The 1,011,015-nt window shown below is 42.2% G+C and overlaps 6 protein-coding genes, 1 non-coding gene and 1 pseudogene across 62 annotated transcripts; 4 read left to right on the top strand and 4 right to left on the bottom strand.

Moving 5' to 3' along the window:
• The first annotated feature begins 16,828 nt into the window (after window positions 1–16,828).
• On the top strand, window positions 16,829–49,196 carry pjvk (pejvakin). The gene is made up of 6 exons (XM_078551358.1): window positions 16,829–17,036; window positions 32,186–32,381; window positions 40,221–40,362; window positions 42,412–42,529; window positions 42,905–43,048; window positions 48,362–49,196. The coding sequence occupies exons 1-6, from the start codon at window positions 16,829–16,831 to the stop codon at window positions 48,661–48,663; spliced, it is 1,110 nt and encodes a 369-aa protein (XP_078407484.1). The 3' UTR covers window positions 48,664–49,196.
• A 4,686-nt stretch (window positions 49,197–53,882) lies between these two features.
• fkbp7 (FKBP prolyl isomerase 7) lies at window positions 53,883–65,252 on the bottom strand. The gene is made up of 4 exons (XM_078552014.1): window positions 64,929–65,252; window positions 59,959–60,110; window positions 57,683–57,810; window positions 53,883–54,325 (listed from the first exon to the last, which is right to left on the bottom strand). Exons 1-4 carry the CDS (start codon window positions 65,129–65,131, stop codon window positions 54,164–54,166), a joined length of 645 nt encoding a protein of 214 aa, XP_078408140.1. The 5' UTR covers window positions 65,132–65,252; the 3' UTR covers window positions 53,883–54,163.
• On the top strand, window positions 54,487–54,648 carry LOC144686992 (U1 spliceosomal RNA). The gene has a single exon (XR_013578032.1). It is a non-coding gene; the product is annotated as a U1 spliceosomal RNA (small nuclear RNA).
• A 245-nt stretch (window positions 65,253–65,497) lies between the features above and the next one.
• On the top strand, window positions 65,498–82,692 carry plekha3 (pleckstrin homology domain containing, family A (phosphoinositide binding specific) member 3). Of its 2 annotated transcripts, none has more exons than XM_078552013.1 (8): window positions 65,498–65,761; window positions 73,649–73,765; window positions 74,147–74,302; window positions 74,840–74,976; window positions 75,745–75,915; window positions 76,079–76,122; window positions 76,634–76,758; window positions 80,543–82,692. In XM_078552013.1, exons 1-8 carry the CDS (start codon window positions 65,722–65,724, stop codon window positions 80,680–80,682), a joined length of 930 nt encoding a protein of 309 aa, XP_078408139.1. In that variant the 5' UTR covers window positions 65,498–65,721; the 3' UTR covers window positions 80,683–82,692. The 2 variants fall into 2 exon arrangements, with proteins under 2 accessions (XP_078408139.1, XP_078408138.1); XM_078552012.1 differs by having other exon boundaries at window positions 65,501–65,761; window positions 76,631–76,758.
• Window positions 82,693–99,510: 16,818 nt separating this feature from the next.
• On the bottom strand, window positions 99,511–794,288 carry ttn.2 (titin, tandem duplicate 2). 50 transcript variants are annotated; one of them, XM_078552010.1, is made up of 307 exons: window positions 793,995–794,288; window positions 793,598–793,720; window positions 739,945–740,136; window positions 739,652–739,760; window positions 736,951–737,204; window positions 736,111–736,230; window positions 723,229–723,423; window positions 708,963–709,135; window positions 691,478–691,619; window positions 656,266–656,385; window positions 651,716–651,907; window positions 645,074–645,247; window positions 633,432–633,611; window positions 627,727–627,852; window positions 626,350–626,538; window positions 610,467–610,646; window positions 610,215–610,364; window positions 591,435–591,575; window positions 591,123–591,320; window positions 589,017–589,200; window positions 573,252–573,370; window positions 571,495–571,569; window positions 562,753–563,304; window positions 558,962–559,950; window positions 550,663–550,835; window positions 507,154–507,308; window positions 506,911–507,040; window positions 506,065–506,224; window positions 480,648–480,751; window positions 479,906–480,109; window positions 473,422–473,709; window positions 473,234–473,322; window positions 472,929–473,146; window positions 470,029–471,106; window positions 469,471–469,629; window positions 468,472–468,762; window positions 468,205–468,315; window positions 465,613–465,897; window positions 464,925–464,990; window positions 464,559–464,817; window positions 464,390–464,459; window positions 463,946–464,158; window positions 456,032–456,174; window positions 453,041–453,237; window positions 444,692–444,922; window positions 444,241–444,485; window positions 443,886–444,082; window positions 443,628–443,792; window positions 442,132–442,300; window positions 440,351–442,038; window positions 439,980–440,261; window positions 437,791–438,057; window positions 437,341–437,613; window positions 436,963–437,226; window positions 436,605–436,865; window positions 432,759–433,019; window positions 431,205–431,468; window positions 430,385–430,645; window positions 429,988–430,248; window positions 429,566–429,826; window positions 429,312–429,453; window positions 429,037–429,205; window positions 428,669–428,900; window positions 424,063–424,347; window positions 423,498–423,623; window positions 410,393–410,581; window positions 407,942–408,826; window positions 406,634–406,690; window positions 387,877–391,794; window positions 386,631–386,909; window positions 384,855–385,418; window positions 379,815–380,096; window positions 379,416–379,694; window positions 379,004–379,282; window positions 378,626–378,904; window positions 378,229–378,516; window positions 375,475–375,753; window positions 375,003–375,284; window positions 374,595–374,873; window positions 374,179–374,457; window positions 370,986–371,264; window positions 370,588–370,875; window positions 370,060–370,338; window positions 364,042–364,323; window positions 363,654–363,932; window positions 363,223–363,501; window positions 362,839–363,117; window positions 361,663–361,950; window positions 361,133–361,411; window positions 360,659–360,940; window positions 360,301–360,579; window positions 356,119–356,397; window positions 355,710–355,988; window positions 355,054–355,341; window positions 353,830–354,108; window positions 352,525–352,806; window positions 350,770–351,048; window positions 350,313–350,591; window positions 349,468–349,746; window positions 349,050–349,337; window positions 348,505–348,783; window positions 346,333–346,614; window positions 345,934–346,212; window positions 345,461–345,739; window positions 345,047–345,325; window positions 344,405–344,692; window positions 343,998–344,276; window positions 343,440–343,721; window positions 342,057–342,335; window positions 341,618–341,896; window positions 340,791–341,069; window positions 340,366–340,653; window positions 339,822–340,100; window positions 338,081–338,359; window positions 337,666–337,944; window positions 337,251–337,538; window positions 336,040–336,321; window positions 335,662–335,940; window positions 335,294–335,572; window positions 334,887–335,165; window positions 334,493–334,780; window positions 331,970–332,248; window positions 331,608–331,886; window positions 331,205–331,483; window positions 330,744–331,031; window positions 330,284–330,571; window positions 329,055–329,345; window positions 327,302–327,589; window positions 324,290–324,379; window positions 323,588–323,870; window positions 323,062–323,245; window positions 322,836–322,922; window positions 322,459–322,726; window positions 321,477–321,737; window positions 321,174–321,383; window positions 319,852–319,929; window positions 319,725–319,751; window positions 318,262–318,285; window positions 315,064–315,138; window positions 314,690–314,755; window positions 313,543–313,638; window positions 312,497–312,571; window positions 310,588–310,662; window positions 306,118–306,189; window positions 305,404–305,487; window positions 303,420–303,503; window positions 302,419–302,499; window positions 301,347–301,430; window positions 299,965–300,045; window positions 297,245–297,328; window positions 296,390–296,473; window positions 291,107–291,190; window positions 289,818–289,901; window positions 289,003–289,083; window positions 288,486–288,560; window positions 287,968–288,051; window positions 282,672–282,743; window positions 277,352–277,423; window positions 271,589–271,660; window positions 267,217–267,288; window positions 266,108–266,179; window positions 260,777–260,848; window positions 255,101–255,172; window positions 253,009–253,086; window positions 251,455–251,538; window positions 249,492–249,575; window positions 244,058–244,141; window positions 243,071–243,145; window positions 240,271–242,649; window positions 239,456–239,506; window positions 238,046–238,441; window positions 237,477–237,746; window positions 237,111–237,386; window positions 234,582–234,718; window positions 234,343–234,469; window positions 233,951–234,217; window positions 233,005–233,271; window positions 227,830–228,093; window positions 227,587–227,726; window positions 227,214–227,340; window positions 226,733–226,999; window positions 226,362–226,628; window positions 225,987–226,253; window positions 225,666–225,805; window positions 225,430–225,556; window positions 224,567–224,709; window positions 222,098–222,221; window positions 221,721–221,987; window positions 221,515–221,612; window positions 215,008–215,176; window positions 214,650–214,916; window positions 214,290–214,556; window positions 212,508–212,786; window positions 212,009–212,417; window positions 211,786–211,910; window positions 211,431–211,697; window positions 211,037–211,324; window positions 210,625–210,924; window positions 210,219–210,521; window positions 209,939–210,126; window positions 208,732–208,846; window positions 208,333–208,617; window positions 207,497–207,648; window positions 206,410–206,557; window positions 205,217–205,394; window positions 205,008–205,129; window positions 204,070–204,357; window positions 203,677–203,973; window positions 203,380–203,566; window positions 200,571–200,686; window positions 200,052–200,351; window positions 199,636–199,935; window positions 199,431–199,536; window positions 199,140–199,336; window positions 198,739–199,044; window positions 198,349–198,627; window positions 197,957–198,256; window positions 197,547–197,849; window positions 197,000–197,374; window positions 196,585–196,887; window positions 196,079–196,378; window positions 195,682–195,978; window positions 195,309–195,593; window positions 194,916–195,209; window positions 194,532–194,831; window positions 194,091–194,399; window positions 193,791–193,981; window positions 193,255–193,684; window positions 192,670–192,978; window positions 192,434–192,582; window positions 182,890–182,922; window positions 182,648–182,777; window positions 182,258–182,557; window positions 181,827–182,144; window positions 181,432–181,728; window positions 181,003–181,302; window positions 180,302–180,616; window positions 179,810–179,958; window positions 178,955–179,105; window positions 178,583–178,864; window positions 178,193–178,495; window positions 177,785–178,087; window positions 177,422–177,703; window positions 177,031–177,330; window positions 176,403–176,705; window positions 175,992–176,300; window positions 175,598–175,879; window positions 175,183–175,482; window positions 174,784–175,077; window positions 171,702–174,668; window positions 171,278–171,598; window positions 170,874–171,158; window positions 167,921–168,220; window positions 167,479–167,781; window positions 165,957–166,232; window positions 163,887–164,186; window positions 163,491–163,793; window positions 163,063–163,362; window positions 162,623–162,910; window positions 162,079–162,375; window positions 161,685–161,987; window positions 161,280–161,585; window positions 159,592–159,879; window positions 159,189–159,479; window positions 158,801–159,088; window positions 152,252–152,839; window positions 152,055–152,159; window positions 151,768–151,965; window positions 151,376–151,672; window positions 150,690–151,277; window positions 150,291–150,593; window positions 133,075–150,180; window positions 131,344–131,640; window positions 130,591–131,178; window positions 130,181–130,483; window positions 129,762–130,058; window positions 129,374–129,661; window positions 128,980–129,279; window positions 128,593–128,895; window positions 128,183–128,488; window positions 126,320–128,086; window positions 125,921–126,214; window positions 125,528–125,815; window positions 125,095–125,394; window positions 122,914–124,980; window positions 122,509–122,811; window positions 122,088–122,393; window positions 121,686–121,976; window positions 121,278–121,577; window positions 120,858–121,163; window positions 120,458–120,763; window positions 119,906–120,187; window positions 119,205–119,798; window positions 118,370–118,657; window positions 117,896–118,195; window positions 114,032–114,334; window positions 111,800–112,102; window positions 110,676–111,260; window positions 110,257–110,562; window positions 109,811–110,110; window positions 109,141–109,716; window positions 108,750–109,055; window positions 108,069–108,662; window positions 101,870–107,736; window positions 101,606–101,759; window positions 100,975–101,268; window positions 99,511–100,859 (listed from the first exon to the last, which is right to left on the bottom strand). In XM_078552010.1, the coding sequence occupies exons 1-307, from the start codon at window positions 794,094–794,096 to the stop codon at window positions 100,561–100,563; spliced, it is 110,382 nt and encodes a 36,793-aa protein (XP_078408136.1). In that variant the 5' UTR covers window positions 794,097–794,288; the 3' UTR covers window positions 99,511–100,560. The 50 variants fall into 50 exon arrangements, with proteins under 50 accessions (XP_078408136.1, XP_078408116.1, XP_078408083.1 ...); XM_078551990.1 differs by lacking the exons at window positions 337,251–337,538; window positions 337,666–337,944; window positions 338,081–338,359; ... (32 more) ...; window positions 793,598–793,720; window positions 793,995–794,288 and having other exon boundaries at window positions 506,065–506,214; XM_078551957.1 differs by lacking the exons at window positions 337,251–337,538; window positions 337,666–337,944; window positions 338,081–338,359; ... (32 more) ...; window positions 793,598–793,720; window positions 793,995–794,288 and having other exon boundaries at window positions 253,009–253,077; window positions 506,065–506,180.
• Window positions 396,597–406,627, bottom strand: LOC144686589 (uncharacterized). The gene is made up of 3 exons (XM_078552011.1): window positions 405,563–406,627; window positions 401,451–405,410; window positions 396,597–401,342 (listed from the first exon to the last, which is right to left on the bottom strand). Exons 1-3 carry the CDS (start codon window positions 405,672–405,674, stop codon window positions 397,858–397,860), a joined length of 7,557 nt encoding a protein of 2,518 aa, XP_078408137.1. The 5' UTR covers window positions 405,675–406,627; the 3' UTR covers window positions 396,597–397,857.
• LOC144686590 (LIM domain only protein 3 pseudogene) lies at window positions 568,632–569,025 on the top strand (annotated as a pseudogene).
• Window positions 794,289–856,842: 62,554 nt separating the features above from the next.
• sestd1 (SEC14 and spectrin domains 1) lies at window positions 856,843–1,010,157 on the bottom strand. 6 transcript variants are annotated; one of them, XM_078551951.1, is made up of 20 exons: window positions 1,009,854–1,010,101; window positions 1,001,459–1,001,599; window positions 992,702–992,767; window positions 988,117–988,208; window positions 973,934–974,042; window positions 964,316–964,406; window positions 948,119–948,232; window positions 939,354–939,467; window positions 926,140–926,237; window positions 921,753–921,808; window positions 916,245–916,456; window positions 910,071–910,193; window positions 895,173–895,367; window positions 892,499–892,613; window positions 888,900–889,059; window positions 882,853–882,934; window positions 882,582–882,704; window positions 879,058–879,249; window positions 870,524–870,657; window positions 856,843–857,870 (listed from the first exon to the last, which is right to left on the bottom strand). In XM_078551951.1, the coding sequence occupies exons 4-20, from the start codon at window positions 988,169–988,171 to the stop codon at window positions 857,747–857,749; spliced, it is 2,097 nt and encodes a 698-aa protein (XP_078408077.1). In that variant the 5' UTR covers window positions 988,172–988,208; window positions 992,702–992,767; window positions 1,001,459–1,001,599; window positions 1,009,854–1,010,101; the 3' UTR covers window positions 856,843–857,746. The 6 variants fall into 6 exon arrangements, with proteins under 6 accessions (XP_078408077.1, XP_078408078.1, XP_078408079.1 ...); XM_078551952.1 differs by lacking the exon at window positions 1,009,854–1,010,101 and adding an exon at window positions 1,009,521–1,009,637; XM_078551953.1 differs by lacking the exon at window positions 1,009,854–1,010,101 and adding an exon at window positions 1,002,583–1,002,698.
• Between the last annotated feature and the right edge of the window lie 858 nt (window positions 1,010,158–1,011,015).

Genomic DNA, 1,011,015 nt, shown 5'->3' with positions numbered 1-1,011,015 from the left:
TGGTAATTATTGTGTGTAAAACAATATGAGGAAGTGATTGAGGAGAGAGTTAAGGAAAGGACACAACACCAAATGGGAATTGGAATGACTTACATCGGGTGTAGTTCAATGGAATATATCAATCTGGCATTGATGTATATTCTAGTGAAAAGAAAGAGTAGATGAGATAAATAAGGCAACTGCTTCCTCTTGGAGATATTTGTGTCTTTGCCTACGAACTTTGAGAACTGAATTTGATAATCTGGCTACCGCCTGAGAATTGGGATCATATAGGGGGAGATGAGCAAAGATCTTGAGGATCAAAGGGGATCTGTCTTTCAGAAGATTACCTGAAAGTCATGAATTAGCGAATGGTGCATCCTTTTAAGACAGTGAAATCCTAGATGATTAAGTTGATTGGCAGAATACACAGCACGATCCCTCAGATCTGATAAACTTTCCATAAATGCAAAACAAGAATTTGTGGGAGAGGGAAGAGATCAGCACCAAGCATGATGAGTGAAAGGGAACTTTTCAATCAAAGCTTTAGGGAACAATCTAACAGATGGGGAAATTGTGAAGTGACTAACATGTGAAAGTACATGGTGCAGCTGAACTAAAGAACAGGTCCCAGACTTGTTCAGCTGCCTGACAGTGTTGACATGAAATGGTTACTATGGCCTGAATAGTACTCCATAGGAAAACTGACTTTCAGAGGAGTGAAATGAAAGCAAAAGGAATTTTGGGTTGTGACAATTGAAGGCCAAGGAGAAATAATACTTAAGGATTATCCTCGAGATGGATATAAGTAAAGGGAGAGCTGGAGAATCTTAAATCCGTGCATAATCTGTTGTTTTAATTACACATACTTATGATAGCCCAGAAGTTAACAACAATCCTGCAAAAGAATAAGGAACATCACTGAGTGAGATGATATCTGCTTGTGGGGAGTTCCTCTACAAATGAATCTTGACCAATGAAGCCGTTTCACAGGCAATTCCAGGCATGAAAGCAGAAATAAAATAGCAGCAAGAAGCTGCTGACGGGGAAAGACAGGGAACTGAGCTTAAACCACAAAAGCTCCCTGAGGTACAGGACAGAGTAATGGTAAAGATAGTGCCTTCCAAACCAGGACTGGCACCCCATTCGATCGGGCCTCACACAGTTCTAATGGCCAGTGACGCTTGTATATGTTTAGATACGCTAGAAGGAAGTAGATGAAAACGCTGATCTCGTGTTAAACTTTAATGACTCGCATTCTGTTTTGCCAACAGGAGCAGCACATCGGAAATTAATTAATTCAGAACACTACCCGCCTGGTAACCGCAGCAGCGTGGGAGTTGCCCACCATGCACATCAGCACAAGCACCTGTCTGCATCCTGGGCAGTATGTACAACTGCCTGAAGGAGGCAGGGAAGAGTGGATAAAGAAACCCATTGTGTGGATATCAGATAAGATCACCTCAAGTTCGCACAACCCAAACAGTTGTAGTACTCATGGAACTGGATTTGGGTAAGACAAAGACATAAGAGCCACCCTGCATCAAACGGGCATGACATTGCACTTGAGAAACCCCAGCTGCAACACAATAGCAAGCATGGGCAACTCAAAGGAATGGTATTCCTTCCCCCAGATATGTATAGACAGAGCCCATGGAATTCAATAGATTCAGGGTGGACTAATTTGCCCCCATTTATTTGGGAGCTGGGACTTGAAGGGCAATATTGCCAAGAACAATGTACTGATGTCATTAATTGATTAGGATGTATTGATGCAAGATGTTTTAATTGAACAACATGCAGTTATCAAAAGCTGACACAGAGTCCCACCACTGTGCCGCCTCCCGAGGATGGTGTGGTTAAGATAGGGAACCAGAGAACTTTTTTTTATTATTCATTCACGGGATGTGGGCTTCGCTGGCTGGGCCAGCATTCATTGCCCTTCCCTAGCTCTCCTTGAGAAGGTGGTGGTGAGCTGTCTTCTTGAACTGCTGCAGTCTATGTGGTGTACGTACACCCACAGTGCTGTTAGGGAGTTCCAGGATTTTGACCCAGTGACAGTGAAGGAATGGCGATATATTTCCATGTCAGGATGGTGAGTGACTTGGAGGGGAACTTCCAGGGGGTGATGTTCCCATCTATCTGCTGCCCATGTCCTTCTAGATGGTACTGGTTGTGGTTTGAAAGGTGCTGTTGAAGGAGCCTTGGTGAATTCCTGCAGTGCATCTTGTAGATGGTACACACTGCTGCTACTTTGTGGTGGCGGAGGGGGTGAATGTTTGTGGATGTGATGACAATCAAGCAGGCTGCTTTGTCCTGGATGGTGTCAAGCTTTTTGAGTGTTGTGGGAGCTGCACTCATCCAGGCAAGTGAGGAGTATTCCATCGCACTCCTGACTTGTGCCTTATAGATGATGGGCAGGCTTTGGGGAGTCAGGAGGTGAGTTACTTGTCACACGATTCCTAGCCTCTGATCTGCTCTTGTAGCCACAGTATTTATACGGCTAGTCCAGTTCAGTTTTTGGCCAATGGTAACACCCAGGATGTTGATAATGGGGGATTCAGTGATGGTAATGCCATTGAACATCAAGGGGCAATGGTTGGATTCTCTTGTTGGAGATGGTCATTGCCTGTCACTTGTGTAGCACAAATGTTACTTGCCACTTGCCAGCCCAAGCCTGGACATTGTCCAGGTTCTGCTGCATTTAGATATGGACTGCTTCAGTATCTGAGGAGTCGCAATTGGTGCTGAACATTATGCAATCATCAGCGAACATCCCCACTTCTGACCTTATGATGGAAGGATGGTCATTGATGAAGCAGCTGAAGATGGTTGTGCTGAGGATACTACCCTGAGGAACTCTTGCAGTGATGTCCTGGAGCTGAGATGACTGACCTCCAACAACCACAACCATCTTCCTTTGTGCTAGACATGACTCCAACCAGCAGAGAGATTTTCCCCGATTCCCATTGACTCCAGTTTTGCTAGGGCTCCTTGATGCCACATTCAGTGAAATGCGGCCTTGATGTCAAGTGCAGTCACTGTCTCCTCACCTCGGTAGTTCAACTTTTTTGTCCATGTTTGAATCAAGGCTGTAATGAGGTCAGGAGCTGAGAGGCCCTGGTGGAACCCAAACTGGGTGTCAGTTAGCATTTATGCTAAGCAAGTGCTGCTTGATAGCACTGTTGATGACCCCTTCCATTACTTTACTGATGATCGAGAGTAGACTGATGAGGCGGTAATTGGCCAGGTTGGATTTGTCCTGCTTTTTGTGTACAGGACATACCTGGACAATTTTCCACATAGCCGGGTAAATGCCAGTGTTGTAGCTGTACTGGAACAACTTGGCTAGGGGTGCGGAAAGTTCTGGAGCACAAGTCTTCAGTACTATTGCCAGAATATTGTCAGGGCCCATAGCCTTTGCTGTATTGTTGCACGATGTTACCATTACCGTGCTCATATTAGAAGTCACATATAACTCTTAAGGACAATTGTGGCGATCATTTGGAATCAGTTGCTTGGGTAGAGCACATGTTGCAGCAGTTAATCAGTGATTATAAAATTTGTATAGCTCCTGGAGTAAGGAGCCTTAAGGGTAAATGGAAATGAAGCACATTAGGAGATGAGAGGGCTATTTTGTAGCACTAATACAGTCTTGAATTAATGGGTATAAATGATTCTTGAGTATAAATGGTTCCACCTCGTGGGTGGCGCAAGAATGTGCTGAAGATCTGCAATTTGTTGCTTAAGGAAGAGAATGTGTGTTTACAGCCATAGAGCTGCAAGAAAAGGGGTTACCAAAGGGAATGTCTGAACTGGAGGAGGCTATAATAAAGTTAACTGATGCCACAAGATGCTAAGGACCCTCCTGAGGAAGGATAAAATGTTGAATCTCTAGGGAGTGGTAGCTGATGGATTAGTGTATGTATGGTAAAAGGGCAAAAATAGCATGTTACTGATGATCACAGATGCATACTATATTGAATCACAACATTATACAGCGTGCACATGTAACACCTTAAGATCAATGAGTATCAATTCCAATGTGATAGTCACAGTAGAACCCTTGAAGGCCTTTCGGGCAGTCCAGGCATCTCTGATTCAATGGTGCTTCCTGATTGCTGAGAATAATTATCTCTATCTCTATGGAGGATTGAGCTGTAGAAACAACAATGCATTTTGTCTTCAGGTTTCTGACTCATTCACCCTGGGAGATTTCCACTTGGCAGGGAGAACTCTGATGGGTAGGGTTTTCAGACCTTTGAGGAATGACGAGCTAAGTAAGGATAACATGCTAGAAAAAGCTGCTCGAGAAGCAGGTAAGAAGGCCCTACTGACAGCTAGAAGCTAGATCGATCAAAATTGGCAGGTTACAGTGAAGGGGGCAGCACAAGCGGATTTAGCCAAAGGGATGGCCAGGTGTTAAAGGGCTTTGTTAGTGCTAATGCTGCGGCAGGCCGAATGCAATATAATTGGTAGGAATTGGGCAGAATAGCTGCTGCTGTTTCTTCAGTGCTCAACATCTGCATTTGTTGTGACCAAAGGGTGATGATTTCGCACACTGTGCAAATGATAATGTCACACAGGGGATACATTCCAGTTGCTGTCTCAGCATCACCTCTAGAGGAGGAATGTCAAGATGATATTGATAGTGTTTAATTTGACTATTCCTGTTCCAAGCCTAGGTGGACATCACTAGGATCACCAAATTAATAAGAGAACTGCACATTGATTAGGTATGCAAGTAGAACTAAGGACTTGATGCCCACAGGAGTTCAGTAGGATCCCTAGTTGGCCCTGTTGGCTGAGGGTCCAGTCTGATGAGTTGTGTCCACCTGGGTCAGATGTAATCTGACCAGGGACCAACAGGGGGGAATTGATGTAGGGGATAAAGGATTAAAATGATTAATAGGAATTATAAAGTGAGTTATATTCATGGGAACTGCTTCTCTTGCTGTATTTTGTCACCACAACCGTTGGCCTACACATAGGCTATTGTTTTTCTATGTGTATACAGAGATGAAGTTACTGTAGCTGATAATCCCAAGCTGTTTTCTGTTTATTTTACATCTTGTACTTTGCTACTAGCCTGCTTGTCTGCAAGAATATGATGGTACATGTTTACGAGGGACACAAGACTATAGAGTCAGAGTTTTGCAGCAGGTAAAGAGGCCATTCGGCCCATTGTGTCCACACCAGTCATCAAGCCCCTTTCTACTCTCCTCCCATTTTCCAGCACTTGGCCCGTAGTCTTGTATGCTATGGCATTTCAAGTGATCATTTAAATACTTCCTAAATGTTGAGAGTTCCTGCCTCTACCACCCTTTTCAGGCAGTGAGTTCCAGATACCCCCCAACCTCTGGGTGAAAAAATCTTACCTCCAATCCCGTCTAAACTTCCTGCCCCTTACCTTAAATCTATGCCCTCTACTAATTGACCCCTCCACTAAGGGGAAAAGTTTCTTCCTATCTATCCAATCTATGCCCCTCATAATTTTGTGCACCTCAATCAAGTTCCCCCTCAGCCTTCTCTGCTCCAAGGAAAACAAACCCAGCCTATCTAGTTTTTCCTCATAGCTGAAATGCTCCAGTCCAGGCAAAATCCTGGCGAATTTCCCCTTCACCCTCTCCAATGCAATCACATCCTTCCTATAGTGCGGTGACCAGAACTGCACACAGTACTCCAGATGTGGCCGAAGTAACATTTTATACAGCTCCATCATAACCTCCCTGCTCTTGTATTCAGTGCCCCTACTTATAAAGACAAGTATCCCATATGCCTTAACCACCTTATCTACCTGTCCTGCTGCTTTCAGGGATCTATGGATATGCACACCAAGGTCCCTCTGTACTTCCTAGGGTCCTACCATTCATTGTGTACTCCCTTGCCTTGTTAGTCCTCCCAACATGCATCACCTTACACTTTTCAAGAATAAATTCCATTTGCCACTGTTCTGCCCATCTGTAATGTCCTGTATTCTAAGGCTTTCCTCCTCTCTATTTACCACGCCACTAATTTTCATGTCATCTGCAAACTTACTTATCAGACCTCCTACATTCATGTCTAGATCATTAATGTACACTACAAACGGCAAGGGACCCAGCACCGAACCCTGCGGCACATCACTGGATACAGGGTTCCAGTCACAAAAACAACCTTTGACCATCACCCTCTGCCTCCTACCACTAAGCCAATTTTGGATCCAATTTGTCAAATTGCCCTGGATCCCATGGGCTTTTACCTTCTTGACCAGTCTCCCATGTGAGACCTTGTCAAAAGCCTCACTGAGGTCCATGTGGACTACATCAACTGTACTACCTTATCTACACACCTAGTCACCTCCTTGAAAAATTCAATCAAATTTTTTAGACATGATCTCCCCCTGACAAAGCCATGCTGACTATCCTTGATTAATCCTTGCCTCTCCAAGTGGAGATTAATTCTGTCCCTCAGAATTTTTTCCAAAAGTTTCCCTACCACTGATGTTGGACTCACTGGCTTATAGTTCCCAGGTTTAACCCTGTCACCCTTCTTGAATAATGGTACCACATTAGCTGTCCTCTGGCATCTCTATTGTGGACAGAGAGGATTTGAAAATTAATGTCAGGGCCCTTGCAATCTCTTCCCTTGCATCCCATAGCCTGGGATACATCTCATCTGGATCTGGGGGTTTGCTCACTTTTAAGCCCACTAAAACCGCTGATACCTCCTCCCTCTCAATGCTAATTTGTTCAAGTATATCACAGTCCCCCTCCCAATTTCTATACCTACATCATCCTTCTCTATAGTGAATACAGATACAAAGTACTCATTTAAAACCTCACCTATATCTTCCGGTTCCTTACGCAGATTGCCATTTTGGTCCCTAATGGGCCCTACTCTTTCCCTGGTTATCCTCTTGCACCTAATATACTCATAAACCGCCTTTGGATTTTCCTTTATTTTACTTGCTAGTGCTTTTTCATGCCCCCTCTTCGCTCTCCTAATTTCTTTTTTAAGTAACCCCTTGCACTTTCTATACTCCTCTAGGGCTTCTGCTGTTTTGAGCCCTTGGTATCTACCATAAGCTTCCCTTTTTCCTTATCCAATCCTGTACATTCCTCAATATTCAGGGTTCTTTGGACCTGTTGGTCCCACCCTTAACCTTTACGGGAACATGTGTACCCTGCATTCTCTCTATTTCCTTCTTGAATGTCTCCCACTGCTCTGATGTAGATTTTCCTACAAGTAGTTGCTCCCAGTCCACTTTGGCCAGATCCTGTCTTATCATATTAAAATTGGCCTTCTCCCTATTCAGAACCTTTATTTCCGGTCCGTCTTTGTCCTTTTCCATAACTACGTTAAGTCTTACTGAGTTATGTTCACTATCGCTGAAATGCTCCCCAACTGATGCTTCATTCCCTAAAACTAGGTCCAGCACTGCCCCCTTTCTTGTAGGACATTCTACATGCTGGCCTAAAAAGCTCTCCTGGATACATTTTAAGAATTCTGCCCCCTCTGAGCCTTTCACACTTTGTCCATCCCAGTTAATAATGGGGAAGTTGAAATCCCCTACTATTATTACCCTATCATTTTTACACTTCTCTGAGATTCACCTACATATCTACCCTTCTATCCCTCCCTTTTGTTTGTTTTCGTTTTGTTTGTTTGGGGGTCTATAGTACACTCCCAGCAATGTGATTGCCCCCTTTTGGTTTATAAGTTCTACCCATATGGCCTTCTAAGATTTCATCCCTCCTTTATTGCAGTAATTGACTCCTTGGTCAATATTGCGACACCACCTCCTCCCATACGCACCCACCAACCCCACTGAACTGAAGATTCTGTGCTCCGGAATATTGAGCTGTCAGTCCTGCCCCTCTCTCAACTATGTCACCGTGATAACAATGATATCATATCCCCATGTGTTAATCAACACCCTCAACTCATCTGCCTTACTCGCAAGCCTCCTTGCATTAAAATAAATGCCTTTCAGCCATGCATGCTCCCTTGTGCCTTAACTTGACTATATATGCTCTGTCTTCCAGACTGACTTGGTTTTTCTCTATACTTGTCTATACATCACCCCTACTATACTTTCACTCTGTATTCCATCCCCCTGCCAAATTAGTTTAAACCCCCACCAACAGCACTAGCAAAACCAGCTCCCCCTGCCACAAGGATGTTTCTCCCATTCTGGTTCAGGTGCAGCCCGTCAGACTTGTGCAGGTCCCACCTTCCCCAGAAACAGACCCAGTGATCCAGGGATCTAAAGCCCTCCCTCCTGCCATGCTTCTACAGCCACGTATTCATCCTCTCTGTCCACCTATTCCTACACTCATTAGCACGTGGCACCAGGTGTAATCCAGAGATTACAACCTTTTGAGGTCCTGCTTTTTAATCTGCTACCTAGCTCCCTAAATTCTTGTTGCAGGACCTCATGCCTCTCTCTGCCTATGTCATTGGTACCAATGTGAACCACAATCTCTGACTGTTCATCCTCCCACTTCAGAATGCCCTGCAGCTGTTCAGTGACATCCTTGACCCTGGCCCCAGGGAGGCAACACACCATCCTGGAGTCATATCTGCGGCTGCAGAAGTGCCTGTTTGCACCCCTCACTATTGAGTCTCCTACCACTATTGCTGTTCCTCTCTTTCTCCTCCCCACCCCACCTTGTGCAGCTGGGCTCTGGCTGCACTCCCCAGAGAAACCATCACTCTCACCATTTTCCAACACACAAAAACTGTTCTTCAGTGAGATGCACTCTGGGGCTTTCCTGACTACCTGCCTGCCTCCCTTCTTCCGACTGATGGTCACCCATTCCTTCTCTTGACCGCACTTCATTTAGCTGTGGGATGGACTACATCTAAAAATATGCTATCCACGTAACTCTCAGCCTCGCAAATGCACTGCTGTGCCTCCAGCCAACGCTCAAGCTCTGAAACCTGGCCCTCAAGCTGGTCAAACCGGTGGTACTTCCTGCAGATATGGTCACCCAGACTACCAGGAGCATCTAAGACTTCCCACGTTCTGAAGTCCCACACAGGACTGAGCTCCCCTGCCATATCTTTAGCAAAAATACTTACCCTAAATTTAACCAAGTAGAAAATTATTTTTGTTTCTTTTTTAAAAAAATGCTAGAACTCTTACCTTTCCTTAATGTAGCTTTAAAGTGGAGAAAAACAACTTACCCACTACCTACCAATCAGCTCTCTGCTTTGCGCTGACGTCACTTTCGTCAGCCTTTTTGAATTCAGGTGGGGTTCTCGTAGGGGTTAGCTGCTGCTCCGACTGGCTTGATCTGGGCCTCAACCCTCAGGCTTATATTGAGAAGTTCCGCTGGCACCATTCACCCTCAGGTTTGCTGTACTCCGCTCCCACTGCTGCTCCGACTGGCTCCATGTGCAGTCAAAACATGCTCGGGCATGGGACCTACTGAAGCTGTACTGTGTATAAATGTATGTTATTGTAACTGATATTTTGAGAGATTCTGCAGCTTTAAACCATTCTTCTGCGTGCCTGTAGTAAAAAAATACCTTTCTCTGACCAACTCTGAGTGGCATTTGTCCCACAACACAGGCATCCTTACAATCCTGCAGAAAAGGGGTTCAACACTCCATGCCTCCACAAGAGCAACTGTAGAGAGGATTATGAGCCTTCTGAAAATGAGATTTTGTCACCTTGACCAATCTGCAGGAGCCTTGCATTACGCAACAGTTCGAGTGTCAAAGATCATTGTGCAGAGAGCAGCACATTACAATCTGGGTCTGTTGAGGGAAAGGACATTGAGGATGAGGACATGGAGACATGTCAGGCAATGTCAGATGAAGAGTCTAACCTGGACACTGAGGAGCACCATGGCAATGTAAAACAACATGATGGCCAACATATTCTGGGTGCAAGGGAGGCCCTGATCATGAAGTGATTCCACTAAGATTTCACATGCCTCTCCCATACAGCTGAGGGGAGGTGCCACATAACCTCTACCCAGCCCTGCATAACACCTAAATAATGCATTCTGAGCTCTTGCCTCTGCACACATTTATCACAATGGTCTCTGAATTTTGTTATGGAGATGTCAGTGTATTGCAGCCTTTAATAAATAAACCTGCAATCCAATCATTTGCATCCGCCAAACAGAGAAAATTAACAATTTAACAAAGAGCAGATGAACAACACCAAACTCAGTTTACACGTGTAACACCTGTGATGGCCCTTGCGTACCTAAAGTGTTTTTAATTCTTTTCTGAGTGCTGCACGTGGTGTTCCTCCAACACTATCAGCTGCACTGGAGGCAGGCTGCTGACTCTGATGCCCCATTGGCCTGATGACTTTGACAGATGTCCTCTGGCCGTGAAGGCCCAGGCATTCTGAGTGACACCTACCTGGTGGCAGGAGCCTCCTCTGTCACTGTGGCATCCTGAAGTGCTGGTGTCATTGGCAAAGTGGGGAAGGAGAAGCTGTCACCATCAGGAGCACTCTAAGAGGAGCCCCGAGATATAGACAGCTGCCGCTCATCTGTCAACGTGAGGTCCATATAGCTGTCCTTTCTTAGCAGAAATGAACCAAGACCTGGCTGGTGCACCAGGTACCTTGTCCATCTCTCGCACTGGCAATGCCTAGCCGACATGTCATTGGCAATGCGGGGACTTGCAGGTTCAAACATATGCCCAGAAAGCCCTGATTGAGCTGCTGAGTGTGGCTCTCCATGAGAATTGCCAACTTCTCAATGGAGGAAGCCACACTTTCCAAAGAGAGGGTGGGTGATCACTGGGCTCACAGCCTGGATGGACTCCACTGTCTATGGAAGCTCCGCCAGATTTTTATATATCTCCCATTGTACACCCAATATCTGCTGCCTCACAGATGACTCCAGAGGATCGTCATCCAAACCCATGACCACTACCATCTAAAAGGACAAGGACAGCGGACACATAGGAACAGCACCACCTGGAAGATCCCCTCTAAGCTACTCACCAACCTGACCTTGAAATATATCGCTGTTCCTTCGCTGTCACTGGGTCAAAATCCTGGAACTCCCCAACAGCACTGTGGATGTACCTACACCACATGGACAGCAGCAGTTCAAGAAGGTGGCTTACTATCACCTTCTGAAGGGCAATTAGGGTTGGGCAATAAATGTTGGCCTAGCCAGTGATGCCCAAGTCCCATAATTTTTTTAAAAATTCAGTCTGCCAAGGGTGCAGGATCTTTTTGGTTTCCCAAATTCTGAGAGTTAGAGGCTTGAACTGGCAGCTGCTCAGGCGGTTTTGCAGTGCTCAAACTAGTAGGTGCAACCATTCGAGTCCATGTGCACAAACAAACCTACCAAGTTCCTAGTATCTGAGCTGGTACTAGGTGTGGAACAAGGATGGGACAGTGCACACTCTTATATTTGCTCATCTTCCTTGGAGGCAAATGGCTGTCCCTCAGGGTAGAAGTCTGCTCGGGCCACCAAATGACTTGGTGAGGAATAAGACAGATGAGTAGCAGGGACAAAGGGTAACATTTGTTTAATCTCAAACAGCAATGCAATATATGATGCAGCATGCAGATGTGGTAATCTTCATTCATTGCATTTCAAACCCATCCCAGACCCTGCTCCTGACAGACTTCCTCGACCCCTTGCTGAGAGAGAACCATCATGAAACTCATCACCCCCAGAAGTGACCCCAGCCTCTTCACGGCTAACCAATATGGCTTCCTGTTGACTTATCAGATCCAGGATGTCCTCCTCCATCTTGGTGAACACTGTCAAGTTTGGGACACCCCCAACTGTCATTGACCTCTCTTGGGCACTGTAGGCCCACTTCTCTTGCAGAAACAACGGAAGATTGAGCTTCAATTCTAGTTGGCTCAACACCTCCGGTAGGGACCCTTCTCTTTCAGGCCCTTCTGCACTGCGCTGCATATGGCCCTTATACGTGAACAACTCAGCTACTATACCCCAGCCCCCTCGAGCATTGCACGGTACTGAGTGCTCAGTTAGCATTGAGTGCAAACAGGGAACATACATCCACTTTCCTGATGACCTACTACCACATGCTCCATATGCAAACACCCCCATACTGTCATGACCACATTGTCAGTGTGGCTCATCATTCACTCTTGCAGGTCACAGAAAGTCATTCACACTTTCCCTGCAATGCAGCCGAGTATTATGTACAACCCCACAAGTACTGACCATCTCTGCCACCTCAATTCAGGCTTTCCTTGTCAGATAGGGAAATCTCCTCTTGCCATCCCGTGGGAGGAGAACCTCCTGCCTTTCACTGACAGCCTGGAGGAGGGTCCGCAGGGAGTCATCCAAGAACCATGGGGTCATCCAAGAACCGTGGGGCCATGTGTGCACGCTCCTGTGCCATTTCTGGGCCAGGAAGTTATTGTCTCAACAGCAACAGGAACTGGCATCCCCTCTCAGTAGCACCAAGAACTGAACACTACCCTCAGTGGCACCTAGAACCGGAAAACCCTTTTTCACCAGGGAAACACATTGCCAGCCGGCCTTTAAATCCCCATTGACAGCCTCTCCTGGTCCTACGCCCACTTCCATCCACAGCCTGAAGGCCCATGCTGGGCCATTCGGTCGGCCTGCTTCCCTGGCCCTTAATTGGCCAATCAGCACATGGTGGCTGTGGGTTTCCTTGACCAGGTAGGATCAGAAATTGCTCATGCCCACACTGCCTACTCGCCACACGTTAAATTCTGCCCTATGTGTTAACGTGAAGCTGTCCAAGGGTAAGATGTGACATGGCCAGTTTTACAATGAAACTCACTTCACTCTGCCTAATAGTGTAATTTAATACTGATGTGGTGTCTTTGATGAACGGACCACAGGAGACTCAGGTACAGGTTACGATCGTTTATTCGAGCAATTACAAGGAGGGCGCCATCTGAATACAGCTTGAGACAGTACTCTGCTAAACTATATGTTCATCATATTTATACATTATTGGTCACATACAAGAACAGTTTCCAGATTTCGATCTTGTCAACATATAGGTTTACATTAAACTGACAAGTCTAGTGTTGTACAAGTACATGTATTGTATGTCCCTATTTGTTTCTCACCCATGCAGAGACCCCTCCCTCGTACCTAAACTAAGACCATCTGTTCTTTCCCTATCTGCTGTAAACAGGCTCAATCTTAATTGTTTTCCAACCTAAGGCTCCAGTCTGACTCCCAAAACACCCAATCTATCATATTTACATTCTTCTTCGTCCAATATGGCCTTGCCGATACTCACAAGCCCTGAGAATGTGCAAGGTTTAGATTTCTCTCTGTCCAGCCTGGCCTTTAACTGTTAACTGCTTAAGCAGACAGGTTTTGCCTGCCTGGATATTTTAAGTATTGATTCCCTTCAATGAGTTCTTACTGTATCCCTATACTGTATCCCTTTATTTCCCCCTAACAATACCAACTCCAGAAAAGCATGCTCTTGTCCATTAATGTGAATTTCTTTATTCTCACATCAGCCTTCCTAATCTTGGCAAGCCAACCCTTTCTCATCTTGCTCCCACTGTAAAATCAGACAAGCCAGAATTTCTAAAATGCATGTTATGACAGAAACTCAAACATGAAAAAAGATTATTGACATCAAGAACCCATGTGTTCATGGAATGGTAGCCTTGTCATAGTTTGTATAAATGCAGACTTTTAAAAAGTAGATAGATGCCTGTGCATGTCATCAGATGTTGAAGCTTTTATTGGGGTGTTGATTATGGTAAGCAACTGCCCTGACAGAAATAGCAGTTACCTAGATGACACATTTCACCATAAAAGAGTTAATTATTTCTGTTATCAGATATTATCTTAAAGGTCTTTACAACAAACAGCACAAGGCAGCAGTCGCCTTCACTCTCAAGTCATCCTTGGTTGTGAGATCTTTCATACCTGCTCAGATTGATTATTGGTGGTTATTGTCCAGACAACAGTAGTAGGCTTGAGGTGCCCCATGGTCTATTCCTGCTTCTATTTTATATGTCCTTACATGGTTACCAGTCTAAGCAAATCCCAGCAAATGTAATTTTGGATTGCAGCTAGCTGCACAGGATTTGGCTATCAGGAGTATGTCTTAATGTAATATAGAAGTAGCTTCAACTTAATCCTGAAATTTCATCCTAGCCTTTTAGGGTATTGCCATTTCAGATTAGTCATGCAGTTCAGTCTTTTAGAAGGATTACAAACTCTTGGATTGCCTTTGTTTCCATACAAACCTGCAATTTGTCAAGAAGACTTGAACTGCAGATAACAAGTGGGGAAAAGAGACATTAATATTTTGCAACAAAACACCTCTCATAAATTTTCAAGCATTTTGCAAATCCCCAACTGAAAATAAACAAGGCAAAATTAGAACATGTGATGTTTTATAAGATGATATGAACAATAGCCTTCTAAAGGGAAGAGGGATAAACCCAGCAACTACAGACCAATCAGTCTGACTTTTGGAGACAATAATCTGGAACACAATCAATTGGCGCTTGGAAACATGTAGGCTAATTCATGAAAACCTGTACTGATTTTTAATAGCAAATTATGTTTGACTAACTTGATCAAGTTGTTTGATAAAGTAATGTAGAGGGTTAATGAGGGTAGTGTTGCATATATGGACTTTCAAAAACCGTTTGATGAAGTCCCATGGATTCGTGAACAAAATTAAAGCCAATGGGATTAAAGAGACCATGGTAGCATGGATATGAAATTGGCTAAAGGACAGAAAACAGAGAGTAGTGGTGAATGGTTCTCTTTCAGACTGGAGGAGATTATATAATGGTGTTAAGTTTAGGACCACTGATAGTTTTGCTATATATTAATAACCTTGACTTGGGTATAAAGGGCATAATTTTAAAGTTTGCTTGTGACCTGAAAATCAGAAATTTTGTCAACAATGAGGAGAATAACAGTAGACTTCAGGGGGACATAGACTGGCGAAATAGACAAATTAAATTTAACACTGAGAAGTGTGAAGTCATTAATTTTAGTTGGAAGATTGAGGTGAGGCAATAAGGATTTAAAGTGAGACATGTGGGGATATGTATACAAATCTTCTAAATAGCAGGACAAGTTGAAAAAACTGCCAAATGGCATATGGAATCCTTGGCTTTATTAATAGGGGAATAATTTACCAAAGAAATGAACCTTCATAAAAACTGATCTGGCCTTAGCTGGAGTGTTGGTTTTGATTCTGGGCACACTTCAGGAAAGATACCAAGGCCTTAAAGAGGATGTAGAAGAGATTTACTGGAATGGTACCCCAGTTCAGGAACTTGAGTTACGTTGAGAGACAGGAGAAGCGGGGTTATTCAAAATCATGAATAGTTTAGATAGAATAAATAAGGAGAACTTGTTTTCTGTGGTAGAAGGGTCAATAACTAGAAGGGGGCATGAATTTAAGATAATAGGCAAAACATTGAGGCAACGTGAGGAAAAAAATGCATTGAGAATGCATTGCTTGAAAGGTTGTTTAAAGCAGATTCAGTAGTAACTTTCAAAAAAGTTATGGGATAAATACTTGATGGGACAAAGGGTTAGAGGGACAGAGCTGGGGAGTGGGATTAATTGGATGGCCCTACCAAAGCGTTGGCATGGGCACAATTGGTTAAATGACTTCCTCCTGTTGTTGTATCATTCAATGATTCTATATTGTCAGCCGCAGATCAGTTAGTGGCATCCTCATCTCTGAGTTTGAAGGTTACTGGTTCAAGTCATGAACACAAAAATCTAAGTTGACAGTACAGTGCGGTACTGAGGGAGTGCTGTACTGTCCAAGGTGCTGTCTTTTGGATGAGATCTTAAACCAAGGCCATGCCTACATCTCAGGGAAGTTAGCCCCAGCGTCCTGGCCAATATTTATCGCTCAATTAATATCACATTGCTGTTTGTGGGATCTTGCTGTGTGCAAATTGACTGCCACATTTCCTACATTACAACATTGACTACACTTCAAAAGTAACTCACTAGCTGTAAAATGCTTTGGGTTGTCCTGCGAAAGATGCTATATACACACACACGCACACACACATACACACACATGTGTCCCTTTGATTCTTGCTTTCTGTGGGTTACTTGCCATGATTAAGGAACCATCCAAACTGTTAAGCTTCAAAATTATTTTACTTCATTGTAATTCTGTAATTTTATTATGGCAAGTTATGATCGAGCTTCAGATAGCTTTAGAAGCTATCATTCTGGTGGCAGTTCATCCCTCAACCTTACTTGAAAATCATCAGTCCTCTTTTTGTTTTCCTCCCCATGTTTGGTGATCTTGCTTATTGCATCCTCCATTTTGTGTATTCCCAAATAAAAGTTGGCAAATCTCTGACCAAAAAGATTTGATTCAAAGATTTCTAATCCAGATCCAGGTACTTATTACCTTATTGCAACAATAATATCAGCAATATATGAAACAAATACATTCATATTTTGTTCTGAATTTTAGTACAGTATTTGTTTTCACACTTCCTAAATTAAAAAAATATTAATTGTGTTTTAAAGATACCTTGATATTTCAGCAATAACCAAATTATACACTTAAACCTATGTATAATTAAAATGATTTTTGGTTTGCTAATTCTCAAAATTATAATTAGATAATTACAATAAACTTGTGACTGCAATAGATATTGTCACAAACACCCCTATCAGGTTAACTGCTTGTTTATTATTCATAAACCTGAGCACAATAGACGTGCAAAAAGATACAGCACAGTCAAGGAGATGTTCCACTGAAATGGCTGACAATTTCAAAGTTACTATATTTCAGTTGTTTTTGATTCTGTGCAGTAGTTTGATTGTTTAGAATTCCAGAATCTAATCTCTCTTGGGTGAGACAACTGTAATAAACCAGATAAGGTTTTTGTTCGTAAGAAATGTTTGCTGCTGCTACAAAGAACTTTGTGAAGCAGGTTGGAGATACAGGCAGACTGAGACCTGTTCCTGGTCTGAGTGAGGCTGACCGATATCAGCCACTCAATCTAGTCACAAAGAGGAAAAAAAAATTCTGGAAAAGAAAGAAATACAGCTCTACACCATTCACTCTGAAGGACATTCTTGTTGGAGAAAAAGAGGTTTCTGCAGGTGATGTGTTTATTTTACTTATGGGAAATTTTTTTGACATTTTGCAGGAAACAGCATAATTACAATAAAATAAGTTTATGACTAAATGTACTGCTTAAACTCTACTCAGATTTCAAATGAAATTTGTGATTTTGTACTATGTTTGTGAGGTTGAATACCCAGTAACTAAGATACAAGGAAAAGCCATTTGGCCATCTTGCTTATTCTATAATTATTTTTTTGTCATGGTTATTTGGAAGGAAAATGGTGTGGTTGTTGAAGGCCAGTTATCTCGGGCCCAGGACATTGCTGCAGGAGTTCCTTAGGGCATTTTTCCCAACCATCATCATCAGTGACTTTCCCTCCAAATAATTGAGAAGTGAGGATGTTTACTCATAATCTGCACAATGTTCAGTACCATTTACAACTCCTCAGATACTGAAGCAGTCTGCGTCCCCATGCAGAAAGTCCTGGACAATATTCAGGCTTGGGCTAATATGTGGCATGAATGTCACTTGTCACTTAAGTGCCAGGCAGTGACCATCTCAAACAAGAGAGAAGCTAACCATCTTCCCTTGATATTCAATGGCATTAGCAGTGCTAAATCCCCCACCATCAATATCCTGGGGATTACAATTGATCAGAAACTTAACTGGATCAGCCATATAAATACTGTGGCTACAGGTCAGGGGCTGGGAATTCTGCAGCGAGTAACTTATCTCCTGATTCCCTGAATCCTGTCCACAATCTACAAGGTCTAAGTCAGGAATGTGATGGAAAACTCCATACTTGCCTGGATGAGTGCAGCTCCAGCAACACCCGAAGCTTGATACCATCCAGGATAAAGCTTGAACAACATCCCTTCCATCAGTTTAAACATTCACTCCCTCCACCACTGGTGCACATTCGCAGCAGTGCGTGCCATCTACAAGATGTACTGCAGCAACTCACAAAGGCTCCTTACCTTCCAAACCCCTGATTTCTACCACTGAAAAGGACAAAGACAGCAGATGCATGAGAACACCACCAAGTTCCTCTCCAAGTCACACACCATCCTTGCTTAATTGGAAATATGTCACCGTTCCATCACTGTTGTTAGAAATACTTAGTGCATAATTTATAAGTTTTAGAATATAACTTGAGGCTTTAGGAATTGAAGTTTAACTGTAGAGAACTGGGTTGAAACCTAATTTAAAACAGGTAAACAACCGATGTGAATGCAACTCCAACAAACCTGAGTTAATTACAATACAGGAATGGGTCATGTTTATCGAAAGGCTGGGCCATGTTGACTTAAGAGTTCAGAGTAGAATGGTAAGAGCCATAAAACAGCAGGTGCCGAAACTTAAACCATGGATGACCAATCTGTGGGCCTTTAGATGGAGACATGATGTCTGCAATCCTCGCAACAAGGGAGAGTCCAAACTGGCAGTTCGGATCAGTACTCTTATTTCCCAGTTTTTACTGTTTTGTCCCATTGGGTAAGGAATTTTAAATGAGGGATACTTAACCTAAAGGTATGTTTGAGGACATCCCAGAGCATACCACATCATCATGGAGATGGGTGGAGTTTAGGAAGATTCTCTGGTTTGAATTTATCCTGGTGTTTACTGAGAGAGTTTTAGTTACAACCTGTATTTTGTGTGGTGCAGCACACTGAGAGAAGGTAATCAAAGTAAATGGCAGATAATTAGGTTTGCAGATTAAGCAGAGAAAATGCTAACTTCATCATTCACCACATGGAATGCATGTATGGCTTAATCTCAGTTTGGACTACATGAGGGAACAGAAATTGGAAGATTTGTTCCAGCTTGCCACTAGTGAAAAAAATCACCTTGTGGCAAAAGAAAGCAACCATCAGATTAGCTTGGAAGTATTGAGAAGGCAACCAAAACAAGCGATTGAAGTATCCACAGTCAAGAGTTGGTAAATGAAAGTTTTACCTCTGAGAATAGCTGAAACAAGGAGAATAAAGGTAGTTTCCAGAGGACTGTGGCATTATGGGCGGTCCCTACAGAAATAATAACTTTAAGATTGATGTGTTCAATAAGGAAAAGGTTTGGGGAAAGTAAGGAGTAAAACTGAATGCATAGCATACACAGTCATAACTTAGTGTTAAGATACTTACTTCGTTTAATTCTTTTAATACAGAAAAGTTTGTGTTTGTTGGAAAATCTGGAACCTTCCGGAGTAGTTCTGTTGATTATATTAGTGAGTGTTGGGATTTCTCTTTAAATGTGAACAATCCCTAACAGGATTGTAACACTGTCGCCAGGTTGAAGACCTGAAATTCCCCTCCCTAAGAGCACTGTGGCTGTAGCTACACCACATGGACAGCAGCAGTTCAAGAAGGCAGCTCAGCAACATCTTCTGAAGGGCAATGATGTGATGTGCAATAAATCCTCGTCTTGCCAGTGACACTCATATCGCATGAACCAATAATTTTTTTTAAAATTGCCATTCTTCGATTTATCGGCCATGAAATAGGATCTCATTGCACTTCATTTCCAGACAGAAATTGGGGATATGGAGGCCCAATTTAGGGGTTGACTTTCTACCCTTGAAATGCATCAGAAACACGTTTGATGTCATATTTGTTTGGGCACCCAAGGGGTCTGAGCCTAGGATATATGAATAAAGAATTTAGTGCCTGTTTTAGAACCCATTTCTAATATCAGTCAAGAATTTGGGGCAGCTTGCACTACATAAGATCCAACTGGGTCTCCAGTTCTGCAGTGATCTAGCTGGTTCATGTGCTTGAGGCCACTCAAGAATAAATATGTTTTTTGCTTTAAAATTTTTTTAAACTTACCTTAATGTGGAGACAGTAGGAGCAGGAGTGCACAACAATGTTGCCAGCTCTCGCTTGGTCTCCTCCCAATCATAACCTCCCTCCCAGGTCTTATCAAAGGACCATTGCCTGACATTCATCCTCACTTCAACAGTGTATCTCCTGGGCATTTGTGGTGGGCGGCCAAAGCTTGCTGGACTTATTAAAGTAAGACTCAAGTTTATCGAGCCTTGGGCCTACTTATTCTAACAGGGTTGAACTAATTTCCATTCATCTTGTTTTAGTCTATGGCTGGAATCTAATGCAAGTGACAGGGATCTCAGTCATTGGCTGAAGAGCTGGCAAGAGCCCCTGCATTGTCTCTTTCTGGGAAGGTTGACTACAAATTGTGCCATTCGAGCATTTGACAGGCCAGTAGCAGGCCTTTCCCCAGGATCAAGGACCGTGGGGTGGAAATCCCACCGACCAAGACCAGCTGGCCAATCAGGGGCCTGCAGCTGTATTGAACAGCAGAGCCGCCAGGGAAGGTGTGACTGCTGCAGGTACAACACACTCACCCAAGTCCTCGGATTGTCATTGGATCCCAGGCCACAGGTAAGGAATGGAGGGGGGCTGCGGGGTAGAGCGAAAGGCACCAAGAGCAAGCGGATGGCTTTGAGCGGGCGACTCCCCATCTTTCCCCACTTCCCAATGCTAGGTTCCTCAATCAGGCACTGTGCCTTTGAACAAGGTCACCCCCCCGCCCCCTCCACCTCATTGGACCCACAAGCAACCCTGCACGAGTTTTTGTTTTTATTTATTCTTTCACTGGATGTGGACATCGCTGGCTAGGGCAACATTTATTGCCTGTCCCTAAATGTCCTTAAAGGTGGTAGTGAGCTGCCTTCTTGAATCCCTGCAGTCCATGCGGTGTATGTACACCCACAGTGCTGTTAGGGAGAGAATTCCAGGATTTTGACCCAGCGACAATGGAGGAATATGAGATATTTCCAAGTCAAGATGGTATATTGTTTGAGGGGGGCTTGCAGGTGGTAGTGTTCCCATGCATCTGCTGCCCTTGTCCTTCTAGGTGGTAAAGGTTGTGGATTTGGCACGTGCTGTCGAAGGAGCCTTGGTGAGTTGCTGCAGTGCATCTTGTAGATGGTACACACTGCTGCCACTGTGTATTGGTGCTGGAGAGAGTGAATGTTTAAGGTGCTGGATGGGGTGCCAGTCAAGTGGCTGCTTTGTCCTGGATGATGTTGAGTTTCTTGGGTGTTGTTGGAGCTGCACTCATCCAGGCAAGTGGAGAGTATTCCATCACACTCCTGATTTGTGCCTTGTAGATTGTGGACAGATTTGGGGAGTCAGGAGATGAGTTACTTGCTGCAAAATTCCCAGCCTCTGACTTGCTCTTGTGGCCACAGTATTTATATGGCTGGTCCAGTTCAGTTTCTGGTCAATGGTAATCCTCAGGATGTTGATAGTGAGGGATTCAGTGATGGTAATGCCTCTGTATATCAAGAGAGGCGGTTCAATTCTCTCTTGTTGGAGATGGTCATTGCCTGGCACTTGAATGGCTCAAATGTTACTTGCCACTTATCAGCCCAAAATTGAATGTTGTCCAGGTCTTGCTGCATATGCACACTGACTGTTTCAGTAATGTGAGGAATTGTTAATGATGCTGAATATTGTGCAATCATCAATGAAGATCTTCACTTCTCACCACAAGGTCATTGATGAAGCAGCTGAAGATGGTTGAGACTAGGACACTACCCAGAGGAACTCCTGCAGTGATGTCCCAGAACTGAGATGATTGACCTCCAACAATTACAACCATCTTCTTTTTGTGCTAGGTATGACTCCAACCAGTGGAGAGTATTCCCGCTGATTCCCATTGACACCAGTAATACTAGGGCTCCTTGATGCCACACTTGGTCAAATGCTGCCTTGATGTCAAAGGCAATCACTCTCACCTCACCCCTTGAGTTTAGCTCTTTTGTCCATGTTTGGAGAAAGGCTGTAATGAGATCAGGAGCTGAGCGGCCCTGGGGAGAACCCAAATTGAGCATCAGTGAGCAGACTATTGCTGTGTAAGCGCCACTTGATAACACTGCTGACGACCCCTTCCATCACTTTGCTGATGATCGAGAGTAGACTGATGGGTGGTAATTGGCTGGATTAGATTTGTCCTGCTTTTTGTGGACAGGACATACTGAGGCAATTTTCCACATTGCCAGGTTGATTCCAGTGTTGTAGCTGTATTGGAACAGCTTGGCTAGGGACGTGGCTAGTTCTGGAGTACAAGTCTTCATTATTATTGCCGGTATGTTGTCAGAGCTCATAAACTTTGCAGTATCCAATGCCTTCAGCCATTTCTTGATATCAAGTGGAGTGAATCAAATTGGCTGAAGATTGGCATCTGTGATGTTGGGGACCTCAGGAGGAGGCCAAGACAGATCATCAACACGGCACTTCTGGTTGAAGATGGTTGTGAATGCTTCTGCCTTGTCTTGTGCACTGATGTGCTGGGTTCCTCCATCATTGAGGATGAAGATATTTGTGCAGCCTCCTCCAGTGTGTTGTTTAATTGTCCACCATCACCATGCATGACTGGATGTGGCAGGACTGCACAGCTTAGATCCGATCTGTTGGTTATGGGATCACTTAGCTCTGTCTATTGCTTGCTGCTTATGCTCTTTGGCACGCAAGTGGTCCTATGTTATAGCTTCACCAGGTTAACACCTCATTTTCAGGTATGCCTAGTGCTGTTCCAAGCATGCTCTCCTGCACTCTTCTTTGAACCAGGGTCGATCCCCTGGCTTGATGCTAATGACAGAGTGGGGGATATGCTAGGCTATAAGGGTACACATTGTAGTTGAATACAATTCTGCTGCTGGTGGACCAAGCACCTCATGAATGCCCAGTTTTGATCTGCGAGATCTGTTCGAAATCTATCCCATTTAGTAATGTGGTAGTGCCAGTATCCTCAAGTGAACATGGGACTTCACCTTCACAAGAACTGTGTGTTGGTCACTCCTACTGGTACTATCATGGACAGGTGCATCTGCGACAGGTAGATTGGTGAAGACAAGGTCAAGTAGCTTTTTCCCTCTTGTTGGTCCCCTCACGACCTGCCGCAGACCACTGGGACACCACCATCACTATCCCTGGATATCTCGTGTCTGGGACATTGTCTGTAAGGTATGATTCCGTGAGTATGTCAGGCTGTTGCTTGACTAGTCACAATTTTGGCACAAAGGTCAGGTGTTAGTAAAGAAGACCTTGCAGGGTTGACAGGGTTGGGTGATTGTCATGAAAATATAATAATTCTCATAATATTATTGTGCTTTATTGTAAAAGTGGGTTAATAGTGGGGTTTGGATTAGTTTCTCTCTGTGTATGTGTGTGTGGGGGGATTTAATTGAATTGGAGACAGCTGGTCTGGAGGCCTTGACTCATCAAAAGAGAAGCTAGGTTAGAAATGCTAAATACGTAAATATGGCTGAAGTTTTAGAATGTGAGGTGTGAAGAACATTTGTATTTTTAGATAAATTAGGTTAGTTTGAAATTCAAAGAGATGGTAAGATGTTACACCTAGCCATAAGAAACTAAGCCAAACAGTGTATTTATTTTTCCCGAAGGTTGCTGATAATATAAATCTTTTCATCATACTAATTTTATGAGAAAAGTAAAGTTGCAAAATATGAGAATAGTGGAATTTGCATTAAAAGGGAGAAACATGTATAAAGGAGGTGAGGTTGTGCGTAATGGAGAAGACATTCTAAGATCTAACATAAGTGTGAAAAGCCTCCAGCCTCTGTACATCAAGTTGCTGTCTCAGGAACCGAAACTAAGAAAGCTCACTTGGAGTATCACTGTCCAGGGTATTGTGTGCTTTGCCTGGGTCTGTTTAAATCTATTTGGTTTTACTGTTGCATTAACGGAAGTGTAATTGGGAGCCAGAATAATTAGGGAATTTAGGAGTTGTTATAGTAGTAATTTGTAGACCAATGTATGTGCTAAAAATCTTTTCTTCTATTAATAAATGTTTAGTTTAGTTTTGTAAAAATCCTCTAAGTCTTGATTCACTTGTTACAACTGAATTCAAGGCACGCATCTCAAAATAAAATGCAAATTGCAAATCAGTTGTGGCAACTGTTTCAAGTTTCCCTCTGGGACTTGAGCAGCTCAGCATTTACCATCCGCTGTGCCATAACAGTAAACCAATGTCGTTTCTGGTGCCTAGGTCGAAGCCAGGCAGTTCATCCTGTTTCATCCCTTATCGACTTTTCTGTAAGATTGATTCAACTGAGTGGCTTGTTAGGCTATTTGAGAGAGAATTTAAGAGTCAATCACATTACGATGGGTCTGGAGTTAAATATAGGCCAGATCAGGTAAGGACAGCAGATTACATTCCCTGAGAGACATTAGTGTACCAGATGGTTCTTTAGGACTATCAACAATGGTTACATGATCACCATTTGAAGGGAGGGGCGAGTGCGGGAGGGAGGGGTGAGCGTGGGAGGGAAGGTTAAGGGGCAAGTGCGGGAGGGAAGGGCGAGGGGTGTGTGCGGAAGGGAGGGGCATGTGCAGAAGGGAAGGGTGAGGGGCGTGTGTGGAAGGGAGGGGCGTGTGCGGGAGGGTGAGGCGTGGGGGTATGTGCGGGGGGAGCGGCAAGGGTTGAAGGCGGGAGGGAGGGGCATGGGTTGAGTGCAGGAGGGAGGGGCAAGGGTCGAGTGTGGGAGGGAGGCGAAGGGTCGAGTGCGGGAGGGTGGAGCGAGTGCGGGAGGGAGGGGTGAGTGTGAGAGGGAGTGTCAAGTGCAGGAAGGATGGGGGATGGAGAGGGAGGGAGTGTTGGAGAGAGGGAGGGAGGGAGGGGCATGGGTGGGGGGTGAGGGCGGGAGGGGGAGGGAGGGAGGGAGGAGAGGGGCAAAAGCGGGAGGGGCGAGTGTGGCAGCGATGGGTAAGTGTGTGTGTGTTTGTCTTACTTGCAGTCTCAGGATTCCTACTCACCCTCACCCCCACACACCATCACCAGTCTCGCCACCTTCCTATCTTCCTGATTAAATGGCACTTCCCAACCACGGTCTCCATGGGGGAGGGTGCAAGATTCCAGCCAATGTCTCTACTCCTGTACAATATGTTACATTTTGTTATGGAAACCTATGCAAAATTCTCTGTTAAAAGTTTTTTATTTGGGTACCATTTTGTGAATAATTTGTTGGCTCATGATTTCTTTTATATCCCAGGCTTTATGTTTCATTGTAGCAACATTACAGTGAAGGCTTTTTACTAAGATAAAAGCAAAAAATTGCGGATGCTGGAAATCCAAAACAAAAATAAAAATACCTGGAAAAACTCTGCAGGTCTGGCAGCATCTGCGGAGAGGAACACAGTTAACATTTCGAGTCCGAATGACCCTTCAACAGAACTAAGTAAAAATAGAAAAGAGGTGAAATATAAGCTGGTTTAAGGTGGGGGGGCGGTTAGAGCTGGATAGAGGGCCAGTGATAGGTGGAGATAGCCAAAAGATGTCATAGGCAAAAGGATAAAGAGGTGTTGAAGGAATGTGCTAATTAAGGGTAGAAAGCAGGACAAGCAAGGTACAGATAGCCCTAGTGGGGTTGGGGTGAGGTGAAGGGAAGGGATCGAAATAGGCTAAAAGGTAGAAATAAAACAATGGATGGAAACACATTTAAAAATAATGGAAATGGGTGGGAAAAGAAAAATCTATATAAATTATTGGAAAAAAAGGGGGGGGGATTGGAAAGGGGGTGGGGATGGAGGAGATAGTTCATGATCTAAAATTGTTGAACTCAATATTCAGTCCGGAAGGCTGTAAAGTGCCTAGTCGGAAGATGAGGTGCTGTTCCTCCAGTTTGCATTGAGCTTCACTGGAACAATGCAGCAGGCCAAGGACGGACATGTGGGCATGAGAACAGGGTGGAGTGTTGAAATGGCAAGCGACAGGGAGGTCTGGGTCATGCTTGCAGACAGACCGAACGTGTTCTGCAAAGCGGTCACCCAGTCTGCGTTTGGTCTCTCCAATGTAGAGGAAACCGCATTGGGAGCAATGAACGCAGTGGACTAAATTGAGGGAAGTGCAAGTGAAATGCTGCTTCACTTGAAAGGAGTGTTTGGGCCCTTGGACGGTGAGGAGAGGGGAAGTAAAGGGGCAGGTGATGCACCTTCTGCGGTTGCATGGAAAGGTGCTGTGGGAGGGGGTTGAGGTGTAGGGGGTAATGGAGGAGTGGACCAGGGTGTCCCGGAGGGAACGATCCCTGCGGAATGCTGCCAAGGCGGGTGAAGGGAAGATGTGTTTGGTAGTTGGATCATGCTGGAGTTGGCGGAAATGGCAGAGGATGATCCTTTGAATGCAGAGGCTGGTGGGATGATAAATGAGGACAAGGGGGACCCTATCATGTTTCTGGGAGGGAGAGGAAGGAGTGAGGTCGGATGCGCGGGAGATGGGCCGGACACCGTGGGTGGAAAACCTTGGTTAAGGAAGAAGGAAGACATGTCAGAGGAACTGTTTTTGAAAGTGGCATCATCAGAACAGATGCGACGGAGGCGAAGGAACAGAAGGAATGGGATGGAGTCCTTACAGGAAACGGGGTGTGAGGAGCTGTAGTCGAGGTAGCTGTGGGAGTCAGTAGGCTTGTAAAGAATATTGGTGGACAGTCTACCACCAGAAATTGAGACAGACAGGTCAAGGAAGGGAAGGGAAGTGTCAGAGATGGACCATGTGAAAATGATGGAGGGGTGGAAATTGGAAGCAAAATTAATAAATTTTTCCAGGTCCAGACAAGAGCATGAAGCAGCACCGAAGCAATCATCGATGTACCGGAGAAAGAGTTGTGGGAGGGGGCCAAAGTAGGACTGGAACAAGGAATATCCCACATACCCCATAAAGAGACAGGCATAACTGGGGCCCATGCGGATACCCATAGCCACACCTTTTATTTGGAGGAAGTGAGAGGAGTTTAAGGAGAAATTGTTCAGTGTGAGAACAAGTTCAGCCAGGCGGAGGAGAGTAGTGGTGGATGGGGATTGTTCGGGCCTCTGTTCGAGGAAGAAGCGGAGAGCCATCAGACCATCCCGGTAGGGGATGGAGATGTAGAGGGATTAGATGTCCATGGTGAACAGGAGGCGGTTGGGGCCAGGGAACTGGAAATTGTTGATATGATGTAGGGTGTCAGAGGAATCACGGATGTAGGTGGGAAGGGACTAGACAAGGGGAGAGAGAATGGAGTCAAGTTAGCAAGTAATGAGTTCCATGGGGCAGGAACAGGCTGACACGATCGGTCTGCCGGGACAGTCTTGTTTGTGGGTTTTGAGTAGGAGCAGGCCGTCCGAGGTTGGGAGACTATCAGTTTGGAAGCTGTGGAAGGAAGATTTCCAGAGGAGATGAGGTCAGTAACAGTCCTGGAAACAATGGCTTGATGGTGGGTTCATGGTCCAGGGGGAGGTAGGAGGAAGTGTCTGCAAGTTGGCACTCAGCCTCTGCGAGGTAGAGGTCAGTGCGCCAGACAATAACAGCACCACCCTTGTCAGCAAGTTTGATGACAATGTCAGGCTTGGACCTGAGAGAACGGAGTGCAGTAGGTTCAGAGGGAGACAGGTTAGAGTGGGTGAGAGGAGCATAGAATTGAGACGACGAATGTCACGCCGACAGTTCTCAATGAAAAGATCAAGAGAAGGTAAGAATCCAGAGGGAGGGGTCCAGGTGGAGGGAGAATATTGGAGGCAGGTAAAAGGATCCGTTGAATGGGGAGAGGACTCCTGCCCAAAGAAGTGAGAACGGAGTCAAAGGCAGCGGCAGAAGAGTTCAGCATCGTGCTGAGCCCGAAATTCATTGAGATGAAGGCATAAGGGTATGAAACTAGTCCTTAACTGAGCACTGAACGTTCAGCGTCGGAGAGGGGAAGGTCAGTGGGGTATGGTGAATACACGGCTGGGGCTAGGATTGGAAGATGGGTTGGGGACGGAGGGACAGGCAGGGGTGGAGGGTCCTGGATGGGCATTGGTGTCAATGAGTTGTTGGAGCTTGCGTTCCTTAGCACTTGAAAGAAAGAGACAAAGTTTCTTGTTGAGGCGTCGGATGAGACAAAGAATAAAATGAAACTGGGGACACGCGCAGCTTAGAAATAGGGTGCGGTGGTGCTACTGGAGGGAGAGGTCGAGTGTGTTCATATGGCGGTGCATGGCACTGAGTGTGGATCTCAGAATGCGACGGGAACAGCAGTCCGAGAAACGTTTTATATCCCGGAGATACCTGTAATCCTGGGTGGGTTCGAAACATGAGGGATGGAACTTCAGTTGAAATCCACGTGGGGTAAGTCGGAGACGGAGACAGTCACTGAGGAAGGAAATATGGCTGCGAAAGCGGGTTTTAGTAAACACCTTGTCAAACGCCAGGAGAGAAATGGAAAGCAATGAAGGTGAACAAGGCAAAAGAGATATACGGAAATCCTGTCGGAGAGCAGAGCAATACTTCTTCAAGGTAAGCATTCCTGGAAGAGAAGTGACAATCATTTAAACACTAAGATAAAAGCAAAAAACTGCGGATGCTGGAAATCCAAAACAAAAATAAAAATACCTGGAAAAACTCAGCAGGGTTGGCGGCATCTGCGGAGAGGAGCACAGTTAACGTTTCGAGTCTGTATGACTCTTCAACAGAACTAAGTAAAAATAGAAAAGAGGTGAAATATAAGCTGGTTTAAGGTGGGGGTTAGAACTGGATAGAGGGCCAGTGATACATGGAGATAGCCAAAAGATGTCATAGAGACAAAAGGACGAAGAGGTGTTATCTAAGGAATGTGCTAATTAAGGGTAGAAAGCAGGACAAGCAAGGTACCGATAGCCCTGGTGGGGGTGGGGTGGGGTGAAGGGAAGGGATCGAAATAGGCTAAAAGGTAGAGATAAAACAATGGATGGAAATACATTTAAAAATAATGGAAATAGGTGGGAAAAGAAAAATCTATATAAATTGGAAAAAAAGGGGGGGATCGGAAAGGGGGTGGGGCTCAATTTCGGGCTCGGCACGATGCTGAACTCTTCTTCCGCTGCCTTCGTCTCCGTGCTCAGTTCTTTGGGCAGGAGTCCTCTCCCCGTTCAATGGATCCTTTTAGCCGCCTCCAATATTCTCCCTCCACCTGGACCCCTCCCTCTGGATTCTTACCTTCTCTTGATCTTTTCATTGAGAACTGTCGGTGTGACATTAGTCGTCTCAATTCTATGCTCCTCTCACCCACTCTAACCTGTCTCCCTCTGAACCTACTGCACTCCGTTCTCTCAGGTCCAAGCCTGACATTGTCATTAAACTTGCTGACAAGGGTGGTGCTGTTATTGTCTGGCGCACTGACCTCTACCTCGCAGAGGCTGAGTGCCAACTTGCAGACACTTCCTCCTACCTCCCCCTGGACCATGAACCCACCATCAAGCCATTGTTTCCAGGACTGTTACTGACCTCATCTCCTCTGGAAATCTTCCTTCCACAGCTTCCAACCTGATAGTCTCCCAACCTCGGACGGCCCGCTTCTACCTCCTACCCAAAACCCACAAACAGGACTGTCCCGGCAGACTGATCGTGTCAGCCTGTTCCTGCCCCACGGAACTCATTTCTTGCTAACTTGACTCCATTCTCTCTCCCCTTGTCTAGTCCCTTCCCACCTACATCCGTGATTCCTCTGACACCCTACATCATATCAACAATTTCCAGTTCCCTGGCCCCAACCGCCTCCTCTTCACCATGGACGTCCAATCCCTCTACACCTCCATCCCCCACCGGGATGGTCTGATGGCTCTCCGCTTCTTCCTCGAACAGAGGCCCGAACAATCCCCATCCACCACTACTCTCCTCCGTCTGGCTGAATTTGTTCTCACACTGAACAATTTCTCCTTAAACTCCTCTCACTTCCTCCAAATAAAAGGTGTGGCTATGGGTACCCGCATGGGCCCCAGTTATGCCTGTCTCTTTATGGGGTATGTGGAACATTCCTTGTTCCAGTCCTACTCTGGCCCCCTCCCACAACTCTTTCTCCGGTACATCGATGGTTGCTTCGGTGCTGCTTCATGCTCTCGTCTGGACCTGGAAAATTTATTAATTTTGCTTCCAATTTCCACCCCTCCATCATTTTCACATGGTCCATCTCTGACACTTCCCTTCCCTTCCTTGACCTGTCTGTCTCAATTTCTGGTGGTAGACTGTCCACCAATATTCTTTACAAGCCTACTGACTCCCACAGCTACCTCGACTACAGCTCCTCACACCCCGCTTCCTGTAAGGACTCCATCCCATTCCCTCTGTTCCTTCGCCTCCGTTGCATCTGTTCTGATGATGCCACTTTCAAAAACAGTTCCTCTGACATGTCTTCCTTCTTCCTTAACCGAGGTTTTCCACCCACGGTGGTTGACAGGGCCCTCAACTTTGTCCGGCCCATCTCCCGTGCATCTGCCCTCACACCTTCCTCTCCATCCCAGAACCATGATAGGGTCCCCCTTGTCCTCACTTATCGCCCCACCAGCCTCCGCATTCAAAGGATCATCCTCCGCCATTTCCGCCAACTCCAGCATGATGCCACCACCAAACACATCTTCCCTTCACCCCCCTTGGCAGCATTCCATGGGGATCGTTCCCGCCGGGACACCCTGGTCCACTCCTCCATCACCCCCTTCACCTCAACCCCCACCCACGGCACCTTCCCATGCAACCGCAGAAGGTGCAACACCTGCCCCTTTACTTCCCCTCTCCTCACCGTCCAAGGGCCCAAACACTCCTTTCAAGTGAAACAGCATTTCACTTGCACTTCCCTCAATTTAGTCTACTGCATTCATTGCTCCCAATGCGGTTTCCTCTACATTGGAGAGACCAAATGCAGACTGGGTGACTGCTTTGCAGAACACATTCAGTCTGTCCGCAAGCATGACCCAGACCTCCCTGTCGCTTGCCATTTCAACTCCCCACCCTGCTCTCATACCCACATGTCCGTCCTTGGCCTGCTGCATTGTTCCAGTGAAGCTCAACGCAAACTGGAGGAGCAGCACCTCATCTTCCGACTAGGCACTTTACAGCCTTCCGGACTGAATATTGAGTTCAACAATTTTAGATCATGAACTATCTCCTCCATCCCCACCTCCTTTCCAATTCCCCCCCCTTTTTTTCCAATAATTTATATAGATTTTTCTTTTCCCACCTATTTCCATTATTTTTAAATGTATTTCCATCCATTGTTTTATCTCTACCTTTCAGCCTATTTCGATCCCTTCCCTTCACCCCACCCCACCCCCACTAGGGCTATCTGTACCTTGCTTGTCCTGCTTTCTACCCTTAATTAGCACATTCCTTAGATAATATCACCACCTTCAACACCTCTTTGTCCTTTTGTCTATGACATCTTTTGGCTATCTCCACCTATCACTGGCCCTCTATCCAGCTCTAACCCCCGTGTTAAACCAGCTTATATTTCACCTCTTTTCTATTTTTACTTAGTTCTGTTGAAGAGTCATACAGACTCGAAACGTTAACTGTGCTCCTCTCCGCAGATGCTGCCAGACCTGCTGAGTTTTTCCAGGTATTTTTATTTTTGTTAAGGTTTTTTTACTAGTTGCTTATCATTTTTAGAATTTAATTGTTGTAAGCTGTTGTGTATGATTTGGTAGGTCTCATGAAGAGGTTCTGAGTCTAGAATAGTTTAACAGTAAGAGTTTATTAACTACTAGTAACTACATACAAATATACTGTATAAGGTCTAAGCTAGGAGCTGTCTCCATGCTGCCTCTACACACGTGTATGTCCAGTACAAACAAAAAGCTAAAAGCTACTGCGGATGCTGGAAATCCAAAACAAAAACAGAATTACCTGGAAAAACTCAGCAGGTCTAGCAGCATCAGTGGAGAAGAAATCAGTTAACGTTTCGAGTCTTCATGACGCTTCGGCAGAACTGAGTATAGTTAGGAGAAAGGTGAAATATAAGTACAAGTCTGCCCTCTCGACTCGGATCGTGTGTCCCTTTACATCACAGTGTGGGAGGTACTGTACCTAGTCCTATGTTAAACCTTTCTATGCCAGACTCTTACACTCTTACAATGTTAATATAGGTTATACTTATGACCACAAAATTTCAGAAAGCTATTCATCTTTTATTACGGAAATCATGCTTCTTATTCAAATTCATTGCCTTCTTCCTCTTAATCAAATGGATTGCTATAAGTGAATTATCACAATTAGGGATTGTTAATTTAACAGGAGTAATCCATAATCTAGTTCTGAGTTTCATATATTAATTTACATCAGTAAATTACAACATTTATGTGCTAAAATAAATGTGAATTTATGTTGAAAATATGACTGGTAAAGATAACAAAAATAATCAGGCATTTGTTTCCTATTTAATAGGCGTCTCTTCATATCAGCTGCTCAATTATGAAGATAAGTCAGATGTTTCCCTAAATGGGAAACTTGGAAATCATATTATTCATGATGTTGGATTTAATATTGATGGATCGGACTCTGTGGCAGTGAAAGCTTCATTTGGAATAGTAACAAAACATGAGGTAGAGGTTCCAATACTCCTCAGGGAGATCAATAACAGGTAATTCTGCCATTTTCCATGATTCTTTAGTGATACTATTTTAAAGTTAGCTAGTTATCAAAACATGAAAAATTTTTAAATGAATACATATCATTGGGTCTTCATAAACACTTAGGGACTTAAAGCTCCTGAAAACAGGGATGGGTATTGTGATGCACAATTAACCAATGCCTGTTCAATGTAATACAGACAGCATGCCAACTTTGTGCTGCATGCTCATTTTAATGATTGCTGCATGCAGCCAGTGCTAACTGTGCTGTAAATTAGCTGCATTCATCAGCATGGGGCCCTAAATCATAACTTCCTAGCACCACTTAACACTAGTCTGCACTGCTTAAAGTGGTGATGCAATGTGGCTGGCAGTCATACAGGAAGTGAATATGACATGGGAACAGTGTAGAATGGCACAACATTAGAGAACAGGCTCAAAGATTTTTGGACTCTGCACAAGAGGCCTTGGTGGAGGTAGTGGAAAGTGTCTGAGATTTCCTCTATCCACATGGGGCCGGGAGGTCCTCCCGACATGCACTCAAAAAGTAATGGGAGCAGATAGCCTTGGAGGTCAATGCCAAAAGTGAAGTCCAGAGGACCTGGCTGCAGTGTCGCAAGAAGTTCAATTACCTCACATAAGTGGTCAAGATCAGTAAATGAATCTTTAAATGCCATATCCTACCAACTACACTACTAGCCTCAGGTATGCTCATCAGCCACCTACCAACAATCTCCATAAATAATCACTCATACTTAACATTTATATTCTTCACCTCACTTTCACATGTTTAGCACTACTGCAAGCCTCACACCCACATCTCACAGCTGGCACACACTTCCAGCTATTCAACCATGACCGTTGCATCAGCCAAATAGATTACATGACACTCACTGACACACTTCTCTCTCTCTCTCTTACAGAACAAAGTGGCACACAACCAGAGACACCAAGAGGTAATTGGAGGGATACGGGTGCATCTGCATGTCCTAGCCCCCATGGAAAAGACAATGCTGACCCTTATTGGAACACCCAGTGCTGAGGCCATGGGCCAAGTGGCAGAGCTTAAAGATGATGCTATTCTCATATCTAATCCTCCTTCTCACTTTCCCATCATCACACAATATCTTCTGATTAAATAGGCTACAGATATTGTAGTCATATACCTCTTTCTTCTATCCCATAACCTCCCCACACCACAACCTTACCCTTTTGCCTTTATCCTTTCATATGCCGAAGAACTCAGGTTGGCCAGGCAGTGGAGGAACACTAAGAAGAAAATGATGACAAGCACCTGGTACTGTCACTTGATTTCACACCTGCAGCCACCAGCCCAGATTCTGATGCTGGTGGCTGAGGATAAATTAGGGCTGGATCAGCATGTGGTGAGACACTGGGCATGGGTGGGCTGCAGACAGGGCATGGGGCAAGGATAGCATAGATGCCAGCTTGCTGGAGAATGAAGACACATTCTGCTGCAGAGGAGCCATATGAGGACTTTGGGGCAACCTACAGAAGTACGCTGATGGCAATCCTCAACAAAATACTTGGGAAGCCTGCCATAAAGTATCTGGTCAATGTTAAGAGGCAGGGAGGATTCTGGTACCAATTGGCACAAGGCTTTGTGCAGAACTTGGAACCAATCCTTTCCAGCATGGAATTGGTAGCCAACTCTGTTCATATAATTGTGGTCTCAACAATGATGCAACATGTGATGGCCAATGTGGCAGCAGTCACTTAATGTCTCAGCTGGATGTGGACATCGCTTGCTAGGCCAGCATTTATTGCCCATCCCTAATTGTCCTTGAGAAGGTGGGGAATATTCCACCACGCTCCTGACTTTTGCCTTGTAGATGGTGGACAGGCTTTGGGGAGTCAGGAGGTGAGTCACTTGCCACAGGATTCCTAGCCTCTGGCCTGCTCTTGTAGCCACAGTATTTATATGGCTCATTCAGTTCAGTTTCTGGTCAATGGTAACCCCCAGGATGTTGATAGTGGGGGGTTCAGTGATGGTAATGCCATTGAATGTCATGGGGTGATGGTTAGGTTCTCTCTTGTTGGAGATGGTGATTGCCTGGCACTTGTGCAATGCGCATGTTACTTGCCACTTATCAACCCAAGCCTGGATATTGTCCAGGTCTTGCTGCATTTGGATATGGACTGCTTCAGTATCTGAGGAATCGCAAATGATGCTGAACATTGTGTAATTATCAGTGAACATCTCCACTTCTGACCTTATGAAGGAAAGTCATTGATGAAGCAGCAGAAGATAATTGACCCTAGGACACTAACCTGAGGAACTCCTGCAGTGATGTCCTGGAACTGAGGTTCCAGAACCACAACCACATTCCTTTGTGTTAGGTCTGACTCCAACCAATGGAAAGTTGTCTCCCTGATTCCCATTGACTCCAGTTTTGCTTGGGCCCCTTGATGCCACACTCGGTCAAATGCTGCCTTGATGTCAACAGCAGTCACTCTCACCTTACCTCTGGAGTTCAGCTCTTGTCCATGTTTGAACCAAGGCTGTAATGAGGTCAGGGGCTGAGTGGCCCTGACGGAACTCAAATTGAGCGTCAGGGAGCAAGTTATTGTTAAGCAAGTGCCGCTTGATAGCACTGTTGATGACCCCTTCCAATAATTTACTGATGCTCGAGAGTAGACTGATGGGGCAGTAAATGGCCGGGTTGGATTTGTCCTGTTTTTTGTGTACAGGGCATTTTGGGGCAATTTTTCACATTGCTCTTTTAAATGCCAGTGTTGTAGATGTACTGGAACAGCTTGGCAAGGGGCGCAGCAAGTTCTGGAGCACAAGTCTTCAGTACTATTGCCGGAATATTGTCAGGGTCCCCATAGCCTTTGTAGTATCCAGTGCCTTTAGCCATTTCTTGATATCATGTGGAGTGAATCGAATTGGCTGAAGACTGGCATCTATGATGCTGGGGACCTCAGGAGGAATCTGAGATAGATCATCCACTCAGCACTTCCAGCTGAATATTGTTGCAAATGCTTCAGCCTTATCCTTTGCACTGATATGCTGGGCTCCCCCATCATTGAGGATGTGGATATTTGTGGAGCCTCCTCTTCCAGTGAGTTGCTTAATTGTTCACCACCATTTACGATAGGATGTGCAGGACTGCAGAGCTCAGATCTGATCCGGTGGAATCACTTAGCTCTGTCTATCATGTTGTTTATGCTGTTTGGCATGCAAGAAGTCCTGGGTTATAGCTTCCCCAGGTTGACACCTCATTTTTAGGTATTCCTGGTGGTGCTCCTGGCATGCCCTCCTGCACTTTTCATTGAACCAGGGTTGATCCCCTGGCTTGGTGGTAATGGTAGAGTGGGGGATTTGCCGGGTCATGAGGTTATAGATCGTGGTTGAGTACAATTCTGCTGCTGCTGGTGGCCCACAGCGCCTCATGGTTTCCCAGTCTTGAGTTGTTAGATCTGTTCAAAATCTATTCCATTTAGCATGGTGGTAGTGCCACACAACACGATGTAGGGTGTCCTCAATGTGAAGACGGGACTTTGCCTCCACAAGGACTGTGCAGTGGTCACTCCTACCAATATTGTCATGGACAGATGCATCTGCAGCAGGCAGGTTGCAGTGTTTAAAGAGGCTTCCAGGGTGTCACTTCAGTCTAGCAATCTATCCTCCAACAGATTACTAGGATAGCTGAGGCACTACATGAGAGCAGTGCTAGTGGTTCTATGGAGCATGAACTTGCTGTCCTCTCTCAGAAAGACAGTATTGTCCTCCCACTCCTGCCACTCTGTCAGTGCTTTTGCTGTTGCCTGTCATTCAGCCAGGCCAAGTCTATATAGTCCATAGCTGGGCCTTCTCGGCCCCAAACTGCTCGAGGTCATCCTGCATGGTCACCTATAGTCTCCTCCACTGAAAATCAGCAGCATTCTGCAGCCGGTAGGGTTGGACTGTTTAGGAGCACTGGGATAGGCCAAGGTATGCACAAGAAAGGCACTAGAGGAGTACACAAGGGTGATTAGTTGAATTTTGTGTGCAATATCTCATGGTTTGAATCATACATTTGGGGTTTTGAATGTTTATTTTGTGTTAGCTTTTATTTTTGCATTGTGGGCTGATGGAAGCTGTGATGGTCAGTGACAAAAAAGGTAAGGTGTGTAGCTGTTGCTGAATGGAGAATTGGGTTGCATTCACTGCTATCACACTCAGATGAGTTCTACATGGGTAGCCCCAGCAGAAAGGGGCTGCCTAGGTTGCCTCTTCTTCCACTTCCTCCTCCTCATGCTGCTGCTCCTCAACTGCTTGTGGCAAGGTCTGTCCCCATATGATGGCAAGCTTGTGCACCATGCAGCAGATCACCACAAATTTTAATACCTCATCTGCCGTACACTGCAGGACTCCTTCGGAGTTGCTCAGACAACAGAAGATTGTTTGAATGTGCCAATGGCCTTCTGTATCAAATTTTGTGTGACAGCTTGGCTTTCGTTTGTATGCACGTTGTATATCTGTACATGGCTTGCACGCTGGAGTCACAAGCTGTGTTGTCACTGAATAGCCCTTATTAGTATCATGTTCCAGTATATTATGAATTTTCAGACAATACGTCAAAACTTTGAACAAAAGCAGTCTGTTGAAATGGCCGCTGAAAACCATATAACTTTTGGCAGTATCAGCTCCAGACAGTCCTGAGACTCAAGCAAATACCTAATTATATAAGGACTTTCACAGCCATCCATGAAATTCACACATCCTTTTGTTTAAGGATGGAAAGTCAACAAAAGGACCATAACGTTCCAGCTAACTCATCTTTCTGGTTCACCATTGACAAAAGACACATCAAAACACACTGTGTGTTAGACAAACGTGAATGGGTCCCCACCGACCTCCCACTGTAACTATGATGATCCCTTATCTGAACCCAGAATGTGTGAATTTCAAAAGTGTCAAATGACAACACAGGATGTTTATTGACCTGACCACCTCCTTTATTTGGAAAAAGACTTTGGACTTATAACATATCACATGGGTGAGATAGCCATGTTTGCTGCCTGCTTTTAAAACAGCAAGAATCGACTCTACAGAGACAGAGTGACCATTAGAAAGCCGTTGAACCAGCTGCAGCCAACTAAGCAGCCAAGGTATTAAATAGCAATATCTTGGAAGTTGGGGAGAGACTCTCGCCAACCTGTAAAGGCTTCAAGTTCACCTGGGAACCAACCTTCTTGAATTCACCTACAAGAAGCCCCACAGCTCACTGAGAAACCTCGCTTACAAGACCTTCACTTCAACTAAAAGCATCAACTCATCTAAGAAACTACAAGCCCCTCACAAGAGAGATGGTGACAATAATACATTGTAAGGGCTTTTTTTCTTAATCTGTAACTAGTCTTTGTGTGAGTGACAGTGTGTGTGAGCCGAGTGAGCATGACGCCACATTTTTTAAACCTCCGTGGCAAATGTGGGATAATAAATAACCTTTATTTTAAAACTCAGAAAAAGACTTGCTGCTGGGATTATTTAAATTGGGACAACCACTCTGATGGTAAGAAAATACACCCCTTATCAAATCACATTAATCATGGACAGTAAGAAAACACACAAATCCTGTCCATGACATCAACGAATAACTACCTTTTGGTTTGTTGTGGTGGCTCAAATGCAGATTGCACAGTGGACAGCTCCAGAATGAAGGTATCATGACTGTTGCCAGGATATCGGGCGTTGACCTGCATGATTTGCTGACAATTAGGAGTACATAAGCTGAACATGAGGGAGTGGAATCCCATTTGCTTCTGGGAAAGGACAGAGTTGACATGTGGCACCAACAAAGCGATGTGCATGCATTCCATGGCACCATGTAAGCCTGCACTCCTAGTAAAGCCACTTCCTCGCTCCGCCTGCTTTTTTGTGGCAAGAGTGAATGAAACTTAGTTTGTGCTCATTGAATAGAGAGAATTGGATAGCTAGCAGTCATTGAATAGAGAGCATCAGTGACCTTCCTGAACTAACAGTGGATGGCAAACTACGAGATGTTGCAAATTTCCATAGCATCAGCCTGGAAGGAACCAGACATAAAAGTTCATTGCCATGGTCATCTTTACAGAAGCTGGCAATGCGGCCCTTGCCTTGCTCTGAGATTATAGTTGTAGCTGCAGCAGGTGGCTGATTTCACTGAGGACACCTTATGGAAGCACAGATATCTTGAGAGTTAAGTAGGAAAATTACTCCATGAACATCCTAGGTGGATACATAGCCTCCTGCTGAGTGTCTGCCTGTCTCTCCTTTTTCTCCCTCTTCCAGCAACTTGTCCTGTTTATTCTCCCAGTCATGCTCTATTCCTACTGGTACACCCTTGGAGCAACTAGTTGTGCAGAAGCCTTGGAGTCAGCAAAACATCCTACCACACCGGCCACCCACCTGCCCCGCCGTAGACTTTTGCAACTTTAAATCAATTATAGAAAGTTGTAGAATCATAGCAGCAGCCAGAAGAAATCAACCAGCAGCTAACCTGTATGTTGTTGATGAATGGGCTGCTAGGGTTCCTTCCAGCTGCTGAATCATGCAAGGTTAAGAGAGGGCATTAGCTGGTGTGTTCAACTCCAAAATGGGAACACTGATGCCAAATCAGAATTACGCACTGCTGATTGACGTCATGATCTGCCCGCTCTGCATACCTCCAGCGGCTGTTCATTCTGTGTGTACTATCACCCTCATCAAATGGTTTCCAGCACAATTTGCCACAAAAGTGTGCATGTCTGCCATGGCTGCCATTTTGGAGCTCTGGGGCTCTCATGGTGCTGAAAAACCGGCATTAATGAGCCTAATTTACCCAGTATGTTTATCGATACTAAATAGTGCATGTAACATTTTCAATGAAAATTTAATTAATATTAAATTCTGAATTCTAGGAGATTCCAGGGGGCCTCAAGGTCATCAAATTAATATCCACGTGTTACCAGATTTCCACAGGATAGCTTATTGGACAAATACATGTCAGATCAAAGTCCATGCAGAGAAATGTGATGTGATACATTCTGGAAAGAAGAATAAGGAGACAATATATACACTAAATGATAAAACATTAAAAGGAGTAGAGGAACAGTGACATGTAGGAGCTCTGATAATAAAGCAGAAGGATTTTTAAATCCTTCATCAAAAGCCTGATAAAGATGAGATATGGGACCCTTGATAATATCGATTGGGCATTGGGTACAAAGCAAGAATTAATGCCAAACCTGTACAATTCATTGGTTAGGCCTTATTTATATTATTGTGTTCTATTTCAGGAAGACTATCAATTCATAGAAATTTACCAGGGGGATACCAAGAATGAGAGTCTTCAGTTACGAGGAGAGACTAAAGGAACTGAAATTCTTTTCAACTGAACAGAGAAGATTAAGAGGGAATCTGGTAGAACTGTTCAAAACGATGAAGATGAATAGGGGAAAATTATTCCTACTTCTCAGTGAATTAATAATTCGAGGGCATCAGCTCACCTAAAGGACGAAGTGATGGATAGGAAGATATTTATTACAGAGGGTTGCTAATACATGGAATGCTCAAATCAGAAATAGGGGTGAAACAAATCCATGCTCATTTCCAAAAGGGAAGCAGATACATATTTGAAGAGAAAACTACAGAGGTTTATTTATAAATTAATTGCAGAATACCATTTATCTTTTATCATCAAACATTGTATTTCTTATTTAAATTCAAGGGTATGGGGAAAGGGTGAAAGAATGGGACTAAATCAGAACCAGCACAGGCATGATGGGCTGAATGGCTTCACCTGTACTGTAAACTTCAATGATTTTGGATCCTTAGCTCTTCTTCCATTTGTAAGTAGCCTAACCTTTTGATATTTCCTCAGAAAAATTGCTATGGAACATTGTCTTGTTCGCCAGATGAAAGCAAGTCAGCGTGCAGTATTATGTGTTGTCATGGAAAGCATCCGCACAACTCGGCAATGCTCACTCACTGTGCATGCGGGCATGAGCGGAAAAACAATGAGAGTAAGGCTCCATGTATTTCTGTTCCATTATAGTTAATGATGTGGTTGTCTTTCACAATGAGGGTTTTACTGGAGATTTCTCCCTGTATCTATATCTAGGTGAATCTTCCAAAATCATGTAAGTCCTCACAAATTTTGTCCTTTCAATTTGAGTGTGAGCTCCCCCCTGCATTCCTACGTAGTGAACCTTAGAGAACTTTGGCCTCCAGCTGTTCTCTCTCTCCCAGATCCTGGAAGATTAGCCATGTCTCTGAGTTTCAGGGATATTTTAGAAACCTTCCTCTTTCAAAGCACATCTTCATGGCAACATAATCACATGGGCCTCGTATCTAGGTAGAAATGCTGATTATCTATCCTTTAGAGCCCAACTCTCTTTTATCTCAGAGCTAAATGGACAGTTTAAAGCATATTTGTTTACCACTTGACATTCTCAACACATTCTTGGGACTTTGTAGAATACATAACAGCCTCATAACCCTCATATTTGTAACAATTAGCTTATCTACTGTGACATTTCTCATGATTTCACCCACTCTAATTTTTCCCTTTCTCGTTTTATGTTTCTCCTTTACCCTATCTCCTCTCTTTGTACATCTCATGCACTATTTCTTCTTTGTTCCTCCTGTATCTCTCCAATTGTCTCAGATTGTCTTTCTCTTCCTTTCTAAAATATTTTTTTCCTTTGCACTTTCTTATGTAAATCTCTCTCAATTCCCCCCCCAACGCATTCAAAAATAGCTCTAACGTGAACGTGAGGGTGAGAAAGGAGCTGGAAGTTGTGGGGAGGATGGGGCGGTGGGGGGGGGGGTGGGGGGGGGGGTTGCTGGGTGCTGGTGGCGGGTGGTGGTGTGGTGGTAGGTTGAGGCTGGTGAGGGATGCGGCTGGGGGAGAGAGGCAGGGAATGGGAAACCAGATACTGATGTTGGGAGAACTGTAGGAAAGTACAGGGCTGGAAGAGACTCTGCAGTCCATCTCTTCAGTCTTGCAAACTAATACCTCTCAATTGCCCAATACTATTACTAGTTACTATTCAATGCTTTCTTAATTTTTTCACAGTTTTCCTCCACTGCCTCCCTGTGCAGTTAATGCCACATGCTCAACACTCTGCTTACTTAATTCTAATCGATTTGCACATCTTCTTGCTAAGTTTGAGCCCGTATCTCTTGGTTCTACAGTTTGTTGCACCCTTGAACATATCAGGGTTCAATTTTACTATTTCTGTAAGAATTCTATATCCTTCAATACCATCTCCCTTGAGTTTTCTCTTCTCCTTTACAAAGTACAGTAACAAGGATTGCACACACTGCTGCTCTAGATCTGGTTGTACAAGTGCCTTGTACAGAATCATTAGTGAGATCTTTGTTTTAGCTCTTTGGCTATGAACTTCAAGATCCTGTTAGCTGGGAAAGGACCAGTTGTTCGGAGAGGGAAGTGAGATGTCTGGCACTGGTACTGGGAGGATGTGAGAAAGGTAGATAAGATAACATAAAAGCAAAATACTGCAGATGCTGGAAATTTGAAATAAACTGTGTATAGTTAAGACTTGTACAATTATTTAATTGCTGATTTTTAATTATAATTCATATTTAATTTATTGCACTGTGATGGTATTACAGCTTAATGCTCTGTGCTTGTATTAAGACTTGTTGAGGCTGATTTTCATCTCCAGGTCCAAGTCTGTTCTAATTTGGCTTGTGCTGCTTTGACACTTACCTGAACTTCAAGTATAAATAGCATTCAGATTTTTCCTTTAAGTTTGATTTTGGTGTTGGGTGCCATCTTCTGTAGACTTTAATGCTGAAATTCTCTGAATTGCAAGCTTTACTGTTGATCCTAAAAGAATATACCCTTGCTTGTATATAACTCATAAATGTTGTTTGTAATGAGATATTATTGCTCAGAATTGCATGGAAAAATAGTGTAAATAAAAGGTTTTCATGTTTTTGATATTAATCAAATTCAGATATTTCAGTATAAATGTATGTTGGATCTTATTTAATTTTGATATTTAAAAGTAGAAAGCTAGTTTTGTTTATGGTACCCATTCTAGTTTCAGATTGATGATGGACGAAATCATAAAGGATGTGACAAAGCCATTGTTATCCCAGCTCATACAACAATTGCATTTAGTGTATTTGAACTCTATATCCATTTGAATGGGCATTTTGGTAAGTAACAGATTGCCTATATTCCCTTCAGGCTACCTTCAGTCAATACTGGTTAATTCTTCAATGCACTCTTAGATAATTTCTGTGGTCACTAATTAGTTGCTTCTGTTTATTTAGTTTAAATATAGAAAATGGCTAATTGCCGATACTTGTACGATAAGGTGTGAATCCAGAACGTTCTTTTAAGAGCTTTAAAAAACGTGGTCAAAATGTGTTGAGTCATTTTGAATTCATAAATTCACAATGGTTGGATGAAAATTTTGCCAGTTGGAGGTTATGCAGGCTGATCAGTAGTAAGATAATAGTATTTATAGTTAGGCAGGATGAAGCAAGAACACTTAACCAAAAAGAAAATTTGCATTTGTGTACTTCTAGAGCTCTGTGTAACATCTGAATCAGAAGGTGGGTTCGAAAAAGAACAAATAACAGAGCAATTGGGTGGTTTAATGAACCGATTCTCAGTGTGGAAACTGCGGCGATGTCTGTCTGATTTCTTTTATGGCAGTCCATTCAGATCAGGTAAGTCTTCCCTCAAATACTACAGACCAGACAAAAAAAATTAAAGTGCAACTCAGATTTTAAAATAAAAAAGACAAATGATCACATAGAAGTCCCATATATATCATACCTACTGAAGCAGAATGTGCACAATAGCTCGGATTTTCACCATGACGGAGAGGCTCTCCGTGGTGCTGAAAATCTTGAAAATGATCAAAATTTCTAAGTTCCACTCCCGAACTTGGCATTTCCCATCCTCACGGTGGGGGGCAGAACCGGAGTCAGGCTGGGGTTCACATATGTGCAATTCACGGAGGCAGCCAGACATTTAAGTCACCATCTGCCTCCACTGAAGTGGGATTTTGAAAGAGCAGGAGTGTGAAATCTAGAGTGTGCAGATTAGAACAGGTAAGCGGGGGTCTAAACTTGGTGGATACATTTGGATAGCCAGAGTACCCTTTTGGAGAGGTAAAGTAACCCTTTGGATAGGGTCTGGGGACATCTTTGGGAGAGATAAGGTAACCTTTGGGAGAGTAAGGCACCCTTTGGGATTGTTAAAAATAAACATGATTATGCACTTTTTATGCACAAAATCATTGGAACTGACCAGCTGTCAAAAAGCTATTCAGCTGTCAAAGAGCTATCCAGCTGTCAAAGAGCTGTCCAGCTGTCAAGGAACTATCCAGCTGTCGAGGAGCTGTTAAAGAGCTGTCCAGTTGTCAAAACTGTCAAAGCTATCCAGGAAGTGTCAAAACTGTCAAAGAACTGTCTAAGGATACTAGGTGAGTAGGCATGGAGGGGAGCAAGGGCAAAGATTGTTTGGTGGGGGCATGGGCTGGCATAAGTTGGCACTAAGTTGGCATGGGTTGGCAGATGTTGGCATGGATGGGGTATACATGTTCACCTGGACACCCTGGGATGAGAAGGGTTCTGGCTGGAAGGTGATGGTGGGGAGGTAGAAGGTGATGCAGGGGGGTCAACAGTGATGGGGGAAAGGACATGGGTGACTGGGGGAGGGGAAAGGGCAGGGGAGCTGAGAAGAAACTTAACAACCACCATGGCTGAAGAAAACGAAACTAAGCGAAACTGGATGGACACAGGTGCTGCATGGGAGTATCCTCAGTGGGTGAGCGGAGATGCGGGTCAGCTCAGATGGACAACTGAAAGAGAACCCCAGCAGGCAGCATTGAAAATGCTCAGGACATTGAGATGAGTGTGATGAATGAAGGCTCCGCGTGCTTGGGACAGCGGTTGCACGATGCTCCGAAAGCCCCTGTCACACTCACACACTTCTCCTTCCAGAATCACTCGTGGGCCAGCTGCACCCAGCTGAACTGCCAGTGGGTGCAGGGGCTGGGTGGGGGGTGGGAAGGATACAGGGGGAGGACTCGCGAAGCCTGGAAATGAAGCTGATAGACACCATTACACATTATTCAGTGAAAGTGAATATATTTTCATGTTATAAAGTGACATGCAAGCACTTGAGATCAGAAATTCTTAACTTTTCTAGGTGCTGCCCTGACATCCGCAGCAGGGGTGGAGACAGCCTGTGCAATGGTTGGTCCTGTTGCCTCTGATGACTTCGGCGTGTGTCCCCTGGAGAACTAAGGCCTTGAGGGCCTGGCTTGCTTTGGCTGTCCTCCTGTGGGGCAGCTGCTCCCTCTGCAATGACAGAGGATGAGGTTGAGGAGGTCACAGGCAAAGGGGACTCAGAGGGAGAGGGGCAGCCTCTGAGATTCCTGAGTGGATGACCCAGGGGTGTCCAGCTGCTGCTCCTCCTCCCTCCGGGTGCCCGAGGGCCCCAGCCTGACTCCTTGAGGGGAAGGAACATCTGGAGGGACGTTGAGGTGCCCCATTTCCCTCTCGTGTTGCTATTGCAGAAACTCACTCATGGGCTACTGTGATGGAGGGCAGGTCTGCACACATCTCCACGTTCTGCAGGACCAGGTGCTCCATTGTGTCCACCATCCTCCCCATGGAGACCTGTGCGCACATGTGGGCCCCACTTCATCGGAGAGCAGGTGGGTGCCTCTCTGTTGAGGGTATCCAACAACTCTGCGTGATGTTCCCCCAGCTTCTGCTGACTTTCCAGGATGAGTTGGAAGGCAGGATCCAGAGGCTTGTCATCCGACTCAGACCTCACAGATGTGTCTTACCCAGCAGTCCTCCGAGTGCCATGCAGCTCGGTTGAATCTGCTTCCTCCTGCTGCGGACATGTGCCCATGCGGTGACCACCAGATTGTGAACCCAAGCCTGCTCTAGATCTAGGTCCCATCGAGGTGTGTGTCTCTGCGCTGGGAGAGGGTGTGGGTAAGCGCTGTGATGGGTCTTCCAGGCTGCTTATTTCCAGCTCTTCAATGGAGGAGGTGACCTCTTCGCTGGAGGTAGGGCGTGGATGGAACTGAGGGAATGGCTGGCTAAGGGTGTCGGTCACTTGGCAGAGCTCCCTGTGAACTAAAGTAAAGATGATTAATGCATGGCAGCTGAATCAAAAGCAGGAGAGAGAGCATTCACGGTTGTGTTGAGAGAGGGATGATGTGGTGCAGGATCCTCACGTGGGTGTTTGCCGCAGACCTCATCGTCACCGCAGGCACAGACCACATCCTCACTAGTCAGCGCGATGGCCGCTTCTCAAAGTGAGTGAGGGGCCTAATTTGGGCCACTCCACCCCACTGCCTGGGACTTCTCCCTGCTATTGTTAGCCAGCTTCTCCTGCATGAAAAAAGATGGAGAGAGTGTGAGCAGGATGCACGGCACCACGTGGAATGTTTGTGTGGTGAGCGGAGCCATGGACGAGGTGAGGACGTGAGCTGCAAACGATACGGGCCTGATGGAGATGTGAGAGTGTGTGTGAGAGTTAGTGGTGTTGCCCCTTAAGGTGTGAGATCCCTGTGGATGTGTGATGGGTTTGGAAGTGGGTGTTGAGAGTGATGAGGTGGTTGACTTACCCTGGTGGAACAGATGAGAACATTCAACCTCTTCCTGCACTGGATGGCTGACTTCCTCCGTGCTCCAGCGGCACTGACAGCTGCTGCCATCACCTCCTAGGCTGGATTGGTGACTCTAGTGGATCTCCTGTGGCCAGAGCGGGGTAGAGGACATCACGGCGTCCTTCCACTGTGTCCAGCAGGTGCCCCAGAGAGGCGTCACTAAATTTGAGGGCTGCCGTTACCTTTGCTTTCAAGGCCATCTGTCGCATGGAGCAGTCCTGGTCTGTAGACATGAAGTAGGCTGCACTCTGGTCCACTTTAAATATGGCATCTGGATCGAGGAAGCGCTGAGGTCATGGCGTGGTGGGCAAATCCAAGCCCTTTGGCCAGCAAGCCGGTGTGTTCCCTGTGAATGCATTATTAATGAGGCAGGACATGCCAGGAATGGGGGCAATATGGCACGAAAAGCTGCCATTGCAGCCGGTGGATAAAACTTCCTTTTTCCCGCACCCTACCACACTTAGTGCAAATCTGGGATGATTCAGCCCTTACGAGTCTGGTTATTTGCCCAGGCACCATAACTTTGCATAATTACTGGTAATTATGACTACAGTTTGTAATACGTTAAAATAGCTGGAATACTGGTTTTGTACAATTTTCCACCCTTTTAATATTATATATTGCTTTCACTTACAACTCCTCTGTGATGAAAAACAAAGCAGCAGCTGTTAGTGTGGCTAGCAACTGTCAATTTGGTTTTCTCACAATTACGGCTATAAAGAGTTCTACTTTATTAGCTTCCAACTGATGAATGGTTCCTGTCTATGAAATTCTGGAGATGATATCACAGCTGATATAAATGTACAATTTCAATCAGGGTTGATGCAAATGTACATTTGCGATGTTCATATTTACCGCCTTCAGTTGCACCTTTAATAATCTTGGCATTTATGCCTCAGGCCCCTCCAGTCTGACCAACAGCATGGAGAATAGGTTCCACTGGTAAATGCTGATAACTGCTTTGGGCAATATTTGTTATATATCTAAAGGAAATGTATGTATGTAAAACTCAGTGTCTTGTTTTTATTTGGCTAATTATGACCTTGCTTAAATCTTTCTGAATTTGCCATTTACAGATAGGATGCCAAATACTTTTATTCTTCATAAATTCATTATTATAAATATTTGACCTTTGCATATAAAATAATACAACTAAAGCATTAACCTTATTCTAAGAAATATTGGGAGTGAGAAGGACCTTGTGTTGCCCATTTTCCAGGCAGAATATGGAGTAATAGAGGTCCAAATTACCTCCCATGCCCAGTGTCAAAAACACATCTAACATCATGTTGGTACGGTCCCATTAGAGATATTCTCAGCATGTGCCACTAGGCCCTGGAACATGCTAATAAGGGACCTAATGCTGGTAATAGGACTAGGTGTGGAAAATTGTTTGCCCTAACTGGGGCAGGCAATGGGTTGCTTCGTTCAGGATAACTTGGTCTATATGCAGCCCAACCAGCACTCCTTAAAGGGATCCTTGACGACCTTCAATAAAAAAGTAAATTTTTAAAAATATACTTGGTTTAATGCGGAGCCAACAGAACAGGGTTGCTCCAGGTCTCTGCTTGGTCCCCAACCCAATCTCCTTCCGCCAACCCCAGGACCCACAAGAGGGCTACTGCCATGGTTGGAGTAGCTCAATATTCGTCCCCGCTTTGTTGGCGAGTTGCATGCAGTAGGTACCTATGCTCGTTGGTCTTATTAAAATGTTCTCTGAGTCCATTTTACCTCATTAGCTATTTTAACTTACAATTAATGTTTTAAATTATTTTAAACGTATGTAAGCTTGTGATTTTACATGTGAGCTGCAGCAGATTCCATTTTTGCTATTTTGACAGGAATTCTGATATTACCTACCAATTACATTTTCATCTACTAGAAGCACACATTTTAATATGTATCTGTGCTTCCAAGGTATATTTACCTTCCTAACAGCCATTTTCCTTGATCATTTTGTTTTAAATTGTGCACTTCTGTCTCTGCAATAATGAGAACAATAGCCATCAACATGGCTGGAGTGATGTTGAGAGGTGCCTTGGTGGCAGGAAACAGCTGTGTGATGGGGATGAGACTAACTGTTGCTTGCTTCATCTCCCCTCTGAATTTCTGCTCCGTGTGCTGTTTGTATTCAATGTGCTGTTCAACATGAATTGCTGGCACAAGCTTAATTTTGTTCCTTACTAGAAAATATGGTAAATGGAACACCAGTTTGCAGTGCTGTTTTACTGTTAACAGGTGCTTTTCCCAATACTTTTCCCAGAAGTAAAAGCCACAGGATTCTTGTGATAAATTTATCTTTTCAGTGAGTGTAAATTTTATGTGTTATTCTATGTTTGAACAGATGAAAAGGTACTGGACGATGTCAGAAACTCGGATCTATATTTGGAGGATTTGGTTGCTGACTATTATGAAAAGGCTACCAGCATGACTGACATTTCCACTAACTACCTCAGAGATAATGCACACACACGAGTCAATCTTCTCAACCATAATATCTCCAAAGGACCCTGTGCCCTTTGTGGCATGGGAAGTTCCCGAAGGGAGACAGTATATGGGTGCCTTGAGTGTTCATTCAATGGGCAGAAATACATAAGACTGCATGTGGTGCCATGCTTTGATCTGTGGCACAAAAGGGTAAAATGAAGTACATTTTGGTATGGACTGGAGCCCTAGATGTGATATCACATCTGCAAGGCTACATTAAAAAAAAACTACATAAATACTAATGTAGTACTTTTTTAGTAGTACGTTGATTTGAGTTTGTGTAAAAATATTCTCTTTCCATTGCAAATTTATAATTTTTAAATTATAAATAGTGAAATATTGTAAAGAACTAATTCTTGGGAATATCTATCAGTGAAAGAGCATTGCTATGTAACTGTCACTGTGTTAACTTGAACCTTTAGCAATTTAACTAATGACATTACAGGTTTTAGAACAAATTTTGCATAATGTACTTTTTTAAAGGTTTTTCTATTTTGTTTTCAGTTTTTTTGGATCATGATTGAAAGTTCCACTTTCCTTAGTTTACAAATATCATATAGCTCTGTAGGGACTGTGTAATGTAAACAGTTTCATCTTCCTGTTTTGTTTTGACATAATTGCAATGAGTATCAGCAGTTGACCTATTGTTCAAAAGGTTAATAATTCATTAAAGTATCAAATTGCAAACACGTGAAGGTTTATTGAGTCAAAGTATTATGTATCTAACATTTAGACAGGATTTCCCCCTCCCAAAGCTGAGCAAACCCACGTCTGGAGGACTAAACTGGAGGCATGCAGAGCCATTTTCCCTTGTTGGGAAATGTGCCAGGTCATGACATGACATGCATTTAAAGTGACATTGGGTTTGCTATTTAGGTTGCTATTTTCATGGAGATGGGTGGGTTCCTAGAGGCTTCAGGAACCACGACAGGTAAGTCAGTTTGTGAACCTTGGGGGAAGCCTGCTGCAGAATTGGAAACCTTTTGACAGGTAAGTTTAAAAGCTCTTGCCAAATTCTTAATTATATGCTGTTTGAAAGGCTAAATATGTGTTAAAAGCACTGATTAATCATAGTACTGTGTCCTTAAAATATAAAGAACAATTAACTTGACCAGCACTGTGCAAGGGTTAAGATGAGTGGGAGTACTTTATCCAGTGGATAAAGTCCTCTTCTGAATTCTACAGTATGGAAAATCAGATATTAATGTATGCAGGGATCCCTGTGGTTTGATTTTCACATTGTTTTAATGCCCTGAATCTGCTGAGCCTTTGAAGCACTCTTCCAGTATCCACTAGATAGAGAACCAATGAGCCATATAATCACACTGGCATATCTTTGAAATGCTCATGAAATAATAAAAAAACCTTTCAATATGAAAGTCCCATTGAATAAACCTTTAATCCATCTCCTAACCTTGTCCAAATAAACAAACGGGCATTGAAAAACCACTTCAAAGAAAGATCAACTTATTATGAGCTCATAAAACTGCCACACAAAGTTAGCAGTCACCTTCAAACTGTGTAAACAACTCCCTTCAGAGCTGAATTCATTAGCGAGTCTGGAAGTTCATCCAGGAAAATGAGACCATCTGGCAAAACAGATGTCTGTCTATCTGTTCAGTCTGTTTTGTTGATACAGTTGCCAGATGGCAAAAAAATAATAGGGTCAAAGACATCTGGAATGTAATTCTACAAAAGCATAAAGCCATATGTTGGCTTTAGCTGAGATCTATAAGTATGTTGCTGCAATTAGTGAAAAAAGACCCACAAGATATTCTCATTTTAGAGGTGATGAATGACCAAGACTATCGGCATAGGTCTCCTTATTATTGTGGACAACCTGTGGCAATCAACAAGAGAACTGACTAGAAACGTCATGGTGGAAGTCAGCAGACGAAGATAAAATAACTCGTGCAAGATAGGATTACTTGTCAAAAAGGAGTTTATCCCTGGAACTGGAATACAAGAATTCTGCATCAGTTAAATAAAAGAACTTAGGGTTTATTTCAAAGTTGGCAGTGATCACCCAACTATAGACTACCAACTTTCGCAAAGACGTCTACACTGTAGGAAGCTAATCTGAAACCATGGGCAGAATTTAGTGTAGGTGATGCAAGTTCAGCTCACTGGTAGTAGAACTGGTGGGTAACCCATGTCACCTCTCCAAGAGGTGCCCAACTCTATTTAAGTGCCATCAGGCACTGAGGTGGGCAGCACTGGCCATCCACAGAATTAAGCCACCATTAGGGCAGAAATCCCACACCTGTGAGCTGCCTGCCAACTGGAGGCCAGCAGCTCTCTGTTGCTGGCAGTATGACCAAAAGCAGTGGCTGTTGCCATAATTCAATGAGGCATTCACCAAGGGTGAATCGTTAGAGCTGGATCGCAAGAGACAGGTGTGGGCAGTTTATGGGTTGTGGGGAGGGAGGGGTCACCAACAAATGGGGGTGTGGAGAGACAGTCGGATACAAGGGCGGGAGCGGCTTTTAGCAGGCATCCCTTATCCCAATGCCGGATCCTTTGATCAGACACTGTGCCATTAAAAGATGGACACCCCCAGGGAGGCTGCTGGCAAACCCAGTGGGGTTTTCTGGGTGGCCTTCTGGAGGCACAGAAGACCTGTACAAGTTCGGTCGAATCCCTGAACCACCACTACACCCCGGAGGACTCGGGGATAACGGCCTTTAAGTGGCTCAATAATGAGCTTAAACAGCCAGTGGGTGGGTTTCCCACATCAGCCTATTCCTGCTGCTGACTAAATGGCGGTCAGTTATCCCACCAGCGGGAATGGGCCGCACGGCCATCCCTGTGATTTACGTGAGCCCACCTGCCACTTGGCCCTCTCTGGTGGGCTCCATTAAATTCTAGCCCAAGTGTGGATAGCAGATAATCCAGAGGCATTTGTGGCTTTGCCTACTGTTGCTTTAGGCCATCCATATAAAAGCAGATACAAATACATAAAGACTTTTCCTTTGATATAAGTAGCTATTACCCTGTACCTGAAAAATACAATGCACCATGATTGACAGCTTAACCCTTTCTGTATATCAGCATGCACATGAACGGAACTGGAAGCAAAATCATCATCACTGCAGCATTTTCCTCTGTAGGAAGAACATTATTTGAACCTAGTGTGGAAATTGAGGAACACGCACTCAACAACCTGTAGATAATGATGAGAAATCTGGTTAAGTAAAATAACTTAGAGAGAACAGAAGATTCTTGCTGATTTGGAGAGGAGCTCATTTCTACCTCATTGCCAACTTTGCATTAAGAAGGGACATCCAATGTCAGTAGATACTAGCACCTTGACTTCATTTCTGGCAAAGTGATAATTTGCAATCAAACAATTTTGAGTGATTTGAATGTACTAAGGTACAGTTATCTTAATGTTAATGCTTTATGTATAAAACAAAAACCAGTGTCTTTTTTCATAAATGATTCAAAGTACAATCTTTATAAACACCATTTGGAAGGAAATTGTGTTTTTTTAAGATTCAGAAGAAAAATTAAACTGGAGTCATGGGCCACAAAATTCAGCTCCTAAGTATGTTTACCTTTGGTGCTCGGTGCTACTTGTGCAGTTTTGGCTCCAAAATAAATTGCTTGAACATTTATGGTGCATGCTGGACCAGATGCTACTTTGCTGAAGGTGTTAGAGCGCACACAGGGAGCATCTGCCACCAGTAGTATGCAGTGTAGGAGATTTGAGAAACCATGTAACAATGGGGTCAGAGATGGATGGTCAGAGGCATTGTGAAACCACAGCAACTCATCCACCCGAGGCGCTGAGTAAGAATTAATTTTGCATACCTCATTCAGTATTCAAAAGTTACTATAAAATCACTGTTTCAGTTCTGAAACCCAACAGGAACTATGAGGCTAATCCATTCACTATGTGATTCTTCAATCACACCATGTGTCAACGTCCTCTTATCTCCTGGCTGTCCACCCCTTTTGGTTTCTGTAATATTTTACATTTACACTATTGGTGGCCTCAGCAGGCCATGGCAAAAGACCCACATCATTTCAGGGTCACAAAGTGAATAGATCCTGCTTCTGTTAAAATCATGGATTAATTCACTTACCGATAGACTGTTGTAAGGATAGATCTCTGGAATGCAGTAATTTGACATTCTAAAATAAAAACAGCATTTTCAAAAAGACCCACCTGTCCAAACAAGATGGTGTTTTGGTAAGTACTTGCTATTAATGAAATTTGACAACAGCAATGACTGTGTAAAAAAATCAATGAAGCTGATCAATGCAACAATGGGTGCCCATTATTCCAGTTCAAAGAGGACTGATGTTGATAAGGGCAGGAAATGACTATGTGCAATTAACTCAGGATGTATAACATGCTGGGTAAGTAGGAAAACCAGAATTTGAGCTGGTGTGGACAGAAATTATTGGTCTTAGACTCAGGTGACCATTACTTTTGAGCATAAGAGAAGACACGTTAGCTTCTGTGGGTGGACATAAGCTGGCCAGAGATTAACATTCTATTGTTAAAGAAGCTAAACAAGAAAACACAGGCTACTTTGTCCAGTTACCTAGCAGGTTTTATGATCTGCTCGGAACTGTAAATTACTACCTAAACACTGTAACAAAGAGATCTATCACAACCATTGGTGTCAAGTTCAAATTTTTTGCGATTCTAGCATGATTACCCTGTCCTCGTTAGTGTTCTTTGTACCTTGGTGTCAGTGCCCTCTAGTGGTTCCCTCAATGTAAGCACTTCACTCGCTTCATCTGAACCTCCTCGTTTATGCTCACCTGGCTGGGGAAACTCTTTCGAGTTATCAACAGTCACAGATTGCAACTCTTTTGAGTACAATCACAGTTCTTGGTTTCCGGGAGTGGGACATGAACCCACAACCCTCTGATTCAAAGGCGAGGGTGCTATGAACTGAGCCACAGCTGACACCTCCTGGCTGGGGAAGTCTCCTCCTATGCCCATGTGCAATTATCTTGAAAGGGAAGGTTTTAAAGGGGCTGCACTTACTCAGAGATCATCACCTTGCTACACTCCTTAAACTTTGCTCCCTTCATCAGGCAAACCTGAAGGCAGTGTTTTTGTTAACAAGCTTCAGATCTACTTCTGTCTGTTAAAGAGAGCAATGTGTTTCTAATTACACTGTAGGCAGAGAATATGCTTTCTTCTGGTTTTCTGATTTATGGAGCCCCCTAAAGAAAAGGATTGGCTGAACAATATGAAGGATGATTTATTTTCACAACCTAAGTGCCCTTAGCTCTTGCATTCGTTTTACACATTAGTTTGCATTTTCTAACAGCAGCAATTAGTTATACAATTTCAGTTGTTTCAATAAGTAGTTAAAATTGTCAACACCCAAAAATGAGGCATGAAAATACAGCTGTTCATTTCAAAACATTTATTTAAATGGTCACTGTACAATCCAATATTTCTTTTCAATACAAACACTGGAGTGATCCAGTTCCACAGTATTTTATGAATATTAACCATGACATTAGGTTTAAAATAATTTCAAAGTATCAAAAGGTCAACATTTTGGCAAAAATATTTTGTGTTGTGAAGTAACAAGGAAAGTATTTTTAAAATACTCAGTGGTACAGCGGTATTTTTAAAAAAACACCATTTCAGTTAGGTAGATACTAAATTATCTTACGAGCACAAATGCTACAGCTCATCATGCTGAAAAACATTGTACTCTCTGACAGAAATGTAGCCATCTCCATTATGATCATTTCTTATGATTATATCAGTGAGGACACGATCTTTGTAGCTAGGATCTTGATTCCTATTATCTCTCTTAAACTCCTCTTGCAAATATATCTTCAGCTGAAATCAATAAGAGAATGTATTTCAACTCTGCATAGAAGGCAATTATAGGTCTTGTTAAAAATGGCAATCAATTTGATCAAATTCTTCAATAAAATAACAGAGAAGGTTGATGAGGGTAGTGCAGCTGATGTATTTATGGGTTTTTCAAAGGGATTAGATGAAGTACCACAAGGGAGAAACAATGATCATGAAGATTGTGCACCCAGGATAAGGCTATCCCATTGCACTGCGGGTGTGCTGACGCCTGCAACGTCCCCAAATACAGGATACTCGACTGCAAAATTTGTGGTAGTGGGGGACTGTGTTCGCACTTTCCCGGATTTGCAAATCATAATCGGCTTTAATTTTGCTCACCAATCTATGACATTAAAGAGACAATAGCAGGTGAATGAGGTGGTCTTGTGGTGAAGTGGATAGCATTCCTGCTTCTGAACCAGAAGCTCTAGGTTTGAGTCCCATCACAAGACTTGAGGCCAAGGAAGGTGCATTCATAATCTGGCTAAATAGGTCGAGTATCAACCTACAAAATCTTCCAACACATACCAATGGCAGGCGGTAAATGCAGGACAGATTCCTGGTCAGTCATGTGATAGAAAGTTGGAGCCTCTACCATCACTATCTATAGCTCCTGACAACACATACACATAATTGCAACGGAAACAAAAATTGCTGGAAAAACTCAGCAGGTCTGACAGCATCTGTGGAGAGAAAGAGTTAACATTTCAAGTCCGTATGAGACTGTCGAAGAGTCATACGGACTCGAAACGTTAACTCTGTCTTTCTCACCACAGATGCTGTCAGACCTGCTGAGTTTTTCCAGCAATTTTTGTTTCAGATTTCCAGCATCCGCAGTATTTTGCTTTTATCTTACACATAAGTGCATGTGGCCACAGCAATTTGGACTTTCTGAGTGAACTGTGACACACACAGTAGTTTGAATATGAACTAAGCGACAGAAAACAGTAATGGTGAACAGTTGTTTGTCAGACTAGAGGGAGATATATAGTCATGTTCCCGAGGGGTCAGATTATGACAATTTCTCTTTTTTTTTGATATATATTAGTGACCTGGACTTGAGAATGCAGGATATAATTTCAAAATTTGTTATTTGATAGGAAACTTGGAAAAGTAAACAATGAGGAAGATAGAACTAACTTCAGGAGAAGGTCATCAGCAAAGCGATGGAAAGTGCCAATGACAGTGCTATCAAGCGGCACTTACTCAGCAATAGCCTGCTCACTAGTGCTCAGCTTGGGTTACCAGGACCACTCAGCTCCTGACTTCAATACAGCCTTGGTCCAAACATGGTCAAGAGCTGAACCCAAGCAATGAGGTGAGAGTGACTGCCCTTGGTATCAAGGCTTCATTTGACCAAGTGTAACATCAAGGAGCCCTAGTAAAACTAAAGTCAAAGGGAATCATGGGGAATACTCTCTACTGATTAAAGTCATACCTAGCATAAAAGATGGTTTTGGTTGTTGGGGGACAATCATTTCAGTCCTGGGATATCGTTGCAGAAGTTCCTCAGGATAGTAACGTCAGCCCATCCATCTTCAGCTGTTTCATCAATGACCTTCCCTCCATCATAAGGTCAGAAGTGAGGACATTCGATGAAGATTGCACAATACTCAGCACCATTCGTGACTCGTCCGAAACTGAAGCAGTCCATGTCCACATGCAGCAAGACCTGGACAACATTCAGGCTTGGGCTGATAAAGTGACATTCATGCCACACAAGTGCCAGGCAATGACCATCTCCCCATGACATTTAATGGCACTGCCATCACTGAATCCTCCACTACCAACATCCAGGGGGGTTTACCATTGACTAGAACCTGAACTAGACCAGCCATATAAATACTGTGGCTACTAGATCAGGTCAGAGGCTGGGAATTCTGAGGAGAGTAACTCATCACCTGACTCCCCAAAGTCAGTCCATTATCTACAAGGCATCAAGTCAGGAATGTGATGAAATACTCTCCACTTGCCTGATGAGTGCATCTCCAACAACACTGAAGCTTGACAACATCCAGGACAAAACAGCCCGCTTAACTATCACCCAATCCATCACCTTTAACATTCACTTCCTCCACCACCAACACACAGTGGCAGCAGTGTGTACCATCTACAAGATGCACTGCAGCAACTCACCAAGGCTCCTTCGACAGCACACAACCTCTACCACCTAGAAGGACAAGGGCAGCAGATGCATGGGAACACCACCAGCTGCAAGTTCCCCTCCAAGTCACACACCAGCGTGATTTGGAACTATATTGCCATTCCTTCACTGTTGCTGGGTCAAAATCCTGGACAGTATTGTGAGTGTTCCTACAGTGCATGGACTTCAGCGGTTCAAGACAACAGCACACCTTCACCTTCTCAAGGGCAGTTAGGGATGCACAATAAATGTTGGCCTAGCCAGTGATGCCCATATCCCATGAACAAATAGAAGAAAAAATAGACTGGTAAAATGGGCAGATGAACTTTGATGCAGAGAAGTGTGAAGTGATAACATTTTGGTTGGAAGAATGAGGATACTTAATGGTACAATTTTAAAGGGGTGTAGGAACAGAGGGAGCTGAGTCTATATGTACACCAATCTTTGACGGTGGCATGACAAGGTGAGAAAGCTGTTCAAAAAAATCATATGGATCCTTGGCTTCATTAAGAAAATCAGTGCAAAAGTAAGGAAGTTATGCTAAACCTTTATAAAACCCTGGTTGGATCTCAGGTCAAGTATGGTGTTCAATTCTGAACACAACACTTTTAGGAAGGATGTCAAGGCCTTGGAGAGGGCACAGAAAAGTTTTACTAGACCGACACCAGGACACAGATTTAAAAGGTGATTGGCAAAAGAACCAGAAGTGACTTGAAGAGACATTTTTCTTTAAAAAAGTGAGTTGTTGTGGTTTGAAATGCACTGCCATAAAGTTGGTGGAAGCAGATTCAATACTAACATTCTAAGGAGAAATGGATAAATACTTGGAAGGGAAAATACTTACAGGGCTATGGGAAAAGAGGAGGGGAGGGGGATTAATTAAATCGCTCCCCCAAGGAGTTGAAACAGGCAATGTAGGCTGAAATGATTTGAGTTGAAATTGTGTATGTTCATCAGGGTGAATTTAATGTCAGTGCTAGAAACAGATTATCCATTTTTGGCATGCAGTAGCAGTGCAAAGCATTTGCCTGCAGATAGATGATCACATTTGCACCAATGTGATAAGTTTCCTATGTGTATCAGTTCAAAAGTAGCCATGCTTTTCTTTCAAAAAAATTATTTTTCTTGAAGAATAAGCTTCCAATCATTTCAAGTTTGACATAACCAATCCTTCCAAAAATATTATACTTGCATACCTCATCACGGGAAAGCTTTTTATCACCATCCAAATCAATGAGCTTAAAAGATTCCACGCTCCGTGGCCCTTGTCTCACTGCATAGAGTTCAATTTCGAAAAGCAGGGTTGAATTGGGCGGTATCTTATCTGAGTAGAAAGCCAAACATTATTTCTCTTTGATACAAAGATATGTTTAGTTTACATCTGGCCTTCATTTTCACCCATAAGTATAAAAATTTCTATTGTTCCTTTCTTCATCCATATAGACACGGCAGTTGATGCCCTTAATTTGTCAAGGAAAAATGATATGCTCTAACTCACTGAGAAGAGCCACATGCCTGATGCTTTGGGATTTCTTCTTCAGAGTTGTCATTGCATAAAGTAACCCAACAGACAACCCATTGAGAAAATCATACATTACTTAGGAATGGCATATGAATTTGGGGGCCAGTGCTCAACTATAGCTAATCCTGCATTACCATTCCCATATTAAAGACAGACATTTAAATCATGATTCTAGGTTAGGAATTGAAGTTTTAGCTACAGTCTTTAATGTAATAAGACTGAAAAGCGGTTTCCTGACTCAAGTGGCAACTGTGCCTTTTTAATCCCTCACCACAGCCATGTCCTATAACATTAGCCAATCTTCCTTTCCATCCCAATGATTTCATTTGCGTAGAGAAACCTTATCCATTTTGGTTTACTTTCTTACAATGCTAGGGTATTTTAAGGAATCTCCTTCTGTCTAGTTCTACCATTTTGATAGTTATCAGTAGGCCAAAAATCGTTACTGGCCTGTGCACATCCCTAATATTGTAGCAAGACTGTGCCATTAGTATTTGGCCTTACGTTGGAAATTCTACAGAATCCTGTAAAGGATGGAGGTTCCACATAATAGGAATTTCCTCCTCAGAGATGTTGTCGTATAAAGTAACCCAACAAACAACAAGCAATTCTGACCTATTGAGGAAATCATCCACTACTTAGGAATGGCATGAGTTCAGCACTCAGTTGTGGCCAATTCTGGACCACCATTCCCACATATTAGACAAATCTTGATTTTTAGGTACTAATTAAGTCAATGATCAGTGGTGTAGAAAGACACAAGGCAAAGGTCCCCCAACAGCAGCTTGCCCCACATCAAAGGAAACTTTGATATAGCGATCCTTCAAGACTGGTATGCACAACAGAAACAAGCTGACTGCTCACTTCCACAGGGAAAGCCACACCTCCCTAGGTGTAGCTTGCTGATTAATCCAAAGAAAAACAAGTTTAACCCTTTCTTTCCTTCTTATTATTGGTCCCCTTACATAACCTATTTTAATCTCACTCTGTGCACTACTCACTTTTGGAAAATTGTCTACTCTAGACATACTTCTAACCAAGCCATTATTATACTTACATTAATAAGTTCTATTGTCATGGAAAGCATTTTTAATACTGATTTTATCCATAATCTTGATTTTTTTTTTATTATTAGTGCTTACTACTTTGGCATTGCTGGCGAAGTTTCATTTACTGCCTACCCTGAGTTACTGAAGCAGTGATGTGCTTCCTTTTTGACCCACAATCCTGGTGGTGATTGTTAATTTATTGCTTGGTCAAAAGTGTATTATTTTTATTAATATTAGTAAAGTTAGTAATCCCAGGACCAATTTTGAGTGTACGTACCGTGTAGAAATAAATACATGCGTTCTACTCTAGCAACACCAGAGTCTCATCTTTCTCAGCATGCATAATTGTTCAAAGATATCAACAGATTGTGTGGATGGACAAGCTTCTCCTCAGGAACTGCACAAAATTTTAAACAGTTAAAAGTGAGGCATCACCAATTAGTCAAGGCTATACAGAAGTTTAAGTATGTATTACATGTGTAAAGATAGTAAATACTATTGTTAGGTTTGATGCATAATCAGGTCTATGCCCAAAACATTCCAAACATTCCTTTAATAAATAACAGGACAAAAGTGCAGGAGGCATTATTGCACAGTGCAAAAAAAAGGCAACAGTATTAGATTCTCATTTCTTCAAAGAAAATCAAAAATTTTGAAATCATGTTCATGCTTTTGGCCAAAATGTTTCAGACTGTTAAGTAGCATGCATTAAATCATGGCTGCTTCACAGATGAAATTCATAGCAATAACGTACATGCTGTGCTCTGTTATACATTCAATGTTGATCTACAAGTTAAAATGGGAGGACTTTTCACTTCATTTGTGTAAAATTAATGAGGTTTCAATAACAGGAATTTAAAAAGTAAACAGGAAAACCTGTTAAATTGCAGTTAGATATTACCTCTGCCAATTTCGCCAAATCCCAGGGAAGGTGGTATAATTAACTTTCTTTTTTCTCCTTCACACATGCCAGTCATACCAATGTCTAATCCTTTTATCACTTGCCCGACACCAAGAATAAACCACTTAGGATGGCCTTCATTGTCTGTACGACTGTAGGAATAAATAAGAAATGTTCTTTCAATTAGCCACAGGTTATGAATCTTTCAATAAGTCAAAATAATAAAATTACAGTTTTTATGAAAACTGTTTTACAGGGAAGCTGGGCCACTTAACCAAAATATAAAGTAAAAGGAGAACAATTTTTTCCCCACACAGAATCCACAAAGCAAGCTGAAAATGTACTCAGGACATTTCTTCATTTTAATTTGTTGTTATACTAAAATGCATTTTAGAAATTCATACACATTGGAGGTGTTGCTATTCCCTGTCCGTCCATAAACTACATAAACATAGTTACATGATCAATAAACTAAGTTAGATGATCCCTCACCACAGCCATGTCCCATAACTTCATCCTTTCCAAAATCCTCCTTTCCAACTTGGTGATGTGCTGATGAAAGTCAACCAAAATGTGGAAGCTTTCTCTGCACAATGCTAAGGTATTGTAAAAAAATCTCCCTCTGTTTTGTTCTACCATTATGATACTTATCAGGAGGCCAAAAGTCCACAGCCAGCCTGCGTACATCCCTAATATTGCAGCAGGACTGTGCCAGAGGGCTACACATTAGTACTTGGCTTTATGTTGGAGATTCTACAGAATGTTGTAAAGAATGGAAGTTCCATACAGTGTAGGGATTTCCCCCCTCCCAGAGATGTTGTTATTTACAGTAACCTAACAACAAGGAATCCTGACCCATTGAGGAACCCATCCACTTGCCTGGATGAGGGCAGCTCCCACAACACTCAAGAAGCTTGACACTGTCCAGGACAGAGCAGCCCACTTGATTGGCACCACATCCACAAACATGCATTCCCTCCACCACCAACACACAGTAGCAGCTGTGTATACCATCTACAAGATGCATTGCAGGAACCAAGGCTCTTTCAACAGCACCTTCCAAACCCATGACCACTGCCATCTAGAAGGACAAGGGCAGCAGATAGATGGGAACACCACCACCTGGAAGTTCCCCTCCAAGACACTCACCATTCTGACTTGGAAATATATCGCCGTTCCTTTGTTGTCACTGGATCTAAATCCTGGAACTCCCTTCATAACAGCACTGTGGGTGTACCTACACCACATGGACTGCAGTGGGTCAAGAAGACAGCTCACCATCGCCTTCTCAAGGGCAACTAGGGATGGGCAATAAATGCTGGCCCAGCCAGTGAAGACCACATCCCTTGGGTGAATTTTTTAAAAATCATATGCTACTTAGGAGTGGCATGAGTTTGGGGGTCAGTGCTCAGTTGTGGTCAATTTGGAGTACCATTCCCATATTAAAGATAGACGTTCAAATCTTGCCACACCTCAACCTTAATAGAACTATTATTTAAACATAAGTAGATACTTAATCATCATTTATACTGGTATTGCCTCTGGTAACTGTACCAAATTGTGTGTGCATCTGTTTTCTAAGCTCTACTTGCTGGTATGATGAGAAATGTCTCCATTAAGAGCAACAAAACTTTATCTGAATAAGAGCATCACAATAAGGAATTCAGAAACTATTCTCAATTACTACACAAGATACAAATTACTTGTAGGTTTACTTGGTTACATTGCTTGTTTCAATAATGCTAAACAACAAAATCTACAGTTTCGCTTTTTTTAACGATTATAAATATTGCTCTTCATACCAGGTCTTGCCTGCATGATGTAAGCTTCTTAGCTGAAAAATGGTAACTGAACAACTCATGCCAATTTATTCAAAATGTTAAATGGTCAATCAGATGACAACACAAAATGGAAATTCATTTTAAGTTCTATAACTTACCTACAAAGGAATTAAGAAAAATATTCAATACATTGTATAACTCTCTTTAGAGATTGACCTAGTCTCATCTATGATCATGTCTACCAATGGAATCTGGGCTAGCACTGGTTGCAAAAATCAGCCATTAGACTGGTTTCAAATGAGCAATATTAGAAAAAACCTTTAAAGGTGATAAGTAAAGCAAAGAAGAAATGTACATAAAAGATAATAAACTGTAAACAGTTGAACAAGTTAAAATAAATAAGCCAGACTAGAAGGGAGAAAGGTGAAGTGTTCACCTTTGTCTTCAGTTTACTTTGGTACTAACCTATTAATGTTTAATATTACTATAATAAAGCTACTGATGTTTAGCTTTATTTATGTTCAGTATCAAAATGTCAGTTGAAACATACAGGTCAGCTGAGGGAGGCCAAATTTCCCTCAACCTGAAAGTAGATTATGGGCTAAAAGAAATGACCACCATAGCTAAAATTTGAATCAAACTGACAAAATAGGCCACAACTAAGTGTAAGAACACAGAAATTGACTGCACTTGAGCAGTTTAATTTTGTTTTTCAAAGGATAGCTTACAGAAATATTCTTATATTTCCAAAAAAAACAAAAATGCATTTATAATATTTAGCGGATTAGTAACTTTATTTTAAGCTCCCTGATGCAGGCTGCTTACCATCACAAACCTTTCTTCAATTGCGAAAATAAACACAGTTGAGTGACTAAAATTTACATTCCCTCTGATTAATAAACAGAAGAATTTTCTTTTCCTCTTGGAGGAGAAACTCCATACAACAGATTACTGCAACAAAGCAAGTTTGTGACAGGCAACATTTCAATCTAACCTCAGGATTTTCTGTTCACAGATTAGTTGAGTTTATTTGAGGTACTAATCTGTTCAAAGGTAGTGTCAGTTATTTAGTACATTTGCAATATGCAAGACATTCTGTAGTTAAAAGCAATCTCCAATGAGCATTAAGTACACTCATCACTCCCAGGGAGGGAAAAATATATCTGGCATACTGGGGATCAAAGCATTGTTAATTTTGGAAGCTTGAAAATAAATGGGACGCAGTGATTTATTTGAAATATGAAGCTATAGTTTAGATTTAAATCTAGAATCAAAACCAATATATTCTGCATCAACATACTCACAAGAAAATCTGTCAAGTTACCTCTGAATCAAACACACACATTTACTGGGAAAGCTCAGAGGTACATGCAGCAGAAGTATATTAAACAGACAGACAGCAAAAGGCAAAGAGGAGAAGCCTACAGTAGACCTGTAATAAATTGACAAATAACAGCTAATTTGATCAAACAAAAACAGATTTCTTATAGAATACAAACATTAAAATACTGGAAATGCACTTCAAATGCATCAGTGTCTGTAAAGAGAGAAGGCAGGTTAACATTTGAGGTACATACACTTTTCTTCAAAACTGAATACTGAAAAATAAGTAACCCCCTTTGTAAGAATAATCAAAAAAAAGGAAAGGTGAGAACATACGCTGCAACTTCACAGAAGGTTAATGAGGTTGAATGGTCTTGTTAAATCACGTAAAAATTGTCATGAATTTTACAGTAGTAATGACAGCAAAATCAGCATTTGCCATCAATACAATTGTGAAATTGACAGCAACTTCTGGCATCTGCACATGTGAAGTTCAATGCGGAAACCCAAAAGCTGCTGTCAGTGATTCCCTGTTCCTCTAAAGAGTGTTGTTGAAGTCCTGCAGATGGAAGTATTTTAAGATCACTTAAATTGATGTGAACATCAACTTGTGTGCTACTGATTTCACCAGGAAAACACAAAAAGCTATGCCTTGTTGAATGAAGTGTAACTGGGCTTTTAAGCAGTAGACCAAGTTCACAATTACTGAACAACCTTTCTAACTGTGAAAAATTAATTTTATATTTGTGGAATGTCAAATTTCTTGGTTTGAGTTTATTTTATAGGTTTTGAATATATATTTAATTTTATGATATTTCATCTTCTGCCATACTCCCATGTGGGTGTTCTAATCTTTACTTTGCTCTCTGTAAAATGATTTTTAAAAAGTGAAGATTAATCAGTGCATTTTACTTCCTGGTTTGCTGCCTGTAACAATTCTTGGATGTGGTTGGCTGCTTAGCCTGCTTGATGAGATCTCAACCGTTGGGCACCAGGTTTTAGAATTAAGTTCACATCAGGAACAGTGAAAACCACATCACAGAAATCACTAGATCTTTGTGGGTAGCTTTCTTCAAGATTACTGGCAAGTACGGTTACTTTTCTGCTGACTACAAAATCTGGGCCATTAACTTATTGAGGCAATGCAAATTCATTAGTCTTCAGCCACCTTCAGTGTTCTGATAAATAAAGCTCAATGCAAGCTCAAGGAACAGCACCACATTTTTCAATTAGATGCTTTACCTTCTGAACTCAACACTCAGTTCAACAATTTCAGACTGTAATCTCTGCCCCCATTTTCTTTGCAATTTTGTTCTTACTGCCTTGCTTTCCCCCTATTTTTGCTTTAGGACAGCATCTGTTCATCATTCTGCTATTCACACCTCATCTAGGCATCTTTTGTCTGGTTTCTTTGCCACTCCTTATGGCCTTGCACTATAACCTTTTTGTCAATTAATCTCACCTGCCCCCCACCCTATCACAAACTTTCCCTATTGTTCTTTACCCTGGTCCTATCCTTACATTTGCTGAAAACCTATTACATTTCTAAATTTTCCCAGTTCTGATGAATGGTCATCAACCTGAAACTTTAACTCTTGTTTCTCTCACCACAGATGCTGTCAGACCAGCTGAGTATTTCCAGTATTTTATTTCACATTTCCAATGTCCACAGTATTTTGCTTTTGAATATGAAATAGCAACTTGCTTTAGGAAAAAGGTGCAGAATGTAATTGGCAGAAAAAATTTACAGAAAAATTATCTAAATATGCGTGGTATATTTTCCAAAATAAGTACCACGGCACTTGCACAAAATAGGTTAAATGTAAGGAGGAAAGCATCGACAGAAACGCTTCAAAGAAAGTTTACCTGCAGTAAATCTGGGACCCGTCTTTTACTAGGTAACCATCATAATGTGCATTAAGCGCATCTCCGCGTTTGCTCTTCACATCACAGTGTTCTGGCTTGTATACAACTTCAATCTTTACTTCTTCTTCTACTTTCGCGCAAATGTAATTAAAGATTACAGTACAAACCAGCGAGTAAAAGAGCAAAGAGCTACGTCGGTACATATTGGATATAAGGGTGGTTGACGAGCAGCAATAACCTGGCCTATAACCATCAGCTACCGAACTTCCCCAAACTCGAACTCTGCTGCCACGTATCAATGGTCCACGTATCAATGGTCCACGTGACCCCGACAACTAACCCAAGGGCGGCAGCCCTTTCTGTCATTGGTTAATCTATGTGTCAATCAACATTGCCCGCCCACTCGCTCTTCCACTCCCATTCGCTGGGCCAAATATCGCGAGATAACCCTGTGCCGGTGGCTGAGCAACCTCGGCCTGACAGGCAGTTCTGCGGCTGCGTCGACTCTGTGGTTTCTGATTGGTGTTTTTGGAGGTCCGGACGCTTGTGTTGTTGAGGTAGACGCTTCCGGTGCAGAGGTGGGAGGTCAGGGGAGGTAGCCTGACTGCTTGGGATGGTGCCGAGCGTGGGAACTGTGTCTCAGGTTGGGGCCACGGGCGAGCCGAGGCCTGCGCAGCAATGAAAGTGGGAGCGCTGGCCGGACGGGGCTGGGCCACTAGGGGTTTGGTGCAGCAGCAGCCTGAATGTGAAGGCGACCTAATGCAGAAGTGACGCCGAATCGGAAGATGTGAAAATGGAAGGGATCCTGTACAAGTGGACCAATTATTTAACGGGTGAGCGAGGCCAGCCCGGGGGTGAGGTGGGCTGGAAGGGGTTCGTCTCCAGGAGATGGGGGTGGGGACGTCGTCTCCGGCAGGGGAGAATGGGGTTAGGGCCTGTCTCTGGCGAGGGTGGGAGGGGGTGGGCCTGTCTCTGGCGAGGGTGGGAGGGGGTGGGCCTGTCTCTGGCGAGGGTGGGAGGGGGTGGGCCTGTCTCTGGCGAGGGTGGGAGGGGGTGGGCCTGTCTCTGGCGAGGGTGGGAGGGGGTGGGCCTGTCTCTTGGCGAGGGTGGGCCTGTCTCGTGTGGGGGCAGGAAGGGGGTGCTGCCTCGTGTGGGGGCAGGAAGGGGGTGCTGCCTCGTGTGGGGGCAGGAAGGGGGTGCTGCCTCGTGTGGGGGCAGGAAGGGGGTGCTGCCTCGTGTGGGGGCAGGAAGGGGGTGCTGCCTCGTGTGGGGGCAGGAAGGGGGTGCTGCCTCGGGTGGGGGCAGGAAGGGGGTGCTGCCTCGGGTGGGGGCAGGAAGGGGGTGCTGCCTCGGGTGGGGGCAGGAAGGGGGTGCTGCCTCGGGTGGGGGCAGGAAGGGGGTGCTGCCTCGGGTGGGGGCAGGAAGGGGGTGCTGCCTCGGGTGGGGGCAGGAAGGGGGTGCTGCCTCGGGTGGGGGCAGGAAGGGGGTGCTGCCTCGGGTGGGGGCAGGAAGGGGGTGCTGCCTCGGGTGGGGGCAGGAAGGGGGTGCTGCCTCGGGTGGGGGCAGGAAGGGGGTGCTGCCTCGGGTGGGGGCAGGAAGGGGGTGCTGCCTCGGGTGGGGGCAGGAAGGGGGTGCTGCCTCGGGTGGGGGCAGGAAGGGGGTGCTGCCTCGGGTGGGGTGTGCTGGGTTCCCTCAGTTGTGGGGGAATGGTGAGGTTTGGGGGGTGCTGTCTCTGGGGGTGGGGCAACCTGGGGGCTTTGGGGCAGTGGGGTTGGGGGTTCCATCTCTTGGGGAGGGTGAGGTGTTGGTTGGGTACAAGGGGTGGGTGGGGGTGGGGGGGGGGGGGTTGTCTCCAGTGGGGCAGAGGTGGTGTGGCTTGGCTGTGGTGGGTTTGGGTGCAGCATCATCTCCAGGGGGTTTGCCATGTGGTGGTAATGATACTGAGTCAATAAGCTATGGTCAAAAGCAAAATGCTGCAGATGGTAGAAATCTGAAAAACTGGAAATACTCAGCAGCTCTGGCAACATCCATGGAGAGAGAAAGTTAATGTTTCAGAGTCGTGAAATTTCATCAGAACTGAGAAAAGTTAGAAATGTAATAGTTTTAAGTAAGTGAAAGGGAGGGTGTTGAGAGGATAAAATGAACAATAGAGAAGAGTTGTAATCGGTTGGGAGACAGGTGAGATTAAATGATCATAGAGTTGGTGGTGCAAGGCAAAAGGAAGTGGTATAGGCGAAAGTGAAGAAACACGATGTCTCCACAGGAATTGTGAATGGTAGAATGATCAACAGCTCCCTCCTGAAAGCAAAAACAAAATTAAAACCAATCCCTACATAGAAAAGGGAAACAAAATAGGATCAGATGTCACAGTCTGAAATTTGTTAAACTTAAGGTTGAGCTCAGAGGACTGTAAAATGCCTAAATGAAAGAAGAGGTACTATTCCATGGCCTTCTGTTAAGCTTTATTGGACACAGCAGTAAGCCAAGGTCAGTGTGAGAGCATATGGAGAACTAAAGTGATAGGCAGCTGGAAGCTCAGGGTCACACTTATGCACTGAACGGAGGTGCTCCACAAAGCAGGCAACCATGCAGTATTTGGTCTCCCCAGTGAAGAACAGATCACATTTTGAGCAGCAAATACAATATATATAATTTAAAGTATACATAAACATGGAAAGTGTGTTTGGGGCCTAGGATGGTGAGGAGAGATGACGTAAAAAGGCAAATGTTGCATCTCCTGCGTTTGCGTGGAAAGGGGCTGTGGGAAGGTGGGGGGCTGTTTGGGGTAATTGAGGAGTCGACCAGGGTATCATGGAGGGAGTGGTTCCTTCAGAATGCTGAAAGGGAAGGTAGGGGAAGGTGTGTTTGGTGGCGTTATACTGGAAATGGTGGAGAATGATTTCTTGAATATGAAAGTGAGGTGGAAGTGAGGACATGAGGGGCCCTATCATGGTTCTGAGACGGAGAGGAAGGAATGAGAGCAAAAGTGCGGGAAATTGGATGGACAAGATCAAGAGTCCTGTCAGCCGCTATAGGGGTGGGAGGTGTGCAGGTGATGCTTAGCTGAGGAAAAAGGAAGGTACATCAGAAGCATTGATACAGAAAATTGCATCTTTAGAACTGACGTAACGGAGGGCGAGTAACTGGGAGAAGAGTACTTGCAGGAAGCAGGGTGTGAGGAGGTGTAGTTGAGGTAGCTGTGAATATCAACGGGCTTATAGTGAAGAGCTGTTGACAGCCTATCCTCAGAAATGGAGACAGTGAAGTGGAAGAAGGGTAAAGTCAGAAATGCACCATCTGAAGGTGAGAGAAAGTCATTTCAGTTCCAAAGAAGAGTCAAAGCGTTAACTCTGTTCCTCTCTCCACAGATGCTGCCAGACTTGCTGAGTTTTTCCAGTGCTTCCTGTTTTAATTTCAGATCTCTCGCATCTGCACTATTTTGTTTTTATGTTCTGGAACTTACCAGGAACCAGGCTATTTTGGGCCTGATAATGTGTAATGAGACGAGGTTAATTAAAAACCTCACAGTAAAGGAGAGATCATAACATGATAGAATTTCACATTCAGTTTGAGAGTAAGAAATGTGGATCCATGACTAATATCTTAAACTTACAAAGGTACGAAGACAAAGTTGGCTAAATTGGACTGGGTAAAAAGGTAAGATGGTAGAGAAACAGTAGCAAACATTTAGGGAGATATTTCATAACTCTCAACAAAGATATAGTCCATTGAGGAAGAAGGATGCACCATCCATGGCTAACTGAGGAAGTTAAGGGTGATATCAAATTGAAAGAAAAGGTGTACAAAGATGCGATGAAGCAGGCCAGAAGATTGGGAAAGTTTTAGAAACCAGCGAAGGATGCTTTTTAAAAAAAAAATAGGAGAAATTGGAGTATGGGAGGAAACTAGCAAGAAAGAGAAAAACAGAAAGGAAAAGCTTCTACAAGTACAGGCGCCGGACCCCATATCTGGAATGCTCAGGATCGGATGTGTTCCTGTTTTGGGGATTTTACGGATTTTGGGTCCTGTATGGTGCACTTGCAAAACATGATAAAAGTTTGAGAAATAAAGAGTAAAAAGCTTTTATTTACTTGTTTTATTAGTTTGCCTTTTTATTTTCGTAAGTTACATCTCAACCAAAGGAGAGTCAGCTCCTGTACAGACAGGCTATGGAAGTTGAAGGTTCAGGCTCTGTCATACTTCTATTAAACATGTTCTGTAGCTTAAATTGTTTCAGATACGTGGGCCTTTTTTTCAGGAACATCTCTTGTATTTTGTATACCCACATAATATGCTGCTCTGTAATGGAGCTCTTCCGTTCCACCCCTTGAATCAATTCCTCCGTAATGCTTATGCACCTGTCAGTAGACACTTTTTGCTGTTCACCATCATCATTTTCACACTCATTCTCTTTATTCTTATTCATGACCAGGTTGCATATTTCACTGTCTCTGAATTGGAGGTGACCGGAGAATCATTGTCAATATTCAGAGAATCCTCAGCAGCTTCTTTGCCCAACAACGTGCCTTCAGCACATGCCTTTCACATATGCCAGTAAATCTTCAACAACTTTTTTCTCCTCGGTCACATGGAAACCACTAAAATCAGGTTCAATTTCATTGTCACCGTTAGAAACATGGTAAATGGCCATAAGTTGTGCCATCCATTCCACAAAAATCTTGGGGTACATTGGCCCAGGCCTTCACAACACTCCAGAGTACATCTTTCACCTTGAATTCTTTTTTGAATTCCCTAAATCCCAACGCAATCAGTGAGCGTTTTGTGCATGAATTCAGCCTTGTACCTAATCTTGAATGCCCGCAGAATGTCTTGATCCATGGACTGGATGTTGGACATACAGTTGGAGGGCAAATAAACTCTGAAAACATTGTCCCTGATGAGGAGTTCTGCACCGGTTGTGCAGCACAATGATCAGGGAGTCACATAATTTTACAGTTCCTGGGAAGATCCTCAGACCACCAATGAGCCCTGGCTTCAGGGACAAAATGGTTTTCTTACCAATAAAAGAAAATTGGTTTATTCATCCATGCACACTTATTGGCCTTATAAACAATAGGGAAAACCCTGATCCCCTTGAAAGACCTAGGATTCTGACTTTTACCAATAACAAGCAATTTACATCTGTGGGTACCTGCTGCATTTGATCCCTTGCCCCAAAATAGGCTCCGGCTCGGCTATGCGCAACATTCCACCAGCGGGATCTCCTGCAACTCATGTCTTCGCCTGCGTTCCGGCGTCCTTGCTCCAAAACTGTTCTTCATTGTGTTAAACGCCATGCACGTACAGTGCAAGCTACAAAAAGGGGTACCCCAAAGGGATTAACACACATGTGGGAGCAGTGCAGGAACAGCCAGAGCGGTGATGACCTGGGGAGTGACGGTGTGGTGGCTGGGGCATGTTAGGAGACAGGTGACTACACCGGAGTGAGATGAAGACTGAAAGCTTGGCCACAATTTCATCTGAAACAGCCAGAAGCTTCCAACTTCCATTGTCTCCAGTGAACCAAGAGAGAATCCTTTAGGCCTGCATTGTTTCAACCACCATCTTGAGGAACCGGAGGCAGGAATCACCCCCCAGTGGTTACTGCCCAGAGCGGCGCAGCACGGGCCAATAGCGAGATCACGAGGCCACCACTCTCTTTATGAATCCCAGGGAGAGAGGTTCTGCTGCATTTGAACACCGAAGTACAGTAAGCTGTTCCTTACAACCCTGTTGGTGCTATCTCATCCACAGTTATATAGGTTTTCCTGGGAACATGCCTCCAATACCTGAGGCCTCAACAGCATTGTGCACTTGTGCTGCTGTTAGATCTTCCGATATTAGCGTGGAAAATTCGTCCAAGTATGCTCCTGCAGTTTCCTGGTCAGCTGAAGCTTTTTCCACCACATACTTTCAGCAGACGTACACCATGGCATTTTAAAAAAAAGTTATTACCATCCTGAGGAGTATTCACACGGTGTTGTTAGACCTAACTCTTCATAGAACACTTTTACTTGGGCCATGATAATGAAGCAATCCAGTGGGTGTTTCTTGCTCTGATGCTGCCTAATCCACTCTAGGAACTCTTTGTCCGCATGGGCAGTCTTTGACTGATGGAGTGTTTTCCTATTATCCATTAATTTGGGCAAATCACTGTCAGCATAAAATATAAGCAACTTCTCCTTTTGCTTCTTCAAATCATAAAAGTCGATGCACCAAAACCATACTTAACACTTAATCTTTTCACTGAGGCGTCCTTCTCTAGATGCATTAGTAACTCCACTTTCTGCTTAATGCTCAGCAACAAATCTTTCCTCTTGGCACTCCCGCCAGCCACAGCACTTCCTGCTGTCCTTTTTGACATGAAACCAGGGATAATAAAGATTAGAATTACAGAGAGACACTTGTTTGAACAGTGTTGGAACTGTGTGAAAAGGTAATCAGTGCAGGAATCAATGGTGCCACCAAATAAAGCGGGAGCTCAATGAAGTAATCTGCATGCCAATTTCAAATTGCTACATATGGCGGTGTCATTGAGCAATTTCAGGTCCTTCTGGTTTTTGGGATGCCGAATAAGGGGTCCAGTACCTGTACATAAAAGGAAAAGAGTAGCCAAAATGAGCATTGATCCCATAGATGATGAGACCGGGAAATATATAATGGGAAATGAGGAAATGGCTGAGGCTTTGAACAATGATTTTGCATCCATCTTCATAGGAGGCATTTTGTGCCTCCTACTAAGAATAATAGAAAATCGAGCAGCAAAAGGGAGGGTGGAACTTAAAACAATCACTATACTAGAGAAAAAGTAATGGGAATACTAATAGGACTTGAGATTGACAAGCCCTCTGGACCTGATGGCCTGTATCCTAGGTCTTAAGAGAAGTGGCTGCGGAGATAGTGGATACATTGGTTGTAATCTTCAAAAATTCTGTAGATTCTGGAAAGGTCCCAGCGGATTGGAAAACTGCAAATATAATATCTCTCCAAGAAACAAGGGAGACAGAAAGCAGGAAACTATAGGCCAGTTAGCCTAACATCTGCATTAGGAAAATGCTGGAATCCATTATTAAAGAGGTAGTAGTGCAAAGAGGTAGTAGTAGAAAATCATAATACAATCGTGCAGAGTCAGCATGGATTTGTGAAAGGAAAATAGTGTTTGACAAATTTATTAGATTTCTTTAAGATGTAATCAGTAGGGTGGATAAAAGGGAACCAGTAGATGTAGTGTATTTAGATTTCCTAAAGGCATTCAATAAGGTTCCACGTTAAAGGTTACCACACAAGATAAGAGCTTTGTTGATGTGGGTGATATATTACCATGGATAGAGGACTGGCTAACTGACAGGAAACAGAGTCTAGGAGTAAATGGGTAATTTTCAATATGGCAAACCTTAATGAGTGGAGTGCCACAGGGATCAGTGCTGGTCTATATTAATGACTTGGATGAGGGGACTGACTATTATACCAAATTTACTAACGATATGAAGATAGAACGATACAAAGAATCTGCAAAGGAATATAGATAGGTTAAGTGAGTGGGCAAATATTTGGCAGATGGAGTATAATGTGGGAAAATGTGAGGTTGTCCATTTTGGCGGGAAGAATAGAAAAGCAAAATATTATTTAAATGGAAAGGCTGCAGAATGCTGCGGTACAAAGGAACCTGGGTGTCCTTATATGTGAGACGTCAACATGCAGGTCTAGCAAATGATTAGGAAGGTAACTGGAATGTTGGCCTTTCTTCCAAGGGGGATAGAGTGTAAAAGTAAGGAAATCTTGCTACAACTGCACAAGGCATTGATGAGACTGCACCTAGAGTACTGTATACATTTTTGGTCACCTTACTTGCATTAGTAATAGTTCAGAGAAGGTTCACTAGGTTGATTTCTAGGATAAGGGGTTGGTCTTAGGAGGAAAGCTTGAACAGGTTGGCTCTATACCCAATCAAGTTTAGAAAAATGAGAGGTAATCTTATTGAAACATATAAAATTCTGTTGGATTTGACAGGGTAGATGCTGAAAGGATGTTTTTCCTCATGGGGGAATCTCAAACTAGGGGACACAGTTTAAAAATAAGGGATCTCCCATTTAAGATGGAGATGAGGAGGAATTTCTTCACTAAGGGTCATTAGTGTTTGGAATTCTCTTCCCCAGCAAGGCTGAGTTAACCAGACCTTTGATCTGCAAGGGAGTCAAGGGCTATGGAGGGGCAAGCAGGCAAGTGGAGTTAAGGCCGCAGTCTGATCAGTCATGATTTTATTGAATGGCGGAGTTTGCCTGTTACTCCTATTTCTTATGTTCTTATATGTACCTCTCTGAACAGATTAACTGGTCTGTTACCTCTGTTTCTGTGACCTTATTGTATACAAATTGACAGCTTGCATTTCTTGTTTTGCAAAAAAAAAGACTTGTTATATTTTGAAAGTAGTTAATTGGCTATGTAGCACTTTAGGACCTGCTAAGGATGTGAAAGTTGCTATAAAAATGCAAATACATTTTTTTCTTTAATACAATTTTTGAAATAAGATTTTTTTTAATTGTACCGTGCAAAATTGGGATCAAAATAGCCTTTTCCCATCTATTCCACACAGGCCAAAAATAAATGGGTAGGAAATTTCCAAAGGCAGTAAAAGTTAACTGGTTCCTGTCCTGTGAACTTTGATGCTTCAAAAAAATTAGTTCTGGCCAGGTTTTCCAATTGCTATTTCTCTCTCCTAGGTTGGCAGCCTCGTTGGTTCATACTGGATAATGGCATACTTTCCTATTATGATTCTCAGGATGATGTTAACAAAGGCAGCAAAGGAAGTATCAAAATGGCTGTATGTGAAATTAAAGGTAAAGAATAACCTGCTCCCCAAGTCAAAAGACCATGAATGAAAGAAGTTTATCATATGCATTTCTTTTCATTTTCTGTGTGACATAATACTAGTGTGGGATCTTCACGTTTAGAGTTCTTTAAATTCTGCATTTTAGAATTTAGGGTGGGATGCCCTAAGCATTGGTTTCATTCGCACTTACTGAAGTTAGTTCTCAGAGGATCATAAACTGATAATTTAACCGGTACCTTGTGTGGGTTTGCTGTAGATTGCTGAACTTTTTATGGAAAATAGACTACCGATAGGTTTTAATTACAAACTTACAAAAAAATATTTTAAAAGTATTTTGCACTTGACATCCCACTGGAGCATTTCATAAGTTATTTTTCTTTAAAATCAGTACATCCAACAGACAGCACACGAATGGAGCTGATTATTCCTGGAGAGCAGCATTTCTATGTGAAATCAGTCAATGCTGCTGAAAGGCAGAGATGGTTGGTGGCACTAGGGAGTTCAAAAGCATGTCTGACGGATACCAGGACTAAAAAGGAAAAAGGTAACATTAACTGCAATCAAGATTTGTAACACAAATAAAGGAAACTGTAAGCAATCTATTGTAACTTTGTTTTCCTGATAAACTGTTGTGCAAATAATTGCATTTTTCTGATCATCCTTGCACTACTTTTTGTGCCCATTGTATTGTGTTACTAATTTTTCCGAGAATGTAACTAGATCTTGGAGCCATTTGGAGATGTTTCTATGAAAATGTCGAAAGTTGACAAGTAATTGATGCTGCCCACTAAACCCATGCTGTTTAGAAAAATAACAGTAAATGTAACAATTAAAACCTTGTAGATATATGTTGAAAAATATCAATTACACTCAAGTTACTGAAATTTTTTTTGTAAATTACACTAAATTGCAATAAGATAACTAAGTGGAAAGACTGATGTTGGTCATGCACAGAATTCCTCATCAGTCCATTCTAATCAGCTCTTGCTGAACAAACTGACACTGAGCTTGTTTATGTAAATGTGATAAATTAATCCTTAGGCTTATCTGTAAGTTGTGTACTTTTATTTGAATTCTCTAGAAATCAGTGAAACCAATGAGTCTCTCAAAACTAAGATGTCAGAACTTCGGTTGTACTGTGACTTATTGATGCAGCAAGTTCATACGATACAAGAGTCTGTCAAACAAGACCAGCCAAGTTTCTCATCCTCTGCTGAGGTATGATGTATCAGAAGATATATTGATAGTTTAGATTTGGTAGACCTGTAATTAAATTTCCTACTCTCGGGAATATCCAGTGGACTGTTGGGCCCTAACTAGTCAGTCCATCTGACTTTGTCTCTTTGAACATGTTTTTTTTTGCTATGTCTAGGTCATTCTACCAGGTCATAGAAATATATAAAAGTTAAAATTTGGAAAAGGGCCATACGCCCTAAGAAGTTCACATTGGTGCTCATCCTTCATCTGAGGAAATAGTCCTGTTCGCATTTACACAACCTGTACCAATATCTCTACATCCACCTATCAAATATAATCTTGAATGTTGACAGCTTATGCCATAAGTACTAACTCTGGAAATGAATTCTAACGCCTCACTATCTCTGTGAATATTATACAAAAGAGTAGATCACTCTCTTCTGTCTTTCTGTTTACCTCATTATCAGATTAAAGCAAGTGTTTGTCTATATTTCTGCTACAACTTTGTGAATTAATGAACAGTTGCCCAGCTAAATCTCTAAAATGGACAAAGGTTGAGTTTTTATTAAAATAATGTAAATCGGGTAAAGGGCTGCTCCCTATTCTGTAACTTACTTAAAACGTCATTTTGCATGAAATAAATTGCATAAAGCTATGGTGCTTTTAGGTTCTGATGTAGCTTAGTATTTGGATAACTACAGATGTACAACGGCGATAGTTAGTGCTGTCTACATTTAAAGTATGTTGTGAAATGTGTATATATAAATAACATTTTTGTTTGTTTCATAGAACATGAATGAAGCCTCATCCTTGCTCAGTGCCACTTGCAATACCTTCATTACAACTCTTGATGAGTGTATGAAAATAGCCAATGCCAAGTTTAAGCCAGAAATGTTCCAGTTTTCTCTCACTGATCCACTTGTCTCTCCTGTATCACCTTCACCTGTTCAGATGGTTCGGGTATGATACTATAAAAAACAAAAAAAAATACATTTACTAATGCTACTGCTGTTTCTTGTAAAACTTTGTCTTTTTCATGACTTGCACTTGATATAAATTGAGCTGTGACACAAGCCTAATTTAGATGACTTTCAAGTTGGTAACTTCCTTTTTGATATTGCAGATGAGACGATCGATTAGTCATCCTGGTACCATTCTTTATGATGGGTAAGGGAAAGGAATTATGTTATTGGTTATAGATACAAATTATATTTGGGGACTGGTACTTGTCTCATCATTATTAATGATTACCTTTTTAACGATAGTGTTTTCTAGCCCAGTATTTCTGTCGGTATTGTCACTGGTCCATTATAAATATGGTTGTTGTACTGTTGCTGGCAATGAACATTTGCAGTAATGATATAATTCTTAATTCCTTAGTATAACTGCACCCCTACATACAGCTGGTCATTGCCATCACCAAGCTAGTCACAACTGATTTGAATGCACACAAAGAAGGAACATGATTTCAACACTGCAGTGATGTTTAAAACCTTAATTTCTAGTTTCTAATTATAAAATATTCTATCTTAATGTAGTTATGGGTTTGGACTTTACATTATTGTGGCTGCCAGTACATCACCATTCGGTACTTTGTAGTTTTACTTTTCTATTTTATACTTAGATGATTTCATTCTTGAACACTTTTTGTGTTAAATTGAAATGTTGTCTTCAGCAGGAAACTGAACACTAATCACCAAAAGGAAGCGATTATTGTGACACCGCATGGGGAAGAACACAGGAGAATATGGGCATATTCAGGTGCTGAATCATACAGCGATAGTGCTCTGGAACATGCAGAAAGTAAGCATAGAAATAGATCCTTTCTTTGAGAAATCATCGATGAAGTAGTTTGAACAATGAAGTTAAGGTGTTCTTTGAATAAAATTTGCAATTTTCACTTGCTAAATTAACCCTGGAAACATTTATATTTTTTACTTATTTAAGCTTTGATTGAACATTGAAAGGCTCGATTGAAAACAATGAATAAAATAATGTGGAAAAATTGCATGGCAGTTATAAGAAGCAGAACATTAAGGGATGGAAGGAAATACACTCAAACAGGACTGCCGTTTTAATATTGGGTATTTTTGACATTTTTTCCTGTAATAAAAGTATGTTTCACTAAGTTCAGCTCATCTGTGAAACTTGAGCAGTCATAATTTAATAAAAAGAAAAGAGAAATTAGCTGTAGCAAAAAAAGGAGCAATTGAAAAACTTAAAATAGATTAAATAGCGTGGTTGGTATATGCGATAAATAACTTTAATTCACTAGGGAATTCCAAATGGTGTAGAATGGCACCATTTCAATTCATTTGCAAGTTCCTTTGACTAATGAAAATAAAAGTGCTGTCTTCTGCAGCTGTATAATCTGTCAGTAAAGCGTGTCCTTTTGATATTTCCAATCTAACATCAATTACTTGTTTAGAAATGACTGTTACCATGGTGCATTATCAATCCTCTCTGCAGCCTTACTGCATAGTTGATCATGCCATCTTCCTCCAGTGCCATTCCTCCATTATCTAGCTCGGTGAAACTACCCTGGCTTGGTTACACTCTCCAATTGTAGATAAAGCATGTCAAACAGTGGCTTCCTTTCCCACCACTGCACCATTACAACCCTGAAAACTCTATCCATGTGCTGCCACTTGCTGACATCCTCCGCTGATGCGAGGTCAGCTTCCACATGCGTGCCTATGGCATTCAGCTCTCCCACTGCACTGCCTCTGTGTTGTTAGATAGATTTCTAGATATTAAAGACATCAAGGCCTATGGGGGTAGTGCAGGAAAATGGCGTTGAGGTAAATCATTAGCCATGACCTAGTTGAATGGCGGAGAAGGCTTGAGGGACTAAATGGCCTACTCCTCCTATTTCCTATGATCCTATGTAGGGACCCATGTTTTCACAAATCTTACTGCTGGGTTATATCATTGCATAGCTCAGTGCCATGATGGAAGTTACATTCACTTTCATTGAATAGAAGCATAATAACTATTTTGCATCAGTATATGCCAGGGCGATAGAGCAGGTAGACATGACATTCAATGATGAGATGAGCAACGAGTTAAGTGCATTTCAAATAAAAAAGGGGATGCAATGAATAAAGTAACCAGATTCAAAGAGGATAAAGCCCCTGGTCTGTATGGATTGCATCTATGTATTTTTAAAGTAATCTAGGGAAGCGACAGAAGAGGTATTACCATACATATTTAATCATTCATTGGGCAAAAGTGTAGTGCCAAAACACTAGCAGAAAGCTAATGTATTTCTTATATTTTTGAAGTGAGACAGATCAGGCGTAAGGGCATGATCAGTCAGTTAAATATCAGTGGTAGGAAAAAATGGAATCACTACTAAAGGAGAGAATAGAAGAATAACCACAAATGAAAAATATAATAACGAATAGTCAGAGTGGATTTCAAAAGGAAAAATCTTGCTTGACTGATCTGATTGAATTTTTGGAGAACGTAACTAACAGTGAGAGTTGACAATGGTAATGTAGTAAATGTAATTTATCTGGATTTTCAAAAGGTCTTTGATAAGGTGTCCCGTAATAGACTAATGAAGAAGGTCAGAGAATGTGGAGTTGGAGTCAGGGGACATGTGGCAAAATGAATTGCTAGTTGGCTTCAGAGATTGGGAGTAGAGGGTAATTATTCAGAATGACAGAAGGTGGGAAGTGGTGTTCCACAAGGATCAGTGCTGAGACCACTGCTGTTCACAATTTACATTAATAATTTGGACTTTGGAATAAAAAACACGCATTCTAATTTTGTAGATGATGCCAAATTTGTCGGAGGGGGGTGGTGTCATAGTCAATACTGAGGAGGACTGCACAAATTACAAGGGGGCATTAGAAACTCGCAGAATTGGTGAATAATTGTCAAATGAAGTTCAACATATAAATATGAGGTAGTTCATTTTGGTAGGAAGAATCGGGAGGCCAATTGTTACTTGAAAGATACAAGCGTAGGTGGGGTAAAGGGCCAAAGGGACCTCAGAGGAAACATACATCAATCACTAAAGGTTGTGCCATAGGTTAGCAAAGCTATAAAAGAAAAGAAAACTAAGGACTAAGCTTATGTCTGGAGAGGGAAGTTAAATGTATGAAACTTATGTTAAACCTTTGTTGAACTTTGGTTAGACCACACTTAGAGTACTACATGCAGTTCTGGTCAACATATTAGAAAAAACATAGGCACTGGAGAGGGTGCAGAGAAGATTTATAAGGATGATACTAGAAATGTGTGGGTATCCATATCAGGAAAAGATTGACAGGCTGGGTCTCTTCTCTTGAGAAAAAAGGCTGACTGGTGACCTAATAGAGGTCTTTAAAATTATGAAAAGTTTTGGTAGAGTGGATATAGAGAGAATGTTTTCATTTGTGGGGAAGAGCATAACTAGAGACCAACAATGTAAGATAGCCATCAAGAAATCTAATAGGAAATTCAAAAGGAACGTCTTTACCTAAACAGTGGTGAGAATGTGGAACTCACTAGCATAGGGAGTGGTTGAAGCAAATAGTATCCATGCATTCAAGGGGGAAATTAGACAAGCATAAGAGGGAGAAGGGAAAAGAGGGTTACAATGGTAGATTTAGATGAGGAAACATGGGAGGAGGCTCGAGTGGAACATGAATGCCAACGTGGACTGGTTGTGCTGAATTACCTGTTTCTGTGCTGTACATCCTATGTAATTCTATGTAATCCATGAACAAAATCACATGAACAAAGCAAATTTCATCTCACAATTTTGGAGGTACAATTGAATATGGACTTGTTTGAGTATATATAACTTTGTCTTCCAATTTTAGAGTATAATATTTGGAGCTGTATTTGCTAAAATGAAAACGATATGGTGATTTTGGCAGATGTTTAATTTATTGAAGGACAGGACAGTAGAGCGCAGCAGACTGTTTCCAGTGATTGAGATGTCTAGAATGAGAAGACATATACAAAATTAAATGTAAGAAATTTAGTAGAGAGAAAATGCAACACTTTTTGAAGATGATGAAACTGCAGAACTCAAGAGGTTGTGCTTAAAGGAGAAACCAACTCAACATTTATGAATAGCTTTGACAGTATGTAGGTTGAACCTCAACACTGATTAGTTGGGCTGAACGGGCTGTTTATGTAGTGTAAACAATTGCTTGACTTATGACCCTGTTGATATTCCACCGCCGCTAAATGGAAAACGCTAAATGAACATAAAATGTAAGCATAAAAACAAAAAGCTAAATGTAAGCATTTGTCTAATAGTACAGATGCTATTAGATAGACTGTTGGATGTCCTTCAAAGTGCGCTGCTATGGGTTTAAATTGCACCAATGATTAATACTCTGAGTCACCAATCATCTGGCAGGATTTTCATTGAAACATTGTGAGGAAACTGAGTTAGCCCATCTGTGCTTTGCAGCAAGTACATCTTCTTGGCTTTGTGCAAGATGAAACTAAACCAAAGTAGAGGATTTTAATATCTGTTTAGTCTCTCTCACCTGAAGCAAGATGCTTGAAAATAAGTATCTGTGGAGGTAAAATGTATATATTGAACCAAGATTATAAACTTTTATCTTTCAACCATTTACAGAGGCTGCTCCGATTCCTTGCAATTCCTTACTGACTGCAAATGGTGAATTCCCTCCAATGGCCATCCCAGAAGAAAATAATGCAAACTCAAGGAATAAATTCTCTGAGACAGAAAGTCCTTTTGTTGCACTTTCAAGTTGAAAACGTGAATTAAAAAGGATTGAGAAAATGGTCACTCCGCTAATATTGCTATGCAGTTACTGCTGGCATTTAGATATTCCAATAAAGTGAAGTGGATCTGTAATTTCCCAGTTAAATGACTTTCTCTGCACTTTATTACATAAAATCAGAAAACTTGACTAGCTTACCTAATCTTATATATTTTCAGCAAATTGCAACTGTATTTTCTACACCATATTGTGGAATGTGTTGTTTATTGATGGTCTGGTCTAGAGCTTCTCCATACATAGCAAGGTGTCATTAAAAGTTAGTTGCAACAGTGAAACTTGATTGCAAAAATAAGGATGTAGCATGTGACTGAACACAGCAGTGATAGAGGTGTGTACTTCTGTGACTGTTGCCAGGACAGATTCGATACCATGAATTGAATCCTTGGGGTTGTACATGTCCATTGTTTGCACCTATCCACCAGGGGGAATGTGCATTCTGGAGGAATTGCTGTTAAATGTTGATCTTTGTTTAGACCTTTTATTTAATTTTGGTGTTTGTACATTTTGAATGGAATCTTTGTTACGTACGTCAGTGCTGTACACTGTCTTAGGATGAGGTTTGGATTTTGCTTCATCTTTTCTAGTAGCAGCCAATTAGTACTGGTTATACCAGAACTCAAATACTTGTAGAAACAGCTTCCGGAACACACCATGGTTTAAACTAATGTGTTCTGCACTATTATAAAATCTTTTGTAAAAGAGACACGAGTAAATTCTTCCCGATTTGAAGTGTATGCAATTTAGTGGAGATGGTGAACATAGTGTATTTTATATCCAATAAAAATAGATTAGTGAAAGATAGTGGAGACCCAGAAATAAATTGTTACTAGCAACAACATAGATGTAATCTTTATATGGTCATCTCCAACTGAGGTAAATGGTAGAGCTTTTATTTGAAATTGATGTACTTATGATAACGTATTTATCTGAGATGGAAGGTAAAGTGTTATTTTAGTGGTCAAAAGGAGTTATAGTTCATAACTATTTTCCTTCTTACTGCTTCCTTCCCTTAACCAGTTGTTTCCTGCCTATTTGCAGAGATTTAACTGGTTGTGAAATTAAAAACTTTCAAAGTTCTTGGATTTCTTTATTTGTCACATCTTTTTTAAGCGGAGAGGACTTAGATATTTCGAAAGAGTGAAATGTAACTCTCTCCAAAATGTTGTCTTGACTAAGTGCATTTAAATTAAAAGAAAATGTAGTTTAAGAGGGTATTTTGACTAAATTTCTCCAAGAATGGATTTTTAAAAAAAAATTTTAGGACGCCAGTTCATCTACCAAGCAGTTAGCCAAAAAATATTTTTTTAGTTTATGAAACCTCTTCTGTCTGTTACTTCAGTTGCTTTATATATACTGATCAGTTTTGTTTAATAGTATAGTTTATTCTGCACATCTGTCTCTTCTGATATGAAAAATGCCATTACAAAAGTGAGGGGAGAAATTACTTATTTTAGCAAATGAGGAAAAACATTATGTACATATTCTTTGTTCTGCTGCATATTAAACTAAAGTTCAGATTAATAGCACTCTAGTTTTTTGAAATCACGTCCTTCCTCCTTGCCATAGGTTTAAATTTTCAAAGTATTTGAAGCTCTGATGTGTGTATTTTACCTAATGATTGACAACCAATTTGAATAATATAACCTTATGAGCAATATGTAAAAACTCCATTTCAAGCATGTTAGCACTATCTGAGAGTAGCATATCATTGATGCCATAACTCTTTGTGCAAAGTATAGCACTTTAATCTCCAAAACCCTGTAGCAAAGTCCAGAAATTGCCTAATCTTGGTTCATTAACCAACTCCAGCTTTTAAAGGTCAAGAAAGTATTAAGTAAGTAAAAAGATTAGCCTTTACATGTACCAATAAACAATGGAGCTGATAGAACCAACTGGTTAGATATGGATGTAAATTGTTAACCATGCCATCATTTTGTGCTGTGTATGTTTTTTCATGAATATTAAATGCTGTGAATATTAAGAGTTTGCATGCAAAATTCTATTGTTAAAGGAACAAAATTTTATATCCATTATCTTTGCAAAGACATCAGTTTGAGTATTTATGCATAAAATACATGATTTTGCAGATTTGCCAATAATTTAGTGACTTTATCCAGTGAAAAACTGAGTCTCATGTCAAAATCTCTGGCTTGTGTTAAGTTAACTGGTCTCCTGCTGAAGCAACAAATTAGGGCAGTACAATTGAGCTTGGTAACCTGAGTTGCAGAAGGGGAAAATTAATCAGTATATCAATTATCAACTGCTACGACCTTGCCTCTCCTGTTAGCAGACATAGGAAGATGTAGGTGAAGATGGAATCCAGCTCAATTCTGATACCTCTCTCCCACTGCCCAACTCTTTTTTTTCCAAAATCAACCGGTTAAATAGCCTGTTAGTATTGATTGTTTTAGCTCACGTGTAAATAATGGCCGCTTGGACAAGGTATTTGATTGAACCCAAAGCTCATCATCAGGAAGGGAGGGAAGAAAGTGGATGAGGAAGAAAGTTCACATTTATTTGCATCTTAAAAGATGTAGCACTAAGTTTTATTAGTGACATTTTCCACTATTAAAATTTAGAATGCTAGAAAAATTACCACACTTTTTGAATCTTGATGCTTTTCAGTAATATAGTTTAACAGTTTAAAGTTCAATACATAGATTTGAAGGTAAGAGAACTCCAAAAGGAAAGATTTGTGTAATGCACTAAAGAGTAGGCATTTTGAAGTATTATAATCCTAATAACTGGGTAATGCTGAGCCATTAAGATCTCAACATGGTTGATTTTTTGATGTTAACATGTACAATGTTAATTTTGCCTAAAGTGAATGTAAAATAGCTTTCAGGAGATGGAGAATAATTTTGCCATGTCAGCGTAACCATTAGGATGTGCTGGTCCAGCATGACATGGGTTTAATTGCTGATCACTATCTGCTATTTTTCAGTGACACTTCTTCGTATAAAGAAATTAAACTTTTATGAAAATACTTTTGATCAAGCTTGAAATTTCATTTGCATTGAGAAAATAAGGAGGGAAACACATCCCCTTCAGGGGGGAATACTCAAAGTTGTTGCTCTGCTGAGTAGAGGTGATTGAATATTACAAAACTCTACTGTAATATATTCATATATCTGTTGTGACAATCAATTATGCTAATTGTAATTAACCAACAGATTAGATCTTTTACATGTTAATAGAACTTGAAGAGAATTAATAGGAAGGATAGTGACATTAAATGCTATTATAGTAGTATGAATTAAATTTGACTAATGTTTATTTAAAGCTAGATGACTTATGTGGGGGAGGGTAATGTTAGTATACTGATTTGCTAGTCACCTTTTCAGTAATATTGATAAGACAGTGGTGAGATTTATATAATTGAAATAAATATTTGCAATTCTCATTAACAATTGAGCTTCTTTGTAGAATCTTATAAAATAATTTGCTAATATTGATAGCAAATATTTGTTACTATCTACACAACAAAATATTGAATCCTGGATTACTGAGCAAGCAAATCTAGTAGAACAGTTTTATTAGTAAAGCATATATAGCCATTGTCTTTCTTAAGAAACTTCTCCAATATAGTCACAGCATCTATAAATGAGAATATTTGTCTTGATAAATTTTTTGCCCAAGCCGCCTATGTACACATTCCAAAACAACTCGTCATATTGACTAAATATAATCAATTATGGGCACAAATGGCATACTTTTACCTTTTACATCAACATGTAATTTGTAATTATTTTTAAGCAGTTTAGGAAATTTTCCTTCAACTCTTGAGGATATACCAGTGCCAAATTCCACCTCTATAATTTGCTAAGCCAAATTTGACCCTACATTTTTGAAGAGTGCCATTCCAGACCACATTCAAATTTTGCATATATAATGAAACCATGCATAGATATAATATTTAACTAGACTGTAAAACAGGTCTTAAGTGCATTTAAATTCCTTTAGTCCCCATGCTGAGTTAAAGGATGGGATACTGAGGATATATTGTGAGATAAGATGATTCTGTTTTTCAACTCAACACTGAAATTTTGATATTTAGGAAATCAGTATATTCAACTATAGCAATAACAGAAAACAAAAGATTAAAACATGAAAGCATTTTGGTGTCTCTATTTTCTGAAGTCTGAGAAAATACTGGATAGTTATTTTTAAGATTGCCACAAACATTTAAGTATTACTCTTTAATGTATTCCTGTTTTGATTCAAGTCCATTAATTGTTACAGCCAAAAATCTGTGAATCTTTTGTTGTAAGAAGGCATAAGAATATCTTACAACAGAATGCAGAATGGCTTAAAAGTACTTTAAATTGAGAAATTTATATCATGTTAGGTGGTTACCTTTAAACACTGCAGCTCCATTCAGTGACCAATTGAGACCTGTGCCAACATGCCAATGCTTTTAATTTTCAGAAGTACTAAAAAAAAAGTATCAGATGTAGGTGTTAAAGATGGGGTACCTACTTGTAGGATTGTAGCTTTTCAAGTTTGGATATATGATGCATTGTTCAATTGTAATTAACTTTTTTTGTAGTTCTAATTTCTTTCTAAATAAAATCAAGCAAATTCTGCTTTGTTTAACCAATTGGACCAAAAACTACATTCAGGTGTATTAATTAGTTTCTTTTATAACTAAAGAAAATATAACTGGGTTATATGTATAGACACTGAGGGAATACTTTAACATGAGATTCTTTGTATACTTTATTGAAAGTTTTAATTGTCCACAACACTGAAAACATGATCTTGTATTGTAAGAATAAAAACTTGCTATTGCTACTTCGTCTATGGTTTCTTAACTTATTCCCTATCTGAATCCCAATTGATCAAATAAAATGGGCAAAGATTCCTGAAACTGCAGAGATTATATACTTGAGCATAATGGGCAATAGGCAGTTACGCACCTAATTTTGAGTGAAAGTTGTAAATATAGGGGTTTCACAAATATTGCTATTCTCAAAGTTGAAGCTTATGGGCTTAATAACAAGAGGCTTGATAATGTCCTAGCTCTCTAGATTGAACAGTACAGCAAAGATGATTGTCAGTACCTATACTCGACACCTACTGTAAATCCCTTCTATGTTCCAAAAAAAGTTCTGTGGTGATCAAAAGTCTAGTCCTAAATAATTATGTTAGTGTTACTGCTACATTCTTCCCTCCTGGGAGCATAGAATCTAGAAAAAGACCAAATAATTCAGGGTTACTTTATAATAATAGTAATATGCTGTCCCTCCTGATGGTGATCACTTTGGTGTGTGTAGAATGTTTATTCTAAGACAAACGTATAAAGAAGAAATTATTAAGCCCAATAGCATTTTGACATTACAATCCTGTGTTTGCCATGATGGAAAATGCTTGTGAAAACATCCATGGAAAAGGAAGACTTATATTTATGAAGAACTTTCTCAGAAGCCTGATTGTGATGGTAATGGATGAGAAATGAGCAGGCAGATGTGATTTAAATTTCTTTTGGCGTTTTAAAAAAATGAAATGTCATCTAGCTGAGTGAGACAATTCCCGAAGTTCCATTCTCATCCATCATAATGGTAGCCAGAGTATCACTTGTTATGGTTTTACTTCCTGCTCCTACACCATTACCTCCAGTGCACCCCAAGGATATCCATTCTTTGCTGCTTCTACTCTCATCTACATGCTGCTGCTTGGCAATTTCATCTGAAAACACATTCAATTTTCACATATATGCTAACAACTTCCAGCTCTACTTTGCCACCACCTCTCTTGACAGCCCCACTGTCATTAAATTATCAGTTTGTCAGGTGTCCAGTACTGAATCAGCAAAATTTCCTCCAATTTAATACTGGGAAGACTAAAGCCATTGTCTTCAGTTTCCACTACAAACTCTGTTCCCTAGCTACTGATTCCATATCTCTCCCTGGCAACTGTTTGAGGCTGAATTAGATTATTTATAGCCTTTGTGTTACATTTGACCAAATATCTGTACCATCAATAAGACTCTGTTTCCATTTCCATGACATTGTCTGATTTCACCCCTGCCTCAGCTCATCTACTGTACAAACCCTCATCCATGTCTTGGTTACCACTACAATTTGGCCACCTGCCCTTATATTGCCTTATAAGATAACATTTGACATCAAGCCACATACAGTAAAGTCCCGCCATTCTTGGGGGTTATGTTCCTGTGAAATCTCACAAAGAGTTAAACGCGAACGATGAACATACTTTACAATGGGAGTCAATTAGGTTCCAACCATCCTAAAATTTGACATGTGTAAAGGATCAAAGGCAAGAAAAACTATGCTTTTACTACATTTAAAGAGCCACTTACTGGAGAAATTGTTTAATAAAGCAATAAGACAAGGACAATGTAAAATTTGTCTCACTACTGTACTTGAGAGTAGAGGGAGTGGGTGAAGTGATGATGTGGATAAAATACGGTGTTATTCTTGACTGCTTCGCCTTTTGCCTTTCAATTTTGTAAAGTTCTTGGTAAGGAGCAAGAGCTGTGCCAACCGCTCTACAAAAGGTGATGCTTCTTCCCATGTTGTGTGTCATAGTTTATCACCTGTTTTTTCAAATCTTCAGCTAATCTTATGAGGTCTGATGTCATCTTGGATGTAAAATGAGCCGCCTTAGGCTCCTCTTCCTGCTCCTGTTTAAATTAATTTTTAAATATAGTTCTGTACTCTACAGACTTAAAGATACAGGCTTAAAGATTGCCCAGATACTATACTGTGATCAGGAATTAACTTGCAGCGACAAGGGACACCCATGTGCAAACAGTGACAGACGACACAGGCGCAGTGCGCACTTTCTACTGCAGGAAACCCGCCATGGGCACCATCCGTTTTTGTCTTCATTTAGGCAGCTTTACTTTCTTTCAATACAATTCTAATGTTGGCTTCTACAGTATTTTTTATGTTTTAAAACCGTGGATAAGTGAATATTTGGGCCCACATTGGGTGATCTGGTGCACAATGACTTGCGCGGATAAACAAATTTGCGAAAGAGGAAGTCTCGACTGGCCGAACTTCACTGTAACTCTCTTGTGAAGCTCCTTGTGTAATTTTAATATGGAAAAGGCACAAAATAAATGCAAGTTGTTTGAAAACACTGGGCTTTCAATTGTGCTGACCTTTCTTTGGCAGTTGACTTCGTTTCAATCTGTTTCTGTACAGTCCCTGACTTTGGAGTTGCAGGTGCTTCCTTGGCTCCATCACCACTTTCAGGTTCAGAAGGCAGCAAGCCTTTTTGTGAATAAATCATGCAATGTGTTACTAGTAATATTGGTGACTTTTGCTGCACTTTGCTCCTTCGAGATACCTTAAGTACCTAATAAACTTCAGAATGCCTATAATGTGCGCTATGTACATCTTGTGGCTGCATAGCCTTGATGTATCTGTTCCACTTCTTATGCAGCATCGTGCATGAATGAAGGAGACAGCCCCAGTCACCAATTCACTAATCTGATACATATTTTTTGTCTGCACTGGAGTGCTGCTTTGGGCTGTAGTAGAGTGCTTAAGTTGGAGTTGGGTGTCTGAGGGAATTTAAGGGTTAATTTCTATCTAAAGTCTAGCCTTTCTTTAATTTAGTAATTAACTAAAAGTTGCTGTTTGGGTTTGAAGAAGGTGGGTTTTATGCCAGCTTTAAAACAGGGTTTATACAGGCCCTACTTGCAGCTACAACTAGTTAATTAGATAACTGGCTTGAACAGGTTTTCAGAGGCTAGATTCAGAGAGTATAAAAACAGGCCATCTTACAGTGCTGACTTTGTCTGCACTGGAATGCTGCTTTGGGCTGCAGTAGAGTGCTTAGTTTGGAGTTTGGTGAATGAGGAAGTTTGGTGAGGAGGGAACGAGGTGATCCTTTGAGTACCGTGAGTACGGTCAGGTAAGCACTTAGTACTTTTATCACTTATAGTTTTTAAGGTCTTATTTTGTGGTTCATCATTTGTAAGGGCTATATTTTGTAACAACGAGGAGCAGGGAAGAAGGGCCCTAGAGTAATTGATATTATTTGATGTTAAGTATCTTCTAAAAAGTTTAATTTAATTTAAAGGGGTAAGTTATGGCAGGAGAGCTCAAAGCTGTGGTCTGCTCTTCCTGCTCTATGTGGGAAGCTGGGAACATTTCTAGTGCCTGGGGCCAGCATGTGTACGGGAAGTGTCTCCAGCTGCAGCTTCTGGAAGCCCGGGTTTCGGAGCTGGAGTGGCAGCTGGGGACATTGTGGAGCATCCGCGAGGTGGAGAGTATCGTGGTTAGCATGTATAGAGAGGTGGTCACACTGCAGGCTAAGAGTCCACAGGCAGGAAGAGAATGGGTGACCACCAGGCAGAACAAGAGGACTAGGCAGGTAGTGCAGGAATCTCCTGTGGCTATTCACCTGCAGAACAGATGTAACGCTTTGGATACTGTTGAGGGGAATGGCCTCTCAGGGGAAAGCAGCAATGGCCAAATTCGCTGCACAGGGGAGGAGTAAAAAGTGTGGAAATGCAATAGTTATAGGGGATTCAATTGTAAGGGGAATAGATAGGCGTTTCCGTGACCGCAAACGAGACTCCAGGATGGCATGTTGCCTCCCTGGTGCTAGGGTTAAGGATGTCTCAGAGCGGCTACAGGACATTCTGAAGGCGGAGGGTGAACAGCCAGTGGCCATGGTACACGTTGGTACAAGTGATATGGGTAAAAAAAGGGATGAGGTCCTAAAAGCAGAATATAGGGAGTTAGGAAGTAAGTTGAACAGTAGGACCTCAAAGGTAGTGATCTCAGGATTACTACCAGTGCCACATGCTAGTCAGCGTAGAAATAGCAGGATATATCGGATGAATACGTGGCTAAAGAGATGGTGTTGGGGGAGGGTTTCAGATTCCTGGGACATTGGGACCAGTTCTGGGAGAGGTGGGACCAGTACAAACTGGATGGGTTACACCTGGGCAGGACCAGGACTGATGTCCTAGGGGGAATATTTGCTAGAATGGTTGAGGAGGGTTTAAACTAAAATGGCAGGGGGATGGGAATCTATGCAAGGAGTCAGAGGAGGGGGAATCAAGGACAAGAACAAAAGACAGAAAGGGGAATAAGATGTGATAGGTAGAGAAACCAAGGGCAAGAATCAAACAAGGCCTCAGTGAAAAATAGTGGGAACAGGACAAGTAATGTTAGAAAGACAAGCCTTAAGGCTTTGTACCTTAATACGAGGAGCAGTCGCAATAAAGTGGATGAATTAACTGCGCAAATAGATGTAAACAGGTATGAAATAGTTGGGATTATGGAGACATAGCTGCAGGGTGACCAGGGATGGGAACTGAACATCCAGGGGTATTCATTATTTAGGAAGAACAGATGAAAAGGAAAAGGCGGTGGAGTTGCATTGCTGGTTAAAGAGGAAATTAGCGCAATAGTGAGGAAAGGTATTAGCTCTGACAATGTAGAATCTATATGGGTAGAGCTGAGAAACCCTAAGGGGAAAAAAACGTTAGTGGGGGTTGTATATAGACCCCCAAACTGTAGTGGTGATGTTGGGAATGGCATTAAACAGGAAATTAGAGATGCATGCAATAAAGGAACATCTGTAATTATGGGGGACTTTAATCTGCATATAGATTGGGCAAATCAAATTAGTAACAATACTGTAGAGGAGGAATTCCTGGAGTGTATGCGGGATGGTTTTCTGGACCAATACGTTGAGGAACCAACTAGAGAACAGGCCATCCTAGACTGGGTATTGTGTAATGAGAAAGGAATAATTAGCAATCTAGTTGTGCAAGGCCCTTTGGGGATGAGCGACCATAATATGATAGAATTCTTCATCAAGATGGAGAGTGACATAGTTGATTCTGAGACTAGGGTCCTGAATCTTAATAAAGGAAACTACGATGGTATGAGGAGCGAGTTGGCTATGATGGATTGGGAAACGTTACTTAAAGGGATGACGGTGGATAGGCAATGGCAAACATTCAAAGAGTGCATGGGTGAACTGCAACAATTGTTTATTCCTGTCTGGTGGAAAGGTAAAACAGGAAAGGTGGCCAAACCATGACTTATAAGGGAAATTAGAGATGGTATTAGATCCAAGGAAGACGTATACAAATGGGCCAGAAAAAACAACAGACCTGAGGATTGGGAGCACTTTAGAATTCAGCAAAGGAGGACCAAGGGGTTGATTAAGAAGGGGAAAATAGAGTACGAGAGTAAGCTTGCGGGGAACATAAAAACTGACTGTAAACGTTTCTATAGGTATGTGAAGAGAAAAAGATTGGTGAAGACAAATGTAGATCCCTTACAGTCAGAAGCAGGGGAATTTATAACAGGGAACAAAGAAATGGCTGACCAACTAAATACATACTTTGGTTGTGTCTTCACAAAGGAGGACACAAACAACATACCAGAAATGTTGGGGAACAGAGGGTTTAGTGAGAGGGAGGAACTGAAAGAAATCAGCATTAGTAGGGAAATGATGTTGGGGAAATTGATGGAATTCAAGGCTGATAAATCCCCAGGGCCTGATAATCTATATCCCAGAGTACTTAAGGAAGTGGCCCTAGAAATAGTGGATGCATTGGTGGTCATCTTCTGAGATTCTATAGACTCTGGAACAGTTCCTACAGATTGGAGGGTAGCTAATGTAGCCCCACTATTTAAAAAGAGAGATAGAGAGAAAATTATAGACCAGTCAGCCTGATGTCAGTAGTGGGGAAAATTCTAGAGTCCAATATAAAAGATTTAATAGCTGAGCACTTGGAAAATAGTGGCAGAATCGGACAGTGCCAGCATGGATTTATGAAAGGGAAAACATGCTTGACAAATCTACTGGAATTTTTCGAGAATGTAACTAGTAGGGTTGATGAGGGGGAGCCAGTGGATGTGGTTTATTTGGACTTTCAGAAGGCTTTCGACAAAATCCCACATAAAAGATTAGCGTGTAAAATTAAAGTTCATGGGATTGGGGGTAGTGTATTGAGATGGATAGAAAACTGGTTGGCAGACAGGAAACAAAGAGTAGGAATAAACGGGTCTTTTTCCGAATGGCAGGCAGTGACTAGTGGGGTACCACAGGGATCGGTGCCGGGACCCCAGCTATTCACAATATATATTAATGATTTAGATGAGGGAACTAAATGTAATATCTCCATATTTGCAGATGACACAAAGCTGGGTGGGAGGATGAGCTGTGAGGAGGATGCAGAGATGCTTCAGTGTGGTTTGGACAAGCTGAGTGAGTGGGCAAATGCATGGCAGATGCAGTATAATGTGGATAAATATAAGGTTATCCACTTTGGTAGCAAAAACAAGAAGGCAGATTATTATCTGACTGGCTATAAAGTGAGAGAGGGGAATGTGCAACGAGACCTGGGTGTCTTCATACACCAGTCGCTGAAGGTAAGCATGCAGGCGCAGCAGGTGGTAAAAAAGGCAAGTGGTATGTTGGCCTTCATAGCGAGAGGATTCGAATACAGGAGCAGGGATGTCTTGCTGCAATTATACAGGGCCTTGGTGAGACCACACCTGGAATATTGTGTGCAGTTTTGGTCTCCTTATCTGAGGAAGGATGTTCTTGCTGTAGAGGGAGTGCAGCGAAGGTTTACCAGACTGATTCCTGGGATGGCAGGACTTACATATGAGGAGAGATTGAGTCGGTTAGGATTATATTCGCTGGAGTTCAGAAGAATGAAGGGGGGGATTTCATAGAAACCTATAAAATTCTAACAGGACTAGACAGGGTAGATGCAGGAAGGATGTTCCCGATGGTGGGGGAGTCCAGAACCAGGGGTCACAGCCTGAGGATACGGGGTAGACCATTTAGGACCGAGATGAGAAATTTCTCTACCCAGAAAGTGGTGAGCCTGTGGAATTCGCTACCACAAAGTAGTTGAGGCCAAAACATTGTCTGTTTTCAAGAAGGAGTTAGATATAGCTATTGGGGCAAAAGGGATCAAAGGATATGGGGAGAAAGTGGGAGCAGGCTATTGAGTTGGATGATCAGCCATGATCATAATGAATGGCAGAGCAGGCTCGAAGGGCCGAATGGCCTACTCCTGCTTCTATTTTCTATGTTTCTATAGCCTTGAGTCATGGGGGCTCCATGGGTGGATTATCACAGTGAGTGAGTTCGTGTCCCCCCTGTTGTGTATCATGGACATGGAACTAGTTATCAGTATTGCATAGTAGCTGCACACCAAGGGAATGGAAGTTCTTTCTGTATATAGAATAAAAGTGGTTGAAGTGACATAAACTGCCTCAAAGGACAAGGGCAGCAGGCACACAGGAACGCCACCATCTGCAACTTGCCATTCAAGCACACCATTCTGACTTGAAAATATATTGCCACTCCATCATTGCTGGGCCATTATCATGGAACTATCTATCTAATAGCACTATGGGGTATTTACATTATACAGACTGCAGTGGTTAAAGAAGGCAGCTCACTACCACCTCCTCAAACAATCAGGGATGTACAGTAAATGCTGGCCTTGGCCATTCGCTCTATGGCTGCCAACCAACAAGACTGGTTAAAAGACCTTATCTTTGTTTCTCTGTCACTATTGGAAGAAAATCAACTGTGCATGAGCTGAGAGCATTAGCATTGATCCAGCAGTGAGACACTGACTAGCTAATCTGGCATAGATGTTACCCAAAAGGATCCAGATGCAAAGAGGCTTAAAGCAGTGGTAACATAGACTGACACGGCTAATATAATTCTAAAGGAAGTGGGGCAGTTAAGTTGCACCTTGACCAGAGACGAGCACAATAAATGAAGCAGGAAAAGTGCTGACTCGGTCCTCAAAGAGCTTTAAAGAAAACAATAAAGAAATGCCAACTTTCCATATGCCTGCACAAAATGGCCTAGCAAATAGTAGCTTGTATAAATGCTTAGATTGGACAAAAGAATTTAGCAATGGCAGAGTGGTATTAATGGATTTTAACTTTCATATTGATTGGGAAAAGCAGAGATAACTAAAGTAGTGGAACGAGGAATGCCTTTGCATGTTATTCCTTTGGACTTGAAAAAGGCATATGATAATGTCCCTCATAAAAGACTATTTGCTAAAATTGAAGCTCATGGAATTGAAGGTAAATTACTGTTCCAGATAGGAAATTGGCTAAGCACCAGGAAACAGAGAGTAAAGATAATAAGCAAGTATTCTAATTGGCAGGATGTCACCATTGGTATCCTGCAAGGATCTGTCTTGGGGTCTCAACTGTTCACTGTATTCATAACAACATAGAGTCAAGAAAACAAGAAATTGTAATATTTTTCTTCTGGTAATAACCTTGGCATATTTTCTTACATACTGGAAGCCAGGCTGTAATTGGATTAAGAGCATGAGTGGTGGCAAGGGTCTAAAGTCAATAGGAACAGTGGTTTTGATATGTTAATGAACCAAGAGGAGCTTCAATCAGAGTTTTGCATAAAGCAATAACAGGCATAGTTTTGAATTGTGTTGTTTTAGTTCAAAGTGGGTATATGCAGGTTGTAAAAAGGTGTAAGGAATTTAGGTAAGTTTGTTTTTACAAGTCTGAGAGCTAAAGTGAAGAATGATTTAATCAATTCTGGGAAAAAAGCGTTTCTGAAGAGGCTGGTTGAGATAATAGAGAGGTCAAAAGGAAGGAACGCATTTAAGGAAATACTGAAGCCTATGTGAGGGGGGTAACTGTTTAGATCTCCCAGAAGACAGCAGGATAGCTGGTCAGAACTCCCTAAAGACAGTGTGAACAAGGCCAGACCTGAAGGCCCAGTCGCTGTCAGCCTCAGAAGACACCCCAAGGTAAAAAGGCACTGTGTAGTAAAAATTACTGGACGTCTATAGATTCTAAAACCTATAAGGATAGTTGCTGAACAGGAAAGGGGCAGGTTGGCTTTGAAGGTAGTTAAGATTTGTGAAACTATTTTGAAGTACTGTTTACTGTGTGAAGCCATTCATGTGTTGTGTGTAATTGTGTTTTATTTGTTTTTCTTTATTCTTTTAATAAATGTTTACTATAAAATCATCACAAGTAGTCGGGGACATCATTTCCTGATTTCAGAACCGCTCCTCACACTATACAAATTGCAAAAACTGTTTTGGCAGCTGTTTCAAGTTTCCCTCTGGGATTTGAGCAGCTTGGCATTTACCACCCGCTGTGCCATGTCAGTAGTTGATGGGACAATAAGCCAGATATCCAAACTTGATGATACAAACATAGGAGTATCATGAACTTTTTTTATTTTATTATTTATTCATGTGGTATGGGCATCACGGACAAGGCCAGCATTTATTGTCCCTCCTCTAATTGCACTTTAGAAGGTGGTGATGAGCCACCTTCTTGAGATGCTGCAGTCCATGTGGTGTAGGTACATCCATAGTGCAGTAAGGAAGGGAGTTGCAAGATTTTGACCCAGCGACAGTGAAAGAATAGCGATTATAGTTCCAAGTCAGGATGGTGTGTGACTTGGAGGGAACTCGTAGCTTGTGGAATGTGGAGTAGGCTTAAGGGATCAGTTGATCTGTTCCTGTCCAAATTTTCCCTTTGTTCCTATGATAGTTGCTAATTTTGAGATGCCAGTTGCGGAAACAAGATTCACACTAGCTATAGTATCCTATACAGTCTGTGGGACCAGTGCATATTGGGTTAAAGTCCAAATCTGAGTTAAAACAATTTTTTGCTGAACATGGGACTTGCAAACTCTGCACTATAAGGAAAGTGTGAAGTATAAGCATCTCTACATAGGATGGCGAAATGCCTAAATTGCCACTCAAAAATGTCTGTGATGATTTTGAATATGTAGCCAAGGGCCTGATAACAATGACCAAGCTCATTCTCAACTATGAAATTATGTGTAGCGCAGGACTCATTGCTGTAACCTCAGAAATAGGAATGCCCCGGGAGAATCACAATTAATAAATGTGTAGATTTAAATTTGAGACACTCATGAATACTGAAGCAAATGTTTTACTTGCATGTAATTTATATTCAATAAGGTTATTTTGAAGTAACTGGAGCATATAGCATAAGGATATTGGAACAGGTGCATGCTATTCAGCCCCTCAAATTTTTCTGCCTTTCAATAAAATCATGGCTGTCATGCATCTTGATTCCATTTTCCCATCTTGGCTCCATTTTCCCATCTTGGCTCCATATTCCCTTAATACCTTTACTGACACCAAAGTATGGAGAGAGTTAATACAGAGGAGGGCTGTGACAGAATGCAGGATATTAATAAACTTGTAGAATGAGCAAGTAATTGGCAGATTAACCTTAATATAGATAAGAGGGAGGTGACACATCTTGGTGGGAAAGAATAAGGATGTCACATACCCCTTGTAAAATGTGTCCAAATTGGGTAGAGGAGCAAAGGGACCTGCGATACAGACACAAAAAATTAGTGAAGCAGGTGTATAAGGTAACAAGAAAAAAGCGAAGAAAGCACAGGTAAGTTATGTTAAACTTGTGTAGTATCTTGGTTAGGCCACACATGGTGAAAAGTTCTGGTCTCCATATTACTAACAGGATATACAGGTACTGCAGAAAGTGAAAGAAAGATTTATTAAGATGATTGTAGAACTGAAGTGTTTTACCTATTAGGAAAGATTGAAGAAGTTAAAGCTTTTTTTCTCTAAAAAAGAAAAGACTGGGCTTTTTAAAATTCATTTACGGAATGTGGGTGTCGCTGGCTGGGCCAGCATTTATTGCCTATCCCTAATTGCCCTTGAGAAGGTGGTGGTGAGCTGCCTTTTTGAACCACTGCAGTCCATGTGATGTAGATACACCCACAGTGCTGTTAGGAAGGGAGTTCCAAGATTTTGACCCAGCAACAGTGAAAGAATGGTAATATATTTCCAAGTCAGGATGTTCAGGGGCTTGGAGGGGAACTTCCAGGCGGTGGTGTTCCCATGTGTCTGTTGTTCTTGTCCTTCTAGATGGTAGTGGTCGTGGGTTTGGAAGGTGCTGCCCAAGGAGTCTTGATGAGTTCTTGCAGTGTATCTTGTAGATGGTACACACTGCTGCCACTGTGTGTCAGTGGTGAAGGGAATGACTGTTTGTGATGGGGTGCCAATCAAGTGGGCTGCTTTGTCCTGGACGGTGTCAAGCTTCCTGTGTGTTGCTGGAGCTGCACTCATCCAGGCAAGTGGAGAGTATTCCATCATACTCCTGACTTGTGCCTTGTGGATGGTGGACAGGGAGTCAGGAAACCAGTTACTTGCCACAGGATTCCTTGCCTCTGACTTGCTCTTGTAGTCACAGTATTTATATGGCTAGTCCAGTTCAGTTTCTAGTCAATGGTAACCCCGCCCCCAGGATGTTGATAGTGAGGGAATTCAGCGATGTTAATGCTATTGATTGTCAAGGAGTGATGGTTAGATTCTCTCTTGTTAGAGATGGTCATTGCCTTTCACTTGTGTGGCATGAATGTTGCTTGCCACTTGTCAGCCCAAGCCTGAATATTGTCCAGGTCTTGTGGCATTTGGACATGGACTGCTTCAGTATCTGAGGAGTTGCGAGTGGTGCTGAACATTGTGCTATCATCAGTGAACATCCCCACTTACAATGGAAGGATGGTCATTGATGAAGCAGCTGAAGATGATAGGGCCTAGGACATTACCCTGAGTAATTCCTGCAGTGATGTCCTGGAACTGAGATGATTGGCCTCCAATAACCACAACCATCATCTTTTGTGCTATGTATGCCTCCAACCATCGGAGAGTTTTACCCCAGATTCCCATTGACTCCAGTCTTGCTAAGGGTCCTTGATACCACACTCAGTCAAATGCTGCCTTGATGTCAAGGGGAGTCACCTCTTAAGTTCAGCTCTTTTGTCCATGTTTGAACCAAGGCTGTAATGAGGTCAGTAGCTGAGTGATCCTTCTGGAACACGAACTGAGCATCAGTGAGCAGGGTATTACTAAGTGCTGCTTGATAGCACTGTTGATGACCCCTTCCAACACTTTACTGATGGTCGAGAGTAGGCCGATGGGGCGGTAATTAGTCGAGTTGGATTTGTCCTGCTTTTTGTGTACAGGACATACCTGGGTAATTTTACACATTGCTGGATAGGTGCCAGGTAACCTATAGAGCTCTTTAAGATTATGAAAGGGCTTGATAGGGCAGACAGAGAACATGTTTCCTTGGGGGCAAGACTAGGGGACCATATATATGGGATAGTCAATAATTTAATGGGGAATTCAGGTGTAACTTATTCACCTCAAAGACTGGTTGGAATGTGGAAAAGCTGCCACAAGAAATAGTTGCCAAATAGCATAGAAATATTTAAGGGGCAGTTAGATGAATACGTGAGAGAAATCACATTGCCCTGGAGCCGACACGCCCTCAGTGGGACAGAAGACCCGCCCTCTAGAGCTGCCGGCCAATCCATCAGTCCCAGCAGCACCACAAAGGCATCAATGGCAGCTGCCAGGACTACAGGTTTGGAGAGGAGCCCAAGGCCTAGGATCCCCAGAGCAGGTAAGACCGGGGTCTTGGGCCGGGAGGGTTTAGGATCATTAGGGAGAAGGGGAATGGTGGGGAGCAAGTTTAAGAAAGGGAGTGGGTAGGAAGGAACACAGGAGGAGGGTGGGGGGGAGTAGTTTCAGCCTAAGAGGGGCCACCCCGTGAATGTCAAGGGGCAGCCTCCGAAGAGCAGACCCCCTCTTCCTTCCCGCCCTTTAACCATTTCAAGTCAAAATAGGGCTTCCCTCTCTGCTACTCAAGCTGTAGGCAGAATATTATTACAGTCAGTAGGCTTGATAACAAGCGTAATTGACCCTTAATTGCTCATTTTAATATGGCACCTGTCTGCCCCCCACATTACGGGGATGAGCTCTGGAGTGGGTGGGAAGGTAGTGGGATGAGCACCCACTCCAGTTTACGTGCCTCCCACCCCCAACCCCTGTGGGAAACACACCCACTTGGGGCACATAAAAATTCAGCCCAATGTATCAATACCCCTTTGCTCCCATTTACACTACCTACTGTGCCACCTAATTAAGTGTCATAAGCAAACTGCTCTCTAGCGAAAACATTGATAATTATAGAGAAAAGCTGAGGCCCCAGTATAAATTTCTGGGGAACTCCATTAGTCACATCCTGCCAATTGGAGTACATACCCATTACCCTACCCTCTATCTCCTAAATAATATACTACCTATGTCAATAGATTGCCTCCAATTCCATATATATTCATTTTTTCTAACAGTCGCTTGTTGGAACCCATTGAATGCCTTCTTGAAGACCATATAAATAACCCTAAACACTCCCTGATCTACCACCTCCTTAAACAAGACCCAGACATTGGGCAGGCCTGGAGCATGGGGGTCTTGAGGAAGAAGCCAGAGGGGATGCAGACCCTGCGGGAGTGGGGGACTGCCTGATTTGGAAAGTGGACCCTTGAGGGAGGGTCCTGTTCCCACCCAAAGCCTGAGCAAGGTGACCAGCTGGGATTCACTTACCCCTGAATTCCGCCTGCCAGCCTCAAAATTGAGGTCGGGCGGGAAGTGACCTCTTAAAGGCCTCAACTGGACTGTGTGGCCCGACCACCCTCGGCCTTGCTTGTCTCATGTAAAACTGTGGACAGATTGGGGGCGGGATGACTATCCTGGGAATTTTACATCCCCACCCATCTGCCCCCCACCATCACTAGGCTGTAAAATTCTGCCCATCTTTACGCTTATATCTTCTAAATTTCTGTATTGAATTTCTTTGGGAATTATCTTTTTTATTCTGACATAGGTGTGTGAAATTACTAAATTTATTAACTATTTCGTATGTTTTGTGTTGCTGTATTATGATTTTAGTTGATTGAACTCGTGAAAAAAAGAAAGCAAACATTTCTAGGTGCAGAAAGCATGCTTTATTTCACAATCAGAAATACAATTTTACTTATCTAATTCTCAAGGAGGCTTAATAAAATTAAATAAACACTACTTATTCCTCTAAAGTTACTGCAAAGGGCATTACAATGTTGGAGCACAAAGGGTTCTTTTCAATGTCGTTAATTTCTGTTACTTATGCCCTTAAAACAGATAACAAGAAATAAAATTCTACAATTACCACACAAAGTCAGTGCACCCCATGGAAAATCTGAACCTCCTTGAGTTAGCACTATTTCCACATAGGAGTACTTGGAACAGCTTGTTGAAATGAGGGTATGCCAGGTTGATGTATTTTTCTTTCAAACTATCCAAGTAGTTACAATGTTGGAAACAGTGCACATTAAAGATGGTAATACAAAGTAATGGCCGCTTATACTTTGTATTCATAGTTGACCATCTTGTCTGTGTTAAACAGTGATATGACATAGTCGGTTCATTGGCTAAAGTCTTGTGGTGTTATTTGCAGGAGGGTATTTGTAAATAGCATCACAGACGTAACCTTCTAATTCCACAAACTTGTATTGCACGTATCAAGGTACTGTGCATAGTATCATCTCTTGGATGTAGGCTGTCTTCAGCAGGGAGCCTCTCTACCTGCTGAGGTACTCTTAGACATCAACATTGTGTTGAGGCGCAAATTTTAGTTCCAAGTTGAACAAGGTAGTCGTCCTATTCAAACTTTCCCCTGCCAACTATCAGTTTCAAAAGTTCCATTAAAAATCTCATAAAACACAAGGTACAAAACTTCCATAACCGTTTAGTTCGGCTATATACAGTATGTACATGTCACAGAAAATGGTTAAAAATTCCTAAATCCAAGTGCAATAATCCCATAATGCACAATCCACCATTTGTCCAGATATTGTCTAGTTTGGTATAAATGCACAATGTCAAGTTAGGTAAAAAAATATTTAAAATAATATATACAAGTCAGAAATTCAAGTTCATAAAGTTAAAGTATCTATTTTGAAGTTTAATTTATAATGTGTCAGCAGATTTAGATCTTTAAATTGATCTAATTTTAATATTTACAGTGGCAGAATCCGATCCAAATTCATTTGAGAGTCTTAGAGTGTAGCGTCCTGCATCATTTTCTTTGACACCTGTGATAATGAGTGTTGTTAGATCATCTGTTGTTTCAATGTGGAATCTGCCACCATCCTCGTCATCAGAAAGAGGTCTTCCCCCACGTGACCATTTCACTTCAGGCATAGGATCACCAGAGAAGGCACAGGAAACTGTTAGAACTTTTCCTTTCTCAATAGTGATATCTGATGGTAAAGCTTCAATTTTAGGGGAAGATCCTGTAAAAAACATAAAGTAAACAGATTAGATTTTCTTTCCAGGATGTTGGTACAACTGGATGCAATGAATAGAAAAAGTCAATTTTTAAATATTTTAGTAATGACTTAATATCACCTTTAGTAATATCAGTTATCATTTTGCCAGTACTTGCTTCCAATTGACTCATACTGGAATGCTCCATAAAAGAGCTGGAGCTCATTGATAGTTTTGATTCTTTGAAAGATGACATGCTACTTGAAGACATGCTGGCAAATTTAACTTCGGACATGCTGCTGCTGGCTTCTTGTTTGGTCATTTGCATTGCCTTGGAAGAGAAATGTTCTTGTGCCTTGGAAGAGAAATGTTCCAGCATGCTAGCAGAAGCACCAGTCTCCAGAACTACCATTTTAGAAGGTTCTTCAATTCGAGCTGTGGAGCATAGAAAACAGATATAATGCATAAATGGCCTCACTTTTGACATACTGGAAAGGTAAAATCATTAAATAAAGATCAAAATCTGGGTTCTACTTGAGTGTGCCATTCATTATGTGCTAATAGACCAAATAAAACATTGAAACATCTGCATCAAGTTTATACTGTAAAAATGTAAATTTGTTAAAATTATTCAATTAATTGCCAGCCTTTTGTTCTACATTGTATTTAAGAAAGAAGTTCATGAACAATAAAAAGTCAATGTAAATCAGGTGTACAGAACATCCAAAGATCATAAGACAAGCAAAATAATAAATTTAAGGCAATAGCATACCTAGTACAATTAAAGAAGCTGTTGCAGAACACTGTCCATGGAAATTCTTTGCTGTTACTGTATATTTTCCACTGTCAGAGACTGCTGCATTCAGAATTTCTAGGGTGTACTTGCTTTTCAAACGACTCACTCTCAGATTTCTTGAAATTGCAATCTGGAATATGAAACAAGTTTCCTTTCATTATGAGCCAAAGAACACACAAAATAATTTGATTTGGAGAACCACATAAATGAATAGCAAACTTATATTAATAAGGTACTTACAGGATGATTGTCTTTCATCCATTCAACCTCTGGAGAAGGATCTGCTGATATCTCACAAGTAAATGCTACATTTTGTCCTTCATTAACATTTTGGGACTTGGGCTGTGCAACGAATGTTGGAGCATTTGATTGTTTTTGCTTAACTGTTAAATCAAATTGACATTTAACTATTCCATGCTCAGTTTTTGCTTCACAGGTGATTGCGCCTTCATCTCTGAAACTGATCTTTTTGATGGTTAAAGTGTGGTCATTTCCAGATACACCATATCGATAATCTTCTGAATTGATAAGCTCCACACCATTTGAGACCCATTTCACATTGGAAACATTTGGTATGTTGGCCTTAAGTATGGCTTTCTGGCCATCTACAGCAGTCATTTGTACCCTTGTGGCTGTAATTTCTGTGTATGATGTTTTAAGTTCTTTTTTCACAAATTGTTCCTGAACCACCTCTGTTTTTCCATATGATTTAGCAGCTTTTTTCTGAACATCTGCTTTTGATTCAGTTATTCTGGCCACTTTGGTGGCAATGCTTTTGAATACTTGACCAACTAAGGAAAAAGTGGTTTTGGAAACACCTCCTTCACCAGTGATTTCACAAGTGTATTCTCCTTCATCAGTTGCATTAATTCCATGGATACTGAGATTGTAGACACCATTAGCAGCATATTCCAATTTGTAGTGACTATTTTCCCTTATTTTACGTCCATCTTTGAACCAAGCCAATTCTTTCACATTCAGAACTGTGCTCTCAACTGCACATGTGAATTTTACTGTACCATCTTCAGCAACTTCAGCTTTCAATTCTTGAGAAATCTTAGGTGCAGCACTTGCAGGGATCTCTACTCGATCTGCTGAAGGTGTCCTGAGAGTTGGAGGTGACTTAACTCTTGGAAGAGAAGTGGCCAATTCTGGTGATTTGACTCTCTTGGGAGTCTTCATTGCCTCTGAAGACTTTGCACGAGGTTCAGGGGTCTTTACCGTTGGTGCTGCTACAATACCTGTTTCTTTTGCTCCAACTTTTCGGATAGTCAGAGTAAACTGTGCTTCTTGTTTTCCTTCAGAGTTTTCTACCACTACTGTATAGCTTCCTTCATCAGAAGACTGAACTGATGAAATTGTAAAAGTAGATTTATACTGTGTTGTCATAATAAATAAACGTTTGGAGGATGAAATTCTTCTTCTAGCGTGCATCCATGTCACAGTGGGTGTTGGCTCACCATCAATGCCACAGGAAAATCTAACCGATTCTCCCTCTACTACCGTGACTGACTGTGGTTTTGTTACTATTTTGGCTGGAAGAGTTTTCTTGGATGCATAAATTGATCTTTCTTTTGAAGCATACATTTCAGAACTGATTGATTCCTTTACTTCTGACTTTTCTATTTTAGCTTCTTTCATTTCACTGATCTCTTCAATTTCTGATGCTTTTCTGATAGTAGAGAGTTGATAAAAATCAGTCTTTGTCAATTCAGGTACAAGTAATTTTGGTTGCTCCTCATCTTTACGGCGAGATAGGTAGGTAAAATAGTCACCTCCCGTAATATCTAGTGTTGCATAGTCAGAAGCCTCTCCTTTATAATTAGAACTAACAACACGATAGGTTCCACTATCTTCAGCCTGGCAATCCCGAATTTCTAGTGTTAGGACACCATTCATGTCAGTAAAGTGGTACTTGTCACCCTCTTGAATTTCTCTACCATTGTGGTACCAACTAATTTCAGCTCTTGGCTTGGACAGAACATTTAGAGTGAATCTAGTATTTTGACCACAGGGGATGCGGTGAGAACGCATCCTCAAAGTTATACGTGGACTATGGTCAAGACTGAAAGGCTGTTGAGTAATAACTTCATACTTTCCTTCTGAAGTCTTCTGAGTCTTTAGAGCAGTTTTCATTGACTCATATCGTGAAAAGATGTCAAACCTAGCAGTCCTTTCAAAGCGTGAAAGTGAGCTCTCTCGAGATACTGGACTTGGTGAACGGGGACGTGTTCTCTCTGGTGTGGGTGATCGTCTTTCCAAGCCTTCGCTTTCAAGTTCTGCAGGACGTGGTCGAGGTCTGATTAGTTCAGATACAGGTCGCATCAATTCAATATAAGTTGGGGAAAGTGATCTTCTTCTCCTAAGAAGCCTTGAGACAGGTGGAGATTCTTTACGAATGTATTTCTTAACTTCAATGGCTTCTTCTTCTTCTGCTGATTTTGTCACTAAAATCTCTCTTTCTCGTCTACTTTTGATCCGTGCTTTTTCCTCATGCTCCATATACTCAAGTTCTTTTTGGTAAGCTGATAATTTCTGGACTGTAGCAATTGGTCGAAGCAGCTCTTCATCTTCTCTGTCTTCCATCATTCTTTGCCTTTCTTTTGGTGGTTTATAAATAGCTTTGTCATGACGCTGCCGGAGGTCTATAAAACTTGGGCCAGCTTCATATTTGGAAGGGATGTGATATTTTTGGTATTTGCCATATTTTTCCTCCTCTTTCGCTGTAGCTAACTGTCTCTGCTGAAGCGCTGATAACTCAAAACGTGGAGGGCTGCGGCTTGGAGGTGAAGCAGAAAATCCTAATTCAAGTTCCTCCTCAAGACGTAATCTTTCTTCTTCTATTCTCTTCATTGAAAGGTACTCATCAACAGGGCGGAGTAATTCATCATCTGACAAATCACCAAGTGATCTCCTTCTTGGTCTGTAATATATTTCATACTCAGGAGATGGCGTGCGTCTTCGAGCTGGTCTAACTGTTTCAAGATCATCTTGTGACATTTTTGGTATACGCCATTTGGGCTTATACTGATCAGTAAAGCGTGGCAAAGGCATGACATAAAACTGTTCCCACCTGGAGAGACGGATTCGTTTTGGTCGTTTTGTTACAATTCTCTCCATGGGTGCTGGCATTTCATATTGGTCTCTCAGTTTCCTGTACCATTTCATGTCAGACAATGGCACAAATTGTTTGATCTCTTGATTCTCTTCAATTGCACTTGCTGCATGCACACGAGGTTCTGGAATATCATAAGGCATACGAAGTCTCTTTTCTTCCTTTTGTTTTTCTACCCTTGAAATTTCATATTCACCTTTTACATGCTTAGTGCTGATAGCTGGTTTGTACATTATTGCAGCTTCTCGCAGAGCTTCCTTTGCTACGGCTGTCAGTGAAACTGCTTCAACATTTGCAAGAATTTCGGCCATTCTTATTGTTTTGTTAATTTGTTTCTCAACATGTCGCTGCCGTTCCTCCTCACTCTCATATTGACGCTTGACATAGGTCATGCGTTCAACTTTTAGATAGGCCTGGCAGCTCGCAGATCCAGCGCTGTTGGTAGCAATAAGTCTGTAAACGCCAGAGTCTTCTGGCAAAGTATCTCTTATGTGCAAAACATAGTAGTCTAAACCTTCATGGACAATTTCAATATTCGGACCTAATGCCAAAGCCTGTCCATCTTTCTCCCATTTCAGAGCAGGAGGTGGTATGCCATACACTCTACATTCAAAACGAATGCTTTGGCCTTCCATGCACTCTACATTTGCCAATAAACGTTTAAACATTGGTCTCAAAGTGTTATCTGCTGCAGGTGGGCGAGGTAATACTGTTAATTTGGCTTTGCAGCTGTCCTCACCATATTTATTACGAGCCATTACTGTGTATTCAGCATCATCATCGTTTGTTATGTTGTGGATGATTAGTTGATAGAGGCCTTTGTCAGAAATAAAAGTATATTTTTTGTCATCTTCACCAGGTTTGATCTTCTGTCCTGATTTCAACCAAGTTACTCGTGGTTCAGGGTGAACTGTTATTGTAACACCAAATCTGACATCTTCTCCAATATATGCAGAACGCTTGTACAAAGGCAAAGTAAACTCAGGTGGCCTCTCGAGGAGCCTCATAGCATCCACCTTACGTTTTACTTTCTTTACAGTGCGTTCCATATAGAATTTACGAATTTCTCTGACACTGCTCACAAATAGTTCTACATAGGAGCTATCTTCACCATAGTCATTTACTACTTTGCATCTGTAAGTACCATCATCTGTCTTGTTTATGTCTTTAACATACATTGTTGCCAAACCATTTTGGTAGGTAATTTCATATTTGTCACTGCATTCCAGTTGCCTGACACCAAAGTACCAAGTGACTTCGGTAGATTGGTCATAATTTTCTATCTTGCAGGTATACCTAACGTGACCACCTTCTTCAGCAGAAGCGTGCATAATTTGTCCAGTAAGTGGACCGATTTCAATTGGAGCTATCTTAACTTTAGCAACTGTAACTCCCCGCTGAGCTCTTACAGCTCCACCAGAAGAAATTCGAGCAACAGAAACAACAACATTTAATTCTTTCTTAACTAAGGTCTGATAGTATCTTCTGTGTCTCAAAGTCTTAATCACTTTGGTGCTCATTTTTTCAGTCTTCTGTTTCAACCATGGATGTTCAAGAGCATCAGCAGCTGTCATCCGAGCCTTCCTTTCTTTGACCAACAGGCGATCAATGAAATCTAGAGCTTCAGTGGTGACATCTTTGAAAGCTTCATCCTCAAAGCTGTATTCCGCTCTAGTAATGTTATCAATAATCTGTTGGTTTGTTTCAGCGATAAATGGATTTAGACCACTAAGAAGTACATATACAAGCACACCTACTGACCACATGTCAGTAGCTGCATTGACCATATCATGCTGATGGAGTTCAGGTGCTGCATACTCTGCAGCAGTGAACTGGACTCTAATATTGTCACCAGGTTTGAGCTGTCGGGCTTGTCCAAGTTCAACAATCTTAAGAACAGAGCTCTTTCTTGTGGTGTAGATTATATTCTCCGGTCTGATATCAAAATGGCCTACATTCTGATTGTGCAGAAAGTCAAGTGCTTCACAGATCTGGCGGGTGTAGATGATAATTTCCCTTTCATTCAATTCAAAGTTGGTTGTATTAATGCGTTCAAAGATATCAAGGCCTGAAATGAACTCAAAGACCATGACCAATTCTTCAAGGCTCTCAAATGATTCATGTAGCCAAAGAATATTCTTGTGCCGAGCAATATTAAGAATTTCAATCTCTTTCTTCACCAGCACCTGATCAGCACCCTTTATTTTAACAAACTTCGCCATGTATGTTTTCTTACTGATATTTTCAATACACCGATGAACAATACTAAACTGTCCACGCCCCAGCTCTTCAGCAATTGTGTATCGACTGTGAAGTTCTTTAATGGTAGAATGGGTAGCTTTGCATTTAGTAATCTCTATTGATTCATCAACCTCTTCATCATAGTTCAGAACTCTTGTCTTATCTTCTTTTGTGACTATAGGATCGGTTGGCTCTGATGGCTGGCTCTGGCCAAACTTATTCTCAGCAATCACACGGAACTGGTAACTGGTCTTGCCGAAAAGATTCACAACAGTGTAATGCGTATCACGCGACTGTGCAACACGAATCCACATCTCTGCTGTTGTTGCACATTTTTCAATAATATAGTTAATGATTCTGCTTCCACCATCATTAGCTGGAGGATTCCATGTTAATACAACAGAATCGCGTGTAACATCACTGACTTGAATTCCTCTTGGTGCATCAGGCACATCAGCCACATCCAGTTCAAGTGTTTGTTGATCTATGCCAAATCTGTTCTTGGCACATACGACATAGAAACCAGCATCTTTCCTGTCAACTCCGTTAGGGAACACAAGAGATGTGAATGATCTTGTCACTATTACTTGGTAGTGACCATTATTATCAATAAGATCTTGGCCCTTCTGCCATGTGATTACAGGATCAGGTCTGCCACTGAAAGGAATTTTAATGCTTATTATTTCGCCACGGAGAGCATGAACTGCACCCATGCCTTCCAGCTGTTTAGGTAGATGAATCTTGGCAGGAACTGGAAACAAAAAAAAAAAATAAATAAATATTGAGAGGCAGAAAGTTAATGCAAAATAGTGAACTTAACAGGGGTGAAGTTGGTCTCGGGGGAAAATGCAAAATGGGCAATAGTGAATAAACAGCCTGCTTTCACCCCATCCAATTAATTTTTTTCCAGTGACTTCAATGAAAAAGTAAACTGAAGTAGAAGAAATTGGGTGGTTTGCAAAATGGGCTGCTGATTCACCCATTTTGTGCTAGCCCCCAAGACCAATACATCCCAAATGTGTATAGAAATATATCCTCTCACTATTATAAAACATGTTTAAGTAATTGGTATCTGATACACACCATCAACATCCAAAGAGACCGTTGATGAAATGGAACCTCCTTGATTGACTGCTCGGACTTGATAAACAGAGGCATCTTCTCCTGTGGCACTAGTTATCACCAACTGGTGGTATCCTCCTTTAAATTCCAGGATCTTTACTTTTTCACCATCAGGCTCAATTTCTTTTCCTTGTTTAAACCATTTCACAACAGGTTTAGGATGACCAGTAATCTTGCAAACAAAAGTGGCATTGCCCTTATATTTCACACTCAAGTTGTGTATTTCTTCTTTGAACTTCGGTGCTGTGATGGGTACGTCACACATTGGAACAACAGGATCAGATAATTCACTCCAGTCACTCTCACCGCCAAGGTTTTCACATTTGACACGGAACTCGTACTCCAAGCCCTCAATAAGGCCTCTCACAGAGTAAACTGTTTCATGTATTTCATCGGTTGTTGCAGCAATCCATTTATTTTGCTTCTTCTCTCGTTTTTCAAGGTAATAATTTCTAATCTTTGCACCACCATCACTGGCAGGTGGTTTCCATGAAACCACACAGGAGTTCTTTGTAACCGCAGTTACAACAGGTTTGGCTGGTATCCCAGGCTTCTCTATAGGGAGGAATAAGTATACATATTATAATTCAAAATATAGCAAGATAGTGGACAAGAAACAACTCAATTTATGTAGATACTTACCAAATGGACTCTTGATTATGACAACAGAGGAAACTTCTAATGGCTCACTGACACCAAACTGATTTTGAGCAGAAACACGGAAATAGTAGCCAGCACTGTCAATGAGATTTACAATTCTACAAGATGTGCCAGCAATAGAGGATGATACTAGATGCCATTTGGCACCTTCCTTTGCTTCACGTTTTTCTACAATATAGTTGGTAATCAAAGCACCTCCGTCATCAACTGGTGGTTTCCAACTGATTACTGCCGAATTCTTCAGCAAAGCATCAATTACTATAGGTCCTTCAGGCATATCTGGTTTATCTGTATGTAAATGTAGATGATATTAGATATACTATTTGAGTGAAATATTCTAGCAATAATTTCTATAAAACTAACCATAGATTACCTTGGATTTCTACGTTAAATGTTGTTTCAGCTGTTCCAAATGCATTGCTCAGCTGCACCTTGTATTTCCCAGCGTGGTTCTTCCGTTTGATATTTCTCACTACAAGGTGAGTATAGTGTTCTGTGCTTTCTATTGAAACATTATCTGAATCTGTCAAGGGTTTCTTTCCATGGAACCAGCGAATAGCAGGCACAGGACGCCCAATGTATAAAACATGGATGCGAAGACTGGTACCAACACCTACAAGGTAGTGGTCTTTTAATGGGAACGCAGGGTGGAATTGTGGAGCAGCCTCGAGCAATACTTTACCACTGATCTCAGTTTCTCCAGCATCATTAGTAGCTCTGCATGTATACACACCTTCATCATCCTGATCTTCTGTTACAATGGTAATTGAATGATTACGTCCATCTGAACTCATTTTGTACTTGCGGCTTTGTTGCAATTCTTTTCCAAAATGATACCACCTAATTTCAGGAAGCGGTCTACCAATAATCTGGCAGGTCAGTTTGGCTGGCTCACCTAGCTTAGCAATAACTTCAGCAATCTCTTGCTTAACACATGGTTCTTCTCCAGCTGTTGGTAAGATAAAAGAAACATGAGTATGAATAATTTCTAACACGCAAAAGACATATTGATTTAAATTAAAACACAAAATAAAAATACGCACAAGTCAATTTAGTCTTGATTGCCATAATGGTTCTACGAGGTCTGCTGACACCAGTCTCATTCTCTGCAAAGACTCTGAATTCGTATTCTGTGGCTTCCAGAAGACCACCCTGTATAAACTGTCTGTCTTTTATTCGTTCCTTGTTACATTTCTTCCATGCACTATCACCAGACTGACGATATTCAACCCAGTAACCAATGATGTCCTTGCCACCATCACATTCAGGACGCTCCCACGCTATGGTGATGCTATCCTTCGTGACAGAAATAATCTCAATCTCTCCAGGTTGGCTTGGTTTATCTGTGAAATATAATTTTCAGAATTATATTAACTTTAATATAATGAAATTGATAGTGAGGCACCTCATTAAGATAATGCAGTTGCGCTACAGTTGAAATCTTTTTTTTAAATTGCAAATTCATACAATGGGTTACAATAAAACATACCAAAAGGATCCTTGCATTGGACAGCATCAGATGGTGGGCTTGGATCACCAAGACCTATGTCATTTTGTGCCAGAATACGGAATTGATACTCAGCATTCGGAACAAGTCCAGCAATGGTATACATTGTTGTGGTAATATGGGTCTTGTTTTGTCGCACCCATTTATCTATAGTAGAATCTTTGCGTTCAATAAAGTAGCCTGTGACACGTGATCCACCGTCATCCCTTGGCCTTGACCAGCACAGGCTGACAGAACTTTTGGTGACATCCAGTATTTCTGGTGGATTGCTTGGAGGCTCTGGTGGATCTAGAATGACAGTAATGAATTAGCTACAGTATGTGAAAAAATAAGCAATTAAGTTCAAAGGGTAAGATAAGATAGCCTCCACTTAAGCTTACAATAAACCATGTTCTACTTACTTAGTGGTGTCTTTGGTACAACCGGCTCTTCTGATTTTAGAGATTTGCTAATGCCAAATTGGTTTTCAGCAGAAACACGGAAATGGTATTCCACACTTTCCTTCAGGCCTTTAACAATAATGGAACTCTCCCTTACTCTGGAATCAACAGTGTACCAGGCAGTTTTGGGTACCTCACGTCTCTCAACAATATACCCAATAATATCAGATCCACCATCATCAGCAGTAGGTCTCCAACTTACTCTGACAGAACGAGCTTGAATATCATCAAATTCAAGTGGGCCTTGTGGAGGATCGGGATTTCCAATCACTTTCACCTTAATGTACACTGTCTTTTTGCCACATTTATTTTCTAGAATCAAGTCGTAAGTGCCTGAATCGTCTCTGTCTGCTTCCTTTATCACAAGCTCAGTGTGGGTCTCAGAAGTTGCAATCATTGCACGCAAGCTAATATCACGGCCCTCCTTTGTCCATTTGCAGATGGGAATAGGTTTGCCTTTTATGGGCACTGTTAGTTTGATCACTCCACCTTGTCTTACAATCAGACCTTCAAGGTATTGTTGGTCAAGTTCATAATCAGGATATTCTGAAAATAAAAGAATTCCAACTTTAATAAAAAAACCCAAATCATATATTGGTGGCATCCAAAAAATACCTACATCACAAAGCAAGTCCGAAAAAAACGTGACAGTTCCAATTTCAAACTTGGGCCCGTTTATGCATGATTTAGGAAATCCAATGCCTGGCTGTAAATGTACTGGCCCACCTCTACTTTCATCATGGAGGGCTCAGCCACTGATGGATGAGAAATGGCATTTAAAAGCCTTTTTACTAATGACCAATGAGAATTATTGAAACTCAATATCTCTTCATCTAGCCATTTCAGCAATCACATGCCCTGATTTTCTGATGAGGAAATAGAAATCTTATTGGATCAAGTGCATCATAGAATAGAGATTCCTTTTCAGATTATGTTTGGCAGTTTTGGATGGCTGACAACTGTGAACGTCCACTGTACAGTGTAACAGACTTGGCTGTCAATTATGTTAATTAATGGGTCATAACAGAGCCTAAAATTAGGCATATTGGACATGACACAAATGTAACTATTTCAGCATTTCTCACCTAGCATTTCAATGACTTTAACAGTTCCTGGCACATCAGCAGGCTCACCAGGACCACCAGCATTAACTGCTCTAACATGGAACCTGTATTCAGCTCCCTGTGGCATGTGAGTCAGCGTGTATTCACATATTTTTGTTGGAGTAGTATTGCACTTAGTCCATTCATACTGGTCAACCTTCTGCATCTCGATAAGGTAGCCTGTGACCTTGGAACCGCCTTCCTCTTCTGGTGGACTCCAAGCAATGGATACAGATGTTCTTGTTGTGTCTACAACTCTTGGATTCTGTGGTTTGCCAGGTGGATCTACACAATAAAACAAATTATGCATTTTTAATGCAAGTAGGTTAATTAAGTAAAGTTAAACAAGCGATTTTAGTTGTGAGTAACTAAGGCAACTAGAAAAGTTGAGGTTTGATCCATGGTTTCTGTTAAGTTAGTTAAGCTTAATCAAGTTTGCAATGGAGTGCTGCATTTAGCCTCATCACTATTGGGCTTGGGAGTAAACATCGGTCCAGAATCCCCTTCTTGATTGCTACACCATAATGCTTGTTAAGGATGGGTTGAAGATCTCTTCAGTCAATTAGCTTGTGGCACTCATTGTCAAAGCATACATACACATGAAGACCAATTGGGTAAACCACTGGGAAGTGACCAGTTAGTCCTGAAACCATAGCCTAGCCAGGCCAGGATTTTCCTTCAGGGTGGATGCTACCAGAGAAGGATCAAGAAGTACCTCCCTCTGTCATCTGATCCTGTCATAACCCTAAAGAGTTTTACAGGACCGTTGCTGTTTATCTAAACAGGGTGGGCTTGTAGTATAATTCCTACAGAGTAAGGGAGCCTGACAGTAGCATGGAGAAAAATACAGTATTTCTGTAACAGTACGTCCATTGTAGCACTACAAAAGGAGAGAGCCCAGTTAAAGAGAACAGCGAATCCATAAATACTGTGAAGGAAATCTGAACAATATAATTTTAGGTCTCTTAGAGCGGAGGCAGAAGAGAGAGATGCCCATTACTTGGCCCTCTCTCTCTTCAAATGAGACTTCCATTACTATCAATGAGTCTACTGCTGCCCATTTCTGGTGATTCCTAAGGTTGGCGGTAGTGTAAAAGGGCAGGGAAATATGCCCCACCCTCATTGGCACATGCTGGGAGAGCGAAGGGATGATCAGCTGCTTTCCCAACCTGGGTGGAGGAAAATCAAAAGCAGCACAGATAGGGTTGGAAATGTGGTGGTAGGCCTTCCTGTCCAATTTCCTTTGACTGACTCCATCATGCCTGATGGTCCTATCTAATGCCTTCAGAAGAAAGCAGAAGGTCAACAGAAAAAAACAAAGGACAGAAAGGAAAAATATTAAGCAGGGTGTAATAACTGGAAGATATAGTTTACAGAGTTCATTTTAAATTTGTTCAGATTTTGTATGCATCTTGCCCTAAATTATATTGCATATTATTAACTGATACGTTAATGTGCAATAAATAGAAGTTCAAATTGTATTACAGTATCGATATATATAATTAAGCTTGTAAGTGCAAATTTTCATTAAATGCTGGTTGGTAATGAAATCATGTTTTTCTTTCCTCAAATCAATGGAAACAGCTAGGTATTTTCCATTTAACGGTTATATTGCAGTTGCTACTCACTCAATCAGAATTATAAAGGTGGCCTTTTGTCCAAATGACATGCATGTGCATTCTACAATGCTTATTACAACTTAAGTGACTATTCATAAGGGAAGTCAGGAGTGAGAAATAACCTGTACAAGTTCATCCCTTTAGGGCATTAACATAGCGGTATATGAACTTTGAATCACTTCAATGCTTTTTTCTCCATTAACTTGCTTGATTAATCATTCCAAACATTTGAAGCACTTTAATTTAAGAAGTCAATTTACATATAAGCACTGTACTTTACCAATTTTAATAACAGGGGAAATTAAAGCTGTGATATTATAATTCAAAAACATAATTGATACAGTATACTCAATAAAGTGTGCTTTAGAATTTTACTAATATTTAGAATTAAGAATTAATGGTTACACATGTCAAAAGTAGCAACAGTGCCACTGGTGTTCTTTCATTCTTGGTAAAGACGAAAATCTTCCATAAGTATTATTAATTAGATTATTAATATTTTAGCAACAAAACAGAAGACAGTAAATTGAATTTGTGGAAATAATTTCTAAATATGAAAATCTGTTCATTAAGCTTTTACATTGTATCACATTACCTATTGGGTCCATGGCAACTGCTGATTTGGAAGGTCTGCTTGGTTTGCTATCACCTCTTGCATTCACGGCTGTCACGCGATGTTCATATTCTAATCCTTCTATAAGACCAGTGGAACGATATCTTGTCATGGTCACAAGTACTTTGTTGGTTCTCACCCATCGGTCTGCTTTTAGTTCTTTCCGTTCAATGATGTATCCATTAATTGGTGAACCTCCATCTTCAATTGGTGGTTCCCAAGTAATTGTCATACCATCACGAGAGACATCAAATACATGTGGAGTACCAGGGGGTGCAGGCACATCTGTCGGGGAAAAAGGATGCATGTGCTTTATCTTGTATAACATCATTTAGTGATCCATAGGGAATTGATTTTTAAAAATAATTTTAGAAGTATAATGGAGTATCAATGATTATGATTTTGAAGAATTCCATTGGTTCTTTTGGTTCAGGAAAGAATCCTCTTAACAGCCAAGAAGCATTTCAGGTACACCAACCCCACCATTTCAGAAATCAAGAGAAAATCTCTTAAAAATCAGGAGATTTGGTATAGAAATCATGAGTAGCTTTCTTTTCAAACATAAACAAACATAGATTGTCATTTGGTTTATAAAAATCATTAGTGGCTTATTTAATCTATCATTAGCCATAGCTTGAAAAACCTATATTCCTGCATCTCGAATTGCTTTACAAAAAACTTAAAAAAAATGTTATCCCTGCACATATTAAAGATGGATCCACCCTCCCACCACAATAGTATGATTCAGCACAGGAGGCAACCATGTAGCCTATTTTGCCTGTGCTGATAGAGTTATTCAATTAGTCCCACTCCCCTGCTTTTCCCCTTAGCCCTGTATTTTCTTTTTCTTTTGTGTATTTATCTAATTTATCTAATCATTTTAAAGTTTGCTATTGCAGCTGCTTCAATCACCCTTTCAGGAATGGCATTTCAGATCGCAATCACAATTCACGATGGAAAAATTCAGCTCTGCTGAATGGTCTATTTCTGTACTGTAGACTCTTACAATTATGAGGTTTATAAGATTGTTTTGTTTTGTCTTTAATTTAAGGTAAAATGAAGGGAGTTATGTGACCTGTTCTGATGTCTGCCTGATAGGAAGCCTGTGTGGCTTGATGGTTAGAGATTAAAGGGGGTCCAGATTGTTTTACTAGGAAGAAGGTGCAAGCTGTTCACACTTGGAGACAATAGCAGCAACCTGTGTGCTAACAGCGTGTATTCTGAGGGTCACCAAAGTCCCAGAAAAGCATTGAGAATATCAGGTTGTAAACAGTTATCTTTTAAATTGTACACTTACATTCAAGATTAAACAGAGTTGGGATCTCAATGATAGCTAATCAGCATCTCTACCTGGATACAAGGTCCATGTAAATCAGGTTGCCATGTTGGGCTTTGAGATGGGAAGGGTACAGAGGAAGCCACTGTGTTTTTGGATTACAGGCTTTCCTAAAATATCACTGAATATCAAATTCAGGTTAGTCTGTCAGGGCCCGTGAGACAGAGCAGCCAGAGGCTGAAATTCTCTATGTGCTGCAATGTGGGTGGAAGCTTGAGCTCAAAGACCATACTTGTGAAGTGTTAAAATGAAGCTAGAAGATTTGCCTAGCTTGCACCAGTAATACTCTCACTGTGTAGGACAGTTCTGGGATTCGAGGTTAGCAGGCTGAGAAAAGAAAAGAACAGAATTAAACCTTTGGGAGCCAAGAATCATTTTGGACTGATCCTGGGAGCATTCAAAGGACAGCGTAACATACTGTATACCTGTGACATGTGTTTTTTCGGTTGTGCTAAAAATAAGGGGGGTATTCTTTTCTGTGGTTTAGAGCATAGGTTTCCTACAAATATAGTGTTTAGCCAATAATGCTTTTATAGTCTTTCGTAAACATCTTAAAACGTGAAATCTTGTCCTGTCATCCTTTCAGCTATTAACTGGAAGTTCAAATTTCTTTTTAAAAGTTGTCGGTCTCTATCATAACAACTAGATGTAACGTGATGCAACCTGCATTTACAGCTGTCTGGAAGGTTCAGACTCTTCATGCTCGCAGGATCAGTGTGGAAGTTCTCCCTGATAATTTCTAGCTCAGAGTTACCACCCTTGACCCATTTTTAAAAATTCTGTTCACTTTCACAGGGAGACAACCAAAGCTATGTAGTGCAGGCCCAACTGAGGTTGGCTTAGCACAGAACAGTGGATGAACATGGGAGCTTCTTGACCTTCCACAGAGCACCTCATGGGGCTCTTACTGAACGAATACTGATGTTGCGTTTGTGCAGGTTTTAAACCATCCATCAGTGGGGCTAAATTACATACACGGGAGGCTTGAAACGTGGTGGAAAGTCTAGTGAACTCTCACTGTGATTGTATTCAGTTCCTAATAAACTAGTGGATTATATAAAGATTTCCTTCTGGTTTAACCTGGGGTGGAAAATGACAACTTAAATTTCTATACTGTCTTTAAGGTAGAAAAACAGCCTTAAGATGGTTTACAGATTGCAACAGGAAAATGAATGGCAAGCTAGGAATTGGGATGGAAAATTTGGTTGAAGAGATAGACTTTGAGAAGAATTTTATTATGGAAAAAAGTCTAGAGAGGGGGGATTCTCAAGAGCAGAATAGATGCGCTGTGACTGGCTTTATCACTGATGAATTCTTCCTGTCCCCACCATGAGCCTTTCAGCAGTGTTGTGTCCTGGCTGCCACTCAAGCAACAGCATGCAACACAGGACAGAAACATTGGCCCAGAACTTACACAGACTTACCCAAGTCTGGAGCTGCATATTTCTTACTCAGACTTCTGACCCAGGCCTGGTGAGAAAAATGCAGCGCAGCAGCTCCTGGAGGCCTTTCTGTGCAGAACAAGTTAGTCAGGGAAATGAAGACATGCCCCTTTTTTACAGCACTAGCTGCTGTAAACCGGGTAAGTTTAAAGGTCCCAGTCACTGACAGGAGAGGAGATAAGTGTGTGAGGGTGTTCGGATGGTCAGTTATGTGGTCGGGGGTCGAGTTCTGGGATGAGGGTAGTGGGAAGGTGGGGAGGTGTGGGGTAGTCGCGGGAATAGGGAGGGTGGTGAAAGTGGTTGGGTAATTGGTGGAGTAGTTGGAGGGTGGGGAATTGTTGGGGCAGTAGAAGGGAGTGGGGCGATAGTTGGGAGGATTGGGGGGTCAGTTGGGAAGTCAGGGAGGTGTTTGGGGGGTAGGGCGGGTAATTGGTGGGGAGTGGTGGTGGTGGGGGTCAGTCGGGGGGTGAGAGGGTTATCGGGGCATCCAGTGGGGGTTCGGGTTGTGTGTGTGTGTGTGGGTGGGGGGGGTGGGTGGTTGGGGTCAGTATTACAGTTACCCAGGAATTGAAAGTGGTTTTAATGCTTAATTTTTCCTGGGTAACTGTTCTGCTAAGTGAGTCAGAAGCAGCCAAAATCTCCAATTTAAATCAAAGTATCGGATGGTTCCAGGTGCAGGGTAATTGGCCAACAGAAGTTTAAACTTCCCAGGCAATTCCCATGCAGTCCTTGCCCCCCCTGCACCAGCACATCTTCTGGGGTATCTCCAGGGTACAGATGATCTGGGCCAAGATTCCAGAGTCCTCTTGCAAGATTGTAAAATAGAATTAATTTTGGATAGAAATTGCATCTCTCATGACACATTTGTGAGGGTTTGCATGTCTGAACATTTGTCTAATTACCGAGTCTAATCACTGTTGAATTATCTTCATTTCTGCAATTGTAGTCCATTATAATTACCACAATCAATAGACTGTAAAGTCATAGGATGGTTTTTACATAAAACAATCTACAATTTAATATCATGAATTTTTAATTACCAGTAAAATACTTTAGTATTGCACTTACTGATGGCACTCTTGCATTCCACAATGCTAGACTGTAAAAATGATCCAATACCAAAGCGGTTTGTGGCAGCGACACGGAAGGCATATTCAGTGCCTTCATTTAACCTAGTAAACTTGAATGTATTCCTAGTAACAGATTCAGACACTGGAAGCCAGCCTGGGCGATGAGCATCACGTTGCTCCACCACATAACCACTGATTGCAGCACCACCCTCTTTCTCTGGGGGCTCCCAACTGATGGTGACAGTGGTGGCATCAATTTCATCAATTCGAATCGAGCCTGCAGGTGGTCCTGGTTTATCTGAAAATAAATTGATACAATATCTAACACTTGAAAAATGATCATAGCACCACAGACAGTAACTAGTACATTAGTATAGGTGATGATTATCTAAGACTTGAAAAATGATTATTGCACCATGGATAGTACACTGGTATAGATGTGTTTCCGTTATAGTTTGTGTGAAAGACTTACCAAGAATGATCACTTTGATGGATTCAGTAGCAGATCCAGCAACATTTTTTAGCTCAAGCATGTAGTCTCCAGTGTCATCTATGGTGGTTTCACGTACGGTAAGCTGAGCTACCTTGGCAATTCTTTCTATTTTGATTCGATCGCTTTCTTTTAGTTTTGTTCCCTCAAAATACCATGAAATAGCAGGAGGTGGACGGCCACTAATTGGAATAGATAGTTCAATTGGTCTGCCAGCATGTACAGTGACAGTCTTTTGAGGTATGCCTGCCAAATCAATCTTTGGTATCACTGTTAGAAAAGAAATAGAATAAAACATTTTTTTAGTAAAACCATTGTTCCATTCATAATATACCATTGCACATTAGTTTAAGTGCACATCAGTTATTTTTAACTACTATATAAAGGAGAGATGAGAGCGCAGTGGTAATGTCACTGGACTAGTAGTAATCCAGAGGCCCGGGCTAATTCTCTGGAGACAGGGGTTCAAATCCCACCGTGATAGCTGGTGAAAGTTTTCGAATTCAATTAATATATCTGGAATTGAAAGCTGGTCTCAGTGATACTGACCATGAAACTATCATTGATTATTGTAATCTGGTTCACTAATGTCCTTTAGGGAAAGAAATCTGCCATCCTTACCTGGAATGGCGTACAAATGAGTCCAGACCCACAGCAATATGGTTGACTTTTAACGGCCCTTTGAAGTGACCTCACAAGCCACTCAGTTCAAAGGCAATTAGGGATGGGCAATAAACGCTGGCCTTGCCAGCGATGCCACATCCCATGAAAGAATAAATTTTAAAAAAATCAAAATTCATTTTGAAACTACACATACCTCTCTGATCTTGTACAGTGATAGCAGTTACAATTTCTCTTGGTTCACTGACACCTTTTTCATTCTGGGCTCCAACTCTGAACAGGTACTGTTCAGACTCATTTAGAGAGATTATAGTATGTTCCAAGACCGTGTGTTTAACAGTTGCAACTTTCATCCACCTTTCTGTACCAGCCTTGCACGCTTCAATAACATAACCAGTTAGTTTGCAGCCTCCATCATGTAGTGGTTTTTCCCAGGCTAGTGTGACTGTAGATTTTGTGACATCAATTACATCCAATTTCTGTGGAACCATAGGAACTTCTGAGACGAGGACTGTATCAGCAGTTTCACACGGCTCACCTATACCATACATATTCTCTGGAAAAACTCTGAAATAATACATTGCTCCCTCAGTAAGTCCACAAATTCTATAAATTGTCTTGCTGCATTTAACGGTCACTGTCTTGAATGCTCTCATGGCAGCTTCACGTCTCTCGATTATGTAATTGTTGACCGGTGCTCCACCATCAATTGTTGGAACATCCCATGTGATAACCACAGAATCCTTTGATACTTCCTTCACATTAACAGCACCAGGTGGGCCAGGCGTATCTGAGAATAAAGCAGATATTTTAGTTTCTAACCATTTGTTTTAATGCTTTAAAATGTCTAAGGTGATAACAGGAACAAAAGATTAAAAATATTGTTTTTCCACATACCATATACTTTGACAACTACAGTTGCTGACTTTTTGCCTGAGGGATTTTCAGCTTCAATGGTGTATTTTCCAGCATCATAGCGATTCACCTTGTCAACTACTAGCAGTGTGTAAGAATCTGTTGTATCAATAATACCACGTTGGCGAAGATCAACACCAGGTTTACTCCAGGTTAGCACTGGAGTGGGTCTACCTGCTACTGAAACCATTAAGCGGAGTGAGCCACCAGCTCTAACAGTGACAGTCTTTTTGAGATCATCTGCAAGCTCAAGGTCAGGCATTTCTAGAAAAATAAAATGCACAAGTGCAAAAGAGATGAAAAACAAATTCTTCAAATGATAAAATCTTCAAGAAGTTATTAATAATGAAAATGTTACTGATGATATTTCTCAGGATTATAAGGTTTAAGTTTTGGATTGCTTTTTAGTTATAATTTAATGCTAATATATTTTCAGTAACAGATATGCACACTTTATTCCAACATTAGATATCTTGCAGGAAATGTGTAAAAAAATTGCAAAACCACATGAATTGCCTGTATAATTCTACTTACCTATTCTTTCTACTGCTTCAATTTCAGCAGATGACTCACTGAATTCACTCATTCCATTAATATTGACAGAAGCAACTCTGAAATAGTACTTTCTGTTAGTCGTAAGACCTGTAATTGTATATTCAGTATTTCTTAAGTTGGCTGTACTATGTGCTCTGTACCACTGTTCCACGCCTTCCTCTTTCATTTCAAGAACATAGCCAATAATGTTGGAACCACCATCATACATGGGTTTCGTCCATGCTAGGCTGATGCTGTGTTTGGTTGTATCCACAACTCTTGGTGCTGAAGATGCTGCAGGTGTATCTGTCATTTAATTTAAATAGATAAAGCTCATAAGTATTGTATAGATTCTCAATTAAAAGAAATTTTAAAAATTAATTAAAAATCTAATGCTTACATGTTGGATCTTTGCATAGGATATAACTTGACGATTCACTGGGCTCACTGTTACCAGCTGCATTTACTGCTGTAACACGGAACTGGTACTCACAACTCTCCATTAGATTTGTAACTTTGAGTCTGGTATCGTAAATAGTAAAGTCTTTGTTGACTCGAGTCCAGCGCATACTTCGTTTTTCACGTTTATCCACAAGATAGTTACTAATTTCAGCTCCACCATCAGTTTCCGGTTTCAACCACTGGATGATGATGTGCTCTTTTCCAATCGCAACAACCTCTGGTTCACCAGGTGGTGATGGAATTACTGTTTACAACAAATTGAAGTGCATTAGATTTCAGTAATATTTTTGCTATTGCATTACTAAGATGAATAATAACACTTTGCAAATATGAAAGAAATTTATTACATAGCACTCACTGAATGAGTTTCTGGCTACGGCAGGTTCAGACTCCCGTGGCACACCAGGTCCATACTTGTTAACGGCTCTTACTCTAAAAATGTATTCATTGTTCTTTATTAGTTTTGTAACAACAGTGGAAAGAGTGCTGCACTCAGCTTCAACGATTACCCAGTTAAGTCTGCTAGTCTCACGCTTTTCTACAATATAGTGTGTGATCTCTGCTCCACCATCTTCCTTAGGCATATTCCATGATAAAGTGCATTTCTCTTCTGTTAATCTGCTGATGGTAAGTGAACCATCACATGGTCCGGGTGAATCTAAAGAGAATTTGAAACAAAGTTAAAACACAAGATAACCTGAAAATAACTTCTTATTTGAAGTACATTTCCAAAAGTATTTATTGTATTTTTTAACAGGAAACTTACCTAGCACTTTAACATTTACAGATACAGTCTTAGTTCCACTTGGATTTCTCACAGTTAGTGTATATCTTCCTGTGTCGTTTCTGTCACAGAACTTGATAATGGCAACAGCACGCTTGTTAGTGTACTGCAGAGAGATCTTTTCACAAAGCTCCAGTTCTTTGTCTCCCTTTGACCAATAGACCGTAGGGTCAGGTTTCCCACCAACAAAAGCATCAAGTACCAGGTCTGATCCAGCTCTTATAGTAATCATGTCTCCAAGTAGCCTGCTGTCTAGTTCAGCCTTGGGTGGTACTGTAAATACAGATAAAACCTAATAAGTAACCTTTAAAAGAGACTTCTTTTGTTACATAAGGGAATTCAAACCATTAATAGGTGTATGATGTATTTCTGATTTTAGCATACCATATTCATCTTTACAAGTGACAGCTCCAGTAGATTCAGATGGTTGACTAATTACTCCACTCGCATTCTTGGCTAAAACACGGAATTCATAGACCTCTGAGTCACTAAGTCCTGTAATAGTGTAGAAGGTGTCTGAGATAGAGGTGTAGTTGCACTTAAGCCAGCGACCATCTCCAGTTTCACTATAAGGTTTACGTTCCACGATGTATCCAACAATTTTACTTCCACCATCATACGTTGGTACACTCCATTTTATTGTAACTGAAGACCTATCAACATCTGTTACTTCTGGTTGACCTGGAGGATCTTTATAAATACAAACAAAAGTAAACTTAAATTTCAAGTTGCAGCTATTTGCAAATATAGAAAAGTATAATTGCAAAAACATAATCTCTTTTCTTATACTTATGAATGTACTTACCAACAGGATTCTGAGCCATTACTAGTCTAGAAGCTTCACTAGCTTTGCTCAAGCCAGCTGTATTCATTGCATAAGCTCTAAATTGGTATTCCAAGCCTTCCACTAGAGTAGATATTTTGTAATGGCAATCAATACATGGTATTTTGTTTTCTTTCACCCAGAGAATGCTGTTACGTTCTTTCTTTTCAATCCAATACCCTGTAACTTTGCTGCCACCATCATGGTATGGCTCTTCCCATCGAATAGACATAGCACTGGCAGACACAAAATATACTTCTGGCCTGGTTGGTGGGCTTGGTGGAACTACATTATATACAAGAAACACAATTAGCAAGTTTTTTCAGATTTCATTCTTTAGGTGTATGTTTAGATATATGCAATATAAAATAATAGATTTTCACTTACCAAATGGATGTTCAGCAACCACAGGTGCTGATTCCAATGGTTTGCTGACACCAAATCTGTTCTCCGAACAGACTCGGAAGCTGTATTCCATGTACTTTGTCAAGTGAGTAACTTTAATCTGAGTACGTTTTACACTGGAATTGATGAGCTGCCAGGCAGTAGTACCAGACTCACGCTTTTCTACAATGTAGTTGGTAATTTCAGAACCACCATCATCTTCAGGCTCTGTCCATGACAATACACATGACTCTGCAGAAACGGATGAGATGTCTATGGGACCAGTAACTGGGCCTGGTCGACCAATAACATTAACAGTTACAGTAAATGTCTTGACTCCTGCTGTGTTTTCAAGTGTTAAATAATATTTGCCAGAGTCACCTCTCATAGTGTCCTTCACACTTAGTGTGGTTCTCTCTTTTGTGGTTTTGATACTAACTCTATCAGTTTCCTTAAGTCTCATCTCCTCAAGTTTCCACATTACCTTAGGAGCCGGACGTCCACTAATAGGCACATCTATAGTAAAGGCACTTCCTGTTTTGCAGGTGATCATTTGATTGGTGATTCCAGATAAATCTGCTTTAGGCTCAATTTGTGGCTCTTTAATAATAACAGATGAAAATGCCTCCCTTGGTTCACTGTAGCCAGCATCATTCTTCGCTCTGACACGGAACTCATACTCTGTGTTTTCAACAAGTCCATCAACTGTAAGAGTAAGGTTTTTGGTTTGACCATCTTCAGTCCAGTGATCTGAACCTTTTTTCTTCATCTCCACTAGATAACCAGTAATATGACTGCCACCATCATGCTCTGGTTTCAACCAAGCCAAGACAGCAGAGGTTCTGCCTGTGTCAACAATATCTAGTCTCTTAGGTGGTGCTGGCTCCTCAGTGGCTACTATAGGCTCTGTCATTTCATATGGTTCACCAAGACCAAATTCATTTTCTGCCATCACACGGAAGAAGTATGGCAATCCTTCTGCAAGTTCTTGTGCCCTGAAAATCTGCCGAGTACACTTTCCACTGATTTCTTGCCAGCTACGCCTACTGGCTTCACGCTTCTCTACGATATAATGATGAACTCGGGAACCTCCATCATGAACGGGAGCATCCCACATTAATGTAATAGAACCTCTCGTAACATCTTTGAAGGTAATTGGCCCTGGTGGACCAGGAGTGTCTTGTACCTTAACATTGAATGTAATAGATTTGCTGCCGCTGTTGTTTTCCAGAGTAAGAGTATATTTTCCAGCATCATACCTATTGCAGTTCTCCACTATTAATATGCTGCTTGTGTTTGTTGTATTAATGTGAACATGGGGTCTAATTGAAGAATCTGATTTTTTCCAAGTGGCAACAGGAACTGGTCTGCCTTGGAAGACAACATGAAGCTGAATTGTACCACCAGCTCTAACAATGTGTATTTGTTTGAAACTGGCATCAATATCAATTTCTGGTGAAGTTAACCTATCTGTAGCTTGTACCGGAGCAGAAACTTCGCAGCTGTCTCCTTTTCCTGCACCATTAACAGCACAGACACGGAATTTATATTCCTCACCTGGTTCCAAGTCAGTAACTGTGTATTTGGTGTTGACACATGCTTCTATGTTGACTTTACGCCAATCTTCAAGACTAGTCTTGCACATTTCAATTATATAGCCAATAATTTCCATGCCGCCATCAAAGACTGGCTGAGTCCATTCCAAACTTACAGATGTTTTTGTTGTGTCTGTGACTCTGACAACTGTAGGAGCACCTGGTGGGTTAACTGGTTCTCTACATTTAATAAGTCTGGAAATACCACTAGGGGGACCGACTCCAGCATTATTTTCAGCCATAACACGGAATTCATATTCATTCCCTTCTGTGAGATTAGCTACTTTGAATCTGGTTTCAATAATGGGTCTTTTGCTAGAAACCTTTACCCAACGCATACTCTTCTTCTCACGCCGTTCAAGAATGTAGTGGTTAATTTCATTTCCTCCATCTGATCTTGGCCTTGACCAAGTAAGTGTGATAGTTTCTCCTGAAACACTGGTTGATTCTGGAGTACCAGGTTCATCAGGTACAGCTGTGAAACAAAAAAACAGTTATCTATTAGGACTGGTTTGACAAATTAGAACCAGTAAAATTTTGACAAAAATGTAGGGCAAATTCTTAACCATAAATTGTCAAACACACGTACTGTATGGTATCTGTGCAATAACTGGCTCTGAATCTATTGGCCTGCCAGTACCAAATTTATTGGCAGCTGAGATACGGAACTGGTACTCATTCCCCTTAATCAGTTTGGTGGCAGTGTATGAGCAGGCTTCACATGTATCACTGACCAAAGCCCATGCAAGTCGACTGGTCTCTCGTTTCTCAATCACATAATGACTAACAACAGCACAGCCATCATTATCTGGGGGAATCCACCACAACGTAAGTTTCTCGCCAGTAATGTTGGTATATCGAACAGGTCCAACCGGTGGTCCAGGAGTATCTAAATAAAATCAGAACTGTTAGGGACATGCAAGTGATGTAACAAGAACCAAAATAATCGTACTAATGAGAAAAGTAAACAAGGAATTGAAAAATTAACGTAGGTTTGTGAGCTATTAATTTCCTCCAAATACCTTGAACTCTGACATGAATATCAGCTGTCTTGGTGCCTGAAGCATTCTTGGCTTCCACAGTATATATACCGCGATGATCTCGATTGCTGTCTCTAACAAAGACAGAACTAGACCCAATAACATTTGTGATATCTAACATCAATTTCTTGTCAATTTCCTTTCCATCTTTATACCAGGTCACCTGTGGCAAGGGGCGGCCTTTAATATGCACCTTGAGTCGAATACTCTCACCAGCTTTTACAGTCATACCTTCAAAGTGTTCAGCACCAAATTCAATTGATGGTGGAACTGTAAAAGAAAGCATTGAGTAATTACTAAGTTAAAACTTCAAAGAAATAACAATTATCTACAATACCACATATACATAGTTAGCTTCTTTTTTTTGGTACTTACTGCTTTCATCTCTTGTCATGATGTTTCCTGATGATTGAGAAGGTGGACTGACTGTTCCAACTGCATTCCTAGCAATTATACGGAATTCATAACGATCACCAGGACTAAGACCTGATACTGTATATTGGCATTCAGTAATATCAATAAAGTTGCATCGCAGCCAACGCCCACCTCCTTGTCGCTTTTCAACACTGTAAGCCACAATCTTGCTTCCACCATCATGTAGTGGTGGGTCCCACTTAAGTGTTACAGTTTCTCTTGTCACATCAATATAATCTGGCATACCAGGTGGATCTGATGAAGTTAGGATAGTCAATATTAGCTTTTATGCTTTGATGGAAATAGAAGTAAACACAAAGATGACTTCAGTATTATACTTTTCAGGAATAAGTTACTTACCAACTGGTGAGACAGCCAAAGTGAATTTGCTTGGCTCACTGACGGGGCTCAATCCAACACTGTTTTCAGAATAAACTCGGAACTGATAGTCTAGGCCCTCAAGAAGTCCTGAAATTCTGTAATCTCTGCCAGGAATTGGCATTGTATTGGCTTTTTGCCATAAGATGCTGTTTCTTTCTTTCTTCTCAACATGATAACCAGTGACTTCTGAACCTCCATCATATACTGGTGCATCCCATGAGATTGTCATACCATCACAGGTAATATTGTATACAACAGGTTTTCCAGGTGGTCCAGGAGGCCTGAACTGATGTTTTATCAGAACAGCCATTGACATAAGTGGCTGACTTACTCCATATCTATTTTCAGCACAAATTCTAAATTGATACTCTAAATCTTTAATCAGTTTGGTGACCTTTAAGGTTTTTCTGGCCACACTAGAACAAACCAGTTTCCAATTGGTTTGCGAAGTTTCACGTTTTTCAACACTGTAGGAAGTAATCTCACTTCCTCCATCATCTTCAGGAGCATCCCATGATATTATGACACTTTCAGATCTGATTTCATCAAATCTAATTGGTCCTTTAGGCTTTGATGGAGGACCTAGTGTAATTATAGTAAAGCTGTATGACTTTCTGGAAATTGCATTATCAAGGATTAAGGTGTACTTCCCACCATGTTCTTTCTTGATATTTTTAATACTTAAACTGGCTTTGCTTTCTGTTTTCTTGTACCGGATTTGTTCACTTTCTTTTAACGGAATGTTGTCTTTCTGCCACTTGATACTTGGTCGTGGTTTACCCTTGTAGGGCAGTTCAACGTGTACGTTGTGTCCAATTCTTACGCTAATTTGACCTCCTGGTATGTCAGATAAGTCTGCTTCAGGTGTAATGACATAATCTTTCACCGTGATATGTCCACTAATAACACCATCACTTAATCCCTTTTCATTTTTAGCGAACACCTGGAATTCCATTACTTCTAATTCCTTTAATTTGGTAATTTCAAATGTACAGACCTTGCAAGTTCCAGCATGTGACCATTCTTGTTCTTCTTTTAATTTCTTTTCAATTAGGTATTCTGTAATTATACTACCTCCATCATAGTCAGGTTTGTTCCATTCCAACACAACAGAAGACTTTGTTGAGTCTTTCATCGCAAGATCTTTGATTGGTCCTGGTACTTCAGTGGCTTTCACTGCTTCTGAAGTCTCACATGGCTCGCCCAATCCATTTTCATTCCCTGCTAGTACTCGGAAAAAGAATGAGCTCTTTTCTGACAAGTTGGTAATCTTGAATATTGTGTTGGAACATTTAGTTGTGACACTTGACCAGGCTCTCTTTGTTGCATCTCTCTTTTCAATGACATAATTGGTAATTTCAGCACCACCATTAATAAGAGGTGGCTCCCAAACTAATGTGACAGTGCTTCTGGTTACATGTTTAATATGTAATTTCTGACAAGGTCCAGGAGAATCAAGGACTTTTACATTTACAAATGTTGATTTGGGTTCTCCAACACCATTTTCAATTGTCAAAACATACTTGCTGGTATCTTCACGGCTGACCTCAGGAATAGTGAGAACTGTAGATGACTCGGTATTATGGATGACATATCTTTCATCAGCATTTATATTTTTCTCACCCTTTCTCCAGGTGACATTTGGAGTAGGGCGGCCTTTGAAAGGTATCATAATTTCTACATCTTCACCTGTTTTCGCTGTTATAGAAGTTCTGAGTGCAATATCAAGATCAATCTCTGGCTCTTCTGCAGAATATAAATGTTCACATATTAGGAAATATTCTTTATGTATGTACTGTATATATATATATGTTCAATGCATTCTAAATATCATAGACTTACCAAGTATGTCTTTAGCCTGTACAGGTTCTGCCATTTCAATTGGTTCTCCATGCCCAGCAATATTAACAGCACTGACACGGAAGTAGTAGTTTACACCATGTTTCAAATGGGACACAACATATTCTGTGGTTCTGACTTCACCCTTAGTAGTAACTACTGTCCACTGCTCTTCATCAGCTTCCCTCATTTCGACTATGTAGCTTGTAATTGCGCTTCCTCCATCGTAGACAGGTTTGGTCCAGCCAAGAGTGATGGAAGATTTAGTACTGTCCACAATCTTCAGTTTAGTTGGTTGGCCAGGTTGATCTGCAAAATAAAATGAATATTTGAATATATGAACATGTAAAGCATTGCTGCCAATTACTTGATATTTACAAAATTTCAACATGTTTCATATTACTTTTACATACCAATTGGATCAGCAGCTTTATAGAAATCAGAAGAATCGGAGAATGGGCCCGCTCCTGCTGCATTAAGTGCACACACACGGTACTGATACTCATTTCCTTCTGTAAGGCCAGAAACCTTTTGCCTTGTGTCACGGGTAGATTCCTTAAGGACCTTAAACCATCGCAGACTCTTTTTCTCACGTCTTTCCAAAATATAGCCACTGATTTCACTGCCACCATCAACAGTGGGCCTCTTCCAAGTGACAGTCATTGTCTCTTTCGTTATCATGATAGCATCAGGCCTGGTTGGCTGACCGGGTGTAACTATTGAAAAGAGAAGTCTCAAAATTAACCTTTATGCAGCAATGAAGAAGAGCATTCAATGAAAAAATGGTGTTGTTATCTTACCAAATGCATTCTTAGCAATGACAGCATCAGATTCTAGTGGATCACCAACACCATACTTGTTGACACCCCGAACACGGAACACATATTCATTGCCTTTAATGATATTTCGTATTGTAATGATGGAATGTTCCAACTTTTCTGAAACGAGAGACCATACAACTCGACTTGTCTCACGTTTTTCAACAATGTAGTGGGTGACCGGTGCACCACCATCATCTGTTGGAGCAGCCCACATAATTGTGATCTTCTCAGCTGTAACAGTTTTGAATTCTATAGGCCCAGCTGGGGGTCCAGGTTTGTCTATGAAACAAAGGAAATATGTCAAGTAATTTCTGAAAAATGTACAGATGGAAAAAAAGCCTTCAATTTATCAGCACATAATACATCTACATACCGAGTACTAGTAGTCTGATTGTTCCTGATGCTGAGCCCATGGGATTTTTAAGCTTGATTTCATAGCTTCCACTGTTGATCCGAGTGGCATCTTTAATTATTACTGTTGCAGAGTCAGTTGTGCTTTCCAAAAAGACTTGAGAACTTGTCTCAAGTTCTTTACCATTTTTGTACCAGTCAATGGAAGGCAGAGGCTTGCCAGAGATTCCAACTTTAAGCTTTATGGCTGAATCAGCTTTAAATTTGACTATATCCATGTACTCCATTGGCAAGTCAACCTGAGGTGCACCTATGAATCAAAATTAATAATAGTGGTATCAATAGAAGTGTTAATCACAAAACATAATTCTTCATATGTAGATATATTATTGTCAGGAAGAAATAGTTACCATAGGTATCATGGCATGTTACAGGTCCAACAACTTCAGATGGATTGCTTATTGAACCAATTGCATTCTTTGCAAATATGCGGAATTCATACTGCACATCTTGAGTCAAACCGGAGACACTAAACTGAGTCTCAATGACATTTGTAAAGCTGGCCTTTGTCCACCTCCCATTTGGCAAATCACGTTTTTCAACAATATAGCCAGTGATTTTGCTTCCACCATCATAAGCTGGTTTTTGCCAACTGAGGCTCACAGAGGTCTTTGTAATATCTGTTACATGTAGGTTTGTTGGAATTTCTGGGAAAGGAAAGTGCATTGAAATTTGATCATATATGCAAATGTATTGACTTAATCTGAGCAATAATGCAATTCTACATTTGATTAAAAAGAAATCAAGGACAATTTAGGTGAATACATACCGCAAGGATCAATTGCAAGAACCTGATCAGAAGGATGGCTGACTTTGCCAATGCCTGCAGCATTTTCTGCATATACACGGAATTCATAGATAAGTCCACCACTGATATTTGTGACCTTCAAGTGTGTTGTACGGATAATGGTCTTGTTAACTTTCTGCCATAAAATGCTGTTCCTGTCTTTCATTTCTACATGATATCCAATCACTTGGTTTCCACCATCAGAAACTGGCTCATTCCAGCCCACAGTTATACTCTCTCTGGTGACATTAGTTACCCATGGGGTTGATGGAGGTCCAGGTGTTGCTGGAAAATACAGTTGATATACAGTTAACTGTGTGAATAGATAAAATGAACAATAATCATGATATTCTTTGCTATGCGCAATTTCATGTTATTAGTAAGTTACTTACTGTATGGCAATTTGACTATAACACATTTGGAGTCAATATGGTCGCTGATTCCAAAGCGGTTCTCAGCTTTAATGCGGAACTGGTATTCCTCTCCAGTAGTCAGCTTCATAACTTTGATTATACTTCTTGCTGCAGTAGAAGACACTTCTGACCAAGCAGCAGTGCTTGTTTCTCTTTTCAAAACAATGTAATTTGTTACCTGACTGCCACCATCATAAGGTGGTGGTTGCCATCTCAGTGTTACACTATCTTCAGTAACATCACTAATATTTACAGGGCCCACTGGAGGTCCAGGTCTGTCAAGCACTACAATATTAACAAATGATTTTGTTGTTCCACTGGAGTTGGCAGCAGTAATGTCATATCGACCAGCGTCACCAGCAACACTTTCTTTCAGGTTCACAATCATGCTTTCTGAAGTCATTTCAGTGTTAAATCTCATGGTTGACTTCACACATACGCCATCTTTGGACCAAGATACTTTTGGTTGCGGCTTGCCCAATATTGGGATTTCAAATTTTAGGTTGGATCCAGCTCTAACATATACAGTATTGTGTGGAAAGCTCTTCATGTCAATTTCAGGTGACTCTGAAAATAATTTTAAAAATATCAATTTTGGTTTACTGAATAAAGCATAAAGCTCAAAATGCTACTAAAAAGGAAAAGGCTTACATTTTTCGGTTTCAAGTAATCACATAAATTATAGCTGCTCATCTAACAAAACGTCATTACTATAAAATAAATAATAATTACCAAGTTGTTCTTTAACTGTTACTGGTAGAAGCATTTCTTTTGGATCACTTAGGCCAGCTTGATTTTCAGCAGATACTCTGAAGAAATAGTCAACATTTTCTTTCAAACCATGTATGACATGGTGTGTGGTCTTCACAACTGCACATTTAACCCACTTTTGCTGGCCTTTCTCAAGGGCTTCAATGAGGTAGCTTGTGATCCTACTGCCTCCATCATGTTCCGGTTTCAACCAAGCAAGTGAAACACTGTCTTTGGTGACATTTATAACTCCAAGTCGTTCAGGCATACTTGGTTTTTCTGAAAAAATTAAATGTGTTACTTTTTGTTCTGTTCAATGTCAGATGTAATTTCCAGATTTTATTATACTTTGCCTCAATTAAGAGGCAAATTCAATTTGTTTAATTTAATGTTCTAATTTACAAGTAGAATACTTAGACCATTTTAATTTTCTAATTTTTATTTTGTATGTTATTTCCTTTGGTTTTCTTCCTAATTTTTCCAAACCATGAAATGTGCCCAATTTCAGGGTACAAACAGAAAACTTGTTCTTTGGTGTTTGATATTCTTATACTTCTACAAACTACAAAACTGGTTGACCAACTTTCAAATATATGCTTTCTCCTTTTTGGTTGCACCCCACATTCACTTGACATCGCCAAATGAACAAGTAAAGATTGAGGGTAAATTATATCAGTATTAAGAAGGGAGAATCTATGTCCTAAACATGGGGTAGAAATTGGACCTCACTGTCCCTATTTTAATTTCACATCTGCAAGACGTCCAACACTATACTGGGTCAGACCTCATTTCAAGCAACCCTAGCAGCAGTCAGAAATCACATTAGGCCCCTGGCAAATGTAAATAAGGTTTATTAATTGCTGGACCTAGCTCCCACTGGAAAATTGGATATCACACAAGAGAACCAGTTCCAGAATTGCTCCACTCCTGATTATTCAGCAGCCACTGGTGCCTAGCAACGACTGAATGCCAACAGTGTTTAAAACATGAATTGGATATGACATTGCTGTGGGTCAAGAAGAAAAAGAGTGCTCCTCTACTTCCATAGTATCTCAATCACACCTTTAACCACTCCCATCTCCATCACAATGTCCACCCTGTGCTTCTGACCCTCTTCCTTCCCAGAACTTGCCCACAGACTGCTGCCAGTATTAAAGTAGTCCAGCATCCATTTTCTTCAGATTAACGAACTGCCTGTGGAGTCTGACAAGTGCTGGCAGGCCACCCAATTACTGAATTTCAAGTTCTAATTTTGAGGCCGTCTCGGGTTCTCAGTTTGTGTGCATGTTGTAGGCACCAACAAATTTTTGTCTTGTTGTGTCACTGTAATAAATGTGCTAAGCCATATTTGTTTGTAAGTAATTTTCACAGTTTGTTTTTCCCATGGCATAAACTATTCCGCTATAAAGTGGCAGATGGTTCATGTACTATATGTACCTTATGTACTATAAAAAAAATTCAGAAAGTATTTGAAAGCTGTCCAGACCAATCATTTCCATGTTTTGAGAATATTTCTCTTTATCAACATACAAAAGGATGGGCTGAAATTATGAACTCATGACCTTTAGGAAATTATGCAACAGTTCTATTACTAATTCTGTGATGTAATACAGAGAACATCAATGCAATATGGTTATGCTCCATAGCTAGGTATTATAGTTCAATAACTAATTATGAAAATGTTCAAAAGATTGTAAGAAATTGATAAATTACCTGTCACTTTAACGCCCTCCTTGGTCTCAACAGGTACACCAACACCAAACTCATTTTCACCCCGGACACGGAAGTAGTAAATGGCACCTTCTTGTAAGTTGGTAGCTTTGTAAGTAAGACGTTGACAATTGCTTGTTACGGTGACCCATGCCTTCTTACTAGCTTCACGTTTTTCAATATGATAATTCTTCACTGGAGCACCGCCTTCATTTTCTGGTACATCCCAGGCCAGCAGTACAGATTCCTTGGTAACTTCTTTTATAATAATAGTGCCAGGAGGTCCAGGTGAATCCAGAACCTTGACAACTAGTGTTAGTGTGGCAGTAGCTAAGACATTCTGCAATGTTACTGTGTATTTACCACAGTCATTCCTTGTTGCTTTTTCTATTGTTAAGGAGGTGCTTGAATCAGTAGTATCAATACTTCCTCTTACACGGAGGTCTACATCAGGTTTGCTCCACATAACATTGGGTGTTGGTTTTCCTCTAAAAGGCACAGGTAATGTAAAGGAACTTCCAGCCTTGACAATTAAAGTTTTGCGCATTTCATTATCAATATCAAATGTAGGTTCCTCTTCTCTCTCTTTTGCAAACTGTGGGTCAGATATTTCACTTGGTTCACTAACACCAACTTTGTTAATTGATCGTACACAGAAAACATACTCTATTCCAGATGTAAGTCCAAGTACTGTGTATTCTGTGCCTCTCAAATTCTGAACTGCTGTTGTCCATTCAGTGTCTTCAGACTTTTTATATTCTACATTGTATCCAGTGACAGGTGTTCCACCATCAAACAGTGGCTTTGCCCAGCCGACAGTAATGCTTGTCTTTGCTGAATCAATAATTTTTGGTTTGGATGGAGGAGAAGGTATGAAAATTGGATCTTCTGCACGAACAAATGCCGATGGTTCACTTGGAGGACCAACACCAGCAGCATTTTCTGCATGTACACGATATTCATAATCAGCACCTTCACGAAGCCCTGTTGCTTTTATTCTTAGATCATACACAGGTTTCTTAGTAACTCGAATCCAACGTAAACCATTCTTTTCTCGCTTCTCAATTATATATCCTGCAATTGGATTTCCACCATCACTGTCAGGTCTTTCCCAGCAGATAGTCATGGTATTCTTTGTGACATTGGTTATATCTATTGATTTTGGTGCATCAGGAATTGTGAACGGATCAATGGCTTTTACAGGTTCACTCTCTAACGCTTCACCAACTCCATACTTATTCACTCCCATCACTCTGAAAACATACTCATTGCCTTTCAGCAGTTTAGTTACTTTACAGGATGTTGTTGGTAAGTTTTCTGTTACAAAAGTCCAAGCAAGGCGACTTGTTTCACGCTTTTCTACAATATAGTGATCAATTTCTGCTCCTCCATTTTCTTGAGGAGGTGCCCACGACAGTGAACACTTTTCAGCTGTACGGCCAGCTATTTCCAAAGGACCAGCAGGTGGGCCTGGTCTATCAAGTACCTTGCAGTTAACTGCCAGGGACCTTGTTCCTGCAACATTCTGCAATGTCACAATATATTGTCCTGAGTCTCGCCTAATGCAGTCCTTAATGACAATTGCAGTGCTGTTGTCAGTTGATTGGATTTCAACTCTAGCTTGTCCTTCAAGCTCTTTACCATCCTTTGTCCATGATATCACTGGAAGAGGACGACCTGCAATATCTGCATTAACCTTGACAGTCTCACCTGCCTTAACAATAACCTCTCTAAATTTAGCATCCATCATAATTCTTGGGGCTTCCATATCATCCTTAACAGTAATGGGTCCTGTTGACTCAGATGGTTCACTGAATAACCCTGCAGCATTCTTTGCAATAATGTGGAACTCATAACGCTGATCTTCGCTAAGACCAGTAACATCAAAATATGTTTCTTGGACATTAGTAAAATTACACTTAAGCCAGCGTCCATCAGGTAGCTCCCTAGATTCAATAACATAACCAGTAACTTTAGCACCACCATCATATTCTGGCTTGGTCCAAGATAATGAAACAGAGGTTCTTGTAATATATGTTACTTCAGGTTGACCTGGAGGATCACAGGGGTCCCTTGCTGCAACAGGTTCAGAAACCTTACTGTGTTTACCAATACCAGCAATGTTCTCAGCATACACACGATACTCATATGCCAGACCTTCTTCAAGGCCAGTTACTTTCATTTTTGTGTCAGTTATAGGACCTCGATTCATCTTTGTCCACAAGATACTGCTTCTTTCTTTGCATTCAAGGTGGTAGCCAACAATTTTGGAACCTCCATCAACAACTGGTTCATTCCATTTTACAATCATATAACCTTTGGTAGCATGTGCAACAATAGGAGTTGAAGGAGGACCAGGTGGTTTAAATGGATACTCTGCAACAACAGCGGGAGAGTCAATATAGTGGCTCTTGCCATATCGGTTTTCTGCATAAACACGGAACTGGTATTCGCATTTTGCTGTAAGATTTATGACTTTAATTGAAGTTCTTGCTACAGCAGCAGAAACAGTTTCCCATGCAGTTGTAGTGGTATCTCTCTTTTCAACAATGTAATTGTTAATTTGGCAACCACCATCATACTCCGGTGGCTTCCAAGATATAGTTATGTAATCAGAACTGACTTCATCAATATGAATAGAACTAGGCGGTCCAGGTTTGTCAAGAACAATTACGGTAATTAAGACAGTTTTTGATCCCGTACTATTAGAAAAAATTACTTCATATTTTCCAACATCTTCCTTTAAGGCTTCCTTGATGGTAAGAAGTGTTGATGTATTTGATGTCTGAACATTTATTCGTGTTGTCTGTTTCAAAGGCTCTCCATTTTTCTTCCATGTCACAGTTGGCAAAGGTCTTCCTCTAAATGGTATGTCAATCGTGAGGTCATCACCAGCTTTTATACTAAAACTGTTGAAAAGGAGCTCAACAGATGGCTCAATTTCAACATCTTTTGCAACCACTGGTACTCCCAACTGTCTTGGGTCACTCTTTCCTTTCTCATTCACAGCTATTACACAAAAGGTGTATTCCTCACCGGTGGTTAGTCCTTTCACTGTTGTTTCTAATGTTTTCACTTGGGCACATGAAATCCATTTTTCACTTCCTTTTGTCTGCATTTGGACAATGTAGGAAGTTATTTTGCTACCTCCATCATGCTCAGGTTTCTCCCAGGTAAGTGTTGCACTATTTCGTGTTATATCTACCAATGTCACTTTGCCAGGAGGTAAGGGTACCTCAGATGCTTTAATGGGTTCAGCAGACTCTGCTGGCAAGCCTATTCCATACTCATTAACTGCCATTACACGGAAGAAATAAATACCGCCTTCTTGAAGAGATTCAATTTTGAATGTGTTTTTAGTACAATTGTTGGTAACAGCAGCATAAGCCTTTCTAGTAGATTCACGTTTTTCAACAATGTAATTGGTGATCTTTGCCCCGCCATCAATAAGGGGTGGCTCCCATGATATAGTCACCGAATCTTTCTTCACTTCTTTTATGTGTAGGTTCATAGGAGCACTTGGTGAATCAAGTACTCTGACATTAACAAAAGCAGATTTAACACCGCTGTTATTTTCCAAAGTCAAATTATACTTGCCACTATGAAATCTGTTAACATTATCAATAACCAGCATAGTGTAAGAGCTTGTAACTTCAATCTGGGCTCGCTCACTTAGAGCACCTTCAGCTTTTTCCCATTTTACTTCCGGCTCTGGTCTGCCTTTAATGGGAACAAATAACCTCAAAGTACCACCAGCATGTACAGACACAACCTTCCTGAGATTAGCATCTAGCTCAATTTCTGGTGGCTCAAGTTTATCAGCTGCAATTACTGTCCCAGAAACATTGGCAGGTTCTCCAACTCCTTCTGAATTAATAGCACAGATGCGAACGTTATATTCAGTTTTCTCCTTCAAGTCTTCTACTGTGAAATGTGTTGATTGCACACCTGTTGGAGGTGTGCATGTGATCCAGTTATCAGTATTTGTCTCTTTCACCTCTACAGTATAACCCTTAATTGTAGCTCCTCCATCATAAATTGGCTTGCCCCATATGAGGGCTACTGTGGATCTTGTTGTGTCTGCCACCTTTGGATTGCTTGGAGGACCAGGAACATATACTACATCACAAGCTCTGTAGAAAGTGGATGGCTCACTTGGATCACCTACACCTGCAGCATTTTCAGCAGATACACGGAATTCATAGAAGTGACCTTCTGTTAAACCAGTAGCTCTAAACCTTAAATCACTCAGCCTCTTTTTATTGCACTTGGTCCACCTGATTCCATCTTTGTCTCGCTTCTCCAGTATATAACCTTCAATTTCAGTTCCACCATCATCCACAGGGTGCCCCCATGTCACAACCATAGAATCTTTAGTAATAGTTGTAACCTCAGGCACTGTTGGTGCACTTGGTGTATGAAATGGGTTCTTAGCCACAATTGGATCAGATTCTAGTGGTTCACCAACTCCATATTTATTTACTGCCATGACACGGAATATATACTCATTACCTGGAAGAAGTTTGGTTACTTTGTGACTAATAGCTTGTACATCAGATGCTACTTGTGTCCATGAAAGTCGGGAAGTTTCTCTCTTTTCTATTATGTAGTGGGAAATATTGGCACCGCCGTCTTGAGAAGGAGGGTTCCAAGCCAAGTAGCACTTCTCTGCAGTTACACCAGAAACTGTCAAAACACCATCAGGAGGACCAGGCCTATCAAGGACCTTAACAGTTATTGGAATAGATTTTGTTCCACCTACGTTACTGAGTTTAAGTACATAGTGTCCTCCATCAATTCGTATGCAATCCTTGACAGCCAGACTAGTTTTATGAATGGTAGTTTTAGTTTCCATTCTAGCAACATTTGCTTCAATATCTTTGCCATCTTTGATCCATGTTACATCAGGTACAGGTTTACCATGGATGTCAGCCTCTAGTACAAAGCTGTCCCCTGCATTTACAACAATTACATCTTTGTACTTAGGGTCCATGGAAGCTCTCGGAGCTTCAATTTCATCTCTTGCTGTAATTGGTCCAGTGCTTTCAGATGGTTCACTGAAAATACCAGCTGCATTTCTTGCAATTGCTCTAAATTCATATTTTGCATCTTCAGTTAACCCAGAAACAGTAAATTCAGTGTCAATTATGTTGGTAAAACTAGCTTTCATCCAGCGACCATCAGGAAGTTCTTTCTTTTCTATCACATATCCAGTAATTTTGCTGCCACCATCATACTGAGGCTTCTTCCACTGTAGGGTAACATAATTTCTTGTGATGACAACAGCATCAGGACGGCCAGGAGGATCACAAGGGTCACGGGCTACATAACATTCAGAAACTTTGCTAGGTTTACCAGTGCCAACAATATTCTCTGCATAAACTCTGAACTCATATTCAATACCTTCTTCTAGATTGTTACACTTGTAAAGCGTATCTTGAATCATTGATTTGTTCAGTTTTGTCCAAAGAATGCTGTTCCTTTCTTTGCGTTCAAGATGGTAACCCAAAATTTTACTTCCACCATCAATCACTGGCTCATTCCATTGCACATACATGGTGTCCTTTGTGGCAGATGACACAAATGGAGTGCCTGGAGGACCGGGATGTTTGTATGGGTACTGTGCAATGACTGCTGTAGAATCTAAAGATGAACTCTTTCCATATCTATTTTCAGCAAAGATTTTGAATTGATACTCAGATCCTGTGGTAAGTTTAGTAACTTTAATAGTTGTTCTTGCCACAGTTGCAGACACCAGCTGCCAAATAGTAGTAGTTGTGTCCCGTTTTTCAACAATATAGTTGTTAATTTGACAGCCTCCTGTATATTCTGGTGGATTCCATGACATTACAACAAAATTAGCGCTAACTTCATCAAATCGTACTGGTCCAACTGGAGGACCTGGCTTATCAAGCACAATGATGCCAATCTCTTCTGTTACGGTCCCAGCACTGTTTGTAGCACTTACAGAATACTTCCCATGGTCATCTCTATGACTTTCTTTAATATGGAGAGTTGTTGCTGTTGCTGCATCCTCCACATTAATTCTTATTGTCTGTTTTAGTGTCTGCCCATCCTTCTTCCATATAATTTTAGGTTTGGGACAGCCAATAAATGGAACTTCAACCTTTAGGTTTTCCCCGGCTGGGACACTGTATGTGTTGAACAGGAGTCTGAAATCAGGTGCAATACTTTGATCTTTAGCTATCACTGGTAAAGCTAAGAGTCTAGGATCACTTTTTCCTTTCTCATTGAAAGCAATTACACGGAAGAGATATTCCTGTCCCGAACTGAGGCCAGAAACTACTGCATCACATGTCTTGGACTGGGTAATAACACCCCATTGGTCAGATCCTTTAGGCTGCATTTCTATCAAGTATCCCATGATTCTGCTACCTCCATCGTGTTCGGGCTTCTCCCAGATTAGAGACACACTCTTCTGGGTGACATCAACAACAGTGATTTTTCCTGGTGGTAAAGGTGGCTCAGAAGCCTTTACAGCATCCATAGTCTCAACAGGTATACCAATACCAAACTCATTCTCTGCCATCACTCGGAAATAATAAACAGCTCCTTCAGTAAGATTTTCTGCTTTGAAACTGCACTTGTTACATTTAGCAGTTACATTAGCATAAGCTTTCCTGGTTGATTCACGCTTGTCAATAACATAGTTTTTAATCTTTGCTCCTCCATCAATAATGGGTGGTTCCCATTGCAGTGTAATTGATTCTTTCTTTACATCCTTTATAGTTAAATTTTGTGGAGCACCAGGTGTGTCAAAAACTTTTACTGTAACAAATGCAGACTTAGTACCACTGCTGTTCACTAAAGTCAGAATATATTTTCCAGCATCATTTCTATCACAATTGTCTATTGTTACTTGGGTATAATTTAGGCCCTTTTCTACTTGAGACTTTTCAGTTGGTTCTCCCTCGTCCTTTGACCAACTGATCTCAGGAGTTGGTCTACCTTTAAATGGTATGAAGATTCTGACAGTATTGCCAGCTCTAACTGTGATTCCTTTTCTTAACTCTGCTGGAAGTTCAATTTCAGGTGCTTCATGTTTATCTTCTGGTTTAACTATGCCAGCTACTGTTGCTGGTTCACCAACTCCAACCTTGTTGATGGCACAGACACGAACGTTGTATTCCTGATGTTCAGTAAGTTTCCCAATTTCAAAGCGGGTGACCTGTAGTCCAGATGGTGGTGTGCACATTGTCCAGTCTTCCTCATCTGCTTTGCGGATTTCTACTATGTATCCTTGAATGTCACTGCCGCCATCATAAATTGGTTTTCCCCAAATAAGCACAACAGAATTTTTTGTAGCGTCTACAACATGTGGATTTGCTGGTGGCCCAGGTTTGTAAACAGGATCACATGCTTTATAGAAATTTGTTGGTTGACTTGGTTCGCCAATCCCAGCAGCATTTTCTGCAGATAACCTAAATTCATATTCATGGTCTTCTGTGAGTCCTGTGGCTCTGAAGCGCAAATCTGTTACTCTATGCTTGTTGCACTTTGTCCATCTGATTCCAGTCCTGTCCCTCTTCTCTATAATATAACCTATAATTTCACTTCCACCATCGCTGTCTGGTCTATTCCAGCAGATAGTCATTGAGTCTTTTGCAACATTGGTTACTTCCAAAGATTTTGGTGCACCAGGAGGTACAAACGGACTCTTCATTAATATGGGTGCAGACTCCAAAGATTCACCAACACCAAACTTGTTGACAGCCATTACACGGAAGATATATTCATTACCTTCTAAAAGCTTGGTAACTTTATGCATAGTAGTTTGGACATCTGAGGCCACAACAGTCCAAGCAAGGCGACTAGTTTCTCTTTTCTCAATAATATAGTGTAAAATAGCACTTCCACCATCATGTTGTGGTGGGCCCCAAGACAATGAACACTTTTCAGCAGTGACACCAGTAACTTGGATTGGCTCTGCTGGAGGTCCTGGTCTGTCCAAAACTTTTACATTGATAGGAACAGATTTTGTACCAGCCACATTAGAAGCTTGAAGAATGTACTGCCCACCATCCACTCTAATTGCATCCTTAACAAGGAGCAAAGCTCTGAAATCTGTATTTTTAACCTCAAGTCTTGCTGATTCTTCAACTTCTTTTTCACCTTTGAACCACTGGATAATGGGTAATGGTTTGCCATGAACATCAGCTTCTAACTTAAATGCATCACCTGCATTAACCACTATTGTGTCTCTGTATTTTGGATCCATAGCTAGTCTAGGTGGTTCAACTTCATCCTTTGCAACAATTGGTCCAGTGTTGTCAGATGGCTTGCTAATTGTACCAGCAGCATTCTTAGCAATGACCCTGAAGTCATATTTTTCATCTTCAGTGAGGCCAGTTACAGTGAATTGAGTCTCAATAACATTTGTAAAGCTTGCCTTCATCCAGCGACCCTCAGGTAAGTCACGCTTCTCTACTATATATCCAGTTATGATACTGCCACCATCATATTCCGGCTTTGTCCACTGAAGTGTTATTGAGTTCCTGGTTACGATAATGGCTTCTGGACAACCTGGTGGATCACATGGATCACGAGCAAAATAGCATTCAGACACTTTGCTGGGTTTTCCAGTACCAACAATATTTTCAGCATATACTTTGAATTCATATTCAATGCCTTCTTCAAGTCCCGAGGTCTTAAATCTTGTATCCTGTATAATGGTCCTATTGATTTTTGTCCAAAGAATGCTGTTTCTTTCTTTGCGCTCAAGGTGGTATCCTAAGATTTTGCTACCTCCATCATTAATTGGTTCATGCCACTGCACTTCCATGCTGTCCTTAGTAGTAGCTGATACGAATGGAGTACCTGGTGGGCCAGGTTCTTTAAATGGATACTGTGCTACAACTGCCTGAGAATCCAAAGCAAAACTTCTACCATATCTATTTTCTGCAAATACTCTAAACTGATATTCTGCTCCAGTTTTAAGTTTGCTTATCTTCAGACTTGTTCTAGCAACTGTAGCTGATACAATCTCCCAGTTTACAGTAGTTGTATCTCTCTTCTCAACTACATAGTTATTTATCTGACAGCCACCAGTAAAGCTTGGTGGATCCCATGAAATTGTGATGCTTTCAGCACTAACTGCATCAAACCTTACTGGGCCACTTGGTGGACCTGGCTTATCAAGTGTTATTATTTCAATAGTGGCTGTCTTTTGCCCAACAACATTATCCACGGTGATACCATACAATCCATTATCATCTCTAATTGATTCCTTGATGTTTAGGGCTGTAGTATTGTCAGAATGAGTAACATTGACTCTGGTTGTCTGCTTGAGTGGCTGACCATCCTTTGTCCAAGTAATATTTGGTTTAGGACGTCCAGCAATAGGGATCTCGATTTTTAAGTCCTGTCCTACCTGTACACTATAACTACTAAATGCTGGTCTGACATCTGGGTCAATCACTAGATCTTTAGCAACCACAGGCACGGCAAGAGTTCTTGGGTCACTCTTGCCTTTTTCATTCACTGCCATGACTCTAAACAGATACTCCTCTCCTTGAGCTAGGTTACTGATTATTGCCTCAAGTGTTTTCACATGTGCACATGCCAACCATTTTTCACTACCTTTACTTTGCATTTCTACAATATACTGGATAATTTTGCTGCCACCATCATGTTCCGGTTTCTCCCAGGTAAGGGACACAGACTTTCTTGTCACATCAACCACTGTTATCTTTCCTGGAGGCTGTGGCACCTCAGATATTTTAACTGGGTCAACTGTTTCTGCAGGTAATCCAATTCCATGCTCGTTTTCAGCAGTTACTCTAAAATAATAATTACAACCTTCTTGAAGTTGTTCTACCTTAAAAGAGGTCTTGTGGCAGTTTGTGATAACAGCTGAGTAGGCTTTCCTTGTAGATTCTCGTTTTTCTACAATGAAATTCTTAATTTTAGCACCTCCGTCCAACAGAGGATGTTCCCAGGATAAGGTGACGCTATCCTTTGTTATTTCCTTCACCTTGAAATTAACTGGGGGGCTTGGGGTATCAAGGACTCTCACAGTAACAAAGGCAGATTTTGTTCCGCTACTGTTTTCCAAAGTTAATATGTATTTGCCTGAGTCATACCTATTAACATTATCAAGTACAAGCAATGTATAACTTTCAGAAACTTCAATCTGTGCAGTGTCTCTTATTTCACCATCTGCCTTGGTCCATTTCACTTCTGGAGCAGGACGGCCTCTGATAGGAACAAATAATCTCAAAGAACAACTAGCTCTGACATTAATAATTTTCCTCAAATCAGCATCAAGGTCAAGGTCTGGAGCTTCTAACTTATCCTCCAAAAGGACAGTGTCAGGAATGTCAGCAGGTTCACCAACTCCTGCCTTATTGACGGCACATACACGGAACTTGTATTCGTGCTTTTCCAGCAATTTATCCACTTCAAATCGGGTCTGCTTGATGCCACTTGCTGTTGTGCACATTGTCCATTCTTCAGTGCTTACATCACACATCTCCACAAGATATGCTTGGATTTCACATCCGCCATCATAAATGGGTTTACCCCATGAAAGGAAGACAGAAGATCTTGTAAAATCAGTTACTTTAGGATTGTTGGGTGGTCCAGGTTTGTAGATAGGGTCAGATGCCTTGTAGAAAATGGAGCATGGACTTGGTTCACTGATACCAGCAGCATTTTCAGCAGATACCCTAAATTCATAATTATGGTTTTCTATAAGTCCAGTTACCCTGAAACGTAGTTCACTAACCAGCCGTTTGTTACACCTTGTCCATCTAATGCCCTCCTTGTCACGTTTTTCCAAAATGTAACCATGGATTTCACTACCACCATCAGATGCAGGTCTTCCCCATACAACGATCATTGAGTCCTTTGTAACAGCAGTAACCTCAGGTGTCTTTGGTGCATCAGGGCGTACAAATGGATTGTTTGCTATTACTGGATCAGATTCAAGTAACTCACCTACACCATATTTGTTTACACCCATAATACGGAAGATATATTCATTTCCTTCCAGAAGTTTAGTAACTTTGCAACTTGTAGTCTGCACATTAGATTCAACTAATGTCCAGACCAAACGGCTAGTTTCTCTTCTTTCAACAATGTAATGTGAAACATCGCTACCGCCATCTTGTTTTGGTGGCTTCCAGGTTAATGAACATTTTTCAGCAGTTACCCCAGTTATAACAATTGGGCCTTCAGGTGGTCCTGGTCTGTCTAGTACCTTCACATTAACAGCAACAGACTTTTCACCAGCTACATTCTTTACCAAGAGGGTATAGTGGCCACTATCTACACGAATAGTTTCCTTGACAGCCAGAATGGTGTTAAAATCTGTACTTTTCATTTCAAGCCTAGCTGTGTTTTCAAGTACTTGAGTTCCTTTCATCCACTGGATTGTAGGTATTGGTTTTCCATAAACATCAGCTTCAATTTTGAATGCTTCGCCTGCATGTACTACAATACCTTCCTTATATTGTGGATCCATGCTAATTCGTGGTGGGTCTACTTCATCTCTAACAGTAATTGGACCAGTGGATTCAGATGGTTCACTGAATACACCAGCTGCATTTCTAGCAATTACCCTGAACTCGTATCTCTGGTCTTCTACTAAGCCAGTTACAGCATACTGAATATCGATGACATTAGTAAAGCTGGATTTCATCCAACGACCATCAGGAAGTTCTTTCTTTTCAACAACATAGCCAATGATTTTGCTGCCTCCGTCATACTCAGGCTTGGTCCACTGCAGTGTCACTGCATTTCTAGTGACAATTATAGCTTCAGGGCGACCTGGTGGATCACAAGGATCTCTAGCTGCCACACATTCAGATACTTTGCTCGGTTTGCCAATGCCAACAATATTCTCAGCATATACTCTATATTCATATTCTATGCCCTCTTCAAGATTCGTAGACTTTAATTTCGTATCAGAAATAATTGTCTTGTTCAGTTTGATCCACAAAATGCTGTTTCTTTCTTTACGTTCAAGATGGTAACCCAGGATCTTGCTGCCGCCATCATTGACAGGTTCATTCCATTGCACTACCATACTATCCTTTGTAACATTTGTTATGAAAGGAGTACCAGGTGGACCAGGAGCCTTGTAAGGGTATTGTGCCACAATCGATTCAGAAGTAAGATAACTGCTCTTTCCGTATCTATTCTCAGCTGCAATCCTGAATTGATATTCCGTACCAGCCTTTAAACGTGCAGCTTTGATAGTTGTTCGGGCAACAGTAGCAGAAATAATCTGCCAGACAGTCGTTGAAGTGTCTCTTTTTTCAACGATATAATTACTGATTTGACAACCCCCATCATATTCTGGCGGTTTCCATGATATAACGATATTGTCTGCAGTAACCTCCTCAATTTTGACTGGTCCAGTTGGAGGCCCAGGCTTGTCTAAAACAACAATGCTAAGATTTTCAGACACTTCCCCAGCAGTATTTGTAAGTTTTATATTGTACTGACCAATATCTTCACGACAGGCCTCCTTGATCATCAAAACTGCCTTATTATCTTTGCTCTCAGCATTAATCCTTGTTGTTTGTTTTAATGGGTGATTATCTTTCAGCCAAGATATAGTTGGTTTAGGGCGTGCAATAAATGGCACATCAACTTTTAAGTCCTCTCCTGCTAGGACACTGAATGTGGTAAATAGAAGCTTTAAAGCAGGAACAATTACAAGATCTTTTGCAACAACAGGGACTCCCAGCTGTCGGGGATCACTGACACCTTTTTCATTTTGTGCTGACACTCGGAATATATATTCTTCACCTTGTGTCAATCCTGTTATGGTGGCTTCAGTTATTTTCACTGTAGCACATGTTGTCCACTTTTCACTGCCTTTACTTTGCATTTCCACTATGTATCCTAAAATCCTACTGCCTCCGTCATGCTCTGGTTTTTCCCATGACAAAGCTGCACTGTTTCTTGTCACATCAACAAGGGTTACTTTGCCTGGTGGTAGTGGTCTTTCTGATACTTTAACCGAGTCAGATGTCTCAACAGGAAGACCTATTCCATATTCATTTTCAGCTAAGACACGGAAGTAATAGTTGCAGCCTTCTAGCAAGTGATCCACCTTCCAGCTTGTTTTATGACAGTTCGCAATCACAGTAGAGTATGCTTTCCTTGTTGATTCTCTTTTCTCTACAATGTAATTCTTAATCTTCGAGCCACCATCAATAAGTGGGGGCTCCCAAGTAATTGTAACGGAGTCTTTGGAGACTTCCTTAATTTTAAGATTCTGCGCTGGACCTGGAGTATCCAGAACTCTAACACTGACAAAAGCAGATTTGCTGCCTCCACTGTTCTCTACTGTTAAGACATATTTGCCACTATCAAATCTATTTACATTTGGAACGACAAGGAGAGAATATGAGCTTGTATTTTCGATTGAAGCTCTATCTAGGGGCTCCCCATCTTGCCTTGCCCATTTAATCTCAGGTGTCGGTCTTCCTCGAATTGTAACGAATAATCTTAAAGTGCAGCAAGCTCTTATCAATACCACTTTACGCAGGTCTGCATCAAGCTCAATTTCAGGAGGCAATAACCTTTCTTCAGCTTTAGCTGTTCCAGGGATTTGTGCAGGCTCTCCAATACCTTCAGAGTTTATAGCGTATATGCGGACTTTGTACTCTTGGTTTTCTTTTAAGTCAGTGATTGTGTACGATGTGGCCTTGAGTCCACTCTGTGGTGTTACAACTGTCCATTCATCTTCTTCAGGGAGACTTGTTTCAACCATGTAACCTGTAATTTCTGAGCCACCATCATAAATAGGTTTATTCCATGCAATAGTGACTGAAGATCTGCTGGTATCTAGCACTCTAGGGTTACCTGGTGGTCCAGGTTTGAAAACAGTGTCAATTGCTTTGTAGTATGGGCTGGAAGAACTGGGTTGACTTACACCAGCAGCATTTTCAGCCATGATTCTGTATTCATATTCATGTCCTTCTGTGAGCCTACCAACTTTGTATCGTAGATCAGTTACCGTTCTTTTATTACATTTAACCCAGCGCATCCCTGTCTTGTCACGCCTCTCAATAATGTAGTTAGTAATTTCACTTCCACCATCAGAATCAGGGTGTCCCCAACAAACCACCATTGAATCCTTGGTAATTGCTGTAACTTCAGGATTCTTTGGTGGGCTAGGTGGTACGAATGGATTAGCAGCAACAACAGGATCGGATTCTAATGGTTCACCAACTCCATATTTATTTACTGCCATAACACGGAAAATATATTCATTCCCTTGCAGTAGTTTGGATATCTTTAATTTGGTTATTTGGACATCTGTAGCCACACTAGTCCAGGCAAGTCTACTAGTTTCACGCTTTTCAACGACATAGTGTTCAATCTTTGCACCGCCATCATCTGGTGGTGGCAGCCACGATATCACACATTTTTCTGCTGTGACATCTGAAATTATCATAGGTCCTTCAGGAGGTCCTGGTCTATCCAAAATCTTGACATTAAAAACATGCTTCGCTGTTCCTCCAGGATTAGATGCAGTAAGCATATAAGCACCACCGTCTCTTCTTACACTCTCTTTGTGTATTAAAACAGTGGAGAAATCTGTCATTTTTACTTCTAGTTTTCCTGTTTCTTCAAGTTCATTTCCTTCTTTAGTCCAAGCCATTGTTGGTGGTGGTTGCCCTCTGACATCTGCTTCAAGTTTGAAAGTTTCGCCAGCTTTCAATAGTAAAACACTCTTGAATTTAGCATCAACCATTATTCTGGGTTCTTCAATGTCATCTTTGCATATTATTGCATCAGTAGGCTCAGATGGTTTGCTTATCGAACCAGCAGCATTACGAGCTACTATGCGGAACTCATATGTGTCACCTTCATTAAGACCACTGACAGTAAAGACAGTCTCTAGTACATTGCTAAAGTTTGCCTTAAGCCAGCGACCACCAGGCAGATCCCTTTTTTCAACTGTGTAACCAGTTATCTTAAAGCCTCCATCATATTCTGGTTTCGTCCAGGTGAGTGTTACAGAATTTCTTGTAATGATAAGTGGAACTGGTTTACCAGGAGGATCAATGGGGTCCAATGCATATACTGGTTCTGATGGTTTACTTGGTTTACCTTTGCCAGCCATATTTTCTGCTACAACACGGAATTCGTATGCAATGCCATCAGTAAGTCCAGCTGATTTAAATGTAGTGCCGACAATCAAAGACTTATTTACAGTCTGCCAAAGTATACTATTTTTTTCCTTTCTTTCAATGTGGTATCCAAAAATGGGACTTCCACCATCAGAAACAGGGTCATTCCAGGTGATAGTCATTGAATCCTTACTAACAGCAATAACATGTGGAGTTCCAGGAGGTCCAGGTGCCTTAAATGGATATGCTGCAACAACAGTCTCTGAAGAGATTGCAGGACCAGCACCATATCTGTTTTGAGCCTTAACTCGGAATTGATATTCAGTTCCAGTTGTAAGGTGGGGAGCTTTATATGATGTACGTATTACAGTAGCTGCTAGCTCTACCCATGATGTACTGTTGGTCTCACGCATTTCTACAATGTAATTGTTTATTGGCACGCCTCCATCATTTTCAGGAGGGTCCCATGACAGCATTATGTAATCAGATGAAATTTCATCAAATTTAATTGGCCCTTTTGGAGGTCCAGGAATGTCATGAACCTGAACCGTGATGATGTCACTTACTTCACCAAGTATATTTTTAGCTGTCAACGTAAACTTGCCACTATCATTTCTTATGCATTCACTGATGTTAAGTATGGTTGAGTTTGCTGTATTTTCAACATTTATTCTCTGTGTCTGCTTCAAAGGCTGGTCTTCCTTCTTCCAGGTGACTGTTGGTTTTGGTCGACCAAGGACAGGGATATCAACTTTGATATTATCACCTGCTTTTGCAATCACAAGCTTCTGGTATATGCCACGTAGATCAAATTCTGGAAGCATTGTTTGTTCCTTAACAAGAGCAGGTCTGCTTTCTCGTGGATCACTTCTTCCAGCAGCATTTACTGCCATTACTCGGAATGTGTATTCTTCATTTTCACTAAGATTCTTTGCAACATAATCTAATGCTTTTACAGTTGCCAAAGGCATCCATTTTTCAGAATCTTTCTTCTGTGCCTCAAGTACATATCCTGTAATCTTGCTACCGCCATCATGTTCTGGTTTTGGCCAAGCCAGACTAACAGTATGTTTTGTGATATCCATAATGTGTAGGCGTTCTGGAGGTGATGGAGCTTCAGATGCTCTTATAGGATCTGTAGTCTCAGCTGGTTCACCTATGCCATATTCATTCTCTGCCATTACTCTGAAGTAGTACTCACATCCTTCTGCCAAATTGACAATTCTGAGTGAACATTTTTGGCAATTGGTTGTGACAGTAGAGTATGCCTTCCGAGTTGATTCTCGTTTTTCTACAATGTAATTGGTTATCCGTGAACCACCATCAATCATTGGCATATCCCATTGTATTGTAACACTGTCTTTTGTTACTTCTCTTGCTTTGAGATTTATAGGTGGTCCTGGTGAGTCTAAGACTCTCACATTTACAAAACCACTCTTTTTACCAGCAACATTTTCAAGGCACATTGTGTACTTTCCAGCATCGTATCTTGTGCAATCTGGGATAAGCAGAAATGTGTATGAATCTGTGGTTTCTACAGTTGCATGACCTTTAACTGGGATGTCTTCTTTAAACCATGTGACATCAGGAGTTGGACGTCCCTTGATTGGTACAAAAATGCGAATGTTTACTCCAGCTCTGACAACAAGAGTTCTTCTCAGTTCAGCATCTAACTCAAATTCAGGTGCTACTTCACGTTCCTTAATTTCAACAACATCTTCAACTTGTGCAGGCTCACCAACACCCACTGCATTGAGGGCACTAATTCTGAAGTGGTATTTTTCTCCTGACTGAAGGTTAGCAACAACAAACTCAGTTATTCTGAGTGCAGTGCCTGTTGTGTCTTTTATCCAGTTCTCATCTCCTTCTTTCCTGTGTTCGACTATATAGCCTATAATGTCAAGACCGCCATCATAGTGGGGCTTTCCCCAAGTCAAACTAGCGGTAGTCTTTGTTGTGTCAACCACTCTTGGGTTAGAAGGTGGTCCAGGTACATCTGTATAAATTGAAAGAAAAGAATATAATTACATATAAATATTTCTAGTTTCACAGAATAATGTACCTACAACAAAGATGAGAAAAGTGTAATGTATCTTTGTTACTTACATGCTATATCTTTTGTTAATGCCGGTTGTGATGGATCACTTGGTGGTCCAATGCCTGCCTTATTTTCAGCACTGACACGGAATTCATACTCAGTTCCTTCATTCAGTCCAGTTACTTTATGTCGGAGGTCAGATATTGGTTTCTTTGTTGCTCTAATCCATCTGAGACCTTTCTTTTCTTTACGTTCTACAATGTATCCTGTGATTTCACTACCACCATCATCAGCTGGCCTCTTCCAACCAATAGTAACAGTACTTTTGGTAACATTAGAGACCTCAGGCTTTGCAGGTGGGCCAGGAGGACCTGAAAGAGGAATATTATAAATTAAGTTTATATTTCTATCAGGCCAAAATACAAAAGTAATATAATGTTCAGTATTTTAAAAATAAATGTGATTACCAAAACTGTCCACCATCTTAACTGGTTCTGCCTGTACTGGCTCACCAATCCCATATTGATTTACAGCAGAGACACGGAAGATATATTCATTTCCCTGTATAAGTTTACTTGCAACATATCTGCAGCTCAGAACATTTTCGGCAACTAAAGTCCAGAGAAGGCGGCTAGTTTCTCTCTTTTCAATTGTGTAAGATTTGACTGGAGAACCTCCATCTTCAGCTGGAGGTAACCAATTTAGTGTAACCTTCTCAGATGAAACATTGCTTATTTCAATAGGTCCTGGAGGACCAGGAACATCCAACACTGTCACATGCACATTTTCTTCTTTGGTGCCAAATGGATTGCTGGCAGTGATAGTATATTCACCAGAATCTTTCCTAGTAGCATATTTAACAGATAGCGTTGAGGAAGTTGGAGTTTTTTCAATTTGGACAATCTCAGAGACCTTGAAATCTTTTCCACCTTTAGACCACACTGATGTTGGTGGAGGTTTGCCAAGAATACTAGTAGCAGTAATTACAATAGTATCACCAGCTTTAACCGTTAAACCTTCTTTAACAGTAGGATCAATTACAATTGTTGGTGCCACTGTGGGTGTAAAAGAAAGAATGAATTAGTATTACTAAATGTGTTTTTTTCCTCCTCATTTTTGTTTTTATCATGTGGTAAAGAAGAAAATTACATACCATATTCATCCTGGCAGATAATGGTTCCTGTAGTTTCAGATGGTGGACTAATTGCTCCTGCTGCATTCTTTGCCCTTATCCGGAATTCATATTTACAGCCCTCAGTAAGATCAGTAACAGTAAAAGCACAGTCTTGAATGTTAATATGATTTGCTTTCATCCATGTCTTTGAAGGCAGATCACGTTTCTCAACAACGTAGCCAATTAGTTTGTGACCACCATCGTACTTTGGCTCAGTCCAGATTAAGGTCACAGATGTCCGGGTAACACTAATGACTTCAGGTTTTCCAGGAGGATCTGAAAAGAAAAACATTTTATGTCAGGCACTGATTTTTGTCATTTGTTGTGTGTAATAGTAAGTAATGAGGAACTGTGCAATGGATTTCACCTACCAATTGGATCAAGCGTAGTAACAGGATGTGATGGTCCACTAGGTTTGCCTACACCAGCCAAGTTAATTGCCATTACTCTAAATTCATATTCAAGACCTTCAGTCAAGCCTGGCACTCTATGATCCTTCATTTTTAGTATGGTCTTATTTGCTCTCTTCCAAAGGAGGCTGTTTCTTTCTTTATATTCAACGTGATAACCTGGTGCAAAAAAAAAGTAGTTTCAAATAAATGCTGCATAGTTATATAAGTTTAACTACAGGTCAAAAAGGAGAAATTAAACTTTGTACCTGTGATTGGGGAACCGCCAGTTTTCTTTGGATCCTTCCAAGTCAGGGAGACAGAATCATGCCTGACTGCAACTATTTCAGGTGGCAAAGGAGCATCAGGCACATCTTGGGGGAGGAAGAAAGAGAAATAACATTCCGTTTAAAATTGAATGTAGCACTCTAATTAAAGTTTAGTTGCAAAATGCAAAAATGCTTACTGAATGGATGCCTGGCTATGACAGGATCAGATCTCAGGCCTTCTCCCACTCCATATTTATTCTCAGCACTGACTCTAAACACATACTCATTTCCTTCATGAAGCCTTGTAATTCTGAATGTTGTTTTTTGTACAGCAGAGGCACTTGTCACCCATTTGTTGGTGATGTTATCTCGCTTTTCTAAAATATAGTTAGTAATTTCTGCACCACCATCATCCTTAGGGGGAGCCCAGATTAAAGTAATTGCATCTGTTGTTATTTCATCGAAACGGAAAGGTCCAGTTGGTATTCCAGGCTTTCCAACTACTTTCATGTACATTGTAGCTTCTTTAGTGCCAGCAACATTCTTCAAGTTGATTGTGTATTTTCCAGCATCACTCTTTTGACAATCTCGCACTGCGAGAGTTGTATTAATTGCTGTGGATTCCACAGTTATTCTTCCACTTTCCTGAAGCAGGTCTTCACCTTTCTTCCATGTTACTTTTGGTGCAGGTTTGCCACTGATTGGAATCTTTATCCGGATACTACTTCCCTCCTTGGCAATGTAAGTTAGGTCAGGGATGTCTCGTAAGTCAATATTCGGTGGTGCTGTTGAGCCAAAGAGATAGATTTAGTTTAATAAGTTCAAATTTCAGTTTTGACAAGTATACTTTGAAACCATTCTGATGTTTTAATAATAGCTTGCAATGTTTTATAATGTGTGAGGCCTTAAGAAGGCATGCAGTTTAACTTAACGATTGACTTAAAATAATTTACCATAGGTGATATATCTTGGCTAAGCAATTTCAAGGAAATTATTATAATGATCACTGTGTAATTGAAGTAACCATTACAACCACCGCACAAATTGTGCTTTTGGCTTATGCCAATTTTAATGTAAGATAAATGCAATTTATTAAGACTTGGAACGTTATAATTGAAGATGGGAATGAGATATATAATAGGAACAGGAATAGGTCATTCAGCCTTTTGACACTGCTATGCCATTTGATGAGATCTTGGCTGGCATGTACCTCAACTCTATGTACCCACCTTCGACCCAAAACCCTATACTGTTAAAAATCTGTTGATCTGTTTTGAAAATTTCAACTGCCCCACCATCCACAGCCTTTTGGGGGATAAGAATTCTATACTTCTCCTACCCTTTGTGTGAAGAAGTGCTTCATGATTTTACTCAGGAATGGCTGAGCTCTAATTTTAAGATTCTGACCCCTTGTTCTGGATTCCTCCACCAGAGAGACTAGCTTTTCTCAATCTACAGTACTCAATCCATTTATCATTTTAAATACCTTGACCAGAATTTTGCTGGTAGCGTGGAATCTCTGATGTTGGGCGGAAATGTGTGTCATTAGCATGCACGGGTATCTGGCGGAACTTCCCCTGCATTTTACAAGTTTACATGCCCCCAAGAGCTCAATCAGAGGGCCGACAGTTTAGCCGCACCACCAGTCTCTTGTGAGGCAGCCTTGGGAGCTGGGGCCGACAGCAAGTAGCTGAAGGTAGGTAGGTGAAGCCAAAATTTTACATTATGAAAGGGACAAATGCTAGAGGGAAAGCCCTCTGGGGAAATTGCTTTGACTGCAGGGACTGCTTTCCCTGCCAGGCTTGCTTTGCCTGGGAGGCCGACCCCATTTGGCTGTTGGCCTCCTCATGCGATGGGGATCAATCCACCATCAGCAAAATGCCAACAGCATTGTAAAATGGCCCCTAATTGGGCTTTTAACTATGGAAATTGGGGTAGGCAGACTGTCCACTTCTATCCCATTGTTGGTAAAATGCCTCAATGATTGGAATGTATCAGGGAGCCAATCTGACACAGCTCCCCATGATTTTACCAGATACCCACCTACCAGCTCACCGCCCAGGGCCTGGTAAAATTCAGGCCCTCAGTTCAATTGTCTGTCAACCTTCTAAACATAAGATTTCATTTAGCTAATAATCTTTTATGTAGAACCTTATCAAATGCCTTCTGGAAATCCATATATAGGCCCAAAAATTTTCCGGATGGTACTACCTGACATGTGCTGCCCAATATGCACTATGGGACCCATGGAAGTCCCAATGTGCTGACTATGTGGAAATCCCCCAGCAAGTTTGGACTTCTGATGGGCAATTCTCCTGCATCTGGACTCTCCGGAGTCAGAGACTTCGGATGGTTCTGACTTACCCAGAAAACGTTAGACAAAAAAAAGTTCTAACTCCAGAGTAACTATGCATTATCAATCACATTGACTCACCCGACTACCACCCCCTCTGATCTTCCAACACCCCCCCCACAACCTATCCCCAATCTCCCAACTCCCCTGATCCACCAACTTCCCATAAGCCCAGATTCTGAATCATCCCCGACATCCTCCGACCATCCGATTCCCTGACCCTCGGACACCCCCCCGATCCTTTGACACCACCCCCCAGCCATCCAACTCCCCACCCCAACCATCCAACTCCCCGCGACTCTCTGACACATCCCCCAACCCTACGATATTCCCCCACCCTGTCTCTCTCCGAATGTCCAACTCACGCTAACTCTTCAATTCACCTCTGATCCTTTGACTCCTCGAACCTTCGACTTCTCCCCGACCCTCTGACTTCCCCGACCCTCTGCCTTCCCCTGAACCTTTGACTGACTCCCTGAGCTTCTGACTCCCCCTTGACCTTCTGACTCCCCCCTCTGACCCTCCAACTGACCCCCAACCCTCCGACTCCCCTCGATTTGACCTGACCCGACCTCACCCCGACCTTCTGACTCCCCCTGATTCGACCTGATCCGACCTCACCAGCCTACCCACTCTACTTCCATGACATGCTACCCACCCTACACAGCTGGCACCCTACCACCCTGCCAGCTGCCACCCTAATGAACCTACCACAATATCTAGCTGGTATCCTATCCACCCTGCCGCCCTACCCAGCTGGCAGGAAACAGTTGGCATAAATGGGTCTTTTTCTGGCTGGTAGGTTGTAACAAGTGGTGTGCCACAGGGATCAGTGCTGGGGCTCAACATTTTACAATTTATATAAATGCCTTGGATGAAGGCACCAAAGGTGTGGTTGCAAAGTTTGCTAATGACACAAAGATAGGTAGGAAAGTAAGTTGTGAAGAGGGCATAAGGACATACAAAGGGACATAGATAGGTTAAGTGACAGGGCAAAGATCTGGGAAATGGAGTATAATATGGGCAAACGTGAAATTGTCCATTTTGGCAGAAAGAATTTAAAAAAAGCATATTATTTACATGGTGAGAGATTGCAGAGCTCTGAGATTCAGAGGGATCTGGGTCTTCTAGTGCATGAATCACAAAAGGCTAGTATGCAGGTACAGCAAGGAATTAGGAAAGTTAATGGAATGTTATCATTTATTGTGAGGTAAATGGATCACAAAAGTAGGGAGGTTATGCTTCAGTTATACATGGCATTGGTGAGACCACATCTGGAGTACTGTGTATAGTATTGGTCTTCTTATTTAGGGAAGGATGTAAATGCATTGGAAGTAGTTCAGAGAAGGTTTACTAGACTAATACCAGGAATGAGCTGGTTGTCTTATGAAGAAAGGTTGGACAGCTTAGGCTTGCGCCCACTGGAGTTTAGATGAGTAAGAGTAAGAATTAAGATCCTGAGGGGTCTTGACAGGGTGAATGTGGAGAGGATGTTTCCTCATGTGGGAGAATCTAGAATTAGGGACTACTGTTTAAAACTAAAGTGTTGCTCATTTAAGACAGAGATGAGGAGAAATTTTTTTCTCTCAGTGGGTCGTTAGTCTTTGGAACTCTTCCTCAAAAGGCAGTGGAAGCAGGGTCTTTGAATATTTTTAAGGCAGAACTGGGTAGATTCTTGATTAACAAGGGGATGAAAGGTTATTGGGGGTAGGCAGGAATGTGAAGTTACAATCAGACCAGCCATGATCTTATTGAATGGTGGAACAGGCTTGAAGAGCCAAGTGACCTACTCCTGCTCCCAATTCGCATATTCATATGCACCCTACCAATCCTACCCACCCTGACATCCAACCCTTCTAGGGCCCTACCCATTGTACCACCCTGCCACTTAGCACCCTACCCATCCTGCCACCCTATCCACCCTGTCGCCTTACCCACTGTACCACCCTGTCACTTAGCACTCTACCCATCCTATGCACCATGCCACCCTACCACCTTGACACCTACCCGCTCATCTCACTCACACTTATTCACTAACACACTGAACAGCGATTTAAATGTCCCAAAGATTTTCACTGTGTTAGTGAGTGAATGAAGACTTACCAGCAAGTAGTGCCTTAAAAAGAGGCAGTGGCTTGGCTTCCCCTGATGATCCTGCACAACAAAGGAGGACTCCCAGAACAAGTACATTCTGCATTTTTGAAAAGGCCTGGTTTGGAAGTCCAGATGAGAAATGCGGAGCTCCGGTGCAAGGTGAAAAAATAGGAGCGGGTGGCAATCCGCCAGTGATTGCCACTCCTCGGAAGTTTTGGCCCTATAATGTTTATAGACACTCCTCTGTTCACCTTGTTAATGATCTCCTCAAAGAAGTCAACTAGATTAGTCAGGCATGACCTAATAGTTTAGACTATTGGTGGTGAGGTTACCTTTTAATTTCAATATATCCTATCTGATTAATGTAATTTTAGTTTAAACCTGTTAATTGCCAATTAGTTCATTGTATGTTTTTTAAAGCTCACCTACTTCCAGATCAAATCGTCACAGTTGGCATATAAATACTACAAGAGCAGGTCAGAGGGTAGGATTCCTGTGGTGAGTAACTCGCTTCCTGACTCCCTAAAGCCTGTCCACCATTTACAAGGCACAAGTCAGGAGTGTGATGGAATATTCTTCACTTGCCTGGATGAGTGTAACTCCAACAACACTCAGAAGATTGACACCATCCAGGGCAAAGCAGCCTGCTTGATTGGCACCCCATCCACAAACATTCACTCCCTCCACCACCAACACACAGTGGCAGCAGCGTGTGCCATCAAGATACACTACAGGAAGTCACCAAGGCTCCTTGGACAGCACCTTCTGAACGCACTCTTGGAGTGTCTATAAACATTATAGGGCCAAAACTTCCGAGGAGTGGCAATCACTGGCGGATTGCCACCCGCTCCTATTTTTGCACCTTGCACCGGAGCTCTGCATTTCTCATCTACCATCTAGAAGGACAAGGGCAGCAGACATATGGGAACAGCACCACTTCAAGTTCCCCTTCAAGCCACTCATCAACCTGACTAGGGAATATATCACCGTTCCTTCACTGTCACTGGGTCGAAATCCTGGAACTCCCTCCCTAACAGCACTGCGGGTGTACCTACACAACATGGACTGCAGCGGTTCAAGAAGGCTGCACACCACTGTCTTCTCAAGGGCAATTAAGGATGGGCAATAAATGCTGGCCTAGCCACTGACCGTCCACATCCCATAAATGAATTTTAAAAAATGCATAGACTTTATAGAATTAATACATGGTTAAATGCCATTTTACAAGTTGTGGTTTTATAGAATTAGGTGTTAGTGTGCCACAGTAGCACACTCATCTCATAGCCACATCTTCATGGATTCAACCTTTTATTGGCCTTGTGTACATAATCTAGGCTGACAAGTGAATGCAATATTTAGGAATGCTGAGGTGTTCAATTGAGGTTCCATCAATCTGCTTTGGTGGTTCAGGTGTAACAGTTTCAATGACATTGTGTGCAAAAGAAATCCTGGGGAGGAATTTTCTCCCCATCGGGGGGTTGGGCGGGAATGGGCGGGTGCACAGCCGATCGCTGCCCATGATCGGCTGTGCGCCACCATTTTGCATGGGCGGGGCACTCCCTGTGTGGGCGGGGGGAGGAGGCTGAGTCGAGGCCTGCGCTCTTTCGTGTGCGGAAGAGCGGAGAAATCTTCCTGAGGCACAGAGCTGCCTCAGGGAGATTAGTTTGATTTTGAAAAATTTAAATAAAGAGAAAAAAATTTTTTAAATTTTTTATTAAAGTTTAAAAACCTTCATGAAACCTCATCCCGCCCATGGATGAGGTTTCATGAGAAGTGCGAAGGCCGCCTGGACTCTTTGCCTGCCCGCCAACCTTAAGGTTGGATGGGCAGCTCTGTTAATTATTTTAACTGATATTTAAATGGCCTTAATAGGCCTTTGACAGTGTGGCGGGTGCGCAGCTGAATCCGGTGCGCGCCCACCGAACTGAAAATCAGATGACGCATGGTGACATCGGGACACCCACCCCCGCTCGCTGGCCCGAAGATTCTGCCCCTGGACAACATTCCTTTTGCAACAAAAAAGGTGTCTTGGTTATTTGTTTCATTTGTGATAGCTACCACATTTGTGCACTACTTAATACAGTAATTACACTTTAAAAGTAATTTATATCTGTAAAGCACTTTAGGTTTCTGAGGGCACGGTAATGTGTTAGAAAGGTCTTCTTAGGTTAGTTAACAATACCAAATATTAGTTATTCTACATTCAACAATTCACACTTGTACTTGAACTTCAAGTTTTGCAAGATAAACTGTAGATGCCAATAGGAGCTTGTTATTTATATTGTGAAAAATTACTCACCAACGTGATCCTTTGCTACAAGTGTAATTTCACATGGTACGCTGTATCCAGCATCATTCTGTGCTCTTACTCTGAAAGTGTATTCTTTTCCTTCTTCCAGTTCACTCGTTGCAAATTGCATGTTCTTAGCTCTCATCAATTCTTTCCATTTGTCCTCTTGGACCATCATTTCAACGACATAAGCAGTAATTCGGGTTCCACCATCACTGATTGGTTTTTTCCATGTCAAAGTGCAAGATTTCTTGGACACAGCTGCAGCCTTCAAGTCTACCACAGGCCCAGGTTCTTCTACATAATATAATGGATTATTTTAGCGGAAAAAATTTACAACATGCAGTTTTTTGTGCTGCTTATATCATGAAAAATAATCAGTACATTTAATTCTTACCCGAAGCTTTCACAGCATCTTTTGTCTCACAAGGTTCACCAATGCCATACTCATTTTCAGCTAGAACTCTGAAATAGTAATATTTACTTTCTTCCAAATTAATAATTCTGAAACTTGTCTTGGGACATTCAGTTGCCACAGTTGACCATGCCTTTCTTTCAGCATCTCTTTTCTCTACGATGTAATTTTTAACTGGACTGCCACCATCCACAAGAGGAGGATCCCATGATATAACAGCAAAGTCCTTTGATGTTTCTTTAACTATAAGGTTAACTGGAGGACCAGGAGTATCTAATCAAAAAGCAAAAGAAAAAGGTAAATGGTTGTTTCACTGAATAAAATAAACTCACTCAACATTAATAAAATTTTACTTTTTATGACAATGAAATAATTAATAACTTACCAAGAACCTTTACGGTAAGTGTGTATGCCTTTGTTCCACAGCTATTTTGTAAAGTTAAAATGTACTTTCCAGCATCATATCTATTCACATTTTCACAGTACAACATTGTGTCATATTCTGAAGTTTTGATATCGAGTCCTTGTCTATCCTGTATGTTGGCATCCGCTTTAGCCCAGCTAATCTTTGGTGGAGGCCGGCCTCTCACTGGCACATAGATCCTCATTGTGACACCAGCACGCAGAACAAGCACCTTCCTTAAGTCAGCATCAAGGTCTGCTTCAGGGGAAACTGTTCAGGAAGAAAATATATAATTTAATCTTCATTATTAAAAATCTTCCATATGTATGAAGACATGGGGCGGAATTGTCCCAAAATTGTACAAAGTGTGGTAGTGGGTGGGGAAAAAAGTAGTTTCACCCATTGGCTAGAATGGCGGGTGTTCGCGCCATATCGTCCCATTCCTACCTCATTAATTATGCAGCCACAGGAAACATGCCGTCTCGCTGGCGAGCAGGGCTTATAGTGAGATGCTAAAGTATTGAAATTGGGTTTCTGTGGTGTCAGGAAACGCAGCCCATCATTGACGGGTGGAACGGATGATCGCAAACTGCTATCACGATGGTGTGAAACCAATTTTTGGCTGTCTCACCATATTGTTCACCATGCTTGCAGCCCAGGACTGCTTCAGTGGAGACAGGGCCCCAAAAGCCCGCCATGTCGCCCGGCACCAATGGGGCCGGAAAATTCCGCCCATTGTTGTGTGTCAAGGAGCTGCTACCACCAAACAAATCACAGAATCTGAGGCCACTATCTCTTCAGCCAGCTACATCCCTGAGAACATTTTCACTTCAACCTGTGTGGGTCAATCAGATCCCAGAGCCACATCCCAGGAACCAATCATTTTCTAGGCTACCTCTACAGCGTCATTTGGTTCAGTCACAAAAATGCCAATTCTGTTCCATACAAAATTTGCTTCATCTACCCGACTATATACCTGTAAAATTATGTTTATACATAACTAAGACAAAATAAATTTCATAAAAATAGTCTTAAACTTACCCAAAGAATCTTACCCACAAATTCCCATCTAACTTGACAACTATTTAAACATCTCCTCATTCCCATTAAGAGAAAGAACAATTTGATTCTGTATAGAAAAATGGCATCGCTATACACCATGGCACTACCTAACTCAAACTCCATTCCTAAGGGCCAGTTGAAGAACATATGGACATTTACAGCACACCAAGGCATGCATGTCCGGTGCTTGTTCCAGCTGATCTCCAGTTGAAACACAGACTCTGTAATTATGTTGTTGGATACCAGACTACAAAAATCGAAAACGTTTATCTGAAATTCCCCCTCTACTATTTTAGCATAGGCATTAACCCATTTATTTAGAATGGGATAATGCTTACATTTAAATAATGGAGAGAGCAACTTCAGAAAAATACTACAAAGGCAAAATACTACAGATGCTGGAAATTGAAAATAAAAACAAAAAATGCTGCAAATACTCAGAAGGTTGGGCAGCATTTGTGAAGAGAGAAACAGAGTTAACATAGGTCAACAACCTTTCATCAGAAAAGTGCTGTTTATCTCTCCACATGTTGCCTGACTTGCTGAGGATAACCATAATGTTTTGGTGACAATATTTAATTTGCTTCACATGGGTAATGAAAACCTACTCAAAATATCCTTGGCGGTATGTTTTTCCGGAACTTCACTTGGATCACTGTAGCCTATTTTGTTCACTGCGCTTACACGGAACTGATATTCAGTGCCTTCAGATAGTCCTGTAACAGTATAGTGTGTATCACGAAGATTCTTTGGTATATTGCATTTTGTCCAGTTTTCACCATCTGCACGCTTAACTTCAACTAGATATCCCAAAATTGGACTGCCACCATCATATGCTGGCTTACTCCAAGACAAGCTGATAGTACTGTGGGTTGTATCAACAACTTTTGGGAAGGCAGGAGGTCCTGGAGGATCTGAATGGAAATAAAATAATTTGTAAGAAAAAAATTTAACAAGGGAGTGAGATATGCTACTCACAAATATATTATATATATAAAGACACATCTGCTTACATTGAGGATCAAGGGCGACTGCTGCTTTTGAAGATTCACTGGGTTTGCCCGGTCCAGCTTTATTCAAGGCAATAACTCGATACTCATACTCAGTGCCTTCCTGAAGCCCTGTAGCTTTAACTGTTCTTTCCAAAACTGGTCTCCTGTTGACTTTTGACCAATTGACAGCCATTGTCTCACGTTTTTCCACTAAATATCCAGTCACTGGAGAGCCGCCATCATCTGTTGGGGCTTTCCAGCTAACAGTCATATGATCTTTTGTGATGTTGCTAATTATTGGAGGATCACATGGCCCAGGTACATCTGTAAATAATACAAAATATGTGTTAAATATCTTTTGTCTGTTTATCAATTAAAGTCAAAAAACTACAGAACTAAAATGTGTTTTACTTACTATAAGGATTTTTAGCAACAACTGGGTGAGTAATGATTGGGTCACCAACACCATATTTGTTTTCTGCACTGACACGGAACTGGTATTCATGTCCTTCTATCAGTTTTTCTATGCCACACTGTGTAATCTGTAAATTAGCAGTAACTTGAGCCCAATTAGGACGGCTGGTCTCACGCTTATCAACAATATAGTTAGTTATCTCAGCACCTCCATCCTCAAGAGGAGGTTCCCAATTCAGAGTCACACGATCTGAATAAATATGGTTAACTCTGATAGAAGCTGGTGGACCAGGTTTATCTAACAAAAAAAAACATAAGGATGCATTAATATTTTAGAAACATTTTTTTAATTAGTTAACTTAAAAATGAAACTAGTCATTTGCTTTAAAATCTCGTTTTCCATTTTTTCCATTTGGTTCACAAAAAATTACATTTACGTGTTTGAAGCTGTTAAATATATTGTTGCATATACATTCTATTAAGCTGTTGTATTATTATCACTAGATTCACATTTTTTCAATGAAACATTTTAAAATACTTTTTACCTAATACTTTCAGTTTTACATTAGCTGATTTGGAGCCACTTGGGTTCTCTGCAACAATGGTGTACTCTCCAGTTTCTTTCCTTTGTACACTAAACAATTCGAGTATGCACAGATTTCTTGTTCTAGCTATTTTAATGCCTTCGGCAGGCATTACTATCGTGCCATCTTTCTTCCATGTGATCTTTGGAAAGGGTTTTCCAAAGACATTAGCGTCTAGACAAACATTAGATCCAGCCTTTACTGTGATCAGGGACTTCATGGACACACCCAAGTCAATTCTTGGTGCAACTGTAAATTGAACAAAGCATTTTAACATGAATAATATTTTTAACTTAGGTCAAGTAAACATACTAAAGTTATCACTCTCCTTATGACATTGCAAGTTCTGTAAAATGAAAATCAGATTGAAAATAATACAAGAAAGTGAATTTAATTCATACCTTGTTCTGCCAGAATGGTCACTGGATCTGAAGGTTCAGATGGCTTGCTGATATTAACTGCTGTCTTTGCAATGATCCTGAATTGATACTGGGCATGTTCCTCAAGATTGGTAACGGTAAATTCTTCATTAGGTACATTTTGGCAATTGGTGTTGCATCGCATCCACTTATCACCAGGTAATTTACAGGCTTCAACATAATAGCCAATTAATTTGCTTCCACCATCATGTTTGGGTCTTGCCCAGATGAGAGAAACAGTGCTATTTGTGACATCAATGGCTTCAGGTTTGCCTGGTGGATCTGTTGTAAAATAAGGGTACATTTTCCTAAGTTTACATACAAAAACTTTAAGATATGAAATCCAAAGAATTTAAGATAATTATAAAAGTAATTTTATAAACTGTTTTCAATTTTTTTGGAATACTTACCAACAGGTGTCCTAGCTGTTACAAACTCAGTTGGTTTACTAGGCTTGCTAGATCCCGCTCTGTTCAGTGCACTGACTCTGAAAGTATATTCTAGTCCTTCAATTAGTCCTGAACATGGGTACTCAGTGGTACGGACAGATGTGTCATTTGCCTTTACCCAAAGAAGACTATTTCTCTCTTTACGTTCAATAACATAGCCAGTGATGGGACTACCGCCATCACTTTCTGGTCTATCCCATGCTATAAATATGCAGTCTTTATTCACCTTTGTGACATGTGCATTCCTTGGTTCACTGGGAACATCTGTAGACAAAAATAAAAAGTAACTGTAGTCAGCTCTGAAGCCAGGTTTTATGTCTTAAAAAAATGTAGCCCAAATACTTTATCACAGCTTACCAAATTGATATTTAGCAATCATTTTATCAGAGGTGAGAGGTTCTGAAATACCAAATCTATTTTCTGCACGAACACGGAACATGTACTCTTGTCCAGGGATAAGCTTTCCAATTCTACAGTTTGTTTTTGTTACAGATGACACAACAGTAAGCCAGTCACCACGGCTTAAATCACATTTCTCTACTACATAGTTTGTTATGTTGCTGCCACCATCTTCAAATGGAATATGCCAATTAAGGTGGCATGAATCAGCATCAATTTCTGAAATATCAAACGGTGGCTGTGGTGGTCCAGGAATATCTGAAAAACATTAATCATCAATAAGGAAATGATTAAGTAATGCTGTTTTGTAGAACACTATTTATAAAAAGCTATTTACGCAGCTATAGTTCTTTCAAATGCATAATCTTACTTAACCTTTGGATGTGATAAACATAGGGAGAGAGGAAGTATTAAGGGGATTAGTATACTTGGAAGTGGATAAATCACCAGGTGAAGTGTACCCCAGGCAGTTAAAAGAAGCCAGGGAGGAAATTGCAGAGGGTCTGACCATCATTCTTCAATCCTTACTGGTTACAGGTAAGGTGCTGGAGGATTAGCGGTCTGCTGTTGTTTATTTAACAAGGGAGCGAAGGATAGACCCAATAATTATAGGCCAGTCAGTCTGACCCCGGTAGTGGCGAAATTATTGGAATCAATTCTGAGGGACAGGATAAACTGTCACTTAGAAAGGTATGGATTAATCAAAGACAGTCAGCATGGGTTTGTTAAGGGAAGGTCATGTCTGGCTAATTTGATTGAATTTATTTGAGGAAGTAACAAGGAGCGTTGATCATGGTAGTTAGTGCAGCTGATGTGGTCTACATGGATTTTAACAAGGCATTTGACAAGGTCTCACATGGCAGACTGGTTTTAAAAAACCATAGGATCCAGGAGAATGTAGCAAGTTGAATACAAAATTGGATCAGTGGCAGGAAATAAAGAATAATTGTTGATGGATGTTTTTATGATTGGAAGACTGTTTCCGGTGGGGTTCTGCAGTGCTCAGTACTAGGTCCCCTGCTTTTTGTGGTATATATTAATGATTTGGACATAAACGTAGGGGGAATGATCAAGAAGTTTGCAGACAACACAAATATTGGCTATGCGGTAGATAGCGAGGAGGATTGCTAGAGACTGCAGGAAGATATCAATGGACTGGTCAGGTGGGAAGAAAAGTAGCAAGTGGAATTCAATCCAGAGAAGCGTAAGGTGATGCATTTGGGGAGATCAAACAAAGCAAAGGATTACACAATAAATGGAAGGATACTGAGAGGTTTAGAGGAAGTGAGGGATATTGGAGTGAATATCCACAGATCCCTGAAGGTAGCAGGACAGGTTGATAAAGTGGTTAAGAATTCATATGGAAGCCTTTCATTTATTAGCCTAGGCATAGAATGTAAGAGCAGGGAGGTTATGCTGGATCTATATAAAACATTAATTAGGCCACAGCTTGAGTACTGCGTGTAATTCTGGTAATGTCATTACAGAAAGGATGTAGATGCATTTGAGAGGGTACAGAATAGATTTATGAGGATGTTGTCAAGACTGGAAAATTACAGCTATGAAGAAAGATTGGATAGGCTGGGGTTGTTCTCCTTGGAACAGAGGAGGCTGAGGGGAGATTTGATTGAGATTCACAAAATTGTGAGGGGCCTGGATAGAGTGGATGGGAAGGGCCTATATACTTTAGCAGAGAGGTCAGTGACTAGGGGATGTATATTTAAAGTGATTGGTAGAAAGCTTAGAGGGGTGATGAGGACATTTTTTTTTACCCAGTGGGTGGTAGGGGTCTGAAACTCACTGCCTGAAAGAGTGGTAGAGGCAGAAACCCTCAACTCATTTAAAAGGTGTCTGGATATGCACCTCAAGTGCCGTAACCTGCAGGGCTATGGACCAAATGCTGGAAAGTGGGATTAGACTAATTGGCTTATTTTTCGGCTGGTTCAGACATGATGGACCGAGTGACCTCTTTCTGTGCCGTAAACTTTCTACGACTCTATGATTACACAAAGTATCAAATATACATACCCATTATCACCACACGAATTTTCTGGGAGGCGATGCCAGAGCTATTTTCTGCAGAAAGACTGTAGTAGCCGCTGTCTTTTCTGGTAACATCTTTAATGATGAGTACTGAAGTGTCCTTTGTCTTATGCACAACCAGGCGACTAGATGGCATTACATCCTCATCACCTTTCATCCACTTGCAAATTGGTGCAGGCTTGCCAGTTACATGGGCCTCAATTCTAAGCTTCTGCCCAGCTTTGATTGTTATGAATTCAGGCATGATAATCTTTGGTGCCACTATAAAAACAAATGGCATTAATATGAGGTTAATGTGAGTGTGAACCTTTGTTAAAACTTTTGTGTGTCCTTAAAACATATCTATGCCAATTTTCTAAGAATGCGGTATTGGCAAGGAGCTTCCCAATCTCCCATAGCTACAGGCAACTTGCAAAATTCCCACCAGCAGCACGTACTCAGGAAATCAGTCCTATTATATCAGCATTTTAAATTATGTAACTTTATTGACAAGAAATTATTCATACTTTCTACCATTACATCATCAGTTCAATTCCATTTGTAAACTTTTGCCTATGTGCCAAAAGTGGATCAAGTTCTACCCCAGGACTTGAACATAAGGTCTAAGATGCCACTCCAGTGAAGTACTAACTCAGTGCTGGATTGTTAGAAACGCTAAATTGATACTTTTAAGATGTTAAACTGAAGGCTCAGATGCTCATTCAAAATATCATGTTACAATTTGTCACTGCTGTTTATGAGACCTTGTTTTTTTGTGTACAATGGCAACCATTCTTGACTACAACATTGTGGTTGCAGCCTATCAAGGTAATTCACTGTATGTGAAACACTTTGAAATGTCTTTGAGAGATGTGATAAGCAGTATTTAAATTCAATCTTTTCTTTTTAAAATTTGAAGCTACCTTGAAGAAGGGACTGAGTTTCAATTACCGGTTGCCCGCTTCACGCCTGAAAAATGGTGACCAATAATAATTAAAAGTCCGGTAGGGGACACTGCATATATCCATTTGCCTGTCAGAATCAACTTTCAGGCTGCACTAAATGGAAGCTCAGCCAATACCTTAATTACATCTTTCAAAGAGAAAAGGATGAAGAATTCACAGCATCTGCCAGTCTCATTTCTCTAGGTGTTGAGAAGCCTAATCAGCAAACTTTAAAAGGACCATTGGAGGCCACTCCAAAAAAGTGGGCCAGAAAGGATAGGAATTCTTTTGAACTGCTGCCAGCCAGTTCTTACGCTCCCCCAGAATCTGCATCCTCCACCACCCCAGTGACTGATTATACATGCTAGGGAACTGAGTGCTACAGTCGAATTTTCTTATGGAAGGAAGGGAATGAGCTGCAGCTTGGTGGCATAATAGTATTGAAGCACAAACTTGAAAGTTGTTTGAGCTTCCTGACTGCCTGAATGAGTTGGAGTTGTGCATAAACTGAAAGTCTTCATCACAATTCAAGTCTGTTTTAATTTTGGCACTTTATGCATTGAAATAATTTATTGTTTACTTACTCAGTTGTTCTTTAATTTCAAAAATTCCTTCAGTTTCTCTGGGCAAGCTGGCCCCTACAATATTTCTAGCTGCAACTCTGAATTTGTATTTATTTCCTTCCTTCAGGCCTGTTACAAGAATGGACAGTTCCTTGATTATGGAGTATTTTGTCCACTGTTTCTCAGAATGGCCTTCTTCTTGATACTCAATAATATAACCATCAATTTTAGCTCCTCCATCCCTAATAGGTGGCAACCATGCCAGTGAAGCACTGTTCTTCGTTATTTCAATGACATCCAATTTCTTGGGTGGATCTGGTTCGCCTAAAAATGACATTGCAAACTGTTACTTTGAGACAAATTGATATCAAATAATATCCAGAAAAGGCTATTGATGACAAAAGGCAATATGGTCAACCCAGCTCTTAGTTTAACTGGAAAACTGCAAAAATAAACTACTCACTGATTGGATCTCTTGCCAAAATAGGTTTGGCAATGTCTTTTGGAACCCCGGGTCCATATTGATTGACTGCAGTTACTCTGAAATAGTATTCACTTCCAGGTTCCAGGCCGACTACATTGAAACTAGTTTTCTTCAAATCTTTTATCACTGCACCCCAGGTCTTTCTGTCTGCTTCCCGCTTCTCCACGATATAGTGCGTCACTTGGCTACCTCCATCATTTTCAGGTGGTGACCAAGACAAATGACATGATGTTTTTGCAACGTCTGAAGCTTCAAAGTCTGAAACAGGTCCAGGTGTGTCTGAAAGCAAAAATCAATTGTGATAAAAATCAAAACTTTATTATAGAATGGTATAGCTCAGAAGCAGACCATTCAGCCCATCAAGCCTGTCCCAGTTCTTTCCAAGAGCAAACCAGTTAGTTTCACTCCTCCACTCATTCCCCATGGGGAGAATTTTCTCCCCGTTGGGCGGGCCGGTCGGGAGTGGGCGCGGAGCTGATCGCTGCCCGTGATCGGCTGTGCACTGCCATTTTACACAGCGTGACACACACCTGGAAGCGCTCAGCACTACCTGTGCGGACAGGGGTAGGAGGGAGAATTGGGGCCTGCGCTCTTTCACGCATGCGCGCGAAAGAGCGCAGAAATCTCCTTGAGGCACAGAGCTGCCTCAGGGAGATTAAGTTCAATCATAAAGATGGAAAAAATAAAAAAATAAAATTATTCAGACATTTCCCCTCATGTGACAGTGTCACATGAGCTGGGCCACGTTTATGAATTTTCATTAAAAATTTTATTTAATTAATGAACCCTTCATGAAACTTCATCCCGCCCGTGGATGAGATTTGTTGAAAAATGTGAAGGCTGCCTGGGCACTTCGCCTGCCCACCAACCTTAAGGTTGGACGGGCAGCCCTAACAATTACTTTAATTAGGTTATTAATGGTCTTAACAGGCCTTTGACAGTTCGGCGGGTGCGCAGCCAACTCCAGTTCGCGCCCGCCGAGCGGAAGGTCAGAATGACATGCGGTGACATCGGGACGCACGCCCATTTTACACGCGCACACCGAACAGAAAATTCTTCCCCATATCTCTGCAATGTTTTCTCCTTCAAACCCCTTTGAAAGCTAATATGAAATCGATTTCCACCATCCTTAATTCCAAATGCTAACCACTCAATGCATAAAAGTGTTTTCCTTGTCGCTTCTGGTTCTTTTGCCAATCACCTGAAATCTGTGCCCTCTGGTTATTGAACATTCATCCATCGGAGACAGTTTCTCTTTATTTACTCAGTCTAAATGCTTCATGATTTTAAGCACCTCAATCAAAGCTCTTCTCAGCCTTCTCTGCTCTCGGGAGAAAAACTCCAGCTTTTCCAGTTCATGCAGATAACTGTAAACCTTCAGCCCAGGAGCTATTCTAGTAACTGTCTTTTATACCTATTCCATAGCCTTAATGTCATACCTAAAATATGGTGCCCAAAATTGGATATGATACTCAAACTGGAGCCGAACTAGTGTTTTATATAGCTTTAGCATAGCTTCCTAGCTTTTGTAAGCGGTGCCTTTATTTGTAAAGCCCAGGATCTCACATATTTTATTCACTGCTTTGTTCATTGTCCTGTCACTTTCAAAGAATTGTGCCCAAACACCCTTAGGTTTCTGTCTTTGCATCCACTTTAAAATTGTACCATTTTGGCTTCAAGCAACTTTTGAAAGTCCTTATAAACAACATCAACAGTATTGCCCACATTCACCATCTCTGTTACCTCATCAACAATCTCAATCAAGTTAGTCTTTAACAAATTTGTGCTGGTTCTCCTTTATTAGTTCATGTTTATCCATGTGGCTGCTAATTTTCTCCCCAATTACTGTTCCTAAAAGGTTCCCTACCACAGACATTAAACCCACTGGTCTGTAATTGTCAGATTTATCCTGCACTTTTTGAAACAAGTCTCATTTCCTCTGATATCACTCCTTTATCTAAGGAGGATAGGAAGATTCTGACCAGCACCTCCACAATTTCTACCCTTACTTCGCCTAGTATTCCAGGATGTATCCCATCTAGATCAGGTGACCTACCACTGTAAGTATTGTCAGCCTTTCTAGTACCTCCTCTATTTTGATTTCTCCAGTATTGCAACAACCTCCTCATATATCAAAACTTTGGCAAAGTTCTCTTCTTTGGTAAGCACTGTTGCAAAGTACTTTTTTAGTACCTCAACCAAGCCTTCTGCCTCTGCCAATAGCTCTTCATTTTGTTCCCTAATTGGGTCCTGCCATTTCTCTGAAAACCCTTTCATTGTTAATGTGCCTTTGACAATGTTTGGATTCTCAGTGATGCTAGCTGCCAATCTATTCCTATACTGTTTCTTCGCCCTTCTTATGTTCTTTTTTCACTTCTCTGTACTTTTTATATTCTCCCTTTTATTATTAAACTGACATCTGCCAAAAGCCCCCCTTTTACTGCTTCATCTTACTCTCCAATTTCTTTGATATTCAAGCAGATTTGGCTTTGGTTGCCCTCTCTTTGCTCCTGGTGGGAATTCACATAAATTGTACTTGAACTGTCTCTTTTTTTAAGGTCATTCATTGCACCATTGCATTTCAGCCTGCCAGTTTTGACTCCAATATACCTGACACAGATGCTTCCTCAATTCACAGAAATGAACTGTTCCTCACTGAAGTATTGTTATTCTACATTGCTACCTGCCCTTCTTCAGAGCTATCTAAACTTTATGATGCTATGATCACGATTCCTGAGATGCTTCCCCACTGTGATGTTTTCTACTTGACCCATTTCTTTCCCCAGGACTAAATCCAGCAATGACTCCTTCCTCATTGGGTAGTAAATGTACTGATTAAGGAAGTTATCCTGAACATACTTCAGAAATTCCTTCCCCATGATCAATTTAAATCAGAAAACACCTAGAACAAAAAAGAATGTATACTACTCACCTAGAACTTTAACATTCACAAACACTGCCTTTTCGCCAGCTGCATTTACAAGTGTCAGCGAATATTTGCCAGAATCATCACGAGTACTATCAGTAATGACGAGAAAAGTCATTGTGTCAATTAAGTCCACTTGACCCTTTCTGACAACATTGTCTATTCCCACTCTCCTCCAGGTAACTTTAGGTGCAGGTCGGCCTCTGATAGTGGCAAACAATCTGATAGGACATCCTGCTCTAACGGTTACAACTTTTCTCAGACTTGCATCTAAATCAATCTCCGGTTGTTCTGAAAAAAAAAAATTATTTTGTGTGAGAAATCATTTTGCCATAAAGAAATATTACTACATTTAACAAAATGTTTTATTTCCATCACACAAAGGAAAAAAGGCAAAGTGCTGTGCCTACCCAACACCTCCTTTGGTGATACTGCTTCCTTCAATTCAGCAGGGCGACCAATTCCAACTTGGTTTTGTGCAGAAACTCTAAATTCATATTCTTCTTTCTCATTAAGGCTGGTCATGGTAAATTGAGTAAGAACAAGCTGAGCTGCAACCTTACATTTCTTCCATCCTTCTTCAGGTAATTTACTGACACCTTTTGGTCTCATTTCAACAACATAGCCAATAATGGGAGAACCACCGTCATACACTGGCTTTGTCCAACCAAGGGAAATGGAGGTCTTTGTACTGTCAATCACCTTTAGACCACTTGGAGGGCCAGGAGGTTCTGTGCATAGAAAAATAGAAATTAGTCAGGAGAAATTTAAAGAGTGACAAGGAACCAAAATATTTGCACTTAGAAAATACAAAAAATGTTATAAAATAAATACCCATAGGATCCTTTGACATTGCTGGTCTTGACGGTGGACTTGGGTCTCCTAGTCCAACTTCATTTTCAGCTTTGACACGGAACTGGTATTCATGGTCAGGAATCAGATTTGTAACCTTCATACGTCTCTCTGGGATTGGACTCTTGGTGACTGCTACCCATCTAATAGATCGTTTTTCTTTTTTCTCCAATATATATCCTGTGATTGATTTTCCACCATCATCTTCTGGCGCATTCCATACAACAGTCATTTCTTCCTTGCTAACTTTAGTGATCTCTGGTGCATCTGGAGGGCCAGGTCTATTAAACTGTGTCTTAGCTACAATTGGCTTTGTTTCTGTTGGTGGACCTGCACCTATTTTGTTTTCTGCTCGTACCCTGAAGATATATTCATTTCCTTCAATAAGACGAGTGACATTTGCATAATCGGTAATTATAGAAGAGGAAAATACGGACCAGACCATTCTCTTACTTTCACTCTTCTCAAGAATATAGTTTTGAATTTCACAACCGCCATCATTTGCTGGTGGGTCCCAGCTGACTCTACACCTATCACTTGCAATGCCAGAGACCTTTAGGCTTCTGACTTCACTTGGTACATCCAAAACATTCACGGTAGCATATGCTGTAAAGCTACCAGCTGGGTTAGTTGCCGTGATTACATATTTACCGGTGTTCTCTCGTTTAGCTTTAGTTATAGTGAGCTTGGATGCATCAGCAGTTGTTTCAATCTTAGCCCGAGGTGATCTGCTAAGATCAATTGCATCTTTGTCCTTTACCCAAACAACTTCTGGTTGAGGTTTGCCTCTGAGAGTTGCCTCAATTCTGATGGTTTCACCTGCTTTTACAGTTAGTGTTCCAGTTAGCTTTAGATCCAAGACTGGTTTCTGTATTTCTTGCTTAACAATAATATAATCTGTCTTCACCCAGTTGCTTTCACCACCTTCATTCTTAGTTTGAACTCTAAACTGATAGGTCTGGTTTTCAATACATCGGTCAGCCATGAAACTAGTGTCTTTAATAGTTCCTTTGTGTAATCTTTCCCATTCATCTGAATCCTTTAACCTTCTTTCGACATGATAATACAGGTTAGGACTACCACCATCATATTCGGGCCTTTTCCAATTAAGCAAGACAAATGTCTTTCCTATATCAGCAACATGAAAATTTTCGGGTTCTCCAGGTCTTTCAATAGGATCTATGGCTAAAATTGGTGTTTTGGTTTCAATGGTTGGACCTAGTCCTACTTTGTTTTCTGCACATACACGGAAGAAGTATTCACGATTTGTCGTAATTGGAACTTTGACCACACGTTTAGTCAAATCAGATGAGATCACAGACCATCCTCTTTGGCTGGGTTGACGGTTTTCTGCTATGTAGTTGGTAATTTCTGAGCCTCCATTATCATCTGGATTTTCCCAGGCAAGCATACAGGAATCTTTAGTGACATAGCTTACCTTGATATTCTTACAAGGTCCAGGTCTATCAAGTACATTGACGGTAACGGCAGCTTGGGCATGTCCACTACTATTTTTAGCAACAATTATATATTTACCATGGTCAGCTCTGGTTGCCTCTTTAATCATGAACTGTATAACAGGGTAGTCATTATTCATCTTTACACGTTTGTCATCAGAAAGTATTTTGCCTTCTTTTGACCATGTAATTTCTGGATCTGGTCTGCCTTTAACACGACCAGTTATGCTAATAGTTTGTCCCACACGAACTGTGACCAGCTCACGGCAAATAATATCAAGTTCTAGCTCTGGTGGATGAAGAATGTCCTTTGTAATTACAGATTCTGGTAGTTCTCTTGGCTCACCTTCACCAACAATATTGGCAGCCTTTATACGGAATCGATATTCGTTGCCTTCAATAAGTCCAGGTACTCTAAAAGCACATTGTTCGATCAAGTTATCTTTATTAATTCTATCCCACTTTGTAGTACTCGCTTTCTGACATTCTACAATATATCCTAAAATTGGGCTGCCCCCATCCTTGGTGGGCTTTGTCCAGACTAAGTCAACAGATTCTTTTGTCTTGTCTTTCAGTTTAGGATTGATTGGTGGTCCAGGTGGTCTAATAGGACGCTTCGCTGAGACTGGATCAGAGATTGGTGACGGTTTACTTAGACCAGCAATATTTTCAGCAAATATTCTGAATTCATATGTATTTCCTTCAAAAAGTCCAACAGTTCTCAATTTTAGATCTAATACAGGCGTTTTATTCACCCGGATCCATTTACCAGTTGTTTCTCTGCGTTCCATAATGTAACCAATAACTGGGCTACCACCATCGTACTTTGGTATGCCCCAAGAAACTGTTACAGCATTTTCTGTGATATCATAAATTGCTGGTTTAGTAGGTGGGCCTGGAACATCAAACATGTACTTGGCAACAGTTGGTTTAGACTCTAGTGGTTCACCAATACCAATTTTGTTTTCTGCTCGAACACGCATAATGTATTCACATCCTTTCTGAAGACGTGGAATTTTCACTTGAGTGCTAGTGCTTCCAGAGCTAACAACACCCCAAGTTTCTTTATTAGTTTCTCGTTTCTCAACAATGTAATTCATGACAGGACTTCCACCATTATCCTTAGGTGGGCGCCAAGATATAACCATGTGCTGTGGTGTTACTTCGAGGATATTGATTGGACCAACTGGAGGACCGGGAACATCCAGGACTGTTAAGTGTAGACCCACTGTCTTGCTACCAGCTGCATTGGAAACAGTAAGTATATATTCGCCAGTATGTTTTCTGGTACAATCCTTAATAGTAAGCACTGTTGAATAGTTGTCAGTATCAATTTTGTAATTGCCTTCTGATTTAAGCTCAGTATTGTCAGTGACCCACTTCACTGAAGGAGGAGGAATACCTCTCATCAAAGCAGGAAGTCTGACTGTGCTGCCAGCCTTCACAACAAGACCTTCAATCAACTTTACATCGATATCCACTGATGGGGATACTATAAAACAAAAGCATATATGAACCAATGAGTATCATGAAAATGTCAATGAATTAGAGATTGAAAGCAATGAAAAACACAAAGCAAATAATGTGAGCCAATATAACTAACTAACCTAATTTCTCCTGGCACAGAATAGGTACAGTTGTATCTGGACGACCAAACCCAGCTGCATTTTGAGCTTTAACACGGAATCTGTATGTCTTTCCTTGTTCTAAGCCAGTTACAACACATTCTGGTATGCTAACAGTTTTGAATTTAATCCAGTCTTTAGCTTCTTCTTCCTGGTATTCAACTAAAAACCCTGTAATTTCAGAACCTCCATCACGATCTGGATAGTTCCAAAGAAGAGACACTTCTGTCTTGTCCACATCAACATGGTGTAAGTTCTTAGGTGGGCCAGGAGGAGCTATAGAAATAAGTTGATAACATGATAATTTAGTTGTTGTGAGCTGGTGGAGAAGTTGTGAGCTTGGCTGAGTGAAATTATTAATTTTATCAAATTAGAACTTACATATTGGATCAATTGCCTTTATAGGTTTCATTGATTCAATAAAGCTACTTCGACCATATTGATTTTCAGCAGCCACACGGAACAAATACTGGATGCCTTCCATTAAGTACTTAGCCATAATGCTGTGCTTTTTGGTTGTGGATGAGACAGGGATCCACCGAGGAGCAGCAACATCTCGTTTCTCAATTATATAGTTTGAGATAACAGCACCACCATTGTCTTCTGGTTCCTTCCATGTCAGATAGCATGAATCTTTTCTAACTTCATTAATATTCAAGTTACGCGGCGGACCAGGTTTATCTGAAAGTAATTAATATATTCTTAATATTATAATTACTGGAAAAAAGGCAAATAGAGCAAGATTGCATTAAATACACAGGTTGTTCCTACTATCTTTACGCTCCTACTATATTACCTAATACTGTAACTGTACACATAGCACTCTTGCTTCCAGCTTCATTTTCAACAGTGAGTAAATAGCATCCACTGTCATCTCGAACAGTATTACGGATTTCAAGCTTGCTGCTAACAGGAGTAATTTCAATATCAGCTTTCACTGGTACTTCCATGTCATTCTTTTTCCATGTGACCTTTGGAAATGGCATTCCCTTTATGGTTGCACTGAGGGTTAAAGTAGTTCCTGCTTTTAGGTTTACACTTCGAGTCATGTTAGCATCCACAAACAATTCAGGTGCCTCTGTAAAAGGAATAAAAATATTTTGAGTGATCAGAATCAACCACAGAACAGGACTAATAGTAAAACTCTTCAATATGGAATGATCCACATTGTATTCCTAAAATATACTCACCAAGCCTGTCTTTTGCTTGAACTGGATCGTGGACATTGGCCGGATCTGATGCGCCAGCCTGATTGACTGCCATGACCCGGAATTTGTATGTATCACCTTCAGTAAGACCCGTCACCTTCAAATGAGTTTCAGGACAGGAATCCGGAGTTTGATTCGCTTTCTTCCACTCTTCATCATCAACTTTCTGAAACTCCACTAAGTAACCTAATATTTTCCCTTTTCCATCATGACGTGGAGGTAGCCAAGTTAAATCAACAGTAGATTTAGTTTTGTCCACTGCTTCAGGGTTAATAGGTGGGCTTGGTTTGACTGAATAAAAAGAGTTAAAAATATGGTCAACATAAACCAGAATAGATACATTATAGAAGTTATTCTGAAGGAAAAAATAAATTGAGTATATGTTTTATATACCAATTGGATCTTTTGCAAAGATGGGCTTGGATGGTGGACTAGGATCACCAACTCCTATTTCATTTTCTGCTGAAACACGGAATTCATATTCACAGCCTTCAAGCAGGTCAGTTACTTTGAACTGAGTGTCTGGATAAATTGGCTCCCTAGATACTCTTGCCCAGCGATTAGACATGGTTTCTTTCTTTTCCACAATATATTTAGTGATAGGTTTGCCGCCATCATGTGGTCTATTCCAAACTACCACAGCAGAATCCTTAGTAATATCTTTTATAATTGGTTGTTCTGGTGCTTCAGGAACCCCTTTAGAGAAAAGAATAAAACCGGAATAAGAAAAATAAAACAGACGATTTCTTCCTCACATCTATTCAATATTAATATTTTGCAAAAATATTTGTTGGAATAGGAGGAATACACCTTTGTTGTGTACAACACATAATTAAAATGATTTAATATCAAAACCATAAAATATTTAATATAATACTTAATATGAAATCAGAATTCTATCTTACTTTAGGTAGACCTAGTTAGGTGAAAATGCAAAATTCTTAATTTGCTGTTCTGAGTATTTGCTTGTTTTTGTTTTGCTTACTATATTAACTAGAAAATTCTAAAGTCCAACACTTACTAAAACGATCTTTAGCTTTCATTTCTTCTGAAAGCAATGGATCACTGATTCCATACATGTTTTCAGCATAGATACGGATAATATACTCCCTGCCCTCAATCAATTTTGGAACTTTGCAGGTTGTTTTAGTAGTTGAAGAAGTAACAGGCATCCAAAGTTCTCGGTTTGTATCTCTTTTCTCAACGATATAATTAGTAATCATACTGCCTCCATCATCAAGTGGAGGTTTCCAGGAAATAACCATGTGATCTCTGTGAACTTCATGGAACACAACTGGGCCAACCGGAGGTTGTGGACGATCTGACGAAAAATAACATTTTGTTTCAATCCTGTTTTCTTCTTCAATCTTACAAGGTTTTAAATTGAGAAAGAATAAAAATAACTAACTTACCAACAACAGTCACTTGACAGGAACCCTTTCGTACCCCTGTGCTGTTCTCCACAACTACACAGTATTTACCCGAGTCACCACGAATACCTTTCAGAATCACCAGAGACAATTTTGAGGGTGTCGTGTTTATCTTTAGGCGATCAGTTTCTTCAACTGCAACATCATCCTTAAACCAAGAAAGCTTTGGGGCAGGTTTCCCTTTATATTGTCCTGTCAGATTGAAGGATTCACCAACGCGCACAACAAACTTGTCGCGGAAATCCAACTCAAGTATTGGTGGTTCTAAGGAAAATAATATGCTGTTATTGCCTTTCTGGAAAATAAAAGAGATATTTCTTAAAACATTTATGAAAGAAGTCTTACCAAGTTGATCCTTGCAAGTTATTGGTTTTGTGCAGAATGATGGTTTGCCCTGTCCAACTTCATTCACTGCACTGACACGGTATTCATAAGTGTCACCTTCCTTTAATCCACTATGTTTGAAAATCCGATCTAACAATTTCTCTTTGGTAAGCTTGATGAACTTTTCTTTGCCGATAAGACGACACTCAAGAATGTACATCGTAATGTCCGAGCCACCATCGTATTTAGGAGGGTTCCATTTCAAGCTAACTGATTGCTTTGTGACTGCTGTTACTTCAAGGTCTTCAGGGCGTTCAGGGACAGCTGCAAATTAGAAACAATATATTAAAATTAATGTATTCAGTGGTTACCACTGATTTCTTTAATACCTAAAGATGGGGAAAACATGTAACTAGAAAGATTACTTACACATTGGTTCTTTAACTATAGTTTCTTGCATTGTCTGCACCCATGGGCCCATTCCTATGATATTTTCAGCTGCAATTCTAAAGAAATAGCTACTTCCTTGAATTAGTCCCTGAGCAATAGCATTCTGCCTTGTAACTGTGTATGTGACAGGGGACCAGCCTCGACGTTCAGCTTCACGTTTTTCAATGATATAATTGGTAACAGCAGATCCACCGTCATCATCTGGAAGGAACCAGGTTAATCTGCAAGAATCATTCGTCAGGTTTTCACAGCGGAAAGGTTCGCCAACTGGCCCAGGAACATCTGTAATAAAAAATATATTAATTTTACTTAGATTCTTAAGAAAAGTTGATTGCATTACGTGTAAAATCAGAAAGTAAGAATATTTACCTAAAACATCAACAATAATTGTCTTTCTTCTTTCACCTCCTGCATTCTTCGCAATGAGATTGTACACACCTTGATGCTTTCTCTGACATTTCTTAATAACAAGAGCAGAACTGATAGCTGTTGTTTCAATTGTAGCTTCTTCTGGTATTGGTTTATCATCTCTTTGCCATGTGATCTCTGGAGGTGGTTTACCTGACACATATGCCAAGATACGAATGACACCACCAGCATGCACTACAATTCTGTCTCTCACGCTGGCATCCAAGTTAATGTCTGGAACGACTAGAATAAATAAAAACACAATTATGTCAATTAATAGCATTGTCGAAGTAATACAGAAGAAATGCAGAAGAAAAGTCTTTACTTTTTTACCTGTTCTATCCTTGACTTCAATGACATCGGAAACCTCCCCTGGTTCACCAACTCCAGCAGCATTTACTGCCCTTACTCTAAATCTGTACAGGCTTCCTTCTTTCAGTCCTGGTACAACAAACTTTGTGCCTCTAACTTCTTTGTCTTTTACCTTTAAGAAACAGCATAAAAGGTAGAAAATATTAGCCAAAACTGTGCAACAAAGCTATGATGCCAGATTTCTGCCCCTTTCACACTTGCCCTAGAATTTCTGCTTTGCTTGGAGGGTGAAATAAGTCCTGTGCCTACAACAGATGTGCTATCATGTATATTGTCAATTGTTGTCATGGAAATGCAGTGGTAGGATGCATTTCAAACTTTACAACCTCATTTTTCTGTCATTGCTCTGGAATAGGAACCAATTCAGCGGCAGCAAGAGTACTGGTGCTGCACTCCGAGTTTGGGTCTTCTCATGTGGGAAGTTCTGAGAGAGTCATGTGATAAAGTGAGGCAGGCCAAAAAAGATGATAGGGCTTTAGGTTGCTGAAACCCTTCAGAACTTTATACCTTGGGGCCTTCAGCTGCTGTTCAAAACTAGCCAGTAGAGCTGAGGCTAAGGAGCAGGACTGCCACTGTAGGTTTGAGTGACTTCAGCTGCACTTTTGTTTTACCCTCATTTTATGACCCTGCCAAGGGGAGAAGCTGCAATGAGATTGCTGCTGAACCATTTAATAAGTAGGCCCATCAAATTTGGGCACTCTAAAGCATGAACTGGCAGACTGCACTTCAGGTTTGCTCTGTCTATCCAGCACCTGGCAAAGGCATAGGATAGGAACCAGAAATTCAGCCCTATATTTAAAATATATATGCATTTACCTTTTCCCATTCTTCCTTTCCTTCTTCCTTAAATTCAACAAAATAACCAGTAATCCTGGATCCACCATCTTTTGTTGGTGGAGCCCATTCAAGATCTACAGTTGACTTAGTCCAGTCTGTCACCTTAGGGAATGGTGGGCCAGGTGGTGCTAAAAAAAAGAATATTCAGTACAAACTATCAAAAACATGTTGTTAATCTAGATGCATTATAAAATACAAGTTTTAAAACTGGGATCTACGGGTTCATGAGAGAATGTAGTCATTAGGTTTCTGTGCTTGTTGACTTACTTGCTTGTTGTTTCTGTTACTTTACACTAATAAAAATATTGTTTACAATATTACATTGTTTGACTTATGGGTAGCTAAAAGTGTTAGAAGTTAGGGTAGTTGGTTCCTAGGAATGTGAAAAAATATTTACACTAGTTTTTTACTATTCATAGATGTCTCCCACATATACAAGTTTGAAAACCTTAAGCAGAAACATATACCTACCCATAGGATCTCTTGCTATCATTGGGTCAGAAGGCACGCTTGGGGGTCCAACACCTGCTGCATTGATGGCGAACACTCGGAATTGATAATTTGAGCCTTCAATAAGTCCAGTTACTTTATAGGATACGCCAAGTGGCATAATCCTAACTGGATCACGATTTACTCTATTCCATCTTTTCCCGGTAGTCTCTTTACGCTCTAACCAGTAGCCAGTTACTGGAGAACCACCATCATATTCTGGCTCTTCCCAGTTGACTACCATAGAATCGTAGGCCACACTACTTATCGTTGGTTTGTCACAAGCTCCAGGTACAGCTTTGAAAAAATCATATACATTTCATTGGTATTTTCCAAATCTACAACAGAAGTTAACCTTAGTATATTCCGACAGTAATTTTGAAATTAAAGGTAGAACATTTAATGCTCCAAAAAATACTCAATCACTCGAGCACAACATTTAAATCATTTTTGTTAGAGAAGGCACAGGATTATGCAGCCTGTACAATAACTGGTATAAGTTTAACTTAAGTATTTTTGTTCAACAATGAACAGACTTGTACTACTAAATATGAACTTAGAACTCAAGATAAATAATTTTGCTAGCCACTGTTAAATATGTAGAATTGAACTGTATGGATGCATCTTAAAGTCAGAAATATCAAATTATAGAACATCTGCAGGAAATTTATTTCAATACATACTAAACAGATTTCTTGCTGTCTCTGGTTCACTGTCAAGAGGTTCACCAACACCGTATTTATTCTGAGCCATGATGCGGAATACATATTCATGTCCTTCCAATAACTTGGGCACTGTGCAAATGCACTCTTTAACATTATTGGTAACTTGAATCCAAGTCTTCCTACTTGCTTCTCTCTTTTCAACAACATAGTTAGTGATCTTGGAGCCACCATCATCTTTTGGAGGTAGCCATGATAAGGTTATCTGTTCAGCGCTAACTCCTTCAAACTTAATAGGACCAACTGGAGGACCAGGACGACCTAAGTATTAAAACAAGTCAAAATATGAATATTTTCAATTACGCTAACTATGGCAAATGCCATGAATGCACTTTAAATTTCTAATTTTGGAAATGCAATTGTAAGAGATAAAATTATAAAAATGATTACCAAGAACATTGAGTCTCATTTCCTTGGAAGCTGTTCCAAAATTATTTGTAGCAGTGAGGGTGTAAAGACCAGTGTCCTTTCGGAGGGACTGATGAATTAGTAAAGTGCAACCATCCTCAGTCACAATTTTGTTGACGTGTTGATCATATTCTACTTTAGTTTTGTTTTCTGGTTTCTGGACAGGTGCTTTGTACCACGTCAAAGTTGGGAATGGTGTGCCCTTGACTTTGGCTAGAATGCTGACATCTGTATTTTGTTCTGCCTCTAAAAATTCATTAAGTTCAATTTCAGGTGGACCTAGACATGGGAACATTTAGCACATTTTAATTAGGTTTAAATTTGGTATTTTCTATTGTTACATTGGTGTGTTGTGACATAGTTGTGCCAGCACTTACATGTTTGATCTTTCACAATAATAGGTCCAACAGGGTTACATGGTTTACTAGCACCAGCTTCATTAACAGCTTTCACTCGGAATTCATACTGCCCACCCTCGTTAAGATCTTCAACTGTAAACCTTGTTTCTTCCACATCACGTCTATTGCATTGCTTCCAGGTTTCCTTCTTCTGTCCAGTAGGATCCAAGGAAAGACTTTCAATAATGTAATGCGTTACTGGAGCCCCTCCATCTTTCTTTGGTGGCCTCCAGGTAAGTGAAACGGAATTCTTAGTAACCAAACCAGCTCTGAGTTTTGTTGGAGGCTCAGGAGGGTCTGAAATATATAAGTAGTCATCAAAAAAATCCTAACAAAAAGCATAAACACTAAAATGAATTATACTGATTTTTGAACTAGACCAGTATATGTTTTTCTAACTATAAACTTACAAATTGGATCTCTAGCCCTGGTCCTCTGAATGGTTTCTACTGGTGCGCCAATGCCAAAGCGGTTTTCTGCCCGGACACGGAAGAAGTACTCCTGCCCTTCAATAAGATCAGGCACAATAAATGATGTGCCTGCACAGGCAGCGTTAGCTTTTACCCAAGCCTTTCCTTCTACAGTCTTTTTCTCCACAACGTAGCATTTAATTCGATCTCCACCATCATTGTCTGGGGGTTTCCATGAAAGTTTGCAGGTACTTCTTGTAATGTCACTTACTTTGAGATCTTTTGGTGGTCCGGGCATATCTGTAACAAATAAAAAATAATTAATTTAATAATCACATTAAACTACAATTCGTTCTCTTTCAAATACAATCCAATAAAACAATTACATACCAAGAACATTTACTCTGACATTTAATGTCTTATGTCCAGCCTTGTTCTTAGCAGTAATACTATATCGACCAGAGTGACTTCTATTACATTCTGGAATAACCACAGTTGTCTTAGTTTTGATACTTTCAACCTACAAAAGACAAAAAGATGAATAATTAATCAGCAAGTAAATGCAAATTCCATTTCTACATTCCAAAATTTCCAACATGATACTGTAAAATAATCATTAATCATATTATTACCTGGGCATCAGCTGGGAGATTATGATCTTTATCCTAAACAAAACAGTAAAATATCAAATGTTACAAAATCTGTTCAATCCTTTATTCTTAGGAAAAACTATGACTATTGATGATTGATTTGTTCCATGTTAAGCTTGTCCGCAATTATTTTTCTCATGATGCTATACTGGATGAGTCTACATGTGATCTTCAGCCAGGCCTACATAATGGTTCCATTCATTTTGACCCAATGTTGATCTAAATCAACTTCAAACAAGAAAATACCTAATCCAGTCAAAAATGCAAACACAGCAAGTTAGAGACGATAACTGGGAGGGATCATAGTTTGTGAAAGACATCTAGGATTTAAAGAATGAAAACTACCTCACAAGTCACAGAATTGTTACAGTGCAGAAGGAGACCATTCGGCCCATCATTTCTGCATCAGCTCTTTGAATGAGCAATTCACTTAGTGCCATTCTCCCACCTTCCCCATAACCCTGCACATTCTTCCTTAACAGTTTAATTCCCCCTTGAATGCTTCATTTGAACCTGCCTCCACTACACTCTCAAGTAGTGCACTCCAGACCTTAACCACTCGCTGCGTGAATTGGACATCCTTCATAAACTGTACAGCCCACACCAAACTAAAACTAATTCAGAATGAGGTGGGGGGATGAGAGCATACCCATGTTGCTGAGCTTTAACCACTGCTGAAGAGATCTGTCAAAATATGAACCCTGATTTTAATCTAACCTGCCCAGTAGGAATGGGGCGGGTTTGTGCTATTTTATGCCCTGTCCAATTACACTCTCCATTGAAGTAAATTGCAATCTCTCTGCCATTCTCTTTAGTATTCCACTTTCCAATAACTTTCTGAGTAAATAAACTTCTCTCCCTTGTCACTGTTTCAATATCAATTTTAAGTCAGATGACTCAAGAAAAGGGGGACTAAATTGGATTATCCCTGAAATTGGGTGTGGGGATCGCAATGCGCAATGACCCTAACACATTCCATAACGCAGACCGCATGCAAACTTCATGCTGCTACTAATTATAATGATCATGGTTTGCATTCCAGCACTAAATGTGCTGCTGAGTGGCTGCACACCGCAGCAGGTGGCCCAGGTTCAAGCAAGGCTAGTACCACTTAAAGCCAGCCTGAACTATTTAATCTCAGGTTGCACCAGTTAAAGGTGAGCTCCATCTTGACTACAGCAAAGGTTGAAACTGGTTAGTGAAAAACCAGGATAAAGCTGCAAAAATGGCACCACAGGCGAGAGAGTGTGCTGAGATGCTGCTCTTGAGGCCTTTGTGCAGGAGGAGAGGGGTTTTCTTTTTTCAGGGGCCAGGTAGCCCTCCAGAAACATTCTGAGAAGGCAATGGGAGCAGGTAGCCATTGCAGTCAATGTCAGCAGTTCAGCCATGAGGATCTGGATGCAGTGCCAGTTTAATGACCTCATAGAAAGGATTATGATCAGTAAATGCAACTTCACATGCCACATTCTACTAACTACACCACTCAGCCTCATTTACCACATCCTTTTCACTTGCCTTCCAATAATCTCCATTAACCACAACTCTTACCTCACATTCATAGTGTCACCTCACCCTCACACATTTAGTGCTGCTGCAAGCCACACGCCGTATATTCCAGCTTTCATACACTGTCAGCTTTTCAATCCATGATGGTGTAATTATGCACCTCTTGCTTTCCCCGCTTTCCTCACCCCAAACTTGCCCTTGTGCCTTAATACCCAAGAACTGCTGCCTGTCCAGGCAGTGATGTGGAAGGTTGAGGCCAGGATGAACAGGAGATTAAGGAGGAAGAAACACCATCATTCAATCTAAACCCATGGTCCTTCACTCAGATACTGATACAGTTGAAATTTAGAGGGTAGCATAGAGGCAAGATCTGCAAGGAGTGAGTCACCAGGCATGAGTGGACTGCAGACAGAGCTGGAGAAAAGATCACATGGTTCCCCAGACCAGTGAAGTAGTAAACTGGTTCTGCTGCAGAAGAGATGAGGACTTAAATAAGGTGACCTACAGAAAAAAAACTGATAAGCATATACGCAGAAATGTTGGTATATTGACAAGGAGCATGGAGGAATCCAATTCCAACCAGGCACAGAGCTTTGCACAGAGCGTGGAGCCCATCCTTTCCATTGTGTAAGTGGTGGCCAACTCCATGACAACACGTGAACCTAACCATGAGGTGGTGTTCGATGACCAATGTCTCAGCTTCCATTGCAGTACAGGCAGAAATCACCAAACATCTGAGTGCTGCGGTGGAAGCTTAGACTGAGGGCATGAAATCACAGCTTATTGCCATGAAAGCCCAGCAGAAGGATTAGTTGAATATTGTATAGCATTCAGATGTTTTATTGGATCAAGTTGGCATGTAACAGTTGTTTTGCGGTGGCTTTTATTTCAGCCTTGTGGCCAAGAGGACACAGTGCTAGTCAGTGACAGAGGGATGGTAAGGTGTGTAACTGTTGCAGAATGGGGATCTCAGGTTATGTTCAGTGGAACTGTGGTAAAATGAGGTGATCACAGAGAGCCCGTGCAGAAAGATAATTTGTTCATTGCCTGCTCCCTTCCTCCTGTACTTCAGCTGCTCATTGTTTCCCTGGTGGCAAAGGTTGTGCCCTCGTGATGTGAGGTTACGCAGGACAAAGCAGACCGCTGCAAATTGAGATACATGCTCTGACAAGTACTATTGGGCTCCTCAAGTGTGTGGTCCAGACATCGAGTATGTTTGTTGAGCACTTCATTGGTCAATGGTCTGCTTTATGATGTTTCATGCATGGTTCTCACTATAGACAGATCACATGTAGTTGGGTTATGCAAAGAGTCACGAACTAGCTTTTAGACGGATAGTCCGTTTCAACCTGCGGGCACTCTTGGGTTTAACGTGGCGGTTCAAATGCTGAGAGAGCAGTGCACTGGCACAAAAAAAATACATCCTGACTGCTGCCAGGAAAGTAAGCATCCACCTGCATGACGTGCTGAATATGGTCAACTGCACGTTCAGCAAGTGGTGACCTTTGAGATTGCAGTACACCTCAACATTTAGATATGTCACCCACAAAACCGTGTGAGTGCAATCAATGGTGCCTTACACCATGGGGAAATCTGCTATCCTGCCAAAGCCATTTGAATTCTCCGCCTGCTTCTCTATGGTCAGAAAGGAGATAATGAACTCCCCTCCCTTGGCATAAACAGCTACTGGCCGCAATGTCACGCTCAGTTCTGAGATTGCAGGTCTGCTTGCAAAAGATGGTAGATTTCTATAAACATCTCCTTCGCAAAACAGAGTTGATTGCACATACCATTCCTGTCTTTGGTAAAGGTAAAATAAATGCTCCTAAATGGATAAGGCCTCCTGCTGAGAAACCATCACCTCCTCCATCAGTGAACAGCTTGTCCTCTTTTTGTTTTCTCTGCTCATTCTCCCTCTTGTGCTGCAGGCCAAGGGGGATGGTGACTACAGATGCATGTGTGGGAGAAAGTGGTGTGACTGAAGCCCTTGAAGTCAGAACAAAGTCTTTCACCGCACATGCAATATCACTCCCCATCGACTTCATCAACTAAATTACCCTGCACCAGTGGGAGGCATTCAAGGAGGAAACAGTGAGAGTACAGGGCAAATGTGTTCCCGTAAAGACAAAGGTGGGGACCAAGTCTGGAGAACGCAGAATGTCAAGGGATATAAAGGTTAGGATTAAGAAAAAAAGAGGAGCTTATGGCAGATACCGAGGGCTCAATACAGCAGAGTCCCTAGAGGAGTGTTAAAAAGTGCAGAAGGGGAACTTAAAAAGGAAATTAGAAAAGCTAAGTGAGTGCATGAGAACGCATTGGTGGGTAGAATAAAGGAAAACCCAAAGTTTTTTAAAAAATATATAAAGAGCAAGAAAATAACTAGGGAAAGAGTAGAGCCAATTAGGGACCATAGAAGTGATCTGTGTGTGGACCTGGAAGATGTGGGTACAGACCTCAATGAATACATTGCGTCGGTCTTCATAATGGAAAAGGATGACGCAGGTATAGACATCAGGGTGGAGTACTGCGAAATATTAGAGGAAATTAACATAGAGTGAGAGGAGGCACTAGCAGGGTTAGCAGCCTTAAAAGTGGATAAATCTGGAGGCCTGGATGAAATGTATCCCAGGCCATTGAGGGAGACAAGGGAAGAGATATCAGGGGCCCTGGCAGTAATTTTCAAATCCTCTCTGGACACAGGAGAGGTGCCAGAGGACTGGAGGATTGCTAACATTGTCCCAATATTAAAAAAGGGAGGAAGGAATAGATCAGGAAATTACAGGCCAGTCAGTCTAACCTCAGTGGTGGGGAAGTTGCTAGAAAGAATTCTGAGGGACAGAATATATCTGCACTTGGAGAGACACAGATTAATCAGGGATAGTCAGCATGGATTCGTTAAGGGGAGGTCGTGTTTGACAAATTTGATCAAATTTTTTGAGGAGGTAACCAGGAGTGTTGATGAGGGTAATGCATTTGATGTGGTCTACATGGACTTTAGAAAGGCTTTTGATAAGGTCCCTCATGGCAGACTGATCAAGAAAGTAAGAGCCCATCGGATCCAAGGCAAAGTGGCATGTTGGATCCAAAATTGGCTGAGAGGCAGGTAGCAGAGGGTGATGGTAGAGGGATGTTTCTGTGACTGGAAGTCTGTTTCCAGTGGGGTTGCGCAGGGTATGGTGCTGGGGCCCTTGATGTTTGTGCCGCACACAAATGATTTGGACTTAAATGTAAGGGGTATGATCAAGAAGTTTGTGGGGTGACACCAAAATTGGTAGGGTGGTAAATAGTGAGGAAGATAGCCGTAAACTGCAGGAAGATATCAATGGATTGGTCAGGTGGGCAGAGCAGTGGCAAATGGAATTCAACCCAGAGAAGTGTGAGGTAATGCACTTGGGGAGGGATAATAAGGCACACTATGAATGGTAGGACCCTGGAAAGTACTGAAGATCAGAGGGACCTTGGTGTGCATATCCATAGATCCCTGAAGGTAGCAGGGCAGGTAGATAATGTGGTTAAGAAGGCATATGGGATGCTTGCCTTTATTAGCCGAGGCATTGAATACTAGAGCAGGGAGGTTATGCTGGAACTGTATAAAATGCTGGTTAGGTCACAACTGGAGCAGTGTGTGCAGTTCTGGTCACCATACTATAGGAAAGATGTGATTGCACTGGAGAGGGTGCAGAGGAGATTTACCAGGATACTGCCTGGGCTGGAGGGTGAGATATGAGGAAAGGTTGGATAGACTGGGGTTGTTTTCCTTGGAGCAGCGAAGGTTGAGAGGGGACCTGATAGAGGCGTACAAGATTATGAGGGGGATAGATAGGGTGGATAGTAAGGCACTTTTTCCATTAGTAGAGGGGTCAATAACCAGGGGGCATAGATTTAAGGTAGGAGGTAGAAGGCTAGAAGGGGAGTTGAGGAGAAACTTGTGCAGTGGGTGTTGGGAGTCTGGAACTCACTACCCTGAGAGGGTGGCTGAGTCAGAAACTATCATAACATTTAAGATGTATTTAGATATTCACTTGCATTGCCATAGCCTCCAGGGCTATGGGCCAAGTGCTGGAAAATGGGATTAGTGTAGTCAGATCTTTGTTAACTGGCGTGGACATTATGGCCCGAAAGGCCTCCTTCTGTGCTGTAAACGTCTATGAATCTATGGAGGGGTGCATCTTGCTGCTGAACACATGTTCAGCTCTGCATGTTTAAGGAAGGCGTTAGCCAGAGTACCAAGGTTGAAAAAGAAAGAGCTGACATCAAGTAAGCATGTGATGTCATGATCTGTCTACTCTGTACAGATCTGGTGCAAGTTCCTGATGACTATGCCACTGACCGCTCCAAAACGACATTTGGTGCAGGCCATGCTGGAACTGTATGCACACGGCACAGATGCTGTTTTGTGACCAAAACGACATCTGTAGTGCTGACACTATGGATGCTGTGGAGCTAAGTTTTGCAGCCTGAGTCTTTGCCAGCATAAGATCAAGTAGCCACAAATAAACACACTTAGGCAGATCTGTCCAGGAAGGAGGTGGGGTGGTAATATCCCAGGGCATTGTGATTTGCTTGAGTATAAGAATTATGCAGAGGTGCTTCTGCAAATATCAGGTTCTGCTATGAGAATTGGAGTTTTGGAGCTTTTCCTGTTTTAATATGAACCTCAATTTCTGGAGGTGAACACTTTTGAGCTGCCTGACCGGTAGTACCAGCCAGAAACCCTGATTAATCATTCTTCTAAATATCAGTACACGTGGAGATGCTGCATCATTGTTAGTGCAACAATTTCTGAAAGGTGCCTGGGCACCATGGGCTAAAATAAAGTCGTGCTTTGAAAATTAAAGTGGACAGGGCTAAAAGTTGATTTCAGGCACAGAGATTGTGATGCATGATTACCCCCAGCCCAGTCAAGCTGAGACAGGCAGCATGCAAACTGAGTACTGCCTGTTCATCAACATGATTGCACCGAGCCCAGTGCAAAACATGCTGCTGACTGGCTGCATGCTCAACTGGGCACTTAGGAGTGTGCATGGTTTGCCCGACTTGCCGTTAACCTGTTCTTTTTAAAGGGAAGCGCACTCTTGCTACAACGGCTACCGAAATAGTCTCAAAGGGCGGAATTTCAACTGTGGCATGCTGTTCCTGATGGCGGAACAGGAATCGGTTGCTACATCTGCACTCTTGCTTTTTACTGGTTCCCACACAATTCCAATTAAAATTTAAAGTGCCAGTGGCTTGCACAAGAGACATGTGCGATCACACTGTGGGAGAAGCTTCTCAGTGGTGAAACCCACTGTCAGCTGACAATGCAGCAACTACAGGTGGGCTATATAGAGCCTCCTGGTCAAACAGAGAGGCTCTTCGTCATGGCCACAACTTTCCTACCCAACTCCATTGCCATTAACATAAGACTTATTGAGAGCACAAAGATGGCACGGGGTGCTTTTCAAATTTATGTTTCATTGCAAATGTTTCACATTACATTGGTTTCATGTTATTCATATGTGCATCATCGCTATTTGTTGAGACTAGCTTAGTCAGAGAGCTAAGTGTTCAGGCAGGCTTTATGGTTGGCACACATTGATGTTTACAGGGGAGCTGGGGACATTTCTTTATTGTGAGAGAAACAATGTTGTGTTTTTTTATTCACTCTTTACTGAATATTCCTGTTAGTGTCCAGTGTTGTACTCACCACTCTGTGGGACATGGCTGAACTTGCAGGCTCAGCTGGTCCTCACTTTTATGCATTGTATAGGACACTGATCGAGATCACTCTCAGCGGGGATAATAGAAATGTTATAGGTGAACTCAAAGCCCTATAAGGACTCTGCCAGCCAACATCCTGAGATGGACCCACATATGGACAATAGTGACACTGCCCTTTAGGCTCCTCATTTTCTTACCTTGACTAGCTGTTCCCACTACACCCAGGATGCCAGGCCCTTTCCATTTCACTCCTCCATGCTCCCAACCCTACACTCTGTCCTCCCTTGGATCCCTCTTCCATGCCTCCACACCTCCGACCCCTCACTACCATCACCCCACGCCTCCCCACCCACCACTGATGCGTCCTTGCTGGTTTGAGCAAGCTGCCATTCTTCTTTATCCCTCCCTTGTGCCACAGGGTTCAACAAGGAAAACAGCTGACCTTGGACACAAATGGCAGAAGCCGGCTGCTGCATACCACGTGTAAACAAATGTGAACCGGGTGCCATGAGATTCTTCTGAGCCACTAACTTTATCTTGAAGGGAAGTCACAATAAAAAAAGCTTTATGCTAACGAGTTTCATAGCAAGAAAATGTATGACAAGCGGGAACCTGTCACAGGATGGCGTGAGGCCTAAAATGCCACAAATATGTTGCTGACTTAATTCTGGATCTCAACCCGCTGTGGGGAAATCGAAATTTCAGCTCCTGCCTAACTCAGTCATCCGCATACCACATTTCCTGCTTTTGCAGGCTCCATTAAAATTCCCACCAAAGTCTGTGTTGGAAGGAAGAAGACAGCAAATAGAACCACAGGCCAGAGAGAGGTTCCCAGGTTGTTGAATGTGGCGCTAGAGATGTTGGCGTTGGAGGTAGACAGGAGGAGATGATGTTTCCCTCTAGGCAAGCCCTCCAAATATGTGGCCATGAAGGTCAATTCCTGGAGTCTAGTCCAACAACCTGGCTGCAGTGCTGCAAAAAGTTCAATGGCCTCGCACAGGTGATAAAGGTCAGCAAATGCCTCTTCAAATTGTTTTCCCTATTCACTGTACCATTAACTTATCATGCTGCTCAATGTTTCACAGATTCCTCACTGACCAATCGGTAACCAGGGCTCATGCCCAACATTCAGATGCTCCACCTCCCTCTCATACACTTACCAATGCTGCCAGCCTCATACCCACATCTCATAGCTTCCATATACCTCCAGCTATTCATAATAGGACCAATAATCACAGAGGCAGTTTTATCGCCTTAAATAATTGGAGTAATATCCCTCAATTTCTGCTAATTGTGAATGCACAAAATTACCTCTGACACCTGAAATATTTCAAAATTAGGAATTTTGGTTTTAATTAAATGTGCTAATTTGCTCTGAAAATCTTTAATAAACTTTCCACTTGACTTCCAAAATAAAGAGTAAATAGAAAAGCTGTTGCAATAGTTTCCATTGTAGGTGGTATGGTGGAGCATTGTATGCAACATAGCATGTAACATTCAGTGTATGTAACATCACCTATTGTTACAGCACCGTGACAATGACCTACATCTGATACTAAATTAGTGACAAAAAATAACCATGAGAAAGGCATCTGGTTAGACCTGGTTGGTCTGCAGCTGTATAACTGAGAAGGATAAATATTGCTCAATGTACTCAGGGGCATATTCTAGCGACCAGAATGCTCTTTAAGAGAGGAGAATTGGACTGAGAGGCTCGAACACCTAAACAGACGGAGTCTGTCTAACTTATTCTCCATTAATTTCATTAGAAGAAAAATAAGGCAAGCTGCATTACACATGTGTGATTTTCCCCATATTTGCCTTTCTGCACCAGTGATAGTTCACAACTTGATGGTATAGATGAAATCTATCCCATGGGTATTCTTTACAGGTCACCCAAGGCCTTGTGCAAACTGTAGCAAGTTCTTCATGTTTTGGTAGAGAATAAGTGAACAAAACATTTCACAGGGAAGTATCACTAAGTAGAGGGATTCAACTGAGAACCTTTCATTCTACCCCTAGCAGTCTCATAAGTGCAAGCCAGATGAAGCAAAAGTACAAATCAATTTCATCAGCCTCACAATTAAAAAGATAACACATCTACATCATCAAGGAATAGCAAACAGAATTAAACAGTTCCTTGATTGTTACAGTATATTATTTAGCCTTATCAAAGCTGGCAAATGAATTTCACTATAGTAACTTTCTAGAGCACACTCACTCAACCCCACATGCCCAAGGTATTTTGAATTGGCATAGCTCAGAGGATTCCTTCCAGGGACAGAGGTATATATCTACATACAATTAAAACATTTCATACCTTTATCACTGTCTTAGCTTCTCCTTCAAACTCCCAACTAATCTTTGGAGTAGGACGGCCAGTGACAATAGCTGGAATTCTCAAAGGTGTACCGGCACGGCAACTGAGGAAATCTTGTGCACTGACTTCCAATGTAATATCTGGTTCCTCTGTAAATCATGAAGGAAAATATGTTCGTTATAACTTGCAAAAAGTGTATTCTAATATTCTTAACTTCTAAATTTAGAGGTACTTACCTAGAGTTTCTTTCATAATTATTTCTGAAGTTGGTAAACTTGGTTCAGATTCCCCTGCAGCATTAACAGCTTTAATACGGAACCTGTACTTCTTCAGTGTCTGTAAGTTGGGCACCACATATTCACAGTTGGGAACTAGTTTATCCGGATCTGATGCTCTTTTCCAGTCCGATGAACCCTCCTCCTGCATCTCAACAATATAGCCTTGAATTGGGCTATGACCATCTTTTGCTGGGCGTTTCCATGCCAGCGATATTGTATTCTTTGTTTTGTCAGTGACTTCAGGAGAGGATGGAGCACTTGGTGGATCTTCAGAGAAAAAAAATCATACTTATGTTGATCTACCCTATTTTCCTTATTATGTTTGAATATGTTTTTGTGATATTTGCTTGCTTTAAGCAGAGTAATAAAACGTCAAATACATTTGACAATGTTACAAATCTCATCGTTTAAATTAATTAAAATATTATATTTATTATTGTATGTAGATCATTTTAGAATAGTTTTATTTTAATTAAAGTTTAGATCAACAACTATTCCTTTAGCTGAGACAAAGAAACATATATATTCAGAGATGAAACTTACCTTTAGGATCAGTTGCCAAAACAGGATCAGAAGGTTCACTCGGAGGTCCAATTCCAGCAGCATTTATCGCCATGACTCTAAACTGGTACTCAACATCTTCTATCAAGCGATGGACATTAAAGTTTAGGCCTTTTACAGCTGGCTTTGTCAGGGGAGCTCTGTTGACACGTGACCAATACACGCCTCCAACCTCTCTCTTCTCAATATAGTAACCTGTGATTGGAGAACCACCATTGTCCAATGGAGGATCCCAAGCTACAAGCATAGAGGACCTTGTAACATCAGACACTTTTGGTTTACTTGGTGGTCCTGGGAGGCCAAATGGATCTTTGATTGTCACTTTTTCAGACATACAACCATCACTAATTCCATACTTATTCTCTGCTCTGACTCTAAATTGATATTCTCCATCAGTTGTCAGTTTCCATACCTAAATAGAAGAAAACTTTGGTTACACATATAAAATTTGCTCAACTATATTAAGAAGTTTATGAAAACATTGACTTAATGCAGTAACATGAAAAAAGAAACATTACGCCATATCGTCTTTCAATGATACAGTTTGTGATCTCCTCCCATTCAGATTTCTTCTTGCTTGCATCACGCTTGTCAACAATATAGTTAGTTATTTCACTACCACCATTGTCCTCAGGGGCATCCCAGGTCAGATAGCAGGATTCTGCTTTAATGTCAGAAACTTTAAGGTTTCTTGGTGGTAAGGGTTTATCTAAAGTTAAAAAAGTGTGAAATAAATCAATATTTAAACAAAATAGTAAATTTTTGGGAATTTACAATATTTTCTCAAATTCTTTATTGCAATTGTTTTGTTTTCTCACCTAGAATATTAACATCCACAGATTGGGATGCTGTTCCTAGGCGGTTTGAAGCGGTAATAGTGTAAGTATCTGAATCCTTTCTAACAGTTGCAGGAATACTAAACTTAGTCATTGCATTCATTCTTGATACTACTTCAGTATCTATCTTCTGTCGGTCAGTTGATTTTTCTACCACAGTCTCCCCTTTACTCCATTCAATATTGGGAAGAGGAAGGCCCTCCACCTCAGCTGGAATGTCAATCGGTTCACCAGCTTTCACAGCTATAACACTTTTCTTAACTTTCAGTCGCAATCTCACAATTGGAGGCACTGTTAGGAAAATAAGCAAATCAAACAAGAACAAAAATGTTAATAAAGTATGAACATTTGGAAGAAAATCATACTTATATTTCCCATATGGAAAGGTCAATAGCACAAGACATAACTACCAAATGCATGTACCTTCATCATCTTGCACTATTACATTAAGAGTAATTGATGGTTCACTTTCTCCAATTTCATTGACAGCTCTGACACGGAAATCATACATGTTTAGATCTTCTAGGTTATCAACCACAAAAGTTGTATCTGGACAAACCAATTGGTTAACTCTCTCAAATGTAGGCTGGTCATGTCTTTTCTTTTCAACAATGTATCCTAAAACGGGTCGACCACCATCATTTCGTGGAGGTTTCCACTTAAGTGTAACTGTTGACTTTGTCCTCTCTGTGTATGTAAATTTCTCAGGCGATGTTGGTGGACCTATAATTAAAATACATTTCCAATTCAAACTGTGACATATCTGAACAGAAATTATTTAATTCTCCTGCTTTCCTCACATCTTACCTAGCGGATCAACGGCAGCTATAGGTCCAAGTGTATCGGAAGGACCACAGCCATATTTATTTTTAGCACAAATACGGAACATATATTCCTGTCCTTCAAGAAGACCAACAATATCACATTTGGATTTTTCTGTCTCCATTGGTTGTCTCCAGGAATGCATTTTAGCATCCTTTTTCTCAATAACATAGCCTATAATATCACTGCCACCATCATCCGTAGGTTCAGACCAGTTAAGTAATATCATCTTTCTTGTAACAACTACAGGTTTTAGATCCAGTATAGGGCCAGGTACATCTGAAAGAAAAAAGTGGGGATATACCATTTAGATTTAACTAAGATATTGATATAGAATATCAGCCTAATTTACATTTGCTTATTTAGTATGTGTCTTACCCACAACGTCCACTCGGGTCCATGCAGATTTGGTGCCACTGCTATTTGTAGCAGTGACTATATATCTGCCAAAATCACTTCTTTGTGCATTTTTTATAATTAACTCTGTCTTGGTACCAACTGTTTCGATAACAACAAGGTTTTCATCAAGTTTTCCATCTTCCTTGCTCCATTTAATTTCTGGCGTTGGTCGGCCTGTTACAGTGGCAGGAAGCCTGAGTATTTCTCCAGCTTGTTTTAGAACGCCTGCTTTTACACTATCATCAAACTCTACTACTGGAGGCTCTATAAAACAAGATGTGCTTTATATAAAAACTGAAATTGAAAAATAAATTAAAAAATATAAACTAAATAATTGCTTAATTTTTAATACCTTTTGGATCCATTATAGTTACAGCTTCAGTCTGACCAGGAGCTCCTTCTCCAGCATTATTGAGTGCTGTCACACGAATTATATAATCTGCATCTTCTCTAACCCCAAAGACTGTGAACTTGCGATCTTTAACTAGTCTTTCTGTGCAGCGTGACCATTCTTTTGATCCAACAAGTTGCTTGTCGACATGGTAACCAGTGATGTCACCACCACCATCATAGATAGGAGGATCCCAGATTACATCTATTGATGTTGCACTTGTATCTAGGACTCTTGGTATTGGTGGTCCAGGTGGCACTTAAAAGGGAAAGGAAAAACATAATTAATTGTGAAATGAATAAGAGGTGTATTAAAATGTGCTTTACAATTTATCAGCTACTGTTAAGCCAGTACTTACAAATTGGGTCCCGTGCTGTCTTGGGATCTGAAGGTAAACTAAATTTTCCAGGACCAGCTGCATTTTCTGCACAGACTCTGAATATATAAGTTAATCCTTCCATGAGGCCTTCAGCCTGTACTTCTAGAGCATTTAACAAGTTTTTATTAACGCGAGTCCAATGTGTGCTGTTAATTTCTCTTTTTTCAATCCAGTAGCCTAAAATAGGGCTACCATTATCTTTTGGTTCATTCCATGTAACAACCATACTATTTCTAGTAACATCCACCACTTCAGGTTTATCAGGTGCCTCAGGAGGATCTAAGTTAGAAATAACAAGGATATGTAAATTGCAATACAGATATCAACAACCTGATATTAAATACATTGGCAAAAATGTTGGAAACTACATTATATCAATAAGGTAATTCTTTAAACAATGCTTGTGACAAATAACATTTTAACATAATAGTTAAGCATTGCATCTTATATTATGATGATTTTGGCAAAGAGAAGTAAAAGCTTACCAAATGGATTTTTGGCTGTAAGTGGCTTTGAGACACAAAATGGACCAGGGCCAAATTTATTTTCAGCTGCAACACGGAAAATGTACTCTTTTCCTTCAATAAGTTGTGTCACATGATATATGCAATGTCTAAGAGTTGTTGTTACAGTAATCCAGCTGATTTCAGCTTTGGAATTATCTTTCTTTTCCAAGATATAATTGAGAATCTCACTACCACCATTGTCCAAAGGAGGATCCCATTTACAGATGACTGAATCTTTTCTGACTTCCTCAAATATGAAGTTGACTGGTCGGCCAGGTGTGTCTAGAATGCCAAAAACAAAACTCATAAATTATGTTAATAGTAACAACAGTAAATGTTTGCATCTTAGCAACCTCTTTGTAACATCTATGAAAGAACTTATGTAACATTGTACCTAGGACATTAACATCACAATTAGCTTGGGCGACACCATGATCATTTTCTGCTTTGACAGTAAATTTTCCATAGTCTTTTCTGATGGAATCCCGAACTATCAATTCGGACTCTCCTGTTCTGCTGTTATCAAGAGTTAAACGTTCTGGTAAACTGAGAGAAAAAGGCTCCTCCTCCACAACTTCCTTCTTCCTAGCTGGTATTCTTTTTTCTACTCTCTTTTTGATATCTTCAGGTCTGATTGTTTCATCGTTTCGATGCCATGTCACAGTTGGATAAGGAGAGCCAGAAATACGGGCTAGAAGATCAATCTCATTACCCCTTCTGACATTTAATCCAAACTGAAGGTTTCCAACGAGGAAGACCTTTGGTGGATCTGTACAGAAAAGCAGAATAATTGTAAATATTATTGATCTATCGTTACTGAATTATACAGCCTTGAAATTGTTGCAAATTGTTTCCTTAGCTGATCATTTTTAAAAACTAAGGAATCAAGTTTTGACCTATTTAATGATTTTTCTTAGCCTCACATGAAAAAGAACACTCACCAACTGGGTCTACAGCTTTGACTCCTGGAGTTATTCTTGAAGGATCACTAATTCCAGCAATATTCTCAGCAAGTGCACGGAACTGGTATTCATTTCCTTTCTCAAGATTTTTTACAGTATAAGTCAGAACAGGGACCAAGTACTCGTTGCATCTCTCCCATTTGTCACCGCCTTTAGCTATCTTTTCTATGATATAGCCCATGATCTTACAGCCACCATCATAAAGAGGTGGTTTCCATGTCAGTGTTGCTGATTTTGACGTTGGATCCTGGACCTCAAGATCAACAGGTGGATCAGGGCGTTCTGAGGAAAATTAAATGCATAAATTAATAATATTCAAAATATTACAATGATTACAGACTAAATAGATACATGTTGTTTAGTGATGATTTTTCTCCCAAAATACTTACGCTTTTGATCCTCTGCGATAACTGGGTTGCGAAGCTCAGTGTATTCACCACCACCAATTTTGTTAACAGCCTTTACACGGAAATAGTATTCACAATTTGGAATAAGATCCTTTACTGGCCAGCTTAGTTTATTCTCACCAGACATTACTGGGGTATATGTTCTTCTACCAGCCTCTCTACGTTGAAGAACATAATGCAAAATGGGACTGCCACCATCATTGTCTGGAGGATCCCAGGTTATTTTGCAAGAACTCTTGGTGACGTCACTTGCTTTTATATCTTTACACTGACCAGGCAATCCTGAATTAAAACAAAGCAAAACATATTATTTTAATCTGAAAATAAACTAAATAAATAAGGAAGTTTCCCTCCGTTACATTTCAGATTATTACCTATGACTTTGACATGAATGGTGCCTGTTGTTGAACCCAGTTTGTTCTCCAAAGTAATGGTATAGACACCAGCATCAGCATGAACACTCTTTGTAATCTCAAGGGATGTATGGGTATAGTCACTCTTCGTAGTCGTTCTTTCGTCTGCTTTGAATTCCTTTCCATTCTTATACCATGAAATTGTTGGTGTTGGTACAGCTCTAAAAGGTACATGGATGTTCAATTTCTCACCCTCCACAACAATGATATCTTGAGTCTGTACTTCGATACTTGGATTACCTATTAAAATAAGTTTTTTTTTTAAGTATAATGTAAAATGTAATTCTATTTATAGAAGAATAACAATTTAAGATTGAGAAAGGGAACATTTCAAAAGAAAGCTGTTCTTACAGTCCGAATCCTTTGCTACGACATTTTCTGAAATTTCTGATGGATCACTTGCTCCAATGGCATTAACAGCTCTAACTCTCAAGATATATTCCTTATCAGGGATAATGCCTTCTACTGCTTTATACTTCAGTTCCTTTACTGGGCGAGAATTAATTCTCATCCACTTCTCTGTTCCTGGTTCGCAAATTTCAACATGATAGCCAATAATAGGGCTACCACCATTTTTTTCTGGTGGCTTCCATTCAATAAATATGTGATCTCTGCTTGCATCTGTCACGTGTAATTCAAGAGGAGGAGATGGAGGACCTAGACACAAACAAAATTATATTAAATGTTATCTGTTAATTGTTTTCAAAATGTAATTTCAATTTATAATATTCTTAGTTTCAGTTTTTACTCACTAGTTGGGTCTTCAATTGTAAGCATATCAGTTGGTTCACTTGGATGCCCACAGCCAGCTTCATTTTCAGCACGGACTTGGAACTGTACTTCAGTGCCCTCAATTACATCAGTGACTCTATAACTGCATTCTGGTCCTGGAGTCTTCCCAGCTTTAACCCAGCGAGTTCCTAATTTCTCTTTCTTTTCAATTACATATCTATATGAACATTCAATAGCATTCATTAGTGTACATTATAAGAAAGAAATTGTGATGGTAAGAAAGTACACTGAATAAAAAAAACAACAATGACCTCTGTATTGGTCTTCCACCATCATTTTTGGGAGCTTCCCATTTCAGTTCAACATGTCTCTTGGTTACATCAACGACTGTTAGAGCATAAGGTGGTCCAGGTGTTGCTTGAGAGAAATCAAAATATATATGTAAGATAAAAGGAATTCAAAGGAAATAATTATACACAGGGAAAGAGACATAATAATATCCATAAAATAACTTACTGAAGGTATCTTTAGCAAGTACTGAGTCTTCCAGTTCACAGTATTCACTCTGTCCAATTGCATTTTCTGCAGCAACCCTGAATACATACAGAGAACCTTCTAAAAGAGGTGTAACTGTGTACTTTGTGTCTTTTACTGTCGTGTCAACAGTCTGCCAGCCCTTTCGTCTTACATCTCTTTTTTCCACAATATAGTTTGTTATTGGAGAGCCCCCATCCTTTTCTGGTGGTGTCCATTTAAGATCAGCAGAATTTTTTGTGATATTAACAACTTGAAGCCAACGTGGAGGTGAAGGAGGATCTATGGGGAAGAAAACAATTCTCATATTTAAAAGATTATGACTTATTGCATTAATCATGGTTATTGAAGGTTGTTATGTGATAAACATAGTATATAATAAATTGAGTGTAACTTACTCAATCTATCCTTGCACAGCACAGGATCACTGGGTTCACTGGGTTCGCTTTCACCAGCTTTGTTAACAGCTCTAACACGGAATGAGTATTCTTGTTTCTCCATAAGCCCTCTCAGGAAATATTCAGTAATAGGAACACCTTCAGCTACTCTAACCCATTCCTCTGTTCCACTCTTCAGCAACTCAACAACATAAGACTCAATCTTTGCCCCTCCGTCATGTTCTGGTTTATTCCAATTTAAGAATGCTGAAGTCTTCATGACATCTTTAACATTAGGCTTTCCAGGAGGCCATGGTGGATCTATAAATGAATTTACATGAAAAATATTGATCAATTATTAGGTAAACATAATTTGGTCAATTCTATCAGGCCTTGCACACACCCAGTGCACATAGAAAATTACAGGCATGATTTTCTGATATTTGCTGGTAGCATGCTGCTGGTAGAGGGTCTGGCAAAATTTACCCTAACATACAAAGTATTATGAAATTTCATTTGATAGGTCAATCGCGCACATACCGATAGGATCCTTCGCCAGGATTGGGTCTGTTTCATTGCTAGGTTTGCCAGTACCAGCCAGGTTCTCTGCCAGAACACGGAACTTGTACTTCTTCTTCGGAGTAAGTCCTTTTACTCTGTTGGTTGAAAAACATGTATGTGCACATATTAGTTTGTACATACTGCATCTATCTAATTTTCTGGTGTCTGTAATGACAAGATTGTCTTTGTTCTTGCTAATTGGTTAACCGTTGGTAGCTATCAGCAATCACATTCTACCACTAGCAAATAAATTCTGATCAGTCACATTCTACCTAAATTTTTCTCCCTTTTCTGCATTAATAAAACTAACCAATCATAAGTCACAGTTCGCAAGTTCAGCAACTAATGAGAAAATCACATAAAAACAACTTAGATTTACATAATGCATTTGACATAGTAAAATGTCCCAAGACGCTCAACAGGAGAACTATCAATAAAAGTATTTTTCATATTTTTGATACCAAGGCATAGAAGGAGAAATCAGGACAGATAAACAAGAACTTGATCAAAAACATAGGTTTTAAGGAGCATCTTAAAAGGTAAAATATATTTGCATTTATTTGTGCCTTTTGTGCACCCGATGTCCCAAAGCGCTTTACAGCCAATGAAATACTTTTGAAGTGTAGTCACTGTTGCAATGTAGGAAAGGCAGCAGCTAATTTGCACATAGCAAGATCCCACGATCAGAAATATGATAATGACCAAATAATCAACTTTAGTGACATTGATTGAGAAGAGGAGAGGAGAGGAGAGAGGGGAAGTGGTTTAGGAGGGAATTCCAGAGTTTAGGGCCAAGGTAGCTGAAGTACAACCAAATGTGGAGCAATTAAATCAAAGATATACAAGAGGCCAAAATTAGAGGAGTGCAGAATGGTGAAGGTTTGTAGGGGTGGAGGACGCTGCAGGTATAGGAAGGGATGAGGCGATGGAGTGATTTGAAAACAAGGATATGTTGAGATGAATGTCAGACAGGGAGACAGTGAAGATCAGCAGGGACAAAGGGGAGGATGCGTGCATGACCCATTTTCCCAACCACTCTCTGCAGCTCAGTCTCCTTTTCTCCTTAGCCATCCTGCCTCTGTTTTCTGGCCCTGTCTGTGAAGGAGGGCAATAGTAATATCAATATTGTTGCTTTATTAAGTTACAGATGCTATATAAATGGAAGCTTGTTTCTTCTTTTCAGAGAGGTAGAGCAAGGAACTCAGTAGTGCTAATTTTCATCTTTATCACATGGGAGGTAACCTGGTGGAGTGATCTGCCTTTCCTTTATAGAACTGGTGGCCCAATTCTCATTTCATTAAGATCAACTAACCTAAAATTGGGCAGGTTCTATAATGAATGAGTAATTTGCTCGGCTAGGCTGCTGCCCATGTGTTGAAGCAGTTCTTAAAGCGGGTGATCAAACAATTTGTGTGGGAGAGTAGTCCATGATGCTATAATCACACATTCACTCTGGATAGAGCAGACAGGATGCCCCAAATATTTTTTCTCTTTCCAGATTTTATTAAATTCTTAAAAAGAGAAAGAGAGAAACATTTAAAGACTGTGGCCAGTCCCTCGATCAAATGCACTCAAAGCTTGATTGAGGGTCTGGACATCAGGAAGAGGGGGGCCTGCTGATAGCCACACCACTGCGCCTCTCTCACTGTGACCCCCACCCTGCGAAACCAACCCCTCCCCCACCACATTATTTACCTATAGCCTGGGCCACTCTGCAATCCTTGGACTCCAGTGCCTGTTCTTCCAGCAACAGCCACTGAATCCCCAGTGGCGTTGCTGAGCACAAGAGCTCTGATTGACTGGCAGCTCTTGGTACACAAGACATCCGCCCCTGGGGTCTTGATTCCAGTGAAAGGCCCACCACTGTCCTCACCACTGCCTGATTGGCGTGTGGTTCAGCAGGCCTTCCAGAAAAGGGGCAGCGCAGGTCTCTTGCCAGCTCTCCAGCGGCAGGCGAGACCCCCACATCTCAAGAAGATTCCGCCCTGTTTGTGTGATGTACAAAGGGAGTAGGAAATATACAGAGGAAGGAAGAGACAGGAATTCTAGAAAAAGGGAGAATTTGTGTCAGGGTCAAACAGAGGTCTTGATTCCAATGTTAACTCCTGGCAGGGAGCTGGCAGTTAAAATGAGGGCAGTCACCTAAAAATTCTAATCCTGCTGTTTTCTGCATTTCTTGATGTTAACCTGCTATTTTCAGCAAGGGACAGCACACTGGCAGGAAGGAAACAGTATCTTTCTTTAAATAAGCAGTCTGAGTGCACTATTAATTGGAGGCCTGAACGAGGAAACAGTGGTGGCTTCTCCATCAAGCCAGAACTCCTGGAAGATAGGTCACAGTTAGAAGAGGGCTGGACAGGTAAGTAATTAAGTTCAATTTCATGTTTTCATGTGGGCCATGAGGAACAGGAGGCCAAGTACTGAATTCCAGTTTCTGCCCAGTGGCCAGGTAGTGGATTTGGTCAAGTGACCAGGAAAATTCATGGTAATGTGCTCCCGTCAGTAAGATTTCTCCCACATGTATCTTGCGCCATCCGCCACCCCACCCCCTGACTTTAAATTAGGGACCATACACAAACCATGTGTATTGAAATGGAGAGAGAAAGACATTTGAAACAAACAAAAGCCCATTACAGAAAGAGAGTTTTTTTAAGTTTCACCAAGAGAAATGCCATGGGAAGTTAACTAGTTCTAATCAAATCATTATTATGGATATCACAGTTATCATAACTTATTGTTGAGCTTTTCAATACTTTGCTCATGTATAAATCATCATTGTCATAAATACCTGAAGTTTGTGTCTTTGGTAGGTATCTTGTTGCACCTAATCCATTTGTCAGTGTCTGGATCATATCTTTCAACAAAATATCCAGTGATTGGGCTGCCACCATCTTCATCTGGTTCGTACCATGCCAATGTCAGCGAATCCTTAGCAATATCTGAACCTTGTAGACGTGTTGGAGGACCAGGTGGATCTAATATACAATCATATTTTCATGGGTTTTTAAAAATCAAAATGGTATATTATGTACAAATTATGTAACAAATGTTACAATTATAATGTACACAATCAGATTTTCCTTACCAAAAGCATATTTAGCTATAATTGGAGCATGCTGAGATGGTTCTCCAATGCCATACATGTTTTCAGCACTAATTCTAAATACATATTCTTTTAATGGTGTGAGGTGCGTTGCCTTGAATCTGGTTTCTTTGACAGTAGATGAGAGTTTGTTCCATATTTCACTAGTTCCTGCCTTACATTCCACAATATAATTTGTAATGCGTGAACCACCATCATCTTTAGGTGGATTCCATGTCAACTTGCAGGTTTCATTTGTAATATCAGTGATATCAAATGCAGCTGGTGGCCCAGGTTTGTCTGTAAACAAAAGAAATAGTCAGTACGTGTTTGAGAGAATTTATTTATTTCAAGATTTATAAAAGTTTATAAAGAGCATCTTCACAGTTGAACTACCTAGAATATTGACTTCAACAACAGCAGTGGCACGGCCACTAGTGTTTACTGCTTCAATGATGTAGGGACCACTGTCACTCCTTGTGGTATTTAAGATTGTCACAGTGGAACTATCAGGTTTTGTGTCAATAGTTAGTCTGTCGTCAGGCCTCAAAAGGTGATCAGCTTTTGTCCATGTAATTCTTGGAGTAGGTTTGCCAAAGATAAAAGCTGGGAGCTCAATCTTTGTCCCAGCCTTCTCAGTAATGCCAGCAAGCAGTTTAACATCAAGATTAATCTCTGGAGTCTCTGTTGGAAAAAAAAATACATGTTATTAATTTAGTCCAAAAATCATGTATTTTAAAGGGAAAATATAGGTTAAATTTAGTAAAGCTCTAGTCCCAATGTGAAGCCACATTTGACAAGACTATCTGGCATTGAAAACTGCATCAAAAACAGAAAATGTTGGAAAAACTCAGCAGGTTTGACAGCATCTGTGGAGAGAGAAAAATAAAATCAATGTTTCGAGTCCGTATGACCCTCCTTCAGAGTCTCTGTTTCTCATTTTCTGTTTTTGTTTCAGATTTCCAGCATCTGCAGTATTTTTCTTTTATATTGAAAACTGCATACCTGATTTGTACCTCTTTCAAGTTCCCAATTATTAATAAGAATTAATGGGGAAATTAGAATTTCCACTAAGACCCTGTGCTAGTTGCATTAACTCACTAAGTTTATCAATATATCTCAGCTGTATTGTATTACAGTATGTTACTGAATAACTAACAATATATTCTATTTTTACAGAGTTCGATTGAACTTGCAACAGTGACAATGTTTAACACAATGTGCATATTTATGAAATAAACCTGTCTACATTTTTTAATAGAATTGAAATATATTAATAAAGCTTAAACTTGGTAAAATAATACATCTTTGGAAAATTATATTTAGATCAATACCTTTTGGATCAATTGCTTGTATATCATCTGTGGGTTTACTTGGCCTGCTGGCACCTTGTCTGTTCAAAGCTTTAACACGGTATGAATACCATTCCCCTTCATTGAGATTGGTTACTTCCATCCTATTTAACATAAATAATCAGTTTTAGCAATTACTGTGTACTATTTAAAACATAGAAAACATTAGAAAATTAGGTATATAAACTTACTTCAATTCATTAACTGGGTCTCCACATGCCTCCCACTTTTCAGCACTACGTTGACACTTTTCTACTATATATCCTTTAATTTTTGAGCCTCCATCATATTTTGGTGGCTCCCATGTAAGGAAGATTCCTTTGGCAGATGGATTCCTCCATCTGACATTTTCTGGTGGATCTGGAACAGCTGTGAAGTACAGAATTACAAATTAAAGTCTTCAGTTCAAAAATTTTTAAAAACTAATTAAACATACTTAAGACAAATTTCCTTCTTCGGGTCCAAATCAGTTAAATCTGATGCTAATGCAGCCCAAATGGTTAAATGCAGATGACATTCAATTCTCTAATTTCGTGAAATATATAGGGATTGGAAGGATTAAAGGATGCGAGTCACAATAGGGAGATAAAGGCGGGACCCGTCACGGGGGATGGGGTAGGCCAGCCAAAGGTTCATTGGCTTTTTGCAGGACTAGAAGATCCCAGCGGCGGGTGGGGCTGGAAAATATCAGCCAAAGGGTGGAGTTGTTCTTCTAGTGTCAGTGTTCTAATGGGGCATGACTTCTGTTCTATCCATCGTCACCACCAAAACCCCAAACTAATTTCACAAGTCAGATTATGGCAGTTCATGGCAGGATTACTTGCACAGCACATGAGACTGTAAAAAGCACAGAAGTACCTCGAGGATTAGAAGACTGGCTTCGTGGTAGACCTCAACAGTGACTGAGACCTAAACAAGAAGGGAAGGGGGTCCATAATGGAAGAAGAGAAGAACTCTGAAGAAGTTCAATTCCCTCCACTGAGGAGCTCTGTTTTCTCCCTGGTACTTTTCCCACTGTGGTCCTGGAAAGGGACAGTAACTGATGCCCACCAGAGGAAATTCACAAATGATCCCAGCGGGAATACATTAAGAAAGTGGATAAGGAAACATGCTCAGCTTAAATTACATATTAGCTCTTAGAGTCAATCTATGAAACTGTTTGCTAAATCACTCCTGGAAAGATCTCGGCTTGAAAAGCTATTTGTTTCCCTATTAATTTATCAACACAATATATTTTAGCATGTAAGTAGTGGAACGCTATGAAATATTTAGAGAAACTGAGCTGCATACATTTAAAAATAAACCAAACAGATCTATTTGGCTTTATTTACAAAGGAAGTATCCTAAGATTCAATGTAAGTGATTAACAAAATTAAATACTTACTTGCTGGTGTAGATACATTAACAGGTTCATCAATATATGCAGGTTTCCCTGGACCACATTTGTTACAGGCTGAAACTCTAAATAGGTAGTCTCTTCCTTGGAAGAGGTCAGGGACAGTAAATTCTAAATCTTGCACTCGCTCAATAACCTAGAAATCACAGAATATGATGATCCAGTGACGTTAATAAGCTTAACATATAAAAATATTGCCACTCTTCCTTAAACACAGCCAAATCCCACTTTCTACCTCCTTGGATTATGTATAATAGGTTGAAGAACCATTGATTGCCAGGTAGCTTCATAATATATCAAAATAGCTGCAGACCTAGCATTGGCCCCTGGAGAAGCCATTGGTGAACAGCCATAAGAAGGGTTCCAGGCCAAAGATCCAATGAGAGGAAGGAAAAGACAAATAGCATTTACCTTTCCTGGTTTCACATGTTTTGCTGCCTGAATCCCTTTAATTTCAGTGGGGGAGTCCAAGCCAGCTTTATCAGGCACCTTTCCATCAGATGGAGAAGAAAATGAGGTAAGTGGGCTGGTAACACCCGCATCATTTCCATGGCTGACTTGATCCTCTGATGACAGTAAGTATAGGCTCAGCACTGCCCTCATGAAGAACCCCTGAAATCCCTAGACAAACTTAAAGGGGCATAGACCCTGCTGTGGGAAATACATATTCCCAAGGAGCTTTGAAGAAGATTTGGCAGGGGAAAGGTAACACAAGGACTCAGGAAGAAAACAGAAAATCTGCATATGAATTTGAATAACAATACTGAAATCTGCACTGAATGCTTAATATGCAGAAAGTTACTGACATAGGATTGACCTCTATATTTAGTTGCATATATCTGGCATAGTAATAATGGATCTGACATCTAAATTGCTCTATTCTTGTTTGTTACCTTCAGTATTTCTGTGAACTTTTTAAACTTACAAAAATCATTTGTCCAGGGAGGCAACAATTACTTTGTTTCCAGTCTAAATTAGTAACTTTAATGAACATAGATGACAATTTTGAACTACTAGTTTGATATTTGTGGTTTATATCAAATGTAAAATTAGATCAGTATGGTTCATAACTTACTTTGACCCAAGTCTTGCGATTAACTTCACGTTTTTCAATAAGATATCCAATCAATGGACTTCCACCATCATTATCTGGTAGCTCCCATATCAAATGTACTGTACTTCTACCAATTTCTGACACTTTAAAGTCTTTTGGTGCACTTGGGCGTTCTGGGAAGTTAAAACAATAAAAAAATTAAATATCTTATAATTTTGTTGTTTTATGCCCATGTCATAAACTACCTTCCTTGTTACTGATTCCTTTCCCCTCTCAAGCCACTTTGGCTGTGCAAAGCCACAGTGTCACATTTGATCAGGAGCTGAGCTTCAAACTGGCATCCATCCTTATGATGCCAACAAGACGACTTGATTCTACTCTTCAATATTGCCTATCTCCATGCTTATCTTATTGCTGTTAAATTCCTTAGCTATACTGTTGTCACTTCTGGACTCTTTCCATTATCTCTTTATACCAGTTTTCCATCCCTCACCCTCTATACACTCTTCTCTGACCTTTTGTATCTCTCCCTTTAGTCCACCATTGCTTTCAGCACCTTCAGGTAGTTTGGCTATACTCTGAAATGCCTTCCTTAAATCTTTTCTACTCCCTGCTTCTTTTTCAATCTTTAAAACCTTCGCAAAACTCATCCCTTTAATTACATTTTTAGTTACTTTTCCTAACTTTCATGTTGAAGGCTCGGCACATGCCTATATAATATATTAATTTTCTTCCTGTCTCTGTTAAGTGTATTGGGATGTTTTCAATGTTAAAAATGATACATAAATGCAAGCTACTGTAGAATCATCTGGAAACGATTAAATAAAAACATTTTCAGAAAATATTCAGATACTTACCAATTACGTTCACATCAATTTCTCCTGTGACAGATGACACATCATTTTCCAGTGTCAATTTATATAGTCCCTTATCAGGACGCTCACTGGGAGAAATGACCAGTTGCGTATATACAGCAGTTGTTTCCATCTTCACACGATCATTACTTTCAAGAGGTTTTTCGTCAACAGCCCATTTTGCTGTGGGTACAGGGTAGCCAGTGATAGGGATGCGAATCTTAAGTGTTTCTGGAACAATGACCTCAAGGACGTCTTTGAATGCTCTCAAGTCAAGGGAAGGAGCCACTAAAAGAGAAAATACAATCAGTCTTGAAAAGTTATACAAATTATTGTATTTTAAAAAGAAACTCAGTTTCATAGCCTTTAATATATTCATATTTAGAAAAGGACATCCATTACCATGAGGATCATCAGCTGTTAGTGGGCCAAGAGCATCAGCTGGATCTGAAACACCTGCTGCATTTTCAGCAGATACCCTATAATAATATTTCACTCCTTGTTTTAGACCAGTAACCTGTAATGACAAAAAATAAAAGCAGATGCAATATCAAAAAAATAATTACTAGTATTCTCAGTACATTTTCCCCAACCATCAGCAAGTATGAGGTTACAAATGTTTTAGAGTCAAAACAATAAATATCTATCGAAACTCATCATATCCTTGATTCCTTTTAACTTTCTTCACCATCTCCATAGTCCCATTCTCTCTTTAAAAGTCATCAATATCCAACTCTTTGCCCATGTCACCATCCACTCGCCCCCAGTTGGAATCGACAGCCTAATTTCCATCTTGTTTAACTTATAATCCCCTATCACTAATGAAATTGTTGTGAATACCTTCAACACCTCATGGCTTAATTTCTCTAATGCTTTCTTCACTTAAGTCCATGCTTGACGAACTTCAACTCATTCAGAATTTTTTGACCTACATCCTATCCTACAGAAAATCCTGCAAATCTTCATTCCTGAAAAAAATGATTTCAGAAACTTAACCTCATCTTCCAATATCTGGAAACCTGCAACCCCTACTTGGTCTGGCCTACATGTCACTCCAATCCTACACTATGTAGTTGATTCAATGCCCTCATGGCAACCAGGCTGGGCAAAAAATAATTATCAACAGTGTTGTTCAGAACTCAAGAACCATTTCTTTTTAAACTCTCCATATGACCCAGCAAAACTGAAAACAAAGCAAATGTTCTCTAGGTAAGTTTCTATGCACAATCGTGTAAAGACAAAGCATGTCCCTGATTCCTCCCTATCCATGTGACTTATCAGTGAGTCCAACGCTACATCGAATGTTACTGTTACCATGTGCTTTACATTCACAAATAGGTGTACTTCACGTTGTGAATTAAATGAAAAGTTGATTAATATCTCCTGCTTGAAACTCTACTTCATGAATGTCACTTAGCACATCAGAAGTCCAGGAAGAATAGCTGCCAAGGAACCAGTTTTTACTAAGAACTGACAATCTATCTGTGACTTGATGATGGATTGTGGGTGAATTGCACCCCTAAAATTATCACTGGGAGAGCAGCTGCCTCCAGCTCTTACTAAGTCAGCACTGATATGTTTAACAAATAAATACATTAGAGATAATAACCTTGAATGTTGTTTCAGGAACAAGTCTTATATTGCAGGGAGTCCACTTATCTGTGCCTTCTTCACATAATTCAATAATGTAGCCCTGTATTGGACTTCCTCCATCCTTTAAAGGAGGTTCCCATTTCAGCTGCAGAGATTCTTTGGTTTGCTTTGAATAGGCAAATTCAATGGGTGGACTTGGCTTGACTGAAAAAAGGAGAAATCAATTAGTGAATATATAAAATTAAAAAGTGAAGAACATTTACTACAAATACACATATTTCTGATCAGATACTAACATATTGGATCCATAATCTTCACAGGATGTGAAGCTGCACTTGGTTTTCCTACTCCTGCTTTGTTTTCTGCTCTGACACGGAATATATATTCTTTGTTTTCTACTACATCATTCAGCTGAGCAGTGAGTTCATCTGCTCTGGTAGTCATAACTGGTTCCCATTTGACAGAGGTTCTGTCACGTAACTCAACAACGTAGTTCGTGATTTCTGCTCCACCATCATATTCTGGAGGCTCCCATGTAATGGTGGCACCAAATTTGTTCACATCTTTCACTTGGACATTCAGTGGTGCATCAGGTACATCTGTTAGAAAAAGTCATAACATTTTTATTTTGAGACACTGACCCATAGGAATTATTTGGAATTCATAATTTAAACTAGTGAATGAAAATGATCTGATACTTACTAAACTTATTTTTAGCTTCAACAGGTATATCAGTTTCCACAGGTTCACCTGTACCTATTCTGTTCCTTGCACTGACACGGAATAGATACTCTATGCCTTTTTGGAGGCCAGTCACTGTAAATTCAGTATTGTCAGCATGTTCAGTGGCTAAAGTCCAAGTTTTGCGCATTACATCACGTCGTTCTATAACATATCCAAGGACTTTGCTACCACCATCAGTCTCAGGCTCATCCCAAGCAAGGCTGACCTCGCCATCACAAGTGTCTATTATTTTCAAATTCTGGATTGGGCCAGGCACATCTGTATATTGACAGAGATGATATTTTTTTAGAAATCACATTTTGGAAGATATTTTAAAATAGTTTTCATAATACCACAGTTATAGAATATATGTGTAACAAAGAATACTTACCAATAACATCCAAATTTATATATGCTTCACCCTTTCCATGTTTATTCTCAATCACAATCTTGTATCTTCCTCTGTCATTCCTCTTTGGATCAAAAAGTGTATAACTAGTGATTTCTGCAGTTGTGTCAATGTTCTGTTTGGGCAGGCTGACATATTCAGAAGTAGTACTGTCTTCCCTGAACCATTCAGCTTCACCGCGTGGGTAAGCGTCATATGGAAGTGTCATTGTGAACGGTTTTCCAGCATCAATCACAAGGTTCAGATCTGTCACCTTGATTATTGGTACCGCTACAATGAGAAGGTCCACAAGTCAAGAATATGTCAAATCTTCAGAGCTGTTAATAGCGATAGAAAATATTCCTCAAGAACATTCAAAGAATTCAAACTAACTTACCTGCAAGTTCCAATTTAGCTCTTGCATCTTTATCCTTGGCAATGAATCTGTATCCGCCCTGATCGCGTGGTTTAATGTTACAAACCTGCAACCGATGAACCTTTCCTTCACTCATCATTTGATGTTTATCACCCTGAACAATTATCATATTGTTTCTGAGCCATTTGACTTCGACTTTATCTTTGTTCAATTCAGCTTCAAAAATAACATCTGATTCTGGAGCTTCAAAAATATCTTGTGGCGGTCTGATGATCTCAACTGGGATTTCTGGAAGGAGAAAAATAATAATTGGCCCTGAATTTCCTGAATTTTTAAAATTGTTGTGGTATGCTTGTTTTTCTAAATCAGTACTTGCCTTCAACAAACAGTCTAGCCCTTGAACGTCTGTCTTCAACACCACAGGAATATTCACGTTCATCTTCCGGTCGACATTCCCTTATAATAAGTCTGTGCAAACTACCATCTTTTTCAAACTGATACCTGACAATGTAACAATATTACGAATGATATGTATGTTATATATGAAACTCTTATGAATGACAAGATATTGTTTTAACAAAAATTAAAATAAAACATACTTTTTGCTTTCCCTGAGTTCTCTGCCATTCCTGTACCATTTCACAGCAGCTTTTTCTTTAGATAGTTGGCATGAAAAGATTGCATCTTCAAACTCAATGACAGTCTGATCTTGAATATGTTCTATGAAATCTGTTGGTGCTTCTGTGATAAGAAGTTCAGCAACTGATTTGTCGTGTCCAGCAATTACAGTGTATTCACCTTCATCTTTGAATGCACAGTTTCTAATTATAAGAGAATGTTTTTTCTTGTCAATTTTGTACAGAAGTTGATTGTCAAATGTGACTTCCTCCCCATTTTTCATCCATTTTAGAGTGACATTTTCACGGTTCACTTTGCAGCAGAAGGTGACAGATTTCTTCTCCATTGTTTCACAATCTTCAAGAGGTTCAATGATTTTCAGTTCTTCCTCTGCATGGATTAAAAAGTTATTTAATACTTATACCACTTTACTTGCATAATGCGTGTGCAGCTGTTTAACATTTAAGATAAAGTATTTACCTTGTACTTCTAATGTTGCTGAACATTGTGCATGTTCTCCTCTATTATTTGTTAGTGCAATTAAGTACATTCCTTGATCCTCCTTTTGTGAATCTCTGACTCTGAGGGTAAAGACTAAATTTTTCTGGAGCATGATATATCTTGGACTATCAAAGATAGATTCTTCATCTCTAAACCATTTTGCTCTGGCACCTTCAGTGTTAACTTCACAATTAAATACAATTTCTTGTCCTTCTGTGGCCAGCTGGTCTTTGATGGGAGTTATTATCCTAAGACGTTCTGAAAAGGAAAACAAGTTTATTCAAAACAATAAAATAATTTAGTTTAAGTCCAAATACTTCTGCATGAAGTTATCTATTTGGGAGAAACAATTTTTCCTACAATGTTAATATTAGGGGTGGGATACACCGATAATTGAAGTGACATTCCCTTACTTAGGGCCTTGGGCTTGGGTGGGTGGCATTCAATGTTCATAAGCCTGAAACTGATTTTCTACTCTAAAGAAGACAAAAGAATAGCACACTCTACTAACAATCCCCTGTTTACCTTAGCCCTTAACTCCCATTTGCAGATACCTGAAAATCTCAGAAAGGGAACCAAAAACACTTGGATGTGTAGCATTAATATAACTCTGAATTGCATTTTAAAATCAAAAAAGACTTGTTTCCACCAGATATTTGCAAATTCTTGAATTATTATCTGACAGTCAAGGAAAAGAACACCTTAAAGAATGTTTTAACACACTGGGAATTTTACATCGACGGCTGCTTTTAGAAATCTGCCAGATGACCATCTGTTAGTGCCCATTTCCGGGCTGAATTTCATTAAGATGTATGCAGTGACTTGCAAGCCTTAAATGGCCATCCCAATGCAGCTTACCAAGTCTGGGTCTCTAAATAGTTAGCAGGCTGGCAAAAGGTAGGGTAAGGTGGAGAGGAACCTTGGGGGGATAGCGACCCTCATTATTCTTGTAGAGTCTGGGGGAGTATCTTTGCCCCACAAAAATAAATATTGGCCATCTTCTGCTGTACTGCAGAACAGAGTTGAATGGAGCATCCATGGCTGTGTCAGCAGGCGGTTAAAATGGCATCAGGGTCCTATGTAGGAAATTGTCATGACATGTGCTCTGCCCAAAGGCAGGTCCTTGTCTGCTGATGCTTCATCCTGAGCCATTTTCTTGGTACATTTTGTCATTGGTGGTTTGCCATTGCCTTCCGCTCTCAGGAGTAGGGCGAGGTGCAGGTTCCAAGTGTGCCTCAGGTGGAATGGGAACCGAATCCGTGCTGAACTACACTCTAGTCATCTAGCCAGTTGGGCTAACCAGACCCCATAGGAAATAGTACACTGATTTATTTAGACTAACGTGGCTTCTGCCTGATTTAGACATGTGCCACAGATACCCAGCAGGAAGCCTGGAGAAATGGTAGAGCGTGTGAACAGAGCACTATGTGCACCATCCCCATTCTTACTGCTCCCATTTTTGCAAGATGATGGGATTTAAAATGTCCAGTTATATATTTTTCTTTTTAATAATTTAATTAAAATAATATAATTTGATACAGTTGTTTGGCAGCATAATACTTGAATATTGCTGAAAAGAAAGACAAACGATTGTTTGAAATTTGGCATTTATTGCATTTGTCCTGATGGATGCAAGACAAAAAGCTTCAGCAACTTGTCTGTCTTTTCAGCAATATTCAATGTAATTTGACTGTGCACATGCAATGTTCCTATTTCCCGTAAATGCTTTTGTACACATGCAATTTAGTTTACATGACCTACCAATTACTGTCAGTTCTGCTGGTGCTTTTGAGGTACCAATCATGGCAGCATAAGTTCCTTCATCATTTGATATGGAGTCCTTGACAATGAGCATTCGTTTTTTGCCATCAGATATGATTTCATATTTATCACCTGCTTTAAGCTCTTTGTCACCTTTAAACCATTTCACTTCATAGTTGTCTTTTGATACTGAACAGGCAAACTCTGCTTTGTCTCCTTCTACTACCTCCAGATTCTGTGGTCTAGAAATAAACTCTGCTGCCAGTTCTGTAATAAAATTAAGAGGATAAATTATATTGTGTAAAATTAAGACATGGAGGTACTAAACAAACTCATATCAGAATAGACCACAGTACATACCATGAACTTTCAGTTCACATGAAGTCCGAGCAGTTGGAAGTCTGCAATTGTATTCACCAGCATCATCTAGGTTGGCATTCTGAATTATTAAAATTCGCTTTCTGCCATCTGTAAGTTGTTCATATCGACCAATTTCAGGCAACTCTGTATCTCCCCTATACCATCTTACGTCAGCATTTGGTTTGGAAACTTCACAAACTAGTCTAATACTATTTGCTTCAGTAACATCAACATTGGCAAGGTTCTTCGTAAAGACAGCATCCTCTTCTACAAAACATGGAATCATATATAAGTACAAATGGATCAATAACATCTAAAATGTGTTTCTGATAGATAAAATTATGCATAGTTTGATTACCTAAAACTGTAAGCAATCCAGATGTTTTGGCTGTCCTTGCATCACATTCATATTCAGCTTCATCATCAAAGCTGCTTTTGTGAATGATAAGCATTCTCTCCACGCCTTCAGCAACAATGCCATACTTCTTGCCTTTTCTTACTTCAACACCATCTTTAAACCAACGAACCTAAAATAAAAGAAAATCCATAATGTCTTGCTCAGGATAATTTTACAAATCCCTTTCAATACAGTATGTGAAACATGTTCAAAATATTTAAGATACTGTTTTCAAAATACATTAGAATAGATAACTCGGTAGAAGGGAGTTTGGCAAATCTGATAATGGGAGGTTGGAGTCTAGTGTGCTGGTGCTATGAGTTATTTATGCTGAAAGAGACACTGGTGTAAGCAGAAGTACCCATGTCCTTGGAATTTCCTTAGTAAGATAACAGCAAGTACCATGTTAACTTTTGATTAAGCACGGGTGTTGCATTTACAGAGAGGAATGTGGCCATGTGCTCAATTTTTTCAAGTATATTTGGGCGCATTCTGTGGAATATAATCATTGACCTGGATAGACACTATTATTTGTCATATCTGATAACACAAAGAGCCTTTCTTGTCTACTTCAGTATGCGGGAATGTATTTTTTCTGTCTATGCAGTGGAGTATCTGAATAACATAGATGCAGTTAAAGGGAAACCAGATAAGTTTACTAGGGAGAAAGGAAGAGAAGGATATGATCTGGTGAGATGAGGATCAGATGAACCAAATAGAGTGGGAGGATGTTTGTATGGAGCATAAACACTGGTACAGGAGTGTTTCTGTGCTGAATAATACGGTTGTGCACCGATGGCGGGTTCCTCTGATGGTAGCATTCTGACTTCTGGGCCCACCATTGTGCACGCCCAATAATACGCTAATTGCCGTGAATTAGAGGCAAAGGCAGCTTACAGGCCGTCATCCCGCCATAGTGCTGGAGGGGGCATGTCAGTCTCAGAAGCTTCAGGTACCTGGAACAAGGTAATGGCCAGCATTTTAAAGGGCCCCCTGGTACTTGACAGTGTCAGGTGACCTATCAGATGATTATTCGAGCGCATCTATTATACATAGTGAAGATTTGTGCATCTTCTAGTCTGGTCAGGTAAGTCAATTTAAATTTTAGCTAAAAGGAAAATATTGTGGATGCTGGAAATATGAAATAAAAACAGAAAATGCTACAAAAACTCAGCAGGTCTGGCAGCATCTGTGGAGAGACACACCGAGTTAACATTTCAAGTCCATATGACTCTTCTTCAGAGCTGAAGAGAGGTAGAAATGTGATTGGTTTTATACAGTTGAAGAGAGGGATAGAGCAGGTGGAGCAAAATAGAAACACAGAAACAAGGAACAGGAGTAGGCCAATCGGCCTTTTGAGTCTGCTCCGCTATTCATTATGATCATGGCTGATCATCCAACTCAATAGCCTGCTCCCGCTTTCTCCCCATATCCTTTGATCCCTTTCGCCCCAAGAGCTATATCTAACTCCTTCTTGAAAACATACAATGTTTTGGCCTCAACAACTTTCTGTGGTAGTGAATTCCACAGGCTCACCACTCTCTGGGTGAAGAAATTTCTGCTCTTCTCAGTCCTAAATGGTCTACCCTGTATCCTCAGACTGTGACCCCTGGTTCTGGACACCCCACCATCGGGAACATGCTTCCTGCATCTACCCTGTCTAGTCCTGTTAGAATTTTATAGGTTTCTATGAGATCCCCCCTCATTCTTCTGAACTCCAGTGAATATAATCCTAACTGACTCAATCTCTCCTCATATGTCAGTCCCGCCATCCCAGGAATCAGTCGGGTAAACCTTTGCTGCACTTTCTCTATAGCAAGTACATCCTTCCTCCAATAAGGAGACCAAAACTGCACACAATATTCCAGGTGTGGTCTCACCAAGGTCCTGTACAATTGCAGCAAGACATCCCTGTTCCTGTACTTGAATCCTCTGGCTATGAAGGCCAACATACCATTTGCCTTCTTTACCGCCTGCTGCACCTGCATGCTTACCTTCAGCAGGGAGGTCAGGGATAGATGGGAGCTCAGGAGAGATTTGACAAAGATGTCATGGATACAAGACAAAGGGAGTGGTAATGATAGTGTTAAAGACTAAAGAAGGTGTTTATGGTGACATAAAGGTCAGACAGCAGAATGTGTTGATAGCAGAACAAAGGTCTTGGCTCCCTGAAAGCAAAACATAAGAACAAGTTACAGACTAGCCCTGTGGGGGGAAGGCGTTGGGAAAAGGATATCAAAATGGAGGGCAGAGTTCATGATCTGAAGTTTTTGAACTCAATGTTAAGTGCAGAAGGCTGTAAAGTACCTAAATGGAAGATGAGGTGCTATCCCTCCAGTTCCCCAAAACAACCTAGAGGAACAGGACCTCATCCTCCGATTAGGCACTTTACAACCTTATGCACTCAACAATGAGTTCAACAAATTCAGACCATGAACTTTGTCCTCCATGTTGATATTTTTTCCCAACCCCCACCCCACCCCCAACAAGGTCAATCTGTAACTTGTTCTTATGTTTTGCTTTCAGAGAGTGCTGACCCTTGTTTTGCTATTAAAACATTCTGCTATCTGATCTCTATGTCACTATTAGCACCTATCTTAGTCTTTAAGACTACCATTACCATTCCCTTTGTCTTGTGTCAATGACATATTTGTCAAATCTCTCCTGAGCTCCCACCTATCCCTGAGCTTCTATTTTGCTCCAACTGCTTCATCCCCTCTCTTCAACAGTATAAAACCCATTACATTTCTACCTCTCTTCAGCTCTGAAGAAGTCATATGGACTCAAAACGTTAACTCTGTTTCTCTCTCCATAGATGCTACCAGGCCTTCTGAGTATTTCCCAGCATTTTGTTTTTATTTTAAATTTTAGCTAATTTCTGCCAACCATGTCAAATTTCATAGGTAGCAGAAGTTTTAAAATTCTGCATGTCTCCCATCTTTTGGGATTGAGGAGCTGTATATTTATTAAATATTGCCATGGAGGTTGTGTCTCCAACTGAGCCCACAATCCCCATCTGTCTCAGATACTTTTCACCCCTCACCCCTGGGTAATGGACAGGAAATAATCCATCAAAAGAGCCCACTGAATTAGAGGCGAGTTCTCCTCAAGAAAAATATCCAAAAGGTTCCTCTGTCCACTCAGATGATCAGTCCCTGCAATTAATAGAGTGTGAACTGCAAAGCTGAGACTCTGGTCTCAGCTGCAGTTTTAAAACCCGCCAAAACAAGCTTGCCCTTAAAAAAACGGATTCCCCACCAGTCGTAAATCTCACCCTGGTTTTTGCCTTCTGATAGTATTATTGAAGAGAGATGGGTAGCTAATTAGCTGAATTGCTTTTTAAATTGATATTTAAATCATGCAGGCAGGTTTCCAACTTTTTGACCCGCCCACCTGCCATTTTATCAGAAACAGGCATGTTGACATTGTAAACGGCGCCCAAGGTCATCACACCCTGTAATACACTCCGCAAAGTGGGAAATGCTTCCGATCTTGTAGTGTAAAATTCAGCACTATTTAATTCTATGTAATCCTTTGGTTCTAAATTGTTTTGCCATGCCCTGAGGAAATTATAAGCTGCTATAAAATTTAAAGGAAATGGGACAAGGGCGAGGTTACATCCTTAGCTATATTCGGTGCCCTTCCTACCCTCAATGCTTTTTTCAATTGATGTTCAACATGGAGGAGTACTGATTCTTCAGCTGAGGGAGGGCAATAGGTGGTAATTAGCAGGAGGTTTCCTTGTCCATGTTGGACCTGATGTAATCCAGTCTGGAGTCCATGATGAGGACTCTCAGGGCTTCTCCCTACAGACTGTATGCCACTGTTCCATTACCTCTAATGGGTCTGCAAGTGGGACAGGACATAACCATAGATGGTGTTGGAGGAGTCTCGGACAATGGCTGCAAGAGATGAGTCTCTGAGCATGACTATGTCAGGCTGTTGCTTGGCTAGTCTGTGGAATAGCTCTCCTAATTTTTGTATAAGTTTCCAGATGTTATTGAGGAGGACTGGGCAGGGTGTGCCTTTCTTGTTTCCATTGCCTAGGTTGATGCACGTGTTTGGGGCCCGCTTTCTGTCCCTTTTGGGGAAATCCAGCTCCATGGCTCTGGAACATCAGTCCAAGCCTCTGGATTACCAGTCCAGCAACATCACAACTATGCTTCTGTTCCCGATTAGCCTCTATTCTGGTAGGTCTCTTCAATAAGTGTGATAAGATATACCAAGTAATGGTGATGCAGCAGTCTGCAATGCTGACTGAAAGGTATGATTCTTTGAGCTCAGCAATGTTCAGCTGTTTCTTGACACAACTGTTGACATTCTTCTAACTTGAGCATCAGTTCCCAGAGGTTGGCAAAATGTTTTTTTTCAGGTTTGACTGTTTTGGGTTGCCTGAGTTTTGGCCTGACCTGCTAACTGGGTCTAGGCAAATATTTTTTATATTTCTCTTATTGCACTGTTTTGTTGTGATTATTTTACAATTAAAGGATTTGTAACGTCACTTCGGAGTGTATTGAGAGTCAACAACATGTTGTGAGAGTGGAATAGGGACTGATGGGAATTTCAGGTTTCCTTCTCTGAAGGGCATCAGGGAACCAATTCCTTCTTATTATTTCGTTATAAATGCTTGGAATAAAGGGAGCACCTAATTTTACAGATGCGACAGGTTCTAATAGAAATTCTAATATTGGTAAATGTTGATTGATTGGTTAAACTCCTGGAAAAAAAATCATGCAATTCTGCTAGCAGAACATGCTTAAAAGGGAAGGTTTCTGCTAACTGAGTTACAATTACATTTGGAGGAGCATTGTGGAACGTTAGGGCAGTGTAAACCACAAGTAAAGAACAGTGCTATCTAAAAATAAACATGTAGTTTCCTGAATTTCTCTATCTTAACACTGGGCAAGTGCAGTTAAATTTCCTAGCCTGGACCCGGTGCCAGAAAACAAAGCAGGAAACAGAATACAACTGCTGTCCTGAGAAATCTGATGTTGTGCTATAAGTCACAAACTTCAGGGCCTTCTAGTTACTGATGGACAGCGTTTCAAGGGACATTTGAGTCTGAGTTCCTCTTGGTCACAGAAACAAGACAATGATATCTTGCATTCTTGGAGAAGCCCTGGAAATCCTAGGTTATTGGTAGTGGAAACATAGCATAACATACACACTGGCATTGGGGATACTGGCACTGAGGCAGAAAGTGTAGTATTGGGTCAGTATATGGGATGGAATTAGCAAAGAAGACTTGGGCTGGGGGCTAGTTGATGGCATCTGGCAAGAAGGTTTGGGGCTAGGAGGGTCCCAGGGCTGTGATGAGGTCACGCATGTATAATTTGGCACTGACCATCTGCATGTGTAGAGAAAATGAGGATTAGAGGCCTTGGGCAGAATTTTTCCGTTGGCGAGCTGGGGGCGGGGTCCGCTTGCTGACGCGAAAATGACGCAGGATGACGTCGGGGGGAACATCCCGCCACATTTAAATATTCAGGAAGGCGGGGGGACAGTGCGATCAGCTGTTCGCCTGCCGACCTGTCAATGGCCAATTGAGGCCATTGACAGGGTAGTTAAACCAATTAAAGGCCCTGCCCGTCCAACCTTAAGGCTGGTGGGCAGGCCAGGAGCCCCAGCAGGCTTCTGAAAAAACATGAAACCCCATCCACCGGCAGGATGAGGTTTCATGTCTGTTTTAAAAAAGTTTAATAAAGTTTTTGTGATATTTATTAACATGTCACATGAGGGGGACATGTTAATAATTTTTTTATTTTTCTATTTTTAAAGTTTCAAACACTGTCAGCGCTCTCCCTGAGGCAGCACTTAGTCTCAGGGAGATGTGCACTCTGTGTCTGTGACATCTTTTGATTATCTGCTCATCTCCACAATCACACCACACCCTCAATGTGTCTCTCCACCACCCCCCCCCCACCCCCCCCCCCACCACCCCCACCCCCCCACCTTAAACCAATTTATATTTCTCCCTTCTTCTAACTATGCTCCAGTTCTGCCGAAGGGCCATGAAGGCTCGAAACGTTAACTGATTTCTTCTCCGCCGATGCTGCCAGACTTGCTGAGTTTTTCCAGGTAATTCTGTTTTTGATGTGCACTCTGACAGTTAGGGAATCCCACCCCCCCCCCAGGAAGCGCATAGCCCGCCCATCAAGGGCAAAATTCTGCCCCTTGTGTATATCTGCAGCCCCAAGAAAAATGGAAATTCTGGAAATTGATTAATTTTCAGACCCTAAAGGGAGAGAGGGACCATTGTACAGGAAAATGTACAAGGAAATTTATTTCACCATGAAAGCTCATTTATTGTAACCTTACACTGCAATTGAACCAGAAGTGAAAACATGTGGGTCTCACAGCAGGTAAGATATATTGTCTAATTCATCACTTTAAAACGATTGGGTTTTAATTATCATAAAGGAAAAATGAAAAAATAAAAACTGATAGTGATTTAAGCAAAAAGCAAACCTTTGCGTTTTCACGTGAAACTTCACATACAAATTTGGCAATTTCCTTTTCTTTCACCTCAAGATCAGTGAGAGGCTTTGTAAATTCAACATGAGGAGCTGTGAAAGAAACAAAATCTTACTGGCAGAGAAATAGCATCATATATATTTTCATCAACATGGGAACAAAATGCTTTAGTTATGAACATTGGACATTCTTTCACTTACGTTCCACTGTGAGGAAACAGGAAGTCTTGAAGTCTTTGGCATCACAAGTATATGTTTTGGCATCTTCAGGTTTGCAGTCATGGATAATAAGCTTTCTAACTCTTCCATCAACAATTATATCATATTTCTGGGTTTTATGAATTTCTTTTCCATCCTTAAGCCATATAACTTTGGCATTCTCTCTGGACACCTCACACTCCAATATAGCAGTGGCTTCTTCTTCAACTATCTGGTCCTCCAGAGGTTTAGTGAATTCAACTGGTGGTTCTGTAAAAGATTTAAATGAAAATTCAACACATTAATCATAAAATACATTGCCAAATATATTGTTTTGGAAAAAAAAATCCAATATTTAATCAGCATGTTGTATCACACACCTTTAACGATAAGCTTTGCAGATGTTGCAAAGTCTTTAGCAGTGAGTTTGACTTGACCAGCCTCCTCCAACTGGACATCTCTGAGGGTGAAAGTGTGCACTCTGCCTTCAGCACGAGTAACAACCTGATCCAAAATAAAAGTTTTAGGCCATCAGCAAATTCACTATATGATTATCCAAGTCATGTTTAAAGTAGTAAAAAGATAACAAGGCAATTAATTAGACAAATTGCCTAGTTCAAACAACAATCACATTTTGATACAAACTATCCTTTCCAGCTTTTAACAAGTGGGGATATATCAGACATCTAAAAATACATTTCAACTGTTGCAAAATACTAAGAAATTATACTATGGTTCTGTACATTGTTTAATTTTCTAAATTTCTCATGCTTTGTTTAAACTAAAACTTAGCCTAGCCTTTTTTTTGGATAACAAAGTTCAGATAATTGAGAGCGGAATAAATTTATCATGGACGTTTTAGTTTGTGTTATTTGGTTTTGCAAAATCATGGTTTCAGTGATCAAGAATTAATAGTTCCATTACTACATTTTTTCTAAAGTATAAAAACAAAGGTTGCTTTGCCTACTGTAGCCAGCCATGCACATTCACACGGAGCTCATGGATATTAGTTATGTTTTTCACTATTACAAAAGGTGACAGTCAAGATCATGACCAGCTTAATATTCCATACGGTTTAATTTTAACAAATGCTTTGTAAATGACTGCTGTTCTAAAGTATCGTTAACATAAATATTACAACATCTAATGCCAGTGTCCTTGTCAACAATTTCTCCATGAGTCTATACCATGCATTTGATGTTCTAACAGCAAATGACAATCTACCATAGACTCAATGAACCAAATGGCCTCCTTCTGTGCCATAAAAATTCTCTATGGGCGGAATTTAATGCTCTCCCCTATGGTGAGTTTTGTGGCAGGGAGGCATTTAATCAGGCGGGAGAGTGATGGGTGAGGACTCCACCACCTTCCCACCTCCACCCCAATTAAGTCTGTGATGGGAAGGACCATGAACAGCTTTCCTGTCCGCTGCCAATTGAGACCCCTAAATGGCAATTAATGCCACTTTGACCCTATGACAATCTAAACATGTTGGTATGATTGTTTCAGAAATTAAACTCTTTCTGCCCATCATTCTTCATTTGTTTTCTCAATGCTATTGTAGTGACATGTTTGATTGTTTCATGGCAATCAAATTCCATAGCTTTATGTGTATGACTTTTGAAACTTTGTCAGCCTAAGCAGAATTTGAAAATTGATACTGTACATATCAAGGAGAGGTGGTGGCATAGTGGTATTGTCACTGAACTAGTATTCCAGAGACCCAGAGTAATGCTCTGGGTACCCGGGTTCGAATCCCACCATGGTAGATGGTGAAATTTGAATTCAATAAAAATCTGGATTTAAAGATCTGATGATGACCACAAAACCATTTCTGATTGTTGTAAAAACCCATTTGGTTCACTAGGGAAGGAAATCTGCCTAGCCATTTAAATGCCTTCTGAACAAGGGCAATTAGGGATGAACAAATAAAAAAAGAAAGTTGTTACAAAGGTGGCAATTTCAAATATGCAAACCATGAGATTTAATCTTACTAAAGTGGATCTGTGAATCTTTCTGTGAATTGTAGGTATCATCATTCAGATAATTAGAAAGCAAATTCCAGAGCTTCACAGATTTACAATTTTTGTTCTCAATAAATTGAACCAATTATAAAAAAAATTAAGGGGCAAAGTGAGATTGATCTGATTCTGATCACATGAGCTTACAAGCCATACTAACCATAATTAACACAAGGGATTTGCTTTATGACCTAATTCAGTTTCTAATTATCTGAATGATGGTACCTACAATCCACAGAAAGATTAACAGATCCACTACAGAACTGTAGTAAACATGTTGATTACAACTACAAAATATATACATTTTGAAATATATGCATATAATACTTTACCTATGGATGGACCTTGCTTTACTATATGAAAAATCAGAGATCGTATTTCTTTTGGAACTTGAAAACACTTTCACATTTGGCATTTATCATAGTCATGAAAATACATCTTAACAAAATACTGTAAGCATTATATTAATGTACATGCTTTTAGTAACAAGAAGAGACAAGCATTTTTTTCCAATTGCTGTTTTCCACACATAGCAAACTTTACAGGTATAGAATATAGATTGTTTAATGCACAATGTACAGTTTTATTGATTTGTAATACTGTAATATAAGGAATTAGTCAAAAATTCATCATTTCTTTCTTAATTGGTGAACATAATTGCCTGAAATGGAACAGCAAACCATCCAAATCCAAAACATGCAGGCATCTCAGTGGGATGGTGGAGGCAGATTACTTTGAAATGTAGATGAGATATTCACTCTAAAACTTTTAAGATCTCCATGAGTTATAAAAGAGGAAAGAAACAACACAAAATACTTATCAACATACTTTTTCACTGGGCTCAAGTAACTTGTTCTTCAAGAACCACTGGACTTCAATTCCTTCATATGACAGTTCACATTCAAAAGTAGCTGAGTCTCCAGCGGTTACTGTCACATCCTTGAGCGGCCGAAGTAAGCTGATCACTCGAGCTTTGAAGCAAAAAGAGATTGATGTGCCTGTTAGTCTCAAGAAAATTGTTTTTCTAATTTAAAAATGCATTTCAGCTATCCTAGGAGACTGACTTTAACTACCCAGATAACCAAGGCCTAGCCGAAACAGCAATGGGTGAATTCAAAGGGCGGGGTTCTCTGGTCTTGCCGGAAGTCAATGGGCTTTTGGCTGAGCCGCCGCATCCCTTACAGCAGGTCCTGCAACGGCGGGGCTGGAAAATCCTAGCTAAAATCTGTATTTCCACATTTTATTTCCTGACCTACATCATTGAAACTGCTTATAGTGGTTGTCCCCATTTCTACTCAAGAAATAACACATTAAAAATTATTGGTGGATCTGATTGGTTACACAGCAGCGTGTTTGGCAACAGCCTGATTCCACCCATCAGCCTTTCAGCAGTTGCCAAAAATGTAGACTTAGGGAACCATTCAATATTGAAACAATAAACATGGCAACTCTGCTTTAAACTTCAAACAATGCATCCGTCTATCAATTATTAATTAGGTGGTCAATAGTTTTGGAAACCTACAGTGGTTCACAACGGAAAATGTCATCGTACGACAGATCGTTCAGGATATTTATAACATCACAGAAATATAAATCTCCCAATAAAGTGCCAAAAGGTCTTGAGGGTTTTTGTTTAAGTGCATATTTCTTGGTTATTAACATTCTTGGTACTTGATATTAAGCAGATCTACCTTTGACTCTCAAATGAGCACTGGTTTTGGCATTAGCAGCCTGGAAATCAACTTCACCAGCTTGATCCATGTGCACATTGTACAGCGTAAGAAAATGTTTTGTGCCTTCCTTCTTAATCTCTACGTCCTAAATTAAGAAAAAAGATGTAAAACTTTTAAGGAAGGCAGACAGAAAGAAGGAAAGAAAGAAAGAAAGACAAGAAAAACTTGAGCACTTCTCTAATGTTAATACTCACAGGGGATGGATGCAAATTCTCCCCCTTCAGCTTCCAATTGCCATGTACATCTTCTTCAGAAATTTCAGTCTCGAAATGAGCAGCTTCTGTTTCTGTGACTTCAACACTGTACAGTGGACGTAATATCTTAATATCACGCTCTGAAGTAAAATAATGTAAAAAGTTATTGTCTAGCAGAAGCACATGACTGATAATTTAAAATAAATTAATCTAATTTACAAAAAAATGCAAGTTGAATCACCACAATAAACAAGTACAAAGGACACAGGATATTGGATATTTTTAAATGCTATCGATAAGACAACATTTAGTTATTCTTACCCTCGATGTTTAGTTTGGCTGATGTATTGTCAGAGCCACAGTCACATGAATATTGTCCCTGATCATTCTTCAGAGCCCGTTTAATAACCAATATGTGCTTCTTCCCATCTGTTTTAATCTGAATATTCTTTGAAGGAATCAGTTCTTTTCCATCCTTAAACCATTTAACTGGAGCATCAGCTTTACTGACCTCACACTGGAAGATAACTTCATCTTTTTCTACAGCTGTATAATCCTGCAGTTTGCGGATAAAATATGGATCACCCTCTAAGAAAATCAGAAAATGAGGCAAATTAGAAAAAATGTCCAGCAATGAGTGCAATGTTTCAAAGCTTAGTTAGCAAATATAATTCACGTATTTCCATATATATTTACCAAGTACAGTTAGTTTGGCCTCCGAACTTTTAGCCATAGCTTCAACTTTGATGAGGGAAGTATCATCAATGGTCACATCTTTGAATACGATGGAATGGATTTTACCCTCATCTTTCATAGTCACTGTCCTACTTGGATGTAGGCGTTTGTCATTTTTGTACCAGACAACCGGTATATTGTCATGGGAAAGTTCAGCTACAAATTCTGCAGTTTCACGCTCTTTCACAGTCTGGTCTTCAAGAGGTTTGGTGAATTCAAGTCGTATGCCTATGAATAAAGGAATTTTTAAAATCAAATTCAAGCTGTGTTAATAAGAGAACAGTTTATCTACTAAGGAATATATATATTGCTGTTTAGCTCCTGTTGCTTGCCTTGGATAATCAGTTTGCCACTTGTCCTCTTGTCCTCTGCTTCAAACATATATTTTGCCTCATCATCAAATGCAGCTTGTTTAACTGCCAACATATGTTTTGTCCCTTCTGCTAAAATTTCAAATTTAGCACTAGGTTTAATCTCCTCAGTTCCTTTTAGCCAACGGAAATTCTTGGGCTCTCTGGACACTTCACATTCAAACTTTGCTTCATCTTTCTCAAATACTTTCACATCATTAAGCGGTACAATGAAGGTGAGCGGAATTTCTGAATGGGAGTGTAGGAAGTAAAAAAAATTAGATTAATAATCCATATAGGCAAATACATATATATTTTAAAATGCATATGTTACATATGGAAATCACACATACCACTTATAGGAACAGAATATGGAACTAAGGCACTAAATTACTAGCCTGAATTGTAACGATTAAAACTCCAGGAAAAAATAATAAGTTCTTCCAAATGAATTCAAAATTACCTTTGACTTTCAGGTTAGCTGCACACTTAGCATTAGCAGCCTGGAATGAAACTTCTCCAGAATCACTTAGTTTGCAGTTGTAGAGGGTCAGAATGTGTTTCTTGCCATCCTCGATAATCTCACATTGCTACCAACACAAAATAACCCGAGATATATTAGGATGAAGTTCATTTGTAGAAAATTTACCCCGAACTTTCTTCAAGAACAACTATACAGGCTCTTGGGTTCCACTGAACATTTATTAGGAAGGCAATTTAATAATGACGGTTTTAATAAATTAACACAGTTCTGGGGTAAAATGATTTACTACCGAATAATTCCAACATAGAGGCGGGAATGTTTCATTTTGAACTAAATTAAGAAAACAACTTACAGGCGACATTAACAAAGTTTCACCCTTCAGCTTCCATTGAGGATGCACATCAGTTTCTGAGATCTCCACTTCAAAGTGCGCAGTTTCACCTTCAAAGATTTCTACACCATGCAATGGATGCGTTATCTTGATGATGCGAGCTGTAAACAGTAATAAAAATGGGTGTTTAAACTGCACATATTGAAAGTATGTTACTTTATAATTTTTGAAGAATCTACTTGTACTCATTCATAACATTTGTACCTTCAATAATCAAAGAGGCTTTTGTCTTGTCGGTTCCACAATCACATTCATATTCACCCTTGTCTTTATTGTCAACCTTTTTGATCGTCAAAATACGGCATTTATCAACAGCTTTAACTGAAACTTTCTTTGATGCTGTAAGGTCCTTGCCATCCTTCAGCCATTTTACTGGCACGTCCTTGCTGACTTCACATTCAAGAGTGACTTCATCTTTTTCGACAGCAGTATAATTTTGCAGTTTCACAGTGAAATAAGGATCAGCCTCTGTGGATGAGAGACAAACAGCTAATGTTCTGCCTGAAGAAAGAGCGTCTCTCACAGAATGTTACTTTTCAAGAAATGAATCATCACAAACACCTAATGCCCTCTGTTTTTTAAAAACCGTTTCTTTATCGGTTCTGTCATGCATAGAATTGTACACAACACGTAGGGCAGAATTTAGTTGTCCTGGCGCAGGACCAAGCGGCAGACCTCGAGGTGGGTGGCATTGTCGTTAGAGGCAGGAGTGGCTGGACAATCATGATTTTGTGGTGGTTTTTGGCTAATAAAAGCAATGGAGGTGCAGGGCCCAGCTAATTCTGCGGTGGGAGCCGGCAGGAAGTCTCTGAACGCGCTGTAACTGATGGGGTCTGAGGTCCAGGCACCATTTTTAAATGGCAGTGTTTACAAGACATCAGCTTCAGTATTGCAGAGGCAGCGAGGAATACCAGCCCTGAAGGCATCTCTAGCCTCAACCTTCTCTTCTTTAGCAGCACCTCAAATTCATTCTCCAGGCTCCCAGCCTCATCAGCATTTGACCTGATCTGTGTCCAACTGGCACAATGCTCAGACAGACAAAGGATGGCTCTACAGTTCAGCGATGCCCCCCTCGCAGTTCTCCTCTTGGCTGCCAAGGAATGGTGGGAGGTGCTTTTCCCCAGCAGTGGCATCAGGAGACCCTCCAGCTTGACCAAGTACGTCTGGATAGAGATTGCAGCGGAGGCTAGCAGCATGGGGTCCACAGGTGCGCCTGTGTCCAATGTAGCAAGAGGGTCAACTACCTCTTCCGTGCTGCCATGGTGGAATGTTTAGAGCTACCTGGTTCTCATGAGGGCAACATACAATGTGTCTTAGTGAGGGGAAGAGAGTGGGCAGGCAGGCGAAAGAAGTGTAAGGCTCAGCAACAGATGCAAGATGAGGCTTGGATGCATATGGGTGCAAAATTTCACGCTCATGCTTCCATTGTTGCACAAGTGCTATGAGGGTGAAAGTGTAGACAACCAGCAGGCCCCATTATCTGACAGAGAAATGCATGCTGATAAGGGCGTCAGATGTTCATGGAGCAGAGACTCAGTCTCCCATTCTGTTCGCAGGAGAGAATGGCACACACAGCAAAGGACAGGCAAAGGTGGGTGGAGGAGTGCCTAACGTTAGATCACTCACATCAGCAGAGGAGGCGGCAGTGGATCTGGCCAAAGAGCAGGGCAGCCAGGAAATTGAGGACGGAGAAGCAGGAGTGCACAGAAGAGAGTGAGGAGATCTCCAGTTGGTGTCCACCATTGGGCAGAAAGGAGACATGCATCAGAGAGGGGTGAGAAGAGGGATTATAAATAATGTGAACCTAATTCTTTGTGTTCCCCGTGGAGGTCTTTGTGTTCTGGAGGGACAGCCTGCTCTATCGTCCATGACCCTGCACTTCTGAGGAGGATGGCACTGAAGCCTCAGGGGGAGTGCATCTTTCCCTCACACCCTCCACTAGTGCAGATACGTTCACCTTGATGAGTATGCGATCGCCATTTAGAACTGGGGTCACAACTTGGTGAGCACATCACAGACATGCCAGGCAGCTGATGGAGGCTGTGGCAGCTGAGGGACCTAACAGTCAGAAGATTGTTGGAAGCCAGGGCCAGTCGGAGCACCAAGCTGATGATGGGCCTCTGGTCACAGCCATCAGAAACCTTCTGGTGATGTAGAGGCAAACAGGGGAACATCTAACAGAACTGTCAGAGGTATTGTATGGATTACATGGACGATGAGGAATCTATCCAGGCCATGCGTTCTGCCATGTCTCAGGCATGTGAGGGCATAGCTTCCTCCATGGAGAGGCTGGTGACCATCATGGACAGTCAGATTCAGCAGACCATTCAGTGGCTGCTGGATATGTGCTCAGACCTGCATACCAATGCACTGGCCATGAGTTCTAGGCAGCAGTGGCCAAGTGAGAGGGGGATGAGGTGCCTGGACATCCCTCGAGGTGTCCCTCCTCCTCCATTGGACAGGTGGATGCTGCCAAGCACAGAGAGGGAGGACGAGCACCTGGCTCCCTCTCCTGATGGTTCCTCTCAAGGCTCTCAGAGGGTGAGCAGCCTCTCCTCAGCCAGTGATCCTACAGACTCCAGTAACCATGGCAACAGAAGAAGCATCTGTACCCAAGCAAGAGCCCCTCAGCAAGCTAGGAATCCAGCAGCAAGTAACCCACCTCCTGATTCCTGTAAAGCCTGTCCACCATCTACAACACACAAGTGAGGAGTGTGATGGAATACTCTCCACTTGCCTGGATGAGTGCAGCTTCAGCAACACTCAAGAAGCTCGATACCATCCAGGACAAAGCAGCCTGCTTGACTGACACCCCTTCCACAAATATTCATTCCTTCCACCACTGACGCACAGTAGCAGCAGTGTGTACTGTCTACAAGATGCATTGCAGCAACTCACTAAGGCTCCTTAGGCAGCAATTTCCAAACCCACAACCACTACTATCTAGAAGGACAAGGGCAGCAGGTGCATGGGAACAACATCACTTCAAGTTCCCATCCAAGCCACACACCATCCTGACTTGGAAATATATCGCTGTTCCTTCACTGTCGCTGGGTCAAAATCTTGGAACTCCCTCCCTAACAAACTGTGGGTGTACCGACATCACATGGACTGCAGCGGTTTAAGAGGGCAGCCCATCAGAAAGGAGCAGAGAGGCTAGCAAGAATGAACACAATCATATTGTCTTCACCTCAGCTGTGAATGTGTTGAAACGTGTTAATGTCATCTCCCTATTAGCTGTGTGAACACCTGCAGAATAAGTTGCAAGTCTGTATGGATGAAGGTGGAGTATTGACCTCTTCGTGGTTGGAGTGGCTAGAATGGAGTGGCTTCTTGATGGTCAATGGTGAGTTGCTCTCGGGAGAAGATATAGAGGTCCCATGGATGTAAGGCAGAGGGCTTGTTAAAGGCATTTTGCTGGCTGGAATCTGGTGTGAACACGGGCTTCACAGGCTTCTCTTGCGCATCTTTCCACTGCTTTTGCATCTGATGTGGAGCCTCAACCTGCTGACCTGCCTGCTCTGCTCTCTCCTTCCCATCTTACTCAACAGATGAGGAGTGTGGCTCCTCCAGTTCAATAGTCAGCAAAGCCTCCTCCCTTTGCCACGCAAGGTTGTGCAATGCACAACTGGTGATGATAGTCCAAGAGACACACTGAGGCATATATTGTAGAGCCCTGCCAGAACGGTCCAGGCAGTGGAACCTAATTTTTAACAAACCGATGGTCTACTCAATCATTTCTCTTGTTGATCCATGGCATTCATTATAACACTCCTTGGCTGGATTTCGAGGGTGCTGCACCTATGTCATCAGCCAGATCTTGGGTGCAATGTCCCCCAGGATCCATCTGTGTAGGCATGCAGGGGTCTTGAAGAGCTGTGGCACTTGGGAGTGGTATGGAATGGGAACTCCCAAGGAACCCAGCACTCACCTGAAGGATATGTCTCCTGCGGTCCCACACCAATTGCACATTAATGGAGTGGAACCCCTTCTGTTGATAAATACCACAGGCTGGTCCCAGGGAGCCTTAACTGCCACATTGTATAACACCCTGCACTCGTGGGAAGCCTGAAAAGGCCCTAAAGCCCACAAATTTTTGGCCTGGCTCTTTGGGTCAGTATTGTATTGCACAAACTCTCTGGCCCTCTTGTACAGGGAATTTATCACTGCATGAGCGGCAGCCTGGGCAATACCCAGAAGGAGCCACTGGTGTTTAATGCTGCCATGACCTTCAAAGCCACAGGCATTGGATGCCCTCTGAATCCCAGGTGCCACAGATCATCCTGCAGCAGAACACAAATCCATGACAGCCACCTAAGACATCCGCAACTTTTGATGACATTGTCTCTCTAACATTTGAAGGTAGTTGAGGCAAGATCTGTGTACTCTGACACGTGGCACTGATCTTCGTTTGACTGGTCCCGGTTGGGTTTCCTCTTGACCATCCTCAGGGTTTGATCCAGCCGCAGGCTGAGCCCCTTTACAATGGCCTCCTGCCATTTGTGCCTCTGGACCCAGTTCCAGACTCCCTCTGTGCTCCTCCTCCACCTCAGGCTCCAGGAACACTGGGCGGAGAAGACCATGGTAGCTCCAAAACCTCCACAAATGTCAAGGTCCTGGAAAGGGTATGTCCTCCACTGGGTCCCTGGCCTTTAGGAAACACCTGGCACCTGTTCGAAATGCCTCTTTTACAGTTGCCAAGCTCCTGCAGCCAATTTAATCTGCCCTTGTCCTCCCCTAGATGGTCCTTGTCCTCCCATAGTGATCCTTCTCCCTCCCTGAGATGTCCTTTTACCTCACTACAATGGCCCTCGTCCTTCCAGAAGGATCCTTGAACTTCCTGCAATGACTCTCAACTTCTCTGCAATGGCCTCTGACCTTCCATCAATGACCCTCAACCACCACACAGTGACTGTGTCCTTCCCCGCGAGGAATCACAGACTACTCTCCCCTCTCAGAAGAAAATGGCTGAGTTGTGGCAGGCAGGTCCAAGTGGCTCACCTTGCCCTCACAGACTGACTTGCCAGCTCACCATCAGATTTAAACAGCCAGGAAACTGAAGGCCTGTGATCCCATGCGCCTCACGCTTAATTACAAAGCTACTATTTAATTGCAAAAGGTTCCATGTTAATGAGTTAAAAGGATATGCTAAACCAGTAAAATTAAGCTCTCACTGTGTAGTGTCAGCTTTACTGTCTTGCACCCCCCCCCAATGCCAGAATAATTTCAGCCTTTGATCCCGATGTCAGAGATCTGACATGGAACCTCCCACTTGAATCAATACCCCCCCTGCCTCGTTCTTTGCTCCCTCAGTTAGTATTACATTCCACCCACAAAGTGTCACTTTCATTGCACAACAGAATTCCAAACAAGTCTTACCGATGACATTCAGGCAACCTTTTGTGGATAGCTGAGCAACTTCTGCTCGTATCTGACACGAATCATCAAGAGTTGCTTCTTTAATTTCTAATACATGCTTCTTCCCATCAGTGGAGATCACAACCGTTCTGCCTGGGTGAATTTTATTTTCATTCCGGTACCAAGCCACTGGGAGATTTTCATGTGATAATTCAATTTCAAAATGCGCCGTGTTACCTTCTTTGACTGTCTGATCTTTTAGTGGTGTAATAAACTTCAATCTCATACCTGAAATATGAAGTAATGTATGGACTAATCATTACTAGTTCAAAATCATGTAATTAATAATTCAACTGAAATCTATATTTGTTTTATAGCCTGTGAAAATTAGCTGCTGTGTTTCCCTACATTACAACAGGGGCTATACTTCAAAAGTATTTCATTGAGCTTTGGGACATCCTAGGGTGGTGCAAGCCATGACATAAATGCAAGTTCTTGATCTACAAAATGCAGCCTGACATTAGGGTAAGGCAACTCCCCACACCCAAATCAATCCTAGGCTTTAATATAATGTGTATGGCATATTTTGAATGATGAGATCTCCATCTTTAATTACACACTTAATTGCCCAATGCTTCAGAATAACAAAAGCTAAGTCAGCTACAGACAGTGCAATAAACAACACCCCTAAAATATTTGAATAGGACTTAACAAATGTATTGTCACATTACCAAACAATAAGCAAAATGGAAATTAATTAAATATTACAAACATATTAAACTCTGAAGAAGAGTCATATGGAGTCAAAACATTAACTCTGTTTCTCTCTCCACAGATGCTGCCAGACCTGCTGAGTTTTTCCAGCATTTTCTTTTTCAGATTTCCAGCATCTGCAATATTTTATTTTCATTCACATTAAACCAGTATAAGGTTTAACCATGAAATGTAATTAATTGAAAAAGCTTACCAGTTACAGTCAGTTTTGCAGTTGTTTTCTTTTCCACAATTTCAGCGGTGTAATCTCCTTCATCATCAAAGGTTGACTTATTGATAACAAGAATGTGCTTCTTTCCATCAACAACTAAATCATACTTATCACCAGCCTTAAGAATGTCAGTGCCTTTTGACCACAGGACTTTGGGAACCTCCTTGTTCAGCACACACTCAAATCGTGCCTGATGTTTTTCGGGAACAGTCACATCTTTTAGTGGTACCTCAAAGTCAAGTTCGATTTCTGAAAGCAACATTACATTTTAGTGCAAGCTAAACTAAAAAAACAAACTTTTCTTTAAAATTTCTCACCTTCTTTCATCATAAAGAAAACTGCTCTGAACATTTCCTTCAAGGATTATTAGTTACCTTTAACTCTCAGATAAGCAATGGATGTGGCATTGCGCACCCTGAAGACAACTTCACCAGCTTGATCCAGTTTGACATCGTGAAGGATCAAGAAACGTTTTGTACCTTCTGCTTTCATTTCACAGGTCTGAAAAATTTTTTAAAAATCATAATTTATGTTTTTTTTATAACAAAACTGCATTACGATCTTGAATTCTGCTTTTTTACGATAAATATTCCAGCTTTGAAGTAAAGCTTACAGGTGATGGGCGTAGGATTTCTCCCTTGAGCTTCCACTCAACTGGGACATCTTGAGAGATCTCAGTTTCAAAGGTGGCTGTCTCCTTCTCATACACTTCCACACTTTGCAATTCTGAAAGAATGTCTATCTCCCGTTCTAAAAATAGAACATTAAATGTAATTTTCCCATTAAAGTAGAATGCTGAAAATATACTGTTACAGGTATTACCATCACAAGCAGACTTGAAAAATCTACACAACATTTTCTTTATCATGAATTCCTGATTTGTAAAATTTCCACTTCTTTTGGAAAACATATAGCGGACATGGCAACAATAATCTGCAATTAAAATCAGGAATGGAGCGGAGGGTAGGGTCCCTTCGGAATGCTGAAAGGGGATAGGTGTTTTGTGGTGGAGTGGAGGTGGTGCAAATGGCAGAGGATGATCTACTGAATACAGAGGCTGGTGGCATGGGAGGTGGGGGATCTCTATCATGTTTTTGGGAGGGAGGGGAAGGGGTGACCGAAGAAGTGCAAGGAATGGGATGGACACAGTTGAAGGCCCAGTCAACCATGTTTAAGGGAGAGGGGGAGGAATCCTTGATTGAAGAAAAATACATATCAGAAGAGCTATTATGGTATCATCAGGTGCAGAGACAAAGACACTGGGAAAATGGAAAGGTGTCCTTACAGGAAACAGGGTGTGAGGCAGTGTAGTCAAGGAGCTGTGAAAAACAATGGGCTTATAGTGAATATTCATTGCCAGCTGATCCGCAGAAATGGAGACAGAGAAGTCAGAGATGGACCAGGTGAAGGTGAGAAGGGTGCAAAGTTGACGAAATTTTCCAATTCAGGGTGAAAGCAGGAAGTGGCACAGATACAGTCATCAAATTGCCAGAAAAAGAGATGAGGAAGGGGTCCCTAATAGGACTGGAACAAGGAATGTTCCACAAACCCCACAAAAAGGCAGGCAAAACTAGAATCCATTTGGATACCTTTAGCAATGCCTTTTATTTGAAGGAAGTGAATGGATTTGGAGAGGCTATTCAATGTGAGAACAAATTTAGTCAGGTAGAGAAGGGTGGTGGTGGGTGGAGTTTGTTTTCACTGCTGTTCACGGAAGAAGTGGACAGCCCTCAAACCATTCTGGTGGAGGATGGAGGTATTGTGAGGTTGGGCGGCCAAGACGAAGGTGAGATGATTAGGACGAGGAAATTGGAATTGTGACCGCAGGCATCAAAACAGTCATGAATGTAGCTGGGAAAAGACTGGACTAGAGGAGAAAAGATGGAGTTAGATAGGAAGAAATCAATTCAGTGGTGCAGCAGCAGGCTGAAACAATTAGTCTACCAGGACAGTCTTGTTTGTGGATCTTGGGAACGAGAAAGAAGCAAGCTGGTCAGTGTTGGGGGTCTATGAGGTTGAAGGCCATGAGGGAAGATCACTATGAGGTTGGAAGGAATAGAGGGAAGATTACTATGAGGATGGAGGCCATGTAAGGAATATCCCAGTTCTTATGAAAGGTCATTGACCTGAAACACTAACTTTGTTTCTCTCTTCACAGATGCTGCCTGACCTGCTGAACATTTCCAGCATTATCAGTTTTTACTTCAGGTTTCCTGCACCTGCAGTATTTTGCTTTTGCATTAGGTAGAGACAGAGTTGATTGAATGATAATCAAAGTGTTCAAAATTATAAAGTGGGTCTCCCTACTTCCAATGATTAATGAGGCAGTAATATGTAAAAAACAGGTTGCGAGGTTAGTATTTTTCACATACAAGATTATTAGGTTACTAGGAATGCCCTACAGAGTTGAAGAGAAATTTTTTCTCTCAGAGGGTTGTGCGACTTTGTAATTCTCTGCCTCAGAAGGTGGTGGAGACAGGGTCATTGAATATTTTTAAGGCAGAGGTAGATAGATTCTTGTTAGGCAAGGGAATCAAAGGTTATTGGGGTTAGATGGGAACGTGGAAATCGAAACACAAGCTCAGCCATGATCTTATTGAATGGCGGAACAAGCTCGAGGGGCTGAATGGTCTACTCCAACTCCTATTCCTTATGTTCTTACTAGGCAAAGTGGTGGAGCTCATAATATTTTTCAAAAGAGAAGTGGATAAATATTTGAAAAATTTCACGGTAATGGAGAAGAGACAGGGAAATAGGATTAAGTGGATTGGTCCAATGATTGTAAAATTCCATAATTGGAAAATCATCAGTCAGATTTCTATTTCATGTCGATAACATAGGAAACATGTTATCAAACTAGTAACCTGACTGTGCTGTTGCCCATAAGTCAGTATATACAAGATTCAAGATCTAGTTCAAAAGGCCACTTGTGGCTAAAGCTTGCTGATACATTCCTTCAGTCCATGTAGGAAAAGAATGGAAAATCCTGACAGCAATTTACAATGGTGACCAAACAGTATGACTGCAGGAATTATGATGCATGGACGTGAAGTGTGTGCCCTACCTAAAATTATTAATATACATATCATCAGTACTGGAAAAACAAAGGAATGCACTTTTCTACAAGTAGTAGAAAACTTACCATCAACAAACAGATTGGCTGTAGAAGCTTGTCCTTCCACCTCCACTGTATATTCAGCCACATCTTCTGGTGTTGCATTCTTCACAATGAGTCTAAGGATTTTCCCAACTTTCTTAATTTCAGTTTTTGCAGTGGGTTCCTTTGGAATCTCCTCTTCCCCTTTGAACCACTTGATATTGGGTGTATCTTTTGCAATTTCACATTCAAAAACGGCATTTTCTTTTTGTTTGACCCGCTGGTCCCGAACAGGTTTAACAAACCACTTCCTTACAATTTCTACAATGGATAAAAATATATAAACTAAAACCAGTCCTCAAATCCCTTTATTCCTGCTTCAGATATACAAGAAAGTTCATATATACTAACCTTGTACATTAACTTTTCCCTCACATCTTATGTTAGCTGTCTCAACAGAATACACTCCAGCATCATCAAAATCTGAACTTGCGATAGTAACAGAACGCTGCAGCCCAATGACACTAATTGTGTATCTGTCAGTTGTGTCTGTAAGAGGTTCACCATCCTTCTTCCAAATCACCTCTTTGTCTTTGGTCAGCTCACAGGTCAAATACAGGGGCTGTCCTTTGAAGATGGTTGTTTCCTCTTCCAATGTTTTAAAGAATGCCACTGGCAGTTCTAAAATGTTTTGGGAAAATATCAATTAATTTTCTATAATAAACCAAAGTATTCATTTTATACAAAGTATTCAAAAGCCTTTTGTAACATCTAAAAGATCCAGATCTAGTATTTGGATTACACTGAATTGATGAAGCCTTGTACAATAACATGGTAAGTGTGAATAACCATTTGAGCTTAATAATTAGATTGAGAAAAGAGCTATTCAGCAGGATTCCTAAATTGCACTATTTTAATACAATGCGCAGTCTTGTTCTTGGTTTGCGCCATGAAATACCTCAAACAACAATGCTATATACCTTCAACAATTAGTTTTGCTGTGGATGTCTTTTCTTGCTTGCCGAGGCGACCTACACAGCTATATTCACCAGTGTCTGAAAGCTGCACATCAATGATTTGCAACTTTCTATCTTTGCCATCAGAGGTAATTTTGTATTTAGGACTTTCTCTCACAGTGCTCCCGTCCTTCATCCAAGACGTTAAAGCTGTAGATGGGGAGATCTGGCATTCGAAGATGGCAGAAGACCCTATAGACTCCGCTTCCTCCAGCACAATATCTTTTAGTTCTTTGACAAATTTCAGTGGGACTGCTTTGAGCTGGAACCCTGCAAAAGGTGGTTCCTCTGAGGGTGGCCTTCCTCCACCTGGTTTAAATGGCTTCTTGCCTCCTTCTCCAGGCGATGGCGTCTTTTTCGCTAAAATTTAGAGTTGAACATAAATACATTGGATTTTATTTGTTGTTTTTTTTTTGCATGCTTCTGAAGATGGTTTGATGCGAACCAGACACTTAGATGCCACTGCCATTTTCAGTTGGTAAAGAAACGACAGCGATGCAAGCAGAGCAATGAAACTGACTGACTAAGAGACCAAAGTCTGTAAACTTGGTTTTAGTTCTTCTCTGAGGTAAATTGGTGCATTGAAGCTTATCCTTCAAAGTCTATGCATTTCATCATGCGATAATGTTTTCAGGTTGTAAGATTTACACAATATACAGCCACTATAATTTCAGCATGGATTTTTCGCCATTCGTTCAGTGATTCATAATCACAGTCTTCAGGCAGCACAACTATATTCAAGTAGTAACTATTTGGTACAGCTGAAAACACTATTTTGCACACAAATAGGAAAATGCATGCATTCAAGTATTAGATTCTAGTAAGGCAATCATGACACAGAAACATAGCATATGTTTCATCATTTAGTTTTCATGCTAAGTTCTCCTCCGCCAAAATCAGTTGCAACCAATATTCAGTTGCAGTATACAAATTGATTACTTGTGCTCGGATAAATAGGATTATTTAAACTTCAATTATTACTCTTTGGAGCTGAAAGCATATAAAGAGAGAACAGTTCATGCAAAATTAAGCAACTCAATATTAATCTATGGTTTGCTATCCAGTCTACGCAGCCAACAATCATTTTTGTAATTGGAAGGCCATGCAAATTGACATGACAAATTAAATTCTAAAATAAATGAAATGTATCATAGCACTTCATGAAGTTTTTCACTAATGTATGAATGAAATTTAAATAGAGTTCTTTTTAACAGCAATATAATTCATTAATTCATCTAAATAAATGTGTTACGTTGGAATACTATTGCATATGTTTGCCTCTAAATGTTTGGTAGTGCTTGTGGAACAAACATATATGTGTACAATCATGCATGGATTCATAGTTGTGACTATGTGCTTGATATCCCCTCTCACCTCTTAGTATGCCTCTACCCTTGCCGGCTTCATCAGTTGGTGCCTTAGCATCTGTAGTGAGATAGTAACATAATTATCGGCATGTCATGACTATGCTTCCAAATTATTATATGTTAAAATGCTTCTGTAATAACCCAAGGGCAGAAACAATGAGGCTAGAAAAGTGTATTGTATTTAGATGCAAAAATATATTTATATATCGATTGTCTATAACACAGGCAAAAAAATTGGCACTACCACTTGTTTAATATACTAAACAAAGGTTTACTCATGCGGCCAGAGGAGATTTAAAATGAAGTAAAAGACATATTAGTTTTGAATGAAAAATGTGAATCCAGACAATTTGAAAGGTTTGCTGAAGCCTCTGCCTTCAATGATGTATATGAAAAATGATTTTAATTCACCCATTGCTCTGTTAATAGCAAACAACAAAGCAAATTAAGACAATCTTTCTTTGGAAGCATGGGACTACATGGACCAAACACAAGCAACAGACATGAATTTTAGATCTAACACTTTTTGACAACCACAATACATCATGCACATAAATACAAGCTGCATTGCCAGGAGAAACAAAGGTGTTTGACAAAGGGTGGGATTTTCTGGCCCCGCCCGCCACTAGGATCGTCTGGTCCCGCCAAAAGTCAATGGACTTTTGGCTAGGCTGCCGAATCTCCTGCGGCGGGTCCCGCCCACGACTGGGCTGGAAAATCCCAGCCAAAGATGAACACACACAAAAACAAAGAACACTGATCCATTTTCCAAAGCACAAGATGTGAACAATCAGTTTGGTAGATGTGCAGCAGCCATCTCACCTCGTCGTTTGTAAGGCTTTGAAGGAGTTTCAACTACACCCTCAAACTCTTCATCATCTTCATGCTCCCAATCAACAGATGAGCCATATTCCTCCTCTTCAGTTAGTTCCCATTCCCAGTCACCTTTGTCCCGTAATTCTTCTATTGACATTTCTTCTGATTCTACTTCATAGTCTTCTTCTGTTGAGATGCTTTCAGAAGGAACTTTTTTGACCTGTGTCAGTTCCAATTCTCTTTCAGCAGTTGATACAATCCCTTTGACTGCTTTAATGTGTGCAACATCTCTAGGGGTCAGTACTTTCTTTACAGGTATTTTCTGTGGCTTTTCTTCCACAGCAACATCTTTTGAAGGAATCTTCTTCAGCTGTACATGATCCTTTTCTTCTTCTGATAATGGCACTTTTCCCTTTCCAACTTTCAGATGTGCAATGTCAGGTATACCTCTGGGTGTCAGTACTTTCTTTACAGGTACTTTCTGCAGCTTTTCTTCTGCTACAAGTTCTTTTGAAGGAATCTTCATCAGCTGTACATGGTCTTTTTCTTCTTCCGATACTGGCACTTTTCCCTTTCCAACTTTCAGATGTGCAGTATCAGGTATATCTCTGGGTGTCAGTACTTTCTTTACAGGTGCTTTCTGTGGCTTTTCTTCTACTACAACTTCTTTTGAAGGAATCTTCGCCAGCTGTGCTTGATCTTTTTCTTCTGATACTCGCACTTTTCCCTTTCCAACTTTCAGATGTGCAGTATCAGGTATGGCTCTGGGTGTCAGTACTTTCTTTACAGGTACTTTCTGTGGCTTTTCTTCCATTACAACTTCCTTTGAAGGAGCTTTCTTCAGCTCTATGTGATCCTTCTGTTTTTCCAAAACAGGCATTTTTCCTTTTTCAATTTTAAAATGTGTTTCATCAACTTTCTCTGTAGGGATCACCAATGTCTTTTCAGGAACTTTCTGTATTTTCTGTGGTTCTTTTTCTTCAAATAGAATTTCTTTTGAAGGGAATTTTTCTAGCTGCACTGGCTCCTGTTCCTGCAAGTCAAATATTTCCCCTTTATCCATTTTAGTACGGATGACTTGTGTTTTTTCTTTATAAACTGCCACATCCTTTTCAGGTATTGTGTGAATCTTCTGTGGTTCTTTTGCTTCAAATGTTCCTTTTGAGGGAATTTTTTTCAGGAAAGCCATTTCCTGTTCTTCTTTTGAAACTGGGACTTTCCCTTTTAAAATTTTTAAAGGTTTCTCATGAGGTTTTTCTTCAGAGGGTACCAATTTCTTTTCACGTGTTTCCTTGGAAATATCAGCAGCCTCTTCTGCAGTAATCTCTGGTACTATTTTTGATGCAGGCTTTTCTGAAACAGTTTCCCTGGGTATTCTTTCGATTGGATAGATTTCTATACCTTTGGGTTCTCCTTCTTCAGGAGATGGTGCAATCCTGGGCTTTTCATGAACAATTTTAGGAAGGTCAACTTTCTTGAGACTGGGATGTTCTTTTTCCCCATCGAGTTTAGGAGATGTTCTACCTTTTCTCAGTGCTAAATGCTTGTCTTCACCTTCCTGTTCCAAAGGGCTTTTACTAGGTTTCTTGATTGGAAAGATTTTCTCCTTATCCTTCTCTGTACCAGCAACTACAGTCCGCTTTACAGATACCTTTTCTCTGTCTCCTACCTTCATAGGAACGTGGTCCGTTCTGGTCAGAGGCACAGACTTTTCTATATCTTTTTCAATTTTAGGCACTTCACCAACTTTTTCCAATATTATTTGCTTTTTCCTATCCTCCTCATCACTGGGTAGTTTCTTTGACGTTATGCGTTTTTCTTTTAATCCTTCTTCTTTAGGGACTATATCATGCTTTCTTAATTGTACCTTTTCTGCTTCTTCCTCTTGTTTAGGGATCTTACCAGGTTTCTTAAGTGGTAAACCTGGCTCCTCTTCCATTTCTTTGGATAGTACTTTAGTGACCTTTTTTGGTAACATTTCGTATGCATCATCTTGTTCAATAGAAATTTTATCTAATTTCTTTAATGTTATGCTTTCCCCATTATCTTTGTCTATTTTAGGAATTTCATCAACCAACTGTAATATTATTTCTCTTTCTGTTTCTTTCTCTTTTAAGATTACATCTGGTTTCTTTAGTGATACACGTCCTTCATCTTCCATTTCCTCAGGACTTTTAGTGGGTTTCCTAAGTTTTACCCCTACGTATTTGTCTTCTTCTTTAGGGGAGCTATCAACCTTCTTTAATATAATACCCTCATCTTCATCTTTCTCTTCCTTGGGAACCTTACTAATTTTCTTCAGTACTGGAATTTCTATATCTTCTACTTCCTTTGGAACTTTGACTGTAGGTTTTAGTTTCAAAGATGGCTTGGATTGTTCTGCAGCTATAAAGGTTTCATATATTATTTAGTGACACATCAAAAAGGACTTTTTGCAATTCCGTAAAAGAACAGTCTAACATTTAAACAAAACCAAACAATGTTATAATCTCCAAACTACACTGGTGTTCATCAAATTAAAACACACTGTAAAACATATCCATAGACAGCAAAATTTCCAAATAAACACATTAACAGAAAGTATCACAACAGACAAGATACATGAATTATAACTTTTTAAATAGACTGAAGAGACAATTTGATACAACTGATACACAACATTTGGAAACCTGTGGACTTAAATTTTGCATAACTTGACATTTAACATTCAGAAAAAAAAATGAAATTGTAAATTAACATATTATATAGTTAGGTATTTTAAAAGTCCCAATAGTAAATTAAGATTCAAGCTTTTGATAAACTGTACCTTTAAGGGGTTTCTTGACTGGTCCTGGAGCAGAAACAGGAAGCGTAGTAACAGGTACTTTTTCAGTTTCAGGCACTTTAAAAACAATTCAAAAATTTTGTTACCATTGAAAATCAAATCTTAAACTGCATAATTACATGGAATGTTGTCCCTCACAATATAAAAAATATTTTAAATTCTTAGACAATTGTTCCATGGTTCAGTAGCTACAGTGTTAGTACATCGAACTATCTGCTAGAATTCAGCATCAGTCTAGTTTTGACAAGCATTTCCTTTCCAACTTTCCACTTGATGCTGAATTTGCCAGTTCACCCGGGTCATCAGTGAAAGGGAAGAAAAACTCTTTGGAAAGTATTCTTTCCTGCAGATTTTAGGTATGCCACATAAGCTCACCACCACCCTCTCAAGAGCAATCAGGGATGGGCCCAGCCAGTAAAACCTACATCCCATGAATGAATAAAAAAATAGGTTAATAGTGTTATGGTCTTGAAAGAGACCTTGGACATTTAAAATTCTTGTTTATTTTTTGCTCTTGAGAAAGGGTGGTATAAATAGAGGATGGACAGGAGAATTACAAAAATAAAACTGGAAATATTATTCACATTAAAATTGCATAACATGTTAAATATTGTTCATAACTAGCAAGCCAAAAGAAGTAATAAAGTAATTGGATAGATAGGGGGTTTGAATTTCATTTTTCATAGTTAAATCTTATACGTGGCTAACATATTTTCCTTTCACCATACGTACTCCTTTACTAATTGGACCGTAAGAACGATCCCCGGGTGACAAAATTAAAATGAAGAACAGTTGAACTAATGAACAAAATAAAATCAAAAGCATGTTCAATTAAACAATGAAATGATGATCCACAAGAAAGATGAACTGCAAATGAGATGTGATGGAAGTGAAAGGTATTAAAATGTAGAATATTTCATGGATTTTGCACCAATGACACAAGCCAATGAGTGATATTGATTTGTATACCTTCCACTGGTTCCAAATCTTGTTTCACTGGAGCAGTGACTAGAACATCACCTTTAGGTTCAATCTTCTTGGTAATTGTAGTCACTTCAAAAATATTTTGTTTGAATATTTAGTGTGCATATACATGATCTAAATTTCTGACAATATTAACAACAGAAAACTGAAGGTGTGTAATACTTAAAGAACAGTAAACATAATTCTTTAACTTAATTTTAAAAAAGTTTAATAAAGAACCTTTGAGTGTTAATTATTCCACATAATTTTCACACTATTACACAACAATAAATAATAATAAAGATAACATAATGAAAGATGGTAACCCCATGAAAAAGACACTAGAAAACTCAGCAAGCCAATGCTCTGCCTGGTAAAATGGTCTTATGGGGACAGAAGATTTCTAGTACTCCTTTATTTTACACTGAGTAGTTTTAGCTGATTAGTCTCCAGCCTTGGCTCTTGTAAATCAGGGTTTAAATTTTGTACACTCAGGTAAATGGGACATGTCCCTACTTGGAATTTACTTGGAGAATCCTACTTGGAGGTTCACTCCACCTCAGGCAATGTTACTTATGTGAACTTTTATTTAGCTAGCTTGACGAAGTTTAAGTTTGGTGAGGAATTTCCAAAAATGGTTGAATTCACAAACTCTTACACTCCACAATAAAGATTAGAATATGATGTAAAACAAAAGACAGGAAAGAATAAAGCCAGGGTAACTAGAGAACATCTGGAATTTAGATGTCAACGTTGGAGACAACAGTATTATAACTAAACACAGGGCCTTGCAGAGAAAATATATAAAAATAAAAATTTCATAGATATTTCCACTGGTTGTGAGATGCTGCAGCTGCTTTAGAATACAATCTTCTAATAAATCAGTTCTATACCTTTCTTTTTTTCTGGAAACGCGACTTCAACAATTTTTTCATGTAAAATCTTCTTATCAGCCTGAATAATTCTCTTAGGTAAAATAATCTTTTCAAGCTGAGCAGTTTCTTCATGGAAACTCATCTCGTTTAACTCAACACTTTTCTCATATAATGTCATCTTGTCAGCATCAACAATTTCTTCATGTAAAATCTTCTCATCTGCTTCAACAATTTCCTCAGGTAAAATAATTTTGTCATCCTGAGCAGTTTCTTCGGGTAATATCATCTCATCGGACTTGACACTTTCCTCATATAAAATTGTCTCATCAGCCTCAACAATTTCCTCAGGTAAAATTATCTCATCAAGTTGAATTGTTTCTTCACGTAAAATCATCTCATCGTGCTCAGCAATTTCCTCATATGAAATAGTCTTGTCAGTTTCAACAGCTTCTTCATGTAAAATTTTCTTGAAAGCTTCAGAGTTTGAAGAAAAAGTTTTAGAATTTTAGATAATGATCAAAAATATATAAGTTTAGGTTTGAAGAGAATATAAGATGACAAACGTTACCACATAAAATACAGAAACATTACTACAAATACAGGTACAAAAATCACAATGTAAAGATAAAATCACACAAGATTATCACAAAAACAAACCATATAAGACAATGAATAAACAAGAAACAGAGAAGATATTACTTGTTATTGGATAAAGCCCATGGAACATTAAAGTTACCATTAGTAATAGTTGTAAGAATACCACATGGATGAAAATACTGTCACTTCTGTACCTTTTACTGGAGTAATCGTCTTGCTTTCTGCAAATGTGATTGGAACAACCTTTTCAGGCACAAGTTTCTTGGCAATCTCAGGCACTTTAAAGATATTATTAAAACTGTTGTGAGCCACATTAAAGTTTTTTCTTGAAGAGTAAAACATGATTATTTAAAAAATGCACAATTTGTAAAAATGATAGAGCAATTTTCATGTAACAAAATTGCATAGCATTTACAACATGGAAACAGGTCATTCAGCTAATGTTGATGCTCCAACCTCTTCCCACCCTACTTCATCTAACCCCATCTGCATACGTTTCTATATATTTCTTCAGGCACTTAACTAGAGGCCCCTTTAAATATCCTATGTTATTTGTCTATTCCATGTGGTGGCAAGTTCCACATTCTAATTACTCCTGAATTCCTTATTGAATTTATTAATGACTATGACCTATTTGTGTCCTCTAGTTTTGGACTCTCCCATATAAAGTTCTCTATTAGGTCACCGCTCAACCTTCTCTTTTCTAAGGAAAAGAACTCTGGCCTGTTCAGTCTTTCCAGGTAGGTGTGACCTCTCAGTTCTGGTATCATCCTTGGTAATTTTTTTTGTATTCTGTATTCCTTTCGTAATTGGAAGACTAGAATTATGCACAGTGCTCTAAAGGTGTCTAACCAAGATTCTATGCAAGGTTAGTTTAGCATACTCTATCTATCTGCTTTTCAATTCAATTCCTTTAGAAATGAAGCCTAGTGCTTTGTTTGTATTTTTATGGCCTCACTGTTCCCAACTAACTTTCTTATTGTTAGGTACAAACTTTGCATAGCTGCAGGCAGATTATCTAGGCTGGTAGTTAATATAAAACAGTTAGTTTTGATCAACCAAGTGTCCAAAAATCAAACTGAAATAATTGTAATGTTGTGACTGTCTCTTGGTAAAAAAACACATTTGACATGGGTTCAAACTGATTTCAGTCCTGGTGCCCAGAATGATTCTAAGTTGAATTTCAGATGCACAACTTCTCAATTACAAATTCTGCTTAATTCCGCCTTCAAAACAGCCTACCTCCAATTCAATGGTGCACAAATCCTTATGCATATTTGTGTGACCTGCAGACTCAACTACTCCAAAGTTCTCCTTATTGACCTCCCTTTTTCCACCCTCTACAGCTGCTAATTGTACAAAACAATGCTGCAAATATCCTGCTCATACAAATTCTCATTTACCCAACATCTCTATCCTCATTTCCCATTGCATTGCAATTTAAAATCTAACTGCGTGAATTTCTTCAGAGTTTCTCCCACACTGTACTTCAGCTGAAACCTTGTTTATACACATAATGAAGTCTCTGCTGAATGTCTGTCACAGTAGACGAAGAAACACTCTGAGGAGGTTCAGCCTCCATGTTTATCTTCAAAGCCCTCCACGGTCTCACTCTACCTTTCCAAACCCTTTCAGCGCTATATTCTCCCCACCTAAGTGACCAATTCCTCTGATTGTAGCATTTTTTTGCATCCTTTTCTCTCTTCGCCTCACCAGTTCCAAAACTTTCAACCACCTAAATCTTACTGTCTGGAATTCCCTCCATATATCTCTTCCTGTCAAAACTTCCTGTCAAGCCCCATCATTTCAATCAGCTTTTTGTTCATTCCCTTCCCCTTCCTTTCATTCTGGCTCAGTGGCTATTTTCAAGACTCCTATTTGCCTTGGGACATTTCAGACCTTAAAGATGCCTTATAGATGCTTGTTGTTGCTCAAAATTGTACATTCAAGGTAATTTAATGAGTAGTACATACACTTACAACACATCAAGATATTCTTCAAAACACAACAGTACAATAACGTAACAACAGACAGGCCAAGACATAAAATACAAAACTACAAGGATCAAAGCTATTTAGGTAGAAGAGCCAGCATGGCACTGAAACACGAAAGGCATTAAAAGAACAGCAGTCCACAAATGTAAGGTTTTGTTAATATACCTTTAAGAGAAGAAATTTTTTCTCTTTCTTCATAAAGAACTTCTGTAATTTCTTCATGTATGTGACTTTTCATAACCTCAGGGACTTTAATAATAATATATAGCTTTAGACAGTAGAGAAGTTACTAGCATAAAATATTAAAGATAAACAATATTGACAGTTAGAACCAACACTTGTTTGACATAATGCAAGTGAATATAGTTAAACGGAATGTAACCTGCCAATGATTTTTACTTCCAGGCCTTATTTAAATATAGCTCGTCAGCCTCTCGGTTGAACCAGCTACCTGTGACATTTTTTGTGACAAGAGGCAACCGTAAGAAAAATCCACAGCACTAGGGGAGGTTGATCAGTAAACAGTTGGGGAGTGGGGAGGGCATATCAAATGGGGCAAAGTCTGGGGCGAGGGGCAGGGGCAAGGTTTTCTTGTGAGGCCCAGAGGAGCAATTCCACATCAGGGCATGGTCGACATGTTTAAAGCCGGATCCCGTTGCCATCTGGTCGGCAAACCCCAGGTTAAAAGGCATTTCCACATAATGCAGTGGCACTCCGGATATAACTCACTGTGCTAATTTTAACTGCCCACTCGTTCAGTTTCTGCCAGAAGGGGATAATTGGAATTTCCTCAAGGTATCAGCTATACTATTCATATGTTGAATGACTTTAGGTGGCGTAAACTGCTATTTAGAATGCATTTAAAATTTACACTGCTGAGCACAGCAATGCAACACATGTGCAAGTATCCATACTCAATGCTGTCTCTAGGTTGCACTTCAATCCAGGCAGAATAAGCAAGGTGTTGGATGCTGTGGTATTGATCTGAGACCTTAGACAAATATTCATAGCACAGTATCTTGTCATCATGATATAAACCTCTTCAAGGTGACTAGATATATTAATATTAATTATAATTATTTCCTATAGCAGCTATTATATGGTTTGTGATAAGGGTTTTATGATAAGTGGTTCATATGCACAGGTCTTTGAAGGTGGTTAACACAACATTTGGGATCCAGGACTTCATAAACAAAGGTAGTGAATACAAAAGCAGGGAAGTTATGATGAACTTATATAATGTTCTGGTTAGGCCACAACTAGAATATTGTGTCCAGTTCTGGTCATCATTCTTTAGGATGGTTGTGAAGGACCTTGAGAGGGTGTAGAGGTTTTGCCAGAATGGTTCTGGGGATGAGTGAAATTAGTTACAAGGTTAGACTGGAGAAGGTGGGGTTGTTCTTGGAGCAATGAGGTTGAGGGGAGATCTGATGGTGGTGTATAAGATTATGACTGGATTAGGTAAAGTAGACAAAAAAAAGCTATTCCTATTTGGTTAATAGTACAAGAACAGATTTATATGGAGATAAAGGGGGCACATAAGGAAGACCATGTTTATGCAGCAAGTGATAATGACATGGAACTCACTGCCTACGAGGATGGTGGACGTGTTGATGATGAATGATTTCAAAAGGAAATTGGATGTGGACTTGAGAGAAATAAATTTGCAGGATTACATGGATAAAGCGGAGTAATGGGACTGACTAGGTTGCTCTACAGAAAGTCAACATGACCTCAGTGTGTGAAATGACCTCCTGTGCTGTAATGCCTTTGTGACTCTAAAACAGAACAAACATTTCAAGACTACACACGAATACACAATTGAATTACATTACTGACATTGAAACAAAAGACATCATTACGTAAGAAGAATTCTGATGAACCAGCTGAGCACTGGTAATGTTCAGTAGAAAAAAAGAATGCTCACACTAGCACATTTTTTCAAACATCACAATTCATAGGCTGGTTCTATACCTTTTCTATCTTTTTCTGAAGCGAGTAAGACTGTTCTTGAAACAGTGATGGGTACATGTTCATCCCTTTTGTCAACCTGAAGCACTTTAAATATTTTTAAGACAAATTAATTATTCAGTAAGACAAAGACAACATGAAGCACAGATAACCGAATTAACAAATAAACATAAAATTGTATTGTTTTCTATCATTTACAATATAGTTGACTTTTATATACAAATTGGAAGATTTAAGGGAACATTATGGGCAGGATTTTATGCATCGGCGAGCGGGAGCGGGGCCTGCTCGCCGACGCGTAAAATGACCTGCGGTGACGTCAGGGGGGAACTTTCCCAGCATCACCGCGCCCCATTTAAATTTTCAGGAAGGCGGGAGCTCAGCAAAATCAGCTGCGCGCCCGCCGACCTGTCAATGGCCAATTGAGGCCACTAACAGGGTCAATTAAGTAATTAAAGGACCTGCCCGTCCAACCTTAAGGTTGACGGGCAGGTGAGGAGCCCTGGTGGAAACTAGAAAAAACATGAAACCACATCCACGGGTGGGATGAGGTTTCATGTTGGCTTTACAAAAATTTAATAACGGTTTTATAAAAATTATGGACTTGTCCCAACTCTGTCACATGAGGGGACATGTTAGGGAAATTTTATTTTTCTATTTTTATCTTTTTTATTTACAGCCGATCTCCCTGAGGCTGCACTTAACCTCAGGGAGATAAGTGCGCTCTTTCGTGCGCGTGCGCGAAAGAGCGCACTCTCTATTTTGGAATTCCCCCCCGCCCGCACAGGAAGCGCACAGCGCTTCCGTGCAGACGTCACGCTGGGCGGGCCTTAGTTAGCCTGCCCATGTAAAAGGCGGCGCGCCTCCAATCGGGGGCGCCGATCGGAAGCACGCCTGTATGCGCCCGCTCTTCAACTTCCCCCCATGTGGGGGGGTAAATTCAACCCTATAATTACTTAAACTCACAAAGTATTTTATTTTTTTAATGTTAAAGCAACCAAGGCGGGTATTATGATTTAAAATAATTTAGAAAATCTGACAAGCAAAGTTGAATAATATAGTTAATTAAGCATTTTCCTTTCGCCTCTGGAATCTAGATTCAAATTGAGACCAGACTGAATGAATAAAAACTGCTATTCCCATGTAGATTCTACACCTAACGAGGTTGGGTTGTCTTAACTCATTTCCTAGTGAGCATGAGCCCACAGGGTAGGACTCCACTTAGTGATGTGAAATTGGCAATTTAACTTTGAGACAACAAAGCGATTTTGAGAAATTAAAAAAAAACACCGGTATAGTAGTGTTTTCTTTGATCTTGATCACTGAGGCACATTGTTGGCGGGATTTTATCAGAGTGCTTGATGCTAATTATGGGTGTTTGAAGTGGATAATATTCCATACCATAGCATAAATATTACTCCCCTTAACGAGCACCAAACTACCTTTAAAACTGTCATGAGAGAAATGAGAATAAAATTATTTTAAACTACGAAAGTGATTCTACATGTACTCCAATCTTCCATATCATAAACATCTTGCATTATATATTATATTTTCCATTTACAAAATAATTACAATATAAATTCATTTGGATGTTTTGAGGTCAGCAAAGTGAATCATGTATATTTTAAGAGGAAACATGACCAGACAAAACGATACTTTGAAAAGTAATGAAAGGGAATCACGATTGAAAGACATAACATAGCAATGAACACTTCTGCAACAAAAGAAAATCATATAAAAGAACGTGACAGAAACTTCCAAAAATAAAAATAAAGGAACTTCTAAGAGTGAAGAAATTTTTCCTCTAAGAGGTACTTGCGTAAAACATGGGGAAAAATTTAACTTTGGCAGGGACACAAAATGAAATTGTGTTGTTAATTAATAGGTGCCCGATCCATTAACACCCATATTATGCCCCTGCCAAAGTTAAATTTTGTCCCACTCTATTATTTCTTTGTTTTACCTTCTTGTGGTGCAGGCTTCTCAACTTTTCTTGGAACAGTTACTGGTTCAGCTTCAACAATTGGCTTCTTAGGAATCTCGGGCACTTTTAAAAACAATTTAAAAAAAAATAAATACCAAAGAACATTTACACAAAAAGAAACTCACAATGGACACATGCACACCACAGTTAATATACCAAACAGAAAAATATTTTTATACATACAAACGGGTTTACATCAAGAAAGCAAACATTAGCATTAAGTTTTATTGTCAAGAATGAACATTTAACAGGCTCTTCTATGGCAATCATATCCCAGCTTTTCCCCAGTCTGTTGTTAAAATGTTGCACATTACTTGAGTGGTTCATAGGAAAAATAATAATTTGGTCATGTTATAATATGGTCACATGTTATCAATTATTTCTGATTCATTTATTTATATATATAAGTAGCATGCAGTTTCTTGCTCCTTTGGATGATTGGAAAGAATTAAATAAGAAGTTCATTATGTGCACTAAAATTGGTTGTCAAATGAACTTGCAATTATTCAATATCACAGCACCTTTGAGAGTTCATCTAATAATGACTGAACTGTAATTAACAAGTTTCAGCACATATCTTCAATACTGGTGAATAATCTAAGTGAACAGTGAAAGTTCTTGCATTTCTTTGCTACCAGCTTCACAACACAGAAATAAACTACACTCAAGAGATGTGGAGTATAAGAACCTACTTACTGCATGTAACAACATGATACTTAAGTAATATAACAAGGCATGATCACTACTCTACTGCACTAATATACCGTGACCTAATAAATAACTACTCTTGCCTCTCATTATTTTGACATTTTAAATTAATTAATTATATTGTATGACAGAGTGGAATGAAGAAAGGGTTTTGCTGAATGGGAAAAGCATGCAAAGATGTGAGTGGAGGTCTGCATCTACATCCTCTAACTTTTCCATCAGCAAAGTGGGAGTATGGGGTTTGTAACAATCTGCTATGACTCTTGTTTGGTGCTGGTAAACAGTGAAAATACCTGGAGCTATGTTTTTCTTTTTGACAAAAGAAATGCACACTTTTACAACCTGCTAATAAAAACACGGGAAAGCTTGGAGGACAGGAATCAGCATTACCAATTTCTAATACTATTAAAACCATTTTGGTTGATGTATGAATCCTCAGAGCTGTGCTAAGAATAGTCTATTCATATTGTCTACTGAAATCACACCACTTGTGTTATGAATACTATTTCACTAAAATTAATTAAGACATAAATAATGACTTCGGGTCATTCTCAACGCTGTCCAGTCTGAGTAACTGTCATAAGTTTTTCAATGTCAGGTAACCCTGCAATTAGCCGATACAATAATCCTGGCATATACTTCCCTGTCTAGAGTCTTAAGGTTAGGCCCTCGACAGTCCAAGTGAGATGTAGCAACAATAACAATACTTATAAATAAACTAAACAATGAAACAAAAATAAAATAGAATATTAATACTTTAATAGGAACAAGGTTTTTGCTTCATACAAGCATTTAGAGCATGGAAAACAACAAAAAGAAATGTACCTTTTTTGGGAACTGCCTCCTTCTTTAGTTTCAATGGTTCAGGAACTGGCTTCTTAGGAACTTCTGGCACTTTTGGCACTTTAAGAAACAGTATAATATTAAGATGCTTAAGACACATTGCTTTTATCATTAATATACCTAAGCAACAAATTAAAACAACACAAGCATACTTGGGAGAGGAATTCAACACAAAATGACATTATCTATTCTCATGTACACATGCTGGAGGAAAAACTGGTTAAAATAAGACAAGACGGACTGCTGAGCATTGACATTGCAAAGATCTCCTCACTAACTTCTGCGACTTGTGCCAAAATTGGGACAGCTGTCCCACAAATTAATCAAGCAACAACCTGACAAAGTCATACTCACCGAATGATACTTACAGCCAATGTCCCAGACTCCAGCATCACCATCCCTGGCTACGTCCTGTCTCATCAGCAGGATAGGCCCATCAGAGGTGGCAGTGGCACAACGATATATAATGGGGAGGGAGTGACCCTGGGAGCTCTCAACATTGATTCCAGATCCTATGAAGTCTCATGCTATCAGGTCAAAAATGGCCAAGGAACTCCCTGCTGATTATCACCAATTGTCCTCTCTGAGCTGATGAATTAGTACTCCTCCACAAACCATTTTGAAGAAGTACCAAGGGTAGCAAGAGTACAGAATGTATTCTAGGGGGGTGCTTTCAAGGCCTATCGCCAATTGAGACTCAGAAGCATCACTACTGACCGAATGGCCTGCCCTGAAGGACATAGCTGATGCCAAACTGGGCCCTTGTGCATGTTGTGTGGCACTATCACCACGCTAAATAGGATAAATTCAGAACAGAGAGAGAAGCTCAAAGCTGGGCACCCTTGTGGACCATCAAAAGCAGCAGTATTATATTCAAGTGTAAACTGTAACTTCAAGGCCCACCATAGCCCTCACTTTCCCATTAACATCAAGCCAGGGGATCAAACCTGGTTCAATGAGGAACGCAGGAGGCCAGGCCAGGAGCAGCACCAAGCATGCCTAAAAATGAGGTGCCAACAGTGAAGCTATAACACAAGACTATATGAATGCTAAATAATGGAAGCAGCTCACTATGGACAAAATTAACTAATTCCACAACCAATGAATCAGATCAAAGCGCTGCAGTCCTGCCACATAAAGCTATGAATGATGGGGGGGGCAATGAAACAACCAACGGGAGGAGGAGGGTCCATGAACATCCCCATTGTCAATGATGGCAGAGCCCAGCACTTCAGGGCAAAAGACAGGTCTGAAACATTTGCAACAACCTTCAGTCAGAAGTGTCACGTGGATTATCTATCTCAGCCTCCTTCTGAGGTCCCTGCAGCACAGATGTCAGTCTTAAGCCAATTTGATTCACTCCATGTGATACCAAGAAACATCTGAAGCCACTGAATACAGATCCTGACAACATCCTGGTTGTAGTAGCAAAGTCTTTTGCCCCAGATCTAGCCATGACTCTACCCAAGCTACTCCTGTGCAGCCGCAACACTGACATCTACCCAACAATGTGCAAAAATTGTTCAGGTATGCCATTGTCACAAATAGCAGGGAAAATTACACCCACCAATCCATCCACCAATGACACCCCCCTGCAGCAGTCTTCTCTTAATCATTTGCAAAGTGCTGTCAGGTGTCATTGACAGTGCTATCAAATGACACTTACTCAGCAATAACTTGCTTGCTGATGCTCAGTTTGGGTTCTGCCAGTGCCACCTGGCTCCAAGCCTCATTTCAGCTTTGCCCCAAACATAGACAACTTGGATTCACCAAGAGGTGGGGTGAGAGCGACTGCTCTTGATATCAAGACTGCAATTGATCGTGTGTGGCATCAAGGAGCCCGATCAAAATTGATGTCAATGGGAATAGGAGTAAAGCTCTCTATCTGTTGGAATCATACCATGCACAAAGGAAGATGGTTGGGGTTGCTGGAGATGGTAGCAACAATAACAATACTCGTAACTATATTAAAGCATGAACAAAAATAAAATAGAATATTAATATTTAAACAGCAACACGTTATCTGCTTCATACAAGTATTTCCAGCATCTAAAGATAACAGAAAGAAATGTACCTTTTTCTGGAATAACTGCCTCTTTCTTTGGTTTCAATGGTTCAGGAACTGGCTTCTTAGGAACTTCTGGCACTTTAAGAAACAGTTTAATGTTAAGATGCTTAGGATACAATGCTTTTATTATTAAAGTAGCTAAGCAACAAGTTAAAATAACAAACATAGTTGGCAGAGAAGTTTAACCCAAGACAACATTGTCTATATACATGTAAACATGCCAGAGTAGAAACTGGTTAAAATAAAACCAGACAGACCATCTGCATTGTCCTAAGCATAGGAAGCAACAAAGGCACATCCTGCCCAGTCAGCCCTGCAAAATCCTTCTCACAAACATCAGGGGACTTGTGCCTAAATTAGGAGAGCTGTCCCACAGATTAGTCAAGCAACAGCCTGATATCGATGTACTCATGGAATCATACCTTGCAGACAACATCCCAGACTCCTGCATCACCATCCCTGGCTATGTCCTGTCCCATCAGCTGTATAGGTCCACCAGAGGCAGCAGCTGAATGGTACACAGTGGGGACAGTGTGACACTGGGAGCTCTCAATTTTGACTCCAAACCCCAAAAAGTCTCATGGTATCAGATCAAACATGGCCAAGGAAATCTCCCACCGATTATTGCATACTACCCTTCCTCAACTGATGAAATAGTAATCTTGCAGGTTGATCACCATTTGGAAGAAACCCTGAGGTTAGCAAGGGCACAAAATGAATTCTAGGAGGGACATTTTAACACTTATCAACAAGAGTGGCTCGGTAGCAGCATTACTGACCAAGCTGGCTAGGTCCTGAAAGATATAGTTACTGCCAAACTGGGCGTGCGTCTCTGTCAGCGGTATGTGGTACTAACACCATACTAAATAGGATAGATTCAAAACACGCTTAGCATCTCAAAACTGGGCATTCTTGAGGCACATAGGCTATCAACAGCAGCAGTATTGTGTTCAACTGCAATCAGCAACCTAATAGTCTGCCACATCCCTCATTCCACCATGACAAGCAAGCCAGGGGGTCAACCCAGTTCAATGAAGAGTGCAGGAGAGCATGCTAAAAGCAGCACCATGCAGATTTAAAAATTAGGTGTCAACCTGGTGAAGCTGACTACATGTATGACAAACACCTGAAGCAACTTGCTATAGAAAAAGTTAAGCAATTCCAAAACCAATATATTCAATCAAAGCTGTAGTCCTGCCACATTCAATCATGAATGGTGATCAATTTTTAAAAATTCATTCATGGGATGTGGGTGTCCCTGGCTAGGCCAGCATTTATTTCTCATCTCTAGTTGCCCTTGAGAAGGTGGTGGTGAGCTGCCTTCTTGAACAGTTGCAGTCCATGTGTGTAGGTACACCCACCGTGCTGTTAGGGAGGGAGTTCCAGGATTTTGACCCAGCGATAGTGAAAGAACAGCAATAAACTTCCAAGTCAGGATGGTGAATGGCTTGAAGGGGAACTTGGTGGTGGTGGTGGTCTCATGCGTCTGCTGCCCTTGACCTTCTGGATGGTCGCTGTCGTAGTTTTGGAAGTTGCAGTCTAAAGAGCCTTGGTGAGTTCCTACAGTGTATGTTGTAGATGGTACACATTACTGCCACTGTGCATTGTTGGTGGAGCGAGTGAAAGTTGTGGATGTGGTGCCAATCAAGTAGGCTGCTTTGTCCTGAATGGTGTTGAGTTTCCTGAATGCTGTTGGAGCTGCACTCATCCAGGCAAGTGGAGAGTATTCCATCACACTCCTGACTAGTGCCTTGTAGATGGTGGACAGGCTTTGGGCAATCAGGAGGTGAGTTACTCGCTCCAGGATTTCTAGTCTCTGACCTGCTCTTGTAGCCACAGTATTTATATTGTCAGTCCAGTTTCTGGTCAATGGTAACGCCCGGGATGTTGATAGTGGGGGATTCAGCAATGGTAATGCCATTGAATGTCAAGGAGTGATTGTTAGATTCTTTCTTGTTGGAGATGGTCATTGCCTGGCATTTTTGTGGCACGAATGTTACTTGTCAGCCCAAGCCTGGATATTGTCCAGATCTTGCTGCATTCGGACAAGACAGCTTCGCTATCTGAGGAGTCGCAAAAGGTGAACATTGTGCAAACATCAGCGAACATCCTCACTTCTGACCTTATGATGGAAGGAAGGCCATTGATGAAGCAGCTGGAGATGGTTGGGCTGAGGACACTACCCTGAGGAACTCCTGCAGTGATGTCCTTGAACTGAGATGATTGACATCCAACAACCATAACCTTCTTCCTTTGTGGTAGGTATGACTCCAAATCAGCGGAAAGTTTCTCCCGTGATACCCATTGACTCCAGTTTTCCTAGGATTCCTTGCTGCCACACTTGGTCAAATACTGCCTTGATGTTAAGGGCAGGCACCCTTGCCTCGCCTCCGGAGTTCAGCTCTATTGTCCATGCTTGAACCAAGGCTGTAATGAGGTCAGGAGCTGAGTGGCCTTGGCAGAACCCAAACTAAGCATCAGTGAACAGGTTATTGCTAAGCAAGTGCCGCTTGATAGCACTGTTGGTGACCCCTTCCATCATTTTACTGATGATCGAGACTAGACTGATGGGACGGTAATTGGCTGGGTTGGATTTGTCCTGCTTTTTGTGCACAGGACATACCTGGTCAATTTTCCACATTGCCGGGTAGACGCCACTGTTGTACTGGAACAGCTTGGCTAGGGAAGCAGCAAGTTCTGGAGCACAAGCCTTCAGTACTACTGCCAGAATTTTGTCAGGGCCTATAGCCTTTGCAGTATCCAGTGCCTTCAGCTGTTTCTTGATATCACGTGGAGTGAATCGAATTGACTGAATACTGGCATCTGTGTTACTGGGGACCTCCAAAGGAGTCCGAGATGGATCATCCATTCGGCATTTTTGGCTGAAGATTCTTGCAAATGCTTCAGCCTTATCTTTTGCACTGATGTGCTGGGCTCCGGAGCCTCATCCTCCAGTTACTTGTTCAATTGTCCACCACCATTCACGACAGGATGTGGCAGGACTACAGAGCTTAGATCTGATCCTTTGGTTGTGGAATCACTTTGCTCTGTCTATCATTTGCTACTTATCCTCTTTGGCATACAACTAGTCCCGTGCTGTAGCTTCACCAGGTTGACACCTCATTTTTAGGTATGCCTGGTGCTGCTCCTGGCATGCCCTCCTGCACTCTTCATTGAACCAGGGTTGATCCCCTGGCTTGGTGGTAATGGTAGAGCGGGAGATATGCCAGGCCATGAGGTTACAAATTGTGATCGAGTACAATCCTGCTGCTGCTGATGGCCCACAGTGCCTCATGGTTGCCAGTCTTGAGTTGCTAGTTCTGTTCAAAATCTATCCCACTTAGCACAGTGATAGTGCCACACAACATGATGGAGGTATCCTCAATGTGAAGACAGGACTTGGTCTCCACAAGGACTATGCGGTGGTCACTTCTACTGATAGTGTCATGGAAAGATGCACATATGGCAGGCAGGTTGGTGAGGATGAGGTCAAGTGTGTGTTTCCCTCTTATGGTTCCCCCACCACCTACTGCAGACCCAGGCTAGCAGCTGTGTACTTTAGGACTTGGCCAGCTTGGTCTGTACTAGTGCTACCGAGCCACGTTGTTATGGACATTGAAGTCCACCACCCAGAGTATATTCTGCGCCCTTGCCGCTTTCAGTGCTTCCTCTGTGTGGTGTTCAACATGGAGGAGTACTGATTCATCAGCTGAGGGGTGTGGGGGCAATCGGTATGTGGTAATCAGCAGGAGGTTTCCTTGCCCAAGTTTGATCTGATGCCATGAGACTTCATGGGGTTTGGAGTCAATGTTGAGAACTCCCATGGCAACTGTATACCACTGTGCTGCCACCTCTGCTGGGTCTGTCCTGCCAGTGGGACAGGACATACCCAGGGATGATGATGGTGGCATCTGGGACATTATCTGTAAGGTATGGTTCTGTGAGTATGGCCTGAATTTTTCCCATGTCGGGCAAGCTCGGCAGGAGCGGGCGGTCACATAGTCAAATGCTGCCCGCGATCGGCTCCGCACTGCCATTTTATATTGGCCCGCCCAGTGTAATACTGTGTCACATGAGATGGGACAAGTTTTTATTTTTCAGAAGAACTTTTTATTTAATTCGTAAAAGCTTTCGGAAACCTCATCCCGCTTGTGGATGAGGCTTCCTAAAAAATATACAGGCCGCTTGGCCTTTTCACCGGTCCGCCAACCGTAAGTTAAACTTGAAATTAATTACTTCGTTAATGGCCTTAATAGGCCTATCAATTATCAGCGAGTGCACAGCCAACTCCGGCGCACACCCACCAAATGAAACATCGCGATGACGTCGGGATGCACGCCCGATGTCATCGCGCGTCATTTTACGTGCCGGTGTGTTGGGCCCGCCCCCGCAGGTCAACTGAAAATTCCTGGCCTATGACTATGTCAGGCTGTTGCTTGAATAGTCTATGAGGCAGCTCTCCCAATTTTGGCACAAACCCCCAGATGTTAGTAAGGAGGACTTTGCAGGGTCGACAGGGCTGAGTTTGCAATTGTCATTTCCACTGCCTAGGTTGATGCCGGGTAGTCCGTCTGGTTTCGTTCCTTTTAGACTTTGTAGTGGTTTGACACAACTGAGTAGCTTGCTAGGCCATTTCAGAGGGTATTTAAGAGTCAATCACATTGCTGTGGATCTGGAATCACATGTAGGCAATACCAGTAAAGACGGCAAGAGGACATTAGTGAACTGGATGGATTTTTAACGACGATTGACAATAGTTTTCATGGTTATCATCAGACCTTTAATTCCATGTTTTTATTGGATTCAAATTTCACCATCTGCCATGGTGGAATTCGAACCCTGGTCCCCAGAGCACTACCCTGGGTCTCTAGATTACTAGTCCAGTGACAATAGCACTATGCCACCGCCTCCTCCACAACCAACGGGAGGAGGAGGCTCTATGAACATCCCCTTCCTCAATGATTGGCAGAGTCCACCATGTCAATGGAATAGGCAGGGCTAATGCATTTGCAACCACCTTCAGCCAGAAGTGTCAAGTGCCTGATCCATCTTGGTCTCGTCCTGAGGTCCTGGCATTACAGATGCCAGACCTAAGCCAAGTTGATTAATTCCACATGATACCAAGAAATCACTGAAGACATTGGATTTGGCAACAATTACAGAACTTAACAAAATCCTCTTTGTAGTAATCAAGTCTTATGTTCCAGAGTTAGCCATGTCTCTAGCCAAGCTGTTCCAGTACAACTACAGCAATGCCATCTACCCGACAATGTGCAAAAGTGCCCAATCCAACCAATTCTTGACCCAACAGTCTATTCTCAACCATTTGCAAAGTGATGGAAGGTGTCATTGACAGTGCTATCAAGTGACACTTACTCAGCAATAACCTGCTTGCTGATGCGCAGTTTGGATTCTGCCAGAGCCACATAACTGGGTGTCGCATTAAGGAGCCCTAGCAAATTTTAAGTCAATGGGAATTATGGGAAAGCTCTGCACTGGCTGTTGTGATATCTTGCACAAAGGAAGGCAGTTAGGTTTGTTGGAGTTTACAGCAACAACAACAATGCCAAACATATTAAAGCATGAAACATAAATGAAGTAGAATATTAATGTTTAAGCAGCAACATGGTATTTGGTTGATTCAAGTATTTCCAGCATCTAAAATAACAAAAAGAAATGTACCTTTTTCTAGAATGACTGCCTCTTTCTTTGGTTTCAATGGTTCAGGTACTGGTTTCTTAGGAACCTCTGGCACTTTAAGAACAGTGTGATGTTAAGATGCTTAAGATACAATTTTATCATTAAGATATCTAAGCAACAAGTTAAAATAATACAAACATAGCTGGCAGAGAAATTCAACCAAAGCAACATTATCTATTCTCATGTACACATACCGGGGAAGAAACTGGTTAAAATAAAAGCAGGTGGATCACCTGGCATTGACCTAAGCACAGGAAACAACAAAGACATATTCTGTCAAGTTGACCCTGCAAAGTTCTCCTCATTAATATCTGGGGCCTTGTGCCAAAATTGAGAGAGCTGTCCCACAGGCTAGTTAAGCAAGAGCCTGACATATACATACTCACCAAATCATGCCTAACAGTTAATGTCCCAGACTCCTGCAACACTATCCTGGCTATGTCCTGTCCCACCAGCAGGATAGACCCACCAGAGGTGGAGGCACAGTGGTATACAGTGGGGATGGAGTGACCCTGGGAGCTCTCAACTTTGACTCCAGATGTCATGAATTCTCATGGTATCAGGTCAAACATGGCCAAGGAGACCTGATTATCACTCACTGCCCTCCCACTGCTGATGAGTTATTACTCCTACATGTTGAACACCATTTGGAAGAAATACTAAGGGTAGCAAGGGCATGGAATGCATTTTAGGAGGGGGGTTTCAATGTCTATCGCCAAGAGTGGCTCAGTAGCATCTCTTCTGACTGAGTTGGCTGAGTCCTGAAGCACATAGTTGCTGCCAAACTGAATGTGTGTCTGTGTTGTGTGGCACTACTACAATGTTAAATCAGAATAGGTATAACAGCTCAAAACTAGGCATCCCGTAGGCACTGTGGACCATCAACAGCAGCAGTATTGTATTCACCCGTAATGTGTAATTTCATGGCCCACCACATCCCTCACCCTACCATTATCAATCTAGGAGATCAACCCTGGTTCAATAAGGAACACAGAAGGGCATGCCAAGAGCAGCACCAGGCATATTTAAAAATGATGTACCCACTTTGGGAAGCTACGTCACAGGACTATATCAAGCTAAGCAGCAGAATCAGCCAGCTATAGAGGGTTATGCAATTCTACAACCTATGGAAGGAGGAGGCTCCACAGACATCCCCACCTTCCAGGGTTGATCTCCTAGACTGATAATGGTAGAACGAGGGATGTGGTGGGCCATGAAGTTCCACATTGCGGGTGAATACAATACTGCTGCTGTTGATGGTCCACGGTGCCTACAGGATGCCCAGTTTTGAGCTGTTATACTTATTCTGAATTTGTCTCATTTAACATGGTAGTAGTGCCACACAACACAGACACACATTCAGTTTAGCAGCAACTATTTACTTCAGGACTCAGTCAACTCAGTCAGAAGCGATGCTACTGAGCCATTCTTGGTGATAGACATTGAAATCCCCCTCCTAAAATCCCCATCTTCAATGATGTGGAGTCCAGCGTTTTGTTGGAAAAGACAGGTCTGAACCATTTGGAACAATCTTCAGCCAGAAGTGTTGAGTGGATGATTCACCTTGCCCTCCTCCTGAGGTCTCAGCATCACAGATGCCAGACTTCAGCCAATTTGATTCACTCCATGCGATATCAAGAAATGGCTCAAATCACTGGATACAGCAAAGGTTTATGAACCCTGACAACAGCCCTGTTGTCAGATATTCAAGTCATGTGCTCAAAACTAGCCATTTCTTTAGTCCCACTGTTCCAGCACAGCTGCAACACTGACATCTACCTGATAATGTGCAAAAGTGCCCAGGTATGCCCTGTCCACAAAAAGCAGGAAAAATTCAAACCTGCCAATTAATGCCCCAATGATCTACTCTCAATTATCAGGAAAGTGATGGAAGGTGTCGTTGTCAGTGCTATCATGTGACACTCACTCAGCAATAACCTGCTCAGTTTGGATTCCGCCAGAGTCACTCAGCACCACACCTCATTTCAGCTTTGTTCCAAAAATGGACAAAAAAGTGCTGAATTGAAGAGGTAAATTGAGAGTGAGAGCCCCTTGACATCAAGGCCACATTTGATCATGTGCACATGAAGGATACCAAGCAAAATTGAAGTTAATGGGAAACGATGGAAAGTTCTTCACTGATTGGTGTCCTACCTATTGGATAGGTTGTGGTTGCTGACATTTGTAGCAACAGTAACAATACTTAAAAACATAATAAAGCATGAAACAAAAATAAAATAGAATATCTATTATTATATATCTGTCTGTTTATTGGCAAACAAATTCTGAGGTCCTTGGGCCAATCACAACCATCTTGGTGGGATGATACCCTGAGCCAAGGGGCATGTTGTAGGGCAGTTGACATCTCACCACCTTTACCCAGGGGGCGTGGCCTCCTAGCAGAGGATCCTGCGGCCCTGCTTACACTGTGTCCCCGCTGACATTGTAAGTCAGACATGCTTTAACCAACCTTAACCATACATTTGAAGAAATAATGCAACAAATTTACATCATACATCCTCAACATTTTTTTCCTATTTCATTTGCTTTCTTTCTCATATTTTATTTGTTTTGTGCAAGTAATGTTCTGAAGCCTACACGTATTTACTTGGCAAGGGAAAGCAACAGGTGGCACAACAGAGGCAGGAAAGATGAAGAGGCTAGGGAAGGAAGTTGACAGAAAGCAACAAAATGCAAGAAGAATCAGTGTTGCAAGTAAGAGACCAAGGGTGGAATCTTATCAGATTAGCATGAAGTGTGGTAGCGCATGGAGAAACGGTCGGTTTACCCGCCGGCTGCAATGACGGGTTTTTGCGCTGTATCATCCCATTCCCATCTCATTAATTATGCAGCCACAGGAAACACGCCGTCTCGCTGGTGGGTGGCCTCCAATTTGCCCGCCATGCCTTTACGCTGTCACTTCCTCATGCAGGGTGCCAGATTTGAACTACAGCTGCGCACACACTTCAGGGCATTGGTGAGACCGCACCTCAAATACTGTGTGCAGTTTTGGTCTCCTTATTTAAGGAAGGATGTAAATACATTGGAGGCAGTTCAGAGGAGGTTTACTAGGTTTAAACCTGCAATGAGTGGGTTGTCTTATCAGGAAAGGTTGGGCAGACTGGGCTTGTTTCCACTGGAGTTTAGAAGAGTGAGGGGGATTTGAATGAAGTATACAAAATCCTGAACAGCCTTGACAAGGTGGATGTGGAAAGGATGTTTCCTCTTGTGGGTGAGTCCAGAACTAGGGGGCATTGTTTTAAAATTAGGGGTCGCCCTTTTAGAACAGAGATGAGGAGAAATGTTTTCTCTCAGAGGGTTGTGCAACTTTGGAACTCTCTGCCTCAGAAGGAGTATTGAGTATTTGAGTATTTTTAAGGTGAAGGTAGATAGATTCTTGTTAGGCAAGGGAATCAAAGGTTATCGGGGGTAGATGGGAATGTGCAATTCGAAACACAAGCAGATCGGCCATGATCTTATTGAATGGCAGAGCAGGCTTGAGGGGCTGAATGGTCTACTCCTGTTTCTATTTCTTATGTTCTCAATGCTTGCAGCCCAGGGCTGCTCCAGTGAAGACATGGCCCCAAAAGCCATGAAGTGTGCAGCCACCTGATTCAGTGACGCATCCCTGGTTGCCTTCTGGACGCTGTGGAGGCTCGCCGCGATGTCCTCTACCCCTGCTCTGGCCACAGGAAGCTCATCAATCTCACTACTCCGGCTTGGGAGGTGATGGCAGATGTGGTCAATGCCAATGCTGCACACAAGAGGCTGGCCATCCAGTGCAGAAAACAGATAAATGATCTCATCTGTGCCGCCAGGGTAAGCAAACATCTTAGCACTCTAAACTCACGAGGCCATCACACATTCACTGGCATTTCACTCACTGCCAGCACAAGGGACATCACCACTCACTCTCATACACACCCTCATATCTCCATCTGGCCTCCTCTACCCTCACCATCTTGAGGCCACTTGCACAAATCAACATGTGTCCCCACACACACCCTGGTATACCCACCTTCCCCACTACTGCTCTCACCTTGCTGCCTCTTCCCTTGCCTGATGCCACTTCTCCCTCTTCCCCAAGCAAGCCCTAACCCTGCAGCTGTTGAAAAGCCACCCCCACCTTACAGCTGGTCTGATAGGTAGAGATCTGCCCATGAGCATCCCTAAAAGTGATGTGGTGCTGCCTGCAAAGCCTGGCACTGATGACCACGAGTGCTGCCCAAAGCAAGGTAGGCAAACAAACCTCGCAGTCCCAAGCCAAATGCAGCTCGCCAGGTGTACATCGCTTATGTATAGCAGTGAAACACATCGGCGTGCAATCACGCCGACGTGCCCAGATGATCCACCATGGGATGATGATTCTGGCAAGCAGGGCTTATAATGAGATGCTAAAGTATTGAAATTAGGTTCCTGATGTGCAAAAACACTGCCCACCACTGACGGGTGGAGAGGAGGATCACAAACTGGTTTCACGACAGGGAGAAACCGATTTTTGGTATAGTATGATTGCCACCCTTAATTGAGCCACCTGACCCATTGAATGATCTTCTTATGGGAACAACATTAAAACATTTCTTGAAAAAAATCAGAAAATATAACAGCTGAATAGGATCACCTAGAAATCTCTCTATTTTGGCTCAATAATGAAGAACTTCCAATGTAGTCCATCATGAAATACTTAATGTATCTTTGAACACTGAAAATGCAGGCAATGCCACTAAAAATGTAGGAAGTGATACTACAGATGTTGCCTTTGACACTCATGATGAAATATTCAGAATATTATCAAATATTGAGATGTAGTTGGGTGTAGATTTTGATCCTGAGGATATTGAGAGTGGCACTGAGGATGTAGAGAATGATTCCTAGAAATCATATACTAAAAGTTGTGAATCTAATAAAGCTAGAGTCAAACCAAGTAAAGAAAAATAAAGCAAATGAAAGTAAATTCACCACAAAAATTAATATTTTTGTCAAATAATGCTTTGGAATATAATTTTATGTGAATTTAGGTATTTGTGCTTCATATTTGTGGAAGTAAAATTGGTAATTGAAGTAATTACGCGAAAGGTGGTAATTAAATGAATTGTTGAATGAAATCTCTTGGATATTCAGTCCCTATGCCCATAGCGCAAATATCTCAGCTTATTATTTCATAAAAAACATTTCTTTCTCTTAATTTTAACTTTCATCCTTTTGTTTCCCGGACATAGGATGTGTAGCCCAGCTTGTTCATGTTGAAACAGCAACAAGTTATCTGCTTCATACAAATATTTCCAGCATCTAAAATAACCAAACAAAATGTACCTTTTTCTGGAGTAACTGCCTCTTTCTTTGGTTTCAATGGTTCGGGAACTGGCTTCTTAGGAACTTCTGGCACTTTAAGAAACAGTATTATGTTAAGATCCTTAAGATATGAAGCTTTATCATTAATATATCAAAGCAACAAGTTAAAATAACACAAGCACGTTTGGCAGAGCAAGTTAAGCCAAGGTGACATTGTCTATTTTCATATACACATACTGGGGGAAAAATTGGTTAAAATAAAACAAGATGGAAGGTGCTGCATTGGACCTAAGCACTAAATGACAGAATCCTAATGGCACAGAAGGAGGCCATTCGGCCCATTGTGTCTGCACTGGCTCTCCAAATGAACATAATGACCTAGTGCCATTGCCCTGCCTTTTTCTCGTACCCCTGCACCCTGTTTTTATTCAAACAACAAAGACACATCCTCCCCATTTGACACTGCAAAGACTTCCTCAGTAGCATCTGGGCACTTGTGCCAAAATTGAGAAAGCTGTCCCAAAGACTAGTCAAGCAAGAGCCTGATATAGTCATTACAGCCGATGTCCTAGACTCCTGCATCACCATCCCTGGCTTTCCCTGTCCCACCAGCAGGGCAGACTCATGAGAGATGATGGCACAATGTTATACAGAAGTGAGGGAGTGACTCTGGGAAACCTCAGCATTGACTCCAGCCCGCATGATGTTTCATGTGGGTGGATTTAATGCAATTGATGTAGGTTCAAGCAATAATCTGCTCATTGATGCTCGGTTTGGCTTTCACCAGGACCATTCGGCTCCATGCCTCATTTCAGCTTTGTTCCAAACATGGACAAAAGATCACTGAATTCAAGAGGTGAGGTGAGAGTGACTGCTCTTGACATGAAGGCTGCAATTGACCAGATGTGGCATCAAGGAGCCCTAGCAAAATTGAACTCAATGGGAATCGGGGAAAAACTCTCCACTGGTTGGAATCATTCCCAGCATAAAGGAAGATGGTTGGAGTTTGTAGCAACAATAACAATACTTACAAACATATTAAGGCATAAAAAAATTAATATTTAAACAGCGACATGGTATTTGCTTCATACAAATGTTTCCAGTATTTAAAATAACAAAAAGAAATGTACCTTTTTCTGGGGTAACTGCCTCTTTCTTTGGTTTCAATGGTTCGGGAACTGGCTTCTCAGGAACTTCTGGCACTTTAAGAAACAGTATAATGTTAAGATGCTTAAGATATGAAGCTTTATCATTAATATATCAAAGCAACAAAATAACACAAGCACGCTTGGCAGAGAAAGTTAACCCAAGGTGACACTGGTTATTTTCATTTACACATACTGGGGGAGAAATTGGTTAAAATCAAACAAGATGGATGGCACTGCATTGACCTAAGCACTGAATCACAGAATCCCAATGGCACAGGAGGCCATTCGGCCCATTGTGTCTGCACCGGCCCTCCAAATGGGCATTATGACCTAGTGCCATTGCCCTGCCTTTTCTCCGTACCCCTGCACCTTGTTTTTATTCAAACAACAAAGACGCATCCTCCCCAGTTGACGCTGCAAAGTCTTCCACAGTAGCATCTGGGCAATTGTGCCAAAATTAGGAAAGCTGTCCCAAAGATTAGTCAAGCAAGATAAAGGCAAAATACTAGATGCTGGAAATCTGAAACAAAAACAAAAAATGCTGGAAAAACTCAGCAGGTCTGACAGCATCTGTAGAGAGAAAGACAGAGTTAACATTTCCAGTCCGTATGACTCTTCTTCAGAGCTAAAGGGAAGTAGAAATGTGGTGAAATATATACTGCTTAAGTGGGGTGGAATAGGTGAAGCTGGATAGAAGGCCAGCAATAAATAGGCGGAGGCAAAGAAGAGATTGCGAAAGATGTCATAAACAAAAGGATAAAGAGTTGTTAATAGTGGTGGCGCTGCCTAAAGGAGATGCTAATGGTGACATTAAGAGTGGAAAGCAAAATGTGATAATGGCAGGACAAGGGTAAGCAATCTGGAAAGACAGATGGCCCTAGTGGGGGTGGGGCGGGGGGACGGGGTGGTGGTGGTGGGAAAAAGGATCGGAAAGGCAAAAGTTGGGGATAAAACAATGAATAAAAATGGAAATACATTCTTAAAATATAATGAAAGTGGGAAAAAAAAGTAAATAAATAAAAATTAAAAAATAAAAATGAATAGAGAAAAAAGGGAGGGGATCAAAAAGGGGTGGGGATGGAGGAGAGTGTTCTTGGTCTGAAGTTGTTGAACTCAATATTCAGTCCGGAAGGCTGTAAAGTGCCTAATCGGAAGATGAGGTGCTGTTCCTCCAGTTTGCATTGAGCTTCACTGGAACATTGCAACAGGCCAAGGACAGACATGTGGGCATAAGAGCAGGATGGTATGTTGAAATGGCAAGCGACAGGAAGGTCTGGGTCACGCTTGCAGACAGACTGTAGGTGTTCCGCAAAGTGGTCACCCAGTCTGCGTTTGGTCTCTCCAATACAGAGGAGACCACATTGGGAGCAGCGAATGCAGTAGACCAAATTGAGGGAAGTGCTGAAAGGCGTGACATCGGCTGTTTCAATTTCTCTGCTCCTCTCACCCACTCTAACCTGTCTCCTTCTGAACTCGCCACACTCCTTTTTCTCAGGTCCAACCCTAACTTTGTTATCAAACCTGCTGACAAGGGTGGTGCTGTTGCTGTCTGGCGTGGTGACCTCTACCTCGCAGAGGCTGAGCGCCAACTCTCAGACACTGCCTCCTACCTCCCCCTGGACCATGACCCCACCATCGAACATCAAGCCATTGTTTCCAGGACTGTCACTGACCTCATCTCCTCTGGAGATCTTCCCTCCACAGCTTCCAACCATATAGTCCCCCAATCTCGGACAGCTCGCTTCTACCCTCCTCCCCAAAATCCACAAACAGGACTGACCTGGTAGACTGATCGTGTCAGCCTGTTCCTGCCCCACGGAACTCATTTCTTCCTATCTTGACTCCGTTCTCTCTCCCCTTCTCCAGTTTCTTCCCACCTACATCTGTGATTCCTCTGATGCCCTACATCATATCAACAATTTCTAGTTCCCTGGCCCTAACAGCCTCCTCTTCACCATGGACGTCCAATCCTTCTACACCTCCATCCCCCACCAGGATGGTCTGAGGGCTCTCTGTTTCTTTCTTGAACAGAGGCCCGAACAATCCCAATTCAACACCACTCTCCTCCGTCTGGCTGAACTTGTTCTCTCACTGAACAATTTCTCCTTAAACTTGTCTCACTTCCTCCAATAAAAGATGTGGCTATGGGTACCCGCATGGGCCCCAGTTATGCCTACCTCTTTATGGGGTATATGAAACATTCCTTGTTCCAAACCTACTCAGGCCCCCTCCCACAGCTCTTTTATCAGTACATCAATGACTGTTTCGGTGTCGCTTCATGCTCATTTCCACCCCTCCATCACTTTCACATGGTCCACCTCTGACACTTCCCTTCCCTGACCTCTCTGTTTCAATTTTTAGTGATAGACTGTCCACCAATACTCTTTACAAGCCCACCAACTCCCACAGCTGCCTCGACTACAGCTCCTCACATCTTGCTTCCTGTAAGGACTCCATCCCATTCTCTCAGTTCCTCTGTCTCCGTCGCATCTGTTCCGATGATGCCACTTTCCAAAACAGTGCTTCTGACATGTCTTCCTTTTTCCTTAACCGAGGTTTCCCACCCACGGTGGTTGACAGGGCCCTCAACCCTGTCCGATCCATCTCCCGCACCTCTGCCCTCACACCTTCCTCTCCTTCCCAGAACCATGATAGGGTCCCCCTTGTCCTCACTTTTCACCCCACCAGCCACCGCATCCAGCGCTTAACTTGCACTTCCCTCAATCTGGTTTACTGCATTCACTGCTCCCAATGTGGACTCCTCTACAGTGGAGAGACCAAACGCAGACTGGGTGACCGTTTTGCGGAACACTACAGTCTGTCTGCAAGCGTGACCCAGACCTTCCTGTCGCTTGCCATTTCAATACACCATCCTGCTCTCATGCCCACATGTCCGTCCTTGGCCTGCTGCAATGTTCCAGTGAAGCTCAACGCAAACTGGAGAAACAGCACCTCATCTTCCGATTAGGCACTTTACAGCCTTCCAGACTTAACATTGAGTTCAACAATTTCAGACCATGAACTGTCTCCTCCATCCCCACCCCTTTTTGATCCGCCCCTTTTTTCTATATTAATTTTTATTTATTTATTTCCCCCCACTTACTTTCATTATTATTATTTTAAAACGTATTTCTATTTTTATTCATTGTTTTATCCCCAGCTTTTAATTTTTTCGATCTTTTTTCCCCACCACCATCCCCTCCCCCCACACCACCCCCACTAGGGCCATCTGTCACTTTCCAGAGTGCTTACCCTGGTCCTGCCATTATCACATTCTGCTTTCCACTCTTATTGTCACCATTAGCATTTCCTTTAGCCAGTACCACAACTATTAACAACCCTTTGTCCTTTTGTTTATGACGTCTTTCGCAATCTCTCCTTTGCCGCCACCTATCGGTGGCCTTCTATCCAGCTTCACCTATTCCACCCCAATTAAGCAGTATATATTTCACCACATTTCTGCTTCCCTTTAGCTCTGAAGAAGAGTCATACGGACTGGAAATGTTAACTCTGTCTTTCTCTCCACAGATGTGGTCAGACCTGCTGAGTTTTTCCAGCATTTTTTGTTTTTTTTGTGTTAAGTCAAGCAAGAGCCTGACATGGTCATTATAGCCAATGTCCCAGACTCCTGCATCATCATCCCTGGCTTTCCCTGTTCCACCAGCAGGGCAGACTCATGAGAGGTGATAGCACAATGTTACATAGGAGTGAGGGAGTGACTCTGGGAAACCTCAACATTGGCTCCAGCTCGCATGATGTTTCATGTGGGTGGATTTAATGCAATTGATGCAGGGTCAGCTCACTGGTTGGAAAACCGCATCACTTCTGAGGGTGTGGAAGAAGGGTGGTTTTACAATCAGAAACAAACCAAACCCAATGAATGCCCCAACAGTCTACCTTCAATCATCAACAAAGTGATGGAAGGTGTCATTGATAGTGTTATGAAGCGACTCTTACTCAAGCAATAATCTGCTCACTGGTGCTCGGTTTGGCTTTCACCAGGACCACTCGGCTCCATGCCTCATTTCAGCTTTGTTCCAAACCTGGACAAAAGATCACTGAATTCAAGAGGTGAGGTGAGAGTGACTGCCCTTGACATGAAGGCCGCAATTGACCGGGTGTGACATCAAGGAGCCCTAGCAAAATTCAACTCGATGGGAATTGGGGAAAAACTTTCCACTGATTGAAATCATTCCCAGCACAAAGGAAGATGGTTGCAGTTGTTGGAGTTTGTAGCAACAATAACAATACTTACAAACATATCAAAGCATAAAAATATTAATATTTGAACAGCAACATGGTATTTGCTTCATACAAATGTTTCCAGTATTTAAAATAACAAAAAGAAATGTACCTTTCTCTGGAGTAACTGCCTCTTTCTTTGGTTTCAATGGTTCAGGAACTGGCTTCTTAGGAACTTCTGGCACTTGAAGAAACAGTATAATGTTAAGACATTTAAGATATGAAGCTTTATCATTAATATATCAAAGCAACAAAATAACACAAGCACGCTTGGCAGAGAAAGTTAACCCAAGGTGGCATTGTCTATTTTCATGTACACGTACCGGGGGAGAAATTGGTTAAAATCAAACAAGATGGATGGCGCTGCCTTGACCTAAGCACTGAATCACAGAATCCCAATGGCACAGAAGGAGGCCATTCAGCCCATTGCAGCTGCACTGGCCCTCCAAATGAGCATTGTGACCTAGTGCGATTACCCTGCCTTTTCCCCGTACCCCTGCACGTTGGGCAGAATTTTCTGGATGGTGGTTGGGGGTGGTGGGGGGGGAGTGGGAGCGGGTGGACGCGGACCCGGTCACCACTCACAATTGGGTCTGTGCCGCCATTTTATGCAGGCTGGCCAATTAAGGCCCGCCCAGTGTACTTCACGACTCCTGTGCATAATGGGAGTGCTCAGCCCGCCGGGTCCAATGGTAACCCGACGGCCTATATAAAGGAAGGCCTGGCAGCCTTGGAAAGGCTGCTCACAATGGCTGGGCGAAGGGCTCTGCAGAGGGGCAATGGAGGTTATGCAAGTCCAGAGGGTAGGCCATCGGGGCAGGCCAGGCCGGAGGGTAGGCCAGTGTGCCCCTCGTTTTTCCGATGACTGCCTTGCTGCCCTCCTCAAGGAGGTGGCAGCACAGTTGGAGGTGCTGGTTCCCCAGGACGGGAGGAGGAGGCTCCCCAACATGGAAACGTGCCTGGGGAGGAGGTGGCGGGGGTGGTGAGCTCCCTCGACATGGTGTGGTGCAGCTTGATCTAGTGTCGTAAGCGCTTCAACAACTTGTTGCGCTCTGGAAGGGTGAGGACAAGTTGGCATTGGTCACTTAACCTAGCAGGTTGGCTTTCCCCTCTGCTGCCCCCTACCCCATCCCAAGTCTGAGTGTAGTGACTGCATTGAATCATTGATGGCATGTGTCCTTTGCTGGGTGGGCCAGCAGATATTGCCTGTGCTGAAGTCAGCCTGAAAGGGTGGTGAAGAGACGGGTTCTGCGGCCGCAGCATGTGGTACACTGAGACCCACATGACTGTTTTGGGGGCAAACTGGAGGAGCTGCATCTAGGTGCAGTGCTGGAACTGCAGGACATCTCCAAGTCAGGGTGACGACATGCTGGGAGGGGAGGTGCAAGGTGGCATGGCAATGAACCATCTACTGCCCTCTGTGCTCCACATGCTTGCGCCTCCTTGCTATGGAAGGATATCCCGTGTGGTGCCTAATGTGATGTAGGCAGCATGTGGCTGGGCGTGCTGGGGGGGGGGACAGGCCTAGCACCTTTGTGTGAGTGTTCGGCAGCAGGATAAGGAGGCACTGGAGCCCTGATATGTCCCACTCTGGATGGGGTGGGCCGTCCGCGAAGAGAGTCCATGTACAATTTGCACAAATCAATGCTCTTCTTTCATTTTCAGAAGAATGCTCATAATGTTGCATTGCGTGCGAGGACTGGCGGCGGCCAGGCGCAGTTAGACATTCTCAGCCGGTTTGAGCAGGAGGCTCTGGATTTGGAGAGGCGCCACGCGCCCAGGTCCACTGGTGTCAGTGAGGCTGGGGTGCCCCGGCCAGGTATGTTTGCCCAGCAGTGAGGTCAGTGTTGTTTTCCCAACAGCCATAGCAGTGTTGAATGTTAAGTGATTTAATTTTGCAACCTGGCTTGACCATTGCTTATGGGAAGATGAACGCATAATGATCTGGGGGACAGGGATGCACTTTGTCATTGTCTCCATGTTAACTGGTCCAATGTCCTTGTTCTTCCTTTCAGCATCAGCGGAGTAGGGCCGGGAGGAGGAGCAACAGAGGTCCCCTCTGACACCTGAGGGCCCTGAAGTACCTCACCAGCGTCACACCATCTCTGCCAGGCAGGCACCAGCACAGATGCTACCACCTCGGTGGGAGTTAGAACATTAGCTAGTGTCCCGGGGCACAGCGGTGAGGGCACTTCACAGTTGCTGGAGGAGCTGGCAGAGACAGAGAGTGCCCATGGCACCAGCAGTAGGAGGACTGCAGGGGACCAGGCACATGCTCAGTCAGTGCCTGATGATGTGCCTTTGGAGTCATCCGCAACGCAGCATGGGCATGAAATGCGGTCGGGTGTGCGGGAGCATCTGGGGGAGATACATGGCTTGGTCTCCGTGGTGGAGTCGTCTACGCAAACGATTGCCGAAGCAATGAGCCACATGTCTGAGCGCCACGCTTCCTCCATGGAGACTCTTGTGGAGAGGGTCCTCCAGGAGACCCATCAGGGCTCCCTGGGGATGCGCTCTGACCAGCAAGCCCTCACATTGGCATTGACCTCAGCTGGTCAGTGCCAGTGTGGGAGGTGGTGTGGGCACCAAGTTTCCCAGCTCAGTGCTCATCCATCCATGGTGAGCAGGGAGGTCTGAAGCGACCTCACGTTGGTGCAGCAGCTGCCTGTCATCTCTGCGGGCACCTCTCAGGGCACTCCAGATGAGGGTGTTAGCTACTCCGCCCCTCTTCCAGTGACTGTAGCATCCGGTGAGGCTGCGATGACTGGGGAGGTGCCAGCTGTAGAATTGGCAGATCCCTCCCAGGCGGGGCCAGCACAGGCTCCACAGGCCAGAGGACGACCGCCAAGGTCATCGAGGCCAACAGGACAGCACAGTGAGCAGGCTGTCTCAGATGCCACTCCCAGCGATGGGGCAGCACCAAAATGTAGCACCCGGAAACGTAAACATAAGGCACCTTAGGCGTACCACAGGTTTATCACTGGTGCTTTTGTGTTGGCCCAAGATGAGGTCTTTATGATTTGCTTTGAATTGGAACACCCTTGTCATTTTGTTTCATTAAGTTTCTTTGCCTGTGATATTAAATTCAGACATGTAACAATGCCTGAGGGTACCTCTTTTCTTCTGCATGTATATGGTTTCCAAAAATGTTAGGAGTGATTTGTGGGACATTCAGTTTTATTAAAAGGCCCTTAGTTACTGTTCCTAACCTGGAAGATTTGGCACTTAGGCATCGAGTATGGAGCCTACAGCCCAGGCTTGTCCTGGAGGTCCATTTGTGGTGTGCTAGCTGAAGGTTCGTTGGATTAAAGTCTCCCGGGTGTCTCTGCCTCCCTGCAGTGTGCCCGGGTCAGTGTCTATCCCCTCATCATTTCCCTGTGCGTGCTCATCCTCGGAGTCACTGCTGGACTCATCGTGTGCAGCCGCAGCCACTGCGTCATCGTCTTCATAGTCCACTGTGTCCCCCCTTTTCAACGCAAGATTGTGGAGAGCGCAGCATGCAACCACTATCACCGACACATGATCTGGGGGGTATGGAGTGTGCCCCCCCCCCCCGAGTGGTCCAGGCATCAGAAGCACATCTTGAGAAGACTGATGGTTCTCTCCACCACAGCCCTTGTGGAGGTGTGGCTCCTATTGTACCGGTGTTCAGCTTCTGTTCTTGGATGGCGGAGAGGCTTCATGAGCCACCTTCTGAGGGGATAGCCCTTGTCACCCAGCAGCCATCCATCAAGCCGGGCTGGAGCACTGAAGAGCCTCGGCACCTGGGAGTATATGAGGATGTAGGCATCGTGGGAGCTGCCTGGGTACCTTGCACACACTTGTAGAATCAGCATCCTGTGATCACACACTATCTGCACGTTCATGGAGTGGAATCCCTTCCTGCTGACGAAGGCACCGGGCTGACCTGCTGGCGCCTTGATGACCTCATGTGTGTAGTCGATTGCACCCTGGACGCGGGGGAAGCCAGCAAAGGCCGCAAAGCCTCTGGCTCACTGTGTCTGGCTTACCTGGTCCCAACGGAAGTGGATGAAGGTCAAGGCATGCCTAAACAGAGCGTCTGTAACCTGCTTGACACAAGTGTGGACAGCTGATTGGGAGACACTGCAAAGATCACCCACTGACCCCTGGAAGGAACCTGAGGCTAAGAAGTTGAGGGCAACTGTGACCTTTAGAGCCACTGGCACAGCGTGTCTGCCCAGGCAGTTCGCGGAGATCTCAGGCCCAATCATCTGGCAGATGTAGTTGACTGTCTCCCTTGGGAGACGGAGATTCCTTCGGCATTGCACCTCAGACATATTGAGGTAGCTGCTTCGCCGCCTGTATACCCTGGCAGCAGGATAGTAGCGTCTTCTGCGGCCCCTTCCGCCTTGGTCTATCTCTTGGCCCCTTGTGCCTGTCCTCCCAAAGGTGGCGCCCCTGGAGGCTGAATGTGCACTCCTGGCCTCCTCCCCCTTCTAGCCCTCCCTTCCTCCTCAGAGGAGATGCCTCCAGTGGAGAGTTCAGCTTCCATTCCCAGGCTATGGGAAGGCTTCCTGAAACCTGCAGGCTCAAAGAAGATTCCTCACTGCAGAGTGCTGACCTGAGAGTTAAGAGTCCAGGCAAAGCAGCAGGTATGCATTGAGAAGTATTGCAGATCACACAGGCATGTTTCAATAGCTTTGTAAATCAATACTTGAGAGAGCACAAATGACCCCAGTGAGCCCTCTTATCGTGCCCGTGGATGAGGTTTATACAAATGTGTCCTACTCACCTGCCCGTTGCACCCGTGTGCTGACCCGAAGATTGCATGGGCGCCGAAAAATCGGCGTCGATTGGCAAGTCAAGGACCTTAAGTGGCCCGTTAATTAATGGCGGGTGCGCAGCAGATATCATTGCGCGCCCGCCCAACGAAATATCACAATGGCTCATGGTGACGTTGGGACGCTGGCTCAACATCACTGCGCGTCATTTTATGCGTGGAGCCCGGCCCCGCACACCAGTGGGAAAATTCTGCCCCTTGTTTTTATTCAAACAACAAAGACACATCCTGCCCAGTTGACGCTGCAAAGTCTTCCTTAGTAGCATCTGGGGACTGTCCCAAAGACTAGTCAAGCAAGAGCCTGATATAGTCATTACAGCCGATGTCCCAGACTGCTGCATCACCATCCCTGGCTTTCCCTGTTCCACCAGCAGGGCAGACTCATGAGAGGTGATAGCACAATGGTATATAGGAGTGAGGGAGTGACTCTGGGAAACCTCGGCATTGACTCCAGCTCGCATGATGTTTCATGTAGGTGGGTTTAATGCAATTGATGCAAGTTCAGCTCACCGGTTGGAGAACTGGTTGGAAAACCGCATCACTTCTGAGGGTGTGGAAGAAGGGTGGTTTTACAATCAGAAACAAACCAAACCCAATGAATGCCCCAACAGTCTACCTTCAATCATCAACAAAGTGATGGAAGGTGTCATTGATAGTGTTATGAAGCGACTCTTACTCAAGCAATAATCTGCTCATTGGTGCTCGGTTTGGCTTTCACCAGGACCACTCGGCTCCATGCCTCATTTCAGCTTTGTTCCAAACCTGGACAAAAGATCACTGAATTCAAGAGGTGAGGTGAGAGTGACTGCCCTTGACATGAAGGCCGCAATTGACCGGGTGTGACATCAAGGAGCCCTAGCAAAATTCAACTCGATGGGAATCGGGGAAAAACTCTCCACTGGTTGCAATCATTCCCAGCACAAAGGAAGATGGTTGCAGTTGTTGGAGTTTGTAGCAACAATAACAATACTTACAAACATATTAAAGCATAAAAATATTAATCTTTAAACAACAACATGGTATTTGCTTCATACAAATGTTTCCAGTATTTAAAATAAACAAAAAGAAATGTACCTTTTTCTGGAATAACTGCCTCTTTCTTTGGTTTCAATGGTTCAGGAACTGGCTTCTTAGGAACTTCTGGCACTTTAAGAAACAGTATAATGTTAAGATGCTTAAGGTACAATGTTTTATATCATTAAGATATCTAAGCAACAAGTTGAAATAACAGAAGTATATTTGTCAGAGAAGTTCAACTCAAGATGACATGTTTGTCTATTCTCATGTATTAATACTGGGGGAGAAACTGATTAAAATCAAACAAGGTGGGCTACCCGGCATTGACTTATGCAACAATAATGATAAAGACACATCCAGTCAAGTTGACACTGCATATTCTTCCTGGTTAACATCTAGGGACATGTGCCAAAATTAGGGAAACTGTCCCACAAACTAGCCAAGCAACATAGACATAGTCACTGAATTATACCACACAGCCAGTGACCCAGACTCCTACATTACTATCCTCAGTTATGTCCTGTCTCATCAGCAGGACAGGTGCACCAGAGGTGGAGGCACAGTGGCATACAGTAGGAACAGAGTGATCCTGGGAGTTCACAACATTGACTCCATACCCCATGAAGTCTCATGGTATCAGATCAAACATGGCCAAGAAAATCTCCTGCTGATTATCACCTACGACCCTCCCTTAGCTGATGAATTAGCAATCTTTCATGTTGATTACCATTTGGAGCACTGAGGCTGGCAAGGGTGCAGAATGTATTCTAGGAGGGGGATTTTAATGACTATCACCTAGAGTGGCTAGGTAGCATCACCACTGCCCGAGCTGAATAAGCCCTGAAGGACGTCACTGCTGCAAAACTGGGCCTGTGTGCATGTGTGTGGCACTACCACTATGCTAAACTGGATAGATTCAGAACAGATCTGGCTGCTCAAAACTGGGCGACCTTGCAGTACTATGGACTGTCAATAACAACAATATTGTAGTCAACCGCAAACTGTAACCTCATGGCCTGCCACAGTCCTTGCTCTACCATTACCATCAAGCCAGGGGATGTACCCTGATTCAATATGAAACACAGGAGAGCATGCCAAGAGAAGCACAAGGAACACCTAAAAATGAGGTGTCAACCCAATGAAGCTACAACACAGGACTACATGCATGCGAAGCAGTTGAAGCAGCTTGCTACAGAGTTAAAGCAATTCAATAACCAATGGAATCAATCAAAGCTCTGCAGTTCTACCTCATGCAGCCATGAGTGTTTGGAAAGGGCTAGGAATCTAACTTCAAGCACATCAGATAAAGGGACGACAATGAGAAAGGGGACGGGAAATACAGGACTGAAGGTGTTGTCTGAATACACGCAGTATATGAAATAAGATAAATGAGCTTGTGGCGCAGATTGAAATTGGCAGGTATGATGTGGTGGGCATCACGGAGACATAGCTGCAAGGGGATCAGGCCTGGGAGCTAAATATCCAAGGATATACATCCTATCGAAAAGATAGGCAGGTTGGCAGAGGAGGTGGGCTTGCTTTGTTAGTAAGAAATGAAATTAAATCGATAGCAAGAAATGATATAGGGTCAGATGATGTAGAATTTGTGTGGGTAGAGTTGAGGAACTGCAAAGGTAAAAAAACCATAATGGGAGTTATGTACAGGTCTCCGAACAGTAGTCAGGATGTGGGGCACAAGATACACCAGGAGATAGAAAAGGTGTGTAAGAAAGGCAAGGTTACAGTGATCATGTGGGATTTCAATATGCAGGTAGACTGGGAAAATCAGGTTGGTAGTGGATCCCAAGAAAAGGAATTTGTGGAATGTCTACGAGATGGCTTTTTGGAGCAGTTTGTGGTGGAGCCCACTAGGGAACAGGCAATTCTAGATTTAGTGATGTGTAATGAGGCAGTTTGATAAGGGAGCTTAAGGTGAAGGAACCCTTAGGAGGAAGTGACCATAATATGATAGAATTTAACCTGCAATTTGAGAGGAAAAAGCTGGAATCAGATGTAACAGTATTACAGTTGAATAAAGGCAACTACAGAGGCATGAGGGAGGAGCTGGCTAGAATTGACTGGGAGATGAGCCTAGCAAGAAAAACAGTGGAACAGCAATGGCTGGAGTTTCTGGGAGTAATTTGGGAGACAGCAAAAATTCATCCCTAGGAAGAAGAAGCATACTAAAGGGAGGACGAGGCAACCATGGCTGACAAGGGAAGTCAGGGACAACATAAAAGCTAAAGAGAAAGCATACAATGCGGCGAAGAGCAGTGGGAAACCAGGGGATTGGGAAGCCTACAAAGACCAACAGAGGACAACTAAAAAAGAAATAAGGAGGGAGAAGATTAAATATGAGGGTAAACTAGCCAGTAATATAAAAGAAGATTGCAAGAAATTTTTAGATATATAAAGGGTAAGAGAGAGGCAAAGTGGACATTGGGCCGCTGGAAAATGACGTTGGAGAAGTAGTAGTGGGGAACAAAGAAATGGCGGAGGGACTGAATAGGTACCTTACGTTAGTCTTCACTGGGGATGTCACTCGTGTCTTCCACTAAGTTCAAGAGAGTCGGGGGGCAGAGGCGAGTATGGTGGCCATTACCAAGGAGAAGGTGCTAGGAAAACTGAAAGGTCTGAAGGTGGATAAATCACCTGGATCAGATGGATTACACCCAAGTTCTGAAGGAGATAGCTGAAGAGATAGTGGAGGCGTTAGTGGTGATCTTTCAGGAATCACTGGAGTCAGGGAGGGTCCCAGAGGACTGGAAAATTGCTAATGTAACCCCCCTGTTTAAGAAGGGAGTGAGGCAAAAGATGGGAAATTACAGGCCGATTTGCCTGACCTCGGTCGTTAGTAAGATTTTAGAGTCCATTATTAAGGATGAGATTTCAGAATACTTGGAAGTGCATGGTAAAATAGGGCAAAGTCAGCATGGTTTCATCAAGGGGAGGTCATGCCTGACAAATCTGTTAGAATTCTTTGAGGAGGTAACGAGTAGGTTAGACAAAGGAGAGCCAATGGATGTTATCTACTTGGACTTCCAGAAGGCATTTGACAAGGTGCCGCACAGGAGGCTGCTCAGTAAGATAAGAGCCCATGGTGTTAGAGGCAAGGTACTAGCATGGATAGAAGATTGGCTGTCTGGCAGGAGGCAGAGAGTGGGGATAAGGGGGTCCTTCTCAGGATGGCGGCCGGTGACTAGTGGAGTTCCGCAGGGGTCAGTGTTGGGGCGACAACTTTTCACTTTATTCATTAATGATCTAGATGAAGGAACTGAGGGCATCCTGGCTAAGTTTGCAGATGATACAAAGATAGGTGGAGGGACAGGTAGTATTGAGGAGGCGGGGAGGCTGCAGAAGGACTTGGACAGGTTAGGAGAATGGGCAAAGAAGTGGCAGATGGAATACAACGTGGGTAAGTGTGAGGTCATGCACTTTGGTAGGAAGAATAGAGGCATAGACTATTTTCTAAATGGGGAGAGAATTCAGAAATCTGGAGTGCAAAGGGACTTGGGAGTCCTAGTCCAGGATTCTCTTAAGGTTAACGTGCAGGTTGAGTCGGTAGTTAGGAAGGCAAATGCAATGTTGGCATTTATTTCGAGAGGACTAGAATATAAAAGCAGGGATGTGCTGCTGAGGCTTTATAAGGCTCTGGTCAGACCACATTTAGAATATTGTGAGCAATTTTGGTCCCCGTATCTCAGGAAGGATGGCCCTGGAGAGGGTCCAGTGGCGGTTCATGAGAATGATCCCAGGAATGAAAGGCTTAACATATGAGGAACGTTTGAGGACTCTGGGTCTATACTCGATGGAGTTTAGAAGGATGAGTGGGGATCTGATTGAAACTTACAGAATACTGAAAGGCCTGGATAGAGTGGACGTGGGGAAGATGTTTCCATTAGTAGGAGAGACTAGGACCCGAGGGCACAGCCTCAGAGTAAAGGGAAGACCTTTTAGAACAGACATGAGGAGAAACTTCTTTAGCCAGAGAGTGGTGAATCTATGGAATTCATTGCCACAGAAGGCTGTGGAGGCCAGGTCATTGAGTGTATTTAAGACCGAGATAGATAGGTTCTTGATTGGTAAGGGGATCAAGGGTTACGGGGAGAAGGCGGGAGAATGGGGTTGAGAAACTTACCAGCCATGATTGAATGGCGGAGCAGACTCGATGGGCTGAATGGCCTAATTTCTGCTCCTATGTCTTATGGTCTTATGGAGCGGTGGCGGCAACGAAACAACTACCGGGTGGAAGAGGCTCCACGAGCATCCTCACCCAATAGGGAAAAAACAGTGAAAACTGGGAAATAAGAGTGCTGGTCCAAACTGGTCTTGTATACCTTAAAAAAATCGCCAGTTTTTACTGTTTTTTCGTTTTGAGCAACCACAATGATGGCAGAGCCCAGCACGTCAATGCAAAAGACAGGGCTGAAGTGTTTGCAATCATCATCAGCCATAAATGTCATGTGTATGATCCATCTCAGCCCCCTCCTGAGGTCACAGCATTGTTTGAGCCAATATGATTCACTCCCATGATATCAAGAAATGGCTGGAGGCATTGGATAGAGCAACAATTATGAGCCCTGACAACCCCTAGTTGTAGCACTCAAGTCTTGTGCTCCAGAACTAGCTGCATTCTTGACAAGCAGTTCCAACACAGCTACAACACTGGCATCTAGCTTACAATGTGCAAAATTTCAAAGGTGTGTCCTGTCCACAAAATCCAGGAAAAACCCATACCGGCCAATTATTGCCCTAACAGTCTACTCTCAATCATAAGCAAAATGATGCAAGGTGTAGTTGACAGTACTATGAGGCAACACTTGGTGATAAACTGCTCACTCATGCTTAGCTTGGGTTCTACCAGTTGCCACTCCACTCCTAGCCTCATTAGAGCTTTGGTCCAAACATGGACAACAGGGCTGAATTCAAGAGCTGGGTGAGAGTGACAGGCCTTGACACAAAGACCACATTTGAGCAAGTGTGGCATCAAGGACCCTTAGCAAAATTGAAGTCAGCAGGGGGAAACCCTCAGGTAAAAGCAAAATACTGCGGATGCTGGAATTCTGAAATAAAAACAGAAAATGCTAGAAAAACTCAGCAAGTCTGGCAGCATCTGTGGAGAGAGAAAAAGAGTCAACGTTTTGAGTCCGTATGACTCTTCTTCAGTGGAGAAAGCCCTCCATTGGTTGGAATTATATTTAGCATTAAGCGAGCTGGTTGTGGTTGGAGCATATATATATATAATATATACACACACACACACACACATATACATAAAGCAGGAAAGGTAAAAATAGAATATTAATATTTAAACAGCAACATAGTACTTGCTTCATATAAGTATTTCCAGCATCTAAAATAACAAAAAGAAATGTACCTTTTTCTGGAGTAACTGCCTCTTTTTTTGGTTTCAGTGGTTCAGGAACTGGCTTCTTAGGAACCTCTGGCACTTTAAGAAACAATGTAATGTTAAGATGTTTAAGATATAATGCTTTTAGTATTAAGATATCTGGCCAACAAGTTAAAACAACACAAGCACACTTGGCAGAGAAAATCAACCCAAGGCAACATTATGTATCCTCATGTACACATACCGGGGAAGAAACTAAAATAACAAATAATAATATAACATAATAATATAATAAGCTAATAAATTAAAATAAAACCAGATGGACCACCCGGAATTGTCCAGAGAACCACAATAAACAAAGGCACATCCTGTACCGTTGATCCTGCAATGTCATTGCCACAAATACCTGGGTACTTGTACCATAATTTGAAGAGCTATTTCACAGACGAGTGAAGCATCAGCCTGACATAAACATACTCACCGAATCATACCTTACAGCCAATGTCCCAGACTCCTGCATCACCATCCCTGGGTATATCCTGTCCCACCAGCTGGACACACCAATAGTGGCAGCACAGTGGTATAATATATGGAGGGAGTGACCTTGGGAGCCCTCAACATTGACCCCAGACCTCATGAGCTTTCACGTCAGCAGGTAAGGAAACCTCATGCTGACTGCCTCCTACCACCCTCCCTCAGCTGATTAATTCATATTCCTCCAGAACACTTTTAGAAGAAGCATTGAGGGTAGCATGAGCACAGAATGTATACTCAGGGTAGGATTTCATTGCCTATCATCAACAGTGGCTCAGAAGCATCTCTACTGACCAAGCTGGCCTGCCCTGAAGGACATAGCTGATGCCAATCTGGGCCTGTGTGTGTGTTGTATGGCACTATTACCATGCTAAATGGGATAGATTCAGAACACAGCTAGCTGCTTAAAACTGGACATCCATGAGCCATTGTGAGTCATCAACAGCAGCAGTATGTATTTAACTGCAATTTATAACCTCATGGCCTGCTACATCCCTCACTCTCCCATTACCATCAAGTCAGGGGATCAATCGTGGTTCAATAGGAGGGCAGGAGGGCATGCCAGGAGCAGCACCACGCAAACCTAAAAATGAGGTGCCAACCTGACAAAGCTACAACACGGCACTACATTCATGCCAAAAGGTGGGAGAAGTTTGCTATAGACAGAGTTAATCCATTGCACAACCAATGAATCAGATCAAATCTATACAGTTCTGCCACATTCACTCATGAGTAGTGGTGGACAATGAAACAAATAATGGGAGGAGGATACTCCACAAATATCCCAATCTTCAATGATGGGGAGCCCAGCACATCTGTGGAAAAGACAGAGCTAAAGCATTTGCAACCATCTTCAGACAGAAACGTCAAGTGCCTGATCCATCTCAGCCTCCTCCAGAGGTCCCAGAATCACAGGTAACAGTCTTCAGCCCATTCAATTCACTCCACCTGATATCAAGAAAAGGCTGAAGGTACTGGATACAGCAACAGTTATAGGTCCTAACAACATCTTGGTTGTAGTACTCAAGTCTTGTGCTCCAGAGCTACCATGTTCCAGCCAACCTGTTCCAGCACAGTTACAATACTGGCCTCTACCCGACAATATGCAAAAATGCCCAGGTATGTCCTGTCCACAAAAAGCAGAAAAAATCCAATCTGGTGAAATACTGTCCCAAAAGTCTACTTTCAATCAACAGCAAAGTGATAGAAGGTGTCGTTGACAGTGATATCAAGTGACACTTAGCAATAATTTGCTCAGTGATGCTCAGTTCGCAGTCTGCCTGGGCCACTCAGCTCCAGGGAAAAAGAGCTAAATTCAAGAGGTGAAGTGAGAGTGTCTGCCATTGACATCAAGGCTTGGTTTAACCGAGTGTGGCATCAAGGAGCCCTTACAAATTTGAAGTCAATGGGGGAAAACTCTCCACTGGCACAAAGGAAGATGGTTGTGGTTATTGGAGGCCAATCATCTCAACCCCAGGGTTCACTGCAGGAGTTCCTCATGGTAGTGTCCGAGGTCCAACCACCTTCAGTTACTTCATCAATGATCTTCTCTCCAACATACGGTCAGAAGTGGGTATGTTCGCTGATGACTGCACAGTGTTCAGTATCATTTGCAACTCCTCAGATATTGAAACAGTCTATGCCCACATGCATCGAAACCTGGACAACATTTGACTTGGGCTGATGATTGGCAACTAAAATCCACACTACACAAGTGCCAGGCAATGGCCATCTCCAACAAGAGAAAAACTAATCATCTCTCCTTGACGTTCACCAGCCTTACGATCACTCAATTCCCTACCATCAACATCCAGGGGTCACCACTGACCAGAAACTTAACTGCAAAAGCTGTATAAATACTGTGGTTACAAGAGCAGATCAAGGGCTGTGAATTCTGTGATGAACCAAAGCCTGTCCACCACATGGTATAAATCAGAAGTGTGATGGAACATTCTCCACTTGCCTGGATGAGAGCAGCTCCCACAACACTCAAGAAGCCTGACGCTATCTAGGAAAACACAGCCCACTTGATTAACACCACATCCACCACCTTAAACATTTACTCCATTCATCACAGGTGTACAATGGCACACTAAGCATAGACATCGCATTGCACTGAATGTCAACGAGTATAGAAGTGCTCAACAGAAACTTAGCACAGGGCTTTGGACAGGCCTTTGGGCCCATTCTTTCCAACATGGAATGGGTGCTCACCTCCATCAGGATACTTGTGGAACCCACTGTGATCACATTTCTGAGGGCCAAGTGGGCCAATATCCCAACTTCTATTGCAGCATAAGCAGCTTCCATCAAAGGTTTAAGTGCTGTAGTGGAAGCTCAGGTACTGTAATCATGGCTCTGATACAACTGCTCAAAGGGCTTCCTGGAAGTCACAGCAGTCCATTAATCTGTTGTCTAACAAATCAGTAGGATTGCTGAAGAGCTGCCCTGCCAGAGTGGCAGAGGCTCATGAGAGTGCAGTGGAACTTCTCTCTGAAGAATACAGCATTCTTGTTCCCACTTCTGCCACTCTACCAGTGCTCTTTTTGCCTGTCAGTCAGTGAGCCATTCCAGACAGCTGCAGTCCAGGCTGAAATGGTTTAGTCCAAAGCTGCGCCCTCTAGGTTCAGAGTTGTTTGAATCCTTCATGGCCATTTGCTGTCTCTTCAATTTAAGGTGAGCAGCCTTCTGTCACCTATGCTGTAGCAACTGAGGAAGTATCCCATAGCCGCACTAGTGTAGACAGTACAGAAGCATCAGGGGAATGCACAAGGGTGATTAGATTTTTTTTAATATACATTTTCTCATGACCGAATTTTTAAAATTGCATTAGAATGTGCATTTTCCAATTGTTTTTACATTTGTGGTGCCAGAAAGAGAATGAAATGGTGGTCTGTGACAGAGGAAGGATAAAGGTTGTGGGAGTTTGGTGACTGGAGAAGTATAGCTGAGGTGCTACTATTGTTCATGAATTATTTCACGTAGAGCTGGGGCAGAAGGGGACTGCCTACATGGATCCTCCTGTCCTCTCTCATAAAGGCGAGGTTATGCAGCATGAAGCCTACTAGCACAAATCCTGAATTTGCTCAACTGAAAACTGCACCTCCACAATGGTTCAGACAGTGGCAGCGTCACTTTAGAATACTCTTTCATATTCCTTGTGACAGCATGACTTTCATTGTAGACATGCTATGCTCATGTGTGTGGGTCCTGGACAGGAAACGTGAGCCATGTCATTAGTGGATAACTCTTGCTGCCCAGTGGTCAGCTTCTGGCTTGTCATGGTGGGTCAAATGCAGGTGACACAGAGAGCTCTGCCAGGATAATAGACATTCACCTTCATGATGAGCTACCTGTGGTTCTACATCAACAGTATATTGAGACAGTGGAATCCCTGTCAATTTATGAAAATTGTCGCGTTCACATGAAGCTCATGCAAAGCAACGTGCAGGTAGTCCATGGCACCCACACCAGAGGGAAACTTATACTCATTGAAAACCCTCATGTTTGCTCTGTTTGCTTGTCTCTAGCAAGAATGAATGAGATGAAGCTGTCTTTCTGTATAGGCTGCCTTAGTAATTTCTCTTACTCAGCAGTGTATTACAAACTGTGGGGTATTGCTTATATCTCCAGCAGCAGCCTGTAAAGAGTTAGACACATAAAAGTTAAGAGCTACATCGCCTTGACAGACACAGCAAGGCTGTCCTTGCTCTTCTTTGAGATTGCAGTTGTGGCTGCAGCAGTTGGCAGATTCCAGTTGTGATCTCTTTTGTGAAGTGAAGACATCTCAAACCTTAGTCCATGTTGAAGTTGAGGTAAAAGAATTGCTCCCTAAAGACCAGCCAATGATATGACCTCCGGCTGAAAGCACCTCTGCCCTCCTCCTCCCTCTTTTAGCAGCTTGCCCTGCTCTTGTGTCCTCTCTTCATTCTCCTAGTCCTGTTCAATTTACAGAGGAAGCTCTGCTAGGCCAATCAAGTCTGGAAACAACTTGTGTTAGCAAACTTTAAACAAACTTTCAAATCAACAAAGTACCACAGCACCAGTCAGACCTTGTAGAGTGTTCAAACTTTAGGCAATTATACCAAAGTTCCAAAAACAGCAGCTAGAATAAATAATCCAGCAGCTAGCCTGTGAGTAGTTCATGATTCCTTTAAATAGTGTTGGTGGAGCGTCCTACGTTCAGTTTGTCATGTGTTCCGCTGTGCAAGGTTAAGATGGGATGTCGGTGGGAGGATGGAATTTGAAAATGCCAATATTAACATCAAACTAGTGTTGTACCAAGATGGTATCCAGTGCAATTTACATCAGAGTGAACAAGGGCATCACCAACTACATTTTTGAGCTTCTAAAATGGCCACTACAGATATCAGTTAAAAACAATCTCTACATCTTTCTGAATACAGTGTTTTATATAATTTACCCTTTGGGAAAGTAAGACACTTATATCATTTCTATAATTGACTTTCATTCAGTTACAAACATCTGCAAAAATTCACATTTTCAATCCCAACCCCAAGTTTTGGTTATGTTCTCTAAAGAACAAAATTTGAAATTTACAATTAATATAGGACAACATGAATAAGACAGTACATCAATCAACAGCTCACAACATAAATAGCAGAACACAACAATGGCAATAAAAAGACAATTCAACTTACTTATTTGTGTTCAAAGTGAAGTTTTAGTTAAATTAATGAGATAACATTCAAAAGATAATGTTATAGTGTAATGGCCAGAACATTATGTTCCATGGATATTGGCTGAAATCCTTTCCTTTATTTTATACCTTTTTTTGGAAGAACCTCCACTTTTCCTGGAATAGCAATCGGTTTCTTTACTTCAATAACAGGCTCTCTTGGAAGCTCTGGCACTTTAAAGAACATTATTATAATTTTAGGATGGTATTATTTTAGAATGAGATTATTTCAAGAAAATCTATAAAGCCATTAAGTTACTTAAATTCAAAATGACATGACACACAAAACCAACACAATAGGACATATTACCTTGTGACAATTTAAGTATTAAATTGATATAGAGACAATTGTAACAGGTATTATGATTTTTCTACATAGTAGTGTGAGTGTTCCACACAAATCTAAAACAAAAACTATGTTAACAACACACTGCAGAAGAACAGAATGACTAAACATAAGTTCATGGAAATGCTGCTGGAATAAAAACAGCATAAGTAAGATGTTGCCATGATTTATGAAAAAAAAGTTTTACAATGATCTAAGGAACAGAATGATTCAGTGCAGAAGAATAAGATTTGGATGGGAATTCTTCTGTGGTCTTTTGTACCTTTAGTTGGTGCAACTTCTTTCCTTGAAACAGTAACTGGTTCTTCATCAATTGGTTTCTTTGGAACATCTGGCACTTTAAAGAACATTATTGGTTTAAGGTGAGGTTCATTTAAGATGATTCAGACAACACTAAAGTTAGTTGACCAAATCCAGACACATAAAAAACATATAATACACAAAATTAACACGACATTCTCTTTTTCAAATACAAGACAATTGTTAAATCAAAATAATGTAAATGTTCCATAATTCAATATAAGAGTAGTAAGCAGTAATGATGACATATTTCTGCATTGGTGAATTATACTTGAGGAAAAATGTATTTGGCAAAATACATTTTTGCTATCTTTACTAGAAAAAAAAATTTACTCCTCATTTTCACTTTAACGAAAAGTAAGAAATACCAAAGCAAATTCTGGACAGAATGGAAGAAGTGACTGTGCAAAATAGAAATTGTTCAAATGGAAGTGACCAGATGTAGAAATAATATTTACATGGATTTTTAAAAAATATACCTTTTACAGGAGTGACCTTTTCTCTTGGAATTTTAATTGGTTGGACTTGTTCAGTAACTGGTTTCTTTGGCACCTCCAGCACTTTAAAGAATATAATTGTTTAATATAAGATTCATTAGGCAATTATATCATGCTAAAGCTGTGTATACAAATTAATGTAACATGAAACATACAGAACAGACAAAATTATTACAAAGCAACAATTCTCTTGCAAAGCAACATTTTTATTATATCTTATTGATTACTATTTGGGCATTTGAGGAGGGAATGGTTATAAGGACACTTTTGTGTTGCTAATGCTTGTATTACCTTTCTCACAATAATTAAAAGATAAAGAATCTTTATTCATTATGTTAAATTATCAAATTAAAGAATTACACTGTTTTACCATTTTCTTTTCATTTCACAAATACAATGATCCAAGTCAGCAAGTAATTTCAGATTTCTTTCAAAATAACATATATGTTCCTGGTGTTTTGTAACTTACATTGTCATAAAAACTTCAGCAGAAATTCAAAATACTCAAAAAATACATTTAATTAACAGCACTGAATGCAAATAAAAATATTTTCCTTGAAGTTAGAGTTACTGTTATGACAGCATTAACAACACAAAGAGATGTAAAATACATTCATTGACGTAACAGTTAAACAAAAATGCACACAATGATGATAAATTTACATAAATATGGCTAAGGCAAATTACTTTTGAAGAAGAAAAAACAAAGAACTTAGAATTGGATTTATAAGATGACTATGAAAACTACTTCTGTAACATTAGATGAAGGCTAGTCTAAAATTCTGACTATTTTGTACCTTTTACTGGAGTAACAATCTTTCTTCTTTGAACCTCATCTTGTTGGAACTCTTCAGTAATAGTCTTCTTATAAACTTCGCTCACTTTGAAGAATATGATTGTTTTAAAATGTAATTTATTCAAGAAAATCTAAGCATTTTGAAATTATTTAAAAACAAGCAAAGCCAAGTCCCATGAAACACATAACAATACCAACTAACATTAAATGGCATTCCATTTTATGAAGACATAAAACCTGAAATCCATAGGCCAGTTATTCAATTTCCTATATGGGGACAGCAGCCAGCAAGAACATTTTCCTTTGGCTAAATTAAAAGCTATCAAATTGGGAGAATTACTCTTAAGTTGCTGTTAAATGGTGGGTTCACATGTCAAATAGGGCCACATCTAAGATGTTTGTCATAAAGTCAAGCATAAAGGTATTGGGCCTCTAAATCAGGAAGGAAATTTTAGCCTCCCCCTCCTAGAGACCGTTTACAAAGGTGGCCACTTAAAAAAAAGTGTTAACTTTTCTAGGGTACAGGTCACAGTTTCATACCCACCATTAGATAAACCAATATATTTGGTCTCCTGGTCACACCTGGTCCCATCAGACAATCTTATGTTGACCCCACATGTAAAGTTCTTTTAAGACTGAGGTTTCAGAAACTCCTGACAGTGGATGCCCTAACTATGCTCTGGTCTCCTTACAGCCATGACCTAGTAGCATATGGGCAGCAGCTGTACAGCCACTAGGCCACCATAATGTTTATTTCCAGGTCAGGATTCAGCTTACTTTCTGTCTGTTCTGGTTACAGTAGGAGTAGGTCAAAATGGCTGCAGTTTTGAAATATGTTCCTTACTGTTTTATAATTAAATTATTTTTCTTCTAATTGGCATTTCCATTTCACTTATATAATACTTCTTGTCAGTACATAATGATGTTAAAATATTCACTTCATTATTTCTAGCTTCTTGGTATTTAATTAAATATTATTCGCTATTAAAGCTTCAGCTGTGCCACCTCAGCTTTCACTTTAATGAAAATATAAAATACTGATGGAAATAATTTTAATTGATTTGCCCTGCATGTCCCCCATGACAGCTCAAGCAACGCAATCAGATATAAAACAGAAACACCACAACATGCATTAACGGATACACATGGAGAAGATAAATGGTACATAAAGATCAGGAATCAGGCTCTGGTTATGATTTACAATGCCATCATGAAAATTAGAAATTATTTTCACAATAATTTACTATGTTGGGTGAAGTTTGAATGAAAGTTTTTCTTTCATTTTTGTACCTTCTACTGTAATGATCTCTTCTTTTCCCAGAACAGTAACTGGTTTAAATTCTTCAGCAACTGGCTTCTTAGGAATTTCTGGCACTTCAAAAGACATCATTGTTTTAAGATGAGATTGATTTAAAAAAAACTTTAAAATATTTAACAATTCAGAACAACATGAAGCACATATGACAAATCAAGCTAACACAAGACTATATTATGTTAAACAAACTGTCCAAGTAAATTAATAGGTTTTGTCTGCCCACTCAACTGGACACAAGGTCCCATGACATTTTTCAAAAAAACAGGAGATTTTTTTTCCACTATTGTGGCTAATATTTATCCTTAACCACAACAAAAAAAGATTTGGTGGTCATTTATCTCAATGCTGGGTATGGGACTTGGCTGTATTATAATTGGCTGCACATTTGCCTTCATTATATGTGAATTCACTTCAAAACACCTCCACTTCCTTGGGATAAAAGGATAAAAACAAGGTCTTTTTTCTTTCATTGTAGTTTCGTAAATCAATTATTTGAACTTAGTGTATACTGAATGTTCCCAAGTTTTAAATTATATTTAATTTGTAATATGCAAGCAGTCTTTACCCAGTTTTTTCTTTTTCCTAAAATTTACAGGGTTTAAACCCAAACTTGGAATCACTCACTCACTATTTTTTGGTTTCTCTCATCACATTTCCTACTCTACTCCCTTCAACCATGATGGTGTCCTGCATTATATAATTTGGCACATACTTTCATATCTCAATTTCAAAAAATGAATGACGTTTTCTACAAGTAAAACTTCTTCTTATGACGGTAGAGACAACACAGACTTAAAATATAATCTACAATGTTACAGAACACAAATTCATAAAACGCCACAGGGTACATAAATAAATAGCACTTGTATGGCTAACATGAAGGCCATGAAAGTTAGAAAAAGAAATCAATGCTATAGAAAAACTTCCATGTATTTTTCTACCTGTTACTGTGATGACCTCTTCTTTTCTTAGTACAGTGACTGGTTGAGCTTCAATAACAATCGGCTTCTTAGGAATCTCCGATACTTTAAAGAACATTATTGTTTAAGAATGAGATTTATTGAAGGCGGTGTGTTTAATTTTGAAGAGATTTTTAAAAGAAACCACAACATGAAACATACGTACAGACAAATCTAACACAGGATAATAATCCTTTTTCTAAGAATAACATAACTATTACATCCAAAAATATGGGTAAGATTTTAAGTCATTCATTTACGCAGAGTTAATATCAGGCCCATTATGTCTATAATCCACCATCACTGAAGAATAAGGATCTTTTTGCAACAGCAGTTTATCATGCTCAGAATACCACAAAACAATTCTTATCATCCTACCCATTAAATTGTCATTTAAAATTATTTTATTCATACTTCTTCCACACCAGATTTTTTAAACTGATTATTTCAAGAGGAATGGTATAGTTAATTAACTATTAGCAATATATATTCAAATTAAATGTTTAAGGCCAAATATTAGTAATTAATCAGTATTGTGCTATTCCACTATTTATTTCCATCATGTCAATAAATGCAATATGACTGTCTTTTATCTCCTACTCCCTCCAGTTATGATGGTGTCCTGCCACTTAACATATAGTTCTCAATTTTCAAAAATGAGTAAGTAATTATTTTACTACAAATTAAACCTCTTATTACAGTACAAACTCATGAATGAAATTTGAGATGCCAAATAACACATGAAAACGAGCACCACATACATCGTATACGTAAGATTTACATGAAGACCATGGAAATAAATTCACAATTAAAAGGCAAGACAAATTCCAGAAATCAAAAAAATGAACCAAAATAAGAGTTTTGGCTTTGGTAGATGAGAAAGACATGACAAACAGACAGTGATTTATATAATAGCACACCAAGAAAGCTACAAAATGTAGAAATAAGATTGTATGCAATGTTTCAGTGTACATTTGTACCTTTTGTTGATATGACACCCTTTTCTCTTGAAACAGCAATTAGCTTAATGTCTTCTGGTACTTCTGGCTTCTTGGGAATCTCTGGCACTTTAATGAACATTGTGTTTTAAGATGTGGTCAATCCAAAAAAATGTACTTTATTGAAGATATTTAAAAATATGTTCACATTACTTGAAACACTCATTACAACAAAGCTAACTCAGAATTATATTTCTCTTATAGGAACACAAACATTAGGGAGAATTTTCTGCATGTTGGGTGGGCTGGTTGGGAGTGGGCGCGGAGCCAATCGCCGCCCACAATCAGCTGCGTGCCGCCATTTAATGTGGGCTGGCCAATTAAGGCCTGTCCGGTGTGATGCACAGCCAGTAGCGCTCAGCGCTACCTGTGCGGGCAGGAGGAGAAGGGAGAGTCGGGGCCTGAGCTTTTCGCACGTGCGCGCAAAGGAATGCAGGAATCACCCAGAGACATGGAGCTGCCTCAGGGAGATTAAGTACATAATAAAAGTTTTTATATAATAAAGTAAAAAATTATTTAAACATGTCCCCTCATGCGACAGTGTCACATGAGCGGGGACATGTTTGTGAATTGTACACTAATTAATTAATAATTTTATAAAACCTTCAGGAAGCCTCATCCCACCTGTGGATGAGGTTTCCTGAAAAATGCAAAGGCCGCTTGGGCTCTTCGCCTGCCCGCCAACCTTAAGGTTGGACGGGCAGCATTGATAACTACTTTAATTGGTTTTTTAATGGCCTTAATAGGCCGTTGACAGTTTGGCAGGTGCGCAGCCGCCTCTGGAGCATGCCTGTCGAACGAGGCACGCTGGTGTTGGAACGCACGCCCGACGTCACTGCGCGTCATTTTACGCCTGTTGTTAGGCCCCGCATGCCGATGTCAAAATTCTGGCTATTAATTGAAAAGTCAATTCTGTATGAGCTCTACTGTCATCATACATTTGCTCGGTGAACTAAGAGAACATGCATTTGCTAATGTCACTTTTAAAATGTTTATTGCCTTGAAAATAATGATTTTTTTTCCAATAATAAAATGCCAGGCTTTTTCAAATACAATCAATTATTCATATAATTGACTAAAATGTTATTTATTGTGGGTTGTTGCTCATTGGGACATTACACTTGGGTATAAAATAAAATCTTCAAAATAATATTCTGATTTATTTGGTTGCTTTATAAAAGTATATAACCAAATGTAGGAAAGGCTGAACAGATTGGAGCTCTTTTCTCTAAAAACTAAATGATTGAAACACGATTTGATTGAGATATTTAAGTTATGAAGGGATTTGATGGTGTGTTTCCAGTTGTGGGGAATCCAAAATTAGGGATCATAAATATAAAATAACCATGAATAAATCAAGTAAGGTGATTTAGAAGGAGCTTCTTTACTCAGACAATGAGAATGTAGAACTTTCTACTGTACGGAATAGTTGAGGTGATTAGAATCGATAATATTAAGCAAACATTAGATGAGGGGGAAAGGAAAAGAAGGATATGTTGATAAGGTGAGATGAAGTAAGGAGGAAGGAGGCTCATTTGCAGTTTAAGCACCAGTATGGAGCTGTCAGGCTGACTGGCCTGTTTTTGTGCTGTAACATTATATCTAATTCTGTGCACATTACAACTTCTACAATACACACAGATATAACATTAACTATAGCACCACAACATTATAACAGATTGATTGATAAATTGATGAGTCAACGAACTCTATTAGGATAACAAGAAGAACCAGAAACAAAGTTCTGAATAAGAATAGTGCGTGTCCAGGAAAGTAATAACTGTTTTCATTCTAATGATGTAAGCATGTCGCTGTGTTATAAGATCGTTATTGCATTTTTGTACCTTTAGCTGGTGCTACTTTATCTCTTGGAACAACAGTTGGTGTTTCTTCTGGTTTTATGGCCTTCTTAGGAACCTCTGGCACTTTAAATGACACAATGCTTTTAAGATAAGGTTCACTAAAAGAACTTATATAAAAATTTTAAGACACATAAACAAGAATTCAAGAAAACATGACAAGTTGCTAGACAAACTTATGCAAATCAACATTTTTTTATGAATTAAAATAACAACTATATCAAGAAGAAAATGATCTTTGTGCACGGATAGTATATGTATTGAACTATTACACATTCTATTGTCTTTACAAAAATAAGGCTTTTTTGTCCAAACTATTCTAAATAAAATGATCCAATCCACATTGTAAAAACGAATTAAAACATACACCTGCTTGCAGTTTTGAACTAACAAATATTGTTGGAGCATTTTCATTAATTGAAAATATAATCTTAATATGCCAACTTTGGAAATCTCTCTCATTGCAATCTGTACAAATTGAAATGTCTCAGATCATTTTCAAATTTGATATCAAATTAACAAAAAAAGTTTCCCTACATGTAAGAGTTATTACTACATGAACAAAACATACAGAATACTATGTCATAACAAAACAAATAGACTGACAAATAAATATAGAAATGGTCAATTCCATATTCTGGATAGGGTATGCAATGTTTTGAGAGATGACCATGAAAGTAGTAGCTGTTTTCAAACTAATAATGTGAATATATTGTCACACTATTTAGAAACTAAATTACTGTAAATCATTCTATTGCAATTGTACCTTTAGCTGGAAGGGCTTCCTCTTTTCTTGGAACAGTAACTACTTTAATTTCTTCAACAGGGGCTTTCTTAGGAACCTCTGGCACTTCAAAGAACATTATTGTTTCATTAGCTCAAATAAATAAGCATGGTTTTCATGATATTACATTAATTGAGACCAGATGAACCCACCTAAGAAATTGAAACATGGCATGGACATCTTGAATGTGCAATGAAACTAATAAATTAGACAACTAGAGTGCTTATCTACATAGTTTGTTGCATTTGAGCAGCAATTGGTAATAATCAGAATATTTATGTATTGCTAGACTGCATCTTTGCTAAAATAATAAAAGAAAAATTGTCTTTACAAATTAGTTTAATTATTTTCAACTTTATAAATTAGTTTAAATGTTCTTAATCATACTTCCCAATTAAATTTATCCAAGTCAATGTAAAATCACTGGTCAGAACAGATTGGGCAAAATTAAAGAGTATTAATATCTGTACATTTTCAAATGCTTGAGGTCAAACTGTATTTAGTTATCATTGTGTTATAAATTAATTTTAAACACTTGTTTTGCTTTAATCTCAAAATGACTTCATGATAAAAAACAAATACACGAAAGATAATGACAAAAAAAATTCATAAACATAACATACAACGTTTAACAATGGTTTCTGTATTTATTTTATACCTTTGACTGGAATGACTGCTTCTTTTCTTGGAGGAGAGGCTGATATCTTTTCTTCAGCCAGAGGCTTTTTAGGAACCTTTGGCACTTTAAAGAACAATTATGTATTAAGAGCAAATTAACTCAATAAGATGTACATAATTCTGAAGATGTTAAACAATAGACAACATGAAACACAAATGACAAGAGATACTAATATAGTATTTCATTCACATATGCAAATGTATGTTTTTTAAATCAGAAGGAGATTTACTTGTATGAACATGTCCTCTATTAAGGCAATTGCGCATCAACTATGATAAAGAAGTTTGGCATTGATATACTTGGACACAGTTTCTTCTGTGTATGTTTAAGAAAATAATCTGTACTGCAGAGAAAAATATACTACAACGTTATTTTGGTCAACAAGATAAAACTAAAGGATGTGTTACAGGCTCACAATTTATGTATATTTGTTAGTCCATAATTTTATTTTAACTTTTCAAAATAAATGCTCTATGTTGCAATATAATACTAATTTAACAAAGTAAAACTGTGAATTAGAATTCGCTACAAATTTTAAACATTTGCATTCATGCAGAAACAAAGTTTAAATTTCCTTTAAATTCATTCAAAAACATTTCCCTACATGGTTGTTGTGTTACACAAAGCACAAATATAGAACACTTTAACAGAACATTATACTCTCATAAAAACAGAAAGACAGTCCACATCTGGAGCACAAGCAGCGCCAAAGCAAGGCTGAGATTCAAGATATGACCACAAAGAGCAGAAATTGTTATAACTATAATGGCAACAACATGTTGTCATGGCATAGAAGAATAAAATGTGTACAAAATGTCCTGTGTATATTTCTACCTTTAGCTGGAGTGATCTCTTCTTTTTCTGGAATAGTGCCTGGTTTCACTTCTTCCACAACTGGCTTCTTACGAATCTCTGGTACTTTAAAGGACAATTGTTTAAGATCAGATTCATTCAAGAATGTATAATATATGACAATGAAGATATGTAAAAACAACTTAAGGTATGAAACATAAGTGAAAGATGAAACTAACAAAAAACATCTCTTCTAATCAAAAGACAATTATTTTTATCAAAATTGCTGTCATTTATATATTGCCTCTCAATCAATTAAGTAATGTCTGTCAGCAATGGGTTTGTTGGCAAAATATATTTGAGACAATGGGCAGAATTTTGCCCTTGATGGGTGGGCGGACCCCACCGGCTCGGTGGCGGGCGAGCAGCTGATCGCCGCCGCCGAAACGGGCCCCACTGCCATTTTGGGTGGGTAGGCCACCCAACGGGAAGCGGTTTGCGTTTCCTGTGTGGGGGGGGAGGGATTCCCCATCTGTCAAAGCGCACTCTTTCGCTCATGCGAGCAAAAGAGCGCACATCTCCCTGAGACTAAGTGCTGTCTCAGGGAGAGCACTGAAAGTGTTATAAACTTAAAAAATAGAAAAATAAAAAAAATATTAACATGATCCCCTCAAGTGACAATGTCACATGAGATGGGACATGTTAGTAAATATCACATAGACCAGAATTTTTCCGTCGGCGATTTGGGGGCAGGGTCCACTCGCCGATGGGAAAATGACGCGGGATGATATCGGGAGGAACCCCCGATGTCATCCCGCCCCATTTAAATATTCAGCGAAATCAGCTGTCCGCCTGCCGACCTGTCAATGGCCAATTGAGCCCATTGACAGGATAATTAAGCTAATTAAAGACTCTGCCCGCCCAACCTTAAGGCTGGCGGGCAGGCCAGGGGCCCTGGCGGGAAGGAGAATAGACATGAAACCTCATCCACTGGCAGGATTAGGTTTCATGTCTGTTTAAAAAATCTTTAACAAAGTTTATGTAATATTTATTAACATATCCCATCTCGTGTGACATTGTCACATGAGGGAGACATGTTAATAATTTTTTTATTTTGCTAATTTTGATGTTTTTGTCACCAATCTCCCTGAGGCAGCACTTAGTCTCAGGGAGCAGTGCGCTCTTTCGCACGCTTGACAGTTGGGGAATCCAATTGAGCAGGCCGCTGGGCGGGCCTTAATTGGCCCACCCACTCAAAATGGCAGTGGGACCCGGTTCGGCAGCAGAGTTCGGTTGCCCGCCCGCCACTGAGCTGGTGGGGCCCGCCTGCCCATCGAGGGCTAAATTCTGGCCATCAAGTTTATTAAAGTTTTTTAAAGCAGACATGAAACTTCATCCCGCCAGTGGATGAGGTTTCATGTTTTTTCAGAAGCCCACTGGGGCTCCTGGCCTGCCCGCCAGCCTTAAGGTTGGGCGGGTAGGGCCTTTAATTAGCTTAATTATCCTGTCAATGGCCTCAATTGGCCACTGACAGGTCGGTGGGTGGACAGCTGCTTTTGCTGTCCGCCCACCTTACTGAATATTTAAATGGGGCGGGATGACGTCGGGGGTTCCTCCCGACGTCATCCCGCGTCAGTTTCGTATCGGCGAGCGGGCCCCGTCCCCAACTTGCTGACGGAAAAATTCTGGCCTATGTTAATTTCCTTACTGACCTTATAATTAAAGCTAAGTTTTCACTTTTTTGTCAAAATAAGTCATCAAATTATCATGCAATAATTAAAATTGCATTAAAATTCATATTTATTCATTTTAGTATTTTAGTTCAGTAAAGACCTGAATGTTCAAGATCACAGACCAAAGTCCACATTGCACAAATATTTTTTACACCTGTTAGAACTACTGTTTATGACAAAATCACATAGGGGAGAATTTTCTCCCTGTCGGGCGGGCCGGTCAAGAGCGGGTGCGGAGCCGATCGCTGCCTGTGATCAGCTGCACTTTTTGCATGGGCTGGCCAATTAAGGCGTGACACCTGCCCGGAAGCACTCAACGCTACCTGTGCGGGCAGGGGCAGGAGGTAGAGTCAGGGCCTGCGCTCTTTCGCTAAAAAGCACAGAAATCTCCCTGAGGCACAGAGCTGCCTCAGGGAGGCTAATTTCATAATGTGAATTTTAAATAAAGAAGCTAAAAAATTATTTACACATGTCCCCTCATGTGACAGCGTCACATGAACTGGGACATGTATTTCAAATGTTCCAAAAATATTTATCGTTATAACCCTTCATGAAACCACATCCCGCCCATGCGAAGTGCCGCCTGGGCTCTTTGCCTGCCCGCCAACCTTAAGGTTAGACGGGCAGCTTTCTTAATTGGCTTAATTGTTTGATTAACGGCCTTAACAGGCCTTTGACAGCTCGGTGGGCATGCAGCCGTCTCCAGTGTGCGCCTGCCGAACAGAAGATCAGAATGGTGCGCGGGTGACATCGGGACGCGTGCCTGATGTCACCCTGCATCATTTTATGTGTCGGCATATGGGGCCCGCCCCTGCACGCTGAACAGAAGATTCTGCTCATAGGTTTTAAACATGAATCACAGGATGCCACAGTACTGTAGTAGATTAACACACATTAACAAATATGAAAAAGACAATTTCCATTAAATAACAAGGAGCACCAAAAGGAAACACTCTGTAACTTATTAGGAGACAATGAAAGGTAACATTGATCATAACGGAAGATTACAAGATTATAAAAAAAGTATACCTTTAGTTGGTATAATATCTTTTTTTGGAACAGGAACTGGTTTGATTTCTTCAGGAGTGGTCTTCTGAATGAATTCTGGCACTTTAAAGAACATTATTAATTTAAGATGGAATTAATTCAAAAATATTCACATAACTAGGCTAACACTTAAACAGGTCAAGATAATGTGGAATTTGCAAGAGAAAAGCTACACAACATGAGATGTACAAGATATAGAAATAAAATACATTATTTTTCATAATAAGACAATTATTTAATTAAAGAGAAGGTATCTAAGTGCATGCAAAATAAACATAAATATCTAGAGTTCACAACCAAATGGTGAAATAAGTTAGATACAGTCTTTTATTCTTTGGGATCTGGAGACCAGTGCAGAATAATGGGATGTTGCTGGCTGTAAAGGTTATATGTAAAATAAATTGAGAAAATCTTAATGTGATTCATAATGGATATGTGCCCAATTGCATAAAAATGTCTCAAATTTGGCACTAAATTGTAGATCTCAATTCGGAACTGGATTGTTGATGCAAAGAATTGGAAGATTCTCATCTGAAGTTATGGCTAAGATGCATTACTGGGCAGAGTAGGAGGATTTTACTATCTGACTCATTTGCTTATAAGTCAAAATTCTATATTTCATTTTTTAGTTAGTCACTTCTAATCTGTATATCTTTGAATGATTGCTTTTATTCAGGTGATTGCTAAGGTGTCATTTGTAGCACAACATACTTAGGTCAAGGTCCACAGATTTCAAGCTTTTCTTTCTGCAAGGCCGATAATTACCCCATTGTTTTCAATTTAGCCTTCTGTTCCTGTTTCAGCTTTGATTGTGTCTACTAAATCTTTACCATCTTAGCTTAAAATATTTAAATATATTAGCAACCTGAGATTAGTAAGTCACAATAACGAAGTCTTTTACAAAGTATGCTTTTTTTTTTGCAAAAAAGCATTAAGGTCTTTACAAGCTAAGTAAGTTTTACATTAAAAATTAATTTTATTCATACATCTTCAAATGCAATGACACAAGTCAGCATATTACCACTGATAAATTATTCATATTTTTAGTAGTTTGAATTAAACAGCAGTGTACTGTAAATATGAATATTCAATCTCAACTGGTATCATGTTACTGGTATCATAAACATTATTTTTCCTGCATTTTGCAATATATGTTAGAACGCCATGACAATATGACAGAATGCCACAATTTAATTTACAGCAAGAAGACAAATACTGCTTTTAATAAGCAGCAGCAAAAGCAGGGTCTCAGAAAGACTTTATATGATGACCATAAAAAGTAGGAATCATTTGAAACCTAATGGAAATAGTACATTGCTTCCTATATGAGAATAAACTCAATTGACACCTTCTTGTTTTTATACCTGGAGTTGGAATAACCTCTTCTTTTCTTGTGGTGGTAATTGGTTTCACTTTTTCAGCAACTGTCTTCTTAGGAATTTCCGGAACTTGAAAGAATATTTTTTTTTTAACCATCATGATTCAACCAAGAACATTTACATAGCTTTGAAGATGTTCAAAACAACAGATAACGTGAAACATACATAACAAAAGTAACTAACATACATAAGATGCTGAATAGATTGTTTTAACATTGTATTACTATCGTGCTTTATATTCAATTAAAAGCATTTACATTAAATATCTCTATAAATGTGAAGATTTATGATCAAATTCACATTTATTTGATGCACTATTACAAAAGTATTTAGGTATTTTCAACATATTTAGCTACTGCTATAACAGTAATAAAGCAATGTTCAAAGTGCATTGGCTCAAATTTTCCTGGAAAAATGGTGAGCTTACAGCATATATTATTATGCAAATTCGGACAAAAAAAATGACGAATTACAAATTTCCATAACTTGCTGTTTTTTTTTAATATCTTGCTCAGCTCCACCGTTTGCCTCACACAGACTGCATCTTGCCCTCAACAGCCTGGATTGTTTTAAGAACTTACTGGAATTTGCACATTAAACTCAAATTAAGCTTGGCACAAAATGTTAGGGCTGTAACTTAACAGCGTAAGTACTTTCTTGAAGGTATGATGAATGTTCGTGTCATACCAATCTCATTGGTTAAGAAGATAGACTGTTGCTCCTGTCATTCACTAAATTCCCAGATGCCCCATTACCTGAACCATAATGCTTTCAGCTTGTACGTCGAGCAATTTATAGGGCAAAAAAATTCAAGCTGAACAGTGCAGGAAAAAAACTAACCAGTTTCGCACACCACAAGATGCCCCACTCCAGCAAGACTTGGGCCAATATATGAGGTTGCGACAGACTAACTGAACAGCATAAAGACACAAACATAGAGAATACATGTAACATTTAAATAAGAAGCTGATTTGAAAACGGTCGTAATGATGAGAACAAGAGATGATATGATGTATGAAGAACGTTGATATAAAATCTTCTATGTATTCATTTTTACCTTCAGCTGGAACAATCTCTTCTCTTGGCACACTAATGGCTTTAACCTCTTGAGGAATTGGTTTCTTAGGGACTTCTGGTACTTGAAAAAAATTTAAGCAACAAATTACAACATGACACACACAGTGGACAATGCTGCCATAAAGTGATATTTTCCCTTGCAGCAACAAACACTAAATCACCAAGATAACCTTTACATGTTTACTATTTCAATCCCTATGTATCAAGCAAACACCTAGTGAGACATGGACAGCTATGAAGCGTTACATTTGTTATTTACAGTACATGGTGAAACAACATCTAAGCTAGCTCATTAGCACCTTAACTATCTTTTATTCTAACCCTTTTTATAAATTTCCCTGAATACACTATTCCTTCACAAACCTAACATTAAATATAGCTCAATGCCTTTTATGGAAAAATGGCCAAAAAGTCCTGAATTGTGACAGAGACCTGATTGCAGTTTCAAAATAAAATGATGGGTAATAATGGCAATCCAGTTGCACTGATACAATAATATTAAAATGCATCTTTACTATATTTATAAATTAAATAATTTGATTTCATTGTGTTTATATTTTTTTCATAGAAAATAATCCATGTTCCAATGTAATAATCGATTTTAAAATTATCTTAAATAGTGGATTTGTTTTCAAATAGGTAATATTACCTTTTGCATTCATCCCAATGTTCAATATAACATTTTCATCTAAGCATTGTAATATAAATATTAAATCACTAGTTGCTTAAGTCAAAGAGCATGAGTAACCTAAACAACAAAAACATGTGTTATAACTTCACTACACTGCAACAGAACAGCACAAATCCATGAATAAATATATAAATCAAAATTGCACTGATCTAAACCTGAAGGAAGTTGCTTTGACTCAGACTGAAGTGCCAAGCATGAAAAGTAGCTATCATTTCTATTGTAATGGAAACAACAAAGTGCTGCATTATGTAAAGATAATGTTGGTATCAGGATCCTGCATAATCTTGTACCTTTTGCTGGAGCAACCTTTTCTTTTCTTGGCACAATAGTTGGTTTTACTTCATCAACGATTGGCTTCTTAGCAACCTCTGCCACTTTTAAAAAAAACATTGTTTTAAAAAAAGTACATTACTGTCAGCTTTATCATGCAAGCCAAGAATTAAAAAGATAATGAAACTGTATTTTGATAGCAGCTTAACTATGGTCAACCACTGGAGCACGGAGCTGCCTCGGGGAGATTGATAGACAAAAAAAGTTTTTAAAAATTCAAGTAAAAAATTATTTAAACATATCCCCTCATGTGACAGTGTCACATGAACTGGGGCATGTTTGTCAAGTTTACCAAACTTACTTATTAATTTCATAAAACCTACAGGAAACTTCATCCCGCCTGTGGATGAGGTTTCCTGGAAAATGTGAAGACTGCTTGGGCTCTTCACCTGCCTGCCAACCTTAAGGTTGGACGGGCAACATTGTTAATGAGCTAAATTACTTTCTTACTAGCCTTAATAGGCCTTTGACAGTTCGGCGGGCGCACAGCTGACCCAAACTGAAAATCTAAATGACACGCGGTGACGTCGGGACACATGCCCGATGTCATCACGCATCATTTTACGCCTTGGCGAGCCGAAGATTCTGCCCTGGGTCTTTTTGATCAGCACAATTCAATCCTATTTACTCACTGAACCATTAGGAGTTTCCATTTTGTTTGAACTTGGCTCTTAGCATTTTATTTGCTGGAGGAAAATATTCCTTATCCAAATTTTTAATTTTGACATCTGATGTTAAATGAATAAATAACAATAACTCCTGTGGGAAACAGCAAACATTTAATTCAAACTACTTTTAAAATTATGTTTGCTTTCTCTAAATAATTAACAAACATTGGATAGACCCTAAAATCTTGCTCTGGCAATTGCACAATTTCAATAAAGAACGATTGGAACTTAGAAAAAAACTCAGGCTATCCCTAATTGCCCTTGAGAAGGTGGTGGTGAACACTGCAGTCCATATGGTGCAGGTACACCCACAGTGCTGTTAGGGAGGGAGTTCCAGGATTTTGACCCAGTTACAGTGCAGGACCGGCGATATATTTCCAAGTCTGTGGCTTGGAGGAGAACTTCAAGGTGGTGGTGTTCCCATGGGGAGAATGCGTGCATCCCGACGTCACCCCGCATCATTTAGATTTTCAGTTCGGTGGGCGCGCAGCTGAGTCGGCTGCGCACCTGCCGAACTGTCAAAGGCCTATTAAGGCCATTTAGCTAACAATTAAAATAATTAACAGAGCTGCCCGTCCAACTTTAAGGTTGGCGGGCAGGCAAAGAGCCCAGGCGGCCTTCGCATTTTTCATGGAACCCTAGCCACGGGCGGGATGAGGTTTCATGAATGATTTTAAATTTTCTCAAAAATTTTTATTGAAATTAATGCATATGTCCCAGCTCATGTGACAGTTTCACATGAGGGGACATGTCATAAAAATTTTTTCAACACTTTATTGAACTGCACAGGGAGCATACAGCACTTAGTTGGCCCGCCCATGTAAATTGGCGGGGCGGACCCGATCGGGGGCGTCGATCGGGTCCATGCCCGCCCCCGCCTAACCCGCCCGATGGGGGGAAAATTCTACCCATGTGTCTGCTTTAGTTATGTAATAACCGATAGAACAAATTAGCTACAACCAATCCTCCTCTGATTCAAATATTCCAGATTAAATCCCAATTTATTATGTTAAAGCAAAAATAAAATACTTAATGCTGCAAAAAATGAGCAATGCACACAAACAAAACATATAAATTATCCCACATCACAACAGAATAAAACAACATAAAATACAATCAATAAATGCCACAAGAACCATTATCAAAAACAGAGTTCTGATCAGAACATACAAGATGTTTATGAAGAAAAACCATGCATGCATTCTGATATGATGAAGTTGATATTAAATAATATATGAATGAAGTATGCATGAAATCCTTCAAGGTAATCATATACCTTCTATTGGAGAAACCTCCTTTATCCTTGAAATAATAACTGGTTTTGCTTCTTCAGGAACTGCTTTTTTAGGGATCTCTGGCACTTTAAAAGAACATTACTTGTTTAAAGAGTAGAATAAATGAAGAAAATATACAGAGTGCATCTTCACACCAAATAGGACAACACATGACAATTTCTCTTGTAACAATAGCATAATTGTAAAGCTACACCAACTATTAGTACTTACGTAAGTAATGCACTGCCAATCTGAATTTCAATAACTAATAACTTAATTTAATAGAATATTTTCACTTTCTTATAATATATTTGCTAAAATATATTCTAAAAGCCCCCTTACTCATTTTGCTAACAAAATAAATGTTTTACTAAGTATTGTTATCCCCTTTTTCCAATATTGTCATCAGAATTTCATCAGTGACAAAAATGAATTTATAACTTTGCAAAAAAAGCTTCACTCCAATTTAACAAAACATTAAGGAATGTTAATGCTATCACAATATTCATAATGTATATATACGCAACTGAGAACAAGGATCACAACATTGTAATACATTCACAACAAATAGTTGAGAATTAGTCATTTTTGCACAAGCAGTCAAATTTTGAACTGAGAGACTATCATGAAAGCAAGACACATTGTCACCTTACTGACAACAAGAAACTATCATATCACATGTGAAAATGTTTGTTTAAAACCTTGCATTTTTGTACCTTTTACTGGAGCGATTTCCTCTATCCTTTGAACCGGAACTGGTTCTTCAGGAGTAGGTTTCACAGCAACATCTGGCATTTTAGGAATATGTTTTATATTTAGCAAAAGTTTATCAAAAACAAAAATGAAATTTATTTAAACATCCAATGAAAATCACAAAAAGCACGCAACAGACGATGGTAGCATCCTAATTGTATTTTTCCTTGCAGCACACAGCTCATACAATTCATCTGCATGCTGCCCCTTAACGACAGCATTTGATGTTATATTAGATTCCACACTTATATTGACAACACTCACTTCTGCTGCTTCACCACCAAATTATTAACCCCTCTGTTACATTTGCCTCATGTCAATTTCCAACATCTGGCACTGGCTGAGCAGAAAATTCCTCCAATTAAATATTGGGGAGACTCAACCAACTGTCTTTGGCTCCTCAGATCAACTGTCCAGCCACAAACTTAGTGCCCCCCACCCTCCCCCCGCCCCCAGTCATTGTCTGAGGTTTGTCCGAACTGTTCACAACTTCAGCATCCTACTTCACCTTGAGCTGAGATTCTGATTCCATATCGTCTCCATCATTAAGACTGTCTTATTCCACCTCCGTAATATTGTCGGTATCGATACCTCCCCCAGTCCATTCATGCTTTTGTTGCCTTTAGACTCAACTATTCCAATGCTGTCCTGGCCTACCTCCCAACTTCCAACCTTTATAAACTTGAGGTCACTAAAAACTCAGTTGCCCCTGTCCAAATTTGCACCAAGTCTCATTCACCTATAACACTAGTGCTTGCTGACCCATATTGGCTCCTGGTCTAGCATCTCCTTGAATCTAAAATCGCCATCCTAGTGTTAAATCCCCTCCATGGCCTTGCTTCTCCCTATCTCTACAGCATTCCCGACATGTGGCGGCACGAAATACAGCCCACCATTGACGGGTGGAGCGGACAATCGCAAACTGGTTTCATGACAACGAAAAACCGATCTTTTGGCCATCTCGCCATATTGTTCCCTACCCCGCCCACCATGATGCCCAACGCCAAAGGGGCCGTAAAATTTTGGCCGGTGTCTCTTCTTTTAGTTCATTCACGGGATGTGAGCTTTGCTGGCAAGTCCAGCATTTATTGCCCATCCCTAGCTGCCCATGAGAGGGTAGTGGTGAGCTGCCTTCTTGAACCACTGCAGTCCATGTGGTGTAGGTACACCCACAGTGCTGTTAGGGAGGGAGTTCCAGGACTTTGACCTCCAACAGTGAAGGAACAGCGATATGTTTCCAAGTCAGGATGGTTAGTGACTTGGAGGAGAACATCCAGGTGGTGGTGTTCCCATGTGTCTACTGCCCTTGTCCTACTAGATGGTAGCTGTCATGGGCTTGGAAGGTGTTGTCTAAGGAGCCTTGGTGAACTCCTGCAGTGCCTCTTGTAGATGGTACACACTGCTGCTACTGTGCATCAGTGTTGGAGGAAGTGAATGTTTGTGGATGTGGTGCCAATCAAGCAGGCTGCTTTGTCCTGGATGGTGTCAAGCTTCTGGAGTGTTGTGGGAGCTGCACTCATCCAGGCAAGTGGGGAGCATTCCATCACACTCCTGACTTGTGCCTTGTAGATGGTGGACTGGCTTTGGGGAGTCAGGAGGCGAGTTACTCGTCGTAGAATTCCTAGCCTCTGACCTGCTCTTGTAGCCACAGTATTTATGAGGCTAGTGCAGTTCAGTTTCTGGTCAATGGTAGCCCGCAGGATGTTGGTAGTGGGGGATTCTGTGATGGTAATGCCATTTGTGTCTGTGTCTCTGTCAGACACAGTGCCAGCATGGAGAAAATGCCACTGCCAGGCCTCAAGCCGACCTGCCAGGGTTAAATTCCAGCGGTGGTGGAATAAAGCCCTTAAGTGGTTCTTAAATTGCACACGCTTTGCAGGAAGGCTGTCCTCAAGTCTTCGGGAACTTCACTGTAATGCATCTGCATATCATTATAAGTCCAGCACCCCAGAATCATCCGCCTACACTGGATCAGCTGGGCACGTCAGCGTGTTTCTCAACCATACATAAGTGACGTGCACCTGACAAGCTGCACTTGGCCCGAGACTTCGTGGTTTGTTTGTCTACCTAGCTTTGGGCAGCACTAGTGGTAATCAGCGCCAGGATTCACATCACTTTCAGGGGGGCTCACAGGCAGATCTTTACCTACCAGGCCAGGCATAAGGTGGGGGTGACTTTTAAACAGCTGCAGGGCTAGGATTTGCTTGGGGAAGGGAGAGAAGTGGCCTCAAGCAAGGGAAGGGGCTGCAGGGTGAGGGCTGTACTGGGGAATGGCGGTATCCCAGGGTGTGTGTGGAGGCACATGTTGATCTGTGCAAGTGGCCTCAAGATGGTGAGGGCTGAAGAGGCAGTCACCTGAGGAGGTGAGGCCAGATGGAGGTATGAGGGCGTGCGTGAGAGAGTGAGTAATGATATCCCTTGAGCTGGCGGTGAGTGAGATGCCAGTGAATGTCTGGTGGCCTTGTGAACGTGTGCGTTTAGAGTGATGAGATGGTTGCTGTATCATGGCGGCACGAATGAGATCATTCATCCTCTTCTGTGCAGCATTGGCACTGACCACCACTTCCACCACCTCCCAAGCTGGAGCGGTGAGATTGCTGGACCTCCTGCGGCCATAGCAGGGGTGGAGTACATCACGGCGGGCCTCCAAAAGGCATTTCAGTAACGGGTCGATGAACTCTTGGCTTTCACGGCCATGTCTTCACTGCAAGTATTGAGAACTGTGTGGGCGGCTGCAGTTTAGATCTGGCACCCGGAGTGAGGAAATGGTGAGTTAACGGCCTGGCGGACAATTCAGAGGCCGCCCACCAGTGAGACGGTGTGTTTCCTGCGGCTGCATAATTAATGAGGCAGGACTGGGGAAATACATCGTGAAAAGCCGCCATTGTGGCCGGCGGGTAAAACGTCCTTTTTCCCATCCGCTACTGCACGGTGCAAAGCTGGGATGATTCCACCCAGAGTCTCAGTCTCCTTTATGTAACAGTGGCCAGCAAACTGGGAGGTGATGCAAATATTGCCTGCTCCAGCCTGGAAGGAACCAGATGCATAAAAGTCCACTACAGCAAAGGGGGGAGAAAAAAATAAGCTGATCAACTTCTATAAAATATGGAATCGATTGATGGGAATTGATAGAAACAAGGCGGTGCCCTCCAGCAATGACAAAACATAAGGTAATCCACACAAACCACAAGGACCATTTCTTTCCAATACAGCGTGTCAACAATCTTTCTTCTGAGGGACAATTCCACAATGGAACAAGCTGCCAAAGGAAATAATCACAGCCCCATCACTTGAAATCTTCAAGATCCATTTTTAGATTATTTCCATTTAAAAGTTTTCATTATCAGGACTGCCATTTCAGCAGGTCATGCCTGGTTTAGCTAGCGTTACCCTTATAAATGCTGCTGGAATATGGACATTAGTCTGTGATGCCAACACAACTAAATCAGAAGCAGAAGATCCATGGCCCGGTCACCTTCACAGACACCATCAGGACCATCATCATCCTGTTCTGACGCTGCAGTTGTGGCTGCAACAGGTGGTGGATTTCAGAGAGGACATCCTTAGTGAAATGGAGACGTCTGACTTACTGTTCCTCATTGAGGTTCCTCATGTTTCTGTTGAAAGCCTTTGTCACCCTCCTTGTCCTGTCGCTTCCAGCAACTTATTCTGCTCTGTGATCCTCTGTTCATTTGCCCTATCATACTGTAGTTCAAAAAGATGCAAACTACTGCACCCATGTCTCAGATCAAGTGGTTTGTGAAGAATCCTTGAAGTCAGGACAAAGTCCTTCAACAACTCTGGAAACCCTCCAACCCCTTCAACAATTATAGTACAGCCAGCAGAAATCAATCAGCAACTAGCCAAAAAGAAATTGCTGATCCCTTAACTATATACTGGAGGGATGGGTCCTTTCTGCTGCTGAATGCCTGCTCAGCAGTGTGAGCTTAAGAGAGGATGTTGGCTGGAGTGTTCAGCTCCAAATTGGCAGCATTGTGTCAAATATTACATGCTGACTGATGCTCGCTGCGTGTTCTCTAATGCCCTGAACAAAATGGTGCAAGCATCGCTAGTACCCCAAGTGCATGCACGCCACGGATGCCATTTTGTAGGAGAAAATGCCAGACAGCCGAAAAGCCAGGCACTAAGGAGCTAAATTTCTCAGCCTCTGCATTTTAATGCTTACCTAAGAATAATCATAGTATCAAAAATAATTCTAGGTCAACAAAAGAGCAGCACAAACAGTAATGGAATGGCACAAATATATAAGCAAACAATTTAAACAACACATATCGTAAAATAAGATTAACAAGTAGCAGAGCATTGCCAATTTGAAGCCTCTAAAAGAGAAATATTTTGCAAGATAATGACAAGATCAATACACTATTTATCAAAAGACAATGCTAATATAAAATATGTGGCTTCCTTTGTACCTTTTATTGGAGCAACCTTCTCTTTTCGTACAACTGGTTTCACTTCTTCAGGAAGAAACTCAGGAGCCTCTGACACTTTAAGAAAGTTAATTTTGGACAAAAAATATCAAAGACAGGCATTTAGAACATTTTAACACAGAAATACATATAACATTAAACACGAAAGAACCACCTAATGCATTGCACAGCGTTCCAGCTTGTTCCATTCACACAATAATTTCTCATTTTGCATCATGGTCCTACTGTATGTAAACTTATTATTGCCTTAAGCAATCTAGTTAATTAGTCTATCAGCTACACCACAGCTCAATTACATATGAATCTTCTGGATATTTTAAGGCTCTTTGTCAACTAGCCTAAATGATTTTAGCTGCAAATCTCCATATTTTCTATCACTTCCAGTAGCACTGCAAATAAAATTTTTAATCAGGCAGGAGGTGGGGACCCTGCCATCTTTCCGCCTCCACCCCAATTAAGTTTGTGAAGGAAAGGCCCATAGACAACCTGCTCGCCCCACTGCCAATTAAAATGCAATTAATGCCCACTTAAGGGTTTCATCCCACTGCTGCTGATTTAAACTGGGCAGGAGGGAGGCTCGTCATGCATGGAGCATGACAAGCAAACCCATGGGGGTTGCTTGTGGGCTCCCATGATGAGGATCCCTCATTTAAAAGTACTGAGGATTTGTTCGAGGGGACCAGCATCAGGGGGAGGAGTTGGCCGCTGAGCGTCACCCCCTGCCCTTGCTGCTGAACCCCGTCCTTGGTGACACTCCTCCCACCATCACTCATCTCTGGCCTGGGATCCAGCAGAAGCCACTACTCCCAATGACATTGCCATTATGCTGGCCTCTGATTGGCTGGCAGCTGGCAGAATTTCTGCTCCTCGAATTCTTGATCCCGGGGAAGGTCCACCGCTGGCCTTGTTAGTGTCTGTGTGGAGCAAGATGTCCTTGCTTAAAAGAGGCGATGATTGGCTCCTGTCATTTTTTTCCAGCTGACGACCAAGACCCCTACTGCCTCCACAAGATTCCAGCCAGTGTTTCTAATGCAATGTGTCCCTCAATTTAATGGATAAACAAAACTATGAACTGCAACATGCAAAATCAATCTGGGATGAATAAAAAGCACTCACGCAGACACACATAAACAAACACACAAACAGGCAGGGTGGTATTTAATGGATGCGGCTGGTGTCTCGCGGGTGGGAGCTCCATGTCGACTCCTTTTGGGAAGGCTAGCTAAATTAAGTACCAATCAGGCACTTAACTAGGCAGCGGTGAGCCTTTCACAGATCAAGGACTCTGGGGTGGAAATTGCCCCCAAGAGCTACCGGCCAATCAAAGGCTGGCAGCTGTGCAGCTCAGCAGCGCCCACGTGAGCGGTGGCTATTGCCAGCAATACAACCACCCGAGGCCTGAATCACTGAGGGACCCAGGCCACAGGCGAGTGATGACGAGATGGGGGTCAAAGCGTGAGGGGAGGGGTTGGCAGCAAGGAGAGGGTGATGAATCTCAGCAAGTCCCCACGCTTCCTGATTCCAGGTCACTTGATCAGGCACAGAGTGCCTTTAAACAAGGGACCCCATTCTCCCCATCCACTGCACCCACCTGGAAGCCCACAAGCAATCCCGAAAGGGTTTGCTTTTCGGAGCATTAATTGCCCACTTAAGGGCCTCAATTGGTGGCAGGGCAGGAAAGCCGTCCACAAGCCTTCCTGCCCTGGACTTAATTGGGGCAGAGGCAGGAAGGTGGTGGCATCCCCAGCTGCTACCCTCTCACCTTCGCCATCAAACTCGCCTCGGGGCAGGTATCAAATTCCATCCACAGTGACAAACAGCAAAGTCAGCAAGATCATGTGCTTTTTTAAAAAAAAATAATTTTAAAATCATGCTATGAATATTTCCATACCTTTTTTTGGAGGGACTATTTCTTTTCTTGAAACTGTAACTTGTTCAACCTCCTCAGCAACTGGCTTCTTAGGTTCTTTAAAGAATATTTTCATTTTTAGATAAGTTTCATTCAAGAAAATTAACTTAGAATATTTTTAAAAGATGAAACAAAACATATGGAACAAAAGCATACATTACAACAATTAGACTGCAAAGCACAGTCATCTGACACAAAAATACAATAAGAAGTGGTAAATGTATAATAATAATTACAAATCTTACTAGTTGGAAGTCTAATACAAATATGTATGTTCAAAAATTCACAATTTATATTTAAACTTCAAATCATAATATGTTTGAGATGGGGGGTTGGTGAAATGTGAAATTAGCCACACTGCACTAAATTTTGTTGCATCTGCATCAAACCCTCTTTTGTAATTAGATTCTGCAAAAATATAACCACAGGGAATCAGATCTAAAGATTGCATCAGCTCTTTGCATCAGTTTTCAAATGATGATGCTATTGTCCTGATAAAGCATTTGACAAAAGTGCAATTTAAAGCGCTACAATAGAGATAATTCCAGGTTTGGTCTTAGATGATTTTGCTGATGGAACTGGTTCCATTTGTCCTAGAGTGCTTATGGAAGAGTTAGTAATACAAATTTTTCAAGTAATACTTTCTTGGCACTTTATGTCATGTAAAGGTTATCAGTCCTTACTGAGTGAGTATCCAAATTTTCTTAGACATGTACAATTTTTAAAAGCTGTGCAATTCTAAATTAGTTCAAAAATGTATAAACAAACGAAGGTTTGACAATTTTAAACATTTTACACAGAACATTCAAAATTATCAGTAACAGGTGTGTACACAGACAATAGCAATTTTGAAGAACGAAAACTGCTTCGATCAAGTATATCAAATCTCAAAGAGCGCTACAAAAATAAAAAATAAGCAAAGGTAAACGCAACAAGCTGGCATGTGTTTTGGAAAGACACAATGAAGACTAACAAGATCCACAGACATAGATAGTGTTTTGTTGTAACAAACCGCAAGCTCTTTGTACCTTTTTGTGGTACTGCCTCCTCTACAATAGGAATCCGGGAGGGAGCAACTTTTTCAGGTACCTTTTCAGGTTCTGCTATTCTGGCAACTCCAGAAACTTAAAAGAAATTATCGTTATTGTAGGCTACACCAATTAACAGAAGACATTTATACACATTTAACAAACTATATTAACAAATTTTCTCTGCTCTCACATCTGCAGCAATTCCTATATTTTGCATGAAAATGCACTTGAGCTGGATATTGGTAAGGCAACAAGAAACACTATTAAATAAATACTTTTTCATGTTCTTACTAATTTCAAATGGTTCTTTCATGTTTCCAGAATTTAAAATTACGTAATAAACAGCATGCATAAGTTCTATAATAGGTTTATTATCTCTTTGGTGTGTAATTATTAGGTGAAATGTATTTAATATTTTCTAAAAAAAACTACCTTAGTCCTGTTAATGTTTCCATATTTTTCTAGTGCAGTTTCATTTTTGGCTGTGTTATGTACAGAAAGAGGCACAAGAAAATGCTCAAAGAAAATAGAACAAAAACTATACAACATAAGGAAAAAGCTTAACCATGATCTGGGAGCACAACAAACAATTACTAACAAAAGACATTCAACGGAAATGCCAAACTGCAGCAAATGTTTATCATACCCATTAGTACTGTAGAAAACAACATAGCTTGAGTTTTGAAACTCACATGCTTACCATTTAGAAAGGTCTCAGACTAATTGGTTTCATTACCCAAAATATTAAACTAATTTGAATATATTGAGATTTTAAATTCTTTTAAAAATCCTAAGGGAAGTTTGGTTTTCTTTCAAGTAACTTTTGTGGATTTTCTTGAACTTTTACACTAATTACACAGCAGTAAAGTACAAGGTAATGGACCATAATCAGACTCCCACAATGAGACAAAAACTTTCTCGAAAAGACGGGGATCAACACAAACACACACATACGAAGAGACTTGAATTTAGGCAACAGTTGAGTAAAAATCAATAAATAAAAAGATGGTGAAGCACCATTAGTATTTTAAAAGAAAAACAACAATCACAAGGGAGGGATTATTTAAAGAAAAATATCTTCAAGGGTAAAATGATAATAGCACAAAAAGCACATTAAGAAACACAAGACTGTTAATTTTTGTACCTTCTTTTACATAAACTTCCTCTTCAATAGAAACATATTCGGTAGTCTTCCGGGGAGCCTCAGGAACTTTAAAAAAACATTTTTGATGTTACATCACTTTTTTTTTGGTCATAAAAATACAAAAGTGCATTTAAGAAATCTGAATGATGACCTATGATGTGCTGATCATCTTTCAGTGATTTTAGCCAATTAAAAAGCACCGTAGTTAGCAAAAATTTATATCTTCTCCTTAAAGTTCTGGATAATGTTGCATGCAATTCCATGAACACCAGTAGCTTTCTGACGTCTCACCCAAATATTCATTCTTCCTAAATAAGAATAGATAATAAGTTGTGGCTAGGTATTTAATCAAGGTAACATAACATTGTCTGTACCTTTCCAATGACTGAATTCATCTTCCTTCAAAGTTATGTAAGTAATTTCTTCACTTATTGGGAGTTTTTCTGTGACTGAAAAGATTTATCTTTTATTAGCTTACAATCAGTAACAGATAACACTTGAGACAGGACAATAAACTTTTATAATGTAAAACAAGAAATTTCTAAACTTATTAAAATAATTTCAATAAAAACATAATTTTGTTCTATTGGTGCTGTTTTGTTGGCAATATACTGTTCCAACAGCTAGTGCTGATTTCATAATTGAGAAACTGACTTTAGGGAGCTTGACAATGAAAGAAAACTAAATTAATATTGATAAAGGTAAATAGTCATTAGCCCAAGATTACTCAGACAACCTTACATTTCAAATAATTTAGCTCTCATGCATGGTCACTTTCAATAACATTTCAAACTCAATTTGCTTACTAATATTATTAGCCATTCTTTTTAAAGGAAAGTATTCCCAAAATAAATCAACAGAAATAGCGAAAAAGGGGGAAGACACAGAAAAATGCTAAATTTACATGAATGATTAACTATTTCAGATATCAGAACATAACAGATTTTATTGGTTACTACATAAAAAGATACTCAGACTGTAAAAATTTACTTTCAGTGAGCTAGTACGACTTCATCTGAGCAAGACTGTGGGTGAAATCTTCTGTTCTGGAGACTAAGGCTGGGATTTTCTGGCCCCGTTGTGGTGGGACCCACTGAGGGAGATTCAACAACCCAGCCAAAGTCACTGACTTTCGGCGGGGCCGGATGATCCCGCCCTAAGTCCAGTGGTGGGTGGAAAAGTTGGGGTGATTCTGCTGGGCTGAACACGCACGATCTTCTACTGTTCAGCTTATTAATTATGCAACGATGAGGAGCTCGGTGAATCAGTGAAGGAAGTCATCCGCCCCACCATTACCTCATGGAGTCGAAGGTCCTGGCGCCATATTTAAACAGCACCTAGACAACCTTTCATCTTCCCTCGGACAATCTCTTAAAAATGCTCACTGGACAGTTTTTCACCCTCGCCCTCTGGTCCTTTGCCGCAGCCTCCTGCCAGTCCTGCCTCTGTCTCACCCCTACCCACTGGTCATACCTCCCGTGGCCAGCCTTGGCACAGCTTGTGCTATAGGCATCCAATATGCATCAGTGATGGTTTAAAAGGAAGATGAAAGCAGCATCCACTGACCTCAAAGTCATGGGTGAAGTGAAGCCCACCAGGTGTGCATCACTTGAATACAGTTGTAAAACAGAAAGTTCTATTTAGCCGCTGGCAGCATACTTAATTTGGAGGGGGCACATGGTTCTGGGAAGTTGGCCTTTTAATAAGCATTCATGAGATGCTAATGAATGCAAATAGGGTTCCTGATTGTTCATGGGGAAGCTCGACCTGCCTTTAACCCACTTTGAAAGTTGACAGAACAAAATTCCAAACTATTTTCCCATTGTCAGGAAAATGATGTTTTGACTCATGCCAAATTAATTGCTCCCGCCCGCCATGATTCCTGCTGCTGGCGGTTTCTGAAGATTCCACTCTGTACCACTGATGTGAAAATAACTAACTTAACCAGCTTTAAGTCCTCTGAACAATAGAATAAGTAAAAGATTAAAAGCAAAGAGGCAGAAAGCAGTGTCTATCATATTGGATTTCTGGGTAAAATATCAGAAACAGAGTCTCCAGTAACTGGGAACGGCAGATTCTTCTCATAAAGGCACCTACTGGAAATGGGAGTTAGTGCACCTCAAATATTACAATCAAGGGGCTAATGCCTTTTTGAGAACACCAATGCTCTGCTAAATTTGGATGGGTCTACAGTGGCCTAACCAGCAGTCCTTAAAGGGACCACTGAAGGCCAACGAGAAAAAGTTAATTTTAATGCTTCTTTACTTAGCTTAATATGGAGCAGCAGTTCTTCTCTTCATTCCACAGTAGTGCTGCAGGCATCTACCAGCCTACATTCGCCTCTTTTCCCCAGGGCAGCCAATTAATGGCCAGAGGGCAGGCTCACCATCCAATTAAGGATAGTGGGCAGGCTGTCGAAGCTAGCTGGAAGGTCAATCAGCTGCCTTCCAGCTTGAAAGGAGAATCAGCTGCAACAGACGGTAAGTAAAGGAGAGGGAGCTTCAAAATGGATGTGCTCTCTTGAACCTTTTGAAATTTATTGTGAGTAGGGGGAGGTGGTGGCAGGGTGAGGCCCTCCACAGGATGACCTATGGCTGTTATAGCAGCCAAGCAGGGCCTCTACACCCAGCCGCCCCCTGTAGCCATTGGCTCCCTGGTCTGCTACCGGGAGGCCATTTCCAAGTAGCTAAACTGGCCCCCCTCCAGCTATGGGAACCTGGAGGCTGACTGGAAAATTCCTTAACTGACCTTAAAAGGCTCATAATAAGCCTGGTCAGCTGCATGCAGGTGGGCACTCCTGCTGCTGCCGCCCATCCAGAACTGCAAAATGGCCTGGGTGCAGGATGAAGCCTGGGAACTGGTACCCTGGCCAGCACCGGTATTTCCATCCTACCCTCCACCACGTCTACCTCTGCTCCCAGTTGACTGACTTCTAAGAAGCTGACAGTCACCTGTAGATCAACAAGTGCACAATCTCTGAAGGAGTGGTGTGAGCTCCGTTCTCTCACCTGGGCATGGTTGGAGTTCTTCAGTTTCATTGCTGCAAGGCTTCCAATATGTTAGTTTCACCGAGAAAGCACTCCTCACGGTGCACATGCCTGCCTAACCCTGGCAAGTTGCCGATAGCTCGGAAAATACTTGCACTGGTTGTTAAAGCCAGTATGCATGGTTAAAACAGCACATAACATCATTTTTGAATATGATAATTATTATCTGACAGCTTCAAGGAGTCCCCACTCGCCTGTTAACCCACCTGGGTGAAATTTGGAAATGGACTGGATGATGTCAAGATTCCAAACTGGCATCATTTCTAGAGATTTTAACTCCCTATTCACACCCAAACCTGCCTCCCTTGCCTGTTAAGATTCTACCCATTAATTCTGATCCTCTCTCTACAGATGTTCTCAGGCCTGCCGGGCATTTCCAGCATATTCTGTCTTAATTTCAGATTTCCAGAATCTGCAGTATTTTATACTTGCATGTTTCAATAATTTTTTTTTTAGAATGCTGGAATACCTAGAACTTAATCATCTCCATAGCTTATTAAAACACAAAGGATCTAAATATGTTACCTATTTTTTCTCTCCATTCTTCTTCTAAAACATAGAAATGAGGAAAAGATATGTAAATAACAAATAATTCCAAAAATTCAAACAAGATGCATTTACACAGCTTATTGAAAATGTCACAAAGAGAGATACAGGACACAAAGGAACCTCAAAAATTTGCTGAAAAATGCAGTTTTGACAATTAAACAATACTTGATTGAAATTTTGGTTTTGGAAGAAAAATCCAAACACACTTCAATTAGACCAAGACCCCTTTGATGATACATTTCTGAACTAACTGCTCTCGTATTTGTAAGTGGTATTTTTTCAACTGGAATTCCAATATCAGGAACGTCTAAACAATACAGAAGGAGTAATAATTTGTTTTTGTTTCTGTTCTTTCTGTGGCCCCATTGTATTGCTATTTTATCGAACAATTTAATGTAAGAAATGAAATGAGGGCAGAATCTTGATGGGGCGTTGGGGGTCTCAACTGCCTTCCCTTGGAATCAAGAGCCTCGGGGCGGAGGTCTCGCCTAACAAGAGCTGCCAGCCAATCAGAGGCTGGCAGCTCTTGTGCTCAGCAGTGCCACTGGGGAAGCCGTGGCTGCTGCCGGAAGGATAGTCCCAGTATCACGGAGCGTCCCAGTCCGCGGGTAAGTAATGTGGGGGAGCAGGGTTTCGCGGGACGGAGGTGTCGAGGGGAGAGGGGTGAAGGGGATTTGACAGCAAGGGCAAGGCCGTAGCTCTCGGGGGGCCCTCCACTTCCCAATGTCCAGTCCCCAAATCAGGCACTGAGTACCTTTGATTGATGAACCACCATGCCCACCTCCCACCCCTGGAGCTGACAAGCTGGGTAGCACAGCTTTACCGGTCATGCATGCTGCATGGCAACAAGGCTGCCTGCAGCTAGGTTAATAGTAGCGATGGTGGGATAAGGCCCTTAGGTGATCAGTAATTGGCCACTTAAGGATCTCAATTGGGGCAGAGTGGGAAGGTCGACCAGGGGCCTTCTGGCGGAGGTGGGAAGGCGGCAGGCTCTGGCACACCACCATTCCATCTAATTACATGTCCTTCCCGCTTCCAAGCTTGCCACTAATGAGAGCACAAGATTCCGGCCTAAATTTCTATTTTATTTCTATTTAGATTTTAATATCTGACCTACATTCTGAAAGTATTTGAACAAGAATATTAACGTCATTGACAAATAATCATGCTAGAGGCAACTTTTAAGTTATTGATCACTGGCTTCTCTTGTGCGTGCACACTGTTTTAAAGTCAAAGTAAGAAAAATCACGAGAAAGAGCTTGTTTTAAAATTATTTGTAATAAAAGTTATTTAGTACTGCCACTGTTCATTTTTGCACAACTAAATTCTGATTTTTACCTCTGAAGAGGAAAACAATTAGTTCTGCTTATACTTTATTGTAACATTAAGGAAAATTTAAGAACTAGGCTCTAAGATTTTTTTTTAAACAGATTACCCACCAGGTTTCCTGGGCTTCAAGGTGATTTCTGTAGAGAACAGATTTTAGCATTAGTGAAAATTAGTAAAATAATAAAGGAAATGTTTTAGTTATATTAAAAAGGTGTATTAATTTACAATTGCACCTACCTTGGCTTGATACATAAAGTTCTGCAGTACTTTTAGCTTCACCTCTTGGTTCAAGTTGAGCAATTACTGAATAAACCCCTGAAAAATACAGTTTTACACTCCTGTGTTTTATTTGAAATTAGTATTACACACAGAAAAAGGCCAATCAGGCCAAAAGATCTTTGCTAGTGTTTATGCTCTGCATGAGGCCCTTCCCACCCTACATCATTTCACTCTACCAATAAATTCTTCCACTCCTATCTCCCTCATGTACTTATTTAGATTCCCCTTAAATGCATTTATGCTATTCACCTTAAATATTTCTCTGGTAGCAAGTTCAACAATCTGACTACTCGGTGAGTAAAGACGCTTTTCCTGAACTCCTTAATAGTGACTATCTTATATTTATGGCCCTTAGATTTGGACTGCCACACAAGTGAAACTTTTTTACATCTATTCTATCCAACCCTTCCATATTTTCAATGATGTCTATTAGTTCACTTTCAGCCTTCTCTTTTCTAGCACTCTTTCCTTGTAAGCCAACAGTTCTGCTATCATCCTCGTAGATCTTTTTTGTACACCCCGTCCCCAGTGCCTCTATATCGTTTTTTGCAATATGGAGCTGAATGGGGCAGGGTTCCCGACCCCCACCCTGGCTTGGCAGGCTCGCCTCGCAGCCATTTAACGACAGCTAATTGGCTTGAGGTAAGCTTTCCACCCTCCTTGAGAAGGAAGTCTCACTTCAGAGAACTGCTGGGAAGCTAAATGGTTGGCAGCTCTCTTCCCAGCAGTGACACCAGGAGCGGTGGTCACTGTTGGGACTGCAGCGAGTCCCAGATAGAACCGTGCTACATTGCAGTCAGCCGTGAAGCCAAGTTTGGGGTCTCACCAGGGCCACGATGGCAAGTCCTGGTGAAGGGGGTGGGTGAGATCAGGGCAGACAGGGCAAAGGGGAAAGGAATAATGGTGAGTGGAGGCACAGGCTACAAAGGGCATACTTGGGGCTCGAAATGGAGGCAGACCTCTTGCCATAGTTGGCCACTTAAGGGCCTTAATTGGTCCACGGGTGAGCAGACTGCATGATGCCTCCTCCACTGCTGGTCAAATCACAGCAGGGCAGGCAGGGGTAGGTAGGCAGCAGGCACGATGCCACTATCATAGCACCCAATCTGGCCATGGAGACCAGCACTGTGCACAGTACTCTTAAGTGTGGCTAAGCCAAGGTTCTATATTAATTTAACATATCTTCACTGCTTTCCCTTAGCCCAAGTATCTTGTTTGCAGATAGATAACTGAGATGGATAGATAGCTACTGTAATAAAAGTAATGCGTTTAATGCACACCTTCATCTTCTGTTGTGACATTATGGATAGTCATAAAGTGTCGTCGCCCATCTCTCCTGAAGCTGTATTTTGGACTTTCTTTAAGCACCACTGTATCTTTAAACCAGGTTACAATGGCATCATCAAAGGATACTTCACATTCAAATACAGCTGACTCATGTTCTTTCACCACAATATCCTGGATTGTCTTTGTGAATTCAATTGGTTGCGCTATAACACAAAAGAACAGAAACAATACAATAGTTGTACAAAACTAGTCATCAAAGTACAACTCAATTAAGACTTTTTGGTAAAACTACAAACCTTCAACTATTAGATCAGCCGAGGTTTCAAGATCTTCATACTTGCAAGTAAATCGGCCTTGATCTTCTGGTTTCAAGTCACTAATAGTGACTTTCTGCAACTTATCCGCAACATCTATAGAATATCTACCTCGTCCTTCAATCCTTCTACCGTTCTTAAACCACTCAGTTTTAAGGTTTGGTAAGGAAAACTGGCAAACCATAATACAAATGTGACCTTCCTTACCGGAAAGATTTTCAAGGTGCTGTTCAACTATAGGTTCTGGAAAACATAAAGCATTGCAAATAAGTTAGACAAGTTAATAAAAGGAAAGGACATTCAGAATTAAAGGGCAGAATTTTCTGCCTGTCGGGCGGGCGGGCCTGACCCAATCTCCAGCGGGTGGGGAGCCAATCCCCACCAGAGAAGCGGGCCCTGCCGCCATTTTACGTGGGCGGGCCAATTAAGCGCTATGTGCTTCCTGTGCGGGCGGGGGGGATTCTCCAAAAGCGAGAGTGCGCTCTTTCACGCATACACACGAAAGAGCGCACATCTCCCTGAGGCTAAGTGCTGCCTCAGGGAGATCGCTTCCACTTTTAAAAAGATTAAAAATAGAAAAAAAAAATTCCCTAACATGTCCCCCTCATGTGACAATGTCACATGAGATGGGACATGTTCATAAATTACAGTAAAACTTTATTAAGCTTTTTAGAACCCTGCATGAAACCTCATCCCACTGGTGGATGAGGTTTCATGTTTTTTCTATTTGCCGCCGGGGCTCCTGGCCTGCCCGCCAACCTTAAGGTTGGACGGGCAGGTCCTTTAATTGTTTAAATGATCCTGTCAATGGCCTCAATGGCAGCTGCTTCTGCTGTGCCCCCGCCTTCCTGAAAATGTAAATGAGACAGGATGACGTCAGGGGTTCTGCCCGTCATCCCGCGTCATTTTACGCCCCCTGCTCGCCGACATCAAAATTCTGCCCAAAAATGCAAATGCTACTTACCGACAACAGTCAGTTTAGCACTAGAAATATGTGGGCCACAGACAATGCGGAAGTTGCCTTGATCTTGCAGTGTACAGTCTTTGATCTTTAAGCGATGAATGTCACCATCAATGCTAATTTCATACTTGCTATCTGATTCCAACTTTTCAGTTCCTTTGTACCAGGAAAGTTTGATTTCAGGATAGTTTATCTTTATCGCACATTCAAACACTGCATCCACATTTGTCCGTACAATTTGATCTTCAATGTCCTTGATTAATTCAATAGGCTGCAGAGAACAAATTTTTTTTTAAAATATTCATTTCAAACAAAACACTGTAAAACACTACACTGAAATACAACTTGAGGTCACTAATTTATTATAGTGTAGATCTTACCTCAACCTTTTCTATTCTTTGCTGGATATATTGGATGAGTTCATTGAACTCTTCTTCTTCAGGACCTCGTTCATGTTCTTCCAACTCCTTAACAAAGCAACAATGAATTAAAAGCAGCAATAAAAAAGCATTGCATAATAAATCATGTAAGATTTTTATTCTGCATAAAAACTATAGTATGCTCCACAGTATTAATGCACTGAGGAATGAATAAAAAGTAACTCACCATTCTGTGAGTTTCATCTTCTTTGCTGGCTTTCAGTTGTTCAATGGCTTGAAGAAGACCACGGAAATCAGTAATTCCATACATGCGGGCATACTTTTCATATTCCTTAGGATCAACATTCCTTAGCAGTTCTACAATGTCAATGTCCTTGTCTATTTCTTCTTCCTTTTGTTTGGAAGGTGTTCTTTTAAAAATAAATGGCAAATATGAATGCATTATCACTGTATTTGAAATGAAAAGTAAATTAAATAAAATGTATAAATTGATGGATCAAAACTAAAGTCAATATGATGTACTACTGTAAAATTACTTTGCCCATTACTACATAAAATGGCATAAAAAATTAAGAACAAAGCTGCTACACCAAAAAAAATTCTGTTATGTTAAACTTTATAAATATTCACTATTTTTGCTGGTAAACAGGAGAAGTTATCATAAAATGACAAATACTACATTTTAATATCATCTGTTCATTTATATTATGAATCAGAACTTTTAACAATTCTACCAAATCTAAAATACTTACTTCTTCAGTTTAGCTCTGAAGTCTGTTTCAACAACAATTTCTTTCTTCTCCTCAATTTCCAAATTTACATTGCTTTCAATTTCACCAGATTTGTTAGATGCTACACATCTGTACTGTCCGCCGTCAGTTTTTACCACGTCTTTGATTTCCAATTTGGCCTCTTGTCCCTTTCGCTGTACAATAACTCGGCCACCATGGTTTATCTGCCTCCATTTGCCTTTCATCCATTTAACATTTGGAATTGGGTCACCACCAACCTTTGCAATGAATGTTGCTACACCCTCTGAAATGTAAAATATAATCAAGATCAATGATAATGTCTTTTAAATTTTTACTCTCTTTATTTTTTTCCACTAAACATCTATGAACTAATTCTGTGTTGTCCTATTTAGCTAAGAAATGGCACCCATGCTTTAGTTAATTTGTTAGGTGGTGTGCTTAAACAACACAGTGACGGAACCTTGTTAAGTGTTCTCTTCCTTCTGGAGGATGCAACAAAAGGTGATTAAACTCATTTTCTCTAGAAGAATGAATGTGAATCTACTTTCAGACAATAAGTTAAACTAACACCTTCTAGATGACAGGCAATGGTGCAGCATTGTCATTATTTGGTCATTTTTGCTTTGAAATGTTTTGCATCCTTCAGAAATATTGCTTTTTAATAAACATTACACGAGAGGAAATATTCCATGGTGCACTTACTTTCTGTTATTTTCAGACTCTTTGGTTTCTCAATGAAGAAGATCTTGTCTGGCTGTGGTGGAGAAACCACTTTCTTTGCTACAGCTTTTTCTAAACCAGAAAAGTTAAAAGAATTTCAAAGGTCATAGTTTTAGTTTTCAATGTCAAAATTCTCACAAACAAACAAGTTGACTATACCAGGAGTAAACAGTATATACATTAGAAGAAACATTATTCTTTGTTATTATCAGCATTAAAAACAACAACAGTCACAATGAAGATTTAATATTATGGCCAAGTATTTCAGGTGGCATTTACACTAACAAACTTGACCTCACCTCCATGCAGTTCTCAATCTATAAAGTAAATAAGGAGATATAGGGTCAGAACTGAATCTGCAGAGGAGCAGGAAGGCCCAGTTCATTCTATTTTGCTCTGTAGTCAGGGGAGGTTTGAGTCTGAATTTAGGCTGCACGAATCTATAATTATACCAATGCCACCAATATTAAAAAACAGTAGTGTTAAAGCAGAGAATTGCACCTAACACTTTGAGGTTTAATGCAGCTCTTGCTTACTCCAAATGATTGTCATAAATTCAACAATCATGATGTTGTAAAGTTTATGGAGAGTGTGATATATTTGCTGTTGTTCCTCCTGCAATCTTCTAAATATGGAGGTTGTAGGGTGTTTGACTTTATATTTCTCTAAATCCTCATCATATAGTGGATGACCCTAGTCACATGCAGATGACAAGCTTTTATTTTATGTGTTCACACATGGATAGCTGAGGTACATAATATTGGGCAGCTGTAGCTCTACATGAGTGTTTGATTGTGCATGATGTCACTATATCTTTGAGAAAATGGCAGGTATGAAAACAGTAGAACAAGTTAATTAAAACGTGTAATTTTTCAGTTAACTCAAAATTTATAATCTGGCCCTTGTGGAAAGCCTGATGATGCCTTTTCTCTGCCAGGTTTTGAATCCACAGAGTCATTATGGGATTATCGTCAGCAAGATTTATGCTTCTCTCCAGCTGATAACATTTAAACAGCTTTGGGGTTTCTTCTAATTCCTTCTAAGGGTCTATGAAAAGGTAATCTTCATTTGAGACTGGGGATTTGATAGTAGATATTAATGCATCAACTTACATATCTCAAATCTGCCTCCAATCATAAACATGGATGAATTAAAACTAATACATCTGTGAGGAAACTCCAATAGAACCTCTGCATTGACAATGTACATGAAGCTTTCATCTCTTTATCCAGTCGTGAGTTTCATAAGGCAATCTTGTGGAAGGACATGGTTCTTCAAGTTTGGGTTGTTGAGAAGTAATATGAGTCTTGGAACCTGTAGATGACTTACATGCATTTGTGGCTTCTTGCCTGCCTATGCTTAATAAAGTCCCTAAATCGTTTGATTCGTCAGACCTCTGGCAGGCATTATTTGAAAGAGTTGAGGCAATACATTCATACTCACTGACTTATTCCTTTTCAAGAGTAACAAGCTGCTCGATATATTTAGATCAGTGTATGTATTTGCTAGTGGAACAGAGTAAAGTTTCTTTTGTAAAAGGTTGGAAATTAATATTACTGTCTTATTTTAGATATCTGATGCCTACCATCAACCGTGCAAAAATGTACATTATAAATAATAAATCTGAAAAAGTTGAAATCTACCTTGTATTGACATTGCCACTATGCTGCTAGGTTTACAAAGTGTGCTAGCAAGTCTACTGGTAAAAAAAATTATGTTGAATCTCTTTTTGTTACTTAGAATTCTAGTATTCTCTCTTTCTAGAACTGACATGGATTCAGTTGTATATCTCACCTATGTGAGATTTACAAATAAAATCTTCAGGACATTGTGACAAATATGCATAACATGCATTAGCAATTCAGAGCAGATACTCCCAAGATATTTATTTGGCAACATGGAAAACTGTACTGTAATACATCCATACATTTCTACCATTGCACAATAGATAGAACGTACCTATTTTTGTGCATGGTAATTTTTGCATTATGCACGTAGAATCACACAGAAATTCTCATATGGGAGTCCGTTTATGTTTGTGATAGTGTTAGGTCTCCATGTTTTACCATTACTTTAATTGGAAGAATAAAACACTGGCCAGAGCTGCCTCCATATTTTACAAATCAAAGATGTATGCTCCTACCCTCCAATTTCTATGATTACATCATTAATAGTATTTTGGAATGTGTTTGTACAAGACATGGAGACCAATTTCCTGTACAGATCATGTAATAAGATTAAACAAAATGATTACAGATTAAGATGCAGTTTTGATACTATGAACAAAATAGGAAAGTCCTTATGCACATGATGCATGTTCAAATTACATCTCAATTAATGGTGTATTATTACACCATCATCTGTTTAAGAACAAAACAAAAGCTGTACATAAATTTATTTAATATTGTGGTCAAAGACACCCGGAATGAAACTTCAAAAGAAGAGCTTTTGGCAGTATGAAATGTAGGCAATCACAATGAAAAAGGAGTTGCTATCTAACTGCAAGGAACAAACACATGATTTAAGGTATGAACCAGAATTATGCTTTTCGTTTAATTCTTTGTTTAAGAATTCAAAAGTAAGAAGCAACATTTTCTTCCTTTTACAAGTGTTCCATGTCTAGCTTAGCAAAACGGTCCTGCTCCAAGTGGTTGCGAGATCTGTGAGAACACCTTTAGAATTTTTGATTAACAAAAGATTACTACTGGCAGCTAGAGGCATATTTGACCAATGACAAAGCCTGGTTTTGACATTGCTAATGGTAAACTTAGCCATTGGTTAATGATCCAATCATCCAATGTCATTTATATGGCTCAGTGGATCACCTCGATGTTTCAATACTTCAAATAAAAGATCTCAATGCTCCGCTTTTTCCCTTAATGCAGTAAGACTAAAGAGGTTTGATAAACTTAACAAGACATGATTTGTAAGAGCTTTCAGCTTCCTTGTGGTATGCACATTACAACGCCAATCTATTTCGTATCAACCTCATACCTTGGACTGTTAGTTTGGCTTTGCAAGAGACACTTCCAGCTTCATTTGTAGCTTTACATAGGTAGTCACCACTATCTGTTTTAGTAGATGTTTTACTTTCCAGGGCTGCTGTACCATCCTTGAATGTCATATTCAATCTTTCAGATGGTTTAATTTCTTTCCTGTCTTTAAACCATTGTATCTTAATTGGTTCAGACCCATGGACATGGCAGGTAAGCTTCAATGACTCTCCTTCGGTTATTGTCATTGGTTTGAGTGGTATGTCATAGACAGGAGGCTTTTTAAGCTCTAAAACAACAATATAGTACATGTCAGTATTTAAAATGGAAAGCCTGATAGTATCAAACATAAGATCAAAGATTCTTTAAACTATTTGCTTTACCCAGTCCATATCCCTTCCCCTTTAAGGTTACCCATTGCTATTGCTGTTTCGCACCATCACATTTTCTCTTTCATCCAGGAGGGATTAGCAGTCTGTGCTGCAGAATGCTTCACAGATAACATTAATGGCACTTCATAATTTACTAACAAAATATGCATTGATGTTGAACAATACTGCACCTTTACTGCACACAATGCCCTGAATTTCACACTTGGCATGCACACCAAGTCAGCGGGCCCAGAAGCAGACGGGAAATGTGCTTCAGTCACAATCGGCCCCTGAACGCTGGTTGGAAAATTAACGGCCAGCCAGCGTGAAACACGTGCTGAGAAAGCCTCAGTGCTGCCAAGGGGGACGGGAAGAGGGTAGGTGCCAACAAAAGTGAGGGTGCGGGTGGGTGCTTCTAGTGAGCTCCCTGAAGCCAGCCAGCTGTTGCGTAGCTGCCTCAGGGAGCTACAGACCTGGACAGATTAAATGAGAAGAAAAAGATGCACCAACTGTGTCTTTGCAACACAGTCAAACACCTGACAGCAGAAGTCAAAAACATCAGTCCCCAGATATCATTTTTTATTATATTTCACCCAGGACATTTCATCCCACCCTTGGATGAGGTTTAGTTAAAAATGGGCTGCCCGCCTGCCCGTTTTGCCTGTGTGACAAGCGCAAAATGACACGGGCAATGTAAATCGTGGACAATAGGCATTTTAATGGTCTAATTGGCCCTTTAATTGTTGGTGGGCATGGCTCCGACTCCCACGCGCCGACCTCAATATTGCTCGTGTGCGCAATCATGTTGGGACACATGCATGACGCCATTTCACACAATTTCATGTACGTTCGGGTCAGGGGCTCCTGTGCCCGATCAATGTAAGATTCTGGCTAATGTTTCATCCAGTAGCCTGCATAAGAAATGGATAAACTTGTCCAAAGAGAAAAAAAAGTCTGTATTACTGTCAACTGAGATTTGAACTCACACCACTTTAGTTAGAGTTCATCATAGTAACAGGCACGGAAAAAAATGTCCATTCCTACAAAGGAAAATTTACTGCCTCAGAACTTAGTGAAATGTAAAAACCTTTCAAAGCAATTTGTACATATTTTTAGTTGACATTCAACAGCTTATACATATCTTCTGCAGCAGAGCATTGCTGGGAAGACAAGATCTAAATGAAATATTGATAACAGCTGACAACAGGTAAAAATTTTAGAATGATATTTGACAGAAGAATAATTAAGGATGTCAAGTTAACTCTTAAAAAAACCCTGATATATTTGACTAAATAAGCAGCCGCAGAATTTGCACGCATTAGTTTCTTCATCCACGGGTTATCAGGCACAAAGAATGATAAAATAATTGTCTTTATCACTAACCTTTGATCAGGACAGACACTGTAAACATTGCAGTGCCTGCTTCATTGGCTGCTTTACATGTATAAACAGCAGAATCATTAAGATGTACTTTCTTAATGTTCAACATTGCTACATTATTTTTAAATGACAAATCATAATTTTCAGTTTGCAGGATCTCTTGTTCATCTTTGAACCAGGTTACAGATATTGGTTGTGAACCAGAAACACGACCTTCAAGTTTTATAGATTTTTCTTCTGTATCATGTATTTGTTCCAAAGGCTTTTTAGTAAAGCTTGGTGGAATTTTACGATCTGTAACAGACAAGATGAAGTTATGCTTCAACGAGAGAAATCTATTAAAAAGTGAAAATCTGAAATTACGCTTGAAGATGATGGTTGAGAGTTGCAAAACTTAACGGTAGAAATTTTTGCTCGGCAGGCGGGCGCGCATCCGACCTACTCAAGCGTGAAATGAAGCGTGTTGAGATTGGCCAAGTGTGCCGATGTCAACGTGCAGTCGTGTGGTAGTTCGGTCAGCGGGCACAGTGCCGACAATTGAAAGGCCTGTTAAGGCTATTAAGTAATCAATTAAATAAAATTTTTCCCTGCCTGTCCAACCTAACGTTAGGCGGGCAGGCGAAAAGGGCCAAGCGGCCTTTGCATTTTCTTTGGAAACCTCATCCAAGGACAGGATGAGGTTTCCAAAAGCAAATAAAAATAAAATTAAAACTTTAATTTTTCATTAATAACATGTCTCTGCTCATGTGACAGAGTCAAGCGAAGTTCACACTGGGCCCGCTTGCCCTCCTCCACCCCCGCCCCGCACAGGCTGCGCTCAGCACTGCTGCTCGTGTTTCACACTGGGCGGCCCTTAATCGGCCCACCAGCGTTAAATTGCGATCTGGTGCCAATCATGGATGGCGATCGGCTTCCCGACCACTCCCATTGAGCCCCCACCAAGAGCAAAATTCAGACCTAAGACTCATTGATATGGAATAAAAGATTTTCACCATCTTTGATGTTAGTTTTCACAGTTTAGATTTTTGTTCTATATAATTGCCTTATTTCAAATTATTACTTCAAAAGAAGAACCTCACATGGATAACATGACAAAAGCTGAACAAGTCACTGGAAAATAATCACAATGAAGAAGTAAAATTAACAAGAAGCAACATTCTTCCTGCAAATGAATAAAGCTTAGCCTGGAATACTGAACTGGGGGAAAAAAAATAACTGATATTGAGAAATACCTTTTACAGTCACTGACGCTTTGCTTGAGTCCTCTCCAATATCATTACTAGCTTCACAAACATACTGGCTAGCATCTCCTTTGTCTGCTTTTAGAATTGTCAAGTGAGGTGTATTTTCCACACAGGTTATCTTGTAATTGCCACTTGGTCGAATCTCTTTGCCATCCTTCAGCCAAATAACTTTAATTGGGGAAGAGCCAGTTAAGTGGCATTCAAGTTCTACACTTTGCCCAGTGATAACTTCCACTGATTCTAGCTTTTTGTCAAATACAGGAGCAATTCTAGCCTCTAAAAATATAACAAGAAATAATTATTTTCTATCATAATACTATCAACGGTGAAGTAATTGCATCTTGCAAAGATAGTTAAAATAAACAGATATTAAATATTACAAAATTAGGATATAAGATAATAAAGACAAAGAGTTGAAGATATTTAATGAATATTTAACTCAACAAACCTTTCAGGGTTAGTTTTGAACTACATGAAGCATCTCCAACCACGTTGGAAGCTTTGCAAGTGTATTCACCAGCATGATCCATCTCAGTGTTAAGAATTTTAAGAGTTGCTACATTCCCTATGAAAGATATAATTATTTTTTCTCCACTAGTCAATCTTACACCATCTTTAAACCAAGAAGTTTCAATGGGTGTTGAACCAGAAACATGACATTCAAATGTCACTGGAAGATGAAGAGTTCCTTCCATATTCTGAATTTTTCTTGTGAAAGAAGGAGCAATTTTACGTTCTGTAAAATAAACAATTAAGAAATCAGTTCATTAAAACTGTGATCATATAGATTACTTTTTTTTTTTAACTACAACGGAAAAGTTAAAAAGTTCCAACAGAAAAATATATCACATGCAGACATGTGCCAATCTGTCAAGCACAGGTATCAGTTAATCAGTTAAGCAAAATCACCTTGGATAGTGAGCATGGCCTTTGATGAGCAGGCCCCTATTTTATTTTCAGCTTTGCATATAAATTCCCCACAGTCACTCATAGTTGTTTTCTTCAGTTCCATTCTTGCAACATTGTTCACAAACTCCATTTTGCAATTAGGGGTGGCTCTCAGTTTTGTGTCTCCTTTGTACCAAGACACTTTAAGTTCAGGTGTTCCGGCAAGTGTGCATTCAAAAAATCCTGGGTCTCCTACTGTTATTTCCAGAGGCTCTAAATGTTGCACAAATGTTGGTGGTTCTAAAGTATAATCAATATACATATCAATAATTAAAGATTGTGCATATCATACATACAAAAAAGAAAAAAGAACATGATATTGATGTAAAGTCAGTGAGTGATAGAAATCAGAAGTTTAACAAACCTAATATTTTCACTTCAGCATGACAAATGTCCATTCCAGCATCATTTTCTACTTCACATGTATATTTTGCATCATCATCTTTAATACAGTTGAGAATCTCCAAAATACAAGATGTTTCAGTGGTAGTTAAAATATGTTTTTCCGACTGGAATATAGCTATTCCATTTTTCTTCCAGCTGACTTTGATTTCTGGGGTACCAGTGAATGTGCAGTCTAGACAAACTGACTTCCCCAGTACAACACTAGAATCCTTCAACTTCTTCTGGAATACTGCTGGTTCTGGTAAGGATACATATGAAAATAGTTCAAATAAAACATTAACTTACATCGGAGACCTTTCATTTAATCTGTACTTTACAAACCTTTCACAAACAATTTTGTTGTACAAGAATCTTTTCCAGCTTCGTTACTGACTTGGCAGATATAGTCTCCACCTTGGGAAGAATCTACGTTTAGTAGTTCTAATACTGCTGTTGAGCCACTTAAAGAAATTTGACATTTCCTTCCTGTTATCAGTTCAGTGCTACCTTTAAACCATGCCACTTTCAGTGGAACTGTTCCAGTAACAACGCTTGTAAATCTCACATTTGAACCAGGTAAAACTTCCTGAGAGTCAGGTTTGCTCATAAATGAGGGCGGTTCTAAAGGAGTCAAAGCAAAATAGTGTAATAGAACATTACGTTATAAATTTACCAGAAAGTTAAATATAAAGACCATGATCTATTTGTTAAAAATAAAAAAATCAGTTTTTCTCTTTTTTCACAATTTTTACCCCTTTGCCCCCTATCAGCCATCCAGTACTTCAGCCAAGTAACCATTCTTCATATCTGAGATTGAAAGATGGGCACCAGCAGTTTGGCCATTTGACAAGGATAATGATCATTGCTGGGCCTGATTCTGCCCTGATCCAACACCCAAACTGATGTCTCTTGAAAGTGACAACAGGTCTTTTTTTCATTTTCTATCTCAGGTCAAATGTAGTGTCCCCAACCACTGACTAGAGACCTTCTGTAAGAATCCTGACAAATTCTTATATCACATAATCTTGCCAGTTAATTAAAACTAACTTAAATACTATGGCTAACTATACACATCTTTAATTTTCTTGTTATACTGAATCTTAAACTGAATTATTTTTCTCGCTTTAGCCAGGCATGACAGCAGAATGGTTATGCATTGATGGAGACCAAGCACAGGAAGCCAGAGCTCTTGAGATCTGACCTGGCTTGGACAGTCAGATGCATCTTTCTAATTGGGTCAGTGAAATAATTGTGAAGTAATTACTGGGTTAATTGCTCTCCATAGGTTTTGCTGTATAAAGAAATATCAGAGGAGATTCTCCGAGCAGAGGTTATAGAGGTATTGCATGTCACACTGACTGTACCTGGGGCAGGACCAGTGAGATGTTACATGGAAATTGCGTTTCTACCCAGTGTTACAATTGTGAGGTTAACAAAATTGTTATGTTTTACCTTAATTTAAGCTAAAATGAAGGGGATCATGTGATCTGTTCTGATGCCTCCCTGTCAGCAAGCCCTGATTAGTTTGATTGTTCGAGGTTAAAAGGGGCTCAGATTGATTTACTGAGAAGAAGGTGCAAGATGCTTACATCTGGTGACAATGGCAACAGCCTGTGTGCTAACAGTGGATCGCCTGTAAATCTCCAAAGTTCCAGAAAAGTGTTGAGAATGTCAGGTTGTCAAAAGTTGTACTTTAAACTGTCCATTTACTTCCAAGATAAAAACGGGTTGGGGTGTCAAGGATAGCAAATAAGATCTCTACCTGGATACAAGGCCCATGTGATTCCTGTTGTCATAGTGATGGGCTTTGAGGTGGCATGAGTACAGAGGAACCCATTGTGATATTGGGGTTTCCTAAAATATCACTGAATATCAAAGACAGGTTAGTCTGTCCGGGTACAGGAGAGAGAGAGAGAGAGAGAGCAGCTAAAGGCCCAAAGTCTCTATGGCTCATCATGCTGGAATGTGGTTGGAAGGCCAAGCTCGGATTGAAAAGAAAAAAATTCACAAGGAGTTAAAATGATGCTGGAAGATTTGTCTAGCTTGCGCTAGAGGGAGGATCTCCAATAATGCTTTCACAGTGAAGGACAGTTCTGGGGTTATAAGTTACCAGGATGAAAAAGGGAAAGAACAGAAGTAAACCCTCAGGAACTAAGAATCATTTTGGACTGATTCTGGGAGAATTGAATATCTACCTAAAGGACAGTGTTAAATATACCTGTGAAATATGTTTTCTCAGTTGCGCAAAGAGTAAAAATGGAAAAGTTCTGTTTTGTGGTTTCAAGTATAAGTTGCCTACAAAACTAGTTACAGGAGAAGTCTTAAAACATGAAATCTTGTTGTGCTATCCTTTCAGTTATTAACTGGAAGTTCAAAGTTTTTTTAAAACTTATCAGTCTCTGTGGGTATTGAAACAGCGGTAATGGTAATGTGATTGTGTTTTGATACAACTTGATATTAATATGTGTCAAATTTTACTTATATTGGATAAAACCTAACCATTGACACCAATAAGGGTTATCATTCGAAGCATTTCAGAATTTGAGATTGAAGGCGTTTAAGGGTTAACTGACTCTGATATTCCAATTGCAACACTATAAAAGGCTCAGTGAATGCCATGTCACACGATGACATTTACACAAGTACCAAACAGAAATCATTCAGAATACAACAAATGATAAACATAATTTATATACTGTGTTGGCTATGTGCTTTTAGGGAAAAATAAACTATTTTATCTTGGGGTGATAATCCCTTTAAGAAGTACATTTTCGGATTCTAAAAAACATTACTGGTCTCTATTGAGATCACAACAATACAAAGAGTAAGTCAAATATTGGAATCTTCATTGAGAAATAAACTGACCTTTCACGGTCAAGACACCACTGCATTCACCACTCCCTGCAGTATTTGTTGCTTTACATGTATAATTGCCAACATCTGACATTTCCAAAGTATTTATTTTTAAACCACATGTATTATCTCCAAATGTGAGATGATATTTTGCTCCATGAACAATCTCCTGTCCATCTTTGAACCAAGATATAGCAATAGGTGGTGATCCAGACACTTTGCACTCCATTTGGATAGGGTAAGCTAAGATACCATCCACCTTCTTTAACTTTCTTGTAAATGTTGGTGGAATAATTCGATCTGTTTAAATTACACCAATAAACCATGATTATAAAAAGATTTTTCTAACAAGTATTTAAGAAATCCTAAAAAAAAAGCATGACTAAGAAAAAGTAGTAAACCAAACCTAGTACGCTGACAGATGCTTTGCAGCTGCTTCTACCCACATTATTCTGGACTTCAAAAGTGTATTGACCACTGTCTGCTTTCTCTGCAGAAAGAATCTTTAGGTTGGCAATCCCATTTAGAAAATTGATCCTATACTTCCTGCCAGATGCTAACTCTTGACCATCTTTCAACCATTTCACTTTTAGTTCTGGTGTACCTCTAACAATGCATTCCAAAGTTGCTTGACCTCCTGCAGTTACACTGACAGATTCTGCTTTTTCCATTATTGTGGCAGGTTCTAAAATTTAAAAAAGTCCTTTTACAAAAGATTCTTGATATACATTTGTAAGTAAAATAATATTAGGCAATGCTCTTAAATGTGAGCCAAATTCTAGAAATATCAATATGTTGACATTAGGTACTGACCCAAAAGTGATATCATAGCAGCACTCTCACACATTCCAGCATCATTTTTGATTTGGCAAACATACTTTCCAGCATGAATTGGTTTTATTTTTGAAATATTTAAAGTAACAATGTTTTGTTCATAGGTCATCGTCATGTACTCATCATCTTTCATTTCTCCCTGTTCCTTGATCCATATTACATGAGTTGGTTCTGAGCTTTTAATAGTACCTTGTAAAGTTACAGACTCTCCAAGCAGAGAAGAGATGTTTGAAAGTTTCTTCACAAATACTGGTGGCTCTGAAGAATTAAAGAAGCATTCTTTACATGTGATTTGTTTTCCTAAAATTGCAATAGTAGCAAAATTTAAATTTGGAAAATTTACAAACCTCTTAGATTTAATGTGCCAGTGCAAGTGTCACCTCCCACATCATTCTTGACCATGCACATGTATTCTCCTATATCTGGAGCCTCCACTTTAAGAATATGAATATTTGCTACCTGGTTTTCATAAATAATTTTATATTTTTTACTTGCTCGGATTTGCCTTTTGTCTTTGTACCAGGTTACTTCAAAAGGAGATGTACCACTGATTTCACATTGCAGTATGATATCAGAGCCTTTTACAACATTAACTGCCTCAAGTGTTTTACTGAAAACTGGAGGTTCTGTAAGAAGATTGTAATTTGTCTCAGTTATGCATTCATGGTGCAAGGATACTTGCTTCAGAAAAAAGTTTTAAATGCACTTGAAAAAAAGCTACCTACCTTTGACAGTAAAAGCTACATTGCAACTGGCACTGCCAGCTTCATTTTGAGCTTCACATATGTAATCACCGCTATCTTCCAAATCAGCATTAATGATCTCAAGAACTGCTACAGAATTATCAAAACGCATTTTGTATTTAGTACCAGCACTAATTTCAATGTCATTCTTGAACCATGAAACCTTGATTTCAGGCGTTCCAGTGACTTTGCACTCAAAGTGTGCTGATTCACCTTTCTTCAGCACTTTGGATGGTTCCAGTTTCTGAATGAAAGATGGGGGCTCTAGGAAACCAAAATAGAGGACATTTAGTGCCAGAGTTTCAAGAATGTTACTGTTTTGGAATAATTGGAATTGTGAAACGTGGGGAAAGAAATAAAATACTGAAAAGTAATCATGTAATGTTTCAAATATCTTAAAAGACATATGAAACATAAGTTTGTGTTACATATGATAAAAAACATTCGATAGAATTGCTTTACTGAAGAGTATAAGATGATATATTCTTGAGATCATGAAGAAAATAAGAAGCTAATATAGAATTGACATGATAAAGAATATAAGATTATGGCATATTTTGATGTCATGAAGAACATAAGATGCTAACGTAGAAAACAGACAAGAAATAAGATTTGTATGTACTGAGAATGCTCAGCAACTTTAAGACATAACAACAAGTAAAACACAAACAAGGTACTGATAACAGTTACCAACACTACATAAAAATTGCACACCTGTAACAAATAATTTTGCTGTACAAGTATCTGTGCCAACATCATTGGTGACGTGGCAAGTATAGTATCCTGTTCTGGAATGTTTCACTGAATACAGTTGTAGAAAACTGGATGAACCTTCTGTCATAATGCAACATGTAGCATCAGAATTTAGCTCCTTGTCATCCTTAAACCATTTGAAAGACAGGGGAGGTGTTCCTTTCACATCACTCTTGAACTGCACTTTAGAATAGGGGGGGACCTCCTGTGACATTGGTTTTACTATAAATCTTGGTGGTTCTAAAATTCATTGAAGAAAAAATATATTTGTTGCAAGCAAGAGCATATATAAAGATTCATCAACTTTTGCATTATGAGCTGTATAGCTAATAAATTCAGAGTAATTAGTTCAAGAAATTCTGATGGGGTTAAAGTAAACTACAGCTGACAATAATCGTGTTAAGAAATGGAGTATATAACACAAAGATTTGATTTCAAACCTTTCACAACTAGTGTGGCACTGCATTCATCACTTCCTGCTACATTTGATACTCTGCAAGTATAAATTCCACCATCCATGATTTCTAGTTGATGCATCTCCAAAGCTGAAGTGTTATCTTGCTGTGATAGTTTATATTTGTTACTATCTGATATCTCCTTTCCATCTTTATACCAATGAATGCTCAATGGAACAGAGCCAGCTACTTTGCACTCCATGGACATGAAAGACCCTAATGCAGTGCTCACATCCTTTAACTTTTTCGTAAATGTTGGAGCAATTAATTGATCTGTACAACATAGAGCACAATCTGTAAGCTTAAGATGTAAAAGCAGCCTAAAATACCAAATCTAATTTCATGCCTTAACTGCATTCCTTTTCACAACCATATCTGCCAACAAATTTAAAATACTAACCTAATACTGTCAAGGAAGCTCTGCAGCTGTCGATTCCAAATTCATTCTGGACCTCAAAAGTATATTCACCGCTACTCGACTTCTCTACTAATAGAATCTTTAAACTGGCTATGTTTCTCTCAAAGCTCAATTTGCAATTTCTGCCGGATGCAAGCTCCTTTCCATCTTTAAACCATTTAACTTTTAGGTCTGGTGTACCAGCTACAGTACATTCCAAATTTGCTGGATTTTTCACAGTTACACTGTGTGACTTTGCTTGCTCAACAATTTTTGCAGGTTCTGTTAAGAAAAAATACTGTGCTGAGTAATGTTTAGTCTTTTAATGTATGCTTCTTTTCACAAGTATGATAAATTTGAACTTAGCATTAACTAACTTTGTCATGTTGGCCAATCATAATAAATGTTTCCTACCAACCTGTTACTGTCAACGTAGCAAAACATTTCTCAATTCCTGCATAATTTTTAGCCTGACAGATATATTTCCCACCATGTTTTGCTTCACCAGCTGTAATTTGCAGAATAGCAATATTGTTCTCAAAAGAAATTGCTATATTATCATCTTCTTTGATATCATCATTATCTTTCAACCAACTTATGGATAAAGGCTGTGACCCTTTTACAAGACATTGAAATGCAGCAGAATTTCCAGCAACTATTGTAACATTTTCAATCTTCCTTGCAAATGATGGGGGTTCTGGTTCAGATAAATAGGCAGACAAATAAAGGTGAATTACTTTCTCAGTCCTCATTCAGGATAATATAGTAAAAATATATAACAGAAAATGTTTTTGGAAATGTTCTGTAAAAATGTCAACATTACAAGTAAAAATGCTTTCCATTCACAATGTAACTAACCTTTCAAGCTGACACCACAACTGCAGGAGCAGCTTCCCACATCATTTGTTATTGTGCATTTATAGTCACCAACAATTGAAGCACCAATCTTCAAAATATGAAGACTAATCAAAAAGTTCTCAGTGACCATCTTATATTTTTCACCTAATCGAATCTGTTTATTGTCTTTATACCACACAACATTAAAGGGAGCCGTACCAGCCACCTCGCATTCAAGAGTGGCACTACTGCCTCTTAATACTTCAGCAGATTCAAGTTTCCTTCTAAAACTGGGAGGTTCTATAAAGTAATCACAATAAAGATGTCCAAATCAACTAAAGTACAGAAACAAATAAAAGTCTTGCTCAAGAAACCACAATATATATTCTGTTACCGAATTAAGGAAGGTATTATTACAGACCTTTAACTTCAACCTCAGTCCTGCAGCTGTCACTACCAGCTTCATTCCTTGCTTCACAGATGTAGCCTGTACTGTCATCCAGAATAACATCAATAATCTCAAGAAGTGCCACAGAACCATCAAATGACATCATATATTTGTCACTGGCTATAATTTCATGACCATTTTTATACCAAACAACTTTGATTTTAGATGTGCCAGTTATAATGCACTCAAAACGTGCTGTGTCTCCTTTCTTTAGTATTGCTGAAGAATTTAGCTTTTTAATGAAGCTTGGAGGTTCTAGAAGCCAAAATGTTAAAAAGTCAGAATAAATTTAAAGAATAATCAAAAGCAATTCAAACTAACATTTAAATATAAATAATTTGCGACAAAACATTCACAAATCAAAATTACAAATTTAAAAAATCATAGTTTAATACTCAACTAGAGCTCTGCTCATGGTAAAACAAACTGAATTCCTCTTTCATATGTCATCAGCTTTTCTCATTGCAGGATTGGACATTCTACACTTCAAAGTTCTCAAAATTGCCATATCTGTCCTTTTATGATACAAACCAATTTGGCTTATGACTTTTTTTTTAAAGTTCATCCTTGAACTAAGAAAGAATTCTCCATTACCTAAACGTCGGACTTAACCTAAGATACTTTAACTAGCAGTTAATGTCAAAACTGTAGGGATTCCAAATAAGGAACATCAAGTCTGACTATCAGCCGAGATTTACTGATGCTGGATAACTGGCATCCTCCCCTCTCTGAGGTTGGCTGTGTAAAGTTCTACCACTAGAACTGATCAACCATCAAGAAATCAAGTTGACGGTGTTAAACTTTAAAAATAGCTAAGCAGGGAAAATAGTATAATATAAAACAGAATTGTAATAAAAAATACAGAAATGCACACCTTTCACAAACAATTCTGCAGAACAGGCAGCTGTACCAACATCATTACTGACTTGGCAGGTGTAACCACCTGCATCAGATATTTTAGCTGAGACCAACTCTAGAAAAAATGCTGAGCCTTCATTCCAAATAGAATATGCCACACCATGCATCAGTTCCCTGTCCCCTTTGAGCCATTTTGCAGATATTGGAGTGCTTCCTTTCACAACACTCCTAAACTGTACTGTAGAACCAAGTACAACATCTCGCAATGTTATTTTTTCTGTAAAGCTTGGGGGCTCTAAAATTCACACAAGAAAGAATATATTTAATTAACTCATGTATATAGAAACTAGAGGAAATGATCAGATTGAAGACAACTTTATGAATAATACATTCTAACATATCCTTCAAACATCTAAGAATTTAAAAAAATGAAGTTTGACAAGCATATTTAGTTGCTTCAATATTGTACTGAAGAAAAATTAATGGACTGTTTTGATATGGAAATAAGCATTTCTTAGACTATTAATGAGAAGGAAATGTGACAAAGCAATTTTTCAAACCTTTTACACTTAAGACAGCACTGCATTCATCCTTTCCTGCTGAATTTGTTGCTTTGCAAGTGTAAATTCCACCATCTGAAATGTCTAACCCATTGACCGCTAAAGACAGTGTGTTATCTTGAAATAACATCTTGTATTTGTGACTAGTTGATATTTCACTGCCCTCTTTATACCAAGTAATGCTCATTGGAATAGAACCAGAAACTTTGCATTCCATTCGTACAAGAGATCCTAAAGTACTGCTCATTTCCTTTAATTTTCTTGTAAAGAGCGGAGCAATTATTTGTTCTGTCCGGTACAAAGGGGAAAAAAAATCACAGCAATCAATCAAAATAGTGTCCATTATTTTAAACTTCGTGATAAGATTTGGTTTTAAAATAATTGGTTTATGAAATCAAAGCCATTGATACAAACTAATCACTGACCTAACACTGTCAAAGAAATACTGCAGCTGTCAGCTCCAAACTCATTCTGGACTTTAAAAGTATAGTCAGCACTGTCATCCATTTCAACAGACAGAATTTTTAGACTGGCCACCTTATTCACAAGACTCATTTTATATTTTCTATTTGATTCCAATTGCTTTCCATTTTTGAACCATGCAACACTCAATTCTGGTGTACCAACTACAGTACATTCCAAGATGGCTGGGTTTCCTGAAGTCACTGTGAATGGCTCCGTTTTTTCTATGATATTCGCAGGTTCTGTAGGAAAAATTAGATCATTTTCATCAAGAGAACTATCTAATAATTGTGTTGGATTGGTATTTTAAGGCAATTAATATGGGTGGAGTAACCTCCTACATTTGATAACTCATGGGTTGGGTTCAAATCCAGTTGGGTTGCTGCAATAAAAGTGTCAATTTGCATGATTACGGTATGTGTTCCATGTGAAATGATTTTGGGCAGTCTCAAATCAACTCGCAATAGGTTTCTGCTCATGTCGCAAAACTGTTCCTATCTGCACATTATGTTAACAATCTCGTTTAGAGAGATCATAAAATAGGTGGTGAGGGAGATGGAAGGAAGTCACATGGATAGAATTTGCCAGAAGCATTTCTTTGGCGTCAAGCAGAGGAAGCTATATGGTTCCTGACAATGGCTGCTGAACATGGAAACTGTTCCCATTGCCAGTTATAACATTCATTTTGATGATCACAAGACATTAAAACAATTGTATGTGTATATGTAAATATTATGAACTGCGATCAATGACTTTTGGACAATACTTGTGCTTATTACTTGCTACTAACCCAATACGGCCAATGTAGCAAAGCATTTTGCAGTTCCTGCGTCATTCTTTGCATGACATATGTAATTTCCACTGTCAATTTCTTCAACCTTAATAATCTGCAACGTGGCAACATTGTTTTCAAAGGACATTTTTACATTATCATCTTCTTTAACATGTTTGCCATCTTTTTTCCAGCTTGTAGTTATTGGAACTGAGCCCTTCACAAGACATTGAAATACAGCAGAATTTCCAGAAAATACTGTTGCATTTTCTATTGTTTGTACGAAGGTTGGTCTCTCTAGTTTAAAGTAAAGAGAATATAACCTGTTATAATTTATAATTATCAGCCAATGTTTAATTATTAAAAATATTATTTCAAGACATTCAACAATACCTCATAGGAACATGATAACAAACATCCATGTAAAAGTACTTAGGAGAACTGGATTGTAACTGACCTTTCAAACTGACTGTAGCATTGCAGGAGCAACTCCCAACATCATTTTTTACCGTACACTTGTATTCACCAACATCTGAGCTATCAGACTTTAGAATGCAAAGACTGGCTAAAGAAATATCAGAGATCATTTTGTATTTTTTACTGTGTCGGATTTGTTTATTGTCTTTATACCACATAACTTCAAAGGGAGTTGAACTGGCCACCTCACACTCAAGAGTGAAATCAGTGGATTTTACTACCTCAACTGGCTCAAGCTTCTTCGTAAATGTGGGAGGTTCTAAAGAGTAAAGACGATAACAGGTTTATAAATCTCAGGTTTAGATAATTGACTCCCAACAATTACAAATGACAAAGAATTGTGATTCAAATTTTAAAGTGTAATGGCTAATCATGGCAGACAAATCAACACCCAGACACTTTCTCCTCCAGCTATCGCTGAATGCAGATTATTCAAATATTTTAATAAATACACTTTATGTTTGTTGTTTTATTTTCAATTTTCAACTGCATGATCAGTCCTCAAGGTTTATAATTTTGCCCAGATGCACATGATTAGAGAAAATTTTCTCTATGCCCAACCAGCAGGAAAGAAGCAAAGGGAGCAGTTAAAATCAAACACCTCCATTTCCTGCTCTGTTCCTGCCATTTCCCCATTTTTAACACCACTGGTAGAGAAAAATATCTATCAGATTGCAGCAGGAATCTCACCGATAAATGCAAATCAGGCTCTGATTACAAACATGGGACTAAAATTCAATTTTAATTATCTTTTGAGCATGATGCGGGGTGCCTCTGATGGCTGCTCTCCAGATAAGGTTATTGGGAAAATAGCAAAGTCTTTGAGATAAACTAAAAATGTTTCAATAATGGAAACTTGTCCTGGCCTCAAAAAAAGTTTGTGCCTCCTTGCTGTTGGCTTCACCCTTCTACAGAGAATCTCTCACAGAATATGAGAATCTTACAAAGCCCCCGTTCCAGGTTTACCTTGCAGATGCTTTCTGGCATTTCATGGTGCCAGAAGTCAGATATGAGCACCTTGCAACCACCTTCCCACAGTAACCTATCTTCCCTCACCACACGTCCTACCACAGGAAGCCAGTTGCCGCTTTCTGCTCCAAACAGTCGAACGGCTGAACGGCTATACTGGATTCAAACCCATCAGTTAAAGTCACCCTGGGCCTCCAATGAAGACGCTGTCACAGTCTGCACCTGCCAGCTTGCCACACAGACTTAATTTCTATTCCACAATAAAAAGCCATAAAAATAGGCTGCTCAAGTCAAGATTCCCAAATATTCCACAATTACACAAAAGGAACTTGCAACACTTTCAGAAAGATCAATTTACTTTTGATGGAAAGTGTATCTAGGAATTTTTACAGACCTTTCACTGCAACTTTAATCTTGCAAGATTCACTGCCAGCTTCATTTTGTGCTTTACAAGAATAATTCCCACAGTCATCCAGGCTTACATCAGCAATCTCAAGGATTGCCACAGAATCAACGAATGACATTCTGTATTTTTCACTGGCACTAATCTCACGATAATTCCTGAACCAAGAGACTTTGATTTCAGGTGTGCCAGTTACTTTGCACTCAAAACTTGCTGTCTCTCCTTTTTTAAATATTGCTGCAGGATCTAACTTCTTAATAAAATACGGAGGTTCTAGAGAAGAAAATATGGTAAGCTTAATTGCAGAGACAAATGCTGGAAAAAGCATAGACGACATAAAAAGGAACAATGAAAAATCTACAACTGTGAAGGAATACAGGAAGACAACACACAACACAATAGTAACATTAAAAGTAACAAACCAGTGAAAAGTATATAACGAACCAAAGTAAAATAACTTTGCACACATGCAAAGTTTTCAAACTGGGTGAAGACAGAATTTTTAACAGGCTTCCACAATGGTTTAACAAATGAACCTAAAATACACACCTTTGACAAATAGTCTTGCTGTACAAGTGGCGCTGCCAACCCTGTTGCTGACTTCACAAGTATAGTCACCCAAATCAGAAACCTTGGCTGAAAGTAACTCGAGTAAACTTGTTGAACCTTCATTTAAAATGAAACAGTCAGCTCCAGACATCAGCTCCCTGCCATCCTTCAGCCATTTTATAGAAAGTGGAGCAGTTCCTTTCACAACACTTCTAAACTGCACTGTGGAACCAGGTACAGTTTCCTGGGCTACAGGTTTTTCCATAAAACTTGGTGGCTCTAAAATTCAGGTAAAAAAAAATTCAATTCCTTTAGCTCTTAGTTTACATTTTTAGGGCATCGAGCAAAAATCAGAAATTGAACAAGTGCAGATAAATGCAAAAGCAAAGCAAGCTCATCTTTCAAACCTGTTATTTTTAAGACACCACTGCATTCATCGCTTCCTGCTGAATTGGTTGCTTTGCAAATGTAAGTTCCATGATCAGAAAACTCCAGCTCATTAACTTCCAATGTTGTTGTGTTATCTTGATATAATACTTTGTATTTTTCACCAGATGTTATTGCTTTGAAATCTTTATACCATGTAAAGTTAATTGGAAGAGAACCAGAAGCTTTGCATTCCATATGTACAAAAGATCCTAAAACAGTGTCCAATTCCCGGAATTTTCTTGTAAACAATGGGGGAATAATTTGATCTGTCCAAGACAAAGTGACAAAAGCACAGCCAGTCAACTTACAGCAAATACTTGGAAGTGCTTTAAATGAATCAAATCTAGTGTGATTGTTCATTATAAGATGCTTTGACTTCAACAATGGAATTTTCCGGTTTACAAGGAAATATACCTTCTGAGATCATTCAAAACAAAGCAGTTTTTAAACTTGCAATTTAGCTGATTTGGATACTCCCATCATCACTGGGTCTCGACAAGACAAATTATAACAATGGAACCCTTTATATATGTTTATGGTCAACTTAATTGAAAGCAAAGTTTTTAAATGGCACTGGGTATTTAAATTAGTCAAATTCTAAATGCAAATAAAACACTAACCTAATACAGTCAATGAAGCTTTACAGATGCTGGTTCCAAACTCATTCTTGACCTCAAAAGTATATTCAGCAGTATCATCAATAGAAACAGAAGGAATCTTTAGGATGACCAGATTATTCTCAAAGCTGAGTTTGTGTTTTCTGCTAGGTACCATTTCTTTACCATCCTTAAAACATTTAACTTTTAGTTCTGGTGTACCAGTTACAGTACATTCCAAGCCTGCTGGATTTCCTGCGGTCACACTGAGTGACTGCGCTTGTTCTGTGAATTTTGCTGGTTCTATGAAGGAGAAAAAGATCTCTTCAATCTGTTACTGCTATGAATCTCTATGGTGCACAACAAAGAATCTGAGTTCACTTGCAATTATCAAAAACTTGGAAGTGGAAGATACTATTAAGCTAATGTTGCACTGACCTGCTACTAACAATGTAGCAAAACATCTCTCAGTTCCTGCATCGTTCTTGATATGACATGTATATTTCCCAGCATGATTTTCTCCAACAGTATTAATTTGAAGAGTAGCAATATTACTTTCAAAAGACAATGTAATATTGCCATCTTCTTTGACATCATCTTTGTCTTTCATCCAAGTTGCATAAATAGGTGTTGAACCTCTTACAAGACATTGGAATACAACAGAATTCCCTGACAATGTTGTTATATTTTCAATCTTCTTTATAAATCCTGGGGGTTCTAGTTCAAAACAAATAGTAATGTGAATATACTCCACAGTTTATCATGTTTTTTCTCAGAATGCTTTAACAAGAAGAAGTAGAATGCTTCGACAGATATCGTAGCAATTACTTTTCCAATGGAGTGCAAGACAACTAAAATAACACTATCAACAGTGGAAGAAAAATATTTTCTGACAACATGCTACAACTGACCTTTCAAACTGACTGTAGAACTGCAGGAACAACTCCCCACATCATTTTTTACTGTACACATGTATTCTCCTACATCAGAGGTATCAGGTGTTAGAATGCAGAGACTGGCTAAAGAATTGTCAGAGATAATTTTGTATTTTTTGCTGCGACGAATTTGTTTATTGTCCTTATACCACATAACTTCAAAAGGGCCTGTTCCAGCCACCTCACAATCAAGAGTGATGTCACTGGTTTTAACTATCTCAGCAGATTCAAGTTTCCTTCTAAAATTGGGAGGTTCTATAAAGTAATCACAATAAAGATGTCGAATCAACTAAAGTACAGAAACAAATAAAAGTCATGCTCAAGAAACCACAATATATATTTTGTCACCGAATTAAGGAAGGCATTATTACAGACCTTTAACTTCAACCTCAGTGCTGCAGCTGTCACTACCAGCTTCATTCCTTGCTTCACAGATGTAGCCTGCACTGTCATCCAGAATAACATCAATAATCTCAAGAAGTGCCACAGAACCATCAAATGACATCATACATTTGTCACTGGCTATAATTTCATGACCATTTTTGTACCAAGTGACTTTGATTTCAGGTGTGCCAGTTATAATACACTCAAAATGTGCTGTGACTCCTTTCCTTAGTATTGTTGAAGAATTTAGCTTTTTGATTAAGCTAGGAGGTTCTAGAAGCCAAATGTTATAAATGTCAGAATAAATTCAAAGAATAATCAAAAGCAATTCAAACTAACATTTAGATATAAATAAGTAACAAGAAAACATCTTTGGTGTAAATTTACAAATTTAACAAAAACATAGGGCAGAATTTTCTGCCTGTCTGGCGGGTGGGCCCGACCCAATCCCCGGCGGGCGGGGAGCCGATCCCCGCTGAAGAAGCGGGCCGTGCCGCTATTTTACGTGGGCGGGCCAATTAAGGCCCGCCCAGCGTGACGTCCGGCGGGAAGCGCTATGCGCTTCCTGTGTGGGCGCGGGGGATTCCCTAAAAGCGAGAGTGCGCTCTTTCGCACATGCGCACGAAAGAGCGCACATCTCCCTGAGACTAAGTGCTGCCTCAGGGAGATCGTTTCTACATTGAAAGATATTAAAAATAGAAAAAAAATTCCCTAACATGTCCCCCTCATGTGACAATTGTTCCATGTTTTCTCTATTTGCCGCTGGGGCTCCTGGCCTGCCCGCCAACCTTAAGCAGGTCTTTCAATTGTTTAAATGATCCTGTCAATGGCCTCAATTGGCCATTGACAGGTCGGCGGGCGGACAGCCGATTTTGCTGCGCACCCACCTTCCTGAAAATTTAAATGGGGCGGGATGACATCGGGGGTTCCGCCCGACATCCTCCCGCGTCGTTTTACGCATTGGCGAGCGGGCCCCGCCCCCTGCTCGCCGACTGCAAAATTCTGCCCATAGTTTACTACTCAATTAAAGTTCTGTGTATGGTAAAGCAAACTGAATTTCCTTTTTCATATGCTATCAGCTTTTCTCATTACTGCCTCCACTATAATAGTTCTTCTTCATTTTAGGGGTTGGGTATTCTAGGCCTTAAAACTTCTCAAAATTATCATCTATCATTTCATGATACAAATCAATTTGATTTATGACAGTATTTTTGCCAATTCTTCCTTAAACTCAGAACAAAAATTGTATGGTGCTAACAGTTAATGTCAAAAGTGTGAAGATTCAAAATAAGAAACATCAAGGGCAGAGTTTTGCCCTTGGTATGTGGGATTGGTGGGCGGGGGCGGTTGAGAAGCCGCCCACGATCAACAGCACACTGCGATTTCACGCTGGCGGGCCAATTAAAGCCTGCAAAGCGTGATATGTGAGTGGCAGCAATGTGCGCAGCCCATACGGGCAGGGAGAGGAGGGCGAGCCGGCCTAGCGCGAACTTCACGCATGCGCACGAGAGTGTGCGGAATAATCTCCCTGAGGCACGGAACTGCCTCACGGAGATGAAGAAGATATTGAAAAAATTAAGAACAGAAAAATGTCATAAAACATGTCCCCTCATGTGACTCTGCCACATGAGCAGGGACATGTTTTTAATTCGAGTGTAAAATTTTAATCTTATTTTTATTTGCTTTAGGAAACCTCATCCCGCCCTTGGCCTTTTTGCCTGCCCGCCAACTGTTAGGTTGGACGGGCAGCTTAAATTTAAATTTAATTACCTTTTTAATGGCCTTACTAAGCCTTTTAATTGTCAGCGGGCGTGCTGCCGACTTCGGCATGCCCACCGAATGAAATATCGCGGGAATGTGCGGTAACATCGGGACGCTTGCCCGACGTCATTGCACATTATTTTACACTCAGACGGGTTGGGCGCACGCCCACCCACCGAGCTTAATATTCTGTCCCAAGTCTGACTATCAGCCCTGATTTACTGATGCTGGGTAATTGGCATTGCCCCCTCTCCGTGGTTGGCTGTGTAAAGTTCTACCACTAGAGCTAATCAACCATCAAGAAATCAAGTTGACGGTGTTAAACTTTGAAAATAGCTAAGCAGGAAAAAAAACAGTATTTATATAAAACAGAGGTGTAATAAAAAATACAGAAATGCACACCTTTCACAAACAATTCTGCAGAACAGGCAGCTGTACCAACATCATTACTGACTTGGCAGGTGTAACCACCTGCATCAGATATTTTAGCTGAGACCAACTCTAGAAAAAATGCTGAGCCTTCATTCCAAATAGAATATGCCACACCATGCATCAGTTCCCTGTCCCCTTTGAGCCATTTTGCAGATATTGGAGTGCTTCCTTTCACAACACTCCTAAACTGTACTGTAGAACCAAGTACAACATCTCGCAATGTTATTTTTTCTGTAAAGCTTGGGGGCTCTAAAATTCACACAAGAAAGAACATATTTAATTAACTCATGTATATAGAAACTAGAAGAAATGATCAGATTGAAGACAACTTTATGAATAATACATTCTAACATAACCCTTCAAACATTTAAGAATTAAAAAAAATGAAGTTTGACAGGCATATTTAATTGCTTCAATATTGAACTGAAGAAAAATTAATGGACTGTTTTGATATGGAAATAAGCATTTCTTAGACTATTAATGAGAAGGAAATGTGACAAAGCAATTTTTCAAACCTTTTACACTTAAGACAGCACTGCATTCATCCTTTCCTGCTGAATTTGTTGCTTTGCAAGTGTAAATTCCACCATCTGAAATGTCTAACTCATTGACCGCTAAAGACAGCGTGTTATCTTGAAATAACATCTTGTATTTGTTACTAGCTGATATTTCACTGCCCTCTTTATACCAAGTAATGCTCATTGGAATAGAACCAGAAACTTTGCATTCCATATGTACAAAAGATCCTAAAGTACTGCTCATTTCCTTTAATTTTCTTGTAAAGAGTGGAGCAATTATTTGTTCTGTCCGGTACAAGAGAAAGAAAAATAAATCAACCAAAATAGAGTCAATTATTTTAAACTTTGTGATAAGATTTCTTTTAAAATAATTACTTTATGAAATCAAAGCCACCAATACAAATTAATTACTGACCTAACACTGTCAAAGAAATACTGCAGCTGTCAGCTCCAAACTCATTCTGGACTTTAAAAGTATAGTCAGCACTGTCATCCATTTCAACAGACGTAACTTTTAGACTGGCCACCTTATTCAGAAACCTCATTTTATATTTTCTGTTTGATTCCAGTTGCTTTCCATTTTTGAACCATGCAACACTCAATTCTGTTGTACCAACTACAGTACATTCCAAAATGGCTGGGTTTCCTGAAGTCACTGTGAGTTGCTCGGTTTTTTCTATGATATTCGCAGGTTCTGTAGGAAAAATTAGATAATTTTCATCAGGCGAACGATGCAATAATTGTGTTAGGTTTGTTATTTTAAGATAATTTGGGGGCAGCAAGCCGTTCAATGGGTTTGGTGACTCAGAATTGGGGTCAATATAGTCACAACTTCTGCACTGAAAATCAATCTTTCTGTATGTGTTCCATGTGGGTTTGTCAGTTGCAAAACTGTCCCTATCTGGGCATTAAGTCAACAATCTCATTCACAGATGCCACAAAATTGATGGTGAGGGAAGTGAAAAAGAAGTCACATGGATGGAGTGGAAGTACTCTTCTGACGATTTATCAGAAATATATTAAGAGGGCATGGTTGAGGAACCATATCCTGCATTTAACAGTGCCAGACCTGAATATTTGTTCCTGAAAATGCCTGCTCAACATGGAAAATGTTCCCATTGCCAGTCATAACATTCTATGTTTTCATGATCACAGAATTAATTAAAAAACTTAAAAATAATTTTACGTGGAAAAGTAAATATCATGGAACTGAAATCAACAACTTGTGGACAATGCTTGTGCTTATTACTTGCTACTAACCCATTACTGCCAATGCAGCAACGCATTTTGTAGTTCCTGCGTCATTCTTTGCCTGACAAGTGTAATTTCCACTGTCATTTTCTTCAACCTTAATAATCTGCAATGTTGCAACATTGTTTTCAAAGGACATTTTTACATTATCATCTTCTTTAACATGTTTGCCATCTTTTTTCCAGCTTGTAGTTATTGGAACTGAGCCCTTCACAAGACATTGAAATACAGCAGAATTTCCAGAAAATACTGTTGCATTTTCTATTGTTTGTACGAAAGTTGGTCTCTCTAGTTTAAAGTAAAGAGAATATAACCTGTTATAATGTATAATTATACAGCCAATGTTTAATAATTTAAAATATTAAGTTTCAAGACATTCAATAATACCGTACAGTGACATGACAACAAAGCAGATACCACATAACATCCACGTAAAATTACTTAGGAGAACTGGATTGCCACCGACCTTTCAAACTGACTGTAGCACTGCAGGAACAACTCCCAACATCATTTTTTACTGTACACGTGTATTCACCAACATCTGAGCTATCAGGTGTTAGAATGCAAAGACTGGCTAAAGAAATGTCAGAGATCATTTTGTATTTTTTGCTGCATCGAATTTGTTTATTGTCTTTATACCACATGACTTCAAAGGGGCCTGAACCGGCCATCTCACATTCAAGAGTGACATCAGTGGATTTTATAACCTCAACTGCTTCAAATTTCTTCGTAAATGTGGGAGGTTCTAAAGAATAAACACATAACATGGTTTACAAATTACCTGCCCCAAAAATTCAAGTTCTGCAAAGTGACTCCCAACAATACTCACTGACACTTAGGGAAGAATCCCCACTCCGTGGAGGGGGGGGGGTGCAGGAGCGGATGCGTGCAGGAGCACCTCTGATCAGCGCCCCTGATTTGGGGGCGCGTTGCCATTTTACGTGGGCGGGCCAATTAAGGCCCGCCCAGCGTGACTCCACCAGGAAGCACTTTGCACTCCCAGCACGGGCGGGCGGGGGTATTCCCTAAGCCGGGAGTGCACTCTTTCGTGCATGCGCGCAAATGAGTGCACTCATCTCTCTGAGGCTAAGTGCTGCCTCAGGGAGATTGACGCCAAATTCAAAAATGGTCAATGGACAAAAATAAAATTTCCCTGACATGTCACCTCATGTGACACTGTCACATGAGTTGGGACATGTCCATTGCTTTTATTCAAACATTTATTAAATTTTAAAAAACCCTCATGAAACCTCATCCCGCCCGTGGATGAAGTTTCATGCTTTTTCTGAAGCCCGCCAGGGCTCCCAGCCTACCCGCCAACCTTAAGGTTGGACGGGCAGGTCCATTAATTACTTCAATTAGTTTTTAAATGGCCTCAATAGGCCGTTGACAGGTCGGCGGGCGCACAGCTGATTTGGCTGCACCACCGACCTGAAAATTGAAATGACGCGGGGTGACATTGGGAGTTCAGCCCGATGTCATCCCGCTTCATTTTACGCATCAGCAAACAGGCCCCGCCCCCCGCCCTTAATATCCTGGCCTTAAAATATTTCAGTGATTTTCATTCAAATGCCTGATGATTAGTCATGGGAGACAAACCAACACACAAACGTTTTCTTCTTCCGCTATTATTTAATGCAGATTCATCAATTACTTTAATAAATGCACTTGACATTTATTTTATATTTTTCCATACATTTCAAATGGCACTAGCAGTCCTCATCAGATTTAATTTTACCTGGATGCAATGACTAGCATATCTTAAAACATAGAAGGGGAGTTTTAACTAACCCCATCAATAGTAAAGGGAGAGCTGTTAAAAGGAGCATCTTCATTTCCCGCTCCATTTCTGACATTTCCCAAGTTAATACCACTGAGTCTGGCAGTGGGTGAGGCATCCACAGGACTTTGGTAGGAACTTCACCAAGAAATGCAAATCAGGGTGCTGCTCAAGGAATGAGCAATTGAATAGCTACGTTCAAATCAAACCCAGGAGTTAAAATCTCCCGGGGCATCTGATGAAAATGCCTGCATTTTCTGTACCTGTCAGCTTCCTGCACAGAATTAATTTTTACTCCACAATTAAAAAGAAACCATAAAAATTAGGCTGCTTAAGTCAAGATTCCCAAATATTCCACAATTACACAAAAAGAACTTGCAACACTTCCAGAAAGGTCAATTTACTTCTGGTAAAAAAATGTAACTCAGAATTTTTACAGACCTTTAACTGCAACTTTAATCTCGCAAGATTCACTGCCAGCTTCATTTTGTGCTTTACAAAAATAAGTCCCACTGTCATCCAGACTTAAATCAGCAATTTCAAGGATTGCCACGGAATCAACAAATGACATTCTGTATTTTTTACTGGCACTAATCCCATGATAATGCTTGAACCAAGAGACTTTGATTTCAGGTGTGCCAGTTACTTTGCACTCAAAACTTGCTGTCTCTCCTTTTTTAAATATTGCTGCAGGATCTAACTTCTTAATAAAATACGGAGGTTCTAGAGAAGAAAGTGTGGTAAACTTAATTACAACAGTAAAATGCAGGAATAAATTCATACAACATATAAAGGAACAATGGGCGAAATTTAATGCTCACAGCAGTGGGGCCTGCCCAACGCCGGAGAACTGGTAGCTACCCTACTGTGGCCTTTCCATGATCTCCTCTTCAACCCCAATTTAGTGCCACTCAGGCACTGGGTCAGAGTTGGTGTCCTCGCTGTCCTCAGAAGGAATTTCCTGCCCCCTAGAACTGCCAGCTAATCAGAGGATGGTAGCTCTTCAGTACTGGCAGCGTCACCTAGAGCAGCGGCCACTGCTGGTACTGCAGGAGGCCCAAGCAGAGGATCGGCAATGAAGACCCAGGAACAAGGTAAGTGGGGCAGGTTAACCGGGGCCTCCCTCTTTGGCCCCGACAAGGTGGTGGAGGAGGGTTAGTATCTTGGGTAGGCTGGGGTCTTACCCCCTGTGCGGCCCATGCCTCAGACAGGTATCTCCATTGGGCTTGGGCTGTCCAAATAGAATGGAACCCCCGCCCCACCATGCTGCAGGATACCTGCCAGGGTTACCTAGTGAGTTGCCCAAGTGTTGCGACACCTGCCGGCTGCTGGTTAAATACCACTGGCAGTGAGAGGAGGCCCGTAGTCACTTAAGGGCCTCAACTGGCTTCCAGGTGGGAAGGCTGTCTTTGCGTCTTTCCACTCTAGGCTTAATTGGGGTAAGATGGGAAGGCAATGGGGTTTCCAACCTGCATCTTCCCATCCAATTAAATGGGTCCCCTGCTTCCCAGTCTGCTTCCGGTGGGGAAATAAAATTCCTTCCAATGAAACACATGCAACATATAAAGAAACAAAGGGAGACAACACACAACACAATAGTAACATTAAAAATAACAAACCAGTGAAAAGTATATAACAAACTCAAGTAAAATAGCTTTGCACACATGCAAAGTTTTCAAACTGGGTGAAGACAGAATTTTTAACGGTTTTCCACAATGGTTTAACAAACGAACATAAAATACACACCTTTGACAAACAGTCTTGCTGTACAAGTGGCGCTGCCAACCCTGTTGCTGACTTCACAAGTATAGTCACCCAAATCAGAAACTTTAGTGGAAAACAACTCGAGTAAACTTGTTGAACCTTCATTTAAAATGAAACAGTCAGCTCCAGACATCAGCTCCCTGCCATCCTTCAGCCATTTTATAGAAAGTGGAGCAGTTCCTTGCACAACACTTCTAAACTGCACTGTAGAACCAGGTACAGTTTCCTGGGCTACAGGCTTTTCTATAAAATTTGGTGGCTCTAAAATTCAGATGGAAAAGAAGAATACAATTGGATCCCCATAGTACGTATTTACATTGCGTAAAGCTTCAGTAAAATTAAAATGGCCAAGCTGCAACTCAGTATGAACTGCATAACAAATTTTAAGCATATATATAGGCTGGATTTTCACTTCAGGGGCAAGAAACAGGAGCCATGGCTGCTTCCAGATCTCGTACCCAGGGGCAACAGTCGCACATTGGGATTTTCAATAGGGCACCCCCTAAATTGACATGTAGAAAATTTCCCTGTTCAATTAAGGATGGTGGGCAGGCTCTCTATGCTGGCGAGCCAATCATAGGTCATCCAGCTTCAGTGGAGCAGCAGGTTGCAATAGATGGTAAGTAACTGGGAGGGTGCTTCAACATGGAGGCACAGTCACTATCATTTTTCAGAAGTTGAAATAAAAAAGATATAGCTGCCAGCCCACCACTTTTGGGGAACTTGGGGTGCTGAGCAGTGGCTTGTTGGTGGGATGGGATTGAAATTCCTCTATAGAGTAACCTTTAGCTTCACTCAGGCAGGCGAGGAGAACTTCTAGACTTGTTTGGAGCACCGCCCCTCCAGCCTGCCACTGGGTGCTAGCTTCTAAGCAGTTAAACCCAGTTAAAGGTAAAAGCCCAGATGGCCTCCTTTTAAGTGTGCTTAGAAAGGCTCTTAATAAATCTAATTGGCTACCCAATTCATGGGGGTGGATAGCCTTGGCTGCCCCAAATCCACTTTGGTAAAAATGGCCCGGGATCAGGAAACCGGCCCAGAGCTGGGGACTGGTATTTTCAGGTCCTATCCATCTCTGTTTCCACCCCTGGCAGGGCTTATGAATTCAGCACTGTGTACGGCATCATGAAAAAATCAGAACTTGAACTAGTGCAGATAAATGCAAAAGCTATAATAGGAATTGAAATGAAGCAAGTTCATTTTGCAAACCTGTTATTTTTAAGACACCACTGCATTCAGCACTTCCTGCTGAATTGGTTGCTTTGCAAATATAAGTTCCATGATCAGAAAACTCCAGTGCATTAACTTCCAATGTTGTTGTGTTATCTTGGCACAATACTTTGTATTTTTCACCAGATTTTATTATTTTGAAATCTTTATACCATGTAAAGCTCATTGGAAGAGATCCAGAAACTTTGCATTCCATATGTATGAAAGATCCTAAAACAGCATCCATTTTTCGTAATTTTCTTATAAACAATGGGGGGACTAGTTGATCTGTCCAAGATAAAGTGACGAAAGCACAGCCAATCAACTTATAGCAAATATTTGTAAGTGCTCTAAATGAATAAAATCTACTGTGATTGTTTATAATAGTACATAATGATGTCAACAGTGTAATCTTCAGGTTTATTAGGAAAAATGTCCTCTGTGACCATTCCAAACAAAACTTATTTTAAACTCTGAACATGGCTGATCTGCCTACTTCCAGCAGCCCTGGTCTCAATAAAAAAAGTCATAACAATAAGCGTTAGTATATATGTGTATGGTCATTGCAATCAAGATTTCACTGTTCTGCAAGCACAATTTTGAAATAACACTGGATATATAACTTGGTGAACTTTTAATACAGATAAAACACTAACCTAATACAGTCAATGAAGCTTTACAGATGCTGGTTCCAAACTCATTCTTGACCTCAAAAGTATATTCAGCAGTATCATCATTGGAAACAGAAGGAATCATTAGGCTGACCATGTTATTCTTAAAGCTGAGCTTGTGTTTCCTGCTAGGTACCATTTCTTTACCATCCTTAAAACATTTAACTTTTAGTTCTGGTGTACCAGTTACAGTACATTCCAGGTTTGCTGGATTTCCTGCGGTCACACTGAGTGACTGTGCTTGTTCTGTGAATTTTGCTGGTTCTATGAAGGAAAACAAACTCTCTTCAATATATTAGTGGTATGAATCTCATTTTAGTTGACACACAACAAAGAATCTGAGTTCACTTGCGATTAGCAAAAACTTTGAAGTGGAAGCTAATGTCGCACTGACCTGCTACAAACAATGTGGCAAAACATCTCTCAGTTCCTGCATCGTTCTTGATATGACATGTATATTTCCCAGCATGATTTTCTCCAACAGTATTTATTTGAAGAGTAGCAATATTATTCTCAAAAGATAATGATATATTATCATCCTCTTGGATACCATCTTTGTCTTTCATCCAAGTTACATAAACAGGCTTTGAGCCTCTTACTAGACATTGGAATACAACAGAATTCCCTGACAATGTTGTTATATTTTCAATCTTCTTTATAAATCCTGGGGGTTCTAGTTTAAAACAAATGGTAATATGAATATATTTCACATTTTTTAGTTATCATTTTAAAAAGCTTTGGGGCGGAATCATCCCATATTTGCACAAAGTGCGTTAGCAGGCAGGAAAAAGGACATTTTACTCGCCAGCTGCAAGGGCGAATTTTTGTGCCGTATCTCCCATTCCCAGCGCGTCTCGCCTCATTAATAATACATTCATGGGAAACACGTCAGATCTCTGGCAGGCGGGCTTGGATTTGCCCGCCGAGCCATGGCTTCAGTGCTTCCCTACTCCACGCCCCATATTTAAAGTCACCAGAGCGCAGACTACTTCATTGTTTACAAATCAGGGCTGCTCCAGGTGACAGATGGCCCCAAAAGCAGCAGCACCCAAATTTAATGATGCCTCTCTGGGGCGCCTGCTGGATGCAGTGGAAGACCATCACAATGTCCTCTACCCCGACTCTGGCTGCCGAAGGTCCACCAGAGTTACCAATCCGGTCTCGGAGGCGTTTGCAGCAGCAGTCAGTGCCACCAGAGCACAGAGGAGGTCAGTCATCCAATGTAGGAGGAGGATGAATGCTCTCATCCGTTCCACCAGGGTAAGTCAACCACCTCATCACTCTTAACACTCACAAACCCGCCACACATCCACAGGGTTTCACAACTCAAAGGACAACCCCACTAACTCTCACATACACCCTTGCATCTCCATCAGACTCATCTCCTCTCGAGCTTGCGGTCTCATCTTGTGCATGGCTCCGCTCACCACACAAACATTCCATGCGGTGCCATGTGTCCTGCTCACACACTCTCCATCTGTTTTCATGCAGGAGAAGCTGACTTACAACAGCAGAGAGATGTCCCTGACCTGGGGTGGAGTGCCCCGCATTCGGCCCCTCACTCACTTTGAGGAGTGTGCCTTCGTGTTGACTGGTGAGGAAGTGCACCATGCCTGCGGCAACAGTAAGGTCGGTGTCAAGCACTCATGTGAGAACCCGGCACCACATCATCCCTTTCTCAAAGCAACTGCGTGTACTCTCTCTCCTGTTTTTGACTCTGTTGCCATGTACTAATTATCTCTACTTTGGTTCACAGGGAGCTCTGCCAAGCGACCAACCAGCCAGCCAGTCCCTCAGCTCCATCCAGTTCCTCAGCTCCAGCCAAGAGGACTCTTCCTCCATTGAAGAGCTGGATCAAGCAGCATGGAAGATCCGTCACAGCGCTTACCCACACCCTCCACTAGCACAGACACGCACCTCGGTGGGACCTAGATCTAGAGCAGGCCCGCATTCACAATCTGGTGGTCACTACATAGACACATGTCCGCAGCAGGTGGAGGCAGGTTCAGCCAAGCTCCTCAGCACTCGGAGGACTGCTGGGGAAGATGCAGCTGTGAGGTCAGAGTCAGATGACGAGCCACTGGATTCAGCCTTCCAACTCATCATGGAGAGTCAGCAGAAGATGTGGGAACATCACACAAGGCTGTTGGAAGCCCTCAATAGAGTGGCACACGAGTCAGAGGAGTGTGTCTGCCTGCGCTCTGATGAAGTGGTGCCCACATGTACGAGTATGGAGGTCTCCATGGGAAGGATAGCGGGCGCCATCCTGGACCCTGGTCCAGCAGAACATGGAGATACATGCAGACCTGTACTCCATCACAGTTGACATGGGTCACTTCTTGCAGTGGCAACACAAGAGGGAAACAGGGCACCTCAACATCCCTCCTTTGCCTCAAGGAGTCAGGCCGGGGCCCTCGGGCACCTGAAGGGAGGAGGAGCAGCAGCTGGACACCTCTGGGTCATGCACTCAGGAATCTCAGCGGCTATCCGCTCACTCAGAGTCCCCTTTTGCCTGTGACCACCTCAACCTTGTCCTTTGTCACCACAGAAGGAGCAGCTGGCCCACAGGGAAACACCAAAGAAAGCCGGGGCTCTCAAGGCTTTGGCTCTCCACGAGTGCACACTGAAGTCATCAGAGGCAACAGGGCCAACCACTGCACAGGCTGTCTCCACCCCTGGTGCAGATGTCAGGGCAGCACCTAGAAGAAAGTGTAGGCCTAGAAAAGTTAAGAAGTTCTGATCACAAGTGGTCACATGGGTGAACGCATTTTGGCACTTTATAATCTGAAAATATATTCACTTTCGCTGAATAATGTGTAATGTTGTCTTTCAGCTTCATTTACAGACTTCGGGAGTCTTCCCCCTGCATCCCCCATCACAACCCCCCTCCCCCTCCCCCCACTAGGTTCAGCTGCACGCAGCCGGACCATGAGTGATTCTGAAGGGAATGGAGTGTATGGGTGGCAAGGCCTTTCGGAGCCTCGTGCGAGCATTCTCCCACGCACGTGGAGCCTTCATCCATCACGTTCCTCTCGCTATTCTGAGCAATTTCAATGCTGCCTGCTGGACTTCTAGTTCAGTTGTCCATCTGAGCTGACCTGCATCTCCACCCACCCACTGACTGCACTCCCATGCAGCACCTGTGCCCGTCCAATACAAAGCTCAGCTCAGTTTTGATTTTGACAGCCACGATAGTTGTCAAGTTTCTCAACAGCACCCCCATCCTGTCCCCTCCCCTAGTCATCCATGTCCTTTTCCCTATCACTGTTGCATCACCTTCCACCTCCCCACCATCACCTACCAGCCAGAAACCTTTTTCTTTCCAGGATGTCCAGGTGAATATGCATGCTCCCTACCTTCCTGAGAATCCAATCCCCATCCACATTGACCTTCCCGACCTCCTCCTTCCCACCCCCAGGGTCCATTTCTACCTCTGAGTCCCCAGCAACCACCCTCGCCTCCCTTCTACTGCTACCGTCGCACCCTTACCCTCCCACCCTTCCGACTCATTCTGGCCCCCTCTCATAATCATTTCCTCCTACCACGGTCACCTCAGTTTGCTCCTGAAGAGACAGTCATTGACTCCACAGGCCCCTTCTTTGCACATTACCCCCCACCCACCCCACCAAAGCACTTATGCCCTCCTCCACCCATACTCCGTCCTCCATCCTTACTCCCTCCTCCCCTGGCACGCCTTCCCCCCTCTGCACTCCTTCCTTTACACCTTTCTCCCCCCTTACACCTACCTCCCCACTTGCTGCATTCTTCCCCGTTATACCCTCTTCCCCCTGTATTCCCTCTTCCTCCTCCCAACTTCATCCCCCGGCACCTTCGTCCCCTCCTCCAAAACTCAACCCCCTGACATCTTTGTCCCCCGCTTCCAACCTCATCCCCGCACCCAACCTCCCTCTCTCCCCCGCGGTACACCTTCCTCTCCCGCACCACCTCGCTGATCATCCATAGCAGCCAAGACGTGGTGTCCCAAAGCAGACCTGAGACATCAACGGAGATCTCCCACCTTCCGTGAGCTGCTTCATGGCAGAGCAAGAGAATCCACCCAGCATGCGATGCATGTGTTCCTCCAGGATCCAGTTGCTATAGGGCTCCAGCATCTTCTGCTCCACGGATGTCCATGATCTGAGCAAGTCCCGATTTCTGCATGCCACACTTGTCTAGATGTATTCTGGGCTGGTGTATTTTTCCGCCAGTATAACGGTAAATCAGGCATGGGGGCGGGGGGGGGATGATTCCAGTCGGGCCTTACTTTGCATCCCATTAGCGGGACGCAAAGCAAGTTCAAGTCAGTCTCCAGTGGGATTGGTGTTTCGCCATGGCGGACACCATCGGAAAGCTGTGCTTTCACGCCGTTGTGAAACCGATTTTTTGCTTCACCATATTGTTCCCCCCTACCCTCCATGACCCCAGATGCCAACGGGGCTGGAAAATTCTGGCCTTGACGTAAAAGAATGCTCCTATAAATAGCTGAGCGTGCATGCTCCATTAAATAATAAGATTACTGAAGTGGCACTAAGCACAGCAGAAGGAAAATATTTTCTTACAATATGCTGCCACTGACCTTTCAAACTGACTGTAGAACTGCAGGAACAACTCCCCACATCATTTTTTATTGTACACGTGTATTCACCAACATCTGATGTAATAGACTTTGGAATGGAAAGAGTGGCTGAAGAATTCTCAAAGATCATTTTGTATTTTTTGCCGAGTCGAATTTGCTTATTGTCCTTATACCACGTAACTTCAAAGGGAGCTGTACCGGTCACCTCACATTCAAGAGCAATATCACTGGTCTTAACTACATCAACAGGTTCAAGTTTCTTTATAAATGTGGGAGGTTCTAAAGAGCAAAACAGTCTGGTTTAGTAAACAATCAAATGCCAAAAATTAAATCTCCTTTGGGGTAATATTTTACACACCTTTAACCAGAACCACAAAGTTGCAGCTATTACCACCAGCTTCGTTCTGTGCTTCACAGGAATATTCCCCACTATCTTCCACACTTGCATCACCAATCTCAAGAACAGCCACTGTGTTTTGAAATGATGTCCTGCATTTGTCACTGGTTTTAATCTCAATGTTATTTTTGTACCATGTAACCGTGATTTCAGGTGTACCAGTTATTTTGCACTCGAAACGTGCAAATTCTCCCTGTTTCAGTGCTGCTGAAGGAGGCAGCTTCTTAATAAAACTTGGAGGTTCTGAGAAAATTAAGCGCAATAAAGCTGAATATTGGAATTACAAACTAAATTTACGACTCTCAAACAATAGAAAATCATCTCCAGATAAAATTTACTCATCTTTGATTTTTTAAGACAACCAGGGGAAAAATGTAACACTTAAAAACTTTGCATAAAACTTAATTTCTAATAAGACTGACAAGAATTACAAACCTTTGATGAAAACTTCGGCAGTACTTGTGACCGAACCAGCTTCGTTGCTGAGATGGCAGCTATAAACACCAGCGTCAGAAACTTTAGCTGAAATTAGCTCAAAGAAATGTGTTGTTTCTTCATTCCAAATGGAACATCTTGCACCACGTTTCAATTCCCTATTAGCTTTGAACCACTTGACAAACAGTGGAAAAGTTCCTTTCACAACACTCTTAAACTGCAGTGTAGAACCTAGTACAATCGCTTGGGACATTGGTTCTTGTATAAAATTTGGTGGTTCTAGAAGTTATTTAAGAAAATGTTGTTTAGTAAGGTCAGATAAAGTAAAACTAAAACTTCTAATATTAGTTACATTACCCTTGCATTTTGGTACTGATCACTACATGTTAAAATATTCTAAGAAGTGGAAATATATATCATTTATCTAGATCTTTTATTGCTGGAGAAGAAATAGATAATATTACAACTGGAAACTCAGTATTTGATACATCTTGAAATAGAAGTTGTTTGGAGTAAAGGGATCTTCAAACCTTTTACTGTCAAGAATCCACTGCATTCACTACTTCCAGCAGTATTCGTTGCTTTGCATGAATAATTTCCACCATCTGTGATTTCAAGCTCTTTGATCTCCAAAAATGCGGTGTTTTCTTCAAATGATATTTTGTATTTATGGCCAGTTAATATCTCTTTGTTATCTTTATACCAAGAAATGCTGATTGGTAGAGAACCAGATACTTTACATTCCATGTGCATCAATGTCCCCAGGATGCTATCCATTTTCTTTAAACTTCTTGTAAAGGATGGAGCAATTATTCGATCTGTCCAATAAAGAATAATAAAAATGGCTTGTCTGCTAAAATATCAACTCACTCCAACTGGTGGAAATGGGCGGTAATGGAGTTACAATAGAGGTGGTGAACTTCCCGCCCTGTTTCTGCACCACTACCAATTTTTCTGTGGCCTTCTGCAAGGTGCCTGATGTGAACACCTGAATCCAGCAGGCCAGCCATTAATTTATGCAAATTGTGACTTTATGATGTGCTTCGAACTTTGTTGCAATTTCATGGGCTACTGAACAGGAGGCACGGTGTACACACTCTGCTCCATTACAACTAATGGTACAGCAGATGAGGCTCGAAAAACTAAGCACAAAAAATATTTTTGTAGGGTCAGGAGAATCGGGTGCTCTTCTAGGCTCCACAAGAATAGTATGGGGCCTGCCAGCCTGGGCTCTCTGCAACCCACCCCCGTGATTTTTACCTCCTCTCTGAATCTACTGCTGTGCCAATGGATCAACCAACAGACTACCTGACATTGTGCTAGCCCGCAGCCAGAAAGTTGCAGAAGGACACCTGTTCAGGGCATGCAGCATGCTCGTAATATGATAATGAAGCCTAACACTTAAAATGCATCCTGTCTGAGGAATTGGACGGCTGGCCCCCTCGCTCCATCAACGGGATACCCAATAGTTAATATACCCTTGAAATTTTAACATGTTTTACTAATAGTCCCTGTAATATGTCCCTAAAACCAATTGCACACATTTAGAAGACAATATGAAGACAAGAAAACACAAATATGTTATCAATACATTTAAAATATAACCTTCTCATTCGAAGTATTTTAAAATTGTACTGAGCTCTTCCCTCTCAGTTTCTTTTTTGAGATGTGTTATCAAAGGTTTCAACACATTAAAAAACACCAACCTAGTACTGTCAATGAAGTTGTGCAGTTGCTGTGTCCAAACTCATTCTGAACTTCAAAAGCATATTCCCCACTGTCTTCTTTGTTAACAGACAGAACCCTTAGGATTGCCACCTTGTTCACAAAAGTCATTTTACATTTCCTACTGGATGTCAATTCGGACTTATTCTTGAACCATCTTACTTTCAGTTCTGGAGTACCAGCAACAACACATTCTAAAATTGCTGTGGTTCCTGAAGTGACACTTAATGGTTGTGGCTTTTCTATGATTTGTGCAGATTCTGCAAGAAAAAAAATCATACTTCCTCAATCAGTGAAGTGAGGAATATTGTTTGCATATTTGGCACTTAACTGAAATTCAAAAATGTCACATGTCCCATACTAACCTGTTACTAACAAAGTGGCAAAACACTTCTCTGTTCCTGCATCATTCACTGCCTGGCATGTGTACTTTCCACTGTGATTTTCTCTAACAGAAGTAATGTGAAGCGTAGAAATACTGTTCTCAAAAGATATTTTAATATGATCATCTTCTCTGATTTCATCTTTGTCCTTCATCCATGCAACAAATATGGGTGCTGAGCCTTCTATTTGGCTGTTAAAAATGGCTTCACTTCCAGATAAAGTTGTAATGTTTTCAATTTTTTTCACAAAGAAAGGGGGTTCTGATTTAAAGTTAAGAGTTTTATGAATTAGGTATAAAATCAGGCACTCAGTATTCATTCATGCTAAAGCAATAAAACCAAGTAAGAATGAATTACAAAATAGAATTATTGAAAATGTCTGAAAAGAAAATGATCAGCATTTGATAACTGACCTTTTAATCGGACTCCAGTAATGCAAGAACAACTTCCCACATCATTTGTTACTTCACACTGGTATTCACCAACATCTGAGTTATCAACTTTTTGAATAGAAAGACTAAATAAAGATTTTCCAATGAACATCTTGAATTTTATACTAGGTCGAATCTGCTTATTGTCCTTATACCAAGTGACATCAAATGGGCCAGTACCAGCCACTTCACATTCAAGACTGCTATCACTGCCTTTTACTATCTCAACAGGTTCGAGTTTCTTGCTAAAAGAAGGTGGTTCTAAGAAAAAGCAAGTAAAACAAAACAATTTAGAAACTTATCAGACTGGAAAAACTTGTAAGAAAAATTGCCAAATTTGGTTTCAATATTATGTTTTATGACTACACACCTTTAACTGCAACTATAACATTGCAAATGTCAAAACCAGCTTCATTCTCTGCTCTACAAGTGTAATGTCCACTGTCTTCGACACTGAGATCAATCAATTCAAGGACTGATAGAGAATCAACAAATGACATCCTAATTTTGTCACTTGACTGAATTTCACTTTCTTTCTTGTACCAGGTAATTTTGATTTCAGGTGAGCCAGTTACTGTACACTCAAGACATGTTGAGCTTCCTTTCTTCAATGTTACGGTACGATCTGGCTTCTTAATGAACTTTGGAGGATCTATGAAATGAAAATTTACTGAATTGACTGAGAAGAAAACCAAAGATTTTAGATGCACATAACTGAAGGTAATGTATATGCTAAACAAAAACTAATGATAACTAGTATGATCTCCAAACAATCACAAATATATTTTAATGGAAACGATTGATCTGTTTTGACTTCCAGTCAACCTTATTTTAAATAGCACAAGATGCAATTCTTCAAACATTTTTACAATTCTCCTGAAAGATTACACGTTGACAATTCATCACATAACTATAACAACTATCATATTGTGTACTATTGACACCTTGGAGCAACATCAGGAAATTCATGCTCATTCAAATATGAGAGTATTTTTAATATATTTTTTATCAACTAAACCAAAAATCTTTAAGTAAAGAACAAAATTTGTTTAAAAATAAATTGGGTCTATTAGGTTACATTTTACCAATTCTCCATATCATTTGAGAGGCAGCTGCCAGAATTCAGTCAGATTGGCACTGGTGTGTGCCAGCCATATGCTGATTAAAAGGCCCGCCAATGACCTCCCAAATTTGGGTACAAGGTGATAAAGAGTACCAAGAGACCCGAGGTCAGAGAAAGTTGGGATAAGAGACGGAAGCGAGGGAGAGAGAAGAGTTTGAGAAGAGGATGGTCAAGAGAAAGGTTGAGAGAGAGTGCTAAATTGAAAGAGAGAAAGGGGTTGAGATGGAAGGGGTTCCAGGGAGGAGGCTTCATAGAAAGTTTCCATTTTAAATGCAGACACAGGAGCTTAAAGTGGGAATGTAAAAATAAGGGAAGAATTAATTTGGTTTTAAAATGTAGACTAAATTGTGAATATGCACTTTGATTCAATTATACCCCTAAAGTCTCTAAATAAATTTAACCTGATGACATAAGACTACATTTGATCTTGAAACCCTGAGTGCAACTGGAAGAGAATAACTAGTAAATTTTTAAAAATCTTATATCCACAAGTACTTCCTGTCAACCTTTCAGATTATCAATTTCTATGATCATACTGATAATGGATACTAAGCCTGGTCACACATTAACTGTGTTCTCCTGTCAGTTAAGGGGTATAACATCAATGGAAATACGAAAATAAGAACCGGGGCCCTGGGTGGTCATGCCTCCATCGATGTTGGAATGGAGGTGGAGGCATTAAAAATGGCGGGTGGAACTTGATTCCAGGATTCCAACCTCCATTCCTGTTGATGTTTATAGCCCTGGGATAAGGGTGTGGTAGCTATCTCGCCCTTGCCTACCCTATTGTAGGAATGGGCATTTTAGACCTCCCTTCCTGCTATTTTCATGGAGTTGGGTCCGCTTTGTTAAGTGAACTGCATTAGGACACCTTTCCTATTGGAAAAAGTGCTCTCATGCATTTAACATTAAACAAAGCACTGCTCGTGATCTCTAGTATAATAATCTGAAGTGATTTAAATGCCCAGGGTCCTTTTAAAATAAAAAAAAACATCCACCAGCTGCTTTCAACTAGAGAAAAACATGCTCCATATGCTCCTGCTTTGATTCACAGGGCATCTGGCTTAAAAATGTTTTTTTTAGTTTCAATAGACTCCATTGTTTACATTTCCCAGGGTTTGTTATTATGACTGAGCCCATTGACAATGCTTGGCTGAGTTTCAAGAGATCCAGAACCACTCACCTCAGCAGGGGGCTGTGTTCACATATTGCTTGACAGTTTTAAGAGGCTGTTAAAGGATTATCTGTCTTTGATATGGTTAGGGAAATAGATGTTTGCTTGTTTTCATAATAGATTGAGCACTTGACGGGATTTAAATTTTTGAATGGGTTCTATGAATGAGTTCTTTTAGTATGAAATATGTTTGAGCAAGACCTATTTAGAACTGTTAGAAGCTTATCTTTTTTTTCGTCTTCAGTTCAAAGACATGGCTTCTGAGATCTGCTCATAGTGGATATTGTGTAAATGACTATAGAGAATACATGGAGGGGTCATGGTGAATATGAAGACGCATGGGGAGTGTGAGGGAGCATAGATGGCGAATGTGGAGTGGGTAGGGCTGAGGGAGGTGAAAGATGAGGGCTGAGGGTTTGAGGGCCTGACATTCATCACTAAAGCAGTATCAGTGTCCCAGTAAACAAAGGTGGGCATTCTGGCCTGCCGGCCTAGCCATGCGCCACCTCCATTGCCACCTCAGTCCTGCCCCCGGAGGTGGCAGGCTCAACTCCATCTCATCCCCACCTCCCTGAAACAAAAATATGGCCCAGTGTGTATAGCTTTAAAATGTGATTGAATTACATCAGTGCACTCTGGTCCAATTATTCCTCACCCTCTAAAGCAGCTTCACCTGAGGATAACAATTGGAATGTTAGTTACTAAGACCCTAAAATTCCACGGAGGTTTTCCCGATCTCCCATTGTAATTCCAGGAGGAAACTGGTAAAAACCCAGAGAAATGGTAAAAATAGCTCTTTCAACTCTTTATACCATTTTTCTGGAGGTTCTGCCAGTCTCCAGTCATATATCCAATAGGTGATAGAATCCCGATGGAATTTCAGTATCTATATACTTACATATATAAGTGGATCCAGAAATTAAAGTTCCTTTTGTCACAACAACAGGAAACTGTGAAACTGTGACTGTGTGAGAGATAACTGCAACTTCACCAGTTAACCACAGACATATTGAACTGTTTAAAGAGGTCCACTTCAAACAGGGACGTTCTTCAAAGAAAGGCATTAAAGATGTAAAATGCTGGACTTTGATCAGATACTCATCAGACATTCAAAACCCCTGTGGAGGGCAAAATATCTCCCATCTCCTGGTGATTTATATCTCGAAATGTGTCAAAAGTTTTGGAGATGCAAAGATCAAAAATGAGATTACTTGGTCTACAACAATGAATACAAGACATGCTAATTGAGTTCCCTTCTGGGAATACACATACCTGAGTTTAAAACTGGCTCTGACAAACAGAGAAAGATCAAGCAGGAAAGATCTCTATCTCTCTCTCTCTGAAGTTAAAAGTACATCTTCAAAAAAGTGTAGACCTGAACCAAGCCAGAGTGTCTTCAACAGAACGCAGCCCTGAACAAAGTCAACTCTGGAATTCTACCAGAAACGACATAACTTCAAATGGCCACAATGTTCAACAATCTATACCTCATGTACAAACAAACAACTAAATCATATATTCTTTTAACTTTTATTTGGACTCTAACTTTTCTTACTTCTGATATCTGTGTGTGTGTCGTTGCATCTTTTATTATTTATTCTCAGGTATAATAACTAATAAACTTACTCCTTTTTTGACTCAAGAAAACTGGTTTGATTGGCTCCTTAATAAGAAATAAATACATTTGGATTGGAAAAGGCATCCATGGGGGAAAGAAATTTTTAAAAACCTTTGTTGCGACAAACCAAGGAGGCTGAATAAAGGGAAGCCAGTTCACTCCTCCTCACCCAGTCGTAACAATTTCCATTGATTTAATTTTCAATTATATTTTGTTCCTTTTCTTCACCCCACCACCCTTAATTGCAGGCTGTTTTAGAGGAACACACCACAAGGTACAATTGTCACTCAACTAGTTCCTGACTGTAGAACAATGCACTCACTGTTACAAAGTACTCTGCCATTCCTTTTTACAATTAACACATGGATTTGGTACTAAATTAATTTCACATTTTTGTTGCTCTGCATAATTTTCTTCAGTATAGCCTTTAACAAGACCTGAATGCTTCATAGCAAGCTAATTTCTGCTCCCCACCATCACCATCTGGCATGGGAGAAATTATTAGTCAAGTAGTACGAAGGTGGCAGCTTGATGAGTGCAGCAAGGCCTCTGGGAATTTGGTAAGGGAGCAAATTCAGTGTAGTGAGGGAGGAGGTGCTGTTCTGGTCTTCTGCAGAACAAGGAGTGGTCTAAGATAGGGAGCCAGAGAGTACAAGATCTGAGAGCTAAACCCAGAGGGATTAGGTGAGCAGGTAGGTGATTTGTTGCTGAGTTTTAAGGCTTTTTTCTCTCTCTAAACTGAGGCAATAGTTTAAACTGGCATTGGGGAGATATAAGGATTGTATTAGATTTATAGCATTACTAGTTAAACTCCATAATATAACCATGGATAAATGTTGCATGATATTTCTAAAGCTGAAACCTAATTAAGTAAAACACAATATGGCAGGGCAGACGTATTGCAGCTGTAGCATGTGGCTGCTGATGGACAACTGTGTGATCCACGGCAACCACATCTGCAAATATCTGCAGCTCAAGGAACTTTAGCAGGGTCCAGAGGGTGTGACTCCAAGGGGATTCAGGAGGTAGCCTCAGCTCTTGCAATCATTCAACAAATTCAATGTTCTTGCAGCTTGTGTGAATGAGAGTAGGGACCACAGGGAGATGAGCAAACTGACATGAGGAAAGTTAAAGAGAATGGGCAAACATGAAGATTGAGATGAGGAGGAAGACTGCTTCCCACTGGTCTTACTCACCTGCTTATGCCTCTCTGCTTTCTTGTAAAACTATCCTTAGTTAATACATTGTTCAATAATTGCTCTTCCCATCACGCTTCAGTGTTGCCTCTCCTTTTCTCAGCAAAGCCAAGCTCAATCTATCCTTTCTGCTTATAAATTTCTTAATTGATGATCGTCCACTCTCTTGTAATCTGTCTTGATATTTCATCTACATTGCTTCACTGTTTTTCTCCCAAGGTACCTGCTTCTTTGTTTTTACATCCTTCTAATTCTTGCTGATCTTGAAACATTTTATAATTGCACATCAATTCTTTTCTACCCATCCTCCCTTTCATTGGTTATATTGCATTCTGGCTTGCCACATGGCATATTTTCCAAAGCATAACTTGGCATATCAACAGAAAAGCCTAAAATGATACTTACATTCAGAATCAAACCTGAATCAGACCTCTATTCTATCCACAATTGCAACAGTAATTAGATAAAACAGCATCAATATTGCTTTATAATGCTTCTAATCTGTAATATTCCATCTCATTGCTACATAATACAAATCACCTTGAACATAAATCATCAAAAATGCTTGACTACATAGGCCACTCACCTCTTAGAATTATGGATCATGCAGCCTGAAGTCAGCTAGAGAATTCCTTTTAAGTAAAGCACTCCCCAATGCTATCCTACTTAAACAATGCTCAATAACAGGAGTCTCAATATTTTGTCTTTAAGGGGCAATTACATTCAAGTTACAAGTTAAGTTTAACTTAAGTTTGGATCTACATCAATCTACTGATTCAAGCTGAGATTCAAATTTAGGATTTATCCACCAAAAGAGTAGCAATGAGAATCTTTCTAAAACCTCAAGACCTGTGAAATTCAAACAGGAGGAACCAGCTGAATAAGAAAAACAAGTGTAAATGAAAACTGATTTCCCTGGATCTCTCACACTGTCCCTTAATTTGGCCCCAATAGTTCTAATATATATTTAAACAGCCACTTTCCAAACAAAAATCATTGTGACCTACTGACATGTCATGACATAAAAACCAAAACCTTTGGAAATAAAAGAAAAATCACATTTTTCATTGCTCTCAAAGAAATAAGACAAATGCATTAGCATTGAAGAAAGATTCAGGTTAACCACAGGAAAATAGAATGAAACAACAAATATAAAGACAGACTTACAAGCTATAAGAGAAAAAGAGCTATCAAATAAAGATATATGTTTTAAAGAAAGAAAGTAAAGTGAAACTCTGTACAATTTTGCATTGAAATAATATTAAGAAAATCCACACCTTTGACAAAAAGATTAGCAGCACACGATTCTGTGCCAACTTCGTTGCTGGCTTGACAAGTGTAGTCACCCGTGTCAGAGACTTTTGCTGAATGTAGTTGTAGCAAACTTGATGAGCCTTCTTTTGAAATGTAACATGAATTACTAGACGTTAACTCCTTATTGTCCTTGAACCATTTTATTGTCATTGGAGGTGTTCCGATCATAACACTCCTAAAGTGCACTTTGGAACCAGGCACAACATCCTGGGACAATGGTTTCATAGTAAAACTTGGAGGCTCTAAAATTACCAGAGGAAAATTGCAGTCATTATGGCAAGAAAATACAAGGGAAATAGACTTTGAAAAATATGGCAAAATAAGTGAGTCCAACAATAACTATGTAAGTGTAACCTATGGTATTTTCAGCATGTTTGTCAATATAACAAATTAAGATGGATAACAATTGATGTTTGTGATAACTAAAAAGATACTAGGCTAACTAGTTAATTCATGTACGCAATTAAGAGATTGAAGGCAACATTTCCAACCTTTCACAGTTAAGACACCGTTACTTTGGTCAGTTCCGGCAGCGTTTGTTGCTCTGCAAGTGTAAGTTCCATCATCTGTCGACTCTAGTTGATGAATCTCCAACTGTGCCAAGTTATCATGATAAGAAAATTTGTATTTTTCATTAGCTGTTATCTCTTGATTGTCCTTATACCAGAGCACACTCATTGGAAGAGAACCAGAGATCTTGCATTCCATCTTAATAAAAGAGGTTTTGATGCCATCCATATTTTTTAAGTTTCTTTTAAACGACGGTGGAACTATGCGATCTGTCCAACATATAGTAGGAAAGCAAATGCTATAATTTCTTCCAAAATATTTACCATTTCTTTTAAATATTACAGTAAATACAATGAAATGGAAGAGTAAGAATACCAACCCAATATTGTAATAGAAGCTTTGCAACTGCTGCTACCAACATCATTCGCAACCTCACAAGTATATTCACCACTATCCTCCTTCTCGGTAGTCCGAATCTTTAAACTTGTAAGCTTATTGGTAAGACTGATTTTATATTTTCTACCAGTCACCAACTCTGTGCCGTACTTAAACCACCTGGCTTTAATTTCTGGTGTTCCTGTAAAAGTGCAGTCTAGTGTTGCTGGCTCTCCTATAGTTACACTAATAGATTCTGCTTTCTCTATAATATTTGCAGGTTCTGTGACAAAAAAAGGTTAGAAGATAAGAATATAAGAAACAAGAATAGGCCATTTTGACCCTTGTAATTTTCTTTCCCTGAGCCAAACTATTGAATCTATAACAGAACTAGGCACATAATTCCACAACTACTCCTTGCAAAAACCACACTATTCATAAATGCTTTTCTCAATTCCTGAAAAATTCTGCTTACACAACTGTTCAATTTCTCATTTAACATATACTCAACCAACTCTTTATTTATTTAATTAATGGCATGCATTGGCAATTTTGTGAGTTTACACCTATGTCTAAATTCTTTCAGCCATTTTTTCTTTTGATCACAGCTTTGCATCAATCATATCAACGTTATATTAACTTAATCAGTTATTCTCATGATTCCAACTATTATTGCATTATATTCTTCTTTCATTTTCTCTATTCTACGGAGAATGGTTCAGAAATTGCTGGAATGGCATAGCTCGGAGCAATTACCACGAGTTTGATTTTTTCCCCCCACATCCTTCATATTTTTGCGCTATAAATTGCTGGAAATACAAATTGATAATTATGCAGTGATGTCAATGGGGCATCTGCATCCAATGACTTGTCTCATTAAATTACATTTAAGGATAGATAAAGAAACAGAACAAATGATGCAGTGGGAACTAGAGTGAATTAAAGGCAAATTAGATACAAAAACAGAAACAAACAGATGCAAAAGAAAGGTTGAATTAGGAGAGAGATTGAAAAAAGAGCGAAAGCAAAAGTGAGAAAAAAGTAAAATGGAGCATTTAAAAAATCTCTAAAAATAATTTACCACCTGCAGAAGTGAGATTTGATCGTTTCAATTGTTCACTTTCTGGGCTTCCAAGGTTGAGGTTTCAAGTCAGAATCATAAATCACATAACTGACAATGTCCAAGCCCAAAACGTGCATGGCAAGACTAATTTATATGCTTCATGCTCTCGTCGGGACCTGGAAAAATTTATTAATTTTGCTTCCAATCTCCACCCCTCCATCATTTTCACATGGTCCGTCTCTGACACTTCTCTTTCCTTCCTTGACCTTTCTGTCTCAATTTCTGATGATAGACTATCCACCAATATCCATTACAAGCCTACCGACTCCCACAGCTACCTCGACTACAGCTCCTCACATCCCGCTTCCTGTAAGGACTCCATCCCATTCTCTCAGTTCCTTCGCCTCCGTCGCATCTGTTCTGATGACGCTACCTTCAAAAACAGTTCCTCTGACATGTCCTCCTTCTTCCTTAACTGAGGTTTTCCACCCACGGTCGTTGACAGGGCCCTCAACCGTGTCCGACCCATCTCCCGCACATCTACCCTCACGCCTTCTCCTCCCTCCCAGAAACATGATAGGGTCCCCCTTGTCCTCACTTATCACCCTACCAGCCTCCTCATTCAAAGGATCATCCTCCGCCATTTCCGCCAACTCCAGCATGATGCCACCACCAAACACATCTTCCCTTCACCCCCCCCTGGCGGCATTCCGTAGGGATCGTTCCCTCCGGGACACCCTGGTCCACTCCTCCATCACCCCCTACTCCTCAACCCCCACCTATGACACCTCCCCATGCCCACGCAGAAGATGCAATACCTGCCCCTTCACTTCCTTTCTCCTCACCGTCCAAGGACCCAAACACTCCTTTCAAGTGAAGCAGCATTTCACTTGCATTTCCCCTAACTTAGTCTACTGCATTCGTTGCTCCCAATGCGGTCTCCTCTACGCAAACTGGGCGACCGCTTTGCAGAACACCTGCGGTCTGTCCGCAAGAAAGACCCAAACCTCCCTGTCGCTTGCCATTTTAACACTCCACCCTGCTCTCTTGCCCACATGTCTGTCCTTGGCTTGCTGCATTGTTCCAGTGAAGCCCAACGCAAACTGCAGGAACAGCACCTCATCTTCTGACTAGGCACTTTACAGCCTTCCGGGCTGAATATTGAATTCAACAACTTTAGATCTTAAACTCCCCCTCCCCCCATCCCCACCCCGTTTCTTCCCCCTCCCTTTTGTTTTGTTTTTTTGTTTTTTTTTTGTTTTTTTGTTTTCAATAATTTATATAGATTTTTCTTTTCCCACCTATTTCCATTATTTTTAAATCTACAACTAATACCTTATCAATCTTCCCACCCCACCCCCACTAGAGCTGTACCTTGAGTATCCTGCCATCCATTCTTAATTAGTACATTTTCTCAGATAATATCACCACCTTCAACACCTCTTTGATCCTTTTGTCTGTGACATCTTTTGATTATCTGCTCCTATCACTGCTTGCTTGTCCCCACAACCACCCCACCCTCAACTTCTCTCCCCCTGGCCCCCACCTTAAACCAGCTTATATTTCACCCCTCTCCTAACTATACTCAGTTCTGTTGGGGTCGTGTGGACCCGAAACGTCAGCTCTTTTCTTCTCCGCCGATGCTGCCAGACCTGCTGAGTTTTTCCAGGTAATTCTGTTTTTGTTTTGGATTTCCAGCATCACCAGTAGTTTTTTGTTTTTATCTCTAATTTATATGTACGCTGCAAACCCAGCAATTTCTCGTCACTCATGGAGAGTGACAACAAGCCCTCATTTTGGTGAGGCCAATGGAGGAGCACTGCAAATCATCCAACAATTTGTGGCAACTTGGAGGTACTGGATTATTTCTTCCTTGCCACAAATTGATGGGTTTTATACACACTAATAATGGTGCATGCCATTAACTCATCATTATTTTTCCAGTTATTTCTGACCCCTAATTTTTTTGAAGACTTTCTTTATGGTTGAGACATTTCAGCACATTCTCTGCATTATTTGCTTCAACTGCTTTCAAACAGCCTTTATGAAACTAAAATAAATTAAAACATTTAAAAGAGTTAAGTTTTTTAAAAAATACAGTTTTAACACACAAGTTAATCATTTTTAAACCAACCTTTCACTAGCAAATTTGCAACACATTTTATGATTCCTGCGTCATTCTTCGCCTGACAAATGAACTTCCCACCATGATGTTTTACAACAGAATCAATTTGCAGTGTAGCTACATCATTCTCAAAAGATATTTTAGTGTTATCATCTTCTGTGACATCATCATTATCTTTTTGCCAGGTTATAGAAATTGGGCTTGCACCTTTCACAGTGCACTGAAACGTAGCAGCAGTTCCCAAAAGCGCAGTAACATTTTCAATCTTCTTAACAAATGATGGAGGTTCTGTTTTTAAAATGAAACATTATAAATATTGGATTTTGTTGATTAATCATTTCAAAATCAACTGATAAGTAGTGTGAAAAAAATTAACGTGGAAAGTAATTTAATGGAAAAGAAACAATTGCTCGGTCTTTACTAACCTGTCAAAGTCACTGCAGAACTGCAGGAACAGTCTCCCACTTCATTTGATACCGTGCATTGATATTCACCAACGTCTATGGTATCAAATTTAAGAACATGTAAACTAACTAACGAGTTTTTACTGATTGCCTTGTACTTTTTGCTAGGCCTAATTTGCTTATTGTCCTTATACCAAGAAACATCATATGGGGCTGTACCAGCCACTTCACACTCAAGAATGACGTCAGAGGCTTTGAGCGCCTTAAGAGGTTCAAGTTTTTTTCTGAAAGATGGAGGTTCTATAAAGGAACAAATAACAAATTCAATCTAAAATATATCACTTTACACTTAGATGCAAAGCTTTCAATGTCAGAAATAGCTTGTTAATGCAGCCTAAATTTGTGAAATTAGAAGATATCTTCACAGACCTTTAATTGTTACAGTAACACTGCAACTCTCAGTACCAACTTCATTCTTAGCTTCACAACTGTATTCTCCACTGTCTTCCACATCACCATCAAGAACTTCAAGAATGGCCACACAGTTAACAAATGACACTCTATATTTCTCACTGGGATGAATTGGCTTGTCTTCCCTATACCAGGTAACATTAATTTCAGGTGTGCCAGTCACTTCACACTCAAACTGAGCTGAATCACCAATTTTCAATAATTTTGATGGTTCTAGTTTCCGTAAAAACACTGGCGGTTCTATAAAAATCAGGATGTAATAAAGAATGAACTTAAAAGACATTCATAAATGAAGACAAGAAGATAAAAGCATGCATGGCACTTAACTTTAAATCCTCTACAATGCTAGCGATATCTTAACAGAAAGAACAAAGAAACTATTAAGAATATTGAATGCAACTAAAGAAAAAACATATAAAAAAAGAATCACCTTTTACAAAGAGGTTTGTGGTACAGGAAATTGTTCCAGCATCGTTGCTGATTTCACAAATGTAATCACCCTTGTCAGAAGGTTTCACTGAAAATAGCTCAAGAAAAGTTGTAGAAATATCCTTCTTAATGAAACAGGCGCCACCAGTCACAAGCTCTGTGTTACCCTTGAACCATTTCATTGACATTGGAGGTGTTCCATTCACTACAGTCTTAAACTTCACAGTTGAACCAGGTAGAACATGCTCAGATGCAGGCTTCACTATAAAGCTTGGAGGCTCTAAAAGACATTCAAAGAAAAAGCATATGAATAATGTATAATGAATGAATATAAAGTATTGAGCAAGTAAGCTTCCCCCCCATTTCATCCTTCCATTTTCATTTACAGTGATTAATGATGGGGTGCAGTGCCACCACAACATTACAGTGCTGAGTAAGGGCCTTTTAAACAGACCTTCTCTGGCACGCAGCAGCCCCTGTGGCCGCCTCCACACATTTTCTGGAAGCACTGGACCCGACTCTAGGTATCAACCTGCCCCCACCTGTGGAACTTTCTCCTCACCTAGTTTGCAGTGTTGGAAAACTTCCCGACTCTATGCTCCTGACACGGGAGCGAAAATCAGACTCCAATGGTAGAATTTTCACCTAGGCAGGCGGGCAGTGGTGTGCTTGGCCTGCTCGAGCGTGAAATGACGCGAATTGACATCGGGAGAGCGTCCCAATGTCAACGCACATTCATGCGATAGTTCAGTCAGCGCATTCACGTGGGAATCAGCAGCGTGCCCGCTGACAGTTAAAAGGCCTGTTAAGGCCATTAAAGAATCAATTAACTTAAATTTTTCACTGCCTGTCCAACGTTACTGTTGGCGGGCAGGAGAAAAGGCCAAGCGACCTTTGCAATTTTTGGAAACCTCATCCACGGGCGGGATGAGGTTTCCTACATCAAATAAAAATTTAAAAAAATCTTTTAAATTTCACTTATAACATGTGCCTATTCATGTGACTCCGTCACATGAGGGGACATGTCTTATAACATTTTTCTGATCATTATTCTTTTGAAAACTCTTCATCTCCCTGAGGCAGCTCTGTGCTTCAGGGAGATTCTCAAGTGCGCACTCGCCCCCTTCACCCCGCACAGACAATGATGAGCGCTTCCACTTGTGTTTCACACTGGGTGGGCCTTAATCGGCCCACCAGCGTGAAACCGCCTTCCAGCCTCGATCACGGGCGGAGGGCGGCTTCCCGACCACCACTGCCCACCCCTGCTGAGGTCAAAATGCTGCCCCAAGTGTGTAGTTGGGAATTTCGGCTCACATGGGAATTTGGTGCTGAGGGAAATAGAGGTGCTCCTTTTCCAACCTTTTTTCAGCCTCCAGTAGCTGTAGTATTTACAAGTTGCATGCCAGAAATAGAGGGTAACCTAGTGACAGTGGCAAGAGATTGAAGAGCTAGGGGGGTGAGTTGTGGGTTTGGAGTATTCCAAAGAAAGTCAAAGTGTGATATAACAGCAAAGAAGATAACTGATTGATTGGTTGGTGAGCATTTTCTCTTGTCTAAACTAGGGAATTTTAATAGGCGTAGGTATAACTAATTGAAATAAGACTACAAGCACAAGCAGGGATAGAGGTATTAATAAAAATGTAATTAAGAAAATAATTAATTAGTTACTTAAAACACAATAAGGATGGCAGGGCAACTGATGTGTTACAGCTGTAGTTTTGGTGGGAGTATTAGCTGGTGGACACCAGAGTGATCCACGGCAAACATATCTGAAGTAAGTGCCTGTGGCTTGAGGACCTTTGGCTCAGAGTTCGTGAGCTGGAGGCCGAGCATCAGACACTGCGATGCATCAGAAAGGGGGAGGTTTCCTGGACACTTTGTTCCAGAAGGCAGTCACACCCCTTGGGCCAGGGTCATCTGAGTTGATCTGTCCTCAGGGACAGGAGGGTGTGACTGCAAATGAGGCAGACACGGGAGTCGAGAAGGAGCTTCAACCCTTGCAACTGTAAAAAGGTACCAGGTTCTTGCAGCTTGTATGGACAAGAACGGGAGCCGCAGGATGGATGAGCAAATTGATCATGCCACCGAGATACAGGGAACCATTCAAGTGGGAGGAGTAAATAGAAACGTAGAAGTAGTAAGGGACAACAGTATAGTCAGGGGAGGATAGACACAGTTCTCTCAGTCGAGAGCATGAGTCCATAAGGCTGTGCTGCCTGCCCAGTGCCAGGGTTTGGGACATCTTCTTGGGGCTGAAGCGGAAGACTGCAGAAGGATCACATGAATCACAAAATGTTAGTATGCAGGTGCAGCAAATGATTAAGGCAGAAAATGAAACGTTAGTGTTTATTGCAAGAGGAATTGAGTATAAAAGTAGGGAACTGTTAGGGATGGGCAATAAATGCTGGCTTAGCCAATGATGTCCACACCGTATGAACGAATAGAAAAAAATTATGCCTTGGTAAAAAATCAACAACTTAAAGAGAGGAAGCTAGCAAAGAAAGAAGTCTCCAAAAGCCTTGGAAAATGCTGAGCCATGCAATTTAACACTACAGCACTTATTCCATTTCGACATCAAAGCAGCAGATTAAATTGCAAAGAAATGCAACAAAAGTTGGTCAAACCTGAACAAATTATCAATGAAGAATATGCTTTGAACAAAACTAAATGGGTTTGCAATTGTCCTAGGATTCAACTTGAAATAGCAAATGAAAAGGTGTCAGTGCAGAAGCAGAATTTAATTATTTGTTCAAACCTTTTATACTTAAGACGCCACTGCATTCATCACTTCCTGCAGGATTAGTAACTTTGCAGGAGTAGGTTCCACCATCTGCAATCTCTAAGTGACTAATCGTCAAAATAGCAGTGTTGTCTTGACATGATATTGTGTAATTATCATTGGCTGTTATCTCTTTGTCATCTTTATACCAAGAAATACTGACTGGGATAGAACCAGAAAATTTGCATTCCATGTGAAAAGAAGTACCCAAGATGCTGGCCATTTTTCGTAACTTTTTTGTGAAGGAGGGTGCAATCATACGATCTGCCCAAGACAGAATAACAAATCAATAAGATTACCGAAACAAACTTAAAACTATGCTTAACTTTACAATAAGCAAAGAAAATATAAAATTAGATAATTATATACTAACCCAGTACAGTAATAAAGGTTTTGCAACTGCAACTGCCCACATCATTTTTGACCTCAAAAGAGTATTCACCACTATCCTCAATTTCTGCAGAAAAAATCTTTAGACTGGCGACTTTATCTGAAAAACATGTTTTATATTTTCTACTGGATATCAGCTCCTTGCCATTCCTGAACCATTTAATTTTTAGTTCTGGTGTGCCAGCTATTGTGAATTCCAAAGTTGCTGGGTCCCCCGCAGTCACACTAATTGGCTCTGCTTTCTCTAGGATATTTGCAGGCTCTATGGCGAAATAAAATGGTTAGTTACCATTAACAAAACATCATCATTTCATAAAATATGAGGTTTGCATAAAAAGGGCAAACACATTCTCAAACTAACCTTTCACAACTAAAGTTGCCAGACATTTTTGACTTCCTGCTTCATTTTCTGCAGTACAGGTGTATCTCCCACCATTGTTCATTTCAACAGCAGCAATTTGAAGAGTACCAATATTATTCTCATATGTCACTTTGATATTATTATTCTCTGTAACAACATCTTTATCTTTCAGCCAGGTTAGAGTGATAGGAAATGAGCCTTTTACGCTGCATTGAAACATAGCTGAGCATCCCAAAAGTGCAGTAGTATTCTCAATCTTCTTCACAAATGATGGTGATTCTAATTTAAAATGAACATACAGAATATGTATTTTATGGTCCATCTATTAAATGATCTTTGTTAATTTTTTAACATCTCTTTAAGACAGTAGATTATGAAAGTACTTCCCTCGCTTTCTGAGAACATTACTAACCTTTTACTTTTACCGTTGCACCACAGAGACATTTTCCTACTTCATTAGAAACGGTGCATTGATAATCACCAACATCTGAGAACTCAAAGAATCGAATTAGGAGAGAAGCATGAGCATCTTGGGAGATTATCTTGTACTTCTTGCTAGTTCGAATCAGCTTCCTGTCTTTATGCCAGAAAACTTCAAATGGAGCTGTGCCAGACAGCTCACATTCAAGAGAGCAACTGAAACCTTTTACTACTTCAATAGGTTCAAGTGCTTTGATAAAAGAGGGAGGCTCTACAAAGGAAGACACAAAAATCTCATGCTAAAATTCTATTTCAAACAATTATTTTTTTCCAATAGAAAAAGTAACAAAGATGTTGCCTAATATGAAACCAATGTCAACATCATACAGACCTTTAATTGTGATGACAGAGCTGCAGCTATCAGTACCCGCTTCATTTTGTGCTTCACACACATAATCCCCGCTATCTTCTACATTTAGATCATTAATCTCAAGAACAGTTGTAGAATCAACAAACGATATCTTGTACTTTTCGGAGGAATTCAGAATCTTATTGTTCTTATACCAGGCAAGATTGATTTCAGGTGACCCTTTCACTTGGCATTTCAAGTGCGCTGAATCACCTTGTTTCAATAGCAATGATGGTTCTAGCTTCTTAATGAATGAAGGTGGTTCTGAAGGAAGGTTTGAAGAAATATTTTAAGAGATGCCAAGAAGAGGCATTTACAAGAAGAGAACTAAGATCACTAAGACAATTTTAAAGAAAAGATGTAACACTTAACATATTAATCATTGCTAGTGATAATTGAGAAAATTCAAAATTATTAAACTTTTCAACTTTTTTCAACAAAATAATGCCTATTCATATATAAAGATAAAACTGTTAAATTGGCGACAGGTATAAAGCAGCAACTGAAGTGTGGAAGAGGCCTCTAATCAGGTGGGAAGGCACACCATGGAGAGACCATTGCCTCCAGGACTCCCTCCTCGATTAAGTCAGGAGTGGGAAGGTCAAGGTCGGTCTTCCCACCCCTAGGCAATTTAAGGCCCTTAAAGGGCTATTTAAGAGCCTTAACCTGTTGCTGCTTGGGGTGGGGTGCCGAATATCATGTGGGCAGGTCATATGTATATCCTGACAGCCTGCCTTGTGGGCTCAGGTGCAAGGGGGTAGGTCGGGGGAGAGGTGGGGGTGGGGGATGGCAGGAGGGGGTGTTGTGGTGGTGGGAGGGGGTGTTGTGGTGGTGGGAGGGGGTGTTGTGGTGGTGGGTATGCCCTGCTGCTTGAACAATTAGCCCAAAGAATCTGCTTGTCAATCACATTCAGAATGAGGCCAAAATCTTTATACCATTGAATCATAGGATGGTTACAGCACAGAAGGAAGCCATTTGGCCCACTGTGTCTGTACTGGCCCTCTGAATGAGCAATTCACCGAGTGCCTTTTCCCCAATTTTCCTTTTCAGATAATGATTAAATTCCCTTTAGAAAGCCTTAATTGATTCTGCTTCCACCACAGTTTCAGCCAGTGCATTCCATATCCTAACCACTCACTGCATGAAAGGGTTTTTCCTCATGTCACCACCACTTCATTTCCCAATTACCTTAAATCTGTGCTCTCTGGTTCACAATCATTTCACCAATGGGAAAGTTTTCTCCTTATCAACTCTGTCCAGACTCCTCATGATTTTGAATACCACTATCAAATCTCCTCTCCACCTTCTCTACTCAAAGAAGATGTCCCAACTTCTCTAACCTTTCTACATGAAAAGGGCCTGAATCTTCTGGTCGGTGTGCGGGGGCAGGCCCCCACTTGCCGACGCGTAAAATGACTTGCGGTGACATCGGGCGTGCGTCCCGACGCCACCGCACGTCATTCCGATCTTCAGTTCAGCTGCGCACCCGCCAAACTGTCAAAGGCCTATTAAGGCCATTTAACAACCAATTGAAACAACTAACAGGGCTGCCCATCCAACCTCAAGGTTGGCGGGCAGATGAAGAGCCCTGGCGGCCTTCGCATTTATCATGAAACCTCATCTACGGGCGGGATGAAGTTTCATGAAAGCTTTATAATTCAAATAAATTTTTTAATTAAAATTCATCGTCATGTCCTAGCTCATATGACACTGTCACATGAGGGGACATGTCGGAATAATTTTTTCTATTTTTTTTTAAGTTTTCATAATGAAAATAATCTTCCTGAGGCAGCTCTGTGCCTCAGGGAGATTTCCACGATCTTTCGCGCACGAGCGCGAAAGAGCGCAGGCCCTGACTCTCCCCCCGCCCGCACAGGGAGCGCTGAGCGGTTCCGGGTGCGCGTCACACTGGGCGGGCCTTAATTGGCCCACCCATGTAAAATGGCAGCGATCGGCTGCGCGCCTGCCCGCGCCCGCTCCCGCCCAGCCCGCACGATAGGGAGAAAATTCTCCCCAAGGTTCTTCATCCCTGGAACATTTCTCGTAAATCTTTTCTGCATCCTCTCTAATGCTTTCTCATCCTTCCTAGACTGTGATGCCCAGAAATGGACACAATACTCCAACTGAGGTCAAAATAGTGTTTTTTTTACAGGTTTAACCCTAACCACTCTCTCAATCTGCCCTGCCACCTTTGTGCTCTGTTCCTGTACCCTCTTTAAAATTGCACCCCTTATTTTATATTGTCTCCATGTGTTCTTCCTACCAAAATGAATCATCAAACTTATCCACATTAAATCTCATCTGCCACCTGTTCACCTATTCCACCAACCTGTCTATGTCCTTCTGAAGTTCTACACTATTGTCACCATGGTTCACAATACTGTCAAGTTTTATATCATTTGCAAATTTTGAAATTTTGTCCTGTACACCAAGGTCCAGGTCATTAGTATATATCAGGAGCAGCAGGGATCCTAACACTCATCCTTGGGAAACTCCACTACAAACCTTCCTCCAGCCTGAAAAACACTCTTTGCTTCCTGTCACTCTGCCAATTTCGTATCCATGTCTACTGTCCATTTTATTCAATAAGCTCTAACTTTGCTCACATGTCTATTGTGCAGCACTTTATAAAATGTCTTTTGGAAGTCCATGTATACCACATCAACAGCATTACCCTCATCAATCTCATCAAAAAACTCAAGCAAGTTAGTTAAACATAATTTGCCTTTAACAAATCCATACTGGCTTTCCTTAATTAACACACATTTTCCCAAGTGAGTTTTAGTTTTGTCCCGAATTATTGTTTCTAAAAGCTTCCTCACCATCTTTTTTTTTAACATCCTTTTTTGAACAAGGGTTTAACATGTGTAATTCTCCACTCCTCTGGCACCACCCTGAGTCAAAGGAAGTTTGAAAAATTATGGCCAGTGCCTCTGCAATTTCCACTCTCACTTCCCTCATTTTCCTTGTATACATCTCATCCGGTCTTGATGCCTGATCAACTTTAAGTACAGACATCCTATAAAATACCTCCTCCTTATCAATTTTAAACCTTTCAAGTGTCTGCACTACTTCCTCTTTCCCCATGATCTGGACAGCATCTTCTTCCTTGGTAAAGACAGATGCAAAGTATTCATTTAATACCTCAGACATGTCCCCTAACCACTTGTGTAAATTCCCTTTTTGGTCCCTAATCAGCCCCACTTATCCTCTCATCACCCATTTACTATTTATAGGCTTATAGAAGACTTTTGGATTCCATTTTATATTAGCTGCCAGTCTCTTCTCAAACTTTATTTTTTGCTTCTCTTATTTGCTTTCTCAATTCCCTTTGAACCTTTTATATTTGGACTGTTTCTCAATTGTATTATCCACCTGACATCTGTCATAAGCAAACCTTTTTTGCTTTATTTAATCTCCATCTCTTTAGTCATCTACGGAGCTCTGGATTTGTTTGCCCTACCTTTCACCTCCATTGAAATACACCTTTACTGTACTTGAACTAGCTCTTCTTTAAAGGAAGCCCATTGTTCAGTTATATTTTTGTTTGCTAATCTTTGATTCCAATTTATCTAGGCCAGATCCATTCTGACCCCATTGAAGTTGATTTTGCCCCAGTTAATTATTCTCACTCTGGATTGCTCCTTGTCCTGTTTCAAAGCCTACCTAAACCTTATGATACAATGGTCCGCTAAATGTTCCCTGGCTGACACCTGATCCATTTGGCCCAGCTAATTCCCAAGAACCAAGTCCAGGAATGCCTCCTTTCTCTTTGGACTGGAAACATACTGCTGTACAAAATTAATCTGAACACACTCTAGGAATTTCTTCTCCTCTCTGCTCTTCAGTCTATATTCGGACAATTAACATCCCCCATTATAACTACTCTTTCTTCCTTTAGGTCTTTTTCATTTGATGACAGCCTGTAGACTACACCGAACAATTTAATTGCACTTTTTCTTGTTTCTTAGCTCCAGCCAAATAGACTCTCTCCTTGACCCCTCTGGGACATCCTCTCTCTCAAGCGCTGCAATATTCTCCTTTATCAAATTCTGCCTCCTCTCCTTCTTTCCTTCCTTTCCGATCTTTCCTGTACACCTTGCATCCAGGAACATTTAACACCCAATGTTGCCCCTCTTTGAGCCAGGTCTCTGTTATAACCACAACATCATATTTCCATGTGCCTATTTGCATCTGCAACTCACCAATCTTATTTACCACCTATATGTGCTATGTGAATCTGAATCCAAATGAAACAAATTATGTCACAAATATTAACTGCACAGTAATTTCATAATTAGCTTGACTGTATTGAAAGAGCAACTGACTAATTCAGGTATAGACTCCACTAATTCACATTACTAACTTATTGTCTTTACTCAACATTTCTCATTATGTAATGGGGAGATATTTAAACAAGATCAAGATTGTCTTTGGACAAATTTACAGCCGTCTGGTTTTAAGAAGTAGAGGATTTTTCAAGATAAATGCCTTTTAATTAAAATAAACAGAAGGACAGCTTTCACTGTGACTGAAATATATCTACTGTGCATATTTCACTTCTTAGAAGAAAGGCATCATTTACCTATGATACACAAAGTGATACATATAAAGCATAGTTACTTAATCAGTTCTACATAATTTGCAATTACTTCAATACCCTCTCTGACAAAATGGAAAATTATCCTTATGAAAGATATATAAAGATATACTTGCATACAGCTTCACTAAATGATGAAAATGAGGTGATCATAAATAAGAATCAGCTGCATTAGAAAACAGCCTTTAATCAAGATGTTTTAATTAAAGTATTATGTAATAACTGTGATTGCACATGTGTAAAATATGCAAACCAAAATTAAGAAAAATGTAATTTGAACAAACCAGAATTAGGGTTAGTTGTCTAACCTGCAACAAGAAACATTGCCTTTAATAAAAGTTTTTTAAAAACTGTAAATAGTTTTAAACAACGTAACCACAAGTTTTGCTTACCAGAGGTCTGCAATCTACAACATTCCTTACCTTTTACTGTTAATGACGCTGAGCAGGAATCACTTCCAGCTTCATTTGAAGCTGTACATACATAATTTCCTGCATCTTTCAGTTTGGTTTTCGGGATTTCTAAAACTGCCACCTTGTCTTCAAATGTAATTTTATAATCTTTGCCAGAGTGAAGTTCTAATCCATCTTTTTTCCATGATATCTTAACTGCTGTGTCTTCATCTACTTGACATTCAAGGCGCGTACTGCAGTTAATTATAGTCTGAGTAGATTCAAGAGTCTTAGTGTAATGTGGTTTGTCAAATACTGTCAGATCAGCACTGCAAATATCAGTGCCACAGTCATTGGTCACTTTGCAAGAATAGGTTCCTTTGTTCTGAACCTTTACATTATTAATTTCTAAAACACGCTTGTTGTCTTTGATTGATATTTTGCAGTTCTCTTCATCAGTAATATCAACACCATTCTTCTGCCAAGTGGTATGGATCACAGGTGATCCAGCCACTGTGCACTGAAGTCTTGCAGTTTTACCCACAAATGTTGTAATTGATTCCAGTCTAGTTATAAAGCTTGGTGGGGTAAGTTCTACAAAAGAAACATTTTGGTTAGGATTTTAATTTTTGAAGGAATTACGATAGTGCTCATTTAGGACTGGTATGTTGTCCCAATTTACTTGAAAGAAAATTAGAAAGACAAAAGAAAACAGATGACACCGACACTTTCTGCTGCATTTGTTGCTCACCACCAAAAATAAAACAAACTCATTTACAAAATAATTATCAAGGTAGCAAAATTGATTTGAATGTCATAGTTCTGTTTTGTGTTACTGAAGGAACATGTGAATTCAAAATTAAATACTTTTCTTCTGAAGGTGAAATAATGTATGTGGAGGGACAAAATTATGTTGTAATCTAATTTCAAAATTCATAAACTAATCAAGCAACTATGCAAACCTATTAATTTATTGCAATGATTTTTTAATGTTTTAAACACATTACTGGACCAACTGGGGGAGAGATGCCACCACTGGGATTTTCCTGCTATCAGCCGGGCCATCTGCTAAGGCCTGAAGCCATCATTTAACTGAAGGCGGCCTCCTGGCCACAAGCTACCCTATTGTGGGCTCACCCTTTGTACTGATGGCTTGATAGATGTAGCCATGAAGGATTTTGAACATTTCACAATCCTGCAGAAAGCATCTCAATTTTATGGAGTGCCCCGTGGTCTCCTGCTCATTTCAGCCCACCTTTCAAGTGGGGCTGCTGACTGGAAATTGCTGCACACCCTCCCATTGGGCCTCTCACTTCATTGGTCCTCCTGCCGTCCTTAATCGGACAGGGCACTCAGAAGCGAATTGGCCATCTCCTAGAAGGTCACAAGCGACATCCCGCCCCAGCCACTTCCAGGTTCTCCACCCAGAATTGAGGTCGAAGATAAAATTGTGATCCAGTGGCAAAATTCCCAACCCATTCTATCTCATATTTATCAGAATAAGAAAATACAGTAACAAATTTATAAAAGAAGCCTAAAAGATGATGGACAAAATTATTAAATATCTAAATATCTTTTCAAAATGTAAACATTTTTCATAATTAAAAAATATAAAAATATCAAAACAAGTTACACTACACAAAAATATCAAATCAGTGTGTTGCTACCGTTGAAAGTGAGCACATGTGAAGTAAACATATGTTAGGACATATGTGAAGTGATATGAAAACATTCAAACCTTTTAAAACCAATCTTGTTGAAAACTAACTGTTAAAATGAAACACAATTTGAACATAAACTACTTACCAGTCACAATCAGTTTAGCTGTGCTGCTTACACTGCCACTCTGGTTTGATGCTCTGCAGGTGTAGTCACCACAGTCAATTAGCTGAGGCTTCAAAAGTTTCAAGATGGAGATATATTTCTCATTCACAATCCTGTACTTTTCACTATCACGAAGTTCAGCTCTTGCTCGAAACCACTGGAACCTTACATCAGGAATTGGATCAATTTCACATTCAAACTGAGTCGCTTGTCCAACTATCACCTCCAGTGATTCAATCTTCCTCTTGAAAGATGGAGGCACTATGATTTAAATTAAAAAAAAAAGTGAAAAGATTGCAATTGTAAACTGCATATTTAGCATGTGGCCCCCTGAAGCTCAAGGATGGAGGAGGAAGGGTGACAGAAACTAACAATCCAAGGAGTGACTGTGGAGAAGAAATGATTGTTAAAAGATGTTAGCTGACCAGTAGTTGTGCTCAACACAGTAAATGGTAAGACTTCAATGAATGAAATTCAAGATTTATTGACATGTGTGGTGCCCATAGAAACATGCAAACAATTGGTACACCTATGAAATGTTTTTCCTAGAAAAGAGTAGATGGCAAAAAAGGTGATATTAAGTTTTAGGAAGAAATGCAATGTTCAGTTGTCTTTTCGTTATGACAAAGTGGTGACAATGATAAAAATCTAGCAACTCCTCAAATGTGGATATGGGGATGAAAGCAATATTAATTCTGTTAGTAGAAACTTAAAATACCATGGCTGATGTTAATCAATAGTTAATGTTAAAGTACAAGAGAGCAAAAAAAATACTATATTCACAGTAAAGTTTAAACATAGCATTAAGCTTTAAAAGTTACTTATTATCGGCAGTGAAAGCATGTGAAGATTGCATCAAGTCAGAATGCAATTTTCATTGAAAGTAATACAAAACCAGCTTAGGTTTCCCAAAGTAAAAATAAAGTTTTAAAATTTTTGATGTAAAATATTTGCAGCATCAACTGATGTGGTCTTTCCAGGCTTTGACTACACAGTATATAGATTGACAACTGGGTAATGCAATAATTCTTTTACTTTAAAAGGAAGGAAAAATAAAGGAAGACAGGAAAGGAAGGAAGGAGGGAAGGAAATATTTAGTCATGTTAATTTATTAGCATAAACGAAGCTGAGTTTTGAGAAACTAATATTAAAAGTTAACTAGATAGTTAGTTCAATATATTAGCTTTTGAAGTTCGTATTAACAAAGATTTTATCCCCATAATCCAACCTCTTATAATAACTGTGAGTTTTGCAGAAGTAGTGGCTTTTCCAGCTTCATTCAGTGCCTCACAGACATATTCTCCTTGATGCTCCTCTTTCTGTACTTTGTTGATTATAAGTGAGTAAGTGTCAAGTTCTTGCAAACATTTGAACTCATTTTTTGAAATGATTTGCTTCCCGTTGATATACCAATTTACCTTGTTAACTTTTGTTATGACTGTGCTTAATTTCACTTCACTATCTTCATCTACAGTAATATCTGTAAGCCCTTCAGTAATTACCGGAATGTCTTTGGTGATTTTTATTTGCGTTTCACCTGGCTTTCTTAGTTTAGAAATGCTGGTAACGATAATTTCTTCCATTTTCTTCTCTTTTTTGAGAATTTCCATTGGTTGTTCTACTGGAACAGGTGCTGAAAGAGCATCTGTAGTAATTATTGCACCACCAACATCCCTTATGTGACTTATTACTGTCCCTTTTTCAACTGTCTTTACAGATTTAAACTCCTGAATAAAACCCTCTGATTCAGTGGTTACTACCATTTCTTGAAGAACTTCCTTCTTTGAGATTGCAGGGTATTCTTGGGTAACTGTAGCTTGCACTAATTCTGTTGTCTGCATTTTCTGTTCAGTCCTTTGCATTCCATACCTAGCCACATCAGAGGTGTTTTCAGCAATATTGACAGCCTCAGGTGAGATCATCTCTTTGGCAGGAGTTATGCTGATGCACAGTTTTTCTAACCTATCAGTTGGCAGTGGAATTATATCTAATTCCTCAGCTAGCAAAGCATGCTGTTGTTCATGAGTAATAGTATGGAAAGCGGCTGTCAATTCCTTTCTTAAGTCAGCTTTCTGAGGGTATTCTCCTTCAAATGACAGAGTTATGTCTATGGGAGGATTGACATTAGTAATCTGATATGTATATAAAGTATACTTAGGTTCTTTTTGAACTTTTAATTGCTTAATCTCCACCTGTTCTACGTTACCCAATAAGATAGAAGAAAGGACACAAAGTTCACTTGCTAAAGCAGATTGCAGTGCTTTCTTAATCTGCATACCAACATCTAAGATGACTGCTTTAGGAACTTCAACATTAAATGCCATTTCTTTATGGAGCGCATTACTTTCTTGTATTACATGAGCAAGCATTGCTTCATCTGGCTGTTTCTCTGTCTTCAGAATTTTTTGCTTTGATCTCTTGATTCCTGAGGAATGTTCCTCTTCAATGATCTGCTTTTCTTGATGCAACAATGGAAATCTTACTGACTGTCCCTCTTGGATTCTTGCTGCAAAATCCTCTTCTGCAGCCTCGAACCTCTGAATGCTTTCTATAGGCATTGCCTTTTCTTTAACCTGCACAGAAACTGAGGGGAACTTTGATTCATATTTATCTTCACAGGTTGCTACACTTGAGGCTTCAGAAATGGCAAGAGAACCATCTTCCACTATCTTGTTCTCTGTTATAGTACTGAACTGTTTGACTGTATCATCCAACTTATTTATTACTGCACGCTGTTCTTTTTCCTCAACGGTAAAAAATTTCTCTTTTGATAGGTGCATTGGTACAGTTACAGACGGGAGATACTCTTGTGGCAGAAGCTCACTTTTAGCTTCAGCCTGGAACCTTTTAATTTCCATTTCAAGTGGTTTAGTTTGTTCAGCTGACAACTCTGGTTTCTCTTCCATAACAGCAGTATAGCTATATGCTTTCTCAAGTTTATGCGCTGCAACATGAGCAGCTGGTTTTTCATAAGGTAGCATACCATCTTTATCAAGAATGCATGTAGTCTCCATATAATGAGGACATAAAATAGAACTCTGTTCTTTTGTAGATTTAACTGTGATTGCATCTTTTACATCAGATAACGGACTTGTGTATTCGTAAGGCATAAGGTGCTGTTCTTCTGATAATAATGAATGTAGCAATGTTGGGCTCCTTCTGATGTCAGCTTTCTCTTCTGTAGGTACTTCAAAAGTAAACGTTGTTTCTTTGGGCAGAGTGTTCTGTCCCTTAACAATCTGTAAATGCAAAGGTTTCTTTTCTTCTTCTTTTGATGTTAATGAGATTGCACTATCTAACCCAATTATTATTTTGGTATGTTCACTTGTGAGCTGTTGTTTTTCTTCTGCAGTTAAAGCAGTTTTCACAAGTTTATCTTTCATAAATGAAGCTTGTTGCATGTCAGCTTTATGTACTTTAAACAGAGATTCCTTTGGTAATGATTTCTGGCTTTCAGTAACAGACATCAAGAATGGTTTTGGCAATTCTTTTAATGACTTTGCTTCTCTTGCTCCATCTAAGGTTTGTATGTCTTTTGTCATTTCATGCCTTATTTTTTTCTTCTCTGTTGCCACAGCTGTGTGAATCTCCATTTTTCTTTCTTTATGCATTTCACATTTCTGTAACTCAGGAATTTCAAAAACAAACAAAGCTTCTTTGGGTGGTTCTTGATGTCCCTCAACCTTATAGCTGTGCAAAGAGTATGCTGGCTCTGTTTTTGATATTTCTTTTGCAGTTGCAGTCCTGGAGCTGGGAATTCGATGCTTTTCCTCAGACAAAATGCTTGTTTCTTGTGTCTTTCCTTTAGAAGCTATAGTAGGCGAATCTCTAATACTAAAACTACCTTCCTTTGGAATTACAGCTTTCTCCTCAACCGCAGGCAAGCAAAGGGCAGAGTCTAACTGTACTTCAGTGCTTGATAATTCAAATATTGGTGGACTTTTAATTGGTTCATAATGTTGCTCTATATAGCCTACACTCTCTTGTGTAGTTTGCGAATGCATTATTATCTGTCTCTTTCCTGCAATTGCTGCTTCTGCAGCAGAGACAGTCACCTCATGCAACATGCCTGTCTGTTCACTGTGAACAGAATGTTTATCTTCAGAAGCTATTGTATACACCAGTTGATCTCTGTCTTGTAATTCAACCTGAGCATCACCAGGTAACTTTACCATGAATAAACGTGACTCTGTGGCATGATCACCTACAGACTTTGTGTATGTCTTAGTATGTTGCTTTTGAACCACTTCCTGTTTCCTATGTTTAACAGTAGCAAAAGTACCATTGAACACAATTAGCTCTGCAGTGCAAGTTGTTTCTCCAAATGGGTTAACTGCTTTGCAGGAATACAAACCACTATCCTCTTTCTGTGCATTATTGACAGTTAATGAACCAGAGCCGTCAGGGTTAGAACTAAGGTTGCACTGCACACTCTGATGAATCTGGTAGTTTCCCTTATACCAAAGTACCTCTGGCATTGGCTCGCCTATCGCTACATACTCAAATTTAGCGGGCAACCCTTCTGGGCACTGCAAAGATTTAAGTTCTTTGAAAAAATGTGGTGGCTGACCCCTAGGTAAATGTATGGTTTCTGTTGGTATCATTGGCACAACTTCCTTTGATAGTGTCTCTTTACTTATTTTTTTGTCTGGTAGTTTTGCAACTGGAGGTTTTGCAGCTGATTTCCTAAACCCTCTCATGCCTTCTTTTGGTTTTATCTTCAGGTATGCACTACATGAAGTCTCTCCAAGTACATTAGTAGCTGAACAGGTATATTCTCCCTCATCTGTAAATTTTGCATAAGGTATAATTAGACTATATTCATCCCTATCATAAACAAACTTGTAATATGATGAAGGAGTCAATTTTTTACTGTTATAAAACCACTGAACAGAGGGTTTTGGGAATCCAGTAATTGTGACAGTGAATTTAGCTACATCTTCCATAACTACCTCTATACTAGAAATGCATTTAATGAATACTGGCACTGCTTTTAAAGGCTTAGCATCAGTTTTTATGTCTGAAATGCTGGAAAGGACTGCTGTTTCAGGCTTGAGTTCAAATGTTTTGTCTGACACATGAAGGTCACTACTGTAGAAATCTTCCCTCTGATCTTCAGCAGCGACGGTAACAGAGCTAGAAAATTCTGTATAAGAAATAAGATGTTTAAATTTAGAAAATGTGTTGATTGTGAGTGATGCTTCTTAATACTGGAAACTGAAAATAATCACAAAAATTAATCATATAACTTTGCATGCTAAACTCAAGTTGCTTCAAAAGAATACAATTCTATAATAATTTACCTCAAATATTTATCTTCAATCTATACATGGAATAGGGTCCATTGATTGTGAACAGAATTAGTCCAAAGCGGGAGGAAAATCTTTGCTTCGAGCTACTTTGGACATCACACCAGCAACATAAAAAAAAAATTGCCTTCATAGTTCAAGTTAAAATTGAACTATTTAACCTAAAATTTATTTAGATTTGTAGATACTAAATACATGTTTTCTGAAAAAAGATCTCCAGCCCTGCCTTGGAGGGACCCGCTGCTAGGGATCCAGCAGGCGTGCCAAAAGTCCACTGGCTTTCGGTGGGACCGGAATATCCTGGCGGCTGGCGAGGCTGGAACATCCTGGCCTAATGTCAAATCTATATTCTCCATTTTTGAATCAAAGTGAGTAAAAAACAGCTCTGTAGATTGAGGTTTGCTAGTGGTGGAGTGACATCTTGCCATGGGAACTTTACAGAATTCCATTCTAGGTTAGTGATGATGGTATTATTTATTACTATGCAAAAATGTTTTGCATGCCAGAAATTTTCTAAAGGCTTGAATAATTTCTAATATAAACTTTATTCCACCACAGAGATACATATATTTCAATCAAATAAATCAGATTTGAGCAGTAAGTTGTGCCACAAGCAAGCTAAAAGAAAAACGCATTCCTACTTTTACTTTAGTAATAACACTATCCATATGATAATTTCATAGACTGCTAAGTTTCAGACTGAAAAATAACACAGTTTTCATTTCTAACCCTTGCCAATCATCTGGTAACTCAGTGTTGTCAAACCCATATTGAATCTTGGTTTACTTGATGAAAAACAATTGACTAAGCCAGGGCCTGGTCCAGTGGTTCAGAGGATAAATGCAACATTTGTCTAGCACTGTGCCACACAAAACCTGATTTATGCTGAACCTCTCTTAACTCGATAGCAACTAAGTGCTAAAATTGGCTTCAACATCTCCAGGCAATGGCAAAACAGAATCAGCAAAAGCTCCTGTTCCTGATCGCTATCCAGCAATCCATACTGAATGTAGTACTGAATTTTTACTGTGGGTTTTGAGATCCCAACTTTAGGGTGAAAATCAGGTATTGAGCCCACAGAGGGACTGACTCAATGATTTTACTGGAGGTAACCTCCTAATTGGCCACCTGAGGGCCAACCATCTGATTTTGGGTGGCGGGTAGACTCCTGATGCTGCTGGCCCAATCAGTGGGCTGGCAGCTCTGAAGCCTAGGCAGTGCCAGTGGGAGAGGTGGGTGCTGCTGAGGCTGGTCACAGATGTTGAGGTGACTGAAAATGGAGGCGCCTCAGTGAGGTAAGAAAGAATTAAATTTCAGGATGGCCGAGGGCGGTAGGTCACATTGATCACAGAGCAAACCCCTCCAGAGGATTGTTGGGGGTGTAGAGACTGCCTTTCGCGCCCACGGCCCCTCTGTGTGGCATGGAGCCTCTGGCTCTGAAGGCCCCTCCAGCCAAATCAAAAGTGCCAGCTCCATGAAGTTGGCAGATCCCCCAAATGGGTGTATGTGGGGGGGGTGGGGGGGGGGTGTGCTGCACGTCATCAGCAAAATGCTGATGGACCTGTACAATGACCTTTAATTGAGCCTTGATTATGGAAATTGGCTGCCTGCCTCCATGGAGCAGGAAGCCAATCTGCCTTGCAGCCCACCACTGAAAAACGTCCCCAGCAGCGGGACAGCAAAGGGGAGCCATCTCAACACAGCTCCCTGCTGGTTTACCAGCTACACCCCTGCTTCTGCTGACAGCACCCAGGGACCAGTAAATTCAGCCGTTTGTGTGTGGACATTAATTAAGTGCAGGATAACATTCACTATGTTGGTCCCACACTCAAATAATTTACCAACATTCACTGACCATCGTAAAACTACCAATTTGGCAAGGTACTGGGGAGCCACTATCACCTGTAGAACTGCATCATTGTGTGAGCTACTATCTTCAGGAGAAGGTTAAGTGAAAGGAAATATACCTTACATATCAATCACATTTTTACTTGATAGCAAAACCAGAGGTGCCATCATCTACTAGTCTACGATATAGAACATGATATAATCACAATATACAGCAACAGAAACCTGTACAAGGAATGAATGATGTCTGTGTCAAAGAGCTTCTCACCAAGATGGAAGTCTAACTTTTTTCATTCATCATGTCTTAAATCATGTCAAATGGGGCAGATGAATCATGGAAAACACCACATGCTTTCACACAACTAGACAGTTGCACTTGCGAGAACATAATTGATAAACAAATTGACCAAAATGTTCATTTATGCTTATGTCATGAAAGATACAGTTTTTTAAACACTTTTGGAATTTGTAGAAATCAAACCACTAAAGCCGCTCCTTCACTACTAAACAATTTACATGTTTTGGACAAATATTAAACATTCATTACAAAAGAAAAGCTTCACTTTTAATGTAAAATTAACAAATTACAAAGTAAATATTAAAATGATAATCAAAGATGTGAGCCACATTATTTGCAAACTCATTGAAGACTCAATTTCCATTGTAGCTTTACAAACCTCTGAAATCATCTGTATTATGACATGGTTGTAGTCTTTGGGCCCACCGACTATAAATTTTTACTGCTCTATATTCACAATTATGTAAACTGCTCAAAAGATTTAACTGACAGACCAGGTAATAATTCGCAGGGCACATTAAAATCCATAGATAAAAGCAAAATACTGCGGATGCTGGAAATCTGAAACAAAAACAGAAAACGCTGGAGAAACTCAGCAGATCTAATAGTATCTGTGGAGAGAAAAGAAACAGAGTTAACGTTTCGAGTCCGTACGGCTCTTCTTCAGGAGTCATGCGGACTCGAAACGTTTTTTTTTCTCTACACAGATGCTGTTAGACCTGCTGAGTTTTTCCAGCATTTTCTGTTTTTGTTTCACATTAAAGTCCACTGTGGCACAGAGTTTACTTCCTCCAACAGCAACTGTGGTAACACACACCAGTAAGTTCTGCAGCTACATAAAATGAATTATTAATCCAACATAATGCACTTCTGGCCCTGAATAATCTTTCAAGCTCTTCTGGCCTCCAAACACTGCTCTTAAAGTCAACAACTACAGAATGACAAGAAAAACACTGAATAAACCAAATTTTGAACACCTAGCCAATATGGGGGTTTTAGTCCATTGGTGCTCCAATAAACTATGCCATAGAATAGCACGATGTGGTTTAACATGGGATTCCCTAAACACCTTTATGACTGAGATCATAAACATAAGACTGCCAAGATGGGAAATCCAGGTAAAGAGTCGCATAGGCACTTTCTGGCCAAAAACATCTGGGGCAAGGTAGGTTCATCTCTACCTTAGCTGCAAAGTAGTGCATACATAAGAGATCTAAAAGGAAATAGTAACAAATGAATAAAAGGAGTATATCATAAATGAATTTATACTTACCAAAGCTTCAAGAATCCTTCTAAATTATAGCCACCAGGAACTATCCTGTAATGTACACTGCAGTAGTTCTGTCTTGATACATACATTCATTCAAGAACTATGGCTCGTAATCATGAGCATATCATCCTACTCCTTCATATGACAACTGATATCGCTTTCAGCCCTCTCTATCACATTCTCTTGGCTTGGTCTTCCCTCCATAGTATCAAACAGTTTCATGAGATGACAATTCCACATAGCCTAAAGTTATCAGGCACCAATTTGCCAATAGTAAAATATTAGGCAATAAATTGCTGTTGGTGATATTAGCAGATAAATCTTTAACATGTTGATTTGGACATTGCTCTGGGCATTTTATTGTGGCATTAGGCCAGTTAAAATAAACAGGATTAACGATCCTATTAACATGGTGGACAGAGGAATGTCATATCAGCATGTTCAGTGATTTTCCTCCAGTATCACTAACATGAATTTCTAGCCTTTAAATTAAAATACTTTCTAAACCACACATGTCCAAATCTACACTGGTGCAAACAGGCAACAGAGCAGGGTTCAGATAGAAACAACTTTAAATAGTTCAGGTATGTGGCTTCATAGCTTACTCACAAATTTAGGGCTCAAGTGTTATTTAGTCAAATGCACTTTGTATCAAACAGTACTCTTCAATATACTCTGCACTATTATCAAACTAGACATTTACTTCTATTACAATATAAAATCTTAAAAACATTCTTTGACACCGTGGGCAGAATTCTCCCCCCATCGGGGGGGTTGTGAGGGAGCGGAAGCGGGCATGGGGTTCCTGATCAGCGCCTTCAGTTGGGGGCGCACCGCCATTTTACATGGGCAGGCCAATTAAGGCCCGCCCAGCGTGATGTCCACCTGGAAGCACTGAGCGCTCCCTGTGCAGGCCGGGGGGTATTCCCTGAGCCGGGAGTGCGCTCTTTCGCGCATATGCGCGAAAGAGCATACAGGTCTCCCTGAGGCAAAGTGCTACTTCGGGGAGATCGGCTCAAGTGTTATTAAAGGCAGAAAAAAATATTCCTGACATGTCCCCTCATTTGATACTGTCACAAGCTGGGACATGTCCGCTAATTTTATTTTAAAATTTTCCAAACATTTTAAATCCCTCATGAAACCTCATCGCCCACCTTGGATGAGGTTTCATGCTTTTTCAGAAGGCCACCTGGGCTCTTCGCCTGTCCACCAACCATAAGGCTGGATGGGCAGGCCCATTAATTAAGTAAATTACTTTTTTAAAGGCATTAAGTGGCCACTGACTTGGCTGCGTGCCTGCAGAACTGAGAATCTAAATGATGCGGGGTGACGTCAGGATGCACGCCCAATGTCATCCCGCGTCATTTTATGCATTGGCGAGCAGGCCCTGCCACTGCTCGCCAACCGGAAATTGCTGCCCCACTTCTCCTTAGTTAAATTTTCCAGCCAAACATGAACTAAGAAATGCTTTTTGCTGTGGAAAATTATAGTCTTCAAAAAGTTAACCATAAATCATTCTTTGTATGTTAATTCACATCTTCAGTTATACTTAATGTTAACAAAAATATTCAGCTACTGTATATCAAGTAGGATAAATGCTTTCTTAATAAGGTTTAAATGTCTTAACTAATCTTTCAGTGGAAAGCAGCATGCATTTTGAAGTAAATATCTCCAGGAACCACATTAATGGCTGTACCCATCACTGAAGAATCTCTGTTTGAATGCAAACCTCTGATAAGTTTAGTGCCTGGGCCTCTGCATGAAGAGAACTGTGGAACACAATTGAGTTGTTCATGCAGAAGCAAGGTATTGGGCCAAAGAAAAGGAATTCAGAATGACAGAATTTTCCTGCATCACTACAGCATTTTCAGAGGAGTTTGGACAGTGTCTTTGAAAGTGGGTCACCCATTTAATCAGGGAAAGTCATAACCAAAGGATACCATACTACAAATAATTTGCAAAAATTAAGTACATGTAGGATGAGGGTTTTGGTTAAGTTTACTTAAATGTTGCAGTGCCAATTCAAACAAACAGGTCTTCAGTGCAATATGTATACACACTATGTCCTTTATGTTTAAAGATGCCAATCAAGCCATTAACGGTTAGACTGCTTGATCTAGAATACCTAGAGTTATCTATATTTCTCAACACACTACTCTTGACCTTAGCCAGGCTTTTTTATATTCCTAGTCCAAAACAATTAGTATTTTTGCAATAGTTACTTTTCAGCTAATATTTTGAACATCACAAATTAAAGCTCCACTGCTGGTACACCACTGCAAGGTACAACTATTATAAATCAACACATATCCTCTAAAAATGAACCATCTTTTCAGCAACATCAAATAAGAAGATATAATTGTTTTCCGCAGTAAGACCAATTATATTTTCATGTTTGAATTTAGCAAATTCATAAATGTGCCATAAATCTAAAAAAAATCAAATTCCTTATTATTCGAAGTATGTCAGAAGAAAAGTACTCTTCTACAAATGAAGTACTTTTAAAACAGCTTCTGAGACTGCATTCCCAGCTTTGTTAACAGCTTTGGACTTATATACTCCAGCATCACTTTCTGTAACATTTGCAATGTTCAAATAATGGTGCCCGGAGTCTTTTTCCTCAATGATGTAGTTGGCACCTTCAAGTATTCTGTCATTCATATACCACATTACACTAGGTTTTGGAGTACCAGTCACTAAGCATTGAAAAGATGCTAAGCTCCCTATAGTTGCGGTACAATCAAGGAGGGATATTACAAATTTTGGTGGAGTTTCTGTCACTTGAAATTCAAATGAACAGTTTTCAGAAGCCTCTGCTTTAAACTGAATAGTTTCCTCTTTGGCAGGCTCACCAAATACATCAAAACTAATGTTCACACATTTCTCTCCCTTTTCTTCATTTTCATTCTCTGTTACTGCTATGAGTTTCACTAATTTCTGAGAATCATCAGTACCTTGCTCAAATTCAAACTCAACCTCAATTTCTGAACTCTGGTTGCTATGCAATAAAGAATGACCAACATCAACATCCAATTCCTGGGGACATTTTTGAGCACTATCCAATTGTACAACAGCCACAGCTCTACCACCTGCTTTCGTAAGTGCCATATTTGAATTTGTCACTGCAAGATAACCTCTACATGTTGTTTCTCCAACACTATTCACTGATTTGCAACTGTATATGCCATTGTCAGAAAGACAAACATTGGCTATTTTAAGGCTATGATTAGAATTATCTGTTCTAATGTATTTCTTGCCATCCACAGCTATGAGTGAATCATCTTTGAACCACATTATTTCAGGGGTAGGAATACCTGTCACTGAGCATTCAAAGACTGCATCAGTATTTTCTGGAATCTCAAGGTCAAAAATATGACTATTAAATCGTGGGGGCATTTCAGTGACTTCAAAATCAATTTTTACATCTTCATTTTCTTTTGTTATGAAGTCAAGATTATGTTCATCAGCAATCATCATAGGAAGGACATCCAGGGAGATAATCATGTTTTTATTGTCAGGAGTGAATTCAGGAATTGTAACAATCTTTATCTGTTTTTCAAATTCCTTCACTTCACATTCATCAAGTTCAACTTCCAGAAGAATTTCTTGAGGTGATGGAGATCTTGATGTTTGGCCTTGCTGCACATCGAACTCTATAACATGTTGATGAGTCACAGGGGGTGGCAATGCAACTGACCTTCCATCTTGTGGTAAAACATCTACCTGAGTAATACTTTTGGCTTCACCTACGATGTTTACAGCATTGCAAATGTATTCTCCTTCATCCTCTCTCTGAATGCTATGAATTACTAATATACACAAATTTCCTTCTCTTTCAAGTCTAGTTCTATGGTTTGGTTCTAATAATGACTTTCTCCTATACCACTTAACATCTGGAATTGGGCAACCAATTACCTCAGTGATAAATGTAAGTGTGCTTCCTTCATGGATCCTTTTTCTGACAAGAGGTTTGATAAACGCAGGTGGCAATTCATTTCCTTTTGCTTCAGCTTCCTGTGGAGGAGTTGAAAAGGACTCTGATCTTGGTTCTTCTGTAGCTAGGCTTACATACTCGAGAGGTGTTGTTTCAATACCTTCATCTATTGGAGTTCGGAAATATTCTGGTGGTGTATAAAACCTCTCCAGTAAAGCGCCAAAAGGAGAACTACCCACGGCATTAGGTGAAGACAATCTTTCTGGAGGAGTCACATAGCCAGGAGATTGAGGTGGGGTATGGAATGACTCTACAGACACAGCTGATTTGAAATTTTCAGAAGCCAAGGGTGGTGTATAAAATCTTTCATTCTCTGCTACATCATCACTAATTGTACTGCTAATCTCAATTGACATTTCGGATTCAGGGGAAAGAGAGCGTGCCCACTCTTCATTTTGATTATAGTAGTCATAAACAGCAGCAAACGTTACTTCCTCAATCTCCATGGAAGTTATTCCAGACTCATCATACCCAAACGCCTCATTATTTGCCTCTTCATGAATTGGTGCTTCTTCCTGTCTTGCAGTAAGGAGATACTGTCCTATGGAAACATTTTCATCTCCCTCATCTTTCTTAGAAATTGTTTCTGCCAGATCTACATTGTCATAAATGGGTTTAGGAGATATTGAGTTATCACTTAACTCCATCTCTGACACATTTCCTTCTGTTTCTGCTCTATTACTTTTAGCAACTTGCTTAATTGCACTTTCTGGAAATATACTGTTCTCATACATTTCAGTTACAGAGGCACATTTATCCCCTTTTGGTTCTGTTTCTTCTTCCATCTTCCAAGCTTCAAATAACTTCTGGTTTTTGTCAAGAGAGCGTAGATACTGGCTAATAGAATATGTTTCTTCCGCTGCTATAACTGGCATTTTTTGACCTGTCAACTCTAAGTCTGTGACAACTTTCTTACTAACCTCCATCAAAGATGAAGATTTACTTGAACATTCATCAACAAAGGATGTTGCGGAATCCGTGACTATTTTATTGCTTTCCTCCCTCAAAGATGAAAATTCATCAGAAAAGGAAGTTAGTGAGCCTATTATTGCTTCACTGCTCTCTTCCTTTAAAGATGAAACTTTACTTGAAAATTCATCAGCAGTGCAAGTCATAGAGTCTCCAGATTGTTGTTCTTTTATGCCAAATAAAGTAGAAGTATCCACATGTCCTTCTTGTACTGATAATTGTTCTTGTTGCTCAATATCTTCTTCCTGTCCCATTTTACTTAGATTAAGTAGAAAATGGCTAACAGATGACTCTGCTTCCTCATCAAATGGCTCAATATCCTTCAGATGGCAAATGAAACTATGCACTGCTGGCTCTATTGTAAGACTAGATACGCTCTGTACTTCTCCAGCTTTATTTTTAGCCACACATTTATAGTTCCCTAAATCAGATGCTGCAACACCATCAATATATAATCTATACATTCCTCCACTCTCTTCAAATCGGTGCTTGCTATTATCATAAGTTAAAACTCTGTCATTTTGGATCCATGTAACAACAGGTGTTGGCTCTCCAGAAATTAGACATTCAAACATCACCGATTCTCCTTCTGCACAACAAATCTTATCTAATTCTTTTACAACCTGTGGAGGTTCAAAAATTACATCAAAAGAAAACGTAAATTTATGTTTTGCAGTCTGAGAAGACGGTTCTTGAGATGACTGCTTGGAATCAAATTCATCTTCTTGAAGTAACTCTTTCCATTCCTCATCTTGCTCTGGTGTTGGAGTTGGAGCAGTTATTTTAATTTCAACAGAAGAAAGCAAAGATAAATTTATAGGACAAGGTTGGGGTGCTGCAACTTTTGGTAATTGCAAGGTGGACTTTGTTGCAGTATAAAGTGGAAAATAAGACTCAATTTCATTTTCGACCAGCTGGTCAACATCATCTTCTTCAGTATAGTTCTCTGGTGCTTCAGTCACATGTATATTAAACCTTTTCAAAGATTCTTCAAACAGCTCTGGTTCTGGAAAATAAATTTTATTCTACTTAATTTGAAATCATAATTCATTAATATCTTTTTGCAACATATTTTTAAAAAATAATTTCATAAATAAAGTATGAAGAATCTTACCTTGTATTGTAAGTATGCCAGATGTACTTGCAGTTCCATATTGGTTGAATATTACACATGTGTATACTCCTTCATGTTCTTTGCAAGTGCACCCAATACTCAATGTAGATTTGTTTTCTATGGAGTAAATATTATAGTCCCTACTTCGTGGAATTGGGTGTTCATCCTTATACCAAGTTACAGTAGGTTGTGGGTGCCCATGAAATTGGCACTCAAGCACACACAAGTCTCCTTGCTTAATTTTAGGAGATGCAACATGATGGAAAAAATCAGGTGGGCAATGTTTAATTGTAGGAGTCTCTTGTTTTGAGGTTTTGGTAGCCAAAAATTTATATTGATATCCTTGTATTTCTGTTGGTATCTCTTCCATTAGCGAACCGAAGAAAGTTGAAGTTTTCTTTTCCTCTGTTAAAGGAGAAGGTGTCATTGTTTGGGTGGAACATTTAACTTGCCATTTTTGTTGCGATTCTTTCTGACTAATTTCAGATATGCTAATCATTGCTGTCTCTCTATCTGCTGATTGATCAGATGTTCCATGGCCACCTTCCAGGTTCTCTGTCAAGGAGTCTTTGTGCATGCTGATAAAACTTTCAAGCACTGTCTCATGGTCTTCCTTAAATTCTGCTTTGCCAAGAGATTCTATTTTGTCTATTGGAGATGGCCGTTTCAATGAACTTAAATAAGTTGAAGTTTCCATTTCCTCTGGTAAAGGAGAAGGCTTCACTATCCATGTGGAATTCACAACCTTTGCTTCATAGTGTGGTTCTTTTTGTTTGATTTTAGCTACACTAATCATCTCAGTCTGTTTTACTGTTAATTTGGATTGGTCATACATTTCATGACCCTCTTCAGGTTTATCTGTTGGAAAACCAGGTTGTTGGTCATCAGTTGTTTCATGGTCTTCCATAAGTTCAATTTCATATGCAGGCACTTTTGCATCTATTGCTGTTTCTTTTTTCAATGAACTGAGAAAGGTTGAATCAAGTTTGCTATCTGGCAAAAAAGGTTGTATTATTTGAGTGGCACTTGTAACCATATCTTCAGGTTGTGGCTCTTTATGACTGATTTTAGATATGCTAGTTGTCTCTATTTGTTTGAATACTGGTATGGGCCTACTGGTTGTTCCATGGGCATCTTCAGATTTTTCAGTTACAAAATCCCTCCTCTTACTAACAAAACCTCCAACAAATTGATCTGGAGGTTTCTTGTGGCTATCCTTAACCTCAGATTTATATGGGGGTTCTCTTATTTCTGTTGCTGTTTCATTCATTGATGAACTGACAAATGCTGAGGTTTCTTTTTTTTCTGATATACAAGGTCTCAGTATTGAAGTGTAGTCTTTAACCTTGCCTTTATACTGTTGTTTTTGGTTGAGTTTAGATAAACTAATCGCCTCTTTCACTGCTGACCTAGATTGGTCAGGCATTTGGATTCCATGCCTATCTTCAGATTTTGCTGCTGGAAAGTCTTTCTCCACATGAATAAAACTTCCAAGACTTTTATCAGAAGTTGACTCACATTCTTCTTGAACATCAAATTCATATAGAGATTCTTCTATTTCCATTGGAGTTTGTTTTATCACTGTTCCAGCAAAAGTTGATGTTTCTTTTGTTTTTGCTGTCAAGGGAGCATGTCTCACAACATGGTTGGAATCTATAAACTGTGCTTCATCTTGTGGGTTTTTTTGCCTGATTTTGGACATACTAATCACCTCTGCCTGCCTGACTGCTAATGCAAATCGGTCAGATATTTTATAACCATCTATAGGTTTTTGATTTGATAAATCTCTCGTTACACTAATGAATCTCTCAGGCCCTTGTTCCAGAGGTATCACATAGTCTACCTCATCAAATTTATATGGAACATGTTTTACTTCTTTTGGTATTTCTTTCCTCAAAGAGCTGACAAAACTTGAGGTTTCTTTTTTCTCTGGTAAAGTAAAGGATATTAGCATCTGAGTATAATCTGTAACTTCATTTTCAGATTGTGCTGCTTTTTGATTGATTTTAGAGATGCTAATCTCATTTTCCTTGGATGCTGATTTTGTTTGATCAATGATTATATAGTCAAATCCAGATGCCTCTTTTGCGAAGACATTCCCAGGCCATTGGTCAAGAGGTGCATTAGGGTCTCCTTCGACTTCACCTCTACGTGAAGTATTGCTTAGTTCTATTGTGTTATCATCCAATGACGTTCTGAAAAGGGTGGAGGCTTTCTCTGTTAAAGGAGAAGGCATCAGCTTTTGTGTACATTCTCTCATCATGTCATCTTTTTCACCAAATTTGGATCCATTTATTTCTGTTGCTTTGGAATGCTCAAACGCTGACTGGCTATTTTCAGTTTTCTTTGCTAATGAGCTCTGCATACTTATCAAATTTTCAGACCACTGATCAGAAAGTATCTCATGGTCTTCCTTAAACTCAGGTTTATTTGGACATTCTTTTAAGTCCACAGGAGTTTGCTTTATCAGTGTTCTGGCAAACAAAGGGAATTCGTTTTCATTCAATAAAATTTCTGCACACTTAACTCTGTCTTCGGAATCCATTGCTTCTTTAATTATCGTTGTTTCTTTGACTGCTGGTGTGGAAGGTTCAAACAACTCTCCAGGCTTCTTCGCTAGTAAATCCCGTTGCATACTAATAAAGCCTCCAAGCCACTGATCAGAAAGTGCCTGTGGTTCTTCATGAAGTTCACTCCCTGGTTCTTTTCTCATATATTCTTTCTGAAAATAACATTCATCAGTTTCCTGTTCTTCCAGCCAGTATTGATTTTCCTGTGCCTGTTCTGTTTCTTGAATTAAATTACCTTTCAGAGATTGCTCTTTTAATGACTTTATGGCTTTTGTTCTGGAAGATGCTTCAGTAATATTTTCTTTTGTAGCTCTTTGCAGTTCTAATTCCTGTGAAGGAAGTCCTAATATCCGTTCCATTCGACATTGAAATTCAGGAGACTCTCTCTGGAAACATTCACCAGGAGATAATTCCTGTTCTTGCACAAAATAAGACTTACTACTTTCAAAATCCATGCGATCAAGGTCTCCCACACTTCTGCTGCGCTCTCTGTTTAAATAAGCATAATTGTACTTTAGATTGTCTTCAATTGATGCAGTGCCTAGGTCAAATGAAGCTTCAGAGAATGCAAGAGAAAATCTTTTTTTCCTTTTAGCTTCACGTAAAAGCTGCAGTTTAATTTTAATGTCTTCATCAATCAAGCTATCCTTATCCAGAATCCTCTCATATAACCTAGGTGTCTGTATTTCTGCAGGACCATCATTAAACAGATTATGTTTTGTTGGTGTCCTTTCAAAATACATTGTACGCATCAGTCTGATTTTAGAATTTGAATGTTTGTGCAAAGCTCCTTGAACCTGATATTTCTTATCAAAGGGAGATCCAACATGTCTGAGATCAACTCTAAGTCTTGCATCCCGTTTTTTAACTAAAGAGTCTATACTTTTGTGAACCATTTCTGATCTTTTCACAAAACTCAGATAGTTTGCATTTTGCTCTTCTTTAAGTGCAACAAGTAAAGATGCAGTTGCTTCTGCTGAGCCCTCAGAGTTTATTGCAAGTATTTTATAACTCCCTGAATCTTTTTCTTCTACATTATTGATTTCCAAACTTGAGTTGTGAATGTGCATTATGCTTTCTATTTTAATAATCTTTCTTGAATCTTTGCATATAGGTCTGTTGTTATGAAACCATGCAACCTTTGGTGCTGGACTGGCAACCAGTTTGCATTTAAAAATAGCTTGCTCTCCTTCCATTACAGATTTGAATTTTAGCTTTTCAGTGAAAGATGGTCTGAAATTCTCAGACCAGGAACTTATAGAAGATGTTCTGCTTGCACAACGATCAGCAGAAACCAGTCCCTGATCTAAATAATCTTCAGCATCAGAAAATGCATCCCGCAGGTTTTCTCTGTTTTCCAAATATTCTCTCCCATCACCAAAAAACAATTCTGCAAAAAAAAAGAGAAATAATTTGTATGAAATTTCTTAAAAACCAGTTCAATACATTTTAAGAATTAAATTAAGCACAAATCTGTAATATAATGAAATGATGAACTTAATGCATCAGCGTTTTCACAAATACTATAAAAAATTCACTCACCATATTTGTTCGAATAAACGCAAGACCATTTTCTTTTTAAAGATTCTGAGCAGGAAAATCGCTCGTTCTTTGTTCCTTCTTCAGACTGTAGCAATTTCTTCTCAAAAATCATATTAGAGTGTATATTTTGAAAAAAGCATAAAGTGATCTCATGACAGAATTTTATTATTTTTTAATGTAAAATCTGTCCCTGTGATTTGGGATATCTAGATTATTACAATTCTTACCTGACTTGCAGACAGCAGAATAAACGCCCTTTCTAATCCTTTCGACAGTAGATAAATTTTTCAGCCAGTTTGATATATATAGTTTTTAGAATTTTAATAAATAGATGTATATAAATTCATCCATAACTGTAATCCTTCTAATTTGCATGAGAAGGCGTTTATTCGAACTAATATAGTTGCTAGATTCACAACATTACGTAAAAAATTGCCAGCGTACATGAACACATACTGCTATCTGCAAGGCAGTGTAAATACACGGAGATAGGTTGATGTCATGTAAATGGAAGAAAACAAATACAAAAAATGGAAAATACCCTGATCAAATTTCCTTTAATAAAATATTGCCTGAAAGTTCTTTAAATACCATGCGCAATTCTTACTGAAATGTTTATTGGAAACTCAGAAATAAATGAGATGAATGAAAGTGCTGATTCAAGCAATCATAAATAAAATATATATTTCCAGCGTTCAAGAGTTCATTTAAGAGTTCATTTAAACCCTTCTCATTATATACTTCGTAATAGAATACAACATGCATCTCTTCATATTCCTTTTGTAGTATATCAATTACGACAATGAGCAATACCAAATTGAAATTCAGCTGAAATATGAGGAACTAATGCTGGTTAAAAAGTAAAGTTGCCTGTAAAGTAAATATTGATGTTAAAGTATTTTTTTTTTGTTTAGGTCGAAATGATTGGCACAGACGACACGTGATTTTTAACACTTTGTAATACAGCACAACTTATCCTGATGGTAAAATACCAAGGTTATGGCAGTAGTTGGAACTTAGCATTAAATACAAAATTAAAGAAATTTTATCAAATAATGATAAAAGTATTACCTCTCACTTCCATTTCTATCTGCTGTTCAATCTTGTCTTGAATCTTTTCTTTTACAGCTGCATGAAAATGAATAATATTGAATATAATAAGAGTATAGCACTAATTTGCCAAATCATAATAAAATGTGCAAAAAGTAAAATGAAACTAGAAATACATTGAATATGCAAAGACATACAAAACATACATGCAAAAAATGTAAAATATATTTGCTAATTGTGATTCCCAGAAGGTTTTACCAAGCAACCGGTTGGCTGAATCACAAAGCTAATTCAGACAATCCAGGATTTTGTAAAAAAAGGATTCATTCTCTGTTTTGCTCTGTATCAAAACACCAAACATGCCTCAACATGCCTAATCTGGTTTCCGAAACATAAATGCAATAATCCACAGGTCAACAAGGTGACTTTCTGCAAAGAATCTTTCCATGAGATGTGCTGAGATGCATGATAGAGTCATATTGGGAAGGACTAAAGCATGCAATTGCCAACCTGTCACTCTAAGTAGAGTGTTGCACGCTGTTTCTCCAGCAGAGTTAACCGCTTTGCATGAATAAGTACCACTGTGACTTTGGCTGACTTTTTGTAATTTTAAACTGCATAGCAACCCATCATGTTTAATGGAACATAATGAAGATTCTTCAACTATGCGTTGGTTGCACAGCCAAAGTACACAAGGTGACGGTACACCTTTTACAATGCAAAACAGTAAAACATCTTCTCCATCTTGTACAATGATTTCTGGAGGCAACTTTTCCAAAAACGTCGGTGCTATGGCTCCAGTGTCTATCAATTCGTCAAAGGGTACTACGTCAGGATAATAGTCTCTGCTTCGTGGCTTCTCTTTTCCATTTGGCCTTTTGATTGAAGACGGTGGTGGACTTGATGGTTTCTTTTGTACTTCTGGTTTGCTATCAGGTGTGATATGTGGCTTTTGTTCAGTTTTAGTGTTATCTGAGCTGCTATCAGTGGGAATTTTTGCACCTGTTTTGGGTTTTGATTCTTCAGCTATGCAAGAATAAAATTAGGATAAATGTTAACTGATTTAGCAATTTCAGCAAAGTAAATACTTGAAAAATTTATAACAGCAAGACGCAATGTTTGCAATAATTCATGCAGATTGGGGAGTGTGATGAAATGTCTAGTGATAAGGTTTGTATAAATCACTAGCTAAACAATTTAAACTGACCATTTTACTATTAATAGGTAAATTTAGGATCTTCTTAAAAAGATACTAAACTTATTTTGGAAAAGAAACAATGAAGTGAATGGGTCAGGATGTTGTTTGTAAATAAAATAATAAACAACCACCTTCTACTATTAGTACGGCAGTAGTCTTCATTTCACCACCTTCATTTCTTGCAATACAGCTGTACTGTCCCTGATCTTCTAAGTGCACATTTAGGATAGTGAGAGACATAACATTTCCATTCTGAGAAATCTTCAGTCTTCCTGATTCTTCCAGTCTTCTGCTTCTGTGACTCCAGATGACCTCTGAAAAATATTCCCCACTAAAAGAGCAGATGAACTGTGCCATCTGACCAGCTTTCACCCTCAGATCACTAAGTTCAAGGAGAATCGTGGGAGCCTGAAGGGCAGGTTTGGCTGCAGTAACAGTTATTTCAGCTTCGCATTTAACCTCACCATAAGGATTTATAGCTTTACACCTATAAATTCCTGTGTTTTCTTCTTGGATGTGTTGTATAATTAATTCAGATGATGTCAAAACTTCATCTTCTGTTATCGTTACAATTTTTATTCTCTGAGCTTCCACAAGTTCTTGATCTTCTCTATACCATTTTATTTCAGGTCTTGGGAATGCTAGAATTTGACATTTTAGAGATGTAGTTTCATCTAATAAAACTGTGACATTATTCATATCTTGCAGGATTTTCGGCGAACTTTGGCAGCCACTTCTAACTGTTTCTGTCTTGGCAACCTTTTGGCATTCTTCCCAACTCTCAGAAGAAACTGTCTTGCTCGACGAACTCATGGAAATACTTTCAAACATCTGAACATTGTACATATGTTCTTGCTGTAAACTGATTTCCTTTGTATAGTTCTTTGTATGCTTTAAGGTCACAGGGGACTCCACATGCATTTCAGATACTTCAAAAGTCTTTGAAGCGATGGATTCCTCTACAGCTTTTCCAGAAGTTGTTATGCTCTGACTATCTATGCTTTGCACTTTGTAATCTGAGTAACAAAAGACAAAATATTAATCATGATATTAAATCATGACTGACAAAATAATAAAAGCAATAGCTCATGTTGTCCAAAGGGCAACCCAGCATGCTAGCCACATGCTAAAGAAGTGCAATTCACTTGATTGAGGAAAACTCCCATTTCCTTTTCCTCAATAAAATCTGCAAAATTCTATGAGAGAAAACAGCATTCATTGAACAAAATGAAGATTTAGCTCTTCTCTTGCAAATATTCAAGATGAAGATGAAAGGCTTCTAAAGTGTGCATTAAAGTGATCAGATTTTAGAAAAATGAGGTGACATGAAGTGTGAAATCTAGGACTAGCAGAAAAAAATCAATAATAAATTATACCTTTGGAAGTGCTACAGCAAATGGTAAATATCTAGTCAGAGGGTAAATTGTTTGACCTTCAAGTATTGTAAGTGTAGCACTACTAGATTTTTGTCAGCACAGCTTATTTTTGCTTTGCGTATATATTGCCCAAAATGAGCTGTACTTTGCTGAAATTGCTAAATCAGTTAACATTTATCCTAATTTTATTCTTGCATCATTAATAATGTGTGGTATTGTTCTCAGAATTATCAAAATGAAGTACCAGGACTTTGCTTGGCTTCATTAACTGTCCATTATGCAACTCTTATATCTTTGGTTTGGGACCAACAGAAACTATTGCATAAAATATGCTTCCTGTCCCGAAGTGCACTTGCCTACTTGTATATGCACTCGATAAGGATAGGCAATTGGGCTCATGTTGCTTCTTCAGAAGAACCAAACGTAGACATATGAAAGATACTTAGTCTTTGATGTAATCAACCTTTTTATATCTGGAAAGGAAATCAGGTTTTGTATTGTATGACTGGCATTATGAGTGAAAAGTCAAGGCACATACTTGCTACTTGAAAATTAGTGTGTCTTTGTATGGTTGAGTTATTTAGGTGCATTTGATGAAAACTTTCATTTCATTTTATAGTTTTCTGGAGAAATCTTAAAATAGAAGCCACTGCAAGAGGAGATCTAACTTTTAACAAGAAAATCCAAACAACATGATTAAATATGATGCTTTATTGCTGAATAAATTTACAGTTGTATATTCTACAACATATTAAGTTGTTTAACAAAATAAACTTATTTAGTAAAAAAGTATAATCATTTTATAGTGGAATTCCACAGTGCACAGCAGGTGGTCTCTGTTGTTTACCTCAGAAGTGGATGAAAGAACAGGCCATGAGTTACTACAAATGTGGAAACAAACTAGATGAGTTGCTTGATGAAGTCTATAACTGATGAAAATGCTTCAGCAAGGCACAAAGATATGGTGGAATGGTGTTCAGCAATACAAGCACAAAATCCACATGCTTTCACAAGAAGTGAACACGCTGGCTGGCCCAATTGTGCTGATATGTAGAAGTGAATGCCACAGGCAATGTCAAACATTACTAAACAATGAAACCAACCACAGGCAGAAATATGCTTCAAAATGCATACCAGGAAAACAGAAATGTAAAATGAATGTAATGTGTAGCATATAAAGCCAAAATAAAGAATAAGTTAATTTACCTTCCAGTTTTAAGTTAGCAGTGCATGACACCTCTCCAGCAGAGTTGGATGCCACACATTTGTACATTCCTTCATCCTCTGGGTAGGCTTCAGCAATTTCCAGCTGGTAAGTATCTTCAAACTGAACCATCTTGAAGAATCGTGATTGTTTGATCTCCTTCTGTTTACTATACCATGTAATCTTTAGATCTAAATGTATTTAAAAAAAATGCAGTTTCATCAAAAACATTGACCCAAATTGACTGCAATCTTGCTAACAAATTCCAATTTGATGAGCTACAGTATTAATTTAAAAGTGATGCAATTAAACTCAAATAATGTAATTGTATTGTGCTTATAATTTGAAATAATGTAGCTGAAATATAAAGTATGTGCAACATAAAAGTCTGTACATGAACTGATTATGTAAAAACAGGAAGGAGAGGAAGTGGCACTCCATAAAAACAGTGGGAACACCCAGCAGCAAAAAGGACAAAAGAAGTGGGGGTAGGGAGAAGCATAGAGTCACAGAATTTCACAGTGCAGAAGAGGCCCTTCGGCCCATCGAGTCTGCAACGACACATGAGAAACACCTGACCTACCTACCTAATCCCATTTACCAGCACTTGGCCCATAGCCTTGAATGTTATGACGTGCCAAGTGCTCATCCAGGTACTTTTTAAAGGATGTGAGGCAATCCGCCTCCACCACCCTCCCAGGCAGCGCATTCCAGACCGTCACCACCCTCTGGCTAAAAAAGTTTTTCCTCACATCCCTCCTAAACCTCCTGCCCCTTACTTGAACTTATGTCCCCTTGTGACTGACCCTTCAACTAAGGGGAACAGCTGCTACCTATCCACCCTGTCCATGACCTCATAATCTTGTACACCTCAATCTGGTCACCCCTCAGTCTTCTCTGCTCCAACAAAAACAACCCAAGTCTATCCAAACTCTCTTCATAACTTAAATGTTTCATCCCAGGCAACATCCTGGTGAATCTTCTCTACACCTCCTCCAGTGCAATCACATCCTTCCTACAATGTGGCGACCAGAACTGCACACAGTACTCCAGCTGTGGCCTCACCAAGGTTCTATACAACTCCAACATGACCTCCCTACTTTTGTAATCTATGCCTCGATTGATAAAGGCAAGTGTCCCACATGCCTTTTTCACCACCCCACTAACATGCCCCTCCGTCTTCAGAGATCTATGGACACACACACCAAGGTCCCTTTGTTCCTCAGAACTTCCTAGTGACATGCCGTTCATTGAATACTTCCTTGTCAAATTACTCCTTCCAAAGTGTATCACCTCACACTTTTCAGGGTTAAATTCCATCTGCCACTTATCTGCCCATTTGACCATCCCGTCTATATCTTCCTGTAGCCCAAGACGCTCAACCTCACTGTTAACCACCCGGCCAATCTTTGTGTCATCCGCAAACTTACTAATCCTACCCCCCACATAGTCATCTATGTTGTTTATATAAATTACAAATAATAGGAGACCCAGCACAGATTCCTGTGGTATGCCACTGGACACTGGCTTCCAGTCACTGAAGCATCCTTCTGTCATCACCCTCTGTCTCCTACAACTAAGCCAATTTTGAATCCGCCTTATCAAATTTCCTGTATCCCATGTGCATTTGCCTTCTTTATAAGTTTCCCATGTGGGACCTTGTCAAAGGTTTTGCTGAAATCCATATAGACTATATCAACTGCACCACCCTCATCTACACACCTGGTCACCTCCTCAAAAAATTCAATCAAATTTGTTAGGCATGACCTCCCTCTGACAAAGCCATGCTGACTATCCCTGATCAAACCTTGCCCCTCCAAGTGGAGATAGGTTCTCTCCTTCAGAATTTTCTCCAATAGTTTCCCTACCACTGACGTGAGACTCACTGGCCTGTAGTTCCCTGGCTTATCTCGACAACTCTTCTTAAATAGTGGAACCACATTAGCTGTTCTCCAGTCCTCTGGCACCTCCCCCGTAGCCAGAGAGGAATTAAAAATTTGGGTCAGAGCCCCTGCAATCTCCGCCCTTGCCTCCCTCAGCAGTCTGGGACACAAATCATCCGGACCTGGAGATTTGTCCACTTTTAAGCCTGCCAACACCTCCAATACCTTGTCACTCCCTATGTCAACTTGCTTAAGAACCTCGTAGTCTCTCTCCCAGAAGCTCGATGCCTTCATCCTCATTCTCTTGGGTGAAGACGGATGTAAAGTATTCATTCAACACTCTAGCGATGTCATCTGGCTTCACCCACAGATTGCCCCCTTGGTCCCTTATGGGCCCTACTCTTTCCCTGGTTATCCTCTTCCCATTGATATACTTATAGAATGTCTTGGGATTTTCCCTACTTTTACCAGCCAGAGCTTTCTCGTATCCCCTTTTTGCTTGCCTAATTACTTTCTTAAACTCCACCCTGCACTTTCTGTACTCCACTAATGCCTCCGCTGATTTGCTTCCCTTGTACCTGCTAAAAAACCTCTCTTTTCCTTCTCATCGTAACCTGAATATCTCTGGTCATCCATGGTTCTCTGGGGTTGTTACTCCTTCCTATCACTCTAGTGGGAACATGTTGAGCCTGTACTCTCCCCATTTCCTTTTTGAATGCCCCCCCACTGCTCCTCTGTAGATTTCCCCACAAGTAGCTGTTCCCAGTCTACCCTGGCCAGATCCTGCCTAATTTTACTAAAATCCACTCTCCCCCAATCCAAAACATTTTTTTGCAACTTGTCTATTTCCTTGTCCATAACAAACTTAAACTGTACCATGTTGTGGTCGCTATCACTAAAATGCTCCCCCACCACCATCTCAGCCACCTGTCCTGCTTCATTCCCCAGAATTAGGTCCACCACTGCGCTGTCCTTTGTTGGACCCTCTACATATTGACCTAAAAAGTTCTCCTGTACACATTTCAAGAAATCCACTCCATCCAAGCCCTTAACACTATGTCTATCCCAATTAATGTTGGAAAAGTTGAAATCACCTAATATAATTACCCTATTGTTATTGTTTTTACACACCTCCGCGAATTGTGCACATGTTTACTCCTCAACTTCCCGCTGACTATCTGGGGGATCTATAATAAACACCTAACAATGTGGCTGCTCCCTTTTTATTCCTAAGCTCTGCCCACAAAGCTTCATTCGATGCCTCCTCAAAGATATCATCTCTCCTTACTGGCGTAACTGACTCCTTAACTAATAATGCAATGCCTCCTCCTCTTTTACCCCCTCCCCTGTCTCGCCTGAAGATTCTATGTCCCAGAATGTTGAGTTGCCGATCCTGGCGCTCCCTCAACCACATCTCAGTGATGGCTATTATATCATAATTCCACGTGTCAATCCTCACCCTTAACTCATCCGTTTTACCTGTAATACTCCTGGCATTAGAGGCCATCCAGCCTTGCCTTATTCCCTTGAAACTTAATGCAGCTGTACTTCCTCTGACTTGATTGTTTTACTGTATTATGATGTGTCCCTATTCTGCTAACATTCTGTGTCCCCTCCCCCTGCCAAATTAGTTTAAACTCCTCCCAACAGCACTAGCAAACCCACCCTCAAGGATGTTAGTCCCGCTCCGGTTCAGATGTAGACCGGCCCACTTGTACAGGTCCCATCTTCCCCAGAAATGGTCCCAGTGATCCAGGAATCTAAAACCCTCCCTCCTGCACCAACTTTCAAGCCACGTATTCATCTGCGCTATTCTCTTATTTCTGAGCTCACTAGCACGTGACACTGGGAGCAATCCAGAGATTACAACCCGAGAGGTCTTGCTTTTTAGTCTACTGCCTAACTCCCTGAATTCTTGATGTACGACCTCATTCCTCTTTCTATCTATGTCATTGCTACCTACATGTACCATGACCTCTGCCTTATCACCCTCCACAGGTTAAGTGCTAGACAAACAGAAGAAAGAACTCAAAGATGACATCATAGTCAGCACAGATTGAGGTGCAGCAGAGCCCGAGAATTACAGCTAAATGTTTCCATTATTATTTAAGTCTTAAACGAATAATATGATTTAGATTTTAAAAAAGACCTAAAAGGCTAAATAGCCTGAATAAATATATGGGGATAAAATAAATTAGGTAAAGGAAACCAACATTACAGGAATCTAATTTGCATTAAATATCTGATGTATTTAAATAATAAATAATTAAATAAACAATAATTAATTATTAATAAACTTTGAATCAAACCAAAACCATCAACTGATTATAATCTAGACATTAATTACTTCTATTAGCTCTAGAAATAAATTACTGGCAACAATAAGGAGAAAGATTAGAAATGGCAACACAGGCCGTATGTTGGGACTACAGGGTATGGGAACATATCGACCTTAAGATTGGCATGGATGACTGTAGAAAGTGTGTCCACCACGAGGTACTCCAGCTCACAGTCATTGAGCTGGGCTGCAAATAGGAACAGGTAAGGAGATGGTACTGGAATCTAGTTCTTTATGCAGCAGTTATCCCTACTATATCTAGTTCCACTATATCCCTACTATATCTAGTTCAGCACAAATTACTGCCTCTAGTTTCCTGGTTTTATATTGGGTACTGTGTATATTGCTGTACTCTCAATTTAATTTGTCTTTATTAATATACCTCTTGCTTTGTTATTTTATATTGACAATCTATAACTTTATCTGTTCTCTGACCATTTATGTAGCCCTCTCCCCATTCCTTCATCTGACCTTTACTATCATCTCGTACTTCAGGCTCCTGTTATTTCTATTGGAGCAATCCCTCTGTTTTAGTAGTCTAAAGTTTTATCCACAGTCCTATTTATCCTTCCCACTAAGACCTTGGTTCAATGCTTCTTCAGGTGGGCCCCATCCTAATGTTGTAGCTGCTTTCTGTCCTAGTTACTGGCAGTAGTGTCCTGATTAAATGGAACTCTTTCTTTCCATACCATTCTTTCAGCCGCACATCTGCCTCCCTGATCTGTCAATCCAAATGCAATTAACATGAGGCTCAGATAGATATTCTGAAATTAGCACCCAAGATGTCTTGCTTTTAATTTAGTCCCTAATATCCATTTAGCAGAACATCCTCTGTGTTCTTCTCTATGACGTTGGTTGTGACATGGATCATAACAATTGGATCTTCACCCTGTATTTTCAAGTTCCTCTCTAGTTGCCCTGAGATATCTGTTATGAAATAGACAACATATCCTTCTGGACTCTTGGTTGTGATCACAGAAGAGTCTATCTATCTGTAATTATTTAATTCGCAAATCCCCAATGACTATAACCTTTATGTTTCTATTTTACTCCCCACCTTTGAATGCTTCTTGCTCCATGGTACCATGGTTAGCATTCTGTCCATTCTTACTGCAGCCTTTATCCTTATCCCCACAAGTAGCAAGTAGATTGTACCTGCTAAATAGGACCAGTTGCTCCAGTACATTCCCTCTGTCTCCCCTAAGTTGCCCCTAACCTGCTGACCGAAAGTGACACACTTCCCTTTCTATGCCTGTCTTGAGGCTGAACCAGACTGTCTGCAACCTTGGTGTTGTGAGCTTTCAACCTAATATCCATGCCATCACAAAGGCTGCCTTAACATGTGGCAATGCTGCATGTGCTGATCCCCATGGAGGAGACAGTGTTTGCCACCATTGGAGCAGTTGTCACAGAGGCAGGGGCCAGTAGCAGGGCTAAAAGCACAGAGGATGACATTATGTTTTTGCTTACAGCCCAGCTTCTCAATTCATGCTTCACCCTCATCCAAATAGGCTGGTGCGCATGCAGACAGAAATGCTTGATGCACTGGCAGACCTGCCAAGAAGCCTGCCATCACTGCCAAGAAGCACACAGGGGTCTGACTCCAACCTGACATGGGTTCTGCACAGAGCTTGAAGACCATTCTTTCCGGTGTGGAAGTGGTGGCATGAGAACCCCATGAGAACACTTGTGGACCCAACGATGGTCCAACATCTGATGGCTGATGTCTCAACTTCCATTGCAGCACAAGAGGAAGCCACCCAACATGTCAGTGCTGCAGTGGAAGCTCAGGCTGAGGTAATGAAATCTCAGCTTGTTGCCATGCAGGCTCAGACTGCCACCATCTTGGCTGCAGATACCAGTGCTCAAAGGGGCTTGCACAGTCTGTCAGTCTAGCAATATGTCCTCCAGAAGATTACCAGGATTACAGAGGGGGGTTGGCAGTGGCACCTTGGAGCACAAACCTGCTGTCCTCTCAGGCTGGCAGCATTTATACTTCCATCACTGTCATCCTGCCAGTCAGCCCAGATTGCTGCCACCCATGTTGAGGCAGTACAGTCTAAAGGCAGGCCTTCAAGGCCTAGAACTGCTCGAGATTGTCCTACAAGGCCATTTGCAATCGCCCTACCTTCCATCACTCATGCAGCAGCAACTGGGGTAGTACCAAGTAGAAGCACTAGGACAGGCAAGGCGACATAGAAGACAGGCACTAAGGAAATGCACAAGGGTGAGTAGAGTACTTGAATGTTTTGTTGGAGAAAGTTGGCATGAAGTAGTCATTTTCTGGTGGTTTTTATTTTAAGATTGAGGACACACTGATGATCCAATACAGAGGGATGGAAAGGTGCAGGATTGTAAAACAATGGAAATTTGTGGGTTTATTCACAAGAACCGGAGTTGAACCACACGTTCACATGCATCCCATTCGGTGTCTGCTCCCTTACTCCTATCCTCTTCCACCTCCTTCTGAGGTGCTTGCCGTATCCCTGGTGGCAATAGCTGTGTCATCACGATGACCAGGCTGTAAAGGATGTAATAGTCCACCACAAAATGGGTACCTGCTCTGGTCAGTACTGGGGGGGCTCCTCCAGACTGATCTAGGTAACATAACCATTGCTTCAGCACTCCATCTTCTACTTGATGATGTTCCTCATGACAGCACGCTGGTCATATGTGGCCAGTTTTCAAAGGGGTGTCATTAGCCTGGTATTAAGCAAATAGTCCTTGCTGCCCACCTCTGTTTTGACCTGATGACTGAAAGAATGTTGCAACAGCAGGCTGACATGGAATAAATGCATCATGACCATTCCCAGGGTAGCAGGCATTCATCAGCAAGATGCGTTGAGCATGACACAGAACCACTGAGTACTGAGTGAATGGTAAACTTTACGGTTTTGGTAGGTCTCACAGTTGACGTGTATGAAGTGTATGCAATGATGTGGCAGCCCTTTAAAAATGGCGGCCAGGATCCAATCGGGATTCTGGCTTCTATTTTAACTGGGATTAAGTCCTACAGCATGGAGTCGGGCCTTTTAAACAACCCACCCTGACACCCAACAGCCCCTGTGCCTGCCTTCATACTTATTCCCAGGTCAGCTGGCCTGACTCCAGCCCAACCCACACCTCCACAATAAAAATCCCATCTTTGCGGGCACTTTCTCCCAATGCGGGTGGGCCAAGCCAGGAATTTTTTCAACTCCACTACCCGCCTCGATGATGAAAATCCAGGCCATGGTGCCCACAAAGCCACGTGTGTGCAGTCGATGGCAGCCTGCCCTATGGCGAAGCCCCATATCCTGCCAAAGCCACATGTATCCTCCTCCTGCATATCTCTGTTCAGAGAAAACGCAATGAAGTCCCATCTCCTGGCAGACAGCAGCTGTGTCACCTCTCCCATGCAGCACTGGAAGTTGAACCGGTAGGTGTTAGATATGTTATTTGTTCCAGTCTGGAAGAATCTGGTTGTGAAGAAACTGAGGGCCACGATCACCTTTACGATCACTGACAACACCACCCTCACCCTGCTCGGAGGCATCAGGTCTAGTTCTCAACAAATAGCAGGCTTCCATGACTGTCTCCTTGGTGAACTGCAGATACCTGCTCCAGGCTTAGATGGAGGTAGGAAAAGGCCTGGGGGAAGATCGCAGGTGATAAGGCCTCCTACTGAGAATCCTTCTTTTCCTTCCTCCTCCTCCCTCAAAATGCAGCTTGTCTTCTTAGTTGTTGCTTCTGCACCATCTCCCTCTCATGTTGCTGCTCAAGGAGACTGCTACTATAGCACCATGGCAGGGAGAAAGTGATGTGCTCAGAACCCTTGCAACCACAAGTAATACCTGCCCCATATGCAGCCCCATCACTACAGACTTTACCAACTGTTATCAATTCCTCCAGACACTCAGCTCTTCCAGAAACTCAAACAAAGCCAGTAGCAACTGACCTGTAAGATGTTAATGATCTTTAAATAACATTGCGGCGAGGGGATATCTCTCATGCTGCTGAACACATGTTCAGCTATGTGTCTTTAAGAAAGGGCATGAATAAGATTAGTGAGGTCCAAAATGGCACATCTGGTGCTAAATCAGTGTTAGTGCTGACTAACATCATGATCTACTTACTCTGCATATTTCTGGCTCACATACGCCCTATTATACTTATCAACTTGGTATTTGGTATGCAACACACCAGATTGTGCAGAAATGCCATGGATCTAATTTTGTTCATAAAACCAATATTCGGAGTTCCAAAATTATTGGTGCTACAGAGCCAAATTTTGCAGCCTTGGTATTTATATAGTGCCGTTAGTTTATGCAATCTGTCTTCATGTTTCAACCCTTGAAGCCCTGGTATAATTGCATTGAATCCATGTTGTTTCCCCCACTTCTAGGTCAATACATATTTCCTGAATTTTGGTGTCCAAAGCCGACAAGGTTCTGTACAATAGAAGCATCACTTCTTTAATTTTGTACTTCAACCTTTGTACTGCTGGATCTGGTTCGGGGAAATGAAGTAGAGCAACAACAGTTTGTTACAGTAAAAATCATCTAGCTAATAGTGACCATAACATAATTTGGTTTAAAGTAATTATGGAATGAGTCCAAAAACTATTTAAGCTACAAGTGCTCAACTGAGGAGCTAATTGCAGTGATTTAAGAAGGGACATTGCACAGGTAGATTGGAAAAGGCAATCCAGGACAAAGCAGTGATGGAGCAATGAAGGAAAGAGAGAGTTCAGTTACAAACTAAGCATATTCTTTTCAGGAAAGAAGTAATGCATCCAAAGTTAATGCACTTGAATGGAAGAAAAGTTAAAATGAAAAAAGGCATTTGACACATGCCAGAAGCAAGATTCAGTTAATCACTAGAAAGATTATGTGAAGTGCAACAGGGAATTGAAAAAGTTAATACAGGAGGCAAAGATAGATTAAGGTAGCAGGCAAGATTAATTTGAACCCTAAAGCATTTCACGAATATATAAAGCGTAAGAGGTTAACTAGAGAAACGTTGGGTCTAGTAAGTACATGCTAAAGCATTAAATGAGTACTTTGCACCTTTTCACAAAGGAAGCAGATGCTGTGAAGGTTACACTAGAAAAGGAGAGTGAAGTTATGGACAGAATAGAAATAGAGAATATGGACTACAAAGATTAGGCTTCAACTGGAATACTGTAGACAATTCCGGGCAGAAAGGCTATGGTCAGAATTTTACATTCCATGGGAGGGTGCACGCCCAACCCGATCGGACGTAAAATCGCACGAAAAGACGTTGAGTGAGCGTCCCAATGTAATCCTGCGCTTGCGCGATATTTCGCTCAGCGGGTGTGGGCAAAAGTCAGAAGCGCGCCCGCTGACAATTAAGAGGGCAATTAAGCCCATTAACAGCGCAACTATCTCTGATTTTTCATGGTCCATTCAACCTTACAGTTGGCGGACGAGCAAGGTTGCATTTTTCATGAAACCTCATCCAATGGCAGGGTGAGGTTTCTGTTATTAAGTAAAATAAAAATTAAAATTAAAATTAATGGACAGCATTTTTATCATCTATATATTCAGATGCCTGATTGTGATGCCTGGACATTTTTTTTCTGATTTTCAAAACTTCATTTCATGGTTTTCGGGTCTGCAGCTCCCTGAGGCAGAGAGCTGCCTTCAGGGAGCTTTCTCTCAGCGCTCGCTCGCCAGTCAGTGTGAAATCACGGTCGGGGACCAATTGAAGTCGGCGGTCCATTTCCCGATTGCTCCCGGGCCCGCCGATCATGCCCACCCACCGAGCTGAATATTCGGGCCCAAGAGTAGATTTATCAGGATGTTACCAGGGATGAAGGACTTTAGTAATGAAATAAAGTTGGAAAAGTAATGATTGTTTTCCTTGAAACATAGAAGGTTAAGAAGTGACCAAATAAAAGTTTTAAGGTAATGAGAGTTTAGAGTGAATAGAGAAAAATTATTCCTTCTGGTGACTGAGTCAATAACCAGAGGTCATGGATTTAAAATAACTGGCAAAGATTTAGAGGGAAGATGAGAAGAATGTTTTTCAGAGTTGTCAGGATCTGGAACGCTCCACCTGAAAAAGTGCTAGAAGTTGATTCCATAAAAATGTTTAAAAGGAAGTTGAACAGCTATTTGAAGATAGAAACTTCCAGGGTTATTGGCGGAAAGTGAGGAGGTGGGACTGCCCTTTGAAAGAGTCAGTACGAGCACAACACGCCAAATCACCTCCTTCAAGGCTTGAAGTTTCTACATTTCTATGATTCTAATTCTCTGAAATAAAAGTTAACATTCCATTAGCCTTTTTGATTGCTGATTATTCCTGTGCATCTATGATTTGTGTACATGGAAGCCTACATTTCTTCACTCCCTCACAACTCCTAGTCCCTCATCATTAAAATATGTTCCAATTTGTCTCTTTCAGATATAAAGTAGATGATTTCTCACTTCCCCACACTGAACTCCATCACAGTGGTCATAGCTTTGAACACTCACTTAGTGTGTGTCACTTTATAACACACTTTACACAACATACTGTGCCTCCTAACTTAGTGTCATCTGCAAACTTGAATATATAACTCACAATTCCTTCATCCAAGTCATTAATATATGGTGAAAAGCTGAGGTTCCAGGAAAAATCCTTGAAACATCACTTGAGACATCAAATAATCAGAGAATGTTTCCTTTATCCCGAATCTCCATCACTTATCTCCCAACCAATTACTAAACCATGTTACATAAAGTTCACAGAATAAAAGCACAAAGTGATTCATAAATGAAGCTCCAACAATTCCCCATTATTCATTTCCAGAAACAGCATGACACATCAAATAGCCTCTAAACATCGTGGCCAGATACACATTTGCATCCACACTTGAAGAACTCAACTGAGCCAAGCAATTATGCATATTTAAAGGTCTAATGCAAACAAAATATACAATTGCAGGGGTCATGGATTTTCCGTTGTGTAAAACAGCAGGGAGCTGCACAAAGATCTGAATGGCCTATAAAAGAACATAAATAAAAAGGAGTAGAACATACGGCCACTGATCCATCATTCAATATGGTCATTGCTGATCACTGGCATTAGCTCCACTTTCCCACACACTCCCCATATTCCTCGATTCCCTGGAAGGTCAAAAATCTGTCTTTCTATCTCAGCCTTAAATATATTCAACAACAGAGAATTCTAAAGATTTACAACCCTTGTGAGTGAAGAAATTTCTCCACATCTCAGTCTTAAATGATCAACTCCTTTTTCTGAGACATGTGCCCCTGTGTTCTAGATTCCCCAGCTAGGGGAAAGAACCTCACAGTGTCTATCCTGTCAACCCCTTCAGAATCTTGTATGTTTCAATGAGATTGCCTTTCATAATTCTAAATTCCAAGGAGTATAGGCCCAAATTACTCAGCCTCTTATCACAGGACAACACTCCCATCTAAGGGACCAATCAAGCTGCACTGTCTCCAATGCAGGTGTATCCTTCCTTAAACATAGAGACCAAAACTGCACAAAGTGCTCCAGGTGTGGTTCCACCAAAGTCCCGTACAATTGTGGCAAGACTTCTTTATTCTTGTATTCCAATCCCCTTGCAGTAAAGGCCAACAAGCCATTTGCCTTCCTAATTGTTTGCCGAACCTGCATGTTAAGTTTCTGTGTTCCCTATACTACATTTACAAATTTCACACCTTTCAAAAAATATTCTGCTTTTCTATTCTTACTACCAAAGTGAATTATCTCACACTTCCCCACATTATACTCCATCTGCCAGCTTGCTGCGCACTCAACCCGTCTACATCTCTTTGCAGCCTCTTATATTCCCACATAGCTTTGTATTGTTAGCAAACTTAGATACATTGGGTGGGATTTTCAGGTCCTGCCACTGCGGGAATCATCGAAGGCGGGACAGAAAACGTGACGGACTAGCAAAAGGTCCATTGACTTCGGTCAGGTGGGGCAGGAAAATCCCACCCATTATTCTTGGTCGACTTGTATAAGTCATGAATATAGATTGTAAATAGCTAAGGCCCCAGCACAGATCCTTGTGTCACTCCATTAGCCATATCCTGTCACCTTGAAAATGCCCCACTTATCCCTACTCTCTGCTTGCCGTCTGTTAACCAATTCTCCATCCATGCTAATATATTACCCCCAACTCCATGAAGCATCAGCTTGTGTATTAAACTTTTGTGTGTGTCACCTTATCGAATGCCTTTTGGAAATCCAATTATGCTACATTCACTGGTTCTCTTTTATCTGCACTACTTGTTACATCCTCAAAAAACTCTAACAAATTTTCCAAACACAATTTTTCTTTTGCAAAACTATGTTGACTTTGTCTGATCATACCATGATTTTATATGTGCATTGTTAAGACTTCCTTAATAACAGTTTCCAGCATTTTGCCAACAGCTGAGGTCAGGCTAACTGGCCTGTAGTTCTTTGATTTCTCTCTCTCTCCTTTCTCGAATAGCAGAATTACATTTGTTAACTTCCAATCCACTGGGACCATTCTAGAACCTAGGGAATTTTGAAAAATCGTAACAGCACATCTCTGCCGATACCTCTTTTAGAATCCTAGGATATAGGCCATCAGCTCCAGAAGATTTGTCAGCTTTTAGTCCCCTAACTTTCTACAATACTTCTTCCTCCTTTTGAGCCATAAAGTTGTTTATGTTTCCATTGTATAAATATCATGTGAGCACAGTAAGCTCAGTTGTGATGCCATCTATGGTGAAATAGCTGGGCCTATATATATATAGAATGGCTGAATGGGAACAATGTAAGAATACTGCATGTAACTTTGGAACCATACCCCAGCAAAATAAAATTCTTCAGGGGTGGAAGCAGAAAACTGAAATAAAAGAAAAGATGAACCTGAAATATAAATATGGAACGTACCTGTTCCAGTAACATGACACTGAAACTGAGCAGATTTTCCTTCAGCGGTAGAAGTGTCCTGTATTGGACTTATGATGGTAGGTGGATAAACAGGTACCTCTACCTCAGGAGAGACAACTTCTGGAACTGTAAATAATAAATAATTCATAAAATGTTTTGCACATCTTAGCTTATCAGAATGGTTATTTGAAAATGATGCAAAGTAAAAGAAAAACCATAGATGCATTAATATATAGCATAAGTTTAACAAAATATTTTAATAGATGATTTATGTTCATTGTATGGTAAAATTGAACAGAACTTCAAGTCGACTGTTATTTACAGAAAGTTCCCAGGGCTAAGTTAGACACCTACAGTAGGTGAACAAAAGAACAACCAAAGGTGCAATTTTCATTGCTTTCAAAATGGGCTGGCTATTTGGTATCACTCATACAACACCATAACCAAAGACCAATTTTATCTCACCCATACCTGTATATAACTAAGAACAGACAGTACCTATCACACAATGATTATATATACCAAAGCACTTAACATGCAAATAAATTAATTACATTAGTTGTACCTTCAACATCAAGTGAAGTACCACTAACAGCTACCCCAACTTCATTTCTTGCTTCACAAGTGTAGGTGCCTGCATCTTCAGGGAATGCTTCAATCAGTAACAAAGTGTATTGATTCTCATCATGAAGTAACTTGCGCTTAAATCCTGAGGAAAGTTTTTGGCCATCTTTGAACCAAGATACTTCTAATTTTGGTGTGCCAGCTATTACACCACAGAATCGAGCAGGTTCTCCAGCTTTCACAGCGCATGGTTCCAGCTCCACCATGAAAGAAGGCGGCTCGCAAACTGAAGTAACAACAGAAAAGAAGACTAAACTTTAGCTTTTCATTTCCAAATGGTAATTATATTTTGTGGTCAACTGTCGGATAGCCATGTATATTCTTCCTAGAAATGATTCCATTTGCTGAAGGACTAAACTGAAGAATTAAAACTGAATATTTAACTTCTGTTAACTACATTCAAGTTTTTCACTTCCTGAACAGTTGATTGAAAAAAATTAAGATTTTCTTGGATACTGTTTCTTATTGGAAATAGTGGGCTGAAATTCGACTTTGACAGGGGGTGGGTTTTTAAATCAGGTTGGGGTCCGGATCGGAGGCAGGTAGGCATGCAATTTGGTGCCTTTGACTGCTGCCATGAACTCGACCCAGAGCCAATTTGAACGATGCAGTCTTGGGAACAGATCGGCTGCCTGCTGCTCAATTGAGGCCTATTATTGTTAATCATGGGGCTTATTAGTGGATCACGTAATGGACCCCCACATATCAGACCAATAACAGCCAGTGGGCCACAGCCGTCCCTCCAGAAACATGGCTCAGCAGTTGTGGCTTTTTAAAAAGTAAGAAAAAGCATACCTTCACTCATCTTCGCAATCTCCATCTTCAGATCGGCAGATGCCACCTCAGCCGGTGGAGCAACCAATCATTGAATGCTGGAGGGCCAACCCCACCGGCCCTCCAGCATCGGGAGCAGGCTCGCCATCCCTAATTGGATGGTGAGCCCACTCCCTGCCCTTCAATTGACTTGAGCATTGAAAATCCCTAAGGGTGTGCAGGGTCAAGAATAGGAACTAGCCCCCATTTCCAGTTTACCCTGACTGAAAGTCAGCCTAGAGATCTAAACAGGTGTTAATGGACAGGCAGCTCATTATGCATTACACCGTACCCTATTTTCCGTTCTATTCAAGTCAAAAGAAAGCAAATTGGAGCATGAGTAAAATAAACAGCTGATCCAGTGCCTCTCGTTTCCCTTCCACATCTTTCCACCGAAGTTGAATTAAAGAATTGAGAAAATTTAAACCTTTCATCCAGTTTTTCCAATACTACTATCAAGTGGTTCCTGAGGCACCCACTTCTGGCTCCTTAAGAGCAGCAATTCTAATTGTTCCATCATCTGTTATCATTGGCCTTCTCAACACTAAGAACTAATTTCAGAAACATCCTTCCCATCCTCCTCGGGGTGAGTGGGGTGAGTAGACAGTCAGGTGATCAACGATCACAGCAGCTTGCTGAGTTACCCATCAGAATATCCATTCATATGTGAAAAGTTCCTTTTTAACAAACAAACTTATTATGGCTGATCATGTTGACATCCTGCCTTTGACAGAAACTTGGAATTCAGACGGTAACACCATGCCCTTTGCTAAAGCCTCCTTGCATGTCTATAAGTTCTACCATCTACCATCCCACACTGCTGATGTGGCATTGCAGCCCATATCCGCCAATTGCACCCTGATATCTCAATTATCTCCTATGGTACCTTCCCCTTTGAGCATCTCACCTTGTTCCAAACCTCTTTCCTCTCTTTTAAAGTGCTTGTTCTCTAACGCCCACCTAAGCCCTACCTCTAATTTCTTACCAAAATATCCCCCTTCATGGGCAATAAATGCTGGCCTAGCCAGCGATGCCCACATCCCATGAAAGATTAAAAATTAACAAATAGCTCACTATCTATTATGGCCTCGCCCATTCTTTAGCTCAAAGCAAGGCTGTCATCAATCACTTCCTTGTATCCCTCACCATCCACATTCTCCTACTCACTTCCTTCTGCATCTGCCCTGGATAAAATTCTTTCCCAAGTTACTTCCAATTGCACTTTTATGCCAACTTCTTTGCTGTTGAGATTGAGACCATTTGCTTAATTTCCTGTCGTTTCCCTTCCTTTCTGTTGCCCAGGAAGCCAAGATGCATAAGGTTCTCCCTCCCTAAATCTGAGCTCCTGTTTCTTTCTATTTCTGACCTATATCTTGCCATGCCCTCTCTGAGCTTATCCCATTCATGAGACAATTCGTGACTTCATGGCAGCTGATATTATAGATAGATCATTCCCTCAGTTACAATCCTACATCTTTTGAAAATTGCCATCATTATCCTCGCTCTCATATCAAAAATCCTGCTGAATTCCTCTGTCCGTGCAAACTATTGCTTCGCCAATACTCCTTTTCCTTCCAAAGTTCTTGAAAATGTTCTCACCTCCTAAATCTGCACCTATCTTTCTACTAATCCATGTTTGAGTCAACTTTGTCTCTTGCTAGAGCAGTATAATGGCTCTAACCAAAGACACTAATGACATTCTTTGTGACCATGATCTATCTCTCCTAGTGCTCCTTGACCCCTCTGCTGCCTTTGACATATTTTCCTCTAACACTTCCTGTCTGTTTTCTAGCTCAGTGGATCTGCCCTCATTCGAGTGTACTCCTGCCTATCTAATCATTGTGAACATCTTCAGCAACAACTTCTCTTCCTGCCCCCATACATTGCCTCTGGGTCACAAAAACATCAATCCATGACTCCCCTGATTCCTCATTTACATTATCTCTTGGCAATATCATCTGAAGACATGGCATCAGCATCTGTGTGTTCACTGGTGATGCCTAGCTCAAACTTTCAATCACTTCTCTTGACAGCTGTACTGCATTCCTGCTGCCTGACTGTTTATCCAACATGCAGCCTTGGATGAGCCACAATTTTTCCAGTTAAAAATTAATAATACTGAAACCATCATCTTAACCCAATTCACAACTCCCTATTCTTGTCACTGATTACACTTCCTACGCTAGCCAATAATTTAAGTTGAACCAAACTGTTTACAATCTTGGCATCCTATTCAACCTATTCACTCCATTTGTGCTGAACATGCAATCCTATATCCTATTGTTAGGGGAAAATTAAAAATGCTAAAAGAAAACACTAAGAATTTACTGAAAAACCCAAAAATCTCCAGGTAGACATGGATGCTGAACATATTGACTGCTGAGGGTAAGCAGGTGGACATTGCACACAAAGGAGCTTTGAGTTTTGTGTGATTTACAAATTTTCAAGAGATGAGCTAATATCTAGGCACAGACAGAACCATTCAAGTGGTAAAATGGTGTGTTAAAGCCTTGAGAGCTGGACTGGAGATAAAACATAACATAAAGTTAGTTTAGGTATACTCCTCTCCCAGATAGGGAAGGGGCAGATGGTTTTAGCTTAGATATGGGAAAACATACAATGGACAGAAGGGTCTTTGATGAAACACCATCAGTCTTGAGTTGTGAGAACCAAGGTCTTGCGTACGTGTTTTAATTTTGATTGGATAATATAATTATGTATACACCCTTCAGAATAATTGGTTAGCAGAATCGCATGTTTATGTATTCAATAGGATAGTTTTAACATGGCACCTGTGTGTCGGTTACCGAGTGGATATATTCAAACATACTCAAATGTATTGTGATAAGAAAAAGTATATAAGTTATGAGACTTTGTAATTACAGCAGACAGCCCCTTGATGGACTAAGAGGCTGCTTTCCCTGCATATGCTTGTACAAGCTTGAATAAACTGTCTTGTTCGAGAATCCAAACAACGGACATCCTGAGTTATTTGTCCTGACCTGAGACCTGGTCTGAGCCGTAGTTAAGAGGGCAGCTGCCCCACGCGAAAGCCAGATCAACCCGGGGTCTCGGGAAAGGAGGCTGAATCCCGCCTACACTATCATCACAAAAACCACCTGCTACAATCTTCTTAATGTTGAATGCCTCTGCACTTGCCCCTGCTTTAGCCCATCTGTTGCTGAAACCCTTCTCCATGTCTTTGTCGCCTTCAAACTCAACTGTGCCAATGCTTTCCCATTCTCCACTGTCTGTGAACCAACTCATTCAAAACTCTGTTGTCTGCATCCTGTCTAACAACAAGTGCAGCTCACTCCTGTAGTATTCTACATAGGCTTCTCCCAAAGCCTCCAGTTAAAAATTCTCATTCTGTTATTTAATTTATTCATAACCTATATTGTCTTCCAACAACCCCATCAGCATCCTCGATCTCAAACCTAAGCATTCTCCAGGCTCTGGTCATCCTCCCCTCTATTCACCCCACCATCAATGGCTTAGCCTTCAGCCACCTCGGTCCTAAGTTTTGGAATTTTCTTCCCAAACTCTCCACTTCTTTCTTCTTTTAAACCCTCCTTAAAACCCACCTTTTAAAACAAAGCTTTTACTCAATTCTCCTAACATCTCCTGCTTTGGTTCAGCATCCACTTTTGCCTGATTACACCCTGTGAAGCACTTGGAATTTTTTTTTTCTATTCCAAAGGCACTAAACATTAGCAAATAGCTGTTGTACGTACCATTAACATAAAGAGTCACAGAACTTCGATTCCTGCCAGCAACAAAGGTGTATTCTCCAGAATCAGAAACTTTTGTTTCAGTAATGGTCATGCGATGTACCCGTCTTTGGGTTATATATCTATATCTTTCTTCAGCCTGAAAGTTGATCTCAATTCCATCCTTGAGCCATTGAGCCTCAACATCGTCTTCATCGACTTGAAATTCAAATACTGCTTTCTTTTTCTCAATGATCTGATTACAGGAAATTTTTTTTTGTTAAGATAATGTAAGTAAAGTGCAAAACTATTGGTTCTTTGTTCTGTTTTCAATTTATATGTTGTTACTTGTAGAAGTTATTGGTTTTAAATAAAAAAAGAATACATTATACCTGAATATTTGTATCAATAGGTTTTGAGATCACAATGTGTCGTGCTTCCACATACAAATTAGCAGTAGACATATTTCCACCTGCTACTGCTGCATACTGGCCAGCATCAGACATTTTTGTAACAGGAATGATGAGACGATGGATAAGTTTGTCATCATGCATCTTAATTCTGGAAAAAAGCAAGGAAATTTAAGTGCAATTGTATATTTAGCTTTTTGAGAAATATTTAGCACAGAAAACAGATTTATCAAATGTCATGTAGATCAGATACTTACCTGTCAGAAGGCTCAAGTACCACACCATCTTTCATCCACTGTACTTCTATGTTCAGTTCTGAAACTTCACACTCAAAGGTGGCTTTCTTCTTCTCAGTGATTTTGATATCTTTGATGTGTTTCCTAAATTCAATGTGCCGAGCTATAGAAGGGAGCATGCTGATTATACACTGTACAGCATACATTAAACATGCAATTTTACAGTTAATTATGTTATCTAAACAAAAGCACAAATAAATGGCTTCATTAATTACCTTCCACATATAAAGTTGCTGCAGATGAAGCTGATCCAGCAACAAAACTGTACTCTGCCGCATCACCAAAGTGAATATTTCGGATTGAAAGTATGTGTGTTAATTGCTTGGTCTTTATTTGGGTTCTCTCAGTTGATTTGATTTCTTTACCATTCTTGAGCCATTTAAAAGTAATACCTTCGTAATTGACTGTTACTTCAAAGGTAATTGTGTCTTTCTCTTGTGCATTCATATCCTTTAGCATAGATGTTATTAAAATTGCTAGAGAAAGAAAACATTTGCTTAGTTGCAGAAGAATGTTGTCAATGTCCATGTTCTAATCATTATTAACTGTTCGGTGCTTAGTTGTTTACACCTGTAATTATGTAAGACCAACTTAAAATTATGGGTATACAAAGTCTATATGAATGAGGAAATCTTACGTTTTACTGTCAAAGTAGCTGACACTTTATTATTTCCACAGATGAAGGTATATTCTGCAGAGTCCTCATTGCTTGTGTTCATTATAATCAGCTGGTGGAGTTTGCCTTGCACAACTACGTTGAACTTATCACTCATTTCTATTTCCACACCATTTTTCAACCATGTGGCTGGGACATTGAAATGAGAGACATCACACTGAAAGGTTGCATTTTTTGTCTCCGGAACTTCAATATTCTTCATTGTCTTGGTGATGTGTACAGCTTAATAAATAAATTTTTAAAAATTAGAATGCGGAAAATAGGTAATATCTTTTTGGATGATGGAATTTTTGATTTATATTTAAATTGATATTTTGTAATGTATTATCACTAGTAGAATATATAATTATGCACTCACATTCAACATAAAGTTTTGCTTTGCATTCAAGTTGTCCAATAATGGCTGAATACTCGCCAACTTGTGCTGGAGTGACATCCTCCAATACTAGTTTGTGAACTTTCCTTTGCGAAATTAATTTACACTTGTTACTTGTCTTAAGTTCCACATTGTTGAACATCCATTTTACTGGCACATTGTCATGTGACACGCTTAATTCAAAAGTAGCTGTGGCATTTTCCATGGCAGTGATATCCTTTGGTTTCTTAATTACTTTGATAACTAATAAAATAAAACCAAAACATTGTTTTAAGTTCTGCATAATCAAATAAACATTTTAGATGACATAGCTAATGAGATAAAGAAAGAATATGAATACGTTTTCAGTTTAATAACTTTAGCATTTAAATAAGTGGTGTGCAATTTAATTTATAGTTAACAAATATTAACAAAATAGTTCATGATAAATTAGTATTTTGTTATTGTTTAATAGATTATTTGTACTCCATTTATTTACACAATATTTTATTCAGGCCTTCACATTATGTTAAATGTGTTGAGCTGATACTCAAATTATATCAAGCTTTGTCACTAGGTTGTCCTGTATGCATCATGTATGCCAAAATAATATACTTTTTTAGTTGAACTAGCCAAGATATTAATACTTGCTTGGCAATTCCTATAAAAAATATTTAAAATGCATAGCACAAGAATACATCAGTACTTATTAGCGGAGTTAAAATAGTTTCAGACTTTTTTTAAAGGAATTCCAGCCTATGGTAATTGTGTATTTAATAAACTGTATTGTTAAGCAATAAAAAATACAAATTTCGCTATTTACCCTCCACATGAAGTCTGGCATTGGCTGACACTCTGCCAAGTTTGAAGCTGTACACAGATTCATCTGAAACTACACACTTCTTAATTTTCAGAGTGTGTGTGACTCCATCAACAGTAATCTCATACTTGTCACTCGGCTTGATTTCTTCCCCATTCCTAATCCACTGGGCTCCGGTCACATCAGGGTGTGTAAGCTCCAAGGTAAAGACTGCATCTTGAGTTTCTGTGACTGTCTGATTCTTCAAAGTCTTCTTTGTCTTGACAGCTTTATGAGAACAATTTTATGAATATTATTTATTTACGATGCAACCTTAATTTTACATTATCCAGCTCAACAATTACCTGAAGAGAGGGAAAAGTACTACTTCTCAGTAGCACTGAACTGTTTTACAAGGTCAAGTGTTATTGTGCAATTGATTCATCTCCTAATCTGCCTGGCTACTTCCTCATGCTGTGGCACAGATTTTTATTCAGGTGCTTTACAACAATATTGTCACACACAGGCACACTGCACAAAACCCATGGAGCAAGAGTGCCATTTCTTTTTACACACCAAATGATGACAAATTTCTAATTTTTCACCTTGGTGGAAAGTAATGGGACTAATTATTTATATTGCTGCTATAATATATTCCATAAAGAAGATGTTTTTAAGTCTAAAATAATCCAATGAATTTAAATTTTCAGTAGTAAGATGTTTCTAATCAATTCCGGAGAAAGGCATCTTGTATAATATAATGGGGACTATTAAACTACCTTCTAAGTTTCCAATAATCGCTATTAAAAAACAGCAACATTTTAATTTTCTGGAACAATTTCACACCTAATCTTTGGGGACCAGTAAAATGGTCAGTTTTCCCAATAACATAGAAGTAAAAAGACAAAGGTCTTTCAAATGAAAGTAATAAACTAGCTACTCTACTTTTCCCTAGTTCATTCTGTTATAGCATTATTTTGAGAGGAGTTTTCATTAAAATCATGTTTTTCAAACTAAAATTATGCACTGGGAATAAAGGACATCCAATTTATTTAATTATAAGAAGTAGTTTATTACACATTTTCAATGATTAGTTTTCCTTAATCACAGAACTAGCTGGATATTCGACTGTTCATTTACTTTGTGTGTGTAATATAAAAATATAAAAATCTCTTTTATTAACACGTATTAAATTCTAGCATCATTCTTTTGTCAAGCTGTGTGATTAATTTTGAAGTGTGTTCTAAGGCAGATAGAAATAAACTCCGCTTCATAGCATCATGTCAATCCTCAACATGTCACTGCTTTGAAACACACTGTGCATTACTTGATACAAATTAAATAATTATTTTTTCACATTTAAATAGAATCCAGTTCTAACATATCTAAGTATTTATGTTCTTATAATGGAGGTAAAGTGTTTTTCCATTAACAGCTAAATAATACGGCAATTATATTTTATAATTTCTATTTATATGAATTTATTAATTCTCAAATGAAGCATGAATAGTCACAATCTTGTGCTTCAGCTATGTGTCTAAACATAAATGTATTTTGTTTTTTGTTTGTGACACTGACCTTCAACCTTCAGTTTGGCAGATGTCTTGGAGTTTGCAACTTGGTATGAGTATTCAGCTGCATCTTCTGATTTAGTGATATCAATTACAAGGCGCCTAGTAACTCCATCTACTTCACTTCGGATAATATTACTGAAGCTTATTGGTTTGCCATCCTTTGACCATATTCCCTCAGAGTCTGCATTAGCAACTACACATTCAAAGATAGTTGGTTGTGATTCAACCACCGTCTGGTCCTTAAGAGGTCTGCTGATAGCACCACCTATGGATGTATAAAAATACCGGAATGAAGCAAACCAAAGAAAACCAAACGCCATCACAAAACAATTAACTATATCTGTACGCACACACATTGATGTTACAGGCCCAAAATAAAGGCTCCTCAGCAAAAATGGCACGCAGTCCTGATTCCAGAAATCCCGTCCCTGAACCTGGCACCCACTATTTTCACCATTGGGCTGGGTGGGGGGCGGGTGCACAGAGCGTAGTTACACATCCGTGGTTCACGGAGTGCAGTTGCACATGTAAAGTGTAGTTGCCTTCAAACAGATGCTATTTTCATAACTGGGATGTCCAAAATATGATTTGTGGGCTTTAGACATTTGAGGAAAAACTGCCAGAGTTATCTGGAGAGTTAGGGTAACCTTTTGGAGGGGTGCAGGTACCCTTTGGGAGAGGTCAGGTTCCCTTTTGGCATTGTTAGGAGTAGATATGAATGCATGTTAAAAGTGGATAAGCTCAATGGAAAGGTCAAGTTGTCATTTAAATCCCCAAGCCCTTTATATATATCTATAATGTTTTTTAAAAGGCAGCCTGCTGTGGCTGCTTGCCATTTCACTAGCTGTCTGTTTACATAAGCCTGAAGGTTGTCATTAGAGGATTAGTGCTGCATGACTGGTTCCACAAGGAGCATTATCACAGGGGCAGCCTGTAAGTTCATAGTTTGATTAACAGCTCCAAGTGGTTATTAAGTCTTTTTAATGTGGTGCTATGAATACAAATGTTTGTTTTCGTAAACGGTTAAGTACTTGAAGCAAATGTTTATTTTCATAAGGGATTAAGTGTTTGAAGGAATGCAGATGTATTGAATGGGATTTAATTAATGAGAATTTTGATTTAAAATAGTGAAGTCTGCAATAGATATAGAACTTTATTTTATTTCATCTCACCATGGCTCCCGAGATCTGCCCATGGTGGTTACTGGGATATTTGGCATGGAGAGTGTAAAGGCAAAGGGTCATGGATTGGCATGAGTTGGCACTAAGTTAGCATAGAGGCTATAGAGAGCCATGGGGCTGGGTAGAGGAACATAGCTTGGCATGGCATGGGGAATGTGTGAGGAGGTAAGCGGTGTGTGGGGTGAGGTCTCGAGGGCTGTTTTTTGCTTTCTTGTTTTTATTGTGACTGCATCTAGTTGTTATAAATTTAACAAATGGGGTCTCTGATCCTGATTAAATCTCCGTTCAATAGATGATGATCTTAAAAGGAAAGTGACATTCTGAATGAATGTAAACATGGTATATTATCCCTCTTCATATTTCTCCATTCAATATGAATGATGACACTTCTTTCTCAAGTGCCTTTCAATAGTCAGCTAGCTCTATGAGACCACACTTGCGTGTTTCCATTTCTTCCTATCTGAATCTAACCAACAAATCTCCAGTAGTAGCTTGTACTCCCTTCTCCACAAAATTTCTTTGGGATCTCCCAAGTAGCCATCATTGATTATTTCCTCTTCCTCAAATAGGGACTGCTTCTCAGAAACATCAGCTTGCCTCTACTCCTCCAGAATTTCTCTCAACCCCTAATTTGTCTCCGTGTTGTCAATGTGTTTGTCTAAATTCGAGTCTTAGATGAGCCATAACTTCCTGCAGCTTAATACTGAGTAAAACAAAGGCACAACCACAAATTCAGCAGCTTTGCCACTGGCTCTATTCCCTTCCCCAGCCGCTCTCTCAGGTTGAACCAGACTATACGCAATCTTGACACTTAATATAACCCTGCTTCAAGTTTTAACCCAATATCATATTCAACAATTACTTATTTGCAGAGGAATGCTGTCAATGTACACATTCTAATCACTATTAACTGTCCGGTACTTAGTTGTTTACACCTGCCTGTCTCTACCTGTATATCAGTTTCTGTGCTGTAACCTTAATGTGTTCCTTTATATCCATACAACATTCACTTTGTTAGGTTCCCATCTTCTTCTTCCAGGTACTCGAAAAATGTTGCTGCCCACATCCTGCCCCCCGACTAAGTCCCACTGCCCCATCAATGTTGTCCTTACATTAACTTCCCAACTCAGTGAATTTCAAATCCTTATCACCAGCTACAAATCCTGCCATGACTTCACTCCACCCTAACTCTAGGCCTCCATTCTTGAGAGTTTCATGGGTGTACAAAATCAAAGATAGGGGACTGGATCTGTTGCTGGGGGTGGGGTTTCCACCTCCCACTGAACAAGTAAGGGATGGCTGGCTCACCCCACAGCCACTTAGCGGTTAGCGTGAGCCGGGCTTTCTGCCCCCATCAGGGGAGCAAGTTTCATCTCCAAGAGCTGCTGGCCAATCAAGTGGCAGCAGCTCCTTGGTCCCAGCAGTACCACTGGGGGCAACTGCCACTGCTGGGACTACATCCAGTCCCCAATGGTGATCGTTGATGGAGTCAGGTGTGAAGATGAGTGTGTGGGGAGGAGGATAGGTAGCCCCTAGCGAGGAGGTGGGGAGGTGCGCAGGGGCAAGAGGGCTGGCAAACTGGGATGGACAGGGCAGGTGGAAAGTGGAAGTGCAGCGGTGGGAAGACCTTTGCAGTGGGGGCTCCAATGGATACAAGCAGCCTGTAAAGGAGGCACACCCCTTGTCCACCACCAGCCTAAGCAGCGAAACCGGGTTTCACATTTAGTGTCAGCCTCCATCCCTTAAGTGGTCATTAATAAGCTACTTAAGGATCTTAATTGGCACATGGGTGGACCTCTCGACGCTTTCCCTGCTGCAGGTGAAACTGTGGCGGAGTACAGGCAGGTCAGTAAACAAGATTGGGAGAGTGGGTGTTTAGATTTTGTAAGTGAGTCTACTGGCACATCAGATTCTCTATGGTGGGAATGATTTGTGGCATGATCAGGGAAAGAAGTGATATCAGAGGCTGCTAGGATAGGAGGTCATGTGTATGCTCACAATTGTACAATGATGAGACCAGTCATGGAAATGGAAGCCAAATGGTTAACAGATAGGTTGAAAATAAAAAGTTGGTTTTAAATTTTAGAATTAAAATTTAGAAATATATGTGGAAAATTGAAAGTATAGTCAATTGAGGGGATGCGTGGTTGCAAGAAGGAAAGCAGGTAGGCTCTCTATGTGGACAGAGAAAGAAACTATAATATCAGGCTTCTCAGGAGGCGCTGAGATATTTGAAGTATAAAGGATTAATGAAAATATTAAAAGGAACTAAAGCCAGTTAAGCATACAATTGTGAAATATGTATTTTTTAATGTTTTATGTTAGAAACAGCATTTCAAGCGCTGGATATTTGAGCATAAGAAAGAAAAATAACAAATTAATTGCTTTAAGAACATCTTGAGTGATTTAGTTAATTCTCATAATTACAGAGTTAAGATTTGCCTTTGTTTCTTTCAACCAATTAGAACATGCGACACCAAATACCATAGACACGTGCACTCAGACCATTTTATTGTATTAGTGATGATATTTAGATTATAGATAACTTATAATATTTAGTTAAATATGAGCTTGCTATATATTTTTAAAAACAATACCATGATTTTTACTGCAAACAAATAGAAAAAAAACTACTATATTCTACAGTATATAATTTAATTTCTTCATACCTGAAACTGTAAGGTTTGCTTTTGATGTCTTTTCACCAGCCAAAAATGTATATTCTCCTTCTTCATCTTTCATTATGTTCAGAATAGACAATCTGTAAATTTTTCCCTTTGCCTCTACCTTGTATTTGGGAACTGGTTTGAGCTCTTGATTCCTAAATACCCATGCTACATCAATCCCAGTATGAGACAACTCTGCTTCAAAAGTAATACTCTGAGTCTCTGTGCATGTCATATTTTTAAGTCCTCTAATAATTTGAATTCCTATAAGAAAGACACAAATCCAAGTTTCAGAAAACAAAATGCTCAATAAATATAAATATAGGTTTCTTTAACCAGTTCATAATAATTGGTCACTTACGTTCAACTGATAGATTGCAGCTTGTTTCAGTTTTACCAACAACAAGCTTGTAGCATCCTTCATCTGAGGCAAATGACCTGCTGATTAGCAGACGCTGTTTAGCCCCTTTTGCAACAGTCTGTATCCTGTCACCAAGTTGAATCAGTTGGTCATTAAAGTACCATTTCACAGACGTAATATGTGCAACTGAGACTTTGCACTCTAAAACTGCCTTTGTACCCTCAACAACGGTAAGGTCTTTAAGAGGGATCACAATATCGATAGCTGGAAAGTAAAGAAAACATGGCAGTCATTTGGAAATCCCTGGATACCCTGGATATCCCTTATAAGTGCATGAAACACTATAAAGCTGAAATATTAAAAATAAAAAACACTTACACTGTACAGTTAAACATCCAGATGTTGACAGGTCAAAATCAGTGGCATGAAATGAATATTTGCCAGCATCTTCTTTAGTTGCATCCTCAATCAGCAACATATGTGATGTTTTGTCTATAACAATGTGAACACGTTCATTAGCCTGGATTTCTTGACCACCCTTCTTCCAGACACCTTCAACACTTTCTTGAGAGAATTTTACTTCAAGTTGGGCAATATCGCCTTCACAAACGGTCTGGTCTCCTAGATCTTGAAGTATTGTCACAGCACGTGCTACAAATAATAAAGGTAACCATTGTCAATTAACCCCTTGTAATGTCTCTAAATCTGGTGAATTTACAGACACTGATTACATTTCATCTTCAAACCAAATGTTTTACTTACTTAGAGTATAAATTAGAAAATAAAAGATGAGTTAATTAGTACCATTTTACATACAAATTAACTTACGTTTCATCTTCAGATTGCAACTTGTCTTTTTGCCTCCAACAACAAAACTGTATCTACCCTGGTCTTCCTTGACAACATCCTTAACTGTTAAAGTATGGCGACCACGACGAGAGGAAAGATAGTATTTGCTGCTAGGTTGGATCTCTACATCTCCTTTGTACCATTTTCCTTCAGCATCTTCACTTGAAACAGCACATTCTAATTCACCTGAGAATAACTCTGGTACTTCTAAGTCCACAAGCTCTTTGGTGAATTCAAGAATAGCCCCTATATGGACATTAAAAAAGCTGCACATTAAGCCACCACATCATTGCACGATTTCATATCTTGACTAATATAATGCAATTAAAGAGTCAATTCATCAATCCAATGCACTCAGTCAAAAGCCATGCTTAAAGGAGCATGGGTCAGAGATAGAGCTACAACACTGTAAACTCTTAAACCCAATATCCTTTCAAATGGGGCTTCCTGCCGGGAATGTAGGATCAGTGAGTTTATTAATAAGTCAACAACAAGAAGCATTTATATAGCACCTTTAACACAGTTAATTGTCCAAGGGCACTTCACAGGTATCAGAAAAAATCTGACACCAATCCACATAAGATGATACTAGGAGAGATGACCAATGAGGTCGGTTTTATGGGGCATCGTAAATTAGGACACAGAGGTAGGGAGCAGGGTGGTTTAGGGAGAGAATTGCAATGCTTGGGATCTGATAGCTGAAGACAAGGCTCTCAATGCTGGGACAAAGGAAATAAGAGGTGCACAAGTGTCTAGAACTGGAGGAATGCCAAGTTCTTGGAGGATTTAAGCATGGAGGAGGTTGCAGAGGTAGGAAGGGATGAGGGCATGGAGAGATTTGAAGACCAGGATGAAAATTTAAAATCTGAGGCAATACTGGACAAAGCTGATGGGAGAATGACACTTGCTGCAACTTAGAACATGAGCAGCAAAGTTTTGGATAGGGTCAACTAATTTCCATAGATTAGAAGTTGGGTGATTGAGCAGGAAAGCACTGGACTACCTGAGTCTTGATGAGAACAGATGGGCTGAGGTAGCGATGGAGAAGGGTACAATTATGGAGGTGGAAGAGGTGGACTTGAAGATGGAAATGATATGGAATCAGAAGCTCAGCTCAGGGTTAAATCTGATGCTGAAGTTGTGAGATGTCTAGTTCAGGCTCAGGGGAGGGATGGAATTGGATGCTAGGGAATGAATTTTTGGAACTGGAGTAAATTTCTGCTCAACCAGTACTGGACATGGGACAATCAGTGTGACAATCATATGCAGTGGAGCAGTCAAGAGAGATGGCAGTGAGGAAGAACTGGGTGTCATTAGTGTACATGTGAAATCTGATGTTGTAATTCAAATTTTTTTAAACACTTGTAAGAGGTAAGTTTAAGCAGGTTGGGCCTATACTTATTGGAGTTTAGAAGAATGAAAGGTGATCTTATCAAACCTTAAGATTTTGAGGGGGCTTGCCAAGGTAGCTGTTGAAAGGATGTTTCCTCTCATGAGGGAATCTGGAACCACAGAGTTTAAAAAAGGGGTCTCCCATTTAAGATAAAGATGAAGAGGAATTTATTTTCTGAGAGGTTCATTAGTCTTTGGAATTCGCTTCCACAAAAAGTAGTAGAGGCTGGGTCATTGAATATATTCTAGGCTGAGTTAGCTAGATTTTTGATCCACAAGGGAGTTAAGAATTATCTGGTTTGGGTGGGTGGGGGGGGGAGGAGGCATGAAAGATCAGCCATGATCCTATCCAATGGTGGAGCAGTCTCATAGGGCCGAATGGCCTATTCCTTCTCCTACTTCTTATGATCTTATGTAAAGAATCAATCATCAAAGCTTTCACCAGAAACAGACGGATGAACAACTTTCTGTTTACATATGATCATTTCATCTGTGGTAAGTTATAATGAAATCAGGTTAAAACAAATTTGAAAAAATGTACTGTTAATTTGCATTAAATATGGAATTTACATCATTGCTCTTTTTCTTTGCTTTGTAACAACCAATAGATATTGAGAAAAAAGCATTGACATTCAATCATAATATGGTAATATTTAAGTAGTAGTAGCTTAACCTTTGTACTAAATAATCTACTCTAACTTCAATTGGACTTTGTATGCTGTCTATTGTGCTGCAGTTATTTAGTTATTGTTTCGATGCTCAAGCATTTTTCTTACCTTCAATAATAAGTTTAGCTGTTGATCTTATAGAGGAATCTTCAACAAGAGCACAAGTGTATTCTGCAGCATCAGTCATATTAATTGTCAATACAGATAGGAAATGAACTTTCCGGTCAGAATGCATTCGGTATTTGTCACCAGGGAAAATATGCACATCATTCTTAAACCACTCTACTTTTATAAATGGTTCTGACAATTCGCATTCAAAAGTTGCCATGGTGTCTTTCTCCTTTGCATTGACATCATTCAATTCCTCAGAAAAAGTAATCACTTGCTTAGCTGAAAAACAATGAGAAAAAAAATTGTAAATGCCAGGAAAAATAATAAAAAAAACATGCATCTAGCATTTAGTAGATAAAGTTAAATACCTTGTACAAGCAGGAAAGCATGGTTTGAAATTTCGCCAGCAACATTGATAGCTTTCACCATTATACTGGCAGAATCTTCAGGTACAACATCTCTAATTACAAGTTCACAAACATTGTCTTCAGGCCAATACCAGTAAATTCGTTCAGTTTTTTCAAGTTTTACACCATTTTTAAACCATTGGCATTCAGGGTCTGGCTTGCCCACCACTCTAACACGGAAATGACTTTCATCTCCACGAGCCACTGTCTGACTCTGAATACGCTCCAAAATTTTGGGTGCCTCCATACTTGGTGATAACTGAATCTTATCTGGTTTAAAAGTTGGAATGGTAATAGTGCCTTCAGGAGGAGGCAGTTTCTTTTCCTCCTCAGGTACTTCTTTGGTCCAATGGAGAAGTTCTTCCTTTCTTTTTCTCAGCATTTCTTCATAAGCTTCATCCTTTCTACGTGATTTAAGTTCAACTGCTGTAATAGCTTCATAATAACCTTCTTCCTTTCTACGTTTAAACTTGCTACGTAGTTCTTCAGTCTCCTCTGTTAGTTTTTCATGAACAATTCTTTCAGCCTTTTTAAGTTTCACCACTTCTTTGGTTGCTGTATCTGCTGGTTTTTCTACCTTAATGACTTCAAAAAATGGCTTGGCTGGTTCTGATGGGCCAGTTTCAACTTCAGGGGCTCGCCGCAAGATAGACCTGAAATCTTCTCGTTCTGTTATTTCTAGCTTCACTGTGTGTTCCACAACCCCCTCAGGATTTTCTGCCGTAACTTTGACATTACCTGAATCATATGATTTGCAGTCAACAATTTCCAGGTAATAGATACCATCATACCGTAGTCTAAACCGTTTGCTCTTGCGAATAAGTTGTCCGTTAAGATACCAGTTGACTTTTGGTTGAGGATAGCCTATGACACGACACCGGTAGCGTGCTATTTCACCTTCCAGCACTCTTACTGGTTCTGGGAACAAAACTATTTCAGGCTTTGTCTTCTCTTTTATCAGTTCTTCTGAAAGACCTGTAAGTGCACCTTCATGGGCTATTCTTTCAAGTTCTTCAATTCGTTGCATTCCTTTTCTGCCTTCAGGTAACTGAGATTCTTCAACAAGGCTCTTTTCATCTTTTACAATGAGAGTTGCCGATGTCTGATCAGTGCCATACTTGTTTGTAGCTCTACAGGTGATGATACCACTGTCCCGGGGATATGCTACTTCAAAGTCAAGACTACAGTATCCAAATTCATTGATCATGCGAAGCCTGTTAGCTGCAGCAAGAGGCTTACCATCAAGCAACCATTCAACAACCATTGTTGGATCACCAATTGGTGTTAGTCTGCATTCAAAGTGTGCTGGCCCAAAACATTTGAGCCTCACAGAACTAGTCTTCTTTTTGAAATGGGGTTTCTGTTGTTTTTCCTTATCATACAAATCGCCTTCTTCCCACTGTTCCTGGCCATAACGTAAATGGAGGGGTTCTAGCTCGGGAGCTGATATCTCCTTAGCTTTATAGGTTCCCTTTGGAATGATTAACTTTCTTTCTGGTTCAGGTTCAGCAAACTCAAGTTCAACATTGACTTTACACCTTGTTGTGTCACGACCTGCTTTATTGATGGCAGTTGCAGTATACCAGGCAGCATCATAACTTGCTGCAGAATCAATTTTAAGTGCTCCTTCTCCTTTAGTACCTTCAATCCTAAAATACAAGTAGAAATTACAAATCAACAAATAATATAAATTCGCCTGTACTTATTATCACTAAAATTTATTAATATTGTAATGTACTTACCTAATATGAGGATACTTGTGTTGGGCAATAATATCACTATTTTTCAGCCATACAATATCAGGATTTGGGTTTCCAACAGCTTTTACTGCCATTGCAACAGGGGCACCCTCTTTAACACTGACGTTTTTCAATTTTTCCACAAACTGTGGTCTCAACAAATGCTCTTTAGCTGCAAAGAAAATAATGAATTTTTAAATATTGCTGCTCGAAAATAGGCATTCGCAATAACATACATAAACTTTCAGTGTACTTAACGACTGCATTTTGGCAATTTGAATGGCAAAGTAGAACAATACATTGATGCTCCAATTTGCTGCACAGTTAAGAGGTGGGCTGCAGTTTCACATTGTGGGTTCTCAATGTTGCCATGCCACTGGGAGAAGGATAAATTGCAGCCAAAGTGGTGCCCCAAAAGGAAGTGAAATTCACATGCTATTCATGTTGACTCACTCTTTCACATTTGAAATAATCAACTTGAGATTCTGTCAAAGCCTGAAAAAAGATTATTACCCACCCTTACGACTCATGCCTCATAAAGGCAATACAGAGACTGACCAACTTTTTTTTAAAAATGATGTTCTTTTTTGCCTCTATGTACAAAATTGGCTTGATTATGTAATGTTAACATCTGTTGTTCAGGCATGCAACATGCATTAACCCACAGTATAGTTTAATGTGGAAGTCCGAGGCTTATTTCACATACCACCCACTTAGCCTTGTTAATGAAGGGTATTAAGGGATCTGGGGCAAAGGCAGGCATATGGAGTTAGATCATAGATCAGCCATGATCCTACTGGATGGTGCATCAGGCTTGAGGGACTGAGTGGCCTAATCCTGTTCCAATGTTTCTATGTTCTCCCATATCGCCAGCTAACATGTAATGCACGTGGCATTTGTAGGCAAACTGACACAAGGCTCAGCAAGACCACTTTTTTTAAAATTGTAAGTTTACTCCCATATAGCAGTTGAATCATTTGTGCGGTACTTCATTCATTCATTAGGTTCTCTAAATGAGCACTGGATGGGAAGATCTTGCAAGAGATTAACATTTTTTAAAATCTGGGTGACCCTGATACACCACTATATTAACCCTGTTTGCATACTGCTCAATATTTTGGCCTTAGAAGACTAATTGTAATCTCGTGCAATGCTCCTTCAATATAAAAACATCCTTCTTTCTCAAGTTGCAGGGCACTGGAAATTCTATTGCCACACCTCGGTACCCTCTCAGTGCATTCTAAACAATACACATGGAGCAAAATACGAATATTATAATGATCTGGACATTTACATTATGAAATATGCTCAGTTCATTTGTGGGCGAGTGCAAAAAATACTGGAGCACTGGTCCCTGCGCTGCTCACAATGAATCTCTATGCATCTCTTCGAACAAACACAGAAAATATAAAAACATATTTCTTGCAGCAAATTCACTTAAAATAATTGTATACTTTTGAATTTTTAATTTATTAAGAAGAGAATAAAGAATATAGTACCTTCTACAGAGAGTGTCATAGAAACAGAGCTTTTGCCAGCTCTGTTTTGTGCCACAACAGTCCATTCACCAGAATCAATTGGCAGAGCAGGAACAATGATCAGGGACTGAATCCCATCTTCTTTTACTACAATTTTGTGAGTGTAATCATTCACAATTTGACGGCCTGTAACAGAAATGGATATTAAGTCAGCTACCTCATTGCCCCATATTATTTGTACACACTGAATATACTGATGTGACAAAATGTAATTCTTACCATTGTGGAACCATAACGTCTCAGGCATGGGCCTACCAACAACCTTCAGGTCAAATCTAGCTGTCTGCCCCTCAGTACACTTAAATGACGTAGGTTTCAGAACAAAAACTGGTTTGTACAGTCTCTCTAGTTGAGTCTCATCAGTATCTTCTAATCTACGTGCTGGTGAACGACTTGGGGACCGCGGAGACACAGAACTAAAGAAAGGGAAAAAGTATTTAACATTATAACATTGTCATTAACATTATAATTTTGATTTTGAAATCATTAACTAATTGATTTTGAAATTTTCTGAATGTTACAGAATGTGAAGCACAACACATGAAATTAATACAAAGTGTCTAATAATTAGTACCGCATTCTCCTCATTATTTCTGTTGTTGGTAAATAAGTGTGGCCTGCTGGAGCACCAATGGGTTCAATAAACAGCTTTCCAGAGCAAATAGCATTTCCCTTGACATTGCTGGCAAACACTGTGTAGATGCCCTCATCTTCTGGCAAAACTGTAGGAATACGCAGATTGGCTCTGCCATCCTGAGAAATATCCATCCAATAGTGATCCCCATGTTTCAGGCGCTTACCATCTTTGAACCATACAATCTATGAAAATATGAAATGTACATCACCAAGATGCATGAGATAATTTTAAAAGTTGTAATCTCCCAAAAGAGTTTACAAAAGCATTTTAAATTGTACAACACACATTTTCACCTGTTCACATTAACTGTACTATATCTGATTAGAAACAAATTTCATCTCAAATATTCTTCATGATAAATGTGGTTTCTGATGCAAAAATTAGTTACCTTGGGTAATGGATAACCAGATACTTTACAATGGAAAGTAACACCCATTCCATCCAGAACTCTAAAGCTTTTCACTGTTGAATCAAATCCTGGTGCAACAGATTCATCTTCAGGAATATCTAACACCATTTCTTCACCATCCTCTTCAAGAAGTTCTTCCAAAGTGATCCTGATGATTCGCAATTCAATTTCTTTGATAAGTCGTTCTTCAAATGAAGAAATGTGGTATTCCTGAAAAGAACAAAATTATTTGTAGTTAGTGATGAGCAATAGGTTAAAATACAGTAAAATCTTTATTATCCAGCATGCGTGGGGAATGGATGGTGCCGGTTAATCAAAAATGCTGGTTAATGAAGAGTTCCATTTAAAATTGGATTACAGCGCAATATTTGTAGCATGGAGAAATATGCAAGCACTCAAGAAGTAAAGAACAACATTCTTTTTACTTCTAATCTTCAACAGTACATTAAAAGATAAAGTAAAGTATAAAATAATACAGTATACAGGTACGGGTTGTTAAAAGTGGCAATTCGTATTCAGGGAACATCAGAAATTCCGGTTAGTAGAGAATTCTGGTTGGTAGGGTGCTGGATAACACAAAGTTTATTGTGTTGACAAACAACGCATGAAATATAAATTGTTTAATTGGCAACTAAATAAAAACAGCTGCAGCACATAAACGTAATGATGTTGTGAAAAGATTTGAATTGATATAAGGAAAGGAATGCAGTAGATATAATGTATATGGATTTTCAGAATTATTTTAGTAAAGGTCTTACAGAAGCTTGTTAAGAAAACTATGGTTAAAGAGGAAGTTTGGTGGCATGGATAGAAAGTTGATTCAAGCCCAGCCATTGGTGCAGGGAAGCCAGCGTGTATCAATGCCAGTCCCTATTCTGGATAAATGGGTAGGGCTAGCAGCATAAAGGGCATCCAGCTGTAAAACCACCCACCAAATTCAAAAATGATGGTTGATATGAAGGCGATCAACCAGTATTGTGACGACCCCATGTAACATGGAAAAAGCTGAAAGAGAAACCAACCATTCAATGGAAAGCTGATTGACAAATAGGAAACAAGGTTAATGTAAATGGGTCTTTCATGGATTGGAGAAGAGTTGGAAGTGGTGACCTCAGGAATCATTGCTGCATCCACTTTTGTCCTTGGTCTATATAGACTATTTGAAATTTTCTAACTACGCAAAAGTAGTCAGTTTGGCAAGAGTGAAGAGGGTTGTGAAAAACTTCAGATAAACAAGACAGGTTAATAGAATGGGCAGAATAGGTAGATACAGTTTGCTGTGGAGTAGAAAGTAGATAGGAGGCCTTATGGCACATTGGTTAGCGCTCCTGCCTCTGAGCCAAAAGCTCAAGGTTTAAATCCCACTCCAGAGCTTGATGGCCCAAGAAGATGCATTCATAAAGCAGCCAAACAAGTATCAACTTATAAATCTTTCCAACATATGCCAATGTCAGGCAGTAAGAGTGGGAGTGATTCCCAGTTAGACATGTGATGGAAAGAAATTGGAGCCTCTACCATCACTATGCATAGCTTCAGACTACAGCATGCACGTAAAAGTGCATGTTGTCACAGCAACCCAGACTCCTTGGGGGACCAGTTGGCTGGATGGTTGGTCTGGATCAGAATGGTGCAAACAGCACAGGGTTGGACCATGTTCAGGCTGAGGTGGTTTTTGGACCTGCATCCTTGCACAACCTGTGGTGGAGGTTCTGGTGCTGTGGATCGGACTTGCCTTCAGGCAGAGAATTCAAGAGAAGAAAGGAATCTGGAGATTCTTTGGAGATTCTGGAGTGAGCTCACTGTTCATTTATATGAAACCAACAAGCTACCCATCCCAAATGGGCATCTTCATGCAGCTTGCCAAATTTAGGCTAGTGCAACATCAGGCAGCACACAGAGTTCCTAGCCAGCAGCAAAGTAAGTTACAGGGAGGCTGTACAATCATGGAGGGGGGGTGAAACCTGGGGCAGCAATGGTTCCAATTATTTTTGTGGGGCCCAATGGATTACTCCTGCTCCTGTTGTCACATGGGAATAGTTCAAACTTACCTTTTCAAGTCCTCTTCAGCTCAATTGCTGGTAAAATTGATCAGAATGTGCACAGTGCACGCACCAACCAGTTCTGTCCTAAAATGGCAACTGGGGCTCTACATACATCATGGGACTACAATTTGCATATTAAACCAGGCCCACCACCTGAAACAAGCAGGCACTTCATCCACTCACCATTAAGACCATACAAAAGTGAAAATGGGCAGAATGTCAGCCTTAATCAGGCAGTAAATATATGCTCCCTTTGAGGGCATCTCAATAGCACCAATTTCATCAGCTTCAATTCAAACCCCACCAATATATTCAAAAAGAAAAATGCTGAAGGGCTTGGAGAAAAAGGGAGGCTTAGGTGCCCAAATTATATGATTCTTTGCAAGTACAAGTCCAGGTAGAATTCCTAGCATGTACAAGTACAGTTTTAACACAACAAAAACAAGTAACTGCTTGGGTTATGTAAATTGGAGCATAGAGTATAAGAATAAAGAAATAATTAATTAATACAAAGCATCAGTTTGGCCACAGCTACAGAGCTGTGTGTAGTTTTGTACATCCCATTATAGAAAGGGAGGTCTTACAGTGCAGTGGGTATTGTTCCTGCCTCTGAGCCAGAAGCTCCAGGTTTGAGTCCAACTACAGGACTTGAAGGCCATGGAAGGGGCATTCGCAAACAGGTTTATTATCAACCTGTAAATCCTTGCAATACATCTATAGCAGATGATAAGAGTGGCAGAGTTTCCTGTTCAGTCATGCTTGATGTGGAATGGCGCCCCTCAAACTATAGATTCTGTTGACAGGCTATGGCGCCCCTCAAACTATAGATTCTGGCGACAGGCTAGTGACCTGTTCCAGGAAAAACTAGCTACGGGAATTGATGTAATCATGTGCTTCATCTGCCTCATGCATCTCTAGGCACAAGAAGAGAAGCAAGAAGATTAGAGAAAGCCATAGAGAATGTTTAGCATAGTTTCACCAGGAAGATACCACGAGTTGGAAACTATAGAAATGAGAAGAGACTTAAGATATTGGAAATATTCCAACTGAAGCACAGAAAACTAAGAGAACATTTAATGGAGAATAGCAAAAAAAAATTTGCTTTACTTAGGAAGTTGTGCTCAGTGATTTTAATCTCCATCTTTATCCTATTGGAATCTCTCCTAAGAATTCACTGCCCTCCTTTCCTCCCAAAATCTATGCTTGCATAAAAATTCTACCCATATCATGACCATTCTCTAAACCTTGCTATTACCCACGGCCTCTAAACTTCCATGGCCTCAATCAATGACAAGACATTTTCCAACCACTCACTTGTATTCCTCACTACCCATATCACTCTACTCCATTATAACCTATTTCCTTTCCTCACTGCCACTGAGTTAAAAAAACTCTCCTCTATGTCACTCACAAGTGCACTTTCAAATTTCCAACTGCCTAGCCTGCCAGGCTCTTTATCTGCCACAATAATTCTGAAGCCATTGATTTACACAACCACTCCTTCACCTGCATCTTTGATGCCCTTGCCTCCATTAAAAACTTTGAAATGTTCTACCTCTGTCGTTCCTCCTAATATGACCCTTTTCTTCACTCTCTCAAGTCCAACATGTGCAGACTTGAGAGTATCTGCTGAACAAATGACTCACCAATGCATCACCGAAGATGGCTGGACTACAGAAAGACCTCATTCCCCTCTGCCAGCAACCACTATGCCAGGTTGATCCTGGACACAAAGGTCACCTGTTCACCACCAAGCATATCCTTGAATTCATCTCCCTTGAATTCTCACCACCAAAAAGTGCAAGAAACTCATAAATGTCTTTGTCACCAAAAATATATATGTACAGTTGTCTCTGCTTTTCCCTCCATTCCCCAGGCCCAGGAAGCCAGCCAACCATCAAGTTCCCTATGGCCTACCTTGTCCCTTTCTACTTTCTCACCCAACTCCTCTCCATCACTTCTTTTAGTGATGGGATAATAAGTAGATAAGGGTAATGCAGTTGATTTGGAGTACCTGGATTTCCACAAGGCAGCTGATAAAATGCTGCACAAACAACTTGTGAGCAAAGTTAAAGCTCATGGAATAAAAGGGGCAGTGGCACCATGTATTGGGCATTGGCTGAGTGACAGGAGCCAGGGAGTAGCGGCGAACAGTTATTTTTCAGACTGGAGAAAATTTTATAGTGGGGTTTTCCAAGGGTAGATGCTAGGACTCCTGCTTTTCTTGATATTTATTACTGACCTAGACTTTGGTTTTTAGGGCACAATTTCAAAATTTGCAAATGACATGGAACTTGGAAGTAATGTGAGCCATGAGGAGGAGAGTGTGGAATTTCAAAAGGACATAGACAGGTTGGTGGAATGGGCAGACAAGTGGCAGATGAAATTTAATATAGTGATTCATTTTGGTGGGAAGAACAGGAAAAGGCAATATAAAATAAAGGATGCAATTTGAAAGCGGGTGCTGGAGCAGAGGGAACTGATGTACATTTGCATAAATCATTGAAGTAGCTGGACAGTTTGAGGTCATGGTTAAAAAAGCATATGGGATCCTGGGCTTTAAAAATAGGGGCACTGAGTACAAAAGCAAGAACGTTATGATAAATCTGTATAAAAAACTGCTTTGGCCTCAACTGGAGTATTATATTCAGCTCTGGGCACCATCCTTTAGGAAGGATGTGTAAGCTTTAGAGAGGGTGCAGAAAAGATTCATGCAATTGGTTCTAGGCATGAGGAACTTCAATTATGTAAATTGATTGGAGAAGGTGGGGTTGCTCTCGTTGGAGAAGAGAATGTTGGGAGGAAATTTGATGGAGGTATTCAAATCATGAAGGGTCTGGACAGAGTATACAGGGAGAAACAGCTCCCATTGGAAGAATCAAGAAGCAATGTCGACTTGAGGGAAAACGTTTTATGCAGTAAGTGGTTAGGATTTGGAACTCTCTGCCTGAGAGCACAATGGAGGCAGATTCAATCATTGCTTTCGAAAAAGAATACAATCATTATCTGAAGAGAAAAACTTTGCAGAGATGCAGGGAAAAGGCAGAGGACAGGTACTAGGTGAACTGCTCTTGCAGAGAGCTGGCACAGGCAAGACTGGCCAAATGCCCTCCTACTGTGTTGTAACTATTCTATGATTCTAGCTCATGAGACACGCCTCCTGCTCCCTTGGCACTATTCCTGCTAAACTTATAACCTGCCAACTTCCCTTCCAGACCCTGCTAGCAGACATTGTTAATGGTTCCCTCTTCTCAGGCACTGTCTCTTCTCTGTTAAACCTGTCAGCACCAATCCCATCTTTCATGTAAAAGCATCCTTTCTTTTAATTTAACGCATCTGTGAAGCTCTTCAGGCTTTCTTTTTACAATAAAGGTGTAAAATAACAAAGTTGTTGTTGAGCTGTAGCAAGATATTTGAAACAGAGATAGATACAAGATTATGGAAAACTTAGTTTATGGGAATTGCTGTGTCAAGGAGTCTACAGAGACACAATAAGCCAAATAGAGTCATTCTGCACTGTAAATTTCTATGGTTCTATGGAAGTACAATATCTACAATGTGGTGAATATCTTACAATTGCATACACTTCTGATTAACTCATTCCATCAGAAATTTGTATATCTTCATCTATAAGGCAACTGTCCTTAAATTTATCCTATGGTAATTTTATCCTGCGGCTAGTAGTCACTGGAGATCCATCACTGACAGGAGGATGTAATTACAGTTTAGCAAGTTTACATTCCACTATAAGTGTGGAAATAAGAACTTACAATAGAAATATATGAAAACAAGGACTGAATGTATGACTTTAAAATGACAACTGAACTATGTCTATTACCTGATCCAGTTATTTCCCACTCTCTAATTCCACCTCGCCTGAACACTACAAATGGCTTCATTTCTCCAGGTGCAATACCATTGGAGATGAGGTTAGTATTTCAAAAATGTAAAATTTATTCAACAAAATAGTTTCCAAAATTGTTGCATGCATCAGGCTGTTTCTCACACACAAATACTATTCCTCTCTGATTGATACAAATATTTAGAAAAATAGTTGCTTAAAGTTCTAGGATAAAGGCAAACAGTCAAAACGTTAACTCTGTCTTTCTCTCCACAGATGCTGTCGGGCCTGCTGAGTTTTTCCAGCATTTTTTGTTTTTGTTACATAAAGTTCTATACGGTCAGTTGGACAACTAACCAAGAGGCACTTTGCCCATTAATGCAAATGGTAATAATATGAATGGTAACCAGTAGTTTTTTTAATTATTCATAACTCTAAACATATTAAGCAACACAAATCATCCATTTATTTGCTACCTCTAGACTTGACTATTCCAATGTGCTCCTGACTGGTCTTCCACAAGCTATAAACTTGAGGTCAACAAAAAGTCTTGTTGCCTAACTTGCACCAAATCATGTTCAGCTATTACCCATGTATGCACTCATTTACACCAGCTCCCAGTCAAGTAACAACATGATTTTAAAATTCTCATCCTTGTAATCTCTGTAATCTCCTTCAGCCACACAAACTTCGTGAGATATCTATGCTCATTTAATTCTGGCCTCTTGAGCATCCCCGATTTTAATTGCTCCACCGCTGGTGGCCTCGGCCCTAAGTTCCGGAATTCCCTCTGTACAATGTGTTTCTAGCTCTCTTTCCTTCTTTAAGACACCAGTTCGGCCTCAGCTGGAGTATTATGTCCAATTCTGGGCATCATACTTTTGGAAGAATGCAAAGGTTTCAGTGAGAGTGCAAAGAAGATTTACGAGAATGGTTCCAGGGATGAGGGACTTCAGCCACAAGGATAGATTGGAGAATCTGGGGCTGTTCTCCACAGAAAAGGTTGGGGGGAGATTTGATGGAGGTATCCAAAATCAAGAAGGGTCTAGACATAGCAGGTAGAGAGCAATTGTTCCCTTTGGCGGAAGGGTCGACAACCAAAGGACACAGATTTAGGGTAATTGGCAAAAGAATCAGAGGCAGCATAAGAAACAGCAAGTGGTTAGAATCTGGAATGCACTACCTTAAAGGGTGGTGGAGGCAGATTCAAATGTGGCTTTTAAAGGGAATTGGATAAGCAACTGAAGATTAAGAAAATGTGCAGGGTTATGGGGCAAAGGGTGGGATGCAAGACTAGCTGAATTGTTCTTGCAGAGAACTGGCATGGGCTTGATGGGTCGAAGGACTCTTTCTTTGCTGCAATCATTCTATGACTTTCAGGGCTGGTACAAGAGTATTAGGTGCCTTGGCAAACTTAAAGCCTTATGCACATCCCTCCCCCAACACAATTAACTTTCAAAATGAATATTGTGCATTAGTATGAATAAAAATTCTGCATTTATAATTACAGATTTATTTTAGGTGAAAAAGGAGAATATTATGATACTGATTGTATATTCTCATTGTTCTGCACCTTTCACAGGATACATACTAGAAGAAATGAACGCTATAATATGTGATGTTGCTTACATGATGTAATACTGTGTTCCTGCAACAGTTACTGATGATTTTATACATAATTTACCCAATCAATAGTCATTATGATAGAGTAGCCCAGATTGAATTATGCTCTTTGATTTAATTTACTGGTTCGCAGTTTTGAAATAGTCATGTAGATATACAAATATGTAAAACTGTCACATAAACAGAACAAGGAATAGAATATGAAATTTTGGAAAAGACTGCAATGTAAATGCATGGAAATCTATACATGTGTCAGTATATGTGGATGTATATCAGTAGATCTAGGCTCTTCATTCCCACCGCTAAAGCCTTTTAATTTACGTATGTAGTTTGATGAACAGTTCCTTCAGTTTTTTGCCGCCCCCCCACAAATTTTGCCGCTGTAGGCGACCGGCTTGTTTGTCTAGTGGTTGCACCAGACCTGATGACTCGATGAAGATACTTCTTAAAACCTAACTCTTTGACCAAGCTTTGTCATCTGACCTAATATCTCTATGTGATATTTTGTTTTATAATGCTCCTGTGAAGCGCTATAGTACATTCTACTATATGAAAGGTACTATATGAAAGTGCATTTCTGCACTTTAGCAAAGTTTACAAAATCTCTTTATGAAAGTTGAAGACAGAATATTGGCTGCCAAGATGATTTTATCCAAAAGGTAAACAATAATGGTGCTCTACTGTACTTTGAAAACTGCTCAACTTAACCTTAACAATTATAAAACGAGTTACTTCAGAGCATTATAAAACAAATGTTTTAATTCTGCATTGCATTTCTAATATTTCCTAAGAAATGTTAACTAATTTTAAGATGAATCTCACATGTTCTTCTGTCACAGGTCTCATCATGGTTGGACTTTTGCCCATTTTCTTCCTGATTAGTGCTTCTTCTTTTTCATACTCGGTCATTAAAATCGTTGGTGCTATATCTGCAACTTTGGGTTCTTGGACATACTCTGTTACTAATTCTGTTCGCATTATTACCTCCTGGTGTTCCTTCATGGAAAGCTCATAATCCGCTAAAAATAAATTGCATCAGAATTAGAACAACATCGCAGTTATTACAAACTACTAAAATTCTCTTGAGTAATTAAAATGGCAAATTAATACAAGGAGTTAAACAAATGTGGTACTTAAATTATCTTCTACTCAGACTGGACGGATATAAACTGTGGTGTCCTTCTGAAATCAGTATTAAGGTCACTGCTCTTGTATCTATCAGATGGACTCGCATGAAAGAGGCACACGAAAATTTGCAAACAACCGAAAAATAGGAACCATGCTTAACTATGAAAAAAGGTGCTTAACAATTTCAGATTATTATTTGAGCAAAGGGTTGTTGGGTAACATTTAATAAGAGGTAATTCAGAGGGTTAAAACATTCACCAAATGGTAAAATATTAAAAGAAGTCGAAAAGCTCCCCAGAGCTCGAAACTGCTATTCTCTCTCAGGAAGACAGCACTCATTCTCCCACCTATCCAAACTATTTTCTGTCAGCCAGCCAGGTAAGACTGCTGCTGCCCATGCCAAAATGGTGGTGTGCTGGTCTTTCTAGGACAAAAGCTGCTAGAGGCCACCTGCAGTCTCCTCCACTGAAATTCAGCAATCACCGGGATAACACTGCACAGGAACGCTTGGAAAGGCAGGGGCACACCGGGAACAGGTCTAAGGGAATGCATAAGAGCGATTAGTTGACCTCTCTATGCAACATGGAATGGTTTTATTTATAAATTTGGCTTGGAATGTTTATTTTGTGATGGCTTTTATTTTACATCGCAGCCAAGCGGACGCTACAATAGTCAGTGATAGACGAAAGGCAAAGAGTGGGACTGTTAGTGAATGGGGAATTGGGGTTGCGTTTACAGATGGATTCATCGCAGACAACCCAGCAAGAGGCTATCTAGGTTGCCTCCTTTGTTGCTCCTCCTCCTGCTTCCACGCTGCCCATTATATAGTTGATGGCAAGGACTGTCCCCTCATGATTTCATTATTGTGCAGCACACAACAGACCACGATGAAACTTGGCACCCGCTCTGTCTATTACTGTAGGATTCCTCCGTAGTGGTCCAGGCAGAAGCATTGTTTCCACACAGCAAGGGCTGAATTTTGCCATCGGCGAACAGGGGGCGGGGCCCGCTCGCCGACGTGCAAAATGACATTTAAATCTTCAGGAAGGCGGGCCCGCAGCAAAATCAGCTGCGGGCCCACCGACCTGTCAATGGCCAATTAAGGCCATTGACAGGATCGTTAAAACAATTAAAGGACCTGCTCGTCCAAACTTAAGATTGGCGAGCAGGCCAAGAGCCCCGGCGGCAAATAGAAAAAACATGAAACCTCATTCACCAGCGGGATGAGGTTTCATGTAGGGATTTAAAAAGTTTAATAAAGTTTTAATGAAATTTATTAACATGTCCCATCTCGTGTGACATTGTCACATGAGGGGTACATGTTAAGGATTTTTTTTTTCTATTTTTCATGTTTATACAACTGTCAGCGATCTCCCTGAGGCAGCACTTAGCCTCAGGGAGATGTGTGCTCTTTTGTGAGCATGCGCGAAAGAGCACACTCTTGCATTTGGGGAATCCGCCCCCCGCACAGGAAGCGCATAGCATTTCCCACTGGGTGGGCCTTAATTGGCCCGCCCACTTAAAATGGTGGCGGCGCCCACTTCTCCGGCGGGGATTGGCTCCCCGCCCACTGGAGATTGGTCGGGCCCGCCCGCCCGGTAGGCAGAAAATTCTGCCCCAATAGTTTGCTATATCACATTTTGCATGGTAGCTTGGCTTTCATGGTATGCAAGCTGCACACTTGTGTGTGGGTTGCACACCAGTGACATCAGCCATGTGGTTAGCAGATATCCCTTTTTGTCTAGTAGCCACCCTTTGCTTTGTTGTGTTGGCTCAAATGCAGCTGGCACAGTAAACTATGCAGAATGAAGGCATGATAACTGCTAACACGACACAGGCATTGACTTGCACTATTCTCTGCCTATGCTCTCACATCAACTGGATACTGAGGAAGTGGAATCCCTTTCAGTTGCGGTATAGGGCAAAGTTAGCATGTGGTGCATGCGAAGCAATGTTCATGCATTAGCTGGAATGTTGAGCTCCAAAATAGCACCCCTGCTTACTTCCAGAAACCATTCACTGAATCCTTGCTAATGCCCCCACTGCTATGGTATCTGATGTGATTCACCCTAAAAATATATAATCGTGCCACATATGCCATTTTGTACCCCAAACAGTACCTGGAACACCAAAACAATGGGCACTACTGATCTAGTTTTTGTGCCAATAGAATCTTGGAGCATGGAAAGTGGCCATTCACCCCTTCAATCCTGTGCCGGCTCTTTGAAAGAGCCAAACGTAAAATGAGAGGTTAGAATTTTTTTGACAGTGTTGTTCGGTTATGGAAGTTTCAACCAGAAAAAAGTGATAGGAGCAGAATGGGTAATAGTTTTTAAAATGGTGAATAAACATCCAAAAAGAAAAATAGGGGGTATGGGCAGGGAAATTAGACTAAGTAAATCGATGTTGCAGAGAAGCAACACATGTGTGGTGGGCTAAATGCCTTCCTTTGATGCTGTAAAATGTTATTATTCTATGTATGTATCACAATTATCACTGCTGTACTTGTTCAACCAAAATTTTAAAGCTAATTTAATAAAAGTAAATGATTTAGTCATTACCTAAATAAAGATATCTTAAACTCAAAAATATTTGATCAAAGTAATTAAATATCGACTCAATGAGGCAGATTTAGTTATTGTAGAAAATTGATTTACCTTAACTATTATTTTAATGGCTACATACCTTCCTCCAGCAGCTGAGTTGATGCAGAAATTTCTCCATGTTGATTCCGAACAACAATGGAATATTCACCCGCATCATCTGCGAAAGTCATGGAAATCTCAAGTTTGCATTCTCCCATTTCCTTGTTGTAGCTCACCTTGTACCTAGAGAGGAATACAATGCATAAAGCATAAAACCTCAAAAATCAGAAAGAAGAAAAATCTTGATGAACATAATAAACATGAAACAAGAAAAGGCTATGAGACTCACTCCTTCCATAGGGTGCACAGAAGCTATGATATCACAGGCTGTACCCAGCCCATCCAATCACCCGGTTCTGTGATGAAAAGTCACAGACCTGCAACGTTCTGTAACTCTCTCCACAGATGCTGCCGGGCATGCTGAGTATTTCCAACATTTTCTGTTTTCATTCCAGATTTCTAGCATCTGCAGTAATTTGCTCGCTTTCTACAAAGGTGCCTCCCTTGCTTGAAAGATAAATCAAGCAAATCCCAGAAAATTAATCTAATTATACTTTCTAAATTACCATATACAACTTTGCCTTCCTTGACCTGACCTTCATTGATGCCAGGAGTTCAGGAACCAAAATGAGAATAAAGCACAAAACTGTAAATACTCGAAGTCAGCAAGAAGCATCATATTCCATGCAACATTTAACTACACTTACATTCAAACATGTGATTGATGCAGCATCAACTACTTGAACAACATAAACACATCAAGACATTACTTCCACAGCCCATATAAAAGCTATATTTTCATAGATTCCACCTGACCAATTAATCTTCTGAAAAATAGGCTTTGGAAAATTACTCCCCGTCATCCAAAGATAAATAAACTCAAGCAGGTCTAGCTATTTGCATATTTACAGTATTCAACTTTGGGTAGAGTACTTTCAACAAATGACATTGTTTTTGTTCAAAACAACACAGAATTCCACTGAATTCCTTGAAGAAATTGATTATCTCTTTTGGTATCTCTCTTCCTTTCCTTTTCAATCTCATCCCCAACCAGATATTTATCCAATTTTTGTCTGGCAAAGTTAACCAATGCCATATTTATTGACAGTCTGTTCTACCGATCTACCATTCCTTGGGAAATTGAAAATTCAATGTAAATCTAGACTCTGTTCATGGTTGTTAATTTTGCACTTGAGCTTTCATGTTCTCTGCTCACAGCCCAATTCAAATGCTTGAAGTCTAATTCTCAGAAATCACATTTCAAAGCGGCAGCTATTCATTATGAAAAAAAGATTGTCCTGTTTCTCATTGAAAAAAAACGTTTTTGCCCTCAAAAATTCTTGCACGAAAGTAATTGGATCCAGAACTTACCTACAGTCCTTTATGTGAGGAGCTTATTGAGTACAACTGCCACTTCCTGACCATCTGTAACATATCTACCCAAAATGTCCCTTAAAAGAACAATTTTGCGTTGACTGAGAGCTTTCTCTACAAACAACAACTCTAGTTTTATGTCTTTGCATCAATTGTATACTTGTACATTAGTGCTCATGGGCCAAGTCAAATGTTTGTGCTACTTTCTGGAATTTAAGTCTGGGATATGTTTGCTTGTTAATCTTCTTTTCTCTAATGAAAACAAGATCAGTTCTGTAAATCCCTCTTCATAAAAGAGTATCCTAGATTCCAGACTGATCCCTCCCCCTTGTTATGAAAGACTGTGAAACACATTAACATTCTTGATTATACTAGTTTTCGCCCATCCTCTCACAAACTCAGATTTATGCTGAGCTCTGGTTCCATGGGGACCTGGTACCCTTTGGGACTTCACCTAAATGATTGTCTTTCCTATACTTCCAGTCAGCTTGGCATCTTATTTAGAATCAAGGAAATTTACAGCACAGAAAAAGAGTCCATTCAGTCTATTGTGCCAGTTCAAAAAGAGCAATGAACTCTGATCCTACTTTCCAGCTCTTGGTCTGCTGAGCTGCAAGTTACTACACTTTGAGTGCATATCCAAGTATTTTTAAAATGAAATTTCAGGCAGTGAGTTCCAGGTCTTCACCAGCACTGTTTTATGTTTTGGGTTATCAGGTTCGCTTTGTCCGGAGAACGCTACCTGCGCCCTTGATATTAACACATTAGTCGGTGTTTGAAACAATATAGGCAGAGAGATCGATTAACTGAACAAATACTGGCGGTTGACTGGAACTAACGACAGAGCACTGACGCCATGTGTGCTTCTTCAATCACCTCCAGCTCTAGACTTACAGTCACCAAAGTAGCCCACACAGTGTAACGATTGGTCAATACTGTCACATGGTCAATTAACTACATTCTCTTAAAGGTACATAGCACTCCACTTTACCACATCCCTCCCCATTTACTTGAAAGTGCAATTGACAAGCTTCACAACATCCCAATTATTTACATGAATAACTATTTGCAAGTCAAGTCTCTCTGGAGGCTTCCTCAGTCATGTCAAGCGTCGTAGCTCAATGGCCTCGGCTGGTTTTTCCGAGACCCCCTCCTCAGGGGTTAACTGTCCACCAGGCTCTTTGGTGGAAGTGTGTCTTCAACCCTCTTGGTCCAACAGGCCCCATCAATACTTCCAAATCATTTGACATTTCTTCCACGTGCGATGCAGACTCAAACGCAAATGATGACGGCATTCCTTCTTGTGGGACTGTCTCTCTTCTCCGGAGATGATCCATGTGTCGTCTAATTATTCAGCCGTTTACCAATACATTACAGGAGAGAGGTTCTGTCATAGCACTCGCTTTGCCTAATAGCCAATTGGGCCCATTTCCAAAGTTCTTCGCGAGAACTGTCTCCCACCATGAAATTTCTTTCATGATTATGGCCGTCATGTCTAGCTTTCTGGGCCTCTTGGCTTCTCTCCATCCTCCCCCCTAAATTTGGCCTGAGAGGCGGGTGTGGAGACGTCTCTTCATTTGTAATTCAATGGGGGCAATACCGGTGGTCGTGTGTGGCATCATCCAGTATGCGAACAGGAACCGTGGCAATTGGTGATGAAATCTCCATCCAGCTTTTTCATCCTGGACTTAAAAATTTGGACCGCCTACTAAGCCAAACCATTAGAGGCGAGGTGGTAAGGTGAGGTTTTGACATGGGTTATTCCGTAGAGGGTCGTAAACCTGTGTAATTCTCCGCTGGTAAATGCACTCCATTTGTCTGACACGAGCACTCTGGTAACCCGTGCACTGCAAAACTCCGTCGCAAACGGTCTATGGTGGCAGCAGATGTGAGTGACCGGACTTCGTAGACATCCATCCGCTTGGAATGGGCGTCTATTAGCAAAAGAAACATTGTGCCCAAGAAGGGCCCTACGTAGTCGATGTGGAGGTGCACCCATTGCCGTCCGGGCCATTCCCAGGGGTGCAATGCAGCTAAGGGGAGTAGCTTTTGTATCTGCTGTCATTGAAGACTGGCAGATCAGCCCATGCATTTTGCTCCCGCATGTGGACAAAAGAATCGCCCTCTTCTTGTCCTCCCCTGCAATGTCGTTAGTGGTAAAGAACGCTAGGCATTCGACGTAATGAGACCAGGCATTGGAAATGGGGTTGAATGGTTCAAGATGCCCAAACCGTGGTACACTCGATGACTAAGGAGGCTGCACTTTCAAGGTAGTAACGTAGCTGGCTTACCGCAGCTTTCTTTTTGCAATCAATTGATCTGATTTATCCTCGTCATCAGTTTTATGTTTTTGGTTATCAGGTTCGCTTTGTCTGGCGAATGCTAGCTGCGCTCTTGATATTAACACATTAGTTGGTTAATTAATTAACTACACTCTCTTTAAGTTACATAGCACTCCACTTTACCAGACAATGGGTGAAAAAAAATTCTCAACAACTTTCCTCTAACTCCTCCAAATCCTTTTCCTTTAATCCACATTTTAATTCTTTACTCCCTAGTTATTGACCTTTCTGTTAAGGAAATAGGTCCTTCCTATTCATTTTATCCATACATCTCATAATTTTATATGCCTCAATGAAATCTCTCCTCGGCCTCTTCTGTTCCAAAGAAAATAATTCCAGCCTACCCAACCTTTCCTCACAGTTTAAATTTTCCAGTCTTGGCAATATCCTTATAAATCTCCACTATGCACTCTCAATGCAATCACATCCTCCTGTAGCATGATGACCAGAACTATATGCAGTGTTCTAACTCATGTTTTATACAGTTCTAATATAACCTTCCTGCCCTTATATTCTATGCCTCAGCTAATAAACAAAAATACTATATATGCTTTATTAATCGCCTTATCTTTTTTAAAAAATTCATCATGGGATGTGAGCATCGTTGGCTAGGTCAGCATTTATTGCCCATCTCGAACTGCCCCTGAGAAGGTGGTGGTGAGCTGTCTTCTTGAACCGCTGCATCCATGTGGTGTAGGTACACCCACACAGCACTGTTAGGGAGGGTGTTCCAGGATTTTGACCCAGCAACACTGAAGGAACAGCGATATATTTCCAAGTCAGGATGGTAAGTGGCTTGGAAGGGAACTTCCAGGTGGTGGTGTTCCCATGTGTCTGCTGCCCTTGTCCTTCTAGATAGTAGCGGTCTTCAGTTTGGAAGCTGTTGTCTAAGGAGCCTTGGTGAGTTCCTGCAGTGCGTCTTGTAGATGGTGCACACTGCTGCCATTGTGCATCGGTGGTGGAGGGAGTAAATGTTTGTGGATGGGGTGCCAATGCTTTGTCCTGGACGGTGTCAAGCTTCTTGAGTGTTGTTGGAGCTGCATTTATCCAGGCAATTGGAGAGTATTCCATCACACTCCTGACTTGTACCTTGTAAATGGTGGGCAGGCTTTGAGGAGTCAGGAGGGGAGTTACTCTCCGCAGAATTCCCAACCTCTGACATGCTCTTGTAGCCACAGTGTCTATATGGCTAGTCCAGTTCAGTTTCTGTTCTATAATAACCCCCAGGATGTTGATAATGGGAAATTCAGCAATAGTAATGCCATTGAATGTCAAGGTGCAATATTTAGATTCTCTCTTGTTGGAGATGGTCATTGCCTGGCACTGGTGAGGCACAAATGCTAGTTGCCACTTGCTAGGCCACGCCTGGATATTGTCTGTGTCTTGTTGCATTCAGACTGCTTCAATATCTGAGTCATGGTGAATGGTGCTGAACATTGTACAATCATCAGCGAACATCCCCACTTCTGACCTTACGATGGAGGGAAGGTTATTGATGAAGCAGCTGAGGATGGTTGGACCTAGGGCACTACCCTGAGGAACTCCTGCAGTGACATCCTGATAATTGACCTCCAATAACTACAGCCATCTTCCTTTGTGCTAGATATGACTCCAACCAGCGCAGGGGTTTTTTCCCTGATTCCCATTGACTCCAGTTTTGCTAGAGCTCCTTGATGCCACAGTCGGTCAAATACTGCCTTGATGTCAAGGATCGTCACTCTCACCTCACTTCTGCAGCTCTTTTGTCCATGTTTGGACAAAGGCTGTAAGAGGTCAGGGGCTGAGTGATCCTGGCAGAACCTAAACTGAGTGTCAATGAGCAGGTTATTGCTAAGCAAGTGCCGCTTGTTAGCACTGTTGATGGCCCGTTCCATCACTTTATTGATGATCGAGAGTAGACGATGGGTGGTAATTGGCCGGGTTGGATTTGTCCTGCTCTTTTTTGTACAGGACATACCTGGGCAATTTTCCACATTGCTGGGTGGATGTCAGTGTTGTAGCTGCACTCAAACAGCTTTGTCTTCAGTACAACTGCTGGAATATTTTCAGGGCCCATAGCCTTTGCAGTATCCAGTGCCTTCAGCCGTTTCTTGATGTCATGTGGAGCGAATTGAATTGGTTCAAGACTGGCATCTGTGATGCTGGGGACCTCGGGAGGAGGCCGAGACAGATCATCCACTCAGCAATTCTGGCTGAAGATTGTTCCAAATGTTTCAGCTTTAGCCTTTGCACTGATGTGCTGGGCTCCCCATTCATTAAGGATGGGGATATTTATGGAACCTCCTCCTCCAGTGAGTTGTTTAATTGTCCACCATCATTCATGACCGGATGTGGCAGGACTGCAGAGCTTAGACTTGATCCGCGGGTTGTCCAATCGCTTAGCTCTGTCTATTGCTTGCTGCTTATGCAGCTAGGCATGCAAGTAGTCCTTTGTTGTAACTTCACCAGGTTGACACTTCATTCTTAGGTATGCCTGCTGTTGCTCCTGGCATGCCCTCCTGCACTCTTCATTGAACCAAGGTTGATTCCCTGGCTTGGTGGTAATGGTAAAGTGGGGATATGCCAGGCCATGAGGTTACAGATTGTGGTTGAGTACAATTCTGCTGCTGCTGATGGCCCACAGCGCCTCATGATTCCCGTGTCTTGAGCTGATAAATCTGTTCAAAATCTATCCTATTTAACACGGTGGTAGTGCCACACAACAGATGGAGGGTATCCCCAATGTGAAGATGGGACTTCGTCTCAACAAGCACTGTGTGGTGATCACTCCCACCAGTACTGTCATGGACAGATGAATGTGCAGCAGGTAGAATGCTGAGGATGAGGTCAAGAATATTTTTCCCTTTTTTGGTTCCCTCACCACCTGCCGCAGACCCGGTCTAGAAGCTATATCCTTTACAACTCGGCCAGCTCGGTCTCTAGTGGTGCTACTGAGCCACTTTTGCTGATGAGCATTGAAGTCCCCTCTCAGTGCTTCCTCCAAGTGGTGTTCAACATGAAGGAGTACCAATTCATCAGCTGAGGGGGTGATGTGGTGGGGGGGCAGTAATCAGCAGGATTAGCAAGTGCAGGTGCAGACACGAAGGGCCGAATGGCCTGCTTCTGTGCCGTTAAAATTCTGTGATTCTGTTTCCTTGTCCGTGCTTGACTTGATGCCATGAGACTTCATGCGGAGTCAATGTTGACTGTATACCGCCGTGTCACCACCTCTGCCGCGTCTGTCTTGCCGGTGGGACAGGACATATCCAGGGATGGGGTGATGTTAATAACTGGGACATTATCTGTAAGGTGTGATTGCATGAGAATGACCATGTCAGCCTGTTGCTTGACTGGTCTGTGAGGCAGCTCTCCCAATTTTGGCACAAGCCCCCAGATGTTAGTAAGTAGGACTTTGCAGGATCGACAGGGCCGAGTTTGCCGTTTCCCAGTGCCTGGGTCAATGCCAGGTGGTCCATCCAGTTTCATTCCTTATCCAATCTTCTGTAGCGGTTTGATACAACTGAGTGGCCATTTCAGAGGGCATTTAAGCGTCAACCACATTGCTGTGGGTCTGGAGACACATGTCGGCCAGACCAGGTATGGATGGAGGATTTCCTTTAGTGAACCAGATGGGTTTTTATGAGAATCGACAATGGTTTCACGGTCATCATTAGACTTTTAATTCCAGATTTTTATTGAATTTAAATTCCACCATCTGCCGTGGTGGGATTTGAACCCAAGTCCCAGATATACATTGCTTTTGTAACTGGGCCATTAAGGTTTCATCAACATTCTTGTTACTGTGTTACTGGCATAACAATTTGAACATGGCTTCACCAATGATCTATTCAATGTTAGAATAACTTGTAGGCTTTCCAAATTCTATCCCAGTACATAATTAGCTTCACACTATTTTGTCATTCATTCATTAATTGTCTGTCAGTCCTAAAGAACATGCACTGGGCTACAGAAACATTAAATTTGCTAATTCACAATCACAATGAGCACAGTTCAAAGAATCACAGTGACAGTATTGTAGCTCTAACTCCAAGTTGCACTTCCCCAAACACAGAATCACACCTACTGTGTTTGAATAGTGTATTTTTAGATATAAAAGTAATCATTTAGCTGCACAACTGTCTTCTTTTCAATTCAGTTAACATTCCAATAAAACAATGGAAAGTGATTTTAGTTGGCTGTCTTTTAATTTAAATTGGCTCAGCATGAGGATTCAACTGCCATTGAACAGAATATTATACCTGTATCCAGTTGTTAATGGAATGCCAGCTTTTCTCCAGTAAACATGAGGTTTAGGGGTGCCTCCAATCTGACAATCAAAAATGACACTTCCACCTTCAATTAGTTTCTGTACTATTGGTTTCCTGATGAAGAAAGGAGCAACTCCTGCACCATCTTCCATTGGCTCAGGGGTAATACTTGTTCCTGATAGAGTTTCGACTTTCATTTCAACTCTGGAAATAAACAAATAATGAGATTGATTTTGATCTGGTAGATCATTATGAATGACTTAGCTTTACATATATCGTTATATTATTTATGTTACTATACGTTCAATACACAGATGAACAGGTCTAAGAATATCCTATTCCAGAATAAAAAAGGAAAATATCAGCAATAAAAATAAATAAATATGATTAACTGCTTGACTTTTATTAACAGTAAGATCTAAAGACTGTAAATACCGTTTCCTTTCAGAGACAGCTTGCTCTGATACTGCAAAAGCTTCTTCTCTGCTCTCAATCTCTTCTGACACTACAAAAGTGCAAATAATAAATTATTTTAACAGTGCCTTGGACACAAAGTTGTTTGTCAAATTTTAAATATCTTTGTTAATGCTACTAAAATACACACCTTGAACAAGAAGGTAACATGAACTGCTAGCAGTACCACCGTCATTGGTGGCAGTACATGTAAAGCGGCCACTATCCTCTGCAAAGGCTTCCCTAATTGTTATACTAGCAATGCCTCTTTCAAAGGTTATATGGAAATCAATGGAACTTTCAATGTGATAATCTTCTCTAAACCACATCACGGTTGGGGTAGGGTGTCCTGTGATTTCACATGATAGGGTCACGGATTCGCCTTCTACTACAGTGATGTTTTTCAATCCCTACAAAAAGTACGGTACAATTAATTGCTGGAAATTAAGCAAATATATAGAATACAATGTGCAAATGGTCCACTTATAATGTAGTTTCATGTGAATTAATTACTTACAGATACAAAACTTGGTGGGGTAAGTGGAACCACTGTTGGAACTGGTAGAGCAGCTGGTTCTGTGACCTGGAAAAACAGAAAGTAAAATAGTGAGTAAGAAACCCTATTTGACAATTGTCAAACAGATTTAGGGGAATTTACTTTCCCTTTTGTTATTTAATCTCCATGCCTTCCACCCTATTACAGTTCTGCTTTTTTGTCCTTCCCCTTACTCAATTTCCTGTCTCCACAGTTGATTAAAACCTGTTACATCTCTAACTTCTTCCAGTTCTGACTAAAGGTCATCAACCTGAAATATTAATTCTGTTTTTCTCCCCACAGACGCTGCTTGATCTGCTGAGTATTTCCAGCATTTCCTGTTTTTATTACAGATTTCCAGCATCTGCAGTATTGTGCTTTCATATTTGATGTGTGACACTCTCCAAAATCTAATAGAAAAATGGGAATGAGCTTCCTGCAGAGGACTCAGGTTTTCAAGCTGTCACACCATTGAGTTCTCATTCTCGTAATAAAAAGAATTAAGGTGTTATGTTTTACTAAACGATTTCAGATGGGAGAGGGGCAAGATGAAAATGTTAGCTGTGCTTTTGCTCAGGAACAAAACTTTTTGCACTATTTGCTATTGTTAATTTGTAGGGAACACACAAAGTTAGCATACTTAGGGCACACTACTGGGTAATTAACAAACCTGCTCGTCTTCTGCTTCATATTGGTCTTCCTCGTGTTCAACATCAAAATCAGCTTCAAGTGAGCCTGAAATACTTAAACCTAGATGCCTGTGCATCTCAGTATCATACCGTGTCTCAAACACGTCTGTTCTTTCTCTAACACGAGGCTGGGGAGAGACACTCTCCTCTGTCACAATTCTGGCCTCTTTTAACACAGGAGGTTTCACTGGCTTGGTAACCTTCACAGCAGAAGACGCAGACAACTCTTTTTCCAGAGAAACAATAGCAGTTCCTGCTATAGAAACCTAACCAAGCCAAGAAGAATAAAGTTACATTATTTTCAAATTATTTTAATTTTTCTAATGACTGATCACATGACAGGGATGGATTGGATTATTAGGTTAGCTAAATTAGTTGATCTTTTTGGAAAATGTGTGAGAATGAAAACAAAATGATCAATAGGAAGAAAGGAACTCATGGTTTAGAAAGCATTGAGGTAATCATGAAAGGTACATCCAAACAATTCCCTACAAACATGAAGGGTTAGGTTCTTCAGTTAGTTCTCTACAACTGTTAGAAATTAAACTATTAGTACAAATGATGAAGATAAAAAATGTACTTGTGAGAATGTAAAACAAATGACAAACAAAGATAGTAAAAATGCAATATGGCCCAGAATTTGCTGGTGCACAAAATCTCAGTATGTCTCATTTATTATATTATTTTTTTCTCACCCTTCAGCCCAAAAATAATTTGCCCTACAAAGTGGTGGAAATGCGAATTGATAATGGTGGGGCAATGTCAACAGGCATCTGGGTGCTTAGTGAACGTCAGGACCAAAAATCTACTTTCTCAACCAATGTGAGAAAGAAACAGAGCAAATGGTGGAAAAGGAAATAGAGTGAATTATAGTCAAATTAGATACAGAAAGAAAAAGAGAGAGAAAAATTTGATTAAGAGAGTGGGAGAAAAACTGGAAAGGAAAAGAAAAAATACTTCTTAAAATGTACAATTTTAAGTTTTAAAAACTTCCAGGAACAATTTACTATCTGCAGGAACAAGTCTCCAAAGTTCCAATTGTTCCCTTTGTGGCATTGGAGGAAATTAAATGTCAAAATGAGAAGGGTCCTTATGTCATTAAGTGCCAACCCTACTTACTGCAGTCAATTTAATTTGTTTGATAGTGCAAATGAAGCAATTTCATGGGGAGGTCGATGGAGTAGATCCCATTTTCACAAGGCTAATGCCTGAGCAGATAAAATAATTCAACAATTTATGGTAATTGACAACTCACTATCTCTTCCCCACTACAAATAACACACCAAACAAACAACTGCAAGCACATTAAAATTGCCATTACTTTCCAAGCAAATTCTGGGCCAATATATAAAAAGTTTTTAAATCATTCATAAACTTAAAAAAAATGATTATACTGTAAGGCAAGGTAATAGCAACCTCTATGGTAAGCTGTTTAATACTTGTCAAAAGTAGCTTGAGGTATGACATCTGCTCAGTAAAATTAGACTCTACATGCTTCCTCATTAATTACGGTATATGTAACTGATTTCTAAAATATCTCAAATGACTGGATTATAAAAATGATTTCCTGATATTCAATAAAAGTTTTCTATAATGTAAATGATAACAATATTCATTATTTATGTTTTGCTTGTATGTTCTTCCATGACACATAATCTAGCCAATCTAGCTCTAAGAACAGTGGGGTAGACATTAGAGGTTCAAAATGAGCACAAGGGCTAATTTCAAGGAACAACATCTTGCGCCCAAAGTATGCCCGAAAGGTGTATGCATAATATTGAGTTGGGCCTTAGTGGCTGCCTAAGGCAATTATTAGGCCCCTTAAAGTTGAACACCTGCTTCAGGCCCCTCTGGGAAATTGGGTGAAGTTGGAGCTAAGCCTGAATTGCACTGGACCCTGGCTGCCAAGAAAAAAAAAGTTTTCAAATAATATGTAAAATTACTCCCCGTAGAGCTAGGGGAAGCAGGAGTACTCTCCTGACTCCATAGTGCAAGCAATTGTGCCCCATCCTCTATTGTAACTCTAACCCTCCCTCACCACCCACCTCCCTCTGCCCTCGCCAAGACTTACTATCTTTTTAAAAATGGGGTTAACTACCTGTGGAGACATGTTAAGAGCCAACAGTTCACCTAAATAACATTATTGATGTCCAAGATCTAGTTTGGGGCCTCCCAGTTGGCAGGGGGGGCATTCATTTCAGGCCTGAAATTGTGCCTAATGGAATTTCCACTCCAATGTCTCTAACATGTGTGTCAATAGTTATCAATGTCAATATCCACGTGCCTTATTCCATTAAAAGGCATTTGTACTTAATTATACATTTGTCTCAACGCTTGCATGGTACATCCACAGATCTTTGCTTCCATGGTGGGAATTGAATAGTTGACAGAAGTATTTCCCTAAAATTGATAAGACTTTTGCTAAACAAAGGATATGGATTTTACTTTCCCAATTTCTGTAGCTGCAGCTTTGTTTTGTTATCAAGTACCTCATTTTATAGTCCCGTCTATTTAAGATTAATGTTATAAGCTTTTTTGTTTATTTGCCTGCCATACAGAATTTACACCCTTACCTCTTGGGTCGGTTCTGGTTTGCATACAGTAATTTTTGAAACAGTGAAGTGAGGAATTGTACTGGAAAGTTTGTGGTCCAGATGTACTGCAGTTTCTGATGCTCTTTCAATCTATAGCAACCAACAAAATCTTTATTATTATGTTTAATTCAGAGTGTACTGATAAAAATTTTTACAAATCTGGTAAGATGGTCTTCATAGTTAAAATGAATAACAGAATCTTTGTTAATGTTAACTTGCTGTTTTATGAGTTAAATGATGTCTAACCTGTGAAATGTGTTTTTCAGCTTGCTCGCCATAGGAAATGTGTGTTTCAGTTGGCACAATAACTGTCCCTTTTCTGACAGTTGTGGTGACAACTTGTTGTTCAGCAGGGGCAGTTCGTTTTTCAGCAGAAAACTCAGTGGTACTTTGACATACGCCACGCTGTGCATATTCATACTCCATTGATGTCTCTTCTGAATGCACTCCTTCAGCATACAAAGGATGTCTAGTACGTGCTTGATCCACAGCAGCCAACACCTTAGCCACAGCTTCAGCCTTTTTGCCAACTTCAATCTGCAGACAACAAGGGCTAAGTCTGCGAGAGCATTCATAGCCTTATCTTAAATTTCACAAGATTAACTATGACCTTCAAAAGCAATACCGTCTTGGTCTCTGACTGATGTATCACATTGGGATCTGAGAATATATTTCTTTTTTCAATTTTCTGGAAGTTTATTTTGTTTGAGATACTATTATTTTCAAAAGCTGGTTGCTTTGTTAATCAAAGAAAACATAATAACTAAGAAATTTTAAAAATAGGGAACTTTTAGTTTCCAACCTTAATTGTGAATGTGTAAAGGTTTAAGTTACAAAATAAATTGGCATTGCTTTTGACAATAAAAATGCACACTACACATTAATGCATTTATAACCAATACAAATTTTAAGCAAACCATCTAAGATTACATGACATATACATGCAAGGTGGTGCACACTTCACAGAAGAGTAGTGATGAAACTAAGAGATATCAGAAAAAGGGAGTAAGTGTGAAACTAAGGGACAAGTGAGAAGTGGCAAATCTAAGAGATATAAGAACAAAGAAATTCTAGTGAAGCTAAGTGATAGAACTACAGGGGAAAAGTGGTAAAACTAAGGGGTATATAAAAATGTTTAATTGTTACATGGGAATTTCACAGTGATATTTATTATGAGAGCAAAAGGTTGCATATTTGTGACAAATCTGTGAATTAAAAGTTATTTTTCATTGTGATTCAAACTACCTGATCCTCAACCAGTTGTGCTTGTACTGTGAACACATGTTTCTCTGAAGTGCTTCTTTCTGTGGTAGCGGTTACAGTAACTGGTCCGCGTACTCTGGCTTGGTCAACAGCGGCTACTACAGTAGCAACAGCTGTTGTTTTTTCTATGCCATGCTCTGTCTGAATTTGTTGCAGCAAAAAATAGATGAATTTTGTTATATATGCCATGTAATAAATTAAAATGTAGTTTTAAAAAAATGGTTTCAACATGAATCTGTATTGGAGTAACATTCAAAATGCAGGTTGCAAATACATACATTTGAAAAGCATAAACATAAGAAATTTGATTATTACATGTTTACTGATATAAAATATTTTCCCATACTTCCAAGCAGGAAGTTGGTTAATTTTGCTTAAATCTATTTAATCCACTTTCACTGTGTGTTTAAAATTAATTGAGCCTAATATATTTGTGCCTGAGATTTTTCCACATGACTGAATTAAGACTGATCTTCATTATCAATAATGTTTTGATTTTGACAGATTTTGACACTTGATGAAAATGCAAATTTGCCTTACCTCTTTGCTAGCAGCAATGCCGGTCATTCCAACAGCTGCCGCACTTCCTTCAACTGTGGTAACTCTAGCAGCACCTGCAGCATCAGCAGCTCCTTCTACTGTGGTAACTCTGGTCAATCGTTCAACCGTGGTAATTCTAGGAGCACCAGCAGTTTGTTCAATTGTGGTTATTCTAGCAGCACCAGCAGCTCTATCTCGTTCAACTGTGGTAACTCCAGCAGCTCTAGCAGCAATGGCGCCTCGTTCAATTGTGGTAACTCCAGCAGCTCTAGCAGCAATGGCACCTCGTTCAACTGTGGTAACTCCAGCAACTCCAGCAGCACTGGCACCTCGTTCAACTGTAGTAACTCCAGCAGCTCCAGCAGCACTGGCACCTCGTTCAACTGTGGTAACTCTAGCAACTCCAGCAGCTCCAGCAGCACTGGCACCTCGTTCAACTGTGGTAACTCTAGCAACTCCAGCAGCTCCAGCAGCACTGGCACCTCGTTCAACTGTAGTAACTCTAGCAACTCCAGCAGCACTGGCGCCTCGTTCAATTGTGGTAACTCCAGCAGCTCTAGCAGCAATGGCACCTCGTTCAACTGTGGTAACTCCAGCAACTCCAGCAGCACTGGCACCTCGTTCAACTGTAGTAACTCCAGCAGCTCCAGCAGCACTGGCACCTCGTTCAACTGTGGTAACTCTAGCAACTCCAGCAGCTCCAGCAGCACTGGCACCTCGTTCAACTGTGGTAACTCTAGCAACTCCAGCAGCTCCAGCAGCACTGGCACCTCGTTCAACTGTGGTAACTCTAGCAACTCCAGCAGCTTCAGCAGCACCAGCAGCTCCAGTGATTGTCATCTGTCCATGGACTCCATATCTCTTTTCCCATTTTTCTTCTCTATGAACCTGTGTAGTACTTGCGGTTAATCTGCTTTCTCTTTTTTGTGCTTCAGCTGCTGAAACATAGCCTTCCTGCTTCCAAGGAGGTATAACTTCTGAAGCAACAACTGTTGTTGTCTGAAATTTGCGAGTAAGAATTGGAGATTTGACAGATCTGATAGGTGATGTTGAAAATCTTCCAGCTGGAGACACGGACCTGTTTTTTTTTTAAAAAGCAGCATTTAAATGTAATTGTTCCTGAAATGGTGGTTCAATAGCACAATTCTCACTTTCCAAGTAGCAAACCTGCCTTTGATCGTAGTATACACAGAAATTACAGTTTCCTTGCAAACAAAATCTTATGTTTAGCGAGGGGGGAAAAACATGGCCAGAAATTTCCCCCCATTGGTTGGGGGGCAGGGTGGGGGGGGGGAGTTGTGCGGGGGCAGGCGTAAACCCAATCAGCACCCCTGATTGGGGCTGCGCCGCCATTTTACGTGGGCGGGCTAATTAAGGCCCGCCCATCGTGACGCGTGCTTGGAAGCGCTGTGCGCTCCCTGTGCGGGCAAGAGGGGGATTCCCTGAGTGGTTCCCTGCGCTCTTTTGCACATGCGCGCGGGAGAGTGCAGAGATCTCCCTGAGGCACAAAGGTGCCTCAGGGATATTTGTTTCAGTCTTAAACTTTAAAATAAAGGATTTTTTAACTTTTAAAACATGTTCCCTCATGTGACACTATCACATGAGCTGGGACATGTCAAAGAATAAATGCATAAATTTTTATTAGATTTTAAAACAGTTCATGAAACCTCATCCCGCCCGTGGATGAGATTTCAGGAAAAATGTGAAGGCCGTTTAGGCTCTTTGCTTGCCCGCCAACCTGAAGGTTGGACGGGCAGCTCATTAAATTGAGCTAGTTAGTTCTCAACAGGCCTTTGTCAATTCGGCAGGCACGCAGCCAAGTTGGCTGTGCGCCCACCGAACTGTCAATCTAAATGACCCATGCCCGACCTCACCGCGTGTCATTTTACTCGACGGCAAGCGGGCCCCGCCCCCTCCTGCTCGCCGACGGGAAAACGCTGCAAAGAATGAGTTTTGTATAGAAACTGATGCAGGCCATCTGGAGTAATACGTACGATTCTGCTCATCATACTACAGAGGTTTTGAAGATAATAAAGTGAAGGAAAACTAAGCACATATCAGCAATTATGCATTTGAGCTAAAGATAAGTTTAAGGCAGTTAACAAGATTTACGCTATTAATGTAAGGATAATTGAAGAAAGGTGGCTCAGGAGAGACTTTATTGCATTTTCAAGATTCTAATGTTATGATTATGATTGCAGAAATGTAATATTTTGATTGACATCATCGTACATTCCAACCAGGGTCATGAATTGAAACTCAAAAGATAAACAATAAACAGACATTTCAAACTATTTACTTCACACAGACAATATTTATAATAACCAAGAATACAATATTGCCTGAAATTCAATAAGGAACTGGATAGCTTATTGATGGATGAAATGATTGAGGGGGACAAGTGATTGAAAGGCATAATAGAATATTATTTGGTAGTTTTGAAATTTGGCACTGGCCAGATGGACCATTTTGTGCTTTTCTGATCCTAATCTTTTCTATGCTCTTCTATCATTCTAAAATAGCTGTCATTCCAATATTTTGCCAATTTTCTTTGCAAAATAAAATAAAACTTTTTAAATTTGAATTTGGATTCAACTGGATTAAATTGGGGAACATTTTGCATCCAAGCAACTGAAGGCTTTCAATCTAAATGCCCTAGGTAGCACCATGAACTTTAAGTACTGGCTCCCAAATGGATTCCTACGTAAAAATAAGTTTAGCTCCATGCGCTTTAACTTTGACTGGAATCCAAAAAGGTCTGATTGATGAATTCTATCATTCATTCAGAAATTCAGAGAACTTTTGATTTTTACACTATCATTCTACATGAATTATCAGTTTTTAAATGCATTCAAAAAATTGTTTTAATGTTCAGATATTAGCATTTAAATTTCCCTTACCTAACAGGTGAAGGTGCTGGGGCCCTCACATGACGAACAGGAGATGGGGATTGTTGGCGAGTCACTTTGCCAGTCATAGATGGCGGAGTTGGGGACCTGGGCATTGGTTTTGGTGGGATGCGTGGTGGCGTCTTATGATGCAAATGCTGCACTACTGTTCTGCCATCAACAATCATTTCAGTTGCTGAAGATCTGGCCTCATAGTGAGCTTCCATTTTCTAGAATAAAAAGAAAAAATTGTAAATGTCAGGTTACGACAAATAAATTAGTGAAATTTACCTGAGTGAAGATCAAGAGCAAGATACCTTTTCAACTTGGATTTGTCTTGCCTGGGAAATTTCAGTAGAAGCAATAGTCGTCTTTGTCTTTTTAGCAGGTACCACTTCATCATCAGCTATAGTAAAGGAACATAGTAATGAAAGTGTTGCAATTAATTTTGGAATTGTACAAGCTTTTGTTTCAATGTGTGCAAATAATATCATCAAAGAAATACCTTGGACAGAGAGCTCAGCTGTAGAGGTGGCACGTCCAACACTGTTTGTGGCAGTCACTGAGAAGGTTCCAGAATCCTCCGCGTAGACTTCAGCAATTATTAAACTGTACAAATCACCATCTTGTACAATCTGGAAGTCAGGAGAACTCTGGATTTCTGCTCCTTCCCTATAGAACTTCACCACAGGTGTAGGGATTCCAGTTACACGAACGTCCAGTCTAACTTTGGATCCTTGTCTCACAGTCATGCTTTGTAGTCTCTGTATAAAGTTGGGAGGTGCTGTCTCTGCTGCAATATGTGAAAGAAATTTCTAAATTTAAATTCATAGCTGTCTTGAATTATGTTATTATGCAGCAATCTACACACACCACACTTTAAATATGTCACTACCACAACAACTGAATTTTTCTTAGACTTGCTTTGCCTTTTGTTCCTAAATAGTGCTTTTACTATTATCCAATACAATTAATCCCTTCTGTGCCTCTCAGGGCTCCCTATTCATGCAACCTATACTGCTGCAGATTCATGTCCAGGTGTCAGGTAATTACTATGAGGATAACTGTCACTTTCATCATATGGACAGTGAAGTAGGTGTGGTTATCTTCTGTATGTTATAGTAGCTCTTCAATTTTAACTTCTATATAGAAATGAAATCAAGCAGACTCTAGTTCAGACCAGTGATCTGTACTATCAGTTTACAACACAAGCAATGAAGGTAAAAATAATCTCCTATATCTCCACTTCATGAACAGCATCACAGAAGATTAACTTGCTCAGTTTTATTTTTATTGTTTTTTGAACTCAAGTAGAAGGGTGTTAGAGCTAGCGAAGAGAAGAATGATGATTTTATAAATCATGCTCAAAGAAGAGAACATCATTGACTGAGGGTACATAATGGGAATTCAGATGACAATTCCTATGATTTTCTATCCGTTAATACTGACGGATGAAACATCTCAATGGATGCACTGGTTATGAGTTTCCAAAATTGCCTAGATTCTAGAATGATTCTCAGCAGATTGGAAGTTAGCAAATGTAACACTATTATTCAAGAAAGATGGGAAAGAGAAAACAGGGAACTACAAGTCAGTTATCTTGACATCAGTCATTGGGAAAATGCTGGAACTAGTGGATTGCTGCGAGGATCAGTGCTCAACTCAGCTATTAACAATCTATGTTAATGTCTTAGGAGAAAAGACCGAGAGTAATGTATCCAAGTTTGCTGACAATATAAAAGCTAGGTGGAAATGTAAGCTGTGAGGAGGACACAAAAGGCTGCAAAGAGATATAGACAGGTTAAGTGAGTGGGCAACAAGTTGGCAGATGGAGTATAATGTGGGGAAATGTGAGGTTATTCACTGTGGTAGGAAGAACGGAAAAGCAGATTTTTTTTTAAAAAGGTGTGAAACTTTAAAACATTGATGTTCAGAGAGTTAATTTGAAGGGCAATAATGAAGTGAAGCAGGTGCACCAGTGAAGACGTAACAAATTGAAAGGGAGACCAACACCATAGCTAGTCCATGGTATTTGCCCTACTATTTCCTTGACAGTACTGAATCTTATAACATAAAGATACCAAGTATGGGGGATCTGAAAGTCTCAACTTTGTACTGGGCTCACTAAATAGTTGCATTTATATACTGCCTTATCACACCTTACTCCAAATGTCTGAAGTGCTTCAAATAGGATGAAATACTTGAAATACAATTGCTTTAGTTATTCAGATGAAGGCAGCAGTCATTTTGAACACAGCAATCTATCTCAAAGCAGCAATGAAATGCATAACCATTTAATTTTTTTTTGGTGAGGAATGTTCTACAGGACCTTTAGCATTTGTGACCATCTGGAGCAGGCCTCATTTTAATGTCTTGTCAATAGAAGGGCACCTCTAACAATTCCACACTCCCCACTGAAGCGCATTGAATGTCTGTCAAGGTTATTTTTCAAATGATCCTCTGTTAATTTTGAATCTGATTCTCTTATCTCTTTTAATTTATAACCAATTGGTCTGCAATGCCTTTGAAAATATATATAGGAATCCAGCACAGAATCAGAAGTGCCTAATATCAAAGCAGACAATTTGCCATTGAAAATCATACAAGTTCTGTGAATTAGGGCGCAATTTCCCACTCAATTTCAACCTCACTCACAATCTCATAAGAAGGCTCTGAAAACTCAGGGTTTTTAAATGTGCACCAATTTGGTCATGCCCACACTTAGACTTGCTTTGCTGAGTTTGCAGCCTGAAGTGGCGAGCTATGTGCTGACGTAAATGCATGAGTTATATGGTACTGTAGCATATGGTGCCAAAGTTTCTGGTTTAGCCAGGGACAAAATCATTTGCGGCAGGCGTCATAGCAGGCGGGAATGGAAAATATCGGGAGATCGCAAAAATCGGTTTCACATCGTCAAAAAAACCAGTCCGCTTCACCTGTCAATGGTGGGCTGCTTTTTCCGTCGCTGCACATTGGGAACTTAATTTCAATACATTAGCATTCAATGCATTAGCCCTTCTTGCCGGAATTATCCCCCCGCACTTGGTCATCCAGGCCAATTGTGCCAACGTGTTTCACAACTGTACATAAGTGACGTGCACCTGGCAAGCTCCACTTTGCTCAGGAATTCAAAGTTTGTTTGCCTTACTTGCTTCGGGCAGCTCTCGCAGTCACTGGCACCAGGTTTCGCAGGCAGGAGTACATTATTTTAGGAGGGCTCAAGGGCAGGTCTCTACCTACCAAACCAGCCATAAGGCACGGGTGACTTTTTAGCAGCTGCAGGGCTAGGGCTTGCTTGGAGAAGGGGAAGAAGTGGCTTCAAGCAAGGGAAGCAGCTGCATGGCAAGGGCTGTACTGGGGAAGGGGGCATCCCAGGATGTGTGAGGTGGCACATGTTGATCTGTGCAAGTGGCCTCAAGATGGTAAGGGCTGAGGAGGTAGTCCCCAGAGGATATGAGGCCAGATGTAAAGGTGTGAGTGAGAGAGAGTGAATGGTGATGTCCCTTGATCTGGCAGTCAGTGAGATGCCAGTGAATGTGTGATGGCCTTGTGAGTGCAAGAGTTTAGAGTGATGAGATGGTTGCCTTATCCTGGCAGCATAGATGAGATCATTCATCCTCTATCTGTACTGGGTTCAGTTGGCACTGACCACCGCTGCCACCGCCTCCCAAGCTGGAGTGGTGAGATTGCTAGACCTCCTGCAACCAGAGCAGGGGTGGAGGACATCACGATGGGCCTCCGAAAGGCATTTCAGTGATAGGTCACTAAACTCTTCTTGGCTTTCAGGGCCATGTCTTCACTGGGGAAGCCCTAGGCTGCGAGCATTGAGAACTGTGTGCAGGGCTGCAGTTTAGATATGGCACCCAGAGTGAGAAAACATTGAGGTAACGGCATGGCAGGTGATTCAGAGGCTGCCCACCAGCGAGGTGGTATGTTTCCTGTGGCTGCATAATTAATAAGGTGGGAAGTGGATGATATGGCGCAAAAACTCACCATTGCGACCAGCGGGTAAAACATCATTTTTCATGCCCACTACCGCATTTAGTGCAATTCTGGGACGATTCCAGCCAGAGACAAAGGATCTGTTGGTGGATTCAGGAAACTCAGCCCTGCTGCTTGGAGCAGATAAGAGCCCTGGAGGAGGAGAAGGCTTTAAGCAGCCAGGTGCCACTCCATGATGCCCAGGACTGTTTGGGGGGTTGGGGGCGGGGGGGGGTGGGGATTGGTGGTGGGATAGAAGCACACTCCTGCACAGACTCTCCCACGCAGATCCGTAATAGGCAGGTGGGTGGGGAGAAAGAAATTACTGAGCTTTCCAAGAGGGATATCCCATAGGCCCTCACTGGATGGGTGCGAAGGAGACACCACTGAGCCTTCCAACACTGTGAGCTTTCTGAGAACCTAGTTTTCCAGAAAGGTCCTAAATCAGACCTCTCATTAGTCTATGTGAGGGACCAAATGCATATCTGAAAGCAGCCACTCTGGATGCCTGAAAAATGGCCTGTTCTTCAGGGCATCCTTAGTATGCAGACATTTGTCCTTGAAATTAGGCCTTCTTACCCCCAAATAGGGCAGTAATATTGCTTTGTAACAAGTTTTGACATGTTGGAGATTAAATACGTCACTAATGAGGTACATAAACCACTGTGAATTTATACTGGTTTATGTTTGTAAAAATAATAGCAATTTGTAATTTTTATACTAAATCTCTTGGTTTTTAAGGGACAATGAGATTGGCATTACAGAGAATGTCTAGGGCAGAAATTTTGGGTCCCACCAAGGTGGGGGACAGAGGCAGATGGGGCCCAAAAATACCAGCACAGGAGTTTCCCAACCCCATTCCTGGCCCCAGCCATTTTGGAGGCAGTGGATTAAGGGCTTAGCATGGCTACCTGCCCCTGCAAGATGTGTAGCCAATTAGGCTCATTTAGAGCCTTTTTAAAGCGACTATAAGGAGGCCAACTGAGGTTTTGCAATCAACCTCCAGTTTCCCAACATGGCAGGGGTCAGTTTAGTTGCCTGGAGGCAGGCATTTGATGGCAGGCTGGGTGCCAGTGCTCTAGGCAGGCTTTGGGTCCTCCCTGCCTCTCTAGATGTGGGTGCAGCCAAAGGCTACCCTGTAAAGGGATTTCCCCCACCGTTTCCCTCTCTCTGCCCCCCGCCCACCGTGGTGGCCTGGCAGCTTTTTCTGATTGTATTTAAATTTGTAAGTAAATTGGTGAGAATGCCTCCATGTTTTTTTTGGGGGGGTGGTGGTGTTTAAACAACGAATTTATTGTACCAAAGCTCAAAAAAAATTGTATTTACAGGCTGAAGCAAAAAGGAATGGTCAGTTTCTTAAAACTGAGAGGAACATCCTAAATTCATGCTGTGTATTTTCCAAGAATATCTCCATGTCTAAACAAGTAGTAATCCTTATCACCAGGATAACTTTGGTCCCTCCATATTCTGGGAGTAGAACTGTTTCACCAACTTTTACGTTAGCTGGGTGGATGTCACCATTCTTTACTCGGTTGCCAGGTCCCAACCGCTGCAACGGTTGCATGAAGCGCTTTTCCCCTGGGATTTTTTCTGGAAGTGTGATTGCCGCCTTTTGTTAACTTCCCTGCTGCAACCCTTCCCACCAACACATTAACGAAGAGGGGCAGACTTGCCACGCCTACTGCCGCTTATCGAAAGTGCTAGAAATGAGGCGGGCCTCCCGCAGCAGTTACGATGGCAACCTCTCCACGTGAGGTGATACTCTCGAAGCGCCCTCAGTTACTTACCCTTCACTGCAAGCGGCTCCACTTCTCAAGCTGGAAGGCCTCTGATCGGGCCCCGCCCGCCTCAAAAACCCGCCTAGCACGATGAATCAGACGGGGAGCCCGTCTCCATGCCGATTAGAGTGTCCCCTCCCTATAAATCCAGGTCAGTGACTGTTCGGGGATGTTAGAAACAGTCGGACCCCCCCCCCCCCCCATTTTCTGCCTCGAAGCGAAAATTCAGCCTCAGCAGGTGCTGGTTATGTATTAGTTAAGAGTGTGGAGTAAAGGCCCGCCAGATATTCCAAACCTGAGGGGGGAAGTGTGTTTTTAATCAAATTTTTTTAAAAGTGTACTTTTAGTCTATTATAAAGTACTGCAAAACTCAGCAACTTCGATGGCGGTTGTGTCTCTACAGCAGGCGTGGCCTCCCATGTACTTAATTTGATGAGGAATTTGCAGGATATTTTCACTGGAGTCTGCCCCCCTCCCCTCCCACCCCACAGTGCCTGCCCCCCCTCCCCTCCCACCCCACAGTGCCTGCCCCCCCCTCCCCTCCCCGCCCACCCCACAGTGCCTGCCCCCCCCCTCCCCTCCCACCCCACCCCACAGTGCCTCCCCTCCCCTCCCACCCCACCCCACAGTGCCTGCCCCCCCACCCCACCCCACAGTGCCTGCCCCCCCCTCCCCTCCCACCCCACAGTGCCTGCCCCCCCCTCCCCTCCCACCCCACAGTGCCTGCCCCCCCCTCCCCTCCCACCCCACCCCACAGTGCCTGCCCCCCCCTCCCACCCCACCCCACAGTGCCTGCCCCCCCTCCCCTCCCCTCCCACCCCACAGTGCCTGCCCCCCCCTCCCCTCCCACCCCACAGTGCCTGCCCCCCCCACCCCACAGTGCCTGCCCCCCCCCACCCCACAGTGCCTGCCCCCCCCACCCCACAGTGCCTGCCCCCCCCCCACCCCACAGTGCCTGCCCCCCCTCCCCTCCCACCCCACAGTGCCTGCCCCCCCTCCCCTCCCCTCCCACCCCACAGTGCCTGCCCCCCCCCTCCCCTCCCCTCTCACCCCACAGTGCCTGCCCCCCCTCCCCTCCCACCCCACAGTGCCTGCCCCCCCCTCCCCTCCCCTCCCACCCCACAGTGCCTGCCCCCCCCTGCCCTGCCCTGCCCTGCCCTCCCCTCCCCTCCCCTCCCCTGCCACCCCACAGTGCCTGCAGCGCCAGACGGTCGCTCTGGGCAGTTTTACCTGTCACCAGCAGCTCGGCAGTACTAGTCGCTTGTCCTGATCCATTGGTGGCTCGCACAGAGAACCTGCCGCTGTGCACGGGCGTCACACGAGATATGGTCAGCTTGACGCGGCCGTCGCTGAAAGAAATCTCTGCGCCCGGGAGAGCAGCAGTGGAGAGAACCTGGCCATCTCTGAACCAGCTCACCTCAGGAACTGGCAAACCTGACAAAACACAGAGAACAACAGGGCTCCACAATTTAATGCACTCACACAGAGAGACATGTGCGTATCATTGCAACAAAGATAATTAGGCCTTTTTTTAAAAAAAATAAACACAGGCAATCAAACATGGACAAAACAGTCTAGCAATAAAGCAGAGATATGTTTCAGTTTGCATTGTTCTGATTTGATTAGTTAAGTTCTTTGGACCGTTTCCTGGTGCGCGCGTTTATTTAAGTGCATCTGGACAACAAATTAAGCAATACTATGATATATTATTGATTGCTGGAAAATGTATCGTTAATAACGCGGAATAACTAGTGCTGAACAATTATTTTACTGATTCCTGAAATAAATAATTTACCATATAACAGGCACGTGTATTTAGTTATATTGAACAAAGGTGACTGCCCGAATTAATTCTTAACCTATTTCTCCCCCCACCACCACCACCCCCGTCCAGATTCTCAGAGTCGTGATTTTAATCTCCTTGACATCAGTATCTGTTTGAGTTGACCTGACACTTAGAAACATGACTTACCACTAATATGCGCTTCAAAGGTTGCGGCACTACCCTCTAGTGCCACAACACTCTGAAGCGGATGTAAAAAAGTCGGAGCTTGTGTTGCCATTTTTGTAGGCACTCTAAAAAGAGAGAAACATGGATAGTTAGTAACGGCATTTCTTGACCATTATTTCAAAGAATGAAATGAATAAACATTTTTCCGAAGTCATATTCTGTGCTTATCTATTTTTATATCTGAGTGGCATAGGCTGCAAGTTAAAGTATTCCGAATCAGTGGTAAGAAACCAACAGTTTGAAAGCTGAAAATGCTGGAAAAACTCAGCAGGTCTGACAGCATCTGTGGAGAGAGAAACAGAGTTAACCTTTCGAGTCCATATGACCCTGATGTGTTCTCAACCTAGCTCCGAAGAAGTCATACCGACTGGAAACATTAACTCTGTTTCTTCCTCCACAGATTCTGTCAGACCTGCTGAGTTTTTCCAGCATTTTCTGTTTTAACACCAAATTTCCAGCATCCGCAGTATATTGCTTTTATCCTAGTTTGAAAGCTGACGCTACCGTATAGGAGCCATTCGTTTCAGAACAATAAATCAGTTGTGAGCGAGATTTATTTTTGTACATGCATGCAATGTGCTATTATGCTCAGTTTAACCTTACAAAAGTTTATTTTATCATAATCGCTTGTATTTTGTAACGCTGATTCAGTGACTACAGCAATATCCATTTTAAGTATATTTGGACTGTGAGTCAACTCAGTGCTTGAGCAAACACCTGCTGATGTGCAGACTAGCCCTCATGACAGTTCTGGCAACTGCTATGGAATGCTTTAAAAGATGGTTAAATGACGTGGTAATAAGATGTTGAGCATTATTTCAGTGTTAAATCACCATGCTATGTTGTAAAGAATTGTTTCAATGAACTATTTCTTGGGTTAAAATGAACAAATTAATATTTTTTGCAAATTATGTTTTAGTTGTTGAAAATATTTTCTTGTTCCACTTCTACCTACATTTTCTATAACCTTAGATCTAACTAAACAAATGTATAAATCTGATCTTGGAGTAAAGTTAAAAAAGAACACAGTTATACCCAAATATTAATTTATATAAAAACCAATATGGTAACATGAAATGAAAGATAGAAAAAAACTACTTTTTATTTAGAATATTTAGTACAAAGTAAATTTACTTGCAACATCTTATAAATATAATTCTTAATTTCTTTAAGTAAGGATTAACCAGCTGGTGACAGAAAAGTATTGTTCTAAATTTAGCTAGCTGACTTTGATTGACAGTGGACAAATGTGACATAGATAGTGGTACAACTAATAGCTCAGTGCAGATTCCCTTAAAAAGACATTACTGCCTAGCTGATACCAGAGGCATAAAATCAGTGCTATTTTTAGCAGTTCTTAATTTATCTATCAATAGCATAACCTTGAAAACTTTTAATTACAGTCTGAACATTTTAAATGATTTAGATTTACACCATTGAATTCAATTTGTTTTCATATTTATATATTAACTATTGTCCAACGAATCTATTTCACACTCAGGAGATTGAGTATCATTGTCTAGATTTAATATGATATAGATAAATATATCTTAAAAGTTGGTTTTCTCAAACTTTTACTCAAAAATATTAGAAAAATGTATTTATTGCTAAGTCAACAAAATCACTTTAATTTTATTACCATGAAAATAAAATGCTGTTTTGGAAGAAATACTGATTTACTAACCTGAATTTTCAAGAGTGCCTAGAGTTTGGGCTAAGCCCAAAGTTTTTAAAGCTTCGGAAACCACCTCCTTATTCAGAATTTTGCCAACAATCCACTGAGAGAATGGAGCTTTCCTCTTATGAAAAGGAAACAAAACTACCCGGAGGTTCCATGCAATCCCTACACCCGAGGCAAGGCTGGGAATGCCTGAACCGCTCAGAAGTGCTAACATGGTGGTTTTACCTTATATACCACAACTCTGTTGAAAGTATGCAACATCAGTTCTTAGAGACTTCTGATTGGTTATTACATCAGGGCATCATGGGATAATGAAGCCATTTTAGGCAAGCCAACTCTGCCAGTCACATTGCTTTTATGCAGACGGTGCTAATTTTGGCACATTAGTTCTGAGTTCTGAGTGTTTCCCAATGCTCATGGTCACAATGATTAGATTTAATTCAAATACAGGCATCACTTTTTTCATTTCCTTGATCTTTACTTTTGTATATTGCAGTTATTACTAAACTGATAAAGAAAGAATCAAACCCTTAGCAACAGTGCACGTCTGAAAACATCAATCATTGATGACATATTGATATGAACAACTGCTTCTGTCAATCACCAAATCAAATTAACAGACTCTTCATTCTAAAACAACTGATCAAGGGTATTCTTTTAAATAAGTGTGCTGATAAACAGTTATTCCTCTGACACAGAAATTCCCATTTTAATGTAGAACTTCACATTTGCTTCATGTTGTAAACTACTGTAAAAGTTAAAATGAAAGCTATTAGGATTTGCAAAGAGTTCAAAATGCATGAGGATGTATAATTCAATCTGATTGTAAAGAAGGACTGAATCTAGTTTGTGTTTTCTGGCGCAATGGATTTTTATACAAAGGTTATAATAGTAATGACAATATTATGACATAGAAAGTTCCTGATTGTGCTTATGCAAGTTTCTTGTAATAACTATAAAAGATTGAACAAAATTTTAAAAATGCACAAAGTAACACAATATGTTTTTATTTCTCAATCATACCAAATAGAGAAGTACTGTGGTCTAATTTGGTAGTTAGGTATATATCATGTGGTCATATAGTTATATACTACTGCAGAAATTCAAAGGCAAGAATTCGTATTAAAATTTTTATAAAAGTACTCTTTGACATTTATCCACCATGTGGAGGTCAATAGTTGGAAATCAGTAAGAAAATGTGGAGTGCTAAAAAAATAAGTACTTTTCAGATTGCTTTGTGTAAGAATATAAAACAGCCTGGAATGAGAAAAGGTTGTTTTGTGCAACAAGCTTATTTCTTTCATAGTACATTTTCTTTTACCCTTTAAGGATTCAATACAAAAATTTAAATAATCAGCATACAAATCCTAAAGAACTTCTCCCTAATCCCCAATAATACTTGAGCAAAGCTTAAAAATATTTAACTATCTTAATAGTTCTAATATTCAAAGCTCCCTATGGCCTCAGTAAAGTAGAAAACTATGGCATAGGTTTTGCGATAGTAATGACAGTGAAATTGTCAGTTTTTGCCATTATTTTGCCTCTAAAACTGACAGCAATGTTTGGAGTCCACACAAGGGGCAGGATTTTACCATCGACGAGCGGGGGCGGGGCCTGCTTGCCGACACGAGATGACATCGTGCGGAACTACCGATGTCACCCCGCCCCATTTAAATTTTCAGGAAGGCGGGGGCGCAGCAAAATCAGCTGCGTGCCCGCCAACTTGTCAATGGCCAATTGAGGCCATTGACAGGATCAATTAAGCAATTAAAGGACCTGCCCGTCCAACCTTAAGGTTAGCGGGCAGGCCAGGAGCCCCGGCAGCAACTAGAAAAAACATGAAACCTCATCCACCGGCGGGATGAGGTTTCATGTAGGGTTTTAAAAATTTTAATAAAGTTATTATGAAAATTATTAACATGTCCCAACTCTTGACAATGTCACATGAGGGGACATGTAAGGGAATTTTTTTTCTCAATTTTTAATATTGTTGAAAGAGCCGATCTACCTGAAGCAGCACTCAGCCTCAGGGAGATGAGTGTGCTCTTTCGCGCACATGTGCGAAAGAGCGCACTCTCGATTTTAGGGATTCCCCCCCGCCCGCACAGGAAGAGCATTGCGCTTCCCTGCAGACATCACGCTGGGCGGGCCTTAATTGGCTGCTGGCAATCGGGTTCGTGCCCACCCGCGATTGGGTCAGCTCCACCCGCCCGATGAACGGAATATTCAGTCCAGGATGTTAACCATGGAAATACAAAAGTTGCTGTCAGTGATTCTGTGCTTCTGCATAGGGTGCACTGGAAGTTTCTGCAGATGGAAAAAAATTAGAAATCACTGAACTAATAACTTCCCTCACTGTTAAAGAACCCGGAACAACTTATACCTTGTTAATGAGGAGTAACTGGAGTTTTAATGGTGTACTAAGTAATAACTACTACTGAAGAACCTTTCTGACCCTAGAAATCTAATTTTATATTTATGCAATGTCAATTGTTTCCATTATGATTAAAATTCTACAGCTTTTTAATATAATAAAAAGGTTTGTTTATGGTATTTCAGTATCTAATCTTTGTGCCCCAATCATTATTTCACTATCTGTAAAAATATGTATAAAGAGTGAAGGATAATCAATGAATTTTATTTCCTAGTTTGCTGCCTGTGAGAATTCTTCAATGTGATTGGCTGTATACCCTGCTTGTTGACATCGCTGTTGTTGGATGCTTGGAGGTCCCCTTGATTTTGCACCAGATTCAAAAGAACACCAGGAAAAGTGAACCAGCATTTTATCAAGGTTCACCATAATTTTCCTTGCTTTTGTATTCCATGCCTCTATTTCTGAAGCCCAGGATCCAGGAGGCCTTATTAACCATTTTTTGAACTTGCCCTGCCACCTTCAATGATTTGTGTACATATACCCCAGGTCTTTCTGCTGCTGCACACCCTTAAGAATTGTATCCTTTATTTTATATTGCCTTGTCTCATTCATCTTACCAAAATGCTTCACACTTCTCTGTAGGAAATTTCATTTGTCACAAATCTGTCCATTTCACCAGCGTGTCTATGTCCTCTTACAGTCTATCACTATCATCCTCATGGTTCATAATACTTCCAAGTTTTGTATCATCTTCAAATTTTGAAATTGTGCCCTTTACACCCAAGTCTAGGTTATTAATATAGACCAAGAAAAGCAATGGGCCTGACTCATTTAACCCCCATTCTCCTGCATGATTTTGATGAAGAGGACCAGTTCATGATGAGACAACATCTAAAAGTTCAAGAACAGCACAGGAACTATGTGTGCATTCATAATTACTCCCAAGTTCCACATTTACAGAACATGTCTTTCCTATTTGGGTATGTCAGAAGTGACAGGTCCTGAGCCCCTCTGCTGAATTGCAACTGCAGTGACAGAACTATACTATCTCCCACTGCTTGAATTGCTGATTATGTCAAGGACTGGAATATCTCTTACTGTTACTATGGAGGCCATGGTGCATTAGATTTCAATGCCATTGGATCCTTCTGCCCAGAACATGATATATCTGTCATTAAGGTAGTCTTCAGTTCATTCTTAAATTCAGCAAATGACAGATGCCATATTTGCCAATCACCTTTTACAGAGAAAGGAAATACTAACTGCAGAGGATACAGAGCCTTTACCAATTAGCAAGTTTCCCAAGCATGTAGAGCACCGGGATTGGCACTCATGTGAGCGTTATGGCTCCTCATCACAATGAATGAACTGAAAATGTTTCCATTTCCTTAATGTGCAGGTGGTTTTCAACCACAATGAGATCCTGTATGGTAATGTCTGCTAGTCAGGGAGCATCCACAATGCTTTCGACCTCCAGCAGTTTACAGTGCTTTCATTGATTGACAAGTAGTCAGCAAATATCCAGAGACCAGTGATATCTGTTACAGCCATGGATCCTGACCTGTACTGCTATAAGAATTCCCATGTCACCATCCTTGTATATGTGGATCCCACTGTAGGAATGCTGCAGCAATAATTCCACTGCTTTACAGTCCAGGCATAAACACCTGAATTATCTATATCTGCTGCATGCTGAACAGTTTTATCATACAAAGAAGGATAAGTATGTAGCTGGAGGGTGATAGGAAAAGCAATGGGCAGCAGATACACATGAAGAGAGTGATAAAGAGAAGGAAGCCGAGATGGAGGACTGTGATTTGTAGGCAGGCACTGGGGCGCACAAATTAATTCATGAGTACTTTCACTGAGACACCTACTATCCCCTAATTTACATCCAATTCTTATCTACATTACATTGGATACTCCAAAAATATCACATTCCCTATTCTGTTGCTGACCTAGCGTGTTTCCCTACTCTTCTAGCCTTTCATCGCCCAAACAACTCTGAAACATCAACAGAAGGAAAAATGTGTTTTTTCATTTCAAAATGTATTTAACATCCATAGAAAACAGCCATAGTCTTGCTCTTACCCATGCTTCCCTGAGCAGAATCTTTAAGATTCGCTAACACGATTTCTTTCCAGGAAAATATTGCCTTATAATGCTGCCATATGTAATGGAAAAAGTTGATGCAGCGTTGCAAGCCTCGAGGAATGGTGGCAATGATCCTCAGGGTGCAGGAACCTCAAATGTAATCACAAGCATTTCCTTAGTCTTCAGTGAGGACTGCAATTGCCATCTTTAAGGAATAGCTACCTCATCATCTCTTTCTGAAACCACTGCTGGTGAGTGGTGGGATTAGTGGCTCAGCAGGCTACTATGAGTCAATATTGTATCCCTAATGTGAGAACGCCCATTGCCACTGTTCTTTCTAAATGATCTTGTGTATGCAGCACAAGGGCATCCAAGGTCTCAGCGGCAGTGATCATTATAGAAGGTCATTTCATGAACAATGCCTCATTGTTTGAGATATCCCTGCAGATGGCCATGAAGACATCATACACGCCACAAAAATCCACTGCAATGCAGTGGTACTTAAGTTGTTGAAACTGCTGGATACTGCTTATGGCAAAAGTTAAATCTAATGCCTTGTGCACTTGCATTAAATCATATTTGAACTCAGGTCTGGTAGGATACCAATCCCTTGAAATTGCTATGGGGATATAATATTGAGCTCATTGCCTACTCCTCACTTCCTACCCTCCACTGGCACCTTCTCATCTGTGAATATTACTTCTCTTGGGGTTCTGTTGTCAAACTCACTAATTTCTGGTTCTGCACTTCCGGGATATGAGCTAGGCTGATGCTAGATGCAGGGAAAGTGCTTGATGTAACGTGATGTGCAGTGAGATTCCATGCTGCTCTGTCTCACCTCTGTCTCATAGGACCTCATCTTTGCCAGAATCTAAGGGAAGAAAAAGTGGCAGCGAATTGCAATGAATGTTCTGACAAGGTCTTCAAAGAAATGCAAGAATAAAAGAAGCGCCTTATGAATGATACAGGTACTTAGCAAGTGTAGTCAAAAGGAAGAGGAAGACAGGGAGTGTGGGGAAGAATTCCAAAAATTGAAAATATTTGTTGGATGGTAGCAATTTGGCAATTCTGCAGGTTCCTGAAAATTCTTTCCACATTGCCTCCCAGGCCCAAGTCTTGACAAGCAATACTATTTCCCTGTATATAAGGGATATGGATTTGTGCTGAGCAACTGTTATGACTGCAGTATATAGTTCGTATCTTGAAGGAGCTAGGTACCCATTCTTCTTCCTTCTTCAAGGAGCAATATCATGCTTTATTGTCACAGAAAGCACCACAGGTACTTATCTTCAAAGAGCAATATCATGCTCTATTGTCACAGAAAGCACCACAGATACTTTTCTTCAGCTGGGTGTATGACACATGCAGAAACTTATTGCAATGTTTAAGAGACTACAAATTAAACCACTGAGAAATCAGCATCAACCCATAGGGTTTTTGTTCGCCTAATATAGAATATACACTTTCCACTCAAAAGGACACATTTTACTTGCCCACATCCAGAATGCTCAGGTGCAAAGACAAGGCTCAGGAACTCCAAGTTTGCACAGGGGCACTGATGGAGTTCAACTAACTAAAACTGCACAGCTTACTAGAGCTGCTATGACTGCTTGTTGATCTTGGGCCATTATTTGGAACATTAGCTTGAAACAACACCCAGAGCTGAGTGGCAAACATTCAAGTCCCTAGCGACAACTCAAATCCTTCCAGGTTCCAGTAGTGAGCTAGACTGGCTCCATATTATTAATATTAGTTTCTAAATTCTAATTCATCCCCTTTTTCCTTGACAGTTTGCCCAATTCCTGAAGGCAGTATCTCCTTGCTAGGGCACATCTCCAGAGGCACTGGTTGCCCTTCAGTGCCTTGCATAAGGATCCATTAATTATATAAGGACAGTGAATGCAGCTAGGCTATTTAGCTATTGGGGAATATGTTATCCAAGCCCTATCCTATGCTTAACCCACGTTCAATTATCAGCAGTACACTGGAGTATGGTAAATTTGCTAGGTACACGAATCAGATTATTGAGTCTGCTACAGAGGGTTGACTTGACTCTGAGCTACCAGTGGCAGAAATACCAACTTGCAATTTTTTGAGCCCAAAGGATTCCTGTGTATCTCCCACAAGGCCAGTCATTAGACAACGGACAAACATGACTTTCACACCTTTCTTGCAAGTCATGGAGCACCTCCTACTCAATATGATCAACAGTGGAGTTCACCATAAGATGTAGGGGTGTATGACGAGTCTTCCTGGCCACAGCATGGAAATATACCATATTCCAATTAACAGAAACACAATCAATTAGAGGAGTGAGTTTCAGCAGCAATGGCTCATCTCTCTGCAACCCAATAGTAGGTTCCAAGCCCTGGATGTAACATATTATCTCATATCAGGTAATGTCTTCCAGCAGTTGTTACCCAAGTGTCAGAAATTACTTGAAAAAGGACTGAGGTTCCAAGCAATGCCACTTGCCAAATCACTGATGGAGATGTCAAACTGGATGAGTTGGAAATCAGTCAGGGCCCCTTGATTTGCAATCCATCAACCCTAAAGGAAATGTACATGTGAACATGGTTTAAGGATAGGATAGGAATTGGCTGACATATTCCCCAATACGTGAATAGTCAATAGGCATTCACTGTCAAGGTCTTTATATGATTAATGGATCCTATGCAAGGCACTGAAGGACAACTAGTGGCCTCTGGAAATGTACCCGAGCGAGGAGATACTGCCTTCAGGAATTGAGCAAACTGTCAAGGAGAAAAGTATTAATTAGAATTTAGAAACTAATATTAATAATATGGAGCAGACCAATGTCATTTGCATGAAATAGTTGGATGTCAGTTGCTGACCATGATCCCCTACATGAGAATGAGCACCTCGTGGCCAGTTAGCCAGACATCAGGGGCAGAATTTCAACCTCTCCCTCCAGCAACACCAATGCACCCTATTTCTAAGCTGCCCGTGCTGCAAGTTTCATTTTATTCTTCATCTCATCCGATGCCTCAACAAGAAACTTTGTCTCTTTCTTTCAGGTGCAAAGGAACGCAAGCTTCAACAACTCATTGACACCATCCAGGACCCTCCACCCCTGCCTGTCCCTCTGTCCCCATCCCATCTTCCAATCCCAGCCCTGTCCGTGTATTCACCATACCCCCTGACCTTCCCCTCTCTGATGCTGAATGTTCAGTGCTCAGCAAAGGACTCAGTTTCATACCCTTACGCCTTCATCTCAATGAATTTCGGGTTCGGCACGATGCTGAACTCTTCTTCCGCCGCCTTCGTCTCCGTGCTCAGTTCTTTGGGCAGGAGTCCTTTCCCCATTCAACGGATCCTTTTACCCACCTCCAATATTCTCCCTCCACCTGGACCCCTCCCTCTGGATTCTTAACTTCTCTTGATCTTTTCATTGAGAACTGTCGGCGTGACATCAGTCATCTCTGTTCCTCTCACCCACTCTAACCTGTCTCTCTCTGAACTTGCTGCACTCCGTTCTCTCAGGTCCAACCCTGACATTGTCATCAAACCTGCTGACAAGGGTGGTGCTGTTGTTGTCTGGCGCACTGACCTCTACCTCACAGAGGCTGAGTGTCAACTTGCAGACACTTCCTCCTACCTCCCCCTGGACCATGACCTCACCACTGAACATCAAGCCATTGTTTCCAGGACTGTTACTGACCTCATCTCATCTGGAGATCTTCCTTCCACAGCTTCCAACCTCATAGTCTCCCAACCTCGGATGGCCCGCTTCTACCTCCTACCCAAAATCCACAAACAGGACTGTCCCAGCAGACCGATCGTGTCAGCCTGTTCCTGCCACACGGAACACATTTCTTGCTATCTTGACTCCATTCTCTCTCCCCTTGTCCAGTCCCTTCCCACCTACATCCGTGATTCCTCTGACACCCTACATCATATCAACAATTTCCAGTTCCCTGGCCCCAACCGCCTCCTCTTCACCATGGACATCCAATCCCTCTACACCTCCATCCCCCACTGGGATGGTCTGATGGCTCTCCACTTTTTCCTCGAACAGAGGCCCGAACAATCCCCATTCACCACTACTCTCCTCCGTCTGGCTGAACTTGTTCTCTCACTGAACAATTTCTCCTTAAACTCCTCTCACTTCCTCCAAATAAAAGGTCTGGCCAAGGGTACCCGCATGGGCCCTAGTTATGCCTGTCTCTTTATGGGGTATGTGGAACATTCATTGTTCCAGTCCTACTCCGGCCCCCTCCCACAGCTCTTTCTCCAGTACATCGATGATTGCTTCGGTGCTGCTTCATGCTCTCATCTGGACCTGGAAAAATTTATTAATTTTGCTTCCAATTTCCACCCCTCCATCATTTTCACATGGTCCATCTCTGACACTTCCCTTCCCTTCCTTGACCTCTCTGTCTCTATTTCTGGTGATAGACTGTCCACCAATATTCATTACAAGCCTACCGACTCCCACAGCTACCTTGACTACAGCTCCTCACACCCCGCTTCCTGTAAGGACTCCATCCCATTTTCTCAGTTCCTTCGCTTCCATCGCAGCTGTTCTGATGATGCCACTTTCAAAAACAGTTCCTCTGCCATGTCTTCCTTCTTCCTTAACCGAGGTTTTCCACCCACGGTAGTTGACAGGGCCCTCAACCCTGTCTGGCCCATCTCCCGCGCATCCGCCCTCACACCTTCCTCTGCCTCCCAGAACCATGATAGGGTCCCCCTTGTCCTCACTTATCACCCCACTAGCCTCCGCATTCAAAGGATCATCCTCCGCCAATACCAGCATAATGCCACCACCAAACACATCTTCCCTTCACCCCCCCTGGCGGCATTCCGCAGGGATTGTTCCCTCCGGGACATCCTAGTCCACTCCTCCATCACCCCCTACACCTCAACCCCCCCTCCCACGGCACCTTCCCATGCAACCGCAGAAGGTGCAACACCTGCCCCTTTACTTCCTCTCTCCTCACCGTCCAAGGGCTGAAACACTCCTTTCAAGTGAAGCAGCATTTCACTTGCACTTCCCTCAATTTAGTCTACTGAATTAACTGCTCCCAATGCGGTTTCCTCTACATTGGAGAGACCAAACACAGACTGGGTGACTGCTTTGTGGAACACTTACGGTCTGTCCGCAAGCTCCCTGTCGCTTGCCATTTCAACATTCCACCCTGCTCTCATGCCCACATGTCCGTCCTTGGCCTGCTGGAATGTTCCAGTGAAGCTCAAAGCAAACTGGAGGAACAGCACCTCATCTTCCGACTAGGCACTTTACAGCCTTCCGGACTGAATATTGAGTTCAACAATTTTAGATCATGAATTCTCTCCTCCATCCCCACCCCCTTTCCGATGCCCCTTTTTTCCAATAATTTATATAGATTTTTCTTTTCCCACCTATTTCCATTATTTTTAAATGTATTTCCATCCATTGTTTTATCTCTACCTTTTAGCCTATTTCGATCCCTTCCCCCCACCCCACCCCCACTAGGGCTATCTGTACCTTGCTCGTCCTGCTTTTTACCCTTAATGTCACCTATTAGCACATTCCTTAGATAATATCACCACCTTCAACACTTCTTTGTCCTTTGGTCTATGACATCTTTTGGTTATCTCCACCTATCACTGGCCTTCTATCCAGCTCTTCTTGTCCCACCACCCCCTTAAACCAGCTTATATTTCACCTCTTTTTTATTTTTCCTTAGTTCTGTTGAAGAGTCATACGGACTCGAAACGTTAACTGTGTTCCTCTCCACAGATGCTGTCAGACCTGCTGAGTTTTTCCAGGTATTTTTATTTTTGTTGTTGCAGAATTCCACATTTGGCATGCAGGGGGTGGGCCCGACACGCATGCACGTAAAATGACGCACGATGACGTCGGGTGTGTGTCCCGACATCACTGCATGCCATCGCGATATTTCGGAAGGCAGGCACACTATAAGTTCAGAGGCGCGCCCGCCATTAATTAATGGGCCAGTTAAGGCTATTGAGGCAGTAATTGACAATGATTTTGCGCAGCCTGTGCAATTTTCAGGGCATCGCCTGGGCGCAACGGGCAGGCGGGTTGGCCACATTTTTAAAAACCTCATCCACGGGCGGGATAAGAGGGGTGAGTGGGCTCATTAATACGAGTTGTTAGAACTTTAGTTTTTTTACTTACTGCTACTTGTTTGTGTGAACAGGACAACTTCAATTCGCTTCAGAGCTGCTTTGACAGAAATAACAGGCTTCAGTTCAGGACTATGGAGGGATCATAACACTTGGGGTATCCAGGTATCAGACAGCCTTCCCTTACCCTGGGAATGGGAATTGTGGTCTTTGCTGGAGGCACCTCCTCTGTGGAGGATGAGAGGGCCAGAAGGGGGAGGAGGCCAGGAATCCATATTCAGCCTCCAGGGGAGCCACCTGTGGGAGGACAGGCACAAAGGGCGCAGAGCCAACAGGAAGTCCAAGGCAGAAGGAGCCACAGAAGATGCCACTATCCTGCTGCCAGGGTTTACAGGCGACGATGCAGCTACCTCAGTATGTCTGAGGTGCAGTGCCGAAGGAGGCTTCGTCTCTCCAGGGAGACAGTGACCTCCATCTGTCAGATGATCGGCCCTGAGATCAGCTCCAACTGTGCAGGTAGACACCACATGTCACTGGCGCTGAAGGTCACGGCGCCCCTCAGCTTCTATGCCTCCAGCTCTTTCCAGGGGTCAGTGGGTGATCTTTGTGGAGTCTCCCAATCAGCTGTCCACAGTTGTGTCAAGCTGGTGACAGACGCTCTGTTCAGGTGTGTATTGATGTTCATTCACTACCGCACGGACGAGGCCGGCCAGGCAGAGCGAGCCAGAGGCTTTGCCGCGATTGCTGGGTTCCCCCACATCCAGGGTGCAATCGACTGCACACATGTGGCCATCAAGGCGCCAACGGGTGAGGAAGGGATTCCATCCCATGAACGTGCAGATAGTGTGTGACCATAGGAGCAGATTCTGCAAGTCTGTGCAAGGTACCCAGGCAGCTTCCATGATGCCTACATCCTCAGACACTCCCAGTTGCCGTGGCTCTTCAGTGCTCCAGCCCGGCTGGATGGATGGCTGCTGGGTGACAAGGGCTATCCACTCAAAAAGTGGCTTATGACACCCCTCCGCTATTCAAGAACAGAGGCCAAGCAGCGGTACAATAGGAGCCACACCTCCACAAGGGCTGTGGTAGAGAGAACCATTGGTCTTCTCAAGATGCGCTTCCGATGCCTGGACTGTTCAGGGGGCGCACTCCAATACCCCCCAGATCGTGTGTCACTGATAGTGGTTGCATGCTGCGCTCTCCACAATCTGGCGCTGGAAAGGGGGGCAAAGTGGAGGAAGAACATGTTGACGCAGCTGCTCTGACAGCAGACGATGAGTCCAATAGTGAATCCCAGGATAAGCATGCTCAGGAGACCACTGACGGGATAGACGCCAACCTGGGCAACCTCCATGGAGACAGGGACACCCGGGAGGCTTTGAACCCATGCTCCTTCAGCTAGCCTACCAAAGATGAACCGCCACCACATGCCAGGGCTGCAGGCTCCATACTCGATACCTGACAGGAACATTTGCTTGGTGAACAACATGAACAATGTGCCACTTCAATAAAGCTCAATGACAAACAAGTTACTCATAACATCATGGGTCCCCCTTCACCTGTAGAACTAATGCAGCACTCAGAGGATTGTTAAGAACCAACGTCTTTAAAGATTTGCAGCTTGGCATACAGAAATCAAACTAAATGAAAAGGTATTGAACATCACACCAGCTTAACAGTAATTGAAAAATGGGGCAAAACTAAACCACCAGTGATAAGCCCGTGTTGTGCCTAAGGTGATTTACGCTTACACTTGCGGGTGCTACGTCTAGGTGCTCCCCCACTCACTGGCACCGGCATCCGAGGCAGCCTGCTCACTCTGCTGTCCTGTTGGTCTTGATGACCTTGGCAGGCATTCTCCGGCCAGTGGAGCCTGTGCTGGCCCCACCTGGGAGGGAGCGGCCAGTGTCATGGTTGGCATCTCCGCAGTGATTGCAGCCTCATCGGATGCCATGATCACTGGCAGAGGGGCGGAGGAGCTGCAGCCCTCATCCGGAGCACCCTGAGAGGAGCCCGCAGAGACGACAGGCAGCTCGTGCGCCAACGTGAGGTTGCTTTGGACCTCCTTGCTCACCATTGATGGACGGGCACCTAGCTGGGTTACTGGGTGCCCAATCCACCTCCCACACTAACACTGACCAGCTGAGGTAATTGCGGCTGTGAGGGCTTGCAGGTCCAAGCGCATCCCCAGGAAGCCCTGATTGATCTCCTATAAGAGCCTCTCCATGAGAGTCTCCACTCTCTCCATGGAGGAGGCATTGCGCTCGGCCATGAGGGTCATTGCATTGCTCATGCCCCGCATGGACTCCTCCATCACAGAGACCATGTCACGCATTCCCTCATGTATCTCTGCCAGATCCTCCCACACATCCTGCTGGACTTCCAGCATCTGCTGCCTCAGGGATGACTCCAGAGGCTCATTATCAACCACCGACTGAGCATGTTCCTGGTCCCCAGCAGTCCCCCGACTGCCGGTGTCCTGGGCACTCTCTGCCTCTGCCTGCACCTCAAGCGAGTGTAAAGTGCCCTCACTGCTGTGCACTGAGATATTAGCCGACGATCTAATTCCCACCGAGGTGCTGGTATCTGCGCTGGTGCCTGCCTGGCTGAGAGGGCGTGATGCTGGTGCGTTCATATTTACTGTGACCTCAGGGGTCAGCAGTGGTCCCTCTGCCTCCTGAGTCCGGGTGTGCTCTGGTGTGGCTGAAAGGAAGAACAAGGACATTTGATTAGTTGAAGTAGTTACACTGTTGATGTGCATGTCTGGCACCCAGATCAGGATGCGCTAGCCTTTCTATTATCAGTGTGGATCCCATGTTGGAGACTGAAATCAACATACAGTCAACAGTGGAGTGGTTGCAATGACAGACATTGTGAACTCAGTGCACGGCACTCTTACCTCCCTGTGGCATCCCAGCCTCACCGCGGCCGGTTGACCTGGGCGCATGGCACCTCTCCAGCTCCAGTGCCTCCTGCTTGTATCTGGTGATGATGAGAAGGTGGGGCTGCACTCCACCAGTTCACAACTGCTCTGCATTATTGTAGGCTGTCTTCTCCTGAAAGGAGGAGCATTGATTAGTCCACCCTGTACCTGCTTTGCCATTGCATCCTTGTCACCCTCACCTTGCAGGGCTCATCCGATTCGTGAACCTGGAGCTGCCATACACTCATTCCAAGCAGCCACGGCTGACCCCCCATGCCAGGTGCTGCCTCCATGACATTTGCCACTCACACTCTTAAGAACTTCCAAACCCACGACCACTACCACCTAGAAGGACAAAGGCAGCAGATAGATGGGAACACCACCACCTGGAAGTTCCCTTCCAAGTTATTCACCATCCTGACTTGGAAATGTTTCACCGTTCCTTCACTGTCACTGGGTCATAATCCTGGAACTCGCCCTCTAACAGAACTGTGGGTGTACTTTCACCACATGGACTGCAGCGGCTCAAGAAGGCAGCTCACCACCACCTTCTCATGGGCAACTAGAGATGGGCAATAAATGCTGGCCCAGCCAGTGAAGCCCACATCCTGTGAATGAATGAATGAAAAACAAAATTCTGAGGTGGGGGTGGGGAGAGTGGTGTTGGTGGGGGGGGGGGGGGGGGGGGAGTTGGGGGGTGGAGGAGGGGGGAGGAGGAGGAGGGACGACAACCTAACTGCTGTGCTTAGTGAACCATGCCAACATGGTACTCACCTTTCCCGATTGCAGGAAGTCATTAAACCGCTTGCGGCATTGCCCCCATGTGCATCTCACCACATTATGGGAGCTGACCCGTGATGCTACCTCCTGCCAGGCACATTTGGTAAGGTGGTGGGGGGGAGCCTCCTCCTCCCGTCCCTTGGGCCAAGGATATCCTGGCGTGCTGTCCCCATCAGAGAACCTCGGGGCCGACTGCCCCGCCGACCTGCCCTCCTGCCTGGCCTGCCCTCCGACAATGTTGTCCATTGCAGCTAACCAGACTCAGTGGCAGCCTTAGGACGGCTGCCTGCGCTGTTTATGAATAGGCCGGGTCGCCGTTTGACCCGATGGACATTGGCCTCTTGCTGCCGCCCGTCCCTTCCCACAAATCTCGGGAGCCACGAATTACGCTGGGTGAGCCTTAATTGGCCCGCCCACGTAAAATCACGGTGCATACCAATCGCAGGCAGCGGTCAGGTTCCTGACTGCCCGCGTCTGCTCCCACCAAGCCCACTTGCCAACTGAAAAATTCTGGCCCAGTTGTGGGGAAATGCTGGAAGCAATTATAAAGGAAGACTTAACAATGTGCTTAGTAAATCATACTATGATCAGACAAAGGCAACATGATTTCACAAAAGGAAAATTGTGATTGACAAATTTATTAGAGTTTTTTGAGAATGTAACTAGTAGTGTAGATAAGAGGGGAGCAGTAAATGTAGTATACTTGAATTTCCAAAGGGCATTTGATAAGATGCCACACAAACTGTTAATATGCAACATAAGACCTGAGCTGGGGATAATATATCAGCATGAATAAAGGATTGGTTAATGAACAGGAAGCAAAAACTAGGGGCGAAATCATTCCAGATTTACACAAAGTGCAGTAGTGGGCAGGGAAAAGGCTGCATTGGCGGCTTTTCAAACCATATCATCCCATTACCGGCATGTTCCACTCCATTAATAATGCATTCCTGGGAAACATACCAGATCGCTGGCGGGACAGCCTCTGATTCACCCACCCTACTGTCACCTCAGGCCATCAGTAATCCGGGCGCTATATTTAAAGGGTGCCCCTGCACAGAGCTAGCTCTCTAAGGGATCGGAAGATGCTGCAAAGTCATAGCTGCCAAAAGGAGGAAACATGCTGCCCCCAAATTTAGCAACGCCTCCTTCAGGCGCCTACCAGATGCAGTGGAGGCCCGCCGTGAAGTCTTCTATTGCCGCTCTGGGCGAAGACCAGCCAGCAAGGTCACCAATCCAGTCTGGGAGGCAGTGGCACCGGTGGTCAGCGCCAAAGTCCTGCAAAAGAGGACAGCTGCCCAGTGCCGAAAGAGGATGAACGATCTCCTCCATTCTGCCAGGGTAAGTCACTCTTCTTATCATGCTCCACTCACAAACTCATCACACATCCACAGGGATCTCACTCATTGCCAATTCAAGGGCCATTACCATTCACTCTCTCACACACACCTTCATCTACCCTGCGGATTGTGTCCTCATTCCATCTATGACAGCACTCACCACCCACACATGCCAGGCATCCTTCTCATCTGGCCTGCCAGGTATCCTGCGTATACTCTCTCCATCTGTTTTCATGCAGGACAAGCTGGCACACAACAAAAGGGAGAGGTCGCAGACTGGTGGAGGAATGCCTGAAATCAAGGTCCTCACAGACTTTGAAAAGAGAGGCATCCAGCTGTCGGCGATGATCTGGACCTTTCCTGTGCTGACAGCGAGGTTGGCGGTGCTCAACCAAGTGAGGATCCAGCTATGCAACATCCATCAAACAACCATGCTGTGAGTGAGTTCCCTTGTTCCGCAGTCCCCTGCCATGCACTAATTATCTCTCCTTGCTTTCGCAGGCACGTTTGGGAAGCAGCCAAGCGGTCCACAAGCCAGGTCCTCGACTCAAGCCCCGAAGACACCTCGAAAGAAGAATCTGCTGAAACCCTCATTGGGGACCTGTCACAGTGCTCAAGCACACCCTACACCAGTACAGAGGCACACACCTCGGTGGGACCTAGTTCTGGAGAAGCCTCAGGATCACAATCTGGTGAGCACAACGCACTGTCTGATCCACAGCAGGTAGTGGCAAGGACTTGCCAGGTTTCCACCACTCCAAGGACAGCTGGAGGCCAGAAATCTGCTGAGTCAGATGAGGAGCCTCTGGACTCAGTCATACCTCAGTTGCTGGAGCTGAAAAGGCAAGCTTGGGAACATCAGGATGGATGTCTGCTGCACTCCTCAGATTGCATGGCATAATGGAAGAGGTGATAACCTGAGTTGATAGTGCCAGCATGCCAATGCATCAAGGTTAAGACTGGTAAGATGGCAGCCACCATGGAGAGCTTGGTTCAGGACATTGGTCCTGCACTGCTACATGGGCTGAACTCCATCACTGATGCCATAGTTAGCCTCCAACAGTGTCAATAAGCGAGGGGTGCAGGGCAGCTCAATCTCACTCCAGCTTCCCCTTCTCAAAGGGACCCATGGAGAAGATGATTAGCAGGTGCACACCCCGGGGCCATCCACCCAGGTGACTCCGATCCATCCGAATCCTCTCTTCCTGTGACCCCAGCAGCTCTAGCTCCACAGGCCGAGGAGGGTGCCACTGCCACACAGGAGGACCCTGAAAACAGGCCGGGGTCCTCCAGGTCTTGGCCCTTCATGGGATGCCCGCCAAGGTCATCACAGACTGGGTGTAGCAGTCAGCAGGCTGCCTCCACCTCTGCTGTGGAAGTCAGGGGAGCACCAAGATGTAGCGGCAGGGTTAGGTAGGTTAAGAAGATGTAATTGCACATCCTGGGCACAGGTATTAATAGCTTGTACATAATGTTCACAATTATAAATAAACTCCAAAGAATGTCTCCTTGCCTATGGCTCCTTGTTCTGATGAGCAGTGTTCGTGTCACTCAAATGTGAAACCTTGGTTCCTGCACAAGATAAAGGTAGGTGTCTCAGTAAAGGGCCTCTTCCCTGTGCAGTGTGTAATTTTCAGATCAAAGTAATGGTCTGACATCATACTCACTGGACACATTAGTGATGCCTGCACCTCAATGATGCTTGTCATTGCTGCCAGAATGCTGTGGGCAGGCACCACAGAGTTTCGTCATTCTCTCTGTGTGCTCTCAGCACCTTAGAGGTGGGGCTGGCCCCCCATCTCTTCAGCATCTGTGACCGGTGATGCTGTGCTCCTGTAGGGCACAGGTGCTGAAGGCTGACTACAGATCAGGTGCATTTAAAGTTTCACAACTGCATCTCCATGATATGACCCTGACCACAGAGTGCAAGCAAGCTGCCCTCAGTCAGACAGGAGTCAGACATTCACAGAGGCTATGTGAATATTTATGGAATGTCCTCACTGCATCTCATTATCATCCTCCTAGTACCTAGAAACTATTTGGGCCTCTGCGACATTTCCATGACATGAGCCTGAGCACTGAGGGTATATGCGCTGCCATCAGTCATACTGGAGTCAAACGTTCACAGATGCAAGGTGAGGATGTCATCCCCCATGAAGCTTGTGGCTGTGAGGGCCTCCCGAGCGTGCCTGCCTCATCTGGCCAGTGCGATGGCCTCATTGCCGGCATCCTTGCCTTTGAGGGCCTCATCGCCGTCATCCCCTTCGATGTCCTCCTTATCAGAGGAGACGTGCAGCTCTCCTATAACCTCCTCAGCCAGATCCTCTCCCTGTTACAGTGCCAGGTTGTGGAGTGCGCAGCAAGTGCCGATGATGTGCGACACCCTTGGTGGACTGTATTGCAGTGCTTCACTGGACCAGAACCTCATTTTCAAAATGCCTATCATTTGCTCCACCAATATCCGAGTCATGGCATGAGCCTCGTTATGTTGTCGCTCTGCTGCAGTCTGAGGCCGCCACACAGGCATCTCCAACCAAGTCCTCTGTAGGTAGCCCTTGTCCCCAGGCAGCCAACCTGCAGCCTCTGTGCACCCTGGAAGATGTCAGGGATCTGAGATCTGCTAAGGATATAGGAGTCATGGACGCTCCCTGGGAATTGAGCGCAGACCTGTAGGATGCGTTTGTGGCGGTCGCCACCAGTTGAACATACAGCGAGTGGAAGCCCTTGCAATTGACGTAGTTGACTGCTTGTTGCCATGGAGACCTGAGCGCCATGTGAGTGCAGTCGATGGCACCGTGCACCTGTGGAAAACCTGAGATCTGCGCAAATCCCAGCGCTCTTGCATCCTGACTTTCCTGATCCTGGGCCTGTGTCTGTTCTGTGCCTGCTTGAAGATGGCGTCCATGACCTCCTGGGTACAGTTATGCGTGGAGGCTTGCGAGATACTGCACAGGTAACTTGTGAAGGCCTGGAAGGAGCCACTGTTGAAAAAATTGCGTGCCGTGGTCACTTTCAAGGCCATTGGCAATGGATGCCCTCCATGTCCTCATGGTGCCAATTCCTGCAGCAGGTGGCATATGTGACTGACCAGTTCCCTCGACATGCATAGTCTTCGGCGACACTGGTTCTCAGTCATCTGCAGGAATGACAAGCGCTGTCTATAGATCTCTACTGAGGCGCCTACGAGCGATGGCTCTCTATGGACCTTCGCTGCATGCATAGTAGGCCCTGCCGCCCCTTCATCATGAGGGATGTGCTCCTCCGATTGTTGAGCCAGGCACCGCCGCTGCACTATTCTTCTTCTCTGCTCCCTGTAAGTCATGAGGCATACCGCTAAATCACCAGGCTCCATGATCCTGATGCGCTCCTCCTGCAGGATCAAAGAGAGAAACACATGGGTTAGCATATGCGTCCTAAGAATCTCTCTTGGTTAAGTCTCAAGGCCCCTTCACGCATGCCGGAGAGTGCTGGCCACCACTTGGATGACCAATGTTAATGCATTCATTGGCTGCCCGAAACCCCACCTATTTCCTCCCCACTCCACTTGACCAGTTGGCTGCAGCTTCGGCCACTGGACTGCATTCTGTGCACTCAGCTCAGATGCAGGCATTCCCCTAACCTGCACTGCAAGGTTCACAGTTAGCTTGAACCATCATGGATACTGGTCCAAACCTTAAAAAAGACATTGCAAGAGGCTGTGAGCACCTCCACCAGTGACTGCACCGTGGCCACCTTTCGCAAGGGATTCTACAATTTGCCCAGTCATCCAATTGTTCTGCTGCCCTAAAACACACATCAATTTGCAGTCTGCACCCGAGGGTGAAAAATTCTGGAGCACTTGTTGGCTTTTGCATTGCTTCAATGGGCTGAAATGCTTCAGAGGCCCGGCTCCAAGCATGTCAATGGAGCTACAGCGGAACGGTCTCAGCTGTGGAAGAATGCTCACTTTTGACAAGCTTTTCCAAGTGTGTAGCTGCTTCCCTTACCCCGCCCCTGCCCCCAACTCCCTCCCTACCCCCCCGGCATGTGCTTGTGTACTTCCTTCAATCTGTGCTGCCTTGTCCCCAGCCTAACCTGCACTAGAGCCCTTGCCTGGGCACCACACTGAAAGCCAGCCGGGAAAAAACGACTTGCCTGTGACACTCCCACCCCGAATCTGCAGTGCCTTTTCCTTGATGGCGATGCTCGGAAGTGCTGCATGGATGATTCAGTGTGGGGGATTGATTCCGATGAGCAGGGCTTATAATTAGATGCAAATGTATTAAAATGACGTTCCTGACACTTGGTGGCGGGAAACGTGGCCAGCCATTGAAGGGTGGAGCGGACGATTGCAAACTAGTTTCATGACGTTGTAAAACCAGTTTTTGGCCCTCTCACCATATTGTTCCCCCCTCCCCACCTGCCATGACACCCAGTGCCAACGGGGCCAGAAAATTCCGGCCTAGGATAAACAGGGCATTTTCAAGTTGGCAGGCTGTAACTAATGGAGTGTCACGAGGATCAGTGCTGGGGCTCCCACTAGTTATAATTCATATTAATGACTTAAACAAAAAGACAGAGAGCAATGCATCAAAGCTTGCTTACAATGCAAAGCAAGGTGTGAACGCAAGCTGAGGAGGAGGACACAAAGAGGCTGTGAAGAGATATAGACTGGTTAAGTGAGTGGGAAAAAAGGTGCCAAATGGAGTATGATGTGGAGAAGTGTGAGATTATTCACTTTGGTAGTAAGGAAGAGCAAAGTATTTTCAAAAGGCATGAAACTTGTAAATATTGATGCTCAGAAGAACTTGTGTGTACTCATACAAGGAACACAAAAAGTTAGCATGCAGGTGCAGCAAAAAATCAGGAAAGCAAATGGCTTTTAAGGCTTATTGCAAGGGGATTGGAGTACAAGAATAAAAAAGTCCTGCTACAATTGGAGCAATGTGTGCAGTTTTGGTCTCTATATTTAAGGAAGGCTATGTTTGCATTGGAGGCAGTGCAGTGAAGGTTCACTAGATTGGTTTCTGGGATGAAAGACTGAGTAAAATGGGGCCCTATTCTCTGGCATCCAGAAGAATGGGGGGGGATCTCATTGAAATGTAAATCATTCTGAAGAAGAATCATACGGACTTGAAAAGTTAATTCTGTCTTTCTCTCCACAGATGCTGTTAGACCTGCTGTGTTTTTTCCAGCATTTTTTGTTTTTGTTTCAGATTTCCAGCATCCGCAGTCTTTTGCCTTTATCATTCTGAAGGGGCTTGACAGGGTAGACACTTGGCGGCTGTTTCCCCTGGCTGGGAAATCTAGAACACACGGGCACAGTTTGAGGATAAACGGCTGATGAGAAGTTACCTCACTCAAAGGCTTGTGAATCTTTGGAATTCTCTACCCCAAAGGGTTGTGGATGCTCCATCATTAATTATATTTAAGGCTAAGATGGAAGGAATTTTGATCCCTCAGGGAAACAGGAGATATGGGAAGCAGGGAGGAAAGTGGCGTTGAGGCCAAAGATCAGCCATGGTCATATTGAACAGAGGAGAAGACTCGATGGGCCATGTGGTCTACTCCTGCTCTTAAGTTCTTATGTCATTCTAGTTAAAGGAGAAAACAAATTTGGGAAGAAAGTCATCTGTAGTTGCTTTTGGGAACATTAGGGAGAATTTTCTGTATATCGGGTGGGCTGGTCGGGAGTGGGCGTGGCAGGTGCGGAGCCGATTGCCGCCTGCGATCGGCTGCATGCCGCCATTTTACGTGGGTGGGCCAATTAAGGCCGGCCCAGCATGACGCTCAACGCTACCTGGGCGGGCGCGGGAAGGAGGGAGAATTGGGGCCTGTGCTCTTTTGCACATGCGCGCGAAAGAGTGCAGAAATCTCCCTGAGGCAGCTCCGTGCCTCAGGGAGATTAAGTACATAATAAAAGTTCAGAAATAGTAAAGTTGAAAATTATTTAAATGTGTCTCCTCATGTGACAGTGTCGCATGAGCTGGGACATGTTTATGAATTGTGCAAAAAATGTTTATTTATTTAATAAAACCTTCAGGAAACCTCATCCCACTCGTGGATGAGGTTTCCTGAAAAACTTGAAGACCACTTGGGCTCTTCGCCTGCCCGCCAACCTTAAGGTTGGACGGGCTGCGTTGGTAAGTACTTTAATTGGGTTTTTAATGGCCTTAATAGGCCCTTGACAGTTTGGTGGGCGCGCAGCCGTCTCCGGCGTGGCCCACTGAACGTAATATCTAAATGACACACGCTGATGTCAGGACACATGCCCGATGTTACCATGCGTCATTTTACGTGTCAGCGTGCCAGGCCTACCCCCGCTCACCGACTTCAAAATTCTGGTCATTGAATGGCTAATTATAGATTTGAATTAACATAAGCTTTGAAGAAGTTTCTTGCCCACTTTAGGAATGCTAGGAACATAGGAACCTAGGAATAGGAGTAGGCCATTCAGTCTGTTGAGCCTGCTCCACCATTCAATTAGATCATGGCTGATCATCTACCTCAATGCCACTTTCCTGTACTATCTCCATATCCCGTGATGTCATTAGTCTCCAGAAATCTATCAATTTCTGTCTTGAACATGCTCAATGATTGAGCTTTCACAGCCCGCTGGAGTTGAGAATTCTAAAGGTTTACCATCCTCTGAATAAAGAAATCCCTCATTTCAGTCTTAAATGGTCTACTTCTTGTTCTGAGACAAGGTACCCTGCTGTAGACTCACCAGCCAGGGGAAACATCTGATCTACATCCACCCTGTCAAACCCTATAAGAATTTTGTAAGTTTCAATGAGATCACCTCTCATTCTTCGAAACTCTGGGAAATACAGGCCCAGTTTCCTCAATCTTTCCTCGTAAGGCAATCCTGCCAACCAAGGGATTAGTTTGGTGAACCTCCGTTTCATTCCTTCCATGGCAAGTATATTCTTCCTTAGATAAGGAGACCAAAACTGTACACGATATTCCAGGTATGGTCTCACCAAGGCTCTATACAATTGCAGCATGACATTTTTACTCCTGTACTCAAATCCACTTGTGATGCATGCCAGCATACCATTTGCCTTCCTAATTGAATGCTGCATCTGCATGCTAGCTTTTAGTGACTCATGAACAAGGATACCCAGGTCCCTTTGGACACCAACACTTCCCAACCTCTCACCATTCTGTCTTTCTGTTTTTTTCTACCAAAGTGGATAACTTCACACTTATTCACATTATATTCCATCTGCCATGTTCTTGCCCATTCACTTAGCCTGTCCAAGTCCTCTTGAAACCTCCTTGCATCTTCCTCACAACTTACATTCTCATCTAGTTTTGTGTTATCCGTAAATTTGGAAATATTACAACTGGTCCCCATGTCCAAATCATTTATCTAGATTGTGAGCAACTGTGGCCCTAGCACTGATCCTTGTGGTACCCCACTAGTAACAACTGGCCATCTTGAGAATGACCCATTTATTTCTACTCTCTGTTTTCTGCCTGTCTGACTGCTGTGTTCCATGAGAGGAAAAATATATTTTTAAATTACGAAATAACATTATGTCTCGCTTCAAGTTTTCCCACCATTGAATAATAATATTTTGTAACATAATCAAGGAGTTCTGGTACAAAATGAACTGCTGGGCTTAAGTTTCAGAAAATTATAGCTGCATAAGGATCATGAGATTAAGTTAAATTCTTCAAATATGGTTCTGATTATCTTCTATATGGCTGTTTGTTTTTCTTATATAAGTTATGCTGCATTTTGTATATCACAGTAGAGAACTATTTTGCCATGTTGTATGCACATTACGTAGAGTTACATTATTTAGTATTTACAAAACCAAAACAGGCCATTCAACCCAACAGGTCTATGTTGGTATTTATGCTCTGCTCAAGCTTCCTCCCATCTTTCTTCAATCTCACCCTACAACTATTTCACTGTTCAGGTTCATAATTTCAGTAACCAAATTTTGCCATTTTTATTAAAGTAATGAAACAGGAAATAGGGAGAAACTATATGAACAGTGTGATAAAAGTAAAAATATTTGTTGGCATGTCTTACGTATTACATGATTTCAAAAAAATGTAAGGATTACTTGTCATATAAAAAATGGTAAATAACTTACCTTGACCATGTTTGTTCAGTCTTTGATCTTTTATCATTTATACAACAAGCTCCATGCCTGAGCATATTTGTGGTTGGGTCGCATCTAACTTTCTTGGTCACAACTCCATGATCCTTTTCTGGAGTTTCCTTACTAATATTGGATAAGTCTTTATTTTTTTCTGAAAAGAGTATTGAAATCAACGGCCATTAATAATAGTTCTAAACTGTAGAAATTCATTACAAATAAATTCCTCAAGCATTATTGTACTCAGCTGTAGTGAAGAAAATTCAAATTTTACACTGTAATAATTCCACATTAAGCTTCAAATGTCTGAAGTTTATCGCCTGTAATAACTAAGCATTTTTACTATCTATGTATTTATATATAGATTAATATATATTGGAAGTGATTAAAAGGCAGTAATCAAAACAAAGGTTTTTGATGTTATCATAAAGAATCAGCATGAACATGGTTTAGCTGTAGGTTTCTGAACCCCAAATAAATTTAGAAACAAAATTTTTCTAGGCTATCTGTACTTTAACGTGCCCATTTCATAGGCGTTATTGTTCAGCTTCAAATGCATTTTTGAACAGATGCCAATAATATATTTACTCCTCTTTTTTGATATGTAATGACATTAATTGAAGAACTGACATTTTATCAATAGCTGCAAATTTAATAAATCTGTTAGCTATTGAAAATAAAATGGTTAAATTTTTGAAGGCTTAGATTTTTATTCTGAATATAGAAAACCATAATCCAGTCATTAGCACATATTTAACCAAAAGGTCTGCATGGCATGAAGTGTATAGTATAGTCAGTATCAGGAAGTTTCATATTGCAATAAAACAATTCCATAAATACCTGTAACAACTATTGAAGCCGAACAGCACATTTCTCCTCTTACATTTCTTGCACTGCAACTATATATTCCAGTGTCAGCTGAGCCTATATTTCTTTTCATGAATACATAATTTTCACCAAAGTGCTCTCTCTAAATAAAAAATACACTTTATTACGCATATTAAACATGTTAATAAAGCATATAACACATTAGATCTTAATTGCCTGAAGTAAAAGAAATAAAATCAAAATGAGGTGGCTTACTTTGGATTTCTTGGGTGAAATTATCACATGATCTTTTAACCATGTAACCCTTGGTTCTGGTTGTCCTGATATAATGTAATGGAGTAGCAGATCTTCCCCTGTCATTAAAACTGAATCACCAAATTTCTTTTCAAAAACTGGGGGTTTGTCTTGTACTAGAAATAAAAATATATCAACAGGTGAGTATTTCAGATAATTCATTTATTTTCAGCTACGTTAAGATATGTTCTATGAAGACAACTTAAAAGCACAGCATTTCTTGATCAGGATTCTCTGCCTTCATCATTGATGTATTGTGGCTGCAGTATGCATGAGCTACAGAGGATGCACTCACATATTATTTCAAAAGCATTTCCCTACAACAATGACTACACTTAAAAAGTACAGTGGTTGCAAAGCACTTGGAATGTCTTGAGGTTGTGAATATGTATAAGTCTTTTTCCACTCCTGGAAGCTCTACCATCGAGAATTACAACAGCAGCAATGTCATGGCAATACTATCACTTCCAAGGCGCATACCATCTTGGGTTGGACATGCATTGTTGTTCTTCTATTGCCACTAGGTCAACATTCAGTATTTCCTTACTGAACACTGACTTGGATTACCATCACCGCAATGAGTGCAGCAGTTCAAGGAGATAAGGCCCAGCATCACCTTTTCAGAGCAAATAGGAATAAACAATAAACGCAGCCTTGCCAGTGTCACCCACATCCCAAGAACAAATAATAACACTGATAACTTAGAGAACTATCACAAAAAAATGTAAATTTTTCCATGTTGAGAGCTGTGTTAAAAATACATGTATGCCAGATACTGTAAAAAATGATTTTGATATAAATAGTACATTACAAAACAATATAAGTACATTATGAAAATATTATAAAGGGAGCATGTAGGAAAGCCTCTACTACCTTTAAATAATTCATTCATTCATTAAGTGTTGCAAGGTTGGGCTGTGAACACATACACATTTGGTGAGTTTGTGTGTTCATGAAGTTACATGCCAGTGAAACAATTAGAGGTCTTCTTCACTTTGGTAGCAATTGCCAGCCTTGGGTACTCCTGGGTGAAGTATAATACATACTAAGTTGGGTAAAATTCCCTCTATTTTACATTTATAAGGTGATTAGACACCTACTAAAGCCTAAATTGAGATTGCCAAACCTTCATTTATGTTTGTACTTTGTCCAGCAAAGGGCGCACAAGTTTCAGAGATCAGTGGGACTCCGCTTCCCTGACATTTCACTGATATTCTCAGGTGGCCATGATGCGGTGCATACTCTTTCTAATTTCCCTTGATGACTTTGCAGCCTTTGATACATTTGACCATGCATTCTCCTCTAGTTATTGCCCTCAAACTTTGGCCTCAATGGACAGTAGTCTCATTGCCACTTAGAGAGGGATATTGATGCCTGTATCCACTCTGCTGAGTACAGGCTCAGAGTTGCAATTGGTTGAAATCTTGAGATCATCACATATGAATAGTTTAATTCAAGTGTTGGAAACCCTGTGCAATGTGGCATTCATGCTGATCCTCAAGGAATCTGTTGAAGCAGGGATAGCTGGCACTCCAGAAATCATCAATATCCTTATAAAACTGTATCTGATAGCTTGATGCTGAAGAAATGTTCCTGGCTGGCACTGTGTCTGGGGTGTTCTGCAAGTCATGGGTAATGACTATAAAGCATTGCAAGTATGGGTAATAGACTCCCACTTGTCCATCATCTCAGCCATATTCATGGAACCCATCTCCATTGCCTGCACATGAAATTGATGCTCCCTAGTAAATCTGGAGTCCTTAATCTGGTTCCTAGCCTTCTCAGCCATGAGCAGTCATTTATCCACTCTCTGTGGAGGAACTCCTATACTTTCAGGTCTTGAGTTTTACTTCTGCTTAATTCTTCAGTGAGCAACAGCCCTTCTGACTCATAAATATATCTGTGATGATACTTGTGCAAATAAGATGCTTTGACTGAGTTTATGTTAGCATGACCAATATTGTGGATATGTCCCGAGCTGATCATTTGTATGGCTACAAGGCACCTTCTAGGATGTGAAACACAAAAAGGCATTTTGGCTATGCATACAGGACCATTTTCCCTTGGAGAAATAGCTGTTGAGTGTAAGGGTAGTGCAGTACTTTGAGAAAACACGGGATTACTTGGATTATTTATGCTGATCTCAGTCCAACATTTACCAAACTTTTATTTCCACTTTGCCTCCAACTTCACCACCTTCTGCAGCCTCTCCTGTCTATCTATGATTTCTAAGGTCTCTTCTTGCTATGGACTCAGAATTGTAAGCATTGATGTTCCTTGCCATGTTGTTTATCTAATATAATGTTTATGAGTGAGTTTTTCCTTTGGCGAGACAAAAGAGAATGTTTAAGACATGTAAGTAGCATGAACATTTGCCATGTAAGTGATTGCATTCCATAATGACGAGAACATCTAATATATTGTCCCTTTAAATGCATTATCTTCAAAGACTAAAATAAAAGCAAAATACTGTTGCTGCTGGAAATCTGAAATAAAAACAAAAAATGCTGGAAAATCTCAGCAGGTCGGGCAGCACCTATGGAGAGAGAAACACAGTTAACGTTTCAAGTCCATAGACTCTTCTTCAGAGCTTTGAAGAAGTCATGTGGGCTTGAAACTTTAACTCTGTTTCTCTCTCTACAGATGAGACCTCCTGAGGTTTACCAGTATTTTTTGTTTTTATATCTTTAAAGACTGGTTGTTCTGTTATCATTGTTGCGGGTCTTAGATGAGGGTATCCTTGGTCTGAATTGAATAAGACTGCTGGAAGCTAGGCTGTTGGTAAACTTTACCTTTTATTGAACAGTCTACTAACTATACACAGTGCAAGGCTTATCACGAGGCTTCACATAGAACTATCTCTCAACATTCTCTGTTGTCATGTGATCTTAATTCACTGATTATGCAGACTATTGATTTACGTATTTATCATTAACCCTTTACACTACATCTCCCCCTCAAATCTCTCACTCTATTAAATACATTATTTATAACATCCTACATCTCCCCTCAAGTCTCTGCCTTCATCTCTGGTTCAAAGAGTTAAGCGTTGTGGTGGTTTCACCAATCTCCCCGACTTTGTTCTCAGCTCTCTTGAAAGTTTCATAGGATCCAAGTTCTGTGTTCTCTCTCGAACTTGGTAGAGTAGTATATGAATATTCAGAGACTACTGGCTCTCTGTTCAGGTTGTCTTCCTGATTGTCTGGATAGTTGTTCCATTCCATTGATGGTCTTCTAGTAAGTGCACTTCTGTTTCATCTCACTATTCTATTTTCAGTCTCTACAAGATAAGATAGTGGATGAAGTGCCTTTTCCAAAATTTGGCCTGCACAATTCTGGTCATGAATCCAGAGTGATTCTCCTGGTTGGAGTTCTGATAAATCCTGCACTCTTAAGTTGTTGATTGCAGTTTCTGCTTTGACTTGCACGATACCCGTCCTCCTTCTCCATCACTCTCTCTATAACTGCTGCTTTGAGAAATGGCATAAGAGTGTGTGGAAGAACAGGAAGTCGAGTGTGAAGTTGTCTTCACATCTGACGGAGTCAAACCATTCTGAAATGGTGTGGAATGGTAGTGCCAAGTTGATATTGTCATTTTTCTTCAACAAAGCCTTCACCATTGTTAATCCTCTTTCAGCCTCTTCATTAGCTTGTGGACTAGTTATGTGGACAAATCCATAGGCTGGAATTTTCCATGCCCATTGGTGTTGGGTGTCATGGCAGGCGTGAGCGGACAATATAGCAGGAAAGCCAAAAATTGGTTTCACATCATCGTGAAACCAGTTTACAATCATTCATTCCGCCAATCAACAGTGGGCTGTGTTTCCCACTGCCGCATGTTGGGAACATTGTTTTAATACATCTGCTGGAAGGAGCTGAGGGACTGGCTGGCTGAGGGTGTTGGTCACTTGGTAGAGCTCCCTGTGAACCAACATAAAGATAATTAGTGCATGGCATCACAGTCAAAAGCAGAACACTCACATTTGCGTTGAGAGAGGGATGATGTGGTGCAGAATTCTCATGTGGGTGTTCACCGGTGACCTCACTGTCACCATAGGCACAGTCTATATGCTCACCAGTCAGTGCAGTGGCACGCTCCTCAAAGTGAGTGAGGGATGTAATGTGGGCAACTCCACCTTGGTCCCTGCTGTTGTCAGCCAGCTTTCCTGCATGAAAACAGATGGAGAGAGTGTGAGCAGGGCACATGGCAATGCATGAAATGTTTGTGTGGTGAGTGGAGCTATGGATGGGATGAGGATATGAGCTCAAGAGGGTATGAGTCTGATGGAGTTGTGAGGATGTGTATAAGAGTTAGTGGTGCTTTCCCTTGGGGTGTGAGATCTCTGCGGATGTGTGATGGGTTTGAGAGTGTGTGAATTGAGAGTGATGAGAAGAGTGACTTACTCTGACGGAACAGTAGAACCATTCATCCTTTTTCGGCACTGGGTGGCTGTCCTCTTCTGCAGGGTGATGGCGTTGGCCCCCGCCGCCACCATCTCCCTTGCTGAATTGGTGACCTTGCTTGCTGGCCTTTGCCCAGAGCAGGGGTAGAGGACTTCACAGCGGACTTTCAGTATCCAGTAGGCACTCGAGGGAGGCATCACTAAATCTGGGGCAGCATGTTTACTCCCTTTGGCAGCCACAACTTTGCAGCAGCTTCCTAACCCTTGAAGAGTGCTAGCTCTGTGCAGGAGCGGCCTTTAAATATGATGCCCAATTTACTGAAGGTCTGGTGTGACGGTGGGGCAGGCAAATGAGAGGACACCTCGCCAATGACCCTGCATGTTTCCCGGGAATGCATAATCAATGAGGCGGGATTGGGATGATACTGCGTGAAAAAACGTCATTGTGACCGGCGGGTAAAACGTTTTTCCCACCCGCTACCAGACTTATGTTTTAAGCAGTTTACAGAAGACTATGGGTAGAATCGTCCCAGGCTTGCACTAATTTGCAAACTGTAGGCCATTGTCTTAAATGACTAGATCTGGAATGCCTTCTGTGGCAAAAATTTCTTTTAGTGACTTAATGACTGCTTCGGAGGTTGGACCATGAAGACGTTTAACCTCAATCCATCTGGAGTAATAATCAACAACTATGAAATATGTCCATCCCTTGAGCTTGAAAAGATCCATTCTGAGTTGTTCCCATGGTGTGGACAGAAATGAGGATACCATTAACAGTTCCCTTTGCTCATGGCAATGGATTACACAGGTGATGCAGCTCAGAATCATTTTCTCTATTGATTTCGAGATCACTGGCCACCAAACAGAATTGTGTGCACTAGCACGCAACTTTGTAATGCTTAGGTATCCCTGATATATTGTCTGAAGGATCTCGAGTCTGCTCATAACTAGAATCCTCAATCTCTCATTATAAATCGACAGGTCATCCACAACACTGGGATGTCTTCATTGTTTAAAGTATTGCTTTAGGATGAGATTATTAGGGATTATTGTGACCATCTACTTTTTCAGCATTCCCTAATTTTAGCACATTCTTCATCTGCTTTTTGTGCCTTTCAAATTTCATTTAGCTTCTGTGTTGTTGCTGGTTGGAACTTGTGTGGTCAATGATGTACAGGACTCTACATCTTCGATATAACTTGTGTCCTCTTGTTCAGGTTTTTCAATAGGAATGCATTAAAAACATCTGCTGTTGTTTGCCTTGCTCCAGTTTGTCTTTTTTCTTTCTTGCTTGATACAAGCTGCTCCTCCAGGTAATGAATTTGTGGATCCTTCACCTACTGTTCATGAGAAATTTTCTGCCTGGTTTTCTCAAGATTTTCACATGATTCTATTAGGTTCTGGTCTTCAGAGCACTTGTTTCAGTCTTCTCAAGATCTCTGAATAATTTTGGAAATTCCGTGGTGAACTCTTAGTTTTTCTTGGCTTCCCAATTCATCCGCTTTATCAATGAGTTATAGATCTGTGTGACCTTTCCGGCTTAACAGCGAACACTCTTGGTTTTGGATCACATACAAAGTTTCTGTGATTTCTCTTCCTTTGCACTGAGTTTAGCAATCAATTGCCCCTTGACCTTAAGTTAAATGCCTCCTGGACCATGGCGTCATAAGGTCAATGATGAGAGGTTCTTGCTTTAGCCATTGTTGTGTGTCTGAAAGGTCTGAAACTCCCGCTCCAGTGTCTAATTTGAAGTTTATATCCATTGACCATAATGTCTGTGCTCTGAAAGTTCCCATTAGATTCTATAATTTCTCCCAAGAATGGCACTTCATTGTCTCTTTCATTTTCAATTTCCTGAATGCTAAACATTTTAATTAGTTTCCCCTTGACTTTCTGTATTAGAAGCTTTTTGCTGGGGCATTCAGAATTAAAATGTTCTCTCCTTGTACAGGAATGGCACTCTGCCTTTGTGATAGGGTATTCATGTGTCGGTGCAGCCTTTTCCAGCCACAGTGAGAACACTGAGTAATGGCGGCCACCACGGCCTCTTTGCTCTTTCCCTGTTTTTGGGCAGGTGCTACTTCTGTGTCCTACAAACTGCACTGTGTCAGTCATTTTTCTCCAAACAATTTCCTTGTCACCTCAAATAAATACACAATTTTGCTTTCTCATTTCTGCCTAGCTTGTTAACTGCACAGCCTTTGATAGTGTCAAATCCTCCCTCGACTGCAGAAAATCTGATAAAGTCTCTTCTAATACTCCTACAACAATGCAATCCCAAATTAATTAGCTTTTCAGGGTTCCATATTCACAATTCTCAGCTAGTCAATATAGATCGTTATTGAAGGAATCTACGCTCTCTTCCGGTCTTTGGGTATGTCTATTGAATTTCACCCTTTCCTTAATGGTGTTCCTTCTAAGGCTGAAAAATGTGCCAATGGCTTTTATAACCTCTTCATATATTGCCGTCTCTTCATTTATGCCCTATCTGAGCATTACATTGTCTGCGCTACTGCTTATAGCATAGAGAAGGGTACTGACCTGCTCTTTGCTAATCTTCTCTGCTAGTCCTGAAGCTGTTCTGTACCTTGTAAACCTAGGACGCCAGTTCTGGCACTTCATGGCTTGATCCGGGCCATCCACATGGACGAATGACTCTTGTAAAGGTAAGATTTTCTCCATGGCTTTTCTTTGTTCTAGCCTTTCTTCGAGTTCTGTTGGCATTTTCCACACGCTATCCTTGTCCCATAGTCATTTCTCGGTGCTTCTTCCAGTCGCTGGACTCTTTATTTGGTGCTTTTTCCATTGTGCTTTCTGCTGTCACCAGCTGTTATCACTGTTGTTGGTTTTAGATAATGTTACTCTTAGCCTGGATTGATTGAGACTGCAGGAGGCTAGACTGTTGGTGAACTTTACTTTTTATTGAACATTCTACTAACTTTATACAGTACAAGGCTAAGCACGAGGCTTCACATAGAACTCTCTCTCAGCATGCTCTGTTGTCATGTGATCTTACATCACAGATGATGTAGACTGTCTAGTTACATATTTAACATTAAGCCCTTACAGTACAGTTGTAGCTCTTGTGATCATCTGTATGAGTTGACAGAGTGCATGTTAATTAAGATGGTATTGAAGTATTTTGAGAAATATCCGTACAATATTGCCAAGTTTCCTTAGCACCCAGGTGTGTAAAAATACTTTGATATGCTTGGAAATGAGTAGAGGTCATACCAAATTAAGATGTGTAATGTTACCAGTGTTCTGACTTACCCTAGCTACTTTTGCGAGGGCATTGAACCTCTTTTGCATTGTGTCACAGTGGTAGAAGTAGCATTCACCTCTATCACATCCTTCTATACAATCTGAACCACCCTGCTGTCTAAGTGCCAAGTGTTGTATATTTTATATCTTGAAGCTCTGCAGAGATGAAACTAGTTTCAATGTGTATACCAGGTTTTATTCACAGTGCTTTAAAATGTCTGCTCCATGCTTACTGCTCTTTGCTTCCAGCAACTTGTACAGTTATTTTACTTTTCTCTGAGTACATACCCAGAGTTAACTAATCAAGCACAGTGAGCATCAATAGTAAACAGACCCATATAATTAAACACAGAACAGTTGAACATTACACCCAACACTTGCTCCCTTGGTCCTCACCTACCAAAAAGACCTCCATGGATACCTGGAGAATCTAGGACTTCTTCCAGTTGTTGACACCCTCAAGACTGCTGCACTTTCATACTGGCTTCTGCTTTCTGTTGCTTTCCAGATAGATCTGTGGGCTTTTAAGTAGCTGCAGCTTTCTTCTGAACACTGCATCTATGAATTTCCCTCCCTCCCAGAGATGGAAAGTCTATCGCGAGCAGTATTACTGCTCCAAACCTGCCTTGCATACCAATTGAGGGCATTGGGAAGAAATTATGGTAGATTAGGGATGGAGTAATATGGGCAGGCTCTGCTCTATTGCTATCCTGCCAATGGAAGGAGAATCTAGTCCAATTATTTCAAAAGAAAACTCAAAGACTACAAGGAAGTCATGTAGAAAATTGAGAAACTGAATAACAGTTTCAAGTTATTAAAATATTCAAAATATCTCTTGGATAAAGTAATTTCACAGTAAATGGTAATAAGCTGAACAGTTTTAAATTATTTTAATCGAAGAGATTTAATGCACAGTTGACAGGCATTAGTTTATGTCTAATATTAAAATGAAGTGAGATTTTGCAAGTAGGAAGTAAAGCTGTACTTATGCCATGACAATCTCCTTTACCCTGTAGCTACGAAGGACTACAGTAACAATGCCATGTGAGTACCATCAACTTCAAATCACATATCATCCTGACTTGGACACTGTTTTTGGATCATTATCTTGGAATTCTCTTCCTAATACTATCATGTGACCACCATCACACATACTGCAGTGGTTCAAAGAGAAGTCCCACCTATCCCAATTCAGGACAAACAAGGATAAGCAATAAGTGTGGGATTGCCAACGTCAGCCGCATCCTGAGAACAAATCTTTTTTTTGAACAGATGACCTCAGATTGGTATTTGCAGTGCAATATCATAAGATCATAAGAAATAGGAGCAGGAGTAGACCATTCGACCCTTCAAGCCTGTTTTACCATTCAATAAGATCATGGCTGATCTGATTGTAGCCTTAACTCCACTTTCCTGCCAGCCCCCCAATAACCCCCTGACTCTCTTGTAGATCAAAAGTCTGCCTAACTCAGCCTTGAATATATTCAATGATCCAGTCTCCACTGCTCCCTAAGGAAGAGAATTCCAAAGATTAATAACCCTCAGAGAAGGGGCTGAGGGGGTCAAGAGGGTGTTTGGGGTGTGGAAGAGCTAATCAGGGCGGAGGGGGGGGGTGGGAGTCGGGATGGTTGTTGGGGAAAGGTGGGGGTAGTAGGGGTCATGGAGGGGGTAGTTGAGGGGTCAGGAGGGTAATCAGGCCGATGGGGATATAGTCGGGGAGTGGGGATATATTCGGGGGTGGGGGTTGTAGTCAGGCATGTGGGAGGCTAGCGGAAGAGTGGGGGGCTAGTCAGGATTGTCGAGAGGGAAGTCAGAGGGTGGGGGTAGTTGGGATGGGGGTAGTCGGTGGATTGGGGGCATAGTCACGGGATTGGGGTGTAGTCTGGGGGTGGGGGTAGTTGGGGGTTGTGGGCATAGCTGTGGGCCTGGGGGTTGTCAGGGTGTCGGGAGGGAAGTCGGGGAATGTGAGTGGTTGGAGGTATGTTAGGTGGTCAGGGTGTGAGGCGGGGCTGGTCAGGAAATCCAGCGTGAGGACCAGGGGATCAGTGCCATAGTTACCCAGGAGCTGAAGTGATTTTAATTCTTCTAACTTTTCCTGGGTAACTGTTCTTCCAAGAGAGTCGGAACCATCCAAAGTTTCCGATTTAAATCGGAGTATCAGGTGGTTCCCGGTACAGAGTAACTGCCCATTGGAAGTTTAAGCTTTCTGGGCAATTCCTGTGCAGTACTTGTGTGGGGACTTCCGGGGGGTCCGCCAGCGCATCTTCTGGGGTACCTAGTTCTGGGTCAAAATGTTTCAATAAGATCACCTCTGATTCTTCTAAACTCCGAGTATAGGCCCAACCTTCTCAACCTTTCCTTATAAGACAAATACTTCGCCCCAGGAATCAGCCTAATGATTCTGAACTGTTTCAACAGCATGCCTAAATTATCTGCCAACTGCATGTCACACGGAGGTCAACAATACAACAACTTATATTTATATAGCCGCCTTTAACATAATAAGACATCCCAAGGTGTTTCCCAAACAAAATATGATGCCAAGCCACACAAGGAGATATTAGTTCAGATGACCAAAAGCTTTATCGAAGAGCTAGGTTTTAAGAGGTGTCTTAAAGGAGGAAAGCAAGGTAGAGAGGTGGAGTGGTTTCGGGAGGGTATTCCAGAGCTTTGGGCCAGGCAATTGAAGGCGTGGTCACCAATGGTGGAGCGATTCAAATCAGGAACGCTCATGTGATCAGAATTAGATGAGTGCAGATACATTGATAAGTTTTGGGGCTGAAAGAGATTACAGAGATAGGAGGGGTGAAGCCATAGAAGAATTTGAAAACAAGGAAGAACATTTATGCATTTAGATGTTGCCCAATGAAACAAATGAAAGAGTTATGGGCATGGAGACTTTTAAAATGTGTTTCTGCACCAGGCTGAAGTCATAACTTGTTACTTTCCATTACCTTGAATAGTTTGCATACTATGATAACTTTTTTGTTCACCCAAATATGTTTATATCCTGTCTATGCAAACAGTGAATCCTGCAATGAACCATTATCCCAAATGGTCCTGTCAATCTCTACATGCTTATTTGACATTTAATACAGCTGGAGTGACTTGTTTAAATTTAGGAGCATGTTGACCCATCACTAGCGTTAACTCAGTATTGAATTTCAGGCCACTCAGATACTAAGAACATAAAAAGGAATTCTAAAACAGGCCATCGATATAGATAAATTGTTGTGCAAGATCTAAAACTGCAGAATGTATATGATTCCGCAGGGCCCAAACTTCCTTTCATACTGGTATTTACTTAAACATCAGTCGAACAAATAATGGAATAATATGTTTTTCTCCATAATTAAGAATCCAGTAAGAATGCAGTGGCTTTGAGGCAAGAGGAGCTGGAATACTCTTCCGAACATTGAGTGGGATGGTAGCAGAAATATGGCAAGGCGTGACAGTAAAATCTATTGCTGGCTCCCAGCCCCAAACTGGATGTCCCTCCACTTGCCCCTACTGGGACTGCCTCTGTCCTATCCGTCATATACAGATATCATCCAGGAGGTGGGATTCAGCTTCTTGTACCCCAGATTTTTAAAATGGTTCTTTTTCTTGACTCATCCATATTTAATGTCTATTTCAGAAACTCTTAAGCCATGGATTTTTTATAAATTCTTAAACTGAAATTAGAAATGTATAAAACTAAAGACATTAGAGTACTATTAAATTGGCATCAGTTTCAATTTTTGTGATTATTTTCTTGAGTTGTGGATGTGTTTCAGTTCTCCAACAGTGATGCTACGAAATTGTATGTGTATACCAAATCAAAGAACAAAGCCAATTTTAACAGTTATTTACCCATTATTTATTACATTTTGACAGCACAGTTTAATGTACTATAAATGGTAATGAAATGTAATAAAATAACAACATAATTTATAGTCAAATAAATTCAAATAGCTGCGAAAACCAGGTAATTGAAAAATCTTTATGATTGAATAATATGTTCCCTAGCACCTGTTAGTCTTCACATGAAATTTGAGGAACAAGAAAATATTTGGAAGACACATAATACTAACAAATAAAAGCAAGGTTCTTTTGCAAACTCTGATACCTTTTCAGCAGATTGTAGTTGTGGCATGTGGACTATTTGCAAACTTAAATATCTGTTGGCAAAGATATACACTGTGGTAATGTCAAAGAACAATAAATTATTTTATTTAATAGTCGACCTGAAAGTATGTCTCCATTGCCTTACTGTAAATGACACCTCTCCACTTGCTAGAGTACAAGTTATTGATAATGTATTGTCCATCCTTACACTTGCAAGTTAATATTTGAATACCCTTTATTCCCCTGGTTCTAGGTCTGCACTAAAAGTACTTTCACAACTGCAGGTCTCCTGTATGTGGATTGCCCTACTGACTGACGGCATAGTGACAAATTTAGCTCTGTGCTTTCGCCAAACACACATGGGCTCAATTTAGATCTGGTGGTGGGGGTCTCATGACAGGCTGGAAAGTGAGGGAAGGGTGATCCTGCTTTGGTGGTCAGCAGGACCCGAGGTCACATCTTGGTAGCAACACAGCTGCCCACCTCCAAGAGCTGCCAGTCAATCAGGAGATTGGCAGCTCAGCACCTCAGCAGTGCCATCAGGAACAGTGGACACTGCTGGGGCTGCACCTGGAGAAGAGGAAGGGCACAGTGATAGACATGTATCCTCACAGCCAGATATGTTGGTCTGGAGGTGTTGTGGCCAGTCAGACATGTTGTAAGGGTTTGTTCAGTAGGTCCCACAAAGAGATTCAGAGGCTTTTAATTTTGAACAGTAGTGTTTATTGGTAACATATAACTACATACATGTGTACAGAGTATTGCTCAAACTAGGAGCCAACTCAATGTTTGACTCCTACTCGAGTCTCCCCATACAACTCTGTCTCCTGTCTACTGTCAAATGTCTTTCTACATCATATTGTATACGGTACAGTTCTCCATTCCCGCATTAACCCTTGCTATGCTGAACAAACACCTTTATATTACACCTCCTCCCAAGTCTTTACCCAACATGTTTACTGCACAATCTTTTTTTACGAGCTACCACATCACCCCTCTCAAGACTGACTTTATAAATTCAGATGGTCTGGAGGCTGACAATTCTTCCAGATCTTGTTCTGGTCACATTTAGAGGAGTGCTGGACTCAGTTACTTTGGCTTGGAGTTGAAATAATAGGATTCTGTCTTTCCAGCACTTGGTTGTCTCCATCTGATTTGCTTTTTGCGCTCTTTGGAGTTGAACCTTTCCTTATCAACAACCCATTTGCTTTGTTCGGACACCATAGGCTTGTCCCGTTCCTTCTGGAGGGTGTTCATTCCATTCCTTCTTTTTCTGTGGGGTCAGTCATGATCTTTCTGCGAGTTGAAGGTGTGTCTCCGTTCTGTCGTAATGTTCCTCATCCATGAGCTCAACCTGCAGCTTGGCTTTCATCACCACACTGTGTTCTTTCCTGCATCCTTGTACCTCACTGAGATGTGCTCTGGTAAGTTGATGGTTGCTACTCTCCTGCTTCAGCATTGCCTTGCTGCTGTGTGCTTCTGCTGAAAATTGCAGTTTCATTGCCACGTGGTTCCCAGGTTGTGTGACAGCAACTGTTGGAGCCTGAGGTTGGGTCTCATCGTTCTATTGCTGGTCATTCTCATGTTTCTTCTGCTCAAAGTATGGTGGTACTTATCTGAAGGTTTGGCTGCTCTGACCAAAGAGGAGCTTCTGCTGCCTGCAAGGGAGTTGGACAAACCGGCTCAGCAAAGAATGAAGACAATTCAGAGCAGAAGTCCAGTCAAGAGTTTCTTCACTGGTGGACCTCTCAGGACCTACAGTTCCATGTAGCTGATGACAGAGATTGTTATAATATTTTCTGCCATTTTGTGGAGGTTAAGGGCAACACAGGCATACCTGCTTAAGAGAGAAAAGGGTTGTTTTTGGATGACGTACAAAATGTTGAATATTTGCTTGTCGCCATTCAAGAGTGGTTCTAGGATCATGCCTATGATTGGAAGCCAGATTCCTCCAGGGCCATAGAGTGGTGTGTCTGTTGTTCGTAGCCAGAGGTCTTTCAGACACGGTTCCTTATCCGATAGGACCATAATGCTGGCTCCCGTGTCTAATTTGGAACTGGTGAGGTGACCAATTACAGAGCTGTCAGCATTCTAAAAGGAGAATCAGGGATCCTTAATCTCACCCAAGAAGCACGATTGGACTTCCTCCTGGTGTGCTACATCAATCTTGAGGACTGTTTTGGGATCACCCGCATGTCTCAATGGGTGGGAATTTCCAGCCCCACCAGCAGCAGGCATCGTTGCAAGCAGGACAGGAAAACCTGGAGACTGGCTGCTCTTCAAATTTTCCTGTCCCGCCCATGATGATGCCCACTGCTGCTGGGGACGGAAAATCCCAGCCAATGTCTTAGACATGCACAGCAGGTTGTAGTTGAAACACTGTGCAGAGATTGTTGAACATTGCTCTTGCCTTTGACGTCATTGGCTCCACAGCGTTGACATGGTCTCCCACCACTGTGTGGTCTGTTTGGGTATTGTCTTCCTTCGTGTGGAGCCTCCCTGCCCTTTTGTTGCTTTATGAGCTGGACAGTTGGTGTTGCTCTATACCATAGCTCGTAAAAATGGACCAGTGTTGTTGGCGAATTTCAGACTGCATGACTATTTGGATGGCCTTTTCTAGACTCAGATGTTATTTTGCCTGTAGTATGTCTGAAAGTGCATCATCGGCCACTCAGACTACTATTTGGTCTCATATGAGCTCTGAAGTCAAGGTCACCGTAGTCACAGTCTTCAGACAATCAGTATAATTTGTTTATGAAAGAGTCAATGGGTTCTCCAGGCTTTTGGACTCACTCATTGAACTTTCCTCACTCTAAAATGTTATTACTTGTTAAATTAAAATAGGTATCGAAGATTTCAGATCATTTTCAAACTTACCTGAAGATTCAATTATTCCTTGCCTCACAATGATGTCATCGGCTATCAGACCCACTGAGTAGAGTAACGTATTCACTTGTTTAGCTTCTGTCTTCTTATCTAATCCTGAAACTATCATGTATCTTGAAAATCTTTTTTACCAAAGCCCCCAATTCTGTACCTGGTCTGGTCCTTGTATCAGCAGGCATTTTTTTTTTGGTAGGGTTGATTTTCAGCTCACAGCAGTACAGCTTTAAATGCTGTTTTACTGCTGCAGTCACCATTTTTTCAATGCTTCTTCCTGCACTTGTTGGGTTAGTGATCGAGGACCTGAACCTCAAAGGGACTGATTCCTTGCAACAAATTCTTTAATCAAAGATTTGGGCCCTTTAAAAAATTTTTGGAGTATGTTAGAGCAATTAAAAGGTGATTCCTGGCTTTGGCTGAGTTTTTAAAACTTTGTTTTTTTTTCACTGGAGCTTGGTATGGCGCCGACTCTGAACCTGGGCTGGCCACAGTGATTAACGAAATGGACTGCTCTGACTGATTAATATCCAGAAGACCTTTAAAGGCTAGTTCAGCCTTAGAACTGAATTTTTGCTCACCCTTGCTGGGTCCTTTGACTCTGCAATTGATGGGGATTCATAATGGACATCCATATTCTCTGGTTGAGTCCTTTAGCTGCACAGAGGATTTTCCTTCTGCCCTTGAGCCTCCATGTCTGCAATGGAGCTTCCTTTTAGGTGATCTCCAGCTGTGTCTTCGGTCCGGATGCACTTCAGTCAGGTCAGGATGCTGTTCCTATAGTTTTTCAGGTTCCGGTGTTCTTCACCAGCTTCTTCGGTTCTGGATTCCTTCATTATCTGCCAAATACTGTAAGGGTTTGATCAATAGATCTCACAAAGAGGTTCAGGGGCTTGTAAGGTTGAACAGTAGTGTTTATTGGTAACATTAACACATAACTATATACATCTCTAAGTTATAGCCCCAAGAGCTAACTCCATGTTGACTGCTACTCAAATCTCTCCATACAACTCTGTCTCCTGTCATGTGTTTCTCTACATCATACTGTGGACACCACGGTTCTCAATTAACCACATTAACCCTTGCTATGCTGAATACCCTTTTACTACAATTGCCACAGGAGAGCACCGCTATAGGCCAAAGAGTGCCTGAATAGGAGGGCCCACCATTCCTGAGCCTGCTTGGAGGTTGCCAGTGTTTACCTGGTGGTCTCCCGATATGGCAGAAGGCCCTCTGCTGCTGGCTAAATGTCAGTGGAGATGGAAAAGACCTTTAATTGGCTACTTGATAGGCACCCTATCTACCAACATAAACATTCACTCCCTTCACCGCCAACATGCAGTGGCAGCAGTGTGTACAATAAACAAGATTCCCTGCAGTAACTTCTCAAGCTTCATTCGACAGCACCTTCTAAACCCGTGACCTCTACAACTGAGAAGAAGGGCAGCAGGTGCATTGGAACACCACCACCTGCAATTTCCTCTCCAAGCCACACACCAGCCTGACTTAGAAATATATCGCCATTCCTTCACTGTCGCTGGGTCAAAATCCTGGAACTCCCTCCCTAACAGCACTGTGCGTGTACCTATACCACATGGACTGCAGCAGCTGAAGGATGCAGCTCTCCACCACGTTCTCAAGGCCAATTAGGAATTGGTGATAAATGCTGGTCAAGCCAGCGATCTTCACATCCCTTGAAAGAATTGATTAAAAAAACTTAAGTGGCTCAATTGGCCCCTGGGCAGGTGGACCACCGCCATCTTCCCCACATCTGAAAGATGGCTTGGTGGCAGAAGATGAGGAGCATTCCACCACTCACTTTCCCATGTTGTTTTACAGCCTACCTATGTCTCCTAGACTATGTCTAGAAGACTAGTAAAACCCAGCCCATCTGGTAGAATTCGTCAGGTTAACTATCCCCTCTACCAATCCCGTAGTCTCATTGTCTCACCATCCCATTAAAGATTGATCCTGCTACTTGCTTTCTTACTCAGCAGGGATAAGTTGTCAAAATTGGTCGTGTAGCAACTGCTTTCATCAGTTCTAGAGGTGCTGTTTTTTTTCCACCAAATGGTGTCCATGGTGCATACACTGGACGCCATCTTGGGTAGGACATTATTGTGGGCGTAGGGACCATGAGCAAGAAGTATGCAAAGTAGGGAGATCATGATGTCACATAGTGGCATTGTCACTGGACTGGTATTCCAGAAACCCAGGGTAATGCTCTGGGGACCCGGGTTCGAATCCTGCCATGGCAGATGGTGAAATTTGAATTCAATAGAAAGTCTAATGATGAGCACAAAACCATTGCCAATTGTCATAAAAACCCATCTGGTAGTGTCCTTTAGGGAAGGAAATCTGCCATCCTTACCTGCTCTGGCCTGCATGTGACTCTAGACCCACAGTAATGTGGTTGGCTCTTAAAATGCTCTCTGAACAAGAGCAATTTGGGTTGGGCAATAAATGCTGGTCTAGTCAGTGATGCCCACATCCAATGAATGAATTGAAAAAAAAACAGAATGTAATGCTGATTTGACACCAGCGATGCCCTTTTGGAATGCAACATGCCAGCTAATGCTCTTAACCATGCACAGCTGAATATGCGTTCAGTAGTCGGAAGGACAACCCCACCAGCATAATTTAAAGGGATTATCAGCTACTTTCAGGTTAATTACTGATTGATTCCTATCAGCTGTTGTGGAGTTTGTAAAAATGTTTGGAGGTTTGAACTGTTATTTAAAGTTGCTGTCGTCTAAAGGGAACGATTGGAATCACAGAGTCACAGCCAGAAGGAGGTCACTTGTCTCATCAAGTCCATGCCGGCTCTCTGTAGAACCATCCAATCAGCCCCATTCCTTCACTCTATCCCCATATTTCCTTCAAGTACCTTTCTAATTTCCTTTGGAACCATTGATTGTCTCTGCTTCCACCATTCTCGTAGGCAGAATTCCAGGTCATTACCACACACTGCGTAAAAAAATCCTTTTGCACATCCCTCCTCCTTCTCTTGCCCAAAAGCTTCCATCTGTGTGCTCTAGTCCCTGTACCATTAGCTAATTGGAACAACTTTTCTTTGTCTACCTCATCTAAACCTGTTATAATCCGGTACACCTCTATCAAATCTCCCCTCAAGCTCCTTTGCTCCAAGGAGAACAGCCCCAGCTTCTCCAACTTAACCTCATAGCTAAAATCCTCTATCCCTGGAACTAATCTGGTAAATTTCCTCTGCACCTTGTCAAGGACCCTCACATCCTTCTTAAAGAGTGGCGATTACAGCTAAATGCAATATTCTCACTGTGGCCTAACCAGAACTTTATACAGGTTCAGCAAAACATTCCTGCATTTGCACTTACGGACCTGAAATTCCGCGGAGTGGCAAACAAAGTTGGATTGCCACTCCGCTCCTACTTTTGTACCTTGAAATCTTTCTGATCCTTTCTCACCCAACCTTCTGACACAGGCTGGGTGAGAGCACTGTGCAGCGTAGTGTCTTCCTGGGGCCTTTTGTCAAAGGCTTCAGAGTTGGACACAAGGAGGCCACGCCCCCTTTTCTTACTGCACCAGCTGACGTAACTCAGCTCAGTTTAAAGATCCAGCCACTTTCAAGCCAGGGAGAAGGTAGGTTTGCCAGGTAAGTGGTTGGAATTTGGGGGCTGGTGGGGTGTGGTCAGGCACTTGGAGGAGCGTCAGAGAGTTTGGGGTTCTGACAGTTGAGGGGGTCAGACAGGCGGGGAGTCGGGCAGTGGGTGAGCAGGTTGGGCAGTCGGCAAGAGGGGGGTGTTCAGGCAGTTGAGGGGAGGAGGTCAGACATTTGGAGAGGGGGAAGGTTGTGCAGTCAGCAAGGGTGTGTTGGGCGGGGAGGTAGTCGGGCATTGGGAGCTGTCCCGGGGGGCTAGGGGGCTGTGAGTCCCATAAGGGGGATAGTCGATGGGTGTTGGGGGAGACCCATGGGGGGGTGGTATAGTTGATGGATGAGGGAATCCCAAGGGGTTCTGGGGGTGTCCCATGGGGAGAGTTCTGTGGGGGGTCAAGTTAGTCAGGGAGTAGGGGGGGCCTGTGGGGGGTGGTAGTCATCGGGGTGGAGGTTGGGGAGACCCATGGGAGTGGTAGTCAATGGGTGAGGGAGTCCCTAGGGGTTTTCAGGGTGTCCCATGGTGGTGGGGTAATTCTGTGGAGGGGTAGTCAGGGGGCGGGGTTGGTGGAGTTCCATGTGATGGGCGGGTAGGGTAGTCAGGGGGTAGGTGGGTCCCATGGGGGTTGGTAGTGATGGGAGTGGGGGAGTCCCAAGGGGGTGGTAGTCGGGGGGTCAGCGGTGTCCCCTGGGGCGGTCGGATGGGTCTGTATAATAGTTACCCAGAAGCTAGAAGTGGTTTTAATTCTTCTAACTTTCTCTGGGTAGCTATTGATGTAAGACAGTTGGATGGTTCCCAGTGCAGGGCAAATGCCCATTGCAAGTTTGCAATTCCCGGGAAATTGCTGTGTTTCCGGCGGGGGGGGTTTTGTAGGTCCCCCAGCGCATCTTTGGGGTACCCCCCAGTTACACTGCCCTGGAGCTTGGACGTTACTGCCCCATGCCTCTATTTATTAAGTGCAAGATTCCATATGAATTGTGAAGTACTCCCCCAATATGTTCTGACACCTTCAGAAATGTATGCACCCCACCCAACCCAGGTCCCTCTGGCCTTGCACATTTACTGTGCCATTAAATCTAAATTACCAAAACAGCAGTGATCCCAGCACTGACACTCAGGGAACATCACCATCTACCATCTTCCACAACTCACTGTTTTCTTCCCTTAAGCCATTTTTTTAATCCAAGCTTGCACTGACCATCCTATTCCATGAGCTTCAATTTTGTTAACACAATGTGTGATGGTGCTGAAGGCCATGGTCCTGACTTCAAGGGTGCTGGGCAAAACACTTGCTCCAAGACACGGACACAGTAATTTGCATTTCTTTTGGCCTATAGCATGAAAGGGAAATGGGCAGAGGCAGCACAAAGGAGGACAAGTTGTTGAAAGAGGGATAAGGAGGAGGGGAGAAGGGGTCTGAGCAGCAGGCCATATCCACCTAGGATGTTCAGGAACCAACTCTCTACCCGAACCTCAGTGAAAAACAATGTGTCAGAAGTCTCCATTTCACTAAGGAGGTACTCACTGAAATCTGCCACCTGCTGCTACCATAACTGCAACCTCAAAGCAAGGCAAGAACTGTATTGCCAAAGGCTATGAAGGTGACCATGGCCCTGAACTTTTATGCATCAGACTCCTTCCAGGCTGGAGCAGTTCTAACAACATCCAGTTCACTATGTGCTGTTGTTTTAGAGAGGGCACTGAGGCTTTATATATAAAGCATTCCATTCCATTCTCTCTTGCCAGAAAAAAACAGGTGGAACGTGTATGAGTAGTCACAAGGATCACAGGTTTCCCCTTGGTATAGGCTGTCATTAACTGCATAATTGTCACTCTGCATGTTAATTCTGAGATGTATCACAACTAAAAGGAATTTCATGCCTTCAATGTCCTGCTAGTGGACAAATGTACCCAGCAGGTTATTGCCTGGTGTTCTGGCAGTAATTGTAATGTCTTCATTCTACAGCAGTCCACTCTAAATCAGCATTTGAACCACCAGGAAGAAATGGAGGTTAGTTACTTGGTGACAATGGCTACCTGCTGACCACCTGGTTCATGATTCCAGTGCATAACCAAGCACATGTGGACAATATGGCCTGGATTTTTGCAGTCTTGGATACTCTGTGGAATATCCAAAATGGTGGCAGACCCTGGATCCGGAAGTCCTGCCCCTTTCTCTAGCAGAAAGGGGGGGGGAGGGGGAAGGGAAACAAGGGTGGGATGTGACTCCCAGATATGGGAAACCCAACAGACCCTATTTTTGCTGCAACAAGGGCTTTACCCTGCAGTGTGGGAATTATGATCTTTAGAGAAGTCATAAATGCTCATGAACGGAGGATATGGTCTGTAGAACTGTCAATCTGTCAAGTTATTTAAATGATCAGGCCTTTAAAAATTGGGGAAAAAAAAGAACTGCCTGTCTGTGTCTGTGAGAGTTGAAAAAGAATCTGTTCCAGCAGTTTCAATATCTGTTTGTTGCTATAACTCCAAGTGCTATCATTATAGCATTATTAATTCTTGACTGCTTTCCATAACCAATCATTACACAGTGGCGAGGGTGGGGGTGGGGAAGGGGAGAAGGTGGGGGGAGGTGCTGTAAGTTCAGAATTTTATTGGCAGCTCAAAGAGCTGTCTTTGATGTGAGGTTATGAATGCAAATGTTTTACATAAGGGATTTAAATGTACTGAATGGGCTTCCATGAATTAGAGTTATTTATGTAGTGTAGTGTGTAATAGATATTTGAAACCTCATTTTACCTCAGCATGGCTCCTGAGGTCTGCCTATGATGGATACTGGACGAGTTGGCAAAGAGGGTGTAAGGGCAAAGGGTGGTGGGTTGGGGCATGGGTTGGCATGGAGGGTATTAGAGGCCATTGAGAGTAGGTGGTGGGCATGTGTTGGCAAGAGTTGGCAGTAAGGACAGGGGGAAGGGTTGGGGTGTGAGGGGTGAGGGCTAGAGGGCCTACTGTTTAAGAAAAAAATTGGGACGAAGTCCCGGAGAACTGAGGTAGGCCTTTTAATCTGTCCAACTTGGCACTTGGCAGCCCCTGTGACCACCTCCTATCTGTGTCCGGGGATGGCGGCCTGAATCCTTCCAACATCCTCCCCATCCCCCCACTGGATTGAAGATCCCGCCATTCTGGGTATTTTCCCCCAGGCGGACACAGCAAGCCGGGAAATTTCCCAGCCCCAGAAGCAAACAACCAGGCCTATGTGTACAATGGGAGTCATGCTAGCCTATGTTATTTGATAGAGCAGACCATTGGCATGCTGGAATAACACTTCCGTTATTTGGGGAGCTCTGGAGGGGCCCTGCAGTATTCAGCACAGTGCATGTCTTATTGCCTCTGGGGAGCATCCCCAGGGGCAGCAATGGAGCTAGCAGAAGACTGGTAACTTTCAATGGGGGAGATGGATAGTAAGAGTTTCTATAGATATTTAAGAAAAATAAGAAAAGAGTTAACAAAGTGAGCTTTGTTGGTCCAATAGAAAGTGCATCTGGGGAATTGATAATGGAAAGCAGGGATGTGCTGGATGAATTGAACAAGTATTTTGCATTGATCTTCACTGTAGAGGATACAAGTGACATCCCAGGAATAACTGTAAATCAGGTAATGGAAGCAAGGGAGGAATTCAGAAAAATGACAATCACCAGGGAAGTGGTATTGAGCAGATTGTTGGGGCTGTGGGCTGACAAATCCTTGGGTCCGGATGGACTTCACCCTGAGGTCTTGAAAGAAGTGGCTAGTGAGATAGTTGATGTATTGGTTTTAATTTTCCAAAATTCCCTAGATTCCAGGAAGGTTCCATTAGATTGGGAAATGGCGATTTATTCAAAAAGGGAGGGAGACAGAAAACAGGAAATTACAGACCAGTTAGCTTAACATCTGTCACAGAGAAAATGTTAGGAGCTATTATTAAAGATGTTAGAGCAGGGCACTTAATTCAAGACATACAGGCAATGTGGTTTTGTGAAAGGGAAATCAGGTTTAACCAATTTATTGGAGTTCTTTGAAGGAATCACATGTGATGTGGATAAAGGGGAACTGGTGGGTATACTGTACTTTGATGGGCACTGTATCAAATGCCTTTTGGAAATCTAAGGTAGTTGCAGAAAATAAAAGCTCATGGCTGAGGAGGTAACATATTGGCATTGAAAGAAGATTGGCTCGCTAATGGAAGCAGAGTTGGCAAAAATGGGTCTTTTTCTAATTGGCAGGATGTGATGAGTGGTGTGCCACAGGGATCAGTGCTGGGCCTCAACTTTTTACAGTTTATGTAAATGACTTGGATGAAGGTTCTGAACGTATGCTTGTGAAATTTGTTGACGACACAAAATTAGATAGGAAAGTAAATTGTGAAGAGGACCTAAGGAGGCTACAAACAGATATAGATAGGTTAAGTGAGTGGGCAAAGATTTGGCAAATGAAGTATAATATGGGCAAATGTGAAATTGTCTATTTTGGCAGGAAGAATAAAATAGAAGCTTATTATCTAAATGGTGAGAGTTTGCAGAGCTCTGAGATTCAGAGGGATCTGGGTGTCTGAGTGCATGTATCACAAAAGGTTCGAATTCAGGTACAGCAAGGAATTAGGAAAGATAATAAAATGTTATTGTTTATTGTGCAGGGAATTGATTACAAAAGTAGGGAGGTAATGCTTCAGTTGTACAGGGCACTGGTGAGACCACATCTGGAATACTGTGTACAGTATTGGTCTCCTTATTTAAGGAAAGATGTAAATGCATTAGAAGTAGTTTAGAGAAGGTTTACTAGACTAATACCAGGAATAGGCAGGTTGTCTTATGAGGAAAGGCTGAACGGGTTAGGCCTTGTATCCACTGGAGTTTAGAAAAGTAAGAGGTGACTTGATTGAAACCTTTTAGATCCTGAGGGGTGGATGTGGAGGGGATGTTTCCCCTTGTGGGAGAATCTGGAACCAGGGGTCACTGTTTAAAAATAAAGGGTCGCTCATTTAATACAGAGATGAGGAGAATTTTTTTCCCTCAGAGGTTCATGAGTCTTTAGAACACTCATCCTCAAAAAGCAGTAGGAGCAGAGTCTTTGAATATTTTTAAGGCAGAGCTAGATAGATTCTTTATTAACAAGGGGGTGAAAGGTTATGGGGGTAGGCAGAAATGTGGGGTTGAGGTTACAATCACATCAGTCATGATCTTATCGAATAGCAGAGCAGGCTCAAAGGGCCGACTGGCTTAGTCCTGCTCCTAATTCGTATGTTGACTGTAGATGGTTTTGACCAGCTCTGGCCCCAGAAGTCCTAGTTTCGGACTGACGGCACTATCTTGTCATGGGTGGTCACAGTCTGGCTGTCCGTCTGGTTGGCTGACAGGCAACAGCAAGGGCACTGATGAAGTGGCTTTAGACATTCCAGAGGAATCTCTGACATGGTCTTTGTTGCCAGACAAATCCAAGAAAAATGTCAAAAACAACACCAAGAAATTTTCATTGCATTCATCAACCTGACCAAAACATTTGAGTCAGTAAACCATGAGGCTCTGTGGATTGTGCTCCAAAGGTTTGGATGTCCAAGAAACTTCATCACAATCCTACAACTGCTTCATGATAACTTGACTGCAACATTCTTGAGTGAGATCTGAACTAGACATTTTCAAAATCCAGACGGTTGTCAAGCAAAGATGTGCGATAGTCTCCCATGCTATTCACAACCTACCTGACAATGGCTATTCATCTCAAAATTCAACTGCCCTCTGCTATGAGTGTTTTATACTGCCCAGAGGTAAAACTCTTTAACCTCAATCGCCTCTGTGCCAAAAGTAAACTGACCGCCATTGACATACATGATCCACAGTCTGAGGATGACTGCAGTGTTGTTGCTCACTCTGCAGCAGATTTGCAAGCCAGTCCTGATCTCTTCAATTCTTCATACAAGAAACTGGGGCTTGTCCTTAAATATTGCCAAAACAAAACTCATATCAAACCACTACTGGGCAGCTTCTGCATGAACACTGAAGACACCCAGTTTCACCGGAATGTTCCAGGGCGCTAAGGCTCTAAATTATGAAGAAAGATTACTTAAACTATAGTTGTATTCCCTGGTATATAAAAGGTTAAGGGGTAATTTTACTGAGGTTTTTAGAATTTTGAAAGGAATTGATAGGATAAGGAGCAAGAAACTTTTTCTGTTGGTAGTGGAATCTTAGACATAACCCTGAAATCACAGCTAGGTCATTCAAGAGAGAAGTTAGGGAAGCCTTCTACATTTAAAAGGTGGTAGTGTGAAACTACCTCACACAGAAATGAGTAGATGTTAGCTCAATTGATAGTTTTAAACCTGAGATCAATAGATCTTTTCTGTCAAAGGAATTAAGAAATATGGGTCAAAGGTAAATGGTGTTATGATACAGATCAACCCACTGAATGGTGGATCAGGCTTCCGGGGCCTATTCTTGTTCCTACATTTCAATCTTCCACATTACTGCCCAGATGCTGAAGTTGAAAATTACCCTCAATGACTGCAAAAATAATTACTTCATGGCATCTAACCTAATTTTATGCTTTTGTACTTTATACAGATGTTCCCTAATTTTCTCCTGCCTAGCTCAAATAACCCTCCCAAGGTGAACAGAATCCAATTCCTTCATTATTTTAAAAACATTAATCATATATGCTTGAAGTCTCAGTTCCTTGAGCCTATTCTTATAACTAAGTGCCCTTAAACTATATATCAATCAAATGGCTTTTCACTGAACCATTTCCAGGGCCAGACAAGCAGATCAAAACAGTACAGTATTCTAGATGCAGTCAAACCAGGCCTTTGTAAAAAGGTAGAAATTGCATTTCTAGTTTTATATTTAATGGTCCTAGCTGTACATCCCAGCACCTTATTAATTTTCACTACAGCTTTTGACACTAGCTATGGACTTGCAATGTTTTGGGAACTACATCCCCAGGTCTTTATCCCACTGTACAGCCTCAAGCAGACAGCCCCATATGGTATGCACATGCCTGGAATCACCATAGCCCAAATATATCAAGCTGCACTGATTTACATTGAAAGGCATCTGTCACACAAACTCCATTCTACAGTCTGTCTGAAAATACTTGCAAGCTGTTTATTTAACCTAAGGTGCCATCAGAAAACTTATGGATTGTTCTCCCAATGCCTTCATTCAAATCGTTAACAAAGATGGTGAAAATCAACAGGTCTAATGCAGGTTCTTGTGGCCTCACTATGACTTGCCCCAACACAGTCACTGTAATTAATTTTTGCCCTTTGGCCAAGTGAATGAGACCGGTTCACTACTCAGTACAAAAATCTGCACATTGACCCCTCAAGATTTAACCTTAATTAGCAGCCTTTTAATGCTGCACTTCAAAGAGTTTATTGAAAATCAAAGCACACAGGGAGTAAAGTTTAACTTGCTGGGGGTATGGGGGGTGGGGTGAGATGGGAGGGTGGTGGCACAAAATAGGCATTATATATGCTCCTGATTCTCCTTTTCATTGGCTTCAATGAAGTGGTGTGTAGCAGGTGGAGAATCTGCTACTGCCCATTTCCCCACACTGTAGTTGGATTTTACCCACATAATATCAAAGGAAGATGGCTGTGGTTGCTGGAGGTCAGTCATCTCAGCTCCAGGACATCACCACAGGAGTTCCTCAGGGTAGTGGCCTAGTCCCAACCATCTTCAGCTGCTTCATCAATGACCTTCCTTCCATCATAAGGTCAGAAGTGGGGATGTTCGCTGATGCTTGCACAATGTTCAGCACCATTCACGACTCCTCAGATACTGAAGCAGTCCATGTCCAAATGCAGCAAGGCCTGGACAATATCCAGGCTTGGGTTGACAAGTGGCAAGTAACATTCGTGCCACACAAATGTCAGGCAATGACCATTTCCAACAAGAGAGAATCCAACCATCGCCCCTTGATGTTCAATGGCATTACCATCGCTGAATCCCCCACTATCAACATCCTGGGGGTTACCATTGACCAGAAACTGAACTGGACTTGCCATATAAATACTGTGGCTACAAGAGCAGGTCAGAGGCTAGGAATAGTGTGATGAGTAACCCATCTCCTGACTCCCCAATGCAAGTCCACCATTTACAAGGCACAAGTCAGGAGTGTGATGGAATATTCCATGCTTGCCTGGATGAGTGCAGCTCTCACAACACTCAAGAAGCTTGACACCAACCAGGACAGAGCAGCCTGCTTGATTAGCACCACATCCACAAATATTCACTTCCTCCACCACCGATGCAAAGTAGCAGCAGTGTGTACCATTTACAAGATGCACTGCAGGAATTCAGCAAGGCTCCTTCAACAGCACCTCCTAAACCCACAGCCAGGGCAGCAGGTAGATGGGACCACCACCACCTGGAGGTTCCTCTCCAAGTCATTCACCATCCTAATTTGGAACTATATCGCCATTCCTTCACTGTCGCTGGGTCAAAATCCTGGAACTCCCTTCCTAACAGCACTGTGGATGTACCTACACCACATGGACTGCAGCGGTTCAAGAAGACAGCTCACCACCACCTTCTCAAGGGCAATTAGGGATGGGCAATAAATGCTAGCCCAGCCAGCGAAGCACATATCCCATGAATGAATAAAAAAAATCTGCCAGACTTCCATCATCCACCAACCTGCAACCTGTTCAAAAGAAAATATTCAAGTGCATCAGAGAGAATTCGTTTTCCAGGAGCCATAGTACGATTCCCTGATAACCATACAACACATCCTGAGTAGTCCCTGCTTGCATTTTGCCTATAACTGAAGTTAAACTAATAGGCCTATAGTTTTTTGGTTCTACTGACCTTTTATGTACAAGCCTTTCTGTTGTCCGTGAACAAAATCCCACTTCACAGTGAGCTCTTACATTATATAAGCCAGATAATATAGCCCATTTTTTGAGCACTCAAGGGTGAATTACACCATAAACAGCAGCCTGATTTAATTTTACAGCCCTAATGTTAATGAAAACTCTTTCTGCATCTCCTACATATTCCATTTTAGCATCACAACTATTTAACAGCAATGGTAACTTAATATATAAAACTGATGCAAAGTAATAATTTAATACCTCAGCTATATCTTGAGACTTCCTTCAAACCTGTCCCTCAGACTCACTCACTGGTGTGATGCAGGCCTTGATTCTCTGATGACTGAAAAAGGCTTCATTATTAATACCACACCTATCAATGATCCTCTTAGCTTTTGCTCTTTTGGCCTATCTCAGCAGGTGCCCTCGAACTGAATCAGGTGCCTATGAGAATTGTAACATCATTTTAAAAGAATGGGCAATGGAAAATATGAAAGTTTCGCCTCAACTGTTATATGGAGAAGTCTTTAATGTCAGAGGAGGGAAAGGGAGATGCATGTTTTTCTTTTCTGATGTCTGCTAGTTACCAAGGCAGGTACTGCAACTTAAAGAACAGTCATGAAAATAGCTCTGGATAACAAAGGGAAACCCAATGAAAGTGCCTTATGGTACAACAATTTTCTAAACATTTACAGGAGGATCCATCAAATCAAGCACTCATAAAATTGAAACAAATTAAAATAATCTTTTTCCACCCAAAATGTTGTGAGAAATTAATTGTATCACTCAGTGAACAATGGGGCTGGATTTAAATGTCACCTATCATGTCAGGAAACATGACAGCCAGGCCCACTTAAGCGTGGGATATGAACAGCATTAATCTCCTGGTAATGGCAGAACCTGTCCCGATTAAGCTGGAGGGCGAAAGGGTCTGGCACTGGATTCCCAGGTGCTGGCAATGGGACATCAATTAAGTGGGGGACTGCTTAAAGCCACCCCTCTGTCTTTGCCTCTGACTTACCTGCCCCCTTTCTCTCATGACCCCCATCCTGTAATCCCCATCCTGCCCCCACCTTTGGCCTGGGGTTCCACGATGATCCCAGACCTCTGTGGCCAGCTGACTCCACTCGCTGGTGCTGGTGGCCTGAGAAGTTGCTGACATCTGATTGGCCAGCAGCTCTTGGCAGGCAGGACTTCTGCTACTGGGGACCTCAATCACAGGGAAGGCCACTTAAGAGCCCAAAGGGCACTTGATTTCGTCGGACCTCCCCAACAGAACTGATGGTGGTACTCCATCAATTCTCTGACTGGTGGGTGAGACCCCCATTGGCCTTACAGATTCCCAGACACAATCTGCGATAGTGTATGCACATTTGAACTTGCATTTCCTTTTTTCTGAAGTTCACTAATTGATGATAAAGTTTTACAACACCAGGGAATTTACTGCTTCTAAATTTCAGTAAGATATATGGTTATGAAAATGAGTATTAATATCTACAACTTTTATCCTGCTTTTTACAAGTGTTAAAAGAAATACTTCATGGGCAAATTTCTTTATCATCTCTCAAATGATAAATCAGACTATGATTTTAAACAAAATATCAAGAGAAGTAATAACGTTTTAAGCAAATGAACATGGTGACATCTTTTAAAATAGTGAAAATTGAGTCGTTCTTTGACTGACATTTTAGCACAAAAATAGGTTAAAGGAAGACATGGAAGTGTGTTAAAAGGAAAGGTTGCAGTTATTGAGTACACTTTGCAATTATTGCATTAAAATAGTCTGTGTGCCACTTTGTTATTCTTAGAAATTACAGTTATAAAGGAAAGACTCATTTGGTACTGATTTATTCATTCAGGTAATGATTACTATCGCACTTATGGAGGGGCAATGAAAGTTGATGTACTAGGTCATACCAGCTTGGTCTCTTGCTTTCCGTGGTACATAATCTTTGATTTAAGCTTGAACGTAGGGAACATGATTAAAAAGTTTTCAGATGATACAAAAATGGCCATGCGGTTGATAGTGAAGAAGAAAGCTGCAGACTGTAGGAAGTTATCAATGGACTAGAGAGGTGGGCAGAAATGTGGCAATTGAATTCAGTCATGAATACTGTATTGTAATGCATTTGGAGAAGGCAAACAATATAAGGAAATACAGAATAAATGGTAGGATACTGAAGTGTAGAGGAACAATAGGACCTTGGAGTGCATGTCCACAGGCCCCTGAAACTAGCAGGACAGGTAAACAAGGTGGTGATTAACAGGCATGCAGGATACATATATTATAAGAACAAGGAGGTTATACTAGAACTATATAAAACCCTAGTTAGGCCAAAGCTAGGGTTTTGCATACAATTCTAGTCATGATAATCACACTAGAGAGGGCATACAGGAGATTTATAAGGGTGTTGCCAGAACTGGAAGATTTTAGCTATGAGGAAAGATTGGAAAGGATGGGGCTGTTTTCTTTTGAATAGATGAGGCTGAGGGGAGATTTAATTGAGGTGGATAAAATTATGAAAGACCTGGATAGAGTGGATAGGAAGGACCTGTTTTCCTCAGCAGAGAGGTCAGTATCCAGAGGCATAGCTTTAAAGTAATTGGTAGAAGAATTACATGAGATTTTTTTTTCATGCAGAGGGTGGCGGACATCTGGAAGTCACTGTCTGAAAGAGTGATGGAGGCAGTGTGGTAATCTGAGGTCCAACACATCTTTAAGAGAATGTGAGCAGATTGACCATGTGACTGTATGGCCCAATAGCTGTGTAGTGCAGGCTACAATGTTAAAGTTAGTCTAGAGTACGGTCTGGTTGGAGAAGCACACATGATGTTAGTGCTCTGTTGTCTGTGTAAATAAATAGCATGTGCTTCATTTTACATTGGTCTCTGCATCTGCAGTATATTGTGATCGACTCACCCGCTGACAGATAAGCGTGCAACCAATTCGCAAGCAAAGCGACCCCGCAGTAGAACATAACAACTGGCAACAAGAAAAAACCACCATCAGTCAATGACACTAAAAAAAGCCCTGCGGGCCGATTGTAAGTATAGCCCTCACCATAGTCATCGAAGTTATCTCCCTCCAGTATGCCACAATTTGGTTGCATCAAACCATTTGATCAGGCCACTGGTCACATTATATTGAACACCTCACGTTTTTCTTTTTGGCCCATGAGATATCGGAGGAGGAGAAGAGGCGGGCAATCTCTTATTGACATGTGGCAGTAAAACATACGGCCTAATTCATAGTCTTATGGCACCCAACACCCAGATTCCAAGAGCTTTGATGAGTTGGTGAACCTTGAGAAAAACCACTTCCAGCTGAAACCCTCGGTACCAACACAGTGTTTTAAATTCAATTTGAGGCATCACGCCCCTGGTGAGACAGTTGCTTGCTATGTAACAGCCTTGAAACAACTGACAGAGTACTGTGCATTTGGGATGTCAATTAATGATATGTTAAGAGACTGATTAGTGTTACTCACAATAAGAGGTTGTTGTGGAAGAATTAATCCAGGCTGGTCTTTTAGTTCAAGCTGGTTTATTTTCAAGACAACTCCTCAGTGCTAATGACTTCCAAGCTGTATTTTTAAATTCTGTTTAGATGGGATAATCAATGCCTGTCACCTGTTTAACTAGCAATTATCTTTAACAAGGTGATTGCCATTCAGTGTGATTATTTATACATTGACAGATAACCTTTTGAAAAAAAGAACATTTTTTGAAACAAACAGAAGGAGATAATGCCACAACTATAGTTCTCATATTTCCTTTACCAAATATATATATAAACAATTATAAAAAGTTTTTTGTTCATTTCATCATTATAACATTAGACACCCCTCTTCCAATACATTTAATAATTTCCTAGAGCAGGCACTTCTTTTCATAAAACAGCCTGATAGTTGGTGACTTGTGTCAACCTATTATATCTTAGACATCTCTCTCCTCTCTAACATTTCTTTTATGCTGGCTAGGTCTATTCTTAGCATTTTCTCAGTGACACTTTTTGTGGAATGAACATTATCCCAAAGAGACCGGTTATCAACGTAACATTCTATGGGCAAACTTTTCTTACGTTGCCCCTTATATAATATTTCTGTCAGTATATTAGTTAAGTAAACCCCCATATCTAATGCTTCTACCAAGGCTAACGTTTTAGCAGCTAAGGTGCTTTTCACTACCCTTTTTATTTTCTTGGCCTCCCAAGCCAATGGTCAACATTTATCATTCTTTCCCACCAAGAATATGATAAACCCTGCTGTGCTAGAGTACCCATCTGGAAGATTGGCATGTGAAGCATCACTAAAAATGACCAACCTCATATCTTCTGGATCACCCAAGGCTGGAAACTTGAGCACAGGTCTCTCAGAATTCAATTTTTTAAACATTTTATTTGCTCTCAGAACTTCCTCAACTGTAGCATGTTTCATCATGGTACTCAGCTCCAACACATCATAACTAGTGTCAGGCCTAGTCTGAGTGCACAACCAGTTCAACTGCCCAATCAAACTTCTCAACCATTCCGTTTCTTCCTTGGTAGCAGGATCCTCTTTTTGTGAGGATCTAACCAGAGTTATTAGGATATGATTAACATTTTCCAAATAAGATTGTTGATTCAATGTCACTCCTAACTTGCTCTGCTTAATGTCTAAACCTATGTATTTAAAGGCCCCTGAAACCTGACTTCTGACCTTGAATTCCTTCTTTATCTTCTCGATTACCCATTTTTCAAATTCTACAGATCCTCCCCACAGGAAATCATCAACATGCATGATAAAGATCCCAGCTAGTTTCTCCTTATGGTACCAGTAGAACATCATGGAGTCTGCCTTTAACTGAATGCAACCTGTTTTCAACAGGACAGACCAAACTCTTGACGCATCATTCAATCCATAAACACACTTATTCAATTTCATTAGCTTTCCTTCTACATCCCCGGCTTCTTTGGGCGGTTTCAAAAACACTTCCCTTTGAAACTTCTCTCCCTATAAATCAATGTGCACTCCCAGGAATAGGATGTCAAAAAAGCTAAAAAAATCTTCAAACTCACTTTCCCTGCAGTAGGCGAGTCCACTCTGACATCCTGATCTCCTAGTTTCTCTTCAAAGCCTCGGGCTTATAATCTCACTTTGGCCTTATGTGTGCCGTCTGGGAGTACCTTTTCTGTACAGATCCATCTGTGAGATAAAGCTGGCTGTCCTCTGTCAGACATTTCAGAATATACCCGAAATTTCTTCCAACTTTCTAACTCTTTCTGTTTGGCTTCCTTTATCAGCTTATTTTCCAATTTGTTAGCAGCTACTAGAATCTCTCGGTCAAAAGGACTTCTGCTCCTATTGAGATTGCTAGCTTGCTCTCTAGTCCTCGTTCTTGTTAAGCTACAGCCCCTACTCACATTCCTCTCCCTTTCTGGACTACTACTCTATGATCTTTCTCCTATGCAAGCAGAACCCCGTTCGCAAGTCCATGATTTTTTTCTAGGGTAACGACCACTTTCTGGTCCATGATCAGAACTCATACTGCGCTTTCTGGGTTTCCACATCTTTACCTTGGTTTGCCAATCGATAGGTCTTGTCTCCCGTTCTTCATCCTGCACATTTAGCCAATGTTTGTATTTACCAGTGGCCTTTCTTGCTCTCCCGATGATGGTGGCATCCCTCCACACACTGGTCCCTTTGGGTTGTTGCTCTTTTGGATGAATAACGCTATCCTGTACCTCAGTGTTACTTTGTTCATGGTCAGTCAACCCTGTATCTGCCACTGTCTGCTCCGCATAACTACCCAGTGTATGTGTGTTATGTGAAGTGCATGGTGCCTCCTCGCTTTCTATATCCTGTTCAGAACCTGTAAAGGTATAGTCAATACCAATTAACCACAAAAAATGTACCCTAACAGTTTGATTGCTGTGTTGCACAATTACTACTTTCCCATCACTCCCTATTACCTTGCCAAGCCCTTTCCACTCTTTCCAGCCCTCCCTTTCATAATATACCATGTCTCCTTGTCTAAACTGTATTCCCAATAGTCTTACGCAGTGCCATAGGGCTCGCCGAATTTTCTCCGAGACCTCAGCTTTAAGAAAGCTTTTATGCCCACGTGCAAAGCGTTCAGATGAGCAGAAAAGGTGGAGTCATTGCTAGTCCCTTCTAGAGCAGGTGGAGCATCTGACAACACCAAAGGTAATTTCAGATTTCTTCCATACACCAACTGGTACGGACTGTAATCCCCAACCATTTGCAGATAGTTCTTTGCGTGCACCGCCCATGCTAGTGTCGTTTGCAATTTACAATCTGGTTTATCAACCAATATTTTATGTAACATGTCATCTATTACTGCATGGTTTCTTTCACTCTCAGCTACAGTGTGCATAACTATGATGTTTAAATTTTCACACATATCTCAGAATTCCTCATTTGCAAATTCCCCCACCGTTATCTGTGAGGAACTTCGTTGGTGTTCCTAATCCTGTTCCTACCCATTTCTCCATGGCCTTATCGACAATGGTCCTTTTGTCTTTACTATGTATCACAGTGGATAGGCTAAATCTGGTTGCCATATCTATGAAGTATAGTAAAAAAATACCCCTATCTTTATCCCAAACTTTCAAGTACATTGCATCGTTAAACTCCCTGGCTAGTGGCAAGCTCACAACAGGTTGCGGTGATGCTTTGTGATATTTAAGGCAAATTTCACACTGAGCAGTGATTTGTTCAATAAGGTCATCATATCCGTTGTTAACCACTCCCGCATCTTGAAGTAGAGTCTTCAGTTTCTGTGGCACCACATGTGCAAACTGTCTATGTAATTTCCAAATGATCATCTTTTAGTCCACCAAATCCTTATTCTCAGCAGTTAACAAAACTTCATGAACTTTTTGATAAGAAATCTCTGGCTTCCTTAGTGGCAAGCAGTAATGGCCTGATCGAGTAAAATGTAGATCACATTTTTTCCAAACATGACTGCTCTATCATTCTTCATATCTACCGTCATCTGAGCCTTCTTCATCATAGATCAACTTAACAATAGTGGTACCTCACTAGAAACCACATCAGTACTGATAAACAGATTTATCCCTGCTATCTTACAAGGGAGTACCAGCCATTTGGAGGATGTTGATGTATTGTCATCCCCTTGACCTTCTGCCGGTCTGCCTCATCGAGAGACTCCAGATAGCAGTCAAGCCAGTCCATGCCACACACTGTAGATGTGCAACCACTGTCCAGAACTGCATAGTTGAAGGAATCTACCATCAAGATACTCATCATCGGAGTCAAACTCTCAGTGATTAATACGATTTCCTCAGGGCAGTCACCATAATCATTTTCAGCTTCAGATGAATCCGTTTCATGGGTCACTTCAAAACGTGATTCCTTTGCTGTGGGCAGTTCATCGCATAATGAGACTGGGAATCGCGCCGATTAACCATTCCCCGTGCATTTTTTGGGTTTAAACACCTACGGTCACCGTCCCAGGCACGTTTTTTGTCCCGACTCTCAAATTGGCTAGGGTTACAACCATTTTCAGACCTCTTTTCATTAGCCCCATCTTATTATTGGAATCTTCGTCAAATATTTGGTCGACCTTGAAATTTGGTTACTATTGAATCCTCTATCCTTTGTTTCACAGCATAGTTGTTTGCATTTGCTAAGAAAGTGACAGGGAACGACTGTTTCCCCAAAAACTTTTTTAGAGCAGCAGTCATTTGATCTTAGAGAGATTCTTTCCCCTGGAACTGAACCCCTGTTAGCACTAAAAGACTATCAACATGGGAAATGCGATGACAGTCCAGTAATTTAAATGCCAATACCGATTCTAGAATTTCAAGTTCAAATCTCTGTTGTCTCCTGTACCATTTATCAAAATCCATGATACATTCTTCCATGGACTGATCATCTGATTTCCTAAACCTATCAAAGATTGTCCAAGCTTCATACGCTTCCAATAACTCATCCTTTTTGCAAAACTTATCCAAAAATTGTAACAAAAGGTTCAATCCCTCTTCAGGATCCAAATCATCCACTTTCCACTCTGAAAACATTTTACTCCTTATCTTACTTTTGGCTGGTAATGATGACGCCAAAGCCATACCTTGCTTCATCCAGAGTATAGCAGTTACCCGGGTCCACATTTCAACTTCAGCCTTCCATTGCTGATAAGGTTCAGAGTCAGAGAAAATTGCTGGATAGTCAAAGCTTGTGATTTTGCACCGTCCTTCCGCCATTCCATAACTTAAATTATTAGCAACAGCACACTTCTTTTCCCTCAGAGGCCTGAGCCAGAAAGCTTCATATTAAGCAATCAATCAGCAAAGCTTAAAGTTCATCCTCTGCTACCATGTTACTCACAATAAGAGGTTGTGGTGGAAGAATTAATCCAGTCTTTTAGTTCAAGCTGGTTTATTTTCAAGACAACTCCTCAGTGCTGACTTCCAAGTAGCTTTGAGGTGTCAGCTGTGGCTCAGTTCATAGCACCCTCGCCTTTGAATCAGAGGGTTGTGGGTTCATGTCCCACTCCCGGAAAAACCAAGAACTGTGATTGTACTCGAAAGAAGTTGCAACCTGTGACTGTTGGTAACTCGAAAGAGTTTCCAAATAGCTTCCACACAAAGTGTTCCAGCTGTATTTTTTATTCTGTTTAGATGGGATAATCAATGCCCATCACCCGTTTAACTAGCCATTGTCTTTAACAAGGTGATTGCTTTTCAGTGTGATTATTTATACAATTTATACAATTAGTATGTAGGATTGACGAAGACGCCATTCAAAAAAGGTTGTTATCAGAAACAAATTTAGACTTCAGCAAGGCCGGAGTTGGTTCTCGCAATGGGAAGTGCAGTCAGAGACTCGGAAGCAATCAAGGGAGCACAAAATTGCACCATCCATCACATTGGGAAGGAGGCACTGGCTAGAAATGGTGCGGAAGCACAGGGCTCTGCAAAAAGGCGGGAAACAGCCACCTTTAACCGACCAGCAAAAAAGCAATGGTTTAACGGATGAAACCTACATGACAGCCTGCAAATAAATGATAATTTAAAAAAACTGAGTGTTTCTACTGCCATTGCAATGGGCACATGATGCAATATTGCAAAGACAGATTGGGGCAAAATTTCAAAAAAGGCAGAAGTCGCGAAATTCATATAATGGAGGAACCAGAAGAAACAGAGTCAGATATTTACTCGCTACACAACTTAAAAATGCGTAAAGCAGCCAAGCTACATGACAGTAGAAGTCAGCAGAAAACCCATCCGAATGCAGGTGGATACAGGTGCATCCACGACAGTTATAGGGGAACGATGTTTAAGTCTCTGAATGTAGGAGGCCACTCACTAAAGTTGGAAAATTCAAATGCTAAATTAAAGAAGTATACTGGCAAAGACATACGAGTAAGGGTTCCGATGCAAGGTTCCAGTACAATATAGGAGCCAGTCTGCTAATCTACCCCTGAGAGTGGTAGCAGGGGAGGGTCCAACTCTACTTGGTCGGAACTGGCTTGAGGAAATAAAGTTGGAGTGGACTGTGATTTTTCAACTCAGAACGAAAGATCTGGAAGAATTATTACAGAAATATGCCTCTGTGATCGGGGAAGATTCAGGGACTGCAAGTTAAAATCCACATGGATCCTGGGGCAACCCCCAGATACTTGAAGGCAAGGCCAGTCCCCTGTGCATTACAAGAAAAAGTAGATGTTGAATTGGACAGGCTGGAAAGGTTGGGAGTCTAACAACTTGTACAATTTTCCAAATGAGCAGCACCCAGAGTGACTAGAGTGTGCGAATATGCGGGGACTACAAGTTGACCGTTAACAAAGTGACAGACTTGACAGGCACCCTATACCAAAAACTGATGAATTATACTCCAAGCTGGCAGGGGGAATCGCATATACGAAACTCGACATGAGCCACGCTTCACAAGTTGAGCTAGAAAAGGCCTCTCGGGATTTTGTGACTATCAACACACATAGGGGGATATACCAGTATACCAGATTACACGTCGGAGTCTCATTGGCTTGTGCCATTTTCTAACGGACTATGGAAAATTTACTTCAAGGTCTACCCCATGTGGTGGTTTATCGTGATGATGTCCTAGTAACAGGACTAACTGACGGAGAACATGTGGCTAACTTGGAAGGGGTATTGAAGCATTTCTCACAAGCCAGAGTACGCTTGAAAAGGGAAAATTGTATCTTCCAAGCAAAAGAAGTGGGTCATAAGGTCGACTTTCAGGGCCTTTGCCCAGTAGAAGACAAGATGAGAGCTACTCGTGAGGATCCAGCCCAGAAAAATGCTACAGAACTTAAGCCCTTCTTTGGAATGGTTAACTACTATGGTCGCTTTCTCCCAAATTTGTTAACAGTACTGGGTCCATTATACGGATTATTCAAGAAAAACCGCAGGTGGACTTGGCAAGCTCCACAACAACAGGCTTTTACGGCAGTAAAGCAGTTGCCAGATTCATCGGCCCTGATGGTACGTTTCAACCAAAGGAGGAATTGATTTTAACCGTGGCCCATTGGTTACGTCTCAAAACCACTCAGTGTGGCAGAACAAAGATACTCACAAATAGAGAAAGAAGGCTTATCCATTGTATTTGGTGTTAAGAAGTTCCACCAATCCATCCATGGTCGCCACGTCGCCATTGTATCCGATCACAAGCCACGACTAGGCTTGTTTGGGAAAGATAAGGCGATGCCCCCAATTGCCTCTGCACACATCCAAAGGTGGGTGCTGATTCTAGCTGCTTACGAATATACTTGTATCCATTGGCTGGGAAGCCAGATTGCCAATGCCGACGCACTGAGCCGATTACATCTAAAGAGCAGCAATGTGAACGCCCCCATCCCTCAAGAGCTTGTCTTGTTATTAAACTTTCTGGATTTGTCACCAGTGAATGTCAAACAGATCAGAGAATAGACAGATCCAGTTTTGACTCACGTCAGGGAACAAGTCTTGTGGGGATGGTCTAACGAGCCAAAGTCGGACGAAAAGAGGCCTGATTTTAACAGGAGATACAAGCTCACCTGCCAGGATGGAATCTTACTGTGGGGAGTGAGAGTCATTGTACCTCCGAGAGGAGGACAACTATTATTGACAGAATTGCATAGCAATTTCCAGAATGGAAATGTTGATGTGCAGCTACTTATGGTGGCCAGGGATGGACACTGAAATTGAAAACATGGCCAAAAGCTGCATGCAGTGCCAACAGGTGCAGAAATTGCCCCCTTCTGCTCCACTGCACCCCTGGGAATGGCCAGGAAGACCATGGGTCCGCCTCCATGTTGATTACATGGGGCATATTTTGGGCACAATGTGCCTCTTACTTTTCGACGCTCATTCCAAAAGGATGGATGTATACGAGGTGAGATCATCCACATCTGCAGCCACCATAGATAGATTGTGACTGAGTTTTGTGATACACTGTTTACCAGAGATAATAGCGTCTGATAATAGAATGGCATTCACCAGCGGGGAATTCCAAAGATTTGCAAGTCTCAATGGCATAACACACGTTAAGACCTTGCCATACCACCCTGCATCCAATGGGTTGGCCGAGAGGACAGTTCAGACCTAACAGGCAGAATGAAGAAACTAGATGGAGACTCTATAGAAACTAAATTATCACGTTTCCTGCTCAGCTAGACACGACCATGGGTGTTGCCCCCGCAGAGCTATTAATGAAGAGATTCCTCAGGACACGTTTGAGTGTCATAAGGCTGAATTTAGGGGGAAGGGTAGAGAGAAGTCAGGAGGCCCAGAAAAATGAACACCATTACCACAGTCGTGAAAGAAACTTCACTGTAGGAGAAGCAGTTTTTGCAAAGAACTTTGGGGATGGGCCCAAATGGCTATCAGGTGAAGTCAGTGCAGTGACAGGACCCATGCCCTACCACATATCAGCTGAAGGTCAGATAATCAGGAGACATGTAAATCACCTCAGGAAAAGGGAAACAGATCCACAAGAAAGGATGCACCAAACCTTCCTGTTGGAGTCTACATCACAGGTAGAAGGAACTCCCCTTGGTTTGGAAGTACCTGTAGGATCTGTTGAGCTTGAGAGAATCGAAAACACAAACTTACAGGTTCCTACTGGGGAGCCTAGTGGACGGATAACTCCTGAGAGGGAGGCCTCAGATAAACCATTCAAAGTCGTAGAACTACAATGGCCGACATGTTTGAAAAAGCCTCCTGAGAGACTGAATTTGTAAATAGTTTATGTAAATAGTTAATATATTGTAAATTGTACTTTCAAGTAAAGTGGGGAAGGATGTGGTAATCTGAGGTGCAGTACACCTTTAAGAGAATGTGAGCAGATTAATCATGTGACTATAAGACCCAATAGTTGTGTTGCGTGGGCTACAATGTTAAAGTTTGTTTAGAGTAGGGTCTGGTTGGAGAAGCAAAAATGATGTTAGTGCTCTGTTGTCTGTGTAAATAAATAGCATGTGCTTTATTTCATCTTGGTCTCTGCACCTGCAGTATATTGTTATCGACTCAAACACCGACAGATAAGCGTGCAACCAGATCGTAAGCAAAGTGACCCCGCAGTAGAACACAACAGGCAGGAACCCTCAATTAATTTAAAAAGTGCTTGGATATGCACTTGAAGTGCTGTAACTATGAGGGCATTGTCCAAGAGCTGGAAAATAAGGTATAGGCTGGATAATTATTTTTGGCTGCATAGGCATGATAGGTTGAATTCAATGCCCAGGAGGGTGGCAACGCTTCTGTTGTCATTTTTAGGAGCCCTAATGGGATTAAATTCCAATCAGTCACTTAGTTGCTTGCTGTCAGGATTGCTGGGGCCATCAGCATGAGGATCCCACCTCCTAGAGCTTCCAGCTAATCAGAGGGCTGGCAGATCTTCATACCCAACAGTGTCGCCACAACTATGCATGGAGGTTCTGGGACCAGGTAAGTGGGGCGGATCAGGGCCAGTCAGAGAGGCCCTGGCAATCAGTGGGGGAAATGGGTCGGTGTGATGCCACACTATAGGGGCAGGCCTTGCCATCATGGGGCCCTCTGATGTACAGGGTGGCTGAGCAGAAGGGACCCCTCCCCAGGCTGCAGGCAGGCCCACCGGGTGTACCTGGCAAACTGCCCATATGATGCAGGCCCCCAATTAATTGGCCACTTAAGGGACTAAATTGACTTCTTGGCAGGAAGGCCGACATTGACCTTCCCAACTCTTGACTTAATCAGGGGCAGTGGGGGAGCTGGGAAGGCTTCAAGGTCTCCACCCCATTTTCTGAGCGATTAAACGGCCCCTCCCACCTCCCAGCCCCCTCCCAGGGAAGGGGCTGGGACATTAAATTCTGCCCCAAAGGGGCAACGGCTGCGCTATGCTGTGCTGTAAATTCCTATGATTCTCTGATTCTATGTAGTAGATTGGGTTGTGATTCAAGGGAAAGTCTTTTTACTTGTAAAAGAGTTGAAGGGTCTATTTTTTCTTTGGGACCGCTGTCATCATAGTTTCTTTTATTTTGATATTGGGAGGTAGGAGGTGGTATAGAATGTTTTAGGAGGAACAAGAGAGGAAAGTTAAGAGGAACAATAGCCATAGTAAATAGGCAGAAACAAACAGGTTATAACTATTCAACATTCAATTATTATTTTCAATAGTATATTATTCAACATTCCCAATGGACTTAATTTTCCGGACTTTAAAAATTTCATGGCCAACGTGACCCCATTTGCAGCAGCGAGGCTTCAGGCATGATCTTACGTGAGCCAACCAATTAAAAACCCACTTCCTGGCACGCCATCTAATTAGGAATAATGGGCATGTTCCAGGAGAGGGAAGTGGATTCAGTGTGATCCATTGCAAGGGCAACTGGTAGCCTTCACTGTGTCACCAGTGAGAGAACTGCTGAGGGGCAAGCAGCAGGAGTGGCAGGAACGCAATGGGGGTGCTATCAATGTCTTGGGAGTGGCAGTTGCCTTCTCTGAGTTGGGTTCTGACATAGCAGGGTCCCTTGCAACATTGGCAAAACTGCCTTGTGCTGGGAAAATTACTGGAAATGGATCCCCTAACTACCTTAATCGGCTTCCTGCCACAGACAAGTGGGTTGCCAGCATTGTACACAGCCTGCTGCTGGGAAAAGTGGTGGCAGGCTGGAAATCATTGGCAAACCGGCCCAATGCATTTTTTTTCACAAATTTGCTTCCCCTCTCTTCGCCACCCCCACCGCCCATCTCCAAACCTATTTCAAAGGGCCTGGGAAAATTCCTCCCATTGACTCTGAAATACATGGGCCACATGTTTACCACTGTAGCCCCCAAAATTTGCAATTGATGTTTCTATGCTACATTAATTTTTATATATTTGACACTATGCAGCATCACCAGCCATAGATTTACCACAAGATAAGTTATATTCAAACTGTCAACATTTAGCAATGCATAACTAAATTTTACATTGCTAATTGGTTTTATGTTTTGCTACAAAACATGTACGATGCAGCCACCTTGTATCTAAATCTGCTTGTGAACCTGATTCATCTCCAATATACTGTACATACACATTACTGTGAGTAAAAAGCCTTCTGTTTATCCCAAATGTTTCACGGTGCAGTTTTAATGCCACTTGTATGTGTGGTTTCAGTTATGAGTTAATATGAAAAATACAGCATGACTCACTCAATTGTCAACTTGACTTCCAAGCAAACTAAAACGATTCTATGATTCTATAAGTGTTGCGAGGCTCACACCAGCAGTTTTATGACTCTCGATATGAAACCACATTAAGAAGGTGCTCAACTGGTCCTTTAGGCATTATGGGAAATATTGAGAGAATCGACTCTCTGACCCATTTTCTCCTAGCTTTAAAAATGAACTGCCCAGGAGGAAAGTGTGCACAACATTCGCTTGTGATTGATTCCAGCGTGACCTGCAATATGGCTCAGTCATCCATAGGCATTGTGTTCCATGCATCTCAGTCAACATATAGCTGCAGCCTCACTGATTCTTGATCAGTTTGACTGAACAGTGTTTTGCTGCACTCGTACACCTTTCAGCAATATGGATTTCATTTGTATCATAGGGAAGAATCAAAAGTAGGTAATTACAATGAAATATACTCAATTCCAAGTGTTTATAATGGTATGAAGAAAGACAAATATAATTAATCATGTGTTATCAATACATTGTAATTAGTGATTTGGCATAATTGTACAAGTAAAACAGTGAAATGTAATTCATCATTAATACATACTGTTTCCATAATTACAAAATTATTTTGCAAAATTCACTTCTAAAAATTCCCCATCGTAGTTTTAAAATGATCCGGAGAGAAAATATTGAGAAGAATGATTGAAATCTGCTAAACATAATGAGTCCTTGTTTGTAGTCAAATAGACATTATTATAACAATGCACATTTCATCTGCAAGCTTTTTTAAAACTGTGTGATACTTCTATGTTCCTTATCCATTCAAACTGCTAGATTTACCATTCAATGGACTATTCTCTGACTGAGTGTGGGCCAATCTTGGCCAATGCTGCCTTGTGCTTGTCTACTAGGAAGTGTGTTGTGATATCAATAGTTATCACCCAGAAGGTACCATCTGGGACTGTTTCCCTCTGATTTTCTCTCTTTCATTGTTGGACAGTGCCCGGCCTCTCCTCGTTACCTTCACTTACAGACTTCTTTGAAACAGGGAACTGATCATGCAGAGAATCAATACATATCATACATATCCAATTGCCAGCATGCCATACCACTATGCCACTCATTCATTTACAATTTTGACATGTTTTTGCAATGCCTCCATTTCAAAAATATTAATTGCTGAATAGCCAGAACTGCCATTGAAAATAAAGAGTTCATGTTTGATTGTAAATCATTTTCAGAAATGTTTCTCTATGAACATTTTAAAGATAGCAATGAAAAAAGGCCAAGTCATCATCCTTTTTCAGTCTTTTATAAATATTGTTCCTGTGCTCATTTCCACTTCTATATTTATGTTATTGATTACAAACAACATTCTAGTTAGTGTTGTTCAATTACTAAAGAGGTATTTTATTGGAAAATAGTAAATTATAATATCAGTATTTCCAACATATTCATTTTGTGCCTGAAATGAGCAACAGTCTTTACTTTACTATTTCTTTAAATGGCAATTCCTGAACAGGTCAGCAACAAAAACACATTACTAAAGTTATCAGAAAAATTGCACAATAATATTGCTTGTGATAAGTGCGGATATTACAGAACAGACAGTGACGTGCAGCTAAGTGGCAGGAACAGTGATATATATTTGCAATGGTTAGATTAACAGCATATACATAAGAAACAAACTAATGTATAGCATACACAACAAACCAAGACAGGTGAACCAATCTATATCATCAGTGTGGAAACATCTGAGACTGCAATTACCTTGTACTTGAAGGATAGCACTGGAACTGATAGTACCATTAGAATTATTAGCTCGTACAACATAAATGCCAGCATCTTTATCAGACACCTTGTCAATGAAAAGAATGTGTTTGCCTTCCTTGTTTGAAATTTTTAAATGCTGATCTGTTGTCAGCTTCTGTCCATTCTTGTACCTGAAGTAAAAAGTGCACTTTTTAAGTGAAGGAACATCCAGTACCATTTCAATAATGCCACATTTATTTTTAAGGACGTCCCAAAATTAACAAATAAATATTATATATGAAAGGGTTTTCTGTATAAAGGCAAAGACTGTTTAGCACAGTCTTAAGTGACTAAGGACATGTTTTTAAAAGCAATTTCAAATCTCACAAATATACAGGAGCATGGAATGTTATAGGAAAGCCACAGTTCACCCATCAAGTTTTACTCCCATACATGATCTTATTCACTCCTCATGCTCTAATATTCTTTTTTGAGCAGCTATCTCATTTCATTTTAACTACGCTTAGTGACTCAGCTTCAACAGAGGTTTGTGGAATAGAATTCCACACACTAACTGCCTGCAAGAACTAGAAATCCTAAAATCACCTTTAATTCTTTTGTCATTTTCCTAAATTTATGCCTTCTTGGTACCCTACAAACAGGTGAATTCCTTGTATCAAAGTACTGAGCAATGAGAAAACTAGAACAATTGGGTCCTTCAGCTTTGAATAGAGGTGAGTGAAATTGGGCCTTATAGGGTGATACTCAATAAGGTTGTTACACGAGATTAGATCTCATGGGGTTGGGGGTAGCATATTAGCTTGGATTGACAATTGGTTAACGGACAGAAGGCAGGAAGTGGGAATGAATGTCCCAACTATTTCTGACCCTGATCAGATAAAAAAGTACCCACTTATCTTCCTCCAGTTTTCCTAGCCAGTCTTCCTATAGAAGATCCTGAAAAACTCAGCCAGCACAGGAAACCTCAGAGACATCAGCGAAGGGAATCTGTGCAGAAGACATGCCCCCTCTTTAGCCTCATCCCCTTCGACGACCTCCTCATCGGAGGAGATATGCTGCTTCTCCATCTCCTCCTCAGCCAGGTCCTGTCCCAGTTGCAGCACCAGCTGTGTAGCGCACAACAAGCTATGATGATGCATGATGCCCTCTGGGGACTGTATTGCAGGGCTCCACCGGACCTGTCGAGGCACCGGAACCTCATTTTCAAGATGCCAATCGTGTGCTCCACCAATGTCTGGGTTGCGGCCTGAGTCTCGTTATACCGTCACCCTGCTGCAGTCTGAGGCCACCATATGGGCATCATCAGCCGCATACTCTGCGGGTAGTCCTTGTCCCCGAGGAACCGACCCTGCAGCCTCTGTGGACCCTGAAAGATGTCACGGATCTGAAACCTGCTGAGGATGTACGAGTCATGGATGCCTCTGGGGTATGGTGTTCAGACCTGTAGGATGCATTTGTTGTGGTCACAGACCAGCTGAACATTCAGCGAGTGGAAGCTCTTGCAGTTCACATACTGGAGAGCTTCATGCCACGGATGTGAGTGCAGTCAATGGCAGCTTGCACCTGTTGAAAACCAGAGACCTCCTGGATGCACTTACGGGTGAAGGCTTGTGAGATCCTGCACAGGTCACCTGTGGAGCCCTGGGAGGAGCCACTGGCATAAAAATTGAGCGCCACAGTCACTTTCACTGACACTGGCAGTAGATGCCCCCCAAGTCCCCGTGGCGCCACATCCCACAGAAGGTGGCATATGTGAGTAACCAGTTCCCTAGACATGCGCAGTCTTTGGCAACACTGGTTCTCGCGCAGATGCAGGAATGACAAGCGCTATATATAGGCCCTGGGTCTAGCGAGGCGCTTACAAGCGACGGCTCGCTGTGGATCTTCAACTTCATTTTGAGGAAGGTGCTGCTCCCTTTGCTGAGCCCGGCGCCTCCGTTGCAATCTTCTCCTTCTTCTCTGCTCCCTGTAAGCCATGGGGCATACAGCCAGATCACCAGGCTCCATGATCCTGATGTTTTCCTCATGTAGTATCAAAGAGAGTGATGTGAAAGTTAGCAAATGTCTCCAAAGGACCTCTCTTGGTTAAGTCTTTAGGCCCTTTCACGTATGCTGGAGCGTGCTGGCCATCACTTGGATGGCCAGTGTTTAGTGCACTTCATGACTGTCAAAAACCCCACCCACCTCTGCCCCACTTCACTTGACCAATTGGCGACAGCTTCAGCCAATTGACTGCATGCTGTGCTGTCAGCTCAGGCGCAGGCATTATCCTAACCTGCACTGTAAGGCTGCGCTGTTAACTTGAACCATAATGGATACTGGTCCAAACCTGAATAAAGACATTGTAAGGGGCTCTGAGCGCCTCTGTCAGTGACTGTTCCATGCCCAACTTTCGCAAGGGGATTCTATAACTTGTCCAATCGTCCAATTGTTCTGCTGCCCCCTAAAATTCACATTTGCAGTCTGCACCCAAGGGGTGAAAGGTTCTGGATCACTTGGCAGCATTTTCATGCTTTTGCGTTGCTTGAGTAGGCTGAAATGCTTCAGAGGCCCGACTCCAGACATGTCAATGGAGCTTCAGCTGAACAGTCTCAGCTGTGGAAGAATGCTCACTTTTGACAAACTTTTCCAAGTGCGTGGCTGCTTCCCTCATCCCACCACGAACCCCACCCCCCTGCCTGCCCTCCATCACCCCCACTCCCGGCATATGCTTGTGCACTTCCATCAATCTGTGGTGCCTTGCCCCTTCCCCGGCCCCACCTACACTGGAGCCCTTGACACGCCACTGCACTGAAAGCCAGCTGGGAGAAAGTGACTTGCCTGTGCCCCCACCAAAGCTGTGGTGCCTCTTCTTTGATGTCCTATGGGCGATCCTCGTTAGCACCGCTGCGCAAGGTTGTGTGCACTCACCTCCGCATCCCCTCAAAGTTCAGCTCACCAGGCGCACACCTTTTAAAGTAAATCGTATATCACGCCATTCTGAAGTCATGCTGACATGGGAATTAAATCTGATGTGGGTGGACGATTCCGGCATTCGGGCACAATTATATAGGGTGTTGTAGGCTGCGCTCCCTTTTCAGTTATTTAAAAACCTTTTATTACTGTTTCCTTTGCACTTCAGTCTCACGCTCCTGATCTACGGGCACCCGGTGGGGAGGGGGTGGCCGGGAAGGAGGAGGGCCTCCTCGTGAACCTGCTCCTGGGCCTGGCCAAGTTGGCCATTAACAGGTCCAGGCAGCGGGCGATTGAGGGGGTTGTCCCACCCGACTGTTTGCCCCTCTTCCGCGGCTATGTTTGCGGCCGGATGTCCCTGGAGAGGGAGCACGCGGTGTCTGCCGGCACTGTCGAGGCCTTCTATGCCCGGTGGGCACCGCAGGGTCTGGGGTGCTTTATCGACCCTCTTAATCACATTTTGATTTGATGTTTGTAAGTTTTCTTTAAACTTTGTCTTTGGTTTTACAGCTAACCTAACTTAGGGGCTGTGTTCACTAAATGTTTGACTCTGAAAGAGTTACATCTGCATCTTTTGCGGCCTAATGGAGGCCATGGACCGTGTATACGTTAATTGTTGTAGGCTGCAACCCCGTTTTTGTTTCTTGAAAAGCCTTTTACTGTTGTTTTGTTTGCACTTCAGCCCCACGCTCCAGATCTTCGGCACCTGGTGCGGAGGGGGTGGCCGGGAAGGAGGTGGACCTCCTCATGAAACTGCTCCTGGGCCTGGCCAAGTTGGTCATTAACAGGTCCAGGCAGCGGGCGATCGAGGAGGTCATCCGACCTGACTGTCTGCTTCTCTGTGGCTATATTCGCAGTCTGGTGTCCCTGGAGAGGGAGCATGTGGTATCTGCCGGCACCGTCAAGGCCTTCCATGCTCGGTGGGCACCGCGGGGACTGAGGTGTTTTATCAACCCCTTTAATCACATTTTGATTTAATGTTGCTAAGTTTCCTTTGCATTTTGTCTTTTGTTTTTACAGTTTCCCTTTAAGGGGCTGCCTTTTACTTTGTCCCTTGATTTGTTAATTTAGTTTATTTGTTATGTAACAAAGAATGTTACATCTTCTTAACCTTCCTAATTCTGCAGCTACATCTTGGTGCTCCCCTGACATCCACAGCGGAAGTGGAGGCAGCCTGCTGTGATGACCTTGGCAGGCGTCCTCTGGAGGGCCGAGAGCTGGAGGACCTTGGCCTGCTTTTGGGCTCCTGCTGTTTGGCAGTGGCACCCTCCTCGGCCTGCGGAGGCTCACAGCAACAGGGGAATTGGATGGGCCGGACGTTCCTGGAGTCACCTGGGTGGATGGCCCTGGAGTGTGCACCTGCTGCTCCTCCTCCCCTTGGGTGCCCAAGGGCCTCTGGCTGACTCCTTGAGAGGAAGCGGCAGCTGGAATGAGCTCGAGATGCCCTGCTCCCGTCGCATTTACACTGATGGATGCCAGCGAGTGCCTCAGTGATGGAGTTCAGTGCATACAGCAGTGTAGGACCAATGCCCCGGACCAAGGTCTCCATGGCGGCCACTATCTTACCAGTGTTGCCTTCGGTGCGTTGGCATGCCGGCGCTATCACCTCAGGCTGAAGGCAGACGGACTCCTCCATTGTGCTTTACAATCTGAGGATTGCAGCAAACAGCCCATCCTGATGTTCCTGAGCTTGTCTTTGCAGCTCCAGCAACTGGGGTAGAACCTAGTCCAGAGGCTCATCATCTAACTCGGACTCAGCAGATTCCTGGCCTCCGGCTGTCCTCTGAGTGCCGGCACCCTTGGATTTTCCTGCCTCCGCCTGCTGTGGATCAGATAGGGTGCACACCAAATTGTGACCCCAAGCTAATCTGGAGCTAGGTCTCACAGTGGTGTGTGTCTCTGTGCTGGTGGAGGGTATGGGTGAGCACTATGATGGGTGTTCAAAGTCACTGTCTGTGAACTCCTCTTCCGTGGTGTCCTCAGGGCTGGGGGTGATGACCTGGCTCCTGGCGACCCATGGTTGCTTCCTGGATGTGCCTGCAAGAGAAAAGAGAGATAATTAGTCCATGGCAGGGGTCTGTGAAGCAGGAGACATCACTCACAGCATGGTTGTCTGATGGATGGTGCAGTGCTGGATCTTCACTTGGTTGAGCGCCACTGACCTCACCGTCTGCACAGGAATGGTCCATATCCTTGCCAGCCAGCTGGATGTCTCTATTTCCAAAGGCCGTGAGGAACTTGATGTCAGGCATTCATCTTCCCATCTGAGGGACGTCTCCCTCTTGTTGTGGGCTAGCTTATCCTGCATGGAAACAGATGGAGAGAGTGCCAAATGCCGGGCCAAATGAGAAGGATGTCTGGCATGTGTGGAGTGCGAGTGGTGCCATGGACGGCATGAGGACATGATGGGCAGGTGAGATGAGGGTGTTTGTGAGAGAGTGAGTGGTAATATCCATTGAGCTGACTGTGAGTGCTAACCCTGTGGATTATGATTGGATGTTTGTGAGTGTGTGAGTTGAGAGCGATGGGAAGAATGGCTTATCCTGGCAGAATAGAAGAGATCATTCATCCTCTTGTGGCACTGGGTGGCTGTCCTCCTTTGGAGCGCATTGGCACTCACCATGCTGCCACCGCCTCCCATATTGGATTTGTGAGTTTGGTAGCTGGTCTTCATCCAGAGCGGGAGTAGTGGGGTTCAGGGTGGGCTTCCACTGTATTCAGCAGATGCCCCAGAGAGGCATCACTAAATTTGGGGGCTGCCATCTTCTTTGCTTTCGGGACCATCTGCCGCCTGGAGCAGCCCTGGTCTGTAGACATGAAGTAGGCTGTGCTCTGGTGCGCATTAAATATGGCGCCCAGAGCAAGGAAGTGCTGAGGTCATGGTGTGGCGGGAAAATCTGAGCCCACCTGCCAGCAATCCGGCATGTTTCCTATGCATGCATTATTAATGAGGCGGGAAGCAGATGATACGGTGCAAAAACCCGCCAATGCGGTCAGTGGGAAAAACATATTTTTTCACGCCCGCCACTGCTCTAAGTGTAATTCAGGGAAAATTCCGGCCATAGTTTCAGGATAAGAGGTTGACCATCTGGGACTGAAATTCAGAGAAATTTATTCATTAACAGGGTTGTGAATCTTTAGAATTCTTAATCCCAGAGAGCCTTGCATGCTCAGACATTGAGTATATTCGAGATTCAGATCGACAGGTTTTTGGTGACTTAAGGAAGTCAAGGGATTAGGGCGATCAGTTGTAAAGTGGATTTGAAGTAGTAGATCAGCCACGATCTTATGGCATGATGAAGCAGGCTTGGGGGCCCCGTGTCCTGTTTCTGTTTCTTATGTTCTTATTTTCTCAAAGTCAGAATGATTTAACAAGATAATGGAGATCAGTTTTTCAATGTTCTAAAGTAACCAAATTGTCATGAAAACCAGGATCTTTAAAACCTTACAGAATTATGGTTTCTCAGGTCATATGTTCTCCATCGAAAGTAAAGACTAATTTTAATTAATACTATTTTAGTACCATTTTCTTTGTTCTGCCATATTGAGTGCCTCAGTGTTTCCTGAAACTGTCAATTTTTAATAAGTGATAACTGAAAAGTGATAATGAAAACTATAAGTGGTAATGACTGGAATGATACAGCATTATTTTGTCTCCACATCTCATCTTGTTGGTTATACAAAATCTAAATACTGTAGATAACATGGGGTCTATTGAAGCGGTGTGTAATCACCTGGACAAAAAAAATTGCTCTGTAGTTTAGAAGCCAGTTGGTTACAAGACTTGTTTCCTTGATGAGTGTTAGATATAGTATCATATAACATTCTGGATGATTGCATTGATGTCATGGCCTTGATGGAAATTTAGCATTACAGGTGTTGACACCTTACTTCTTACTGAAGCCACCATGCTTGGCAGTACATTATTTTACCTGCACCAGACAAACTGCCATGATAGTGTTGTGGTCCTACTCACTAAATTTAACTTTGGTCTGTTGCTTTATTCCTCTGAGACCTTCTCCTTTTCTGAGCATTTCACCTTGTTCCAAAACAATCTCCAATTTAAATGCTCGTTTTCTACAGCTCAGCTAAGCCCCACATAAGTTTCTCACTCATATCCTCAATTCATTCCTGCCTCATCCTCTACACTGACTTTTCGTCCTTGGTGATTTCAATCTTGATGTCAACTTACCTTGCCCTCTCTCCTCTGCCTTCACTCCTCTCCTGTCCTCCCCTTTAATCTTTCTCTCCATATAAACTCACCCACACATATTCACACCACCCCCTTGACCTTGTCATCTCATGTGGTTCTCAATTTCCATCACCTAAATTTCAGACAACGGGCCTTCTCCCATCAACTCCTTGCATTGCTCACCACTCACACCACCCTTCCCTTTTCTGTATCCTCCCCGGAGAAAAACTCTCCTCCACGTCACTTACAATGGCACATTCAAACTTTCAACTATTATTGGCCCTTTGCTTACCACAACAATTCTGCAGTACTCAATCTACTTTATTACTTCCTCACCTCCATCTTTGATGCAATTGAGCCCAATTAACCTTAACTTTCTCTTTCACCCTGGCTATTTGCCTGGCACTGCCCTGTCTCTGTTCCCTTTAGTCCAAGGAGTGCAGATTTAAATGCAAATGGTGCACAGCTGATATAGCCTTTCATCACTAGATCTGGTTGGATCACTTCAAGTACTATGGAACCCTGGTCTGCCCTGGGAATGCAAAGATAACTCAGAACTTTTTTTTGATGACCAAACATCTGCTTAAACCCATATTCCCTGCACCCAACACTTTCACTTTCAATGACAAGTGTGAAGAGCTCACAGACTTCCTCATCACTGTCTATTCCACAGCCTCTGCCATATTCCTACCTTCCTCTTGCTGAAGAAGTGACCAGTCATAGTAAGTGCAATATGGCAGCTTAAGGCCCGTTGTAATAGCTATTTAGACAAGTTATTCATCTGGTCTAATGATTATATATACTGAAAGTTTCGAATTCTAATGGCTAGTGTAAGATTTTAAACCGCAATTGCCCTGCAGCTAATTTGCACATAATTTTGGGCATACCAGGAGAATTGCATAATTAATTTTCTTTTGTGGTGTCATTAGTTATCAAACTTCTCATACATTCTTCAAGCTTCTTCGAAAATTGATCTTAACTGAATAGTGAAAAAAAAAGTATTACGTCTGGGCTGTAATAGCACCGAAACATCAGATCCAAGGTCAACAGCTCATGCTGAGGCGCTAAAAAATCTTAATGCAATACGAAATGTTCCCAGACAGAAGCAATTTGACTTGTATAAATTACTGTTGTTTGTTATAGGTTACCCACCATGTCAAAGTTGGTTCTGGGAATCCTGTTACTTCTATTTCCAAGGTCACAGGAGAACCTTCTACCACATTGACATTAGACAAGAGCTTGGAGAAGTTGGGTGTGTTGCTAGCCAGGTTGCACATGGCTGTGTTTCTTGATGTACATCTGATTTCCTCACAGATGACAGTATCCATATGATAGCCTGTATCATGCACTGATTGATCTATACTGGGGGGGACTGTTAGTGGTTCAGGCAAAGTATATAAATTATTTGTGTTAGAACTCAATTCTTTTCTAAAACAGCTCCTATTACCACCATGCAGCAACTCCTGTGTTTCAGCCATACTCTCATGCACATCGTAAGTCTGCAGCTGTGTCTCATGCACTTCACAGAAAGCATTACAGGCTGGTGAATTAGTTACCATTTGGGATTTTAAGAGGTGTGAAAGTGTGCTCGAAACAATATTGGGTGCAGGAATTGTCAGTGGGCTTTGGATAAAAGAGGAAGACTGAGATCTATAATTTGTGCAGGGCTCAGTGCTGTGATTCGGATGAGATGAGGAATGACATTCTGATCCGCTATAAACTTGTGATCTTGAATGATTCACTGTATTAGCAGTGCCAACAGGTGCTTGTAGATCAGAGTTGTCAGTCATTCTGCTATAGCTTGCTTGCATCTGTGGTTGTCCACTGTAAGACCCAGCAAATAGACTGTGGGAACTTAATCTGGACATTTTATCCACTTCTGTTTCAGAATGGAGTATGTTCGATTCAGGAGTCTCAGGAAGTGGAGGCAAAGAAATGTCATCAGGTGACATGCATTCATATTCTTCTACAGATAGGGTTTCATCTACTAAAAGTTCATTTTGCAGATCACCATCAGTCACTGTGCTGCCTTCGGTGGAAGGATGAAACAGCTCTGTAGCTTCTTGTGAATATGGATCTTCTGAAACTGAATCAGTGATTTGATTGTTCAATAATCCATCCAAGTTGGCATTTAAAGATTCCTTAAAAACAAAAACAAATAGCATCTATAATGTACTTAATTTGCTAATTGTACTAAGCTTTCCTTATTTGAGTGTTACTAGTTTTATTGTGCCACTAGGTGGCACCTTTATAACTTCCCCAATATTGTGTCACAGTCATATCTGCAGTTTCTACTGATGAATTCTTGAATAATTAGACAGGAATTCACAATATTGTACTTTCATCAGAGACCCAGACAGCAGGGAAATAATGTCACTTTATGTCTGCTGTTATATTCAATGGTGGCAACATCTGAGAACAAAGAATGTAGGAGATTGGCCAACAGGCTAATTATATTAAATTAATAATGTGCTTGCTTTTCAACTTAATTCTTTAAAGAACACCAGTATGACAAAAACTACATAAAATTACAAAACCTTCTGTGTTACATGTGAAACCCATGAGATTAAAGGAACAGAGGTGGCATGGATACAAAAATGGCTAAGGGACATAAAGCAGAGATTAGTGGTGAATGTTTTTCTGGCTGGGTGGAAGTACACGGTGGTGCCCGCCTGGGGTTGGCATTAGAACTACTGCTCATTTAGATGTTTATTGATGACCTGGGTGAATATAAAGAGAATGATTTCGATGTTTGCCGTTGGCACAAAACTCAGAAAAGTAGTAAACAGGGAGGAGGATAGTACCAGACTTCAGGAGGACACAGAATAACTCTAAGATGGGCAGACGCATGGCAGATTAAATTTAGCTCAGAGACATGTGAAGTCATGCATTTGGAAGTAAGGATGAGCAGAGACTATATATAGTATATGGTACAATGTTAAAGGTGGTGCAGGAACAGAGAGACTTGGGGGTGAGATGAGGCAAACTTTTTTATGTAACAAGTTATCATCTAGAATGCAATGTCTAAATGTGTGGTGGAATAGTAAGTTTCAAAAGGAAATTGGATGAACATTTGAAGTGGAGGAAATTGTAGGAGCAAGGGGAAAGGGCAGGTAAGTGTGACTTTCAAAGAGCAGACAATTCAGGATGGGCTGAATGGCCTTCTGCGTTATAAGATTCTACAGGCGGAATTTAATGCTCCCTTGGGAGTGGGCTGGGAAGCATGGGCAGCCATATAATGGGGTGGAAAGGTGCAGGGTGGAGACCCTGTTACCCTCCCAACTTCCTCCAATTAAGTCTGGAGTGGGAAGGGTTTTGTACAGCCTTCCTGCCCGAAGACCAAACGAAGCCCTTAAGTTGCCACTTGAGGGCCTCATCTCGCAGCCACCAGAGAAGACCCGCGGCTGAGAAAAAAGGCTCTGAACAGCAGTCTTTCAATGGCCAGGGCTGGAGCTCTTCAGTGTAACTGATCAAAACCTTCCCAGCTTGTCAGCTTCACTGAAGTAGCTCTTCCTGCAGTGCACTCACCTCAGTCAACCTGGCGAGGTGCAGATACGGCATGGAAGCTGTGAGCTTTTGGGAAAGGAGGAATTCATGAATAAAAAGACACTTAATTGCCTTTTTAAAAACCGAATTGCTTTCCTGCCAACCTGCAGGGGTTTCCAATAGGTCTCAGAACCTGCTCCAGGGAAAGCCAGAAGAGAGTGTTATGACATCAGGATTCCAATGTCCAACATCATTTTCTCAGACTTTCCCGCTCTGCACACACTGGAAACATCCTCCACCTAGATGGGAAAATTATGTGCCACCTCTTCTCTGCCCCTGTCTCAAATCATCTGCTGCTGAAACACTCATCCTTGCCTTTGTTATCTCTAGACTAGACTATTCCAGTGCTCTCCATGCTAGCCATTTCCCACCCTACTGCCTGTATTCTAACTTGCATCAAGACCTGTTCACTAATTTCCCTTGTGTTTCATTGGTTCCCGGTCTGGCAACATCTTGATTTAAAAATTCCCAACTTAATTTTCAAATCTCTTCATGACCTTGCTCCACCCTCTCTGTAACCTCCTACATCCATACAATCCTTTGAGATCTTTGCATTCCTCCAATTCTGGCATCTTGTGCGTCCTCAATTTTAATTGCTGCCACCACTGGTGCTGTGCCTTCAGCTGCTGAGGCCCTAAGCTCTGGAATTCACTCTCTAAACCTCTCCACCTTTGTACCTTTTCCCCTTTAAGACCCTTTCCAAAACCCCTTTCCAATCTTTTAACAAGTTTTTCTTATTACTTGTCTAAGTATCTCCTTTGTGGCTCGGAATCAATTTTTAAATTAATACCACTGCTTTTAAACACCTTGGCATGTTTTAAATTAAAGGTGCCTTATGAATGCAATTTGTTTTTGTAATAATATTTACATTTATTGAATGTAAATAAATAACTTTTTACAATCAAAAAACACACACCTATCAATATCCCTAATAGCTTAAAATTGCTGTGAATCTTTCTATACTACAACTAAATAAAAGGGGGCTGGTTAGCTCAATTGTCTCGATGGCTAGCACGTGGTTCAGAAAGGCGGCAACAGTGTGGGTTTGATTCTCATTCCAGCTGAGATAGACTTGAGGCCTACCTCATTGCCCTGCCCCTGAGAGTGGAAGGCAATGGCAAGACCACTACTGGGGGGAAAAAAAGTTGCCAAGGAAACAGCAAAGAATGAAGCATCAGCGGACAATGAGCCAATTACCTGCCTTCACACATGAATGAACTAGATAAACTATACTCTGCGTGAATTGAAAATATGGTTTTGAAATAATTCATCATTTATGTGTGCACAGGAATTTTTAAGCAAATTTTACTAAATGTGTTCAGGTCCCATTCTGATGTTGCAGTAATTATCATTGCTACAAGATTGCTAATTTAGGAATATTTTAAAGGAGTACATACATGACTGTATGACAACGGATCTTCCTGCAGTTCTGTCTGACTGTCCAGTGTTCCTTTGTTTTCTGTTTCATCCATTTGATCCTCCTCGAAAGAATTTGGCACCGATATTTCTGAATTGTTCCCAACAGCAGTCATGAACAGTTTTGTATTTTCTGATGTGTTTCCTATGAGATGAAGGGCAAAAACTCTTCTTTCTGAATCAGAGGAGTATGTTGATGGAAAGAGTGATTTTGTCTGAGACTGCTTCATTTTAAATGGCTGGGACAAGGTGGTGGTATAACACTGAACATATATTTCTTGCTCACTGCAGTTTTTCACATTATCTGTTCTTGCCTGGACATCTTCTGTGGCTAGTCCAAGGACATGGCTAGGGTCTGTGACATGTACAGAGGATGGCTTTAGGTCTTTGTTTTCTTTTGCCACTTTAGTTGAGTCCACAGATGGTTTTGATGAAGTTATGGTCACTTTTTCTTGCTCATGGTTGTCCAGTGTTTGATATGTTATTTGCAAGCTTGTATCTTCAGGTGATGATTGGAAATCAATAGTTTCCATCTAACAGTGGTCAAAGAGAAAGAAAATTAGGACACTTTTAACTTTAGTGTCTTTAACGGCATTGTTCTTCAATAAAAAAAAGTTTATTTCACTTCTAACATTCACCATAGTTTAAGGAAAGCACAAAGGCCAAATCTTCCGAAGAGTGGCAATCACCGTCAGATTGCCACTTTGCTCCTATTTTACTGCACCACACCGGGGCTCTGCATTTCGGCCAGGACTTCCAATCCCGGCTTCTCCAGAAGGATGGCAGGTAGGTATGGTGGCAGGTGTATAGGGTGGCAGGTAGGTAGGTGTGTGGGGTGGTAAGGTGACAGGTGGGTAGTAGAAGGTGAGTAGGGTGGCAGGTGGGTAGAGTGGCAGATGGGTAGGCTGGTCGGTGGGTAGTTGTGTGGGTTGCTAAGGTGGCAGGTGGGTAGAATGGCAGGTGGGTAGGGTTGCAGGTGAGTAGGTGAATAATGTGGCAGATGGATAGGGTGGCAGGTGGGTCCTTGTGTAGGGTGGTAAGGTGGCAGGTGGGTAGGGTGGCAGGTAGATAGGGTGACAGGAAGTTAGGGAGGCAGGTGGGTAGGTTGGCAGTTGGGTAGGGTGGTATGGTAAGATCAGGCCAGGTCCGGGGGTGTAGGTGGGGGGGTTGCAGGGAGGGAGCCATGGGATCAGAGGGGGGAGTCGGGAGTGTCAGTTGTCAGTTACTCAGGAGTTAGACTAGGATTTTTCTGTCTAGCATTTCCTGGGTAGCTATTCAGGTAAGAAAATCAGAACTGTCCAAAGTCTCTGACTCTAACTCAGAGTTGGAGATTTATCGGAGGTGCCTGGGGAGAAGGGGAATTGGCTATCGGCAGTTCAAACTTTCCGGCAATTCCGCGGAGTTAGCACATCGGGACTTCCGGGGACTCCCAACGCATATCTTGGGGGTCCAGTCCGGTCTCCGACGATCCAGAAACCAGAAGATCTGGGCCAAAGAGTTTCATTCATTCATAATGTATATTTAGATACAGAGCAAGGCATATTCTTTGGTCCTTGGGTTTAAAAATCACTTCTAATTTATATCTTTACAAGTAATGTTAAAGGAATAATATGCCACCACTAAAATGTAGAGATACGGGGCAAAAATTGTATAAGGCTCAAAAACAGGTGTGAGGATTGTGATAAATGAATAAGCCATGTCTGTTTATTTCAATACAGGCAGAACGCAAACGATATGCTGCCTGCTAATTTAAATAAAAGCATGAGCAGCCCAGTGCTAAACACACTGTTGAGTTGCTGCAGTCCTCAGCAAGGGGCCCAAGCTCATGCAAGCCAAGCACCACTTAAAGATAGCAATGTGCTACTTAAAGCCAGTTTGTACCTTTTAAAGGAAAGGTGCATTCTGGCTGCCACAGGTTCTGGAAGTTGTTAGGGAATTGTGCCAGAAGAGTGAATATGGTGCAACATTGGAGAACACAGGCTCCAAGATTCTCTGAAGCTACATTGGAGGCCTTGGTGCAGGAGGAGAGAGAACCTCTATCCACAAAGGGCCAAAAGGCCCCCAGACAGACACTGAGAAGGTCATAGGAGCAGATAGTCATCATTGCCACTAAGGCAAATGTACCGAGATGAGGAGTTCATAGAATGTTTTGGGATAGTTTCTTAAAACAGCATGTTCCAGAGCCAACAGAGAGCAGGCTATATTAGAGCTGATATTGTGCATCGAGATAGGATTAATTGATAACCTGGGTAGCAGCAATCATAATATGATTGAATTTTACGTTCAGTTTGAGGTACAGAAGAGTGGGTCCAAGACTAGTATTTTAAACTTAAATAAGGGTAAAGATATGGGAATTAAAACAGAGCTAGCCAAAGTGAACTGGTGAATGAGGTTAAAGGGTAGTTCAATAGAGAGGCAGTGGCAGTCTTTTAAAGGGATACCTCAGAATACACAGAATAGATACATTCCAACAAGAAGGAAAATTCCAAGGGGACAACCCACTGTCCGTGGTTAACTAAAATAGTTAAGGACAGTATCAAACTTAAAGAAAAAGCATATAATTGCACAAAGATGGGTGGCAGGTTGGAAGATTGGACAGAATATAAAGAACAGCAAAGAATGACAAAAAGATTAATGAAGAGGATACCTACACCACATGGACTGCAGTGGTTCAAGAAGGAAGTTCACCACTAGCTTCTCAAGGGCATTTAGGGATGGGCAATAAATACTGGCCTAGCCAACGATGTCCACATCCCATGAACAAGTAAAAACAAAAAATGAGAGAAAGCTAGCTTGCTAGCTAGCTAGCCCCGATACAAACAAGAGTAAAATAGCGCATGATGACATTGGGTGAGCGTCCTGACATCATCATACACTCTTGCGATATTTCGGTCGGCAGGCGCGCACAAGAGGCGGCAGTGCACCCGGTGACATTTAACAGGCCTATTAAGGCCCTTAATCAATTAATTAAATTGGATTTATTTGCTGCCTGTCCAACTGTTTGGTTGGCAGGCGGGCGAAAAGGCCAAGCGGCCTTTGGATTTTTGAGGAAAACTCATCATTAATTAAAAATTAAAAATAAAATAACAATGTTTAAATCTCATTTATAACATGTCACACGAGACATATTTACATTATTTTTTAAATCTTCATTTGTAATGTTATAAATCTTCAGCTCTGTGCCTTTGGAGAGCTTTCAGTGCGCGCACTCATGCGCATGTGCAAAATTCCACGCTCACCCTCCTCCTGCCCCCACCCCGGCAGCGCTGAGCATTGCAGCGCGTGATTCACACTGGTTGACTGTTAATTGGCCAGCTGTTGTGAAATTGCAATCGGGGCCTGATAGTGGGCGGCGGTCGGTTTCATGGCTGTTCCTGGACCCATCCACTGCGCCTGCCCAACGAGATAAAAATCCTGCCCAAAGAGTTTCTATAGACACTTAAATAAGAAAAGAGTTAACAGAGTGAGTGATGGTCCTATTGAAAGTGAATGTGGGGAATTAATAATGGAAAATAAGGAGAAGGCAGATGAATTGAACAGGTATTTTGCATCGGTTTTCACTATAGAGGATAGAAGTAACATCCCAGAAGCAGTTGTAACTCAGGGATTGGAAGGGAGGGAGGAATTCAGAAAAATTACAATCACCAGGGAAGTGTACTTAGCAAATTGTTGGAATTGCAGACTGATAAATCCCAGATTCTGATAGACTTCATCCTAGGGTCTTTAAAGAAGTGGCTAGTGAGTTAGTTGACGCAAATTTAATGATGCAGTTAATTTTTCAAAATTCCCTGGAGTTGAGGAAGCTGCCATTAGATTGAAAAATGGCAAATGTAACTCCTTTATTCAAAAAGGGAGGGAGTCAGAAAGCAGGAAACTTGCAGGCCAGTTAGCTTAACATCTGTCATAGGGAAAATGTTGGAAGCTATTATTAAAGATGTTATAGCAGGGCACTTAGGTAAATTCAAGACAATCAGGCAGAGTCAACATGGTTTTGTGAAAGGGAGATCATGTTTACTCAATGCATTGGAGTTCTTTGAAGGAGTCCCGTGCTGTGGATGAAGCAGAACAAGTGGATGTTGTACACATAGATTTCCAGGAGGCACTTGATAAGGTGCCACATCAAAGGTGGTTGTGGAAAATAAAAGCTCATAGTATAAGTGGTAACATATTGGCATGGATAGAAGATTGGCTAGCTAACAGGAAACAGAGGGTAGCCATAAGTGGGTCTTTTTCTGGTTGGCGGAATGTAATGTGTGCCACAGGGATCAGTGCTGGGGCATCAACATTTTACAATTTATATAATTGACTTGGAAAAAGGAACAATGATACAAAGATAAGCAGGAAAGTAAGCTGTGAAGAGGACACAAGAAGGCTACAAGGGGACATAGATAGGTTAAGCGAGCGGGCAAAGACCTTGCAAATGGAATACAATTAGGGCAAATGTGAAATTGTCCATTTTGGCAGAAAGAATAAGAAAGATGCATATTATCTAAATGGTGATAAATTGCAGATTCAGAGGGATCTGGGTGTCCTAGTGCATGAATCACAAAAAGCCAGTATGCAGGTACAGCAAGTAATTAGGAAAGCTAATAGAATGTTAATGTTTATTGTGAGGGGAATTGAATATAAAAGTATGGAGGTTTTCTTCAGTTGTACAGAACACTGGGGAGACCAAATCTGGAGTACTGTGTACAGTATTGGTCTCTTTATTTCAGGAAGGGTGTAAAAACATTAGAAGCAGTTCAGACAAGGTTTACTAAATTAACACCAGGGGCAAAAATTTGCGCTGAGCGGGCGGGAATGCGCCCGACCTGTTCGAGCGTAAAATGACATGCAATGATGCCAGGCGAGAGTCCCGCGCGATATTTCGGTTGGCAGGCGCGTGCGGGAGTCGGCAGCACACCCGCGGACAATTGACAGGCCTATTAAGGCCATTAAAGTAATAATGACGGTTGGGGGGCAGGTGAAAAGGTCAAGTGGCCTTTGGATTTTTTTAGGAAACCTCATCCAAGGATGGAATGAATTTCTAACAGTGATTAAAAATTAAATAAAACTTTTAAAAATTTCATTCATAACATGTCCCAGACAGAGTCACATGAGGCGACATGTTTTTAACAGTGGTAAATTTTTTGTTGTGTTTTTAAATCTTCATCTCCCTGTGGCAGCTCTGTGCCTCAGGGAGATTTCAGTGTGCGCACTTGTGTGCTTACGCGAACATCCGCGCTCGCCCTCCTCCCGCCCCCACCCCGGCAGCGCTGAGCGCTGCAGTGCGTGTTTCACGCTGGCTAGTGGTTAATTGGCCAGCCAGTGTGAAATCGATGCCGGGGCCCGACCGCGGGCGGTGGGTGGCTTCACGACTGCTCCCATGCCCGCCCTCCGTGCCCGCCTAACAAGATAAAACTCCTGGCCCAGGACAGGTTGTCCTATGAGGAAAGATTGGACAAGTTAGGCTTGTATCTGCTGGAGTTTAGAAGAGTAAGAGGTGGCTTGATTGAAACGTATAAGACCCTGAGGGGTCTTAACAGGTTGGATGTGGAGAGGATGTTTCCTCTTCTGGGAGAATCTAGAATTGGAAGTCACTGTTTAAAAATAAGGGGTCACCCATTTAAGACAGAGATGAGAAGATTTTTTTTTCTCAGAGGGTAGTGAGTCTTTGGAACTCCCTTTTTCAAAGGGCAGTGGAAGCAGAGTCTTTGAATGTTTTCAAGGCAGAGGTGGATAGATTCTTGATAAACAAGAGGGTGAAAGGTTATCAGGAGTAGGCAGGAGGTAAGTGCATTCCGGCCCCTTCAATGTTTTGACCTTGTATTGGAAGGAAGTACATGCTGTATTCTGAGCATTTGGAGCGGATTTTTTTTTCATGTTTAATAGGGATGGTATACAAATGCTCTCAGCCCAGCCAGATGCCAAGCCAAAGGGTTGTGCTGGCTGCAACCAGAAGATTAAAGACCGCTACCTTCTCAAGGCGCTTAATAAGTACTGGCATGAAGACTGCCTGAAATGTGCCTGCTGTGACTGCCGTCTGGGCGAGGTGGGCTCAACGCTCTACACCAAGGCAAACCTCGTCGTAGAGGCTATCTGAGGCTGTTTGGTTTTGTGGGGAATTGTGCATGCAGCATGCAGCAAGCTGATTCCTGCCTTTGAGATGGTTTTGTGTTGGAGATAAATTCTTCCTCAAGAACAATATGATTCTGTGCCAGACAGACTATGAGGAAGGTTTGATGAAAGAAGGCTACACATCCCAGGTTCGCTGATTCCATGGCCACATGTGTCAAATTAGTTTTAAGCACTAACTTCTGTATTGTTTACTTAACATGTAAACATGAATTGAAATAGGAACTAATAGAATAGACATACAGTGCCCAGAGCTGGTGGCTATGTTAGGAATAAAGGTGGGAAGAAAGCGGTATATAGTTATTTTGTTCTTGTTCTAAGTTGAATGTCTCTAAGACCTACTGTATACATTGAGCTTTGTCATGAGGGAAACACAATCCCTTTTTTGTTTGCTGCTTACAGTTTATAATTTTGTTTGTCATTTGGCATGAGATGTTTATTTGGGATGACTCTTGTATATAGTATATTGTAATATTTGAAGCACAAATGTAATATAGTTTTATTGTGTTAACATTTGTGTTCATTCCTTCATTTCTTGGTACTGTTGCATTTAGTACAATCAGTGTTCAGATTTATTGTATAATTAATTATGCTTTCTGTATTCTATTAAATATTTTAACTGAGCTGTAACTTTCTATTAAAATAATCAAACCGCAAAAAAAAAAATCATATCAGCCACGATCTTATTGAATGGTGGAGCAGGCTCAAAGGGATGAGTGACCTACTCCTGCTCCTAACTTGTATGTTCGTAAAATCACTCATGAATGGCGCAGAAAGTGCAGGCAACCCCATTCAGTGGGTGGTGGGAGCCAGGGCAGCATTTTGCCTGTGGCGGCCAATTACAATGTCACCACTGAGGCCCAAATCTAATTAAGGATGGCAGCCGCCTCCCAAGAGCTGCCAGCTCAATCAAAGGGCCAGCTGCTCAGCAACCTCAGGAGCACCACATGGCTGAGGTTGCAGCTCCAGGGAGGGGATGCCTCAATGGCTGGCTGCCCTCCAAGAGAGTTGAGTTGTGTTGGGGAATGTCAGGGGCAGGTATGTACTTCCTGATGATTGGACGGGTGGGGGTCATTGAGCACTGGTTTGGGGGTGGTGGGGGTGGGTTCTCCATGGGTCATGGAGAACCTTATAGTAGGCCACCTGGTTTCACTTGGCAGTCTCCCCAGGCAGCGGCAGGCCCTCCCGACATGGTCAAAATGTCCGCGGAGGCAGGAAGTGGTCCTTAATTGGTCACTTAAGTGGCTCAATTGGCCACCTAGTGGGCGGCCAAGCCGCCAACTTTCCTGCTGCTTGCAATATGCCATGATGGTGGAAAGATGATAGACCATCCCAACGCCTACCCTGCTATTTTGCTAATTGGGAAAATTCAGCTCCATATCTCCAATAGTTAGCTGTTAGCTTGTTTATTGCAATAAAATGTTGGAAAGAGTTTATGAGAGTACCATCACTAATGAGCTTCAGAGGACAATATGATCATAGTAGCAGGATGATTGGAAGTGATGTAGATGTGTAAAGTGCATTTTGCTGTCTCCATGTCACTAATCTGATGTCACTTGTATTTATCTTTGCTGTACAGTTATTCAACGCAGAGATCAAAGAATTGTGAGTGGACCACTGTATATTGCACTGCTTGTCTTCCTTCTCTCAGAGCTATGCTTTCTGTTTGTCCTCTTTAGGTTTCTCTACCCTCCCTCCCAACCTCTCATTGCTAGCTGATTTGTGTTATTTTCCCCATGCTCCTTGCTACTTTTGAAGGCATCTTTTTCTGTGATTATGATGTTGGAAGCCTCAATGCTCAAGAACGTTTCTAGTTTTTGGTGTGGTTTGCCTATGCCCCGCCCTGTAGCAAAACTTTAAAAACTTCCACATCATCCAATTGATGCTCTGACAAGAGCAATAATGCCATTAAATTTCAGGTGAAGGTCATCTTTCCAGAGTTTGCTCCAATGGCTCAGAAATTTGGAATCCTCGCTGAAAATAATTTAGTCTGTATTTGTGGAGTAAGTTTGATGTTGTAAGAGATGGGCTAAAAGATTGGTTGGAATTTTACCAGTCATTTCGGGATGGGTTGGGAGGTGGGAAGGCTGACAAAGTGGCATGTAGGGGTGAAGGGTCCGACTTCTTCCTGCTGCCATGTCTATTTGCCAGCAGCTGGAAAGTTGGCAGATGTGCTGCCCCCAAGATACCCAATTGAGCCACCTCAGTGGCCAATTAGGGGCCACTTCCCAACCTCTGTAGCCAATTTGTCCATGTCAGGAGGGGCCGCTGCTATGTGGGGAGACCAGCCTCCCAGTGGATTCTGCAGGGTGCGGGGGGAATCCTTTTTGGGAATGCATTGGCCCGGGAGGGTCCCCTTGTGCTAATGACCTCTCCCAAGTCAATGCGCTGCCTTTGCCTCATTGGCAGTAAGTTGTGGCGGGGAGGGGGCTGAAAAATGCGGTGAGCCATTCTAAACTCCATTGACTTCGGCGGGAACATAAAATCCCTCTGCTGTAATATTCCACCCATTGTTTCCCACATTGTGATAAAATAAGTGATCATTTCCCTAGATAATCAATTTCTGAATTACTTTTTTTTATTTTTCTGGTAAGTTTATGAATATTTACCTCTTTTTCCTCCTGAACATTCCTTGTTTCATCTGATTTGCTTGAATTTTCCGTTGGTTTTTCTGCAGCTTCAGCCTGTTTGACATTGACATTCAGTGTAAGCTATGTTAAAATACGTTGGCTAAAGGCACTCAGCTATCATTTGCAGGATGTTTCCTTTGAGTCAGCTCAGTTCTGGTACGGAGAGCATTTTTGCTACTTGGTGTTGTGCCAACATCCTAATGTCACCCAAATATAGGGGTTTTTTTGCAATTTTAGAATTTAACATTTTTTGGAGGACATACTAAAAGTATTGCTATAATGACATCATATAGACATGCTTAAAAATGAACTTGTATTAGTTTTACAGAAAAATGAAAGGTTCCCTTAAATGAAATGGTGAGAAAACCAGGGAATTTACTTGCATACTTGAGCTGTGGGTATTTTCATGTGGTTTTGTATTTTGTTTCCCCAAATTCTACTGAACCAGAAATTGTATTATCATCACAAAATTGGTACTACATTGTGGTATATTTGTTTGATCTTTCATCTGGCAATGCACAAGAATATCATTCTCATGTAGAGACATGAAAAATCGACCAAAAATATTGCAAAATAGTGTTAATTTCTGCTGGGCCGGGAACATGTGTAAAAATAATATGCACAAAATACATGTGTAGAAGGAATTATGCCTCAAAGGTATAAGTAAGGCTATTAAATATAATTTTCATTTTCCTATTAATATAAACACAACTCTTAAGTTAAACCAGTGTCAATATTAACTGTAAAATAATATCCTCTACCACAGAGTAATTGATCATAAATTTAATTCAGTGCTTGAAAGTACAATGCTCTGGTTACCTGAATGCTGTATATTCAAACTCAATACAGGATTCCCATGCCTGAGAGTAGTCTGAACTTGTCAACCAATCACTTCCTTTAGCATTTTAACAAAGCTAGATTCCTTTGCTGTCTAAATCTAGTTAGCAATTTTTAAAATTGGAGGAGCGCAATAATTTAGGAGGTTTGTAGGTCTGGAGGATATTACAGAGACAAGGAGGGGTGATGCCTTGGAGAGATTTGAAAACAAGGTTGAGAATTTTTAAATTGATATGTTGCAAGACTGAGAGGCAATGTAGGTCAGTGAGCACAGGGTAGATGTGCGCACAGGACTTGGTCTGCAGGATGTGGGCTACAGATTTTTGCATGAGCTCAATTTTATGTAAGGAGGAAGCTGGGAAGCTGGTCAAGAGAGCATTAGAATAGTCAAGTCCGGAGGTAACAAAGGATGAAGGTTTCAGCTGCTACCATCTAGAAGGACAAGGGCAGGTACATGGGAACACCACCACCTGGAAGTTCCCCTCCAAGCCAATCACCATCCTGACTTGGAAATATATCGCCGTTCCTCCACTGTCGCTGGGTCAATATCCTGGAACTGCCTCCCTAACAGCACTCTGGGTGCACTCACGCCACATGGACTGCAGCGGTTCAAGAAGGCAGCTCACTACCACCTTCTCAAGGGCAGTTAAGGATGGGCAATAAATGCTGGCCCAGCCAGCAATGCCCACATCCTGTGATGAATAAACCAAAAAATAAATAAATGAGTTGAGGCAGGGGAAGAAACCTCTGCTCATCCAAAACCAGCTGTTAGACAAATTCAAGACATTGGAGGTGGTGGTGAGGTAGAGTTGGCATACATGAGGAACCGGTAGAGACGGTCAAACACTATAATCATCAATAAAGCTGAAAATTCATACCTGAACAGTTTTCGTACTTACCACATTATGAAGTTTTGATTCAAGTTCTCTTAACCCATTGCACAGTTCCTTTATTGATTCAAGGATTTCGTTGTGCTTTGTCACCATTTTCTTCACAAGTTTCTTTGCTTCTTCAGGACCTTTAGATGTGAATATAGACATGAGCCAGTGTTTCCTTTCAAATTAAAGGAGGACAAATCTAACTCTATTTTCAAACACACATTGCCCTCTGTATCAGCTACAGGTATCATCATGCATCTGGGTCCACATTGAAACTTACTATGAAAATGACATTTACAAGCTAATTAAGGTAGTTTTAAACAACATCATCTTACAATTTGAAGTTATTGATCTGGAAGAAGTATTGTGATTAAGGTCACTCAATGAAATGAAGCTAAAAATACATATTCAAAGGATGATTTTGAGGTACTTAAAGCAAGTCAAGTCAGAAATTTGTTATCTTTCTGAAAGGTTGATGGATTAATATTCATAAGAAAGCACAAGTTTCATATTCCCTTGAAATTTCTACATGGCAAAGACCACTGTAAAGTAGCAACCAGCTATGTAATTGTCATTAGCAATAAAATATGCTTAATCTTTAAACTGCTAGCTGGATACCATGGAAAGAATTTTGCCCTTGGCGGAGGTGCTTGGAGAGGGGGGCGGGAAGCTGCCCACGATCGGCACCACATGGCGATTTCACGTTGGCGGGCCAATTACGGCCCGCCCAGTGTGAAATGTGAGCAAGGGGGAGTGCAAGCCGGCCGAGCACGAACTTCACGCGAGTGAGCACTGCATAATCTCCCTGAGGCACGGAGTTGATGAAGAAATATAATAAAAATGTAAAAAATAAAAATGTAATAAAACATGTCCCCTCATGTGACTTTGTCAGGCACATGTTATTAATGAAAAATTAAAGTGGATGAGGTTTCCAAAAAAATGCAAAGGCCACTTGGCCTTTTCGCCTGCCCGCCAACCATTGGACAGGCAGCAAAAACTTTACATTAGTTGATAACTTAATAGCCTTAACAGGCCTTTTAATTGTCGGCGGGCGTGCTTCCAGCTCTGGCGTGCACCCGCTGACCAAACTATTGTGCGACTGTGCGTTGACGCCGGCACGTTCATCCGATGTCAACATGCATCATTTCACGCTTGAGCGGGCTGGGTGCGTGCCTGCCCGCTGAGTGAAAATTTCTACCCCATAGCTGATTGTGCAAAAGTCTAAATGTTGAAGTATACCCAAAACTTTGCATAGACCTTTTTTGAAGAAGCAATTAGAACACATGTGGATATGTTATCCACTTTTACTAATTTTGAAATATTTGATTTGTATAGTTTTAAAAAGTTATCATGTTGCAGACTGTCCACAAGCATGACCCAGATCTCCCTGTTGCTTGCCATTTCAACACACCATCCTGCTCTCATGCCCACATGTCAGTCCTTGGCCTGCTGCAATGTTCCAGTGAAGTTCAACGCAAACTGGAGGAACAGCACCTCATCTTCCGACTAGGCACTTTGCAGCCTTTCGGACTTAATATTGAGTTCAACAACTTCAGATCATGAACTCTCTCCTCCATCCCCACCCCTTTTCCGACCCCCCTTTTTCCAATAATTTAGAATTAAAAAAAATATATATCTTTCTTTTCCTACCTATTTTTAAATTTATTTCGATCTATTGTTTTATCTCCACCTTTTAGCCCATTTTGATCTCATCCCCTCACCCCATTCCCACTAGAGCCATCTGCCACTAGCTTGTCCTGCTTGCTACCCTTAATGTCCCCATTAGCACATTCCTTAGATAATATCACCACTGTCAACACCCCTTTGTCTTTTTGTCTATGACATCTTTGGCAATCTCTTCTTTGTCTCCACCTATCACTGTCCCCCTATCCAACTCCACCTGTCCCACCCCCCTCTACCAGCTTATATTTCACCTCATTTCTCTATTTTCTTAGTTCTGATGAAGAGTAATTCGGACTCGAAACGTCAACTGTATTCCTCTCCGCAGATGCTGTCAGATCTGCTGAGTTTTTCCAGGTATTTTTGTTTTTGTTTCAGATTTCCAGCATCCACAATATTTTGCTTTTTTATTCCCTGGAATACCCTGGAAGAGCAATAACTGAGTCTGTTGTTGGCATTAGGCGCAGGCACATCATATGCATTGTAATGATGTAGAAGAGACTGTTCCCAGACCTCGCACCTCACATTCCATTGTTTGTTCATGGGGCAGCAAATGCAAAGACACCCATAAAATGCTGCAATAAGACTTATCTGACAAGTCACCTCTCAGACAGGGGCCCCAGAAGCAAATCAAACATAGAAATAGAAACATAGCTGCAGCCGGGTTTTTATTTTTTATTCCTCTGCATGGTTCCAAGGCCAACAGAAACCTGCAGCTGTCTTCCTGTTTCTGACACCCATTTTGGTGTGGTTTGGCACAGGGTACAGAGTATGTGTATGTGCGCCTAATAGTAATCTAAACTCTTCACAGGTGCAGAGCACCTCAGGCTCCCAGTTGAGAGGGTTATGGCGGGGGAGGAGAAGTCACATAGCAAAATCAGCAGCCATATGTCCAGCACAGATGGCCACTTCTTTAAACAGATAAAGAAATCTTTTCCCAAGAAACTTGTATCTTTAAAGTAAATTGCTTATCCTTCCTTGTAAGGTAAGCTCTGGGTTATCATGACAATTGACTACTGTCAATAATGCCATAAAAAGGGTAGATAGAATAATCATTAATCAGACAATTTAGAAAGGAGCAAGTAAAAACAGACTATAATGGTTACATTATAATGACTGGTACAAGCTGTCAGAATAATTGTTGAAATTTAAACAGACAGTACTTTAATCATAAGCAGTTTAAACACGCTCTGAAGAAGGGTCATACGGACTCAAAATGTCAATTCTATTTCTGTCTCCACAGATGCTGCCAGACTTGATGGGTTTTTCCAGCATTTTCAGTTTTTGTTAAACATGCTGCCTCTGGTAATAGTTAAATAGATAATTGCATCTTTACAATTTACCTGTGCGATGTAACTAGATTACTATTCATTCTCTATTTCTAAAATGAAAAAATAAATATGAGCAGATTTTCCCACAGCTGTGCCTGGGTGTAATGAATCAACAGGGCACAGACCATAAGACGTAGGAGCAGAAGTAGGCCATTCGGCCCATCAAGTCTGCTCTGCCATTCAATGAAATCATGGCTGATCTGATAATCCTCAACTTCACTTTCCTGCCTTTTCCCCATAACCCTTGATTCCCTTGCTGATTAAAAATCTGTCTATCTCATCCTTGAATATACTTAATGACCCAGCCTCTACATCCCTCTGCGGTAAAGAATTCTACAGATTGACTACCCTCTGAGAGAAGAAATTCCTCCTCATCTCTGTTTTAAATGAGCGACCCCTTATTCTGAGATTATGCCCTCTGGTCCTAGACTCTCCCACAAGGGGAAACAACCTCTCAGCATCTACTCTGTCAAGCCCACTAAGAATCTTATATGTTTCAATAAGGTCGCCTTTCATTCTTCTAAGCTCCAATGAGTACAGGCCAAACCTACTCAAAACCTCCTCATAATAAAATCCCTCCACAAACCCTCCTCATAAGAAAATCCCTCCATATGCAGGATCAACCTAGTGAACCTTCTCCAATCCTCTGGGACTTTTCCAGAATCTAAGGATTCCTGGAAGATTACTACCAATGCATCCACTATCTCGGTAGCTACTTCCTTTAATATTCTAGGATGCAACTCATCAGGTCCAGGGGACTTATCAACATTTAGCCCCATTAGTTTCCCTGGTACATTTTCTCTAGTGATGGTTATTGGGTGGAATTTTTCCTGAATTGTATTAAGTGTGGTAGCAGACAGGTAAAACGGAGTCCTACCCACCGACGAAAATGGCGGCTTTTCACGTTGTATCTTCCGAGCCCGCCTCATTATATATTTCTATGATGTTTCCATGGCAGGCAGGCTCTCATTCGCCCGCTCGCCATCACCCCGCTGTAGCATTGCGCTGGCTGCCATCTTTAAAAGGCAGCCACCAGCAAACCGCTCATCGCCACCAGCTCACCACCACTGCCCGGGAGACATGGCTAGCAAAGGAAAAAAGGCTGCAGCCCCCCGGTTCAACCACGGGTCCCTCGAGCGACTGCTGGATGCCGTGGAGGCCCGCCGGGATGTGCTCCAACCCCGTTCTGGCCACAGGATGGGTAGCAATGTCTCCAACCCAGCTTGGGAGACGGTGGCAGCGATGGTCAGTGCAAACGCCCCTCAAAAGAGGACAGCCACCCGGTGCCGCAAAAGGATGAATGATCTCCTCCGTTCTGCCAGGGTAAGTCACTCTTTGCATCACTCCCAACTCACACACTCACAAACCCATTACACATCCACGGGGCCCTCACTCACTGCCAGTGCAAGGGACATCACCATTCACTCTTTCACACACACCGTCATTGTCCTCATCCCATCCATGGGACCACTCACCACCCACACAGGCCAGGCATACTTAGCATCTGGCCCAGCAGGCATCCTAATACACTCTCCCCATCTCTATCCATGCTGGACAAACTGGCACACAACAGGAAGGAAAGGTCGCAGACAGGTGGAGGGATGCAAGAATTCAAAGTTCTGACAGCATTTGAAAACAGAGCCATCCAGCTGGCTGGCGAGGATCTGGACCGGCCCTGTGCTGACGATGAGGTCTGCGGTGCTCTACCTGTGAGGATCCAGCAGTGCAACATCCATCAGACAACCATGCTGTGAGTGATGTGTCCTCTTTCACAGGCAATTGCCGTGCACTAATTATTTCCCCTTGCTTTCGCAGGCACATCTGGGAAGCAACAGATGGAGCCCATGACCTAGGGCCTCCAAGCAAGCTCCGAAGAAACCTCTGCAGAGGAATCTCAAGGCACCCTCCCTGAAGTCCCGTCACAGTGCTCACCCACACCCTACACCAGTGCACTGACACACACCTCAGTGAGACCTAGCTTTAGAATAGCCTCGGGACTACAACCTGGTGAGCACATCGTACTTCCTGATCCTCAGCAGGAAGAGGCAGGGACTTCCCAAATCTCTGGTGCTCAGAGGAATGCTGGAAGCCAGAACGTTGCTGAGTTCGAGTCAGATGACGAGCCTCTGGACTCGGTCATGTCACAGTTGCTGAAGCTGCAAAGGCAAGCTCGGGAACAACAGGAATGGATGTCCGCTACACCTGGCATTGCAACGCACCGAGGTCAACACTGGCAGGATGGTGGCCACTATGGAGACCTTGGTCCAGGACTTTGCTCCTGCACTGCTGCTTGGGCTTAACTTCATCACTGATGCCATAGTTGGCCTCCAACAGTGTGTACGCGAGAGGGGTGCTGGGCAGCTCGATCTCACTCCAGCTACCCCTTCCGTTCATGGAGTCAGCCAGGGGCCCACAGGCACCTGTAGGGAGGAGGATCAGGACCATACACCCAGGCGACTCTGGGAGTGACCGGCCCATCTGACTCCCCACTTCCTGTGACCTCTGTAGCTCCAGCTTCACAGGCCGAGGAGGGTGCTAGTGCCACACAGCAGGACCCTGAAAGCAGGCTGGGGCCTTCCAGGTCTTGGCCCTCCAGAGGACGCCCGTCAAAGTCATCGCAGACAGGGCATCACAGTCAGCAGACTGCCTCCACCTCCGCTGTGGATATCCGGGGAGCAGCAAGACGTAATGGCAGGATTAGGAAAGTTAAGGAGAATTAGTTACACAGCCTGGGCACGGGTGTTAATCACTTGAACATAATGTACATTATTGTCAATAAACTCCCAAGAATGTCTCCCTGCCTGTGGCTCCTTGTTCTGATGAGTAGGGATCTGCGAGCAACTCAGGACGCAGGCGTTGTGCACACTCCCTGGAAACCATGCGCACACCTGCAGGATGTGTTTCTGGTGGTCACATACCAGCTGCACGTTCAGTGAGTGGAAGCCCTTGTGGCTGATGAAGTCCACCGAGTGTAGCGACGGAGACCTGAGCACCACATGAGTGCAGTCAATCCCACCCTGCGCCTGAGGGAATCCCGAGATCAGGGCGAATCTAATGGTCCTTACATCCTGGCTGCCCCGGTCCCGGACGAAATGCACAAAGTTGTGTGCCATGGAGAAGATGGTATCCGTGACCCCATGGATGCATTTGTGGTTGGCGGATTGTGAAATCCCACAGAGGTCACCTGTGAAGCCCTGAAAGGAGCCACTGGCATAGAAATTGACACCAAGTCCTGCAGTAAGTGGCAGGTGTGAGCCACCAGTTCCCTCGACATGCACAGTCGGCGGCAACACTGGTTCTCAGTCATCTGCAGGAATGTCAGGCGGCGTCTATAGACCCTGGGTGTCGCTAGGCACTGACCAGTTACAGCTCGCTGTCGCTCCTGGGCAGCGTGCGTGGGACCCACTGTTTCCCCTTCTTCATGAGGTTGCTGCTCCTGCCTTTTTACAGCCAGGCACCTCAGTCGCTCTCCCCTCCGTCTTCAATGGTCTCTGTAGGCCATCAGGCTTACAGCTAGGTCACCAGGATCCATGATCCTGACATGGTCCTCGTGCAGCATGAAAGAGAGAAAGAGACGTGGTTATCATGGCTGTACTCAGCACCTTTCCTGGCCATGTGTGACTGCCCCTTAATGCTTCCCGGAGAGTGCTGGTCAGCCCTCAGATGGCCAGAGATGAATGCGCTGCTTGGCTGCCCTGTCAAGCTGCGACATGGGAGACACTGATCCAAACCAGGATGTTGAGATTGTAAGGGGCTGTGAGTGCCTTCAGCAGTGACTGAAACATGGCCAGCGTTGGCGGGGAGGTTGTACAACATGTGCAGTCCAACTGCTCTGCGGTCCAATAAAGTGGCGGCGGACTTGAAGTCTGTGCTGGCGAGGTGGGGGGAGGCGGGCGGGGGGGGGTAAAGTATGGAGCACTTGGTGGCCCTTTGGTGCCTCCGCGATGCTTGTATGGGTGGTCAGGCTAGGAGCCTGACCCCAATCATATCACTTTGGCTGCGCCTGATCTGTCTTAGTTGCAAAGGCATGGTCAGTTTATACAGGTGTCCCTAATGCGTGGCCACTTCTCTTGCTTACCTTGACCACCATGTCAGTTGCCTATGTGCGGGATGCAGTGCCAGGGCAGCACTTGATCCCACCACCCCCAACAGTCGCCTCCGAGGCTGGCCAGCACTTGCCCTCAGACAGCTCACACCCCTCAGCAGTCACCTCCGGGGCCAGGCGTCAATTGCCCCTGCCCCGTGGCACCCCAGAGGCCTGTAAACAACAGTGAAGGCCGCCAAGTGCATGTCACCCCCGTGCTGTTGTGGAACATTTCGGCGTGCTTTCCCGCCGACATGGACGGACGGTACGGCGGTTTCCAAGAGCCTGGTGGGATGGCCTTTTAATTATATGCTAATGTATTATAATTAGCTCCCTGCTGACCGATGGCGGGAAACACAGCCTGCTGTTGGGGGGGGCTGAGCAGAAGATCGCGACCTGCCTTCACGCCATCATGAAGTGGGTCTGGCCATATTTTCCGCGCATGCCACCTATCATGCCCACCGCCAGCGGGCTTGGAAAATCCTGCCAATTATATTTATTTCCTCCCCACCTTTTGCCCCTTGATTATTTAATATTTTTGGAATGCTATTAATACACAGCAAATAAACAAATTTTGATTTGGAAGGAGTATGCACTCTTCACAGATTTCACCCAATGTTCCATCCTTATCAATTACAAATAAAGTCGTTTTGGATCATTTTCTTGTATCATTCTCCACCCACCTCCCCTTCCATGTCTGAACACTGCTTCCTTCAGTGTCCACCACTGGAAAACAACTATCCTCAATTCGCTTATAACTACACCTTCAAAATCCCAACCATCCAGCCTTTGGCCGTGCATTCTCCACAACATTTCTGCAAGCGGTGGATTACTCTATTCCACCCTCACCTCCAACTCTGATGTTCTAATCTGCAATAAAACCATTACTCTCTTTCAAACTGGCTGCTCCCTCTGATGCAGCCTTCCTCTCCACTCTGTTAAGTCCAAGGGACACAGACTTGACTGGATATGGTGGACAACAAGTTTTTCCATTCACCACCAGATCAGGCTGAACCACAACAAGCACCATTAAATCCTGCTCTCATCTAATGAAAATGCTCAATATTCCAGGATAATCCTGGAGTATAAAGATACCCCCTGACTTCTTTCCTCTACTGCAAATCATCTTCTTAAACTCCTCTCACCCACTGTTAAGATGTGGCAGATGATGTGTGCGAAGCAGACCAAATCCACAAGGGAAACTTGGTCGTGCTAGCACAACAGTTTTGCAATTTGTATTTATTATGAGAAGATGTGTGCACTGAATTCAGAAGTAATAAGTCCATCAAGACCTTTAGAGATTTAAAAAATTAAATAAAAATATTTATTAACAAAATAAAAGATTTCAAGCACACACATAAGACTACAATTACTTACTACTATAATAAATCCTAAAGTTGCTAATTAACCTGACCCCTAGTTACACCCACTTTAAGGCAACAGTTCAAAATAGATTTTAGATTTAAAACAGAACCAGGAAGTTAACACAATACCCACTTGACAGTGGAATTCCAAATGGCTTTTCCCCAAATTCAGTTTCAGTACATAGCAGATTCATGCACAAATGGCTGGAGGCTTCATTAAGGCTATTTCACACAATCCTGCTAGATCTTACATGGCCTTCTTCTTACATAGCCTTTAATTCTCCTTTATATATGTTTCTTTCTCCTTAATATCTAAATTCTATTCTTCCATATGTCTTTGAAACTGTATCTTTCTCAATAATATAAAAACTTCCATGTTGCCAGTATTGTTAGTAGCCTTTGGAAAAATTAAACACACTTCTTAGTCTTGCTTATCTGGCTAGTTGTAAACAGACTAAGATTCCTTTGAAATCAAAATCCCTTCATTTATATAAAAATTTCTCCACACCTTACATGCTAAGCCAGCATCCATGTTTACTCATTAGCATGTCAAGCACCTAGCTTCATTTGATGATTTCAAGCTTGCAGTCTATTTGACTCCAAGGGCAGAATTTTCCTGTTGGCGTGCGGGGGTGGGCGCTGCACGCCCGCATATAAAATGATGCGCGGTGACTTCGGGCAAGAGTCCTGACATCACCGCATGCCATCGCGATATTTCGTTGGGTGGGTGCGCGATGATATCCAATGCGAGACTGCCATTAATTGACTGGCCACTTAAGGCCCTTGACTCACCAATCGACGGCGATTTTTCGGCACCTGTGCGATCTTCAAGTTAGCGCACGGGTGCAACGGGCAGGCGGGTAGGATACATTTGTATAAACCTCATCCACGGGCGGGATAAGAGGGCTCAGTGGGGTCGCGAGTGTGCTCTGTCAAATATTGATTTTTAAAAGTTACTAATGCTTGCCTGTGTGATCTGCAATACTCTGCAGTGAGGAATCTTTTTTGGGTCTGCAGGTTTCAGGAAGCCTTCCCTTAGCCTGGGAATGGGAGCTGAACTCTCCACTGGAGGCACCTCCTCTGAGGAGGAAGGGAGGGCTGGAAGGGGGAGGAGGCCAGGAGTGCACACTCAGCCTCCAGGGGAGCCACCTTTGGGAGGACAGTCACAGGCACAAGGGGCGCAGGGCCAAGAGGTAGTCCAAGGTGGAAGTGGCTGCAGAAGATGCCACTACCCTGCAGCCAGGGTATTCAGGCAGCGAAGCAGCTACCTCAATATGTCTGAGGTGCAGTGCCAAAGGAGGCTCCATCTCTCAAGGGAGACAGTCAGCTATATCTGCCAAATGATTGGGCCTGAGATCTCCGCAAACTGTGTGGGTGGACACCGCTTGCCAATGGCTCTAAAGGTCACAGCTGCCCTCAACTTCTATGCCTCTGGCTCCTTCCAGGGGTTAGTGGCTGACCTTTGTGGAGTGTCCCAATCAGCTGTCCACATTTGTGTCAAGCAGGTGACAGACGCTCTGTTCAGGTGTGCATTGACCTTCATCCACTACCATTCGGACCAAGCAAGCCAGACACAGTGACCCAGAGGCTTCCCCTGCGTCCAGGGTGCAATAGACTGCACACATGTGGCCATCACGATTCCAGCAGGTGAGCCCGTTGCCTTCATCAACAGGAAGGGCTTCCACTCCATGAACGTGCAGATAGTGTGTGATCACAGGATGCTGATTCGGCAAGTTTGTGCAAGGTACCCAGGCAGCTCCCACGATGCCTACATCCTCAGACACCCCCAGATGCCGAGGATCTTCAGTGCTCTGGCTCGGCTGGATAGATGGCTGCTGGGTGACAAGGGCTATCCCCTCAGAAGTTGGCTCATGACGCCTCCCCGCCATCCAAGAACAGAAGCTGAGGCAATCACCGGAAAAACGAGGGGCACAGTGTCCTCCTGCCCTACCCTCCTGCCTGGCCTGCTCACCAGCAGCACTCTGGGAAGCCCTTCCACTGGCCATGATTCACAGTCTTGGAAAGGCTGCAGTAGCTTTTTAAAACAGGCTGCCGGGTCGCCATTGGACCCAGCGATCATTATAGTCCTGCCGCCGCCCGCCCACTCCCACTGTCCTCGGGAGCCACCATTCATGCTGGGTGGGCCTTAATTGGCCCACCCGCGTAAAATGGTGGCGTGGAACCGATCACAGGGGGGCAATCGGGTTTGCGCTCGCCCACACCCCCTCCTGCTCCACCTGCCCGACAGGCAGAAAATTCTGCCACAAATGTAATTAAATCACACAGACAGACCCAACTATACTTACCCCCATAACCTACTTCACAATGAACCAGGGAAATATTATGAAAATTATTATACTTTCATTACACCCACCCTCACCTCAAACAATAAGTGCAAGGAGCTCACAGACTTCTTTATCACTAATATTGAGACCAGCTGGTTAGCTGCTTCTGCCATGTCACTCCCCTCCAATAGTCCACAGGGCTAAACTTCCTCTAAAGCATCCCCTGCCCTATACCTGAATTCATATCTTTCTCTAGTTCCTCTCCTATTTCCTTTATCAAGCCCATTTTGTCCATGAGATCCACCTCCTGTTCCCTCAATCCTATTTCCACTAATCAACTGAGTGCAAGTTGAGGACCCTGGGACAGGCAGTTAGCAGCGCCTAGAGGAGAGTGCGAGGGGAGGGCCTGTTTCTACCTGTCAGAGCCTAAGTGTGACATCAAAAGAAAGCAGGTGGATGATTGGTGGGTATATCTCCCGTGTCTCGTTTGATTGGCCAAGTGGGGATTTAAATCAGGAGACTCAAAAAACTAACTCTTGGCCCCAGGTTCCTTACAAATTATTGCCCCAGGTCTAATTTCCCTTTCCTCTCTGAAGTCCTTGAATGAGATATCGTCTCTCAAATCCATGTCCATCTTTTCTAGAACTCCATGTTTAAACCCCTTTGATCTGGTTTCCGCCCCTGCCACAGTACCAAAACACCTCTTAGCCAAGTCACAAATGACACCCTATGTGACTATGACAAAGGTAAACTACCCCTCCTTGCTTCTCGACCTGCCTGCAGTCTTTGACACAGTTGACCACACCATCTTCCTTCAACGCCGCTCCATCATCTCCTGGCTGGGTGGGACTGTACTCACCTTGTTCCAATCTTAGCCATCTAATCATAGCCAGAGTATCACTTGCAATTATTTCTCTTTATGCTCCTGCACCATTACCTCAGCTCCCTCCCCTACAGATTTATCATTCGCCCCCCACCTCCATTTCTCAACTACATGCTGCCCCTTGACAATATGATGATGAATCTCAACCTTATAAGCCATAAACACCTAGCAATAAATAGCAGTGAATTTGGAATTTCAAAAACGATGCTATGTTTTTAAGCCAGGCAGTTGGATCATAGTAATTGGTGCAAAGATGATTCCTTTTTATTGATGGGTGAAATTCCAAATGTAGACACCAAAGATCTAGTGTCTCTTCTTCTGGTGTTGCACTCTAGAGGCAACAGACGCTCTGGCTTATGATTCTCTGCTGGCCGACTCTGCCATCAACTGTTGGATCAGCTAATGTTCGTATCCTTTTGTATTGACTAAGCACAACTCCCATGTAACATGGGAAGGCTTTCCTGGAGGCAATAGAAATTTCAGGTCCAGGCCTTAAATGTCTGCAAACTTCATCAGAAAACTGGTGAAACAGCAGGTGATGGAGCTGTCAGAGGCATCCAAGTAGGGGTCAGGGCATTGCAAGTAGCACCTACCTACATTAACTACCTTCAAAAGTACTCAATTGAATGTAAGTCCCTTTGAATCATCCTGAAATTATGAAACATATTATAAAAATGCAATTCTTTCTTTTTTTTTAAGGAGATAGTACAACACAAGGTTTTAAGGAGATTGACCTACAAACTCTCTTTGATGGAAGGACACAAAGGAGAGAAGCATTGCTTATTGTTTGTGTGAGGCAGCTGCAAGTAAGCATGTGGAGATAACAATATCACCTCTCTCACCCCAGAACAGTGGATTAGTAGAGCAAAAAGTTGAATAACCTGAGGAGGGCAGGTAGGGTATCACATTGGTAACTCTTTCTTTTCTTCCATGGGCACGTGGACATTAACACATTGTTCTGTTCATCCACGAAAACTAATTTCTGCACAAGTCAGCCTTCACATTGTACTGTGACTGAGAGGTTCATTAACTCAGGATTTGATAATATATGTGTCACCATTTTTCCAAACAGAAATTTCTTGTAGAACATTCAAATTCTTTCATTCATCAATGGTAGCCACTAGGGTACAGGCAGACTTAACACTATCCGCTCTCTTGCTTATAACACTTGGGAACCCCAATAACAGACCTTTGACATCTTATGAAGCAGCAGCCCTGGAAGTCCTGGGGAACCATGTGGCTGCACGAATAAGGAAAGAGATCTGGGAGGGCCAGTGCAAAGGGTATCACTTCAAAACTACCATGCCCAACCCCTCCCTGCAAAATTAAACTCTCTCATCTTTGGGGTTTATATTACCTGGTAATAGCATCATTCATAATGCTTTGAAATGATCTTCTTAAACTCCCTTCCCCTGTCCCCTCCAACCTCATCTTCAACAACAAGTGTGAGGAACTCATGGATTTTTTGTCACTAAGATTGAGACCATCTGATCAGCTGCCTTGGCTGCATCCCACTGGCCCACTTGGCTCAACCTCCTGTAATCCACCACCACCCTCCACCCGGCCCCTTGGCTTAAACTCGCATCTTCCTCTAATTTCTCAATAATTTCCCCTCATGTTCTCTCTGAGCTCAACTTGTCCATGAGGCCCACCTCCTGTTCCTGTGATCCTATTTCCACTAAACTGTTAATTAGCCAACTTCCCCTCCTGGGCCTCATATTAGCTGATATTGTAAACTGTTCTCCCTCTTCAGGTGTTCTCCCTCCTTCCTTTAAATTTGCTGTCATCACCCCTCTCAAAAAATCAACTCTCAACCCATTGGCCTCGCAAACTATTATCTCCAACTTTTCTTTCCTCTCAAAAGTCCTTGAACATGATGTTGCCTCCCAAACCTATGACCATCTCCTGAAGCTCCATGTTTGAATCCTTTCGTTTAGGTTCCCATCCCTGCCACAGTACAAAAACAGCTCTTATAAATGTCACAAATGACATCCTATGTAGCTGTAACAAAGCTAAACTTTCCCTCCTCATCCTTCTCAACCTGCCTGCTGCCTTTCACATGGTTGACCACATGATCTGGTAAGTCATTAGGATTATTTTTGGGATGTTGAGATCAATACAGCTCAGGCGGCATCCTGTGCTAGCACATATTGAACCTCCTGATGTCTGCAAGGAAAACATCCTTCTCAAAGAACACCACCGACTGACGGTTAACAAATCACTCCTATTGGCACAGGACCTAAAATAAAAAACCCCACACTATCCTCCTCCAATACCTCTTCATTTTCATCCAGCTTTGTGGACTGCTCTTACCTGGTTCCATTCTTATCTATCTAACCATAGCCAGAAAATCACTTGCAATGGCTTCTCTTCCTGCACCTGCACCGTTACCTCTGGTGCCCTTCAAGGATCTATCCTTGGCCCCCCCCTCCTGTTTCTCATCTGCATGCTGCCTCTTGCGATGTCATCTGAAGGCACAGTTTTCAACATGTACATGGACGATACCCAGTTCTACCTCACCATCACCTCTCTTGACTCCTCCATTATTGCTAAATTATCAGACTGCTTATCCGACATCTAGTGCTGGATGAGCAGAAGTTTCCACCTATTAGATATTGGGAAGACTGAAGCCATTGTTTTGGTCCCAGCTTCAAACTCCATTCCCTAACTATGGACTCCATCCCCCTCCCTGGCAACAGTCTGAGATGAAGCCAGTCTTTTCACAACTTTGGTGTCCCATTGATCCTGAGATGAGCTTCCAACCTCATACTCACGTCATCACTAAGACCACCTAATTCCACCTTCATAACATCGCCTAATTTTGTCAGTCTCAGCTCATTTACTGCTAAAACCCCCATTCATGCCTTTATTACTCTAGACTTGATTATTCCAACATGCTCTTGGCTGGTCTCCCACATTTTATCCTCCATAAACTTAAGTCATCTAAAACTCTGCTGCTCGTGTCTTAAATCACAGCATGTCCCATTCCCCTATCATCCCTGAGTTCGCCGACCTTCTTTGGCTCCTGCTCAAGCAGCACCTTGATTTTAAAATTCTCATCCCTGTTTTCAAATCCTTCCATGGCCTCATCCCTCCCTATCTCCATAACCTCCTCTAGCTCCACAACCTTCTGAGATATTTGTGCTCATCTAATTCTGACCTCTTGTGCACCCCCAATTTTAGTTGCTTCACCATTGGTGGCCCTGCCTTCAATTGTCTAGGCCCCATACTCAGAATTACCCTTCCTATAACTCTCCAACTCTCTTCCTCACTTTCTTCCTTTAAGAAGCTCCATAAAACCTACTTCTTTAACCAAGCCTTTGGTCATCTGACCGAATACCTTCTTATGTGGTTCAGCGTCATACTTTGTTTTACAATGCTCCTTTGAAGCGCCTTGGGACATTTAATTACATTAAAGATGCTATATAAATATAAGTAGTTGTTGTTGTATTTATGGATACATAAATGATTAAGAGAATTCTAAACAACAATAAATATGGAGGTGCCTGAATTAGTTGGTTGTTATGGAAAAATATTCAACAACAACAGCTTGCCTATATATCATAACTGTAACATATAAAAAACCTCCAAAAATATTTCAGTGTTGCAATAAAGAAAAGACGGAACTTTTAAACACCCATAAAAATTGTCAAACTAAGACCAGGTAATGCAATGCGGTTAAATCCTGACCTTTCACTTCTAAAAAGGTCACCCAGATTGAGAGGATGGAAGATTTTTTGACCTGTTGTAAGGACCTTTTTTGACATGAGCTTGGACAGTCTCAATTCAATTCGTTCTTGGTATGGGACCACAGTACATAACCTTTCTTTTAATTACAATCGATTGGCAATTCTCACTCAAAGAGACCATTAGACGGCTGGTGTATCTAGTTCCATTTTGTAAATATATACACTGGACTAATGGGATGATTCCTTTGTGCAGCTGGGGTTACGGCATATTGTTGGGGCACAGTGGGAAAAAAAGAGTTGAGGAACATTGTTGGGGTAGGGTGATGGGAAATTTACTTTGACCATTCTAGATGAACCTGGAATGCCTGCAAAGCACCCACTATGGCAAGCATTCCATTCCCCTACATTAACATTGCTTAGCTTGCTGAAAGCAACAAACATTTTAAAATACAACAATTATTTGCTCTAACCATATAGCTGCATTGCCAGTTCTGTGATTTGCTGGATTCTCTCCTCTTGCTGTGGTACGGTTGGCCACACAAACTTTTCAAACTGCTTGTAGAGAATTCCCACTGCTTCCTTTGTCTTGCACTCAGCAGAATACTTCCCAACTCTAACGACTGTACCACTTGCATCTTCACACCAAAACTGACTCTGAAATGTATATTGTAAATAAGCAAATTGATATATTTAATAGTACACACACATGAATAAATTTCTGAAAATGAAGCATTACTTGTCATCGATTTCTGTGTCTAGAAAATTTATTCAATCTATCAATGTTGGAGCACCAAAAGACCATTCAACACATCAAGACCTTGCCTTTCACAGATCTTGAACAATTTTCTATCAGAAATTCTCCGTCACATCTCTATTTTGTCTCTAATACTGAAGGAGGCATAAATGCTGTGGTATTTTACATGCCACCATACACCACATAAATTTAGTGAGGGGCTACTTTGTTTTAATTAGATTTTTGATTTATAACCTGAGTACATCTGAAATCATTTTGTTGATAATAGCTTCAATTTGTCGTTACAGAATAGTCAACAAATAGTCAACAATCATGTCCAAACCCTTTCTCTTATCTACCTTTGTTAATGGACATACAATGCATTATATACAATAAGATTCACTTAATTACATCAGATCCATTGTGCACTTTGGCAGGAAGAATAGAGGAGCTGAATATTATTCAAATGGAGAAAGACTGCAAAAAGCTGTAGCACAGAGGGATTTGGGGGTCCTCGTGCATGAATCCCAAAAAGCTAGCATACAAGTTCAGCAGGTAATAGGGAAGGCAAATGGAATGTTGGCCTTTATTTCAAAGGGAATGGAGTATAAAAATAGGGAAGTCTTGCTAGAACTATACAAGGCACTAATTAGGCCACACCTAGAATACTGTGAACAATTTTGGTCCCCTTATCTAAGGAAAGATATACTGGCATTGGAAGCAGTACAGAGAAGGTTCACTAGGTTGATCCTGGGTATGGAGGGATTTTCTTATGAGGAGAGGTTGAGTAGGTTGGGCCTGTACTCATGGAGTTTAGAAGAATGAGAGGTGACCTTATTGAAACTTCTAATATTCTTAGGGGGCTTGACAATGTAGATGCAGAGAGGTTGTTTCCCCTTGTGGGAGAGTCTCGGACCAGAGGGCACAATCTCAGAGTAAGGGGTTGCCCATTTAAGACAGAGATGAGGAGGAATTCCTTCTTTCAGAGGGTAGTCAATCTGTGGAATTCTTTACCGCAGAGAGCTGTAAAACTGGATCATTAAGTATATTCAAGGCTGAGATGGACAGATTTTTAATCAGTAAGGGAATCAAGGTTATGGGGAAAAGGTAGGAAATTGGAGCAGACTCGATGAGCCGAATGGCCTACTTCTGCTGCTACATTTTACGGTCTTATGGTCTTTCCCTCTTATATCCATCAAATTGCCATGTGTACCATGAATATATTTCAAAATGTGCAAATATAGAATATCTCAATATAAGTTCATGCCCCCTTGTATCTCATCTTTCATCTTGAGGAATAAGGTCTTAAGGAGTAAAAAGTTACAGTGCACTTCAGTAATGGAAACAACATAGAGAAAGAAAATTCAATGTGTAGATTTGTTCCCAAAATAAATGAGCATCTTCCCAAACCAAACCAAGTGAAAATAAAATGCTTGGTGCCACTTCCTGTATTTCACGTACCATTTAAAAATACGGATTATCTCTGCACTAGTGTTAGCTCTGAAAAGTAAAATTAGGATCTATGTGCTCATCAGAAGCTGGGATCAGTGATGCTCAGGTTTTGTTTGGTCACATCTTCTGTTTTCAGACATGCATGGTTTCAGTTGCGGGTTTTTACTCACATTTAATATTAAAAATATACTGCAATTATAAAATGATTAATTTTTTTTTCATTTTCTCATCGATCTCATGAACTGAAAACAGGCGTGGAGTGTACAATAGTCTAGCAACTTAATAAAGTTGACGATATTCAACTAAAATAACCATCTTTTCTATGTTGTTCCTAAAGCAAAGATTAAATTAGGTTTAAATGTATACCAGTACTATAATCGGCATTACCTACCTCTTGCATTGCCTGTTGCAATTGTATAGTCATGTCCAAGCTTTGTTTGTATTCCTCCACTGTCTTGTCAAGTTCATTCACCTGTTTCTGTAATTCATTCAAGGATTCTTCCAGTACATTTATTTCCGCTCTGGGGACATGCTTTTCTAGCACGGGAATGCCTTTTGTCACATACTGAATCATTTTATTTTTGAATATCTTTTAACACAGAAAACACAACATAAACTCAGGTATCTGTAACAAAGAGTTGGTTACACCAAAATGTTTTAGTTCAATGGTTGAAAACTAGCAAAAATAGGTTCACGGTGTTACCTCAAATTTTTCAGTATATATTTCAACCTGTTGGGCTTGATTTCTGACAGCTTTCAGATTGCGGAATTTTTCATTTTTCTTCAGGTAACTAAATTTCAAGTTATTGAACTTCTTCTTGAGGTCTTTATAGGATTCCTTTAACTAAAGGAATATATTTTTACAAAATTATTATTTGTTCCAACATATCAACTTTAAAACCGAACTTCAAAGAGTTAGTTAGAAATATAAAATCAGGGTGATGATAATTAAATACATTAGAAACATCTAGTCATAAAGGAGCTGGTTTTCATTTATCGTAACAATATTACAAAAGGATTGTACCTAATTGTTAAGAGTACAAAGATAGTGCCTTTGTCATTATATTAATTAATTATTATTGAGTAGTGATAATAGATATTGTTGTCTTAGTTTTCTATGATAGTGCAAATATTCATTCTTTTAGTTGCGTTTAAGGGAGAAGAAATTTTATGGCTTTCTGGGCCTAACCCCTGAAGTAAGCTGAAAGAGTCATGGGATGAGTTGGAAGAACTAAGAGCTTGTTTTCAACCTAGGAGACAAATGCAGTAACTAGGTCATAGCAAAAGAAATTTGTCACACTATATCATTGGGTGCCAATGTCAGCTGTTGTGGAAAGTCACACCAGCCATAACAGCACTGTTATTGGAGATTATTAATGACCACGCCATAAGGAAAATCAGCAGTATATTGAAGCATAAAGAAGGTTGTGTAATTGCAATATATTTTAGGAGCATGGTGACCAACTGTCCCGGATTTTCTGGGATTGGCCTGGAATTTGGTTTCCCATCCTGCATCCCAGTTGCGGACTTCTCGGGAAGTCCCAGATTCCTGAGGGCAGCAAGAGGGAGACTGCTCAGAGTGTCTGCTCATGCTCTCTGTGCTGCTTTGCATGTGCAGTCCAGAGCTAACACAGTGTGCATGTGCAGACACTCAGCCACGAGGGAGCAACTGCACTAGCCAGCACTCTCTTTTCTAGAGTTGTCCGACTTTGGCAGCTGTGTGGTTGGAGTTGGGGGAGTCAGGGGTTGGGGGTGGGAGTTAGGGTTGCTGGGTGTCTGGTGGCAGTGGTGGGGGGGAAGAGGAGTCCAGGCCGGCGGTGGCAGCATTCTGAGCCAGGTATGAGCGCAGGGGGCTGGGCCCAGCACAGGTCCAGAGTTATCCAGCAAGCCTGTGGGAGGCGGAGGTGGGGGGGTGGGGGGGGGTTAGTGGGGGGGGCTGCATGTGAAAGATGGGGTGGGTGGTTACAAGCAGGCTGAAGGCAGGATTCTAGTCAGGTGTGAGAGGGAGGAGGCTGCCCGAGCAGGCATGAGGGGCATAGAGGTGCCCCAAGCAGGCATGAGGGACATGGGGGTGCCCGAGCAGGCATGAGGGTGAGTAGGGGGTTCAGGCTTCTCTGGTCACTTTTCCGACTTTTCCGGTCTTGCCAGGACCTTTCCCCTCATCGCTCCTCCAGTGAAGTGTCCCTTATTCTCTTCACCAAGTTGGTTACCCTGATTAGGAGTTTCCAGCTATGTTTTTTAATTGTTCATTTAAATCTTTGCTCATATAGGGAATGCTTTGTCAGCATATTGGAGTAGAAATTGGTATGTGTTGGTATGTGTTGCATCTGTTTTTGGGAACAAAATGGGTGTAAAGCATATCGATTCGGCAGTAGGCCAACCTGTGCCAAACCTATCGTTTAAAACCAGCAAATAACTGACAATGTTGGAGTAAATTTTCTGGAAATACTGAGTTATTGTTATGGGAATCACGCCATTATAATTCAGACTCATGACAAGGAGAAACAACTGTTTGGGTGTCCTTTCCTCTGTGTCTTTTTATAGGTCTAAAGTCACTTGCTACTTTTAAATTCCATGACACTATTCCAAATGCAGCCACTGAGCTTGTTGACTTGATGACATTTCACAAGAGCCCATACAGTTAAACACAGAGTGTAGCTCAGTGTGCATTATTCTTTCTGGTTCAGATATAGTTGCCTGGTCACAGGTTCAATGTGTTACATTTGCTGGTTCAATTTCAGTGTTGCTCTGAAAGTGGTGGGGTGGATTTTTCCTTCTGGGACTAAGTCCTGTGGCAGGGGCAGGGGCAGGGAAGGGGAGTGTTTCCCGCTGCAGAGTCCGCCGGAAATTCGCGTGGTATCACGCAACCCCAGCCTCATTAATTATGCAGTTGGGGGTTTCCCAACATTTTTCGCGGCAGGGCAGGCTGGATGGCGCCCTCATATCTGGGCGCCATATTTAAAAGGTGCCCAGACAGCAACTTGCCCATCCTGCTGATTGAGATGACCAGAAGAGGACAGGGAGCTCCAGCACCCAAGTTCAGCGACACCTCTCTGGGCATCCTGCTTGACCAAGTGGAGGCCAGGAGGGACGCCCTTGATCCACCGGATGGGAGGAAGAGACTGAGCAGAGAGGCATGTGAGCAAGTCTCGAGGGCAGCCAGTGCCCAGGGCCTCCAGCAGAGAACTGCCCTGCAATGCCGAAAAGGGATCAATGACCTCATCAGCAGCTCACACTCACCTCAATGAATGGTCCAGGGGACACGGGCCTCAGTGGCAACTTGATAAGGTGATGCCTCATAGCCCCACGGCAGTCCATCCACTTTGCAGGCGGAGAGGCCACTGGGGTCCCTCATCCTTCCACACAGAGACCTCATATGCTGTCTGGGATTAGGGGGTGCGGGGTGGGGGGAGGGTAAGGGGCTCAGGTGTTGAGGACAGCAGCAAGCACCGCTAATGATATGCCTCTCTGAGCCTTATCCTTATATCTGCATGGGCTCACCACTCCGGAGGGTGCTGGCCCAGGACCCTTCTGGATAACCTGCACTGCATCAATCACATGGCACACAATCCAGTGGGTTATTTGTAAGAATGGAATCATGGAAGGATACGTGGAACCCAATCGCTTTTAGGCCCATCTTCTCTCTTTGTGCAGGAGAAGTTAAGCCAAAATAAAAGAGAGAGGGAGAAGACGGGAGGGGGCTGGCCACACTTAGAAGAACTGATTGACTTTGAGGAGTGGGCAACCCAGCTGGCAGGGGTGGAGTGGGACAGATCCATCAGAGATGGAGAGATTGGCCTCCATCCGGTAAGGATCCATGGCATGTCATCGAAACCTCAGGGTCAAGGGTATCTCAACGTTGGAGGCACTTGCTCTCTCCTCCCTCACTTACAGATGCCAACAGGAAGCGGGCAAGGCCCAAAAGCGAGGAAGCCCTGTCCAGCACACACACAAGCCCGGAGAGGAGTTGAGTATATCGCTGATGAAAGTGCATCTGTACAAACATCACAGCTGACTCCTGCACCTTCCACCATCCTAGAGACACACACCTCAGTGGGTATTAGTTCTAGTTTAGGAAGGATCTCATATTCTGGTGGTCACTGCACAGACTTGTGTCTGAAGCAGGATGGGGCAGGGTCAGCCAAGCTCACCGGCCCGTGGAGGAGTGCTGGGGAAGGGGCATCTGCGAAGTTTGTGCCTGATGACAGGCCACTGGAATTGGCCTTCCAGGAGATGCTGGAGAGGCAGCAAGAGACAGGGGAAATCAGGCAGAGACATCGGAGTCCCTCAGCAAGGCGGCATGCAAGGCAGAGGAGACTGTCTGCCTGCTGGCTGATGAAGTGGTGACAACCTGTGCACGCATGGAGGTCTCCATGGAGAACCTGGTCCAGTAGATTCTGCCAGAGGCGCGCGTAGACCTGCACTCCATCGCGGCAGCCATGGGTGAGCTTCTGCAGTGGCTAAGCAAGAGGGGGATGGGGCACCTCAAGGAGGTGCTCCTTCCCCTCAAGGAGTCAGGCAGTGGCCAAAGGGAGGAGGGCTGGCAGTTGGACACCCCTGGGACCTCCACTCCGGACTCGCCCTTCAGAATCCCCCTTACCTGTGACCCCTTCAGCCTCATTCTTTGACCGCAGAGGGAGCAGTTGCCCCAGAGCAGGACAGCTAAAATAAGCCGGGGCCCTCCAGGCCTCATCCTCGCCAGAGGATGGCTGCCAAGGTCATCCAAGGCAACAGGGCCAACTGGTCAGCTGTCTCCACCCCCGCTGTGGATATCGGGGCAGGGGGAGAAATTAAGAAGTTTGGAATTCACAAGTGGTTGCGCGGGTACAACATGATTGTTACAAATATCACACTTTTGTAAATATAGTTCACTTGCACTTTAATCATATCTGATGTGGCTTATTTGTGATTGTCCTTAAGTCTGTATGTGACACCCCATGTTACCCGGAATCAGGCACGTGCAGGGAGGCAAAGACCTTTGACAGGGCCCTTGTGAAGCGTGTGCGAGAAGCCTCCTGCGCACGCTGAGCCTTAGTCCTTCATACCCTCACTTGCCTCAAAGTCCTAGCATTGTAAGTACTACATGCAGGGGTCCCCTTCTGTTGTCCAGTTGAGCTGACCTGCACCTTTGCCCATCCCTGATGACCCAACTCGCATGTAGCATCGAGAGATCTCAACCACGAGGCTCTGCATAGTTGTGAGCAGTCACAGTGCTAGAAACATTTGAGGTAGAGTCTAACACCTTTTCCCCTCCCCCGGTCATCTATATTCCTGCCGCACTGCCTCCTACGCCCCCCCCCCATAACCATTGACCCTCACAGGAATCACTTTTGACCTCTGCACGGTCACCCTTCAACCCTCCCCATCACCCCATCCCCCATCAGGTAAATGTAGAAGTTTGCTATCGTCCCGAAAATCCCACCCCCGTTACGATTGACATGCCACCTCCTCAATCTTCTGACCCCCTGACTTCGCATCACCTTCTGCAACCCCTTCAACAACCCTTGGCGCCCCTTCACTTGGTATCGCTGCACCCTCACCCTCCCACCCTACCGACTCACACCATCCCCTTTAATAGTCACTGCCCCCTCCTACCACTGGTACCCTTAGTATACCCCCCAGGAAACCTTCAGTGACCCCACTGGCCCCTCCCTCTGAACCTCTTTCCCCTCTTCACCCTCCATGCCCCTTCGCACTTCTGCAACCCCCATGCCCCTTCACACTTCTGCAACCCCCATGCCCCTTCTGCACCTGCTCAAGTACCCCCCCACCCCCTCAATCGCACCCCAACATGGCCCTTCCCACCCTCCTGCTCTGTACCAGCTCACCCACTGCACAATCCCCGCTGAAGCTCTCTCTTTCCCTTACCACCCCCATGACACGTTGCCTTAGTTAACATGTACAGAGTTTCTAACTGATATCTGTATGTTTTCAGCTGGCTGTAAAAGATTAGATGCACCAGCTGCTGACCATTCTGAGCAGCCCTACTCGCTGTGCTGATTGTTTATTCAGATGTGGAAGGTGTTAGGCAAAACATTAACATGTTGTCAAAGGCAAACCCTTGAATGGTTGGCTGTATAATAGCTACCAAGTCTTTAATATTTTGAGGGATAAACCCTGTATGCACTGAAAGAACCTTTTGCCGGATAAACTACTATGGGAAATAATTGCTCTGCTGTATTTGCTGGTCAACAACTACTTATATTTATATAGCACTTTGAACATAATGAAACATCCCAAGGCACTTCAGAGGAGCATTATAAAGTATGACCGAGTCATGGAAGAAATATTAGGTCAGATGAGCAAAAACTTGCTGGTGCATTTTAAGAAATATCTTAAGGGAGTAAAGTGAGGTAGAGAGGCAGAGAGGTGTAGGGAGGGAATTTCAGAGCTTGGGGCCTAGACAGCTGAAGGCACGGCCACCAATAATGCACCAATTAAAACTGAGGATGCACAAGAGTCCAGAATTAGAGGAGTGCAGATGTCTCTGAGGGTTGTGGGGTTGGAGGAGGTTCCAGAGAAAGGGAGGGGCGAGACCATGGAGGAATCAAGAAAAAGGGTGACAATTTTAAAGTCAAGTCGTTACTTGACTGGGAGCAAATATGGGTCAGCAAGTACAGGGGTGATAGGGGAATGTGAGCTAAGACACAGGCAGCGGATTCTTGGATGATCTCAAGTTTACGAAGGATAGAATGTGGGAGACCAGCCAGGAGTGCGTTGGAATAGTTACGTCTCGAGATAACAAAGGCAAGGTTTCTGCAGCAGATGAACTGAAGCAGGGGTGAAGTTGGACGATGTAACTGGTCACTTCAAGAATCAGTGGTAAAGCTTTGATTATAATCACATCTGTACATAAGTTGCTGAGATACTTTTCAGGCTATCATGTAGGTTGAAAACATCCATAAATTGGACAGATATGTAAGTCACCCCTTAGACTGTAAGAAATGTAAAAGCATGCGTGATGGTCCAACGTAATACAAATTTTACAATGGTTAAAAGACAAGTCAAGATGAAAGTGGTGATAGTCACAGTAACACTTATTCTACAAATCTAATAATTTGTTAATTGCCATTGCTGAGATTACAGTCTGCTTGGCATTAACAAATTGGCATTGCAACATGTTCTCCCACGCTTCTTCTTTTAATATTCATCTTGTACTAGGGACTGAGGGGGCTGGGCTCCCTGTTACTTTGTGCTACATTTCTACGTGTTCCATGATAACATTCCTTGGTCACATTAAATTCCAAACAGTTCCAGAGTATAATTTAAACTAACACAGTAATCTCTGTAAAATATCCATTACAATACCCGTAAAGCAGTCAAAAATCAAGTTGAATGCCGATAAATCTTTAACTACATGACTATAGATTACTAATTAAAATATCACTTTTTTTTAAAAAGATCATCTTAACTTGATCCCATTTAGTCATTCATACAGTGCCTGATTCTAAAATATAACAATTTATTTTTGCTTTTTTTTTGTGGCAACAAATGATAGCATGTGAAAGAAAACTCGAGATATTTTGGAATGACAATATTTAGAGTGCTAAGCAATCAAAACACGAATAATTGAACAATCTTTTATCAAGCAAATTACTGCCGACGTGGGAAAGCTGAAATAAAAATAGAAAATGCTGGAAAAACTCCAAAGGTTTAGCAGCATCTGTGAAAAGGGAAACAGAGTTAACATTTTGAGTCCAATATGACTCTTCTTCAGAACAATGCTTTATGCTTGGAGCAGATTAAATATTGATTTAATTGATCTGCTTGGCCTGGTTCAGGCTTCTTTATGAGAAAGGCCAGTCAACCCATCTTTGCTCATTCATCCATAACAACATCAGAAATAGGAGCAGGAGTAGGCCATTCAGCCTTTCCAGCCTACTCCACCATTAAATAAGATCATGGCTGATCTGATTGTGGTCTTAACTCCACTTTCCTGCCTGTCCCCCATAACCCTTAACTCTCTTATCAATCAAAAATCTGTCTAATTCAGCCTTGAATATATGCAATGGGTGGGGTTTTCCATTCTGGAGACTAAGTGCGGTGGCGGGGAGGATTAGCGACGAATTTCCCACTGATTGGCAGGTCAGGTTCTCATGTCCAATCTTCCACTTGAAACCTCATTAATTATGCATAGATGAGCTGCTCAATGAATCACATGGTGGGGTGGACACTGATTCGTCCACCCACCATCACCTCATGGGGTCAAAGTTCCTGGTGCCATATTTAAACGCCCCCAAACACACACATTGCTCTCTGCAGCCCAGCTGTGTGGCTGGAAGTTCCAGAGATGGGCCCAAGGGAAAGAAAAAGAGTTCGCCAAGATTTAGCCACTGCTCCCTGGAGGCTTCAATAAGAGGTGTCTGCCAGCACCGGGAGGTTCTTTTCCCCAGGGATGGATCCAGGAGGTCCACCAACCTCACCTCACCGGCCTGGGAGGCGGTCGTGAAGGAGGTCAGCTCTGCGGGCAACCGCCAGAGAAATGCCATCCAGTGCAGGAAGTGGCTGAATGATCTAATCCGCTCCGACAGGATAAGTCATTCTTCAGCTCACTCCAAACTCACTCTCTCATCATGGCATTATGCACTCAAAGCATCACACAGCTCAGGGATCTCACACAATATTAGCGGGGGAGAAATTGAAAGTCTATTCACCAGCATCTCATCTATCATGCTGCACAAATAGCATCTTCAGCCCTTACTGGGGAGGGCTGAGCACACACAGCAGGCAGGCTTGCTTCCCAACCTCTGCTCCATCCCTTCTCATCAACATTCCATCTCTTTGTCTTCATGCAGGCCAAGCTTGCCCACAACAGGAGGGAGAGATCCCAGACCTGAGGAGCGACAGGGAATATCCAAATTTAAGGAGGACGCTGCTGAATTGGTGGGCGAGGACAGAGATCACTCCTGTGGTGAAGGTGAGATCAGCTTCTTCCATCAAACCAGTATGGATGAGCCCTCCCTGAGTTGATCACATTCTGACATTCACAGTGAGCGACATGCAATGTTGCATTCAGTCTGTTCATGAACTAAATCTACCTTCTCTCTTTTACAGGTCCAGACAGACCAGCACAGGCAGCATAAGCCCCAGCCCCCAGGCCACCTCAGAGGAGGATGCTGAGGATCCATTTGAAGAGGACCTGTAACTGCGCTCACCTGCACCCTCCACCAGGGCAGAGACACATCCCCGGGTGGGTTATAGATCTAGATTAGGCTTGGGGTCACATCCTGGGGGGCACCTCACTCACTGAGACATTTCCACAGCAATTGGAGGCAGTGACATCCCAGGTCTCTGGTACTCGGAGGACTGCTGGAAAACAGCCACCCGCTGAGTCTGAGTCAGATGATGAGTCTCTGGAAACAGCAATCGCTAACATGCTGGAGATGCAAAGGCAGGCTGTGGAACATCAGGTAGAGCTTCGAGAGGTAGTCAACAGACGAGAGTGAAGGATGGAGGAGTCCGTCTGTGTTCTGTCTTATTTTGTGGCTCCGACATGTGAGTGCTTCGAGGTCTCCATGGGAATGGTGGCAGCTGCCTTGGAGACCTTGGTCCAGCAGATTCTGCTGGATTTGCGCTCAGACCTGCGCTCCATCACTATAGGCATTGGTGGGATCCATCAGTGGCTAGGCTAGAGGGGGATGGGGCACCTTGACTTCCCTCCAGGTGCCCCTTCTCCTCAAGGAGTCAGGCAGGGCCCTGGGAGGAGCAGCTGGACACGCTGGGACCAGCCACTCAGATGACTCCGAGCTTCTGCAACCGCTCTCAAACCCCTCTGCCCGTGACCCCCTCAGCTCCAGTTGCACAGTCCAAGGAGGGTGCACATGCCCCACAGCAGGATACCCAAAGTGGGGTGGGGCCCTCCAGGTCTCAGGCCTCCAGAGGACGCCCACCAAAGTTATCAAGGAAAACAGGGCGTAGCATTCAGCAGGCTTCCTCTACCTCTGCAGTAGATGTCAGGGATGCACCAAAACACAGGGGTAAGGTTAGAAAGATTAAGAAACATTGATATCACTTCTGACTCACAGGTGTTCACTCACCGTTTATATCATGTACCTTTGGACGTACATTTGTTGTTCTTGACAATGGTCTCGTTATTTAAATGTGTCATATGCAGCTATGTGCCCTCTTATTGCAAGATTGACCTAAGCTCCCACACCGTGATCATCTCCTTTTGTGAGCCCCATATTCATGTGAACTCCAGCTGACTCATTTAAGTTACACGCCCGATGTTTAATGTCAAGGAGATGTGTCAAACTCTTGATTGAAAGTGATTGCAAATTGCGTTTTGAACTTTTATTCCTTACATGACACCATGGAGATAGGCGTGCTCAATTGCCCTAATGTTGACTCATCATCAAATGGCTGCCTTCACTGTTTGTGCCAAAGCATAAGACCTGCAGCCATGATGGTCTCTCCAGCCATGTGCGCATCTCTGTGGCTGCAAGAAGTGTTTCCTTCAGGAGGCCATGATTGCATCAAGTCCAGTTGACACAGGGTTTGCATTGGCATGCTACCTTTCACTCCCCAGAGTGGCTAACTGCAGCTTTGGCTGCTCACCTTCTCAAAGATTAGGGCCTGGTGAAACCTGAGGGTTGGAGATCCAAGGCCGAATGCTGACCTTGCTCTCAGTGTAAGTGGTTGTGAAGGCCTTTCAGATCGCTGGCATGCAATGAAGGAACAGGAGAAATACACTTGGGTCCCCTTGCCTGCACCTTACTCCTCCTGGAACGGTGTGGCAATCATTGTCTCACGGGCACATCTTCTCCATCGAGCCCCTTCAATGGCATCCTCTCGTGGAAGCTCACCATCATCTTCCTGCTCAGCTTCATGCCCTTGCAGGTCTTCATCATCTGAGGAGTTCTCAGCCTCCTCCATGTCTCCCCCTGGCAAGTCACCTCCCTTTTAAAGTGCCAGGTTGTGTAGGGTGCAACACTATCATGCGGTACACCCTCTATGGAGAGTACTGCAGAGCCCCACCTGAGCGGTTCAAGCATCAGAAGCGCATCTTCAGGGTGCCAATTGTCTGCTCAATGGTGGATCGTGTCGAGTTATGTGTGGCGTTGTATCTCTCCTCTGAGGCACTTTGAGGACCACGCATGGTTGTCAGGAGACATCTTTTCAGCAGGTGCCCCTTATCACCCAGCAGCCAGCCCTGTAAGCACTGCAGCCTTTAAAATATCCGAGGCTCCTGGGAGTGATTCAGGATTTGGGAGTCATGGGAACTACCAGGGTAAGTGGCACAGGCGTGCATTATGTGCTTCTGATGATCGCACAACAAATGAACATTTATGGAGTGGAACCCTTTCCTGTTAATGAACATCAGGGGCTGCTGCCATGGAGCTCTCATAGCCACAGGTATGCAATCGATTGCACCCATTACTCTAGGAAAGCCTGAGATAGCCACAAAGCTCGGGAATCTAGCAGCCTGCCTGGCTTCATCCAGTATGAGCCTCACATAATTATGAGCCTTACTATAAAGGGCATCCATCACCTCCGTGAAACATTTATGTGTTGAGGGCTGAGAAATGCTGCATAGGTCACATATGGATCCCTGGAATGACCCGCTGGCATAAAAACTGAGTGCGGCACTGACTTTCAGGGGCATTGGCAGTGGATGTCCTCCTAGTCCAAACGGCATTAGATCCTCCTGTCGAATGTGGCAGATATGAGCCACCGCATCTCTTAACAAACATAGACATGCACAGCATTGCCTCTCACTCATCTCCAGGAAGGAAAGGCGTCTTCAGTATACCCTTGGTCGTGTGAGTCGCCTCCGCGGGATGGGCCTGACTTCCTCATCCTTCAGGTGTTGTTGGGGCTCCCCTGGACTATGTCCCTCAGGCCTGGTCTCCCCTTGAAGTTGTGCTAGGCGGTGCCGGGCCCTTCTTTACTTCCTCAATTGGGATGCATGATAGGCAAATATAGTCGACCTCCTATTCGCAACTAGAAAGCCACGGTCATGTCCTGGAGCTGATTCTGCGCCTCTTGCTTTTCTCTGATCCAGCATTCCAGCTGAGGTGCTACCTCACAGACCTAGATGACCAAGATGACACCCCAGATACCTGACATCTTAATCCCAGAAAGGCTGGAATAGGCTTCAGCACATCCACGATATGATCAACCTTGTCAATGGCACTCCTGCTATGTCTGATCTGATATACTGATTATGCCTAACTTGCATTTTTGGAATGACTGGATGCCCTTTGGCCCGTGGGCCATGCCAATTGGTGAAAGCACCTTACAGGCTTTCATTGATCATCTTTCTCATATCCATCAGTTGTGCTCCCTTCATGATTGGCTGCATCTTCCGTTCTCACACTCCTCTCTGTTAATGCTCAAATTGATCCACTTTATTGTGACCTCAATGAGTCCTGCACTCTCAAGTTAAAGTGCTCCAAACGTCAGTGCTTCCAATTGCACCTTCCCAATAAACTCTTCCTGAGTTCTATCAGCTCAGAGTTTATTCCAATGTTGTTACTCTAAGCAGTGTGAGGGTGTCTCATGCTAGGGCCCCCGAGTCCAGCTGTGGGCTCCTCCCACACTACCTCACCCCCCTCCCGTGCAGATTCTTTTCCAGTTTTGATTTTAAACTGCGTCATAACTTTTAGGTCTCAGGATGGTGCTGCTGCATTTTTACTTCGGGACCAGCTTCGACCCTCCTCCTATCAGTGGCCGGGTCCCCCTGATCTTCCTCAAACCTCATGATGTGCGGGTAGAACTCCCTCCGATGATTCTCCAACCTTCCCCAGTAACCCAGGATCCCATTGCCATTGTGATGACATTCCTGCCCTCCCCCCTAAAACCATTACTGTTGATGCCCCCATGCCCCTTGTGGACCTCATCCCTCCCCACCTTGAGGCTGTGTGCATGGTGAGATACGTAGGTGCCCATCCCCACACCCAAAGGAGAGTTTCGAGTGTCCTCTCTTTATTACGTTTACCCCATTTACAGGCTTCAGATACCTCCCCTGACCATGACCATCCCATCTGCAGCCCAGTACCGAGCCAGACACCTCTATTACCACCGAATGTGAGACTATGACCAAGCCCTGCATCCCAAGTTGTGCCTGATGCCCACTGAGCACACAGGCCTGGAGTGGGAAGATGATATCACCCCGACTAAGTGGTCCACAGAGCCCCAGGACTGCCTTTAATTTCTCAGCCAGACTTCTTTGCCCCAGTCCAGGGACTATGACTGTCTTTCACTCAGCTCTCCAGTTCCTTCAGGATTGGCCACAAGACCATTCCCCCTCCATGAGTCTCTGTGCAACCTGTCACTCTTGTACAAGCCTTCCCCTCTCGACACCACTCATGAGCCTATATGCAACCTTTCCCTCACATGCCACACTAACCTCCTCCTTTCCTACTCCAGAGCCTGCATGCATCCCTCACATTCCTGCAATCCAAATTCCAACCACCTACCTTTCTGTGTCTGCGTTCCAGTGTTCCTTGTTGGGCTCCAGCCTCCCCATCCCTCTGCCTGCCATCGTACCCCCCTCCAAACACCGCCATACCCCCTTCACCCTTCTTCTTCTCTGACACCCCCCTCCAACCCCACCATACCCCTTTCACCCTCATGTCTCCATCATCCGTTTACCCTCCCTCACCTCAGTTGCCATGCTGATCTCTGTTTTAGAGTGCAGCCCTGCCTGAGGTCCACAGCACACAATGCTGTCATCCTGGAGTAGCCTGGCACCCACCATGAGCAGCCCAGCTCAACACCCGAGACACCCACTGTGAGCAGCCCAGCTCAACACCCGGGACACCCACTGTGAGCAGCCCAGCCCAACACCTGGGACACCCACTGTGAGCAGCCCAGCCCAACACCCGAGACACCCACTGTGAGCAGCCCAGCTCAACACCCGAGACACCCACTGTGAGTAGCCCAGATCAACACCCGGGTCACCCACTGTGAGCAGCCCAGCTCAACACCCGAGACACCCACTGTGAGCAGCCCAGCCCAACACCCGAGACACCCACTGTGAGCAGCCCAGCTCAACACCCGGGACACCCACTGTGAGCAGCCCAGCTCAACACGCGGGACACCCACCATGAGCAGCCCAGCCCAACACCCGGGACACCCACTGTGAGCAGCCCAGCTCAACACCCGGGACACCCACTGTGAGCAGCCCAGCTCAACACCCGGGACACCCACTGTGAGCAGCCCAGCTCAACACCCGGACACCCACTGTGAGCAGCCCAGCTCAACGCCCGGGACACCCACTGTGATCAGCCCAGCTCAACACCTGAGACACCCACTGTGAGCAGCCCAGCTCAACACCCGAGACACCCACTGTGAGCAGCCCAGCTCAACACCCGGGACACCCACTGTGATTCCGGCGAGTTGCGTTTTTAATAAGCATTCACGACATGCCAATACATACAGATGGGTTTCCCATCATGGGTCAGCGGGAAATTCGACCTGCACTTAGCCCTCAATGATGGGAAAATTCCGACTTTTTTCCCATTGGCGAGATTCTGACTTTTGGTCTCCCATTGAATTTTCCACTCCCGCCCGCCACAAAACCTGCTGCTGGCGGGACCAGAAAATTCCGCCCAATGACTCAGCCTCCACTGTTCTCTGGGATAGAGAATGCCAAAGATTAATCACCCTCTGAGAGAAGAAATTCCTCTTCATCACCATCTGAAATGGGAGACCCCTTATTGTGAGACTGTGCTGCCTAGTTCTACATTTTCCCACAAGGGTTAACATCCTCTCAGCATCTACCCTGTCAAGGCAACTCAGAATCTTGTATTTTCAATAAGATCAACTCTCATTCTTCTAAACTGCAATGGGTATAGACCCAACCTGTTCATCCTTTCCTCAGAAGACAACTCCCTTCATCCCTGGAATCAATCTAGTGAACCTTCTCTGAACTGCCTCCAATGCAAGTATGTCCCTTGTTAAGTAAGGAGACCAAAACTGTACATAGGTACTTTAGGTATGGTCTCACCAACACCCTGTACAATTGTAGCAAGACTTCCCTATTTTCATTCTTCATCTCCCTTGCAAGAAAGGCCAACATTCCATTTGTCTGCCTAATTACCTGCTGAACCTGCATGCTCACTTTTTGTGATTCATATCCAAGGACACTCAGATCCCTCTGTACAGCAACATTCTCTTCATTTAAATAATATTTTGCTTTTCTATTCTTCCCAGTGACAGCCTCTCATTTCCCCACATTATACTCCATCTGCCAAATTTTAGCCCACTCACTTAACCTATCTAAATCATTTTCAGACTCTTTGGCCTGGATTTTCACCAAGTCAGGTTGACTCGGGGGCCCTTTAAAAATGGGTGGGCGGGTCCTGATTCCCAGATTCCTGACCCCATTTCTGGGCTGTTTAATTTTCTGGAATGCACTTAAAGGGTGCTGGTTGATTCCTGTCAGAAGCCGGATTCCGCACTCCCGACCTGGTCAGGCTCCGTTGCGGAGATAGGCATGTCTGAGCCCTCTGCAATTTTCATGGAGTTGGGCAAATTTTCAAAGAATCGTGGTCCAAGGCCCCTTTGAGGAGTTGTGAATGTGAGTGTGCATGAGGGGACTTTTCAAAAGGTCCCCCTCATGCCCCCCATGCTAAGTTATGCCCTCCACACATCTATCCCTTCATGCCCCATATGTCAAGCTCTGCCCTTCCACCCACTCCCTATGTCTCCTCAGGCCCCCTATGCCAAACTCTGCCATTCCACCCACCCTCTCAGGCCCCTCATGCCCCTTGGACAAGCACTGTCCTTCTACTTGCCTCAGGCAACTTGTGCCCCCTATGCCAAGCTCTGGTACTTCCATGCCCATTGACTCACTGTACACTTTATAGAAACAATATACACCATAGTACAAAGTGGTATCTGTCAAAAAATAGTTTTGAAAAAATGTAACCCATTGACAAATTTCTCCTCTGATAAAACAGTCGGGACACAAGCTAATAAAAGTGTCACTCATCCAGGCCCTTTCACTTGAATCACTTGAAACAACTTAAATTATGTCAACAAACATTTTGATATTGACTGCTGAGGTCAGAGAGCTGAGCTGTCAATCAAACAATGTTTCCTCTGGGGAGCAGGTATTCTCATAATCTGAGAATTTTAGAGCTGTTTGGGCTCTAAGCCAAGCCTCCTATGTACAGGTCAGGTTCCCTGATTTCCGCAGTCAATTTCACAATGTTTGTTTACTTAACTCAAATGGTTTCAAGTGTTTGTGGTTTATGGTTTTTGAAACTTCAAACAGCCTGGATGATTTTATTAGCTTGCTGTCCAGGCTTTTTCTCACAGGAGAAATTTGTCAATGGAATACATTTTTTCAAAGCTTTTTTTTGACAGATCCCACTATACACTATGATGGACATTATTTCTATAAAGTATACAGTGGGTCAATGGGCATGGTAGTGCCAGAGCTTGGCATAGGGACATGAGGGGCCTGAGGGAGTGAGAAGAAGGGCAGAGACTGGTACAGGGGGAATGAGAGGCTTGAGGGGGTGAGTGGAAAGGAAGAGCCTGGTATAGGGGTCATGGGAGGCCTGAGGAAAAGGGTGGGAGGGCAGAACTTGGCATAGGGGTCATAGGGGAGTGGTACATAGAGGTACATGAGGTGGCACGGATGGGGCATGGGGAGTGTTTGGAGGATGAAGGGGGTATGAGGGGTGAAGTCTGAAGGGCCTTTGTGTTTTTTTTACTGGGATAAAGTCCCATGGCACCAAGGCGGAATTTTTAAACAGCCCACCTCTACAACGGCTGCCCCTGTGGCTCCCTCCACACTTCTTCCCGGGTAGGTTGGCCTGACTCCAGTTTGTACCCGGCCCCCAGCAATGAAGATCCCGCCTTGGAGGATACTTTCTCCTGAGGCTGACAGTCCAGGCAGGGAATTTTCCTCCTACCTGCCTCGAGGATAAAAATCCAGGCCTTTGTGTCCTCCTCACAACTTGCTTTCCTATTATCTTTGTATAACCAGCAAATTTGGCTATAATACACTCTATCCTTTCATCCAACTCATTAATATGGATTGTAAATAGTTGAAGCCCCAGCACTGATCCCTGCAGCACTCTACTGGTTACAATTTGCCAACCTAAAAATTGCCCATTTATCTCAACTCTCTGTTTCCTGTGTCCAGAAAGAATCTACAGTTCCCTCAGTCCTGGCTCCTACCAGTTCTTAAATAAATCCCCCCTCTACTTGGAGGTCTAAACAACAACAATAACAAGAACTTACATTTATGTAGCGCCTTTAACATAATGAAATTTCCCAGGGTGCTTCACACAAGCACTATAAAACAAAATATACATCGAGCCACATAAAAAGATATTAGGGCAAATGATCAAAAAGCTTTGTTAAAGAGGTAGGTAGTAATAAGTGTCTTAAAAGAGAAAAGTGAGGTAGAGAGCCGGAGAGCTGTAGGGAGGGAATTCCGGAGCTTGGGGCTAGATAAATGAGAGCACAGCCACTAATGGTAGATCAATTATGACTGGTAATGCACAAGAAGCCTGAATTAAAGGAGTGCTGATATCTCAGAGGGTTGTGGGTTGGAGAAGATTACAGAGATAGGGATGGACAAAGCCCTAGAGGGATTTGAAAACAGGGGTGAGCATTTTAAAATCAAGACATCGCTTAACTGGGACTAAGCATATGTGATCCTTCCTCCTTTCAAAGCTTTAAAGACCAATTTCATCTAACCCTGGCCCTTATCTACCTATTTCAATGGTTCAAGTAGACTGTAGTGATCCCATAGGGTATTCCAAATAGAGTAGGGCATTCTTCCCTCCACCATCACCACTAATGAAAGACTAACTGGTCATTCATCTCATGATTGTTTATGAGACTTTACGAGACATGAAATTGGATGCTGCATTTGCCTCCACAACAACAGTGACTGCCCTTCAAGTGAATTCATTGTACGGGGAATTCTTTCATTTCTTATGTAATGTGGGAAGGTTATTTTATAAATAAAATATATATATATTTATTTCTTTAAGCATTTTAATTAATCTGTATGTGGTCTTTGGTGTTGAATCAAATATTCCAAGTTTCTTCTTTTGCTTTTCATTGCAATGCTTGCTGGGACAGGTAGGCTTCTCCTCCCAAAGCAGTTAACTTTAGCCTGAGAATGCACAAGTTACTGAGGTTTCCTACATGTTGCTGTAGTGGGAAACTTTCCCAGATAGTTAAGGAATCTCTCATCCTTTTTTTTCATAAGAGCACTTAGCTTGCCTGTCTCCCAATGTTTTCCTGCTACGCTTTCATGGCCTGTGTTCTCACTGGTCTTACTGCGCTGTCATTCTCTTTTCAATTAACCGCATGGTAGTAAATTGGAAATTTTTAAAGAAAGTTTACATTGTTCATTGTATTATTGGTAAGAACTGCATTGAAGATTTAAAAGGATCATTAGCCTCACATATGCTGTTCACAGTTGAAGGGAGATTAATATCACATTATGTGTAGCCAGCAGGACCAATGCAAGACAGTGAGATCACTATGTGGATTGGGAAACCATGACTCTATTCCTAAATAACTCTATTCCTAAATAACTCTATTCCTAAAGTACTATTTATAACACCGAAAAATGCATTGACACAAATTGCACCAAAACAGAGATTTTGACTTAGAAATTTGTCTAGATCCATTTTCAGGCATGGAAAATGTACCATGTTCAGAGTGTGGGCCAAAGGTAAAGCAGGTAGCAATTATACCAGACGCAGCTTACCAATTTGAAGAGGAGCAATTTGGTACGTCCTAAAAATTGAGGGTAGGTGTGTGGAGGGGGTGGGAGGGAAGAGAACAAGAAAACTGTGAGCACAGGCTGTCAATGGGCTACAACATTGCTGTGGAACCAAGAAGAAACCTCACGCTTCCTCTTGTTTCTATATAATAGTAACTTCCAAAAAATATATTTACCTTTTTGGTGACAGCACTTAGCAGTCCCTATAAGGACTACTGGATAAGCCTCACCAGAAACCAAAGCGCTGAGTGTTTTAGCATGAACAAATTTCTAGGGAAGGTGCTTAATCAGGTATGAAGTCTCTCATTAACATATCCAAGAGGCCTACATCAGCTTCAAGTGGTCACAAAGGATGCCTGGATGTAAGCACCTGCACTCTAGGCACAATTCAAGCTGAGCCTAGAAATTATTCCTTTTGCTCCTGTTTTCCACCCAGAAAATGGGCACAAGAAGAAATAATTTCTCCCCATTTGTATTGGTAAAGCAGTCCTTTTTAATATAATTCTGTAAACAGTACTCCCAATTTCCTTTCTCATCGCTCCATATATAATTCTGAGAACAGTCATTACCTGGCAGGCATCACAATTCAAAGTATCAAAGATATGAAAAAGAAAGGCAGTCAAAGGTGATTAATTTTAATAAGGGAAGTTTACAGATTGAAATGGAAGAGAAAATTCACGAGGTTTGGCAATCTACCAACTCTCCTTGTCCATCGCAATAATGTTTTAAATCAATTGATGCTTTTTTTCAAAAACTTCTTGATTTTTTTCTACTAACCTCATTTATTTCTTCTTTCATGGTACAGTAATGCAAATTTGTCTCCAGTTTTTCTTCATGCTGATCTGCCTTTGCACTCCACTGGATGCTCTCACTCTCGAGAATTTCAAGTTTCTGCTGAAGGGAGTCCACGGAACCCTCAATGAATTTCTACCCAAAAGAAAGTTATCAGAGGTTAAACAAGCTAGAATTAAGCGAATTCAGCAATTTGTGAAAATGTAAAGATTTCAGTACAATCCAAATTTAACTTACGGACTGCTGTGTAATGGAGATGATATCCATTGCTAATGTGAGGGACAATTTATACAAATGGCGCACGTGTGTCTGCTTTTCTTTATGGTGATTTAGTTGTATCTTTGCTTGACTGCTACTGTCTGACATTCTTAACAGTTCTGGATATTCCAGTTCTCCGGCCTTCATCAACTCCTCAAGCTAAAATGAAACACACTAAATTATAATTGATAATAAAAATTACTATAACAACAACATTTATTTATATAGAGCCTTTGATGTAATAAAAAGTACCAGGCACCTCACTGTTGCATTACAAAACAAAATACAACATGGAGACACATAAGGAGATATTAGTGTAAATCACCAAAAGCTTCGTCAAAGAGGTGGATTTTAAGGAGCGTCTCAAAGGAGGAAAGAGGCAGAGAGGTGCAAGGATGGAATTCCAGAGATTAGCTTAACAGATGAAAGCATGGCCATCAATATAAAAGCAAAATACTGCGGATGCTGGAAATCTGAAACAAAAACAAAAATAGCTGGAAAAACTCAGCAGGTCTGACAGTATCTGCGGAGAGGAATACAGTTAACGTTTCGAGTCCGTATGACTTTTCATCAGACTCTTCATCATGGCCATCAATGGTGGAGCAGTAAAAATAAGTGATGCTCAAGAGGCCAGATTTAGACTAGTGCAGTTATCTTGGGGCTGAATTTTCCACTTGTCGGGAGGTTTGTGCAGGGGCAGGCAGGAGCGAGCATGAACCCGATCGGTGCACCCGATTGGGTGCGCACTGCCATTTTACATGAGCGGGCCAATTAAGGCCCACCCAGCATGATGCTTGCCCGGAAGCACTGAGCGCTGCCTGTGCAGACAGGGGGTTCCCCTGAGTCGGGACCTGTGCTCCTTCGTGCATGCGCGTGAAAGAGCGCAGAAATCTTCCCGAGGCACAGAGGTTCCTCAGGGAGATTAGTTAAAGTTTTTAAAAGCTAAATGCAGAAAAGAACATATTATAAGACATGTCCGCTCATGTGACAGTGTCACATGAGCTGGGACCTGTCAAGGAACATTAATGGGAAATTTTATTTAATTTATAAAAACTTCATGAAACCTCATCCCGCCCGTGGATGTGGTTTCATGAAAAATACAAAGGCCGCCTGGGCTCTTCGCCTGCCCGCCAACCTTAAGGTTGGACGGGCAGCTCATTTAACTATTTTAATTTGTTTTTAACAGGCCTTAATAGGACTTTGACAGTTCGGCGCGCACAGCCGACTCAGCTGCGCGCCCACCGAACTGAAAATCTAAATGACGCGTGGTGATGTCAGGACGCCCGCCCAACGTCACCGCGCGTCATTTTATGCGCCGGCAAGTGGGACCCGCCCCTGCTTGCCGACCAGAAAATTCTTCCCTTGGAGTTTGTGTGCATGGAGGAGATGACAAAAATAAAGGGAGAGAGGCCATAAACGGATTTGTAAACAAGGATGAGAATTTTAAAATCAAGGTGTTTAACTGGGAACCATTGTAGATTAGTGAGCACAGGATGAATGAATGGACTCGATGCAAATTGGGATATGGACAGTAAAGTTTTTGATGACATCAAGTTTACGGAGCGTAGAATGTGAGAGGCTAGCTAGGAGTGCAAAGAACAACAGTGTTAATACTTCAGCAATATAGATAATCTGATATAAAATTAAATCCCTAAATGAAGTCTGATTCAGGACAATGTTTTAAATTCTGACAAATAATGCATTGTTCCTTAAAATTATAAGTTTCAAAATGTTCAATTTTTCTGAATTTCATGAAACACATTTAAGTAACTACCTGATACATAGGCCAGAATTTTTCCCTCTCCGGGCGGGCTCGGTGGGAGCGGTCGGGAATCCGACTGCCGCCTGCGATTGGCTCCACTCTGCAATTTCATGCAGGTGGGCCAGTTAAGGCCCGCCCTGCGTGGATCGTGAGTGGCTGCACTCAGTGCTACCTGTGCTGGCAGGGGGAGGAGGGAGAGTGGGCCTGGCACACAGTTCACCCATGTGCGTGAAAGATCGCTTCAATCTCCCTGAGGCACGGAGTTGCCTCAGGGAGATTGATGCGATTGTTAAAAAAATTAATCAAGACAGTAAAAATTTTTAAAAACATGTCCCCTCATGTGACTGTCACATGAGCTGGGACATGTTTTTAATTCAAAATTTAAGTTTTTAGTTAATGTTTATTTGCTTTGGGAAACCTCATCCCGCTCATGGATGAGGTTTCCAAAAAATGTAAAGGCCGCTCGGCCTTTTCACCTGCCCACCAACCATGAGATTGGACGGGCAGCGTTAATTTGATTTTAGTTAGCTTGTTAATGGCCTTAATAGGCCTTTTAATGATCTGTGGGTGCGCAACCGACTCCAGCACACACCCACTGAACGAAATCTTGCGCAAGTGCGCGATGACGTCGTGACACATGCCTGACATCATTGTGTGTCATATTATGCTCGGGTGTGCACCTACACGCCGAACGTAAAATTCTGCCCATAAATACTGCTTAAATGAGTAAAATCTCAAGCATTATCAATCGGTTTCTTAGAATGTCTATGTTTCTAGACCAGTGAAATGGAATTCAGTACCTCATTTAAAGTTGGTTTGATGCTGCAAAACCATAGCTATATTCAGAAATATAAACAACCCAACAAACCTTGTTCTGTTAGCAGCAGAGGCCCACATACATCCATGTTGTATGCTTTCTATGGATTTTAATATCCTTTCTATTATGGGGCACTCATGGCCATCCAACTATGATTTACCCACGACTTTGTACAAATTTATCATAACCTCTTCCCATGTTTATAAAGCCTAATAAAGCTATTTATCCTGTTTATGGCTTTATTTATCTGTGCTCACACTTGCAGGAAATATGTATTTACTTGCTTAGGTATCTCAGTCTGTTCACAGCCTTCACCATTTTCCTATGTATGTCCATACAGCATCCTTGTTTTTCCTTCAAAGTGCATTTCCTTCCACTCTCTATGTTAAATTGCTTCTTCTATCTGTCTGCTTATTCTATTAACATGTCTATGGGTGAAATCTTACCAGTTTAGTCGTGGGCCAAATGGCAGGACCATCTTTGGTTTTGAAATCCAATTAATAAGATCATGAGATTATAAGAAATAGGAACAGGAGTAGGCCATTTGGCCCATCGAGCCTGCTCTACCATTCGATAAGATGATGGCTGATCTGACTGTGACCTTAACTGTCTCCCATAACCCTTGACTCCCGTGTCGATCAAAAACCTAACTCAGTCTTAAATATATTCAATGACCCAGCCACCATTGCTCTCTGAGGAAGAAAATTCCAAAGTGTAACGACGCTCTGAGAGAAGAAGTTCCCCCTCATCTCTATCTGAAATGGGAGACCCCTTACTTTAAACTGTGCCCCCTAGCTCTAGATTCCCCCGTGAGGAAATGTCAAGCCCCCTCAGAAAATGCCATGCACCATTCTAGCAGGACTTCCCTATTCATAGAAACATAGAAACTAGGAGCAGGAGTAGGCCATTCGGCCCTTCGAGCCTGCTTTGCCATTCATTATGATCATGGCTGATCATCCAACTCAACAGCTTGCTCCCACTTTCTCCCCATATCCTTTGATCCCTTTCGCCCCAAGAGCGATATCTAACTCCTTCTTGAAAACATACAATGTTTTGGCCTCAACTGCTTTCTGTGGTAGTGAATTCCACAGGCTCACCACTCTCTGGGTGAAGAAATTTCTGCTCTTCTCAGTCCTAAATGGTCTACCCCATATTCTCAGACTGTGACCCCTGGTTCTGGACTCCCCCACCATCCGGAACATCCTTCCTGCATCTACCCTGTCTAGTCCTGTTAGAGTTTTATAGGTTTCTATGAGAACCCCCTTCATTCTTCTGAACCCCAGCAAATATAATCCTAACTTACTCAATCTCTCCTCACATGTCAGTCCCACCATCCCAGGAATCAGTCTGGTAAACCTTCGCTGCACTCCCTCTATAGCAAGAACATCCTTCCTCAGATAAGGAGACCAAAACTGCACACAATATTCCAGGTGTGGTCTCACCAAGGCCCTGTATAATTGCAGCAAGACATCCCTGCTCCTGTACTCGAATCCTCTCGCTATGAAGGTCAACATACCATTTGCCTTCTTTACCACCAGCTGCACCTGCATGCTTACCTTCAGTGACTGGTGTACAAGGACACCCAAGTCTCATTGTACATTCCCCTCTTTCAATTTATAGCCATTCAGATAATAATTTGCCTTCTTGTTTTTGCTACCAAAGTGGATAAACTCACATTTATCCACATTATACTGCATCTGCCATGCATTTGCCCACTCACTCAGCTTGTCCAAATCACACTGAAGCATCTCTGCATCCTCCTCACAGCTCACCCTCCCACCCAGCTTTGTGTCATCTGCAAATTTGGAGATATTACATTTAGTTCCCTCATCTAAATCATTAATATATATTGTGAATAGCTGGGGTCCCAGCACCGATCCCTGCGATACCCCACTAATCACTGCCTGCCATTCAGAAAAAGACCCGTTTATTCCTACTCTTTGTTTCCTGTCTACCAACCAGTTTTCTATCCATCTCAATACACTACCCTCAATCCCATGAACTTTAATTTTACACGCTAATCTCTTATGTGGGACTTTGTCGAAAGCCTTCTGAAAGTCCAAATAAACCACATCCACTGGCTCCCTGTCATCAGCTCTACTAGTTACATCCTCAAAAAATGCCTATAGATTTGTCAAGCATGATTTCCCTATCGTAAATCCATGCTGACTCTGTCCGATTCTGTCACTGTTTGCCAAGTGCTCAGCTATTAAATCTTTTATAATGGACTCTAGAATTTTCCCCACTACCGACGTCAGGCTGGCTGGTCTATAATTCCCTGTTTTCTCTCTACCTCCCTTTTTTTAATATTCCATCACCCTTGCAATAAAGGCCAACATTCCATCTGCCTTCCTAATTATTTGCTGTACCTGCATGCTAATGTTCTGTGATTCATGTACAGGGACACCCAGACCCCTCTATACCACAGCATTCTGCAGCCTCTTTCCATTAAATAATATGCTGCTTTTCTCTTCTTCTCGCCAAAGTGGACAACTTCACATTTTCCCACATTTCTCAACACAGTGTACCCAACAGTTCTTTACCAGAGCAAACCAATTCACAATTCACATTACTTCTGTCAAAGGAAGGATTACTAATTTATGGGACCATGGCATGTGGATATTTCAGGCTGCAGAAATCACAGGAATGGAGAGAAGACCTGGGAAGGCTGCTTCCCAGTGTCCCGTATTCTTACCAGGAAGTCCTGCTGCGGGATATAAGGTGCTGCAGTGAGATGAGCTCTTCCAAGGACAGGAGGAAGGTGACAACTTTTCCAATAAAGCAGCCATGGCGAGAAGTAGCTGGACATCAGCAGCAGCAGCAGTATGGTCCCTCCAACCCAGCGACAATGCACCAAGAACATCTGGGACCTCAGGATGGTGGGAAAGGTGAGTGGCATAACACTTTCAGGTGCCAAGTCCCACACTCTGACTTTCCCAGCATTCTCCTCTGCAACACACTTCAGAATAATACACCTTGCAGCTCGCATTTCACGCTGGGCGGCAGCACTCAGGGATTGAAAAGCAGCGAGAATTCAGGGAGTGAAAAGCAGTGAGAGTTCAGGAGATTGAAAAGCAGCGAGAGTTCAGGGGTTGAAAAGCAGAGAGAGTTCAGGAATTGAAAAGCAGCGAGAGTTTAGGAATTGAAAATCAGCAAGAGTTCAGGAATTTAAAAGCAGTGAGAGTTCAGGGATTGAAAAGCAGAGAGAGTTCAGGAGATTGAAAAGCAGTGAGAGTTCAGGAATTGAAAAGCAGCGAGAGTTCAGGGATTGAAAAGCAGCGAGAGTTCAGGGATTGAAAAGCAGCGAGAGTTCAGGAGATTGAAAAGTAGCGAGAGTTCAGGAATTGAAAAGCAGCGAGAGTTCAGGGATTGAAAAGCAGCGAGAGTTCAGGAGATTGAAAAGTAGCGAGAGTTCAGGAATTGAAAAGCAGTGAGAGTTCAGGGATTGAAAAGCAGCGAGAGTTCAGGAGATTGAAAAGCAGAGAGAGTTCAGGGATTGAAAAGCAGCAAGAGTTCAGGGATAGAAAAGCAGTGAGAGTTCAGGAGATTGAAAAGCAGCGAGAGTTCAGGAGATTGAAAAGTAGTGAGAGTTCAGGAATTGAAAAGCAGCGAGAGTTCAGGAGATTGAAAAGCAGTGAGAGTTCAGGGATTGAAAAGCAGCAAGAGTTCAGGGATTGAAAAGCAGTGAGAGTTCAGGGATTGAAAAGCAGTGAGAGTTCAGGAATTGAAAAGCAGTGAGAGTTCAGCAATTGAAAAGCAGCGAGAGTTCAGGGATTGAAAAGCAGTGAGAGTTCAGCAATTGAAAAGCAGTGAGAGTTCAGCAATTGAAAAGCAGAGAGAGTTCAGGAATTGAAAAGCAGTGAGAGTTCAGGAGATTGAAAAGAAGTGAGAGTTCAGGAGATTGAAAAGCAGTGAGAGTTCAGGAGATTGAAAAGCAGCGAGAGTTCAGGAGATTGAAAAGCAGTGAGAGTTCAGGAGATTGAAAAGCAGTGAGAGTTCAGGAATTGAAAAGCAGCGAGAGTTCAGGGATTGAAAAGCAGTGAGAGTTCAGGAGATTGAAAAGCAGTGAGAGTTCAGGGATTGAAAAGCAGTGAGAGTTCAGGAGATTGAAAAGCAGTGAGAGTTCAGGGATTGAAAAGCAGTGAGAGTTCAGCAATTGAAAAGCAGTGAGAGTTCAGGGATTGAAAAGCAGCGCGAGTTCAGGAATTGAAAAGCAGCGAGAGTTCAGGAGATTGAAAAGCAGTGAGAGTTCAGGGATTGAAAAGCAGCGAGAGTTCAGGAGATTGAAAAGCAGTGAGAGTTCAGGGATTGAAAAGCAGTGAGAGTTCAGGGATTGAAAAGCAGTGAGAGTTCAGGAGATTGAAAAGCAGTGAGAGTTCAGGGATTGAAAAGCAGTGAGAGTTCAGGGATTGAAAAGCAGAGAGAGTTCAGGGATTGTAAAGCAGCGAGAGTTCAGGAATTGAAAAGCAGTGAGAGTTCAGGAGATTGAAAAGCAGTGAGAGTTCAGGAATTGAAAAGCAGCGAGAGTTCAGGAGATTGAAAAGCAGAGAGAGTTCAGGGATTGAAAAGCAGCGAGAGTTCAGGGATTGAAAAGCAGTGAGAGTTCAGGGATTGAAAAGCAGTGAGAGTTCAGGGATTGAAAAGCAGCGAGAGTTCAGGGATTGAAAAGCAGCGAGAATTCAGGGATTGAAAAGCAGAGAGAATTCAGGGATTGAAAAGCAGAGAGAGTTCAGGAATTGAAAAGCAGCGAGAGTTCAGGGATTGAAAAGCAGCGAGAGTTCAGGGATTGAAAAGCAGAGAGAGTTCAGGAATTGAAAAGCAGTGAGAGTTCAGGGATTGAAAAGCAGAGAGAGTTCAGGAATTGAAAAGCAGCGAGAGTTCAGGAGATTGAAAAGCAGAGAGAGTTCAGGATTGAAAAGCAGCGAGAGTTCAGGGATTGAAAAGCAGTGAGAGTTCAGGGATTGAAAAGCAGCGAGAGATCAAGAGATTGAAAAGCAGCGAGAGTTCAGGGATTGAAAAGCAGCAAGAGATCAAGAGATTGAAAAGCAGCGAGAGTTCAGGGATTGAAAAGCAGCGAGAGTTCAGGAGATTGAAAAGCAGCAAAGATATACCCTTTGAGCTAGGTAGAGTCTTCTGCTACCAGGCTGCCTCATGCGCCCTCCTTGTTCACTTCCACTCATTTCCTATGGCCACCTCAGCACCCCCTGGCCATTACACAGCTGCACAATGTGGCTGCATTGGGCCACTCTCCTTCTCACTGGACAAGTCAGAGTCTGAAAACACTAATCCCATCACTAGATGAAGCCTCCACTGCCTTGAGGCTTCTACTGACCTTTGCCCTGCTTCCGTGGCTACTTTTGACTTGGGAGTTATGTATCCAGCAGCAGCAGCAAATCACTTTGGCCCCATCCTCTGCAGACCCACCAAACCTGTTAGCCTGGCTTGGTTACGGACACATGCTGCAGACATATCGACAGAGCTGCCATTTATCCTCCCACTCTGCTGGTGCTGCTAGCCTGCCTTGTTCCAGTAGGCGAGCCTCTGACCCTCCTTATTTCCTGTGCACCCCTGGTAAGATTGCTGGTGAGGCGAGTGGTATTATTGCTGGATTAGTAATCCAGAGACCCAGGGTAATGCTCTAGGGACCTTGGTTCGAATCCCACCATGGCAGATGGTCGAATTTGAATTCAATAAAAATATGGAATTAAAATCTCTAATGATGATCATGAAACCATTGTTGAATGTCGTAAAAACCCATCTGGTTCACTAATGTCCTTTAGGGAAGGAAATCTGCTGCCCTTACCTGGTCTGGCCTACATGCTGACTTAACTGGCTTAAATGGCCTAGCAAGCTACTCAGTTGTATCAAACTGCTATAAAGTCTCAAAAAAGGGATGAAACTAGATGACCACCCAGCATTGACCCAGGCACCGGAAATGACAATGGCAAACTCAGCCCTCTCAACCCTGCAACGTCCTCCTTACTAACATCTGGGAGATGTCTCACAGGCTAGTCAAGCAACAGCCTGATACAGTCATCCTTATGGAATCATATCTTACCACCATCACCATCCCTGGGTATGTGGGAGGTGCCAACATAGTGGCGTAGAGTCAGGAGGGAGCTGCCCTGGAAGTCCTCAACACCGACACTGGACCCCATGAAGTCTCATGGCATCAGGTCAAACATGGGCAAGGAATCCTCCTGCTGATTACCACATCCTGCCCTCCCTCAGCTGATGAATCAGTGCTCCTCCATGTTGAACATCACTTGGAGGAAGCACTGAGGGTGGCAAGGGTGCAGAATGTACTCTGGGTGGGGGACTTCAATGTCCATCACCAAGAGTGGCTCAGTAGCACCACTACTGACCTAGCTGGCCGAGTCCTAAAGGACATGGCTGCTAGACTGGGTCTGCAGGTTGTGAGGGAACCAACAAGAGGGAAAAACATATTTGACCTCATCCTCACCAACCTGCCTGCCGCAGGTGCATCTGTCCATGACAGTATCGGTAGGAGTGACCACCGTATAGTCATTGTGGAGATGAAGTCCCGCCTTCACTTTGGGGATACCCTCCATCGTGTTGTGTGGCACTACCACCGTGCTAAATGGGGATAAATTTCGAACAGATCTAGCAACTCAAGACTGCAGTCATGAGGCACTGTGGGCCATCGGCAGCAGCAGATTGTACTCGAATACAATCTGTAACCTCGTGGCCTGGCATATCCCCCACTCTTCCATTATCATCAAGACAGGGGATCAAACATGATTCAATGAAGAGTGCAGGAGGGCATGCCAGAAGCAGCATCAGGCATACCTAAAAATGAGCTGTCAACCTGGTGAAGCTATAACACAGGACTACTTGTGTGCCAAACAGCATAAGCAGCAAGTGATAGACAGAGCTAAGCGAACCCACAGCCAACGGATCAGAATTAAGATCTGCAGTCCTGCCACATACAGTTGTGAATGTTGGTGGAGAATTAAACAACTCACTGGAAGAGGAGGCTCCACAAATATCCCCATCCTCAATGATGGGGGAGCCCAGCACATCAGTGCAAAAGATAAGGCTGAAGCATTTGCTACAACCTTTAGCTAGAAGTGCCGAGTGGATAATCCATCTCAGCCTCCTCCGGAGGTCCCCAGCATCACAGATGCCAGTCTTCAGCCAATTCAATTCAATTCACGTGATATCAAGAAACAGCTCAAAGCACTGGATCGTGCAAAGGCTATGGGCCCTGACAATATTCCGGCAATAGTACTGAAGACTTGTGCTCCAGAACTTGCCGCGCCCCTAGCCAAGCTGTTCCAGTACAGATACAACACTGACATCGACCTGGCAATGTGGAAAATTGCCCAGGTATGTCCTGTACACAAAAAGCAAGAGAATCCAAACAGGCCAATTCCCACTAGTCTATTCTCGATCATCAGTAAAGTAATGGAAGGGGTCATCAACAGTGCTATCAAGCAGCACTCGCTTAGCAATAACCGACTCACTGACGCCCAGTTTGGGTTCTGCCGGGGCCACTCAGCTCCTGACCTCATTACAGACTTGGTTCAAACATAGACAAAAGAGCTGAACTCCAGATGTGAGGTGAGAGTGACTGCCCTTGACATAAAGGCCGCATTTGACCGAGTGTGGCATCAAGGAGCCCTAGCAAAACTGGAGTCAATGGGAATCAAGGGGAAAACTCTCCGCTGGTTGGAGTCACACCTAGCTCAAAGGAAGATGGTTGTGGTTGTTGGAGGTCAATCATCTCAGCTCCAGGACATCACCGCAGGAATTCATCAGGGTAGTGTCCTAGGCCTAACCATCTTCAGCTGCTTCATGAATGACCTTCCTTCCATCATAAAGTCAGAAGTGGGGATGTTCGCTGATAATAGCACAATGTTCAGCACCATTTGTGACTCTTCAGATACTGAAGCAGTCCATGTCCAAATGCAGCAAATCCTGGGCAATATCCAGGCTTGGGCTGACAAGTGGCAAGTAACATTCGTGCCACACAAGTGTCAGGCAATAACTATCTCCAACAAGAGAGAGCCTAACCATTGCCCCTTGACGTTCAATGGCATTACCATCACTGAATCCCCCACTATCAACATCCTGGGGGTTACCATTGACCAGAAACTGAACTGGACTAGCCATATAAATACTATAGCTACAAGAGCTAGGAACCCTGCGATGAGTAACTCACCTCCTGACTCCCCAAAGCCTGTCCACCATCTACAAGGCACAAGTCAGGAGTCTGATGGAATACTCCCCGCTTGCCTGGATGAGGGGAGCTCCCACAACACTTAAGAAGCTTGACACTATCCAGGGCAAAGCAGCCCACTTGATTGGCAGCACATCCACTAACATTCACTCCTTCCACCACCAATGCACAGTAGCAGCAGTGTGTACCATCTACAAGATGCACTATAGAAACTCAGGAAAGCTCCTTCCGAATCCACGACTGCTACAATCTAGAAGGACAAGGGCAGCAAACAGATGGGAACACCACCACCTGAAAGTTCCCCTCCATGCCACACACTATCCTGACTTGAAAATATATCGCCGTTCCTTCACTGTCGCTGGGTCAAAATCCTGGAACTCCCTCCCTAACAGCACTGTAGCTGTACCTACACCACAGAGACTGCAGCGGTTCAAGAAGGCAGCTCACCCCACCTTCTCAAGGGCAACTAGGGATGGGCAATAAATGCTGGCCCAGCCAGCGAAGTCCACATCCCGTGAATGAAAAAAAATGCCTGTTAAAATGTTGCTATATTGGCTCCTTTATTATGTTAAAGGCCTTCCCGCCTTCTTTCAGTTTGCTATCGATCTGTCACTTCAGCCGCCCTTGGAAAAATCGGCCAATGGTGGGAAGAGGCTGGCTATTTTACCGCCACCACCCCAACCCTCCCCCTCCCCCCATTCCCATTTTCATGCGGCTGATAAAATTCTGCCCATAGATTGGAATCATAGGTTGAAGCACAGACTATCAGAGTTAATAGAATGCCATATAGATGGCTCAGGAGAGAGCAGTTAATGTGGGTCAGGGTCCACAATATTTAGTGCTCCTCCAGAGTTGTATGAGAATGCAGATTTTATTGAACCTGCTTTGAAACTGATGCTAGTGATGCACAATCACTTGAATTTTTCTGCACAAGTGTGGCAGACAGTCTCCGTAGGACTCTGGAATGTAATACCCTGACATGCCATGCTATTTGTCATAAATGAGATCATGCAGGAATGGTTGTCTGGACTGCATTCCATAGATGACATTGCAAAGCTCTTCTAGGCTCAGTGGACCAAATAAGAATGTGTCTATCAGCAGTGGCATGAGTGCAGTAGCATTATGTCAATGGCAGATCCAGAGCATCACTTAGTCCTGCACAATTGGCGTCAGGCACTCTTTAACATAATAAGATCAAAGCAACTCCAGCACTGCTGCAATGTGGCTTTTTGCAGATACAAATTCTACATTCAATAGAACTTCCCAGCCCCTTAAGCAGCCATAAATTAGTGGTACATTCTTTATTAGAAATGCTGTGAATTTTACAGTTATTGGTGAAGCAAAGGAACTCGCTGCAGATCTTGAAGAAAGCCTTGCTAACAATCTTTGTGTTGAGAATTTTAACTCCCTCAATGTGCAATGGATTGCAGCGTTCTTTAATGGGGATGGAGCTGTAGTAATGCTGTCAAGCTATCCAAGAAATCAATCACATTAAAGAATTCTCACAGATAGTTAGCCAAGAAATGGAAAGCACTAAAATCAAATCATTTTTTAAAAACTTTACATACAGAAAAATAAAGATTAGGACATATACATGGGGCAAATGTAGAAGCTCCAATATCATGAAAAAACTTCCTTAAAGAAAATAGAAATTTGCTTTTAAAAATCGAATTAATCTTAATGGCGACATTTAACAAAATTCCACAAATACAAAATTATTTATTACTCAGATTACTGTTAAAAATCCAATTAAACCTGATTCAATAAGGTGCAGGACGTGGGGGAGATGGCTGTGGTGTGAGGGGTGATCCACTGCACAGCCTGTGGCAAATCACAACGTCAGGATTTCTATGTTAATGTGTGTTTGTGCTCAATCCTGAAATTGCAGTCAGCTTCAAAGGGGAAAACGATCGTGGACGCTGCCTGTTAGCTGTCAATAACTCCTGCAAAATCTAGCCCATAGTAAAAATGGATTGACTTTCCCTATATTTTATAGTATGTAATTTGACTGTCCTGCAGTAAAGAAAGTTTCAGGGGCATAAATGTATAGGAGACAGCACATATGCAATTTTCTGCAACAAAATATGAACAGGAAAATAAACTAGCAGTTCTGTGTAAATATGCCCAATCAAAAATAATATTGTTGAATTGAACAACAACAACTTGCATGTATATAATGTAGTAAAATGTCCCAAGGCACTTCACAAGAGCGTTATCAAATAAACACTGACATTGAGACACATAAAAAGATATTAGGGCAGATAACCAAAAGCTTGATCAATGAGGTAGGCTTTAAGGAATTTCTTAAAGTAGGGACAGAGAGGCGTAGGGAGGGAATTGCAGAACTTAGTCTTGGGCAATTGAAAGCACGATTAAAAATTGGTCATACAACTGGAGGAGCACAAAGATTTAGCGAGGTTGTAGGAATGAGGCATGTTACATAGATAGGGAAGGGCGAGGGCCAAGGAGAGATTTGAAAACAATGATGGAAATATTAAAATTAGGGCATCACCAAACCAGAAGTCAAAGTAGGTCAGCAAGGACAAAAGTGATTAGTTAATGGAACTTGGTGCAAATTAGGATACAGACAGCAGAGTTTTGGACAGGTTCAAGTTTATGGAGTGTGGAAGATGGGAGGATGGTTAGGGTATTGTTAGAATAGTCATGTATAGAGGTTACAGAGTTAGGAATGTTGACCATGGTGATATTGTTAAACACCCAAAATATTAATACAATTTTTCTGACCTACTCTGTACCATATCACAAAGCTATTCTTGCCTAATCCAAGTATCTGAAACATTGTTTTCATCCCCTAAATGTCTGCTCAGTAAGGATCTTGCCTCACCCAAATGCCTGTTCTCTGTTGAGTCATGGCAATTGTCTTGAAATGATATGAATTATGGATATGCTGCATAACCCACATTTTTTATCCTTTATCCTTTTTTCTCCTTCAAAGTGCTGTGGCATGCTTGATTGCCTGAGTGAATAAACATCATGTGACCTCAGGGTTTTCACACACATGGGCCTGGATTTTGCAGTCAGTGGCGAAGCAACAGCACTCAAGGAAGCTCCCCACAAAGATCTAGCGAGGTCTATAACATGGATTTCACATTCCTCAACATTAATTTGAACCTGGCACCAGAAGGGATCTCCAGGCCTCCACCAATGATGTCATCAAGTAGCATTCACATGGAAAAATTCTCACAGACAGCAAACCAGCAAATAAAATGCGTTGATTATCCATTTTGTATAAAGCAAAATAAAGAGTGGAGCATGGACATAAGAAGCTGAAATATCAAAAACAAACTGAAAAAATAGCTTTTATTATATGGAGAAGACAATAGGCAGAATTTTTGGCTCTGCGTGCGGGTGCATGCTCGAGCATAAAATAGTGCGCGATGACGTCGGGCGAGCTTCCCAAAGTCATCACACACTCACACGATATTTTGGTTGGCGGGCATGTGCTAAATTTGAAAGTGCACCCGCCGATAATTCAGAGGGCTATAACACCCATTAATGGCGCAATTAACTGGGATTTTCTGCTGCCCGTCCAAACTTATGGCTGGTGGGCGGGCAAAACGGCCAGGCGGCCTTTGCATTTTTTAGGAAACCCATCCAAGGGCGGGATGAGGTTTCTGTGATTAAATAAAAAAAATAAAAATGTTTGGGCAGAATTTTCATGTTGTATATGTTCAGGTGTTTGTTTCTGATGCGTTGGCATTTTTTTCCCGGTTTTTAGAATCTTCATTTTTTGTAACTAAATTCTTCAGCTCTCTGAGGCAGCTCGCTGCCTTCAATGAGTTTTCATTCCGTGCTCCCCTACGCCTGTGCTGACTTCAGCGCACACCCTCCTCCTGCTCCCAACCCAGTGCTGATTGTATCAGCGCACGCTTCATGTTGGCTGGCAGTTAATTGGCCAGCCAGCATGAAATCCCGGTTGGGGCAGATTGCGGTCAGCAGTCCGTTTCCCGACCGCTCCCAGGCCCGCCGATTGCGCCCGCCCACCAAACTGAAAATTCAGGCCTATGATTTTTTTGCTATAGAAAATTCTGGCTTTCAATAAGTATAGAATTAGTTTTCCAGGGCCGGAGAAGCTTTTCAGCGTGAGTCATGAACATAATATGCCATTAGAAATCCAGTTACACCTCATTAACAAAACATGACTTTTCTAATATATAAATTATAACTTTTCTGTGGGTTTCTAACCATTTTATTACCGTGTAAATTAGAAAGTTCTCATCAATTTGGACATTTCTAATTGATTGAAGCCTGTGGGGATTCAACAATGCACCCATGGGACAGGCATCGAATTAGCGACAGCAACTTCTGAATTTCCGTGTTTAACTGTGCATGTGCGAGCTCCTGAAATTGCCCCGATTCAGAGGAGTAATGACAATGAATGCTGACAGTTTCACCGTCATTATAACTGCAAAATCCAGATCATGATATTCTGGAGTTTCGTAAAAGTGCAGGAGTTTGAATGTTTGGGCTATTTAGACAGTCCACCTCAATCACAGCTGTGATTTGCAGTTAAATATACACCTTTGGAAGAGCCTTCCCAGCTGTGTAATGTTATTGTGTTTCCCATTATTAACTTGAAACAAGATCTTTACAAGAATTTAACAAGTATTTTTGATGGCTCATTACTTGTTATCTAGAGGGGTAGGAATCTTTAGCGAAGCAGGATGAAATGTCTATTAGCACATCCTTTGCATGCAATAGAAGTCCCACTATTCGCTCCTTTTGATACTAATCTACTTTTTGACACAGTTCTCAAGCAGAAAAATGTAGCTTGGTGGGTCTCTTAAACCTATGGAATATTATCATTTTTTCACTAAAAAGTCAGTACAGCTATGCTAATATAATAAAAGAGGCCAAATAGTGATATATAGAAGCCAGATTAGAAATGTGGCAATGCCAATTTAGAAGGAAAGATGTTATGCGAAGGCCAAATAAATGGGATAATCAACTTCTAAAATGGTAATTACAATCAAAATTAGAGATGGGATAAAATAACAGAACTGAAGACTATGTGTACATGATCAAAGCCACTGTAAAATATTTACATTTAAGTGCATACCTCTTGCGTGGTCTTGTGAAATTTAACTGTCATAAGAAAAACCAATTCATAGTCCTTTATTTCACTCTTTACTTGCTGGTGAAGATTTAGTAACTCTGCGATTTTTTCATTTCTTTCCTTTAGGTAAACACCCTTCAGTGTTAAAAGCTCAGCTATTTTCACTCTGTATTCCACCTCAGCATTCAACTGCTATAATAAAAAAGAAAATCACCAAATCAACATTGTGGAATTAATAATTCACGGTAATGTGCAGTAAAAGTAAGTCATCACATTCCAGCCCACAATGAACCATTAAGGATAATTTCATGGTAAATTACATTCAGATCACATTTCACCATATATATGCACTATTGCTTCCAACTTAAACCAAGATGCAGGTGGCAACATCAGATAAATTTTACTACAACATTTATTCAAAATGAACAGAAAAATTAGAGACAACAATTTTGTTACAAACCTGAAAATGAATACTCAATACACTTTTTGTATGCAAATATTTCTGTCTGGTTTACTAAATATCTGGAATAACCTCTATAATAGATCACAAGGTACTCACGGAAGAGAAAGACAATTCAACCTTAATTTTCACCTCCACCACTCTATCCAGGAATTCATTCCATGAATTGATCACGCTTAGTTTGATGAAAGCCTGATGCCTGCTTAAATTTGCTTTCAACTAGTGCAAAGATAAGAAGGTCATAGGTTTGAGCCCCTCTCCAGAGACTTGAGCACATAATCTAGGCTGATGCTTCAATGCAGAATTGGATGTGCCGCCCTTCAGGTGAAATGACTTTTTTATGGCCCTGCTTGCCCTATGGATGGCCATAAAAAATTCCATTTCCCTTTCTGAAGAAGAGCAGGGAGTTCTCCTGCTGTCCTAATCAATATTTATTCATTTATCCCTCAAACAAAATCAATAAAACAGGTTATTTGGTCATTTATTTTATTGCAGTTTCTGGCATCTTTCCTCATATTCCTGACCTCTAAAACTAGGGATGAAAATTACTTTCTGCAGCACTTACCCTGTTTAATTTTCTCCCCCTGTGCTTTGCCATTGTAACCATTCTTCACGTATGAAACTAGACACTAGTCAGGTATCCAACTGCGGGAAGATCGCACCCAAACTTAATCTTGTCCTGATCAAATGTCCACTGATGCAAGTTTCCAATAAGGAGTAGAACTCTGAATGAATTCCATCCCTAGCCCGAGGTGCTAAAGTCAATTATGCCATACTTATCAGTTCAATTAATCTGGCATAGACCAATAGATGAATCTACGACCTTCCTGGTTTGTATGATATTGTATTTTTTTTAAACGCGCTATCAGGCTTGTCGTACTTTTTAATTTCCCAATTCTTAGAAAGGTAACACTCCTTACCTGCAAATGTGTCTTTGCTTTATTGAATTTATCTTGCAGCTCCACAAGAGCCTCAAGATTGCATCCCAGGTCAATACTGAACGGTGGAATAAGATCATCTTCCAGCATCTTCAAACAGTGAGTTGTCTGAACAAAAGAACTCAGAAGTGGCCTTTCATTTTAGATAGCATTTAATTTCTCAAATTTACTGACAATTGAACAATATTATGCTTCTGTGAATCTATACTAAAATGTGTTTAAAGTTGTACATTGAAAAAATCAAATAATTCTGTACATTTCTAGAGGTAAGTGAATAAGAAACACCGAGATAAAAAGAGGCATTCAGCTGGTCAAGCCTGTTCCTTCCATAGACCATAAACTAATTTACAACTTACTTTTTAACATGCAACCAGAGGACAGAGGGCTTAAAATTCCATGTTTTCAAGAGCAAAAATAGTGTAGTTCCAGCATTGGGGCCAGAACTTGGAATGCAACATACTAGGGCATAGCATAACTCTGTTAATAGTAAGCTGCTTTTGCTATTCAGTGTTCATGTAATCTGGAATAAGTAGTTTGCTTAGCTTGGCACCTCATGTTCAGGTATGACTGTTGCTGACTTGAACCAAGTTTGATGATGGAGGAGTATGCGCCTTGCCGGGCTACCAGATTACAGATTGTGGTGGGATACAATTCTGCTGTTGCCCATGAATGTTTGGCTTTGAGCTGCTAGATCAGTTCTTAATCTAGCCATTTAGCTCTGTGATAGTGCCACACAACAGAATGGAGGATGTACTCATTGTCAATTCAGGACCTACTTTTCATGAGGACTGTGCAATGATCACTGCTACCAATATTGCCAAGGACAGATATATCTGCATCAGGTAGATTGGCCAGGTAGATACATTCATAACACAGTTAAAAAAAGGCTGATTCAGGCCAACAAAAGAGAATCTGACCACCTTCCCTTGACTTTCAACAACATTACCCATCTCTGAATACCTTACCATCAACCTCCTGAGGGGTTACCATAGACCAGGAATTGAGCTGGTTCTGCCATATAAACATTGTGGTTACAACAGTAGGTTAGAGTCTGGGAAATCTGCAGCGAGTAACTCACCCCCTGCCTCATCAAAGCCTGTCCACCATGTGCACTTCACAAGTCAGGAGTGTGATGGAATATTCTCCACTTGCCTAGATGAGTGTAGCTCAAGCACTCAAGAAACTCTACACCATCCAAGATAAAGCAACCCGCTTTATCAGCTTTCCATCCACCATTTGAAACATTCACACCTTCCATCAGCAGTGCATAATGTCAGTAATGTGTACCAACTGCACAATGCACTGTAGTAACTCACCAAGGCTCCTTCAGCTGCACCTTCCAAATTTGTGACTTCTATCTCTTGGAAGGACAAGGGCAGCAGGAGTATGGGAACGCCATCACCTGCAATTTTCCCTCCACACCTTTGTGACATGGAAATATATCAGCGTTCCTTCACTGTCGTGGGTCAAAATCCTGGAACTCCCTATCTAACAGCACTGTGGATGTACCCACACCACATTGAATGCAGCAGTTCAAGTAGGTGGCTCACCACCACCTTCTCAAGAGCAATTAGGGATGGGCAATACATGCTGGACTTGGCAGCGACACCCACAACTCATAAACGAGTAAAAATATATAATTTATTAAAATTACACAATATTTCCAGAGATAGCATTTTTTCAGAAATTAATAAACAATCCAGTGAAAAATCAATTGAAGGAACCTGGGGCCGGACTTTCATCCAAAAGGTGGGTAGCTGTAACTTCCCAGCTCAGCCTGCCCGTCTTGGGAGAAAGTGCCTACAAAGGTGGAATTTTTGTTCAGGGTATAGGGGGAAGGTATGTGAGAATGGATTTTTTTTTAAATATCTAGGGGGAATATTATGCTATTCTGCAAAGAAGGTTATGTGTGTGTGTGTGTGTGTGTGTAAATAATTTAATTAAACTGAAGACAGTCAGGCTGCAAGGTCCGAAGGCAGTAAGTAGTGGGGTACAAGTAAGTAGATTAGCTCTAACATTTGCATTTTTAGATAAGTTGAGAGATTGTTTGAATTTCAAAGGAAAATGTTTGCATTTTGCAGGAGTTCATAGGTAAACATGTAGTGGGGATATCATTTTTTTTTACTGATCCAAAATCAAAGACAAGATGGAAACATGAAAGATCTTATATTTGGAAGGGTTTGAGTTTCAAAAGGGTGTGAGAACAATGGGTAAAGATGAAAGAGGAAGAGCATATTTAAGGAAAGATTGAAAGCTGTATGAGGTGAGTGGCCATGTGAGAATGTTGCAGGGTGGGCTGTGCAAAGACAAATGTATGAAAAAGCAGCCTCTAGCTACCGCAGAGAAGTGCTTGCTTGTTCCAGAAAGCAAGGATTTATTACAAGCCTTGGATTTCCATTGTTGAGTGAGAGGGAGAGAAGCTTGTGAAATACCTCCCTTATAGCAACAGCGGGTGCCTTGCGGTAATATTACTGGATGCTTTATAGATTAAGAATTTATTGGGACTGTTGCCTGAAAAAGGATATTTACTTGTGAGTCTAGCTAGGTAGAAATCTTTTGGGAACTGTTATAAGACTAAATTTAATTGTGTAACTGTAATCTTGTGTGTTTAAAGTTTCTTTTCTTTTGTTAATAAATGTTTTAATTTAATATTTAAAATCTCCAAAAGTGTTAGTGGAATCTTTCCTTCTGACTTTAGTGCACATACCTTCTCACAATAAATAAAAATTGCAAAATTGTTTTGAAAGCCTGACCAAGTTTGACTTTGGGATTTGGTCAGCCTGGCAAATAACACCTGCCATATCATAACAGGTGTTAATAGGGGTCGAGACTGGCCAACCCCAAGAGTATGAAGGCAGGCACAGGGGCTGCCAGGTGCAGAGGCAGGTTGTTTCAAAGGACCACCCTAGTGCTCTTCCATCATCCCAGTGACAATAAAATTAATTTTTTGAAAACCCTCTTGCCCTCACCCCTCACACTCCCTCATCCCCAACACACTCCCCATATTCCATCTATGCCAGCGCATGCTATCTCATGCCCCTCATATCCTCCATGTCAACCAATGTCCCTCCGTCCACCCCCCATGGCCCCTCATACTCTCCATGCCAAGCTATGCCCTTCCACCCACCACTCATGGCCCCTCATACTTTCCATGCCAAGCTATGCCCCTCCACCCACTGCCATGACCCCTTTTACCCTCAATGAAAGGCTTTGCCCCTCCACCTACCCCTATGGTCCCGCACTCTTTCATGTCAACCTATAGCATTTCTAAGCCCATTCTCCCAATATACTCTTTGTACAAAACGTATGAGCCCTATAGTAACAATAGAATGTGTGCAAAAGCTTAAAAAAAACATGCATTCATAACTTTCTACTTTCTTAAAAAAACACTTTTACTAAAGCTTTATGAGAGTGTCAATCATCCAACCCATTAAAGTATCAATAGTGGAAACTGCAAGCATGTAACACCTCTTTGTCTTGTGTAAATAAACATTATGCAATTGAGAAATGGATTTTTAAAATTCTTTGACGGCATGTGGGTGTCACTGCCCACCCTTAATTGCCCTTGAGAAGGTGACGATGAGCTGCCTTCTTGAACCACTGCAGTCCATGTGGTATATGTACACTCAAAGTGCTGTTATGAAGGGAGTTCCAAGGTTTTGATCCAGCAACAGTGGAAGGAAAGGTGATATAGTTCCAAGTCAGGATGGTGTGTGGCTTGGATTGGAACTTGCAGTTGGTGGTGTTCCCATACATCTGTGGCCCTTGTCCTTCTAGGTGGTGGAGGTTGTGGCTTTGGAAGGTGCTATTGAAGGAGCCTTGGTGAGTTGCTAGAATGCATCTTATAGGTGGAACACACTGCTGCCACTGTGCGTTTTATGGTGGTGGGAATGAATGCTTAAGGTGGTGGATGGGGTGCCAATCAAGTGGGCTGCTTTGTCCTGGATGGTGTCGACTGTTTTTGGAGCTGTACTCATCCGGCAAGTAGAGAGTATTCCATCACACTCCTGATGCCTTGCAGTTAGTGAACGGGCTTTGGGGAGTTAGGAAGTGAGTTACTCTCCACAGGATTCCCAGCCTATGATCTGCTGTTGTAGCCATAGCATTTATGGCTGGTCCAGTTCAGTTTCTGGTCAATGGTAACATCCAGGATGGTGATTGTGTGGGATTAAGTGATGGTAGTGCCATTGAATGTCAAGGGGAAATGGTTCAATTCTCTCAATTCCCATTAGTTCTGGAGCACAAGTCTTCAGTACAATTGCTCGAATATTGTCAGGGCCCATAGCCTTTGAGGTGTCCAGTGCCTTCAGCCTTTTCTCCAGGTTCACAGCTCATTTTTAGGTATTCCTGGTGCTGCTCCTGGCATGCCTTCCTGCACTCTTCATTGAACCAGGATTGATTCCCCCGACTTGATTGTAATTTTAGAGTGGGGAATACGCTGGGCTATGAGGTGACAGATTATGGTTGAATACAATTCTGCTGCTGCTACAGGTCCACACTGCCTCATGGATGCCCAGCTTTGCGTTGCTAGATCTGTTCAAAATCTATCCCATTTAGCACAGTGGAAGTGCCACACAACACGGTGCAAAGACAGGACTTCGTCTCCACAAGGGCTGTGCTCTGATCACTCCTACTGATACTGACATGGATACATGCATATACGACAGGTAGATTGGTGAGGACGAGGTCAAGTCGGTTTTTCCCTCTTGTTCACTCACCTCCTGCTGCAGACTCAGTCTAGCAGCTATGTACTTTAGGACTCGGCCAGCGCAGCCAGTAGTGGTGCGACCGAGCCACTCTTGCTGATGGGCATTGAAGTCCCCACTCAGAGTACAATCTGTGCCCTTGCCACCCTCATGGCTTCTTCCAAGTGGTTTTTAACATGGAGGAGCACTAAATCATCAGCTGTTTTGGGGGCGGGTGGAGGGTTGGCGCGGTAGGTAATAATCAGTTGGAGGTTTCCTTGCCCATGTTTGACCTGATGCCATGAGACCTCATGGGGTCCAAAGCCAATGTTGAGGACTCCCAGGGCAACTCCCTCATGACCGTATACCACTGTGCCGCCACCTCTGGTGGGTCTGTCCTGCTGGTGGGACAGGACATACCCAGGGATGGTGATGGTGCTGTTTGGGACATCGTGAGTATGACTATGTTAGGCTGTTACTTGACACGTCTATGGGAAGTTCTGCCAATTTTGGGGGGGGGGGGGGGGGGGGCGGAATGGGGGGTGCAGGTGGGGGGAGGGAGAAGGGAGGGGCATAGTTTGGCATCGGGGGGAATGAGTAAGACCTTCTAACCTTACCTTTCAAAAGGTTCCCTTACCCAGACCATGATACACAGCACCTCTGTGATGTCATGAACCACTAGCCCTTGAAAAGTTGACCCAATTCCATGAAACTTTAGGGGCTAATAGATGCCTATTTCCGCAGTAGAGTAGAGCCAGCCAGGTCAGGTGTGCAGAGTGGGGCTCACAAACTTCACCAGCCCGCATCCTTATCCTGCGCTGGTGAAAACTGGGGGCACGGTAATGGGGCTGGAAATCACCCGAATCGGATCGTGGCCAACATTTTTAAAGATCTGCAGAGTGCCCCTGATTCTGTGAAAATCCAGCCCCTATTGTTTACAAATGAGCAAAAGTCTTATAAAATTGTGATGCTTAAATGATCATTTGCACAGTTATACCTTACCTTTTTAAGTTGCTCTTTGAATTTCTTCCACTGTTTTTTGACTGATTGAATTTGGTTTAGCTGAAGTTGGTAACTTGTCCACTGATCTGTGAGAGCCAATTTTCTCTTATTTAGCTGATCAATCCTATTTTCAATTACATTTACTGACTTTTTCAAGTTTAGATTCAAGCTTTCGTTTCTCTGTAAAATGAAGAAACGTACAGTTTCAGCAAGAAGCTATTTCATTCAGATAAATATTTCACAATAGAGTTTTCCCAATTAACGCCACAATTTGTACTCTCATGATTAATAAGGACAGTATTTCATTGTAAGCAGTGCAACTTAAATTAGCTTTGCCATGAAGTTTAAGAAAATAGAACAGATTAATTTACACTATTTAAAGAATGGTATCAGAATGTTAGCTATCAGTGGGAATTGACATCATGAATTCATGTCTTCCTGATCTCGGCCACTTCAACTGGATCAAACCAGGACCAAGCTTTTTTCAGTAGGATTTTCTAATGATGGATTGAAAGCTTTGGACTGATAAGGTTTATCCTCATCACTCAGCTACAGGAGAGAACCATCTTCTTTTATACTTAAACTGCAATTTCTTTACTGTCTTAATATCCATGGCTGTGTATATTCAACATGAAATCATAGCATATAGAAGCCAAATTACTATTCATTCCAAAGCTTAAGTGAATACAAATGTTCCAGAACCTCATGGGTTTTTTGAGTTAGTGCAGCCAATTTTCATCTCCATGTTTAAGTCAATTCAAATTGATTTTGCACAGCTTGATAATCCACTTGAATCTCAACTGCAACTAGCACTCTAGACTCTGGTCTAAGCATATTTGCATAATTATTCATAATGTCAGGTACAAATTCAAATGGATCTAGAGAGGGATCTAATAATAAGAGAAGACAATAGTGTGTAAATGAAATTTAAAGGAATTGGGTTAATTACTGTCACAATTGGGGTGAAAAATATTCAGAGAACGTCTGGAGAGCCTAAAAGACACATTTTAAAAATTCATTAACGGGATGTGGGCTTCGTTGGCTGGGTCAGCATTTATTGACCATCCCTAGTTCCCCTGGAGAAGGTGGTGGTGAGCTACCTTCTTGAACCGCTGCAGTCCATGTGGTGTAGGTACACCCACAGTGCTGTTAGGGAGGGGGTTCCAGGATTTTGACCCAGCGACAGTGGAGGAATGGTGATATATTTCCAAGTCAGGACAGTGAGTGACTTGGAGGGGAACTTCCAGGTGGTGGTGTTGCCGTGTGGCTGCTGCCCTTGTCCTTCTAGATGGTAATGGTCGTGGGTTTGGAAGGTGCTGGCGAAGGAGCCTTGCTGAATTCCTGCAGTGCACCTTGTAGATGATACACACTGCTGCTACTGTGCGTTGGTGGAGGAGGGTGTGAATGTTTGTGGATGGGGTGCCAATCAAGCGGGCTGCTTTGTCCTGCGCAGTGTCAAGCTTCTTGATTGCTGTGGGAGCTGCACTCATCCAGGCAAGTGGGGAGTATTCCATCAGACTCCTGACTTGTGCCTTGTAGATGGTGTATAGGCTTTGGGGAGTCAGGAGATGAGTTTCTCGTCGCACGATTCCTAGTCTCTGACCTGCTCTTGTAGCCACAGTATTTATATGGCTACAAGAGCAGGTTGGTGGCTAGGAATCTACAAGGCTCAAATGCATCAGTTGCCTTTTTCAAGAGTGGAGGAGTTGTGGATTAACAAGTAGCAAGTCCAAAGGCAAAGCGAACCCTAGGTCCAAGCATGAGTTTGCAAACAGCTGACAGCACAGCCAACCTCTCACTCTCCACTCCCCCCATCCCATTTAATGGCATTACCTGCTTATGAGGAGAGTCGGCACACCACGGCACGATTCCATAGCATTAAGCTTTAGGTTAAGAAGAGTTGACCATTTCTATTCTGCATGTGAAAGATCTGTCTTGAATGGCAGTTGTAGAAGTCCTTACAAAGATGGCACTGTTTGGCATGTGCCTCTTTGCTGTCTGATACCCTGAAAAGGCAGGCTTCGGTATTCAGTCCCAGATGGGTTTGCCAGGGATTGTAGAAATAGTAAGTGACAACTTGGCAGATGTGCCAACAAGACAACTGTGGTTTCTTTATTACCTTGGGTATGCTCCAATTAATACAGTAGCATGTAAATAGTGACATGATGTGAGTGGTGTCCTTTGGAAAAGTCCTCTAGAAGAATGGTTACTCATGCTCATAGTGATGGTACCGGGCACTGAGGAGCCACCAACAATACAACATTTACAAAGCAAAGTATACAGGGGTGCAGAGGAAGAGTATAGGGCACCAGTCGGGCAACCTGATCTACTTGACAGTCCTTCACAGATCCTTCTCTTCCTCTGAATAAGTCAGCTAGGAAGTTTTATTTTGCCAAACTCTCTGATACCAACAAAGGAGACCGGGGCCAAATGTTAACCAGCACATGGCTCATGCCAGCAGGAAAAAATATACTAGATACACCTTTAACATTGCAATCCTCAGATCTCTTAAAGGCCCTCCTGCCTTGAAGGCCTTTTTCCGCTAAGTTTCCAGGGGCATGCTGCGGACTCATCATCCAGTTTCTGTGGGCCAGGGAGCCTTTGCCTGTCCCTTTTTCAATAGGCAATTGAATCTCCCACCAGCTTTGGATAGAAACTTTATATGACCACCACTGGCTTGCCTGGAAAATAACACTGGGGCTCGATCAGACCAGTGAAAAGCTAACTTCCCCAAATAAGGGTGCTAGGCACATCAAAATCAGATTCATGGGTCCCGATATTCACGAAGAAACTGGCAGGGTGCGGGGGATGCCGAAAATGGCCAAAGGCAGCCAGGAAACTGAAGGGCTTGCTGAATTTAATAGCAGAAAAATTTTATTCCATTTCACGCCCAACAACTGGCCAGATTGACAGCCTGGCCAGCTACCAGGGGTAAGCCAGTGACAGGAGAATACAGCTGGGGACTTATTTTCTATGACATATTAATGACAGAGTTTTTCTATGCGATTAAAATTTCAGTTTGTTAGTAGTTGTGGTGTTTGATGCACACACACAGTTACCTGACTTACATCTGTGCATTCACAAAGCAAGTCAAATAGTTAAACCTACAAAACAGCTCCATGATGGTCAGGAAGTATCATCTGTCAAGAGTGTAAATATAATTCCAGAAATCTACTCGTCCCAGTGGATATGTGCAACTTGTTATGTCATGGACCCTGCCTGAATTACTGACTCTCCTGAGGGGAGTAAATAACCAGATTACTTTCCAAGAAGATATAATTCCAATGAAAATCAAGTAAACTCTCTAATATTTCATTCTTAAATCCCAGTTTATATTCAACTTTGCCAGCTGCATACACAGACAACATGACTGTAGCCTCAGCTGGAGTCCTGGAATCTGTTTAAAGCCATGCCTATTGATTTGATGCAGGCAGCATGCAAATTTCATGCTGCTGACTAATTTAAATAATAGTAGTATGTAGCCTAGTACTACATACACTGTTGAGTGGCTGCACATCTCAGCAAGGAGCCCAAGTTTGTGCTAGCTAGCACTACTTTAAAGTTAGCTTGTACTATTTAAAGCCAGCCTGAACCTCCTAAAAGGGAAGTGAATTCTGGCTACAGCAGGTTCTGGAAGTGGCTGGGGAGGAGTGTCTGACTTACAGGAAGGTTTACTAAAGGTATGACAGGGCAGAAAGCATACTCCAAGGTTCTCAGGCATGATACTGAACATCTTGATGTGGGAGGTGGGCAAGAGGAGAGATGTCCTCTATATACGGGAGGCTGTGAGGTTCCCCAGGTAAAGTCTGAGAAGGCAATGGGTGCAGATAGCCATTGCAGTCATTGCAAGCAGTGTAGTCCTGAAGACCTGGGTGCAGTGCTCCAAAAGTTTTAATGACGGGACATGAGTGGTCAAGTCAGTGAATTAATTTCCAATTGCCTTACAACTCAAACACTTACCTATCACTCACCTATCAAGAATCTCTATCAAGTGGTTGGCAGGATGTGGCGAGTGGTGTGCCGCAGGGATCAGTGCTGGGTCCTCAACTTTTTACAATTTATATAAAGCACTTGGATGAAAGGACCCAAGGCATGGTTGCTAAATTTGCTGACGACATAAAGATAGGTAGGAAAGTAAATTGTGAAGGGGACAGAAGGAGGCTACAAATGGACATAGGTAGGTTAAGTGAGTGGGCAAAGACCTGGCAAAAGGAATATAATGTGGGAAAATGTGAAATTGTCCATTTTGGCAGGAAGAATAAAATAGAAGCTTATTATCTAAACGGTGAGAGATTGAAGAGCTCTAAGATTCAGAGGGATCTGGGTGTCCTAGTGCATAACTCACAAAAGGCTAGTATGCAGTTACAGCAAGAAATTAGGAAAGCCAGTAGAATGCTATTGTTTATTGTGAGGGGAATTGAATACAAGAGTAGGTAGGTTATGCTTCAGTTGTACAGGCTACTAGTGAGACCACACCTGGTGTAATTGTAAAATTTGGTCTCTTTTTTTAGGAAATATGTAAATATGTTAGAAGCAGTTCAGAGAATGTTTACTAGACTAACACCAGGAATGGAAAGGTTGTCTTATGAGAAAAGGTTGGACAGGTTAAGGCTTGTACCCACTGGAGTTTAGAAGAGTAAGAGGCAACTTGATCGAAAAATGAGAGGTCTTGACAGAGTGGATGTGGGGAGGATGTTTCCTCTTGTGGGAGAATCTAGAACTAGGGGTCACTGTTTAAAATAAGGGGTCGCACATTTAAGACAGAGATGAGGGGAATTTTTTCTCTCAGAGGGTCGTGAGTCTTTGGAACTCTCTTCCTCAAAATGCAGTGGAAGCAGAGTCTTTGAATATTTTTAAGGCAGAGCTGGATAGATTCTTGATTACCAAAGGGGTCAAAGGTTATTGGGGGTAGGCAGGAATGTGGGGTTGAGGTTACAATCACATCGGTCATGATCTTATTGAATAGCAGAGCAGGCTCAAAGGGCCGACTGGCCTAGTCCTGCTCCTAATTCGTATGTTGACTGTAGATAGTCCTGCGAGAGGGTTTTGACCAGCTCTGGCCCAGAAGTCCTAGTTTCAGACTGACGGCACTATCTTGTCATGGGTGGTCGCAGTCTGGCTGTCTGTCTGGTTGGCACAGGAATTGTCCCACCAAAGACGCGCAATGCCATTAGTGCAAAAAGATGGGGCATTTTCAGGCAGTATGTCGTGGTAGAAAACAATGGGCGCTCAGAAAGAAAAAGTTGAAGATTCACAAGACATTGAGATACTTTTCTTAGGAAAGATTTAAGGATTAAGTGGGGACTACTGGAGTTCAGAAATCCTGTAGAATGTCACCACATACTTTATACTAGATACTGGAGCAGCAGCTTCAGCTCCTTCAGATGCTGAATTATGGTTAAACAAGAAAATTCTTCAACCATCCTACAGAAAGGTACATGGACCCGGAGGTTCTGGGAGAATTAACAGCTACTTTAAAGCACAGAGAGAAAGTAATTACTGAAGTGCTGTATGTAATTCAAGGTCAGAGTTGTTCACTTTTAGGCAGAAATGCAAGTATGGAATTGGAGTAGAATAGAAGAAATAAAGAATGGTGAAGGTCAATCAGGAGTCTTCAGAGCAGAATTTCCAAAGTTATTTAAAGATTTGGATGAGCTAAAACAGTGTATTGTATAACACTAAGCCCAGAAGTGAAACTAATATGCTTATATACACCCTGAAAGATTCCACATCCATGACTTCCAAAGCTAAAATTAGAGATCTTTCACCATGGGAATGGTGAATCAAGTAGCAAAATTTCTAAAAAACTTGACAAAGCTCAGTGAGCCACTACATCAGCTGTTATGCCAAGACAATGAATGTGTTGCAAAGAAGCACATAAGAAATCATTCAAAAAATTCAAGGAGAGATTGATGTCATCAGAGATATTAGCATATTGCAATCTGAAATTACCTACAATCATAGTATCGGATGCATCCTCTACAGTATTGGACGCAGTAATTTTTCAGAAAGAGAAAGAAAATGCACAGCAGTTTATTACACATCACATTCATTACCAGATGCAGAGAAGGTATACACAGTAATCAAAAAGGAAGCATTAGCAGCCACGTGGGCATGTGAGAAATTTGCTGACTACATCTTAGATCTTCACATTACACTGGAACCAGACCATAAACCTTTAGTCACACTACTGAATTCGAAAGAGCTCGCAGTGATGCCATCGAAAGTTCAAAGGTTTAAATTAAGATTGATGAGGTTTGGTACTCATACAATATATGTCCAATGGAAACAACAAAGCAGCAGACGCACTATCAAGCATTGAATCCAGAAAAATGTGATACTGAATTTGTGGAATGGGTCAAGGAGTTTGCTATAATGACAATCCATACATTACTAGCAACTACACAAAGATTGAGTGAAATCAAAGAGGCTCAAAAATAATACAAGGAATGTAGGAAGGTCAGGGAATTTTGCATTTGAGGCTGGCCAACATATATATCATAAAGTCCTATCTCGAGACTGTATTTTGAGCAGAGACCACATCTCACGGTGATCAATGATTTCTGGTAGATGATGATAGACTAGTAATCCCAAGAACATTGAGACTTGAGATCTTACAATACCTATATCAAGGTCATTTAGGCATTACCAAGTGCAGAGCCAGGACACGGTATTGGGTTTGGTGGCCGGGTCTCTCGAAATCATTGAAGGAAATGATATCCAGATTTACTACATGCGCAATTCACAGACAGAAATCAAAAGAACGACTAATGTCATCATCTTTTCCTACAAGGTCATGGGAATGTCTAGGAATAGACTTATTTGAGCATAAAGGGAAAATGTTCATAATAGTAGCAGATTACTCAAGGTGGATTGAAGTGAAATAGTGACATGATCACACATCAGAAGTGATAACATCATTGAAAGAAATTTTGCAGTCTATGGAATTCCTAATGTTCTGATATCAGAAAACAGTCCACAATTCACAAACATAGGCCGGGATTTTCCGGTCCGGTCGCGGGTGAGACAGCGCCCCAGCCTGAAGTCCATTGACATCCGGCGGGACCGGAAGATTGCGGCGGCGGGCGGGTACGGAAAATCCCGCCGATAGAGTTTCAAGAGTTTACAGAATTATTTAGATTTGTTCACACAAGTTCACCAAGGTTTCCTCAGGCTAATGGAGAGGCTGAGAGAGGTGGCAGAACTGTTAAGGCATTACTGAAAAAGAATGAGGATCTTCAACTAGCACTTTTGAGTTACAGGTCTTCGCCCTGGCAGAGTAGATTGTCTCCATGCGAGTTACTCATGGGAAGAAGGTTGCAGTCACAGATTCCTACCCTTTCACATACATTGATGCCACAGGTCAAAGACGCCGACTTAGAGCAAGTACGAGAAAGAGAGGAACCCTACTAAAGTAAACAGATGAAACACTGTGATTGTCATCACAGAGCAAGAGCATTATCAGATTTTCAACAGGGAGAATAGGTTGGATCAGAAATCAATTGAGATTTGGAGAAATAGTGGAGAATTCACCACACTTGAGATCTTATATTGTCCAGATGGAACAGTAAGAAACAGAAGAAATTCCATTGCATTGGAGCAACAGAATGGAAATCAGAGACCAGAGAGGTCACAATATTCAGAAATGAAAGACACTGAAGCAGGTGATCCCGAATCAACTACTGGTTTGAATTCTGTTCAACAGTGTCCAGAAGAGCAACAGCAGAATGAGAATGCCTTATTCCCTGCAAATGAGAGGTGAAGGCACCATGATGCTTATCAGTGGAAAGAAGGTGAGAAACTCAAAAAAAATGGAGGAAGAGAGAGAAGAGAGAAGAAGAGAACATGGAGAGATAAAGAAAAATGATATTTTCTAAGAGGCTACATCTCCAGCGAGACTTCAAAACACTGAAATGTTCAGAATCACTAGGAGACTGTAGCAGTGGGTCTTCAGGAACTTCAGAGAATGTTGAAGTTTGAACAGAGACTTGGGGGAGATGTAGTATAATGGAGTATGTTAGGCTAAGTCCAACAAAGGGTTAACTGTAATAATTTGTGATGTCATAGAAGGAAGTGGCATATAGTTATGTGACCTGAGAGTCTGGGAGAAAGCAGCATAGAAAGAAGCTCAGTGTAAGGGAATGTTCTCCAGAATGTAAATATGTTACAGTAAAGTTAGAACGTTTGCACCTGGCAGTCTTCGAGAGTTATTGAAACTACTCCAACTTAACAACACACTAATAAAATTGTCTTCCAAAAAGAGCAACTTCCCAACCTAAACATGGCCCAGAAGCCCCACCAAAAACTAAGGCAGTAAGATTCCAACCTCTGATTCAGTTGCAAAGCTGCAATGTTGTTTTCTGTGTAGTGCAAGTTCACCCTATGTTGTTTTAAGAGTTTCCATTGTCTTTACTAGAATGAAGCTGAGAAGTAATAATGTGTAATGCCAAACATTACCTGCATTCTACTTGAGACACTTTACCAGCGTGGAGGCTGCCATGCAAGACACTTAAAAAGGATTCCATCACGATCATTCCAAACAAATAAATAAACTGCAGAAAGATCAGTAGATAACTACAATGATTGAGGTTTGCAAATATACCAAACATAGTCCAGCACTGACATCTGATACTCTGCACTTTGGATACCTTATTAATTACGAAGCTGGCTTCCTTATTCTGTCAAGTGAGCTGACACTGTTCGAAATGTAGTGAGGTAAAACAAAAGCTAGTTCTTTGCAAGTAGTCCCAAAGGAGGCAATATCAAATAAATTAATCAAGTCTTATTTTAAATATCAAAGGGAATAATCTATCAATAACCAGCTTGCTAGTATACTTATGGTAGTGTTCTCAGATTTCACTCACATTGAATCATTATGTCAGTAAAACTTCACTGAAAACATCAAGTACAAAGTAAAATTTCAATTGCTTTGCAGTCCCAAATATTAAATTCACATCTATATGTCAAGATTAAAATGCTTGCATTTAGCTTGCAATTTCTGCAAATGTGACACAAGTTTCTGTAACACAACAGCAGCAAATTGAAACTGAAGAGGTAGGGGCTATGAATTAACAGCAAGAACAGAGGTTGGAAATTACCACTGAGAAACTATGGGCAGTATTTAATAGAAGTGATGGGGGTCTCACCTGCCAGCTGGAGAGCTTACAAGAGCTCTGTGTCGCCTCTTTTAGGGAAGGCTTGCCGTATTAAGTGGCATTCAGGTATTTAACTGGACAACGGCGGGCCTTCCCCGGGATCAAGGGCCTCAGAGTTGGGGGTGGGAGGGTGGTGTGGTGGCCAGAAGTCCAGTCCGCCGAGAGCTGCCAGCCAATCAGAGGTTGGCAGCGCCATCAGGGAGGTGGTGGCTGCTGCTAATACAACACCCACCTGAGACCTAGTATTGTCATTGGGTCCAAGGTCACAGCTGAGTGATGGCAGGAGGAGTTTTGCAGAGTGGGGGTTTGGGGGATTTGGGGGGAGGCAGCTAGGGTAGGGAGTGGCTTTTAGTGGCCCCATCCCCACTTCTTGATGCCAGGTCCCTTGAACTGGCACAGAAGACATTTGAATGAGGGACGCCTGCCCAAACCACAATGAAACCAGCAAACAACCCCTGCACGGGTTTGCTTGTCATGGTCCTCTCATGGCAAGTCCACTGCCTGCCCCTGGATAAGTACCAGCAATGGTGAGATGAGACCCTTAAGTGGGCATTAATTACCCACTAAAGTGCCTCAATTGGTGACACAGCAGGAAGGTCATTCATGGGCCTTCCCACCAGGACTTAATTGGGGCAAAGGCAGGAAGGCAGAAGGGTCCACACCTGCCACCTTCCCACCTGATTGAATGCCACCCCACCACCAAACTCGCCATGGGGGAGGGGCATTAAATTCTGCCCTATGAGAGACTTATAAAAACAATGTATCCTGAATAACCAGTTACACATCAAACTATTACAAAGAAAGAAGGCAACCTAGTTGATGTACTCAAGATGCTTTTCCTAAAAAAATTCAAAGTTTTTTTCTAGAAGTTCTTTCGGGCAAAATTTGCCATTCCGAGTAACACCAAATGGGTGATTACACTCCGTCCGATTTTCTTATCCCTGGAAAATTAACTCATAAATTTGGTCCTGTGACATTAAAACTATATTAACATATCCATTGACGTAGGCGATACAAAACTAATTTAGAGCATAATTTGGGAAATCTGATTTGAGAATGTGCAGGAATTATAGGTACCTTCTATAAGGGCTACAGGGAAAGAATTGGAACCCAAACAAAACAGAATAAGTTGTTCTGACAAATCGCGATATTTGCCTTACTATTAAATCGCCAGTCGGAGGTTGTAGCTTAGGGCCTTCTGTGCATGCGCTGGTCAGGAAATGGCTACACATGTGCAGTTAGTGTTTTTCTGTTCTTCAGGCTGGGAACTGGCCCTGTGCACTTGCACAGTCAATGTTTTTGCCTTCTTTAGGCTGGGAGCTGGCCCTGCATGCCTGTCCATAAGAAAAAGAAGCAAAGAAGTGAAACAGCGTAAAACTGCAGGTCAGGTGACCTGAACTGGAGTGCCATTGTAGAGAGTGTGTCCCAAGGAGCAGGTCATGGGGTGAAGGTCCAAAACCAGGCAGTGGGCCAGAAAGAAGTCCCTGGTAAGGGACAAGGAGAGAAATCAGAAGCGGATACCAATAAGTAAAGTTAAAAGAAAGGAGCAGAGAAAAACACTCCAAATTAAAGGCAAGCTGCAGGGAGCAGACTTGAAGCAAAGTGGGCTCGAGTGAAGCCCTGAAGGTCCGAGGAGCCAAGGTTGGGGGGTCCTTACTATGGGCCTTTAGGAGCAGTGGTGTTCTGCTTGGCATGGCCAAAGATCTGAAAATGTGCTTGGAAGGCGAAGCTTGAGTGTATGCGGAGATCCAGGCGAAAGGAATCTCAGAAGATGAGATTGAAACCCTGGAGGTTGATCCTTGTTGAAGCCATCCAAGTGGGAGTGACACTTGAAGATAATTCCAAGGCGAGTTCTTCGAACATGGAGATCGGAAACCCTCGTGAGAAAGACAGAGTTTCAGTGAGACCAGTTGGCTTGCAGTGTGACCAGCATCTGGGTGGGCTGTGTTGAGAAAGCCGTGGAAACTGCTTTGGTCACATCTGTCATTTACTTTGGAGTGGGGTGTGTCTGGCCACAGTTCGCCTGTTAATTCACATGTACCGCATACATACCCTGAATATTAGAGTGTAAGATAGATATGGTAAATTGATTTATCTTTCTGAATTTGTATGTGTCTGTAAAGATATACCTGGGGTGAAAGAATTGTGAATATTTGAATAATCTTTTATGTTTGTATTGAGATCTTTCCAACCTTTTTGTCTGGTGTAATATAGTTCATTTTTCTTGTTTAATAAATATTTTATTCTTTGTGTTAAAAGTCCATCAGCAGACTCTTGTGAATTTGTTCAGTAACTTACCGCCACGGTTTCTGAAAAAAAAGTTAGGATCTATCAAGCCAGCTTTCACTCTGAGGTCTGACTTGTCCAGTATTAATATCAGCTGGGACCATAACAGTTGGTGAAGGACAAAAAAACCTAGAATTCTATATTTTCAACATGAATTGAGGAATTTGCATTAAAATGGTTTCATTGTAGCAAAAAGCTTACCATATTTACTGCACTCTTGAAGTTAAACCCCAGATCTTGGAGCGAAAGAAAGCTCATAAGGACCAATTGCCATTTGGAATCAGCAAGCTCCAACGCCGACTGAACATTTTCTTCATTGTTCTTCATAGGTTGAGACTGGTAATAATCTTCTAAGCTTTGCATAGATGCTTCAACCTAATTCATGTCAAATGTGATGCAGATTAGTTTCAAAACATGTCCACGTTGCATAATTTAATCTTGAAATATTCTGATTAGTTTGATGAAGAACTAAAATATTGAATGTTGCTAAGAAATTATAAACTGAAGAATTAATAAAAACTAATAAGATGAATACATTCAGACCACCTAGTCAAGTTTAAAAAATGCATAAAGCTTTAATTTAAAAACAAAGCCGTTGGAACATCAGGACAGAGAGAAGAGTCCCAGGATCACAGGCACAGTGCTGGAGGCCTTAGTGCTTGAAGTGGATAGGAGGAGAAAGGTTATGCTTTTGCAGGGTAGCCAGGAGGACCACCCTCTGAAGGGAATGTGAGCAGGAGGTCAGGAAGGCCAATTCCCAGCATCTGGACCTGAGCACCTGACAGCAATGCCACAAAAAAGGTAATGCCTCATTCACTGATGCAACAACCCCTCATGTTGCTCAATTTATCACACTCCCATCACTCACCCAGTATCACTCCATCGCCCTCAGGACTCAAGCCTAACATTGAGATACTCTACTTTCACCCTCAAACTCATTCCAATAATGCCAGTTGCACATCTAGCTCCTGTTGCTTCCACATACTTCCAGCTATTCACCCATGGCAGGTACATCATCCAAACACAATCACTGACATTCTTCTTGTAGGACATGGTGGCCCATAGCAGGAGGGAGCAGAACAGAGCTAGTGGGGGCCAAGGGCACCTAAAACTCTTAAGCATTATGGAAGAGATGATTCTTGCATTATGAGGCTGGCTGTGATGGAGCCCATAGCATCCAGTACCACTGAGAAAATTGAGGATAAAGGTAGGTTGCTGCCTCTTTTCCTTCTCAACTCCGAGCTCACCCTCATCCTGCTATCAGACATGATGAGCAAGCTGTAGATGGGATTTCAATCTGCATATAGGCTGGGAAAATCAGATGGGCAAAGGTAGCCTATATGAGGGATTCATAGAATGTTTATGAGATAGTTTCTTAGAACAGCACGATCTGGAGCCAACCAGAGAGCAGGCTATACTAGATCTGGCATTGTGCAATGAGATAGGATTAAGTAATGATCTCATAGTGAAGGCGCCTTTAGGTAGCAGCGATCATAGTAGGATTGATTTTTTCATTCAGTTTGAGAGAGAGAGAGTGGGTCCAAGACTAGCATTTTAAACTTAAATGAGGCCAATTGTGATGGCATGAAATCACAGCTAGCTAACGTAAACTGGCAAATTAGGTTAAGGGATAGTTCAATAGAGATGCAGTGGTGGACATTTAAGGGGATATTTCAGAATACACAGAATAAATACATTCCAACAAGAAAGAAAAATTCCAAGGGCACCATCCATGGTTAACTAAAAAAATTAAATGTAGCAGAAAACTTAAAGAAATAGCATATAATTGCAGAAACATGGGTGGCAGATCAGAAGATTGAACAGGATATTTTAAAAAAGCAAAGAATGACCAAAGGGTTGATCAGGAAGGAAGAATTAGAATACGAGAGAAAGCTAGCTAGAAATATAGACAGATAGTAAGAAGTTCCTTAAATATTTTAAAAATGAAAAGAGTTAACAAAGTGAATGTTGGCCCTGTAGAAAATGAGTATGGGGAATTAATAATGGAAAATAAGGAGATGGCAGATGAATTGAATAGGTATTTTGCATCGGTCTTCACTATAGGGGATACCATAGAACCATAGTAAAGTTACAGCATAGAAAGTGGTCATTCAGCCAATCGTGTCCGTGCTGGCCGAAAAATAAAAAAAATAAAAAAAACTAGTTGCCCATTTTAATCCCACCTTCCAGCATCTGGTCCACAGCCTTGCAGGTTACAGCAATTTAGGTGCAGATCCAGGTGTCTTTTAAGTGAGTTGAGGGTGTCTGCCTTCACCAAATCAGGCAGTAAATTTCAAACATCCACCACCCTCTGGGTGAAGAAGTTTTTCCTCATATCCTCTCTAATCTTTCTACCAATCAGCTTAAATCTGTAATACAAGTAACATTCCAGAAATAGCTGTAAATCAAGAAATAGGAGGGAGGGAGGAGCTCAGGAAAATTACAATCACCAGGGAAGTAGTACTGAGAAAATTGTTGGAGCTGTGGGCTGATCCTGATGGACTTCATCCTAGGGTCTTAAAAGAAATGGCTAGTGTAATAATTGATGCATTGGTTTTAATTTTCCAAAATTCCCTAAGTCAGGGAAAGTCCCATTAGATTGGAAAATAGCAAATGTAACTCCTTTATTCCAAACAGGAGGGAGACAGAAAAAATGGAAACTACAGGCCAATTAACATCTGCCACAGGGAAAATGTTCAAAGCTATTATTAAAATTATTGAAGAAGTTATAGCAAGGCACTTGGAAAACTTCAGGGTAATCACGCAGAGTAAAAATAATTTTGTGAAAGGGAAATCATGTTTAACCAATTTATTGGAGTTCTTTGAAGAAGTAGCTTATGTTGTGCATAAAGGAGAACCAGTGAATGTACTATATTTGGATTTCCAGAAGGCATTTGATAAGGTGCCACATCAAAGGTCATTGCGAGAAATAAAAGTTCATGTGTAGGGGGTAACAAATTGGCATGGATAGAAGATTGGATAGCTAACAGGAAACAGATGGTGGCATAAATGGGTCTTTTTTCTAGTTGGCAAGATGTAACGAGTGGTATGCCACAGGGATCAATGCTGGGGCATCAACTTTTAACAATTTATTGAAATGGCTTAGATGAAGGGGCCAAAGTTATGGTTGCTAAATTTACTGATGACGCGAAGATATGTAGGACAGTAAGACGTGAAGAGGACACAAGGAGGCTACAAAGGAATATTGATAGGTTCAGTGAGTGAGCAAAGATCTGGCAAATGGAGTATAATGTGGAAAAGTGGGAAATTGTCCATTTTGGCAGGAAAAATAAAAAAGAAGCATATTATCTATGTGGTGAGAGATTGAAGATCTCTTGAGATTCAGAGGTATCTAGGTGCCCTAGTACATGAATCACAAAAGGCTAGTATGCAGGTTCAGCAATATCTAGGAAAGTTAATAAAATGTTATAATTTATTGTGAGGAGAATTGAAATCAAAAGAAGGGAGATTATGCTACAGTTCTACAGGGCGTTGGTGAGACCACATCTGGAGTACTGTGTACAGTATTAGTCTCCTTATTTAAGGAAGGATGTAAATGTTTGGAAGCAGTTCAGAGAAGGTTTACTAGACTAATGCCTAAATTGGGCAGGTTGTCCTATGAGGAAAGGTTGGACAGGCTAGGCTTGTATCTGCTGGAGTTTTGAAGAGTAATAGGTGGCTTAATTGAAACATATAAGATCCTGAGGGGTCTTGACAGGGGCGATGAGGAGAGGATGTTTCCTCTTGTGGAAGAATGTGGTATTAGAGGCCATAGTTTACAAATAAGGGGTCATCCATTTAGGATAGAGATGAGAAGGATTTTTTTTCTCAGAGGGCTGTGAGTCTTTGGAACTCTTCCTCACAAGGCGGTGGAAGCAGAGTTTTTGAATATTTTTAAGGCAGAAGTAGATAGAATCTTGATAAGCAAGGGGGTGAAAGGTTATCAGGGGTGGCAGGAATGTAGAGTTGAGCTTGTAATCAGATCAGCCATGATCTTATTGAATGGTAGAGCAGGTTTGAAGGGCCGAGTGGCGCACTCTTGCTCCTAATTCATATGTTCGTATGTGTCACTATGGATCTCTTGCTCTCCACCCCACCCCACATCCCTCCTTGCAACCTTCCCCATTCTGATTTTCTGCTCGCAGACACCCAGGAATTGTCATCCACCCAGCTACTGCACACCCAGGAGGAAGAGAGAGAATAACTGAACATCACTGATGAAGGAGTCCTATCATTTTATCTCACAAGCACCAGCTCAGATACAGATACTTAGAGGCTAGTATAGAGTTGGGTTCTGCTTGTGGTGAGCTACCAGGTAGGAGTGGAGTGCAGTCAGGCTAACTGGAAAGGATAGTTCATGTGGCAGCTCGCTGGAGGACAAGGTCGAAAACACATTTGGCTATAGCGGACTCAGGTGAGAACCTCAATGCTGCAGCATACAGGAGAATGCTGGTGAGGTTGCAGGCTGAGATGCTGGGGTTGTTTTGGCCGAGCTGCCAGACAGCCTCCTGTCACTGTTAAGGAACATGGGAGAGTCAGGCTCCAACGTGGTAGAGGGAATCATGCAGAGTTTCCTCTCTCCACAGCCTCTGCTCCATCTCCCAATTGTATTGCAGAACCATAGGCCTCATACCTACTGCAGCATGGTTCCTCTGTCCTCCGTGTGAGGATATAGAAATAATCCCTGCTAAATCTAGGAGCACAACACCTCAAAAAGCACTCCACAGTACTCATGGACATTTTGTAATTGGAGAAATTATTCCTCTATGCAATCACCTACAAGTTCCCCACCAAACCACTCACCATCCTGACTTGGAACTATATAATCGTTCCTTCACTGTCACTGGGTCGAAATCCTGGAACTCCCTCCCTAACAGCCCTCTGCATATACCTACACCAGAGGAATTGCAGTGGTTCAAGAAGTTGGCTCACCACCACCTTATCAAGGGCAATAAGTGAGGGGCAACAAATGCTGGCCTTGCCAGCGACGCCCACATCCCATGAAAGAATAAAAAAACTGTTTAAGCAATGCTACTGCTGGGCCCCTCTTGTTCTTTGGTCAATGTCAATTGGATACATTGGATTTTTGTCCTCGAGGTTGGTAGGGGGAGTTAGTAAAATTCCCTGCTCAGCCTGCCCACCTCGCAAGAAACTGCCTGCCAAGGTAGGATCTTCATTGCTGGGAGTGATGGGGGCAGACTGTAGTCGGGCCAGGCGACACAGGGAGAAGCGCGGAGGCAGCCACAGAGGCAGCCGGGTACAGAGGTGGGCTGTTTAAAAAGTGTGCCTTGGTGCCATGGGACTTTATCCCAGTTAAGAAAACATAAAGGCCCTCCAGCCCTCACTCCTCCTTCACCCTCCAAACATTCCCATGCCCCATCCATGCCACCTTATGCCCTCTGCCCAACACCTCAGGCCTCTCATGCCCTCTATGCCCCTCTACCCACCCCCATGTCCCCTCATGCCCTGTCTGCCAAGTTCTGCTCTTCTACCCACCCCCTATGTCTCTTCATGCCCTGTCTGCCAAGTTCTGCTCTTCTACCCATCTCCTATGTCCCCTCATTGCCCCTCTGCCAGGGTCTGCCCTTCTACTCACTGCCTATATCCTCTCATGCTCCTTATGCTAAACTCTGCCCTTCCACCTATCCCCTATGTCCCCTCATGCCCCCTATGCCAGGCTCTGGCACTTTCATGCCCATTGACCCACTATATACTTTCTACAACCAATGAACACTACAGTGTAAACTGGGATGTCTAGAAAAACACTCTGAAACAATGTAATCCATTGATCACTTTGTTCAATGAAAAAAAGGCTCTGGACCATAAACCAATAAAAGTGTCAAGCATCCTGGCCCTTTAAAGTTTCATAAACCACAAACTACAAACGCTTGAAAATACTTACTTAAGTCAACAAACATGGTGAAATTGACCACAGAGATCAGAGAGCCTGAGCTGTCACTCAAACAATGTTTTCTCTGGGGAGCAGGTGTTTTGTTATTCTCATAGATGTCTGGGCTCTCAGCCAAGCCTCATTATATTACATTTCGATTATTTAAGAAAAACATTGTGGAAAGTTATGAAAAAAATGGATGCATTTGATGACAACTGATTTTGTCCAAGCCTTTTCACATGCACACATCAGTGCAAATCTTTTAAAACAAATATAAAACTGTTCTTAAAAATATTAAGACTTATTTGAACAGTGGATAATGGTAATTGGGACTAACCAAAGAAAATGCCTCATTAACAGTATGTGGCTCACTGAATACATGATAAAACATGCAATGTAGTAACATTATGATCTGACTCTTAAGATAAAATCTGCAAAAATAAGTACTCAACTGAGCTTTGTTTTGCACATTGGACATCAGTTGCATGCTATGAAAAATGTAATAATCTGTCAACATTTTATTTACTCAACATAATTCCTATTGTTTTGCAAGTTGCATTTGTCTTGTAGGAAAACAGGTTCTGTCAAAAACAGAAGGCCATTTTAAGAAGTTCCCCTAATGTCCAAAATAAGTAAACTATCTTTCAATCCGTGGACTTTGGCTCACACAATCTATGCCCTGGTGAACATTTGTCAAATTGATCACTAATGATCTACCTGTTGTTAGAAATTAGATTGTATGGGGACATCCCTATATATGTGTGATTGCTGTATATTCTGAACGTCTTTAATAACTTTGAAAATTGTAAAGCAATGCAAGATTAATGTTTTGCTAACCCCAGAATGAGAAAGCATTTGTTAATTTAAGATCATAATCAACAAATGCATTTTGAGCTCTGCACAGCATAGCTAAAAAAAGGAACACATTTCAGTAATATTTTTTTAAAAATCACCTCTTCAGCTTGTTTCAGAAAGGTTGTGTAAGATTGCAAGTGTTCAACACGTGCATTCAAGTTCCGACATATTATTTTCCATTCTGCATTCAGGATACCAAACCTTTCAGAAAATGATTTTACTTCTGGGACACCAAACATCTCTGCCTGTTTGATGATGTCTGTAATGTGTTCTAATTCATTCTCTACCTCCTGAAACACATTTAATATCATTGCAGTTAAGGTGTGTTACATCAACAAACAGGAGAACAGCAATGTTCCAAAGCCAGAAATGAGAACGGGAAATGCTCAGCAGATTTGGCAGCAGCTGTGGAGAGAGAAACAGGGTTAACATTTCAGGTCGATCACCTTTGATCAGAACTGGAAAAAGTTACAGGTGTAACAGATTTAACGCAAGTAGAGAGGCAGGGAAAGGGGGAGGGGAGGAAAGAACAAAAGGAAAGACAGGAGAGATTAAATGGCAAAAAGGGGTGATGGTGCAGAGCAAAAAGGGGTGGTAATGGGACAAGTAAAGAAACAAAGATGTATCGAGAGGAAGTATAAATGATGATAGCAGAATCAGTACCAACATGAGCTATTCAAAAACAAAACCATAAAAACACAAAATTAAATGGGGATAGAGGTTACGATCTGAAATTCTTGAACTCAGTGGGTGGAATCATCCCAGATTTGCACAAAGTGTGGTTGCGGGCGGGGAAAAAGTCGTTTTACCTGCCGGCCGCAATGACAGGTTTTCGCGCTGTATCGTCCCATTCCCGCCTCATTAATTATGCAGCCACAGGAAACACACTGTCTCGCTGGCGGGCGGCCTCCAATTTGTCTGCCACACCTTTACCCCATCACTGCTTCCTCACTCTGGGCATCATACTTAAACTGCAGTCGTGTGCACAGTTCTCAATGCTTACAGCCCAGGACTGCTCCGGCTAAGACATAGCCCCAAAATCCAAGAAGAGTGCAGTCCCCCCCTGGTTCAGCATCCCTGAGATGCCTTCTGGACGCGTGAAGGCCTGCCACGATGTCCTGCACCCCTGCTCTGGCTGCAGGAGGTCCATCAGTCTCACCACTCCGGCTTGGGAGGCGGTGGCAGAGGTGGTCAGTGCTAATGCTGCACACAAGAGGTTGGCCACCCAGTGCAGAAAACGGATGAATAATCTTATCCGTGTCACCAGGGTAAGGCAACCATCTCATCACTCGAAACTCTCACACTCACAAGGCCTTCACACATTCACTGGCATCTCACTCACTGTCAGATCAAGGGACATCACTACTCACTCTCTCACACACACCCTCACATCTCCATCTGGCCACATCTCCTCCGAAGTCTGCCTCCTCAGCCCTCAGCATCTTGAGGCCGCTTGCACAGATCAATCCCCACACATACCATGGGATACCCTCCTTCCCCAGTACAGCCCTCACTCTGCAGCTTCTTCCCTTGCCTGAGGCCACTTCTCCCCCTTCCCCAAGCAAGCCTTAGCTCTGCAGCTGTTGGAAATCCATCCCCGCCTTATGGCTGGTCTGGTAGGTAGAGACCTGCCCATGAGCCCCCCTAAAAGTGATGTGGCGCTGCCTGCAAATCCTGGCGCTGATCACCACGAGTGCTGCCCGAAGCAAGGTAGGCAAACAAACCTCGAAGTCCTGAGCAAAGTGCAGCTCGCCTGGTGCAGGTTGCTTATGTACAGTTGTGAAGCACATTGGCTGGCATGCCTGATGATGCAGTTTGGTGTGGGGGGTGGGGGAGAGGTGATTCCAGTGAGCAGGGCTTATAATGAGATGCTGATGTAAAGTTAGGTTCCCAACATGCAGCGGTGGGAAACGCAGCCAACCACTGATGGATGGAGTGGATGGTCCGGTTTCATGACGGCGTGAAACTGATTTTTGGCACCTCTCCATATTGTCCCGTCCCCCCCACCCCATCCCCTGACCACCATGATGCCCGACGCCAATAGGCCTGTAAAATTCCGGCCAATATTGAGTCCAGAAGGCATTAAAATGTCTAACTGAAAGATGAGGTACTGTTACTTGAGCTTGGGTTGAGCTTCATTATAACATTGTAGGAGGCTGAGGTCAGAGAGGTTCAGAGTGGGAGTGGAACAGAGAACTGAAATGACTGGAAGCTCAGGATTACACTTGTGAGCTGACCGGAGCTGCTGGGAATGATTCTGCTTTCTCATTATGTCTCTTCCAGACAATTCTTTGTTTCTTCATTTGTTCCATTATCACCCCGTCTTGCTTTGCACCATCATCCCTTTTGTCATTTAATCTCTCCTGTCTTTCACCCAATCACAAATCTTCCATTTTGTTCTGTGCTCCCTCACCTCTTTCCCTGCCTCTTGCTTAAAACCTGTTGGGTCTCTTATTTTTTTCCTCATCTGATAAAATTGAATTGACCTGAAACATCGGGCAGAATTTCATTCTCCCTCTGCCTTCCCCCGAGGCCGGTTTGGGAGGTGGCGAGCACATACAATGGAGCAGGGAGGTGCAGGGTGGAGAGCCTGTCACCTTCCCAATTCCCTCCAGTCAAGTCTGGGGTGGGAAGGGCTGGGAACGGCATCCCACCTGGAGGCCAACTGAGGCCCTTAAGTGGCCACTTAAAGGTCACTTCAGGGTCTCATCCCACCACCTAGGGAAGGCATCCCATTGCTCTTGGCATCAACCCCTCAACTACCTCCATGACTGGCCCCAGTGATCCTGTCCCACTCACCTGCACTTCAGGACTCCAGGAACAATCTTCATCCTCAGGTCGCTGCAGTAGTGAGGTGGCCACTGCTCCCAGTTCTTGGGGTCTGATGACCTTTGATTGGCTGGCAGCTCTGTGAGGCAGGACATCTGCCCTTCAGGAGAAAGCCTGGTGGGAAATTTCCCCTTGGTGGAACCAGAGCCCCGGTGGAAGCCAGCAGACTGCCTGATTGGGATTTAATACTGATGGGGCTCTCTGAAATGGGCACAATGGGGCTGCCGTTGGCTCTCCAGCCGATGGACAGACCCACCGCCACGACCATTAAATCCCACCCATTAATCCTGTTTTTCTCCCCACAGATGCTGTCAGACCTGTGGAATCTTTCCAACATTTTCTGTTTTCATTTCAGATTTCCAGCAGCCACAGTATTTCGCTTCTGTACTAAGGACCTAAAACCTATGCGTTCTTGGAGAAGCTTCCTCACATCTTAAGTTATATGGCTCTGCTCAACTTTCATTGACTTTCAACATTAACTCTGTTTCTCTTTCCATAGATACTGTCTGTCCTGCTGAGTGTTTCCAGTATTTCTGTTTACATTTCTGATTTCCAGCATCTGCGCTATTTTGCTTTTGTTTTGGTGGCAGCCTTCCTTTCTCAGTACATTTCTTTACTGTTTTATACATCGCCTAAGACACGCCCTAACAAAGAATCATCCTTTATTTGAGTAGTCACACATTTGTTCCTGATTATATAATTGCCACAGTCTCCTAATTCAGTTTTTAGCTAAAAATGTTTCTGTGCAATTGAAAGAAAGATCTGGGCTAGGATTTTACTGCCCCTCCCGTCCGGCGGGCTGTTATGGTCCCGCTGGACTGAATGGAGATTTAAATGGCTCACCGCATCTACCGGCGGTGGGGGGGGGTGGGGGGGTGGGGACATTTCGCGGCAGGGCTGTAAAATCCTGGCTCTGGTGTGTTGTTAAAAATGAAAGCCAAAGGAAGCATTTCAGTTTGTAATGCAGTTTTGATAAAAAAAAGCTACTATTGATGAAAAAATTACTTTTGTGTAAAACCCTAAACTTTTCACTTGCAATGTAAAACAAAATTATAAAAATATTTCACAAAATTTAATAAAGGTCAAATTTCAAAGAGGAATACTATTCCAGGCTTCTTTCCCCCTCGGCTGCTTTGTGACAATAGCGATAGCGGGGAACGCCTGCATGACAAAGTAGCTCCATTAGTTTGAATTGAGGTTAGAACTAAATCTGACTTTGGATCAAATCTAAACTGCCAACCATAACTGCTGAGTGGGCATGATGTGTACTTTATTTGCAGCGAGTTTTGTTGGATCCTGCAGATCCACAATAGCCAGGGCACCTTGAATTAATCTCCCCTATTCAAATGACTGCTCTACCTCCAGCACTGGCCTTATCGAAGCAGCCTGGCAAGAATGTTTTAAAACAGGGAAAATAAAATTCTTGGGCTCTGCACAGATTCCTGAATTGGAGTTCTCCTGAACACCAAGGTGATCCTCATGATCTGGCCAAGCAAAACTATGCTTTCCAGTCTCAGTAAAAGGGACACACGAGTAGACATTACATATTTGCTAAATTGTATATTAATACCCGTCCTTAAGTGGGGCTGTTATTTTTCAAAATTATACTGTGAGCCATTTGTGACTCTGATGGGTCAGCAATGCGGCCTATAACAATACTGTATCAGACTTCCTAGCATTAGAATCTAGTTCAACATTGCACAGTAAATATATTAGTTTACATTATAACACCAATACGTAAATAAGCAGAAAAACCTATAAACCTCACCTAGAACACACATGCAATTTTACAAAATAGAAATCTGTACATATAGATTACCTTAGATTGATCAGACATTTCCAAATATTTGTTCAGAATGTCTTCAGATTCAGACAGAGAGGAACCTGGCTCTAACGTACTGGAAAGTCTTGATCTACATGCTTGTAGACATCCTGAAACCTTGAGAAATGGCACATTTATAGTCAAATCTAGTTTTTGCAAACTTGTCCATAAAACAACCTGAAATAGTGATTTACTTTATGCAACGTATAGTTTATTTGATAAATTTCTAATGATGGGAAAAGGTGAAATATTATTTATGCTGGATTAATCCATTTGTTCTTAATGTTCTGTTCAGCTTTTTCCATAATTTAAATGTATTATTTTACTTAGTCAACTGTTGTCAACATTATACAACCTTCTGATTACTCGTATTTTATGTCTGAAGTTCATTTTTGTTTGACATCTGACCACTCTAAAACACATAACTCTATTCAAGGAATAGTTTCAGACAAATATACTTCGGTAACCTAAAGTGTTCAGTTTATGATGCTGAATAGAAAAGGTGCTCTATTTTCTGCTACCATGGTTTTTCCCTGTTGAAAGAATCTCTTTTTTCCCTTCTACCCAGCTTTAACACCTCTCGCTACCTACCGGATTAGTGACCCCACAGGGCTTTGCTCCACAGTCATGTGGTTACACAGAAAGCATTTTCCCAGAGATGTCAAAAGTTTAATTTTATTTAAGTTGTTAAAATAGTTACACCCGTTCAGTTGCCAAGTTTCCCACTTGTGGAACTTTCAATCATGAAAGGGCTCTTATGATGCATGGTGTCAAAATGTTTCTCCTTTGGCAAGAACTGAAGGTAGTTGTAATCAATGTCCTAATGGGCCATTAATGTAACTGCTCATGCCTATATCATTAAGGCATAAGAACACTTATATAACATGGAGGCATGGTTTTGCTTGGGTTCAGCAAGGAATTTTGTAGAACTTTTTGTTAGATGATCAACTAAGTAAAGTAGGGTCCGTAAAAGAAAAATAAAACAAGGCCTGTTGAAGAAGTAGGCTTGGTGAGCTAGTCCGTTTTCCATTTTTTTATGCTCTTAAAATGATTAGATGCAGCACAACTAAGTCAAAATTTTAATGTTATGATTAAACTCTATTTCAAACATTCTTTTAAACATATTGTGATAAGAACTTCAGCAATACCTAGTAATTGGTGGGAAGTTAGGCAATTTCTCTTCAGAAATGTGTAATCAAATGTCAGAGTACCAATTCCATTTGGATTGACTGAAGACGGTCAACTCTCAAGCGATCATTTCAAATTGCGTCAGCACATTAACCAGTTCCTCAACCACCAGAAAGGTATCAATCTAGCATCAATCTCTTACTCCACTGCCATTTGTTTTTCTGAATGTGCTGACATAAAATATGTAGAATTTTAACAAATTTCTACTTGTTCAGGCATTTTGATTGATTTATTATGCAAAAATGTATTTGGGTGCATGTGTAAAACTCCTTACGTTGATTGATATGTATCATTTTCTCATATATTATTGCCCATGACAATTGATCAAACTGTTGCATTGTGCAAATCTGGGATGAGTCCACCCAAAGTGTGGTAGCAGCTGAGTAAAATGATGCTTCATCTGCTGGCTGCAATGGCGGCTTTTCACGCTGTATCGTTCCAAACCCGCCGCATTAATTATGCATTCCCAGGAAGCATGCCATTTTATGGCAGGCGGGCTCTCATTCGACCACCACGCCATCATCTCACCACTTCATCATGCCTGACGCCATATTTAAAGTCCAGCTGCGCGCACACCTCTCAGTGCTTCCAGCCCACAACTGCTGCAAAGAAGAAATGGCGCAAGGTTCAATGATGTGTCACTTAAGCACCTTTTGGATGCAGTGGAGGCTCGCCATGATGTCCTCTACCCCTGCTCTGGCTGCAGGATGGGCAGCTGCATCACCAATCCGGCTTGGGAGGCGGTGGCACCGGTGATCAGTGCCAACGCCCTTCAAAAGAGGACAGCCACCCAGTGCCACAACAGGATGAATGATCTTCTCCGTTCCACAGGGTAAGTCACTCTTCTCATCACTCTCAACTCACACACTCACAAACCCATCACACATCCACAGGGCCCTCACTCACTGCCAGTTTGTTAGGAAATAGAGACAGTTTAAGTTAGTTATATTGGTATTTGTAGGTGTTAGGAATGAGTTTTAGCTTTAAAGTTTAAGTTTGATTTGTATTTCTGTATCTGTATGTTAAGAAAGGTCAAATGGAGTTTTAGTTTCACTTTAAAAAGGTGCTTGCATTTTTAATGAAAGTTTACGACTTAAGAAGTTAAGCAAACACGGGAGTAGAAAAAACAGCGCTGTTGCCTGGCAACAGGGATCCAGAGCAGCAGGTCCCTCCCACAGGCACACACACAGAAGGAGAAAGACAACAATTTGTTTTGGAAGCTGTTGACGTTCAGCTGGGTTGAAATACAGCTGCAAACAGAATCCACCTAGAAGTAGCAGATAGCCAGCTCCAAGCTAATGCTGGTTGAAAGTAGCTGCCAGAGAGAGACTGGAGCAAGAGGGACAGATAGCCAGTCCCAAGCTAAAGAAAAATCACCAAAAATCCAGGAAGAGGGGAAAGTCCAAAGATCTTCTAGTCAAGGGAAGGACAGGAAGCTGGGAAAAGGTCCTGTTAAATGAAATTAAGAGTTAAGGGTTGAGGTTCCAAGCTTCAGATTTAAAGAGACAAAAGCTGCAGAAAGCAGATTTAAAGCGAGAAGAGTTTACAAGAGGCAAAAAGGTCCGAAGAGTCGGCTGAAGGTCTGTAACTCTTTGATTCAGGCATGTGAAGTAATGTACAGTTGATGGCTGAGTCAGTAAGAGAGAGTGCATGGAAGACAACTTGAATGCATGCAGGGACCCAAGGAAGAGGAATATTGGAAGGAGAGTTTGAAACCCTGGAGGTGAACCCTTGTGCAAGCCAGCTGAGAGAAGGTGTCAGTTTGGGAGAAGATTCCAAAGTGAGTTCTTGGAGAGTGGAGATTGGAAACCCACATGTGAAAGATGAAGTTAAATGAGATGGGTTGGCTCATGGTGTAACAAGTGCCTGGGGGAGTTGAGGAGAGATCCATAGCATCTGGTTGAGGTGGCATCCGTTATTGGTTTCACAGTGTGGTGTGTCTGACCACAGGGTGCCTATTGGTGTATGGACTGTGTACTTACTGTGGACATTAGAGTATAAGATAGCTTTTGTAACATGTGTCATCCTTCCAAATCTATATATCTGTAAAGGTATAGTTGTGGGTAAAGGAATATTATAATTTAGTTCGTCTTTTCTTGTTTAATACATGTTTTTTTTTTGTTAAAAATTCATCAGCTGACTCCTGTGATTTTGTTCAGTAACTACTCTCTATGTACCTAAACAAATAAATAAAAGTTAGGATCTATCAAGCTGGGTTCCATCCTGGGATTATGCTTGTCCGGGGTAATCTCAGCAGGGATTATAACACCATTCACTTTCTCACACACGCCTTCATTGTCCTCATCCCATCCATGGGATCACTCAACACGCACATATGCCAGGCATACTTATCATCTGGCCTGGCAGGTGTCTTGCTTACACTTTCTCCACCTCTATTCATGCAGGACACACAACAAGAGAGAGAGGCCACAGACCAGTGGCAGAATGCCTGAAATCAAGGTCCTCATGGACTTTGAAAACAGAGCCATCCAGCTGGCTGGCAACAGTCTGGACCAGTCCTGTGCTAACGATGAGATTGGCACTGCTCTACCAAGTGAGGATCCAGCAGTGCTACATCCATCAGACAACCATGTTGTGAATGATGTGTCCTCTTTCACAGGCCACTGCCACGCACAAACTATCTCTCCTTGCTTTCGCAGGCACATCTGCCAAACAGCTGATGGAGTCCATGACCCAGGGCATCCAATCAAGCCCCGAAGAAACCTCTGAAGAGGAATCTGAAGACGCCTCCCTAAAGTCTCCTCGCAGCACTCACCCACACCCTCCACCAGTGATGAGACACACACCTCGATGGGACCTAGCTTTAGAGTAGCCTCGGGATCACAATCTGGTGAGCACATCACATTTTCTGATCCACAGCAGGCGGTGCCAGGGACATCCCTGGTGTCTGGCACCCAGAGGACTGCTGGAGACCAGGAATTTGCAGAGTCCAAATCAGATGACGAGCCTCTGGACTCGGTCATGTCACAGTTGCTGAAGCAGCAAAGGCAAGCTCGGGAACTTCAGAAAGGGATGTCCGCTGCACTCCTCAGATTTCAAGGCATTATGGAGGAGTCTGTCTGCCTTCAGGCTGAGGTGCTAGCACCGGCATGCCAACGCACCGAGGTCAACACTGGTAGGATGGCGGCCACCATGGAGACCCTCATCCAGGACGTCGCTCCTGCACTGCTGCATGGGCTTAACTCCATCGCTGATACCATAGTTGGCCTCCGACAGTGTGTCCTGCAGCTACACCTTCTCCTCAAGGAGCCAGCTAGGGGCCCTTGGGCATTCATAGGGATGAGGATCAGCAGTGTACTCCCTCTGGGGCCATGCATCCAGGTGACTCCAGGGGTGTACGGCCCATCTGAATCCCCTCTTTCTGTGACTTCAGTAACTCCATATTCACTGGCCGAAGAGGGTGCCATTACCACACAGCAGGACACTGAAAGCAGGCCAGGGCCTTCCAGGTCTCAGCCCTCCAGAGGGCACCTGCCAAGGTCATCACAGGCAGAGAATAGCAGTCAGCAGGCTGCCTCCACCTCCGCTGTGGATGTCAGGGGAGCACCAAGATGTAGCTACAAGGTTAGGAAGGTTAAGAAGATGTAACTCTTTTTGTTACAAAGCAAATAAACTAAATGAACAAATCAAGGGACAAAGTAAAAGGCAACCTACAAAAACAAAAGACAAAATGCAAAGGAAACTTAGCAACGTTAAAGCAAAATGTGATTAAAGGGGTCAATAAAGCACCCCAGTCCCCGAGGTGCCCACCGAGCAGGGAAGACCTTGACAGTGCCGGCAGACACCACGTGCTCCCTCTCCAGGGACACCCGGCTGCAAAAATAGACGTGGAAGAGGGGCAGACTGTCGGGTCAGATGGCCTCCTCAATCACCCACTGCCTGGACCTGTTAATAGCCATCTTGGCCAGACCCAGGAGCAGGTTCACGAGGAGGTCCTCCTCCCTCCCGGCCCCCCCTCCACAACAGGTGCCCGTAGATCAGGAGCGTAGGACTGAAGTGCAAACAAAACAACAGTAAAAGATTTTTAAAGAAATTAAAAAGGGGGTGCAGCCTACAGCAACCAACATACACGTATCCACAGGCTCTACAAGGCCGGAAGAGACGTGGGCATCTTGGGAGTCCATGAACAGACACATCCTATAATTGTATGGGAATGCTGCGTGCAACACCCTCCACCCCAGGCCCCCAATGGAAAATGGGAGGACACCTCCGTAGAGGACCGCCACTGGGGCCCTCTGCCACTGGACAGCAACAAGGCAAGCCAGGGTGTGTCTGAGTGGCGGGAGAGGGCAAGGAAGTGAAGGGTGTGCGGCAGCAGCCTGTGCAGGAAACCCCTCTGCGCCGTGCTAAAAGACACGGAGGGCATTTCCACGAGGTGCCTCAGGTTGTGGGGCACCGGCTCCCAAGGGAGGGTTTGGGGTTTGGGGCCAATGTGGAATTATGTCCGAACAGGGGTACGCTCAGACGGAAGACCACCACACACCTGCGCCACCTAGAGGCCCAGTATGATGTCGGGGTCGAGCACAATCGTCCTAAGGTCTTGGATGGCATTGGCCGCGAGCCAGATGCGTGATGCGCCAACTCCTGTGGTAACATCCAGCCCACTCCTCCGCCACTCAGCACGTCCCCGATCCTGGTCACCCCGGCAGCTATAGCCGTCCTCCCCAGCAGCCACTGAAAAGGATGGAGGGGCGGATTCCTGAGCAGCGGCTTTCTGATGATACTCCTGACGGCAGAGAGCTGTGTCGTGAGACTTTGATCAGGTCTTGGTAAAAGACGGGCAACGCCTGCAAGGAGCCACGAAGGTCCCTCCGGTCTACAAACAGGAGCTGCACGTCATAATTCAGGCCGAGCACCTGGCGGAAGAAATACGTCGCCAGGGCACACCATCTCGGAGGGGGCTCGATGTAAAGGTATCGCTGCAGAGCCTGAAGGCGGGAAGTCGCCACCTGGGTGCGTAGGCACACCAACGCCTGACCGCTCTCCCTAAGCGGGAGATTCAGAACCTCAGCAGCGATCCAGTGCAGCCTTTTGTCCCAGAAGAAGTCGATGAGCGTTCTCTGGATTTTTGTGACAAAATCCGGGGAAGGGATCAAAGTGACCAGCCGGTACCACAACATGGCGGCAATCAGTTGGTTTATGACCAGAACTCGACCCCGGTAAGACAGCACTCGGAGCAGTCCTGCCAACGCCGTAGGCAAGTGGTGACTTTGGTTTCCAGCTCCTGCCAGTTCACCGGCCAGGATTCCTCAGCAGGGTGGAGGTGGGCCCCCAGGTAGAGGAGGCTGGTCCTGCTCCAGGTGAAAGGCCTGAACTCCTCGTGTAGGGGATCCATCTGCCACTGACCGACCAGGAGTCCAGAACATTTGCCCCTTGTGATCCTGGCAGAGGACGTGGCAGTGTAGACCTTCTGGCACTTGTGCATCCTCCACAGGTCAGCCGGGTCAGTGAACATGAGGAGCATGTCATCGGCGTAAGCCGAAAGGACCATCCCGATGCCCGGCCTGCGCAGAACCAATCCCGGCAACCTCCTCCACAAGAGGTGCAGGAAGTGCTTCACGCAGATAGAATACAATTGGCCAGACAGGGGGAAGCCCTGATGCACCCCTCTCCCAAAGTGAAGGGGCACCACCAGGGACCCGTTATCCTTCAATAGACACTCTGCGGCAGCGTACAAAAGTCGGATCCGGGCAACAAAATGCGACCCAAACCTGAATGCTCGCAGAGTCTCGAATAAATATTCGTGACCCACAATATTTACAGTTCGATCCATTTTTCCATTTCTATTCTGTAAGATTTGGTGATTCCGTTATCTAATATGGGAACAATTCTCAGTGGCAGCATGGAAAGCAAATTAGGTGTTGGTGTGTATTAAGAGGGCAATATTGAGCCAAAAGTGTGAGGTAATTTGCAACTTCCTAAAAACATTGGTGTGACCATACTTAGAATACTGTGTATAGTCCTGATTGCCTCAGTACAACAAGGTTATGAGAGCTACTGAAGAGAACAACTAGAACGAATGAGAGGATGGAGGTGTTGGGCAAGGAGCTATTGTGTAAACTGGGCGTGTCCTCACTGGAAAAAGAGATTGAGAAGTAATATGATTGCTGTTTCCCATTGACTTCAATTTTGTGAGGACACCTTGATGCCACATTAGCTCAAATGCTGCCTGGATGTGAAAGGAAAGCACCATCACCTTTCCTCTGGAATTCTTTTGGCCATGTTTGAGCCAAAGCTGCGATGAGGTCTGGAACAGAGTTGAACGCCTTCTCCTGGTCAAGAAGCAGGAAGGCGCTCGACAGACCAGCCTTCTGGGAGAAGTGGATGGTGTCCTGGACCAGATGGATATTATTGGAGATGGTACAGCCCGGGACCATGTAGGACTGGTCAGGGTGGATCATGTGGTCCAGCATGGTGCCAAGGTGAGAAGACACGGCCCTGACAAAGATTTTGTAATCCACGCTGAGGAGGGAGACTGGGTGCCAGTTTTTAAGAAGATGGAGATTTCCCTTCTTAGGCAGCAGGGCAATGGCCACCCTGCGCCACGAGAGGGGCATCTCCCCGGTAGCAATACTCTCCCCCAGGACTCCCGCGAAGTCGCTCCCCAGGACGTCCCAGAACGCCCTGAAGAACTCCATGGTCAGCCCGTCCAGCCCTGGGGATTTGCCCCTGGAGAGGCTGTCGAGGGCGCCGGTCAGCTCCCCCAGACTTATAGGCGTGTCAAGCTTTCCGGCGCCCTCCGGGCCATCCTGCGGCAGGTCCTCCCACAAAACTCTGCGAGCATCCTCGCTGGACAGATCCGGAGAGAACAGGGCAGTGTAGTAGGATTTAGCAATGGCCCTGATGCCCTCCGGATCCGAGACGAGGATCTATCGTCGGCCAGCAGCGTAAGAAGCTGCTGATGGACCCCGTGCCTTCTTTCCAGCGAGTTGAAGAAGGGGGAGCCGTGGTCCAGGTCCTGGAGGAACCGGCTCTGCGACCTCACGTATGCGCCCCGGGACCCGACGAGTTGCAGGTCCCACAGCGCGCCCTTCTTCTCATCGTACACCAGCCACAGGGCCGGGAGACCTGCCTCCAGGTCGAGCACCTCCTTCTCCAACTCCTCGACCCTGGATTTCCGCCTCTTTGTCGACCCCCTTGCGTACTCCTGACAGAAAACTCGGACGTGAGACTTGCCCACGTCCCACCAAAGCCTCAAGGAGGGGAAGCCTCCCTGCTTCCTTCTCCAGCCGATGGAACGTGTCCAGGATCCACTCGCCCTCCACCAGCAGGTTGTTAAAGTGCCAGTACACGGACCCCGTCCGAGCGCAGAACGGAGCGAGCTCCGCCCACACCAGACGGTGGTCTGTGCACAGCACCCACTGCACAGAAGCAGTACATGAACGCCTTGGAAACATAAAGGTGGTCGAGTCTGGACACTCCGACTCCAGGTAACACGAAAGCAAAAACGTTGGAGTCAGGATGGAGATGTCGCCAGACGTCCACCAAGTTGAAGGGCTCGACCAGTTCACAGAATCACACAGTGCAGAAGAGGCCCTTCGGCCCATCGAGTCTGCACCGACATGTGAGAAACCCCTGACCTACCTACCTAATCCCATTTACTAGCACTTGGCCCATAGCCTTGAATGTTATGACGTGCCAAGTGCTCATCCAGGTACTTTTTAAAGAATGTGAGGCAACCAGCCTCCACCACCCTCCCAGGCAGCGCATTCCAGACCGTCACCATCCTCTGGGTAAAAAAGTTTTTCCTCACATCCCCCCTAAACCTCTTGCCCCTCACCTTGAACTTATGTCCCCTTGTGACTGACCCTTCAACTAAGAGGAACAGCTGTTCCCTATCCACCCTGTCCATGACCCTCATAATCTTGTACACCTCGATCAGGTCGCCCCTCAGTCTTCTCTGCTCCAACAAAAACAACCCAAGTCTTTCCAATCTCTCTTCATAACTTAAATGTTTCATCCCAGGCAACATCCTGGTGAATCTCCTCTGCACCCCCTCCAGTGCAATCATATCCTTCCTATAATGTGGCGACCAGAACTGCACACAGTACTCCAGCTGTGGCCTCACCAAGGTTCTATACAACTCCAACATGACCTCCCTACTTTTGTAATCTATGCCTCGATTGATAAAGGCCTTTTTCACCACCCGACTAACGTGTCCCTCTGCCTTCAGAGATCTATGGACACACACGCCAAGGTCCCTTTGTTCCTCAGAACTTCCTAGTGTCATGCCGTTCACTGAATACTTCCTAGTCAAATTACTCTTTCCAAAGTGTATCACCTCACACTTTTCAGGGTTAAATTCCATCTGCCACTTATCTGCCCATTTGACCATCCCGTCTATATCTTCCTGTAGCCCAAGACACTCAACCTCACTGTTAATCACCCGGGCAATCCTTGCGTCATCCGCAAACTTACTAATCCTACCCCCCACATAGTCATCTATGTTGTTTTTATAAATGACGAAGAATAGGGGACCCAGCACAGATCCCTGTGGTACGCCACTGGACACTGGCTTCCAGTCACTGAAGCATCCTTCTGACATCACCCTCTGTCTCCTACAACTAAACCAATTTTGAATCCGCCTTATCAAATTACCCTGTATCCCATGTGCATTTGCCTTCTTTATAAGTCTCCCATGTGGGACCTTGTCAAAGGCTTTTGCTGAAATCCATATAAACTACATCAACTCCACTACCTTCATCTACCCACCTGGTCACCTCCTCAAAAAATTCAATCAAATTTGTTAGGCATGACCTCCCTCTGACAAAGCCATGCTGACTATCTCTGATGAAACCTAGCCTCTCCAAGTGTAGATAGATTCTCTCCTTCAGAATTTTCTCCAATAGTTTCCCGACCACTGACATGAGACTCACTGGCCTGTAGTTCCCTGGCTTCCCTCCACAACCCTTCTTAAATAGCGGAACCACATTAGCTGTTCTCCCCGCAATTTACTCACACCTAGTGAGCAGGCCTGGGCCCTCGCCGCCTCGTCCAGTCCCTCCGGACGCTCTGCCCTCTAGGGTTTTGGCTGGTCTATTTTTTTTAGGACAACCACCAGCTCAGGGGCCATGCGCCCCATCCCGGCCCTGAGAGCCCATGCATGAATGATTGCCGGGCACAGCACATGGCGCTGAGGTGCACATGGGCCCGGGAGCACGCGTAGACATGTTACCGCAGCTGGATGATGCTTCTCTCCCCGAGCCGATGTCCCTGGGTGTCTGGGGATCAGGGTTGGTTTGAGGGGTTCAGGGGGGCTTGGGGAGGTTGCCTCCGCATGGCGGGACTTCTGTCACACCTTCTTCCGACGTAGGGTCCCTTGCCTCACCTCGCCGGCAGCCACCGCCATCTCCCTTGTGGGAAGGAAGATGGGGTGGTGGCAGGGGGAGAAGCAGCAGTACCAGCCACAGCCGCCTGAGTGACACTGGCAGCCTTGGAGGCAGGGCAGCTCTTTCGGACAGGCCCCACCTCCTTGCAGGCATGGCACTGCAGGCTGTCCACTCGACCAACAGGCACGGTAGGCAGCCCCTCAAAGGTGACATCAAACCGCCCCTCCGTGCACGCCTCCTGGGCCAGGTGAACAAAGGCCTGGCACTGGACGGAGTGCACGGCCAGAGACTGGACTCCCTGAGGCCGAGCGGGATCGGCACCACCCCCACCTGACCTGACCTCCCCCAGTTGGTGAGGGTGAGGGAGGAGCAGCTCACTGGGAACGAAGGGCAGGACGTTGGACAAGACAAGCCTCTCCGCGGTGGCCTCAAGAGGATCCACTGCCAGATCGGTCCCGCTTATGGTGAGCCCCTTGGCCAGGGCCGCGTGCACCGCCCCTCGGACCTGAGGAAGAAGACCGCCTTCCATACATGCTCTAGGCTGCAACAATGGCCGAAGGGCCAACTATCCCGGCCAAAGCCTTCACGCATGTTTGTACAGTCACCTTGAGGTGAATGTAACCCTTTACCCCCTTGGCACTGGTCAGGAGGTGGCACGGTGATGGGGCCACGGGAGCACTGGAGGCCACGGAAGCAGTCACTCCCGCATAGGTCTTCTTAGCGCGCCCTGCCATTGGTGATAGCGCCGCCTCCACAGCTGCCCTGGAGGGCCCGGCCATCAGTGACCCTGCGGCAGCCATTGGGGGATGAGCCACACCCACCCCGAGCCCTGTCGGTGGTAGCAACAGCGTTTAGAAAGGGGGAGAGGGGGAAGAGGAGAATGGCCCTCTCCCTCCTGATCATGTGTAAAGACAGAAGGGGAGGAGAGAGAGAGAGGGAAAACGAACAGGGAGGCACAGAAGGGGAAAGGGTAATGGGTGCAGGGTGGGTGGGTGTCGCTGGGTGGAGTGGATCGGGGTGGTGGGGGCCTAGCTGTTCTTCCCGTAGGGGGAGGGCGATGTTTCACCAGGCAGCTGGCACTGCCTGGCATACGGAAGTCAGGTCCGTTCCTGTTCATCAGGCAGTGCCTGCTACCTGGACTTGGACACGAGCGGGGCGAGAAGGTGGGGGGGGCAAGATGTTAAATGGACACACGCACCCCTTCTCCCTGAGTCCCTCCGCCCTCGTGAAGATGACATCCGTGACCTCATGGATGCATTTGTGGCTGGAGGCTTATGATATCCCACAGAGGTCACATGTGGAGCCCTGAAAGGAGCCACTGGCGTAGAAATTGAGCACCACTGTCACTTTCTCAGCCACTGGCGGTGGATGGCCTCCATGTCCAAGTGGTCCCAAATCCTGCAGCAGGTGGCATTCGTGACCGACCAGTTCCCTAGACATGCAGAGTCTTCGGCGACACTGTTTCTCGGTCATCTGCAGGAATGAAAGGCGGCGTCTATAGACCCCGCATGTGTGGCCACCCCTTCTTCCTGAGAATGTTGCTCCTCTCTCTGTGCAGCCAGGCACCTCAGTCACTCTCTTCTCCATCGTCTTCGCTCTCTGTACACAAAAAGGCACACAGCTAGGTCACCAGGCTCCTTGCTCCTGATGTATTCCTACTGCAGGATGAAGGAGAGAGATGCATGGGTTAGCATAGCTGTACTAAGAACCTCTCTTGGTTAAGTCTGAAGGCCCCTTAACGCATCCCGGAGATTGCTGGCCACCACTTGGATGGACAGAGTTTAGTGCGCTGCATGGCTGCCTGAAACCCCACCACCTCTGCCCCACTCCACTCAACCATTTGGCGGCAGTTTGCTCATTGGACTGCATGTTATGCTCTCAGCTCAGGAGCAGGCATTCTCCTAACCCGCACTGCAAGGCTGCACTGTTAGCTTGAACCATGGGGGAGACTGATCCAAACCGGAATGATGACATTGCAAGGGGCTGTGAGCACCCTCACCAGTGACTGCTCCATGGCCGGCTTTAGCAAGGAGATTGTACAACGTGCCTAGTCATCCAACTGTTCTGCAGTCCACTAAAACAGTCATAGTTTGCAGTCTGTGCCCGAGGGGTGAAAAGCTCGGGAGCACTTGGTGTCACTTTCATGCCTCTGTGTTGCTTGTGTGGGCAGATAAGCTAGAGACCCGACTCTACGCATGTCATTGTGGCTGCACCTGAACTGTCTCAGCTGCAGAGGAATGGTCATTTTATACAAGGTTTCCCTAATATGTGGCTGTTTCCCTCACCCAACCCCCCCACCCCATATCTGCTTGTGCGATACCTTCAACTGCAGGGCAGCCTTTGTTCTGCCCCTCCCCCCCAACGCGCCTCAACCTTGAAATCCAACAGGTGTCCCTCATGAGCGCTCCGCAATGTTACTGTGAACTCACCTCTGAGTTGCCTTCAAAGTGCAGCCCGCCAAGCGCACGCGCGCCTTTTATGTGCTGTTGTGAAACACATGGGCAGATGGAGGGGATGAGTCCGGTGGGCTGGCCTTACAATGATATGCTGATGTATTACAATGAGGTCCCAATGCCCAATGGCGGGGAACGCAGCCCGCCATCGACGGGATGTGCAGATGATCGCAAACTGGTTTCACGACATCGTGAGACCGATTTTTGGCCTTCTCGCCATATTGTTTGCTCACGCCATTGAACATGCCCGACGCTAGTGGGCATTGACATATCCCGCCCATTATTTTTTTTCATATATTCATCAGAGACAGAGCAAGTACAGGTGGTTAATTTCCATTAACCTTCTATCAGGATGGCATTCAAAATACCAGCCCATGGTAATATTTGTAAAACTACACACTAGACTAATGCTGTGAGAGATCTTAATGTACTATCAGTGACAAATATATTATACAACTGATTTATATCAGGACAAATAAATAATTAAGTCACTGTTTCTAATGGATCAATAACAATTCATTGAACGTGAAAAGTGAAATCTGTATAAGTGGCATAGACAGGAGCACTTTTGAGGGAGAAATTCTTCTCTGGGTATAGAGTTTACTTCTTTTATTTACTCATGGGATGTCGGCAATCCCAGCAAGACCTGCATTTATTCCTCATCCCTAACTGCCCTGGAGAAATTGGTGGTGAGCTGCTCCTTGAACTGCTGCTGTCAATAGTGTTGTTAGGTGGAGAGTTCCAGGATATTGACTCAGAGACGATAAGAGAACAACAATGTTTTTCCAAGTCAGGTTGGTGTGTGACTTGGAGGGGAACTCACAGGTGGTGATGCTCCCATGCCACTGCTGGCCTGTCCTCCTACGTGGTACAGGTCATGGGGTTTTGGGAGGTGCTTTCGAAGAAGCCTTTGCTTCAGTCTATCTTGTAGATGGGGCAGCATGTCCACCCACCACCTGGATCCAATCCAACCCCTACCCATTTCACTGAGTTAGAGCTCATTCAGCAAGAACATCAAGCTTCCAGTAGTAGAAAATCTTACTTGTTCTACAGCTGGAACACCACAGCAATATTAGAAGAGGCGGGATAGCACTTTGAAAGCCAAAAAGTCACTCAAAGTCAGCAGGAGGCCTCCCACTGAAGGCTTTAGCTGAGACAAATGCTTTCATCAGGTAAGTCCTAGGTCCAATGTAGAGGGAAAGTAGGCAATACAAGACCTTTTCCATCCTATGGATAAACTTAGGGCATTTATCACCAATCAGCCAATTGGGAGGGATATTAAATAGGGACAGGTACCCCCCATAGTGACATTTGGATGAGGTTGGTGAAGAGCAGCTACTGGTAGCCCAGCTGGTGTGGAATTAAGCAAATCTCAGTCATGGTGATGTAGTAAATTGGCAATTTTTTCCCTCATTCTCTGTGAAATTACAGCAGGGATCATGGAGGAGAATTCACCCCCACCCCACACACCAAGCTATTGGATTAAACCTACTTGTGTTAAACAAGGATTTTAACAAAAGCAAATTAAAGAAAGATTAAATTGTTCGATTTCTACTGCAAATGAATTGTATCTTTCTAAAATTCAGCATTAGAGTGTCACGTGTATGTGAGACTTGGAAGCCAATTTTCAGGTTTTGAGTCTTATCCATCCTTATCCTAGATATTTCAGCATTTCTCTTTAAATTGCTCTCGGAGCTAAGTTCTTAGTTCCTCACAAACTCAGAAATAACTTCACCTGCCTGGATATTTAAGTTAACTTTTGGTAACACGCCAAAGAAATGAACAGGAAAATAGTTTAGTACTGGATTTATTCTGTGCTCCTATAAAACTGAAATCGTGTTTGACAAATTTATTAGAGTGTTTTGAGGATGTAACTAGCAGGTTAGATAACAGGGAACCAGTACACTTGGGTTTCTAAATGGCATTCGATAAGGTGCCACACAAATGATTAATGCTCAAGACAAGGGCTCATGGAGTTGTGGATAATATATTAGCATGGATGGAGGATTGATTAATGGACAGGAAGAAGAGACCAGGCATAATTGTGGCAATTTCAAGTTGGCAGGCTGGAGGAATGGTCGGTGAAGTGCTGCAAGGTTCAGTGCTATAGGGCCTCAGCTATTTAGAATCTATATTAATGACTTAGAAAAAGAAACCGAGAGTAATGCATTTAAGTTCGCTGATAATACAAAATTGGGTTGGAATGTAAGCTATGGGGAAGACACAAAAAGACTGTGAAGAGATATAGCAGGTTATGAGAGTGGGTAACAAGGGGGCAGGTGGAATATAATGTGGGGAAGTGTGAGGTTATTCATTTTGGTAGTAAGGATAGAAAAGCAGAATATCTGTAAAAGGCATGAATCTTTTAAACTTTGGTATTCAGAGAGACTTGAGTGTAAGGAACACAGCAAGTTAGCATGTAGGTACAGTAAGCAATTAGGAAGGCAAATGGCATGTTGGCCTTTATTGCAAGAAAATTGAAATACAAGAATAAGGAAGTCTTGCTACCATGGTTTTGGTGAGGCTACACCTGGAATACCATGCACAGTTTTGGGTCTCCATGTTTAAGAAAGGATATACTTGCATTGGGGATGGTACAGCGAAGGTTCACTAGACTCGTCCTGGGATGAGAGGGTTGTCTTATGATGACAGGCTGAGTAACTTGGGCCGAAACTCTCTGGAGTTCAGAAGAATGAGAGGTGATCTCATTGAAACATTCTGAAGGGAATTGACAGGGATAGACACTGAGATGTTGTTTCTCACGGCTGGGGAATCCAGAACACTGGGACACAGCCTCAGGATAAAGGGTCGATCATTTAGGACTGAGATGAGGAGAAATTTCTTCACTCAGAGGGTTGTGAATCTTTGTGTTGTAAAAGCTCTGTCACTGAGTGTATTCAAGACTGAGGTTGATAGATTTTTGATCCCTCAGGAAATCAAGGAATATGGGGAATGGGAGAAAAAGTGGAGTTGCGATCAAAGATCAGCCATGATGGTATGGAATAGCGGATCAGGCTTGTGGGGCCGAATGTTCTACTCCTGCTCCTGCTATTTATTATGTTCTTATGGATCTTCCTCACATCTTTGAAAAGCAGCAGAACACCACGGACCTTTTCTCAGACATTAACAATCAAGCATATCTATTGAACAATGAACAAGTGAATTCATAAATAAATAAGTGCTCATATATTTATAGCAGATTTATAGTAGATATGTTAACTCCTTGAAATGAAAATGAATCTTTCTCATCTCCTTGCTTGACTATTATTGTAATATTTATATACCCAGTTGTTCTTTCCTTATAATCTTACCAAGTGTAGGAGCTAACAGAGCTGACTTATCTATTGGAAAGTTTCAATTGAATTAAAGATTTGAACAGTCCACTCTCATATTCTCCAAATGCCTGTCAAGTTGTGAGCGTAACTGAGGAAATCAGAGAGTACGTTTTCATTTGAATATTTTTGTTTGCTCTTCCTTCTAGCTATAATGTCAGAAACGTAAACACATTTTTGCAACATTTATGTCAAGTTAGGGGAGGGATAGAATCTGCTCTGGAGAGCATTTCAACTTTCAAAGTGGCTATGGAAGGGGTTCTGAATTTTCTTAAAATTATTTTACTTAAATTACTTTTTAACATGATTCCGACATCATTTACCTGACTTTTGTATAAATTTATGACTTTTTAAAATTATTCTGCTCAAATTTATCTGACTTAATCTTTTGCTCCTTTTACAATGATTCCATTACATTGGGGACTGCAGTAACTTAGTTTTGACAGATTCTGTGAGCGCGGCTACTATGTTTCTATTTGTTGCACCATGTGATTTGTCCTTTACATCTGTGTTAAGGAATTCTGCAGAGCTGTGCTGGGGCTCAAGTCATGAGGGAATTTTCTTGCCCTTCATGCGAGATTCCCGCCCCCGCCATTGCACTTTAGTTTGAGATCAGTGGTGAATGCACCAACTGTGAAATTTTTGCACAACAAATGCTTCATGGAAGTGTGATTCTTGGTTTTCAACAAAGTTATTTCAAAACAGCATACAAGCTTTTTAGGACAGAAGAAATACTGCTTAACTGAAGATTAGATCATCTAAATTTTATATTACCATGCTCAAAAATGACAGAACTGTGAATAAAATTAACCGTTTTCGTCTAAGATTTAACATGACTTCTTCACTTCTGTCCAGAATTCTAAGTACAGGATTTTTCTGCTGTTTTATTGTTATTTTAAAAATCTTTTTTGAAGTATTTATTTTCACTGAGTCTTGCACTTCAATTTTTATTTCTTCGAATGCATTTTTAAAAGCTTTTGTATTAGGCATAATAAATTACTAAAATTGAGAAGCTTCCGTATTTGCCTGCTCTTGAACATGCTGTGCCAAATTTACATGAATGACGGTTAGATTGCAGAAGGCTATAACCTGCCTTAAAGGGTGTACAGGCAGAGGCTCAGTAACAATGACCTCTTGGAAGAGCAGTGCTTTAGGGTGTTATGGTGGGTGGCTACTTCTGCAGCCGCCCATAGGGACATGTATTGCCAGCTGGACCTGGCGGCCTGTCCAAGTCAGCGGCAATGAAATTAACCATCATCTGGAATTTCTTTGCATCTAGCTTCAACAAAAGGTGTTTACAGATAGTATCTCACAAAATGTCTGAGGCAGACCACGGGTGGGTTCAATTTCAGTGCAAACAGATATATAGCCTTGCTGTACCATGAAGACTAGATAGCACAAGCATTGCTGATAGGTTACCCACAGGTGCAGCATGCAATAAATTGCATGCACATGGCAATCAGACACACCCAACCAGCAAGGGCTTCCACTCATCTGCAACCAAAGAAAGGGATTCATGTATGTCTGCACAGGGTTCTCTGGGAGCTGGCATGATGCTTTCACACTGCGGCTTTCTATTCCCACAATGTCTCTGCGTGAAAGTATGGCTGTTTGGAGACAAGGGATATGCCTTTCAACATTGGTTCATGACACCCCTGAGGAACCCCATCGCTCAACCACAGAAGTACATCACCAGCCACATCAGCACATGATATGTTATTGAGCAAGCTATAGAAATACTGAAGTTAATGTTCAAAACAAAAACAAAAATACCTGGAAAAACTCAGCAGGTCTGGCAGCATCTGTGGAGAGGAGCAAGTTAACGTTTCGAGTCCGCATGACTCTTCAACAGAACCTACCTGCTATTGAAGCATCCTGTGGTGTCACAAACAGCAATATGTTCCACTGGCCGTACATTCAGAACCCCATCCTCAGGTGTCTTGACAGGTCTGGAGACTCTCTATAGTAAATGCAAGCGTCGCAGGTTTTTGTTGCATGCTGCAACCCATGCACCATAACCCAGCGAAGAAGTCTGGAAGAGCGGGTTGAAGAAGACGCTCATAACTCAGTGGATGAGGACAGCTATGATAATGGAGAGGATGGGTTTCTGAATGTACGGCCAGTGGAACATATTGCTGTTTGTGACACCACAGGATGCTTCAATAGCAGGTAGGTTCAGTTAGACCAATGTCAACTGGATCATTGTCAGCCTAACAACCATACCCCTTGTACAAGCAATCCTGTAACCTTCAATGCATTGGTCCAACATCCTCCAGCTTCTCAACACCATAACTCAAAGGATCAAAACAAAAAAAGGGGACAACCATGTGTTAAGCCTCTGTGATCTATAAAGCCTTTCTCTTTTTATTCCTATCACTTCTACTTGGTGCTGCCCAAGCAGAAATGATGGAAGGTTACTGTGCACCTGAGGAGTTTGTAGCAGATGTCCTCTGAGTTTTAGAGTCCCTGAGGATCCTGCTTCTCCAGCAGTTGTGCAGGGGCAGTCTCGCCCATCTGGACTGCAGGTACTATAACAGATTTTGAATGATGATGTGGCAATGGTGGACTATTCCACCATTCTTCCTTCACCTGGGGCAGTGGGACATTAGTACTGCCTCTCTGCAGGAAAGGAGAGCGGTGGGAATCATTGACACCTCGGAAGCCCTGATCTAACCTGTCTACGACCTTGTCAAGCCCCATACAGAGATTTGGGCCCAGAGTGTGCAGAACCGCTGACTGAGCCTACATGCAGGATGCAACAACTGTCAGCATTGACTTCTGAGTGATCAGCTACAATTTCCTTGGAGCTTGCCACATGCTCTATGCTGGATTACAATATTGAAAAGTCCTGTTACAGCATCCCACACATGTTTGAGTTAGACTCCTCCATGCTCACCTCCACCACAGACAGTATGCTTGTCAATACCTCATACATTTGCTGCAGTGCCTCTAACACTCTCATTTTCAGTGCTGTACCTAGGGGTTCTCTATCTCTATCCTGTTCACCAGTGCTGAGAGAAGAAGCTGCTCTCTGGCACATAACCTTATCAGCTGCCCCTTCCACCATTCTCTGCACCTGCTCAGTTTGAGAGTCACCAATCTGCCTGTCCACGAGGTGCAACAGAGGTGGTGACTTTTGCAGTGCTGTCTGCAGCAACTGTTTCCTGTGAAGATGTATCCCCTGCAGGCATTATCTCCTCTTTGTGTAACCTTAGTGTGATAACTCTAAAGGAGAGAAGAAAGAGATAATATTAAGTGATGGAAATCTAAGAAGTGTTCCTTTGCACATGAAACACCATCAGAGCTGTCAATGTGCTGAAGTCCACTGAGCGCGAAGTTGCTTTGTGGGAGGTGTGGTTTGGAAAGATTAATGAACATACGAACATATGAGCAAGGAGCAGGAGTAGGCCATTCAGCTCCTCGAGCCTGCTCCGCCATTTAATAAGATCATGACTGATGCTGTCACCATTCTCTGATGGACCACCAGCCTCACCATCTCCAATGCTGAGGGAGTTTGAGATGCCATTCACCTCCAGCGCCTCCAACTCTGCCAGGGAAACTTCAACTATTTCCTGTAGTTCTCCACCTGTCCTCACTTCCCCCTGGTATTCTGCACTCTCTTCTCCTGCAAGGGTGGCACATCAGACCAGTGAGTGGCTTTGAGGAATATACACATCCAATGGAGTCTAAACAACAGGCATGAACTTAAAATTGGAGCTGTGCCATTCAGAGTGATGTCACTCTTTCACAAAGGCCAGAACCTTTGACTCGGTGAGCGGGGGCGGGGCCCACTCGCCGACGCATAAAATGACACGCGGTGTGCGTCCCGACGTCACCACGCGGCATTCAGATTTTCAGTTCGGCGGGCGCGCACCCAAGTCGGCTGCGCGCCCACCAAACTGTCAAATGCCTATTAAGGCCATTTAAATATCAATTAAAACAATAAACTGAGCTGCCTGTCCAACCTTAAGGTTGGTGGGCGGGTGAAGAGCCCAGGCGGCCTTTACATTTATCATGAAACCTCATCCACGGGCGGGATGAGGTTTCATGAGGGTATTTAAAGTTTTATAAAAAATGTTAATAACATTCATAGACATGTCCCGGCTCATATGACACTTTGACATGAGGGGCATGTTTAAAATTTATTTTTCTTCATTAAAATTTTCAGAACTTAAACTAATTAACTAATAGAGCTGCCTCAGGGAGATTTCTGCGCTCTTTCACAGACATGTGCGAAAAAGTGCACTCCCTGACTCAACCTACTCCTCCCACAGGGAGTGCTCAGCACTTCTGGGCGCGTGTCACGCTGGGGGGGCCTTAATTGGCCCGCCCACGTAAAATGGCGGCACCCAGCCAATCGCGGGCAGCGATCAGCTGTGCGCCCGCCTGTGCCCACTCCTGCCCAACCCCCCCAATGGGGAGAAAATTCTCCCCAAAGGGTAGTGGTAATTTGGTACCCTCCTTTCCCAAAAATCTGTTGAGCCTTAGGATCAATTGAAAATTTCAAAACTGAGAGCAATTGTTTTAGCATTACAGAACCAAGGTGGGTACAGGGAGTCAAGATACAGTTCATCCATGACATATTGACTAGTGGAACAGGCTGGAGGGGCTGGATGTTCTTAAGATGCAGTGCAAATGGTGAAGGTGAGAATCAGCCACATGCTGAGGTCACAACTTTGAGGGTTGTGGGAAATGTGCTATTTCAGGGTGAGTCGTGACAGTGGTCGGAGATGGCCGGGGAGATCAGATGAAATGAGATGAGGAGTTTGGTTACTGGCAGAGGTGGAGGAAGGAATTGAGAAATGGGTATGTTAAGGGAGGGGTGTGGGGGGCTGCATTATGTCTGATTGGTTTTGATGAAAGTGATGTGGGGGGTGAGAAGTGGTGTGCATGGAGTAGGACTGACAAAGCAAAATGAGAGGGGATGCACTGCAGGATTTGCTTGAATAAAGCTGTATGCTCACCTTTCCTGGCCAAGTCAGTTCATTAAGCCATTTACAACATTGAATCCAGGATCGTGGGGTCACATTCCTGCTGCTCACCTCCCATGCCACCTCCAGCCAGGCCTCCTTGGTGGTGGTAACATGTTTCTTCTTTCCACTTGTGGGGAACAGCACCTCCTTCCTGTCTCTTACTGCAACCAGCAGGACATCCAGGGATGCACCTGGGAATCAGGGCACTGCCTTTCCTCTTCTTCCAGCCACGTCTCACTTCCTTCTTCTTCTGCTGAAATTAGATCCTTCAAATCTCTTCCTCCATTTGATTTCCTCATCTAGCCTTTAAATAGGTGCCAGGAAATTGTGTAATACAGGTGGGCTGTTTCATTTAAATGGTGCCTGACCCTTAAAATAGGCCGTGGTTCACTGTTGTGTAACACTGTACATTCTTTGTCTACTTCTACTCTGCCATACACATGCTTCATTCTCATCTCCACATTAATATCAAGACCAAATTAGTATGTTGCAATCCAAGGCTGAATTTTCACTACAGAGGTGGGAAACAGGGAGCCTGGATATTGTCCAGGTCTTGCCGCACTTGGACATGGACTGCTTCAATATCTGAGGAGTCGCGAATGGTGTTGAACATTGTGCAATCATCAGCGAACATCCCCACTTCTGACCTTATGATGGAAGGAAAGTCATTGATGAAGCAGTTGAAATTGGTTGGACCAAAGACGCTACCCTGAGGAACTCCTGTAGTGATATCCTGGAGCTGAGATGATTGACCTCCAACAACTACAACCATTTTCCTTTGTGCAAGGTATGACTCTAACCAATGGAGTGTTTTCCCCCTGATTCCCACTGACTCCAGTTTTGCTAGGGATCCTTGATGCTACACTCAGTCAAATGCGGCCTTGATGTCAAGGGCAGTCACTCTCACTTCACCTCAGGAGTTCAGCTGTTTTGTCCATGTTTGAACCAAGGCTGTAATGAGGTCAGGAGCTGAGTGGCCCTGGCGGAACTCAAACTGTGTGTCAGTGAGCAGGTTGTTGCTAGGCAAGTGCCGCTTGACAGCACTGTTGATGACCCCTTCCATTACTTTACTGATGATCGAGAGAAGACTGATGGGGCGGTAATTGTCTGGGTTGAATTTGTCCTGCTTGTTGTGTACAGGACATACCTGGACAATTTTCCAGATAGCCGGGTAGATGCCAGTGTTGTAGTTGTGCTGGAACAGCTTGGTTAGGGGCACGGCAAGTTCTGGAGCACAAGTCTTTAGTACTAATGCCGAATACTGTCAGGGCCCACAGACTTTGCAGTATCCAGTGCCTTCAGCCATAGAACCATAGAAAAGTTACAGCACAGAAGGAGGCCATTCGGCCCATCTTGCCCATGCCAGCCTGAGGACACCCAGGTGCCCTTTCTAATCCCACCTTCCTGCACCCGGCCCATAGCCCTGCAGCTTCCAGCTCTTTAGATGCAGATCCAGGTACTTTTTAAAAAGTGTTTAAAGTTTCTGCCTCTACCACCAACTTGGGCAACGATTTCCAGACACCCAGTACCCTCTGTGTAAAAAAGTTCTTCCTCATGTCCCTCCTACACCTTCTGCCACTTATCTTGAATCTATGTCCCCTGGCTCTAGAATTCTCCATCAAGGGAAACAATTTTATCCTGTCCACTCTATCTATTCCCCTCATAATTTTGTACACCTCAGCCATTTCTTGATTTGGCTGAAGACTGGTATCTATGATGCTGGGGACCTCCGGAGGAGGCCAAGATGGATCATCCATTCAGAACTTCTGGCTGAAGATTGCAGCAAATGCTTCAGCCTTATCTTTTGCACTGCTGTGCTGGGTTCCTCCATCATTGAGGATATGGATATTTGTGGAGCCTCCTCCTCCAGTGAGTTGTTTAATTGTCCACCACCATTCACGACTGGATGTGGCAGGACTGCAGTGCTTAGATCTGATCCGTTGGTTGTGGGATCGCTTAGCTCTGTCTGTCACTTGCTGCTTATGCTGTTTGGCACGCAAGTAGATTGTGTTATAGCTTCACCAGGTTTACACCTCATTTTTAGGTATGCCTGGTGCTGCTCCTGGCATGCCCTCCTGCACTCTTCATTGAAACAGGGTTGATCCCCTGGCTTGGTGGTAATGGTAGAATGAGGGATATGCTGGGCCATGAGAATTCAGATTGTGTTAGAGTACAATTCTGCTGCTGCTGATGGCCCACAGCTCCTCATGGATACTCTGTCTTGAGTTGCTAGATCTGTTCGAAATCTATCCCATTTAGCAAGGTGGTAGTGCCACACAACATGATGGAGGGTATCCTCAATGTGAACGCGGGACTTCGTCACCACAATGACTGTGCAGCGATCACTCCTACTGATACAGTCATGGACAGATGCATCTGTGGCAGGCAGGTTGGTGAGGATGAGGTCAAGTATGTTTTTCCCTCTTATTGGTTCCCTCACCACCCGCCGCAGACCGAGTCTAGCAGCTATGTCCTTCAGGACTCGGCCAGCAATGGTGCTACCGAGCCATTATTGGTGATGGACATTGAAGTCCCCCATCAAGAGTACATTCTGTGTCCTTGCCACCCATAGTGCTTCGTCCAAGTGGTGTTCAACATGGAGGAGGACTGATTCATCAGCTGAGGAAGGCCAATACGTGGTAATCAGCAGGAGGTTTCCTTGCCCATGTTTGACCTGATGCCATGAGACTTCATGGGGTCCTGAGTTGATTTTAAGGACTCCCAGGGCAACACCCTCTGTTATACCACTGTGCCGCCACCTCTGCTGGGCCAGTCCTGCTGGTGGAACAGGACATACCCAGGATAGTGATGGTGGTGTCTGGCGTAAGGTATGATTCCGTGAGGATGACTATGTCAGGCTGTTGCTTGACTAGTCTGTGAGACAGCTCTCCCAATTTTGGCACTAGTCCCCAGCTATTAGTAAGGCGGGCTTTGCAGGGTCGGTAGGGCTGAGATTGCCGTTGTCATTTCCGGTGCCTAGGTCAATGCCAGGTGGTCTGTCCGGTTTCATTCCTTTTTTGTGTCTTTGTAGTGGTTTGTTATAACTGAGTGGCTTGCTAGGCCACTTCAGAGGGCATGTAAGAGTCAACCACATTGCTATGGGTGTGGGTCCAAAGTCACATGCAGGCCAGACCAGGTAAGGACAACAGATTTCCTTCCTTAAAGAACATTAGTGAACCAGATGGGTTTTTATAACAATCGACAATGGTAACATGGGACAGAATTTCCCCCCCATTGGGGGGGCGGGGGGGGGGGGGGGGGAGGTCAGGAGCAGGCATGCCTCCAATTGGCGCTCCCAATTGGAGGCGCGCTGCCATTTTACGTGGGTGGGCAAATTAAGGCCGCCCAGCGTGACGTCCGCAAGGAAGCGCTATGTGCTCCCTGTGCGGGCGGGGGGGGAGGGTAATTCCCTGAGCCAAGAGTGCACTCATTTCCCTGAGGCTAGGTGCTGCCTCAGGAAGATCGGCTCCACATTAAAAAATGTTAAGAACAGAAAAAAAATTTCCCTGACATGTCCCCTCATGTGACACTGTCACATGAATTGGGACATGTCCATCACTTTTAGTTACACTTTAATTAAATTTTTAAAAACCTACATGAAACCTCATCCCGCCCGTGGATGAGGTTTCATGCTTTTTCCAATGCCCGCCAGGGCTCCCAGCCTGCCCGCCAACCTTAAAGTCAGATGGGCAGGTCCACTAATTACTCTGTCAATGGCCTCAATAGGCCACTGACAGGTCGGCGGGCGCACAGCTGATTCGGCTGAGCCCCCACCGACCTGGAAATTGAAATGAGGCAGGGTGACGTCAGGAGTTCCACCCAGTGTCATCCTGCATCATTTTACATTTCAGCAAGCAGGCCCCTGGCCATGGTCATCATTAGGCTTTCACTTCCAGACTTTTATTGAATTCAAATTCCACCATGATGGGATTTGAACCCAGCTCCCTAGAGCATTACCCTCAGAATCTGAATTACTAGTCCAGCAACGATACCACTACACCATCACCTCCCACAAGCTACTGGTTTTTCTAAGGGAGAGATCTGCTGATTGTGCCAAAGCCTTCTGTTTTACAAAAAGGAAGCAAGATTGCAGAGGGGAGCAGAACAATTAGTACCTGGGGCAAGTAGGCCTTCGCTTCACCTATTCTGACCTGGATTTAATGCTGGAGGCCTGAGGGAGAGGGGAGAAGTCCTCTTCCCAGAGGGTGGCAAGAAGACGCCATCTCATCATGCAGCAGGGGCACCTCCTTGTTCAGCATCATCACCCTCTGTTTCCAAATTCTTCTCCTCTCCCAACTCTTGTTCCTGCTGCTCCCCCAAAAGACTGTTTCCTTCCAAGGCCTGACTATTGTCCTCAAAGTCCACACCTCTCTGAAGGGCCATGTTGCAGAGCGCGCAGCTGACCTTCTCAATGACCCAGACCCTTGCAGGGAGGATACTGGAGGGCACCATCTAACAGATCCAGTTACTGGAATTGCATCTTCAGAAACTGATGGTCTGATCAATGCATGTCATGCTGAGAAGTGGCATTGGTTGTATTGCCTCTGTGCTTCTGAATGTGGCTTCTGCACAGTGGTCAAGAACCATCTCTTCAAAAGATATTTCTTTTCCCTTAGGATCCATCCACACACTTTGGGGTGGAGTGAAGATCTGAGGCAACCTGGACTGATGGAGGATGAAGCAGTCATGACAGTGGCAGGAAAGCAAGTGCACACGCAGAGGAAGTTCCTGTTGTAGTTGCAGACCAGTTAGATATTGATGGAGTGAGATCCATCCTGTTGATGGATCTCACTGGTTGGTTGCTGGGTGCTTTGATGGCTACATGGGTGAAATCAATGATGCCCTGCACCTGGGGAATCCAGCGCTGGAGACAAAACACAATGCCCTCAGTCCCTGCGAGGATGTGTCTGTCATTAAAGGGAGTACAGTCATTTTTGAGGTGCCACTGAGATCTGTGTTTGCAGTTGATCCTTGGGAGGAGCAAGAAGCGAAGAAGTTTAAGGTTACAGTGCTTGGATGACCACTGGCAGGGCATGGTACTGAGAGATGTGAGGTCTTTGGCAATGAGGGCACAGATGTCTGTGACATTCTGCCTGCAGAGTCCCAGTCTCCTGTGGCACTAGTTCTTGGTCATCACCAGGTAATCTTGGGCAGTCAATCCTCTGTTGAAGGTTTGGTCTCTGTTGCTTTCCTGCCCGTCTTTCCTCTCCCAGGTCCTTCCTCCTCACGGGTCAACAATCTGACAGTCGTCTTCCCATTGCTAGCTGGAACCTTCCTTCTGGACAGTTGGCTGCCCAATTGTCTTTGACAGCTTTCTCTCTGCACTTCTGCCCCCACTGCAGAGGGTTGCTAACCCTGTTCAAAGCTCAGGCACTGAGTGCCTACTCTGCCATCTGTGCAGTGCCAAGGGCATCCCCTTGTCAAGTGCCCAGTCCCTCTTTGCCCCACTGACCCTCCCATGGGGCCAGGGTGATGTTTTTGGGGCAGCCGTGACTGGCTCCTGACTGTGTACCTGCCTCCCCTCAGCTACTCTGAAACTGACAGCTTCTAAAGCCCATGCGTCCCTTTAAATGTTCCACTGTCCCCCTTCAACCAGTTCTAAACTAGCTATGTAAGAAGCTTGGATTGGTCTCTATGTGGAGGAGAGCGGGTTTCCTGTCTCACCTTCCCTCTGCCCCAATGATTATTGCCAGGCGGGAGCGGAGGATTGAAATTGACTCACTGTCCAGCGACAGTATTTTTGCATCCCTCACCCTCGTCTCTGATCCTGCCTTTTGTCGGGGATTGGGGGGAGTGTTCCTGAAAATTTAGCTCCTAGTATCTGGTGGAAAGGCGAAGCCATTCAGTTCAAACACAAACATCTTGCAGGATTTATTTAAACTTGTCTTTGACTGAGTCTTGTTTTAAATTTAACACACAGTTATTCAAATCTCTTTGATCCTGCTTTCTTGATTGTATTTTTCAGCTTTGCTGGTTCAAATAGGCAAGTCAGTCTGAAACAGGCACCAAAGCCTCCCTGAAAAAAATGTAGCCTGGGATGCTGAACCCAAGAAAATAAATGCAACTGGGAACTGCGACTTTATAAAGATCAACCATGCTTTTTCACTCCAATTTTCCTCCACCCTCTTCTGAAGTCTTGCTGGGGTATGGATGTAAGCTCAATGGCCTCCAATTCTGCGCTCTGGAAATTTTCCTCATGCTTGTTCATAGGTTGTGTCAACACAAATATTCAACCATGTGGGTTGTCACTGCCAAGCACATTGTTGCAATACCTGACAGCTCAACATGGCACCTTTGAGAAAACACCACTGCATTGCAATTAGGAGTGGAATCCAGGTTGAAATTTCCCCTGTTGAGCCCAATTGCCAGAACATTATCACAGCAGGTGAATAAAAACATGTTTGAGATACCTAAATGTTCATTTTTTTCTTGAGATTCTTTAATAAACATTTAAATATGCAGAAAATTTATAGAAACAATAAATGGGTGATATGAGCAAGATATTGATAGTAAAACACAATCTACATTTTTACTTAAAAAGACTTGCATTTCTATAAAATGTTATTTCTCTCAAACATATTGAAGCATTTCACAGTTCAATGCCTTGTCTGAAGTGGCTGTTATGTGTTGGGAAATATGGCAGTATTTTGCACACAGCAAGATTCCCAAACAGCAATGTGATATATAAGCGGCTAAACTATTTTTGGCATTGTTGAATGATTCTGAATCAGAAGCATCACAGCTACCAACTTAGCCAAGCTGACCACTGAATTTTACTTTAATTTTGAAAGCCGTTGACCGTTTTAGGCAATGAAATCGAAGTGGCTAAAGTCTGGCTAATCAATTTTGAGCCAAGCATAGGATACTGGTAAAACTAATATGGGCCAAACTAACTTTCACATGATGTTGATCCCAGTGAAGATTGAGGAAATTCAGGCGTATTGTAAGAAAGATTGCAAGTCACTTACAGATGAATGTTCTTGATCTGTTATGCCAGTCTTTCAAAACCTTAATCCAGACCCTCCACCATTAATCAGCTTGGCTCAGCCCCCTCCCAAATGAGCATACAATGCAAATTTTCTCCATTTTTATAGGTTTAGAATGGGTGAAAATTTGAGTCATATCTTTGGCACACAAACCTCTTTTGAATTTACAACAGTTGACCATAGTTGTAAATGACAGTAGCTCAGTGACACACGAGGCTAATTATGACTATAAAACTACCTTAAATCAAAAATGAGAAGGCCAGATATTCTGTCATAATGGCAAGCAATTCTTATTCACATTGTCTCCATAATGGGTTACTGATACGAAGGTCACTTGATTACTTATACATGGTTTCCTGTTTAATAATAAGTATTTGTAAAGAGATCAGTGACATATGGAGTGTTAGAGGGCAGCAAGTGATCATCTTATAGTAGCCCACTGAAAAGGAAATGGATAAGAATGCAGTGTGTGCGTTCATTTCCAATGATCATTAAAGGTAAAAGAGAATTACTAGGGAGCTTGCGGAGCCTATATTTCCCTGGTGCTTTCTCCATGGCAATGTCTCGGCCAATCAGAGTTGGCTTGTCAACCAATCAGCACCCTTTTCTCCTGTAGTATAAATTGTGATTATTTGAAATTTGGCATTCTTGTGTTTGTCCTGATGAGTGCAAGATGAAAAGCTTCAGCAACATGTCTCTCTTTTCAGCAATATTCCAGTCCTGTACAATCAAGCAACTGTGCGAATAGCTATAAAATTCCCACAAAACTTAAATCACTAAAATTTGTGCTGTAAGATTTGGGTTTGTTTTGCAAATCAAATGATATTATATCTAAGTGTCAAGCTTGCATAAATTTAGCCTTCCATAACACACAATTCCTTGATCTTAAAGGGCAAACTCCAGAAGTCACGATAATTTTGAAACATTTTAAAATTGACCGAATTAAATTTTTAGGTTTCAGGCCACACAAAATCAAGAACAGAGGATCACTGGATGTGAAGGTGGATTTTCTATAAATTGTACAACTTTTGATATCCATTAAAGCAAAAGTAAAAATAATTATGCCCAACATTCAAGTACACTATGATGAAAACAAAAAATGCTGAAAACTTAGCAGGTCAGGCAACATCTGTGGAGAGAAACAAAGGCCTGAATCTTCTGGTCGGCGTGCAGGGGCAGGCCTCACTCGCTGATGCGTAAAATGACATGCGGTGATGTCGGGCGTGCGTCCCGACGTTACTGCGCATCATTCCAATTTTCAATTCGGCTGGCACGCTCCAGAGTCAGCTGCGCGCCTGCTGAACTGTCAAAGGCTGATTAAGGCCATGTAAATAGTAAGTGAAATGGTTAACAGAGCTGCCCGTCCAACCTTAAGGTTGGCGGGCAGGCGAAGAGCCCAGGCGGCCTTCACATTTTTCATGGAACCTCATCCACAGGTGGGATGAGGTTTTATGAAGGGTTTATAAATGTCATAAAAATGTTTATTAAAATTCATTGACATGACCAGCTCATGTGACGCTGTCTGAATAATTTTTTTTCTCCTTTATTTCAAATTTTCATACCCAAAGTAATCTCCCTGAGGCAGCTCCGTGCCTCAAGGAGATTTCGTGCATGCGCACGAAAGAGCACAGGCCTTGGCTCTCCCTGCCCCCCCCACCACAGGGAGTGCTCATCACGCTGGGCGGGCCTTGGTTGGCCCACCCACGTAAAATGGTGGCGCACAGCCACGCCTGCCCGCGCCCGCTCCTGCTCAGCACCCCCTCCCCCCCACCGATGGGGAGAAAATTCTCCCCAAAGTTAGCATTTCAGGTAGAGATGACCTTTCATCAGAACTGAAGACAGACAGAACTGTAATAGGTTTTGAGCCAGTGAAAATTTATGGTGGTGGGGAGGGTGGGGAGGGGCAGGAAGAACAAAAGGGAAGGTATGTGATCAGGTAGAGGGCAGGAGAGATTAAATAAGAAAAGATTTCATGATGCAAAAGCCAAAGAGAGTGGTAATGGGTATAGTAAAGAAACAAAGAGGTGTCTGGACAAGGCATGAATGGTTACTTAGCAGGCATTCAAACGTAACGGGGAAAGATAAAGAAAGAAACAAGACAAGACCAACCTGGCAAAAAGTAACATACAGAACAAGATGGAAGCAGTGGTTATGAACTAAAATTGTTGCATGGCCTGCTATAGTGTCCCAATGAAGCTGAACGCAAGCTCAACGTACAGCACCTCATCTTTCAACTCAGCACGCTACAGCCTTCTGAATTCAACATTGGGCGGAATTTTCCATGCCCGCTGGCATCAGGCGTCATGGCGGGTGTGAGCGGACAATATGGCCGGAAGGCCAAAAATCGGTCTCACAATGTTGTGAAGCCAGTTTGCAAATGTCTGCTTTGCCCCGTCAATGGCGGGCCATGTTTCCCACCACCGCACATCGGGAACTTCATTGTAATACATTTGCCTATCATTAGAAGCCCAGCTCACTGGTATCAGCCCCCCACGCTGGATCATCCGAGCACGTCGGCGTGCACCTGGCGAGCTGCACTTCGAGGGGAACTCGGAGATGAGCGCACAGTAACGTTGTGCAGCGCTCGCAATGGTCCCCTGTTGGACTTCAAGGTTGAGGCGCCGTGCATTCAAGTGTGGACACAGGCAAATTACATTTTCTCAACTGGCTGACAGTGCGAGTGCTGGGGCAAGGGCTGTCTTATGGTTGACGTGAGTTGGAGAGGGGACGGCAAGGGCTGCTCTGTGGTTGAGGCATGTTGGTGGGGGGGGGGTGCAAGGACTACACTGCAGTTGATGGTAGTGAACAAGCACGTGGGGGAGGGGAGGGAAGCAGCCACACATTAGGGAAGCCCTGTATAAAGTGACCATTCCTCCACACCTGAGACAGTTCAGGCGCAGCCACATTGACATGCATGGAGTTGGGCCTCTAGCTTATTAGCCCTCTCAAGCAACGCGGAGGCATGAAAGTGCCATCAAGTGCTCCAGAGCTTTCCACCCTGCAAACTAATGAGCATTTTAGTGGGCTGCAGAACAATTCGACAACTGGGCACATTGTACAATCTCCTGGCTAAAGCTGGCCATGGAGCAGTCACTGGTGGGGGTGCTCACAGCCCCTTGCAATGTCAGCATCCCGGTTTGGCCCAGTATCCCCAATAGTTCAATCTAACAGTGCAGCCTTGCAGTGCAGGTTAAGAGAATGCCTGCGCCTGAGCTGAGAGCACAGCATGCAGTCCAGTGAGCAAAGCTGCTGCCAATCAGTTAGGTGGAGTGGGGCAAAGGTGGATGGGGTTTCGGGCAGCCATGCAGTGAGCTAAACTCTGGCCATCCAAGTGGTGGTCAGCACTTTATGGGATGTGTTAAGGGGCCTTCAGAGTTAACCAAGAGAACACTCCATAGATCCTCATACAACTTATGTGAATGTCTGTCACCTGGCTGGCTAATGGCACCTTGCTTGCATTCTGTGAACAGGGTCATATCATGGATATGAGCGGGGAAAATTTAACTTCTCCTGATCCTACGGCATCCTTCGTGAGCTGAACACTTCAAGACCACACTGTCACCGGACACGCACGCTGATGAGATGGGCGCCAGCTGCACCTCAAAGGTGCTGGGAGCACAGAGAGAATGTTGGAACTCTGTGCCACTGGCCCAGGACATTCTGGCAGCAATGATAAGCCCCATCGAGGTGCAGACATGACTGATGTGACCGGTGAAAGTGAAGGCACACCATCAGTGTGCTGGGAAGGTTGCACAAAGAACAGGAATGAGGTCCTGGGCTGAGACACCTGCCTTTACCTTGTGCAGGAACCAAGGTTTCACATCTGAGTGACACGAACACCATTTATCAGAACAAGGAGCCATAGGCAGGGAGACATTCTTGGGAGTTATTGACAATAGTGAACATTATGTACAAGTTATCAACACCCGTACCCAGGCTGTGTAACAACATCTTCGTAACCTTCCTAACCCTGCCACTATGTCTTAGTGCTCCTCCGACATCCACAGCGGAGGTGGAGGCAGCCTGCTGACTGCTACATCCTGCCTGTGATGACCTTGACGGGCGACCTCTAGAGAGCCAAGACCTGGAGGGTTCTGGCCTGCTTTCGGGGTCCTGCTGTGTGGCGGCACCCTCCTCAACCTGTGGAGTTGGATTTGCTGGGCTCACAGGAAGAGGGGACTTGGATGGGCCAGACACTCCTGGAGTCACCTGGGTGGATGGCCCCGGGGTGTGCACCTGTTGATTCTCCTCCCTATGGGTGCCCAAGGGCCCCTGGCTGACTCCTTGAGGAGAAGGGGAAGCTGGAGTGAGATCGAGCTGCCCGGCACCCCTCTCACACACACTCTGTTGGAGGCCAAAAATGTCATCAGCAATGAAGTTCAGCCCACGCAGCAGTGCAGGAATGATGTCCCAGGCCAAGGTCTCCATGGTGGCCACACCATTCTACCAGTGTTGACCTTGGTCCATTGACATGCCGGCACTATCACTGCAACCTGAAGTCGGACCAATCCTCCATCGTGCCTTGCAATCTGAGGAGTGCATGCGGACATCCCTTCCTGATGTTCCCGAGCTTGCCTTTGCAGCTCCAGCAACTGAAGTATGACTGAGTCCAGAGACTCCTCGTCTGACTTGGCCTCAGCAACGTTCTGGCCTCCAGCAGTCCTCCAAGTGCCAGAAACTTGAGAAGTCCTTGCCACTGCCTACTGTGGATTAGACAGTGTGATGTGCTCACCAGATTGTGACCCCGATGCTACTCTAAAGCTTGGCTCCATCAAGGTGTGCCTCTGCACTGGTGGAGGGTGTGGGTGAGCGCTGTGAGAGCGCTGTGATGGGTCTTCAATGAGAGTTTCAGCAGATTCCGCTTCTGAGGTGCCTTCGGAGCCTGAGTTGAGGACCTGGGTCATGGACTCCGTCGGCTGTTTCCCAGATGTGCCTGCGAAAGCAAGGGGGGATAATTAGTGCATGGCAGTGGCCTATGAAATAGGACACATCACTCACGGAATGGTTGTCTGATGGATGTTGCACTGCTGGATCCTCATTTAGTAGAGCACCTCTGACCTCACTGTCAGCACAGGAACAGGCCAGATAGTCACCAGCCAGCTGGATGACTCTATTTTCAAAGTCCCTGAGGACCTTGATTTCAGGCATTTCTCCACCAGTCTGTGACCTCTCCCGTTTGTTGTGTGCCAGTTTGTCCTGCATGAAGACAGATGGAGAGAGCGCAAGCAGAATGCCTGCCAGGCCATACATGATAAGTATGCCTGGCATGTGTGAGTGGTGAGTGGTGCCATGGACAGGATGAGGACAATGACGCCGTGAGTGAGACCCCTGTGGATGTGTGATGGGTTTGTGAATGTGTGAGTTGACAGTGATGAGAAGGGTGACTTACCCTGGCACAATGGAAGAGATCATTCATCCTCTTGCGGCACTGGGTGGCTGTCCTCTTTTGCAGGGCGTTGACACTGACCACCACTGCCATTGCCTCCCAAACCAGATTGGTGATGTTGCTGCCCCTCCTGTGGCCAGAGCAGGGCTAGAAAACATCACAGCGGGCCTCCACAGTGTCCAAAAGACGTTCCAGGGATGCGTCACTGAATCAGGGGCGGCTGCAGTCTTCTTGCCTTTTGGGGCCATGTTGTCTGTGCAGCAGTCCTGGGCTGGAAGCACTGAGAGATGTGCACGTGGCTGTACTTTAAATATGGTGCCTGGCATGAGGAAGCAGTGAGATGACGGCATGACAGGCAAATCGAAAGCCACCCGCCAGAGATATGGCGTGTTTCCCTGGAATGCATGATTAATGAGGCGGGATTGGGATGATACTGCATGAAAAGCCGCCATTGCGGCCGGCAGGTAAAACATTCTTTTCCCACCTGCTACTGCACTTAGTGCAAATCTGGGATGATTCCACCCATTGAGTTCAACAATTTTAGATCTTAACCTCTACCCCCAGGTTGTTCTATATGTTTTTTTGGCTGGGTCAGTCTTGCCTCATTTCTTTCTTTATTCCTTAAAGTTGCATTCAGATGGCTGCTATGTAGCCATTCATGCTTCAACTGGACCCATTTTTTTGTTTCTTTACTATACTCATTACCACTCCCTTTGTCTTTGGAGCCATGAAATATTTTGTTTTTAAATCATTTTTGGCCTCCATCCTCTCACAGACCTTCCCATTCTGTCCCCTTTCACCGGCTCAGAACCTATTACACTTCCATCTTCCTTCAGTTGCGATGACAGGTCACCTCGACCTCGAATGTTAACTCTGTGTCTCTTCACAGATGCTGCCTGAGTTTTTCCAGCATTTTTTTGTTTTCATTTCAGGTTTCCAATACCTGCTGTATTTTGCTTTTGTGTTAAAATACTTTTTTTTTTCCAAATAAACACGTTGCTATTGATGCTATCTGAACAACTGCAAACATGATCACATCCATTAAAGTTTCTGATGATAAAAATGTACACAATTAGTCGTGCAGCAATCCAAAACTACTAAAACATTTTTGGCCATGACAAAACATTAGAGTTAATAATGGAGGTTGTGTTATTAAATTTGTCTTCCTGTTAGTGGATGGGGAGCCTTATCTATGATTATTCAATACCCTTGAGATATCAAATCAGTTTGGGAGAATCCATGATATGTGCTGCCCCTTGGAAAATGAGGCTTGATCAACCAAATGGTCTATTCTGATTCGGTAGTTTTAGGCTCTCGTTATGAATTATTTTGAAGGTACAGTATGGATCAGCCTTTAAAAGCCAAGACATAAATGCTAGAAAAGAAAACATTTGTTCAACCAATAACCCATTTCACTTTATTAAATGCATAAATTAATAATCACACCATTTGAACAATATGCAAAATTCTTCAATGCAACTTCCTAACAAAATGGTTTTAGTAAAAGGGTACAGGTTATTTTGGATTAGTTTTTTTTATACCTTTTCAAAATGGTCATCAAAGCAAGTGATTAGTTGCTGTTTCTTTAAAGCTAGTTCCTTATGAGCAAAGCATTGTCCGGTCAGATGATCTACTCTCTGTTGAATGTAACCAATCATCTCTTGAATTCCATTGGCTCTGAAACTAAACATACAGGGACAGCTGCTGATAAAACTCCATATCCAATAAAAGGACTGAGAGAGTGTGAAATTAATTCTGAATAGACACATAATAAAAATAGTCAGGCATCAGTACCTTATATACCACTTCCACAAAAAGCAAGTCATCCTTCTGACCTTACAAATTTCAGCATTTGAAAGCTCTCACATACCAACATAAGAACTGCCTCTCAGAATTTTTAAAGCTTCCTGGGAATTAACTTAAATTATTATTTAGAAAGAAATAGACATACTTTGCAAGAATAATTCATTGTATCAGGTTTTGAGAACATAAGAACATAAGAAATAGGAACTGGAGTAGACCATTCGGCCCCTCGAACCTGCTCCGCCATTCAATAAGATCATTGCTTTACTCCAGATCACAAAAATATTTAGAAGTAACAATGGACAAAATCAGGTATTTTCCTATGCTCATGTCCCTACTTTAGCTTCTAAAATAATATGATAGCCTTTTATGTTTTCTCTAAATTCCTAAACAAAATTAAAAATGTATAAATGTTGGCCACACATTGGTTTTGTTATAAAGTAGTCCTAGCATGGCCACCTATGGATAATTCATACATGGACATTTGACACTTATCCATCTCCTGAGAAGTTGGCATTATCGTCTTCTGAAGAAGATTGAAAATATCACAAGCTCTTTAAAAAATTTAATATAAAGATATTGCACAGTGATCATGATGGGCAATTAACCTATGCCCATTCCTTCAGAAGCAGCCTGCTCATTTACATGATAGCTGTGTGACACCCAACACTAAATGCACTGTTGAGTGGCTGTACCCCTCAGCAGGGGGCCCTAAGTTCATGTGAGGCTACCACCACATAAAGCTAACCTGCATTACTTAAAGCCAGCCTGCATTTCTTAAAAGGGAGGTGCATTCTGGATGGAACATGAGCTGGAACTGGCAAGGGAAGGCAACCTGAGCAGGAAAAACACTGCCTAATAGCACAATTGGTAGAGCGCATGCTCCAAGGTTCTCAGATGCAGTACTGGAGACTTTGATGCAGATGGTGGACAGGAGGAAGGATGTTTTGTGTCCAGGAGGCCCTCCAGACAAACTATAAGAAGGCAATCGGGGTAGAAAGCATCACCTTGCCCTCACACACCTAGCACTGCTGTAACCTTTACACCCACTTCTCACAACTTGAACTTGCTACCAGTTATTCAACCTCGACAGCCACATCACCCAAATGCGTTGCACCACACACATTGATAACAATTCCCTTTCTCTTGTGCAACAAGATGGAGCATAACTGAAGGCAGCAGCACCTAACTGGCAGGAAACAGGTGCAGAAGCCTGTCCATACCCCAGTGGAGGAATTTGTGCTTACCATTCTTGGAGCTACCATGACTGAGGCCATGGCCAGCAAAGGGGCTGTAACTGTTAAGATGATGGTGTGCATGTACCTTCTTACATCCAACTTTCCTCTCATTTCACAGTCTCTTCTGATTTACAAGCTGCAGATGGTGTAAGCGTGCACCTTTTGCTTTCCCCTCTCTCTTCACCACAACCTACCCTGTGCCTTTCTCCTTTCAGTGACCCAAGAACCACAACCCCCTGGCCACGTAGTGATGTAACAGCAAGAGATGGAAGAGTAAGAAGATGGTGGTGAAGAAGAAACACCATCACTTGACCTCGCACTCTCAGCCACCAACTAAGATCCTAACACTGCGTGTTATTTTAGTTGGTAGCTTGGAGGCAGTATCTGAATGTGGTAGGAGCATGAGTGCTGGGCATGAGTGGCCTGCAATCTGGACAGGGAACAAGGGTAGCATAAGTTCCAGCTCGCCAGAGGATTCGGAGAAATTTGATGCAATAGCCTAGTGAAAAAGGCTGATGGGTATGCACACTGAAATGCTGGGTGCATTGGCAAGCCTGTAAGAAAGCCTGTGGTCACTGACAAGGAGCTTGGAGGAGCCTGGCGCCAACTTGGTCAACTCTATGACAAAATTTGCAGTTTCAATCATTATGGCATATGTCTCAGCTTCCATTACTGTACAACAGAAGTTGCCCCAACATCTTAGCGATGCAGTGAATACAAAAGCTAAAGTCATCTAAAGTCTGCTGACATCATAACTTTGGATGCCAGTGTGCAAAGGGGTCTGCAGGATCTGATGGCAGTCCTGGAATTTGTACTCCAACAGAATGCTAGGATTGCTGAGACACCATCCTGCTGGAACAGCAGTGGCTCTGCGAAGCACAACCCTGCTGCTCTCTCCCAGAATGACAACATTCGTCCTCACGCCACGACCACATCACCAGTGACCTTGTTGTTGCCTGTCAGCCAGCCAAACCAGACTGTGCTACCCATACTGAGATGGTGCAGTCTGAAGCCAGGCTTAGGGCCAGAGCTACCTAAGGTCATCCTGCAAGGCCATCTCTGGTCTTTCTACTGGAAGTCAGCAGCTTTCCACCAGCCATGCTGCATCCACAAGGGTAGCATTGCTAGAAGCATTAGGACAGGCAAAAGCAAATGAATGGAATGTACTAAGAGAATGCACAGTTTTTTTTTGCATGGAACTTTGTATGGTTTGATTTATAGTCTGGGTTTTTTTTGGCACGCCAACAACGGTACCAAAAACTAGGGGCAACCCAGGATGGAACCCTTAGCTGCATATTTTTGGATGTCCAGCACCTGATTAGTTGCTGTCAGGGCTCCCATTCCTTTATGGGACATGTGCCTGCCTCCAAGAGCTGGCAGCTTAGCAGTTGCAACTGCACCCCCAGGAGTGGTGGCCACTGCTGGTACTGCACGTATCAGACTGAGCAGACTGCCCTTTGAGCTAGTAAGTGGTGTTTGGGGCACTAAGGGCAGCCAGGCAAGAGGGTTGCTGGGGTGGTGAGGGTGGGGTGGGTGTTTGCTACAGGGTGGGGGTGCCATTGTTGCTAGGTCCCCTCCATGAGCCACAGAGTGCCTGATAGGAGGGTCCTCTTCCCTGAGCCTGCAGGGAAGCCACCAAGATTCACCAGAAGGTCTCATGCAGTGAAGGGCACGCCCATCGCTCGTAAAATGCCAGCAGTGGCAGAAGAGCCCTTAATTGGCCATTCAGAAGGCTCAATTGGCCTCTGGGCAGGAGCGCCATCGTTGGTAAAACACCATGGTGGTGGCAATGCCTTACCTTGTTGTTTTATGTCCTGCCTCCCCGCCACCCCTTCCCCCCCGCCCCCTCCCCGCCACCTCCCGACTTCCTAGCTCATCCCTGGATGGTTTATAAAATCCAGCCAATAAGGGTGGTTTGGAGTGATTGTATTGTGTTGGCTTTTATGCTTCTCAGCATTGTGTCCAAGAGGATACTGTGATGGCCAGTAACAGAAGGAAGGTAAAATGAGAGATAGTTGGTGAAATGGGGAACCGGGGTTGCGTTCACTGGTATCACACTCAGATAAGCCAATTCAGGTCAGAAAGCAGGTGTGTTGGTTACCTCTGTAGAGTAAAGGGTAAACATCAGAAGCATAGATGGTGCTGATGTAATAATGATGTAATATCACATGACAGAAGAGTAAAAGAGATCTGGAAGGAGGAGAAGGTCCAACTTTGCGTAGAGATCCAAATGTGTAAATATTTGATGTAAATTAAGGGTAATGGTTTGAGAAACTACAGACTACGGCAGCCAACTTTGGAAGAATAGCCAATCCCTCTTGTCTAGACCCTGACCACTCAATGAAACATGGTAGCAATGAGTAAAAGACACAGTGAACCTTAAAAAGAAGATAAAGGCCTGGCAATCAAAGAGATCCTTGAAGAAAGAGCAAAAGAAAAAAAAATTAAGACTCACCAAGACATTGGAACAGTGCGGGAGCAACAGATAAAAGCTGGGACATAGGCCCAGAGGCTGGACAGCAGTGAGCACAGACTCGAAGCGGCAAGGAGTAGCACAGAAGCAGGAACAATTCCATGGCTCAGCAGAAGCATGGAATCTATATGAGCATTCCTAGAACCATTGCAGAGTGCAGAAAGCTCGCAACAGGCCAAGAACTAGGACAATTGGAAAAAAAAGGTTCACAGGGTATAGAACTGCTTCAGGATTACACAAAAAAGATCAAAAAGACCAGGTCAGTACACTACTTTATGCAGTAGGATCTATCACTGACGATGTGATAGCAAGGCAGGAGGTTGATGAGCCTTCAACTTCTTAAGACGTAGCCCTGCAAGCTTTCCACTATTATTTCAGTGTCCGTTGGAATTTAATAATAGATACGGCTAAGTTTAATAAAAGAAAGCAATGGCCAGGCGAAAGCATGAATTCGTTCATCAATGATCTCTATAGGCTGGCAGGGAACTGCTATTATGGAATCTTAAAGGATGAGCTGATTTGCGACATAATCGTTGTTAGGGTCCTAGACAAAGTATTATCAGATCTCCTACAGACAAGAGAGGATCTAACACTAGTGAAAGCAATGGAAATTGCGAGGCAAATGGAACTAAGGGAACAGAATCGCACACTTATTCGTGGGGAAGGAGAGGACCTGAAGAAAGGATCCAGCGTGACCATTTAGTTTATAAGCCATAAAAGAGAAAATGCGCCAAAACCTAAACCTGCCACAATGGGAAATGCACACCGACAGCCATTTGGTGGTGGTGGTGGGGGGGTGGGGGTGAGAGGAGGGGTGGGGTGCAGAGTGCCACAACTGTGGAAAAAATAGATCAGTTCAAAGCTGTTTGCCACTTGAAAATGCTAACAGCCTGTAAAACAAGGAAGAAAATTTAAACACAGAGCCACATACAAAAAATGGGAGAACCACAAGGAAAGGGACTAGCCTTCCTGAGGGAGGTAAATGATGATGAAAACCAGTCTCGGAGTATTAAACTCAAATTGGATGGATACCCCACAGAGTTTAAACGAGACACGGGAGCAGGGGTTTCTTTTACATCAAATGAAGTCAAATGGCTCAAACGGATCACCCTCATCTATCAAATTACAAGGTCCTGGTGGGACAAACCCTGACAAATGCCATGTCCAAATGTCAGATCCAAATGCAGCAAGACCTGGACAACATCCAGGCTTGGGCTGACAAGTGGCAAGTAATATTAGCGCCACCCAATTGCCAGGCAATGACCATCTCCAACAAGCAAGAATCTAACCATCGCCCCTTGATGTTCAATGGCATTACCAGTACTGAATTCTCCACAATCAACAACCTGGGGCTTACCATTGACCAGAAACTGAACTGGACTAGTCATATAAATACTGTGGCTACAAGAGGCTATGAATCCTGCAGCGAGTAACTCATCTCCTCACTCCCCCAAAACCTGTCCACCATCTACAAAGCATAGGTCAGGAGTGCGATGGAATACTCTCCACTTGCCTGGATGAGCGCAACTCCAACAACACGAGAAGCTTGACACCATCCAGGGCAAAGCAGCCCACTTGACTGGCACCCCATCTGCAAACATTCACTCCCTCCACCAATAACGCACAGTGGCAGCAGTGTGTACCATCTACAAGATGCACCGCAGGAACTCACCAAGGCTCCTTAGGCAGCACCTTCCAAACCCACGACTGCTACCATCTAGAAGGACAAGGCAGCAGACACATGAGGACACCACCAACTGGAAGTTTTCCTCCAAGTCACTCACCATCCTGACTTGGAAATATGTCGCCATTCCTTCACTGTCACTGGGTCAAAATCCTGGAACTCCCTCCCTAACAGCACTGTGGTGTACCTACACCACATGGACTGCGGTGGTTCAAGAAGGCAGCTCACCACCACCTACTCAAGGGCAACTAGGAATGGGCAATAAATGCTGTCCTAGCCAGCGATGCCCACATCCCATGAATAAATAAAAAAATACGGCTGATCCAGTTAAGTTTCTGGTCAATGGTAATCCTCAGGATGTTGATTATGGAGGATTCAGTAATGGTAATATCTTTAAATTTCAAGGGGAGATGGTTAAAGATGATCATTGCTTGGTGCATGCATGGCATGAATGTTACTTGTCACTTATCAGACCAAGCCTGAATGTTCTCCAGATCTTGCTGTATGGAAACACGGATTGCTTCATTATCTCAGGAGTTGTGAATGACACTGAACACTGTCCACTTCTGACCTCATGAGGGAGGAAGATCACTGATGAAGCAGCGGAAGATAGTTGGGCCGAGGATACTGCCCTGAGGATCCCCTGCAGCAATGGCCTGGAACTGAGATGATTGGCCCCCAACAACCACAACTATCTTCCATTGCACTAGTTATGACTCCAACCAGTGGAGAATTACTTCCCTGATTCGCATCAACTTTAATTGACTAAGGCTCCTTGATGCCACACTCAGGCAAATTCTGCCTTGATGTCAAGGGCACTCATATGTGGAATTCAGCTCTTTTGGCTATGTTTGGACCAAAGCTGAAATGAGGTCTGGAGCCAAGTGGCCCTGGTAGAACCAAAATTGAGCATCAGTGAGCAGGTCGTTGCTGAATAAGTATCGCTTCATATCACTGTCAATGACACCTTCCATCACTTGGCTGATGATTGAGATTAGGTTGCTGGGGCAGTAATTGGCTGGATTGGATTTGTCCTGCTTTTTGAAAAGAGGGCATACCCGGGCAAGTTTCCACATTATTAGGTAGATGCCAGTGTTGTAGCTCTACTGGATAACTTGGTGAGGGGTGCAGCTAGACCTGGAGCACAAACCTTTGGCATTACAGTTGGAATGGTTCTGGGGCCCATCACTTTTGCTGTATCCGGTATGCCTAGCCATTTCTTGATGTGGCACAAAGTTAAAGAAATTGGCTAAAGATTTGTATCTGTGATGCTGGAAACCTCAGAAGGAGACCAAGGTAGCTCATCCACATAGCACTTCTGGCTGACAATGTTTGCAGATGCTTCAGCCTAATATTTTGCACTGATGTGCTGGGTTCCACCATCACCGAGGGTGAGGATGTTTTGTTGAGTCTCCTCCCATTAGTTGTTTAATTGTCCACCACCATTCAGGACTAGATGTGGCAGGACTGCAGAACTTTGTTCTGATATATTGGTTGTAAGATTGCTTAGCTGTGTCTATAGTATGCTGCTTAGCATGTGCTGTAGCTTCACTGGGTTGGCACATGATTTTTAGGTACACCTGGTAATGCTCCTGGCATGCTCTCCTACAATCATCATTGATCTAGGGTTGATCTCCTGCTTTAATGGTATTGTTGGGGTGAGGAATATGTTAGACCATGAGGTTACAAATTATGCTGGAATTCAATTCTGCTGCTGCTGACTGATGGCCTACCGTGCCTAGTTTTGAGTTTTCAGATCGAATTTGAATCTATCCCAGTTAATATGATGCTGTGAAGACAGAACTCCATTTCCACAATGACTAAATAATTTCAACGTTTAAATGCTTATTCAACTGAGGGTTTAACAGCCAGCACAAAGTTTTCCTGAGCTGTGTGGAAGTCATTAGCATCAACCAGACGAGTGCACAGTGGGGAGATGCTTCTTCAGTGAAACTGACAGGCTGGGAAACCTTCAAACTGTGAAACTAAATAGCTGCAGCTCTGCCTAGATGATAGACTGGTGCTCACAGTGCTTCTTCTGAGATTGTACTTTCAGTGTGTGACTTGTGATAGTCAATTTCGGTCATTGCCAACTTTTAGGAGGTCAGTTCACTTGTCTTGGACTTCACTCACCTTGTTCTATATTTCCTTGTTGTTCGCCTTCACTGTGGAAGGGAGCAACTTGTGCAGCTTTACTTTGCACCTCTGGTGAGGAACAAGATGAGCAGGACCAGCAATAGCACCAGCAGTACTTGCAACAGCACAAGCTGCCTTCACCTTAACCACATGGGCTCCACAGGACAGAGGGATGGATACAGAAATCCAGCTGGAAGGAGGCGAGGACCCCAATACAGGGTGTACAGGCAGAGTATCAGCTCTCTCGAGCTGTCTGAGCACCTTAGGAGAGTCAGCTTTTCACAGCGTTGCTGACATCTGCAGCCCCCTGGAACAAGATCTCCTTACAAGTAGACCAGGTGGGCATACATTGCCAGTGATCATCGAGGTGCCTGTCACTGGAGCACTCCCCGCCACTTACACCCAGACCCATTTCTCTACTCTCCCTGGACTTCTATACTATCTTCTCCTGCACAGAGAGAAAGCAGAGTTGTGAGCGTCAGAAAGGGATCAAGTTGAGAGAATGGAATGGCAACATTTGTGAAGGGTGACTTTGAGGCATGGGTGTGAGAAGGCACAAAAGCGAGGGTGAGCATGAGTTTGGCTGTTCAAGTGGGGATGTGAGGAGGTGCCTGCAGAAAGGAACATGTGGGGCTGCAAAGTATGTTGGCCTGAGGGGAGATGTGCAGGAGAATGCTGGGAAAGCTAGAGTGTGGGGTTTGGCACCTAAAAGTGTTATACTGCTAACCCTTCACACTTTCCTGAAGTTCTCGCCTCTTTGGAAACTGTTTTCGTGTTTGAGGGACTAAACACCTGCTGCTGATTTCCTTTCACAGCTGCTTAGTTGGAGAGGCTGACATCTTCCTCCTGTTCTTGGGAAACGTCACCTCATTTCACTCCCCTGTAGCAGGGCCTCCAAGTAAGCTTCAGAGATCTAGGTGGGAGTTTGGTGGGAGGGGGTAGTAGCCTTCCTGGATTACCTTTCATTCCTATGGTTGCTGAAGCCTCAGGAATTAATGTACTGCTCAGCCAATCTAGCCTCTGAAAAGGTCCCTTTAACTAGAAATCCTCCCTTTGACAGATCTGGTGCACCTCTGATTGGTCAAGAAACCACATGTGGGATGCTAATGCTGTGCCTGAGTTCAGGAGCCACGGCAAATCCGCTATTGAATCAAAAGTGTGTGTAGCTGTTAGAATAAAACTCTGCTCTTTTACTCAGCTTATCTCTGCACAGAGGCTGTCGGACCCCTGTTGAGTATTTCCAGCAGTGCCTGTTTTTATCTCTGAATTAACTGATTGATTGATTGATTGATTGAGATCTTGCCCAGTTTTTATGGAAATACTGAAGTATGTTTTTAGTGCAAAGTAATTGGAGACTAGAAATTACATTAAGCAGGTTAACAGATCTTTAAATCTTTATTAGCTAAGAGTAGCTATCCAAAACCTGGAAATTTGTTGCTGTAAACGTGATAAAACTTGAAGAAAGGTTGCTGTATACAATGAATATTCACTTTGATTGACTTTTCTGAGCATTTCAATTCATTAGCAATTAAGGCAAGAATATTCTGAAGGCATAAAAACTACATTAAAACGTTCCAGTAATCTACCTCCCTGACAACTATCAAAGTATTATATTCTGGAATAATAGACATGTATTGTTGAAGGTATCCCAATGATATTGAAAGAATTTGAAGCAATGGTTATGTATCAAACAGATGGATGGTGTATGCTATATATTAGTGATGGCTATGTGAGAAAGTGAGGTCTGAGGTATACATTATACGACATGGATAGAATGTAGACTTGCACAACACTATTCATTTATCAGAACTAAATCAAGAAATTCAGCAGAAACTAAATTTTAATGTCAAATTAACAGTTAATGGAATCAGTATGCAGCTCCAAGTTAATACTAAATATTTAAGAACTATAAATATCACCAGAATAGTAATATGCCACTCAATTTCTGCATAATTACTCACACATCCAGGTGCAGCTTAAGATAATTTGTCAAAAGTGCTTTTGTGGTAGGATAGAAAGACTGCATGTAGATGAAACGTAATGCAATGCAAACAAATAAAGGGAGTAGGGGCACAAAACACGACAATCTTTGGAAAAGCTCAGAAGGTATTTCAACCCACTGGTCTAGTAATGTGCAATGAGACAAGATTAATTAATGACTTCATAGCGAAGGCACCCCAAGGTAGCAGTCATCATAATATTATTGAATTTCTCATTCAGTTTGAGGGAGAGAGGAATGGATCTAAGACTAGTGTTTTAAACTTAAATAAGGACAATTATGAGGGTATGAAAGCAGAGCTGGCTAAGGTGAACTGGGAAATTAGGTGAAGGGATAGGTCAGTAGAGATGCAGTGGCCGGCATTTAAGGAAATATTTCAGAACACTCAGAAAAAATACATTCCAGTGGGAAAGAAAGGCTATGGGAAGGATGCACCATCTGTGGCTAACTGAGGAAGTTAAAGATAGTTTCAAATTAAAAGGAAAAGCGTATGAGTGGCAGGTCAGAAGATTGGACAGAATATAAAGAACAGCAAAGAATGACTAAAAGAATAATAAGGAGGGAGAAATTAGAGTATGATAGAAAGCTAGCTAGAAATATAAAAACAGATAGTAAGAGTTTCTACAGGTAGTTAAAAAGGAATAAAGTAAAGTGAGCATTGACCCTCCAGAGTATGAGAATGGGGAATTGATCATGGAAAATAAGGAAATGGTGGATGAATTGAACAGACATTTTGCATCTCTTTTCACTATAGAGGATACAAATAACATCCTAGAAACAATTGTGAATCAAGAGGTGAAAGGGAGGGAGGAAGTTGAAAAAATTACAATCGCCAGGGAAAGGATACTAAGAAAATTATTAGAACTAAAAGCTGACAAGTCCCCAGGTCCTTGTGGACTTCATCCTAGAGTCTTAAAAGAAGTGGCTGCTGAGATAGTGGATGCATTGGTTTTAATTTTCCAAAATTCCCTAGATTCTGGAAAGGTCCCAACAGATTGGAAAATAGCGAATGTGTCTCCTCTATTCAAGAAAGAAGGGAGACAGAAAGCAGGAAACTACAGGCTAGTTAGCTTAACATATGTCATAGGGAAATTGCTGGAATCTATGATTAAGGGGGTTATAGAGGGGCATTTAGAAAATCTCAATGCAACCAGGCAGAGTCAACATGGTTTTGTGCAAGGGAAATCTAATTTATTAGAGTTTTCTGAGGAAGAATAATGTGGATGAAGGGGAACCTGTGGATGTGCTGCACTTAGATTTCCAGAAGACATTTGACAAGGTGCCATATCAAAGGCTCATATGCAAAATAAGAGCGCATAATGTAGGAAGTAACATATTAGTATGGACAGAGGATTGATTAGCTAACGGGAAACAGAGAGTAGGCAAAAATGGGTCATTTTTGGGTTGGCAAGATGTGACGAGTGGAGTGCCACAGGGATCAGTAGCAGGGCCTCAACTATTTACAATTTATATCAATGGCTTGGATGAATGAATCAAATGTATGGTTGTTAAATTTGCTGATGACACAAAGATAGATAGGAAAATAAGTTGTGAAGAGGACATAAGGAGTCTGCAAAGGGACATGGATAGATTAAGTTGAAAGCAGGGCATGTGATTGGGCAAAAATTTGGCAGATGGAGTATAATGTGGGAAAATGTGAACTTGTCCACTTTGGAAGAAGAATAGAAAAGCAGCATACTATTTAAATGGAGAGAGATTGCAGAATTCTAAGGTACAGAGGGATCTGGGTCCATGAATCACAAAAAGTTAATATACAGGTGCAGCAAGTGATTAGGAAGGCAAATTAAATGTTGTTGTTTATTGCAAGGGATCAGCCATAATCTCATTGAATGGCGAAGCAGGCTCAAGGGTTCGAATAGCCTACTCCTGCTCCTAATTTGTAGGTTCGTATTATGAAGGTTGCAGGATGGATGGATAAGACACAACAGGCAAAAAAATAAGGCCAGGATGTTTAGGTCAGCAGGCCAGCAAAATCGGCAGGCCCAGGATAGGCTGGGGAACGGACTGCCGACTGTGATCGGCCCCCACTGTGACTTCACGCTGGCTGGCCAAATAATGGCTAGCCAGCAAGAAACGCGCGCTGAGAAACCCAGCGCTGCTGGGGTGGGGGCGGGAGGAAGGTGGGCGCTGACGTCAATGCGGGCGCGGGCCAGCGCTGAGAGAAAGCTCCCTGAAGGCAGAGAGCTGCCTCAGGGAGATGAAGACCTGAAAAATCAAAATAAAGGTTTCAGAAGCTGAAAGAAAGTTTCCATGCATCGTAATAAATCACCTGAAAATTTAGCGACTGAAAACGCTGCCCACAGAAATGTATTCATATTTTATTTCATCACGGAAACCTTATCCCACCCATGGATGAGGTTTGATGAAAAATGTAAAGGCCACCTGGCTGAATCATAAGGTTGGACGGGTGACGAAAAATGACAGGCAATTGCATCGTTAATAGGCTTAATTGCCCTCTTAATTGTCAGCGGGTGCAGTTTTGCGCATGCCCGCCAATCAAAATATCTCACGAGTGTGGGATGTTGCTGGGATGCTCACCCAAAGTCAAATCGTGTGATTTCATCAATCGGGTCGGGCGGGTGCCCGCACGATCAGCATACAATTCTGCCCTAAGTGAAAGCAAACTCGAGGTGTGGACATGAGTCCACCAGTAAGTGATTGTGTCACAGCACTTGATCCCATCTGATTGCTGCTAAACTGGAGCAGTAGCTATGAGGGAGTAGGCCTAACATGCCAATCCATGCAATATATCCCCATCAGTCAACTTATGTATTGAAAGGAAGTGTAGATAGTCCTTGATGCCATTGTTTGCAGAGCAGAGCTGGCAGCACAGTGGTATACAGTCAGGAGAGAGTTGCCCTGGGAGTCCTCAACATCGACTCCAGACCCCATGAGGTCTCATGGCATCAGACCAAACATGGGCAAGGAAACCTCCTGCTGATTACTACATACCGACCTCCCTCGGCTGATGAATCAGTGCTCCTCCATGTTGAACACCACTTGGCTGAAGCACTAAGGGTGGCAAGGGCGCAGAATGTACTCTGGGTGGGGGACTTCAATGTCCAAGAGTGGCTCAGTCGCACCATTAGTGACCAAGCTGGCTGGATCCTAAACGACATAGCTGCTAGACTGGGTCTGCAGGTGGTGAGGGAACCAACAAGAGGGAAAAACATACTTGACCTCATCCTCACCAACCTGCCTGCCCCAGATGCATTTGTCCATGACAGTACCGGTAGGAGTGACCACCGCACAGTCCTTGTGGATACAAAGTCCTGTCTTCACATTGAGGATACCCTCCATCGTGTTGTGTGGCACTACCACCATGCTAAATGGGATAGACTTCGAACAGATCTAGCAACTCAAGACTGGGCATACATGAGGCGCTATGGGCCATCAGTAGCAGCAGAATTGTAACTCAAACATAATCTGTAGCCTCATGGCCCAGCATATCCCCCACTCTACCATTACCATCAAGCTAGGGGTTCAATGAAGAATGCAGGAGGGCATGCCAGGAGCAGCACCGGGCATACCTAAAAATGAGGTGTCAACCTGGTGAAGCTATGACACAGGACTACTTGCGTGCCAAACAGCATAAGTAGCAAGTGATAGACAAAGCTAAGCAATCTTAAAACCAATGGATCAAATTTAAGCTCTGCAGTCCTGCCACATCCAGTCGTGAATGGTCGTGGACAACTAAGCAACTCACTGGAGGAGGAGGCTCCACAAATATCCCCATCCTCAATGATGGAGGAGCCCAACACATCAGTGCAAAAGATAAGGCTGAAGCATTTGCTACGATCTTCAGCCAGAGGTGCTGAGGGGGTGATCCATCTTGGCCTCCTCTGGAGGTCCCCAGCATCACAGATGCCTGTCTTCAGCCAGTTCGATTCACTCCACATAATATCATGAAATGGCTGAAGGCACTGGATAGGGCAAAGGCTATGGGCCCTGACAATATTCTGGCAATAGTATTGAAGGCTAGTGCTCCAGAACTTGCCATGCCCCAAGCCAAGCTGTTCCAGTACAGCTACAACACTGGCATCTACCCAACTATGTGGAAAATTGCCCAGGTATGTCCTTTACACAAGAAGGAGGACAAATCCAACCTGGCCAATTACCGCCCCATCAATCTACTTTCAATCATCAGTAAAGTAATGAAAGGGCTCATCAGCAGTGCTATCAAGCGGCACTTGCTTAGCAATAACCTGCTTACTGATGCCCAGTTTGGGCTCCACCCGGGTCACTCAGCTCCTGGCCTCATTACAACCTTGGTTCAAACATGGACAAAACAGCTGAACTTCTGAGGTGAGGTGAGAGTACCTGCCCTTGAAATCAAGGCAGCATTTGACCAAGTGTGGCATCAAGCAGCCCTAGCAAAACTGGAGTCAATGGGAATGAAGAGAAGTCTCTCCACTGGTTGGAACCATACCTAGCACAAAGGAAGGTGGTTGTGGTTGTGGGAGGTCAGTCATCTCAGCTCCAGGACATCACTGCAGGAGTTCCTAGGCCCAGCCATCTTCAGTGCTTCATCAATGACCTTCCTTCCATCATAAGGTCAGAAGTGGGGATGTTCGCTGATGATTACACAAAGTTTAGCTCCATTCACAACTCCTCAGATACTGAAGCAGGCCATGTCCAAATGCAGCAAGACCTGGACAATATCCAGGCTTGGGCTGACAGGTGGCAAGTAACATTCACCCACTGAAGTGTCAGACAATGACCATCTCCAACAAGACAGAATCTAACCATTGCCCCTTGATGTTCAATAGCATTACCATCACTGAATCCCTCTATCAACACCCTGGATTTACCATTGACCAGAAACTGAACTGGACTAGCCATATAAGTACTGTGGCTACAAGAGCAGGTCAGAGGCTAGGAGTCCTGCGACTAGTAACTCACCTCCTGACTCCCCAAAGCCTGTCCACCATCTACAAAGCACAAGTCAGGAGTGTGATGGAATACTCCCCACTTGCCTGGATGAGTGCAGCTCCCACAACACTCAAAAAGCTTGACACCATCCAGGACAAAGCAGTCCGCTTGATTGGCATCCCATCCACAAACATCTACTCCCTCCACCACCGACACACAGTAGCAGCAGTGTGTACCATCTACAAGATGCACTGCAGCAATTCACCAAGGCTCCTTCGACAGCGTGTTCCAAACCCACAATCACTACCATCTAGAAGGACAAAGGCAGCAAACAGATGGGAACCACCTAGAAGCTCCCCTCCAAGTCAATCACCATCCTGACTTGGAAATATATCATCGTTCCTTCACTGTCGTGGGTCAAAATCCTCGAACTCCCTTCCTAACAGCACTGTGGGTGTACCTACACCACATGGACTGCAGCGGTTCAAGAAGGCAACTCACCACCGCCTTCTAAAGAGCAACTAGGAATGGACAATAAATGCTGGCCCAGCCAACGATGCCTAGATCCCCTGAATGAATTTTAAAAACTATCAGTGTGTCAGCCCTATGCTACATGAGATTTGCCCTTGCAGTAAATGGCACTGTTCTGATTCAGCCTCTTACCTAATCCAGAGCCTATGGCAACAATTTCTGAAGGTCATTGCCTGTTCGATGCAACAATGCATTCATATATGGTTAATGACATTCATGGGTAAAGGTAATTAGGCTCTGTTGACTATTAATCACCTTGACATGTCTTCTTTTTGCTGCACTGGTTAAAGCATGCTACACTGTTACTGGATACTCTTAAAGACCTATCCATCATTATGATTAGTCAAGCTTTCACATAAGTGACTGTGTCATCGGATCTGTTGTTTCACCGTCCTTTCAGAATAGAGGCCTCCACATGAACTAATCTACAGTCTGATTGAGATAAAAGGGGACGGCAAAAAACTAAACGTTTTGCCACTTGAATTGCAAAAAAAAGCTGGTAATTTAGATTGTTTCAGAGATCTTCATTTATATCAAATTAACATAATCATTTATACTGTAGTTAAGGGTTATTTATATTCAACAATATTGCACACAGTTGGGATGATTTTAACTTAGGGCAATAGCATAAAACAGTTGCTAATGGATTAGCCCCATCTTATATTTCTCTCCCAATTTTCATTTTCATTTTCATTGAAGATAGGAAAGGTGCACAACTGGCAGCTCATCCAATATCGTCCATCTTATACTATCATCCAAAATTATAATTAGTAGCAGGGACTCAAGTCCAAGTGCAATATTGAAGTCAAGCAGGGTTAGAGGGCAGGGGCAAGGCAGACAGGGAGAGATGATGGAGGTGCAGAAGAAGAGGGAGAGAGGGAGTAATCATCAGTAGAGGGGAAGGTGACAGAGGATTGGAGGTGTGAGTAGGTGAGGGGAGTTGAGGAGGTGGAGGATGTGAAAAGGACTTGATTGAAAAGTTTGACTTCAATCTGCTTCCAGCTGACTGAAGGTAGACATGAGAGTGCTATGGGGCTGTTGAGTGATAGATATATTTTCCTAATTTTATATTTTACTCTATTTTGTGTAAGGTCTCTGTGCAAAAGAAGGAGGTTTTTACCAATATAAACTTTCTTTGAATAACTTAAAATAACTCCTATCTGTAGAAAAAACAGGACCAGAGCTCTGTAGAGGTCTTTTGCACCAGTTTAAAAAACATTGCGCTATAAGCCAGCCTCATCCACAGATTTGCCCATACCCCCAGATTGAATTCATCACCATTGCAAATTTTCACTAATTACACTCATTTGCAGACCTTCAAAGAAGTTGTTAATATTAAGATTTCTCTTTAGGCACAGGGGTTGTAATAGGCATGTTTTAAAAGCTTAGTATTATATATTTTTTAATTTGCTAAGAACTGTCTACTATGCATCAATTAAATTAACAGATGGTTCTCTACAGTTTTATAAAGTTATTTTCAGCTTTTTAAAAATCAGGTTACTCACAGGTGGCGAACTAGATGGGCAAAAAATGCTTTTTTGTGACAAACCCATTTTCAGGGACATTAACAAAAATTAGGAAAATATATCAGATTACTCTCTTAAATACATCAATGAATATTATTTAATGCAATTTCTTGTATTAATTACATTCTAAAGCGCTGCTGGTTCATGGCAGATTTTACGTTCGGTGATAAGCAAATGGGTTGGATCAGAAACCTGAGGGAAAGAACACTTAAAACTAGTGCAATTTTGAGTGAAATTTGCACCCAGATCGCCAATTGCACCTTAAGTGGAAACTCTTGCCCTTGGTACCTAGTTAATTTGGGCAATATTGCATGAACATGTTTAGTTAAGTAGGAGAAAAAGACGTTCTCCAATAGTTGCATAAAAATAAATCTCATCTTTATGAAAATTAGAGGGTATGTGTGACACTGTAAATAGGCAGAACTTTATATGAAGCATGAAAATTAGAACTAGAGTAAATATGAAAATCTGGTTAGCCATTATCTCACCCTTCCCTATCTCTGGAAGTTCCTCCAGACCTCTGGCCTCTTGTGCATCTGTTGTTTTAGTCACCCCGCCATTGACAGCTGTCTGGAATTCCCTCTCTAGACCTTTTTGGGTCACATGTCCTAGTATTTCATATGGTTCAGTATCAAACTTTGTTTGTTAATGCTCCCGTAAAGAACCTTAGGGCATTTTACTATGCTAAAACTGCTGTATCTGTAAAGAATTGCCACTCAGTTTCACTGGAATACATTCCCTACCTTTGGGGATCGACTTTACTCAGTAGCAGTTGTCCTTTCTGTAGAGACTCTGAAGTTGCAACTTTGATTGCCTGGCAGAGAGAATTATGTTCTTCAGAGAGTTCCGGCAAGCACAGAGACTTTAAATTAAGGAGTTTCAAATGACTTTCTATGCCTCCAAGCACATCAAACCCCTGTCAATAGAAACATAGCATAATATTACTCAATCATCATGTAATCTGGATCACGAGTATGCCTACAAGAAACATTTATAAACCAGAAGCATCCAACTAATGGCAAAAATAACAGAATGTTACCTGGTGACCATATGTTTGTTGCAGGGTCCTTTTAAGCAGCTACTTTACAATTTTTCGTGAATTTTAGTAGATAATAATGATAAAAATTGAGGCCCATAAGCAAGCTTTTAATCGTGAAAGACCATTCAAAACATCACTAGCACTTAAGAAAGTTTGCAATGGTAAAAGCTATTCAGCTACAATATCTTCTACTTCTATGATCCACATGTAGCTACCTCGGTGAAGGACACAATCCCTCCCTCTCCTCTTTAATTAACTGTACATGAATTCAATACTGATTGGCCATTCAATTGGAATTGATGGGCCTACATCTGCAAGCTCCAGGTGAAGAACAATAAAAGGAGGCAAACCAGAGTGTACAAAAGCAAAATACTGCAGATACTGGAAATCTGAAGTAAAAATATAAAATGCTGGAAATATTCAGCAGGTCAGACAGCACTGTGGAAAGGGAAACATGGTTCGTGTTTCAGGTTGATGTAGTTTCTCATGAATAGTCATTAACTATGTTTCTCTCTCCACGGATGCTGCCTGACCACTGAGTTTTTTCCAGACTAGGATATATCTGACCTCATGAATTTTAAAGGTAAGATTTAATTCCAATTGGGAAATTATGTTGTAGTCTATGTAAGGCCTGCCAGACTTTTTCCTTCTAACATTGGATTTACATCTATTACAATTAGAGGGCACAAGAGGAGATAAGCAAGAAACTAGAGAGCGATCTGAGTTCAGGGCTAGGGCAGGGAGCATTAGAGGAAGTTTGGCTCAGTGAGCTAATGGAGGGGAGAGATGTGGCTGAGGCCTTCCTGAATTTTCTGTTCCCACCTGTGACAATTTCAGGAAAATCTTCTCTGAAAGCCACATCAGTGGGAATGGCCAGGGTGAGAGAGAGAAATGGTTTTACTGGGGACTAGCATACCAAAAGCAAAGGGGAGAGTGTGGTTGAAGTAGTTTCAGAAATGGTGTAGTGGTATTGTTGCTGGACTAGTAATCCAGAGACCCAGGGTAATGTTCTGGGGACCTGGGTTTGAATCCCACCAGGGCAGATGGTGGAATTTGAACTCAATAAAAATCTGTAATTAAAAGTCTAATGATGGCCATGAAACAATTGTTGATTGTTGTAAAAACCCATCTGGTTCATTAATGTCCTTTAGGGAAGGAAATCTGCTGTCCTTACCTGGTCTCGCCTACATGTGGTTGACTCTTAAATGCCCTCTGAACAAGGGCAATTTGGGATGGGCAATAAGTGCTGGCCGAGCCAGTGACACCCACATCCCAATAATTTTTTTAAAAAAAGCTTGTGGAGAACCAAAGGGTAGGCAATTGGGATTTTGAAAATGCAGTTGCAAGTGAAAGAGGGGACTGTATTTTTCTAGGGGCAGACACAAAAGGAGATAGATGTCGGACTATAAAAGGGGGATGTAAATGGGCAGCGGTACAAGGAAGATCAGAGATGGCCTGTGATTGAATAGTGAAGGGAAGGTCAAGGCTGCAATGAATATGGGTTGAGAAGTTTCCATGGAGAGGGAAATTAAGGAAGGATAAGAGGACAGTGAACTCAGTGGACAGAGAGCTGAGTGATGAGTTGAGATGGAGGTTGAAATCACTGAGGATGAGAGGTTGTTCAGTGCAAAAGCTGAGGGAGGAAGGCAGAGAAGATATCTGTGAATCAATTCTTATATTTTGGGGAGTGCTAGAGAATGAGGAATTTAAATGATACGATGAGAGGCATGAAACAATGTGAGATGCTCAAAGTGTCAGAAGGAGTCAGCTGAAGATGTGATTTGGTGATAAGAGCCACAACATCACCATAACAGTCTTGCTGGGGCAAGTGAAGCAAGATACAGGGAAGCAGGGGTGGTGAAGGTGGTGGCGGTGGGGCTGTGATGCAGTCCATAGAGTAACACGGCCAAGATAACAGCTGCAAAGAAAGGCTATGCCACCTTTGCTTTTAAGATCTGAGAGGCTTAAAAGTTTTTTAAAAAGCTTCCCAGCCTGATTCCAAGTTCACCTGTGAAGAAATACCACAACCACAAGTGCCTGACTTCATGCCCGCTGAACATTCTGCTCATTGAAGGAATCCTGCAGAATTCTAATATCCAATCCCAGCTACCTGAATTTATTGGAACTGCAATTCAAGAGTGGGAAAAGCCTCCTTGTTGACTGGACTCACAAAGACAAATGGGCTGTTAACTATTCCTTTGGTTTACTACATGTAGAAATGCACTACCTTCTTTCATTGTATCTTTCTTGACTTTGTGGTGTGTGACTGATGTAGCATTTAGATATTTTGGGGTTAGTGTGTGAATAAATAATTTTCTTTATTTAAACCCACAAAAGTCTGCTGCTGGCACATTTAAAATTGACCACACAGGAACAGAGGTTTAGAAACACACACATTTACCTTAGCAAAAATAAACCACGCTGATTACAGATGGAAGGGAAGGGAATTGGAGGTTTCAGTTTCTCACCTCCCCTGTTCATAGCAGCATCTACTTTGACACTCATTTTTCTGAACTCCAGAGTATATAGGCCCATTATACTCAACCTCCCTCTTTTGCTGTATGACATCTTCCTTCTTCAACTCCAATCTCTTTGTTAAAAAGGCTAACATACCGTTTCCTTTCTTAATTGCTCACTCTACCTGCATGTTTCAATGAGATCACCGCTCATTCTTTTATATTCTACGGTGGGCGGCTGCAATTGGCGGGACCAGGACTGGTCGAGAAATGGAAACGAAATTGCCCCTGACCGCAATTTCAGGCTGGCTGGTCAATTAAGGCCCGCCCAACATGAAACGCGCCTTCCCAAAGGTTGGGAAGCGCCGGGCAGAAGCAGGGCCTGCCGAGTCCCGGGTCCAATGGTGACCCAGCGGGTGGTTTAAAAACGGCACAGGCAGCTCCTTGAAGGCTGCCAGGAAAGAACATATCTTCTGCGTGCCATGGTCTCAACTGCGGCTGCAGCCGCCAGGCAGGGGGGCAGGTTGGGTGGGCACTTGGCTCCCCAGTTTTTGGACGAATGCCTCGCGGTCATCCTGAAGGATGTGGCTGCCAGGAGGGTAACCCTCATCCCCAGAGATGGAAAGAGGAGGCCACCGCACCTGATGAAAAATGCTTGGGAGGAGGTGGCAGCCCAGGTCAGCAGTCACGACATTGTGCGGCACACATGGGTGCAGTGCCACAAAAGGTTCAACGACCTGCTGCACTCGGGAAAGGTGAGTACCATGTTGGCATAGATCAGTGTGGGGAAGGGTTAAGGGCTGGCCATCCCCCTGTGGAGTTCAGGGGTGTTAGAGTCTGAGTGCCAACTGTCAATGATGCCGGAGCTGGCCAAGGGGGTGAGCCCTGGTTGCTTGGACTGAGTGCCTTGTGATTTGAGGGCCATGACTCAGATGTGCCCTCCAAGGTGTTCCTCAGGTGGAGTTGGCCAGGCTGCAATGTTGCTGCAGGTAGAGAATGGACTAATTAATGCTCCTCTGTCCTTTCAGGAGAGGATGAGCCATAACAACATTGAGAGGTCGCGGAGAGGCGGAGGCCCAGCTAACCTCCTAATCCTTATGAGATTTGAGCAGGGCACCTTGGAGCTGGAGAGGGGCCACGCACCTCGGTCAGCCGGTCGTGGACAGGCTGGGGAGTCAGATGAAGGTAATAGTGCAGTGTAAAAAGCTGAGAGTTTCAGATGGTATAAACATTCTTGTGTAGCCTCTTCATTGAAAACTGGAGTCCCCATTGATCACTGAAAGACAATGGCACCATGATGCAGATCTCCATGGTGTCACCAGGGTGCCTGGCATGCACAGTGACAGTGTGCTGACTTTAACTAATGACATGTCCTTGTTCTCCCTTAGATTCACCAGCACACACTTAAATGCAGGACCCCAAAGAGCCACCCCTGACACCAGAGGACCGCCAGGCTTCAGATGCACCTATGTCACACTCGCACTCTGAATCAGGCACCAGCGCAGATACCAGCACCTCGGTGGGCGTTAGACATTTGGCTAGAATGTCGGAGCACAGCGGTGAGGCCACTTCACACTCTCTTGAGGTGCAGGCAGTCGCAGAGAGTGCCCAGGGCGCTGGCAGTCAAAGGACTGCTGGAGACTGGGACAATGCTGAGTCGAAGGCAGGTGATGAGTCTCCAGTATCGTCCATTAGTGGCAGATGCTGGATGTCCAGCAGGATGTGTGGGAGGATCTGGTGGAGATCCATGAGGGTATGTGAGCCATGGTCTCTGCTGTAGAGGAGTCCATGCAGAGCATACGCACTGTGGTGACCCTCATCACCGAACGCACTGCCTCCTCCATTGAGAGAGTGGCGACTCTCATGGAGAGGCAGCTCCAGGGACAAATCAGGCGTTCCTGTGGTTGCGTTCGGACCTGCAAGCCCTCACACAGGCACTGACCTCAGGTGGTCAGTGCTAGTGTGGGAGTTGGACGAGGCACCCAGTATCCCAGCTCGGTGCCCATCCATCAATAGTGAGTAGGGAGGTCAAGGGCGACCTTACATTGGCGCATGAGCTGCTTGTTGTCTCTGCAGGCTCCTCTCAGGGTGCTATGGATGACAGCAGCAGCTCCTCCGCCCCTCCGCAAGTGACCGTGGCATCTAATGAGGCTGCGATGACTGAGGAGATGCCAGCTGTGGCACTGGCCACTCCCTCCCAGGCAGGGCCAGCACAGGCTCCGCTGGCCAGAGAACAACTGCCAAGGTCATCAAGGCCATCAAGACAGCAGAGTCAGCAGCTGCCTCCAATGCCGCTGCCAGTGAGGTGGGCAGGGGGAGCACCAAGACGTAGCGCTCGTAAACATCAGTTTAAGGCACCGTAAGCACAAGAGGGGCTGGTCACGGGTGATCTTCTGTTGTGTAATGTTTTGTTTACATTTACTGGTGTAGCCATGAACACCAGAGATGGTAATGTTCATTTGTTTTGAGTGTAAAAATTATATAAATTTTGCTTTTGTCGTAATGGCCTGAGTATGCTTCACTTTTTTTTTGGTGCAGGTTACGCCAGTGTGTAATGCTGGACGTGAGTGGCTCTAAACTTTATTGCACAGGCACTGAGTGGACTTTGGGTTCAAATGAAAGGGTCATTTCAGACATCCGGGATGGATGCTGCAGCTCTGGAAAGAGGTGGAAGCAGATCTTTGGCAGCCTAGCCAAAAGAGCATTGGATCAAGGCATCCTTGGTGTCCCTGCCTCTCTGAAGGATAAAGAAGGCTGCTTCCATGCCCTCACCATGCTCCTCTTCTGACTCACTACTGGATTCATCCACTGCGCCCCGTGCAGCTGCATCAAGATCCTTTTCCTTCAGTGGGTCCCCCCTTGCCAGTGCCAGATTGTGGAAAGAGCAGCATGCAACCACTATCAGTGACACCCTCTCTGGGGAGTATTGTAGTGCTCCCCCTGAACGATCCAGGCATCACAAGCGGATCTTCAGAAGACCTATAGTCCTCTCTATCACTGCCCTTGTAGAGGGATGACTACCATTGTAACACTGCTCTGCCTCTGTTCTTGGGTGGCAGAGAGGTGTCATAAGCCACCTTTTCAAGGGATAGCCCTTGTCGCCCAGCAACCGGGCTGGAGGACTGAAGAGTCTCGGCATCTCAAGATATAAGCATCATGGGAGCTGCCTGGGTACCTTGCACAGACTTGCAGAACCTGTGTCCTGTGATCACACACTATTTGCACGTTCATGGAGTGGAATCCCTTCCTGTTGACGAAGGCACCGGGCTCACCTGCTGGCGCCTTGATGGCCACATGTGTGCAGTCGATGGCACCCTGGACACGGGGGAAGCCAGCAATCACTGCGAAGCCTCTGGTTCACTCTGTCTGGCTGTGCTTGTCCGTACGGAAATGAATAAAGGTCAGTACCCACCTGAACAGAGCTTTTGTCACTAGCTTGATGCAACTGTGGGCAGCTGATTGGTAAACTCCACACAGATCCCCCACTGAACCGGAAAGAGCCGGAGGCATAGAAGGTGAGGACCACTGTGACCTTCAGAGCCACTGGCATGGGGTGTCCACCCACACAGTCGGAGCTGATCTCAGAGCCTATCATCTGACAAATGTGACACAGTCTCCCTAGAGAGGCAGAGCTTCCTTCAGCATTGCACATCGGACATATTGAGATAGGTGCATCGCTGCCTGTAAACCCTGGCAGCAGAGTAGTGGCATCTTCTGCAGCCACTTCTGCCTTGGACTTTCTGCTGGCCCTGCGCCCCTTGTGCCTGCGTCTCTGCTCCAGGTGGTCACTCCCCTGGAAGCTGCATTGGGACACCCAGCCTCCTCTCCCTTCTGCCCCTCTCTTCCTCCTCAGAGGAGGTGCCACCAGTGGAGACCACAATCCCCATTACCAGGGTAACAGAAGGCTGTCTCATACCTGGAAGGCTCCACACGGTCAAAATCCTCCTGGGGCCTTGGGTACACCAATGAGTCCTGAAATGAAGCCTAGAAATGCTAAGAATGAAGCTCAGAACAGAAGTGTATCTGTCAAGTTCAAATAAGTAACCATCAGCAAACTATCTCCTAAACTCCTCACTACTCACACTGGCAATGCTGCTGACCCTTTTATCCCGCTGTTGGATGAGGTTTTGCAAAATATGGGCTGCCTGCCTGCCCATTTTGCCCGTGTGACAAGCACGAAATCGCACGGGCAAAGTAAAATCGGGATCAATTGAGTTTTTAATAGCCTTAAGTGGCCATTTTATTGATGGTGGGCGCGGCTCCAAAACTCACGCGTGCGCTCACTGACCTGAAGATTGCATGCGTGTGGGATAATGTTGGGACACTCACCCGATGTCTTCTCGTGATATTTTACACCTGTTGGGGTTGGGCGTGCGCCCGCCCGTGAGGCGTAGATTTCTGCCCTAAGTTTTTCCCGTACTTTTGCTTCATTGCCTTAATTTCCTCATTCTTTTTTAGTACCAAGGTTACCTATCATTCTGGTATGCAACTTGTGTCTTCTACTGTGAGGACAGACACAAATTTTTTGTTCAGTGTCTCTACCACTTCCACATTCCCCATATTAATTTCTCCTGCCTCTGCTGCTAAGGGACCAACGTTTACTTGAGCTACTTTCTTTCTTTTTATATACCTGTAAAAGCTCTTGCAATGTGTTTTTATATTCCTGGCCAGTTTAATCTCATTTTCTATCTTTTTCCCTTTTTGTCTAGTGATCACTAGTTCCCAGAGGATCTTCTACTGTGAAATTACTGCCTGATTACACAATACTAGATCTAAAATGGCTTTCTCCCTAATTGGTTCCACAATGCATTGCTCCAGGAATCTGTCACAAAAACATTCTACAAACTCATCTTCTAGACCACCCTTGGCCATTTGATTGGTTCAGCCTATAATAAGTCAATCCACAATCCAAGCTAATATATTACCCTCAAGAATCCTAATCTTGTGTAACAATTTACATAGCACCAATTGAATACCTTTTGCAAGTCAAAATCTATTGCATCTACTGGTTCCCCCTTATTCACAATGCCAGTTACATCCTCAAAAAAGCTCTAATAGATGTGTCAAACATGATTTACCATTCATAAAACGGGGTGGACTCTTCTCTTTCTAAGTCCATATTATACTCCTTTATCTACCATAAGATGGTATGTCTCTATCCATGAATAGGTGTCTTCTACTTGAGGTGTAACCACCTCAAAAATTTCAATTAGAATGGGTAGATATGATGTACCCTTTACCAATCCTTGCTGACTTATCAATTCATATTTGCTGCAGCACTCAGTCACTTTGTCTCTAATAACAGATTCAAATAACTTCATCACAATAGATATCAGACTAATAGATTTGGAGAAGGCTGTTTTCCGACTCTCATTTTTCTTAACTAATGAAGCAACATTGGCAATTTTCCATATCAAAGGGACATTTCCCTTTGTGACTAAGATTGTGACTAAAGCATCTGCAATTTCCTTACCTACTTCATTTAATACCCTGGGGTAGAAACCCATTAGGTCTTTGAGATCTGTCAATCTTCAGTCCCATTATTTCTCTATTACCATTTTCTTTAATTTATATTAAATACAATCAATTCCTCCCATTATTTTATTTTCAGTTTTCCTCATACCTCTGGTATTATAGTGCGCAAGGCATTGGGAAGAATCTAGTGGTGTTCCCAGAAGCGGGAAATGAGGCACTTCATTGTGCAGGAGGCGGAATGTCAGCTTCCGGTGGCAGAATGATAGTTTGGGCTTAAGTTGGTGCCTGATTAAAGGTGGAGCACGGTAACAACAGCAAGCAGCAGGAACCTATTTTTAATGCTTTAGCACGTCGTGCATACTCATGAATACACCACATGCCTTCAGATTCAAAACTGGTCAAAAGCGGCGTGTGGAAATCCTGGTGGATTTGGAATGGATAGGAGCTGCTCTTCTTGTAGAAGGGAGAGTGGCAGCTGTCCAGGAAACTTGGGACGTGGCCGTCCACGGAAAGAGAGGGGGGATGTTGTCCAGGCTGGTTGGGGAATGGCTGTCCACGGAAGGGAAGTCAGGTCATGGTGGCCCTAATAAGCGTCTTGGGGAATAGAGGGAAGAAGCTGGACGACACAGAGAAAGTCAATCTCTGCCGAAGGCAGATCAAGCATGATATAGGGGAGATCAAGGGTGATTGAGGGCAAGTCAGTGATGAGGTTGGAAGAGTCGAGGGTAACCAAGAGCAGGTCAAGGGTGATAGAGGGAGAGTCAACGATGAGGGTTGGCAAGTCAAAGGTCCCGGGGTGAGGGGAGGAGGCGACGGCAGCTGGATGGTGACGTGGGGAAGCTCTGCGCTCACATACAGTTTATTAAGGGTGATGGTGAGTGGTTCAAGGGTCACCAAAGGCAGGGCAAGGGTGTTAGCGGGACGGTTGAGGGTGAATAAAGGAAGGTCGAAGGTGACTGAGGAAAGGTGCAGAATGATGACCTGCAGCTCTAGTACCATAGTGGGAGTGTCCGAACACATAATTGCGGCAGCAGCAAGAGGTAGGAGTTGGCTACTGTGGTGTGGATGGAGACCAGGGTGTGGTCAACGCACTGCAGAGGGATCCCCATTGGTCCACAGTCCTTAAGTTGGGCAGGAAGGCCAAACAGATTATGCTGACCAGATTCGCAGTTCACTTCAGGCAGACAGGAAGGGTCTCATGCACCCAGTGCTTTCTGATACTGTGGCAGAGGAGGAGAGGAACTGGCAGAGGGTCAGGTGCAGCCATGGCCAGAAGGACAACTAGGGTTGGCAACAGAGGCTCAGGCAGCTCAGGAAGCTGGCAACCAGGGGTCAGTAGTGACACTGACCCATGGCATGTAACCAAATATACCACATGCGGAGTAAATACCTGCAATTGTCAGAGAGACAATGTCAAAGACTGCTGAGGGTGTCACAGCAGTCAGTCACTGACCCATGACAGCTCCTGTAGGAAGACCTACAGCCCCGTGGAATGGGACACAATCCTGTCCACTCGCTTTAAAAGTCACCATGGCCTTGAATTTCTACACCGCCTGGTCATTCCAGGGCTCCATGGGGGAACATGCGGGGCGTTTCCCAGTCAGCCACACACAGATCCATAGGAGAGTTCACCAAGTCCATGTTCAAAAGGGCCGATGATTTTGGGTGATTCACCACTGACCCTGAGAACCAGGCAGCCAGAGCTGTTGGATTTGGCTCCATAGCTGGATTTTCCCAAGTACAAGGGGGCAATTGATTGCACACGTGTGGCCCTGAGAGCTCCCTGGAAACAGCCAGCAGCGTCCATAAACTGAAAGGGATTTCATTCCATTAATGTGCAGCTGATTTGTGACCACTGAAAACAAATCCTGCAGATGTGTGCTCGTTCCCAGGGAGCTCTCATGACTCGTCCATCCTCAGTCACTCTCGTGTGCCACAGCTGTATGCTTCCCCTGTACAACTGCAGAGTTGGCTCCTGGGGGCAGGGGATATCCTGAGAAAACCTGTGCAGAACCCACAGAGCCCAGCAGAGGAGAGGTACAAAGCGTCTGATGCCTCAACAAGGGAAGCAATAAACAGACCATTGGACTGCTGAAGATGAGGTTCCGTTGTGTTGCCTGCTCAGGTGGAGTGCTGCAGTACGCACCACAGAGACTCTCTTGGATCATTGTGATCTGCTGCATCCTACATAACCTGGCTCAGCAAAGAGGTGAGGAATTGCCAGACGGGGAGATGGAGGAGCAGGAATCATCTTCAGACGATGATGAAGGGGAAGAATCAGTGGACCCTGAGGTGATGCATGGTGTAGCTCCAGCTGCAGATGCCAGGGTGATGGAGCGATGTGCCAGGCATGCCTGTGAGACCTGATTTCAGCCAGAGTGAGGCCCCTGCAAGATCTCTTGATTTCTTCAGCCTCAACGAATGTCACCTTGGAAGTACCACCACATCTGGCACACTCCCTCCAGACCAACCTACAGGGAAGAGAAATGGCTGCACATCCCTTGGCATAAACAAGTCCATACACATGGTCCTGTCAAAGCCTTGCTTCAAGCTTGGATGGAGGTCGCAGATGACTCAGTTACACACACTTCATTCCTGACATGGTCTGGCTAAGAACTCTATGTGTCCCCGGAAAAATATGGAATTCCTCAGCTGCAGACGCTGCTGGGACAACAGCTTCTGAGGGGTGATAAGGGGCTGAGCAATATATTCTGCCTTTCCAGTGAGGTTCCAATCCCCTGACTTAACAAAGGTTGACAAACATAGAAACCACATGTGCCAAGAAGTGCAGATTTGCCACTACTTCTGAGGCTTCACAATAAATGCTGTATCCGTAACCTCCACATCAACCATCATAACTTTTGAACAGATATCAGAAAATTCTTCTCCGTGAAGACAGGAATCAACATTTAGAATTGACCTTCTAGTACAGTGAGGCAGAAAAGAGCCCTTGAATTGGTTAAATATGATTATATGCAACCGCCCGCTCTTTTGATGGATGAAATATAATTGGCTGAATGGTCATTCTAATCTGCAAGAATATTGTAATATTGCAAGTTGGGCTGTGTTAAGGATTTATTTTTGCATTTAAAATCATGCATTACTCCAAGTCAGAACTTTTCTGGGTGCATTGTTATGTTGTTGCAAACCACAATGACACACATCTGTTAAATGAATAATTATAATGGAAATCCACAAGATGGCAGTAGAGGAGCACAATCCAATTTTTGCTTGTTTTAGCATGCAGAATCATAGCATAGTTACAGCACAGAAGGAGACCATTCAGCCTGCCATGTCTGTGCCAGCTCTCTGCAAGAGCAACTTACCTAGTCCTGCTCACCACCTTTTCATCATAGCCCTGATTATCTTTCATTAGATAATTATCCAATTCTCTTTTGAAAGCCTCAATTGAATCTGCCTGCACCACAGTCTTCCCTTTAAGATGCTGTCTTTTACTTTGTCCCCGATTTTGTTAATTTAGTTTATTTGACTGTGATCTGAAAGAGTTGCACCACAGTCTCAGGTAGTGCATTCCAGATCCTAACCACTCGCTGCATAGAAATTTCTTTCCCTCAGTCACCATTGCTCCTTTTGCCAATTACCTTAAATAGGTGTCATCTGCTTCTGGGTTCTTCCAACAACAGGAACAGTTTCTCCCTATCAACTCTATCCAGAACCCTCAATTTGTTGAACACCTCTATCAAATCTCCTCTTATCTTTTCTTCTCCAAGGAGAGGGCCTATCCATGTAACTGAAATTCCTCATCCCTGAAACCATTCTGGAGAATCTTTCTGGTACCCTCTTAAATGCCTTCACATCCTTCTGAAAGTGTGGTGCTCAGAGCTGGACACAATATTCTAGTTAATGCCAAACCAGTGTTTTATACAGGTTTATCATGACTTCCTTGCTTTTGTACTACTCTCTGCCCCCATTTCTAAAGCCTAGGATCCCTTGTGCTTTATGATTTGTACACATATACAATCCAGTAACTCTGCTCCTGTACCCCCTTTAGAATTGTATCCTGTATGTTATATTGCCTCTTCCTACCAAAATGAATCACTTCACATTCTTCTGCATTAAATTTCATCTGCCACTTGATTGCCCAGTTCACCACCCTTTCCATGTCTTCTTAAGGTTTACCATTATCCTCCTCACAGTTCCCAATACTTGCAAATCCTTACTACAGTATATTTAACCTCTTGTTAATAATCTTGCGACATGGGACATATATGCATAATAAAACCCCTGTCAATCCATTCTAAGGTTTATTCGCTTTTCATGACAGCTACTGCAATATATTTTTATGGAAATGCACCATTTGTTATATTTTTCATGTTGATCATTGTGTAGAGTTCTGGTTTGCAGATATAATGAAATTTTCTTCCACTTTTGGCACTTTGCATCAAAAATGAGTACTCCCAGCTCAGGTATCACACTGGCTCAAATGTTCCTTAATTCCAACCTCCTGTCCCGGTTGGATGTTAAGATTTCCTGCACCAGCCATCCATGTGGATGCGTCTGCCACGTTAATGCTAATTTATAACAATAGGTGGAATTTTGTGATCTGGGCACAAAATTTCAAACTGGGTTAAGTTTGCCCAAACTAATTTCATGTAAAGTTTCCAGGGAAGTGAGAAAAAAAAGCTTAGAAACTCCGTTAGTTTGGAAGGTGTGGGGTGTAGTGTAGTTCTAAGCAGGGGTGCGGAATTCGGTATGGGGCCCAGATTTGCCAGGGTTTCCATCGCATTTAAGTCATTGCTTCCCAAACTTCCTTGGTGTGACCCCATTTTATTGTCTCAGATTTCATGTGACCCCTAGGGTGAAAATTTGAGGGGTATGAGAATTGTTGAATGGGGGAGCGGCATGGGGAGGTTTCAGTGGTTGCGCAGGAGGGGAAGGATTTGACTATGCCCCACCTCCTCCTTGATCTCCCCACCTTCCCCTCCTTTACCCTGATCTCCCCTTCCTCACCCCTCATCTCCCCCTCCTTCACCTCCCATCTTCCCCTCCTTCCCTCCTCCTCTCCACCAGTCCCCCATTTCCTTCGTGGCGGGAGTTGATGAAAAGACTGAGTTTCTCCAAAAAACACAAAGACCTGCCTATTCACAGGCTTTTTGCACCAGCTGCCATTAGGTCTCGGACAGTAGTCCATTAGGCCACGCTCACCAAAAAAAAACTGCAAGGATTGTCAGAAATCAGTTCAAGCTACACGGCAGCCATTGCTCAGAGCTCACAACCCCAAAATCGTGCCTCACGACTCCACTGGGGGTTGCGACCCACAGCTTGGGAAGTCCTGATTTAATCTTTAAATTCCAACCAATAAGGTCTGGGAATCCTTTCTAATGCATACCTGAGAGGGTCACGTGCCTGCTAAGACAGGTGTGGATTCAAAGTGAGTCTACAAAAGGTCCAAAGATGAAAATCTGCAAAAGAATGTTTCTTCTGAGAAGAAAAATGCTGAACTCAACCTTTAGCCTGATGAAGGCCTAAAGCTCCTTCTTGGAGCAGTGACCAGCTGCTCTGCATTTTAGGTGGCAAGTGTGGGGCTGGCATGTTGGCTGAGTCTGTATGGAAATGGGAAATATTCCACACTTATTTTAACCATCCCATCCCACAATTTAAGATGAGGGCATGGTGATGTTAAAATAGCAGGTTGAGGTTCTGGCCCACAATACCTCTTGACCCCTTTAAGGTTCATGGAAATTTATAGTATTTTTCCACAGAGGTGAAAGGAACAATGTGCTAACGTATCATGCCCAAGTTCCCTCAACCCTCCCAGAAATGCTTCATTAGTCATGTCTAAAGTGCTAATTGCATTACTGATTTTTTTCCAGGGCTATGAAGATGAAAATTATAGCTGTTACTTTGTCGCTTTTTCAACCCTGAAGAGAGAAAAACAAATCAAGGTCAACCATCCTCACTGAAAATCCTCACTTAGACAAGATATGCTATACAGAAGAACATGGATTTCTATACATATAAATATATATGGAACATTTGGCAATAAAATATCAACACAGATGCGGCTCAGGAACTAACCTTATTTGCACTGTTAAAAAATTCATGAGCCTCTTGGAGCAACATTGCTCGTTCCTTCATAAGGAGCCAGAACTCCTCACACATCAGCTTCAGTTTCTCATTTTGAAATGCCATCTGTTCTTTATTTGTAAAGTCTTCCATAAGCAGGATTTCATCAGCCTCGGCTTTTAATCTCTCAGCTACAGAGGTGATTTCCTGTAATAAAATGTTTAATGTTCTAGTTACTTCTTTCCAGGAGAACTTCTGTGGAAACAAATTTGAACAACCATACAACCTCCTGAGACTTTATAAACTGTAGTGCAGGCCAGAGGGCAGATAAAATAGGAATATTTAGAAACAGTTATGTGATATATTGAATACAGTACACTGGGTGACCTTGTATAACATCCTAAAGAAAGCTTTGTAAGAGATTGTCTCAAAAGTTCAATATTTTTCAGGTGATACTTATAACAAAGTTATGTAAAGTTCATCCAGAAAGATTTAAGCATATATGTAAATTACAACATATTTTCCAGCAACTTAAAAGAAATATGTTTTCCATTTGAAGAACTGTAGTTCCAGCTCTTAGTTTAAATTGTGGGGCTAATACACAGCAATGTTAAGCATTATGATCCTATTTTGAGATTTGCAACGTAATGTAAAATATAAATACACCTTCCATCCATGAAAATATGCTGGCCCGTCCAATGTGCCAGGTGCAGAATTTCAGCCCCTAAAATGCTGTGAGACTGCAGCTTCTCTCAGTTGCAAATATTTCCTGTCATAATTGGGGACCAAAACTGGGCGCAATACAACAGGGCCTTGTATAGCCCGCGTATAATGTTTTTAATTTAATATTGTATTGTCTCTGAAGTATAACCCAAAATTCTATTGGCTTTGGCATCAATCTCTTTACACTACTTGTAGATCTTCAATATTTGTCCATGATATCCCTCAGGTCTGTTTTCTGCTCAGTAACTTTAGCACAGAATCTCCCATGTCCAAATGCAGAACACAGCATTTGTAGACCTTGAAGGACATCTTCCACACATGGTCCTATTCCTTTAATGTCTTTAAATCAACCTGAAACCTATATATTTGAACTACATTGTCAACTCTACGCATTCTTCTGTCACCTGCACATTTTTGAATGGTTCCATTAGTGTCCTCATCCAAATTATTAATAGAGTTTTAAAACAACAATGGTCACAGATCTTAGGCCCAGATCTTATGGTCAGCAGCATATGGGAGTGCAAATTTTGACCTGTGCTGGGGGTGTGAGCAGTGTTGGGGCAGGGAGGTTGAGCTGTGTTGGGGTAATTGTGTCAAGGGGAGGGTGAGCTGTGTCGGGGGGGGGGTGAACTGTGTCAGGGGCAAGTGAACTGTGTCAGGTTGTCATGGGTGCTGGAGTGCTTTGACACTCCACCTGGTTTACTTAGAGTTGGGCTCCTGAGCAGGCTTTACACCTGCAAGGAGCAGCCCTAAGTAAATCAATGTAAAAAACAACGTAATTATAGGGCAAACTGCCCAAGTTTACATGTTTACATGCCCCGAGGGAACATCAGCAAGGGTTCCCACAGAGTCATATCTTAGGCATTGAAAGCTCCTGGTTCCAGCATAAATCAGTTCTCTGGAACCTCTGATGCCATTGTGATCCTCAATAGCAGCAAATGTCTCAGCTTTTGCCACTATTTGGAGTAGAAGACCTGGGCCAGGGTCTCATGGAACTCCATTCATGACCTGCCCCCATGTAAATCCACTCCTGAACTCTCCCTATGAGTTTTCAGTTAGTTTCCTATCCACATGCTGACCAACAAATTCAAATTATGGAAACTATTCCATAGTGGTCAATTTAATATTTTATTGAAAGTGTTCTGAAAATCTAGCCATATATTATTACTGAACTCCTATCACCCACTGGTATAATTATTTCCTCTAAGAACCCAAACAAGTTAGTAAGGACAAACAGAAGAATGCCAAATTTCAAACACCCACAACAATTTATACTGCAGGAGAAAAGGGTTCTGAATAGTTGGCAAGTCGATTCTGATTGGCAGAGGCATTGCCATGGAGAAAGCAACAAGGCACAATAGGCTTCTCAAGCTCCCAGATAATTCAAAAGAGGTGCAAGGCTTGAACATATTCCTCCATATTTTGCTGATGACTTCCATGGCATGTATCATGGCAATATAGACGCATTGCCATTTTCTGAATCTGTATTAATTGAACTTATGAACTTAGCCACTCGTGCAGTCGAGTTCAGTTTTAATGGCACCATGTATGCCCAAATTGATCATGTAACCATGGGATCCTCTCTAGGCCCAGCGCTCACCAACATTTTTGTTGGTTTTCAGGAGAAACATGTTTTTGATGGCATGGGCCCTAACCTCCTACCTCGTGCATATTTATGATGCGTTCGTGACCTTTGAATCTATAGCCGTGTGTACAGATTTCCTTCCACACATTCCACGCTCCATCCTACATTTAAATTCACTTTTGAAATGGAGCAGTCTAATGCGCTCCCTTTTCTTGATACGCTACTTGAGTAATCAGCTAATGGGTTCTCATTTATTGTCTACCGCAAGCCTACCTTCACTGGTCAAAATACACATTGGGGATTTGTATAGCTCCAGGCCCTATAAGATTGGTCTTATCAGTGATATTGCAAATAGAGCCCGAATCATTTTTTCACCTTGCAAGCTTGATGCAGAAATAGAGTGCATCAAAGGTATCCTGTGGGACAATGGCTATCCTGATCAGATCATCATTCACTGTGTAGTGCGCAAACTTGTCAAATGATCAAAGACCACCACTTTTGAACCTGGTTCACGCTGGAAAGGCAAAATACCTGGAAAATTTGAACAGCGGGTTAAGCAAGCCATTTCATGCTGCTACGCAAGTGGTATTTTCCACTAACAGAATGCTGCCATTAGTCCAAAAAGATATTTTGCCTACCACACAATTGAGCAATATCATGTAAGAATTTCAGTGCCAGTGCAATGCCTGGTACATACATCCAAATGAGCGAGTGATCGAATTAATCCACATATGTACTAGCCCCACAATGTACATCATGTACAGACCGTGCTCAACCAGCCCGCCCATTTATGATTACTTAAAGTGACATACATTCATATGCAGGGACCCATCCTCTGCAAACAAAACTAATGTGTTCAAGCTTTGTGCCTTTTTTGAATTACCTGGGAGCTTGCAGAGCTCCCCATTGCTTTCTTCATGCCAATGCCTTAACCAATCAGAGTCGACTATCCAACCAATCAGCACCCTTTTCTCCTATAGCATAAATTGTTGCGATCATTTGAAATTTGGTATTCTTGCATTTGTCCTGATGAGTGCAAGATGAAAAGCTTCAGCAACATGTCTCTCTTTTCAGCAAATAATCAAGTTCTGTACTACCAAGCGACTGCAAGTTAGTAAGTTGGGACATCTTTTCTCCAAAGCTATGTTGAAATTATCCAACAACTGCCTCAACAGGATAGATAGGTAGGACCAGATTTTCATCACACAGGTAGGAACCAGGAGGTCTGTGTCAGAAACCCACCTTCGTGGGAAAGGCTGAAGTTTAGATTTTCATGGGAGCAAGACCTTAATTGATATGAAGATGGGTTTCATGTCCAATTAAAGCCAATGGGCCAAAAATGAAGGCGGGTTTGAAGCACCCAAAGCAGCCATCATTGAGGCAGCTGGTTGCCCTGAGGGAATGAGTTTGTGCCAAAGCCTACCATTGCACCAGAGGGAACCAACACGACACTGGGAGGTTCGAGGCCTGGCATCTTTGACGGAGAGGAGGGAGGTTCTCTTCCCGGAGGATGGCAGGAGGGTTCCACCTCATCATGCAGCAGCAGCACCTCAATGTTATCTCACTGCGCCTCTAAATCCTTCCCCTCTTTTACTGCCTAATCCTGTTCCTCTCCCGATGAGCTGTCCACTTCCACTCCTTCCAGGGCCTCGTCAAGACCTACACCTCTCTGGAGGCCATGTTATGGAGAGTGCAGCAGACCACCTGATAATGCCTGAGAACCTTACAGGGGGACATTGAAGGGCACCACCTGACCCAGTGCCCTCTGAGCCTGTGATGGCCATCACTTGTGAATCTGATGTGTTTGTCCAGCCTCGACAAAGATGGCACCTGTCACCTGTGTTACGATTATGAGGTTTATAAAATTGTTATGTTTTGGAACTGTGTCTTTAATTTAAGGTAAAAAGAAGGGGGGTCATATGACCTGTTCTGAAGTCTGCCTGACAGCAAGCTGAGATTAAAGGGGGCCTGTGATTCTTTTACTGGGGAGAAGGTGTAAGGTACTTACATTCGGAGAAAATGGCAGTTACCTGTGTTTTTAGACTCTGAGGGCGGAATTGCTACGTGCAGTAGCGGGTGGGAAAAAAAGAATGTTTTACCCGCCAGCCGCAACGGCAGCTTTTCACACCGTATCATCCCAATCCCATCTCATTAATTATGCATTCCCAGGAAACATGCCATTCAATGGAGGGCGGCTCTCATTCACCCGCCATGCCATCACCTCGCCACTTCATCACGCTGGCGCCATATTTAAAGTGTGCACACCTTTCAGTGCTTCCAGCCCAGGATGCTGCAAATAAGACATGGTCCAAAAAAGCAAGAAGACTGCAGCCCCCAGTTTAATAATGCGTCCATCGAGTGGCTTTCAGACGCAGTGGAGACCTGCCGTGATGTCCTCTACCCCCACTCTGGCTGCAGGATGGGCAGCAACATCACGAATCCAGCATGGGAGGCGGTGGCAGTGGTGGTCAGCACCAGTGCCCTGCAAAAGAGGACAGCCACCCAGTGCCACAACAGGATTAATGGTCTCATCCGCTCTGCCAGGGTAACTCACTCTTCTCATCACTCTCAACTCACACACTCATAAACTCATCACACATCCATAGGGACCTCACACCTCAAGGGACAACCCATCTAACTCTCACACACACCCTCACATCTTCCTCAGGCTCATATCCTCTTGAGCTTGGGCCTTCATCCATGGCTTCGCTCACCACACAAACATTCCATGCAGTGCCATGCATCCTGCTCACACTCTCTCCATCTGTTTCCATGCAGGAGAAGCCTGCTCACATCAGCAGGGAGTGGTCCCAGAACGGGGGCAGAGTGGCCCACATTAGGCCCCTCACTCACTTTGAGGAGCGGCCACTGTGCTGACTGCTGAGGATGTGGACCGTGCCTGTGGTGATGGTGAGGACGGCAGCAAACAACCTCATGAGGATCCTGCACCACATCATCCCTCTCTCAATGCAACTGTGAGTGCTCTCTCTCCTGCTTTTGATTCTGCTGCCATGCACTAATTATCTCTACTTTGGTTCACCGGGAGCTCTGCCAAGCGACCAATGCCTTCAGCTAGCCAGTCCCTCAGCTCCATCCAGGTCCTCAGCTCCAACCAGAGGACACCTCCTCCATTGAAGAGCTGGAAATAAGCAGCCTGTAAGACCTATCACAGTGCTAACCCGCACCCTCCACTTGCACAGAGACACCCGACTTGGTGGGACCTAGATCTAGAGCAGGCTCAGGTTCATAATTTGGTGTCACCACATGGACTCGTGTCTGCAGTAGGAGGGGGCAGGTTCAGCCGAGCTCCCCAGCATAAAGAGGAATCTTGGGGAAGAGGAATCTACGAGGTCCGAGTCAGATGAAGAGCCTCTGGATTCGGCCTTCCAACTCATCGTGTAGAGTCAGCTGAAGGCAGGGGAACATCATGCAGAGCTGTTGGAAGACAGAGTGGCATGCAAGTCGGAGGGCTGTGTCTGCCTGCTCTCTGATGAAGTGATGCCCACACGTGCGTGTATAGAGGTCTCCATGGGGAGGATGGCGGATTCCATGGAGATCCTGGTCCAGCAGAACGTGGAGATGCGCACAGACCTGCACTCCATCGTGGGAGCCATGGGTGAGTTCCTGGAGTGGCAACACGAGAGGGAAATGGGGCACCTTGATGTCCTCTCAGGTGCTCGTTTCCCTCAAGGAGTCAAGCTGGGGCCCTCGGACACCAGGGGGAGGAGGAGCAGCAGCTGGACATCCCGGAGTCATCCACTCGGGAATCTCAGAGGCTGCCTCCTCCCTCTGAGTCCCCTTTGCCTGTGAGCCCCTCAATCTTGTCCTCTGTCATCGCAGAGGGAACAACTGGCCCACAGGAGGACAGCCAAAGCAATCCAGGGCCCTCAAGGCATCGGATCTCCAGAGGACCCACCAGAGGCAATATGGCAAACCATTGTACAGGCTGTCTCCACCCCTGCTGCAGATGTCAGGGCAGCACCTGGAAGTCTAAGGCATTCAAAAATTAAGAAAATCTGATCATAGTTGGTTCCACGGGTGAACACATTTTGTCACTTTACAATCTGAAAATATATTCACTGTCACTGAATAATGTGTAATGGTGCCATACTAGCAGTTCAGCTGCACGCAGTTAGCTCACGAGTGATTCTGGAGGGAGAAGTGTGTATGTGGCAGGACCTTTCAGAGCCTCATAGAAGCTCTCTCCCACACACACGGATCCTTCCCGCCACACACTCATCTCATTGTCCTGAGCATTTTCAGTGCTGCCTGCTGGGGTTCGCTTTCAGTTGTCCATCTGAGCTGACCCGCATCTCCCCACACCCACTAACTGCACTCACATGAAGCACCTGTTCTCGGCCACCTGGCTCTCGTTTCACTTTCGCTTTAGCCAGCATGGCCGTTCCACAGTTTTTCTTGTGCTCCCCCATACTTTCCCCTCCCCCACTCACCCATTTCCTTTCCCCCATCACTGTCAATGCCACTGGCAACACTTTCCACCTCCCCTCCATGACCTACTAGCCACAACTTTTTTCTTTCGGGGGTGTAGAGGTTAAGGTGCACGTTTCCTTCCTTCCCGAAAATCCCACCCCCATCCACCTTGACCTCCCCGGCCTCCTCCTTCCCACCCCCAGGGCCCGTGTCTGTCTCCAACTCCCCACCAACCACCCTCGTTGTCTCTTCTACCGCTACCATCGCACCCTCACCCTCCACTCTACACCTCACTCTGTGCTCAGTCATTCTCACCATTCCCTCATACCACGCCCACCTTCAGTTTGCTCCCCAGGAGGCAGTCATGGGCTCGATAGAGCCCTCCCTTACACGTTCACTAGGACATCCCCCCACCAGCTCCAGACACCTTCCTCCCTTGGAACTCCTTCCCGTCTTGGAACTCCTTCTCCACACTGGACTCACCCCCCCATCCTGCCGGACCCCGCATCCCCCCCCACCACCTTAGTCCTTCCCCCTCTCTGACTCCTTCCTCCACCCTTACTTCCTCCTCCCCCCTTAGTCCTTACTCCTTCCGCTCTCTGGACTCCTTGCTCCCCCCGGAAGCCTTATTCCCCGTGGACTCTTTCCCCTCTCCAGACCCCTTCCATCCTGGGTTCCTTCTTCCGCCTGGATTCCTTCCCCTCCCTGGCCTCCTTCCGTCCCTCTGAACTCCTTCCTTTATACCTTCCTACCCCCCTTACACCTACCTCCTCAGTTGCTGTCTTCTGCCCTGATACCGTTTGCTCCCCTATACTCCCTTCTCCACAACCTCAATCCACCAACATCTTTGGTTCCCCCCTTCCCAACCTCACCCACCCCGACACCTTTGTCCCCCCATTGTCAACCTCACCCTCCCGACACCTTCATGCCCCCTCCCCAACCTCACTCCCCCGACAAACCTTCCTATCCCAGTCGCTCCCAGACCTTCCTTTCCCAGCACCCTTGGTACATCTTCATCTCCAAAACACAGCTGAACCTTCCTCTTCACCCCCCCTTGACCATCGTCCGTTGTGAGCAGACCCTCAACGGTGACTTTCCACCTTTCATGAGCTGCTTTGTAGCAGAGGCCTGTCCATCAGAATCCACCCAGCATACGAGGGACATTCCTCCAGGATCCTGTTGCTTTCGGGCTCCAGCGTCATTTGCTCCTTGGCTGTACACAATGTAGCAAGGCCCTGACAGGAGGTGCAGACTTCTGCACGTCACACTTGTCATGACATGTTCTGTACCGGCATGTTTTCCCGCCAACATGGGTGGATGATCCAGCGTGGGGAGATGATTCCGATGAGGTGGGCTTATAATGATGGATTACAATGAGGTTCCCAATGTCCGATGGTGGGAATTACAGCCCACCATTGACGGGTAGAGCAGATGACTGCAAACTGATTTCATGATGTCGTGAAACCGATTTTTGGCCTTCTTGCCATATTGTCCACTCATGCCGCAGTACACGCCTGACGCCAGTGGGAATGGAAAATTCTGCCCTGAGTTTCCAAAGTCCCAGAAATGTTTTGAGAATGTCATGTTGTAAACAGTTGTGCTTTAAACTATCCATTTAATTCCAAGATAAAAGAGGGTTGGGATGTCATAATAAACATTTCTACCTGGATACAAGGCCCATGTGATTCACACTGCCATGGAGATGGGCTTTTGAGAGGGGAAGGGTATTTAAGAAATCCCTGAAAACTCACAGACAAGATTAATCTGCCAGAGTCTGGGAAAGAGAGAGAGAGCAGCTAGAGGCCAAAGGTTTCTGTGGTTCACCACGCAAGAATGCAGTTGCAAACTCATGCTCAGATTGGAAGGACCAAATTCATGACTAGTTAAAAAGAGGCTGGAAGATTTGCCTAGCTTTAGCTAGAGGAAGAATTCTCCAGGAAAACTCGCACCGTGAAAAATAATTCCAGAGTTAAAAATTTCCAGACTGGGAAAAGAAAAGATCAGAAGTAAACCCTCAGGGACTAAGAATAATTTTGGACTAGTCCCGAGAGAATGGAACGTCTACTTAAAGGACAGTGCATGCATCCCTGATAGTGAATTTTTACAGTTGTGTTAAAAGTTCTGTTCTGTAGATTAAAGAATAAGTTGCCGACAAAATTAGTATTTAGTCAATAGGTCTTTCCGCCTGTTTGTTACAGTAAACATCTTTAAAAGTAAAATCTTGTTGTGTCTTCCGTTCAGCTATTAGCTGGAAGTTCAAATTTCTTCTTAAAAGTTATCGGTTTCTATGGGGATTGTAACACCTGGGTGATGCACTGGTGCGTAGCTGCCTGTGAGGTGGTGTGCTGGTGGAACCTAAATATATGGTTGATTATAATAATAGCCCCTTTTTGGAACAACCCCAGATCAGGTGTTGTCACAGATGTTCACTCTCAACTTAAGGTTAACAAAGCCAAATCCTAAAGACAATGAATTGGAAAAGGTCTGGTCTAACTCTCCCCAAAGGGAAGGAACAGGCTTAGAATATTACCATCCTCCAGATAACTTTTTTAACAAGATTTAGCCAGATTATTGTATCCCTGATATTGTAAGGGACCAAGGATCTTTCCTCGGTAATGTACCTATCCACCAAAGAGTACAAAGAGGTGTGTTCATGGGTTAGTGATACAGAAAATGATGAGAACATATAAATTCTAAACTATATAGAAGATTATTAATGAGCTGAGCATGCAATCCACAGGTGGTGAGACAGTCAACTGCAACATTAATAGTTCTAGGAAAATATAGAAAATACATTTTTTTTCTAGTAGAGAATCCAGTTTTTAATCTAAATATTGTTACAGTAAAAATATATCAATTATTAAAGTAACATTTACCTTAAATCCCAAAGTTAGTAGAAGAGTTAGTGAGATGCCCCTAACCCAATTTAAGGGGAGGATCATCTTTGCCTGCTCAGATAGCAACATTTCAGGTTAATTGCCTTTCATCAGAACCTAAAATATTAACTGTTTCTCTCACCACAGATGCTGCCTAACCTACTGAGCATTTCCAGAGTTTTTTTGTTTTTATTTCAGATTTCCAGCATCTGCGGTATTTTGCTTTTGCATTCTGGAGTCCCCGGCTGATAAGTTCTGAAGAGCACTTCCAGACTTCTCAAAGTGCCTGAAGCATATCTTCAGCACGCCAATGACTTTTTGGTAACACATTTGTTTGTCATTGAAGTGCTCCTGGGTCTCATTTCTCTGATTTCTCTTCAATTTTAAAATTTTCATCCTTGTTTTAGAATCTTCCATGGCCTCGCCTCTCCCGTTTTCTGCAATCCCCTCCAGCCCCACAATTCTCCAAGATTATTGCACTCATATGATTCTGGTTCCTTGAGTATCCCCAACTTCCATTAACATAAGTAGCTGTGCCTTTAGCTGCAATGTGATAAGATTTAACTCCCTAAATCTCTTTGCCTCTCTACTTCTCTTTCCTCCTTTAAGATGCTCCTTAAAACTATTTCACTGACCAAGCTTTTGGCAATTTGTCCTAATATTGCCTGATGTGGCTCGGTGTCTAATTTTGCTTTTTAATGCTCTCATAAAGTGCTTTGGGACATTCTATTATATTAAAGGAGCTATACAAATATAAGTTGTTGCGCTTCTGAGAGTTGTTATCAATAACATTTTAAGCAATTTTTTTTTTACTTTATTCATGGGATGTGAGCATTGCTGGCAATTATTGCCCATTCCAAATTTCCCTTGAGGAGCTGGACTTAAGCTACCTTCTTGAATCACTGCAATCCATGAGGTGTAAGTACACCTACTGTGCTATTAGGGAGTGAGTTCCAGGTTTCTGATCCAGCAATGGTAAAGGAATGGCAATATATTTCCATGTCCATATGGTGTATGACTTAGAAGGGGACTTGCAGATGATGGTGTTCCCATATGTCTGCTGCCCTTGTTCTTCTAGTTGGTAAAGGTCATGCTCTTGAAAGATGCTGTTGAAGGAGCATTGGCGAGTTGCTACAGTGCATCTTGTAGATGGTGCACATTGTGGAAACTGTGCAGTAATGGTAATGCCATTGAATGTCAAAGGAATATATTTAAACTCTCTCTTGTTGGAGATGGTCACTGCCTGGCACTTTTATGATACGAATGTTGCTTGCCACTAATCAGTCCAAGCCTGAATGTCGTCCAGGTCTTGTTGCATGTGGGCATGGACTGATTCAGTATCTGAGAGGTTGTGAATGGTTCAGAACATTGCGCAATCATCACAGAACACTTTTGACCTTATGCAGGAGGGTAGGTGATGTAGCAGCTGAAGATGGTTGGGCTTACGACAATTACCTTGAGGAATTTCTGCATAAATGTCTTGGGACTGAGATAATTGACCTCAAACAACCACAACCATCTTCCTTTGTGCTAGGTATGACTCTAGCCAACAGAGAGTTTCTCCCTGGCTCCCATTGATTTCCTTAGGCTCCTTGATGCCACACACAGGCAAATGCTGTCTTGATGTCAAGGGCAGTCATTCTCACCTCACCTCTTGAATTGAGCTCTTTTGTCCATATTATACTTTGTTTCTGAACAGTGAGCCAGTAGCTATGCTTCCAATGCAAAGACATTTAGGAGGTGAGCATGCTACAGGATGAAAGCATCATGGGAGCTGCCTGGGAATATTTTGCACGCCTACATAAGGATATTTGTGCAATTGCACATTGATGGAATGGAAGACCTTGTGGTTGGTGAACATGTCTCTGTGATCTATGGGTCTCTTAATTCCCATGTGTGTGCAGTTGATGACATCCTGTCCCTGTGGGAAGCGAGCCAGAGCCATAAATTCAAGTGCCTGCTCATTCTGACTGGTGTCATTGAAGATAAAGTTAACATAATTGCCAGCCCTGACAAACAAACCACCAGTCATCCATCTTATGGATTTGTGGGCTACTGACTGGGAGATCCTGAAAATGTCTCCAGCTGAGCCATGGAACAATCCAGAGGCAAGGAAGCTGTGGGCAGCAGTGGCTTTGACAGCCAGCGGTAAAGCATGGCCACCAAATCCAGCTGGCCGTAAGTTTTGTTCCAGCAGGCTGCAAATATCTGCCACCAGCTGACATGACACCCTGAGCTACCTGAGACACTAGTGTTCAGACCTGTCAAGGAAGCTTTTCCTCCTCCTTGTAACTCCTATGTGTTGGGTATGGTCTCCTTTGAGCTGCACCTCTCTGATTCTGCCCTCTCTCCTGTACAGCCACAGGTCTACAGGATCAGCAGGTTATTGCTGCCACTGTTCCTGGCGTCATTGCTGGTCATTATCTGAGGTCTAATCTAAGGCAGCATAGCCAAAACCCATCCTGATCTGATAGATCAGACCACCAAAATGCAGATTAGACTTCCAAACCATAGATGACATCTACAAAGTATTGGATAAACCTACAAAATATGTGAGCAAACCATTTCCCATAAGCAAATAAGAAAGCAGCCATGAGTGCTGACTATTTACTGGCATATTTCCCTAGGATTGCTTCATCTCTTTAAATTGCTGCTGTGAAATTTGCCTTGTTTTCACTGGCATGTTCCAGGAAGCCCAGGAAACTCATGGACCCAAAGTTAATGAAAAAAAAGTGTCAATACTACTCTAATGAGCAATAACATATGTTAAATGGCAACCTGGCTTCCCAATACACTGTCATTTTGCCAGTTCTAAGTCCCCACCTGTTCCCAAACCCACATACTCCTGCATATCAAAATCTAGCACAAGATGTTTCTTGATGTATTCTGTAAGTATTTATGGAAATATTTATATGGAGTGTCAGGTTTTTTGTACTGCATAAATATTTTATTTGTCAACAAATATACTGAGTAAAGTAGCTGCGAAGTAAGTTCTGGCAAACTTTAAGGTCAACTCCATTTCATCCATCATGCAAATGCTATGTTGAAAATAAATCATTTAAAAATAAATCATGCAATAAAGGTAACTTTTTAGGAGCTTGATTTAACAGGGCTCCGAATTCACTGTTCAATTATATATTACCATAATACAAATCCTACACATACTGTTCACTTCACTTATACAACTTTGCCTAAAAGGTCCATGGAATATTATGTTTTAATAATACTCATCAGGGAGATGATATGGATGGGATGTTGTTTTGGAGGGTATGCACGTACCTTGGCTTTACACCCAAACTCTTGGTGCTCCTGCAGCAGCCATTCATTTTCAGTGAGCGATGAACCTAGTTTTTCATTCTGCAAATAAGTCTCACCATCGTGCTGGAACCACTGCATCACCTTTGTCAAAAACACAATGGAAAACTGTGAAAGTCATTGACTATATAATGTTGTACAGACAATTTACAGACAGCTGGGCTACTTTTATTCTCAACAATCAATTCCTGGACATAAGCATAGAAACATTTGTGTGCCAAACAAAGCTGCCAAAGTATAGAATTATATTATTTCTTCTGCAGACACATGACTGATCTTTAATGGAGAATCATTGGAATAAAAATATTAAATTTATTCAGCTGATAACTATTGTAAATTAAAGTTTTCAGTTACAAAAGAATAATATAACAGAATGATCTGAAAAATTATATCATACATGGATTGGAACCAAACCAAGATGAAACAATGAAAGTTCCCTCTCATGGTTGGTGGTACGTGAAACATCACATTTATTCTTCACAGTGTGAATGGATTTCAGTCCAGTTCCCATTGATTTTATGATGGTGGATTTTTTAAAATATTCATTCTCAGGACATGAACATGACTGGCATTGCTGCCCATCCTGTGATATCTCCATGTGATACATACAATTGAAGATTACTCTTGATCACTGTCTTTATTTTGGCAGTATTATGCATTCCTCAAAAGTAAGCAGTTATAGGTAACATACTTTGGACCAATTATTTTTTTCCTGAAAAAATAACTCTTGTTCTTGGGCAAGCACTTCATTATTTCAAAGTTAATTTTGTAGTATGCTGGTAATAATTTAGATTTGGCTCTTACTTTATCTACCTGCTGGTCCCACTGATAGATCTGCAGAATTTGCTCCAAGTGCAGCCTCTGACGATTGGATTGCTCCTCCAACTGTCTCCTCCTGTCCTGTAGCAGCTCCAACAGGCTCTCGATCTTTACACAGCTGCTATGAGCCCCATGAATTAGCTCAGAATTTATTTTCGGTCCAGATACTTTGAAATCTTTGATTACATTGAGGAGTTCTTGACTTTTGTTCAGAAGAGCCATTGAGTTCGTTAAAAGGCCTGAAACAAAAGTAAACTTCTAGAATCAAGTTACAATTCAACTTGCAAACAACATGGAAAACAATTTATAAACTTCCTTAAATAGCTCATTTCACCAGATGATTGCTCGGAGAAAATTTCAAGTGAACAGTGAAATATGTTTTGTATGCATTCTGCCGATCAGCCGTTTCTCAATTTCTAAAATTGTTTATGTCATCTGTTCTATCCCAAAGGCTCAGGACTGTTGTTGGGGGCAGAAGAGGGCGGTGCTGATGTCACCACGGACAGGGGGTGAGTGCTTCCACTGAGCTCCCTTAAGGCAGACATCTGCCTCTGGGAGCTGCAGACCTGTAAGTAAGAAAATAAAGCCAAAAAATGCTGCAAAAAATGCCTATGCAGCACAATCAAGCACCTGAAAGCAGACCTCATAAAAAACAGTCCCCAGATATATATTTTTATTTTAAATCCTAATGGAGAATTCAACCTGCGTTGGATGAGGTTTCACCAAAAATGTAAAGCCTGCCTGGCCGATTGGCCCGTCCGCCAACTGTAAGGTCGGACGGGCCACGAAAAATCGCTAACAATTAGGACGTTAATGGGCTTAATTGTCCACTTAATTGTCGGCGGGTGCTCTTCCGACTTTAGCATACGTCCACCAAGCGAAATATCGTGCGAGTGCGTGATGATGTCGGGTGCTCGCCCGATGTCATCTCGCTTGATTTCATGCCCGTTCGGGTCGGGCACGCAGCCGCCCGCGGGGTGTAAAATTGTGGCCTCTAAGTGGTAAAAACATATATTTCTATGGTGAGGCTGGCAACCACTTTCCCTGCTCCCCAACGCTCAAAAATAGAATACTCCAACACTCTATCAGCTGCAAGAGAATTAGCAAAATATGTCCAATTTGAACTAATGCAATCAATGCCGGGATTTGAAATTGTGGCTTTCTGGCTCTAAGTCCAATGATCTCTTACTATGCAACTCAGTCTCTCTTCTATGTGGTTGTCACCTTTTTCTTATGTTCAGTGCTGAAGCTGGCAAGTCAGGAGTAGGGTGCAATCATGGCTAAGGCCCTGATGCTTGGCTTGCTCCTGATGAAAATTAATTAATAATTGGCATATTCACATCATTAAGAAATGGAAACAATGTGGTAAATGGACTTCTACAGTAAAAGCAGATAGTTTGCTTACAGTTCTGAAATTCTTGTAATATCGTGGTCCCAAAACCAGATAGAGTGCATCATCTGTTTTATTCACTCTTAGCTGCTCCAACCTTCCTTCACCTGGGATAGCAGTTATGTCGGCTGCACTTTCCCCCTACTTGGCAATTGTACAGCTGCACCCCACCCACACAAAAGCTGCAATTGAATTACAGTGTAATTTGCACTGTAGCCCTGCCTACAGCACTGAATCCTTTCTTTCTCCGGATGCAATTATTATTTTTCTTTGCATGCTCAAGCCTATATAGGAGAGAAAATGTCAATGAGTATCCTACCCCTAGATCACACAGTCAGTCAAAGCCAATTGGTTATGGCTCAGTGCCAGCCTGAAGCATCAATAACTTTCTCAAAAACAAAAGTTGAACAAGTGTGAAGACTGGAAATTGGAAGGTTCAAGGCCACATTGACTGAAGTTAGATAAACTGAAATAGTAATGGCCAAGGTAGGATGAAAGTGTTAGAGAATAGAAGAAAAACAATAAAGCTGTGTAGTGTAGGTGTGAAGGCCCAAATTGATCCTGAAGTGAAATGGAGTGAGACTCCCTTCTTCAAGGAGTCTGCTTTGTCCTGGTGTCAGGTTAAGGTCTGAATCTGGATTCAAACTTCAATTACATTATAACTGAAGTGTTGGTTTGAAATAAGACAATTTTGTATCAATACTACAGCTATAGTGTAAATCTTAATAGTTTTTTGTTTACTCAACTGTATGTAGTGAATAGTCGTTTGGTCGTACAGAACTTGAGTATTGCTGAAAAAAGAGACATTCTAAGCTTTTTGTCTTGCACTCATCAGGACACTTGCAAGAATACCAATATAAGGGGAAAACAACAATTTATTCTGTATGTGAAGAGAGTGCTGATTGGTTGGCAAGTGGCATTGCCATGGAGAATGCACCACTGAAGGTGACTGACAGTTAACTGACAAGCATTGTTTGAAATCTAAACCAGGCAGCTTGACCCTGATTGGTGAAGGCATTGCCCTGAGGAATGAGTCAGCGAATAACTGTCACTTACTTTGTTTAGCTGAAACAGGCGCAACGTACGTACATGTATTCTTGCAAGTGTTCTGATGAGTGCAAGATGAAAAGCTTAGACATGTCTCTTTTTTCTGTATGTAGTAAACTCCCTGAACTTGATCATTAAAAGTGAGTCATAGGCCACGATTTCAGTAAGTCAGGCTAAAAGATCGCAGATATCTTCCTATTCTCCCTCTCAGTTACAAATATTCAATATGCATTTAATTCAACTACTTGCCTTTCTTAAGATGTTGATGGTGATGAAGAAGTTGCTTCAAGGATTCCATGTCCTCAAATATCTGCGCACTGTTCAGAAAATCTTCAGCTTCATCAATTTTTATAGCAAACTAAAAAATATAGTTTTTTTAAAATGATAAAATCAACTATAAAATTTCCATGTCAATTCAGAGATCACCACACACTATCAGAATTTACATTAATCTAACTGCATATTTTAATTCCAAGATTAGGTTAAATTGCTCTTTGTGATTTATAATCACAATCACATTATAATTTATAATGATTACCAACCTCTAAAGCTTGATCAAAGAACTCGGAGGCCATTTTTAAAAGCGTCTTTCGATTTTCAAGCAGTTGGTTGAGAGTTGTCCAATTATCACCTAGAGTTTTTCCCATCTCCTCATACAATTGGCTCTGGTCTTTATTCGCTTCTGCTGTTTTGTCAGCTTCAAGCAGCAAATCCCTAACACCACCTTCACGTGCCTATTACAGAGAACAACAAAGTAAAAGTAGTTTTCTGTGCACTGTAGTTGGCTGTTTAAACAAATTAAGACTGGAGTTTCTCCATGAAAGCTCATTTTATAATCAGTTTAAAAATGAAAACAATTTCAATACCCTACTATAATAAAAAATCTGTGATGAAGAGTCATATGGACTCAAAACGTTAACTGTATTCCTCTCCGCAGATGCTGTGAGACCTGCTGAGTTTTTCCAGCTAATTTTATTTTTGTTTCAATATCCTACTTTTTCCTTAGCTAGTTCTGCTAATTGTTTTGAATATCTTTAGTTAACAATGATAGCTGATTACTGGTGAGACTGATTCAGAGAGATTACTGATCTTCACTCTGTGGAAATGGCTGGAATTTATCATTAGGTAATCACTAATCCTGCTCTTTTAGTGCTCAGTTCAACAGTCTCATAATTCAGCTGGAGGGTGGTTGGAAAGAGGAGGCACAAGGGATAAAGGGACAGAAGGGGCTGGGGACAGAGGGTGAAGTGGAGTCAGGGAGTTAAGGGAGACAGAGAACAAAAAGAGAGTGGGAGGGAGAGCAGTAACATGCGCAAAATAGGCACCAGTCAAACAGGAGAAGGACATAGGCCAGGATTTTCCCGTCGGTGATTTGGGGCGGGGCATCCCGGTCCCTTTAAATTTTCAGGAAGGCAGGCGGACAGTGAAATCAGCTGTCCGCCCGCCGACCTGTCAATGGCCAATTAAGGCCATTGACAGGCTAATTAAGATTGTTAAAGACCTGCCCGTCCAACCTTAAGGCTGGCGGGCAGGCTAAGAGCCCCAGAGGGCTCCTGATTATACATGAAACTTTATCCACTGGCAGGATGAGGTTTCATGTCCGTTTTTAAAAAGTTTCATAAAGTTTATGTGTTTCTTATTAACATGTCCCATCTCGTGTGACATTGCCACATGAGGGGGACATGTTAATAATTTTAATATTTCTCTATTTTTGGAGTTTTTTTACCTGTCACTAATCTCCCTGAGACAGCACTTTACCAGTTGCTCTTTGACAGTTGGGGAATCCCTCCGCACCCCCCCCTGCCACCGCACAGGTAGTGCATAGCGCTTCCTGTCGGGCAGGCCACTGGGCGGGCCTTAATTGGCCCGCCCACTCAAAATGGCAGCGGACCCCGTTTCGACGGCGGATTTTGGCTGCCCGCCCACCACCGAGCTGGTGTGTCCCGCCCGCCCACCAAGGGCAAAATTCTGCCCATAGAGGGGAAATCTAACAGAGGGCCTTGAGAATTAAGTGCCTGCGTCATTAAAAAGCCTACTATTTGCGAGTGTTGTAAGGTTGTATGTTGTCTCATGAAAAGGTCTAGAGCCTTGTATGGTTGAACAATAACTGTTTATTAATAACAAAATTATATACATATATATAGGATACAGTCCTGACTAAGTGCTATCTTCATGCTGACTTCTAGCTGACTAACAGCTACACTCCACTACTCCCATGTGATTCTCTACATCATAATATGGGCGGTACTGTTTCCCCAGTCCTAAAGTCCCAAACACCCAAATACTATGCCTCCACCCAAGTCTTTACCTAAATTTATTTACATATTTACATGCTACCCCTTCCCCCTCCACCCCCCCAAGCCTCTGACTTTACAGTTTCAGAAGGTCTGGAGTCTTTGTGACTCTTCCAGATCTCGTTCTTTCCAAGTTTGGAGGTGTAGTGGTCTCAGCTGCTTTGGGCTAACTGTTGGTCTGGAATTGAAGTTGCAGTACTTGGTGTTGCAATTATTTGGGCTTCTAGATCTGGTTCACTTATTGCGCTCCTTAGTGTTGTATTTTCCTTTGTTGACAATCTGTCATCCTTGGTCAGATACCATGGGCTTATCCTTCTCCTTCCAGAGGGAATACTCGCTCCATTCATTCATAGAATGGATTTAGGTTTTCTTTTTTGGTGGGGTCCGCCATATTCTTCCTGGAAGTTGAAGATTTACCTCCCTTATATTTGTATGTTTCTGATCCTTGATCTTGACTTGCAGTTTAGCTTCTAATGTTGCTCTCTGTTTCTTCATGTACACTTGCACCTCCCTGAGTTTTGTCTTTGTGAGTTGGTGGTCATTTCTCTCCTGTTCCAAGTTGACTTCATGTTGTACATGTGAGCTTTAATCTGCAGCTTCATTGCTGTAGTTTTTCCTGGTTCTGTGACAGTAACTGTTTGACTCTGAAGGTCAGGCTCAATAATCTGTTGCTGCTCCTTCTCCCCTGTATCTTCCCTCTTAAGTATGTCGGTGCTCATCTGGAGGTTTGGTTGGTCTGACTGAAGAAGATTATTTTCTGCCTTCTGAAAAGGAACTGGAATAACTGCCTGTGCAAAGAATGAGGACAATTCCAAACTGAAGCCCCAGTCAGATCATCAGCACTGGTGGACCTCTCGGGAGTCTCCAATTCAGTGCAGTTGACTACAGTGGTTTCTGACATCTTCTGCTGTTTTGAGGAGGTTGAGGGCAACACAGGCATCTCTGTTCAGGAGAGAAAAGGGTTGATTGCAGATATCATACAGAATTTTGATTATTTGCATGGTTGTCATAGTGGAGCAGCTCTTGAATCATGCCTATGACAGGTATTTAGATTCCTCCAGGACCATACAGTGGTGTGTTTGTCGTCCATTGCCAGAGGTCTTTTAGCCATGGTTCCTGATCTGACAGGGCCATCACACTGGCTCCTTTGTCTAACTTAAAATTCATGAGGTCATCATTTACAGATATGTCAATGTTCCAAAATGTGAATCGGGGGTCCTTAATTTCTCCCAAGGAGCATCGTTGGACTTCTTCTTGGTGTGGCTCATCTATCTCAAGAACGTGTTTGGGATCCTTTGCATGCCTCAAGGTTTTGGACTTACACATCTTTCCAAAGTGTCCCAGGTGGTTTCAGTGAAAGCACTGTACAGTGTTTTCTGGACACTGCTCACATATGTGAGGACTTTTGGTGCCATAGCACTGACATGGTCTGTCGCCATCTTGTGTTTTGCTTGGATATTTCCTTCCTTGCCCTGGAATCTCCTTGTCCTTTTGTTGCCTTATGAGCTGGACTATTGAGGTTGCTCTGTACCATGGTTTAACTTTGCCACACAAAATGGATCGGCTTTGCTGGCAGACTTCTGAATGATGATTTGGATGGGTTTTTCCAAAGTCAAATCATCTTTGAATTGGAGTACGTCCAAAAGTGTCTCAGCAGCCAATCCCACTACTACTCGGTCTCTTATGAGCTTCAACTTAAGGTCACTAGAGTCATAGCCTTCAGCCAATCTGTATATCTCATTTATGAAAGAGCCTGCGGGTTCCTTGGGCTTTTGAACTCTCTTGTTAAATTTTGCTTGCTCCAAAATTTTATTGCTTCTTAGGTTAAAGTAGGTGTCAAAGGACTTCATGACCACCTCAGAGTTATCGGAAGATTCAATTATTTCTTGTCCGGTAATGATGTCATCAGCTATTGGACCTACTGAATATAACAATGTATTCGCTTGTTCAGCGTGTTTTCTTATTCAAGCCTGATGCTATCACATATCTTAAAATTCTTCTTCTCCATAATACCCAATTTTACATCTGGCCCTTCCATTTGTTTTAATTGATCTGGCAGTGATGGTTGTTTTTAGCACAGGGGAACACAGCTTTAAATTTTTTTTAATGTGCTGCAGTAAACATTTTGTTTTCTTCCTGCACTTGTTGTGATTTGGCAGGCTCCCACCCCAGTTACATCAGCAATTCTTCAGAAAATCTTTTGAATGAATCATTTTGGCTAGCTAGTTGGCTAGTTTAGAAAATCAAATTGAAGCCGAATTTTTGCTCTGACTTCTCTTAAAGTTTTTTTTTCCATTCATGCACAGTCACCATGTGCTATTGCACCGACTCTGGATCCAGGCTGCAATATTCTTCCAGCTATGCTCATTAAATCTGTCTGCCAATGCTGCCTGATTATTGCGCCAAATTTAAAAGCTTATTTCAGCCTCTTTTGGAGAGTTTGCTCAACCTTTTGTGATCTGACTAGGTCCTTTGACTCTGCTTTCAATTAGATCTCGCAACGGACCTCCACGTGCTGTGATGGAGTCCTTTATTCCACCCTTCAGCCTCCACACCTGTAATGGAGCTTCTTGGCCTTCTCCAGGTGTGTATTTGAGGTCTTCAAGTTAAGCGCATTTCTCTCAAGTCAGATTGCTGTTTCTTTACTTCTTCATTCTTAGGGCTTTTGGGGTCCTTCACCAGCTGCCACCATATTATAAGGTTGTATGTTGTCTCATGAAGAGCTCTAGAGGCTTGTATGGTTGAACATTCACTCACTTTTCCAGGACCGCTTCATCCAATTTCAGAGTCTTGGGTAGTCAAAGCCTATTCAGACAGGCAATGAGCACTAGGTGGGGTATACCCAGGACAGGACACCAATCCATCACAGGGCACACATTCACACGTACACCCATAGACTGGGGGACAATTTACTGTAGCCAAATCAAGCACGTCTTTGGACAGTAGGAGGTAACTGGAGCAGCCAGGGGAACCCACGCAGAGGCAGCCAGCAGCATTAACCAGTGAGCCATCATGCTGCCCTGGTTGAACACTAACTGTTTATTAATAACACATAACTATATACATATATATATAGGATACAGTCCTGAATAGGTGCTATTTTCATGCTGACTTCTACCAGATCCATTACTACACTCTACTACTCCCATGTGACTCTCTACATCATAATGTGGGCGGTACTGTTTTCCCAGTCCCACACTGACCCTTGCAGTTCCAAACACCCTAATACTACAGTGAGCGGCTGAAAAGAATGCAAAAGCCCTGAAAGCAACAGCTTAAGTAGGGTAACTGAAGAAAAAGCTGCATTAAAACAAGGAAGTTAATTTGAATAACCCTGTACAACTTGTTCATATTGAAGGAAGATCCTAACAACTAAACCATGTTGTCATTTAGTAGAAACAGTCCTGGTACTCTTTTCTTTTCAAACCTCTACGAGATGCCTTGAGACATTTTCTCTATTAAAGGTGCTCTACAAATGCAAACCAATGGAGCTTTTGATTTACCCTTGATCTGTATGCAGATACAGAAGTGGGTTCATCTACATCTGGAACTAAGGGATTACAGGGCATTGAATTATGGCATTCAACCTGTCAGGGTTATTAGTCTATTTTGAATCATTTGTAAATCAATTTATTGCTCCAGTGCCACCACCTGTTCTTGACATAGATATTTAGGAATGCTAACAGCCAACTGGGCAAGTAAATACACCACAACCAGGCCCTGCTAAATCAGGAACTAAATCAGTAATCCTCATCATCTTAGTGGGAATTCTGTTGGTTAAATATAGAAGGATAATTGCAGTAAGTTTCCCCATTTTTGCTAAATGATAGAATTGTTTTAAGGAAAAATGAAAGCATGCCAATGTACAGACTCACCTCTTATTTTCTCTCTCTGTATTTATCACATTTTACAATTATTAGTAAGTAACACAGAGTCCAGTTCTAAGGAGGCCTGCTGCTATAGAATGCTAAACTCAGAAAATTTGTTGAGTAGGGAAATTTTGTTCAGCGAAGGAAGAGGTGCTATTCTGGTATTTAAAGTAAAAAAATGATTGGTCTGAGAAGGGAGCGGGAGACAGTGAGACCTGAGAACTGAGGTCCCGAGGCATAAATTAAAATTAATAGTTTAAACAAGGTACTAATTAGATTTTAAAATAGGGAATAAGATTTTTTAGATCATTGGGCAGCTGGGACCTGTTGCTTGCAATTCCTGTGTCATGTGGGGACTTCAGCGATAGGGACCATATGTGATAGAGACCACAAAACTTTGCCCTTTTTGGCACCACAAGTGTTGTGTTGGGTCCAAAATGGCATCTGTGGCACACACTCACACTCCTGGTTCCCAATGCTATTTTGATGAAGACATGAAGACAGAGAACATCCAATGGAAGTATGCAGAGTAGTCAGATCGTGCTGAATATTTCCAGCATTTTTTGTTTTTATTTCAGGTATCCAGCATCTGCGGTATTTTGATATCCACGATCCATAATTGATCAAATATTCCAGGATATTCAACTTTTATAAGACATGAGCAAATGGAAAAGGAGGGATGTGGGGATAGCCCTGATAATAAAGGATGGGATAAAGGCAAAAGAAAGGATCTTAGCTCAGAAAATCAAGATGTAGAATCAGTTTGGATGGAGCTAAGAGCAATATGGGGCATAAAGACTGGTGGGAGTAATTTATAGGCCCCTGACAACAATAAAAAGTATTTATATAGCATTATTAACATAATAAAATATCCAAGGTGCTTCACAGGAGGAATATAAAGCAAATACAAATCCATCTAAGATGATATTAGGGCAGATGGCCAAAAGCTTTGTCAAAGTGGTAGATTTTAAGGAGTGTCTTAAAGGAGGAAAGGGAGATGGAGAGGTTATAAGGAGGGAATTTCAGAGCTTAGAGAAGCTGAAGGCAATTGTGGAGCAATTAAAATTGCAAATAATCAAGAATCAAGAAGAAACTCTAAGCTCTGAAATTCCCTCCTTATAACCTCTCCACCTCCCTTTCCTCCTTTAAGATGAGCACAGGCATCTCAGAGGGTTGTGGGACTGGAGGAGATTACAGAGATAGGGAGGAGTAAGGCCCTGCAGCGATTTGAAAACAAGGATGAGAATTTTAAAATTGAGGAGTTGACTGACTGGAAGCCAATATACACAGGGATGATGGATGAAGGGAACTTGGTGCGAATAAGTACAGGGGTAGCAGAGACTTGGATAAACTGAAACTTAAGGATGGTAGAATGTGGAAGGCCAGTTAGGAGTGGTCAAGTCTAGAGGTTACAAAAGCTTGAATGAGGGCTTCAGCAGCAGATGAGCAAAGGTAGGGGCAGATATGGGCAATGTTACAGAGTGGAAATATACAGTTTTGGTGATGGCGCAGTTATGTGGTCAGAAGCTCAGCTAGGGGTCAAGTATGATACCAAGGTTGCGAAGAGTCTTATTCAGCCTCAGAAAGTTGCCAAGGAGAGAGATGGTGCCAGTAGCTAGGGAATGGACTTGGTAGCAGGGACCAAAGACAATGGCTCTGGCCTTCTGAATGTTCAGTTGCAGCAAATTTCTGCTCGTCCATTCCTGGATGTCTGACAAGAAGACAGATAAATTAGCAACAGTGGAGAGGCTGAGAGAGGTGGTGGTAAGGTAGAGCTCGGTGTCATCAGCAGCGGACATGTGGAAACTGATGTTCTGTTTTCCGATGATGTCACCAAGCAGAATCATAAGCAGATGAGAAGCAAGAGGGGGCCAAGGATAGATCTTTGAAGGACAACAGAGGTAATGATGCAGGAGTAGGAAGAAAATGTATTGCAAGTAATGCTTTAGCTATAATTAGATAGATAAAAATCAGGCGAGTACACTCCCACCCTGATGGACGACATCGGAGAGGCATTGGAAGAGGATCATGTGGTCAACTGTGTTAAAGGCTGTAGCCAGGAATAGAAGGAGGAGGTGGGATAGTTTACTTTTGTCACAGTCACATAGAATGTCACCTGTGACTTTGATAAGAGTAATTCCAGTACACTGGCAGGGGCAGAAACCAGATTGGAGGGTTTCCAACAGGGGGCTGGATTTAATGGCTGCAAATCAGGCAGGCACCACCCCCTCAGCAACACACACCCCACCAATCACAAAAAAGTAATATAGGGCACAATGACGTCGGGTTGGCGATACGAGGCCAATCTCCAAAATTACGGGAGGTGAGTGGGCATGGAAATTGGAACCCCGCGATTTTGATAATAGCAATGAACAAGCTATTGTGCTCGTTAACAATCCAATTGTCTGCAATTTCTTATTGTCCAATGTATTTTTCAGGGATCAGATGGGAAAAGGTTTGGGACTGCTTCCCAACAGGTATAACGAGGCGGCACACGGGTGGAAGAAAATGCCTGCCATGGCTGCATGTAGCAGCAGATTCAGCTGGTGAAGGTGGCAACATCTGTGATTTTTGACTTCACTTATTGACTATTTTGAGCCTTTCATAAGAAATAAAGACAGATTCAGAGCTCAGGGGAGCTTTAAATTTGAAGCTGTGATCAACTTCCTGCACACGGCATAACCTCGCTGCCACATGACATCCTGGCCTAGACTCCCGATTGGGCGAGAAGCCCCCTTTTGGACTGCTGATTGGCCACCGGTGCTTAATTTTCTGAGCTGAGACGGCAGGGGTGGAAGTGAGTGGACCCCTTGCTTTCCGTTCCACCTCCCTCACCCTGCCAAGAAATATAAGATCAAGCCCATGGAGTTTCCAGGCAAGATGTGCACAGGTTTGAGAGGTGATAGCATATTTAAAGACTTAGGAGAGGAAAGGAAGGTTGGGAGATGAGGCAGTAGTGTGCAAGGATGGTGGGATCAAGGGTTGGTTGTTTGAGGAGACAGGTGACAGGTTAGCAGATTTAAAGGAAAAATGGACAACACCTGAAGAGAGAGAGCCATTGACAATATCAGATAACATAGGGGCCAGGAAGGGAAGTTGGGTGGTCAATAGTTTGGTGGGAATAGGGCCAAGTGAGCAGGAGGTGGACAAAATGAGCTTGGAGAGAGCATTAGGGGAGACAGGAAAGAAGCTAGAGAAAAATGGAAGTTCAGGGCTAGGACAGGGATCATCTTTAGAGGAAATCTGACCCGACAGGCTAGTGGAAGGGAGGGAAGCGGCAGAGGCAGTTGATTGAATGGTTTAAACCTTAGTGACAAAGAAGTCCATGAACTCCTTGCACTTATTGTTAGAGGTGAGAGTGGAGGAGACAGGGGAGACAGGTTGAAGACGAAGGCTTGCTGTAGAGAAAAGAAGTCAGGGTTATCTCTGCATTCCAAAATGACCATGGAATAGTGCGCAGTTTTAGCAGACAAGAGCAGGACCTGGCAGTGCTTTAGGTGGACCAGCCGGATCTGTGGGTGAATGACTAAACCAGTTGTGTACCATATCCATTGAAGACTGTGTTCCTTGGATTTAATAGAGAAGAAATGAGGGCCATAGCAGGGGGAATAACCAAGGTGAGACAGTAACCATTTTACTGAGGACTAGGGCACCAAGAAAAGTAAGGATGCAGTCGAACAAATCAGTAACTACAGAAATGTTGTGGCAAGTAGAGGGTCAAAGGCTAGACAGTTGGGATTTTGAAAGTGCAACTGTAAGTCAATTGGGGGACAGATTTTTCCAGGGAAAACACAAAAGAGGGTAGAGTTAGGACATGAAGGGGAATGTGGGTGGAGTGTGACACAGAAGTGATCAGAGATGGCTTCAGCTGTGATTGATATAATGGGAATTACTAGGCCCCATGAGATGGCAAGGTCAAGGCAGGGGTGCGGGGGGTGCGACTGTGAATATGAGTTGGGGAATTTATTTGGAGGGAGAGATAAGAGAGAACTTGTTGAGTTGGGATTTGGGTTGAAATCATTGAGGACGAGAAGTCATTTGGTGCAGAAGCAGAGTGAGGAAAGCACTGAAGATATCTTGCTGAGGAAACGTTTATTGTACTCAGGGTGGCAGTAGAGGATGAGGATTTTAAATGAGAGGTGAGAGGCACGGAACGAGGTGAAATGCTTGAGGAGAGGAATAGGGGTAAGGCCATGGGGTAATTTGGTGATAAGAGCCACACCACACCACGGTGATTTTGGTGGGCCAAATGGGGGAAGGCATAGCCAGACGAGAAGGCTTTATTTAGGGGCAAGGTGCCGTGCCCTTTCAACCAGGTTACCGCTAAGGCCATGATGTCGATGCAATTAAATTCATGGATGGCACAAGTGGACAGACGGGAGATGCAGAAAGGGCATTGAGAGCTGGTCAACTGGCAAAGTCCTCAAGGTCAGCAGAGGGAGGAGTGAGTTGAATGAGGAGGAGGTTGACAGGGTTAGCCCCCACCAGGTGGCTTGGACGGGGAATTCAATGAAATTGTAGGTGGGGCAATTGGAGTTGCTGCTCATAATGAACCAGCATCAAGTGCCTCAATGAGCCCATCGGGAAATACTAGGGAAGGCAGAGAGGGAAGCTGTCGGCTTATCCAAGAGGTAGGGAAGCCAAGAACAGTAGCAAGAGCAGTAAGCTCAAGGAGTATTGAAGAGTTGGGTAGCAAATTGGGAGGGAAGAATATCAGAGGAGCAAAAAGTGTAAAAAGGCATCATGATAGAAGAGAAGGGTCTAAGTAAAGAGATAATAAGCTTAATAAAGGGAGGAAAAGATGAAAATAGAAATGATGGGCTGAGGTCTGGAGCAGCATGCAAATGGACATGGGGAGAGTTACAATGGCCTAGTTATGTAACAGTTATTACCTAAAAACCTGATAGTAAATGGGAAATAGATTGCAGACAATATGAGGGACTCCAGGGTTAAAGTGCAATGGTCAAATAACATTGTCATAGGTAGGGAGGAATCAACATGGCACATCGGCTGTTGTTCGAGGTCAGAGAGAGGTATAATGAGTGAAGTCCAAAAAGCTATTTGAGGATAGAGTATCAGAAGACTCACTTTGTTGGGAATTAAGACCTAGGAGGTGCACAGAATAGGTTGTGGGACAGAAACCAAGGGTTGTAGTCTGATCAACAGACTACAAAATTTGCAGTAATAGCATGGAGGGCAAAGGCATAGATTGCATTCAAGATATTTCCCAGATCAGTATCAGGAACCAACTAGGGAACAGGCTATTTCAGATCTAGAATTGTGCAATAAGATGGGGTTCATTAATAACCTCATTGTAAAGGAGCCTCCAGGAAGAGTGGTCATAATATAGAATTTTATACTGAGTTTGAGTGTGATTTAGTTAAGTATGAAATTGGAGTCTAAAGTCTGAACAAAGCAAAATACATAGGTATGAGGGGTGAGTTGGCTACAGTAGATCGGAAAACTAGACTAAGAATATGACAGTAGACAAGCAATGGCAGATATTTAAAGAATTAATTCATAATTTGCAACAGCTATACATTCCCTTAAATAATAAGAATTCCATGAGAAAAATGGTCCAACTGTGGCTAAGAGAAACAAAAGATGACCTTACATTAAAGCTTACAGGCTTACAGGGCAGAATTTTTCAGTTGGCGGGCAGGCTTGGCGAAAGTGGGTGGGGGTGGTCGCAGAGCCGATCGCCATCCGCGATCAGCTCAACGCCGCCATTTTACTTGGGTGGGCCAATTAAGGCCCACCCAGTGTCATATGCGAGCGGTAGCGTTCAGCGCTACCTGTGCGGGCGGGGGGGGGAGGAGAGAGAGTCAGGGCCAGCACTCATTTGCACATGCGTGTGAAAGAGTGCAGCAATCTCCCTGAGGCACAGAGCAGTATTAAATTGAATTAAATATGAAAGTATTAAATAAAAGGTTTATAAATTTATTTAAACATGGCCCCTCATGTGTGACTGTGTCACGAGATAGGACATGTTTTTACATTTATGAGAAGAGTTTTATTTATTGAATAAAAGCTTTAGGAAACCTCATCCAGCTCGTGGATGAGGTTTCCTAAAAAACGCGGAGGCTGCTTGGCCTCTTCGCCTGCCTGCCAACCTTAAGGTTGGACGGGCAGCGTTAACAAGTGCTTCAATTAATTTCTTAATGGCCTTAATAGGGCGTTTACGTATCGGTGGGTGCGCAGCCAACTCCGGTGCACGCCCACTGAATGAAACATCGCTACTCAGCGCGATGATGTCGGGACCGCCCCCGCATGCTGACTGAAAAATTCTGCCCATAATGTTGCCGTATAGAGCAGTAAGCCTGAGTACTGGGAGGGTTTTAGACTTCAGCAAAGGTTAACAAAGAAATAGATAAGGAAAGAGAAAATACATCATGAAGGCAAACCAGCAAGAAACAAAAAATAGATTGTAAAACTTTCTGTCTGTATATTAAAAAAAGCAAAAGTAAAAGGGGACCTTATAGACAGTGAGGAGGAAAATTATAATGGGGAAAAATGAAATGGCAGAAACATTAAACAAAAGCTTTGGGTGGAATTGTTCCAGATTTGCACTAAGTGCGGTAGCGGATGTGAAAATAGACATTTTACCCGCTGGTCTCAATGGCGGATTTCCGTGCTGTATCGTTCCCCTTCCCGGTGCGTCCCACCTCACTAATAATGCATTCACGGGAAATGTGCCAGATTGTTGGTGAGTGGGCTCAGATTTCCCCGCCATGCTGTGAACTCAGTGCTCCCTCGCTCTGGGCGCCATATTTAAAGCGCACCAGAGCGCAGCCTACTTCATGTCTCCAGACCAGGACTGCTCCAGGCGACAGGTGGCCCAGAAACCAAAAATTTGGCAGCCTCCAAATTTAGTGACACCTCTCTGGGGCACCTGCTGGACGCAGTGGAAGGCCACCACAATGTTCCCTACCCCTGCTTTGACCACAGGATGTCCACCAGAGTCACCAATCTGGCCTGGGAGTCAGTAGCAGCAGTGCTCAGAGCCAGTGGAGCACAGAGGAGGTCAGCCTGCCAGTGAAGGAAGGGGATGAATGCTCTCATCCATTCCGCCAGGCTAAGTCAATCACCTCATCACTCTCAACTCACACATTCACAAACTCAACACACTCCACAGGGATCTCACATCTTAACGTGTGTGACTAACTCTCACACACACCCTCACATCCCCATCAGGCTCATATCCTTTCGAGCTCATGTCCTCATCCTGTCCATGGCTCCGCTCACCACACAGACATTCCACACAGGGTCATGTGTCCTGCTCACACTCTCTCCATCTGTTTTCATGGAGGAGAAGCCTGCCCACAACAGCAGGGAGAGGTTCCAGACAGGGTGGTGGAGTGGCCCATATTAGGCCCCTCACTCACTTTGAGGAGTGGCCATTGCACTGATTGGTGAGGACGTGGACCATTCCTGCGGAGATGGCAAGGTCCGCGGCGAACACCCACGTGCGAATCTTTCACCACATCATCCCTCTCTCAGCACAATTGTGAGTGCTCTCTTTCCTGTTATCATGTACTAATTATCTCTACTTTGACTGACATCTTCAGCTAGCCAGTCCCTCAGCTCCATCCAGGTCCTCACCTCAATCCAAGAGGGCATAAAAAAAGGGCTGGAAATAAGACCCATCACAGCGCTTACCCACACCCTCCACCAGCGCAGAGACACACACCTTGGTGGGACCTAGATCTAGAGCTGGGTCAGGTTCCCAACTGGTGGTCACTGCACGGACACGTGTCCGCAAGGGCACGAGGCAAGTTCAGGCGAGCTTCCCAGCACTCGAAGGACTACCACCAGATTGTGATTTCGACCCTACTCTAAATCGAGGTCCCACTGAAGTGTGTGTCTCTGCGTTGGTGGACAGTGTGGGTAAGTGCTGTAACGGGTCTTCCAGGCTGCTTATTTCCAGTTCTTCAATGGAGGAAGTGTCCTCTTGGCTGGAGGTGAGGACCTAGATGGAGCTGAGGGACTGGCTGGCTGAGGGCGTTGGTCGCTTGGCAGAGATCCCCGTGAACCAAAGTAGAGATGATTAGTGCATGTCAGCAGAGTCAAAAGCAGGAGAGACAGTACTCATATTTGTTTTGAGAGAGGGATGATGTGGTGCAGGATCCTCATATAGGTGTCGCCGCTGACGTCACCTTCACCACAGACATGGTCCACGTCCTCACCAGTCAGTGAGATGGCTGCTCTTCAAAGTGAATGAGGGGCCTAATGTGGGCCACTCACTCCCTGTCTGGGACCTCTCCCTGCTGCTGTGAGCAGGCGTCTCCTGCATGAAAACAGACGGAGAGAGTGTGAGCAGGACACATGGCACCACGTGGTACGTTTGTGTGGTGAGTGGAGCCATGGATGGGATGAGGACACCAGCTCAAGAGGATATGAGCCTGATGGAGATATGAGGGTGTGTGTGAGAGTTAGTGGTGTTGTCCCTTGAGGTGTGAGATCCCTGTGGATGTGTGATGGGTTGTGAGTGTGTGAGTTGGGAATGCTGAGGTGGTTGACTTACCCTGGCAGAACAGATGAGAGGCACCCTTTGAGAGAGGTAAGTCACCCTTTGGGATCGTTAAAGTGATCAAGATTATATACTTTTTACACACAAACTCATTGGAACTGGCAAGCTGTAAAAGAAGTGTCAGCTGTCCAGGAGACGCCCAGCAGTCCAGGAGACGTCCAGCGGTCCAGGGACTATTATCTGGCTGTCAAGGAAATGTTAAGGAGCTATCAAAGCTAACCAGGAAGTGTCAAACCTGTCAAGAAACTGTTCAAGGATACTAGGTGAGTTGGCATGGAGGGGGTAAGGGCGAAGGGTGACGGGGATATGGGTTGGCATGAGTTGGCACTAAGTTGGCATAGGGACAATGGTGTGGGTAAAGGGGAATTAGGTTAGCATATGGGTGTGAGGGGCATTAAGTTGGCATGGGGTGTGAAGGGCAATGGGGTATGAGTAGAGGGGCACTAAGCTGGCATAGAGGTATGAGGGGCCAAAGGGGCTAGGCAGAGGGTGACTTAATTTGGCATAGATGTTTGGCGGCCATGGGGGTGGGTGGGGGGCATGGATTAGCATAGGTTGGGCATAGGATGTGTATGGGGGGTGAGGAGGGTGAGGGGCGAGGACTGGAAGGATGTTTTTGTTATATTATTTTTTATTTATTTAAACACAGTGCCGGGGCACAGATGCAGACCTTGCGCCCAGCCCACCTCCGCATACGGCAGCCTGCAGGTTCATTCCAGGGTCACCCACCCGTCTCCTGTTTCAGCCTGCCCTCTCACCACCCTTCCCCCAGCCCCCCATCACCCTCCCCGCAGCCCCCCGACCAAAAACACCACCTGTGGGGGGCTAGTTTTAAAGCTCAGGTTTGCTGAGTCTGGAAATCACCCGACCCTGCACTCCCGGCCCGGGCTTGAAAACCTGGGCCTAAGTTTCAGTATCAGTTCATTTAGAAGGCACAGGTTTGCTTATAGACATCAATTTCATGCTGAGTTCTAATAAATACTATTGGAAAGCGGCATGGATTTTAAGTTATTATCATTCATGAATTTCAAAAGCTAAAATACTTGTTTTGTTAAGCATAACAAAGGCGATTATTCATAAATGCAAGGCTTTGCACCCTCAATAAGACCATATTATCATTTTGAGTGTTTCCAGAATTCTAAGCTCCGCACTAACATCCATTATAGGCCCACATTTCTGCCAGAAACAAATTGTCTACTCATGTCACTACTCAATGTTCTGAAAGACACAAATTCATTTCAAATGGTTTGATTTCACTTGGAAAAATAACTGGTATTTTATTTGTTTTCAGTTGGTTTTTTTTGGTGAAGCTTTGCATAAGAAAACATTGGCAAATATCCAAACTGGTTTTTATTACACCATTCACTTTAACCGTAAATGTCAATATAGAAAAAATATTATTGATGGCTTATCCTATACATAGCTCTGAACAGGATCCATTTTTGTAGGATGCTATGTATTACATATGTGAGCTCAGAAACATTTGCACTTTAAGTCAGTTCCCAAAACAATCTTTCAAGCAGATGCTTCGGTTTCTAATAATCAAAAGTGAAGCAAAAGTTAATGGATTAGGCTAACTGTTTATTCTAGTCATAGTTCTTGCATAATTTTAAATGTGTGTGAGAATAGTTAGGCCATTTTAGATCACAGGATAGATATAGATGATGAAGGCTAATTGGCAGAATCTTGCTCATCCATCCAGCAATAACCCACAGTTCCATCATCACAGCATTCATTGTTTCATTGATGATTCCCAGGGTTTTAGAATAATGTATCCTATTTAGAAGTCTGTTATATAAGATGATCATTCTGTGTTGAAAGAACAATTTCCTAGCTTCAGTCCTGAATGAATGCTGCTGATTGACATCTTTGCCTCCTTATCTTATGGAATCACGGAATGACATGGCACTGGAGCTGGTGTTTCAAGTCATTAAATCTGCAACTGCATTTTCCCCCATATACAGTACCTAATCAAATCCCATTCTCCTGCTTACTCTCCAGAATCTTCATTTTCCCTTTTAAAAGGTATTTACAAGAGGCTTCTTCAAAAAATTCAGACGTACAGTATGACAGGAAATGTAACTGGCTGGTGTCAGCCATGGCTGGTTGGCTGCACTCTCACCTCTGAGTCAGATTGTGGGGTCAAGCCCTACTTGATTTGAGCACATTATCCAGGATGAGAATTGTGCAGTACTGAGGGAGTGCTACCCTGCCAAAAGCATCATCGTTTGGATGAGGCATAAAACTGTCTCTAGACTGTCCTCTCAGGTGGGCATAGAAGATCCTTTGATGCTGTTTTGAAGAAGCAGGTTCCTCTCCAGTGTCCTGGGCAATATTTAGCCTTTATCCAACACAATAAAAAGCAGATTATCGGGTGTTTGTGGGAGCTCGTTGTACATGTTTCCTATGTCACAACAGTGACTACACTTCAAAGTTACTTAATTGGCTATAAATCATTTTGAGCCATCCCGAGATCATGATAGGTGCTATATAGATGCAGGTTCTTTCTTTGAATAGAAAATTGGTCAATGGGAGGAAAGAAAAGAGTTAGAATAAATGGCTGTTTCTCAGATTCGACAAGGATTGAAAATGTTGTATCCCAAGATCAATGGTGAGTCATCTTGTTGTCACAACATATAACAGCTGATTTGTACTTGGGTATATGGAGCAGAATTTTGAAATTTCCTGATGACACAAAGGAGGTTTGGCAAACAGTAACAAGGGTAGTGAAGATTTCAGACAGACTGATTGGCATAATGGCAAGAAAAGTGACAGAGCAATTTAATGTGGATAAGTATGTGAGGAAAATCAAAAAATAGTAATACAAACACAATGAGGTGGCGTTGAACGATGCGAATGAATCAAGAGACTGAGGAGTTCAAGCTCATAATAGTCCAGATTTTGCAGCGAGCAGCAAAGCAAGGGTGCTCCCAACCAAGCTCAAAGAAATCTTCCCACAAAAATCTAGAGATCCCTGCAGTGCAGGCTTCCCTTTGCCAAAGGCACTTTAAACCTGGTACCAAGTGAAATGGGTCTCCAAGCATGCAGCAACAGCAATGTCAGAAAGCAGGGTAAGCAGTCATTAACATTGAAGTACAGACAGCAAACCAAGAAGTTTAAAGCACTGCACCCCTTCACTTTTAATTTTAAATTTCAGAAAGCAAAATAAGTGATTTATGATTGAATTAAGATAGAAGCTAAAATAGAGCTAAAAAAGCAAAATCCCCTGGAGCAGAGAAGCCTAAAATGAGATTTAATACAGGTTTTTCAGATTATGAAGTGGAAAATGTATTCCTTCTGGTTGGGTAGTCAGTGATGAAGGATCATTAATATAAAATAATTGATAAGAGAGTGATCAGAGAAATGCCTTTGGAGTGGGTTGTGGGAGCATGGAGTGTTTTGCCACAGAGAGTGTTTGATGCAGACACCATTGAATCTTAAGAGAGAAAATTTGATGCATATTTAAAACAGAGGAAGACACAAGATTATGGAGAGAGCATGGGGCAATGGATTAATTAGTTTTGGATTACTCTAATAAAGATTTGAACAAGGCTTTTTGATTTTTTGCTAGTACAAATACAAGCAAATTTTGCTAACAAATGGAGTAAGTAGCGTGGAGTTCAGTTTTACAGACTACTTTGTCTACAAACTACACAGTACTACATTCGGAGAATTTAGTGAGCGAGGGAAATTTAAGAGTTTTAAGGGTTAATCTCATCCCAATATTTAGTTAAGTTCTGCATTTAGTATTTAACTTTACTTTAACCTTAACATGGATGGGTGGCTGAGATCTGTTGCTTGCAATTCCTGTACTATGTGGGACACTGCATGTGTCTTGGAGGACGCATGTGTGTAGCAAGTATCACCAACTGTTTGAACTCAAGCTTAGGGTTTTCAAGCTTGAGAGGAAGCTGGAGTTGCTGTGGGGCAGCTGGGGGGGTTGAGTGTTTCCTGGATTGTATGTTCCTGGAGGTGGCCACTCCCCAGGTAAAGAGAGTTCAGGACAGTAGTTGGATGGCCATTGGAAGAGTAGGAGGAGGTAGCAAATGGAGGAGTATTCAGGGCATGTGCCTCACTGAAACTGGTACTCAGCCTTGGAGAAAGCAGGGAGTGACAACATCTTGAGTGCAGCCCAGGCCATGGCACCAATGGGCAAGGGGTTGCACAGAGGGGGACAGCCAAGTGTAGAAATATAGTTGTTATAGGAGATTCTATAGTTAGGGGGATACAGGCAATTCTGTAACCATCATCGTGAGCTCTGTATGCTGCTTTGCCTCCCTTGTGCTAGGGTAAAGGACATCATGGAAAGGGTGCAGAATATTCTGCAGGGGGAAGGGAATGAGCCAGATGTTGTGGTATACATTGATATCAATGACATAGAGAGGTCAAGTTAAAAAGTAGGACCTTGAAGGTAGTCTTTTCCTTCAGCCTTCATGGAAGAAATGAGACATTCCATATTTACATAAAGAATAGGAGATTCAATGAATGCCAGGTTTCAAAATAGTCCTGATATTAGAAGAAGGGGTCAGTACAAAGGAAGGATTAAAAACAGGTCGAAGAGGATGAAAGCAACTTTAGCAGGCCTGATTATTACAGCAGAATACAAAATTTGAACAGCAATAATAGGTGAATTAACCCAGAAATGCCCAAGAGTTAATAGGTCCCACAGATGTGACTTGAAGTATTACGGGCAGTGAACTGCCGAAGGGCCGTGAAGGCTCGAAACGTTAACTGATTTCTTCTCCGCCGATGCTGCCAGACCTGCTGAGTTTTTCCAGGTAATTCTGTTTTTGTTTTGTATTTCCAGCATCCGCAGTAGCTTTTAGCTTTTTGTTTTTAAATTATACTGATCACAAGGAGATTTAATCCTGTGATGAAAGTGTTAGCTACAGGCTCCTTTAACTTTGCAGTTATAGATAATGCTTGTACTGCAACAATATGTGGGGTAGATTGGTTAAAATGTTAAACTGATTCACTAAATAGCATTGGTGCAAGGTTAAGGCATTTAAAGTGCTACTTGCTTTAGGTTTTGCAATGACAACACAATAAAGTGACTAAGGACAGTTGTAATTTCATATTCAGATCCTGTAGGTTGATGTGTTGGATGGTTTCAGACAGTGTACGGTGATTTTTTTGGATTATGCAACAGAAACAATTTAAAGTCTAGACAGATAATTACTGTCCTTTCCTCTGAAGTAAGCAGCTGTTTGGTTTACGTTGAAGACGCTGCCTGTGGTGTTTAGCTGGTCAGATACAGGCAGAGCACACATTTGCAGAATGCCTGGAATGAGAGGGAGTTCTCTTCTTGCTATTACCCACTCATGAACTGTCTGACTCTGACCCTGGAAAAGCAGTTTCTTTTTAGCTGGCTAACACATGATTTCCATTCACAAACTAGCTAGTTTCTAAAATGGTCATAGCAAGCTGGGGAACCCTCATTCCAGGTCCATTGTTTATAGTGATTAGGTTAAATGGCCAGTGGAGCCCTCCCCTCAGCTGGGGTCAATTGTCCAAAGTGACTGAGTTTAATGTGTCAGTCCACAACCACTGAATAAACAGATTATGATTGGATGTGAGTAATTCAGGGGTTGGCTCATTCACACTTGCTTAGGCTGATAAACCTGGTGGGCTACTTTCAGACAGCATGACCCATTTCTAATAGCTTTGTAATTTGCAAGGTGAAGTAATGTAAATGTTTGGCTATTTTAAGGACTGCTGTTTAGGTCATTTAAAAATACTGTTGTCAGTCTTTTTAAAACTATGGGTGGAATTTTATGGCAGTGGGATTTTACATTCCCGCCGAAATCAATGGAGTTTCAATGGCTCACTGCATTCTGGCCTATGTGTACAGCTCACTGAATAAATATGTCATTTTTGACACCTCCCTGCCAGGGGGCACACATTCATTTTCAAACATTCAGGCATAATGGTTGCATTCTAGACTGTCTGAAATCAGTCTCCCACTGTACACATTTTTTGGGATGATTTTGCGCCAATTTAAACCCTAGACAGGGGGTCCACTTTCACATTCTTTTTCCTGAAATGTGTGTAATCTTCAAATAGTTGTAAAAGCAGGTTTCATGAGATTAGCCTTGCATTATGTGTTTTGAATTTTTCCACAAATATTAATGGGTTATGATATTTGTAGACTAAGGTTTCTCTATATTCATTACTGTTATATATTTCAAAATGTTTGAGGGTGCGTAGCAGCCCTAAGGTTTCCTTCTCTACAGTGGAGTATCTCTTCGGTGTGTCTTCAATTTCTTTGAGAAATATCCAATCGGCCTTTCGAAGCCTGATTCATCATCTTGGAGCAGAACTGCGCCTACCCCTATGTCACTAGCATCAATTGCCATTTTAAAGGGTTGGTTAAAGTTCAGAGCTGCCAGCACTGGTTAGTTTGTCAGCATAGCTTTCAGCCTCTCAAAAGTTGTTTGGCACCTCTCTGACAACACTACCTTTGCCTTTTTTCTTTATCAGGTCTGTCATTGGGCAGCTAATGTACTGAATGTCATTTGCGATTATTTGCGAAATAATTGCATTATTTGCTGTTTAGTCGTGGGGACAGGGAAATGAATCAGCACTTGTACTTTCATTACCCTGGGCAACACTCACCCTTGACCTGCAACAACCCAAGGTAGGTTACCTGAGTTTTACCGAACTTGCTCTTTGTGAGGTTTACTGCTAAGTTAGCAGGCTGCAATCTATGGAACAGGGCTTCTAACTGGTCTGGGTGGTCTCTACAGGTGTCACTGTACACTAACAGATTGTCCAGGTACACAAATACACAATTGTGAAAGCCAGCCACAACCTGGTAAATTAGCCTTTGAAAGGTGACTGGGGCATTTCTTAACCCAAATGGCATTATTTGACATTGAAATAAGCCATCTGGTGTGATGATCTCTTTAGTTCGGGTGTTTAGGGGAACTTGCCAGTATCCTTTTTAACAAATCTATTTTGGTGATGTAAGTTGAGTTTCCTACTCTGTAAATAGAGTCTTCCAGGAGAACGATTGGGTAGAGTCAGCACTGATCATTGCATTAACTTTTCTGTAATTAATGCAGACTCCTGTTGAACCATTGGGCTTGGGTACAAGTACAACAAGAGAACACCAGCTGATGTGATTGTGTTCAATCAAGTGGTGCTCCAGCATGTACTTAATTTCTTCCCGAACCTGGGTCAATTTTTCGGGACCTAGGCAATAGGGGTTTTGCTTTATAGGACGGGTCTCCCCTACATCTATATCACGCAGGGCTAGGATCGTGCATTCTGACATGTCCTTACATATCTCTTTAAACGCTGCGAGCAGCTTTGTTAAGTCTCCTCTCTGCTCTGCATCTAAATAACAGAGAACAGCCTCCCTCATATTTCAGTGTTGGTCAACCAGATGGAGGGGGGTTCAACTAGGTAATCACCCAGGCTTCCTTCTCCCTCCAGCTCATCCTCACTGTTCCTTACGCCCTCATTTTCCCTCAGGATTTGTGCTTGTTCATCCCCTTCCTGGCTGTAATACCACTTTAGCATGTTGACATGACACAGTGTTTGTGTTTCCCTAAGGTCTGGGGTGTCAATTAGGTAATTCACTTTTCCAGCACTCTTTCCTACACTGTTTGGACTACTGAACCTGGCTTTCAGTGGTTCTCCTTATATTGGCAGTAACACTATAACTTCGTCTCCTGGCTTATATGCTTATCTGCCTGCTTTTTCATAATTTCCTGCGAGGTTTTAGGTGCGATTGAGCCAACGCACAGGCTCTCATGAGCCACTCCCAGAACATGGATGCATAGTCTAATAAGGGATTCTCTTCCCTTTGCTCCAAAAACCTCTCCTTCATTAGTTAAAGAGGACCTCTCACCTCATGGCCATAAACTCTCACCTTGTGGCCTCAAAGGGACTAAAACTGGTGGATTCATTTGGTGAATTCCTATAGCAAATAGGAGGCATCCCAGCCCCTTACCCCAGCCATGGAGGTACTCACAGCAGTATGCCCTGATCGCTGTCTTTAGGGTCTGGTGGTACCATTCCAAAGCCCCTTGTGACTGTGGCTGATATTCTAAGGGCTTATGTGTTATGCCAAAGTTACTCATGACCTTTTGAAAAATGCGGGACATAAAATTTGTGCCCCGATCTGGTTGGTTCTTGGTTGGCAGCCCGTATTGGGTAAAGAATTGAGTTAGCTCCTCAACCGCTACTTTGGCTGTGATTGTTCTCAAGGGAACGGTCTCTGGGAATTGGGTAGCCACATCATTGATGGTGAGAAGGTATTGGTAACCCATTCTTGGGGCAGAATCTTGCCCTTTTCGGGTGCACACAGCATTGGTGGTTGGGAAGCCGACTGCTGCCCACAATCAGGGCTGGAGGGCGATTTCACGCCGGCGGGTCAATTAAGTGTGAAACACGAGTGGCAGCGCTCAGTGCTGCCTGTGTGGGTGGGCGGAGGAGGGCGTGTGGAGCGAGCGTGAACTTCACGCATGTGCGTGAGTGCACGCTTGATAATCTCCCTGAGGCACAGAGCTGCCTCAGGGAGATGAAGGTTTATATAAAAAAATAAAGAAATTAAAAATGTAATAAAACATGTCCCCTCAGGGACATGTTACTAATTAAGTTTTAAAATTTTTACTTTATTTTTAATTGCTTTAGGAAACCTCAGCCTGCCCATGGATGAGGTTTCCTAAAATGTGCAAAGGCCACTTGGCCGTTTTGCCTGCCCGCCAACCGTAAGGTTGGATGGGCAGCAAAAAATGTAACTTAATTGATAATTTAATGGCCTTACCAGGCCTTTTAATTGTCGGCGGGTGCGCTGCCAACTCTGGCGCGTGCCCGCCAACCGAAATATCGCGGGACTACGCATTGATGTTGGGACGCTCACCCGACGTCAACGCGTGTCATTCCACCCTCAAGCAGGTCGGGCGCGCCTGCCTGCTGAGCTAAAAATTTTGCCCTTGCGTTTAATAGGGGTCCAACACAATCCACCAACAGTCTGTTGAAGATTCCCCGTAAGTTGGTACGGGAATTAGTGGAGCAGGTTTTATTGCAGCCTGCGGCTTCCCTACAACCGGACACATATAGCACATTTTTCAAAAATTCACCACATCCTTGTGGAGATCCAGCCAATGAAACTGCTGGCTTATGTGGGCTTGGGTTTTTCAGATACCGACATGTCCATCCAGAATTTTGTAGGCAATCCTGAATATTTCCCTGTGGTATCTCAGAGGAATTACTATCTGACTCTTCATTGGTAGGTCGACGAGGAGGACTCCACTTCCTCAACAGAACCTTATTCTTTAAATAGTAGCACTCCAGAACTCCCTCTGCTTCAGCTTCAGTCTGGGCAGTCTGCACTAACTTTTTTAACACTGGGTCAGATTGTTAAGCCTCAGCCAGGAAAGCCCTGCTTAGTACTTCCTTTGGTTCATCTAAATTTCCAAAGACAGTTTCGGACTTCCAGATTGCAGAGCCATCCATCTGCAGTGCTGGTTCAGCTTCCTCTGATAGAGTTTTTTTGGCCATGGACCAGGCTACCACACTATTAGGGAAAATGCCAGGAACCTTCTCATGTATTTGTCTCCCTAACCTCAGTCAGCTTCTCTAAGACCACTGGGGGAGCTATCACCTTAGCCTACACCAGGTCTTCATCTAGGAGTAGGTTCATCTCCTCCACAGGTAAGGTAGGGACAATCCCTACACTAACCAGTCCTGAAATAGGGTCGCACTCCAGGTGGACTCAATATAAAGGTATGGGCATGTATGCTCCTGCAATACCTTTCATTGAAACCTTTGCATTCAGTGCACCCTCAGGTGGGAAGGTCATGGCTTTTCCCAGCAGGACAGATTAGGTGACCCCTGTATCTCTAAGTATGACTATGGGCTTACTTGTCTCATTTGAGGGCAATGAGGTCACATCCCCCTTAAACACAAAATCCTGGTAACCTTCAGGAATTCTGTTAGATCCTACTGCACTCAGCAGTACATTTACAAGGGTTAACTGCGTGATTAGAGCCACAGCCTCATCTGCTGTGCTTTCTGTCAGGGCCCCTTGGCCTGCACCAGTCAGGTGCACCCCAACAAAACCTTTAACCTTTAATTTCCAGCACTCAGCTCAGAGGCGGTTTGCTTTGTTACAATGAAAACACCCAAGCTTTCGGCCATCACACCTTCCTTTTAAGCCAGAGGAGGCCCCTGTGCTTCCATTTCTACTTTCCTAGCTGTGACTGCTTACTTTCCTTTTCCTCTCCAACCTTCTATCCTTATTGGATTTTTGAAGATGACTGGGGAAGGACTTTCCTTGGGAAAAGCGCTTGTAATCGTCAGCCATAATCACTGCTTGTCTGGCTTTGGAGACCCACTGCTCTTCAATATGCGTCCTTATGGAGTGATTTTCTTGAATTCCTCTCGGAGAGTCACATCCTGAGGTTTTCATTTGTGGGATCTGTCTTGAGCGCCCATATCCATCAGTCGAAAACAAGTTGCTTGACCCTTTTGAACTCAATGTAAGTTTGCTCGGGTCACTTCCAGGAAGTTTGGAATCTTTGGCAGTACTCCTCTGGTAGCAGCTCATACGCATTAAGGATGGCATTTTTGATCATCTGGTAGCCTGAAGAACTCTCTTCAGGTAACAGGGAATAACTTTCATAGGCTTTTCCTTTAATTGGCTTTGCAGTAAATGCATCCAAGGTGCTACCGGCCACATCAGCCTCATTGCAAGCTTTTCAAATGAAACAAAAAATGCTTCAACATTGTCCTCATTAAACCTTGGTACCAATTCTGAGTACTGTCAGAGCTCAAAGCCCTGTCTTGTGGTAGGTTCATTTACCTCATGAGTGTTGTTTCCACTGTGCATGGACAACCTTTACCTACTCAGTTCAAGCTGCATTATTTCCTAGTCCTTTTGTGCCTGTAACTCCCTCTCAAACATTTCCCTCTGGAGGCTCGCTCTCTCTCTTTCCCGTTTTCCTGGAATTCTCTTTCCTCTTCTTCCTCTCTTTCCTGGCTTTCTCCTTCGTCTTTTTCCTTTCTCTCCTGCTTTTCTCTTTCCTTTGCTCATTCTTGGAATTCTAGCTCTGGCTAACACTGCTCCAGCTATATCCTTGCTAATGGTAGCCTGTCCATTTCAGATTCCATGCCTGCCTCCTGTCCTTCAGTTTCAATTGAAAAACGGGTGGCCAAAAGTTTGAGGATTTCAGGTTCTTTAGCTTTTGCCCTAACACTGCTACTTCTCAAGCTACACTCTATAACTCTTCAATGGGTCAGGCCTTTCTGGTGTCTCAATTTATTTCACTCTAGCCCATGAATGTACTAGTCTCGAATGTTAAGTATTCTAGTACTGTAAACCACAAGAAAATGGGTATGGAAGTTTTAAATAATTCTAGGGATCAATTTGATTTCCCGCATCCATTGTCTAAGGGTCCTATCCAGGATGAGCCCCCGAATTTCTGCTATGGCAAGGCAAGAAGGGGTAGAATGGCTCCCCTCTCTTTCTGCCTCTCACTTAATCACAACAGGTGTTTTTTTAAAAGAATTTGCTTGTCTATTTAGTGAGTATTTGACTGTTTAAGCACTTTGACTATAAAAGACACCCAAAGGCATATTTTCTTGTAAGTTTTAAAAGAATAGAAAATAATGGGCTGAATTTTACCCTTGGCGGGCGCATGCCATTAGCGGGCCCAGGACTGGTTGAGAAATAGGCCCCTGCCCATAATCGGCCCCCGATCGCGATTTCACGTTGGCTGGCCGATTAAGGCCTGCCCAGTGTGAAACACATCTTCCCAATGGTCAGGAAGGGTTGGGCAGGGGTGGGGGCCTGTCGGGCGCCGGATCCAATGGTGACCCTCCGGGCGGTTCAAAAATGAAACAGGAAGCTCCTTGAAGGGTGTCAGGGAAGAACATATCTTCCGCATGCTGAAGACCAAAGCTATGGCCTCAACTGCGGCTGGAGACGTCAGGCAGAAGGGCAGGTCGGGTGGGCACTCAGCCCCCAGGTTTTCAGACGAGTGCCTCGCGGTCCTCCTGGAGGAGGTGGGCGCCAGGAGGGACACTCTCGTCCCCTGAGATGGAAAGAGGAGGCCACCGCACCTGACAAAAAGAGCTTGGGAGGAGGTGGCAGCCCAGGTCAGCAGCCACGACGTTGTGTGGCACACATGGGTGTAGTGGCGCAAAAGGTTCAATGACCTGCTGCGTTCAGCAAAGGTAAGTACTGTATTGGCATGGATCAGTGTTGTGAAGTGTTAAGGCCTGGCTGTCCTCCTGTGGAGCTCAGGGGTGTTAGGGTCTGAGTGCCAACTGTCAATGACGCTGGAGTTGGCCAAGGGGGTGAGCCCTGGCTGCTTGGACTGAGTGCCATTCGGCTCAAGCACCACGACTTGGATGTGCCCTGCAAGGCGTTCCTCAGATGGGGTTGGCCAGGCTGCAGTGGGGTTGCAGGTAGAGAGTGGACTAATCAATGCTCCTCTGTCCTTTCAGGAGAAGACAAGCCATAACAACATTGAGAAGTCAAGGACTGGCGGAGGCCTCCCAAACCTCCTAATCCTCACAAGATTTGAGCAGGATGCCTTGGAGCTGGAGAGGCACCGTACACCTTGGACAGCCAGTTGTGGAGAGGCTGGAGTGTCAGACGAAGGTAAGAGTGCAGTGCACAGAGGTGAGAGTTTCGGATGCTGTAAACATTCTTGTGTAGCCTCTTCATTGATGGGAGCCTCAAAACTGGATTCCCCATTGAGCATTGGAAGATGATGGCACCATGATGCAGATCTCCATGGTCTCACCGGGGTGCCTGGCATGCACAATGACAGTGTGATGACTTAAGCTAATGATATGTCATTGTTCTCCCTTAGATTCGCCAGCACTCACAGGGCTCCGAAGAGCCACTCCTGACACCAGAGGAACACTGGGCTTCAGCTGCACCTGTGTCACACTCACTCTCTGAACTAGGCACCAGCGCAGATAACAGCGCCTTGGTGAGCGTTAGATCTTCAGCTAGAATGTCGGAGCACATCGATGAGAGAACTTCGCACTCGCTTGAGGAGCAGGCAGAGGCACAGAATGCCCAGGGCGCCAGTAGTCGGAGGACTGCTGGAGACCAGGACAATGCTGAGTCGAAGGCAGATGATGTGCCTCTGGAGTTGTCCATTAGGCGGCAGATGCTGGCTGTCCAGCGGGACGTGTGGGAAGATCTGGTAGAGATCCATGAGGGTATGTGTGTCATCATCTCTGTTGTGGAGGGGTCCATGCAGAGCATGAGCACTGTGTTGACTCTCATGGCTGAGCGCACTGCCTCCTCCATTGAGAGAGTGGCGACTCTTATGGAGAGGCAGCTCCAAGGACAGAATCAGGGGTTCCTAGTGTTGTGCTCGGACCTGCAAGCCCTCACTCAGTCACTGACCTCAGGTGGTCAGTGCTAATGTGGGAGATGGATGAGGCACCCAGTATCCCAGCTAGGTGCCCGTACCTCAATGGCGAGCAGGGGGGTCCAGAGTGACCTCATGTTGGCGCACGAGCTGCTTGTCGTTTCTGTGGGCTCCTCTCAGGGCGCTCTGGATGATGGCAGCAACTCCTCCACCCCTCTGCCACTGACCTTGGCATCTGATGAGGCTGCGACGATTGGGGAGATGCCAGCCATGGCATTGGCCGCTCCCTCCCAGGCAGGGCCAGCACTGGCTCCGCTGGCCAGAGAACAACCGCCAAGGTCATCAAGGCCAACAAGACAGCAGAGTCAGCAGCTGCCTCCAATGCTGGTGCCAGTGAGGTGGGGGGCACCAAGACGTAGCACTCACAAACGTAAGTTTAAGGCACCATGAGCACAAGTGGAGTTGGTCACGGGTGATCTTCTGTTCTGTAATGTTTTGTTTACGTTTACTGGTCTGGGAATGAAGACCAGAGAAGGTTATATAAATTTGTTTGGATTGTGAAAATGACAAATTTTGTTTTTGTTGTAATGACCTGAGTATGCTTTGCCTTTTTAATTTTTTGGTGCAGGGTACGCCAGTGTGTAATGCTGGACGTGATTGGCTCCAAACTTCATTGCACAAGTGGATTTTGGGTTCAAATGAAAGGGTCATTTCAGACATCCGGGATGGAGGCGGCAGCTCTGGAATGAGATGGAAGCAGATCTTTGGCAGCCTAGCTGTAGGAGCATTGGATCAAGGCGTCCCTGGTATCTTTGCCTCCCTGAAGGATACAGAGGTCTGCCTCCATGCCCTCAGTGTTCTCCTCACCGTGTTGCCCCTCTTCTGACTCACTACTGGATTCATCCTCTGTGGCCTGTGAAGCTGTGCCAACATCCACTTCCTCCAGTGTGTCCCCCCTTGCCAGTGCCAGATTGTGGAGAGTGCAGCATGCAACCACTATCAGTGACACCTGCTCTGGGGGGTATTGTAGTGCTCCCCTGAACAGTCCTAGCATCAGAAGCGGATCTTCAGAAGACCTATGGTCCTCTCTATCACTGCCCTTGTAGAGGCATGACTCCTATTTTAACGCTGCTCTGCCTCTGTTCTTTGGTGACAGAGAGGTGTCATCAACCACCTTTTCAACGGATAGCCCTTGTCACCCAGCAACCATCCTTCCAGTCGGGCTGGAGCAGTGAAGAGCCTCGGCACCTGGGAGTGTCTCAGGATATCAGTGTTATCGGAGCTGCCAGGGTATCTTGCACAGACTTGCAGAATCTGCGTCCTGTGGTCACACACTATCTGGACATTCAAGGAGTGGAATCCCTTCCTGTTGACGAAGGCACCCGGCTGACCCGCTGGAGCCTTGATGGCCACATGTGTGCAGTCGTTTGCACCCTGGATGCGGGGAACCCAGCAATTGCTGCAAATCCTCTGGCTTGCTCAGCCTGGCTGGCCCCGTCTGTACAGAAATAAATAAATGTCATTACCCGCCTGAACAGAGCTTCTATCACCAGCTTGACACAACTGTGGATAGCTGATTGGCAAACTCCACAAAGATCCCCCACTGATCCCTGGAAAGAGCCGGAGGCATAGAAGTTGAGGGTCACTGTGACCTTCAGAGCACTGGCATGGGTGTCCACCCACACAGTTGGAGGTGATCTCAGGCCCAATCATCTGACAAATGGAGGTCACAGTCTCTTTGGAGAACATAAGAACTAGGAGCAGGAGTAGGCAATTAAGCCCCTCAAGCCTGCCCTGCCATTCAATGCAATCATGGCTGATCTCATTTCGGCCTCAACTCCAATTTCCCGCCCTCTACCCATAACCTTTCAACCTGTTACTAATTTAAAATCTGCCTATCTCCTTCTTAAATTTATTCAGCGTTCCGGCATCCACTGCACTCTGACGTTGTGAATTCCACAGATTCACAACCCTTTGAGAAAAGTAATTCCTTCTCATCTCTGATTTAAATCTACCACCCATTAGCCTAAAACTATGGCCTCTTGTTCTAGAATGCCCCACAAGGGGAAACATCTGCTCCACGTCTACTTTGTCTATCCCCTTAAGCATCTTATATTCCTCAATTAGATCTCCTCTCATCCTACTAAACTCTACCGAGTATAGGCCTAAACTGCTCAATCTCTCCTCATAAGACAAGCCCCACATCTCTGGAATCAATCTAGTGAACCTCCTCTGAATCGCCTCCAGTGCAACTACATCCTTCCTCAAGTAAGGGGACCAAAACTGTGCATGGTACTCCAGGTGTGGTCTCACCAATGCCTTGTACAGTTGCAACAACACTTACCTATTTTTATATTCTATTCCTTTAGCAATAAATGCCAAAATTCCATTTGCCTTCCTTATTACCTGCTGTACCTGCATATTAGCTTTCAGCGACTCATGCACGAGGACACCCAGATCCCTCTACATTGAAGCATTCTGAAGTTTCTCTCCATTTAAATAATAAGTTGCCTTTTTATTCTTCTGACCAAAATGGATAATCTCACACTTAACCACGTTAAACTACATCTGCCAAATTTTGGCCCATTCACCTAACCTGTCCATATCCATTTGTAAATTTCTTATTTCTTCATTGCAACTTACTTTCCCACCTATTTTGGTGTCATCTGCAAATTTAGCTATAGTACCTTCTATCCCTGAATCCAAGTCATTAATATAGATTGTAAGTAGTTGGGGCCCAAGGACCAAACCCTGTGGCACCCCACTAGTTACAGCTTGCCATCCAGAAAAAGACCCATTTATCCCGACTCTCTGCTTTCTGTTGGTTAGCCTATCCTCTATCCAAGCTAATATATTACCCCTAACTCCGTGTGATCTTATCTTGCGTATTAATCTTTTGTGCGGCACCTTATCAAAGGCCTTCTGGAAGTCCAGATATACTTAAGCTACAGGATCCTCATTATCCACTTTGCTTGTTACATCTTCAAAGAACTCTAGCAAATTAGTCAAACACGATTTACTCTTCATAAAACCATGCTGACTCTGATGGATTGCATTTTGACTTTCCAAATGCCCCATTACTACTTCCTTAATAATGGATTCCAACAATTTCCCAACGACAGGCGTTAAACTAACTGGTCTATAGTTTCCTACTTTCTGCCTCCCCCTCCTTTTTGAATAAGGGTGTTATATTAGCATTTTTCCAATCCACTGGAACCTTTCCAGAATCCAGGGAATTTTTGAATATTATAGCCCATGCATCCACTATCTCCGTTGCTACTTCCTTTAAGACCCTGGGATATAGGCCATCAGGTCCTGGGGACTTGTCACCCTTTAATCCCAATAGTTTGCTCAGTACTTTTTCTCTAGTGATGGTGATTGTTCTAAGTTCCTCCTTCTCTATATCCTCTGCACTACCTGTTGAGATTGGGGTGGTACTAGTGTCCTCCACTGTGAAAACTGAGGCAAAATATTGATTAAGGGTCTCTGCCATTTCTGCGTTCCCCACTATTAACTCCCCAGTCTCATCCTCCAAGGGGCCAACATTCACTTTAGCTACTCTCTTTCCTTTTATATACTTGTAGAAGTTTCTCTCCGTTGGCATTGCACCTCAGACATATTGAGATAGCTGCATCGCCGCCTGTAAACCCTGGCAGCAGGATAGTGGCATCTTCTGCAGCCTCTTCCACCTTGGACTACCTGCTGGCCCTGCACCCCTTGTGCCTGCACCTCTCCTCCCACAGGTCACACCCCTGGAAGCTACATTGGGGCATCTGGCCTCCTCTCCCTTCTGCCCCTCTTTTCCTCCTCAGATGAGGTGCCTCCAGTGGAGACCACAATCCCCATTACCAGGGTAACAGAAGGCTGTCTGATGCGTGGAAGGCTCCACATGGTCAAAATCCTCCGGTGGCCTTGGGGACATCAATGAGTCCTGAAATGAAGCCTAGAAATGCTAAGACTGAAGCTCAGAACAGAGATGAAGCTGTCAAGTTCAAATAAGCAACCAGCAGCAAACTATCTCCTAAACTCCTCACCACTCACACTGGCAATGTTGCTGTCCATTTTTATTCCACTCTTGGATGAGGTTTTGCAAAATGTGGGCTGCCCACCTGCCCATTTTGCCTGTGCGATGAGCAACGTAAAATTGGGATTAATTGCCTTTTTAATGGCCTTAAGTGGCCATTTAATTGATGGTGGGCACGGCTCCGAGACCCGCGTGCGCTCACTGACCTGAAGATTGCGCACGTGTGGGGTGACATCAGGTCGCTCGCCTGATGTCTTCCCGTGCTATCTTACGCCCGTTGAGTTTGCGAGGCGTAAAATTCTGCCTATTGTTTATTATCCTTAACGCCGATAGATAAAAATAATATAAACACTCCAACTCACACTCTCGCATGCATCCAAGAGACTCACACACACAGAAGTAGATTTAAAGGAGGAAGGATAGGTTAAATTGTTTAAGAGTGTCTAAAAGAAAGTCAATCATATAAGGATCCTTAGGTTGATGCATTGGATGGTTTCAGGCAGTGTTCAGTGATTTTTCTGATGATTTAAAGTCATGACAAATGATCTCTGTATTTTCCTCTTAAGTCAGCAGCTGTTTAGTTTACGTTGGTCAGATGCAGGCAGGGCACACAGTTGCAGAATGGCTGGAGAGAGAGAGAGTTCTCTTCTCGCTGTTACCCGCTCATGGTCTGTCTGACTCTGACCCTGGAAAAGCAGTTTCTTTTTTAACACAAAGGGCAGAACTTTATGAGTCGGCGAGCGGGGGCGGGGGAAACTCCCGACGTCACCGTGCCTGATTTAAATTTTCAGGAAGGCAGGGGCGCAGCAAAATCAGCTGCGGGCCTGCTGACCTGTCAATGTCTAATTGAGGCCATTGACAGGGTCAATTATGTAATTAAAGGACCTGCCCCTCCAACCTTGAGGTTGGCGGGCAGGCCAGGAGCCCTGGCGGGAACTAGAAAAAACATGAAACCTCATCCACGGGCGGGATGAGGTTTCATTAGGCTTTAAAAAATTTTAATAACGATTTTGTAAAAATTATAGACATGTCCCAACTCATGTGACATTGTCACATGAGGAGACTTGTAAGGGAAATTTTATTTTTCTATTTTTATCTATTTTCCATGTACAGCCGATCTTCCTGAGGCAGCACTTAGCCTCAGGGAGATGAGTGCGTTCTTTCGTGCGCATGTGTGAAAGAGCGCACTCTCGATTTTGGAACTCCCCCCACCCTCCCCGCCTGCACAGGGTGCGCATAGCGCTTCTGTGCGGATGTCACGCTGGACGGGCCTTAATTGGCCCGCCCACATAAAATGGCCATGCGCCTCCGATCGAGGACGCCGATCGGAAGAGCACCTGTATGCACCCACCTATCAACTTCCCCCCCCGACAGGGGGAAAATTCAGCCCAAAGGGTAAGCTTGCTTTCACATGACCTCCATTCTCAAATTAGCCAGTTACTAAATATGGTCATAGCAAGGCGGGGAACCCTCATTCCAGATCCACTATTGACAGTGATTAGATTAAGTGATCGGTGAAGCCCTCTGCTCAGCCAGGTTCCATCGTCCAAAATGTTTGGGTTTAATGGCTTGGTCCATATTCATTTGAATAAACAGACTATGTTTGGATGTCTGTGTGTAGTTCAGGGGGTTGGTCTCTCACACTGATTGTCCTGGTGGGCTACTTCCAGACAGTACGACTCCTGTCTGATAGCTTTGCAATTTGCAAGGTGAATGTTCGGCCGTTTTAAGGACTGCTCTTCAAGTCACTTAAAACTACTGTTATCAGTCTTTTTAAGACTTATACTGTGGGTTCAACCCACTCAGTAAATAAAGTAGTTTTTGTTATAAAACATGGTTTTACAACAATAGGAACCATTTCTTTCAACACCAGTGAAGTTTCTGACTGATAATGGAGGGGATTTGCCAATGATGAACTTAGAAACATAAGAAATCATGAACATCATGGTCTTGAATACTGCAGCTGAGAGTCCCTTCAGTGATGAATTTTGTGAAAGCAATCATGCAGTGATCAATTAAATTCTGGATAAAATTTTAGCTGATCAACCAGGCTGCAGGTTGACAATCACCCTGGCATGAGTGGCTCATGCAAATAATTCACTCCAGGTCGTTGCAGAATATAATCCCTACCAATTAGTGTAGGGGCAAAATCCCAAATTGCCTTCTGTTATTTGTGATAGCTCTCTTGCACTCTAAGGTATTAAATTTTTTTATGCACATTTGACTGCTTTTTATACAGGGAGATAGGCTTCCATAAAGGCTGAGAAAATTTGGAAAGTGTAGAGGCATTGTATAAGACCACATGAGAGAGATTTCAATTCAGGAGTATACTAATAAGAGATGGTCATGAGGAGTGGAACGTTCCTTATAAGGTTATAGGTTGTGACAGTAAGCCAGTACTTACCAAACATGGCAATCAAACTATTAAGGTTCATTCACCATTATTAGTCAAATTAATTACAAAAACTCAGACTCTGAGCAGCAGATGGAAGAAAGCGAGGCACCTCGCATCTCAAGTGCTTATGCGTTTTGTGGTGGTGGTCCTGAGGAACACAATGCAGCAGATTGAAAGACTGGATAGTGGCAAGGTGAGTGACCATGACACACAGGACAGAGTTAATACCTCCCACAGGCCATTTGCCCAGAGTAGATACTTCGGTGACATATACTACAGCAGGGTCCAGTGAATGGAAAGATGTGGCAATTGTGGGGTGTGCAGGAAAAACCACTGGCAAGTATAAATGTTGATTGCATGTTCAGGATGATGGCCAAGAAATGAGGTCCATGGATTGGCAGAATGAGGTGAAAGAGTGGAGACTAAGAAGGCGCAATGTAAATACTGATTGTGAGTCCAGAAGTGACTCCTGCATCAGGAAACAACCAGGTACTGAAAGAAAGAGCCTCTGATAATGCAAGCGGGAGATATCATGGTAGTAGCCCCAGCAGACATAAAGGTGGATGTAACAGATTATTAACAACTCATTTGTGCCTCCAATTTAATGGTGTTTATATTAACAATTTGTAATGGCGTTGTAATGTTTCGTGATCAATGTCTCTGCTCCTATCGGCCTAATTTATAACTGCATTTTGAAACAGAAAAACAAGCAGTGTCTTAGAGGACTCATTCTCTCTTACTGCATGTGTAATTCAATTCACCACAGCAGCCACCAGACAACTTTTTACTGGTTATCCCATTATGTCATCATTGCATTAATTAATAAAAGTTCTGGTTACCTACCTTATATCTGAATGAATTTTAAAACTTTAAAATTCAACATGTTCAAATAATAATGTGGAGTTAAGCTCACTGCAGCGAATCATGGAAAGTGGAATTATTGTTTATTAAATGGGAAATATATGCAAAAATATATGCCAACAGGATAGATTTTGCTATCCAATTATTGCTTTGTTGTAAACTCAGGTTTTACAGATGTTTTACGCTCCAGTCATCAGGTCAAAAAGGTGTTCCCTTTGTAAAAGTTTCACTTTACACACAATTTACTTCCTGTAGTGAGTCAGCTCAGCAATGGAATAGATTAAAGGCTTGTTACAGATATCGATGGGTATAGATACCGTAACCAAATTCCTCACAAGTGAGTAGTCTTAAATAACTGGGAGGGTTGAATTGAAGTTTAGTGTGTATTCAACTCCCTAGCTCAGGGGAACATGGACATCGAATGTTCTCAATTCCTGAACCAGAAGATCTTCTTTTACCACCACACACCAGCTGCTTTCCGAGGACAACTTGTCTTTTTCAAACCCGCCAGCACACACATCAATTAACAGGGTCCCTAGTCAAAGCCAGCTCCCAAACTTGCCAATAATATTGTCTGCAAGCATAAGTTCATTTCTCCCATTATTTTATTTCCATTTCAGTGTGTGAATATGCTTACTGCATCTTACCACCATATTTCCTCTTGGTGGCAATGTGTGATATTTGAATTATTAACCCTAAATATGTGCTCCCCCACGGTGCTATCTGAATATTCAGCACACATGACGTGGCCCAATGCTGTGCATCTAGAATAGCTTCATAGGTCTGTGACAGCCTTACCTAATGACACCCACATTTTGACATGAACCTGACCTTCACCTTCCCCACCTTTTACTCCTTCTCCTCTCCACTAGCCCCAAAGCTTACTCCTCATGAGCACCAAAGAGCAAAGGCAGGGAGATTGTCAATCTATTTTTATTGACAATTGTTTCCCCCTTTAAGATGAATACATCGTTGTACATGCACTGTCATTGCCATGAAATGCAGTCCATTCCAGATACCAGCAAGAATTGCATTGAAAGTGATGACAAGTGCATGAAATTGCATAGCATTTGAGGCTTTCAGTGAACTACACATGTCAGGCTGTGAGTGAAAGGACACTTACAGGTGAAGGTTAGGGGTGTAAAAGCTGTCTGGAGTATTTAGAATTATATATTAAGGTCTTGAAGTCCAAAACAGTGAAGGGAATGTGTTTGTAAATGGTAAATGTGCTGAGTACAGCGCTTTTTTGGATGGGATGTCCCACTTTTACTTGCCTGACCTGGTAATGTCATTAACATTCTTGCAGCACCATCAAGGATAGTAGAGATTGTATATTCTGCTCGGTCCACCTCCTTTCATCATGCCTGTACTGCTTTTACTGACCATCCCCCACATCCCAAAACAGGCCTCCTACCTCATCCAAATTGCATTAGACAGTACTTCACTGGAAGCCACAATAATGTTGGTGGTTTGGCATCCTGCACCTGATCTTTCAAACATCATCTGGTGTTTCCAAAAGCTGATTGTCATAAAAAAAAGATGCCTGGACCCTTAAGTCACTTTAAATCCTGAACCAGCAGTCATTATCCACCCTTTCTAGCCCCTTGTAAACTTCCAATTACAGAAAGCATCATTGTTGAGTCTGCTGCTAAAATCTTTAAAGGAAGCTGATTTTGGAAAATTCCCAAGTGGGCAAAAAACCTGTTTCACTACACTTCCTTTGGTAATTGCATCAGATAGGAAAATGTAGCTTTCTTTTTCCTTCCATGATTTTTCCTCTTCTACCCACACAGTCACCTTCAATATAACTTCCATTACTGTATCACAAACACTGTCTGTTTCCACCAGTTGCCACAGCGACCCCCAGGTCAGAGCACTGAAGCAGGCTGTGAGCTGGGGGTGGCATTTGTAGCTCCTGGCTCCACAGATAGTTTAAAAAAAAACATTTGTTACCTTTCATTGGTGGCCACTGGGACCACTGAAGAGCCTGACATCTGCATGCTCAGCTTTAGCTAATTTCATCAAGTGGCACTGCAATAGGCATTAGGGTCCTGATTTACATATTCATGTGGTTGACACATGTTTTGGCATAGTCTAGGGCACCCATAAATAGGGCCCACCAATTTAGCAGGGGGAACATGATCATTTTAAATCGGTGTCCTCTAGTTCTTGACGCTTCTGCCAATGGGAACAGTTTCTCTCTATCTACTCTTTTGAGACCCCTCACGATTTTGATTATATTAGTTTGCTTTGCACCCAGTTCACATCCAAAAAACAGGCACATTGCATACCAATTTCTATCCCTGTCTTCCCCTGCCCAGCACTTGAAAGAGCGCTTATGCAGTGTTAGAACCTCAGGCACCAACAGTGGCCCGCTTCATTAATTCATATCAAGATATGCAAGTAAATCTTGATATATTAAAAATAAGCTACTGTTCACGTATTGGCATCTGGAGAGTTACAGCCTTTTAGTTACTGTAGCTGAAAAGCCCAACCTTTTAGATTTTACACATTTATGATTTTAATGAATGGTGGTGAGTAACAACTAAATGGTGGAGGAAGCTCCCCCAATACCCCTATGCTCAATATAAAAGCAAAATACTGCGGATACTGGAAATCTGAAACAAAAACAAATATTGCTCACCCATCATTGAGCATAGGGGCAAAAACAAAAAGCGCTGGAAAAACTCAGCAGGTCTGACAGCACCTGTGGAGAGAAAGACAGAGTTAACCTTTCGAGTCCGTATGACTCTTCTTCAGAACTAAAGAGAAGTAGAAATGTGGTGAAATATATACTGTTTAAGAGAGGTGGGACAGATGAAGCTGGATAGAAGGGCAGTGATAGGTGGAGGCAAAGGAGGCATTGCAAAAGATGTTATAAACAAAAGGTCGAAGGGGTGTTGATGGTGGTGTTACATTAACTCTGTCTTTCTCTCCACAGATGCTGTCAGACCTGGTGAGTTTTTCCAGCACTTTTTGTTTTTGCTCCTACACTCAACGATGGGGGAGCCCAGCATATCCATGCAAGAAATTAGGCTGAAGCATTTGCAACCATCCTCAGCCAGAAGTGCCAAGTGGATAATCCATGTCACCTCCTCCTGAGGTCTTCAGCATCACAGCCAATTTTCAGCCAATTCGATTCACTCCACTTGATATCAAGAAACAGCTAAAGGCAATGGATACTGAAAAGGCTATGGGCCCTGACAACATTTCAGCAGAACTACTGAAGACTTGTGCTCTAGAACAAGCCAAGCTGTCCCAATACAACACTGGCACCTACATGGCAATGTGAAAATTTATTCTAGTATGTCCTGTCCACAAAAAGCAGGACAAATCCAGTCTGGCCAATTACTGCCCTATATTCATTCTCAATCATCAGCAAAATGATGAAAGGCGTTGTTGACAGTGCAATCAAGCAGCACTTATATAGCAATATTCTGTTCAATCTTGCACAGTTTGGGTTCCGCCTGGGCTACCCAGCTCCTGACCTCATTACAGCCTTGGTTCAAACATGGACAAAAGAGCTGAACTCAAGAGGTGAGGTGAGAGTGACTGCCTTTGACATCAAGGCAGCATTTAACCGAGTGTGGCATCAAGGAGCCCTGACAAAAATTGAAGTCAATGGGAAGCAGTGGGAAAAAAGTCTCTTTTGGATGGAGTCATATCTAGCACAAAGGAAGGTGGTTGTTGGAGGCCCAACCATCGCAGCCCCCGGGACATCACTGCAGGAGTTCCTCAGGGTAGTATCCTAGGCTCAACCATCTTCAATTGCTTCATCAATGACCTTTCTTCCAACATAAGTTCAGAAGTGGGGATTTTCACTGATGATTGCACAATGTTCAGTATCTTACACAACTCTTCAGATGCTGAAACAGTTTGTGTACATATGAAGATAGATCTGGACAACATTCAGGCTTGGAATGGTAAGTGGCAAGTAACATTCGTGCCACACAACTGCCAGGCAATGACCATTTCCATCACCCATCAAGAGAAAATTTATCCATTTCACCTTGACATTCAATGGCATTACCATTCCCAACCATCAACTTAAACATTCACTCCCTCCATAAACCAACCCATAGTGGCAGCAGTGTGTACCATATACAAGATGCGCTGCAGCAACTCACCAAGACTTCGATAGTACTGTCAAACCCGTGGCCTCTACCACCAAGAAGGACAAAAGCAGCAGATACATGGGAACACCATTACTTGCAAGCTCCCCTCCAAGTCATGCGCCATCCTATCTTGTAACTGTATTGCTGTTCCTTCACTGTCGCTGGGTCAAAATCCTGGAACTTTCTATCAGCACAGTGAGTGTACTTGCACCAGATGGACAGCAATGATTCAAGAAGGTAGCTCACCACCACCTTCTCAAAGGCACTTAGGGGTGGTCAGTATTGCCAGCGATGCCCACATCTCAAGAAAGAATAGAAAAAAGTTGAGTTGTACTTTGCAACATCAATCATCTATGCCCCCCAGGCATCATGCCTTGCCTAGTGACCGCTGCCCTGTGCACCTGCCCCCCTGCCCTAGTGGGGGACATCCTAGCCTCAGTGTCTTCTTCACAGCCAGGCTTGGGAATTTCGCTGACATTTGGTAGCAGAGGATGGTTGCCTGAAAGTGTAGACTGGAGACTAAGATTTACTTCCAGACAGAAGGTTAGTATTGGAGTTAATTTTTTTTGAGAGAGAAGGCTGTAATTGGAGACTCTTTGAAGAAAGATGACTGAAATCAACTATAGGGTGGCAGGATATGACTTTCCACCACTGTTTTGTGAAACAGAACCTTATGGTCAATGGAAAAATAAAGTAGACGAATGGATATGGGTTACGTCTCTACTGAAAAGAAAACAAGGAATAGCTCTGGCACTTGCGCTTCCTGCCAAGAGCAAGATCAGTTGCATAGTGTCCTTGGAATTAGACACTCAGGAACTGGACAATCAAGGAGGTTTGAACATTCTCTTGGGATTCATGGATAAAATTTATATGAAAGATGACTTCTTGAATGACTAAGAGGCTTGGTCGGACTTTGATAAATTTTTTTTAATGGATGATTCTTCCAAAGAAGAATACAGCATGGAGTTTAACTGACTATATATGAGATTGCAGCGATTCCACTTGGAAATTCCTAAATCAGTTGCCTTTAAATTATTGAACTGTGCAAGGATATCAAACATGGATAGGCTCTTGGTTTTAACCGGAGTTAAATTCAAAGAGAGAGAAACGCTTTTGGATAAAGTGCCTGAAGCCTTAAAAAAAATTTCTGGGAAAACATTAATTTCCAGCTGCTTTTATGGTGCAAATGGGCTCTTCAGCAGTGACACCAAAGATGGAGGATACAACATTAGCAACCTTTCAAGAATATTTGAATATAGGGCCCAAACGTAAAAGAAGAATTACAAACAAGAAATATGAGGACAGAGACCCTTTTGGGAGCTATAACAGATGGCAGGAGTTGGGCAATTTGTAGAAGCAGGATGAACCCCAGGAATAACCAAGGGGTGGCTAACAGGTGCTCCGAATGCGACTCTAAGTATCATTATGCATTGAATTGCTCAAAAATGAAAAACAGGATTTTTGAGATAATACATGAAATGGAAGAAACGAAAGGTGAGGAGGACAATACTGACCAATCAGAAGGAATCATATTGGTCACCAGAAGCTTCAGTCTGGCGATGAGTATCCTAGTTGCAGATTTGTTCAATTGCGCAGTTCTAGATAGTGGGTATACGACCACAGCATGTAGAGTGGACTGGCTAAACTGTTACATGGATTCTTTAAGTGAGGAAGACTAAAGTAAAGTCAAAGAATATAACAGTTCTACTTGTTCCAGGTTCGGTGATGGTAACACGTTGAAATCACTAAAAAGAATAGTAATTCCAAGTAAAATAGCAGGGGTAAATCACTTTATCAGTACTAATGTGGTATTGAGTGAAATACCTTTACTGTTAAGTAAGCCTTCAATGAAGTTGAACACGGAGCATGATAAAACAATTGTTTTTGGGAGATCTGTAGATTTGCAATTTACACAGTCGGGACATCATTGTATTCCTTTAAGGCCTAACACCTCTAGACAGGATGTTAAAGAGATATTAATGGCAGCTGGGGATGGGGATTTAAAAGAGAAGAAGCAAATTATTGCCAAACTACATCAACAAGTTGCACATCCCTATGGCCATAGGTTGAAGATTCTGTTAAAGGATGCAGGGGTACTGGATGAGGAATACACTAGACTTGTCGAGGATATTCGTGAGAAATGTGATATTTGTAAAATGTAAGTGAGAACACCATCACGACCAGTAGTAACTATTCCATTGGAGAGACTTTAATGAAACCAAAACAATGGACCTCAAAGGAAAAAAATATTTTTTTTCTACACTTTGACAGACTAAACCTGCTTGCTAAGTCTACAACAGTAATTTTTAGTAAAGACAAAAAAGTAATTATTGATAATATAATGAAAAGATGGATAGCAATGTGGCTGGGGGCACCAACTAAATTCTTAATGGACAATGGAGGAGAATTTGCCAATGATGAATTCAGGAGTATGTGTGAAAATTTGAATATTGTAGCAATGCACACAGCAGTAGAGAATCCTTTTTAGCGATGGGATATGTGAGAGAAATCACGCCGTGATTGACAAAATGCTCCAAAAAATTTTAGCTTACCAACCAAATTGTTAATGGATAACTGACCAAGCATTGGCAAGATATGCAAAAAACACACTCCAGATGGTTGGGGACTGCAGCTCCTATCAATTAGTTTATGGCAGGAATCTGAAGATACTTTCAATAACGTGGGACCGGCTTTGGAGGGGACTACCATTAGTTCAATATTTGCAGAACATTTGAATGCCATGCATGCAGGGAGGAGAGCATTTATTAAGGCAGAGCTTTCAGAAAAAAATCAGGAGGGCTTTGAGTTATTGAATCAGGCCGTCAGAAGTGAATTTTAAGCCTGGGGACATGACATATTATAAAAGAGAAGGGCAGAAAGAACGAAGAGGCCCAGGAAAAGATACAGGCACTGGTGGCAAAACGATAATCTTGCAACATGGTAATCAAACTTTTAGAGTACATCCCACGTGGCTTACTGGCACCGATTACACATTGACTGAACCTGAACAGATGACGGAAACTGAAGATGCACCATGCACTTCACACACGTGTACACGGGGCCTGCACGAATAACAGAGTGCAGCAGATAGGGGGCTAACAGAGAGTAGACCAACTGATAGTGAAGATCAGGATAGGGCCATTCATCACAAAGATCAAAGACCAAAAGTTGGAACTAGGGTGGCATATCTGCCAGAAGGGGCTAGTGAGTGGAGGGAAGCCACCATAGTAGGAAGGGCATGAAAGGCCAGAGGGAAATACAACAACTGGCTGAATGTACAAGGCAAGAGGCAGAATATCAGACCTATGGATTGGCAGAAGGAAGCAAAAAGTGGAAAGCCACAAATCATAGTGTAAGTTCAGACAGTGGACCTAATGATGATCACAGCCCAAAGAAAAGATCAAGAGCTTGTGAAAGGAAGTCGAGTCACCCTTATTCAAAAAGGGATGGAGACTAAAAACAAGTAACTATAGGCCAGTTAGCTTAACATCTGACATTGGGAAAATGTTGGTATCTATTATAAAGGATGTAATAGCAGAGCATTTAGAAATGCATAATCTAATCAAGCAGATTCAGCATGGCTTCATGAAGCGGAAATCATGCCTGACAAATTTAATAGAATTCTTTGAAGAGATAACAAGCAGGATAGATAAAGAGGAACCAGTAGATGCAACATATTTGGATTTCCAAAATGCTTTCGATAAGGTACCACACATAAGGCTACTTAAGATAGGAGCACATGGTGTTGGGGGTAGTATATTATCATGGATGGAGGACTGGCTAACTAATAGAAGACAGGGAGCTGGGATACAGGTGGGGGGTGCATTTTCAAGATGGCAGCCTGTAACTAGTGGAGTGCCACAGGGATCAGTGTTGGGGCCACAATTATTTACAATATATATTAACGACTTGGATGAGGGAAATTAATGTACTATTGCCAAGTTTGTGGATGACACATAAATAGGTGGGAAGGCAAGTGGTGAGGATGACACAATGAGTCTACAGAGGGATATAGACAGGTTAAGTGAGGGGGCAAAAAAGTGGCAACTGGAATATATTGTGGGAAAGTGTGAGATTATGCACTTTGGCAGGAAGAATAGAGGAGTTGAATACTATTTAAATGGAGAAAGACTGCAGAAAGCTGCAGCACAGAGGGATTTGGGGATTCTCGTGCATGAATCCCAGAAAGCTAGCATACAAGTTCAGCAGGTAATAGGTAAGGCAAATGGAATGTTGGTCTTTATTTTAAAGGGGATGGAATATAAAAATAGAGAAGTCCTGCTAAAACTATACAAGGCACTAGTTAGACCACACCTAGAATACTGTGAACAGTTTTGGACCCCTTATTGGCATTGGAGGCAGTCCAGAGAAGGTTCACTAGGTTGATCCTGGGTATGGAGGGATTTTCTTATGAGGAAAGATTGAGTAGGTTGGGCCTGTACTCATTGGAGTTTAGAAGAATGAGAGGCGACCTTATTAAAACATATGAGTTTCTTAGTGGGCTTGACAAGGTAGATGCTGAGAGGTTCTTTCCACTTGTGGGAGAGTCTAGGACCAGAGGGCATAATCTCAGAGTAAGGGGGCGCCCATTTAAAACAGAGATGAGGAAGAATTTCTTCTCTCAGAGGGTAGTCAATCTGTGGAATTCTTTACCGCAAAGGGCTGTAGAGGCTGGGTCGTTAAGTATATTCAAGGCTGAGATAGACAGATTTTTAATCAGTAAGGGATCAAGGGTTATGGGGAAAAGGCAGGAAAGTGGAGTTGAGGATTATCGGATCAGCCATGATCTTATTGAATGGCGGAGAAGACTCGATGGGCCGAATGGCCTACTTCTGCTCCTATGTCTTATGGAGTCGCAGGAGGGACAGGTTGAGGAGTAGCAGTCCAGATAGAGACAGGAGATCTAGTAGGGGACGTAGTTTAACAAGAGCAAGGAGCAAAGAATAGGCGAGGGGTGACACAAGTAGGAGCCCCTAGTGGTCATTAACAAGTTAGATGGTAAATTGTTAAAGGAAGCAAAACAAAAAGAACTTGACAGTTGGAGAGAGCTTGGCTTTTATACGAAGGTGCCAGACAAAGGACGGCCAGCGTTGTCCCACAGATGGGCATGTACGCAGAAAGTACTTCCCGATGTGAATCCATTGACGTCAAAACAGCATTTTTGTAAGTGGTACAATTTCAAAGAGAAGTATTCTTAAAGCCTCCAAAAGAAGCTGGAGTTGTAGAGGGGAAATTATGGAGGTTGAACAAGTGTGATTTCAGGCTAAACGATGCATCTAGGGTATGGTATTTTTTAGTTAGGCCTGTCCTACTAAAACCTGGTTATCCTCAGCTAAAGGCAGATCCAGCAATGTTTTGTTGGTACTTTAAAGGAAAACCGGCATTTTCTTAGTGCATGTAGATGACTTCCTGCTTGGGGGCTGGGAGGGGAAGAAGCCTGCGGCGTTTGATGAATTGTGATCGATAAAATTATAAAGGAATGCAAAATTGGAAATTGGACTTCTGGAGCTTTTAAGTATATAGGATTGGACATTAAGCAGACTAAGTTGGGAATAACCCTGATTCCACATCCTTACCTAGAGAATGTGAATAAGAACCTGATAATTCAGGCCAGATCATCACAAATAGAAGACTACAACCAAGTGAGAAGCAGATGAATTAAAAAGCTTAATTGGGTAATTAACCTGGTTATGCACACAAACTAGACTAGATGCATGCTATGATGCATTAGGATTGAGCACCATGCTGAAATATGCTACAGTTGGGGAAGTGCTAAAAGCAAATAAGACATTGAAGGAAGGAAGTTTAGAAGAATGTACACTCAGATTTCCAGACCTGGGTGACCCAGAAGTGATTAAATTAGTCATTTTTAGTGACACCTCACAGGCTAACCTTCCTAACGGTTATTCGAATACAACAGGATATATTTTTAGTGGGAAGGAATGATAAAATTTGTCCATTAGCCTGGGAATCAAAAAACATAAAGAGAGTAGTTAAAAACACCTGAGCTGCGGAGACACTTGCACTGGTAGAAAGAACAGATATGGCTATGCATTTATTGAGTATTTTAAAGGAACTGCTATATAAAAGGCAAAATGGGTAAAATGTGTCTATAGATTGTTATATAGATAACAGTTTGCCATGGTGGGATTTGGGGGTGGGAGTGGGGTGTGGCAGTGGGGTTGGTGTTAGAGTAGAGAAGTGAGCTCTGTGGCAAGCAATAAACAGTCTCCACCAAAGCATCCTAGTCTCAGCTGCCTGCATTTTGCACTTGGCATGCACGCCAAATCAGCAGGCCCGGAAGCGGACGCTGAGAAAGCCACAGCACTGCCGAGGGAGGTGGGAAGAGGGCGGGCACCGACATAAGTGAGGGTGCAGGTGGGTGCTTCATGCGAGTTCTCTGAAGGCAGACAACTGCTGCGGAGCTGCCTCAGGGAGCTGCAGACCTGGACAGATTAAATGAGAAGAAAAAATGCATCACACTCTGTCTATGCACCACATTCAAGCACCTGACAGCAGAACTCAAAAAACATCAGTCCCCAGATACACCCCGCCCTTGGATGAGGTTTCATTAAAAGCCAGTTGCCTGCCTGCCCATTTTGCTCGTGCAACAAGCGCAAAATTGCACGGGCAACGTAAGATCGTGGACAATAGGGCTTTTAATGGCCTTAAGTGGCCCTTTAATTGTCGGCGGGCATAGCTCCGACTCCCGCGCCTACCCGCCGACCTCAATATTGCTCGCGTGCGCGATTATGTCGGGACGCTTGCCCGATGTCATTTTGCGCAATTTCACGTGTGTTCGGGTCAGGCACGCATTATGTAAAATCCTGGCCAGTATCTTCTTCACAACCATGTTGTTCCCTCCCAACTATAGACACATTCTCTCTTTCTAAATCGTTACATGGAGCTGAATTTTTATCCTCTGCCAGGGTGAGAATGGAGGAATTGCATGCCACTTGTCAGTCTCTGGGTCCCCGTGGAGGACAACATTCAGGCTTTGACTGATAAGCAGTAAGTAATATTCATGCTACTCAAGCACCAAGCCATCATCATCCCCAACAAGGAAAAGTCTAGCCATTTTCTCATGATGTTCAACAGCATTGCCATCATTGAATCCCCACCATCAACCTCCTGGGGGTTGTGGGTGGGGCACCATTGAACAGGAATTTAGCTGGATCGGCCACATAAATACAATGTCTACCAGAGCAGGTCCAAGGCTCAGAATTTTGTAGTGAGTAACCCATCTCCTGACTCCCTAAAGCCTGTAGAATGTGATGGAATACTCTCCACTTGCCTGGATGAGCACAGCTCCAACACCATCCAGCATAAAGTAGCTCGCTTGATTGACACCCCATCCACCACCATAAATCTCATTTCCTCCATCATCAGTGCACAGTGGCTACAGCGTGTACTGTCTACATGATGTACTGCAGCAACTCACCAAGGCTTCTCCGACAGCACCTTTCAAACCGCACAAACTTTACCACCAAAAAGAACAAGGGTAGCAGATGCATGGAAACACCATCGTCGGCAAGATCCCCTCCAAGTCACACACCACCCTTCCTTCAAAATATATCGCAGTTACTTCAATCTCCTCTTGAGCTTGTAATTGGCCGCTGGCTATATTGGTTTTTCAACTTCAGTCCGTTCCTGGCTAGAAAATTACTTACTTGAGCCTAACCAGCAAACCTCTGCTGCTTCTGGTTTTCATGGTGCCCTCCAAATTCACCATCATTTGCAAATGACGCTCTACGCCTCATACATCCTCATTCCATGGCAGTACCTCAATCTTTGTGTCCTCCGGTACTCTCCTGTCATATCACATATATGGTGGAATTTATTTTAATCGTGCGGAAGGGTGCGGACTGGGTATCTGCCTCCGCCCAATTAAGCCCGGGGTGAGAAGGCTCATGGACAATGGGAAATTAATGCCCTTTTAACGGCCTCATCCCACCGCTGCTGGCATTCAACCAGTGGTGGGTGGGAGAGTCGCCACACAAGAAACCTGGAAAAAAACTGACAGGGGGGTCACAGGGGAGTCCCTCACCTAAAGGCACCCAGTGCCTGATTGAGGGACTCAGCATCGGGAAGGGGGTGCCTTCTGAGATCCAACCCTCCCAGGCCTTTCTTCCAACAATCCCACCTCCCCACAGGCAGTGACCCCATCTCTGCAACCCCCACCCTTCCCTTACTCCCCTGTGGCCTGGGTCCCTTGGCGATTCTAGGCCTGTAGTGCAGTGGTGGGTGCATTGCCAGTACCTGCCACTACTCCCAGTGGCACTGATGGGCAATGGAAAGCTGCCGGCCTCTAATTAACCAGCAGCTCTTGGGGAATGGGATTTCCGCCCCCAAGGCCCTAAATCCTGGGGATAGCCTGCCATGGTCGGTTAATTGTCTGGCAGGCACTTAAAACAGCAGGCCTTCACTTGAATTAAATTTTGCCAATAGTTTCATGACTTCACTCGTTACATCTGTTGCTGAACTTGAACAATAGTTAGTCAATGCTCCATCCTGACTCCACACTACGTACATCACTGTTTTTTTCTGTTTCCCATATACTTTCAGGTTTGTATGTCTCATAGTTTTTATGTAACCAGACCTATGTAAATTCAGCTTCCCTTGAGTCCATTCACATACACATTTTGGCTACTGCTCTGTCCCAAGCCCATCACTCTTTGCATTTTTGCTCTTTGTTTAACTTTTTTCCCCTTTACCCTACTTTATCGTCATGCCTCTTTTCACTTCTTTACTTTCAGGAACTTGGGCCTCCCAATTTCCTCCCCCAACTTTTTGACCTTATACTCTCACAATGTAGACTCAAAGATTTGTGGAAAATTAGCACTTTACTTTTAAAGCCATATGGAGAATGGACATAAAAACAGAAAATGCTGGAAAAACTCAGCAGGTCTGACAGCATCTGTGGAGAGAGAAATAGAGTTAATGTTTTGAGTCCATATGACCCTTCTTCAGGACAGAGGATGGACACTCTGCTTTTGAAACAAAATGGACTTGAGAGATCAGGTGACCTTTCTTTCTTTTCCGTCAAAATACATGAAACTACATAAGGCCCTGGAAGCTAGCCTGCATGTCTAGACAATGCATTAAAATGCAGCAAATATTTCCTGTGGATTAATGGTTGCCATTATCAAAATAGTTACAGAAACTATTTCACAATGGACTTGCAGACTGGGTGCAAGAAGAATCCTATTCTATCATAAGGATATGTAAATGAGTGAAACTTGACCATCATTGTATGTCAATGGCCAAGGTGTCAGAGACCATTTGTGAGGACAATGAAAAACAGGTGCTATGGTCACTTGACAGAAACTAGGCTTCCGATGAGGAACATTTAATAAGACAAATTCTTTGGGAGTAGCAGGCAAGAAAAAAAGATGATGATTTCCAGACCAACAAAGGGACAAGACCCTGCCTAAAATCCATTCGGAAGCAAAGAATTAGGGCTGGCCCTTACCTACCTATTTGAGGAACCAAACCAGGTTTTCACTGCGGGGCTTTGACTGCACCTCAGCTGGAGTGAAGCCAGAGAAACAGTAAAGCCAGTGTAAATCCAACTTCACAAACCTCCAACTTCTATTTCTTTAGTGGACCAAAAAGGGAATAACAGGCCTGCAACGTTTCAAGTGTTCATCTCAAAAAAAGCATGATAGCATATTTTTAGACTTTTAAGACCCAAGTGCATACTATCTCTTTTGCGATCACCTTTACATGTGTGTGTGTATGTGTGTGTGTGTGTGTTGTTGCATATACATTTTGGGAGTTAAGTACTAGTTATCTATTCTACTTTTTAAAAGGCCTATGAGAAAACCTGTCATTTGTCTGTTCCCAAGAGTTACAGCAGTTGAGGGTTGAAACACTTTCCTTTTAAAACACATCTGTCTTCGGTCAGTTGAGAGGTGGAAAAAGGGGAAACCATCCTACAATCTCTCCCCTGTCTGTAACAACCACCCTGTTCTCTTGCTGGTGTCCTAGCCTTGAGTCCCTTTTTGGTAAGCCAACAGCTTCCCTCTCCACCTCTCTTGGCATTCACCAAAGCATTCATTGAGAAGCTCAGCACTCACTTGTTACATGCAGCAAACCCAATTGCCCCATCCAACACTCTCATTGACCTTCCCACTGAGTGCGCCCACTGGGGGCTAACCTTACCAATTTCCTTTCTGTCCAACTCATCTCTCCCACTATTGACGCTGTGGACCCTGCCAATGGATCAACTCTCACCGCCCCTCTACACATCTCACTCAATGTTCATTCACATGTGAACAAGGCACTTGTCATTCACAAACTTATTGTGGATGATTGCATCAACATAATGGCCCTAACAGAAACCTGGCTGAGAGATGATGACACCTTTCCCCTTGTTGAAGCCACCCACCCAGCTTTAAGACTTGTCTTGTCAAGACCGTTGCTGTACTGGTGTGGTGTTCATCACCTTGGCCTGATCCCCTACTCCTCTGACATTTTGCCTTAATGTGAGCATCTCACCTTGTTTCATCCCTCACACCTCTCATTCAAATTCCCCATTCTCTACAGCAGTCCTAAGTGTGGTAATAATTTTCTCACTGAGGCATCGTCACTGCTTTTCTCCTTCAACGCCGAATTACCTCCCATCTTTGATGATTTCAACCTCCATCTTAACTCACCGTGCTCTCTTTCCTCTGAGTTCATTGCCTCTTATGGTCCTGAAATCTCTCCCTTCATGTAAACTCCCAACCCATAATCAAAGCCAACCCTTTGACGCTGTCATCGCATGTAGTCTTGCTATGTATCAATAATAGATCAGGCCATCTCTGATCTCTTCCTTGTATCACTCACCACCAACAACCCCTTCCATGCCCCAACCCTATCTCTTTTTGTATTCACCCCTGGAAAAAAACTATTCCCCAATTCACTTACAGCTGCACTTTCAAAATCCCAACTATCCAACATTTGGCCCCCTATTCACAACATTTCTGTAGCTACTGATTTGCTCGATTGTATCCTTACCACCACCTCTCTAGTCCCCACTAAAGCCATTCCTCTCTCTCTCACCCTGGCCATTCCCTAGTATAGTCCTCATCTCTGCACCCTTAGGTCACAAACCTGAAAGGATAATGTGGCTGGTTTTGCCATTCACCACCACTTCTGGCTGACCCACATAAAGCATTATTGGGTCCTGCTCTCATCTGCTTAAACTGATTGCTATTCCAGAATTGTTCTGGAATGCAAAGTTAACCTATGGCTTTACTTTATTGCAAACCATCTTCTTGGCCTTTCTAAGCAGCGGCAATGATAATCGGATTGTCCCTGATGTGACAGGGGCAGCTGATTGGATTGGCTCCATCTTTGTGACAAAGACACCCCTGAATCAATGCTGCTGTGCATTTCTTCTGGGACCTTCCAATCCCAGCTTTCAGAGAAATGTGCAGCGCAACATCCTTTGGGGAACTCCGTCAGAGTGGAGTAGAGTTGGAGGAATTCATGACACTCCCGCTTTTTATGGCACAAGCTGCCATATGATAAGTTTAAAGATTTAGTCTGAATGTTCGTGAATGGGTAAATGGATGAATGGACGAATGGGTGAGTGAGTGGGTAGGTGGTAGGGCGGGTGAGGTTAGTGGGTAGGGTAGGTAAGTTGGGCAGGTGGGAATTAGGTAACGTGGGTGAGGTGGGTAGGTGGGTGAGTGGATAGTCAAGTCAGGGGTAGTCAGATTGGGGAGGTAGTCAGATCTGGGCGAGGAGGGTAGTCGGCTGACTGGGAGGGTAGTCAGGTCTGGTTGGGGATAGTCAGGTCGGGATAGGTAGTCAGGTCTGACTGGGGGGATAGTAGGGTCAGGTCAGGAGGGGTAGTCATGTCAGGAGCTTTAGTTGAATCAGGGGAGTAGTCAGCTAAGGTTGGAAGGGTGTTCCAGTGGTGGTCAGGACAGGTCTGGCAGGGCAGTTGGGGACCCAGGCGGGTGGTCAGGTTGAGTCGGTAGGGCAATTGGGTGATCGAGGAGTAGTCAAGGTGAGGCATAGTCGGGTGGTCAAAGGGGGTAGTTGGGGCAAAGGGATAGTCAGGTCAGGTAGTCAGGGGGCTATTCAGGGGTCAGAGGGCTAATCGGGTCACGGAGTAGTGGGGTCGGTGGGGGTGGGTGGTGATTGGGCAGTGTTAGTTGTGGAGTTACCCAGGTGTTAGGCTACGTTTTAATCTGTCAAACATTTCCTGGGTAACTAAGTACTGTGGATCTGTCTGAAGTCACTGACTGTAGTTCAGTCAGAGACATGTGCAGAGGGTCCCAGGGGAGTATCGGAAATGGGCAGCTCCCACGTAGGTCTGTGCATTAGGACTACTGCACATCTTCAGTCATCCATCCAGTCCCCCATGATCCGGAGACTGGAAGATTTGGCCCATTACGTCTCCTTCTACTGTCTCCTCCACTTTGCAACAGTAAGTACAGGAAGATGGAGAGAATCTGATCAGCTGCCTCTGCCACATCCCTCACTTTCACTAGCCCACCTGGCCAAACTTGCTCTACAATTCCCCCTTGCCCTAGCCCAGAACCCGCTTCTTTCTCTAGTTTCTCTCCTATCTCCCTTTGTGCCCTCTCTGAACACACCATGTAACACATCTGCTGCTCCCTTGACCCCATCCGCATTAAACTACTGATCACCCCACTTCCTGTCCTAGCCCCCATGTTGGTCAATATTCTGAGTAGTTCTTTCTGGTTAGGGGTTGTCTCTCTTTCCTTTAAATCTGTTATCATCACCCCCTCCTCAGAAAAAGGTCTTGACCCAACTATCCTTCCAAACTATCACCCCATCTCCAACCTCCCTTTCCTCTCCAAAGTCCTTGAATGTGATTTTCTGAAATCTTACTCATCTTTCCTGGAACTCGATGCAATCCCTCCAATCAGGTTTCTGTCCCTGCGACAGTACTGAAATGGCTCTTAGAAAAGTCACAAATACCATTCTATATGATTGTGGCAAAGGCAAATAATCCCTTCTCATCCTTCTCAACCAGTCTGCATCCTTTGAAACAGTTGACCACACCATCCTATTCAACACCTTCCCACCATCACCCAGCTGGGTGGGACTGCACTTCCTGTTACCCTTCTTATCTAATCTTAACCAGAGTATCACTTGCAATGGCTTCTCTTCTTCCTGCTCCCGCACCATTACCTCTGGGGCTGAATTTTCCCCCCTTTGGGGGGGTTTGTGCGGGGGTGGGCAGGAGCGAGCGCGAATCCAATTAAGGCCCGCCCAGCATCACGCTCGCCTGGAAGCGCTGAACTGCGGGTGGGAGGGGGGGGGATTCCCTGAGTTGGGGCCTACGCTCTTTCGCACATGTGCACGAAAGAGTGCAGAAATCTCCCGGGGACACAGAGGTCTCAGGGAAACTTATTTAAGTTTTAAACATCAAAATAAAGAAATTAAAAACTTTCAAAACATGTTCCGTGTCACATGAGCTGGGCTCATTTAATTTTACATGAGCTCATTTAATTTTTAAACACTTCATGAAACCTGTGGATGAGGCTTCATTAAAAAATGCGAAGGCCGCCTGGGCTCTTCGTTTGCCCGCCAACATTAAGGTTGGATGGGCAGCTGCTTTAACTATTTTAATTGGTTTTTAACTTAGGCCTTTGACAGTTCGGGGGGCGCGCAGCCGAGATGTCTGTGCGGCTGCTGAACTGAAAATCTAAATGACGCGCAGTGACGCCAGGACGCCCTCCTTTGAGACGCCCCTTCAAACCTACCTCTTTGACCAAGCTTTGGTCATGTGACCTAACCGCTCCTTAAGTGGCTTGATTCATTTTTTTTTTCATAATGCTCCTGTGAAGCATCTTGAAATATTTATTACATTAGAAACACGGTACATATAAGCTGTTGCTGTCATTGCTGGATCAGACTTCTGGAACTGTCTCCTTAATAGCACTGTGGGCATACCTATATGGACCGCAGTGGTTCAAGAAGGTGACTCACAAGTATCTTCTCAGGGGCAATTAGGGATGGGTAACAAATGCTGGCTCACTACATAACATGAATGACAAAATAACTCTGAAATGACTGCGAGCAGCTACCACTATGCAAAGTTCAGCAAAGATATCATTTCAATGTTTCTAAGAAAAACAGTTACTTTGTACTTATTAGATTTGGATTCAGTGTTTAGAAATCCCATATCAGTCCAGCTGCTACATGTACTGTTATCAAGGGCCAAATTTCCTCAGCTATTCTCGTAACTCAAGTAGGAATCTCCCAGTATGGCTCAGAAAAAGTTCAAGATCCAAATGCTTTAGGTCTCAATCTCATTTGGGAAATCCAGCATCAGCTCGAAAAGGTTGGAGTCAATCCTGCCCCTCACAAAACTTAAGGGGAAGGGCCAAAAGTAGGGGCTTCCTATAAATAGCGCTAGTGCCTCTCTGGCCCATGATAACAAGACGGTCTCCCACCAACCTTGCAAACTCCAGTGTGCTAAGTGCTGGTGGAAAAATCCCAGTGGAACTGTTGTGATTACAGCCTTCAGATTTTTGCCTTCCAACTATGACAACAGAAAGGCCAAAGGTACAGCCCACTGCAGTAGGTACATCAGCAGTGCTGCCCTTTCCAACAGCTTTAAACTTTTTCTCGTTTTGGCCACATCTATAGGAAGGTATATTGTTCTATGTCATCAGTTCATGGTTGCTTTAATATTAGTCTACTCTGGTACCTGAAATAAATAGTTAGGTTTGCCCTGATGGTGTGATGCAATTGCTCCCAATGAATGGTTACCTGGCCAGTCAATGTCCCTTACCTTCAGTTTAGCTAGAAGAATCTCATGTTCATTCATTATTTTCCTGGTTTCATCCACATTACTGCCAATTTCAAGAAGATTCGGTACTGATTCAACCAACTGAAGTTCCACACACATCCCAGACTGAAATGCAGGAAGTATTTGATTTACAAGAGATCAGGATTACACTTTCATTTTATTTATACATATAGTCGACGTAAAACTGTAAGTAGTACTTTCAAAACACTAAGTTTAGAACCTTAAAAAGGTTATCTAATACTGAGGCAAGCAGAAGTTTACACTGGAGTGGAACTGCAGGCTGGTAAGCAAAACACAGGCCAAAGTTATCAAAATTCAATTTACAATATCACAACTTAATAAAACTATAGCATATTCACTTGAGAGAGAGAATACTTGCCTTTAGTATAGCTACTACAATTCTTGAGTCCCCTGTTTGTACAGCCACAGTACTAATTGTCGTTGCTGAAGGTCGACTTCCAGGGTGGCTTTCACTGGACATGGTCTCTTATTCAGCAATTCATACAGCAGATTGATTCAACTAGCAGACAGAATTTTCAACTGAATCTAAAGGTTAGGCTGTGAAGTAACTGATAAAAGACAATAAAATTGCAGAGCTCACCGCTGAATATGTATTCAGGAAAAGGGCTCAGCTAACACTGGCTCAATATCCACAGCAGAGAACGGCTAGTTAAAAATAGATTGAAGCAGCATGTGTTGTATCACTGCTTTGGGAAGCTGATACACCCCTATTTTGACAGCACCAATCTGCCAGTCCTGCTCCGTTATCAGCAGAGAAACATTGGATGCAGTCCTCTCACAACTTAAAATGACCTTGGAAGATCAAGTGGAAACAATCACAATTTGAAGAAAATGATTTTGTCCCACAGCAAGAACTGTAAGCAAAAAGCTGTCTTAGTTAACTTTTCAGCTTTATTTTGTAACTCATGAATCTTGACAGAGCTATGGTAAATTTTTATTTCTGAACTTGTGATGAATATGCTAAAGTTATGATTTAGAAAAGTGATTCAGTGTTGCGATTTCCATTCTGAGAAGTAAAAAGACAATATAAGAAAGCACTGGCATCCAAATCCAAAGTTACAATTTACACCTCACATAGTTACATTGACAAAGGATTTGCCCAAATGGCAACTTTACTGACAAGCAGAATGTTACTGATAACTTGGCAACTAGAATTGCACTTAAAACTTTGCAGGGAAAATGTAATTTCTGAAATTATTTACCAGTAAACACTGACAGAAATAGGCTTCAATTCTCAGTGCAGCCATGATTGAGTTTTTCTGATCTTACAGATCAATGTTTATATGACTATAGGGAAAGAAAAAAAAATTCTTGTAAATCAATGAAGTACTTCAAAAGCAAACTTTGCAGGTCCCAGCCCAATTTTTTCAACATTTCTTTACTATGAAATCATATCCTGAATTAAGAAAAAGTGAGTTTGGGAATTTCAACCCAAGTTAATGTTGTAAAAATTAATACAGGGCCACTGCACAAAACTGCCCACAATTCAGCAGTTACTGCGTTCAATTGGCAATTTCAGTTCAATAGTTGAGAAGCACGGTTACAGCAGTCGAGTAGGGAGTACTATTCTGAGGTTGAAAGCAAAGGAATGTTGTTGCAGCAGAGCACAGGGCCTTTAGTCACATCTTACAAGTTCCATACTTGCCCTGAGAGACTGGGACCAAAACATTTCATTTCCCAGCACCTAATCTTGGAGATTCACCCATTCTCTGGGAACGATTTTAACTATGGAAATTGGTGTTAATCAGGTGATAATGGTGTCAAAATAGGTTCTGTACTAATGCCCCAGCTGACAAAATTTTTAAAGGGGCTTTTGCATGAGCAGCTATGGAGCCCACCTGTTTCAAATAGTAGGTCATCTTACTGTGCAAATCAGGGTTGTATGATGTAGTTAGGCCCCTGACTTCAATTTTAAATACATGTGAGCTGGAGCAGATGCCACACACAGTCCACTCGTCTGTCCTAGCATTAAGCAGACGATGCAATGTTCCTCAATTTTGAGCAGCACACTTCAGAAAGGTTGTGAATATAGAGAGGATGCAGAAAAGATTAACAAAAATCATTCCAGGGATGAGGAAATTGAGTTACATGGAGAGACTGGAAAAGATGGGGTTATTGTCCTTAGATAAAGGACTGTTGAGAGGAGATATAGTCAAAGTGTAGAAACTCATGAGATGTCTAGACTGAGTAGGTATAGAGAAACTGTTTGCTTCAATGCTGGAAGGATTGAGGAGGACACCACTTTAAGGTGGTTGTCAAAAGAACCAGTGGTGACATGATGAAAAGTTTTTTGGTGCAGCATATGGTTAGGATCTGAAAAAACACTGCCTGAGTGGATGGTGAAGACAGATACAATCAGGCTTTCGAAATAGAATTGGATAAGCAGCTGAGGAGAAAAACACTGCTGGGATATGGAAAAAGGGCAGGAGAGTGGGACTAGTTGAGTTGCTGATGCAGAGAGCTGGCAAGTACAGGACAGGCTGAATGGCCTCCTGTGCTATAGCCATTCACCATCAGGCATGATCCCTCCTTCTTCACAAAAATAATGCTGGTCACTGCCAACCTGGGCTCAAACCCCTCCACTTAACCTGTTTTCATGCCAATACTTAGCTGTGGGCCAGCATAGCATCCAAGCCACCTGACATTCTGTAGGCCCGAAGCTTGCAAAGCTGCTCCTTCAGGGGATGTAGTTTGTCAGTGACATCGAAAAGCGACTTGGGCCTCCCAGCAGCTGGTACAGGCGGGCACAGGCAGGTGCATTCTCCCGGTCAGTCACCGAAAAGTTAAAGGCCACAAAATTGGTGCCAATATAATGGAAACCCAAAGTCTATAAACGGCCTGCATTATGCTTCTCGCTACTTCCAGCACGGCCTACACAGCACTCCACATAGGAAGAGAGGCATCAGGAATGGTCAAATCGGGATGTCAAACAGTTCCAGCTAATTTGGCACATGTTTTCGGAACTCAACTGTGCTAATCACTCACAGCTGAACATGTGTTCAACGGCCTGAGGGGCCTCCCACTAGGACTATTTAAAGGGCCAGGCATCCAACTTGTAGATGAGGGATTCCTGACCAATGTTCTCTGTAAAATTTACGAGTTGCGCTCTTCCCATTTTTTCTCATTGCACAGTCCCTTTTAATTTTTTTGACGGGCCACACACATGCATTATTTGTAAGAGAATAGGCCTGTGCAATAATTTTCAGGCTGCTATATGGCCGTCTGCCCTTGCAACTTAGCAGGAATATTGCTCTTGACTCACTTCTGCTGTGGCAGAGTTTGTGGAGGTGCTCAGGCTCATTTTTGGAGGCTTTTTTTGGTAATTTGGTGCACCTATTCAGGGGAACACAAGATTTTGTTTACCACTATACACCAAGCGTGCAAGGGGCATGGGGGCTGTAGTTGCATTACTTCCAGGTCTGCCCACCATGTTTTCAGAGAGCATTTCTCATACCTCCACCTCACCCATGAGCAATGCCCAAGGTGATTCAGATTCCACAAGGAGATGATTACAGAACTGTGCCACCTCCTTCAAGAGGAGTTGCAGCTTCACGCCAGCGAGAGAGAGCTGCCAATGGCCATAAAGGTGACAGTCTTATCAAACCTCCACATAAGCAGATTATTCCAGGCAGGAGTGACATACATATCCCTGTACATCATTCAAAGAGAAGCGGGATAAGTGGGCCCTGGATTTGCAAGGTATGGTGCAGGGACATATTGACTGCATGCATGTGGCTCTGCATGTCAACAGGAAAAGGTACAGAAACCACAAGGGCAACCATTCCATCAATGTGTAGTCAATGTGTGACTATGCACAAACCACTATGTACTATCCTAGCAGTGACCTAAGGCAACCTGCTGTTCCTTGCCATTTTCTGGCCTCCAAGAACAACCAGAGGGTGGGTGCTCGGAGGTTACCTCCCCTCTACTCCTGACTGATGAACCCCTTCCACTACCCAATTACAAGAAGACAATGGGCATGTAATGGAAGCCATGCAGCCATCAAAAACATTATGGACCAGACCATAGGATTTCTCAAGCAACAGCTCCACTGAATGGACCACTCAGCAGGGAGTCCAAAATACTCACCACAGCATATCACCAAATTTGCATTGGTCTGCAGCATCTTCCACATCCTTGCCATCATGAGAACATGGCTATTGCCACCAGGCATCTGAAGGCCACCCTAGGAGGAGGGGGCAAGAAGATTACCACTGGACTCCTTCATTCCAGACCACTGCCTGAGCGCATGCATTCAGTATGGCTCTATCATTCCCCATCTTAACATCCAAATGGGATGCTCCATCACTGCATTCCCTTGTCCAAGATCCTGCAATGAAAGCCACCATCCATGGCCTTTACGTAACATTTTTATCCAACACACATCCACTATAAAAACAAAGATGAACTATTCACACTTATGCATTCTCTTTGTGCCTATTCTGGGGGGTGCCTTTGCCTAGCCTAGTGCTTGTATGCAGTGCTACCCTAGAAGTTGCAGCATCGCTGATGGAATGTTGTTGCCTTCCATTAAGGGGGACTGAAGATGATCTTCTAAGATGCCCTCAAGCAGCTCTAGGCTGACAATGCCTGACTTCAGGCTGCACCATCCCAGCATGTACAGCATCAGTCTGGATGAGAGGCACCAGCAAGGACACTGGCAGAGTGGCTGTGGCGGGAGCATGCATGTTGTCATCCTGAGAGAGGGCAGCAGGTTCATGCTCCATGATGCCACTGCAACTCCTATGGGATGGTGCCTCCCCAACGCTGGTAATCCGTTGGAGCACAGATTGCTGGACCACCACAAGGTCCTGTATCCCTGCTAAGAACATGAGAGCATACAAAAAGAGAGCAGGAGCAGATTAAACAGCCCCTTGAACTTGCTCAGCCACTTAATGCAATCATAGGCCTCAACTCCACTTTCCTGTCTGCTCCCCATATCCCTTGATTCCTGTGAGATCAAAAATCTGTCTCTCTCAGCCTTAAATATATTCAAATATGTTCAACAAGGAGCATCTGCAATCCACTGGGCTAAAGAATTCCAAAGGTTCTCAGCCCTTTGAGTGAAGAAATTTGTCCTCATCCCAGTCGTAAATGGTTGATACCTTATCCTGAGACTGTGCCCCTATGTTCCAGATTCAGCTGCCAGGGAAACAACCTCTCAGTGCCTATCCTATCAAGCACCTTCAGATTCTTGTGCATTTCAGTGATATCACCTCTTATTCTTCTAAACTCCAGAAAATGTAGGCCCAATTTACTCAGCATTTCATCATAGGATAATCCTCTCATCCCAAGTATTAATCTAGTGAACATTCGCTGTACCGCCACGAATGTAAGTAGATTGTTCCTTAAATATGGACACCAAAATTGTGCAAAATTGTAGGTGTGATCTCACTAAAGCTCTGTACAATTGTAGCAAGACTTCCTTATTTTTGTACTCCAGCCCCCTTGCAATAAAAGCCAACATGCCATTTAGCTTCCAAATTGCTTGCAGTGCCTGCGTGCTAACTTCCTGTGTTCCTTGTACGAGTAGACCAAAGTCCCTCAGAATATCAATCTTTACAACATCCACGCCTTTTAAAAAATATTCTGCTTTTCTATTCTTATGACCAAAGTGAATAACTTCACAGTTCCCCACATTATACTTCATCTTGGGGAAAGTGGGTCTGACTGGATTGCTTCACAGGGAGTCAGCATTGACTCAAGGGCCAAATGGCTTTCTTCTGTGCCATAAATGACCAGTCTGGTGAAGCCCTGCAACACAGTCCGCAGAGGGTGTCACGCATCATTGTCATCTGCTGTGCCCTTCACAACCTGGCGCTGCAATAGGGAGAGGAGCTGGCTGAGGAGGAGATGGAGGAGATGCACGTCTCCTCTCATGAGGAGTATGCCAATGGAGATGAGGGTGAGGGTCCTCGGTGGTGACGATGACGGGGATGAGGCTCTCGCACTGGCTAGACAAGGCAGGCGTGCTCAGGAGGCCCTCATAGCTGCCAGATTTGTGGAGGATGATGATGACATGCAGTGAGGTCTCCCCATAGATCCTCACATCACAGTTGTGAATGTTTAACTCCAGTCTGGCTTATGGCAGCACCAATACCCTCTGTAAGAATGCTCCTGTCATGGAGATGCAGTGGAGGCCCTAATAGTCCCTCGATCGCAGGAAGATGATGACAACTTGCAGTGAGGACACTCCATAGATCTTCACATAGCCTCTGAGAATGTCTGACTCCTGTCTGGCCAAGGGCAGCTCGCTTGCACTCTGTGATCAGGGTCATCTCAGAGACGCAACCATGACCACCATCTCCCAAGCCAGGTTGGTGACTTTACTGCCCACCCTGCGGCCAGAGCAGGGATAGAACACATCCCAGCGGGCCTCCACGGCACCCAGAAGCCGCTTGAGGGACCCGTCATTGAAGTGGGGGGCTGCAGTGTTTTTTCCTTTGCTGGCCATGCCTCCTGAGCAGTGGTGGTGAGCTGGTGATGATGAGTGGTTTGCTGGTGGCTGCCTTTTAAAGATGGCGGCCAGCGCGATGCTACAGCGGGGTGATGGCGGGCGGGTGAATGAGACCCCACTAGCCATGGAAACGGCGTGTTTTGCAGGAGTGAGTAGATAATGAGGCGGGTTCGGGACGATACGGCGTGAAACCCACCATTTTTGTCGGCGGGTAGGAATCCATTCTACCCGCCCACTACTGCACTTAGTTCAATTCTGGGAAAATTCCACCAGAATTAACATTTCGAGTCGGTATGAACCTTCTGAAGAAGGGCCATACGGACCCAAAATGTTAACTCTGTTTCTCTCCCCAGATGCTGTCAGAATTTTTCCAGCATTTTACGTTTTTGTTTCAGATTTCCAGCATCTGCAGAATTTTGCTTTTATCATTAAATGTCAGCTGTAGAAGATAATAAAAATAGCTGGGATTGTGTATGCCGTGCTTTATCAGGGGTTTGTTCCATTTCTGTCATCACAGCTACTCGGATCTGCCAATTCTATATCACTCACACCACTTTATCATTCAGCACTTGTGTGTACCAGAGCTGCACAACCTAATTTATTATTTGATAGTTAAAGTTACAATGTCCTCAATCGTTTAAATTCTTTTGTAATTTTCTTCCCAAAATTGCATTCAAATATTAGTAGTGATTTTATTTTATTGTACATTAAGATTACGGTTTGATTCCAAATTCATCAAAGTGACTTATATAGCCAGGAATGGTAATGCAAAAAGTGCTACAGCTTTGAAAAGAGAATAGGTCAATAGGCTGTCCCACAATGGTAACCCTTACCAGCTCAGCGATCTCAGTGAATAGCTGAAAATCTGATGATTTTCAATAGCATATTTGAACTCCAGTCAGAGATTTAACACAAAGAATTCAGTGCAAGAATATAAGTAGTTTCTGAAAAAATATTAAATGGTTGTTTATTGTAGCTCCTGTTGTCAGTTCAATTGTCCATTTAAAACTAGTCAATAGCCCTGTTTTGTTGCACATAGGGAATGGGCCAAGACCATGCTTAGTCTTCAAGGTGATGTGGGTTTGGAGTACGGGGGATAATTGGACCAGTAGTGTTTAATGATTGCCATCTTGGAAGATTGGAAGGCAAAAGTAGCATGGTATAGGGGTGAAAATACAGTGGAGTTCGACATTGGGGAGGTGCAGCAGATTAGAGTTAGAGGTAAGGGGGAAAGCACTGCAGGGTTAGTGGCTGGAGAGGAAGGAGAAAAGAGAAGTGGCAAAGAATAAGAGACTGGTTGGAATGGGGGAAGTTGGTGTGCAGTAAGCTAGATGACCAGTGTTTGGTGGGAGGTGGGAAGAGGTGGTGGTGGGAACAATTAAGGGCCACTGGAGATTGCTGGGTTGAAATTTGAGTTTAGAGGAAACACATATACTGGAACAACCACTAAAACCAATGTGATGACTATAGTTAGAGTAAGACCAAGTAAAGGGGAGGTAGGGGAAATAAAGAGGGAAAAGAGATGGGAAAAGGAGCATAAAGGAAAAGGGGAATAATGCACCATGGATGAATATAGAAATACAGACAAAATTGAAACTTAAAAAAGGAGGATGACAAAAGGAAATATGGAAAAAACAGGAAAGAAATATAAAAAACAATGAGGAAGGCAAAGAGAAACTACAAAATCAAATTATCAAAGAACATAGAAATAAATAGTAAAATATTCCATAGAAACATGAATAACAAACGAATAATCAAAATAAATGCTTATTATAAAAGAAAAATCAGGATAGGGTTAGAACAACAAAAGGATTCACCTGATAAACTCAAAGATAATAAGAACAAAATGGTAGAAATATTAAATAATTGTTTTGGTATTTACCAGAAACACTAAGATAGTGGATACAATATTAGAAGAAAATAATTTTAAAAAAGATACTTAAGATAGAAAAGGGGAAGATAATTTTTTAAAAAACTGATCTAATTTAGAGAGGATAAAATCACCATGGATTGCACCATGCATATTAAATAAATTAGGGATGAGATAGTAGAGGCACTATCAGGGATATTAAAAAAATCATTATAAAAGGGAATAGTAGACAGCAAATGTGATTCTTATGTTTAAAGAAGGGAGATTAAACAAGTCCAGGGAACAGTAGAGCAATTATATTAAAATTAGTGATATGAAAGATAAGGGAATTCTTACACAAAGATGTAATAGAAAAGCATTCAGATGCTAAAAATATAATGCAGAATAGTCGGCACAGATTCAAAAGCAAAGGACATGCTTGATCAACCTTATTATACTCTTTGAAGGAGTTACAGAAGGGGTAGATAAGGGTAATTTAGTAGATGTAATATATATGCAGTTTCAAAAGGCCATCTATAAGGTAGTGGCCTCATGACTCAGGTCAGAACATGTGGAGTCAAGGACAATAATAACAAAAAATGCTGGAAAAACTCAGCAGGTCTGACAGCATCTGTGGAGAGAAAGACAGCATTCTTTCATTTGGGAGAATGCTGAACCAGGGGTCCTTAAAGGAACTGCTGATGGATGAAAATCACTCTTATTCAACTTTCCCAATTATTTCTTTGTGGCCAAGACAGCCATGAATACTCCCATTAGCCCCACAAGACATCTTATCTCCATGTGCACCACCACTGCCAAAATCCCAGATTGCCTCCTTCCCCTTTAAAAACCCTCTCCTAGCTTTGCTTTGTGAAGCAGCAGCCTGATTTCCTGGCTCACGAATCAACGAGCTACCTCTCAGCACACAAAAATAGTTTGAGCCTCTGGTGAGCTTCATTTCTCTTGGTAATAATCTCGTAAACCTTCTCTGAACTGCTTCCAATGCATTTACATCTTCTCTAAAAGAAAACTTAGGTGCAGCTAATTAGTTGGCTAATTAGCAGGTAACTGTGGTTTTTGAAAATTTAAATAACATTAAATACAGAAAATATTCTTTCATTCTGTCTTTGATCCCAATCTTTTTCTCAGCCTAATACACTTTTTACAGTTTATTCAACACAAGATAAAATTATAACAGGTACACAATCAAGAAACATTCATTTCTGTCACACACAGATTGAAACACAGAAATGTGCATTTATACAGAGACAGCCACTTTAAAATACATACTTAGTTGTTATGACATGGCGGATGATGTGTGCCAGGCAGACCAAATCCACGAGGGGAACCAGGCCACGCTATCACAACAGTTTTGCAATTTGTATTTATTACGAGAAGATGTATATGCTGAATTCAGAAGTAATGAGTCCACTAAGACCTTTAGAGATTTTTAAGAATTAAATTAAAATCTTTATAAACAAAAGAAAGGGTTTTGAGCACTACATAAGGCTACAATTACTTAATACTGTAACAAACCCCAAAATTCCTAATTAACCTGACTTTAAATTACACATTCCCTTTAAGGCAACAATCCAAAATAGATGTTACAGTTAAAAAACAAGCCAGCAATTTACCACAGTACCCACTTGACAGTGGAATTCCAAAACCTTGTCTCCAATCTTAGTTACTGGATACAGAAGACTTATAAACAAATGGCTGGAGGCTTCCCAAAAGCTGTTTCACACACTTTTATTAGATCTTACATGGCCCCCCTAACAGCCTTTCATTCTTCATTATATATGTTTCTCTCTCTTTAATATGTAAATTCCATCGTTCCATATGTCTTTGGAGCTTTACCTTTCCCATAATATAAAAATCTTTCATGTTGCCAATATTGTCAGTAACCTTTGGGGAAAATAAACACATTGCTTAACCTTGCTTATCTGACTAGTTGTAAAGGTCCTAACATTCTTTTGAAATCCAAACAACCCCTTCACTTATCTAAAAATGCAAATTATTCCTTCATACCTTACATGCTAATACCCCATCCATGTTTATTCATTAGCATTTCAAGTACATTTCTACACCTAACTTCTTTTGATGATTTCAAGCTTGCAGTCTACTTGACTCCAAATGTAATTAAATCACACAGACAGAACAAAATACACTCACACCCATAAACCTACTTTACACTAAACCAGAATAGTATTATGAAAATTATTATACTTTTATAGCTTAATCTTCTCAACCCATCTTACACTACTTACTATACTTATCTATGTACCCGAACTGTTACATTACCAGGTTCATGCATTAACATAATAATATATATAATTCCTTTGTATCAACAGTGGTCATTTCAGTCCAGTGTCCAAATTTAAAATGTCCAAATTCCTTTGAATTTTAAACTCTTGACAATGCATCTGCAATTAGATTTTCTTGTTCAGCTACATGTATAATCTGTAAAATAAATGGTTGCAGTAACAAACTCCATCTGAACAGCCTTGTGCTTTGGTCTCGAAATTTGTCCAGAAATTTTAAAGGTTTGCGGTCTGTATAAACAATTGTTTCTGATGAATTGCTTGCAACAGAAACCTCGAAATGCTGCAACACTAACACCAGAGTCAGAGTCTCTTTTTTAATGGTTAAAAATCTTCTCTGTTGTACATTCAGCTTTCGTGAAAAATAACCTATCAGTTTCTCAATTCCAGTTTCATCTTCTTGCAACAGTGCAGCACCAATGCCTATATCACTTGCTTCAATTGCCAACTTAAACTGTTTGGTATAATTACCTCTGTTGATACAAAGGATTTATATATATTATTATGTTAATGCATGCACCTGGTAATGTACTGCCAAAACTGGTGTCGTAGTCAATACAGTTATTAAACTGTCAAATGCTGTCTGACACTTCTTGTTCTTTTTTAATAGTTCAGCTATTGGAGCAACCACACTGCTAAAATTTGGTACAAACTTCCAGTGAAATCCACTCATGCCCAGAAATCTCAAAACTTCTTGTTTTGTTATAGGCACAGGGAGATCCACGATGGCTTTTACTTTCACATCTCTTGGAGCTTGTCATGAAATTATAATAATTTTCATATTTTTCAGTTTACTGTGAAGTAGGTTTATGGGGGTAAGTAGAGTTGGGTCTGTATGTGCATGATTTAATTACATTTGGAGTCAAGTAGACTGTAAACTTCAACTCACCAAAAAAAGCTAGGCACTTGACATGCTAATGGGTAAACATGGGTGCTGGCTTAGCAAGTAAAGTGTGAAGGGAATTTGAATTTTTAGTTAGATGAAGGGAGATTTGGATTTCAAAGGGATTTTAGTCTGTTTACATCTAGCCAGATAAGCAAGGCTATGGAATATGGTTACTTTTGCCAAAGGTTACTGACAATAAATAGTAGCAACATGATAGTTTTTCTATTGTGAGGAAGATACAGTTTTAAAGACATATGAAACAATACAATTTACATATTAAAAGAGAGAAACGTATATAAAGGAGAATGAGGCTATGTGTCAGGAGAAGGCCAGGTGAGATCTAACAGAAGTGTGTGAAAAAGCCTTAATGAAGCCTCCAGTATTTGTACATAAGTCTGATGTCTACCGAAACTGAAGCTGGAGAAAAGCCATTTGGAATTTCACTGTCCATGGTATTATGTTAATTTGCTGAATCTGGTTAAAATCTAAGGTCTCTTTTTGGACCCTAGCCTTAAAGGAGGTGTAACTGGGAGTGAGGTTAATTAGGAATTTTAGGAGTTATTACAGTAGTAATTGTAATCTTATGTATGTGCTTGACATCTATTATTTTGTTAATAAATATTTTAATTTGATTTTTTTTAATCTATAGAAGTCTTGGTGGACTTATTACTTCTGAATTCAGTGCAGGCATCTCGAAATACATACAAATTGCAAAACCGTTGTGATAGCACGACTAGGTTTCCCTTGTGGATTTGGTCTGTCTGACACACATCATCTGCTGCATCATAACAGAGCCATCTTACCATCTCCAAGTATGGCCTAGATATGTAACTTGCACATTTGCAAACTCACTCTTAGCCAAGTTTATCACCAAATTAGCTTCTTGCAGCCAATTAAACAGTTCTTCCAGATGTTGTAAATGCTCGTCCCATATTCAATTTAAAGCTATCAAGTCATCTATATAAACAGCACAATTGCTCAGCCCTGCAATTAATTTGTTTGTCAGTCTTTGAAAGTTTGCTGGTGCATTTTTCATGCCAAATGGTATAACTTTAAACTGATATAGTTCATCTGGTGTCACAAAAGCCAATATCTCCTTTGCTCTCTCCGATAACGGTACTTACCAATGTCCTCTCAGCAAGTCAATGGGCAGAATTTTCCGAGTCCGCTGGCGGCGGGCATGATTGGTGGTATGCGTGGAAAATATGCCATGACCTGCTTCATGATGGCATGGAGGCAGTTCGCGGTCGTCTGCTCAGCCCACCAACAGAGAGCCACGTTTCCTGCTGTCGGTCAATGGGGAGCTAATTGTAATACATCAGCATATAATTAAAAGGCCATCCCACCAGGGTCTTGGAACCTTGCTGTATCGCCCGTCCGCGTTGGCGGGAAAGCACGCCGATGTGTTTCACAACAGCACGCAGGCGATGTGCACTTGGCGACCTTCACTTTGGGGGAACTGAGGTCAGTGAGCAGCAGCGTTCTCCACAACTCGCCTGTTGTTTACAGGCCTCTGGGGTGCCGGGGTTGGGGGGCAACTGATGCCTGGTCCCAGAGGTGACTGCTGAGCCGGGGGGGGGAGGGGGTGTCCGGGGGCAAGTACTGGCCAGCCTCGGAGGAGAGCATTGTTGGTGGGGGGTGGGGGTCAAGTGCTGCCCTGGCACTGCATCCCACATGCAGGCAATCGAGGTGGGAGACAGCGTAAGTGAGGGAAGTAGGGAAGTGGTTACGCATTAGGGACACCTGTATAAACTGACCATACCTCTGTAACTGAGACAGATCAGGCGCAGCCACAATGATATGATTGGGGTCAGGCTCCTAGCCTGCCCACACATGCAAGCAATGTGGTGGCACCAAAGAGCCACCAAGCGCTCCATACCTTACCCGCGCCCCACCCACCCAGCACAGACTTCAAGTCCGCCACCACTTTATTGGACCGCAGAGCAGTTGGACTGCACACGTTGTACAATCTCCTCGCCAACGCTGGCCATGTAGCAGTCACTGCTGGAGGTGCTCACAGCCCCTTGCAATCTCAGCATCCCGGTTGGGACCAGTGTCCCCCCGTGTCGCAGGTTGACAGAGCAGCCATGCAGCGCACTCATCTCTGGCCATCCAAGGGGCGACAAGCATTCTCCAGGAAGCATTAAGGGGAAGTCACACAGGGCCAGGAAAGGTGCTAAGTGCAGCAGTGATAACCACGTCTCTCTCTCTCTCTTTCATGCTGCAGGAGGGTCACATCAGGATCATGGATCCTGGTGACCTAGCTCTATGCCTGATGGCCTACAGAGACTGAAGAAGAATGAGGAGAGAGCGACTGAGGTGCCTGGCTGTGCAAAGGCAGGAGCAGCAAGCTCATGAAGAAGGGGCAGCAGGGGCTCGCACACATGCTACCTAGGAGTGATAGCGAGCTGTGGCTGGTCGGTGCCTAGCGACACCCAGGATCTATAGACGCCGCCTGCCATTCCTGCAGATGACTGAGAACCACAGGTGCAGGGTGCGATTGACTGCATTCATGTGGCATTCAGGTCTCCGTCGCTACACTCAGTGGACTTCATCAACCGCAAGGGCTTCCATTCACTGAACGTGCAGCTGGTATGCGACCTCCAGAAACACATCCTGCAGGTGTGCGCATGGTTTCCAGGGACTGTGCACAACACCTACATCCTGAGTTGCTTGTAGATCCCTGCAGTCTTCCAGGGTCCACAGAGGCTGCAGGGTTGGCTCTGATTTTGAATTTTGTCACAACTTTGATCTCCAGCATCTCTCCACCTGTCTGTGGCCTTTCCCTCCTGTTGTGAGCCAGTTTGTCCAGCATGGATAGAGATGGGGAGAGTGTATCAATGCCTGCCGGGCCAGCTGCTAAGTATGCCTGGCCTGTGTGGGTGGTGAGTGGTCCCATGGATATGATGAGGACAATGACGGTTTGTGTGAGGGAGTGAATGGTGATGTCCCTTGCACTGGCAGTGAGTGAGGGCCCTGTGGATGTGTGATAGGTTTGTGAGTGTGTGAGTTGGGAATGTTGGGAAGAGTGACTTACCCTGGTGGAATGTAGGAGATCATTCATCCTTTTGCGGCACTGGGTGGCTGCCCTCCTCTGCAGGGCGTTTGCACTGACCACCGCTGCCACTGCCTCCCAAGCTGGGTTGGCAACTTTGCTGCCCATCCTGTGGCCAGAGTGGGGGTAGAGCACATCCCAGCAGGCCTCAATGGCATCCAGGAGTCGCTCAAGGGACCCGTCGTTGAAGTGGGGGGGCTGCAGCCTTTTTTTCATTTGCCGGCCATGTCTCCTGGGCAGCGGTGCTGAGCTGGTGATGATGAGTGGCTGCCATTTAAAGATGGTGGCCGGCTTGATGCAACAGTGCGGTGATGGCAGACGGGGCGAATGAGAGCCTGCCAGCCATGGAAATGGCGTGTTTCATGGGAGTGAATAAATAATGAGGTGGCCTCAGGACAAAATGGCGTGAAACCTGCCATTTCCATCGGCAGATAGGACTCCATTTTACCCGCTCACTCCTGAATTTAGTGCAATTCTGGGAAAATTCTGCCCAATGTTTGTGAGAAAGGTTGATTGTCCTACTTTCTCAAAGCAACCTTCCAAATGCGGTATAAGATTATGAATACGCTTTTGTCACTGCATTCACTTTTCGATAACCACACACAGTCTTTGTTTTCCATTCGGTTTCGGTACTGTCACAATAGGCGAACTCCAGTTCCTGCAACTAGACTCAATGATGTCATTTTGAAGCATAAATTCAATTTATTTCTGTACTTGTGATAAATTTGCTGGACTTTATAAGTATTTTGCCTTATTGAAACTGAATCCTCTGCCTTTACACTATGTGTAGCTAAATTTGTCCTCCCCAGCTTATTCAACAAATAGTTTTGTACGACTGCAATAACTTCTCCAAATCACTTTGACACTTGTCTGGAAGGTAACTCAATATTGCATTTAAATTTTTAAGTACCCTTCATTATCCAATTTGATTAGAAAGTCAATTGGGGTATCATTCATTTCTATCTCTTTATCCTATCTACCACTACTAATACTCCTTTTGGTCAACTCCCTGTCAAAGTACTTTTTAAGCATATTTACATGACACACCCTCTGCTTCTTCCTTCCATCTGGAGTATTCATTAAATAATTTACTCACTCAGTTTCTTTTCAATCCTGTAAGGCGCACTAAGCCCTGCCTTTAACGGTTCACCCAGTACTGGTAACAAAACTAACACTTATTCCCCAGCAACAAATTACGAGCTTTGGATATCTTATCTGCCTTCACTTTCATCACCTGTGATATCTGTAAATGTTCCCTTGCTAACTCACATGCTCCGTTCAATCTTTCTCTGAAGATTGTCACATTATCCAAGAGAGTAGTTTCCGAATTTTGACCCACCAATTTCTCCTGAATCAGTTTCAGTGGTCCCCTTACCTCGTGACCATAGACTAATTCAAAATGACTAAATCCTGTTGATGCATTAGGAGCATCCCTAATAGCAAATACCAAGAATGCAATTCCCCAATACCAATCCTGTGAATAGCCTTGAATACAAACGCTCATCATGGTTTTTAAAGTTTGATGCCATCTTTCCAAAGCACCTTGTGATTCAGGATGGTAAGCTGTTGACTTACACTGTCTTATCCCCAAACTGTTTATTACTTCCTTAAACAGCTGTGACATGAAATTTGAACCCTGATCAGATTGGATTTTTTTTGGCAAACCATATCTTCTAAAAAATTTAGTCAACTCTTCCACAATTCTCTTTGCTGTAATATTTTGCAACGGTATTGCTTCCAGAAACCTTGTAAACACATCCATTATTGTCAGCAAGTACTGATTTCCACTTTTAGTCTCAGGGAGGGATCCTACACAACCAATCAGTAAAAGGTTCTTCAAATGCTTGAACTGGAATTAAAAGTGCCAGCTTAATCACTGCTTGAGGTTTCCCTGTCACCTGAGAGGTGTGACATGTTCTGCAGAATTTGACTACATCTTTATGCAATCCACGCCAATAGAAATATTTTTGTATTTTTGCCTGAGTCTTCCTAACTCCTAAATGTCTCCCTATTGGAATTTCATGAGCTGCTCTCAATTTCTCATTTCTGTACCCAGATGGTATAACTATCTGATGCGCTACCATCCATTTTTCATCTGCTGAAACATGAGACAGCTTCCACTTCCTCATTAACACGTAACCTTTAAGGTAATAACATTCTGGAATAGATTCTGCCTCTGTTTCTGAGTAAGCTGCCTGATATAACTGCTTTATTCGTGGAGTGTTTTGTTGCAACTGTACCAGCTTCCTTGAGCTAAACACTTCAGCTTCATTCTCCTACATTCTCTCTCTCTGAAAAATCTTACCAAAGATAGTATCAGCTAATTGAATTTTAACATCTTTCCCCTGCATTTTACCTTCCTCCTTTTCCTGTTTTAACCTGTGAGTTTGTGATCTCATTACAGCACAATGTGGAAACAATCCAGAATGGTCTTTCTGCTACGCCTCTGTGGAATGCACCTCCACAGGCTGCTCAACTACCATAGGCATCACCCACATCTGTGACTCAGCTATATCATTACCTAAAATAAATTGAGCCCCTGCAGTAGGCAATTTTCCCACTACTCCAACAATTAAGGATTGATTAGCCCCTGTATCTCTTAAAATTTTAATATATTTGCCTTCTCCGCCCTGTAGTCATGGAAAGACTTCCCCTTCACATACAAAATCTTTAAACATTTCTGCAACCTGCCCTTCAGAACTCCCTTGGGTAAATTGTGAACACATTCCCACTTCTTTACCTATCATTGATTCTTCCTGCTTTACCTGGACACAAACCATTGTTTTCTTTTTTCCCTGTGCCTGGACCTCAAAGCTCACAGTACTCTTACTTCAAGAATGTTTCTGCATTCCAACCGCTGCAACAGATTTTCCCTGTAACATCCAACACATTGACTTTGTGTGCCCAACCTTATAATGAAAACACCTCAATTTCCGAATGTCACTTCTACCCTCAGCACCTTCCTTTTTGGCTTGAGAAAAACCTTCCTGAGAATTTCCAACCACTCTTTCTCGCTTTCCAACTTGCTAATTTCTCCAGTTCCAATTGCCTTTCCCATTCTCCTTCTCTCTCCTGCCTTTCTGTTTGCTCCCTTTGAAATGCCTCATCTCTTTTCCTTCCCTCTGCCTCCAATTCAAGTCTTTTCATTCCCATTGCTTGTTCAAGTTCAGGCTTCTTCATTTGTAACTGAAATGTCTCTACCTCGAGCTGTGACTCACTAGTGTCAGGTATCCCTTCCAATTTCAAATGCTGTGCTATCACTTCAACTACGTCTGCTTTCTTTGCCCCAACAATTAACTTCAACTGCAACTTTTCCAGCAATTCTATTAACTTACACTTAGATAATTTTTTTAAACCAATCAGAGTTATGTCTACTACTCCCAGAAAAGTTTTAGCCATGGATAAATCCATTTTTGCAGTTTCATCACTTTAAAATCCCTCACATCAATTCTTGAGTTCAATGTGCTTCTCGTACTCATAGCCTTAAGATTCACCAACTCCAAACCAATCAAGGAATTACAAAAATCCTGCAAAGAGCCCCACAGTTTTATTATGATGTGGCAAATGATGTGTGCCAGGTGGAACAAATCCAGAAGGGAAACTTGGCCATGCTATTACAATGGTTTTGTAATTTGTATTTATTACAAGGTGTGTGCACTGAATTCAGAAGTAATGAGCCTACTAAGATCTTTAGAGATTTTTAAGAATTCAATTAAAATATTTATGGACAAAAGAAAAGATTCCAAGCACGTACATAAGACTACAATTATTTAATACTACAACAAATCCTAAAATTGCTAATTAACCTGACTTTAAGTTACACATTCCTTTTAATGCAACAATCCAAAATAGATGTTACAGTTAAAAAAAAAGCCAGCAAGTTACCACAGTACCCACTTGACAGTGGAATTCCAAAAGCTTGTCTCCAACTTTAGTTACTGAACTCAGCAGACTTATGGACAAATGGCTGGAGGCTTCCTGAAGGCTGTTTCATACACTCCCGTTAGAGCTTACATGCGCAATATTGCCTTTCTTTCTCCTTTATATACCTTGGTCTCTCTTTAATATGTAAATTCCATTGTTCCATATATCTTTGGAACTTTACCTTTCCTATGATATGATGTTGCTAATATTGTCAGTAACCTCTGGGAAAAATAAACACACTGCTTAGCCTCGTTTATCTGGCTACTTGTAAATATTCTAACATCCCTTTGAAATCGAAACAACCCCTTCACTTACCTAAACATGCAAATTCCCTTCACACCTTACATGCTAAGACCCCATCCATGTTTATTCATTAGCATGTCAAGTACATTTCTACACCTAACTTCTTTTGATAATTTCAACCTTGCAGTCTACCTGACTCCAAATGTAATTAAATCACACACACAGACAGAACCATCTACACTCATACCCATAAACCTACTTTACACTAAACCAGAATAATATTATGAAAATTGTTATACTTCTGTACCATTGTACAAAGCTTATTTTTTAAATCTCTTGAAATTTGTTCATTTTATAGAATCATAGAATAGTTACAGCGCAGAAAGAGGCCATAATGTCCGTAAGAGCAGCTCACCTAGTCCCATGCCTCTGTCTGTTCCCCAGAGCTCTGAAAATATTTTCTCTTCAGATAATTATCCAATTCTCTTTTGAAAGCCCTGACTGAGACCACACTCTCAGGCACCGTATTCTAGATCCTAACAATTTTCTCCATAAAATGTTCCCTCGTGTCATGGCAAAGAGAGCAACAATCACCTTAAATCAATTTCCTCTGGTTCTTGATCCTTCCATCAATGGGAACAGTCTCTCCCTATCTACACTGCCCAGACCCATCATGAATTTGAACACCTTTATCAAATCTCCTCTCAATCTCTCTTCACAAAGGAAAACAGCCCCAGCTTGTCCAATCTATCCACATAACTGAAATTCCTCATGTCTGGGTCTATTCTCAAGGGTCTTTACTGCACCCTCTCTAATGCATTCACATCCTCAGGTATGGTGCCCAGAACTGGGCACAATACTCCAGTTGAGGCTGAAATAGTGTTTTAAACAGGTTTATCATAACATCCTTGCTTTTGTTCCCTATGACTCTATTTATAAAACCCAGGACACGTATGTTTCATTAATGATATTCTGAACCTGTCCTGCCACCTTCAATGATTTGCGCACATATACCCACAGTCCCTCTGCTTCTGCACCCTCTTTAGAATTGTACCCTTTATTTTATATTGACTCTCCTCATTCTTCCAATCAAAATGAATAAAACTTCACATGTCTCTGCGTTAAATTTCTTCTGCCACAAGCCTGCCTATTCGATCAGCCTGCCTAAGTACTTTTTAAGTTTAACACTATCCTCCGCACAGTTCATAATTATTTGAAAAAATACTAATGGGCACAATGTATGAAGAGGTAAAGGAAATGTTTCATCCAAATGGCTGATTGAATGCTACAGATGCTTTCTTAAAAAAAACATTCCTGGTATGTGTGCATTGCTGGCAAGGCTTGAATTTATTGCCCATCCCTATTTGCCTTGAGAAGGCAGCTGTGGGACAGCTTCTCCAACTGAACGGCTGGCGAAAAGTCAACCACATTCATGGGTTTGGAGTCATATATTGGGCAGACCAGTCAAGTACGACAAGTTCCCTCCCTGAAAGGATATTAATCAGCCAGCTGAATTTTACTTGTACTTATATCAACTTTTTATTTCCAGAAGGTGCACAGGGGCAGCAAAAAGCTCAGGCACCTGGGAGTGCTGATTATTTAGGCATTGTGGCTGATTCCAGGGTACCTGGCACACACCTACAGGATCTGTTGGCAATGGTCTCAGGCCAGTTGGATGTTGATGGAGTGGAATCCCTTCCTGTTAATGTAGGCTGCTGGCTGGTCTATGGGAGGCTTGATGACTGTATGTGTGCAGCCCATCACTCCTTGCACTTGGGGATATCCAGCACTGGCTGGGGAGCCCATGGCTCTCTCAGACTGATTGTCCAGATCAGTGCAATAATGGATCTCTTGGCTGGCCTTCCTGAAGAGGGCACCAGTCGCCATCTTGATACAAAGATGTGCCGCTGATTGGAAGATCCCACATACGTTTCCAGTAGACCCCTTGAATGAACTGGGGCCCTTGCGACCTTCACTGCTGCTGGGATCGGGTGACCGACAACATCATTGAGGTTCAGTTCATCCACCATCATATGCAATGGGCTCTCTGGAGGGTATATTTTTCTTTGCACTGCAGCCTGCTCACTGTCCTCTCTGCATGCTTCTCCTGTTCACCGCGCCAAAGCCTCTACAGATGGTCATGAGGCTGCTGCTGTCCAGATGCCTGTGACTGCACTTCCCTCCCACTCAAGAGCTCCTCCTTGCCAGAGGACCCACTTCCTCAGTACACTATGCCCATGACATGTGGACATTGCCAGTCTAAAAGGCCTCAAGCTGTGAGTGACCTTATCCTGTAAGAAAGAAGTGTGTTATTAATAGTCTTCTGAGTTGTTATGAGAATGTGCCTGTCACTGCAGAATAGTCAAGATAAGCACAAGTTGTGAGATGTTGGGAAGTGAGGGTCAGTGACCTGATAGAAAGTGCAGTGTGTGAGAGTAGGTGGAGGAGGAGGTGGTAGAGTGAAGTATGATGCACTCATTGTAGGAACATGAAGGGAAGTGGGGAGGGGAATACTGTGAAAGGTGGAATTGCTGTGTTGAGTAAGTAATTGGACTGAGATCTACCTACTTTGACAATTATTCAGTTGAGTTTAGAAGGTTGAAGGGTGGTTCTCATTGAAGTGTTTAAAATGTAAATAGATTTGATAAAGCTGATATAGAGAAACTATTTCCTCTGGTATGGGAATTCAGAATAAGAGCACATAGGGCTGGATTTACCTGTCCCGACACAGAGCTGAATCACATTGGGCGGACTTGAAAAATGGTGGGCTGGACAAATACCCCATCCCGGTATTTATGCCCCCATTCCCAGTGCTGGCAATTTTCATCAGTGTAGGAAAGGGGGTGGGTTGCAAGCCCACGCACTGATTTCCCAACATTACTGGTAGTATTGTGAGAGTGGGCATTTCAGGCCTTCTGCAATTTTCAGCAGGTTGGGACTATTTTGGAAGTCAACCTGTTTCACACCAGCTCAGAGGTGTTGTGGACCATGGGGGATCCATGGTTTGGAGTTGGGAACCTTATGCAAGCTAAGTACAGAAGATATTGCCAACCTCACGTCATAATTAAATGCTATATCATAAATTACATTTGATTTTGATACAGAGTGATGATAGACCTTTTTATGAAAAGGTAAGTGACCATTAAATACTATGTTTTCCCAATTGTTACTTATCCCACCTGGCAAGCTATCAAGGCAATGAACAGCATTATGAAGATGGAGAAGTCTTCAGATGCATTTGAGTGCATTATCCACTTGATAAAGTGTTATTCCGCATTATACAATAGTGAAATTCAGATCTGATTGTGTGAAATATCCCCTTTACTTTCATGTTTTCCTTAAATTCAGCTCAGCTATCTGTTTGGCTGTTTCAAAGCTTTGCGAGATGGCTGAAGCTCTGGCTGTAATCAAAGGCTTGAATGTATGTAGCGCAGTAGGTTTTGTTGACCTTCAGTGGATTCAATGGATTCTCATTATAAATGCTTGGCTGATTTCCAAACCCACAATTGGATTCTGCTCCGCAGGGATTGTTGACACATCTGTTCACAGAAATTTTAGCTTAGTTATTTTTACAGATTTATGAGCTGTTAATAGAATTGTGTTTTTTCAAGGGATATTCATGTAATATTTATTTTGACAGGGTTATGAGTTTCTCAAAGACTTATCAATGTTATTACAGGGCTTGTGAGTTTTGTATGTAGTGGATTCTGGGTGAGGGGATATGGCCATGTTAGCCAATGTGGTTTCGGAGCCCAGTGAGGCTGATCATGCCTGAGATGGGCAGGAAATTGGGCTTGTTAAGAGCGTTGTTAAGGTTAAGTGATGGAGGCTGACTGGAATTTTCCATTTAACCTCCAGTTTCCTGATGTATTGGGGGTGGGGTGGGGGGTTGCAGTTTAGCCGCCTGGAAGTGGACACCCAGTGGTAGGCTGGGGTGTCAGCGTTTCTGGAAAGTCTATGGGACTTTCTGTCAGCCTGGGTGAGAGTGCAGACAAAGGCCACTCTGTAGAGGCACTCCTCCACCGCATGCCCCCTGCCCTGCACTCCCCTTCTGCCACCTGGACATTGGTGGCTTGGCTGCTTCCTGCATTTTTATTTAACTATTTAGTGGGTGAGAGGGCACCTTTTGCTGAAGTGCCTTCTCAGTTACTTACCTTTTACTGTAGCCAGGTGCTCTCCTGAAGCTGGGAGGCCTCTGATTGGCCATCCAGCTCTGAAAGCTCGCCCAACATTCTTAATGTTAGTTCTTAATCTTAACAACTTGTCTCCATACCATTTAAAGGGCCACCCTAGTCAAAATTCCAGGTCAGTGACTGGAGTGCAATCTCAATGGAGTGCTGGGGGTTTGGTGAGTTGAGGGAAGTGTAAACCTCTTTCTAAACATCTAATATTGTTTGTATTTAACATTTAACTGAAAGTGCTGTTTAAATTCTAAATCTCATCCAGAGGCCTAAGCAGGGAGACAGAAGCCATCCACTGGGGAGCAACTGTAGTTAGTTAATTAAGGAAACTAGCTTGAAATGATTTTTTTGTACCTGGGGCTCAGCTGGTCTCTTGACTTTCAGAACATATAAATACAGACATCTCAGTGCAACCTAGCACTGCAGTGCAACTTGAATGGAGTGCTGGGAATTTGGTGAGTTGATGGAGTTAGATGAGGAGGAGAAAGAGGTGCATCATTGTGGACCGTGGGAGATCCACGATTTGGAGTCAGGAACCATATGCAAGCTAAGTACAAAAGGTATTGCCAACTTTACATATCATAATTAAACACTATATCATAAATTACATGATTTTGATACAGGGTGATGATTGGCCTTTATTTTGAAAAAGTAAGTGACCATTAAATACTGTATTTGCCTGATTGTTACTTTTCCCATCTGGCAAGCTGTCAAGGCAGTGAGCAGCATTATGAAAATGGAAAAGTCTTCAGATGCATTCGAGTGCATTGTCCACCTGATAAAGTGTTATTCTGTATTGTACAATAGTGAAATTCAGATTGGATTGTGTGAAATATCCCACTCACTTTCATGTTTTCCTTAAGTTCAGCTCAGCAATCTGTTTGGCTGTTTTAAAGCTTTGAGCTTTTTCATCCTTTAGGAATTGGTTCTTACTCTACTGCAGGGAAAGAAGTTCACTTTTGGGTGAGTATCTGGTAAGCAGTTAAGGTCTATTCTATTCCTAAGGTTTAAAATAGTACAGGAACTTGTGGCAAGGTTAATAAAATACATAAAAGGAAAATAAATAATTGAATAAAATAATTAAGTAGATAATTAAAACACATTAAGGATGGCAGGACAGGTGATGTGTCTCAGCTGCAGCATGTGGGGACTCCTGGATGTCATTTAGATCCAGGGAAAATGCATCTGCAATAACTATTTGCAGCTCAAGGAGCTTCGGCTCAGAGTCATTGAGCTAGAGGCTGAGCTACAGATACTGCAACACGTCAGGGAGGGAAAGTTACCTGGACGCTTCGTACCAGGAGGTGGTCACACCCCTTAGGATAGGGTTTCTGATCTGGAAAGTAGTCAGGGACAGAAGGGTGTGACTGCAGCTGAGGCAGGTAAGGGTACTAAGAGGGTAGGAGTGCAGAAGCCTCAGCCTCTGCAATTGTCCAACAGGTTTGAAGTTCTTTCAGCTTGTTTGGGTGAGAGTGGGGACTGCAGGATGGATGAGCAAACTGACCATGGCACCGTGGTAGAGGAGCCATTCAAGTGAAGGAAGCAAAAATGAAGGTAGTGATAGTAGGGGACTGTATAGTGAGGAAACTTGATAATACTCTCTGCCAGAAGGCTGTGCTACCTGCCCAGTGCCAGATTTTGGGACATCTGCTCAGGGCTGGAGAGGAACTTACAGTGAGAGGCAGAGGATCCAGTTGTTGTGGCCCAAATAGGTACCAATGACATAGGCAGGAAAAGGAAGGGGGTTCTGCAGAGTCAGTCAGAGGAGATAGGCACCAAATTAATAAGAACCTCAAAGGTAATAATCTTTGGATTATTACCTGAGCCGTGTGGAAATTTGCATAGGACAATAGGATTAGAGAAATGAATATGTGGCTCAAAGACTGATGTGGGAGAAGTAGGTTCTGCTTCATAGGGCGCTGGCACCAGTACTGGGGAAAGTTGGGGCTGTACCAGTGGGATGGTCTACACCTAAACATGCTGGGATTGGTGTTCTAGCGAGCCACGTAACTAGGGAAGTAGAGAGGATTTTAAGCTAAATATTGGGGGCAAGGGATCAAACTTGGGAAGATGTGGTGGATCAAAGAGTAGAGACATGGCAAGAGAGAAAGGTATTAATATGGGAAATGATAAACAGAATGTGACAGGAAGGGACAGAGTACAAATCTCTAAGAGTAAATCAGCAGACAAGGCTAGATGTTACAAAAATAAAAGGACAAAACAAAAGGCTCAAACATGAATTCATGTTATGTTTGAAAACAAACAGATGAACTGATTGTACAAAAGAAATAAATAAGTTCGATCCGATAGCCATTACGGAAATATGGCTGCAGGATGACATAGATTGGAAGCTGAAAATTGCAGGGTACATGGCATTTAGAAAAGACAAGAAGCTAGGAAAAGGCGGGGGGTGGCTTTGTTAATTAATGATGGTATTAGCTCAATAGAGAGGGATGACCTACGTTCAGAAAACCAGGTTATAGAAGCGGTTTAGGTAGAGATGAGAAATGATAAAGGAAAGAAGTCACTTGTGGGAGTGGTGCACAGACCCCCTAATTGTAACTATGTGGTAGGACAGAGTATAAAGGAAAAGATAATGGGAGCTTGTCAGAAAGGTACAGCAATAATCATGGGAGATTTTAATCTACATACAGACTGGAAAAATCAGATGGGCAAAGGTAATGTAGACGAGGAGTTCATAGAGTGTTTTTTGGATAGTTTGTTAGAACAGCATGTTCTGGAGCCAACAGGGAGCAGGCTATACTGGATCTGGTATTGTGCAATGAGATAGGGTTAATTGATGACCACACAGTGAAGGCACCTCTAGATAGCAGTGATCATGTAATGATTGAATTTTACCTTCAGTTTGAAGGAGAGAAGAATGGGTCCAAGATGAATGCTTTAAACAGAAATGAAGGCAGTTACAAGGGCATGAAAGCTGTGCCACAGGGATCAGTGCTGGGGCCTCAACTTTTTACAATTTATGTAAATGACTAGGATGAAGGGAACAAAAGTATGGTTGCTAAATTTGCTAATGACACAAAGGTAGGTAGGAAAGTAAATTGTGAAGAGGACATAAGGAGGCTACAAAACGATATAGATAGGTTAAGTGAGTGGGCAAAGATTTGGCAAATGGAGGATAATGTGGGAAAATGTGAAATTGTCCATTTTGGCAGGAAGAATAAAAAAGAAGCTTATTATCTAAATGGTGAGAGATTGCGAGCTCTGAGATGCAGACAGATTTGGGTGTCCTAGTGCATGAATCGCAAAAGGTTAGTATGCAGGTATAGCAAGTAATTAGGAAAGCTAATAGAATGTTATCATTTATTGTGAGGAGGATTTGAATACAAAAGCAGGGAGGTTATGCTTCAGTTATACAGAACATTGTTGAGACCACATCTGGAGTACTGTGTACAGTATTGGTCTCCTTATTTAAGGAAGGATGTAAATGCATTGGAAGCAGCTCAGAGAAGGTTTACTAAACTAATACCTGGAATGGGCAAGTTGTCTTATGAGGAAAGGTTGGACAGGCTAGGCTTGTATCCGCTGGGGTTTAGAAGAGTAAAAGGTGACTTAATTGTAACATGTAAGATCTTGAGGGGCCTTGACAGGGTGAATGTGGAAAGGATGTTTCCCCTTGTGGGAGAATCTAGAACTAAGGGTCACTATTTAAAAATTAGGGGTCGCCCATTTAAGATAGAAATGAGAAGAATTTTTTTCTCTCAAAGGTTTGCGTCTTTGGAGCTCTCTTCCTCAAAAGGCTGTGAAAGCAGAGTCTTGAAATATTTTTAAGGCAGAGGTAGATAGTTTCTTGATAAACAAAAGGGTGAAAGGTTATCGGGGGTAGGTGGGAACGTGGAGTTGAGGTTATAATCAAATCAGCCATGATCTTATTGAATGGTGGAGCAGGCTCAAGGGGCTGAGTGGCCTATTCCTGCTCCTTAGTCATATGTTCATATGTTTGTATGTTTCCACCAGGGGCAGTTTGTGAACCTGGAAAGAGTCCAGGCCCCTTTATCCCGCCCTCAAAGCAAAAATTCAGCCATTGTTTTTATTTTGTGTCAACAGTTTTGGATAATAGAAATTCCAGTGCCGTGGATAAACATAGTGTGTTCAAAAGCTTTTCATAAAGCATTTGTACAATTTATGGGATCTCAGTCTCAGGTAGCATAATCTCTGGGTTATATGCGCTAATTATAACATACTGAATGCCTTGCAGTGTGAGATACCTTTAATGGTGCAGGAACAGCGAGATCTCGGCATATATACGCACTCAAATCTTTGAAGGTGCACAACAAGTTCAGAAAGCAGTTACATAAGAATGTGGGATCTTTGGCTTTACAAATAAAGGTATAGAGCACAAAACCAAGGAAATTATGGTAAGTCTTTATAAGCATTTGTTAGGCCTTAGCTGGAGTATTGTGTTCAATTCTGGACAACATGCTTTCGGAAGGATGTGAAGGTCTTAGAAAAGGTGCAGAGGAGATTCACTAGAATGGTACCAGAGACGACTGACTTCAGTGAGGTGGAGAGACTGGAGCAGCTGGGCTGTTCTATTTGGAGTAGAGGAAGTTAAGTGGAGATTTGACAGAGGTTCAAAATCATGAAAGGTCTTGATGGTGTAAATAAGGTGAGATTGTTTCCAGCGGCAGAAGGGTCAGTAACCAGAGGACACAGGTTTAAGGTGATAGGCAAAAGAACAAGAGGCAACAGGAGGATTTTTTAATGCATCAAATAGTTATGATCTGGATTGCACTGCCAGATGAGGTGGTGGAAATAATTCAATGGTCCTGTGATCAAGGACATGAGGGTGTGACTGCAGGTGAAGCATGTATAGGGGCCCAGGGGGGTAGCGTTCAATTAACCTCGGCCTCTGCAACTGTCCAACAGTTATGAGGTTCTTGCAAGCTGTGTGGACGAGAGCGGGGACTGCAGGGAGAATGAGTGAGCTGACCACGGCACCGTGGTACAGGGAGACATTCAAGTGGGGGGAGGAAATAGGAATATAGTAGTGGTAGGGGACAGTGTAATTAGGGGAATAGATACTGTTCTCTGAAGCCATGAGCGTGAGTCCTGAAGACTGTGTTGCCTACCTGGTGCCAGGGTTAAGGACATCTCCTTAGGGCTGGAGAGGTACCTGGAGTGGGAGGGGAGGGATGCAGTTGTCGTCATCCATGTTGGTGCCAATGTCATTGATAGGACTAAAAAGGAGGTTCTGCTGAAAGAATTTGAACAGTTAGGAGCTAAATTAAAAAGCAGAACCTCCAAGGTAATAATTTCGGATTGCTACCTGAGCCACGGGCAAACTGGCATAGGGTAAATAAAGTCAAGGAGTTAAATGCATGGTTCAGAGATTGGTGTGGGAGGAATGGGTTTCAGTTCATGGGGCACTGGCACCAGTACTGTGGTAGAAGGGAGCTGTTCCGGTGGGATGGGCTTCACTTGAACTGTGCTAGGACCAATGTCCTGGCAAATCAAATAACTAGGGCTGTAGAGAAGGCTTTAAACTAAATTGGGTGGGGGGGGGGGGGGGGGGGAGGGTTCTGGAGGGGATACATAGGCTTACAAAGCAAAAGGACATGGCAGCCTTGCAGGACAGCTATTTAGGTAATGATACCCAGAGTGTGACAGGAAGGAACAGAGTGTACAAACATAAAAAATAGCAGCAAATAGGGTCAAAGGGGAAAAAAATGGTAAAAGGATTAAATTAATGGCTCTTTACTTAAATGCAGTATTCAGAACAAAATGAATGAATTAATGGCACAAATAGAGGTTAATGGGTATGATCTTATAGACATTATGGAGACATGGTTACAAGGAGATCAAAGCTGGGAACTAAATATTCAGGGATTTGTGACTTTTCAAAAGGATAGGCAGGAGGGAAAGGGTGGTGGGGTAGCTTTGTTAGTACGAGATGGAAAAAGTTTGATAGCAAGAAATGATCTTGGATTAGAAGATGTAGAATCCATATGGGTGGAGGTAAGAAATAACAAGGGCAAGAAGACACTGGTGGGAGTAGATTATAGGCCCCCAAACAGTAGCTATGCTGTAGGACAGAGAATAAATCAGGAGATCATGAGGGCATGTAAAAAAGGCAGTACATTAATCATGGGTGACTTTAATCTTCATGTAGATTTGGAAAATCAAATTGGCAGTGGTAGCCACAAGCAAGAATTCATAGAGTGTATTCGGGACAGTTTCCTAGAACAATATTTTGTGGGTCGAACCAGGGATCAGGCTTTTTTGGATCTCGTAATGTGTAATGAGGCAGGTTTAATAAATGATCTCAGAGTAAAAGATTCCCTAGGAAACAGTGACCATAACATGGTAGAATTTAGCATTCCATTTGAGAGTGATAAACTTGGGTCAGAAACAACTATGCTAAACTTAAATAAGGGTAATTACAAAGGAATGAGGGCAGAGGTGGCTGGAGTGAACTGGGAAAGGAGCTTAGCAGAAAAGACGGTTGATGAACAATGGCAGACGTTTAAGAAAATAGTTCATGACTCACAATAAAGATATATCTCAGTGAGCATGAAGGATTCTTGGAAGGGGATAAACCAACCATGGTTAATCAAGGAAGTTAAGGATAGTATCAAATTGAAAAAAAAAACATACAATGTGGCAAAGATTAGTGGTAAGCCAGAGGATTGGGAAAATTTTAAAAACCAACAAAAGGTGACCAAAAAAATGAAGAGGGAGAAGATAAACTTTGAGGGTAAACTAGCAAGTAATATAAATGCGGACAGTGAGAGCTTCTTTAAATATATAAAAAGGAAGAGAGAAACCAAAGTGAACATAAGCCCCTTAGAGAATGAGGCTGGGGAAATAATAATGGGGAACCAGAAATGGCAGAAGAGTTGAATAAATAATTTGCATCAGTCTTCACGGTAGAAGACACTAAGAGCATTCCAAAAACACTAAATAATCAAGGGGCAAAAGTGGGGGAGGAAATAAATGCAATAACTATTACTAGAAAAATGTACTAGGGAAACTAATGGGACTAAATGTTGATATGTCTCCTGGACCTGATGGGTTGCATCCTAGGATATTAAAGGAAGTAGCTACAGAGATAGTGGATGCACTGGTAGTAATCTTCCAGGAATCCTTAGATTCTGAAAAAGTCCCAGAGGGTTGGAAAACTGCCAATGTAACACCCTTATTCAAAAAGGGAGGGAGACAAAATATAGGTAGCTATAGGCTAGTTAGCTTAACATCCGTCATTGGGAAAATGTTAGAGTCTATTATAAAGGATGTAATAGCAGAGCATTTAGAAATGCATAATATAATCAAGCAGAGTCAACATGGCCTCATGAAGGGGAAATCATGCCTGACAAATTTATTAGAGTTCTTTGAGGAGATAACAAGCAGGATAGATAAAGGGAAACCAGCTGATGTAATATATTTGGATTTCCAAAAGGCGTTTGATAAGGTACAGTACATAAGGCTACTTAATAAGATAAAAGCCCATGGTGTTGGGGGTAGTATATTAGCATGGATAGAGGATTAGCTAAGTAATAGAAGACAGAGAGTTGGGGTAAGGGTGGCATTTTCAGGATGGCAACCTGTAACTAGCAGAGTGTCACAGGGATCAGTGTTGGGACCACAATTATTTACAATATACATTAATGACTTGGATGAGGGCCGTGAATGTACTATTGCCAAGTTTGCGGATGACACAAAGGTACATGGGAAGGCAAGTGATGAGGATTACACAGAGTCTGCAGAGGGATATAGATAGGTTAAGTGAGTGGGCAAAAACTTGGCAGATGGAATATAATGTGGGAAAATGTGAGGTTATGCACTTTGGCAGGAAGAAGAGGAGCTGAATATTATTTAAATGGAGAAAGACTGCAGAAAGCTGCAGCACAGAGGGATTTGGGGGTCTTCATGCTTGAATCACAAAAAGCTAGCATACAAGTTCAGCAGGTAATAAGGAAGGCAAATGGTCTTTATTTCAAAGGGAATGGAGTATAAAATAGAGAAGTCTTGCTAAAACTATACAAGGCACTAGTTAGACCACATCTGGAATACTGTGAACAATTTTGGTCCCCTTATCTAAGGAAAGATATACTGGAGGCAGTCCAGAGAAGGTTCACTAGGTTTGTCTTGGGTATTGAGGGATTTTCTTATGAGGAGAGGTTAAGTAGGTTTGGCCTGTACTCATTGGAGTTTAGAAGAATGAGAGGCGATATTATTGAAACATATAAGATTCTTAGGGGGCTTGACAGGGTAGATGCTGAGAGGTTGTTTCACCTTGCGGGGGAGTCTAGGACCAGAGGGCATAATCTCAGAGTAAGGGGATGCTCATTTAAGACAGAAATTAGAAGGATTTTCTTCTCTCAGAGAGTAGTGAATCTGGAATTCTTTACCGCAGAGGGCTGTAGAGGCTGGGTCGTTAAGTATATTCAAGGCTGAGATAGACAAATTTTTAATCAGTAAGGGAATCAAGGGTTACGGGGAAAAGGCAGGAAAGTGGAGTTGAGGGTTATCAGATCAGCCATGATCTCATTGAATGGTGGAACAGGCTCGATGGGCCGAATGGCCTACTTCTGCTCCTACGTCTTATAGTCTTATAGTAACTTTCAAAAGAGAATTCACTAAATGCTTGAAAGGAAACATACCAAGGAAATTCACTAAGTACTTGAAAGGAGCTCCCTTTCTAACAGCACTGTGGGTGTACCTACACCACATGGATTGCAGCGGTTCAAGAAGACAGCTCACCACCACATTCTCAAGGGCAACTAGGGATGGGCAATAAATGCTGGCCCAGCCAGCGAAGCCCACATCCCGTGAATGAATAAAAATATATATATATTACTGAGCTATTGGGACAAAGCTGGGATGTGGGATTCATTGGGCAGCTCTGTCAAGGAGATGACAATAGTGTGATGGGCTGAATGGCCTTCATCTGTACTGTATCATTCTATGATTGCAAATAGTAATCACAATGTCACCTCCAAGAGTAACAGGTACTTATAATGATCTTTTAATGAAAGACATGTCTCAGATTCTGACCTTTATATGAAACTAGTCAATAACCTGTGGCATTGCATGTGGGTAGTAAAGAACAGTATGAATTTGTTTAGGAGGTTTGTGGATAATGAAACCTATGTGATATAAGGGGAGGAAGTGGAAGAGGGTAGCTAAACAGAAGGGGAGGGGAGAGGAGAAAAAGGAAAATGGAGACGAAGGAAAGGGAGAAAATCAGAATGATGGAAAAGGAGGGGCCAGGAAAGAAGATGGGCTATGGGTGAGGATGGGAATACTGATGAAGGGGAATTCTGATTAGAACATTAAACAATTCTCAAGTCAAATAGTATTTCAGTTTGTTTGCCAAAGTGTTGCAAACCTAGCTCAAGGTGAGTTTGAATTATCGGATTTCTTCTAATTGGCTGCCAAACTGGGTGTAGAAACACGGTGTGGGAGGCTCCTTAGTCAAACAAAATTAACTTTATTTACATGAGAGCTTCTGTGGCTGCTTGTATCCAGCCAGCCCCTCATACAACCATTTCCTAGGAAACTCCTCCCCTAGAATTTATTCTCCACGCTAACTACATATTGGTTGAACAAATCACGTGACCCCCTACTCAGTCAAACTGATCTTAAAGTGACAGTTATCACATCCCTCCCCCTTTAACTCTTTTGAACATCTTTTCAGTTCACAATTGCTTTATACAATTGAACCAAGAATTTTCTGAATTCTAGAAATAGTTACATATGTTGTTAGCCCAGACTTCAATTAAATAATACATACAATAGACCCCATGGTTATAAATTAAGTCTTTGGAGTCGTTTTCGAATTTGCGCTGGGCCACGTAGTTCGACAGGTTGTGAGGCTTCTACTGGATCGACATTTTCCGGAACTGTACTAACGGGTACCTCCTTTGGTACAGACAATTCATTATCATTAACTTCCACAGGGATGTCCTTGACATTTATTATATGTCGACCAGAATCTTCAGTGCACACAGGTTTGCCAACACTCGGTGGTAACACTGACAGCGGGAGTGCCTCTCTACCTCTCAAGTGCTTCTGAACGATCCGTCCCTCTATCCTTACTTGATGTGAAAGAGGTCCGGTCCCAGAGACAACCCTTCCGGGAATCCACCCAGGACCGCTATCGAAGTATAGCATGTACACATTTTCAATAGTTGAGAACTTCCTAGCTCTACTGTGAGAATCATGACTTGTCTTCTGGTTGTATTGACCTGACTCTACCCTCCCCTGCACATTTGGAAACACAAGACTTAACCTCATCCTGAGACAACGATTCACTGACAGTTGAACAGGAGGAACACCTGTTGTTGTATATGAGGTGGTACGGTAACTCGGTAACGTGAGACTCTTGTTGCTAAAGATCCACCTGGTAGTTTTTTCATGCCAGATCTAAAAGTTTGGCCGACTCTCTCGGCTAAGCCATTCGATGCTGGGTGATAGGACGCTGCCTTTATGTTTTTTATACCATTGAGAGTGGTGAAGTTTTGAAACTCCGCACTCATGAACACTGTCCCATTATCGGACACGATTACTTCAGGCAAACCATGAGGTGCAAAACAGTGCCACAGCTTTTCAATTGTCGCCATCGATGCAGGTGTCTTCATCTCAAAAATTTCTATCCACTTAGAGTGTGCATCAATTACAAAGAGAAACATCGTACTCATAAATGGTCCTACGTAATTGACATGGATGCAGACCCATGGCCAGCCAGGCCATTCCCAAGGGCATAGTGGAACTGTGGCTGGCAGGTTTTGCTGCAACTGGCACTGTTGACAATGTCTTACCAGGTTTTCAATATCAGTGTCGATTCCAGACCACCATACATAACACCTGGCTAACATTTTCATTTTCGAGATACCAAGGTGGCCACTGTGCAGGTCCATCAGGAGTAGCTCCCTGCCCGACACAGGAATGACCACTCACGCTCCCCATAGCATAATACCACCTTGACAACTGAGTTCATGTTTACGAATGGAGGAGAGTTTCACGTCTTTGGAAACTGCCTCATTTCCCCATCCCGTAGGGAGTTAATTTCACATTCTGGATAACAATGGCTCTTGGCTGGTCCAGGTTTTGATTTGTTTTGCACAGATTGGTAGCGTATCCAAAAATTTAAAGACCAAGACAATTTGTTGAGGAATAGGTGTACATATAACACTTTCTTTCAAGGGCAGGAGACTCAGGGCATTCACATTCGCAATATGTACCCCTGATCAGTGTTTGAAGGTGTATTCATATGCAGCCAGATTCAATGCCCACCTTTGAATCCTCACAGAGGCTATTGGTGGAATAGCCTTGTCCTCCTTAAAAAGGCCCAATTGCAGCTTGTGGTCTGAAATAATAGTGAAATGTCTCCCATGTAGATATTGATGGAACTTTTTGACGCCGAAAACTATTGCTAGGCCCTCTTTTTCGATTTATGAATAGCCTCTTTCAGCTACTGATGGTGTTCTTGACAGATATCCTATCGGCCTTTCCTAGCCGTCACCCACCTCGTGGGACAACACTGCCCCAATGCCATATGGAGAGGCATCACACGTCAGTATTAGTTCCTTCGATGGATCGAAGTGTACAAGTAGGCTTGAAGACTGCAGCAATTGCTTCAGCTTGTTGAAAGCCGTTTCCTGAGGAGTTCCCTAAGACCACCGATGGTGATTCTTTAGTAGGGCGTGTAAGGGGTCAGCACAGTGGATAGATTTGGCAAAGACCGCCCATAATGATTGACTATTCCTAGAAACGATTTAAGTTCAGACACGTTCATGGGGGAAGGCGCTTCTTTTATGGCCCTCGACAGGGTGTAACCCTTGAGCATTGATCATATGTTCCAGGTAAGTCTCCTCCTTGGCTTGAAAAGTACACTTTTCTTTCTTGAGGCGGGCTGCAGCCTCCTGAAATCTTTTTAGCACCTCTTCTAAATTTGCCAGATGTTTGGCTTCCATGGCCCCAGTGATGAGTACATCATCAAGGTATACCACAACCTGTGGCAATCCCTGTATTGGCTTTCCATTGTGCGTTGGAATATTGCATATACCGACAAGACACCAAAAGGCAGGCGCGTGGACTGAAAAAGCCCTTTGTGGGTATTTATGGTGACATATCCTCGGGAACCGTCATCCAACTCAAGCTGTTGGTAGGTGTGACTCATGTCCAGCTGGGTATAAGACTGGTTCCCGGCCAGTTTTGCATAAAGATCTTCAATTTGTCCAGCTTTGCGGCCTGATTGACAGTTTGTTTGTTATCACCGCAAACGCGGATAGTCTTGTCGGTCTTCAAAACAGGGACTATGGGTGCAGCCCATTCTGAAAACTGAACTGGCTGCATAATACCTAGTTCTTCTAACCTGTTTAGTTCAGCATCCACGTTCTCACTCAGGGCATACGGTACCAGGTCAAGCTCAGAAAAATCGGAGAGTGGCTTCTGGATAGATTTTGGCTTCTAAGACCTTAATTTTGTCTAACTCGTCAAGGAAGACACTATCATATTTTCTTAACAATTCTGACAACCCCCCATCCTCACCTGGAAAATGTCAGCCCAACTTAACTTCATTTTCTTGAGCCAGTCACAGCCCAGAAGGCTTGGTCCTTCACCCATTACTACCACGATAGGTAGCTGGGCAGGTTCTGTCCATAGCTTATAGGTAAAATGGTGGCACCCCTCACCTTTACTTCTTTGTTGGTGTATATTTTCAACTTGGTTGAAGTATTCTCTAAATTTAAAGGCTGGACACCCCTCTTAGATACTGGAATGTGTGCTCGCCCATCACAGTGACTGATGCACCTGTATCTACTTCCAGATTTAGAGGCCCATTTATACGGAGTGTTACAGTGATTGGGTCTGGCTTAACATCCTTGAGGTTGAAAAGAGAGTAAATATCAGACTTACTGGTACCAGGGTCTTCCACACTGTGTACTTGTAACATCTCGTTGAACTGGCTATTCGAATGCCTGGACCTAGCCCCGCGTTGTCTCCTGAGGTGTCCTTTTTTCCCCCACAGCAATAGCACTCAGCCTCCTTAAATTGACAAGATTCAGGAGTCTGGTTACTCCCACATCAATAACATTGGACCTTAGGAATCACTGCCTGACTAGCTCCGCTCTATCTTTTAGTTCTGTAGCTGATTGGAACTATTCCCTTTTTCCAGTGGTGTCAGCCGATTTGGCGCCATGGCTGGCTACCAGTTCCCACCCTAACTGGTGCACGGCCCCACTTTGTGCTCCCTGCAGTTCCAATGCACTTGCCTCAGCACTTTCCATAGCGAGATCAATCTCCACTGTGCATTTGAAATCGATATCAACCGACGTTGCATGGCATCATTACACACACCGCAGACTAATCGATCCCGCAGCATATCACTTAGGATCGTACCAAAATTGCAATGCTCTGATAATTGTTTGAGTTTCGCAATGTACGTTGCGTTCGATTCCCCCGGGGCTCTCGCTCGCGAATTAACTTAAAATGTTGCATTATGACTGAAGGCTTTGTTGGAAATGACCCTTAAGTAGATCCACTAACTCACTGGCTGATTTGGAGTCAGGTGCACTTGGAACAGTAAGGCTGCAGAACAGACTTGTAAGCCTGGCTTCCGCAAATGCTCAGGAGGATCGCCTTATGTTTCCCCTTGTCCCTTATTTCATTCGTCTGAAAGTAGAATCCAAGGGTCTCAATGTTTGACACCATTCCTCTGTAGAGGAGTTGAATGGGTCTATCTGGCTGAAAAGAGGCCTCTCGGTGAGTAATATAATTTCCTATTCACGGTCAACAATTAAACACAGCACTCACAGATGCAGGTGGGAGACAGTGCCAGTCTAGCTTTTCCTCATCGCCAAATGAAGAAACGTGCTCTGGAGGCTTCTTAGTTAAACAAAATGAACTTTATTTACACGAGAGCTTTTTTGGCTGCTTGTATCTAGCCAGCCCCTCATACAACCATTTACTAGGAAACTCCTCCCTAGAATTTATTCCCCTGCGCTAACTACACATTGGTCAAATAAATCACATGACCCCCTACTCAGTCGAACGGATCTTGAAGTGACAGTCTGGGTTAACCCCTTCTCTTCACGACGGCATTAAGTTCAGTTGAAGAGACCTTAATTCTTAAAACGACAATGAGCCCTTTTTAGGGCTGAAAGGTACTTTTTGTGTAAAACATTCACTCCAAGAATTAATTTTATAGATTAAATTTGTATAGACAAAAATCAGAGTTACTCCAGCTTGTACATCTTCCATAAATATAAGTGCACACAAAGTGCTATTAGACAGGGAATAGCGGAGAAGAAGTTAGTGGGCTGTCTGATGGCCCACGAAAAGTGTGGATATGTTAGGGGCAGAGACTAACTGACACCATGATTTCTCTCTACAATGCTCTCATATCCCAAGACCCACGGATCAGCGATCTGTCCCATTGTCCCAGGAACCATTTTCCACAATGTTCCCAGCCCTCCCTCATAGTACTGCTAAACCTGGAGACCCCATCCCAGTATTTTTAGATCCCAGGGCCACTGTTGGTTAATCTATATCCTTGATAATAGACTACTACAATAAAACATATTTTTACTATTATCAGCAATTTTTGAAACTCTTGAGAAGTGGGTGGAAAGCAGGATGCGTAACCAGAGCCCTCAACAAATGGTCAGCCTTGCTGTCAATCAGAAAACCCTACAGAAATTACTTCAGTAAATATTATTTACCATGATAAAAGGTCCCAAAGAATTTTTCTAGACTTAAAACATGTATACCAATAAATTACATATTATCAAGTTAACATACAAAAATTGAATACTGTACACAGCTTCTGGAATTTCCCACTTTAAAGCAAATAGTTAATGCTCCACATACTAACTTTACTGGATAAACAAATCTAATAGAAAAAGTAATTAGTTTTGCAAATTATAAGCGTAAACAATGAAAAAGTATCTCTCTCCTCTGTTTCTTTCTCACATAATGACACACTTACTGAAGAAAAGAATGACATTAATAGCGCTTATTTAAAGGCTTGGTTGAAAACCTATTCAAAGTTATCATACAGTTTGTATTAAAATAACTTTCATAGACATCTGAACTGAAACACTGTTACACACAATTTTATTTTATCCACTGAAAAAAGTAAACAACATTGTTTGGAATCAAAGGTAGCCCGAAGTTGCCACAGAAGAGTATTGTGTGTCATGTTTAAGGTAAATCCTTGACTGTCCTTTATTAGCTCACAATTTCACTGTTTAAAAACAACACTCACCAAAAACTTTACCTGAATATAGTCTCTGAAGCTTATCTTCTAACTTCATTTCAAAATTATTTTAGAAACAGCTTAACAGGTACCGAGAGAAAAAAAATGTTTTCCTAATCGGACTGAAAATATCATTACGCGTGTATCTTGGCGTATTGTGTGCACATCAATGCTAGGACTTCAGGATCTCCCTTCAGCCTGCAGCATCATGGCTCTGGGCAAAAATATCTAGTTCAAGTCTATACTTTTGATACGGGGTGAAATCTTCATATAAACACATTACTGGAGGCACCCAAAGGCATAAAAGTTGTTAGTTGTGAATCAGTGGTAGCTCGCCTGTGAGGCAGAAGGCTGTAGGTTCAAGTTTGACTCCCGAGACTTGAGCACAAAATCTAGGTCAATAGTCTAATGCAATACTGAGGGGCTACTGCACTGGTTAGTTACTACCATTCGGATGAAATGTTTCAGGTGGATATAAAAGATTCCTTGGCATTATTTTGAAGAACAGTGGGGTTCTCTCTGGTGTGATAGCCAATATTTATCCCTCAATTAATATCACAAAAAAAATCTGATCATTATCACATTATTTATGGGACCTGGCTGTATACAAATTGACTTCTGCATTTCCTACATTAGAACAGTGACTTTGTCTGTAAAGCACCTTGTAAGGTCATACAGTCATCAAATGTGCTATATAACTGTTTCTTTTAAAAGAACTCAAATTCTTTATCATGAAATATGTAATATTTGAAAGTTTTTTTTAACGCTGCAAACCTTATTTTGGACATTGGTACGTTCTCCTGACTGACCCATCTTGTTTGTTTCCAAAAGTCCTTAGTAATTTCTTATTGATAGGTTACGATTTGCTTTCTTCGCTTTTAATTCATACATTCTTTATCTCTCCTGTTAAAATTTGCTGCTGTTTAGCTTTGAGCCACTCAATAAAAAGTATGATGGTGAACATGGTGGAAAGAGTGTTGCAGGAAGCAAGTGTCACACTGTCAGAAGGTGCATGGCATTGCTCAACCTAGAAGATACTCTCTCCCTCTTCTTTCCTCATTACCATGGGCAACATGCATAATGTATGAATGGTGTAGAAATAGCTGAAGGTGAGGTTGAAAAAGACTGGGAAGTGTTGGATTCAGCATGTGGTAAATCAGGACACAGTATAATAATAATAATAATAATAACAACAACAAAAACAACAACACCTGGAAAAACTCAGCAGGTCGGGCAGCATCTGTGGAAAGGAGCACAGTTAACGTTTCAAGTCCACATGACTCTTCAACAGAACTAGGGAAAAATAGAAAAGGGGTGAAATATAAGCTGGTTTAAGGGAGGGGGGACAAGAAGAGCTGGATAGAGGGCGAGTGATAGGTGGAGAAAAACCAAAAGATGTCATAGACAAAAGGACAAAGAGGTGTTGAAGGTGGTGATATTATCTAAGGAATGTGCTAATTAAGGGTAGAAAGCAGGACGAGCAAGGTACAGATAGCCCTGGTGGGGTGAAGGGAAGGGATCAAAATAGGCTAAAAGGTAGAGATAAAACAATGGATGGAAATGCATTTAAAAATAATGGAAATAGGTGGGAAAAGAAAAATCTATATAAATTATTAGAAAAAACAAAAAGTAGGGGGAAAATCGGAAAGGGGGTGGGGATGGAGGAGAGAGTTCATGATCTAAAATTGTTGAACTCAATATTCAGTCCAGAAGGCTGTAAAGTGCCTAGTCGGAAGATGAGATGCTGTTCCTCCCGTTTGCGTTGAGCTTCACTGGAACAATGCAGCAAGCCAAGGGCGGGCTTGTGGACATGAGAGCAGGGTGGAGTGTTGAAATGGCAAGTGACAGGGAGGTCTGGGTAATGCTTGCGGACTTTGCTCGTCTTGCTTTCTACCCTTAATTAGCACATTCCTTTAGATAATATCACCACCTTCAACACCTCTTTATCCTTTTGTCTGTGACATCTTTTGGTTATCTCCACCTATCACTGACCCTCTATCTAGCTCTTCTTGTCCCACCCCCCTCCCTTAAACCAGCTTATATTTCACCCCTTTTCTATTTTTCCTTAGTTCTGTTGAAGAGTCATGCGGACTCGAAACATTAACTGTGCTCCTCTCCGCGGATGCTGCCAGACCTGCTGAGTTTTTCCAGGTATTTTTGTTTTTGTTTTGGATTTCCAGCATCCACAGTTTTTTGCTTTTATCACAGTATAACAGCGATTAACAAAGAAAACAGGATGCTAAACTATTGTGAAATCAGTAGAGTATAAGTCAGAAGAGTTATGTTAAAACTAGAGGTTGCTTTAGTCAGGCCACACCTGGTGCCCAAGTTTGGTTACCAAGATACAAGGGAAACATTCAAACCTTGGAAACAGTTCAAAGAAAAGCTCCAACTTCAGAGCCTTGAGCTATGGGGTATCAAATGAGGGGGCTGAGGGAAGGTAATTCAATGGCATGGAAATGACAATCCTGGTAATAAATCAAGATTGTAGGACAAAAATGGCACTGATTCAAAGCTTAGGGCAAATTTATAATGAAGGTCAGAATTTCTTTATGCAAAGAGTAATCATGATCTAGAACAGGCTTAAAGGAAGAGTATTTAGGGCAACAATTTTGGACTCAATCAAGATCCAGTTGCGTGCTGTGCTGGGGGGAAGGGTTTCCTCTTGGATGGATGAGCAAATATGGCAAAATGGCTTTCCTCATGTATGCTCATCTTGTGAAAGAGAGATACACATGCATTACTGTGCATTTTGACCAAAATTTTTTTATTAATTTTATACATTTTGAGGCTTTTTTCTGCCAAACAACCTGGGTTGCCTGATTCATTCATACATTACTGCTAATTTTCACATGTCAATATAATATTAAATCTATGAGCTGCTTTCTATTTTTAACTTAAATGTCAAGAATTAAAGACTTATATGAGCCTGAGATACGAGTCCACAAAATTCCACAAGTCCATAAAACAAAAGGTACTTAAGAAACAAATTCAACCAAGGCAACACATTTGTGTAGCGACACACTTAATGCCATTTTTATTTGGCACATTCAGTGCTTCGCATTTAGAGCAGCTGTCTGCATTCCAGAAGGCTCCAGACAGCATTCTGTGACACTTCAGTAGGAAGCAATGCAATACTGATAATTACCATTTTCATTGTACTCTGGAATGTCAGTATAGACTGACAATAATCAAAGATAAGTAAAGGTCATAAACTAGTGTGATATTTTTCCAGCAATGTTATTTACATCAGGTCTAACATTGTGTCTTTGTGCAGTGTAAAGTGAAAAAGGAAATTGAAGGAATAAAACAAGGGAAAAAAAGGGAAATGGTTAGAATGAAGGGATGGGGTTACGTTCCATTTCCAGGATGAGAAAAACAACCGAGTTGCACTTGGGACTCACTGGGTGAAAGTTTATCATGTGATGTCAAAGATGTAGCTCTATGTGTCAAATGAAAGGTGATGTTTTGCTTCAGCCAAGGTCTCATTTCTGCACCATTGGGCTGTCGCCAGCTGGTGATTTCCTGAGAAGGAGAGAAGGAGGTCTGCACTGTATAAGGGAAAGGTGAATGTATATGCCCTGACTTCTTGTCATGATGGGCCAAAATGAGGTGGTAAGGGCATTCAAGGAAAGGCCAACAAGGTTGCATGAGAGAGAAGAGTGAAGCACTTAGCTAGGTGATTAAAATAGGATCAAGAGAATCAAATGTTGGGTGTACCCTGGTACACGTGTCAATGCTCTTTGGAATCAGATCTTCAGGTGCACGGCCATTGACTGCTTAGTTCTAAGCACCTTCCAACTTCTTCTCCTCAGTGCAGGCTGCTGTTTAAGGAGATCCTCATTCTCCAAAGCAACTTTCCTATGGAACACCAGGTTGTGCAGTGCACAGCTATCCATCGAGACCCTTGACAGAGCTGGGTTCACCCAGATCTATGATTTATTCTTTCACAAGATGTGGGTGTGGCTGGGTGGGCCAGCATTTGTTACCCATCCCAAACTGCCCTTGAGAAGGTGTTGGTGAGTGGCCTTTTTAAACTGCTGCAGTCCATCTGGTGCAGGTACATCCACAGTGCTGTTAGGGAAGGAGTTCCAACATTTTGACCAGCAACATTTAAGGAATGGTGATATAGCTCCAAGTCACGATGATGTGTGGCTTGGCGGGAAGCTTTCGGGTGGCGATGTTCCCACCTTGGCTGCTGCCCTTGTCATTCTTGGTGATAGAGGTTGTGGGTTTGAAGGTGCTGTCGAAGGAGCCTTGGTGAGGTGTTGCAGTGCATCTTGTAGGTGGTACACCCTGCTGCCACTGTGTGTTGGTGGTGGCGGAAGTGAATGTTTAAGGTGGTGGATGGGGTGCCAATCAAGCGGGCTGCTTTGTCCTGGAAGGTGTCAAGCTTCTTGAGTGTTGTTGGAGCTGCACTCATCCAGGCAGTTGAAGAGTATTCCATCACAATCCAATGGAAGCAATCCCGCTGCTCGACCGCCATTGGAAAAGTTGTCTGGCCACAAGAATATGTTGGGGTTCTATTCCGATGAGCTCCCCCACCATTTTACTTGTTAGTTTGCCTCCAATCCCATTAATCTGACCTGGGTGAAGTGCAGCCCTTGATCTTATATGATCCTCTTCTCATCTCCCTCCAGAACATCCATTCACTTGTCAATAAGGCCCTGGCAATCCATGAGCTTATTGTGGACTATTGCATCGACATCATGCTCTTGACAGAAACCAGGCTGACAGGTCGTGACATCTTGTCCCTAACTGAGGCCTTCACGCCTGGCTATACCTTCCAGCACTTGCCTTACCCAGACTGTCACGTTGGTAGTGTGGCTCCTATTACTAAATCACACTTTGGTCTGTTCCCTTACTCCTCTGACAATTTCTTCTCTTCGAATATCCCACCTTGGCTCAACTCTTTCACCTCTCAGTTAAAATCCTATTTCTTTACTATCCACCTATCCACCCGAGTACCATATCAATTATCTCTTCAAGCTACTGTCACTCATTTCCCCCTTCAGACTCTGTAACCAAGTGACTTTTCATCCTCTATCTCAATTCATCATGTTATCCCTCCTCTGAGTTCTCTGCTCTCCTATCCTCCTTTAATCTTTCCCTCCATGGGAACTCCCCAATCCAGATTCACAGCCATCCCCTTGACTTTGCCATCATACCTGGCCTCACTGTTCCAATAGTATCAATCACATTTAAGGTAATCGCTGATATTTTTTTCTAATAACTGCTCACTAGCCACAACCCATTTTCCCTTTGAAACCCTACTTCCTTCAGTGTCTTGCCCTGGAAAAAAAACTCTCTCCTAATTCACTTGCAACTGCACTTTCAAAATCCCAATTGTCTAGCAATTGGCCCTCCGTTCATATTTCAGCAGCTACCACACCCTCACCTGCACCTCAGATGACTTTGTCCCCAGCTTAATTATTACTCCTCACCCTGACAACGTCCATGTTACAGGCCTCTTCAATGCTCTCATAAATTCAAGGAACGCAGGGTTGAATAGACATAGTGGACAACTGGTTTAGCCATTCATCACCAGATCTAGCTGGATCACATGAAAATATTCTTATCTGTCATGAAGAGATATTAATGTCTATAATGTTGTTGGAAATTAGTTTTAAAAATAGAGTTCTAGTAGAGTCTGTGTCTATGTGTGTGTCTGTTTGTGTCTTAATTGAATTAAAGCCAGCTAGTCTGGGTGCTTTGATGTATAGTAGTTTTGAGTTGTTAATTAGGTAAACGTAAGGAGGGTAGAAGGTAAAGTGTAAATTTGCACTTGTTGAAAGTAACCATTCAAGACTGCGGGTGAAATCTTATACCTATTCAGAAAACACCAAGCAAAGTGTTTATTTCTTTCAGCTTACTAATAAAATTGGTGGGATGAAAGATTGTTATTGTTAGAAGAGATAAAGTTCAAAGCCTAATGATACAATAGAAAATTTACATTCAAAGAGAAAGACATGTATAAAGGAGAAAGCAGATTGTGTAAAGTAGAGGGATTCTAAGATCTAAAGCCTCCAGCCTGTAAACCTCAAGTCTGTTTGCAAGGACCCAGAGCTGAAAAGAAACTAATTTTGAATGTGACTGTCCAAGGTGTGCTTTGCCAGGGGTCTGTTAAAATCTAATGTGTTTTACTGTTGCCTTACCTAGGGTCTAACTGAGAGTCAGATTATTTTGGGGATTTTTGTAGTTATTACAATAGTAATTTTGTAGACATATGTATGTGCTTACCATTGTTCTTGTATTAATAAGTGTTTAATTTGGTTATATAAAAAGCCATGGTCTTATTACTACTGAATTCAAAGCCTGCATCTCGAAACATACAAGTTGCAGAAATGGGTTATGACAGTTGTTTCAAATTTCCCTCTGGAATTTTAACAACTCAGCCTTTACCATCAGCTGTGTCATAATACATCTATTATTACTGCTCAGTATTCCAGGATTATCCTGGAATGTAAAAGTAACCCCAGGCTTCATTCTCTACTGCAAAGTGTTTTCTTGAACCCCTTTCCAAGCTCATCCTGTCATGTCACCTCCTGCTTGACCCTATTGTCACTAAGCTTCAGACCACCCAACTTCCCTTCCTGGCTCTGGTGTTGGCTCTTATTGTTAACAGTTCTTTCTCCTCAGGGACTGCCCCTTCTCCTCTTAATCTGCTGCTATCAGTCCTCTCCTCAAAAACAATCCCTGAGCCCCTTCATCCTTGAAACTGCCGCATTATTTCCAACCTCCCTTTCCTCTCCAAAGTCCCTGAACATGTTACCTCCCACATCTTTGTCCATCTTTTCTGGAACTCCATGCTTAAATAACTGTGGCAGTGACAAAACTGACTGCAAATTGGCTCTTATCAAAGTCACAAATTATATCATATGTGACTGTGACTAAAATAAACTATTCCTCCAACACCTTTTGACCTGTCTGCAGCTTTTGAAAAGTGTGTACACACTATCCTCTTTTAATATCTCTCCATTATTGACCACTTCAGCGGGACTACAATTACCTGGTCCCATGTTTATCTATCAGAGCTTAGCCAGAGAATCACCTGCAATGGCTTCTCTTCCTACTGCCGCAGTTTTCTTTGGTGTCCCTTGAGGATCTATCCTTGGTCCCGTCCTATTTCTTGGTAACATTGCCGGAAAACACAACATCAATTTCCATATGTACACTGATGACATTCAGCTCTACTTCACCACCATCTCTCTCAACTTTTCCATTTTCTCTAAATTACCAGACTACTTGTCCTTTATCCACTACTGGACAAGCAGAAATTTCCTCTAATTAACATTGGTAAGCCTTTCCTTATAATTTAACTGCTTTATCTTAGGAATCAGTCAACTGCACCTCCTCTGAATAGCTTCTAATGCAATTATATCTTTTCTTAAGTAAGGAGACCAAAACTGTACACAGTTTAGGTGTGGTCTCACCAATGCCCTGTACAACTGTAGCAAAACTTCCCTACTTTTATATTCTATTCCTATTGCAATAAACATTCCATTTGCCTTCAAATCGCTTACTGTACCTGCATACTAACTTATTGTGATTCATGTACCAGGACACCCAGGTCCTTCTGTACCGCAGTCTTTGCAATCTCACTCCATTTAAATAGTGCTTTTTCTTTCTTCCTGCCAAAGTGGACAAGTTCATATTTTCCCATATTAAGCTCCATCTGCCAAATTTTTGCCCGCTCACTTAACTTGTCGATATCCCTTTGCAGACTCATTATGTCCTCTTCACAACTTACTCTCACCTATCTATCTTTATGTCATTAGCAAATTTAGCAACCATACATTTGGTCACTTCCATAGAACCATAGAACCTTAGAAAAGTTACAGCACAGAAGGGGGCCATTCGGCCCATCTTGTCCATGCCAGTCCGAGGACACCCAGGTGCCCTTTCTAATCCCACCTTCCTGCACCTGGCCCCTAGCCCTGCAGCTTACAGCACTTTAGGTGCAGATTCAGGTACTTTTTAAAAGAGTTTAAAGTTTCTGCCTCTACCACCAACTTGGGCAGCGAATTCCAGACACCCACTACCCTCTGCATAAAAAAGTTCTTCCTCATGTCCCCCCTACACCTTCTGCCACTTATCTTGAATCTATGTCCCATCCAAATCATTCATATAGATTGTAGTTGGGGCCCAAGCACTGACCCCTGTGGCATTTCACTAGTTATAGCTTGCCAACCTGAAAATGACAAACTTATCCCTACTATCAGCTGCCTGCTAGCTAACCAATCTTCTATCCATGCTAATATGCTGCCCCAACACCATGACCTCTTACTTTGTGCCACCTTCGATGTGGCACCTTATCAAATGCCTTTTGGAAATCCAAGTACACCACATCTACAGGTTCCCCTTATCCACCTTGCTTGTTACTTTTTCAAAGAACCCTAATGAATTATTAAGACATGATTTTCTTTTCACAAAACCATATTGACTCTTCCTGATTGTATTATGATTTTCCAAAAGTCCTGCTATAACCTCCTTAATAATAGATTCAAGCATTTTCCCTAAGACACATGTTAGACTAACTGGCCTATAGTTTCCTGCTTTCTGTCTCCCTCCTTTTTTGAATAGAGGAGTTCTACTTGCTATTTTCCAATCTGTTGGGACATTTCCAGAACCTTGGGAATTTTGGAAAATTACAATTAATGCATCCACCATCTCTGTAGCCCATTCTTTCAAGGCTCTAGGGTGAAGTCCATCAGGTCCTGGGGACTTGACGGCCTTTAGTTCTAATAGTTTTCTCAGTACCCTTTCCCTGGTGATTCTAATTGTTCCTCCCTCCCTTTCATCTTTTGATTTACAAGTATTTCTGGAATGTGATTTGTGTCTTCTACAGTGAAGGCAGACACAAAATATCTGTTCAGTCTTCCGCCATTTCTTTATTTACTATTATTATTTCCCCAGACTCATTGTCTAGAGGACCAATGCTCACTTTAGTTACTCTTTTCTATTTTAAATACTTGTAGAAACTCTGTTTTTATATTTCTAGCTATCTTTCTCTTATTTTTAAATTTCCCCTCCTCATTATTTTAGTCATTGTTGCTTTTTAAATTTGTGTTGGGCTTCACTGGAACAATGCAGCAAGCCAAGGACAGACATGTGGGCAAGAGAGCAGGGTGGAGTGTTAAAATGGCAAGCGACAGGGAGGTTTGGATCTTTCTTGCGGACAGACAGCAGGTGTTCTGCAAAGTGTTCGCCCAGTTTACATTTGGTCTCTCCAATGTAGAGGAGACCACATTGGGAGCAACGAATGCAGTAGACTAAGTTAGGGGAAATGCAAGTGAAATGCTGCTTCACTTGAAAGGAGTGTTTGGGCCCTTGGATGGTGAGGAGAGAGGAAGTGAAGGGGCAGGTGTTGCATCTTCTGCGTGGGCATGGGGAGGTGCCATAGGTGGGGTTGAGGAGTAGGGGGTGATGGAGGAGTGGACCAAACGCAAACTGGAGGAACAGCACCTCATCTTCCAACTAGGCACTTTACAGCCTTCCGGACTGAATATTGAATTCAACAACTTTAGATCTTGAACTCCCTCGTCCATCCCCACCCCCTTTCTGTTTCTTCCCCCTCCCTATTGTTTTTTCAAATAATTTATATAGATTTTTCTTTCCCCACCTATTTACATTATTTTTAAATCTATACCTGTCAGTCTTTCCACCCCACCCCCACTAGAGCTGTACCTTGAGTGTCCTGCCATCCATTCTTAATTAGCACATTCTCTTAGATAATATCACCACCTTCAACACCTCTTTGTTCCTTTATCTGTAACATCTTTTGAATATCTGCTCCTATCACTGCTTGCTTTTGTCCCTACAACCCCCCCAACCCCGCCACTTCTCTCCCCCTCGCCCCCCCCAACCCCGCCACCCCCGCCCCCCACTTTAAACCAGCTTATATTTCACCCCTCTCCTATTTTTACTTAGTTCTGCTGAAGGGTCATGAGGACTCGAAACGTCAACTCTTTTCTTCTCCTCCGATGCTGCCAGACCTGCTGAGTTTTTCCAGGTAATTCTGTTTTTGTTCACGATGACAGAAGACTGTTACGGAGTGAGAGCTATCTACAACTTCACCAGCTAACCACAGACATACTGTCTAAAGAAGACCAGTTTAAAAAAATACAAGTAAAGACACTGGCCAAAGATGGATACCACCAGTTACCTGATGCCTGCTATGGTAAGTGACCACTGCTCTGGAAAGTTCCTATATGGATTGCACTGAAGACTTGTTCTGAGATGTTGCATGGAATTTCACACCTAGGGGGTGTCAAGGTGCACTTCAAATAGAGGGTCTTGAAAGGAAGGCATCAGAAAATGCAAACTGCTGGTTTTTAAGTCCACTGTAATTCTGTGAAGGCAATGGGAACTGCTACCCAGTCAGTTACACCCCACTAGACACACACACAACCCTCCATGGATGACGAAATAAACCCACCTCCTATTGATGTATATCTCAGAAATGTGTCAAAACATTTCTGAGATGAAAGATCAAATACTGGGATTGCTACAACAATGGATGCAAGACATGCGAATTGAATTCCCTTCCGGGGATATGCAGGAATTAGTTTAAAACTGGCTCTGCCAAGCAGAGAAGGGTCAAGCAGGAAGAAAAGAAACATGACAGTCATCTAAGAGCTCTGCTGGAAAAGAGCAGGAAAATCTCTCTCTCTCTCTCTCTCTCTCTGAAGCCAGAGTGTCTTCAACAGAATGCAGACCTGAACAAAATCAACCCCGGACTCCCACCAGAAACCACCTAACTTCAGATGGCCGCAGTGTTCCATAATCTCTGCCTCACGGACAAGCAAGGGACTTACTCCTATATTCCTTTAACTTTTATTTTCTGTATTCAAACTTTCTTAGTTCTGATATGTGTGTGTGCTTGTCATCGCATCTTATATTTTTCTTCTCGGTTTTAGTGACTACTAAATTTACTCTTTCTTTGACTCAAGGAAGCCTTGCTTGATTGGTTCCTTGTTAAAAATTAAACACATTTGGACTGGAAAAGGTATCTATGAGGAACAGAATTTTTAAAATCATTGTTGCATCCAACCGACTGAATAAAAGGGGAGCCAGCACACTCCTCCTCACCCGATTGTAACACCTCAACTGCCCTAGTTATATGACTTGCCAGAACACTGGCCCCTGCATAGTTCAGGTGAAGACTATCCCAACGGTACTGCTCCCACTTCCCCCCCATGAAACAAAACCTATTTCTCTCACACCAATTTTTGAGCCATGCATCCAACTCCCTTATTTCATTTACCCTACGCCAATTTGCCCGTGGCTCAGGTAATAATCTAGAAATTATTACTTTCAAGGTTCTGCTTTTTTGTTTAGCCCCTAGCTGCTCATACTCCTTAAGCAGAACCTCCTCGCTAGTCCTATCTATGTTGTTTGTACCTAAGTGGACCAAAGCAACTGGATCTTTCCCCTCCCACAAGTTCCTCTTCGGTCTTGAGATGTACCGAACCCTGGCATCAGGCAGGCAACACAGTCTTTTGGACTCTTGTACTCAGCTACAGAGAACTGTGTCCATCCCTGTGACTATACTATTCCCTATTACCACTATATCCCGATGTTCTGCCACTGCTTGAATGGCTTCCTGTAACCACAGTGCCATGGTCAGTTTGCTCTTGAGCGTGGTCCGCTCCTTAGCATGGTCCACTCTTTAGCCCCTGCTCCCATCCATCCAAGCTGCAAGAACCTCAGACCTGTTGGACCATTGCAAGGGCTGGGGCTACTCCTCTTATTCCTTCTCGATTCCCATACCTGCCTCACTGAGCACCATACCCTCCTATCCCTGACCATGGACCAAATCAAAAGACCCTAACCTAAGCGGTGTGACTGTCTTCTGGAACAAAGTGTCCAGGTAACTTTCACCCTCCCTGATGCATCACAGTGTCTGTAGTTCAGCTTCCCATGAGCTCAAAGCTCCTTGAGCCCTAGGCACTTACTGCAGACATGTTGCCTTGGTTCACACTTACATCCACCAGATCCAACATACTGCAGCTGCAACACCTGTCTAGCCATTTTTACTGTGTTTTAACTAACTAATTAATTATTTTAATTAAATTTTAATCAGTGCCTCTAGTCCTGCTTGTGCTTATATTTTTATTGTTTATTGTATCAAACTGGTTAACTCTTAGCTGCTCTCTGAAATCGCCTAGCAGGCCTCCCAGTTGTATCAAACTACTATAAAAAAACAATAAGAATGAAACAAGACAGGCCACACAACTGCAACTTAGATACTGGATTCTTACATGACAAAGGCTCACCCAGCTCAGCTGACCCTGCAAAGTCTTCCTCACTAAGGTCACCAATGACATAGATGGGAAGAGGGATGAGGTCTTGCAGACAGATTTTAGGAAGCCAGGAAAGAAATTATCAAGTGGGGCCTTAAAGGTAGTAATCTCTAGATTACTCCTGGTGTCATGTGCTGGTGAGTGTGAAAACAGGAGGCTAGAGCAGATGAATGCATGGCTGCATGGATGGGACCTGTACAGGGAAGATGGGTTGCACCTCAAGAGCCAAGATTAACGTCCTGGCAGAGTATTTTGTTGATGCAGTTGGGCAGTGTTTAAACAAACTTGCATAGGGTATGAGAACCAGAAGTTAACAAAGAGGGCAAACAGGGTCCACAAAGAACTGGGAGTGACAGATACCTCTAGAGTGTGAAGTAATAGGCACTGAGTGAGGTCTGAGTAAGAGGGAATACAGAAGGTCTAAATTATGTTTACTGTGCAATCTATGTGAAAACATGGACCTGAATAATAGGCTCCCAGGTTGGGAGCAATTCTCGCAGTGCTGAATATTATCGGGTGTGACGGTGTCGGGTGGCGTTCCTGACTTTATCGTGCTGGTTTGTAATAATATGTCATGCCAGCAGGGCTAAAAGTCGGAAACCTGCCCACGTTATTTAAATGTTAATAAAACATATAATTTAGGTCGTTAAGGACCCAATTGAGAGCCATAATATACTCTGAAGGCAATGATATGCCTTCAGGGTGAGAATCACGCCATATGGGGAATCCGTCTTTTAATGACAAAGCTTTTTTGGGCGGGTTTAAAAGCTGCAGCTGAGACTAGCATCTGAGCTTTGCAGTTAACACATTAGTGATTGCATTTGAATGAGTAGGCTATCCATTTTGAGATTATTTGAGGTGGAGGCCATTTCTCTGTTGCATGGTGCTCTGCTGAGTATTTCTTTTATTTCCTGGCCATCTCCCAGAGCTATAAATTCCCTGAGAGAGATAGGCATTGTGGCCTCAGTTGGAGACACAACCTCCAGTGAGGAGGAGGGGGGATAGGGAGGAGGAGGAGGTTGAGAGGGAGAAGGGCAAAGAGTGGGGCTCAGGATACAGTGGTGCTGCATGAAAGGGATAGAGCAGCACCAGATCTTGAGGGTCAAGAGGCACTCAGAGATCCTCAGCAGAGGCGCAGATGGTCTTATGCAGCCCCTGGAGTCTACAAGCAGAGATTGAGCTACCCGCAACTGTCAGAGGCTCAATGCAGAAGACCGTAGTCACCCTGGCTGACCTCATTAGGTCATTGAGCCTTTCCTGGCTCCTTCAAGTCCTTCTAACCAAACCAACACTGTTAAACACCTTGGTCATCTCCTCTGACACAGCATGTGTCTGGCTGGGCTTCCACCTCTTGTCAGGGGCAGATACTTCACTCAGGAGAGCTCTGAGTGAATCCTCAATGAATCCAGGGGCTGGTTTGGCCCTTCTACTCCGCCTGTCCCTCACTCCAATGGTGCAGACATCATCTCTATGGGAATATGTAACATAAGACATAGGTCTACAACTCCTTCATGCCAAGAAATGGCAAACTTACTGAGGTTTAAAAAGAATGCCATTTATCGAGAGTGACAAGGTTTGGAGACAATAACTGTAAATTAAGTGCTCTCACCTTACAAGCCTGGAAACTGCACGAGTCCTAGATTTTCAAACAAATTTCACAAGATGATTAATGTGCTGGGTCACCTGATGTTGTCCTGTGCCAGGGGGCCCTTTAAAGTGCTGGCCACAACCTTGTCCCGGGTCATGGCCTACAACCTCAGAAACCTCCAGCACTCATTGGGCGGGATGGAGGCCTCCAACCTGACTGGATGTTAATGAACATCAAATTGCATATTCTCGGGTGCGTTCTGATGGCGGGCCCCAAAGCTGGAACACCGGCGATTTCTGGGTGCAGAACCCACCTTTGGCGCACCACCATATTATTCAGCCCATGGATTGTGGAAAATAGGTTGGTGAGCTGTAGACAAGTGGTAATGTGATATTTTGGTGTTAATGGAGATCTGGTCAAAAAAAGAACTGGACTGGGTACTAAATATTACTGGACACAAGTGTTCAGGAAAGATAGGGAAAGAAAAAAGGAGGGGGGATGGCAGTATTGATTAAAGCAAATATTGCAGTGCTGGAGAGAGAGAATGTCTTATGGGGGCAGGGAGAGAACCTATTTAGCAAGATCTAAGAGAAAAAGATATACCACTTCTGGGTGTATTGTATGGGCTGCCAACAAGTGGGAAAATATAGAGGAACAAATATACAAGGAAAATTACAGAGAGCTGCAAAAAATATAGAGTAGTTATAATTGGGGGTGGGGGCACACCAATTATCCTAATACAGACTGAGATAGTAATAGTGTAGGACAGGGAGGCTGAAGATTTCCTGAAGTGTGTTCAGGAGAATTTTCTAAATCAGTATCTTTCCAGTCCAACAAATAAGAAGGCATTGCTGGATCTCGTTTTGAGGAATGAGGTGGATCAAGTGCCAGTAGGGGAGGGAAACACTTTGGAGACAGTGATCATAGCATCAAAAGGTTTAGGTTAGCTACGGAAAAGGAAAAGGAAAAAAGGTAAAAATGCTCAATTGTGGTAGGGCCAATTTCAAAGGGTTGGGAATGGATCTGGTCCACATAAATTGGAATAAAAGATTGGCAAGTCTACAGATTGACACCTGTGATGGAACAAAGGTCTGCTTTTTAAAGAAGAGATGGTTTGGGCACAGTTGAGGGGGAAAGGTTGAACTAAGTCAGTTCTCCCTAAGTGACAAAAAAGCTAGAGGGTAAGATGAAGCAGAAAAGAAGGTTCATATGACAGGTGTCAAGTTGACAATATAAGTTAGAACAAGGCTGAATACTGAAAGTTCAGAGGGGAAGTAAAAAATGAAATAAATGAAGCAAAGAAAATGAATGAGACTGACAAGCAACATAAGAGGGAATGTAAAAGTATTCTATAGGGGTATTGTCATGAGAGTGTCATGATTTTCATAATATTTATCTGGTTAATTGTAAAGTAGGTTTATGGGGGTAAGTAGTTGGGTCTGTGTGTGCGTGTGAGGGGATAAGTAGTTGAGTCTGTGTGTGTGTGTGTGTGTGTGTGTGTGAGGGGGTAGGTAGTTGGGTCTGTGTGTGTGAGGGGGTAAGTAGTTGGGTCTGTATGTGTGTGTGAGGGGGTAAGTAGGTGGGTCTGTGCGTGTGTGATTTAATTACATTTGGAGACAAGAAGACTACATGCTCTGATTCATAAAAAAGAAGCTAGGTGCTTGAAATTCTAATGAATAAACATGGTGTTGGTTAAAATGTAGAGTGTGAAGGGAATTTGTATTTTTAGATAAATAAAGGGGGATTTGGGTTTCAAAGGGACCTCAGTCTGTTTACAAATAGCCAGACGAGCAAGCTAAGGAATATGTTTATTTTTTCCCAAGGGTTACTGACAGTATATGGTGACAACATGAAAGTTTTTATGTTATGAGGCAGTTGGTAGAGTTACAGCAAAAGAATCCATGGTTAAAACAGTTATATTAGACAATTTACTCAGAAACAGAGGCAGAATTTATTCCAGAATGTTATTACCTTAAGGGTAATGTATTAATGAGAAAGTGGTGACCTTATCAGGTATCAGCAGGTGAAAAATGGATGGGAGTGCATCAGATTATTATACCATCTGGATATAGAAATGAAATTCTGAGAATAGCTCATGAAATTCCAAAAGGGGGGCATTTAGGAATTAGAAAGACACAGGCAAAAATACAAAAACATTTTTAATGGCCTGGATTGCATAGAAATGTAGTCAAATTCTGTTGAACAAGTCACACATGTCAGGTGATATGGAAGCCACAAGCAGTGATTAAGCTGGCCCTTTAATTCTAATTCAAGCATTTGAGGAACCTTTTACTAGGGTCACGATTGATTGTGTAGGACCCTTCCCTAAGATGAAAAGTGGAAATCAGTACTTGCTGACAATAATGGATGTGTCTACAAGGTTCCTGGAAGCAATGCCTTTGAGAAATATTACAACAAAGAAAATTGTGGAAGAGTTGACTGAATATTTTTACAAGAAATGGTTTACCAAAATAAATGCAATCAGATCAGGGTTCAAATTTCATGTCACAGCTGTTTAAGGGAGCGATAAACAGTTTGGGGATAAAACAGTTTCAGTCAACAGCTTACCATCTGGAGTCACGAGGAGCTTTGGAAAGATGACATCAAACTTTAAAAACCATGATGAGTGCGTATAGTCAGGACTATCCACAGGATTGGGATAGGGAATTCCATTCTTGTTATTTGCTATTAGGGATGCTCCTAGTGTATCAACTGGATTTAGTCCTTTTAAATTAGTCTATGGTCATGAGGTAAGGGGACCACTGAAATTACTTCATGAGAAATTAGGGGGTCTAAAATTTGAAAACAACTCTCCTGGATTATGTATCCAACTTCAGATAAAGATTGGACAGAGCATGTGAGTTAGCTAGGGAACATTTAAAGCTATCACAGCAAGTTATGTAAGTGAAGGCAGATAGGGGAGCCACAGCTTGTAGTTTTGTTGCTGGGACATAAGTGTTAATTTTGTTACCAGTACTGGGTGACTCATTAAACACAAGGTTTTGTGGGCCTTACAGATTGAAAAGAAACTGAGAGTTAATTATTTATTTAATAAATACTCCAGATAGAAGAAAGAAGCAGAGGGTGTGTCAAGTAAATATGCTTTAAATTTACCCCATGGCAGGGTAGAGGACCAAAAGGAGATATTAGTGGTGATAGATAAGGAGAAAGAGGTAGAAATGAAGGATTCTGAAACTGATTTTTCTCTAATCAAATTGGATAATGAGGGGGTACTTAAGAAGTTAAATGTAATATTAAGTTACCTTCCAGACAAGTGTCAAAATGATTTGGAGAAGCTATTGCAGTCGTACAAAGCTTTTTGTGGGAATAAGCTGGGGTGGGGAAATAAGTTTAGCTACACATGATGTGAGTATAGGAGGTTCATCTTCATTAAGGCAACATTCTTATAGATTAAATCCAGCAAAGCTATCACAAGTACAGAAAAAAATTGAATGCATGCTTTGAATTGATATCACTGAGTCTACCTGAGTAACTGGAGTTTGCCTATTGTGATCGTACAGAAACAGGATGGAACACAAAGAGTGTGTATGGACTATTAAAAGGTGAATGCAGTGACAGAAGCGGATTGATATCCTATATCATGGTTGGAAGATTGCATTGAGGAAGTGGGACAATCAAAGTTTATCACAAAGATTGACTGTCTGAGAGAGTATTGGCAAGTACAATTATTGGAGAGAGCAAAGGAGATATTGGCTTTTGTGACACCAGGTGCACTATATCAGTTTAAAGTCATGCGATCTGGTATGAGAAACGCACCAGCAACATTTCAAAGACTGACAAATAAAGTAATTACAGGACCGAGCAATTGTGATGTTTATATTGATGACTTGATAGTTTTCAGTCAAACGTGGGAAGAGCATTCACAACATCTGGAAGAATTATTTAATTGACTGCAAGAAACTAATTTGGTGATGAACTTGGCTAAAAGTGAATTTGCAAAAGTGCAAACTACATATCTTGGCCATGCCATTGGACATGGTAAGGAGGCCCTGAAAGTCAAAGCTATCATGTTTTTACCCCTGCCTATAAGAAAACGAGAAGTTTTGAACTTTCTGGGCATGAACGGGTTTTACCGGAAATTTGTACCAAATTTTAGCAATGCAGTTGCTCTATTGACTGAACTATTAAAAAAGAACAAGAAGTTTCAATGTACCCAGGAGTGTCAGAAGGCACTTGACAGTTTGAAAACTGTATTGACTATGATGCCAGTCTTGGCAGTACCCAATTATGCCAAGCAATTTAAGCTGGCCATTGATGTGATTGACATAGGCATTGGGGTGTACTGTTGTAAGGAAACAAAACTGGAATTGAGAAACCAGGGTATTTTTCTCAAAAGTTGAATATACAACAGAGAAAATATTTAATGATCCTAAAGGAGACTCTGGGGCTGATGTTAGCATTGCAGCATTTCAAGGTTTATGTTGTAAACAATTCATCAGAAACAATTGTTTATACAGACCACAATCCTTTAAAATTTCTGAATCGATTTTGAGATCGAAGTGCAAGGCTGTTTAGATGGAGTTTATTACTGCAACCATTTAATCTATAGGTTATACATGTGGCTGGATGAGAAAATCCAATAACATGCATTGTTGAGAGTTTACAGCTCGAATGGAAATCGGACATTTAAAATCTGGACACTGGATTGAAAAGACTGCTGTTGATATGTTAATGCATGCATCTGACAATGTAATAGTGTGAGTATAAGAAAAGTATAGTAGGTAGTATAAGATTAAGAAAATGAAGCTGTCTTTTTAAATTATGACAGTTCATTTTCTCATAAAGAGGGAGGCATCATGACAGTAAAATAATTTTCATAATATTTTTCTGGTTAATTATAAAATAGGTTTATGGGGGTAAATAATTGGGTCTATCTGTGTGTGTGATTTAATTACATTTGGAGGCAAGTAGGCTGCATGCTTTGACTCATCAAAAGAAGCTAAGTGCTTGATATTCTAATGAGTAAACATGGATGTTGGCTTAGCATGTGAGGTGTGAAGGGAATTTGTATTTATTGATAGATGAAGGGGAATTTGGATTTCAAAGGGATCTCACTCTGTTTACAAAGAACCGGACAAGCAAGCTAAGGAATGTATTTCTTTTTTCCCAAGGGTTACTGACAATATATAGTGACATAAAAGCTTTTGTTATGAGGGAGACACAGTTTCAAAGGCTTGTGAAACAATAGAAATTACATATTTTGTTTATAAAGGAGAACAAGGCTATGTGTCAGGAGAAGGCATTGTGAGATCGAACACAAGTGTGTGAACTAGCCTTAATGAAGTCTCCAGCATTTGTGCATAAGCCTGCTGTCTACAGAAACTGAAGCTGGAGAAAGCCATTGTGAATTCCATTGTCCAGGGTATTGTGTTAATTTGCTGGGTCTGTTTAAGATCTAAAATCTATTTTTGGACTGCTGCCTTAAAGGGGGTGTAGCTGGGAGTGCGATTAATTAAAAATTTTAGGAGTTATTACATTAGTAATTTGTGATCTTATGTATGTGTTTGAAATCTTTTCTTTTGTTAATAAATGTTTTAATTTAGTTTTTAAAAAAATCACTAAAAGTCTTGGTGGACTTACTATTGCTGAATTCATTGCACGCATCTCGAAATAAATACAAATTGCAAAATCGTTGTGATAGTGTGATCAAGTTTCCCTCATGGATTTGATCCACCTGGCACACATCATCTGTGTATCATAACAGATATAAATAATAAAAGGATGATAAATGGAGGCATGGGGCTGATTAGGGCACAAAATAGAAATTTATTGAGGCACAGGGTATGGTTAAGGTACTAAATGAGCACTTTGCATCTGTATTTACCAAGAAGGTGCTTCCAAAATCATATTGAAAACAGACGTAGCTGAGACACTGGATGGGCTAAAAATTGATAAAGGGGTATTAGAAAGGCAGGTTGTATTGGAAGTTGATAAGTTACCAGAAACTGATGGAATGCAATCAAGGATACCAAAGGAAGTGAGGGTGGAAATTATGGAGGTGCTAGCCAAATCTTAATTTTTTTTAGGTACAGTGGTGGTGCTAGAGAACTGAAGAATTGCAAATGTTACAGCCTTGTTCAAAAAAGGGTGTAAAGATAAGCCCAGCAACTGCAGGCCTGTTTAACCTTAGTGGTGGAAAATTTTTTTTAAATGACAATCTAGGACAAAATTAAGTCACTTGGACAAACGTGGATTCATTAAGAAAAGCCAGCACAGATTAAGAACAAACTGTGTTTAACTAACTTGATTGAGTCTTTGGATGAGGGTAATGCAGTAAATGTGGTGTACATGGACTTCCAAAAGACATTTGATAAAGTGCCACATAACAGGTTTGTCAGCAAAGCTAAAGCCAGTGGAATAAATGGGACAGTGACACCATGCATATGAAGTTGGCCAAATGACAGGGAATAGAGTAGTGGTGAACAGTTGCTTCTCAGACTGGGCGAAATTAGGTAGTAGGGATCCCCAAAGATCGGTATTAGAACCACTGCTTTTCTTATTCTGTATTAATCACCTAGACTTGGGTGTGCAGGGCACAATTTCAAAACTTGAGGATGACACAAAACTTGAAAATACTGTGAACTGTGAAGAAAGTGCTAGGCTTCAAGAGGACATGGGCTGGTGGAATGGGTGTACATTTGGCAGATGGAATGCAATGCAGAGAAGTGTGAAATGATATATTTTAGAAGGAAGAAAAGAGGAAAGGCAATGTAAAAGAAAGCATACAGTTCTAAAGGGAGAATATGAGCAGAGGGACCTTGGGTTATATGTGCACATATCATTGAAGGTGGCAAGACAGGTTGGAAACATGGTTAATGAGGCATATGGGATCCTGGGCTTTATAAATAGAGGCATTCAGCACAAAAGTATGGTGGTTATGGTGAACCTTTATAAAACACTGGTTCAGCCTTGACTGGAGTATTGTGTCCAACTCTGGGCACTGCACTTTAGAAGGATGTGAAGGCTATAGAGAGGGTGCAGAAAAGATTTACAAGAATGGTTCCAGGGACAATGGGATTCAGTTACATGGATAGATTGGAGAAGCTGGGGCTGTTCTTCTGAGAAGGTTGGGAGGAGATTTGATACAGGTGATCAAAATCTTGAGGGATCTGGACAGATAGAGAGAAACTGTTCCCACTAGCAGAAGGATTGAGAACCAAAAAGCACTGATTTAAGGTGAATGGCAAAAGAACCAAAGGCAGCATGAGGAAGTGTTTTTTCACACAGAGAGTGGTTAGGATCTGGAATGCACTGCCTGACAGTATGGTGGAGGCAGATTCAACTGTGGCTTTCAAAAGGATACTGGATAATTATCTGAAAAGGAAAAAACTTGCAGAGGCTAGAGGGAAAATCAGGGGAGTGGGACTAACTGAATTGCTCTTGCAGAGAGCTGTCATAAACACGATGGACAAGACAGCCTCCTTGTATGCTGTCACCATTCTATGATTCGATCTGGAGTCTGGTGCCAAAATTTGGAGAGCTATTCCAGGGACTGGTCAAGCAACTGCCTGAAATAGCTATACTTACAAGGTCATACCCATCACTCAGCCTTCAAGACTCCTCCATCACTTACCCTGGTTATCAACTGTCCCATCAGCAGGTGAGACACGCTAAAGGTGGAAACGGTCCTTGAAGTCCTTAACATTAACTGAGGACCAATGTTCCATCTAAGTTGCACAGCCACTAAAAGTCCCCACACAGGCAGTGCCCGTCAGTCCTTCAAACTACTTTATGTGGCCGTGCAAAAAAATGCAATTGCCTGCATGCTTCAAAAAAAAATTAGTGAACATTAGCGAGGACCCCATGAGGTCTCATTTTAGTGACTGCGGTAAAATTGCTCACAAAACCTGAAAGTGCATAAATAAAATGTATATTCTCTTCATCGAATATGGCTTTAAAGTGATTTTTTTCAGCAACTATTATAGAAATAAATACGATATTAGCTTTCAACTTTATACCTTAGATGTATGCCTATATTGCAAAAGCAGGGCCATTCCTACAAGTGCTGGTGCACACATCCTACATTACCAGCACCTGCTGCCAAAGAGAAAATGGGAGCTGTGATTAAGGTCTGAAGTTGTTAAAATAAAAGCCAGAGGATTGTGAAGAATGGGGGAGATTGTGGGCTGGTGATCGTCTATTGGTAAGCAGCCGTGCAGGTGCTCAGCAACTTTGGTGCCGGCATTCCTTTTTCTTCCACCACGTTAGAGCCTCTTACTTTGTTAGATTTTGCATGCTTTCCTCCCCTTCTGCTATTCCACTGTACCCAGGTCTCAAACATATTCATTTTGAAATTTATCTCATTATTGCCTTTTGTCTTTCACCATTTTCACTTGCGTGTTTTTTTTATTTATTTGTTTATGGGATGTGGGCCAGGCCAGCATTTATTTCCCATCCCTAATTGCCTTTCAGGAGGTGGTGGTGAACCACCTTCTTGAACTACTGCAGTCCATTTGGTGTAGGTACACCCACAGTGCAGTTAGGGAGTTCCAGGATTTTGATCCAGTGATAGTGAAGGAATGACGGTATAGTTTCAAGCCAGGATGGTGTGTGGGGCTTGGAGGGGAACTTGCAGGTGGTTGTGTTCCCGTGCATCTGCTGCCCTTGCCCTTCTAGGTGGCAGAGGTCGCATGTTTGGAAGGTGCTATCAAAGGAGCCTTGGTGAGTTGCTGCAGTGCATTTTGTAGATAGTATACACTGCTATCATTGTGCATCAATGATGGAGTGAATTTTTAAGATGGTGGATGAGGTGTCAATCAAATGGGCTGCTTTGCCCTGGGTGATATTGAGCTTCTTGAGTGTTGTTGGAGCTGCACTCATCCAGGCAAGCGGAAAGTATTCCATCACATCCTGACTTGTGCCTTGTAGATGGTTGACAAGCTTTGGGAAGTCAAGAGCCGAGTTGCTTGCTGCAGAATTCCTAGCCTCTGACCTGCTCTTGCAGTTCAGCTTCTGGTCAATGGTAACCCCCGGGATGTTGATAGTGGGGGTTTCAGTGATGGTAATGCCATTGAATGTTAATGGGAGTGTCATGAAAATATAATAATTTTCATAATATTGTGATTTATTGTAAAGGTAAGTTAATAGTGAGGTTTGGATTAATTTTTGTGTGTGAGGTTGTGTGCATGGAGGGGGGGGGTTTAATTGAATTGCAGACAGCTAGTCTGGAGCTTTTGAGTTAAGAGAAGCTAGGCTTGAAATGCTATACATGTAAACAAGACTGAAGTTTTACAACGTGAGGTGTGAGGAACATGTGCATTTTTAGATAAACCAGAGTTGTGAATTTCAAAGAGATGGTAAGGTGTTACAGCTAGCCAACAGAGGCTAAGCCAGTGTGTTTATTTTTCCCAAAGATTACTGATATGAGTACTATGGAAGATTGATGCTATGGAAGAGTAAAGTTGCAAAGACATATTGGGACAATGGAATTTACATCTAAAAGGGAGAAACCTGTATAAAGGAGATGAGGTTTTGTAGGGAGAAGGCATTCTAAGATCTAATGAGTATGAAAAGCCTCCAGCTTCTATGCATCATGCTGCTGTCTACAAGAACCAAAGCTAAGGAAATTCATTGTGAATATCTCTGCCCAAGGTATTGTGCGCTTTGCCTGGGTCTGTTGAAATCTATTTTGTTTTACTGTACCTTAACAGAGGTGTAACTGGGAGGTAGATTAGGGGATTTAGGAGTTATTATAGTAGTAATTTGTAAACCTATGTATGTGCTTAAAATCTTTTCTTCCATTAATGTTTAATTTAGTTTTGTAAAAAAGCTTCTAAGACTCGGTGATCTTATTACTACTGAATTCAAAGTACACATCACAAAATAAAAATTGCAAAACAGTTGTGGCAACTGTTGCAAGTTTCCTTCTGGGGTTTGTGCAGATCGACACTTACCATCCACTGTTAGCACAAAAGGGAGATAGTTAGATTCTCTCTTGTTGGAGATGGTCATTGCCTGGCAATTGTGTGGCGTGAATGTTACTTGCCACTTATCAGACCAAGCCTGAATCTTGTCCAGGTCTTGCTACATATTGACATGGATTGCTTCAGTATCTGAGGAGTTGCGAATGGTGCTGAACATTTTGCAATCATCAGCGAACATCCCCATTTCTGACCTTATGATGGAGGGAAGGTCATTCGTGAAGCAGTTGAAGATGGCTGGATCTAGGATACTACCCTGAAGAACTCCTGCAGCGATGTCCCAGGGCTGATGTGATAGTTGTGATTGTAGGAGATCTATCTGCCTTTGTGCTAGGTATGACTCCAGCCATTGGAGTGTTTTCTCCGATTCCCATTGGCTTCAGTTTTGCTAAGGCTCCTTTGATCAAGGTTTTAAAAAACAGAGAACATACTTATATCTTTATATCACTACTCAAAGATACCTTTTCCCAATTGACCCAAATAAATCTGATCAAAATTCTTAGTTTGTCTCACCATACCTGCCTTGGCAGACACTGAAGAAATATACGAGAAGGACACATTATCTCGCCCAAATCACAAGGAGGCACAATTATTACACCCCTAGATCATGGTACCTCACAGATTTTGGGAAGTGTGAGGCAACTCCCATAGAAAACAGACATTCACACTACTTATGAATGCAACTGTGTCGCTAAATGCAAGACAGCATTCTACGGTAGACCCAAGTTCAAAACTATTATCTATCCATTCCAGGAATCTCCTTCATGGAATTACGCACAACCTTCTTGATTGCAAGATTTTAGCTTTATTGAACAGAAGGCTTCATTTTCGTTTCAGCCACTTAAGATCAAAGCAAGACTCAAACAGAACAGACTGCCTTTATGTTTGTTAGTACTTTCTACTGACTTTCTTACTAACCTTCCTGTGCGCCGCATCCAAATTCTCAATATAATTACCCAAATGACCTCTGACCTCAGAGATCTGCTGTCCCATATAGGTTTTCTCTTCTCTGAATTTTCATGTTAAAATTAAGACTCTTTGCACTTTCTTACCTCCTTAATCACTCAATTCTTCTACCCTCCTACTATTAGACTCAAGCTTTACATCACTTATTTCCTGATTAATCAAGGCATGTCTTTTAAACCTTGTGAATAATGGCTCTTATCCAGGCTTTTCAATTTAAAAAAAAAATTCCTTTTCATACCAGTTTGAAGGAGACAAATGTCAGTAATACACAGTGTATACGTTGCATTTTATTTTGCAAGGATGAGAACCATAAACTTTCAATGCAAAATTGTTGCTTAAAATGTTGGGCTGTCAAAACAGTCATTTATCTGTATTTTAAAGCTCCTTATCTCAGAGTAACATTTAATATGTAATTAGTGTCATATGTAAAACATACTAGGTATTGAAAAAAGAAATTACATCAAAGGCATTTAAGTGTACATTTCATATTGGCACAAAATAAAGCAGCAACATCAAAAAAAAATTAAGAAATAATTGTAGGGGAAACATTTTATCAACATCTACTAACAGATATATTAAAAGCCTAAAAGTACCACCGCACCTGTCTAAGAACAGTAAAAGGGACTGCTTAGTCCATGGACATTCTAAAAGATTTTGTAGCACCATTAAGCTTTTGTGCCAACCACTAAACTTAACAGTTGACAGGACTGTAAAGCTCTAGGGGTAGAAATTCAATTCAGTGCAATACTTTATATTCCACTCTTATGTTATTCTCAGATCTTAATGTCATTGCAGCAACATTAATTAGTCAATATGGCTTCTACAGTCAAAGCTGACAATGGCCTGTATTCAAATGCAAGCTGTGCAGAATATGCAAGAATGGAGTCTGTTTCCCTCAGCTGTAGGATATATTTCTGCCATAATTCTAGACATATAATGCACAGAAGGGTATCTGGCCTATTTTCCAAAGTATAACAGTGCATGTTATACGCAAAAGTTGCTCCTAGGTCCATCATCAAAATTTCACATTTTATGCACACCTGGATTGTGCACCCATTTTCCAATGTAAAATAGTGTCACCATAAGCAAAACAAATTTCTAGTATCTGAATGGCATGCTGAGTAGTTGATTCCCAGTCTTGCTAATGGCCATAAGGTAAAGGGTTGACCCATTAACTGTCTTTTGGGATTGGTTCTGGCAGTTGCGGCTTCTTTAGGCTAACCAATCGCATCTTTTCTCGAATATGTTCCGCTGTTGAGGCCATGTCACTTGGACTTCCAAAGTACTGTTCAGTTCTGGAAAATAAATATTGATAATACATTTAAAGGTGTAAAAGCAGAATTACTGAAATACAAGGACATCACAACGGCTGAAAATGAACTGTGATGAATTTCTGTGAGGAATTCCGAGTGATTGTTAATTTTGCCCAGAATGATTTCAAACCCATTTGAATTGCGCCATCGCCATCTTAACAAGGTCATTTCAAATAAATGTGGAAGAATGTTGCAGTTTAATTCATCCTCTACCATTTCCTCAGTTCTTGTAGAGAATGCATCTTTCATCTGGCTCCATCCTCTCCAAACCACCTGTGAGAGAATCTCTGCGGGAACACAGAGTGTAACCATGCATCTTAAAACTTTATAGTGCTGTCGGTTAGATAAATGAGATACAACCTTCATTAAGAAGAAAACACTTTTGACATTTAGCCTAAATTTGCTTGATCTTATCCTAGTTAGCTGGCAAATGATTCTTCAGGTAGATGGATATATGTTGCCACAGCAAACTATTCCTTTTACACAATCTTAGTAATTCACACAGAAAACTAATCGCCAATTTAATGGGAAGTTAGATGTGACATCAGATTATGAACGTTATGAGCACTTATAAAATCACTTGGTTTTTCATAACATACTAATCACAATAGAGTGCACAAACTATAATAATTGATGAGCTCTGTGCTCACAGTGAAGAATGCTAATGGTGAAATCTAGAACACAAATCGGCAGGATTTTCCACACCCACCCGCCACCGCGATCTTCCAGTCCTGCTGCAAGTCAATGAACTTCTGGCTGGGGTGCTATCTTGCCCGCGGTGGGTCCCACCAGTGACGGGGCCGGATAATCCCGGCCTATGTGTTTGTTACCCAGTGTCAGCATGTTTTTTAAAAATCTGTTCATGGGGTGCGGGCGTCGCTGGCTAGGCCAGCATTTATTACCTATCCATAATTGCTCTTGAGAAAGTAGTGGTGAGCTGCCTTCGTGAACCCCTGCAGTCCATCTGGTGTAGGTAGACCGACAGCACTGTTAGGGAGGGAGTTCCAGGATTTTGACCGAGCAAGAGTGAAGGAATAGTGGTATAGTTCCAAGGCATGGGTTTGGGAAGTGCTGTCTAAGCAATGCACCTTGTATATGGTACATACTGCTGCCATTGTGCGTCAGTGTTGGAGGGAGTGAATGTTTGTGGATGGGGTGCCAGTCAAGCAGGCTGCTTTGCCCTGGCTAGTGTCAAGCTTCTTGAGTGTTGTTACAGCTGCACTCATCCAGGTAAATGGAGAGTATTCCATCACACTCCTGATTCTTGCATTGTAGGTGGTGGATAGACTTTGGGGAGTCAGGAGGCAAGTTACTTGCCGCAGAATTCCTAGCCTCTGACCTCTGCTCTCGTAGCCACAGTATTTATATGGCTAGTCCAGTTCAATTTCTGGTCAATGGCAATCCCCAGGATGATGATAGTGGGGGAATTCAGCAATGATAATGCCACTAAATGTCAAGTACTCCCAAATACAGTTATAGCATGAATCAGGCAGAGAGAAATACCCATCTACTTGTCCAAATAATATCCCTTAATCTCAACTTTAGAAAAATATGCAGGCTTTTCTAATTTTCACATCAGTTATCATTATGATCTCTGGGTGAGATTGTAAGCATAATATTTAGTTGTACCACTATTGCAATGTGGATCTATACAATTTAGGAACTGCATGAAGGCTGCCAACTCAGTTGCCTTAAGACGGTCAGACTACTGAGGTTGAATTTTCTGGAAGGGAGGAAGACTCGAAGTCGGGCTTCAAATCAGGATGTGTGGCCACACGGGTAGGGCTTGATACTGACCTTGTCAGCTACATCCAATTAACAACTGATGGAGGTGGGCATGGGGTGGGTGGAGGCATGGTCAATAACAGGAGGTGGGAGCAAGTCCTAGAAGCTGAAATGCAGGCGCTATATTTAAAGGAATGGCTGCACCTGGTTTAAAGACATTACAATAGAGGCACCTGGAAGGAAGACTTAACAAAGGTTGCTTCCAAGTAATGGCTGAAGTTAGAGAAAGAGTGGCTCCCAGATTTAATGATGCTTCCTTGGAAGTGCTCCTCCAAATGGCAAAGGCAAGGAGAGAAGTGAAGTGTCCTTCCTAGTCAACAGGAGGAAGAGGCCAGCAAACGTCACCAAGGCGGCATGACTGGAGGTCACGGAGGAAATTAGCAGCAGCGGGATGTTTGCAGTGCCACAAGTGATTCAATGATCTGTTGCGATCTGACAATGTGAGTTGACCTTGTTATACCAAGCTCACAGCTCTGGATGTCACATAAAGGCACCAATGAGATGTGAGAAGAGGTTTATGACCCAGGCATCAGACATGAACAGGCACGAGCATTCAGGACGAAATGCATAGTTGGCTCATAAAGATGCACCTGGTCACTCAGCATTGGTCACCCCTTCCAGCAGGCTTCCCTGTGGCAAAACGCTGGCACAGAATGGCAAGTCCAACTGGGCTATGAGAGATCAATGACACACTATGTCTGTGGCCGATGAACTGGAGGTGGACTGCCACTGCTCAATGCATTGATGCCAATGAAGGAAGAAGCAATGGAGCTAGGAGAGGTTTCAGCAGGACAGCCTGTTGGTGAGGCTGAGGCAGGTGTGAAGCACAGAGAGTGAGTAACTTCATACAAGCGACCACTGAACCTTATGACAAGCAACACAGGGAAATCCAGACGAAGGACAGGCAGATGTTGTTGGTGGAAAGCACAGCGCCCTAGCATCACTCCATCTCTCTCACAGGTTAAGTGGCAGATGAGGCACCAATGACAGCAGAGGAACAGCATGTGACCTCAGAGCAGAGCCACCCTCTGAAGAGACAGCGTTACATCATCCAAGTGCATTCTCCAAAGCAGATACTGAAACTTTGGTGGACATTGGTGCATGGTTAGCAAGGGCAGCATCAGCTGTTGAGATGGCACAGAAGTGCACGAGCAGCTAAAGGAGACAGTGAAAGCTGCAGACAATCCCTATTGGAGGATTAAAGAAGGGCCCAGCAATGCTCAGCTTCACCAGCTGGTAAGCCTCAGGAGTCATCAGCAAAGCAGCAAATGCTGGAGGAGTAGCATAAAATGTTTGGGCATTTGTCAGAATACCCGGAGGTTCTTCGCACCTATGTGAGGACAATGGAGGAGTCCATTCATGCCATGAGTGGTACCAGCATGGAGCCTCTTCCATTGAGAGAGTGGTGACCCTCATGGAGGGCCAGATGCAGCATTCCAACCAGGTGGTGGGTGCAGGAGATCCCTGCTGACCAGCATAGCATCCCCTCATCCATGATCTCTGTGAAGAGAAGCATTGGCAAAGTGGGCCTGAGACACACAGACCCTGGTGGCAGGAGCTTAAGCATTTTGGGGTGAGCAGGGAAGGACAGATGGACCCTGAAAGGTTCGAGCAACAGAAAGCCCCCCGAGGGCTTCGCTCAGGGCACTTCTTTTGTCGACAGTGGCTTCTTGGTCCTTTTTACAGTGACCCCAACACTTCATGAAGTTGCAATGACAGAGGCGGCTACTGCACAGTCGTAGGTGGCCCACTATGTGCTAGAGTCCTCAAGAATGCAGAGGATGTCCACAGTGGTCATCTAATGCACTGGATCAGAAAGGCACATACTCTGCTTCCACCTCAGCAGCATACGGGACAGCACAATGTAGGAGTACCTGCAAATGTTCGCATAAAACAACCGAGTTGCACTTGGGACTAACTGGGTGAAAGTTTATCATGTGATGTCAAAGATGTAGCTCAATGTGTCAAATGAAAGGTGATGTTTTGCTTCAGCCAAGGTCTCATTTCTGCACCATTGGGCTGTCGCCAGCTGGTGACTTCCTGAGAAGGAGAGAAGGAGGTCTGCACTGTATAAAGGAAAGGTGAATGTATATGCCCTGACTTCTTGTCATGATGGGCCAAAATGAGGTGGTAAGGGCATTCAAGGAAAGGCCAACAAGGTTGCATGAGTGAAGCACTTAGCTGTGTGTTTAAAATAGGATCAAGAGAATCAAATGTTGGGTGTACCCTGGCACACGTGTCAATGCTCTTTGGAATCAGATCTTCAGGTGCACGGCCATTGACTGCTTAGTTCTAAGCACCTTCCAACTCCTTCTCCTCAGAGCAGGCTGCTGTTTAAGGAGCTCCTCATTCTCCAAAGCAATTTTCCTATGGAACACCAGGTTGTGCAGTGCACAGCTATCCATCGAGACCCCTGACAGAGCTGGGTTCACCCAGATCTATGATTTATTCTTTCACAAGATGTGGGTGTGGCTGGGTGGGCCAGCATTTGTTGCCCATCCCAAACTGCCCTTGAACTGGTGTTGGTGAGCGGCCTTTTTAAACTGCTGCAGTCCATCTGGTGCAGGTACATCCACAGTGCTGTTAGGGAGGGAGTTCCAACATTTTGACCAGCAACATTTAAGGAATGGTGATATAGCTCCAAGTCATGATGATGTGTGGCTTGGCGGGAAGCTTTCGGGTGGCGATGTTCCCACCTTGGCTGCTGCCCTTGTCCTTCTTGGTGACAGAGGTTGTGGGTTTGAAGGTGCTGTTGAAGGAGCCTTGGTGAGGGTGTTGCAGTGCATCTTGTAGGTGGTACACCCTGCTGCCACTGTGTTGGTGGTGGCGGAAGTGAATGTTTAAGGTGGTGGATAGGGTGTCAATCAAGTGGGCTGCTTTGTCCTGGAAGGTGTCAAGCTTCTTGAGTGTTGTTGGAGCTGCACCCATCCAGGCAGTTGAAGAGTATTCCATCACAATCCAATGGAAGCAATCCCGCTGCTCGACCGCCATTGGAAAAGTTGTCCGGCCACAAGAATATGTTGGGGTTCTATTCCGATGAGCTCCCCCACCATTTTACTTGTTAGTTTGCCTCCAATCCCATCAATCTGACCTGGGTGAAGTGCAGCCCTTGATCTTATATGATCCTCTTCACATTTCCCTCCAGAATATCTATTCACTTATCAAAAAGGCCCTGGCAATCCATGAGCTTATTGTGGACCATTGCATCGACATCATGCTCTTGACAGAACCAGGCTGACAGGTCGTGACATCTTTTCCCTAACTGAGGCCTTCATGCCTGGCTATACCTTCCAGCACTTGCCTTACCCAGACTGTCACGTTGGTAGTGTGGCTCCTATTACTAAATTACACTTTGGTCTGTTCCATTGCTCCTCTGACAATTTCTTCTCCGAGTATCCCACTTTGTCTCAACTCTTTCACCTCTCAGTTAAAATCCTATTTCTCTACTATCCACCCGAGTACCATGTCAATTATCTCTTCAAGCTACTATCACTCCTTTCCTCCTTCAGCCTCTGTAGCCAAGCGGCTTTTCATCCTCTATCTCAATTTATCATGTCATCTCTCCTCTGAGTTCTCTGCTCTCCTATCCTCCCTTAATCTCTCCCTCCATGGAAACTCCCCAATCCAGATTCACAGCCATCCCCTTGACTTTGCCATCATACCTGGCTTCACTGTTCCAATTGTATCAATCACATTTAAGGCAATCGCTGATCTTTTTTTCGAATGATAGCTCTCTAGTCACAACCCATTTTCTCTTCCAAACCCTACTTCCTTCTGTGTCTTGCCCTGGAAAAAAAAACTCTCCTAATTCACTTGCAACTGCACTTTCAAAATCCCAATTGTCTCCTGGTTGGCCCTCTGTTCACATTTCTACAACTACCACATGCTCACCTGCACCTCAGATGGCCTTGCCCCAATAAAATTATTACTCCTCACCCTGACCACTTGCATGGTACAGGCCTCATCTCTGTTCTAAGTTCAAGGGACGCAGACTTGAACAGATATAGTGGACAACCGATTTAGCCATTCACTGCCAAACCTAGCTGGATCACATGAAGATATTCTCATCTGCTAATGCTGCTCAATATTCCAGGATTATCCTGGAATGCAAAGGCAACCCCAGGCTTCATTCTCTACTGCAAAGTGTTTTCTTGAGCCCCTTTCCAAGCTCATCCTGTCATGTCACCTCCTGCTTGACCCTATTGTCACTAAGCTTCAGACCACCCAACTTCCCTTCCTGGCTTTGATGTTGGCCCTCATTGTTAATAGTTCTCTCTCCTTAGGGACTACCCCTTCTCCTCTCAAACTGCTGCTATCAATCCTCTACTCAGAAAACAAACCCTTGAAACTACCACCTCATTTCCAACCTCCCTTTCCTCTCCAGAGTCCCTGAACATGATGCTTCCCACATCTTTGTTCATCTTTTCTGGGACTCCATGCTTAACTAACTGTGGCGGAGACAAAACTGATTGCAAAATGGCTCTTAGTCACAGTCACATATGATATCATTTGTGGCTTTGACAACATAAACTATTCCTCCAACACCTCTTGACCTGTTTGCAGCTTTTGATGAGCTTGTACAAACTATCCTCTTTTAATGCCTCTCCACTATTGTCTACTTGGGCGGGATTGCACTCACTTGGTTCCATGTTTATCTATCAGACCATAGCCAAAGGATCACCCGCATTGGCTTTTTTCCTACTCATGTAGTTTTCTCCAGTGTCCCTTAAGGATCGATCCTTGGTCCCCTCCTATGTCTGATCAATATGGTACCTCTAGATTTAACTATTCCAAAGCACCCCTGGGTAGCCTTGCACTTCCTCTGTAATTTTGATATCACTCAAAACGTTCCTGCCTGTGTCCTAACTTGCACCAACTCCTGTTCACCCATCAACCCTATGCTCGCTGATAAACATTGACTCCTGGTTAAACAACTGTTATGATCCTGGACTGAGTGTGATCATGTGGTGAGCTGAGGGGAACTTCTTTCTAAAAATCTAATATTGCTTGTATTTAACATTTAATTGCAAGTACTGTTCAAATTCTAAGTTCCATCTGGGGGCTTAAGCAGGGAGATAGAAGCAATCCACTGGCAGTGGCTAAAAGAGTTAATTAAGGAAACTAGCTTGAACTGGTCTTGCTCAGCTAGTCTCTTTGTTTAGAACATATACATTTAGACATTCTCAGTGCAACCTGTACTGAGGGTGTGACCTCAATGAACTGAGAAGAGTTTGGTGAGCTGAGGAGATTTGGTGAAGAGGGAGGAAGTGCTCTTTTGCTTTTTCTAACTTTTGTGCCCTGTAGGAACTGGTTCTTGCTCTAATACAGGGGAAGAAGCTAGCTGCTTGGTGAGTATCTGCTAAGTGGTCAAGGTCTATTCTATTCCTAAGGTTTAAAATAGTACAGGAATTTGTGACGAGGAATAAATGTATAGAAGAAAATAAATAATTGAATAAAATAATTAAGTAATTAATTAAAGCACTTAAGTATGGCAGGACAGGTGATGTATCACGTTTGCAGCATGAGGGAATTCCTGGATGCTCGTGTTATCCAGGGCAAGCACATCTGTAGTCAGAGGAGCTTCCGCTCAGAGTCATTGAGCTGCAGACACTGTGACACATCAGGGAGGGAGAAAGTTACCTGAACGCTTTGTACCAGGAGGCAATCACACCCTTTAGGATAGGGTCTTCTGATTTAGAAAGTGGTCAGGGACAGGAGGGTGTGACAGTAACCGAGGCAGGTATGGGGGCCCCTAAGGCACGAGTGTCAGGTTCTACAATTGTCCAACAGGTTTGAGGTTTTTCGGTTTGTTTGGATGAGAGCAGGGCTCCTGGGTGGATGAGCTGACTGACCATGGCACTGCGATACAGGAAGCCATTCAAGTAGAGGGAGCACAAAGGAATGTAGTGGTAGTAGGGGACAGTATAGTAAGGGGGATTGACAATAATCTCTGAAGCAAGGAGCGAGAGTCTGGATGGCTATGTTGCCTGTCAGGTGCCAGGGTTCAGGACATTTGCTCAGGGCTAGAGAGGAACTTGCAGTGGGTGGGGGAGGATCCAGTGGTTGTGGTCCATGTAGGTACCAATGACATAGGCAGGGTGAGGAAGGAAGTTCTGCATAGTCTGTATGAGGAGCTAGGCAACAAATTAAGCAGAACCTCAAAGGAATGGTTTCTGAATTATTATCTGAGCCACGTACAAATTGCAATAGGACAAATAAGATTAGAGAAATGAACATGTGGCTCAAAGGCTGGTATGGGAGAAGTAGCTTCCAGTTCATAGGGCACTGGCACCAGTTCTGAGGAAAGTGGAATCTGTACCATTGGGACTGTCTATTCCTGAACCATGCTGGGGTTGGTGTCCTTGCGAGCTACATAACTAGGGAAGTAGAGGAAGTTAGGAAATGGTCGGGGGTGTGGGGGGATGGCTCTGTTAATTAAAGACGACATAAGCACAATAGAGAGGGATGACATAAGTTCAGGAAACCAGGATATAGAAGCGGTTTGAGTAGACATGAGGAATGATAAAGGCAAGAAGTCACTTAGGGAGTGTTGTACAGGCCTCCTAATTTATATAAATGACCATGAAACCATTGGCGATTGTCATAAGGTACCAGTTGCTAAATTTGCTGATGACACAAAGGTAGGTGGGAAAGTAAATTGTTAAGAGGACATAAGGAGAATACAAAGGGACATAGATAGGTTAAGTGAGTGGGCAAAGATCTGGCAAATGATGTATAATGTTGGAAAATGAGAAATTGTCAATTTTGACAGGAAGAATAAAAAAGAAGCTTATTATCTAAACGGTGAGAGATGGCAGAGCTTTGAGATTCAGAAGGATCTGGGTGGCCGAGTGCATGAATCACAAAGGGCTTGTATGCAGGTACAACAAGTAATTAGAAAAGCCAAGAATGTTATTGTTTATTGTGAGGGGAATTGATTACAAAAGTAGGGAGGTAATGCTTCAGTTGTACAGGGCACTGGTGAGACCACATCATCAAGTACTGTGTACAGTACTGATCTCCTTATCTAAGGAAAGATGTAAGTATGTTAGAAGCAGTTCAGAGAAGGTTTACTAGACTAATACCAGGAATGGGCAGGTTGTCTTATGAGGAAAGGTTAGACAGGTTAGGCTTGTATCACTGGAGTTTAAAAAAGAGTAAGAGGTGACTTGACTGAAATCTTAAGATCCTGAGGGGTCTTGACAGAGTGGAGGGGATGTTTCCTCTTGTGGGAGAATCTGAAACAAAGAACTGGGGTCATGGTTTAAAAATAAGGGGTGGCTCATTTAAGATAGAGGTGAGGAGAAATTTTTCTCTCAGAGGGTCATGAGTCTTTGGAACTCTGCTTCCGCCACCTTTTCAGGAAGAGAGTCTTTGAATTTTTTAAAGGCAGAGCTGGATAGATTCTTGATTAACAAGGGGGACGGGGGTGAAAGGTTATCAGAGGCAGGCAGGAATGTGGCGCTGAGGTTACAATCAGATCAGCCATGGTCTTATTGAATGGTGGAGCAGGCTCGAAGGGCCAAGTGGCCTACTCCTGCTCCTAATTCGTATGTTCGTATGGACCAGACCCCCAAGTTTTTCTAAGATCTGGCCACGGATCAATAACTGGTTGTTTAACATAGACAAAGCTTGAGATTCAAGACATTTACTAAGAGAGTAAAGCCACAGGATTCCACAGCTTTTGAACAACCAAAAATAAACTTTTCTATACAAGGTCAGTAAGATCAAACAATTTACAACCATCTATCTTATACTCTACATTCAGAGTTAATATGAGATACACGTGAACATACGAATTGGGAGCAGGAGTAGGCCTTATGAAGAAGAGAATTCCAAAGACTCATGATCCTCAGTGAAAAAAATTCTCATCTTTGTCTTAAATGGGTGGCCCCTTATTTTTAAACAGTGATCCCTAGTTCTAGATTTTCCCACAAGAGGAAACATCCTCTCCATATCTACCCTGTCAAGGCCCCTCAGGATTTTATATGTTTCAATCAAGTCGCCCTTACTCTTTTAAACTCCAGCAGGTACAAGCCTAGCCTATACAATCTTTCCTCAAAAGACAACACTCCCATTCCAGGTATTAGTCTAGTAAACCTTCAATGAATTGCCTCCAACACATTTACATCCTTCCTTAAACAAGGAGACCAATATTGGACACAGTGCTCCAAATGTAGTTTCAGCAATGCCCTGTATAACTGAAGCATAATCTCTCTACTTTTGTATTCAATTCCCCTCGCAATAAACGTTAACATTCTATTAGCTTTCCTAATTATTGCTGCACCTGCATATTAACCTTTTGCAATTCATGCACCAGGACACCCAGGTCCCTCTGAATCTCAGAGCTCGTAATCTCTCACCATTTGGATAATATGCTTCTCCTTTATTCTTCCTGTGAAAATGGACAATTTCGCATTTGTCCACATTATACTCCATTTGCCAGATCTTTTCCCACTCACTTAACCTATCTATATCCCTTTGTAGTCTCATGTCCTATTCACAACTCACTTTCCTACCTATCTTTATATCATTAGCAAATGTAGCAACCATACCTTCAGTCCCTTCATCCAATTAATTTATATAAATTGTAAAGAATTGAGGCCCCACACTGATCGCTGTGGCACACCACTCATTACATCTTGACAATCAGAAAATAACCCATTTATGCCTACTATTTCCTGCTTGCTAGCTGGCCAATCTTCTATCCATGACAGTATGTTACCCACTATACCATGAGCTTTTATTTTCCGCAATAACCTTTGATGTGGCAGCTTATCAAATGCCTTCTGAAAATCTAAGTACAGTATATCCACTGGTTCCCCTTTATCCACAGCACCTGTTACTTCTTCAAAGAACTCCAATAAGTTGGTTAAACACGATTTCCCTCTCACAAAAGCATGCTGACTGTGCCCAATTACCTAGAATTTAATGCCTTTAATAATAGCTTCTAACATTTTCCCTATGACATATGTTAACTTAACTGGCTTGTAGTTTCTGGCTTTGTGTCTCCCTCCCTTTTTGAATAAAGGAGTTCAATGCGAATTAAAGGAAAAATGTGGCCGAACACACCACACAGCACAATAAATGGCAGATGCAACCAAGACAGATTCCACGGATAGCTCAACAATCCACCCAGACGTCAGAAACATTGAGAGTCAACTAATCTCGTTGAAATTCTGTCTCTCTCACGAGGGATTCCAGTCTTCACCTCTGAAGATCTTGTCTTGGAATTCCCTCCACAGGTCGCTCCAACTCGGTAGGCAGCAACAACGGCCCACCTCGCAGTGTTTCCATCTCATCTCCCAAGACTCTGTTTCCCGGGGTTCCCGAGTTTGCACTCAAGCACCAACTCACAAGCACAACTTCAGCTGCAGTAAGCAGAGTACTACTGTTCCAAAGCACAGAATCATCAACCTTCTGCTGCCTTCTTAGATCTTCAGGGCTTCTTCTGAGCCGTAGCCACTTAAAGTCTGCCAACCACAGCCCTTTTTCTGCTCGGAGGCTTTCTCTGCTCTACTTTCTCCTTAATTTAACTGGGACTTCTGCTTGCCCCTCTCCCTTTGGCACTTCCTTTGAATATGGTGCCCCGCCTTGGTAACATGACCAGGGTTTTCATGCCGTTTCTTTTTTTTTTCCTTTCCATGCAGGCGCCCCGAGAAAGCCAAAATGGTGTGCTGCACATGTGCAGCCTGCTCCCAATTCACACATGCGTGAAACTCCTGAGGCTGGTTTGCACTTGGAGTTCCCAGCCCCCACACTCTCCAATGAGCTAAGTCTGGCTTTCATAATACACCGCATCAAAATTCTCATCCTGGTTTTCAAATCTCCCCATGGCCTCACTCCTCCCTACCTCTAATCCAGAGCCCCTCATCACTCCAAGAAATCTGTGCTCCCTTAATTATGGCCTCTTGAGCATCCCCACTTTAAATCACTCCACCATTGATGGCCAGCCTTCAGTTGCCTGGGCCCTAAGTTTTGGAATTCCCTCTCTAAACCTCTCCACCTTTCTACGTCAGATTCTTCCTCTAATAAAACCTACCTCTTAAAACTCTTTGACAAAGCTTCTGGCCATCTGCTCTAATATCTACTTATATTGTTCAGTATCATATTTTGTTTTGTACCTGTGAATAGTCTTTGCTTGTTTTATAAAAGCATGATACAAATACAGGTTGTTGTTGTTTTTTGTTGTTAACCTGGCTAAAATCTAGGCCAAAGATACACTGTCCCAACAAGGTCGCCAGAGCATACACTATTAACTCAGGTACCATATTCACATCTATCATCAAACTGGCTTATTTCTACCTCCACAACATTGTCCACATATGCCCAAATGACCAAAACACTAAATTCATGCTTTTGTCACATATTTTTCAATCCTTTCCCAACATCCATAAGCTCTCGTTGAAAATTAAGCTTCTCCCCATATATCCTGTTCCACATTCAACCTTATTTGTCTATCACCCCTGCCCTTGATGAAGTACATTTGTTTCCCGACCATCACGATATTCAATTTAAAATCCTCTTCTTCAAATCGCTCCATTGCTTTGCTTACCTTATCTCTACACCATGCCCTATATCCTCTAACACCCTTCAGTACTGCAATTCTGACCTTTTTCTATTCCTTTAACTTATTTTTCTCACCAGTTTCCTATGAAAAGCTTTGGAATATTTTCTACATTATAGACACCACCACAATGAAAACTGTTTCCACTTGAAAAAGCCTATCAGAACAATATATTTTCTCAATACTATGACATGCATTAGTGATCCTCATAGATGGTAATAACTGCCCAGCTTAGCCGCAATGATACAGTGCACAGATCTATGTCAACAATGAAAAATCTTACCCATCAGGATAAATCACAGGCACTGTTAGTCTGTCTAATAATGATTTCCCAGTGACTTCAACTTCATCAATTTTTTCTAGAAACTCCTTCCAGGCTTCAGTCTGCTCCTCCAATTGAGAGTTATCCTTTAGTATCTGAAGAAAATGATTATAAACTATGAAACAAAAAGGTATTCAGAAATACAAGTCCAGTCAATTCTAAATCTGAAGTACACCTACGTAGCCCCGAAGTGTGTGTCAGAATATTAGATTTTAGGTATCAAATTGCCCAAATATACCTTTCATTTTGAGGTATATGTTTGCTGAAAGTGCAAAATGTGATTTACAAAGCACTACAATATTATTTTACTGAGGAAACCACTTAACTTTCATCTGCTTGCTAAAAGACAAGCATGAAGTAAAGTAGGGCCTTTAAAATTAAATATATTTATCACAGCTACGCATATGGCAACAGTCATGGCACTACATGAGTATTTAAAAGCAAATCAAAACTAAGCAAAGATAATTTTAATAGCTAATGTTGTAAAAATTGGATAAAGATTAAGCATTGTGATATGAAAACTCTTGATGTAAAAGTATAATTTTATTTCGGCCATTGCACTTTATAAAGAAAAATAAACATTCTGGGTAATATTTTAACCTCAAAAAAACTTTTTTTGCATTAAGTATAAACCTTAGGCAAGTGGCAAATAAGTTTTTGTGAATAATTAATTGTTAAAATAATTCTAATTACACAGCTTTCTTTGGGCTCCTTGAATTTGGAAGAGTGGCTGTGCTATATGGATGTAAGTAGGACTAATCATTTTAAATACTAATTAGAAGTACCGTTCTCTTCCCCAGTCTGCAGAGTGTTGACTCTTTTAGTGAATACACAATGAAAACTGGAAATAAATGCACATGCATCAGCCGCCACGCACCATTTAAGAGACATACTCCATTCACACCAAATTAATGGAGTGAACTTACTACGTTACAACATCTAGTGCATCGGTTTCTACAAATTGGTTGAATTCAGTGGAACTGAACCTGGAAGTAGGATTATTTAACAATAACCTTAGAAAATGGCTGGCAGACATTTACTCAAAAGCAAGTGCTCCCAGTTCCTAGTAGTTCCTATTATACTGAAGTTCCTCCTTCACATACGAAAAACATTTGGACAAAGTGTTCTTACAATGGCTGAGTAGGCAACTGTTGTGCATGATATGGTACTGACTGATATATAGGGTGAGGATGGATTTTTAAAAATATTTTGGGGGAATATTGTGTTATTCTGGAATGAAGACTGGAAGACTGTGTCTCTGTGTGTGTGATTTAATTAAGCTGGGTAAGAGTTTGATAGCAATCAGGTTGTCTGGAGTTTTAGCTTTTAGCTTTTTTATGAAAAGGGTAGAGGTGTTCAGTTGAGGCACAAGTACATAGGTTAGATCTAACGTTTGCATTTTTAGATAAGTTGAGAAGTTGTTTGAATATCAAGGGGGAGGAAGAGGTAGAAAGGAAAATGTTTGTATTTTGTAGGAGTCCATAGGTAAATAGTAGTGGGGGTATTATATTTTATTGACCCAAAAGCAAAGACATGAAAGATCTTATATTTGGATGTGTTTGAGTTTCAAAGAGGTGTGAGAATAATGGCACTGAGATGAAAGGGCAAAAATGATAGCTAATTTTTAAGCTATTGAGCTGTAGAGTTGGCTGTATAGCTGTTACGCTGGAGATGGCTGGAGATAGCTGGAGCTGTTTGAGCTGTTGAGAAGTCTTGGGCTGCAGCAAGCAGTTTTATTCTGAAGTGGATTCCATACCATAAAGTGGAAGAGGGTAAAGATCATGCAGTACACCTTTATTGAAGCTACAGCAGTTTGCCTTGCGTGATATTGCTGGATTTTTCATATTTAAACATCTATAAGGGAGTGTTGCTTGGAAGGTGTTTACTTGTGGGTTTGACCAAGTGGAGAGTCTTTGGGGAAATGTTTTGTAAGACTAACCGTAATTGTGTAACTATAATCTTGCGTGCTAAATTTTCTCTTCTTTCTTGTTAATAAAACCTTTACTTTTAATTTTTTTAAAAAAGTTGTGGGCTGTAAGCCAAATTTCCCTCTGGGATTTAGTTTGCGCAGCAATTAACACCGGCTGTGGTCATAACAAATTTCGGGGCTCTTTGCAGGATTATTAAAATTCCTTGATCAGCGTGGAGTTTGTGAATCCAAGGGATACGAGTACGAGAAGAACGTTGAACTCAGGAGTTTTGTGTTGAGGGGTTTCAAAGTGGTTAGACTGCAAGATGGTTTTAGCAATTGCTACGACTTTTCTGGGAATCGAAAATGTATCTGTGGAGTATTTGAAATCTCTGTTTAAACCTCAGTTGAAAGTATTAGCAGAGGAAGTGCAGTTAGAGATAAAAGTGGAATTTCGTAAAGCTGACATGGCTAAAGTACTTACCCAGCATTTAAAGTTGGAGGAAGGGGTACCTGAAACTAGTGTGTCACAGCTGGAGGTAGTAAGACTTCAGTTGCAAATGAAGCAGCTTGAAATAGAAAGATAGAGAAAGACAAAAGCTTGAATTGGAAGAAAGAGAAAAAGAAAGAGAAATGACAGGAGTGTAAAAAAGGATAGATTAGAAGAACTAGAAATAAAGACATTTCAACGGGAAAGAGAGGAGCAGGAAAGGGAAAAGAAGAGATTACAAGAGATAGAAATGCGAAAGCTTGAACTTGAACTTCAGAGAGAGAAATTAGCAGTTGAGGAAAGAGAGGGAAAGAGATAGGGACCTTCAGAGAGAGAAAGAAGCTAGACAGTGTGAATTGTTGAAAGTGAAACTTAGATTGAAAGGAGAGGTTGGAGAGATCGTGATTCAGATGGTGATTTTGATTCCTTGAAGGAATTTAATTTAACTAAAAATCTGCAGTTAGTGCCTAAATTTACAGAGGATGGAATTGAAAGGTATTTTACCTCATTTGAAAAGATAGCTATGAAATTGAATTGGCCAAGAGATGCTTGTGTTATCATGTTACAGAGTGTTTTTATAGGTACAGCTATGAATGTGTATGCAAGCTTATCAGAGGAGCAGTCTGCAGATTACAAAACAGTAAAGAAGGCAATATTAAATGCTTATGAGCTTGTCCCTGAAGCTTCAATTGAAGTTTAGGACCCTAAGGAAAAGACTTCATCAGACTTATGTAGAGTTTGCAAGAGAAAAATAAATTATCTGGGACCAATGGTTCAGGGCATTAAAGTTAGATAAGACTTTTGAAAATGTAAAAGAGGTTATGATAATGGAAGAATTTAGAAATAGCATTCAAGCAAATATTAAGGCATATTTAGATGAAAGACAAAGCAAAAATATCAGGAAGCTGTTGTTTTAGCTGATAGTTATGATATTTCACACAAACAGTTAAATATAAGGAAAGGGTCATGTGGAAATCAACAGGGAAGTTGGAGATTTAGAAAATATGGTGGTGGTGAAAATGTTAGCAATAAGGATCAAGCTGAATGACACCAGTCTATTAGAGATGGAAAAGTGGAAAGTAGAGTTGAAGGGAGGAAACTGATATGTTACCATTGTAATGAGGCTGAACACGAGATCAAGTTGTTGAGAGGTTAAACGGAAAACCAACTGAGGTAATTGGAACTCAGAAAAGTTCTGGAAATAAGAGTACTGTGGGCTCTGAGATCCAAAGACAGGAAAATCTAGTGGTTTGTGTACAAGTGGAGCAGGAAGAATCAGTGATAGCTAGAGAAGTGGGAATATGTTCATAACTTACCCAAGGGAGTTCTGAAGGGCAGGTTGCAGAGATGTTTAAAGATTTTATATATGAAGGGAAAATATATTCATGTGTACAGGGAAGAGCAGGAAAGGATGTCAAATTTTTAAGGAATACTGGGGCTAGCCTGTCCTTAATGTTATGGGATAGTGCTATCTGTTGTCCAGAAGGTATTAATTAGAGGAATCCATGACGAAGACAAACCAATTCCATTGTGTAAGGTAAATTTAAAAAGTGATTTGAAAACAGGAGAGGTGATTGTCAGGGTAATGGAGAAATCGCCCATTGCAGGGGTTCAATTTATTTTAGGGAATGATATAGCTAGATGACAGATATGGATGATGCCTAATGTAGTAGAGCAGCCTATTGAGACACAAGCAATAGAAGTGTTACAGAAAGAACATCCTGGATTGTTTCCAGATTGTGTGATAACAAGATCACAAACACACAAGTTTAAACAGGAAGAGGATGGAACTAAAAGACAGTGGGAGGATACTGAAATTCAGTTGGCTGGATGAATCTTTGAAAAGGTTACTCAGAAGGAGAAGAGCAAAGAGAATGAGGTTGAGGTGTTTAGTTCAGTAAAGTTGGAGGAGTTACAGTAGAAGGATTCATATTTGAAGAAATATCAGACAGCTTATTCTGAAACTGAAGCAGAATGCATCCAGAGTGCTATTACATTAAGAACAATGTGTTAATGAGGAAGTTGAGACCGCCTCATGTTCCGGCAGGTAAAAAGTGGGTGGTAGTACACCAAGTAGTAATACCATCTGGGTATGGGAATGAAATTTTGAGAGTAGCTCATGAAATTCCAATGGCTGGACATTTAGGAATTAGGAAAACGCAAGCTAAAATACAAAAACATTTATACTGGTCTGGACTACATAAAGGTGTAGTCAATTTCTGTCATACACGCATGTCAAGTGATAGCAAAGCCTCAGGCTGCAAGCCTGCACCTTTAATTCAAATTCCAGCATTTCAGGAAACTTTTAACAGGTTCCCAATTGATTGTGTATGACCCCTCCCTAAGACTAAAAGTGGAAATCAGTATTGACTGACAACCATGGATGTGTCCACAAGGTTTCCCATAAGCAATAACTTTAAGGAAATTTACAGCAAAAGTGATTGTAGAAGAGTTAACCTAATTCTTTACAAGGTATGGACTACCAAAATAAATCCAGTCAGATCAGGGATCGAATTTCATGTCACAGCTGTTTAAGGAAGTAATGAACAGCCTAGGAATAAAGCAATTTAGGTCGCCAGCCTATCACCCTGAATCACAAGGTGCCTTAGAAAGGTGACATCAGGCTTTAAAAATTATGATTAGAGCAGATAGGCAGGTCTATCCTCATGATTGGGATCAAGGTATTTGCTATTAGGAATGCCCCTAATGAGTTAACAGGGTTCAGTGCTTTTGAGTTAATTTATGGTCATGAAGTGAAGGGACCACTCAAATTGATTCAGGAGAAATTAGTGAATCAGAGTTCTAAGACAAATCTCCTGGATTATGTGACAGAATCAGACAAAGATTGAGCAAGGCTTGTGTATTAGCGAAAAAATATTTAAAGATATCTCAACACATGATGAAGGCAAAAGCTCGTAGTTATGTGGCTGGGGTAAAGGTGTAGTATATTTGCCAGATTCAGGCGAACCATTGGAGGAAAGACTTAGTGGACCAAACCAGATTGAAAAGAGACTGAGTGAAGTAAACTCCCTCGTAAATACCCCAGATAGAAGGAAGAGGTAGCAAGTGTGCCATGTAAATATGCTCAAAAAATACTTCGACAGAGAGAATAGACAGGTGGTGGTGCTGGTCGTTTTAAGTAAGGAAATCAAGGTAGAAATTAAGGATTCTGAAATTGATCTTCCTCTGATTAAATTGGACAATGAGGGAGTGTTTAAAAATTTAGATGTAATATTGGATTACCTTCCAGAAAAGTGTTGCAGTGATTTAAAAGAGCTATTGCAGTCACACAAAGCAATTTGTGGAAATAAACTGAGGAAAACAGATTTAGTTGTACATGATGCTGATGTGGGGAATTCAGAGTCAATAAGTCAACACCAATATGGATTAAATCCAGTAAAATTAGCTCAAGTTCAGAAAGAAATTGAATTCATGCTCCAAAATGACATCATAGAGCCCAGTCACAGTAATTGGAGTTCACTTATTGTAATGGTGCCAAAACCGGATGGATCAGAAAGACTGTATTGATTACTGGAAAGCGAATGCAGTAACAAAAGCAGATTCATATCCTATTTCACAATGGAGGAGTGTATCGAGAAAATGGGACAGTCAACATTTATCACAAAATTGACTTGCTGAGAGGATATTGGCAAGTACCCTTATCAGAAAAGGCAAAATAGATATCAGCTTTCGTGACGCCGGATGGTCTACACTAATGCAAAATAATGCCTTTTGGCATGAAAAATGTACCAGCAACATTTCAGAGGCTAACAAACAAAGTGACTGAGGGACTGAGCAATTGTGCTGTTTATATTGATGACTTCAGTCAAATGTGGGAGGAGCATTTACAACACTTAAATAAACTGTTTAAATTGACAGCAGGAAGCCAATTTGGTTGTGAATTTGGCTAAAAGTGAATTTTTGAAAGCGCAAGTTACATATTTCGGCCACACTGTTGGATACAGTCAAGTGGCCCATGAGATGCAAATGTAAAAGCTATTGTGGAATTCCCAGCGCTTGAAACAAAATGGGAAGTTTTGAGATTTCTAGCCATGAGTAGATTTTATTAGAAATTCGTGCTAAACTTCAGCAGTGTAGTTGCTCTGCTGACTGAATTATTAAAAAACAGAAAATTTCAATGGACACAGAAGTGTCAGAATGCATTTGACAACTTGAAATCTGTACTAACAACTACACCTGTTCTATCAGCACCTGATTATACAAAGCAGTTTAAGTTGGCTATTGACGTCGGTATTAGTGTTGTATTGGTGCAAGAAGAATTAGGAATTGAGAAGCCGGTTGGATATTTCTCACGGAAGTTGAATGTACACCAGAAGAAATATTCAACTATAGAGAAAAAGACCTTAAGTTTGGTGTTAGCTTTGCATTATTTTGAAGTGTATGTTGCAAACAACTCTTAAGAGACAGTTATATATACTGAACACAATCCTTTGAAGTTTCTGGAAAAGTTTCAAAACAGAAATGTAAGATTGTTTTGGAGGAGTTTATTATTGCAACCGTTCAATTTACAAATGATACATATGGCTAGACGAGAAAATTTGATTGCAGATGCGTTGTCAAGAGTTTAAAATTCAAGTGAACTTGGATATTGGCAAATGGAGACTGGACTGGAATAAACTATTTTACAAAAGCCTTGTGTATATATTTTCATGGTTAATGCATGGACACTATGGTATAATAGTTTGTTTGTATAGTTAAATGTAGTAAGCAATAAGAAATGGGTTGAAAAATGAAACCATCTTTTTGGAATTATGACAATTCTTTTTCTGTTAAGGAGGGAGATATGAGAATGGATATTATATTTTTAATATTTTGGGGGAATATTGTGTTATTCTGGAAAGAAGGCTGAATGCCTGTGTGTGTGTGTGTGTGTGTGTGAGTGAATTAATTAAGCTGGGTAAGAGTTTGATAGCAGTCAGGTTGTCTGGAGTTTTGGGAAACAAAAAGGGTAGAGGTGTTCAGTTGAGGCACAAGTACATAGGTTAGGTCTAACATCTGCATTTTTAGATAAGTTGAGAGGTTGTTTGAATATCAAAGGGGAGGCAAAGGTGTAAATGAAAATGTTTGCATCTCACAGGAGTCCATAGGTAAATAGTAGTGGGAGTATTATATTTTGTTGACCCAAAAGCAAAGACAAGATAGAAACATGAAAGATCTTATATTTGGATGGGTTTGAGTTTCAAAGAGGTGTGAGAACAACGGGACAGAGATGAAAGGGAAAAAGATATATTAGAGTTACTGTGGATAGCTAGTTTTTAGCTATTGAGCTGTAGAGATGGCTGTATAGCTGTTGCGCTTGAGATGGCTGGAGATAGCTGGAGCTGTTTGAGCTGTTGAAAAGTCTTGGTCTGCAGCAAGCAGTTTTATTCTGAAGTGGATTCCATACCATAAAGTGGAAGAGGCTAAAGGTCATGCAGTACACCTTTATTGAAGCTACAGCAGTTTGCCTTATGTGGTATTACTGGATTTTTCCATATTTAAATATTGATAAGAATGTTGCTTGGAAGGTGTTCACTTGTGGGTTTGACCAAGTGGAGAGTCTTTGGGGGAATGTTTTGTAAGACTAACCGTAATTGTGTAACTGTAATCTTGTGTGCTAAGTTTTCTTTTCTTTCTTGTTAATACAACTGTTAGTGTTAAATTTAAAAAAATGGTTGTGGCCTGTAAGCCAAGCCTCCCCCTGGGATTTAGTTTGCGCAGCAATTAACACCGGCTGTAGTCATAACAATAACAGGAAAATTCCTGTTACAAATCAGATCTAAGCAGAGTTAACCTTGATGACAGTCTGGGACTACACCTAATCTCAGTCCCTTCGGCAAGGAGGGGGAAAAGAAATCATCCAGGTTCCCATTCCTGATTGGCACCCAGTGGCCCTCTCTGGAAAGTGTACAGATAAATGTCAGTTTATGACAGTATCAGGTTCAGTTATAATGGCCACCTCACATAAAAAGTTTACTATTGACTAAGCCCATAAGTGAAATATAAATGAGTCACCACCTTGAGGAGAACAGCAGTGAAGAAAAATACTTCTGTACAGCTAAACACTCCTAGGTTAAAAATTAAAAAAAACACAACCTTTTCAGCAGCTAAGTTGAATGTGTAAGCCAAACTCAGTCTGTGAATCCTTTCTTCCGATGTTACTGTAAACTGTTTCCAGACTCTGTTCAATCTTGGTAGTGTCTCTCCTGATGACCTTGTGGTGCAGCGTAGAGATTGGCACAGCACCACTGTGGCCTGCAGCAATTGTCTTCCATAATCATAGGTACTCTAGATACAAAGCATCATTAGGTGGGATAAAAAAAACAGGCTGTTACTTGGAGTACTTTTGCATCCTATTGATAGCAATTTATTTTTCTTAAGTTAAAATTCAAAATACTTGTAAAACTGGATTAAAGAAATTTTCAGGTAATGACACTTTATTTTTCAAATATGTTGCTTTATCTAAACAGTCACATTGATTAAGCAGTGCAGGATACTTAGAAGTTATTTGCTCACCTAGCTTCATAGAATAATTCAAATGTGCTAATTATGAAGAAGCATCAATGTTCTGCTCCACAAAATTCACATGCAGTGTACCACCATACAATTATGTGTGGTCAGGATGAAAGTTTTGACAGAAATGATAAATGGGCAGGTTAGGTAAAAATTAAATCCAAGGTCTCCAGGTGTCATCCTTTCATTAGAACTACACACTTTCCATTCCCTGCTTATTGCCGGGAGTTTTCCCTAAATATGCCTCTGTTCACTGATTTTTCACAGACCTTTTAGCATTTCCTGATGTAAACAAATCAGATTCAACATGCCTATTTGTCTCTTCATAAGGTCCCAATATTCCTCCATGTGAACAATATCTTCTCTCATCGTATATACTGTATTTGCTACTCATGTTATGGTTTCTATATAAATCCTGCTTGGGTGACTGCTTTGTTCAACTCTTACATTCAGTTCACAAGTATGACCCGGTTCTCTATGACAAGCCACCTCAACTCTCACTTCTATTTCCATCATGCCCTTTCTGTTCTAATACTTTTATGCTGTTTCAAATAAGTTCAATATAAAATTCAGGAACTGTATCAGCCTTGGCTCAGCAGAAGTATTCTCATCCCCCAGCCCAAAGATTGTAGGAACAAGCTCCCTTCCAGGATATCAGCACATAAGTTAGGTTGAAACCAATGTTCCCCCTATGCGGTTCATTTGCGTGGCCAGGACAGCAGCCTGGGAGATAACATGAAGGTCTTGTTCCAGGTTAAATACTACATATGTGTGGCCACCCAAAAAAAGTTAATGGTAATGCACACAAAAAACCTGACCGTATGTAACAACAGACTTCTACAAAAAACAATGGTTGAGATTTCAGCGCAGTATTGAGTAAGTGCTGCATTGTTGGAGGTGTTGTCTCTCAGAAGAATGTTAATCTCAGGTCCCATCTGCAAGTTCAGGTGGATTCATAGTTGAAACTAGCGTTTTGAACTTCTCAATTGTGAAGCTTTATTTCTGTCCTTCCCATGCCATTTTACTGAGCTATTCCCACACCCTTTTGTTCTTTAATGTCTTTTCACTGCCTGATAGGATGATTTTCACTAGTTTTTAAAGAAGAAAATTTGCACACTATTGAATTATTAATTGCCCTCTGTGGCAGGACTAAGAATACTCCAACTCTAAGGTTGTCAGTTCTCAACAAATGTGAAGGGTTGATATTCTCCCTCTGGTCTCTCACTTTATTCAGTTCTATCAGAATACCTTCTAGTTTCCAGTTCTAACGAAAGGGCTACACCCAAAGCTTTTAATATGTTTTCATTTATCACATACTGATTTTTCAGCATTTTCTGTTTTATATTCACTACAATTACGATGGTTAGGAAACATTTCCTGCAGCCAAAGCAAAAGTGTGATTGAAACAATAACTCAGCAAAATTCAAGGAATTTCAAGCAGGTGTTGGGAAAACATCATTCAACAAGTGCTTTCAGACAACATTAGATGACAACACATTAAGAGCAAGTTTATAGGATGCCACAATGGACATTACTAAGGGACAAATATCTCTGCAACCCTGGTTACATTACATCGTTAATACCCATGGTTAAACAGTGCAGCAAATTAAGAAAACATATTGTAGAATTGGTACTTCACTGTATATCATGATACTGCCCTCTACAGTAAGAAAATGGAAACAACTTCATGTCTTCTGCATGGTGGGTGTCAGAATAACGAGGAAAGAACTCAGGATAGAATCTCTGGCTTGGCGAGCGAGGGCAGGGCCCGCTCGCCAAAGTGTAAAATCACACGTGGTGACGTCAAGCATGCATCCCGATGTCACCGCATGTCACTTAGATTTTCAGTTCAGATGGCGCACACTCAAGTCAACTGCACGTCCACCAAACTGTCAAAGGCCTACTAAGCCCATTTAAAAAGCCAATAAAGCAATTAGCTGAGCTGCCCGTCCAACCTTAAGGTTGGTGCGCAGGCGAAGAGTCTAGGCGACCTTCACATTTTTCATGGAACATCATCCACAGGCGGGATGAGGTTTCATGAACGTTTTTAAAGTGTTTGAAAAATTTTTAATAAAATTAATGGACATTTCCCAGCTCATGTGACAATTTCACATGAGGGGACATGTCCTTAAATTTTTTTTTACCTTTATTCAATGTTTTATAAGTGAAAGTAATCTCCCTGAGGCACCTCTGTGCCTCAGGGAGATTTCTGCACTCTTTCGCGTGCACATGCATGAAAGAGCATACTCCCCAACTCAGGCAACAGCCCCCCCGCACACAGGGAGTGCTCAGCGCTTCTGGGAGTCCGTCACGCTGGGCAGGCCTTAATTGGCCTGCCCACATAAAATGGTAGCGCCTAGCCAATCGGGGGCGCTGATCAGTTGCGCGCCCACTCCCACACAACCCCCCCCACCAACAAGGAGAAAATTCTCCCCGTATGGTGTTATATATAGCAGAGATAGAGTAAGTTGTTTGACAAACAAAGTGCACAACTAAGTATTGCAAGGTTATTCTTGGTATACGATTGTAGTCAGGGCATAATACATGAAATGTGAACAAATGAATACTCCACTCTTTTAGTAGGTTGAATAGCTGAACAAAAAATTCTAAGTAGTAGTAGTAACAGTAGCAAGGACTGATGTAGTGCCTCTAATGTAGAAAAACATTCCAAGATACTTCATAGAAACACAAGGAAAAACTGAGGAATTAGGAGGTGTGACCAAAAGCTTGCTCAAAGAAGTTGGATTTAAGGAGGAGAGGGGCAAAATGTGGAACCCAAGGCACAAAAGGCATTTGGTACATAACAAGTCAGGATCAGAATAATACAGGGGAAGGGAATATCTCAAAACCTACCTCTTTGAACAATCATTCAGTCAACCCTTTTAATACCACCTTCATTAATTTCTTGTCTAACTTTTCCTTAAGCCTCTGTGGAGTGCCTTGGGGGATTTTCCAAGATAAGGGCACCATATAAATGAAAGCTGTTTTTGTTGATAGCAACAATTACTGACTAGTTAATTAGCTCAAATTCTGTCACAGTCAACTAATCATTAGTTGCTTCCTTTTGTGTATATAAAGTAGTTATAGCATTAAGTGCACTGACATACCTGGGCAACATCAATAAATTTGCGGTGCTTTTCCAGCAGAACTTTGGCTTCCTGTGCATCATCTCCAAGTCTAATATGAGTTTTCAGAAGGGCATCCAATAGTTCACTTAGCCATTCAACTGCCTTTTATAAACAAAGTGAAAAAAAAATCACTTTAATTAAGCGCACTATTTTCCAAATTCCAGTTTGACATCCCACTAAGTTTATATACATAAACATTCCACCTTTTTTTATTTCCAGGTTCTTACTTTAAACCAGTTTAATGATTTACCTGTGCTGCATCTTCTTCACATTTGAAAAGTTGCACCATCTGAAGCATTTTCAACCTCCGCACATCCACCATATCTTCACATCTGCAAAGCCCGTCAGCACAAAAAGAAAAGGTAACAGCTAATGATCATTTAATAAGTACTCTGACTAAGTTTTTAAGTTCAATCAATAAACTCCAATCTCACTTTTTTGGAAATTTTACATAAACCTCTGTGAAACAAATCAGTTTTTAAATAGTTGTTTGGTAGTACAGAGCTTGGATACTGCGGCATAAAAGAGGCACGTCTTGCACTCTTCAGGACACTTCACAAGAATACCAATGTAGGGGGAAGACAACAATTTATACTGTATGTGAAGAGAGTGCTGATCGGTAGAGGTATTACCATGGAGAATGTACCAGTGGTAGTGACTGAGAGTTAATTGCCAAGCATTGTTTGAAATTTAAACCAGGCAGCTAGACTCTCATTGGTCAAGGCATTGCCCTGAGGAATGAGTCAGCGAATGGCTGTCACGTATTTTGTTTAGTTGGAATAGGCACAATGTGTATACATGTTCTTTTCGTCTGCAAAGATCAGGGCCCTGTGTATTAATATATGTAGCTTCCAGTATATGCAAATGTGCCACACTGCGAGTCCGACTGACAATCTTAAATTGGTTGGTCAACATAATTCTTAGCACATTGAAGATTATTTAGTAAACGTTGTCCAATCACAGGATCACACCTAATGTTGGTCGAAAAGCTTCGACATGTCTCTTTTTTTAAGCAACAAATTGGTTTTTACACATCTACCCCATTAAATAAACAGGAGTTCCATATGGTTGAAAAAACAAATACTGAGAGTAATTTAAATCACTTAAAAATTAATAACTTGAACTTAAAAAGATTACATTGTTATTGCAAATTTTAATTAACATTTCTTGCAACCAGAACACCAGATTTCCACTACACATCCTCAGTGATTTCAATCTCTACCTCAGCTCTTGCTCTCTCTCCTCTGATTTCACTGTCTTTCAGTCCTCCTTATAAGCTCTTCCCGAATATGAAATCTCCTATTCGTATTTAGGTGGACTAGTGATCCTGAGGTCCAGGCTATTGCTGTGGGGACAGGGGTTCAAATCCCACCATGTCAGCTAGTGGAATTTGAATTCAATTAATTAATAAAATGTATTAATAGTTCTAGAATTGAAAACTTCATCTCAGTAATTGTGACCATGAAACCACCATCGATTGTCATAAAAATCCAAGCAGTTCACCAAGGGAAGGAAGAATGCCATTGTTACATGGTCTTGCTGGTCCTGTGTCCCTAAATCCACAACATTGTGGTTGACGCTTAACTGTCCTCTGAAATGGCCTAGCAAGCCACTCAGTTTTAGCAATTAGGGATGGACAACAAATGCTGGCCTTGCCTGTGATGCCCACATCCCATGAAAGAATAAAAAAATCACAGCAACAACTTCAACCTTTCCATTTCTGTGGACCATTACATAGGATAGACAACACAGAAACAGGCCATTCAGCCCAACCAGTCCCTGTCAGTGTTAATGCTGCACTCAAGCCTCCTCCCATCTTTTCTCATCCAAATCTTAACCATCTATTCCCTTCTCCCTCATATGCTTGTCTGGCAACAATGCATCTGTACTATTTGCTTCAACTATTTCCTGTTACAGCAAGTTTCACATTCTTACCACTCAGAAACACAGAATCACAGTGCAGAAGAGGCCCTTCGGGCCATCGAGTCTGCATCGACATGTGAGAAACACCTGACCTATCTACCTAATCCCATTTACCAGCACTTGGCCCATAGCCTTGAATGTTATGACGTGCCAAGTGCTCATCCAGGTACTTTTTAAAGGATGTGAGGCAACCCGCCTCCACCACCCTCCCAGGCAGCACATTCCAGACTGTCACCACCCATTGGGTAAAAAAGTTATTCCTCACATCCCCCCTAAATCTCCTGCCCCTCATCTTGAATTTGTGTCCCCTCGCGACTGACCCTTCAACTAAGGGGAACAGCTGCTCCCTATCCATGCCACTCATAATCTTGTACACCTCGATCAGGTCGCCCCTCAGTCTTCTCTGCTCCAACAAAAAGAACCCAAGTCTAACCAACCTCTCTTCATAACTTAAATGTTTCATCCCAGGCAACATCCTGGTGAATCCCCTCTGCACCCCCTCCAGTGCAATCACATCCTTCCTATAATGTGGCGACCAGAACTGCACACAGTACTCCAGCTGTGGCCTCACCAAGGTTCTATACAACTTCAACATGACCTCCCTACTTTTGTAATCTATGCCTCGGTTGATAAAGGCAAGTGTCCCATATGCCTTTCTCACCACCCCACTAACATGCCCCTCCGCCTTCAGAGATCTATGGACACACACGCCAAGGTCCCTTTGTTCCTCAGAATTTCCTAGTGTCATTCTGTTCATTGAATACTTCCTAGTCAAATTACTCCTTCCAAAGTGTATCACCTCACACTTTTCAAGGTTAAATTCCATCTGCCACTTATCTGCCCATTTGACCATCCCGTCTATATCTTCCTGCAGCCCAAGACACTCAACCTCACTGTTAACAACCCGGCCAATCTTTGTGTCATCCGCAAACTTACTAATCCTAACCCCCCCCACATAGTCATTTATATAAATGACGAATAATAGGGGACCCAGCACAGATCCCTGTGGTACGCCACTGGACACTGGCTTCCAGTCACTAAAGCAGCCTTTTGTCATCACCCTCTGTCTCCTACAACTAAGTCAATTTTGAATCCACCTTATCAAATTACCCTGTATCCCATGTGCATTTGCCTTCTTTATAAGTCTCCCATGTGGGACCTTGTCAAGGGCTTTGCTGAAATCCATATAAACTACTTCAACTGCGCTACCCTCATTTACACACCTGGTCACGTCCTCAAAAAATTCAATCAAATTCGTTAGGCATGACCTCCCTCTGACAAAGCCATGCTATCCCTGATCAAACCTTGCCTCTCCAAGTGGAGATAGATTCTCTCCTTCAGAATTTTCTCCAATAGTTTCCTGACCACTGACATGAGACTCACTGGTCTGTAGTTCCCTGGCTTATCTCTACAACCCTTCTTAAATAGCAGAGCCACATTAGCTGTTCTCCAGTCCTCTGGCACCTTCACCGTGGCCAGTGAGGAATTAAAAATTTGGGTCAGAGCCCCCGCGATCTCCTCCCTTGCTTCCCTCAGCAGTCTGGGACACAAATCATCCGGACCTGGAGATTTGTCCACTTTTAAGCCTGCCAACACCTCCAATACCTTGTCATTCCCTATATCAATTTGCTCAAGAACCTCGCAGTCTCTCTCCCCGAGGTCCATACCTTCATCCTCATTCTCTTGGGCGAAGACAGATGTGAAGTATTTGTTCAACACTCTACCATATCCTCTGGCTCATTGGGTAGGGTAAAGAATTTTTTTCTCAATTCCTATTGGATTTCCTGGTGACTATCTTACATTGATGGCCTTTAGAAATGCTCTTCCCCACAAATGGTAACATTCTTACCCCTCAACCTCCTTTTTTCAATAAAGGGGCCCAAGCCCGTACATTCTTTTCTGATATATATACCCACGCATTTCTGGTATCATCCTTGTAAATCATCTCTGCACCCTCTCCTGTGCCTCTATATCCTTTTCATAATATGGTGACCAGAATGCACACAGTACTCTAAGTGAGGTCTAACCAAGGCTCGATACGGATTTAGCATAACTTGCTTACTTTTCAATTCTATCCCTCTAGAAATAAAGCTTAGTGCTCGGTTCACTATTTTTTTGGCCTTGCTAACCTGTGGTGCAACTTTTAGTGATTAGTGTCTTTCTATTCCAAGATCACTTTGTTTCTCGACCTCACCCAGACTTGCACTTCCAAGTAATAAGCAACTTCCCTATTCTTCTTATAAAAATATGCTACCTCACATTTATATCTGTTGAACTTCATTCGTCAATTCCCATCTTGCAAGTTTATTAATGTCCATGTATAACTAGCTGCAGTCCTTCTCAGTATTGACTACCCCCTCCAATTTGGTGTCATCCCCAAATTTAGAAATTGTATTTTTGATTCCAAAGTCCAAATCATTAATGTGAATTGAGAACAACAGCGGTCCTAGCACTGATCCTTATGGGACACCACCACCCACTGTCAGCCACTCTGAGTAACTAACCCTAATCCCGCTATTTGCTTTTTGACTTGAAGCCAACTCCCTACTTCCACAATCTCAATCACAGACAATTTCATCTACAAGCATTTCAACATTAACAGCTTGCTTTTATATGGCACCTTTAACGAAACAAAATATCCCAAGTTGGTTTTAGGAGCATGATCAGATAAAATTTGACAGCGAGCTATGCAAGGAAGTCTTAGGACTAGTGACCAGAAGCATGATCAAAGAGGTACGTTTAAAAGAATGTCTTAAAAGAGATGAGGAAGGAAGGCAGACAGGTTAGGTGAAGCAATTTCAGAGGTCAGGGCCTAAGACATTTGAAAGCATTGTTGCCAGTATCTCCCACCACCCTCATTCCCTTAAAATCACACATCCTGCTGTGTCCACTCAAAGAGAAAACCCTGCCTCCACGTTACTTACAATTGCACTTTCAGCAGCCAACTGCCTGATCTTTGACCCTTCCACAATATTTCCAAAGCTATCAATCTGCCCAACACTCTTTCACAGCCACCTTTGATACCCTTGTTTCCGGTTAAACCTTCAGTCTCTCCAAATATGACCATTTTCCCTAGTATGTCCTCCATCTTCACTCCCTCAAGTCTAAAGGCATAGGCACAAGTGCATCTAGCATACATCTAGATTAATCATCCATCAACAGATCTGGCTGAACCAATTAAGTGCCATCAGACTTCATTGTCCTCTGTCAAGACTGCCCAATACTCTAGGATCATTCTGGAGAGCAAAGATAAATATGGAGAGATGACAAAATTCTGTTCAACATTACAATGTTCACTTAGGTGACATGGCCTAGCAAGAAATTAGTATCTTGATGAGAAAAAGACTATTTTAACAGTTTATCTTACAAAATATTTTTCCCTTCTGGAGACAAATTTGGAATTTTACTTCCAGGCCTTTGCTGGGATTCCCCTAGTGGCTGAGTTGGTGAATACAAATTATGTGGTTCCCAGGTAATAGTACAGATTTGTTCTCTGGCCTGAGTTAGTTTATCTCCGCCTGAACTAGGGAGAAGAAAAAAAAACAGGTTTTGACCACAATGCACCTTCTGAAAAGCATGCTTTTGTGAATGTTAGCTCTGTAGTGATGCCTTCAGGGTTGTAAAGCATGTGATATTCATTAAAAATTGTAATTTGTGAAGGACCAATAGACTACCAACAGTTACTCATAGGCTACTTGTCAAAGGCTCAAATATAAAATATTCATCCTTTGCTTTGAGTCCTTAAGGTCTCACTCCTCCCCACCACTGTAATTCCCTCCTGCCCTACAAAGCACCCAGAACACACTATTCCTCTGGCATTTGATGCAACACCCTTCATCTCACCAATGGTGTTAGCACCTTTAGTTGCCCAGGTATCACTACCTGGAGATTTCTCCTAAATCCCTCTCTCTCATCGCCTTCCTTTCCTCATTTAACATCCTCTTTAAAACCCATCTTTTTTGACTCTTTAAAACCCATCTTTTTTGACCAAGATTTTGGTCACCTCCTCACTCCTTAAAATATCCTTCTAGGTTTGAGGTTCATTTTTAACGTACACTGCTACGAAAGCTTTTTCTGTGTTAACGGCACTCCCATAAATGTTAAGTATTTTTTTGAAGCACTTTTGAGACAAACGCAAAATATAAATCCAATTCTTTCAAACATTCATGAAAAAGTATTTCTCATATGATCTTTAACACTATGTGGTGGGATAATAATTCTACTTCTGATTTGCAGATAGTCATTTATTCAGTCATTTATTTTCAACATCAAGACAGGTTTTTTTTTAAAAAAGACTGTTTAGGCCAAACCGGCATCCCCAGTTCACATATTGCAGCTTTGGAATTTATCATATTTGCAAATGCTAGATTGTACCTTTGTTTCCGAAGCTGCATATCCTCCATTAGTCCTTGAATATGTTCTATATTGTCTTTATTTTCAATGGAAACATCTTTTCCAAATGTCCACGGAGCCTGGGATGTCATCTGATCTAAAAGGCCTTGGCCTTTTTCCTGTAAACTCTGCAAAGCAGTATCTAAAAAACACAAGCGATGTAAGATCAATTTCCCTATTATTGCAGTGGGCTTTAAGCAAATAATCAGCTAGTGGGTCAAAAGGTATTTGCTCTGACTCAGTAGCAGAACTGTCACCTCCAGGTAATAATAGTGTAATCCAGGCACCATCACATGAGCTGCCCCATTAGACATCCAGCTGGATTTTCCCTTCCATTTACTTCAACGGAGAGGAACATGGGGTAGAATGTATAATGGGCGGCTGATCTAACATCATCCATTTTATGCCATTCTCAAAAGCTAAAATAAGGAGTTATGCTGAAATTGGAGTGGGACATGGAATTGTAAATTTGTCTTTTTTTGCAAAACACAAAGGTGGACAGCCAGTCTTGAATATGCTGCAGTTTTCGTCAACTAAACACTAATAAGACAAAAGCTGTTGTGTGCAGCCCCATCCAAATCTCTGTATTCAAGTCACTACTCCACCCTGCTTCATGGCCAGGTTCTCAGGCTAAAACAGTCTGATCTCACTTCTGGCATCTCATTTGACCCATAATTAAAGCTTCTGATCCCATATCCTCTCAATCAAAAAGATTCCCACTTCCACGTCTATAATATCGACTACCTCCACCACATTTCAACCATCCTGTTTCCAAACTCAACTATTCCAATACTCTCCTGGCCAGTCTCCCATCCTGCAACACATCCAAAACTCTACTGCACACATCCTATCCCATACCTGGTCCAGCTCGCTCATCATGGGCAGTGCCCTCCTCCACGTTTCAACATCTCAAATTAAAAGTGTCAACTTTATGCTTAAATCCTTCTGTGGCCTGTCCCCTTCTCTATCTCAACCAGTGCATTAAACCCCCTTTCTTGAACACTGTTCCCGCCTCTGGCCTATTGGGTTTCCACCTCTCTCTTTCCCCTACCAGCCATGCTTTCAGTCATCTAGGCCCCACAATCTGAAATTTCTTCCCTAACCGCCTCAGTCTCTCCAATGCCCTCTCCTCAATAAAATAACTTCGACCAAGCCTTTATTCATCCCTTCAGATATCTCTATCTTTGGATCAGTGTCCGTGCTTTCCTTCCACATGTGTTCACAAGAGGTAATGGGGGGTGGATGACATAATAGAGAGATAGGTGGCTAAAGGTCAGAAGGATGTCATGTGTCATCGTATTCCCCTGAGATTCCTGTCACCCTTTAATTTTCCATCCCTTATATGGCCTGGACTCCAAGGGTGGAATCGTCCCAGATTTGCACATGTGCGGTAGCAGGCGGGAAAAAAGTTGTTTTACCCACCGGCTGCAATAGCGGCTTCTCGCACTGTTTCGCCCCATTTCTCCTTATTAATTCTGGCGGGCGGCCACTGATTTGCCCGTCATGCCGTTACCTCACCGCTTCCTCACATAGGGCGCCATATTTAAACTGCAGCCGTGAGAACACTTATCAATGCTAGCAGCTGGTGAAGGCATGGCCCCAAAAGTCAAGAAGACTGCAGCCCCCCCCAATTCAGTGATGCATCCCTGGGTTGCCTTCTGGATGCCGTGGAGGCCCGCCACGATGTCCTCCACCCCTGCTCTGGCTGCAGGAGGCCCATCAGTCTCACCACTCCAGTTTAGTGGTCAGTGCCAACACTGCACACAAGAGGTCGGCCATCCAGTGCAGAAAATGGATGAATGATCTCATCTGTGCCGCCAGGGTAAGGCAACCATCTCATCACTCTAAACTCTCACAGTCACAAGGCCACCACACATTCACTGGCATCTCACTCACTGCCAACTCAAGGGACATGACCACTCACTCCCTCACATATGCCCTCATCTCCTCTAGAGACTACCTCCTCAGCCCTCACCATCTTGAGGCCACTTGCACAGATCAACATATGCCCCACACACACCCTGGGATACCCCCCTCTTCCCCAGTACAGCCCTCAAAAAGCCAGCCCTGCCTAATGGCTGGTCTGGGAGGTAGCGACCTGCCCATGAGCCCGCTAAAAGTGATGTGGTGCTGCCTATGAAGCCTGGTGCTGATGACCACGAGTGCTGCTCAAAGGAAGGTAGGTAAACGAAGTGCAGCTCGCCAGGTGCACATTGCGTACGTACAGTTGTGAAACACGCTGACATGCCCAGATGATCCAGTGTGGGGCGGTGATTCCAGCGAGCAGGGCTTATAATGAGATGCTGAAATATTGAAATTAGGTTCTCAACGCACAGTAGCAGGAAACGCGACCCGCCATTGACAAGTGGAGTGGACAGCTGCAAACTGGTTTCACGACAGCGAAAAACCGATTTTTGGCCTACTCACCATATTGTGTCCCCCGCCCGCCATGACACTCGACGCCAATGGGGCCAGAAAGTTCCAGCTCAAATTGCCTTGCCCTAATCCTCCCAGAAACTTGCACCCCCATTTAAATCTTTGTATTCCAATACAAAGTGATATGAGAATTTTAGCTATTTCAGTCTTGAAATGGAAACTTTTAAAGTTTTTATGCATTACAAAAAAATTCTCTACTCCACTAAATACAACATTAAGATGCACCTTAGAAATGATTCTGAGTCATAGAATATTGATACCTATAAAAGCATAACATTTTATTTAAAATCATTTGTTACATTTATGATAGTGAATGTATCCTCACATATTTGTTTAAATTATAATATAACAAAAACAATGCCAGTAAATTTCCTTCACAATTTGAATAAAAATCCACAGTTTTCATTTAAATACCCATGAGACAGAATGATTAAGTGAAGAAGGATGAAATGAAGTGCTAATCCCGTATGATGACCTCTTCACGCATTCATAATCTTTTTCAATTAATTGTGACATCATTTACTCAGTATTAACCACAAGAATAGCTTAAGTACCCATTACAGACAGCAGGAATAAACCGTGAAGTACGGCTTGTATCTTATTTTCTACCGATAAAACTCGAGTAGTTAATGGTTTAAAAAAAACCCAATGTTTTACAGAAAGTGTTTCCACTGCATTGCAGTATTATATTTATACAGACAAATGTTGAGTTTACCAGTATAAACTATGTAAATTTAATCACAGCCTGTGATGAAACACACCGCTTCAGTTATGAATTTGCTCAATGTCAATTTCAACCAACATTTGGTATCACCTTCCCATTAACTTGTAGAGAAAATTGTGCATTTCAAAAACTAAACTGTGTCTTCATATATATTGTGCATTAATGGAATATTCTTAAAGGCTGTAAAAATATCTTTGGATATAGATTATACTATCCATCCGAATTTCAATTTACGTCTATAACAACCTTTATTTTGATCTGTATCATACATGTATTACATCAAATGTTGTGCACACAAAATGAGTACAGCAGATCCTTCCCACAATTCAATCCTACTGTGCTTAATAGATTTAGATTTACTAAAATTCATAATATTGTAATTAATTTAAAGAAATTATAGTATAAAATTTCTTCCACTTACCAACACTCTTTAGTTTCTCTTCCAGAAGTTTTAATGTTTGCTGAATAGCACTTCCATCAGCTGGTGCTACATCAGCACAAAGCATCCCAAGTAATCCATCCAGCTGCTGGGACAACTGTGAAAGATCCATTCACAAGATTCAATTTTTCAAGTCTGTGCAAACATATGGCATTAATTGCTCACAATATTCGCTAATTTGAATTTAAAAAAAGGTTTGACATATTAAAAAACTATAAATAAAATGGATTGTAAAAGCTTGATGAATTATCTTTTTAAATTTCATTTATATAGCACCTTTAAACGTAATAAAACATCCCAAAGTGCTTCACAGCAGCACTATAAAGCAAAATATAACAAGCCATATAAGAAGATATTAGGTCAGATGACCAAATGCTTGGACAGAGAGTTAGCTTTTAAGGTGCATTTTAAAGGAGGAAAGAGATATGGAGAGGAAGGAATGTGGTAGGAAGGAATTTCAGAGCTTCAGGCCATGGCATCTGAAGACACAGCCACCAACAGTAGAGCAAATAAAATCAGGGGTGCTCAGGATGGTTGTGGGGATGGAGGATATTACAGAGAAAGTGAGGGGCATGGCCATGGAGGGATTTGAAAACAAGGATGAGAATTTTAAAATTCAGACGCTAATTTACTCAGGAGCCAATTTAAGTCAGTAAGCACAGGGGTGATATGCGAATGAGGCTTGCTGTGAGTTAGTTCAAGGGTGGCAGAGCTTTGGATGATCAAGTTTACAAAGGGTAGAATGTGGAAGATCAGCTAGGAGTGCGTTGGAATAATCAAGTACAGAGACAACAAAGGCTTAAGTGAGGGTTTGAGCAGCAGATGAGCTGAGGCAAGGACGAAGTATGGCAATGTATGATAATGGAGGTGGAAAGAGGCAGTTTTGGTGATAACATGAATATGTAGTTGGAAGCTCATCTCGGGGTGAATTATGATATTGAGGTTACAAACGTTCTGGTTTAGTCACGGACAATTGCCAGGGAGAGGGATAGACTTGGTAGCTAGGGAACAGAGTTTGGGGCGGGGACAGAAATCAATGGCTTCAGACTTCCCAATATTTAAATGAATTAAATTTCTGCTCACCTGTACTGGATGTCACATAAGCAATCTGATAATTTAGCAATAATGGAGGAGTCAAAAGAGGTGCTGTTGAGAAAGAGCTGGGTGTCATCAGCGTACGTGTGAAAACTAATGCCGTGCTTTTAGATGATGTTGCCAAGGGGCAATGCATAGATGACCAATAGGAGGGGGCCAAGAATAGTTCACTGCGGAGCACCAGAAGTGACAGTGCAGAAAAGAACAAAAAAGACTGCGAGTGATAAAAGAGGACCAGGAAGGGATGTTGGGTGGTTAGCATTTTAGTGGGAATAGGGTTGAGGGACAGGAGGTATGTTTCATGGACAGGATGAGCTCCAAGAGGACTTGAGGGGACAATAGGAGAAAAACTAGTGAATTATGCAAACTCGGGGCCAGGGCAGGGTGGAACTTTAGATGAAGTTTGGCTTGATAAGCTAGTCGAAAGGAGGGATGTGGCAGAGGCAGCTGATCAGATTGTCTCAACCTTAGTGACAAAGAAGCCCTTCTGGCACTTATGGTTGGAGATGAGGGTGGGGAAACAGGGGACAGGGGTTTAAGAAGACAGCTTGCAGTACATAAAAGAAAGTGGGCTTAACTTTGCACTTCAGGATGATCCTGGAGTAATGAACAGTTTTAGCCAATGACAGTAGGACCCAATAGTATTTCCTGAGGCCCAGCCAGATTGCCAGTGACACCCCTTGGACTGAAGTGGAGGTGAGGGCCATACAGGGGGAAATGACCTAGGCAAGAGAGGGTAATGGTTTTTGTTGGGGACCAGGGCATCGAAGGTGGAGGAGAGAGTGTGCTTGAGCAAAGCAGTAGCTGCAGAACTGGTGTGGCGAAAAGGGGTTCAAAGGCTTCAGAGTTGGGATTTTGAAAGTGCAGTTATATGTGAATTTCAGGTAGTCAAAGAGCCCATTACCCTCATCTCCAATAATTTTTATAACTAATAAGTGTAAGTATTCAAAGCAAGTAAAAAAATGTCCCCATGATACTTCCTAAATTCCTCACATCATCCAGGAGATTAATCTTTAATTTCTGAAGATTTCATGACAACCCTGGAGGTTTGACAACCTTAACCAGTGCTGCAAAACTAAAACCAACTTGACAGTGAAAGCACCAATCCCTAAAGAGTCTAACTATAATAAAATGCCTTGTGGTCACCTCCAATTAGAAAAGTAGACTCCTCACAACTAGACAGTGGCTATCTCTAACCTACCCTCCCCAAATATGTGTGTTGTGGTGGCCCCTATCATGAGGGAGTAATTAGAGAAAGGGAAATAAGATGATGTATTTATTTTGCAGCTTATATTTTCTCTTTGTTCTATCTTAGAAAAGTACACTTCTGTTAAAAGTGTAACTAATCAACTGTGTCCTTGACTTTGCTACATGGTAGTACCACATTCTCATTATATGCTTATCAGTAGCTTTTTGTCCAACTGCACTTATTAGACAATACTGTATATTGAGGTGTATTAATCACATTTCTTGCCATGATAAATCAAAAACAGATCCATCAATTACTTAATTGATATCAGTTCCCGAAATTGTAAAATGCTTTTATTGACAAGTAACTTACATCCTGAGCAATACCATGAAATTCAAGAGCTGTCTGCAGCACATTCTGCCTGAACTCCAGTTGGCTGGCCTGTCGATAGCAAACATCACTTAGCTGCTGTTGTAGGGCCTTTAGTTCAAGCAAATCCTCCTCATCCCCTGCGTTCAATAGTGCTGCAATCTGCTGATTAAGTTCCACGTATACAGCAAACCATTCCTGCAGATAAATTGAGAAATAAAGTACAATAAGGGACACAGAAATGCTACGCTCAGAAATGCTTTTTCTGAATCACCCAATTATTTTGTTTAACATATGGCAGGTATGGGCTAATGCGTACTCTAATGATAGAATGTTTGCATGAATCTGTAGTTTGATATCACAGAAAGGCCAGCTAGAAATTTCTCAAAAAACACTCAGGTGGCCTACAGCATCACACACCACGAGCTAATGACTTAAAAACAATTAATTACTCATCAATTTTCCTTAATCATCAGGAATTTCATGGACAAATTGAACAAAACGATAGAATCATCAAATAATGCAGCACAGAAGGAGGTCATTCAGCCCATTGAGCACATGCTGCTATTCCCTTTTTAAGTCTACGAGTGAATCTGTACCCACTCACCCTATCAGGCAGTGCATTCCAAATCCTAACCATTCATTGTGTGAAAAACTTTTCCTCACATTGCCTCTGGTTCTTTTACCAATCAATTTAAATCTTTGCCTTCTGATTAATAACCAGTCGTTGGAAACAATATTGTTTTATTTACTTTATCTAAACTCTTCACAATGTAAGCACCTTTATCCAATCTCCTCTTAGCCTTCTATGCTCTAAGAACAACCCGAACTTCTCCAACCTATCCACGTAACTGGAATTGAATACAAAATTAGGGAGGTTATGCTTTAGTTCTACAGGGCATTGGTGAGACCACATTTAGATTACTGTGTACAGTATTGGTCACCTTATTTAAGGAAGGATGTAAATACGTTGGAAGTAGTTCAGAGAAGGTTTACCAGACTAATACCTGGAATGGGTGGGTCGTCTTATGAGGAAAAGTTAGACAGGCTAGGATTGTGTCCGCTGGAGTTTAGAAGAGTAAGAGACGACTTGATTGAAACATACGATCCTGAGGGGTCTTGACAGGATGGATGTGAAGAGGATATTTCCTCTTGTGGGAGAATCTAGAACTAGGGGTGACTGTTTAAAAATAAGGGATCGCCACTTAAAACAGAGATGAGGTGAAATTCTTTCACTCAAAGGGTCGTGAGTCTTTGGAACTCTCTTCCTGAAAAGGTGGTGGAAGCAGGGATTTGAATACTTTGGATAGATTCTTGGTAAGCAAGGGGGCGATAGGTTATCGGCGGTAGGTGGGATGCAGGTTTCAGGTTACTATCAGATCAGCCATGATCTTATTAAATGGCAGAGCAGGCTCGAGGGGCTGAATGGCCTACTCCTGCTCCTTGCTCGTATCCCTCATTCTTGGAATCAATTCAAGTAAATCACATATGTAACTTCTCCAAAGCCTTCACTTCATTCCTGAAGTGTGGTATCCAGAATTGGACACAATACTCCAGCTGGAATCAAAATAGTATTTTAATTATATCAATAATTAATAAAATAATCATTGCTTCACGCAAGCATCCAGATGCACGTGTGCAGAGCCCTGTCTGTCCCCACCTGGGCAGTACAACAGAAAGTCAACTTTCCCCTCACAAAATCCCCATCTCTTCATTCTACTTCCGGGACAGCAGGGCTGATCAATTTACTTTTCAGTTTGCTCTTCCATCCCTCTCCCTGAAGGAAGTGCTTTGTAACCCAGGTGCAATTGTGAAATTACATACCGGAGAGATGGCAAGAGAAGCCCAACCTACACATTGGCTGGTAACCAATCTAAAAGCAGCAATTTCCAATAAACTACACACGTACTTTTAAAAACTGAATTATGTTCTATTTTTCCACATTGTAAAGTCCTACTAAGAAATGCATTAACCTAACTTTTCTGAAACGGCATTTCAATGTTATCCACTTCATGCTGATGTTAAAATAACACCAATCAGATAATAGTTCCAAAGCATTTTTTTCTCTGCCTTCAGCAGCAATATAACTAAAATTATGTCTTAGGAACATGCATCATTGATTAGAAAACTTACCTGCCAGCTATCTGCAAGTGGAATTATGATCCGCAAACAATTATATCACTTGGTTAAAATTACTTCGGCATCTTGCTCTCAGCCTGAGACCACTAAAAGTAAAGGATTTTTTCCCTTGACATACTGCATGATGTATGCAGCTTTAGTGCATTATTTTACATGAGAGTAATTGGGGTTTTTTTCTCCTTCATCGAAGTTGAGCAGTCTTAGTGACTTCATGAACAGAGAATGAAGCTTGGACAATTTACAGGTTAGATCACAACCTTGAAAACACTCTTGAAAATTATGTTCCTGTTATACAGTAAAATCTTCATTATCTAGAATGCAAGGGGTAGTGCCGATTAGGCAAAAATGCTGGTTAATGGGGAGTTCCATTTACCAATGGAATACAGTGTAATATTTGTAAAATGAACTTATGTGCAAGTACTCAGGAAGTATTCTTTATACTTCAACACCACATTGAAACATAAAGTATAAAATAATGCGCTATACAGGTACAGGTTCCAGATAACCTCGTAATTGCTTCGATTCGTATTAGGGGAACATCAGGAATTCTGCTTAGTAGCGAATTTTAGTTGATTGAAGTTTATTGTATTACAATGCTGTCTTCAACAGCAGCCACAACTTCAAAGCAGAGCTGTATTTTAAATGAGACAATGCTGCAGCTTCAAAAGTAAATAATTACCTCCCTTATGGTGGTTTATCTGGGCTCACCTAGAAGCAATAGTGCAGTAAATAAGGTTATAATTACTACTGTGATCAGCACTCAGCCCAGTACTATAATTTTTCTATTTTCTGGCTATGGATCATCCTTTGCCAGCAATGAGCTGTATTTGTTGCCAATGGTGGTGTTGATTCCATCCCACTATATTAGCATTTCTGTTAGACAAGTCTCGTATTGTAATAAGTAAATATCAATAAATGCCATTAGCCATTAAGATTGATTTTTAGGCTTTTTTTATTGACTGTTCTATATGCTAGTTGCACCACACTATTAATAACAACAGTAGTCCCTTATTTCTGCAGTGAAGTAGCTGAGCTCACGCTGGTCAGTAAGAATTCTATAATCAGCCTCAATGCCCATGGTTCAGGGGAAACAAAATTCAGCTTGGTCTTCTGCTCTCAATTACTAATCCCTGCTGGAACACATCACTACCAATGAAAACATTTATTTCTTTTGGATATTGCTTTTCTTCAAATTAGGGTTGCAATTCTTTTCTCTGATATTTAATTCTTTTATCTTCTGTAATTTTCTCAATGCTATTTGGAGAGTTGTAATTCTAGAGAGATCTAAAATACAAATGTTAAACTGTGGCTGACAGAAGGGCACCAAAGGACAATGTTAGGTTTAGTTGCAGACAGCCTTATAGATCAAGGTTTTCTCCTCACCAAAAGTAATTTTATTTTCTTTCAAGGCATCTATTTCTCTCTCTTGATTGTTACCAATTTTATTTTGCACTTTATCATTTTCCAAGTAAATTAATAATTTTTCTACAAGTATTGGAAATGCTGTTTTCAGCTTCCTATAAATCCACACACTGATCACAAAATTGGACTCCTTATTACCCACAGTTAAAGTGCTAGAGGTGTTGATGTTGTAGCAAAATAGCTTCCTCACAAAATAGCATCCTCAGCAAGAAAACACGTCCTGTGCAATGCAAGCCGAATGCAATCTTGTTGAGGACATTAATGCAGGCATTAGGAACGTGTGCTAGAATTTTGCAGAGTAGGCAGATTGTGGCATCAGTTAGCATGTAAAGCTGATTTGGTGCAGGAGCTGCCATTTTTGACCTTGCTGCTTCAGCTGAAGTCCTATCTTAAACATGCACAACTAAATATGCATTCAACAGCAGGAAAAATACCCCACTAGTGCTATTTAAAGTGATCATCAACAACTTGCAGGCTAGTTGTTGAGTTTGTAGAATTGTTTGGTGGTTTGAAGAGTTGGGTAAAATTAATGAAGTCCAGAGGCTGCGTTGTATGAGGAGAAGGCGGCTTTGGCTGTGAATGCAAGGGTTCTGGTCAGGACACCAGTTCTCTCACTGGGGCTGTAATTGTAATCCTCTTTGGGCTGGAGTATGAGATAGAGCTGGGGCAGGGGCAGCAAAGAGGAAGACAAGTTCACAGGGAGAGGAGTGGGTGAGAAGGGCTGTCAGCAGGAGGCCTTATCCACCTTGGGTCTTCCGGGAGAACTCCTTTTACCTTCACCTAAGTCAGGTGCAGTGTGTACATTGCCTGTGCTTTGCAAAGGGGGCAGTCACAAAACTCTGCAACCAGACCTGCACCCTCAGAGGTTCTGCAAAATGGCATTGCCAGTGACTCTGAAGGTGACTATGGCCCTGAATTTTGTTGTGTTAGGATTATTCCAGGCTGGAACAAGCGACATATGCAACATCTTCTAGGTCGCTGCCCACTTTTGCATCACAGAGATCAAAGACTCCCTTTATATCTCATTGAACAGAAAGAACCAGGCAAAGCATGGCTTTGCCAGGATAACAGGCTTTGCCACATGCAGGATGCCATCAACTGCAAATATGTGGCTTTGCAAGTGCTGCATCTCAATGCTAAGTGTACTGCAGCTGCAACGGTTACCATTCACTGAATGTGCATTTGGTGTGCAACCATGCTCAGCATCTTATGCTGGTGAATGCCTGCTGTCCTGGCAGCAATCATGATGCTTTCATTCTGAGGCAGTTTGCTGTACCTTCAGTCTTTTAGCCAATATGTCAAACCAGAGGGTGTTTGCTGAGCCACAAGTTTTATACCTTACTCATGACTCTGCTCTGGAACCCAGCCACGTGACCAGCATGTAAAGAGTACAATGAGAGCCAAGCTGCAATGTGAAACATTGAAGAGCAGACCATTGGGGTGCTGAAGCAACCATTCCGTCTGATAAGAGTAGTTCCGTACTCAACGAGGTGTGTGTCCTGATTTGTGGCAGTCTGCTCTATCCTCCACACACCTGACCAAGATGAGGGCATAGCTCTTGCCACCCAGGGATATGGGGTGCAGCTTAGGAGGAAGAGGAAGAGAAGAAAGAGGAAGAAGAAAGGGAACAGAAAGAGAAAGAGACATCCCTGTTCCAGCTGGGCTGTGAATACCTCATTTGATCATGGTTTTCATGAACACAACACCAAACCCCCATTATACAATAGTCACACGTCTTACCATCCTCTTGGCCACAATGGTGAAATTAAAGACTCCATAAAGCATACAAACTTTATCCAAAATACCATTCAACATTCCACACAAGTCAACTAATCACACTTGTGCATTCCGAGTGCGTGTTTTGCGGGCGCCTTTCCTGCACCCCCTCTAAAGCTTTTACATTCTTCCTAAAGTGCAGTGCTCAGAATTGGACACAATACTCCAGTTCAGGCTGAACCAGTGTTTTATGAAAGTTCATCATAATTTCCTTGCCTCTATTTATAAAGCTCACTATCCTGTATGCTTTTTAAAAAATCACTGTCAACCTGCCCTTTCCCCTTCAATAATTTGCGTACGTATATCCCCAGCTCTTCCTGTTCCTGAACTCCTTACAGAATTGTATCCTTTATTTTATATTGCTTCTCCTCATTCTTCCTACCAAAATGTATCACTTCACACTTCTCCACAATAAATTTCACTTGCCACATATCTGCCCATTCCACCATTCTATGTCCTCTTAAAGTCTATCATTATACTCTTCACCGTTCACAATTCTTCCAACATCTGTCATCTGCATAATTTTGAAGCTGTGCTCTGTATATCCAAGTCTAGATCATTAATATAGATCAAGAAAAGCATGGTCCTGGTACTGACCACTGGCGAACCCCACTACATGTCATGCCTGAGTCTGAAAAACCACTGTTCACTACTACCCCTCCATTTCCTGTCACTCAGCCAACTTAGATCCATGCTGCCACTGTCCCTTTTATTCCATCAGCTTTAACTTTGCTGGCAAGCCTATTATATGTCACCTTATCAAATGCCTTTTGGAAGTTCATGTAGACCACTTAAACTGCATTACTCTCATCAACCCTCTGTTACTTCATCAAAAAGGTATAAGACAAAGCCAGAAATACTTTCATTTTACATTCTTTAGGCCTGGTGACTAGATTTAGCCTTTCTACAATAGTACATAATGAAGACAAAGGGCTAAAAGCAAAATCATGGAGAAATGGATAGGGACTGGTCTTGGGCCACCAGCAAAATTTCTAACCGATAACAGAGGGGAATTTACCAATGATAAGCTAAGAGACATACGTGAAAACACGAGCATCATGGTCATGAATACTACAGCGGAACGTACTTTCAGCAACGGACTCCATGAAAGGAATCAAGCAGTGGTCGATGAAATGCTGCATAAAATTTTAACTGATCCACCAGACTCCAAATTGACAACCACCCTAACATGACTGGTTCATGCAAAGAAGTCATTCTAGATGGCTAGACAGTATAGTCTATCAGTTGCCTTCTGTGCTGCGAGATAGTCCTCCTGCTCTAGAAGGTACTACAATTAGTTCCATTTTTTCTGCACATTGGAATGTTTTACATGCAGGGAGACAGGTTTTCATGAAGGCTGAGTTCTTGGAGAAAATTCAGAAAGTATGGAGGCATTGCATAGGACCATCTGAGACAGAATTTAATTCAGATTTAGTGTGTATAAACGAGAGGGGCATAGGGATTGAAAGGCCCTGGCAAGGTGGTGATGGCAAGACAGTTCCTATTAAACATGGCAATCTGTTAAGGTTCATTCCACACAATTAACTGGAATTATAAAATCTCAAATTCTGAGCCGTTGATAGAAGTAAATGAGACACCTCAAGTTTTGTGATGCAGGTCCGGAGGAACAGAATACAATAGATCAAGGGCTAGAAAGTGATAGTGAGAGTGATCATGAGTACATCACAGTTATCAAATCTTAAGGTCGATAGCCCACAGTGAGTACTCAGATGACATATATTCCTGAGGGGCTTAGTGAATGGAGGGATGCAACAATTGTGGAACAAGCAGGAAAAGCTACTTGCAGGTTAACTATGGATTCATTGTTCAGAATGATAGCCAAGAATCGAGGTCCTTGGATTGGCAGAATGGGTTGAAAGAGTGGAGAAGAATAAAGCACAATGCTAGTGCTACTCCTGCATCTGAGCGTGATCACATACTGGAGAAAGATTCTCAGATGGCGCAAGAAGATGATCTCATAGCAACAGTCGCGATAGACATAGAAGCACAAGTAGAGGCCATAGACTGCACAATGAAATAAAGGTTACAGAACAGTCTTGGAACAGAACTAGAAGTCCTCATGCTTGTGAATTTTAATGCCTACAAACATACGAATTAGCAGAAGTAGGCCACTCGGCTCCTCGAGCCTGCTCCGCCATTCAATAAGATCATGGCTGATCTGATTGTAAGCTCAACTTCACATTCCCACCTAACCCCGATAACCTTTCATCCTCTTGCTTATCAAGAATCTATCTAACTCTGCTTTAAAAATATTCAAAGACTCTGCTTCCACTACCTTTTGAGGAAGAGAGTTCCAAAGACTCATGACCCTCAAGAAAAATTTTTTCCTCAATTCTGTCTTAAATGGGTGACCCCTTATTTTTAAAAAGTGACCCCTAGTTCTAGATTCTGCCACATGAGGAAACATCCTCTCCATATCCACTCACCCTATCAAGACCCCTCAGGATCTTTAATTTGGCATTTATTGCTAAAGGAATAGAGTATAAAAATAAGGAAGTGTTGCTGCAACTGTACAAGGCATTAGTGAGACCGCACCTGGAGTACTGTGCACAGTTTTGGTCCCTTTACTTGAGGAAGGATGTAGCTGCATTGCAGGCGGTTTAGAGGAGGTCCACTAGATTGATTCCAGAGATGCGGGGCTTGTCTTATGAGGAGAGATTGAGCAGTTTAGGCCAATACTCGCTAGAGTTTAGAAGGATGAGGGGTGATCTAATTGAGGTGTATAAGATACTAAAGGGGATAGACAAAACAGACATGGAGCGGATGTTTCCCCTTGTGGGGCATTCTAGAACGAGAGGCCATAGTTTTAGGCTAAGGGTTGGTAGATTTAAATCAGAGATGAGGAGGAATTACATTTCTCAAAGGGTCGTGAATCTGTGGAATTCACTACCTCAGAGTGCAGTGGATGCCGGGACGCTGAATAAATTTAAGGAGGAGATAGACAGATTTTTAATTAGTAACGGGTTGAAAGGTTATGGGGAAAGGGCAGGAAATTGGAGCTGAGGCCGAAATGAGATCAGCCATGATCATATTGAATGGCGGGGCAGGTTCGAGGGGCTGAATTGCCTACTCCTGCTCCTTGTTCTTATGTTATGTTCTTACATGTATCAAATTAAGTCACCTCTTACACTTCTGAACTCCAACGGATACAAACCTAGCTTGTCCAATCTTTCCTTAAAAGAAAACCGGCCCATTCCAGTTATTAGTCTAGTAAACCTTCTCTGAACTGCTTCCAATGCATTTACATACTTTCTAAATAAGGTGACCAATACTGTACACAATGCTCCAGATGTGGTCTCACCAATGCCCTGTATAACTGAAGCATAACCTTTCTGCTTTTGTATTCAATTCCCCTTGCATTAACAATAACATTCTATTAGCTTTCCTAATTACTTGCTGCACCTGCATACTAAGCTTTTGTGATTCATGCACCAGGACAACCAGATCCCTCTGCATCTCAAGACCTCTGCAATCTCGTACCATTTGGATAATATGCTTTTTTCATTCTTCCTGCCAAAAGGGACAATTTCACATTTTCCAACATAATACTCCATTTACCAGATCTTTGCCCACTCACCTAACCTATCTATATCCCTTTGAAGCTTCCTTATGTCCTCTTCATAACTTACTTTCCTATCTTTCTTTGTATCATCAGTAAATTTAGCAACCATGCCTTTGGTCCTTTCATTCAATTCATTTATATAAATTGCAAATAGTTGAGGCCCCAACACTGATCCCCTGTGGCATACCACTCATCACATCTTGCCAGCCAGAAAAATGACCCATTTATGCCCACTCTGTTTCTTATTAGCTAGCAAGCCTTCTATCCATGCTAATGTGTCACCCCTACCCCATGAGCTTTTATTTTCCGCAATGACCTTTGATGTGGCACCTTATCAAATGCCTCTGGAAATCTAAGTACAGTACATCCACTGGTTCCCTTTTGTCCACAGCACATGCTACTTTTTCAAAGAATTCCAATAAATTGGTTTAACATGATTTCCCTCTCAAATGGAGTCATACCTAGCACAAAAGAAGATGGTTGTGGTTGTTGGAGGTCAGTCATCTCAGCTCCAGTACATCACTACAGGAGTTCCTCAGGGTAATGTCCTCGGCCCAACCATCTTCAGCTGCTTCATCAATGACCTTCCTTCCATCATAAGGTCAGAAGTGGGGATGTTCACTGATGATTGCACAATGTTCAGCATCATTCGCGACTCCTCAGATACTGAAGCAGTCCATGTCCAGATGCAGCAAGACCTGGACAATATCCAGGCTTGAGCTGACAAGTGGCAAGTAATATTTGCGCCACACAAGTGTCAGGCAATGACCATCTCCAACAAGGGAGAATCCAACCATCACCCTTTGATGTTCAATGGCATTACCATCACTGAATCCCATAACATCCTGGGGTTACCATTGATCAGAAGCTGAACTGGTCTAGCCATATAAATACTGTGGCGACACAGCAGGTCAGAAGCTAGGAATCCTGCGTTGAGTAACTCACCTCTTGACTCCCCAAAACCTGTCCACCATCTACAAGGCATAAGTCAGGAGCGTGATGGAATACTCCCCACTTGCCTGGATGAGTCCCACTCCCACAATGCTCAAGAAGCTTGACACTGTCCAGGACAAAGCTACCCGCTTGATTGGCACCACATCCACAACCATTCACTCCCTCCACCACTGGCACACAGTAGCAGCAGTGTGTACTATCTACAAGATGCACTGCAGGAATTCACCAAGGCTCCTTCTACAGCACCTTCCAAACCCACGATCACTACCATCTAGAAGGACAAGGGCAGCAGATAGATGGGAACACCACCACCACACTCATCATCCTGACTTGGAAATATATCGCCGTTCCTTCACTGTCGCTGGGTCAAAATCCTGGAACTCCCTTTCTACCAGCGCCGTGGGTGTACCTACACCACATGGACTGCAGTGTTTCAAGAAGGCAGCTCACCACCACCTTCTCAAGGGCAACTAAGATGGGCAATAAATACTGGCCCAGCCAGCGAAGCCCACAACCCATGAATGAATAAAAAAAACCAAAACATGTCTGATTACCTAGAATTTATCTTAGTGCCCTACTATAACATTGTTAATAATAGCTTCTAACATTTTCCCTATGACAAATGTTAGGCTCACTCGCCTGCAGTTTGCTGCTTTCTGTCTCCCTCCTTTTTGAATAAAGGAGTTACATTAACTATTTCCCAATTTAATAGAACCTTCCTTGGATGTGGGTAATTTTGTAAAATTAAAACCAACACATCAACTATCTCAGAAAATGCTGGAAAACTCAGCAGGTCTAACAGTATCTGTGGAGAGAAAAACAGAGTTAACGTTTCAAGTACATATGACTCTTCTTCAGAGCTCTTTAGCTCCACGACAAAGTCAAAGAAACCAGATGGACCACCTGACCTCGACCTAGGCACCAGAGACGACAATGGTACACCTAGCCCTGTCGATACTGCAAAATCCTCTTTACTAAAATCTGGGGACTTGTGCCAAAATTGGGGCAGTTGTACCATAGACAAATCAACAACACCCTGACATAGTCATACTCACTGAATCATATTTTACAATGTCCCAGACACCATCACCATCATCCCTGTGTATGTCCTGTCCCACTGGCAGGACAAACCCACCAGATGTCTGCACAGTGGTATGCAGTCAAGAGGGAAAAGCCTTTGGAATCCTTGGCATTGACTCCAGGCCCCATGAAGTCTCATGGCATCAGGTCAAGCATAAGCAAGGAATCCGCCTGCTAATTACCACTTGCTGCCAAACCTCAGCTGATGAATCATTATTCCTCCATTTGGGCATAGAGTGTACTCTGGCTGGGGGACTTCAATGTCCATCACCAAAAATGGCTCAATAGCACCATTACTGACCGAGCTGGCTGAGTCCTGAAGGATATTGCTGCTAGACTGGGTCTGCCACAGGTGGCGAAGGAACCAACAAAACAGAAAAACCTACTTATCCTCACTATCTACTTAACCTCATCCTCACCAATCTACCTGTTGCAGATGCATCTGTCTCGAGAGTATTGGTAGGAGTGACCACTGCACAGTCCTTATGGAGACAAAGTCCCGCCTTCACATTGTGGATACTCTCCACTGAATTGTGTGGCACTAGCACCATGCTAAATGGGATGATTTCAAATAGATCTCGCAAATCAAAACTGGGCACCCATGAGGTGCTGTGGGACATCAACAGCAGAATTTTATTCAACCACAATCTGAACCTCAGGGCCCAGCATATACCCCACTCCACCCTTATTAAGCCAGGGGATCAACCCTGGTTCAATGAAGAGTTCAGGAGGGCATGCCAGGGGCAGCATCAGGCATTCTTAAAAATGAGGTGGCAACCTGGTGAAGCTACAACACAGGACTGTGCCAAAACAGTCTATCGCATGCCAAATAGCAGAATCAGCATGTGATAGACAGAGCTAAGCGATCCCACAACCAACAGATCAGATCTAAGCTCTGCAGTCTTGACACATCCAGTGACGAATGGTGGTGGGAGAGACTCCACAAACGTCCCCATCCTCAATGATGGGGGAGCCCAGCACATCAGTGCAAAAGACAAGGCTGAGCATTTTCAAACATCTTCAGCCAGAAGTGCTGAGTGGATAATCCATCTCGGCCTCCTCCCGAGGTCCCCAGCATCACAGATGCCAGTTTTCAACTAACTCAATTCACTCCACATGATATCAAGAAACAGCTAAGGCACTGGAAACTGCAAAGGCTATGGGTCCTGACAACATTCCAGCAGTTGCAGTGATGATTTGTGCTCCAAAACTAGTCACACCCCTAAGCCAAGTGTTCCAGTACAGCTACAACACTGGTATCAACCTGGCAATGTGTAAAGTTGCCCAGATCTGTCTTGTCCACAAAAAACAGGAATAATCCAACTCTGCTAAATACCCCACATCAGTATCAGTCAACTCTCGAACATCAGCAAGGTGACGGAAGGTGTCATCGACAGTGCTATCATGCGGCACCTACTCAGCAATAACCTGCTCACTGATGCTCAGTTTAGGTTCCACCAGGGCCACTCAATTCCTGATCTCATTACAGCCTTGGTCCAAACATGGAAAAAAAGACAGGAATTTAAGATGGGAAGAGAGAGTGACAAGCTTGACATCAAAGCAGATTTGACTAAGTATGGCATCATGGAGCCCCAGCAAAACTGAAGTCAATGGGAATCTGTGGAAAAAAATCTCCGCTGGTTGGCGTCATACCTAGCACAAAATATGATGGTTGCGGTTGTTGGAGGTCAATCCTGTCAGTCCCAGGACATCACTACAGGAATTCCTCTGTGTCGTGTCCTAGGCCCAACCATCCTCAGCTGCTTCAACGTTGACCTTCCTTCCATCATAAGGTCAGAGTGGAGATGTTCGCTGATGCTTAAATAATGTTCAACACAATCTGCGACTCCACAGACACTGCAGCAGTCAATGCCCAAAAGCAGCAAAACCTGCACAAAAGTCAGTGTTGGGCTGATAAGTGGCAAGTCACATTCACGCCACACAAGTGCCAGGCAATGACCATCTCCAACTAGAGAGAACCTAACCATCTCCCTTTGACATTCAATGGCATTACCATTTCTGAATCCCCCACTATCAACATCCTGGGGGTTACCATTGACCAGAAACTGAACTGGACCAGTCATATAAATACTGTGGCTACAAAAGCAGGTCAGTGGCTGGAAATTCTGTGGCAAACCAACTCCCCAAAGCCTGTCTACCATCTACAAGGCACAAGTCAGGAGTGTGATGGAATACTCTCCACTTGCCTGGATGAGAGCAGCTCTAACAATACTTAGAAGTATAAGAAGAACTCCATCCAGGACAAAACAGCCTGCTTGATTGGCACCCCATCCATCACCTTAAACATTCATAGCCTCCAACACCAAAACAGCAGTGTGTACCATCTACAAGATGCACTGCAGCAACTCACCAAGGCTCCTTCAATTGAACCTTTCAAACTCATGGCCTCCACCACCTAGAAGGACAAGGGCAGCAGCACCACCACCTGCAAATTCCCCTCCAAGTCACACACCATCCTGACTTAGAACCATATCGCTGCTCCTTCACTGTTGCTGTGTCACAAATCCTGGAATTCCCTTCCTAACAGCACTGCAAGTGTACCTACACCACATGGAGTGGCAGCAGCTCAAGAAGGCAGCTCATCACCACCTTCTCAAGGGCAATTAGGGATGGGCAACAGATGCTGGCCTAGGCAGTGACACCCAAATCCTGTGACAGCATAAAAAAAAATTGAACTTTAAATCAGAGTCAGAGCCTGGGTTGCAGATAAACTTCCTTGCTCTAAGCAATTCTACTTCTTTACTTTGCAAATTTGTTGTAAGTTTTGATGTTTAACTATGACAATTAATATAAATTCAAAGTAGATAAAAATAAGAAAAGAACATATGACTTTAAAATGGGACTGAGTTACATTTACATGCTTTGGTTCAGTTATCCCTCGTCTTCCCAAATTCACCTGAAGACTACACTTTATCTCGACTCCCTTATGCAACATGACTGAAGATCAGTTACTGGTACAATTGTTAGAAAGCACGACAAAAGTAAAAATGTTAGCAATTTCTTGGAAGCTTTGAATTGAAAAGATCGAGTCCCATTCAATTGCATAAAGTTCTCAGTTTATATTTTACTCTAAGCTAATGATGACCCATTCACTTCCAGATCTGGAGGCGCACTTCAAACACTCATGGGAAGCCTTTTACAAATCTTAATTGAGAGTTTCAGCTCACGATTTTACTGAGTTAAATATTAAAATGTACCTCTTAGACAAGATTCCTTGGATTCGCCCATGTGTCATGCATTGTAAACCAGTCCTTTAATCTATTTCCACATTTTCTATTTTGGACAGCAATACCACTCAAATGATGCAAGATGACATGGGAAACAAAGTTCAGCACTCCTCCAACTTCACCATTGGCTGAAAATTAAGTTGTTACTGTAATGTTGCACTGCCTCAGGCTTTTTGCCTTTCATGAGGCATTTTATTTTCAATCAGTGGTTGCTCAGTACACAAACTTAGCATTGAGCATTTTGCAGCATCATCGTGCTCTGACAGGTACAGTGGGAATGGGCCAATGACAACAAAAATTACAATATAAAAGCTTAAAATTAATTTTTAACCTCAGCAATTGTCAGAAACAAGATTAAGACTCATGAGCATTCCCTGGAGTATTCATTTGATACTTTGTACTTTTCAGTAGGATACCAATCAGTTGATTTAGCTTGTTCCATCTTTATTTAATGGGAAAATTGTATATTGTACAAAGGAGCACATCATGCATATTAGTTTAGTACGATATTTTATCACAGAAATTTGTTTTAAATTCTCATTACCTCCCAAAGGTTTCTCACTCCCCTCCAATCAGAAATAATAGTTATAAATCCTAAGAAAACAAATTGGCACCTTGAACTCTTCAGCATTCTTAAACCTATTAACTTTTGTGCATTAAATACACTCATGTTATAAACCATGTAAAATAATCCCTTACACTGTGCTGGCTTTCTATTTCCTCATGTTTTTGCTGTAAGGCTTGGGAAGCTCGAATGGAATCCCCAATTCCCCACTGAGTCCTCAATTGTTCCGATCCAGGTCCTTCCAGCCAGTTCACAACCTAAAGTGAGACATTAATTTTGGTAATTGAATTGAACGGCAAATCTTCATCAAGACGATATTCCTGAAAATCCCTCAAACGTGAAATAAAAAACACAAATGAAAAACAACTGTGGTACAACCGGAGAGGAATTGGAGACTCAAATAGGAATATATACTTTCACAGTTGAGGCATCAACTATTTAGCAATCCATTTATTTTTTCATTTAAAAGTTAAATTGTAGTATATGGTCTGGTGATGCTGTATAGTAGCACAGTAATGCAGTGTCCTGGAGGCTCAACATGCCAGTGTTCACCCATGATTCCTCAAATAACTTTCCAATTTAAGTGGGCCATTTGGCAGAGATGTAGAATGGAGGCAGTGCATTTCTACAAAACACAGAATGTGAAAGGGAAGAGAGGAACAAAACAGCATGGAGACTCAAAACGCATTACTCTTGTGTACCCCCTAGTTGAAAGTTTAAATGCAACATGAAGCACACTGCCTGTCTCTCAGGGAAGCTGCTTGGATCAGGGATACTAAAAGGCAAATGGCAGCAATTGCTTACCAACCCAAAAAGAAGTAATATTAATATGTGCACCAAATAATCCAAGTTTTCCAGGTATGGAATGATTACACTAACAGTCTTGAAAAAGAAACTGAGTCCAGGACAACCAAAATCAGAACACCTTTTCTGAATAAACAACACTCTTTGAAGGTTTATTTAACATTTAAAATGTTTTATTCCTCGATGAGCAAGTCTGGGATCTTTTATTCATTGTGAATTACTCTGGATGTACTGTTCAAACAGTGCTATTCGTTAACCTGCAGGTCAGCTCATCTGGGAGACGACAGCCTGCAAACGATTCAGCCCTTTCATACGTCTCATTTCTCATTTGCATCAAAGCAAGGACTAATAAGATACCAACTCCCAAGATACTAAGGGATTGTTGTCAACTGCCAAACTGACAATGAAAAGCTAAAGGAAAAAAATTACAAAACAGATGCTCCAAATATTGTAAGAGAAATCTTGAAATGCATGAACATTTCAACTCCAGACATAACTATTCAAACGTTCTCCTGGCTAGTTTCCAATCCTCAACCCCTTAAGATTCAGTTCTTCTAAAACTCTGACAACCACATCTTAGTCTGGACCAAGCCTCAGCCAATCCCTTACTCTTTAATCTACATGGGACTGGGAGCCAATGTTACCTCAAATTTGGAATTCTCATCCTCATTGGTAAATCCCTCCATCCCTCCGAAACCTCCTGTAGTACTACAACCCTCTTCCCTTCAAGCTACTTGTTCCTGATTCTAGCCTCTTCTGCATCTTCACTTGATTCTTGCATCCCCACTGCCTTTGTCACACCATAAGTGGTTGTGCCATCAGTTGCCTGGACCTATTGCTGTAGATTGTCTTTCCTAAAAACCTCAGTCTTCCTCTCTTCTTAAGTACCTGCTTACAGCCCACCTTTTTGGCAAAGCTATTGCTCATGCTCTTAATATCTCTTTCCTTGGCTTGCTGCTTATTTTGTTCTTTACATCTCTATGAAGTGCCTTGGGACATGTTTGTACATTAAAGGTGGAAAATAAAGCAAGGTGTTGTTTTGGGTATGAAACTGTAGCTCTGTTTATGACCTGCTGTTTTTTTATGTTTAGATGCAAATACCTTTGTATTGTAGCTTCACTAGGTCGGTGCCTTATTTTAAGTTACAACTAACAGCACATGTTGCATGCCTTCCCAGACTCTTCAGTGAACCAGACTTTGCGTCCTGGTTTGATATAAATGGAGAAGTCAAGAGGCACGACAAGCTATGAGATGCAGAATGTGGCGGCAGATAATTCTGCTGCTGCTGATGGGCTACAGCTGCTCTTGGATTCCAGTTTTAGGTTTCTAGGCCTGTTTTCGCTCTAGTCCCTTCTAAATGGCAGTAGCGCTTGCATTATCTGATGAATGGCGCCCTCACTTTGAAAAGTGAACTCCTACCTTTTTACAAGTCCCCTTCTCTGACTGATTTGTGAACAAGTTGGATTGGTTCATTTTTTGGGAGCTGCTACAAATTACATAATTTATTTAATTCTATTTCACAGCTTGCCATGGTAGGATTTTAACTCTCAACCTCTGGGTATTGGTCCAGTACCATGGCCATTGTACTAACCTAGAGATAGGGTAGTATGAAATTGGGGTGGTCAGGTCAGGGTATTTGATTCAAAACTTATTCAGAGAAATCTTGGTTTGTAAAGACTTCAGCTAATGGCCCAAATACTGTATTAATTTGAAATGGGTGTCAACAATAAGAATCTACATATCAATATGCATTGAACATTGCTGTCCAAAAGGGAAGCAACCAAACCAAAACAAATATAGATTTATCCCCATTATACAAACAAAATGGCTGTTTCTTCCACCTGTTTGACATAGTGTTTGTGACTTAACTTCTTTCACCATCTAACCACCAACACCAAGCAACCCTTAAAGATGTGTTAAATAAACTGCTAATTGTTGCTCTCAACACCAGTTTAATAACTCATAACAGAACGCCACAGTTGCAGTGTACATGGGTTTTCACTAAGTCTTTGATAAGGTGTCTCAGAACAGATTTTTCTGAAAAATTCAATCAAATGTTTGAGGAGGAATCAATTGTCAGATGGAAAAACCGTTAATGTGTAATAAAAACAGAAAATGCTGGAAATACTGAGCAGGTCAGGCAGCTCTAGGGGGAGAGAAACAAAGTTAATATTTCTGGCTGATGACCTTTTATCAGAATCCATGGGGACAATTTTCTCCCTGTTGGGTGGGCTGGTTGGGGGCAGGCGCAGAGCTGATCACCGCCTGCGATTGGCTCCATGCCGTCATTTTACGTAGCTGGGCCAATTAAGGCCCGCCCAGCGTGACGCACGGCTGGTAGCGCTCAGCGCTACCTATGCAGGCGGGGGAGGCAGAAAAAGAGGGAGAGTCGGCGCATGCGCGTGAAAGAGCACAGAAATCTCCCTGAGGCACAAAGCTGCCCTAGGGTGATTAAGTTCATATTGAAATATTTAAATAAAGAAAGGTAAAAATTATTTAGACATGTCCCCTCATGTGACAGTGTCACATGATCTGGGATATGTTTATGAAATGTGAATAAATTATTTGTAGATTTTATTAAACCTTCAGGAAACCTCAACCCACCTGTGGATGAGGTTTCCTGAAAAACATGAAGGCTGCTTGATCTCTTCACCAACCTTAAGGTTGGACGGGCAGTGTTGATAATTAGTTTAATTGGCTTTTTAATGGCCTTAACAGGCCTCTGACAGTTTGGCAGGCGCGCAGCCGCATCCCGCACGCGCCCGCCGAACAAAGATCTGAATGGCGTGTGGTGCTGTCGAGATGCACACCCAAGTCACTGTTTGTCATTTTACGTGTCGGCGAGCAGGGCCCGCCCCTACACGTCGACGTGAAAATTCTCCCCCATGGCACTAATTTATGCTAAGATAAATGACTGTTGTTTGGATAGGGGGTGGGGTAGAACTGATTTCTCCCAGGCGTCACAGTCAATCCTTCTTATCAGCATGTGAGGGAAAGGTTTGGACTTAGTTACAGTGAACACGGCCTTGAAATTTACTGGTCACAAAGAAGTAGGAGGCTTGCAAACAACAAGATGGACTCTTAAAATATCTCAGAAAAACACAAACAGATTAGTGGGATGGACAGATCAGTAGCAGATATAATTTGATGTTATTATGTTATTATTGATGTTATCATGTTTCAGGGGCAAAAATCCGGGACTGAATGGAAAGACATTGAAGGATGTGAACAACCAGAGATCCACAGCTTCAAATCCATAATGCGACCGCGGGTAAGATAAAGCTCTGAAAATAAACAGCATTTTGAGTTTCACAAGTAAAAGCCTGGATTGAAGAGTGAAGTATGAAATAATAATACAATAATCGTGCCCAAGTTAGAGTACCACATGTATTTTTGGGCACCTCATTGAAGCAGTGTTAGGTGTGGCTCAGTTGGTAGCGCTCTCACCTCTGAGTCAGAGCTTGTGGATTCAAATTCCACTACAGAGGCTTCAGCACAAAAATTGAGGCTGACAATCCCTTACAGATCTGAGGGAGTTCTGCCCTGTCAGGTCTGCCATCTTTCAGTTGAGACATTAAACCAATGCCCTGGCTGTTTTCTCAGGTGGGTGTAAAAGTTTTCATGTCACAATTTTGAAGAGTAGCACAGGAGTTTTTCTGATGTCCTGGCCAATATTCATTGCTTAATCAACATCAGAAGAACAGATCATCTGGTCATTATCACATTGCTGATTACGGGAGTTTGCTGAGTGTGCAAATTGGCTGGTGCATTTCTTACAACAGTTACTACATTTCAAAAGTACTTCCTTTTACGTAAAGCACTTTGGGACATCCTAAGGTAATGAAGGAGCTATATAAATTTAAGACTTGCACTTTTCTTTAAAAGGACTTTAAAGCCTTAGACATGGTACAGCATAGATTCATTCAGATGATCTCAGGGTTAGGAAACCATATCTACAAGGAAAGACAGGAGACACTAGAGCAGAGAAGGTTAATAAGGATTTTGACGCAGTGAAAGAAAGACTATTTTCTCTGGTTGGAGACTAACTGGTAAGAGATTATTAATTCACCGAGAAGTTAAGATAAATCATTTTACATAAAGGGCTGTGAAAGCATGGAATACTTTGCCTCAGGAAATGGTTGAAAACAAAACCATTACAGCCTTTTGAAGAAAACTGGACAAATATTTGACATGAAGGTAATAAGAGAACATGAATTTAAGATCTTCACTAAAAGAATGAAAGGAGAGGTTAGGAGAGGTATTTTTATGCAGTGTGTTGTAACATGGAGTACTCTACTAGATTTTCTGATGGAAATGCGATCTAGCTTTTAAAAGGAAAATGGGTAAATATTTAAATTAATAGGATATAGGAATGTGGGAAATGGGCAGGGAATGGAACTAAGTAATGAGCTCTTTCAGAGAGCCAGCACAGAGAGCTGAATATCTTTCTTCTGTGCTGGAAAATTCTATGATTCGTACCAAGTACCATTCACCCACTAACTCTGTGCTCACTGGCTTACATTGGCTCCAGATCCAGCAATATCTTAATTCTGAAATTCTCATCCTTGTATTGCATTCCTCCAAGGTCTTGCACCTCCTCATATTGCCAGCCTTACAACCCTCCAAGATGTCTGCTCTCCTCCAATTCTGGCCTCTTGTCCAGCCTGGACCTTCACAGCACTACCACTGGCAGCTGTACCTTCCATGTCACCAGCCACTGTTAACATTGGCCGGAGGCCCTTTTATTATGTATAAGCCTGGAAAGGGGATGATGATAGACTATTTTACCATGTGAAAACACTACAATCAAGCTCTTCTCCAAGTCTACAAATGCAAATGTTTCCTCAGGGCTCGCTAGACAGCAATGAGGAGGAAAGAAATAATTATTTATACAGTGGCCTTCACAACCTCAGGAAGTCGCAAAGCACTTCACAACTAATGAGGTACATTTTTAAAATTGGTGTCGTAATGTAGGGAAATGCTGCAGCGAATATGCATGTAGCAGGATCCCACAAATATCAATGAAATTAATAACTAGATAATCGACTTTTTAGCTATGTTGGTTTCGAAGCAAATGCTGGCCAGTGCTCCCTTGCTGTTCTTCAAACAATGCCATGGAATTTTGTTTACATGCAGCTGGGAAGCTTTAGTTTAACATTATTTCCTAAAGGCGGCATCTTCAAAAGTACAGCATACTGGTAAATTACACTGAAATGCCAATATAGATTATGTGTCCAAGTCTTTAAAATGGGGCTCGAAAAACAATATTCTGACTCAGAGCCATAACTGTGACACCTTTGCTAACTGACCACTCCTAACTCAGTGAACAATAGGCCAACTGCAATACCTCAAATGTTAGCCATGATAAAAAGTAGGTAAACCAACACAGGTCTGCAATCTCCTGGTCTGTAGGGCACAAATCCACAATCAGTGAGCACAGTTGTCTTAAGACCAAACCATTGCAATTTGTACAAATGTGCATAACATTCAGAATTATTGCTCACCTGCATAACTTTTTGCTGTATTTCCTCAAGCTGGGTACGTTTATTACGTTGTCTGCAGACTTCTTGATATCTAGTGTATTGTTCCCGCAGAGAATCCAGTAGTTTCACTACTTTGGGCTGAGCTAACAATTCGTCATCCATTGGGGACCATGACATACCTCCTTCTAACCCATTAAAGCGGCGCTGTTGCAATTCTGATAGTAGTTCATGACCTTTAGAGTAATTCCAGAAAATATTTAAATACCAATTTACAATTCAATCTCTTATAGATGTGCCAATGGTGTAAGTATCTCTTACTTCAAAACTGAAACATGCAACTTTGAAACAGATAGATGTTAATAAGCATTTGTTTGATTAAGTGGAGGGACTGGACCAGCATATAAATGTAGGTCAAAAGCTGGGAATTCTGCAGCGAGTAACTCACCTCCTGACTCCTCAAAGCCTATCCACCATCTGCAAGGCACAAGTCAGGAGTGTGATGGAATATGCTCCACTTGCCTGGATGAGTGCAGATCCAACAACACTCAAGAAGCTTGATACCATCCAGGACAAAGCAGCTTGCTCTCCATCAACCACCTTAAACATTCATTCCTTCCAACACCGACACACAGTGGCAGTAGTATGTACCACATACAAGATGCATTGCAGCAACTCACCAAGGCTCCTTCGACAGCACTTTCCAAACCCGTGACCTCTAGAAGACAAGGGCAGCAGGTGCATGGGGACCACACCACCTGAAGGTTCCCCTCCAAGCTACACACCATCCTGACTTGGGAATATATCGCTGTTCCTTCACTATCGCTGGGTCAAAATCCTGCAGCTTCCTTCCTAACAGCACTATGGGTGTACCTACACCACATGGGCTGCAGCTGTTTAAGGCAGCAGCTCACCACCACCTTCTCAAGGGCAAATAGGGATGGGCAACAAATGTTGGTCTAGCCAGTGACGCCCACATCCCATGAAATGAACATTAAAAAAAAGCATTTTCTCAGGCATAGATTATGCCCTTGTAAGCGTTATGATTTTTGCTTTATGTGCATAATTCAGACACTACAACAAATCCACTTAGTGGAGAAGTCTTGCTGTTATGTAACATGCACCCCTCCTCCATTCCCCCTACTGAGATACTATAGAGACTGTCCTAAGGGAGCTAAAAGAGTTTGACATCTTATCACTTAATGTCAAACTAAGAAAGCACTTGTTTGGGTGATTAGCATTCACACACTTCACCTAGTACATAAAGTAACAACACAATTCAAATAGCGTCTGGATTTTAGTGTTCATGTTGCATCAGGAAAATTCCCTGTTTATGCTACAGACAGTTTCAGGAGTCAACAAAAAAGTTGGTCCACTCTCCCAACACTTCAAATTTAATGAAATGTACCACAAAAACAGGAGCAATGGTGGCAGTTTGGATCAGAGCACAAAAATACATATAGTGAGCTTGATCTAAGATAAAGCCTCAATAAACTTGTGAACAACCATTGCTGAATCCCCCACTATCAACATCATGAAGATTACCATTGATCAGAAACTGAACTGGACCCCCCACACAAATACTAACAGCTCCTGACTCCTTAAAGCCTGTCCACCATCTACAAGGCACAAGTTACGAGTGTGATGGAATACTCTCCCCTTGCCTGGATGAGTGCAGCTCCAACAACATGCAGGAAGCTCGACACCAGCACAAAGGAAGGTGGTTGCGGTTGTTGGAAGTCAAACATCTCAGTTCCAGGACATCACTGTAGGAGTTCCTCCGGGTAGTGTCCTCGGCCCAACCATCTTCAGCCGCTTCATCAATGACCTTTCTTCCGTCATAAGGTCAGAAGTGGGGATGTTCGCTGATGACTGCACAATGTTCAGCACCATTCGTGACTCCTCAGTTAATGAAGCAGTCCATGTCCATAAGACATAGGAGCAGAAATTAGGTCATTCAGCCCATCGAGTCTGCTCCACCATTCAATCATGGCTGATAAGTTTCTCAACACCATTCTCCCGCCTTCTCCCCGTAACCTTTGATCCAAATGCAGCAAGACCTGGACAATATCCAGGCTTGGGTTGACAAGTGGCAAGTAACATTCACGCCACACAAGTGCCAGGCATTGACCATCTCCAACAAGAGAGAATCTAATCTTCGCCCCTTGACATTCAATGGCATTACCATCACTGAACCCCCCACTATCAACATTCTGGGGGTTACCATTGACCAGAAACTGAACTGGACTAGTCATAAAAATACTGTGTCTACAAGAGCAGGTCAAAAGCTAGGAATCTTGTGGCAAGTAACTCACCCCCTGACTCCCCAAAGCCTGTCCAACATCTGCAAGGCAGGAGTGTGATGGAATACTTTCCAACTGCTTGGACGAGTGCAGCTCCGACAACACTCAAGGAGCTCGACACCATCCAGGAAAAAGTAGCCCAATTGATTGGCGCCCCACCAACAAACATTTGCCCCCTCCATTATCGATACATAGAGGCAGCAGTGTGTACCGTCTCCAACATGCATTGCAGGAACTCGTCAAGTATCAGACCGCATTTTCCAAACCCACGATCACTACCATCTAGAAGGACAAGGGCAGCAGACACTTGGGAACAACACCACCTGAAAGTTCCCCTCCAAGCCACTCACCATCTTGACCTAGAAATTTACCGCCATTCCTTCACTGTCACTGGGTCAAAATCCTGGAACTCCCTCCTGGAGCACTGTGGGTGTACCAACACCACATGGACTGCAGTGGTTCAAGGCAGCAGTTTACCACCACTTTCTGAAGGGCAATTAGGGATGGGCAATAAATGTTGACGTAGCCGGCAATGCCCACATCCCATGAATGAATAAAACAAAATCCAGGACAAAGCAGCCCCTAGATTGGCACCCCATCCACCACCTTGAACATTTACACCCTCCAGCATCATCACACCATGACGGCAGCGTGTACTATACACAAGATGCAATGCAGCAATTCAATCTTTGACAGCACATTCCAAATCCATAATCCCTACCACTTGCAAGGACAATAACAGCCCCACCACTTGCAAGCTCCCTTCCAAGTCAAACACCGCCCTGACTTGGAAATATATCACCATTCCTTCACTGTCACTGGGTCAAAATCTCCATCCCTAACAGCACTGTGGGACTGCAGCTGTTTAAGAAGGGGACTCACCACCGCCTTCTCAAAGGCAGTTAGGGATGGGAAATAAATGCTGGCCTTGCCAATGACACCCAAAAAAAAAGTTAAACACAAAGGAAATTGGCTAGAAAATCTTTTAGTACAGAAAAGGACCAACTTTGTTCAATTAAGAACGATTATGGAGATTAAAATAAAAGATTTGTATTTTTACAGCAGCTTTCACAACCTTAGCAAGTCCAAATCGCTTTACAGTCAATGAAGCACTTTTGAAGTGTCGTCACAGTTGTAGGCCCAGAGTTTCGTCCCCAGGTCGGGTTTGCTGAGTTGGGAGATTAAAATGTCTGCCTCCAGGTTGGATTTTTGGTCAGGGGCTGGGGGAGTGGGGTGCTGAAACAGGAGTTGGGGCAAGTGACTTTGGAATGAATGTGCAGGCTGCCGGGTGTGGGTATAAGCTGGGTGCAAGGCCTGCCTCTGTGTCCCAGTACAGTTTAAATAAATAAAAATTATCACAGCCCACATCCCCCCCACAAACAACCCCCACACGCTCCTTAAGCCCCATCCCCCACCACATATTCCTTATGCCCCATCCATGCCAACCCTTTGCCCTTATCTCCTCCATGCCAACTCATCTAGTATCCTTGGATGGTTCATTGACAGCTCTGCCACTTCCTGGATAGCTTTGGCAGGTTTGACAGCTGGACAGCTCTTTGACAGCTTGACAGTTCCAATGATTTTGTGCGTAAAAAATGCATAATCATGTTCACTTTTAACAATCCCATAGGGTGCCTTGCATCTCCCTGAGGTGTCCCTGGACCCTATTCAAAGGGGTGCCCTATCTCTCCAAAGGGATACCCTAGTTATCCAAAGAATCTACCAAGTTCAGACCTCCTCCACCTGTTCTATTCTGTACAATCTGGATTCCGTACTCCTGTTCTTCCTAAGTCCCACTTCAGTGAAGGCAGCCAGTGAATTAAATGGCCAACTGCCCCCACGAATCGCGCATGCGTGAATCCCAGCTCTACTCCAGTCCCAGCCCCATGAAGATGGAAAGTGCTGGGTTCAAGGCGCAGGGCTTAGAATTTTCAGTCATTTCAAGGTTTGCACCACGACAGAGAACTTTTATGTCCACCCAAGAGAGTGGATGGGGACTCAGTTTAATGGCTCATTCAAAACGTAGAATCTCCGACACTGCAGCATTCCCTCAATACTGCACTCGAGTGTCAGCCTAGATTTTTGTGTATAAGTCCCACAACCTTTTGACGATGGCAAGAGTGCTACTCCAAGAGCCACAGCTTATACCTTGTAAACCTTTCATGACCCCACTTATTTTATGTCTGTAGAAAAGGAAGGTTGGGCATATGGGATTGAATTACACAAGGAAATAACTGAGCAGAATAGGCCTGTTTTTTTTCACTTTAAGCATAGAACATAACATATCCAATATGGGAATGGGTTGCATGCGATTGGTAGCACTGGACCAGAGGCTTACGTTCAAAGTTTATTCTAGGTTAGCAGGTGCATGAAACATTGATAATAAAACAGAAAATACTGGAAAATATTCAGCAGGTCTGACAGTATCTGTGGAGAGAGAAACAGAGTTAAGTTTTGAGTAGTCATACGGACTTGAAACATGAACTCTGTTTCTCTCTCCAAAGATGCTGCCAGATCTGCTGTGTATTTGTAGCATTTTCTGTTTTTATTTCAGATTTCCAGCATCTTCAGTATTTTGCTTTTATTTTAGCATGAAGCATAGAGATCCCTGAAAATCGGAGAAGTCTTCGCTGACAGGCAGCTAGCATTCTTAAACTGTGCTAATGTGAAAAGTATTATTTCTCTCGATGGACAGCGGAGAAACAATACTGCTTATAGGAACCAAAAATGGAGGGACTGGAACAGACACTGCTAGAGCATGTGAGCAGATACTGTGCCTATTTGTGATACTAACCAATTCACACGTTTGGAAGCTAGGTGAACAATAAATTGTTTAACTGCCAAAAAAGTGGGCATGATCTAAAAAAAAAAGTCACTGCAATTGATGTGATATCTGTGTTCATCAATACTTGTGCATGCAAAAGGAGTCTCTCCTTTTAAACATCTGAAAAGTCCAATGTCACGATATTATCTGAATCGTAATACATACACATAAACACACAGGTGTATTATTCTGTCAGCAGAGGTAACACAAATCATTTTTAAAATGTGGCACTGATATTTAAGTTGCTGCTCAAACATAAACGATCCAAAACAGATGCACAGATACAACTTGGACCAGATTTTACAGAGCTGATCAGTTCAAAAGGCTCATTACATAATAAAATTTAGTATTTTCTATGGCAGTTAAAATATTTTTAAACACTTAATATTTATTAGAAACGGCTACCTGTTTGTAAAACTGTTTCTGGGTCCACAGAAGGAAGAAAACTGTATTCCACAGGCCTATCAATGTAAACAACAAGTTAAACTTTCTAGATGCAATACAAGATGCAAAACAAAATCACAGGCTGCAATTCCAGAACATAAAAATAAAAATTGAACTGCCAAACATTTCAAGAGGGTTGAGACAGCACTATATTACTGCAAAATACTTTAGTTTGCCCTTGGATATCTGTGCATTATGCAACCCCATCTGGTGGCACTAACAGGTACTGAATGATATCATATGCACAACAATAACAACTTAGATTTATACGGCATCTTTAACCAATGAAATGATCCAAAACTTTTCCCAAGAGTATTATAAAACAAAGTATGACACTGAGCCACATAAGGGGATATTTGGTCAGTTGACCAAAAGCTTTGTCAAAGAGGTAGATTTTAAAAAATGGCTTGAAGGAGAAAAGCGAGATAGAGAGCCAAAGAGGTACAAGGAGGGAATTTCAGAGCTTGGGGTCTAGGCAACTGAAGGCACAGCAACCAATGGTGGAGCAATTATCACTGGGAATGCACAAGAGGCCAGAATTAGAGCAGCATAGATATCTCAATGGGCTGTGTTATGCTGTTCTATTCAATGTAAATGTACCAATCATACGACAAAAATTGGTAAAACAATAATGAGTTAATTATTCAAAGATAGAACTATATACGATCAACAGTCTCCCAGTTAAATGTTCCAGGCTCGATTCCCTGTTAGATAAGCCTACAGCTTCCCACTGTGCCTTTCTTGGCATCCTTTGATGGGCTCATTGAGATGCTCTGTGAAATTATGGGCCAATCCAGTCACCCTAGAGAAGCGCAGTAAGTCAGAGGCAGAAGTTGGTTCATATGGTATTACCAGTGTAGTACAGAGCAGAAATGTCTTCTTGATGTCAAGTCGTCCAGGAATTTGAAGCCTAGCTTGAAATTTGACATAGATCTAGATTTTTCAAGATCCTTTCCACAGGTCGCAGATCAAGAGGTAAAATAAAAGCAGTTCTTGAACAGAAGCAAAGTCTTGTGTTTTCCCCAATGTAGTCCAGTGCAGAAAAGTGGTCTAGATGTCCAATCAAGTCCATGAATGTGAAACCGAATTTGAGGGAAAATCCATAGCCAGGTCTTTTCCAGATCTTTACCAGAGCTCATATGCCAAGTCACAGATGGGCTTTGAGCCATCAAACAGAAGCTGTTTAAACTAACAGTTAACTTGAAGTCCAAGTTAAAAATGCACCAACTGTTGGAATCAAGGAAACTTAATCAAAAACGAGGATTCGGAGGGGAGAAAGAGCAACAGATGGCAGCAGATGGCTATGAATGCACGATTATATTGAGGAGCTCCCTAGGGAGTTGACTGTACAGGAGCTATCTGGAACTTCACATGTTGATCCTGGTCTCAGTCAGAGTAAACACTGTATCTCAGATTGAGGTATACCAAATTAGGCATCTACACTTTCTTTGTTTAAAACTGTGGTATAATTCTGAGAACGTGCTTGGCTGAAGACGAAGAATTTACACGAATGCCATCATAGGTCTGCAGGAGGTTCTGAGAAGGCACAACTATATGCAGCATCGCTTGCATGCAATGAGATTTAGCTTTTTCAAAATTTTCTGGAATGGAAAAGAACACAAGTTCAAGAATGCTGCACATAGGGCAGAATTTTGGCCTCGGTTGGCGGGCAGGCCTGACCGGCTTGGCGGCGGGCAGGCAGCCAAACTCCGCCGTCGAAACAGGGCCTGCCGCTATTTTGAGTGGGTGGGCCAATTAAGGCCCACCCAAAGGCCTGCCCGTCAGGAAGCGCTATGCGCTTCCTGTGCGGGGGGTGGAGAGATTCCCCATCTGTCAAAGTGTGCTCTTTCGTGCATGCGCGTGAAAGAGCGCACTGCTCTCTGAGACTAAGTGCTGTCTAAAAAAACTTAAAAATAGAAGAATTATTAACATGTCCCCCTCATGTGACAATGTCACACGAAATGGGACATGTTAATAAATATCACATAACATTTATTAAAGTTTTTTAAAATGGACATGAAACCTCATCCCGCCAGTGGATGAGGTTTCATGTATTATCAGAAGCCCGCTGGGGCCCCTGGCCTGCCCTCCAGCCCTAAGGTTGGACAGGCAGGGTCTTTAATTATCTTAATTGCTCTGTCAATGGCCGATTGAGGCCATTGACAGGTCAGCTGGCGAATAGCTGATTTCGCTGACCACCCGCCTTCCTAAAAATTTAAAGGGACTGGGATGACATCGGGGGTTCCTCCCGACATCATCCTGTGTCATTTTCCCGTTGGCGAGTGGGCCCCGCCCCCAAATCGCCAACGGGAAAATTCTGGCCATAGTTCCCAATATACTACATACTCATCTGCCAACTGAAATTTAAGGTTATGATGAAAATTGACAAACTTAAATCCAGACAAATTGAAGATGCAATGAGTCTGTCAACATCTGAAGGTAGGTTAACCCTATGAAGAGACGTCTTTCTCTAAAATGTTAACCCATCTTTTTCCTTTTCTGTCAATGGGACTGCTTTGCATTGCCAGCATTTTTTTTTCTTTATCACATCCATGCAAGCTGTTTATCATTAAACAAGTTAAAAATTAGGAAATGAGAAGTATAAAAATGAATCATATGGAACCTTTTCACCAATATAATTGAGAAATAAGTCAACAGGAAATGTCACTGAAGTACACAGTATGAATTTTTGAAACATAACTGGATGTGTTCTGTACAGAGAAGCAATGAGGGATATGGTAAGAAGCTGCATGGGTTGGGATGAAAAAGAAATAGGCTTCTCGGCATTCATGGTCTTTTCTTAAAAATGTCACGTTCTATTCTAGCACAGTATTCGGTTTTATTTATAAAAATATAATCCAGCCTGAGTAATTTATTAACACATCTTTCATTTTTAAGAAGTTTTATTGCATCCTAGTACCATGCTTATGTAAAATATTATGCCATCTAACATCAAACTCGTTTTAAGTAGAGCTTTATAGCCATCTGAAATATTGCACATCTCGAGCATTGCTTTATTAATAGGGGCCTTGGCCTGTAATCATTCTGGAAGCCATATTACTATTATTAAATGCTATTTGTGAAAACTGTCTAGAATTTTGTCTGTTGTTAACCAGAAACAGGTTAACATCAGCAAACTGATAGAAACAAGGTTATTTAGATGGGTTAAATTAAAACACTGCACTCTAATACTTACAGTGGAAGACATGGGCAGAACTTTCAACATTCAAATGGATGAAAAATGCGCAATATCAGATTGGCTGGCCATTAAAACCCCAGCCTGATTTTCCTTTCCAATGGAAAGATTGAACAGAAAAGCATATGGAACTCGCTGCCACAGGAAGTAGCTGAGGCAAATAGCATGAGGGAGAAAGAGATTGAACAATATGCTGATGGGGTTCAATGAGTAAAGGAAGGGCAAGCTTCTATGGAACATAAACACCAGCCTGAGCCTGTTGAGTTACATGGTCTGTTTCTACGCTGTAAATACTTTATAATTGGTGTTTTACCCCCACTCTGAAATTGAAGGTTTTGGTGAATGCGTTATTCTTTTGTGAATTTTTACTGAAATCAAGGTCAAGGATATTGATTCTGAAAATGGGATATGTGAATGTAGCTACCACTCTTTCTTCCTTTTAAAAATCAAGCATCTGCCCTAATATCCTAGGGGCCATTTTCCCTGAAACAGGATGAGAGTGGGTAGGCAGACCAATTCAACTACTTAAGGGATTATCAATTTTCCAGTCAGCCTCCAGGTCCCCATAGGCATCAGGGATCACTTTAGCTCCCTGGAGGCAGCCTCCTATCAGCAGAAGTTTGAGAGACGGCACCTCCGTTTAGGGGCACCCTAACACTCACTCATTGTAAATCCAGCCTGCTGCTCCTTCTGAGCTGCAGAGCCTCCTGTTGGCCTTTCAGCTTTGAGAGTCCACCCCCTGTCCTTAATTGGATAGTCAGCCTACCCTCTGGCCACTAATTGGCCAAGTTGGGGAAAATCACCCCAAGATGACTGCTTCCCCCACAGTGCAGGCTTCTGAGCCATATTTGAGCCCAACGGCAGTGTCCTGAAGACCAACGGAAAAATCTAGCCCAAAGTCTTTAACATCTATAGACTTGAAAATATCAGAGGCAAAAATCTGCATCTTGTGAAGAAACAGAATAAAAATTTTAATGATTAATAGAACATCTACGATCCACAAGATAGAAAAAGTAGAGCAAGTAGTAATCTTAAAGAAATCGGAGGCTGAATTAGTATAATGACTATAAAGCAGATTAGAGAATAAACATAAAATCTTAGTACTTGGTAAATGAAACTACAAATCTACAAACATGCACATTTTATTCCTACCTTTCTTTCTCCTGTTGACTGCCCCTCTCGGATCCATTATTAATTAGAGCTAGTTCATCCAGCAGTGATGTAGATTCTTTTGTAAACTTTTCAAAGACCTAAATTGAACGAGAAAAATGTTTTCTCCTCAAATATTTCACTTTCAAGCTGAGCTTCAAGTTAAAACTAACTTGCGCAGAACAGATGCAGAATACCATTAGGATTCAACAATAAAGATCTGGTTAATAAAAGGTTACTTTTCATTCAGTAAAAGATTAGCAAAAATCTGAAAAAATTCTTTTGATTCACCAAAACCATATTGAAGAAAAATAGACATTTCTTAATCACTGCAACTTTGTCAACAAAATTGTTTGACATCTTAAGTGATCCACCCCTTCTAATTTTGTTGAACAATGCTGCATTTCTATTCCTGTAAACATAAAAGTGCTTCATATTTGATACCATGTTTTGGATCGCTATTACGTGGAATCTTTCAGCTAAAAATTAGTTTATACCTGATTAGTTTTGCTTCTTTCTTATTATGCATCAATGGTTACTTGTATTAGTAACCTGATTTTATTACATGGTTGTTACTGCAGGGTTCAAAAGAAATACAATTTAAAAATTGTTGAATTTTCCCATTTAGGTCAACTGCTGAATTTCACGGGAGGCAGTTTGACTCAAGAGAACGATTCTGCAGGAGTAAAAGAGAAAAGGAGGATTGATTTGTAGTAATTGTTTATGTTAATTTCTTCAGAAGAAGATTCCAAAGGATAATGGGTCCCTTGTGGACAATAAACTGGCCTTTATGATTAAATTTAAGTAATACTAGTGATAATCCAAACAGTTTTCCATGCTCCCATGTGCTTTTTAAATTATAAATACTTCAACCTGCAAAAGGTCAAAAAATTACATCAGTCCAATAATGCACTTGATGGTAAACATGAAAAACGGTATTGTTGTGTATGTCCATGTAAATAAAGTTATTAGGCAGAATTATCCGGTCCCATTGGCAGCGGGCGTGAGCAGATAATATGGCAAGAAGGCCAAAGATTGGTTTTATGCCGTCGTGAGACCATTTTGCGATCATCCGCTCAACCTGTCAATGGCGGTCTGTGTTTTCCACCGCCACTCATCAGGAACCTTATTTCAATATGTTAGCATCTCATTATAAGCCCTGATCGCCAGAATCATCCCCCCACACTGGATCATCTAGGCACAGTGGTGTGATTGCATGCCGACCTGTTTCACAACTGTACAAAAGCAACATGCACCTGGCGAGCTGTACTTTGCGGTTTGTTTGCCAATTTTGCTTCAGGCAACACTCACGGTCATCAGCGCCTGGCTTCACAGGCAGCACCACATCACTTTTAGCGGGGGCTCACAGGCAGGTCTCTATCTACCAGACCAACCATAAAGCGGGGGTAGCTTGACAGTACTGGCGAAGGGGGTTATCCCAGGGTGTGTGTGGGGACACATGTTGACCTGTGCAAGCGGCCTCAAGATAGTGAGGGCTGAGGAGGCAGTCTCCAGATGAGATGAGGCCAGACGGAGATGTGAGGGTATGTGAGAGAGTGAGTGATGCCCCTTGAGCTGGCAGTGATTGAGATACCAGTGAATGTGTGACGGGCTTGAGAGATTAGAATGGTGAGATGGTTGATGTACCCTGGCAGCACGAATGAGATCATTCATCCGTTTTCAGCATGGATGGCCAACCTCTTGTGTGCACTGTTAGCATTGATCATCTCTGCCACCGTATCCCAAGCCAGAGTGGTGAGGCTGATGGGCCTCCTGTGGCCAGAGCAGGGGGTATAGTGTCTGGGAAGAGTGTGTCCTGCAGTCAGCATCATGATGAAGCAGTCTGGGCAGAGTGTCCTGAAGTCAGCTCTTGTTGAAAATAACAAGAGTGACAGCACAAGACAGCACGAGAAAGCGGCGAAGATCAGTACCAGGGCAAGTGCGGGGAAGCTTCAAAAAGTGACGTCAGTACAAAGGTAAGAGATGATTGGTGAGTAGTGGGTAAGTGTTTTTCTCCAGTTTAAAATAGATTAAGCTAAGGAAAGTTACGAGTTCTAGTCTTTATTTAAAGTACATAAATAATTTAACTTTTTTTTTAAAACTGTATTTAACTTAAAGTAAGGGGTTTTTTTCAACTAAAGGCATGGCAGGGCAGCTCAGTCCCGTGTTATGTACCACCTGCAACATGTGGGACGTCCTAGATGCTCCTTGCGCTCTGACCGACCACGTGTGCAGGAAGTGCCACCAGCTCCAGCTACTTGAGCTCCGAGTTTTGGAGCTTGAGCGGCAGCTGGAGGCACTGAGGTGCATCTGTGAGGCTGAGTGTTTCGTGGATAGCACGTTTTTAGATGTGGTCACCCCACAGCTTACGGAAGTGCAGACAGAGAGGGAATGGGTGACCATCAGTCAGAAGAAAGGTGTCAGGCAGGTAGTCAGGAAATCCCCAGGGTACATCTCGCTTGAGAACCATTTTTCTGTGTTGCAAAACGGTGAGAGTGACAGTTCCTCTGGGGAGTATAGCCATGCTCATAGCACTGTGAGTGGCTTAGCTGCACAGTGGGGGAGGAAAAAGAGGGGAAGAGCAATAGTGGTAGGAGACTCGATAGTAAGGGGAACAGACAGGTGTTTCTGCGGCCGTAGACATGACTCCAAGATGGTATGTTACCTCCCTGGTGCCAGGGTTAAGGATGTAACTGTACGGCTGCAGGGCATTTAAAAGGGGGAGGGCCAACAGACAGAGATCGTGGGACATATTGGTGCCAAAGACATAGGTAAAAAGATGGATGAGGTGCTGCAAGCAGAATTTAGGGAGCTAGGAAGCAGGTTAAAAAACAGGACCTCAAAGGTAGTAATCTCTGGATTACTTCCGGTGCCACGCTCTAGTGAGTTTAGAAATAGGAGGTTAGATTAATGCGTGGCTGGAGAGATGGTACAGGAGGGAGGGCTTCAGATTTCTGGAACATTGGGACTATTACTGGGGGAGGTGGGATCTGTACAAGACGGACGGGTTGCATGTGAACTGGAATGGGACCAACATCCTTGCGGGGTGGTTTGCTAGTGCTGTTGGGGAGGATTTAAACTAACTTGGCAGGGGGATGGGATCCTGAGAGGAGGTTCAGCAGGAGGAGATGCACAGCCAAAATTAGAAGACAGAGCAAGGGAGTCTGGAAGGCATAGAAATTATAGGCCAATTAAGGCACAAGGGAGCTTGGCAAGGTTGGATGGTATCTATTTTAATGCAAGGAGTCTGACGAATAAGGCAGATGAGTTGAAGGCACAAATTAACGCATGGAAGTATCATGTCATTGCTGTCACAGAGACATGGCTGAGAGAGGGGCAGGATTTGCAGCTCAATATTCCAGGATATTGGGTCTTCAGGCGAGACAGGGGAGGTTGTAAAAGAGGAGGGGGTATCACAATATTGATCAAGGAATCAATTACAGCAGTAAAGGAGGGATTACATCTTAGAAGGCTCCTCAAATGAAGCCATATGGGTAGAACTTAAAAATAAAAAAGGAGCAATCTCTGCCTCGCGGATGCACCTCAGTGCCTCCAGCTGCCGCTCAAGCTCTGTAACTCGGAGCTCAAGTAGCTGTGTACTATAGGTCCCCAAACAGTCAGGAGAAATAGAAGAGCAGATATGTAGACAAATTTCAGAGAAGTGTAAAAATAATAGGGTAGTAATAGTGGGGGATTTCAACTTCCCCAACATTAACTGGGTTAGTCATAGTCATAGAGGGAGCGGAATTCTTAAAATGCATCCAGGAGAGCTTTTCAAGCCAGTACATAGAAGGCCCTACAAGAGAGGGGGCGGTCCTGGACTTAATTTTAGGGAATGAAGCCAGGCAAGTGGTAGGGGTATCAGTGGGGGAATATTTTGCAGATAGTGATCATAACTACGTTAGATTCAAGGTTGTTATGGAAAAGGACAAGGATGGGCCAGAAATCAGAGTTCTAAAGAGGGGGAAGGTCGATTTTAATAAGATCAGAAATGATTTGGCCAGAGTGGATTGGGAGCAGCTACTTTTAGGTAAATCTGCGTCAGAGCAGTGGGACTCATTCAAGAAGGAAATAGGGAGAGTACAGGGCCAACATATTCTGGTAAAGACAAAGGGTGGGACCAACAAATCCAGGGAACCCTGGATGTCGAGGGATATACAGGATTGGATAAACAGAAAAAGGAAGGCTTATGGCAGATATCGAGGGCTCAAAACAGCGAAAGACCTAGAAAAATATAGAATGTGTAGGGGGGAACTTAAAAAGGACATTAGGAGAGCAAAAAGGGGGCATGAAAAAGCGTTTGCAAGTGAAATAAAGGAAAATCCAACGTTATTTTGCAAGCACATTAAGAATAAGGGGATAACTAGGGAAAGAGTAGGGCCCATTAAGGGCCATAGTGGTTGTTACTCACAATAAGAGGTTGTGGTGGAAGAATTAATTCAGGATGGTCTCTTAGTTAAAGCTGGTTTATTCCTAAGACAGCCCCTCAGTGCTGCTAACTTCCTAGTAGCTTCCACCCAAAGGGTTCCAGCTGTACCTTTTTATTCTATTTAGATGGGATAATTAATGCCCATCACCTGTTTAACTAACAATTGGTTTTAACAAGATGATTGTCATATTAACAGATTCCCCTCTTTTTAAAATTAAAAAACTTGAACACCTTTTTGTTAAACAAAAGGAAATAATATCGCGTATTTCCACGTGTATAATTCCCACATGTATATGTGTATATATATGTGTGTATATATATGTGTGTATATATATATATATATATATACACACACACATATATACACACACACATATATACATACATATATATATATATACACACACATATATATATATATACACATATACACACATATATACATATACACACACACACAATTATAAAACAAAATCAATTTTTCATTGCATCATTATAAGACACACCTCTTCCAACACATTTAATAATTTTTTTGAGCAGGCACTTCTTGATAGTTGGTGACTTGTGTCAACCCATTTTAGCTGAGAGATCTCTTTTTCTCTCTAACATCTCCTTTATGCTGGCTAGGTCTATTCGTAGCCTTTTTTCCGTGATACTTTTTGTGGAATGAACGTTGTCCCAAAGAGACCGGTTATCAACATAACATTTTATCGGCAAACTTTTCCCACATCTCCCCTTATATAATATTTCTGTCAATATATTGGATAAGTAGACCCCCATATCTAATGTTTCTACTAAGGCTAAAGTTTCAGCAGCTAAGGTGCTTTTCACTACCCTTATTTTCTTGGCCTCCCAAGCCAGTGGGCAACATTTACCGTTCTTTCCCACCAAGATTATGATGAACCTTGATGCACTGAAGTGCCCAACTGGAAGATTGGCATGTGAAGCATCACTAAAAATGACCAAACTCATATCTTCTGGATCACCAAGGCTGGAAACTTGAGCACACATCTCAGAATTTAATTTTTGAAGTGTTTTATTTGCTCTCAGAACTTGCTCAACTGTAGCATGTTTCATCATGGTACTCAGCTCCAACACATAACAACTAGCGTCAGGCCTCGTCTGAATACACAACCAGTTCAGCAGCCCAATCAAACTTCTCAACTGTTCCATTTCTTCCTTGGTAGCAGGATCCTCTTTTTGTGATGATCTACCATGAGTTATTGGGATATAATTAACATTTTCTAGATAAGATTATTGGTTCAATGTCACTCCTAACTTGCTCTGCTTAATGTCTAAACCTATGTATTTAAAGGCCCCAGAAGCCTAACTCCTGACCTGGAATTCCTTCTTTATCTTCTCGATTACCCATTGTTCAAATTCTACAGATCCTCCCCACAGGAAGTCATCAACATGCATGATAAAGATCCCAGTTTCTCCTTATGGTACCAATAGAACATTACGGAGTCTGCCTTTAACTGAATGCAACCTGTTTTCAACAAGACAGGCCTCATGGAAAAATACCATACTCTTGATGCATCATTCAACCCATAAACACACTTATTCAATTTCCATAGCTTTCCTTCTACATCCCCGGCTTCTCTGGGTGGTTTCAAAAAAACTTCCTGTTGAAACTTCTCCCCCTGTAAAAACGCAGCCTTTATATCAATTGATTTGCACTCCCGGGAATAGGATCCAAAATAGCTAAAAAAAATCTTCAAACTCACTTTCCCCGCCATAGGCAAGTCCACTCTGACATCTGGCAATGCATTTGACGTAGTCTACTTGGACTTCAGCAAGGCTTTTGATAAGGTCCCGCATGGGAGACTGATAACGAAGGTAAGAGCCCATGGGATCCAAGGCAATTTGGCAAATTGGATCCAGAATTGGCTGAGTGGCAGGAAGCAGAGGGTGATGGTCGAGGGGCATTCTTGTGACTGGATGCCTGTGTCCAGTGGGGTTCCACAGGGATCAGTGTTGGGTCCCTTGCTCTTTGTGGTATATCTAAAGGATTTAGACTTGAATGTGGGAGGGTTGATCAGTAAGTTCGCGGATGACACGAAAATTGATGGGGTGGTAAATCGTGAGGAGGATAGCCTTAGATTACAGGAGGATATAGACAAGCTGCTCAGATGGGCTGATCAGTGGCAAATGGAATTTAATCCAGACAAGTGTGAGGTGATATACTTGGGCAGGACAAACAAGGCACGGGAATACATGATGAATGGTAGGACCCTGGGAAGTACCGAGGATCAGAGGGACCTTGGTGTACATGTCCATCGGTCACTTAAGGTAGCAGGACAGGTAGATAAGGTGGTTAAGAAGGCATATGGGATACTTGCCTCTATTAGCCGAGGCATAGAATATAAGAGCAGGGAGGTTATGCTGGAACTGTATAAAATGCTGGTTAGGCCACAGTTTGAGTATTGCGTGCAGTTCTGGGATCAGCATTATAGGAAGGATGTGATTGCACTAGAGAGAGTGCAGAGGAGATTTACCAGGATGTTGCCTGGGCTGGAGAGTTTTAGTTATGAGGAGAAATTGGATAGACTGGGGTTATTTTCCCTGGAGCAGAGGAAATTGAGGGGGGACATGATTGAGGTGTATAAAATTATGAGGGGCATAGATAGGGTAGACAGGAAGGAGCTTTTCCCCTTGGTGGAGGGATCAATAACCAGGGGACGTTGATTTAAGGTAAGGGGCAGGAGGTTTAGAGGAGGTGAGAGGAAGAATTTTTTCACCCAGAGGGTGGTGGGAATCTGGAACTCACTGCCTGAAAGGGTGGTAGAGGCAGAAACCCTCATAACATTTACGAGGTATTTGTGCACTTGCAATGCCATGGCATACAAGGCTATGGGCATAGTGCTGGAAAATGGGATTAGAATAGTTAGATACTTGTTTGGCTGGCGCAGACTCGATGGACCAAAGGGTCTTTTTCTGTGCTGTTGACCTCTATGATATCACAGCGGACTTCCATGACATTCAGAAGGCATTCCAAGGATACATCACAATCAGGTGGCTGCACTCTTCTTAGCTTTTGGGGCCATGTCTTTACCACAGCAGTCCTGGGCTGCAAGAATCGAGAACTGTGCGCACGGCTGCAGTTTAAATATGGCGCCAACATGAGGAAGCGGCGAGGTAATGACATGGCGGACAAATCAAAGGCTGCCCGCTAGCGAGATGGCGTGTTTCCTGTGGCTGCATAATTAATGAGGCAGGAAGGGGACGATACGGCACGAAAACCCGCCATTGCGGCCGTGGGAGGGGGTAAAATGTCTTTTTTCACACCTGCTACCGCACTTAGTACAAACCTGGGACTATTCTGCCCATTGTTTTCGGTGATTTGAGAGAATTTCTAACAAGGATGCTTTATTCATTTCCTTTCACTGCACGTATGGAATTGTGCAATGGTCACCAGGAATACCACTATGCAGAATATGGGTGTTCAAACTACTCTCTCAGCATATGTGACATGAATGATTGAGTTTACACAGTGCAAATTTAAGTTACCTAAATTATACTCATCAACATGGGAAATCTTTAAATTTGATTGAATCAACAAAGTGAAATGCCAGCAACTCTAATGTTACAGTTCATCAACGTTTTGCACACATTTACTGCATGTAGCACAAGTCAGCAAAAGGCACAAACATACTTTATTTTTTCTTGGCAGATGGTCAACCTGAAGCTGTGAGGCAATCTATGCAATGTACGCATCAAACACTAAGCATTCTGAGTCAGCACTCTCTGCAATAAGACGGGGTCTCTGGTGATTCTTCCACTGCAGAATAACAGCAATTCCTGATTGCATTTGGAATTTAAATGAATGAGAAAGCTTACCATTGCATACAGTACCAGAATTCCCCGAAGAAATTTAATGAATGCAATCAATTCATTGAGCTATTAAAACGAACAAGGGGCAGTTGCAAGAGAAAAATTGAGAGGAGAATGAAACAACTGAGATAGAAAAAAGGAAAAAAATCTGAAAAGCACCTTGGGTAATGGCATTTCTCAAGAACATAATTTGGGAGGTAAGAAAAAAATCCACATTGCTCTCAAAGCTGAAAGTTGTATTAGCTAAAGCTCTTGGCACAGGTATAAGGTACACTGTGCACTACACTGCAATGGTTTCCCAAAGGATACCAAACCAGGTACAAGTTTTTTTTAACTATTAATCTTTGTTGGGCTAGGGGGGCCATTGGTCAGGCCAACATTTGTTGTCCACCCTTCATTGCCCTTGAACAGAATAGCTTGCTAAGCCATTGCAGAGGGCAGTTAAGAGTCAACCACATTGCTGTGGGTCTGGAATCACATGTAGACCAGACGCAGGAAGGACAGATTTCCTTCCCTAAAGGACATTAGTGTTCCAGATGGGCGGGTCCTTGTTCTTTCATGCTATTGAGTTGTACATGTGCCTTCTGCTATTATAAGCAAAGCAGAAGAGGCATTCCGATCAGCAAGGTGACAAAAGTCTGAAGTGTCTCCTTCTGAAAATTCCTCAATCCCCAGAAGACATGTGCTAGCATGCCAATGGGAATGTGCTACAGTGAGTTGTCTGTATTTAGTTTAATATCACTGACATCCTGTTTCAGTGTTAAAGCACTAAGTTGTATGTTTTCTGTATGTCAATATAAGGAGACAAAGTAGGCGGTATGCCACAACAGTAACCCACTTCTCATCCCTAGGCATTTCAAGCCTTCCTGATGTCTTTAGTTGTAATATCATAAATGTATCACTGTAAGACAGAGCTAGCATTTCAAAATTCCTACAACCATATTATTTAAATATAAAATTATAAGTCAGCATAATTCTCAATATTTACAAAGGGTGATGGAGTGACAGTTCTATTTACTATTAAAGTCTGAAGGGATAATTTTAACTTTACTGGGCAGGCAGTTGAAATTAGATAGGTGACTTACACATTGACATCCTGTATGGATTCTGCAGTCTTTTAATTTTAACCTGCTCTTCTGATAGGCAGCAAGGACACTTCACTGGAATTGGTGGGATCCTTCTTGAAATATGTACAATAGATCTGACAATTACATCATCCAGCCTCAAACGCAATTTTAACTGTAGCCTTATTGTGGCTATATCACTAGGTGGAGACAGTGGGAAAAGACTCTTTCACCAAAAGAGACCATTCAAGGTAATTTTTGTTTACATTCCTTGTGGCCAAAAGGAGCAGGAGTTGACTGGCATCGTGCAGATGAGGCCCAGGAGGGGAGATAGGCACTTGCCTTGTCCCCTTGAGGTTAAAACATGTTTGCATGTTCAATTGGTATGGTTTCTGTTGCTTACAAAATCTACCCGATACTCCCTTGCCTCCATACTGAAAAGCTACATTTTCAATGAAAGTGACAGCAATACTTAATAAGTAGATGGTGTAATTTATTAGATGACAGTTCAATTACAGTTCTCAAAATAAGAACAAAAGGAATACTTATGAAGATCGTAAAACAGATCTAGATGTTGCACAGGTATCAAAATTGTCCACAATTATTTATTAGCATTAAGTACTAGATGAGCAGAAATTTCCTCCACTTAAATATTAGGAAAACTAAAGCCATTGTTTTTGGTTCTTGCTCCTAACTCCGTTCCCTAACTCTCCGTTCTCTCCCTGGCATAAGTCTGAGATTAAGCCTCTCCATCATCCAACTCCTACTCCTACTCTTCCCTTGCCAAGTCACTGTTACGAGGAATTCAGTTTCCCACAGGGTCTTTCCAAAGAGCCAAGAACATCTTGGAGACATGCAGGTGTTCCTCTCTCCCTTGGAGGGCATCATCAACAGAGAAAAAGGACAGCAGCTTTACAAGACTGTTGTTAATTGGAGTGTAGACTGCAGGCGAACAGTAAGGACAGTGGATCCTTTTCAAAGAAAGGCTGATCCAAGAGAAAAACCTGAAGGACATCAACACTTCCAACTCTTTTGAACCAGAAGAACTAAGGGGTAGGTTTCAGCACAACTATTTACAATCTTGATACCAGAAACATCTTTATGGGTTTCAGGAGACTTAAAGTCTTTTGATTGTGGACAGATCAACAGCTATGATTGTCCTCAAATGTAAATATCAGTCACCTCCCTCTCAGTAACACAATTTGAATTTTCCCTTTGATCCTTACTAATTACAACCCAACTTTTACAGTTGGGTAGACTCCAACACAGATCACATAATTCCTCTCATCCTAAATTTAAAGATACAGTCCCAAGGTATAACCCTCTTTGAAATCATGACGATCCTGTCCTAAAACATAGTAATCATATAAACTTCAACATTGTAACACTTAATAATTATCCCTTACATCCACTGACACAATCAGTTAGCTATCCACCTCAAAAATTTCCCTTCTATTCCATACCTATGTAGTACTTCATCAAACACCGGTGTTAAAAATTTTTGCCTGTATTAAATCCACTGATTTCCTCAAAACATTCTTGTGGATTTGACATTCGAGATCCATCACCTATGCAGCCATGTTGACTACTTTTTACCATTTCACCTTTCTCATGGTGGGCCTCCATGGTGTCGAAAAGGCGCTCCAGGGACGCTTCACTGAATTAGGGGGGGCTACAGTCTTCTTGCCTTTCGGGGCCATGTCTTCCGTGCAGCAGTCCTGGGCTGGAAGCACAGAGGCTAGTGCACTGCTGCACATTAAATATGGCAGTCGACGTGAGGAAGTGGCAAGGTGACGGCATGGCAAGCAAATGAGAGCCTGCCTGCCATCGAAACAGTGTGTTTCCCAGGAATGAATGATTAATGAGGCGGGATTGGGAGGATAGTGTCAAAAGCTGCCATTGCGGCCAGCGGGTAAAACGTTCTTTTTTTCCGCTCACTACCGCACTTGGTGGAAATCTGGACGATTCCACCCCATGTCTTTAGTTTCAGGATGATTGCAGTAGTCACTCCCATCCTATTGCTTCTGTGACCACTTGAGTCATTTGTTTTTCTAACATGCTGCATTCAATAAGATATTTATTTTATGAATGGAACATTTTCCATTTCAGTGATCTAGTATCAGTTTCAAGCACTCAAGAGATAATTTATAGTAAAGCTAGCACTTCTCTAAAAGTGTGTTGTCCCCAATTTCAGATGTGCATCCTGGTAGAACAATATCACAGTTTTCCAACTATTACATAACGGCAATGCATTGCCACTTTGGCCTAAATTAGGGACAGATCAGTAATCTAATGCCCACTAGGACCTGGACTGAGACTGCCCAAACTCATTTCAATAGGAACCTTTACAGTCACAGATGATAATCAATCCTATCTGTTCATGCAGGATTTGGATTCTTCTTCCAACAGTAAAAAGCCAGTGCCTAATTCATGATACCACTCAGTTCCCAGGCAGGTTTCCCATTTTATTTTCACTATAATTTTCCAGATTAATTCCTGCCAGATTCGTATTCTCTATCAAAATTGTATTACCTTTATTATGATCTCAGTAGAGACCAGTAAAGTTATGATATATTTTGGAAATTCGAAAACCCTGGTATTTATTAACAATGAAGTTGCAAGTTTCACCGTTTAAAACAAAAGGATTTTATAACAAAAAAAATCAAAGAACGCAAATACTACTAACCATACCCTATTCTATATAGTCAGTTACATTAAAGATATTTGAAGTACAATGAATACAGCTGCTTATACTCTGAACTTAAACCAAACTTCTGAATTTAAATTTCCTTCTACATCCATTTGTCTTACATCCCCAAAACTCAAGTTAGCAGAAATTGGAAGATTAACCACTCAGTCTGAATATTGTTTCAAAGATTCAATTAAAGGTTGAGATTTCTTGGGCCTTTCGCTTACTTCCAGTAAGGTTGTCACTTCAAATTTAATCCAACCACCCAGTGGTTGTAGACTTCCAGTTCAACACAGGCATCATGAGCATCTTAAGCATAGCCACCTCGGGTCAGAACTCTCCTGGTTCCAATGCGCTTTAACACAGGAGTGTTACATGCAGGGCCTTTCTCTCTCTCTTCTCAGCTTGGCTATCCCAGAAGTCTAACTCACTGTTAATACAGTCCTTCAATTATCAAAGGGTTTAAACATTTTTAGCTAGCGCACAGAATTTAAAATGAATTCAGCTTGAAAGAAATGTTCCTTGCAGCCAGCTTGTTCTAAGCTAAAATGCTTGAAAAACAGAACCAGCCATACAGGAATCTACTCTCCCAGGCATAATCACTTACTGGAAGCAAGTTGCCTTTTACGAGAAATCATCTTCCAGAGAAATCTAGTTCTTAAAGGAACAATAACCCCCAATGTAAGTTATAAGTTTTTTCCAAAAACATATGGGCCAGCACATCTTTCATACATTAGTAGACAATTGAACTGACTTGGAAATAAATTCCTTCATCATCGTTGGGTCAAAATCCTGGAACTCCCCCCACCCCGGCTAACAGCACAGTGTAATTGCCTTCACCGCACAGACAGCAGCAGTTTAAAAAGGCGACCCACCAGCCCCCTTCTCAAGGGCTGACAGTAAACTGGTAAACTGAACGGTCCACTGATTTTTTGACGGTTCACAATTCAGTTCACTATTATCAAAGATTATCTGCAATTTTTTTGAACTTCTTGCCCCAAACAGATGATGGTTAAAGAATCAGATACATTTCAGATTTTGTTCCTCATTTTCTCAGGGAATTCATGAGGTACAGTCTGTTAGGTAATATTTTTAAATATGCAGAATAGCCTTTACTATATATATCTCATTATCTTAATGTATCAATATACTAATATTTTATGTGCTGACTTTATAATATTTGTAGCTTCACAATACTAACCAATCTTTTATTCAGCCAGTCTATGTGGTCATACAAAAGCGAACCTCCAAATTCTTCTGTCAATTGGCATGGTTCTATATACCGTGTAAGCTTGTTGGCAGATACCAAAATTACCTGTTAAGGATAAAAATAAATTAGCAAAGTAAATATTTATAAACCACCCCCCAATCTTTACGAAAGTCTGAGTAAATATATCCTGTATAAATATAATGTACATCCTATAACACAGTCAGAATTCTAATTGAAGAGTTTGTGCATAATCTGATTTTTTTATTCTGCCTTTAGTCAAATACTGTCCGGTCTATAGACTCCCATGAGCATACTGTCCTCAAACCTGTAGCTGAATGATATCAAAGCACAAAATTCAACCTGAATTTATTTTTCCATAATCTGATTTAAGTGGATTTGGTCTAAATTACACTACAGATTTTTGCTAGACTACCTCCATTGTTGGTCTTAGCAATCTTCAGCTTTGGGATTCTTGTATCTTAAAAGGAATCAAACTATAATTCTTTTAAGAAAAATACTCCCAGCTTCAGGTCATAAAAATAAATCTAATTTGAATGCAGCCATAGAAGCATTCTGAAAAAAACATGCACCAAGCAAGCAATATCCTGTGTTGACCCAGTTAGAAGGTATCGGATTCTGTGTAGCTCTCTCAATCTTCAGCAACAAAATCATAAAAATGTTCGGCTTTATTACTGCCACCTGATACTATAGCTGAAAAAGAGATTAAAGTATTAAAGTCTTGAATACAAATGTGGTGTTAACACCATATTTGTTGCAGATAATGGTTCTGGACAATGTTTCAGCTGGCAGCTCACATCTCTTTAGTTTGGATCTGCCAGCTGAGAAACACCACCAAATCATGTGCAATCTTGCAAGACTGACTTGTCATTCTTAACAAGGAATTCTAACATCACCAATAATGGAAACACTCAACAGGACCAGCGGCTTCTGTGGAGAGGAAAACAAAAGTAGTGTTTCAGGTCAATGGCTTTTCATCAGAACTCGAAGTTGTTGGAGATGAACAGCTTTTAAGTAAGACAAGAAAAAAGGGACAGGATTGAAGGTATACTTTCACTGAGAGTTTAACAATGTTTATCTGAGAACAATGCTATAGGGATTTACAAAAGTATTTTGTTGTCTGCAGAGGAAGTATAAGCATTTTACTGGAAACAGACGATGACGATATCCTGTCTGACACCATGTGCTGTTGGCCACAGGTTGTCTTATGCCACCTTTTCACTCTCTCCTAGACACTCTGATTATGGTTAGGACATCGTTGCCCCCACCTACTTTCTCCTTCTCTTCTGTACTTTGAAGACCCAATTACTTCTTACCTACAAATTTTTGGAGTGCATAGCAAGCCACAACAATTTTTGGCACCCTTACTGAACTGTACTGTAGATTTATCATAACTTTTCCAAGCAATAGAAGCACTACTTCAGAATTCCAGTGAACTGCTCAAATGTCATTTGTTAGCAATGAATGTTTCAGTTTTCAAACATTGGAGAAGTTTCATTAGCCCTTGCTGAAGCAGGTACTCCTGGTGTCCTATTGGCCATCTTACTGCTCTAGCGGTTTCTTGGTTAACCTAGACTGTCATACAGAATGTAATGGCTTACATAATTTGCAACATGCACAGCAAATTAAATTCCTTCCTATCGGTTAAATTGAGGGTATTTTCATTATTCCCACATCGACTGCAACAACTTCATCCTGCACTTGAGGAAATCCCACCGAGATTGTTCTTTCACTTTGGTTTTGTGGGTGCACAGGAAGGTAACAAAATCTGAGGCCAGCTTGAAGATGGCATTAATCACTGGTTTAATGCAGTGATTGGTTTGTGTGTTTTATGTTACTGATAAAATTGGATTGCATAAAAATTTAAGAGTGGCTGTCACCTTTACAGTCACTGACTGGGAGAAAGAGGCTACAGGTCGGATGCTGACAGCCAACGTATCTACTGCCTACACCAGAAGTCAAAGCCTTCTTATACACTGCCAGCTGAAAAAATTCAGACAGGGTCTCTTTAATTTGTACACTCTGGTGTCGATCCCAACAGGTTAGATGATTCCGATATAAATGATGTTCAAGACTCCTGGTTTCCATCCTGTTCTCTTCCATGTTCTGATCATCCTCATATTAACAAACAGGAGGAACATTGGAAGTTCAAGATAGAAATTCATTAATTCCCTACAATTATATCTTTAAAGTTTTTGAAGAATCCAGCTTCAACCTTTGAATTTATACTGATTAATATAATTTTATAATGGGAGTTACAGGTTTTTCAATCTTACTGGATCTTTGTAAGAAATGGTACCTACTATGCATCTCTGCCTCTGATAAGCTGTCTTCATCTCAACACAACTAATTTTATAAGCGTGCAGAAACTAAGGGAGATTCAAAACCCACCACCTTCATTGAAAAACCATGGAATGGCAATTTAAGTATCCATCAGCATCATTAGCAAGAAAATAATAAGAATGTAAGAAATATGATCCATGCGATCATAAATGATCTGCTACTCAACTCTACCTTCCTGGTCTATACCCATATCCCACAATTCCCTTAGTATTCCTTTAGGGAAGGAAATCTGCCATTCTTACCTGGCCTGGCCTACATGCAGCTCCATTCCCATAGCAACATGGTTTACTCTTAAATGTCCTCTGCAATGGTTTAGCAAGACACTCAGTGGCATCAAACTGCTACGAAGTCTAAAAGGAATGAAACCGGATGGACTACCCAGCATCGACCTACATACCGGAAATGACAACGACAAACCCAGCCCTGTCAACCCTGCAAAGTCCTCCTTATTAACATCTGGTGGCTTGTGCTAATATTGGGAGACCTGTCCCACAGAACAGTCAAGCAACATTGTCTGCAAAATATGATTCTGAATGTATGACTGTGCCCCAGACACCACCATCACCGTTCCTGTGTATGTCCTGTTATCAGCAGGACAGACCCACCAGAGGTGAAGGCACAGTGATATATACAGTATGGAGGGAGTTGCCCTTGGAGTCCTCAACATTGACTCTGGGTCCCATAAAGTCTCATGGCATCGGATCAAGGAAGCTTCCTGCTGATTACAACCTACTGCATTCTCCCATCCCTCCCCTCAGCTGATGAATCAGTACTCCTGCATGTTGAATATACCAACTGGAAAAAGGTCTGAGGGTAGCTAGGGCACAGAATGTACTTCTGGCTGGGGACATCAATGTCCATCTCCAAGGGTGGCTCAGTAACACCACTATTGACCAAGCCCTAAAGGACATGGCTGCTAGACGGGTCTGTGGCAGGTGGTGAGGGAACCAACAAAAGGGAAAAATCTACTTGACCTCACATAAAAGCAAAATACGGCGGATGCTGGAAATTTGAAATAAAAACAGAAAATTCTGGTAAAACTCAGCGGGTCTGGCAGTATCTGTGGGAGAAAGAAACAGAATTAACAGTTCGAGTCCATATGACTCTTCTTCAGAGCTACTTGACCTCATCCTCACCAATCTACCTGTCGCAGATACATCTGTCCACGACAGTATTGGTAGCAATGACCATTGCACAGTCCTTGTGGAGACCAAGTCTTGTCTACCACCGTGCTAAATGGGATGGATCTCGCAACTCAAAACTGGGCATCCATGAGGCACTGTGGCCCATCAGCAGCAGCAGAGCTGTATGCAACCACAATCCGTAACCTTATGGCCAGGCATATTCTCCACTCTACCATTCCCATCAAACAACAGCATCAACCCTGGTTCAATGAAGAGTGCAAGAGGACCTGCCAGGAGCAGCACCAGGCATATGCAAAAATGAGGTGACAACCTGGTGAAGCTACAACATATGACTACTTGCATGCAAAACAGTGGAAGTAGCATGCGGTAGACAGAGCTACGCGATCCCACAGCCAACGGATCAGATCTAAAAGCTGCAGTCCTGCCATATCCAGTCATGAACGGTGGAGGATAATTAAAGAGGAGGCTCCCCAAATATCCACTTCCTCAATGATGGGGGAGCCGAGCATATCAGCACCAAAGGCAAGGCTGAAGCATTTGCAATCATCTTCAGCCAGAAGTGCTGGGTGGATGTTCCATCTCAGCCTCCTACTGAATCCCCAGCATCACATGCCAGTCTTCAGCCAATTTGATTCACTCCACATGATATCAAGAAACGACAGAAGGTATTGGATACTGAAAAAGGAAAATCAATGCCACATCCTAGAAACATCCAAGCCTAAGTTTCTCTCAAACAGCACTTTTTAAAAAAATCCAATTTGCTATCAAGTCCTACATTCTCCCCTGGATAACCTATAGCTTTTAGTTAATTTATAGTCTTTCATGTGGGACTTTGTAAAAGGAAAGTCCAAACAAACTGTACCAAAGGAACTTCCAATATCGATTTTATTTGCAAATTGAGTCATGGGGTTCGTCCTCTCCTAAATCCAAGCTGTTCGCCCACAGTCTTTCCCTTGCAGGATCCAACTGTTTCTTAAATAATTCCAGGACTTTCTATCTGGTTGTATGTTTCTTGTTTTAACCAGTGTGTGAGAGAAACAGGATTCTTGGGTATCAATCCTTCATTTAATTTCCAATACTTCCTTACTATTGATATAGTGGCTAACATGCTTGTAAGATCATAAGAAATAGGAGGAGTGGGCCATTCAGCCCCTTGAGCCTGCTCTGCCATTCAATAAGATCATGGCAACTATCTACGTCTAATTCTCCCTTTACTTAAATACAAAGGCTACATTTTATGGCTTCCAAACCTGTAGCAGCTCTCCAGTATCTAATGAATCTTTTATTGCTGCATGGTTCCATATGCATTGGCAACGCTATGATACCTCACCCAGGTGGCCATTTTTCAACAATGAGCTTAGATGATAAGTCTTGTCAGCCAATTTAATCATGAGACATGAGAACCAAGTATAATCCTGCCTGCGCCTGAGACCTACACATGCAATTTCTGGCAGGACTCAGCGAATAGCAACTGGGATCAGCAACTTTACTGATTTTTCATTCTACCTAGCCCAATTGTCCCAAAATCAGTTGTACTCTTCAAATTGCCTGTTGCAAATCCAGCTGATATCAGCTCCCTCAATGACCAAAAATCAAAGTGGAGACCCTCCTCTGGCTCAATTCCATGCTGAGTAGTTCACCTATACACTGGCCCATCATGTACTTCTCCTGATGATTTAGGCCTGTTATCAATAGTAGGCAGGTGAACAGCTTGTCCCATTCATAGGTATCATTAACATACCCAACAAAGAGAGTTAGGACATCAGTATCACTGTAAACTTCAGATCTATGATTAATTAATTTAATGGCAAATAATTGTCACTGCACCAAGTAGATTACAATGAGAGAACACTGCAATATTAATATAGAATATTTATGGCTTCAAGGAAAATCTTTCCATGGTTACATTATTAAACTGCCAAAAGATTCTGTTTGTTATTTGACACAATTTGACATTGAAGTAATTGCTGTATGTGAAATATCCTACATTAGCTGGATATTTTACTGATCTTAATCCTTTCTTTGGTACTAGTACTTTGCTTGAGGAAGTGCAACTTTAGAGGTTATAGTTTTCATTATGCAGATTTTTGGCTATAATTTGCTACTTATAAAATTACTGATAGCAGGCATTATAGCTGTTCCGTCTTAAAGAAAGCAATACAAGTAATTCATTATTAGTTAAACTAGATTTGAGGCAAGTAGAAAATTGTTTCCAGCATTACATTACAATTTTCCTTGCCGAGAGATACAACATAAAATTTCAACCGTCCTCCAAATTCTACTAACGTCAAGAAAAGAAGCTTGCACAGGCACAACTTTCCCAAATTATTAGCTCAGAATCAATTTACCTAATCAGTGCAGCAACCTTGATTTTCCTTTAAGCAGTTTAACCAATGGGCCATAACTTCCTTGGAGTGGCAATCAGCGTTGGATTGCTACTCCATGCCCAATTACCTGCGTGGATTTTCTTCCGTGCCTGTCTCGCCCGACCTTAAGACTCAGGCCGGACAAGATTCAGGCAGCGCAGTTGTCTCTGAAGCCCAGCGTCGCACTCCAGCTCCCTCGGATTGAAGGGCACACACCCTTTTTACAGCACTAGCTGCTGTAAACCAGTTAAGTTTAAAGGTCCCATTGAAATTGACAGGCCAGGGAGAAGGTAAGTCTCTAAGGTAAGTGGATAGGAACAGTTTGGGTTTAGAAGAGGACCTGGGGGGGAAGAGGGGGAGTGGAGGTGGGATGTGATTGGATGGAAATTGAGCTCGGGGGGGGTGGTCAGACCTCGGGTGGGTGGGGGTGTGGCGTTTAGATTGGGTGGTGGGGGTGTAGGGGGGGGTCAGAGATCAGCTGGACAGGGCGGGTCGGGAGGGAGTGTTGGGCCAGGCCTACGGGGTGGAGGATGTCTCCCAAATCCGACGCTGGGGAGCTTTGAAGTTACGGCCCTATGTGACTCCTTGAATAAAGGACAAACAGAAGTTCAACAGTTTTAATTTCCTTTTCTTTTAAATAAGGACATTGTTGCTTGACAAAACTAGGTGGATAGCTAACTATTTTATTAACTTTATACAAAAGCAAAATACTGCAGATGCTGGAAATCTGAAATAAAAACAGGAAATTCTGGAAATACTTAGCAAGTCTGGCAGCATTTATGGAGGGAGAAGCAGAGTTAATGTTTCAGGTCAATGACCTTTCAACAGAACTGGAAAAAGTTAGATATGTAATAGGCTTTAAGCAACTGAAAGGTGGGGGGGCTGGGGGGAGATGGGAATAAGAACAAATGGGAGGTTCTCAGAGGGATGAAGACAAAAGATGTGGTAAGTGATAATATGCATATAAATGAACATACAATAATGCAAAGCCAAAGGGAGTGGTAAAGGGACAAACAAAGAAACAAAAGATGTGTCTAGATGAAGTGTGAATTGCAGAATTATGAACTGCTGCCATGTGAAAACAAAGAAAAAGAAAAACAACAGAGAAAAACCAAAGCCTGCTAAAAAATACAAGATGGGAGCAGAAGTAAACTTAATACTTAAATCCTAATTTATAAAATCTGACTGGCACAGTGAGAGAATTAATACAAAGTGTACTTAATATGCTATGCAGAGGAAGCCAATTACAAAATAGCTATCATAAATATCTGTTATACACCCAAATTACCGATCTATCATTGCACAGCAATAGTTTATATTCTGAACAGATTATATTTAAAATTCTATTGTCACATAAATATCATTAGTATAGTTCACAAGATCATAAAATAGTTAAGGATGAAGAAGGAGACCATTCAATCCATCTTAGTTCATTCATCTAAAGTTGCCTTCATTGCAGCAACCATTTGGCGTTAAGACCAATACAGTGACCAAACTCTCAGCATTCGCCATCATTACTCCTCTGAAACTGACAGAAACATTTGGAATCTGCACACACATATGGAAATCCAGAAGTTGCTGTCAGTTTTTCTACTCTACTCCAGAGGGTACGCTGTTGAGGAGCCCTAAAATCCAATCTATTACGAATCATTGAACAGACAAGAGCTTCCACTCATGTACTTTTAGTTTCACTTTAAAAGCCTTGTTAAAGTTACACTTTGTTGAATGAGGTGCAACTAGGTTTTTAAACAGTGTATTAAGTTCATAATTATTGCTAAACAACCTCACTGACTCTGAAAGAGTAATATATTTCCTGAAAATCAAATTTCTACATTATACTAAGGAATTCCATATAGTATTCAAATAATTTTTCTTTTTAAAGTTTATTTTAGCTTCTAACTTAATGCCGTGTATATATCCTAACAATTTATTTCACTATTTAAAAATTAAAAGTGAAGAGATTTAGTGGTTTTTACTTCCTGGATTGCTGTCTGAGAGCATACTTCAATATGGTTGGCTGCTTACTCTGGTTGATGATATCATTCATGCTGAACGCCTGAAGATCCCCTTGGCTTGGTGCCAGGTTTAAACTAACGTCAGGAAAGGGGAAGTTATAGAGAGGCACTATAGAGATTATTAGATCTTTGTCAGCAGCTTTATATGGGATCAACGGTAAGTACCGCTGCTTCACCGCTGACTGTAAAACCTATCCCATTGTATAAGAGCACAATAAATATATTATCTTTCTTCCATATTTTAACAACTTCAAAGTAGAAATAAAAAAACTAAAATGCCCAATCCTAAGAAATAGATCTAGTTTTTAGGGAAGCTTGGTTATACTAGTTATTCCAAATTTGAAAATAAGAATTCTCTTTTACTTAACTGCCTGAAAAGTAATGTAAAAAAGTGAACCTCCGTCAGCCTCTGGCTTGCATAAAGCAGCAATCCTATAAATATAAACCCAGTAAAGTGTTCTTAACAAAAATATCAATACACAATAAATAATGTCAATTATTGAAGATCCAATTTAGTACACTACTACTTTTCACACCAGCTATAAATAACCAAAGGTTATTTGCACAATGTCATTTTCAGAAAGGCAGAAAGATGTTTATGATCTACCTGCTGAAAACAGTAACTGTTGATTTTCTATAAGTGCTTCAAAATGAAACATGTATCATGGTTTCAATCAGTAAGCATAATTAGCAGTAATTCTGAAGATTTTATATTTTCAGATATTAATTACCATAAATAGAACTTGATTTTGAGTTCTACACTGACAGTATATATAATGCATGCAAAATAATACTGCAAGCTGTAAACCAGGTTAAACAACTGTAAAAATATAATACCTATGTTGGAGAACACATCAGTGTTCACATACCTCAAATCCAAGTCTATCTTTCTCCTTCCAGAAACAGAAATGGGTCACTTTCTTGTCCCAGAACTCATCTGGTTTCACCACACACACTAAAGACACTTCAGCAGGAATCACATTCTAGGTAAAACAAGAATACCTGTATCACTTTCATGTGTGGAGGTTTTACATTTTTCCCCAAAACTTTGAGATATTGGAAATATTACATACTATTCATAATACCTGTAAAGAGAACAAAAACAGGATTAAGGTAGTTCAGTTCACAGTGGCTTTGTATATTTTTTTTCAACACAGCCACTGCCAATAGTGAGAGGAGAGAAAAGTACAAAGAACACTAGTGCACATAATCTTTAGAAATGTCAAGGAGTTAATTTTTCTTGATTTATATATGAATTTATGAATGGAAGCCAAATGATATGTTTATTTAGTTCATTTGCTACTATAAATACATAGAGAAACAGCTAAAAATAGATTTAGACACGAGTCAATGCTTGGACAATCATGGACTGTATTATAGCCACTTACAATTCAAAACACTCCATACCAATCACAGGATGAAGCAAGACATTTTTTTCTATTTAGTCTAATGTTTGGAAATATCATTTTTGGTTTTGAAAAATTGTAAGTCTCCCCAATCGTACAAATTACTGGTGTGAAATTCCATGCTGTTCATTTTTGAGACCTAAAATCATTTGACTGGTGAGCAGATTTGGGCAGAACTCATTTAGTCTAGTTTCCCACAACAAAAAGCATCTGAATTTCCTAACACAATGTGATTATTTCCAATTCATCCTGTAACAATACCCTTGGGGGAAACCATAAACCAATCTAATAAATTACTTCCAAAGAAGAAATTACGAACAAGGTTTTACTTTTTGCAACTTTTACTTTAACACATAAATCTGAATCAAAGCAAATTAAACATGAATTAACAGGCAAATGATAATTCAAATAAAAAAGGTGATTTTCATTTTACGTAGTCGATACAACAAAGATACATCTTACATAACTTCAAGTATTCCCAACACGTACAACACTACATAACACAATATGTTGTTCTTCATTCATGCAGGGTAGGTCAGGAGTCCTAACTGAGAACAGCTTTCACCTCTGAGTTTCACAGGTACGATTATCATCAGCAAGGTACACTTCTTCAAACCCTTTCTCTCTCAGGTCATGATGGTATAGCTTTCCAAGTTCCTTTATAACTGAGCAATAACACCTGAGTTCACGGTTTGGCTACTTTTGTGAAAACACCAACAGCATCTCCCAGCTTTCTACACAGCTTCCCGTGTTTTGACCCCTTTAGCCAGCTCACACAGTGCCTCCAAGAGCTCATGTCTCCTTTTCTGTCAAACAGAAAAAAAACAACCTCTTTTTGAGAACGATTTGCTTCTTCTCTAACAAGAATTTGGGGTGTTCCTCTTTCTGTCTCTGTCTGCATCTGGGCCTTCAGCCTCCAGTCATCTGCTAGTAGCTCTCCTTTATATCTGCCAGCCATACAACTTCTGGTCTTAACTTCCTTCTTAATGGTACTAATTCCAGGTCAAAGGTTCCCAGGTCATATGAACCAGTATTTCTTATCCAAGGAAATTACAATTGATGCAAACTCTTAAAAATTCTTTTCAAACATTCTTAAAGACAATTACAGATTCCACGGACATTTTAAAGAAATTACAATTTTTTCTTACTGTACTGCTTCTGGGTCAAAGGTCATCACAGTCCCCATGTACCAAGATGCATTTAAATGAGGACCAGTGACACTGCAGCCCAAATATCCTGGCCCGCAGTTACCTCCATTTTGCGTTCAGGTGCACATACAATCTGTGTGCAAATAAATATTGTGTAATTTTGAACCTATGTGAATTACTCGCATAACTACAGTACAACTTTCGATCAAACCTTACACCAAACAAATGTCCACCCACAAAACTGGACACACCCCAACTTTCAAATGTATTTTCCAATTGCATTTGATCAACCATTACTTACAGAAGTACATACAAACATACATATGAACATGTGAATTAGGAGCAGGACTATGCCATTTGGCCCCTCAAGACTGCTCTGCCATTTGATAAGATCATTGCTGATCTGACTGTGGCCTCAACTTTACTTTTCTCTCTACCCCCTATACCCTTTGGCTCCCTTGTTAATCACAAATCTATCTAACTCAGCATTAAAAATACTAACCAACCCTGCCTCCACTACTCTCTGGGGAAGAAAATTCCACATACTCATGACCCTCAAGAGAAAAAATGTTTCCACACCTCCAACTTAAATGGGAGACCCTTTATTTTTAAATTGTGTCCCCTAGTCTCCCCGACAAGGAGAAACAGCCTCTTGGCATCCACCAAGTCAAGTCCCCTCAGGATCTTACGTGTTTCAACAAGGTCACTTCTCATTCTTTTAAACTCCAATGGAAACAGGCCCAACCTGACCAACCTTTCCTCATAAGTTAACCCCTTCATCCCAGGAACCAGTCAAGTGAACCTTCTCTGAATAGCTTCTAATGCAATTATATCCTTTCTTAAGTAAGGAGACCAAAACTGTACATGATACTCCAGATGTTGTCTCATCAATGTCCTGTAACAAAGCTTCCCAGCTATTATATTTGATTCCCCTTGCAATAAACGCCAACATTCCATTTGCCTTCCTAATCATTTGCATACACTTGCATTGTACCTGCATACTACGTTTTTGTGATTCACGCACTAGGACACTCAGATTCCTTTGTACCACAGAGTTCGGTGATCTTTCTCCATTTTAATAGTATATTGCTTTTCTATCCTTCCTGTCAAAGTGGACAAGTTCACATTTTACTTCATCTGCCAAATTTTTGCCCACTCACTTAACTTTTCTCTATCCCTTTGCAGACTCTGTGTCCTCTTCACAACTTATTCTCCTACCTTTGTGTCAATTTAGCAATCAGACATTCAGTTCCTTCATCCAAGTCATTAATATAGATTGTAAATGGATGAGGATCCAGCACTGATCCCTGTGGCACTCCACTAGTTACAGCTTGCCAACCCAAAAATGACCTATTTATCCCTACTCTCTGCTTCATGTTTGCTAACTAATCCTCTGACCTTCTTAATATGTTACCTGTTATACCATCAGCTCTTATTTTGTGTAGTAACCTTTGATGCAGCACCTTATCAAATGCCTTTTGGAAATCCAAATACACTTTATGTACAGTTTCCCCTTTATCCATGGTTGCTTATTAGTTCCTCAAAAAACTCGAATAGGTGAAGAGTTTTAATTCTGAAGGCTGCTGCAAGGTTGAGCAGCAGCAACTGCAGTTGGGAAATACCATTTAAGAGCAATTTTTTGCCATTCAAAAATACACCCTTGGATTCATCTCTGCTTGCCCACGGGAATGCAAAACCACCAGGAGATTTAGACCCCTCCTGCCCCACTAACAGCAAGAGCTTATTAGTAATAGTACAGCACTACATAAATCCATAGTGTCTTAAGACAGCAAACTCCCAGTTAACAGAAGCCAACCTGCTCTTTCCTGACATGCTGTTTCCCCTGGGTGTGCCTTTCTTTCTCTTACAGTGCACTCCTATGTGCAAGATCATGGCCAGTCTTACAAGGTAGTTGGCTGCTCCTTTGGGACAGAAATCTTATGAAACTGAGGCAGCTCTTCCCTCATTATAGCTTGCTATGACTAAGAACCTTGAGTCTGGACAACCTAGTGTACCTCTTAAGTGCCACGAGCATGGTGCCCGGAGTGGGAAGGCTAGACATCTGACAAGTGCGGCTGCCCTGAGAAATGGCAGGCAGGCTGACTCCAGCCATCTTTATTCCCCTGGAACCTACTGATCTGTGCAATGTCTGGTCTAATGGTGATTATCAGATACTAAAGGCCCCAGTCTGAAACAGCCTAAGTCCCAAACATCAGGGCCTGAAAGCCAGTTCATACAACACTGTCTAAATTTTCCCTGATGTTGTTGCAAATGAGAACCATAGACTATTAAGTCACAGCTGGCAGTTGCCAGGTTTACTCAAGAAAATCCTAACGACTGCATGTAGGTTTAGAACTAGGAGCAGGAGTAGGGAATTCAGCCCCTCGAGCCTGCCCTGCCATTCAATACAATCATGGTTGATCTCATTTCGGCCTAAACTCCAATTTCCCGCCCTCTCCCCATAACCTTTCAAACCGTTACTAATTTAAAATCTGTCTATCTCCTCCTTAAATTTATTCAGCGTCCCGGCATCCACTGCACTCGGAGGTAGTGAATTCCACAGATTCACGACCCTTTGAGAAAAGTAATTCCTCCTCATCTCTGATTTAAATCTGCCACCCCTTAACCTAAAACTATGGCCTCTCGTTCTAGAATGCCCCATTAGGGGAAACAACTGCTCCACGTCTACTTTGTCTATCCCCTTTAGCATCTTTTATACCTCAATTAGATCTCCCCTCATCCTTCTAAACTCTAGCGAGTATAGGCCTAAACTGCTCAATCTCTCCTCATAAGACAAGCCCCGCATCTCTGGAATTAATCTAGTGTACCTCCTCTGAACTGCCTCCAATGCAACTACATCCTTCCTCAAATCAGGGGACCAAAACTGTGCACAGTACTCCAGGTGCGGTCTCACCAATGCCTTGTACAGTTGCAACGACACTTCCCTATTTTTGTACTCTATGCAATAAATGCCAAAATTCCATTTGCCTTCCTTATTTCCTGATGTGCCTGCATACTAGCTTTCAGCAATTCATGCATGAGGACACCCAGATCCCTCTGCACTGAAGCATTCTGAAGTTTCTCTCCATTTAAATAATAAGTTGCCTTTTTATTCTTCTGACCAAAATGGATAACCTCATACTTATCCACGTTAAACTCCATCTGCCAAATTTTGGCCCATTCACCTAACCTGTCCATATCCATTTGTAAATTTCTGATTTCTTCATTGCAACTTACTTTCCCACCTATTTTGGTTAGTGTTCCTTGAATATCCTTCTTTTCAGGCAAGCACCTGATTTCTAGGTTGCACAACTGCATAATCCATTGGCAATTTTGTCCTTAGCTTTTACTGGAAGGTGACAGATCCCCAGCCATTCCTTTGTGCCCCATGAATCGTTTGGTACCACATCCTCGCTAACATCTATCTAATTACTCCGGTGTAAAAAGAAGCTGGTGCACCGGAGCAAAAATGCAAGTCACACATGGGTGTGATGTTGGAGGTTGTGGCAGAGGAGCGTGGAACCTTAGTCTAGGCCTCATGGCCCGATTTGATCCCATATTCTCTCCTTAGTCAACATTCACCTCATGGCTGTCATATAAAACAAAGAAGTTCTACTTCTGCTGCTGTTATATAATCTTTCTCTTCCTCATTGTCTGCTACTGTATGTGCATGAATATCAGTGAGGGCAGAACAGGGTTCAACTGTAATGTTGGCTCTTTTCCCCCCAATACTCACATTCAAAGCCTCGTACATGAATAACGACCAACTGGCACCCATAGAACAATACCTCAACAAGCAAATCCTTCAAGTGTGAGAAATGTGATAAAAAGTAAATATCTGTTTTTAAATAATGAATATGATGCGGTTAATATACTGCTTTCAGTCTTTCCATGCTGCCCTATCAGAGTGCATTGTCATGCAATCAAATGTCAATGCTATTTCCTGGATTCATCTCATTACTACAATAAATATTTGACATTGATGGTTCCTGGTATGATTTTATTGTGCCTGGTCAACAAGATAATATATCTTCTACAATGGCAAATGCAGTGCATAAACACTTACAGCAAACTTAAGTGGGGTTTATTTTTGTACTGGTGCATACTTGAAATATTCTCAATGTCATGTTGCAGTCTGAATGATGGAATAGATCATGTCATCAGTTTAAAAGTACAGTGACATGTTCTTAGAATCTTACAGTGCATAAAACGGCCATTTGTCACATCCAATTTAGTCTCAGGCCCAAACTTTTCCCCACAGCCCTGGAAATGAGCCCAAACCTGTACATGTCCAATTGACTTTTGAAAGTTCCTATGGAATCTGATTCCACTACTCTTTCAAGTAGTACATTCTAGACCTAAACAACCCCCACATGAAGGAATTTCTCCTCATTTCCCTTCTAGCTCTTTTGCTACATATTAAATCCTGGCTATCCACCCTCTTGCCAGAGGAAACAGTTATGCCCTACTTGCTCTATCAAAACCCCTCATAATTTTGAATAGCTCTGCTCTTAACTTTCTCTGCTCAAAAGAGGATCCCATCCCAACTTCTCCAATTTCTTCATACAACTAGTATTTTCCTGGTAACTCTGCTTTGTATTCTCTCCAAGGCCTTGATATCCTTCTGAAAGCCTGTGCCCAGAATTGTACACAATGTTCTAACTGAAGCCATGCCAGAGATTTCTAAAAGTTTATCATAACTTCTGTATTTTTATATTGATTTTTTTCATTTGTTCATGGAATATGGGCATCACTGGTAAAGCCAACATTTATTGGCGATCCTTAATGGCCCTTGAGAAAGTGGTGGTAGTGAGCCACCTTCTTGAATCTCTGCAGTCCATGTGGTATAGGTACAACCACTGTGCTTTAGGTAGGGAGTTTCAGGGTTTTGACTTAGCGATGATGAAACAGTGGCAATATATTTCCAAGTCAAGATGGAGTGTGATGGGTTTTTTTATTCATTCAAGGGATGGATGGCGTAAATGTCATTTGCCACCTGTCAGCCCAAACCTGAATGTTTTCCAAATCTTGCTACATGCCAGCACAGACTATATCATCATCTGAGGAGTTGCAAATAGAACTGAACACCCCCACTTCTGACCTTATGATGGAGGGAAGGTCATTGATAAAACAGCTGAAGGTGGTTATGTCTAGGACACTGTCCTGAAGAACTACTGCAGTGATGTCCTGGAACTGAGATGATTGGCACCATCTTTATTTGTGCTAAGTATGACTCCACTCAATGGAGAGTTTTCCCCTCGATTCCCATTGACTTCAATTTTGCTAGGGCTCCTTGATACCACATTCAATAATGTGCTTCCTTGATGTCAAGGGTAGTCACCCTCACCTCACTTGTGGAGTTCAGGTCTTTTGTCCTTATTTGGACCAAAGCTGTAATGAGCCGTGTATTCCTGGTGGAACCTAAACTGAGCATTGGTGAGCAGAATACTGCTGAGTAAGTGTCATTTGATAGAACTGTGAACGACACCTTCCATCACTTTGCTGATGATTGAGAGTAGACTAATGGGACAGTAATTGGCTGAATCGGACTTATCCTGGTTTTTGTGTACAGATCATAGCTAGGTAATCTTCCACTTTACCAGGTAGATGGTAATATTATAGCTGTACTGGAACAGTTTGGCTAAGGGTGTGGCTAATTCTAGAGCACAAGTCTTTAGCACTACATTGCAAAGTGGCCGGGGTCCATTGCCTTTGTTGTAGCCAGTGTGCTCAGCTATTTCTTCATAGCACATGGAGCGAATCAAACTGGATGAACATTGACATCTGTGATAGGGACTTCAGTGGGTGGGGTGGGGTGGGTGAGGAAGCGGGGGCAAGACAATCATCAACTCATCACTTCTGGCTGAAGATGGCTGCAAATGCTTCAGCCTTGTCTTTTGCGTTCGTGTGCTGGGCACTGCCATTATTGAGGATAGGGATGTTCATGAAGCCTCCTCCAATTGCTCCTATTTACAAAGCCAACCGCCCCATACTCTTTCTTAACCAATTTACCATTTACCATACCACATTAAAAGATTTTTGAAAGGGCACCCCCAGGTCCCTGTGCCTTGCATCCCCCAGACCCCTCAGGATACAGTAAGTCCTCACCTAAAGTTGTAGTTGCATTTCTGAAAAGTGCAATTTTAAACGAAAAAATTTTAAGCGAATCAGATTTTAACATTACACACAAACTAAAAGCTGTAATTACATTCCATAAGACCTTTCCCATCTGAAAAATGTTAAAACATTACATCCTGTAAACTGAAATACTGCACATTCCTAAATTTTTAAATGAAATAATATGAAAAACAAAATAAATTTTAAAATATGCTAACTCTTTCTACTTGCAGGCCAACTCTCAGTCGCCGCTTCCCTCCAGACTCTCCCGCTCACCACTTTCTCTCACGAACCCTAGGGGAAGGAGATGGAGTGTGCCTTGGGGAGCAGGAGAGTGTGCCTTGGGGAGCAGGGGAGGGCGCCTCGGGGAGCAGGGGAGCGGCAGAGGGCATGTGCCAAGCGGGAGAGCATGACTGGCAGGCGTGAGAGGGTGTCTGGCAAGAGGGAGAGAGTCTCGGGAAGCGGACAAGAGTGTGGGGTGTGAGAGAGAGAGAGTCTGGAGAATGACGGTGAGAGCCTGGGGAGTAGGAGCGGTCACTCCAAAATGGCTTTGTTTGGGTCACGCACAGTCCATCGGCCCCACTGCGAAATAGCGCTAAAGCGAAAGTCCCAACATTAATATGCATACCGGCCCTATTATGTCCACTACACTAAAGCAAAACAACGCTCAATGTGGCAACGTAAAACAGGGACTTACTGTCATATCATTTAGGTCTTATTGCCTCTCCAAGTGAATTCACCCAAAGTGTTCCACTTCACATTTAGTTGCATTAAAATGCACCTGCATTTGTGCCCCATTTCGTCAGTCTGTCCATGTCCTCCTGATGACTGCTGCTATCATGCTCATTACTATGTTGACAAGTTTTGTACCATCTGTATAAGAACGCTAAGTATCTCAGCTTGCTTTTCTAGCATGCCATAAGTCCTTGATTAGATCCATCTCCTTCAGTGTTAGGATAAAAAGAATACGAAGTTAAGGCAAGTGACGCAACAGTACAAGAATTTCTGCATATTGAGGTACAGAAGGCACAGTTCTGACTTTAATGTTGTTCCCAACAGAATTGGTAACATCATGACTTTGTACTATTGGCTTTAACTTATTCAAGTACCAGACTGTTCTTGAACTAAAGGATTGTGTTGGCTCGTGAGTCAGCTTGTTAATTCTGTGACGGTGAACCTATGTGTTCTTTTAAATAAATTAAGAAAATATACTCGCTACACCTTAAGTTCAACCTCCTTTGGAATCTTTAACCTCTGTAAACTTCAAACTTGTACTCAGGGAAGGTCTTAATAATTGGGCTTGTCCCCAGCTGAAATCTCTTCATCTGCTTACACTTTTACTAACCTGCCCTGCTCAAATCACTATTTTGGCAGCATACACATCACCAAATCACACCTTGGTTCCTCCCCTTATTTCCCTTCTTTTTTGCTGCCTTCAAGTACATCACCTTATTTCACCCCTCTCCCATCCTTTAAATCTTCATGCCTCCCAAACCTCACCCCGAGTTTCTCACTGAAATATCCTTCCTTGGCATCTTCAGCAATTTCAATTTCCATCTCAGCTCCCCTTGCCTTCTCCCTAATCTCATTGCCCTCTGTCCTCCTTTAACCTCTCCTTCCGAATAAAATTTCCAGCCCGCATTCACCCATTCAACCTTACCGTTTGCCATAATCTGGAACAGGTAAGCTCACCTCTGACCACTTCTTTGTAGCTCTCACCATTAATATTCCCTTCCAATTTCATTTTGTGTTAATTCCTGAAAATGCCTCTCCCCAAGCCATTTACAATGGTATTAAATCAAAACAGTTTTAGCTACTGATCTTTTCAATCACTCCCTCCCTCCACCTCGATGCCTGTGTTCCCAACAAAACCTTCATTCTCTCTCACTCCAGTTAATCCTCCAATATGGCACCCGTCTGCGCTCCTTCAAGTCAAAGGGACACAGACTTGAGCTTACTTATTGCACAACTGATTAACCATCCATTGTCGAATCTGGCTGTATGGCATCAAGTTTCTGTCAAAAGCATCCATTATTCCAGAATCAATCTGGGAGGTAAGAAAGCCCTTGGCTTCCATTGTCCACTATCAACTGTTTCTTTAAAACATCTCCCCATCCCCCTTCAACAAGCAAGAGGAGTTCATTAAGAAAGAGACCATACATTCAACAAAGTCTGTGCTCCTTTTTTCATTCGTTCATCGGATGCGGGCATTGCTGGCTCGGCCAACATTTATTACCCATCCCTAATTGCCCTAGGGCATCTAAGAGTCAACCACATTGCTGTGGGTCTGGAGTTACATGTAGGCCAGACCAGGTAAGGACAACAGATTTCCGCCCTAAAGGGCATTAGTGAACCAGATGGGTTTTTATGACAATCGGCAATGGTTTCATGGTCATCATTAGACTTTTAATTCCAGGTTTTTATTGAATTCAAATTCCACCATCTGCCATGGTGGGATTTGAACATTACCCTAGGTCTCTGGATTACCAGTCTAGTGACAATACCACTATGCTACTGCCTCCCCCCCTAACCTAACCTCCTGCCTTAACATTTTACCCACCTAGACACCCACCAGGATTCAGGCTGGCTTAACCCTAAACTTCCACATTTCTGTAGCCATTTTGGCCAGCATGTCCTGCCATGCCCTCTCCAAGTTCATTTTGGCCATGCAACACACCTCCGGCTCCTTTGACCCTATTTCCATTAAACAAGTGAAGACTCGGTTTCCCTTCCTAGCTGTTATGCCAGCTGATATTGTAAATGATTGCTGCTTCTCAGGCACTGAGGACTCCCTTTCAAAAGTGCAGTCATCGTCCCCTTCCAATAAAAAGTCCACTTGGACCCATATCAATGCAAATGAGCACTCCATCTCTAACCCGGTTTCCTCTTGGCAGTATTGGCGTCTTCTAACTCCGTGATCTTAGTGGAACATAAACTTTGGATCTCTCCAATTAGAGTTCCAACCCTGCCTCAGGCCTGAAACAACCTTACTCAAAAGTCACCTGTAATATTCCCTGTGATTGTCGTCATAGGCATTATCTCTCCTAGTCTTCCTCAAACTCTCTGTAGCCTTTGACATGGTTGACGACACCATCCTCCTCCAATGTCCAGCTCAGTGGGATTGCCCTCGCTTGGTTCCACTCCTGCAAATTTAGTTGGATTGATGGAGCATCTCCAACAATCACCACTCTGTCCAATTCCACGTCGTTACCTCGAGTTCCTCATGGACCCATCCTCTTCCTCATCTATATATTGCAATTTGGCCACAATATTAGCAAATATGGATCAGCTTCTATGTATTGGCTGACAACAACTAGTTCTCCCGCTCTCTCTCTACCCTTCTACTGTCTCTATGTTGTTAGACTACTTATCCTTCAGTTAAACACAGGGAAAAGTGAATCCATTGGTTCTCATAAGAAACTCTGTACACTCATCAATTCAATTTCCCTCCCAGGCCACTGTCTCAAATGGTTCACAACCTCAGTGTCCTACTCAACCCCAAGCTATGCTTCTTACCCAATTACATTCTATCACTGCCTACTTCCAACTTTGATAATGCCACCCCTATGCCTCTCATTCCTGTCCCCGCCTCATCCCACCTGTTGGTGAAACACTCAACCATGCCTTTAGCGCATCCATGTGCCCAGTGCCAATCTCCAAGCCTCCACCCTGTGTAACTGTCAGCTCATCCAATACTCTGCTGCTTGTATCAAGTCTTGTATCTGGTTTCACTTACCTATTATCCCTGTTCTAGCTTGCCTAGCCTCTACATTCCCAATGTCTCCAATTTAAAATTATCTTCACATTTAAATCCCTTCATGACCTTGCCCTTCCTCAACTCCTCTAGCTCTAAAATCCCTGCTGTCTGACCTCTCTGTTCCTCTGACTCTAGTCTTTTTACATCCCACCCTCCGTTCACCCCACCACTCGTGGCTGTGCCTTCAGCTGCCTGGGCTGTACATTCTGGAATTCCCCAACTAATCTCCTTCATCCCTCTGCTTCATTCTGTGACATAATTATTTTTGGAAATCTTGTGTTTTTTCAAAGAAATGTAGATGTTCATCATTGAAGCCAATCATTGCTTAATATTTTTCTTCTGCATTGTGATGATTTAGCATTGTAAATGTATTTAGCCTTTACTCTTGTCTGTATAGTTGGTACAGCTTTACAGCAGCCTCCTCATTCGTCAGCTGAGGTATGAGGTGTATTCATTGAAGACCTGCTGCGGATATGGCCTCCTAGTGACCTCCCCCTCCTCTTTTTCTTCCCTCGTCTCAGCCGCTTCTGCAGTCTCCTGTCATCTTCGCTGCTCCCGTTCTAGCCCAGCGGCAGACCTACCAGACCACCCAAGACTGGCATAAAACTATTTCAAAGCAGACCAAAGTATTGCAGCACCAGCACTGTTCCCAGAGGTCAGAATTCCCTTATGGAAAGCAGAAATTAGTCAGAAGATGACTCAGAAGCTAGCCACCAAGAGGACAAACTAACAACCAACCTGTATGGAAGTGACTCCCTCAAGCCCTTTAAATAGTGCTCTTGCGGGACTTTGAAACAAAAGGCCCTATAAAAATACAAATGTTGTTATTGCTGACTGCCAGCTGTGTTTATCAAATGATGAGGAAGGTGCTGTGGCAGACCAATCTGGGGTGGAGGGTGGGAGAGGGAGAGATTTCCAAGATGTGAAAGAGATGGCAAGCTGGAAAAGAAAATTATGGGGATGCAGCCATAGAATCTGTCAGCACTGGAATGGTCTGCCAGCACTAGAAAGGCACAGTCATCTCAAGGCCTGACAGCAGGGAGTCTCTGGGAACATGGGAGCGGGTCCAGGATTCTAGCAACATTGGGAGAACTGGACAACAAATCATTGCTCCCAGCTTTCCAACCTCACAACCATCTCTCACTACCCAACGCCACCAAGTTTCTGATGCCCCTCCAGTTTGATTTCTCCATCCTCCTGTGCTGCTCACCAGGTGTGTGTGTAGCTGGCAGTGGACAATAATAACAGCTTTTCACCAGATCTACTCCTCCACCACCATGACCCCCTGCCCATCACTACTGCAGCCATTCACCCCATCTCAATATGATTGGACCTGATACCTACCCTAGAGGCCACTGAGAATTACTTTAAGTAATACAGGCTCCTCCAATGCTAGGGGCACTCTTTAAAGTCATTCCCCCAACTGCTGCTGGATTTCATGCCAATTTCAAGAAAGGAAATCAGTGCTGAAGGTCTTAGCATTCAGAGTAAGAGGGTAACAGTGTCCTGAGGAATTAGGAGGAGCATGGGTTAGAAGGAATGTAGGAGCACAGGGAAACAGATGTATTGGGATATCAGAGTACTGAGAATGGATCTGGGAGGGAGTAAGAGCACAAGTATGATGGTGATAGCAGGAAAGACAAAAATAGCAGATTTGGGGACTGCGGTCTGGAAGTGATGCATCACTGCAACATTGGTGAAATTGTGATTCTCCATTTTGACAATGTTGGGGGGAAGTGATATTGGAGTGTGATGTTTGTATCTGGAAGCACTGCAAAGGGTGTTCTAGGAGGGAAATTTCAGTATCTGGAAGTACCAGGGTGTAATCAGAGTGAGATGTCAGGATGTGAACAGAGGCAGGAAGGAAGATGAAAGAGAAAAGAAAAAGTCTTGGGATGTATTTGTAATAATGCAACAATAGAACAGATTTTGTTAGAGGTGGGGGAATTCAGATGCAGTAAAGTATAAAAGCATGGAGATTGGTATTAGAGTGTGAAGCAGGATCACAGGTGGCAAAAGGAGGAACATTCAGAACAGAGAAAACAGCAGATGCCACAAGGACGGGAAATCAATGGTTCTTAGGGAAAAAAACAGCAAAAGGCAGTAGAAGAGATGGAGGGAAAGGCACAGTTGCTCAGATTAGATGAGGGTAGGGAGTGTTATAAGGAGGAAATACAGAGATTAGCTATAGTAGGAGAGATGTGAAGGAGAGCAATCAGAGATTGTAGGGAGCACCAAAGAAAGGGAAAAGAGAGAGGGTTGAAAAAGAATCCTTCCCCTCTTTTCTCCAGAAAACTTAATAATCAACATTATGGAACACTCGGATAAAAACAAAAAACTACTACGGATGCTGGAAATCCAAAACAAAAACAGAATTACCTGGAAAAACTCAGCAGGTCTGGCAGCATCAGCGGAGAAGAAAAGAGTCGACGTTTCGAGTCCTCATGACCCTTCAGCAGAACTGAATAAAGTTAGGAGAGGGGTGAAATATAAGCTGGTTTAAGGTGGGGGGGGGGAAGAGAAGTTGGTGGGGGGTGGTTGTAGGGACAAGCAAGCAGTGATAGGAGCAGATAATCAAAAGATGTCACAGACAAAAGGAACAAAGAGGTGTTGAAGGTGGTGATATTATCTAAGAAAATGTGCTAATTAAGAATGGATGGCAGGACACTCAAGGTACAGCTCTAGTGGGTCCTTGGCTTGCTGCATTGTTCCAGTGAAGCCCAACGCAAATTGGAGGAACAGCACCTCATCTTCCGACTAGGCATTTTACAGCCTTCCGGGCTGAATACTGAATTCAAAAACTTTAGATCTTAAACTCCCCCATCCCCACCCCCTTTCCATTTCTTCCCCCTCCCTTTTGTTTTTTCCAATAATTTATATAGATTTTTCTTTTCCCACCTATTTCCATTATTTTTAAATCTATAACTGTAATACCCTGTCAGTCTTTCCACCCCACCCCCACTAGAGCTGTGCTTTGTGTGTCCTGCCATCCATTCTTAATTAGCACATTTTCTTAGATAATATCACCACCTTCAACACCTCTTTGTTCCTTTTGTCTGTGACATCTTTTGATTATCTGCTCCTATCACTGCTTGCTTGTCCCTACAACCCTCCCCCCCCCTCCCCCTTTAAACCAGCTTATATTTCACCCCTCTCCTAACTTTACTCAGTTCTGCTGAAGGGTCATGAGGACTCGAAACGTCGACTCTTTTCTTCTCTGCCGATGCTGCCAGACCTGCTGAGTTTTTCCAGGTAATTCTGTTTTTATTATGGAACACTCTGCTTTCTGTAAACAGTGCCACTTAAATAATAAATTACTTTTCATAATAGGTTTAGCCTTGAGATAAAATCTTAGGGTGTAATTTTTAATATTATGCTTGCTAGTCTAGCACCACTTGCACTGAGCATTTCTGGATAACAGAAGAATTGCAAGTTAATATATTAAAATTAATCCATGATACTACTGACTAATTTTAGTCGTAATAAATCAAATTTGTAATTTATAGCATGTCATAAATTATGATGTCTATTCTTTTGCTATCCTGAAGCCAAGAAAATATGATATGGCTTGCATCAATTCAGCTATCTAAGTACAACAACAAGGGTTTGTTTAAAATTCTGAACATTGTTCATCACCAGATATGTATGTAAGGTCACACTCTTGTTTGCAGGGAACAACTGCTCATTTACAGGAGTGGCCTTCTTTGGTCTGCTCAATTCTGGTGAAGCCCAAGAACCATAACTATTACTCATACTTTAGAAAAAGTATTTTGTAGCCAAATACAATATCTGATCCAAAAGACTGATGATGTTCATTACTTCTACAAAAGAAAAGACTGACTTAATAGAGGTTGACAATTGAATTCACTGTATTTACTACCGTGAGGTTAATTTTGTTGGTACTACTGTTCAGACAACTATTAAGCATAGCTTCTTATGTGCACAAATAGCATTTATGGTCACTGCAATCTCACTAATTTCCCCATTGTGAGGCACAATGAATCCAACAAATCTCAACAGATTCCTGCATCTTCATAAACACTGAAGTGTTTGACTTAGTTCAAAATGCTACATGAAGTCCAATGTTAAAAAGTCATTAGGAGGTGGAATTTTGGCAAACATTTGTGGATGCTAAGCAGCCAAGAACTCACAGAGCTCAAAGTTTCCCAGCACTAAGGCACAACGGCCAAATATGCAAGACTTGGCCCAATGTATCAAAACTTAAGTCCAAAACCAAATAAATCTCTTTCTTCTGTTTTTACAGCCCTACTAACAAAGAGGAAACATTCATATGAATTTCACATTGCAATCTAACTAGTATGTTTTCAATAAGCTGAAAAAAGTAAAATACACTCAAAAAAAAATTCCATGGCGTGAAAAAAAGACATGTTCAGTCATCATAAAACTCTTCACATCCTGTCAATATTCAGGTGTCCAGTTTCTTTGCAGCGCCTTCTTCTGGAGAAGGCCAACTTTACGAAGGTATTAGTATTGAGGGATATGGTAACATGTCTTCTATACCATAAGTATATTTTAATAGAAATGAATAAACCTAGAACAGTCTAATGAAGATGATCAAATTTAGGTATCTTGTGAAGCAAGTTGCATGCATATCTATTAGCTGTCAAGAAACTTCACCTGCAGCATCAGCACAACCGTCTTCACCACATTCCACTGAGATTTCCGTCCATCCACAATAACCGTAAAACCTCTGGCTTTACACTTATCACTGCAAGTGAAGAAAAATCAACTTGAACACAGAAATTCAAACAGAAAAATGTCACAAACATAGTGAGAACCGGATATAAAAACCTTAGGTCATATTCTAAACCATTTTCAGGAGCTTCAATGTATCTTTTAACTAACTGGTAACGTGAGCAATGGTCACAAAATTCCCCTGCAAAGACCGGTTCTGGGAGTCATCAAAAAACAGTAAAACTGTCACAAGAAGAAAATACACAGACAAGTGTCAATTATGAGTACGAGGCCCGAGTTATAAAATGAACAGAAATACACAAGTCTTTCAACTCAACATACAATTAAGAATTGGATCATTGTACAATGACTAAATTTAGAGTTCTAATTTTGTCCAAAAAAATCATCTTACCATCTCCTGTTAGTCACCTTCTTAGCATGTATTTTAAAATGAATGCAACTATTTCACAACAGTAAGTCATTTGCTAGGTTTTACCAAAGTTTTCAAATTCACTGAGGTCGTGGGTCCATGTTTTAAAAGCACAGAAACATTTATAGATAGAGTACTAAAAGGAAACTCAACTTTCTGGTAAATTTAATGAGGGACTTTCTCTTATCAATTTACAATTTTATAATATTCATCCACAGACAGACGTCTTGGATTTCTTCACAGCGCAGCAATACAAAGTGATGGGGGGATTGTTGACATTGCTATCAAGAGGCACTTACCCACCAATAGCCTGCTCACCAAAGCTCATTTCAGGCTCACCAAAGCCCTTGTAAAATTGCTGGCTATGGAAATCAGGGGGAAAACGCTTCATTGGTTGGAGTCATACCTCATATAAAGGAAGATGGGTGTGGTTGTTGGAGGCCAATCATTGCAGCCCTAGGACATCGCTGCAGGGGTTCCTCAGTGAAGTGTCCTAGGTCCAACCATCTCAGTTGCTTCATCAATGACCTTCCCTCCATCCTAAGGCCAGAAGTAGGGACAATCGCTTATGATTGCATGGTGTTCAGTTACATTCATAGCTCCTTAGATAATGAAGCAGTCAGTGCCTGGATGCAGCAGACCTTGACAACATTGAGGCTTGGCTGAAAAGTGGCAAGTAACATTCACATCACACAATGGCCGGGTAATAACCATCTCCAATAAGAGATTCTAAGCACCTCCCTTTGACATTCACTGGCATTACCCGAAACCTAACTGGGCCAGCCACATCAATATTGTGGCTACAAGAGCAGGTCTGTGGTGAATAATTCACCTCCCAACTCCCCATAGCCTTTCTATTATCTACACGACACAAGAAGTACAATGGAATACGCTGCACTCCCCTAGATGAATGCAGCAGCAGGAACAACAACAACAACAACTCGTATTTATATTGTACCTCCAACGTAATAAAATATTCCAAGGAACTCCATGGAGCATTATGAAGCAAAATTGGACACCAAGTGACACAAAGCGATATGGCAAAAGCTGGGTCAAAGCGATAGGTGTCAAGGAGCATCTTAAAGAAGGAAAAAGTGGTGGAGAGGCAGAGAGGTTTAGGGCAATGCTGTCCAATATAAATTGATGGCTAGCCACTGTGGAGAGGTCGCTGTGGGGAGACCATTTTAGCCACATGCACTAATTTTAGTTAAAAAACAAAACCATGCATACAATACAGGTAAATTTACTTTGCACAAGTAAACTTACTTTGCACACGTGTATTGTGATGAAATTTGTAGTTTCAAAAGCTCGCATTTTTTGAGCAAGACCCTAATTGAAAGGGAAAAAGAAAAGGGAAATGGAGGAAACTGACTAAGGAAATGTAGACTGAAACTGAGATTGGAAACCAAATCTTCTGGGGAAAGTGAAACTAGTCGAAACCATATGAAAAGGCCATAGAGCTGTGATCCCAGTGGTGCAAGTACAGGCAGGCTGAAGAAGACAGAGGCTAGATCCAGAAGCTGAGAGTAAGCAAATATACCGTTGCTGCGGTAGTTTCTGTTACTTGTAGATAACATTTGCGGATATACATCATCCAGGTCATCATAAGCAGTGTTGAGGAGGTTCTGCAGATGTGTGCCGTTTTTGGTGAAGAATATGCCCGTGTAACTCAGGTTGGTTGTGTGCTGCTGGTGGCTAGAGATCAGGATAAATCCTAGAAGATAAGGAGCTGAAATTCTTCATGAGGAAGACAAAATTTTGAAGTTCTTTCTGACTGAAATTGATGACATATATGCCGAGTGAACTGCTGAGTCAATTCGTAAGATCTGTCTTAGTTGTATCTGCCAATTAATGTATAATTTATAATTGACTGCAATTTGGCTGTTAATTCAGGTTTAACTTGTGTTGATTCTAGGTTTTAGAGTATAGGCGGTTACTCAAGATAGTATTTAGTGTTTGTTTTGCTTAACTCTTGTTTAGCAAAAATTCTCTTGTTTTAAGCCGTAGAATTTTGTGGCTTCATTCTTTCAATTGGGATTTCTGAATTCCTCTTTTAAAAAGTTACTGGTCTCAACTGAAATCATAACAATATTTACTGAAAAACCATCTACCACCACTCAGTGACCAAGAAATTAGAACAGCCACAATAATCAAGAATATTCACACACGCTGCTTTTTCACCTTACCAACAAACACTCAAGGTTAAAGTTCACATACATATGCCATGCGAATATGACGACCGAAAACACATACCTAATTGCGATATCAATCACACTAATTTTATTTACGAATCAGAAATGCAAAGAGCCAGATATGGATTCCCAATCAGCCACAATGTTAGCGGCTATTGTATTGGACGACGCATGATTAGGGAAGTAATTCCCAAGCTGAGGGCCTAGGCAGTTGAAGGCATCACCACCAATGGTGGAGCAATTAGAATTGGGATGTACAAGGAGCTAGAATCTGATGAGTGCACATTTCTCAGGTGTCAGGCTGGTGGAGATTACAGGGGTATAGAGGAGTGAGGTTATGGAGCGACGGACAAGAATTTTTAAATTGAGGCATTTCTTAACCGGGAGCCAATTTAGATCAGTGAGCACAGGGGTGATGGGTGAACAGTGCTTGACACAAGCAAGGACATGGGCTGCAGAGTTTTGGATGACCTCAAGTTTATGTGGCAGCTAGAATGTGGAAGGTCGACCAAGAGCACGTGTGAATAGTCAAGACCAAGGTCTTCAAGCCCCGCACATGTCTGACCACTTTCCTGTTCAGCTGGGGTACCTTGGTGCTCTGCATCTTCCTCCTGTTTCTCTAACGAGCTGTGTCCTTCCAGCACTTCACCATCTTCAAGGTCCACACCTCTTTGGAGGGCCATGTGAAGAAGAATGCTGCAGACCACCAAATGAGCAAAACCCTAGTAGGAGCGTACCCCAGGGCGCTACCCAGCCAGTCTAGGCACCAGAACTATATCTTCTGGAGGCCGATGGCCTGCTCAATGGTGTTCATGGTGAGCAGATGGCTTTGCCTGTAATGTTTCTATCTTGGGTTCTCATAAAGGAGTATCCTTTCAAGAGATCTCTTCAAGGGATTTGCAAGATGCCACCAATGTCCAATCCTCAAAAGAAGCCAGAAGCAATGAGGGTCAAGGCCACACTGGCTTTGATGGCTACTGGCAGGGCATGGAAAGCAGTGCTGTGAGGTGCAAGGTCTTCAACAATGAGGCACAGATGCCTGTGACCATTTGCCTAGAGAGTTGCAGTCTCCCGCATCATTGGTTCTCATTCATCTCAGGTAGCTCCCTCATTTGCAGTAAATCCTTCGCTGATGGCTTGACCTCTGTGTCCTTCCTTCCCCTTGTCCCTCTCCTTTGTGCTCCTGATGCCTGGTGCTCTACCCCACACCACTACTGAACCAAAATCTGAGAGTTCAGTCCCCATTGCCAGCTGTAGCTTTCCTTGTGCTCAAGTGGACCCCACCACCCCCGACCTTTGGACTTAGAAGCCTTGCCCCCTATTCTTATGGCCCCACAATGCTAGCAGGTCGACATGCACTGCCCATTCGGTTACTGACCACGCTTCCCGCAACCTCCACTGACTCTGATAACAGCTGTGTGCTAATTGCCAAGTCTCCCTCTGTGCCATTCACCCTTTCATGGGACCCACCTAAGTCCCTGTGCTGGCCATGACTGGCTCCAACTTCTTGCACCTGGTCTGCACCAGACAGCACGTGCAGGCCATGCGCCCCGGTCAAAATCTGAACACACCCCTCAGTGAACTCAATGAGCTCTTTAGTAATCTTAATTGCCATGGTTGGATTAGGTGGGATCTCGATGCGAGTTCCCCCCACCCTGATGAAACACGTTGGCTGGCACAAGAAACCAGCATGCCAGCTGCCACAAGTATTTTCATCCCCATCCACTTCCGTTGAGTAATTCAAGGAAAATGCAAACCCAATAGTCTGTCAATGGCCTTCTTTGAAAAGCACAGCCATCGTACAGTCGGCTAATCCAGCGTTTCCATAAATGCCTGTCTCTCCAAGGTGTGTAATGCATGAGAGAAATGTGTCTGGGTGCAGTCTTGGCTTGTAGTTCTTCACTCTTCAGGCCTCTTTTTCTCAATTACAAGAAATTCACACCCATATAGCTTGGCGATAGAACTGAGAGATCAACAAATGGGTGTTAAAGATTAAAGAAATTTGGCAGCAGCGTAATTACATATTTAACTCACTGAGGCCCAATTTTCCTCAATCTTTTACACCATGTATTTGCTTTAGCCCGCAATTACTTGTCTCTGGACACAAATATACACATGTCTGAAGCAAAACCTGACAGTCTTTTTTTGCAATAAAAGAGAATTTAAAATCTACCTTAAGTTTTGTTTTAAATTCCAAAAGTGTGATAGTTATATCAATTGTACAATTCACAAATATGCATAAAAAGTAAATAGGGTGAGCAAGTTTAAAAAACTAGCACTTTGCTAACACAAGCAAACCATTTATCACAAGAAAATCCCTACAGCTCAATTCATTCTAAAAAATTCTTCCTGTAATACTTACAATAAATCGTTATAAAAAACATTTTTTTAATTGCTGAATAAAAGAGACATTTTTTGTCAAAGCTTTTTGTTTTGCACTCATCAGACACCTAACAAATCTCTCTGACCATGTACTCTCAGAAAGCAAGGAGTTTGTTCTGGCTTATGGTCACAGTTTTGGCGTGCCTTCATCCCAAATCAAACGGGAAGAGGTATTTACTGAGTTTGAACTCCTCTGCTCACAACTATACTGCCACAAACCAGTGTCTACTGAAGACAGTGAATCCTTGAAAGCGCGCCTAGCTGATCTAGCGTACGCATGTTGTGAGATTCTGAATGACCTGCCTGATTTTCACATGCAACGTGAATATCTTACACATTGCGATGCCTTAAGACCAAGCTGGACATACACATTAGTAAACCAGACAAAGGGGCGGGAATAGTCATCCTTAACAAGCATGATTACATCAACAAAATGCACACTATCCTTAATGACGGGTCAAAATTAGTATCCATTGGACCTGCTGCTCAACATGATTGGACAGCTTTGTTCGAAAATAAGCGAGAAAATGCTTGCAAGATTTGTGTAAGAGCAATAAGCTGCCGCGTGATATATACAATGGTTCGCATTCATGGTTCGCTGCGTCCACGTATGTATGCGTTGCCCAAGACACATAGTGATGCCCCTTTACACCATATCTTATCTATGATTGGTCCTGCACAGCATGAATTGGCCAAAGGGTTGGGTGAATTGTTATGATCAGTTTTGAGCAAATTTTCGAGATAAACGATGAAGGATTCTTTCACATTTGCAAAGACCATGCTGGACTTGCATATCAATAGCAATGCTGTGTTCATGGGCTCATTTGACATTGCTAGCCTATTCACCAATGTTCCACTTAAGGAAGTCATGGCTATTTGCGCTGCAGACTATATCACGGAAATCTAGACCCACCACCATTGCGTGAATCAGTATTCACTGAGCTTATGAACTCGGCAACTCGCATAGTTGAGTTCAGCTTTAATGACGCCATGTATGCCCAAATAGATGGTGTTGCCATGGGATCCCCTCTAGGCCCAGCTCTCACAAACATCTTTGTTGAGTTCCATGAATAACGTGTTTTCGATGGAATGATGCCCAACCTCCTACCTCTTGCATGTTTCTGAAATGTTGATGGTACGTTTGCTATATTTAAATCCGCAGCTGTATGTAATAATTTCTTTGCATGTCTTAATGGGTTCCATTCTGCACTCAAATTCACCTTTGAAATGGAGCAGTCAAATTAACTCCCTTTCCTTGATGTACTAGTTGAGAGATCTGCCAGAGGGTTCTCTACTACGGTCTACTGCAAGGCTACATTCACAGATCAATATATGCATTGAGACTCTTACAGTTCCACATGTTATAGGACTGGCCTCATCGGCAACCTTGTAAATAGGGCCTGAGCCATTTGCTCACCATGCAAGCGTGATGCTGAAATAGAACATGTCAAAAACATCCTGCGGGATAATAGTTACCCTGATCAGATCATTTCATGCTGTATATCATGCAATCTCATGAACAGGCCTAAGGCCATCACTTTCAGCCCTGAAAAGTGCCCAGTCTACTTCAGATTACCCTGGAAGGGCAAGGTATCTCAAAAATTTGACCAACAAGTGAAGCTAGATGTTTCATGCTTCTACTGTGCAGTAGCAACACGAGTGGTGTTCACTACTAACAGGTTGAGCCGTCAAGCCAAAAAGGTGTTCTGTCTATCACACAAATAGTATATGAATTTCAGTGCCAGTGTGATGCTAGGTACGTAGACCATACATCCTGAAGACTGGCAGGTCATATCAAACAGCATGTCCCTTCCACTGTTCGCAAAGGGAAAGGTACCAATCATACCAGTATGTGCTTGCAACACTCAAAACATAGTGTCCAACATTAGATGTGATTCCGCAATTGGACTACATTTGCTAAATAATCCTCAGTGTGCTTGGAATTACACTGACAGCTAATTTAAGATTGAGAGTCAGGTTCACAGTGTGGCGCACTTGCGTGTACTGGAAGCTACGTATATTAATACACACGCCTCGGTTTTTTGGAGACAGAAAGAACATGTACACACTTTGCGCCTGTTTAAGCTAAGTTACGACCGCAGCCGGCGTTATTCGCTGAGCAAGCCAAATCTCAGAGGGAAACTTGTCTTACTGATTATAACTTTTTTTTTGTATTTTGCAAACGAGGGGAATACTACTAATCCCAGAAGCATAGAATTCCAGTAACACTTTTAGGATTTTAAAATTAAAAGATTTATTAACAAGATCAAAAAAGCCTAAGCACACAAGATTAAAATGACACGGTTGAAACAATCTTACATAACGTTCTCCAAAACGCCCACTTGGCCTGAACACACAAGTATTATGACCACAGCCGGTGTTAATTGCTGCGCAAACCAAATCCCAGAGGGAAATTTGGTTTACGGGCCATACCCTTTTTTTTGTATTCTGAAAACGAGAAGACGACGTACCAATCTCAGCAGTAAGAGGTCCAGTAACACTTATGGGATTTTAAGAATCAAAAGTAAAAGTTTTATTAACAAGAATAAAAGAAAAATTAAGCATACAAGATTACAGTTGCATAATTAAGGTTAGTCTTACAAACATTTCCCACAAAAAGATTCTCCACTTTGTCAGACCCACAAGTAAATACCTTCCAGGCAACACTCCCTTATAGATATTTAACTATGCAAAATCCAGTAATATTATCCAAGGCAAACTGCTGTCACTTCAAAAAAGGCATACCACATGACCCATAACTCCCTTGCACTCTACTGTGAAAAACCAAATTTCAGAAGAAAACTGCTTTTTGTAGCCCAAGGCTTTTCTGGCTTGACTGGATGGGGGGGTTGATTCAAGCTGCATCTCCTCCCAGCCCAGAGCTAACAGCTCCCAACTCAGCTCCAGCTGCTACCTCAACAGCTCAAACAGCAGTTCCAGCTATAGCTATCCTAAGATCTCCACAGTAACTCTAAAATACCTTTTTTCTCCCTTTCATCCCAGGTTTTATTGTTCTCACACCTCTTTGAATTCCAATCCTTCCAAATATAAAATCTTTCATGTTTCAATATTGTCTTTGCTTTCGACTCAATAAAATACAATATCCCCACAACTGTTAACCCATGGAGCTCCTGCAAGACGCAAACATGTTCTTTTTTAATCTCTGACTCCCCTTTGATATTCAAACAAACTCTCAGCTTACCTAAAAATACGAATATTAGATCTAACCTATTTATTTGTACCTCAGCCTAACACTCCATCCTTTTCATGTTTTAAAACCCCCAGGCAATCTGTCTCCTATTAACCTCTGCCCAGTTTAATTAAATCATACACACATAGCCTGTTCCACAGAATAACATTATATTCCTCAAAAATATTTTAAAAATCAATTTCTCACACAAGTAAACTACTTGGCAACAGCTCCCTTATAGGTTTTTAACCATAAAAATCCTGTAATATTACTAAAGGCAAAACTGTGGCTAGTTTAATAAAGCATACCACACAACTTCTCACTCTCTTCCACTTTGCTGTGGAAATCTGAAAGTTCAGAAACGCACTGCTTTCCGAAAACAAAGACTTCTCTGGCTTGAAACTGTCGTTTTAAATTCACAAATTCAAAATCTTTCCTTAAGTATCCTTTTCTACTTTGATCTTAGACTCCATTGTTCTAAGCACCTCTTTGAACTCAATTGTTTTAAATTACAGAAATTGTTCATGTTTTCCTATTGTTTCCACTTTCAGGTAAAATGAAATCTAATAACCTTCCCTTGTTTACTTATGAAACCTTTGAAATTTAGCAGCTGAAAAGTCAAGTCCTTCTTACTTATCACCTAATGTAAATTTTACAACCCATCCTATTTACTTGTACCTTCAACTTCACCGTAGCCACTCATTACAAATGCATGCATCTAGCCCTTTACCTTTCATCTCTCTGCTCCCACAGACAAGCTGACCTTACTAACCGGTCCCCAGTTTAATTACACAAACACACACACACACACACACACACACACCCTTCTTTACAGAATACCACCATATTCCCAAAAATATTTTTTAAAAATCAATTTTCACAAAAATAGGTGACAGCTATTCACTGGTTCATTCCCCAGGGCAATGACTTGACCAGACCAATGTCTGGTTTCAAATTTCAAACAATGCTTGGCAGTTAACTGTCAGTCACAATCGACTGGTGCATTCTACATGGCAACACCTCTACTAGAGTCCACTTGCCAACCAATCAGCACTCTCGTCTCATACAATGTATGTCTTTTCCTCTGACATTGGTTTTTTTGCGAATTGTCCTGATGAGTGCAAAAAAAGCTTAGACAAAAAATGTCTCTTTTTTCCAGCAATACTCAGGTTCTGTACTACCAAACAACCATTTTTATAGTATTTTTTACTCATCGCAAAATAATCTCCATAGAAGTGTATTGAATAGACTCACCTGACAAAAAGTTAATTGTCATTAGTGACAGTAATTCTCAGGTTGACCAATAATTTGTACAAATACAGTCACATATTTTAAATAGAGATATAATGCATGAATAAAAGAATCACCTTGGAATGCTGAGCAAATAATCCAACGTGACACTCAGCTCATCCATGTTTGTTTGTTCTGAGCATAATGGAATTGTCAGGATAAGGCCACTTCTTCTGTCCTTGCCCCCTAAAAAGGAGACAATTTGTCAGTGCATTGATTTCACAATAACAATCACAAAATCTTATCACAACACCGGGAGACAAATTAGACACTCAAACCCTTGTTAGGTACAGTGTGATTTTCAAAGACTGCCAATGTTCTGTATTTAAATGCTTCCCATCACATTTTAACAACTGCTAAAGAATGTTACCACTTCCCCCCCCCTCCCCCCCCACCCCAAACCAAGTCCAAGTCCAAACTTTGCACCATCCTTGCATCTAGTACTAATTCCACCCACTGATATTCATTCATTGTTTGTTTCTGAACTCATCATCATTTCTTAATGTCTTCTGTCTTCCTTATTTACAAGTACGTCCATCGTGATTGAACCTATATTGACTATAGGAGCTCTGAATTCATTCAATTCTGTCCAATGATAAATTCTACCACAAGAGCAAACTGAAATGTTTTCAATTGGCACATACTAACACACATGATGTCAATGTATCCAACAACAACAAAAAAATTATATTTATCTAGCACCTTTATATATTGTTACTACCAGGTTAGCAGGGGTGAACTGACTCCTCTCTGTCCCACTCCCGAGTTGATTATAACAGAGTTTGAATTTAAAAGGGAGGTGATATTGTGAATTTAATATATATAGTTAACCATGTATAGCTTGGTATAAGAAATAAGCCAGCAAGGCTCCTTAAGTTAACAAGTAAAGAGTTAGTTTTATTGCTAAAACTCACTCAGGTAAAGATTTAGAAATTGCTAACAAAAAGTTTAAAATGTACAAGTATGTCCAGCTACCCACTAATGCAAAAAGAATACACACAATGCACCCCCACCCCAGAATGCAAAAAAGTTATATATTAAAAACTTGACTAAGTAACAAGTAAGGTCAGCAAAAACAGATATTCACAGAGTATCCAGATGCTTATTTACAGCTGAAGGGTCTCGGCCCACAGTAGCTGCTGGTTCTTGGGGTTTCTCACTGGAGGCAGCGGTGTTGATTTGGAATTCTCCTTTAAGAGCTCTTGGTTTGCGGCAATGAGGTTTTCTCGGGGGTGTTTCAAATCACAAACAGCTCAGCTTTGATGAGAGACGTTTCAGAAGAGAGTTGGAATAAGGCTGTTGCCTCTGTGGCAGTCACTCTGACTATCCAAAACTCCAGTATCTTTTTTTTTACAGCCAAGAATTGGATCATGTGACTTCTCTCAGAGCTCCACAGACTCTGTGCCTCCATAAAAGCAGCCTGTGTCCTTTGCAAATACAACATAGTGATTGCTGTAAGTCAATGTCCTTTACTTTGGGAAAGTGCCCTTTTCAAAAAAGTTCAGTACAGATATATGGCCAGCCAATGACATTATAAAGTATTATACATCCAACCGATGGTGTTATATGTTAATATTTTATATATCTGCATAACAATGTAATGAAACATCCCAAGGTGTTTCACAGGAACATTATAAAACAAAAGTATGACACTGAGCCACATAAGGAGAAACTGGTCAAATCACCAAAAGCTTGTTCAAAGAAACAGATTTTAAGGCATGCCCTAAAGGAGAAATGTGACGTAGAGAGACAACGAGCTGTAGGGAGGGTACTTCAGATCTTGGAGCCAAACCAAATGAAAGCACAACCATCAATGGCAGAATGATTAAAATCAGGAATGCACAAGAGGCCTGAATTAAAGGAGCACAGATACTTTGGAGGGCTATAGGGCTGGAAGAGATTACAGAGATAGGGAGAAGGGAGGGTTTTGAAAACAAGGATGATAATTTTAAAATCAAGCTGTTGCTTGACTGGGAGCTAAGGTAGGTACGTGAGCAAGTACAGGGCTGATTGGGGAACGGGATATGGTGAGTTAAGACACAGGCACAAAATGTTGAATGACCTCAAGTTCACAGAGGGTAGAATGTGGGAGACAACCAGGAGTGCATCGGAATAGTTGAATCTAGAAGTAACAAAAGCAAGAACGAGGGTTTCAGCAGATGAGCTGAGACAAGGCGAAGTCAAGCACTGTTACAGAGATGGAAATTGACAGTGATGGCATGAATGAGATCAGAAGTTCATCTTCTGATCAAAATGTGACACCAAGGCTGTGAACAGACTGGCTTAATCTCAGATTGTTGCCAGAGAGGGGGACGGAGTCAGCAGTCAGGAAACAGAGTTTGAAGTGGAGACCAAAAACAACACCATCAGTCTTCCCAATATTCAACTGGAGAAAATGTCTTCTCAAGTACCAGATGTTGGTTAAGCCAAGTCTGATAAAGCGAGTCGAGAGGGATGGTGGCGTGACATAGCTGGGTTTTGTCCATGTACATGTGAAAACTAACCGTGTGTCTTTGGATGATGAGGCAGATCAGATGATCGCTGAGGGGCAGCAAGTAAATGAGAAATAGGAAGGGGCCAAGTTGGATCAATGGGAGATACCAGAGCTAACAGTGACAGAGGAGGAAGAGAGGCCATTGCAAATGATTCTTTGGCTATGATTAGATAGCTAAGAATGGAACCAACTGACGCAATCTCACCCAGCTGGATGACAGTGATGAGGTGTTGGAAGGGAAGGAGGAAGGTGTGATCTACTATGTCAAAGGTGCATGCAAGTAAAGATGGATCAGAAGGAAAAGTTTACCTTTTCCAAAGTCACATAGGATGTCATTTTTGACTTTGATAAGAGATATTTTCAATAGTGCGGCAAGGGAAGAACCTGATAAGAATAGAAACAGGGAGTTCTGGGAAAGATGGGAACAGTTCTGGAAGACAACAATACATTTGAGAATTTGAGAGGAATGGGAGGTTGGAGAGAGGACAATAGTTTGCAGGATGGTGGGGTTAAGGGATTTTTTTTTTGAGGGTGGGGTGATAACGGCAGATTTGAAGGAAAAAGAGACAACACCTGGGGCAGAATTTTTCTGTTCACAGGGTTTCCCACACTGCCACCAGAGAAGTCGGTGGAGAACCCATTCCCGCTAATCAGGATTGCCCCACAGCCATTTAATGCAGGAAGTCCTGCCTCAGAGATTGACTGGCAGCTCTGCAGTCCCAGCAGCACTACTGGGAATGGAGGTTACTGCTGGGGCTACAAGCAGTCCCAGATTCCAAGTGCTGGAGCCCACAGGACAAAGTTAAGTCTGGTTGTAGCAACCGAAGGGAAGACCTGGGAGTGGGGATTGTGATTTGAAGGATAGGCGGGGAAGAAGCACCCAGCAAACATCTGAGGTGTGGTGACAGATCTCAAAAGGGGGCCAGTATCGAAGAACCTCCCCCCCCACCGCTAAATTGGTGATTGCACTGAAGGAAGCCACAAGTCACTGTTATGAGAAATCACAGATGAAACACATTGGTGTAGCCAGACTTTAAAAATGATTTAACTTGATCCAGTCTTCAATCCTGAGAACCCTCAGCTTGTTGAATTTCACACACAAAATAAATTTTATTGGGCTAGTATTTATACACAGGAAGTGGGACAACATGATGTCTCTCTGATCTGTCTGTTGAATTCATATTGCTGATGTTTATTCTGCCTCTCCTCTTCTTTTCTTTCCCTTCTTTACTGTTTCTTCCTCCTGTTTCCCTTGTCCGCTTCTATGCGTTTTTTCTTTTGGATGGAAGGCAGCAAAGAAAGAAAACACTAACAGCTGCAGCCCTCCATTTAATCCATTCCCCTTAGAGACGTGATTTCTTTCAAGAGATATCATCTGCCCACTTCATGCTCTCTGCTTGTTTCTCATAAAAGTTAACAATTAGAACATTTTCTAGCCATTAGCAAAACAAGAGAGAGAATTACTAGCCTCCTGTTGGTTTCAAAATTCAACCCAAAGAATTACCATGACTACAGACTCTCACATTTGTACATTTTCTTAAATATGTATTATAAAAACAAAAGCTACAAGTGAATTTTTTCTTACATAAACATACTCTCTGCTTTAAAAATGTCCCCAATACAAACTTCCACAACAAAATCTTTTGAAATTTGTTCTGCCACTTTTTATCCCAAATAATTTTGAACAATTACTCATAAGAAGCTTCTAAAAATTTCAAAAACACAGTCTGAACATTACAGCCTGACATCTTGGGAAAATGAAATTGGCTGCACATTCGTATTGCACAATTCCATATAAAAAAAGATATTAGGTCCTTATCTAGACTTTTCAGGGTGATTTGGCCTGCAAGCAAAAACTTTAATGGAGGTGTTAAAAGCCACATGGGATAATTCAATGGTTAAATTTAATAATGCTACACTGAAATTATGTAGGTTTTTTTTTCAGTTTTGACATTATGAATTTCAGTTACAGTGCGGGAAAGAAATTGCATTTGAAACATTTTCAGGAAGTATTTTGACAATTTAAAGGGAAAAGATAAGATACCACACCTCCAGGTGGCCAACATCTCTTAAGGGAATTCAGTTTATATAAGTTTGCTCCTGTTTTGAAGGTGGTCCCATGATATTTTGTTCATCCTTCTTAGTATTAGAATTGTCAGGCTAGGAGGGCTGTCAAAGCTCGGTGAGTTGTTGCGAAGTATCTTGTCGTGAGGTGGAACAGGGGACTACTAATTCCGATGGCATGGGCACACATCAATTCAAATGATTTGTTGTAGATTGCGTCAAGCTTCTTTAGTGTCACACAAATGGAGTGAAGTGGGATGTATTCCATTTTACTCTAAGCTTGGGCGTTGTAGATGGTGGCGAGGCTTTGAGGCATCAGGAGGTGAGCAAGTCAATACAGAGTACCCAGCTCTTATAACTATGGTGTAATGGCTGGTCCATTTAAACTTCGGGTCCCCTGCTGAGATGTTGGCAGTGTGCAGCTTAGTAATAGTGCTGTTGAAGATTGGGAGGGCAACAAGCTTTTCCTTATTGCTAATGGTACTGGCACTTGTGTGACAAGTGACCATGTTATCTGCCACTTGTCACCCCAAGCCTAGACTTCAACCAAATCCTGCTGAAAACTGGCATGAGGTTTTTACCTTATCAAAGAGATGGTGATTGGAGTGCAGAACTGTGGCATCATTAGCAGCAGGCCCAATAAATGGAGGGAAGATCACTGATGTAGATGGTTAGGCCAAAGACATGGTCCTGAAGAACTCCTGAAGCAAATGTCTAGGCTGTGATGATTAGCTTTCAACAACCATAATCATATTCCAATGCATCAGGTATAACTCGATCCACTGGACAGCTATCCTTCAATTTTGCTGGCACTCCATGGTGTAATAATCAGGTGACTGTTACCTTGATTTACAATTGGTATTACTTTAATGTTGGTAGGCATCCATCGGGAAACTTTAGGTTACTACTTATGCAGTACAATGCTGAATCCCAGAATGCCTGGTTCAGGAAAAATGTTATTTGAAGGGCAAAAGAGTTACCTTTCTTTAGCACAGAAAGAAAATAAATATTAGTTTGCATATTCAACTTATGCGTCCTCATGTTGCAATGAATTTGCATTCATATGCTACTAACTCCATTCCTCAGGCACCAATTCCATCCCATTCCTTGTCCACTGTCCATGGGTGAACCAGGCTGTTCATAACCACAGCATACTATTTAACCCAAGGTAAGCTTCCGACCTCATATCTTTTTGATCGCCAGGACTATCTACTTCCACCTCCATAACAGCATCCATCCCCAATCCTTCCTTAGCCTGTCTACTGCTGAAACCCTCATCCATGCTTTTGTCTCCAGTCGCAACTATTCCGATATTTCCTTGGCCAGCCTCATTGCTTCCACCCTCCATAAAGTTAAGCTCATCCAATACACGGTATGAAGTAGGATGCGAGCAACAAAGCCCCGCACCCATCAAACATATAATCACTGACTTACACTGGCTGCCGGTTCCTGAATGGGTTGATTTTACAATTCTAATCTTAGTGTCCAATCCCTCCATGGCCCCACGCCTCCCTATCTCTGTGAAACTTCCTTCAATCCTGCAGCTCTCCAGCAACTCTGCATTTTTCCATATCAGGCCTCCAGTCCATCTCCCACTTCCTCTACTCAACCATTGGTGACTGTGCCTTCATCCATTTATGCCCTAAACTCTAGCATTTCCTTCCTAAACCCAGTCTAACCTGGTTGCCTCCTTTCAAACCCTCTTTAGAATCCACATCCGTTGTGGTAACTGTTCTAGCACATTTTTTGGACAGAGTTTCAGGAAAGTTGGTGGAGAGGGTAAATGGATAAATGGAATTTAGGTATAGGTTAAAGTCATTGAGGTTGAATTTCTGTTCAGTGCAAGGATTGGACAAAATGAAAGAAATTGTTCTGAGAAAAAAAAACAAGAGACTTCAGAGGGTAACAAACAATACAGGCTTGCAAAAAGAGGCAAGAGGAGCTGATGCATATAGGGGTGGGGTGGTGGCGGTGGAAGGACCTCAGTATTGTGCTGACATGAAGACATTGTCCTCAAATTATCCTTGAAGAGGAGGCTGATAAATTCCATTTTTAGAGCTTGGAAGTAACAGTGACATGGTTTGGGTCTGAAAGCAGGAAAGAAAATAGGTTTGAGGGTTTTAATGACTGGAGGGTCGTAAATTAGAGGTCCACTCCAGGAATCATGTAGGGAAGCATGCCAAGCAACCCCGATCTGGCAAAACCATATAGAAAATAATTTTCTGATTCCACTCCATGCACAGAATTACATAAAGGATTTAAGCACACAGTTTGATGACTTCACCAGCAACAGCAGACCTAACCTTCCTCTGAAATTCTATTTAAACACAAAGGCGCAGTTGAAATAAAATTAACACTGGAATTGAAAGGTGTAAAAACCAGCCACGGCAAGATAGAGCACTAAACTTCATTTGCAACGCCATTCAACTCTACTGCACAGATTCAGCTCTAACTGTATTTTGCAGAAAGTGAACAAGGAACAAGATTATAGTATCTCTGGGAACAATTCTTCGTTTTAAAAATAACCATATTTAATTTTACTGGTAGACTCAATGCCAAACAATCTTTTACATGAAAGAAATACAAACAAACAAAAAAAATTGTAAAATCTGTAAACCATTAAAAAAAATTGCACATCTTGCAGTATTAATTTGGCATTTTGAAAAAAACGATAAAGCAAGATTTATCTTACAGCCTGAAACGACGGCATAGCAGGATGACCTGAACATCCAGCACCAGAGGAGTGTGTATTGTAAATATTTGCTGCAGGTCCTCTTACAGCATAAACAACATCTTCCTTTCATAAAGTCTCTGTTTGCACTGCTCTTTCAATCAAACATAAATTATGAGTGCCTCTCCTGTAGCCTCTTCAGATGGACACTGTGCATCTACAACATAGCCTAACCTTGCCTGCAAGCACTGCACCTCGTCATCTTGTTTCAAGATTAAAAGGGAATCCCCAGGCCCTATTGTACTCTTCTGAGAGGAAGGGGTATGGGAAATGATAACCTCACTGCAAAAATCAAAACAAAAATTGTCTGCAATCATTGAAAAAACTTTTAGCAGGAAAAATAGAAAAGCAGAATATTATTTAAATGGAGAGAGAAATCTGTAATACAGAGGCATCTGGGTGTTCTGATACATGGATCACAAAAAGTTAGGTATAGGGAGTGACAGAGAAGGCAAATGGAAAGTTGCCCCCTAAAAGTGTTATGATCTCAGGGTAGCCCCCAACTGTCATTATCCCAGGCGAGACCACCAATTGTTATGATCTAGCTAGAGACCAGTAAAGTGTTTATTTATTTACTTTTTTTAAAGAATCCAAAAACCCAAGTATTTTCTAAAAGAATGAAGCCTCAAAGTTAACAATTTAAAAATTAAAGAATTTTACCAAACAAAAATCAAAGAATATTCCTAGCTACACTCTATCTTAAATAGTTACATGAAATATATTAAAAGTACAATGAACGCAGCGGCTTATACTTTAAACCGAACTTCCTAACTCAAATTTCCTTCCACACCCCCAAGGAGCTTACACCCCCAAAACTCAAGTCAGGTACTTATCAAAATTTGGAAGATTAATCATTTGGTCGGAGTACTGCTCCGAAGATTTGTATACAGGTTGAGATTTCTTGGGCATTCCGCTTACTTCTGGCAAGATTTTTCCTTCAAATCTTCTCCACCCGACCCATAGTTGGAGACTGCCAGTAGGTGTAGCTGGTGTCTTAAGTGAGCCACCTCGGGTCAGAACTCTCCTGGTTCTAATATTCTTTAACTCTGGGGTCATGCATCTAGAAATCTCGCTCTCCTCTCAGCTTGGCTATCCCAGAATCCTAACTCACTGTTTAGAATCCTTCATTTAACAAGAGGTTTAAGCTCCTAGGAGTTGATGTCAATGTTGTATTTCTTCATGTTGGCTTTCAGCACATCCTTGAAGCGCTTTTTCTGTCGTCCTCTGGTGCATCTGCCCTGACTGAGCTGGGAGAAGACGGCCTGCTTTGGGAGCCTGGTATCTGACATCCAAACTATATGACAAACCCAACAAAGCTGATGGCAGATGATCACAGCCTCGGTGTTTGTGGTGCCTGCTTGTGAGAGGACACTGATGTTGGTGCATCTGTCCTCCCACATAAAATGCAAGATCTTCCACAAGCAGCATTGATGGTATGACTCCAATACTTTAAGGTATCTCTTGTATGTTATCCATGTTTCAGCCCCATACAGTAAAATAGGAATCACAACCACACAGTAGACCATGAGCTTGGTTCCAGTTTTGATGTCTTGAACTTCAAACACTCTCTTCCTCAGGTGGCCAAAGGTTGCATCTGCAGATTTTAGGCATTGCTAGATTTTTTTGTCAATGTCAGCATTCTGTTAAAGGTAACTTCCAAGGTATCAGAAGTGTTCCACATTTTCCAGGCACTCATGAATTTTAATCAACAGGGCTGGGGCATGTGCATTTGGAGGTTTCTGATGGAGAACTTAGTCCTCTGAATATTGAGTGTGGTCTCATCTGCTCGCATGCCTCAGTAAGTACGTCGACGATCCTCTGGAGATCAGTCCCTGGCACGGCACTCACTGCAGCATCACCAGCACATTGGAGCCCAAGACTTGGCGGTCTTAGTTTGTGGTCGGAGTTGTCTGAGATTAAATAGTTTACCATCCATTTGATAAATAAGCTGCATTCCAGAAGGGAGCTTGTTTCTAGTCAGATGGAGCATGGCAGCAAGGAAGATTGAAGAAAAGAGTTGGGGTGACGTCACAACCTTGTTTGACTCCTGTCTTAACCTGAAAGGGGTCTGTAATGGATCCGTTGTTAAGGATCACTGCTCGCATATCATCATGAAGCAAGTGAAGGAAGGGTAGTTACAAATTTTGGAGGACACCCATACATTAGTAGAATCTTCCAGAGTGCCTCAGGATTTACCAAGTCAAAGGCCTTTGTCAAGTCAAAGAACGCTATGTAGATAGGTTGATGTTATTCACAACATTTTTCTTGCAATTGGTGAGCAATAAAAATCATGTCAGCCATGCCTCTTGATGGCCTAAACCCACATTAAGATTTAAGGAGTAGCTTTGCACCAAGTGTAATAAGTCGGTTCATAAGGGTTCTTGTAACGGTTTTTCCTGCAATGGAAAGCAGGGAGATGCTTCTGTAATCTCCACCGTTGGATTTGTCCCCTTTCTTGAAGAGTGTCACAATGATGGCATTTTTGATATCATTCGGGTCTTCCTCTTCATTCCAGGTCTGTAGGATAAGGGCATGGAGCTGTCATGATAGTTCATTTCCTCTGTGCTTAAAATTTCAGCAGGGATTCCATTACCTCCTGCTGCTTTGTTGTCCTTCATTTGTATGATGCCTTTCATCACCTCCACAGGCTTTAGCGGAGTTTCAAGCTCATCTCTAACTGGTTGCTATGGGATGGGGTTGACAAATCTCTTCTTAACAATTGATGCTTGATTGGAAAAGTCCTCAAAATGCTGGCTCCAACAGGCATTGACAACTTCCCTTATCTTGATCAAATTTCCCCTGTCCTTAGGCCTCAGAAGGAGCTGATCCTTGAGTACTTGGGCTATAAATAGTCTTTGTGGCAGTGAAGAAGTCACGGATATCATGCGTGTCAGTGAGATGTTGAATTTCCTTTGCCTTGTCTGCCCACCACTTGTTCATGTTGCGGACGCACCTTTGTTTTTCGGCCTTTGCTTGTTGGTAAGCCAGTTTTTTTTGCTGAGTTTGGGTCATTCCACCCGGCGCAGAAAGTCTTGCGCTTGCGATCAGTTCATTGATAACCTGATCATTTTTATCAAACCAATCCTGATGTTTCCTGACAGAAAATCCAAGTGTCTTTTTGCAGGCATTGATGATATTGCACTTCAGGGCATCCAAATACTGTGGACACTGTTCTTCCATTTTTGTTGAAATTTGAACTTTTATTCCTACGGCATTATTGGAATCGGTCTCTTGTGTTTGGGTCGTTCAAAGCTTCAACATCGATCTTTTGTGGACCAATCACACCTGCTGCTTGGGAGCATTTTGACGGACGTGATCTGGCACGAAGGCGGCAGTTACAAGATGGTTGTCTATCACTCGGATGAGGCAGGGGTGCCTTTTGGCAGCTGCGACTGTGACTGAGCAGCCCTCTTTAGGATCCACTTTGCTCACCCCTTATTGTGGAGGGGGCTGAGAAAGGTGTCCCCTGTCATTGCTCTGATGGTGCAGACATCTTTGTGTTTAAGGGCACAGACGATAATGTAATCGATCAGATGCCAGTGCATGGCCTGTGGGTATTGCCTTGATGTATTGTACTTCTTCTGGTGGAACAGGGTATTGATGATAATAAGCCCACGTTCTGCGCATTTGGTAAGAAGAAGAATGCCTTGGAGTTGACATTTCCAATTCCTTCCCTACCAATAGTTCCATTCCAGAAATTGGAATCTCTTCCAACTCTGGCATTCAAGTCACCGAGAACAGTAAGCCAGTCCTCCTTCGGAACCCCAGAGAGTTTGGTTAAGTTTGGCATAGAAATTTTTCTTGGTTTCATCATCGGCATCCAGAGTTGGGACATATGCACTGACCCCGGGAGCGAATTGGCTCCTTGCCAGTTTGAGACAAAGTGTTATGAGGCGCTCAGTTCTTCCAAGAGGGAACTCATGAAGGTGGTTCACAAATTCATTGTTGATGCCAAATCTAACTCCATGAACATTGCGTTCTTCTTCTGATTTCCCTTTCCAGAAGAAAGTATGGCTGGCTCAGAGTTCTTTGAGCTGCCCCTCTGCAGCTCGCAGGGTCTCATTCAGAGTGGTGATGTCGATGTCATATCGCCGGAAGTCTCGGGCAACAAATGCAATGCGATTCTCTGGGCATTCACTCACGTGTGTGTCCATGTGGGTCCTGATAGTCCAGGTCACAAACTTTGCTACTTGTGCGTTTTTACTGCAGAAGGCAATCCTTCTGGATGTGGCTATCTGGTTGCCATTTGCTGGTCGCCGAAGGGCTTGGGAGATGTGATTGGAAAGAAAGAAAGACACCTGTGCATGACATCTTTTAGCATGTGAAACCGTTGCGTACCAGCTTCCACATGTGTCTTGACAGAATGAAACCTTGATCCAATGACAAGGAAGCCAAGGCGACTTAAGTGTTGTTCTGCTGTAGCCTTTGTCCACCAAAACAGTCATTGAGATATTTCAGATGGCCTTCATAGTAACCGAAACAGCCCACGGTACTTCACTGTGTTTTGATCGAACTTTTCTTACTCATTGCCCAGGTTCTGCAGTGAAGGTGAGGGGTGAACTCGCATGCCCACCCACCCCACACCCACTCTACTCACCCCTATGATTAACTTCTACAACTTGGTCATATGATCATTTACTGAAGCCAGATGCTTTACCAGAAAGCCATCACAGAGAAACTTAATTCTTTAAAGGAAAAACACCCTCCCTCCACCCACACCACTGCAACCCCTCCCCCCCAAACTCCCACAAAAGCCCACAGGCCATTATACAAGGGAAAGGGAGTATAAAAGTAGGGAATTATTGCGACTGGAGGACTGTGTACAGTTTTGACCTCCTTACTTAATGAAGAATATAATTCTATTGGAAGCAGTTCAAAGAAGGTTCACTCAGCAGATTCCTGGGATGAAGGAGTTGTCTTAGGAGGAAAGCTTGAGCAGGTTAGGCCTATAATCATTGGAGTTAAGAATGAGAGAACTTGACAGGGTGGATGCTGGAAGGATGTTTCCCCTTGTGGGAGAATCTAGAATTATGGGACACAGTTTCAAAATAAGGGGTTTCCCTTTCACAAAACCACACTGATTCTGCCTGATTATATCATGATTATTTAAATTCCCACTATAACCTCTTTAACAATAGATTCTGGCATGTTTCCTATGAAAGATGTTAAGCTAGCTGGCCTGTAGTCTCTGGCTTCTGTCTCCCTCTCTTGAATGGAAGAGTTACATTTTCTATTTTCCAATCCAATGGGGCCTTACCAGAATCTCAGGAATTTTGAAAAATTACAACAAATGCATCGACTATCTCAGCGGCCACTTCTTATATGGCGCTAGGGTGAAGTCCATTAGGTCCTGGGAACTATCAGCCTTTAGTTCTAATAGCTTTCTGTACCCATTCCCTGGTGATTGTAAGTGTTTTAAGTTTCTCCCTCCCTTTCACCTCAATTTTTTCCCATTCATTCTTGGGATGTGAGCGTCGCTGGCTAGGCCAGCATTTATTGCCCACTCCTAATTGCCTTGAGAAGGTGGTGGTGAGCTGCCTTCTTGAACGCTGCAGTCCACGTGCTGGAGACATACACACAGTGCTGTTAGGGAGGGGGTTCCAAGATTTTGACCCAGAGACAGTGAAGGAATGGCAATATATTTCCAAGCCAGGATGGTGTGCGGCTTGGAGGGGAACTTCCAGGTATTGCTGTTCCCGTGCATCTGCTGCCCTTGTCCTTCTTGATGACAGCAGACAGCACCTTCCAAACCTGCGGCTAAGAAGCCTTGGTGAGTTCCTGCAGTGGATCTTGTAGATGGTACACTCTGCTGCCACTGTGCGTCGGTGGTGGAGGGAGTGAATGTTTGCGGATCGGGTGTCAATCAAGCAGGCTGCTTTGTCCTGGATGGTGTCGAGCTTCTCGAATGTTGCTGCACTCATCATTGTGGAGAGTATTCCATCACATTCCTGACTTGTGCCTTGTAGATGGTGAACAGGCTTTGGGAAGTCAGGAGATGAGTTACTCACTGCAGGATTCCTAGCCTCTGACCTGCTCTTACAGCCACAGTATTTATATGGCTAGTCAAGTTCACTTTCAGGTCAATGGTAACCCCCAGAATGGTGATAGTGGGGAATTCAGTGACGGTAATGCCATTGAATGTCAAGGGGCGATGGTTAGATTCTCTCTTGTTGGACATGCTGGCACTCAGATGGCATGAACACTACTCGCCACTTGTCAGCCCAAGCCTGGATATTGTCCAGGTCTTGCTGCATTTGGACATGGACTGATTTAGTATCACAGGAGTTGCAAATGGTGAACAATGTACAATCATCAGCGAACATCCCCACTTCTGACCTTATGATGGAAGGAAGGTCATTGATGAAACAGCTGAAGATGGTTGGGCTGAGGACACTACATTAAGGGGCTCCTGCAGTGATATCATAGAGCTGAGATGATTGACCTCCAATAACCACAACCATCTTCCTTTGTGCTAGGTATGACTCCAACCAGCAGAGAGTTTCCTCCTGATTACCATTGACTCCAGTTTTGCAAGGGCTCCTCAATACCACACTCGGTCAAATGCTGCCTTGATGTCAAGGGCAGTCACTCTCACCTCACCTCTGGAGTTCACAAGGTTTACAAGTATTCTTGGGATATTGTCTGTGCCTTCTACAGTGAAGACAGGCACAAAATATCTGTTCAATGCTCCCGTCATTCCCTTTTATCCCCATTATTAATTCCCTTATTAACTCTCTAGAATGCACATTTTCACAATTTCTTTTTAATTCTAGTCTGTTATATACCCATTATTAATATGATTCAAAATACAAAGTCAAAATAGTATACAGTGGCAACCGGGAAGTAATGTTGAATATCAATTAAAATGATCAATGTGTAGGTTAGTAAACCCATACTGGGAACATAAAGCAATCTTTCTTGAAACTCTACCCAATATGTGTAACCCTCAAGCAAAATACACAATACTGTACCTGAGAGAAAGGCTAGCCTTTTCTTCAGTATGGGCAACATACTTGTGGCTTCCATTGTTTCAGAATTAGAAAGGTCAGAAGTGTCTATAGTTCTGCAAAATAAACATTCACTGTGTCAGCACCATCTGAAAAAGTTAAATCTACCAATTAGATCTACAATGTAAACCTTAGATGAGCTTCGACAGATTGGAGTGCAACAAACTTTAATCTAGCAACTTTATCATTACTAATTTGTAAAAAAAAAAACAAACCCAACCATTTTAGTAAAATAAAATAAATTATGCAAGACTCATCTTGGAATGCAGCCCTTTTTGGATATGTCAAGGTATGCGGAGGCTGTAGAGAGGGCTTTAAACTAAACAAGAAGGGTGAGGGATCAAGTTTGGGTAGAGGTAGCAATTCAAGGTGTACAGTCAAGACAGGAGAGCAAAATAGTAATATGAGAAATGAGAGTCAGAGAATGGCAGGAAGGGACAGAGAGAAAAAAACCTAAGAATAAATCAACAGTCAAGACTAGATGTTACAAACGTAACAAAAAGACAAAACTGAAGGCTCTCTATCTGAATGCACATAGCATTCATAACAAAGTAAATGAAATAATGGCCCACATTGAAGTAAATAAATATAATCTGATAGCAATTAAGGAGATATGGCTGGAGGATGACAAAGATTGGGTCCTTAATATTGAAGGGTACATGACATTCAAGAAGAGTAGGAAGCTAGGTAAAGGTGGAGGGGTGGCACTGTTAATCAAAGAGGGCATTGGTGCAAAAGGTAGAGATGACCTCAGGAGATCAGGATGTAGAATCAGTTTGGGTGGAGATAAAGAATAGTAGGAAGAAAAAAGTCGTTAGTGGGAGTGCTCTACAAGCCCCCTAATAGTAGCCACAGTGTAGGACAAAGTATTCAAGAGAAAATATGGTGTCTTTGTGATAAAGGGACGGCAATAATTATGGGTGATTTTAATCTACACATAAACTGGAAAAATCAGATTGGCAGTAGTAGCCTGGATGAGGAGCTCTTAGAATGTTTTTGAGACAGTTTCTTAGAGCAGCATGTTCTGGAACCAACCAGAGAGCAGGTTGTATTAGACTTGGCATTGTGTAATGTAACAGGATTAATGACCTCAGAGCAAAGGCACCCCCAGGTAGCAGTAATATGATTGCATTTTACATCCAGTTTGAAAGGGAGAAGAGCAGGTCTAAGACTAGTATCTTAAACTTAAATAAGGGCAACTATGTGGGGATGAAAGTTGAGCTAGCTGAAGTGAACTGGGAAACAAGGCTAGAGGATGCATCAATGGAGAAGCAGTTGCAGATATTTAAGGGGATATTTCAGAGTATTCAGAATAAGTACATTCCTACAATAAAGAAAAATTCTAAGGGGGGGACCCACCATCCATGGTTAACTAAAGATGTTAGCTAAAGTACCAAAGTTAAGAAAAAAGCATACAACGCCGCAAAGATGAGTGACAGGTCAGATGATTGGACAGAATATAAAGAACGGCAGAGAATGACTAAAAGGTTAATCAGGAGAAAGAAATTAGACTATGAGAGGAAACTAGCTAGAAATGTAAAAATGGATAGCAAGAGTTTCTACAGGTATTTAAGAAGGAAAAAAGTAAAGTGAGTGGTTGGTCCTCCAGAGAGTGACAATGGGGAGTTAATAGATATTAAGGAAATGGTGGAAGAAATGAACAAATATTTTGCTTCTGTATTCACTATAGAGGAGACAAAAAAACATTCCAGTAATAGCTGCAAATCAGGAGGTGAACAGGAGAAAGGAACTTGGTGCATTTGAAATCACTAGGGGAACGATACTGAGCAATTTGATGGAGCTGCAGGCTGGCAAGTCTCTGGGTCCCGATGGACTACATCTTACGGTCTTAAAAGAGGTGGCTAATGAGATAGTTGATGTGCTGGCGTTAATTTTCCAAAATTCGCTAGATTCTGGAAAGGTTTCTTCAGATTGGAAAGGAGCAAATATAACTCCTCTATTCAAGAAGGGAGGGAGGCAGAAAACAGGAAACTATAGGCCAGTTAGCTTGACGTCTGTCATGGGGAAGTTATTAGAATCGATAATTAAGGAGGTTATAACTGGGCACTTAGAAGAGCTCAAGGCAATAGGGAAGAGTCAGCATGGTTTTGAGGAAGGAAAATCATGTTTAACCAATTTATTGGAGTTTTTTTGAAGGAGTAACATGCTCAGTGGATAAAAGGGAACCCGTAGAAGTACTGTACTTGGATTTCCAGAAGGCATTTGATAAGGTGCCACATCAAAGATTATTACAGAAAATTAAAGCACATGGTTTAGGGGGGTAACATATTAGCATGGATAGAAGATTGGCTGGCTGGCAGAAAGCAGAGAGTATGCACAAATGGGTCTTTTTCTGATTGGCAATATGTGACGAGCGGAGTCCCACAGGGTCTGTGCTGGGGCCTTAACTTTTTACAATTTACATCAATGACTTAGATGAGGGAGTGAAGACATGGTAGCTAAATTTGCAGATAACACAAAGATAGGTAGGAAAATATGTTGTGAAGAGGGCTGAGGAGGTTGCAGATAGATATAGATAGGTTGAGTGAGTGGATAAAGATCTGGCAAATGGAATTTAATGTCGGAAAATGTGAAGCTGTTCGCTTTGGCAGGAAGAACAAAAAAGCAGGGTATTACTTAAATGGAGAATGGCTGCACAATTCTGAGGCGCAGAGGAATCTCGGTGATCTAGTACATGAGTCACATAAAGTTAGTATGCAGGTACAGCAAGTAATTAAGAAGGCTAATGGAATGCTATCCTTTATTACAGGAGGAATTGAACATAAAGGATATATGCTTCAGTTATACAGGGCATTGGTGAGACTGCATCTCGAATAGTGTGTGCAGTTTTGGTCTCCTTATTTAAGGAAGGAAGTAAATGCAATGTATAATGGTGCCATGGCCAGTTAGCTCATCCACCCTGCGGCCCCCACTCTCGTCCAAACAAACTGAAAAAACCTCAAACCTGTTGGACAATTGCAAGGGCCGAGGCTCCTGCACTCCTGCCCTCTGGATCCCCTTACCTGCCTCACTTGCAGTCACACCTTCCTGTCCCTGACCAAATCAGAAGACTCTATCCTAAGGGGTGACACCGTTTCCTGGAATAAAGTGTCCAGGTAACTTTTCTCCATCCCTGATATGCCACAGTGTCCGCAGCTTGGCCTCCAGTCAGTAACTCAGAGCCAAAGTTCCTACAGCTGCAAACACTTACCGCAGATGTGTTTGCCCTGGGTCACACCAGTATCCAGAAGCTCCCACATCCTGCAATCACAGCACATCATCACAATAAAACCCCTTTCATAGCACTGATTTTATTTGTAAGCTGATAATAAAGATGAGTGGCCTTTTCTCCTTCTCAGTACAATGCCAATGAATACCATGCAAGCCAAAATCCACCACAACCTATAGATACAGAAATGCATGGGCAACTGGGCCAAATTCCCTTGCATCTTCCTATCATTACATTCAAGACTTCCTCTTGAGCTGTGCAAAGAAATAATACTGTACCACAGTTAGCTTGTTTTTCAAAATGTAAAGTGATGACTTCCATTAAATTTATTAACACTGCAAGAAGACATTGAATATCATGGGTGATGATGGACCACTTTGTCTCACTGTTCCCCCAACAGAAAGCAGGTCAAAGTTAAACAAGCCAACACATTTTGGATAAAATCCAAGACCCCGCTGTGAAACAATTGTTTCCACCTTCTTGAAATAATAGTCACATGGGGCACTAAATCATTACAGGTGTCTTACTGGCAAGGCTTACTTATTTGCATTAATAATACTTCCACAGGTTTTTGAGACAGGGAAAAGTACACACTTAAGTTCAACTTAGGCAAGTACAAACAAAAGTAAGCAAAATGCAGACAGGAAATTTAAATATTTACAAATTGCTGAAAAAAAGACATGCTATCACAGCTTTTCATCTTGTACTCATCAGGACAAATAGCAAGAAATTACCAACATTAAAGTGGAAAAACAATTTATACTGCATGAGAAGAGAATGCTGATTGGTTGGCAAATGGACGCTAACTGGTGAAGGTGTTGCCATGGAGAATGCAGCATGAAACAGGTAATTGCCCAACTTTGTTCAAATTCAAACATGGCAGGTCAACTCCGATTGGTCAAGGCATTGCGCTGGGGAATGAACCAGGGGATGACTGTTCCTAAAGCGTTTATTTAGTTGAAAAAAGGCAGTGTGTGTGAACATGTTCCGTCTGTCTACAAAGGGCAAGGCTCTGTTCCAGGCTACATTCTCCATGGCAACACCTCCACCAGAGTCCATTTGCCAAGCAATCAGCACTCTCTTCTCATGCAGTATAAATCGTTGTTCCCCTTTACTGTTGGTAACTTCTTGTGAGCTATCCTGATGAATGCAAGATGAAAAGCTTTGAATAGCACGTCTCTTTTTTCAGCAAAACTCAAGTTCTGTACTACCAACAACTATTTAAAAAATGTTATCTAACTAGATTGTTGATCTCTTGTGGAATATTTTGTACATAATATTATTGAAATGTGTAGCATTGAAAGAAGTGTTACAACTTACTTGAAGGACTTCTGTTCGCAAATACATGGCCCATTGGTCTCTCAAATTTCATCACAACTCCATATCCTAAAAATGAAAACAATAGTAAAGCTGTCACCAATGGCAAAATAGTACGTCGGAGGGAGTGCAAACTGGGGAAGGGGTAAAGTTATAAACAAATATTGAAACAAATGTTAAAGTAAAGGTGATGACTCTGAAATCAATGCATTGGACGATGAGAAGTCAGAGAAAATTGGCAAGCAGAGGGATAATAGGTGATTGGGAAGTATAAGGTTGGATAGCAGCAGTAAAATCTTTGGTGAGCTGGAAGTCATATATGGTAGGGCACAGCATACCAGTGAGGAGGGCTTTAGAGAAGTCAAGCCCGTATTCGTATGGAATAACAGTTTCAGCGGTGGTGGTGGGAGAGAAATGGAAAACAGTAACAGAGTCAAGAATTCTTATTGAGTTCATAGTGATGGATCAGATGTGGAGTTTGAAGCTTAGCACCTGGCTAATCAAGGCACTGAAGGTGTGCATCATTTTCATCTTAAGCAGCACTATTAATTTAACATTATCTGCAACTGGAACATAAGAACATGGGAACAGGAGTAGGCCGTTCAGCCCATTGGACCTGCTCCACCATTTAATTAAATCATGCCTAATCATCTACCGCATTGCCACTTTCCCACAATATTGCCATATCCCTGGAAGTCATTAATCTCCAGAAATCTATCAATTTCTGTCTTGAACATGCTCAATAATTGAGTTTTCACAGCCCCCGGAGCAGAGAATTCCAAAGAGTGAAGAAATTCCTTCTTATTTCAGTCTTAAATGGCCTACCCTTTGTCTTCAGATTACGTCCCCTGGTTTCAGACTCAACAGCCATGGGAAACATCCTATCTACATCCACCCTGTAACACCCTGTGAGAATTTTGTAGTTGCAATGAGGTCACTCATCATTCTTCAAAACCCTAGGAAATACAGACCCAGTCTCCTCAATCTCTCCTCATAAGACAATCCTGCCATCCCAAGGATTAAACTGGTGAAACTCCTTTGCACTCCCTCTATGGCAAGTATATCTCTCCTTAAATAAGGGGATCAAAACCGTACACAATACTCCAGGTGAGATCTCACCAAGGTTCTATGTAACTGCAGCAAGACATCTTTACTCCTGTACTCAAATCCCCTCGCAATGAAGGCCAACATATCATCTGTCTTCCTAATTGCTTGCTGCACCCACATGATAACCTTTTAATGACTCATGAACAAGACGACCCAGATCCCTTTGGACAACTGTACTTCCCAACCTCTCACCATTTAAGAAATACTCTACCTTTCTGTTTTTTTCTACCAAAGTGGATAACTTCACACTTATTCACACTATATTCCATCTGCCATGTTCTAGCCCATTCACTTAGCCTGTCCAAGTCCTCTTAAAACCTCCCCACAACATAACTTCCCACCCAGTTTGGTGTTATCAGCAAATTTTGAAATATTTTAACTGGTCCCCACATCCAAATCATTTGTATAGATTTTGAACAGCGGTGGACCTAGCACTGATCCTTGTGGTACACCACCAGTAACAGCCTGCCACCCTGAGAATGATCCATTTATTCCTACTCTCCGCTTTCTGTCTGTTAGCTAATTCTCAATCCATACGAGTATATTTCTCCCAATCTCATGTGCTCTAATTATATTTACTAACCTCCTGTGTGGGACCTTATCAAAAGCCTTCTGAAAATCCAAATACATCACTGGTTCTTCTTTATTAATGCTACAGTAATATCCTCAAAAAACTCCAAGTTTGTCAAACATGATTTCCCTTTTATAAATCCACGTTGACTGTGCCCAATTTTACTTTCTTTTCTAAATGTACAATTATCATATGCTTTATAATAGATTCTAACATTTTCCCTACTGCCGACATCAAACCAACAGTTCTGTAGTTCTCCATTCACCCTCTTCCTCTTCTTAAATAGTGGGGTTACATTTCATACTTCCAGTCCGCAGGAACCTTTCCAGAAAATTACGTCTATAACTCAATAGATTTCTGTAATCCATTTATAACATGATAAAAACAGAATGTCAAGCAAACATTTTTTGCCCTTCATACTTCAAAGTACACTGCCATCTCACACAAATTTCTGTGTCTTTCGAATGTACAAAGGAACTTTACAGGAACAGAAAAATTGAATAAATTTGCCTGCTGCCTCATAGCTGACTTTACCACGAGAACAAAAGAAATAGGAAAATGAGCTTGTACAGCTCCTGAAGCCTGCTCCACCATTGAATATAATCATGTCTGATCTTCTGCCTCAACTCCACTTTTCCACTCGCTCCCCACATCCTCAGATACCCTGACACACCAAAAATCTACGTGAGCCTTGAATATACTCAATGATGGAACATCCACAACCCTCTGGGGCTGAGAATTCTAAAGATTCACAATCCTCTGAGTGAAAAAATTTCTCCTCATCTTGGTCTTAAATAATCGAACCCTTATCAAGACTGTGCCCCTGATTTTGATTCATGATCCATGAGAAACAACCTTTCAGTGTTTTGGGCCCCTCCCTCCGGCCTCTTATCCACTATTGATCTTTTCATTGAGAGCTGTCGGTGTGCCATTGGTGGTCTCAATTTCTCTACTCCCCTCAATCACTCTAACTTGTTTTCCTCTGAACTTGCTGCATACCATTCTCTCAGGTCTAACCTGACATGGTTATCAAAACTGCTGACAAGGGATAGTGCTTTTGTTGTCTGGCAAACTGATCTCGACATTGCAGAAGCTTAATACCAACTCTCTGACGTTTCCTCCTATCTTCCCCCTGGACCCCCACTGAACATCAAGCCACTGTTTCTGGAACAGTCAGTCAGTGACCTCATCTCTTCCAATGATCTTCCCACCATGGCTTCTCACCTCATAGTTCCAACTCCGTACAGCTTGCTACTACCTCCTTCCCAAGAACCATTGATCTGATTTCTTCCTACCTTGACTCTATTTTTTTCTCTCCCTGTCCAGTCTCTCCCTACCTAGTCATGACTCTTCTGACGTCCTCCTGATGTCACTCTAAAAAAAGTTTCCAATTTCCCGGCCCTAACTGTCACCTCTTTACCATGGACATCCAATCTCTCTACTCCTCCATCCCCCACCAGGATGGTCTAAGGGCTTTCCACTTCTTCCTTGAACGGAGGCCCAACCAGTTTTCACCGATCCCAACCCTCCTCTGGCTGACTGACCTTGTTTTCACATTGAACAATTTCTCCTTTAACTCATCTCACTTCCTCCAAATAAAAGGTGTTTCTATGGGAACCTGCCTTTTTATGCCTGCCTTTTTGTAGCACGTGTTGAACATTTCTTATTGCAGTCCTACTTGGGCCCCCTCCCTTAATTCTTTTTCCGATACATTGATGACTGTATTAGTGTCCTATTCTCGCCCTGAACTGGAAAACATCTTCAACTCTATTTTCTATTTCCAATCTTCTCTCAGTTTCACATGATCCATATCCAACTCTTCCCTTCTTCGACTTCTCCAATTAAATTTCTGACAACAGGCTATTAATATTCATGATAAACCCACTGATTCCCACGGCTACCTCAACTACAGTTCCTCACGCCCTAAGGATTCCATCCCATTCTCCCAATTCATCCTTCTACGTTGCATCTATTCTGATGATGCAACCTTCCACAACAGCACTTCGAAGATACTTGCATTTTTCCTCAACCGAGGATTCCGCATGCAACCTCCCCTCACCGTGGTTGACAGGGCCCTCAACCATGTCTGCACATTTCCAACTCATTGCTTCCCTCCCTCCTAGAACCACAATACTTTGTTCCTCACCTTCCATCCCACCAGCCACTGTATTCAACGGATCATTTCCGCTACTTCGGTCACCTCCGGCGTGATACCACCACCAAACACATCTTCCCCTCTCCTCTCAGCATTCTGAAGGGACCATTCCTTCTGTGCTACCCTGAACCCCTCAGTCAACCCCAACACCCCATTCCCTTCCCACGGCACCTTTCCATGCAAACGCAGAAGATGTAACACCTGCCCTTTTGCATCCTGTCTCCTCACCGTCCCAGCTCCCAAACACTCCTTGCAGATGAAAGTGATTCATCTGTACTTCTTTCAATCTAGACTACTGTATTCACTGCTCACAATATGGTCTCTTTTATACTGGGGAGATCAAATACAAGTTGAGTGACTGCTTTGCAGAACACTGCCATTCAGTCCACAAGCATGTCCCTGAGCTTCCAGTGACTTGGAGGCGGAACCAAATTACATAGGGCAATTTCAAAAGACAAACAGCAGCCATGACTGGACTTTCAATTGTCTTAAAGTATACAGCAGCAGAGAGTTCAGAGGACCAGTGTTGGCATGCGCAGGTGCCGTGGACTTTTTGGGTGCCTCCCTGAAACCTTTAATAAATATAGTCTTCGAGGGGAGAGGTGCACTGGTCCCCTTGTCCAGAGAAGAAACCCCCCGAACAAGACCAAGGGAAAAGGGTGGAGGTGACCGTAGAGTCATCAGGAGGATATGGGTGCAGTGCAGAAAGCACTTCGATGATCAGCAAAGGTCTGGAAAGGTGAGTGGCAAGTGACAACCAGGTGACGGGTCTCTAACTGTGCATAGGAGCTGAGCAGATTGAGTGCCCATAGTTCTCCTTAACATTCAGAAAAATTGGGCAGCTGCATCAAAGACAGCAGCAACCCTCACACATGGTGCACCATTGAGCAGAGGAGACATCACTGAGGAACGCAACATCTCGTGAATGTCATCCTGGAATGGGTGTGGAAGGGCAGCGTAAATCTGTCTCTCTGCATCCTGCAGGAGAAGAGTGCATAATCCCAGACAGATGAGAGACTGGTGACGGTGTGCAGCAGTTCCACACGCTAAGCCCCAAGGAGGAAACAGAATTGGAGATCACTAGGGTGCCATCATGACAAGCCATTTGCAATAGTGAGACAGGAGTTCGTCCAGAGCAGGGTCATTTGATAGCTCAATCTACAGGTATGGAAATCATTCCTACCTAATGTGCACTGTGGCTGTACAAGCACTGTCATCTGAGTTGAGTGTGCTAAGGCACCTGCTGAGTGGCCCAAGTTTTCATGACCACCACCTTGTGTTTCCCACAGGGCCAATTGCAGAGGAGGAGGTGTTGTAGCCCAGTTATTACCAGCCTCGATGGGGAGAGATGATCCTAAGCCAACACCTTCACATCATTCATCCACACTTTTCACTAGCTCTCCTCTCAGTTGGGCCTCAATCTGACCAGGTGAGCCACAAATCATGAGTGAGCGGGAGGAGGGGAAGGTGGGGCAGAGTCAGCAATAGGCAGTCCCCTTGGAGGACAAAGGACAGTCACAGGCATACTCTGTTGGGCAGACATGCTGTGACTCGGGTGCCACAAACAAGGGGGAGAGATTTTCTGGAACATTGGAGGCAGGTGAACTGAAGGTTGGAGATACCCAAGGCATTGTGAAGCCATGGGCAGACAATGGAGCAGCACACGCAAGCCATCATGGGTCAGGGGTCTGAATGCTTGAGCTCCTCCATTGAGAGAATGGCCACCCACTTGCAGAGCCATATCCACTCAGAATGGATGCAGGAGTAGCACGCTGACATGCACAGAGAGTGACAATCTCTGTTGCATGAATCCAACCAGTGGCCTTGTCCAGCATACTTGGCTGCTATGAAAGGGCTGAGGCAGTCAAAGAGACTGATGAGTGGGGCTGCCACCCATGGGTCACCAGTGTCATCCCCCTCTTCCTCGGCCTCTCCAACTCAGGACCCATTAGTGCACAAGGCCCTGTGACAGAAGCTGCCCCTACAATGACACAGGAGCCCCCCCAAGGGCCACATGCACCTCAGTCACGAGCAGAGTTAAGGGAGCAAGTGGTCTCTACTTTATCCTCAGAAAACAGGGAGAGTTCCAAATAGAAGTGGACAGAAAATCAAGGTGCCACTTTATGGGTCACTTCGGTGATGTTTTCTTGGTTTGTGTGATCATTTACTTTTGCTTTATTATATTATTGTTATAATCAATGAGCGGACTTTTGTGCTATCATTGCTTGATGTCAAAAGGACATGGAGTTAAAGGCTGGGCATGGGGTGCTGGGTTTCCAGCGGAGCCATAATCAGTGTTGGGGGAGGCTCTTGGCTGTGGAAACCCCATTTTCAATCTACGTGGGTGGCGATGGGATTATTCAGATGTGTGTGTTTGCTGGATAATTTCTCTGATAATACAGATGACTTACTCATCTTTCAAGGGCTGGAAGCTGCTCAAGTGAAACGCTGCTGAATGAGCATCACCCTTATGGCTATGCCAGCCTTGCAATTGTCACGAGGCCCAAGATGGCCTCAGCAGTCTTCCAGCAGTGCCTGGGTACTGGGCTCCTCTGGAGCACCTCCTCCATCCTCAACTTCCTTCTCCTCCCTGTCCTCCTCCAAGGGAGGATGGTGTTCCAGGTCCCCCTCTTCATGCAGCTCCAGATGTCTTTGTATAGTCATGTTTTGCATTGGCAGATCCACTGTCCCACGGATTTGGGAGTTTAGCGTTGGGTCTCAAAAACTTCAGCATGTTTTTCACTATAGACTGAGAAAGCACATTGATGAAGAGGTACACCACCAAATCCAATGTCAGCTTTTTGAGACGGATAGCTTCCAAAATATGGGAAGTGAGTGACATTTTCCAACACTTCACCATGAATCTCAATTGAAAGTATTGGATTTGATGTAGGTTGGTAGAGGACTCTGGTCTTCCTGGTTTTCAGGGCAAACCAGGCTGTCACAGGCTTTGGTAAATACATCAACTATTTGTTGTAGCTCTTCTTCAGAGTAAGCACTAACTTGTGCGTCATCAGCATACTGTCATGCTTTTACAGAAGTGGTTGTTGTCTTGGTTTGGCCTTCAACCAGTTGAGGTTCAGCAGTGCAATAAGTTATCGCAGCCAAGGAAGTCTGTCAGTAGTAAGTTGCAGCATTGTTGCAAGAAAGATTAAGAATAGTGTAGGTTAAACAACACACCCCTGTGTTTGACACCTGTTTTGACAGGGATGGAATCTGTCCTGGAGCCATTGCACAATTCTGTTATTTGCATACTATTATGTAGGAGATGCAGAAAGGAGACAAATCAAACTACAGCAATTACAGGGGCTTACAAAACCCAAAACAAAACATCTATTATTAGATGTAATTCTGCGATTGAGCAGCACTTGCTGAACAATCCTAAGTGTGCTAATAGCTACTCTAACAACCAACCTAAGGTAATCAGTGGCGCTCATAACACGGCTATTTTATTATTTAATGATGATTAAAGTATGATGAAATAAGTTACAATTAATACCAGGCTTTTTTTCACCAGGTAGAAAATTAATTAGCGAGGCATTTAGAATTTAATGTTGTTACCATTTCTGCTGCAAAAGAGTACGTATATAAGGGGTTCAGAGAAGACTGACAACCACGATTGCAGAACTATGTGCCTAAATTTACGAGGAGAGATTTATAGAGCAGCATTTTGAAGTTAAAAATTCAAGGTTTTAAAAATAATTAAATATTGATAATGCAACTTGGTTAAATAATTAATGTTTCAAATGATCAACAAAATAGAAGATAAACAAGATTCAAAAAAAATCAGCAATTAAAACAAATCAATCCTCTCTCCACTTCTCCCTTACATAGATATGAACTTTCATATGTCAATTTATATTTTTCTTTTAAACAGAGCTAGATAATCACCTAGGTTAAAAAAATGATTGAAGACACTGACTATCAGATAGACTAAGACAGTAGATAGATGATTCCTGTGCTTCTGAAATTACAGAAAGTTTTTGAACTCTTAATTTGTGATTACAAGACACAATCCACGGTAAGTATACAAACTCTATGGAAGGATATTACGTTGATAAGTCAAGTAGCCTTATTATGTTATTTATTTTCTGATAGAAACTTGATCTAGTATCCTGCAATTATAACCACATGCCTTATTTGCATGAAAATACAACTGCTTTATGACACCCACATAAGTATCCACAATAGTACTGTATCTCAAGGGTGCCCTTTATGTCAGAACTGCCCATTACATGAACCATGAGCCACATGTGACAAACTGGAAAGTCAGATGTGGCTGGTTGCATTTTTGCTTAGTAAGAACGAAAGAAATAGACACAGTCATTGGGCATTCACAGTCAACATTCTAAGCAATCACTGATGAACTCAAAAGTACCACTCGCAACTGCTGGACAGATCTTAAAGCTGCACTAAGGTGTGTTGTGTCTAACACACTCATGGCAGAATTTCAAACATTGGTCAAAGAGAAAGACTGCAATGCAAAATTTCACTCTAAATACTGACAGATGTTTGTTCAGTAAATATATACATGGTATACTTAAATGTACTGCACACAAGGCATTTTCTACTAAAATTAGTGAATATGGCTAAAACAGTATCACCAGCCATGCCTGAGGCTAGGCAGCAATTTCTACTGGAGAACACTGCTTTAATTATTAGTTTTTCCACACTCAATATTAATTTTGTTTACAATGATCCTTTTCCCAAGTCCAAATGCACCAGCTGAAGAACTATTCACTTAAAAGAAAAAATTCCAAACAGTAAAATCAATATTTAACAAAAAGCTGGCTAAGTTCCAATACAATAAAAGATGGCTACCAACAGCTTTTTGATTTATCTATCTACTAGTGTGAATCTAAATTCAGTTAAGACAGCAATTCTGCTTTCAATTTTTGTTACAATAAAACATGTCTGCTATCCCTACCTTGATATTTGTGTAGTCTTGCTCTGCATCAGAGGATTGTTGCCATGGTAACAACTATTTGCTGACAATGGTAGACTGAAATCAATGACCTTGGGAATTAGGAATTCACCAGAGAAATCCTCAAGTGACTTGGTGCATTAACTGAAACAAATCCAAACCATTTTCAAAGGTGAGCAGCTAATATTTTGTCCCTGCACAATAACAGATGAAAACTTAGTTTTTGTATGTTAGCTTTCTTAAGTGTGTTCATATCTTAAATGCAATAGTTCCACATATTATCCTCTTTAGAAAAAAAAATCTGTGTAAGCATATTGACTAAATATAGAATGAAAGAAGTTACCTAAGAAGTTATCAAGTGTTCAACACATCCAGAACTTATGCAATACCTGAAAAATTCTCTCATTACAGGTGCTAGACTACTTGCGGCATGTCAACTCTTGTTTTTTGGTGCAATAACATTATGGGGCTAAAACGATTAGTTAAAGAATAACTCATGTTACGATTAATCCTAAAAGCAAAACATGGTTTTCAGGGATACAGTCAAGAAATCACAGAATTCAATCTATAGAACACTGGTTAAAATACCTGAAATCCATGACTAAAAGCATATTTAAAATAAAGAAAAGTTTGCATTTAGAATGAGCAGAATTATGGTGTTTGTATCTGGTCAAGAAGCATCTCAGGTTTTCTATCCTGTATTGCGAATATCTAGTACATAATTTATATAATTAGAATATAAATTTTAGTTTTAGGAATTAAAGTTTTAACTGCAGATCAACAGGGGCATCAGGTTGAGAAACTAGTAAACAAAACTCAGAGGTAAATGCAACTCTGCCAAGGCCACTCAGTTCCTGACCTCATTACAGTATTGGTTCAAACAAGAGATGAGGTGAGAGTGACTGCCCTTGGCATCAAGGCAGCATTTGACCAAGTACGGCATCAAGGAGCCCGAGCAAAACTAGAATCGATAGGAACTGGGGAAAACTCTCCACTGGTTGGAGTCATACCTAGCACAAAAGAAGATGGTTGTGGTTGTTGGAGGTAATCAGCCCCAGGATATCACTGCAGGAGTTACTCAGGGTAGTGTCTGAGGCCCTAATATCTTCAGTTGCTTCATCAATTACCTTTCCTCCATCACAAGGTCCAAAGTGGGGATATTCGCTGATGATTCCATGATGTTCAGCACCATTCACGACTCTTCAGATACTGAAGCAGTCCCTGCCCATATGCAGCAAGACCTGGACAACATTTGGGTTTACGTTGATAAGTGAAAGTAACATTCATGTCACGCAAGTGCCAGGCAATGACCATTTCCAACAAGACAAAATCCAGCCATCTCCCCTTGACTTTCAATGACATTACTATCGCTAAATCCCTCACTTATGAGCATGCTAAGGGTTACCATTGACCAGAAACTGAACTGGACCAGTCATATAAATACTGCAACTACAAGAGCAGGTCAGAGGCTAAGAATTCTACGACAAGTAACTCACCTCCTGACTGCCTAAAGGCTGTTGACCATCTGCGTGGGACAAGTCAGGAATGTGATGGAATACTTTCCACTTGGCTGGATGAGTGCAGCTCTAACAGCACTCAAGAAGCTCAACATCATCTGGGACAAAGCAGCCCACTTGATTGACACCCCATCCACCACCTTCAATATTCACCCCCTCCAACACCGACACACAGCTGGCAGCACATCTACATAATGCACTGCAGCAACGTACTAAAGCTCCTTTAACAGCACTTTGCAAACCTGCAACCTCTACTACCAAGAAGGATAAGGGCAGCAGATGCATGGGACACCACCACCTGCAAGTTCCCCTCCAAGCCACATAACATCATGACTTGGATGTAATGCGGCTTGGAGTTCCTTCACTGTCACAGGGTCAAAATCCTAGAACTCCCTCCCTAACTGTACTGTGGATGTACCTACACCACATGGACTGCAGCGGTTCAAGAAAGTAACTCACCACCACCTCCTCAAGGGCAATTAGGCTTGGGCAATAAATGCTGGCCTAGACAGCAATGCCCACATCCCATGAAAGAATAATAAAGAACACACAAACAAGCCTCACTTAAAAAGGTAGCCTGTGTTTATTCAATAAGGTTGGAGTTGACAGTGGGGACACTTAAACAATGGAGGACCTATCACTCAGCTTGCGGTAGAGCCAGACAGTCCCCACTTACTTCAGTAAAAGATTTAAATTGTGTATGTAGTTTCCTGATGGAGAGAAGTTGGGGGTAGTGGGTCAACAAAGGAATTCCTCGATCAGAACAGAAATTCTGGAGAAAGGGTCGTAAACTCCATCAGCAATATAAATAATTCATATGGATTACAGAATCAAAGGGTTGTGTTGAAGGTAAAATAATTAATTTACATTTCTGTGTGAGGACATCCCAAAGTATGCTCATGTTGTCATCAAAATGGGCTGTGCGGATGGAAGACTCTTTTGTTTAAGTTATCTGGATGTTTGCTCAGAGTGTAGGGAGTTGCAGCTTTGCTTTGGTGTAGACTGCATGTCACTGGATTCAGAGAGCCAACAGGAGATGACTGCTAGTCAGGCCTACACTTTAAGCAGATAAAATACTAACTTTATCGCTCAACGCATGGAATGCTGGTGGAGCTCAAGTTCAGTTTGGATTTCATGAGGTGTAGAGCAACTGGAAGGTTTGCCTAGCTTGCACTTAGGGGAAGAAATCTAGTGGTCCTCACAGAGCCTTGTGGCAGAAAGCAGTCAGCAGAGTTAGCGTAGAAGGCTGAGAGAAGGCCAGAACAAGGAGCCGAGGCATTCACATTCATGAAGTATTAAAAAAAAGTTGGAGGATGACTTCACAAAAAAACTAATGGAAGGTTCCCCATGAAATATTACGTCGGAGAATAGCTGGAACATTGAGGAGCATTAAAGTGAATTCCAGAGAGCCGTGGCATATCTTTGGGTTGGTCCCAGAAAAAGTGAAATGAATCTTCAGGATTCTTATAATGCAGCCGGAAATTATTTGGTGGCAGGGAAGGGGGCGGTGCAGGGAAGGAAAAAGTAGAACTGAGTTCATAGCTTAAGCCATTAAAAACTATTGCATTAGTGCTTGCTTTAATTCTTCTATACAATAAAGCTTGTTTTAGTTTAAAAACTTGAAATCTTGTGCTGTCATTCTGTCAGTTAATTACAGAGTCTTTGGATTTCTGTTGAAATGTTAACTGTCCCCAACAGGATCGTTATAGCTGTCAGCAATGTGGTTGACTCTGAAATGGCCTAGCAAGCAACTCAGTTGTATCAAAACCACTACAAAGTCGAGAAAGAATGAAACCGACTTAGGCACCAGAAATGACAACGACAAAATCAGCCCTGTCTACCCTGCAAATCCTCTTTACTAAGATCTGGGGACTTGTGCCAAAATTGGGAGAGCTGTCTCACAGACTAGTCAAGCAACAGCCTGACAGTCATACTCATAGAATCATACCTTACAGACAATGTCCCAGATACTACCATCACCATCCCTGGGTAGGCCCAGAGGTGGTGGCATAGTGGTATACAGTCAAGAGAGAGTTGCCCTGGGAGTCCACAACATCGACTCTGGACCTCATCAATCTAATGGCATCAGGTCAAACATGGGCAAGGAAGCCTCCTGCTGATTACCACATACCGCCCTCCCTCAGCTGATGAGTCAGTGCTCCTCCATGTTGAACACCACTTAGAGGAAGCACTGAGTGTGGTAAGGGTGCAGAATGTACTCTGGGTGGGAGACTTCAACATCCAACACCAAGAATGGCTCGGTAGCACCACGGCTGACCAATCTGGCCGAGTCCTAAAGGGCATAGCTGCTAGACTGGGTCTGCGGCGGGTGGTGAGGGAACCAACAAGAGGGAAAAACATACTTGACCTCATCCTCACTAATTTGCTTGCCGCAGATGCATCTGTCCATGACAGCATCGGCAGAAGTGGCCACCACACAGTCCTTGTGTAGATTAAGTCACAACTTCACATTGAGGATACCATCCATCGTGTTGTGTGGCACTATCATCGTGCTTTCGAACAGATCTAGTAACTCAAGACTGAACATCCATGAGGCGCTGGCCCACGATCTGTAACCTCATGGCCTAGCATATCCCCTACTCTACAATTGCCACCAAGACAGGGGATCAACCCTGGTTCAACGAAGAGTGCAGGAGGGCATGCCAGGAGCAGCATCAGGCATATCTAAAAATGAGGTGGCAACATGGTGAAGCTACAACTCAGGACTACTTGCGTGCCAAATAGCGTAAGCAGCATTCAATAGACAGAGCTAAGCGATCCTACAACCAACAGATCAGATCTAAGCTCTGCAGTCCTGTCACATCCACTCATGAATGGTGGTAAACAACTAAACAACTTACTGGAGGAGGCGGCTCCACAAACATCCTCATCCATAATCCACATCAGTGCAAAAGATAAGGCTGAAGCATTTGCTACAATCTTCAGCCAGAAGTGTCGAGTGGATGGTCCATCTCGGCCTCCTCCGGAGATCCCCAGCATCACAGACGCCAGTCTTCAGCCAATTCAATTCACTCCACGTGATGTCAAGAAATGGCTGAAGGCACTGGATACTGCAAGGGCCCTGACAATATTCCAGCAATACTACTGAAGACTTGTGCTCCAGAATTTATCGCGCCCTAGCCAAATTTGTCGAGTACAGCTTCAACACTGGCATCTACCCAGCTATACGGGAAATTGCCCAGTTATATCCTGTACACAAAAAACAGGACAAATCTAACCCAGCCAATTACTGCCCCATCAGTCTTCTCTAGGTCATCATTAAAGTAATGGAAGGTGTCATCAACAGTGCTATCAAGCAGTACTTGCTTAGAAATACTCGCTGATGCCCAAGCATCCTGACCTCATTACCGCCTTGGTTCAAACATGGACAAAAGAGCTGAACTCCAGGGGTGAGGTGACAGCGACTGCCCTTGACATCAAGGCTGCATTTTACCAATTGAGGCATCAAGGAGCCCTAGCAAAACTGAAGTCAATGGGAATTTGGTGGGGGACTCTCCCCCGGGTGGAGCATACCTACCACAAAGGAAGGTGACTGTGGTTGTCAAGGTCAATCACCTCAGTTCCAGAGCATTACTGCAGGAGTTCCTCAGGGTAGCTTCCTAGGCCTAACCATCTTCAGCTGCTTCATCGATGACCTTCCTTCCATCATAAGGTCAGAAGTGGGGATGTTCGCTGATGATTGCACAACGTTCAGTAACATTCATGACTCCTCAAGATACTGAAGCAGTCCATGTCCAGATGCAGCAAGACCTGGACAATATCCAGGCTTGGATGACAAGTGGCAAGTGACATTCATGCCACACAAGTTCCAGGCAATGACCATCTCCCACAAGAGAGAATCCGACCATCGCCCCATGTCATTTAATAGCATTACCATCGCTGAATCCCCCACTATCAACATCATGGGGGTTACTATTGACCAGAAGCTGAACTGGACAAGCCATATGAATACTGTAGCCAAAAGAGTAGGTCAGCGGCTAAGAATCCTGCAGCATGTGATTCACCTCCTGACTCCCCAAAGCCTGTCCATCATCTACAAGGCACAAGTCAGGAGTGTGATGCAATGCTCCCCACTTGCCTGGATGAGTGCAGCTCTAACAACACTTATTAAGCTTGACACCATCCAGCCCGTTTGATTGGCACCCCATCCACAAACACTCACTGCCTCCACCACCAACACATACTGCTATCAGTATGCGTTATCCACAAGATGCACTTCAGGGACTCATCAAGGCTCCTTAGACAGCATCTTCCAAACCCTTCCATCTACGACAAGGACAGCAGATGCATGGGAACACCTCCACCTGGAAGTTCTCCTCTAAGCCACACACCACCCCTACTTGGAAATATATCACCATTCCTTCACTGTCGCTGGGTCAAAATCCTGGAACTCCCTCCCTAACAGCACAGTGGGTGTACCTACACTACCGGGGCTGCACTTCAATAAGACAGCTCACCACCACTTTCTCAAGGGCAATTGGAAATAGGCAATAAATGCTGGCCTAGCCAGCAACGCCCACATCACATGAATGAATTTTTTAAAAAGGCTTTCGTTGAACAATGCAAACATAAAGATGTTTCATATTTGATGTGTGTTAAAGATTGGCCCCAGACAATAGCTAACCCTTTGTCAAATTTAGTTTTATGCAGATCAGTTTGGCTTCTCTTCCACTATGCCTTAGTGAGTACTCATATTGATAATCAGACTTTATTACAACGTGTCTGTCACTGCTGAGCTCAAAAGAAAATACAATTCAAACAAAGTACTAAATGTTTAATTTGGGAGAATTGCTGAATTTCAGGAGAGATGGAGTAACTCAAGAAAGTTTGCGCAGGAGTGGGAAAGAACAAGAAAAATGACTTGCATTTACATAGCACCTTTCAACTCAGAATGCCCCAAAGTACTTTACAGCCAATTAAATACTTTAAAAAAGTATAGCCACTATTATAACATGGGAAACGAGCCACTTTGCACAAACCAAACTCCCACAAATGGCAATGGAATAGATCATGTATCTTAAGTGTTGGACCACCAGCAACAGCAGACAGGACCATGGTTTAAACATCTCATCTGACAGCACAGCACTCCCTCCATGCTGCACAGAATTGTCATGCAGGATTGTGTGCTCAAGTCTCTTAAGTGGGGCTTGAACCCACATCTTTCCGACTCAGTGACAAGATTGCTTTCACTGAGCTACATCTGACACGGACTAACTGATCATAGGTTTGTGGTGTTGACAGGAGGAATGTTGACCACAACACTATGAGAAGTCACTGCTCTTCTTCAAATAGTACCAGGGGTTTTTGTATGTCATCCTGATAAAGCAGGCATGGCCCCAATTAATGCATCTGCCAAAAGATAACCCAACAACACATCACTCCATCTCTTAAGTGTTTGATAAAATTATATGCAAAATTGCATACTGGCTCATGAACCTATAACCTTCTGACTCAAAGATAAGCATCCCACTAAATGAGTCAAGATGACACCCAAGTCCATGTGATTTAAGCCAACACTGCAGTACTCCGGGGCACCATGTACAATTAACCAGATAACTTAGATAACAAAAACAGAATTACCTGGAAAAACTCAGCAGGTCTGGCAGCATCGGTGGAGAAGAAAAGAGTTGAGGACTCGAAACGTCAACTCTTTTCTTCACTGATGCTGCCAGACCTGCTGAGTTTTTCCAGGTAATTCTGTTTTTGTTTTGGATATCCTGCATCTGCAGTAGTTTTTTGTTTTTATCAGATAACTTAGATCATTGACTGAACCATAGAAGGAACAAACCATGAGTGGGGAGGTTGGCAGTATTCTACTCATTCAGTTCCAAATAACCCTGCAAGCTACTGCTCCAACATGTAGCCGAATAAACAGTGGTAACCAGCTTTGCTTTTAGTGGATTAAACTCCATCACCATCCTATTGGGCATTTGGGAATCACGTAGCCTTGGATTTTGGCAAACTGTGCCTAGCCTCGATTTAAAGCATTTCTGCCGAGCCACAGCACTCGCATTCTACATCAAGATACCACCTATGCAGATTACTCGATAGTTTGATCTAATCTTTCAAGCGAAGTGATGGGTTTACACGTCAGGCATCCAGTTGACAACAAAAAGCGTTTAAACCTCATCTGCCCAGTGTTGTGGAAACGATCTGTTTCGTACTGCAGCAATACACAAAACATTGATCTTCAAAAAGAGGGCAACAATTTGGTACTTCAAGAATAGCAGATACCGTTAATAATTTGTGACTCTGTCCCCCCCACCCCACAGGAAGTACTCATCCCCTCTTTTTGAAAATGGCTGGAGTGCAAACAACGTTACAATCTGCAGTCCGACTTTCAGCATCAGGGCAACACTTAAAGTAGAGCGGAAAACGCAGGTCACAAGAGTCTTTTTAAAATAAAATATAAACAAAATCTTGGCTCAAAAAAAGTCAGCCACAAGACAGTGATTGGGAAAGAACCACGATCTCGCAGTGGGCGCTGCCACTGAACAAAGCTCCCGTCCACCCCACCTCAGGCCTACCTTTCCCCTCAATCCTCTCAAGCCTGCTGCCTAACAACAGTCGCAATCGTGATTTCTTTCACACAAAAAAAAACACGCACAAGATTTCCAGCACCAGTTCATCCCGCGCAACCGCCACTGGCTCGAGGTTTGGGAGGCCGAGAGGAAGGCGCCGGGCCGGCTGCCCGGGGCACACTTGCTCCTTTTGTTGCCCGGGGAGACTCGCTGTGCCGGTCCGCCGGTCCCCCGCACCCCCCCCCCCCCCCAATCCGCACCCGCACCACCCCACCCCGGCCACGCGCACAGGTGAATCAGCGCGAGCCCCCGCTGCCTCAACCTGCTGCATCCGCTCACCTGAGGACACGGGCTGCCCGCTGCACCCTGCCGCAAATCCTGCACTTCTCCTCCGACCTCCTGCTGCGGATTTTTTCTCTCTCTCTCTCTCTCTCAAATGTAAGAGAAGCTGGACCGCTCTCAACACGAGCAGCTCGCACAGCAACGCACACAGGGCAGCAGAGCCCTCTCACTGCAAGCAATCTCAATTAACGCCGCTTGCCGCTCTCGGCAGCGTTTTTAACATATTAACGTCTGATACAAAATTAATGTTTCACGCACAACAAATAGCCTACTTGCACAACAAAGCAAACTTTCCACCACCGCCAATGCAGTACCGCGTGATTGAGATCAATGAACAGATGGGAAATACACCGCATAAATAAATCTCACAACAGAGAAAAAATAAACCTGAAATTCAGCAAAACGAAATCAAATAGTTTTAGTTTTCATGCCTTGATCATATTTTATCAAAATTATTTCCTCTTTTCGACAAGGTTGCCAGACACAGGTTGTCTGCTCATCAAAGATATTGCCTGGTAAACTTTCAAAATGTGAAAAGCTGTCAAAGATCAATTCTTTAAACTGCCTTGCCAACCCAAGTGATTAACCATTGATTATTTTTACTGTGCATAACATAGTAAATATGTAAATGCTTACTGAGCATGATATAAGATCTGTCTCAAAGTGCAACACTTGCCTTATTCTGGAACAGCAAAATATGGATTAAATTTTATCCAAATTTGTCTATTTCATCAACACTGTTGAAAGTTTTTGATATAACACTTTAGTGATATTTCACAGACTTCTGTTTAATATCAATAGAAGATTTTTTTCACAATGTTTTACCCTTCTCTCCTGAAGATACTGACTCTTGCTGAGATACAATTCTACAAGTGGCAGTAGACTTCCAGTGCCTTGTCCAAGTCAAAGTCATTGTAATACAGAAAGAGGACGTACTGTCCATAGAGACTGTGCAACTTCTCTCTTGAGCAATAGTCCCATTCTTCCACTCTATCCCTTGTAGCCTTGCAACTTTGTTTCCTTTGAGTGCCCCACTTCCTTTAGAAATCATTTGATTTTCTCTGCTTCCACCATCCTTGCAGGTAGTAAGTTCCAGGTCACTGCCTGCATAAAAAAGTTCCTTCCTCACATTGCCATATCTCTTGCCCAAGATGTTAAA

This window comes from Cetorhinus maximus, chromosome 11 (genome assembly GCF_964194155.1).
Source record: "Cetorhinus maximus chromosome 11, sCetMax3.hap1.1, whole genome shotgun sequence".
NCBI classification, from domain to species: Eukaryota; Metazoa; Chordata; class Chondrichthyes; order Lamniformes; family Cetorhinidae; genus Cetorhinus; species Cetorhinus maximus.
This window is presented reverse-complemented; position numbering and strand designations above follow the sequence as displayed.

Bases quoted from the DNA above. Each gene is read 5' to 3' on its own strand.
- fkbp7 (XM_078552014.1), bottom strand. From the start codon at position 65,131: ATGTACCGACGTAGCTCTTTGCTCTTTTACTCGCTGGTTTGTACTGTA. The intron at 60,111-64,928 runs GTAAACTTTCTT...TTATTCCTACAG, and splicing joins GGGTCCCAGATTTACTGCAG to TCGTACAGACAATGAAGGCC. The intron at 54,326-57,682 runs GTATGCAAGTAT...TATTGATTTCAG, and splicing joins AAAAGCTTTCCCGTGATGAG to CTGAAGATATATTTGCAAGA.
- pjvk (XM_078551358.1), top strand. From the start codon at position 16,829: ATGTTTGCTGCTGCTACAAAGAACTTTGTGAAGCAGGTTGGAGATACA. The intron at 32,382-40,220 runs GTAATTCTGCCA...ATATTTCCTCAG, and splicing joins CTCAGGGAGATCAATAACAG to AAAAATTGCTATGGAACATT. The intron at 43,049-48,361 runs GTAAGTCTTCCC...ATGTTTGAACAG, and splicing joins TGGCAGTCCATTCAGATCAG to ATGAAAAGGTACTGGACGAT.
- plekha3 (XM_078552012.1), top strand. From the start codon at position 65,722: ATGGAAGGGATCCTGTACAAGTGGACCAATTATTTAACGG. The intron at 74,977-75,744 runs GTATGATGTATC...TTTGTTTCATAG, and splicing joins GTTTCTCATCCTCTGCTGAG to AACATGAATGAAGCCTCATC. The intron at 76,759-80,542 runs GTAAGCATAGAA...AACCATTTACAG, and splicing joins TGCTCTGGAACATGCAGAAA to AGGCTGCTCCGATTCCTTGC.
- ttn.2 (XM_078552010.1), bottom strand. From the start codon at position 794,096: ATGTCCAGTGAAAGCCACCCTGGAAGTCGACCTTCAGCAACGACAATT. The intron at 208,618-208,731 runs GTAATGGATGTC...TTTCTCTTTTAG, and splicing joins AACAGCTGATGATCCTCATG to TGGCTCCTTCCCTTGACTTG. The intron at 182,145-182,257 runs GTAAGTTTATAG...TATATATTTCAG, and splicing joins CAGGGCTAGAGATCCAATTT to ACCCTCCTGAGCCTCCAACA.
- LOC144686589 (XM_078552011.1), bottom strand. From the start codon at position 405,674: ATGATTTTTGAGAAGAAATTGCTACAGTCTGAAGAAGGAACAAAGAAC. The intron at 405,411-405,562 runs GTGAGTGAATTT...TTTTTTTTGCAG, and splicing joins CGTTTATTCGAACAAATATG to AATTGTTTTTTGGTGATGGG. The intron at 401,343-401,450 runs GTAAGATTCTTC...TTTATTTTCCAG, and splicing joins TGGCATACTTACAATACAAG to AACCAGAGCTGTTTGAAGAA.
- sestd1 (XM_078551950.1), bottom strand. From the start codon at position 988,171: ATGGAAGCCACAAGTATGTTGCCCATACTGAAGAAAAGGCTAGCCTTT. The intron at 964,407-973,933 runs GTGATTCTTTTA...CTTCACTTGCAG, and splicing joins TATTTGCTCAGCATTCCAAG to TGATAAGTGTAAAGCCAGAG. The intron at 948,233-964,315 runs GTGAAGTTTCTT...TGTTTTACCTAG, and splicing joins CGGTTGTGCTGATGCTGCAG to AATGTGATTCCTGCTGAAGT.